Below are 1153433 nucleotides of genomic sequence, written 5' to 3'. Positions count from 1 at the left end.
GAATAGCCCTTTAACTATTAAAGAAATTGAATTTGTAATAAAAATTTTCCAAAATACAAATCTCCAGGATCAGAACATTTTATTGTCAACATTAGCAAAAGCAAAACATTTAAAGAAATACCATAAATGTTCATAATCTCCAGAAAGTAGAAGAGGAGTATAATTGTTTCCTGTTGCTCTGTAACAATCATCAGAAACCTGGTGGCTCAAAACAACAGCCATTTATTATCTTACAGTTTCTGTAAAAAGTCCAATTACTGCTATGTGGATTCATTATTCAGTCTCGCAAGGGTGAAATCAAGGTATCACCTAGGAATGCTGTGTCATCTGAAAACCAGAGTCCTTTTTAGAAGTAGTAGGATTGGGGTCTTCACATCCTCAAGGTCACCTGCTGGTCTCTGACTTGTGATTATGCCTGAACAAGGCAGTTTGTTTCTTCAGCCTTCAAGCCTAAAGATCAATGTCTGTCTGTCTGTCTCCCTTTCTCTCCCTCTCTCTCCCCATCTCTCTATTTTTAAGATCTCACCTGAAAAGGTCAGGCCTACCCAGGATAATCTCCCTTTTTTAACTCAAAATCTACTGCTTATGGATTTTAGTTACCTTGGCAAAATCCCTTCTGCCATGTCAAATACCATGGGACCTATCTCATTTACAAGTTCTGCTCATGCTCAAAGACAGGGATTACGCAGAGTGCGTACACTAGAGTGTGGAAATCTTGAGCCCATCTAAAATCCTGCCTACCATAAGGAGAGAATGTTTCCCAATTTACCATATGAACCCATGGTCCCATTCCTGGACATTTACACTAGAGAAAGGAAAATTATTGTCATATAAAAACTTGCCTATGATCATTTATAGAAGCTTTATTATAATAGCCCCAAAACTAGAAACAACCAAATGTTCTTCAACAGGTGAGTGAATAAACACTATGTGGTACTATATTTATTCAATGGAATAATAATCAACAATTAAAAAAACACTATTGATACTTGCAAAAACTTGGAAGAATTTCAGAGTACACTAATGAAGGAAGTCCATCTTAACAGGTTACATATGATATGACTTCATTTATATGAAATTTTGAAAAGACAAAATAGAATGATGGAGGGTAGGTCATTGGTTGCCAACAGTTACAGATAGGGTGGATGATTATAAAGAGGTAATTGAAGGAGTTTTTTTGGGGGGATTATGGGTGTTTTCTAGATCTTGATTGTGGAGGACTATATACAAAAAAGAAAAAAAAAGGTAAAGAAAAAAGGAAAAAAATGTGTAATTTAAAAAATAAACCAAAAAATGTTTCATTGTTAGAGAGACCAACTGGGTAAAGAGTTAAAAAGGAAAAAAATGCTACATTATTCATAAAGCTATACATTATAAAACCATAAGGTTTTCCAAGCTTCTTTGGTCCATTTTCTGTTCCTGACAGGAAATCAGTGATTTTTTCAAGGAGTCTTCTTTTATTTTAGTAGAAAATGGCTTTTCAGTCTTTCTGATAGAGGCAGTTACTGACCCTGGATATGTCATAGTTTCTAGCTCTTTTATATGGACAGATATTGGAAAGGTTTTTAAAATATAATATACATTACTTTCTAAGATAAAATACATCATGAGTTCAAATTGTTACTCCCAATTTAAAATCTAGACAACATAGTGTTTATGTAACTTTTCAACTCATAGATATTATTTTTTCCTCTCACAAAGAATCATGGTTCTCAAGGACTCAAAGGGATGATATAATACAAATATGATTAATTGTTTTTTACTTTTTTCTACATTATACATAAAACATTATCAGAATGGCAACACAACACTCATTTGATTGCTGAAAATTTTTATATATTTTTATTAAATATTTAAAAATTTATTTTAAATATATAGCCATTGCATAATTTCTCTTTTTGTTCCTAATTTGTTCTGCATATGAGTACATATTTAACATAAATCACTTTGTATAGGTAATTCTACAGTCATTTTAATTTCAAATGCTCATTTGTCTGAAAGAAATCTGGGGAATATATTCCCTGAAAATTTGCATGTTGAAAACACTTACCTGCAGTGTTTATACTTGGAAAGCAGATTAGGTAGAAATAAAATCCTTGGATGAATTTCTTTTTTGTATCATGAAAGTGTTCCTAATTTTACTGTATTCTTCTATTAAAAAGTTGATAACATTTGAATTTTTTTCAACCTTACAAGTCACTTCTCTGTTTACCTGTTTACATGAAGGTTTTTTTTTTCTTTCTTTTCTTTTCCTTTAACATCCATAATTTACTAGGATATTTCTTAGTGTTAGGTATTATAGGTAGTTTTTTCCAAGTATGTACATGTTATATTTCTTCAGTATGGAGTTTCAAACCTTCTTTAATTTTATTTTCATAAACTTCTCTAAAATTTTAGTTCTAATGTGGCTACTTGCTTTTTTTCACCCTCTGGTATTCCTAATATATGGAACTTGGGTATATTTTGCTTGTCTTTGATATTTTCATTTTTATAATTCTTTTCATTCCTTTTTTGTATATTCAGTGTTTCTTCTTTTACTTCTTTTAATGCATGATCTATGTGTATTTGTTCTTGTGTTCTTTCTAGTGCAGACTTTTGTCATGTCCCAGACCTACTATGTATATATGGGATTTGACTTCATTTGTTGTTCATTTGTATGCAAAATTATTTTTCCTGAACTTTTAGATAGGAGACATAATATTTTTTTCTAATTTCATAACTCGAGAGTTTCCTCATCTGTAAAATTTTAAACATATTTTTGAAACTTCTTGGCTCTGTTTTCTTCCTTATTTTATTTGGATCTTCTTTTTCTTTTGTCTCTGTCATCCCTGTTCTGTCACATTTAGAGTCTATTTTTAACGGTTTTTCTTCAGAGGGGAGTTTTGTCCTGGAAATGGGCTCTGGCGAGTTGGCTTTGAGGATGCATGAGACGCAGACTTTATCACCTTCCTTCTCAACCTCCTTATATCCCTTTGCACTCACACACTGTTGGAGTATGTTAACCCCTTAGAGTTTCCATACCATCCTCACTGAGGTTTTAAGTAAATAACTAATGGTTATCCTGAAAATTTTAGTTCTCAGATATTTCATTAATTCCTGCTACTTCCTCATGTACAAACAGGTAGGTTTTGTAGTTGATGGTGGTTTATCTTCTTTCACTCCTATTTTGGGTTATATGAGAATATTTTTCTACCTAATATTTTTGTATACATCTATGAGTTTTTGGTTTTGTTCTGGTTTGTTTGTTCTCGTTGTTTTGTTTGACTTTCTTGGACGGTTTAGACAGTTTCAAAAACTATGCTGCCTTGGCTGCTTTCTTGCCTGAATCCTATTTCCAAGAAGTTTTTATTAAGGGTATCCCCATCTTTGTTCCTTGATGTCCCTGTAGTCCAAACCAGCTCTTGGATCAGAGTAACTATTTTATCTTTTCTTTGTGTTTTCATTACTTGGTAATAATTTATTGAGTGATGTGTAAAAACCAGGTATTTTTCCAAGTGCCAGCAGAATGAAGAAATGTTATGATACCTAGCCTTGCTCTCGGGTTAAGGGTCTATGGAGTAGATGAAATAAGAAATATTTTTAACATAATGTAGTCAATACACATAGGTCATTTTCACTTTGCCCACCTAGCTACTCCTTTTCTTTCTCACGGCTTATTTCAGACACCATCTACTCTCTGAAAATCTCTTTGCAACCTTACTTCCCACATCTTCTCACCACCATCCCAAAAGGCACACTATAGAATTAGGTCTCTGTCCACTTCTTTTTGAGAGAGAGAGAGAGAGAAAATTACTTAGAAATATTGTATACCTCCCCCAGAATAATGCTGTTTTCTTCTCACCTTTGGAATTTGGGTTTCTTAAGGACAGATTTTTTTACTGTTGTTTGTTTATAGCTCCAACACGATATAATGGGTGCCACATAGCTATTGATAAATACTGAATGACTGATTCTAATATTTTAAAGTTTGTTAAAAATTAGAAAAGGGATAAATAATACCACTCTGAAAATAAAAGAAAGTTTCTCAGAGAAGATACATTTGATCTGGGTCTTGAAGTGTTGAAGTAATCAATGAGCATTTGGCAAAATACTTATAATTATTATCTTTCTTCAGAGATAGGTATTTTATTTCTTAGAGTTTAAATTCCTTATAAATGAATCTTCTCTATTGATTAGCTTCCCATCAAGTTAATGCCCTAAATCAACTCTTCTTAAGTAACATATTCCTGCTACTTTCAAAGTGCAAAATTCAGTGAAGCTGTGAATATAGAATTAACGTAAGTTGATTCTGGTTAAGAATCATTTGTGGGAATCAGTAGTTGATTCAGTTATCAGAATAATGTTATTATGAGCAGTTATAGTCATTTCATGAAAAAATTCCTTTTAAGCTCTCAATTTCCCGAGTCCTTTTTGGTTTTTAAGGGCTAAGTTCATTTTTCCCCCAAATGGCTCAAAGCCATTATATTTTTCCTTCACAATATCTCTAAATGACTGTTCTTCTTCCCTTTAGACTTTTCTCTCTATTGACCAGAACCTCCTCATTCTTTTTCTTTAAGTTAAACATGAAAAGTCATTTTCAGAATTGTGTGCTTTACACTTTTATACAGTGAATCATTTTTTGGTCATGATCACCTCTATGTGAACCTTATTTTTACTCAAAAACTTGCTTAAATAGCTGTTTTTCCTTAAAAACCTATTACTTAGTGATTCAGTATAAACCTAATTGTGTTTTACAGAAAGGCAAATCATAACTTTTGATTATTAAAAAAAGCTGTGATGATCAATTTAGAATGGATTTATCAAATCATGACTTTATAATTCTATAACCTTTTAATATACTTGGACAACTCACCAGAATCGTATCATACTCATATTATCATCACTTAATCCCCCCTCTGACCACATACATGCTGATTCAAATATATACTCTTCTGTAAAGGAGACCAGAAATATTGGTGAGAATTTTTATATCTTTCATCAAACTTGGCCATAAAATACTGAGAACCATGGTAAAGGATGTGTTTCCAAGAGCAGAAGGTTTCCACTCTGGTGTATACATAATCATTGAAACTACATAAGCAGTTTGTGTGCTTGTGGGTATGTGTGTGTTCTTGCATTTGCATGACAATCACTAGATTCCCTTTGTCTTGAAAGTTAAATTTACCATAAAACATAACAAGAGGAAAAACCCATATTTTTCCAGAAATATCTTTTTATATGTTTATCTAAATAAACACTTGGATGATTTCCTTGAAAACTTGGTATAGTTTTAATTTAGATATTGTATTTTGCTTTTAGAAAAATCTATACTGTTAGGTGTCCTCAAACTCTTAATATAATTTTGGAACTTAGTTTATTTTAAACATTAGAATTTCTTTTATAAGTCAACTAAGTCACATTGTTGCATTATTCTGAGTTGGTAGTGGAGAGAAAAGCCAATACTAGAGTGATAAAATGAAATGCTACTAGGAAAGCATTTAAAGATGAAACTTGCTTCTAAAAGTAAATCTAGAGATCACTTTTAAACTACCTTTGACTGCCAGACTAAATTTCAAGTAGCTTTAGAATGTGGAATAATTAGATTGCCTAAAGAAAGTAAACACATCAACTTCAGAATTAGTAAGAACACATCAGTATATATCTTCATCCTAATGTTGCAGCAGAATGTTTAAAAAAAAAATCACATCACCTGTTGGTGAGGCATTGTACTAGTTTCAACAGAATAAGAAACCTTACAGGATTAATAAGGCAATTACATTATCAAATTTTTATACTGCTTTCTTTGAATTTCCCAAATCATTTACGTTATGAACCTGTAACTAATGTCTTTTTGGAATCAGCTGGCTTCCTGGAGGTTTAATTGAGCAACAGCTTGAGACCAGATGAGTTAACTCAGCAATACATGTTCATTAAGCAGTTAATATATGCAACACCTGCATCAAATCTCATGGAGAAAGAGAAAAGGCATCCTAACTCCTGAAGAGGCTGAACTATAAATCTGGAATTAAATATACTCCTTTTAATACCATAAAATCTATCAAGGTACTCATCAGACAGCACAGAAAAGCATTTAGTGAGATACATGAGATAAGATATAAAACAGAGCATTTTGAATTTATTCCTTAAACAGCCTTAAGATTTATAGAGTATTTTCTGTAAGATTTCAAATCATAGAATCTGTGCATAGTTTGAGTGTGGCTTTCAATTTCAGGGAGTCTGTTTTCTACACATACATTTTATTCACCACATTCGCAAGCTGTCATTCAGTCTGTGCCTGAAAACCAACAATGAGAAGTGATAAAAGCAGTCAGTTCAACATATGGGCAACTCTGACTGCCTGAAAGTTCTTTCTCTTCGTTCCTTTCATAGAATTTTCCCAAATTATACTTTTACCTTTCTTCTTTTTTGTAAAATTGCCTTATAAAATATTTACCCTTAACTAGACAAAATTTTAGGAAGTCAGGGCCTTTTTAGGTTAGCTTACACTGTGTCCTTGATGCCTAGCACAGTGTCTGATACTGATTAGAAATTCAATAAACAATCTATGAAATGATATTTAATTACTTGTAAATGTACCAGTTAGTCCTAATTTGATCCTTGCTAACTTTCAAAACAAGTCTCCCTATTATACTGTGAAAGAGAGAGATGATTTTCTTTTCTCTGTATTTTTTGGCATTAGGTTTTCCTTTGACAGAAAACTTAAAATAACAATAGCATAAAAGAGACAGGAGTTAATTTCTCTCTCATGAACAAGTCTGGAAGTAGACAATTATGGACTGACTTCTAGTATCTCATAGTTCTTTGTTTCTCATAGAAGTTATCATGGTAGCTTCTATTCCTTAATTTCCCCTATGGACAGATTTATTTACACAAGCTTGCATCATCCTGTTTAGATTCTAGCCACCAGAAAAGAGAAAAAGAAAAAAATATATATATATAATTTCCCCCCAGATGTTCCATTCATCACTTCTTCATATATTTCATTGGTTAGAAGTTAACCATAGGACAAAACTCGCTGAGAATTGTTCCTCAGTTGTCATACTTCCCTACTTCAGTAGTAATATATTCCTCAAATTTTAGGTTAACTCATGTGGATGACAAGAATAGAGATTATATTCCCAGGCATCCCTTGGTGCTAGGTGTGTACACATGACTAGGTTTTGGCAAATGAGATGTACATGGAGGTGATATGTGCAAATTTTAGGAATTTTCCTAAACAGAGAGTCACATCATCCTTATTTTCTTTCCTTGTGTTGCTGGCTGGAGCTGAAGTAGATTTTGTGGTTTATGGGGTCACTTGACAAAAGAGAACCGAGTGACTGATCAGCAAGACAGAAGAGGCTTGGTTGCATAGAACATACCAGCACTTGAACCACCATCTCCAGAATTTCCAATGACAAAAATAAAATAAAATTCTATATTATTTACAGCGCTGTTTGAGGTGTTCTCTTTCTTGCAACCAAACATAATTCAAACTAATAATTTGGAGTGTTCCTAGATCTCTCATTCCTCCTGTTTAAGCATTCACCATTTTTTAAATGCCTCGTTTCCTTTGAACACTCATGTTCATACAAAAGTCTATAGACAGATGTTAATATCAGCCTTATTCATAGTGAAAACTATAACTTTGGAAAATGATGTTTTGCTTGGAAATTATAAGGCTAAACACAGAAGGAATTGTACATAAACACTGGGCTCAAGTTGGAAAATTTGTTTCTCATGGTGTGGTGTGGGTTAATTCAGAAACCGCTTTACATGTATGTGGGAGTTGAACAGTAAATTAATTGATAGTAGACAGGAGCCAGGTTTCTCACTGTCAGAGAGGGAAGTTACAGACGAACAAGAAAGGAAGATAAGAATAAACCCTGTTTTTCCATTTGTATGGTACATGATACATCCCTAATGTGGTTGACATAATGATGTGTTTGGATCTGACGTTGTCCTTGAGATTTTAACCCATTTTCCACTCCTCACAGACAATTTCATTTGTTGTTGGTCTTGATTAAATGAGTAGGTATCAAAAAGGATGACATTTAATTGCATTTTAACAAGCTTTCCTCTAATTTTTGACAGGTATATTGAGCATGTCACTACAAGCCATGAATATGTACCAGAAGTATTAGGTTGAACATCTTGTAGTTAACGTATAATTATTTTTCTGCCTTGAAACAAAAGTTCTCTAAAGAAGAACTCCCACTAAGAAATCTCTAATCATGAGATGATCTCACTGCATCCAAAATCCTTCCAGAGCTGTTGCTGTTTCAGATCAAACTTTTCTTAATGGCTTATTTGTCATATTTCTGCGTGAACTCGACACATTGTTCAAATTTCCCAAATATATATCCTACCTTCTCTGTTTTTCCCCACATCACAATCTCTACTTTAGTTGCACTTCTCATAGACCACTCGTGTACTGTCCTGTTATCACTCACTCCCATTAAGGCTGAGGTTATATGCCACATGTTTGCCAAATTTTTGGCAAAAACTGATCATCCCATTCTCTGAACTCTTAAGGCAATATATCTACTTCCTAAGAAATTTATCTCATTCTACTTGGCAACGTAGACGGCTGTGTGTATATGTGTGTGTATACATGTATTTATGTTCTATTTCAATTTTAGAAGTTCTGTACAACTCCAGCAGAGTGCCTGTACAGAGTATATACTCAATTAATATTTTTGGACAAAATAAGGCTACTTAATCTTACATCACTCTGACAAATACCCTATCATGTAGTGCAGTCTCTTAAAACTTACGAATTAATTCTGTACTATGTTGGCATGTTCAGTTGCTATCTGTCCTGGTAACTGATTTCAAGTTACATTACTGTTGTTCAGGAAGCATGAACTGTACCTTCACCTGTGAACTCATAAGGGATATTTACAGATGATTGTACATGGTCAGAACATGGTATGTTTTCATGATGATATAATTATACTAGAAATGCCAATGGTAATGCTGCTTTACCCACAGACCTCCTAAGGGAAACTTCCTTGACTTGATGAAAAGGCAAGCTGGGGTGACAAATTGTTTTTTATCACATTATCAAGAACACTTCTCCAAAATTGTTGACAAATGTGGTGTGTGTGTGTGCATATATTAGAATTTCTTATCCTATAAGCGTATGTCTGATTTCCTTTTTTTTTTTAACACGTTCAGTTTTTAAAAATATTTATTGAGCCAGATACTGGTGATCTAAGTGTGAACAACATAGGTGTGGTCCTTTGCCTCAAAAAATTTGTGGTTTTTGTGGGTAGAAAGAGTCTACTAAGTATGCAATTACAATATTAATATGTGTTTGGTTGAGGGACTCCTGAATGTTGGTTCTGTGTCCCCATATACTCAGTCTCCTCAAAAAGCAGCTATCATCACACGAAATGCTTTAATTCTTGAGTCAGAGAATGTAAGAATTTGTATATGCTTTCTCATACAAATAACCTTGTGACTTCCTGATCCCACTGTCTTGCTCATGGCTTTAATATGTGTATGTGAATTTGTCTTCTTCCTTTCAGTTTTTCATTGCTTTTCTTCTTTCATGTATTATCACTCTTGCTTTTGAGCTTCCTCTTTTTTTTCCTCTGCATTTTCATAACACTTAGTAATCTTACTAGTCAAACTATTATGTTACTAACTAGGCAACATTCATTGAACATTAACTGTGTTCCAGGCACTTTACATACATTATTTCATATAATTATCACAATATTCCTATTAAATATTATGACTAGAACTTAGCAGATCAAACAAACCATTTCAGGGAAGTTAAATGGTTTTCTTAAAATCCTCTGTGCTAGTAAGCCAACATTCATGTTAGCATGATCAAAAAACTTCTTCATCCTTTGATATACGGATGCCTAAAGCACTTTAAGATCAATATTAACTGTTATTGTGATATCCTACTTATCAAGGGAAAAAAATAGAAAACAAAAAAGTCAGACAAGCTTGGGTGGAACAGCAGGGAGAGTGTGACAGATTGCCAGAATTCATTCAGAACAGAGCCATAAAACTTTCTTCCCCTTCCCGGTCCCTAAACACCTGCCATTCCAGTGAAAGGCTCTGGCAGACACTTGGGCAGCATAGCAGGAGATGTAATATTTGAGAAGAAACTTCTTAATTACATTATATTCTTTTTATTGCATCCTAAAACCTCTACTTACTTAAGTAGGCTTTATTTTTTTCCTAAAGATTTTATTTATTTATTAGAGAGAGAGAGTGCACAAGCAGGTAGGGCAGGGAGAGAGAGGTAGAGGGAGGCAGAGGAAGAAGCAGGCTCCCTGCTGAGCAGAGAGCCCAACACAGGGCTGGATCCCAGGACACTGGGATCATGACCTGAGCTGAAGGCCGACCCGTAACTGACTGAACCACCAAGGCGCCCCGTAAGTAGGCCTCAGTCTGGCTTGTAGTACTATCTTTTAATCTGAGTTCTTCATTAAATTGAATTTGAATACCAAAACTTAGGAGAGAGGATCATCAAAGAGACATTTAAATGCTAGAGAACTGCCTAAAGTGGAGATATTTTCATTAGAAAGATCTTGGAGAGTCATGTAGCACCATGGCTATCAAAGCTGGAGAAGTGGCTTTATCTAAGAAGTGCAAGATATTTTGAGTAGGCCGACTTTAAGGTGTACACTCAGTTATTTATCCAAGTAGCATTTCATGAGCTGCCACCACATGCCAGGCCCCATTTGAGGTCTTGTGGATATACAGTGGGGAAAACAATGTAACTCTCATGGATCTTATGTTCTAGAGGCAAGAACAATCAGAAGTAAATTGATATATAATGTGCAGTATTGATATATGCTTTGAAGGATAGTGAAGTTAAAAGAGAAAATCCTAACTGAGAAATTATGCTACTTGTCACGTGGCAGTAGGTGAAGCCGTCAGTAATATGGTGATATTTGAGGATAGACTAGAATTACATAGGGGTGGGAGGGAGTAAGCTATGAAGATAAATGGCTGAATACTACCGTAGCCAGACAGCAAAGAATGGAAACACCATAAAGTGAAAGTGTGCTTGGTATGTTCAAGAGCTACAAGAAACCCAGCATCATTGGAGGGAGAGAAAGAGGGATAGGTGGGAGTAGAGTAAGTAGGGGAGTATTAGTATTAAGGTAATAGTACTAACAAAGGGGAGAATTCCCTTAAAAGAGTTTAGATACCTACATTTCTGCTGCAGCCCAGTTCCATTGCCTCCTCAGCTCTCCCCTGCCAAAAGGTATCTCCATCCTTTGTCCTTAACAGTAGGTTTAAAGTGTAAAACTTAGGTTGTGTAAATTAAATACATTTGTGAGCACGTTACTATTTTTAAGTGCCAAAGATGAAAATTTTTAAAAAGGTTTTAGGCACTTTATCGTAAAACATCTGTTAGAGTTCCTAGAGATGAAGATTTTTAAGTACACATGGTTAACAAATATAATGTACTTCCACTATAGAGCAAATAACTTAAGTCTAGTCCTCTAGAATTAATAATGTATCAAACTGTATTTCAATCCTAGGTGATGTCCCCTGGAATGATGTGAAAATGCAGCCTATGATAGCTCCCTTTGATGTTTACTTTATTTTACGAAATTGCAACTTAGCACAGCATTGTTTTTACTATAATGGTGTTCATTAGAATCAGTGCTTAATTTGAAAGAAATCCTCTCAGTCAGTACTCTTATTTCTCTGCCCTTTTCACTCATGGAAGTGACTCAATGGTATTCCATCTCAATGGTGTATCCTCATCATGTTTGCTTCCCTCCAGATTAATTATCAGCACCCTGGTGGCAAGATTATCCTTTCCCTGATGGACACTGTAAGCCATATCCAGCTCTTCCTCATACTCTCCCATTTATGCCCACGGATTTGAGCTGAGTCCTTAATGCTAGCATGTGTGTATATTTAGTGACTGAAGGACAATTTATGCATTTAATATTTGTGCATTTTGAAATTTGTTATGACATTGAGCTTCACCCCCAGTGACTCTAACTTGAACAAAAAATCAGAAAAATATATTCTCAAAACATGTTTTTTATGTTTTATGGGAAGATTGATTTTCTGCTTTTACTAAAAGTGGGTTGTTGGTTTTTAAATTTGGAAATTATGTGCCCTAAATGCAGCAATTTTCTTCCAAAGAGGCAGTAAGAACTGAACCATTTTTATTAAATTCAATTGAACAACTGTTCCTTGAATGTCTACTCTGGGCCATGCAATGTCCTAGGCCCTTGGGATGGAACAATGTACAAAAGAAATGGAAATAGATGCCCTTTGGAGTTCATTTTCCAGCAGTGTAATTGCCATTTAATAAGGCAATGGCATATTTCTCGAGTAGTATACTGAAAAGCAGCTTCCAGAAGTGACTTAGGGTATTTGCTTCATGTAATTTTTTAAATTAAATTTTCTTGGTTCTTCTTCAGTCTAACAAATACTGCCCCAACAACTTTTCACTGTCACCAACAAAGATGTTACACCAGGTCAGTCTGACCCTGTGCTAGAAATAGATGTAGCAAATACAATCTAATCTGCCAGCAGTAGTTTAGAAAATCACTGATAGAAGATACCAGGTGTCATTAGCAAGTGTTAAAATAGCTTCCTAACTTGTGAATAAAATGTACTAAATATCTGATATAAAGGATTCACACTGTTTTGTGGGGTGAAGGAATAGCCATAATCACCTAAATTAAAGGTGGATAATCTTGGCTTATTTGGCTCTACTGCTTTATTCTTAAGGCAAACTCTTACATTGATCATATGCTGCACAAGGTGTCAGACAGCCCAGAAACAAACACAGTATTAGAACTAGAGGAGACTTCAGAGGATTTTAAACAAAATCTAATAATTTTACAATGAGGAAACTGAGATCCAGAGTGATTATATGATTATCTTGTGGACCCAGACTATTCATTAGCAAATCTCAGGTAAAATTTTCAAATTCTGACCCCCATGTCCTGCTTTTTCTAGTATGTTACACAACTTTCCTACAACTCCATCATAAAAATACTGATCAGAAAATAAAACCTGTAGTATTGCAATATTTATTTTATATATAAACTTGTTGCTTAGGTGTCTATAGCCCGGTTTACAATTCTAGAGTACGGCTCTCAGGCAGAGCATCCATTGGAAATCAGAAAGAAGGTAGAGATTTGTGAGATTTTTTTTTTTTTTTTTAGGTCTGTATTGGCTGGAATTTATGTTGAATGGCCTGTAATAAGGAATCCAAATAATAGTGGCCTAATCAGATGAGGGATTATCATTCTTACATAACAAAGAACAAGAGGGAGTCTACTGCCAAATGTCCTCAGTGATTTAGGCCCAATCTATCCTTCTGTTCAACCTTACCATGTGGCTTTGTCCTCATGCTTATCACCTAATGGCTACAAGTCAGTTGTTCCATTTCTAGTATTGAATATTTATTATGGGCAAGATGCAATGAAAAATAAAAGGACAAATTGATCCTTCCCTGTTTTAAAGAGATTTTATGAGAGTTCTATCTGACCATTACATTCCATTGGTTAGGACTTGATCACATGAGCATCCCTATTCACAAGGATAGTTGAAAATAATTTCTTCACAGGTTGTTTTGTAGAGGGGTAGGAGAATCTATAGTGATATTCTGCTGCTAAGGAAAATGATTTGTATTTTTTTAAGAATTTATTTATTTGAGAGAGACAGTGAGCACAAACTGGGGGAGGGGCAGAGGGAAAGGAACAAGCAGACTCCCCACTGAGCAGGGAGCCCAACCTGGGGCTCGATCCCAGGACCCCGGGATCAGGACCTGAGCCGAAGGCAGATGCTAACCGACTGAGCCACCCAGGCATCCCTGGAAAATGATTTGTATTTTGAATATATTTGAATTTGAATTTATTTTTTAATTTTGTTTCAAATTTTTATTTAAATTCTAGTTAGTTAACATACAGTATAATATTGGTTGCAGGAGTGGAATTTAGTGATTCATCATTTACATATAACACCCAGTGCTCATCACAAGTGCCCTCCTTAATACCCATCACCTATTTAGCCCATCCTCCCCACCTCCCTCTAGCAACCCTCAGTTTATTCTCTATAATTAAGATTCTCTATGGTTTGCTTCTCTCTCTCTCTTTTTTTAATCCCTTCCCACGTGTTCTTCTGTTTTGTTTCCTAAATTCCACATATGAGTGATATCATATGGCATTTGTCTTTCTCTGACTGACTGACGTTGCTTAGCATGATACATTCTAGCTCCATCTGCGTCATTGCAAATGGCAAGAGTTCATTTTTTTTTGATGGCTGAGTAATATTTCATCACACACACACACACACACACACACACACACACACACACACACACCACTTCTTTATCCATTCATCAGCCGATGGACTTTTGGGCTCTCTCCAGTAGTTCATTTTTGCTTTTGTTTTCCTTGCCTCCAGAAACATGTCTAGTGAGGAGTTGCTACGGCTGAGGTCAAAGAGGTTACTGCCTGTGTGCTCTAGGATTTTGATGGTTTCCTATCTCACATTTAGGTCTTTTATCCATTTTGAATTTACTTTTGTGTATACTATAAGAAAATGGTCCAGTTTCATTATTCTGCATGTTGCTGTCCAGTTTTCCCAATACCATTTGTTGAAGACTGTCTTTTCCATTGGATATTCTTTCCTGCTTTATCAAAGATTATTGCCCATATAGCTGTGAGTACATGTCTAGGTTTCCTAATCTGTTCCACTGATGTATGTGACTGTTTTTGTGCCAGTACCATATTATTGTTTTGTGCCAGTACCATGTCTTGATGACTACAACTTTGTAATATAACTTGAAGTCCAGAATCATGATGCCTCCAGCTTTGCTTTTCTTTTTCAGGATTTCTTTGGCTATTCACTTTGAATTTATTTTGAATGTATTTGAATTTATATTATGAAATTTCTTTAGATAGCCTCCATTTTAAATGAAAGATTAATAAATAAATAAAACATAATTGTCTTGGAGTAAATTAAAATATGAGCAAAAAAGGAGAGTTGAGAAATAAAGTTGTGATTTTAAATAGAGTAGTTTGGGAAAGCCTCATTGAAGAGTGATATTTATGTAAAGATCTGAAGTAAGTGAAAGGGTGACCCAGGCATACTTTTGAGGAAGGGAATTATCAGTAGAGAGATAGCAAGTGCTGTAGTGGGAGCATGTATGAGAAATTTAGAGAACCAAGGGAAGGATAGAAAATTAAATATTTTTGCTAAAGCAAAATATAGTTTGTTCTATATTTCTATAGTTCTATTTCTTAAAAATCACTTATCATTGTAAATTACAATTATATACGTTATAAAATACATTATGTGTGTGTGTATAGTAATGAAAGAGGAATAATGAAGAGAACTATAAACATGTAACGTTTTATTCCCTTTAGTAGGAATTTCAGTAATAAATTTGAGGCATAAACGTTTTTGAGACTGCAACTGGATTACAGAATCCTCTTAAGGAATAATAGGTACAAAAATAAAGGAATTAGCATTCTTTTAATAAAATACTTTCTTTTCTTCTGATTAAAATGGAAAATGATATTTATGAGGTCATTTGAGAAGGAAATTTTAATTCAGATAAATGCACTCCAGTTAATCTGACCAGTCTGGCAGTGACCTAGGATAACATAATTGTGTTTGGTAAGCAGGTGATAGAAGTGTTTGAAATGTTCTAGTTAATCCTAGAGCTGATCATAAAGGGCTTAGAATGTTTCAGAAGTGACTGTTGAGTGGGGGAGGGGGAAAAAAAGGTCTTGGGTTAGGAAGACACACAAACTTGCACAGTTCACATAGGTAAAAATATTCTATAACGAGGATACCAGCCAAGATCAGTTCACAGTCTGACTGTACAAAGGGCAGAAATGATAAGCTGGAATTAAAGAAGAAATCAGCTGGACATCAATCAGGAAAAAGTCATCATACAGATTTAGGCAGAGACCGACTTCTTAAGCATATTTACACAAAATGTGTTTAAAACCAAGTCTGATTTTTCCCACCAGTACTTGCAGCAGCAGCAGTGCCAGGCCCATGATGTCACAGTCTTGCAGCTGCTGATCTTGAATCACTGCCCATTTGTAGAAGTAGGAAGGGTCCAGCTTAGATCCAGCGTCTCAGCTACAGCTGCATGAGGAGCTGCAATATGTTGGGCTGATTGACTACTACCTCAGTGGAGGTTTCTGAAAGAAGACTGAATAGGGAACGACACTCCAACCATCCTGGGCACATAAGCGTGTCTCAACCTGAGAGATGACTTTTCCTTTGTTGAAAAGCGAACTCACATTCAGGAAGGGTGTTATGGAGGTGTTGCTGTGGTTTTTCAAGAGATACACACTTGCTGAAGAATTCTCATCTGAAGGAGTAAATTTCAGGGATGACAGTGGATCCTGACACTTTATAGATAACCACCCCCTACCCCTCACCAGAGTTGAAGATTTTGTTAGACTTTCAGTGCAGGCATTTGAGGGCAGAATGGAGGAGGGGGGAGATTTCACCATATTACTTCTGTCAAGGAACAGACCAAGTATAAAAGTTATTGACCACTTAAAACTGACCAAAGGATAGAACAGTTTTGAGTTCTTAGAATCTAAAAGATCTTTCTTTTTGGCATTACCTCTGGCTTCTGCCCTTTTCCAGTTCTCTGTGCTGTATGGGTAGCCATCCTGCTGGGTATACCAGAAATAGATCTGGAGACAGGGTCTTGAATGCTTTTAATATCCACCAGTAACTCTCTACTTACCCACATTATCATACATGTCACAGGCCTGAAACCAGATGATTGTGTGTACAACTTGGAGCATGTCATATTTACTAAAGCATAACTAACAATTGGAATACAGCATAAAATTCTTTAAAAAGTTGAGATAATTCAAAGACTTACACGCTGACAATATAGAAATTGAGGGCTCAATTTTTACCTATTAGAATGGAGATGATTATTTAAAGGAATTCTGTCTGAAAGAAGTCATTGGTAGTTACGAGTAGGTCTGGTGCCCAGGTAAAATTTTTTTATACAAAAGGGAAAAAGTAAGCAGGTCTAAAACATTATCTCTTACTATTCATACTTAAGGATAGGTTCCATTGAGGGGCGCCTTGGTGGCTCAGTCAGTTAAGCGTCTGCCTTCAGCTCTGGTCATGATCCTGGAGTCCCAGGATTGAGCCCCACTTTGGGCTCCCTGCTCAGCGGGAAGTCTGCTTCTCCCTCTGCTCCTCATCCTGTTCATGTCCTCACTGTCTTTGTCTCTCTCTCACATAAATAAATAAAATCTTAAAAAAAAAAAAAAGAAAAAGAAAAGGTTCCATTCAGGGATTTCCAGTAGGATGCATAGCAAATAACACTAATTCTTCTGGCAATTAAAGACCTTGAGCATGATTAAATAACTCATTGAGGATGTACAAAAATGCTGAGATTATGAATAAGGAAAAGAGACAAAGTTTTTATACTTTTATCAAGCATATGTGCATGTATTTTACACCTGCCTCTTTATAAAGAAGATCCATGAATTTTAACAGTTATATATACCAAACTTCAGCATACCTGAATAGTACCATTAGTGTTTCTCTCTCTCTATCTCTCTGTATGTGTGTGTATATTTATATACACATATAAAGTATGATTGTGGACAATTAGAGATAATCTATGCATTTTATACTGCTTAATTTATAATAAAGCTATATTCTGCATTACAAATAATCACCAACTGAAACAAGTATAAATGTTAATCATCAGACTTTCATTTCCCAACATTACAGGATTATAAAAGCAATAGAGAGTAAAAAGTGTATTTTTTTTCCATTCTTGCCCAAGATCTGTATTGGAACTTGCATGAAATGGTGTCCATTTTCTACTACATTTCTATGTGGCCTTCTGGGCTTCAAGTGAAAGTGGTGATGATACCCGTACCTTGTTCTCCTTACAGATCTGCATGCTGGGGCTACCAAAAAGATCAGTGTGCATCCATTGCTGTCCGTTCTGTTCACCACAGGAAATGCTTCACCCTTTCCTTTCTGGTGTCTGGTGGTGAGATCTATAATGAAAACCCACTTCTCCATTTATTTTGTCAACCATGTTTCACATAGAAATTCCAGCTTGGATTTCATTTTTGTTTTAGTTTTATTTGTCCTCAATGATAATTCATCTCAGTATGATTTTAGCACTTTCCTGAAGGGAGCAAATTTAGAAGCTTATCTGGGTCTTTCTTAATTGTCCTCAATATTCCCATTTCTATCCCATATACCATCGCCTGATCTATCTCTTTCCCCACACATCCATGCACATTGTCCCTTAGAGTAAACATCTGCATCAGTTTCTGAGGAGATTAAAAAGTAGCCCTTTTGTCAAAAGGTACAAACTTCTAGTTTTAAGATAAATAAGTACTGTGGTACAACACGATGGTTATAACAGTTAACACTGCCGTATCATATATTTGAAAGTTGCCAAGAGAGTAAATATAAAAGTTCTTTTCACAAGGAAAAAAAGACAGTTTTTTTTCTTTTTTGTATCTATATGAGATGATAGATATTAAATAAACTTACTGTGGTAATCATTTCACAATATAAGGAAGTTAAGTTGCTACTCTGTATCCCTAAAACTTATGCTGTGCTATGTATCAATTCCATCTCAGTAAAACCCAAAGGAAAAAAGTCTCCCTTTTCCTCAGTGGTTGAGGGATTTATTCTGAAAGTTGACCTTTACAAATTCCAAATTGCCTAAAATGACAATCTGGATTTTTCAAGTTATCAGGACCAAAAAGGGCCAAGTCAGGGCCCCTGTAATCCAATCTTGGCCCACCAGCTCTGCTCTGGGCCTACTGGCCTGCATCCACTTTTAGAGGACACTTTCTACTATTTTTTCCAAGTCACTGTGGGGATTAGTTGGGCCGTGATCATTAATTTTGATTTCTCAGGGGCCACTTCCCCCATTTTGCATTTAAAAATGACTCTGTTCATATAGTCAGTAGAATTGTAACAGTGTTGTGTGGTAACAGATGGTAGCTACACTTATGAGTACAGCACAACGGTATAGAGTTGATGAATCACTATGCTATACACCTGAAACTGATATAACATTGTGTATCACCAATACTTCAATTAAGAAAATAACTGAGTAGTCCAGATAAACCCACAAACAGATTTATACACTGGGACTTTCAAACTTGAGTCAGAGTGCAGGGATTAGAGTATGTTAAGAGAGATTTGCAAATTGCCTCCAGGAAGGTTAAAGAACTCCATATCTTTTTGAAGAAGTAAACCTAATGACAGAGCCTACATTTTATGGCATTTGACACTCAAGTTACAAGGACTTTATATTCAAATATTACAGATGCTTTCTTAGCTAGTCTTTGTATTTTGACCCATCAGAGTCTCTTAATTTTAGAGTAGATGGTAAAGGTTCAGAAAAATTAATGGAGTGATGATTATTTTGCTAGTGCCAAAAGGAACCACCTAAGCTGAAATTTAGCCATTTTCTTATAGCCTCTTTTATTCAGTTTGAGTCTTGGGCAAGTGTTCCTCATCTAGAACGCATACAGTTGAGCTGAAGTCCTATTAGACCAACTGAGTAGCATTAGACCATCATCATCAAATGGCCTAATTCTTGGAATAACATGAATATTTAAGTGCAAACTCCACTAATACACTTATTGTAGTTGGCACAGCCTAACCAGCTAACCGGGAAACCTAACTGCGGGGGGGGGGGGGGGAACCCAAACAAAAAAATTGTTATTATGTATGCTGTGCATGGCAAGATAGGCACCAGAAATGTCACAACACTGATAAAAATAGAAGGCTTGTAATTATACTTTGAGTACAAATTTGCAAAATGTCTCAAATTTTGGATGTTTTATTCCCAGAAAATTGAAGGACTTCTTGCACTTGAATAGGTAATAGATGTACCACTAAAACAAGTTCCAAGAATTTGTGTTTGACACAAGAGAATATGTGGTATAGATCAGTTAGATTTTTTTTTAGCCAAATTAAATATGTGATAGAGAACACATTTTATAGAATAGGATGAATGATCTTTCTTTTGGTGCTGTTTAACACCAATCAGTTTCCATGGAAAATCAATGTTCTATGAATTCTCTTGAGAATTTCCTTAAAAATGTGTAGTAAGTAAAAAAGTTTTAGAGAATGGTATTTATATTTAAATCTCACTAATATAAAACATATGTAAGTCATATATCAGAGAAAATAATAAGTCATTTTGTAAAATCATAATATAATTGTCTAATGGGCCTTTGAACATAGTGCTGTGATAGTTGCAGAGGCCAAGTTATGTGAAATATGCATATTTAAGTTTTTTGATGTTTTATTTATAGAGTATTGCTGTGAAGATTTGAAGGAAGACTTTGAAATTTTGAGAAAACTTGAAAGAAATCACAGTGTTTTTGATAGCTGCTTTCAACTGTCCCTAAATTATGGGATTGATTAAAGCAAGTTAAGTGAACTCTATTGAAAGGAAATGAATCAACTTCACTCAAATAGACTAGTTGTTCTGTGCAAGGCCATTTTTACTAAGCTCTGAAAGTAGTTGCATCATCAAGAACACTTGTTTAGGTTTGTTTCCTTAATTACTATAAAGAAGTTTTGGCAAATGTGTATGAAATAAGGAAGGAAACATTTCAGAATTTCTTTTTCCTTCACTCTTGATTAGCCATCTAGTTTAGGCCTGAGAGATTCTGAAGAACTTAATTGGACCCAGCAGAAGACAGTTTATCCATTCATTCCTTCCTGCATTAAACAAATACTTATGCTATTCTTTGGAAAGATTCATTGGCACATTTCTCAGTATACTTTTTATATGTCTTGTCTCTGACTGAAAGATGTTAATATACGTAAGTAGTTAAAATAAAACATCACTTAAAATATTAGTCCATAGGGTACGATATTAATATTATCAGTATTTTTAGTGAAATATAACTGTCGAGAGAAATTCAAAGATGCTTCTTACCACTTCCTCTTGCCTCCAAAAAGAACACTCACAAAGGTATAGAGTTGCTGAAACACTATGCTGTACACCTGAAACTAATATAACTGTGTGTCACCTATACTTGAAATAAGACACAATAGACACAGACTCATCAATTGATAGGGGTCACCAGTAGTGGTTGGAATTCTGAAAGCATTAAAATTAAGTATGCTTAGGAAAATTCTCTTTTCTTTGGTTGGGCTCTTCATATTTTATTAATAAAATTAAAAGTATTAATTTTATTAATATAAAGACCATGCCTCTACCTTGGAAGGACAAATAGGAATAAGAAAGGAGATCGGAAATAAGAAAACCTGGAGGAACTTGCTCATGTCCAATTCAAATATAATCTCTGAGTTGGCTTACTCTTGAGTCCAGTAGGGTGAGAAAACTATACCAATTTTGTGCCAAAGTATTTGATATATACACAGATACAGTGTATATGTGTTTGTGAAAGTGTCCTCTGTGGAAACGTGCAGCTCCATAGTGTATTTCTTTGTGGACATAGGGAATTGGGTGCTCTATTGGTAGCTAACTATTTGGGTTACTTAGAATTCTTATCTCAAAACTGTTGTGAATTTGGACATTGCTTTTATTTTTAATATACTGAGTTTTCTGTCATATAGGCATAGCATCATTGCATCCACTCTAGTAACTAGGAAAGCAATAGAAATCTCTTGATTGTTACCTAAGCATCATCATGAATAAGTACATTTGAAAGTAAATAAATCATTGCCAAGGTCGAACACAAAAGTAAAATGTATTATAATTTAGACAGCCATTCCATTATTGTATAAAGCATTTTCTTTAAATTAGATTTATGTAGACATTGATTAATCCATTTCCTTTCTGAAGTTAATTTGGATTTTTTTTCAGAATCTACCATTTAATTTAGGCTGTCAGGAAATGTTGCTATAGTTATCTGCATCAAGTTAGCATGAAATGAAAGAATTTTTGAAAAATTTCCTTCCTTTGCTATTATAACTGTATTGTGTACAAGGCAATTCTATCCTTTGGGATTAAAATGCATTTTAAAATGCATCTATATGGAGCTCATTTATAACCCACTGAGCTCCTACAGTGTACTCTTCCACTTATAGTAGAACTCCCTGTTTATTTCATACCTATGGGGCACAGGACAGAGAAAGAGTGCTACAGAAATCCAGAGGATGATTTGAATTGCCTTTTCTTGTAAGACAGGTATACACTGCTCATTATTTCTCTTCTCCATTGTCTTTAACTCTATCTTCTCTCATTATTTTGTTATTCTAATAAAGACAGGAATCTCAGACTATTAAATTTAAATGCTTCTGATCAATCAAAATAATTTTATTCCTTGATCTAATCCCTAAATTTGCTAAGTTTCAATCTCAGGGACAGGTAATACTTTAAATTCCTTCACTGGCTATGTCAAATAGCCATGGTTATTTTATGGCTTGAATCTACAGGTAAAGATGATGACTAGTAGACTCTGTTTTGATGAGGTTCAGTAGAAATTCTCAACATCCATGTATTTTGAATACTTTCTCCAACTTTCTCTGGAATCATTGCATTTCTACAATTATTTACCAGATTTCTCCATATTTTAACATGGAGAGTTTTAATGAAAACATGCTACTTTATACAAACCAAAAGCATAATACTTTCCACCAGAGACTAATATTAAAGATCTTGAATGTCTTCTCTTTGGCAAACACTTTTTTTTTTTTAAAGATTTTATTTATTTATTTGACAGAGATAGAGACAGCCAGCGAGAGAGGGAACACAAGCAGGGGGAGTGGGAGAGGAAGAAGCAGGCTCCTAGCGGAGGAGCCTGATGTGGGGCTCGATCCCAGAACGCCGGGATCACCCCCTGAGCTGAAGGCAGATGCTTAACTGCTGTGCCACCCAGGCGCCCCTGGCAAACACTTTTAATCTCACTCTTTTTCTGTCTTGCCCTAGCCAGGTGGAATACTTCTCAATGGTGGGGGCTACATTGTGCATGCTTCTTTCCTCTCGTTCATGGTACAGTGGAGAAATAGCCCTTTATAATCAGAATTGCCATCAGAGACAATTATATGAAATATCAAGTAGTAAAGTGTGTCCTATGTTCTCTCCATTTCCTCTTTCACAATGTAATGATACAGTTTAATATTGTTCATAAATTTATGTGGCATCAGTGTTTGTGGAGAATTGGAGGGTCTCATTCAATCCCAGAACTAACACATGATAATATGATAATCATTTGCCTGGCAATTTATACGGAATTTCAGCATTCATTAACACATTTTACCCTAGTCATGGGATGTACCACCTATCACTCATTTTATCCCAGGAAGCGTATCAGGTGTTTCACTGATCTCCATTTACATTTATGGGGAACAAAGACTTAGAGACAGGAAGTGATCTACCTGGGAATATATGTTTGGTTAGTATCTGATCCTAAGGTGATTAATGATAAAACTCAAGCTCTTTCTGTTGTGTGTTATGATCTTTACTCTTTAGTCTGCACACCCAAGTGTAGAAAAATAAATACTTGTGCTTAGCGTCCAAACCAGAACACAATGAGAAAAGTCAGGTCTGTTATTTCCCCCCCAACTTTGTTTTAGTTTTTTTTCCCACTTAAAAAGTATTATATTTTTATAAATTCTTTTGTCTGGGTGAATATTATGAAAGAAAATATGCATTCATTCTGGTTTTCTAATTTTGTATGTTTCTTCATGTCGATGTCTATAATCAGGGCTTAATCTGACCCATCAGTTTTTTACTTGAGGAAAAAAAAAACCTGTTTGATGTTTTATTTGAAATGTCATTAAGTTTTTCTTTAAGGCAAAAAATCTCTTTTTGAATTCACCTAATATAGACAAAAGCCAGATTGCCCCCAGAACAGTAGATGTTCAGAAGTCTCACAGGCAATTTCCTGGAATGGTCCAGCTCTGAGAGGGTAAGCACACATGATATGCCAGATAAAAACAACTGAATGGTGGCAGAGAACAACTAAACATAGCATTAGAGTAAGTGGCTGCATTAGTTACAGTCAACGGAAATTTCCAGAAAATAGGTCTAGGCTTTTAGTGAGTGTCTGTGATCTAATTCTACTCAATGCAGATAATTCATTTTCCAGAAACTAATTTGAAGTTTCTTACTCAAAACTCATCTACAGAAATATTTACTCTAAGCATTTTGGTCAATTTTGAAACCAGTCTAACAATGAACTGAATTGCTTTAATATTAAGGTGCATTTTCTGAGTATGTATGTATTCTGAGTATGTATGTATATAAAACATACCATTAAAATAGTGGTTCTTACTATACATATGCATATATATATATATATATGTGTGTTATGTGTATGTATGTATGTATATGTATAAATATGTATGTGTATACATTTATTCTAGTAATACATACTAGAATTATACTTTCGTTAGTATTAATATGTATTATCACAAAATTTGCTTCATGGTGTACTTGTGTTTTATATGCTTTTTTTCACTTAATGAGATATCAAACCCAAATTGGGGATCATATATGGTTTAATCAACAATATGTAAGAACTCGTATTTTCCCATATTCTCACTAACGTGAGACATTATGACATTTAAAATTTTTCAAAGTGTGGAACATGAGCTTTATTATTTAATTTGTGTTTCTGAATTCTAGAGGTGGAGAGATTGAGATTGTGATAGCTCAGAAGGTCAGGAAGTCTTTTGCAAAGAAATGCTGACTGAGGTGATATCTGAAAGGAGGCAAGGGAGCTGATTCTTAAGGTGAGGATACTAGGAACACAGCATATATTCAAGGTACAGAAAGAAAGCCAGAGGGTCTGGAGCAAAGGCAGGGTGGGGCATTTGGTTGAGGTGAGGCTGGCAAGGTAGGTGAAGACTGGGTGATACCAGAAGTTGTAGGCCTTATTTACAATTGGGATCTTTATCTGAGAAAAGTGAGAGACATTGAAGAGTTGAAAGCTGACGGTGGGGGCATGTTCGGATTTTCTTGTTAAGCACCTCATTTCCTCATGTAATGATTAATTAGAATTAATCTTAGAGGAAAAGAATAAGAGCGATTAAGGCCAATCTTGAAGTTCTTGCTGTGATGAGACAGCACTGCCCCTCTCTACTCCACTCACTACCACCACAAGAAAAAAGCTACTACTTGTGTATGTGTACTCATGTGTTCATATTCTAGACCTTGACATGACCTTATACCTCAGTCTCAACTCATGTGTTCATATTCTAGACCTTGACATGACCTTATACCTCAGTCTCAACTCTCATAGTTTATCTTCCTACTCTTTTACTTTACTTACACTTGTGACCCCTACTTTATCACTTCCTACTCTTTTACTTTACTTACACTTGTGACCCCACTCCAAAATTTTTGGACATCATTAAGACCTCCAACTCAGTGAACTTACCATTTTTTCACTATTTTTAATAATCTGCCATCCCCTTTATGATTTCATATCCCTCACCTTACCCACATTCCATGGCCTAGCACTAGAAAATCCCATGGCAAATTTCCCTAATCCTTTCTCCCTCTGTCATTCACACCGGGCAAATCTGAACTTTGCTAAACTCACCTATCGATCTACATTATAATTGAGCTAAAACAACTGAGCATTCACAGAAACATACTGCAAAACTCACTAGACTAACTTAAAATTTATGAACACAAATTAAAAATGGATATTCAACGAGGGTATTCTACCTTGCTCTCCTAGTGAATTCATTTTCCTTTTCCCTAAAATGACTGTTTTACACATGTCTTAGTCTGTTTGGGTTACTATAACAAAACATCACAGACTAGGTAGCTTATAAACATCAGAAATTTATTTCTCACAGTTCTGGAGGCTGGAAGTCCAAGATCAGAATGCCAGCATGGTTGTATAAGGGTTCTCTTCTTAGTTGTTGATTTCTTGTTGTATCCTTATATAGTGGAAGGGGCTAGAGAACACTATATATATGATCTAATTTTTTGTATAAAAGAACTAATCCCATTCATGAGGGCTTCGCTTTCATGACCTGATCACCTCCCCAAAGGCCCCACTTCCTAAGACCATCACATTGGTATTAGTATTTCAGCATAGGAATTTGGGGGGTGGGGACGTAAATGTTCAGACCATAACACTTGTCAGGTTTCTTAAAAATCTCCATATTCCTCAACTTAAACTATTGCCTTTCTCATATTTCACTAAAAGTAACTAAAATAAGTAAAAAAAAAAAAAAATCTAATTTTTCTACCACCAACTACACCTACTTGCCTCCATCCATACAAAGTCTTCTTTGTCCAAGATTGACGAAACGACAGAGGATAGATTTTCCCCATGGCCAGTTTGTGAATTAGATCCTACTAACTATTGACTTTTCTAAGACTTTGATCTTGAATTTTGTCTTCAGCATCAGATTTTTTCCATTTCTGTTGGATCATTCTAATTAATATACAGACATGCTTTAATATAAATATCTTTAAAACAATCACCTTTGAGCTCACATTTTCCTTTGGCTACTGCCCTAATATTTCTCTCCTTTTCATGAAACTAAAATTCCTAGAAAAAGTTGTCTATTGCTCTCTCTTTCCTTACTTCTGGATTTTTCTTCAAAAAAATTCCAATTTGGCTTTCATCCTCACCAGGAATTCTAATCAGGGTTAGCATTGATGTATATTATGTCAAACCTAAGGGCAAAAATATTTGTCTTGGTCTCATGGACTTCAAAGCATTACATACAGTTTACCACAACCTTCTTGAATACAGTTTCTTCTCTGTGCTTCCATGATTTCTAGTGTATTCAGTTTTACGTGTAAAGCATTAACCTCTCATTCTTGTCTCCTTTGCTGCTCTATAAGAACTCTAAAATTAGAGAGACCTAGGGTTCTACTTACTCTCCACCTCAGGTCTCCTACGTGACCACATTTTTGCTATTGGATTGAAATATTGCCACCATATTGTTTATTATCTAGTATTAATATCTAATATTATCTCAATCCAGACATCTTCCCTGAGCTCCAGACCTATATGTCCAGTTGCCTGCATGATATATCCATTTCAATGTATTATATTCCTCTCAATGTAATACAGAAAAAAAATAACTATGAATACTGCCCCATTTTACTTCTCAAAACTTATCCCATCTTATTAAGTAGTACTAAAATTTCTTTATTTGATAAAGGCAAAACTGTAGAGGCCATTCTTGATTCCCTTCTCCTGACAATCCACAGGCAAATTCTACTTCAACAAAACGTCTGTGAACTCTCTGTGGGCCCCTAGGTGGCTCAGTTGGTTAAGTGTCTGATCCCAGGGTCCCGGGATGGAGTCCCGTGTTGGTCTCCCTGCTCAGTGGGGAGTCTGCTTCTTCCTTTGCCCCTCCTCCCATTCATTTTTTCAATCTCTCTCTCTCTCAAGTAAATAAATGGGATCTTAAAAAAAATCTGTGAACTGAGTATTCTATATCATGTATATGTTATATGTGTTGTAAAGTGGCTGTTTCTCATCATGTTCTCTGCTGCTTCTTTTGTTCATGCCACCATTACCATTTTTCCTGGATTCCTCATAATCCTATAAACTGTACTGCATTCCCTCTGGAACCCATCCACCTATTCCACAGAGAAGATTAAGTCAATTTTTGTCTTTCTTCTGCTTAAAGTTCTCCAGTGTCTTTGCATCACATGTATACAATCAAAACTCTGTGTATTTTTGGAAAATGCTGTAACGTGCCTCTGCTTGTCCTTATCTCAGCGCTGTCCACACTAACTTTGCAGTTGCTGCTCTTTCTGTTGAGAGCTCTCTTCTCACAGATCTTCATGTGACCAAAGCCTTTCATGATCCCAGTTTCAGCTACAATGGCAGCTTCTCAGAGAGGCATTCCTCAATGACCTGCCCCTACCTCTCATTCTTTTAGACATTACCCAATTTTGTCTTCTTTATAGGAGTTAAAATGCATACACATTTGAGAGTCTTGTTAGAGAGTTAGAGTCATGAGCAGAAATTCAATCCTAAGGGAAGAGTGTGTAAAAGATGAAAAAATAAATCTTTGCCTTGAGTCATGAATAAATTCTACATATAACAGTAATTGCAGAGAAACTATCTATTGAGGAGAAACAGGAGATAAAAGATGTAGTAGAAGACTATAGGGACGTGGAAAAAATTCAAGTTCAGTGTAGCTATTGGCGTTGAATGCCTCTGAATAATCAAGTAAATAGAATTTAAAATGTCAGCTAGATTTGAAGATATTTTAAGCCTTTTGTAGCCTCATCAAGTAATGTTTTAATGGAGTGGTATTGGCAGTAGTCATGCTGGAATATATTGAATAGAGAGCAGGACTCAGGAGAAGGTAAGGGTATAAGAATTTGTGTATAAAAGGGAAGACACATTGGACTGGAGGCTGGGAAGATTATGGGCATAGGAGGTGGGATTTCTTTTTAAAAATTAGAACAAATTTTTGGAGGAAGGTGGAGAAATATCAGGCTTGAAGGGACAAGGGTTATACTTAACATATTTTCTAATGTTCCCAGCAAGAGAGAGAGAACAAACAGTAATTGAGGTGACAGCAAACTAACACCCTCAGTGAGTAGTCTGGCTTCAGTTAGAGAAAGGAGGGAGAGGTAATCCTTCAGAGAAGATGAGTATATTAAGGGGTTTGTTAACCATAAAGATACAGTTCTAGAGGACCAAGAGAAGGAGAGATGACAAAGGGTACAGATAAGCTCAAGAAAGTTCAGATGTTACTGGGGTGATGGTATGACGGAGGATTAGCGAGGATGAAAGCGTATGGCAGATGAGACTTATAAAAATACTTCGGAAGTCTCTTTAAGAAATATGGGCATGTTGCCTAATATCCAGAGAAATTTTGGCTGAAGGGACGGCTGACTCAGAAGCTTCAGAATCTACAGCTTACAGGAGCCTCCTACTCTGGCCACATGGAAATGTCAAGATCTATAATCTTGCACTATTTTTAGCCACACCAGCTTTAAAGTAAAATTAAGTAAACATTGTGAAGAAGATTACATTTTATTTGATGGTATTGTATATGTTTAAAAAAAAAACCCTGTATTTTAAGTAAAGCAGTCTGTAAACACACTTCTCAAATAATTTTCTAATAGTAGTTATGTCCGTGACAGTTGATCACTTGTTCCAACATAGTTAATACTTTCATTTTCCATCGAAATAAAATGGTTTGGAAGGCATGTGATTTGATGGGTAGGAGAGGGAAAATAAGAAACTGATACCCTGCAAATAAAAACAAAAATGAAAAGCCAAAAAGTCAAAAACAACAAGAAACAGGCACAAGAGTTCTTTGAAATCTGGCAAATACACTACACTGTACTTGAAATGAGCAAGTAAGCCAGTTATTATGATCTCTATTATATAGTTGAAGCAATTGAGGCTTACAAAAGTTAAGGATGAATCAAACTCATAATTACTAAGTGATGGAGACTAATTTTGAACTCATTTTTTATGAGTTTTTGCCCAGTGTACTTTTCTTCTATAGCATGCTGCTGCTTCATCGAGGCTTATATTATGAACCTGATTATAACCTTTGCTGAGGACAAAATTGCAGTCATCTGAACATCTGGTGCTTCTTTTCTATTGCACTAAGGCCTCTTTAAAGAGTTGGTAGTTGGAATACTAATTTCAATTCTGACAGTAATTAACCATCAGCAGAGATTTTCATAGTTATATTGTATAAGAAATTGCTACAGAAGTAGAGATATTTTGGTTTGATTTTAATCAGAACAGCCATTTCACTGTAATTTCCAAAAAAATTAAAATTCTTTTAATAGAATGAAAATGTTATGTTCATTTAACCTTTTTTTGACATACCTAAGATCACATAGACATGTATATGATATTTTCTTTGAAGTACTTCAGATTAGGATAAGAAATAGGTTATATATTGTATACTTATTATAGAAACACTAGACAATATAAAAATGTAAATGAAAACATTTTTTGAAGATCATCTACCACCTATAATTCCCCTACCCAAAATCAACCTTAGTATGTATGGCACTTTAGTATATTTCTTTGAGTCTTGATGTATTAATCTTGCATGCATACATTCCCAATAACTATAAGTAGTTATTAGGAATCTACTTTGTGCCAGATATTGATGTAGGCCTAGGTATTGAGCCTACAGAGTGTAGAAGATAGACAAGGTCTCTGTCTTCATTGATCAGTCTCTCACTATCTCTCTTTGTCTCTGTCTCTATCTCTGTCTCTCTTTACTACGAACACAAATGAATGTGATCATAGTAATATACAGTATGGTATCTTTTTATTAGACTTATACATTGAGTATTTCCCCATTTTTAAATCACTATTATGATGTATTATCGGCAATGGAATGTTCAGACTGTAATAGATCATTCTCCTATCATTAGGGATTCAGATCCCCATTTGTAATATTATATTACCAATATAATGAGTAAAATTTTTATATATTTTATTAATCACTTGTAATCGTTAAAGTAATACTTATTTTATAAAATATAGAAAATTCAGGAAATAAAACAAAAATAGTCACTCATTCACCATCTATAAATATTCATTGTTCATAATTTGATGAGATGCCATCTCAGCTATTAACGAACTTGTCATAATGCCTTATACTAGATTTGTATGCTATTACTTTAATTAAAATTGTATCTCGCACTTTTGATGCTGATTTCTAAATTGAATTCTTTAAAAAAAACAGTAGTTTGAATGCCCATCTTAATAATTCTGAACCTGCCAATTAAATTTTGCGTATTGATTCATTTTTTGTACTTTATTTATATTTCTTTGACTATTGTTAAGGTGAATATTTTTTCGTAATTTTATTAGTCAAAGCCAGTTTTTTTTCTCTGCATGCGTATATGGGTACAAATAACATATGCATATATTCTTTTAGAGATATTTTAAGATCAATTTATATAGATTTCATATATGTTGAACTACAACCTGGTAGTAAATAAAGTACCTTTCCTTATCGGTGGCTTATTTTTAAGCGTTTAAATAATATATTGTGGTTGTAAACTCACACATCCAAGCAAGAAGAGATACTGTTGTTTAATTCCATTATCAATATAAAATATAATTTAGATTTTCTCTTACTTTTGAGGGGGAAATGACATTAAAACTATGTACAAAATCATTTGAACTTACGTTTGATTTATTCATATAGACCATAAACAACATCTTACTATACTGTATCTTTACCTATATACTCTGCCTTCTCTGCTGTTATGTGAATTTATGCCGTATTATCAGGAAGTTGAAAATTGAAACAAGATGCCTACATACCTATTAGAGTCGGCTAAGATCCAAAAAACTAGCAATACCCAATTTAAAAAGCTGACATTACCAAATGTTGGCAAAATGCAGAATAAGAAACTCTCATTAATTGCTGGTAGGAATGGAACGTCAACAGCTACTGTGGAAACCAATTTGGCACTTCTTATAGTACTAAACATAGCCTCACACAATGATCCAACAACCATGCTCCTAAATACTTACCCAAGTGATTTCAAAACTTACATCCCCCCAAAATTGCCCATGGAAGTTTAGAGCAGCTTTAATGTGTCCAAAATGGTATATTAGATTGACATACTGTATGAAATTTAAATTCACAGAGGACTTCAGCCTGAGATTTTATATTCAGCTTAGTTAGTATTTAAACTTCTAAGTCAGGGTTTTGATTGGCACTTACTGGTTTAGCATTGTCCTTTTTGGTAAGTTTGGAGTTTTGTCCCCGAACACTTGTCTCTGTAGTTAACACCTCAATACTAGTTGCCTAGCTAATTCATAGCCAAGCCCCGCCTAAGTCCTGGGATATCTGCTGGCTTCCCATTCAGACTTTTGACTAGTATATCATTTACTAGTCAAAAATAACTTTATCCTGTGCTTAGGTTCTAAATCATCTGCCTGATGTTAGTGTTTCTATAGAAGTTTAATCTCAACATACTCCTAGAAATGGTTATAATACTACTCATCAAGCTTCAGTTCTCTCAACAATGGTATTTTCTCAAACAATTCTCATGGAAATGTGCACTACAAACTTTACTTTGTTAATTTATTAATAGTTCAGGAGGTGTCATGGACTATCCAGTGAAATTGATGATTAGTTGTAGTATTGTTCCTATGAATACAAAAATTTAATTTCCCAAGAATTGATATAAAAACATTTTCTTGTAGAGTAATAATTGTACAACTTGGAAAGTGTCTATTTAGATTACAGTCTTCTGTTCAACACTTTTATAAGATAGTTTTTTTCTGGGCTATGTCCATAGGAATATATATTGTTATTCCCGTCATTTTTTTTTGTTTCTTATCATTATGGTACTTTTTTAGCAAAATTTAATTTTCCAGTATGAGATGTATATTATTGTATGCAGTGTATTTATGAATCCCCAAAATAAAAGGATGTGTAATCACCTATGACGTAGTTCTTATTCTTTAGAAAGTAATTAAATAATATTATATTCATAAAATTCTGATAATTTAGTAATCAATGTTATATGATAATACAGAATTTGTTTTGTGATCTAAAGTACATGGTTATTGCCAGAACTTTTAGGAATGGTGTTGTATTAAACTGAAAGTGGTGACTTTATCATCACCATCATCTTTATCTTAATATTCCCACAGCTTGCAGAAAACCTTGCTCTAGGTCTTAGAGATGCATTTTTTAATAGTTTTTTTTTTTTTTTTTTTGGCAAGTATATCACATGGTTTTCAAAAGCACAACCAGGTCACTCTAAGTCACTACCTAAAAGTAGGTTGTGAAGAACAAAAGTGCAGTGAAAATGTTCTTGACAATTCAGTGAAGGCACTTTTGTGAGTGAATTACTCAGCCCAGTGGAAAATTCCAGGAGATTTTGACTGACTGTCCCTGCTAATTCAGTGTCCACTGATCTGGTCTCTACAACCGACTGGTATTAAATGAGACTTGGAGCTCATCCTAGCTGTGTTTCTGTGACTCTGTCATAATTGGAAAAATATAGTATAGTTTTTAAGAATATTTTTTCATAACATTGAAAATACTTATTATTTTAGTATTAAAAATAAACATACTTGGAAAACTTCCTATAATCTAGAAAACAGCAAAAATTTGATGTTTATTTGAGTATACTGGCACTTCTAATTCTAATTATATGCTCTTGATCTTGCTCATTACTTATGTCACTGAACCTGAAATAGTTCAAAGTGCAGCATTACAATGTTAATTCATACAAGATATTTACAGTAGATTTTGAAATATAGGTTTAGATAAATATTCTAATTTTTCCCTTTTATTTTTTACTTTTATATGTCTTCAATTTTATCTTAAACAATACTGGAGTTCCAATTTCATTGTACCTTAATATCTTTAAAAGGAATATATACACTGCAATAAAAATTCAATAATTGAATACATGCACTGCAGAATTAATTAGTTAATAATTCTGTTAATTGATGAATATATGTAGAATTTGTAGTAATTGAGTTTTAGGTGTTCTGAGTTTAAGGTATTTTTCCAGACTGAGAAGAAATTTTACCTTTTGAGACTAAGACTGTTTGTCTCAGTGTGTACAGAGCAATTTGGAATCTATTACCATAGAGTTAAAACAAACATGTTTTGGTAATTATAAAAATTTCTGACAATATATGTTTATGACTATCTTACATCAGCTCTTAGAAATTATGATCAACAGTTATAATTATACGCCTAGAGGGCAGGAAATTTCTGTTCATTCCTTGTATATAGTGCCCAGCTTCAAACAGTAAAGTGTTTTAGCTGATCGGCATGTATACTCGATATTATCTATCGGCAGTCAATGTTTATTTATAGCCAGCATCAGTGGTGGGTCTAGACAGCAAGGATTGGGATTAGAAATGTCTTTTCTCACTCTTGATAAACCACTCTACAAAATAATTGCTTATCAGTCCTATTACTTAGGAAGCTACTGGTTCAGAGGTTTTGATTCCTGGGGGGGGGGGGGTTTGTATATATATATTTTGTATATATATATTTGTATATATGTATTTTATGTATATACAGTTTATATATATTGTATATATATATTTTGTGTATATATATATATGTACGTGTATACAACAGTGGTGTCTGAAAAATGAACAATGAGACTCTTACCAGTAGTCTCAAGCATCCAAGGGATTATAATATTGATTGAGATAACTGATTATCAGGAGATATTAGTACTATTACACAGTAAAATAAAATTATGTCTGAAGCCCAGGGGATTGATTATCTGGAGCGCCTCCTAGTACTTCTGTGTCTAGTGGTCAGATTTAATGGAACGTTACGATATACAGGCAGACCACTAATAACTTCAAGATTGAAAGTTTAGATTCTCATCACCTGCTTCCTGGTGAAAGAACCTCATCAGGCAATCAGGCTAAGGACAAAGAGAGCATACAGTGAGTCCTGGAAAAGAAAGTTATAATTACTAATCAGGGTTTCATGACTCGTTGCATATACGCATATGTATATAGTAGATTTATCCTTTATTTTTCCCTAGATCTTTTCCATATTATTTTTGCAAGGTATGTTGCTGGTGGTTATCAGTAAGGTTTCCATGTGGAATGGATATCAACTGGAGGTTGATACAATGGCTAATGGATTTGGGTCTCAAGTTTTTAGGTAGAAAATGAGAATGTTTCCTTCAGAGAAAAGAACTGTTGCATTATATGAGGTGAGAGAATGTTTTTGTTGTCAATGGTATTTATGGTGAGAAAATTATAAGTTGCAATAATTAGTGGAAAAGTATGTACAGATATTGAGAAAACAAAAGGGAATATAGTAGTTGATCTACAACAGGTATCAATTTCCACTGAGTTCTGTCTGCCCTTGCCTTCTTTTTGTAGGGACTAGAATGCTAAAATTACATAGTCATGCTTCCCTTACCATTATGGTCTGGATAAATTTAAATTCTGTGGAAATAAATGAAGACTAACCAAATGGGAAAGCAAAGGCTATTTACTCCGAGCTTGCAGTAACAAGGGAGTCAGTCACCATCACTTGCGTGTTGACGGAGACTCAAAGGCAGGCAGATAAATAGCATAACTTCATACTGGAGAAAAGGGAAGGCTTCAGCTAACTCTAATTGGAGGCTGTTGACACAGTGAGAGTGGAGGCAGGGTCACAAGAAAGCGTGCATCTTGTGTGACTGGTTAGAAGTGCATAACTGACTTTCTCTGCTTGGTACTAAATCGGGAATGGGGACAAAAATTAGGGAAGCTGTCAGTTATTAATCAAGTCCTGACCATTTGGGCCTGTTGTTACAGAAGTTATTGTTTGGCTTCCTGGATTGTCACTAGTGTTCTGAACAAAAGATTCACAATAGCCGTGTTTCAGTTTTGAAAAGGAAAGAAAACTTTATTATTATTATAGATGCAGAAGAGGAAAGGAATCGACACATAGATAAAGGTAATAGTAGACAATGAATGGGAATAAGGCAAAGTCACATCAAGTAGCGTGCTTACAACATCCAACCTCAGGGAAAGAATCAGGCTGGAGTGTGATTGAGAGACCTGGGAGGAGCATCCTCCCCTCAGTTGAGACTTCCAACTGACCATCCCCATTAAGACCATATTTACAGCGCAAATAATAGGGTTTGAAATTAAACATTTGTTAGCCGACGTGGAGTTTTGGGGCAAGCTGCATTCCTGTTACCATGTTTTCATATTTTCAAGGAGCCCAGGTTATTTGTGTCTGCCTCCCCTCCTGATTCCATTCAGGGGTTTGGGGAGGAGCCCAGCCTGGGGCAGGAGGGGATGTGAGATAAGATTTGTAGCTCTTGGCATCCAGAACAGAAAAGCCAATTCTGACCTAATGGTCAGATAATATATTTCAAACAACCAGGCTCCCAAGGTTATTCATATAGCATGAGTCTCACAAACAATATTCTTTAGCCTGCCTGTGTATATGCACGTCCAGGTGGTTGTGTATGTGGGACAAATCACAGAAACATCTATCCATATGGAACAACCAGAGATGGCAGTCTGACTTCCTACAAATCTGACTTATAGTAGGCTGACTTCTTTGGCTGCTTACTGTAGTTAAGGCGGTGGGTTCCTGGGCATATTGCTGCAGGTTGTGGGTCACAGTTCTGTTGTATATGGTCTAGCCTCAGTCTCTCACTACTACTTTTCATGACTATAATAATAAGTGGAGGAAAATAAACTTATACATACAGAAAAGTTGAATATTGTGGGATGTATGGCTAAGAATGTGGGAAGTACTTTTAAAGTACAAGTCCAAATGCATGACTAAGCAAGGTGAGTTATAGTCAACATGGTAATCATTAATGGCTACATTATTTTAATTAGAATTAAAAGTAACAAAAATTTTGACTTTCAATAGTTTTTTTAAAACCCATATAATATAGTTTCATACTATAGGACTGTTTTGTAGTTGTGTACCTGTTTTATAGCACAATGTTTAGAAGATTCTATTTTTTCCTTTATACCTCAGTGTCTCTATACGTGTGCTGTTATCTTTTGCTGCCACCATGTGGTTATATAAAGAAATAGTAATATAAATAGTTCTACATCCCTTATTTTTTAAGTTAAACATCAAGAGGAATTTGGAAAAATTAAATATTAGGCCACAATTCTAAAAAATCACTTTAGCATAATAAAATAATAGTGAGTCACGGATAACTTTTTTGTTAAAATATGTACATACACACAAATATATATATAACATATATATGTATAAAAATGTAGTGCTCTCCATAATATATAAATGTATGTGAATAAATATACTATCTATGTCTGTATCTATTTATCATATATAATGTTCATATATAGTATATATCTGTATATCTATATATTTACATATAATAGGTATATAAATATTGATTAGATGTTATCAGTATCTCTATATACAGAGAGAACTATGTCATTTCTTATTTGTCGGTATAAGCAGTAAGCACACCCATTTATTTCTCTCCTCTTTCAAAATTTCATCACATTGCTAGTAAAAAATAGCCGAAGGTTATAAACTTAAAACAGTGAGAAGATCAAGACAGTTGCTCACCAATGTAAGGACATCGTAAATGAATTTTGGTAATGGAAAGTGGTTCAGAGTTTGTGGAGGGAAGGAACAATGCTGAGCGTGCTGGAGGAGGGCTGGAGTATCTGAGTGGTGAGGGTAACTTTCCATGACCACCATTGGAGAGCTGTGGGATATAGATAAAAGTGAATAGTGGGGCCAAAGAGAGGATGATTAGTTAAGGAGTCATTCATAGAAAAACCTGCAAGGCTGCAGCTTCTCCTCTGCTCTAAAAATTCAGTGTAATATGTAGTCATATTATCCATATGCTCCATCTAAAAACTGGAACATTTATTGGAAGGGAAATTATAGGTCTTAGTGTGAGTTTTGGCAACCAAGACTGAAGTTCTCCATATTTGGCATTACAGAATGTGTGTAGCCTAACTTCAGATTTCCTGTCTGTATACCTTACATTTAGACCCACCAGTTGATATTTACTGTCAATATTTGTGGAGATCTTACTCTGTATTCCCTTTTAAGAGGGAGACTTACTGAGGGAAATGGATTTGCTTGACACCTAGGAAATTAGTTTATATCTCATCTTAATTATGAATGAAAATCCAATGTTTGGTTGAAAATTTGTTGAAAAAAGCATAAGAAAGTAGGACAAAGATGAAGAAGAGCATAGGATCTGTAAAAATATTGGAACTTACCCAAGGGTGCAAAGAAAAATCACTCTTAGTATAAGTAGATGCACTGTTGATCAGAGAACACAAAGAGGATGGAAAGTTGAAAACAGAGGGCTCGGGAGGGATATAAAGTTAAAAATGTGATTTATGCAGTAAGTACTAAGATTAAAAGTGTGTTTCTTCATGGAAATATACACTGACAAGAAAATAGGTAAGACAATTAAAAATTTAAAGTTGTATTAAAATTTCACTCTAAAGTAATTATGCTAAGCACTGCTTGATATCTGTGACTAGTTATTCTAGTTTATAATGAAAGCTTACAGATTTCAGTTGAATTAAACTAGTTTCTAGTGTTTTGAAATAATATGACCGTAATATGACTTTTAAACTTTTTAAATTTTAGATATAATCTATTAACATTCAAATATAAAGGATGAAGCTCTACACATTTTATGCCCATGTCAGTCTCTTTTCTTCATACTCTCTCATTTTGATGGAGCACATCCTCCATTTTTCTTGAGCACATCCTTTCTCAGAAGGGCATTTTCCTTCTGAGAAAGGGCATTGAAAGTAAACTTTTTGAGGCACTGTATGTCTGAGCATGATTTTAATTATATTTGAATTTGGTAATGTGCTAGAATTTTAGTTCAGAAATGATTTTTTTCTCACATTTTAGAGCACTGTTCTATTATTTTACCAGATTCTAGTGTTACTTAAATTCAGTTTAATTTTAATTGGATAATCCTTGATACAAGGGCTTTTCCTTCCCTTTCCGGAAGAAAGCTTGAGCGATTTTCTTGTCCCTCATTTTCTCAAAATTTATAAATACGTATCTTAAAATCTTTTGCATATCTATTTATGTATGTATCTTTATTGCTTTTGTTTTGAAGTATCATACAAGTGGGCTTATACTTTATAATCTTCAATGTGCTATTTTCACTCCATTATATTTGTGAATGCAGCTCTAGTCATTTTTTTAAAAAGATATTTCTAGTTTAGTAATTTTCTCTGCAAATTAACTTAATTGCATTAAATTAAAATACTCAATATCCTTAATCCATTCTCCTCCTGAAAAATATTTAGGTTGTCTCTAATTTTATTTTGTTATGAGTATTACTCTGTGAACACTCTTTCATATATGTCCTTGTACACTGATGTGAACATCTCATGCAGGCATGCATATAGAAGTAGAGACGCTAAATCATAGGAAAGGTTCATCCTCATCTTCACAAGATAGTGGAGAAATTGCTTTCCGTTGTGATTATACACATCAGTGTCTTGTCTTTGGTGGTAAGAGCCACATACAATCTTCAACATTGTATTGCTAGATGTTCTAATTTCATTGATTTAATGCTGATATGAGGTGAAATTCATTTGCATTTCCCTGATCCCTGGTGAGGTTGAGCATGTTTTCATATTCTGGCTGTTGAGACATTTTATTCTGAAATTTGTCTTTATATGTATCTTTTATTTATGTTTCTATTATATGTTTGCCATTTTTACCAAGCTGTATGAGCTCTTTATAACTTATATTCTAATCTGATGACAGTTTTAATTATTGCAAATATTTCTGTTTGTGGTTTGCCTTTTGATTATTAATTTTTTGATGAGGGTTTATTTTTATTTATAATGCAATAAAATGTATCAAATGTTTTCTGTATGCTTGTGTTTTGTGTCTTGTTGAAGAAAAATGTTTCTAGCTTATGATAAAAGTATTATGCAGTTTTTCTTTCAAGATTTTTGTAGTTTGGATTTTCACATGTAGGTCTTTAATCTGTCTACATGTGGTTTTTTTTTCTTTACTAGGGAAGGTTGAATTCAGTTTCATCCCCCTTCCCCATGTGGGTCATCCATTCAAGCAGAAATAACATTTACTTTTCCCATTGATAAATAATACTACACATGCCATATATCAAGTTGCAGGTATATGTGTGGGATCTGATCTGGGCTATTGGCTATGTTCCATTGATCTATTTTTTTATCCTTATCCAAATAATGCCTTGTGAATTCCCCACAGTGTGTAAGTTATTATAATTTTCATGTCTTGATATTTGATTCAGCAGCTTCCTACCTGTTCTTCTTTACAGTTGTCTTGGCTATTCTACAGTTTTTTTCCATACATATTTTATAATCTAGGCCTATGAAGAACTTGGCATTGTTTATTGGAAATGAATTTAAATTATGAAATATTTTGGAGATAGTATTTATATTTCAGTGATACTGAGTTTTTGATTCCTAACTATGATGTAGGTTTCCATTTAGTTGTGTTTCTTTTGTAGCGTTCATTAAAGTTTTGTGATTTGTTTTCTACAAAATGTATCATAGCTCTGTCATAGGGATGTTTAGATGTCACAATTCTGTTTGCTTTTAAAAATTAAAAATTTTATTTTTATAAAAATTCCACATGCTCTTTTTTGTTGATACATAGAAGCACAATAGATTTGTGTACATTGATCTTAAGTCTAGAAAACATGCTGTACTTCCTTCTTAATTGTAATAATTTGTCTGAATTTTTCATGCCTATAATCAGTATAATTAATTTTTTAATTTTTGTAACTTGTTTCTTTAATTTTTTATGATTAACCAATTGTTGCATGTATTTCATAATATAATGGTTTCTAGTATAATTTGCTTTATATTAACTTAATACCTCTTTAATTCTAGTTTATATTAATACATTTCAACTCTTCCACTCACGCTAGGTATTAATTATTGTCTCTCAGTTCCAACTTTTCCCTTTGTTATGTGCTCTGTGATAATGGACTTATCTCTCAAGGATTTCCTCTCTACAGTGAGCTTAATGTTATGCTTTGGCAGCAGAGGGCGCTGAAGGGTCATTACACGTGAAAGAAGATTGCTAGTTTTAATTCCTGTTTTGATTTTTTTGGTCCTACTGCAGAGTCCATTAGTGGTGCATGGGTGGGACATCTAATGGTGATCTGTGAACAGTCTCTTGGTGATGTTACATCACTTTCTGGTTACAGTGACCATCTTTCCGGTTACAATCACTTGCCAATTATAGTGACCACTTCCAGCGCAGACCTCCAGGCCTCTTACTACACTGCTCTGATACTCTCTGTCTGCCTGCCCACCAGACTTGGCTCATCTATACCCCAGAGAGTTGTTTTCTTCTGGCGTGGTGACTGTGAACCAGTTCTAGCCCCAGAAACCCAGAAAGGTTATCAGTCATCTTGTGGGCTGCAAATACATCTTCTCCAACAAGGTCTGAACTCCAACCTGGTGAAAATCTACTCTTCTACATTTGTCCTTCCCCGTGTGCTCTGCTTCCGCCCTAAAGTACTTTATAGGTGTTTCTGCTTATCTTTACATTTACTCCCCAGTTCTACAGACTCATAATTAATTATATTAATCTTCCCCTGTTTAAATTACTGTGTGGCTGTATATACTGTTTGAATCCAAGCTGCTAACTCCTATTTTTCTTTTAGAGAAGAGGTTTTCAAAATTTTACTCAGTAATGTAAAACCTGTCAACTTCGAATTATCGATCTACCAACAAGTATTAGCGTTAGGATTTTTAAATCCTCATATGTTCCTATAAATTGACAGAAAGTTACACTAACATTACCAACAATGATATTTGTGGTAGATAAGTGAAAAAAGGACACCAATGATTGTTATGTCAATACCCAGAAATAAAATATTTGTAGCTTTACTGAAGGTAGTCATATCTCCTTTACACCTGCTGTGGTTGCTTTTCCTTATACAGAAGTCAGGCTTTTCAGTGACAATCCAGAACCATGGTTAATTATTTTGTGTGGCTAATAGACTATTCCAAGTGAATGACTTTCCAGTACCCTAAGTAGATTATGTCTCATTGAAGGGACCTGAACGAATATCACCCTGTCTAAGGATATGACTAATATTGAGTGGAACAAAGATCTAAGGATATTAATTCCATTAGTAAGAGTTGTAGGGTTCAAAGGAGTCATTTAGAACTTGTCCATCACTTTGACAGACATAGTGAATAATACAGCCCGAGTTCTAGGGCATCCAACTTAAACTGCTTAAGAAAAGTGGTTATGAACAATAGATTAGCCTTGGATTTTCATTCTGTCACCCAAGGAGAGTCTGTACCATTGCTAACAATTTGAGTGAACTGGAAATGTGAAATAATCTAAATGTAAGCTTAGAGAAATGTAAGCCTGGTGTTGGGACTTTCTTTCTCTGTCAGGCAAAGAAAGTCTTGGCTCATTGTTCTGGAATCTCTTTTACTTGCTTCTTATAACTCTAATTATTCTTGTTTGCCTTAGCGTTCTTTGATGTTTATCACATAAAGTCTTAAATTCTTCTGGATAAGACTTTTTCAACATGTGACTCAAAAAGTGATTCAAAGACAAAACCAGGATGAAATCCTGCTTAATGATGCTTAAACCAAAAAATATTTGTTGGCAAATGAAACCTCACTTCAACAATAGTAGTGATGATGTGGAAAAGCCTTGATCAGTCTTCCTGCAGCTTTGGCTGTGTGAAAACTGAAACGAGAAACTGAGAATAAAATACTACCAGTCCTAAGAAAAGACTCATTATTCTATACCTATTTATCAAGTAGTCACCCGTATTGGATTTTAATCCACACAATTGATTGATGACAGTTTTTTACAAGCAAACCAATCGGTAACAGCTTTTTACTTCAGCAAGTCAAATAAGTAGAAATGGACTTACTTCCATAAACACACCTGAGTGCCAACCAATTGACAGCAATTTTATCAGAGTAACTGTATTTTGACAGCTAATGTCAACCTACTGAGGCCTTCAAAAGTCTACCAATCTATGGCCTTCACACTTCCAAAAATTCCTACATAAATCTAACAGCTTGCTCTTCTGAGAGAGGCCGTACCTGATAAGCATAGTCCTCTTGGCGGTGCTTTTATCATCCTTTGACAGTATAATTTTTCCCATGGCAGATAGGTAGTTATATGCCTTATTATGGGATTCCTTTTCAATGTTAGAGCAATCTTCCCCCTCCCAAACCAAGAAGTTTTTAAAAAATCTCAATTCAAGATTAGGTGAAATCAAACTCGAAAACATTTTAGTAGAATGTGTTTTGCTGTTGTTTCTTCCCTAAACTTATCATTGCTTCTTGGATACAATCAAGATGCTTTATTCCACAGACAATATAATTTAACAACTTTTCATAACACTACTCAGCTCATGTCTCTTTTTCACTCAGAAAAAAATATTTGGAGAGCAGAATTAAAAAGTGGCTTAACAGTAACCATTATTTTTCTTCTCAACATTTAAAGGAATTTGATACTTCTCAGTTTTTTAAACATAAAATGTAAATGATTACATTTGTCTCCATCTGTATATAAATGTATTGACAGTATAATGTGCATAAAGGAAGATATGCTAATGGAAAAATCAAGCTTGAGGAAAAATTGTCTAGGTCTTGCTTTTCAAGAAATAGTTGAACGTTGAAAATTTTCTCCTGTAATAGAAAAATATTATTAAATTAAAATGAAAACAAACTTAAATATCACTGATGACTCTAAAAGAAATATGGTAGAATAGGAATTCATTGCCTGTATCATTTGTGGTGCTGCTCTGTTTGCATTGCATTAGCTTTTAGATCATGCATTGTCGAATTCATGGCCATTTTCTGCTTATGAATGAGAATGTAAGATGTCAGGAATACATATATTAAAATATGTCAGTTGCTGAAAAATGATAGTTTTCTTACTGAGGAAAATTGTCTTTAGATTTGACTGTGTTCAGCTCTGGGACAAAAAATATCATGCGTCTAACTTAATAAAAGTGTAAAATATGGTTATTTTTAAAACTCCATTTAAAATTAAAGTCCATGTTTATAAAACATTATATGTGACCTCACTATATTATCCTTTTTTTAAATTTATGGCTTTATATTTAAAATCTTGTTTTTTAAATTACACCTATATCAGCATACTCAGATTGATTTAGTGATCCCTTGGGTATACTTTTCAGAGTTTAAGTTATACATAAGTTATGTAACTTAACCTTGAAAATTAGGGAACTTTTTTTCTTTTAGAATGGATGACTTATAAACTCAGTCTTTAAAGCAATTTTTAGCGGTAGAGAAGAGGGAAAGGTTATCATATGTAGAGAACAATTCTATAACAATAGAATTTGGACAAATGAAAATAATATTTTAGAATACACTTATCTAAACTATTGTGTGGGACATACTATACTAAAATATATTTATTTATATGAAATTTAAATTTAACGTGTTGTGTTCTGTGTTTTATTTGGAAACCGTAGAAAAGAGAGGATTAGGACAGGCAGCTTCAGAGAGAGGGAGCAGTATAAACTAAAGCCTGAAGGTAGGAATGTTTGGGGCATCTTAGTGAACAATATGTAATTGGTTCTCAAACATCGGTTGCATGGACAGGGACGAGAATTGGGATTACAGCTAGAGAATACTAGCATTTTTCTCACAGAATATAGTAAACTCAGCAAGGTACCGATGCCTCCGACCCATGTGTTTATCTTGTGTAAGAGAACAGGCACTTACGGTATCCATATAGTTCTAGGACTGCAGCAGTGGTAAATTTCAACTTTTAATTTAGGATACTTAAATTATCAACATTGCCTCATAACTCCTACAATTTTTTTTTTTTTTTTAATGTCAGAGGTTAAAAAAGAAAAGGGAAATTCAGGGGGAAATGCACTCTTTTTTTTTTTTTTTTTTTTTTTTAATGCAGTGTTTTTAAATCTCTCCAAACTCCCCACAAAAGCTAACAGAGTCATTAGGGTAGTGAAACTAAAACTCCGTGGACATCTACAATAATGATAAGTGATGAGCTTTCCCCAAAACCCTGAAAAGTGAAGAAGTGAAGACAAACCACTGAGAGCTACAAGATCTTCATAATATGAGAATCCATTTGGAAGAAGGCTGAGGTAAGGAACAGGGAATCTAAAAACAAGAAAACTAAAAAACAGTTGGCAAGCACTCACTGGAATTCGTGGCAAGGCAATTTATTAGTGGCAGCTGAAGCCTGGAAGACTTTTCACATGTAAATTCACAGGTAAGTATGAGATTTTGACTATATTGTGAAGAGTCTTGAGAAGCCTTCATCACATGACCTATAACAAATCAACAACACTCCCTTCCTGGGTAAAGCTGCTACTGATTAGAAACAGTGGAAAATAGGGGCACCTGGGTGGCACAGCGGTTAAGCGTCTGCCTTCGGCTCAGGGCGTGATCCCGGCGTTCCGGGATCGAGTCCCACATCAGGCTCCTCCGCTATGAGCCTGCTTCTTCCTCTCCCACTCCCCCTGCTTGTGTTCCCTCTCTCGCTGGCTGTCTCTGTCTCTGTCTAATAAATAAATAAAATCTTTAAAAAAAAAAAATTAAAAAAAAAAAGAAACAGTGGAAAATAGAATTCACACTGACAGTGCAAGGATAATAGGAGTTCAGAAAAGAGAAGATTCATGTAGAAGTTATAGATAGGAAGACAGAGTCAGGAGATTTCAGACAATAGTGGCTATATTTTTTAGCAGTCCTGTAAATAACAAAAGAGGAATCTTTATAGCTGTGAAGCTCAAAATGTTATTCCTGAAGCCTTGCCTTTTAAAATAAGGTAAACTTATTTCATGTAAAACTGTATGATAAAAAAGAATTGCTCTTGAATTCTAAGTAAGATTATTGCAAGAACCTGAACAAAGAAGGAGAAAAACATCCTCAAAAGGAAGGAATATATCAAAAATTCATGATCCAAAACTGGTAACCCAGAATCTCATATTTTTAAATGGGATTATGAAAATATCTGAAGGTATAAGAGAACAATATAAATTGGAATTATTATAAAAAGTAAAATTGGAGGTGCTAGAATCCAGGAATTAGAGAAGAAACAATCCTCAAAAATAAAGAGTAAATAGAGTAAATAAGCATAACCAAAATGAGTAGATGCTCTAGGAGTCCCTCTCACCCCTTTAGCTGCTGAGGTACCTAGCCACTGTTAGGAGCTCATTGAACTGCCGGCTATTAAGTTAGGCAATTAAACTGGTAACGGAAGCAAATGGAAGCAATAGTCAAGCCTTTAATCACGTACTGTGATGGTATAAGCAAGGGTCTAAACTGGAGAAAGCACAGACTCACTTCATTCTGTTTTGCCCCATGCAGTGGCTTTCTATGGAGGGTCAGGTGGATCAGCAGATGTGCCCTGCTCTCATCTTATTTGAGGGAGCTGGAACAAAAGACGCCTGTACTTTTTATGGATCCTGGGCCTGAGGGGAATGTGAGTAGGAGGATCTAGGAATGGAATGTATTAAGTATCAAGTCAGAATGAGGAAACCAGGAGAGGCCTCTTCTCTCCTGGTAAGAGGCCTTGGCAGAGGGCCCCAAAAACCTTGGCAAAAAGCCCTAGATGAGGGACCTGGTAATTAAGAGTTCTGCACCAAGACCGCAGGTATGCATGAGAGCGTGGCTGGCCAGGCAGGCCAAAGGGGGCCTGAGTCCTTTACTGCAGCTCTCTTCAGAGAGTGTAATGTACTGGCTGTTGCTTAGTCTGGTGTTTGGGGGGCAAATTTCCCCCATGAGGCCTACCATGTAAAGCCTTTGTAATTGTCTATAGTCAGGCCTGAAAAATCATACTTGAGGTTTTATACAGGAGCCAGATTCCTCATACATAGTTGACCCTTTTTCTCCAGAGATGTTCTTTTAGCAAAACAGGAGCAACTCTTCCCTGGCAGCTACTCCCCATCCCACCCACACCACCACATCCCTTCAATCAATGAATAACTGGCATGGGGTATTAAGCCTCGAGGTGAGACTAATACAGTGGTATATTTTGGGCTCCAGAGTCTTGCAGTGTGATCAGATCGAAGAAAGTCTCCAGCTGAGACCCCGTTTTTGCCTAGCTTTGTTCCCCTAGCCTTACTCTAGTGAGAGCTCTCACAAAATCAATGTACTGCTTCTAGGAAATCTGACAGTATTTTGTTATCATGGAGTGGATCATGGAAGCAAACTCTAAGGAGGGGATTATTAAGTTATCACTCACTGGCTGAAGGGCACTGAAGACCTCACCACTGGTGTTAGATGGAATATATAAAACCCCTTGCATGCTGTAGCAGTGATATTGCTGAGAGATTGCTAAGAATTTCACTAATGGAAGAATTTGTTACTCAGGAAAAAAAATCTTGAAATAATGAAAGATAACTAAAGACTTTTTCAGAAAAACAAAAACTGCATAAAACGAAAACCTAGCAATCCAGCTAGAGGTATAACTCAGAACTTCCTTTAGCATTTCTGCTACTAGATTATCTTAGATTTCATTGTCTGAAAATGTCTTAAGTTTTCCTTCAATTTTGAAGGATATTTTTATTCACTTTAGAATTCTGGGTTGACTCTTTGTCAGTTTACCTTTGTTTCCCATAGTTTAAAGATGTTGCTCCACAGTCTTTTGGATTTTGTAATTCCTGATAAAAATTCAGTGATCATTTGAATACTTCTTGTCTATATGCGTGAAGTGTGCTGCTTCTGTGGTTTCTCACAAGATCTCCTTTTTACCTTGGTTGTTAGCAGTTTGACACTAACGTGCTTGGTTTTCCTCATATTTATCCTTGTTGGTGTTCATTCAGCTTTTTGAATCAGTACATTTATACCTATCAATAAATTTGGAAAATGATCAGTGATTATTTGTTCAAGTATTTTTTCTGACCATTTTATACATCTTTTCTTCTAACACTCATGTGTTAGACCATTTAAGATCATCCCTCAGGTCCCTAAGTTTTGTTAATTTCTTTTAAGGCATTTTTTACTGTTCTTCATATTGTATAATATATACTGATATATCTCTCCAAGTTTATTGATTTTCTTCTATCATAATTATGCTGTCAAATAATTCCATAATTCTTAATATATATTTTTCTTCAATAGTAGAATATCCATTGGTTCCTTCTGTAGTTTATGTTTCTCTGCTAAAATTTTCTGTATTTTCATTTTATTACTAGCAAATTTTTTTACTTCATTAAGCACTGCTGTAATAGCTGCTTTAATCTTTGTTTGCTATCTGCATCATTTCTGATGTGTTCTTTCTCAATTATCTTCTTTGAAGAATATGTTGTGTTGTTCTGTATCTTTGTCAAAAAATGTCATTTTGTATCCTGAATATTGTGAATATTGGTGACACTTTTGGGATGGCACCTAAATACCATTTTTTTTTTAATTTCATTTTCTTTTTGGGCTCTTTTTTTTTTTTTTCTTTTTGATTATGTTCAGTTAGCCAACATATAGTACATCTAGCCATCATGGAAATACATACCAAAACCATAATGAGATACCACCTTACACCAGTTAGAATGTCAAATATTAACAAGACGGGAAACAACAAATGTTGGCAAGGATGTGGAGAAAGGGTAACCCTCTTACACTGATGGTGGAAATGTAAGCTGGTACAACCACTCTGGAAAACAATATGGAGGTTCCTCAAGACGTTAAAAATAGAGCTACCCTATGACCCAGCAATTGCACTACTAGGTATTTATCCCAAAGATACAGATGTAGTGAAAAGAAGGGGCATCTGCACCCCAGTGTTCATAGCAGCAATGTCCACAATAGCCAAATACCATTTTTAAAAAAAAATTCTTATCTGGGCTTAAATCAAAGGGAAATTTTGACAGAATTTATGAGAGGAATTTGGGGAATCCATCCTAGCTCACTCCTTTATAGAATTCCTTTCTCATTGTCCAGTTGCTGAGGTTACCCCTAAATCTGTCCTCTGTTCTTCAAGCCAGAAATAATCTGGTTCTCTTTGTAGTTCAAAGTGCCAACTGAGCCCATTCTTAGACTAAAGGCAAAACATACAGAAACTCCCTCATGTCATTTCTGTTAACCAAATGTTATTTCCCCTCTACATTATGCCTTCATTTCTTCACTTTTTATTTCTTTTGGGTTTTTTTTTTTAATTTTGTCAACATTTATGCTTTCTGTGTGTGGGAGAGTCTGTCTTCCATGAACTTCTTTGCTCAGATAGAGAACTCCAGATACATATTTTAAGTTAAAAATTTATACACACACACACATATTTACTTGTGCATGGGTTTATATCTTGAAAAAAAAAAAAACGCTGGCTACATAAATCATAAAATAGACACAAGTGACTACCTAACCTATTAGGAATACAAGAAGGTATGGGAGAGGATCCACAGATAGAAGCTAGAATTCTTAGAATGGGCTTTGTAAATTTGCCTATGGAGCCATGTAAGTATTTCACAGAAATATAGAGAAAAAATACATTTATAAATAAGTCATAAAAATAAAAAATTGAAGCAAAAAATATGTTGATACTGTCACATAGTAAAAATTGTAAGTAATTGTAAACATTATTTAATTTTATATCTCTAATTGAATGTACTTTAATAATATATATAGTATTTAATATCTAATATCTAATAATATATAACATGTATATTGTATAATTATACATTAATTATTATATATTGATAATATATATTATATAATGGTATATAATATATATTCTATACATTGATAATAATATATATGTGTGTGTATATATATATATAATTTACAATTACTCCTTGTACATCATTGGTAGGAATGTAAACTGTATTTATGGATAGTCATTATGGAAAATAGTATGGATATTCCTCAAAAAATAAAAATAGAATTATCATATGAACCAGCAATCCCACTTTTGGGTATCCAAAGTAAATAAAATCACTATCTCAAAAAGTTATCTGTACCCCCATATTCAATGAATCACTATTCACAATGGCCAACATATGGAAACAACCTAAATATCCATTGACAGGTGAATGAATACAGAAAATACACACACACACATGCACGCACACACACATACACACACACAGAGGAATGTTATTCAGCCTTAAGAATGAAGGAAATCCTGCTATTTGCAACAACTTGGATGAACCTGGAGAACATTATGCCAAGCGAAATAAACCAGTCACTGAAAGACAAATACTCATGATCTCACTTATGTTTGGAATCTATAATAGTCAAACTCAGAGGAACAGAGAGTAGATTGGTGGTTGACAGAGGCTGGGGCAGGGGATTGGAAATGGGGAGATACTGATTAAGGGATATTAAGTTTCAGCTATGCAATATGGATAAATTCTGGAGATACAATTTATAGCAATGTGACTATAGTTAATATACTGTATTGTATATCTGAAATTTGCTGAGAGGGTAGATCTTAAGTGATCTCATCACACACAGAAAAAAGGTAATTGTGAGGTGATAGATATGGTTATTAGTTTGTGGTGATTATATGAAAAAGGTCAAGTTATATACCTTAAATATATATAATTTTTATTTGTCAATTATACCTCAGTAAAACAAGAAAAAAGTATTCATGGTTCAAAGGGTTCAGAAATCAACATGAAACCTTCTACTGAAGGTAGCTATGACAATTTATATATATATAAGGATAGTAGCTGCAGTGGACCTAAATATATCAAATATTTTAATGAATTTATATTATTATACTTAACCAAAACACTGATCTTTCCCTACTGGACTATAAAGGAATCCAGTCTTTTTTGAAAACAAAGGGAATTAAAAAATAATTAAAACAAAACAAAACAAAGGGAATCAGCCTTATCCTGTCTTTCCTAAAATCTGTAAGACTGGGTAACCAAATAGTTAATATGGGTAAGTTTCTCTTCACAGAAGTATTGAGACTAGTAAAATGAAGACTTATAATAGCATGACTTATAATAGCAGCGTTTTGCATCTCCTCAGTCCACAATTGCCCCCTCCCTCGCCCCTTTGTGTTGTATGATAGCACTTATGCAGTTGGGTCTAATTGTGGAATTAAGAAAAGACTTACTGGAAACAGTAGTTTCTAAAAAATGTTCATTTACTTACCTCTAAGTCATACTTACCTCTAGAGCATATTACTTATCTCTAGGTATCAGGCAGCACACAACAACTAGCAGGTGCATGGGGCAGTTTCATATCGTATCAGTCCCAATATTCAGACTTCTGTATTTCACAGAACACATGAATTACAAGGTTCAAATCTTCTACCGGAAAATTCTTGTGGTCCACCCTAATCAGAAGCAAACAGGGAAGGGAATTCTGGGAAATGTAGTTCAATCTAGCTAAATTGACATATTACATAGTCAACAGAGGGATGAAAGTTCAAGATGTCTCCAATGTATGTTCAATTAGTTCAGCAACTCACACTCTCATACATGGAAAGTAAAAGATAAACAAATGTGGCACATGTTAATGACAGTTGTTATCTAAGTGAAGGATTTGCAGGTATTTATATTACTATTCTTTCAATTTTCTGTAGGCTTGAAATTTTTCCCATGTTGCGATGAAATAATAATAAAATAGTTCTGTAAAAATAAAGAAATAACAACAAAAAGAAACCAGTTAGACTTTTGCCTAAAGTTTTGAACTAAAATAAGGAAGTTTAACTTGGTTTTGTAAGGGTTTTCCTCACTCTTTTCTCTCACATGGAAAACACTTTTAAATTGGTATTTATATTTATATTTTTAGAGCTTGCTTTAGAAGTGAATGGAAATGATTTATATTTTATATATATATGTATTTTTTTTCTTTATAATGATTACTTGAGTTCAATAGCACTGCTGATCCTTTCCTTATTTAATGAATGAGAGGAGAGGCATTTCCTTAGCTTGTGCATAGCCAATCTTAGGAGCCACTTTTTCTGTCTCAGGATTCAATCCATAAGGCTCAGCAAGTTATAAGGCCACAACATAACAACCAATACTTGGGAGATCTTTTAGAAATTGAGAGAAATTTCTCTAATCTCAGTATCTACATCTATTATGCAAAAATTCAGTTCTGATTTTTAAAATTACATGTTTGTGTTTTCCATAGTTGGAATTTCAAAAGACTTCCAAATAATTAAAAAAAGAAAAAAGTACAGAGACTGGTTCATCTACTGTGGGAGGCAGAAAATTTATGGGCAAATACACTACTCTGGAAAATTCTTGGTACATCTTTAGTTATTTAGTGTTAATTCACAAAGACAGATTTTATATATATATATATACACACACACACACACACATATGTGTGTATATATAAATATGCATTTATATATTATATAGCATATATATTATATTTATTATATATTATTTATATATTTATACACATATATATTTCTTATAAACCCAAAAATCACAGGATTAATTCAGATTCTGATTATTTTTTTGTTTCGTCACTGCCTGGTAAATGGTAGGCTAGGTGTTTAGGAAAATAGCCTTTGAATAAATTAAATTAGGGATGCATTCTAGCTAGCATCCTGTTACTTGGAAATTTCAAGTACTGTTAAGAAGATGACTTGAGGGTGCCTGAGTGGCTCAGATGGTTAAGCATCTGCCTTCGGCTCAGGTCATGATTCCAGGGTCCTGGGATCGAGTCCTGCATCAGGCTCCCTGCTTCACGGGGAGCCTGCTTCTCCCTCTCCCTCTGCCTGCCACTTGCCCTGCTTGTGCTCTTTCACTTTCTCTCTCAAATAGATAATTAAAATCTTAAAAAAAAAAAAAGTTGAGAAGACAGGAATCAACTGAAAGAATATAGCAGATGAAAAGATAGTAATTCTGTGTAGTTTTCCAACTTTCTAGTGAATTTTAAATACTTAACTTCTAGATACTGAGCTACCCATTTTTCTTTCTGTTCCTTGGGCAGTGATAGAAAATGTTAAGTGCATGCACATAGGTTTTTTGTATACTGTGTAAAGGTAGCATGGTTTTTTTTTTTTTTTGTAACTTATTTTTTTTAATCAAATAGAACTTCTCAAACAGTTCTATTTATTCTAACTTCAATTAGTTTTTCATACTTTTTTCATTCATTCTAATTAAAATTTTTGTTAAACTACTCAGTAATGCATTTATAAGCATTCTTAGGGTGATTTACCAAAATATTTAATTTCATCAGTTATGTGCTGCTTCTTGTTTCTTTTTTGAGGATCATCTTAACATCCAAACTCTGTGGACACATTAATACTGAGGAATTTGAATAGTAACATCATTTTATGTCATAAACACAAAGGACAGATATATACAACATATGCAGACTATGACTATTATTTACTGATTAACACTGAATCTTATAAAGTCTTGTCATTCATTATCATGCATTAAAAGTATGCTAAAATATGTCCATTAATTTAGTTTATAGAGCTCTCTAAAACCTGTCACTCAAATCACATTATTGTGACCTGAGCTACTAGGAGGAATTCACTAGGCTTTATGGTTCAGAACAATACCGAAGCTTTCAATTCTTTTATCTTTTTCTTGTACACTTGGGGAGAATATTTCAGAGTGAGGGATTTGCAATTTACTAGGAGAGATCTCAACCAAGTGACATAAGGCAAGTTATTCTTGCAATTTGAAGAAACAAAGCATACTTTATTTACTAGTCCTGTATCCCTCTGTGTTGACATTATGGGATTATAGTATTTAAGATAGAGTGATAGTATAGTAAGGTATTCTGATAAGCCCTTTCTCTTGAGTTTTACTCGCTGAGAAGAAATATATATTTTGTCATGCTTTCCCAGCATGTTTTTTTAAAAATATAAGGCAAGTATAAGTTTGAATTCAAAAGGCATGTTAACTAAAATATCAATCAGTAGTTGTCCTGCCAAATATCTTGCTAGAATTCTCAGTGCTAAGATTTGTGCTTTAATGGGGATTAGCAGAAATAGGCCTATTGAGTATTACATTATTCATCCTATTATTATTCTTCAAGACTTGCTTTATTGGTAACACTATTATATTCCTCTTTAATTCTCATCCAGCTCTATAATGATCTAAGTTCCTCATTTTTGTTAATGAAGGGCAACAGGCAGGGAAAATGAATTCCCCATAATCCTTTACTCTAGCCTCTGGTGAATTGACTTTCCTTGTATTCATTGAAATGTGTTATCTCATTTATCTAGAAATGTCAATGACTTTTAGAAGAAACTACATCTGAATGTGACTTGGATAAACATGAGCTAATAACTCAAAGTAAATGTCTTTCCCTTTGCCCTATGGATATAATTTGTTAATATTAAATGACCTTATGTTTTGGAAACATTAAAATGGAGAAAAACAGATGCTATATGGAACATTTAAGGGCATAGATGAAGTAAAGCTCATAACAAAGATATTATTTTGCTTTCAAACGTGAGGTCAGGGACCGAAAAGGGTGTGTGTGTGTGTGTGTGTGTGTGTGTGTGTGTGTGTGTGTGTGTAGGAGGAGGAGGAGAAGGAGGAGTATGTGTATGTTTGTATGTATGTATGTATGTAGCTAACATTAGCTTTGAAGGTACTATGTGCCAGGCACTATTCCTATATAGAATGTACTTGTATTTTATCATGTCACTTTCACAACCAGCACTTGAGGAAATGTAGTTATAAGAAGCAGATCCTTAAAGAAGATGTAGACTTAGTTGTGGAGGCAGTGTGTGGGATAGGAAACCGTTAGCTTGTGGGTGTAGGGCACCTAAAGCCTTTCCTATTATTTCTCAGAACCTAGAATAAATTGACACAAAGACGGTGAGGGTACTTTGTGGAAACTTGATAATGACTGAATGTGAACATGTTAGAGTTTGTTGCTCACTTCTTTTTGCCTTGGTCGTAATACAACATAAGGCAGAGAAATTCTGGTTCCAGGTCACCAGTCTCAGTGCTATTAGGAAAAACTATGCAATTTTGTATCTCTGTTGCTTGAATCATTTTTTTGCATTTAGTTTTAGGTTGCTGAAGATCAGATAAACAATTCATGGAATATGCAGAAATGAAGGGACAGTTTTTGATTGTCAGCTTTCCTGCTAAATACTGCCCAAGAATGGGATTCAACTACATTAACAAATGCCAGTGTTAGCCATAGGTTGAAGTAAAATTTAGGCACAGGTAAGAGTTCTTGAGAGCATAAGTGTGGATGATAATGTTTAAATACAGGAAGTATATTTTCCCTTCTGTAGGCATTAGGGCTCACCATAAGCATATAGCATTGTCTAGATGCAAGCTATAGATCACCTCATTAGATCAGGTATACCTCATCATTCTTGGAGTTGCACAGGGAAAAATAAAATTATTGGTATACTTAGCACTAAACAATTATTTTAACATTCACAGCTTATACAGGCTAACAGAGCTTGGTCCAAGTATATCATCAAAAACAAAAATCAAATTAGTAAAGAAGTTGATTTTTTCAGTCAGACCATTACTATAGGATAGCACCCCAGATTTAGATATCATAGTGTCTCAGCAGGATGGGTATACCTTAGGCTTTGTGGGGAGGAGTAGAGAAGTTACAGGTTTAGAGTTCGGATTGCTTTGTAAAAATAGGAAGCTCCAGCCAGCTGTATGGGAAACGTTTATTTCTGTGTCCAGTTAGTTTCAGGGGGCAAATAGTTCTAATCTCAGCTAATCATTCATCAGACCAGGAATAGGGAGTTTGATGATCTGTGTCTGACTTGTCAGCAGGTTCATGCAGAAAGGAAAAGGTCTGTGTTTGCCTTGTCACAGGCAAACAAGGGAGTCATTGTGAGTCTTATGGAAGCAATGAGAAAGAGTGGACAGTGAGTCTTATCTAAGTCATATGGTGCAAGTGGTTGGGTTTTGCAGTAAGCCATTTCCCAGAACACAAAATGGTGCTGGTAGAGGGGGTTGAAACACAAAAAGCTGGGTATATTTCTTTAATTGTCCCTGTTTTGGGGGGAATCAAAGAGCTGTGTTAAAGTTCTATATTGTCAGTATTTCTAAACTTAGGGCTATGAAATAGGGCCAAGAGCCATTTCTCCAGATGATTCTGCAAGTTATACCTTCAGACTTGTAGGAGTATCTATCACGTCATTAGGTCAGAGAAATAGAGACAAGGGACAGTTGTTTGTATAACTAGGAATCTATACCCCTGGGTCTTTTAAAAACTTTTTACATAGGATCTCTATCTCTCTCCATTTTCTCAATGTGAAGATTCTTCTACTTCAGGGATGAGGTTTTTATGTAACATGAGCTATCAGGGCAATTTTCCAAGATTATAGAAGAAAATCCTTCTTCTTTACTGAGTGCCATTGTTCATCTGTTCTGAGATCAAGGGCATTACCAGGACAAAAATGAGGACACATGACAATAACCAGAGATCTTCATTAAGGAAAAATGTCAGACCCACTGATCTGGGAGCAGTCTGCCTGAAGATGACTTATGACAAAAAGAGTCCCCAACTAAATTGATAAGCAGTCCACTAAGGTGCTGTGTTATCAGAAATCTCAAAGCAGAAAAAAAGTATTGTGACTAATTTAACTAACCGAGTTTGGAGGCTACCAGTCAGGAGTGAATAGTTGTAATGATACTGTACCTAAGCCCACCCTCATGGGGGACTCTTTATTACCTTTTTAAAGTAAACCTTTGATCATACCTGACAAGTGAAACTCTTGCAGCATGAAGCAATACTAGACCAAACTTCAAACTCAGTGAGGGAGGATGTTTGTCTGTTTTGTTTGCTATGGAATACTCAATACCTAGAACAGTGTCTAGTATATGAAAAGTGCTAAATCATAATTATTCAATTAATTAATTAATTCAAGAGTTGAAGAGTTGAATGGATAGGTAGATGCCGAGAAACTAGTCCATCTCCAAACTACTGCACCCATAAACAGATTCCAATGATGTTCTTTAGATCTTTTCACTTACCAAACAAATCTTTATACAATTCACAGAGTGAGATTGGATATATCAATATGTTTTAGGGATATTTTTCTTTCATTTCTACTTTCTTAATGTGAGTATTTTCCCATAGTCCTCTTTTTTTTTTTTTCATATCATATAGCTTTTTGTTTGGTTTTGTTGCCATTTTAGGATCACAGGAAGTCTTCGATGTCCCTGTGTGTTAATATAGCCCCAAAGTTTCTCTTAATTCCATCTTTGTAATTTAGTTTATTTCTATGGAATATGTGTTTCCATTTTTTTTTTGGAGGAATACATTAAATTCAGTATGATCACCAAGTACTGGACAATTATTTGGCTATATGTTCAATGTATTAATGAATTCAGTGTGTAGGTTTTTGTCTCTGGCACAATGTCTGATATATTTGTAATTAATACAAATTAAATCAAAGCTGTAGCTTTCATAATCAACCTCAGTTTCCTTTGTTATTTTCATTCTAAATATATATTAATTGAAAGTACACAATAATAACTAAATAAGCTAAGAGACTAGTTGGAAACCTTTACCAATATACATAATAGGTACCCATGTAGTTGGTAAATCAGTCACTAAATATAATGACTGATACAATATACAGATATGATTACTATTGAGTTCTGTTTATATAAATTTGCACTTTTACAATTTGAAAAAAAAATATGTATTATAGTGAATCATCTTCATATCTCATAAGAATTTTAAAAAACATATCTATGATGTCATAAATGACTATATTTGTGTCATTTTACTCTTGAATGCAAAATACACCCTTGTTAAAATTATTTCTTCATGGTTTTCAAATACAAGTTTATAAGGTCAGTTTGGTTGCAAGAAAATATTTGCTAACAAAGTCAAAATTAATTATAAACAGGAAAATGGAGTTTCCTTTGTGGATAATTTCCTATATTATCCAACACTTATAAAAGAGCCATCAAAGAAGATTGCTCATTAATTGTACATTAGGAAATTATCCCCGAGTCTTTGCTAATTTCTTTTTGACAGATTTAGCCACAATTCCCATAAGATGACAGAAAATGTAAGTCAACAACGAGATAATGCCAGTTGGGTTCTCATAAATTTCTTCTCAATCAACACTTTCTTACATACTTCACTAGCTCTATCTCATCTTCAGCATTAAAGAGGAACAGTAGGAAAATAAATGTGTTGTGTTTCACTGTATGCATGCCTTATAAAAATAAATTCTCACTTATGAGAGAGCCTTTTTCTGTCATCTGCACAGAAGGGGATAAGTGATCAAAATATTGAGCAGGAAATAACATGGATAAAAAGTACTAATGAATACCAGGTGTTTTATGAGATTCATTTTTTTCTTAAATTATGCAAGTGTCAATATACTGCCTATAAAAAATGCTTTTAGTAACATAACTATTCTGCTCAGCATGGAAATAACACACTAACCAATTATCTATAATGACTAGCCCACTGGGACAGAAAGATTTATAGATGGAGAAGCCAGTATAACAAAAGAATAAATTTGATCTGCCTGAGTTGGACTTAGTAGTACTGCTTTTATTATCTTTATTCTAATTTTTGCAAGTAGGATATCTATCTATCTATCTATCTATCTATCTATCTATCCATCCATCCATCCATCTAGCTATCTGTTACTTTTCTATCGTGCAATTATAACTTGCTTTGTTCTTTCTGAGACACACATTTCATCGTTATTTAACACTTAGTAACTACTTAAAATGTGATAAGCAATGTATAGAATAAAAGAAATATAGGAGATGAAGTATGGGAAAAATCCAGCAACTGACAGTAATTTGATATTATTGAATATAAACATTTATTAGGTGTCACCAGAGTAGTTCTAAAAGAGAAGAGTTCTGCATGAAATGTTCAGTAAGAATTGATAACTGCCTTCTATTATTTAAGACAGTTGAAGCAGGGAATATAATGGGGAGCTGTGAGATGTTTTTCCATTTCATTATTGGCAGAAAGTTTTGTAAAGAAAAAGATGCCTGATATGGTTCCAGTTGTTAGAGTGAACCCTACATTTTTATGTTGAAGCATTCTCTATTAGTAATTTATAAATACCACAGGCCATAAATTATTTAATATGTAATATATATTTAATTTAAAAATTAAAAAATTAAAATATGTATTTAGTTTACTCAATAGAAAAAAATTCCATTTATTAACAGTTGTTTGGTATAATACAATTTGGTTAATACCCAATCTCTTTATTACTCATACCCATTTCCAGCTTACCAAGCTTCTATAAAATTTAGAGGAAAAATGCAATGAGCTATACACTGAAACTATGTTGAAAGTAAATTTGCTTTTTTTATTAATAATTTATAAAGCAGTTGTCATAAAATTAAAAATAAAACCAAATAAAATAATGAGAGTTTGAACTTAAATTTTTTTGCTAAAAAGACTTTTTAAACATTTGACATTATAGTTAATATATTTTTTCCTTACCTAACTAGATAATATTAATAAAAATTTTCATATAATAAATAGCTTATATTTAAAAGCTTGAAATATATTTGTGTATGTTCCAAATAGTTTACCCTAAAGAGAGTAAACATTACTAAATAAGCCTGTAAATTTTTTAAATCACCGATAGATGGCAGTATTAGTTTATATTTTAAGTCGCTTCAAGGACTTTGGCCCTCTAACACTGCGTTGAAATCAATGTTGACTTAAAATTGTTATATTTAAGTTTAATCAGCAACATTCACCAAAGTTAAATGTAAATATGTATGCATATATGTTTGTGTATATATTTGTATATATGTATATATATACAGACACATGCATATTCATATGTATCAATATACATATTTTTATATTTATATGTTATATGAGATACTGTTTCAGTGTAACATATTATTAAAAACAGGAGCAAATATTCATTATTTCACATAGTTTCTGAGGGTCAGGAATCCAAGTATGGCATAGCTGGATGGTTCTGGCTTAGTGTCTCTCATGAGTTGTTAGTCAGGGTTTTAATGACCTGAAGGGGCCTGGCAATCACTCTAAACTCATTCAGAGGGCTGACTGCAAAAAGCTTCTGTTCCTTGCTTTGTGGGTCTCTCCATAATGCTGCTTATGTGACACGAATGCTGGCCTTCCCAGAGTGAGTGAAGAAAGAGAGAATGAGAACACAAGTGAACAAGAGCGCCCCAAAGAGAGCTCCCTTGAGTGTCTATAACCTGGCTTCAGGAGTGGCATACTCTCACTTCCATTTACTCTATTGGTCATATAGACCTACCCTGGTATAATCTGGGAGAGGACTACACCAGGGTGGTGCAAATACCAGTGGGAATGGAGAGATGCATCTTGGGGGCTGGTTATATATTCATACATAGCCTCTTCATTCTCAATTTTGCTATTCTTATGTCAGGTTCAATATTTCTATTTCTATAATTGCAAATGCTCTTTTTCTATCTTTCTACTCAACAGATTTCCTTTTACCTCCTGTCATCCTTCCTTCCTACTGACACCTGTCATGACCAAACAAAAGTGAAATGCACATATATGCATAAATGTGTTTTTTAAAAAAAAACACGCTTTCTTCATTGGAATATTATTAAAACTTTTGGAAATAAAATGTCAGAGAAAAGTATTTATTATTCCCTAATAAAATAGTATCTTCTCATCACAGAAGGCTTTATCTAGAATAAAAGTCTTTCTGGATTTCTAATTTACCTTTGGTTTATCCATGACAACTTTCATTTGCTAGGGAATGTAGTTCAACACCTCTTCAGAGTCAAAATACGTTTGTTTATTGGAGGAAAAGCAGTTGTTACAGATAAAATGAACACATTGGGGTAAGGAGTGTAGGGGCAGAGTTATAAAACTTTTAAAAAATCAATTCTATATAAAAACAACTAATAATGTTTTAAAACAAAACTATGGTGTTAATAGGATAGTGGCTAGATAGTGGTAAAAAACAAAGAGTGTGAGAAGGAGACGAAGAAAGAGAGTGCTTAACCAAAAAAAAATAATAATAATAATTGAATTTGAAAGTGCTTTCTGGCTTACAGGTTATGTCTATCAGGGTTCAGTTGAAGAAACCAAACCACTGTTAAACAGAAAAAAAATTAACTCAAATTCGTGATTACAAATTCATTGCGATTTGTCAAGGAAAGTTTTAGTCTGGATCTCCCTGGAAGGACTCTCAACATCCTTTAAAACTGACCAATGAAGGAGCTTTTACCTGAGACACAACTAAAAAGGTATCAGAAAACTACCATAGAAAATTCCAAGTTAAAAAATTTACCGAATTTGTGATTTATCAGTATGAAAGATGGGTTTACTGCAGCTGTCAATACAATTGCCTCTAAACACCTATGAAGCTAGAGATTGGATGGTTCAGTGATACTGTAGAAAATTCCCATATCATTACAATCTAGCAAAGAGAAGATATCCAAAAATAAATGAAAGAGGACTTCTGTTTTATTTGCATATTTTACAACTCATGTGAATGCATGCAAATGGCAGTTCCTAATACATATTAAGAACCCTGTCTTTATATAAGAACATCTGAGAAATGTACTGTTCATTTTCCAGACCTTGTAGACTAGGAGGTGTCAAGCATGGATGTTAAATAGCAATGGACCATATGCAACATGCAAAATATTTGTTTCAAGTAAGTGGTGTTTTCTCCACAGCCTCTCTCTTTCTCCTTGATAATTTCTCTGCATTCCTCTAGAGTTAGTTAAAACATACTCCCATGTTTTTGTTACCACTTTTTTGTAGTAGCACACTCAATAAAAAATATTTTTTAATATATTCTGTTGAAAAAATAATTATCTCCCTCCTTGAAGAATTGTCAGCTTACCAAAAGGGCTTGTTTAAATGACTCTTCCATGCCCAGGACAAAGCTGGTTCTCTGGCAAATTCTCTGTCTTTAAGAATACCTATACCTGAGGGGCACCTCAGAAGCGTCTGCCTTCTGCTCAGGGCGTGATCCCGGCGTTATGGGATCGAGCCCCACATCAGGCTCTTCCGCTATGAGCCTGCTTCTTCCTCTCCCACTCCCCCTGCTTGTGTTCTCTCTCTCGCTGGCTGTCTCTATCTCTGTCGAATGAATAAATAAATAAAAAATCTTTTTAAAAAAATACCTATACCTGAAAATACATAAGAAAAAATAATTAATATATACCAGTTACTGAGTATTCATTATGAAATTATAGTCATTAACCATTGTAATAACTGTGTAAAATAAATATTATTATTACCATTTTACAGATGAAGACACAAATTTTATAAACTTCAAAAAACTTGCCTAAGATTATACAGTAACCAAACTGAAGATTCACTGTCACAATCCTGTTTTCATTCTAGTATAGAAAGATCATCATGTATGTTCTAAGTACTTTGTATCATATTGATACATTTAAATTCATCCATACATATTAACTATAATTCATATTTCATATGAAATCTAGAACTTTGTCCTAAACGAAACTACCCATTGTGATTAAAATTTCCTTGCTTCAAGGGGTGAAAAATGAAAAGGGGTATGAGGAGAGGGAGGGTGAAAAGCACAGGATTTTGTTTATTTTTAATCTCAACAATTTACTTTTAAGTTTTATGACTAATGTAATAGATTTAAAACCTTGATTATTTTCTCTCAAACTATGCAGAGAATAGTAAGTTTGTCATAGGTTTTGGCTGCATTGTAACAGTCAACAACTTAATTAATTTGTGACATAAGGGCTTTATTTTCCTAGTGTAATACTAAGTACAAGGGAAAATAGTTCAGGATTGGCGTATCCATCCGTCTCTGCCATTCTTAGCGTAAGATTGTTTCTCCTCACAGTTGTGATCCGGCTGCTCCCATACTGGTCATCACGTCTGTCCTCCAGGCAGGTAGCCAGCAAAAGGGCAAATGATCAAGAGCAGAACGTAGGAGGTAAAGAGAGAAGTCACCTGAACCTGTCCTCTTTTAAATAGCTTGCCCAAAAGTCCAACCCGGAAACTTTGGCTCATATTTCATTCACCAGGACCATATGTCACAGCTACATGTTACATGGGGAAAATATGATCAGTGAAGAAACACTTAAGGGACTTATAAATGAATGTTATTTAGTTTGGAGTAGAAGATTTTTAGTAAATTAATAACAGAAATGGCTATCCTAAAATGTTAAATACCTTGCTTTCTAGGATCTTGGAAAACTAAGTATTTTATTTGGATTTGTTTCTGCTCTGTAAATATCAACGTTCTTACAATAAGTAAAAAGGGAGAATGGATTTTTGGACGCACTGTCTGTAATACTCTTATAGTATTATGATGACCCCAAAGCATAGTTGTTAATCCAGTTTTATTGGCTAATACTCTATTTGCTAGGGTTTAAATACATCAAACACTATTAAAAATCCCAAAAGCTACTTTCAAATTCTCATTCTGATAAATGCTTTTTAAAAAATGTATATAGTTCATATTGTACTATGCTAACCCTTTGTCCATACATTTTTCAGATAGAGGGGAACTTTTTTTTAATATAAAGGAAACAAATATTTTTAAAGAAAACAGTTACGCATTGGGGATTCCATCTCAGTACATTTTCAATATTCACTGTCACTGGAGGATGGGACCACATTGACAAGTGCACTGGTTAGTAAAGTTCATACCCAGAAATCAGAACCTTCACTGCTGCACATGTTTTACTGTCTAAAGTAAGTCACATAGTCATACTGAACATCAAAGAGTAGAAAAAAAACAGATGTGGCCCTGTCATAACTAACATGTGCCTGCCTTTTCTAAGTAACTATAAAACTTCATGAGTGTATATAAACTAACTTTATTACAAAGTTGGAAAGTGAAAAGTGCTATGAAAGAATTATGGAAGAGAGGTCATTGAGCAGTTAGCAATTGCCTCATTAATAATCATACAATAAAAACTTAATGAATCCACCAATACTAAGTACTTTTGTACAGATAGAAGTAATAAATAAAGTTCTTGGTACAAGGATAGAATAAGAGTCTATATATACTATATTCATTAGTTTACCAATATTATTGAAAATATTTTTTTAAGAAGTGCATATTTGCCATTGGATTGGATTGGGGGTACATTCAAACAGATAAGCAAGACCCCTAGTTTCATGGGAATTATAGGCAACTGGGGGTAGAGTGTGGCAATGTCATGGCATTGGAGATGAAGTTGAAGATCAGCCATACTTCGATAGTGAAAGCAAAAGAAATATCTAGATCACATTTAAACAGTCACAGCAATTCCTTGGTGAGAAGAATCTTAAAGTTTATATCATGCTTCTTTGTATCATTTATATTTTAGTATATATGTATACTCACATGTACACTAATATCTACATAGTTCTCATTTCTTAGAACTTCAAAGAAAACTCTCAAATTGTTACATAAAGGTTGGAATTAAAGGACCCTACTAGGTGTTATTTAGAATGTCCTAGCGGGTTATTTGTGATTATTCTGACCAAAGTGGGCAGAATTGTGGAAGAAAGACACCACAAGTTGGTTTTAAATTTTATATATAGAGATGTAAAACATGTTACATGCACATACACATACGTGTTTGTGAGGAAATTAGAGCTTGTGAGGAGACATTTAAATGATTTATAAAGGGCTTTTAATTCATTCAGGAAATAAAATGGGTTTGAATAAATTAATAGCAGAAAAAATATTCTTGAAGTTATAAGGAACTACCTTTCCTTCATTTATATTTAACAAGCAAAATAAGAAATGGTCCTAACATGCAACAATAGAGATTGATATACCAAGGGAAAAATACTTGCAGAACATTCCTAAAGAATAGAACATATCACTGAAGGACACATTGTAATTAGCAATGATAGGGCTATGCAAAATAAACGTATCTGATAAACTAGGTATTGACATGATGTGATATGTTCAAAGTGTATACACATATATAAAAATACACGAATTTAAGGAAGGAAAGGAAGGAAGGCTAGTGAAAACATCTAGATTAAGATTGAAATAAGAAAACGAGAGAGAACAACAGCAACAAATGTTGCTGTTTATGTATAACAGACACTAACAAGAAACACAGTCATCTAATATTTTTACTATTACCTATTTTCTATTAAATTGTTTCAGACATGGGATATAAGTAGTGATGACCTGTAAATTAAAGTATGCAAGAAGCGGATGAGTCAAATACTTACTGATTTGTATTAACTTTTATCAATACTGGTACCAAAAGTGAAGAAAGCATTAAGTAGGAATAGAAATGACAGAATGTTTAGAAATTTGGAATATCATTCTAGGTTGTCAAGTTAACAAAAGAAAAGAATACTAAACACTGTTGAACCATATGTCCAAGATTTAAGATTTGAGAAAATTCATTAACATGACAGCAGATTACTCATCTGTAATTGGTTAATTAAATAGCTGTAAGTAAAAGTTAGAGGAATATTTCTTTTCATTAGAAGTTAGAATTTTCAAGCTGCTATAATTTGCCAGATTTAAATAGGTTCCTAAAAAGTAATACTAGTCGTGTTTTTTAAAAAAAAAAGTTGAATAAGAATTAGAAAAATGTGTCCAAAGATTATAATTTGGAGTGGGAATTGAACTAGATGACCTCAGATTATTTTTGTATTTATAAATTGTTAAGAAAGAATGTGTCGTATGTCCTGTGTTATTTAATAAATTTAAATCTGTTTGTGAAGGACTGAAAAATGGAATAACTGCCAGAAAATTTTCCCCAAATCTGTTACGAACTACTGATTTTAAATAATGAAATCACATTTTAAAGATTAAAGACAATGTTTTCAAATTTTCTACTTCTTTCCAAAAACCACATCTTGAGTCTGCTAATCTATTCTATTAGAATATTGAAAGATTTAGGGGCACTGGCCCCCTGCGTTGTTGAAAATCTGTGTATAACTTTTGACTTCCTCAAAACCTAACTACTTGTAGTCTACTGTTGACTGGAAGCCTTAACAATAAACAGTAGGTTAACACATATTTTATATGTTATATGTCTTATGTACTATATTTTTGTAATAAAGTAAGCTAGGGAAAAGAAATGCTATTAAAATATTAGTGAAGAGAAAATAAATTACAGTACTGTATTGTATTTATTGAAAAAAACTCCATGTATAATGGACCCACATGGCTCAAACACGTATTGTTCAAGGGTCAACTCTATTACCAGATTTCACAATCTTTTATTTATCAGTTGCACTAGACATACTCCAGTTATCTTCCACATTTTAGCCAGCGTGTGTAACTCCATACTATAGTCAGTGTCACTACCTTGATTAAAAACTGTCCGTAACCTCCCATTGTATTTTATATACAAGTATATTTTTACAAGTATTTGTACAAAAGCCTAAGTTGTATGTCCCTGCCTAGCTTCTGTCTTTTCTCTTTTGCTTGCTAGAATCAAGTCACACTGGCCCACTTTCAGTTTCCTATGTGAAATAGCTTGTATTTCTGGCATAGGCAATTTCCCTTACCTTGGAAACCATGCTTCATCTCTATTAGTTAACAAATCTTTATCCTTCAGATGTCCTGAAGAGGTACTCTGTGAAATCCAATCTAAGTTATTTGCTTCTTGTATTGTCTCTCACAAATTTGTTTTTCCTTTGGAAACATTTTACATTTTAAATTTATTATGTATATATTATTATTTGTTTAATCAAATAATGCATACAAATGGGACTTTGGTATAACAAGTGCTACCACAGTACTTCTATTCAATAGTTCGAATTGTGACAGGACAAGCATTTCAGATATGATAGAACAGAATAGCTTTTATAGAAATAAATAATTCTAAACTATGGACAAATTTTAAGAAAAGAACTATTTGAAGACACTGTAGAGTAAACAAAAGCATTCAGAAACTGGAGTGAATTTACCTTTTACCAAAGGGACCTATGCTGTGGAATTAAGCAGGTGTACAGCACTCTCCTCCCTTCTGCTCCCCACCCCAGGGCTCATCCCAATCCACAAGTGATGAACCGAACTCAACCGGGAAGCCTCAGCCACACTGGAGAACTGTGGAGGAGGTTTGGGACTGATAGTATAAATGGAAGTTGAAGACATCTGAAGAGGACAGAGAAACAGGGCAGTAATCCAAAAGATGTGTAGAAACTCACTTCAAATCTTAATTGAGCAGTGAACTAACTGCATGTGAGGATGAGATTTCAAGAAGCCCAAGGGGAAAAGAGAATGCTGAAAGAGTTGCCATTTCATCTCTATATGGAGGAGACACTATTTAGAATTTGGATCCCACACTAACTTAGAGGGAATTGGTATAGAAGTTGGGCTTTGTCTTCAGAAAATCAGCAGGACCATACCTGGAGAATCAAAGACTAAGGAGTTCACCCTGGGGTTAATGACACAAATGAAACAGACTTGTCCAAGCAAAGTCCACAAGTTCAAGGTTATCCATCAATAATTCAATCATTTTCCTCCATCAATAATTTAATCATTTTCTAGAATAAAACTCAACCCTCATATAAAGAATGTAACAGAAATCATTTTTTAAAAGCATGGAGCCTAACGTGGGGCTTGAACTCACGATCCTGAGTTAAAGACCAGAGTTGATATCAAGAGTCAGACGCTTAACTGACTGAGCCCTACCCATGTGCCCCCAGAGATCATTTTTATAATGCATCTTCCACAATGTCTAGATTTATACGAAGTTCTAGAATAAGCAGACTCATCTATAATGATAGAAATTAGAACAGTGGTTTCTTGACTGAGGGGGGTTAGTAAGTAGAAAATGGTCTAAGAGAACTTGTGATCGTGATTATGTTGTTTATATTAATTTGGGTGTTGATTAGGTAAATTCATTTGTCAAAATTTATCAGACATTACAGTCAAAATCTGTGAATTCATTTTATGTAAATTATAGGTACAGTGAATAAATTAATGAATTGAAGTATTTCCCCTGGCTTGTAAATAATATGTAAAAATACCATTGTATATTCATTGCTCATAAATTAGAAAAAAATAGCTAAAATCATAATTCATGTAACAGGAGCCAAGATTTCTTTGGTTTGTGCTTTTTTCTCTAATGCTATATACACATGGTTCTCCAATAAGTCAGAATCCCAATTTAACAGTTCTTTTCTTTGTCTTCTAATTTATTATTGCCTTCTAATTTAGAGCACTGTCACCATCTTCACCCTTTGATTTGAGTGTAAGTAGCATGAAGGTGTGGCAATAAATACATTATGGATTGGTAATTCAGTGATTCTCATTCATAATACATTCTGGATCACTGAACTACTAAGCATCAATTTCACAATAAACTGCCTCCTGCTCTCCGCTTCATTTCTCACTCTTCAGGCCCCACCTCATATACAGCAATAATAGAAATGAAATCTCTTTCAGAATGACACATACATGGAATATACACGGTACATGAAATATGTCATTTTCAAAGAGGAAACCCTGTAGAGTTAAAATCCTGCAGTTTAAAAAGGAGAATAAAAAATATACAATTTCTCCTCATAAAAGGAGCTGCAGGATGGTTTTTCAGATCTAAGCAGAGACCCTTCAAGATACACTGTGTGCTTTTGATTTACATATTTTACTTCCATTGAGGAACTTTAGGATTTGTCTTCTGTAAACAGAAATACTGGGTTTGGTGTCTAAAGAGAAATTTAAGAAGTATATCATATAATGGAATTTGTCTCTCTCTTTTTTTTTTAGGTTGAGTTTGTCTCTTTAATTGTACTTCACAGTTTCATATCAAATATCTATATGTAGACTATTTTTGATCATTTAGTTTTAAGGCAAAAAGCTCTAAAGAATAATAAATTGTTTCATCATCCTGTCTCACAAATGAAATAATGTTATAGTACTTTTGGTAAAAGTACACTGGAATGCATGTATTTATAAATCTTTATTTTGACACGAATCTATTGGGATAAAACTTGAGGGTAAGCATGAATGATTTTAATTTCTTAAATCCTTCTCCTCTAGAATCAAGATGCATTTAGAAATTTTTGGTTTCACAATATTTTCTTCTTAGTTTTGTAGATTAAAGAACTGTATAAATTAAAGATGATTTATACTAGAGCCATAATTTTATAAGAAAGTGGACATTATTCCAGAGTGGGGAAGTAAACTGCCAGCTCACAGCTAGTTAAAGAGTAAAACAGAGCTCAAGCATCACATTCCAATAATATACATCTACTCTGAACATTTAAGCATTTTCTCGTGTAATTCTCTATGCTTCACGTTTTTCCTTTCATATGATATGCTTTGAGCAAATCCAAGCCTCAGCGTAAGTCTAGAACTAATTCACTTATGTGAGTTAACATTCTGACCTGGAACACATCTTCTCAGATGAAAGAGGGGAACGATTGGACATGCTTTATGCTGCATGAAATTTAAATAGAGATGCATCTAGAAATATTTCCTTAGAGTCAGGAAAGCTATTATTGTATTATTTGTTTAAAATTTCTTTTCTAATAAGAAACCTTTTTTATTTTAATCTCTCTATGCAGACCTAACTCTACTGACAGAGACACAGAGCTTTTAAATTATTGACTTCAGTATTTTTAAGTACACTTAGCACAGGCTTTCTAAAATGATATTCAAATCATCTTTACTTCATTCACATAATACTATTCTCTGAATTTTTATCTTTTAGTTATGATTAGGTAATTCTTCCATATGAAGAGTATATTGAGATTGAACATACGTATATCAAATGAATTAGTATTTGAAGCAAAATTGAGCTCATCCTTTTCTGTATCTTTACTAGTAAAGTGGTGATGTTTGGGGACAATATTTCTATGTCCCTTTTAAGATTTAAATTTCTTGAGATACTGTGCATTCATTTATTCTTTGAGAGTTAATCTTTAAGATTAAGGCCTTAGTCTATAAGCCAGTGGACCCTCATAATTCAGTCATAATCATTGGTGTTTTCCCTAAGCTATCCAGCATGACAAATATTTATTGCCACTAGATATGACAGTATTTTCAAGCTCAAGGAAGCAGGTTATGAACAATTTTAGATTTTTCTTCAGAGAAAATATAAGGAAAGGGATTGAAAAAGTTGAGAGACACTATTTTTATGTGAATTTTTCTGAGTTGAGAAATTACTGTTTTTTTCTTCATACAGCTTTAAGATCATCTATTATACAAAAATGTCACTACTGCTATATTATGTGTATGTTGTTATTCATATTTATGAATTATTTTGAATATTTTTTATTTCACTAAAAAATGCTAGTAGCCTCAAACTCTTCAATGAAGCATGATGGTTAATTTAATGTATCAACTTGTCTGAGTAACAGTGCCCAAATATTTGGTCAAAATTATTCTGGATGTTTCTGTACAGGAAGGTTTTGGATGCGATTATCATTTACATGATGGATTTTGAGTAAAGCATCCCTCTATATGTGGGTGGTCATCATCCTATCTGTTGAAGGCCTTAATAAAACAGACTGATCTCCTCAGAGTAAGAAGGAATTCTGTTAAGACTGTCTTTGGTCTCTGCAACTCTTTCCTGGGTCTCTAGCCTGCTGGTCTATCCTGAAAATTTTGGATTTCTCAAGCTTCCGTAATCATATGACCCAATTCCTTAAAATCTCTTCTCTCTCTCTCTCAATAGATATATACACACAATCTTGGAATAATAATGTTGAATGAAACCTTAATGGGGATATGGGAATTACTATCAAAAAATATTTTTTAAATGAAATCTGAAAAATTAATATCATATACTGTATATGCTGTATATGATATAGTATATATAAGATACATATATTTCATGTATGTATATAATGAGTTGATTCTGCTTTTCTAAGGAACCCTAGCAGAGAGTATTGTAAATTTCATAATCATTGAAAAAATGGATTTACTAACACTACCCTTAAAGCCAGCTTTTCCAATCTTCATATTTTTAATAAGATCAGTAACATCTCACACACATGTAAGTATTAAATTGCTTTTATTTGAGTTATAAACGTGACCTGCAACTTTATTTAAACTAAAAGTTTAGATTTGAAATTAAAAATTGAGGTATTTAGGTAGAATCCTCCTTAGTTCTTAAATGGCTTTTGCTCCCTTTTTTTGATTCACTTTTCTCAACCTCTGAAGACAAAGGAACTTTGCATCTCACCTAGAGACTCAAGATAAAGTGTTATTAGCAGGAGTTAGCTATGAGAAAATTGCATTGAGCCATAGGGGCTCTCCAGATCTCACTGTGTTACAAATGGGGATTTTAGGAGGGTCGAGGGAAATAAACTACTCAGACTCACAGTGGAGAATATTTGAGACATAAAAGAGGAGGATCAAGATAATACTGGAGATCCCTCTTACCCATGATTTCAAACGTTCTGCAGTTTCAGTTACTCACAGTGAACCCTGGTTCAGAAGTATATGATTTTCCTTCTGACCATTGTCAGAAGGTCAATAATAGCCTAATACTACCTCACAGTGCCTTCATCATTCACCTTACTTCATCTCATCAGGTAGCCATTTTATCATCTCACATCATCACAAGAAGATGGGTGAGTGCAGTACAATAAGATATTTTGAGAGAGAGACCACATTCACATAACTTTTAACTACATTGTTATAATTGTTTTACTTCATTATTAGCTTTGTTGTTAATCTCTTACTGTGCTTAATTTGTAGATTACACTCATTCATAGGGATGTATGTATCGGAAATTTCAAACAGTATATACAGGATTCTGTGCTCCACAGTTTCAGGCATCCACTGGGGTCTTGGAATGTATCCCCCACAGAAAAGGGGGGCCTACAGTATTAGTGTCAATTTTTTTCCCTTTCAGAAGTGTCTTTAGATTTTGCTCTGAAGATATATGAGGAAAATATGTGAAAATCTTAACTCATTTTACTGAGTTTTGAAGGCAACTTATTATATGTGAATGAGATTTTTGAATGATTTATTGTAGCAGTGGAATAAAAAATAACCCAATTTTAGTAAGATAAAAAATACCATATCTATTACAATTAACAGGTTCAAGTGGGCCATGTATCTAGCTAATAGCCTATTTAGCCTCTGGCATTTGTACAAGTAATTGCTTGCTTTGCCCATGCTATCATGTCTTGCATTACCATTACTATTAGAATCATTAATTGCCTATTTGGCTGTTTCAATTTGCACAGATGTCATAGCAATAATTAGATATTCTGACCATTTTCCTCTACAATGGTCCCATTTTTTTCTTTAATTTTAACGCAAGAATTTAGAACTATCCTTATTTTGCCCAAGTCATATTCCTTTGTTTAGTTAATCATAATTGATTGCATAATCACAGATTGATTTAACTCTTTTCATATTTTTGGCTACTGACCCCCATATCCCCATGAGTTCTCATTCAATATTATTTTTCAAAGATTGTTTCTCATCTGGTTTCCCGAAGCAAACACATAGAATCAAAGGATTTCAGTATCAAAAGAGTCTAAATTAGGAGTCTACTATTCATATTGGTGTGATATTCAGCACTGACTATGTAATTATGGAACAGTGCTAAATGAAAGTATAGAGCTTCTCACCCCCAAAATTAAGAATTTCAAAACAGTTACTGAAGAACATTAAACTAGTCATAGGGCCCTTCAGATCATGGGTCTATGTGTCACTGGCCTGTTCACACACAAGGCCAATTTGAATTCCTTTCTTATCATCCTTACCAAATGGTTATTGGACCTCTGTTTACACATTTCCAGGCAGAAAACTCATTAATTCTCAAAGCCATCCATTCCTTAAGTCAGCAGTTGTGTTTATTAGAGATTTCTTCCTTATCTTTTTAAAATAAGGGGGGGGTGATGCCATATGACAAAATACTGATACTTGTTATTATTGTTTATTACTTGCTTTATCACATTTTTCTTTTATTCAGTGTTTCCAAGGCAAATATGGGAAAGGAACTAAGATGATTTGACTATCCTTCCCACTTTGTTACCATTACTACCTTCATCTTCTTTACTAAATAGTTCTTTCCTCTCTCCTAAAGCTAGAGTGAACAACATCACTAACAATACCTCTAATAATGGTTTTTAAAAGGAAATGAATAGAGTAAGAGATGAGGGATAAAAATGATATGATTCCATCCAACCTAATTGTTGCTGAGCACAAATTGTATAGGGAATGCATAGTGGTAGAAATCCTGGCACTGATAGAAATTCCAAATGTTGGAATTAAACCATTGCCAAATTAAACCAGTACTGATGGACTTGTTGTTCACTGTTGTGTAAGCAATGAAAGAAACTGAAGATTCTGTATTCATTTTGATGTATCTGATTAGACAACTAGATGCATTATTTTCATGTACCCAGTCTTGCTGATATTTTCACATTCATCTCGTTGGTCAGTACGTAGATGAATCACATCATTTTAGACACTTAAAAAAAGACATTTGTATTCCATGTTCTTGTTAATCCTAGTATGTATACCTGGCATGAGCTCTTTTTCCTTGTCTATTGTAAGAAATTTTGTTTGTCCTTATAGGACTTTCTTTTGCCCTTAATTCTGAATCTCTTCCTCTCTCTCCAATTAGATAGAATCTCCTTCTCATTTGAATCGTTTTTAAAATTTGGTTTGATCATTCCTTATTGCAATTCTTATCTTACCCACCTTTTATACTTGAGGTATAGTTGAAGCAACTTGAAGGTCATCCTCATAGCATATAATATAGCCCTTATCAAAGATTTTTTTCATTTATTGAGCAAAATATGATTAACCATAATTTTGCTTTTTGATTTTGATTAATGCTTATTGAATTTGGTTATAACACATGCAAAAAAGTCCAAAAAACAAAAAAACAACTATACATCCAAAATCAGAAAGAAAAGAGCACTGCTAGTTTTAGATTTTTCCAGTTTTCTATGTATAAATATTTTGGTGTTAAAGTCAAATAAATATTTATCTTTGACATGAAATTAATTTATAAATCATATCAAAATGTGAAAGATTATTTGTTTATTTTAAACAAATAAAAGTCTCTATTATATTGAAACATACCTGTATAAAAATCACTCTAACAAGGTAATTTCTGACACTTGTATAATTTTATGATTACAAGTAGCATAAGCTAAGCAACTATTAATACTAACATATAAACAGTGAATCTTTTTTTCTCCCATTTTGAATAAACCCATGACTTAAAAAAATATGTATATATTTTTTCTGATTGAAGGGTAATTTAATCATAGATTTTAAAGGAACTTGTGACATATTGAACCATCATCAAAATTTTTTTAAATGGTCATAGTATTAAAATTGAGATTTTGTTACTAAACCCTTTATTAACACACAAGGTATCAAAATCCCTGAGCTCAAATAATTTTTATATACTTCCACTTTAAAAAACCTATAGATGTTGCTATAATTTTAATTTTAAATCTTATCTACCAGAAAGAGGTATATATTTTACTTTTTAATATTGTATTACTAATTAAAATAATATTTCACTGTCATGATTATATATAATTTAAACTTAATATAACAAAGTATTCACGAATATATTTTTAATTTCTTCAAATAATCTTAAAATTTAAATTCAGGAACTGTTTGTCAATATGGTTATCAGAATCATCAGTTTTGTACTGTTTTAATATAAACCCTTTACAGATGATTAGATGGATTTATTTTTTCTCATATAGTTACTGATCCTATTTTGTCTTTTATAAAAGATTTGTCCTTGTGGAATAATATGCTTAAATTAAATATTTCAATGTCAGATTTTGAAATAATCATTCTTTGTATTTTCTCATAGATAATGGGAAACTACTCTGTCAGTTATAACTTAATGAAGATGTATTTTCTATTTTTTGTAGCATTTTATGTATTTTATTGATCCAACAAAATTTATTGAGTTTTTACTATGCTCCTGGGAGGATGCTAAGTACTGAAGATAGATATAGGAAGACAAATTGCTGAAATGCTATGGAAGCACAGAAAATAGAACAACTTTCTCTGGGGAAGTTGAGGAAGAATGCAGATGTGATATTTAAACTTAACTTAAAAATTATTTGGATTGAAGAAGATATGAAAGGATGTATACACCAAGTTAAAGTAACAGCATGTAAATTTATTCATTTTCAGTAAAAAATAGCTATTGGGTATCTATATTATGCCAGGCACCCATGAGGCAGTGAGCTTCACCATGGGCTAGAATGTGCAGAACATTCAAAGATGATTAACTGTGGTAGGAGCAATAAGGTTGGAGGTTGGGTCTGAAAGGTGTTGGCATAAAATGAAAATGGGCAAATAGGTTGAGGACAGAATGTTCCAAGATATGGAATTTGGATTTTATATTATATATAATAAAGTTCTTCAGCAGCTGGGTGGCAGAAACCATTTTACTTTTAGAAAGATAACTCTGACAGCTATATGGAGAATGAACTAGAGTGAGGGAGAAATAGGGTGTCAGTTAAGAGAGTTATGAGGCTATTATTGTAATCGTCCAAGGGAGAAATGATGAGGACCCAGACCTGGGTAGTGACAGGTGGATGGAGAGGATAGACTGGATTTGAGAGACATGTTTGAGGAAGAATTGACAGCATTTGGTGACAGAGCATTTTACTGTCCATCATAGTAAAAGTGCTTTAGTATAAGAAATACATAATATAAAAACATGTACTATAGCTGTTTATTGGTATTCTTGATTTAATAATTATTTTGATGAAGTTGAATGAATATATATATGTATGTATGTGTATATATATATATATATATATATATATATATATATATATATACACATCATGCCGCTTCCATAATTTGTATATTGGAAATAATGCTGCAATAAATATAAGGTTCAGGGGCACCTGGGTGGCTTAGTCAGTTAGGTGTCAGACTCATGATTTCAGCTCAGGTCATGATCTCAAGATTGTCAGATCCAGCCCCCCCCCCCCATCAGGCTCTGTGCTGGGTGTGGAGCCTGCTTGGGATTTTCTTTCTTCTTCTCCCAATGCCCCTCCCCGCACTGTGCTCTCTGTCTCAATAAACAAACAAACAAACATAAATAAAGTCAGTCAGTCAGTCATGTATCCCTTTGAATTAGTGTTTTTGTATTTTTTGGGTAAATAGCCAGTAGTGCTATTGTTGGATTGTAAGGGTAGTTCCATTTTTAACTTTTTGAGGAAACTCCATACTGTTTTTCACAGTGGCTGCACCAGTTTGCACTCCCAATAGTAAATATTTGATGAGTGAAGACATTCTCTAGAAAGAACCAAGAAGTACATTTCACTTTACTTTAATTCACTGTTATTTTTGAGAGACTGTAGAGATGTGATCAGTACCATAGTACATTATGAAAGAAATAAAATTATGTGGGATGCCTGGGTGGCTCAGTCAGTTAAGCGTCTGCCTTTGTCTCGGGTCATAATCCCAGGGTCCTAGAATTGAGTCCTGCATTAAGTTCCTTGCTTAGTAGGAAGCCTGCTTCTCCCTCTGCCTGCAGTTCCCTCCTGCTGTACTCTTTCACTCCCTCACTCTCTCTCTGACAAATAAATAAAATCTTAAAAAAAAAGAAAATTATGTCATTCTTCCATGTATGTTAACTAACTGAAATTTAAATAAAAACTAAAAAAAAAATTATGGCATTCTTAGATTTTGCCTGCATGTTGAAGAAAAATTGAAAAATGAACCAGAAGACAGCACAACAAATTAAGTCAACATCTAATATAAAAATGCATAGTAAACAAAAAAGAGTTTGAAGGTTTTATGTGGAAAAGAAAAGTAACAAGAAATTTGGAGCATATCCACATACACACAGAGATCAAAATAGTTTAATGATGTTTGTAATGACATCTAATGAGATAAAAGAAGATTAGAATATATCCAACTCAATTTGTTTTTAACTCTTCTAAATAGAACTAAAAATGGTTATAATTCTATAGAGATTAGTAGTTTTGCTTTTTAAAAAGGATGAAAAAAAAGAGGAATAATGCATTTAAATAAGAGTACTTTAAAATTGAGGTAACCTCAGATGAAGAAAATATTTTCCCCATTTTCAGATAAACATTTTCAGATTTTTCATGTAGGCAAAAGAGAATGAAATATATATGAAAACGGGGGAAAATACGCCCAACCAATGTGTCAACACTGATACATAGTCCTATAGTGGCCTGGTAGTTCATATGCTAAAGGGCATTTTGGTAGATAGTGTGCGTGCAGTACTGCAGTTAATGTGAGTTCATTCAGAAGCAGAGCATTCTCTCTGGCTCTGAGTGCACTCCAGTGGGTAATGCAGATCTAGTCTGCACTCCTTTGTGTTCAGGACAGAATGAGGAATGATTCAGTGTGACCGGACTTCAGAGATGGCCCTCCCAGAATCTCTGAGGTTTCAGTGTACAGATATTCCTGCTCAACGGCTGGGCTGCTTTGATAACAGAATTAATTTGGCCTCTAGAGAAGGTCTGTTCTGTTGGGAAAAATATTTCACAGCGGTGATTTTACCTCCAGTCATTTATCAACAAAATACCAATTGAGATGGAAAATAAAGTCATGAAATTACTTATAATTTTCTGAGTAAGGTAGTTGGGACACCTGGAGGATTCTTTAAAAAAAAAAAGTTTTAATTAATGGCATCTACAGAACTTTATGCATTAAAAAAGGATTATAAAATTATCCTGTATTTGGAAGTTTGACAATAATAAAAGAGCAAGTAAAATTAAATCTAGATAAAGTCATGCTTAACGTACATTTTATTACATTTCTATCATGTTATTTTGTTTAATTTTTAAAAGTACAGCTACATTTATTTGAGTACCCTCTTTAGATTTTCAAAAGAAAAAAGAAGATTGTAAATGCATGTCTCTGGGTGAGAAAAGAAACCCTAATGTTGCAGATATTATTTGTTACACAAATTACAGAGATAATTTTAAAGTTAAGAAATATATGGAATATATGTTTAAAGAAAAAACAAAATTCACTGAAGGAAAATTGAACTATATATGACTTTACATTGCATACTCATTTATCTCCTTATTAATATCGATGGGCTTTGGAAGTCTACTTTTAATAACAAAGTCAGTGGCATTTTTAGGCTTTATAGACTTTTGACAGATGGAATCATGACTCTATTGATTTAATATTCTCAAACCTAAAATACTCCAGATGTAGTAGATGTAACATAATAAGGGTTTATGGCATAGTTTGAATTAGTTATGATATATTTCAATATTTTTATCCTTAGTACTGGGTTCATTTTCAATGTCAAAATATTGTCATGGTCTGTTATAAAAGGATCTAAATTAATTTGATGAAAACATCATTTGCCTGTATGCAGATTTGGGTAGGGTTTTCTAATTGACATGCCAGATTCCACAGTGTAACTAAATTGCCACAGGAGATTTAAAGCAATTAGCTGAGCAGTCTGGTCAAGACCAAGTTATAATCATCAACAAATATTTATGGAGTGTCGACTGAGTGCCTAGATTTATATTAGCTGCTACCAATCTGTTTACATCTCTGGAAGTAGATCTGATGGTGAGGATTGAAATGGGAGAAATTTAAGTGCAGGGAGCAAGATTCCATCAAAGAAGGAATTAGATTCTAAGTCTACCAAAAGATAAACTAGGAATTCAAAAAGAAAAATTCTTATATATTTTTTTATTTATTATACCTTCTGATAATTCTAAAATAGGGCATGTGCTTAAATTAGATTTTTAGGAAGTCAGTTAAGATATTTAAAAATCTTTTTTAAAGGAAGATTGCAGCATATTTTAGGCACATTTAGTCATATTTAAAATTAACAAATTAATTTCGGAGTGACATACTCTAAAGAAAGAAGAAAAGAAAAGGGAAAAAAATTAAAAGTGTTATGTTTCCTGACTTAGAAGGCCTAATGCCATTTTTGCTGTCAGAGGGGAAAAGAAAACCTCTTGACAGCAAAAAGCACTTTCTTTTTAAAGTATTTACCTTTTATACATATATATTTCTAAATAAAATCTTGCATTTTTTAACTGTATTACAAACCAAAATTTTTGTGCAGTAAGAAATACATTCTATATCATGACCCATTTATTTCAATGTACACAGTTATAGCTAAGAAATCATGTGATGTGTTGGTGATTGTTTGTATTTTATTCCATCCTATTTAATTTAAAAGTGCTATAACATAATACATTTATTTGGTACACACTTTGTAAATGACTTTTCCAGAATTTTGAGAAAAATAATCACAAAGGATAAGAAAAAAAAATGCAATGGAAATTAAGTAGTGGACAAATGGATCTACATCCTAAATACATAGTAGATTTTTGTTTTTGTAATTTTAAGAACTGAATTTAATTGTTGGATATTAAAAAAAAATCTTCATGGTAACTACTTGTTACACTCACTTGAATAGGACATTTCCAATCAGTTTGCGACGGAGCACAGACTGTCTTTTGTGGTAATCTGCATTTTTAACTCTCTGAAGTTAGGTTAGCTGAGACTAATGAGTTGGTAGGGCATGTTTGTACTTCTCTATATGTTAATATTAGCTATACTGTGAGGAGGGATATGCAGGTGAACCCATCTATATTGTTCAACAGAAGAACAGCAAACAGTGTTCCAGCTTTATGGATCAGGCTGGGATTTCAGACATGACTGACTGACTTGCGGGGTTCCTTAGTACCCATCATTTAACAGCAGCTTAATCCTTAATCAAAAAAGATGGATGAAAGGTTAGGCTACCAAAATATTGCCAATAAAAACATTTGTATATATTCAGCACTACCAAATTAATATTTTTTCTTTTTCTTTTAATATGTGTGACACATATACACACACACACACATATAAGTGTACATGTATATACGTATGTGTCTGTGTGGGTATTTCAGAGTGTAATGATTTAAAATGGCTGTAGGAACCAATTATAGCATTTAAGTGCAACCATTTGAAAGTTGAGTTAAAAAATAGATGTGGGAACTATGGCAACCTTATCTAGGCCATAACTATTGAACTCCTAATTTATTGTGATCAGTATTGAAGGGAAAAAGCGGTCCATAATCTTCAGAACTTCCTATTTTCCAAGAGAAACCGTAAGTGTGTATGTGAAATATCCCTGCTTAAAAACAGAATGTGCAGTCCAAACCCATACTTCTGTGAAAAAGATGGCAATAATTAGCAATCCTCTACATTGTATTCTAGAAGGATATGAAGCATAGTACCACATGAATTATAACCTAGACTAGAAATTGTTAACTGTGGACATGATTTTTAAAATTTAATTTTTATTTTTCCAAAACAAAAATTGCTTTTCCTTGTAAATTTTTTATTTGTTTCTATTTGTTTTTTTATTTGATGGTAGCTTTAACCAATATTGAACCATATGTCTCCAAGTTGAATCATTATGAAGAACATAGCAATAAAGATATAATTATAAAATAATAAAGATTCTTATTTTTAAGCCATACAAAATTGCAACATTTTCAAGTATGAGGGAGCGGAGGGCATAGAAAGTGTAATGGAGTTGGCTAGAGACACCTTTAAAGAGTTACTGCTGCTACATTAATAAAAACTCTTTTATCTTTTTCTAGATAACTCACTAAAATTATGATGATTATAAAAGTTGTTTATGGTTTATTTTTGTTTATGTTAGTTGTTTTTATTTCTTGTTTTGTTAATGCCCATAATAATGAGCAAAAGGAAAGAATGAGAGAAAATGTATCAGGAGAATAAAGATTTCTGGAAAAAGAAGAGAAGGAAAATGTGTAGGAAGGTAAGGATTCTAGAAAAATAAACCAGATGGAGCAGGGAAGAGGAAGCCATAGCCTACAGCATATGAGGAAAAGACCTCATGTAGAGAGAACTGATCTTTATTGAACCCTAGAGAACCTCAGAACTTAAGCGTTGGATGCATTAAAAGGAGAAATGAGAAGTGGAACAGCAATTCAGTTGCTTATTTGAGGGTATTATTTGATACCTCCAAGTCCCTCTTCCTCCTGAGCTTGTAAACACATGGCAGACAGACTCTACACTCAATAGCACAAGCTCTATCCACTGAGATAAATAATAGGCATGGTATAAATAAATTGAAAGGAAGGGAGGAGAGGAGAAAAGGAGTGGTATGGAGTACTAATTCGGTCAAAGAACTGCATAACGATGTTAGAGATTGGGCACAACTACCAGACAAAGCAAAGAGATTAAGAAAGATTACATCAGAAAAGCAGGATGTGGAGTCAGTGTGAGGAAAAACAAGGGATTCTGTTGCTTTTCACCATATACACAACTTTTGTACTTATTTGACTTTTTAAATATATGCAGGTGTAATTTTCATTCAAATATTTTAAGAAATCAGTTCAATATGTGAAAGTAAAGAAAATTGTGGAAATCATTGATTAGAGTCCATTTTGGTTAAAGTGAGCAGTTGAATAAGAGCGTCCAGAAAAATGCAGTGGAGTTGGGAGAATATGCTAGAGATTGCAGTTTGGTATCTACCTTTTTTTAAGTACTTTCAAGCATTTTAGTTAGATTGTTTATAATATCATTATGAACAAGACACTAATATGTATAACTAGGTATTATTGTGTTACTATTTTTCTTTTCCTCTTGGTAACTATTCAAATTGCCATTCAGGCAGGACACTTGTGACAAATAACTGTGTTGTGCCCAGGCATATAGGACCTTATGCAAAATTACATGATGAAGATTCTGTCTCAAGTATGGGGCAAAAGCATTAGAGAACAATTGAACCAGAAAAGATAAATGCATAAAAATAAAAATGAAGATTAGCAACCTATTCCCATCACTACCGTTTAAGAATTGAAATTGTGAAGGGCACCATACAGGTGGCAAAATCCTAGAAGCAAGGATGTGTAAATCTCGCAAAAGTTGACTTTTTATTTTTTCTTGTCAGCCTTGAAGAATGTAGACTCATAGTCAGAAATCAAGTTGAGTTATAAAAAATAACACTGTATATCTTGTCTACCTGAGTTTGCTGTGATTCATGTTCAATACACCTGCCTAAATTTAAATAGAAAGTGGAGGATGATGGATGCAGAAAGGGCAAGAAAGATGGTGGCATGTCACTCCGGTAATTAGTCTCATTCTGCCTGTCTGCTGGACTTTTTTTTTTTGTTGTTGTTGAAAGAAATTTGTTTTTTAACCTTTCCCTTTTAAATTTGCTGTTTCGGAGCTTAGGTAACCCCTGAAAGTCCTTTTATAGGCTTCTTTCTCATAGGAGCACTGATTGTGATTCAGGGGTCCTGGCAATGATGTAATGTGTGGGTAAATTCTAGAGCTTGAAATTGTGGCACTTTTTAGTTTCTTCTATTTAAATATTTACATGATTGCTGAATCTGGAGAAGTGTCAGAGAGATACATTACAGCAGACAGATAAGCTAACTAAGCCACTTTTATTAGCTATAATTCACTTACACTTAAGTAAATTACTGGGTTTTATTTCATTTTCTCACACATTACTTTTAAACAATTTGTAGATCAGTGTTACCTTTATAAAATTTATTTATATTTCAAACATGTTCAGATATATTCAGATATACTTGTTTTAGATATTTTGAGATGTTTAGTAAGCATTATAACAGGGGCACAGACAGATGTTAGCTAGTATTGTTTTTGCCTACTTAGTTCAAAGTTTCCCTTTCCTATTTGAAAGTTTTTAAGATTGTGTTAGAGATGGAAGAGTAAGTTTACTCTTATATATAAATGAAACAGAATGACTGGAGAGAAGTATAGGTACTTTCAGTTAAGACCCTAGTTGAACAGATAAAACAATGAAGCAATAGAATTGCTTATATGTTTTCTGATACCTAAGGTAAGAAGACTGCCATATTGGATTATTTCTTTGTAATTTTCATACAATAAGAAACATATAATACACTCTAAAGACTTAATGTAAGTAACAATATATTTTATAGGTTCTCATACAAAAGGTGCAAAGGTTACATGTAGGATATAAAAATGACATTTATTGATTTTAAAAATTTATTATTAAAACGGGACACCTGGGTGGCTCAGTCGGTTGAGCATCTGACTTTTGGTTTCAGCTCAGGTCATGATCTCAGGGTCCTGAGATTGAGCCCATGTCTGGCCTCTCCCTCCACCCCTCCTCTCTCTCTCCTCTCCATCTCTTTAAAATAAATAAATCTTTAAAAAATTATTATGCAGGGGCGCCTGGGTGGCACAGCGGTTAAGCGTCTGCCTTCAGCTCAGGGCGTGATCCCGGCGTTCTGGGATCGAGTCCCACATCGGGCTCCTCCGCTGTGAGCCTGCTTCTTCCTCTCCCACTCCCCCTGCTTGTGTTCGCTCTCTCGCTGGCTATCTCTATCTCTGTCAAATAAATAAATAAAATCTTAAAAAAAAATTATTATGCAATATGTATATTATTTCCAGCAATCTTAGAAAATACAGCGAATGCATTAAAATGAGTAGTTATATTTATTTAAATCCAAGAGAATGAAGTAATTACCTCCAAAGACAATATGCAGAGAGAAAATAAAGACGTTTACCTCTTTAGCCCTAAAAATTTTAGGTTTTTAGATTTTCCAGATAAAACTAAGATTGACCATCAAATGTATGTCTTAAGGGTTTTTTGTTTGTTTGTTTCCCACAGAAGCTATAATAGAGGAGAGTTACAATTAAGAAGATGGGAGAGATTTTAAGTTTATGTATTTGATTTGATAAATGGAGGTCATTAATGATTGTGAAAATACAGTGTTATTTTTCCAGTGATTGAGATTGAATCCAGATTGACATAGCTAGAAAGGATTTGGAGACTGTCATTTGGGTAATACAAAGAATTACATATTAAAACTAATGGCTGCAAAATGCTTAGAAAAGCTGAAAAAAATCAACATTTAAAAAATGAATATCCATGGTGATCATTTCACAATACATCCAATATCATGCTGTGCATCTGAAACTAATAAATTTATATACTAGTTATACCTCAATTAGAAAAAAAGAATAAACTTGAAGAAAGGTAGAGACATTATTTATCATTAGGGGTCAAAAATAAAGGCAAAGTTGAAACAGAGTGATTTGCTATTGTGAAAATTATAGTTGTCCTAGAGGGCTAGACTATATCTGAGCAATTTTGATTTTAATGAATAGTAGATACAGGGTTCATTACCTTGATCTATTGAGAGAGAAGGGTTGGAACTAAAATCCCAGAAAAAACTAGGACACTGAACATAAAGAAAGACTAGAAACAATCCATCATTTTTTAAAAAAAGGCAAAAACTTACATAGAAACTTGACAGTCTTGGCTCATTCTCTAGGTGGAAAAACAGTTTTCTGCAAAGATTTATAAAAGCTGGCCTGTCCTCATGCAGGATTGTGTTCAAATATAGATTAATGCATTACCAGTGGAGACAGTGAACAATGAGTTCCGAGTCACCTTTCTTTTCCTGGAAACAATCCAACACAATAAAGAAAGCATATATTATTTTCTTAGGAAAACTAGGAGTCTGAGGAGACCTCAGATTACAATTTATATGTAAGTATTCCACAAAGCAATTCAGATAATCAGAGTATTCATCAAGTCCCACAAGAAATTGTAATAACATAGCAAAAAAGCATGACCATACACAGGGGTCTAATGATGTCAGATCTTTGAAACTGTTTTCTCGAAGAAGAACCACTCTGAATGGAAATTTCTATGGTTAGGGCTAAGATCAAATAATGTGTGAAAACTGTAAAACCTGAAGAGAGCAAGTAGAAAAGTGCTTAGGAGAGCCCAGAGGAGGAAAAAAAAAAAAACAGCAAAAAATACACCATCTAAAAGAAAATATATTTATTACTTTGGAAGGCAAGGGCTTTGCCACTTAGCACTGCCTTTTGAAGGAACTGAAGATGCTCATAGCTGGAAATAGAATACTTTGTAAATCTGGCAACATCTTAGAGGTGTAAGTGGTATGGCCTTTCAGATATGCCAGATATTAATGAAAGAATATGTCAGTGTGACAACAAAGGGACAGACCCTGACATGAAAAAAAATGGAGCTTGGCTTGAAGGCTCATCTGACCCATCCTCACCTCAACAGGAAACTCTTATGAATAGCTGGTCTAGAGAAATCCAATTCTTTCAAATCTATATAGGAGAAATAATTGGCATAACATTTATAGGAAGACACTAGAGATTGAAAAGGGAAAGAGTTTGTGCGAGAGAATGAGGAAGCTAGAGAGATAGCTACATTCTTTCCCAGCTATTTTTTAGAGATAGCTAAAATTTTTACATGAAGAAGATTCGTGTCATGTTGAAAAGGTGCAGTAGCTATGCAAGAAAGCTGATTCTAAAGAGAGAAACATCAAGAAATGTTCTAGTAAAATATTATTGGACTTTAGAGGAGACTTCTCTTTCCAATTTTTTAAAAAGATTTATTTATTTGAGAAAGAGAGCACACGTGGGCAGGGGGAGGGGCAGAGGAAGAGGGAGAGGAGTAGACTCTGCTGACCATGGAGCCCGACAAGAGGGCTCTGTCTCATGACCCTGAGATCATGACCTGAGCTGAAATCAAGAGCCAGACGCTCAACCCACTGAGCCAGCCAGGCAACCCTCTTTGCAATTTTTAAAGGAGTGCAATAATTTTGCATTTTTCTGTGCTAAAATAAGTTGTCTTTAAGAGAATGAGATATTTGATGAAGGGTCAAGAAAGGATAGTGGAGGTATAAATTCTTGATAAGGTGGGAGAATTCAGCTCACCTGGAGGGACTGACCGATCATGGAAAAGATAAATAGTAGAGAAGAAAGAAAAAAACAGCAGATGCTAGTATGTTCATAGTCTTAGTCTTAAGAAGACTGAAATATTTCTGTCTCATAGTTTCTGTTTTCATGGTGAAATATGAGGTAATTATCAGCTCAAATTGTATAATTGAATATGATAAAGAATGAAGGATGTTTGAAGAGGAAAAAGGTGAAAATGTCATTGTACAGTGTTAGCCTGAAAAATTAAGAGCCACAATGAAAGGCAGATCAGTATGTATTTGGGATGAAAGAATTGCAGTTTGGGGAGCACAGATTTAGATAGCAACCAGAAAACTGTTCCACTCTTGTGAGGAAAGCAAGGGGTTTGTATGAGAAGAAGGTAGAAAGGTAATTATGTGATTTCGATAAAGATGAGGGAAAAAAGAGCCTACAACCGTTAATTGATGCTATCAAACAAAACTATTCTTGATATGCATTAGTTATTCTGTCTTCATAAAGTTCATACCAACAGTTTTATGGTCCGAATGCCAGTTGTTCTGTTGAATTTTATGAGTAACTGTTCATAGAACAGTTGCTGCTTCTGGCCCAGTTCAAGAGTTCATAAGTTAGAAAGGAAAAGGGAGTCTCTCACTTTAGAAATTTTATACAATGGGAAAGAGCTGCAAACTTCATAATGATATTTAATAGCATGAAATAGAGGATATGAAATAGTATGAGAAAAAGCTCAAAATATAGTTTCTTATAGAAGTTATAATACTCATAAAATCATAAGTAGTACATAAGTTAAAATCAGTGATATCTCACACTTCCAAACCCACTTCCCATAGTATCCGGATGGCAAATGTTGATAGTTTCAAGGTGTCGTCTTTTCAGTATTTTTCTGTAAATGCACTGAGAAAGATGTGTATTATTAATATACATTACTTATCTGTATATCTGTATCTATCTATCTAATTTATTTTTTCAAAAGTGATATCTTCTTTTCTTGGTATCCCTTTCTTTTTTTAGTATGTAAGATCTATTTCATTCTTAGAATAGGTCTATGGTATCTGTAATATAAATACGTTGTGCTTTATTTATGTATTTTACTATTTCTGAAGATTCAAATAATTGCCAGATTTACTACTACAAAAAGTGATATTATGAGCAGTTTGCATGATACTTTTAAACACTGGTAAAAGTAGGATAGAACTAATGTAACTTTCTGAAATCTTTTACTTTTTAGTCTTTTATGTGCTGTTTGTTTTTACAGGGTTTGCTTCTGTGTATTCCTTTATTACAATTTTCTAGTATTTCTTGTGAAAATAATAAGTATTTTGCCTTATGTTGGTTTGTGCAACATACCTTATTTTTTGTCTTTTTTTTTTTTTACTATTTACTGATTTACTGATTACTATTTACTATTTACTGATTACTATTTACTAATATGGTTAAAATTAAACTTGCTTCTCAAAATCTTCTAAAAAATGTGCATATGAAAGTGTTAATAGAACCAAAGACTATAGCTTGACTCCCAAGCCATCTTCCAATAGTAGGTTAGCAAGGTATGTCTGTAGAATTGTTTGGAAATATGTGCACCTATGCTCTGAAGAGCAGAGCTGTCAAATATATTAACATATATAACACAGACACTGTCAACTATATTAACATAGATAACACACATATAAATAATATGTAACATACAGCATATACTGTTGTGTATATAATTAGTTATCTGAGACATAGAAGTGAATACTTTATATATTTGTGTACACATAGAGTATCTCTGGTGAGATACAAAAGAACTGATGAGTTTTGTTGTCCTGAAGGGAACCAGGATAGAATAAACTAACGGCTAAAATGAATAACATGAGAAACAACAGATGTTGGTGAGGATACAGAGGAAGGGGAACGTTCTTTTTCTTTTTTCTTTTTTCTTTTTTTAGATTTATTTATTTATTTGACAGAGCACAAGCAGGTGGAGCAGCAGGCAGAGGGAGAAGCAGGCTCCCTGATGAGCAGGACCCTGGAATCATGACCTGAGCTGAAGGCAGATGGTTAACCGACTGAGCCACCCAGGCGCCCGGAAGGGGAACACTCTTTGTTCTGTTCGTGGGGATGCAAACTGGTACAGCCACTCTGGAAAACAGTATGGAGGCTCCTCAAAAGTTAAAAGTTATGGGGTGTGTATATTTTTCACTTATTAGATGTTGTCAAGTTATTTTTCCCACAGGGACTTTCATAATTTCCTGACCCACCAATAGTGTAAGACAGGACATAACGATATAAAGTATGTTCATATGGCAGAAAATTCAGTATTACTGTCAGTCCTTCTAAAATTGATCTGAGTTTAATACAATCCTAATTAAAATTTCTAACATCTTTTTGTTTTAGTAGAATTTGACAAGCTGAATCTAAAATTTATAGAAGAAAACAATCTTGAAATAGTAAAACAATGGTATAAAATATTCACTGTAATCTTTCAAAAATTATAAAGCTACATTAATCAAAATAGTTGCATTGGACTACAGCTAAAAAATATTTCAACATAACAGAACAATGTCCAGAAATATACATACATACATATCTATATCTATATACTTTATTTCAACCACACTGCCAATGTAATAAAATGAGAAAAATGAAAATCTTTCAATATATGGCTTGCAACAACTAGATACTCCAATAGGAGTTAAAAAAAAAAAGAAAAACTCAATCCCTAACTCAGACCAAAATTAATTAAAAAGAGTAATTTGAAATGGATCATAGACCCAAACATAAAAGCCAAAACTTTAAAAAGTGTGAAAAAAAAAGCATGATCTATGATACATGATCTATGATCCTACAAGATCTGTGATAACTTGGGTTAGGCAAAATTTCTTGCCACACAAAGAGGGTAGTGATCATAAAAAAAATGGTTAAAGTGAACTTCTTAAAAAATCTGGAATTTCAGATGGCATTCAAAAAAGAAAAATCAAGAACATGTTGGGAGGCAATATTTACAACAGTTTTTTGATAGAAAACATATCTAAAATGTATAAAGGTACTTTAAATTCAATAATAAAAAGGCAACTCGAATTTTAAAATATCAAAAAATTTCAACAGAGACATCATCAAAAATGATATGTATTATTACTACATACCCACAAACAATGGTTAAAATTTAAATAAAATGAGACAGTAGTGAGGATGCAAGGATTGCCAAAATGAAGCAGTTGGAACTCTCTCACGTAATGTTCATGAGACAGAGAAATGGTAAAACACTTTGGAAAATATTTTAGCAGGCTATTTTATTTTATTTTATTTTATTTTATTTTATTTTATTTTATTTTATTTTATTTTATTTTATGTTCAGTTAGCCACCATATAGTACATCATTAGGTTTTAATGTAGTGTTCAATGATTCATTAGTTGTGTATAACACCCAGTGTTCATCACAACATGTGCCCTCCTTAATACCCATCACCTGGCTACCACATCCTCCCATTCTCCTCCCCTCTGAAACCCTTGGTTTTTTTCCCGGAGTCCATAATCTCTCATGGTTTGTCTCTGTCTCTGATTTCCCCACTTCAGTTTTCCCTCCCTTCCCCTATGGTCCTCCGGCTATTCCTTATGTTCCACATATGAGTGAAAACATATGATAATTGTCTTTCTCTGTTTGACTTATTTGACTTAGCATAATCCCCTCCAGTTCTATCCATGTTGATGCAAATGGTGGGTATTCATCCTTTCTGATGGCTTAGTAATATTCCATTGTATATATGTACCACATCTTCTTTAACCATTCATCTGTTGAAGGGCATCTCAGCTCCTTCCACAGTTTGGGTATTGTGGACATTGCTGCTATGAAATTGGGGTGTATGTGCCCCGTCTTTTCACTACATCTGTATCTTTGGGGTAAATACCCAGTAGTGCAATTGCTGGGTCATAGGGTAGCTGTATTTTTAACTTTTTGAGGAACCTCCATACTGTTTTCCAAAGTGTTTGTACCAGCTTGCATTCCCATCAACAGTGTAAGAGGGTTCCTCTTTCTCCACATCCTCACCAACATTTGTTGTTTCCTGCCTTGTTAATTTTTGCCATTCTAACTGGTGTAAGGTGGTATCTCATTTTGGTTTTGATTTGAATTTCCCTGTTGGCTAGTGATATTGAACATTTTTTCATGTGTCTGTTAGCCATTTGTATGTCTTCTTTGGAGACATGTCTGTTGATGTCTTCTGCCCATTTTTTGACTGGATTATTTGTTTTTTGGGTGTTGAGTTTGAGAAGTTCTTTGTAGATCTTGGATACCAGTCTTTTATCTGTAGTGTCATTTGTAATTATCTTCTCCCATTCCGTGGGCTGCCTCTTAGTTTTTTTGACTGTTTCCTTGGCTGTGCAGAAGCTTTTTATCTTGATGAACTCCCACAAGTTCATTTTATCTTTTGTTTCTCTTGCCTTTGGAGATGTGTCATGAAAAAAGTTGCTATGGTCGATGTAGAGGTTGCTGCCTATGTTCTTCTCTAGGATTTTGATGGATTCCTGTCTCACATCGAGGTCTTGCATCCATTTGGAGTTTATTTTTGTGTATGGTGTGAGAGAGTGCTCAAGTTTCATTCTTCTATATATAACTGTCCAATTTTCCCAGCACCATTTATTAAAGAGACTTTTATCCATTGCATATTTTTTCCTGATTTGTCAAAGATTAGTTGACCATATAGTTGAGAGTCCATTTCTGGAGTCTCTATTCTGTTTCTTTGATCTGTGTGTCTGTTTTTGTGCCAATACTGTGCTGTCTTGGTGATCACAACATTGTAATATAGCATGAAGTCAAGCAACATGATGTACCAGCTTTGTTTTTCTTTTTCAACATACCTCTGGCTGTTTGGGGTCTTTTCTGGTTCCATACAAATTTTAGGATTGTTTGTTTCAGCTCTTCGAAAAATGCCAGTGGAATTTTAATAGGGATGGCATCGAAAGTATATATTGCTCTGGGCAGCATAGACATTTTAACAATGTTTATTCTTCCAATCCATGAGCATGGAATGTTTTTCCATCTTTTCGTGTCTTCCTCAATTTCTTTCATAAGCGTTCTGTAGTTTCTAGAGTATAGATTGTTTACCTCTTTGGTTACGTTTATTCCTAGATATCTTATAGTTTTTGGTGCTATTGTAAATGGAATTGATTCCCTAATTTCTCTATCTACAGTTACATTGTTAGTGTACAGAAAAACAACTGATTTCTGTGCATTGATTTTGTATCCTGCCACAGTGCTGAATTGCTGTATGTGTTCTAGTAATTTGGGGGTGGAGTCTTTTGGGTTTTCCACCTGAAGTATCATGTCATCTGTGAAGAGAGAGTGTTTGACTCCTTCTTTGCCAATTTGAATGCCTTTTATTTCTTTTTGTTGTCTGATTGCTGATGCTAGGACTTCTAGTATTTTGTTGAACAATAGCAGTGAGAGTGGGCATCCCTGTTGTGTTCCTGACCTTTCGGGAAAAGCTCTCAGCTTTTCCCCATTGAGAATGATATTCGCTGTGGGCTTTTCATAGATGGTTTTTATGATATGAGGAATGTTCCCTCTATCCCTACACTCTGAAGCAGGTTTTTGTAAAGGTAAAAATAATGTACGCTTTGATTCAGGAATGAAATGAGAAATGAAAGCATACACCCCAAAGGAGACTTCTCTGAAAATAAATACAGAAGTCTTATTCCTAATAACCAGAAGATCTGAAGCAAAAGAATGCCTTTTCTCAGGTGAATAAATAACCATAATGCAATATATTCATAAATATATATATACTATTGCACAATAGCTATTATGATCAGCAAAGAAGTCAAATACATATTGTATGATTCCATTTGTATAAATTCAGGAGGAGGCAAAATCATTGAACTGTACATTTGAGATTGATTTATTGTGTATGAATTATAAGTCAACTTACATAAAAGGAGGAGGGAAATACAATACGGTGACATAAGTAGAAATTAACTGAAAATATTAAGTTATTGTACTTTGGTAAATATGTTACAATTTTTTCCAGTTTTATTGAGAAATAATTGCCATACATCACTGTAAGTTTAAGGCATACAGCATGATGCCTTGATTTACATATATAATGAAATGATTAACACAGTAGGTTCAGCTAACATTCATCTTCTCATGTAGATACAATAGGTTCAGCTTACATTCATCTTCTCATATAGATACAGTTAAAAAAGAAAGGAAGAAAAAAAGAAAAACAAAATTCCTTATGGTGAGAACTCTTAGGACTTACTATCTTAACTTTCCTATAATACCACACAATAATGTTAGCTATTAGTCATCATGTTGTATTTTACATCCCTAGTACTTATTTAAAACTCAGAGTTTGTACCTTTAGACTTTCTCCAATTGCCCTTCCTCCTGCCCTCTACCTTTGGTAACTATAAGTTTGATCTCTTTCTATGAGTCTTTGTTTATTTGTTCATTTGCTAATTTAGGTGGGCTCCATGCCCGGCAGGGAGCCCAATGTGGGGCTCAAACCCAGGACCTTAAGATCAAAACCTGAGCTGAGATCAAGAGTTGGCCACTCAACTGACTGAGCTACCCAGGTGTCTCTGTTTCATTTTGTTTTTAGATCAGAGATCATACGGTTTTTTTTCTTTCTTTCTGTATGACTTATTTAACTTAGTATAATGCTTTCAAGGTTCATCCATGGATCTTGCAAATGGTAGAATTTCCTTGTTTTTCTTATGGTTTATTCTCCAGTGTGTGTGTGTGTGTGTGTGTGTGTGTGTGTGTGTGTGTATTTCACAACTTTATCCATTCATCGATCAGTGGACATTTAGGTTGCTTTCATGTCTTTGTTATTATATATATATAATAATATTGCTTCAAACTTCTGGGTGCAGGTATCTTTTCAAGTTAGTGTCTCTATTTCCTTTGGGTATACTCCCAAAAGTCAAATTGCTGGATCATGTGGTAGTTTTATTTTTAGTTTTTTTAGAGTCCTCCAGACTATTTTCTATAGAGCTGTACTAATTTATAATCCTACTAACAATGCACAAGGGTTCCATTTTCTCCACATCCACACCAGTATTTGTCATCTCTTGTGTTTTGTTGATGGACATTCATACAGATGTGAGGTGATACTCTATTGTGGTTTTAATTTGCAGTATCCTAAGGGCTAGAGATGTTGATCAACTTATAATGTACCTATTAGGCTTTCCTATATCTTTGGAGAAATGTCTATTCAAGTCTTTGGCCCATTTTTTAATTGGGTTATTTGATTTTTTGCTGTAGAGTTATATGAGTTCTTTATGTGTTTGGTTATTAGCTCCTTATCAGATATATGGTTTACAAATGTTTTTTTTTTCCTATTCCACAGGATTTCTTTTCACTTTGTTGATTGTTTCTTTGCTGTGCAGAAGATTTTTGATGTAATTTCACTTATTTAATTTTTATTTGATGCTTGTGCTTCAGGTGCCATACCCAAAAAACCATTACCAAGAGCCATGTCAAGGAGTTTATTCTTATGTTTTCTTCTAGGAGTTTGTTTCATGGTTCAGGCCTTACATTTAAGTCTCTCTTTTTTAAGATTTTATATATTTATTTGAGAGAGAGTGAGAGCATGGACAAACAGAGGGAGGGGCAGAGGGGGAAGCAGACTCCCCACTGAGCAGGGAGTCTGACGTGGTTCTTGATTTCAGGACCCTGAGATCATGACCTGAGCCGAAAGCAGCAGCTTAATGCACTGAGCCACCCAGGAGCCCCACACTTAAGTCTTTAATTAATTTTGAGTTAATTTTTGTGGGTAGTGTAAGAAATAGATTCAGTTTCATTCTTACAGTTGTGAATATCCAATTATCCATCACCATTTATTGAAAAGACTATTTTTTTCATTGAGAATTCTGGACTCCCTTGGCAAATATTATTTGAGCATAAAAGCTTGGGTTTATTTTGGACTCTCAGTTCTGTTCTGTTGATGTATTTGTTTGTTTTTGTGCCATTACCATACTCTTTTGATTACTATAGCTTTGTAGTATTTATTGATATCTGGGATTGTGATACCTCCAGTTTTGTTCTTCTTTTTCATGATTGCTTTGGCTATTTGGGGTCTCTTGTGGTTCCATACAAATTTTAGGATTATTTGTTCTAATTCTGTGAAAAGTGCTGTTGGTATTTTGATAGGGATTGCATTGCATCTGTAGATTGCTTTGGTTAGTATGGACATTTTAAGAATATTTGTTCTTCCAATACATGAGCATAGAATGTCTTTCCATTTGTATATGTCATCTTCAATGTCTTTCATCAGTGTTTTATAGTTCTCATAGTATAGGTCTTTCACCTCCTTGGTTAAGTTTATTCTTAGGTAGTTTATTCTTTTTGGTGCAGTTGTAAATGAGTTTGGTTTCTTAATTTATTTTTCTGCTACTTCATTATTAGTGTATAGAAATGCAATGGATTTCTATATATTAATGTTGTGTCCTGTGTCCTTACTGAATTCATTTATCAGTTCTAATAGTTTTTTGGTTGAGTCTTCAGAGTTTTCTATATATAGTATCATATCATATGCAAATAGTGAAAATTTTACTTCCACCTTACCAATTTGGTTGCCTTTTATTTCTTTTTGTTGTCTGTTTGTGGTGGCTAGAACTTCCAGTACTATGTTGAATAAAATGATAAGGGTGGACATCCTTGTCTTGTTCCTGATCTTAAAGGAAAGTTTTTGGTTTTTCACCATTGCGTATGATGTTGGCTGTGAGATTTTCATATATGGCCTTTATTATGTGGTGGTATGTTCCCTCTAAACCTATTTTGTTGAAGGCTTTTATCGTGAAAGGATATCATACCTTTCCAAATGCCTTTTCTGAATTTATTGAAATGATCATGTGTCTTTTATCCTTTCTCTTGTTGATGTGATGTATTTTGTTGATTGATTTGTGAATAATGACCCACCCTTGTATCTCCAGAATAAAATCCACTTGATTGTGGTGAATGATTTTTTTAATGTATTGTTGGATTCAGTTTGCTAATATTTTGTTGAGGATTTTTGCATCTGTGTTCATCAGATTTATCAGCCATAAATAAGTTTTGTAGTGTTTTTATCTGGTTTTAGTGTCAAGGTAATGCTCGTCTCATAGAATTAATTTGGAAGTGTTCCTTCCTATCTTAGTTTTTGAAAGAGTTTGAAAAGAACAGATATTAACTCTTCTTTAAGCATTTGTTGGAATTAATCTGTGAAGCCTTCTGGTCCTGGGCTTTTGTTTGTTGGGAATTTTTTGATTACTGATTCAATTTTATTGTTGGTAATTGGTCCGTGCAGATTTTCTGTTTCTTCCTGATTGAGTTTTGGTAGTTTATATGTTTATAGGAATTCATCCATTTCCTCTGGGTTGTCCAATTTGTTGGCATATTTTTATAATATTCTCTTATAATCTTTCATATTTCTGTGGTGCCAGTTGTTATTTTTCTTCTTTCAATTATGATTTTGTTTTTTGGGTCCTCTCTCTCTTTCTTATTATGATTCTGACTAAAGGTTTATCAATTTTGTTGATCTTTTCAAAGAACTAGTTCCTGGTTTCATTGATCTCCCTCTTTTTTTTTTTTTTCCTTAGCTTCTGTTGTGTTTATTTCTGCTCTAAACTTTATTATTTCCTTCCTTCTGCTGGATTCGGGTTTTGTTTGTTTTTCTTTTTCTAGTTTCTTTAGGTATAAGGTTAGGTTGTTTATTTGAGATTTTTCTTGCTTCTTGAGGTAGGCCTGTATTGCTATAAACTTCCCTCTTGGAACAGCTTGGCTGCATCCCAAAGATTTGGGACCATTGTGTTTTCATTTTCATTTGTCTCCATGTAGTTTTTGATTTCTCCTTTCATTTCATGGTTGTCCCATTCATTGTCTAGTAGTGTGTTTTTTAACCTCCATATATTTGTGTTCTTTCCAGGTTTGTTTTTTGATTTTTGTTTTTTGTTTTTGTATTTGATTTCTAGATAGAGATGTGATCAGAAAGAATGCATGGTATGACTTCAGTCTTTGTGAATTTGTTGATATTTGTTTTGTGGCCTAACATATGATCTACTCTGGAGAATGTTTCATGTGCATTTGGAAAGAATGTATATTCTAATGTTTTAGGTTGGAATGTTCTGAATATATCTGTTAGATCCATCTAGTCCAATGTGGCATCACAACCACTGTTTCCATGTTGATTTTCTGTTTAGATGATCTATCCATTGATGTAAGTGGTATGTAAAGTCCTTTTCTATTATTGTATTACTATCAGTTACTTCCTTTGATGACCAGCTTGAAATCAGGAAGTGTAATGCTTCCTAATTTGTTCTTTCTCAGGAATTCAGTGGTTTTTGAGGGTCTTTTTTGGTTCCATATAAATTTTAGAATGTTTTCTCTACTTCTTTGAAAAGTGCCTTTAGAATCTTGATAGGGATTGCATTGAGTCTATAGATGGCTTAAGGTAGTATTGACATTTTTACGTCAAGATGAATATTTAAACAATATTAATTCTTCCTACCATTGAACACAGGATAGCTTTCCATTTATTTGTGTCTTTTTAAAATTTCTTTCACCAATGTCTTATAGTTTTCAGGGTAGATATTTTTATCTCCTTAGCTAAATTTATTCCTAAGTATTTTATTGCTTTTGATTCTATCATAAATTAGATCTATTTGTTGTTTCTTTTTTAGAAAATTTGCTTTTAGTGTATGGAAGTGATACTGACTTTCGTTAATTTTATATCCTGCAACTATACTGAATTTATATTGATTAGCTCTAACTGTATTTTAGTTAAGTCTTCAGGATTTTCTAATATAATATGTTTTCATTCGCAAGTGTAGACAATTTTACTTTTTGCTTTCCAATTCTGATAGCTTTGATTTGTCTTTTCTGATTGCTCCAATTAGGACTTTTAGTACCATGTTGAATAAAAGTGATGAGAGTGGGCACCCTTGTGTTTTTCCTAGTCTTAAAGGAAAATCTTTCAACATTTCAGAATTGAGTATGGTGTTAGCTGTGGGCTTGTCATACGTTGTCTTTAATATTTTGATACTTTTCTCTCTATGCCTAATTTATTAAGCTTTTTTTTTTCATGAATGGATGTTGAATTTTGTCAGAATGATTTTTCTTTGTATGTATTAAGATGATCATATGATTTTTTCTTTCATTCTATTAATGTGATGTGTAACATTGGCTTGTGTGTGTTGAAACATTGTTGCATCCCAGGGATAATCCCACTTGATCCGGGCTAATGATCTTTTTGATGTGCTGCTTAATTCAGTTTTCTGGTATTTAATTGAGAATTTTTGCATCTATTTTCATCCATGATATTGGCCTGTCTTTTTCTTTTCTGGTAGTTTCTTTTCTGGCTTTGATATCAGGATCATGCTGTCTTCATAAAATGAGTTTGGGACTGTTCTCTCCTGCTCAATTTTTGCAAGAGTTTGAGAAGGACTGGTGTTAATTCTTCTTTAAATGTTTGGCACAATTCACCAGCAAAGCCATCTGGTCCTAGGCTTTTCTTTGTTGGGTGATTTTTGATTACTGATGCAATCTTCTTACTAGTAATTGGTCTATTCAGATTTTCTATTTTTTCTAGATACAGTCTTGCTAAGTTGTGTGTTTCTAAGAATTTTTTTCATTTCTTTTAGGTGGTCCAATTTGTTGGCATTTTAGTTGTTTGTAGTATTCTCTTATGATTCTTCAACTTTCCGTGGTATCAGTTATAAAATTACCTTTTTAACATAATTTTGCTGATTTAGGTCTTTTCTCTTTTTTCTTTGATTAATGTAACAAAGGGCTTGTTAATTTTGTTTGTTTTTTCAAACAACTAACTCTTTGTTTTGTTATTCTTTTCTGTTTTTCTGTTCTATATTTTATTTCTGTTCTAATTTTTATTATTTTCTTTCTTCTGCCAACTTTGATATTTGTTTGTTCTTTTTCTAGTTCCTTATGAATAAACTTAGGTAGTTTATTTGGGATATTTCTTATTCCTTAATGTCGGTGTTTACTGCTATGAACTTTCCTGTTAGAGTTGCTTTTACTGCACTCTACAAGTTCTGGTATCTTGTGTTTCCATTTTTGTTTGTTTCAAAAACTTGTTAATTTCCCCTTTAATTTCTTTTTTGATCCATTTGCTGTTCAGGAGAGTGTTGTCTAATTTCTGCATGTTTGTGAATTTTCTGTATTTCCTCTTGTTATTGATTTCTTGTTTCATGCCATTGTGGGCAGAGGAGATACTTGGTATGATTTCAGTCTCTTGAATCTGCTAAGATTTTGTTTTGTGGCCTAACATATGGTCTGTTCTAGAAAATGTTCCCTTCAGAACATTTATTTTCAGTACACTTGAGAACCTATGTACTTTATCCCTTTATTTTGCTGTTGTTTGATAGAATGTTTTGTGTATGTCCATTTGGTCTATAGCATTGTTGAATTCCATGGTTTCATTATTGATTCTCTGTCTAGATGATATATCCAGTGTTGAGAGTGGGATTTTAAAGTCCCCAACTATTATTGTATTACTGTTAATTTCTTCTTTTTAACTGAAATAAACTTTTGCTTTATATATTTAGGTGGTCCAAGGTTGCATAAATATTTACAGTCATTATATCTTCTTGATGTTTCAACCTCTTTAAAATTATATAATGACCTCCTTTGTCTCTTTTTACCATTTTTAAAGTCTATTTTGTCTGACATAAATATAGCTACTCTTGCTTTTTTGGTTACTATTTGCTTGAAATGTCTTTTTCTATCCCTTCAGTTTCAGTCTACATGTGTCTATAAGTCTAAAGTGAATATCTTATAGGAAGCATGTTGTTGGATATTGTTTTTTAACCTATTAAGTTATTCTAAGTCTTTTAAGTGGAGAATTTAATTCATTTACATTTAAAGTAACTATTGATAGGTAAGGACTTACTCCTGTCATTTTGTTAATTGTTTTCTGTTTGTTTTTTAGATATATTTTTCCTTGTTTCTTATCCTGTTGTCTTTTTGTGTGTGTTTTGATGTCTTTTGGTATCAGTACACTTTGACTTCTTTATCATATTCTTTTGTGTAATTACTACGGGGTTTTCCCTTATGGTTATCATAAGGCATATATAAAATATCTCAAAATTATAACACCCTATTTTAAACTGATAACAACTTCAGTAGAATTTATAAATTTATGCTGTTACTTCTCCCCCTCATATTTTAGGTTATTGCTATTATAATTTACATATTTTTATATTGTGTAACTGATAACAGATTATTTTAGTTATGGTTATTTTTTCTGCATTTTAAAGTTTTAATCTAGAGTCGTAAGTGAATTATGAACCACTATTACCATATTGAGGAATGTAACTACGACTATATATTTACCATTACTAGTGAGATTTACACTACCATTTTTTTTCTTAAGTTTTTATTTTAACCACCTGGTGCTCATCAGTACTAGTGTACTCCCTAATCCCCATTACCTATTTCACCTATCCTCCCACCCACCTCCCCTCTGGTAACCATTAGTTTGTTCTCTATAGTTAAGGACCTGTTTCTTGATTTCTCTCTTTCTCTTTCCTTTTGCTCATTTGTTTTGTTTTTTAAATTCCACATATGAGTGAAATCCTGTGGTATTTATCTTTGTCTGACTGACTTATTTTGTTAAGCATTATACTTTCTAGTTCCATCTATATCATTGCAATTGGCATGATTTTATTTATTTTTATAGCTGAATAATATTCCATTGTGTGTATGTGTATATATCTGTATATATACACACCATGTCTTTATCCATTCATCAGTTGATGGACGCTTGGGCTGCTTCCATATCTTGGCTATGGTAAATAATGCTGCAAAAATCATAGGGGCACATGTATCCTTTTGAATTAGTGTTTTTCAATTCTGAATTATTTGTTAGTTCATAGATCTGTATTTCTTTAGGGACAGTTATTGGGACTTTGTTAGTTTTCTTTGGTGATGTCATATTTACCCGATTTTTTTCATGATCCTTGATTTCTTACATTGGTATCTGCTCATTTGAGTAATTGTGCTCCTCTTCAGACATAACAGGTTTGCTTTGGCAGAGACAGTTCTTCACCAGTCAGCTCGGTTTGGGTTTCTAAGTGTGTCTTCTGGCAGTGTCCTTGGGCAGGTGGGGCCTGCTGCTTTATTTTGAAGTAAGGCAACTATTCAAGCTCTGAGGAAAGGAGTAGAAGAGTATCCCTCTGATGAGAACAGACAGTATTTCTGGCTTGGTTTCTTATCCAGGTGAGGCTGTAGGTTATGCTTCACATTTGCCCGGAATCTCTGGTCAGGCTTACTACTTTTTCAGGACTAGGTACTAGATGCAGTCGTAGCTTGGACTATGAATTCCTTCCCTGCTCTGGCAGGGCAGCAGGATGACCCAGGGCCTGGATAACTCACTGTTTGTGGATCCAAATTAGGCCAGAGTGTGTACTGAATTCCCCTGGTAATGTGAGGCCACCAGTTTTCTTTTGCAAATGGGGGAAGCCACGGCCTGTGCTCTCTGTTTAAGTGCCACTGTACTTAAGGCTGTGAATAGGTTATGCAGCTTCCTGTGTGGTCTGCTTAGGTTCCCTGAAGACTGTAGACTGTATTGAGTGATGAGCAGACCTACACATTAGATTCCCTCATCTAAGGCATAGAGAATTAATTCTAAAGCTGCTAAAGCTCTTTGTTATCTTAACTCAAGCCGACCCATATACCTCCAAGTTCCCTGACCAAACAGGGCCACTGGCTTTGCTCTGCTCTCAGCTCTGCTGCCTGCCTCTCAGCTCAAGTGTTGTCAGGGCTTCATATCTTACAGGAGTGTTGCCAGCCCTTCTGTTAAGATGGTGCTGAAGACACTCTCCACAGTGGGTGGGGCTGCCATTTGTCTCCTTGCCTTGGGCAGGAGCAGGAGAGGCCATTCCAGGCTACTCTCAATTTTCTAAACAGGCTTTCTAGTTCAGATGGGTCTGGAATTACCCTTAGCTTTGGTTATGAATTAATCCTTCTGCCTGTGTATAGCATAGGAATGGTCCATGCACAGTACTGGCTTTGCTTTGGAGGTGATTAGTTCTGCCCACCTGGTTCTCAGCTCAAGTGCCACTGGATTGCACTGCTTTTAGGAGTTGTCATCAACATTTCCGGTCAGTTGGGACTAGAAGACCTTTCCGCAGTGGGTGGGGCTGTGATTTGACTCCTTGCTTGGGCATGGGCAAACCTAGTTCTAGGGGTGGCAAAACTCCTTGTTTGAGGATCTGAATCAGGCAGGTTTGTATCCCACTGTGTTTCCAAGCAGAGTGTGCCCCTGACTTGGTTCTGCAGATGAGTAAAACCTCTGGTAGGGATCACTACTTGGGTGCTGCAAGTATGAACTTGGTCGGCCAAGATCCATGTGCTGGTTTTTGCAAGTTCCTTCCCACTTGAGAAGACTGTATACAATGAAAAGGGAAGAGATTCCCAAGTAAACCTAGAGAAATCTAATATTTAGTGCCAGAGAGATAAAAGTACTAAAAGGAGAGTTTATTTTAATTAAACGAAGAGGAAAATATTTCAAGAAAGGATTTTAAAGAAATTCAAAAAGATATCCATTGACTTGAGTAATATGAAAAATAATTAATTAAGGGCTTTTCTAGTAGAATTTTAGGGACCCTCCAAACTCAGATCTTAGATGAATTCAAGGAAAGGTATGATTTTGTAAGGTCTTTAAATTATTTTTTTATTGTTAGGGTGGGTTTCCTATTTTTTCATCCTTCTACATCATAAGTGGATGTGAGAAGACTATTAATATGTATTTTATTTGCAAGGGTGACTCACTGTTAACATTACACACTGTCATGAAACACACTTATAGCATGGCAATATCTGCAAACTAGTATGAATGATTTGATCGTGACCTGCTCTTATCCTGGTTCCTAGAAATGTTAAGTTTTGACTCCATGTGTCAGTGTTTCCTGCCCACTTTTGCTTTTGGCTTTATGTCAATAGATATCTTCAAAGAAAAATACCTCTAGGTTGATCATTAAGTTTTAATTCTTTCAAGAGAATTATAATACATTTTCACATTTTTCTAATTTATTAACTGAGGGATTTGATAAAATATTAATTCTCTGAGAAATGCCAGAAATGAATTCTTGTATGAAAACACTGATCAAGTATAGTTTTTGGAAGAAAAAATCACTAGAGATGAATACATCAAGGAAGTGACAAGCTCAATTATTGTACATATCAACTATTGTGATACTGATGTCACTCAAGAAGATGGTAGGATTAAAGGTAGAAGGCCAACTGAGACAGATATCAGTGGTTCAATGAATGAAATAATGACTGCAACATCTGTAACTGAAAGCAAAAAGCAAGATACAGCACCCAAATTATATTAGCCTCATGGATCAGGTCTTATTATTTTATTTTTTATTAATAATAACAAGAGTGAGGTAGTAATGGTCTGGAATGATAGTATTATTCTACGTTGTTTGAATACTAATATTATGTTTTAGGAACTGTGTTATGAACTGCACATAGATTACTTCATTTAGATTCTTAAGGTCAACAAATTATGAAGTGTGAATATTTGAATTTATACCACAGTAGACTGAAAGAGAACCTGTGTGCATAGTCATTATAGATACTGCTTAAATAAGCATCAGTGGGAAAGCCTGAAATATATTTGAGAGGCCTGGAAAAAAGACATTCTTTTTAAAACAGAGCCAGTCTTCAGTTAATGAATAGAAGTAGAGGAGAAATTCCCTGACATAATGAACTTGGCAGCAGATGGTGAGAAATGGCTGTGGAGAGCAGAGTTGGGGGAAAATAAAGGGTGATACACTGTGCTCAAAAACATGCAAAGTCACTTGGGAATAATAGACAGATAAAGAATGGGATTCAAAGGGGTCTAAATTTTGAGTGTCAACTATTGAAAACAAGGATAAATGGCATATTGGATTTAATTTAATATTAGCAGTTTCTTTAAGAGGATTAGGCTTTGGATCTAATGGCCAAGGGTGTCTCAGTCAGGTTGAACCCTGAGAAGGTACAAATTCAACGCTGAATCTTTGGATTGCTTTGCCTGCTATAGGACAATCCCGGTGGTTCCATTGTCTGCACCCAGGTAGCTCAGGCTGGTTGTAGTGGCACCTGTTTATGAGAGGTACATATATTTCTTAGAATATAACAACAGTAGAGTAGTGAATATAAATACATTTTTACCTGTATATAAATCACATTACCTGAATATAAGAGAACATTTTATCTGAATATAAACTCAAAACAAAAATCAAATTTGTTCTTTTATATTTTATATCGTTTTTGTTAAAGCTTTCTGTCCGTTGTCAAAGAAGTATCTATTGAATTCTAGGATACCTAGGTGGCTCAGTTACTTAAGCGTTGGGCTATTGATTTCAACTCAGGTCATGATCTCAGGGTCCTGGGATGGAGCCCCTCTTGGCGGGCTCCTCGCTCACTGGGGAGTCCGCTTGAGATTCTTTCCATCTCCCTCCCCTTCTACTCCTCTTCCTGTTCTCATAAATAAATAAATAAATAAATAAATAAATAAATAAATAAATAAAATCTTTTAAAAAGAAATATCTACTGAATTCTGATGATGCGCCCAGACTGATTAAAGATGAAGATATAATGTGAACAAAAATAGACATAGTCACAGAGTTTATGATCTTAGGGGACTTTGAGTTTAGTATGGGGATAAGAGACAGATATTAATCAAATACTCATACAAATGAATGCCTAGTTAAAAACTGAGATATAAACGTGTTCAGTGGAGAGGAACACGAATCTACAAGAGCATATAACAGCAACAAGAAGAAAAAGAATAGCCTGGGGAAATAACAAAAGCATTCCCAAGGAAATTGTTTCTAGTGAGATCTGAAGAAATGAGAATTGTTAGTTATTGTATAAGTGGCTGGGAGAGCTCATGGCACAGTGTGCCGAGCAAAGGGTAGAAATTACTCAAAAACCCCGGAATGAGAGGAAACATGATGTTTTAGGCATTTGAAAGAGGCACTTCTAGCTAGGGCATGGATATAGTGTTTTTGAGATGGGAATGGGGAGGTAGAAGGAGGTAGGCTGTAGAGACTGATATGCCAGGTTGAGCATTTTGGTCTCTTTCCCCAAGAGCAATTGGAAACCAGTACAGAATTTTAGGAAGAATGGACATGGTTACATTTGCATTTTGAAAAGATAACTCTGACTGCAGTAAAGATTGAAGAAGAGCAAAGCTGGATGCCAGGAGACTAATTAGAAGGCTGTTACGCTAGCCCAGGCCAAAGATGATAGTAACTTGGACCTCTGAGTTGGCAGAAGTGATGGAGATAATTGGACAATTTGAGATATGTCAATAAGAACTGACATTCTGAATTCTATTAAAACTTTTCCAAATGGTTTCAATAGCACTTTGGTATTTTGAAATATTAATAATTTGAGCTTTTCACATAAGTTCATTTTTCTTTAAAGACTTTATTTATTTATTTGACAGAGAGAGAGAGACAGCCAGCGAGAGAGGGAACACAAGCAGGGGGGGTGGGAGTGGAAGAAGCAGGCTCCTAGCGGAAGAGCCTGATGTGGGACTCGATCCCAGAACGCTGGGATCACGCCCTGAGCCGAAGGCAGACGCTTAACGACTGCGCCACCCAGGCTCCCCGCATAAGTTCATTTTTTCACCTATATTTAGATATTTCTATTAATCACAATACTAAGATTTAATTGTAGTTGTCTTTTCATTGAATCAAATTAAGATTATATCACTTAGGACAATATCAGTTTTATTTGTTTCACAAATATTTCTTGATTATTAACTTCTCTTGTCTTTATACATATTCAAAATTTCCCACTATTCATCCAAATGACACTCATTTGGGTATGATTGGCACAGTAGCTATTTCACATTAGAAACTAAATATTTCATTTAAATAAAATATATTGTTTAGTTGATGAAATACTCCTATACCCCTGAAACTGTGCTGAAAGGAACATTTTGCTGAAAATTTTCATCATTCCTTTTCTTGTTATCACTTTCTTTTTCATTTTACTGCAACATTTACCACTTCATAGCCCATGCAATTTTGCTTGTATAGGAAGGAGACAGAGTGTGCGTTGCTCTGTCTGCATTGGAGTGGCTACTGCCCCATTTAGTGAGCTGCAGACAGTTGGCTTATTTAGAAAACATTTTACCACCCAGGCAGGTATGGGTTACAAAGGAACTAAAAGGCCTTTGGAGAATTGTTTTTAAAACTCCTAAGACGTTTCTAGGAAATCTTGTAAGAAAGGATCCAGATAATTTTAAGTCAATTTTAAGTAAAACATGTTAAGTAATTTTAAATAAAATATAACTATAAAAAATTTTTTTCAGGAATGCCAGATAAACTGGTATTCATGAAAGAGCAAAGGATGCATGGTCTTGATACTTGTGTGTAAATCCTGATTCCACCAGTTTTGGTGTGGGAGGTTCAGCCAGTCACTTATTTGCCCTATTTCCTCACTGGTAGAATGAAGGCAATACTGTACTTCTTCCTCACAGCGTTCTTGAAAAGAATAAAAGAAACAGTTGATTTGTAAAGCAGTCTTTAAAACTGGGATTCCTCACTTATGCATGTGGAGGCTTTACGTTTTTCTTAATATTTTATGCAAAATTATGAGTTTCTGTGTATTTTTCCGGTCAGAGGATTCATTAAATGGTCAAATTAGTGCCCAATCACCCACCATCAAATATTAACTCTCAAAGCAGTGTTAGATGTTGTCATCACTCATCATTACTGTCACTCTTGAGAAAAGCTTGGTGCAGCAGAAGGAGCACAACCTTGGGGATGAACCTGGACAGGTCGGAAGTGTATTCAATAGGAATGGGTTAGCCAGTCTGTGGTCCAAGTTTCTTCATTCTTAAAATTAAATTTGTAATTTGTAATTTTTTTTTAGTTCATCTGTTAATTGCAATTAACATAGCATTCATGATAATGTTCTTTGGTAGAAAGTTCTACATCCTTCACTGTTACTTAACACAATGTAACGTTTAACCCAATGTAATGTTTCAAATTAACAATAGCATAGCAGAGGTATAAAAACAGCAGTGTATTCGCAACCGATACACAGTGCTTATCCATGGATCACCGAGTGCTTCATAGGTATGCATACTCTTAGGTATGCATACTCACAAACTCTCCAGATTGGTATGTGGATGTAAATAATTGTTACCCATCTGTAAATGAAGGAGCCCGGAGGCACAAGATTAGTTGACTTGCTTGTGGCAGAAATTGTTTTCTGTTCCCCAGAAACCTTTTTATCCTTTTCTGTTGTCTTCACCACAGAGACAAGCTTGGTTTCTCAAACTCTATTGGCTTAGATATGGCTCTCTGACCCAATTTTGGCCAGTGAAATGGCAGGAGTGATGTGTGCCTTCTGTAGGCCACAGCTTTAACAAGTATGTTCCTCCTTGACCGGCTTTTCCCCCTTCTATTACCTGTGTGCAGGCTACTGTGAGGCCATGAAGAATGGCAGAGACCCAAGATGGAAAGATTTGGGACCTTAAATCACCACTGTCCAGGGTATCCTCAGACTGTTATGTGAAGAGTAGACTCTTAGGTTTGAAAAATTATGTACTTCGGGGTCTTTTTGTTGCCTCAGCCTAGCCTATCCTAACTAATTGCACTGCTCTAGATGGTTTAGAAAGTCAGCAATAAAACTTCAGTCTTCTGAAGTAGAATTAAAGTTAAACGTATGATTTACCGGAACACTGCTTAGTGCTTTGACAATAAGTCAAGATTTTTTTTCCCCCTTGGGAATTACAGAGTAGGAACTCAATATTAGCTCCTTTATTTCTCTCCTGGTATTTATTTTGATAAGTATTCTGAGAGGTTTGTAATAGTAACAATTTAGAAGAAGTGAAAATTTTCTATATTAGCTGTTTTTCTGAATTAAGGGCAGTATCTTGTATGTTTCAGCAATTAACCAGAGAACTGTAAATTATGGGGCTTTTGCTAGAATTATGTTTAAACTTAAATTGTTATTTAAGTTGATAAAATTTTTTTCCTAATGTTTGAAGAATGTAGGTCATATTCATACACAGAATCCATTTCTAGAACAAGAGCTCTTCTGTATTTTTCTCTTTGTGAACTTGTCGTTATAAGTTAATTTATATATTCATTGTTTATAAATGTGTAATTTGCATGAATTTATGAATTCAGACTCTTTGATTGCAATGTTATCTAGTAAATAATTTTTTATCTTGAATAATTAAAGGGCGCCTCTAAAATAAATTTTTATGGTGACCAAAGTAGTACATTAGACTTGTGGGATTTCATGTCTAATAGGAGGATGATGGGCGTAGGAAAATTTAGCAGATATGTTCATTTATCTGGTACTTGTTAACATTAGTAGGATGTTGTAGAGTTGGAACAAAACTTAAGCCCTGTGCTCCAACTTTCCTAATATGAATGGAGGGTCATAATGGATGTATTGCTAAGTACTCAGAGTTACAACTCACCAGAAGCTGAGCTCCATCTATGACATGGCTAGCATTGATGTACTGCTTAGTGTATGCTGGGTTTTGTACCTAGTCCATCATTTCATCTTATTTCATTATGGCCACGACACCGTGAGGTAGTTTTATCCCCATGATATAGTTAAAGAACACAAATTTCTAGAGCCCGTGATATAAGACCACAAAACTACAAAGGGTAGAATCTGGACTAAACTTTTTAAGTTTAAACTCGTGCTATTAACTACTGTGCAGTATACTAAACCATGGTTGTCTTATTCTCAGTCTACTCCAGTTTCTGTCTACTGGATTTGTATTATAAACAAACTGTATTCCATTATGTATTTTATTCTACTTTGTAGGCATGGATAGTAGCTGCAAGCCAAATAAGTGATGATGACAGTAGCCGTGGGTAATTGAAGGGCTGGTTAGTGTTTCATTTTGCTATTCCCTGGTATTGAGAACATGTGGCAAAGGTAATGGTTATGTTTTCTTTCAAGAAGATCAAAGGGCCAAATGGGAAATAGCTTGAGTTCAATGGTATTCCTGTGTAACATTTTTTTAACCTAATATACAAAACCCTTCCCTTTTTCACAAGGATTCTCCCATATGATTAAAATAATTTAATTTTCATTTTTTGGTTTAACATTTAGTAGTCTGTTTAGCTATGTTTGAATCCTGTTGGGTTTGTTTTTATTAATTAATCTTTTTATGTTTTATTCTTTCAGTATCAAATGAGCCTCCATCACTTATATATTTACATTTATCCCATCAAAAATATTCATTTTACTGAATAAATTAAATTATGAAATCTATTTGTATTAATTATATTAAATTATGATTTGTAAGCTCTTTTGTAAAGGAAGTCATCTTTTATTCTAAGAGTTAATATGAGTGTATGTTCCCTGAATTAAAAGCATACTGATGAATAAATCCAACCACCTCCAAGCCAAGTGCATTCTCATTCCTTCTCCCTTCCTCTTGTCATTTAAGTTTATAAGGACATTGCTTTGGCAACTGTTTGCACTCTCCTTCCCCCGCCACCCCCGCTCCAGTATAGTCTTCCTTCACTATTGTATCAGTGTACAAGCACCCTATTATATGTCACTTGAAAACAAATACTATGCTCTGTTTGTTTCACATCCACTTTCATTGATTTTTTTTAATGCAAATATCCACATAGGTATTATGAATACTTGCTATTTCCAACTTTCCTTAGAAGTCTCTCTTGAAACCCATCCCACCCAGGTTTACGCCACAACCACTCCACTGAAACACCCCTTATCAAGGTCTTCAGTGATCTTTACGTGGCTATACCTATTGAGCAAGAAGCTGACCCATCAGTAATGTTTGAAATGGATGATCTCCCTCTAGTGAAACATTTTTTTCCCTCTGTTGTTTTAATTCTGCCCCTTTCCACTTCCTTTCTGCTAATTGCTTCTCATCTGTCTGAGTTGTACATGTTGGAGAGTTCCAGGGCACAGGACTTGAATTACTTTTTTTCTACAGTCACACCCCTGGTACTATCAGTTAATCTAAAAACTATATGTCTTAAAAATCTCAATCTATATGATTAACTCTGTGAATACAAATATGTTTACCAGCTGCCTATTTAACATCTCCATACAGATGTCTCATAGTCATCACAAACCTAACATATTCCAAATGGAATTTGATCTTTTAGTTGCTCAGGCCACATGTGGAGATATTCTTGATTCTTCTTTTCCTTTGATATCCATGTCCAATCCTAATAGCAAATTCTGTCTATTTGATCATTAATATACACAATCCATCATTTTCTTCATTGCTCTTATGGTTACCACCCTTGTCCAAACTATCTTCATCTTTCACCTGGATTACTTACCTTGTTTCCTACCTGATTTCCTTGCTTCTTTACTTGCCTTATATTTCCAACCCACCTACAAAAGTCATTCTTTAAAATATAAATTAGATCACATGGCTTTTTTTTCAGAATCCTTCAAATGTTCCTCATCTCGCCCAAAAAAAGCCTTTCCAATGGCACTAAGAGTTCTGGCTGCCCTGCCTCTTTGCATTTTGTCCTGCTAGTCTCTTTCTTACCCAATTAGGATCCTCCCAACCATAGTGTGACCTCGTTGATTCTTGAACATGTTCACCAAGCTCCCACTATTGTGCTTTTGTACCTGATGTTCTCTCTGCCTTGGAACTTTCTTCATGTTTTTTGCTCAAATAGCTTTTTCTTAGTAAGGCAGTATTCTACCATCTCATGTGAAAGATGACAAAACATGCTTCCTGACAGGCACTTATCTCTCTGACTTATGTTGTGCTTTATTTCCACTTGAATGTATGTGCCAAAGACAGAGGGTTTTTTGTTTGTTTATTTTCACTATGCTATCATTAGGGACTGGGTACATTGTATAATTCGAAAAATATTTGTTGCATGAATGAATGAAGAATGAAGCCAGTTGCTCCCATGTATAATGTTATTCTGACCTCTTATTTCAAACAGTAGGTCTTCAGTGAAATTTTGAGCAACGTTCTTAGTTTTAGACCCTTTTGGCTGGTCCCCGTGTTGCTCCTTACTAATTGATTCTGATATAATATCTTATTTTTGACACATCTTTCAATTGTAATCCTATTTCCATTTTTGAACTCATTCTTTACGTCATTTCTCTGGTCTCAGACTCTATACTATTCCATTAATACTGTAACTTAGATCATACCCATTATGTGTGATAGCCTTTATGGTTGTTTACTAACAAGATGTCACTGCTCTTCCATTGTTTTAACAGCCAATGACTTTACACCCAGCTATAGGATTAGACCTGAATTGATCTCAAATAACCATGGTAAGTTTATTTATACTGCCACAGTGATTACTTCAGTTAATGCAGGACTAAGTCAATCAGCCCATGGCATTTACATGGCAATGATGATTATTTTAGAATGAAGTTCAGAATACTGGCTGGAAGACACACACAGTCTCCTTCTGGGTAATATGGTTGGTGTTTATGAAGTCTGGAACTACTGCTGCCTTTTAGTACAAGATCAGGAAATACAACCAAATGATGAAATTAGCACATGAAAAAAACTGGAGAAATGAGCCAGTGCCCTGACTAAACTGATCGTGAACTTTAGTTCCTTGAGGAAATGAGTTTCCCTGAATGCTTAAGCCAATATTAGGTTGTTGTTATTGTTGTTTTTATGCTGCTATCAAAAAAGTCCTATTAAAATATATCATTCTTTTTCATCCTGTTTTAAAGCCAAGACCTAAGTAACATCTATGTTTACCTTTAAAAGTGAAAGGTTTTTTTGTTGTTGTTGTTTTGTTTTCAGTGAGGGAAAGAAATTAGAAGTTTAATTCAAACCAGTTTCGTTTGCTTTTCCCAATAACTATAGACATTTTTTAGTAACATCCATAATTATTTTCCCTCTCTAGAAGAAAAAATAATATAAAATTCTTAGTATATTGGAGATATTGAGATATTCATACAAAACACAGATTCATTTGAAGCCTGGTACAATCTCTTTTTAGTTAGAGTCAGATACCATAGTACTGTATGAAAGAAGCCAGGGTATTGGATACTCCTGAGTTGAAATGTCTAAATTCATACGCTAGTTTGTCTGTTTTTAATTGTGATACAATATACCTAACATAAAATGTACCATCTTAACCATTTTTAAGTGTGCAGTTCAGTGGCGTTAAATACATGTACATTGTTGTACAACTGTCATCACTGTCCCTCTCCAGAACTCTTTTCATCTTGCAGAACTGATACTTCGTATGGATTAAACAGTAACTTTCCATTCCCCCACCCACCCCCACCACGAGACGCCAGCTAGAGAAATTATTTTTCAATCACACTGACTGGTAGCATAAAAAAGTGGTATATATCATATATATGAAATATTACATATACGTATGTATATATGTATGCATGTATATGCATAAAAAATATAGATTTGCCATACTGGACCAATTAAGTAAATATAACCAATTCATTCAAGGAGCATTATTGTATAATTATTTCATCCTGTTTATGAAAAATACAAGCAGAGATATGTGGAGTTTAGAAGTGTATTTACTGAAATATTAACATTGGTTTTGGTAGCGGATTCAAGGTGATTTTTACTTTTTTGTAAGCTCTATTGAAATTTTAGTTTCAAATTAAGCAGCTATGATTTTTACAACTGGAATAAACTTATTTCTAAAAGAAAAACAAACTTGTGCTTTCGCCATTGTTTTAGATATTGGGAGAATATTAAATAATGGAAAAATGTTTGAAATGGTGGCTGTGAACAGTAGAATGGGTAGCTAAATATTATTGGAATTGAAAGCTTCATCCAAATAAAATTGAAAATAACTTGTGTTCAGTTGTATGATTAATGATTATAAATTTAGTAAAAGTTTAGAGAAGAGAAAAATGAATGTGGAGAAGAGTATTAGAAAAAGGGTTCATGCAGAAAGTGAAGTTTTATCCTGGGACCCTGGGTCTTGTGCCCCCATGTGAACATATACAGATTAAAAGGTTAAGAATTAGAGTGATCTCAGAGAGATGATATTAAGATTTGTGGAAGATTTAATTGGGGGTGAAGTTTTAAGCAAATGATAAATTTTAATTGATATAATGAATGGAAATATTTTTGATTCTACAAATTACATGAGTGAATATGTAGATAGGAACTTGAATAATTGCGTGTCTGAAGAGGTTATCAAAATTGGTAAGTATCATTTCATTCCTTTGCTTTTTATATGTTGATATTTGGGAAAAAATGCCAGATATTTAATTATTGTCATATTAAACACCATTTATTTTTCCAGATGTCAATCCTGTAACATGTATATGATCTCAATATTGGGATATTAAATTTCATTGAGATACCCATCATTTATGTTTGCACTCTGAGCAACTTGTTTTTCTTCTTGTCTTCCCTGTATTGTAAAGGAGATAAAATGAAAAAGATTTATGTCTGACTAAATTTTAGCATCTGCTCTATCCTCCCATTATGTTGCTATTCTATATATAGTGCTGTTGCTGAAAAATTGCTCTTGTCAGCAAGAAAAATTGCTTAGCATTATGATCTAATATATTTCTCTTGTTCTTAAGGCAGAGATCTTTGTAGCAACCACAGTACATGGTCGTGTTTCTTGTAATCTAATGAATATCTTATGGAACTACCAATAATTAGCAGAATATTTAATATGGTCCCAGGAACTGACAACCTGCTTTTCTTTCCTACAGATTCTAAGGGATAGTATCTTTTAGGTCCCGTCTAACTGACGATAAATGACTCCTTAAGAAGGAAAGTTTGCTTTAAACTCTGTGTGGTGTTATTACCGGCTTAACTGGTAAAACCAGGTTCTAATGCAAATTTCAATTCCCTCCTTACAAATACACTATGTACAGTAAATAGGAGTCTTAACTTTTCTCCTTTGAGCAGAAACAGTGAGTTTGTTAATAAAACCTGAAGTTCTTGGCTGTGGGTGGAAAAAGAGGGTTTTTTTTTTTTTTTTTTTTTTTGATGGCAAAAGTAATCTTACTAAATCATTGAAGGTGGGTACCTACATGGAATGTGCTCTCCATAGCCCTGAGAGCTGTCACGGATGCTCCCCCAGAGAATGAGCACAGCTGTGGGATTAAAGTCTGTCTGCATTCTGCGCTGCCAGTGTGTACTGTCGGGACTGTAGCCTGTCAGTCTGCAGATTTCTATGTGACATCCATACCTTTGTTATTGTGAGCAGGCCCCTTTGTCTTTGTAGCACTGCTCCACCCACAGTCTAAGAAGGCTCAAGTGAGTACTTTACAAGATCAGTTTAACCTCACCTTTGAGTCTTCCTTTATCTTTGCTTAAACCTGCTAGTATACTAGGTAAATAAGCAAAACTTGAATAGAGAGTATGCAAATACTGAAGAAATGTCAAGTGAATCCAACAAACGTTACCAGAGTAAAGAGGTGGACAAATAATTAGCTTTTCCCGTCTAGATAAGTGTAATCTAGAAAAGCACCATATGAGGCCAGGACAGAGTTTCAAGTACATAGTATATTAAATGAAAGGACAAATGAATGGATACTATTAGTTTTATGCCTTAGAGCATAAACAGCAAATAATTTCTATCTTTCAAGCCCAAGACGTTTTCTTTCTTTATTTCAAATATAAGGTAATGGTGTTCAGCCAGGGGCCATCCTATTAAAAAACACATAGGATGATTTTGGCAAATTGCATATCCCTGGAATAAGTGAGGTTGGAAAGGCTTAGAGTTTGTGAAGAAGTCAATTGTTTATAGAATGAAAAATTCACTAGTTATTCTGACGCCTACCTCCTGCTCAAAAGCAGCCTCCCAGGTGAGACTGTTGCTCTGACTGGCTGGCTTAAAATAGCCTATAATCTTAAACAAACAAACAAACAAACAACTTTCCTGTTGACTGACTTTGGTGTGTGCCTTGTTGTCCCTTTATAGCAACAGATTTATTATAATACCTAAAACACTGATTTTATATTTTTTGGTTATAAATCTGTCTCTTAGACTAGACTGCAAGTTCCCAACACACACACACACACACACACACACACACACACACTACATTAATAAACTAAACAGTCCTGGTTAAACATTTTATGAAATCCTTTGAAAGCACTCACTTCTAAGGGGTGAAAAGTCTATTAACATCATCCGTAGCCAAATGTGAAAACACTCACTTCTTAAAAGTTAGGGGGTTGAGGAGGAAAGTTTCTATGTTAAGAGGAAAGATAGATCATAAGTGCATTTACCATTCTTGATATGATTTTCAGTCATTTTAGTAAATGTTTAAAACTTAGTTTAAAAAAGTTATTTTGGAGGGAGCATGAATCTGTTTGATTTTTTCCCAGCTTTATTGAGGTACAATTGACAAATAAAAATTGCATATATTTAGGTTGTACAATGTGATTTTTTTAAAGGTATACAATTTGATGATTTAATATGTGTATGCATGGTGAAATGATTACCGTAATCATGTTAATTAATACATCCATCACCTCATATAGTTACCTCTTGTGTGTGTGTTGTGAGAACACTTAAGATCTGCTCCCTTAGCTAATTTTAAGAATATAATACAGTATTATTAAGTATTAATAATTATCATGTTATACATTAGGTCCCTAGAACTTACTTGTCTTATAACTGAAAGTTTGTACCCTTTGACCAACATCTCCCCTTTTCCCCCAGCCCCCTAGTAACCACCATTCTGTTCTCTAGCTCTAGGAGTTCAGCTTTCTTAGATTCACCATACAAGAGAGATCATAAAGTATTTATAAAACATTATTTTTGCTCATTAATGGAAACACTATATAGAATGTTTATGCTAATATTTTTTAATTTGTCATTTAAAAAATTTTTCTGTACCTTTTCTAGTCAAGTCACTTAATACACAGATGGAATTGACTTTAAAAATGCTTGCTCCCCTCTAACTGAAGTAATAGTTATATCAATTGTAGGATTTATCCCAGAAACTATCTCACAAAGACATAACCTATCACTTTTCCAACCTCACCAGAATCAAACTAGACATGAACTCAGGCAAATGATTCTCCCCTAACTGCAAAAGACTGGATGAAATATCTTATATTTTAGCCAAATACTTACCCTTCAGGATATTGAGGAAATATATTTATAGTCCCATCTATTACTACTTTGATTTGAGCCTCAAGTAAGAATATGTAGGAAAAACAATGTTGCTTATGTTACAGAAGTAAAATAAATTTAAGGCATGCATTTATTAAGTTTACTGGTGTAAAACGACAATCTACCAAATTGCAATCTAGAACAAGTTAATTTATAATACTGCTTATAGCATTTGATCATTTATTTGAGGAGAAAAAATGAATGTGAAGGAATTTGATAGAATAGTTAAATTACAGATTATATTATTATTCTGTATATAGCTGCATATTATTATTATTCTGTATATTATTCTGTATACGGCTGATAAAATGATTATGTATTACGTACATATATATGCACACAGATGTGTGACAATCTAATTGCTGTTTTCACACACACAGAATTCTAAGGGTGCCATATTCATAACGATTGCTTTCTTTACCGTACAAAAACAGTTTTTAACATCAGTATTTCAAAACCCCAACGAATGAAGAAAAAGGGCTACCTCATAGAATAGTTAAACACCAGCATTTTATAGATGTTGAAGGGTATACAGGGATATTAAGGAAGTTGGCCAAATAAGCAAATAGACTATAATTTAGTAGCCACTAATCATATTTGTTGGAACTTGAGCATGTAATATAAGTTGGAGCATATAAAAAAAATCAGGGAGCTAATTGTTATGTATCCACTTGCTGTTTCCATTTTTTTTGGCATTCTTGTTTGTTGGCAATTATTTATAATATTTTATACATTTCACATCCTTTGCCTTCTCTCAGGCTTTTCTGCGGCTGTGTAATCATGTTTTCCTTTCTCCCACTTTTCCTTGAATATACAATGACACCCTTTGCTAGCAGTGGCTGTAACCTTTGATTTGAATGTCTTCAGGTTGAGCAAAGCACATTGCAATTCAGTCCTTGTAGAGGTCATGTGCAGTGTTCCTCTGGATATTTGCTGCTAACTGTGGCACCTATCAGTCATTGCCCTGCACCTTTCTGTCAGTGATTCTTCCAGTAATTGGTGTATTTCACATATAAGGGCTGTGTTTCTGTTAGTTTCTGTTTAGAAACTAAAAATAAAGGCTTTGTAATGAGCAAGGATTAGTTATGAATTGTGGACACATCTGTTTACATGATACGCAGTATCAAATGGTAATTTTTCTGACCAGTATTTTTTCCACTTGAAAAATATGGTTCAGGGTGTTTGTCATGGAGCATTTTGTGAGGAAATTACCAGCGCACAGTAGGGGCTCAGAGAATAACACATCTCTATTTCTATCCCCTTTTAATCCCCTCTATCTACTACTTCCCCTTTTCTATCTTACACTTTTTGAATGCAGAGGATTGCGTAGTAGTTGGCAAAATAATATCAGAAAGTAGCAATGTGAAGAGTCGTTTGATGGCATAGCCAATGAATACTGTGGCATTTAGTGATTATGTTGTAGGTATGATGTAATAAAAGCCTCACTTAAAGCAAGGGTGATGGAAACAAAGTTGAAAGGAAAACCGTAAGACAGACTTTAGAGATAGAACTAACAAAACTTGCGCAAGAATTGAAGTTTAAAAAAGAGACAGATTTTGTACTATTAGATTCCAGTTTAAATTAATAATATAAAATGAAGAAATTAGATCACAAGATTTGTGTACCTGTTTTTTTTCTTTGGACAAATGTTTTTGAGACCGGACAAGTACAGTGTCCTCCGTCCAGTGTACTGTATTGTCCTCTGTCTGTGATACTAGGGATGCAACAATGAATATGGCGGGGAAATCCCTGCCCTTATGTACCTTGTATTCTACATAAGAGGTTACCAAACATATGTAAAAGGCCAGATACCAAATTTATAGGCTTTGTTGGGCATAAAGTCTCTATCTTTATAGCACTAAATCAGCCAAAGACAATATTTAAACATACCAGCATGTGGGGTGCCTGGGTGGCTCAGTTGATTAAGCTTCTGACTCTTGATTTTGGCTCAGGTCATGATCTCAGGGTCCTGAGGTGGAACTCACCATGCTGAGTCTGTGGCTAGTCCCGCTCCCTCCCCCTTGGTCCCTATTCCTATCCCTTTGTTCCACCCCACCCCCCTTGCCTCCCTGTGTGTGTGTACCTGTACTCTCTCTTTCTAAAATAAATAAAATCTTTAGAAAAATAAATATATCAGCATGTGTTTTACAAATGACTTTTCTTTTTGAACATTAATATTTAGACTTCGTGTAAGTTTCTTGGAAGTGCCATGAAATACTACTCTTTCACTTTTTTCCTCACAATTTAAAAATGTAAATAAAATGGTTAGCTCACAGCCATACAAAAATAAGCAGTGAAATGGATTTGGCAGGCAGCCTAGTGTCCTAACTTAGGTTCTACCTTCTGTGTGAGAAGTCCGATGTAGCTTATTATAATTTTGAATGATGTGGGACATCCTTGCGCAGATATCTCAAAAATATTTGGAAGGGTGAAAGATGAAAGGAGCAGGATTAGGTGTCAGACACATGGAGTTAGAAGTGCAGCACAGAAGGATTCAAACTGAGGATGAGGAGACAAAAGAAGACAAGGAAGAAGGGCAGTGGAGCCCCAGGACTTAAATTTCCATTAAAACCAAACCACTGATTTGCATTCAAATTAAATTCAAAATAGATTCCAGGAAAGGGGAAAATCAGGCTAATATTTTACAGAGAAGAGAAAAGATTTTTGGAAATAAGACTTATAATTTGATATAAAGCAATTCATTCAGAGATCAATAATGTTTAAAACAATTTTAAATTCGTATTATCCTTTGCCTTCACCCTCTTATGGTACCACATGAAAAGACATCAAAAACATCAAAAGAGAGGAAAAAACAGCATCACCATGGGCTGCTAAACACTCTGATCTATATTTTAGACCTTAGAATAAAATTGAGAAAATCTAGTATATCATAAAATATTCTTGAAAAAGAATCAATTAACTCTTTACTATATTTTTGAGAATATAATTTACATCCCAATCTTTTCATTTCATCATAGATTCCTGAATGATTTTTAATGATTCTGTTGCTTACTGAAACAAGCTTTGTCATATTCATCATCATATAATTATTTTTATTCCATTTTCCCCTTAAAAGTAATTTTATCCTTTCATCATGTTTATCCAGTTTCGTAACCGTCTTAGACACTCCCCTCTTCCTCTTTCTTCATATACAAATGGTTTATAAATCTATAAACTATATTCATTAGCGACAAACACTTGCAGGGTTGTAGCTTTTGTCAGAAATTAAATATACTCTATCCTTGTATCACCAGTGCCCTCTTTCACCTTGAATTTAACTGAAGGCCCAAAAAAGAAAAAAAGAAGTGATGTAAAAGTCTTATTTTCTACCAATCTTTTCTTGACTGAGAGCTGCCAGTGTCAGAGGTAAAAGGAAATTAATCAATTTTCATTCCATCACTTCTAATTGCAGTTGCCCTATCTGAAGTGGTTTGGGGAAATAATGGGAAGAATGAACAGGGAGGGGAGTAGAACAGAAGTCTGAGTAAAACTGTTGTAAACTATTAAACCCAACAGAATTTTTACAGAGCCCATTAGTAACTGAAAGTTACTTTTTAAACTGACTTAGATTATAATAAAGAGAAGAACATCTCCCATTTAAAAGTTAGAGAAGCCAGTTTTACTTTCAATTCAAGTATTTCACTTAAATTTACATAATAGATTCTGCAATCCTCATGATAACTGAAGCCCTGGATATGAGTTGAGGCTTAAAATGCTTTGAGCCTATCATGGATGCACCTTTTTGTAAAGGGCACACCATCTGTAAAAACCTCGCTGCCATATTTCTAATCTTCCCTGACTCTCGCGCTATTGGGACATTATATGTTCTGGAAAATTTAGTAGTTCTCATGAAGACCTCAATATAAATCCACATGACACCAACACCTTTGGCTGAGAATCATGACCAAGTCATGATTTTGGTTTGTAGTCTGTGGACTTGAGCCAATGAAGTCTGATTTATGCCTAATTAAAAAGGGGTTCTTCCTTCAGCTGTCAAAGAAAGCACAAATAAAAATAAATATATATCTGAACACTACTTAGGAAAAATATAATTCCAAAAGGTATTTAAAAAAATATTTAGTGAACAAATAAATCCTTTATGATACAGTACATGTTTCCTTTTTTAAAATTCAAATTTATCATCATGTTTCACCTCACTTTGATATAAATCTTTAGAGTACTGCCTGAAGTCTCTCTTATTTTGGAGCATAATGGGAAGGGAGGCTTAGGTAATAATGTAAAGATTTACCAAAGTAAAGCCATTTTTAGTAAATTTTGATTAATCAATATGGCTAAAGGATTTTTGGAATAAAATGTCTATGTTTGTTTAAAAGGAAATAATTTATTAAAGATTTTATTAAAGAAGGATTTATTATATATTTCCTAATAAAGATAACTCATCTCTGTTACTGAAATTTATCTTTCTATTTCTATTTTCAGTTACCTGAGAATCAGGATCAGCAATATCAAGCTTCATTATACTGAGTGCACATCATCAGTTGCTAAAATGCTGAAACAAAACATAAGTACAGGAAGATTTCATTTGGTCTTTTACAGTACTAATCATTTAGGAAACAGGCAGAATTATAGTAGGACATCCATACTACCCTTGAGAGAGAAATTTTTTGTACCTTACAGGAGGTACTACGATTTTGCAACTAGGCCAGATAATTTTATACTAGCAATTTTTTTTTAATGTTAAATTTAAACCTACATAATTTCTTAAGTTTAAAAATACTTAAAAAAATTATTACTTTTTCAGAATGTATTCACTTTTGTTTAGCTTAAACTGCTTATTATAATGCCCCACATGTATTTTAGGTTGTATATTATGTATGCAAAAAAGAAAGTTTAGTCATAGGATTTTTAGAGGAAATAAGAACCTTCTTTTATGCTTAATTTCATGAGTCTCGACTGGGCCACAGAGTGCCTAGATATTTGGTTAAACATTATTCTGAAGGTGTCTATGAGGATGTTTTGGGATGAGAAAAATATTTGAATTCATAGATTGAGTAAAGACTGCCTTCCCCAGTGTGGGTGGACCTCATCCAATCCGTTCAAGATAGGAATAGAATAAAAAGTAAGTAAGGGAGAATTCACTCTCAATGTGACTGTCTTTGAACAAGAACATAGGTCTCTCTTGTTCTTAGACTTGGACTCAGACTGGAACTTACAATGCTGGTTTGTTTCTCAGACCTTCAGACTTGGATGGGAAGTATACCATGCACTCTCCTGGGTTTGTTTATGTATATAAACGTATACACACAACACAAACACACATACATGTTCATATCCCTATCCACTCCCTTCCACAGGTTATCACACTGATACTGCTGATGTTATCCTGGCCAGACCTAGTAAGCAAGAAGTAGCAACATCTCTAGACTTACTGGTAAGACATTTCTGTGTCACACGGTAAGAAGTAAATCTGGCAAAAAGTCAGAGGCCTCCTACCTACCTCGGTGAAGTTTCTGGCATCCGGTGTTGTAGGGCATGTTGAGATACCTCTTCTTTTTAAAATTTTTTTTAAAAAAAGTATTCTTATTTAAATTTTAAGTAGTTAACATACAGTACAATATTGGTTTCATAACAAGTGCCCTCCTTAATACCCATTCCCCATCTAGCCCATCCTCCACTTGACCTCCCTCCATCAACCCTCAAATAGAGTTTGTTCTCTATCGTTAAGTGTCTCTTATGGCTTGTTTCCCCGTCTCTCTTTTTTTCCTTTTCTCCCTTCCCATATGTTCATCTGTTTTCTTTCTTGAATTCCACATATGAGTGAGATCATATGGTATTTGTCTTTCTCTGACTGGCTTATTTCACTTAGCAATAATACACTCTAGCTCCATCCACATTGTTGCAAATGGCACAATTTCATTCTTTTTGATGGCTTAGTAATATTCCACTATATATATCTATGCTACATCTTTATCCATTCATCACTTGATGGACATTTGGGCTCTCCCCACAGTTTGGCTATTGTTGATAATGCTGCTGTAAACTTCAGGATGCATGTATCCCTTCGAATCCATATTTTTGTATCCTGTGGGTAAATACCCAGATGTCTCTTTTAAGGTAAGAGATGAATTGTTGCATCTGACCACTCTTATGACTAAAAAAACTAGGTATAATGTCTAGTGGCCTTTTTGGATTTTGGTGGTAATGTATTTCCTCGTTTATGTGTGTTATGATAGCCTGTTTATCAAGTGACCTGAAAAACTGCAAGTTTTGAATGGGACCTAGAACAAGAAAAGGCCTGCAACAGATCCAGGCTGCTGTGTAAACTGCTTTACTCTTTGGGTCATATGATCCAGGAAATTTAATGGTGTGTGTAGGCAGATAGAGATATTATTTGGAGCTTTGGCAGGCCCTAACAAGTGAATCGCACTTTCATCCCTTTGGATTTTGGAACAAAGCCTTGTCATCCTTTACAGATAACTACTTCTCTTTGGAAAAACATCTCTTGGCCTGCTGCTGGGTCTTAGAGACTAAATACTAAACATGGATCACCAAGTTACCTTGGAACCTGAACTACCTATCATGAACTGGGTGTAATCTGACTCACCAAGCCATAAAGTTAGGCATGCATAGCAGTACTCTGTCATCAAATGGAAATGCTGTGTGTGTGTGTGTGTATGTGTGTGTGTGTGTGTGTGTGTGTGTGTACACACATCAAGAAGCCTGGGTAGGCCCTGAAGACTCTCCTAGCCTTACCTTATAGCCTCATGAGAAGTCCTATATGATCAGTTGACAGAGGAAGAGAAGAGAAGACTTGGGCTTGGTTTACAGATGGTTCTGCATGATATGCAGGCACCACCTGATAGTGGACAATTGCAGCATTACTGCCCCCCTTCTGGGACATCCCTGGACAGTAGTGAAGGAGAATCCTCCCAGTTAGAAGAACTTTGAGCACTGCACCTGGTTATTCACTTTGCATGGAAGAAGTAGCTAGGTGTGTATTACATACTGATTCATGTGCTTTGGCCAATGGTTTAGATGAATGGTCAAGGCCTTGGAAGGAACATGGTTGGGAAATTGGTGACAGAAAATTTGGGGAAGAGGACTATGTGGATAGCTCTCTCTGGAAAAAAAAATGTGAAGGTGTTTGTGTCCTACATGACTACACATCAAACAGTGACCTCAGCAGAGGAAGTTTTAATAACCAAGTGGAAAGAGGATCCATTTATGGATGTCAGTCAGCCTCTTTCCCCCACCACCCCTGTCATCACCCAGAAGTCTCATGAATAAAATGGCCATGACGGCAGGGATAGAGATTATGCATGGGCTCAGCAATATGGGTTTCCACTCATGGCTGACCTGGCTATAGTCACTGCTGAGTATCTGACTTGTCAGCTGCAGAGCCCAACACTGAGTCCCTGCATGGCACCATTCCCAAGCGTGACGAACTGGCTACCAGGTGGCAAGATCATTACATTGGACTGCTTTCATTATGGAAGGGGGAGCATTTTCTTCTTACTGGAACAGATACTTATTCTGGATATGAAGTTGTCTTCCTTCATGCAGTACTTCTGACAAAACCACAATTTGTAGATTTGTGGAGTGCCTTACCTGCCATCATGGTATTCCACATAGACTTGTTTCTAATCAAGGAATTCACTTCACAGTAAAAGAAGTGTGGCAATGGGCTCATGCTCATGAAATTTCACTGGTCTTCCCATGTTCCTCACTATCCTATAGCAATTAGTTTGATAGATTGGTGGAATGGCCTTTTGAAGACTCAGGTACAGTGTCAGCTAGGTGACAGTACCTTGCAGGGCTGAACCAGGGTTCCCCAGATGTCTGTATATGATCTGAATCAGCATCCAAATTTTGGTGCTGTTTCTACCACAGCCAGGAGTCATGGGTCCAGGAATCAAAGGGCAAGAATGGGAGTGGCACCATTCATCATTACCCCTAGGGACCTACTAGAAAAATTTTTGCTTCCTGTTTCCAAAACTTTGTCTTCTACTTGCCTAGAGGTCGTACTTTCAAAGAGAGGAATGTTTCTACCAGGAAGTACAACAATGATCTCACTAAACTGGGAGCTGATTCTTACCCATTTCCCTTGGGCTCCCAATCTCTTGAATCAACAGGCCAAAAAGGGAGTTACTGTGCTGGCTGCATTGATTAATACTGACTACCAAAGGGAAATTGGACTGTTACTCCACAGTGCAAGTAAGGAAGAGTACATAGGAGATCCTATAGGGCACTCCTTATTATTACTATGCCCTGTGACTAGTGTTAATGAAAAATTACAACCTAATCTAGGCAGGATTACTAATTCCCCAGTGCCTTCAGGAATGAAGTTTTAGGTCACTTTACCATGTAAAGACTCACAATCAACTGAGAGGCTTACTGAAGGTAAAGGGAATACAGAATAGGTAGTGGATGAAGGTAGTTATAAATACCAGTTACAGTCATATGAGCAGTTGTAGAAAGGAGGAATGTAATTGTCATGAGTATTTCCTCCTTATTTTGTTTTGACTATGTTGGTATGTATGTATTAAGCAAGTTTCTATTTTCTTCCTTCTCTTTCCCCCTTATCATGTAACCTAAGATGTATCAGTTATATCCTAGTACATTAGTATTATTAAATTTACATCATGAATTTAAGTTATAGATATCAAGGAGAAAAGTAAACTTCACTTAAAGACTTTACCTCCTCTCCCGGGAAACAGGCTAATTGTGTTTTCAGTTGTAAACAGGGTAATTGTATCATGTTAGGCAGAATTAGGAACTTGTTATTATCATCTTCATTTGGAAATTCAGCATGGTTTAAGGAGACGTATAAGGTGCCAAGTTGACAAGGGGTGGATTTGTGATGATTAATTGTATATGTCAAGTTGACTGGGCCACATGATGTGCGGATATCTGGTTAAACATTATTCTGGATGTGTCTGTTAAGGTGTTGATTTTGTTTTGTTTTCTTTGAATTGATAGGCTGAATAAAGCAGATGGCCATCCCCAGTGTGGATGGGCCTCCTCTAATTCATTGAAAGTCTGAATAGAAGGAAAGGCAGGGTAAGGAAGAATCCACTTTCTGCAGATGTTTTCAAGCTGGGACATTGGGCTCTCCTGCTTTCAGACTCTTAACTCATACTTGAAATGATACCATCAGCTTTCTTGATTCTCAGGCCTTTGAACTCAGATTGAAACTATACCATTGGCTTTTCTGTGTTCCTTGCTTGCCAACTGGAGATCTTGGGACTTTTTCACCTCCATAACCATGTGAACCAATTCTTATAATAAATATCTTTATGTATATAATAAATACATATAGATCCCATTTGTTCTGTTTGGTTTTTGTTTTTGTTTTTTCCTAGATAACCTAGGCTCATACACCTATTTTGAGGCTTCTTGAGTATCTTTCATTAGTTAATAAAGAATCTAATGCTCTTCAGAGAGGACATCTCAGAAATACTTTGAGTATTTTTTTTTTAAGATTTTATTTATTTATTTGACAGAGATAGAGACAGCCAGTGAGAGAGGGAACACAAGCAGGAGGAGTGGGAAAGGAAGAAGCAGGCTCATAGCAGAGGAGCCTGATGTGGGGCTCGATCCCATAACGCCAGGATCACGCCCTGAGCCGAAGGCAGACGCTTAACCGCTGTGCCACCCAGGCACCCCTACTTTGAGTATTTCTATAATATAGAGAACTAATAAGTACATTATTTAGAGATATGTTAAAGAACCGTGGGGATAGAAGTGATCCTTGATGGAGAATAACTGTCAAATTGGTACACAAGGATATGTTTATGTTTATCTTGCCCATGTTCTTCTAAACAGGGAAGTAATATCCAAAAGAGGACTTATGCCAGATTTTAAAAACTTACATGTCTATTTTAAATTATTCAACTTTTTAGAATTATAAAGGAAACTTTTTAAATGCTAAGTGCATTATAGTATTTTATGTTAAAGCTAATAAATTTGAATCTTAAATTCAACTAATTATTCCCATCAAAGAAATGCCAAAAATAAGTATAAACAATTTTTAATTAATTCTTATTTTCATTTGTTTTGAAGAACACAGCTACAGTCACCTTTGCTTACTTGTCATAGGCTGTAAAATATTAGAAATTACCCTTTAAAATTGTTATTAATTCCTCGTTTCCTTAAGAATAAAATTTAACTTAAGTATCAGTTATAAGGCTAATCATAACCTTGTTTTGTGCTCATTTCTCCAGTGTCATCTCTCCCCATGGTTTTATCCAGTGATCCTGACACACTTGATTGACCTGAATGAACCATGCTATTTCATGTCTTCTCTGTTTCCTCTGTTTGGATTTCCTTTACTCCCTTCTTAAGTGAACATCCATCAGTTATCTCTAGTAGAATGTGGCCATGCAATAATAGGAGTTAGATTCAGTTAGATATTTTGATTCCTCAAGAAAAGTCTAGAATTCCTATTTTTTTGTATGAAATCTTCTGAGTTTTAAATGTCGCCAGGTAATTCTTTCTTTCTTTCCTTCCTTCCTTCCTTCCTTCCTTCCTTCCTTCCTTCCTTCCTTCCTTCCTTCCTTCCTTCTTCCTCCCTCCTTTCCCCTCCACCTCCCCTTTCCCTTCCCCCTCCCCCTCTCCCTTCCCCTTTCCCTACCCTTTTTACATATGAGTGAGGTGAACATTCTTCTTGGCCAGTTTTAGGATTTCTAGGGGTCAGTCATTTTCCATGTTTTCTGGTAAGTGGCATATATATCAAATCTAAAAAGCATCATGTGACAATCAGTTATTTGTTTCTTTCCTCATTGGTCTTTCTTTCATTTCTTACCTCTTAGGGTAGTGATTAACATTCAATATGTTTTTGTCAAATAATGTGTGAATTGAGTTTGACTCAATTTTAATGGAAGAAATATCTCAGGTACAGTGAATTTATAACTTGTACACATTCATAGAGCAAATTAGTGGCAGAGATAGGTCTCAAATTTAGGTATCTTCTTAGTTCAAATTTTCCTGTTCTAACTTTGTTATTATTTGTTATTATTGGTCAAAGTTTTTATATTTTCAAAATATTTACAATTCTTAAATTTATATTCCAATTAATTAAAAAATCATTAAAATGTGTTTCCAAATCATGTAAGCACATATATACATCATATATAATTATTTGATTTTCCCCTGTCATGTATGATGACTGTCTTTCTAATTATTTAGGCAGGCAGAAAATGTTAAAATGATACATTCAGACCACCATAAATCCTTCAGAATTAGAAGTCTCTCTCTTCCCTAAAACATGTGTGAATAGTACAAACAAGGGTATCGTATTCATATGAACTAAAACTGCTGCCAAATTGCCCTTTATTGCATCTCATCCAGGCTCCTCCGATAGTTTTGGGTAATCTATTGAGTCTGTGAGCCCTGGATAATTCAGAGAAATGACTGCCTTTAAAAGGGTACGTAACCTGATTTCATTCTGATCTTGTTTGGTGCCCCACTCTGCCATCTATTTGCATACATTTTATGGAGTTTTTAGAAAGTTATTGTATAAATTAAGGTTTCCTTATATTTCATTTGCTGGATGTCATTTTAGAGTATAATTTTGATGAAACATTTTATAAGGCATTCTCTGATTAAAATCTAATGAGATTAAAAGAACACATATTTAGAATAAGTTATGTAAATCATGAGTTAACAGACTTTCATTCACATTGTAGACTTTGTATTGAGTTTATGTTTTAAACATTTTAATCAGCCTTTAGTCATTTTTGGATACTTTTGGCTAGTGACTGATGCAAATCTGTTTTTCTGACAAGAAAGTTACAGATATTTCCATTAATATTTGTAATTATGTTTTCATTTCTGTTCATCATTTTAGTAAGTGTTTTGCCCATTTCTTTGCATGTAGTCTCCCTTATGACTTAAAGAAATATATTCAAAACTACAGTACCTTTGTACTATAGCTTTGGATAAAGAACTTTAACAAAAGCACAGTGTTTGCACAATGTTATTTAATTAAGTCAAGCAACGCATACAAAAATTATCTCTGTTTTCTATTGTAATTTTCCCTTCCCAGTTGAATAAATTACAACTTTATATAGGCACTATTTCAGCAAAGTATCAGGACATATGCAAATTATACATAATTGCTAAGGCAGGTTTAATTAAAGCTGTTAGAAAAAAATGTTATGATAATTAAGATTATGTTTGGGAATGTACAATAATCTTTCAATTCCATAATAAATTCTTAGTGTTTTAATGAGTGAAGAGAGGGTATCATTCTTAATAACAAAATTATTTATTGACCATTTGTTGTGGGTTAGGCACTGTATGAATGCTCACATACCTTAGCTCTTTCAATCTTAAACAACAATCCTATAAATACATAATATTATTTAACTGTTCTTTACAGAGAAGGAAACTGAGTGTTGGAGAGGAAAACTTGCCCATGAAACTTAGTAAATGGATCCTAAAAGTATGGCCATAGAACCAAAAAGCTTTGAGAACTACAAAAAAATCCAATTAGAAGATGTTTAGATAGGGGCACCTGGGTGGGACAGTCAGCTGAGCTACCAACTCTTGGTTTTGGCTCAGGTTGTGATCTCAGGGTTGTGAGATTGAACCCCACGTCGGACTCTGCAGTCAATGCAGAGTCTGCTTGAGATTCTCTCTCCTTCTCCCTCTGTCCTCCCACTCATGCTTTCTCTCTCTCAAATAAATAAATAAATCTTTAAAAAAGGCATTTAGATATATTAAAAGAAAAAAAATGCAAGTACAGCTGGTGCCACACGGAAATTCATTTATAATCTAAACTTTAGGATTATATACCTCTCATAAAAGCACTTGGTAACTGGATATAACTTAAAAGTTAGGCTTGTGAGCTCTGAGAGCAAAGTTAACCAAAGCTTTAAAGTTAAGGAATTTCTGTTATCACATCTGTAAACAAGGCTCAGTGGGTCCAGTCCATGTTGGAGGCAAGAATCTCTAATTCTGAATCTTAGGCATATTGTCAGATCAGTATGGACCCTAAGATAAATGAAAAGGTATTTTCATACTGCATGTTTCCATTGATTTTAAATTCAAAACCAGAAAAGATAATCTATGGTGATAGATGTCAGATAATGGTTTCCTTTGTGGGATATTGACTGGAATGTGTATAAAGCACCTTCCACATTGCTGATAGTACTATTTCTAGTTCTGCGTGTTGGTTATTTGGTCACAAAGATTTTGTGAGAATTCATTGAACTATATGCATTTAGGCTTTGTCAAATTGTCTTTATGTATGATTTTAGTATATGTGCTGCCAAAGCGAACTCTGTCTCTATGTATGATATACATCAATGAAAGTGAAGGAAAATTGCTTTGATTGATAACCACGAACATATCACCTGGCTATTCACTTAAAGTTAGTCTTATTATAATATTGTTGTTCCTTTGCTGTGTAAACATCTTAGAATGGAAAAATTAAACTTAAATATCAAAATGAATAGTAATAATTTTCTGTTACGGAGACTGTGTTCATTTTTAATGTATGTGCAATATTTAAAATAGTTTACTTAAAATATATTAATGTTATCATTCTAATATAAAATGCTTAACTGAGAAATGCATTTAAAATGTGATTTTATTTTATATTTTTAAAGATTTATTTATTTATCTTAGAGAGAGATGGAAGAGAGAGGGAGGGGGAGAGAGAGAAAAAATGGGAGGGGCAGAGGGAGAGGGAGAGAGAATCTGAAGCAGACTGTGCTCAGCACAGAGCCCCATGTGGGGATCGATCTCACCACCCTTCCGATCACAAGCTGAGCTGAAACCAAGAGTCAGACGCTTAACCGACCCACCCAGGTGCCCCAGAATATGATTTTACATAATAATCTTAAAATTAAATAAACTGTATTTATACACATTTAAAAGGCCTGACTCATCACTGTTATAAATTGAATTTATTAGTTATAAAAATATTAAATTTTAAAAAGCTTATTTATTAGTAAATATGTCAGTGGTGACTGACACTAGATTGGTTGGTCTTACTGAGGTGAGGCTGGAGGAGACTAGTGGTCAGTTCTGGATTGATTTGTGCCACTAGTGAGAGCAGCTTAGTAATAAGGTAGCTCTCATCTGTGTTCAAAGTCATGATCAGTGAATCAGAGCTGGATATATCATTGTTAGAAGCAGTAGTGCCTCAAAAGGAGAGAGTTATTGTGATAACTTAGAACTGCTGCATGACCTTGGGGGAAATATAGTTCGCTACTAACTCTGCAGCTAACTTTATCCATGTCTGTTATCACAGTTTCATTAACGGAAGGACTGATTTTTTGTGTTTGCAGTCCCCAGCTGATTTTTCTTTTACTCTTTTAATTTCAGATTAGCTTTTCCTCTCTCACAATACTTAACTGTCCTTCTTAACTACCTTCCTTTCCTCTCTTTTCCCTCCCTTCTTTCCTGCTTTCCTTCCTTCCTTCTTCCCTTCTTTCTTTCTTTTCTTTCTTTTTTGGAAAGGAAGGTAGAAATTACATCAACACGCTTCCTTCCCTGTCCCATATTTACCTTCTACAAAAGCAAGTCAGATGACATACCAGTCTGCTTTTTTCCCCTCTTCCCAAAATGTTCACGGGGTTCTGGAAATCCAGGGCAATGGTAGATGATTCGAGTGGAATCAGAAGGTCCATTTTAGTCCTGAAAAGTAACATCTATATTTGGTCCTGAAAAGCAAAAACAATTGTGGCTGAGGGATCTGCATTTATAGCCAGGGTTTTTGTAAGCAGCAAAAAAAGTCCTCCCTGCATTGAATTTCAATCAGTTAGAAACCAAATTATAGTAACATGTCAGGTGATTAAATCCTCAAGGTACTTTTGATCTATAACACTCTGAATTTTAATTTTTAAATTAAGATATAAGCAAAAACATAGACAAGGTTGTGAATACAGAAGCAGAACACACCTGACGAGAAAGGCTTGAGATTTCTTGGAGGAACAATCTATCTGGAAGAGGGGTTGGGAAACCAATGCTCACTGCCAGGACATCAATAAGTCTCTAACTTCCATAAGTGAGAGGAGAGCCTACAGCCAGCAGGAGCTCTGAAGAAACCTGGTAATATACGGCTCACATGATAAAGCTTGTCATTTACTAAAAAGTTGACTAAATATAGCTGCAATACAGCATGAAGGTCCAACTCCTCTGGTTAGCCTTAGATTCTAATGAATGCTTTTTAAAATATACCTGTGAATGAATTTCTTCAGATATTCTTAATGCTTGATGGTCTAACCCTTGAGATTATGACTTTTTTTAGTCTTTGAAGCAGGTGCTTAGCTATATAGATGATGCCAGGTCTGTTTAGCTTTAAATTATTAACTTTTCCACCCATGACTAGTGAGTAGTCTATACATAGGTGGACAACCCAAGTTGATACAGGGAGAACGAATCATCAGCCATTAGATTAATAATATTTGTCTGCTCTCTCTTCCTTTCTATCTTCCAGTCTCCCTAACCCATGTCATTCTCCCTCATTTCCTATCACTGATTGTTGTTAAGAAGAAAGGATGTAAGTTTGAATCTGCTGATGGCTTAGGTCCATGACGTGTGGAAAAAAACATGCCATGGATCAGAGAAAATATAAAAATCAACAAGAAAGTATAATTTATATATGGGAAGTATGAGACTAGATTTGAGTTTGAGCTTCTGCATCCAACTGTGTCTGATAACAAACACCTCCAGATTTTTCAAAAGTATGGGCTAATATATTTATTTTATACATCTTCAAGAGCCACTTTAAATTGGGTTTTCTTTCTTTTGTGCTGGAAGAATACTACTCATTGAAATGACTGAGCAATATTGGATGACTTACGCTCTATAGTGACCATCTTTTCACACACTCACAAAACAAACACTTTTAAGAGAAGGTCGAAATACTTTGATTCATATCCACTTAAAAACATCTAAATTCCAATAACAGTGATTCTGTAGTCCATTTCTAAAGGAAACCATGACTGACAATATTTGGTAAGTGCCCGTTACATACAAACTACCATCTTAGGTCCCAGGGAATTAAAATTTAAATAAGAAACAGATCTTCTTCTCAAGAAGGCAGAGTATTACTTGGATCCTTCAAGAAGCAGATGTATCCCACTAGAGAATTAGACCTGTGAAGGAAAGAGAAAAGGGAGCCAGACAAGGAGGAAAGAGTGGGTCTGATCCCTGTGAGATTGAGAGGGAAGGAAAAAAGATGGAGTAGGCCATGTAGGCCAGAGTAGACCACTCTGGCCAGCCCACAGTTGTTTATTTAATGAGTGCTGCACCTCAGAAGTGTGAGCCTGAGTGTTTACTCATCATTGGCTATGAGCAGCCCGAATGAAGCTTGGCTTCAACAAGAACTCACAGGTGGATCTAGGGGGCTCCTAGCAGTAGCTGGTACTCAACCATGCTCCCTGCCGCACGAGATTTTGATGAACACATTTTCATAACTGCACAGAAAACCAAGTATGATAATGAGCTAAAAGAGAAAACATTAATAAAGTTATAAAAACATGGTATAGAAAGAGAACACATGCAAAGAAAACAAAAGGAAGATTAGGAGCTTCTGGGTGGTTCAGTCGTTAAGCGTTTGCCTTCGGCTCAGGGCGTGATCCTGGCGTTCTGGTATCGAGCCCCACATCAGGCTCCTCCGACTGGGGGCCTGCTTCTTCCTCTCCCAGTCCCCCTGCTTGTGTTCCCTCTCTCGCTGGCTGTCTCTCTCTCTGTCAAATAAATAAATAAATAAATCTTTAAAAAAATTAAAAGGAAGATTAATTTATTAAGAGGTAAAGGAAAGCTTTAAAGAAAAAAAAAATCAATATTTTACCTATGCTTGAAAGATGAACAGGATTTCCATAGCACAAGAAACAGAAGAATGGCTTTCCAAGTAGGAGAATGGACAAACTGAGGGCTTCAGAGGGGAGGGGGGTGGGGGATTGAGATAGGCTGGTAATGGGTATTAAGGAGGGCACATATTGCATGGTGCACTGGGTGTTATACACAAATAATGAATCATGGAACATTGCATCAAAAATGGGGATGTACTGTATGGTGACTAATACAACAAAATAAAAATTATAAAAGAAATTAATTAATTTTAAAAAAAGGGCCTGAAGGCACTGAAATACAGGGTTGGGGGGGGGGGACATCCAGCATTTTGATGATCCCAATATAGAGTTATGTAGGAATTAGGTAAGAACGGATTGAGAAGACTGTATCATGAAAATGTTAAAGAGTTAATAACTGTCAAGAAAGCAATGAATGAAAGGAGTTGTGTGAAGGAGCTAATTCCTGTGTCAACAAAAAGGGCAGGTTAGAAATGAAGAGATTGCTGAAGGGAGTATAAGGCAGAAAGTACAGCTAAGGGATGATGCAAAGGCAGTGGAAGAGGCCGAGTTGAAGATTGTCAGTGTGGGGAGGAACAGGAAGGAAAGAGAGCAATGAGTCTGAAATTATTCAGGAGCCTTGCCTTACAGGATTGTGCAGATAAAGAATACAGAAGAGACAGGTTTCAGAGAAAAGATGTTCAGGTTTATACGGATTGAGTTCAAGACATGGTGCACAGTGTATTGCTTGTCACTTCCTCATCCCTGTCACCAGGGTTTGAATTATGGCTCTATCTGTGAGGCCACGGGTAAGTATCTGAAATTCTGTGCAATAGTCTCCTCATCTGCAAAGTGAGAATAATGATAGTGTCTACCTTTTGAAGTTATTTTCAGTATTTTTTAAAATACATATAGAGAAAGCATGAGTGGGGGTGGAGGGAGGGGCAGAGGGAGTGAGAGAATCCCAAGCAGGCTCCATCCACGCCCAGCATGGGGCTCAGTCTCACGACCCATTGAGATCATGACCGGAGCCAAAATCAAGAGTTGGACGCTTAAGTGACTGAGCCACCCACATGCCCCGTAGTTGTTTTAAGTATTAAATGATTTCATTGGCTATAGTTATTATTATTATTATTTTATATGGATGCTCAGCAGTCCCTTATCTAATCAATCGCTTTTCCCAACACAGCTTGAACAAAAAGTAGTATTTGGCATCTTTCTGAATTTGTACAACTCTTTATATTTAAAACTGATAACTCTATAGTATAAAATGTACATATTTGAACATATTTACTTTTTGCTGAGTAAATGATTCTGCTTTCTTAATTCCTAATCAGAGTTATTTGGTTTGTTATATTTCTGGTTTGCTGTATAGCTGCCATCCTCAGGAAACTCCATTGGAATGGTTACATAATAAAGACAAATTCCTCAAATTAGAATATATAGGAGGTTTTTTTCAGATACAGAGAGAATATAAACACTTTTTTCAAAATTTTTCTCTTCCCTCTCTCTTCCCATGCTAACGTGGCATATTTATAGCTCACTCTATCACACTTCTATTAAGGCAACAAATTTTCTCCTAGCTGTTTTTTTTGTTTTGTTTTGTTTTGTTTTTGTTTTTTTTTGGTTTGTTTTTACTTCTCTGTAAAAAATATTATTTTCTTATTGCCTTTTTTATTTATAAATTTTAGACCTTATATGTATTCACTTGCTACTGTGATATGTTAGGATTACATATATGTGTAATACATTATGTGTAATGTATTAGTAATATATTATAGTACATGAGGATTCAGTTCCCTTAACTCACCCTGCCATGCCTCCTCCCCCAAGAATTAACCTCTAGGTAATACTATCAAATATTAAATATAAATATTGTTAATTATAGATGAAATGATATACTCATTATCTTTCCTTTCTTTAAAACTTGTTCAACTTTTTAATATTTCACTTGTTTTGTGATCTGTGTGCCTGAACTTCATTTTCCCGGGTTTATTAATTCATAGCTCCCCATTCTCCCAGAAGTATCCTTCCCAGAGTACTCCATCTTTCTGTCCTACTCCAATTTGGACTCTTTAGTCTTAAGCACTGTTACATAGCTGTTATCCTCAGACTCTCTGATAATGTATTCAATTTTTACTTTTTTTGAAGATTTTATTTATTTATTTTGAGAGAGAGAGAGAGAGTAACTGTGTGCGAGCTCAGGGAAGTGAATGAGCATGAGCCAGAGGGTGGAGCAGAGGGGGAGGAGCAGAGGCAATGGGAGACACAGGCTGCTTATACTCTCTCTCTCTCTCTGTCAAATAAATAAATAAATAAATAAATAAATAAATAAATAAATAAAATCTTAAAAAAAAAAAAAAGAGTTTACCAGTAACTACCAGGCAAAGCTTCTGAGGATCACCCACTTTGGCAGCTGAGACTTGTGAGCAGGGAGTTGAGGCTTTCAGATGCCAGGTACTTCCTGAAAATCTCCAGCATCTGTACTTCCAGGTTAGCAGTGGATAGCAAAAGTGGTTGGGGCTCATGAGGGTTCTGAGATTCACAGTAGGTGCATGGAAAGCTTCTGGGTATCTCATCTCCTTTAAGCCACATTTTCCTGTACCTCTGTGCCCCTTTCAAGGGCTATTCACATCTCCAGTTTTCTGTATTGAAAAACTTACTACTTCGAATGCCAAGAATAGCTTCTTTTTTCTTGAATAAACTTGTCTAAGGCACCTTCTTTTGCTGTTTCCTTGATAATCACCTTCTTTTGGTTGTTGCTGCCCACACTTTCTGGAATTTCTGCTTTTCCATTAATGAAATTCTTATACTGATGCACTTTGTTTTTACTTATTTTCTACTTTATTTTTCATTTCTTTATCTTTTGGTTGTACACTTAGGAAGATTTTTTTGATTGTGTCCTTTCATCATTTTAGTGCTTTTCTTTATTTTGGTTATCATCTTTTTTTTTTTTTCCTTTTTTTTCTTAGTCTTCACCAGTGGAGGGAGAAGGGCAGAGGGAGAGGGAGAGAAAGATCTTAAGCAGGCTCCGTGCCCAGCGCAGAGCCGGACTTGGGGAAGGATCTCAGGACCCTGAGATCATGACCTGAGCCAAAATCAAGAGTCAGACACTTAACTGACTGAGCCACCCGTGCGACACCTAGCTATCATATTTTTCATTTCTAATAGTTATTTTCTGATCTCAAATTGGTCTCCATAGCTTCCAGTCTTTTGTAAATGCAAAATCTCTTTCGTGATATTTAATTATTACAATTTTTGTTTGTGTTTACCTTCTGCTCCCTATATGTGTTTTTATACTCTTAGATTTTTTTTCCTTTTTTTAAAGTTAGTGTCTATAGTATGGGAGGCATTCCACAAATGTTTGATCATTGGATTACTATTTAAGAGTAAAAAAGCTCAGTGGAGGTTGCATTGATGGGGCTGGTGAACAAATGGATTTTGACAAAAGTTACTCAGTTACAGGGCTGGACTGTCTTTTAAAGGATTCTTAATTGCCAGTATCCAGAGAACTTTCTTGGCACTTCTTAGTTTTGTTGGAGAATAATTGTCTCTTCTCCCCCCGGGGCTAATACCTGGCCAGACATTGTTCTGTGAGTTGGAAAGGGGAAGCCTGGGGTCCCCATTGTTGAATGTACCAAATTTAATAAATCTCCTGTTTCCCACTAACTAACTCTTCCTGTCTGTCATGGCTGATGTGACTGAAAGGGCAGGGGGGATAGGTTGTTCAATTTCTGTAGAGAATAGATTACTAGTCTTATGCCTGGGGTGGCATAGTTTAAGCCAAACTCCTATATTCCTGGTATTTGCAACTCCTAACTCCCCTTTGGTATTTTCTTAAAACAAATTATAGTTTTTCTCTTTTCTGCTCTGCCTGTCTTTTTACCATCCTCTATCTCCTTTCTATCTTCTAAAAATGTAGTTATCAGCTCCTTTCCACTTAAGTCACTTCTCCCATTTTATTTGAACTTGTAGTTTTATATCTTTTAAATTCTAGGTTGTCTTTTTGTAGAGGACTTGGGAAGGAAAAGATAAATGCACATGGTTAATCTTGCATGTTCAGTTGGAAATCCCAGAGCCCATTATTTATTCACTATGATATACTGCTTTACAGTGTTATTTATTCTGGGGAGCAGTAGAGGAGGGTAGAACAAGGGCTGAGGAGAACAGAGGTTAAACTTGACAAGGAAATTCCTTTTCCACTCTATGATTAGTCCTATTTCAGATCAACTTAGTGTAAATGCTCGATCTTACAGAAATTTTCTTTTTATTCTTATTCCATAGAACAATTGAATATAAGGCAGCTGGTGGATAAGTCTTATGTGATTAGTGTTCATTCTGTTGTGCTGTATTCTCTGGGCCTATGTGGTGCCATCACTTGCCAGCCCTGGGCATCCAAATGCTGCTGAAGCCAAAGCAAGTAAAATCATATCTGTTCTCTGTTCTCCTGCATCAGCACCACTGGAACCATGGAGGTCTTACCTAAGACACCTTACTCTGCCATTTCTATGTGGCTGTTGATGCGCCCTGTTGGGATGTGTGGACCTTGGGCAGCAGTTTCTACCTAGAGTTGCAAAGAGGAAATTAGAAGAGTTTTCCTTTCTCAGGTTTTCCCCAAGCCTATTAAGATTTTGAATCTGCCACTGGAATCAGGAGCCTAGCATCTCACCTCCTAATAATACTATTCCTTGATGTATTCATCAAAAGTGGAAGAATGCCTCTCTTTAAAAGCTTTTCTGTTCTTTTTTAATTTTTTCTTTGAATACGCATATCTCTTATACTCTGTATTCTATTTACCTATGACTGACAATAGTGTCCTTTGTTCTGAGCTGTCCAGGCCTGGATTAAATACATAAGAGAAGCTGAGAAAAGTGAAAGAATACAGTAAGATAAAATGATATAAAATGACATTAATTATTATATCTTTTTCATCATGTATCAGCTATTCTCTTGCATGCTCTTGTGTTACACATGAGAATCAGGACAATCTGTGAGCATATATTACCTCTCTTAACCCAGTAATTCACAGAATCTTGCTTCTAGATTTTTCTTCACATTAAGGTGTTCATCATATCTTCCAACTTATGAGGATTTGCCAGTATTTTTGTTTTATTATCTTGTTTTGTTCAGCTGCAAGGGGTGGTTGGAAGTTTGGGAGGAGGTGATAAAAAGATATTCCACAGTTTGCATCACTTTTTAATTATATATAAAAGCTTGTTTAATTTTTTTTAACTTAGAAGCAAGTATTGTCATTTGACTTGTCTGAATAATTTTTGACAACTTCTTGTAGAATACACCTCTAACAATTTGAACAGAAGAGACTTAAGGGAGTACAGAATTTATGAGTGTTCTTAAATTATTTTTTCTACCATATCTGTTAACTTTCTATAATCTATACTATAAAGTGGCTCTATTAAATTTCATTCCATCATATTCAGTTTTGAAAACCAATTTCCTTTCATGTTGCTAATGTGCTACAGCTGAGTCACATGGAAGGGAAATATAAGGAGGTCAGAAGTTATTGTACATTAGCTTCCTCAACTGAATTGATGTAAAGAAATAAATAAGAATAGTTTCCCAACTTGAAAATTCTTTATAAACTACTGTATTGTGCATCCGAAAATACAAAATAGAATATACAATGATTGCAGTTGTATGATTTTATACTATTAGTATTTAAAATGTATGAACACCATGGTACATTTTCATTCATTCTTTTTTTCTTTTTTTCTTTTCTTTTTTTTTTAAACAGTTTTGATTCTTTTTTTTTTTTTTTAAGATTTTATTTATTTATTCAACAGAGATAGAGACAGCCAGCGAGAGAGGGAACACAAGCAGGGGGAGTGGGAGAGGAAGAAGCAGGCTCATAGCAGAGGAGCCTGACGTGAGGCTCGATCCCACAATGCCGGGATCACGCCCTGAGCCAAAGGCAGACGCTTAACCGCTGTGCCACCCAGGTGCCCCCATTCATTCTTTTTTTCTTTTTCATGTTCTATCTTTGTGCAATTTTGATCAAAGTAAATTACATTTCTTTCTGAATTTTCCCTTGACTTTCTAGTGGGCAGAATGCCAATACTACAATTTAAATAAATAAAAAAAAAAAACACTTCCCTCAAAGTGGGAAAATCAGAAATACATGCTGTGTCTGGTAGCAGAATTAAAGTCTTTTAAGTGTAGAAGTTGAATTGCTTCTTTCCTAATCACAATATTAAAGTGTGTGCAATTATTAAATCACAATGGAATAGATATGAATATTTTACTTACATCAAACACTGCCTGCAGTGTGCTTGAATGGTTATTCCTGAAATATTATGCAGAAAGAGAACCTAAATTATTTATTGAACTCTTGAAGTGTTTAGTATTTCTGACTATAACAAGGTACTATCGTTTATTCACAGTTGTCAACTTTGGATTAATTCAAGGGTTAATTATCCATTTTATGATTTGTTCGTATGTCCCCCCTCCTTCTGTCTGCCTGTTGACCGTCTTATTTGATGGCACCTGAACCATGGCATATAAAAGGAGCTAGTGTTGGATGAAATGCAATATGCTTCTGTTAAATGCAATATGCCTCTATGAAAAGGTTGAATAGTACTAGGATTAATTTTTTTGACTTGGATCTGAATTAGCCTGTAGTCACTTGTTAAATGTCATATCAAATTGCATTTCTATCAAAAATGCTCTATGAGAAGAATTTTCATCCTAATAATGACAATAAATAAACTGAATTTGTTTTCAAGAATGGAGATGAATTTTGGTTTATTTAAGCAGTGTAAAACAAGGTATTTAGTCATTTAAAATTATACATAACAATTCTAAATGTGAGAAAATGATTACACTACACATATTCCCTTATCCATGTGTTGGAATTTTTAAAGAATTTTAGAATTTATTTTATGTATAAGGGAAAATATAAATATTCTTGCTTTACCACAAAGAAAAGAAAGTATTAGTGTTTTTTCTGTAACATAGAAGAAGAAAATGAAAACATAATTATCTTCAATAATCATCTAAACCATTTGGTGACAGCACACTATCTGGATGGCAATAGATTCAAGCCTGGAGATTAAAAAAAAAAAATGATACCCTTTTAACTCTGAAAATGTTCCGTATCTCCATTTATTTGCCTAACATTAAAAAACCCCACAATAACTAGGTTTTTGTAATGCTTTTTTTATATTACATATTGCAGGTTGTGGCTGCAGTGTTAGTTGATTAACCTTGATTAAGTTCCCATTCCCTTTAGTCATTTGAGTTTGGTACCTCAGCATCAACCATTGTTAAATTGGAATGCCAGGAGGGAATGGACAAATACACCTGGTTTTACCTCTTGTATTTGGGAAGAAGAAGGTGTTTTGAAATCCCAGCAATTACATTTCTTGTGGTTTAAGTCTTCCCTAATACTAAGAAATTGTTTTCTCCTTAATATTTACCTGTTCAATAAACTATACACCCAGCCAAGAATGATTATGTATCAGCTATGCATCAGTATCATTCTATGAAAAATTAGCTTATCTGAGTTCAACATATGTCTTGAGATTTTATTTAATTAGTTAATGGGAGGAAACCATTCTCCAAACTCATTTTGATTAGAGAAAATTCAGTGGCAGTGAGAAGACCTTGACTTTCTTTGTTCCCCCACCCTCGAATTGATATATATTGTGATAGGACAAGCTTTTATACTTTTCTGTTTCATATTCTTCAACTGTAAAATGAATAAAGTCATAATTACTACCTGCCTAAGTTAAAGAGTGTTATAAAAGTGCATGAGATGAAAGCCTTAAAACATTTTGATCTCTTTAGATCAAAGGTACTTCATAAATATGAAGTAGTTTTATATTTTTAAATTAAATTGAATAGGATGTACATTATATCTAAAGCAACTATACCTCATCACTTGCCACTCCTTATAAATACAAAATAATCTAATTAGCACAGTGGCCCTTCTACTTGAAATTGCTTTGTGAGATATGAAAAGACAAGGGCACCCCTCAGCATACAGAAGATTAAGCTCCTGGAATTTTAGAGGGGAGATCTTTCTGCTCTTTGCTATTCCTAGTGTATTTGTGAGATTATGGTTAAATAATCTGGTCCTACAGCATAGAAATGAAATGAGAGAAAATATTTTATTAATTAAAACAAAGGAATGTATGTTTCCTTTATCCAGTTAAAAAATCTGCCTTTCTGGGGCACCTGGGTGGCTCAGTCAGTTAAGCTTCTGACTCTTTATTTTGGCTCGGGTCATGATCTCGGTCCTGGGGTTGAGCCCTGCATCGGGCTCCCTGCTCAACAGGGAGTCTGCTTGTCCCTCTCCCTCTGCTTCTTCTTGTTCTCTCTCCAAAATAAATAAGTAAAATTTAAAATGAAAAAAAAAATAGGCTTTCTACAAATACACGAAAAGAATAATGAACTAACTTACAAATGATTTTAAACCTATTTTGTTATAGTTGACCACAATAAACTGATTAAAGAAAAAAACTACAAGTATTAGGAAGGTCAGTATTACCTAAAATACAGAAAACATGGCTGTGGCGGTTATTTGTCATTCTTTTGGTGGTGCAGCATCTAAGCCTTTCTTGACATTTTGGGCATTTCCCACTGTGTGAGTTAAGCCAGAAGCCAAAGTATGCCAACTACTAGAGAAGTTGAAAATGATAGAAACTCACTTTCCCCCACCCTTTGCCACAAAGACACATATGTAACCCAAGCTTTCCCAAGGAAATGCATTCATCCCTCAAAGTGGGAATCTAGTGTGCAGACATGTGTGACCTAAGAGGCCATCACTGGAAAGTAGTTTCCTAGGCATCAGTGGCAGCGCTGGTGTTCAGAAATGTAGAATTGGCCATGTCAATTACAATATTTAGTATCTTATCAGCTGTGGTATTATGTCCTCAGATGAGTCATTAAGTGCACATTTGGGTGTGTTCTTCCTGTCTCTGTATCCTCAAACTTACATTTCTAGTTGCCCTAGCGCACCTATGTGAACTAACCACATCTGATTTTATTTTATTTTAAAGATTTTATTTATTTACTTGAGAGAGAGAGAAAGAGAGAGAGAGAGACAGCACAAATTGGGGTGGAGGGGAGAGGCAGAGGGAAAGGGAGAAGCAGACTCCCTGCTGAGCAGGGAGCCCAATGTGGGGCTCGATCCCAGGACCCTCAGATCATGACCTGAGCTGAAGGCAGATGCTTAACTGACTGAGCCACCCAAGCACCCCAACCAAATCTGATTTTAGAAACATGTCTTCTGTAGTCAGAGAGAGGGGTTTATATAGCATCTAATTTAGATTTCTAACTGAATTAAATAGCTATATGGTAATATTAACCACATTAAAATCCATTTAACATTATATTGACAAAATATTGTTATTTTAATACTCAGAATGAAAGAAGATCAAGTTATATTAATAAAATTTCAGGAAATAGATTGGATTATTTTAATCAGGTCTTAATAAATAAAAAATGTTTTATTTAAGTGGAAATATTTTGTCATATTTTATAGTGGGGGAAAAAAAGATGAACCTCTGAGCCTGTGAAATGAATTGATATCTGGCTTTTCTACTTTTCACCATGTAGCTTTGGGTAAGTCATTTAGCCTTTCTGATTCTTGACTCCCTCATATGGAGATTAAAGAAGGTACTATTTATATTATGTGAGTGTTGGATTAGAGGTAATAGATTTCAAATGCTGATCATAGTGTCTATTTTTTTTTAAGATTTTATTTATTTATTTGACAGAGAGACAGCCAGCGAGAGAGGGAACACAGGCAGGGGGAATGGGAGAGGAAGAAGCAGGCTCATAGCAGAAGAGCCTGATGTGGGGCTCGATCCTAAGACCCTGGGATCATGCCCTGAGCCAAAGGCAGACGCTTAACGACTGAGCCACCCAGGCGCCCCTGATCATAGTGTCTAGAGCAGAATAGGTATCCACACAATTATAGTATGTGATGTATTACTGTATTTTAATGAATTATTTTCTTGATTTGTTCTTGTTGATATGGGTTTTAGCTCAGTGTGGTTCTTTTTTTTTTTTTTTAAAGATTTTATTTATTTTGAGAGAGAGAGAGAGAGAGAGTATGAGCAGGGGGAGGGTCAGAGGAAAGTGTGACCAATTATGTTTTTATTTTATATCTTTCCTGAACAACTGTGATGGACACTGTAAATTGGCTACCCTACCTTAATTTTCCATTTTACTTGATTAAGTTCAAGCTGAAGATATATGAAATAAAGAGATATGCTATCTCTTCCAATACCTTCAACATTGCCTCTTCACATTGAATTTAGATATCTTTATATACAACACTAGTCTTTGATAATTTCCTTGCTATGCAGTCTAACAAGATGTGCTAGACTTATCTTTTCTGCCCCAGATGCATCTATCTGTCTTTATTCACAGTGAATAATCTAACTTTCAAGGACAGAAAGGACAAAAAAATTAGAATTTCATATAATTTTGCCCTGGCTTAATTCTGTATTTCATGTACACTATTCTCATTTAATAATACCAATACTACTATAACCATTATGATTCAAAACAGAAATCATGTATTTTTTTCATATGTACTCCTCATCTCACTGCATTTTAAAGTAGTCATATATCTACATCTTCAGAGCTTATATACTCTTCATAATAGTCTTCTGTTGTAAAACCCTCATTTAGTTTTGGTACTAAATGCAAATTTTTATCTACTGTTTACCATGTATCTTTATGTCAGTGTCTCCCTAAGTCATTTCGTTTCTGTGAAATTTGAGCTCTACTAGATTCCTCTTCCAAATTATCTGTAGCTTATATATGATATTTGAAAACCAGTTTGGATTAATGAAATCCTTTGTTCATATTTTCATTTCTTGCAACCCAAACTATATTTGTTTTGACATAACACATCTCTTCTGAAAACCAACAATTTCAGTCTGCTTACTTTTGCTGTTCTTGTTTGTTTTATTTTTCATTTCATAAAGTGATTTGATCTTTTCACTTGTTATTTAAATGATGTGTCTCCTGTTCTCCCTCTTTCCAGCCCTCTTCTTCCTCCTTCCCTGCCCCTTTCCTCCAACCTTCCTTTTTTCCTACTCCTCTTTTTCCTCCTATTCCCCTCGCTTTCTCTTTTCTACTAATAATGTGACAATTTATCTTGGTGTTGGTCATTCTGAGTCAACAAAACCTGGTAGGGGGTTTTTACAATGAATTTTCAAATTTTTAAAAATGTTATTTGAGAGGGGAGCTTCTGTCAAATCCCATCTATCTATCTATCTATCTATCTATCTATCTATCTAGATATTAATTTTGTCATAATGTTCATCTGTTTTGTGGTCCTGTCTTTCTGGAATGCTTTCCTCGTTCCTAGTCAATCTTTTTCTCCAAAGCCATATAGTCAGTAGTTTGAAACCATTGGTTCGAGTGTTCCCTAGTGTTTATTGCTTTAATCCAATATATGGGTAGGTTCTATAACTTGGTGCAAATTATCCTGAGCTGTTTTCTGTATGTGCCTGTCCCCTTCACATCCCCCCCAAAAAAGGGAAAAGGAAATAATTAAATCCACACACAGAGATTTCACTAAAAATTTTCTAAGGAGATAGAGCATTATATGTTGGATATATCTGATATCCCAGATGTTTTTAAGTTATCTAACCATTGAAGGTATAGATCAGTGGTGAAGTATTAACTATTTTCTCAATGGATTTTTTTTTCTCTCAATATATTCTATCTCTTAAAGATAGTGTGTTTGTCATCCCCTTCAAGGAAGAGTGAAAAAAATACTGTGGTCGAGATTAAGGAATTTCTGGCTATTATACTGTTTTTTTATTATCATTATTATTATTGTTGTTATTATTTCCAATCTCATCCCTATTTTTAACTAAATTTGGAAGAAATTTTCTTCATGAATTCCACTTCTTTGCCAATATTTTATAGATAACACTGAAAATGTAAAACAGCAGGATTCTCTTTAATTCAAATAAAGAGAAGAATGACTACCAATTAGCATTGCATCTGCTAGATGATATTTTTTTTTTTTAAAGATTTTATTCACTTATCCAACAGAGATAGAGACAGCCAGTGAGAGAGGGAACACAAGCAGGGGGAATGGGAGAGGAAGAAGCAGGCTCATAGCAGAAGAGCCTGATGTGGGGCTCGATCCCAGATCGCCGGGATCATGCCCTGAGCCGAAGGCAGACGCTCAACCGCTGTGCCACCCAGGCGCCCCTGCTAGATGATATTTTATATCTCCCTGTGAAGAGCAATATATGACTGACACATAAGTTTTAATTATAATGTGAAAAGGGACTTTTATTTTTTATTTATTTCAATATCCTTTCATCAAAATGAAATATTGTTTTCCCCTTTCTTCAGTACTAAAATAATACTAATACTAAAATGTATACTTATATACTTTATTTTATTGATAGGCATATATTGGCTATATTTATATATATATTTGATCAAATAATATATATGATTATCATATATATATGAATAATATATATGATCATATATAATATATATGATTAAATAAATGTATTCCACATTTGCCTGTAGAACAGCAAACTCAGGCACAAATGCTCTTCCATCATCACAAGGGAGGAAATGTTTGTTTTACTAATGATTTTAAGCACCAAGAACCATATCTGGGAACATATTTGGTTCTCCACAAATAGTTATTGAGTAATTTTTCCTAATATATCACTTCCTTTCCATCTGCCCTCTTTTCAGGAAGAAAAAAAATGGATATAGTATTGGATTTTACTATAGTATTGTGAATAACTCATGATTTAGGAGTTTGGAAGAATAATTTTGTACAGAAGAACACAGTATAGTATATATTGGAAAATAGTGTATGTTACATAAGATTTCCTTAATGATATTTTTATATAACATTTAAGTTTGTTTCAAGCTAAAATACTGCATGTCCTTGAGGATTTATAGTGAGTACTAAACTTAGGGTCAGCGTATAATTCTTCTTCATACCACTGGAGGAATGACCTTTGTGATTAATATTGCCATGGTGTTGATGAAATACATGGCTGTGACTATATATTTCCTTAGACTGAGGGATTGGAAGTAAGACCAAATGGGTAGAACTTAGTAACTTACATTTCCATATAGTAACTATTTCCTAATAAATACTTTTCTGTGTTAGAAGTCTTTATTTATTGTCCAGGGTATGACCTGCCTATTTTTGTGGCTAAAAATCCAAATATTAGTCCATGAAAGAGCTGGACTTTATGTTGTACAAGGACTGTCTGTGCAATATGGTACAGAAACAACAAGCCTAAAGAGAACCCCACATTTTCCAACATCTTTTTACACTATAACCCATGTAACTTACTTTTCAGTCCCCTTTTACTTGAAGGTATCATTGAATACTTAATTGGCTGAGGTTTGCAAAGTCTCAACCTGATTTAGACCTTTTACCCAGAGACCCAAACAGGTCATATGCTAGTGAGTTTATAAACAATAGCATTCTTTTTTTTTTTTTTAAGATTTTATTTATTTATTTGACAGAGAGACAGACAGCGAGAGAGGGAACACAAGCAGGGGGAGTGGGAGAGGAAGAAGCAGGCCCCCAACAGAGGAGCCTGATGTGGGCTCTATCCCAGAATGCTGGGATCATGCCCTGAGCTGAAGGCAGACGCTTAACGACTGCGCCACCCAGGCGCCCCTAAACAATAGCATTCTTATCTCAAGAGAGACTATTTTAACCTCGGTTGTGTGGTAAAACCTCATTTCTCTGTTCAAGATAATTTTCTACTAATCAGTCATACCAAATTGACTATACTTTTCAATAACTTTGTCAGTTATTCTGAGATTGGTAGTTTTGTATCAGAATCTGCCAACTTCAGATGTTCAATAATTTGTAATTTTCTGTCTTCAGTACTAAGCACAGGTGTTTTGGGGTCACCACCACAGAAATTATTTGTTATATTAGTATCTCAAGCACACTCCTCCTTATTCTTGACCTTATATAGAAAGACATGGCATTCCCAGGTACCTACTTCATAATAGCTCAAAGTCCTTGGTGTTTGTTTAAGTAAAGCTTAATTCCCTTACCAAGTTATTGATTGATCTGATGTCAGGCTTAGCTAGCACTTGGTTACATAGTTAGCAATTCTTGAGTATCCTGAGAACCATGCCCTCCAATGGTAGGGTTTAAAAGAGATCAACTCTTAAACAATTACTTTTACTAGGAGTAGGACTTAGCTTTTTCCAAACTCTGTCTATGGATAAGGAAACAATGAAAAAAGTGTATTCTAGCTTATTTACATAAATATCTAATTAGATGGTCCTCTGAATTTTTTTCAGCTCAGAATTCCACGTCCATTAAGTTGTCTGTAAGGGTAATTTGTTTATAAACTATCATTTTCATGATCCCCTTCTTATATATTCAATAATATTTTATTTTGAACAGATTAGTATTTTTTTTATTTTCTACTTTTCCTTCACTGTTGCTGCAGAAACATATGTTTGTTTTATCTGAAGTTATAGATGAGAAATAACATCTTGGTTTATTATGGGATACAGTCAGGGGACCACTGTTGCTTCACTTGTGACTTACTTTGTACAAAAAACAGATCCAAATTCTTAATGTTTACCCATTCCTCTTAGAATGAAGAAACCTGAGCTGAGAGAGAGATTCAATACTGTTCATTTACTGGTATCCACATTTTTCCACATCTTTCTTTTACTTGCAGGGAAAACATTTCTAAAAGTGTGATTTGGCCAACTGATACTAAGAGTAATTTGCCACAGCAACTGAGACAACCCTCATGTCTAGGAGAGCCTGTGAACCTGGCTCCTGTGTAAACAATGAAATATGTTCCAATGTCCACTATAGTAGATTGTATTACTGTCCATAAATACCTGTTTTCCTATTCTGGAAGAGGTGTTCATGCCTTCCCCTACTGAAGTCAGGTTGGCCATGTTACTGCCTTTGGCCAATAAAATGTAAATATCAATTCTAGGAAGATGCTGTATGAGCACTTTGTGCATCACCAGATATTCTCTCTCTGTGCTCTGTTGAGTGCAGTGCTCCAGATAGAGAGAGAATATTGGTCTGAGTCCTGGGGTGAGGATAATTAGAGTCCCTTCCATGTTTACAATGGCTATTAGCTAAAAATGGGCATGTAATATAAGTGAGAAATGAACTTTTATTGTTATAGGCCAGTGTACTTGTTTTTCTTAGACCTTATTTATAGTTAACTCCTATTAGAGGAAATATCAAAATCCCCAATTTACCAGTCAAGGTATTTCCATATTCTCTAGCACTGTATCATTATTTCGATATTCCACATTCCATATTCCACATCTTAGTATATAGAAAATTATTGCTTTCCATTGAGCCAATTTTTTTTGTTTACTTGTTTTTTTCTCTACTCCCGATGTAATAGCATGTATCTTATAATTTCTTCTGTTGCGGTGACACTGACAGCAGGTGAGGTATCTTTACTTTCCAGTGATGCTCAATTATATAGTGGTGGACTACACTGTGAATCATGCATCTTCCTAGTGTTTAAAACATTTTGCACTATGACCAATTTTCCAATGTTTGTGATGTGTGATTCAAAAATAACAGCTGGAATCTCCTCATTATGCAAGAGGAGACAAACTACTTTAAGATCTTGTTTCCTTCCGTAGAATACCTTTAACATGTTACAGATATATTACTTCAATTTAATTATGGAATAATTAAGTATAAATGCCTCACTGATGGGATAGAGACCATGAAATATTCAATTCATAAAAAAATAATTCATAAAAAAATAATCCAATCCTAATGTTGAATTTCTAAACTCACTAGAACTCAATACAAATTGCAGTCATGTTTTAAAATGTGAGACTTGAAAAACCGCTTTTTTTAGAAGATTTTATTTATTTTATTTGAGAGAGAGAGAGAGTGGGAGAGAACACAGGGAAAGGGAGAAGCAGTCTCCCTGTTGAGCAGGGAGCCCGACGTGGGGCTTGATCCCAGGACTCTGGGATCATGACCTGAGCAGAAGGAAGATGCTTAAGGCAGACGCTTAACCAACTGAGCCACCCAGGCACCCCAAAACCTCTTTTTTTAAAGATTTATTTATTTATTTATTTATTTATTTATTTATTTATTTATTTATTTATTTATTTATTTTAGAGAGCAAGCATGAGTGGGAGGGGCAGAGGGAGAGGAGAGAGAATCTCAGTGAGACTCCATGCTGAGCACAGAGCCTGACACAGGGCTCGATCTCATGACCCTGAGATCACAACCTGAGCCAAAACCAAGAGTTGGACGCTTAGCCAACTGTGCCAACCAGGCATCCCTAAAAACCTCTTTAAAGATCTTTTGGCTTCTAATTCAACTTCTAAGCAATATAATGAGAAGTTTTAGAAAATTCCAATATCACATCATATGCCTTTCAGCATATATTTAGACCACATTTTGCCCAGAAACTATAATTGAATACTACCTTTTCCTTGAAATTTGAAGCCATATAGTGAATTGTTATGAAAAGAAAAGATGATTCTCAGGTGAGATTGTGTGCTGTGGCTTGATGGCAATTACATCTTCTTTACTGTTTTCTAAAGGTTTGTGTGTATTGAGGAAGGAGGCATGGGAAGGAATTGTCATGAAAATTATTTAGTTTGATGACTTTTAGTGTACCTATGGGCCACTTGTACAACCATCCTCTGAGGCCAGGAATGATGATCTGAGTTGCTGTTCTAGAACTAGGATTGACAGTGTCAATGGGGAGGATGTTATTCTGGAAGAGCAGAGAATAAGTGGTGGCACTGGACTCTCAGAAGTCAGATAGGTTTACTTACCTACGGGGATCTAAGATGATGATTAACAGACCATGGTGTTCCTAGGACATAGTAAATTAGAGGTTCATGAAGATATTACCTAGTTTATAAAACCAAAAAAATCAAGAGTTAATGAGCAAAATACTCATGCTAGCTGCTATAGTAGAAAGTTGTACTCTCTCGGACAGTTTCCAGATCTAACTAGACCGATTGAAAAGGAGGCCAGGTTTCCTTGAGGAAGAGCCTGTCAGTGACATAACAGATGTTTAAAGTAAATATTTGCCCCACTTTTCCCCAAAAAGACCTAAAATTTATATTAAAGTTACTATACTTGAGGAAGAAGGAAACCAAGATCTTTAGAAAGCTGAGGGGGTTGGCTGACATAAAACTCATCATGACCTCTCTCTACTTAGTATGGAGATATAAAAAGGCCAGATGATAAATGGCATGCCATTACAAGTCCATCTTCTGGGTGTCTTATGATTCTGTAGACCAAACTTGTGGTTATTTCCCTAGTCCATAAATGTACTATCAAGATGAATATAATTAGCAGCTGGAAGAACTATCACAATGGGTTCCTGGCTCAGGAAATGAGAGCCATTATGGTAAAAAAAAAAAAAAAAGTAAGATGAAGGTTTCTGAAATGTCTCCCTCTAACTGGAAAAGAGAATAAATCAGATTCAGTGCCATTCCCATGTGGGATGGCAGAAAATAGATTCTTAAAGGATGCAACAGTACTAGTCCTATCACATTTTACTTAACTTATCAGTACAACCATTAGGGGGATAAAAAAGCAAAGCAAAACAAAACAAAACAAAACAAAACAGATGAATATTTACACAAGACAGTGGACTGCCTAAACGTCATGAAGTGGTAGTCCCAAAGGTGGCTGCTGTGGTAGATATGATATCCTTATTAGAGAAGATTTAATCAGCTCTGGAAGTTCGTATATAGCTAATGATCTGGAGGCATGCTGTTTTCAATCTCCATAAGGAGAGGAGATTCAAACCAGTACCCAGTCAGTGTCTTGCCCCAGAGCTATAACTTTCCTATACACTTTAAAATAGATCTAACAGAAATTTGGTCACTTCGATATTCCTTAGATCAGTTAACTCTGTTGATGAATCACATTACCTGATGCGTAGGAATAAGCAAGTACTTTCACGTCCCTGATAAGATTCATGTTAACAAAGAGTAGAAAATAAATTCCTGCAATGATTCAGGGACCTGTCACATCAGTGAATTTTTGAGGGCTCCAATTGTCTGGAGACAATTGCCAGGGCATCCTTCCAATGGAAGGACAAATTATTACATTATACCTCTCCCATTTCTAATAAAAAGAACAGAACTTTGTAGGCCGTTTTGGATTTTGGAACAGAATATAGCTCTTTTGGAATACTGCTTCAACCTATTTATTAGATAATTCAGAGGCTGTCAACTTTTAGTGGACCAGGCAAGATAATGCTCTGCAACAAGTCCAAGCTCTGGTACAAGCTGCTTTTCAGCTCAGTCATTTTATCTGATAGACCAAAAGTGCTAGAGGTAAATGAGGATGATTTATGGAGCTTCTGAAAATAATAATAGGGGAATAGCAGTGAAGACTTCTACATTTCTGGAGAAAGGTTATGATTTATGTAGCAGAAAACCAGCAAAAACCAGCAGTTTCTGACATGCTCCTAGGTTCCAGAAGAGATTGAATACCTGACCACAGCACAGTAAGTGACTATAGAATCAGAGCTGACCCTTGTGAACTTGTTATATCAGACCTAAAAAATCCCAAGTTTGGGCAGTGCAACAGAGACCTATTTTATTATGGGAACAGTATATTTGTGACAGACTCTAGCCAAATGTAGAATGTAAAAGTAAGTGGTAGAAGTAATTATATGTGTCTATGTCATCTCTGTTATGCTCTGTTGAGCTCCTTAAGTTCACTCCTGTGGTATGGTGGGGGGTGAAGGACTAATGATTCCTTATGAGTTGCTGATGTAGAATAATCTAGGGTCTGAATCAAGAATGGGTCAGCTAGATAAGTTTGGCCATAAAATGGACCTCTGCTCCATTACAATCTAAATGAGAGGTGGCCCTTAAGACAATAGTGAGTCAAAAACCTTCCATCAGCTAGTCTTGAGCCATACCCATTTCTCATCCCTCCACTTTGAGTGGAGGAAAAAGTTGTTTAAGTAAGGGTATCCTAGATTTCTGGACAGTGATAAATGGCATGGAGAATAATTGTAGTCTTGGAATGTGCAAGAGTAGAAAATCATATACAGAAAATTTTGGAGAATAGGCTTGTAGATGGATCTGGTAGTGGGTTCAAGAGGAGCAGACCTTCGTGTCCTATATTAACTTGGCTACTAAATATCTCACCCATCATCAGCAGGGACCAGTGCTAAGCCCATGGTATGGATCTATTTGTTGTATTTTATACACTATTACCCTGAAAATTAAAGGCTAGAGAGAATATTGGAGTGGCCTCTTAAAACACATAAATAAGACTTAAACTCTGGAATGTTGCCCAGTAGGAGGTTAGTGTGTATTTCTAGATGTGGTATACACATTCAACAAATAACCATTATAAGATGTTATATCCTGGGACCCCTGGTAGCTCTGGTTGGGCATCTGCCTTTAGCTCAGGTCATGTTCCCAGGGTCCTGGGATCGAGCCCTGCGTCAGTCTCCCCACTCAGGGAGCCTGCTTCTCCCTCTCCCTCTGCCTGCCCGCTCCCCCTTCTCGTGAACTCCCTCATTGTCTGTCAAATGGATAAATAAAATCTTAAAAAAAAAGATGTTATATACCTAAACCCTACTATATGAATCTAGAAACCAAAGAGAGAAAGTAGGATTGATTCCTCTCACCAGTATTTCTAAGCACAATTTGGAGAAACTTATGCTTCCAGTCACAGCTCTTGGCTGTGTTAAATTAGATGTTCTGATCCCAAGAATGAAATGATTCTCCCAGTTGACATGGCAGGATTTTCATAGATCCTAAGACTACCGCTATCAGTGGGTCATTTTGGCCTTCCCAAGAAATGACAGATTGGGGCACTTGGGTGGCTCAGTCAGTTAAGCGTCTGCCTTTGGCTCAGGTCATGATCCCAGGGTCCATCTCTCCCTCTCTATCTATCTCTTGTGAATAAATAAATAAAATCTTAAATAAAAAATGACAGATTGAATGTTATGTACAATAGGAGTAGATCTGAGTTCTGCAGGGCATAGGCTGTAGTACATGTTAGTGCTGCCTGGCCTGTATCATCTCATTTTATTTTTATTCAGTTGAGGCTTCCGTGGGTTCTTGTACACACAGTTTGCTTCCCACCTCAAACTTCTGTGTCTTCCTGCTTGAGGACTTATTCTGACTACTGAAGCATTCTTACAAGCTTAACAATCATAGTATTAATTCTAATTATTTGATTAATATTATCATTACTTCATCACCTTTATGTTTAATTACAAACATTTCCAGGGATAATTAAATTTGTTTTCTAAAACATCTCAGGCGAATTTAAGCAGAAGCGTAGTAAAGTTGAGTAACTAAAGGTTAAAGATTGTCCTCCTGGACATAGAATCTGAGTGCTACATGTCCTTAGGTTAATTTATCTGAGTTGCAACTGGGGACACTTACCAAACTTGATAATGGGCTACATTTACAGTCTCTTTCTACATTTTTTACCCCATCTTGCTCTTTGAGATATGGGCTCTGCTGATATTTCAGCTTTGTCCTTCTATTGTCTCAGACTTTGGTTGTGTATTCTGCACCCTATGGTTTGTAACCAAATGGCTGACACTCTGATTCTCACTTACAGAAAATTTCTGCTTTACTTTTGGGCACCTGGTCTCATTTTGGTAAGAACCATGTCACGTGTGAGCCATATTTCAAGAAGGCTCTCTCTCTCTGCTCTTTTCCATGTTTATCAGTGTTTCTGTGCAAATTGTGAGTCAGCTCTGCAGGTTTTAAATCTAATAATGATTTTTTTACAACTTTCTTTCCCATTACCTGTATTTGATCCAGCACAAAGCTGTCATAAATTGAAAACCTCCAGAATTCAATCACCCTTATCTCACACACTATCATACTAATCCAGGCTACCATCATTTCTTGCAAGAGGCTCCTAAATAACCAGTCTTCCTGTCCCAACTCTTATTTGCATCCACTCATTGGTAGCCAGATGCTGTTTTTGAAATACAAATGCAAGTATGTCAGTTCTTGTTCCCTCCTACAGCACTTATTCACATTCAAATAATTGAAAGGGCTTGCACAGTGCTTAGTCCTTAATCCCCCTAGTCCTTGGTGCTCTCCACAGGACTTTGCTTTTGGCAGTCCCTCCACTTTTAACGCTTTCCTCCACACTTGCACCTGTAATTAATTCCTATTAATTTTGTAGGTCTCAGTTCAGTTGTTACACATAAAAGCAGCCTTCTCTGTGGGCTCCACATAATCCCAGAATACCATACACTTTAATTAGCTCTTATGCTTTTATTTATTTTTGGATGATTATTTGTGTATCTCCCTCCTTACACTGTCAGTTTCTAGTGGTCAGGGGCTGAATTCACCACTGTTTTCCCAGCGTTTTCCACAGAGTAGCCCTTCAGACACTTCCGTTGAATAAATAAATTGTTTACCAAATTCTGCCTTGGAATGGCAGATATTCATACTCTCATTTCCATACTTTATTCTCACTCTGAATGCAAGTCTGAAGAATTTCCTTTTGTCTTCTTTCCCACACTTACAAGAAAGTAGGAAGGTAGTTTCCAGAGTATCAAGCCACGGGTTCTTGGAAACTGAAACAGGGCTTAAGTGGACCTGGGTGTAGGACAGTTTGAGAAGCTGGAATAATGATGTTAAAGTTGGTAAATAAGGGAATATGATGGAGTATAAGAGGTAACCAATATAGTGGTCCATGAAATTAATGAAGGAAAGGAATATTGTGGTCCTTTTACTCATGTTTTCTTCCCCTCTTCTTGCCACTGTTTTATTATCACCAATTAGTTGTTGACTCCTTTCAGGGACAGTGAAAATTGGGCAGAAGGGTTACTCTGCACTGTGAGGACATAGTACTTTTTACAATATTGATTCTATGAGAGCATGCATGTCTGAGCTCAAGCAAACTGAATAAATTGAATAAACAAGAACTCTTGGTATACAACTCATTCACAACCTATGGACTGCATATATCAAAGACAAGTTCTTTGCCAATGTTTTTCATTATTGTGTCTCAAAAACATTTGTGTCTCATGTTAAAGCAAAGAAAATGTATTCTCTTTGAAGGAGAAGATATTTTTATAAAACAGTGCTATTTATATGTTATAGAAAATCGTTGGATTTGCTCCACATAAATTATTCATCATTTTTTTCCCTGGACAATGCTAAGATTTTAAAGTAATGGATAAGTTTTGCTTCATCTCCATAATGTAATTTTTAAAATATTTCCAGTTACACTTTTTAAAATTTGTTTCAGCGTTTATGAGTCAGCAATAACAGCTACTCAGAGTAAAAAATTATTAAACTATTTTAATATATTTTATTTAATAAACCATCCATTCCTTTGCAATTACAAGTTTATTATCTAGTAGCAAAAATACAACTCTTAAAATGTGCTACCAACATAAAATCTCAATTTCTCCAGATCCCAACTCTCTGTGATTTTACATTCGCAATATTAACCTGAACTCCGTGAGCATTTACCTGTACCTTATCATGGGGGTCCTTAAGATCCTTTGTATTTCCCCTCAAATATGTCCGTATTATTTGTGCTTAAAGATTTTTTAAAGACCCCAGGAGGTGTCCTATTTGTCTTTTACAAGTACATTTATCTGGCAGTGGTATTCTGCCAGCTCCCTGGTGTTTCTTCAGCAGACACTGCAGTCTTCTACCTGGCAGAACTGAGGCCATCCTGAGTGTTTTTGTCCCTATCAACATCTCCACTGTGTTATTAGGCACTGTTGATGCTATATTAGGAAGTGCAGACTTTGGCAAGTGCTGCCACTGCTCTACTGAGTATGGTGGTGTCTCTGCTGCTGCTGCAGCTGTTCCCTATATACAACCCCAGGAATGCCATGAGGTAGTAGTGGTTCCAAAGCTGTTCCTTCTCCTTCTGGTGAAGTGCAGGAAAATGCATCTTTCTCATAATACATTTTCTTAGACTTAGAGACATTCACAAGGAGTACTTATTGTGCCGTGTCTTAGGTTTAGGCAGACATTCTTTCCTGTGTTTGTTTTATTTTACTTTATCATCTACCTATTTCCTATAGTTCTCAAGCATGAATCCATTAGGAATTCTACTGTGATGCAAACCTTGGCATACTCCCTCTGATCATGCTCTTAATACAAAAAGCTTAAGTTAACAGCAGATCATAACACATCTTCAAATTCTACTTTCAGTCAATCAGTTCATGCCCCCCCACCACCACAATTGTAACCAATTTGCAGAAATAACATTTTAGAAAGTTCTCTTACTTCCAAATTCTTCTGATAAGGGTACTGACTTGAATTGTTCTATTCCAAAAAAGATAATATTGATTAAGAAGATAAAAAATAATATATGAGGTAATACAATATGGAACATGCCATGCAAAAATAAATGGATAAACAAGTTAATTAATTAAATAAAATCAAAACCTGTATATCTTGTAATGCAATTTATTTCATATAAACAGATCCTGAGAATTAAATGCAGGCTGCTTTGTGCCTCTTGTTCCTTTACCACCATTGAAAACCTTAGCTTCATTGCAAATAGAAAAATAGCATGTTATATAAATTATAAAATATAGTGTAATGATTGTAACAAATACAATTTATTCTTTGATTGTTGCACTCATAATCAGCATTTTTAAAGCATGTAAATTCCCTTAAAATAAAAAGTACCATTCTATAATGCAAAATAAACTAAAAAATATTAATTACTAAAAAAATCTTTTTTGAGCTACAGATAGGAATATGGAAAACTCTAACCTCAAGATTTATCCTAATAGCATTGACAAAAAGTAGCATCGATAACTAGGTCATAATAACTTAGGTCACTACATGGAGTTACACCAAACTTCACAAGTTAAGGATACATTCCTCCAGAAGATTGCCCTCACTTCAGGACAACAGCTGCAAGCTTGGGGATTCCTAGGCACCCATACTTCTAACCAGCTGGTTAAAAATTTGAGAGTTCCTGTTACCACCTCAGGTTCAGTAATTCACTAGAATGAGTTAAAGAATTCACTGTTACACTTACGAATTCGGTTTCATTCTAGCAAAAAGGATGCAAATCAGAACCAACCAACAGATGCATGGGGCGAAGTCTGGGGAGGGTCCCAAACATGAAGCTTCCATGTCCTCAAGAACCTGTCACCTTCCTTGCATGTTAATATGTAGCAATATACACAGGATCTTGTTCACCAACAAAGGTCACTTGAGCATTGGTGTCCAGAGATATTACTGGGGTTTCTTTATGTAGTCATGATTGATTCAATCTTTGGTCATGTGATTGAACTTAACCTATATCCCCTTTTATTCCCTGGAGGTCGAGCTGATACTAAGTGATTCAAAACCCCAGTCTGGCATGGCCGTCCCCCATCCTGAGTTATCTTATTAGCATAAACTGTCTAGGCCTCTACCATGGGTCACTTCATTAATATAAACTATGAGAGCACACCGTGAATAACAGAGACACTTGTATCACTTGGAAAATAAAAGATGTAGATGCTCCTTCCCAGGAACCAGTGACAAAGGCCAGCCAAATTCTTTATTATACAATAGAGAATCTGCCCATGCTGTCTATTTATTTTGTTTAATCTTTTTCAAATTTTTTTAGCCAGTAATTTCAAAGTGCCTCTTGAGTAAATTGCTTTATTCATGTAGAATTTATTAAAATTTTATATTAAACTGCCTCAGGCTTCCTTTTTGATATCTCCATTACCATTTTTATTATCTTATTCCAAGCAAACTGATTGTACTGTATTATAAATTAGTAGTTCCCTAGCAGATGACGTCTTTATTATTTATACAACAAACAAACCCAAAGAAGACCACACCAGAACATATCACAATAACGCTTTTGAAAACTAATGATAAAAATTTTAAAGCAATCAGGGAGAAATAATACATTATTTGTAGGGGAAAACAATTCAAATGAAATCTGATTTTTCAAATGAAACCACAGGGGCCAGAAGAAAATGTCATGATTTTTTTTTTTTTACATGCTGAATAAAGTAATTGTCAACCATGGATTCTATACGTGGTGAAATTATCTTTCAGGAGTGAAAGATAAAAAAAAAATATTCAAACAAAGGAAGTTGAAAGAACTTGTGAATAGCAGACCTATCTTTAGAAACTGGTTAAAGGAAGTTTTTCAAACAGAAAGGAAATGTTAGAAGGAGAAGTCTTGGCACATGAGGAAGGAAGAATGAACAATGGAAAGACCAGAAATATGGGTACATAACAATAATCTCTCCCTTTAGTTTTTATATGAGTATTTCTATAAAATACTCCTTCTAAGTTTACATATATATGAATACATAAATATATGATTTATAAATCATATTTGATTATTGAATTAAAATTGCAATTCCATGTGATCTTTGAGAAAATATTTAAAAATTGGAGAAAGCAAAAGAACCTAAATGGAAATGAAGTGTTCTCACTTGACTTGAAGTGATAAAATGTTGGTACCAATAAGCAGTTATAAGCCACATATGTATATCATGAAAAACTGAGTAAGATGGAAAATGATTGGTGAGTTTTATCAGAGAAGTGATATATTGTGGTTTACATTAAAACAAAACTAAACACTCAGGTTGCTAGGTGGAGAATTAATTCCGTGGGTATAAAAGAGACGAATTAGGAGGTTACTACATTAACTAATGGAGAGATAGCTTGGCACAGAGTAGTAGTGTTAAAGACAATGAGAAATAGTAGATTCTGGATATATCATGAAGGTAGAAGTATCAGTATTTGTTGTATAGTGAATAGGGTTGTAAATTATTAAAAAGGGAAAAGAATGACCCAAAGATTCTTGATTTGAGCCAAAATACATAGTTGCCATTTATCCAAATGGAATGTTTGTGAGAAAATGAAAACAGGTTTTGAACCTTTTACTAATGACTATTAGATGACAGTTAGATGTAGCATTGCATAGAACTTTTAAAAATTATATAAATCAAGAAGCACAGAGTATAAAATAGGACTGGAGATGTATATATGTATATATGTATATTTACATATATATGTATATATATAAAATCACACATATATATATGTATACACACATATACATATACATACATTTGATAGATATTATGGATAATATGAAAGCCATGAGACAGGATTAGATCACATTGAAAGTTAAGGTACAGAGAGATGAGAAATGGTGTGAAGATTAACCCTGGTGAAATCCAAAATTAAGAAGTCAAGAAGATGAAGGTGAACCAGAAAAATAGACTGAAAAGGAACAACAAAGAGTATAAGAACAGAGAAAGAGGTATTCTAGGAACTTTCTTAAAAAAAAATGGTTTCAAAAATAAGTTGTCAGTCCCCTGTGACAAATGCTGTTGAAAGGTTGAATGAGATGACTTAAGACTTGGCAATTAGATTTGTCATGCATTCTGTTGTCAGGATTCGAGAGTAATTTCAGTGCTCGTAAATTGCTATGAGATGATTTAATAATATGATTAAATGATAGATTCTATTTTGATAAGATATATGAAACACTGTACACCTGAAAGCACATAAAGATATTTCCTGCCCACTCCCCTACCTGCACCCTATGCACATTGTCTTTCTCTAGGCTCTCAAACCTTGAGGGTTTCACCCAGAAAACATACAAAATTTCTTGATTCATAGGTGTTGTTTCTAAGACAAATACGATAATAACTTCTGTCCTATATTAAAGGTCTTTTGAAGATCAAACTATGAAGCAATCATGCAATGAACAAGAGTAAGGAGATCGTCAAGGGCACAATGCTTCGCATTTGATTTTCCACATTTCCTCCACCTAAGTACAATGCTATAAGCAAGCTATAAACAGAAAATGCATCAGTAGCCATAAAATTCTAAGTTGTTTTATTCCACAAAAAAATTTAGCATTTCTCTCTAAAAGAGATCCAGATACTGTGAAGATGCAAAGATCCCATCTCAGTAAAATTAGACAGTGTTTGACAAATGATGACTGGTTAATGGGAATTATATACATCAAACTGTAGATTTAAGAAGTGAATTAAAGCATCGCTCAAGCAGATAGGAAATGAGACTAAGAATGTGTGATCTTCTGTATATCCTTTCTGTTGAAACAATGATTCCGCTTTCATCTTTCTGTTGAAACACTGATATGTTTCTAGGCATGTGATTTATGGAAAAATAATGCAGAAGTAGGACCAGCATGCCATCCTGAAGACACAATAGTGTTGTGTCAGTTGAAAAACATAACTCTGGAAATGATGTGCAATAGAAATCAATAACAACAAAAAAGAATAAAAATGGTTTTATAATTTTTTTAAAAAGCAGGAAGTAATAAGAAAAATGAAAGCTCAAAATGATACATTGAGGTAAAAGGATAATAGTTACAAAAGGAAGAATTGCATGAACAATAAAATTGTAAAAGGAAAATGTATATTGATAGTGCTAACAGCTAAAAGAGAAATACTATTTTAGAAAAAGAGTGTTGCAACACTAGCAAAAATAAACGGAAAAGTAGACATACCAAGAACTGTCCTATAAGAAAAGTTTTATAATTATTGTAATAATAATAATAATAAATAATAATAAAAAAATAATAAAAATTCTACAATCACTGAGCCCTCAAGAAAACAAACAGTAAACAAACAGACACAGAAATAACAAAATTATAGGTCTTTCAGGCTCCTGCATGGCTCAGTCAGATAAGCGTCTGCCATTTTGGTTTGGGTCATGGTCTCAGGGTCCTGGGATCGAGTCCTGCATTGGGCTCTGTGCTTAACGTGGATTCTGCTTGAGATTCTATCTCTCCCTCTCCCTCTCCCTTTGCCCCTCCTGCTTGTGCTCTTTCTCTCTCAAATAAATCTTTAAAGAAAATAGAGGTCTTTCTATAAGTGATCAAAATTATTATATACTTTTAGAGAAAAGAAATTTGAAACAGAATTTTGTATGAAAGAAAACAGTTTTTAAAACATATAAATGCATTTCAGATAATTAGTGACTCAGAAATTTTATCATACACATTTAAAATTTTTTTAAAACCAAGCTAACAAGTTATATATAAGCATGTGGCAACACACATGAGCTCACTGAGAGATGGATCAAAATTTACACTTTAAGAAAGGGGGACATTGCAAAAAATGATTACTGTTAAGCAATATAGTTCAATTAATACTCAATTTATTTTTACAACTGAATATGAATATCAAAATAGTCTGAAATAAATTTTGAAATATAAATTATTTGAATGTTATAATAATCTCCAAATCTTAGCTTATATTCTCAGAGGTAATTTTGGTACAGTGGTTAATACAGAGGCTTTTGAGTGAGAAAAACCTGTTGCATTTATTTATTATTTATCTTTGTCTTACTAAAGTGTAGTTGACATGCAGTATTATGTTGTATGTATAAAATATATACAATAGTGATTCGACATTTGTATACATTATGATGTAATTTAACATTTATATATGATTCAACATTTATATATATTTTCCTGTGGAATAGAGAAAAGATATGATTTCTTATGATTAGATTATACTATAGACCTGGTCTATTGATATAGCCCTGAGGAATAATGGTGAAGGGGTATTGCTGACCATACAAACTGAAAACAAATTGTCTTTGGTGATATTCACAAGAATAGAGAAAAGTGTTTTCACATTTAATAGCTGTACCCATGTGCCAAATGATATGTTCATTTTTTTCAAGAATTGGAACTATATCTGGAGGAGCAAGTGCAATTGAAGTCATCACCTATTCAAGTTTATAGGAATTTACTATCATTATACAAAATACATCTCTCTTCTACAAAGTTCAAATAGCCACATTAAATATTAAGGTGATAGGAATCACTACCTTTTGCCTCTTTTAGGACAGTGATGATGGCACTAATATCTGTAGTTTTTGCAGAAATGCAGGTCTGCTTTGATTTACTATTTTGGCAGATTGAGAAAGTGCTGTGGCTTCTGTTGAGCTTTTGCTACAAGATTATCCTCATGACATGCATCAAGGAACTAATATAAGAATTTTGACAGTTTGTCTGTTCCTATTAAGCATTTCAGAATTGGGATAATCACAGGATAGGATCAGAGATGCATTAAACTCACTGTGAGACAGACCTTAGACAAAACTTAGATTGATTACCTGAACGTCATCTGCCTCTACTGTGACTGGTGGTACACAGTAGTGTTTTAATGTCCAAAAATCTAAGTAAGTTCGAGACCATGTACAATAATCCAAAAATGTCTAACTTTTCCATTAACCAGTATTCGGTGCTGTGGACTGAACTTCAAACTCCCAAAACTCATATGTTGAAGCCTTAACCCCAATGTGGTGGTATTTGGAAATGAGGCCTTTGAGAGATAATTAGATTTAGTTGAAGTCACAAGGGTGGGTCCCCCATGATGGGATTGGTGCCTTTATAAGAAGTGACACCAGATAGCTTGCCTGCTCTCTCTGCTGAAATTCGCCACCTATAACCCAATAAGAGAGTCTTCACCTGAAAAGGACCTTACTAGCAACTTGATCTTCAACTTTCAGTCTCCTGAATTGTGAGAAAATAAGTTTGTATTGTTTAAGCCACCCAATCTATGGTATTTTGTTATGGTAGCTCAAACTGACTAAGGCAGATCTTGGTATGGATAGTGGGGTGTTATTGTAACAAGTACTTAAGAATGTAGAGATGGCTTTAAAACTAGGTAATGGGTCAGGCTGGAAAGTTTTGAGGTGCATGCTAGATATACGGAGGTTAAGGGCAATTCTCATGACGTCTCAAATGAAAATGAGGAACATGTTATTGGAAACTGAAGGAAAAGTGTTTTTTTGTAATAAAGTGGCAAAGAGCTTGCCTGAATTGTGTTCTAGTGCTTTGTGAAAGTTAGAACTTGTGATCAATGAAATTGGGTATTTAGCTGAAGAGATTTCTAAGAAAAGTTTTAAAGGAGTGCTTTGGTTCCTCCTGATTGCTTATACTAAAATGTGAAAGGACAGAGATTAATTGAAGAAAGAATTGCTTAAAAAACAAAGCAGAACTTGATGATTGGGGACATTTTAAGCTACCTATATTGCAAAAACTGAGAAATCATATAATGAAGAAAACATACACTGTCACTCAATAAAGAGCTTATGGGATCATACAAGGAGAAGCCCTGCCATTTCAAACTGAAAGAGACAGAGATGGGGCAAACTGAAGAAAGGTTGTTGGACTTCTTGGATTTCACAATATGTGATAATAGAGCTAGTTCAACTGTGACCATGTGCTAGAAGAGGGAAAAATTACCCTGAAGGAGACTGAGAGAGAATCAGGGCCACCACCTCAACTTAAATGGAGGTAGATCCATGAGAATGGCATCAGGTATGTCCTGAAGTAACAAGTAAGTTGCATGATTAAGTGACACAAGTAGGATTAGATAGGTAAGAGAGGTATGCCAGACAATCAAATCTACCTTGCCTACTAATGCATTTGACCACATGACTGTATCTCCAAACTTTATATATATATACATATATGTGTGTGTGTTTATACACACGTTATATATAATTATATATTATATATGTTATATATGTATATAATTACTTTTATATAATTTCAAGAATGTAAAAATTAATTAATGGCAATAGGAATAAGAACAGTGGCTTTTGTTAGGAGATGATCAACTGGAAAAAGAAACCCAAAACTACTTATGAACTGTAATTTAGAGTGAGATCATTGGAATTGCTCCACATAGAGAAAAAAGAGAAAATGGTTGGAAAAATGCTTATTCTTATGTAAAAAATATTATAGAATTGTGTCATTTCTTTACCCATACAATAAAAACTATTCAGGTGTATTTAATACGTAGATATAAAACACAAAACATAATTTTCATACTTTAGAATAAAAGGAAGAAGTCAGTTTTTCACATAGCCTGGTAAGTGGATAAAGCAGTAAGGAGTAGCTAAATGACATTGGCTAGATTAAAAATAAAAACTGTCCAAACTAATGCATCATCCCCAAGGAAAGAGTAAAATCACAGACTTAGGGAAATATATTTGTGACATATATAGCTAACAATGGATGAATGAGCAGAATGTATTTTTTTTAAATCCCCAACAAATCAATAAGAAAGAACAACTAAATAGAAAATGGATAAAGGTTATTAACAATTCACAAAAGTAACTAAAGAACATAAGAAATGATGGTCAGCTTATGACTAGTCACTAAAGTCAACAATAAGCAACAGTAAGATATAATTCAGCATACAGCAGGTGTGGGGGTTATGTAAAATCTGCCAACATCAAGCACTGGTGAGAAGTAGCTCAAGAAATACTCACTGTTGGTGATGGTATAAATTGCTGTAACCACCTTTGAGAACATTTTTTTAAAATGTGGTAAAAAACATATTTTCTACCCCAGCAACTACACTTGTAAAACCTTTGCATACTTTCGTCTGGAAGATTATTCTAATGTTTATTGTGGATTGTTTGTACCTGAAAAATTGGAAGCAACTACAATATGGGACTAACTATATCCTGGCATATATATTTGCATATATCACAGGTACAATATATGTCAACTTTAAAAACATTCCATAATTGGTATACTCTGTTGGAGGCCCATACATATGTAATATAATACTAAAGTGCATGGATAAGAAGAAAACACACTACCTTCTTGGTTGAGTTTGTTATTGGGAATGACAATTGGTGTGAATAAATGTGATGTGGAGCATTACACAGGACTTCAGCTGTGTCTGTAATATTTTTGTTCTCAAAAAAGGAAGTTCTGACCATATATAACAAATGCTAACCTTCAGTAAACCTGGGGGTCTGTTATACTGTCTTCTTCTATGTATGGAAAAATATTTCTTTTAAAAATTATATAAGAAATAAATTGCCACCAACAAAATAAAAAATGGTACAACTGAATCGGAATCTAGACATTTTAACTCTCAATCTTGAATCATTGGGAGGAAGGAATTCAGGAATCAAACATGTGCTCAGACCCAGGAAGCCATAGCATGGAATAGAAGAATAGGTACTACAAATGGTAAAGAACGTGTAATCAATCTACATGGGCTCACATACATTCTTGGATAGTAAATTTTAGAGGCTGAGCGAAAGAAAACTATTAAGTAAAATAGAAAATGCTTTTTTAGTTAGAAAAAGATTTTGGTTCTTCCTTAAATTTACCACTCAAGAATTAAGGAAATTAAAGCATTATAAGTTTTAGAATAAAGGTTCTAAAATCATGGCAGAAACTTTTATAGATTTATATAATAAAATTTTTTTTCTAAATAATATCGCATCACACCTCATTAAGTTCTTGAACTTAACTTTGTGCTTTAGATTTACTGCTTCCTTTACTTTTGACATTTTAAATGAATGGAAATTAATAAAACAGTAGCCAGTTGACACACACAGTATTTCTGTATTGTATGGAACAATACAAATGTGGTTTAATATGAGTTTCAGTATACAAGTCAAATGACATTATGCTAAGTTTAAATCATATGCTTTTTGTTTGAATACAAAACTTTTAATCTACTTAAATACAAGGCTAAAAATGTCAATAATTCTGAAGATAAGACTAATAGTTTAAATGGTGGTGAGGCAAGAAGTCTAACAGACCTCAAGTTAGAAATGACAATTAGATGTCATTTTACTTAGCAGTCCCACTTTTAATACTGCTATGAAATGAACAAAATACTGTGTTTCCATATTTAATCTTATAGGTGGAAAAGGATATACATTGAAAGGAAACTACCAGCAGTGTCCACAGTTGCCAGTATTCATTTAAGAGATATTTCTCTTCAAAATTTAAACAAGTGTGCCCAAATTTGTGTTCTGTAAGAGTGTGGAATGACTAACAACAAAAAGACATCTTTGAATACTTATTAATTTTTCTCCCATATTTAATGTGTTGCCTTATAAAAGAAGAAAGAAAACAAATTAAGAAGAGGACAGTGTTGAATAGCCATTAGAGTTCTGTCATCTGTTTATGAGCAACTTTTGTGCATTTTTAAAATCTGGAAGCTGCAAGCTAAGGCACAGGAGTGAAGTGGGATTAGTGCAAAGATAAGGAGAATGTGGGGAGATGGAAAAAACGGGAGATCACACATAGAAAACGCAATGCAGTTGCTACTCTGCACCTCAGCTGTGTAATTTTCCGTATCGCCCATCTTCTCTAAACTTATTTCGTTGATAAATGCAGGAAAATGCTTTTTTATCTTATTTCAAAGGGTTTTCCAGATGGCTGCTATAATTGTTCAATGATAATTTATATGGAAATATCAACATATTTTGAAAGCCACATGGTGTTTTGCACAAATGGAAATTAATATAATTTTAATCTCTTGTATTTCTGTAGACCTGTCAAATACACAAAAGTAAATAATATGCTTAGGAACAAAGCTATTGGGTTTAGTAGATTAATTGTACAATATAGTTAGGTAAGGGAGGAATTTGTTTTAAATCACATTAAGCAGATTTCATTAAGGGGCAAGGATCATTAGGGTGACTACATATATGTTGTTACCAGGATGCTGAGGATCTGAGAAACAAGAATGTTCTGGATGCTAATCTTTGGGACTTGCACATTTGATAGTTGGCAAATATGGTTTGGTAAATTCTACTAAATAGGACTAGAAACAAATTTGATTTCAAACTCTTACTCAGCCACATACTGTTTCTATCACCTTGAGTGAAATTACTTGGCTCTTGAGTTGTGTATTTTTAAATCTCTACAATAGGGATGCTAATAAAATGACAATAATACTAGTAGTATGAGAAGCTAACAATGAGTGCTGTTGTAGCTGGTCCTGTATTCAGTGTTTTCTGTATCGAATAATCATGTACAAGGTTGGGAAGAATGAAGAATATTTTATATACAAAAGATTGTCTATACTCCAATACACATATGTGCTAAATAAAAGGCAGTCACAATTTTTTAAATCAATTTGAAAAAGGGGAAGCATAGAATAGTAGCTGTGTTATTTGGCTTTGAAGTAAACAGATAAGGATTTGAATTCTGACTCTGAAATTAAGTAGGTTATTTTAAAATAAACTTCTATAAGCCTCAGTTTTCTCGATTCCGAAAGATGAATAATAATAGTGGTGGGGTAATAATGTTACATGATTTTTATAATATTGATTTTTCATAATATTGTCATAAAGATGAAAATTAATATTTGCACTTTACGTAGGTGAGTGTTTTTTTTCAGGTTCTAGACTTTGAAACACTTTGGAAAAAGTCAAAGAACAGCATTGTACCAAATTCTGAGTTTGTATTAAGTATTATTTTGGAAGTTCTAAATAATGTTTTTTGTAATATGATAAATTACTTAAGATGGGCAGTTTCATTTGAAATCAATAGTACTTTGTTTTCAATTCATTTTTAGACATTTGACATTAAAAATAGATTTTATTTGTCGATTCATTCTTTAGTGATTTATCAAACTCATGCAAATAGTCATTTAAAAATTTTTTGTGAATAATCAGGGAAAAATTATTTGGAGAAAGAAAGTAAGATAATTTTCAACTTAATATTAATTCTTTCTTATTCCAACTAAGATACTATTTTCAACAAATGTTATAAAAATTAAAAATAGGACACATGATATGTATTGAGGTGTACTTGTGCAGTTCAGTCATTTGAATATCTCAGCAGCCCAGAATCTAGTGTAATTAAGAGATAAGCTCAACCAGACTTCTGGTTGCAGGTTTTACAATTGGAAAACCATCTGAAGTGCTCTCAGTATTGAACAATGATTGTTGGTCCATGTACATAGGTACAAAGCACAGAGAGAGGCAGATTGACTTATTTGGCTAATAAGGAAAACTCTAGAGGAGTAAAATCATGTTTATTTCATTTTCTAAATTAAAAAATAGATTTAGATCATTTAAATGTATACATGGTGTAGACTACTGTGCTACATGCTATTAAAAAAAAAAAAAAAGTATTGAGAGGTAAATCAAATATAGACCTGGTGCTCACCCTTGAGAATTTTCCTTTAGAGATAGATAACATTTGTGCAGACACCAAAAATAAAATATTTAAAAGATGAGGACATGTAGGCAGTCAGGCAATCCTGGAAATAATTTTAAAGATGTTTCCTCTGGCCCAAAATGTGCACCAGAGTTTAGTGATATGTCACTATTGATGTAGTAGGCTATTCAGTCAAAATGAATTGACTGAAGCATGGATCATCAGAAAGACAATTTCCAGGGGGGGAAAATGCACATCCAAGCATTATCCTTTCTTACTTTTTTTTTTTTTTTGGTGTCAGATAGTTATAAAATGTTTCCAAAGCCTTCTTTCTGTGTTTCACTCGGTCTCTGTGCCTAAAATTTATTTCCTGCTTTGTATGCTGATTGACTTCCTGGATTTATGAAGTCAGGGGACTTCCTGTCAATGTGCCATTCATTCATAAAACAAGTATTTGTTACTTCTTCCTATTTGTGAGTTTCTAAGCCAGAAATTTAAAATTAAATAAGATACAGTCCTCACCCTATCAAACTCAGAGTCTTACTATTTTTACTGGAATAGGAAGAAAGGCAGTAGAGTTGCAGAGAAGGGAGTCAGAGAAATGTTTACACAGAAGAGTTTTTGTTTGTTTTCTTTGATAGTTGAGTAGGGCTCCTTAGTAAGAGAATTCTAGAGAAAACTATTTTCCTAAAAGTGTCCAAGCTTAAAATTCATTATCTCTGAAGTACCTGTGAAACTGCAAGTAATTTAACATGGTTGGAACATAGGAGTTATGAGGAGAGGCAGGAAATAAAGGCTGAAATAAGTTCAGAGCATATTATTAGTTTGTTATTGCTGCTGTAAAATATTATCACAATGAAACAACATAAATTTATTATCTTAGAATTCTGTAATTCAGAAGTCTGATACTGATGCTCACTTCAAGGTTTCTGCAGGGCCACTTTTCTTTGTGGGGGCCCTAGGGATGAATCCATTCCGTTACTCACTTGAATTGTTGACATGTAGCAGTTTCTTGTAGTTTAGGGCGGTGGTCCTTGTTTTTTGGGTGGCTGTCAGCTCTAGAGTTTGCCCACATCCCCTTGGCTCAAGACCTCCTTTCTCCAACTTCAAAGCTGCCAGTGGTGTGCCAAATCCTCATCATACTTAGAGTCTCTTCTGTCCCCTCTTCACTGTGGTGTTTCTGATAGTCGCTTCTACTTTCTTTTCCACTTCTACAGGTCCATTCAATTTAGCAAAAGGTCAGCTGATTAGTAACATTAATACCTTTTTGAGATGTAAAGTCACATATTTACAGATTCCTGGGATTATGTCCTGGACATCTTTAGGGGTCCATTACTCTGCCTTCAATGAGACACATGTGTCACCTTTGTTTAAAGAAAATAAGGGGGGAATTTATATCATTTCAGATTCTTGTGTACATCTGTTTATTCATCTTTTGTAATTTTTCTTTGCCCAATTCTAGCATATTATATTTTTTCTAAGTATTCGTCCATTTTCTTTATGTTGTGGAACTAATTAGCATGTAGACATGCAAATTATTCTGTAATTATTACTTTAAATCTTTATTATGGTAGTTATGGAAGTATATATTTAACACTTTCATTTACATATTCTCCCCCTTTTTTTCTTGGTCAGCATCACTGGAAGTTTGCCCACCTCATCTATCTTTTCCAGAAATTTGCCGTTGGTTCTGTAAGCCTCAATTATATATTCTTTTTTCCTATATTGTTAGCTTTTATACTTATTTTTATTTTATTTATTTATTTCTGTTTTATTTTTCCAACTTCTTGAAGTGGTTGCTCACTCATTATTTTTATTTCTCTAATTTGTCATTATATAAATGTATTCTAAACTACAAATTTGTGTCTATATTGCCTCTTTCAGTACCCCACAAATTTTATTATCTAATGTTTTCATTGGTATTTAGCGCTATTTTTAATTTTTTAAATAATTCCTTCTTCTAGATAGAGTTAGTAGTTGTATTTTATTTAGTATGCAAAAATGTGGTATTTCTTCTGCCATATTTTAAAAATTATTAATTTCTATTTTATTACATTGTGAATGAAGAACATATTTTCTATGCTGTTGATTCTTCAGGGAAAATAAGATTTTTTTGTAGATTATTTTATGGTAAGTATTTTAAAACTTTCCTTTTAGCTTGATATAAGTGTACATTTTCTGCTTAGGTGTATGTAGTTCTATGTATAGATATTGTTAAATGTTTATACTTAGATTATTGAAATTTTATTTATTTTGGTTTATTTATGTCTCGTTTACATATCACCTTCTAAGAGAAATGAAAAGCACAATTTAATATGTTACTACTGCTTTAATATTTGGAGGGCTATATCATTCATCATCCTTGGCATTAGAGGTGAAATCTGTCAGATTTGTAATGAACATATAATCAATATCTTGTAAAAGCAGTTTAAGTAATTATAGGAAACAAAGAGCAAGTAGAAAAACTATTCAGCTGATTTTATTAACCAGTTAGGTATGATGAAAGAAAAAAAGACCATTTAATTTATGAATATTAGGAATATATTGTATCTTATCTAATTTTGTAAAAGATATATCACTGACAGAAACAGCATATATACTTAACAGAGAGACTTTAGGCACATTCTTTTTTTTTTTTTAAAGATTTTATTTATTTATTTGACAGAGATAGAGACAGCCAGCGAGAGAGGGAACACAAGCAGGGGGAGTGGGAGAGGAAGAAGCAGGTTCCCAGCGGAGGAGCCTGATGTGGGGCTCGATCCCATAACGCCGGGATCACGCCCTGAGCCGAAGGCAGACGCTTAACCGCTGTGCCACCCAGACGCCCCTAGGCACATTCTTATTAATGTATTTAAGTTAGTACAGTATCAGTGATACTTACTCTCACTTCTAATGTTTAACATTACTAGGAGAGAAGGGTAAAGCTATAAGGAAAATGCATGAGAAACGAGGTTTGGAAAAGAGAATTTTTTAAAATGTGATATAAAATCAAGTGAATCAACATATGAGAAAATTCATCAAGGTGGCTGGATAAATTTTGATCAACTTATGGCCATTAATAGTACTTCCTTGTAGCAGCAGAATCAACTAATAAGCATTATTTAAACAAATACAACTCATAATAACAATAAAAGTATTAAATGCCTAACAGCCAACATAAAGAGCTAACACTTTTATAGAGTAAATTACAACTGTAATAAAGTAGTAAAATATATAAAGTCATGACAGATTTAAATAAATAGAAAGGTATACCATGTACAGGGATGAATAGCTACATTTATATATTTAACATGTCAATTCCTTCCAGAATAACACACATTATCAATACAATCAAAGTAAGATTTCAGGCTGAGCAGCCGAATATCCTGAGACATTTGACAATCTTATTCTAAAATGGATATGAAAGTATTCAGTTGCAGGTCTACATTGATAAACAAGATAAGGAAGGGTACTCTTGCTGACAAATATTGATGTATATTGAGAAACCATAGTACTAAATGGTACAAAAACAAGGAATTTGACCAGGAGAACAAAAATGAAAACACAGAAACATATATATGTATATAAGAAACATATATGTTTATGTGAGAAATGGTTTATTACAGATGGCATAAGGATGAGTTATTTAGTAGGTAGTGTTGAGAAAACTAACAACTTACTCTATGGAAAAGAGTGCAGCTGTATCACTATTTTATTCCAAATGATGTTGCACTTGAAGTGTATTAATGTCCTCAAGTACAAGGAAAAAAAGTGTAAAGATAATAGAAAATAATTGGGAAGAGCTTTTGATGTTACCAAGGAGTGAGAAGAACTTCTTAACTGAGGTCTAAAAAGCACAGCAGACAAGGTCATGAGAAGACAAATTTGATAATACACACACAAATGTTTTAAATTATCTTCACTGACATTCTCTATAACCAAAGTTACAAATATATAAATAGCTGGTGAAAGATATTCCTAAATCTTCTAAATATATAAAACTAAAACATAATATTAATAATATAAATAAGAAAGAGCTCTAATTATAGGACAATAAAAAGAAAAGAAGGTATTTCAATAATAAAACTGACATAGAAATGAACAGTAAGTTTACAAAAGTTGTAGCCCAGTAGCTGTGCAAACTTCCTAAGTAGTCAGGGGAAAAAAAGCAAATTAAAACAAATTGAAAATGTTTAGATATGGATAAAATCTACTGGTGGCAAGGCTGTCAAAAAAGGGAATCCTTTCTGTCTAGGGAAATTAAGCATGCATAAACTTTAAGATTTAGTCATCCTAATCCTGAATGATGTGTTCCCAAAGGAAAAAAATTTCTCAAAGGACTTAAGAAAGCTTATAACGAGGTGTTCATGAAAACCGTTTGCCATCACAAGGTGTCTGTCTCTAGGTATATAAATAATAAATAGTAAGGCAGAAGTAGTAAAAGGAAAGAGATCACAGTGCATAGAGCTCCTGGATAGATCTCCAAAATCTGGAGATGAATGAGAAAAATAGTAAATAGGTCTTAAAGCTTAAGGCCACTTAAGTAAATGAACATAAAATATTGATGAAAAAAAACATATGTTATAATAACATTTGCAGATTAAGAACATGTATGGAACACATTAGTTTGTTGCCTACAGAGGAGAGGGATAGAAATAGGTATTAGGAAGGAAAGGGAAAATAAGATAGGGATTGTTTATATCCGAAAACTCCATAATAGTGGCTTATACTCTTAAATATTCTTTCTTTTTTTCCTAATGTAAAGTGAGTTCAGAATTAGGCAGAGGTAAGTTATTGTAACAGCTCATGATATTATCAATCAAACTCTTTCTATCTGGAACATGTAACTGTGTTCATCATGGCTGCAATATGTCTGTCTCACCTCCAGGTTTGGCATATACATTCCAGTTGGGAAGAAGGGTAGGACCTGGAGACCAAACACAAGAAAGAGATACCAGTTGAATCTTTCTCTATTAAATTGCTCTCCCAGAAGTCCCACTCAAAACTTTTAATTACATCTCATTGGCCAAAATTACATCACATGGCCACCTGTAGTTGGCCACCTGTAGCAAAGACACCTAGAAAATCAGATGTTTAAACTTTTAATTCTAAAGAATGTAAGAAAATCATAGTAAATGTCATTATAAATGTGTGCCCAATAAGAATTTGTATATGTATACTATGTAGATCTAATGGGCTGATAATTTCAATTAGAAAATAAAGGAGACTAGATCTTGGTGCCTGGCAGATAAAATAGAAAGTGGATTTGTTGATATAATGATAAAATGTTATAGTAGGAAAGGTAAGAGTCACTGGGAATTCCTGAAAATAAGAATGGAATGATGAAAGTGCTATTTTCAAAAGATCAATATGGCTGTGTTTTGTGGGTTGTGTTATAAAAGTGGTAAACTAGAAACAGAAAAACGGAGTAGAGAAGTGCTTTATAATGTAATAAAAGTTAACAGACTACATACCCCTCTGTTTAATTCTGACCCCTATAAGTAGTTTCATGACCTTGATGCCCATTGAATCTTTGAGTTTTATTTTCTTCATCTGAAACTTAGGGATGAGGGTACTAATTACTGCAACAACAAAGTGAAAAAAAAAGTTTATAAAATTACCTAGCAGTGTAGCACTTTTAGTATAGACAGAAACACCCTTCCATGACAGATGATATCTACTAGAAGCCTTTCAGAACTATCATTCTTACTGGTAAACTACTGGCATTTTTTCTCCTTAAAGGCAAAAACAAGATAATATCCACTCTATTGTATTTTTCACATATCAAAATGTTGCTCTTAGCCAATGAATTAGGCAAAGTAGAAAAAAATAGATAATGGTTCTATGCTAATTCTTATCAAGAGACTAATAAAAGCTAATCTCACAAATCCTAGTGGGAGTTTATAGAAGACAGATGGAACTAGACCAGTCACAAATCACAGTGAGCCCAGTTAGTCCTCAAACCCATCCTCTGGTTATTTCCCCAATTGCTGAATACATCAGACTCTATGACTCAAGAACGCTTTACCTCCCTACTAGTATGGTCTTTATATAATTTCTATAGTAACACCCAACCTATTTTGATCATTTTTCTTAAAATGTAGACATTTATAGAATGCTGACACTCCCAAAGTTTATACCCAAGTCTTGCAGAGTTGACTTAATGAGCTCTGCTAAACTATCACACAGATGGTGGTTGAGAAGATAAGAATATCCTTGAGGTTATTCACTCTAGGAGACTGTTCTATCAATGATAATTGTGAATATGAGTTCTTTTTTCCCCCTTTCCTCACACTGAAACCACATTGCCATTTCCTTACCCACACAAAGAAACAAACCTAGTAAAGAAATCTTGGTAAGACAAATACAGTTTTTGGATCTTTATTGTTCTGTAGATCTCTGATTATATAGAGAGATCTCCCTCTCTCTCTCTCTCTCTATATATATATATATATATTTCTCTCTCTCTACATATGTATATCTGTATATAATCAGAGATCTGCAAACAATAAAGATAACAGCGAGAAATATATTCAAAGGATAAATGTAGGCCTATGTAAAATTATTGTCATCCACATAATGAGATTTTGGTAATTGTGGCACAATCTTGAGGATCATGAAATGTGCATTAAATCTGTTATTTAATTTTTTTTATTTTGGTTCATTTGCCCAGTCAGGCCAAAACTTTGTCATTTTGCAAAGTTTGAATAATAAATAATAACACTTTACTTATTACTGTAAAACTATGATGTATTCAGATATTAACAAAGCTTCAACATTTAAATTGTCATGAATAATTCAGCATGTTTGTAACTAAGCATGCTCATAAACAGTAGAAGGACTTTAATCGTTAGTTTTTGCAGAAAATCTCATAATTAAGAGAATGGCAATTTACTGTACCTGTATCAGGGTTCTCAGGCAGCATGCAGATAAATATACTAATTTTAAGACGATAATGTGGGGGCACCTGGGTGGCTCAGTTGAGTAAGCCTCTGCCTTCTGCTTAGGTCATGATCCCAGGGTCCTGGGCCCGAGTCCCGCATTGGGATCCCTGCTCCACGGGGAGTCTGCTTCTCCCTCTGCCTGCTGCTCCCCTTGCTTGTGCTCTTTCTGTCAAATAAAAAAAAAAAAATTAAAAGGGAGATAATGTGGTTTCTTCTTTTTATCCCATTCTATAAAATGTAATGGAAGACCAAACAGATTCTAATACTTATCCAATTCTGTCTCAAGTTGTTACTATATATTACCTCATACAGCCCTCATAACTCTTTGAGGTAGGGCTGTTATTTCTCCTACTTTACAGAGGAGGAGATTAAGGCTGAGAGGATAAGTGATTTGCATTAACCAATGAAGCTAGCTGGTGATGGGGACAGATGGGCATCAGGAATGCTGCCTCCAGAGCTTGCTCACTTCACAACTATGGTCTACTGCCTTTTCTAAGAGATGTCCTATATTCTTTGTTTAAATTGAGGTTATGCCTTGACCTAACACAGAACTTAAATATGAAACTATCAGTTTGTATATGATTAAAGCCTGCATTTAGTCTTATAGCTTATTGCATATCATGAGTGTAAGAGTAGAGTTATGTGAAAGGAATAAAACAGTTGTTCACTTCGGGCACAAATAGATTGCCTCACTTCTGGGCCCTATGTAAACCTATGAAAGGATTTTCCTTCATGAGTTTAAAAGTACCTGGCCTCTTACATGTGATTTATGGAAATATGCTGAATGAATTCAGAAAAACAAGTGATTTGAAAGCTTTTTATTTGATTCTATGGGAACATAACAGAGAAGCCAGAAGCAAGCAAAATAAGTTCATCCTGTTGCATGTATGTCAGAGATGCCCCCGAGGTGCCTTTATAATAATGTACTATGAATAATTCTGTCTTAACAACCAGAGTTTAATAAGAATAAATAATTCTCTTTTTCACATTGAGAATTGAAAGGATGTCCTTTGGTATAAAATTCCAAAAATTGTTTTCAATATTGAACAAGAGTGAATGGTATTAAAGCTAAGTAATGAATCAGTGTATTTCTTTTCCTATGTTAGATCATCTTTTCAAAACAATTATTCTCTGGTAATCTTTTAAACCTACAGTACTTTTATTAGGTAAAATTATGCCTTTGTCAACTCTCACAATCTGGGCTTTATTTTTTTTTATACTTGTCCTTTATACTGTAAGTAACATCAAATATTAAAAAAATAGTTGAGATATAAATAATGTTTCATATTTTTCTATGTCCCTTTAATTATGTAGGTAAAGGTAAGAATTTTAAATGGCATTTTATTCACACATATCCTAAATAAAATTGCTAAAATTAAACATAATTTGAGTTTTTCAGTAAATACCAAGATTAAAATAACTGTTGGACTAATAAAAAGTAAGTAAAGCCAAGTCTTCATCATGCATTGCCTCTAATATAACACTTTATAGTGTTAACTCAATACATAAATACATTTAGGATTTTGAAGGTGAGATGTCCACACCAATGTATTTAGGAAAATTCCCAATAGGAATGGAGCTTAATATCTAAAATAGGTGCTTAAATTTTCAAACAAAGCAGACCATGAAATGCATCTAATCCCCACAATAATTTATCTTCTCCACTTCCCTTCATCACTGAAAGGGGCTGAGACGCTCTAGCAGTCCTTTCTGGCTGTTGCCAACATATTGTGCAGAGCCACTTGAAACTATCATCATTTTTATTCATCGGTCAACAGATCATAGGTAACTTCTTCACAAGACCCTAGAAGGGAAATACAATTGTGAGGTAAGAATAGGCACCCTGGGAATATATGCAATTTATGTGTTCCTTTAAGACCTATGTGAAGATAGTCCTTGTCTCTACCACTTCTATCTTAATGATCAAGTATTGTTACTATGCATCCCCAGCTACATTTTAGTATATACTCTATGTAATGACACACTATGAAGTCTTGTGGATTAATAAAAATAAGTATGTGTTTAGACTGGATTATGTTACACATATCCCTGAGGCTACTGATATTGATATAACCCTGAGGCATGATAGAAAATGTGCATCACTATTCTTTCTAGGACAAAGCAGAGGGGTTTTTTTGTTGCTGCTTAGTGACTTCCCACAGATAGCTGTTTACCAGGTGTTGCGGCGTATGCTCTGTGCTCCAATAAAGATACCACATCTGAAAAAAATTGTAATTTGAAACTTATCTTAAGATTATAGTGATCCAGGGGCACCTGGGTGTCTCAGTCGGTTAAGCGTCTGCCTTCGTCTTGGGTCAGGATGGTGGGGTCGTGGAATCAAGTGCCACATCTGACTCCCTGCTCAACAGGGAGTCTGCTTCTCCCTCTGCCTCTCCCCCCTGCTCATGTGCTCTCTCTCACTCTCTCTCTGTGTCTCTCTCTCTTTCAAATATATAAATAAAATCTTTAAAAAAAAAGATTATAGTGATCCACTTTTACGTAAGACCCATCTGTCTTTTTCAGAGTATTTCAGGTAGGTTGTATGGTGATATTATAGGCATAATCACCTTTGAAAATTGTAAATCTTTGTTGTGGTTCTAACATTATGTGACCTTAGTATATGGCACTGCTTTTTCTTACTCTCTTTGATAGGGAAGAAAATTTCTGAGCACATCTTCTTGGCTCTCTAAAACAAAACAAAAGAAAATTCTTTATACCAAGGATCATGGACCAATTAATGAATTCTACGTTTGCTCCAATGTCAATCCCAACCGCATGCTCACAAGTTGAAGGTTCACCACTGTATGGGGGTTTATTTGGGGTTCTGCTACATTAAGAGGCAAACTCGAGCCCCAAATCCTTTTATTAATATACCATGATGTGTACATGATACTTGATAGCAGGGTCCTTCCTCAAGAGTATGTAGACTCCACTTCCCACAGAGAGCACAGTGTTGGGGGTTCACATTTGGGAAAAAGAAAGATTCTAGATATCTACTGTAATGACCTTAGTCAAAACTAATCCCCAGACTTATAGTTTTCTTGGTTTAATAAATCTAGCAATAAATGTCCTACAAATGTCATCCACACTCTCTTAAAAGTTTCCTATGATTAGATCACTTTTGTTGCTATTTTTCCATTCTTCATTGCTTCAGATAAATAACTGCCTTTGCCATATGAGAATCTTACTATTTTCAGTGACTTGGAAACCTGTTTAGTGGCATAATCTTCCGCTAACATCCTCAAACTACACATAACAACTACTAAAAGAATGGTTTGTCATATTGCTATTCACCTCACTAACAGTTTTCAAAGAGGTAGCCTTAGAGGATTCTTGGGGGACATGGTAGGCTATGATTAAATGGGATCCAGCTTCTGTAACATTTTTAGCTCCATTGATTATTTCCATTACATAATATAAATTAACTTTTAGCACCCAAACTCAATTTTACCATATAGGTCAACATGAAATCCAAGTGCTATTCAGCCAGACAAGTGAATACCAGACCATTTAAGAATTCAAGGTTTCTTTTATTCATTACATTAGCCATAAATACAGTCCAATATCCTGCTATTATCACAAAAGACCATAGACTGGCTAGCTTAAACAACAAACATTCATGCTCACAGTTCTGGAGGTTAAGAAATCCAAGATCAAGGTGTAGTGTTTCATGAGGGCTTCCTTCTGGATCACAGATGACCATCTTCTCTTTACATTCTCCCATGGCCAGTCCTTGGCACTTGTAGTGGAAAGAGAGAGAAAGAGCTCTTTTATCTTTCCCTGTTTGTATAAGGGCATCAATCCCATCATGAGGGCTCTACCCTCATGACCTAATCTAACCCTAACTACTTCCTAAATGCTTCCCCTCCAAATACCATCACATTGGGAATTAGGGCTCCAACATATGGAATTTGGGTGTGACACAAACTTTCAGTCTCTGAGCCTTTATGAGAAAAAACATTTTTTTTTAAATAAGAGATGTTAAAAGCACTCTTTCAGACAATGTGCACTTTGAGGTTGTCATTTTCTTTCTGATCTCAAATGCAATTTAGAAAAATCAGGCCACCACATAGTCTTTGTATAAAGCCCAGGAAGAATGTATAATAGCTATTAGGTAGCTTACTAACAGAAACAACTAGAGGATTGGCTAGTGTCCAAAAGCCCATGGAAAAACTGGTATGACTGTATAACTTAACTTGGGTGAAAAACCAGAATCTTTTTTCTTATCTTTCAATCCAGAATAAGTCCTTTCTTTTAAAGTTTTTCTAAATTACTGCATACACAAGAAAGTTGTTTAATGGAGACAGTTGCTTATTTGTTAAGAATTTTTACTGTTAATAAAAAAGATGGTAGCAAGACCATTCATTCATTTACTTTTCTGTAGTCTATAGTAGTCAAGATTTATGAAGTTGTGGAATTTTAAAAAAAGAATTTCTATAAACTGAGCAATGTGAGTATATATATGTATATTCATTAAGATAATGTGTCTTTTATCTTTTTGTTATTGTTGTTTATTAAAGGGTGGTTTCCTTGGGAAACTTTGTAAAGAAATTTAGCAATTTAGCATTTCTGGGCTCTAATGAATAGATGGTTTTTTGGTCAAAGAATCAGCAATTCATTAAATGTTGATATATTAAATTGGTATAATATACATGTAATTGAAATCTTTATTGAGACGATTGTAGATCTGCATGAAGTCTTAAGGGTTTATTGTTAGAGGTTAAATGAAGAGATCCTGAGTATGCTTCACCCAGTTTCCACCAATAAAATTTGCATATCTCTAATATAGCATCACAAACAAGTTATTGACATTGATACATTCTACTGACCTTATTTGAGTTTCCCTTTTTTTACTTGTACCTACTTGTGTGTGTGTGTGTGTAAGACCTACACAATTTTACCATATGTCTAGGTCCATATATCCACAGTTAGGACACCGAAAATTTCATCATCTAAAGGTCTCTCATCTTGTCCTTTAATGACCACACCTACACTGATACTCTCTTTCTGTCTCTAACTACTGAAATCCACAAATCTGTTCTTTATTTCTCAGATTGTGTCATTGCAAAATGTTACATAAATGCAGTTATATAGTGTGTAAACTTTTGTATTGGTTCCCCATCCCCATCTCATGATTCATCCAAGGTGTTATGTGTTATCAATTCCCTTCCTTTTAAAAAAAAATTTTGAGTTAAATTTTTTGGTATACATACAGTACAGTTTGCTTAAAGATCAGTTTATTCACCTGTTGAAAGACACTGGAAGTGTTCACATTTTGCAATTACAAATAAGCCTACTATGTACATTAATGTATGGGTGTTTGTGAAAACATATTTTCATTTCTTTGGGATAAATGCCCAAAAGTACAGATGCTGGATCATATAGTAATTGCAGACCCTTTCAAACTGTTTCCCACACTGGCTGTACCATTTTACATTCCCAATAGTAATGTGTGAGTGATCCATTTTTTCCACATTCTTTCTGGCCTTTGGGGTTTTTCACTATTTTTTTTAACCATTCTGATTGGTGCATCGTGATTATCTCATTGTGGGTTTAGTATGGATTTACCTGATGGCTACTAGATATTAGTGCTTTGTTGAGTGTGGTTTGCTCATATTTTCTCTCAATCTGAGGCTTGCTTTTTCATCCTTTTCACGTAAGCTTTCATGAAACATTTTAATTTGATGAGACTCAGTTAATCAACTTTTCCTTTTGTGGATTATGCTTCTGGTCTCAAGTTGAGAATGCTTTGGATAGGGCTAGATCTCAAAACTATTCTTTTGTGTCTTTTTTTCTAAAAGTTTTATACTTTTACATCCTTCATTTAAGTCCAGGATTTCTTTTGGGTTACTTATTGTACAAATTGTGAGATTTAGATTGAGGTATTTGTTCATTTTTTCCACTTTGGGTATCCAGTTGCTCCAACACTTTTTGAAAAGGCTATCCTTCCTCTATTGAACGTCTTTTCCAATTCTGCATTTTTGTCAAACATCAGGTGAGTATATCTGTTAGGTGTGTTTCTGGGTCCTCTGTTGTGTTCCATGAATCTTTATTCCACAGTCTTTATTATGGCAGCTAGGTAGTAAGTCTTACTATCAGGTTTCTTTGAAATGCAGTGATTTCTTTTTGTTGTTGTTGTTGTTGTTATGATTAAGACTATTATTATATAGCTAGCCTAGGATAAGCCCATCTACGTTCATAACAATCTATGTTAGGATATTTATAGGAATTGTATTAATCCTACAGATCAATTTGACATTTTTGAATACTGTATGCCTCTCCATTTATTTAGATCTTTGATTTCCTTCATCAGCTTTTTATAATTACTAGTTTACAACTAGTATGTAATCATAGTATATAGATCCTATATATCTGTTGTTAGGTGTATAACTAAGCATTTCATTCCTTTGCTGCATTTGTTAATTACATTTTTAATTTTAGGTTCTGCATGTTCGTTCTTAATATAAAGAAATGTGACTGATTTTATGTTGAATTTATATCCTGAAACCTGCTGAAAACTGCTTACTTTTTCCAGTCTCCCTTTTTCATTTTACTCTGGTAGATTTTTGTTTTGTTCTACAAAGATATTCATTTATCTGCATGTATAGTTTTATTTATCCCTTTCCAATCTGTTTTTTTTTTTTTTTTTACTTATTTTCATTGCCTTATTTCAGTGGCTAATCCAGAACTATGTTGAGTAAGAGTAGAGAGAGCAGCCATCTTTGCCTGTTCCTGATCTTAGGGGGAAACTATTCAGCTTTTCACCATTCAGAATGATACCATCTACAGGGTTTTTGTAGATGTAATTTATCAGTTTGCTGTCATTCATTTCTGTTACTAACTTGATGATTTTTTTTTTTTTAATCATGAATGGGTATTGGATTTTTGTCAAATGCTTTACTATGTCAATTGACAGGGTCATATGGTTTTTCTTTTTCAAATTGTTTATATGGTTTATTGCATTGTTTGATTTTAGAATACTGGACCAGCCTTCCATGTTTGGAATAAATCTCACTTGGTCATTGTATATGCTGCTGGATTTGGTTTGCTAGTGTTTTGCTGATGATTTTTATATCTGTATTCAAAAGAGATATTGGTCTGCAGCTTTCTTTTCTTGTAATACCTTTATCTGGTTGTGGCATTTGATCCCATATAATGAATTGTTGAGGAATTTTTTCTTTCACTGGAACGTTTTGTGTAATTGTTGCTAATTCTTTTACATGTATTTGGTAGAATTTTCCAGTGGAATTATCTAGGCCTATAGATTTATTTTTGGAGTTTTTAAATTATAACTTCAATTTATTTCATAGTAATAGAGATATTGAAATTATCCCTTTCTATTTGGTTGAGATTTGGTACTGTGGCTTTCACAGAATTGTTTATTGAAATCAAACCTTTTTGAAATAAATGAATAAATAGAATAAATAAAATGGCAAATTAGACATAATGCAATTATAAGACTGTTTTGGTTGTTATTAAAATTCTTACAATAATCAGGTGATAAAACTTTTAGCTTAAAATTTCTATTTTCATAGCTAGTTAACTCGGTAAGTCAAGCCACTTCTTCAACTGAGGACAAGTAGCAAAGCTAGTCAGATATTTTCAAACCTGCCCCTTATGACATGAAAATTAATAGTTACACAGAAAATAATGGGGGAAAAACCCAATCATATTCCAGTATATATTGTTCAGAAAAAAATATGTGCTCAGGGAAAATGTTATTGATACCAATATTTTATATAAAAGACTGAAAATAAAATAAATGAATATTAAAGTAATTACAAAATGTAAGGAAAATCAAAATAAATTAAAAAAGCAAGGCACACTAAATTCAAATGTGTCTACACATTTCTAAAATCACATAAATAAAGGGAGAGGGGATTTATTTTATTTTTTATTTTTTTATTACATTCAGTTAGCCAACATATAGTACATCATTAGTTTTTGATGTAGTAGTCAATGATTCATTAGTTGCATGTAACACCCAGGGCTCAACACAACACATGCCCTCCTTAATACCCATCCCCAGGCTACCCCATACCCCCCACCCCCTCCCTTCTGTAACCCTCAGTTTGTTTCCCAGAATTCAGAGTCTCTTATGGTTTGTCTCTCTCTCTGATTTCTTCTCGTTCAGTTTTCCCTAACTTCTCCTGTAGTCCTCTGTGCTATTCCTTATGTTCCACTACAGAACACTTGTGAAAGAAATTGAGGAAGACACAAAAAGATGGAAAAACATTCCATGCTTATGGAATGGAAGAATAAACATTGCTAAAATGTCTATTCTGCTCAGAGCAATCTACACTTTCAAAGCAATCCCTATCAAAATACCATTGACATTTTTCACAGAGCTGAAACAAACAATCCTAAAATTTGTATGGAACCAGAAAAGACCCCAAATCACCAGGGAAATGTTGAAAAAGAAAACCAAAGCTGGGGGCATCACAATGCCTGACTTCAAGCTATATTACAAACCTGTGATCATCAAGACAGCCTAGTATTGGCACAAAAACAGACATATAGATCAATGGAACAGAATAGAGACTCCAGAAATGGACCCTCAACTCTATGGTCAACTAATCTTTGACAAATCAGGAAAGAATACTCAATGGAAAAAAGACAGTCTCTTCAATTAATGGTGCTGGGAAAATAGGACAGCCACATGCAGAAGAATGAAACTGGACCATTCTCTTACACCATACACAAAGATAAACTCAAAATGGATGAAAGACCTAAATGTGAGACAGGGATCCATAAAAATCCTAGAGGAGAACCTAGGCAGTAACCTCTTCAATATCGGTCACAGCAACTTCTTTCAAGACACGTCCCCAGAGGCAAGGGAAACAAAAGCAAAAATGAACTTTTTGGAGAGGGGATTTAAACTACAATAACTCATGCCTGAAACATAACCAGGACAAAAAGAATGATGCAAATGTTAACGTACATGTAAGTAGGGATTTTAACCTCCAAGGTAATCAGAGCCTGTCTGGAGTTCACATTAGTGTGTAGAGTCAGTCAGTGACTATCAAAAAAAAAAAAAAAAATCAAGGGTATCAGGGGCCTAGCTGGAACAGAACTAAATTAATTCACCAGAAAGGGCAGTTCCACTGTGAGGGCAGTAATACTTAAAACAGAAATGAAAGATGGCACATCAACATGCTCATTTCTGGAAACTACCTTGAAACAGATTTAAAATTGCCCATGACCAGAGGTAACAGTCTCAGGAAGGCATTATTAGAAGCCATTTAGAATGGGAGATGGTAAGTAGAGAAAATTGTGAGTCCTGCAGAAACAAAAGAAAGTTACAGAATCAGAAATCAACCCTCTTTTTTTTTTAATGATACTTTCCCTCAGTGAAACCTCATTTCACTATACCAACAAAAATGGTTTGTCTTGTTTTTGTTTTTGTTTTTCATTTTAAAAGAGGGCCCTTTTGAATGAAGATCCTAGAAAGGAACTCAGACCATTCAAGCCTCCCCCCAATGGAGACATATCTGTTACAGTCAGTTTAGAAAAATTCAGAGCTTTGTATAATGAACGCAAATATCAGGAATCTCCCCAAAACATTATTATAAGAACAGAATAGACAGAATCAAAATGTTATATCTGATTAAAGTGCTTATGATGAATCAAAAAGGAAAGAAAAATATACTATACACTATAATTTAGTGTGTTCAATATAAATTAAATAATATTGAACATCCTTTGTAGAAATGAAATAACTCCTTAAGTCAAAAAGGCGTATAAATGGAGAAAACCAGAAAACTCTGAATACAAATTATTGGCAGAACTCAGTGAAGAATGACAAGTGATTTTTTTTATTAAATTAGGATGCCCAAAGGAAAATACAATTTAATGAATGTGTAGCAAGAGACATTAAGAAATGAAAACATCAAGAAAACAAAAACAGAATAGAGTCAAAGGATCAGAAGATAAGATATAGTTATAAAAGATAAGCAAATTCTGACATACCTAATTGGAATCTCAAACAAAAACAGAACATGAAAGAAATTAGTATTTTAAACTATGACTCAAGAAAATTTCTGAAAATAGAAGTCCTGAAACTACTAATTGAATATGCCTAATGTATACCCTGCAAAACTGACATTGAACAATCAACTCTGTGACATTCTAGTAAATTTTTAGACATTAAATAAACGAAGAAAAATATTTATGGGGCCTCCATGCAAAGAGAAGCAAGTTACTTTTTGAGGAAAAAAAAACACATGTTGGGACCAGGTATCTAGAAAATAATGGAGAAATTAAGACAACAGTGAAGTGTGGTCCAATAATTTCAAGGACAGGAAGTATGAGTCAATAATTTTATAGTTAGACTAAAAAGGCTATAAAAAATACAGTTCAATAGCTGTAAAAGCTCTCGCAATAATGTAAGCACAGAACTTCCTTGCACAATATACTAAAGGATGGTTATCATCTAACCTAGAAGTGATCAGGTAAGCATTAGCTAAAGAACCGTCAGTGAGAAGTGAAAATATTTAATTATAATCTAAGACAAAAATAAGGTTGTGAAAAAAAAAAAACAAAGTTTAAATGTCACCTATGCTAAAAAGAGGGAATAAAAGGAAAAGAGAAAATAGGAAAGTAGAAAAACTCGTTGATTGTTGAATAGGTGAAAGTCAGCTCAACTAGTAGAAGTTTAGTTAAAGAGAACAAGAAAGTAATTAATAGGTGAGAGTTAACTCATATATTTTAATGTGGAAATAAACTAGTAGAAGCTTAAGTAAAGGGAAAAAAAGAATGAAGGATATAATAAAATATGTTGATAAGAAAGTAACTCCTAGAGCAATGATAAAAGTTTTTGTTGTTTCAAAATAAATAAAAAAATAATCAGTGAAGAAATATACCACCTAGAAAAAGAAGCACATATGTCCCTCACGCTCTCCCCCGACTCTATTTCCATGCCCCCAATATTAATTATAAAATAATATAAATACGAAATATAAAAAAAGACAATATTGCAGTGTTGAGTGTAGTCATATCAGATATATCAGTAACTACAAATGGATTTAAGAACCTGCAAAAAGGAAAAGCTAGGAAAAGTTAATAAAAGATTAATGAACGATTTGTTTCCAGAACAAAATGCAACTCTTATAAAACATGGGAAGCACCTGTTTTAAAAATATGATTCAGAAATGACAGAGAAGAGAGAGAGATATAAAGATAAAACAGACAGATGAGAGAGAAAGATTGAGAGAGAGAAAGAAAGAGAGAGCGGCAAAGAGAAGACAAATGAGCACATTTTCAGTTTTATCAAACTAGGTAGGATCCAGGCCTCAACACATTAAAGTAGAAAAGGAAGCTTCTTTATGATACAAAATGATGCAATTAACAATATAGTGGAAAAACAACAAAGGTATAACAGTCATTATTATGTACATATCAAGTAACACAGTTATTTTTTTCTAAAACACATTCAGAGAGAAATAGAAGAAAAACATTAGGGAAGTTTCACGGTTATTTCAAGTTTGCGGTAAAAAAGCTCATGTAGACAAATAAGTAAGCATATAGAAGGTCTAATCAATAACAAAATGATGGATAATAAGGAGAAATATCAAATATTATACCTGATAATAACTCTTTATGTCAAGAGCAAATGAAACATCTATTAAATGTATCATAATATTGAAAACAGAAGGAAACACAATGAAATTATTATAAACAACACTTTTCAATTAGGATTTAATAAGACTAGAGATCAGTAACAAAATTGAAAAGATCCTTAACCTGGAATTTATATATTTTTTGTTAGGTTAGGTTTATCATGGGTCTATGGTCTAAATTTGTACCCCTCACCCCTAAAATTTATATGTAGAAACCCTAACCCCCAAAGTGATGGTAGTAGGAGGTGGATCCATTGAGAGGTGATTAGATAATGAGAGCAGATCCTCATAAATGGGGTTAGTTCCTTTATAAAAGAAGCCCTACAGAGACCCCCTGACTCTCCTGCCAACAAGGACACAACAAAAAGGAGCCATCTCAGAACCAGGGAGTAAATGCTTGCCATCTACTGAATCTGCCAAACCATGAACTTGGACTTTCCAACCTCCATAAGTGTTTGTTGTTTATAAGCTACCTAGTCTATGATGTTTTTGTGACAGCAGCCCAAATAGACTAAGAGATATGGTATAATTACATACAGTAAAATTCACTTTTTTAGGTGCGTATTTCCATGAATTTTAATTTTGATAAAATCCAGTTTATCACATTTTCTTTTATGATTCATATGTTTTGCATCCTAAGATCTTTTGCCAAACCAGAAGTTGCAAAAATATTATTTTGTAAAATAGTTGTAGGTCTTATGTTTAGGCCTATGACAATATTAATTTTTGAAGATTATGTAAGGTATGAGTACATTTTCATTCTTTTCCATATCTATACCTGCATGTTTCAGCACTATTTAAGGAAAATCATTCTTTTATCCATTAAAATTGCTTAGGTACATGCATCAAAAATCAATTAGCCGAATATAGGTGGGTCTATTTTTGGAGTTCATCTCTGTTCAGTTCCTTTCTTTCTTTAGATGATCTCAGTTCTCTCATATTTTATTATACGCATCAAGACAAACCAGGTGGCACCTTAACACTGTGTCTAGAAACCCCGTTAGTTAGTTCACTCAGTTCAGTAAGTGTATTTTCTATTTTCTATATTACTGAAGATGATACTGTTGCTAAATATTCTGTTACTACATAACAGATATCCTCCTTCTTCAGGTTTCCAGTAAGAGTTTTCACACTTCCTTATAAGCCCTCACTTGCAGCCTTCTCAAAGTTTATAAAATTTATACAGTTTCTTCGAAGGTCTTGACGCTTTCACAAACAGTTTCCTCAAACTTTTTTTAGCTTCCAACCCACTTCAGTGGTTTAGGATTTTGTTATGCTGCTATAATACCCACTCCCAGCACCAAACAACATTCATTGTGTATAGCTGTTAGAGCAGTTGCCTCAAAACGTAGTGACTTAAAACAGAAAACCTGGGTTAGTTAAGATTTCTGTAGGTCAAAAATTCAGAAGGTTAACTGAGTGATTCTGACTCAGGGTCTTACATCTGGTTGCAGTTAAGATGTTAATCAGGGCTACAGTCATCTCAAGTATTGACTGGGACTAGAGGATCCTCTTCCAAGCTCATTCACAGGGCACTGGCCAGGAAACTTGAGTTCCTTGCTGGCCATCTCCAGTCAGTCCTCTCATAGGGCTTATTGGTTGACTTTGTAACTGACAGCTGGTTTTCCACAGAATGAGTGGTCTAAGAGAGAGAAAGGAGCATCCCACAGTGTCTGTCATGACTCAGTCTCCAAAGTGATACACTGTCATTTCCACCATATTTTATTCATTAGAAGCCAATCATTGAGTCACTGTACACACTGAAGGGATGGGAGTTAAGCTGCACCTATTGATGGAAAGAGTCAAAGTTAAGCTCTACCTATTGATGGAAAGAGAGACAAATAGTTTGTGGACATATTTTAAAACATGGACATATTTTAAAACAACTACAAGGCAAAAGGTAGAATTTTATATATGCGTATTCTGGACAAATTGAATTCTATGGCAGGAATGTCAGGGGTACATCTGGATATAGTGATATGACCATATAGCAGGAGTTTACTTAGATTGGGAGGTGCCGTATTGATATTTGGGGACTTGGAAACTAGATAAGAGAGTTTTTTCTGGTAGGGAATTAAAATGGACATTAAATAATAATAAACACTATTTCTGTTAGTTCAGATCCTTAAAAGGATTACAAATTCCTGAGATTATTTCAGTTTGCTTGCTTTCCATGGTGGAAAGGAACACAAGTTTTCTCTTTTCTATCTTAGATTTCTCTTGAGCTCAAATGCATCATTGAATAGAAAATAAACACACAGGAAAAAAAACGAATAAAGCTAGAACACACAGAAAATGATACTTAACCAAAATCTGTTGGGATAAATAATGTGTATTTTGGTACAGTCTGTCTTACATGATTCATTTCTCTCAGAAGTTTCATATGAACAGTGAAACAGCTAAGATTATTGTGGCTTGAGCAAAAATAATAGAGCAACTACCATGCACAGAGATAATAATACGGATGATAATTCTGGAGATAGACTAATGTGTTGAGCTGAATACTTATGTGCTAGGTACTCTGATAAGCAATTTATATGCATTGCCTCGTTTAATTATCCCCCAAATCACATGAGATTGATGCAACAAGGAAGCAATTATTTTCCTTAAGAGAATTACTTTCTGGACTATGTTAATATACATTGATAAGAATCCAAACCCCTGAAGTTTGTGTTAGCACTGGGTTTTCTGATTTATTTTCTATTTACTTATTAATATTTTAATTGATTTAAGGTCTAGTGATTATGATGATGATTATTAAGAATTATCTAGTTTTTGCATTCACTGCATCTGCTTTAGCCATCATCTTAAGCAGTTAAAAATAAAACAATTATGCCAGATTTTTACACAATGAGAAGAGGAAATTTACTTTTCTAGTGTTTGAACTATGTACTGGTAAACCATCTCTCTTAATTCAGATCTAGTTTCTCCTATTTAGACTAAATTTATTTATTTATTGTTTTCAATTCATTGCCTAAGACTTTGCTGATTTACTTAGAACAATCACAGTGCCATTTGCAAAAAGATTAATCTTTTTTCAATTCTAGAATATACAGCATATATGAAAACTTTTATTAATGTTAAAAATAGTATTCAAATATAAAAGCACTGTCGAAGTATTATTCCAGCCCTGCTATAACACATCTGAGAAAATACTTTTTTCATTATTTTTCTTACAGTTGGAAGATACATGCTAATTATAGAACTGAGAGAACATAAAAAAGGGACTCAACAAGGAAATACTTAAAAGTGTCCAAGGTTATCAATCTCCTGTATGTTTCTGCATATATCCATAAGTACGTACAAATATATACATAGATATACAAATATATATATATATACACGTTTTTGAAAAATAATACTATATAATTTTATATCATTTAAGGTTATCAAAAATATTTCCCTCTACCATTAAATATTTTTTCAAAACATAATTTTAGAAACTGCACAGCATTCTTGAAAAATACATGCTACACTTAATTTACTTATTTTCCTTTTATTGAAATTATAATTGATGAAAACTGACCATTTAAGACACTGGAATATACTTTAAGGGATTCAGGGTGTTGCTATATGAGCACAGTGGTATGTCTTCTTAATATATTCCTCAAGAGAATTCATCAGCCTTCTTATGATTGGACTTCTAGTTCCCCAAGGTTCTATTTTTTACTGGGAAATGTTTTAATATCTAGCAAGCAATTATAATAGCACTATCAGAGTACCCGAGGCATTTAATCACACATGATTCTACCCTCTTTCCCCACTATATCTGAATTATCTTGGTGAGGAAAAAAAATACTTATTCTCAGCATGACTGCAATAAAGCTAGTGAAAAAAAGTAATATAAAATATCAAGTAGAAAGGACCTGGAAAGAGCAATAGAAATTGTACCCGGCTTTAAGGAATTGGTTCCTACTCCCTGTTGAGTATTTAAAGAGTTTTGTGCCTTAGGGAAAGTCACTTAAATTCTCTAGACCTCTGACTCCTCATCTGATAATTTATCTTAAATAGTAATTTTTGCTTTCAAAATTTTAATCTATCTTTAGAGGGAATAAATGCCTCAATTGACGTAATCTTGTTTCCAAGTGATCTATCTGAAACCAGCTAAAAATTATATAAATTAATTCCATGTACTTAGGTAAGTTTATTACCGTGGTTTTGTTTTTCTTTTTTAAGATTTTATTTATTTATTTATTTGAGAGAGAAAGGGGAGAGAGAGAGCGAGCAGGGGGAGGGGCAGAAAGAGAAAGAGAGAGAGAATCTTAAGCAGACTCCAGGCTAAGTGTGGAGCCTGAAACAGGGCTTGATCTCATGATCCCGAGATCATGACCTGAGCCAAAATCAAGAGTCAGACACTTAACCGACTGAGCCACCCAGATTCCCCTTACTACTGGGTTTTTCTTATAATTAGAATCTGAGTCTGAGTTCTTGATATTATTTATTGTCATCCATGGTTAGGTTCACAGCATTTTTCTAAATGTCGTTTTTCTACAATTAACTTTTTTATCCCTGCACTAAACTCAACACATTTTTGTAAAATATACAGTATATGCTCACATTAACTTATTTTTCATATGAATATTAGAATTACATTTTTATCTAAATAGTCCATTTTATATTGATCAGAAGTGTGTTTAAATTAGAAATGAATTTGGGAAGAGTTTGTGTTATAATATTGAGTCCCACGTGACTGGAATTTTAAAATTGCTCTGATGAAAAGAGTCTCTTAAAACCTGATATTTGTACCTCTTGGAAGATATGCTAATCAAGAAGAGGCTCTTCTGACAACAAGACTAGTCCAGCTTAATTTGTAAGAGTAGAGAAATGAGAGGGAGCTTGCCCTAATAATATTAAACCAGTGTGATGTTGGCCCCTGAATAAAAACTGAGATCAAAGAAACAGAGATAAAAATCTACAAACCACAAGTCTGACACTAATAGTAAAATAATTAAATATTCAAAAATGGAGCTTGGGCAATTTTTAGTTACTTGGATCTCAACCAAAATTATACTCTCTTTTTTTCAACTTTATCAAAATGAGTTCAATGTGAATCAAAGTAAAGCAACAGTATTTAGGGATACCTGGGTGGCTCACTTGGTTAAACCTCCAGCTCTTGATCCTTAGCTCAGGTCTTGATCTCAGGGTTGGGAGTTCAAGCCCCACGTTGGGTTCCACAACATGGAGTTGGGCTTCACAGCATGGAGCCTACTTAAAAAAAAAAAAAAATCCAAAAGACAAGAGTATTTGTAAAATGTAAAATAAAACACCAAAATTATTAGAAAAAGTTCTTGATTTATTTTTGTTATTATTACTATGCTATAGAATTACTTTTTTAGCAAAACGCCAAAAAATAAAAACACATAAAAAATAAAAGTGGTAGATTGATAGCAAAAGCTACTATCATCAAAATGCAAGAAAGTCAAAGGTAAGATAAGAAAAACTAAAGAAAGCAAGTGCATCACAGCCATAAATATCACAGGTGAATGATGAGTTCAGCGTATTTAACAAGTAAGGAGACTTTATAAATAAATGTGAAAAGTTTATGTGTGATAAAGGCAAAATGACATAGATATGAAATCAATTAGAAAAGAAAGTATATAAAGGCAAATAAACACAAGTAGTGTTTGACCACACTTGTAACAAGCAAAAACAAATCAAAGCAAAATATGAAATATAATTTTTACCTGCAAAATTTCTATTATAAATGCTGTGGAATGCTATCAAAGATTGCAGTGCTAAAGCATAAACTTTCTTTACTCCCATTTATCATCAAAAATCTTCAAAGTTCCAGCCCTTTTTTTCAGCAATTCACTTTTAGCAGTTTATCTTCAGCTAATAATGGGCAAGTGTGTAAAGGTGTGGTAATAAAGATTGTATTGGGGCAGCTTATACTAGTGAAAATTTGGAACTTAAAAGTGTTTTTCAGTAGGAGACTGGTTAAATTAATCATGGTTTATTTAAAAGGAAAGCTATATTGGTCAAAATGATGAAAATAAATTTATATGTTCATTAACAAGCAAAAATTTATACAATATATACTTGTAGTATGTCTGGTTATTTTTCATTAATTTATTGACTGTACATTTAAATGAACCAGGTTCAGATCCACTGTTTTCCCCAAAAGACATTGCTATAAATGCCACTTTCTGAAAAGCCCAATTGGTGCACGCACACACACACATAGACAAAAAACACATTTACAAAAATATAAACACCTTTTCTGTCATTTTTTTTACAGTGTAAGTAGTTGACAAAATTTTCCTATAAGTGTTTAAATTAATGTGAATAGATGAGTGGTTATAGGGGGTCATTTTAAGAGGAAATACTAAACATTATGAAATAGGCAAGTCACTTACATAATTTAATAAACATTATTTATAATTTAGGCCCATTTTAAGGAAATTAGACAAAAATGAATAATTTTAAAATGTTGATTGGTATATTCTATATGCCTTATGTATTTACTAAACGAGCACTTATAGATGTGAAATGTTATATACTTCAGCCTGTTAGTAGGTTGTCTTTGGATTGCATAAACACAAGCTCTTTCTGATGCTTCTGGAACTAAATATCTCTTAGATAATGTTCAAAGTGATTTAGCCTTATAGTAAATTTCACAGTGAATTGAACATTGTAAATTAGTTAAGTAATTGTATATTCATTTGTATGCCTTCTGACATTTCATTAAGACCTGTATGGTGGTGCGAAGTTTATATCTTTAAAAAGCGTACTTCTGGAGTGGATTTGAAATCCGTTTCTGCTAAGGCAAAAAACACAAAAAACAAAAAAACCAAGTTTGAGTGGGAGTTACTAATTTTCTCACTGTTCACAGTATGCTTTTGCTAGTAACGATACTTGAAAATATGTCCACTTATATTCTTGGTTTGCATGTATGTCTCAGAATTAGGGAAAATCTGACCTGCCTTTACCTATCTAGTAAAGTATGTTAAATATTTATCATTTGAAACAGCTGATGTTGGGCATTAGGTCAGATAACTGAACAAGCTGTTTAAAAGCACTTATTGAGTACAACAGGAGGGAGTCTAAGATCAGAGCCATCTGAGGTCAGTCTATTTCAAGATGGAAGAATAAGCATGGTGAGGAGAAAGCCCAAAGAAAATTACATGTATAGGAGGCTTTATTGCAGTCTTATTACTTCTTAAAGATATTATCAAATATTTGTTATCTAAATCTGTTCCTGCGTAAGGTATTCAAAATTTTCAAAGGGACTGCAACTACCATGCTCTTTGTCTTTCAGTATAGTCCTTGGCAGTAAAATGGACCCAACTACAGTAATGCTGCTGGCAAAGCTGATTTGGTGACTATTTATAAAAACATCATGTGAGTTTTATAGTACAATGGTGGTGTTCTGCACTTTTTTTGTCTCCTGGTTAGGTACTTGTTTTCAGTTTTATTTTATTTTAAAGATTTATTTATTTTAGAAAGAGAAAGAGAGAGTGCACTAGTGGGGGAATGGGCAGAGGGAGAGGGAGAGAATCTCAAGCAGATTCCATGCCCAGGTTGAGCGGAGCCAGAGGTGGGGCCTGGATATCAGGACACTGAGATCATGACCTGAACCAAAATGCAGAGTTGGCCACAACAGATTGAGCCACCCATGTGCTGCAAGCATTAACTCTTAATCCACATAAGAACCCCATGAAGTAGATACTATTATTATCCACATTTCACAGATGAGAAGATTGCTATATAAATGGTCAGAGGGGGGCAGCTGGGTGGTTCAGTTTGTTAAATAGCCGACTCTTGATTTAGATTCAGGTCCTGATCTCAGGGTGTGATCTCAGTGTCAGTGGGGAGTCTGCTTAAGATTCTCTCCCTCTCCCTCTGTCCCTCCCCCCCACCCTGCTTGTGCATGTGTGTTCTCTCTCTGTCAAATGAATGGATAAATCTTTAAAAAAAATTGTCAAAGTATGTGAGGTCCTAGTTTCTTATCCTATGAAGGCTATGCTGCCTCTTCCATTAATGAATACATTTTTTAAAAAGAAAAAAGTCACTTTTTCTGTTTATTCATCTTTAAACTTTTCTGGATGCTTTATTAATTTTAAATTAAAATATTTTTTATTATTATTGGCAAGATATTTCCTTATTTTGGACCCTTGCCCTCCAATCACAACTCACATACCAAATTTTAAAAATATTCTTGTAAGCAAATTATTCTTTGTAAAAATGTTAATATAAATGATTAATGGCTTTATCAAGTTTTAAAATCTTTATTTATGATATTTTAAACTTGAAACTGGACTTATAAAACACAAAAATGGAGTCGTTCAGTAAAGCCCAACCATCTCCTAAGAATCCAAAATTCATGGAAATAATTATAAACTGGGCAATTACAATGAAGCTTTATATTTTCAAATAAGCTAATTAATATAAGTTATTTTACTTTTCCTTATAAGTACATTGTTTTTATAATTTAATATATGGAGGTTAAAATATATCATTTCAAATGTATCATTGCCATCTATTGGAAACAGCATATTTAAGCCAATTCCCATTCTAAAGAAAATACAAAATTAAATGTTTTTCAAGGACTAGACTGTAAGTTTGAGCCTTAGATATTGTGTATATTGTATTTGAACATGTACAGCTGCTGTGATATACATTTAGGTTTTGGTATTCTACTGTAATTTTAAAATTATATTGTTATATGTGCCCAGGACTGATATTTCTGTTTTATTGTTTTTTAGGGAATGCTATATGACAGAATAATGTAGGAAAATTACATTATAATGTATACTATTCTCTGCGTAAAAGAGGTCTGTTTTATTTGAAGCTTTGTTTATTACATATCTGCCTTATTTCTAACAAATGTAAAGTCTTGTGATGAATCTAGTCTGCTACAAAAAGTGCTTTCAGTGTTAGTTTGTGCTTGTCAGGGTAGTAGGAACTTTAATAGTATATCCCGCATGCTTTCTTTTTATATGGTGCATCAAAATCAGATATAGTAAAAATATAGTCTTAAAACATAACAAGAAGGCATAAAACTAAAAACAAATAAATGGTAATCAAAGGAAATATAAAATTGAATCTGAATTTAGTTATGCACTCTGGGGATATATGAAGCTTATTATATTTTTAGCTTAGAATCATATACTTGAGGGAAAAAAATCCTGACTCTTCTGAAAACCCAGAACTCCTCATCCTTTGATGATGAGTAGAAAATGACCTTATGATTCCTTATTTCAGCTATAAGAGAGACCCTATTGAGACCATAATACTCACAATCTATGCACCCTAATATAGCTTCCTTTCTTTTTTTTTTCTGGGCTCACTCATTTATACATCGACAATTCGCATTTTGAAATGCACATTTCAGATGAGTTCCCATACTCCTGAGACTGTCACCCATCACTACCCTGCACAGGTAGACCACCTCCCAATAGATAATCCTAGAAATTGTCTGGATCCAGCAGTCACTTCTGATACCAAATGCCTTGTGCTGAATTGGAAAGTTTGAGACTAGACAGTTCCAGCTCTATTTCTCACTCCATTGTCTTTTCTTTACATACTAAAGGCAGCCATTGGGTGCTCCTCTTTCTGGCTTTCTAATGTTTTATTGCCTGTGTTATTATTCCTCCCCAATCTTAAATTTTCCAGTATGGAATCTACTTGCTTTTGTATTGACTATTTGTCATCTTTTGGTAAATTCTACTTTATCTGCATAATTCTAAAACAATCTTAGTCTGAAAATCATCAAGTATGTAATATGTTTTGAGTCTTCGTACATGGTCAGTATTTGTTAAAATCTCAAATTTGAGGGTGTAATTTTCTGTGTTTGACTTTTGGGAGATCAAGTTTGTTTAATTTTTTAAAACTTTTTTATTATTTGCCTTTTGGTTTATTTGATGGATCACTTTAAGTGAAAGTTAATCACTGCTTTTTTCTTCCACCTGAGTAACATATGGCTCTTGGAATCAAATGAGATCACTGTGGTGTTATTTCATGCTATTATTTTCCAGTATCTTAATTCCACATTAAATTTATTTTTCTGATTTAGTCATTATTATTATTTCATTTTGTCTGTGTTCAATTTTTTTCTTCCAGGAGAAGAAGTTATTTCAGTGAAAATATTGGTGGCAAATTCTTTAAGATTTATTTGTCCGAGAATGCCTTGTTCATCTAATTTCTTGTTCTCGAATGATACTTATGTTCAAAATTCTAGTTGGCAAATTTGCTTAGAACTTTGAAGAACTTTATTCAACTCTAGATTCAGGTTTTCCTCTTTTGAAGTTTTCTTTCTATAATTGCAATTATTTGTGTGTTGCCCCCCTTTATTTTGTTTTTTCTTTCTTTGGGGTGTTTACCAGTTTCATTTTGATGAGTTTAGGAGTGATTTCCTTCTTTATTATGCTTGGAATTTGTGAAGCTTCCTGAATCTGGTGATACATACCATTTTTCTCTTGTATATTTCCTCCCTATTCATTGTTTTTGCTTGGTTTGTTTGTCTTTCTTCTTAATTTTTTATTTCTTCCATTTCATTACTTTTAAGTTTTCATATTTTTTCCCACTCCTATTTCTCTGCAGTCTATTGTGAAGAGATGTACAGATCTATTTCTAATTCATTAATTATTGCATCAGTTACATTTAAACAGATGCTTAACGCCTTCATTTATTTTTTGCATTTGATTATTATATGTTTCATGTGTAGAAATTGTATTTCTCTTTAAAATCTGTCACTTAATAGTATATTACTTTATCGTGTTTTCAGTTTCCTCCAATATTTTAAAATGTATAATTTGCATTTTTCATCTGTAGCCAATGTCTTTATTTTCTAGAGTTTGACAAAGTTCTAGTTCAGCTATTTGTTGTTTCCCCTGACTCTTTTTTATGGGGATTTGCCTTATTGTGCATTTTGTGATTTAGAATTGTGACTTTGTGTTTTGTGGCTTTCATCTGTGGAAATCCTGTGAGATCCAGTTTGAAAGTATATACTGGGAGAGCCTGTGTAGCTCAGTCAGTTAAGCATCCAGCTCTTGGATTTGGCTTGAGTCATGAAATCAGGGTCATGAGATTAAGTCCCAGGTCGGGCTCCATGTTCAGCACAGAGTCTGTTTGAGCTACCTCCATCTCCCTCTCCCTCCCCCTCTGTTCCTCCCCTCACTCATGCTTGCTCTTTCTCTCAATCTAAAATAAATAAATAAACAAACAAGTAATATCTTTTTAAAAAAGAGTATATCCTGGCAATTGATATGTTTGCTTAATTCTAGCTGTTGATTTAGGCATTAGATGGTACAATAGTACATTTTGTTGCTAATATCCTAGACTCTTATTTGAGTGATCTCATAGGTGGTAGTTTGGAACACTGAGTCTGTTTGAAGATAGCCCTGCGATTTTGAATTCTTAGAGGAGAACTTTTTTTTTTTTCCTCATCAAGATCTCAGGTTAAGATAGACCTGCTTTAATTTCACTTCCCTTTTCCTATAGACAGGTTTATTTTTTAATTCCCCTTTAATTTATCCTGTAGCTCCTGAGTATCCCAGTTTGGCTCAGGTGGCCCCAAAGCATTGTCTTGCATACCTGCATGGCCGTTAAACTATCAGCAAAATCCCCACAAGGCAGCTAAAGTATCATCAAGGGCTTAGCTCTGTAACTATTAGCACACTGTTTATTTTTGGCTCCTGGGAATTTTACTTCTTTATAAATTCTCCTACTATTTAAGAAAATGTTTGCTAAATCTTTTCAATAGTTTTTAAAATGTGTATATCCATAGCTGATTCCTGAGTCTCTCTTAAGGAATCCACTTCCCTTTAAGCTCACTCCAGTAGGAATTTTTAGTCATTCTTATGTATCCCAACTTAGAGCCAGGAGGAGAATTGTCATTCATCTGTTCTTGGAGTGCCTGAGTGGCTCAGTCCGTTAAGTGTCCGATTCTTGATTTTGGCTCAGGTCATGATCTCAAGGTCGTGAGATTGAGCCTTGTGTCAAGCTCTCCTCTCAGCACAGAGTCTGCTTGAAGTTCTCTCTCTCCCTCTCCCTCCACTCTCTAGGTAAATAAGTAAATCAATCAATCAATCAATAAAATCATTTTAAAAAAGTTCATTTGTCTGTTCTTCTAACCCAATTCCACTATTGAAATCCACTAATCTTACAACCTCCTATCAAAACTCCCTCCTTGGAACCCATCTGACCATGTCAACATAGTGATAGTATTAGTATTAGTTGTATTAGTAATAGTAATAATAATAATAGTAATAATAGTGTACCTAATATTAATCTAGGTAAAATTCTAAGCACTTTGCACATACTGATTCACTTAATATAGGTAATAATTACTATTAGTGTTTCTATTTCACAAAGTGTCTAAGGTATGGCGTGAGTAAATAGTGTTAAGAGAATCAATGATGAAGTCAAGATTTGAATCTAGGAAATCTGTTTACAGATTTCAGAACCCCTGCTCATAATAATTGTTTTATGGGTTTTACTCCCCCACATTCTATGTTCGTTTGTTTATTTGTTTATTTCCAAGATTAATTGGTATTTAGCTATCTGGTTCACCAGCCTCTTCTTAAAACCAACTCCTCCATAATTACGAAATTTCAAAATATTTGGGACAACCTGTTTCAAATACTAGGAAAGTGTGCATCGATTTTTTTTTCAGTATCAATAATTTTTACTTCCATTTTACTTCAACCACTTATGTCAAAGTTTTCACTGTGGACATTATTATTATTAATTTTAATTTTTTTTTGCAGTTCCCTTCTCTGGAGTCTTAAACTCAAAACATGTTCTGTTATTGTGTCAGCTCTTTTAATATATTATTCACAACAAACCTGTTATTTGAGAAAGATCTCTACATGAAGAGTTTTCATAACTATCTGTACCTCAGTTTCCTCATCTGTAAAGTAATGCTCTTTCCCCAAATATTTATGACCTAAATAAGATAGTATGTGTAAAGCTGTACCATAAATCCTAGAGAATGGTTCTGATTAAAAGCCTAAAATGTACTCATTAAATGGTAACTTCTCTCGTAGCCCTACAGCTGTGTCTTAATCTTTTCTTCATTCATTGGCCAATTCTGGTTTCTTATAGCACTTACTATTTCTTTAATTATCTAGCTTATATAATTTACTTGCTTATTGTCTGACATTGTCAGCAGAAAACCACCCGTGTTACAGCATAAAAAGCAGTTGTTAACAATCATACCAAATGGTTAATGAACAGAAAATGCTTATGTTTTAAAGAATGTCTTACATCCTAGCATGATAGATGTTATATACAGGCATTCACTCTGTTTCACTCAAGTTTTAGCAAATTGTTTGAAGGCTTGGGCATGGCATATTTTATAATCTTCCCCTCCTGAAAATAACGACAAATAGCTGTGGCTGGTGTTCTGTGCTGTGCGTCTGATTGTCGGGAGCACATTATTGACATTAATGGGTCTATGTGTATTTGGAAAAATGCAAAATTGTAAAGCAATTTTAGATTAGTAAAGGAAATGACCTTGTATCTGGTTTTCTGTAACTTATCATAGTGGATGACCATGTTTTTTTCCTAACAAACATTTAATAATTTGAGAAGTGTAAAGTATTTATTTGGCATGAAAGTTGTTCTTTTCTTGTAATAAAGTCAAATATTTACAACAAATATATCTTAATAGTTAAAAATAGTTTAAAATCTATATATTTGTAATCTAGAAGTACTTGTGTAACTTAATTACTGCAGTTAATGAAATAAACTAAGAAAAATAATCAAATTGTACTTTTTACTTGATTGTATGTGGCATACCACAGATCTGTTTAAAAACTTTGACATAGATAATATGCCAGTTTATATTGACTTTTAATAATATGGATTCAATTTGATGCCTATTAATTTACATGCAGTGGGAATAATAGGGGCATTTTAGTAAATACAGTGAATACCAGGAGAATTGAATGACTGATCTTTGATTTATTCATTTATCATAAAATTTTATTGTCATTTTATAATGGATATTACCATTTCCAAGCAGAAAAAGAGTATGAAGTAATGGGCTGATGGAGTGTTTGGGCAAAATGGGGAAACTGTTTTTACCAATTATCAGCATAAGTATTTAATCTGCAAGTACTCATACTTCAGTTTAACAGCCTTGAATGTATCAAGTCACAACAGGAATTCAGCCCCTCAATTCAAATATTCCTAAAATTACTCTGGAGGTGCTAGTAACGTCAGCATTTTATCTATCTATCCATTTATTTATTTATTATTTATTTATTTATTTGTGCCTGCAGGGAGATTTGGTCTCTTACTTTCTAGGTGGTTTTGTTTTGTGATGTTAGATAAAAAAGACTGTCTGAGCTGCATATTTTACTCCTTTCTGAGGAAGAAGCTAACCTGATTAAAATCTTGTCTACTGTATTTTCAGGAATGTCACTTTTCGTTTGCTCTTCTTACACTGTTATGTGCATACCTAAAAAAACTAACAAAAAACAAAAAACCTGGCAGTTGTTTTTGTTTTTATAAAGTGTAGCTTTTTTTAATGGTTTATATTCTACAGTTTAATTTCCAGTTTGTTCTTGTAACTTAAAATTGGTCAGCTAATGATATCCCATTACTGCTGATGTTGGTAATAATGAAGGAAGAATCTTAGTATTTTTTCCTTTTCATTTTTAATTAATATATTAAATCCAAATTCCACGGAAGAGTATATCTTGTGGCAAAGCAAGAAACTGCATTTGAATAAGAGATATATAAAACTATTAAGATTGAATCATATATTTCTGTGCAGTTTATTTCCATCAAATTTAGAACAATTTTAGGCTTAAATTGATTTTCTGATATTCTAATAAAGTGATAATCAGCTTAATCAGGTCTGTGGTCAGGCAGAGACCCTTATCTATAATTAGATATTGCTGGTTTTGCCTTACATTTTGTGACATATCTAGTTTGTTTGAAGTTGAACACGGTTCCATTCACATAAAACACTATTTTTGAATTGTTAATTGAACCTGTAGAGTGGCCTAGGAATAGAGATATTTCTGACAGCACTTAAACCTAAACCACTCTGCAATTTCTGTAAGTATGGTGATGATGGATAAAATACCAAATGCAATGTGTGATGCACACATTTTTAAATCAGTCTCAACTTCTCTACTTGTGAACACTAGCCCTCACAGAAGGACGCTGCTACTTAGATTCCAAGCTGGGCCTTGGGCTCCTTTGGACAATATCGTAGCTTTATTTCCTTGGGAAATTTGTGGTTGCATGCAAAATCTGGTTAAACAACACAGTTTATACCTAATTTTTTTAAAAGGTTATTTGTAAGCAATTTATTAGGCTTAGATAGGTCTAAGAAGATTCAGAGTTTTTGCTGTTGTATATAGTTGTCCTTTGAAAAAGATCTCAGAATTAAATGTGTAAACTCAAAAGTTTTTAAATGTAGTCAACATTTTGAAAACAAATAATTTTTAATAAAACAGAAGAAAATACTTGATGAAAAATTTACATTTATACCACACTACAGTGTTTTGAGAGGAAGAATTATTATTGAGTTTTATATGCCTAGTAATAGCTCCTTCAGGGTTCTACATATAGATGCAATAAAATAAAGGTATTTATAGTATATTATAGGCCTCATTTTTCTTCGCCGATTTCCTTCTTTAAATTCCTTTTCAGGTCTGGTTTATTTTTTTCATTGAGACAGGATATTGAAGCAGATTACATTCATGGTTATTACTTCATTTATCATCTAAACATGAATGAAAAATTTGTATCTCCATTCCAGATTTCTCTTTTGAGTTCCATACCTATATAGCCAATGGACTCCAACTTATCTCTAGAATATCTCAACAGTTCCTCTCATTCACCATAGAGAAAATTTTCCCCATGAATAAGAGATACTGAGAAAGTATTTTTCATCTCAGTGAAAGAATCCTTAACCAACTGTAGTTCAAGTCAGAAGCCTTATAATCTTGATGATGGTCTGCTTATAGAACAAGTAGTCTGTTACCAAGTCCGCCCTATTTAATTTATGAAATATCTCTCAAATAATCAGCTTCTTACCTCTCATGGTACCACTATACTAGTTCAATGTGTCGTCAAAGCGGATCTCTTCCTAAAGATAATAGTATCCAAAGTAGTTTTTTCATATCTACACGTCTCATCCAATATGGTCACTGCAGTCATACCACAGAGATTGCATCAAAAATGCAAATCTGAACATGTCAGTGCTCTGTTTCCTAACCCCAAAACTTTCTCATAGCTCAGAGAATAAAAATTTAAACTTCAATGTGGTTTCAAAATTCTGTGTCATTTAGCCAATTGGAGTTCATTTTCCTTGTGATCTTTTTATTTTAATTACAACAACCTCTTAGCAGTTTCTCAAAAATGTTGTGACTAGTGCCACTTCCAAGTCCTTGTAAAAGTGCTATCTTCTCCCCCTAGATGGCTACTTTTGCCGTTTCCTCTTGGTTAATTCCTCTTACCCTTTAGTTTACAGCTCAATGTTATTTTCTCAAAAGAGCCTTCATGAAGTCTAGGACTAAACCTCATCCCCTGGTTATATGGGCATTTAGTTCCTGTGCGTTTCTTTCATAGCACTTACCATAGTTTGCAATTTCCAGTTTGTCATTATGTAAATGCTGTCTGTTTACTACGCTAAGTTTTTCATGACCCAGAGTCATATCTATTTTTTCCATCATTGAATTTTTGGCAACAGTTGATTGCCTGAAATCAACAAATATATGTTGACTGATAAATATTTTGCCAGAAATTTTATTGGTTTGGTACCTGTTCACAGCTACCCACACACCATGATATTCCAAAATATTAATGACTGTGGTTCTGAAATTGGGTGTGTAGATCCCCAAAAATCTATAGACTTATCATTATTAGATTACTCACCTGTGATTGTACCAGGTCAGAATATAATCAAGTAGTTTTCTCTTATGTTACCTTTTCCTGTAATCACTGCTCTATCCTATGTATGTCAGCATAGAACCATATGTCCTATAAAAGTTATCATTCTGCACCTGATCTGTTTCTTCCATTTAATTTTCAAAATGGAAATATTTTGTTTAAAAAAAAGAAGCTTAGCAGTTCAGAAGAAATAAAAGAACAAGTTACAAATTGTGCATGTTATTATTTGATTAATATTCTTGTGAGATATTCTCCTAAATAATCAGATCCCAAACCAATTTTCTACATGAACTACACAGTGAAGGTCGTCAGAAATGTCCTTAAAGTTCTATTCCTATCTCACAGTAGTAAAAAGAGGGCAGTATATTGTGATGCAGATTTGCTGCGGTGTTCAGCCTAGTTCTCTAGCAGGCAGTTTCCCATGAATGTCATTATCCTGCTCATAAAAAGAGGCATACCTAGTAATGGGTAAAACACTACCCACAGTAAGATGAAAGCCCTCACAGCTAGCAAACCCAATTACCTGACATTTGAATGTTTGGGAATTACCAACAGGTGCAAGGAAGCAAGACAATAAGCTATTAGGTGACAGTTTAAAGAATTAGGAAGAGAGTTTAGTATTAACCACTGAGAGATGTTGAACTGAGCTTGGTATTTGGCAAAGGTTATAATTTGAGAGCTACAATAAAATATCAAAGACTATGGAAATGAGTATACTATTTAGAAGCAGTATCAAGAACAAGTCTTAAAGGTCTTTCTCTAAAAAATAAATGTAAAATACAATAAATGAGGCAATTTCCTATTATTATGTTCTTTCAGAATAAAGTCTTGAAGTGAAAATGGATGTTCTTTATACCATTCAGTATATATTGTATTACGGCAATATTTTAATACCAAGTTGGAATTCTCAAAATAAAGGTAGATGCACGTTTAATTTGTAACTGAATTACTTTCAGTAAAATTTATTTGTATAATCTAATGTGAATTATGTACAATTGACCCCTGAACAACATGGGGGTTAGGGGCACCGACCGATCTCCTGTGCAGTTGAAATCCATGTATAAATTTCGACTCCCCAAACTACTAATAGCCTACTGGCAGCCTTACTGATAACATAAACAGTTAATTAGCACATATTCTGTATATGTATTATATACTATATTCTTATAATAAAGGAAGCTACAGAAAAGAAAATATTATTAAGAAAATGATAAGGAAGATAAAATACATTTTACAATACTGTACAGTATCAACAAAAATCCACATAAAAGCGGACTCCCATAATTCGAACCTGTGTTGTTCAAGGGTCAACTGTATTAAATTATAAAGACTATTTTTTTATTATGTACTGTTAGTCACCATACAGTACGTCATTAGTTTTTGATGTAGTGTTCCATGATTCATTGTTTGCTTATAACACCCCGTGCTCCATACAATATGTGCCCTCCTTAATACCCATCACCGGGCTAACCTATCCCCGCAACCCCCTCCCCTCTAAAACTCGCAGATTGTTTCCTGGAGTCCTTAGTTTCTCACGGTTTGTCTCCCCCTCTGATTATTAATAAATAACTTTTGTCATCACAAGAAAAATAAAATTTAAACCTAAAAATCTGGAAATTTTGAATGAATATTAAACATTCAAGATTCAGACTTATACTGAGTTCACACATGATTTTAATAGAAATATGCCAAAATGGACATTCTATATCTAATATTTTGTCATTGCGAACACTTCTTAGGTTCTAATATTAAGGCTACTAATTTAGAAGTAAATATTCCTTATTGGTATTTTAAAAAATCAGTGATTGTTACTTATTTTAAACTTTAAATGTATTGCTGTCAAAAATGATCATGTATTTTTCTGACATTTAAAATGTCACAATCATTTTGGAGAATAGGAGGATAATTATAAACTCTGGACAAAACATAAAATAAAACTACCTGAGGACTCTGCTGAGTAAATAAATATAGGGAGAATTTGGAAAGGAGGTCAGTCTTAAAGGAAGTGACCACATGACGATGTTTCCTGTTTTAGGGAACAGGTAGCTAAAATACCAGTAGAAAATATAACTGTATTTTACGTTGGAAGAACCTCCCCCCCCCCCAACAAAGGAGTCGGGGAATCAGGGTTGCCAAAGAGTGACCAGGAAACCCTAGGGAAGAAAGAAACTAAATTCTCTGTATGAGTTTGTCAAGATTATATACATTTTCAGAGAAAAAATGAAAGTAGTCTGATTTGAAATCTGAGCTTCTTTATACCAAAGGTTTCTCAGATTTTTGGACCAACTTAGATTTTGCTAGATAGAAACATTAACTCTCTTCAGAACAAAATAAAATGATTACAAATACCCACAATACAATGTTCACAACGTTCAGAATACAATCCCAAAGTACTTGGCATATAAAAAGCCAGGTAAATGTAATCATTTTCTCAAGGAAAAGAAAAGGAACATACACCGAAAATGACTCAGATGTTGACATTATTTAAAAAACATTTAAAACAGCTCTTAATATTTGTTACTGAGGTAAGTAAACTAAATTTAGAGCATTTCATCAAAGAAGTAGAAAATATCCTTTTAAATGGAAAATTTAGAATGGAAAAATGCAGTCTCAGAGTATTTAGAGGCAAAGCTTAATAGCAGAAAGGAGATGTCAGAGGAAAGGTTCAATAAGTTTGAAGAGAGATTGATAGTGATAATATCATCCAATCTGAAAAAGAGAGAGAAAAATTAATGAATAATATGGTCAGAGCCCCTGGTATAGGTGGGGTACTTTTTCCCCATAAGCTTTGACCATTTTATTCATTCATTTATCTGTAATGGGTAATTGAACTGCCAAAAGAAAAAAACATGAGAGAATTGAGCAGATAAAATGTTTGTATGAATAATTGCTGAGTATCCCTAAATTTGGAGAAAACATAGATTTATAGATTCAAGAAACTTCACAAGATCCAAGCAGGATGAGTTTCACACACGCGCGCGCGCACACACACACACACACCCCAAGTTCATCAGAGTTAAACTACTAAAACCAACATTAAGAAAATTTTTGAAATCAATTAGAAAAAGAATTATACATTAAATATGGAGGAACAGTGACTCCGTGTGTGTGTGTGTGTGTGTGTGTGTGTGTAGGAACAATGATTCTAATGATCTCTGACTTTTGTACAGAAACCATGGAAGCCAAAAGAGTGAGAAAGCATTTGTAACGCTAAAAGAAAAAACAAAGGTGAAATAAAGTTTGCCAGAGTAAATCGAAGAGAAACTGTTGATGCCAGATCCACACCACAAAAGAGAAATGTGAAATAACACTTCTTAAGGCTGAATTAATTATTCCAGATGTAAATTCTAATCTTTAGGGATGAATAATGAAAATAATAAATGGTAAATATCTATGTGAATATAAATATAAACAAATACATATATGAAACAAATTTATATATGAAATTATACCAATGAAAATAAAAGCACACTTTAAAAAAAAAGTAACAGATCAATTTTTTAAAAAGTATTTAATTCCAGTATAGTTAACATACAGTGTTGTATTAGTTTCAGATGTACCATATAGTGATTCAACAATTACATTTATTACTCAGTGCTCATCATGATAAGTGTACTCTTAATCCCCTTCATCTATTTCACTCCTTCCCCTACCCACCTACCCTCTGGTAACCATCAGTCTGTTCTCTATAGTTAAGAGTCTATTTTTGTTTGTCTGTTTTTTCTTTGTTCATTTGCTTTATCAAATTCCACAGATGAGTAAAATTATATGGCATTTGTCTTTCTCTGGCTGACTTGTTTCACTTAGCATTATACTTGCTAGATCCATCCATGTTGTTGTAAATGGCAAAATTTCATTCTTTTTTATGGCTGAGTAATACAAAAGTACTAATTTGAAAAGATATTTGCACACCCGTGTTTATTAAAATATCATTTACAATAGCTAAATTATTTTTTTTTTTAAAGATTTTATTTATTTATGTGACAGAGAGACAGCCAGCGAGAGAGGGAACACAGCAGGGGGAGTGGGAGAGGAAGAAACAGGCTCATAGCAGAGGAGCCCGATGTGGGACTCGATCCCGGTACGCCGGGATCACGCCCTGAGCCAAAGGCAGACGCTTTAACGACTGCGCTACCCAGGCGCCCCAACAATAGCTAAATTATTGAAGCAGCCCAAGTATCCACCGATAGATGAATGGATAAAGAAGATGTGTGTGGGGGGGTGGGGGTGTTTATTTTACATATCAATTTTAAGGTTGATATGGAAGTTTAAACAGCGTACAAAGTAAATTTAAAATAGAAGAACAGTTGGAGGAAAAACACTACCTGACTTCAAGATATAAAGTTACAATAATCAAGACTTTGGGTTCATAGAGTTTTCTGAAAGAACATATAGTAAATACCTTAGCATTTGCAAGCCATATATATGGTCTTTTCACAATTACTAAACTCTTGTCTTTATATTCTGGAAGCTGCATGGGCAATACATAAGCAAATGAGCTTGTTGTGTTCTAGTAGAATTTTATTTACAAAAATTGCCAGCATGCCCAACTTCCTGTAGGTCATAATTTGCTGACTTTGATCAAGACTATGAAATTGGCAAAAGAATAGACCTATAGATTAATGGAACAAAATAGAGTGTCCAGAATAGACTCACTTATATTTGGTCAGTTTTCAACAAAGATGCTAAATAAATTCATTGGTAAATATTTGGTAGTAGTTTCTTTATGTAGTTATAATTTGCATTTCCCAAGTAATGGTGTCATGTATCATTTGTCTGTGAGATTTTTATTGCAGTATTTGGGTGTTTTTTTTTTTCTGTTCTATTTTTAAAAAATATTTTATTTATTTATTTGACAGAGAGGGAGAGATAGCGAGAGAGAGAGTGCATGCAGGGGGAGCGGCAGGCAGAGGGAGAAGCAGGCTCCCCCGAGCAAGGAGCCAGATGTGGGGCTAGATCCCAGGACCGAAGGCAGATGCTTAACAGACTGAGCCACCCAGGCGCCCCTGAAGTATTTGTTAAAATCTTTTTGTTGTTGTTGTTTTGGTGAAAATGTAAAAAGACTGGCAGTATAAAGATTTGATGAAGATGTGGAGCTACTGGAACTCTTACATGTTGACAATGAAAATGTAAATTACACACCAGTTTGGAAAATGGTGTGGTAATTTCTTAAAATGCTAAGAAAATACCTACCAAATAAGCCAGGAATTTTATCACTAGTTATTTACACAAGAGACATAAAAAGTTATGTCCACACAACGACTTGTAAATGAATATTGATAGATTTATCCCATAATAGCCAAACCTGAAAAAATCCTGTGCACAGCAACGGATGAATGGATGGAATAACTATGGCATATCCATGCAATGGAATAATGACAATCAAAACTAACCAATCTCTGAAACAAGCAAGGGCAGGGATGAAATGTCAAAATCACTATGCTGCCTACTAGGTGTTATGTGAGTGATGAATCACTAAATTCTATACCTGAGACCAATATTACACTCAATGTTAACTAACTAGACCTTAAATAAAAACTTGAAAAAATAAAATTAAATACAAATTTAAAAATCACTATGCTGCTTGAAAAGTCAGATATATCTCTATCTATCTATATCTATATCTATCTATATAATTTTAGAAAATTCAATCTAATTTAGAGTGAACAAAAGACAGTTAGTAGTTCCTTATGACTGGGGATGGAGGAAGGAGTAGAGAATGATGAGGCATAAGGGATCTTTTAAGGGTAATGGAAATGGTTTGTATCTTGAGTCTGGTGGTGGTTTGATAGTAATATACAATTTTTAAAACTCACCACATTTTTAATTTTAAATGGATGCAGTTTGCTATATAGAGTTTATATGTTAATAAAGGTAATACAATGAAAATTACATGAAAAATTATTTACAAGTAAACCTAATTTAAGAAGATGTTCATAATGTAACTAGATGCAGTATAGAGAACTGTTTTGAGGTTCATTCTAATCTACTATTTGAAAGAAATTTTGGGGAGGAATAGTCCAGTAACTTCTTGTGAGATAAAATTTGGCATCTTAAAATTTTGAGACTAGGGTTGTATATTGATTTCATTTTTAATAAAAAAATGGTCCATTTTTGTAACCATCAGAGTGCATTCAGGAAACAAATCACTAAGGGATTTTAAAAAGTTACAGATTAATTAACTATTAACAAGAGATTGGGCTATTATTATTCGGTAAAATTATTGGCTCCTTGGATAAAGAGAAGTCTAAGGAAGATAGGAATAGTGTTACGGGGATAGGTAGTAACAGGATCGTGTAGAATAATAATCTGATGGTAAGAATATCCTTACTGCATTACTTTGACTGGCAGATAAAGACAATAGAGTAGTATATTAACTGTGAATAAACAAAACACAGTCTAATTTCATCTTACATGGGAACTTTATCTTAATTGATTAACAGCTGTTCTTAATTCTTTATTTATTGTATTGCCATAAACAGAACAGATGGACATTTGACAACACAGCGTCTGATTTTCAAATTTATGCACAAATGCTTTCTAGTTTTTCTTAGTTATAGCTGATTTCATTCTTATAGGCAGCCTTATATTTCTAGTTTTTTATATTACTTTCCATGGAGAAAAAAAGACACATACTGTTACACATTATTTTATATACTAAAGTAGAGCAGTTGTTTGCTTTCCTATAGTTACAGAATCCTAACTGTCCTCAAGAGATCATTTAATGTAATCTCATGTCCTTATATTATACCCGATTCCATTAAAATTTTCAAGCACAGCACTAGTTCTTTATCAAGTTCCTAAATAGGCTTCCTATTTCCATTACTCTCTTTTATCTTAAACCTAGCCTCTAGTATTCCAGTTTATATATGTCATTAGACAACATCACCTCATGGTCATTGGCTTCAATATTTGACTGGTTTAGGGAAAACATCGGCTCTAGCAAGAGATAATTACCAAAGTTATAAACATTGCTTTAAAATTTAGAACATAAAAAAGTAATCCATTCAATAATCTTTTACGTAGAGCCAATTTCCCCTTAGGTATGGTCCTCATAATGCCTAATATGCTTCACCATCTCCAAAGTAGGACGTTTTATACAATATTCGCTTGGGTTATTTAAGCTGAGCATAAATTCTAAAGACAAAGAGAAAGTAATCTGAGTTCAAAATCATTCTAGATTTCTGTTATTTTTCTCTAATATTTTATTATTTTTGTCCTTCTGTTAAATTTAGTTATATTTTTAGTAACTTGGCTTTACAAAGTAAGTACAAATCCAGTAACATTTACAGAACTTACAGGATTTCAAGCAAAGTGTAATATTCTTTTGTTTTTTATTTCCTCCATTGGTTTAAGCACTCTTTATTTGAACTATATGATATAATTATATGTACAACTAACTTACATGATAACAAACAAAATAGAATTATGGTAAGCATATATCTCATTACATAGAAGAGTTTTTCCCAAGCATACTAAAGGGTAACCTAGAGAATGTCAGCATTAGATATAGTCAGTATGGTAAGTGGATGAATGGTGGTAAAAATGGCAAAGTTTTTTGAGTTGAAATTGTTTTTAAGAGTTTCTGTTGACTTACTCTTCCTGTTCCACTATACTACTGACTAAATTGGCCATAAACACATATAGTGAATCTCTGCAAATATATGCATCACAAAGATACACAGCATGTTTTAGTGGGAAAAGTACTAATTTCAGAAATATTTACTTAACTATACATCCATTTAAACATTTGCCCAACAACATATTTAACCTCTTCTTGTTTACGGGGCTCTGGGCTGAACACTGGTGATATGTAGAGAAATCAAAATATTCAAAGACTGGGTGGTTTCAAGTCCAGTTTCACTTACTAAATGAATGATCTGGAAAAAAATCAGTTTCTTACTCTAATCTTCAATGATTTTTTTTATAAGATAGAAAGTATACATAGATATGATGAAAACTAAATGAGTTAGTATGAGAATGGGCCACTCACAAGTATTAATATAAATAATTGTTGGCAATACCTGTTTTTCTTAGTACACTGAGTTTTTAAAATGATGAGCAGTATAGGTAAGGAGAGAAATATAATAAATGAGAGATAAGAGCAATTTCAAAACATATGCAGAAATAGGAGACATTGAGCAAATATAAGGAATTAGAACACCACTTGGCCCTTGAGAATAAATCCTGAAGTTTCTGAAAGAGTTAGGGATAATCAGTTTGAATTGCCCTGGTAAGCATTTATGGTTAGTTTTGTTTTGTGTATTTTCTTAGATCCGATATAATTATATTAGAGGTAAAATCGTAAACATTAAAGAGAGGAGTCATAAAAATTCCCTGGATTTACATAAAATGAAGGCTTTGTTAAGTTAGGCTAAGAAAATGTTACTTAAGCTAAACCAGGATTTATCTATTAAAACTTTCAAGTTACTTAGCATTCATTATCTTTTTTTTTTTTAAAGATTTTATTTATTTATTTGACAGAGATAGAGACAGCCAGCGAGAGAGGGAACACAAGCAGGGGGAGTGGGAGAGGAAGAAGCAGGCTCATAGCGGAGAAGCCTGATGTGGGGCTCGATCCCATAACGCCGGGATCACGCCCTGAGCCGAAGGCAGACGCTTAACGACTGCGCCACCCAGGCGCCCAAGCATTCATTATCTTAAATATATAAAGTTAATTACCAGAGACTGTTTTCAGCTATTCTCCCCTGAAAAACACCCTCCCTTCTCTTTGGAAACACATGATCATAGGTGATAAAGAAAGGATGGATAGTTAAAAATACAGATAAGTCATAATTTTGTTTCTTGATAAAAGCACTTTATATTTATTTCAGTTTTTACAATATTAAATTGAACTGTATTTTTGAATTAATGGCTCAGGGCCACCTGGGTGGCTCAGTTGGTTAAGTGTCTACCTTTTGCTCAGGTCATGATCCCAGGGTCCTGGGATTGAGCCCTACATCAGTGGAGAGCCTGCTTCTCCCGCTCCTTCTGCTGCTCCCTCTGCTTGTTCTCAATCTCTCTCTGTGTCAAATAAATAAAATCTTATAAAATGTTAATGGCTCAATGTAAGCCCTCTGATAAAATGCTAAGTGATAGGGAAATACGTACTGTTTGCTAGAAGTACATACCTTAAGTTTTAGCCAATAATTGCTCTTGTGTAATTTATTTAGTTTTCTGCATTTATAAGCTTTAGGGTAAAAATTTTGGAATTTTAGTTTCTTTCATTCATTTTAAGCTAATATTTTACTTATAGAAAATAATTTTCTTCTACTATGTCCGTAACAGATGACGTCTGGCTAGTAGGTAGAATAAGACAAGTGTAACAGAAGCAAGAATTGAATATTATGGGGTATATCTTGGATAATCATGTTTGGCAGGAATGTATTTAAGTGTAATAATTAAATCTGGAAAAAGAATTAATATGTTTATTAAACAGGGGCGCCTGGGTAGCACAGTCGTTAAGCATCTGCCTTCGGCTCAGGGCGTGATCCTGGCGTTCCGGAATCAAGTCCCACATCGGGCTCCTCCGCTGGGAGCCTGCTTCTTCCTCTCCCACTCCCCCTGCTTGTGTTCTCTCTCGCTGGCTGTCTCTCTGTCACATAAATAAATAAAATCTTTAAAAAAAATACGTTTATTAAACAAATATTTATAGACAGGTGTCCATGTGTCAGGCACTTTCCTATGTGCTGGGTATAAAAAGCAGAGAATGAAATACAGACCACACACACACACACAGACACACACACACACACACAATCACTGCCCTTAAGGATATTTTATTTTTATTGTTTTATGAATCCGGGTTTACAAGTAATAGGAAATGTGGATATTGGGGATAGAATCTTCAGCAAGTTGTAGGTGATTTAAACCAATCTTATGGAACAGGATTCATTCAGGAAGGGGCAGACAGAAGTCCAACTCAGGCAGATACACAAGGTCAGCATCCAAAGGCTAAAAATAATGGAGCAGGATAAAAGGGAAAAGAGTGCTGTACAAACAAGGAATAATTAACAGGTGGAAAATAACAAATGCTAGATGACTTAAGCTTCAGTCTTATTCCTGGTCAGTGAATGAAAATTCAGAGTGAAGCAAATCTTACCACTAAGCTTCCTCCATGACTCAACTTGGCATGCTTAAAAGTGGAATAAAAAATTATACACTTTCAAGCTGACTTCTAAAAATTAATTGTTCTGGATCATTTACCTCCTTATTTAAGAGAATAAACTTTTGCTTTTGCTTTAATCATCATTATAGAAATTTATAAAATATGCCAACTTTGTTTCTCTGTTGAATTATCAAAGATATGGTATTAGCATTTATTTCTGCCTTATGTCAAAAAAGGCTAAAATTACTATGAAAGCTAATTCATCCATAAAAGACTACAGTTAAAAAATATGAAACTCGGCCTTGGAGGTTCTAGGGTAAGACAAGATTCACTTTGTCCTTCTGATTGTTGCTTTTGTACAAACATGACATTTTGGTTGGAATTTGTGTTTGACAGCTCTATAATGTAATTTTCCAGAATGTGTTGAAGTGGAACCAGATGTCATTGGCTTCATTCAGTAGATTTTCTGCCTGATGGAAAACACCATTACTATTCTATTTATTTTTACAACCAATGAAAAAATTGATTATTTTGATTTGTCGCGTTCTTTTATACATAATTTTCCAGGAGATAAAGACCATATATTAGCCCTTATATATGTCCATGATTGAGCATTAATTGACTTTGATCTGTAAGAAACTGCCTGTGTTTAGTTCCGTTTTGGCATTACTTGCACTAGCAGTTAACAGGTAACTTACTGGCTTAAGAAATACATGTGGGCGAGGGGAGAATTCTGTGAAATAATTTAAAGGGTGTTCATGTAAAAGCTATCTGTAAGTATAGAGATTGAAAAAGGGATTTTATAATATAAAACCAATTCATAATTGGAGAGTAGAAATGAAGCTGAGTCAAATACAAGTGCCAAGTGAAAAAACAGTTTTGGGGTATAGCCCTGTTGGAGAAAGGAGGCAGAGTTAAGACTGAGGTTGATATTGGAGCTCAGAGGTGAGATTTAGGACATGGTGTAGGTCAGAGTGTCACACCTGGAAAAAAAATATATCTATAAGTTGTAGGTATTGGAATAAAGAACCCCAGCCAGACATGAATTTTTGTTTTGTTTTGTTTTTTTGTTTTTTGTTTTTAACACTAGTTAACTTGAAATCAGTAGTTAAAAGTAAAACATTACTTAAAATTTTCTATCAGATTAATCAGTTACCTACCTTTATGACTCGAGGGAAGCTGTGACAACTTAGTAAATAGGCTATTGGGGCTCTTAGGTGGCTCAGTTGGTTAAACCTTGGACTCGGTTTTAGGTTAGACTCAGGTAATGATCTCAGGGTCCTGGGACATAGTCCTGTGTAGGGCTCCACACTTGGCATGGAGTCTGCTTGTCCCTCTTCCTCCCCCTTGCTCCTCCCCAGCCTCACACACTCATTCTCTCTCTCCAATAAATAAACAAAATCTTAAAAAAAAGAGAGAGAGGCTATTGCTGGGCACTGTTATAATTTTCAAACTTTTTCAAAGTACATTTTGCTGCTTATCTCTTTTCCCTTAATAAAAAGGGAGAAATCTCTCTTACCATGCAAAGTGTAACTTTAATTAAACTATTTAGCATATTGACCTTGAGAATAAAATAATTTAGTATAAGAGAAACCTAAACCACAGTGAGTTTGTGATTTTTAATGTATAGACTCAAGTTCTTTATTTGCATTTGTCTCCTAGCAATACTTTTCAGCATGAAGGTAATATATGTAGATAAGAAATTGGGATGGTGAAATGGTAGGTGGGAAATGGAAATCTTAGAACTTCAACACAAAAGCCCACCATCTGATATAATACTGATTATTTTGCATAGTAAGAGTGTAGACATAAGGTGTTAGAACAAAGGGTATTATGAATCAGGTACCTGCATTATGTCCCGTGGTCCCAGACTATACATATGCACAGTTAAGTTTTTATTATTATTATTATTATTATTATTATTAATTTTCCTGCTTATCATTAGGCAATATGATAAATAATATAAGAACCTCTTTGTACTTCTCAAGCCTATCTTAATCATCAGCTAGCTTTTCATGGGACGTCATTTGAAAATGAAAAGAAAGGGAAGAAGAAAGGGGTGGGTAAACAGAAGGGGGAATGAACCATGACAGACTATGGACTCTGGGAAACAAACTGAGGGCTTGGGGGGGTGGGGGTGGGGGGATGGGATAGGCTGGTGATGGGTATTAAGGAGGGCATGTATTGCATGGTGCACTGGGTGTTATATGCAAGTAATGAATCATGGAACTTTACATCAAAAACTAGGGATGTACCGTATGGTGACTAACATAATAAAAATATTATTATTAAAAAATAAATAAATAAAAGTGCTTTTGTAAGGAAAAAAAAAGAAAATGAACTTTCGGGCTATGGATCTTTTTAGAGTATGACACATTGACTTTGCTTGAGTCAGAGCTGTCTTTGCTTCCTTCTTCTAATTCATTATATATATAAATCTCTGTCCCAACTTTCCCAGACCTGTGAAAGTTGTTCATGTGACTATGGAGGCAGAGATTGGCTTGATGCCTTACAAGCCACTGAACACCAGTGATTGCTAACAACCACCAGAAGCTAGAAAGAAGCAAGGAAGGATCTTCTAGAACCTTCAAGAGAGAGGCCACCTTGATTTTAGGCTTCTACCTTCCAGAACTGTGAGAGAACAAATGTCTGTTGTTTTAAGCCACCAAATTTGTGGTACTTTGTTACTACAGCCCTAAAAAACTAACAGAATATGCTACAATGAGACACCTTCAGGAATAAAAAGGAATACACTACTGAGGTATAATAAAGCATGGATGAATTTCAAAATACTATGCTAATAGAAAGAAATCAAACTCAAAAGATCATATATTGCATGATTTCAGTTATATGAAATGTCTGCCTATAAAAGCAGAAAGTAGATTAACAGTTTTCTGGAGATGTGGGTGAGAAGCACGATTGTCTGCAAATGAGCAGAAAAGATATCTTTGAGATGATGGAAATGTTTTCAAATTGAATTGTTCTGATGATTGCACAACTCTGCAATTTTACTAATTTCTATAATTTACTGATTGTAATTTCTATAATTTCTAAATTTACTAATTATTGAATTGTATATTTACAAGAGTAAATATTATGGTATGTATATTTTACTTTAATAAAGTTCTATTAAGTAAAAAGAAAAAAAATGCTGTGAAGAACAGTGAAGGAAGAAATTAAGTGAAAGAGTGGTGGCCCTTGAAAATACAAACAAGAGTGATGGCATTGGGGAAAAAAAGAATCTATAAATTTAGAATATTTCTTTTTACCCTGGACATACTTTCCAGCTTTTCTTTTTAATTATTAAAAACATATGTTCCATTTTTATGTGCATACTGTAATTGGGGAATAGATTGGGGAATTACATAAGAGCAACAGGGAATTAACAGAGATTAAATATTTGAATCTGTCTGTACCAGCAGATGACTCTGATCTTAGTGGTTGTCAGCCTGGACCTCAGGTTCCTATAATTCATTTAAAGGAATAATAGGTAATCTCAAGCAACTTTTGCTATTTATTTCTCTCTTTTTTAAAAAATTTTATTTATTTTTTTGAAAGAGACAGAGCATAAGCAGGGAAAGGGGAAGAGGAAGAAGCAGGCTCCCCACTGAGCAGGGAGCCCAATGCCCATGTGAGGCTCAATCCCAGGACCCTGAGACCATGACCTGAGCTGAAGGCAGACGCTTAACTAACGGAGCCACCCAGGTGTCCCAACTTTTATTTCAATAAGTATATTATAAATCACAATTCTGTTATAAGGACTTTTATATTTATATGTTTATGTACTTTTAGATGCAATTATATTAACTCCCTGTTGTGACAGCATTTCTCTAGTGATTAGAGTTTCTAATGATATATATTTTGATTAATAGAAAAGTTAGTAAATTACTACTTGACACATGCTATTGTTTAATCAGATACTCTTAAGTACCTAATGTTTTATATGAGAAGGATGGAATGAAATTATGATGATAAATAATTTGGGAACTGTTAGTTTTTTTCTCGTCGCCAATGAAATCAATACTGCAAGGCAAACATGGTTCAAGGGAAGAACTTTATTGCAAGCACCCTCGGGCGGGCGAGGTTCCACGACTCAGGAAAGAGCGGTGAGTCGGGGAAGTCGCGCCCAGGGCAAGGCAGCAAGGGTTTTTATTGTGTACTGCTGGGGGTGGGGAAAGTCTGTCTTGGAGAGTCGGCAGGTTTTTATTGGGTACTGCTGGGGGGTGAGGAAAGTCGGTAGGACGGGTTTTGGTTTCCCGCCTAGGTTTTGGTTTAAATCTTGGCGGGAGAGTCAGTTATCTTGGCGGGAGAGTCGGCCATCTTGGGTGTCTTGGCCCCTTTTTCTTGGCCAGCCCAACATTCCGACCTTTTGTTTTATATAATGGTATGGGGGGGGGGGGCGTCGACTTCATTCTGACTACTTCCTGCTGACGGTCGGGCGTTGTCATAGGGACAGTCGGAAGTGGGCAGGCGAGAATAGGGCTGTAGGAGCAGTTGGTTGACTGACACCAGAGTTACTTCCCGCAAGCGTTCCTGTATGTACCAAATAAGGCAGGGGGCAACCGAGATTAGCAGGAGGATTAAGCAGAGGGGCCCCGCTAAAGGGAGAAGCCACGTTACCCATGTATGGGGGTCTAGGCCCCATATGGAGTTGTCTTGGCACCTCGCTCGGATCCGGTCCTTGAGTTCCCGGATCTTGGAGGTGACTATACCCGACTGGTTGACAAAATAACAGCACTCCTCGTTTAGGTAGAGGCAAGTTCCTCCCTTTTCGGGGGTCAGGAGGTCCAAGGCGCGTCGGTTTTGTAGGGCAATGGCAGCCAAACTGGTGACCTGGGTCTGTAAGGCAGTAAGGGAGTCGGCGATCCGTTCCATGTCATCATTGAGCGCTTGGGAGAGTTTATAGTAGAAATTTATTGACGTCCCAAGCCCAGCTGCTCCAGTCGCCACCCCGGTGATTAAGCCCGCCCCTATCAGCAGGGGAAGGAATACAGCCCTTTTTTCTCAGCGCTGGGGGAATAGTATGGACAGGAGTTGGGAATGGGAGTAGATGTTGGTAGATGGGGATAGTAGGATAAATATACAGTCTAGGGAGTCATTGGTAGTCAGGCAGCGATAGATTCCCTTGGGGCACGAGAGGAACACCCCCGAGGGAGTGCAGTAAGGAAGGGAGGAGGTGATGTTGGTGGTGCGAGGGGTGAGGGTGTCGATGGTGGAGGAAAGATTAAGGATTGGTATGGTCCCTCCAATGGGTCTGATGTGGACTGTCTTATTGTTGATGGTGGAATTGGGGAGGGGCCACTGGGTTGGAATGGGTATCCCTACAATGTTAGAGAGAGTAGAGAAGGGGAAACAGATCCAGCAGTAGCGGTCCTGAGAGACGTTCTGCCACAGGTTATAGCTGGAGTTTAAAAGGGCTACTGTCAGTTGCTCAGTGGTGGGAACCTTCTGGATGCTGTCGAGATTGATTCCCTTGTAGGTGGGATAGGCCTGGGCTTGTAGTTGCTCATGTAACCTCCTGACTGTTTGCTGGGTTTGGTTACAGCCGGCCTGGTCCTGGACCCCTCCTCCGTCAGAGAGTCCTATCTGGGCCAGATATGTCCAGCAGACCTTCCCCGTCTTGGGGTAAATGTCGCAAGGGTGACTGTACCTTTCAGTGAGGTCAGACATCCAGAAGGTTCTTCCTGGGGCGTGGACAGATGTGCAGGTATATGGGGACTTTCCTGCATAGCATTTACTAGGCATATAGGTGAATGACTGGAAGTACCTTGTGCGTCCGCTGCCACGCATGCATCCACATTCTGTCGCTTGGGTCAGGGGGCTCAGGAGAACCAGAGGGAGGAGCCCGTACCAAGCGAAGTTTGGTAGGGCCCACCATCTGAGAGGTCCAGTCATTACCTGTAGGCGCCCGTTTGAGGTTGTTGATGTGTACCCACGCCTGGTGCCCCAGCAGTTTTGCCGCTGTTGGGGTGGTAAGGATGACAGTTTGAGGCCCTGTCCATCGTGTCTGCAAGGAGCCTGGGTGCAGATTTCTGAGGAGGACCTGGTCCCCTGGGAATAGCCCTCAAGGGGGGGCTTCCTTATGGTCATGGTCGTTCGGGGCAGGGATGACAGCATCAGCATGGGCCCTCAGGAGAGCCCTAAGGAGGGTAATGTAAGGCAGGTAGGACAGGAGAGGTGGGGGAACGGCTGGGAGGTTATGGCTTATAAGGAAGGGTCGGCCGTACAGCAGCTCAAATGGGCTCAACCCCGAGGGTCTGCGAGGGGTTGCCCTAAGCCTGGTGAGGGCCAGGGGCAAGAGTGTGGGCCACGAAAGACGGGTTTCCAAGGTCAGTTTGGTGAGCTGTGCCTTGAGGAACCCGTTGGCCTTTTCTACCTTACCCGACAATTGAGGGTGGTAGGGGATGTGGAGTTTCCAGGTGATGTTGAGACTCTCTGCCACCTGTTGGGTTATACTGGAGATGAAAGCAGGTCCGTTGTCTGACTGCAGAGTTCGGGGTAGTCCGAATCTCGGAATTATGTGCTCAACGAGAATTGTGGCCACCGTATCCGCTGTCTCTCGGGCCGTGGGATATGCCTCGATCCAGCCTGTGAATGTATCGACCAGAGTTAACAGGTATCGGAAGGTTTTGTGACGGGGCATATGAGTGAAGTCCGGTTGCCAGTCTTCTCCTGGCTGATGGCCACGGAGTTGATGGTTGGGCCCTGGTCTGCGGATTCCGCCCTGTGCATTTACGGCCGAACAGGTTTTACAGGCTCTGTGAACTGTCTCAATTACCCGAGATAGGGAAGGGTGGTGAAAAAGAGGTTGCAGGAACTGGTGGAGGGCCTTTAGGCCAATGTGGAGAGACTGGTGAATGTCTGTGATTAGGGTGTGAGCCATGTTTTCCAGCAGGGCAATTTTATTCTGGATGTAGATCCATCCCTTATCTCCGGGTTTTCCCCCTAGGCCTTGGAGGGTTTGCACCTCCTTTTCAGAGTACGAAGGCCGGTGGGGGGTGTTGAGGAGGAGGATCGGAGCCAAAGAGGTGTTCAGGGCCGTTTGCCTGGCCACTAAGTCTGCCCTGTTATTGCCTTGGGAGACCGGGTCCTTGGAGGTCCGGTGGCCGCGGCAGTGGACTACTGCTACCTCGGTGGGCAAGCTAAGGGCCTCGAGTAATTTGGCAATGAGAGGCCCGTTAACTATAGGAGTGCCCTTGGTGGTCAGGAACCCCTGTTCCTGCCAAAGGACGGAGTGGATGTGAGTTATGAGATAGGCGTACTTTGAGTCCGTGTGTATATAGTGACTCGCTGTCCCTTAGACAGGTGTAGCGCCCGGGTGAGAGCTATAAGCTCAGCCTTCTGGGAGGTGGTCCTGATAGGAAGGGGAGCTGTTTCTATTACTGCCTCCAAGGTGACTACAGCATAGGCGGCGCGTCTTTGGCTGTCCGAGGCCAGGAGGGAGCTGCCGTCCACGAAGAGCACGCGGTCAGGGTTAGGCAACGGCTGATCAGAGAGCCCTGGGTGAGAGGGAGTGAGGTCCTCCAGGAGTTGCGGGCAGGAATGAGTGGGTTCAGGGGTGAGCGAGGGTGCAGGCAACAAAGTAGCAGGGTTTAAGCGAGGGGAGGCAGAGAGGAAAATTCGCAGATTTTCAACGAATAGCAGATGGTACAGTTGCAGGCGGGAGGGGGTTAACTGGGCCAGGGATCGGTGGCTGAGGAGATCCATGAGTCGGTGGGGAGAGTAGACTACGAGGGGCTGTCCCAGAGTAAGTTTGAGGGCCTCCTTGGTCAGAGAGGCGGCGGCCGCCAGTGCTCAGAGGCAGGGCTGCCATCCTCAGGTGGTGGTGTCTAACTGTTTAGATAGGTAGGCCATGGCCCTGTATGTGGGCCCCGCTGGTTGGGCTAGGAGGCCAGTGGCTGAGCCGGAGCGCTCATCGGTGAACAGGTGGAAGGGTTTAGAGTGGTCAGGTAGAGCCAGGACTGGTCCGGCGGTGAGGTAGCCCCGCAGCTTGGAGAACAAGTGCTGGACTGAAGTGGTGTCAGTGAGAGGACCCTGGGGGGTCTCCTTGGCCGCTTGGTATAAGGGTCGGGCCAGGATCGAGAAATTTGGAATCCAATGTCTGAAAAAGCCTACAAGCCCAAGAAAGGAGAGAATTTCCTCCGCAGTTTGAGGAGGCTGGAGTTCCCGGAGGAGGTGGATGCGGTCCCCGGTAAGGGACTTAGAGGTGGGAGTCAGGAAGATACCCAGGTACGTGACTGAGGGGGTGCACAGTTGGGCCTTTGAAGGGGTGACCCGGTACCCTTTGGCTCCCAGGAAATTGAGTAGGGTAGAGGTGTCTTCCTGGGATAAGGAGAGAGAGGGGCTGCAGAGGAGGAGATCGTCCACATATTGTAGCAGGGTACTGGCCTTAAGGGCACACTGCTGCAGGTCAGTGGCCAACGCCTGACCAAAAATATGGGGACTGTCTCGGAATCCCTGAGGCAGGACTGTCCAGGTCAGCTGCCCGGAGACATGTGTGTCCGGGTCTTCCCAGGTAAAGGCAAAGAGGAAGTAGGAGTCAGGGTGCAGGGGGATAGTAAAGAAGGCATCCTTTAAGTCTAATACAGTAAAGTGAGAAGTGTTAGACGGGGCATGAGACAATAGGGTATAAGGGTTGGGGACGACCAGATAAAGCGGGACTACAGCCTCATTAATGAGCCGCAGGTCCTGCACCAGTCGGTAGGCCCCCAAAGGTTTACGGACTGACAGGATAGGGGTGTTAGAGGGGGAGCTGATGGGGATCAGGAGCCCCTGCTGTCTCAGCCGGTCTGTGATAGGCTTGAGACCCTGACGGTGAGTCAGGGAAATGGGAAACTGTGCTCGGGAGGGGAACTTGGAGTTATCTTTTAGCTGTATTTTAACAGGGGTATGGTGGGATGCAATGATGGGTTTAGAGGTGTCCCAGACCTGGTGATCCACTGCAGGAAGGTTATCTGGGGCGGGGGTCGGATGGGCAGGAAGGAGGGGTAAGACGAGGCATTCTGAGGTCGAGGGGGAGGGAGAGAGACGAATGGTGGCCTGCAGTTTTTGGAGGGTATCCCTTCCCAGTAGGGGGACCGGACAAGAGGGAATTACGAGGAATGAGTGGGAGAAGGGGAAACCATCCAGGCTGCACATAAGGGGAAGGGTCACCCTGGGAAAGGAGGAGGTCCCATCGATCCCCATGACAGTGACAGGTGAGGTTCGCGTAGGTCCCGAGTAGGATGGCAGAACTGAGTAGGTAGCCCCCGTGTCCAGCAGAAAGGAGATGGACTTACCCTCTACCTGGAGTGTGACCCTGGGCTCGGCCTGGGTGAGAGGGGTGTCCGAGTCTGGGCTCCGTCTGTCGTCCTCCAACCCGAGCAGCTGGAAGGCCGGACTTACCGTCTCGGGGTTGACCCCGCGTAGAGGCGCCGAGGATCCCCGGAGGTTAGGGCAGTCTGATTTCCAATGCCCCATCATGTGGCATTGAGGACACGGTCGGGTGGGCGCCTTTGGGTTGGGACATTGACGAGCCCAGTGTCCCTCGGCTCCGCATTTGAAGCATGCCCCCAGTGGGGTACAGTTGGCTGCCCCCCTCTGCTGGCTCCCAGAGCCGGCCGGCCGCAGGGCCGCTACCAAGGCCTGGGTCTGTAGCTGAACCTTCTGCTGGAGCCTGGCCTGCCGTTTAAGCTCAGCCGCCTCCTCTCGGGAATTAAAGACCTTAAATGCCATTTTCACCAGGTCGGAAATGGGGGTCTGGGGGCCCTCCTCGGCCTTTTTAAATTTTTTCTTAATATCTGGTGCCGACTGGGAGATAAAATGAGTGGCTAGGATCGTGGCCCCCGCCGGAGAGGCCGGATCTAGACGGGTGAATTGGGTCAAGGCCTCGGTTAGCCGGTTAAGGAATACAGCGGGGTTCTCGTCAGGGGTCCGAATGATTTCCCTGATCTTATCATAATTTAAAGCTTTACTGGAGGCAGCCCTCATCCCGGCGATGAGGCATTGGATCATGCGGCGGCAGCGTCAGCGGCCATCTTGTCCGTTCTGATAGTCCAGCCTGGTTCTACAGCTGGGACTGCCTGAGCGCCGACCGACATGGTGGCGTCGGTAAGATGAACCTGGTCGGCATGCTCTCGGGCGGCAGCCTGGATATGTTCCCTCTCCTCGGTGGTGAGGGTGGTGGTCTGGACAACATGTAAGTCGTGCCAGGGAAGGGCCAAATACTGGAATTCTTTGATGAAATTATCTGGGTTGGCTGAAAAAGAGCCCAGGCGCTTTTCGATTTGGGAGAGGTTCTGCAGGGAGAAGGACGCATGGACTCGGACAACCCCTTCGGCCCCGGCGACCTCCCTCAGGGGACAAACCAGGTCGGGGAAAGGATTCCGGGACTGGGTATGAGCGGAGATGGGAGGGGAAGAGAGAGAGTTGGGGGGTGAGCGGGGCTCGGTGGCGGTCCCGAGGGGTAGAACTTCAGGAGCCGTTGGAGTAGCCGGAGCTGGGGACGGCTCTGGGGTCTGCGGGGGATTAGGGGATACAGGCGGCTGAGGAACGGGATGGTAAGGGGGGGTGGAGGTACGAGGGGGGTCCTTACGGGGGGGCCCAAGAGTTTCTCAGGAGGTTCAGAGAGAGGAAAGAGAGAGGGTGGATCAGGGTCCTTGGGAGCAGTAGGCGGAAGGGTTGGAGGGGGAGAGCGGGCGAGGAGGACCTGAGAGGTCGAACAGCGGGAGCATAGTGAAGGCTGAGAGCGTAAGGCCCAGAAAGCCTGGCCATAGGGGACCTCGGACCATTTGCCTTGGCGTCTACAGAGGTTGTCAAGATCCATGAGCACCTGATAATTGAAGGTGCCTTCGGGGGGCCATTGTGATTGGTTGTCCAATTGATATTGGGGCCAAGCAACAGTACAGTAATGTATGAGGCGTCGCCTTCGTAGGTCCTGATCCAATTTTAGGGTTCGAAGATTGGCCAGGAGACAGCCCAGGTGCGTTTTAGGGTCGAATTTGGACTGGGAGGTTCCCATGGCCCCTTCGCCTATCAACCCAGGGCACGGAGGAAGGCGTCCCTTTATCCATGTGCTGAGTCGTGGTTCGGAGGGGAGGGTAGTTGCCGCGGAATGGGGACGTCTCCCAATTCCTCGGAACTACGGGGGCCACCAGGTGTCTGGAGGGGGGGCTCGCCCTGACGCAGCCGCGATTAGGACAGGGCGTCCCAGAGGAGGACTGGGGACCAGGGAACACTCACCACAGCAAGTTCCGAGAGATGTTTGGAGAGGGAGAGAGGGGTCCCAGTCCGCTTGAGAGGAGGAGAGAGCTTCCGTGCTGAAGCAGGGGCTAGATCTCCTCCCGGGTTTCGGCACCAAATGTTAGGTTTTTTCTCGTGGCCTATGAAATCAAGACTGCAAGGCAAACATGGTTCAAGGGAAGAACTTTATTGCAAGCACCCTCGGGCGGGCGAGGTTCCACGACTCAGGAAAGAGCGGTGAGTCGGGGAAGTCGCGCCCAGGGCAAGGCCGCAAGGGTTTTTATTGTGTACTGCTGGGGGTGGGGAAAGTCTGTCTTGGAGAGTCGGCAGGTTTTTATTGGGTACTGCTGGGGGGTGAGGAAAGTCGGTAGGACGGGTTTTGGTTTCCCGCCTAGGTTTTGGTTTAAATCTTGGCGGGAGAGTCGGCCATCTTGGGTGTCTTGGCCCCTTTTTCTCGGCCAGCCCAACAGGAACAATCATTTTAATTTACATACAGCATTGCTTAATATGTCAAGTGTGTCAAACATACACAGAAGGGGAAGACAATTGGTAAGTAATAAATAGGGTGTTGGCAATATACTGGTACCAAAATATTATGGAAACTTTATTAACCTTTTACAACTATTAAATATAAGTGTAACTGACAACATATAATTTAATATGTATTTTTAAATATAATAATGCAAACATGGACTCTGATTACTCTGCCTAAATAAAATGATTAATAAGCAACTTAAGTAATGTTTATATTACCTTAATTTTTTGAACGAAGACTTGCAGAATGCAAACTAAAGTTCATGCATTTTCTGTGTTCAGTATTTTCTCTTTAAAATGGAAAAAACGTTATTTTCAGATACCACAAAATTACTGCTACGGTTTTATATAGGATTTCCATAAAATATGTAAATAAAAGACAGTAATTTAAGCAATATTAAATATTTTCATGAAGAGATTGTGAAATGAGTTTTATAGCACTCAATACAAAAAGAAATCAAGAGTATTTTACCAGCTTACCATGTATCTTTCATTATTTGGACCTAGGCCTTTCATTTATTATGTACCAATTTGCTGTAAAATCTGGAGCATAATAAAATCTCTTATATGGGATGAGACTGTTCTGGAGTGGTACATAAAAGCAATCACACATCAAGTCAGCTAGACAAACCGAGAGGACTTTTCCCCAGGTTATCAATATTAAATGTAAAACATGATTTACATAAAATCCTTCATATCATTTGCTTTCCATGCTTGTTTATTTGGTACACTCTGTTCTTTGAAACAATAACTTTTGCTTACTTTTTACTAGCCCCTTCTTCTGATGCAATCTGTAAGTTGGCCTCAAATACAAGCTTCTCTATCAAATTATGTCCTCTTCAACTCTCTATTTTACATATATTCAGACACAATAAGTATATTTCTATTAAGCCAATTCAGCAAAAACTCTATTCAGTTTTATAAAGATATATATTGGCCACATAGCTTTAAGTATATGTTGACACCATATATAACTGCTTTTTTTAAATTGAAGTATAGTTGATGTACAATATTATATTAGTTTTAGGTATACAACATACTGATTCAACATTTATATACATTACAAAATGATCACCACAGTAAGTTGAGTTATCATCTGTCACCATACATAGTTATTGCAATATTATTGACTATTACTCCCCATGATATACTTTATATTCTTATAACTTATGTTATAACTGGAAATTGTACTTCTGAATCCCATTTACCTATTTCTCCCACCCCCTAAACTCCTATCCTCTGGCAACCACCAATTTTAAAATTGTTCTCTGTATTTCTGAGTCTGTTTCTGTTTTATGTCATGTGGTCCATTGTTTTGTTTTTTGATTTCACATACAAATTAAATTGTACAATATTTCTCTGATTATTTCACAACATAATATCCTCTAAGTCCATCCATGTTGTTGCAAATGGCAAGATCTCATTCTTTTTCATGCCTGACTAATATTCCTCTGTGTGTGTGTGTGTGTGTGTGTGTGTGTGTGTGTGTGTGTACCACATCTTCTTTATCCATTTACCGCTTAATGGACATCTTAGGTTGATTCTGTATCTTGGCTAATGTAGTTAGTGCTGCAATAAACATAAGGGTACACATATTTTCTTTGGATAAATAGGGGAGTTTTTATTTTCTCTGGATAAATACCTAGAAGCCGACTTGCTAGGTCATATGGTATTTTTTATTCTAAATATTTTGAAGAATCTCCATAACATTTTTCATAATGGCTGCACCAATTTACATTCCCACCAAAAGTGCATGAGGGTTCTCCTTTCTTCACATCCTTGCCAACATTTGATATTTTTCTCTTTTTGATAATGGACATTTTTACAGGTGTGAGTGATATCTCATTGTGGTTTTGATTTGCATTTCCTTGATGACTAGGGATGAGCATATTTTCATGTGTTTGTTGATCATCTTTATGTCTTTGGAAAAATGTCCATTCAGGTCTTCTGCCCATTTTAAAATCAGATTGTTTGTTTGTTTACTTACTTATTTACATTTGTTTTTGGTGTTGAGGTGTATGAGTTCTTTATATTTTTTGGATATTAACCCAATATCAGTTACATCATTTACAAATATCTTCTCCCATGTAGTAGATTCCTTTTTCATTTTGTTGATGGTTTTCTTCACTGTACAAAAGCTTTTTAGTTTGATGTACTCCCAATTGTTTATTTTTGCTTTTGCCTTTCCCTGAGAGCATAGATACACACACACACACACACACACACACACACACACACACACATACACACACACGCAATTCTGCTAAAACCAATGTCCAGGAGAGTACTGCCTAAGTTTTCTTTAGGAATTTTATGATTTCAGGTCTTACATTTAGGTCTTTAATCCTTTTTTAATTTATTTTTTGTATATGGGATATACGTATAAGAAGTGGTTCAGTTATATTCTTTTTCATGTAGCTACCCAATTTTATCTACACCATTTATTGAAGAGACTGTCTTTTCCTTTTTGTATATTCTTGCCTCTTTTGTCATATATTAATTAGCCGTACAAGCATGGGCTTTTCCCTTGAATTTTCTGTTCCATTCTATTAATCTATATGACTGTTGTTGTTGTTGTTGTTGTTGTTTTTTCCATTACTCAGCTGTTTCAATTATTACAGCTTTGTGGTATAGTTTAAAATCTGGGATTGTGATACCTCCAGTTGTCCTTCTTTCTCAAGATTACATTGGCTATTCTGAGTCTTCTCTGGTTCCATACCAATTTTTGGATTTTTTGTTCTAAGTATGTGAAAAGTGCTATTGGTTTTTTGATAGGAGTTGCACTGAATCTGTAGATTGCTTTGAGTAGCATGGTCATTTTAACAATATTAGTTCTTCCAATCCATGAACACAGTATATCTATTTACTTTTGTTGTCTTCAATTTCTTTTTTTTAAAGATTTTTTTATTCATATTCTAGAGACAAAGAGAGTATGCACATGAGTAAGGGGAGAGGCAAAGTGAGAGAATCTTCAAGCAGACCCCCCACTGAGCACAGATCCAGATGTTGGGCTCAAGGTCACAACTCATGAGATCATAACCTGAGCTGAAACCAAGAGTCAGATGCTCAACTGACCGAGCCACCCACACACCCCTGCTGTCTTCAATTTCTTTCATCACAATGCCTTACAGTTCTCACAGTAGAGGTCTTTCAGTAGAGGTCTCCTTGTTTAAGTTTATTTCTAGGTTGTTTTTTTTTTTTTTTTTAATACAATTGTAAATGGGCTTTTAACAAATTTCTCTAGCGGTTCATTATTAGCATATAAAAATACAACAGATTTTTGTATATTAATTTTGTATCCTGCAACTTTGCTGAATTTATATTAATTCTAATAGTAGTTTGGTGGCATCTTTAAGGTGTTCTATATATAGTATCATGTCATCTGCAAATGTGACATTTTTACTTTTTTCCTTACCAATTTGGATGCTTTTTATTTCTCTTTCTTTTCTGATTGTTGTGGCAAGGATTAAAAGTGGTGAGAGTGGGCATTCTTCCCTTGTTTTTGATCTTAGAGGAAATGCTTTTCACCATTGAGTATGATATTAGCTGTTGGTTTGTCATATGTGGCCTTTATTTTGTTGAGGTATTTTCCCTCTATACCCATTTCGTTGAGAGAATTTTTTAATCATGAGTAGCTATTGTACTTTGTAAAATGCTTTTTTTCATCTATTGAGATGATTATTGATTTTTATACTTTATTTAGTTTATGTGGTGGGTCATACTGGTTCATGTATGTTAAACAGTCCTTATTCCTTGTCATGAATCCCACTTGATCATGGTGTATGATCCTTTCAATGTATTGTTGAATTCGGTTTGCTAATATTTTATTAAAGATTTTTGCATCTATGTTCATCAGGGATATTGGTCTGTAATTTTCTTTGTTTGCAGTGTCATTGTCTGATTTGGGTATAATTCTTTTTCTTCAATTTTTTGGAATAGTTTGAGAACAGATATTACCTCTTCTTTAAATGTTTGGTAGAGTTAACCTGTGAAGCCCTCTGGTCCTGGACTTTTGTTTGTTGGGAGTTATTTGATTGCTGATTCAATCTTATTACTCTTAATAGGTCTGGTCAGATTTTCTATTTCTTATTTCTTGCTTCTTGAGGTAAGCTTGTATTGCTGTAAACATCCTTGTTAGAACTGTTTTTGCTGTATTCTATAAATTTTGAAACACTGTGTTGCCATTTTTGTTTGTCTCGAAGTATTTTTTGATTTTCTTTTTGATTTCTTCATTGACCCACTGTTTTTTTAGTAGCATGTTGTTTAGCCTTCACATGTTTGTGTTTTTTTCCAGTTTTTTTGGTAATTGATTTCTAGTTTCATACTAAAATACAATTTAACTCCAATCACTATGGTGGTGGGGGCAGTTCTGCTCATGATAGCAACACAATTAGAAGAAATTTGATATAAAAGTGGCTATAAACATAGGGAGGCCATTTCATAGAGTTATTGTGTAGGTAAAGCAGAAATTAGAGGTCGTATTTTACATAATGTTGAAATATTTAAGGGTATTAATATCCGTAGAGAAAGAAAAGTTAATAAAACCATTGGCAATATGATTATAGTCTATAAATTGCTAATCTGATGTGCAGACAGCAGCTGTGTCACTTTGCTGGGGAGGTCAAGGAGCTGCAACTGCTTTTTTTTTTTTTTTTTTTCTGCCTGAAGGAGAAGAAGGCAAATGGCCAGCTAGTCTACTGGCACCAAAGAATTTTATAAACAAACATTTGTGTGTGGGGGCACAGAGGAGTGAGAAAAAAAGAGAGACATTATGTTTCTAAGTTTGTAGTTTTTGGCTTATACATTAAAATACATCATTTTACAACACAGTATGACTTAGTTCTTCTAGAAAAGGATGTAATAATCACTTGGAAAATCATTATATGATCTCTAAAGTCTCTTTTGGTTCAAAAAGTTCTGAAACTTCAAACTTCTTTATATATATTGTTTATGTATACATAAAATTATATATATAAAAACTAATACATAAAATTTTTTTTAAATTACAGTAGAGTAGTTTGAGAAACTTTTTCACAAATACAATATTGTAGTTCACTGTCAAATATTTCTTCAAAATTATGCCTTTTTCTTAAACATAGACAAAAATACAACCATTATATTTGAAGACTTTCTCTACAGTAATGAAATAGTCAAAAAATAAAAACATAATATAATAATTTAAAATAGGACATTTCATTAGAAACTGTCAAGGAGACAACTGAGAAAGTTGCACAAGTAATTAAATAATCATATAAATTGTGGTTCATACAAAGTACTAATTCACTTATATACACTTGGATTATAAAAATAACTTTAATATGCATACAATGAAGTCATTCATTCAGTTGATTTTATTTTAATAAGAAATACTTCCTTTTACAATGCTTACAAATTATCATATGAAAACACTTATTTTTTCACTTACTTTACTGCATATGTACCGTTGCATTTATTTCAATTTTTGGAAGCTGCCATTTAGGAAATAGTTAAGAAGCAGTAAGGCAAGACTAAAGTACATTAATTCCAAGATGGAATTAGTTCTGTTTAAGGCTCTAACCATTTTTCACTGTGTTCTGTATCCTACATCTTCTGCATTTTATTTTCCTTATTTTCTCTTTCTCTTTTTTTTCTTTTTGGTGTTTTTATGGAATACATAAGCAACTGCCTTTAAAATAAAAGCACCAATGCATCTATTATTGCTCCATCTTGAACATTATTCTCCTCCCAGTCCCTAGCAATTACAATATAGCAAATTATTTACGTTTCAGAATGACCCAGTAATAAGCATCGTATATTTTAGCTTTATTGTTAAGAACCTGAATACGAAATGCCAAAAGCAGACACAGCATGTAATCTACAAGTGTGGTGTGCAACCTCTTTCTCATATGCTTTGCTTTCCCTTTACACTTGCAAATTGGATAAATGCAGCCATAGGTGTTTGACAGCTAATTAAATGTGAATTTGTGCATTTATATGTCAACTTACTGTTTGTGGAAATAAGACAGAATTTGTATAATTTGCAGAGAAATACTTTAAATTCAGTTACTTACAAATCTGATTCTATGATGCATACTGAAACATTCAAATTGAAATTTGTGTGTGTGTGTGTGTGTGTCTGCATGTATCTATCTATGCACTTATTATCTGTTTGAAAATATACTTTATATATCTTACATAACAACAAATCTGTGGGGAGCAAATAATGTTAGTTTGGAAATAAATTTGAAGGCCCTAGCTTTTTCTTTATTCTTAGCCTTTGTATTTTTTAAATTCTTATGAAAAGAATGTACTGTAGGGTTTTTAGAATACTCGTGAGAAAACATCATTCTTACTATATTGGAGTTCCATTATCTTGGGTTAGCCACAGAGACTGGGAGTAATAATCCAGCTTTCTGAGTTACGATGGAAGATGAAAGTGACCCAGGACAATGTATGTATGAAAATATACCTTAAAACTGATCCTTAATTTAACAAAATATTTTAGATTTCAAACAGCCTATACTTTAACTATGTCCTTTGCCTCCTGCATTTCCCTATAAATTTGATCATAAAATATATGGAAAATATAGGTAACATAAGGTAATCGTAAAAAAGAGGAGTAGGGGTCTAAAATGGGGCATCAATTAGGACAATAAAAGTGTATAATATAAATCCAATATAAACAAAGAATGGACCTTAAATATGGCTCTAAGTTTTGGAAATTAAAATGAGATGAGAAATTGAGGAGATTGATAATGTGCAATGACAGCAAAATAAAAAGAAACCAATTGCTCATTTTAAGTTAAAAATTATTTTTTTTCTTGAAGTTACCTGTCAAAAGAACATCATTGTAATTAGCAATGCCTCTAACATCAGGATTATAATAAACATTTAAGTTTGTCTTCTAACTTCCCTCAAAAAAAAATGTTAATGAGATTCTCTTTATGTTCAATAAAAACATTACCCCAAGGGCAGCCATATAAGGCAAAATCAAGCTCTCTGCTGGCTGGATTAAATTATTTTGTAGATGTTAACTGAATATCTTTCTATCATTTCTTCATTAATACTATTATTTCTCAAGTATTTTATATTGTATACAAATGTACTCACAGTAATTTGTTAATTTTCTGAATGGATTTTAGTTAAATAGTTCCCAAAATTACCTTTCAGAAACCACTCGTGTGATTTGCATGATATTTCCCATCCTGCCAATAACCTGGAGGGCAGTGATTGGTCCTAACCAGGCAACTAGCACATACTTTTAGCTAAAAAGAGAAATTCAGGAAGAGACACTCTTCCTGAGCTAAGCCAATGAGAAATTATGATGCTTGCTCAGACTTTTGTGACAGAGTTATATGCTTTCCTTTTAAAAACAAATTTAGATGTGTATCTTTTTGACATATTACCACTAATTTTTATTACCACCATATGGCATCTGAAAATGATTCCCTCCTAATGTAGGGCAAAGGCACCATGGGTTCTAATGTTGTTTGGTAATCCACCAGAAACATGAAACGGACTACTGTTAATTTATGTAAATCAGTATATTCCCTTTTGTCTTAGGTTAGATTTCTTTTTGTATTTTCTATTAATTTATGTTTAAAAGTTTAATATTTACAAAGCAGTATATACACAGAGATAAAAATTTAAAGGGTAAAAATGCAATCAGAATACAAAGTAAATACTTTTATAACCCTGTTCCTTTACCACTCAGTTCTCTATGGCAGGGGCAAAAATTGTTAAGACATTATGTATGCATTCAAAAAGATTCTATGCATATACAAGCACATATGTTTATATTTTCTTTTCCACAAATAGTGACATGTTCTACACTCTTTTTTACCAAACTCTTTGATCAAAAAAGGTATCTTGTAAATTCATTCATATTATCAAAAAAGATTGTCTCGTTTGTTTAATGACTTTGTGATTTATATAACTAACTGTCTAGGAAAGTCTGGTTAACTGATCTAATCTTTTGGTACTATATATAATGATGTAATGAATAACCTCATATATACATTGTTTTGTGCAGTTGCAAATATTCATAAGTATGTGTGTGTGTATGTGTATTGTGTCATTTTTACACATAACTGCCATTTATATACATACACACACACACATACAAAATTGTCTTCCATAGTAATTACACTAATTTGTTCTTCTACCAACAATATGAAAATACTGATTTTCCTCTCCAACACAGTGTGTTATCAACTTTTTTGAAACTTTGATCATCTGAGAGGTTAAATCACTAATCGAAATTTTTTCCTTACTTTGAATAAGATTAAATTTTCCTGTCTTTACGTCATTTTACTTTCTTGGTTCATAAACTATCTTTATATTCTTTGCCAAATTTTATTAGATTGTTAATCTTTATTAGTTTTTCTTATATTTTTAAGAACTGATTGTGGAAATCAGCCCTTTGTTGTAAGTTGCAAATTTTCACCAGTGTTTTGTTTGTTTCTTCACTTTGTGTATGAAGTTTTTCTCTATGAATATTTTAAAATTCGGATTCATTTGAAGGTAGAATGAAAACAAATTTTCATTTGTTTTATCTTCGTGTGTGAGTGTTTGCAATTTATAGCATATATTTGAAAGTCTTTTCCATTCCAAATTACTAAAAAACTTATGTGAGATTATCTCTTATTTCCTTTTTTAACATTTATATCTTTGATATACCTGATAATAATTTTGATAAAAAGTATGAGTTATAGATCAACTTATTTTTCCAGAAGACTATTGAGGAATTAGCGTTATTTTAAAAATTTTCTACTTGTACCCCATGGCTATGAAATCACACTTTGATATATTCAAATTCTACATTTCTGCATTCTATATATATTCTACATTCTACATTTTCTCATCCATTTCTTGGTTATTTCTTTTTCGTGTTATGATAGCACCATGATGCTTTAATTATTTGGATAGTATTACATGATATTTATTATCTAGCAAGTGTCATCTTACATTATCTACTATTACTATTTGTCATCTACTATTGTCATAATTTGTCTTATTTTCTAGTTTGTATCATTTATTAACTGTGAAATCAACTAATCTATTCTCTAGGTAAGAAAAAAGTGTAGTTGTTTTTATTGGCATCCCTTAATGTGTATACTAATTTAATTTGTAATTATTAAATTAAATATTAATTTAATTATATTTATTGTAGGTATTTATTTTTTCCAACAATATGGTAGACTCTTCTCTTTTTGTTTAAATATTTTCTGTTCCACACAGTCCCATTTTAAAGTTTCTTTATACCTCTGTCACATATACCTCTATCACATATGTGATATGCTTACTCTTGGATAGTACTCTGTTATAAAAAAAAGCATGTTGTAGGTAGAATTCTAAGGTGATCCACAGTTAACCCCTACCTCGCATAATCCCTCCTACAATTGCATTGAACCTGTGAATATGATGAGCTATCAGTACCATGATTATATTACATTACATGGCAGAAGGGAGATTATCTTTGGGTGGACCTGATTTATCAGACGAGCCATTTAGCAACAGAACTTCCTCTAGCTGGTCATAGAAGAGAAAGTCAGATATCCGCAGCACCAGAAGGATTTGACACTCTGTTGCTGGCTTGAAGATGAACAGGGTCATCAAGTGATGACCTGTGGGTCACCTTAAGGGACTGAGAGTGGTCCCTGGACTACAGCCAGCAAGAGAACAGGGATGTCAATGAGATAACCACAAGGAACATACTAATAACAGGTACACACTTGGACAAGTATCCTGAGCTTTAAATAAGAATTCAGCAAGTCGACATCTTGATTTCAGTCTGAGCAGAGAATCCAGTTGTGCTGTGCCAGACTGACAAACAGAACTATGTGCTAATAAATAGGTGCTTTATAAGCCACTAAATTTGTGCTAATTTGTTATGCTTCCATAGAAAACAAATACAGGCATGTACATCCATTCTATCTTTTAACAGGCTGTTATTTGTTACTCATTTTCTTTATTTTTCTGCCAGATCATTTCATTTAATCACTTCATAATTAGCCAAAGGAAAAAAAAAAACAGTTTTTGTTCTTTAGTTTTTCAGGCAAACAAGCATAGCATCTGCAAATAAGAATGAGTTTTCCTTTTCTTTTCCATTTAAGAGTTTTCCTCTTGTTCAACATTTTGACTATTACTACAAAACAATTGTACCTTATAGAAATAATTGCAGACATTCTTATACTAGACACTGTTGTCAACCCTGTCTATGTTACGTTTTTATAGGGAACACCTGAAACTCTCTGCCTGAGAGCTTTCACTGGCTTTAGGAAGGCTGCAGTCATTATACAGGGCATGGCATAAACATTGAGGATTATTATTACTTTCCTATTGCTGCTATAACAAATTACCTCAAACTTGGCTTAATCAATACAAATGTATTATCTTACAGTTCTCTAGGTCAAAATCTGAAACAGACACACTGGGCTCAAAAGCAATATATTGGCAATATTGTGTTCCTTTCCAGAGTCTCTGGGGAATAAAGGATTTCCTTGCCTTTCCAGCTAAGGGAGGCTGCCCACATCCTGAGCTCATGTGCTCTTTGCTCTAAAGCTAGCAAAAGTTGGTCATGCCCTTCTCACATCAGATCACTCTGACCTGACTTCTTCTGCCTCCCTCTACTGGTTTTAAATCTCTGGTGATTATTTTGAACCCAGACGTACAATAGAGGGTAATCTTATTTTAAGACCGTTTGATTAGCAACTTCAATTCCATCTGCAATCTTAATCTTCTTTGCCATGTAACCTAAGATATTCACAGATTTGAGGATTAGGACATGGACATCTTGGAGGGGGTATTAGTCTGCCTAGAAGAAAGATATATTCCATCTTCCTTACTCCTTGAATAGTACAACTTGAAGATCTGGTCTTCATTATCTTCACAGATTACAAGTAGGACTGAACTTCAGTTCTTGTTCATTTGCTTGGTGCTGTCAAATCTGTGTCTAAAATCCTTTTTTTCCCCCTTTACTGGAATGAAGGGCTAAGACAATTAGTAGCATATGTGACCTTAGGAAATAGACTCTTTCAATGGAATTCTAGAACAAGATTACTCACTGGTCAGATGGTAACAAGAAATTAATTAATTGTCTGTTGTAACTGGGGTGATGCTTATGTGTAATATACATTATTAAGATTTTTACTTGAGATGAGATAGAAAGGTGGAAGGGGATGCAGTTTCATGTAGTAGATGGGGAACTTGAAAGTTAAGAGAGGAGTGGTAATTATAAGTATTGAGAGGTTGTTTGCCAGTTGTTAATGACCATAAAAACTTTGAATGAAGAAAATAACAGTTCTGACATCAGCAGACTATCAATCCAGGGCACAGTGTGAAAGCTGAAAGGCTATCATTGTTCTGTTTAAAGAGATACTCATCTCCTGCAGGCAGGTGGCACACTATGATAGAAAACAGACTCAGGATTTGAAAGTAAAAGTAGTGGAATGATGAAGGAAGCCAAATTTAAATCTCTGAATCTATGCTAAAACCTTATAGAAAAGAGAACTCAGAAACCTGGGATTGGTATTGGAGGAAGTGCTTGAGAACCTTGAATTCACAAATCTTCAAAATGTTCTGAATTGGCAGAATAGGCTCCTTCCCCCTTTCTAGAGGAAAAGTGTTTCATTGCCTGGGAACTATGCAAAGTTCTCATCTGAGAAAGATGCCTTGCATGATTATGGTTATTCCCCTCAAGATTTTCTATTGTTTCCCTTTGTTGTTTCTACATTAATAGCAAGAGTGAAGCCTCAGCATCAGCTGGCTGTTATACATTGTCCCTGCTATGATAGAAAAACTACTCACCAAAGAACTAAAGAATGTGGTTAATATACTGGCAGGAACTGGAAGATAATGCCTGGGAGTGGATCTTAATGAGGCTGGACTAGTGAAGGAAAAACACAAGAATGTAAGGGGAAGTTTATCAATAAGGGGGGGATTCTCTCATGACTCAAAATTGATCATTTTGGCAAAAATTCCTGAAGTTATAATATGCATCTGGAACAACTATTTGAAACTTGGAAATGATGATGTTTACAGTATATGAGTCGGAGCTGCCATAACTCAGCAGAGTAGAGATTATCAGTTCAAATGGCTTTGAGATGTGGGCACGTTGGAATGAATTTGCTATCTAAGACCCAAAAACCTGGTGGCTGAGAATGATTCCCAAGATCAGCCAAAAAGCCTTCCTTCACAAAAAGATAAGAAATGTACTAGTGAGGAAGGCATTAACATTATCTGAGAAACTTAGTGGTAACTGTCCTCTGTGGGCAAGTAGTGATTGTAAGATAATCAGCTTTGAAATTCTCTACAATGTCGGTAGGAACATTAGGATTCTGGAATAGCAGAAACCATGTGAAAGCATATAACCATTAGATGCAAGATGAACATAATAAATTAATAAGCAGAAAGACCAGAATGATAATCACTGTGGACTTTAACTATAGGCATCACTGACAGTGACAGGAGATCATATTGTTGCTTACTAGAGGCAAAATAGATGGGCAGTCACATTGTTGCTTGTTGTAAATAACCAGAAAAGACCAAGAGTGAACGAATGGGAAGGAGAGGAAGGCTGATGTTAAATGTGACAGTGAATAATCACTATCATTTGAAAGTTTTCCAGACTTTATTTCTCAGCCTAGAGCCCATTGATTGAACTGGAGGTCAGGTACCACTGAGGAAGTATCAAAAGGTCATAGCAAGTATATGCAATCACTGCTCTAACTCCTCTCAAAGGACCTAAGTCTGTTTGTGAGAGTACCTATCCATTAGGAAAAGAAAACATAGAACTTTCATATACTGTTGGATGAAGGAAATGAGTTGACATTAATATCAGGGAAACCAAAATAGCACTGTGTTCTTTCCCAAAAAAGCCCAGGTGACAGAATGAAGGCCTAAAACCCACCCATCTCATTATAGGTCCAGTGGGTCTACTGAAGAATCCTAACCCCTTTTTCCCTGGATTTGACTTTATAATAGGAATAGATATACTTAGCAACAGAATCTTCACATAGGTTCTCTGACTCATGAAGTAAAACCCATTATAATAAAAAAGGCCAATGAGAAATTCCTGAAACTGTCTCCTTTCCTTCACCCTAACCTGGGACAAAATGATAAACCAGAAGCAATTCTTTATTCCAGTTTGAATGGCAAGGATGAGTACCATGTTCAAAGAATTAAAGGATAAAAGGGTGGTAATCACCATCATATCATTTAATTTATAGTTTTGATATCTATGGAAACCAAAAGAATTATATACAGATAATGTGGCCCTAAATTTTACCTAAGTGATAGTTCTGATGGTAGCTGCTGTCCAAATTTAGCATTTATTTATTTATTTATTTATTTATTTATTTATTTATTTATTTATCTTCTTTTAGAAAAAGAGAGAGACTGCACATGAGTGAGTGGGGGTGAGGCTGGGGGAGGGGCAGAGAGAGAGAATCTTAAGCAGCCTCCATAGCCAGCAGGAGCCTGACATGGGGCTCCATCTCACAACCCTGAGATCATGACCTGAGGGGAAATCAAGAGTAGGATTTAAGGAGGACACGTGCTGTGATGAGTACTGGGTGTTATACATAACTAATGAATTATTGAACACTACATCAAAAACTAATGATGTACTATACAGTGGCTAACTGAATGTTAAAAAAAAAAATTGGATGCTTAACTGAGCCACCCAGGCGCTCTACATCTTTATTTTTTTATATAAATAAAATAAAAAAGATCAACTCAGACTCTGGAATTTGCTATTAATGTAGCAAATGTTCTCTTTATACTTTCCATAAGAAAAGAGAATAAAAGAGTGTTCACCTGAGATATATAGAAAAACAAACAAACAAAAAAATAAACTCTTAAATATAGAGAACCAACTAGTTGTTGCCAGATGGGAGGCGGGTGGGAGATGGGTGAAATAGATAAAGGAGATTAAGATCTTACTGTGATCAGCACTGAGTAATGTATAGAATCATGGAATCGTTATATTGTACACCTGACTCTAATATAACACTGTATGTTAATTATACCTCAATAAAAATAGTTTAAAAATATATGCATTTATAATTTTCCCCCAGGTTATGGTAATTCTCCTACTCTGCTATAAAGTTGGATAGTTGCAACAAAAACCTTATGGTCCAAAGTATACTATCTAGCCTTTTTCAAAGAGAGCTTGTTTCCTCTTTTCTAGTGTATGCTGGAACATCCTCTCTAAGGTAATGAGAAATTATTTCATCTTTCATGTCCATTAAAAAGAACACAAAGTCCTCTGAGCCTCTTGGCATTTTGAAGGTAATATATAACTCACTTAGTCATACTACTTCAGCCCATTTATTAGGTAAATCATAAAGCTACAAATTTTGAATGGGGACTGAGCAAGAGAGTGTTCTGCAGCACATCCAGGCTGATGTTCAAATGACTGCAATTTAGTCCATATGACCCAGCAGATGCCAGAAGTATAAAAGGAATATAAGGGCAGTGTGTGCACTCTTCGGCCAGCCTAAATAGGAGAGTTGCAGGGGCATGACTATACCCTGGGGTGTGATTCAAAGTCATGCTGCTGTGGCAAAGAATCATTCATCATTTGAAAATCAGCTCCTGATAAGCTATTTGGCCCTAGTAGACACTCTGTGTGACCTTCACACGTGATCTGATTGTGTCCAGAGTTTGGGCACCATGAGCCGCATATTCTAAGTTCATTCATGAGTTCAAGTATGAACCGCATCAGTTTCTTATAAAATGGAATTGGTACGCACACTCAGGATAAGGAGCAAGCAGGTTCAGAAGAATAATTCATTTTCAGAAATAAGAAGATCAGGCCATCCTGACACCTATTCCCTGTTATCTAATGCCTCTATTCTAGCTAATACCTGTAGACATCAGGGGGGATTTCCTATGAACAGAAGAGGAAAAACCTGAGACCAGTTCCCTGTATACTCAAGTGAACTGAAAACAGACTGTGACTCCAATACAGCTCCATCTAGTGGTGGCCTCAAAAGGCAATATGAGAGGAATTCCAAATGTTTTAACTAGTCACCAGCTTGATACAGAGAAAGAAGTGGCCAAAGATAAATATATACATTGACTCCTAAATACCAGGAAATTGCCCGATTGGATTTTTTGAGGCCTAAAAGGGAAGAGGTCTGGGAGGTTTGATGATAGACCCATAGAATTGAGGACACAATGTGAAGATATTAGTGTCTCTTGTCAGTGCTCATCAGCCAGGAACCTTTCAGCTGTGGTAGTAGCTAAATGGACTTCTATGCTAGAGAGACATGGTGGGTCCACCATGTATGTCAAGAGCAGAATCTACTGCTGAGCCTTTCATATGGTTCTGTTCCTTAGGAGACCAACCAGCTCTTGGTATCAAGTTGATTTTATTAGCCTTCTTCTATCTTGGAGAGAGCAGTAATTCACCTTTACTGGGATTGATAGACATTCTGGATTTAGCTTTCCTTCTTACCCAACATGACAGCACAGCTTTGTGAAACTCTTAAAGTATCTGACTTATTGACATAGAGTGTTACATAAGAACACCTTGGACAAGGAGACTACTTTGTAAGAAAGAAGATTCAACAGTTGGCTTATGTCTTCAAGATCCATTTTTCCATTTAAACATTAGAATATTTTCTTTATAACTTTATATGGAAGATGACAGCCTGAAAGAATATTCTAATTTATTTTCAAAGATGCACTTAAGGGGTGACGCTTTGCATAACCGAGAAGGTCTTATATATATTTTGAGCCAATGGCCATTATACGTTGCTATGATTTCAACAACTAAACTATACCGATCCATAAAAAAATTTTAAAAGATAGCCTCCTCTAACCATTGATCCCAGTGATACCCATTTGGAAAATATATATAGGAATCAGTTTTCTGGAATTAGAGGTTCTGGTTCTTGGAGGATAGATGCTGCAAGCAGGCAGTAGCAGTGGCATAACAAGGGTAGAAGGTGAGGTGAACATGTGAATGGTTCATTCCTGACAGGAGTATTTTTTATCACTGAAATTGTTTAGAATTGCTGGTGATTGTTGTTAATAAAAAGTAACAAAAATTTTAACTAGTTTATTATTGTTTTTGAATTCTATACAATGCACCCTCTTACTGTCTGAACCTAGGAAAGGACACTTCCATAACCTTTCTCCTTGGTATCCCATTGGTCCACAGCAAGGTTTCCACTAAACCTGAAGCTGAGACTGCCACCTGATCATTTTGCAATCCTCATGCCTCTGGACCGGCAAGCAAAAAATGAAGTTAGTCTAGTTGCTCTTTTCATGTAGTAACCTTGACTTTTATTCCTGAGGAGTTTAGCCTCCGGCTCTTGTGTCCCTGTCAGGACATGGTTCCTGCATTTATCTGTTATGATTAACTCTAGACATGAAACAATAGGGGGCACCTACTCAGTGAGTGCCTTGATTTTTAGACATAATTCTTCCCGTCCCCTACTATGAAGAATCAAACCCTATCTCCTTATGAAACCCACAGAGAACTGCCTGGGTGTGAGGGGAAATCTAGAATGTGTAGAAGAGGGAGATGATGTTTATAAATTCCAAATTTGGAACCAACTAGAGCAATGATGTCTATAGTTATAGCTTCTAGCTCTTATTCTTTTGTAAGTTTTTTTTTTTTTAATTGAGAAATTCTGACTGGCTACTACCTTGATAAATCAATGATAGAATGGAATAAATGTATTATGGGGGCATGAGTAGATATCAGACATGCAAAGAATGGAATGTAAAAGCAATATCAGAACTAAATAGTCACATACATGCTTCTTAATGTAATCATCTGAGGCTTTATATGGACTTTATATATTCACCTTGCTATAGGAGGCATGCTCAGCCACAGATGGGCCAGGACACAGTCGCCAAAGATTGTGCTTATTGTGCTTTAAAAAAGTCCCCAACTAATGGCAGATAAGAATTGGTATATAAATACCCCAACTTCCTTACTGTGCTAGGCAGATTAATCCCTCACTTCCATCCCAATATATACGTATCCTAGTCCCTGGAAACTATGAATGTATCGGTACATGGCAGGGAGAAATTAAGGTTGCCAATGATATGAAGGTTGTTAATCAGATGACCTCAAAGAGTTTATCCTGGATTATCCAGAAAGGCCCATTGTAATGACAAGAATCCTTTAAAGGTGGAAGAGAGAGGCAGAAGAGTGTCAGAGTGATGTGATATGAGAAGACCAACCATTGCTACCTTTGAGGATGGGAGGACACAACAAAGCAATGGAGAGAGCTTCCGAAGTTGGGAAAGGCAAGGAAGAGATTCTCCCCTCAGCTGCCAGAATTGGGAACGCAGCCCTGCCAATACCTTGATTATAGTCCAGTGAAATCCATTTTGGACAACTGACGTACAGGACTGTAAGATAATAATTTCGTGTTGTTTAAAGTTGCTACATTTGAAGTAATAAATTATGGCAGTAATAGGAACAAATATACTCTTCCTTTTTGCAGGACAACTCTGAGGCTTGCAGATTATCTCCCGTTGGTGTCATTGGGTAAACTTGTCATTTGCTCACCCTCCATTGGTGCCCTCCCTATTGTAGTTATATTTCCACTCTGCACTACTGATACTTCCTGGGATTACCTGCCAAATAAACTACTTACTTTTAAATCCTAGCCCCAAAACAGGAGTTACTGTTTTTCTATCTTTAATGGAAATATTCTGTTGTTTCACCTAAAGCATGATGCAGACTTTGTGGTTTGGCTTCTTTGAGTCTTGCATTCTTAAATGTTCTAACTGAAACAAATCGCTACCATGATGTAGGGTGTTGCAAGTGAGAGTATCCCCCAACCCCCAAACCATCCCCCATCTGTGGCATTGGCTGAGTTAGAGATACAGTGGAGAACAGTTCTGAGAGTTGGAAATCCTTATTCTAAGATACAAATAGCTGGTTAAACTTTAATATGACTTGGAAGTCAAACAGTGTGTCTACCAGGATCACAGCCATAACAGACTTGAAAGATGAAATCTAGATATATTCTTTTGGCTACTTATTGTACCCTTCATTAAGATTCTCTCTCTGTGTGTGTGTATGTGTGTGTAAATTTTTATGGAAAAAATAACCTGTCAGTAGTACTCCATAAATTTGCAAATCCTAAGACAAGTCCAGGCATCCCTAACCATATGTATAGAAAGTAGACCACAAAATAAAGATTCTCCAAGAATCATCTATTTCCAGCTTCTACCTGGTCATGAAGTATCGTGTATAAGAAAAAACTTCCCAGAGAGTAGATTTAGGAAAAATGAAAGAAAACGCCCTGAAAAATATGGCAGTGATCTGTGCTATTTCTTATTTTTCTTTCCAGAGAGATCTGTCCACTTCAGTCATCATGTTCACTTTCCAGTACAATGAATGGGCTATGTCACAGAGGGAGAGTTGATTACACCTGCCATTTATTCATTGGCTGCCATACCCAGTTATCTATCAATAGATCTATCTCTATATCATCATCATCTTCTTCAATCTATCTTATCTTTGTTCTCTTGAAAATCCCTAAAATAGGCCATTTTTTTCATTTTCATTACCTGAAAATGTAGGCTAATCTGGGTATCATTCTGTTTGCATTTTAGTTATTTCTGTAATAAGTGATGATTATGTCAATAAGAAAAAGGAAAGGTCTGAGAAATTAGAGACAGGATGGGAGAAGAAAAATTAATTTCTCTTAAGCCTTATTTACTTTATAGTATTTGGCACTTTAGGAATAATACAACATCAACTCCAGACTAAGATGCCAGAGAAGGACAAAAGATTTTTGCTGGTATTACCTTGATACATTATATTTTTTAGAGGAAATGTACTGTAGGGAGAATTCATTCAGCTTTATTTTTCTAGTTCAGGATACTATAGGGATTTTCACTTTATGCAATAATGATTGAAATTCAATTTTCGTTCATGTCTTGTGAGCATGTTTTGCTTTACAGCTCTCCTAGTAATGACTAAAACTTTTCTTTTAGAAAATTGAAAAACTATAACCTAACCCTTTAAATGATAAATATAAAACCCTGGATGATATATGCAGCATTCTATACCACATACCATTGTTTAGAATGTTTTTCTACAAATTATATATTAGTTATGTGTAAAATATAATTAATTAGTTAATATTATAAATGTCACATTGTCGTCCATTGAATTGAATACTCCAGGTGGCATAAAAAATGGGGCTTTGTAAATGATCCCTTTATCTATCAAGATTCTAATTACTGGGGCACCTGGGCGACTCAGTCAATTAAACGTCTGACTCTTGCTTTGGACTCAGGTCATGATCTCAGGGTCATGGGATTGAGCCCCAGGTCAGGTTCTGTGCTCAGCGCAGAATCGGCTTGTCCTTCTCCCTCTGCTCCTCCTCGTGCTCTCTGTGTTCTCTCATGTGCTCTCTTGCTCTCTCTCCATCTATCTCTAAAGTGAATAAATTTTTAAAAAATCTTTAAAAAATTCTAATTACTACTTTTTGCTATTGGTTTTAAAAAATCGTTAATGGAAAAATTGTTTCATTTTACTGTGCTGCACAATTAATTAGCTCCTTAGCTTAAAATATGAATATCATGTAAGAATAGAACATGAAATCAAATCTACACCACATTTTTCATTGCCATTGATAAGCCCCCTCCCTCCCACTTGCCAAACATTTCTTGTTCATAAGTATCAGAGTAATCTCCATTTCTGTCATGGGAAGACTATACAGAGGTACTGCTTTGTTGTGATAGTGATAGATAAGTATTACTCTGTGTAATGGGCATTGGCTATTTTCTAATTAAAAATTGAACTTTAATTACTGTTGCTTTAAAAACTGCTAGGTTCTTTAAAAATCTGTTCAGGTGACTTAGAACTGAGGGACGTGAAATTCTTTGTAGAAAAAAAGTACCTTGCAGAAATGGCCCTAAAGTAAAAAGAGATGATCATTCTCTTAGCTACATTTATAGGTTAGTTGGAGGCATGGCAATGAGCTGGCTGAATTACTTGAATTTTCTAATAGGCTTTATTTGACTCATAGGCAACAGAGAAATAAGTAAAACCCAACTTTGTGGAATTATTGTTAAATGTGAAATAATGTATTTAAAGCTCTGAGGGACAATGCCTGGCAAGGAATAAGCACACAAAACTTAGGCACCAGTAGGCTACTATTATTAGGCTATTTTATATATTATATTTGTATAATGTTACATGTGATAGATAAATATATTTCTCACATGACATAATATTAGATATTATAGATTAAATATATTAGTTTTAGATATTAACATAATATAAATATAATCTTTTTTAGCAATTGATTTTTCTAATTCAGATGATTCCATTTTTGATCCCCAAAACATTGTCTTTCATTTATTTTGAACTCTAGTCCTCTTAAGTCTATAAAGAGCCAAATAAAGAGCCTAACATAGACCTTGGCGTATACTAAATTCTCAATAAATGTTAGCTTTATCAAAATCACCCTCACTGGCTTTGTTTCTTATAGCTCAAGTTTTGTGAACATAGACTATGTCTTATGTCTTGATCTTCCATAAACACACAGACGTCTCAAGGAAGAAGGGTAACGCTAATTCATTTTCTTTGGGTCACTATCTTCTTTCTACCTTCTCCTCCTCCACTATAACACTTTCTTCTAATCAATATTATTTTCAGCATCTTCTAAGTTTATTTTCCTCTGTGACCAATATGCCTAGGAAATCTTCCATAATTCATGGACTGTTTATGCTTAACCGTAGCATTACAAATTTATTAATAAAACTATTATGAATGATAATGATTAGGCCATTTTTTGTGCATTTCTCTCCAAATAGAGACAAAAATCTGTCTGTGTCTGTTTCATATGCTTTATAGAATGCATTCAAAGTCATTTGCTCAGATTTTTTCCTGAATGCTTCCTAATTATTCTTAATTAATTTTAGATATAAAAAGAATAGATATCTCCTCTGTTTAAAGAAATGTTATTTACCATAAAAACAGAGTATGCGATAGCTGGTTGAAAAGAACCCATAATGAGGAATTATAACATCATGAACAGAAAGATTTTCTTTCTTACTAACTTCTTTTGGTTTTTGAAACTAGTTTGCATTTCTTTTGAAAACTGACCGAATGGCAGGGAGGACATAAGCTATATTAAGGATATCTGTATACTGGAATTAGATCCATTTGGAATTCTGGCCCTGCCTTTCCCTAACCGGATAACCTTGGACAATTTATTTAACTTCCCTGGGCTTCAGTTTTCTCATATGTAGAATGGGTATGATATAGTTGCACCTACCGTCTAAGATGTTTCTGTTTTTCTTTAATTATATAATGTTTGTAAAAGACAAGACAATGCCCTGGCATATAATAACCGTTGTTCAACTCTGGAGTGATTGTGTCAGCTAGGAATAAACTTTGCTTATTTCACAGTGCATCAGTAATTTTCCAGGCAACTACTTGGACTGATATTTTCTGTAGCTTTGAATTCACTGGAGCTCACACATGAGCTTAAGTTTCCCATATATTTTTGTAGATAATTATCCTAAGAACTATTTACCTAACTTCAAAGTACCAGCAAAAAACCAAAAAAAAAAAAAAAAAACACACACACACAAACAAAAAAAACTAAACAAAAAAACCTGGTTTTTTTTATTTATTTATTTATTTATTTATTTATTTATTTATTTACTTACTTACTTACTTACTTACTTACTTACTTACTTATTTAAGTAATCTCTATACCCAGTGTGGGGCTCGAACTCATGGCCCTGAGATCAAGAGTTGCATGCTCTAATGACTGAGCCAGTCAGGTGCCCCATCACTGTATTTTTTTTTTTTTAAAGATTTTATTTATTTATTTGACAGAGATAGAGACAGCCAGCGAGAGAGGGAACACAAGCAGGGGGAGTGGGAGAGGAAGAAGCAGGCTCATAGCAGAAGAGCCTGATGTGGGGCTTGATCCCAGATCTCCGGGATCACGCCCTGAGCCGAAGGCAGACGCTCAACCGCTGTGCCACCCAGGCGCCCCGCCCCATCACTGTATTTTTTAAAAGACTTACCAAACTGAAAGGTAATATTAAATTTAAAGTACAAAGTAGGAAACGAAACTACAAAGTAGAATAATGAAAGGAAAACATTTCCTTTATATTTCACAAAAGTAGAAATTGGAAATCTTCAAACATCCCCGAGTGGTAAAATGTGCAGGGTGTTTTTGTTTGTGCGTGTGTGTGTGTGAGAGAGAGGGAAACAGAGAGAGAGAGAAAGGGGGAGAGGGAGAGAGAGCATGTGTGTCTTTTTTTCAAGACACTTACTTGAGATATAAGACAGATTTGATTCTATAAAAACAAAATAGACGGATGTAAAGCATTGGGTAAATAGTGATGAAAATTCACATTGTTGGTTGAGCGGCCATTGACTATCTCAGATTTTTTTTTCTGAAATTTTAAGTCTATGAAACTTTTTTTATTTAAATTAAATATAATAGAAAAGCATAAACATAAAATTACATAAACTTGGGGCTGCTGTGATTTCAGGTAGGGGCGGCAGTGAGGATATATAACTATCATATTTTCACACTTTCTGCTCTTCCCCCAACCAAATACATCTGCAAACACAAAACATGAAGCTTAACTGACATTAAGCTGAGTTAAGAAAGCAGAATGATCCCTAATTCTTATGAAAGAGCAAAAATAAGTAGAGTATAATACTTAGTACTTTGTCCTGAAGTTCTCTTTGAAATATTTTTATTGTGGTCCTTAAGGGTTTCCTAGTTTAGTGCCATGTGTCTTGGAAAGTTATTTAAAACTTTTCAATTTTTTCGGAACACACACATGCACATACACAACCAGGAATACAAAGTTTCAGGTTTAAACTCACTCAGATTTTTGTCTTGGCTGTCTGAGGTTATGCTGGGTTAACTGAGTTGAGAATGCTTGCTAATTGGGGAGTGTTTCAGGCCATTATTCTGGCTTAAAGGATAAGGCCATGATCTCATATTGCATTCCTAAAACAAACAAACAAACAAATCAAAACAAAACCTACCTCTTCCTCCATACACTGTAAATCTGAGTCAGAATGCATTTTTCTCACTTCATTTGGATGCCTCTGCAGTTTCTTGTTTAGTTTTTAGTTACTTTAGTTACTTGGCCAAATTCCTTCTGAGTTTACTTTGTTCATTTTTAAGGCCTGAACTTACCTTATCTTAGAATGAATGATAAAATTGGACTCCGTGATCTCTAAAGTCTATTCTAGTACTAACATTGTATGATTCTAAGTTTTTATATTACTTTATTTATTGGATAACAAAAAAATACATATGACCGTGAAAGGTACCATATTTTCCCAATGTCTAAATCAGTGTTTTCCTATAAAATAGTGTCGCTCATTAATTTTTTGAGGGGATATTATTTATTTATGTAAGTTCTTAAAGAACAAACATACAAACATTTTACTGCTTTACATGAATGTTGTTGTTAGATATTCATGAATATTATTCTCCGTGACCTGATACTCCTAATAGGGGATTGTCATCCAACACAGAGGCAAGGAAGGGAAATCCTTCTGCTCTCCTATATTTATATCTTCGTTGCTCAGACGCGTTTATATTCTAATGAAAAAAATATTTTTCAAATCCATACTGTATGGTCTTCTCTTCAGTGTTTGATATACATTCCTTTTTGTGCAATCAGTAAAAACCAGACCCATTTCTTGTACCTTACAAATTGGTACTCCTATTATGTTCACTGTCTTAGGGGAATAAACTACTAGTGAATAATAAGGAAGGTATTCAATTTCAGCTGTTACTAGTTAAGACTTAGCTCTGCTATTTAATAGCTATCTGTCTGTTAACAAGTTACTTACTTTCTTTTTGCTTTGTTGTTTTATTCGCAGTGTTAATGACAAAGGTATTTCAATTTTTTTTTTCCTCCTACAAAGAGTAAATAAGTTAATTAGTAGAATGTACTTAGGCTGTTTCTGAAATATAGTAAGCATCCCGTAAGTATACAGCATTATTATCAACCTATTTGTCCCATGGATTAAAGATGTACACTTTACTTTACAGATGTACAAAGAAATTACAGCTTTGTATATTTTCTTCAACTAATGTTATCTTTCTTACATGTCACTCTTCCAATCCCCCACCCAGGTAATTGTAGAAAAAACAAAAATAATATACAAATATTTGTTGCTTTTTAATTAACTTTGTTAATTCTTTCTTTTGCATTTCTCATTTTAAATAGACTGACTTAAGGCGTTCTTTGTAGATCTTGGATACTAATCTTTTATCTGTAGTGTCATTTGCAAATATCTTCTCCCATTCCGTGGGCTGCCTCTTAGTTTTTTTGACGGTGGTCTTCGCTGTGCAGAAGCTTTTTATCTTGTTGAAGTCCCACAAGTTCATTTTTTCCTTTGTTTCTCTTGCCTTTGGAGATGTGTCATGAAAAAAGTTGCTGTGGCCGATGTCAAAGAGGTTGCAGCCTATGTTCTCCTCTGGGATTTTGATGGATTCCTGTCTCACATCGAGGTCTTTCATCCATTTGGAGTTTATCTTTGTGTATGGTGTGAGAGAGTGGTTAAGTTTCATTCTTTTGCTTATAGCTGTCCAATTTTCCCAGCACCATTTATTGAAAAGACTGTCTTTTTTCCACTGGATGTTTTTTCCTGCTTTGTCAAAGAGTTGCCCAAAGAGCCAAGGGTCCATTTCTGGGTTCTCTATTCTGGTCCATTGGTCTATGTGTCTGTTTTTGTGCCAGTACCACGCCATCTTTGTGACCACAGCTTTGTAGTATAGCTTGAAATCTGGCAACGTGATGCCCCCAGCTTTGTTTTTCCTTTTTAACAATTCCCTGGCGATTTGGGGCCTTTTCTGGTTCCACACAAATTTAAGGGCTGTTTGTTCCAGTTCTTTGAAAAATGTCATTGGTATTTTGATTGAGATGGCATTGAAAGTGTAGATTGCTCTGGGTAGCATAGCCATTTTAACTATGTTTATTCTTCCAATCCATGAGCATGGAATATTTTTCCATTTTTTGTGTCTTCTTCAATGTCTTTCAAGAGTGATTTGTAGTTTCTAGAATATAGATCCTTACACGGGAAACAAATAATCAAATCAAAAAATGGGCAGAAGATATGAACAGACACTTTCCTAATTAAGACATACAAATGGCTAAGAGACACATGAAAAAATGTTCAAAATCATTAGCCATCAGGGAAATTCAAATCAAAACCACATTGAGATACACCTTATGTCAGTTAGAATGGCAAAAATTGACAAGGCAGGAAACAACAAATGTTGGAAAGGATGTGGAGAAACGGGATCCCTCTTACATTGCTGGTGGGAATGCAAGTTGGTACAGCCACTCTGGAAAACACTGTGGAGGTCCCTTAAAAGGTTAAAAATAGAGCTACCCTATGATCCAGCATTGCAATATGGGGTATTTACCACAAAGATATAGACGTAGTGAAGAGAAGGACCATATGCACCCCAATTTTCATAGCAGCATTGTCCACAATAGCTAAATTGTGGAAGGAGCCGAGATGCCCTTCAACAGACGAATGGATAAAGAAGATGTGGTCCATATATACAATGGCATATTATTCAGCCATCAAAAAGAACAATTTCACAACATTTGCAGCAACATGGATGGAACTGGAGGAGATAATGCTAAGCAAAATAAGCCAAGCAGAGAAAGACAATTATCATATGGTTTCACTCATTTATGGAGCATAAGAAGTAGGAAGATCGGTAGGAGAAGAAAGGGAAGAAGAAAGGGGGGGTAAACAGAAGGGGGAATGGACCGTGAGAGACTATGGACTCTGGGAAACAAACTGAGGGCTTCAGGAGGGGGGGGAAATGGGATAGGCTGGGGATGGGTATCAAGGAGGGCACGTATTGCATGCATGGTGCACTGAGTGTTATACGCAAGTAATGAATCATGGGACTTTACATCAAAAATTAGGGATGTACTGTATGGTGATTAACATAATATAAAATTTATTATTATTAAAAAAATAAAAATAAAGAAAAAAAATTTTTTTAAAGAATTTTGTGTTGTCATCTTTTACTAGGTGTGTTGTCTGTGGTCATCTTTGGACTGATAGCTGCTAGATATAAGTAGTTCCATCTAGCTTTGGGGTTCTGTGCTACACCCATGGTAGAAGACCATTATGTCTTCTTTAGTCATAGTGGCCCCTCTCACTGAACCTTCTTCCTTCTGTCGCAGACATTTACAAAGCCACAGATTTTTACACCATCTTTACATCCTCACAGAAAGGCAACCTGGATCTTACAGATCTCCTGCACATCATACACAGGCCATGGAAACCTTAATCAATATTATATTTATGTTTATCTAACATAGGATTTTTAGCACAGCTAACACTAGTACTCCTCCAGAGGCGATGTAATCCCTTCTAGCTATGTAGGACAAAGCAGACCTGTAGTCCCCAAATATTTTTTTCTCCATTTCTAAAGTCACCATTTCCAAGTTTGGGCCCTAAAATAGAATCCAAGAGGTAGGTTATTAGTGGTGAAGAACCTAACATCTTTCATTTTTGTGATACCTTTATTTCCTCTTTACTTTCCAATGCTATCTATTCCCTTTTCCCAGGATTGTTAAAACGTATAGCGTATTGTAATGGCAGAATGTCTAATTTACATATAAGGACATATTTATTTGTAGCATCAACCTAACCATAGTTATTCTTTCTACTCTAGATACCTGTGAAAGGGCCCTTCCTAAGCAATCTCTCATTACTCATCAGATACCATATTCTATTTATTCTGTATCACATATATCTCTGGGGTCCACTTGCTCCATCCATTCCATTTGTCATTGCCTTATCACAAGACTGCATTAGATCTTAACTAGGTTATTGCACTCATGATATTGTCACTAATCTATTTTAATGCATCCGTTTACCAAGCAATCTATCTAACTTGTTAACTACCTATCAGGTACAGAGAGGAAAACTGACACAAATACAGATAAATGCCCATCTAGTAACATAAATGAAATAGAGAGGAAGGAATGCACACTTTACCTTAAAAGAGGAAGCTCCTGCTGCAAAATTGTGAAAAAAAATTAGTGTTGCTAGATCTTTCTATTTTTCAAGATAAGATTGGTGTTTTGATTTTTGTGAGAAATTCCTTAATGTCTGTTTATAACTAAATTAGAAATTGTTAAACATATTTTTGTAAGGCATTAAAATATCTGCAGTTAAAACTCAGCCCAAGAGTAACCAGTTGTCAAAATCCAACATGCAGAAAAAAAGAGGCATTATTCTCACAACTTTGATCTACATTTACAAAACCTCTTGTATCACTTTTTAATATATATTTTCAATCCTATAGTTAATCTGAATCCTTTCCTCTTCTCATACTTATTTGTGTATGTATGTTTTTATATGTGCTGACCTTTTTGTCTATAATGTATTCCTCCTGGCAGAATTCCCTTTAATGTATCAAGATTGAAGTCAATGATTGTCTCCTTGTAGCCATGTTAACCAGCTCTTTATCTGTGCTTCTGAGATAATTTTCTATAAAGTTTTACTATATAACAACATTTTTTTTGAAAAGTAATCTAATTATAACTTCACTAGACTATTAATACATCAAGACAGGGACCAGCTATATTCATTTTTATTTCCCAACTTTCAAAGAATATCCCATAGAGAAAAGCTACTCATCATGAAAGGGAACAGATTCCCTGTGATGCTTGAACATACACTAATGCCTTAGAAGTGTTACTGTCCTTCACAGCTCTGGAGTAAGCCTTAACCTGTCATGTTTGTTCATGCTGACCCAAGGCTACCCCCATCCCCACCCTGACCATGTAACACTAGCCTATATATTCTAGTAATTTTCATAACGCATTTGTATCTAATTTTCTATTCCCACTGCCAAATCCCTAGTTTAGTCCCAAAATTATCTCCCTTATTCTAATCTGCCCTAGGCTCTAATCTCCTCTACAATATTGTTAGGCTACACCTCTGCTCAATAGTCTGTCTTGGCAATAGATTCACGTGTCTGTGTTGGCCCTAAATTCATCTTTAATGGGAACTTAACCCTTTTTCTGGGTCCAGAGCTACAGCATAAAATTGTATAGATTATTTTTTGCATAAAATCATCTGTTTGAAGAGTTACTAGCGGGATGAAAGTGCACCTTAGAGTTAGTTATGTCACCTGAAAAGAAGAATCTTCTCTAATTAGTCTATGCAAAGGGAGTACTTTTGTCTAAAAACTTGGGAAATGGTACCAATTGAAATTTATCAGTGTGGTAGGGTAAAATTATTAAATTTGCACAATGGTGTAGCATGTGTAGCCATTCTATCCTGACAGAATTCCTATCTTTTTCACCAGGTATTTGTCCCCCTTCCTATTTTTTTTTTGAGGTATAATTTACATACAATGAAAGGCGCAGATATTAAGTGAACAATTCAGTAAGTTTGGATCTATGTATAAACAATACTCCCGTCAACATGTATAACATGCCTTTCAACTTACATCACTCCTTTGCACCCTGTTCTAGTCGACCCCCATCTTCCATGGAAAATCATTAGTCTGATTTCTATTACTACAGACAATATTACCTGTTATTATTCTTTATAAATAGAAATAATACAATATATATTATTTGGGTCTAGTCTTTTTCATTCAGTATAATACTTTTGAGATTTACCCTGTGTTTTATTTATTATTTGTTCATTCCTTTTGATTGCTGTGTAGAATTTCATTATATGAATGTACTAAAATTTGCTTATTCATTCTCCTGTCGAAAAGCATTAGAGTTGTTTCCAGATTGACACTCTTAGGAATTAAGCTGCTGTAAACATTTTTCTATGAGTCTCTTGTGGACATATATTTTCATGTTTCTGGAGTAAAAACCTGGGAGTAGAATTGCTAGAGTATAGGGTGGGTTCAAGTTTTATCATATGAGAATGTACCCAACAGTTTTCCAAAGTGATTGGACCATTTGACATTTCTGCATATAGTGTATCAGAGTTCACTTTCTCCACATGCTTACCAGCATCTGATGATGTCAGTATTTCTAATTTTAGCCACACTAGTCGGGGTGATTTTGTACTTATGATTTTAGTAGTCATTTGCCCAATGATCAATGATATTTATCATCTTCAATATGTATATTGGTCTCTATGAAGTCTTTCATAAATTATCTGTGTAAGTACTTTTTCTATTTTAAAATATTGTCTTCTATTTTTATAATATAAACTAATATCTAAAGAGTTTGTATATTTTGGTTACATATTATTTAGAAAAACTCAGTCCTCCTCCTATGTGTGTTTCCTTTACTCTCTCACACTACTACCACACTCATAAAACTTCTGACACCAGATAGGTATCCTACAATTCAACTCAATTCTGGTATTATCTACCTGGAGATATATAGTGTCAGATCCCACAGGTTAAGTGCACAATCCTACAAGACTGACCCACCTTCCAACTTCATATGCCAGTTGCAAGGTCAGGTTGTCACCTGTGCTTCTGAACCAACTGTCTATAGATTGGAGGTTCCAGTGACTCCCTTCTTGAGTTCCATTAATTTGCTACAGTGGCTCACAGAATGCAGAGGAACATTTTACTTACTATATTACTGGTTTATCACAAAAGTATATAACTTAGGAACAGCCAGATGGAAGAGATGCATAGGTATAGGGAAAGGGTGCAGAGCTTCCATGATCTCTGAGCCTGTGCTGCTTACCCTGAACCTCCACATGTTCACTAACCTGGAAACCCTCCAGACATCATCCTCTCGGGTTCTGATGAAAGTGTCATTGCATAAGCATGATTGATTAAATCACTAACCATTGGTGATTGAACTTCAGTCTAGTCCCTTTCCCCTCCCAGGAGGTTGGATGTGGGACTGAAAGTTTCAATATTCTTTTTTAAAAAAATATTTATTTATTTATTTTAGAGAGAGAGAAAGAGAGAGAGTAGGGGGAGGGACAGAGGAGAGGAAGAGGGAGAATCTCAAGCAGACTCCCCGCTGAGTAGGGAACTGATGCAGGGCTTGACCCCAGGACCCTGAGATCATGACCTGGGCCAGAATCAAGAGTTGTACACTTAACCAACTGAACCACCCAGGCACCCCTTAAAGTTCCAATATCCTAATTATTCTATATTTTTTAAAGATTTTATTTAATTATTTGACAGAGAGAGAGACCCAAAGTGCACATAAGCAGGGGGGAGGGGCAGAGGGATAGGGAGAAGCAGACTCTCCACTGAGCAGGGTGCCCAAGGTGGGGCTCAATCCCAAGACCCTGGGATCATGACCTGAGCTGAAGGCAATGCTTAACCAACTGAGCCACCCAGGTGCCCCATTTAATTATTCTAATTATTCAATTGGTTCCCCTGGCAAGCCCCTCTCCATAGGTCATTGCCAGGGGTCACTTCATTAACATAACAAATGTAAATTTTATTGCTCTAATCACTTAGAAAATTCCAAGATTATAGCAGCTCTTTGCCAGGAATGGAGACAAGACCAAATATATATTTCTTATATATAATTTGCACTGCAAATAATTTCTCCCAGTCTGTGACTTGCTTGTTTTTAGTTAGTGTCTTTTGATTACAAGAAGTTTTTAAGTATAATGAAATAAATTTTGTAATAGTCTTTATGGTAGTGCTTTTCATGTTCACTCTAAAAAATTCTTGGCCTTACGCCAAGGTTGGAAAAGTATTTTCTTTTCTTTTTTTTTTTTTTTTTAAGATTTTGTTTATTTATTTGAGAGAATGAGAGAGAGAGAAGGGGGAGGTCAGAGGGAGAAGCAGACCTGCTGCTAAATGGGGAGCCTGACACTGGACTCCATGCTGAGACTCTGGGATCATGACCTGACCAAAGGCAGATGCTTAACTGACTGAGCCACCCAGGTACCTGGAAAAGTACTTTTTAAAGTCTTGTAGTAGAATCTTTATAGTTTCAGTTTTATTATTAATTTGATGATCCATCTTGAATCAATTTTGTATATAGCAAAAGGTAGAAATTATGGTATGTTTCACATACTCTTGTCCTTTTTCTCCAACAGATTTTGTTGTTGTTGTTGTGTTTGATTTCCATTTTCATTGTTGTTTAATAGTCTTGTAACTTTTAACAAAATCCTTAGCTTTCAATCTTTAAGGTTATTTTGGCCATTCTGTTTTTTTCCATTGACCTATATGTCTATGTTTTTGCCAATAATACACTGTCTTATTTATTGTAGTTTCATAATAAGTTCATCTACTTTTACGATTATTATTGTGTTTGTTTTATTCAAATTTTTTCTTCCTTTGTGATTATATTAGGTATTTGTATTTTGTTACAAATTTCAGAGTCATCCTGTTAATTTCTATCCCCCAAAAAGGAAAAAAAAATCTGTGGGGATAAGGTCAGGATTATGTTGAATCTATAGATCAGTTTTGGGAGAATTAGCATCTTAACTAGACTTCATAGTCTTATTTATGAATATATATAACTTTTTAAGGTCTTAGATTTTTCTCAGCAGTGTTCAGTGATCTGTGGTTTTCAATGTAGAGGTCTGTAACAACATATTTTGATACATTTATTCATAATTATATTATGTTTTTTTTAAGTGTGATTTTTCTTTAAGATTTTATTTATTTATTTGACAGGGAGAGAGAGAGCGGGCGCGCGAGCGCTCACACGCAGGGAGAGCTGAAGGCAGAGGGAGAGGGAGAAGCAGGCTCCCCGCTGAGCAAGGAGCCCGATGCAGGGCTCCATGCCAGCACACTGGGATCATGACCTGAGCCAAAGGCAGATACTTAACTGACGAACCCCCAGATGCCCCTTTATTATGTTATATTGATTGCTATAATAAATAACATTATTTCAAATTGAATCTAAATTTTTTTGTTTATAGGTATAAAATTCGCATTATTGTCATTATTGTTGTTGATATTTGTGTATTGATCTTATGTGCTGCTGCCTAGGTAAATTAACTTTTTAATTGGGGTAAATTTTCTTTAATTTTTGTAATTTTCTTTTCATTTTTAAATTTTTTTAATATTTATTTTTTGTTTCAAGTTTTTGTTTAAGTTTTAGTTAGTTAAAATATACCATAACACTGGTTTCAGGAGTAGAATTTAGTGATGCATCACTTATATATAGCATCCAGAGCTCATCACAAATGCCTTCCTTACTACCCATCACCCATTTAGCCCATCCCCCCATCCACCTCATCTCCAGCAACTCAGTTTGTTCTCTATAGTTAATAGTCTCTATGAAAAAAATGCATTTTATTTTTTAAGATTTATTTGAGAGGGGAGAGAGGGCAGAGGGACAAGCAGACTCTCCACTGAGTGGGGCTCTGCTCAACCAACTGAGCCACCCAGCCACCCAAATAATGCATTTTAAATATGTTTCTTTTTGTTTTTTTTGTTTTTTTTTGTTTTTTTGGTCACATTTTATCAGCTGGATTCCAGTACAATGTGGAATAGAAGTGGTGATAATATATCTTTGCCTTTTAGGAAGAAAGCATTCTATATTTTAACATTTTAATGTTAGCTTTAATTTATTTCAGTTTAAATTTTTAATAGATTTTTTTAACAGATGGAGGATAAATATTTGTTCCTAGTTTGCTGATAGTTTCATATTGATTGGATAGTAAGATCACATGATTTTTCACTTTCGTTAATGTGGTAAATTACACTGTCTTTCAATGCTAAAATAAGCTTTCAATCCAGAGATGAACCCCACTTGGTTATGCTATATAACTCTTTATATATTGCCAGATTTTGTTTGCTAATATGTTATTAGGCATTTTGACTTTTTTTTTCTTTTTTTAAGATTTTTATGTATTTATTTGACAGAGAGAAAGACAGCCAGCAAGAGAGGGAACACAAGCAGGGGGAGTGGGAGAGGAAGAAGCAGGCTCCCAGTAGAGCAGGGAGTCCAGTGCAGGGCTCGATCCCAGGACTCTGGGATCACACCCTGAGCAAAGGCGGAGGCTTAAGGACTGAGCCACCCAGGCACCCCTGACCTCTTTCTTTATAAAGGATATTGACATGCAATTTATTCCTTTTGGTGTCCTGGTCAAGTTCATGCTGTTTTCAGGTTCAACCTTTTCAAATAAGCTAGAAAGTCTTTCTCCTCTATTATTCAAAGATTTTGTGGGGAATCAGTATTCATTTTTCCATAAATACATAAAAGGCAACCAGTGAAGCCATTGGGGCTTTGAATTTTCTTCAAGAAGTCTTCCTTTCTCTTTGATTTGGTTTTTGTTTGTTTGCTTTTAATTTAAAGATTGAATTTCTTTACTAGAAGTATAGCTGGTTCAATTTCTCCCTTTGTTTTGGTAAGTTTGTCTTTCAAGGAAATTGCCTATTTCATCTACGTCGTTTATATTGGCATAAAATTGTTCTTGGGTTCTCTTCTTAACCTTGTCTTGCATATAGTATGTCTAGTAAAATTTCTTCTTTCATTCCTGATGTTGGAAATGTTTTTTTTCTTTATTTCTTGAATAGTCTTTTTAAAAGTTTATGAGTTGTATTCATCTCTTTTAAAGAACTATCTTGTTGCTTTATTAATTTTCCCATCATTGTTCCCTTTTATATTTCATTGATTTCAGCTCTTTATTTTCTTTCTTCTAACTTCTCTGGGCTTAATTTGCTCTTTTTTTCCTACTTCCTTAAGGTAGAGGATTATATCATTCATTTTAATCATTTTTTTCCTAATATAAGAATTTCATTTATAGCTAAAAATTTCCCTTTGAACACTGCTCTACTGCATTCTATGAATTTTTATTTTTGTGTTTAAATTTCTGTTCAGGGGCGCCTGGGTGGCACAGCGGTTAAGCGTCTGCCTTTGGCTCAGGGCGTGATCCTGGCGTTATGGGATCGAGCCCCACATCAGGCTCCTCCGCTATGAGCCTGCTTCTTCCTCTCCCACTCCCCTGCTTGTGTTCCCTCTCTTGCTGGCTGTCTCTATCTCTGTCAAATAAATAAATAAAATCTTTAAAAAATAAATAAATAAATTTCTGTTCAGTTTGAAGTGATTCCTTTTTTCCTGTGGTTTTCTTCTTTGACATTTGATTTATATAAAAGTATGTGGTTAATTTTCAAGTATTTGTGGATTTTCAGGATACCTTATTGTGATTTATTTATTATTTTTAAAATTTAGTTAATTAATTAATTATTTTAACAAGATGGGGAAGGGAAGAACAGAAGGAGACAGAGGGAGAATCTTAAGCAGGCTCTGTGCCCAGTGCGGAGCCTGACACAGGTCTTGGTCTCACACTTGAGATCATGACCTGAACCGAAATCAAGAGTTGGATGCTTAACTTACTGAGCCATCCAGGTACCCCCTTATTGTGATTTTTAATTTAATTACATTGTGCTCAGAAAATGTGCTCTGTAAGATCTCAATCTTGTAAAATTTATTCAGATTTATCTAATGGTCTAGCATATGATTTCTCTTAAAGAATGGTCAATCTGCACTTGAAAAAAAATGTGTCTTCTGTGATTATTTTGTGTTGTGTTCTATAAATATCAGTTAGATAAAGTTAGTTGCCCAAGTAATATGCTCAAGAACTCAATAGCTGTTAAAAGTCAGAGTCAGGTTTTGAACTGAAGTAGTTTAAGCCCTGAAGCAAACATGCATGTGTAGGACCCATCTTTGAATTGTCACAAACGTAGCAGCAACCTCTTTAACCCTCTAAATCTTCAGAAGTAAGATAGAGACTGATGTAAGAGCTCTGATTTATTCTGTTAACCTGCCAATGCCTTCACTCTGTATGAAGTGATTAAAGTGTTAGCCCTTGGTCACTACCACAGGCATACTATGCTTAAATAAAAGAGTAGATAAATAACCAATGTAAATACCATTTTATTCATTAAAATTCTACACAGCAAAATACCTAGTCATTATCTCAATGAATAATATACTCCAGTGTCTTCATGTGTATCATAAAACATAGTAAAATGGATAATGGATATATTCCCCTTAATAATATTGCTGCAATTTAAATTCCTATTTAATGACATGAATAGGAGCACATTTCTGTGCATAAAATAGTAAAATGTCAGATTATAGCTCAACAAAGAGCAGCATTATTATTTAAAGGAAAATTAATGAATCATCCACAATAGCATATAATACATTTTTTCACATTTGTTTTTTATTTGAATTATTTCTTCCTACTCAAAGAACAAAACCAGTATATCCTACATCTCTCACTGTAGCTTTCCACTAGAATGGTTACAAGATATATTTTAACAAGTTGCTATTTAGAGATAATTTTTCATAATTCTGACCATGATAAGACTCTTCTGTTACTTTTTAAGGTGCTATTAATAAGCGAAAAATGGAGTGTAAAAGCAAAAGTTTCCTATTCTTTATTCTTTAGCAACAAAAATCTTACAGGTATATAATATCAAAATCTCCCACAAAACAAATGCCCTAAAATGACAACCTAGTATACACAAGTTGGAGTTACTACACTTCAAAAATAGCATCAAACAAAATGCTCGCAAATCCCAAATACTCTATCCCAAGGCATACTTTATTCTGTTTATGTCTTCAATGGAACCCTAAATGCATATCTGCAAAAGAAATCCATAGCACTCAATCTAAGTAAAGACATTTCCAGGGAAACATAAAATGGAGTGAAACCTATTGCTGTGAAGTCACCCAGAATGAAGTAGGAACTTTGAAATTTTTTTTTATGAAGTTTTCTATTGTAAAGCCTTACTAATATTATGTGGGAACATTTTACCAGTAGCTTGCTTTCTTCTCTGTGTTCCTCCTTTCTCTAAGAAATGTTCAGAAGGCATTGTAAATTCCAGAGTAAGATAGTTTTCTAAATCACTGATATATTTCAAAATTTGTAAATGCATTGCTACCCATGAAAACACAGGTTGTATAAGTGTATATTTGTTTTAATTTTAACTACTGATCATGAATATTTTCTTAGAAATATATATTAAACAATGTATGTGGGTATTAGCAAAAGATATATGCACTTTTATTACTTTGAGCATAATTACTTATGATTTGGGAAAAAAGTGGATTAATAATTCCTAAGGTACATTTGACACCTGATGAATATGTGCATATTTAAAGTCATAAAAAGTAGTTATGATCTAAGCAATTGTCAGCTGTATGTTATTTGATATGAATATGTAGCTGTCAGATTCAGACATTCAGAAGTTATTTTTAGTGAATTTGGGCAAGTAACCTTCAACTTTTATTTTAAATAGAGTCACAGTACATACATTTCAACTTATTTTTCTCTGTATGTTGAATGTTATGAATCCTGATTGCATTTGCTATGCCAAATGAAGAGAGATCAAATGAATAGAGAGAAAAATGGAGAAGGGGGTGCTTGCTTCCCAAAACTAAGAACCAAACTGTTAGAAGAATAGCAAATATGACCCTGAAACTTCAAGCTTAGTCAATATGTCTGTATAACTAAAGAAGTCAGTTTTATGATGATCCTAAAAGTGTTGTTGTTGAAGAGGCGCAACAGTGCATGCAAGGCAAACTATAACATCTAATTCAATAGATTCTGCTTCTTTTCTTCATTTCTCAACGTTATTGTCTATAATTTATATAAATGCCTTCTTTACCAAGGTGGTAACATATTTTGGAAGATATTAAGGAAACAATTCTTTGTTCCATTTTCTGTATCTTTCATTGTCTATATACAAATAATTTTTATACCAAAAAATTCACTCCGGTTTTTTATTTATATGAAAAGCATAAACCCCGAAACTTTATGGGAAAAATTTGCTTCTATAGTTTTGTAAGGAGACTCCCTAAAAAAAGACTCATTTAAATTATACAGTTTTTATTCTGTATTGAGATAATTATCTCTAATAGCTCTGTAGTAAGTTTGATAATTTGTCATCATCAATTATGAATAGACAGTACATTATCTAGAGTAGCTACTATATTAATAATACTATTTCATTGCATGTATATTCATGATTGAAAAAATAAATAGTAAAAATAATAGTATTAAACAATTTAATATTAAGGTCATCTAAAATCAGACCTTTCCTCTTAATGGTATTTTGTTATTCAATTCTACCAACTAGGAACCAAGATTTCCTTAGTTTCAAATTCTAAGTCTGTTTTCTAGGTACTTTATACATTTGAATCTTTCTATATCCTGGAGACTGGCAGATGGTATATCATCTTTTCTCCCCGCCACTTCTGTCCCTCATCAGTATGGTAAAGGACCCCATTGCTTTTTGTGTTTGAATTATTTTATAATGTATCTGTCAATTACCATATACTTATTCAACTTGGAGGGCACCATTTCTGTGTTTCCAAGGCAAAACTCCATAGTGAAAAATATTAATGATTCAGAACCACTTTAGGTAAAAGTGCTTGGGGTCTAAGCTTGTGTGAGTCTTTAGCAGGAATGATACTACCCTTATTTCCCAAGTATAGCAAGACCAGGTGGAGGTTTTTTAATTTCAATTGACCTGACCCCTAACATCTTAAGGAGGTTTATAGCCTGATGTTTCATGAGAATGTGACCTAAAATGAGTGCTGAATAATTTTTTTTTAAAGGACAAATTTCTAAGTCTCAAAAGCTGGGATGATTCCTGTCACATAGAAAAAGTTCAGTTTGATTTATTGAAAAAAATACATTTCATTAATCAAAAATCTCAAAAAATTTATAATTCTCAAAGGATCCTGTGTCAGTAAATAAATATTGTTGTACTAGTTTTACAGGTGTGGTATTGGTAGTGTTAACTAATTTTTTGGAAATGTCATAGAAAATTATAACCATTGCTAATATATAATGATAATACTCCAAATATACACATTTTCATTTAAGATGAATAATAAAATTTTGTATTTGGACACAATCAGATCAACCATCAAAATATTAATTTTCATATAATATTCAGCAGTCTATACATTATAATATAGGTCTTCAAATATTTTTCTACTAACACCTTAAAATAATTTTGCAAAACTATGAAGCACCTCATACATTTTTAAATTGACATCTATTATTTTTCATCATAAGTTTAAATAGTTGCTAAGGATTTTCTTCTAGCATACTTTGTATTGTATATGCACATTAAATATATTTTCCTTGAAATTGTGAAGCTGCAGATATATCTTATTGAATTTATAGATAATGTCACAAAGTTATTTAATTGGCAAAGTAAACCTTCATTGTCAAATAAATCAGCCAAGTTAGTCTAACTTTCTGTCATAAGAAAAAATCAGAACTCATTCCATTCCAAAGAAGCCTGCTAATAGGCATGCCCTACACAACTCTCTTGACTTTGGTAATCTCATTGTAACATAATCCTTACTTTCAGTCTGTAGCCTGAATGAAATAAATCACACTCCTGACACAAATCCTTCCTTAAAATTCAAGTATTCTTTCATAGGGGAGATTGCCATTGGTGTAATCTGGAAGTTTTGACCTGAAAAATGAATTTTACCAAGTGCTTAGGTGACAGAGAGGAACACCTCTCTTCTGAAAAGTGGGGGAATGCCTACTGTGAAAGAGGGAGCAAATAAACATATTGCTATGTTCTCAATGCATAGAAAATACTACACTTATAATGTTAAAATGTTAAAAACAAATTTTAATAATTGCTGTATTTAATAACCAGATTGAAAAATTCCTGAAAATTTATCTGCTCTCATGAGCTGGTCTGTAAATAGACAGTAATAGTCGATTTGTATCCCCTCATCTTCTTGAGGAATGTAAAACTATTTCTCTGCTAAGAATAGCTCACACATCCAGATGTGAAGTCTAAAATATGGGTGAATGGATGAAAGATACAGCTTTATTTTTGAACTGAGGCTGACAAACATGGGATGATATTGAGCACCTTGTATTAGATTGAGATGACACCTCACTGTTAAACCTTGATTGTATACCCTTTAAATAAGCAGTTATCAATATAAAAGTGATTAAATATCATATATTATTGTGAATCCAATAACCTTGTGAATGAAACAATAACCAAAATCAAAATCAGTGCCAATCCTTGTTAATGCAATAAAGCAAGAAAAGGAAATAAGTATATAGATTGTGAAGGAAGACCCCGAAATATTTTTGTTTGCAGATGACATGATCATCTATGTAGAAAAATCTAAAAAAAAAAAAAATTACAAAAGAACTCTTGGAATTAATAAGTAGTTACAGCAAGGTTGCAGGATACAAGGTTAATATACAAAAGTCAATTGCATTCCTACATGCTAATAATGGAGAGGTGGAATTTGAAATTTGAATACAATACCTTTTACATTAACACCCAGAAAGGTTAAATACATAGATATAAACCTAATAAAACATGTACAAAGCCAACTGAGAAAGTCTGATGAACAAAATTAAGTAACAAAGTAGGCAGAGAGATATCCCATGTTCGTGTATAGAAAGGGTCAATATTGTCAAGATGTCAAGATGTCAGTTCCTCTCAATTTGATCTATAGATTCAACACAGTTCGAGCAAGTTGTTCTATGGATGTTCACTTATTTTGAAGTTTATATTCAGAGGCAAAAGACTCAGTATAACTAACACATTATTGAAAAACAGAGTTGGAAGATTAATACCACCCGACTTCAAGATTTACTATAAACCTACAGTAGTTAGTACCGTGGTATTGAGACAAATAAGTCAATGAAACAGAATACAGAGCTCATAAGTAGACTTTAGTAAACATAGTCAACTGATCCTTGACATAGGAGCCAAGTACATACAATGAAGCATAGTGTTGTTTCATTTCCAAAAATTTGTGAATTTTCCAGTTTTATTTTTGTTCTTGATTTCTAACTTCATCCCACTGTGGTCAGAGAAGATATTTTGTATACCTGTTTTTGAAATCTCTTGAGACTTAATGTGTAGCCCAACATAGGGTCTATTCTGGAAAATGTCCCATGTTCCCTAGAGAATAATGTGTATGCTGTGGTTGTTGGGTAGAATATTCTGTATATGTCTGTTAGACTCAGCTAGTGGTGAGTCTATGTATACACACACACACACACACACACACACACACACACACACACACAGTGGAGTACTACTCAGCCATCAAAAATGAAATCTTGCCATTTGCAAAGATGTGGATGGAACTAGAGGGTATTTTGCTAATGGAAATAAGTCAATCAGAGAAAGACAATTATATGATCATATGTGGAATTTAAGAAAAAAAAACAGGATCATAGGGGAAAGGAGAGAAAAATAAACAAGATAAAATCAGAGGAGACAAACCATAAGAGACTCTCAATCATAGGAGACAAAGTGAGGGTTGCTGGAGGGGAGGGGGTGAGGCTTGGGATAACTGGATGATAGATATTAAGGAGGGGATGTGATGTAATGAACCCTGGATATTATATAAGATTGATGAATCACAACTCTACCCCTGAAACTAATAATACACTATATTTTAAAATTAATAATAATTTTAAATTTTAAAATTTTAAAAACAATAATTAATTAATTAATTAATAATAAATAAATAACACTAACTTTTATAATTGCCCATGCATATACCTTTAGTGAAATCTTTATTTCTTCATTAGACTTCAGGTTACTGTCTAATGACCTTTCATTTCAACAAGTGGGACTCCCTTTAGCATTTCTTGCAGGGTGTCTAATGGTAACAGACTCCCTCAGCTTATGTTATCTGAGAATGTCTTTTTCTTTTTTTTAATCTGATAATGTATTTTCTCCCTCACTTTAGATGGGGAGTTTTTCCAGATATATGTTCTTGATTGACAGTTTTATTCCTTTAGCACTCTGCATATATCAGGTAACTGCCTCTGGCTTCCAAAGTTTCTGATGAGCAATCTGCTAATTATCTTTTGGAGGATGTCCTATTTGTCATGAGTCCATTGCCTCTTGCTGCTTTCAAGAGTCTCTTTTTCTTTGGCGTGCAAAATTTTGATTATAGTGTGTCTTGGTGTGGGTCTCTTTGAGTTCATCTTACTTGGAATTCATTGAGGTTGTTGAATGTTTATATTCATGTGTTTAATCAAACTGGGAAAGTTTTCAGTCATCGATTCATCAGATATTTCCTATATCCTTTCCTCTCTTCATCTTTTAGGACTCCTACAATGCATACATATATTGATTGGTTTGATGATGTCCCACTTGTCCCCTAGGCTCTGTTCACTTTACTTCATTCTTTTTCTGTTTTCAAACTCAAGTTTTCACTGCCATAAGCTTCAAGTTTGCTGATATTTTTCTCCCTTTTAAAATCTGCGTTTGAATCCCTCTAATGATTTTTTTTTTTTTTAATTTCAGTTATTGCACTTTAAAGCTTCAGAATTTGGTGGGGGAAGGGTTCTTTGTAGATTTTCTCTCTCTTTCTGATATTTCCATTTCATAGATAATTTTCTTAAAATTTTCCACATCTTCCTTTAATTATTTGAGCATCTTTTAAGACTGTCTTCAGACACTTGTTTTTAGTCTTTGTCTTATATATAGATCTGTCATTAATTTTACAGGCAGTTTCTGTTTTTTTTAATTGTTTGCTTATTTTTTGAATGGGTTAAACTTTCTTATTTCTTTTTGTGCCTTATGATTTTTGTAGAAAAGCATATATTTGACTATAATAATGTGATAACTAAGGAAATCTAAGCCTGCCTCCTTTCCTGGTCATTTGTGGTGACTTTCTAATTTCTCCTGTATAAGTAGTTGCTTTTAAATATCCTCATCTATAATGTCTAGCTCTCAAAAGGAAAAAAAAAAAGTGAAGGAGTTGACAGAAAGGGTGCTGACTCTTTAAATCCCCTGGAAGTCACTTCAGCTAGGGGGAGGGGAGATGACAATATTGGGTGAGGTTCAACAACAATGGCTGTTTGCCTTTTTGCACTTCCATGATCAGAAGCAGCGATAAAAAATCAAAGCATAAATCCCTGGTATTTAAAGACAGAATCCTTTTAGCCCACCTTGACTCCCTCATGCTGATTGCAGGATGCTCTAGGAACACACGTATTTCTGCCTGCTGTAGAGCCGAGGGGTAGCGGGTGGGTGGATTTTACTGTGCTAGAACTGGAGTTACCTATAATTTTCATTGCATGCCTTCCCTTGGAAGTTGCAAGCCTTGAATATACTACAGATCTCCAATATAGTTACTACAGGTATATTCTGTCTTGCAATTGCTGTCTAGGCAGAGATACATACAGATTCATTCCCAGTGCCTCTTACTCCATCATTTTGCTAGAATCCTCACCTTCTAATGATCTAACCTGGTGTTTGATGAGAAATCTGGGCACCATGGACTAACTAAATTGACATGTAAAATTAAGCATCAAAGACTCCAGCTGAACAAATCTTAAAATCAAAGTCTGATGACTATTATTTCAGTAGTTTTAGATGAGATTTACATGTGTTGGACAGCCTGCACTCTTACAGTTTATCCATAGAAAGGATGTTAAAAAAACGGATATTTTCTAGAAACAAGATGATTTCCTATGAAACTCCGGCTGGAATAGTTTAAAATTGTACCAAAGAGGATCACCTAGAGTGACCTTGGAATCTTAACATAGTTTCTGGGTGGAGTACATTACCCAAGAAACAATGACTGAAGTGCAGGAAGCCAAACAAAAAGAGATTGCTGACTTGATTTAGAAACAAGCCTTTTGGAAGAAAGTGTCAGCTTTATTTTTCTGGCAGTTCCAAAGAATATGCAGTAAGCTAATGAAATAACCAATTAAGAACATCTTTGTTCCCCTTATCTTTCCATTTTCCCCTGCTTCATTGCAGAGAGTTCAGAGAGACAAATGAGAAGCCAGAGGAGTGATTCAGTAAAGAAACTAGATAGACCAAAGAAGCCATCTAGAATTTTCTTGCTTGAAGCAAACTCCAGTTGCATGAGCAAGAGTAGCTACGGTCTTATATAAGGTTGCAATCTTGAATGGTAAGTGTGACTGGATCTAGATACTGAATCAGATCAATATTTATGTCTTCAAGATATTATAAACCACTTTTTATTAATTATGAATGGCCAGAGAAGGGGCATGAGTCTTCACCTAAAGAAAGAGGAAGAACTTGTTCCACTTTATGCATTTGAAAATTAGGGTAGGCGAAAAAGGGAGAGAGAGAAAAAAAACAAAAAATCTCTGATTACAAGTAAGCATCATGTGCTCAACATAAAATACAAATTTAAATGAGAATGTTTAAAAATAATAAGAATCCATGTTACCATATTATATAATTTACAACTGTACAAAATAACTGTTGTACCAATAAAGAACAAGAAAGTCATTGGAAAATAAAAAAAAAATTTTTTTTTAGAAAGGAAAAGAAAAAAGATTGCATTTACAAACCTTCCCACACAAATCTAAATAATTTATAAGGAATTGTGTAAAATAGTTCAAATATTTAAATCTTTTAAATGTTCATTTCTTTTGACTTAACTATATACCAATTCTAAATAGTTAACCTATTTTATATTCATTTGCTCTTCAGATCGTAAAAACAAAATTTGATATTTTAAATGGGACAGCCAAGTGCTCCTGTATCATTAAATAAATGGGACTAAATAATCTGATTCCAAGAATGCTACAAAATAAATTTACATTGGAAATAACATAGTAAATTATATATAAAATGTTCTGATGTACTTATGTTTATTACAATGCACATTTTATAACATAGATAATAATGCTCTCTAGACAGAGTAGCAATAAAAAACATGAAAAGAGAAGAAAAATAGTGTGGAATTTTGACATAAAATACTACTGTAAACATGGATATATGTACAGACCTCATATCCCATGTTGCTTACCTTGGAAGAACATTATCACATAGTCTTTAATACCTCATATTATTGTTAGTTAACTCTGTGTAATACTCCATACCCTGACATTACTGGGCACAATGGATTGTATATATATTCCCAAAGAAGAAACATCAACTATTTGGAGAAAATATGTACAAGTTTGAGAAGGTCCTTGGGCTTGGCCACTGTCGTTTTCCTGAACTTTGACTTAAAGTCATCTGCTAGAATCTCATATGCCCTATCAGGATGTGATTATACTATCATGCTGTTAGATAAATGATTCCTATCAGCTTCAGCGAGTTCTTGCCTACTATTCATCTTCTTGATTTCCACCTTCAGTGTGTGATGTACTCAACAAGCTTAAAATTGGTCAAGGTTACTAAATAAATGGTCTTTGGAGATGAATGCTGGAGTGGACAATCAGATTTTGACAGGCGAAGATAAAGTATTTTCTGACAAGTGAGCACTGTTCAAATAAACTTCTTAGGGTGTTAAGCTGCTGGAAGAATATCATCAACTAAAAACATAATTTTTATCCTAAGCTTGTTATTATTACCTTCAGTTGACACAACTCTTGAAGAATTAGCATGCATCTACATTACACGGAGCACAGAAGTATTAAACTGGAATGGAAAATCCAGCACTATTTCCATATCATTTCTACTACAGCATTCACAATAATGTACCTTCTTATATAATGTGATACCTTTTTCTCAATAGATTTAGAAGACTTGGTATAGGTCTGCTTTGGTAAGCTAATAAATATGATCAGAGGTCCAGTGTGTGCAGTTTCAGCTTACTCTGGTAGCCATCGAGGACATATTTAGCTATTTTTAGCAGCTTGATTTTTTTTTTCCTGACTAGTGGTGATAAACCTTTTTATGCCACTGAAGGGTTAATTTCTATTATTTGAATTTGTATATTGGTGGTTGTGGTGGGTGTGGGTGCAAGAAGGAGAACATCCTTACACTAAAGGATTTTAAAAAATAGATTTGAGGAAAATGTAATGTATTTTAAGAGAATATACTGCTTTTCGTAATTCCTTCTACTTGACAAACTATTTGTCATTTTCAGAGTCAGGACAAAAAACTTGATTATAAAAAATTGAAATTCGTTTGTTTGAAAGCTAAAGAGAAAATTATGTCGGGTGTGAGACTATGTGAAAATGACTAGAAAACAAATTGATTTGCTTAAGAAAAGAAATAATGGACTAAGGGAGAAAATCATGACTTATGAATTTATAATTTTTATATTTTCAAGTTTATGTTTGTTACACATTTGAATTAAATTTATAATAATTTTGAAATATACTTGAGTGTAGTCAAATATTAAAAATTAGAAAGGCTGTGGGAATTTTTTAAACAATAGTTTGGTCATCTATACCACTTGCAAAGGTATTTTATCAATCCATATACATAAAGCTTTTTAAACTGTTCTGTTCAGCTGTAAGTTCTTTTCTGAACTATAAACTCCTTTAGGACAGAATATATGTCAAAATTGTCTCCATAGCCTTGCTAGTACATTCTTCAAAGCCTTGTATTTAGCAATTCTCCACTGTAATATCTTGAATGAGTAAATGAATAAAATCTGTCATCTTTCAAAATATCAAAAATCATAAGATAGCCTCTGTGTAACATAAAAATGGCAAAATATAAATAATATAACATATATGCAACTTCTGATAAATTATAGTTATCTAGATGTATGTAATTTAAAATAGATTAAGAAAATTAGGTAGAAAACTATACTTCAGGTCATTTAAATCAAATATAATTTTTAAAAAGCATGAAATTTTTTAAAGCAAATATTTAAGTCGAAATTATGTGCCTAGGAAATTTATTCTCAATTATCAGAATGACTAGAATTATTTGCAGATCAGGCATTTTATTTTAAATTTGAAGATGGGGCAGCATGTAATAGAAGAATAATTCAAAAACAAGGTATGTTTTTAGGCACTCCTATTCAGTGAATCATTTTTATGACAAAAATTATAATAAGCTAAATATGGTACAAAATCCATCTCTTTTAACAAGGCCAGAAAATAGTATTAAATTTACCATCCTCATTACAATCCTAAGTCAGTAACTTCACATGATTTGTTTTTAAAGATTTATTTATTTAACAGAGAGAGACAGCCAGGGAGAGAGGGAACACAAGCAGGGGGAGTGGGAGAGGAAGAAGCAGGCTCCCAGCAGAGGAGCCTGATGTGGGGCTCGATTCCAGGACTCCAGGATCACGCCCTGAGCCAAAGACAGATGCTTAAAGACTGAGCCACCCAGGCGCCCCACTTCACGTTATTTTTTGCTCAGGTTGATATGTGCATTCATAGTCATTGCCAGACTTCCATTACTAACTTCCCTGTCATTTATCATTAGTGTAGGATAGAAAGCCAAAAAAAAAACAAAAAAAAAAAACCACAAAAAACAAACAAAAACCAACCCTAACGTGATAAGGAATATATAAAAGAAATATAACAAGTAAAATGAAGTGTTCCCAATAATATTCATTGCATATTCCACTGTAAGTTGAGGAAGACTATTATTCCTTTCATTTTCTCCCTTTCTAATATTATTATAACACAACCCGTATGGGAAATATGCTAATGAGATATTATTAAACAATGTATGATCATGCAGCAATTATAAATTAGTAAAGTAAATTAAAAGTTAGCCTCTTATTCCAGTGCTCTTCTCAGAATTCATGGAAATGGCAAAAAACATAGAACTTTGACTACAGGCTGAAGTGAGGTTATACTATAGGGAATTGAAGCCTGATCCTGTGCCACTTTCTATTAGTGAGGCCCATTATCCTGAGAGCTATTACCTTTAGTTCATTAAGCTTTCTACCTAGATCAAAACTAATCCTTAGAAAGCTGGGATAGAGACAAATTTTCTAAATATCTGGGAAAGTCATAGGGCTCAGTTAACAATACAGGCTCTTGGAAGTGGTCTTTATCATTATCAAGCATGATGGGCCAATTTGTTCCCCAAATGAAGTACTGTCTTTCCATATCTTTAGGTATCAAATCCATGGAGTTATTCTAATAATTGCTGCAAAGCCAGCAAAATGAATTTTAAGGAAAAGAGTAAAGTAAGACAATGAATCACATAGATCCTCTCTTTAGTGTTCATAAAAATACCCCTTGGATTTTCAGAGGAAAATCAATTATACCATGAAAAAGAGGAATATTTAGCCAAATTAGGAGTAAAATTGAATTGTCATAACTGCGTTTAAACTCAGAGTAATTGGTCGTTTGCAAGAAGATTGTTAACTGTACTATATAGAAATCAAAACGTAAAATTAATCATAAATCTCAGACTTGAGAGGGGCACGTAGTCAATGATATTGCAACCAGGATGTAATAAGAATGTATATAGCAATTAGACCAAAGTCCAATGTGTATTCCAGGGAAGATATAGGCCAATGTTCTTACTAACAATTAAGAAGATAGAGAAATCATCACCCTCAAGTATGGGTTTCCCTCAAAATGAGGGAAAAAAAAAAAAACACCAACTAACACTCTTGAAAATGAAAGTATTTCCCATTAAAACTGAAACATTTTGATCATGTTAGATATTTTTGCTTAGTTCTCAGTATCTCCTATGTGCCTTGCTCTACAGAAAAGGTGATGCTAAAAACTAGAATTTTCCAGAATCTCCTGCTGAAATGCAAACTAATTTTTACTAATTTTATGAACTCAACAGATTGATGAGGCAGAAGGAAAGCTGATGCCATCTTACTGGTGTGTTGCTTTTTGTCTAGCAAGAAAAGCCTATAAGGACATAGGTGTACTATTTTCGTCAACACCTCTATGGATACATAGGACAACTGCAGATTCTGTGGCAGATCCTGGTTTTCTTCTCCCTAGACCAATAGCTTCAGCAATGGCCACCTGATTCTCTCTAGCCTTTCCAATGATTTTGTTAAATTCCTGGATGAAATGTCTTTCTATTTAAAATGCTTAGAATAGTTTTGTTTATTGGAATAAAGCCTAACTGATATAAGCAAAGAAAAAAAAAAGGAAATGGGGAATAAAGATTAGTTTGTTTCGTATTCCAAAACAATCATAATTATTCTGCAGAACAAGCTAGATATACTTGTGGAACTGACAGAGGTACCAGGCATGTAAACACACCAGCAAAGTCATTTTCAATGTCCTGGTCTCATTATTTCGAAAGGTATAGCTCAAGCTCTATGCAGCCACTATGTAACCATTAAATCTGAAATTTTTTCACTCAGTCATTAAGTGAACAATTTGAACATGTCTTCAACATCACCTCCCATGAGATCCATTCTTTTAGGATGAGCAAAATAAAAGAAATAGGCCATTAAAAGCTGTAGAGAAAAGAGTATTAAGCATGTACCACTGAAAAATGGTACATTTTTTTTAAGGGAAAGGGACGATAGAAAAATGCAGAGAGTGTTAAGTTTGTATCACTGAAAAATTCTACATCTTGAAAACAGAGAAAACATTAAATCACTGATTATAGTTGTTAAAGGAAACATGAAACCAGAAACCACTGATTACATTCCTTATGTGAATCTTCTGGATTAACTTAAAAAAATCAGCAATTTTTAGAGAATGGTATGATAGAGCTATTAAAGAACATTATGGAAAGCTCTACTCAGCAAAATCATTCAGACATAAGCTGATTGACAAGACACCATCTCAACTTTTTTCAATAGTTTGAAAATACATACACACATACATACATACATAAATACATAAATGCGTACATGCTATATAAGGTGTTACTACCTATCAAATAAGTGTTCTGTTTCAGCAAGTGACATACATACTTTCTGCTCACAATCCTTGGCCAAAAGTAGATCAAGGACTTCCTAAGAGACAAGGAGGCCCTAGGTACTATTCTTCCAAAGGCCAGACAAAGGCACAGCCATGAAGAGCTGGAAAACGTGAACCTTACAAATGCATCAGGCACTCTACAAGGCACTGAGGGTTTTCTTCTATCTGTTGTACTTTCTCTAGAATTTACTTAGTGTGGGTCTATTACTGATGAATTTTCTGTTTTTGTTTGTCTGAATGATAGTTTCACTGGAACTAGAATTCTGAGATAGCTTATTTTCTTTTAGCATTTTAAAAATGTTATACTATGTTTTCTTCTGTTAAGAAGTCAAATTCAATCATATTGTTTCCTTTGAATTTTATTTCCCCAAGTTTATTTTCTCAACCAATTTCAAAGGACATAAAGCATACAGAGTGGGTCTTTGAAGTAGAATTAAGCTAGAAATGAGTAGCAAAAAGAAAACTAGAAAATGTGATACTTGGAAATTAAGCAATATACTTCTACATAACTCATGGGTCAAAGAACAAATGATGGATATTAAATAATACTTTGAAGTGAATGTTGATAGAAATATTTTACATTAAAACTTGACTGATGTAGCTAAATAAAGCTTATGGAAAGATAATCTCTTTAAAGCATAAAATAGAAAATATGACAATCAATGTAGGCATTCTTAAGAATTTAGAAAAATATTATTTTTCTTTTTGTGTTTTTTATTTATTTATTTATTTTTATTTATTTATTTATTTATTTTTAGAGAGAGAGTGAGCGTGCACAGGGGCAGGGGGAGAGGGAGAGAGAGAATGTTAAGCAGGCTCCATGCCCAGCGTGGAGCCTGACGTGGGATTGGATCTTACAACCCTGAAAATATGACTTGAGCCGGAATCAAGAGTCTGACTTGTAACCGAGTAAGCCACCCAAACACCACTTTTTTTTTTTTTACAAATTTTTATTTGAGTATAATTGGCTCACAATGTTACATTAATTTCAGGTGTACAACTTAATGATTTGACATATTTATACATTATGATATGTTCATCACAAGTGTAGCTACCATCTGTTCCATTACATTGCTGTTATAGTATCATTGACTGTGTTCCTTATGCTGTGCCTTTTATTTCTGTGGCTTATTCATTCTATAACTGGCAGCCAATATCTCTCTCTACCCTTTACCTACTTTGCCTAAGTGCCTACACCTTTGCCCCGGCAACCACAAGTTTGGTCTTTATGGTCTGAAAATAAATAGCAAACTGGGAAACGTGTGGAAAGAATGAAATAATAGCAAAATGGGAAATGTGTGGAAAAGAATGACAATATGTAGTCAGTAGACATACTGTAGACAGTATGTTAAAACATACTACAGAGAGTTACTTAACCAAAGTTGGTTTTTGAGACTAATAAAATTGATAAATTCATAGGAACATATCAAGAAATGTATAAAGAAGGTATATATAAACTAATGCATTAATGATACTAGTATTTAAAAAGTTACAATAGAGCCTATAGTTATTATAATATTAATAAAGTAGTTCTATGAAAACAATCTGGGATAAATTTGAGCAATATAAATGTAATGAACACATTCCTAGATAAACAAGTATAACTAAAACTGAAACAAAGACTGAATACACACACATACACACACACCTCTCACAGTGCACACACATGCAATCCATAATTTCTTACAAAGAAAACTCAAAGCTCAAATGACATGGTGAATGTAACTTGGCATCATAATATTATTTGAGATAAAGGGAGCTGAGGAAAAGTACTCCAAGTCCCAAAAACCTTCCATCTTGTTTTAGGAAAAAGTTCCAATTCACGTAAAGATGCTATCGGACTAAACAGAGAACAGCATGCTAGTCGAGGCTTGAATATAAGCTGGCTATTATATGTGTACATTAGTGGGGAGGAGTAAGTGAATTATATTACTGAATGAAATAGGGTGGTTCACTTAAAATTTCCAATAAATATTCCTTTCAAGGACCTAATAAACTGTATCTTTGGAACTGTGAGGAGATTTGTGTTATACAAAACTTGAAATTTAATAAAGATATAAAATAAGGAATCATCTTGATATCTCATTTAAAAATAAGCTACTTATAGGTAAATACACAAAAAGATTAAAAGTAAAGGCTTTATTTTTATCAAATTAGTAGAAAAGGAAAATAAAAGGATTATAAACGACCAACTCTCTATTATAATTTTCTTCTCCTTCTCCTTCTTTAGTTTCCATTTCCTTTCCATGATTCTGGATTGGTGACCTTATTTATTTAGTGCTTTTTCTGTAAACAAAATGACATAAATTACATTTAGGAATTTCTTAATATTGAGATATGTGAGTTTTAGAAGTTGTTATGTAGTGTTTGAACTGACATTATTTGCTCTTTTTTTCCTTTTAATTTAATTTTGAAAATTCAAAAAAAGTAATCATGTTATTTAAAGTTTAAAATACACATCTGATTATTCAACATGCACTTAATGAGAGTTTGTGTCTAGTATTGTGCTAAGTAAAAATAAGAAATTAACATAGTCCTTGGGGCGCCTGGGTGGCTCAGTTGGTTAAGCATCTGCTTCAGGTCAGGTCCTCGGGTCCTGATCCTGGAGTCCTTGGGTCCTGATCTTGGGGTCCTCAGATGGAGCCCCGTGTTGAGCTTCTTGCTTGGTAGGGAGTCCCCTTTTCCCTCTGCCTCTGCCACTCCCTGCTGCTCGTGCTTTCTCTCTTAAATAAATAAATAAATAATCATAAAATCTTAAAAATTAAATCTTAAATTCTAAAAAAAAAATAAAATCTTAAAAAGCAGAATATAAAAGGTACTAATAAAAGTTATAAGTCACAACAGCATAACAATATTTTAAAACCATTTAAAATTCAAATTTTATGGAAAGGCTTTTTACTCATTCATTAACCATATTTTATAAGTGGAAATGAATAAATTAAAAATTGAAATGAGTAGGGTATGTTCCATGTGTATAATTGATACCACAGTTAAAGGAATAATACATTCAAGATTTTATGATTTATCTAGAAAAAATATATTACAAAATCTTTAAAAAAAAGTCAAGAAATCAAAAATTTTAATTTTTTGAGGTACACTAATCTCAATGCCAAAATAAGAAATTAGTAAAAAAATAAAAAGTACTATTTTATATAACATCTGACTCAAAGGGGGAATTAAAAACACAAAAACAGAAAACTTAGAAAATAATGTAAATGCAAATGTGACATGGCAATGTTTGAGACTCAAAAAGTGAGACTACATGAGCAAATTCACTTACAAATGATCTTTAAAAAGAAGCATTAAATAAACATAGTGAGCTATTGTAATTTTGCAAGTAGAATTGAAAATAAACCAAAGGAAAATATGAATTTGATAAAGATAAAATTAGAAATATACACATATAGTAAGGTAAATTATATTGAAACATCTAAATTCTTGTTTTTATGAAAATCATCAAAATATATAGACTTTGTGAGTTTAATCTAGAGAATTATGACAAGAAGCACAAACAGCAATATTTTAATAAAATAGAATTAGGAAAATATAATGATGAAGACTGGGTATTCTACACTTGATAAAGTTGATAGTGTCAATGTAATATATTCTTTGCTATATAAAATATAATTTGTTTCTCTAATTGAAATTGGTAGGGACCTAAATTTCTAATAATAGCACTCCAGAATAATTGTGTAGCCATTAAAAATAAAAAACAAGAATGTGCAAATTAGATACTAATTCTTATGATTTTTTAGTAATCTTTGGTTAATGTAATTCCTTTTGAAAAATTAATAAAATATTTAAAAATAATTAAGTTTTAGGTAAGTCATGTACCTGTTCAGAATCAATGTATATCTAAACATTGTATACTGTCCGTACATAACTGCTTCTTGAAATATATACAAAAGACTTTTCTTACTCTTTCATTTAGAAAATTTGCTTATCTTCTCTTGTCTTTAGTAAGTATAATGCCTTCTCTATATTAAAATCATTATTACTAGGATGTTAATGGCAATATTAATTATAATTATGGAACACTTATAGTATGTTAACAGTACTAAAATTGTATGGAGTAGATATTATTATCATTTTTAATATTTAAGCTTTTCCATATTTAATTCTTACAACAACTCTGAGATTGTTACTATTAATTTCCACATTTTATAAATAAGAAAACTGTCGCCGGGAAGATAGTCAACACACCCAAGATTATAATGTTCTTAAGCACCAGAGATACTGCTCAAAACCCGAGTTGTCTGCCTTTGAATTCTGTAATCTTAACCACCATAGCATGTTGGCTTGCCCGCCCACTTTTTACTGCTTTCCTCAGTTTTCATGGCAAGTATCTATGATGCTGTATTAAATAACAGCTTATTTCTAAATAGAAACAAATGAAGCAAACTCGTTATTCAAATCGATTGTACGGAACTTGAGAGAAAAAGGTAAACTGATAAGATGAACTACATATATGTGAAGCCATTCCTGATCAAAGCCCATAATTTTCAAGTATCCAAGCAGTACCGCACTGAAGTGGAACTTGCTTTTTCCCCACTAGTGACCTTACAACTAGCCTCAACGATTCTGTTCTGGGCTCTTGATATTAATATCCTTCTTTTCTTTCTCTCTGTCTCTTTCTTTTTCTTTCTCTTCATACACACACACGCACATATATGTATATATAAATTAAATACACACACACGTATTATATATTATATATATCCTATATATACATATGCATGTATATGTATAGATATGTATATACATATGTATATGTAGATTGTACACAATCTACTGGATTATGTAATGATCTTTGAATATAACCAAATATACGGAATAAATTCTGAACATTGGAAGGATCTGTTGCCCACAGGATGGAGCTGTATACCCTTATGAATTAGGTAGCCCCGTAAAGGGATCTCATATTTTTGAGTGCTAGCAACAGGCCAGGCATGATACTGTCTGGCTAATGTAAGTATGAGGCAGGGTTTTTAATTATCCTTTTATAAATGAAGACATTGAGTTTTACAAAATTAGGAGAACTGACTAGGGCCACAGCCAGTTAATAATAGAATTAATGTTTAAATTCTGGACTAATCCAAGGATTTTTTTTCTACTAAAATCTTATACACAGAGGGAATACACATATGGGAGTGAAAAACCTTTGTAGATGAAAATAAAGGAATGTTCTCTCTAATATTATGTAACATTGTTGAGAGAAACAAAACTCCCCAGATATGTGCAGAATGTCATTGGTGACATTCATGAACTCGGGCTGCCTCAGTGCATCACCAGAGCTTTTCCAACAGTCCAAATCACTTTCCATTGTAAGTTTTGCCCCAGGATTGATAGGACACTGCTGCCTTAAACGCGCCAGGAGAATCACCATGCATACACTCCCTATTTCCTATGCTTTACACAAGTGGAAGAAACAGCCGTGCAGGGCAATGCCCATTATTTTTTTATTGGTCCCTTCCTTACACTTCCTACTTTTTGACTAGGGGGAAAACAACTGGCTTTGTAAACATCAAACTCACATTAGAGTTCTGTATTTTCTTCCAATTACTGTTTATTTTCCTAAAATTCTGGTGAGTCTTATCCCTATTACACACTGTTTACCAACATCTCTCTTGTCATTCTAATTTATTCTTTAACCGCCACGCACTGTTACCATTTCCTTTACCTCATACAGGTGCTGAGGACGGTTCGGTTCCCCAGTTTGCTTTATTGGGCAGAGAATGAAATCATGAACTTAAAGACAGTTTTCAATTCACGGCGTCTTCTTTCATGCGAGAGAGGAACTTGTGCATGTCTGAACTATGGGAAGATCTTATTTGTATTCCTCTTGTGCTGAGCAGTTCCCTGCAGAGTCCTGAACAATCAATTGTATCTCTCAGCAGTGAGACTAACAATGCTCCTCCCATATCTGACATTTGGTGGATTATTTTACAGAATGTCCTTGTATCACTCTCTATTGTTGTTGATGAAATATTTGGCAAATTGTGTCCCCGTTCTATTCCTTTCATTCTTTTTCCCGTTATTATTTAGATGAGGAACATGACATAAGCTAAATTTTTTATATAATAGTTCCCTCTTTATATCTATGGTAAACTCTATATATAGGGAAACTATATTTCCCTTTTTCCTAACTTATTTGGATTCAGTCTAAACTTGTGATGATTGTTTAATGTGATATGGAATAAAGCATATATCTAGATAATTTAAAGTAAGCGCTTAAACTATTAATACTTTGGGTAACTCCCTCATGGGATCATTTATTTCCTCATTCAATTAGAGCAGGAAGGATTGTTAAATCGGTAAAAAAGTGCAGTTGTTTTCCTTTATCATCTGCTTACAGTTATATGTTAATGTATCTTAGATTGGAAAGCTTTTTTACTTCCCTTGGTAATTCCAAGAAGTACAATATTATTCATGCAAACAAACATATGTCACTTCACATTCAAACTGAGAAAAATATTTAGGAATTTACTATAAAAATCCATCAGTTTTAATGAGGTGAATGTAATTAATGTTCTAAATATTAAATTGAATCTTAAATATTAATACTTAACAAATATTAAATTATAGAAGATTATACTATTTTATAAAATTACATTAATCTTTTAGAACATATTCTTTAATTATACATGAGTATTTCAAAATACTAAGTATCTATATATATATGATCAGTTCAGATAATGCAAATGAAAACACATGGAGAATGCCATTCATTGAGTCATTTACTACAATTTATTGGATAGTTATATTGTGCCAGATATTTAGCTAAGTTCTAGGAATGAAGTATTCCCTTGAGAAAGTGACAGTTTACAGTGAAATATATAAACAAGAAAACATTCTTTGATCATTTTTTTAAATATTTTATTTATTTATTTGAGAGAAAGAGAGAGTGATTGAGAGAACACGAGTGGGGGGGAGGGGCGGAGGGAGAGGGAGAAGCAGACTCCCAGCCTAGCAGGGAGCCTGATATGGGGCTTGATCGATCCTGGGAGTCTGGGGTCATGACCTGCCCGAAGGCAGACGCTTAACCGACTGAGCCACACAGGTGCCCCTTTTTTTTATTATTATGGTAAATGATTATAAATATTTCCTTTTTTAAAGATTTTATTTATTAGAGAGAGAGAGAGCATAAGCAGGAGGAGGGATAGAGGAAGAGAGAGATGCAGACTCCCCGCTGAGCAGGGACTCGATCTAATGTGGGGCTCGATCCCAGGACCTGAGCTGAAATCAGGTGCTTAAACGACTGAGCCACCCACATGCCCCTGATTGCAAATATTTTCAAAGAAACACAGATGCAAGCAAATAATTCCATCTAAAAGACTCATGGAAATTTGTCCCGGGTTAATAACTGAGTTATGCTGTGGGGAATGTAGAGTCACATTTATCAGGGGACCAGATTCAATGATATGAAAACACATAGTATGCCTTGGGAATAGCAAGAAATTTGAATTAGCTTCCTAGGACTGCCTTAACAAAGTGACACTAACTGAATGGCTTAAAACACTCTGTTTCTGTGTTCAAATTTCTTTTTCCTTTTAAGCACAGCAGTCATTGGATTTAGGGCCTAACCTAATCTAGTATAACTTCATCTTAATTTGATTACATTTGCAAAGATCCTATTTGCAAAGAATGTCGCATTCATCACATTCATAGGGAATGGGGTTAGGACTTGAACATATGTTCTGGGGCAGGGGGAGGGGCACGATTCAACCCATAACAGAGTCCTACCAAGGATTCTTTGGACAGAAATTGAAAACAGTTAATAAGGCATGCTAAAGAGTTTAGATTTGAGGCATTGGGGAAATACAAAAAGTTTTAATCAAGATATCTACTAAGGTGCTAATTTTTGTTTCAGAAACCTACATGTTGGGCCTATGGAAGAGAAATTAAGGGTGAGAATACATAGACTTGAGCTAAGAAGGGACTACCAAAGACTGGTGAAAGGAGAAAATAAAATTGAAAAGATGGGCTTTAATTACTGTTATGAATTTGTCAAACCACACTTATTAAGTGGAGAACATGGTGCTAAATGTTTAACAAATGACCACAAGAGGAATTAAAATAGAGAGGTTTATTACTCACAGGTCCTGGAGGAAGTACCCTGAATGCTTCAAGGGGTCTCATGGGCGGTCAAGGCAGAATGCAGATAGAAAGAGAGAGACCGGACCTGGGACATGTGCCTTTATGAGGATCCATGGTTGGAGTGTTTTGGGGTTCCCAGGCTAAAGACAGATTAGTCCATTCAAACCAAAAAGAGAGTGTGATTTTCATAAACTCCATGGGATCTTATCCAAGGGGAACATAAGCAGAAGGCCTTGGGAGGCAGGGGAGACCGTTGAACACAAGGGCTATTGAGGAAGGCCTATCAGGAGCTTGCATTTGCTTGCGATTCTGTGGGGTGTTATCCAGGAGATATGCATGCATGAAGGGCTGGTATTAGTTCAAGGTCCTTGCTGGCCACTTGGCCAAACAAAATGTTTGCTGAGGCAGCAGCATCATGAAGTAGCTTAGCTAAACTCTCAACAGTGATAAAATGAGTTTGGCTTATGTGGAGGGAGAAAGATGGAGGAAATAAACCTGATGCAAAAGTTTGGAGTTTGGGTGATTATGTGAAAGGCAATGTGCATACACCTTAGGAGAATCTAAGAAGAGTTGGGGCAGGGGATATGGAAGGAGGAAATTTGTTTGATTTTAGTTTTTTACCAGGAAATCTTGAGATTTGGGGTAATGAAGTTCCGTGGGCAGTTGGGAATACCAACCTGGAGTTCAGGAAAGGGTTAGATGATGAAATAACGTCATCAGATATAAATGATGATTGAATCCCTGGGGATAAAGTGGTATTGCTCAGTTTTACTGGGGTAGAAGTAGAGAGGAATAAAGACAAAAGTCTTGGGAAAGCTTAACACTGTATCAAGACATTATGGTTAGTGTTTACATAAAACTGTACTTAAACTATTTTACAGAATTAAACAAAAGGAAACATGACATTTAAATTACAACTGTGGCTGGCACGTAAAAATGTTTCATCACTATCGTTAATGTAATTATCATCATCATTATTGTTTAAATAAACTATGCTTATTATCTATAAGTCTGACAGTATTTTAGGTTGCTAGACCATCATATTTTTTTTAAAGATTTTATTTATTTGACAGAGATAGAGACAGCCAGCGAGAGAGGGAACACAAGCAGGGGAAGTGGGAGAGGAAGAAGCAGGCTCATAGCGGAAGAGCCTGATGTGGGGCTCGATCCCATAATGCCGGGATCACGCCCTGAGCCGAAGGCAGATGCTTAACCACTGTGCCACCCAGGCGCCCCATAGACCATCATATTTTCTAATAAAAGTTTTGTGTTAGGGTTATTTTAGCTTTACAGAAAAATGTGAAGATGGTACAAAGAGTTTCCATATATTTCATGCTCAGTCTCTCCTATTATTAAATCTTACATCACAGTGTTACATCTGTCGCAGTGTGAATGAATATTGTTGCATTATTATTAATTATAATTTATAATTTAAAGTATTTTCCTTGCTTTTCTCTAATATCCTTTCACTTTAGTTATGTTTCCCTGGGCTTCTCTTAACTGTGACAGTTTCTCAGACTTTTTCTATTTCTAATGACTTGGACCTTCTTGAGGTATGCTGGTCAGAGATTTTGTGGAATATCTGATGTAATTTTAATGATTACATTGACGTTATGGGGATGCCTGGGTGGCTCAGTCAGTTGAGTGTCTGACTTTGGCTCTAGGTTGTGATTCCAGGGTCCTGGATCAGCGGGGAGCCTGCTTCTCCCTCTGCCTGCTGCTCCCCCTGCTGTGCTCTCTCTCTCTCTCTCTCAAATAAATAAACAAAATCTTAAAAAAAAAAAAGTTTGAAATTATGGAGTTTGAGGAGGAAGACTACAGAGATAAAGTGCCATTTTCATTGTATCATATCAAGGATACATACTTTCAACCTATTTTACTGTTGGTGTTGACTTTGATCACATAGTTGTATAGTGTTTACAGAGTTTCTTCATTTTAAGTTACTCTCTCTTTTTTCCCCTATGGAAACTTTAGAAGAAAGTCACTATGCAGTCTACCTTAGGGAGTGGGAAGTTATACTTTTCTTTCTTGAGAGCAGAGTATCTACATAAATCCTATAGAATTCTGCCTGAGACATTTGTCTTTTCTCCCATATTTACTTATTTATCTAATTATATCAGTATGGACTCAACTGTGGGGTTTTTGAGGATATCTCTGCTTGCTGGTATTACAGGGGGCTTCTGGATCATCTTGTACATTTTTTTCTCAGCCCTAAAATCAGCCATTCCTCGAGAATCGCTGGTTCCTTTTATTGGAGAATGGTATTAGAAACCAATTCTGAATGCTACATGTGCTTATTGCTCTAGAAGTATCATTGCTTTTACACTTTCTCAGATAACAGAACAAAAAAAAATGAGTGTATATACTTATCTGGGTATATATACTTATTTATAAATATTTCTATGTGTAATCGTTTGTATCTATATTAAGCTAAATATAAGTTCATATTGATATCTCTAACACAAATCTGTTACCAACTGGACTATTCTAGCCTCCTCTCTCTCTTTTTTTCCCTGAAGCCTCCCAATCCAACAGTGAGAAATCTGGCTCCCACTATCCAGCATCCCAACAACCATTCAATGGTTGTTCCATTCCAGTATACATCAATAATACTAGCAGAATTATGAACATGCAACCCTGTGGAAAACCACTGTATCAACTGAAGTATAGTGCATGTTTTAGTCTTGAGAAATTTCGATCATACTAAAAGTTCTTAGACTAGCACCTTTTCCCATATCCCTTTCGGAGAGGTCATTTTACATATTTGTATAGACTTTAATATTTTAACAAAAATGATTTAAAAAATAATTCTTAAATACATGTACAAATGATTCATCTTTTTGTGAAGAAAAGAAAAAACATTATTAATGATAAGTTTGAATAACTGGAATTATAAAATGATGCTCTTTTCAAAGGCAAAAAAAGATACTTTTAAACTATCCTTAGAAGATGTTCATTCAGTATTATTTTGAAATTATCTTTTGCAGGGTAAAAATAATCTTGTAATTATTTTATATGAATATGATTTATCCAAATTATTTTTTCAAAAATTTAAAGAAGGAAAGACAATTTAAAGAAGGTAATGGGGACTTAGTCTTTATAGTAAAATTTCCATACAACTACATTTCTTTTTTGTTTATCTTATTTATTTATTCAACAGAGATAGAGACAGCCAGCGAGAGAGGGAACACAAGCAGGGGGAGTGGGAGAGGAAGAAGCAGGCTCATAGTGGAAGAGCCTGATGTGGGACTCGATCCCATAACGCCGGGATCACGCCCTGAGCCGAAGGCAGACGCTTAACTGCTGTGCCACCCAGGCGCCCCCATACAACTACATTTCTAAGGTTTTCTGCAACTAAAAATAAAATACTATCTTGAGAAGAGCAAACCAATTTATGGTGTCTCCAGGCAAATTTGATGTATCTTATTTGTTTAGTTTACCAGTTAACATTTTGAACAAACTAAATAAACTCTGAATCTTCTAAGATTGTACTACCAAAATTAACCAAATAACAGTCCTCTGTGTATAAAGATCTGTCCTAGGGAACTGATAAAAAGTCCACTGTATAGAAAGATATATATACTTATACTATCATTTCATAATATCTTTCAAGTACCTTTTTTTTATTAACTTACGTTGTTTAAATTCATTTAGTTAACATATCGTGTATTATTAGTTTCAGATGTAGATTTCAGTAATTCATCAGTTGCATGTAACACCCAGTGCTCATTACATCACGTGCCCTCCTTAATGCCCATCACCCAGTTACCCCATCTCCCGGCCACCTCCCTTCCAGCAACTTTCAGTTTGTTTTCTATAGTTAAGAGTCTCTTATGGTTTGTCTCCCTTTCTGAATTCATCTTATTTTATTTTTCCCTCTTTTTAACAAGGATACTTTAAAACTGAGTATAATAAAATTCTAAGCATTTGAACTTTGTTGCTTTCGGTAGAATAGAATATTTCCTCATCAGTACCCATCTTTGACTTATGACTCTATTGAAATCTTACTTATTCCCTGAAAAACAATATCTGGAATAGGAAACCCAGGAATCAAACTAAAGTATAGTGGGAAAAAGCAAAACCATTACTGTAGAGTTGTGAAGATCTGTGTTCCAGACTTGGATTTTTCACTAAACTGCTTGTGACCTTGAGCCCTTCCCATAACTCTTTGTCTCCACTTCTTCATTTAAAAGTTGTTTGGTTTAGAGGTGATCTAATGAATGCTCTAATATGCTCTAATTTTCTATAAAAAATCACATATGACATTCTTTTTTCTAATCATTCCTAAAAACACATATAACATGTGAAATGCCTCCTCAGAACAAAATGATATGGAAAGCAGCTGAAAAAAAAAAAAACTAACAATTGCTTTCCTTTAAAAATGATTGTCCCAAAATTTTATAAAAATCCACGTAGGAATTAGCTGAAACCGAAATAATAATTTTAATTCTAAATTTGGATCTGATTGTTAACCAAATCCTATCCACACACAGGGTAACCCAATAACCCAAATATGTTTTACTAGAATAACTTTGCTGTTCTCAGTACAAATACTGCTCCATAAAGGTGTTTGGAAATGATAAACAGAAGTTGCAGAACAATTTAGTGAGTGACATCTCAATAAATCATTGAAGACTCTGCTCTTGATGCAGGTTTTGCTTTAGAGTCAGCTTTTACAACCCTGTAGTTCTAAATATACCATATTCTCATTCTTCAAAGCTCAATTACATAGAAAATATAAGTACATACTTATAGCCCCTTGCTTAGTACCCTAGCTGTTAATCATCCCCCCCATCTGTATCTCAAGCCTCATGGCCCACTCTTCCTCATAGTTATGTATGCTACAGCCTTTTCAAACTACTCACAGCTGTCCAAATGGAACCTTCCATCAAATGCTCCCATACATGTCTTTACACATGCTATTCCTTCTGAATGTAATGACTGTGTTTCCATTTACTTATCTGGATGATTTGTAAACATTTAATGAAATCATGTATTCTCTGAATCTCACCACTGCTTTGGAGATTAACTTAATTATCTGTTTGTGATTCCAGAGTATAATTTTACTTATACCTCCATGTCCTTCATTGTCTGTTGTTGAGTTATAAGGTCTCTCCCCTCTAGGTTGTTCTTTCTTTAAGACCAGGGACAATGTTTTATCTTATTTGATATTACCCACACTTACCCAAACTGGGTAGTCACTCAGTAAATGCCTCCTAATTGAATCAGTTCTTAAACTAGCTTCTTAAAGGACGTGGACCACCCTCTTCTTTCCCCATCCCTCCCTACCCCAAATCCTATGTTTATAAATCAGCCATTCACAATACACTTAAATTTTACAAGTTGAAGCAGGCCCCTTCATGAAAGATAAAGGAAATTAACTTTTGTTTGGGTTTATTTTGATTTAAATCTTGGTTTTGGCTTTTATTAGTAGGTTAACCTTGAACAAATAGCTTACATTTTATGAAACTCAGATTCCTTATTTTTAAATAATTAAATGGAAATAATTATATCCATGTTGTCAAGAGGTTTGCGTGGAATAAAAAATGACAACCCCCACTATATGTGAGGCAGAGTGAATACTAATTCTGTTCATATGCTCACTTTAAAGCTTAGATTGCATTCTAAAATATTTAAATAATGTGTGAGATTTGTACATAAGTTGTATAATCATGCAAAACTATAGGCAATCAGGTTTTTAGATGTTAATTTGCTTTATTTTATCCTAAAAGTGGATGCATCACCAGAACTACGTGGTCATTTAATCTTTGACAAAGCAGGAAAGAATATCCAATGGAAAAAAGACAGTATCCTCAACAAATCGTGTTGGAAAACCTGGACAGCAACATGCAAAAGAATGAAACTGGACCATTTATGGATTAAAGACCTAAATATGAGACAAGAAACCATTAACATCCTGGAGGAGAACACAAGCAGCAACCTCTTTGACATTGGCAATAGCAACTTCTTACTACATATGTCTCCTGAGGCAAGGGAAACAAAAACAAAATTAAACTATTGGGACTACATCAAAATAAAAAATCTCTGCACAGAGAAAGAAATAATCAACAAACCTAAAAGGCAACCTACAGAATAGAAGAAGATATTTGCAAATGACATATCTGATAAATGGTTAATACCTAAAATCTATGAAGAACTTATCAGACTCAACACCCCCAAAAAAATAATCCAATTAAAGAACGGGCAGAAGACATAATTAGACATTTTTCTGAAGAAGACATACAGAGGGCCAACAGGCACATGAAAAGATGTTCAACATTACTGATCATCAGGGAAATACAAATCAAAACTACAATGAGATATCACCTCACACCTGTCAGAATGACTTAAATTAACAACACAGGAAAGAACAGATGTTGGTGACGTTGCAGAGAAAGGGGAACCCTCATACAATGTTGGTGGGAATGCAAACTAGTGAAGCCACTCTGGAAAACAATATGGAGGTTCCTCAGAAATAGAACTATCATATCTTCCAGCTATTACACTACTAGGTATTTACTCAAAGAATATAAACATACTAATTTGATGGGACACATGCACACTGATGTTTATAGCAGCATTACTTACAATAGCCAAATTATGGAAAGAGCCCAAATGTCCATCAACTGGTGAATGAATAAAGAAGTTGTGGTATGTATATATACATATAATGGAATAGTACTCAGCTATAAAATAGAATGAAATCTTGCCATTTGCAATGATGTAGATGGAGCTAGAGGGTATTATGCTAAATAAAATAAGTTAGAGAAAGACAAATACCATATGCTTTCACTCATATTTGAAATTTAAGAACAAAAGAAACAAACAAGGGGGAGGAAAAAAAAGAGAGAGAGAGAGAGAGAGAGGCAAACCAAGAAACAGACCCTCAAACATAGAGAACAAACCGATGGTTACCAGAGGGGAGGTGGGCAATGGGAGGGGTTGGTTAAATAGTTGATGGGGATTAAGGAGGACACTTGTTGTGATGAGCACTGGGTGTCACATGTAAGTGATGAATCACTGAATTCTATACCTGAAACTAATATTACACTGTATGTTAATTAACTGGAATTTAAATAAAAACTTGGAAAGAAAAAAAGTGGATGTATCAGTAATTTTGTAAGTTAGATGAATGCCTTTTTGTTTTGTTTGTTTAGGAATGCCATTTTAAGGAAGTTTCATTTGGTCTTATATTTGAATAAAACTAGAGTAAATGACTGGACAAAGCCAACAGACGTGATCATTATATTAGGCTATCCAGCAGACAATAAAGATAATCACTACTCTTTTTTTTTTTTAAAGATTTTATTTATTTATTTGACAGAGAGAGACAGCCAGTGAGAGAGGGAACACAAGCAGGGGGAGTGGGAGAGGAAGAAGCAGGCTCCTAGCGGAGGAGCCTGATGTGGGACTCGATCCCAGAATTCTGGGATCACGCCCTGAGCCGAAGGCAGACGCTTAACAACTGTGCCACCCAGGCGCCCCGATAATCACTACTCTTAGCACACGTATATTATTTGCATTCAACTTTCTACTATGTTCCAATTCACTTTTATCAAATTTTTGTGCCAGATATGGGTAAAAATGGAACCTGATTCTATTAAAAAATAGATGATTGATTACTAAAAATGATTATAAAATACAAATCTTATTTCTGTCATAGTATCAATATATTCTGAGAGATTACATGCAATTTGGAGTGATTAAAATGCATATTATCATATCATAAAATGCCCAACTGAAGAAAGTAGTTGACTATTTTGTTAACTGAAACAGTAGATCAAAATATCAGATTTTGAAACTGAATTAATTTTTCTCCCATTCTGGACATTTTCAGTGATAGCTTTAGTAATACTTGGTTAAACAGTTAGTCTCAGAATAAAGTATACAGGTAAATATTAAAACAAAAGTAGGTGACATGAATAGTCTCAAATTGGGTTTTGTGTTTTGTCTTTTTGAAAATTCTAAACTAATACTCAGCATATTTAAAAGTAATTTCCTGACATCAGCAAATATTATTCTGAAAACCCAAGATCCCTTACAGAGACTGTAGCATCTATAGCATACAAAGACAAATCTGACCAAAGTGATAAAAATGTAGCAACTCAGTTTGGAAAATATGAATACAAGACAAATACAATAACTTCTTTATTGACCTTCAGCCTCATGGCACTTAGTACCATCTATACTGATACCAACTCATAAGTTTACACTTCTAGACTAAATGCTCCCTTGAACTTTAGATTCATGTACAACATCTTCACCAGGATGCTACTCAAATTTACCATGTCCGAAGCAAAACTCCCCTCCAAATCTGCTTGTCCTTCACTCTTCTCAATTTAGATATAATAACAATATTTTCATACCAGCAGTTTATGTCCAATTTTTGAAGTAATCTTTGAGTCTTCTTTCTGTATGTTTATATGCAATCTGTCAGGAAATGCTGTCAGCTCTTCTTTCAAATACGTTCACTACCCAACAACATCCCAACACTTCTGTGTTAACATCAGGGCCAAAACCATATTTCCTCTCGTTTATGTTTTTGTATTAGCTTTGTAATTGGTTTACCTTTGTCTGCCTTGTACAACTACAGTCTACTCTTTTTTTTTTTTTAGATTTATTTATTTGTTTTAGAGAGAAAGAGAGTGTGCAGGGAGGGAGGGGCAGAGGAAGAGAGAGAATCTTAAGCAGGCTCCATGCCCAGCCTAGAGCCCCACGTGGGGCTCGATCTCATAACCCTGAGAACACAACCCTGACATCATGACCTGAGCCGAAACCAATTCTCAGGCTCTTAACTGACAGCACCAACCAAGTACCCCAACTGCAGTCTACTCTTAACACAACATCTTTACAGCATGATCTGTAAAATATAAATTATAGTACTATCACTTCTATGCTCAAAACTATCTAATCCCACCAGTAATATACTTGTAGTCAGTAGATTTATTTAGCTTGGTGTTATCAAGATAAAATGTACATCAGAAGAAGCCTGGGGAATCTCAGTAAGATAGGATTTACATTGGAGGACCTTGTAAGATTCTTTTTTGTTTTTTAAATTACGTTATGTTAGTTACCATAGAGTACATCATTAGTTTTTGATGCAGTGTTCCATGATTCATTGTTTGCGTATAACACCCAGTGCTCCATGCAATACATGCCCTCCTTAATACCTATCACTGGCCTATCCCTCCCCCCTCCCCTCTGAAGCCCTCAGTTTGTTTCCTGGAGTCCATAGTGGTTCATTTTGCCCTCTATTTACCCCCCCTTCATTTTCCCCTTCCTTCTCCTAACGATCTCCCTGCTATTCCTTATGTTCCACAAGTGAGTGAAACCATATGATAATTGTCTTTCTCTGTTTGACTTATTTCACTTAACATAACCTTGTAAGAGTCTAAAGAAGAATTTGGGAAGGGAGGATCTGTGTCAAATTAGATACTGTGAATAAGCAGGGTAATTCAGCAATTGGGTATTTTAGTAATCTTTGTTCCAAAAACAGAAAAAACAATTTGAGGCTGGTGAGAAAGAAGTCACATTAAGACAAACTTAGCTGTTTTGTAACTGTGATAAGCTCTTGACTCTGTTCTTTTAGAAACTTTGTTGCTATGATAGGAAAGGAAAGACCAGTTCCGAGTAGGACTGATTTTCACCTTCTCAGAGCCCATGGACATTATCTACTCATTTTGGGCAAAAAACAGTGTTACCACAGTGACCTACAAGGCTTCAATAAATTCTCTCACATCACTTCAATCTAATTTATTTCTTCTACTTTACTCACTTTTTCTGTGTGCACTTGCTTCTTTGCTCTTTCTGCAAAAACTAAGTGTACTCTTTTTATTTGATATTCTTCTGCCAGAAAGTCTTCACTTCAAGATATATGGATAGTTTACTTATTCTCCTTCTTCAGATCTTTACTCAAACGTCACATCCTCAGTGCAGCTTTCATGGCTACATTATTTTAAACATGAAATATCTCACTCTACAAATATTCTCTATCCCCCTTTCTTGTCATATTTTTGTTTTATATTTTAGCACATTGTACAGTCTGGCTTGCTATGACTTTACATATTTGTTTATTGCCTCCTTACTTGTACTAGAATCTACATTCCATGAAGGCAGGTATTTTTGTCTGTGTTCTTCATTGATGAGCCTGGTACTGAAAACAGTGACAAGCACAAAGTTGAAGTTCAACAGAAATGTGTTCTGAGAAAACAGTGAGTTAGCATATTGTTTTCTCCTAAATTAATCATAATTGTAGACTTAAACAGGTTAAGGTATAGCTAAGAGTTGACTTTAATGCCATTGCCCATGATCATTTAAACGATGACCAACTCTTTCAGCATTACATTAATGCTGAAATCAGAATTAAAAAAAAAAATCCAGACATGGTAAAAACAAAATGGCTTAAGAAGTTTAATATGAACTTTGTGGAAGGGAATTTTAGGAAATGAAAGTGCATAAGGAGACTGAAAAAATACCTTGATTGTTTTTTACTCTATCTAGTAGACATAATAATGGGCAGCCTTTGGAGGTCTTAAATACAGTGATGTTTTCGATTATTACATTAAAATATAAGTTGGCTGTAATATGAACAATGATTGGAAAAGACTGAGATCAAAGGCAAAAAGTCAATTAGGGGATTATTAGAATAGTCAAAATGATTAAAAAATTACGAGATAATGTAGGCAAGATATAAAACAGCAGCAAATGGGTAAATATGAGAGATTTTAGAGGCAAAATTGATTTGGTTTATAGAACAATGGATATGGGAAATAAAAAAGGGGGGGAATTATAGAAGATTAATGAATGATGGCTTGTAATCTAGGTCTATGGATGGGCCACATGAAGCCACTCTGGTATGCCTCTGTGTGTGTGTGTGTGTGTGTGTGTGTGTGTGTGAGAGAGAGAGAGAGAGAGAGAGAGAGAGAGAGAGAGAATTAATAAACTTACTGTTTCTGGAGAAACTTCCGTAAGATTTTTTATTTTTCAAATGTAACGATGACCCAGAAAAGACTAAGAACCTTTGTACAAACACACGTTATATGTTATTTTGTGAGGAGATGAATAAACAGATGATATCTTGTTTGGGATAGGAGGGATGGGTAGATGAGTGGGCAGAGATGATCACTGTTGGTGGTTGAAAGTGTTTGATTTTTCTGTAGTGCAATATCTTGGGGACATGTCTAGTACCCAAAGGTAAATAATGGTGTTAATGACATGAAGTGCCTAATAAAGACTAACATTTGACAGTCATCGAGGCATTCAGAAATTTTTAACTCCCTGTAGACACTAATTTTATGGACATTTATTATATATTAACCATGGAATAAGTTCCAAAAATTAAGTTTTCTGTTTTGAATTGAAGAAAATATCCCCATTCAAGCATTGCATCAACACATAACAATAAATGTAATACATTTTTTAAATATCTAAAGATAAAAAACTTTTAATCGCAGAAACTTAGGGGATTATTCATATACATTTGTACCACTGATTTATTTTATTCCTTCAGAATGGTTAAATAAAATCTATGCTTTTAAACAGAGCAACCTTTAAAAATATCCTTAATAAATTATAACTAATGCCAAAATTTGTAGCCTAATAAGAATTCATGTATACATGCAATTGATTAATAAGCATAATTCCCATTATATCAGACAAAGAAAAGGAAACAAAAAGTGATTCATAAAAGATGCTTGGGCTCTCATGCTTGGATTACAACAACCCTGGGAGTGTGAAGACCTGAATAAGGCCTTTAATATGTCAAATAAAATACCATCTCAGATCAATATGAGCAAAACACTCATTAGCAGTAACAAAATCCTCATGTCAACAGCTTTAAATAAAACAGTAAAGGGCATTAGAAAACGAGGAAAGAAAATTTCGATCATTCTTACATAGATCACTATGATTCAAATTTTCTCCTCAAAATGAGGAAATCGGTATTAACTTTATTTTTTCTACTTCGTGAAAAATTTATTCACATAAGCAGTTAAAACTTGCTTTATTTTCCAAATTGACCTCATTTCCTAACATCAGAAGTCCTTTGATGATAGCTTGTCTTTTTTTCTAAACTTTATTGTGATACAATCGCGTATTATAAATTTGTCTTTGTAAAGTGTACAGTTTAGTGTCTTTGAGTATATTAACTATCTAATTTCAGAACATCTCATCCCTCCACAAAGAAAGCTTGTACATAAGAGCAGCCTGTCCCCATTTCCCCCTCTCCTAGCTCCTCATAACAGTTATTTTCTGGTCTATTGGTTTCTTATACTAGATATATCCTATAAATGTAATTGCACAATATTTGATCTTTCATGACTGGTTCATTTCACTTAGCACAATATTTTCAAGGTTCATTCTTGTGGAATATGTTCATCCTTAATTCCTTTTTATTGTCAAGTAATATTCTTTCATTGGGCTATACCAATTTTTAAAATTTATTCTTCAGTTATGAATATTTTGTTTGATTCTTTTTAGGTTATTTTTTTAGGTTATTAAAATAATGCTGATTTGAATTTTGTGTACAGATTTTTGCCTAAGTGCATAATTTCAATTCTCTTGGTTATATATTTAAGAATGGGCCATATGGTAATAGTGTATTTAGCTAATTTTTCAGCCGTATAAGGGTTCTAGTTTCTCCACATCCTCAACAACACTTGCCACCTTGCCTTTCTTTTTCCTTTTTTTTTTTTTTTTTTTTGAAGGCGTTGAATTGACCTGTTCATTTGTTGCTTGCACTTCTGGTGTCATATCTAAGATACTATTATGCAATCCAAGGTCATGATGACTTATTTCTGTTTTCTTCTAAGAGTTGGTAGTTTAGTTTCTACAGTTAGGTACATTATGTATTTTGAGTTTTACATTTGGGCTAAAGTATGAGTGTGGGTCCACCTTTTTTTTTTTTTTTTTCTTTTGGCATGCATGTTGATATGCAGTTGTCCAGCACCATTCATTGAAAAGACTATTCTTTCCGCAATGGAATTGCCCTGATACCCTAGTCAAAAATCAACTGACAGTATTTTAAGCATTTCCCTCTTGGCTCTGAGTACTGTTCCATCGATCTATATTTCTATTCTTTTTTTTTTTTTTTTCACCTTCAACTTCTAAAAAGTCGAATTTATTTATTTATTTATTTATTTATTTATTTATTTATTTATTTATATTTTAAAGACATAATCATATTTTATTTTAAATCCGTATACACACACACACACACACGATATATTGGTTTCAAATGTACAATATAGTGATTCAACAGTTCTTTACATTATGCAGTGCTCATTAAGATAAGTGTACTCTTAATTCCTATCACCTACCTATTTCACCCATCCTTCTGCCTGCTTCCCCTCTAGTAACCATCAGTTTGTTCTCTATAGTTAAGAGTCTGTTTTTTGCTTTGTCTCTTTTTTTCTCTGTTCATTTGTTTTGTTTCCTATATTTCTGTTCTTAATCCAGAGCCACTCTGTCTTTATTACAACAGCTTTATAGTTAATTTTGATATTAAGAACTATGGGTCCACTTATTTTGCTCCTTAAAAGATTGTTTTGGCACCTGGGTGGTTCAGTTGGTTAAATGTCTGACTCTTGGTTTTGGCTCAGGTCATAATCTCAGGGTTGTGAGATGGAGCCCAGCATCAGGCTGTGTTCAGCGTGGATTCTGCTTGTCCCTCTCCCTCTGCTCCTCTCTCTACTCTCTCTCTTAACTGTCTCACTCTAAAACAAAATATTCTTTTTTAAAAAAAGATTGTTTGGGTATTCTGTTTCCCATGTCTTTCTATATAAATTTTAAGATTTTTTTAAAAAAATTCTATGAAGTAGACACCTGTGATTTTCATAGAAATAGTGTCAAATCTGTACACCGATATGGGGAGTACTGTCATATTAACAATATTAAGTATTCTTATCCATGAACATTGAGTGTCTTTCCATTTATTTAGGTCTTTTATTTCTTCTAGTGCTGTTTTGTAGTTTTTAGTGTACAGATGTTTTGGGAGATTTCTGTGTAGGGTATTATGCTATTTGCCGATACAGATAGTATATTTCTTCCTTTTCAATCTGAATGCCTTTTATTGTTTTTCTTGGTTAATTGCCCTTCACTGAACCTCTAATACAATATTGAATAGAAATGGTGAGAGCAGTCATCCTTGTATGTGTTTTTATTTTAGGATAAAAGTCTTTAATCTCTTATATTAAGTATGAGGCTGTCTATGGGGCTTTTATAGATGGGCTTTATCAGGCTGAGAGAATCCTCTTCTATTTCTAGTTTGTGGAGCATTTTTATTATGAAAGTGTGTTTGATTTGTCAAATGATTTTTTTGAGTCTATGAGTCTGCTGAAATGATAATGTGCTGTTTGTCCTTCATTCTGTTAATATGGTATATTACTTTATTAGTTTCTTTATGTATTAAAATTCCCTTGCGGGGCACTTGGGTGGCTCAGTCATTGGGCATCTGTCTTTGGCTCAAGTCATGATCCCAGGGTCCTGGGATGGAGCCCCGCCGCATCAGGCTCCCTGTTCAGCGGGGAGCATACTTCTCCCTCTTCCACTCCCCCTGCTGTATTCCCTCTCTCACTGTCTAGCTCTCTGTCAAATAAATAAATAAAAATCTTTAAAAAAATTCCTTTGCATCTCTGGGGTAAATCTCACTAGATCATGTTATATTATTATTTTTGTGATCCTTTTGTATTACATAATTCAGGTCGCTAGCATTTGGTTGTATAAAGACCAATATTGTTGTCTTTAGTTGTTGTTGTTTTTATTTCTTGTAATATCTTTATCTGGTTTAGGTATCCAGGTAGTACTGGTCTTCATAGAATGAGCTGTAAAGTGTTCCCACTTCTGTTTATTTTTCTATTCTTTGAAGAGTTTGGTAGGGATTGGTGTTAGTCTTAAAATATTTGGTAGAAATCACCAGTGAAGCCATCTGGGCCTGAATTTTATTTGTGAGAATTTTTTTTTATTATTAATTCAATCTCAGATTTTTTAACATCTTCTTGAGTCAGTTTTCATAGTCTAGGAATTTGTCCATTTCATGTAGATTGTTTAGTATGTTAACATAGAATTGTTCATAGCCTTCTCTTATAATCCTTTTTATTTCCCTAAACTCAATAGTAATGCTTTCTCTCTCATTCTTGGCTTCAGTAATTTGAGTCTTCTCTGTTTTCTCCTCAGTGAGTCCAGTTAAAACTTTGTCAGTTTTTTTCTTTTCAAAGAACAAACTTCAGTTGTGTTGATCAATTTATTGTTTTTCTCTTCTAGTTTTCTTTTATTTCCACTCTAATATTTATTATCCCCTTCCTTTAAATTTGCTTCTCTTTTTCTAGTTCTTTAAGGTGGAATCTTAAATTATTGATTTTAGATCTATCTTTCTTTAATATAGGTGGTTACAGCTACAAATTTCCCTCTAACCACTGCTTTAGTTATATCCTAAAATTTTGCTATGTCATGTTGTCCTTTACATTCATATGAAAATATCTTCTAATTTCTTTTGTGATTTCTTTTTGACCCACTGAGTAACTAGGACCATGCATTTTGAACCTCCAAAAAAGTTTTTTTTAAAGATTTTATTTATTTATTTATTTGACAGAGATAGAGACAGCCAGCGAGAGAGGGAACACAAGCAGGGGGAGTGGGAGAGGAAGAAGCAGGCTCATAGCAGAGGAGCCTGATGTGGGGCTTGATCCCAGAACGCTGGGATCACGCCCTGAGCCGAAGGCAGACGCTTAACCGCTGTGCAACCCAGGCGCCCCATGAACCTCCAAAATTTTTTTATGTTTTTGTCTCTAACTTAATTCCATTCTGGTCAGAAAACATACTATTTTATGATTTACATAATTTCAATTTCATGTGATCTTTTTTTTTATGTGATCTTTTAAAGGCTTAACAATCTAGTCTGTTTTTGAGAATGTTACACATGCACTTGGGAAGAATTTGTTTTCTGCTGTTTCTAAATTGAGTGCTCTATAGATTTGTCTAGTTGGCTTATAGTGCTACTCAAGTCTTCTGTATCTTTGATGACTTTCTAATTTGTCTATCTATTATTGAGAGTGGGGTATTTGATTATCTAATTATTATTATTTAATTGTATATTTCCCCTTTCAAAAATGTCAAAGCTAAAATAAGTTAATACCTTTTCTAAGATTTTATTTATTTATTTGACAGAGAGCAGGTGAGAGAGTGAGAGAAAGCACAAGCAGGGGGAGCAGCAGAGGGAGAGGGAGAAGCAGGCTCCCCACTGAGCTGGGAGCCCTATATGGGGCTTGATCCCAGGATCCCAGGATCATGACCTGAGCTGAAGGTAGATGCTTAACTGACTGAGCCACTCAGGTGCCCCATAAGTTAATACTTCATAATGGATCAGAAGAATAAGCAATCATTGGCACCAGGGTATTGAAGGATCAGGTAATGCTTTTTGTTTGTTCACTTGTTTAGTATTGGGTGTACAATGTAATGATTCAATAATTCTATACATTACGCAGTGCTCATCATGGTAAATGTACTTTTAATTCCCTTTACCTGTTTCACCCATCCTCTGACCCCCCCTCCCCTCTAATAACCACTAGTTCATTTTCTGTATTTAAGAATCTGGTTTTTTGTTTGTCTCTTTTTTTTGTTTGTTCATTTGTTTCTTTTTTGTTTTTTTTTTGTGACTTGAATAACTTTTTTTTATAATAATATTTTTTTATTATGTTAGTCACCATACAGTACATCCCTGGTTTTTGATGTAAAGTTCCATGATTCATTAGTTGCATATAACACCCAGTGCACCATGCAATATGTGCCTTCCTTAATACCCAGCACCAGCCTATCCCATTCCCCTACCCCCTCTCCTCTGAAGTCCTCAGTTTGTGTTCATTTGTTTCTTAAATTCCACATATAAGTGAAATCGTATGGTATTTGTCTTTCACTGACTGACCTATTTCACTTAGCATTATACCCTCTAGATCCATCCATGTCATTGCAAATGGCAAGATTTCATTCTTTTTTGTGGCTGAATAATATTCCATTGTATATTTACCACTTCTTCTTTATCCATTCATATATGTATGGAAACTTGTTCTGCTTCCATAATTTGGATATTGTAAATAAAGCTGCAGTAAACATAGGGGTGCATATATCCCTTCAAATTAGCATTTTTGTATTCTTTGGGTAAATACCCAGTAGTGAAATTATCACTTCACAGGGTAGTCCTATTTTTTACTTTTTGAGGAAGATCCATACTGTTTTCCACAGTGGCTGCACCAGTTTGCATCCTCACTGACAATGCACAAGGGTTCCTTTTTCTCCACATTCTTACCAACACCTGTTGTTTCTTGTGTTTTTTATTTTACCCATTCTAACAGGCGGGAGGTGATATCTCACTGTTACTTTGATTTTCATTTCCCTGATGATGGGTGATGTTGGGCATCTTTTCTTTTATCTTTTTTTTTTTAAGATTTTATTTATTTATTTGACAGAGAGAGAGACAGCAAGAGCAGGAACACAAACAGGGGGAGTGGGAGAGGGAGGAGTAGATTCCCCACAGAGCAGGGAGCCTGACACGGAGCTCAATCCCAGGACCCTGGTATCATGACCTGAGCTGAATGCAGATGCTTAACGACTGAGCCAGCCAGGTGCCCTGATGTTGAGCATCTTTTCATGTGTCTGTTGGCCATCTGTGTATCTTCTTGGAAAAATATCTATTCATGTTCTTTCCTCTGTTTTAATTGGTTTATTTGCTATTTTGGTCTTGAGTTGTGTGAGTTTTTATGTATTTTGGATATTAACCTTTTATCTGATACCTTCTCTCATTCAGTAGGTTGTCTTTTTCTTTTATTGATTGTTTCTTATGCTGTGAAAAAGCTTTTTATTTTGATGTAGCCCCAAATTTTACTTTTATTTCCCTTGCTAAATGAGACATATCTCGAAATATGTTTCTATGGCTGATGTCAAAGAGATTACTGTCTATGTTTTCTTCTAGGCATTTTATGGTTTTAGGTCTCACATTAGGTCTTTAATCCATTTGAGTTTATTTTTGTGTATGGTGTTAAAAAAAAAAAAAAGTGGTCCAGTTTCATTCTTTTGCATGTAGCTGTCCAGTGTTCCCAGCAATTGTTGAAGGGATTGTCTTTTTTCCCTTTGTATATTCTTGCTCCTTTGTTGTAAATTAATTGACCATAAAAGCATGGATTTTATTTCTGGACTATCTATTCTGTTCCACTGTCTATGTCTATTTTTTTTGTGTCAGTACCATACTGTTTTCATCAGTAATGCGTTTTAAAAGACCTTTTTACATTTATCTTAGCAAATAACCCTAGACTTAGTATGGTCATTATTTCACAACATATACATATATATCTATGTCTATATTGCACACATGGAACTAATACAATGTTATGTGTCAATTATATGTCAGTTTTTTAAAATAAATGAATAACCAGGGAATGGAAAATTAAAAAAAAATCTTTTATACAGCATCTAATATGCTCTGTTTTTAAATTCTATGTTCACCTATTTGTCAATACCTTAAACATCTAAATCTTTAGCTGTTGTGACATAAACCTTAAGTATATATATACCACATATCTATTTTTCTCAATTTGACTATTATAAAAGCAAAAAAACTACCTAACAAATGTTTGTAATTATGTTGTTATCCAATTAAAATACCTATTCCTAACATTTTAGTCATCACTCAACAGTTCTTTTACTTTTTCAATGAAATAATGTTCTTGATTTCTACAGCAGTAATTCTAAATGCCTTACTCTATTTTAAACCCTTATATTTATCTCAATACCAATTTTCCTTGTGTATTTTTAAAGAATTGGTAATGTCTTTACCTCTCATAATTGTTTTTATCTTTTGCCTAAAAAATAATGAACACATATTTAGTCATAGGTATCACTTGCATCTTCTTTTTAAGGATAGTGTGATATAATTTTGTGAAACTAGACTTGAACTAATTTAGAAGAATTGGTTTTCTCTTAAAACCACTCTACAATTGTAGATTTTAATTCTTACTAATCTGTATTAATTCTACACCTCAGAGTTTGTGTGTCATTCTTTTTTGGCTGAGAATATAACTTTCTAATTGAAATTGAGGAGAATTACTACACTAGATGAATAGTGAGAAAATTAAAAATCTCTCTTTCCTTATACCTTTACTCCTCATCAGCTTGATGAAAATATTTTCAATAAGAAAGATGAATAGATGAAAACGGAATAGCTTCACTGTTCTACTAAAAAAGAGTGAAGCTCATAAAAAATAACTTGTAAAACTTTGAGGTCATCACCTTTTTTAGCATATTCTAGTTTTAATAAGGCATAAGCATAGAAGAATAACACTTAGATTTAAAATAACCCAAAGCATTCATTGTCACATTTTTTTTCCCCTTGGAAAGCAGAAAATGTGTGGTACACAGTTAAAACAACAAACTTGTTTTATGAGTTCTGATGCATCTCTAAATATAGCCATATCACTGTTTGGTTGATGATGTTGATATGTCAGGTTTTATATCTAAACATTAGAAGCATTATCATTCTTAAGAAGCTTTTCCTGAAAATATTTAGGAAAACTTTTCAAATAGAAATAGCACTGCTTTTAAAAGAATTATAGTAGCTCTTTAATTTATCTCCATATGACACACTTCATATACAGAAAACCTTTTTTTTTTTTTTTTAGATTTTATTTATTTATTCGACAGAGACAGAGACAGCCAGTGAGAGAAGGAACACAAGCAGGGGAGAGGAAGAAGCAGGCTCACAGCGGAGGAGCCTGATGTGGGGCTCGATCCCATGATGCCGGGATCACGCCCTGAGCCGAAGGCAGACGCTTAACCGCTGTGCCACCCAGGCGCCCCCAGAAAACCTTCTTTTATAGAATACTTTTAAAATTTGGATGAAATTACATTCACCTAACCTTCAACTTAAGTCACTTCTAGCAATATACCCTAAAGGTGCACTTCTTTTTTTTTTTTTTTTTTTTTTTTAAGATTTTACTTATTTATTTGAGAGGGAGAGCACCCACCAGGGAGAGGAGCAGAGGGAGAAGGACAAGCAGATTCTGTGTTGATTGCAGAGACTGACTTAGGGCTTAATCCTATGACCCTGAGATCATGACCTGAGTCAAAATCAAGACTGGGACTCTTAACTGACTGAGCCACCTTGGCACCCCCTAAAGATGCACTTCTATGATTACAAAAAATTCAGGTGCACAAAGTTATTCTTTGCATTGTTTGGAATCACAAAATGTTGAAAACAATCTAACTGCTGTTTAAAGGAAAATGGTTGAGTAACCTATGCTACATTTGTACAATGGAGTACTATGCATTATGAAAAAGAGTGAGGAAGATTTCTGTGAACTAATATCATATAATTTTCAGGATATGCTGTTAAGTAAAAAAAGCAAACCACGAATGAAAACTTATAATGTGTTATTCTCTCTGTAACAAAACTAAATTGGATGTAAAAAATACATGTGCCTGCTTATTTGTGATAAATGAGAAAAATGATAAATAATACAGACTAAGAATTTTTACTTACATGGGGGTTGGTGGGAAAAGGATGGAAAGAAGGTAGAATGGGAATATTACAGTAGGTATGAGAAGGAAGTGACACTTCTGAATATACCTTTTTGTATACTTCTGTCTCTTAGAACCATAGGAATATTTTATATATATTTCACATACTCTGAAATTAAATAATTCAAAGTAAATGGGATGTGAAGAAAATTCAAAATGGAATATAATACCAAAGAAATGGAGCTAACTTTATAATAAACAAATAAAATATCCACATTGAAGTAGGTGGGAAAGGAAAGAACTAACCTAAGTAATTTTGGAAAACAGTATCTTGAAAGGATATTGTAAGACAAAAAAAAAAAAAGAATCATAAATACTGCAATCTCATCAGTAAATACATTTCTCACAGTTTGGAAACAATTATATGTGTACACTAGAATTGAAGTAATGAGTAAATACATTGTAGATACTAAGAATTGGGCTTGACAATATTAGGAAAGTTACAAATAAGGAAAACAGGAAGGGCCAATATTAATCCTGTGTATTGGATTAGAACCCATGGTGTCAGGATAAACACATGTTTTTAGATAGATGTTGGATAAATTATAGATAGGTAGATAGATATGGATATGGATCTAATAGATGTAGGTATGAATATAAATATGAGTATCGAATAGACACACAAGTACAGAAATATAGGAGTGTGTGTATTGTGCCTTAGTGTGTGTGTGTGTGTGTATGTGTGTGTGTGTGTACTTCCTAGCCTGAACACTGAGAGGATCTGGAAGTAATGACTTCTCATAGTGAAATTCATGTTTAAGGACCTTGCTTGATTTCTAAATACTATTATTTAAAAAAGAAAGAAACCTGGACATATTGCAGAAGTGTTTGATTACAAGGCTGGGACAGAAAAAAATACAAGAAGAAATAGAAGATGAACACAGAATATCTTGTGGAACCACAGTGAAAAGAATTATTAGAGAGGAAGGAAGGAAGGAAGGAAGGAAGGAAGGAAGGAAGGAAGGAAGGAAGGAAGGAAGGAAGGAAAGAAGAAAGAAAGAAAAAGAAAGGAAAGAAAGAAAGAAAGAAAGAAAGAAAGAAAGAAAGAAAGGGAAAGGGGGAAGAAGGGGGAAGGAAATAGAAGAGGGAGGGAGGGAATAAGGGAAAAATGGAAAAGAAAGGGAACTTGGTAACAGAACAGAGGATAACAGTTATCCAAAACTAAGTAAATGTTGCTGTCTTTAAATTATAACCCATAGAGTCAAATAAAAGTTTATCATCCCAAACTGATATAAATGTATAATCAATTAAATAAACACATGAAAAGAAGGACAGCTTTCACTTATAGAATTCCAGTTGACAAATTTAAAAGAGAAGAGAAATTAAAAATAAAACACCATTAGGCAAAACCCTTAGTAATCATATGCACAGAACATCCAGTTATGGATACTAATATTAGACAGCATAAATTTGAAGAAAAACAACAAGCAAAGAATCTCCCTCAAACTATATGTTAAATAAGCAGGGAAAGCTAGTAACTTTAGAATAGAGAAATATACCAAAAATCACCTTAACAGAGCAGTGAAGGTTAACATCATCATTAATAAGATATATTGACATCCTGTATCTCAAAATTTGATGCAGAGAAATGGTACAACCTCATTTTGTGTTATTCTTTTAAAAAGTGTGTGAACTTCATCCAATCATAAAAAAAGTAGGTGAACATAGATCAAAGGTCATTCATTAAAATAAAAGAACAGGGGCAGCTGGGTGGCTCAGTTGGTTGAGTATCCAACTCTTGGTTTGGGCTCAGGTCATGATCTCATGAGTCCTGGGATCAAGCCCTGCATGGCTGTGCTCATCAGGGAGTCTGCTTGAAGATTCTCTCCCTAGAGTCTCTCCCTTTGCCCCTCCCCCCACTCACGCTCACTGGATCTCTTTCTCTCTGTGTCTCTCTCTCTCTCACAAATAAATAAATCTTTTTAAAAATAGCTGAAAATAGTATTTAAAATTGTGAAAGTGTGGGGCACCTGGGTGGCTCAGGTTAAGAAGCCAACTCTTGATTTGGGCTCTGATCATGATCTCAGGGGGTGAGATAGAGTCCAGCATGGACCTCTGCACTCACTGGGGAGTCCGCTTGAGATTCTCTCCCTCTTCCTCTGTCCTTCCCCCTGCTTGTATGCTCTCTTTCTTTAAAATAAATAAATAAATCTTTAAAAAAAAACGTGAAAATGTGAAAAACAAGGAAGGACAGAGGAAAAGTTACAAACAGCAAGAAAGGAACATGATATCCTGCTAGGATCCTAGAACATAAAAAGGACATTAGTGGAAAAACTGTTGAAGCCAAATGATATTTTGGGGTTAGATAGTAACATTATACTAATGTAAATTTCCTGTTTTGGATAATTATACTTACAGTTATTTAAGATGTTAAACAACTAGTGGAGGCTTGCCTAAGGATATATGAAAACTCTACTATTTTTGCTGCTCTTCTGTAAGTCTAAAGTTAATCCAAAATATAAACTTAAAAAATAATATCAAAAAGAGGAGAAAAAGAAGAAGTGTAAATCTAGGCGAAAAAATGACATTTATTTTATCTTATTTGCTCTCTCTAGGGGGCCGAGAACCATGTGTTTATTGAGTTTTTACTTAAGAGATAAGAGATATCCTGGGTAAACAGTCGAATCAGGGAAAGAATCAGACATTATACAGGCATACCTCATTTTATTGTGCTTCATTTTATTACACTTTACAGATGCTGTGCTTTCTACAATGATTTGTGGCAACCCTCTGTAGAGAAAGTCTATTAGCAGCACCATTTTTCTAGCAGCATTTGCTCATTTCATGTCTCTGTGTCACATTTGGTAATTCTCACAATGTTTCAAACTTTTCATTATTCCATTTGTTATGGTATTCTGTGAAGAGTAATCTTTGATGTTCCTGCTATGATTGTTTTGGGGTGCCACAAACCATGCCCATACAAGATGGCAAATTTAATTGATCAATGTGTGTGTTCTTTCTGCTCCACCAATTGGCTATTCCCCATCTCTCCTTCTCCTGGGACCACTCTATTCCCAGACATAAAACAATATTGAAATTAGACCACTTAATAACTCTACAATGACCTCTAAGTATTCAGGTGAATGGAAGAGTCACACATCTCTCACTTTAAATCAAAAGCTAGACACAATTAAGCTTAGTGAGGAAGGGATGTCAAAAGCAAAGATAAGCTGAAAGCTAGGCCTCTTGCACTAAGCCTCTTGCACTTCTTGTGCCAATTAGTAAAGTTGTGAATTCAAAGGAAAAGTTCTTGTAGAAAATTAAAAGTGCTACTTTAGTAAACGTATGGATGATAGGGGAAGAAAAGGATAAAGAAAGGGGGGGGTAGTCAGAAGGGGGAATGAAACATGAGAGACTATGGACTCTGAGAAACAAACTGAGGGCCTCAGAGGGGAGGGGGGGTGGGGGAATGGGATAGACCGGTGATGGGTAGTAAGGAGGGCATGCATTGCATGGTGCACTGGGTGTTATACACAACTAATGAATCATCGAGCCTTACATCGGAAACCGGGGATGTACTGTATGGTGACTAACATAATATAATAAAAAATCAAAAAAAAAATCAAAACAGCCATATTGCTGATATGGAGAAAGTTCTGAGTGGTCTGGATAGAAGACCAAATCAGCCACAGCATTCCCTTAAGTCAAAGCCTTATCCAGAACAAGGCCCTAACTTTCTTCAAGAAAGAAAGAGAAGTGAGGAAGCTGCAGAAGAAAAAAAAAAATGAAGCTAGCAGAAGTTGGTTCAGAAGATTTAAGGAGAGAAGTCCTCTGCATAACAGAAAGGTGTGAGGTGAAGCAGCAAGCGCTGATGTGGAAATTGTAGCAAGTTATCCAGAAGATCCAGCTCAGATACTTCATGAAGGTGGGTACACTGAACAACAGATTTTCAAGTTACACAGAACAGTCTTATACTGGAAGAAGATGAAATTTAGGACTTTTCATAGCTAGAGAGAAGTCACTACCTGGCTTCAGATCTACAAAGAACAGGCTGATTCTCTTGTTAGGGGCTAAGGCAGCTGGTGACTTTAAAGATTTTATTTATTTATTTGCTTATTTATTTATTTATTTATGAAACTGAGAGAGAGAGTGCACATGGGAAAGGGACACAGGGAGAGGGACAAGGAGACTCTGCGCCATGCATGGAACCCCACATGGGGCTCAACCCAGGGCTCCACGTGGGGCTCAATCTCAAAACCCATGAGATCTTTACTTGAACTGAAATCAAGAAGACGTTCAACCAACTGAGTCACCCAGGTGCCCCACAGCTGGTTAGTTGGAGCCAGTGCTCATCTACTATTATGAAAATCCTAGGGTCTTCAGAAACATGCTAAATGTACTCTGCCTATGCCCTATCAAAGGAACTACGAAGCCTGGATGACTGCACATCTGTTTACAACATGGTTTACTGAATAGTTTAATCCGAGTGTTGAGACCTACTGCTCAGAAAAAGAGATTCCTTTCAAAATATGACTGCTTATTGATAATGCACCTGGTCACCCAAAAGCTCTGATGGAGATGGAAAATGAGATTAAAGTTATTTTCATGCCTGCTACCATGACATGCATTCTGTAGCCTATAGATTTAGGAGTAATTTTTACTTTTAAGTCTTACTATTTAAGACCTACATTTCATAGGCCTATAGGTGCCATAGATAGTGATTCCTCTGATGGACCTGGGCAAAGTAAATTGAAGAGTTTCTGGAAGAGATTCACCATTCTAGATGCCATTAAGAACATTTGTGATTCATAGGAAGAGGTCAAAATATCCATTTAAGAGGAGTTTTGAAGAAGTTGATCTTAATCCTCATGGATGACTTTGAGGGGTTCAAGACTTCAGTGGAAGAAGTAACTGCAGATGTGGTGGGAATGGCAAGAGAACTAGAATTAGAAGTGGAACCCATAGATGGGACTTAATTGCTGCAATCTCATGATCAAACTTGGACAGAGTTGTTTTTCACCACTGAGCAACGAAAGTATGTTTTGTTTTGTTTTGTTTTGTTTTGTTTTGTTTTTGAGATGGACTGTACCCCTGATGAAGATCTTGTGAAGATTGTTGAAACGACAACAAAGGATTTAGAATAATGCACAAACTTAGTTGATAAAACAGCAGCAGGGTTTGAGACGATTGACTCTAATTTTGAAAGAAGTTCTACTGTGGGTAAAGTGCTATCAAACGCCATTGCATGCTACAGAGAAATTGTGTGTGAAAGAGTCAATCAATGTGGCAAACTTTATTATTGTCATATTTTAAGAAATTCGGGTGCTTGGGTGGCTCAGTTGTTAAGCGTCTGCCTTCGGCTCAGGGCGTGATCCCAGGGTCCTGGGATGGAGCCCCACATCGGGCTCCCTGCTCTGCTAAGAGCCTGCTTCTTCCTCTCCAACTCCCCCTGCTTGTGTTCCCTCTCTCACTGGCTGTCTCTCTGTCAAATAAATAAATAAAATCTTAAAAAAGAAAGAAAGAAGGAAAGAAATTGACACAGCTATCCTGACTTTCTAGCAACCCCCACCCTGATTAGTCAAGAGTCAGCAGCCACCTGCATTGAGGCAAGATCCTCCACCAACAAAAAGGTTATGATTCACTGAAAGCTCAGATGATAGTTAGCATTTTTAAACAATGAAATATCTTTTAAGGTATGTACATTGGCACTTTTTAAAGATACAATGCTACTACATACTTAATAGACTCTTACATAGTATAAACATAAATTGTATATGCACTGGGAAACCAAAAAGTTAATTTGACTCACTATATTGCAATATTTGGTGTATTGTGGTAGTCTGAAACCCTCAATATCTCTGAGATATGCCTGTATTGTAAAGGTTTATAACTTAAATGGGAGTACTAGATAACTTGCACAGTGCACAGGGAGAGAGTGGTGATATTTTCCTGCCTCTGCTTTGTTTGTGGTGGGTGGAACACAAAAGCAAATAAACAAAATGAAGACTCAAACAACACAAAGAAAAGTGAAAAAAAATCATCTTACTTCATGACAGTCCTCACACTGAGAAATATCAAGGCGGAAGAAATTTAAAGTGGCCTCAAGTTGATAATATTGAAAGCTCATGACACAACTAGACGCTTTTAAAACATAGGCCTGAAAGAATTGGCAGAGATAGAAATACAAGGACAATACCAAAAAAAAAGTAAAACAATACAAAAATTTCAAATAACCTTGGAAACAAAGCACTTGGAATGAGAACCAGCAAATACATAGAGTATATTTTAAATACAAAATATATTTATAAATATATAAAAATATGAAATATAAAACACACACACATACTTGATACATCCAGACAATGGAATATTATCCATGCAAAAGGGAAATGAGCTATCAATTCATAAAAAGACACAGGGAAATTTTAAACGCTATTACTAAGTGAAGGAAGCCAATCTGAAAGGGCCACATACTGTATGATTCCAACTGTATGACATTCTTGAGAAGTTAAACCGTGGAGACAGTTTTTTGCCAGGGATTTGTGGGGAGGGATGCATAGACAGCAGAGCATTCCTAGGGCAATGAAACTACTCTCTATGATAAATACAAAGGTGGAGCTATGTCATTGTAAATTTGTTCATACTGATAGAATGTACAACACCCATGTAATATAAACCATAGACCCCGGGTGCTAATGATGTGTCATTTTAGGGTCACCATTTGTTACAAATTGCTACTGTAGTTGGGGATTTTGATACTAGGAGAGGCTATGTAAATGTAGGGGCAAAGGGCATATGGGAAATCTCTTTAATTTCCTCTCAATTTTGCTATGCACCTAAAATTAATTAATAAAAATAAAGTCTCAAAAATATTTGATGTGTTCAGAGACATGGGAAATAGCCTTGAAAGTACAATGAAGGAAGAAATAAGTATCAAAAGGATAAGACAATTTTGAAAAATAATCAAGTAGAACTCTAATAAGCTCTAAAGAACTGAAAATAAATTCTTGAAATGAGTAACGCAGTAGGTTTGACAAAGGGAGAACTAATGAAGTAAAAAGAACATAAGAAATTACACAGGAAGAATGGTGATATAATTTATGGACATTAGGAAAATAAAGATTTCAGGCAAAGCCACCCAAAGTGGGAAATTACATTTAAGAAATTCTAGTATAGCTGTGGTGTGTGGTTCAGTTGGAGAACAACAATACTCAAGGGAGTCCTCTTTCTGTGGTCTACTATAATGATGCCAGTGTGAGCTAATGAAGGCCATACATCAGTGTTATAACGGTGGATGCAACATAGCAGTGGATGCTATGGATGAAAAGAATGTGGAAGCCATTTTGAAAAATACATTAATATTTGAGTTTATTAGTAGGGTTTTGCACCACTTTCTTTTGATTATTTGTGTTAATGAAACTAGAAAAACTAAAAAAAAAAAAACCAAAACTAGACTAAATCATATTACAGGATGTTTAACCACCACACATTTAGGGATGTGGTTGGCCTAATTTTAATGATTGTGTTGTTAAAATGCAGATACTATGACATTTAACTCAGTTTCTGCAGCATTTCCAGGATACATACATAATTTTGCAAGAAATAGGAAAATCACTCATTCCACCAAAGTATAAACAATTCCACCATTAAAATACATATATACCAATGAATGGCACTAACAAATTTAACTGCCCAAAGTTCTCTGGTTAGCATTGTTTGAAATATGGCTTGAAAAGAAATTTTCATTCTTCATCTGTGAGATGAACAAAGTTATATTTCTAAATCAAGATAAAATAAAGAACGGTTTTCCTAAATCTATCAAGTATTTTTTAAGTAAATGTTGTGCATCAGTTGCCAACATGGAATGTAATGCCATCAACAAAAAATGCCATCAATAAAATCTGGTTTACAGACCTTTACATAACTATCCTAGGACAATACACATAGGAAGTGTGAAACCTAGAATTAAAAAAAATAAAATCTTAAACCAGTATAAAACTATATTCCTTTGACTACATGATGTTGCCCTCCAGCTGTTCTACCAATTCACATATCAAATTACTATACATTTATACATTACTTGGAAAACGAGTCTGCATTTCGTGATTGTTCTCATTGTATTCTGATAGAATTGAAACATCAAGCATAATTTAACTTACCTTTAATTTAATTTCAAATTTAAGACAGAAAAATGGAGAAAATCTTATTATCTTCTGAATAACAAATCTTAGAATACTCCTTTATTAAAAAAAAAATCCAAATGATTGCTCTTTGTTAGTGAAGTAATACATAGCACCCTCACTGTCACCACTCATAATCAGTTCCCAGACTAACTTTTGTCTTGTCCAGGGCCTGTCACACTCACACATTGCACAGTGAATTCATATGCAATCCATGAACTTACTATTCATTCTAAGCTTGGACCGCACTTTACCTAATACATTCTTTTTTATCTTTCACTTACTGAGTCTTTATCTGCTAGGTCAACCAGTTCAGATTTATCCTTTTCCCATATTTTAAAAATATTTAAGAACTTACGTCATTGCCCAACATGTTTTTTAAGATTTTAGTGTTAAGTAATCTCTACACCCAACGTGGGGCTCGAACTACAAACCCGAGGTCAAGAGTCACATGCTCCAACTGAGCTATCCAGGCACCCTCTTATCCAATGTGTTTTGTATAGCTAGATAACTAGAGGTCAGGCTTTGGCCACCTAGATACTAGGGATAAAATAAGAAAGGAAAATTTTAAAAATAATAAAGTATTATTTATTTAGTTCATTTTAAAGCATTAGAAACATTGAGAACTAAAGTACTATATTTTTAAAAAACTTACCAAGGGTAGCATCAATATAGAACTAAAGTACTATATTTTTAAAAAACTTACCAAGGGTAGCCTTCTTTTCATTATATAACACATTATGAAGGAATTATCTTTCATATGCCTTTCTATATTTGTATCAGCTTCCAAACATTTTATCCTACGTGCTTTCAAAGCATGCAATACATTCTAGAGTGTCTTTAATGTGAAGTTTTTGCCAGTGTCACTCCCTTTGAGACTTCTCCACTTTTTCAACACAATCATCTTCCTCATTTGTGTCCATATGTTTACTTGACTAAGTTTGTTTAATCAATCTGGCAGCATTTCTAGAGTCTTCTGAAGAGTGCCATTGTCAACATTCCCACACCCCACTCTTTCTCCTATAATTCCATATGTATTTGTTGTGAATTTTATTTCTGGTCGGTTTTTCCCTTTTCATTCTTTTTGCGGCACTTTCATATCTGTGGGCCACTTTCCTTTTTATCATCTATGTTGGGAAATGTCACATGTGTTTATCACTGGGAGGGAAGGAGACAACACAGCTACATGCCCTGTTGATAGTGTGTGAACTGAATAAGATGCACAGAGACCAGTTCCTTTTAGACTTCAAAAGAACAGTGACATAAGTGGTCACAGATCATTTTGTGTATCTATTATTTACTTACTGACTTGTGGACTAAAGAAGTGGCAGTGAATTTTGTACTTCACGGTTTCTCACATGTAATGGTCAATGGTAACTAAAAATTGGACCATGTTGTTAGAAGATTTGCATTATTTAACTACACTGTAGTAACTAAAATTCATCCTTCTCAGTCATTTAAAGCCAATTGTTGGCTGTAATTTCTACAACAGAAAGAAATGTGAGATACAGTAAAAATGTAATTTTTCATAAACAGTTTCTAATAGGGATTAATAAACAGGATATTTATAGACTCTTGATGAGATTACTATTCTATATGTGCTCTTGTATGCCTTTAGAGAGCAGAATAGTGATTTCAAAAGTTGAATATAGTTAGTATATGTTCTTTGATTACTTTACTTTTGATGTAATAAGATTACTATAGTTAGTATCAGTCAAATATTACTAAAAATTTTATTATTCAACTCATAAAAGTTAGAACAATTTATCTTTTTAAATGAGTTAAGGCTAAGTCTGTAACTGCCTGTTATGAATTAATTAACTGGAAAATGCTGATAGCATTGATGGCAGCTTTATTGTAGTCTAATTCCATAAGTGAGAGTTCATTGACACTAAAATCTTAATTGGTCTTTCAATAGGGTATACACTATTAAATAAATCATATTGCTCATACTCAAAAATCCAATTTAAGGCATTGGCCGTATAGATTTCTCTAAGTGTGTAACAGCTGGTATGTATTCCTAATTAAATTTTTTGTTTTCTCCTCTCAAAAATCTACTTAGTCATAAAAATCACTCATGTAATAATTGATAACTCTTCATAAAATACACATCTTTATTATTAAAAAGCCTTTTATGTGTGAGTTGTAAAGCAATATACAGAAATATTGTTTAGTAAAAACAGTTGTTTCATTTTAAATGTAGTAGGATCAGGCATGTGAAAGACATTTCATGCCTTTGGTTTAAATTGGCTTGGCTTAAATTCAGCATGATATATGACCACAGATAATATTTGCTGGAAAAATAAACAAGCTGAAGGTCAGAAAGAGGATGCAAAATTCCTCCATGTTTCTGTTATCCCACTGTAGTGGGACACTCGGGATTTGCAGTTGTGAGGATTTAGTCCTTTTGCTCTCTGTCTTCTCGTTTTAGCCTTTTCAGCAATTTATGCGTGGACTACTGGGCCCAGGCAGTCAGGACTTAGCTGCTACCTCTTTGGATAGTTTTTCTTGAAAAGTCAGATTCCTGGCACTTGGAAGTGACAGCTTCTGTAGCCTGTGAGCAGAAAGTATTTACTGTTCCTATGGGATGAGGTGGCTGAAGCTCACTCTGGCAGAAGATGAGTGAGACAGGTGGTTCCAGCTGTTTTTAGGTAAATCAAGGCACAAAGGAGATTAGGAAGTAGGGGAAATGCAGAAGCAACTTCCTTTCTTTTCATCTTTTTCTATTCTTGTCTGCATCACTCCAGAGCCACCAGCTCACGCCAGCTTCCAGCTTCATTTGGCTTTTAAGAACAAGGTTCCCATAACCTTTCAAAAGTGCCAACCTCAAGTAGTTGGTGCTCCTTTCTTAGCTGCCTGAACCCCAGATCTGAGGGGCTTCTTCTCTGAAATCTTGATGTACCTGAAGTTATTTTAATCAGTGAAGTTTGAATTTGATCTAATAAATATTATACTTAATATATTGAGGAGTTGGAAATTGTGTGTGTGTGTGTGTGTGTGTGTGTGTGTATAGAGTTCAATCAATAACAATTTAGAGATGTAGAAATTAGTACCAAAGCATTAGATGGAAGAATAGAAATGAAATGCTTTTGGGAAATTATCAATGGAAGGGAAGCATTGGACATATTTTTTAACAAACCTTACTGAATTAACACTTCAGAGTAAATACAGGTTATTCCTAGACACTTTGATAAAAATAAAAACTAAAATAAGATATCAATTCAGGAAACTAATCACACACAATGAAGTCCAATTACCCTAAATAACGGAATATGATATTAAATATAATAATCTGGAACACATTCCCATTGAATTTAAGAATAAGATACTGATAACAGTTCTTATTAATACTTTTAGTACTATTGGGGGGAAGCTAATACTACAAAACAAGAAAAATTTCAAATTTGCACATTGTGAAAAAGTAGATAAAAGTCGGGTTGTATATTACAATTTTATAATCACGGTCAACCAAACAGCAGTCACAATACAATTGTAAATGCTTATGCTTACATATCTTGGCCAGAGCTGTTAACATTGTCTTCACTTCAATTGAGTTATGTCTATTTTTGGAACTACCCATGTTAAATTTAACCATCACTTGATAGACCTTCAAGAAAAAGAGCATACTATGACTTGACATTGAAACAAAAAGTTATTTTGTATGCAAAAAGACTTGGGAACAGCAGTGGCAGCTTACATCTGATATGGTAAAACAGATATTTATTATTTGAGTAATGTCTACAATTTTATGTTTTCTTGCAAGGAGAAAACACAACAGTCTGTGGGATTTGAGAGAAGAAGAAACGCTCTGGTACCTGAAGCTAGGGTATAGTTTGACGTTTATATATAAACCAAATGATTTTCTATTATAAGCTGTGTGGTACAAGAGAAGAGAAATTGCCAACTCCTTGGAATAGATGAAAAATAAAATCAAAACAATGAGATATTTGACCAGTTTATGATTTGTATATCACTCTTGTCAAAGAAACCAATACCAATTTGATAGAAAATTCCTGCTCCTTTTGAACCGACTATTTAAACTCCGGAAACACATGATTCAAATGAGAAAAAGTGAAATTATGATTTAGACAAAGAAATGCTGAAAAAAACCTTAATGTCCTTCAGCATACCCAGAAAGTATGTTGTCAGTCCTAAAGATGTCAAAATCATCATCAGAGGTTACAAAAACTATTACTTCATTGTGATTTTATTATTACACATAATTTTAAGCTGCAGAAAAAGGTCATCCCCAAAGATTTTATCATGAGGGGAAAAAAAGTTTGGATAAATGCTAAAAAGAAAGAGTAGGCAAATGTAATAAGGAATAGTCATAGAAAATATAATTAGCACTGTATTTAATAATCGAATTTGTATTCAAAATGTTTCTCACAATTAAAGCCATTGACTGAGGTGGTTCAAATGTTGATTTCTAATATTTAAGGATGAGAAAATATTATCTTTGAACAAACTCATAAGAAAAGAACATTACCAAACTCATTCATATTATAAAGCCAACTTCACCCTCTTTTTAAAGCTGGGATAGGCATTCCAGGGAAAGAAGGGGACGGATATCTTTCATGAACATGGATGCAGAATTTTTTACCATTTAACAAATCAAATTTGACAACACACAAAAATATGATACAACATGACAAAATATCCAAAGATTAAATCATATTTTAATGTTTTAAGTTTAATTAAAATATTTCATCACACTGCAAAAAGGAGGAGGAGGAGGAGAAACAACCATAGCCATTAAGTACAGACTGACAAGTGATTACATTTTAAAATAGCCACATATTTTCATTTTTAGCATTTCAAACTATATTTGTGCCAATTCTGTAGAGAGATAGTCTAGATGCCTCTAATTTCCAGGTTGTGTAGCAGAAATAGAGAAAAAAAGTTTTATATATATATCTGTAGATATCTCTACATAGATAGATACAGATAAACACACTCAGATTTGAAAAAAAAAGTATATTTTCCCACTAACTTTATAGGTCAAAAGACCTATATTATGTAGTTAATATTTTTTGTTTGTTTAAATTCATTTAAATTCAATTTACCTCCATACACAATTGAGATTCCATATCTATGGATTTATGTCTTATAGGACATAATAATGTGTAGTATTAAGCTATGTTTCTCTTTGTCATTTGTTAAAATAGTATAGTGTGTGGAGCATGGACCCAAATCTCAGCTCCACATTGTGTGAACTTGGACAAATAAAACATATTCTCTGACCTCAGCTTCCTCATCTGTACAAAGGGATAGATCAGCACCCACAGGAAAAAAACCACAACATAAATGTTAGTTATTTTTAGGTTTAAATGAACACTCCTATTATTTCATTAAAATATCTCATTGCTCTTTTTTTTAATCTGACTGAAAGAAAATGTTATCTTCTTAGCTTAGCATAATGCTTAGAGAAGGGAATGCTTTTGTTCAATGTTTGTTTACTAAATGATTTATCAGTTCTTCTGGGTGTATTTGTTCTCATCACAAAGAAAATGTCAAGAGTTGGCTTCTGAATATTAGATATTAAAATGATCACACCAGCCTTCAGGAAAGTTTGAATTAACATAAAGGTAATGTTTGAATACAATGTATGACCTTCCTACTCAGTACGACTCCAAGGCATCAACCTCATGGGCGTGATTCCACGCACACACAAATGCATATCTACACTGACACAATTCCTCTCTAAGTAAACATTAAGTCAAAATAGGAATATCCTAGCATCAGCAAAATGTAGACAAAAGTAATTTTTGTTCACAATTCAAAAGTTTAATCACCTTGATGGATAGATCACAAAGATTTGTAAACATTTCAATAAATCACCAAAGAGATCTCCAAAATGAACAAGTGTACTATATAGTAGACATAGGAATGAATTGAAATACCATTTTTTAACATTTCAGCAAGAAAAAGGCAAGATGTAATAATGAGCTCCGTAATAGACTGCGTATTCAGACAGCAAAAAATCCCTAATTGCCCTTAACTTGTATTAGCCCACTTAAGGGCCTTAATTTCTTTTCAGGTAATCAACATGTATCATAAAATCCTCAATATCCTGAAGTATGATTCAGTAACCTATCTATTTAGATAGATTCGGTAATCTATTATATATATATATATATATATATATATATATATATATATATATATATAATGGATACTGTTTAATGTTTAATTGAGAATGGAAGAAACAAATGAACAGTTAAATGTGACTTCTTTATTACTTATTAAGTGAAGTCAGTTCATGCTAATTTTGAATATAACCTCAACAATAGATTTTATAATGCTTCTATTCGTTTCAAAATGGAAGCTTTTGAGCTACTACTTGTTGTTGAATGGTTGTGACTCATATCCCAATTTAGGAAAACTTCATCACCAACAAAATATCTTTCATGAATACCTTTCTCTTTACCAACTAATAACAAAAATAAAATTTCCCCAAATGAAACTATCCTATGGGACTTTGCTCCTTAGCTATTTAGATAAAAGGTAATGTCCATACTTCGAAGGTATGGTAGGGGGAGTTTTATTTTATATAGGATCTCTAAGGAACCTACTGCAGCTGAAATTTAAAAAGTATTAGGATTAAATCTCAGATTTATATTTCGATTGTGTTATTCTGTATATACTTACCATAATAATTATAAACTTTGATTCGGAAAATAAAAACTTCAAGAATTCTTAGCTTAAAAATATGCAAGTGGAGAATTCTTATAGAGAATTTCAACTAATAAAAGTCTAAGTGATGGGCTTTTTATTCTACTAATTCTTATTTTTGTGCTAAATTTGACTCTTACTTAATGAAAGTAGTTTCAAGAATACAGTTTGACCCAAGGGATTTTAGATTTTTTTTTTTTTTTTTTTTTAAAGATTTTATTTATTTATTTGACAGAGATAGAGACAGCCAGCGAGAGAGGGAACACAAGCAGGGGGAGCGGGAGAGGAAGAAGCAGGCTCATAGCGGAGGAGCCTGATGTGGGGCTCGATCCCATAACGCTGGGATCACGCCCTGAGCCGAAGGCAGGCGCTTAACCGCTGTGCCACCCAGGCGCCCCCTAGATTTCTTTTTTTAAGTAGGCTCCACACGTAGTGCGGACCCCACTTGAACTCATGACCCAAGATCAAGACCTGAGCTGAAATCAAGAGTAGGAAGCTTAACCAACTGAGCCACCCAAGTGCCCCAAAAGATTTTGGATTTTTTTTTACAAGATTATAAGGAACTGATCAATATTTCAGGTGTCATTGATTTGGAACATGTGATAATGAAGAGAGGAATGGGTTAAAGCTGCTTTGCTACTAAGAGAAGTTTCTCAACAAATAGCATTTCAAATCAACAGTATACAGTATTCAAGTGGCTCAACTGTACACAGCAAAGAACATTCCAATATTTTTAAATATTAATCACAGAAACAGTAATATATACATTTGAGTAGATTTGACAAGGAGTTATAAAAGATTATACTTTTCGTTAGTGAAGCAAAACACAGTTGTTTGAGTAGGTTCTAAAGATTGGCACAGATTAAATAATAAATAGAAAATATACCTTATTTCTAATTTGTTGTGAGTTTCTGAGGAAGAATGTCCATCATCAGATGAATAGTGATAAATCTTACTAAATTTAAATTATGATCGTATAGTTTACTAACCATAAATATAAATGATAGTTGAAATAATTAAACAAAAATAAGATGCACAAAAATCTCTTTACAACAAAAATATAGAACTATACCACTGTGAATTAATGATCCATTAATATGTACATAGTGACAAAAATTGAAAAGAGAAAAATAAGACACTAGAAGTAATTTTTATTCTACTACATCAAATGACTAAGGAAAGAAGAAGAGATGAAAAAATGCCATTACTACTACCCAAATTTAATTCAATAAATTAAAATATAGGAAACAGACTCTTACTAATTTGATTTTTAACTGTAGAAACTGATGTCTGAATATAGAACAGATTCATAACATGCTGAAAGTATAATTCAAATTAGATCAAGTTTATTTCATTGGAAACTATTTTCAATAAATCTACTTATGAAATAATGAATTGGTTATAGGATTAATAGCAGAATATCCTTTTGACATATGCCAGAGATATTCCTGTATGCAAGTGTTTGTTTTTTTTTTTAACTTCCTAATCAATATATAATTTAACATGTCTGTAATTGTTTGATGAAGGGGGCTTCAAGTACCATACTTATTAAAAGATAAGTCTTTTAGAAACACAAATTCTGTATTCTTAAGGAAAACATGATGATATAACTTAATTTAAATGAAAATTTACATTTTTGCTTTATTCATACAACATTGTCAAAAACAGTATTGTGTGTGTGCATATTCCAATGTTATAACAACAAAACAATGAGTTAGAATGGGATTATGTGTGCATGCATCCAAAAATTACAGTATTATTGATTCAATTTTAGATTTACTATAGTTAAAAGGTAAAATTAAATAATAAAAATTTCTACAGAAACTTATTCAACCTATTTGATTTTATTTTTTTAAAGATTTTATTTATTTATTTGAGAGAGAAAGAGAGAGAGCACAGAGGAGAGTGAGAGGGAGAAGCAGACTCCCTGCTGAACAGGGAGCCCATAACCCTGACATCATGACCTGAGCCTAAGGCAGACACTTAACTGACTAAGCCACCCTAGTGCCCCTCAACTTCTTTTAAACAAGGCGCTAGTTAATTATCATTTAATAGTGTCAACAGGAGTAAAACTTCCTACATGGCACTGATTGACAATATTCTGTGTTGAGAATATTCTGTATTTTTTAATGACATTTAGTGAATAAGATGGATGGTAACATTGTGTGCCTGATGTGTTTTGTGTATTTATTTATTTATTTATTTATTTATTTATTTATTTATTTATTTATTTATAAAGATTTTATTTGTCAGAGAGACAGAAAGAGAGAGCACAAGCAGGGGGAGCGGGGAGGGGGAAAAGGAGAAACAGGCTCCCCGCTGAGCAGGCACTTGATCCCAGGACCCTGGGATCATGACCTGAGCCAAAGGCAGATGCTTAACTGACTGAGCCCTATGCAGGCATCCCGTGTTTCATATATTTATATACTCTTTAATTTTATTCTCACGAAAACCTGGAGTTAATAATCCACCATTCACTTATGTGAAAACTGAGGTGAGGAGTAGGGATATAAAGTAATTCAGCTAGTCTGAAAAGGATGTGGAAATTTTGAATAGAAAAGTAAGTTGTGGAGAATGATAGGTGGTTTGTGGCAGTGGGTAGGATGACCATACTTCTCCAGCCAGCCAGGACAATCCTGGTTTCTACCTGTTGCATGAGGGTGATTATTAATCATGCCTCTCTCACTCTCAGATGTTTTTCAGTTTGGATGACAAATTATATGGTCACTGGAGCAATGAGAAACCATGACAGGCTTTTTAGAGTGATAATGACATGATGAGGGCTATACTCTAGAAAGATTAATCTGAAAGAAATGGATACGTGGAAATGAAGAGAAGAAAGACCTGAAGCAGAGAAACTGATTAGGTGTCTACTTTCATCATCTCAGGAAATGTACTGAAAATCTGAATTAGGACAGGGAAAATGGAAAGGAAATAATTGATATTGCAAACTGAATTGAGCAGTGTTGCAAATATAAAATAAATAGGATACAGATGCTAAATGCTTATTGTGAAGGAGAGTGAGGAATTAGCAGTGATTACAAGGTTTGGATCCTGAGTAACTGGGAATATGATGCCACTAGCATGTGGAAGGCATTGTGATTGCATTCGTGGCCTAAGAGCATTTTTATTTATCTTTTTTTTTTTTTTTTTGAGAAAGCTGCTTCAATTATTATGGATTCTCTGACTTAATGTTTCCCTGTAAATTATTGCACTTCAGATACTAAGATGACAGCTTATATTTGTCTGCAGAATTTCTAGCTATATAGGTCACTTTTATGTGTACAGTTGATTTTAAAAACTATATTAACATAGAAACTCATATTCTCTAATATTTTCACAATTGATTTTTCTTCTCTTTGTCTATATTATCTTGTACAGCACGCCCTGCTCCCTTAGCACAAACAGTAATTTTTTTATAAGTTGTTATGATGTCTCTCATATTTTCCCACACAATTTACATTTGTAATGAGGTTAGAAGCCCTAGGTTACTATATCAAGTACTCAAAGTAAATGAGGCTGATATACTTTATATTACACTAAAAAATCAGGGAAATAATACTAACAGGTAAATATTAGTGATGTGCCAGGTTTATCAATAAAGTTTTAAAGTGGTTCTGAGAATAAAACATTATGTTTCTCTAAATAAAGTTATAAATATTTTATCTGGAAAATTGATACCTGAAGAATACCATGTGTCTTAGAGAACACTGATGAGGTCAGTGAAAACCTAGAGGGGGTTATGAAGGGGACTAAAGACTTTTTAATGGAATCAATTGATTGACATTATTTATTTTTATTATTTTGGAATTCTCTATATATGTGTTTCCTTTGGGTTTGTAAAGACGTATCCCTAGCTCTACTTACATTTATCAATCACAATTAGGGCTTTTTTTCATGTTTTAAATTTGCTCTTTTACTACTTTAAATGCAATGATTTTGCATTTTGTATTTTACTATTGTTTAAGTCCAATATCTGCTCTCTTTGTGAGTCTGAATCTGCAGTTTTTATACCACTCTACTGAACATAAATTGGCATACCAAAAGCTTTGCATATTAATGTATGCCAGTGAAATGGCCACCACAATCTATGTCATAAACATATTCATCACCTCCAAAAGTTTCCTCCTTCTCTAATTACTTATTTGTTTCATTCTTTGTGATAAAAATGCTTAATAAAAAATGCTTAATATAAGATTTTCTACCCTTTTAGCAAATTGAAATTATACAATTCAGTATTATTAACTATAGGCTCTACACTGTACGGTAAATCTCTAGGGCTTATTTATCTTGAATAAAGAAAACTTTGTACTTTAAGGCTTTGAATTTTAACTTATAAATGGGATAAAAAGTGATAGAAAGCAAAAGGATAGTGGATATTTTCTTGAAAAGAAGGTAAAGGGAGATGGAGGATTTTTAAAGAGAATATCAGCTAGAAAGCAAATATTTATAGCAGATTTACAGTGAGACTTGAGCAAAAAAATCCTGTAAATAATTATGAGGGAATCCTGTGTTCAAGAAAAAAGACAAATTATGTGAAGAAACAGCTTATTCAAGATGTTAAGGGGTGTCATTATTTTATTTTTTTAAAGATTTTATTTATTTATTCGACAGAGATAGAGACAGTCAGCGAGAGAGGGAACACAAGCAGGGGGGTGGGAGAGGAAGAAGCAGGCTCATAGCAGAGGAGCCTGATGTGGGGCTCGATCCCATAACGCCGGGATCACGCCCTGAGCCGAAGGCAGACGCTTAACCGTTGTGCCACCCAGGCACCCCAGGTGTCATTATTTTAGAACAACATAGCTATAAAAGGAATGGCCTGCAGTTAGATGAAATGGGTAGATGTAGTATCCAAAGAAAAGGTGTAAGTGCAGTGTTTATAAGCTAGTGTTTATATGTCTAGTCCATGCAGTGGGTAAAAATAGCTATACTACCACCACTATTATAACTACTGTTACTATTACTATCATGTACCAGGTTATGTGCTAGGCAATATACACAAGCTCTGCAATGTTCCTATATCATAGTAACATTAAGAGATAGCATCAATTTGTCCATTTTACAGATGAGGACACTGAGGTGTAGAAAGATTATACACCTTGCTGAAGTCCCATCCACTCATGGAAGTTTGGAAACTATTCTATGGCTGCAGACAATTAAGACTATGCCCCTAATGTGCACTATACTCAGAACCCACAGATTTTCTTAACCAATTCAATAGTTTAGACCTTGAATGCCAGAGATTTTCTAAAATATTAACAGTTGAATATTTCATAAATAGTTATTTGATCACATATAGCTTGATTATACTTCAAAAGGCCTGTGTTGATAAACCAATATGCAGTCTTTTATCTCCATGTCATCTCTGGATAATTAAAATTAATTATTTCCCAGCCTTCTATCAGGGCTGTATAAATATTGTATTGTAAATACATATACATATATATGTTATTTATTACAAATTTATTTATTACAACTTATATGTTGTAAATATATGTATTTGTGTATGTAAATAAATATATATATTTATAATATTTGTATTGTAAGTACATATATATGTTATAATATATATATTGTAAAGAAAACATGTATCATTTGATAATAACAAAATAATACTCTTTTAATTTTAACTTTAAAATAAAATGGATATTTTCTCACTGTATTTGTTTAAGAATGCTTAAGTTATAGACAGGTTCTTTTTTCAAAATTTCTTAACAATGAATGTTATTGGCCATTTTTCTCCTGTCTATCTTCTATGATTATTACTATGCCTTCTGATCTGTATTTTTTGTGTGGGAATCTTTAATAATTACCTAGACCTAAAAAGTTTTTTAAAAGTAGCACCTTTTAACTGAAAAGCATTTTAGGGGCACCTCGTGGTGCAGTCGGTTAAGTGTCCAACTCTTGCTTCGGGCTGAGGGTGATCTCAGGGTTGTGAGATCGAGCCTGTGTGGGGCTCTGCACTCAGTGAGGAGTTTGCTTAAGACTCTCTCTCCCTCTCCCTCTGTCCCTCCCCCCTCAAATAAATAAATGAATCTTTTAAAAAAGCATTTTAAATAATACTTTAGTAGACATTTACTAAGAAGTGAATAAACGAAACATACTTCAAAAGCTACTCAGTATGTGGCAAATACTTTCCTTTGTCTCTCCAGATGCATCATTACGTGTCTCTGCCCTAAGCTGTGCCTCTTGAACCTGAGACTTTGGTGGATTACATCAATGAGCTTTCCAGCTGAGGTCAATGAATGGGTGGTATCAAAAGGCCATCTTGAAATGGAAAAGTCCAAACAAATTTAAGGTTCTATTTCCAGTTTGAGGGGTTTCCCTGACTAGCTGCATCCCTCTAAGTGAAGTCTCACCTTCTGCTATGCAGGCATCTCCCTATCATTGCTCTTTTTCATAGATCCAGTAACAATTTCCCATCTCACCTGCCCCTTCAAGCCCATAAGTGTTTATGAGTGGATGGTGACACAGGTGGTACTATGCGTTAGGCTTCACCTATACCATTTACATTAGTTTGTCAGGACTGCCGAACAAAGTACAACATACAAGATGGCTTAAACAACAAACATGTGTTGCCTCATTGTTCCAAGGCTTGAAGCCTGAGATCCATGGGATGTTACCCGACAGAACTCAGTTCTAAACCTGGTTTTGGCTGCTTCCCACTAGAAAATCAATACTCAAGAGACAAATGATGGTGGGAAAGGAGAAGTTGCTTTATTCAGGAGGCCAGCAATCTGGGAAGATGGTGGAACAACATCCCAAACACCGTCTCCACCAGATTAGGTGAAGCAGGAAGCTTCTAAAGAGAAAGGTGAGGAAATGGTGAGGGGGTTCTGTGTAGGACGAGCTGGTGCTCAGCAGTTAATCATCTGTCAGCATGATCCGAACAGACAGGCTAGCATCAGTGACGGCTATTTTTGATGTGGTCGGCTCTGGTCCTTTGTTCCTCAAGGCCAGTGGTTTGCAAAATCTCAAGGAAAGTAGGTTAGTTCTGCTACAGGGCTAAGGTCAGCAAGCAAGGAGTGCATAGCTTGAGATAAGTTAACCCTTAAGACCAGTGGCAGTGTTGTTACAAAGGTATCCACAGGATCTGTTCCTTCTGATGCTGTGACGGATCATATTTTCCATGATTCTAATGGTTTGCTAGCAATTGCTGCCGTTACCTTGCTTGTAGATACATCACCCCTAACTCTGCCTTCATGTTTACATGGTGATTTCCTGTATGTCTCTTTTTCGGTATCCAAGTTTACTCTTTTTAAAAGGACAGCAGTCATATTGGATTAAGGACCACATAATGACCGTCTTTTAACTTGATCACCTCTCTGAAGAACCTACCTCCAAATAAGGTCACATTCTGAGATACTAGGAGTTAAGACTCTAACATCTCTTTTTAGAGAATACATTTCAATCCAAAACATTGTTGGCTCAGCCTTGTAAACAATCCCCATATTAAGCTCTCTTCAAACTACCCAATTTGAGAGTTCCACCTGATTTCCCGACTGACAGAGTTCTTAGCAGAAGAACATTAATAGCTACTCTCCAGTGTATGATATCTCATGTATTGAAGTATAATGATTGCCTGTTTTCAGATCAGGAATGTCAAAAGAGTCTATTATTTCTTTCCTATGTGCAAATGCATGTTTAGAACACAGTCATTTCAGTTACAGATACCCATGTATAAAAAATCAAGATTTATTCCCCTTGGTTTGAAATAAAATTGCTTTAGCAAATTTTACAAATTGCCATAACAAAATCATGGAATTTTTGAAGCAGACAAAAAATATGTTTTTAAGCCATGCTTCTATATATTTTTGTAAGTCAAAGATAAATAACTTCCATTTTTCAATTTTTTGCCTAATCATATACTCTTTGACTAATGTGAGGCATCTGTATGATATCAGTCTTAAAAATTCTCATACCTTTCTCATCAAATATTATGGAGACATTTGCTACAAAACACTAAAACAGATAACTGATCAATTAGCAAACATTAAGCAACTGCTGCGTTTTGTATAGTACAGTACTAGCAGTACTAATATTACTAGCGCTATTAGTAGTCAAACAAATGTGAGGGGTGGGGATGCCAGGAGCTAGAATGGAACATTTTTCCTGCATGATGAAAAATTGTTCCAGTTGAAGGAAAAATGGGATCACTTTTTCATAGAGTAGGAGTGGTGATGATACTGACAGAAATGTGTATGGAATAGAAATGGCAATGGTATCATTCTAATGTAAAAAAAAAAAAAGAAGGCAAAACAAAATGAGTCTGCTAAATGATTAGATACTCTTTTCCATTATCTTTTAGTAGTAAGGCGATTTGGGGTTATATATATGAATAATATACAATTATTCTTCCAAGACATTCCGTATCTTTAAAATAAATGCTAAATTGGGGGTGCCTGGGTGGCTCAGTCAGTTAAGTGTCTGCCTTCTGCTCAGGTCATGATCTCAGGGTCCTGGGATCAAGCCCAGCATTGGGCTCCCTGCTCAGCAGGGAGCCTGCTTATCTCTCCCTTTGCCCTCCCCCATCTCATACTCTCTCTCTCAAATAAGTAAATAAAATCTTAAAAAAAATAAATGCTAAATTGATTTTTAATGTATATTTGGGAAAATAAAAAAGAAGAATGAGGAAAAGAGTAAATAGCTTTCAGTTTTATTTTGCCAAGATCCTTAATGCTACTCATCTGTATCTGGAATCCTGACAAAAGGAGGGTTGTATGCATCCTAAATATTTACAGTGATCGTAGGAATGTCCTAATTCTTAGAAGATGCCAGGCATTATTCTGCCATTTCCTCTGCACACTTGTTTAAATGTCATGCTTCTGGAAAACAGGAAAATGAACATGTGTAAAAGCAGAGGGGAAATACTCCAGATAACAAGGCTGCATAGGAAGCAATGAGGGTCAGGAGTTCATGGAAATCATGGTTAAATCAGGAGAGACAGAGAAAACTGCACCCTTGCAGAAAAAGAGAAATATAACTTGAACGTTATGAATAAAAAGAGAAAAGAAATGAAAATAAGAAAAATGGAAAAGAAGAGAATTTATACATTAGCTTGAGAAAAATTCAATGGGAAGAATGAATTTCAGTGAATGAACTGGGTGTAAGGTGAGGATAATGATATTAAACCTGGGGAGCATGACATTTTATTGTCTAGTAACTCGAATCAGGAGTTGCTCTGATCTTATAATTGAGGTTGGCTGCATGTATGCCATGGAAGGGAGGAGCATAATTAATGAGAGAAACATTTACTAATTTAGGCAATGATCAGTCAGTAATCATAGAGATCACTATAAACTAGGCAATGAACCTAGATCTTAGTGGACATTCTCTCTAGCCAGCTGTGTCCTTTCCTTCATTGTCTCTCTAAGTCCTCATATACAGAACCATTGGTATTATATCTACTGGCCTCTATTTAGGAATTAGTTTTCTCAAAGGTAGAGAATAAACCAATGAGGTTCCTCCATTTATGAGGTTAAAAATTACTGTGATCCTGGGGCGCCTGGGTGGCTCAGTTGGTTAAGCGACTGCCTTAAGCTCAGGTCATGAACCCAGGGTCCTGGGATTGAGCCCTGCATCTGGCTCCCTGCTCAGCTGGGAGCCTGCTTCTCCCTCTCCCTTTGCCTGCTGCTCCCCTGCTTGTGCTCACATGCTCTCTCTCTGTGTCAAATAAATAAATAAAATCTTTAAAAAGATTACTATGATTGTCAAATCTATATGCTGGTGATTCATTATTAATAAATATATACATACACACACACACACAATCTATAAATAGGCTCTGGGAAATCTCTGATACAACAGAAGGACCTATAAACCTTTGAAATCAAATCAATCTTAAGCCCCCCTGCCCCTTTTCTCACCCATGGAAACAAAACAGAACAAAACAAAGTAACAAGCATTGATCCAGCTGGTAAACCTGTACTTCTGCCTCAGAGAGACAACTTGTAACTCAATATGGAGGGTGGAAAAATCACATTTTGGATCAAGACAGACTTAGATATGAATCCCAATTTTAATCCTTTCTAGATACAATACATTATTATTATTATTATTATTATTATTATTATTATTATTATTTTCTTTTTGAGTATAGTTGACACACAATGTTACATTAGTCTCAGGTGTACAGCATAGTGATTCAACAAGTTTACACATTGTGCTTTGCTCACCACAGTGTAGCTACCATCTGTCTCCTTACATCACTATTAAAATATCTTTAACTATATTCCATATTTGGTGTCTTTTATTCCTGTGACCTATTCATACCATAACTGGAAACTGTATCTTTCACTCCTCTCCACCTATTTTGCCCAACCACTTCCTCTCCAGCAGCCATCAGTTTGCTCTCTGTATTTATAGTTCTGATTCTGCTTTTTGCTTGTTTTTTCATTTGTTTGTTTTGGTGGTGGTTTTAGATTACACTTATGAGTGAAATCATATGGTATTTGTCTTTCTCAGTCTGACTTCTTTCACTTAGCATAATACCCTCTAGGCCCATCCATGTTGTCTCAAATGGTACAATCTCATCCTTTTTTATGGTGGCATAATATTCCTGTGTGTGGGTTGTGGGGGTGGGGTGTGGAGGTGGGGGTGTGTGTACATGCTACATCTTTTTAAAAAAATATTTTATTTATTTGTCAGAGAGAGAAAGAGGGAGAGCGCACACAAGCAGGGGGAGCTGCAGGCAGAGGGGGAGGGAGAAGCAGGATCCCCGCTGAGCAAGGAGTCTGACTTGGAACTCGATCCCAGGACCCTGGGATCATGACCTGAGCTGAAGGAAGATGCTTAACCAACTGAGCCACCCAGGTGTCCCCATGCCACATCTTTCTTATTCATTTATCTATTGATGGACACAGGTTACTTCCATATCTTGGTGATTGTAAATAATGCTGCAATAATCATAGGGGTACCTATGTCTTTTCAGGTTAGTGTTTTCATTTCCTTTGGGTAAATACCCAAGAGTGGAATTGTTGGATCATCTGATAGTACTATTTTTTAATTTTCTGAGAAACCCTCAAACTGTTTTCCACAGTGGCTCTACCAATTGACATTCCCATCGATTGTATATGAGGGTTCCTTTTTCTTTAACGTAATAGTTTTCTCTCCTTAGATAGGGATAAATTTGAGGATGAACTTTTTAAAATTATGGGTAAAAGATATAACAAAAAATTTACCATCGTAAGTATTTTTAAATGTACAGTTCAGCAGTGTTAACTATATTCACATGGTTGTATGACAGATCTCTAAAACATTTTCATTGGAAAACTGAAACTCTAAACTCATTTGACAGTACGTCCCCATTTCCCCATCATCCAGACCACTGGCAACAACCATTCTACATTGTGTTTCTAAAGTCTGACTACTTTGGATACCTCACATAGGTGGAATCATCTTGTGTTTGTTTCTGTGTGACTAGCTTAGTTCACTTAGCATACTTTCCTCAAGGTTCATCCATGAAGTAACATGTGACAGGATTTCCTTCAATTTTAAGGCTGAAAATATTCCCTGTATGTATATACCACATTTTTTAATCCATGAATTCATTGATATTTGAGTTGCTTCTATTTCTTGATTATTGTGAATAATCTTGCAGTGAACATCCATGATAAGTACCTCTTAAAGATCTTGTTTTCAATTATGTTGGGTATATACCTCAATGTGGAATTGCTAAATGATATGGTGATTCCATTTTTAATTTGTTGAAGGACCTCAGTTGTTTTCCAGAGCAACCATTCCATTTTATATTCCCACTGACAGTGTACAAGGGCTCCAGCAAGGGACTCAATTTTTTTTACATCCTTGCAAACACTTCTTTTCTGGGTTTTATTTTTATTTGTGTTGGTATTTTTGGTAGTGGCTATCTTAACAGGTGTGATGTGATGTCTCATTGTAGTATGTATTACATTTCTGTAATGGTTAATGATGTTGAACATCTTTTCATGTGTTTGTTGTCCATATGAATATCTTTTTGGAGAAATATCTATTCAAATCCTTTGCCCATTTTTTAATAGAGTTGTTTTGTTTTTTGTTGTTGAACAGTAGGAGTTACTTACACCTTCTAGATATTGAGCCCTCATCAGATACATGATTTTCAGATACTGTCTCTCATTTTATAAATCTTTTCATTCAGTTGATTATTTTCTTTCTTATGTATAAGTTTTAAGTTTGATGTACTTTCATTTGTCAATTTTTGCTTTTGTTGTCTGTGGTTTTTTTTTTTTTATCATTTTCAATAAATCATTGCCAACTCCAATGCCACGAAGCTTTTCCCTTATGTTTTCTCCTAGGAGATTTTGTAGACTTACATTGAGGTTTTTAATCCACTTTCATTTAACTTTTATATATGGTATAAAATAAGAGTCTAACTTAACTTTTCTTTTTTTTTTTTTGTTTTTTTGTTTTGTTTTGTTTTTTTGCTTGAGGATATCCAGTTTCCTTGTTTTTCTTGTTTTCTCAATACTGTTTGTTGAAGGGACTGCCCTTTTCCAATGTGTGATCTTTGAACCCTTGTTGATGATCATTTGACCATTCAGGTAGAGTTTATTTCTGGGCTTTCTATGGCGTTCCATTGATCTATAGAGTCTGTCTTTGTGCAAGTACCACCTTGTTTTGATTATTATAGCTTTGTAATATGTTTTGAAATCAGGGTCTGTGAGGCCTCCAACTTTGTTCTTCTTTTTCAAGATTGTTTTGGCTATTCCGTGTCCTTTGAAATTCTGTATTAATCTTGGGATTTTTTTCTATTTCTGAAAGAAAAATTCCATTGGGATTTTGATAAGGATTGTACTGAATCTATAGATCTTCTTGGGTAGTAGAGGCATCTTAACAAAATTAGGTCTCCAATTTACATAGGATATATTTTATTTATTTTTATATCTTTTAACATCTTTCATCAATTGTTCATAGTTTTCACTACACAAATCTTTTGCCTCCTTGGTTACATTTATTCTTAAATATTTTATTGTTTTTGGTGATATTGCAAATGGGTTGTTTCATAATTTCTTCTCAGATTATTTATTGTTATTATATAGAAACACAGATTGTTTTTGCATATTGATTTTGTATCCTGCAACTTTTCTGTATTTATCTCTTAGTTCTAAGAATTCATGTGTGGGGGATATAGGATTTTACACGTATAAGATTATATCATTTGCAAATGGAGATATTTTTACTTTTTCTTTCCAATTTGGATGCTTTTTATTTCTTTTCTTGACTAATTGTTCTGACTAGAACTCTCAGTACTATGTTAAATGAAAGTGGCAAGATTGGGCATCTTCACCTTGTTCTTGATCTTAAAGAAGAATTTTCAGTCTTTAACCATTGAGTATGGTATTACCTATGAACTTTTCACGTATGGCCTTTATTACACTGCTATAGTTTTCATCTATCCCTAGTTTCAGGAGAGTTTTTATTACAAAAGAGTGTTGAATTTTGTCAAATGTTTTTCTTACATCAGTTAGGATGACAAGATGATTTTTGTCCTTTATTCTGTTAATATGGTATACTACATTAGTTGATTTTTATATGTTAACCCATCCTCATATTCCAGGAATAAATCCTACTTAGTCATGATGTATAACCCTTCATTGTACTATTGGTGTATTTTTTTCTTATAGCCACATCTCACCTGAAATATGGCAACAGCCTTCTAACAGTTTTCTCTGTATGCAGTTATGTTCTCTTAAAGACAAGTCTTCACTTAACCATCAGAGAATTATTTTAAGATGTTAACCAAATTTCCCTTCCCAAAACCTTTCAATGACTTCCCATCAATATCAATACCAAGGGACGCCTGGGTGGCTCAGTCAATTAAGTGTCTGCCTTCAGCTTAGGTCATGATCCCAGGGCCCTGGGATTGAGTCCCACATCAGGCTCTGTGCTCAGCGGGGAGTCTGCTTCTCCCTTTGCCCCTCCCCCGGACTTCTTCACTGTCTCTCTCAAATAAATAAATAAAATCTTAAAAAAAAATCAGAACCAAATATAATAATAATGGGTCACAAGCCTCTACATAGTTGGCCCACCTGCCTCTCTGAGCTTAATCCAATCCTGCCATACTAGCTTTCCTTAGCACTTTTTTTTTGTCCTTGTTATTCCTTCTACATGGAAAACTTCCTCCAAATATTTGTAGGACTCTTTTATTCCTCTTTACTAAGATTCAAATATTTATTTTATTTGGAAGGCTACTTTGGACATTCTATCTGAAGTGTATCATCTACTTCCCTTTATGCTTATATCAACTATTTTTCACAATTCTTATAACTATAGCATATTATATTATATTATATTATATTATAATAAAAGGATTTTTAGATTGTTTCTCTCCTAATATAAAACAAACTTCCTAAAATGAGTATTCTCTTTTTTCTTTCGTCATTGCTGCATCCCTAGTGCCTACTATAGCACCTGACCCAAAGAGATTTTCAAAATATATTTCTGTAAAACTTAGAGTAACAAATCAAATAATAAAATCCCTCCTTTACATTTCATATCAAACTATTTCTCTAAAATCCACAGTTTCCTTATTTTAGTTTCACTTGTATGACAATGAGTCAATCTAATTCATGTGTATATTTGAGCTTGCTATAACTGTAAATGTAACTTAGAAGCAAACTAAAATATTTTCTTTCATATTTGGAAATAGATTTGAAACATGGTTGGAGTTGAATTGCTATCCAGTCATCTGTCTTTGTCAAAGTATGTTATTAAAATGTTAAGGTTGGAGCAAATGTAACGAACATTTGTTGGAAAAAATATGAACTTCTGTAATAGATGAAGTGGAGCATGTTGAGAATCCCCAGCTCAGCCTTAATTAGGATTGATTAAATGTTAAAATGATAATGAAACAAGGGAACTGAAACTATTAATTGAACACAGAGATAGGTAATAAGGCAGGTTGTCTGTGAACTCAAACTGAGGAAGGAGCTCTGTGAAGTCACCTAAGATTATTCTAGGACATGCATTGTATAGCTAAGTGAACCTTGTCACTTGCCTAGTAGGTGTAGAAAACAGTGAGCCAGTAATAGGGCCTGATTTGAAGTAAAAATAAATAAATAACCAAACAAAACATTGAATTATGCATGCACTGAGTTGTTGCTTACGTCTAAGGCATCTGATTACTTTAATGCTGTTTCATAAATTCTCTTTACTAGTTTGTCTTGGTATTTTATGCTCAATAGTAAACATAGCAAATAGAACATATTAATCTTCAAGACTCATTTTAAAATGTGTTATTTCTTTTTCTTCATAGCTTTTAATTTCTTTCTTACATTTCACTGGCAATTTATTCAGTATAAAATGTCCTCATAGAACTATTTTCAATAATTTAAACAACATTCTGTAAAATAAATAATAATAAAGAACTCTTTTGCCTAAGGTTTTATGAAACAATTTACTAACATTGTATTACTATTCCTAATTGATATGCACCATTGAGGATAATTTAAGTACAATTGTTTTCATGTATAACACCTATATTGTATTCATTCTAAATTTCTATTTTTATAAAAATTACATTAGCTTGATCTCTATTTTTAGATAAAATAACTGTAATCTATATATAGTATTTAAGTCCTGTCGTACAATATTTATTCTATTTGTCACACATTTTCTTCTATTACTAGATTATACATTTTGAAAATATCTCAAATACTGTCTGTTGATTGTTGCTTTCATTAAGCAAGATACATCTCATCATTTTTTTTAACTGACAAGAAGGAATACTACATTGATAGAAATTAACGTTTTCCAATTTCCCTACTGCTTTTAAGCAAAACCGTTCAACAAATACAATAAATTCAACCGATAAATCACTAGTGATTACATGGCTGGCATATCACTCAACCTAAACATTACTGTTTAATTATTTGAAATAAGCATATGAACATCCTGTATGTTATAGTAATATTTTGTATATCAGTCTGAAAACTTGGGCATACATTTTCTTAATTTTTTGGAATCTTATAAGTTGTGTCCTTAACAAAATAGTGGTAGAGGGGAACTGAATATATATCCATGTAAGACTAACAAGTATTTTTTTGCCAGTGGTTTTCATCTGAGTTTAGTTTAAAAGTTCTGTACTTCAGTCTGAGTTTGAAGCATATATACTTGAGTTACCCTGGTTTATATCCTTCTCTCCTACATTTACCAAGGATAAATATAGACTAAGAATCAATAAAATACTTTACAGGGTAAGATAAGACAGCTAAGACAATGTCAGGAACTTGAAAATAAGAATCAATCTGCATATTGCTTACTTTCAGATGATAAGTTTTCTACCCACTATTCCTAGAAACTGACATACCATTTTTTTTATTCCTAAACTACCCAAAGAATGTTAAATAAACATTTATTAGATAAATAGGCATAATTAAAATTCTAGTGATCTTAAGACACTAATTGATAAAATAAACATTGTAAGTTATTATAACAAAATATAATATTCTTGAAATAAATTACTAAATGATGATGCTAATATTCTTATTAACAAGGTAAAATAATATTTTAGGAAATGTTGAATTCAGTGGGAAAATATCCAGACTTTCATTCTTTGAGCAGCTATTTATTGGGCTTCTCCCACCTCCCAGTTTGTGTCTAGGAGATGAAGATACAGATGTGAGCAATAAAAGAAGGCCAAACTCTCATTTAGGGATAGACAACAAACACAGAAAAAGTAAATACACATGTTTATAGATGGTGTATTTATTGTGAGCCAGAAATTCACATCACATTATTGATATCAAATTTATAAATCCTAGTTTTTTAATGGATATCAAATTTATAAATCCTAGTTTTTTCCTCCTAAGGTAATCACTATGTAGTAATTGGAGAGAGGAATTTAAAAAGAAACAGATACAACAACAACAAAAAACTTTGAATAAAGTCAGAATGGACATCATGAAAGACATCTACATCTACCAAAATGGTCTAAAGGAAGTGTCATGAACAGTTTGCAAATAAGATAAAGTTCTGTGAAAGAAGTAACATTCAATTACTCTTGAAGAATAGGTAGATTTTGAAAAAGTTAAAAGGTCTAGTAAGTGAATGTGTTGTCAAATATATTAACACATTTATTCAATAAGTATATATTGAGCACTTATACTAAAGGCAGCTCTCGGGGCGCCTGGGTGGCACAGCGGTTAAGCATCTGCCTTCAGCTCAGGGCGTGGTCCCGGCGTTATGGGATCGAGCCCCGCATCAGGCTCCTCCGCTGTGAGCCTGCTTCTTCCTCTCCCACTCCCCCTGCTTGTGTTCCCTCCCTCGCTGGCTGTCTCTGTCTCTGTCGAATAAATAAATAAAATAAAAAAAAAAAGGCAGCTCTCTGCACACAGAATACAGGTATGAACAAGTTGGGTTTTACACTCAATGAGCTAACATTCAAGCAGAAGAAAACATAATATTGAAGAATGAGTAAATAAATGAATGAATGAATGATCTATTCTCAAACATTAATGTATCCTATGAAGAACAAATAGCAGTATAATTGTTAAAAGTTGGTAGTGTGGAGTATTGGTAGGCAGAAAAAGGCCACTCCATGGATCTAAATGTTAAGGCCTCAGCCACAGGGAAATCTGGGAGAACAGAATTTGGGAAGTGGGAGCATTGAGTATGGAGATACTAAAATGGATATAAGTGTCACATGTTCGAAGAGCAAGATTGCTACAATGATTGGAACTTGGTGAAGATAAGGACAGGGGTAAAGTCTGACATCAAGGATGTGAGTGCCAATGGTGAAGGGACCTATGAACAATGGTTAGTAATTTAAGCAAAGAATAGAAATAATGTGACATATATATATTTTAAAAAATAACTGTAGAAAATACATTTTACATATTTTATGTGTAGAAAATATATTTTAAAGGAGGTAAGAGAATAAGAGATCAGTTAGGCAACCAGACAATGGGAGATGATAGATGATATCTAACATAGATGAAGGTAGGTGGGACTGTGGTGTGTACCAGTGACAAAATAAACTTACAAAGTTCAGTAAAACTTGTGCTGTCCAATTTTAATATAATTTTAATAGCGGTATTAAGGCAAAACCAGTTTTTACTTAATTTAGTAGACAGTAGTAACTCTCAAAGTTTGTTGTTGTTGTTATTGGTGTGGTGGTTCTATTTTGTTTCTTCTTCAATACGTTAACTCTTGATTTTTCAAAGAAAGTTTTCATGTGAAGCTTTATTAATACCTTGTTGAAATTAAATTGTATGAAGTCTGTACAGTTCTTTAGAAACTTCACCAGGTGATTGCTATTTTCCCTGACTTGTTCTTAGTTTACACATGATTTTCGCTTTTTTTTTGGGTGGGGGTGTCATCTCTCTTACTATCTTTATGATAACTACTATCTTTTTATTTGAGCTACATGATTCAGGGCTCAGAGTCATATGCCTTACTAAACATCTGCAACTAAATAATTCACAGGTATCTAAAACACAACATGTCCCAAATCAAATTCATCTATCTCACTGAAATCTTCTCTTTTTATTATCCTTTTCTTATTGAATGGCACCTCCATTCATCAGAGTTAAAGCACAAAACCTGTTTGCTTACCTTTTGAGTTCCTCATATCCTAACTTAGATGTCACTTTCTTCAGAAAGAATTCCTAATTCCACTCTTTGCGGTCTTTTTTTTTTTTTCTCTTTGCAGTCTTAATTAGGCTATTATTTTATCCTTCCCCTTCTAGCCAACCCTCAATGTGCACATTGTTACTCCCCTATTAAAGGTCATCATTTAGGAATTTGAAAACTCTCAAATTCTGGACTTAGAGAATTAAGCATATTAAGTATTGATTCTATACTGTGAGCCAGGTATGGGCTAAGATTAGAAATTCCATAATGAAATCTTTCATGGAGCTTTGCATATGAAACAGGATACATGCTTAAACATGTAATTTCATGTAATGTAGTAAAAACAGTAATTTTGAAGAAATTAAAGATGCAGTTGACCATCATATTGGGATGCCTGATGAAAACTGCAAAGAGAAAAAAAAAAAAAGACTGTCAAGAGTGGAATTAGGAATTCTTCTGAAGAAAGTGACATCTAAGTTGGGATACAAAAAACTCAAAAAGTTAAGCAACAAGGTTTTGAGGTTTTAACTCTGATGAATGGAGGTACCGTTCAATAAGAAAAGGATCATAAAAAGAGAAGATTTTCAGTGAAATAGATGAATTTGATTTGGGACAGGTTGTGTTTTAGTTACCTGTGTATTTAATTGCAAATGTTTAGTAAGGCATATGACTCTGAGTCCTGAATCAGGTCAACAAAATGTAGAGGGTTGTGGAAGGCGTGGAGAAATCCCAGAGGATATGTAGGATAATTTAAAAGAATAGGATTTGATTCCTGAGAAACAACATTTCAGGAGGACAGAGGAGGAGGAGTCATAAGGACGAAAGAATGGGGGGAAGGAGATAGGGAGTGATGGAAAGAAGGAAAAATAAAGGATAGGACATGAGAAGGAAAACAAAAAGAGACAAAACTGAAAATAATAAGGCAATTTGTTTAAAACAGGAGGGTGTACACAGAAGCCAAATAAAGACTAGGTTTCAATGCAGGAGTGGTCAACAGAGTTGAATGATTCTGAGAGCTCAGGACAGAAAAAACATCCTTGAGATTGAAAAAGGGATTATTTTGGCGACAACTGGGCGGCTCAGTCATTAAGCGTTAAGCGTCTGCCTTTGGCTCAGGTCATGATGCCAGCATTCTGGGATCAGCCTGCATGGGGCTCCTCCGCATTGGGCTCTCCTCTGGCTCCCTGCTCAGCAGGAAGCCTGCTTCTCCCTCTCCCACTCCCCCTGCTTGTGTTCCCTCTCTCTCTGCCTCTCTCTCTGTCAAATAAATAAATCTTTAAAAAAAAAAAAAGAAAAGAAAAGAAAAGAAAAGGATTATTTTGGTCCTGACCAGAGCATTTCCAAGGACTATATGGAGCAGACACATTAAAGATGGCAGCATTAAGTGGAAGAGGAGAAAAAGATATAATAATTGAATACAACTTTTAAAAAAGAAACTATTCTTGTTTCATTTGATTCTCTTCTATGACCCTTATGTACCCCATGCTTTTCTGGACTAGATTATTTTATAAACCGTAAAACAACCCACCCCATTCTTTTCATGCTCCCTCTCCTTTTGCACTTTCCCCCTCTTCCTGGAATACCTTTTCCTCACCTGTGAAGCAATCCCTTGTTTCTCCAAATGTAAGTGGTTGTCCCCTAACTCTTTTTATCATACCTCAGCAAAACAATTTTGAAATACTGAGGGTTTTGGAGATACGCCATTGTGGTAAAGTGGAAAGATTTTCTGAATTATACTTGGGTTACTTCTAGTGTGTTTGACTAACTTGATCTTCAATAATGGACACATTGATTTACTTCTCTGCAGCCAATTGTAAATTGGTGATTATATAATAAATTCAGAGTGTCGTAGAGAGTTTTAAAAGAAATAACAAATTTAAAGGCCCTAGCAATGTTTGATACAAAGTATTTTCTCATTTAATGCTAGTTTTCTTCCCCATAAATTTTCGTAGCACTGTAGATGAAATTCCTGAGACATTTATGAAGTAGTTAGTTTTCATTATAACAATTTAAGACTAGTATGAGTCTGGGAGGGAAACGGGGATTTGACAAAACTAGATCAGCTCACTAGCTTCAAAAAACAAGGATGCTTAAATGCTGTCATTGAGCCATTTTGTCAGGTCACAGTAGTCAAAGGAGCAAGTCATTCACCATCAATTTTAGGTAGATAGTATAAGGTAACATGCATTTAACTAGCTGTTGCTGAGTCAGGTTGGTAGAATATGGAAATAGAGAACATAGGCAGACAATACTTGGAAATCTGTAGATCAGGCATTTTATATCTGGGAGCAATATCCATGCACAATACCAACCAATCCTTCTGAATGAGTTTTAAAGGCAGAACTTTAGTCCCTTGTAGAAATGTATGTAAGGCTCACACTGGACTGGGGTGATTCTAGGGACATTGCCTTATCTTAATACTTGCCACATTGTAGTGTAATGGGTTGGATGGATCTTGTTTATGTTACTATATATATTATTTTTTGTATCTCTAACTCCTAGCATAGGAGTAGAAAACTTATTTCTGTTTGTTGAATGGATAATTGAAGGGATACTTGGAAATTACCACTAGAGAAGAGGCTTGGTTCTTATTTTGGAAAAAAGTTGGTAGGTAGAAATGAAATCCTTAACTGGAACATCGTGACTCATTCAAAGGCTGGAATAGAAGCCAAATAATTAGCTCTAGAATAATGTATCTAGGTCAGAATGATAGAAACTTGGTTCAGGTCAATACAGTGTTACTTTACTTTACTCACTTAACCTAAACTTATTTTAGGATAGACAGAAAGAGGATGAGATTTATTTTATTTAATTCCAGATAAATATTAAAACTAGGAAATAAATAAGTCTATATCTGACGAGATCAGTGATATTATTCATGTAGGAAGCTAGAGATGTCAGCTAATGTGTAACTAAGGTGTTGTGAGGGATTATTAACGTATATATAACTATTTCAAAATCAACTCAGTTGCTGTTAATTATTAATTCGTTTAAGCTACTTATGTGCTGTAACAGACTAAGAAGCCTCAAATCTCAGAGACCTGAAACACATTTCAAATCCTAGTGGCCTTAAATAACCAAGGTTTATTTCTTCCTCATGTTTTGTGCCCATCATGGATCAGTGTATATTAATCAGGGTTCTCCAGAGAAACAGAACCAATAGGATTTAGATAGATGGATCAATAGATCAATAGATAGATTGATAGATAATTTATTATAGGAATTGGATCACACAATTATGGAGATTAAGAAGTCTTATGATCTGCTATCTACAAGGTAGAAAACCAGGAAAGCTTCTGGTGTAATTTAGTTTGAGTGCAAAAGTCTGAGAATTGGAATGTTGTGGGGAGGGCAATGGTGTAAGTCCTGGTCTGAGTTCAAAAGCGGGATGGGCAGAAGATAAGATATCCCAGCTCAAGCAGAGAGTGAATTTGCCCTTCCTCCTTCGTTTTGTTCTATCAATGCCATCAGTAAATTGGATGATGCCCATGCACATTGGTAAGGGAGATCTTCTTTGCTGAGTCTACCAATTCAAATGCTAATCTCTTCTGGAAATACCTTCGCATACACACACCCAGAAATAATGCTTTGCCGGTTATTAGGGCATCCTTTGCCCCAGTCAATTTGACACATAAAAGTAACCATCACAGTCAGCAAATGCTTCTCAGTTCATAGTTGTCCTTTAGGAATCCAGGCTAACTGAGCAGCCACTTATCTCAGATGTTGCCAATTTCTTTGACAGAGAAAAAGGAGCTCTGCAGGATTTTGCTAAATTCTCAGTCCAGAAGTGACATGTGTCACTTCTACTCATAATCCTTTGTACAGAAGTGGGCACATGGCTCCATTTAACCATTGGAGACCACAAAGTATGATTCAGACACATTCACAGGAGGGATGTTGGGATTATGCAGTGAGCAGCATTAATGAATGCAAAAGAAGTATATTGTAAAATCCGAATCTGTTACATAGACTGTTTTCAAGTTTCTTTTTTGACAGTGTTTGTTTAAATTCACATAATTTCCATATAATGTTAATAAACAACAGAAATAGACATTAATGGACTGAGACATCAAGAAAAGTAACATACACACACACACACATCCCCATTTGGTCCCTAGCATATTTCCTCCCAGATAATATTAGTACTATTCTTGGGAACGAACTGAGACAGCTGCTTTGGCTCATATGCTCTGGAAAGATCTTACATACCGGGAGGTCTTAAAAGAACAAGAAAGGGGTGCCTGGGTGGCTCAGTTGGTTAAGCGACTGCCTTCGGCTCAGGTCATGATCCTGGAGTCCCAGGATTGAGTCCCTCATCAGTCTCCCTGCTGAGCAGGGGGACTGCTTCTCCCTCTGACCCTTCCCCCCTCATGCTCTCTCTCTCTCTGTCTCAAATAAATAAACAAAATCTTAAAAAAAAAAAAGAACAAGAAAAATCAGCAGCAATTGTTCATTTCACCAAACTCTTTACTTCTCTTTCAGAATTCATCACTTTTTACATGTGGCATTTTACTGATTCTTACCTGTGATATTTTTTATATGCTTCTAATATTTTTGATTTTTATCTTAATTATATCTTACAATTTTAGTTATGGCATTATTAATTTATATATTATTATTATTAATATATAATATATTTATATTGTGTATTGCACACACACACACACACACAGATGCTAGACCTTAAGATATAGATCCTTTTCCATTCTTTCTCATTGTTGTGCCTAATGTCTAGAAAGTAGCTGTTTGGGTAAAATTACTTTTCCATCTAGCCAAATATACACATTATCTATACTCCTAATAGTATATTTCCTTACATATTATAATCTTTCTGAACTGGAGACTTACAGCCATATTCTCACTATTTTTTACCCTCCACTCTCAAAGAACAATAGAACATATGTTGCTGTGTGTGCTCCTTTTGAAATTTGAAAAGGTAATTATTTGGACACTCCTAAAATATTCAGAAGTTTAAATAAAATACTGAAGGAAGCTAATCCAGTGACATACAGATTCTAAGAGACAGTTAACATAAATTTTGAAAATGTTGAAATGCAAATAGTTTATTACAAAAGTTTTATAAGTCTAACTCCCATACCATATTCGTTTTAATTTATTTGCACGACACTTTAAATCCAACAATAAACATTAAACATTGCAATCATAAATTCTTTATCAGCATGTATTTAAATCATTATTTTGAAACACAGAACTCTAGGGTTCACACTGCTTTACTCGTTCTCATATGTAATACTAACATTGGCCAATAGATGCCCTAAGAGATCTCTTAAACACAGGAACTCAAAGAATTAAAATCATGTATTTGAGAATCAGTGCTTCTTATGCTTTATTTTCATAGTTCAATTTTCATTACACTTGTAAAATGGTACAATATTTTTAGATCCTAGAGTCTTAAGATTACTAAGTTCTAAATTACCTGCCCCAAACACTGATTATTAAAATAATAGAGGAAAGAAAAGGAAACTTTTCCAGAATTGCTTTTAAAACTACAGTGAAGGCAGTGATACATCTGATCCACTTAGATTAATGATTTCTAATTTCAATAAATACAGCCAGCACTATAGTATATAATATAACTCTCTGGTTAATTTAATCATAGGAGATTAGGTTGAGTTGTAAAGCATTTGCTCAGATGAATTAACTGATACATTCGGATTTTTCAGATTTTACTGCAATTTCTGTTATTTTCTATAGCATAGCTATTAGCAGAGTGTGCACTGAGTTGATTAATGCAAGGTATTTTAATTATAGTTCTCTACATCTAGGTATTTTTAACATTGAAGTTTATTCATAAGAAAAAGATTACTTAGATTATTTATTGTATAAATCTGGGAAAATGGAACTCTGTTGTTTTCTCTCTACCTTTAGTTTATTTAAAAAAAATATTCCCAGATTTTTTTTCCTATTAATCTGATTATTTAAATCTGGGCTTATGTCCAGATCTGCCATCTTCCTAATGAGGCCCTCCCAAATTGTATAGACAAGTGGCAATAGAAAAACAAAATTTTTTTTAAGATTTTATTTATTTATTTGATAGAGAGACAGTCAGTGAGAGAGGGAACACAGCAGGGGGAGTGTAAGAGGAAGAAGCAGGCTCCTAGCGGAGGAGCCTGATGTGGGGCTCGATCCCAGAACGCCGGGATCACGCCCTGAGCCGAAGGCAGACACTTAATGACTGTGCCACCCAGGCTCCCCAGAAAAACAAATTTTAATTTATTCAATTATATTTACTTTAAAAATATTTTCTTAATTCTTCATTTCGTCTCATCCTCTCTTTTATAGAGCAACATATTTTAGCCCCATCCTTATGAGCCTGAGAATTCTGTGCATGGACATATTGGTAGATGACAGTTCTTATAGAAAAGTTATTCCCATTATTTTCAGACTAGGACAGAAAAAGTAAATATTCTTTACAAGCCAAAATAAGAAAGGGAAAATACAGCTCTGGGGGAAATTCATAGTGGTATCACGTGGAAGTCAGAGAGTATGTCTAAAAAGAGCTATTAGATGAGGAATATAAAAGTACATGAAAACCTGAAAACTAGAGTAGATAACACAAACGTGAGTCTGGTAGGTCTATTATTTTTCATTTCCCTCGATATGCTTATGTAAAGAGGCAGCTTTATTTTTTCCCTTCTCTGTAGAATATAAAACTTACCAAGTTAAGGATCCATGTTTATCATAAGATAAACATATATTAGGTTTACAGGTCTTTCCACACTTGGCAGCCACAGTACATACCATTCATTGTAGTCTACAGTGGTCCTTTGAATGGCTCATTAGTACTTACTTCTGAATTCAAATTCAGAATTTGATTTGACTCAAACTATTAATGATAATTATTGATGATAATAAGCCTCAGATTATTGATGATAATGAACAAATCTAGTCCTTAAATTCCTACCTAGATTGTTCTGTTAAATGCTATAGATTTTAGCTTTTGAGCTAGGTGGCATTTCTTGAAAAATGTTCCATTCTTTCTGTCTTTAATATTACCTCAATACAGACTAATATCAACCAATTTTTTGAACCTATAACTTTCATTCATATTGTATATTTGCCAAGGTTCTTGTGGAATATGAAAATCCCATTTACATAGGAATCAAAAGAGTTCATCTGTGCATTGATGTGAGAATCCGAGGTATACAATAGAGTTATATCCAAGTTTTAACATGATATTTCTGAAAAATGACCTCAATCCTTTATTAAATGTACCATTTTGATGGTAGGCTCATGATTAAAAATTGTAAACATGGTCTTCTGTGTGTTAAATACTAATGAGAAAAGAACTTTCATACTATTCATCATAAATATAACATTCTCTTATGTGAAACCAACACAATGCCTGCACTATAATAGACAATGGAGACAAAAATAAACATAATATAAATTTGCAATATATATTGAAATTCTTAAAAATTAAGCTAATATAATCTCATGAAAGCATGTAGTTGATTGCAAATACCACTTAGGTCAAAAATTGTGTGTGTGTGTGTGTGTAACTCAATAGTGTTCTTCAGTCTGTAACTTTATATATTAGATTGAGGTTTTGATTCTTATATCTTAAAGCTTATGTACATATTTTAAAGAAAATATATTTGAGAATCCTCTTCAGTGCATATCCCCCCACATACACATAAAGTACATTTAATATGGAAATTCTATATTAGCTAAGATTTGTAGTTATAAACATATTGTATCAACACTCCATTCAATAATACAATAATGTATTTAAATGTCCTATTACACAACAGACATTAACACTAATAAACATTTTATTACTAGAATGTTAAAATGAAAGATAGGTAAAGAGAAAAGGTCATAAGAGAGTAAAGCTTAGAAAGAAGTAAGGGAAGGAAGTAATGGAAGTAGGAAGCAAAACAATAGTAGAAGTAAGGGAAGAAAATACATTTTCAAGTATCAAATATTCAAATAATGTTGCAAAGCACTGCATATCTGGCATTTGGAATTGCTGTTAAAAAGCTAAAAACCAAGAACATATGTTAAATTTCAGGAATTATTTTTTCCTAAGAACTAATTGTTAAGTGAAGTTTTCATGCTTTAAAAACATCATGTGCGTATAATGTATCAGGAGAAAACACAATCATATGGAAGTTCACATTCAAGAGAGTTGAAATCTCTAAGATAGATACATTTTGTGCTTATGTTCTAATTTTATGACTCTTTTTAATTAAGGAAGGCTTGGTCATTTGTGTTCAGATTTTTTTCCTGGCCTTGCTTTATTTTGCTCCCCCAAAATTAAGAGTGAAAATTACTTAGCATAAAGTAGTGACTATTGGCTTTTCAAAATAAGCATGTTCTTAACTCACAGCAAACCTTCTCATAATTGATGCAAAAAGAGAAATTAACAAGGCATACATTGTTATTATCTTTAGATTATTTATATTTCTAATGTACTACAAATACATTAGAATAATTATAATTTGAAAAGGAGCTTGTAAAATTTGTTGACACTACAGGAGTCCAAAAATAAAGAACCAAAAAGCAATATATTAAAAGGTAAATCGTTCAAACAAGTATAAATACCCACTCACAAGGCAACAACACAATGAGCTTCATAATTTCTGTGTATTACATTTTAATATGTTCATGTAAATTACATAAATTAAAATCCATAAGTACATGTTGGTCATTCAGCTTTAAAGATATTTTCCTTGTTCATATTTACTTAATATTTTAGTCATCTTTCCCATGACAATTTACAACTAAAAATCCATCTAATGACTTTTTGCATGCATTACATTTTATTGTTGCTTTACAATTACTTTAAATATACTGAACAGTAATTATATGTATATGTGAGAATATTGTTATATTGCTTATATAAAAATAAATAACTACTTTCACAAACCCATTCAGTCCTCTCTTAATTTCATTCTGGTTAGGTGAAATTTGTTTTTTTTTTACTTCTCTCAACCTCATCCTTGTCCTAGTCGACTAACTCATCTTCTTTGCACACCTCCCAAACTAATTTACCGCAAGGTAGCATTTTCACAGTCTTAGTAACCAGATGCCAATTTATCCCATCTAAGGGGAAGTTCTTTAAGATCTTGAATTCTGTCACAATATCACTATAATATAGAAATTTATGAAGTTTTAAAATTCTACTGTAGAATCACAGGATGACAGATATGTAAGGAACTTTAGAGATAATTTAGTAAGATAAAATCCTCAAATCTTACAAATGATGAGTGTGCTGTAGCAGTTTAAATAACTTGATCTTGGTCACACAGCTAATTCAGGGCAGAACAAAACCTAGAATTTCTTAGGAGGGGTCAGTCCTCCCAGTTCTATTTCTTTTCTTTTTTCTTTTTATTTTCTCCTCTCTCTCTGCTTTCCCTCGACACAGTGAGACAATGGTTTATTTTCTTTCTTTTTTAATTTGAAACATTTGAAACATATTTGTTTTCCAGTTTTATCCCCCTAGGCTTTTGAATAATATTATGCCTGGCTTAATTTAATTCATAGCCCCAAACAATATGATCACTGAAGTGTACTGAAAAATAGTGTCTATTAAACAGCATATGACAGAGGCTTTGGTGGAATTTTATAAGAATTTTTATAATGCACTCTGTATATTTTCACAGTGAACTTTTAAGTCTTCCCTGCCATTTTAGCATGTTGGCATAAAGCAGACCAAAATATGCCATGTGACATTTCTAAAAGAAGCATGACATGTGTGCTTTGATCAGCCTAAGTACAGGATATTCAGTTGACTTTATTGTAATTATAATTGTAGAATGCCCATCTGCCCCTAAATGGCATCTTTTATGCCCTACCATGGAGTCTGAAACCATTATAAATTCACTTTGGGAACTGAAGTACTTTTGGAATGTGTGTGTGTGTCTCTGTGTGTGTGTTGTGTGTGTGTGTGTGTGTGTATGTGAGTATGTGTATGTAATGAACAGTGCAAAAAGGCATTGCACTAGTCATTTATATATTTATATAAAATCAATAGCTGTCATAGGAAAATAAAAATTGCAGACTACCTGGAATGCAGGCATTGTGGTCTAGATATGTTGGGGGATATTCCCAGGGAACTGAATATTTAAGAAACGAACTGACAAATTCTTTAATAAAGCTGGAAAGGAAAGTTTATGTGGATGCAAAGGAGAAAAAAGAGGTTCCCTCAGAAGCAAAATTACCATATTTTTTCTTAATTTTGCTAACTAACTTTCAAGAATGATTTAAGTATATATGCCTACAAAATAAATGTGCTTCCTCAAATAATTTCTTAAATATTGCAGAAAATCAAATTTATTAATTATGTTTCTTGATAGGAAAATAAACAAGTGCACTAATTTTATCAAAGTCCCTGAAAACACTCATAGCAGATCCAGTGCAGAATTACATTAGACTCCGGGAATATCAGAATGTATGTATTTTGATGGAAAACAGTGTATTGATTGCTATGCCATTTCATGAATAAATAACTTTGTTTATGAAAATATTTTTATCCAACTTAAGAAAATTTGGGCTTAATTTTAGTTGTCCATATCTTTGTACATGTAAGTCCTGATGGCTGTAGGGGGGGCATGTGGACAGGATGTGAATAATGACCCTTCTAGATGATTGATGGCTTCAGTTCACTAAAAGTGTTTGTTTACAAGTTTAAGCAGTCAGGAATCTGGCATGGTAGCCCCTCTTTTTCTTGCTGTCAAGGCCCTTAGAGCCTCACTGGAACAAGAAACATCACATATACTGAGAGGATTGCTAAAGGCTATGAAATGCTTCCAGCATACCCCATCTTTCATAGAACAATTGATATATTAGACATAATAAATATTACATAACCTTCAGGATTTTGGCAGTGGAAGTTGAAGCGGAGAACTTTCACTTTTTTCATTATTAAATGATTTTTTTAACCCTGGAATCTCCAACCTCACATAGCTTGATGATGTATTTCAATCACAAGAGTGAAGAGGGAAGATTCTGTAGATTTTATAAGAACACCTGAATTCTTGATATATGCTATATAGCATTTACAAAAAACATAAGAAAAAAATTCTGTTTGCGAATGATGGTAAGCATTGCCAGCTTTCACATTTTCTCCCAGAGCTCAGAGCAATTTTTTTCTCCAGGACAAGTTTCTGCTGCAGCGACTCCCTCTAGCAGCTCCGTGAACCGAGGAAAGGGAACGGAACGCCAAACCCATCCTTTCCAGTAAACAAATGGTAGGGAGCAGGAGGAAAGTTTGGCCGGGAAGATCAAAAGGAGCAGGGAATTTTTTTTTTTTTTGGAGTTGTTGGATGGACTAATTCTATTCCCCAGTCCCTTCTCCACCAGCCTCCCCAGCCTCCCCAGCCTCTCCTCTCAGTGCTCCACTGCCCCCACCCTCCGCCCCTTCTTTCTGCCAGAGCTGTGCCAGCAGCGATCTTTAGAGCGCACAGAAACGGCAGTCCCAGCTAAGGCAAAGGCTCGGGCCACGCCAAAGCATTTAGTTTCTTGAGGACCGGTTGTGCATGAATCGTGAAGTCCAATGAAGCCCACGTTGGTCAATAGCCTGGATTTCGTCGCCTCGATTGCCTCAGCTGACCCTAGCAGAAGCCCAGTCAAAGGGGCGGCCCCGCACCTCTCAGGGAGTTGATATGCAAAATAGTTACGTCAGATGGTGGGGGCGGGGCACGCCCGGGTTGAGTGGCAGCAGCTTTTGCTGTGGGAGGAGGCGCGAGAATCAGCCTGGTTCAGTGACTGAGACAAACTGGAGGTGAGAGGAGCTGGTGCTGTCCACTGTGCTGTCGGTGCTGAACCTGGGACGCGCGCAGACGGGTTGCTCTAGCACCTCGAGGCAACGCCCTCTTGCACTCTCTGTGCCCTGCGGGACCCGCTTCACCAGCAGGACCATATCAACTTGACAAAGGAGTGTGGTATCGGACGTGGGAGAGAGTCCTCTGTTTGCCACCTGGGCGCCCATTCAAGCGTGACTTTGGAGATTTCTATAGTTTTAGACCAAACTATTTTCCTCTTTTCCCAGCTGAAACGATCTTTTAGGTTTTTTTTTTTTTTTTTAACTATTATTATTGTTGTGATTTATATATCCACACCGTTTAGGAATCTTTCTGGGAGACTTTTTTGACTCTTAAAATAAGGTAAGAAAAAGAACGTTATAAATTATTACAAATGGGGGAGGAATGCAGAGTGCCATACAAAAATTTAAAAGCAAGTTGTGATTTTTATAATTTGAAACAGGACTTTGGGCAATAATTGCAATAATTATAATAATAATTACTACTACTGTTATTATTATTACAAGAACATCAATTGGTGATTAAGCACTGAATTCTAGAAGGGAAGTTGAGGGGTGTTTTTTTTTGGTGTGTGTGTATGAAGTTAATGTCATCAGGTTACATCCTGCTTTATAAATATAAATATTTGTAGAGCAACACTTCCAGCATGGCTCAAGAAACAAGAACCATTCAATGCAAGCCCCCAAATATGTTAGTAAATTACATTAAATAAATTAACCAACAAGTTGTTTAAAACAAATGCAATCTTAAAAAAATATTTGAGTGGACTAATCTCTGATTAATCAATATTACCTCTGCTATCTGTAGCATAGACTGCAAAGTACAGAGCTCTCAACATTTTTGGAGGGAGGTAGTAGGTATAAGGGCATTTATATCGTGTTGGGTTCATTTAGATGTGTTGTTATGCAGTAGATCCAAATAAAACTTGTGAAACTCAGTCTCTGAGAATTCTACACCCCAAGGTCATGTGTATTTCCAAGTTGGGGGCTGTTTGTTCTGATATTGACTAGTAAATGTCATCCCCTCCCCACCCCCTCAGGTTAGAGGTGGATGTAAATGGGAAGCTCTGATTTAATAATACAGTATTAGCTTGTATTATAGTCGCTACTGCTGTTGGTAATTGAATGGAACTGGGAAGCGTGGGCTGAGAAAATGTCTCGCTATTTCAGCAATGTTTAACCTCTTGCATGTTTAACAGAGAGCTTTTCTCTACTTAGATTTTCTTTTGAAGCTATGTTCCTTTTGTCAATTGGCAGTGTGTTTTGAGTGTGTATGAAGAAAGAATTCAGTACAGAAAACCACTGAACAGTACTTCTCACAGTGAACAATTTTGAATGATAGAAGTTAACTGGTGCTCCGTGTATTTCTTATTACTATTCATGACTTTATTTGACAGGCATGATGTTTATCTGATAAATAGAATTATTAAATTTTCATTTATGTCATTTAGTGACATTAGATTAAGGATAAACGATGGCTGGAAAAATATAGAGGGGAGGGTTTACGTTCCAGGGAGAGAGTTCAGGTTGCAACTAGACATCCTATCTTAATAGGAACATGTAAAATGTAAGCTGTTTTAGACTTAGTATCATTCAACTGACTAAGGCTATGTTCTTCAACAACTCAAGAGTACACTAAGTTAAGTTTATATATTTGTGTATTTTAAATTATCATAAAAATTTCTGCTCTAGTTGCATTACCCTTAACAAGTATGAACTTTAGCTTTAAAGTTTATGATTTAAAATAATTCCTCTGCATAGAGATTTTTCATTTTATTTTCAACACAGTCCTACATGAGAGTGATTGTTACAAGAAATGGATATCATTGCAAACACTAGAGGCTAAATGTAAATCCCTTTAAGTTGTTCCCATGTTTTACCCTAAGCATATTGTTCTTAGTAGGATTCTTGTCAGTCATATGATCTTACATTAAATATTGATACAAAATTTGTAAAGACTGAAAGGGTAGAGAAGCAAAGGAGGATATATGAAACACTGGACTATGAAACTCCTACCAGACTCCTTTAAACTAATTTAGAATAATTATTTTCTTCTATACATTTTGAAATTTTCTTTTTAAAAGTAATTATATGGGTATAAGCACTCAGACTATGGAATTTCAAACAGAATTATGGCTTCCTTTAATTTCAGTTTTCTTTTCTTTATTGAAACATCAATATATATTTTAATTTTATAACTTACTGGAAAGGCAAGAACAGAAATAAACACTATGCTCATCTAAATGTATTTCAGTATCTCATTGACTTCTTTTTGCATGAAGTTTTCCAAGATGTATATCTTCATTTGAGTATAAACAGTTCCCCTGAACTACCAGTATCTGGAATTCTTTCAGATGAAGTTTAGTGTTGTTACAGTGAGATGGTTAAACACTAAAAACAAAGTATGCTATTGGCAATTTTGAAACCAGTAAGGTAGATTCAGTGAGATTGCAAATCTAAAATATTAGAAATACTTTTACTGATATTTTTTACATATTTAGCTTTTATATCTTAGTTCTCAGGTAAGGTAAAATTAGATAATTAGATGACCATGATAAGCCCAACCATGGCACATAGGGGTACTATTTGGATACAGAATTCGATTCTTACTGTAAACTGTAAACAAATACAATTGCCAACTTTGAAGACACCTATTAAAGATATTCAAATGTGGTGACCCTTCATAAATTTTTTGCTGCACAAAAAAATAACCATATTTTGGAGTTATAACTTGTCCATGGGAAATTCAAAGGAATAAGCAATAACACAACAATAGCCTGCTAAAGCATTAATTCATTTCACTGCATAGGTACTACAAGTGCATGCAGCACTTTTTACTTCAGGATGGTGAAGTTTTACCAAGTGTATAGAAAAATTACTGGAATAATTTAATTATATGTCACATGACATGCTCAAGTTTTCTTTCTTAATCGCCTCTCAGTTTCTTAAAGCATATTGATCTTTTCAAAACTTTAAAAATGATATTGCTAGAAAGATGTCTTTTTTTTCTTATAGATAAGATGAATAAGTATGCATGCTTGGTGATATTTAAGACAAAGATGAAACATTTGGGCTTTCTATTATCAAGGCTATACATTGCTTTTTTAAAAAATCTATTTACTACCATGTACAATAGAGAACTAAAGAAAGTAATAATAAATCGGAAATATGCTAAAATGTTTTAGTGAATTGACTTTTTCAAAGTAACTTTTAAAATTATACTTAAGAGATTATGCAAGTGATAGTTTATTGAGAATTTTCTTTGAATAGTAGCCATTTTTCATGTTTAATTCTCATTTATCAATGAGACCAAAACACCTTCAATAGTATGTTTCTATTAGTTCTGTGCCAAATCCCCATACTAACTCTAGTATTTTTATTGTTTAAGGTATTATAAAGTTCTAAAGACTCTTGTGAACTAATAGGCCAGGAAAGGTACTTTCTGTTGTTAACATTATTGTAACAGCCGTGTGACCAATTATCTTACCAAATAGACTTAATCATCTTCTGCTTCAACACCTCCAGTGTCCTTTGGGCATAGTCTAGTTAAGGTGAACTGTAGGGTCCCTTGTGGAAAATCCTAACTTTCCCATTAAATTGGTCACCACACCATACAACAAAACAATTGGTCCCTTTGTGCTTTAATCACCTTAGTACTGAGGAAGTTAATATTATTATAATAGATGAGATAGTATTTTTGATAAACTCAGAATTCCAGTGAGTCTTAATATGGGTTTTCTTAAAGAGAAAGAATTAAACAATAGTATATGTGCATGATATAATGAATGTGTATGTGTGTACATCTTGTGTGTGTGTGTGTGTCTGTGTGTAAACATATATATTTCTTGCCATATTATACTTTACCATAAACAGGCAGTGGAAATGATCTTTAACATGCAAGTTCAGGGAATGCTACTTAATACAAAAATAATTTACATAACAAGCTATAATACAATATATAATTTTTAGAGGCAAATATGTCTTTTTGTAATTGTTATTTTTATTTAGGCTGTTATGCTTTAGCGCACACCAATTTTTTTGCCATGAAAATGTCATTCATAAGCTCTCATGTTGTGATTGGCAAGGGAAGGGACAAGTGGATATGAAAATTTGCCAGGAATAAGCAACTGAATTGATGTGTACAAAATGAAGACTTTATAGTGCCACCTTGATTCTGAAAAAAGTGAGTGCTTATAAAGGATTTGAAAGTTTCTATCTCTAAAAGAGATACATCAGGTTTACTTCATATACATTGTTGGGTTGTAAGCCATGTACTTCTAAGGGATACAGCCTGGATATCCCTATACCCAAGATATTTTTATTCTTTGTATATCAGTGTTTCCGTGCTTAGATGTGGTAAAATGTGGAAAGAAGAGCAGCTTAACTCTGAACTTTCTTGCTTTAAAACCAAGTAATTAATATTAATTTAATGTGGCTTTTGGTATCAAATTATGTAAATCTCTAAAGCAAAGTAGTTGCTTAGTGAGTTCATTTGCATGTCAATACAGAGAATATTATTCCAACTCATAACTGGTTCATAGCACTGCTAGCAATTCTAAAACACAATGCAAAAGATTTGAAAATACTTTTCTCACTCAGCTTTATTTAAATATATCCATTGTAATTGACAGTTAAGAGAAACTTACTTTAGTGATATATTTTTTTCTGTGTAAGTAGCACTAAGGTAGCAATTAAAGCATACATACAGTAGCAATTAAAACATACAAGCCTGAACTATGTTCCCCAAAGATGATGATGAAATGCAAATAATTTGACTTTCATGATTGGACGACTTCCACAAAACACATTAGGTAGTGTTCTAATGACCATCAAGGCTTTATTTTTTATAATTTCTAAAACCTTCAAAGTAAAGATTTTATACTAACATGAAGTGGCAAATGCCCTCATATAGTCTGTAGATATGTACCCCCTTTCCTCAAAGCTACAGTAATTGCTGTGATCCTGACATCCACCATACTCTGAACTGCTTCATTTAGGATTAAGGAGAGAGGTCCCATTCATCTTTCCAAAGAAAGAGAGTGATTTGCTACTAGTAGACACATTTGTTCTCTCACAGTAAATTACCTATTGATACTTGAACATAAAGTCTTTGAACCTTGAGCCTTGCTTATAAAGAAGAAGACAGAAAGAGATCTCATTCAGAGTGTTAGTATATGTACATATATTTTATTCATATATATGCACATACATATTTTACTCGTATTAGGCCATTTAATTTACATTAAGCCTAACATTTGTATAACTGAAAAATTCATATTGTCCTCATTTGAGATATGAGAAAGTACACACTCAGATCAAAGTCGTACACCTTTCCAGCCTGTGATCACACAACTAGGTATAGGTGGATGAGACAATCAGACCCAGCTCACCCCTCTTGGAGCTACAGTGTGCACTTCCAACACCTCTGTTTAGGTCAAATATTCAACTGGGTGTGTCTTATTTAAAATTATGTCTTTCCTGTGAGACTTTCTTTGCTAAATGTGAATCCCCCTTAACCCTCTTTCCCCAAGTCTTTCCCTTAATTATTAAGTTATATGGAAATGTTTTATGGCATTTATTCTTTAGTATATACACTTTAGAATGCACAATACAAAGGTTTTAAGAAGTTCTTTCTTTGTATTTAATATTAGAAAGATGCTACATTATTTGATCTCATAGCCCATTAATAACAACAGAAAGAGACAATATTTTCCTTTCTATGTTAAATAAAACAAGAATAGTAGAATAGTGTAGTTAATGTGTCCTAAGAGTTCTAGGTTTACCCTCCTAAAGTCCTACTGCATATCAAATACAAATACATCTTGAACATCAGCCCACTTCAAGCAATTACCACTTGTGTTATCAACCGCTAGTCCTACTGAAACCTTCAGACTAGTTAGCTACTAATATTTCAAATGGTCTGTGAGATGAAATAAAGTAAGCAAAATAAAATTAGTAGTTTGAAGCACAATACAAAAAGAGGTAGTTTAAAGTGGGGTCTTGGACACTTAGGAAACATTAAATACTTCATTTATTGTTTTTAATTCTACTTGAGGTACAAAGGGAAATATTGACCACTCATTGATGCTCTTTGTTTTCATTTAGGATTAAGCTCACTGAGTAGAAGAGGTGAGTACTGCTGGCAGTAATTATAACACACTTCCCAGATGAGCCACAGAGTTGCATCAGATTCCCTAGTGAACCCTCATTATCCAAGTTTTGGGTTGTCCTTATTAAAAGGATCCCAAAGGAGATAGAAAAGTTTGATTTATAGAGGAAGTTAACTTAAACGTAAAAGATGATAGGGCTTTTATTAAATATTTTACATGTCAGTTAGCAATATCGGTGTTTTACTTTTGAAATGAAGCCTGGTATAAAAGTTTTTAATCTTGACATTTCTGTACCATTTTGTATACTATTCATTGGACTCACTGTTCCACATTCTCTGTGGAGCCCTGCAGGAAGTCCGTTCACTCCAACAGCTACAATTATTCTCTCTTCACAGATATCTTCCAAATATATAGCTCTGGCCCAGATTTGAACTCCATTAATGTATTTACAAAGGTCTGCTGGACATTTTAACACTGATTTCATGGTGGCAGCACAGACTGCATGAACTCATCATCTCATCCCTAACATGGTCCCCCATCCTAACTTTTTTGCCTGTAGGTTAATACCACACATTTCTATTCACCTAGGTCCGAAAAATTCATAGGTGTTTTAAACTTACATCGTTCTTACTATACTATATACAGTGACTCTCCAAGTTTTGACATTCTTCCCTTTGTAATATAGCTTTATCTAATTCCTATTTTCTGTTCCCTCATTTTATCGCTTTTATCTCGACTCACACTATCCCATCTCAATAGGAAATATTTTGACATTCTACATTGATCTCCCGGATTCTTGTTTCTTCCTGCAGAGATAATACCTATTGATATGAATAACAAATAAATTTTTTGGTAATTCATAGTATGTCATACAATATGTTAAGTATTTATAAGCATCATTACATTCTATATGCACAACACCTTATGAGGTAGATAGTGAAAGACCAAAGCTTAAAGAGTTACGTTGCACACAGAATTGGGACTCAGACCAAGCTCTGTCTGAAACCAGCTGCATGGTCATCATCATTATGCTCTGCTGATACAGACTTCATATCTCTTCTAGATTCCTCTCATTTAAAGTAAGCTTTTAGATGTCACTGTTTTCTTCAGAAATCATCAGTGCATCTCTAATTTTTACTACATTAAGTTGAAATTCTCTACTTTTTGTTTTTATTGGTTCTATAGCCTGCAAGTAATCAATCTGATTTTGAATTTTCTCATGTGTGCAGTGCACACATGTAAAACAGAGACGGATCAAAATACAAAGTATGATTCCTTTCCTCTCTACAAAACCAGTGCTCTGTCCGGACCATTGCATGTTCAGAAATCTCCACCTACATCTCACTCCTCTATTTCCAGCCAAGTTTTTTTCATAATGTAAAAACACATTGTGTTCATATGTGCTTTTCAGAGGCCCCAGTTTTTGTTGCAATTAATGTCATGTCAGCATCACCCTGGATATCACCAAGATATGTATTTTTTCACATATATGTATTTGTTTTCTATTGTTGCATAAAAAGTACTATAACCACAGTGGTTTAAACATTTATTATCTCACAGTTTCCATGAGTCACAAGTCTGGGTACAGACTAGCTGGGTCCTCTGCTCAGAATCTCACATCAAGGTTTCAGCCAGGACTGGGCTGTCATTTGAGGCTCAAGTTCTTCCTCCAAGATCACTGGCTGTTGGCAAGATTTTCTTCCTTCCTTTCCTTCTTTCTTTCTTTCTTTCTTTCTTTCTTTCTTTCTTTCTTTCTTTCTTTCTTTCTTTCTTTCTTTCTTTCTTTCTCTTTCTTTCTTTCTTTCTTTCTTTCTTTCTTTCTTTCTTTCTTTCTTTCTTTCTTTCTTTCCTTCTTTCTTTCTTTCTCCTTCCTTCCTTCCTTCCTTCCTTCCTTCCTTCCTTCCTTCCTTCCTTCCTTCCTTCTTTCTTTTCTTCCTTTTTCAGCTCAGAACTCATGAAAGTTTGTTTCTTCAAGGCCAGATAAGAATTTCATTGATCCCTTCAGTTTCTGACCTATAAATCTGCTTTTAAAGGGCCCACCTCATTAGGTCAGGTCCAACTAGAATAATCTCCTTTTTGATAACATAAGGTCAACTGACTTGGAACCTTAATTATGTCTTAAAAAAATCTCTCCTCCTTTCCATTTAATGTAATGTAACCACAAGAACACTATATCACCTTTGTCATATTCTGTTGCTCAAAAGCAAGTTAAAGGTTCTGCCTACACACAAGGTGAGGAGATTATACAAGAGTGTGGGTCATTGGGATTCATGTAAGAATTCTACCAAGCATACCTGACTCAAGTTCTGTTTGAACCTTAGAATCTTTCTCCATTGCTGTTGTGCCACTAATCTCCAGCATTTATGACTTGAACTATGCAATGAACAGTCTGGTGTGGCTTTTGGACTTTTTTATGTGTCTTTGGTTGTTCTTCCTATTAATCTTAAGCCCTTTTTAAAGGAAGAACCCTAGGAATTCCTTCTATGTGTGCAAAACTTTGTGGTTTAATATTACTTCATATATATATTATTATATAATCCTCATTGAAGTACACTTCAATTAGTTTGCCTTTATGTTTGCCTCTATTATGTAGTGTTTTGTACATGTAATTTATGATCATGGGTTGTTTATTGTTTTAAATTTTAGGTTTTGTTAATCTATTCTGTTTTAATTTTTTTATTTTTTTGTCTTTGGTCTTTGACAAATTGAAAACCACATAAAGGGTTTATTATTATCTTATTTCATGCAACATAGACTCTTCCCATGCAAATCAGGGATTTATATTTAATATTATGCTTTACAGATGATATAGAAATTATAGAGAAAGTGAAAATGATGTTTAAATTTGTTACTTAGGAAAAATGCAACAAATTGATTTATATTTACTTTGAAAGAAAAACTTTACATTTTAAATGTCATCTTCCAAAGAATATCACATTTATGATACTAATAATTTTGTTATTATTTATTTGGTCTAAAAATTGGTAAATGTTTAGGTAATTACTTTTACTTACATTTATTATACAGAAAAATTTATTGCACTTACATCTTTTATAGTTTACATACAATTATGGTAATTTTATCTTGGCAAAAGCTAAAGGAAATTAGTTAGTATATAAATTCAGTTTTTAATTTTAATTAACAGTAATTTTCTTAAAAACATTAAGATCATATTTAATATAAAATAATCATTTCAGTAAATACTGATTAAGTGCCTACTGTGTTTCAAGTGCCCCTTTGGGTGCTGGGGATTGAGTGAGAATGATAGAGAGAAAGGTCCCACCCTACTCTTTCTGTGGAAAGACAGACAATAAGCAAACTAATATAGACAGAAGATCATGTCTGTTATTGATAAGTGTCATGATCAAAAGTAAAACAGGTAAAAGATTACTAAGGAATAAAAGTGGTTTATAAGGTAGGGGTTATCTTGGGTGCCAACTCTGGCGTTCTGTGGTACCTATTAAGTAGTTTCTAATAAATTGATGTTACTTATGGATATTGTGAATAATGCTACAATGAATGTGGGGATACAGATATCTCTTTGAGATCCTTCTTTCAATTTTTTGGATAAATAGCCAGAAAGGGTTGGATCAGTGGATCATATGATAATTCTATCTTTACCTTTTAAGGAATATCTATACTGTTTTCCACAATGTCTGTACCATTTTACATTTCCGCCAACAATACACAGGGTTTTTTGTTTTTTGTTTTTTATTGTTTTTGATAATAGACCTCCTAACAGATGTGAGGTGATAGCTCATACTGGTTTCAATCCGAATTTCCCTGATGATTAGTGATGTTGAACAACTTTTCATGTACTGTTGACCATTTATATGTGTTCTTTAGCATATCTCTTTCATTCTTGAATGTCAAATTATGGATAAAATCTAAAAGGCTCCCATCATGGTGAAAATTATTCTTTTTTTTATTATTATTTTTGCTTTTCTTGTTGGTGAAAATAGCATCTTTCTTTGCTTGGCACTACAGTATATTTGAAAGGTGTTATTTAGATTAATTTTTCATTCCACTTTTAAATACATTATACAGAGCAGATACTGCAACTAAATTCTGGGACTTAAAGCTAATTTCTGAAAACTAGTTTGTACTCTTTGTGCATTGTACAGTTTATTTGTTCAGAACTTCACATTCTTTCATAGAAAACTTAAGGGCTCTAAAATCTATGTTCCTTTGAGGCAATGATCCAGTGAGTTGGTATTTATGTCAAGTGATTCATTATCCTAGACACTGTGGCATTATTAGGGAAAGTGAAATGCTTAGCATGCCTTTTGGGTTTGTGTACATGCTTGAGAAACCACAGTGTTTATTAAAAAGTGTGACATCATGGGACCATGTAAGGAAAAAAGCAAAAGAAAATAAATGTGATATAAATCCACTATTTTATTAAATAAATGCAACAATTAGATGCATAAATCTCAGTCCTTTGGTAGAATCTCAAAAGTTAGTGCATTACAAAAAAAAAAAAAAAAGTAAGACTTGAAAGAACTTGCACAAATTGTGGCAATGCTTTGCATAAATTACTTCTTTTGGTGAGGTTTCTCATGAAGTCATGATTAATTGGGCTAAAAAAAATCTTAAAAATGAGGAGAAAAAATTCTAGAAATGCTTGCATTTTAAGCCTCCATATTTACAGTTAATGACAACAAAGATTTCAAATAAATGCCCTCTATGACTGTTTATTTTCTTTGGGCAAGTGTCCTATTTCTCATTTCCTGATGCCTGAGGATGGGGAAAGTCTTTCATTGAGTTTGTTTTCCTGTCTGTGCACAAGTAGTACAATTTAATTGATAATGTCTGGGGTAGAATTCTGTGCCCAGCTGTGAAAACTGCTCTTGATGCTAGCACTCGACTGGACATCTTGATAATTATATATGTTTTGCTAAACATCTCAGTCAGGTTAACAGCTGTCTAAAAATCAGTAGAGGGAGCTCAAGGAGGCACTAAGGATATTTTGATACTAGCTTTCTTATGTCGCTATGCTTTCCCTCAAAAATTGTTTTTTTTTTTTATATATATAGGAAATAAAGAGATGTGTAAGTGCAACATAACCTTTTTGAAATGTGAGAGTCATGGTTATTTAAACACTTAAAGAAGCTTCACCATTTCTCCCTATTTTTTGGTCCTATTTGTTACGGAAGGTAAACGGGTTTGATTTATAAATTGTTGGAACACTATGAAGACCCCACTCTGTGATAGCAAGGCTTTCCTGCCCCTGTTTTTTTTTGTTTTTGTTTTTTTTTTTTTTTTTTTTTTATCTTAGCACAGGGTTCTTGATCCAGAAAAGAGAACATGAGAAATAGATGCTAGTACTCAAGGGACTTCTATAAAGCATTAGTTGGCTTAAATTAAATCTGTGATAGTCTTTTTTTTTTTTTTAAGATTTTATTTATTTATTTGACAGAGAGATTGGGAGTTCTAGTAGGGTGAGAGGCAGGGAGAGGGAGAAGCAGGCTCCCTGATGAGCAAGGAGCCTGATGTGGAACTCAATCACAGGACCCTGGGATCATGACCTGAGCCAAAGGCAGACACTTAACCAACCGAACCACCCAGGCACCCCAAATCTGTGATAGTCTTAAGAATAAACTGGGCCCTATCTGAAAATGTTACTGGTTAGCTTAAATACCATGGACTTAAACATAGGTTTGTGTTCTATACAGGACCTGTGGCAGCATCCTTCTAAACTTCCAAAAACTGGCACAAAGGTAGAGAACATCTATTTTCAGAAACTCCTAAGCAGACCTGATGTTTTCATTAAGCAATTTCATACTGAGAGCCAGGTCCCGTATTTATATATTTCATCAATTTGAAAGTAGCAGCTTTCAGGGGTTTTATTATAATAATTTTTTATTATATTATGTTCGTCACCATACAGTACATCCCTAGTTTTTGATGTAAAGTTCCATGATTCATTACTTGCGTGTAACACCCAGTGCACCATGCAATACGTGCCCTCCTTAATACCCATCACCAGCCTATCCCATTCCCCCACCCCCCTCCCCTCAGAAGCCCTCAGTTTGTTTCCCAGCATCCATAGTCTCTCATGGTTCATTCCCCCTTCTGTTTACGCCCCCTTTCTTCTTCCCTTTGTTCTACTGATCTTCCTATGGTTGTTTTTGATTGCAACTTGCTCCATGATTTTCCAGAGTTTTGCTGAAAATGTAAAACTTGACAATTTAAAACACTGCTTCAAATTAAAATTAAAATTTTTCTTTTCTGCATCATAGAGTATTAAATATATCCCAAAGGCTCAACTGAAAACCTACCATGCTGTAAGAATAAGCTATTACATACAGTACATCATTAGCTTTTGATGTAGGGTTTCATGATTCATTGTTTGCGTATAACACCCAGTGCTCCATGCAATACGTGCCCTCCTTAATACCCTTCACGAGGCCAGCCCATCCCCCTCCCCCCTCCCCTTTAAAACCCTCAGTTTATTTCCTGGAGTTCATAGTCTTTCATGGTTCTTCTCCCCCTCTGTTTCCCCCCTTTCATTTTTCCCTTCCTTCTCCTAACGATCTCCTTGCTATTCCTTATGTTCCACAAATAAATGAAACCATATGATAATTGTCTTTCTCTGCTTGACTTATTTCACTTAGCATAATCTCCTTCGGTTCCATCCATGTTGATGCAAATGTTGGGTAATCATTCTTTCTGATAGCTAAGTAATATTCCATTGTATATATGGACCACATCTTCTTTATCCATTCATCTGTTGAACGGCATCTTGGCTCCTTCCACAGTTTACTCTAACTTTAATCATGTTTACCTTGAAATAAGTAGTATTCTATTTTATGTATATTTATATATAATATATCCTCTAAAACCCTTAAATACATTGGGATTTTTATACTTACTAATATGTCAATAAGTACATTTTCAATTGAGTGTTATGTTGATGTATTAAAAGTTGACAAGCCACTAGAATCATGCATATACTAAATATAATGGTTGAAAATGCAATAGAGTTCCAAATTCAAGACATAAAATAAAAGGAATTTAGTATAACACAATAGTTATCACACTAAAAAAATACTAATAGTGCATTTTATCTCACTATATTTTGAATTGTGTCTGAGAAATTTTTAATGATAGACTTGTGTTTATCAGAGGGAAGAATTGGTTAACTAATATGGAATAATCTTTCACAAACTTATCTAATGTGGTAAAGTTCTGAGAGTCTCAATTTTTAAGTGTATATGTATTAGTTTTAGATATCAAATTTAGCTAAACGTTGACCAGTGATCTGCCATATTGTAGGTAAGTCAGACTGTGATTTAGGTAATGAGGGTGGGTCAGTCACACAGGTACAAATGCCTGTCACTTACCTAAGTGGTCTATATAGCTAGAACATTAATTTTGTAAATACAAATGAATAAGAAATAGACAAACTAAGGAAACAATACAAACAAAAAATTCTTCTAGAAAACCTCTTCAAACAAAGGATAGTGAATTGATATCAAGGAGAATTTTAACTTAAATGATGCATAAAAGTGTGAATCCAATTTGTATTTATCACTCTATTTTGTATTTTCTCACAACAATAGAGTGAATTTATAATTCTGTACCACAAAGAAATCTTACAGCTTTATTTTTTTTAAGATTTTATTTATTTATTTGACAGAGAGACAGCCAGCAAGAGAGGGAACACAAGCAGGGGGAGTGGGAGAGGAAGAGGAAGAGGCAGGCTCCCAGTGGAGGGGCCTGATATGGGGCTCGATCACTGGGATCACGCCCTGAGCTGAAGGCAAATGCCTAACGACTAAGCCACCCAGGCGCCCCTACAGCTTTTATTAAAGGACACACTTGGAAAAACCAAACATCAAAGAACTACCATAGTTTTAAAATCCAATTTTTGCCTGTTGTTATGAAAACTCCTTCTTGTGAAATGCTTCTTGATGTTGGACTTGATTGGTATTATTTGAAAAGCAACATTTCAATGTTAAGTGATGGAGAGTGACATAAAAAGATAAGCTTAGAAACTAATTGCCAGATAAGAATATTTACAAAATTTTGAAAAAGGGAAAATTACAAAATTAGTGAGATCTCAGTTAAGAAGTGTCCACAGAAACATAATAACTAAATGCAATGTGATGTCCTCAATGAGATCTTAGAAAAGAAAAAGAGATTAGGTGAAATTAAAGAAGTCAAAATAAAGTATGTTATTAACTTCAGTTAATAGTAATGAATTTGTATTGGTTTATTAATTGTGACAAATGTATCATACTAACATAAAATGTTTACAATAGGGGATCAAGTGTTGGCTGGATGCATGGTTACTATCTAGCATGGGATATGTACTATTTTTGCAACCTTCCATAAATCTAAAACTTACAAAATGAGCTAGACATTAAGAAAATGTGAAAAGAAGGCTATTTTAGCTATAGATGTAGTGATTTATTTTATGAGTAGTTAGCAATTTTATGGTATATAAAAAAGCACTGATTTGAACATTTTTTTTACTTTTCTTTATAAGGAGCATAGAAATAATGACAGAATATCATTATTTAGAAGTTTACTCTAGAAAGGAAATTCTATATTTGATTTTTCAAATAAAATAGATTCATCCCAAAACTTTACAGTCACTTCAATTAAAGAGGATCTATTCTTTAGATACTTTGATGATGATAGATAGATAGGTAGATGATAGATAGATAGATAGATAGATAGATAGATAGATAGATAGATAGATGATAGATTTACAGGGACAGAGAGAGAGAGAGATAGGGATGATATAGATATATAAATATCCCCATTAGAGTATAAGAAAGAAAATAACATTGGGTGCTTAATAGGTTAAGGTCTGGGTTTCAGAAAATCATTATTATTTTCTTCACTATCATGCTATGTGAATAAGGAATTGTTATAATTTGATGTATTTCAGTAACAAAAAATCAGAATTTTAATTACTATAGTTCAATTGTGACATATTTTTAGTTTATTTATCTCTAAGTTAAAATACAGCATAAACTACTGTTTCAGTGTATGTTCACAGAAATTTAGTGCAAACATATCCCACATAAAAAATCACTTTTTCAGGGGCATCTGGGTGGCACTGTCAGTTAAGCCAGACTCTTTGTTTTGGATCAGGTCATGATCTCAGGATCCTGAGACTGAGCCCCACTTCCAGCTCCCAGCTTAGCATGGAGTCTGCTTGAGTTTTCCTCTCCCTCTGCTCCTCCCCTCCATGCTTGCTGTTTCTCTCTTTCTGTCTCAAATAAGCAAATGAATCTTTTAAAAAATCACCTTTTCAGAAAGTTTAGGAAATTCAGTATAGTCTCACCACCAGCCTTTAAGAATCATAATACACATTAGAATGTTATAAGCTTTACAGTGTAAAAGGGTCTAAGGGGCACTTGGCTGGCTCAATTGGTAGAGCATGCAACTCTTGATCTTGGGGTCACAAGTTCAAGTTCCACATTGGGGGTTCAGTTTTGCTAAAAAAGAAAAAGATCTTGAAGTATGGTAGAAACTGTTATTTCTCACCAATTTTTAAAATTCTCTTTACTTTTTGAAGATATAGAGAGATTACACGGTCTCATCCTCCTGACGTTAGGTGTGGTCATGTGACTTGTTTGGCCAATGAAAAGAGAATAGACCTAATAGGAGCACTCCTATCTGGCAGTGTTTAAGAGCTAGTGCCTGATTCCCTGTTTTCTTCCTTTGCAATGGCATATCCTGATGCTCATGTTGAGAAGAGGGTGTCATAAGACTGGGCACTCTTCATCAGGTCTTTTTTTTTTTTTAGTAATTCCACAAAAAGAGTTTTTTTCCTGCCAACTATCAATGGATGTATAGTACAAGCAAACACGCATTTTGAAAAACAAATAGGTTTCTGAGATTTTGAATTGTTTGTTGTGTAATGTGGACAGACAATAAATACTATATAAAAAACTTTATAAACTTGAATTTTCAAAGATATTTTGAAAATAAGATTTTATTTCTGTCATACTTACTGGCAATATTCTATAAATATTTTTCCCTAAATATTTCTAAATATGTATTTTGATTTTCACTTCTCAAAACCCATTAATGGGGCGCCTGGGTGGCTCAGTCGTTAAGCATCTGCCTTCAGCTCAGGGCGTGATCCCGATGTTCTGGGATCGAGGCCCACATCAGGCTTCTCCATTGGGAGCCTGCTTCTTCCTCTCCCACTCCCACTGCTTGTGTTCCCTCTCTCGCTGGCTATCTCTATCTCTGTCAAATAAATAAAAATCTTAAAAAAAAAAACCCATTAATAAGTTGAAAGAATTACAATACTTCCATTTCATTATTTGTTAAAAAATAAATCCCAATATTTTATGTGTATATCTATATATGTAAATATGCATGTTTGTATGGATTTTCACTTGTGTGTGTGTGAGTGCGTGTGTACTGATACTAGATGTGTGTTTATTCAAAATATTATTGTATTATGTAGAAATTTATGTTTTTTTAAAGAATCTTTGAGGATTCTCACTTCTTAATTTACAAACTGTAATAATAATTCTGTGGGGATATCTGCTCTTTAGAATTAATTTCACATTCTAAAACATATACTTTTGCAAGCATTGTTATAAGAAAACTCCAAAACAAAAAATAGAACAAGTTAACAAACAAGATTATAACAATATCTGTACAGTATATTAGATTTTACCTAGTTAACTTTTTGCTTTTCTGTTTGGTTCCTTGATGAAATATGCATTCACTTTTTTCCTATTGATCATTTTATTTGTCTAATCAAATTTTCAACATAACCATGATGTTCTTGATGTTTACAACCTCATCATGATGAAGCACAGCTTTGAATTGGTGTCATTTTCCAGAGCTGACAAAGTTATTTAAAAAATTAAGTTGAGTTTGATTCCATACTAATCACACAGTCTGAGTGATTGTACACAACATAGTATACTCTGACATGTTTGATTGTAATGAATGGAATACAACTCAAATAGTAACGTAGAAATAAATTTCCACTTGGAATAGCCTTGTGGGAGAAAAGTTCAAATTAAATCCTCTTAGTGCATTAAAATGCAAATATAAGAAGGCAATCCAATTGAGTTACATCGATAATAGAACATATAACACAAATGGAAATTCCTCCCAAATAATTAAGTTATAGCTATATAAATCACTGATGTGTGCATTTGAATTTTGTTCCTTTCGTGCATGCTTGAAAGTTCATTAACTTTGGATCACATTAGAATACGTTTTGTTTATCTCTTGCAGACCAGTCACTGGGCAAGTCCTTTCCCCCACTGAGGCCAGTAAAGGCCCTTCACTGCATTTCATTGCATTCAAAATCCAATAACTACAGCTTTGAACTCTGTCATCAGGTTCTGTTTTAGACATAATTATGGAACCTCCAAAACTGGGTCATCACTGTGGTAGCTTCCATATTTTGAATTTTCTCAGTAAATAATTTTGACTATAAAATATGCAGATATTGTGAGAACAGTAATGTTCATACACCAATTGTGTAATCTTGAGAGAAAACAAAAGCTTTAGAAAAATTCTGCTTAGAAACTGTAAAAGCAAGCTCCTCCGTGTGTGTGTGTGTGTGTGTGTGTGTGTGTGTGTGTGTGTTTTAGAAGTCAGGTATAATGTTATCTTAGCTGTTGGGATTTGAGATTCTAAGTCTTAGTCTTTTAAAGTGTGTATGATGACTTAAAGATTCAAGTACTCAAAAAATACGCAACTTATAATAACCACGAAAGCCAAGGAACACTTGTTGTAAGAAGAGAAAAATGGAAAGAAAATAATACGCTTTGAGCATTTAAATTAGTAATGCTAATTATATGCAATTAAGAAGGAGCATTAACCATTTTTTGACCATTAAACATATATAAGATTGTCTTCGGTACAAATTCTGATCTTGAAAAAAAAGTCATCTGCTCTCAGATTTAAATTCTATAAGGAGCACTGGCAGGTAATAATGTGAGCTCATAATTAAAATTTTAAAATAAAAAATTTGAATTAAATCAAATTTAATTTGATTTATATTTATAAAGCATATACAAATGCCTTACTACAAATCAAGTTATAGTCAATAACTTTTTAAAGTGGATTTTTTTGGATCATTGTAACTTAATATCTTATACTGGAAATAAAGTGATCCAATTAAATATAAATTGCAGATGGTCACTCATGAAAAGCACGGGTGTTGTTTGAGTTAATGTATCTAATGTTACCTATCACTGGATATCAGTGTGTGTGTTTTGTTTTGTTTTGTTTTAGCAGAACATAGCCTGTTTTACGAAACTGCTGAACAGATATAGACATTGCATTTGAGACGTTAACTGCTTGTAACAATCAGAGAAATATTTCAAGGATGAAGTAGTTGATTTTCTCATTAAAAATCAGAATACTAATAGTTGTCATTATTTGAGAGCCTAATGTGTGTCCAAGCAAATTGTTAGGTGTTATGCATACATTATCTTGTTTAATTCATACAGCAGCCTCCTAAGATGGTATGATTGCACAGGCGAAAGCTAAAGTCGAGAGAGGTTTAAATAATTTGACTAAAGTTACATTATTAATAATTGACAAAAGTCAAAATAAAGTTCATGTGGGTCTGAAAGCATGTGAATCATAATGGTTATTCTTTCATTTTCTACTTAAAGAAAAAAAAAACTTTGGAACATATCAATCATTGTATCACATCTTCTCTTAGTACTCAAGGATATTGCTCTAAGGATTCTCCTCACTCTTTCAGCCTCATCAGTTAGTTCTGCTTTACTGGATTATTTTTATCAGCATAAAAGAACGATGTAATTTTTCCCATCTTTAAAATCAACAAACAAGAAATACACCTTTGACCATGATTATCCTTCTTTCCACTCTTTCCTTTGTTTTGTGCCAAAATTCTTTGTAAATTTCTACCACTCTATCAAATTTCTCTCTTTAAATACGTCCTCTCTTGAATCTACCTTACTGGTCTCTGAAATCTATTCCAGTCAAGGTGAGCAAAATCCTGCATATTACTAAATACATTGCTCAGTTTTTAGTCTTCAGTATGCTTGAACTATTACATGATTTGTTATTGTCTATCATTTCACCCTTCAGATATTTTCTTTACTTGCTAATATTCACACCTAATTCCCTTTTTGTGGATTTTTAGATGTCTTGTCTCTTTTTATTTCCATATGCAATTTAAAATCAGCTTATCAAGTTCTATAAAGAACCCTATTTGGATTTTCTTTGGAATTGCACTGATTCTATAGCTCAGTTTGAAGAATATTGGTATATTAATGATAGTTCTCCTTTCCAAAATATAGTCAGTGTTGCTGTCTATTTACCTTGTTTAGTGTTTTCAGTGAAATATTTAAATTTAGTCTATAAAGGACTTCTATATTTTTTATTGATGCTTTAAATGTTAATTAAAAACATTTTCTAACTGAATGTTGTGGTCTAAAGAGTTGTAATTGTATTTTGCATGTGGACTTTTTCTTTTGGTTCAGCAATGTTTATTTATTCTAAGAATAAAAATGCATTTGGCAATTTCTATATGGACAGTCACATAATTAAAAGTAGAGTTTGCCTTAACTTTCTGATTATACATTTTATTTTTACTTTTTAACTGCTTTGTCTAGGACTCCAGTACAATCCTTAATGTAATTGATAATAGCAAACATTTTTTTGGTGCTGATCTTATTAAAGATTATTTCAATAAGTATGATATTCTTAATATTTTTTAAAATTGGATGTCCTTTTTAGGTTAAGTAGTTTCCATCTATTCTTAGTTTGCTGAGTTTTTATCATGCATTATCTAAAATTTAATCAAGAGAATTATATCTGCCTGTACTAAGATGAGCTCCAGTATTAGTATCAACGGTCTTTAATCTGTAAATGTGCTGTTATAATACATACTAATCAAATTAATTAATTCAGTTAATTACTTAATTGAAGTTTCTGTAACTCTGAAGTGTTCTTTACATCACACCATTATTTATCAAAAAACTGCTTCATATTTAGATTAGAGCTAGATTGTTGAACTGCATATATTATTTAGAACATTTAAGAGAGAGAAGGCTTATGTTATATTTATTTATATTTATATCTACTATGTGTATGTGTGTAGAATTGACCCTTGAACAACAAGAGTTTGATTTTAATGGGTCCACTTATACACGGACTTTTTAATTTTTTTATTATTATTTTTATTTAGAGAGAGAGAGACGTGAGTAGGGAGAGGGAGAGAGACATTCTAAAGCAGACTCTGACCTGGGCAGAGAGCTGGCTGGACACGGTGCTCAATCCCACCACCCTAAGGTCATGACCTGAGATGAAATCAGGAATCGATCACTTAACTGACCAAACCACCCAGGCGCCCCATATGTGGATTTTTTTGTAATGCATGTTAAAATTGGGGGGCACATTTTATAATTACTCATTATGTAGAAAACGTCCACCAGCTTTTATTTATTTTTTGATGGGAGAATTATGATGATAGCTATTGACTTATAGTCAGCATAGAAAAATCGCTGAGAAAAAGTTAAATTATATTTTAAACATGCTTTCTTTATTGTTTGGTATACTGCATTTTTTAAGATCTTATTTTGCTTAGTACCCACTATATGCAACTGGGTTGCATACATTTATTTATAGCAGTCTATTTCAAAGTTTAATCCCAAGTCCATTTATCCCTTAATATATTCTTCTTTTAAAAAAGTAGGAATTGTTAAGTATAATTAAGAAACCCGGCATACTACAGCTTCCTCTTGGAGTTTCCAATACACATTATCATATTGAAGTCCCAGAGAAGTCTTTTATAAAATTATTTTTATACCAGCTTCCCTAAATTTTATTTGACCATCTAAGTCTGTTTCCTTCTTATATAAAGCCAGCTAATATATCCCTAGTATTCTGCAGAATGCATTTTGGAAAACATAGTTTTAGGTAAGAAATACATAATTTTTTACTAATACTTTAAGTTAGATTACTTCCTTTTGGTATATAAATGGCTATATTCACAGGCTAGATTTTCTGGTGTAGAGTTAATAGCTTTTTGTAGCTTGTTTAGCTTATTAATACAGTCTACTGCTGTAGAGTTCTGTTTAGTTTTTTGGGTTAGTACTCTAGCCAAGTCCCTCTTTCAATCCTACCCATTTCACAGGAATTTTTATATCCACGACTTTCCCAACTCTGGAGATGTAAAACCTAAACTTGATAGACTCTTAGTAAATAATTGGTTTGCTGCTGCATTTACCTCAAAAGTAATTATCATGGACATGTCCTCCTGACTGCCTTCAATTCCTCTTTTTTTTTTTTTTCACTTTTAATTGGGATCTTGGCATCCCTCAAAGCCAACCCATTTCAGTTATGACTATTTCTTAAAGACTTCACAGACAGACATAGTGAATTTTGGGGAGGTGAGAGGGTAATTTTTTTGGCTTAGAACATGTTGTTTCTGAGATGCGTATGTATCAAACTTTAAAACATTGTACAATAGGAAGTCACATTTATGAATCTGAGAAAGGACTATCTGTGATGGATATTGATTTAGGAAAGATAACCATCTAGATGACCGTTGAAATCACAAGAGTGCATGGAAGAGCCAGGTAGAGTGGAAAGGTGAAGATGTTGAACAGAAAGTCACTAGCTTTGAAAGTAGAGAGGAACAAGAGAAAAATGAGATTTTTTTTTAAAGATTTTATTTATTTATTCAACAGAGATAGAGACAGCCAGCGAGAGAGGGAACACAAGCAGGGGGAGTGGGAGAGGAAGAAGCAGGCTCACAGCGGAAGAGCCTGATGTGGGGCTCGATCCCATAACGCCAGGATCACGCCCTGAGCAGAAGGCAGACGCTTAACCGCTGTGCCACCCAGGTGCCCCGAAAAATGAGATTTTGAATACCTTTCTAGATAAGTAGGGAAAAACCTACAAAGGTTATTGCCATAAGATAAAATGGAGGCATTGTTTGATGATGAGGGATATGATTGTTCAACAAACTATTCAGGGAGCCATATTTATGTGCCAGGCACTCTATTAGCACTAGACTACATAGGTAAATAAGACCGGATGATCCCCGACTTCAAAGAGCTTGAAATGTATAATGATACCTATGTTTTTAGGGAAAGCCAGGGCAGATAAGAAAGTATGAAGAGGTTTTTATTAAAATTACAATGATGAGGACATAAGAGACTCAGTGGAGTTTTTGTGGAGTAGTAGGGGAAAAAGTCATATTTAAATGGGTTGAACTGTAAGGCATTTATTTTAGATTATATGCATAAAGAAAAGATTGAAATACACCAAAATATTAAGCGTCTTAACTCTGGACTATGGAATTACAAGTAATTTTTATTCTGTTTTTTCTCATATGCATTTTATAAATGCCTACAATCAAGACACATCTGTTTTATAATAAGAAAAATTATTTAAAAAATGAACTGTGTTCTAATGATTATTGTTAATTAAATTTTAAATGTAAATGAAATGGAGGTATAACATTTACCTGAATAATATGATAAATATAAAGTAATTAAATAAAATGATTCAAATACTGACAGTAACAAAACCTTAGTAAACTTACTTTGAGGACTTCATTATTCTGATTGGCTCCATAATGATCTAATTAAGTCGATAATTGCCAAAACTCAAGTTGTTCTATGCTGACAACACATATCCACCAAAAAACTAGAGCTGCTTGAGCTGCTAGAAGTTTTTAAAAAGTGGAAAGCAAAGCATTAATTTATGTAGCTACTAAGTTGGCACATGCTAATGCTTCCAAAATGTAGAATAGCTTCAATTCCCACCAGTTTAGCAGCTGACATGATTATGTACATGAATCCTCTAGGAAATTGAAGAAACAGTAATAACAAGCCCAGTTAACAAGAGAAGAAAAGGACTGCCTGGCTGACTGTCTAAGTTTCCTGTGTTAACACTGATTATAAACATCGGTGGTGGTAAACACAGCCATTCCATGAGATTGGGCTGTGAACATTTATGGGAAAATGAGATCAGCAGCCATGATTCCATTCTATTAAAACAACTCCTCTGAGGCCTGTGTAGGATAATACCTTTGTTATTCTCCCTTCCCTTCAGCGTGGGAAAGGGACTATGGAATTAAAATTTCCAGGAGCTAAATGAGAAGGGGTTAAGTTGTTAATTTCTTCCAATGTTTTTGTAATGTTAGAAAAAATACACCTTGGAAACGAATGAACTACTAAGTTCTTTTTTTGTTTTCTTTCAGATACCTTTCACAAACAAATTAAAGCATTTTTGAAGTATTCCCAGGTGATTTCCTATGTCATTTAATAGAAAAGAGTATGTAATTGCTAGCCTGAAGCCATCAACCAATTACGGATTAAAATACACCTTGCGAGATATGAAACTTCAGGGGCAGTATAATCACATATTTTTAAATTGATTATTTGGCATTACTGAGCACACCTATAAGTTCCCTGACTTTAATTTATTCTCCCGCAACACACTTCCACCAGGCTTCCATGTGCTTAAAATTCCCAGGACTGTTCTTATATCTTAATATTACAATGCAGTGGCCCAGAGGTAGACTTGCAAGAAAATCAACTGTACATAGGGAGGAGGGAAGAGAATAGAAACTGTGGATTAGAAATCAGAATTTTGAGGTTTAAGATACCGTGAAGATGATCCATTCCACATCCCAGGACTGACCAAAACACATCACAAGAATTTCAGTGATTTCCCCAACACAACACAAAGCTGAGGCAACATCAAAAGCTCTTCCAGCTGCCAGGATTCGTTGCACTTCCAACGGAAGCACAGTGAGTCCGTTTCCTTTAGAGAGACGCAAAGAAGTCAGAGAGCCTGGGAGGCCTGCCAGTGGCCCCTGGCCCCTGGTGAGAGTCAGTACCGACACAGAAGAAGGGGGTCAATGTGCATTGTGATCTCTGCCCTTTATATTTTAGAACCGCTTACGTAAAGTTCCTTACAAGCAGAAACAGAAGAAATGAAGCATCTCTTTATGGTACCAGTTATCACAAATACAGGAAGATTCATAATCCAAGGGAACTACTTTGACAGAGCTTTATCTTTTTTCACTTTTCAAGTATTTATTGAGTCTACCATATGCCTCGCACCAGCTGAGGCACTGACCTAGTCTGAGAAAGGGCTACATTTTAAAGTGAATGTTATCAGTATTTATATGAAAATAAGATGTTACATGCCTTCAAAAAGAAAAGAGTGAGAAGAAGGAAGGAGGAGAGGAAACACAGGGAGTTGGGGGGGGCGGAAAGCTATCCATAAACAAGGGTACGTGTCAATCTCGTCTTCATATGCTGTAGAAGAGATGAGTAAGGAACCATGGAGCTGAGATTTAAAGTGACCTTTTATACTCTCTATATAACCTTGAGATGGTGTTGATCTGCTTGTCCTCAGTTGCTCAGTCATACAGTTTGCACACCAGACTTCCATTACTCCATTACTTGTAGTGTTTTTTAGAACCGCAAATATAGTTAAAAGCTCAAATGCAGGTAAAAATAGATTAAGTTCAACCCTAAGCTTTTGAACAACTATTAGAATTATGTTACATTTCTCTGCTACATATTGAAATGATTTTGATTGATTTCTAATAATGAAGCAAAAATCAAATTAAAAAAATTTACATTCCCTTAATAGCATCTAAGAGTTCACAGGTTGACAATCTTGGGGGACCAAACAACTTTCTCCTCTAGAAGATAAGACAGAATTAGCTCCTCCTGCAGAGCAGATGGCACAACTCCAAAGAGAAATATAAATACCTGCAATTTTCTTGATTGCAACTTCTCCTTCATACTTCTGAAGATGATTTCTTATCTCACCTATAGCAAAGATGCCCTATCGCTAAGCTCAGGAAGTTTTCAGAGCAGGTATTTTTAATGCCACTAACGATTTCATCTCAGGTTAGAAAGATTATATTTTTTAAAAATTATTATTGAAGTATAGTTGGCACACAATGTTACATTAGTTCCAGTTGTGCAACATAGTGATTCCACAAGTATATACATTATACTGTGTTTGCCACAAGCATAGCTACTGTCATCATGCAACACCATCCTAATACCATTGACTATATTCCCTGTGCCATATAATTTGTCCCATGATTTATTTCTTCATTCCATAACTAGCAAACTGTTTCTCCCATCCCCGTTCACCCATCCCTCTACCTCCCACCCCTCTGGCAAATGAAAAATTAGATTTTAAAAATTCTAATGTGTGCAATATTTTGCCTCCATAGTCTCATCATTTTTCCCCTGGCACCTAGCCCTGTAAATGAGAGTACCAAAATAAATACAATTCTGCCTACCCTCACTTAGATCAAGAACAAAACCAATATTCATTCAGAGAAAGACAATTATATGATTTCTCTCATCTATGGAACATAAGAACTAGGCAGATCGGTAGGGGAAGAAAGGGATAAAGAAAGGGAGGGTAATCAAAAGGGGGAATGAAGCATGAGAGACTATGGACTCTGAGAAACAAACTGAGGGCTTCAGAGGGGAGGGGGTGGGGGAATGGGATAGACTGGTGATGGGTAGTAAGGAGGGCACGTATTGCATGGTGCACTGGGTGTTATACACAACTAATGAATCATCGAACTTTACATCAGAAACCAGGGATATACTGTATGGTGACTAACATAATATAATAAAAAAACATTAAAAGAAAAAGAGAACAAAACCAATATTCAGGCACTTGAAATACCACACTAATTTTCATCAATGAAACAAATAAATAAATAAATAAATAAATAAATAAATAAATAAAAAATAAATACATACTCTGCTAAACCTTGGAAAGCAAATATAGTTGATGTGCTGTTTCCTACTCAGGTATAGCAGATAGTAGAAAGCAGCGTATCACAAGTATGGGTTGACTGCACCCGTGTTGGGATCCCCTGTGATGCCTGTGTAAAATGCAGATTCTTGGAAATCCTCTAAGATCTCTGGAATCAGAATCTTTCGGTTGGGCCTAAAATTCTCTTGCCCACCAAAATCTGATAGCTGTAGGCATGGTGTAAGGTCTGCTGTTTTAGGAGTGCCAGAAGCCAAAGTCTAGGAAAGTCAGTGAGCTGGAAACTGGCACAGACCAATCTCAGTGCTGACACCCCTGGGCCCTCTCATCATTCTTGCCGTTTTTGACTTTCATTCTCATGCTGCTTGTATCCTTCCAGCCCCAGGAATCTTCTCTCAGTGAGAAGCTCCTGCTGTAGTAGGTACTCTTCAATTCCAAGGAATAATTTTATATCATTGGGACATTTGATGACTATAATCTCTGTAAATAGAGTTGAATGGCTTAGCCACATCCTCAGAGAATCACAGTCCATCTTTTGGAACATGACTTCAATTTGAAATGATGCCTCCAGATGGCCAGCTTTAAAGAAGATCAAATGAACTGTCCTTCAGTGGCCAAAGAGTCCCACATTCTAAAATTTAGTTGTTTTTGATATTAAGCAATGTGACCTTGTTATAACCACAATCTGTATTTTTTTCATTGTCTGAGTGCAAACAAGTACTGTAGTGCATTCATTCATTTACTATAAAGTATTCACAGAGCTCTATTAGCCCACAAATAACAGAACACCCTACTCTGTCTCTCCAATGAGAAATCATGTCCCATGATTACTTAAATTACCCAGATGATATCTGAGATTCTAATTCTATTTAAGGAGTGACTGTACAGTAATGTGTTCCTGCTTATTTCAGTACGTTCTTAAATCTTCTAGTTGGATTATATTATGGTTAACATGGCAGACAATGGTATGTAAACCCATTGGATCACCACATTTGCAGTGAGCATAATGCAAGTTGTATTCTAATTCGAATGATATATTTACATAGGCTATAAGTCTTTGCACTAGAAAATGTGGCTCTGCGATATAATAATGTTGTTTAAAAGTAGTTTCCTTTTCCATTTAATATGATTCATATATGTAATGAGAAACATGGCTTAAAGTTACCACAATGGTAGGATTGACATGCATATATTAACACAGAATAATATGTATGTCTAAGGGAATAAACCATATAAATAACAGGGAAATATGTTCAATGCATAATTATTTACCTGTCTTTAATGCTTCACGCCATATTTATATTATGGAAATATTGATAAGGTGAGGATTTAAAAGTATATAGCCAGTGCCTGTTCCATAGTGAGTTGATAATTAGAATCGCTTGATTTTTGGTTATCATTGAGTAACAAGGATCCAGATCTTTCATCAGTGTAGTCATCTTGGATGAATCACTACACATCAGTCTAAGTTGTTTTGTTTTGTTTTCCTGTAACCTAAAATTGAATTGTTCATATAACCTACTTAACATAAAGCCTGCAATAAGTAATAACTCAACAAATGTTTGCTATTGTTATTAATATATTGTTTTAAGGATATAGGCCTTGACATGTCTGGAAGGGCTTTTTCTATAGTTCTCTTTGAGCTGACACACCTTATTTAAACACAGAAAACTAGGAAGAAAACAAAAACACATTCACTTTGAGTTTTTTTCTGATTTAATGTAGACTATCAGTCATTTGAAAAAATCCGGTTGTAAAACGATAATTAGCTTTTGTTTACATCGGTCATGGAAGTTTAGTTCATGCACTTTCCTGGTCAGTTGCATAGGAAGTGCTTACAATGTTCAGGCTTAATTGAGCTTGTTTTAAAAGACTGTAATTTTCAAACCCACGAGCCTATTTATTATGCACTTGATGAAGGGTGAATTTATAGTTAGGATGAATCATTTTGTACAGGTAATACTACACTTACAGGTATGGTATATTCTTCCTTCTGCAGAATGAACTCATATAGACGCTGAAAACCGAATACACAGTTAAATTTCTCAAACACCAGACACGGATGATTTTTCCTAAATTCTTTGTCAGATGCTCAGGGATAGCAGAATACAATCATTTTACAAGACCTTCAATTTGTTGCTTCAAATGGCAGGGTGATTTTAGAAAATAAAAAATGTTTAGTAGCGGTATGGACTTTATCCCTCTAGATTCTTAGAATTCCATTGCTTCATGTTTGTAATCTCATGTATTGTCTTCGTAAGATATATTTATAGTGCTAGCATGTTGCCTCTTAAAAAGAAGCACATTTTAAATCTTGTGATGAGTAAATCTAAAAGGAATTGATGGTTTTGTTCGATTAAGCTCTTCCTCTCCTCCCTTTATAGTAGGCATGTTACTGAGCACTATCTGAGGCTATAAAATTTGGAAAATTGTTATTTATTTAAATTTAGCACTTGCATAAGATATTCACACAAAAATGCATTATTTAAGTTACATTAAATTATTCAATTCAAAGTAACTGGGTTTTTTTTTCCTTTCTGTATTCATTTTATTTTGTTTTTTACATGGAGCTGAGAGATACCCTTTCTTATTAATACTGCTGTGATACAGTTTGAGGCCAATTTTGAAAAATTTCACAATCACACAGCATTGGTTTAAGACTCTTCTTGGTGACAGACTGTAAATAATATTCTTTTTATATTTTTGATTATCATGTGTTTGTTGATTACTATGCTTTAATTAAGAATTTGCTATGCAACATCAAGGGTATCAAAGTTTTTTTTTTATTATTTTTGCAAAGAATAGGAAAACTTGCAGAGATTTACTTGGAAATATTAAATTCCAACAGAATTCTCTGGGAGACATTTTCTAAAAACTTCAATACAAATGATAATAAGTTACTACTATAATATTCAAAGGATTATATTTCATGTAAGATGTGGATTTGAACAAAATAAATGAGTTAATTAAACATAAAAATAGATAAAGTCTTGAGCAATGAGGTATTACAGTTGAATTTAACTTGGAGATGACATACTGCCAAAATGTGACCAATCTCTTGTATATAAAATCATTTTTACAATGAAAAAAATATGTAACTTACAAACACCATTACAGAAGTATGCATATAAATAACCAAATACATTTTTAGATCAGAACAAAGAAAATTTCAGTAACATTATTCTGTTTTCTTAATTTAGATATCTTTCTTTTGCATTTTCTAAAATATAGAGCAATCATATGAAGTTATTTGATTAGAATCTTCAGTAAATCTTGTAACGAACTCTCGGTAGCAGGAAATTTTACATCTAGACATATTTCTATACGTGTCTCTAGAAATATTCTGGACATATTACTAAGTAATTAGCTAAGTACCATCAGAGTTCAACTCTCATTATACTGACTCTTTTCCCTCATCTGTGAGAAATGACTTTGGACGACATAATTCTAATGTATCTTTCAAATATGAATTCCTAGTTTTTCATGTTTCATGAGACTGGATTTATGTTGGCATTAGATTAAATTTAGCATATTAATTACTTGCTCTGTAGTTTTTGAAAATTAATACAAATAGAGGGATATGTTGAAAAATGAAATTTGTAAGAATCTCCTTAGTGCATCATTTGAATTATTTCCAGGGTTGTAGATCAAATAAATTCATGATTTTCAAGTATTCTCGTCAATTTTTTCCACCCAAGCTTTTTTGTTAGTGTATGAATTGAATAATAATATATCAATTCTTATCTAATATTTATAAAAGACTCCACTCAGATTGGCACTTCTTTTCTCTCTCAGATTTTCACAGTGAAGGCCTGGTTATATAGCCTTATAGTATGTATACATTAGCATTTTGTATTTACATTTGTATTTTTAAAAGCTTAATAGTGCAAAAAAATTCCACTTAACTTTTATCATGAAAAAGTTAATGAAAATGCTGCTAAATTTGTCTAAGTAAATTAGAAAACCAAATGGTTTCAAGATATATGTACTCATTAAATGACTTGCAAATGGTATTTCTGTGAGATCCATTTGTTTTTTGAATTCTTGACAGCTCAATTTTTTTTTAATTTACTGAATAATTAGTTAATATTGGTTCTATCCTTGCAAGTCCAATAGCCACAGATAGATTACATTGTGAGCATGCCTCAGGCGTACTCAGAATCAAACAAACAAACCAAAGCCCATTTTATTATTTATCTTGTGAGGGTATTCCTCAACATAAAGCATATAATAATAGTAGTTAAAACAAAAAGGGGGATATCAAAGAGGCATAATTTTGGGAGTAAGCAGAAGGAGTTGGTGGCAAAAGCCAGGGATATATAGGGAAACAGGTAAATTTCTTTGGGTTAATGGGAAAGAACTTTCCATGCATATACTTGGGAGGTGCTGGAACCAAACTGTTTGAATTCAGGGATTGAGTTAGTATTGATTTGAGATGGAGGAAAGAGGCTGGTCAGTGCTGCAAATTGAGTGAAATTTTGCATTGAAAGAGGTGGCTGCTTTAAAACAAAAACAAAAACCATTGTGATCAGGCAAGCTAACCACAAGCTTGATGACTGACTGCACTGCTCTCAGCATAACATGGAAGAACCCCAAAGCTGCCAATATTAGACTGGAGAGGTAGGATGAGACACAGCCAAACATCCACCTCATCTTAGGCACACACATGCACACACATCCAACAATATTGATGAGGGAACGGAAGGCAAGCTGAGGACAAAGCAGAAGCTGACACCCTGCAACCCCCCCTCCCCATGGGATGTATGTGACATTCCTCAGGCACTCCTGGCTGCCCTAAAGGACAAAGAAACAGTCCTTACTACCTACAGGCCATTGACAAGTCCTTGAAACAGGCACCGTTGACATTCCTCTAGGAATTCAGCTGCCTCGATGTTAATACTTTGTTAAGGGCAAAAGGCAGTCCTAGCCTGACTCCCTCCCCTCCACCAAGATCCTGTAAGTCTACTTTAACGTATAAAAATTCCTTTGGAAACTTCATCTCTAACCACCCCCCCCCCCAAGATACATATTGGCAATCATCCCCCAAGCATGTGGCCCACCGATATACATCTGAAGGGTCTCATGACTAAGGTTTTATTAGACGGTAATAAATGACCTTTTCCCAACAGTAGCTAGCCCCCTCAAGGTCCTGGAAACCTTGCTTCCAAAATTCCTTAGAGACTTATGCTATCCCTAACCCCCTTCCAACTTGAGGTTATATAACGGGCCATTCCTCACAACCCCGGGGCAGCAGCTCTTTCTGCCCATGGGTCCTGTCCCCGTGCTTTAACAAACCACCATTTTGCACCAAAGACGTCTCAAGAATTCTTTCTTGGTTGTCGGCTCTGGACTCAACCCCGCTGAACCTCACCTATATTCCCCAACCTCATCAATATGACAAATAAATAAGTAAATACATAACTGAAGGTGATTATGTTCCAGAAGAAATGCGATTTAAGATAAAGGATGGAAAAATTTTTAAATAAATATATTTAGGAAAAACAAGTAGATAAAAGAAGGCATAATATCCAAAAATAATAGGACATTATAAAATGAAATCAGAGTTAACTAAATAAAAATAACAGTATTTTTAAAGACAAAATAATTTGAAATCTTGGCAAACATAGCTATAGGCATTTAAATAAAAGTTAAATGGAGAGGTTACACACTAAGTTATACAGAAAAAGAAATGATGAATTATAAAATACTACTGAGAAATTTATCAAGAATAAAGTGCTAAAAATAAGTAAATTTAACAAGGAGGGTGTTAAAAGCTACCAAGACAAAGAACACATTCCCTACAAAGGAACGACAATTAGATTAACAGAAGTCTTCTTATTAAGTTAATATAAGTCACAAAACATCTGAAAGTGTTGGAGAGAAAGTACTACCAATTTAGGATTACTTACCTATATAATATGATTTAATATTAAGAGGAAGATGATATTTTAAGACCGAAGGAACAAGACAGTTTGCCTTTTATTGACCCACACTGAAATATTTTAGAAAGATTTGCCTCAACATAAAAGTAAACCATTAGAAATGTATGGTGTGCAAGGAAAAAATAGCAAATGCTGAAGTTAAATTAACTATTGATGTTAAGTATAATATCCGATCATCTTTTAAAGGTGAAGCTATTATTATCACTAATTTCATATAAGGTCTTATATTTTGAAAACGTGTTGAAAGCTTGAGATTTTTTGTTGTTCAGATGAAAGTTATAATGAATATTTTTGATGAGAGAAATCCATCTTCAGCTTCTAAGTAGAGAAAGAAGGGGATATATTGAAAATATATCCAGTCTAATAGAAAGTATGAAAAGAAACAAAGTAATCAGATATACAATGGTTAAAAAAGAACAACACACACATACATGGAATAAAAACCTAATTGTAGAAATGTTAAAATATATCAACAATCTTAATAAATGTAAAACTATTATATTCACCTACTAAGGATAGATTTTCATAATGGTTAACAGAAACGCCATGTGCTGCTTTGAAAGTAGATACCTAAAGTAGATCACACTGATGGACTAGAGGTAAATGCAGATTTAAATAGGAATCCCAACAAGCTCTGATGAAGAACTTTCTATGTTCATTTTAAAATGGATATGGAAGAGAAAAGAACCAAGGGTTTCCCTTACTGTATATCAAGAATTGTTATGAGACTCTAGTTAAATTAAAGTCCGTGCTATATGCATAGGAAAAGATAGGTTAAAAACAACCACGATACAGGGAAACCCAACCTTTAACCAAGACAGAGTTATAAACCGGGTAAACCTCTTTAAAAAAACTTTAGTTGAGGGCGCCTGGGTGGCTCAGTTGGTTTAGTGACTGCCTTTGGCTCAGGTCATGATCCCGGGGTCCTGGGATCAACTTCCACATCAGGCTCCCCCTGCCCTGCAGGAGCCTGCCTCTCCCTCTGCCTGCCACTCCCCCTGCTTGTTCCCATGCTCTCTCTCTGTCAAATAAACAAATAAAATCTTAAAACAAAACAAAACAAAAACAAAACTTTAGTTGAGTAGAATAGAGGTAAGGTAAAAATAAAATTAAAGTACAAAAGAAAATTTAAAAAATAGAATACAAGAAAATATAAGAAAAATAAAATAAAATCTTGTCCCCATACAATGCCCCCAGATTAATTCCAGATCAATGAAAAAACTAAAGTGAAAACTTCACATGAAAGTATATGTATGAGAATATATTTATGAAAGGGAAGTTTTCTTCTTAAATATTAGTTTTATTATGAGCCATTAAACAATAAATCATATACATTATAATTAGAAATTATATATATTATAATTAAAAGTAAAAGTAAAAATAGAAAATATAATTGAACATTTATTTAAAAAAATAAGCTGTTCAAAAGCCAAAGTTGAGGGGAAAGCCATGTCGCCTGAGTTTCCCTTTACGCTCTATAGGCAATTATGCCCCCTAGGGGTTGGCGTCAGCTATTTTTGTGTTTACTGTAGGACAGTAAGCAGGCTGAGTCAAGGTTGTACCTTGCTCTTTCAAGAAAAGTAATGAAATGAAAGAAGCATTTAAGTGTGCTTGAGGGAAGTTTTGATAGATTTTCCAGCTACCACTCAGTATTTTCTTGGCTGCTCTCTGGGTGTTCAAGGAGCCATTTTGCAATAGATTCCCTTATTAAAGAAGCTTGAGAGGCATTTCTCTCAGCCTCCAGCAGCAAGGAATCATTATGGTCATTTCTGGTTCTAATTCCATGAGAACAGAAGAAGGGAGATAAATTTTACTGGCAATCTTGAGCCCAGCCAGTTCTGTTGGGAGTTTTATATTCATTACCTGGAAAAGAAAAATTGGAGAACCAAAGCTGCTAAAAAAAAAATAAATAAAATAAATACATACATAAATAAATAATTGGTTGTCAGGGTTACAGGATTTTTGCAGAATTACAAGTCCTGAAGCAGGCCATTTGAGGTTTGGATGTTGCTACTAAATGTTGTTACCTGCCTTTAGACTAGAGACAGTATCTAGATGGAGTTGCAAGTTAGCTCCAATTCTGTGTAGGTTAATTCTGTGAAATATTTGCCCCTAAATTTAATTAGGAGATATCCCCAAAGACCTCATATGTGAAATTCTCAGAAATCAAAGTGGTACCTGTGCGTGCCTTTATTTTCTTTTTGAAACATTTGCTTCAAAAGATGTATACTCTGGGAGGTTGGTGAGGATATATTGCCTGGATTCACATGTCTAGTCTACCTAAATTAGTGGATTTTGTCTTGATAGATTGTTACCAAGAATGTAAAAGCACATGGTATACTTGGCCTGGAGCACCGTAAATACCCAAAAAGCACTTTTTACTGTTAATCATAAAATAGTATGCTACTGTTCTTTGTTTTTCATCTTTCTTCTGTTTTCTTTCTTTCCAAACCTATTAAATTTTTTTCGTAAATCCAACCTTTTACCTGTGGTTTATTTTTCAAATTTGAACCACTGGTATAAAATAAAATGCAGGTTTTCTTATGTCACTTAGAACTAATTCAACTTTTGCTACGTGTTTGCCCATGACTCAGGTTTTAATCCCCAGCCACCACTGGCCACATAACTAGCTAGTACAGTTTCTGTTAACTCCTGTTAGGAATTTCTTGGAAAGTTTCAACTACTCTTGTCTGCTTTGGTTCTAGTTATTAGTAATGTGCCCATCTTCAGTTGACTTAGCTGAAATTTACCTTTATGCTTGGTTTACTCACTGCTTTCTCTATTTTTCATGAAAGCACGGAGGTTTTAATTTTGAGAAACTTTGTGAAAATCCTCCTGGCAGAACTGGGTCACAGTAACCTATTTTCCCTTCCACACCATGGTGGCCCAGATCTCTCCTTCTGGGGAGGCATTAAGTTGTTCGGGAAAATATTCTGGGTCCCCATGACTTCTGCTACTAACTGTGGACTCCATCTTTGGACTTTCCCCCATACTTCTCTGAATATGAAGTAGAATACCTCTGAGACTCAGCTGACCTGAATGAATGGGCAAGTTTCCCCCACGGCATTTCAGTTTTAAATACAGAAGAAATTAAGTTGTTCCCTGTGCAGCACTTCATTGTTAAACTGTGACAGATTTTTTTTTTTCCTGTACAATAAATGTAGTCCCCGATTTAAAGAACACAGGCTACTAGAAACCTTGGTATAGAAAAGGTTGAATTTAAAATCTGACATTGACAAAATTGCAATGATTTTTTAATAGCAAATAAAATCTGTAACATAGTACCTTTGGGATTTTAGACAGAGTCAATCCTAAGAGCTGCATTCTTCCTTAATTTACATTTTAAGTGCTCATCAAGGTAGAAGGCAATGAATTCAGAAGACAGAGCCTATAATGATTTTCTCTTCTCTTGAACTAGGGCAATATCCTCAAGGTCATATAATATATTATTATTTTTAAACTTTAAAGCATCATTTTTCATACTATGTCAGGCAAACTTACTACAGCTTAGATACAAACTAAGGTAATAGGACTTTCACACCAAACATAACATGAAGTTGCTAATCTTTAACTAACATTTTGCAATGTGCAATAAAGTTACATCCAGAGTGTTTTAGGAGAAACAAACAAACAAACAAAACAAACAATGATCAATGTGATTGGTTAGTTTTTGTTTCCATGATTACTTCCACTTGGTACTTACTTTGAAAAGAATGAGGAAATTATAACTCTCCGTTTATATTGCCATGGCATACAGATGTTGTTCCTTTATTTTTCTTGAGAATACAAATTCAAAGACAAAGAAAAACATGAACTTTATCATTGTGATTAATGGTTTTTTTCTTTTTTAAATTTAACATACGAAACCTGTGGGATATCAGCTTTGAGAGAGCAGGTGAATGAAGGAGAATGGGAAAAGAGACTTCAGAAGGATGGCTAGGCAAGTGAGGGAAATTACGAGAATTTTGTGTGATTGAAGCGAAAGGGAGACGAGGTCATGTAAAGTGGTCACTTTTGTGAGAGCAGTTTCAATGGATTAGTTTGGTAGAAGGTGAATCACAGTGGGTTGAGACTTAGAGTGCAAGTGTTAAGAAAATCAGTTTAGGAACACAGCCACAGGTAGAATCCACATCTTTTGACTTTAGCTGTTGCTCTTTCTGCTAAGGCACGCTGCTGCTCAGCATTAAAAATACTGTTGGTACAATTTTTAGAAATGAATGTTTTCAGGTTATCAACCACCAGAAGCAAAGTGCCTGTTTGATGTCTGATTTCTGTGAAAATGAGCTAAAACTCAGAAATTCAACATGTCAAATAAATTGCATACAAAGGTATAGGAATGATATTGAAGTTGCTTCTTTTTTTTACCTTTTCACACATACACCAGGTGGATGTACAGTCCAGAAAAGCTGAGTACAGCATACTAAGATATATCACACTATGTTGGTCATATTAATACATGCTTTTAACCAATCATCTTGTACCGTGTTACAGACTGCAGCTTTCAGCAAGCTGGGAAATTGATGCCCTTTTTTATGTACATACCAACACAGATAATCCAGAATATTAATATCAAATTTATTTTAAAATAACTCCAATCTATTCATTTTGAAGAAGAAACTGACAGCAGATGGTTTGATAAACTGTATGCAAATACTTGCATAAAATTTATTTTTTAATATTGTCTACTGAAGGTCATCAAAAAAACAGACATATGGAATAAATTTAATTTCAGCCTACACGTAATGTACGTTTTTACTATCAAATCATGAATATATTATAAAGTCAAATCTGGGGACCTTTTTTGGGAGATTGAATATGAGTCATGGGTCACTTGTATGTTGTCTTGTTTTTCCTGCCTCAGTTTGAGGCACCAGTACTTACAATTTGAAGTCCAGGCTATCGTAAGTTTATATAATTTATAAAATTCCTTGGTTAAGTCAGCTAGACCCAAAGTTTCATTCTGTCCCATAGTTGTCAAACATGCTTTAAAAAAATATATATCCTGTATTGTATATAACTATCCATATACAACTATAAACATCTATAAGGTTATATAACTATATCTCTCACAAATTTTATATATATTCATAAAAATTATTTATTTATACAAAAGTACATATTTATTTATATATAATAAATATATATAAAACTACTGTATAACTACAATTACATAAGCACTGTTGTAACCATCTATATATAACTTTAACCATAGCTATATATAACTGTCTTCCCAGTGAAGATCGTTGTGAAAAAACAAATGTACAAAACTAAACAAAAAAAAACTGAAAATTCTACTTAAGCAATAGGATTCTGCAGAGATGGTGACGCTGATGTCCTTTCTGTTGGCTTCTGGAAACTCTAGAGAGTAGTAAATACGAAGTTGTTGGGGTTCACAGAGATGTGGCTTCTAAACAGTGCCCTAGGCACTGAAAGCATTTGTGTGTCCTTTCTTTCCATAGTGAAAGGATTCTAGTCAGATGTATTGTAGCATTTAAAAGAAAAATACTATATTTGGAACCAGGACAGTGACATTCCAGGCCCATGACTACCTTCATCGTGGGCACACCGGTTATCATTACTGCTTTTCATATTCTTCCCATATAAAAAGAAGGGGTTACACTAGGTCTCTAACATGATTTTCCTTTCTGTTATCTTGTATTCTGTGTTGTAGTTAAATTTTTTACTTTAAAAATTTTTAGTGCACTAGAGGAGTTCATAGAACTGCAGCATAAATGGTTTTGTAATGCAAAGATGGTTTTGGAAAACAAATATTTATCACCCAACATGCTTTTCATGATGTGGGATTTTCATTTGTTTAAAGCAGACAGAGTACACATATCTTTTTTTTTTTAATTAAATGGAATTCAGTGTGAATACTTTCTCCTAATGCAAGCTTAAATTATTATACATTTCACACTGCAGTCCTTCCAAAATGCCGATGAATATATTTTATCTATATTTAGCTTCTTTCTTTTTCAAGTTAAGTTGGCTATTGAAAGGTATAATTGGTGAGAATCTGGACAGTTTTGTTCATCCAAATTAATGACTCAGATGTCATTGAAATAAAAGTTCCTCCTTCTTTGAAAGTTAATTTAATGGTCATAATTCTTATTATTTAACAATTATAATTCTATTCTTATCTCAGATGTTAAGAAAAAAGGGTTCTGCACATGCTATAGTCTTTCAACAAAGTATTACATTTAAAAGTTTTAGTCTCTTTCACAATATGAACCAATAAGACAGGATTAAGAATTAAAGAAGCTTCCGTGTTTCCATGTGTATCCATATAGAATTGAAAGATGCTTACCCACGCAGTATGGACATAGAAGTCACATAGCTATTGCTCTCTCATGATCACTGCCTTTGTCTGTTGTATCTGCATTTACATTGATCCAAAGTGAATGTAAGCAAAAGATCCTCTCTTCCTGTGGTATTCAGTCTGAGTAAGTAGTTGTTTGCTGTCTATGGCTACTACTTTACAGGATTTTCTTCTATATCTGCATCATTATGTGTGTGTTAAAAGTAGAATTACATGACAGAACCATGGGTTAAATTCGAGTGGAGTCAGCCTTCAATTTTGACAATGACCAGTGTTCCAAACTTGGACACTACCCTGTTACATTTCTCTTTCATTATACTTAGTTCAATATAAGCACTAATACCTATCAGAAAAATATTTTTGGATAATTAAACACTATAAGGTACTGTCCTAATAATTTTAGTAGGAGATGCATGATCTGTTTTTCCTTTGCTTCTCTCCAGTGTGGTCCTACAGCACTAAGGCAGTGACTCTTAGCTGTTCTTGTATTGTTTTTAATTATGCTTATTAGAATGAACATTTGAAGTTGGGACAATGATTAGGAGAATCCATTCCTCTGATAAGGATAATCAACTGCTAGATGGAAAGAATCTACTTCTGTGATAGGGAGAATCCATTGCCCATAATGAAAGTAGATTCTTTTGAAAATTTCTTTCCTAAGAGAAATATTAAATTAGAACTCAACCACAGAGTTCAAAGTAGTAGGTATGAAGTTAAAGCAGGTCAAAAGATAAAAACAGTTACTGCAACAGATTTGCCTGATAGATGATGTTCTTTTGCTTCTTTTAGTCCCTCGGGTCCTTCCAATTTCAGTTGAGCTAAGGGAATGAAAAGACAGTCAGTTCTTGACAAGAGAGGCTTTTCCACAGGAACTTCCCACTGAAAACCTGGTTTTGATCCAGATGTAAAAGAAAAGCTTTTTCTAATAACAGCAACTTGAATTCTAGATTGATTTCATAGTCAGTTGTAATGAATATTTTCAATTACATGAAGAATATGAAGAATCCCTTAATGTATACCTACTATTTCAAATTAATTACTTATCACCATTAATTTATTCATTCATTTATCTATCTGAAAATATTTATTGAGCTCATGCTGTATGCCAGGTACTGCTCTAATTCACACAGGTAATTAACAAAGTCCTGTCTTTATGGAGCTAACATTCTGGTTGGAAACAGAGAATAAACAAACCAGTAAAAATATAGCATGCCAGATGATAAGAGCTATGGCTTCCAGTCATTCTGTTCCAATGAAAATTTCCATGCATCTTTTCCTCCAGACTTAAAACTTCACTATTTTCATTTTCTCTACCTCCTAGCAGCATTTAATTCTCTATTTTGACTAAACCTCCCTGAGGGCTTAGTCTTTGGATCTCTTCTCCTCTCCAACCTCTCCCCATCTCATACCTAGATTAGATGACATATAAATGCTAAGAACTCCAAATAGGTATATCTAGCCCATATCCTTTGCTCAACTTCAGGTTCCTATGTCCAATGACTATTTAACATCTCCAGTAGGACTACCAAAAGGTCTCCAAAAAAAAGGAGTAATAGTTTTCTCCCTCAAACCTGTCCTTCCGCATAACCTTATCCAGATCAATAAATCTACTCAGAATAATCTGGTACAGATGCTAGACTATATAGGGTCATAAATCCCTTCCTACAGATGAGGCCCCTGTAATGCAATTGGTTTTGCTTAGGTTATACAGTATGACACAGGTTAAGTTAGAAGTCAATTTCTCTGTCTCATAGAATTATAGAATACCAAAAAGGAAAAAAGGCACTAGTAATCATTTAGGCCACTTCCCTCACAGAAGAGAACAAAGAGAGGTCTGTGGAAGTTAAGAAACTCCGAGATTGTGATAGAACTGGTTTAATGCACCTTCTTTTTATCTATGTAAGGATGTTAGCCTTCTTAAATCAGTAATCAACAGTGCAAAGTGAAAAGACACTTAAGGGAGATATGTAAAAATTGTAGCAGAGAGCAGCCAAGTCCATGTGAAATTGACAGGGACAACTTCACAGAGGAGGGGACTGGCGCTATCTCTGAAGACCTAGAGTGTTTTTCTAGGCTGGAGTGAGAGGCAGTGCGGGTACTCCAGGTGAAACCCTTAGATTCACCTGCAGACTTCTCCGCAACATTTGATAATGTTGGGGATTTGCTTCACCTTGACATTCTTTTCATTTCAGAGGCACGATACCACAGTTTACAAACCCCATCTCAAATGCTATCTTTCATTCCTAAGGCAATACTTTAAACACTCTTAGTTTGTTTTCCCAAGTGAGGTGAGATTCTAGAGAATGTGTAAACAAATCGAAATCCCTGAAATTTGAATCTACTAAATCTTGTAACTACTCTAAATCCTGTTGCCATGAGCAGCACAGCATGTTATACCATATGGTGAATAAAATAGTTTGATTCAGAGAAAAATATTATTTTTTGAACAAGAGAAACCTCTCTCCATTCCCCTTACCATTTTCAAGTCTAACTTTGTTAAATTTAATGTTAAGCAGATACTTTTTAGATTTGTAAACATTTTGTTTTCTCTATGTTAATAACGAGGTTGTTTTCTGATGCTTCCATATAAATGTTGAGGTTGCAAGGAAAAGTCATAGGATCATTATTGCACCATCTGTTCCAGCTGGTTTGTTTTAGTCACATGCTTTTCAGTGTTCTTACTGAGCTATCAACAAACTGCCAATTAATTATGAAAACCTAACAGGTTGTCAGAGGTTACAGTACTGAGAAAGTGAGATCATGAGTCAGTATATCATGGAATCGATTACTTACTACTGATTTACAATTTCCAGAACTCTTCTGTGGATGAGTGAACTTTTAAAGACATAATAATGACATAATAACATCTTTGGATCCTGTAGCTAAAGGGAAGTAAGAAAATGATAATTATTTTCTGAGCATCTATCAAAGTGTCATCTTTTTATTTAGGTTGCTAATTGATAGCTATATAATTGGATTCAATTATTTTTCTTAGTATTATCTTAATGGGGAAAATCTTGCAAGGTAGGCATTCACAGAAGATAAATGCAAACACTGGTCTTTGTCTTTTGTCTTGTCTAACACTTACTGCTGAGCTCAATGCCTATCTGCAATAGAAATCAGAGTTCTCCAAAGGGAAAAAAAAACATATCTGGTCTTTTAGAAAAGATTTTATTTATTTATTTATTTATTTATTTATTTATTTATTTATTTATTTGAGAAAGAGAGATAGAGTGACAGAGAGAAAGAGATTATAGGGGGCAGGGCAGAGGGAGAGGGAGAGACAGAGAATTTCAGGCAGAGTCTGCACCTAGCACAGAGCCCGACTCAGGGCTCTGGGATCATGACCTGAGCTGCAACCAAGAGTTGGATGCTCAACCGACCAAGCCACCCAGGTGCTCTGGTATCTGACTTTTAATATCAGTGGTTTCATTTTATCTGTGACACCAAATAAATCACTCCAGTTGTCTGATAGCTTTTGCTGAGATAAAACATTTTTATTTTTCTATTTTAAATTTTTGTATTAATAAGAAATTTTAGACTTGAAAATTACAGGACTATCAATGAAAAAAATAATCATGGTTAATAATATGAGAAGTAGATTAAAATGGTATAAATAAGTTGTATATACCACTGAAGATTTGCATGTTGACTTGCTACCAACTTTTAGTGAAATTTCTTAAAGCAGATATTCCTAGCCTATTGCCTTTTGACAGAGAAAATATTGATCTAATTATTAATGTGTGGAAGTTTTCTCACCCAAGATTTGTGAGATTTTTTGTCACCCATTATAATTAATTAATTGTTCATTTAATATGTATTTTATAGTATATGAAATATTTGTAGCCGTGTGGAATCTATGTGTGTGTGAGTGTGAGTGTGTGTGTGTGTGTTTGTGTGTGTGTGTGTGTGAGAGAGAGAGAGAGAGAGAGAGAGAGAGAGAAAGAGAGAGAGAGGACAGAAAAAGAAAAACCCTTAAATGAGTGGTTTAAGAAATTTATGACCCAACCTTTACCCTGTCATAATGAGACAAGGTTGTTGCCAGGTCTCTTTCCTCCCTCTCTTGTTTAGTATTCATAACTCTTAGAAAATATCCCTTCAGCCAAGTTGGTCCTGTTTGCTTTATTCTTGGGCTCTATCTTAGATTTAAAATATTCCATCCAGTTGTCTTATAAACAAATATTTACCTCTGAGAGAAGTATTAGACTATACATCAAAATGACAGCAAAGGGATGGATTGCAAATGAAATTATTTAGTTTTCTGGTTTAGTTTTCAGATGTTTTGTAGTGGTAGTGAAATAGGAATTGCATTCAATATCATCAGAATGCAAGAAAACACAATCTTTTTTTTTAACTCTTGAATTCAGGATGACATTCATTTATACATTCATTTATTGAGTGTCTAGTAGGTACCAGACTATTTGCTAGGCCCAGATGATATAATGCTGAAAAAAAAAGAAAAGAAAAGAAAACACACACCCCCACACAAAACCAGATCCCCATATTCATGACATTTAAAGGAGAAGAGAGATATATAATGTAGTGAGGAAGTCCAGCATTATTCAAAATATCATATTAATGATGTATAATTACAAATGGTTGCTCTGAAATTAAGGAAAACTGATCTAGGAGCATGAGTAACTAAGAAATATAACTCAGGCTTGGTGTTATGGGGAAAGATTCTTAAGGGGTATGTTTGATATGTGAAGGCCTTTGGGGAATAAATGGGGGTGGGGAAAGATATATTTCAAGTGGAGGAAATAGTACAAAAGTCTCATAGTGAGAATGGACCAAGTTCAGAGAACTAAATGAGAGTCAGTGTGGCTGGAGAGCAGTTTTTTAGAGGAAGAGAAAAACATGCAGAGCCTAGACTCTGTAGGCACTGGTGGAATAGGTCAGGGATTTTGACTTTTATCTTAAGAGTAAATTAGTATATCCCAAAGTTATTAACAAGCGCAATGACATCATGATATTTGCATTTGACGTGATTACTGAGGCTATCGCATAGGGAATGATTCAAGGTGCGTGCGCATGAATGGGGACTGTAGTAAGGATGTGCTTGAGGCAGTTTAGGGGACATGTGGTGCCAATAGCTTGAACTAGGGTTGTGACAGTAGACTGGAAAGAAACTGATTTGGGGAGATATATTTTGAAGGTAGAACAAACAGAAATTAGGGATGCATTTAGTATGGAAGGTAAGGGAGACAAAGATGTCTCCTTCATTTCTGGCTTGACTAAATGGGTGAATGAAAATCTGGGAAAGTGTGACTTTATGTGGGGTTTGTATACCATGAGCTGTTTTTTAAATATACGTGTGGGGCTGTTAAGTATGATAACCATCCTGATCTGGAGATCGGATGAGAAGCAATGATATATAAAGGTTCCTCCTGCTATCCGAAAGTACGGCATTCCTATGAAACCTTTCATAAGCCAAAAAGAGCATAAAACGAAGGGGCAATTACCATTACTTTTTATGGAAATTTTTTTTTAGTTTTCTCAGACCCCCAAAATAACCCCTCTTAGGCTTTTCTGATACCTTAGGACACATCTTGCTAACGGATGCACAATATTAAATCAAGATACAGCACAGATGCTCACAGACACAGTTCAAAGCCCTGGTGGCTAGGTGCTGAGATGCTGAGTGCAGTTCCTGGGACACAGCTTGGCAGGGCCACACTCTCTACTCCGTGCCCCTGAGGCATGCGGCTTCTGGGCTGACTGCAAAACAAATACTGAATTCTCTTTTCACCTTTTTTTGGTGAAAGCAAAATCCTTTTCAGATTTCTTTTGGTTAGTGAAAACAAGTACTAGTGTAGGTGTTCCATAAGAGCAAAGTGGTCTAATGTGAACTTTTGAAAAGCAGGAGGTAGCTGTAATTAAAACCATGGATGACGCTGAATGTCTGGCTGGATGAAGAGAGTAGGTAAGAGGCTAAGAATGAGATTTGATAAACTATAATATTTAATGGTGAAGCAAAGGAGTGGGATGAACCTGCAAAAGGACTGAGAAGAAGTTTCCATAAATTCTAGAGAAACAGAAGAGAGGGGTGTCTTAAACACCAGGTAAAGTGACGATTTCTTGAAACAAATAAATGTTATTTTCACAGTGTGATAGGGGTAGAAACATGCTTGAGTGAACTAGGTTCAGAAATTACCTAAAATGGGGGCGCCTGGGTGGCACAGCGGTTAAGCGTCTGCCTTGGGCTCAGGGCGTGATCCTGGCGTAATGGGATTGAGCCCCACATCAGGCTCTTCCGCTAGGAGCCTGCGTCTTCCTCTCCCACTCCCCCTGCTTGTGTTCCCTCTCTCGCTGGCTGTCTCTATCTCTGTCAAATGAATAAATAAAATCTTTTAAAAAAAATTACCTAAAATGAGATACACAACTCTTTCAGAAAATTCACGAAGTAGAGGAGAGAAATTATCTTAAAACCTGGGTGATTTGAGCATCTTTAAAGATGGAAGTTAACTGAGTGGGGAAGTTTAGGTAACAATAACTAGCAGGGTTAATTAATGGTTAAGTTTCTCAAGAAGTCAGACGTACAGAACAGAGTAGACAGGAGGAGAAAGAGCTCTTCTATTGTCACAATAGGGGCAGAGATATGTTGGTGAAAATGATAAAGTGGGGTATAGTTTAATTCAAGCATAGGTTTGGTTTTTGGAAGAGGGCTTAGAGCTTGTATGATAATAAGTTTATGCCATTTTACAGTTTCTCTGGTATATTCAAAGACACAGAGCGGTGGGCAGACTCATATGGCTTTTAGTTTAAAGCACTTAAGAAATTTTTTAGAAGGGGCGCCTGGGTGGCTCAGTTGTTAGGTGTCTGCCTTCGGTTCAGGGCGTGGTCCCGGAGTCCTGGGATCGAGTCCCCAGTCGGGCTCCTATGCTGGGAGCCAGCTTCTTCCTCTCCCACTCTCCCTGCTTGTGTTTCCCCTCTTGCTGGCTGTCTCTCTCTCTGTCAAATAAATAAATAAAATCTTTAAGAAAAAAAAAGAAATTTTTTAGGAAACATTCTTTTAGATAGTATTGGGAAAGTGCATTCATAACTCAGTATAACCCTCTGCATAATTTTTGTTGTACCTCAGTTTATTAAGTGCCTACCATACAAGCCTACCTTATCAAACTCTCACTAGTCTTTAGTGTTATTCATCAAACGTACTCAAAGAGGAGTTCAAGATTTATAAGTATGTTGATAATTTTACTCTATATAGATGCTTAGAAAATTAGCCATGGTTTAAAGCTTTTTTCTTTTCATTTTCTTTCAACTTTATTTTAATTAATTTTCCTCAATACATTTTGATTGGCATTTATATCTCTATGTATTAAATGTTGTGTAAGGCTGTATGAGTGAAAAAAACAGTGTTTGTTATGATCAAGGGGATCATAATCTTTATTTGGAGATGCTTACCTATTATGGATTCAGTTGGCAGTTGCCCACAAGTTTTGATTAGATCTGTGGAGATTTCTATGCACTATTGAATATTTCTTGATTAATTTTTTTCAATATACAATGCATTTTCTGATTACTTGCAATGCTAATTTTCACAGGTGAAAAGCAATAAGAATGTTTAAGTGCTGGTCAGCTGTTTTGGTTCTTGGATTCGTTTTTCTGGAGTCAGAAGGAAGGCCAACCAAAGAAGCAGGATATGGCCTTCAGTCCTACCAACCTCTGATAAGATTACGACACAAGGTACAGTCAGCACTCTGAATTTGCTCACAGTGCCTAGCAATTATGAACTGAACTACTAGGTGTCTGCTTTATTATTCACTTAGGAGCACTTATTTCAGTGTATGCCTTCAGAATATAATTTCTGTATAAAAGTGCACATTTTAAAACATGAAATGGTAGTAATTTGGAAGTTTATAATTTGGGGAGTTAAATATTTCTTGACAAAGTATAGAGATGGCTCACTGAAAAAATCCTTAAAATTTACATTAAGTCATAGTAATAACAGACATAAAAATAAGTAAATATGTTAAGACCTACTCAACCAGATAGACTAGTTTCTGTTATTCCCATATTAAGTTTAGAACTTTTTAAACTAAAACATTAAGTGTTATGTTTTTAAATTTGCAATAAAAGTAAACAAAAAAAGATGTCTATACCATCTAGAGATATATAGATTGGCAAAAAAATTAGTATTTATAGAGATCATTGACTTTTTAATTTCATAAAAAATCATAATTTCAAGTTCTTTAATATTGGGGAAATATTTCACTTATGTTAAATATTTTCAAGTATAAAATAGACATTTAGGCATACTATAAATTATATAGATTATGTACTAACATTAATTAAGCTAGTGCTTTTAATAATAGAGCAACTTTAATACTAAAGTAACTTTTTATTCAATCAAATTAAAAGCTCATAATACATTTTGATTTTCATAGAAAATAGAAAACAAGACAAAAACTGACATGCTAATTATGGGAGAATATATATATTTTAAAATTTCTTATGTTACTTGGCTTAAAAAAAAAACTTGAAATAAATATAAGTAGAGTTGACCCCTGAACAACCTAGGTGTTAGGGAACCACCCGGGTGCCCCACGCATAACTTTTGACCCCAAAATCTTAAATATTAGTAGCCTAATGTTGACGAAAGCCTTATTGATAACATAAACAGTAAGCGAATACATATTTTGTATGTTATATGTGTTATATACTATATTCTCACAATAAAGTAAGCAAGAGAAAAGAAAATGTTATTAAAAATTATAAGGAACAAAAAATACATTTATAGTACAGTACTATACTAATTTAAAAAACTGTGTATAAGTGGACCTGTTCAGACCTGTGTTGTATACATACATGTATATATATTTACATTGCATCTGTATACATTGCATATATTTTTGCTGAAATCCTTTCATAATATTATAATATTTTGATAAAATCACTAACCTTAACTAGAATTTTTATGTGCCAGACCATAGGGTAAGCTCTTAAATGTAGTATTTTCTTTATTTAATCTCCAAAACAATCTTATAAAGATGTACCTTTTTCATTTGGTATATGAAAAATCAAATTTTTAGAAATGTTAAGGGACTTCACAAATGCTTCCATTTATCAAGTATATTAATTGACTAGGGTAACATGCTGTATAGGTTTGATAGCCAGAAAAAATAAAATAAATAAAATACAAAAATATACTTCAGTGTCAAAAATCATTGTTGAAATTTAGTCACACATAAAAGTAAGTTTCTAGACAAATGCAGCTGGAGAATTGACCTTCTTCCACTTTCTTTCAGTTTTCATTTGTGTCCCCTGCCTCATAGACTAACAATCAGTTTTATCCTAGTCTAAAGCATAGAAATAATAACTCCTTTATGAACACTCTCAAAACATAGTATTAATACAATATATTGGCTCATTTTTCTACATACCAGTGAATATGTATTCTGTGCTGTTTGTCTCCTCTATGTGTCTTGAGGTCAGAAACTATGCCTTTCTAATCCTTTCATTCCTGGTGCTGTGAACATAATAGATATGGTTTGATTGACTCCATGGCGGAAAAATGACCGGCAGAATGCATGGCTATGCTGCTTTTATTGTTCTCCTGCTATATATAATACCATAGGTTTTTATGTGTCAGGGTACATTTATAAACAAACTATTTTGAATTAAATTTGGACATTGATGATAAATTATTTATCATGCATTGCTCTGAGATTTAGTAAACCTTTAAAGAAAAGAAACAACACAATAAATTAAGCCTATTTTAGAAACACTAATAATCACCAAAAATGATCAAAGTTACCTCCCAATCTTTTCCATCTCTGTGGCTCTTACCTCTAACTAGTTAGAGGTAATATATGATTACTGGCATGTAAAAGCAGAGAGGCAGAACGTTAGTAATCCCTAACTTTCAAATGACTTAGTACAGAGGTAAAATTAAGCTGTAAAAGTCATTCGTGAGCGTGTGTGTATGAAAGCATGTACTTGACAGGAGTAAAGAAGTACCCTGAGTTGAACAAGTCTCTGCCAAAACCTCACCATGTACTTACTCTCTGCTCACTGGCAGCATCCCCACCCAACCACAGGGAAGTACCTTTATTTCCCCAAGACCTTGATGATGAATCTCATTAGAGCTTTTATTTCTATTTGAATCAATCATTATTTGGATCCCAGAAATGCCCTGTCATCCTTTTTCCACTGATTCCCATTCCAGTTAGGCTCATATGCAACCTTATTGGAGAAGCTTCCCCAAACCATAATTAAAAATGGAACAGTCACAGGCATTTCTTATCTCCCCTTTTAAAATATATTTTCACCATTTGTCATGGTTGTATATATATAAAACTCATTTATTAGTTTATTGGCTGTTCCCTTCCATTATGATGTGAACTACTATCCATCTTGCTATACCATAGCACCTAGAATTGTGTTTGGCACATAGTCAACACTTAATAAATATATATGGAATGAATGATTCCATCTGCTAACTAGACTAAGTCTGAAATAATATATATATATATATCTGATATGTAATTATATTGCTTATTATAATTAATAATTAATTAGTTATAATTTGTCCTGTTTATGAGAGTAAAATCAACAGAGCAATACTTAATAAAATGTTTAAAATAAATTATTTTAATATTATTACATAGATTAATTTCCTATTATTTGTTATTTTTTAACCTTCAGTTTCATTTAAATTCCAAAGAATATAAAGTCTATATTTCTGTAAGACTTAGGGAATGGATAGGAAGATTTTCTGTTTGGATTAGACTCCACTGTATTGAATGTATTTATTGACTAGAAAACAATAAAATAAATAATACATATGATAGATCTTGATATATATTAGCTATTTTTCACATTTTTTCCAGAGAGGTGTCAGTACTTTGAGTCTGAAAAAATATATGTTTAGAACTCATGTTTACTGAATTTTTGCGTGCCAACTATATAATGAATCCCCTCTGGGGAGCAAAAAATGAAATGTGATTTATTTGCCAGATTACATAGAAATGTCAATTTAAATAAAAATATATATGTACATATTTATATCATTTACAACTATATGTACACATAAATGTGATTCAAAACATATTTGTGTCATAAATATGAGTAACATATAAATCCATCATGCTAATTATAGAAATTGTAATTATAGTCCACAGTATGTCTGAAGGAGCTGATCATGTGTTTCAATTGTGTGTTTATCCAACAGGCATTTACGGAAGATCAAATGTAGGAATTTAGTAGCTTTATTCTATATATTAGGTCATTTAATTATTGAATATTGCTATGTAGTAACTGGTTTTATTGTTATTCCATAGATGAGGAAGCTGGAGTTGACAATTGTATAGTAATTTTTAATGCCATATACCTAAAAAGTTAAGGGAAGGGATTTAGGATTTAATACAGGAGACAAACTAACTTAATGCAGGATACACAATGAAAATTTTTCGCAGTAATTTGACCTGTGTGCCATATATTTCCTATTCTCCGCACATTCTGAAAACACGATAGGAAGGTAGGATTTTATGTCCCTTTGTGGTTCGATGCGACTGTGTGTCTAGTTGTGGCCAATGAGTTAATAGAAGTGCCATGGAATGCATCTGGGCTGAACATTTGATTACAATTATAAAATGTTCCTGAACTCTCTTTTTTTCCTTTAGCATTACAAACAGCATCTGTTCAAGGTACTGGTTGCTTAATCATCCCACGTTTCTAAATAACTAGGATGAGTAAAACACCCAGGCAATTAGTGATTGTCTTGAAATGTGAAATGAGAGAGAGAAAAAAATGAAACAAAACAAAACACTTTTGCTTTAAACCACTGAGATTTGGGAGTTATTTGTTACCTCTGCATGACCGTAGCCCATCCTCACCAATAAGGACAGAACGAGAACTTACACTCACATCACCTCATCAGAAAACCTGGGCTCCTTTTCTGTGCCATCTTGGCTTCTTGTTTCATTTCCATTCTGGATTTTTCTTACTCTCTTTCCTCTACTTCTTTCTTGTCTCTACTACTTGCTGGGTCATAATTTCCCGTTGCAATGTAACTTCATATTGTATTTATAACCCTGTACTATGCATGTCCTGGTATTCTAGCATATTGTCCTATACTCTAATTGGTTGGCTATGAATCCTGTTAGGAAGAGTACTGTATCTTACATCCCTTTTCCCACCTACAGCACTCATCACATTGCTGCATTGTTTGCTGCTGCTGATAATCAAAGTCAGGCCTGAAGGAAGATCTTATGAGGGCAATAGGAATGTTCTTTGAGTATATCTACTGGGACCACTTAGAGACCTTAAAATTCTTACATCTTTATGTGACCAGAGAATGCTATGTCCAGCTTTATGGTACAAAGCTACCCCTGCAAACCAAAAGTGCCTTTTGACTCCTTTACCCTCTAAATCAAAATGTTTGTCTATGAGAGTAGTTACTGTGCAAATGGGCAAAGAGTTGGCATAATTTATTAAGTCCAGAGAGTGTTGCTATGCCCCATATTACAGTATAATTCAAAGACATCATTTATAGGAGATGATTTTTGACTTTTGGTATAAAAGAATGATAGCTGTGGATTGGTGAAGAGTAGCAGAAGAGAACTCTAGGGAAGAAGACAAACATTAAACAACACATCAAAACCATGACCGCTTAGAGGCTGGAAACCTTCAGGCAAACCCAGGAGCGTTATTTCCTGACTGAGGAAAAATTGTGCCCTTCTATCTGAAATCTCAGACTGCTTGCAGCATGTTCAAGGGGAGGCCCTTAAAATGTTAATATATTTTGTAGAGGTCAGGAAGCAATTTGGTACACTATCTAAGAGCAAAAATGGTGGTGATGAATGTAGTGAAGTACTACTGGTCAAATAATTAAATATTAAAGGCTATGCTAATTAATATATATGTTGATATATTTATTCCATATACATCATAATGGATGAATATTATTAATAAATCTCAGGGTTTTTTTCTAATTAAGGAAATTATGTTTGAAAAATCAGAACATTTTTGAAATTTTATTTCTGAGAAATGAGATTCCGGTATTAACTGAGCTAGTTCCCGGAGCCCAATTTCCACAGGGCAGTAAAAAAAGGACCAGGTTCAACCAGTACATACCACAGGGAATGTTACATGAGAAGATCTCTGAGTTGAAGGACACCAGCTTTACTGTGTGGACCATAAGCCTGCGTGTTCTTTGCACCCAAGGAAGACATTATCTTTATCATACTGGACAATAAGCTTTCCTGCTGTTTGCTGTGAATGGAGATACAATTTCTGTCCTCTAAGGCTATAAACACACTTGCTCTTTGATCTAGAGAGAAACATTATCTCTATGTTTTAAGTCAGTTTTTTAAACAAATATCCTTGAACAGATAGTCCAGAGCAAATGGCAGTCAGTGTCTCTGTTCATGAGGCCTCAGAAGCATGAGGTGCCATGGAAGATTGTCTCCTGATGCACATGGAGAGGACCACCTTTGATGGAAGGTTAGAGTTGCCATCAAATAAATCTATCTAATGCTAAAATTAATGCCGTGTGTGTTTCAGAGTTGATTTGAACACCAAGTACATGGTTATAGCTTCATTGCACCTTTTACCTGCTTAACCTTGCCCTTTCTGGAACTTTAAGGGGGGAAAAATATTTTGCTCACCTTTGGATGTGTTGCTTGCATGTTTGCTCCTTCAACCCAGGGTGAATTTGATAAACTGGGGAAAATTGGCATGCAGTGGACTGAATCATTTTGCTTAACAAAAATAAGTAAACAGAGGGATACATCTGCCTTCTAAAATTCTCAAGATGAGGACCTACTACAGAAAACTGTCATTTGATCCCTTCAAGAGTGAATTCTCAGAGCAGAACTATTATTATTGTTGTGTAGTGTGGTGTGCAAGGAGGGTGCTCCCTTACGCTTCTCTGACTCTACATTAAACTATTGTTGTCAGGCTTTAACTGTAGCTATCACTTAAAAAAATAGAGCTACTTTCCATTGAAGATTTAAAGTTTTGAAGTGTTAAAAATGCGATGTTTTAGTATTCTATTTACATCTATTCACAAAGTATAATAAAGTACACAAATAAAGTCAAATTTATATAGTACATTAAAGCCAAGCCCGTCAGGATTTCAGAAAACTCTACTTATGTATCAGCCTTGGGCACCTATCATGCTTTCTACCACCCCAGTATGAATATTCAAGTGACTTGAGTTACAATGCTTCCTTTTATCCAATGCCATAATTTAGAAAATTATCCTGATAGTTAAAAAATGGCTTTACCCCTCTTTTTCTTTTTTTTTTTTTTAAGATTTTATTTATTTATTCGACAGAGATAGAGACAGCCAGCGAGAGAGGGAACACAAGCAGGGGGAGTGGGAGAGGAAGAAGCAGGCTCCCAGTGGAGTAGCCTGATGTGGGGCTCGATCCCATAACACCGGGATCACGCCCTGAGCCGAAGGCAGACGCTTAACCGCTGTGCCACCCAGGCGCTCCTACCCCTCTTTTTCTGAACATTGATCATCTACTGATCAAGAAACACCAGAATATTAGGACCTAGTTACTATGAAATAAGTTTGTCATCACTGTTCATTTTCTTTAGATTGACTTCCAAAGCCTCCTTCTATTTAGATCTAGTTGTCTTTTCTTACCGTTTCTGTGTAAAAGATGTTAGCTGCATCATATTAGTTTGCTCGAAAAACAAACTATTAACATACCCTGTTATCTGCTAATTAAGCACATTATGCTACCCCGTATTCAAACAGTAAACTATAGGTATGTTGTTTTTAACAGGGTTCAATGTGGATATGCTTAACTGTAGATGTAGGAAAAAGGGTTGTGAGTTAACAGATGAATGAAGTAAAAATACATTTGTCTAATCATTAATATTAATATATTGGAAGCTAGCATTTGCATTCACTACCTCAATGTGTAAATTAATTATAAGATGTTCTGTACATCTTTCATTATTAAAATTCTATTGTGAATTCAATTAGCAAAGCTCTGTATTATAAATGAAAGAGAATATCCTGATTTATGAGCTTGACATTCAGCATGTTTAAACGATAAACACCCTATGGTATATGAACCACAATTGAAAAGTGTGGTATTATTTTTAACTAATATTACTTACTGCTTATTTCACACATCAGTTCCCTGTATATGAGCTGAGAGTTAGGTTTTTAGAGCCATATGATAGTAGAAACTATTCAATCCATTTAAAATATATATATAATACAGATACGAAGGCTGAGGGCCCAGGAGGCAAAGTTCTTCATTGAAGATCACACAGGTGGGTGTTGTTCAGCTAAGATTAGAATCCGGGTTTCCTGAATTTTAGAACAGTTCTGTTTTCCTCTAACACAATGCCCCCTTAAATTAACATGTTTCTTCAAGTCCAGTTTTTAACCAGTAAAAACATGCATTCACTCATTATTTCAGTAAGTATTTATTAAGTATCTGCTACACACAAGATACTGAACAAAATGATTCAGATTAAGTTTTTAAATACACGTGCTTCTTTGCTTGTGATTATTGGTGAAGTAAACATCTCAAATGAATTGATTGAAAATATAATATAAGACCTTATTTAATACCAGCAAGGGGACCAGCCTTCAGGGACAGCCAAACAGTTTCCTTCATAGAGACTAGTCTACAGGGAAATAAATGGGGGTGACTATGCATATTTGCGGTACTAGGCACTAGAAAAACATGCTTAGTTAAGATGTTAGTCACCAGGCTGTCTGAAAGTGATTGTGAATTTATCAGTTGTGTGGGTTAAACAAATAGTCCATTCAGAGGTGGGGCTGTCAATCATTATACTAACAATTGGTAGAAATAACAAACAAAAAAATGTCTATTTTAAACATTCTGTCAGAAGTTTGCTTACATATGCTGTAAGGAATGCCGTCAATGTGGTTTTGTTTTCTCCTGAGATACGGGACTCTTTTACTCTTTCTCAATTTTTTTAATAAGCTCCCCCCCCCAATAATTCCCTTTTTATTTATTTTTGTATTTGAGTGTGGTTGACACACATGTTATATTAGTTTCAGGTGTACAGCATAGTGATTCAACAACTCTGTATGTTACGCTATGCTCACCACTATTTTTAGAGCAGTTTTAGGTTAACAACCAAATTGAGCCTAGAGTTCGGAGTGCCTGTATTCCTCTTGGAACCACTCCTGTCCATACCTTCCCCCACTATCAACATTCTGCAGGGTATTTTGCCAATTAGCTTTTTAATCTTTTATAAAGACCTCACAAAAACGAGTGTCCTGACAATACTAAAACAGTTAATTAAACAAATACAACAACATAAAGTATTAAAATATATTATTTGAAGTAATATAAACATTTCTCTTCATTGTGTAAAGGTTTAGAAAATTTTTGAAGGGAATTATGTATCCCTCATGCTTTATTTTTCCCAAATTTTGGAATGAAATTTTAAGTATACAGCAAAATTGAATAAACTTTACAGTGAATACCCATGTAACCAAGACCTAGATAAATACTTTATTATCCTTGGTCCGCCCATATATATGTGTTGATTTGTGCGAATCAGCATTCCTCTTTTCATTTATTCATCTATCTTATTTTTATTCATTTCAAATTATATTATAGACATTAAGCTGTTCTTTCTTAAATACTTTGGTACATATCATTAATTAGAGTTAAATATTTATTTAGAGTTTTTGTTCCTTTGAGATATATTTTATACATAATGGAAAGGCCCAATCTTATACCTTTATTCTTTGAATTTTGACAAATGTGTACACTTCTCCAATAAACATCAAAGTACAATTGTATCAAGATATTGAAAGTCATCACCACCTCCCTCCCCTCGAAGTTGCCTCACTCCTCTTCCCCGTCAGTGTCTGACCCCCTCATTCACTCTGGGCCAACAATGTTCTGATATTATTCATCATAGTATAGTTTTATCTGTTCTAAAATTTCATGTAAATGGGATCATATCATATGTGCAGATTTGTGTAATATTTGCTTCACTCAAAATAATGTTATTGACATTCATTTATGTTATTGTTTCTCAGTAGTGCATTCCTTTCTATTGCTGAGTAACATTTTATCATATGAATATATCACAGTATTTTGCACTCAACAGGGAGTCTGCTTGAGGATTCTCTCTCCCTTTGCCTCTCCCTCCACATGTTCTCTCTCTCTCAAATAAATAAATAAATATTAAAAAAAAGAATAAAAAAAAAAGAAACCACTGGAACTTCTTCTAAAGATGTACAATTTTACATTCTGAACAGATATGTATAAAATTTCCAGCTACTTTATATTTATGCAACTTTTGCTGTTCTCTGTTTTTAATTTTAGCCATTCTGAAGAGTGGTATTTCTTGTAGTTTTAATATGAATTTTTTTGATGACTGGTGATGACATTGAGAATTTTTTCATTTGTGTACCATTCGTAAATTTTGTTTTGTGAAGTGTCCAAAATTTTTTGCCTACTTTTTGTAATATTGTTTTTCTTTTTATTTTACTGTCATTGAAGTGCTTTACATTTCCTCAGTACTTCAAAGAATATATAATCATTGAAATAGTTATTATTATTATTTTATTATTATTATTATTTATTTTATTATAATTATGGAAATAATTATAATCTATATAATTATGGAAATATTTATATCATTGTAAAATTTAAAACTACATATAGCTACTATTGGAGTCTTTAGTGTGATTTCATAGAAAACAATGTGAAGACAATAAAAGGAGTCTACTTTAAGACAGCGTTATAAATGTTTAACTAAATAAATAATAATAATGATCAAAAGCTATAACTCTTAACACAAATTAGATGTGGCTAAAATAATGCTATGTTTTATTACAATGCACCTAAAGATATACATCTATGTATTTTTATATCTATATATTTATATACGTATAGCATTATATATTATGTAATTATATATTAAAATATAATAATATATAATAAAATATCACATTTATTTCACTCATGTTTCATTGTTAACAAATTTAGGAATTTATCTATTGTGATTAGTTTATGAGCCACTTAAGTTAATCAGTCACACCCAATTTAAAATCTAAAACAGTTTTTTCCTAGTATATCATCATCTCTATAACTCACTTCTGTGAGATTAACAATATCTAAACCAGAAATGGCAGAAATAACATTGACAAGAAGGAACTAAAATTCCAGTTAGGAAAAGAAAGAATAAAAAGACATATAACTATTGTAATGAGAAAAGTCTCTTGATTTATCACATTATATTAGAATTTTAACAAGTCTTAAAAATGAAGTTCTATTTCATCTTTGAAGGATAAGAAAGCAAAAGATGTTTAATCCAACTGGGTTCTATATTCCTGTCAGTACCATAGGTATGTGCAAGTGTTAATATACCTTCAATAATATATCACTAATTGTTTCGATTCTGTTTCATAAGGGAATATTGTTGACTTTTTTATTTTTGTATTTATTCTTTAAGTTTATTTTGGATTTATAGATATTTAAGAAATATATATTAATAAATTTTATAACTCATATCTTATTTTTTAAGTTTTTATTTAAATTGCAGTTAACATACAGTGTAATATTAGTTTCAGGTGTGAAATATAGTGATTCAACAATTCTGTATAACACCTGGTGCTCATCACAAGTGCCCTCCTTAATCCCCATCACCTGTTTAACCCATACCCCCTGCAAACCTCCCCTCCAGGAACCCTCAGTTTATTCTCTATAGTTAAGAGTCTGTTTCTTGGTATTCCTCTCTGTCCCTCCCCCATTCATTTCTTTTGTTTCTAAAATTCCATGTATGAGTGAGATCATATGGTATTTGTCTTTCTATGACTGACTGACTTTGCTTAGCATAATATTCTAGCTCCATCCAAGTCTTTGCAAATGGCAAGATTTCATTCTTTTTATGGTTGAGTAATATTCCACTGTGTGTGTGTGTGTATGTGTGTGTGTGTGTGTGTTTTGTACATAAGTTTATGTATGTGTATATATATATATATATATATATATATATATATATATATATATATATATATATTCATCGTAGATGGACATTTGGACTCTTTCTATTATTTGGCTATTGTAGATAATGCTGCTATAAACATCAGGGTTCATGTATCCCTTTGAATTAGTATTTTTGTATTCTTTGGGTAAATACCTAGTAGTGCAATTGCTGAATGGTAGGGTAGTACTATTTTTAACTTTTTGAGGAACTTCCATACTGTTTTCCAGAGTGACTGCACCAGTTTGCATTCCCACCAAGAGTACAAGACAGTTCCCCTTTCTTCGTATCCTGCCAATACCTGTTGTTTCTTGTGTTGTTGATTTTAGCTCTTCTGACAGGTGGGAGGTGATACCCCATTGTAGTTTTGATTTTTATTTCCCTGATGATCAGTGATGTTGAACATCTTTTCATTTGTGTGTTGGCTGTCTGTCTTTTTTGGAGAATGTCAATTCATGTCTTATGCCCATTTTTTAATTGGATTATTTGTTTCTTGGGTATTGAGTTTATAAGTTCTTTATATATATTTTGGATACTAACCCTTTATCAGGTACATCATTTGCAAATGTCTTCTCCCATTCCATAGGTTGTCTTTTAGTTTTGTTGATTATTTCCTTCACTGTGCAAAAGCTTTTTATTTTGATGAACTTCCAATAGTTCATTTTTGCTTTTGTTTCCCTTGCCTCAGGAGACATATCTAGAAAGAAGTTGCTAAGGCCAATGTCAAAGAAGTTACTACCTGTGTTCAGCTCTAGGATTTTTATGGCTTCAGTTTTCACATGTAGGTCTTTAATCCATTTTGAATTTATTTATGTGTATGGTGTAAGAAAGTGCCCCAGTTTCATTCTTTTGCATGTTGCTGTCCAGTTTTCCCAGCACCATTCGTTAAGAGACTTTTTCTCATTGGATATTCTTTCCTGCTTCGTCAAAGATTAATGGACCATACAGTTGTAGGTTTATTTCTGGGTTTTCTATTCTGTTCCATTGATCTATATGTCTGTTTTTGTTCTAGTACCATACTGTTTTGATCACTACAGCTTTGTAATATAACTTGAAGTCTGGAATTGTAATGCCTCCAGTTTCGTTTTTCTTTCTCAAGGTTACCTTGGTTATTCAAAGTCTTTGTGGTTCCATACAAATTTGAGGATACTTGTTCTAGGTATGCGAAAATGCTGTTGATATTTTGATAGGGATTGCATTAAATGCATAGATTGCTTTGGGCAGTATAGACATTTTAACAGTATTTGTTCTTCCAATCCATGATCATGGAATGTCTTTCCATTTCTCTGTGTCCTCTTCAATTTCTTTCATTCAGTGTTTGACAGATTTCAGAGTACAGGTCTTTCACCTCTTTGGTTAGGTTTATCCCTAAATATCTTATTGTTTTTGGTACAATTGTAAATGTAATCCATTCCTCAATTTCTCTTTCTGCTGCTTTGTTATTGGTGTAGAGAAATGCAACAGGTTTCTGTACATTGATTTTGTATCCTGTGACTGTATACTGTATTTGTTTATCAGTTCTAGCAGTTTTTTTTTTTTTTGGTGGAATCTTTTGGGTTTTCTACATTGAGTATCATGTCATCTGCAAATAGTGAGTTTGACTTCTTCCTTGCTGATTTGGATGCCTTTTATTTCTTTTTCTTTTCTGAATTTTATAACTCATTAAGCTTGTTTCTGTTTAAGCAATATTATATTGAAAAAAAATTAAGACTACATTGCTTGTCCACACAACTATTCATTTCCTTTGAATGGAGAACATGTATTAACCAGGTATTAGAGATACTAAGGGAAAGAGTTTGTAGACATCTATGAGGGACTGTACCAGATTACTAGTTCCATTCCATTTTATGCTAAGCTTATGGTTACATGGATATGACCAAGAAATAATACATGAAAATGGAAGGCAAGCAGAAGGTTGAGCAGAAAGCCCTCCTTATTCTACTCCTTCACCTAAGACATTTCTGATTTATTTTTATATATTTATATATAAAAAGTTTCATTTGGATAAAATATGCTCGTTCCATAATAAAAATTAAATATTGAAATGGCTGGTCTTAATTATCTAGTGATTTTGTGAATTATGGTTTAAAGTGGTTTAGCTAGTTCCAGAACTCAAATTTTTTTAAAGATTTATTTATTTGAGAGAGAGAGAGAGGGAGAGCAGGGAGGAGGCTCAGGGGGAGGGAGAGAGAGAATGTCAAGCAGACTCCCTGCTGAGCACAGAGCCTGATTCAGGGCTCAATCCCATGACCCTGAGATCCTGATCTGAACTGATATCAAGAGTCAGATGCTTAACTGACTGAGCCTCCCAGGTGCCCCCCCCCCGAACTCAAATTTATCCCCAAAGGATGAAGATGAGCTAAAACCCAAAATATTTTCATTAATTAATTAGTTAATTAGTTTTAGAGAGAGAGTGAGAATGTGCAAGTAGGGAGCAGGGAGAGCGAGAGAGAGACGATTTTGTTTATCTATTTGAGAGAGAGTGCAAGAGCGAGAGAGAGAAAGAACAGACTCCCCTCTTAGCAGGGAGCTGGATTGGGGGGGCGTGCCATCCCAGGACCCTGAGATCATGACGTAAGCCAAAGGCAGATGCTTAACAGACCAAGCCACCCAATTGCCGAGAGAGAGAGAGAGAGAGAGAGAGAGAGAGAGAGAGAGAAAATCTTAAGCAGGCTCTGCATTGAGCACAGAGCCCTAGGCAGATCACGACCTGAGCTGAAATCAACAGTTGGACGCTTAAGCGACTGTACCACCCTGATGCCTCTAAAACCAAATATATTAAAAAAAAAAAAATTGAAGACAACTTTAAAAGTTTTTTTCAGGAGAGAAAATTAAATATATTGAAAAACATATTTGTGTTTATTTATACAACCATTACAAAGGCATCACTGAAACTGAAAGTTGAAATGTATCTTATTTGTCTACAAGTCTAATATCTTCATTTGGCTAGTGAATAATTAAGGAATTAATTGTTATTGTGCCCAAATTGCTAAAATCCAGTAGTGACAGATTTGGGAATAACACTCTCATCTCCTAACCAAGAATAGATAGGGACTCCACCTATTAGGGGCATCTTTTCCGACGTATTTGTTTTCACACTATCATCAACATGCAGCACCTACGTGTATTATATGTGCAAATATACCCAGGACAAGCATATTTTTATCAATTCTACTAGATCTTCAGCTCCTAAAACTTTCTGTTCAAAGCTTGATGTGTCAAATAACCATGTGTTCTCAAAAACAAACAAACAAAACAAAAAACAACCCCAGCAATAAATACCTTTTAGTTCTCTCTGTGGAATCGCAGCCATCGTTTAAGTCCATCATTATACTAAAAAGCAGCCTCTTTAAAACATAAATAGAACTAGTTTTGTGCTATAGTTCAAACCTTGTTGTGTCTAGTGTCCCTCTTTTTGGAAAACTGTTCCTTAAGATCTTATGATTTTTACTTCTGATTGATATAATAAAGTCCCTTATTCACCTCTCAGAAGTCTGTATTCATTACCCCTGAGAACATTATTTCTGTGAAATGTTCTGCTGAAAATGGATTCTAATGACCAAGTCATTTGGAGAAAACTGCGTAGTATGCTTCTGTGGAAATCCACAATGCACAAGAGCATATTAAAGTCTGAGAAATATTTTAAACTTTGCTTAACCTAGAATTTCCCAACTAAATGGACTATAGAAAATTTCGAACACCTTCTAGTATTCTAGGAAACACAATTTGGGGAACTATACTCCAGTGGCTTTAGAATTAATTGCTGCTATAGACAGCAGCCAATTTTGGCTTCTCTTGAAATTAACAATGTTAAAGATCTGACTTACTATCAATTTGTAGTTATAACAATAAAGCATTATAAATCCATTTTTGCTCTTTTTTATCAGTCTCTATTTTAGGTTATATTTTTCCAGAAAGAGAATGTAGACGCTACAGTTTAAGAATTATGGTACATGTATCTTTTCAAATTAATGTGTTTGTTTTCTTTAAATCACATGCTATGGATTAATCACCATTCTTCAAAAAGTCTTGCTATCAGAAATTAGGTTGTATTCTAAATTAAAATATTGAAATACACCAATTTTTATAATTTTAATTGAAGTAACTTAGGTACAGTGAAGTATGTAGATCATCACTGTACATTTAAATACATTTTTACATATGTACACAATTGCAGTGCCACCACTGAGATTATGATACAAAATATTTCCTGCAAACCAGGAGATTCCTTTTGTCAAGTCTAATCAATGGCATCTCCTGAAAGTAACCACTATTCCAGACTCTTTGCCATAAATCAGTTTTGCTTTTGAACTCCACAATGGGATCCTGCTACAGGTATTCTTTCCTGTATGGCTTTGTGTTTGTTTATTTTGTTAAACACCATGTGATGTTTATCCACGTTGGTGAATGTAACAGAAGCCTATTGTTTTTAGTACTCCACAGTGCCCTATTACACAAAATTCACAATTTGTTATGCATTCAATTATTGATGGATATTTGAGCTGTCCTAGCTTGAGACTAATATGACATTCTTACATATGCCTTTTGTTGGACATATGCATTTATTCCTCTTGAACTGGAATTGTAAGATCATGGGGTTGGCATGTATTTAGCTTTAATAGATAACGCCAAAGAGTTTTCCAAAGTGTTTGTGCCAACATATTTGTTTTGTAAAATATTTCAGAATGACATAGTAATTATTTTAATTCTAGATCTTTCTTTTGTCTACCTAGATGGAAAAAATGAGATGTGAGCAGATGTTATATTATTGTTGCTGCTGACTAATGGTTGAGCAAAACAATTACGGGATGATTAAGTGACTGAATATTCAGCTTTCAAGAAAAAATACTAAAATTGAGGCTCCAAAATTTCTTATTAAGTCCATGTTTGAAAGTTTAATACAATGTGAATTAGTATGCAATGTCTGACTCAGAAAAAAACTCATTCTTCCATTGCGAATTTACCCTAATTATAAACAAATCACAGAACTGTAAGTTTAAACTTTTCTTAAAGTTATTTCCCCTTCTTGACATGTGAGGAAACTTAATGACTTAAGCATCTTACAGCTTTTGTACATAATAGAAATACCAAAGTTCCTATTATCTATTTTTTTAATATAAAATAATCTCTCAGGTATGGCATTTTATATTTATACTCTTTAAAATAAGGCACTTCAAGCAGCTTCCATCTCTCCTCAATCCCTAGTAGGACTGACTTCAACATTTTATTTTTGTAGTGTTTGCTGATAATTAATAAAACAGGATTTTATTACAGAAAACTTTATATCTCTGAAAAGAATATTTACCACTGGAAAGCATAATATTTTATATGTGAGAAGTTTGGAATTTCTCAACACACATTTGACCTGTTACCTAGTAGTCCTTTGCCTAGTCCAAATTTTTTTGAAGTGAAAATTAGCTAAGAATCTGAGAATAGTAAAGCATTACAAAATCAACAAATAAAAAACAGGAAAAAAGTAAAAGAACATTGCCATACTTTGGAGGTTTCCATTTGTGTACCTGGAGCACCGAAGTCTTGTTACTGCTGGGGTTTCCCACCTGCACTTTTAGTTCGATTCAACGCTGAATGCCCCTTGATATTTATTTCCTGAACATCTTATTTTCTCATAATCTTATTGCTATTAATTATGAGACTCACTGAACCTACTTTATTTAAATTACCTAAGCTGATAACATATAAGCCCCTATACCACTGGGAGACATAGGCTCAGCTATCTTTTGAATTATGTGCCAACTGGTAGAACTAGTTAGTGTCTAAATGAAGACAATGTAGCTTATTTCTCTTTTACTTGTCAAAATTTAGAGAAATGATTGTCAGTTCAGGCTGATACAATGAAAATACCATAGACTGAGTTGCTTCAATCACATTTATTTAACACAATTCTGAAGGCTGGAAAGTCAAACATCAATGCGCCAGTAGACCTGGTGTCTGGTGTCTTACTGGTTCATAGACAACAGTCTTCTTACTGTATCATCCAATGGCCACGAGAGAAGTCGAGAAAGCAAACTCTCTCATATTTCTTCTAAGAATAGAGCCAATCCCATTTATGAGGGCTCCATCTTCAAAACCCAATTACCAACCATATCCTGCACCTCCACATACCATTGAATTGAGGATTAGGCATCAACATATGGATTTGGGGGGAGGAACACAGATATCAGTCCATAGCAATGATCTGAAAATTAGTGCCACCGTTGTGTTCTTGCTGTTATCTTGCTGTTATCAGGAGCGTAAGACATGTGAAATGAAATTCTGACAACAGAAGATCATCTGTTGTGAATTTTACCTGTTACCAGTTTAAAATGATAATAGATTCTACTGACTCTTAACAGAAAACTTGTATTTAGTATCCTTATGATGAAACATTACACAAACCTATAGAAGAAGATTGTGTATTTCTGTCAAATTTGTTTCTTTTTAACACTCCAAGTATATTTCAAGAAAGCGATTATAGGTATAGACTGGTTCTAAGGGCTTCTAAAGCAGTGGTTAGCAATCTCGATTGCATATTAGAATCACCTAGGAGCATGTAAACATGCAGATGTTTGGTTCATTCCCTTAGGAAATTAAATCAGAGCTTCTGGGGTTAGGTCCCAGACATGGGTGTTTATAAAGTGTCCTGGATAATTCTAAAGTGCAGTAAGAGTAGTCAACCACTGTGCAAATGGCTGGAATTCTGTATCAAAGAGTTGAATGTCAAAAAAACATAAGAATATTAATTTGTGTTTAAAAAGTAATATTTTTAAAACTTAGCAATATTGAAAATTCTATATGCATTATAAGATTTTATGTTTTTCTCTGTATATTCTTATTATATATCAAAGATATGCATTATATGAGATATATAAGATATATGTCTTATAAGAATATATGGGGAGAGTATAGAATTCTTATACAATAAGAATATATGGGAAGGAAAGAATATATGGAGAAAGGATATAGAATTGTATAGTACATATAGAATTTTCAGTATTTCTAAATTTAAAAAATATACATAGTATATTCACATCAAATATGCATATATATTCACTAAAATATGCATATATTTACATTACATGTGAATATATATATCTATATATATAATTTGAATATAACCACCAAAGAAAAATGCTTTTATATAAAAGGAAACCCACTTTAGTGTAAATTTTGTACTGCTTGTGAATTTTCTTAGTGCTGTAGTTGTTGGAAGACCAAAGAAAATAATAATGCAACAACATTAAGCAGAGTGGGAAGTTGAGTATAATATGTCTATGATATTAGCAGAGGAAAATCAAATCTATAATCTGTCAAGCCACAAACAAGTCCTGGGAGAATGGACCCCAAACAAATAATAACAGAACTTCCAGAGGGAATGTTTGGATCAGCCCTTTAATTAACATCCATTTAATTGCAAGGTTGGCTGGGGGAAAATGCTTAGAGACTTTTAATGGCAACTTATGGTGAAAGAAATCCCAGAAGGGGCTAAGCCCCTTATTTAGGATAGGTTGGTTCTGTTTGTAATTAGGAAAATAGATCTGGTTTAAGCCACAACTGATAGCAGTTGAAGATTATGAAACACATGCCTATCTAAGGCTTAGATATTTAAAATCTTCCAATATCTATATACTTTTATTTAAGTATGTATTAGTGCAGAGATTTGAACAGTATATAGTACTTGCACTTTCAAGGAGATAAGATATCACACAAAAATCTTGAGGTAACTTCAGTGTGTAATGGAAGTGCACGGGATGGTCATTCAACCTGGTTTTGAGGGATGGCATAAGTGAAGAAACAACTTAACTCAAACTCGAAAGAAAAATGTTGGTGTTACTTGGTAAAAAGAAGGGATGAAAGTGTTCTAGCAGAAGGAAAGACATCTATTCAAAAACTCTGAGAATGGGTTCAGTGTTTTCAAGAATTAAAGTATTTGACATAGGGAAATGACTCAGTTAAAAAAGTGAGGAGCAGAGAGGTGGTGGAGACTATATAAGCAGTAGTAAAACTTTTGAATCTTATTATAGGATTGACAAGGAGCCAATGGAAAAGCTTTAAGAAGGAATAACATAAAGTTAGTAATTTTATATACCTCAAAGGTTAAAAATATTTTGCTAATTTTTAGGGTAACATAATTTTGTAAAGAAGCTAATTTTTATCATGCTTCAGTGAATCATTCTTTGGAAAGGCCATTCTGCACAATAATTTGGGACTCAAACTGCTGTTGTGTAGATAGGTGCTTAACCTGCTTGATAATTGGCAGCAATGTTACAAATCTGCTTCCTTAAAAAAGTTCAGAAAGTATGGTCTCAGAATCAACCCAATCAACATCCTTAGGAACTTTAGAGATAAGAATTCTCAGATCCCACCCAGGTCTGCTAAATCAGCCTTCCTGGTAATTCCGACTCATGATAAAATTTGAGAACTATTGCCTAAAGGTAAAACATAAGTCAAAATGTTGCAGTTTTCTTCACATGAGGATTTTACCATAACAAGGTAATTCCCTTTCCCCAACATAATAATTTCTAGTAATAAGTATCTAAGAATTTAAGTCATAGTTGTTTCTTCTCGTAACATAAGCTAGTTGACTTACATGATATTATATCTTCTGGATATGTTAAAAATCATCCAGTTTACCAGATGATTATCCTTTTCTAGATTGAATACTCTCAAGCATGCCTATTTAATAGTCATTCTGTTTGTACTGTTACTTTGAGTAACTTGCAACCACCTATAAGTGGGTGAAATTCCTCATTGTAACTTTGAAAATATGCTATTTTGAACTAAAATCTCCTTGTAGCTTTCAAATACTGGTCCTAATTTAGCTCTGCAGATTTTTCATAAAGCATCTAATATCCTCTCCTTAGAGAAGCCCTTGAAATATTTGAACATGGCTGTCATATCCCCTGAAATGCTCTATTCCTCAAGCTAAAAATCTCTCATTCTGTTAACCATTTTTCATGACTTTGGCTTCAAGTTCCTCTGTGTTCTTAACTCTGCTGACTGGAGTTCATTTTATCCCTTTCTTGTGAAATGTGGTGAGTGGAATAAAGCTCAGTTCTGTAGGTGTGATCTTCCTCCGACTAAACTCAAACTTACTTCTGGATTTGACATCTGTATCAAAGTAGTGAGTTATTAATAATGAGTTAGTTCTTTTCCCTTTTTTTTTTTTGTCTTATTAAAGACCATCCAAATTAGGTACTCCAGAATCTCTAAACCAAAATTTAATTTTGTGTTTTTGTTTTTCTGTGGTTTTTGTTTGTTTAAGGGGGAGATGTTTTTTCTACCATGTTGTTAAGTCAGTCTGTCTTATGAATTTGGTAGACTCTGTATAATGAGAATTAAACGAGTACCTTACCTTTGTTTTTGTTAAAGATCAAAAATCTGTTTTATACATTTTTCTATTTCCATTCATTTTATTCTCAAATCAGTATATCATTTTGAATATACCTAAGACAATTACTACAGTTTAGAAAGTGATTTAGCTGTTGATGTTGAAAATGTGAATAATTATTCAAGTAAATGCAAGGCACTGAGTTGTTCTAGAATCAACCTCTGTAATTCAACATTCCATAATGATATTATAAAATGTGTCCATTGTTTACCAAAATGAAGATCTATTCTATATCCCCTTGTGAGAAAGGGAAATAAAGGGAAGATAAAAAATTACTATATGGTAATTTTACTCAACCCATTTTGGTTTCTATAGAATCTTAGCTTCTAGGTGTCCAAAGTGTCATTCAATAATTGCTTTTAAAAAATTGTTTGAAACTAAATTTAAACTTTTCTTTCCGTGATTTGATAAGTCTGTGTTTTGTTTTGTTTTGTTTTGTTTTTTGTTTTGTTTTGTTTTGTTTCTGGAGGGGAGGGATTGCAAAAGATGGGATTCATTTAGACCATGAAGTCTGAACTTGACTGAATTAGGAATATTTAGTTTTAATAATCCCTTTAGTATTCCTGGGCTTTTTTCTTTTATGAATATTTTTCTAAGATTTCATTCTCTTGGTTGAACACAAAATGAAGCAAAAGAAAATTGAAAATGTTTTCTTTCTGCATGACGATCATGACAAAACAATAGACATGTTATTTGCTTGATTTTCCCCACATACAAGCAAAATTATAAACCAATAAATAGCCAAATGGATTTTTCTCAACTTAACTTTGATTAATTGGAGTAATCTTATATAAGCCACGCTGAGAAATTATCACCAAAGTGTTTCATTTGGGCAGAATATGAATTGCTTTTAAAATTCTCTTATTCAAGGAGAATAAAGATTTGGTTTATTTTCTCTGAGCAGAAGTAAGGTAGTCATGATGGTGAAGAACATGAGAATCTGGAGAAAGTTCTAAAATCTCTGAATGCTGATTTTACTTTATTTTTTTAAAGATTTTATTTATTTATTTGACAGAGAGAGAGACAGAGCGAACACAGTAGGAGGAGTGGCTGGCAGAGGGAGAGGGAGAAGCAGGCTCCCTGCTGAGCAGGGAGCATGATGTGGGACTAGATTCCGGGACCCTGGGATCATGTCCAGAGCTGAAGGCAGACACTCTACTGACTGAGCCACCCAGGCACTCCAGAATACTGAATTTTATATACCCACATTAGTACATTTCTTCATAAATTTACTCAGATTTGGAACATTAGTAAATTAAGTCTTTAGAGATACAAATGAAAGAAATTTTCTATCAGAAACAAGTTATGTTAAAATATCCAAGGAATAGTTATCTTGATAATTCACAGGGTAATGTGTAATGCTAAACTATTATTTACATATTTGTATTTAACCAAATATTCAGATATACTTTATTCCATTTTCTTAAATTATAAAACATTGCTGAAATATTAACAATCTCTTAGAAACTTAAATTATGTTATTTTCTTAAATGGAAGTGTTCATTGAATACATAGGAATGAAGTTTTGAGGTCTTTGAAAAAAGATAAAAATCTATAGCACTCAGATCAATAAACATTTTGAAAGACATAGGGAAACCAAAAGGGGAAAAATAAATTCCCCAGGCAGAAGACATTTGGAATAAACCATAAAAATTGCCACAAATTCAGCATTAAAAAAGTAATAAAAAAGGGATTACATTTTAGATAGTGTCAATTTTCAAAAGCATCCCACAGAGATATAAGCCATAATGCTTAAAAAATAAATACATAATAGCATCCTACATAGTCAGGTTGCCAGAACTGAAAGCTTTACAGATATTCTATATATTGTTAATGTTTTCAGTAGAACACTAGGTCAGGACATAATTGAGTAAACAACATCCATTATCAAAATTGAAGCTGGAGAAAGAATAGCAAAAGTAAATTTGGGGATATTTGAGAAGAAGAGAGGAGAGAAGGAGTGAGAGAATATAAAAGCAAAGGCAACAATATGGGAGGAGGAATGATGTGGAGAGAAAAATTTGGAGTATGTTTCCCCTAATCTATGTTATGGTAGTTTTAGAGTCACCCTTGTGCCTTGTGAAATTAGATACATGAAGCACATATTTTGATCATGATTGAGTAAAGAACACATTAAATTTATTAAATATTAAGGGAAAGAGGGGAAAGAATATTAAATATTGCATGCCTACATTGACAATGCCCTGAAGCTAATAACAGATTCCATTTCAGAGCCCACCTGCTTAACATGCTGTATTTTTTTTTTTTCAAAACACGGATTACATTTACATTTTTTGTTACTTTGCTTCAGGAGCCCTTATTTAATGGAAATATAGTAGTTTGTGATGTAAATTAAATTGTGAAATTTTGTAGAACAAGATCACATAGCATATGAGTTGGATATCTCAAAGGTATCCAATCCAAAGTCCTGTATTTTAGTGTCCAGGAGACTGAATTCTTAGAAGTAGAATAAACCATCACCCAGGTGACAGACTGTTCAATAGCAGGGCCACCAGGAGCAGGAAGGAATTCTGGCTGCCCCACTTCATCTACACAAGTACTATTCTTTCTTTCTCACACCCCATCCCCGATAACATTTCCTATTAATGAATCAGATGCTTTAGCACCTGGCTAATGATAATAAATGGATACATTGAATATATATATATATATATTCCTCTGGCTAATATAGTTATAAGAAAATAAGAAATAGGGGACGCCTAAGTGGCACAGCGGTTAAGCGTCTGCCTTCGGCTCAGGGCGTGATCCCGGTGTTATGGGATCGAGCCCCACATCAGGCTCCTCTGCTATGAACCTGCTTCTTCCTCTCCCACTCCCCCTGCTTGTGTTCCCTCTCTCGCTGGCTGTCTCTATCTCTGTCAGATAAATAAATTAACTCTTTATAAAAAAAAGAAAATAAGAAATACGTGGTTGATTTTTGTGCAGAAATTATTAAAATCAGTATATTTTTCTAAAATTTCCTTATATGGAACCAGGAAGTAATCTATTGTTATTAGTTTTATTATTTATTTTAAGTGACAGTAATTTTTAAATATTTATTGGATATTTGAATTTTCTTTGCTATTTTTCACTATAGGTATTTTAACTTTTATTGGTGTATAGAAATTATTACTATATTAAAGACATTAATCCTTTGGCCCTATTTCTTACAGAAATTTTTCCAATCTGCTAAATAGCCTCAAAGGCTTTTAGTGAATAGTATTTTCAGTGATGAAAATTCAAAATATTTATTGTTCACACTAAATTCCTTTATGTTTTAAAAATATTTTGTACTATTTACATAGGAATGATTCCCAATATTTTAGTCCTTTTGACAATTGTAATTTGTTAAGAGGGTTTTGTTTTGTTTTGTTTTGTTTTTCCTGTGCTGGCACTGTGCTAGAGTTAAACGTTATTCCAGAATATTTATCCTAGAGTTAATCTGATTGTATAACTTACATTTGCATTTGAAAGTGTAAATATACATTACAAAAAGTTTGGAATGCATTTTGTTTTTATGTGATTTTTTTGGCCAGAAATCTTTATTTCTTTTATCCAAATTATTAACCACCTTTTCAAATTTTATTTATAAGTGATTCATATTTTCCAACCTCTTCGAATGCTATTTAAGTTATAAAGTATTTTTCCAGGTAAACATAATTCCAGGAGATATGTTCAAAAATAAGCATGGTATAAGCATTTACCAGTTAGAAGGACTGTTGTATGGATTTATCAGCTAACAGTCAACCGTGGAAACCCGTGTCTAAAATTTGTAATTTATACCATTGATATGTCTGTTTACTCTGGAGTGGGTGCTATAGCTTTATTTACTATAGCCTTATAATATACTTTAATACCCCAAAGGACTCACATCTCCCTTGCTATAATTCATTTTCAGAATTCTTTCTACCTATTGACACTTCCTTCTATGAACACTTCGTAATAATTGACTTAAATTACAGAATGATTTATTGATATATTGCATTAAAATTAACAATTAACTTGTTCTTAGATCAAACATTTGTCGACAGTCATGTCAGTCAGTTTTACTTTGAGAAGAATTATCATCTTATAATGAATTTAACTTTTTCCAAGAAAAAATAAAATATCTCTCAATTAACCTCCTTTTATATCTGTTATAATGTTTCATAGTTCTCCTAATATTGGTGCTGCACATTTTGTTAAGTTGATTCCTAAGAGTTTTGTATTTTCTTCTATTGGAAATTGGTCTATTTTGATAATATTTTGAACATTAAAATTATATCTCTTTAAATTATTCCTTGGAAGTGTATAAAGATCTAAAAAATCTTTCTAGGAAAAAAATCTTTTCCTACAGATGGGATTTTTCTGCACTAACTCATTGATTCCTTTCAACAAAGTTCTGTTATCTTGAACCAGCTATTTGAATGAAAACATAAGTTTATCTGATACCAAACTCTGCTCTTAAGGAAAAGCAATATTTTATATTGCTAAAGCTGAACTATTTCAGTTTCTTCATATTTTGAATGAAGTGATTTACATAATATTCATTCCTGAAAGAATTAGAGCATGACATGTGGTAATGATTGTTCATTGGTTTTTATGAATTCTCCATTTTGAAGACTTTCATTACACTTGCTTAGCCCTTAAATACACGAAAATCATCAAATAAACGTTAGTAAGCATATGTTTTCTGCATGTTTTCAATACAACTACCTTAAATCAATATTGTAAAAGATTGTGTCCATCCATTTTGTTCAAAATGTAAAAAGGGATAAAATAGTATATTATCTCTGAAATGAATATCTTTATTATAAGCTCTTTTCCAAACAAATGTATCACAAAACACTTGCCATTGAGTAAACACTAAATACCAGCAGCAGTTTTTCTGATATTACCCATTTAGCAGGCTTATACAAATCTCACTGTGTGGTGCCTTCAGAATTTTCATTTAGCATTCTATTTGATATTGATTTACTTTGTAGTATGTACTGAAGCATTTTCTCAGTGGTTAGTTTCTGAGTGTGTTTGGAGGCCACATGAGGTTGAAAGAATATTTTGCTTTGTCTCAAAAAAAAAAAAGAAAAGAAGAAAAAAAACATGTATATTTTATGTGTCCTGGGCTTGGGTAGGTATGGATTAAATTTAATATGATAGTAACATCAGAAGGCTTATATATTTAATATGCTAGGAGCTATAATTTCCCATAAATTGATGTGTCAATGTTCAAGTCTTGCAAATTCAAATGATCCTGGAAACTAAATAAGTGACATAAATGAACAAATTGGGTTTGGTGAGTATTGTAAGAAACTAGAATACTCAAAAGAAAAAAATATAGTTTTAAATACCTTCTTTATGTCAGATTTTGGAAAAAAAATGACTGTTTACCCTAAAATTGAACCAAAAATATATAAAATTAGGAATAAGGAATTTATAAAGTAAAAGCAGAAATTGATGTGCTAGACAATAAAAGTCAATGAAAGAGGTAAATATATCTAAAAGCTCTTTCTTTAACTTACTAAAATATGTAATCCCCTTTTAAACCTGACCAGTGAATAAGTGAGCAATAGTAGGAAATATCAAGAGAGATGGAAAGAATCATAAGCAATTCTTACAGCAATTCAGTTGCAGAAATTTGAAAATTAAGATAAAATTGGTGATTTCTTAGAAAAAGGCAAATTTTCAAAATCAACTCAAATGAAGGTGGAGAACTTATTCTCCAACTGCTAGAAAAGAGATTGGAAAGGTAATTACAGATCAACATTTATAAAGAGACCAGAACCAGATGACTCCACAGCTGAGCAATCTATCTAACTTCGAAACTACTTAATTTTTAAAAAACCAGACAATGCCAATGGTATTAAAATAATTCGTTTTTTTCATCCTGGTGTAAAATACCTCCACTGTTAAATGTTTAAATTAATTCAAATTTTATAAAATATTCTGAGCTCAAAATAATTTTGTGGAATATATTGATTACTTACGTGAAATGTCATTGGGACTTAGGACTGCTTATTGGTTACTGAACTCTGCTTAGGAATCTTTGAAGTTTATATTCTTGTCAATTTGTCTGCCTAAGAAAAGTGTGTGTGTGTGTGTGTGTGTGTGTGTGTGTGTGTGTGTGTGTGTGTGTGTGTGTATGGATGGAGAGAGAGAAAATGGAGGGAGAAATGTGAGAGACGCTTAAGTAATATTTTTTCCTGGTTCCATTTTCATAGACATTTTTTTTTTTTAGTTTACGGTATCTATGGGCAACAAGATGACGTGCTATAAATGGGCCCTAGTTTACCAAATTATTATCTTGACTCTACAGTTTTGTTAAATAATACGCGGAGGTGGCCTCCATAGAAATAAAGAAGAGTCTAACAACTTCTTTATAGCCAGAGCCCCCTGAGAAAAGTGTGAGCTTTGTTTCCCACCTACACATATTTTGCTTTTGGGAGAGCAAAGAGAAAAGATTGACTGTTTTCACTTTCCATATATCATTTGATTTACCTGGGTTGTGTTCACTGATAAAGAGAATCACTTTACAAATTGGCCTTTTACTAACCAAATGCCAGGCCAGAAATAAATGAGAACTAAATCGTTCTGACTGGTTACCTGCCTCTGATCTGCTTCGTTAGCAGAAGGCCCTCCCCAGTGGCCCTTTGAACTTCTAGTCGCCATGATCCATTATATTATGTGACTTGTGATCTACCCTAGTGGACGTTTTACTTGTTAAGAGCGTTTTGGTGCCACTGACCCAGGAAAACTCTGGTTTTGTATATACTCCAACGCTGCTAGTCCTTGAGATGCTGGTATTAGATGAGAAGTGATTAAATATTCATCTTTAAGAAATTAGAATGCTTCCTACGGTGAAGATTATTTAGAGGGCAGGCATAAAGATATTCACTAAAATTAACTTTCCAGCTTAATCTAATGTTATATTTCAATCTTGGAATTTCAGTTCTTATTTTGGAAAAGAAGATAAGTCCCATGGACATAATTTGTACAGACTAATATTGTCTGAGCCCACAAAGATTATATATGCTTAGTTGATAGCAATGCTTTTAAATTTTGGCAATTTAAATACCCTAGCATTCTTTCAGTCAGTTTTTTTAGGAATCGCCAGGTAAAAAAATTGTGCTATAGAAGTCCCTATATTTAATCTACTGCACAAAGTTTGTTAAATTCACATTAAAAACTTCAATAACAGAACACATTAGCGAATTTGAAAGCATGGGGGATTTTGTTCAGATTCAATGTCAAATTATTGATACTCAAATTAAACTAAAAAGTAATAATATAGAAACAAGATAATGAAATGAACCATATAACACAAGAAAGTAGTAAAACTTTGAGAAATTGATTGCTTTATAATTAATTTAAAGGAAAATGCCAATCTATGATACATTTATAAAGAGTATACTTTGTAACACTTTATAAAATGTCTAGAATGAAGCTCTCCTGTAGAATTTTCCAGATTGGTGCTTTTACTTCAGTACCTACAGAGTAATGATTGTCCCTCAGATACCCCTCTTTTAATTTGCCAATACACAGTTTTGTGCACAGAGGGAAAATACCTTTTTAAAACCCTCTAGCAATCCCCAGAAAAAAATAAATAAATAAAAATAAAACCCTCCAGCAATCAGCTTATGCCCTGCAGCATGAAATTTAATTATTCTTGTCAGTTTTAGGACACACATTAAATATATTAAATCAGAATAAATCCTTATACAATTCATCATAGAAAAGTATAATGAAAAATGTAAATAAAATTATCCTTACAAACAATTGAAATAAATCGTGTTTGAAGGGGCTCAGGAAACCTGACACACATAGATAATCTCAATATCATGTTGTTTGAAGAGATGTTGCTCAGTTAGTGAGAAATAAGACAGATTATGAAGGTCCATGTGGAGCAGCGAAAAAAAAAAAAATTCAAGGATTCTAGGGAGAGGGGTACATTTTTTCCTGACCGCAGTTTGTATCATTTTACTTTTGGAAAAAATTGTGACAACTTTAAGAATATACACATTGCCTTTTTCGTCAACCAATATCATCTCTTGCCTGCTATAATCCCTTAACTGTTGTTTTCCTGAAGTGTATACTAACTCTTATCTCTTCAACTAGTCGTGTAATGTTTTACTAAAGCTGACAATTTCTTGTTCCTCCAACCACATATTAGCATTACATCAAATCCAAAGTACACTTCATTATCTTAAAATTTCTTTCCAATTTTATTGTACTGCATATTATTTTTAAGTTATTTTTCTTCTATTCTTTCATTTTTCTTAAATGAATTGAACTTACCTAAATCCTACTCCAATTCTCATTTATATAATTTTTGTCTTTGGAAATTTAAGTGCTTTGAAGTTGCTCTGCATTGGTCCTGAAGAATTTACAGGTTAAAGGGTGGGGCACCTGGCTGGCTCAATCAGTTAAGCATTGGACCCTTGGTTTCTCTCAGGTCCTGATATCCGGGTCTTGGGATCAAGCCCCAAGTCAGGCTCTGCATCGGTGCAGATTCTGCTTCAGATTCTTTCTCCATCCCCCTCTACCCCTCTGTGCTCGCTCTCTGTCTCTCAAATAAACAAATGAAATCTTTTTTTTTAAAGGGTTATTTCACCATATCCAAATATTTATTCTTGCAAGTTTAATGGCAAATAAACATGAATACATCCTTATTATATTTTTATTTAGAATAGTACAGAGAAATATGTAATAGAAACTCACACACTCATAACCATATAAAGAGACATTAACACTTTTCCAGGTTGCTTCCATATTTGTTTATAAAAAAATAGAAAATAGTTTTTTTAATAAAAAATAGTTATTTTTTTATAAACTCATATATACCTGAAGACCCTCTCTCCATTCCCTTCCCCTCTCTTCTTCTTCTCCAGAAGTTCTTTTCCCTATAGTGTAATGCAACTAATTATCTTACAACACAAATCCATATACCTGGAAGGAGACACTGAGTTCTTTTAGTCATGGAAGGCATCTTGACATGATATTCATTGCACTAATTCAGTCATACTCTCAACTTGGTGTGATATCGCCTTAAAGCTAAATTAGAAAGTTAAACACCACCTATATGTCTTCTGTAAAATCATAGAAAAGTAGATTAATATGAAAAAAAATTGGTTGATATTTACAGGAGGCACAGAATAGAGCAAGACAGAAGATACAGGTAGTTTCTACAGTCTATAATTTTCAGCAGATCACAATATCACAGTTGGTGTTTATAACAACCTTCCTTCTTTAACTCTTTCATGTTTTCTGGATCCCTCGATGATACTTCAACCATTAGAGTCCCATTATTATTGTTTTCTCCAGTTAGCTGGGCTCTAGCTTCTTTTCTGAAGCTCCTGAGTCTTAAGTGATTTTTTTTTCTATATTAGGTTGCTCTAGCCTTCTTTCAGTATTTGGAAATGCATGTGAAAATATTATGAGTTAGTCCAAAGGACCTTCTGAGTTTCAGACAGATGTTTCATGCCTGCGACCCCGTTCCCTTGATAATCATAATCAGTTTCCCTATTTTCTTCTTGTTTCAATTGCATGAAGATATACAGTTGTCAAGTAGCAATTTAAACATCCAATTCAATGGAAGAATTTCTTGTGCCTTAGTGAGAGCATTTCTCCCTTGAATACTAAAGTAACACAACTTGAAGTTAGAAAAGGAGTGAACAAAAATTTGAGAATACATTATTAAGTACAATAGTAAGAAATATTTCTCCCATTTTTATTCCTTTGTTCCGTGGTATTCTGGTATATGAGAGAACAGCATCATATATTGGTTATCAATTGATAATATATATTTTATCTTGAACTATTAATTCATAAGCAGTTGTTTCCTCCTAGCTGGTGACATAACTAGGTGCTCAATAAAATAAACCATTGAACTAATCTATAAAGCCAGGTGCTTCTGAATATTAGGATTCATGGTAAAGTCAGTGAATTTCATAGTCATGGTAATCACTTCTCTTACATGAAAATTAGTTATTTGGTCCAAAAGTAATATTATGTAGGATATATAGCAGTAAATAAGGCATTTGGTAAATCTAAAGAACTTCAGAACTATTGCTGACAGGAAAGTTAAATCTATATAAAGATTACTGTCTATTCCAGTGTGGAAAATACCTACAAACTTCATGATGAAATCTGACCAATGTAATAACCTACCCCAGGTAATTGGCTAGTTCATCTGGATATAGATGACATATTAGAGACTTAAAAGTTGCATAACCACAGTACTTTTCAAGGGTACTGGTGATCAGCTCAGTGCCTTTATAAAGATTTCACACTCAGGTCTTGAGGGGACATCATTACAGAGCCTGATTATGTACTTTAAGATAACTCTAACTTTATTATACTTTGAGTGTTTTGAACTATATAAAAAAATTAGAGACTTAAAAGTTGCATAACCACAGTACTTTTCAAGGGTACTGGTGATCAGCTCAGTGCCTTTATAAAGATTTCACACTCAGGTCTTGAGGGGACATCATTACAGAGCCTGATTATGTACTTTAAGATAACTCTAACTTTATTATACTTTGAGTGTTTTGAACTATATAAAAAAATTAGGACTTGCAACATTATTTAATATAGGGCACTGATGAGTATTCTAGCTTTGGTCAATAAATCAAGCAAAAGAATCAACTGTCATACTCTGAAACTAGTCTAATAAATCCAGGACATTCATAAGTATATCCATATTGATAAATCTGGCTTAATCTAGTTATTTTCTTTCCTATGTAGGCCATCATTGTTAGAATTCATTTCCACATGTGCCATCCAGGTTTTTGCTGGTATAAATTATCAACATCTTACAATTATTTTTATGTATTAGTTACTTCCTCCTTAGTCAGATGTTGTTATTGTTCCTTCTGGGTCATATGGATCTCACACTCAGGGATAGGAAGGAAGGGGGTAGAAGAGTATTGCTATGTCATTGTAAGATAACTATTACAAGTGAGGTTACTATAATGTCTTTAAGCATCTGTGGAGCAGTTTGATTCTACTGATAGAGTTGATTTTGCTGGCAATGGAGGTACTAGAGTGTATATCTGAAACTATCCATTTGGGTCCATTCTAAATTTCGGAGACCTACTTTCACCCAATCGTCACATTTAACTTTTGTTTAAATGGCATGCCTTGGATCCTCATGGAGTTGACAGAAGGATACTGAAATGCTAATTCTAGTCACCCCGCCTGTATCTATCACTCAATGCCACCACATTGCTTCCTGGCAGCAGCAGCATCAGAAAGATGGCCTCTGCCACAGCAGTTGTGTTCCAAATCTCATGCAAGTGCGTCTAATTGGAAGAACCCAATTCACATTCAAACCTTCATAGGAAAGAAAGTTTGGGAACTATAAATATTACATTTCCTATCTATCCAACCAACAGTATGGACAGGAGGTTGAAAGATCAAGAGGCTGTGATACAACCTGTGGGAAACATCCCTCTGGAAATCTTTTGTTTTTTTTCCTGCCTGGCACCTTACCAATTTCCAGCCAGGGCCAAATTTTATGTTAATATCTACCTTGGATTTTTCTATGACACAGATATTGCATATATAAACCTACCCTGGTGGGCTTATAGTTATTATTATGTGTTTTCAGAGATTTCGTCAATCCCCTAGAAATCAGAGACAATTGCCTTGGTTTCTTCATGCTCCAGTGGATATCTATATCCAATAGATATAGATAGATAGATAGATAGATAGATAGATAGATAGATAGATAGATGATAGATAGATAGATAGATAGATAAATAGATAGATAGATAGATATGGATATACATATAAAGATTAAAATATATATATATATTTTTTTTCCTAGTTCAGACTTTCATTAATGGTACAGCCCACTGAAAGTGCAGATTTTTGCAATCATCACAGATACAAACCAGTTTTTGGAAGCCCAAAGCTTTATCTCCTGCTTCATATGGGCAATATATTTCAAGCCCCAGAACTGCTGTAGCAGCAGCTTATGGAATGTGCAGTATTCATCTTGACTCTTGCAAATTTTCATTTTCCTATTTGTTTCTAGTACTTTTTGTTTGTTTGTTTCTTTCTTTCTTTCTCGAAAGCTCAGTTATGCATTTAAATAAAATTTGTTGTGTTTTTTTCCAGAATGCCTAGGTGTCCTCGGAAGGAGTGTGTGTGTGTGTGTGTGTGTGTGTGTGTGTGTGTGTGTGTGTTTGTAAAGATTTCTGAAGCTAGGAGCCAAATTATCTTTATTGTAATATTTCATCCCACTTAGCATTGCCTGGTAAATATCTTTCATTCTCTCTCCGTATATAGACATTCCATTTTTGTCTGATGGGAAATTGGTGGTTTTCCTTGTAGTTCTCTCCTAAAAATGTTTTCTTGATTTTATTACTAGATTACTTGATATCAATTTCCAGTAACAAACAACTTTCTTGATCAGCTTTGGACCATTTTCTCATACATACAGGGCAAATCAAGGGAAGGCAGTGATGCAAGCTCTAAAACACCTTACTTAGAACATGAATTCCTTTGAAATGTTCTGCTGAAATAATTTGCCATCTACCTAAAAATGAAAATAATGGCTTCCTTTTATTATTAATATCTTTTGTTTATCTCTGATGCTGCTTATTTTGCCATAATTAAAAAGATAAAGGAAGAAAATACAGAGGATTTGCTTACAGGAAGTTTACATAATGGTAAGATCCTGATTTTCAATAATTATATAGTAGATGCACAGTAGGAGGAACAATTCAGTCATATTTTATGGAATTTAATATATTAATAATTAAGGTAATGTCTATATATTAATGTTAATTAAAAAGATATTAATTAACCCTTGGTACATGGTACCACTGGTATTTGAGATGAAATTTACACTCTTTACTGAAAAAATCTTTTGGTTATAGTTGTAAAATACATATGGATAAATTTAGGAAGGAAAAAAATTCAAATTAAAAATAAATAAAACGTAGCAAGCTTTGCTAAGAATAGCATCATTTAAACGATAAATACTCAAAGGAAACTGCACAACCATGATTATGAAAAATAATAAATATAACTGACAGAAAAGTGATTTTTAAATCTCCTTAGGAAAGGAAGAATGATAAATCTATAAATTACTAAATGGTGAGCAAGATACTTGTGTTTGGGGAATTACTTGAAGTCACTAAAGGCATAATTTAGAATCACCTAAAATTGGAAAATAACTGTGTGTAATCCAGTTGACTTTGTGAAGGGCTAATTGTGCTGAACTAATTTAATTTCGTTTTATAATAGAATAAGAGTTTTCATAAGCAGGGACAACTGAGAGACTTAGAAACACAAGTAAAAAAGGTAGATTTTTTGCATATAAAACTTCTCATTGACAAGCTGAAATTTATAAAATGCATCATGTTTACTTTTTAAATGTATCGGCTCGGGACGCCTGGGTGGCTCAGTCATTAAGTGTCTGCCTTCCGCTCAGGGCATGATCCTGGCGTTATGGGATCGAGACCCACATCAGGCTCCTCCACTGGGAGCCTGCTTCTTCCTCTTCCATTCCCCCTGCTTGTGTTCCCTCTCTCTAGCTGTCTCTCTCTCTCTGTCAAATAAATAAATAAAATCTTAATAAATAAATAAATAAATAAATAAATAAATGTATTGGCTCAAGAATCTCAGAATTCTCTAGAGATAGCAGTATTGTTTTGCCAAAACTTGAAAACACTACAAACATTGCCTGATCTATCTATCTTATTTCTTAAGGGGAGGAGTACAGCAAGAATATTCAATTTTACATAAGGGATACCAGAATAAGTAGAGTATTCTATTTAGAACCATTAATTTCCCTACAAATTTACCCCCTTGCATATTATAACAAAAATTAATTCACCAAAGTAAACTATAATACAACAAATATTCATTTTTTATACTTGCTATTATGTCAAATATTTTCTTTCTTTTTTTTTTTTTTAAAGATTTTATTTATTTATTTGACAGAGAGAGAGACAGCCAGCGAGAGAGAGAACACAAGCAGGGGGAGTGGGAGAGGAAGAAGCAGGCTCATAGCGGAGGAGCCTGATGTGGGACTCGATCCCAGAATGCCGGGATCACGCCCTGAGCCGAAGGCAGACTCTTAACGACTGCGCCACCCAGGCGCCCCTATGTCAAATATTTTCTATATGCTTTTTAATCATAAGCATATTTTCAAAGTACAGCCACTTAGGTCCTATGCTATGCTGCTTCTTGGGATATTTCTTGACGTAAAATATTCTATTTTTGCAAAGATTAAAGATATATCACAAATAAATAATCACAGTTTGCTTTTATATAAATAGCTTTACTGTGATGTTGCAACTTAATCAATCAGATAGTTTACTAAAAGAAACGAAGCAACAAGAAAAATGAGTTTCCTAAACTGGTCAACGTTAAAGAAGTTATTCTTTTTAAATCAATGTAACATTATTATATTGAATTTATACCCATAAAACACACACATGCACATGATAGTATAATAATGAACAACAGTTTATTAATAACATGCATTTTTACATTCTCTATTAGAGTTCTCCAGGGAAATGGAACCACTAGGCTGTATGTTTTGAAAGAGATTTATTATGAGGGATTGGCTTACATGATTTGGAGGCTGATAAGTCCTAAGATCTGCAGGGTGAGTCAGTGAGCTAAAGACTTAAGAGAGCTGGTGGTGTAGTTCAGAGTCTGAAGGCCCAAGAACCTGAATAACTCATGATATAGTTCTAGTGCAAATGTTAGCAGGCTTGCGAACCAGGAAGAGCCAATATTTCAGCTCCAGTCTGAAGGCAAAAAAAAGCCCATGTCCCAGATCTAAGGGAATCATACAGGAGAAGTTCTCTTTTCTTTGGGGAGGGTGGACTTCAGCTGATTGGATAAGTCCCACCCACCTTAAGGAGGGCAGTCTGTTTATTCATTCCACCTATCTAAATGTTTCTCATCCAAAACACTTTTACAGAAACACCCAGGATACTGTATGAATGTCAACGAGGTTTTAACTGTATATATCTTAGGTTTCAATACTATTATATTATACACAGCAAGTATTTGCTGTTGTACCAGAATGCAATTATATCATTAAAATTATCTTCATTGAAGGGTGTCTGTATTTGTCATATAACTATAAAACTTGTCTCTCTTCAAAGAACTGATTCCATACTTAGAAACAAAATCATGTTGTATATTTATTCCTTAAATTAGTAGTAAATAAATGAATAATTATTAGTGAATAAATGAATCATTTGTTAATTTATGAGTTTTTCCCTTATAGTATTCCTAATAGATTTCAGAGCAACATTATTTATCTTTAAATTTATTATATATTGCATTTTTACTTTTAAAGAGTAACTCATTTATTCATTAATAAAATATCGAGTCAAGTTTTTAAGTATTTCAGCAGTAAAGGGCCAATTATTTACCCATAACATCTTAGAAACTTAATCACATCTGTGGAAATGTTGGACTCAGCTTCAGAAATTACCAGAAAAATTAGACAGGAAAATTTGATTCTAAAATTTTATCTCCACATTTTAGAAGAATAACCACGGGGGGCGCCTGGGTGGCTCAGTCGTTAAGTGTCTGCCTTTGGCTCAGGTCATGATCCCAGGGTCCTGGGCTCCAGCCCGCATCAGGCTCCCTGCTCAGCGGGAAGCCTGCTTCTCCCTCTCCCACTCCCCCTGCTTGTGTTCCCTCTCTCACTGTGTTTCTCTCTGTCAAATAAATAAAATCTTTAAAAAAAAAAAAAGAAGAACCATAACTGAAATTCTCATGTTAAGGTTTTATCTTGATTTTGTTCTGAGTGTTAGTGGTAGAAAAAGAAAGGTATACTTTAATAAATAAGCACTTACACTTTGGCTGTTTAGATGTGAAGTAATATTGTGAGCTCTGATTAGATGTCCCTTATTAACTATGCATTATTTAGTCTGTTGAACCAATGTCAATTAAGTTGACATTCATTACTGAAAAAAAATAATTACAAAGACAAGTCTATTTGATTTAAGACTCGTGAATATATTTTCCATCTAGTAAGACTCCTTGGTATCTCTCCATGATCACTTGCTGTAAATACTTATGTTATGATATCCCAGTGGCATATATAGTATCTAAGCAACCATGCCATTTCATCGTAACTGATGCCAATCCTCACCTAATTTTTCTGCTAAAATATAATACCAGAAGATGATTATTTCATTGTTCTAGTTCGGTTTAGGTATGCTATATGCATATTATAAATAAAAGGAATAGTGAAACCAGGAGCAGGAAAGTCACATTTGAGCTCTATGTCCTTCTAAGCTGCTGGTTTCTTATAAACTAATGTTATATGTACTAAATCATGTGTCTTTCAACCTTATTTTTATATGTGGAATATGCCTTTCCAGTTTCATTTTGCATTTCTCCAAGTTCGAACTGAGAGAATTGTGCTTCCTCAGTATCTAATCTTTTACTTACTGGTACTTCCTGTCCAGGTTTACACCAAACCAAATAGCTGGTATACTTAGAAATTATAGATTTTAGAAACCAAAAAGTGGGAAGTTGCAGGAAATAAATCATTTTAATAAATTAAGTGCACACTTACTTCAGATGAATTATGATTGTGTTGAGAACTCTCAAACATGTGTTTCTTAAATATGCCAAGGAAGTCTTTAATAAGCCAGTCTCAGATAGAAGACCTTGGATGTGGTGATCACTTTTTAGTTACAACACCAAAGGTACATTTCAGGAAATAAATAATTGATAAACTGGACTTCATTAAAATTAAAATCTGTGCTCTTCAAAAGACATTGTCAAGAGAATGAGAAAACAAGCCACAGACTGGGAGAGATATTTGCAAAAGACATATCTGATAAAGGGCTTGTATACAAATATTCAAAGAACTGTTGAAAGGCAACAATTAGAAAATAAACAACCCAATTAAAAATGGACAAAATATCTGAAAATACACCCTACTGAAGAAGATAAACACATGGCAAATCAGCATATGAAAAGATGTTCAATTAATCCAAAAGGAGGAAGAAAAAGATAAAGTAATCAAACAACAGAAAGGATAAATGCAAAAAATAGTGAGATAATAGATTCAAATCTAAATACATTAGTGATCACATTAAATATAAATTGTCAAAATATTACAGTTCAAAGGTAGAGATTGTCATCATTGGATTAAAAAGCAAGGCATAATTATGTGCTGCCTGTCAAATGCAATTTAAGTATAAATATCCAAATAGATTAAAAGTTAAACAATAGAAAAATGTATCCCATGGTAATATTAATTAAAGAAAAAAGCTAGACTAGCAATATTGTCAGCAGAAAGAGTTAGAGGTCTTTGGACAAAGAGAGATAAAACTTTGACATAAGAAAAGTCGTTTTAGGCCCCCAGCTATTTCCCACCCCCAACCTTCTATGCACTATGGGGCTCTACTTGCCAAAGTACACTCCTTGCAGAACTTCCTAGGAGGTGTCAGAATTACAAAGAAATGCAAAACCCCAGTAGTTAAGGATTTGAAGGTAACAGAGGGAACGTAAAAGCTAACAGTCTCTACCAGGCCAGGAAATAGCCTAACTATATCAGAGACAATAAATCAGTGGTAAAACACCCAGTGCTGTTTCAAAGCTAAGCAAGACGATAATGAGCCCAAGACCCCATCCAATTTATACCAGCTCTCAGGGCGTAACCGTAGCCCCTTCCCCTTGTCTGACAGTTATCTCTCTTTATGATAATGTTAAGATCTCTGCTCAAGAAGGAGCACAAGGTTCATTAATAAAACATAGGATATCTGTATATGGTATGAGCAACTTCATGCCCGCCTTTACGTGCAATGACAAAACTTCCTTTCTGTATACTCAATTCATCAAGAGGGAAAACAATCCAAAACATTAAAGTGGCTACAAATGAAGCTTCCAGATACATAAAGCAAAAAGAGAGAGGGAGAGAGAGAGGAAGATACTTATTACTAGGAATTGGCTCACAACATTATGGAGGCTAAGTCCCAAGATCTGCAGTTGGCAAGCTGAAGAACCAGGAGAGACCTGAGACTCAAGAAGAGCCATTGTTTCAGCTTCAGTGTGAAGGCTGGTAGAGACCCATATCCCAGGTCAAGCAGTCAGGCAGGAGGATTTCCCTCTTACTCCAGCCATTTTTTTTCTATTTAGTTCTTCAACTGATTGCATGAGGTCAGCTACATTGAGGAGAACAATCTGCTTTATTCAGTTTACTGATTCAAATGTTAATCTCTACTAGAAACACACTCACCCACAATAATTTTGAACAAATGTCTGGGCACCTTGTGAACAAGTTGACACATAACATTAACCATCACATGAGCCATCTGCCGATAAATGTTCACTCCTTCTACTAATAAGCCCCAGATTCAATCAGCAAAATATGCAGGTACCAAAGTTTACTTTTTTTTTAGGGGCAGGAGGGGCAGAGGAGAGAGGGAGAGAGAGAATCCTAAGCAGGCCCCACACCCAGCTTGGAGCCTGACCACTGTGTCACAACCCTGAGATCATGACCTGAGCCAAAATCAAGAGTTTGGTGCCTAACTGACTGAACCACCCAGGTGCCCCCCAAACGTTACTTTTAATCAAGAATTTTTCATCAGTAAATGACATTCCTATTTTAAGAAAAACTACTAGCCTGAGGATGAGCAGAAAGGCATATGAGCATAGTAAAAGCTGTTAAAGAAATTTAGAAAGGGAGGCCAAGAGGAGAATGAAAATACCAATGGAAAAATAGCTGAAAAATGAAAAAAGAAAGAAAAGATAGAAAAATGTAATTAAGGTAAATACTGGGCAGGGAAAAGGAAAGAATGTGTACTTCTCAATTTCCTATTTTTTATTATTAATCTGCATGATGAAACATAGATTTGGAAAGCTTACAGAGGTCTCTGAGAAGAACACAGGACAGAAAAAAAAAAAAAACTCTCCAGGGGAGTTTAATTTTAAGAATTCACTTCATAAGTAATGAGAATAGCTTCCTATAAAAGTCTCAGGAAATGGGAACCTTGTTTAATTCCAGAAATAAATTAAAGGAACATATCTGTCCAAATATAAATCTCTCAAAGTAAAGCATTTAGTGTTTTAGAGGAGTACAAAAATTCATTTCTTAAAGAGACCACAGTTAGTTTTGATCAAATAATAACAAATCAACAAGATTTTAGGAAAAAAAAGAATTTCAATGATTTAACTGTCTATGCCAAATTTAAGATAACTAAGTCTCCTATTATAATGATATAAGTTGTTTATCTTAGAAATTAGCACCTAAATATAGAACTTTTACTATGCGTCATAAGATTTGAAAGGATGGTTTTACTGTGTCTTTTCAGTACAAAGAATTTTAGATGATACAGCACATTGATCAATACAAGCTATCAGTAAAACTCAGGAAACCATTAAAGTAGGCCTTTGGAAATTAAAATGCAATCATTGTTTTATATGTGGAAAACAGGAATGAGAAAATTCTCTTATATAAAAGAAATTTATAAAAACTTCATTGAAAGAGGTTTTGCTCTTCAAAACTGTGTGTTTAAGTTTGAAAATAGATGGAAAACAAGTATTTCAAGAACTTGTTCATAATTCTACAGATGAGATAAATGAGAAAACAGAGAAAATAATGGAACAAGACAATAAACACAAACAGTAATAATGACATAGTAGTTAAAAGACTAATCCCAGAAAAGTTAAGGACACCGGTGATTAAATGATGTTAAGAAGTAACAACGGAATCGAAGGAGTCAGTATAGAAGGTATTCAGAATCTATCTCAATGAGCAAAGGGAAAAGGCCCAATTTCAAATAGTAGCATATAGGGGCACTTGGGTGGCTTCAGTCAGTTAAGCGTCAGACTTGATTTTGGCTCAGGTCGTGATCTCAGGGTTGTGAGATAGAGCCCTGAGTCGGGGCCCTACACTGGACATGGAGACTGCTTAAGATTCTCACTTTCCCTCTCCCTCTGACCCTCCCCCACCCCCACCACTCCTGCTCTCTTTCTCTCTCTTACACACACACACAATAGTAGCATATAATACAAAGAGGTGAATTTTATGAAGTTAAGTCAAGACACTATCATATCAGTATCATTAATAAGAAACTGGATAGAATTCAGATATGACAACATTTTGTTTTATAGAGAAACTTGATTTGAAGACAATTTGCAACACTTATAAAAAGAGAATCACATGAGTTGTATTTACTTTTATTAGAAAACATGAAGGAATTTGAGAACTTTGCTTAGGTGGGCAAAATTCAGTCATCCAACTAAACTGTATGAGTAAAAATACATCTTATAAACATTATTCAAGTAAGGTTTATTTTATCCTACCCTTTAATTACAAAGGGGCGTTAGGATGAACACAACAAAAATATTATTTCATATGTAATTATAATAATAATTCTAAATTGATTTCTTATTTAGAAGATATATGACAGTGGATATGAAACAAGGATGGGAAATGTCAGATTGTGTGAATGTAAATTGTTAGAAGAGATGTAAAAGGGAAAAAAAATTAAAGTTTTTATTTCAGGCATTTACTAAGGCAGATAAAGCAGGCACTGTGTTGGATAGGAAAGAAGATTTTGTTTCTTTTGGAAAATTCTAATAGAAATTGAACTAAGCAAAAAACAACATAAGTATACTGAATCTCAAGGAAGTGTTAAATATTCCTATTTCTGTCTATATGGCTCATCTGCCTACTGTATCACCACACTTGAAATAAGATGACTCAACTACTACTTAAAATTCATATCAGAGATAGCAGTAAAATTCATGATAAGATAAACAATTGGTTTCTGTTTGCTTCATCTAGTATGAAAATGCCAACTTTGTATAAATATTGCTAATCGGAAATAATATGTGCTATATATCAATTAAGAAGATGTTTTGACTTGATGCATATAATTCAGGTAGAGTTTAGAAAACACTTCTTGATTAAATAGTCATTTTAATAAAAAGCTAGGCAAAATCTCAAAATAGTCATTTATTTGTTTAATGTTTTAAAACATATTATTGAGACGGATACTCTAAGTAGATTCACCATTTTAATTTTTAAGGCAGTTAAAAAACAGAAAATTAAAATTTTATGCTTTCAACTGACTATCATACTTACTAAACAGAGGAATTACAGGGAATTGATTGCATGTTTAATGATAATTTCATTTTGTGATAATACTGTATCACATCAGTTCCTAACACTTATCTACTTATGTATGAATCATGTCCAGGTAGGGCCAGTTTTATGGGCATGTGACCTATACAATTGCTTGAAACCCCATGCTAGGCTGGGCCACATGTTTGGGTTTGTACTGTGCTGTCACTATTTTGAAATTCTTAAAGATTTCTGAGCAAGGGGCCCTGAGTTTTCCTGTTACACTGAGCTCTGCATATTACATAGCTGATGTTGTCTCCAGGCCACAGATACTTCCTTCCTTTGTTTTGGGGAGTCCTAGGGTGATAGTGCCTCCTGTGTGCTGTTTCTGTGGCTTCTGTCTTTCCATGAGAGAGCCCAAGTGACAGTAGGAAGGTAGCTGTTGCTTGCTGCTCCTGACATCAGTTTCCCACCCTCTGGGTGCCCGAGGCTTCTTGTCTGTTGAGCTGGAATGGAGAGAATGACTCCTTGCATATGCCACCTGTATTCCAAAGCAGAGTCTCAGAAAATTGCTCATCAAAGCAGTGCCTTTGGATTTATCATTCCTTTTGTTACTCTTGGTGAGGCTGGGCAGTGATGTGGCCTCGGTCAAAATTCCTCCATTATGGTGGTGGCTGCTTTTTTGCCTTTCATTATTTCTCATACTCCTTTTCCTTATCTTTTCTTTGTCCCTTTTGTGTATTACTTTTATTTTTTACTTCCTCCTTTTTTATTGTGGCATCTTCTTGCCTTTTATCTTAAACCAGACCCTTCATTTTACTTCCAACAAAAAACAAAACAAAACAAAAAACAAGCAAGAAAAATAACAACTCAAAACCATCAAAGCATAGAAACTCGTGTGTAATAGATGTTTAGAAGTGAAAGAACATTGCTCCAATCTTCAAAAACACTCAAGATCCAATTTAGTCACAGAAAAGTTACTTTGTTGCAAAAGCATACATGGAATTTTAAGTGTTTCCTAGATAAATATAGACCAAAGTTAATGAGTAATTAGAAGGGGAGTATGTTAATTCTCCATAATATTTATGTCAGAAACAGTGTTAGTTTTTTAAATGACAGTTTATTGGTACCAAGCAACAGAGGTCACTCAAGTAAACCCATGTTCCACTTAATAAAAAGGATCATATGCTGTATTCATTTGCTAGGACTGCTATGACAAAATATCACAAACAGGGTGGCAGAAAGGTATTGTCTAGCCGTCCTGGAGGCTAAGGGTCTGAGGCCTTGAAGGAAAATCTGTTCAGTCCTTTCTCTGGAGGTTTGCTGTCAATCATGGCATTCTTTGTAAATGGTCTTCTCCCCGTATCTTCATATCATAGTCCTACTGTACATGTCTCTGCATGTCCAAATTTTCCAGGACACCAGTAATATTGGGGTAGGCCCACCCTAATGACTCCATTGTAACTTAATTATCTCTGTAGAGGCTGTATCTCCAATTAAGGTCACATTGTGAGGTACTAGGGTTTAGAACTTCAACATCTCCATTTTTGAAGGACACAATTCAATCTGTAATACGTGTCAACATAAATAGAAAAGAGGGAAAGGAACACAAGGAATATAAAGGAAAAGACTTTAATACCTTATTATGATGTGGACTGCCCTTATTTTAAAAGAAATCAGTAATAGAAAAACCATAGGTTCACAAATATGAAGCGAAATATTTTATCATTTCCAGTATCCAATTCATAATTTGGATTCTGAGAAATTGGATATGACTATATTGAAGCAAGAATATCTCTTTCAGAAATTTTACTACATTTAGATAATTTTATCAATAAAAGAACACTTTTATGATGTTAAAGTGTGGTCAGATATGTTGAAAAATGTTGTTTTTTTTCAAAAATATGTAAAGATTTTAAATGAGATACATGATATATCTCTTGAAGAAGTATCTTTTTTAAAAAAGATTTATTTATTTATTTTAGAGAGAGAGAGAGCCTGGGAGTGTGCAAGTGGAGAGAGGGGCAGAGGGAGAGAATTTTCAAACAGACCTGCCAAGCACAGAGCTTGACATGGGGACTTGATCCCATAACCCATGAGATCATGACCTGAACTGGAACCCAGAGTTAGATGCTTAGCTGACAGCCATCCAGGCACCCCAAGAAATATGGCAAAAAATAGTCAAAAAACAAAATTAATAACAACCAAATATCAATCCAGAGAAATTTTTTAAAAATGTAATATAGAGAAGACCTACAAACCAAACAGGAACAAAAGTAGTACCTAGAGTTCTTATATTCTGAGAAGAGAGGCTAGGGGAGAAACTGATTTAAGAAATAAAGAGTATTGCAGGGGCACCTGGGTGGCACAGTCGTGAAGCGTCTGCCTTCAGCTCAGGGCGTGATCCCAGCGTTCTGGGATCGAGCCCCACATCAGGCTCTTCCGCTGGGAGCCTGCTTCTTCCTCTCCCACTCCCCCTGCTTGTGTTCCCTCTCTCGCTGGCTGTCTCTGTCAAATAAATAAATAAGAATCTTAAAAAAAAAAAAAAAAAGAAATAAGAGTATTGCAATCAGAGCCAGTTGAGAAACTCCCAAGATTAAGGAGATATTCTTTTCAAAAGCAAAATCAGTCAAGATGGAATAGGGTAGAGTTGCAAATTTATGTGGCCTATGGCCACAAATTTTATTTTATTTTGTTTTAGGCACATTGAAAATCAATGGCTTAAAACAATTCCTTCCTAGCTATGATTAAAAATGAAGTAATTTCACATCAAGCAGGAAGAAAAATCATAACTATCACATTTTTCAATATTGATACTGTAAAACAAGAATTTCAAACCTAAGTATTTTAGAAAAAGTGGTCAGAAGGTATATTTCCATTGCCCTGTGGGGATTTTTCGAGTGTCTTGATGTGGCTGAACATGGAATCTCAGACACTTGAAAACTGTTTTATGGCTGAAGACTCCACATTATAGCCATGGAATCTTTTGCTTTACAGTCATTTGCTGACTTAGAATGCCATAGTAGTCTAAATAGCCTGTACTGTTCTCTTTATAGATGGGAGGACAGCCGATAAGAACAATGCTTATTGAAACATGACATAATTGCAGATATAACTAAGATCCAAAAATGACCAATATCAGAAAACAGAAGTAAGTGGGTGTTATCTAATAGATAACTACATAAATAAAATTTTAAAAATGTATTTAGAAGTTTGTACATATCTTTGTACATAACAAAGTTAGCTTTATTCTTTTCAGAAGCTAATCAGAATACTCTGAAATTATATTTGAGAAAACCAATCACTATTCCAAAATTCAAAGAAGACACTGTGAAATTATAGAGCCTCTCCTATCCTGTAACATGTATAGTTTTACCAATTTATCCACAGATTTGAGTATAAATCTAACATGTGTCCACTATTATTTCAAAAATTTTACAACCAAAAATTTCAGCTAAATCTTTAAGAAAGTTATGGAGTGAAAGACGTTTAGGGACAAGAAAAAGTAGCAGAACTGAAAATAAGGAATTAATATAATCCCAAAAAAACAACCCAACTGATTGCAACCTTCAGCTGTGGTATGTTTTTATTCTATATTTCCAATATAATTTTGAAAGAAACTACGAGAAATGGCTCCTATGAGGAATTTATTTTAAAGATATTTTAGACAAAGTATACTGAATCAATTCACTTCTCTTAAAGTGGAATCCAAGGAAGTCTGCGGTTTAACGAGTTCCCCAATGATTCTTACGCGCACTAAAATTTGAGAAATTTGAAACTTTTTCCAGACCTGTGACCTTTATCCAGAAGTCAGGCATCTGGGGCGCCTGGGTGGCACAGCGGTTGAGCGTCTGCCTTCGGCTCAGGGCGTGATCCCGGCGTTGTGGGATCGAGCCCCACATCAGGCTCCTCTGCTATGAGCCTGCTTCTTCCTCTCCCACTCCCCCTGCTTGTGTTCCCTCTCTCGCTGGCTCTCTCTATCCTATCGAATAAATAAATAAAATCTTTAAAAAAAAAAAAAAGTCAGGCATCTGTTTGTGTTTCTGATCTCTTAACCTTGATTGTTTTTGCAGCCCATCTTTCCCCAGAGTCCTCTTAAATTTTGAGCATGATCCTGCTTTGTCTTCCTCACGTTTATAGATGTAATTGTTTATTTGTCTAAGTTTTAGATTATGCTATTTATAGACTATTATTAACGTTCTCATTCCACTGTGACTCTTGACTTTTCTTGACCTTTGTGATTGTTTGTGCACTGGCATGATGGACTAATATGATATACAGTAATTTGAAACAGAATGTGGTTTTCACATTGTACTTGAAAATGCTGATGATATTTAATAGACCTGATAAATAATAATTAATATTATTTTATTTCAATTTTCTTCTCAATTTCCAATATGAGGCTATAATTTAGAGCTTTGAACCCAATTTGATTTATTTTGCTGCAACTTAATTGATAAATCTAATAAATTGAAAATTTGAATGTTTTAACATAACCACAGCACTAATATGTAAGAATGTATGATGTTCTGTAACTAATATTTCAGCTTTGCAAACAGAAAATTTTTGACTATTAATAAGTATAAAATACTAATATATGACTCCTGGGTTTTTCCCTTTTCTCTTTCATTCCTGTTGTATCACAAATTTAGCCACTCAAAATTTGTTGGGATTTAAATATCAAATAGTTTCAGATTGTCTCAAACTTCTGATACTTCCTCAGACTTTTAGAAATTTGGCTATTACTTAAAAGATACATGTAGCCCTCTGACTATTTAATAACTTTAAATGTTATGAGATTTCTATGCTATTTTAAAAGGATTTCAATTATTTCAAAATGTTATTTCTTTTTTAAAATTTAAAATGTATTGGGGCGCCTGGGTGGCTCAGTCGTTAAGCGTCTGCCTTCGGCTCAGGGCGTGATCCCGGCGTTACGGGATCAAGCCCCACATCAGGCTCCTCCGCTATGAGCCTGCTTCTTCCTCTCCCACTCCCCCTGCTTGTGTTCCCTCCCTCTCTCGCTGGCTGTCTCTCTCTCTCTCAAATAAATAAATAAAATCTTAAAAAAAAAATTTAAAATATATTGAATCACACCTGTTCAAAGAACTATTAAGTAGTGAACTTGCTTTCCAATACAACTATGCGATTGCTTTTGGACATAACAATAAATATATCCCCAAAAGCCTGTAGGCTCACTGATTTTTTTTTTCCTTTTAACTGAGGGCATAGTGTGAATATACCACACATTCTTTTGACGCTACTCTTTGACACAAAGCAAGTAGTATATCCTCCTTGTATTAGTTTAGAAATCTAACTCTAAATGTGTGATGTCTCTAAATTGTATGTCAACATAAAAATTTTTCTAATCTAGCTTTGTCCCTAACTCTTGGAAAATGAGTTTTGTTCCCCATCACTGATGTCAAATCAAAGAGCAAATCATACGGGTTCTTCATTTACCAATACCCTCACCATTATATATCTCATGACTTACACCCATACTCACCATCATTGTATATATACACCTAATCTAGTCTATAACTGAATGAAATCAATTAGAAATGCATACACATGTGCAGTTGGTAAAATACTAAAATTTTCTTATAATTTCTTTCTTTCTTTCTTTCTTTCTTTCTTTCTTTCTTTCTTTCTTTCTTTCTTTCTTTCTTTCTTCTTTCTTTCTTTCTTCTTTTTTTCCAAATGGGTTATCCTGGTCTAACCTGGTGCTTTATTTATTTTTTAATAATTTTTATTTTGTTATATTAGTCACCATACAGTACATCCCCAGTTTTTGATGCAATGTTCCATGATTTATTATTTGCATATAACACCCAGTGCACCATGCAATATGTGCCCTCCTTAATACCCATCACCGGCCTATCCCAATCCCCCTCCCTTCCCCCATCTGAAGCCCTAAGTTTGTTTCCCAGAGTCCACAATCTCTCATGGTTCATTCCTCCTTCTGTTTACCCCCCCCTTCATTCTTCCCTTCCTTCTCCTACCGATCTTCCTACTTCTTATGTTCCATAAATGAGTGAAACCATATGATAATTGTCTTTCTCTGCTTGACTTATAAAATTTTCTTCTAATTTCTATAATATATCATACTATTGAAGAATGTGTTTGTGGTATACTACCTTGTTATTGCCAATACCCCAGCTTTATGTCTTTCAAATAAAAAATATTAAATATAAAGTGAAATTAAAGCTAACTTTAAAAGACCAATTATAGGATGGTTTAAAAAACTTGTGAGTACATTTTTATTGTCTCTTTAAGCAAAATAGTCCAAGTAAGCATAAATATATTTAACTTTGCATGTTGTTCTACATTATGCATAATGCAAAAACATTAGCAATAATAGAAAATTATAAATTTTTAAATCTTCTTAAAATTAGTTTTTACCAGTATGAATTATTGTCAAATTATTCTTACTCTTTTGCTTTAATTTTTTCTCAGGTTTTTGTTTTGTTTTGTTTTGTTTGTTTTTTTGTTTCTTTTCCCAGTGACTTAGTGGCAGAGGATGTAAAGAGTTTATCAGGATAGTAGCCATCTCTGAGTAGAGCACTTGAGAGAAATCTAGATCAAAAAGGAATAAGCAGAGGGAAAGCTTTTACAAACCTACTTGAAAGCTATGATTTAGTGAAATGAGGTTCCTGGAATTTAAAGATTAGATAAAAATAGAAGCTGCTTGTCAGCTCCTTTCAGCCACAGTGCTAATCAGGCAGGTGGGCCACACACTCCAGCTGGGTTGTTCCGTCCCCTCAGGACCTATTTGCCACCTGCTCTACACAGGTCTTTTTTAAGCATCAGTTGAAATCATATGCCTGTGCAGTCACACAATATCAGATGTCTGCATGTATCAATATATTTTTCTCTATGATATTGAAATTAACAAGAGATATTTTAAGTAAATTATATTTGTATTAGTTTATTAGAATTTGTCATTTAGATAAATTTTCTTTCCCTTTAATTTAGTAGGAAATATTTCTGATGTACAATAATGTATAAAAATAATTTAATACATCCCTATAAATCCAACACCAAAATAAGAAATAAGACACTGAAAATATTGTTTAGCTCCTCCATAACTCTCCCCAATCATATTCTTTACCTGACTACCTCTTCAAAAGAAAATGTTTTCTTGATTTTATGTTATGCACTCTTATACTATGCTTTATAAGTTAAACATATATGGATATTTTGATAATAAATAATAGTGAGTTTGTGTGTCATAAAACTTTATGTAATTATAACATTTTATTCATAGTGATTCCTATAGCTTCAATTTATTTATTTCCTCTATAATTAATGCTTCACTTATATATGTCACATTCACCATATGAAGGATAGTTTGTTTCACATTTTTGTTACTATAAACAGTGCTGCTGGGAGCATTTTTAGGCATTTTTACAATTGCAAATATGCAGAAATTATTCTAGGGTACAGTATCAAAAGTGGGTTTGTTGTCTCATAGGATATCTGCATAATTAAATGTGTCTGATATTCACAAATGACTCCAGAAATGTGTCACCAATTTTCTCAAATGACAAAATTTCTGATCATCTAGTTGAAATCATCTGCATTGATCCCAGTTTTTTTGATGGACCGCCTCAGATTTGTCTCCCAGTTCTCCAATTCTTTTTTGGTTTGGTGCTGTTCAACTTGTTAGATTATGTTGAACTAGCCTACTCATTTAAAAAAAAAAAATTAAAAGGGGCCCTTGCTGTTCTTAAGTATTCATAATTCTCTACAACTCCCTAAATATTTTAATCTCCTCAATTTATATTCTATATCCAGTAATCCCAGTGTTTGAAGTTTGGGAAAGCATGCTCTATTGTTCCTTCCACTGACATTCACATGTATTTATTTTTAAATATTTATTTATTTATTTGAGAGAGAGAGAGAGAGTATGTGTGTGGAGGGAGGGACAGACATTGAGGGAGAGGGAGAGAATCTCAAGCAGATTCTCCAGTGACTGCAGAGCCCAATGTGGAACTCAACCTCACAACCCTGAGATCATGACCTGAGCTGAAACCAAGAATCAGATGCTCAACCAACTGAGCTACCCAGGCATCCCCACATGTATTTTATAAGTTTGTTCTGTTTGTTTCTGTCTTCGGGATCCTCATGAAGCATCAGCCAAAGGCACAAATTTCCAGAGATGAAAACTTCTGTGCTTTAAAGGATGTTAAAGTACTACCAAAGTGGAAACACTTTGTTTCTTGAGGGGTTTTTTTGGTCATAAATGTAGTATAAATTTGCACTCCAAATCCTAATGAGGGCATGCCAATGGTTACAAATACTAAGGAAAATATATTTCCCCCACTAGAGCTCAGGGTAGAAACCAGACATTCTTGTATTGTCTCCATTTGCCCAAAATGTTATTTTATTTATTTATTTGTTTATTGTTTATCATTTAATTTTTTTCAACAACGTAAGTGTACTCCCCATCCCCTATTTCCCCCATCCCCCCACCTACCCCCACTCTGCTAACCATTAGTTTGTTCTCCATAGTTAAGAATCTGTTTCTTGGTTTGGCTCTCTTCTTCTTCTTCTTCCTCTTCTACTTCCTCTTCTGCTTCTTCTTCTGCTGCTGCTTCTTCTTCTTCTTCTTCTTCTTCTTCTTCTTCTTCTTCTTTTTTGCTTGTTTTCCTTATTAAAGTCTGCATATGAGTAAGATATAGTATTTGTTTCCCTGACTGACTATTTCAATTAGCATACTTTTAAGCTCCATTCATGTTGTGGCAAATGGCAAGATTTCATTCTTTTTTATGGCTGAATAATATTCCATCCTGTGTATGTTTTGCTAGATAGATAGATGATAGATAGATAGATAGATAGATAGATAGATAGATAGATAGATATAGATAGATAGATATAGATAAAGATATAGATATATAGATATCTTCCTTATCTGTTCATCTATGGATGGGCACTTGGGCTGCTTCCATAATTTGGCTATTGTAAATAATGCCACTATAAACATAGGGGTGCATGTATCCCTTTGAATTATTGTTTTTATATTCTTAGGTTAAATACCCAGTAGTGCCATTACTAGATCATAGTTCTATTTTTAACTTTTTCATGAACCTCCATACTGTTTTCCACAATGGCTGCACCAGTTTGCATTTCCACCAACAGCATATAAGGGTTCATTTTTATCCACACCCTCACCAACAGTTGTTGTTTCTTGTGTTTTTTATTTTAGCCATTCTGACAGGTGTGAGGTGATAGCTCATTGTAGTTTTGATTTGCCTTTTCCTGATGATCAGTGGTGTTGACCATCTTTTTATGTGTCTATTGGTCATCTGTATGTCTTTTTTGGAGAAATGTCTGTTCATGTCTTCTGCCCATTTTTTAACTGGATTATTTGTTTTGAGGGTATTAGATGGTATAGACATTTTAAGAATATTTGTTCTTCCAACCCAGGAGCATGGAATATCTTTCTATTTCTTCGCATTGTCTTTAGTTTCTTTCACCAGTATTTTATAGTTTTCAGAATATGGATCTTTCATCTTTTTCATTAAGTTTATTCCTAGATTATTTTGTTGGTTTTGGTGCAATTGTAAATGGGGTTGTTTTCTTAATTTCACATTCTGCTGCTTCATTATTAGTGTATGCAACAGATTTCTGTACATTGATTTTGTATACTATGACTTTACTGAATTCATTTATCAGTTCTAGTAGTTTTTAAGTGGAATCTTGAGGGTTTTCTTTATATGATATCATGTTATCTGCCAATAATGACAGCATTACTTCTTACTTGCCAATTTGGATGCCTTTTATTTCTTTATGTTGTCTAATTGCTGTGGCTGGGTCTTCCAGTACTATGTTGAATAAAAGTGGTGAGAGTGGACATCCTTGTCTTGTTTCCAACCTTAGGGGAAAAGCTCTCAGTTTTTCACCATCCATGATGTTGGCTGTGGGTTTTTCATATTAGGCCTTTATTATGTTAAGATATATTCCCTCAAGTGGCAGGCAGAGGGAGAGTTAGGCTCCCTGCTCAGCAGGGAGTTGGGATCCTGACCTGAGCCAAAGGCAGACATTTAACTGACTGAGCCACCCAAGCGTCCCCGCAAAGGGTTTTTATCATGAATAAATGTTGTACTTTGTCAAATGCTTTTCCCACATCTATTGAAATGATCATATGATTTTTATCCTTTCTCTTATTGACATGATGTATCACATTAATTGTTTTGCGAGCATTGAGCCACCCTTGTATCCCAGGAATAAATCCCACTTGATCATGGTGTATTATCTTTTTAATATATTGTTGGATTTGGTTTGCTAATATTTTGTTGAGAATGTTTGTGTCTATATTCATGAGAAATATTGGCCTGTAGTTCTCTTTTTTGGTGGTGTTTTATCTGGTTTTGATGCCAAGGTGATACTGGTCTCATAGAGTGAATTTGGAAGTTGCCCTTCCTCCTGTATGCCAAAGAAGTTATTTAAACAAAAATTTATATGTATGTAACATTTCTGTTTGAACTCTATACAAGACAGTAAGGCATATCCTTTAAGTGCCTGGTTTCATCATCTGGTGAAATGAATTATCTCTTTTATTTTTATTTATATCTACTTATAAATATATGTATATATCATCATCTAACATTCTATCCGTCTCTCTATTCTTTTTCATCTTCATTATCTACTTAACTCTTTCCCTTATTGTCAACCATTTTATCCATTATATTTGCTTGATGACTGAATTTTCTGGTATATATTCCCATAAAAATATATTTTCTTGTGCTTTTGTATTTCGAATTCACATAAATAGTATTGCTTTCATCCTCTTGCCATTAATTTTTCACTCAGTACTTTGTTTTTAAGATTTTTCCTGGTTATTTGATTATTGCTCCTCATTGTTGAGTCCCTGATATTTACAAACCAATTTTTCTAGTGACGACCACATCAGTTGCCAATAGTACCTTTTATGACAAACAATGCTGTGATGGTCATCCTTCCCCCTTACTCTTATGGAACTTATGAGAATTTCTAAGCTTTTATAATATATGGTTTGCAGGGGATTATTGCTATTTGATTGTTCTAGTCTTACACCAACAGCAGTGAATCTTTCATAATTTTTTATTTTTTTTGAAAAATTTCCTGATATACAAAACATTTACTTCCTGAATGTCTAGTAGAATTTATCTACAAAGATTTTGGCTTCTGGGTATTTGGAAAGAGATTTTTCATGGCCATTTCAGGGATTTTTTGTTTTGTTTTTGTGTGATTGTTTTTACATTTCACTTACCTATGGAAGTTTTCTTATTCTTCTTGTGCCATTTTGGCATTTTTAATTTTTTTCAGAATTGTATCGTTTACATCTAAGATTATTAGATAAGATTTATTAGAATATAATGTTTGCCCTTTACATTAAATTACTGTTGTCTGTATTTCCAATTTTTTACATACCGCATTTTGTTTAACATTCTACCTTATATATTTTAATTCTGTCTTGGGAAAGGGTTGTCTAGGAGATCTTATTAATCTCAACAAAAAGAAAATCTTAATTGAAATTGTATTTCTAGTCTTCATTTATTTTTGCTCTCTATTTCTTTGATGTCTACTCTTTTTGTTTCTTTCTGTTTATGATGTTACTATCTTTTAACCTCTGAAGTTGAATTCTTAGTTTATATTTTATAAACTTTCCTGTTTCTTGATAATTAAAGCTATAAATTTCCCACAAATATTGTGTTTCCAGAGTTCCATGGTTCTTGTCATGCCGTGCTTTCTTTTGCTTCCATCTAAATATTTCAGAATTACTGTATGGTTTTCTTGTTAATCAAAGGATTACTTACTAATCTAATATTTATATTCTAGTTATAGGTACTAATTTCAGCATCCTTGTGATATTATTCTGATGTTACTGAATATTATCTGATAAATTATATGTATAATTTTCCTATTTTATAGTATTTTTATTGTCTTTGTTATTGAATTATTATTAACATACAATATTGTATTAGTTTCAGGTGTACAAGACAGAGATTTAATATTTTTATATATTATGAAATGATCAACTTGATAGTTCTAATTACTGTCACTATTCAAAGTTATTATAACATTATTGAGTATATTCCTATACTATAAATTTCACTCCTGTGACATTTCTTTTATAACTGGAAGTTTCTACCTTTTAATCACTTCAGCTATTTTACTCATCCCCCCCCAGCAACCACCACTTTGTTCTGTGTCTATGAATCTCTTTCTATTTTGTTTTGTTTGTTGTTTTGTTTTTAGATCAACAGACTTTTTTTTCTTTTAGATTCCACATGTAAGTGAAATCATATGTCATTTGTCTTTCTCTGTCTAACTTACTTCACTTAGCGTAAGGTCCTCTAGGTCCATGTTGCTGCAAATGGCAATATTTCATTCTTCTTTATGGCTGAGTAATATTCTATAATATTCTATTGTGTATGCATACATCACATCTTCTTTATTCACTCATCTTTTGATGGATGCTTAGCTTGCTTCCATATCTTGGCTATTATAAATAATGCTGCAATGAACATTTGAGTACACATATCTTTTTGATTTAATGTATTTGTTTTCTTTGGATAAATACCCAGAAGTAGAATTACTGAATTATATGGTAGTTTTATTTTCAATTTTTTGAGGAATTTCCATGCTGTTTTTGTAGTGGCTGCAACAATTTAATATTCCCATCAACGGAACACCAGGTTCCATTTTCTCCACATCCTCACCAATGCTTGTTATTTCTTGTCTTTTCAATAACAGCCATTCTGACAAGTGTGATGTGGTATCTCATTATAGATTGATTTTCATATCTCTGATGATTAGTGGCATTGAGTATCTTTTTGTGTGTATGCTGGACATCTGTGTGTCTTCTTTGGAAAAATGACTATTTAGATATGGTCCATTTTTTAATCAGGTTTTGTTGTTGTTACTGAGTTGTATGAGTTCTTTGTATAATTTGGATTATAGCCAAATATATACCAATACTATATATTAAAGCCCCTCTCAGATATATCATTGCAAGTATCTTCTCCCACTTAGTACGTTGCCTTTTCATTTGTTTGATGACTTCCTTTGCTGTACAAAAGCTTTTAGTTTGATGTAGTCCCAGTAGTTTATTTTTACTGGACTGAGGAAACATATCCAAAAAAGTATTGTTAAAACTCATGTCAAAAAGCTTACTGCCTAGGTTTTCTTCTGAGAGTTTTAAGGTTTCAGGTCTTACAACTCTTCAATCCATTTTGTGCTTATTTTTTTATATGGTTTGAGAAGGTGATCCAGTTGCATTCTTTTGCATGTAGCTGTCCAGGTTTCTCAACACCATTTATTGAAGAGACTGTCTTTTCCCCTTTGTAGTCTCTTAACTCCTTTGTCATAGATTAGTTGACCATAAAAGGTTTTATTTCTTGGGTTTCTATTCTGTTCTGTTGATCTATATGTCTGTTTTGGACTAGTATCATTCTGTTTTGATTATTATAGCTATGTAGTATAGTTTGAAATCAGGGAGCATGATACCTCCAGCTTTGTTCTTTCTCTCGATTGCTTTTTTAAAATCCTTTTGTCATTTCGTATGAATTTAAAGATTCTTTAATCTGGTTTTGTGACAAATGTTATAGGTATTTTGATAGGAATTGCATTAACTGTGCAGATTCCTGGTATAATAGAGATATTTTTATAATATTAATACTTCCAATTCATGAGCACAGTATAACTTTCCATTTATTTTTGTTGTCTTCATTTACTTTCATCAATGTCTCATAGTTTTCAATGTAAAAGTCTTTCACCTCCTTGCTTAAATTTATTCCTAGGCATTTTGTTATTTTTGATGCAATTGTAAATAGGATTATTTTCCTAATTTCCCTTTTTGATAATTCATTAGTGTATAGACACACAGTAGATTCCTGTATATTGATTTTGTATCCTGCAAGTTTACTGAATTCATTTACTACTTCTTGTAGTTTTTTAGTAGCGTCTTTAGGGTTTTCTATATATATACTATCATGTCATCTGCAAATAATGAAACTTTTACTTTTTTTTTTTTTTTTTAATTTGGATGACTTTTACTTCTTTTTCCTGCCTGATTGTCATGGCTGGAACTTCCAATACATGTTGAATAAAAGTTGCAAGAGTGGGATTCCTTGTCTTGTTCTTGATCTTTGAGGGAAAGCTTTCAGCTTTTCACCATTAACTATGATGTTAGCCATGAGCTTTTTGTATATGATCTTATGTTAAGGTAGGTTCCCTCAATATCAACTTCATTGAGAGTTTATATAAAAAAATGGATGTTGGGGCGCCTGCGTGGCTCAGCAGTTAAGTGTCTTCCGTCAGCTCAGGTCATGATCCCAGTGGCCTGGGATAGAGCCCTGTGTCAGGCTCCCTGCTCAGTGAGGAGCCTGCTTCTCCCTCTCCCTCTGCTGCTCCTCCTGCTTGTTCTCTCTCCCTCTCTCAAATAAATAAATAAAATCTTAAAAAAAAATAGATGTTGAATTTTGTCAGATGTTTTTTTCTGCATCTATTGAGATGATCATATGATTTTTATCCTTCCTTTCGTTAATGTGCTGTATCATGTTGATTGGTACGTGGATGTTAAACAATCCTTTCATCCCCGGAATGAATTCCACTTAGTCATGGTGTATGATCCTTTCTATGTATTGTTGAATTTGATTTTCTAAAGTTTTGTTGAGGATTTTTGCATGTATGTTCATGAGAGATGTTGGCCCATAATTTTCTTTTTTTTTTTGTAGTATCTTTTGATTTCATATCAGGGTAATTCTGGCTTCATACAGTGAGTTGGAAGTGTTTCTTCAATTTTTTTTTTTTTTTGCATAATTTGAGGAGGATAGGAATTAACTATTAAGTGTTTCGCAGAACTCATCTGTGAAGACATCTGGACCTGGATATTTGCTGAAAGGTTTTTTGTTGTTGTTGTTGTTGTTGTTTTCCTAACTCTTCATTACAAGTAATTAGTCTATTTTAATTTTCTATTTCTTCATGATTCAGTCTTGGAAGATTGTATGTTTCTAAGAATTTATCCATTTATTCTAGATTGTCTATTTGTTGGCATATAATTGTTACACTATTATTTTCTAATTCTTTGTATTTCTCTGCTGTTGGTTGTAATTTCTTCTCTTTCACTTCTGATTTTATTCATTTGGGATTTCTCTTTTTTCCTTGATGAATCTGTCTGAAAGTCTGTTGATTTTTTTTCTCTTTTCAAAAAACCAGTTCTTAGTTTCATTGATCTTTTCTATTGTTTTCTTAGCCTCTATTTCATCTTTATCTGTATTGCTTTCCCTTTTCTATTACCTCTGGGATACATTTTTTCTCCTGTTAATAGTTCCTTTAAATGTAAAGTTAGAGTATTTATTAGAGATTTTCTTGTATCTTGAAGTAGCCTTGTTTTGCAATGAACTCCCTCTTAGAACTGCTTTTGCTGTGTCCCAATGATTTTAGAATGTTGTACTTCCAATTAGATTTATTTAATGTATTTTTTTAATTCTCTTTTTGATTTATTTATTGACCCATTGTTTAATAGCATGTTGTTTATTCTCCATATATTTATGTTTTTTCCAGTTTTCTTCTTGTAATTGATTTCTAGTTTAATACCAATGTGGTTAGAAAAGATGCTTGATGTGATTTTAGTCTTTTAAAATTTATCGAGACTTGTTTTATGGCCTAGCATGTGATCTCTCCTACAGAATGTTTCTTGTGCGTTTGAAGAAGATATATATATTCTACTTTGGTTGGAATGTTCTGTGTATATCTTTTAAGTCTGTCTGGGCTAATGTGTCATTTAAGGCTAATGTTTCCTTACTGATTTTCTGTTGAACAATCTATCCATTGATGTAAATTGTATTATTTGTTGTATTAATTGTAATATTGTTGTAATAATTGTATTATTGTTGTATTGCTATCAATTTACCCCTTCTTGCTGGATTGAAGGAATCACTCTTCTTTTTATTCTATTACAGTTTTGTTTTAAAGTCTATTTTGTCTTATATGAGTATAACTACACCAGCTTTCTTTTTGTTTCCATGTGTGTGGAATAAGTTTTCTATACCATCACTTTCAGTCTGTGTATGTCCTTACTTTTGAAGTAAGTCTCTTGTAGGAAGTGTATATATGAGTCTTGGTTTTTTTTTTTTTGTTTGTTTGTTTGTTTTGTTTTGTTTTTTGTTTATTTATTTGTTTTTCATTTGCCACTCTATATGTCTTTTGATTGGAGACTTTAGGCCATTTACATTTAAAGTAAATATTATAGGTATGTACTTAATGCCATTTTGGTTATTGGTTTTCTGGCTATTTTTGTAGTTCCTCTCAGTTCCTTTCTTTTCTCTTGTAGTTTGATTGTTTTCTTCAGTAAAACGTTTAGAATCCTTTCTCTTTTTCTTTTGTGTATTTACTATAAGTTTATGTGTGTGTGTGTGTGTGTGTGTGTGTGATTAACATGAGCTACACATATAACATCTTATGTGTATAACAGTCTCTTTTAAGTTGATCGTGAGATAATTTTGAACCCATTCCAAAGCTTTGTATTTTTGCCCCCCATTTTATATTTTTGATGACATGTGTTACATCTTTTTATTTTATATATCCCTTAACTAATTACTGCATTTTTAAAAGGTTTTATTTATGTATTTGAGAGAGGGAGAAAGTGAGAGACAGTATGAGTGGGATGAAAGGGCAGAGGGAGAGGGAGAGGGAGAAGCAGACGCCCCACCGAGCAGGGAGCCCAACACAGGGCTGGATCTCAGGATGTTGAGATCATGACCCAAGCCAAAGGCAGACCCTTAACTGACTGAGTGACCCAAGCACACTTCCCTTAACTAATGACTGCATTTTTAATTAATTTTACAACTCTTGTCTTTTACTCTTTATACTTGCTCTATAAGTGGTTACCTACTGCCTTTCTTATTTACTTTTCTGATAAGTCTTTTACTTTCATATATTTTCTTAATCTGGTGCTTTTTCTTCTAGGCTTAGACAGGTCCTTTTAATATTTCTTGTAAAGCCAGTTTAGTGGTGAGGAATTCCTTTAGATTTTGCTTATCTGTAAAATTCTTAAACTCTCCTTCAATTCTGAATGATAACCTTGCTGGGTAGAGACTTTTTGGTGGCATTTTGTTTTTTTTTTTTCCATTTCAGCACCTTGAATACATCATGCCACTCCCTTTTGGCTTACAAAATTTCTGCTCAAAAATCTGCTGATAGCCTTATGGGGTTTCCTTTGTACATAATATATTGCTTTTCTCTTACTGCTTTTAAGATATTTTTTTTTTATTTTTAAGTTTTACCATTTAAATTATAATGTCTCTTGATTTGTTTCTCTTTGGTTTCATCTTATTTAGAACTCTCTGTCTTCCTAGACCTGGCAATTTCCTTCCCTAAGTTAGAGGAGTTTTCAGCCATTACATCTTCAAATATTTTTTTTCTGACTTTTTCTCTTTCTCTTCTTCTGGGACCCTATAATGTAAATGTAACTCTGCCTGATGTTGTCCCAGGGGTCCCCAGAGATTTCCTCCTTTCTTTTAATTCTCTTTTTTAAAATTTTGCTGCTCTGGGTATTTTCCATTGTTCTTGTTTTACTGCTTACTGATTCATACTTCTATTTCATCCATTCTATTACTGAACTACTCTAGTGCATTTTTAGGTTCAGTCGTAATTTGTCTGGTACTTCTTAATATTTTCTGTCTCTTTTTTGAAGTATTCTCTGTGTTCTTTCATTTTTCTCCTGAGATCAGTGAACATCTTTATGACCATTACCTTGAACTCTTAATCAGTGAGGGTGGGACTCTGTGTGCTTGCTTCACCCATTTAGGCCTCAGCTGCTGAGCAAACAAGACAGGGATTAGGACACTCTTAGATCCTGGTTGTGTCTCAGTCTCTGTGCAGGTTGGGCAGTATTCAGGCATTCATCCAGCTCTGTTGTGGTTTACGTGCTGCACAGGATGTGTGTGAAATGGTGGACAGTGCATTCCTTCCAGATACTAGCAGGCTAGAGGGGGGGTCACCAAAAATGATTCTTGTGACTCCAACACCAGCAAGTTAGCATGAGATTGCCAAAGTGGTTTCTACTCAGACTTCCATTCCCAGAAAAGTTTCCTGCAGTTTCCTGCTTCTCCAGCAGCCACCTTAAAATTAGTAAGTTGGTTCCTTTGCTTATGGTCCAGGCACTTGTCAATCTGTTTCTCTTGTGCTGGATGTCAGGGTGAGTGGATTTGCATATAAGCCCTTGAAGAGTGGAATGTTTATTCTCTATAGTTCTATGATTCTCCTGGTCTTAATCTCTGTGATTCTGAAAACCAGACATTTTTGGGATTTGTCTTTCTGGCACTGTCCCTCAGGATCAGGGTGCCTGACGTGGGGCATAATCCCTTTCCTTCTCAAGAAAGGGGTCCATATTTTTTGGATCCCTCATGATTGTGGGGTCACTTCATCTGGAATGGGGTCCCGGAAGGGGCTATGTCTTTGTTTCTCCTACCTTTCTTGATTTGTCTCTTTTGTTTTTTAGTTGTTAATCTAGTTCTCAGGCTGTTTTCAGAGGAAAACCAGTCCATATGTATCAGTAAATTTTTTGTGTCAGTTAAAGGAGGTGTGTACAGGGTCTTCCTAGGCTGCCATCTTGAACCCTTCCTTCTGCCCCACTGGTTTTTATGAAGCTTCCTTTATGGCTTAATGCATTTCAGTTTTTGTAAATGTTACATATGTGCTTTAAAACAATGCTATTTTTCTTTACCGAGTATAAGTTTTTTATATAATTGCTCAAGCTGATTCTCTGTAGAACTAATAATTCAGATTATTCTTCACTTAAATTTTTAGTTTCTGGGAGGTTGTTTAAAAAATACAACACCACTTGTGATTTATTTATTTGTGTGTGTGTATAATATATATATAATCATTTTACATAATTAATTTATATATTAATTTAGTGTTAAGTCTATGTTATGTGAATATATATATTAATGATGGTTATATTTTCTCATTTTATGGTTCCTATTAAGACTATATATTTTTTCCTTAATTCTCTTACCGTATTTGCCATATTTTTACATGCATTTCATCTCAGATTTTAGTATGAGGTACTGCATGAAATATCTTGTTTCTTATTTACATATGTGTATATTTGTTTACAAATATGTATATTTGGAACTACATGTATATAAATATATTTATACAATCATGCTTTTGCCCTTTTAAGTACTTCTTTAAGATAACATATTGCTAGACCTTATTTTTGTCCCTTCAGAGTTTTAAAAAGTAAATTTAGACCATTTGTAATTATTATTATTACTATTATATTTGGTTTTGAAAAGGGAATCTATAGTCATTTGGGGTTGGGTGGATATAGAGGTGAGAGGAGATCTCCAAAAGTTTCTCTTAATTTGATCTCCAGCCATTTCTCATAAGCCATCTACACTAGTATGACAATCTTTGATCTTCCCAGTAGTTTATCACTTTTTTGGACCCTGTAACTCAGAGGCTGGCTTTTTCAGAATATTTAGTTTATAATATTAGCATAACTCAATAGCCCCAATACATTTGCATTACTCATTATTATTGTTCTTTTATTTACATTGTTGTCTTCATTTTCTTGGTGACTTTAACCCCTTGGTGACTTGAAATCCATAAAAGCTGTGGGAAGAATATTATATGCTTATAAATTCAAAAAAAATTTAATTTTCAGATTGGAATGTGTGTGTGTGTGTGTGTGTGTGTGTGTGTTTTGTATGTGTGTAATGAAAAATGTACTTAAGAAGTATGCATTTTCCTAAAAGGGGAGAAAATAATCCTAACAACAATGAGGGAATAAGATGAATCATGCACTACCTAGAATGTATCTTTCTCTACAACATGCTATTGAGTATCACCCATATAATTTTTTATTTTTTCTGTATGTTACATATGTTTTAGTCCTTAGAGTAGATGTAAGTTTTTTGAGGGAAGAGGTTTTGACATCAACAATTGTAAATAGAAGGTGATGTCAACAAGATGGAGGTCTAGGAGGTCCCAATGCAATAAAAATAGTAAATAAATAACCACAAACTGATGAAAATAGCTCTGGAAAAGCTCTGGACTATAATGAAGAAACAGCAGAAACCCTGTGGAGCTCAAAAACTGAGAAAGGCCACAAAGAAAAGTATAGGAAGCATTTTACTTTCATCACTACATTCTCAAGTCCAGAACAGCTCAAGAGAGATCCCTTGGAAGGATTTTACCCCATGTGGAAAAGCAGAGCTGGAGAACCCCAGAAAGTCTCAATTCCATGGTTGTTTGCAGCCTTTGCTTAGAAGACCTCTACAGTCTTCAGTAACACTGAACCCAACTGATGGGGCTGCCCAGAGTCCCTGACTTTGCATTTCCTCTCTGGTGCTGGAACTGTCTCTGCAGTGAGACCTGTTCCCAGGGGCCCTCTCACTGTTGTGCCCTGCTCTCTGGGACTAGAATACCACAATGCCTTACTACCTATGGAGCCAGAACTGCTGCTGCTCTGCAACCAACCCCCAGGATTCTAAGTCAAGGCTTTGATTCACTAGTACTGGGACTGTACTACTACTTTCCTGCATTCTACTTTCTGGATCCCAGGTTGGTTCTTTGACCCACCATCACCATGACTGCACTGCTTCAGCCCTGTGACTCACCACCATGGTTCTAAATTGTAACTTTGACCCACCATATGTGGCTGAGATGCTGTTGTTCTTTGACCACCCCAGGCCCTATGTTGTGGCTTTGACTACTCGCCATTACCAGGCTGTGCTGTTGCAGCTCTGTGCCTTATCTCTGGGATTCTAAGTTGCTACTTTGTCATCACTGGGGCTGAGCTGCTGCTGCTGTTCTGCAACTGCCCCACTAGGGCTAGGTCAGAGTGTTGACCCACCATCCCCAGAGCATGCTGCTGCTGTGCCCCACCCCCACTCCCCAGACCCAAGCTGCCACTGTACTCTGTTAACCCAGGGCCTGTGTCACTGCTGCATCCCCTTTCAGCACCCTGTGATCTGTATCACCACAGTGAGTACCAGAGACCAAGACTCCTGCACACTCCTGCACCTCAGACACCAGCACCACCACTGCAGCAAGTGCATCTGTGCTGTAGGATCCAGGCACTGAGGTAGTTCTGCATGTGGTTGGTCCCAGGACCTGGCTCTACTGCTGTTCAGTGTGCCAGACTTGGTTCCAAAAGGAATGTCCTTGGTTAGAAGATCTTCCATGGGTAAGAAAGGAGAACAGGAAGACTCCTGCTGCTATCACCTCTGAGAACTACCATACCCTGCTTGCCACTGCCACCCACAGAACCTCCAAACTCTTGGTCAAAGAAGACCCTCCACAGTTGCCATTAACACTGGCCTAAGCTGATGGAGTTTCATGGAGGCTACTCTGCTTTGCACTCTGAGGAACCAAAGATTCTGCACTCCACTGAGCCAGCACCCTCATAATTCAGGTGAAAGTCTTTCCTCATTGAAGCCAGTCTGAACAGTCAGGAAGAGTTGACCGTTCCCTCAAATATGCAGAAACCAATTCTAAGCCAAAAGAAACATTAAAAAGCAAACAAACAAACAAATAGATTTAAAAAATGACACTAACCAAGGCACACAATGATTTTCCAGTAATTTATCCCAAAGAAATGGATATTTATGAGATACCTGAAAAGGAATACAAAATAATTACTTTAGGAAGCTCAGTGAGATTGAAGGGAACACAGATACACAATTCAGTGAAGTCAGGAAAATAATGCATGAACAAAATGATAAGTTCAGTAAAAAATTCATTAAAAATAATCATACAGATTTATACAGATTTTGATCTTGGTAATCTTTCCATGATATATGTATTTGTGTGTGTGTGCATGTATTTGTCTATATATATACATATATATATATATATATATATATATATATATATATATATATATATATATAATCATCACATTATGCACTTTAAATATATACAATTATATTTGTCAACTATTCTTTAATAAAGTTGGAAAAAAGTAAACAATTGTAAACCTAATGCCCTAGGCCTCAATCACCTTTCAGTTAAAATTAGGCTGACATTATAATAGCTGCTACCACCTACCTGCCCGAGCAGGAATAAAAATCCTGTCAAGTATTCTGTTTATTTTAGGGGTATCTCGGGAGTTCATTTTTTTTTTTAATGGCAGTTTAACCCATGTTTTTTTTTTAATAATTTTTATTTTGTTATATTAGTCACCATACAGTACATCACATCAAAAACTGGGGATGTACTGTATGGTAACCCATGGTTTTGGCTCTGATCTCATGTAATCACATTTGCTTGAAAATGTTGCCGTATATACCATGGTTATCATCCCCTAGAGACCTCCATGAAACCGTGGCTTAAGGATGTAAGAAGTAAGGGAAGCTAGACCTGACTTTTGGTCACCTCAATGAGATAATATATGTAAAGAACACTTCTTGCCATGTAATAAGACTGATACGTGTTTTAATCTTCCCCTTCTCCCCTTTCCCCCTCAGGCTCCACTCTCCCCTCTAGCATCCCCTCCCCCCTTCTCTATTTTTATTCCCCAATCCTTAATCTTTTCATAGACACTTGCAACCAATCTCTCCATCCATTGGATAAGCAATGGTTGCATTTATCCTTAGAGGCCATCTATTGACCTCCATTGTGCTTATCTTCCCTATCAAGTCCCTTGGTTGCTTGTGCCCAGAATATCTTAGACTTTGGGATACTTGGCTATAAATCTTTTTATTTTCTACATTGCAGGATGTAATTTTTTTCATACAAACTATATTTTCAATAATAAATGTTAGTTACTGGTAGTCCAGTAAAATTTATATTACTAGAAAAAGCATACTATACTTCATTGGAAATTTAAAAATCAAATCATTAGATTCTTACAACAAAAATAACTTAGGATCCATTTAGAGGGTTAATAAGTTATAAATTTAAATCTATTGAGGGATAAACATAAAATGGGAAGAATTGTAATGCAAATGTGCATTTTAAATAATACAACTTCACTGATTTCCATGTCAAAATCATTAATTAACTAGTAATTTATATTTCTATTTATCCCAAATCCTTTAAATTAGTGATTTGTGTTAGGAAAATCATCATTATTTTTCACACTACAAAAACACACTGTGAAAACTGTTATAATAATTGGCATGTTTATTTAATTTATATGGCTCTTTACCAAATAGCTTTAGCTATAACACTTAAGTGGGCATAAATTTTCCTCTGGAAATGGGAGAGAAGTTTCTTGAATGTATTTTTATATAATCCTCATGTTTAAGGAAGTATGTAGTTGAGCTATGCTTACCTATTCACTATTTCTCCCAAAGGATTAAATATTTTCCAGTTCTGTGCCTTTGCACAGCTTAATGCTTTTTCCACAGCAAATTAGTTCAGTACTCTTTAATTCTTAGCTCTAGCAACAATTTTCATGGTAAATTCTCCCTTTGCCCCATACTCAGCATAGACAATTACTCTTCCCATTCTTGTTTCCACATCATCCTATAAATTCTTTATCATTGTTTTATAATTAATAGCTATCAGTCTCTCCAGATAGAATGTGAACTTCTGAGATCAGAAATTTATGTTATCTATACTTCATCCCTATCTTTTATAGCATAGTGCTGACCATGTATATTCCAAACAAACCTGTGTTCAAGGAGTTAGTATGTTATTGCCTTATTAAAGTAGTAACATGATCCTAAGATTAATACGTTCTAAATAGACTTTGGATTTCTTCACATATTAATGAGATAAATGGATAAAGCTAATTAGAATGTATATTATCAATTTTAAAAATATAATTAACTCCATTTTCTTTTTAGAAAAAAAAATCAATATTTCAAAAATTAAATAGGTGTATCTTTTAAATGTTCCCATATTGATGCTGGATATCCTTCACAATGAAATATTGTCTATGATACATAATTAAAATTATCAAAAACTATTAATTTTTTTTAATTTATGTTTTTTCATTTCAAAGTTATAGCTTCAAAAAAAGCAGCCCATCAACATATATTAATTTTAGATTTTCCCCATATTTCAACTCAAAGTTTAATAGTGTAAAACAATGATGCTGTAAGAAGGGACTACAGAATTATCACTTTTAAGATTGTAGGTTAGGTAATAGAACATTTTTTTCCCCCAGCGATTTTTAAATCCTCAAATCTTATGCATTGTAAAATAAATAAATAATTTTATCCTTTATATGGAGAGGAGTACTCATATATGTGTGCATTATGTATGGAGTTTTTAGTGAGTACTTTCTCTTTTGATTATTTTAATTATCTTATGAATCTTGGCATTATTTTCTATCTAACATGTTTCACTACCTAATTCCTCATTTCTGCAGGCTATGTTTTCAGCCTAAATGCCCATAATTCCTTCACCTAGTTAAATCCTGCTCATCTTTTAAGATCCAATTTATGTCTTTCATGAGTATATGAACCAAAGATGTCTTTAGTGACACATTGTGAAAATTCTTATTGATTGTATTTAACACAATATGTAGTGATGGTTATGCATATGTCTTACCCATTTAACTTGAATATACATACTCTTGTTAAAAAAATCAGACAAAAAGTATTTCTGATGTTTACATTAGATTTAAACCATGAATGTCATTATATATTTTCCGTAATAATAATTGATTTTACTTTTATTTTTTTTAAAGATTTTTTATTTATTTATTAGACAGAGATAGAGACAGCCAGTGAGAGAGGGAACACAAGCAGGGGGAGTGGGAGAGGAAGAAGCAGGCTCATAGCGGAAGAGCCTGATGTGGGGCTTGATCCCAGAATGCAGGGATCACGCCCTGAGCCGAAGGCAGACGCTTAACCGCTGTGCCACCCAGGTGTCCCTAATTGATTTTATTTTAAATGTAAATACAAATAAATTTCCATCATAAAACTCCTAAACTTAATATTTAAATTATAATATATGTAATAAAAGCATAATACAAATATTATTAAATATAGATTTGATTTATAAGTAAATTCAGTTCCAGTTTGATTTTTTTTTTTTAAGTTCAGTGCATGTCTCTTGTTACCTTGCTTATGGACTTTAGAATTCAAAGTAATACTGAGGATATCCATCAATCCAATAACAAGTTCTTTTCATCTTTTCTTCCTTAAAATCACATAAACATGTCAAATATAATATGAATCTACAATAAGAAGCAACTATAATTTCAACATTGGAATTAATGACCTTACACCAGCATCTTAAGCCAAATGAGAAACAGCTCTAGGTTGACAATCTATAACTTTTACAGGTCATGTTTTGAATATCTATCTATCTATCTATCTATCATCTATCTATCTATCTATATCTATATAGCTATACCCATATCTTCCAAATCAACCTATATAATACATAAGATAACTTATAGTATATATTTCTAATCAAATTGTACATACGCTATATATTAATATGTGTGTCTGTCTCTCCACTAGGCCGTTAAATTCTAGTGTTCAGAGACTCTATTAGGAATAGTGCCCACTCTCTTGCAGATACTTTTCTAGACACTGTGGACATACCAGTTAAGAAGTTAAGACTGCAGAGTTCCTTTTGCTCAGGGAACATACATTCCAGTAAATGGAACATAAAATGAACACATAAGTACATATTATTCCAGGAAGTAGCAACTTCTGTGTGAAATGAATAAAAAGTTAAGAAAAGCAACTAATAATGGAGGTGCTGTTTGGAATGGTGAAGGTTACTGGATGTTATAAGCAATGGATAAATTATTGAACACTACGTCTGAAACTAAAGATGTACTGTAAGTTGGCTAATTGAATTTAAATTAAAAAAAATAGAATGGTGAAGGTTGAAACTTGTTGAGGAAGTGATAGTGGATCAAAAACATGATTCAAATTCTAAGGGAAGTATTTTAATTAAAAGATCAGAAGTTCGATTAAACTGAGTAAGATGGAAAATTCACCATTAGAGTTTCCTGAAAACATGTCTGTACCTCCAAGATTTAGGAGGCTTGATATACTATATTTTAATTGCAACTATTTCTTATTTTCCAGGCATTTTATAATTAAATTGCTACCAGTGAAATATGTTTTTGAGAAAGTGTGTACATATGTGTGTATGTATGTGTATGTGCACACACGTGTGCATTGAGGGCCTCAGGGAGGGAGCTCATGTGTTCATGGGTATGCGTGCTTCAGAATAGAAGAGATTTGCCACAACATTGTGGTGGAGCGGCTCTGCTGAAAGTCTCCTCTTCTCATCTTCCATGAATTTGATATTACTTAATATTAAGTATAAATATTACTTAATAGCTCTAATATTAAAAAACTTTAATATTTTACATTTTAACTACCTAGCATATGGAAATAAACAAATATATATATCAAACATGAGTATTCTGCTGCAAATCAACATTTCACAACTTTTGTTTGGTGGTATTTGTCTGGTAAACAATAATTGCATCAAAGAGAAGGGAAGAATCCTGAGAAGAAATTCAAACTAGGCAGACTTCTAAAATTAATAATCTTTACCTTTATGTTTGTTTGCCACCAAAATTTATATTTGTATATCCTTTCTTTCCATCCATTGACTATTTTCAGTTAGGATCTATTGGTCTTTATTCTTGACTTTAAAATTATATACATTTACCTTAGCTTCTATAGCATTACTGTATATATGCATTATATAAAAATATGTATGTAAATACAATGCAAATAAATACAAATAGAATTTGCAGCAAATATTTCTAATCAAATTTTATGTGTGCTGCATGTTAGACTATTAATGTATAAAATGATTCAGCTTTGGTGAATGATGACATCTATTTACTTTAGTAACAAGTATGGATCATATGGATTGCGAGCAAGATTACTTTAGCCAGGACATGTCACTTTTGGATACTACAGACTTATTTGTCTCTTTTGTTAACATTTAAATTTTAAGATTCATTATGGACTTGATTAAATATGCCAGTAAAACTATTCTGTACATTTGACTTTTCTTAAATCCCACGACTGAAGGTTTGTTTTGTTAGTTTTCTCAGTACGTGGTCAACCTAACCACAGTTTGAGTGTGCTTTATTATATACTTTAGGCAGTGAAAAACAAATAAGTAAAAATACTCCCCCCATGACTCTCAAGAAAATCTGTAGTCCCTTAGAATGTACCACCCATTCAACCAAAGAAATCGATATGTTTAAGGATGAGTCCTTAAGTAGAAAATAATATTATATTAGCTATCTAGGTAGCATGGCCTTACCATGTGCCTTTTTATTAATGGCCAAATGCAAACCAAGTCACTTGGGCTGAGGCAAAACAATAACCTAGAAATCTTTTCTTATCATTCCCATATTAGAGGGGGACAGATGCTGCATTTTACAGATGTTCCCTATGTCCTTCACGTAGTATAGACGTTATTTTTATGTACATCCAAAGGAAAGACTAAGTACATTCTCCCAAAGTAGAGGGAGAGTTGTTTTACCTCTAAGGGACCGATTCTGTTGTTCTTGCACTTGCTTCATTCTTTTATCCTTCTATGTGAAGGGAAGGCTATGGGATGACCAAGAGGCAGCTAATTAGCCTCATTAATCTAGTGATATGCATATGCAAATTTTAGGTAAAAGAGTATCCATGGGTTTTACTTGTAGGAGATTTATGTCTTTTTATTTAAGTGATTTACGCTTTATAGTATGGAATGAGAGGACAATTCACTGTCTAATGTTTATAACTCAATTCTGTTATGATGGAAATTATTCACTTAATATTTAGATGGTTTCTTCTCTTTCTAGAGACCTTGTACTTCTTAGTAAGAAGGAAGGAACCAAGTAAACTATGTTTGAAGATACTGGGGCCAGACATTTAGTTTCAGTGTTTGATGAAGAGAGATCAATTTTTATGTTAGAGGCATCATGAGATGTTAGTAAATGCCATGCTAAAATGGAAATACCAGATAAGAAACATTCTTAATAATATCTTCTAGAGTGATAGCATTCTGCCCTTAAATGGTACTAGCAACCTATGCATTAGTGTTATTTGCTATAGTTTCGTTTGCCTAGATGCTTTAGGACCACTGCATCTCATTTTAGAAATTACTGTGTACTCCAATGTGACTTAATTTTATACTGGCCTGGCTAAGTTCCATTTATTATGTTGTATTTTTTTATATTTAAGACATTATATTATACAATCATGTATTCCTTCTTAATCCACACTATTGCCCAGATTGTCTTTGCCAATCTTTATCATACTATCTGCAAGGATCTGTTTACTCATTTCTACCATTGAGCTGGATTTCATGGAGTCTATTTATGTAATTAATATAGCACTTTGGGATTCTTCCAAGAAATGGTGTAGTACAAAATAAAACACAAATGGTTTGCTATTATTTAATTTTGATACGTAGCCAAAATAAATTTCTTATTTTAAGACAGTATCAATTTATCAGAAAATCTTTTGAAAGACTATTAAAATTGAGTTATACCAAGGGATTGGCATTCTACTCTTGCAGACAAGATCTAAGTTTTCTTAATGTAAGAATGTTTTTCAAATGTATCATGAGGACAGGATAACAAATCTTTCTGACCTCTTAGGAGTTCTCACGTAATTAAATAATCACAATTTTCTCCTTAACATTTCCCTATTTAAAAAAATTAACATTTAAAACATGAAGAAATAGTTTATAAAATAAAATTGTGGAAAGTATGTTGCCGGTGAATAATACAACATTTTAGTCATAGAAGCAAGTTGGAACAGTTATTACTTTGAAAATCCTAAATAATGTTTATTAAATATCTATTGACATGGTTCTAATACAAGTATTGCAGTGAATGAAGTAGTTTATCTTTATTTTTTTCTTACTTTGCAGGTTTGTTATTCTTCTCAGTCCATTAAATTAATTTCTATTTTTTTTCTTTAAATACATGCTTCTTGAACATTTCCAGTTTGTAGAATATTTAAGGCTATTTTCATTGGTAATTTACGATTATATACAATTGTAAAAATAGAGAATTAGGTTTTAAGAAAAATATAATAGAATATAATATCAGTGAGTATTAAGCTTATTTCCCTATAATTAAAATAAAGCTAATATCAGTATCATTACAAACTTATGATGGCAAATCCCAATTTGGATTTTGACAATACCAAGCTGTCCTACTCAACTACTCTCACAAAAAGCAGTGCATTTAAAATCTTCTCTATCTCCTCAAATTTCCGAGAAATCATCCTACTTCACCACTCATCTGACTTTCCTTCTAATAGATAAAGAAAATAAATCCTCATAGACTAAATTTTTAAAATTAATCAGGTCAAACCTATAAACTTCTTGCATCTATGACTCCACCACTTTCTGTGCCCATCTGTTACATTGAAGGACCTAGTTCTTCTCCTATCTAAATGTCTCCACTTATGTTCTGTGTCACATTCAATAAATAACCTTATGAAATCCATCATATCATCTCTCCCTTTTATCATAATCCTCTCCATTTCTACTATGTATCTCCCATCATTTATACATTCTCAATACTCACTGATTTAAATAATCTAATACTAAAGATGAAACAAAGAGATGAACAAAACCCAAACACGATACCTGTATGAGTTTCACTTAATCTCCAATCACACACCACCCCAGGCTTTTCTTTACTACGCATTTTTCTCCCATTACATTTTTACTATATCATACATTTCTCGATTTCCCTCTCCTACTTCAGTAACTTCAGTTTTACTTCCAAACACGTAACACCACAAAACGTGTTTTCTTCGAAGTCAATGATTCCATCTATGCCACTTTTTTTTTTAGGAAAGAGAGAGCAAGTGAGCAAGTGGGGTGGGGGAGGAGGGACAGAGGGAGAGAGAGAGAGAGAGAGGGAGAGAATCTTAAGCAGGCTCCATACCCAGTGCAGAGCCCGAGGTGGGGCTCTAGCTCAGGACCCTGAGATCATGACCTGAGCTGGAATCAAGAGTCAAATGCTTAACCAACTGAGCCACCCAGGCTCCCATATACCACTTTTTCTAATGGGCATTGCCTTGGATATAATTGTATTGATCTGTCAGAAGAATTCTATGCTATTGAAAATCTCCCCCTATATAATATATTCCCTGGGATTCCATGAGTCCATGCTCTTTTGTTTTTTTCTCCTATAATTTGTCTATCCTTCTATTCTCTTTTGTTGTCTAATTCACTTTATATTTTTCTTATATTGTTTCCAATACTTAGTTCTAGATCATTCAACTCTACTATATGTTCTCCAGATGCAGTAGTGATGATTTATACACAGGGTGGTGATTTCTAAATTTATATGTCTTGCTGAAATATCTCCCATGAGTTCCAGACATTTTAACCATCTGCCTACTTTGCATCCTCAGAGTGATATTTAAAGTAAAATCAAAGTCAGCATGTTCAAACACCAAACCCATGAAAAATTCAGGCTTTTTACTCTTAAAAGACAGAGTAGACAAGGATTACTTTAAGTGTCTCAGCAACTAGAAGGATGAAGCGATGAGGAAGATGAAGAAGAGGAGAAAGATGGACAAAGAAGTAAGGGAAGATCAGAAGTTCAGTTTTGGATGTGATATGTAGGCTGTAATTAGATATCCAAGTAGAGATGTCAGAAATGAAGTTAAATATATGAGGCTGAAGTTCCAGGGTGAGAATTGGCTAGAGATAAAATTTAAGAGTCCTTAGGAAAAGGATAGTTGTTAAGGCCAGAAGACTAGATAACATCACCAAAGGAGTGAAGTATATATGGAAGAAAGGTAAGGGCTCGATGTCTAGGAAACTAATGTTTAGAAATTGAGATGGGGAGAAATCAGTAAAACAGATGGGAAAGGGGTGGCCAGACAACAAGAGAGAAATTCACAGAGTGAGACTGTATTAGAAATCAAGTGAAGAAGGTATAAAAGTGTTTTTCTTTTTTGGCTATCTTTCTCATCTTAGAGGCAACTTCATCCTTCTAGTCACTCAGATCCTTGAAATCGCCCTCATCTCTCCTGTATCTCATGCCCCAAATTTATTCTATTGACAGTTCCAACTGATATTCCAACTGCACTGGACCACACTGTTCTACACCATTATCACTCCCACCTGGATTACTGCAATGCCCTTTCCGCTGGTCCCTCTAATTCTGTCCTTGCCCTGTTTAATCTATTCTTAATAGCCGGAATGATTCTACCTAAATGCAGTTCAGATAATGTTACTCCTGTGAGAAGAAACTTTCAATGTTTTCTCAGTTTAAGAACCAAAGATCTAACAAATGTCCCAGGTGCTAATCTATCTGACCCTTTAGTGGCTCTCATATTGTATTTCCTACCAAACTCCCCTTATTCAGTCCAGTCTAGTCTCACTGGACTCCTTGGTAGTTTTGACAATGCCAGGAACTTTTGTACCTTAGGAAGTGTGTGATTGTTTTTCTCTCCTAGAATATGTTTTCCCCAGATACGTGCTCGGAATATCGTCTCATCTCATTCAAAATATTGTTCAAAAGTCATTTTATCAGTAGATAGACATTTGGGCTGTTTGCATAATTTGGCTGTTGTTGATAATGTTGCTATAAAAAGTGGGGTGCATGTACCCCTTTGAGTCTGTATTTTTTTACCCTTAGGGTAAATACCTAGTAGTGCATTGCTGGGTCATAGGGTAGCTCTGTTTTTAACTTTTTGAGGAACCTCCATACTGTTTTCCAGAGTGGCTTTTGCCATTTGCAATGACATGGCTAGAGCTAGAATGTATTATGCTAAGCAAAACAAGTCAGTCAGAGAAAGACAAATACCATATGATTTCGCTTGTCTAGGAATTAAGAAATACAAAAACAGGTGAAATAGGGGAAAGAAAAAAAAGAGACAGGGAGGCAAACCATAAGAGACTCTCATCTATAGAGAACAAACTGAGGGGTGCAGGAGGAGAGGTGGGCAAGGGAATAAGCTAAATTGGTGAAGGGTATTAAAGAGGGCACTTGTCATGAGCACTGGGTGTTATATGTAAGTGATGAATCAATAAATTCAACTCCTGAACCTAATATTACACTATATGTTAACTAACTAAAATTTGAATAAAAACATAAAAAAATCATTTTATCATTGTAGACCCATGTAAAATTGCAGTTACTTACTCTAAAATTACCTTCTATGGTATTTTTTTTTCTAAATAGAAATTACTAACATTTATGTTACTTTAAGGACACATTTTTTTGTTTTGTTTTGTTTGTTTTGTTTTATTTCATTTCTGTTTTGTTCATCTTTGAAAGCTTTATCACCTGGAGCAGTGTCTGGCACATAAAAGCAATCTTTACATATTTACTCAAAGAATAAATGACTGAATGAATGAATGTCGAAAGAAAAAGAGAGGACAGAGAGACAGATTTTTTTTTCATTAGCAAATATCTTTTTGGAAAGCTTAAGCTTGCTTATCTTATATTATGGAAGGATAGTATATTTTTAAATCAAGTAATTTATATTTAAATTTTAGTTTTAATGAACAACAAACACTCTAAACTAAAAATACATCAGAACTGAAAAAATTAATTAACAAAGGACAGTACAGGATTCAAAAACAAAGGTTGGATAAATTAGGACAAAAGAAATAGCACACAAAGAATTAAAATCTAATAAACTCTTACATTGGATAAGTGTGTTCCATAAATATACATTTGTCAATATGCATTTTTATTTTCAAATCCAACTCTGAGGTTAATGCTTGCAGCAAAATAAGTTCTTCATATTTTTCACAATTTTCATAAATTTTACCAAAATTTATTGGCATTTATACAATTTTGAAGTTCTATTTATATAAATCTGTCATTTTTTATTAGAAATACGTTTCAAAATTATTTTTAGTGTGAGGCCCTGAAACTTACACAGAGTAAACTGTGCTTGAATATTAATTGAGAAGGTATAGAGGCACAATTTCTACTTAAAAACTTGAAATCAAGCTAATTCTTTTGGGGTTGCCTGGTAACTAATAAGGACTATGTCAAATTGAAAGACAGGTCTGACGGAAGCAGCCTTTGAATAAATAACAGAATTGTTGTCAACTTTAGCCTTCAAGTAGTGAGGCAGGGACCAATTCTAAGTTAAACTGAAGGAAAGACAGTTGAAACGTCTTTTGTTTTTTTACAGAATTGTCCACTGTTTGCCCTTAAACTTTTTTCTCACCAACAATTTGTGATTAATGCAGAGACGTTGAAAATAAATTCTGAAGGTATCATCCAATATCTGTTGAAATTAAATGAAATGGCCTAAGGCATTTGAGAGGCATGATTATTTACTATTCATTACCATTTATTTATGAATCCATATTAATATAATGTATTATATTCTTAAAGAAATATGTGTACAGTAAGAATGATTACTATTCCAATAAAGATTGGACATAAATGTTTTTTAAGGTGAGATTTGTGTTACAGTGACTCCAGGGTATATGTACGAGAAAATATCTTGACAAGTCTTTAGTTAACCATGATCTGTTATATCAGGCTGTTGATCACATACTCACAGATTTTGACCTATTTCTGTTTTAATTCCAGCAGGAAAAGAGTCAAGACAGTTCAAGAATCAAAGGTAAGAAATGACTGTTTTAAGATCACAGTTTCATAAATTCATGTACGTATAGAAGAAGGAAAAAAAAATGATTCATCTTTGAAAATATAGCTAAAAATGAGAAAACATTAAGAATTCAAAATCTTCAATGTAGTTTTAAAGCCATTTTGAGCCCTTTGGGAATTCTGCATGGTCACTGGGAATCCTCCATTGAGATTTCCTTTCTTCCTGAAGTCGGAAACTTCAGCATACTTTTCTGCTAATTCTCTGAATTGTTCTCGTGGAATTCCTCCATCAGGCATTGTTCATAAGAGTTGGTGTTCTGTTATACCTATGATTTAGCAGATGAACTTTAAAAAACATGTCTCATGGAAAACCAAGTATTTAGTTACTGCTATCTCATTTTATTTTCTATGACAAAGCAAGAGAATATTTATATGTTAAAATTTGGTGGTAGCTAATGGCATAGTCAACTCTTAGTCAGACATAAGGAAGCTTTTCCCCACAATGGCATTGTCATGTTTTGATGTTTATTGTTGAAATAATAAATTGCTCTGGGTAGATTATAATCCTACAGCAAAAGGTTTCCATTAACTTGTTTTCTTGCTAATCATAATAATGAAACTTAACAGATTTTTCCGGGGTTAATCCTTCTGGCCTCTCCCTTCAGGTACTGGCTCTTCTTATTGTACAAGTTGGACATCCTCACCTGCCTCTTCCTTTCTGTAGTATTTAGTCATGAGCCTGACTATGGAATGAAGGACAATTTTCCTATTTCCCTCCATCCTGTTTTGCATAGAGCGATAGGTTTATTTTTACTTTTTTTTTTAAGAGTTCTACAAAAACAAAACAGACCAACCCCCCCCCCCCCCCCGCCCAAATGTGGAGAAGTTACCAAGTTTACACATACTTCTGAAATGAAGAAAGGGAAGTTATTCTTCTGAGGGTCTCTAAATTGACAATATCAGTCTTGCTTAACTAATAACAAATCCAAATATAATCTTCTCTGCACATTTCTCTGAAACCAATTGAATTATACAATTTCCATGTTTGGTCATCTGTGTGTGTCTGTACTACTGAAGAATATGAAAAGACATACTTTTTTATTTTGCTAGGTATATTTTATTCAAATGAATTATGTAAGACTGCCCTTCCAGGGATTCCCAAACTGTTTGTGTTCTTTTTCAGCATACTGAAGTATGTCTTGTTATTTTATATGTGAAATTATTACACTTATTTATCCTCAAAGCACTCATATTAACTCAAAGTTTCATACTTTTGTGTTGCAAAAGGGAATTTCTATTCCAAGATGTGCTGTATGATGTGCATTTAAATGATATATACATTTTAAGCATACTGAGTACACATCTTCCTTCTCAAGAAGGGTCCCAGTGTTACAGGTTAATCTTAAATCATATTTATAATTCTGTTATAGTTGAAATAAGTTTAGTATAGCTTTCTTCTTGATGTTTTATTGTCTTGGGATATATAAATCCTATCATCTGAAGTAATAGAAATTATGTTTTTTCAACTACTGCCTACAAACACGTTTTCTTTTATAATGTAATAAAAATTTGAGATGATGCTTGTCACTTCTTTCACTGTTATTGGCTGACACATGTTTCAGAACTATCACATTATGGCTTCTAGGCTACCGAGTTGTAAGTAAATCAGAGACACACAGTTTTGTCAGGACCTGTTGCCTAACTCTACTTAAAACTCAGTATTTTTCTTGACTATTTATGGGAATTATCTTGAAAAGTTGTTTTACTGGAAATTATAAATGGCCACTAAAAATGTTTTTAGGGGTAAGTGGGTGGCCCAGTCAGCTAAGTATCTGCCTTCAGCTAGGGTCATGATCTCAGGGTCCTGGGATTGAGCCCCATGTGGAACTCCCTGCTCAGTGGGGAGTGGGCTTCTCCCTCTGCCTTACTCCTACTTATCCTCTTTCTCTTGTGCTTTCTCTCTCAAATAAATAAATGAATATTTTTTAAAAAGTTTTCAAATGTCAATATTAAGAAAAAAGGTATTGAATAAAAACAATAGTTTACCCATTGGTAGATGAGAAAAATTCTGAAAATCAAATATTGTACATATTTTGGTAACTAATTATTGAAATGTGAGTTATGTCCTCACTTGATGTTAGTAAGCAATTCTCAGCTAATAATTCCCTGGACTTCCTGATAAATTGGGAATCTTATTTGTCAGAACATGTTTATTACATAGTCAGAAGTGTATGCAGAGGAAGTCTTTAACCATCTAATTTTCTGCATTCTGTACCTATTCCTGCTTATGACAACAATTCCACCCACATTATACCAGTGACCTGAAATCACATTAATGCACAGAACAGTCCAATGAAAATTGACCAGTCTTTCCTCTGTGTACATAGAGATACATATTGAAATGTTTGGAAACTTGCAGTTCTATCTCTGATTAATTATTTGATATGCACGCATGCACTTATTCTAATGTTATTTTGAAATGCCATAGAACCATATAATATATATATATATATATATATATATATATATATATATATATATATATTTAATCTATATGGAATTCAACTGACAAAAAGGATTTTGGTTCAATAGTTAGTATACCATCGAATTCTCAATTGGTTTTCACATGTAGATTGCCTGTTGTTAAATGAATTAAAGCCTAACCTGTAATTAGTACACAATTTTGAGTTTTGCAGTTGTTTAAGATACCCTTTATTAAAGTTACATTAACAGTTACAGCAGGAAAATAAAGACAGTCCTAACAGACTTAAAGGAATGATCACCTATTCATTCACACTGCTTTTCAGTGACATTACAGATATGTTAAGGTAGAGTATATTATGTGCTTAAAATCCATTAAGAATTTGATAAATATTATTAGGAAATAATTTCCTTTGAAGAATAGTTCTAATATAAGGACCACAAGTCAGTTATCCTCTACCAACATTTCTCAGGGGAGTATTTTAATTTGTGATTTGTTTATTCATTTATATTTAAGAGCATCTCTCTAGAGTTCTTGGTGTAAAACAGTAACAGTTTTTGACAAAAACTTAAATGATTCTTGTTTTACAAAGAGCTTAAAAATTCTGTCTGCTTAGTCAAGTTTTTAATTTTCCAAAAATAATTAAAGAAACTACAATGAGAAGGCTAATATCATTGTGGAAAGTTTGCACGTGATTATGCTGCAGCATGCTCCTGAGTATCTGCTTTACCCTCCCTCTGTCATTAGAAGAATGTTTTTTCCTTTACCAAAAAGGTTCATTCTTTTATAATGCAATTTTCCCTTCCTCTCTTTGCAAGTGGAGACTTTTGGCTCTTCTCATTCAAAAGCGATAGAAATAAAATATATTCCCTTTTCATTGCTAGTTACATGTTCAGAGACACAGAGGACTAAAGTTGGTTCCCTAATAGTCACTTACATGGTATATTATTAACATCTGTCTTTTGTTAAATATCTACTAGATGTCAGACACTGGGCTGAGTGTTTTACATATATTACCTCATTTTAATCTTCAAACATACATTATTAGGTAAGATTTAGCATTTGAACATGGCAGATGTGAGAAATCACATCTAAAGTAAATCAGACCGATATTATCATTTTGTTCTATTTTTAAATGGGTCATATTTTATTGAACCAATTTACTAATTATACTTTAGGTACATTTAGCATGCTGTTATTAGCAATACTTTTGAAATTTTTATGGATTTGATATATATGAATTTTATTATTTATGCATTGTTTTTCTTTAATGGTATGGTGTTCCCCTACTGCCAATTTGTATAAATACTGCTCAGGGCTCTGTAACTTTAAGGAAAATTTGATAATAATAAATGTGGTATAGTAATGTTCTAGGAGACAGATGTGATAATTGTGCCAGCTTTTTCAATAAATGCTGTGATCTTTGACAAGTGACTTAACCCTCCAGAAGTAATTCCTCTTTTATGGTTTATATTAACATAACATACCACATGATATCAAAAGTCCTTTTACATATATGAAATTCTTAGGCTTATACTTGTATAAAGACATTGGACAATGTTATTATTACAGACACTTATCCTTCAAAACTCTTAATTCTCAATAGGTTCTACATGAAAATATTATGGCAAATATTATGTCTTATACATTTGTGTATAACGGAAAGGTAAGCTGCACAATTGTTCTCCCCGTGGTACATACATACATTCTTGTATATAGTGAACAATGAATGATGGTATTAAGACCATACCTAATCAAATTAAAGGTATCTGTTTGGGACAATAAATGATATTAAAGTACCATGGAGACTGTAGTCATTACATGTGAACACACACACATACACGCACACACAAATGCACATACATGCTATTTACTTTTATACAACTATGCATTCATATTCTCTTTTATTTCCTACATCACAAAGTTGCCAATTGAGAGCACTGAAAATGATCTGATATATACAGGGATATCTATCTATCTATCTATCTATCTATCTATCTATCTATCTATCTATCCATCCATCTATCTATCTATCTGTCTATCTATCTCTCTGTATATCTATCATCTATATAGAGAGAGACAGAGAGAGATAGATAATATATATATCCATTCTATACATATTCTATATTCTATACATATCCATTCTATATATATTATCTCTATATATCCATGATATATATATATATAGAGAGAGAGAGAGAGAGATAGATGCATAACATATATGTCTCTATATAACATAACCATATATGGATAATATTGAATTGGAATTGGAATGCTAATAAACTCCTAACCTGGGTTGCCCCAGTATTCAGAGCTCTTTTCACTAGAATAATCTTATATTGTTCCTGACATTAGCTCACTTCTTCCAAGTTAGGTAACTTGTCAGGAACAATTATTGGATAGGAATGGACCTTTAAATTTGTATTCCTGAAAGCCACTGGACATATTACATTAACAAATGAAACTATCATATAAAACTGAAAGATGGTAATTCATATATATGAGAACTTTATGAGACTCTTTGTCCAATTGTTGGATGTCTTTCTGTTTAGGAAATAAAATATAGCCAGTACAATAGCAATGCCTGAAATGGAGACTGTTACCATTATATGAAACTCAGAGTCACTATATTTTTAATGAATTACAATATCATACTAATGAATGTTAGATTTTTTTGGTATTTAGTTTAGAAAGCTATTGCTGAGACAAATAATTGTAGGATTTACAAAAACTATGGTTTTTGTCTATCATATTCAATGGTTATAATCCTTAGGAAGTGTAAGTATCTAAAAGATAGGAAATGTCAACCAGAGGATTGTTTTATTTATTTGTTTTTGGCAAACAGTAATGCTGGATAAACCCCAGGCAAGTGGACTTGCAGCAGTCTTGTGATAATAATTATTGAAAATAATTAAATGTTGTAAAAGCATGTGAGGGAGTGATAATTTTTTTCATAATAAGACATACCTTGTTTTATTATACTTTACTTTGTGCTTCACAGATATTGTGGGTTTTTGTTTTTGTTTTGTTCTGTTTTTACAAATTAAGGTTTGTAGCAAGCCTGTGTTGACCAAGTCTATTGGCACCATTTTTCCAACAGCATTTGCTCACTTTGTGTCACATTTTGGTAATTCTTGCAATATGTCAATTTTTTTCATGATTATTATATTTGCTATGGTAATCTTCAATCAGTGATCACAACTCAATGAAAGCTCAGATGATTTAGTATTTTTTTTAGCAATAAGCTATATTTTAATTAAAATATGTACATTGTTTTTTCAGACATGCTATTCCACAGTTAATAGACTACAGTATAGTGTAAACTTCTGTATGAACTGGGGAATTTAAAAATTAATTTGACTCACTTTATTGTAGTATTTATTTGCTTTATTGTGGGTGGTCTGGAACCTAACCCACAATATCTCTGAGGTATGCCTGCCATGTTAAAACACAGCAGTTGACTTATATAAAAAAATTATATTTTCACTCCATGTATTTTATTAAAAATGCACTTTTAAAATTAATTGGGAGCAAATGTATTCTCATGAATGATTATCAGTTACCTTGTTGCAAAATATCAATGTCATATATGTACCACTTCATAGGGTATGATTGACTAGCAACTCTTTAATTACTAATATGAGCATATCACATATTTCAATCCATTTTACTTTACACCTAAATTAACAATATAAATATGAATTTATTGTTGAAAAACAGATAAATTTAAAATGTCATTTCCATGAACACATGCCATACTTTAATGATTTCATTAGGTGACATCTATTACATTTATGATTTTTATTATAAAAAAACTAGTCATAATTCTTAATCTGAATTTTGAAATAAAAACAGTAATACATAGATGCAAATTCTAGAAGCCAAATTACTATCATCATGATAGTATTCCTTACTTTGACAAACTTTCAAAAATATAACAATTTCAGTTCTAATGTATAACTCCATAGAAAAAAATAAATTAATAGATATATATTCACTATAAACAATCTAAATGATGGTCCCAAATCCCTTACTAAATAACTTTTAAGTAGTATAGATTTCAACATAAATGATAACTTTTCTCAGTGAATTAAGATAATATTCCTTATCCATTCTTTAAAAACTCCATTTGATCAACTTGGTACAATTTTAAATGATTTTGGTACATGTTCTCCTGCCACAGCAAACAGGAAGACAAACCACCTTCACTTCTAATGATGTTATTATCATCAACCAGAAGAGGTTTCAAAAAGTATCTGATTCTATTTCGCATTTATGCCACGAAGGGCTCATTTTGTATTATGCGAAACACATCACTCCTCCCTCCATTTTGCATACATTCTCTAGTTTTCAAAAGGATACTAATAAATCATTTTGTCCAATAGATAGTTTATTTTGGTTTCGGGGTGATTAATTTTGCCACTCACTTTGCCCACCAGGAGGCAGTACTAACTAAAAGAAACTTGCATCTATTTTTTTAAAATAAAACAATAATTAAAAAATAACAATTCAATGCTGCATGTAATATCAAATTAATATTGTTCAGGCTTTTCTTTACATAACTCAATATTTATATACCTGTACACTAACATCTCAACATTGATCTTTTCAACACAAAATATCTTTATTATCTAGACTTTGCAGAGCTAAATATTTCTGAAGTTTTTTTTTTAAATTCCACAGTCTGAAACAGTCGAATGCCATGTTTCAAGAAAAATGAAGTAACATTAACCAAAATGTGTTGATGGCTTCATTTATTTAGCTTAATGAAATCACTTCACTTAGTTGCAATGGTTAGCCTTAGTGAAAGAGTATTTCTTGAAATTGTTATGAACATTATGTATGCTTTTTGGCCAAAGTCCCTTTTTTATCTACCAATGAAAACTATCAGTTTTCCTTTTTACTTTGTCTCCTCAGAGACTATATTTACTTAGGTTTTTAAAATATACATTTCTTCTTTCTTCCTATTTAATGTAATAATATTTAAGTATTTTGTAATTGATTTTTTAATTATAAAGTTAAAAATTTTATATAAAATGAATTGTTACTTTGTGATGTAATACTCAGTGACTTCTATGAGGTGAAATAGACAGATATCTTTGTCTAACTATGATAGATTAATTTGGAGTTTTACCTATTATGTTTAAAGCCAAATAATTTCCCTTTTAAATAATTATAAAATGAATTTTATAGTTTTAATTTGTTATATGGGTAACATTTTTTTCAATTATTTAGATAATTAGATACAAATGTTTTTATTAGAAAATGCATGCCATCCTACTAAAAGTAATGTCATCATTGTTTCTTAAATTCTTGATGCATGGAATCCTTATCCAGGAGACACTGGAAAATACGGGGAAAACTTTGGTCAAATATGCATTGTGATGCTGCAAAATTCTTACGTAATCCTTTAGTAATACTTATCTTTACATCATTAAACATTTTCATTGTATTTGATCAAGGATCTCTATTTCCCCATCACCCACCATTCAAGAAACAGTTATTTAGATTCAGAGCACTAAAATTACAGAACCCACATTCTGAAAACCACTAATTTGTGTGAACACTTTTTTAAAGATATATCACAGGGTTTAGACTCAGCATAGTTAGGATCAGTTATTTACAAAATCCCCAAAAGAAAGTCAGGAATAATAATAAAAAAAAAAACCTCACAGTGTCTCTTCTTTGGAGACATGCAGAAATGCAAGAGACACAGGGAAGCAGCTAGAATAATAGGGGCTTGAGAAACCTACTCAATAAACATTTATAATTGCCACCACCCCTGCCACCACCATCATCATCATTCAGAGAGTGTTTTTCCCCCTTGCTTCTCCTCTGGGGTGCAAGTGAATGTAGAATATAGCAAGTGCAGGGTTCTCTTGTTTACAGCATCTCTGTTGATGTTTCATGGAAGGGTACGTGTTTCTGAACTTGCTTCTAGGGTAAAAGAACTGCATAAGTATATAGCAGATAGATGCACAGAGAAAAACAATGATTTTTTTTTTCTCTTTAAAATGTGAATGCTTGGTCATTTTGAAAGTCAAACACATTCCGAGAGTTAAAAATAATTACAGTACTTTCCAATTGTGTAAATAATAAGTGCAAGCCACGGCTTTGCAAATGGTAAGATATCAGGATTTTTGATGGATAATACACTATATGTTAATTAATTAAATTTAAATTTAAAATAATAATAATGATAAGTGCCAGGCCCTGTGTAAGGTGCTTCACTTGTTTTTTCTTGACTATATATATTTAACATTTATGAGTACTTCTTTATTGTCAGGTCTTCTGCTAATTGCCTTTCACATATTATTTTATATAACCCTCAGAAGAAGAGAGTAAATTTTGCTGTCAATCCATCTATCTAAAAATGACCATCATTACCATTTTGGTATATGTGAATTCAAACATTTTTTACATATGCATATATTTCAGCAAACAACAACAATAACAATCAGTATTCTTTTGGAAGTGTTAATTCATAGGCTTGTTTCTGAAAAGTTTGCAAATGCTTTGTGATGGATACTGTGAGTTGGTTCACTCAACAACCATTTCAAGCACCAATTAGCATGGTTTCTTTTTATAGACTTTGTACAGAATCTAGTAAATTAAAAGCTACATTTCCCAGATTTCCTTGCAGTTTGCCTTCTGGATGTGTTTTAGGTTTTTCCCATCAGATTCATACAAGCGTAGCCTTTTATGAAATTCTTATTGTAAAACAAGCACAGTTTTGGGGAAAGAACTTTTCCTTTCGCAGATGGTGGTGAAGGCAGTGTAGTTCTGAACTCAGCAACTAGGGTGACAGTTTATGTGTTAGTCCTGATAATACCAGAGATAGTGAGCCTTTTGCTATTACAGGTCTGTGATGGGGTTTTAGAAATTGTTTCTAAGAGCTCAATACACAGCCCTTTCCTTCAATCCTGTGAGCTATTTTCTATATCCTTTAATTTATTGGTTTTACTTAAATAGGGCAGAGTCTTTTGTTTGTAACAAAGAGCTTGATCATTGCGTTGGTCCATTCTAGGACTACAACAACTAGGGACCTGATATGGATGAAGTAAGTAACCAAGGAAGCAAACCAATCTGCAAGGCTGAGGCCGTCGATGACAACCAGGGGGTGTACGTTGTTATGCTCATATCGCAGAGCAAACATGCATTGTTCAGGCACATGTTAAAACCAGGTGGTCCTATCTAGCTTGCAAGCGTAACAGTAGGGAATTCTTAAGTCAGACATAATTACAGTTCATACAGACACTTATTCAAACTATTCAAACTTTTGTGATGAGCATCGACTGTGTGCCAGACACAGTTCTGGGCACTGGAGAGACAGTAGTGGGCAAAACAGGAGAAATATTCTGCCTTCCTGGATCTCAGACTGCAGTTCCTAGGAAATCTGCCCATACCACAGGATGGTTGCTATTTTCAAAGAACAGCTAAAATCTCATGAAAAGCACAACTTTTCTTCTCTGCTTGCCTTCTCACCATCCCCTTTCTCTTTTTTACCTCAGCACCCCTCTAAAATTTAGAGTAGGACACCAGTACAACAGGGGATGGAGGCAGGAAGGTAAACAGAACTGATGAATTAGAGTCAACTTGATGAAGGATAAACTCCCTCTCTGAGAAGTTTAACTGCTGTTACATCTAGCATACCCCCAGACCTTTCAGACCTTAGAAGGAACTAATTTCTCATCCACAAAAAACTGTGTTTTTTAATCTTGCCCCAAATCTCTTCCCAGTAATTCAAAATCGTGGGGATTAAATGGTAATTTTCATGATATAATTCTCATGAGTCCTTAAGAGGAAAGAACTGCATGTCATTTTTTTACCCTATTTGGTCATAGTCAACCTATTATTCTCTCAGGGAAATGAAGCAACAATGCTTTCATTTGCATGACTTAGAGCACACAGCTGTTGGGCTTATGGTTTACCTACAGAGGCATCCTTACTTGTCTTGGTTTCTATGTGGTAATCTTTCTGCTTTATTATGTACATTCCTATCCTCTCACAGGTGTGGTAGAACATTATTACCCCAGTATAATTTTTAATAGTGTTTTAAGCTTCTCCTTGAAAAATCTTGATATGGAGAATATTATATATATAATCATATAAATATATAAATAATATGTTAATATAAAATGCTAATAAATAATAGCATCATATATAATTCATATATCATATGATGCATACTGTATTATGTAAATAAGTAATGCAATCATAATATTAGGCGATCATAGATGTGATTTATTTTATGTTTGTGTATTTTTGTTGTTGTGTTTGTGTACAGGATTGAAAGGAGAGCTGATATATCTCAATTTCTTACCATGTATCATACATCTATTTATTTCTTCAGCTCATTGTATCTATAAGAAAGCTCTGAGAAGTAAGCATCATTTTATATGTATGGAAAATGAATCTTGAAAACTAAGTAACTCACTGAATATTATACAGCCAATAAATGCTTCATTTAAAATAAACTTACGGCTCTACTTGGGATTGTCAATCTCACAGTTATCCTTATGCATCCTGTTGCATGTGTAATTCAGTGGAATTTTCTAATTTGGGGTAAATCTGCATATGAGAATATGGTCGTTGTTTGCAAATGCATTGTAACCAATATAAACTGCATTGTTGCAAGATGGAAAATTCTGTCCCCTCAAAAACTGAATAAATAGGTTAATTATTTAAATGTCAGTGTCCAAAGGAAAAAATCATGTTTCATAGCCAATAAAAACAGTACACAGGTTGAACAAATTAAATGGGAGACAAACTTAAACCTTTGCCCCCAAATAAAGAATTTAATTGTCCTATGATTAAACAAGTGAAAGATTAATTTTATTTACTTCAATATTAATTATAAAATTAAATTAAATTAAATTAAAACATTAAATTACCTCTTACGAGGACTCTAAGGCAATAATCACTTGGTTCGATCAGTGAAGGGAACATGATAAATATGTGCTGAAAACGCATAAGTTTTACTTGAAATTGTTTTTGTTTGTTTGTTCTTTGTGAGTTTGTTGTTGTTATCGTTGTTGAATGGGAAGTAACTTCATTCTCTTCTCTTCTGCCCAGTTAAATTAGAGTCAAATCGTAATGCCGTGTGATTAGGTCAAAGTACCTAGGTGGAAACATAGTTACATTCACTAGCCATGTAACTGTAGGCAAACTAGCTTATTAGTTCGAGCCTTATTTTTCTCTTCCTTAAATGAGGGACAATCAAGAGCACTCATCTAATTGTGCTGATGTGAGGATTAACTATGATTGTATATGGAAGTGTTTGGAACAGTTTCAGCACATAGTTAATACCTTATAACTGTTAGCTTAAATACTATTATACATTTCTGAGTGATTTGACATATGAAGTAAGATTTGGGGAATTGTTCAATACCTATATTATGGATTATCTTGGATAGGAGTAGAAAATATCTGTAATAAGGAAAATGATTCTTTCAACATTCATTAAATTCACAGCAGTAAACTTAATCATCTATTTTTTCTAAATATTGGATTTAATTTTGATGAAACATATTTTTTTTCCAACAACTTAAGTCATTAGTTTTATCTATACTGTGAGTTTATCCATAGGATTTGTGTTCCATGACCCTTGTTAATCAGGAGATGAATGTACAGTATTATTTATTCAAATTGAAAAAAAAGTATAAATCATTTATTTTTTCATTTTCTGTATAAATTTTCTCATTTATAATTTGGGTATTTTTTTATAAGTTTTTCTTTGAGAGTCAAATAAGATAATGAATGTAATAATAAATGAAAAGTATTTAACACATTACCTTTGAATCTCATAGGCATTCAATTAATGTTGATTAGTCTTAATCAAATTGAAGTTTATGAATATATATAAATATCTGTATATGTACACATATAGATTTCATATTATATATAGTATTAAATATATATTATTTGCAATAATTTCAAAATTATTTAAAGAATATTTTAAATATATATTTAAAATAAATTTGAATATATATCTATATACACACATATATACACACACATACACACACACACACACACACATATATATATATATACACTTACATATGTAGCGTTATAAGATTAAATACCTTTCTACCTTTGGAGAAACTACTATGTATTATAACACACATGCTCACACACAAACACAACCAGTTTCTTTATGGTTAAAATCAGGACTTAGTTTTGCATCTCTGTTAAAACACTAGAGGTACATTCTTCATAAAAGTTATTCAGAAAATATTTGTGAATAAATGATTAATGAACTAGAAGCCATATTCAGTTACAAAATGTCAGTATACTTTTATGTGAGAGCAGTTCATGCAATCCATGATGAATTATTTAGAATATTTCTAATTAGAAATGTGATACATTATTTTTTCCCAAAATTAATTACTTTCACCAGTGTTCTTTGTTAAACAGTAGCAAATATATTACCTTCTCAGTTATCTTTTTCTGTGTATAATCTAGACAAGCAACATGGCATAGTTTATTATTAGCTTTTTATATTTATTGTCATACATAAAATTTTCATTTAATTTCAAGAGTTGAGGTTTGCAAATGTGGAAGCACACATTTTCATCATGAATTTAAAAAAATGAATTGGTATTAAGGAGGGCATGTGTGGTGATGAGCACTGGGTGTTATATGCAACTAATGAATCATTGAACACTACATCAAAAACTAATGATGTACTATATGCTGGCTAATTGAACATAATAAAACAAATTTAAAAGATAAAATGAAAAAAAAAGTGCACAGAATTGGGTTGCCTGGGTGACTCAGTCAGTTAAGTGTCTGCCTTTGGTTTAGTTCATGATCCTGGGGTCCTGAGATCCAACCCCGTGTCAGGGTCCTTGCTAGCAGGTAGCCTGCTTCTCCCACTCCCTCTGCCACTCCTCTTATTTGTGCTCTCTCTCTCTCTGTCAAATAAATAAATAAAATCTTTAAAAAAAAAAAGTACAATGTCATGTCCTTGATGGCATTGGTGTTCTAAGATAAGCCCGCTTTAAAATGCTCTTCAAAAGGGAAGTGGAAACTATGCATTGGGTCACAGTGCCTTCATTGCATATCTGACACAACTTCCTCTTTACTAGGTCATCTCTCAGGTAACAGACATCTTTTATAATAATTTTACTGTGATGTAATAGAATTCAGAAATACTAGGAGACATTTCATCAGAGAAAAATGCTTTCACTTTTACTTTTGGGCTCTGAGTCTTCAATGAATTTATCTGAAAGCAAAACAAAACCAAAGCAAGGTCAGGTAGAGATGTTGCAAAGAGTTTGGCTATTGTCTGGTCATTCTGGAAAGAACATGCTGGCAGATACTGAACAGGATAACAGCATACAGCCCATCTGGCGTGTGGTCTGCACACCACAGGCCCTATGATCTCAGTCACAGCAGGAGCATCCTACACAGAGCAACTACACGGGCACCTGTAATGGCTGACTCGAAGGGAAATTTACTACAGAATAGGAGGAGAGAAAACTTCCGCACTCTCCGCCTAGATTGCTTTTAGTTTTACTTTTAAACTATTTTACTAAATTATTAAACCTATGTTCAATATGCAGTGTGAGCATCCTCCTTGAAATTTATCAAGACAGTTACAGACTTCATAAAATCACAAACCCACTATCAACCAAGGCTACTGATGTATTGGTGGTTAGTGTAGATTCTGTCCCCAGAAGATCCTGAAATGAGTCAGAAAAAAATATCTTTAAGACTATTCCCTCCAAACTAAAAATTCATTCCAGTTCTCTCACACTTCCCAAACTATGCCCAGCCATGTTGTGAGCTATGTTTCATCCAAAATTCTATATTAAGATTATGTAACATTATAAAGATACTCCAAAGAATGCCAACACCATAGAGATACTCAAATACAATTATAAATCTCATTCTGATTTGAAGCCTGGGGAGGCCATTAAAGAAATTTAATTGGAAAACTCAATTCCCTTGTAAGTTAAAATCCAAAGACACTAAAGTCCAAAGGAATTAAAACTCAAAAAATCAATTACTGAACCCCTTTAAATCCAAAGAAAATAGAATGTTCCCTATTTTTCATCCTGCTCAGCATGCGTCCTAGGGGATGCCGAAGCCTGGCTGCCATGCGGCTGCTTTAAGCACAGTCTGGGCATCTGTTTTCCACAGGGTTGGTGTGGTTCTCCCACAAACTAAGAATCTCAATTAGATCAATACCAGGTCTGATGTGCCTCTCTTTTAGAGAGTCTGAAGTTTATCATGGTCTGTATTCCTAGCCACAACATTTTGTAAAGAAGCTTATTTCTAGAATGCAGGCAAAGTTATTCCACTCAGAATCATATTTGTAGAGCCTAGGACTTAGTTTTGGTAAAAACCAAAACAGAAATTCAATGTTATCTAAAGAAATGAAGGTAGAGCACAAAAATAAGCCTTGTTTCTGCTGCTCTAGGACGCCAGTTAGTTAATGCCAGTTGCCCATACCTATGAACTTTGAAAATAATCTCAACCATAAGAAGACGGTGATCAAGAGGTTAAGTATGGCACAGTGGTTACCATATCCGGGAGAAAAGTACACTCTGCTGAGCACTCTCTCCTTCCTCGGTTAAGGGCTGGTGAGACATGATCACCTTCTCTTGAGGTTTGGAAATAGGCAGTCAAATAGTTTTAGCAAGTATTAATTTATATAGTTTTCTTTCTCATCCAGCATATGAAACATCTTTTAATTTTCTGTCTACCAAATTTCCCTTGAAATCAGAGGCTTTGGAAAGGCTTGCGTGCTAACATTTAGTGGTGAGGACATCCCCAGGGACTGAGGAGTAAAGAATAAGGTAAGAGAGAAAGAGAATGTTGGAGAGCCATAGATGCTGTGCTCTAGCAAGCTGGTCATCACACTCCTAACAAGCTAGTTATCTGGTCTCACAGGACATCTTTAGTGAGACCGTATGAAGGAACTCTATCTGCAAATCGTCCATCCATGGGTAAAAAGGGAAAAGAATTTATTTGAACTTATCCACCAACCTCCATTAGTCAGAACTCGTCACAGAGACGCAAACTGCGCCGTCCTTCCAGGTTGTCTCGGTGTGTTTGCGGAGCTGAATCTGGTGCAGCGTGGCATGACTGGCAGGACATATTATTGATGCATATGCATGGACATCAGAGAAAAAGAGCACTAACTAGTGGCTGTACTGAGGGCAGTGGCAACTTGCCCCATGACCAGGAAACAGCTAGGTTGCTGTTTGAGTCATTCAGTCAGAAACAAAATCCAGTAGGCATATCTGGAGCAAGGAATAAAACCAAATCCAGTACCTTTCCGTTTTCTTGGAGCCTTATGTTTCCAGCCCACCAGTGCTGTGATGAATGTGCGATCTTTTTAGTGACCAAGCCTCCAGCCTTTCTTGTGGACTAACATTTACAGAACCTGGCCACGGGAGGCTCATTATACTGCCTTGTTACTGTAAAATTGCTCAGACCTATGAAACTGCTCCCGGGGGAAGGTTTTACTCCTATTTATGTTCTAACATCACTCTCAGAAGATTCCCAACTTTAACCTACTGTTCATGCCTCAGAGTTTGCACTAAGAACACAGTGCGGACAATAGATCTGCCATGAGTTCTTCAGGTCTCTCTCATCCCTCATATTTTGAGTGTTTTAGATCTTGAGTGTTATTTCTAGCTGATTTTTTTTTTTTATTCAATGGTGGAAGATAACTTCTGTTGTTTTATTTTCCTACTCTTTCTCTTCTTTTAGAAAAGCCATTGGCAACCTGTTTATAAAGTTGGTCTTTTTCCTTTTCTACCATATTAAAAAAAAAAAAAGCTATTTCCTGGCTCTAAATGCCTTGCTCCTTTTTTTTTTTTTTAAAGATTTTATTTATTTATTTGACAGAGATAGAGACAGCCAGCGAGAGAGGGAACACAAGCAGGGGGAGTGGGAGAGGAAGAAGCAGGATCATAGCAGAAGAGCCTGATATGGGGCTCGATCCCATAACGCCGGGATCACGCCCTGAGCCGAAGGCAGGCGCTTAACCGCTGTGCCACCCAGGCGCCCCTAAATGCCTTGCTCCTTTACCATCATTATGACGTGGTTTTGGAATATAGGTCAAGCTCAGTGGGGTAGAGTCTGGAGCTCACCACCAAGAATGAATTTTCTTGAGACATCTTCGACAGGAAATGGTGGTTTTATTAAAGCACAGGGATAGGACCCTTGGGCAGAAGGAGCTGCTGCCCCAGGGGGTTGTGAGGGGTGGCTGATTATATACTTGACAGTTGGGGAGGTAAGGAAAAGGGAGATTTTCAAAAGAACTTTCATATGCTAAAGAGGACCTAGGAGATAGGAGATCTTATACGGAGATACAGAGATAGGGAGATACCAAGGCCTTGCAGTGGTCAAGTCAACTACAAGGTTGTTTTCTCTTCTAGCAAGGCATTAACATTAAGATAGTAGGGAACTCCCTGGAAGAATATCACACAGATCCCACCTAGGAGTGGGGGATGATTGGCGGTTGCAGGGTGTCAGCTTATGCTTTGTCTTCAGCTAGTCTTCTGCTCTCTCATCACTTATGCTTCCATTCCGGATTTTGTTTTAAGATTTTAGATTGAGCCGGCCACATGCATCCATTGTTCAGGCAAATCTTGTGCACTTTCACTTTCTTGCCTTGGATAATCGGAAATACTGTCATCTAACCATAGCATGGACTAAATCTATCATCATCCCATCCGCCTTCCTGTCATATGCTCCATTTTTGCTATGCTTTCTTATAGGATCTCAATTCTACAGATTGATCATACATGCTCTCCGAAGGCACAGAAAATTCCTGGATAGCCAACTAAATGTAACCTCATTACCTAAAATTATTTTATTACTTTTCAAATCTCAGGCATGTGGATTAACTTCATGACTTCAAGCTTGGTTCTTCTACCATTTCCTCTTTAGCCTTGAATGCAAAATGGAATTTTAAGCATCAAACCTAAGCCTGACAATAATAATTTAAAATCAGAACCTCTTTAGTATTACACAGCATGCTTGGAATCCAGCTGCCTTGCAGTCTAAAAGCCATTCCCTGTAGACAAGGCTGAAAAGCACGATGCAAATGACAACTTGTTCAGCTCTTTAAAGTCTAAATGGTAGGTATATGGCAAGATTCTCTTTTCCATACAATTAAACTTTTCCTTGAGCTAAATCTGATCAGGCCTCTGCAGCCCCCTGGTGGCATCTCAGACACCACTGTCTTCACACATGCACTGAGGGGCTGCAAGTCACAGACTGCCCTCAGAGCCAGGATTCACTAGGATTGCCCCTTTACTGAACCCCATGAGGATTTTGAGGGTGCTCTGGAATTTTCTGCCTGAATAGAGTGCATTTTGGTTGCAGAGATCCACGTGGCTTCTATTTTGCTTAATTCCAGGATGCCCAGTACCTTGTCAAGGTCAGTGCACCTTTGCCTAAGACCTGGTGTTTGCCGGCATGTCTTTGTATCTCTTTTAGAAATTGCCTGTGGACAAATCCTTCATAAGCTGCAATGACCGGCCAAGGTAGAAAAATAATCACAAGTGCTTGATTTAAGGCCGTTGACAGCCTAAAATTCATTTACATAACCTAATCTAAGCCTCTACAAAAGCAAAAATACCTCTTGTTTACTAATGTGTGAAGTAAAACCATGTGTGATGATCCCAAGTTGTAAAACCAAAACCATGGAGAATAGAGAATAATAATAATAGTAATAATAATAATAATAATCAGAAAACCAACCAACAAAAACAAACACAAAAAAGAAATAAACAGAACAAGCCCAGTTTTTTTCTTCCCAAATTCAACTCTCACATCAATCCTGCCTTCTCTTAAGGATGAATGCAAGAGAACAGAAAGAAAGCAGGAGTAGTATGTGTTCTACTAATGGAATTCCTCCAGATGGAAGGGAATATCAGAAGAGGAGTAAGATTCTTTCACCTTATCTCCACTCCCTGGTCTTCAACACTGTCACTCTCCAAATCTCAGGGGAACAAATTCACTACTGAAATGGTCACTGAATGTTTGAAGTATGATAGACACTTGTGAAGCTATTCTGAGAGGTTATATTTTAGTGGATAAAATCCATAATACCATAATATTAAAAAATACTAGTAACGTATAATACCAGATGGAGGAAGGTGGTGAAAAGCATGATTCCCCATCCATTATGGAAAAAGTCTATAAGCTTCCAATTTAATATTATTTTAAGTGCTCAGATATTTGATATTCACTTGAAATGCATTTGATAAATCTAAGTTTCTTCCTATATAATTTAGCTAAAAGATAAAATAAACTTTTCTATGAGATTTTGAAGTTTGGTCAAATTGGGATTTTCCTATCAAAACTCAGCAAAACTGAATTAAAATTCATATGCTTAGGACTGTTTCCTTTTGGGTAATATTATGCTACAGATTTTCTTAATTGAAAAAATAACTGGAATCCTCTGAACAATGATTTAAGTGGAATTTGGGTCACAGTATTTCATTTTAACTCTGATTTTCTGTTTTCACTAATAATCCATGTTCACTTGAAGAATTTTTATATCTTTTTTTTTAATGATTTTTTATTATATTATGTTAGTCACCATACAGTACATCCCCGGTTTCCGATGTAAAGCTCGATGATTCATTAGTTGCATATAACACCCAGTGCACCATGCAATACGTGCCCTCCTTACTACCCATCACCGGTCTATCCCATTCCCCCACCCCCTCCCCTCTGAGGCCCTCAGTTTGTTTCTCATAGTCCATAGTATCTCATGTTTCATTCCCCCTTCTGATTACCCCCCCTTTCTTTATCCCTTTCTTCCCCTACCTATCTTCCTAGTTCTTATGTTCCATAGATGAGAGAAATCATATGATAGTTCTCTTTCTCTGCTTGACTTATTTCACTTAGCATTATCTCCTCCAGTGCCGTCCATGTTGCAGCAAATGTTGAGAACTCGTTCTTTCTGATAGCTGAGTAATATTCCATTGTATATATGGACCACAACTTCTTAATCCAGTCATCTGTTGAAGGGCATCTCGGCTCCTTCCACGATTTAGCTACTGTGGACATTGCTGCTATGAACATTGGGGTGCATATGGCCCTTCTCTTCACTACGTCTGTATCTTTGGGGTAAACACCCAGTAGTGCAATGGCTGGATCATAGGGTAGCTCAATTTTTAACTTTTTAAGGGACCTCCACACTGATTTCCAGAGTGGCTGTACCAACTTGCATTCCCACCAACAATGTAGGAGGGATCCCCTTTCTCCACATCCTCTCCAATAATTGTTGTTTCTTGCCTTGTCTATTTTTGCCATTCTAACTGGTGTAAGGTGGTATCTCAGTGTGGTTTTGATTTGAATTTCCCTGATGGCTAATGATTTTGAACATTTTTTTCATGTGTCTGTTAGCCATTTGTATGTCTTCATTGGAAAAGTCTGTTCATATCTTCTGCCCATTTTTTTTTAATAATGATTTTTTATTATATTATGTTAGTCACCATACAGTACATCCCCGGTTTTTGATGTAAGGCTCGATGATTCATTAGTTGTGTATAACACCCAGTGCACCATGCAATATGTGCCCTCCTTACTACCCATCACCGGTCTATCCCATTCCCCCACCCCCCTCCCCTCTGTAGCCCTCAGTTTGTTTCTCATAGTCCATAGTCTCTCATGTTTCATTCCCCCTTCTGATTACCCCCCCTTTTGATTTGTTTATTTGTTTCTCGTGTATTGAGTTTGAGAAGTTCTTTGTAGATCTTGGATACCAGTCCTTTATCTGTAGTGTCATTTGCAAATATATTCTCCCATTCCGTGGGCTGCCTCTTAGTTTTTTTGACTGTTTCCTTGGCTGTGCAGAAGCTTTTTATCTTGATGAAGTCCCATAAGTTCATTTTATCTTTTGTTTCTCTTGCCTTTGGGGATGTGTCATGAAAAAGGTTGCTTTAGCTGATGTCGTAGAGGTTGCTGCCTATGTTCTCCTCTAGAATTTTGATGGATTCCTGTCTCACATCGAGGTCTTTCATCCATTTGGAGTTTATTTTTGTGTATGGTGTGAGATAGTGGTCAAGTTTCATTCTTTTGCATGTAGCTGTCCAATTTTCCCAGCACCATTTATTGAAGAGGTTGTCTTTTTTCCACCGGATGTTTTTTCCTGCTTTATCAAAGATTAGTTGCCCAAAGAGCCAAGGGTCCATTTCTGGGTTCTCTATTCTGTTCCATTGGTCTATGTGTCTGTTTTTGTGCCAGTACCATGCTGTCTTTGTGATCACAGCTCTGTACTACAGCTCGAAATCCAGCATTGTGATGCCCCCAGCTTTGTTTTTCCTTTTCAACAGTTCCTTGGAGATTCGGGGCCTTTTCTGGTTCCATACAAATTTAAGGATTATTTGTTCCAGTTCTTTGAAAAATGTCCTCGGTATTTTGATCGGGATAGCATTGAAAGTGTAGATTGCTCTGGGTAGCATGGACATTTTAACTATGTTAATTCTTCCGATCCATGAGCATGGAATATCTTCCCATCTTTTTATGTCTTCCTCAATGTCTTTCAAGAGTGATTTATAGTTTCTAGAATATAGGTCCTTTACGTCTCTGGTTAAGTTAATGCCAAGGTAACGTATGGTTTTTGGTGCTATTGTAAATGGGATGGATTCCCTAATTTCTCTTTCTTCAGTCTCATTATTCATGTATAGAAATGCAACTGATTTCTGAGCATTGATTTTGTATCCTGCCACATTACTGAATTGCTCTATAACTTCTAATAGTTTGGGAGTGGATTCTTTTGGGTTTTCGATATAGAGTATCATGTCATCTGCGAAGAGAGACATTTTGACTTCTTCTCTGCCGATTTGGATACCTTTGATCCCTTTTTGTTGTCTGATTGCTGTTGCAAGGACTTCTAGTACTATGTTGAATAATAGTGGCGAAAGTGAGCATCCTTGTCATGTTCCTGATCTTAAAGGAAAGGCTTCCAGCTTTTCCCCATTGAGAATAATATTTGCTGTAGGCTTTTCATAGATGGCTTTTATGAGATTGAGAAATGTACCCTCTATTCCTACACTCTGAAGGGTTTTAATCAGGAAAGGATGCTGTATTTTGTCAAATGCTTTTTCTGCATCAATTGAGAGGATCATATGGTTCCTGAGTCTTTTCTTGTTGATATGATATATCATGCTGATCGATTTGCGAATGTTGAACCACGCTTGCATCCCAGGTATGAATCCCACTTGGTCATGATGGATAATCCTTTTAATGTACTGTTGGATTCTATTAGCAAGGATCTTGTTGAGGATTTTGGCGTCCATATTCATTAGGGAAATCGGTCTGTAATTCTCCTTTTTGATGGGGTCTTTGCCTGGTTTGGGGATCAAGGTAATATTGGCATAGAATGAGTTTGGTAGCTTTTCTTCTGTTTCTATTTTTTGAAATAGCTTTAGGAGAATAGGTATTATTTCTTCTTTGAATGTCTGGTAGAATTCCCCAGGAAAACCATCCGGGCCCGGAGTTTTGTTTTTTGGAAGGTTGTTTATCACTGACTCAATCTCTTCATAATTAATTGGCCTGTTTAAGAAATCGATTTCTTCCTGTTTCAGTCTTAGTAGTTTATAGGTTTCCAGGAAGGCCTCCATCTCTTCCAGATTGCTTAGTTTTTTGGCATATGGCTGTTGATAATAGTTTCTAATAATCCTTCCAATTTCATTGGTGTTGGTCGTGACCTCTCCTTTTCCATTCATAATTTTAATAATTTGGGTCCTTTCTCTATTCTTTTGGATAAGTCTTGCCAGCAGTCTGTCAATTTTATTGATTCTCTCAAAGAACCAGCTTCTAGTCCTGTTGATTTGCTCTACTGTACTTCTGGTTTCTAATTCATTGATTTCTGCTCTCATCTTGGTCAACTGCTTCCTCGTGAGTGGATTAGGCCTGTCCCTCTGTTGCTGTTCCAGCTTCTTGAGGTGAGAATATAAAAACTGCATTTTAGATTTTTCTGTACTTTTGAGTGTGGCTTGGATGGCTATGTATTTCCCCCTTAGGACTGCCTTTGCAGTATCCCATAGGTTTTGGACCGTTGTGTTTTCATTCTCGTTGGTCTCCATAAATTGTTTAAACTGATTTTTGATTTCCTGGTTTATCGAGTCATTCCTGAGCAGGATGGTTCTTAGTCTCCAAGTGTTTGAGTTTCTTCCAAATTTTTCCTTGTGGTTGAGTTCCAGTTTCAGAGCGTTGTGGTCTGAGAATATGCAGGGGATAATTTCAATCTTCTGGTATAGGTTGAGACCTGTTTTGTGTCCCAGAACATGGTCTATTCTTGAGAATGTTCCATGGGCATTAGAATAGAATGAGTATTCTTTGGTTCTGGGGTGTAGTGTTCTATATATATCTATGAGGTCCAACTCATCGAGTATGGCATTCAAAGCCTTTGATTCTTTGCTTAGTTTTTGCCAGGGTGTTCTGTCTATTTCTGATAGTGGAGTGTTGAGGTCCCCTACTATTAATGTATTTTTATCTATATGTCTCTTTATTCTGGTTAAGAGTTGGCTTGTGTATCTTGCTGCTCCCCTGTTGGGGGCATATATATTTATAATTGTCATACCACTTGTTGAATACTTCCTTTAAGAATAATATAGTGCCCTTCTGCATCTCTAACTATAGTCTCTAGTTTAAAATCCAATCTATCTGATATGAGAATTGCTACCCCAGCTGTCTTTTGAGGTCCATTTGTGTGAAAGATGGTACTCCATCCCCTTACTCTCAGTCTGAATGCATCTTTGGGTTCTAAATGAGTCTCTTGTAGACAGCAAATGGATGGGTCATGTCTTTATCCAATCTGCAACCCTGTGGCTTTATGGGAGTGTTTAAACTATTTACATTGACACTAAGAACTGAGAGAGAGAATTTTAATGATGCCATGTTGCCAGTAAAGTCTTTGTTTGTATCGGTTGTGACTTTCTGTTCTGTATCATTCTTGGGGCCTTTTTACCTTAATAGAACCCCCCTTAATATCTCCTGTAGGGCTGGTTTTGTGGTTACGAAATTGGTTAATGACTGGCGATTCTGGAATGTCTTTATTTCTCCATCAATTCTGAATGACAGCCTTGCTGGATAAAAGATCCTTGGCTGCATGTTTTTGTTGTCTGAAAGAGCTTTAAAAATGCCCCCCCCCCCAACCCTTTCTCTCATTCCAGGTCTGTGTAGACAGGTCTGATGTAATTCTGATGCCTTTGCTTGGTACGTGAGAAATTTCTTTGCCCTGGCCGCTTTCAATACTGTATCCTTGGATCTAATATTTGCGAATATGCACTATGACGTGACGTGGCGTAGGTTTGTCATGGTTGAGCTTGGGAGGAGTCCTCTCTGCCTCTTGGACACGAATGTTTGGTTCCCTCGCTAGATTAGGGAAGTTTTCAGCTACAATTTGTTCACATATCTCTTCTAGACCTCTGTTTTTCTCCACCCCCTCGGGGATGCCGATGATTCTGACATTGGATCATTTCATTGAGTCAGTAATCTCCCATAACCTACATTCGTGGGCGTGAATTTTTTTAAGACCAGCTTCTATTTTCATTTTTTCCTCTATTAACCCATCCTCCAATTCACTAATACGTTCCTCTGCTTCTATGACCCTGGCCGTCAGAGCCTCTAGTTTTGCCTGCATTTGGCTCATAGAATTTTTAATTTCTATCAGATTCGCTCTCATTTCTGTCCTTAGGGATTCTATATTCTCAGTAACCTTTTCATTAATAGTTTTTTCAATTCTACTCATCATTTTGACCATCGTTACTCTGATATCCATTTCTGATACTTTGGTTACATCCATATCCATTATTTCTGTGGCAGAGGCCACAGACTCACTGTCTTTTCTTTGCTGGGGGGGGCTTCTCCTTCTCGTCATTCTGATGAGGAGAGGTTGTGGGGTTGTCCAGAGCCCAAATTATTGACTGGGTACCAGGCTGTGCCCCTTGTTTTATAGGGATCTTAGGGATGTGGGCTTCTTCTTTAAAGATTTTATTTATTTATTTATGTGGCAGAGAGCCAAACAGCGAGAGAGGGAACACAAGCAGGGGAGTGGGAGAGGAAGAAGCAGGCTCCCAGCGGAGGAGCCCGATGAGGGACTCCTTTCCGGAACGCTGGGATCACGCCCTAAGCCGAAGACAGGCGCTCAATGACTGTGCCACCCAGGCGCCCTGGGTTGTGGGCTTCTTGATTTTTCAGCCTGCCTTCTGGGGGAGGGGCCTGCCGCGCCGATACTCAGGCAACCCTGTTTGGGTAGAGTCTCGGCGTCCCCTGCGAGGGGGGATGGGGATGGGCACTCCCTGAGCCGGTATTTCCAGGCTTTTGTTCTCTGGCGGCTTCCCTGGCGGTTTGCTGCGCCTCTTCTGAGAGTCAGAGCAGCAGCGGCCGAATTTCAGCCTCTGTCACAGAACAGAGGGATTGCGGCCCGTTCTCCACTGATGTTCTGACCACTTTAACTCTGTTACTGTTGGTGCTGCTCAACCCTGCAGCGTCCCGGGATGTGCGCCCCACACCCGGCGTCCCAGCCCTCACTTCCAGGGCCCGCGTGTCTGTCGTTTGTGTTTCTAACGCCACCAGCCGCCCCCGCGCGCGCTCACGGAGCTCCCGGTCTCAGTCTGAATCTAGTGAGCACACTGGGATTCCAGAGTTCCGCGAGATGCCTGGTGGTGCGCACTTCCGGCTCACGTTATCAGACTGCTGTTTCGCGGGTGCCGTCCGGGAGCCCCGCCCGCTCTCCCGTGCAAGTGGCTACCGCTTCCCGGCGCCCTAACACGGCGGTTCCCTCCCCCTTCCGTTTATTTTCCGATATCTGTGTGCAGTTTCACGGCTCCCCGCTTCGTACCTCAATACTCAGCGCTAGAGATGTTCATTTGTAGAGATCCAGATGTAACTTCCTCGTCTCAGGCTGGTTCCGTGGATGTTTAGGCTGGTCTGGTACCTATCCAGCTCGACTCAGGGGACCGGCTGAAAAAGGGGTCCCCTACTCCTCCGCCATCTTAACTCTCCAGAATTTTTATATCTTGAGAAGGATATCTGAGATTGCATTAAGGTAAGAGGATCAAGTGTTGATAATCTGAAGAGTTGAAATAATGCTATTAAAATTCAGTACTCGTACTTCTGGAAAATCATCACGATTTCTGTGGGTAACATGTTCCTCAGGATAAATTGCATTTTTCCTTTGCCCTAACTGAAGGGTGACATTGACGTTTATGTCTCACTTCAGTCTGCTGCTTTCCAGAGATACCCCCACAGAGGGTTGATGCACGTCGTATATCAATATTTGATGTGTGCTGGATAGTGCTTTTCTGCCTATTACCCTTTGAACACAGTGCATCACATTGGGATTTAGAATCTATATATTTATTGAACATCAACCTAAGTGCAAAGTACTCACCAAGGCATACCAAAGACACAAATTCGTGACATATTTTACCTGCCTTCTAGAAGCTTGTGGGGAACTTACTCCACAAATTCAAGTCAGATCTTTCAGTGTATAACCTAATGTAAGCCTAAGGATGAAAATCTTAATGGTTTGATGATGAAAAGAACAACAGCTCAGCACCAGAGCGGCACTGAATATCTGGCTTAAGAGTTCCCCTAACTCTGAACCCCCAAATTCTAGGCATTGTTGTTTCCTAGTTTTCACTACCATGCACACTTTCCATCACACTATAGCCTGGTAAAAAAGCAGTAAAACACATGTGTTTTTCCTTCTTGGGAGCAACTATAATCTGGTCTGGTGTTTTTGGCACTTATTGTGCTATATCACATTCCTCAAGACCTGATTAATTTAAATGGAGCTGCCATATGCTCAGCAATACAACTCCTAGGTATATAGCCAAGAGAAATTAAAACACACACCCAGACAAAACTTGTACACAAGTGTTCCTAGCAGCATTATTCCTAATAGCAAAAAATTTGAAATAATCTAGATGCTCACCAACTGATAAACAGATAAACAAATTTGGTATAATGCAATGGAATATTATTCTGTAATAAAAAGGGAATGGAGTACTGATATACGCTACAACATGGATGAATGAACCTTGAAAACAGTGTACAGCATGAAAAAAGCCAGACATAAAAGGCCATTCATTGCAGATTGCATTTAATATGGAATGTCCAGAGTTGGAAAATCTATAAAGACAGAGAATGTATTAGCAGTTGACTAGGGAGAAGTAAAGGAAAAGATGGAGATTGACTGCTGATGGGTTTGGGGTTTCTTTTCAGGGTGATGAAAATGTTCTAGATTGTAGTGATGGTTGTATAAGCATGTGAATATATTAGAAGACGTTGAATAGTGTACTTCAAATGGGTGAGCTGTATTCTGTGTGAATTGTTTCTCAAATATTCCTCCATCATTTTTTCTCCTTAGCATGACAATCATTATAATATGGGACTATGCTTCTTATTTAACTTCTCTATGATCTTTAGCACTAATGCATCACCATCTTAGGGTGCTTTTTTTTTTTAAAAGATTTTTTTTTATTTATTTATTTGACAGAGATAGAGACAGCCAGCAAGAGAGGGAACACAAGCAGGGGGAGTGGGAGAGGAAGAAGCAGGCTCATAGCGGAAGAGCCTGATGTGGGACTCGATCCCGTAATGCCGGGATCACGCCCTGAGCCGAAGGCAGATGCTTAACCGCTCTGCCACACAGGCACCCCTAAGGTGCTTTGACAAATTTATAATTCTATCGGCATACAAGTGCATTAGAAAATGGGGGGAAAGGTGTGAGATATATTGCAAGATACAACTTTGTTATTTTGAAATAGTGTTGTCTGCTAAACTTCTAAGTTTGGTGTGTTGAACTTTATAAAAAATGAATTTACCTACAAGTAGAAACGAAGCATCAAAAAATGGTTCAGAATCACCACTTATGTTTATATTCTGTACTAGTAAAGATATAGGAAAGTTGTCCAAAGGTGTAACAGGTTCTGTTTCTTAAAACAAAACAAAACAAAAAAATACCAAGAAAATTTGCTTAAAATTGCACATCAAAAACCCAAATCCAACAATAGCATGCTCTTTTCATCTTTATACACCTAATTTGTAGAAAACTGGTCGGAAGTGTATTAAGTTGAATGATTATTTATATGGTCTCCATAGGAAGAAACAAAATGCTAAATGATATTGAAATCTTTATGTAGCCACAGAATAATGTAGGAATAAAAAAATAATTCTTGTTTTCTGTGCATAGCAGTTTTATTATTCTTATTTTTATGCCACCTATTAGCTTCAAGTGTATGAGTTAATGCTTTTAAATATTATTAATTATATATTAAGATGTATTATTTTCTCTTATATCATCTACTGGCAATTTAAAGGGTGATCAGAGCTCACATATAACTTTGAAATATGAATCTAAGGAGTGCTTTTTGGGATGGCATATTTTATAATTGTAGCCTTCTGCATTATGCAGGTTCCTACTGAAACAATTATTGTAGTCATTTTGTGCTCTTGCCTTTTCATACAACTGCTGCATTTCATTAACAATTAAGGTCATATTCTGGTTCATTCCAAGTATATTCCTTTGCCCCTACCCCAGATCCTAGCATGCTATTAATAGTGCCAGCTCTGGTTAACGTTTACATCAGACTTGAGAGGAGATATTACAGTGAAGTGCAAATTAAAGCCTGCTAAAATGCTGCTGCCAACAATTATACTGGGGCACAAGCACATTTTTCATTTATTTCAATGGGTCACATTAACAAGGCTGCATGCCACATTATCATAAAAGGTGGACCAGGCTGTCGGTTCTGATTATTGTTAAAGGAATGGCATTCTAAGAAGGTTTTGCTAAAAGAGAACACATCTATTGCTAACTAGTAGTTTAAATGTATATAATTACTGGACACTTTTTGTAGAATGTTAGAGGCTTCTGTCAATCAAAGGTCAATTTTTTATTTGTCTCCTTTTATTTATATTTTCTTTTCAATTTAATTTCTTTGCAAAATTAAATCCCTTTATGTAAGCTAAATAGATGGAAGAGAAAAAGTATTTTATTTCAATAGCTTCCTGAATAACTGAGCCTGTTTAATTTAAAATACTACAATGCAAATTACTATCCTAGAGAAGGATTGTGTAAATCAAGCCCAAGTTTAGGCAATTTATCCTTCATATTAAATGTTTAAAAGAAAAGAAAAGAAAAAAAGAATGACCTAAAGTCATTTAAGATGCAGGAAATTAGAACCCAGCTTTTTTTTTTTTTTTCTTTTTTTTTAAATCTAGTTCATTGTCTTTTGGGTAAAGATATCTATCTGCTGGAACATGGATGGAAATTGTATTTAAAAACTCATTATTTATTCCATGTAATATGTGCAAGCATCATAGAGATTTTGTCATTGTTTCTACAGAACAGAAAATTCAGATAAGATTTTTATGTTCTGTCAGGAGAAGAGTGCATGAGTTATAAGCCATCTCTATCTTAAAACAAAATTAAAGATGACTTTCCTATTGAATCGTCTTTAATCATATAACCATCCTTTACCAAATAGCACTCTTTCTTACCAAAATGAGTTGAACCTAAATATTCGAAAACATGAAAAGATACTGTTGGAAAATGAGTAATGCGTCTTAAAGTTAGATTTAACTTCTTCCACTGTGTCCAAGCCTTGTCATGGCACTGTGGTTCTTTGATCATTTAACCATTACTATCACTATGTAGAACACTTGTATTTGCTTTATGTTATACCAATTTTTTTAATTTTGTAAAAATCAAGATGAAGACAGTTGGCAAGAGTTGTTAATCTCATTATATTAATCCAGCCACTCTGAGTTTAAGTTTCAGAATGTTCAACAATATATTTATAACAAATTTCTAATTATATACAATTTTCATAATACATTTTTAAATAAAAACTTTATTATAGAATACTTTATGTAACCAAATAAATAAATTTCAAATTTACAATTTGATGTGGTCCACATCACTAAATAGAATATTACCAAAGCCCCCAAAGTTCCTTCCATGCCACCCCGTCCAGTCACTAGCAAGTTTAAAAGTTAACCGTGACTATAAGTTCTAAAACTGAGTTGAATTTTACCTGTTTTAACCATATATAATCTAATTATTTTGTGCTCAACATTCTAAGATATTTATAACACTTGTTGCCCAAAGCTATGTTTTGTTCATTTTTGTAGCTGTCTAGTATTACACTGTATGAACACACCGCGATGTACTTAACCCACTGTACTGTTGACCAGTATTTGGTTAATGCAGAATAGCGATTCAAGCCCAATTTTGTCTGTCTTTTGAGCCTGCACAATTTCTTCTACACTTCTACTTTTTGAAAATAAGTTGAATATGATGAAATATTGTGTTATGGGCATTGCAGTGTTAACACAAGGAGATGTACATAGCCATACTACAAAACTTACCAAACCACATAAAATGTTTTAGTGCTAATATTTTGCCCCAAAATCTAAGTATTCCAAAAACTAGTGTTATTATACATGTTTATTGTACACTCCTCTATATTGTAATTTTTTAAAAGATTTTATTTATTTATTTGAGATAGAGCAAAAGAGAGTGAGAGAGAGCAGGAGCACTAATGGGGGTTGGCGGGGGAGAGGGAGGAGCAAGGAGCCCAAGGCGGGGCTTGATCCCAGGACCCTGAGATCACAACCTGACCCAAAGGCAGACACTTAACTGACTGAACCACCCAAGCGCCCCTATATTGTAATTTTATTTGAAAAATACACTTTCTTGGTTTTAAAATATCTTGGTATGTATAATGCTTATATAGACTATGATTCTTTATAATCCCTGCATATTAAGAACTTCAGAATGTTGAGTGGAAGAACTATCTCTTTCATTTTCTTCTTATAATAACTAATATGTTATCAACCACTGATGAAATTTGTTGGCTAATTGTAGGCCTGGCAACAAGTTACAGATAAATGGGGCTATCTCCTTAAATCTCTTAGTGCCTAACCATCTGAAAATAAAATTCTGATTAGCTATGAGAAAGTCAAAATATTCCAAGGACAGACATGGTAACTGACAGATAATACATGCATCTATATTTTTAATTAAAAAAATATTGATCCAATAATTTAAAGATTTTGGCAATCCCCTTCCTGAACTATGAGACTATTTTATTGTTTTTGCCACTGTGCATTATTTGAAAAAAGAAATCTATCACAAAAATAGAAAATTGCAATATTGCAAATAGGCTCCATAGGAATGGAACAATTTTCAAAGCAGGAAATCCTACTTGAAAAACAACATGAGCATGGCAAAATAAAAGAAATTGTGTTGGCTTATTATTAAGCCACTTAGGGCAGTGAATAATACTGGGGCTTAGGAAATATGATTTCTTTTTGTTACCGAAAAAATATGACTTTTAATTCTTAAATAGTCATTCTGCTGTAGAACCATAAGAAAATTGACTTTAATCATATTTTTTTACTTGTAAAATGATAACATATAAAATTTCCTTACAAGAAACCCAGAGGACATATATAATCTAATATATTTGATAAAATTGGATATTTGATATAAGTTATTCATTTATCTGGTTCTCATTTTTTAAGCACCACAATGCCCAGGTATTTACCAGTTTAACTTTCCAAATGAAGGTCCGAAAATTATTTTTTAATTATACTATTATTCCAATTTCTTCCATTTTCCCCTGAATTTACAGGAGTTCTAGATTATAAATTATGTTTAGAATAAACATTAATTATGTTTAGAAGAAAACTTTTAAAATATTTTTTCAGGATATAAATGTTATCAATAGTAAGATTAATGTTATGTCATAATAAGTATAGGAATCTACCCTCTAAAATATAAATCATATGCAATTATAATTATAGCTTTATATTGGAACACTATAGCAAATCACTATCAGTTTTTTTATATTATTCAAGAATAAAAGTTTATGTTAAATTTGATATATGCAATGAAAACTGGCAATGTTTAATGTTTATATATAGCTGCCACCAGTTAATTGAATGTGTGTGTCTTGGGAGGAGGAATGAGTGTGTGCATACACACAACGTGAGACTAAAACATGAAAACAGCATAACTTTATAGAATTAAAATTTTGTAAACAGTAGCAGAAGAAGCAGTATACAAGGGAAAAGAGACTGGGTTTCTGGGTTTAGGTTCTGTTTTAGCCACTTACTAAAAGCCTTTCTTTAGGAGCCTCGCTCTGCCTTAGTGGAGGTATGTAAATAGTACCTATCTCAGTGTCATACTAAGGGCTAAATGTGATAAAATTCATACAAGGATTTAGAATTGTACCTGACACTTATTACCAATATCAGTGTTTCTTAACTTACCAAAACAGGTGAGATGAAGGAATTGAAAGAGGAAAGAACTAATGTTTTTAGTATTCTCACCCCCAAATCCTTTGTTCTGTTTTTCTCCCCGATCTCTCTCACTGGCATTACAGACCTCTCAAACTGAAGTTTCCTGGGCTCCCACATCCATCTCAGTACTCTCCTCATTTAACTTTCTCAGGCAATCTTATTCAGTCACATGATTTTATCTACCACTCATCTGTTCTATAATGCACTAAATAATGCAATAATACAGACAGGCAACTACCAAGAATAGAGTAATACATAGGACATGGCTCATTTAAGTTATGGTTTAGTAATAAAAACAGAAAATAAGCATATAAGCAGAGGGTTTATAGAAACATTAAACGTAAACTTAAATGTGTAACCTAATCAGAGAATGTAATGCTTCTGTGAGGAATGTATATTTAAAGTTGTATAAAAGATATAGCAGGAATGTACTTTAATGTAATAAAAGCCATATATGACAAGCCCACAAATAACATCATACTTAACAGTAAAAACGGGAAAGCTTTTCTTCTAAGATCAGGAATAAGACAAGAATACCCACTCTTGCCATTCTATTTAATATAGTACAAGAAGTTCTAGCCAGAGCAATTAGGCAAGAAAAAGAAATAAAAGACATTGAAATCAGAAAGGAAGAAGTAATACTGTCCCTGTTCACAGATAACATGATATTATATATAGAAAACCCTAAAGACTACACCAAAAAGCTATTAGAACTAATAAATGAATCCAGTAAAATTGCTGGATACAAAATCAATACACAGACATCAGTTACATTTTTATACACTAACAACAAACTATCAGAAAGAGTAATTAAGAAAACAATCCCCTCTACAATAGCATCTAATTCGATGTTAATCTCTTCTGGAAACATCCTGACAAAAACACCCAGAAATAATATTTAATCTGGGCATCCCATAGCCAGTCAAATTGGCAAGTAAAATTAATCATGTCCAGTTTTCCCTTTGTCAGCTTGGCACCCATATGCATTTTAAACCATACTTAATCTCTAAATAAAGACAGTAACAAAGTTGTAGTTCCACCTAACAGGACAACTATCCTGCATAAAACTGAAACACACTAATTCTTTCCCCAGAAGCAAAGTTAAAAATCATTGAGTGGTGTTTGCTCTTCTCTTTGATATTCTGTTACATCCTATGAAATAAAATCAATACATTATATGTTATTTAATAAGGGGATAAGAGAATAAAGAAAGCAAATATATGATAGATAGATTAGATAGATGATGGATAGATAGATAGATAGATAGATAGATAGATAGATAGATAGATAGATAGACACGTAAACATATTCATAGCAAAATAGGGAGGAAATTACACATGACACTTACAATACTTGTTTCTGTACCTGGTCAGATGATCACATCTAGTATTTGTTAGCTACCTACTTTCATTATTCATTCTGTGTTCCTTTTGCCTTCAGGAAGCACCTCAGTGGGGTGGCCCAGACTTTCATTCCAGAAGTATCTGGGCCATTAATAGTACTGCCTGGATTGGGTTGTGGTTTTTCCACTGACCTTAATCACAGGCATGATGATACTAAGTGATGATTTAAGGCATCTCTTGTATTCCAGACATACTCTTCCTTTAGTTGCAGAGTAGTAGTCCAATCTCTCCTTCATTGTCAAAATCAGTCACCCCAGCCAATATTGTACGTTCCTTCTTACCCTGTTGATTCAGTGGCATGAGAAGCCCAAAGGGCCAGTTGGTGGTTTTAACTTCCAGTTCAATGGAATCATTATTGTGTCTCCTAGTGGAATCATTTCTCCCTCAGGACTGAGACCTTTAGACCTGAAGAGCACAAAGTAATGGAACTGGAAGCAAAAATGTTGCTAGTGCATCAATAGGGGTAATGGTAAGTGGTGCCACACCCATTTTCACCTCTTAATTCCTAGACCTATATGGCTCTGGAAGAAATAGCACCCTATATCAGATGATGTTTCAGAGCATATATAGTTTTCTGAAGAACCTTGCCACAGTCCTGCAAGATATTAGCACCTAGATATTGTATCTGAATCCTCAAAACGCCATCCCACCATTCTTTCAAGCCAACTGCTTCATGATGAGGGGGAACATGGTAAGACCAGTGAATTCCATGAACATGGAACCACTGTCACACTTCTTTTGCAGTGAAATGGGTTGGATCAGGAGCAATAATATGTGGCACGTGTGACAGTGGTCCACTGATGATAGTTTTGGCAGAAGCATTACATGTAGAGAAGGCACATCCATACCTAGAGTAAGTAGCTATTCTACTAAAAACAAATGTGGCCCCTTCCATGTTGGAGGTGGTCCAATATAATCAATCTGCCACCAGATAGCTGACTGATCACCACAAAGAATAGTGCCGGTTGAGAGTGGGACTCAGTGTTGGTTTCCATTGCTAGCAGATTGGACATTCAGCTGTGGCCATAGCCAGGTCAGCCTTGGTGAGTGGAAGTCCATCTTGCTGAGCTCATGAACATCTCCATTCCTACCACTATGGCCATTTTGTTCGTGAGCTAATTGGGCAATGATAGAGGTGGCTGGAAATCAGATTAACTACAGTTAATCCAAAAGCAGAATATCTACTGTCATTTAATTTCCTGATTATTAAAATCCTCTTACTGAGGTCACCCTTTAATGTGTATTCATATTCTGTGTATGCCCAACTTTATGACATGGTGGGTCAGATAACACAGTTTATGATGGGTATCTCAGGTCAAATGGTAACTTAGTGACCCATGGTTAAGTGATAGTCTCTAGTAAAGCCAAGTAGCAGTCAAGAGTTGTTTCTCAAATGAGAGTAGTCCTTTGTGGATGAAGGCAGGGCCTTGCTTCAAAATCCTAAAGGCCTGCACTGTGAGTCACTTATAAGGGCCTTCCAAAGCCTCCAAACAGCATTGTTATATGCCACTAACACTTCAAGCACCATTGGATATAATGGATTATATAGCCCAAGTGGTGGGTCAGCTTCATAGATTACCTGACCTCCATAAGCTTCTACTCTGACTGTGGGCCATAGTGACCTTTTGAGTCTTATGAAATTAATTCAGTGCAGACCCAGTGTCTAGTCATCCCTGAAAAGTCTGATTATTTCCTGTTCCCTGATGTAAAGTTATCTGAACTGTAGGTCCCTTTGGGAAATGGTAGGGGAAAGATAAACAGTAAAAATTTTCAATAGTGTCCTTCCTCTATGTTACCCAGCTTCCTCATCTTTCAGAGTTATGAGACTGTAAATTGTCTCAAGTCTAGGAATTTATTGAGGTCCCATGACTCTCTGTTTTTATGATTCAGGTCGGACTTTTGTTCACTTGAACTAGAATTTTTTTTTGCTTATATAGGTCAAGTAAGGATTTAGTAAGCTTCCTATCTCACTTGTAGGAACACCATGACCAACTCACCAATGCCACAGTCTGCACAAGCTGTATTCTGATTGCTGCTTTGACTCTGCTGTCCATTATGGTAACCATGTTCACCTTGCCTTTAGCAGTTGAGTGCTGCCACTAGGCCCCTGCCACTCAAGGATTCAATTACTCCTATCATATTTAGGTTTTCTGATTCAGAAACTATGGTTCCTGTATGAGGTCTGTTTTACAGAGAAGCGTTATCACAGAGCTCTTCAAGGATATCAGGACTTCCCTCACAAATTCCTCCCAGCATCAGTAAAAGATATGTCTTCTAGACCCTTAATCCCACATTAAACCAAGGCATGTCTGGCATTTCTGATTCACTCACTCACCTTTGGTCCATGTCTCAGTCAGCCAACCAAACAAACTTTTAGAGCCCCTTCTAACTCTAACAGTTAGAATGGCAACATTAAACACCTAATCTTTTCTTAGTGAGCCCAAGTCAATAAATTCAGCCTGATTCAACTTTATGTTCTTTCACCATTATCTCACACCCTTAAGATCCATGCCCATACATGTTCTGCAGATATCTGTCTGTAGACACTAGAAAACTCAAGTTGTTCTTTTGGAGTGTAACACACCTCCTTGTAGGTCACACTTTGTGCCTCACCTTTAGGGGCTTGCTGGGACATGAGTATAGTTAAGGTCTAGAAGCAAAAAAGGGGTGGTGGGGTGGGTACTGAGAAGAATTAGGATTGTCTTGTTGGAGGCTATTATAAATGTAGGGTTAATCTTCTCCCCCAGCTACATAGCTTGAATGACCAATGAAGTTCTTAGGTCATTTATGTAGTGCTTGAGTTGGAAATTCAAATCCCAGAACTCATCCTTTTCTTTCACCACTTTGTCCAATGACATTAGGAGCAACCAACCAATGTCACTATATTCATCAGTTTTCCAAAAAAAATATTGAAAGTATCATACACTGAATCTCCTAGGTCTTTGTTTTTTATAAGTAGTTGATTAGGAGTATCCTGTAAAATGTGTAGATATTTTGCATATCTCTATGAACAGTTCATGCCATTGACTATCTGTACTCCCTTTACTGCTGGAACATAGTCATGAGTGTCTTTAAACCTAATCAGATTGGAGAGCCAATTGGAAAGCTCAAAAACCAATTCAGAAAACTCATCCTTACCTAATTATGAAGGCTGAGAAGTTGAATGATCTGTAATCTGCAAGCTGGAGACCCATGAAAGCCATGGTGTAATTCATTCTCAGTCCAAAGGCTTGAGAACTAGGGGAGCTGATGGTATAAAACCCAGTCCAAAGACAGGAGAAGGTGAGATAATGCCCTAGCTCAAACAGTAAGGTAGAAAAAAGAGGTGAATTCTTTCTTTCTCCCTCTTTTTTCTGTTCAAGCCTTCAGTGGATTAGATGGTGCCCTCTCCCATCAAGGAGGGCAATGTACTTTACTAAGTCCACAAATTTAAATGCTAATCTCATCTGAAAACACCTTCACAGACTTCTGAAAAAAATATTTAATCTAGCACCCCATGACTAGTTATGTTGACACATAAAATTAACTATCACAAGAAGTTTATCTCAAATAGTGATAGAACCCATAAAATAATTAACATGATGTGATTTAATTTAAAAAAGGAAAGAAAAAGGAGATGTGTGATGTTTTAAGAAAAGTGTTCTGGCAATGCCTACCAGACATGAAAATATTTGGGTAGACCTAATTGATAAATAGTTAGAAGAAGGTCATGCTATATGGAAAGGTGAAAGTAAAAACTCTGATGTAGGAATACATTTAGAATGTTCAAAAATGAAAGAAGGCACATGTAATTAGATCATTGTAAGTGGAGGTTGGTATGAGGTTCAAGAAGTAAGCAGAGATGATTATGCTTGAGTTAGTACAGTAGTTTTCAGTGGCTTGATTTGAGAGAATTATGGAAGCAGAGTTAGTAGGACTTAGCAATGAACTATTGTGATGGATGGGAGAAAAGAAATTATGAATAATTTTTAGATTTCTGACTAGAGAATTTAAGTAGTCATTTCTATGGTGGGCAACATAGAAAGAGATGCAGGTTCAAAGGGAAGAACATAGGCTCAATTTCGGTTTTTTTGAAGTTGTGCTGTATGCTATCCAGGTGAATAAACATGTAGAGTAGGGAAATTTGATGTATGGGTCTAGAGCATAGGGGAAAAAATAGTAAGATTCATCTCATAAGATGAAGAACACAAAATGTGGAGAAGTTACTTAATTTGCCAAATGATTCATCTATTAAGTGGTAAAGAAAGGATAAAAACAATTAGGTCTAATGCTACTCTTCTTGATTTTGCTACCTAGCTGTTTTCAGAAGACTTACATCATCTATTCAAGAATATTCTCATTTGCCAAATGGTTACAATAATACATGTATTACCTATATCAGTAGGATTTATGGATGGGGTGCAGTAAAAAAATGAAGCAATATGTAAAAAAGCACCTTATATAAAGTGTTAAAAAATAAAATATATAATGTACATATGTCATGTAATTAAATAACACTTTTATTATTTTTGTAAAGATTTTACATTTATAATATGTGCTATAGATAATGATATTAAGTATGTCATTCCTATGAATAATAATCATATTATTTATTTGTCTTCATAATTTATCATTGTAAGTTAAATACTATTCTTTCTTCTCTACTTTCCTTTCTGCTTGACTGCCTTGCTGTCTTCCTTCTTTCTTCCCCTCCTTTCTTGCTATCTTTTTTCCTTCCTTTTTCTTCCTGTATTCTCTGTTATTTATTTAGCATTCATTTACCTAGTACCAAATTTGCTAAGACAACATAGCAAAAGTATTGAGAGTCCAAATTTCAAAACCAATCATCTGAATGCAAATTCTGAATGGCTTTGGTCACTATGCCTTAGTTTCCCATCCCTTCGGTGACTGGAGAATAAAATTAGTGAAACACATAGACTGATTAGCATCTGGCACATGAGAATGTAAATGTAAGTGTAACATATTATTATTCCTTGCCATATACTTTAATAGATAAGTCAAGATGAATAATATAATGGATGGTCCCTACTAATAACTTCTAATAACCCAAGGTCTATGGAAGCAAAATCGGAGACAGACATGAAAACAAAGACCCATAATGACAATAATGTGATTACTAACTTGGTAAAATACCAACTTGGTAAGATAGAAGAGAAGCTTTTTGATATAATAGGGAAAACTTCAAAGAAAATAAATATGTTTGGGTCTAATATTTTATCTGATTCTCTTAAGTCTCTTCATACAGTTAGAGCTACAATCTGGTGTTCTCCTGTGTGACTACCATGGAACATAGCCTGAAGCAAAGGAGCCGTAGGTTCAATTTTGCATCTGTAGCCAATTTGTTTACAAAGTACATATAATCCCAAGGTTAACAAACTAAAACTAGACTAAAAACAAACTGAGAATAATAATGGTAATTAAATAAGTGGTAGGACAAGACAACATGTTCTGGGCATGTGTAGCAGGAGTCTCTGTGCTTTGGAGCCCAGATGATGTGGTTGAATTCATGGAAGGTTCACTAGAGGAAGTAACCATTAATCTGATACCTGAAATATGTGCACAGGTTAAGCATGAGCTAACTGGTTGGATTTGGAGAAAGAACTTTACTGATTTTTACAGTAAATCTCTTCCTCTCAAATTATTTTGAAATGGAATTTTTTTTAAAGATTTTATTTATTTGTCAGAGAGAGAGAGAGCACAAGCCGGGGGAGTGGAAGGCAGAGCAGGCAGAGGGAGAAGCAGGCTCCCTGCTGAGCAAGGAGCCTAATGCAGGACTCGATTCCAGGACCCTGGGATCATGACCTGAGCTGAATGCAGATGCTTAACCAATGGAGCCACCCAGGTGTCCCTAGGCTTATACTCTTACCAGAAGGATACTTCAGTGTATTATGCAGTTGACAGCTCACAACAGATAAATATGCTATCATACACTTCATGTACAATGAGGAAAATGAAAAAATCATAGAAACTATGCAATGTGTCTAAGATCTAATGGTCACCAAATGACTGAGTTGTGATTCAAATTCATGACTATGTGGCTCTTAACTGCTATTCAGCAATGCCTAATTTTCACAGTCCTTAGTACTTACTGTGTTCTCAGTCCTACTCTGTATCTATGATGTTCTTCATCTGTACCAGAGGGAATAACACCGATTGCCTTTCCAAGCATGTTGTTAAAAATAAAGGTGTTAGGGGCACCTGGGTAGCTCAGTCATTAAGCGTCTGCCTTCAGCTCAGGGCGTGATCCCAGTGTTCTGGGATGCAGCCCCGCATTGGGCTCCCTGCTCAGCAGGAAGCCTGCTTCTCCCTCTCCCACTCCCCCTGCTTGTGTTCCCTCTCTCGCTGCCTCTCTCTCTGTCAAATAAATAAACAAAATCTTTAAATAAATAAATAAATAAATAAATAAATAAATAAATAAATAAATAAATAAAAGCAGACACACACACTTACGAAATACTGGGGTTTTTACTCCCTAAAAAGAATACATCTATAATATTTTAAGTGGATTGCAATCTTGCATTGTATTACACCTAAGAACTTGCTGAGGAGTTTCCCTCTTTAAAAATGAGTGTGATGAAGATATAAAATACAGTAGTCAGTTCCTGGCCTATAGTAGGTAGATAGTAACGAGTAGCTGCTAACTCTTATTTGTTTGTTATTGTGAAACTAAATCAAAATGATAAAATCTCAGGACTTTTATCATTATTGTTTGACATTTTTTGGAATAAAAAAATTGTGCTTATTGATCTGCTTAGTTTCAGATACATAGTTTCTAATAGATCTGAATCAATGGGATATCAAATTAAAATGTCTATATACAATTGTATGCTACTTGTACTAACTGCTTTCCAACACTTACAGTTTTGAGACCTTGGGACGCATTTCCAGTTTTATTCTAGCCCCTGACCTCTTTTTTCTGTCTATTTTAGTGTTCCCCTATTTTGTACCAAGGGCTGTAATTTCTATTTTACATCTACCTCCACAACCTCTGTAAGACAGTTTATAATTATGACCTTCTTATAGAAAATAATAGCATGTATTTTAGCAACAACTTCTCAATCCCAATTAGACTAGAAAGGTAATTTTACAAACATGGTTTTGCACAATAATCCAAGAACACTACCTTAGCCTTCATATTTTATTTTGCAGAAGTTTACATTTAAAAAATGTAGTGAATATGGCATTTTAGTTCTTTTAAGATTGTAAGTGGTACAATAAAAAAAAGGAAAATATTTAGTCTTCAATTTTAAAGCATGGACTATTAAACCTATGGATACTTGTATCTTTGTGCCTGGCAGGCATCAGTGTAAGCTCATAGATTTTGGCTGATGCTGCCAGAAGTCAAACCTCTTGACATCTGTTCTCCTGATAGCCCCTAAGCAAAATAACTTCAGATCTAATATATTAGATCAGCTTATCAGAATCAATTTCAATCTTCAATCATTTAGTGCAGGCTGACCTTACGATGCCTGAAATATCCAGCAAAACTGTTACTTGCATTGAAAAATCTACCTGTTTTATCTGGAAAATCAGAGCTGAATTTGACTTCTGAAATCTTTGCTAACTTTGGACTAGACTAGAGGTAACCGTAATGGTTTTCACATGAATTGTCTAGGCAAGAATGATGAGAAATGTGTTTTTTACATCATTATTTCATGTAGGCTACTAAATCTATAAAATTTATGGATTATACTTGAATTTTTCATTTCTAAAATTAACATATAATTGAGGCATAAATGAAATTTGTTGGCTATCATTGTATTAATTCAGCCACATTAAAGTGTTTTATCCAAATGATCATTTGTGCATACATAATGCATTGTAATTTTCCCAGAAGAGAGTAATTCTCTTCTTATTAGACTTTTTTTAGACAATCTATTTGCTGATGAGTACAAATATTTTAGTGGCACCATGAAGTGTTTACTATACATAGTTAATTAGAAAGAGATTTACTATACACAAAGGGAGATAATTTCAAAGTGAATTTGTTTTCTCATCAATATCAATTTATATGACCAGATTAAAGTTAATATTCTATTTTAAATGTTCAACTTTGCTTTCAGGAGATTGTTTGTTGTTTATTTTTTTATTGGTATTTTAAATATCAAGGTATTTTTGTAACTTTTAGTCTTTGTGGCACAGCATTTATCTATATAGATAATATATTTTTTATCAAAGCATATAATCTTTATATTAAATTGCTAACTTCATATTACTTTCAGAGTGGAAATAAAATAATTAATGTCTTTTAAATAACCTTTATTAAAGCCTGGACATGTCTAAGGACTTGAAATGTAACAATAATTTGTTATTGATATTTTGGGTATTTTAATAGAACACTCACAGTTTATTTTGACCAATATGTGTCACCTATTATTTTTGTAGACAATTGAAAAATCACATATGCTCTTTTTTATTAGGATATCTTATATTCTTAGTTTTTTAGTACTATAATGAATCCAAAGATCTAGCCTCTGCCATCTTTGACATTATCCCAGACATTTCTGAAAACATCATTATTTTAATTTAAACAGTATTTTCAACCCGTGTTGATTCCTTCCTCCCAGATCTTTAATAATTTACTCTTGACAGGAGGCCTGATTCCTTTAATGAAGGTAGTAAGTTGTAACATAATCATCACAGGTGTATCATCCCATTTGGTTACTGGTTACTGGCAGGGCTATACCCCAGATAACTTGGGTTATTTCAGAGATTGAGCAGGAAAATTTCAAAGTCATGAGTGTTGCCAATATTTTCAATCTGATTATAGCTTCATTTATTTTCTTATGTTGCTCTGTAAAGCTTTTTCTCAAGCACTTCACATTTGGCTTTGCATCTAAGCTGTCAGATGATATTTTATTCTCATTTCTATGTTTTTAATGTTTTTATTTTTTTCCCTAAAATTAAGATAGCCAGAAGAAATAGAATATTTTAAAATACCTTTCACAGGTAGGTGATTTTTTTTTAATGCCTATCTTGGATTATATAACCTTTTGGAAGTTTCATCTAGTTGTATGATATTGTGGTAATAAACTTATACACCAGAGTAGAGGTAACAAAATCCTGTTACGCATAGAACACTGTACTTAAAAAATAGTGTAATTCACAGAAAATTGGAGATAATTTACCTAAAAAAAAAAAACCCACACAATTTATGAGTAAAGCCAGAATAGAATTCAAAAAGTCATAGATCACCCACCACCTTATCCAAATAATTGGGAATATTTTTAGAGCTGTATGCTAAAAAGTAAATTTCCTATAATGAAATACAACTATAAAGCAGAAGCAATATAAGAATAAATTTACAATCTAATATTTTATTATAGATATTTCATCTTAATAATTAGACAATTATAATTTACTTTATATAATGACATACTAAAAATTATTTATTTCACTTGCACTGGTAAAATTTGAATTTGCAAACTTATTTTCTAGCATACCCACTTTTTTTGGAATAATATTGTTCAATAGCACATTTGTTTGGGGTTAATCAATTGAACAATTGACAATTCATTTTTTACATCTTTATATTTCTTTGAAAAAATATTTTTTGTTTAATAAGTAAATACAATAGTACATATTTCTTTGTGCAATTCATGTTGTATAGTGGGAGAAGCCTCGACCCAACTATTTAACGCTCTGTTTGCGTGAATGAATCAATTGATTTAATTGACTGGTTATTCATCCGAAAGCAATTCAATCACATACTCTTTTAGCTACATATATTAAATAGTTACTGTAAAGTAAATTGCAGTAGATACTTGCTAAAAATGGCAAAACTTTATTTAAGACGTTGTAATAGAGGTTAAGACCATTGCAATAGGGGAGAGACATTAAACTCAACTCCCCTAAAGCTAAAGGTAGGAGGGTTTTAAATGGTGGAGTGAGGTAATGGAAAAGGATCTCCTTTTATAGGGAAGTTGGTCGATGGGATTAGGCCATTTGCTTTTGCTAATTGTTGCTTTTCAAAGTTATGCCCCTATCTTCCCCCAAAAAGTAGGAGATGAAGGCATTAACTTTCTTGATAATTACATTTCAAAGAGTTAGCTTCCAGGTCCTTAAGAAAGACATGTCTGGACCACTTTCTTACAATACACAAAAATAAATTGAAAATGGATTAAAGACCTAAATGTGAAACAGGAAACTATTAAAATCCCGGAGAACATAGGCATTAACCTCTTTGACAATGGCCATAGTGACTTCTTACTAGGTATGTCTCCAGAGGCAAGGGAAACAAAAGCAAAAATAAACTATTGGGACTTTATCAAAATAAAAACTTCTGCACAACAAAGGAAACAGTCAATAAAACTGAAAGGCAACCTTCTGAATGGGAGAAGATGCTTGCAAATGACATATCTGTCTAGGTCATACCACCCTGAATGCCCCCGATCTCGTCTGATCTCGGATGCAAATGACATATCTGATAAAGGGTTAGTATCTAAAATATATAAAAAACTTATAATACTCAACACCCAAAAAACAAATAATCCAATTTAAAAATGGGCAGAAGACATGAATAGAATTTTTTTTCCAAAGAGGACATATAGATGGCCAAAAGACACATGAAAAATGCTCAACATCATTCATCATAAGGGAAATACAAATCAAAATGTCAATGATATGTCAACTCATACCTGTCAGAATGACTAAAATCAAAAACATAAGAAACAATAGGTGTTGGCAAGGATGCAGAGAAAAGGGAACCCTCTTACACTGTTGGTGGGAATGCAAACTGGTGCAGCACTCTGGAAAACAGTATGGGGTTTCCTCAAAAAGTTAAAAATAGAACTACCTTACTATCCAGTAATTACACTACTAGATATTTACCCAAAGAATACAAAAATACTAAATCAAAGGGATACATGAACTCCAGTGTTTATAGCAGCACTACTTATAATAGCCAAATTATGGAAAGAGCCCAAATGTCCATCAACTGATAAATGGATAAAGAATAGGTGGTGTATATATACAATAGAATATTACTTAGCCATAAAAAAGAATGAAATCTTGACATTTGCAATGACATGGATAGAGCTAGAGAGTATGATGCTAAGTGAAATAAGTCAGTCAGAGAAAAACAAATGCCCTATGAATTTACTCATATGCAACCTTTAAGAAACCAAACAAATAAGCAAAGGGACAAAAAGAGAGAGAAAGGCAAACCAAGAATCAGACTCAACTGTAGAGAACAAACTGATAGTTACCAGAGGGAGGTGGGTGGGGGATGGGGTAAATAGGTGATGAGGATTAAGGAGGGCACTTGTGATGGGCACTGGATGTTGTATGGAAGTGTTCAAGTACTAAATTGTACACCCAACTAATATTATACTGTATGTTAACTAACTGGAATGTAAATAAAAACTTTGAAGTGAAAAAAAAAAAAGAATAGAGTATCTTCCATTGCACAGCTTTAGATAAAAGATTGTTACAGGCATCCAATTCTGTTTCTTGAATGGTTCTAATTGGAGGTATCAAGACCACTGTTGCTTCAGTCTTGACTATGGGGAATAGTATAGACCCTGTGACCTACACTCACATTCACACACTTACATGTACGTGCACACACACAAATGCACACATGTGTTAAATGCAGACTTAAAAAATTTTGTCATTTGCAGTGGGGTATATTTGATTTGTTTTCAATTGAAGTATCCATTGCAAGGAACATATATACATACAATAAGCCTGTATATACACACACACACACATACACACACACACACATAATGTGTATATACACACACACATATATATGTGTATATATATAAAATATGTAATATATTACTGCTATACATGCAGAAGATATTTGGAATTTACATAGATTGCCTGTGTTCTTTAGGGATTGATATTCGATATGTGTTCATCCCGCATTCCCTCCTCAGAGCTTCATGTAAGTTATTCTTTTGTCAATTGTATCCATTTATACTACATATCTTCAGATATATTCTGAAAATAATAAGGAAAAATCTATTAAAACATAAAACTTTTATATGAAAAAAGAAATTGTTTAATTCATCAAATAAGTTCTATGATGAAAATTATGTTTCTGAATATTTATATTTCTAATCTCTGAGGACTTCATTAGCTCAAAATAATTCTAAAAATTTAATTTAGGTACTTCATTTGCTCCACAAAAAAGTAAAAATAAAAAGTTAAGTAAAACACTGTAAAAGTATAAACTAATACAATATACAGACAATATACATTTGTCTGACTCATCCCATGAAAGATCTAATTAGCATGTGTTTTGACTGTGCTCACATAAATTTTATTGGAGTGGTGATTTCACACTTTAAATATAATTGCCTACTAAAATGTGGTACATATTTTTAACTATAAAAATAAGATTCCCCTGTCATAACATCTATCCCGAGAGAATGATTTTTGCGAGGTTAAAAATATTTTCTAATTAGCAATAGATATTCTTCTTGAAGTACAGTTGGATTCCTTATTTATAATCAAACGTTCAAGACACGCAAAAATACAGCCATTTAGCTCAATTATTGTAGGAAGCAAATAAAGTTGGCAGATTTATCAAGCAGTAATCTGAAGCAGTGGCTCCACAGTAGGGGAAAGTGCACACCAGGTGGTACATGAAGGGATGAATTTCCATGCCGGGGAAAAAAAAAAAAAAAGATCCTGTAAGGCAAAGGCTATTGAATGGTTTTAAATATAATCCTTTTTATATATCCAAAGGCATACATCCACAGCTCTATGGAACATGGATGAAACAAAGGAAACAGACAAGGCAGGTGAAGGAGAGGCTTGTGAGAAATATGAATTCCTAAGTTAGGACGATAGCAATGAAGTTTGACCAGAGCGGGCGTTAGAGTCGATGGTGAACATTGGGATGGGAAAGGACAGAAGAGATGCTGCAGATGACAAAAGTGCCTGGAGATTCACTGTAGGTTGTGAAGGTGAATACATGTACACATAGTCACAAAGAAGAAGATCACATTCTGGAGAGAACAGTTATTTCAGTGGTGATCAACCTTAATTTAAGGAACCTATAGGCCACCCACAGAAGTCAGACGATTCATGGCTTAATTGGGGCTTGGCCATATGCAGGGTACAGTACCTTGGGCAACTCATGTAATATCTTTGAGTCTCAGTTGCCTTCCTGGATAAAGGAGATTGTAATCACTAATTCATACAATTGTCCTCAAGACTGAATTTGTTAGGGAAAGTTACGTTTTCCTAGGCACCAGCCTTTACTTCTCTGGCATTTCAGGGCCTTGGTTAGCAAGTAATTGTTACTGCTTTAACTCTTGGGTACTTCTATCTCTCTAACAAAGTGGTTTTATATCTATGTGAGGTGACTGCTGTTTAAGAGTACCAGGTGGTCTTTTTAGGAGAATAGCAGACCTTAAGATTCTGATAGGTGATCTGAAGTGTGGTATGGGTCTCCAGAGAGTTCTTTTGGCTAACTGAGAGTAGTGTGTTTTCATTAGATATCAAAGGCAATATAAATCCAAATACCAAAAAACTCACTACATGTTAATAAATACTTTGGGAACTGTCAACATATTCAAGGAAATATTTAGAGATTGCATATTGATAATTCATTAACAACTTAGTGGTCTGTATTCTAATTTATATTTTTGATGTAATACAGTATCTTTTGTACAAAAGTACTGATGCTGATTGCTCTTTATTGAATTCTTAAGGGTGACAAATTAGTAACTCTGGTCCATCTGTTTCAGGCTGATAAGAATAATCTTCCCTTTATGTACTAAGGGAGCATTTGTTCAGAGAAGATAGGTTACCCAAAGGATTGGGGTGATACGTAAAGTCGTGACACATTAATAGCAAGTCAAGTACAGGCTTTAGTGTTAGGCTGTCTGGTTTGGGATCCTGATTCCATTACTTTACCACTATGTGAAACTGAGCACGTCATTTTCTTTCTCACTTTTTTTATTGGTAAAAGCACATAATTCCAAATGTATCTATAGAGTGGTTATCAGTAACCCATGCTGTGCATGTAAAAGTATATGCAATTTTATGCAGTTTCCCTGGCGTATGATGTATAAAGTATCATTATTATTTTGTCATCATCATTTTTTAACTAGAGTGAGAATTTGATTTCCCTCCCTAAACTTGCATCCCATCAGAGTAGCCCTCTCTTAAAAACCTGTAATCTTAATGTACAAATTGTTAACATTTGAGTCAATTATATATTCCAAATAAAACAACTATCTTACCCACAGGCATCTGCATACCATACACACACACATGCACACACACAAACACACACATTCACACACATTCACAAAAACTGAAAATCAGGTCAAAGTAAATTTAGTGTTAATTTTATTCACCACCACTCCGGCCTTACCCCAATCTACACAAAAAAGCATTCCACTAAAGATATTTTTAATTTCAAAAGCCAAGTTTATTTAAAAAGTTTCTCTTGTGAGCTCATAAGAAAGTGTGACAAAGTCCTACAATCACATAGCTTTGAAGTTTTTGATTTCCATACACACTGAAAGCAAATGGTTTATTGTTTTTCCATTGACTTTGAGTAGTTTACATTAAGATTAAAACTCATGCAAAGGTAAAATTTATTGTGTACTATTGAGAAAGACATGGATTGCCAGTTTTAAATCATATTCCATTTTTTTCAAAGATTATGTATTTTCAAGTATTTTTAAGTTGACATGTTGCTATTTAGTAATAGTTACCTTGTCTATTTTCTTTTTCTTTCTTTCTTTCTTTCTTTCTTTCTTTCTTTCTTTCTTTCTTTCTTTCTTTCTTTCTCTTTCTTTCTTTCTTTCTTTCTTTTTCTTTCTTTCTTTCTTTCTTTCTTTCTTTCTTTCTTTCTTTCTTTTTCTTTCTTTCTTTCTTTCTTTCTTTCTTTCTTTCTTTCTTTCTTTCCATCTTTCTTTCTTTCTTTTTTTTTTTGAATCACAATCTACTAAGGGCCTCTGGAAATGAGTTCAGTTATATAATGGTATCATGATTTTTTTTTCAATTTGTGCACCAACCATATCACTAAATTAGTCAAAAAAAATAATTATTGACAAATTTTTAAAAATATTCATTTTCATCTGACATTCAAGCCATGGAGTGACCACTTGATATCAAAGGTAGAAAACAAAACATATACACACACCATTTGCAAGACATACTGAAAAATATCTGTACATGAATATCTAAAGACTTCTCAAATTTATCCTATCCAAAGTAGAATACATCTTCTCTTGCTGTCTTTCCCTTCTCAATTAATGGCTATCCCTTCCTTTCTTGTGCTCAGTCTGATCTTGCAATCAACTTAGGTTCTTCTCTTTCCCTCAGTCACTTTCTTGGGAGATCTTAGTCTTTATATTCAAAACAGGTTGTCAGGGTCCTGAGTGGCTCAGTCAATTAAGAGTCTGCCTTTGGCTCATGATCCCAGGGTCCTGGGATCCAGCCCTGAGTTGGGCTCCCTGTTCAGTGGAGAGTCTGCTTCTCCCTCTGTCTCTGCCCCTACTCCCACTCTGGCGCGCGCGTGCTCTCGCCCTATCTCAAATAAATAAATAAAATCTTAAAAACAACAACAACAAAACAGATTCAAAGCTCTGAGTTGCCCCACCAATCTGTTGCTTCTGCTTTTGTCCAAGCCACAATTATCTATCCTGAGCTTATCCCAATTTACTCTCCTTGTGCCTGACCTTTCCTCCCTTCAAACTCTTCTCAATCCAGCAGCCAGAGTGCTTAAGATAAAGCCACTCCCCCACTCATCCCATTCCCATGGCTCTCCACTTCACCCTGCGGGAAGGCCAGATCTACTCCCAAGGTCCTACAGGATGTATCCCCGCCTCTCCTCTCTGACCGCAACCATACTCTCTTTTCTTTCACGTTGCTCCTGGCACGCCAACACCTTTGGGACCCTTTTTTAAAAACTGAAACTTCCTATTCTGCCCACACTTCCTTTCTTCGACCGCCACTTTTCTCTTCCTTTACAGCCTTAATCACCTTCTAACAAACTATATATTTTGCTTGTTTATCCAGTTTCTTGTCCGTCTCCTCACTAAAATGTGAACTACCTGAGGGCAGGGATTCCGTCCTCTTGGGTCACTGTTTTACCCTGCCTTTAGAATATTAGTAATATAATGGATCTTTGATGAGTATTTTTTAAACAGTTAATAATATGGAGGCTTGACTTGTATTTATATATTTAAATATTTGAAAGAATACATGAGGAATTCCTCTACATAATTACCTGCCAGCAGAAATATTGAAACGACCGAGTGAGAGAGAGGACATGCAGAGTTGAGGAGAGTTGGTGCCGTAGCCACTGACATGATTTTACACTGTTGGTATTCTTAGTTCTCTAGGAACTCAGTTCTTTCTGCTTTCCCAAAGTTCAGTTATCCGGGGTAGAAGATTGGATGCAGATTATGAAATAACATTGATTATTCAATAGGTATTAGACAAACCATTGCATTATGTGAGCTATTTTATATTAAAATGAAATGCAAATTATATGAAACTAAAACATGGTATTTCCAATTTGAATGTCTTGATAGCCCTTTTATTTTTAAGTCTTTATTGTATTTTCAAATCAGTAACAGTGTAATAAATTTTTTTAGGAAATTAGTGTTGGGAATTTGGTCCACATCTAGAGGTTTTGGTTGGTTTGTTTATTTGGTTGATTTTTACGAAGTTTATTTCCATTCACTCATTTCTGGGACTCCATTGTTAACATCCTACCAGTAGCTGCTATATTTTGATCTCTAGGTTAGTGGAGATAGCAAGTTTGGACATGCACGTCTAACACCCAACTAGAAGGAGTAATCACTTGGTAGCCGTGATTCCATTTAAAGCTTTGTGTGTTGTATCTCACATATTTCATTCACTGGAAAGAGTTCAGAAGTAAGTTGTTGATTCAATCATTTCTGACTAAGGTATGATGCTTCACATGAGGAGCTAAACTAAAAACGTTTGTACAAAAAATAACAAGATAATGGCTAAATAGCCTTTCAGAGTAGTATTTATGTTCTTGTCATCCTATGAATTTTCATATAGAATTGTATCCTCCATTGTATTTCTTAATGAACTATGATGGAAAAAATATATATAGTGGTACTATAATTTGCATGTATATAAGTTAATGTTAAATTTATAAAAGAAGAATAACTGAGGGGTGCCTGCGTGGCTCAGTCTGTTAAGCTTCCGACTCTTGATTTCGGCTCAGGTCATGAACTCAAGAGTTGTAAGCTTGTCTCTCCCCCTTCCTCTCCCTGCGTTTCTCCCCTCCCCAGCTTGCTCCCTTTCTCTTTCTGTCTCAAAATAAATAAATAAAATAAAAAACAGAATAATTGATATACTTTATTCTATTTCCACTTACTATGTTGCTTTTTAATTTTGTATATATGTTCTTTAAAACGTAGTATTATTTAATAATTCATTCACACTTAAAAGTGTTCAAAATTTAATTCACTTTATTGATCATGATTTTATGACACCATTTTTTTGAAGGTGCATCAAAAGAACCTAAAAAATAGACAACACTGAGTGGCTTTGTTACAAGAGTATTTAGATAAAGAAGGTATTTTTTATATAGTCTAATTTATCTCCCTTGCCAAAAATGTAACAAATAGTTTAATAGTTTTATTACAATATGAGGGTCACATGGAAACTGCTTTAAGATTCTTTAATCTAATTTCCTAAAACAGAGTTGACTACATAAGCACCCAGCATCACTAGTTTGAATAGAAGCCATTAGACTGTGTAGCATATAAACTTCATCTTGTTTTATTTTGAGTATTTAAATTTTACTTTAATTTAAAATTATGGGAATAGATTGTCTGAAGTTATTTTTTTTTTAAGATTTTATTTATTTATTTGACAGAGATAGAGATAGCCAGCGAGAGAGGGAACACAAGCAGGGGGAGTGGGAGAGGAAGAAGCAGGCTCATAGCGGAGGAGCCTGATGTGGGGCTTGATCCCATAATGCCGGGATCACGCCCTGAGCCGAAGGCAGACGCTTAGCCACTGTGCCACCCAGGCGCCCCTGAAGTTATTTTCTATATATCTAAATCTACTCAGTATAATTTAGCAACTTTGAGGTACAATTAAATTATGGGTGTTGTGTGTGTATACACACACACACACATATATGTTCTTTTTAATAACATGTATACACCATTATTGTCTCATACAGAGTAATTTCACTGCCCTAAATTTCTTTGTGTTTTGCCTATTCACCCCTCTCTCCCTTCTAACTCTTGAAAACTACTGATATTTTTACTGTCGTCATAGTTTTGCCTTTTCCAGGATGTCATTTAGTTAGAATCATGCAGATGTAGCCTTCTTAGACTGGTTTCTCTTACTTGATAATATGCATATAATTTTCCTCCATGTCTTTTCATGACTGAATAGCTCATTTCTCTTTAGTGCTGAATAATATTCCATTGTCAGGATCTACTACAATTTATAAATCCATGCGCCTAATGAACGGCATCTTGGTTTCTTTCAAGTTTTGGTAATTATGAATAAAGCTCCTGTAAACATTCATGGGCATATTCTATGAGTTTGACAACATATTCTCACATATAACCACCACCAATGTAATCAAGAAATATATGAGTAGATATCTTTTACATCTATCTCTTTATTTCTACCTACCCTTACACATGTATATGAAATTTATTATTGTCACTTATTTTCATTCACAGAACTATTTAACATCCCATAATCACCACCAAAATCAAGATATTGAACAGATGCATTACCCAGTAATAGCCTGTAATGCCTATCATTTATAGTCAAATCATCCCCACAAACTCTGCCTACTACCGATTTGTTTTTCTGTTCTTATGCATTCACCTTTTCCAGAGTAACATATGAATGGAATCATGCAGTATATAACCTTTTGAGATTGGACTGACATCTTTACTATCTAATGCATGTAATATTTAAATAAAATAGCATTTGTTTTTTATTTGTGAGAGTACATATATATGTCTATTTTCAGTCAGCCATATTTCTTTAAGCTTTGATTCTATAGCTATGCTTTGGCTGTTGTTTGAAGCATGGTAAGTCTATGTTCATGAAGTGTAAAACATGCTGTAATATTTTTAACAATATCTTGATTGAAATGTACTAGGATATTTTTCTCATTGAAACATTAAATACTTAAATCTAATTGAGTATTATATTTCCAGAGCATATTGATTCCTTGGTTTACAATTGGCTGACCTTTTCTATTCTCTTCTCAATTTATTCAGAGGGAGGAAGCTTTTCATGTGCTAGTTTGTCTTTTTGAGAAGTCAATTGCAACCTTAGGCTTTCTTGCTTTGGATCTCCTGAGAAACATTATGAGACATGAGGCCTGTTTATTTCTTCCAAGCCTTTGTTGTACTAGCAGAGACTGCCCTTTTCCAGATGTCTATTTTATTTCTCAAGTTGTGGAAATTGTTTAAAGGTTAGCAGAATCAGAGATTCAAGTGGAATACACCCTTGGCATAGGGGGTATGAAGGTCATTGCCGCATTCCACAAAATGATTATAGTTTCCCATCAGACACTTTTCAATCTGATGCACTTGCTATCAGAAAAGTCAATATTTGCATTCTATTGAATATGCATAACCACTAGTGTTTGAAGAAAGGGCTACTTGATATATGCACTTCTATGATTATCTTGTTTGCATTCACAAGAAATTATCTGAAAATCCTCTAATCATTCAAAGACTTGCTTTAAGGGGTTATTTCATTATTAGAATTAGTTCTGCTGCAACTTTAAGTGAAACCAACTTAGCATTTTCTATTGCTTAATTTAAAATAAATCATGAGGAAAGGGAAAAATTTAAATAACTAAAAATTAACTTATTTATTCATAAAATGTTGGATGTATATGTGGAAAAAAACCTTTCAAAATTTTCATATTTCTGATTTTTTAAATATCAAGTGTTTGCATTGAAGGAGTTCATTTTCCCTGGGGCAGTTTCATATTTTAATAAATCCAATTAGCTTCTACTTAAATTGTAACATGACAGTTTTTTATTGATACATGATTTTCTATGCTTTATTTTCTATAGAATTTTCTTCTTTTAGAGGTTTTAGCGTCTCTTTGAGAATTATTAACCATCACTAAAATTCATTTACATATATTCTGGACTTTTCTTGTTGTTGTTTTACCCTGTATCAGGGCAAATGATTCATTTTCTGTTATCAGTGATTCTGTTAGTTTAAACAGTGAGAATACGTTTGCTTGCTTGGCTATCTTTGACTTCCCCCACATAAACCTTATGTTTTGTGGTTTGTAATCTATGAAAACAAAGAAATCTTGTAATTACCTCATAACACCAAAATTTTCTACTTCCTCTAGATCCTATTTGCCTTTAGAATTTTGTGAAATCAAAGAAAATGCTAAACTTTTTCTGAAATGGGAAGCATATTTCGACTCTCATAAGTTACCTCTGTTTTTCTTTTAGTAGTTTCTGAATTCAGTCACTTATTCTCTCACTATAAAATATGTAGAGCCCTTTGTATCTTCAGTTTGAAATTTCAAATTGAAATAACTGAGAAATAGAATCTTTAGTTCTCTGAGACTCACTTTCTAAGTTTGTAAAATGATGAAATTGGACTAGGTAAATACCAATTTTTATTATGACATGGTAGTCTGGGTTTTATTGATCTCTCAAAGTCAAGCTAAAGGTGGCAAATCTCTTGCTTAGGGGATATTTTCATTGAAGGCATGTTCAGATATGGAGTCTTTTTTGCTGAGAACTCAAAGCCTTGCAAATTAGAATTTGTTGGAGCCGTTGAGTAGAAATATTTCTCCAGATTCTGACTTCCTCTGTTAGGCTTCCTAAGCCACCTGGATTCTCTTTTTATGTAGTATTTAAGTTGTTACTGAAGAATTATAAACTTACTCTTGTATTTAGAAAGTTTCTTCTCCTTCCCTTAATGTTCCAAAATATCTTCCTCACAGCTTCCTTAACTGTTTCTGAAAACCCACTAGAGGAGCCATATTTATTTGGGTTACAGAAGTGCTTTTGTGAAGACGAAAAATAAAAACAATTATCATCACCATGACCATCATCTGTGAGCTAGTACACAGAAAGATATAAGTAATAATAATAATTAAAAAAAACTGGCTTATTTTTTTAAAACAGGTTTTCTGGATGTGAACGTTAATAGATTAACTTTGATACATAAAAACTAGGCATAGGGCAGGAGATAAATTGGGACAGGAGTAGAAGATTCAGGGAATGTGTACTTCCTTGGAATTACTGCTTCTAGGCTCCTCCCATCAATGTCAATTTAACAACTTTAAATTTTCAAATATCATGTTTTTAGGATTTAAATTCCAAGGCTTATGATCAGTCTGTGGCAAGCCCAAACTTCAAGTGATAATTAAATCTGTCAAATAACAAAAATTCAACTGAGTAGGTTTTAAAGATCTAATTGGCTTTAATGAACAATTCATGAATCGGGCAACATACCACCTAGCAAGCAGAAAGGATCATCAAAGGGCTATAGAGAGGGAAAAGTTTTTAAAGGCAGGACAAGGAAGTCATAAACAACAATAACAAAAGGATTATTTTCATCATGGTTCCTTCCTTTGAGGGGATGATGGATCTTATTATGTGGATTACCTCACCAGTGGTGACCAGGAAATTCCAGACTGACCAATTAAGATTGAATTTCTGGGGAAGGTTGAAACTGTAATTAGGATAGGTATTAAAGCCCGGTTTGGTGACATGGGCCTATCACAAATGACTCTGTTTTGGGCCTGTGGTTTATTTTTTAATAAACCTCATGCTTGTCTTCAGTAGTTATTTGAACAAGAAGAGCTAAATGCAGACCAGAGCCATAAATGTCAACTGTGTTGTTTGTGCCCAGCCTTCTAGAGTCTTGGTCACCATCATGTCATGCCTTCTACTTTTCAGAAAGCTTTTGAGGTGAACATCTTAGTTCAAGCTAAGTTTGAACAAAAGTGTCCCTATATTTAAAGCAATTGTGAAATCTTCCAATTATCAATTTTCAAAACTCATTTAATCTGTACATTGTCTTCTAATTTCTTTAATCATTCGTTCTTTAAATAAATATTTATTTGATGTTTACTATATACCATGATCTTTGTTAAACACTAAGATTACAATTGTCAAGGGTCCCATTCCCTACCTCCAGCAAAGGTGTATAAAAATAGCAGTGTGATGTAATTACTTTAGATACAAAAGTCTGTAGGAGCTTGGAGAAGCATAGTCACATTTGTCAGTTAAAAACATGAAAAATTTGGGGCACCTGAGTGGCTCAGTCAGTTAAGTGTCCTACTCTTGATTTTGGTTATGGTCATGATCTCAGGGTCTTGGGATTGAGCCCACATTGTTTTCTGTGCTGAGTGTGAAGCCTGCTTAGAATTCTTTTTCCCTCTCCCTCTGCCCCTCTCCCCTCAACAAACAAACAAACAGTCAAACCAAAATACATTAAAAGCTTTATAAAGAGGTGACAGATTATGATAGATACACATGGTAAGACTAGGTGGTTGAGGAAAGTAATTTCATGGAAGACATGTCTGAAGGGAATGAATATTAAAATAATGTTTGTTTTATTTTAAAAAATACATGTTCAGATTATTAATATACATGAAAAGCAGATATGCAGATGCTAATAATATTTTATATGCAAATGTTCATAAAATTACCCTTTCCTCAATAATTTTGATGCCATTTACCTTAGGAGAGCATAATGTGCCATCAAAACCAATTATTAAGTACTTACAGAATGGCATATGGATATTTAAAAGTATAGATATATTCAAAATTAAATTCACCAATATAACCAAGACGTTTAACTAGTCTTTATTTCAGTGAGGCTTTGTGTCAATTATATTTTTAAGAAAGTTATTTTATTCAAAAACACTCATTCACTTATGTCAACAATTGAAATTTGTGGTGAAACTCTGCAGTATTAATAGATGGAATAATTAGTTAAATCACAAGTTTGTCTTATAAAAAATATAATGTTTTCAAAATAAATATACCCTATTTCGTTTCTTTCTTTCTTTTTTTTTTCTTTCTCTCTCTCTCTCTTTTTTTTTTTTTTTGATTTACCAACTATACATTGGCTAATTGAAATTAAATAAATAAAATAATGAAATACACCCTATTTCTTAAAATGATTCATAACTAACATTATTTCAATAGAGGTTTTCACGAAGTTGCCAAAATGTTAATATCCTTGATAGTGAGATTACAGAATTTGAAAATATGCTTTATTTTATAATGAGATGTGAAAACAATGAATCTAATCAATCCTGATTGTACTTTTGATTTACAAGAAAATAAATCTTGGGTAAACATACAAATCACTCAGAAAACATGTTTGAGAGAAAGAGAGAGAGAAAAACTCTTTAGCTCTGTTACTAAAGATTTTGATTTAGTAGTTCTGAATGAAGCCAGGGAATCTGAATTTTTAAAAACTACCCTGATCATTTTGATGTATAGTGAAATTTGCAGAGCCACTGTTACAATAATAATAAACACAGTACAAATATCTTTACCTTATCTGGTAGTATTAAAAGAAGTACATGGTAACTATTGTTATTATTTTAATCATTTGGAAATGACTGAGGATCCAGAAATTAAAGTCAATTAAAAAAAGTGAATAGCATGATAGAAACTTGATTCTAAACTGAATGAGATTATTTCTAGTGGTTTTTTTTTTTTTTTTTTAGATCTTATTTATTTAACAGAGAGAGACAGCCAGCCAGAGAGGGAACACAAGCAGGGGGAGTGGGAGAGGAAGTCAGCGGAAGAGCCTGACATGGGGCTCAATCCCAGAACGCTGGGATCACGCCCTGAGCCGAAGGCAGACGCTTAACGACCGCACCACCCAGGCGCCCCTCTAGTGTTCTTTTTTTATTCCTTCTTATCATTTTATCTGAAAATAATTGGCAGAATAAACAATAAATGTATAACATTCATATTGTAGGTACTGATTATTGGCATAGTATCTGTAATATAAATAAAATTAACTATATGTCAAAAAAAAGTGAAGTGAAACCTGTAGCAGAAAAACTTACAGCAAAAGAAAAAAGAAGAAAGATGCATAGTAGATGAGTTTGAAAGTATATAATACTGATTAATTGCTAATTGTTTTCACTTCACATATTACTTGTTTAGGAAAAAAAGGTTTTGGTAATTTTGACTCTAAAAATAAAAAAAAATATATGGAGAAACACAAGTTTTAATAGCATGAAATGGAGAATAGAAGTTAAAGTTCTTTTGTAATATTACAGTATTTACTGTAATTCTTTTAAATTTCATTATGGAAGCTTTAAGGAAATGTGTTTGTCAGACAAGAAGTAAACAGATTTAGGCCTTGGATATTGTGTTGAAGAGTAAAAGATAATAGAAGAGAATGGTGTTATGAGGCGGTTGACTATGGACTCATTTTGTGAGACGATTTTCTGTAGATACTTGTCAAATACAAGAGGTAAGCAATGAGAGTATACTTTAATTCAGACAACATAATTTTGTGTCCTGGGGTTTTAAGAAGTTTGCTTTGCATGCTCCAGGGTTGTCTTGGTGAAAGTCATAATACTGGAAAACAAATAAATTAATAAGATGTATCTTACATTTTTTTTTGTTGTATAAATGAGTGTCATGGTCCTAATTTAATCTTCCTTCTGCCCTTTCCATGAAATGTATAGATATTTAAAACTCTCTAAAAGAAGATACATAATTTACATTAGTGCTGAAATAGCAAGTATGAATCTCAAACCACACACATGTAATGAAAAATGGACTTATAATTGATATGAATGATGCATGGTTTCTATAAGAGCTCATTCTTCCCCATGCTGTAAAAACCTTCTTGAAATTGTTTTTCTCCTGTTTTCTCCTAATTTTTCAGTGCAATTCATGCAAAAACTGATATGTTTCTGAATTCTTTGTTAACTTATTACTTGCTTTAATAATATCCACCTTTAAAAAAAGATTAAAATACAAAAACATAGTATTTGAGTTAGGTTTGAATAGCATAACATTGTAGAAGCTTCCAAACCTAGGGAATGTACTGTATATTTTGATGGTATTGAGTACAAATATAGTGTCTTTGTTTCATAATATAGTATTTTAACAGTGCTATAACATAATTAATGTGTTATTAGCAATATCAAAATCCTAAGTTAAAAAAAAAATGCTCCGCAGACCTAACAAGTAGCCCATCATTATTTTTTAATGAATTAATGACTGAAGATACTGGCAGTTTATTTTGTAACTCCTCTTAATATATTATCAAAGTGGACCATAACAGAATATAAAAGGCCATAATTATTGTACATAAATGCATACTATATTTTTCCATGTTACATATGGAACACAACTCAAGTATTATTCAAATATTAATATTAAGAGAGATAGTCTTTTACAGGTATATGATAGTTTTTCCCAAGCAAAAGAATTTAATAAAATATAGACATGGTTGTATAAGAGTTAGTAGAATTCAGCAAAAAGGCATAAGTAGGAGGGCATTCATTTTTCTTTTTAAAGATTTATTTATTTCAGAGAGGGAGAAAGAGGGAGAGTGCGCACACGCACAAGCCAGGGGAGGGGCAGAGAAAATCCTTAAGCAGACTCCCTTCTGAGTGCAGAGGCCAACACAGGGCTCCAGCCCAGGGTCCCAAGATCATGATCTGAGTTGAAATCAAGAGTCAATAGCTCAACTCACTGAGCCACCCATGCACCCCAAGCATTTATTTTCCTAGGTGCAACTTTGTTTCCCTTGTCAGTGTCTGTGTTGCAGAAAATCAGCAATTATACATACAGAACATTCTGTTTTCTAACGTGAAGTGCCTTTTTATCCTTCAATAGATACTTTTACAATATTGGTCTCGACTTCCTGTGGATACAATTGGTAGGGGGGAGGGCCTGCAACTGTTCTTGAAAACAAGCCTTAATTCCAAATAAACAATCAATTGCACAGATCCCTTTTGTGTAATTCATTCTCACAAGGTGACCTCTTCATTCAGCTTCTTTTCTTTACCCAGACCAGGTCTCAATCTGTTGTGGCTTTGTTGTTATTTATGAAGTCATGTGTAATATTTGAAAATCACAGCCTAACCTTCAACAAAATTGCTGTAGTTCAAATTTGATTTTGAGTACCCACTAGAGGCATAAGCATCATAAAGCAGTCTCTAAAATTCCAATAATCAGGGAGAAACAAATCAGAATTAATGAACTTGTTTTGTTGAAGATTTTATAAAAGTTAAATGTAATTTTTTTCAAAATGTATCTATTTCTAACTGAAGAAAACCAGGACCAGCTTAAAGGTACCTATAGAATTTTATATAAATCAATTGTTTGCAATTACTATATAAATGTGTAATTTAAATGTATAAAGGATATATTAATTTTTAAGAGCTCATTATATATAAACACTAAAATATCAAGTTGAAGACCAATCCCAATGACTTCAGAGGCAAAATCCAAACATTTGTTACAAAGTATCATCAAGATGAACTAGTCATGAGATCTGAGGTGAGATTATAATTATATACCATTATGGAAAGAAAAGGAGGTAATGGCATATATCTAGGGTAAAGGAAGAAAATATGGGAGAAATCTGGCATACATATTTATATTTAATATATGTTTATTTATTATATATATACATATGTTATATATGTAATAGTTTAGAAGTATAAGAGATATTTTATACCAGTTACCTACACCTCCAGAATTACATAAATAATTCTGAATTAAACAATGTCCTGAGAATATGAAAGTTTCACATTTTTGGTGTAGCATATCAAAAGGCAGAGTTTTGCTAGATGATCTATGGAAGTCTTTTCACTACTCTGATTTCTTACTGGAAAGTTACTATAAAATGCAAGATCATCATTATAACAGTAAAACATTTTCATTATCTTTTAATGGATCTAACTTCTGGTTTAGAATGTGCACTGTGCATGATAGTGAATTTCAATTGAGGAAGCTAGAATTTTATATCTGTATTTTAGTAAGGAGGTAACATACGTGTTTTAGTTAGTTGTCTCATCAAATCGTTTCCTGTACTGACATTTTAGAAAGTATGTATCTTAGAACTATAAAGTGTTCTTTTGCTTTTGGCAGAAAAAAAAGAGCAAAGATTTTACACATGCTAAGTTTTGCAAAAATTACTTGAATAAAGGACAATCATATTATTAAATGATTTGGTGTTAGTGTCTTTCTTTAAATAATAATTACTATTATAAATTATATAATAATTATAATAATAATAATAATTATAATAATATTTACAGAAGGCTTAGGTATCTTGGGTAAAAGAATTTATGGAACAAGCTAGAGTATAAGAATACCACTCACTTTCCCTATAATTTCCATATGGTACAGATGATGAATGAGAAAGAAGAGATTAAACAGGAAATTATAAGTAAACAAAAAGAAGAAAGAGAAGATGAAAATGTGGGGAAGGAATTACAATAAGCAAAGAAACAAATGGGCAAGGGGAAGAAAAACAGCCATATTTAGGAATAAGGGAAACAAAAGAACAGGTTCCATGGGTATAACTTGTCATTTGTTTTTTGGTCTTAAGCAGCTGCTTCTTCTTTCCCAATGTTTCCTTTTAAATCCACCTGCTTCTGGGTGATTTATTCAGTTCCTTAAACTTTCTTCTTTCTTCTTTCTTTTTTGATGGGAAATGAATGATTCAAGTGTATTTCTCTAGAAAATGTTTTGGCCTTTAGATTAAAAAAGTGCATAATGTTGGATTTGCACTGGAGACATTTATATGAAATCATGCATGTTTAAAAAAATATACATTCCTTAGCTCTGTCTTCCAATTACTCTAGAACAATCAATTGCAGTAAGACTGAAAATACATAGAGCCCATATCTTGATTTTTAAGTACCATTTCCCACTATCATGGATCAGAGATCCTTGAGAAATGTGTGGTTCCAGGTCTGGGCAGCAGTGAATATGCTCTTAGTACAGAAAGCAAAGAATTTCTCAGAGACAATAAGGTCATGTCCAAAAAAACTAATAATTTGTATGTTAAAGGGTATCTACCTGTTCAATTTGACATAATTTAAGTTTCAAAAAGAATAAGGATAGAAATGAATATAATACCATATTGAATAAAAAATCTTGGAATTCATAATGACTGATTAAGAAAACAACAAGGGGGGTTAGAGGTTTTTTTTTTAAGACAAATTAATATATAGAGAGAAAAAGCAAATTTAGAGAATCATTATTTTTCAAGCCCCAAAGTATTTACTAAATGAAGTAAAGATCATCAACATTTGCTACATTCCAGTTTAATACAGTCTTATGTTGTAACATATACAAAGAATGTTTATTTCTCCCTCACATGTTTCTCATTCTCTTGGATCAGTGGCTGTCCGAGTCACAATTTTTATTTCATGGTAAAAGACAGGAGCGCAAAAGAGTAAGCACAATTCGGCAAAGACATTTCAAGCCTCTGTGTTCATCACATCCACTGACATCTCATTGCTAAAGCAAGCCACATAACCAAGTCCGCATCCAAAAAGAAGGATGAACACTTTTTTTAAAAGATTTTTATTTATTTATTTGAAAGAGAGAGAGAGCGTGTGAGCACATTAGTGGGGGGAGGGGCAGAAGGAGAGAGAGAAGCAGACTCTCCGCTGAACAGGGAGCCCAGTGTGGAGCTCAATTCCAGGACCTTGAGATCATGACCTGAGCAGAAGGCAGTTGCATAACTGATTGAGCCACCCAGACGCCCCAGAAATAAACCGTTCTTCTAAGATTTATCTATCACGGATTAGATAGATCTAACTAATTAATAGTCTGAAAGCTTGTTGGACATCAGGATATTTATATTCAAATATTACAAATGGATTACTTTTTTGGTTCGGAGCAAAAATAATAATTCAGTGAAGAGATCTTGCTGTCACCATTTAATTTAAGTGATAAAATCAACCTCTTATGTGTCTTCTAAGATGATGTAATAAGTATTCAAATCACCTGCATAGTAAATTTGTCCAAAAAAAGTACTTAACTTTAACTTAAATTAAATATGAGAAATCAATAGGCAAGTCTAGAATGCAAAATATTCTAAAAGACAAGTGGCCTATAGTCTTCAACACACACTAGAAGATGAGACTTTTGTGAAGGGAAAGAAACTAAGGAGCCATACATCCAAACACAAACTATGAAGCTTGGTTGGATCTTAGGTTAAAAAAAAGTCAGGGATACACTGGAAAACTTAAGTACAGACTGGTGTGGACTATATATTCCATGCTATTATAAATATATTCAATTTCATATGGTGTTAAAATAATGCTGTATTATATAGAAGACCATCCTTATTCTTGGGAGATTCATGCTGAAATAATGAGGGGTGAAATCACAACATCTGTGGCTTATTTTCAAATGCATTAAATAGGTAGAGTAGATGGATGGATGGATAGATAAAATAGGGAAAATGCTGTGAAATTTAAAAATTGTTTTTAGATTGTGAATAATTAAATAAAACATTGTGAGGGATATATTATTTTTTGCATGTAAATAAAGCATATCAATCACCTTGATGTGATTATTTAAACAAAAGAATAAGTAGCTCTGAATATCCATAGGTGTCCACTAAACAGTTTTCTGGTTTTGGTCTTTTTTTTTTTTTTTTTTTTGGTGGTAGTGGTTAATGAGGGTTTTTTTAATACTTTCGAAAATGTTAACATATAATCAATAGCTGCATGAGATAGTTATAGAATATATGCATATATGTGTACATTTGCATATTTTATAGCTTGATTTACTTAAATGAGGCATAAATATTATACTTTATGTCTAGAAAATTGTCAAGATTTGTGCTTTGTTAATAAGAAGTCCTATTAGCCATTATTTTTAATGGTTATTATAGATAAACTACATGTAACAAAAAAACAATAGATTGCCTTTGGAGGTTTACAATTTATATAAAAGTGGAAAGGCCAATACTATTAGTTTCATTTTGATATTGTTAGAACAGTAACTTGAGTAATAAATGGATTCTGCATTGTTGACATTTGGATTCTGCATTTGATGACAGCATCAAAATAACAGATTTTATATGGTAATCCTTTGTGATAATATAAAAATGTACATAAGCTTTAAGGATTTTTCATCCCTATTTGGGATATAGATTAATAAAAAATATTACATTGATAGAACCTCCTGGCCAGCTGAATTCTGCTTTCATGAATTGTGATCCATTATAAAGAGATGATGGGTTCACTCACAATTGAGACTTTATAACTTTAGGACTTTACAACTGCTCTTCTCTGAATGAAGAAAATGAAGATAACTATAGTAGTCACTGTGGAAAACAGAAAAGATAGTGCCCATTTCCAGAGAAATAAAGGTTGAATCATGAAAACTTAGTCTTGGATGAATTTGTAATTCTCATATATCTAGAAGACTTTCTTCTGTTTCATACGTCCCTTGAGGCCGATGAACTCATACAAATTTCCCAAACCTCGATATATCTTAAAATCACCTGATAAAAATTTTAAAAAACTACTCATATCTGGGTTCCACACAAAGAAATTTTAATATTTATTTATGGGGAGAAACAGTTTATCCTATTCCTTCTTTATCAGCTCTTATGAATATCTTGAATCAGTTACTCTTAATACAAAGACCATGCAAAGAGAGGCCTTTGTGATTGGATGCGGTAAAGAAAGCAAGAAGTAGCAATACCAATCTCCCTTAACCATAATCTCCCATCTTTATTGCAAAGGAGAATATATTCATAGTCTGCACTCTTCCACTTGAGATAAATGTGGGTGAAGATGAAATGCACAGAAGTAATCGTTAACTGACTCTGATTTGGCCCATTTCTTTATTTGATTGTTTGGTGGTAGAAGTTGGGTCTCAGTACAATACACATAGTGAAGATTTTCCCTCGACTCTTGTTATTGGAGTCAGAAGGTCCCTCCTTGGTGATCTTACTTCCCTGACATTACCACAAGTGGGGGGACTTCATATTGTACTGAATTACATTTTTGGGGAATGTAAACACTTTTGGGGGGAATATTTCTGAATACTTTGTAATATGTATAAGACTAAGTGCTCTCCACACAAATTCATTTAATCTTCAGTATAACCTTATGGGTTATATAAATATAATGTAAAGTATTTATATTGCTAATGAGGAATTCTTTGCTAGTGAAGAAACTGAAGTGTTATTGATTTTATTTTTCCAATATTTTGAAATACTTTATTTTCCCATGATAATGATCCCTCTTAATTTTGTGCTATTTGTAAAATAAACTTGTACTATTTCCAGTTTCTCTTACATGTTATAAAAGTACTTAAGAGAACAGGGCCTATCATAGAACCCAATGATATCTTTACAGACACTGCAGATCTGGGACACTTTAGCAAATGATCTTCTGACTTTGATTGCATGACAGTAAGTGGATCTGAAAAGTCCTCCCAGGGGAGAATGATCAGACTGGAGATTTAGTTGAAGGCCATAGATGCAAGATTTTTAGGTCCTATAGGGAAGTATCAATTTCTCATGATCAGTGAGAAGCCGTTAAAGAAAGGATTTAAGAGAAGCCTGAGTGGCTCAGTCAGTTGAGCTTTGGACTCTTGGTTTTGGCTCAGGTCATGATCTCATGGCTCCGTGCTCCTAGGGGAGTCTGCTTGAAGATTCTCTCCCTCTGCTCCTCCCCCAACTCACACACTCGCACCCTCTCTCTCAAATAAATAAATAAATAAATAAATAAATCTTTTAAAAAGTTATTATAAAAGGGAAGGATTTTAAGGATTTTAAGTGGTATGTGAGGTTGGAAAAACAGAAGGTGTTGTGATTAGGTTTGCATTTTGTACAAACAGTTGTTGCTGAGTGGAGGAGAATGTTTTGGTTAGTGCCAGAGGAGAAGCTAGTAAAACGCTACTAGTCCAGGGATTCCTGAGTGGCTCAGTCACTTAAGTGTCAGCCTTCGGCTCAGGTCGTGATCCTAGGGTCCTGCTCCGTGGGGCACCTGCTTCTCTCTCTCTCCCTTGGCCTGCCTCCCCCCCTGCTTGTGCTCTCTGTCTCACTCGTGCTGACAGTTGAATAAAATTTTTGAAACAAAAAACAAAAAACCTTAGTAGTCCATGTGAAAGTGATAGTAATTGTATTATTTATTTGTGGTGATGAAGTACTACAGACAAAGGAGCTTATCATGAAATACATCTTTAGCTAACCATTTCTGTGAGTCAAAAATTGAACTGGGCTCTCTGCTTCTGGGTCTCTCACATGCAAGGTGCCAAGCATGCCTGGAGTCTCATCTGAAACTTCAAATGGGGAAGGATCCACTTTTAAGCTCACTCAGTTGTTGATAGCATTTAGTTTCCTGAGGTATTAGAAGCCTGTTTGAATGAGGGCCTTGGTTTCTTGCTGTCTCTTGACCAGAGCCTCTCATCTTCGGTTGCTTGCCACATGGTTCTCTCCATAGGCAGCTTCCAACATGGAAACTTGCTTCAGCAAAGTCAGCAGGGGAAAGAGACCGCTAGTGAGACAGAAGTCAGAATCTCATGAATCCCAAAACATTTCTCATACTCTATTGTTAAGAAACAAGCCGTGGTTTCCTTCCACAGTCAAGCGGGGAGTGGAGGGCAGAGAGGAGGAATTATACAAATAAGTGAATACCAGCAGGGAGGGATCATTGAGGACCATCTTAAAGTCTGTGTCCTATAGTAACTTCGACTTGATATGGTCCTATGATGGATGAAAAATAGTACAGAAGAATGTTTGAGATTATTAAATAGTATCCTCAAATTCATAATGAATTGGATGAGGTAAGAGTAGGAGAATGATTTCAAGAATATTCAGCAATCAATTGGAGGAAAGATGCTGGTATTTACTGATATATAAATCAATGTTTATTTCTATTATTGCTTATATGGATTTTTTGTTTGAGACATGCACAGTTTATAGCTAGAGTTTTTTGCATTAAACCTTAAATTTATAGTTTTCAAAGAAGAAATCCATATTATTTATTTCAATATTTTCCTCAGGAATGTTGAGTCAATCAAAATTCTCATTCCATTATCCTAATCACCTCATAGTATTGTATTCATGTATGAAGATGGTTCTCCGGGTTCTTTAGGGAGAAGATTTGTGAATATAATTAATAGTTATCTTAAATCATCCAGGATTATATAAAATATGTTAGAATCCTTAAAAATAGCTTAGAAATACTTTAATATAGGATTTGTAAAATTAATTTCTGATATTAAACTAGAACTATATGGTATTTCTGATATTTCCATTTGTGACCTATTAAAGTATTTTTATATAGTTCAAAATGACATTACACTGCAAGGATCACTGACAATTTTTTTTCTGATTTGAGGACTCCACTCTATCTCATGAAACTCCATTCTGAGTCGTTTTATATGGGCAAAATATTTTTAAAAATGAGTATTTCATATTTACCATTGCTATTATTACATTATGGCAGTAATTGATATATGCATTAGTAGGAAGCTATTATTGTTTCCTAGTAAAATAATTCATAGGCCCAGGTGGAAAAGTCATTTCTTAATGATGAACCAGCTCTCTTTTTATGTAATTACATCGCTTACAGAGAGTACACAAATGAAATAGAAGCCATACCAGGTATTAACTCTAATTTCTACATGATTCGCTTGAATTTCATTGTTCAAATATAACTGATACACTCAGAGTTGCTTAGAATATAAATTAATTTTCAGCCATCTATTGAAATCATATTATTCTTTTTGCATTTCAGAGGTTGTATTATGAATATTTGAATGCATTACCATAGGGATTTTGTTTCTAATATTCTGTCTTTAATGGTCTTTTCCTTAAACCAGGATTAAATTTGTGCCTTTTAGAAAACTTTCTGTTCAGTATTCCAGCCTGAGGGAGTTTTTGTACAGGATGGGAAATCTCTGTTTATCATTGCACAGATGCCTTCTCCATAAGGCATCATTTTGCTTTTTTTCTCTTAGTTCAATCTGAACACCAGATTCCTGAAAATTTAAATAACATAATCTTATGTGAATTAAGCCTTTTTAAAAAAAAATTTATGTCTTGAAGGAAATATAATGTGACCTAGTGAAACTTTAGTTGTCACCACAATATTGCATTTTGAAACATTTAGTTCATAAGTCTGTATTCTTCTTATTGCTCTTTTCTTCCTAAATCCAAATTCAACTCACTGATATTCAGAATCAATTAAGGTGCTTTTACGCTGTAAAGATTCCATTACAATCTTGAAAAATATTATTATTGATATATTGATATAGTCAACATGAACTTGCTAAATATGGACTATATTCTGGGATTTTTAATTTTTAGTATTTTTAAAATCTGTTCTTACCTTTTTATTCCTACTACTGTGATCTTGTTTCAGGTCCTCATTATCTCCGTCTGGACTATTTTAGTAAACCAGTCATATTTCACTCTTTTCCCCCTCAAAAACATTTTCTACGTTTTACAACTATTCCTAATTTTTTTAAATCATATAATTTTCCTGAATTGCCACCAAACCCAGTCCAAATTTCTTAGCCCCACACATAAGAGTCTAGTCCTGACCTCTTCAGCTCATAACCTTTCCTTCTCTGCACTGATACCTACACTATAGGAGTAGTAAGCTAATTAAATTTTTTAAAACACAGACCATACCCTTTCTGTCCTCTAGTGTTCTCTCATTTCCTCTGTATATATTCTTAGTCATCATCACCACCTCCCTTATTCATTTTTTTCTTTCCTCCTTCTTCGATTGGGCTAATGAATCAATTCATCCAGAGAAAGTCCTTACTCATGCTGAGACCAAGTTCTTCTTCTATTTCCCTACAACATCCTATAATACATATATATTAGCAGGTGTTACCTTTCTTCATTCTGCTGGAAATAAAGGTTGTAATCATATAAATGGTCTACATCTGTGTATTTATGATTCAATGAAATAGGGAAAGACATACTATTAGATTTTGAGGAATATTTTGTGTCATTGTATTTTCCTTCTCTCAAGCCTAACCGTGTACTTGATCGAAAGTATAGCAACTTGATTTCTTCCAAAGCTAAATACCTAAATTAATATTTCGATCTTTATGAGTTCCCTAACAAAGTCTGCTGTTTGTCCTCCTTTTTAAAAAAGATTTATTTATTTACAGGAGAGAGAGAACAGGGCGTGGGAGGGGGGCAGAGGGAGAAGGCAAGAGACAATCTCAAGCAGACTCCCCGCTGAGTGCAGAGCACAACACCACGGGGTTTGACCTGAGCCGAAATCCAGTCGAACGCTTAACTGACTGAGCCACCCAAGCACCCCTGTTTGTCCTTCCATAAACTAAATCTTTTACATGATCCCATAGACATGTTGCTGCCCTCATTTATGTAGTCTTAACATTCAACTTTCATTTTTCTTTCCCCCCAAGTGCTGAAAATCACAACCAAATAGTGTTGGTTATTATTTTTATTGTGTGTTTGTTTCTTTCTTTGGGGACAGAAATCTATGTATTGTTTTGGTCCTATCCTCTGCCCTTTTGAGCACACTGCCCAACAAGCTATAAACATAATCTTAATTATTATCATTTTACTCTTTATTCCGAACGGTTGGCTCACCAATGCTTTAAGGTAGGCTTTTGTTATGAGAGACAGGATATTCATATGATGTATTGATCATTTTCTCAAATATTCACTGCTTGTTTCACTTTACCAACATCTGTATCAACAGAACCCATATGCCAGCTTTTTCTTCTTTATGTCTTCAACCATTCTGTTGATACTATATTGAAATATGTCCTCTGTGCATATGTTATTCTTTCATCCATTACAGGCTGCGTTTCTTAAAGAACTAACTGTGATATTCAATTAAATAGCTTCTGTATCTGTGATTTTAGCTAATCTCTCCCAATGATACATAAGATATTTCCTTATAAATGCATTTTTTCAAAAGCATTTCTTTCAAAATGAAGTATATTTGGACATTTGTGCCTTGGTGTTATTTCATATTTTTAGATTACAGAGTTTCCTCTGTAGAATTTGTCAAATTTGTGTACATCTTGAAATTCTGATAGAAAATAAACTAGGAAAATACTTTGTAGCCTTAAGCATGTCAACATCTTGGCAAAGTAATTTTAGTATAACCAGATAAAATATGTTAGTTTCAGCACTTGGTGGACAGAACAACTTGAGAAATGTAGAGAAAGGAAACAGTGAAATAGCAGAAGAAAGTATGAATTACACTTATTTGTACATACTTACTAGGTCACATGGCAGAATTGGTGATTTGAAAACTGTGCTTTCTTTTTTTTTTTTTTTAAAGATTTTATTTTTATTTATTTGACAGAGAGAGAGACAGCCAGCGAGAGAGGGAACACAAGCAGGGGGAGTGGGAGAGGAAGAAGCAGGCTCATAGCGGAGGAGCCTGATGTGGGGCTCGATCCCATAACGCCGGGATCACGCCCTGAGCCGAAGGCAGACGCTTAACCGTTGTGCCACCCAGGCGCCCCGAAAACTGTGCTTTCTACCAACACTAAATATAAAGTACTTTTTTTCACATAGAGGTAGGCCTATACTTCCAAAAACATATAGCCTCCCTTCCCCACCTCCGGAACTTGTGTAGATAATCCCAGTCAATGTGGTAAAACCCATAAATTCCTGGTCTTTAGACATTTCTTTTGAAGACAAAGTACTGCGTGTGTGTGTGTGTGTGTGTGTGTGTGTGTGTGTGTGTGTGTGTGTTATGGGTGTTAGGGAAAACATAATTGCTGTCTTTACTTATTTAAAGTCTGTTATGACAAGAAAGATTGTTCTTCTCTATTAATACCCAACAGGATTATTTTTTAAAGATTTTATTTATTTATTTGAGAGAGAGAGAGGGAGGGGAATGCCCGACAGGATTAATAAGCAGAGGTTAAAGTGAATATATTCGGCTCTATATAAATATTAACTTTAAATAACTGAGATGATAGAGACAAACTTAGCAGGTGATGTGTTATTGCTTGTTAGAACATTAAGATATCAAATGAATGGCTTGTTTTAGAATGTCTTTGAGGTCCCTTCTAAACCTTAGATTATCTATTTTTTAAAAAATATTCTCTTCCCAAATGGCCAGTTTAAATATTAGGTGGGAAATATCTGTCCTAAATTTCTGCTATGAGAAAAATCAAATATTTTACTTTATGTTTCTGTGGGTAATATGTAGTACTACATGTATGAAATCATGTATTTATTTGATTTATAAACATGCTGTTTTTCAAGTACATGTATTTTTACCCATCTCATAGACTTTATCACTTATTTCAATGGTAAGAATGACATTTTTTCAAGAAGACTGCAATTATATTTTACATTTGCATTTAATATTACCCATGTACTTAACTTAATAATGAAGGTATATTTCTCCCTTAACCAAGCTTTTCTAACACTTTTGCCATACGCTGAACTCTCCTTGTATCATATCAATCATTTATCATATCATATCATATCATGTCATGCATACCATATCATGTCATGTCATATCGCATCATACCATACCATGTCATGTCATGTCATACCATGTCATAACATATCATATCATGTCATACCATGTCATGTCATGTCATATCATGTAGGTTTAAGAACAACACATTTTACAGATGAAGAAACGTGCAGATTAATAAACTAATTACCCATAGTCCCTCAATTATTAGAAGAGGGTATTTTTTTTTTAATCAGAAGTACGCCAAACCCTTGTTCTTTAACAATTATGTTTTATTTTCTTATTTTTTATTTTTTAAAGATTTTATTTACTTATTTGAGAGAGAGAGTGTGTGAGCGAGAGAGAGAGAGAGCACAGGAGCCAGAGGAGGGGCAGAGAAGCATTCTCCCCGCATAACAAGGAACTTGTTGTGGAACACTATCCCAGGACTCTGGGATTATGACCTGAGCTGAAGGCAAATGCTTAACTAATTGAGCCACCCTGGTGCCCAACAATTACATTATGTTTTAAACAAACAAATAACAACAACAAAGAAGCATTTATTTTCTTTTTGAAACACCCATAAGCACAAAAGATGTTGAAGGCAAACTCTTTCTTGGAAAAGTTCTCTAGTTTATTTTCAGCACAAAATATTCTCTTTATTAAGATTGTCTGGGAGATGATATTTCTTTAAATATGAAGGCTTGATATTCCCTAATTATCATTTTCAATAATTTCTATTAGCCATAAAAAATAGAAAAAAAAAACCTTTTTGTTTTCAGCATAAAGATTTAAGTCCGGAGCCTCTCTAAACCAACTGCTTCCAGTGATTAACGATTTTAAAAAAGAAAAGTTAATTTATTCTACATAAACTGTGACTCCAAAACACAGTTTGAGGATGCTTTTTGTTTGTTTTTAATTTAAAACAGTTTTCAATTTAATACAAAACATTATATTATCTTATCTTTAGTTCCTTTATATCTTTATATCATTTAATAAATCAACAATTTACAAATTTATAAAATTGAATATTTTTTCTCCATTCCTTAGATCTAGGACCATCCTGTTTTTAACCTTCTTCTTCTTAAGGTTTTCTTTCCCCTTTTTCTTCTTTCCTTCCCTTTCTTTCTTTCTTTCTTTCTTTCTTTCTTTCTTTCTTTCTTTCCCTTTCTCCCTCCCTCCCTCCCTCTCTTTTTTTTGGAGGGGGGAGTATTTTTTGTTGTTGTCTTTTGTTGAGGAAAGCATTGATTTTGTTGATGGTATATGAAAGCAGCCTATTTATCTTGTTTCTAGCTTAATAAACCTTTAAGGTGATTGAAAAAGAAATTCTATAAGATGGAGTTTCTCAACAGGACATGACAGAGACATGTCAAACTTCCCTCCAAACCATGATTCTAGCCTGGAAAAATTTAAAATGGATGTAACTAGATGACTATCTCAGCTAAACTAAACTAAAACCAAAAGTTTTCTTCAAATTCCTGTATTTAGGTAATGCTGTAATGTGTTTTAACTAAGAGACAATTTTTTGTGTGTTTGAGATATAAATCTCAAATTATTACATTAGTCAACTTTGTATGAATCTGTTATTAGTAAAAATTAAATATTGAGACGGTTACCTAAAGCGACAACTTTAATGTTAAAATAGTTTATCTGTGTCCCCTTTAGCACAGTCAATAATCTGTTTAGAAACTTGAAAATTGAAATGAAATATGAGAATGCTTATATAGAAAATATATTATTCTTATTCATATAATGAGTTAATTTATTTAAAAAATTGTTATTGGATCATTCAAATATAAATCAGAAGAGGGAGTACTAGAATGTACTCTATTTTGTTGTATTTTAGCAATGCAATTCTTGATTTTACAGAGCATTTTCTAGTTTTTTATCAATGACATTTTGAACTCATAAGGCTAGGCTGGTAACTGTTTCTATATACAGAATAGAAGGCTGGAGGGGAAATAGAAAACAAGTCAGTTAATCTTATATTATTTTTCTGTGGAGAGGGTTAACAGGTTTTTTGTGGCTAAGTTAGTTGTGACTAAGTCCATCTTGTGTAAAATATATCCACTGAAAAGTCTAGATTTATTGCATGTCAAGCAATGAGTAGGCCATTAAATTGAATTAAGTATTATTTTATAAGGATGGAGTGGATGTACCCAAATAAAATCATGCCGGCAAGGAAGATGTTTTATATTAGTTTTCTCGGGCTGCCATAGCAAAGTACCACAACCAGGGTGGCTTGACCAACAGAAATTTATTTTTTCACAGTTCTGGAGGCCAGAAGTTTGAGATCAAGGTTTTGGCAGGGTTGGTTCCTTCTGAGTACCACGAGGGAAAGATCCATTGCAGGGATCTTCCTTTGACGTATAGATGGCCATCTCCTTGTATCTTCACATCATTTCCACTTTGTCTACCATTGTGTCCATTTTTTTTTTTTAATAAGAGCTTTAGTCATATCGGATTGGGGTCCACCTACTAAATTCATTTTGACTTAATCACCATTGTAAGGGCCCTACCTTCAAATAAGGCCACATTCCAAGTACTGGGGGTTAGGACAAAATTAGGACATACTAATTTTGGTGAAGGGCACAATTCACCTCATTAGTGGCCCTTTAGATATTTCCTTAAGTGCTTATAATAGTGTCTTTAAAGATTTCCTGAGTAATTTATTTACTGTTTTATATATAGCAGTGCAAAGTAAGGGATTTAGTGAAACCTAGAATGGGATACTAGAGATCAACAAAATCAAGATGGATGATCCCAAATTGTAGAGCTGTGTGCCAAATTTCAGTGTGAACTGAAACTTAAGCTTTCATAATCTCATTTATCTGCTTCGTATGAGTCAAATAAAACACATTGTTTTCTTGTGATGGCCTCAATATTTCCTACCACAGATTTTATTGCAAATGGCTATATTTGTGACAATAAGAAAATCACACATGCACACAGACAGAAGCACTCACGCACAAAATAATAAATTTTCATGTACACATCCATACACTAAAATTTACTAAGTCCCAGGCATTTTGCGTAACATCTACATAACCCGGCTATTCAATAGTTCCTAAATTAATAAACTAAATATGTGGGAACTTTATAAACAATGACAGACTACCCATAGTCTACTGATGATTGGTGAAAAGAGAAACATTATTTCCAAGGCATCTAAGTTGGATATCTAACTTAGAAAATGGCAGTCCTCATAATTTTTCATCCCTTAAATGCCTCCATGCAGTGCTGCAAAACAAGTGCGTGAAGACTGCTATATTCAGTATTAAGCAAAGTCTGAAATATTGCTCCCTGATTTGTTTAAATATCTTTTCTAAGGGGATTAGGAAGCAAAGTGTTAACATGAAAATTAAGAACCACTACGATAGGCAAACAAACATTCACTTGGGATCAAGGAATTGCAATTTAGGGAGCTAAGATTCTAGTAGAAACCCAAATAGTGTCCCATTTGCAGGGTGAAAGCAAGGGGTTTTTATGAGGAAGAGGAAGGGAGAATATAATGAAAGGAATCAAAGAAAACAAAACAAAGTTTGTTATGGGTGTTAACTGGCTGAACTACTCTGGGTTATAAACTGACTACTGATTCCAACTTCAGAAAGTTCCCAAACATCATCAGTCTTGTGATCGGGATGTCCATTCTCCTGTTGACTCTTCAAGAAATTGCTTATAACAGTTGCAGTTTTGTCCAATACAAAGGTTTTAGCCTGGTTCAAAACAAAACAAAACAAAATGCATTTTCTCTGCAGTGGCATCTCATGCTCTATTTGAAAATGTCTCCAGTCATGTTAATTTTTCAAAAAAGGAATAAAAAATGATGTCCTCCTCAGTAGATATATAGGTCATATTTTTTTCCAAATTTATTTCTACTGGGCATAACAAACGCATATCTCAAGACAGATTCTATCTGGGCTTATGTAGACTCTGAGTTACCACTTAGTTTGCTCTCTCTCTATCTCTCTCTCCCCCTCTCCCCAACCCCCCCACACAAATTAAATGAACAATTAATTACATAAAAAATAAAAAGTGAAAAATACTGAGGAATATTAATTCTCTCTCTAGTTCAGACAAAAATTCTATTTACCCTTCCTAGGTGAAGTTAACCAAAACTCTTTGAGTCTCTCTTGGGCTAAATGGGATTGCTAGAAGATATAACTCCCTAAAAAATAGACCTCTTCTCTAGATAGACCTATTCTCTAGTCCTATAAATTTAGGACACTTGAAAAAGTGTCTAGAGGGTGGCCATATACTTGAGGTTCTGAATATAATTTTAAAAGGGACCATGGATATTGAATGGAAGTTAAGGTCAAGTAACAAAGGTAATGGGCCCATTAGAGATATGAAGGATTAAGCTATAATAAAAAATTCAACATTCCCATGAATAAACATGTGTTTTAAAAAATATTCAAAACAATTAATGTATGCTTGCTAATAATCAGTTCTCCTTTAGATGTAATAATGCTTTAGGGGATATCTTAATAGTTTTACATCAACTCTGGATGCTTTCTTGTAATTAGATAAGCATTATCCTACTCTAGAATAAAATAAAGCAATGTAATGATGAACCAACAATTAAGGATGGTCTTATTTGTTACAGAGAAATTATTATGCTTTTCTAGGAGCTCAGGAGAAAAAATTCTGAGAAATAGTGACCATATGTGTTATAAAATTAGGAAATGTTTTATTCCAAATGTAACTGTTATAACTAGAAGCCAAAATTCATGTTTCACAAATTTCTATTACTATCCTGCTGTGTCCTAGAAGGCAAACACAGGAAGCTATTAATATTTATAGACTAAGAATGAAGGAAACATTATAAATTAAATATTACCTGTTTTCATAGAAGAGCACAGTAAACTGACCAAAAATCTGGCAGACGATTTCCTACGGTAGCAGAAAAACAAAAACCACAGGGGGTCTTTAAAACAGTTAACCTTCAATATTATTAAATCTCTCACTTTACTACATGCAAGAGCCTGAGATTTCTTGAAGTAAATAATAAACAGCTAATCCCTAGAATTTCAGCTAAAACTTTGTATTCTTTAATTCGACATGATGTAGCTTCATTGTGCTATGTGGTTTTCCTCTCAAAATCTACATGTAACTTGTAAACCATGTTTAAGGAGCTGCTGCAAAGCTCTGTAGAGACTAATAAAGAATTTGATAAATTATTTGTTAATTATTTAATTAACAACCGATATCAGTGAGCTGAAGTGTGAAGATGTCATTTTCTGCTAGAGGTGAAATCTGACTTGAAATTTTCCACCTCAGTCAAATGATTGGCAATCCAAACATACTCTCCGAGATAGTTCTTCAAATTATAATAAAAGCCACCTTCAGTGCAGTGTCTTTATTTGATATCCATCATATTCCAGGGTCACATTAGAATTCAATAGGGACTAAATTCATTGCAAGTGTGAATAGTTAGTATTGAACATTCATAAAAGTTAAATAAGACTAGAGGAAAAAAAGGATACTACCTAAAAGTTATCTTTCCTGAAATCTTTTGTCCCAATCAAAAAAAAAAAAAAAAACCTGTACATAATTCAGGATTCATGGAGATGTATTATTACATGAAGGTGCTCTCATAAGATAACTATTGCAACCAATTTCCAAAGTGTCTTAGTAAGTTCAGAAGTTATTTAAACCATTTATCAGTATATTTTACAGTGGGCCATATGTCAAGCATGAGCAGGAAAAATGCCTTAAAATTTGTTCAACATAGCATAGTATCATGATAATACTTAAGCAAGGCCATTAATTGGTAATAATAATAAGTTTGCACTTTGTGTTGAGTTAAACAATAGGCATACTTTTGTGAAAAAATATATTTTAGGAACTCTTTCTATTGAATTGCATCACTCTCCTTGCAAAAGTCAGACATTAGAATGGAGAGTTTGCAGCAGCACACAGTTTAAAGAATCCCATATTTTATGTTATGATTTTCTTTATATGAGTGTTCAAGTATATATCCTAATTCAAGTTTCTGCAATATAATATTTTAGTCTTTTAAAGTTGGAAATGTATTAGAGGGTAATTAAATTAACTAAGGAACAGCGAAGGTTACTGTAATATTTTAGTTACAGCAAGTATTATGCATAATAAATAACCCTGCAAGTGAGGAAACTATCTGTGAATGCTCTGTTTTGATTTATATTTTTAAAAATTCAAAATCAACTTTTTAAAAATATCTTTCTTGTAAGTATATGCAATATATGAGAGATTTCAGAAAAAAATATATTATCAAAGAACATTTTTGATGTCTTGAAGGTGACTCTATGAACTTGCTAGAACAAAGGGAGACTTCCTATTTTACAGTTATTTTGAATTCATTTACAAGAAAGTACAAGGAAGAAAAACCAGTAACTATCACCTACTATATTCAGATGTTCTGCATAATATTTTACTTAAATGATTTCATTTAAATTAACCACAAATCTGTATGTTATCGTATTTCCTCTCTATTAGTAGTGAATTCGTTAAACAGAATGCCGCTAGCAAGTGGCATAGCTGGAATTCAAACTTAATTAAATCCCAAAACTTACACTTCCTCTTTCATAATAAGACCTACCTTTCAAAGTACAGTATACAACACACCCATACACTCCTTATTTCCTCTCTTGAAATATTGTTGTAAATTAAAATGTTCTTTAATTGGGTTCTAAACTTTTTTATAGCAAAATATACATATATAGAAACAGCATTTGAAAGAATTATATGTAATAACCAAACAATGCTTGTTAATTACATACATACACTTATGAAAATACATATTATCTTGTTGGTAAGATTCAGCTTTTAGAGAAATGGCCACTTTTATCTATAATTATAATAATAGGAGGGCTAGTTGAGAAAATGGAAAAATGGATTCTGATCTCCAAATCGCATGTCTAGAATATAAAATTTTTGTGTCAATCTCCCTCAATTGGAAAATGAATATGTTTAAATGATAGTCCTTCAAGTGCCTTGAGAAATGAAAGTTCTTTAGTTCTGTGGACATGCCTGAAATTGCAGTTAGTGATTATCTAAATAGCAGTTTAAAGAGTATTAAGGGTTCAGTTAATAAGCTGTCTCAGTGACAAAATTAAATTTAATTCATGGGGCCTGCCCTAAAGGAACTTAAAAGACAAGGCATCAACTTATGAAAATTAAAAGATGGATAATCAACAGTAAAGGTAATAATAAAAGATGCTATCATACAATGCCTGTAATCCATTTTCAAATGAGCAGTATGGGCAATTATTCCTCTGAGTTCATAGGAAGGGACAAATTAGAATGTTGGAGGGTTACAATAGAGGGAAAGAGATTTATTAGATCTCAAAAAAGGAACAGTCTTGGCTAGAGTAGCAAGCACAAAAGATTTGCTAATTCATATCAAAATAATTACACATTGAGAACAATGTTAGGTTCTTAGACAAAATATTTAAAAGAGCAAGTGGGACTCTATTCTTAAGGAGCTTACAATCTATTTAGGAATGTTTATAGAAATAGTCAAATTTTATTGTGTAACTTTCTTAATATTTTAATATGGTAAAAAATTTTTAAATTTGAGAGTACACAAATACTTAAATATTTAGTTTTTTGGTTTTACTCATATTTGATTTTTTCTGTGAATGTTTGGGGCTCAATTTTCATAAAAAGGGTTCTATTGCAATAAATATCAATATTGTGTGCATTAATGTATAATATCGACATATATTGCTATGTTTAGCATAAGTAAAATAAATTTCAGACTAGGTGGTAGAGAATTTATTTAAAATTCCATAAACTTACCCAATTAAATAAATTAAATAAATTTTAAATTACACTGTATGTTTTATGAATTTTAAAAGTTATTTTGGTGGAATTAGGTCATGTAATAAAAATAAGGACCATGATACAATTGTTAACAGAAGTTTGTAGGAAGAATTTTTTTTTAAATTAACATTCAAGTACTAATTGAGTTTTACAGTATGTTAAAAAAAAGTTAATATCACCAAATTATCAACTTTGGAGACATTGATATTGTTCTGTTCTATGGAGAAATCTTTGCTAACAGTTTTGGGGATTGAAAGAGTTTACAAGGTTAAGCTAATTTTAATTTATTAAGAAATTATGGCTATTCAATAAAGAGAAGATGTGCTTCTGAATTCAATCTTATATATATAAAATATTCACATATATTTCTTTCCAGGGTAAAATGATGAATATAACATAATTTGTTTGCTTATTATCTCTTTGGGGTCAAATATACCCATTAAGGTAATAACTATGTAATGGTATCATTTAAATTTTTTAAATCTATTGTAACCATAGTTATCTCTTCAACTTTGCTTTCCTTTTGAAAATAAAGAGCAAAATAGAATGAATTAAAAACATATAAGCCATATAATCAAAAGTGTATATATAAGAAAGCTTCACCAAGTAGTTATATTTAATTAGATATACATGTAGGGTATTAGTGAAAATGTAAAAGCTTTCTTATTCAGGGTGCCTGGTTGACTCAGTTGGTAGAGCATGTGACTCTTGATCTCGTGGTTGTGAGTTTGAGCCCCACATTGGGTATAGAGATTACTTAAAAAAAAATCTTAAAAAAGAAAGCTTTTATATTCATTTACGAATGAATTCACTGCATTTCCTAATTTGTTTTCATCATGGTTGATGAATATTTAAGATTTTGAGTTGTTAACTTAGTTTTCCCATTCATATCTGAACCTACTAAAATTATTTTTGCTTTAAACTTTCTTCCCAAAATTTCTTACTATTTTAATTCTATACCGCTTCTATTTGTTGGAAAATAGATACTTCAGCAGCAGGTTCATTTCTGTCCTGAAATATATATATGTTTATATTTAGTATATATATAGCAATATTTAAATAAAATAACATACTTAAAGTATAAATAATTATTTAGTAATAAATATTTAATTATTTAACAATAGATATTTAATTATTTAATATTATTTAATATTTAATTATTTAAAAATAATTCAATAATTAACAGTACTATTAATAAAAAGTAATGATTGTTTAATAAAAATGATAGGTAATATTAATAATATTAATATTATTAAATATTAATTTAATTTAATTATTAAATTAAAATATAAAATTTAATTATTAAATATTAATAAATAATAGGTATAGATAATTTAATATATATACTTTATATAGAGAGATTTCATTGGTTAAAGTATATTAAAATTCTAGGGCACCTGGGTGGCTCAGTGGGTTAAGTGTATGCCTTCGGCTCAGATCATAATCTCAGGGTTCTGGGATCAAGGCTCACATCGGGCTCTCTGGTTAGCCTGCTTCTACCTTTCCCTCTGTCCCCCACTCATGCTCTCTCTCTTGTTCTCTCTCTATCTCAAATAAATTAAATAAACTCTTAAAAAAATAAAATAAAATTCTGTATATTACTGTCTATTTCTGTTTTAGCATCAACTAAATATTGGAAAAGCAAATAAATTAACTGAACATTCAAGTGCCAAAACTTATTTTCATTTAACTACATTGTAGATAGTAAATGTATATCTGCTTTCTTTTGCTTGATCTGGTATTTCAATGTGATTTTAGTTTGGGGTTTGGGAATACTTTGAAATGCTAGCTTTGTCATGCTGAGCATACAAGAAGCCAGAATTGGTCTTCTGTGTAAACTGCTCCCTGGATGTAAATTTAAAACATGGTTCATTCTTCTAGGCAACCAGGACACCACTTAGTGAATTACTGTTTGTGTTAAAGGCCAATTCAATAGCACACCTCTGAATTAGCTTTCTCAGACAGCCAATTCTCGCCCAATAAATTGTGAGGCACAGAACTCTGAAGGGTGAAACATTATTGAAAACAATCCCCAAAACCATTTAAATACCAAGATATCTCTAATCTAAATAGATGATATTTCTCAACATATATGCTACTTTTTGCTAATGTAATTAGAAATTATTGAGATTGCTAAAATATATTAATTTAAAACCTTGACTGAACTCCTTGCCATTGTTACTCTTTTTTCAATCGTTATTAGAACTTCTGTTACATAAGGGTCTACATTTTTTTTTTATTATATTATGTTAGTCACCATTCAGTACATCCCTGGTTTCTGATGTAAAGTTCGATGATTCATTAGTTGTGTATAACACCCAGTGCACAATGCAATACGTGCCCTCCTTACTGCCCATCAGGAGCCTATCCCATTCCCCCACCCCCCTCCCCTCTGAAGCCCTCAGTTTGTTTCTCAGAGTCCATAGTCTCTCATGCTTCATTCCCCCTTCTATGTCTATGTGTCTATTTTTTGTGCCAGTACCATGCTGTCTTGGTGATCACAGCTTTGTAGTACAGCTTGAAATCCGGCATTGTGATGCCTCCAGCTTTGTTTTTCCTTTTCAACAGTTCCTTGGAGATTCGGGGCCTTTTTTGGTTCCATACAAATTTAAGGACTACTTGTTCCAGTTCTTTGAAAAATGTCATTGGTATTTTGATCGGGATAGCATTGAAAGTGTAGATTGCTCTGGGTAGCATGGACATTTTAACCATGTTGATTCTTCCGATCCATGAGCATGGAATATTTTTCCATCTTTTTGTGTCTTCTTCAATGTCTTTCAAGAGTGATTTATAGTTTCTAGAATATAGGTCCTTTACATCTCTGGTTAAGTTAATTCCAAGGTAACGTATGGTTTTTGGTGCTATTGTAAATGGGATGGATTCCCTAATTTCTCTTTCTTCAGTCTCATTATTCGTGTATAGAAATGCAACTGATTTCTGAGCATTGGTTTTGTCTCCCGCCACATTACTGAATTGCTCTATAACTTCTAATAGTTTGGGAGTGGATTCTTTTGGGTTTTCGATATAGAGTATCATGTCATCTGCGAAGAGAGACATTTTGACTTCTTCTCTGCCAATTTGGATACCTTTTATCCCTTTCTGTTGTCTGATTACTGTGGCAAGGGCTTCTAGTACTATGCTGAATAATAGTGGCGAGAGTGGGCATCCTTGTCGTGTTCCTGATCTTAAGGGAAAGGCTTCCAGCTTTTCCCCATTGAGAATGATATTTGCTGTAGGCCTTTCATAGATGGTTTTTATGAGATTGAGAAATGTACCCTCTATCCCTATACTCTGAAGGGTTTTAATCAGGAAAGGATGCTGTATTTTGTCAAATGCTTTTTCTGCATCAATTGAGAGGATCATATGGTTCCTGAGTCTTTTCTTGTTGATATGATGTATCATGCTGATCGATTTGCGAATGTTGAACCACGCTTGCATCCCAGGTATGAATCCCACTTGGTCATGATGGATAATCCTTTTAATGTACAGTTGGATTCTATTTGCCAGGATCTTGTTAAAGATTTTGGCATCCATATTCATTAGGGAAATCGGTCTGTAATTCTTCTTTTTGAAGAGTCTTTGCCTGGTTTGGGGATCAAGGTAATATTGGCCTCATAGAATGAGTTTGGTAGCTTTCCTTCTGTTTCTATTTTTTGAAATAGCTTTAGGAGAATAGGTATTATTTCTTCTTTGAATGTCTGGTAGAATTCCCCAGGAAAACCATCCGGGCCTGGAGTTTTGTTATTTGGAAGGTTGTTTATCACTGACTCAATCTCTTCATAATTAACTGGCCTGTTTAAAAAATCAATTTCTTCCTGTTTCAGTCTTGGTAGTTTATAGGTTTCCAGGAAGGCTTCCATCTCTTCCAGATTGCTTAATTTATTGGCATATAGCTGTTGATAAAAGTTTCTAATAATCCTTCCAATTTCATTGGTGTTGGTTGTGACCTCTCCTTTTTTCATTCATAATTTTATTAATTTGGGTCCTTTCTCTATTCTTTTGGATAAGTCTTGCCAGCAGTCTGTCAATTTTATTGATTCTCTCAAAGAACCAGCTTCTAGTCCTGTTGATCTGCTCTACTGTATTCCTGGTTTCTAATTCATTGATTTCTGCTCTCATCTTGGTCAACAACTGCTTCCTCGTGAGTGGATTAGGCCTGTCCCTCTATTGCTGTTCCAGCTTCTTGAGGTGAGAATATAAAAACTGCATTTTAGATTTTTCTATTCTTTTGAGTGAGGCTTGGATGGCTATGTATTTCTCCCTTGGGACTGCCTTTGCAGTATCCCATAGGTTTTGGACCGTTGTGTTTTCATTCTCGTTGTTCTCCATAAATTGTTTAAATTGATTTTTGATTTCCTGGTTTATCGAATCATTCCTGAGCAGGAAGGTTCTTAGTCTCCAAGTGTTTGAGTTTCTTCCAAATTTTTCCTTGTGATTGAGTTCCATATTCAAAGCGCTGTGTTCTGAGAATATGCAGGGAATAATTTCAGTCTTTTGGTATCGGTTGAGACCTGTTTTGTGTCCCAGAACATGGTCTATTCTTGAGAATGTTCCATGGGCATTAGAATAGAATGAGTATTCTTTGGTTCTGGGATGTAGTGTTGTATATATATCTATGAGGTCCAACTCGTCGAGTATGGCATTCAAAGCCCTTGTTTCTTTGTCGATTTTTTGCATGGGTGTTCTGTCTATTTCTTATAGTGCTGAGTGTTGAGGTCCCCTACTATTAACGTATTTTTATCTATATGTCTCTTTATTGTGGTTAAGAGTTGGCTTGTGTATCTTGCTGCTCCCCTGTTGGGGGCATATATATTTATAATTGTCATATCACTTGCTGGATACATCCTTTAAGAATAATATAGTGCCCTTCTGTGTCTCTCACTATAGTCTTTAGTTTAAAATCCAATCTGTCTGATATGAGAATTGCTACCCCAGCTTTCTTTTGAGGTACATTGGTGTGAAAGATGGTATTCCATCCCTTTACTTTCAGTCTGAATGTATCTTTAGGTTCAAAATGAGTCTCTTGTAGACAGCAAATGGATGGGTCATGTCTTTTTATCCAATCTGCAACCCTGTGGCATTTATGGGAGCATTTAGGCCATTTACATTGAGACTGATTATTGAGAGAATTGATTTTAATGATACCATGTTGCCAGTAAAGTCTTTGCTCTATAGATTGTGACTTTCTGTTCTGTATCACTCTTGGGGCCTTTTTACTTTTATAGAACCCCCCTTAATATCTCCTGTAGGGCTGTTTTCGTGGTTATGAAATTGGTCAATGACTGGCGATTCTGGAAAGTCTTTATTTCTCAATCAATTCTGAATGACAGCCTTGCTGGATAAAGGATCCTTGGCTGCATGTTTTTCTCTGAAAGAACTTTAAAAATGCTCCCCCAACCCTTTCTCTCATTCTAGGTCTGTCTAGACAGGTCTGACATAATTCTGATACCATTGCTTGGTACATGAGAAACTTCTTTGCCCTGGCCGCTTTCAATACTGTATCCTTGAATCTAATATTTGCGAATATGCACTATGACGTGACGTGGCGTAGGTTTGTCATGGTTGAGCTTGGGATGGGTCCTCTCTGCCTCTTGGACACGAATGTTTGTTTCCCTTGCTAGATTAGGGAAGTTTTTAGCTACAATTTGTTCAAATATCTCTTCTAGACCTCTGTTTTTCTCCACCCCCTCGGGGATGCCGATGATTCTGACATTGGAATGTTTCATTGAGTCAGAAATCTCCCCTAACCTACATTCCTGAGCATGGATTTTTTTGAGTCCAGATTCTATTTTAGCTTTCTCTTCTACTAACCCATCCTCCAATTTGCTGATACGTTCTTCTGCCTCATTCACCCTGGCAGTCAGAGCCTCTAGTTTTGCCTGCATTTGGCTCATATAATTTTTAATTTCTTCCAGATTTGCTCTCATTTCTGCCCTTAGAGATTCTATATTCTCATTAACATTTTCGTTAATACTTTTTTTCAAGTCTACACATCATCTTGACCATTGTTACTCTGAATTCCATTTCTGATAATTTGGTTATATCCGTATCCATTAGTTCTGTGGCAGAGGCCACAGACTCATTGTCTTTTCTTTGCTGGGGGGTATTTCTCCTTCTCGTCATTCTGATGAGGAGAGTTTGCGGCATTGTCCACAGCCCAAATTATTGACCGGGACCCAGGCCGTGCGCCCTTGTTTTATAGGGATCTTAGGGATGTGGGCTTCTTGATTTTTCAGCTTGCCTTCTGGGGGAGGGGACTGCCGCGCCGATACTCTACTTGGGTAGAGTCTCCATGTCCCCTGCAAGGGGGGTGTTCAGGATGGGCACACTGTGAGCTGGTATTTCCAGGCTTTTGTTCTCTGGCGGCTTTCCCTGGCGGTTTGCTGTGCCTCTTCTGAGAGTCACAGCAGCAGTGGCCGAATCTCAGCCTCTGTCTCAGAACAGAGGGATTGCAGACTGTTCTCCACTGATGTTCTGGCCACTTTAACTCTGTTACTGTTGGTGCTGCTCAACCCTGCAGCATCCCGGGATGTGTGCCCCACACCCGGCATCCCAGCCCTCTCTTCCAGGGCCGGCGTGTCTCTGTCCTTTGTGTTTCTAACACCGCCAGCCGCCAGCCGCCCCACACGCTCCGGAGCTCCCTGTCTCAGTCTGGTTCCAGTGAGCGCATGGGGTTCCGTTTCAGTCTGGTGGCTTGCGTTCCCCGGCTCACGGTCTCAGTCTGCTCTCTGACGGGTGCCGGTCCATGAGTCTCCCCGCTCCACAGGTGGCTACCACTTCCCGGCGCCCGAACGCGGCGGCTCCCTCCCCCTTCTGTTTATCTTCCGATATCTGTGCCCTGTTTCATGGCTCCCCGCTTCGTACTTCAATACTCAGCACTGGAGATGTTCATTTGTAGAGATCCAGATGTGTCTTCCTGAGTCTCAGGCTGATTCCGTGGATGTTCAGGCTGCTCTGGTACCTATCCGACTCGACTCAGGGGACCGCCTGAAAAAGGGTCCCCTACTCCTCTGCCATCTTAACTCCAAACCTCAGGGTCTACATATTTTTAACATGAAAGTATAGTCGTCATGCACTAAATAGTTAAAAGCTATTTACCTAAAGCATTTTATAATTATCTGAAGTAATATATCAGGATGTAGAATGCTATTAGTTGTAAGACTTTTTGGGCACCACAAAAACGAAAAATAAAATATGTAAATTAAAGTCATTATATCTACATTAAAATGTAGGAAAATGTGCACCTTAGAATCAAGTAAATGGGTATACTTGTTTGAGACTTATATAAGTCTTTCTTGACCATAACATAATAAAAATTGTCACTTTAAATAAAATAATGCTTATATAAGAGTAAAAGTTTAAACACTATGGCAAAGCTTGTGTTTGCAGGCAAGATGAAGGACGAAGAGGAGGGTTCAGCCTCCTACCTGTAATGACTAGAAAATTAAGACAAAATAGATGATTTTTTTTTAAACAACTTGGTCATCAGGGAACAAAGGACAGTGATCCCTGAGTGACCAGTAATCAACAGTGTGAGAACTATGCTTGTCCCAGGTCTTGGAAGTTTCAAGATCATGGCCCAGTGAAAGTTCAAGAAACTAGAGAAAAGATTTAATGTATTAACTAGAAATACGGAAGATTTAACTAGGACCCAAATTGAACTTCTAAAGTTGAGAACCACAATGCCTGTTATGAAAAATGCAACGGAGGGATTGACAGCAAATCAGACTGCAGAGGAAAAGATTGCTAACATTGAGTATATATTAATAAAAATTATCCATAATATAACAAACATAAAAACAGAATTTAAATAAATATTAAGAGCATCATTGATCTGTGAGGCAACTTCAAGTAGCCTAATATATGTATAACTAGATTTCTAGAAATGCTATGTGTAATTGAAGTCCAGAGAATTATTTTTCAAATTTGATAAAAATTGTAAACTAACATTTCCATGAAGCTCAACAATACCTAAAGCCTGGAAAAATAAAAACAAGTGTGTATGTATGTCAAAAATTACAGTTTAATTTTTAAAGCTTATACTTTAAGCTGTAATTTTTCCATTTATAAAATTTTACAAAAAAATTAAAATTGTATACTTTAAATGTATGTAGGTAAATGTATATCAATTATACCTCAAAGCTGTTAAAAAAATAACAAAACTTAAGAAGATTCCATAAAATGGTTATCTTAAATATGTCATTTCATGTAGTAGGACTTACTCTATTTGGGCTGCTGTAGGATGGCTTTTGCTGTCCCCACATGTCTCTCTCATCCCTTCAGTTGCTATTTTAGGCAGGTTTTCATTCATTAAGAAGGAAGAGAAACAAGAGAACAAGACTTTTTCAAGTCCCTGCTTGCATCTTGATTTCTAAAAATTCTATTAGCTAAAGAAAGTCACATGAATAAGAGAAGCAAAACACATCACCCACTTGTTTTGAGGACTGATGTGATAGTTTAAGTGCTACAACCACAACATAAAATGGAAGAATAATATGTTTATGCAAATGCCTGCTACTTAATTTACATTAATTCAAAAGTATAGTGCCATATGATATGTATTTATACACAGAATATAGATTATGTGGGGTGCCTGGGTGGCTCTGTCGTTAAGCATCTGCTTTCGGCTCAGGGCGTGATCCCAGGGTCCTGGGATCGAGCCCTACATCAGGCTCCCTGCTCCGCTGGGATCCTGCTGCTTCCTCTCCCACTTCCCCTGCTTGTGTTCCCTCTCTCGCTGGCTGTTTCTCTCTCTGACAAATAAATAAATAAAATCTTAAAAAAAAAAAAAGAATATAAGTTATGTTCATTCACGAATTAAAAACTGAAAAAAAACAAAAAAACAAAAAACCCTCCATCTACCCATTCATTCTAACTATACATTTTCAGAGTTTTTTTTTTTAAATAACTGTTGTTATATATATATATATATATATATATATATATATATATATATATATATGTATTTTTTTAAGTAGACTCCATACCCAACATGAGACTTGAACTCACAACCCTTAGATCAAGAGTCACATGCTCTACCAACTGAGCCAGCCAGGTGCCCCTAGATATATTTTAAATGGTAGACATATTTATATGATAATATATTGATTTCACTTTCAGGAGAAATATGTAATGTGTTTGGCACAGGTGAATAAATATAGTGAAAAAAGAAGTAAGAAAGGAAGGATGGAGTTGCTTTGCAGGAATATAAAACCCAGGCCTAGCATGATGATTGATAAATAGATAGATAAATAGAGATAGAGATGGATGCACAGATACCTTTTACACACACAGAGACACACACAAACATGAATACTTTACATGTAGACTCCAACATATAATATATGGTTTGAAGAGATCAATAGAATGATAGGTGAATATAGGCAATAATTTCCAAGGAGTTTATAAAAGTATCTGTGCTAACTATACATGGCAAGAAACTGGAGGCATTTGGTCTATGAATATTTTGGGAATTTTGAAATAACCTCTTAAAATATTTTAATAACTTATAAGTATTCTAGTTCTTAATATATAACTCACTTTATCTTATTTAAAAGATCTATTTACTAAAATTAACTAAATTAAGATTAATTCATTCTGTGAAAAATGTCATTGGAATTTTGATAAGGATAACTGAATTTATAGATTACTTTGGGTAGTATAGAAATTTTAGCAGTATTAGTTATTCTAATCCATGAACATGTGATATATTTTTATTTGTGTCTTGATTTCAACCTACAAAGTTATAGCAACCAAAACAACATGGTACTAGGATAAAAATAGACACATACACCAATAGAACAGAATCAATAGCCCAGAAATAAACCCACATGTATATGGTAAACTAGTATTTGACAAGGGAATCAAAGATACTCAGTGGAGAATCTTTTATCTTCAATAAAAGATATGGGGAAAACTGGATATTCACATGCAAAAGAATTAAATTGGACCCCTATCTTACAGTACTCACAAAAATTAACTTGAAATGGTTTAAAACATAAATGTAGGACCTGACACCATAAAATTTCTGGAAGAAAACATAAGAAAAAAGCTCAAAGTGTTGGCAAAGATTTTTTTGGATGTGACAACAAAATACAGCAACAAAGCAAAAAATCTATAAGAGGGACTAAATCAAATTAAAAAGTTTCTGCAGAGCAAAAAAATAATCAACACAATGAAAAGGAATTTACAGAAAGGGAGAAAATATTTGTAAGCCATATATTCGATAAGAGACTAATATCCAAAATATGTAAGGAACTCCTATAATACAATAATAAAAATTAGCAAATAATTCAATTATAAATGTGCAAATGACCTGAATAGACATTTTTCTAAAGAAAACATGCAAATAGGAAAACCTACAAATGGCCAACAGGAACTTGAAAAGATGTTCAACATCACTAATTATCAGGGAAATGCAAATCAAAACCACAATGAGTTATCACCTCACACTGTTAGAATGACTATTATCAAAAAGATGAAATAAGTGCTGGCAAGGATGTGGAGGAAAGGGAACCCTTGTGCAGTGTTGGTGAGGATGTTAATTGGTGCAGCAACCATTATGGAAAACATTATGGAGGCTTTTCAAAAATTAAAAGTAGAACTACTATATGATCCAGCAATTCCGTTTCTGCTTAGGTATGTGAAGAAAGGAAATTATTATCTCAAAGAGATATCTGCAATCCACTCCCATGTTCACTGCAACATTATTCACAATAACCAAGATGAGTGTCCATTGACAGCTGAATGAATAATGAAAATGTGATAGGTATACATTGGGTAATATATATGCATATATGCAAAGGAATACACTTCAGCCATAAAAAAGGAAGGAAGTCTTGCCATCTGTGAGATGAATGGACCTTGAGGGAACTATATTTAAGGGAAATAAGCCAGACAAAGGCAAACAAGACTGTACTGTATGATTTCACTTATATGGGTAATCTAGAAAAGTCAAATTCATAGAAACAGATAATAGCATGGTGGTTGCTAGAACCTGAGGGGTGGGAAAATGGGAAGATGTTTGTCAGAGGGCACAGATTTTCATTTATAAGATGGGTATGTTCTGGGGAATATAATGTACAGCATGGTGACTACCATTAACAATATTGTGTTTTATACTTGAAATTTGCTGGGAGTATAAATCTCAAATGTTATCTCCCTGCCCCCACCACATGCATAGAAACAGTAACTATGTGAGGTGATAAATGCGTTAACTAACTTTGTTGTGGTAATCATTCCACAATACATATTCATTTATACATGTTCATTTTTTATGTTTTAAATATTCTATCATTATTATTATTATAACTATTCTAATGTTTTTCTGTAATATAGCTGAATCTTATAATATGGTCATTTCACATTATTCTCTGATATATAGTACTTAACTGAATAATGCATGTTAATATTCAATAGACCATCTAACATATAGTATCTCTGTAACTTAAAATTGCATAGTCAATTACAAAACTATTTTAGTTGCTAGTGTTTTAAACAAACTGAGGGCTTCAGAGGGGAGGGAGTGGGGGAATGGGATAGGCTGGTGATGGGTAGTAAGGAGGGCACGTATTGCATGGTGCACTGGGTGCTATACGCAACTAATGAATCATGGAACTTTACATCAAAAGCCAGGGATGTACTGTATGGTGACTAACATAATATAATAAAAAATATTATTAAAATAAATAAATAAATAAATAAATAAATAAATAAATAAAGGATATAAATTATTTACTCTTTGGCAAACCAAAGCTCAAATTTAAATGCACTTTTTAAAAGTGTTCCCAGATCTACCAAGTTTTAGATCTTATATAGAAAACAGTTGAAAATCATTAGAAAAAAAAAAACAAACTGTGGGATAATTATGGGGTTTGAAATACACAAAATGAAACAATTTTATTTTTGTTCCCTCTGAATTTAAATTATTTCTACTCAGTTTTTAAAAAGATGGGTTTGGTAATTTTGTGGTGACCTAAAATTGTGCAATTTTATTAAAATAACATAAAATCATTGTTATTTGACTCTATTAAGGCAAAATTATCTACTTAAAGAAGTATTTCAGTTCTGTTAAATATGTGACTAAATTTTGAATTGAATTATTCATTATTCATTATTATACAGCTTGTAAGCTAGCAGTGTCCATTATACACTGTCTACATACATAAAATAAATGTCCTAAAGGTAAACTTTCCTATATTTCATAGTGTTTCAAATAATATAACTTATAACAAATTAATGGAATATAGAATTAAATTTTAAAGTTATAAATAAAAAAGTTGCAGAATACTTATATTTTATAGTTATCCAATGTTACAAAGATTTAGATGAGTTCATTTTAAAGTTAACAGAAAGACTTGTGGCATTATTCTAAAAGTTGTATACTTGAATTGAATCCACAGATTCACACATATTACAGATTAGAGTGCAAATCTTCTAAATAGAGAGAGCAAACAGCCATATTTTTAGGTATGGTGTAAAGGACCTACTTAGATTGCCTGTGATAATACATTCTTAAGGGGATAAAAGGAAGTAAAATAATCCTGTGATAAGCCATCTATCTTCAAGGCCTTCAGGCAGATAAACATCTAAATCCTTCCTAAGAGTTGTGTCTTGTATTCATGAAGATAAGGAACCTTGCCTTGAGCCAACAGTAAATGGTCATATAATTTAATGTATGCTTAGCTCCCTATAAACCCATCATATTTTTGTACATGGTTATGTTTTTAATAAAATGATAGTTCTTAAAGTTATGACTGTAATGTCTAAATTTGATTTACATAAAGATATTTTCAGAAGCAGTCAATAGTGAGATTTCATTTACCTGACCTGATCAAAATTAAAAGGTATCATTTAAGACTGTGATCATTTTATTCCTTTACTGTGCCTAATCATTCCTTATATATTTGTTAAACGAAGGAATGAATTCAATTAGTGCATTGATTTTTAAAATTAACCTAAGACCTTAACCATATTTATTTTCAAAGGCATGTAGCATCTTTCACTGCATAGGAATGTTTACATTAAAAAATGAGATAATTTCTTAAACTTTCTAAGTTACTATCTGATACATGAAATAAAGCTTAACTACAAGCTTCAGATATTTTTCAAGGCTTTGGCTAAAAACACTGTGCAGTATTTTTTTCTTATTATTATATGATGAGTTATTATTATATGATATTATTATATTTCCAATGACTTCAGATCAGTCTGTAACGATCACTTGAAAACTACTACATCATATCCTCCCTTCTTTCCCTTGTCCAGATTTTTGTCTTCTCTCTCCGTTTCCATCTCTAGTTCTCCTGAGACATATTTTTCAATAAGGTCAAAAATAGAACTATTGATTGTGTCTGACAAGTGTCAAAAGTATTTTCTGTTAAAAAGAAAGAGAAGAGAACAATACCTAAAAGTCTAATCAAAGCTAGTGAGATGGATGGTGTTACATTAGAAAGGAAGCTCCATTATTTCCCCACGTATAACTCTCAAGCCCTTAGTTATTTGTTGTTATATTTCTGTAAAGCTTTCTTTTTTTAGAGATTATTTTTAATTTAACACTCTATCAAGGAGCTTATAGTTTCCTTACCTTCCATGAGTAAACAGATAATACCTTGAAGGCTATATATTACAACCAAATAAGGAATCAGTCAATTTGGCTATACATACATCTAAATTTTTCTTATAAAATGTGAAGCTCTTCTATCGATATAACTGAGTTGAGAATTATGTTAATAAAGACATTTCTATGAAAAGTCATTATTTTCCCAGTGCTATTGTTCTAAAAAAAATGTAATTCTCTTTTAAAAATAAAATTGTATTCCCACGTAAAGACATAATGCTATACAAAAATTCCCATGTACAAAATAGATAAATTTAAAATCTCAAAATATATTTCAATAAATTTGCAGGAAAATGGTTATATAATTCTTTATTCAAAAGTTCTAGATCTTAATACATTATGTTACTTGACTTTTAAACTTTCTTTACACTATTGTTTTTAATTTATCAAATAGAGAAAATAATTTAAGTATTAATAACTAAGTTAATTTTGAAGATAGGCCTTCAGGTCAGAATTAGTACACACTTAATATCAAACATTGCAGACTTCTGCTTCCTAGTAAGCCATACATGTTTCAAGAGAATATTACTTTTACTTTAATAATGAGAAAAAAACAGATAACTGACAGAAATCATAGTTTTAACAACCCATTAGAGAAATAAGGATGCAAAGAAACCTTAATGAACTAAAACCAATGAAGCAACAAGACCCTCCTAGGGGGAAAAAACCTAAGTCCACTTTCATCCCCGGTGGAGTGGATAGCAGAGGAGGAATTCACCAGAGAATGGGGTAAGGAGAAACAAGCCAAAATTAAAATACACTAGTAGTTGTAGTAACAGTAGTAGTAGTAGTAGTAGTAGTAGTAGTAGTAGTAGTAGTAGCAGCAGCAATGATAATGGTGGCCAAGTGGTTTCTGGCATGATGACTTATAATCCTGAGGGGCTCCACTCTCCAAGCAAGCCTTCATCTACCTGCCAACTCTCCAAATTCTTCAGCGAGAGCTGGAGTTGGAGCCAAAAGGCTAAAGACAATAGAAGAGTGGACAGAGAGAACTTTCCTGAGGCATTTGGAATCCACTGAAGACTGAGGGCAGGTCAGGATAACTGAGAGAAACAAAAATGAGGCATCCTGGGCCTTCAGTAACCAGGAGGCTGTGGCCTTTGAACACTGTAGGGAAGGAGAAGCAATTAAGATAAACTCCATGGTGGTTAACATTCTGGGAAATATCAGGCATGGCTGCTGCAGGCTGTGTAGCCCATGAACTAAAACAATGCCTCTGAGGCATATTGTGTCTTCTCAGAAGCTGAAGCATTGCATCTTAAGAATGTGGCAGGAGAGGAAAGTTGAGAAAAAAATTTTCCAAGGATTTCTAGGCTTTCACTGAATGCCGGACCACAGCCCTTCAAAGCTTAGGCTCTGGGCAGCAGGGAAGAGGAGAACAAGCAAGAGAGAACATCTTAAGGACAGAAGTAGGAGGAGATAACAAATAGAATTTCTCATAACCCAAACATCTGAGAACCAAATCTCCTGTGGTTTAGAGTATTGGTTCTGTGTGTAAATCAGCAAAGAGATTTTTATAGTGTCCTTGGTAGTAAGAACTTTTGCCCTACTGAAGTAAATGAACCTCACCAGTACTGAACTCAATCTAAGCATTAGCCTAGCCTAGAATTTCTCAACAATGGATTTATTGTCTCAGAGACTCATATTATTGTTCAGAAAGAGATGTGCCCTTTTCTGAAGGTAGTATTATTTATTCCATTCTCTTCCTAATTGTTTTTTCTTTAAACTTATGAAAAGGAGCCATAAAATATAACATCATCAAGAGATAAAACCATTAATTGTAGCCAATGTAGAGATGGCCTAAATATTAAAATTATCAAACAGAGAATTTTTAAAATCTGTACTAAACATGTTTAAATATACAGCAGAAAAGAAAATAACTTGAGTGAACAGAGGAAGAATTGAAGCAGAGAATGTCAACTATTTTTAAAAATCCAAATAGAGGGTGCCTGGGTGGCTCAGTCAGTTAAGCAACAGCCTTCAGCTCAGGTCATGATCCCAGAGTCCTGGGATTGAATTCTGCATAGGTCTCCCTGCTCGGCAGGGAGTCTGTTTCTTCCTCTGCCCCTCACCCCGCTGGTGCTCTCTCTCTCCCTCTCTCTCTCATGCTCTCTCTCTCAAATAAATAAATAAAATTAAAAAAAAATAAAAATAAAAATCCAAATAGAGATGTTAGGAAAGACACATTTCAGTTTGAGTATCAGAAAAGTGGATGCGGGAAAGGAAAGAACCAGTGAATTTGAATAGTGACTTTAAAGATGATCTAAACTGAAGCTTACAGAAAATACAAAGTATAACTATAGACAGAACATTTGAGATCTTTTCTACAATAAGATATATTCTATATATGTAAACTGGAGTTCAAGGAGAAAAAAAAGATTGGAATAGGAAAAAAATTGATGATACTATTGCTAATATTTTCAAAATTTGGGAAATACTTGTATAATCAAGAGTCTCAGCAGACATTATGGAAGAGAAAAAAATTAAACCTTACACAGCTATATCAAAGTCAAATTGAAGCAAATCAAATATAAAGAGAATATTTGTAAGAAACAAAAAACAGGAAAACAACAACACAAACATATTAAAACAAACAAAACTGTGTGTACATAGTTGCTCCCCAAAGATGTCCATATACCAATCTCCAAAACCTTCAATACCTTACTTTATGTGGCTAAGGAACTTTGAAGATGACATTAAGAGAAGGATATGAATATGGGGAGATCATCCTGGGTTATTTGGTGGGCTCAATATAATCACAAAGGTCTTCCTTACAAGGGAAAAAGTGAGAAAAAACACTGAGGGTCTGAGAAGACGATGAAAGCCCAGAACAGAGAGGAGAGATATTTGAAGACGCTGTGTTACTGGTTTTCTTTCTTTGGTAAACTGCCGATTTATATCTTCAAAAAAAAAAGAAAAAAAGAAAAGAAAAAGACAAAGGAAGGGACCACAGCCAGGGAAATTCAGGCAGCCTCTGGAGGCTGCAAAAGGCAGATACTCCCCTAGACCTTCCAGAAGAAACATAATACTGCCAATGACTAAATTTTAACTCAATATTTTTCGAGCTTCTCACTTCCAGAATTTTAAGAGGGTTAATTTGGGTTGTTTAAGCCATCCCATTTGTGATAATTTGTCACAGCCTCAATAAGAGTACAAGCTACCAAAGGAGAAAACTACAGATCATATTGAAAAGCAGTAAGAAAAGAAAAACAGCAAAATTTTCATCATAAAGAATGCAGTTAAGAATATATGTTGGCTAACTGAACATAATAATTATTAAAAAAAAAAGAATATTGTGGAACAACAAAAGCCTAAATTTAAAAAAAAAGAAATGAATGAAAATTCAATAACTAATTAAACTGTGTACCCAGAATTCAATTCGAGTAAAAATATTATTCAAAAATTGAAGGTGAAAAAACAAAACAAAACACTTTCAGAAGGATAAAAAGTGAAAAAAAAACCAACATTATTAAAATAACAGTAAGAATAGCAACATAATTGTACTGGTTGAAGGGTAATTGTATTAGATCAAAACCTAGATTTTTAGAACCAAAATAATGAAGAGTATCACAGACGTTAAACCAATCTCTCTCTTTCTTTCTTATTTAGAAAATAAAATAAAACAACATTTAAAATAGCTTTTACATCAAATAAATAAACATAAATTTAACAAAGCAGTGAAAGACCTCTCTATGGAAAACCCAAATAATGGAGAAGCATACCACATTCATGGATTGGGAAACTTAATATTATTATAATGTTTATTTTTCCAAATCAATCTATAGATTTAAATAAAGCTCAAAATCCTAGAAGACAGTTTGTTGGTTTGTTTTTTTCTTTCATTTCAGTGTGATTCTAAAAAATATATCTGGAAATTCAACAAATTTGAACTGGACAAAACTATTTTGAGAGAAAAAAATGAAATAAAGAAAAGAAAATGCTGTAGCCTTCACTCTACCTCACAATTTTGACATAGACAAGGATATCTCACATAGCACACAAAAAGCAAAATAAAAAAACACTAAACAATTAACAGAACTCCATAGAAAATAAATTTATATTCATAAAAGACTCCATTAAAGAAATTAATAGGCATAAATAAGCCTATAATAATTAATCAGTAGGCATAAACAAGAATAAGATACACACATACATATATATCTGTCAAAGGAGTATATACAGAACTTATAAAAATCACTATAAAATTATATATGATCCAATAAAAGTGGACAAAAGGCTATTGAATAGAAATTTTGAAAAATGAAAATATGAATGTTGAATAGCTACATTAAAAGATGTTCATTGTCATCATTCATCAGGAAAATTACAATAAATATGGCTATGAGATACCATCGCATACCTACTAGAAAAACTAAAATTCAGAAGGATGATAAGAACATGATTTAACAAAGATGTAGCACATGTAGAACTCACATGTGAGTGTAAAATAAGAAGCTACCTTGAATATTAACTTGGTAGTATTCTATAAAATGGAATATACATCTACTTTATGACAAAGAAATTCCACCACTAAATATTTACTTAATAAATGAAAACATATTTCCAAAAATATTTGTCCATAAATGTTCATCACAGCCTTGTTTCTAAACAGGAAAACAATTTAAGTAATTGTCCACAGGAGAGTAGATAAGCAGATATTAATATATTCATATAATGGAATACCACTCATCATTACAAATGGAAGAACAGATATGGTAACATGGATAATTCTCAGAAAAAAAAGTGTTGAATGAAAGATGCAAAACACAAAAGAGAACATACGGTATGATTGATTTCATGAAGTTCGAAGCAGACAAAAGTTTTCTATGGTGAAAGAAATCAGGGCTGCATTATGATTTTTGGGGTCCTAAGCTCATTTACCTTGATGGGTTTCTTCCCCCACTTGCAAAAAATAAAAATTAAAAATATATATATTTAATATTTTATATATATACACATCTATACTTTATGACCCTTCTAGTATAATGACAAAAATAGTAATATTATATAACATTTCCTTTGACCTAAAACTTATTTTTCCTTCCTGATTTAAAATAAAACATTTCCATGGGCACCAAAGAGTACTGAGAGCACCAGGTAGTATGTCTTGAATGGTGCTTCTCTCTGAGGTGGGGAGTTGAGCTTGGAATTGACAGGAAGAAGATACGTTAAAGCCTCACAAAGTTCATGCTTTTGGTCCAGCTTAATATTGTCTTTATGTACATAACACAGTCATTTCAGAGTGAGAGACCAATGGCTTAATCTCCATAAGTTAGCAGAACTAAAAAATAATAAGAAATTTAAAAGGAATTTTTCTTTACTTTTCTTTCTCAAGAGAGAAAATGTGATACTCTTTTTTTTTTTTTTTTGCTGTGTAATATTTATTTTTAGAAATTTCCTTTGTCAATCCGATAAGGCTATCTAGCAACCTGCTCATGCTTTATTATAAAAAGGGGACTGTATGCCACTCGACCTGATCTATCAGATCACCCCTTTTTTCTAGACAAATGGATTAATCAGGCATGGACATCTGATCCAATTAGGACCAGTTAGAAACCTTTTGAAGAGGTTGATACCCCAAATGATGGTTATCCCTTCTACTTAGATAAATAGTGGTTAGCCCCATGTAGGACTAGAGTAACTTGGAATCATCATTGCTGCTGCATGAAAGTATTACTGCAGAAAATGAGGCCAACAGTAAGGAAAGTAGTTTCAGAGAAAAAAAAAAAAAGATTCATGATGACATTGAAGAGTATCTGAAAAGAGCATGTCTAATATTAGAAACAACCCTGGGCTTTGAGTTACAAGGGCCAGAGATTCTCTTTTGTATAGAATGAAAGGAAGGCCATGAACATTTCTACACTAATAATTTTTGTCTCTTTTTTTGCAAGAATTGTTAGAAATATAATCTTGTTTACAGCTATAATTATCATTAGCTCTTTATAATAAATTCAGTGTTGAAATAAAACACACTGCATATTAAATTTTAATTTTAAATAAAATAAATGCAAAAATACTGGTATGAGCAATCATTTATGTTTATTTATAAATTTATGCACATTCATATGGGTATAAATAAATGGCATCCATGGCTAAGATATATTAACATATTTGTCATCTATATATTGTTTAAAAATAAAGTCAACTTTTCTTGGCTAAGTACATTTGCATTTTAATTTTTCAGTAGATCTTAAATTACTATGGTATATTTTATAAACTTTGCAGGAAAATTTTAAAACAATATAAAGCAGAGCTAAGCAACCATATAGATACATTAACAGAAATTAATATGTGTGGCTTTGTGATGTATTTGGAGCAAAATTTCTTAGACAAGGAAGGCTAAAAGGAAATCTATTAGTCCTTGAACATTTTTGTGTGTACTCTGAAATTCCACATCCATTATGTAAATCAAAGCATAGGGCATGGGACAGTTCTTTTACATTCCCTATTCCTGTAGGTATGCTGAACTCAAGGAATGTTACACATATCTAAAGTACAACATTGATAATTATTTTCTCCAGTTACATTAATATAATTTTTAAAAATTTATACTTGTATTTTCAAGAACAGAAATTAACTCAAGTTGTTTTAAGTGATAGCAAGAACAAGAGAATTTTGAATTAAGCTTGTCTTATGAAACCAGCTAAAGGCACGATGTAGAACTGTACTTGACCCACAAGTAGGGACATGAACAAGGATACATAGAGTCATTAGATATCCAGATAGTCTTTTTCTTTTTTTGCCATTGTCAATTCTCTGAGCAGAAAGCTGTCCATACTCTGTATAGAAGCACTGATGAGCCCACATCCTCCAATTTGCATATTCGACTTCCTCAGCCACATGCAGAAAGCCTCTAGTAGTCTCTCAGTTCCAACTCCAAATTAGAGATAAAATCTAATGAACAAATTTGGGGTTAGTCCTCTCCCTTCATTAAATTAGCTATAGTCCGGGTATGCACATTCTTATCTGAGGCCTTCTAAGACATCTCATACCCACCGTTCTTAAATTACATTTTATAAACCAGATCATGTTGTATTAAAAATAAATCCACAACAACCAAATAAACCTATTTCCTCTTTTTGCTAGGTTCCAAATGTTGGTTCCTCTCTAAGTGTTCTATCAAATGTACAGTTCAAAATCTGAAGATTAGTTACAACTCTATATACAATACTACAGTCCAAACAGCTCCCCTTTCCAGATGTGCCTACTAAAGCAAGCAAATGGAATGACTCTTTACGTTCTACTTAGAGATTCCACAGAAGGTATGCTTACATGATTAATAGTCAGCTGTGAGACATTATTACTCTTTGTGGACTCGAAATTAATAGTATTTTGAGCATAGAATGGAAACAATTAGATCTTAAAGAATGGATCCTCAATCTTCTTGGGTGGTCTTCAAAGTTTTGAAATTATTACAAATTACAATGACAATATTTCAAAAGGACAAACTAATTTAAACTCAATCTGATTTCATCAAAGTATCAGAAATTCAATAAATATTTTGCATTCGGTAGCTCAGGTTTAAAAAGCACAGCAACTTTAAGAAAGTAGCATAAAATCACAGTAGTGCTTCAAAGTGTAGGAGAGGAAAGCAGCTTTTCCTCTTTCCTCTTGCTTCAGTACCTCAGTGCCTAAGAATTAAGCTGACAAAAAAGATGAACACAAGAAAAAGTTTCTGTATGCATTCTATGCATGGAATCAACGAAAGAAGTAAGGTTTCTTTAAGAAAGATAAGTGGGTCCTTAGGAGAACAAAGAGAAGATAAGAAAGTTTATATTTGTGTATACAGATATGAGAGGTCTCTCTCTCCTTCAGTGCTTCCTGTAGGCTTATTTTTATTCGTCCTCCTGGAGTAGACCCACCTTGAAGAGGGAATTCATAGCAGCCTCATTTCCAGGAAGTTGCTGATTTTAGTCAAATAAGGGAAGTTCAGAGTAGGCTTCCTTCTGCATGTGTTGAATTTCAAATGTCTTCAGTTTAAAATAATCTTCCTACCAACTCTGGGACTCCCAGGGGGTTTCTGCAGAAACAAATGGAAAACATTGAAAAAAGGCAAACTGAGGAATATTAAAAATTTTACGTTTATTTGGGCAAAATTCAGTTTGAATTGGCCAAACTGGAAGTGTTTAGCAACATTCCACCACTGGGAGGCAAGAAAGAATTATACAGGGAAAGTATGGAAGCAAAGAAAGGAAATCATTTGATTGTCTATAGATCAAAGCCTAGTTGGCTGTTTGTGATTGTGATTGGTTATCCTTAGTGCTTTGATTTTGGAATTTTGAGGCATTTACAGGCTTAGACTTTGGGTTTGCTTATGTAAGCTGCCACAGCATTAGACCTACCTCAGTCTAATGGCCTCCATGTTTAATTTATCTAACAACTATGATGTAAATCTGCTCACTAGATTTCTACATTATTTAAAAACTGTAAAAGCTTTGTATCTTCTGAAGCCATATTAATAGAAGGAGGTGAGGGAAAGACAGCAATTAGTGAATACAAAATTAATCACTTACGACTCAAAGTTCAAAAGTTACCAGACAGAACTGGAGACCATAAAATTTAGATATGTCATTTGAAAAATAAGTTAATGAGTGAACACATCAGATTGGTTTATAACCAGTTGGACAAAGGAATTTGAAATATGGATTATAGTATACAGGGAGAAATATATGGTAAGTTTGTAAAGAAACCTTTGACAAGCTTGGGTTATATTCTTTTTGTGTAAGTATATACCAAAAATTATTTTATCTGTACAAATTTTAATATTAGTAGCATTGATTAGAACAGAAAAAGATTAGCAAAATTTTTAAGTAAAATTATAATATGATGATGTTCAGAAATATTCTAAAAATTGTCTTTAGCTCCCTTCCTATCTCTCTTTCCCTTTCCACTTTAAGGTCCTCTCTCAGAATTCTACATTTTTTTGTTCTTAGTTTTCTCTGACTCGACTCAAAGAATGTTGTAACATGCTGCACCAGGATTTCTTCATTCCTCATCTGTAGTTTGTGGAATTGGGAAGGGCAAAAGAGATGTGGATGGGATTCTTCCTCGTGTAAAGGAAATCTAGAAAATTAACAACTTTGTTGTTTGACCATGGATAAATTCTAGGTGGAAAAGATTCCAGATCTACATATGAGATAGTGTTTGGCTTGGAAATAGTTGTCCATTCTTTGACTAATCAGAAGCCGTCAGCCTCCAGCCTTTGCCAGATTATTTTAATAGCAACAACAAAATTTTTTGTGATATAGAGAATAAATTTCCCCTAGATACAAATAAAAGTGTCAGCTGAGGTAAACACTATGGAAAGACAGAACTGCATTAGTTTCCCCATCCCTGCTCATTGAATGTTTGGGAATTTTCTAAAAAATTTTACTACTTCTAGCATCGTATCTCCTAACCAAACTATAAAACCAGTAATACCAAATTTTATATCATTAATTTAATTTGACAGGCATTATTTTGCTAAAATAAAATCATTATTTTCAATGTATATATGATACATGATACCATGATGATAGCTCTTAGTATAAAATGTTCACTTTTTATGAAGCAATTTTTCTACCCAGTTTCTCTATTTATACAACTATCTGATGCTTACTACTATAGCAGGCTGTGACACCATGTGGCCTTGTTTGACTAAAATACATACTGAATTCTTTATGTCTGCTTCCATATTTTTCTAATTAGCCAAGAACACCTAATCAATTACTTCACCATTATATTATTTCATTATGTCAAATATGTCTCATTTTATGAAACGGCATAAGACAAAATTTTCATTTTTGAAATTGCTGTTCAATTTTTAATTTATTTTAATTTTAATTTTATTTTATTTTTATTTTAATTTATTTTAATTTATTTTAATTTTAATTTATTTTAGTGTAAAATAGACATTTGTCTTTTAAATTGGCAAAAATATTTCAGCATGAGTTCTGAGGCTAGCACAGATGATTACTGGCAGTTGATATTAGGGTGTACAAGTATAATGATAACCATGATTAAATTTTGGAATCTTTCTGCAAAATGGTAGCCTATGTTGTTATCAACAAGCAACTTTTAGCTATAAATACATTAAATTTCAGAATGAAATAAAAGCTAATGTAGTGACTCAAGAGTTTTATATCAAGATAGAACTTAGAAGCTGAGATTTGGCATTTCAGAGAAAAGAGCAATTAATTTATACCTCAGAAGACTGGAAACTTTGAAGTTGTAACCCGAAGAAAGACTAAAGCCTTAAACTGATTCTCTGCCTGTTAAGAGACCCAGGAAAACCCCAAAACTCCAATCCTCAATTTAAGGCAGTGGAAAAAGAAAATCAGTTCTATTTATGAGAAGTTGATGGAAAGGAAAACTTTTTTAAAAAATTAGTTATAGAGTAGTTAAAGATACAGAGGTTATGGTGAAAAATAACCAACAGAAAACTTTAGGACTTCTGGGAATGTGATTGAAGTAATAGCCCCAACAAATATTAGTCATTTTCCAGATTTTTAAAAATTTTCCAATCATCTAAATGATTGTAGAAGAAAACACTTGAGAAAAATAAATGGAAAAAAATTCCTATTTAACCATATCGTGTTAAAACTGCAAAAATAACCAGCACACCTTAAAAATAATGACAAGTATAAGCATGTTTCTCATCAGCATTAAAAAAAAAAAAAAGGTTAAAATAGGGGCACCTGGGTGGCTCAGTCGGTCAGACATCCCACTCTTGATTTCAGCTCAGGTTGTGATCTCAGAATCGTGAAATTGAGCCCCGTATTGGGCTTGCGCTCAGCCAGGAGTCTGCTTCTGATTCTCTCTCTCCCTCTCCTTCTGTCCCTCCCTTGTTACCTCTCTCTCTCTCTCTCAAATAAGTAAATAATACAATCTTGTTTTTTAGGGTTAAAATAAAGTAAAATAATAATGATAGACACAATGGAAACTTTGGGCAGTATTGCGATCTTAACAGTATTTAGTCTTCAAATCCATCAACATAGAATATCTTTGTATCGGGCCGCCTGGGTGGCTCAGTCGTTAAGCGTCTGCCTTCAGCTCAGGGCATGATCCCAGCATTTTGGGATCGAGCCCCACATCAGGCTCCTCTGCTGGAGGCCTGCTTCTTCCTCTCCCACTCCCCCTGCTTGTGTTCCCTCTCTCGCTGGCTGTCTCTATCTCTGTCAAATGAATAAATAAAAAATCTTAAAAAAAAAAAAAAGAATATCTTTGTATTGACCTTCAAATAGGTCATTTTAAATTTCAGCAATGTATTTTGTTTCTAACGTGTAAGATTTTCACTGGTTAAATTTACTCCTAGATATTTTATTGTTTTATGTGCTGTACTATAAATGGAATGGTTTTCTTAATTTCTGTTATCATTTTGGATTGATTATTCATTGATAGTTTATAAAAACTGATTTTTCTGTGTTTTTATTGTATCCTGCAACTGTGTTGAATTTATTAACTCTAATTGTTTTCCAAGGCTTCTTTAGCATTTCTCTATATAAGATCATGCATATGTAAGTCAAGATACTTTTATTTCTTCCTTTCTAATTTAAGTGTCTTTTATCCTCCCCCATCCCAGCGCAAATTGCTCTTTCTAGAATTTCCAGTAAAATGTTGAATAGACTGGTGAAACTGGGAATTTATGTTGTGTTCCTGATTGTAGTGGGAAGACGTTTTAGTCATTCTCCATTAGTTAGCAGTGGGTTGTCTCCTAAATGACCTTTATAAGGTTGAGGAAATTCCCTTCCATCCCTAGTTTGTTAGGTGTTTTTATAATGAAAAAAAAAAAAAATTCTTGACTATTTTCTAGAGTTCTGTTAAGTTTATTGTGAGAGTTTATGCTCAAATTTTTTGATTTTTTTGTGAAGGACCAGACCCTTGGAGCTACCTGGTTCACTATTATCACTGACATCATCTTGCACATATCTTTAAAAGTAACTTTCATGATTCACTATTTTACTCATGTTACCACTTGTTCAGCAATCTGGAATACCTTACTTCCTGTCTAATATAGCCAAACTCCAAACTGGCAATAAAAATTGCTACACATAAGTAACAAAAATCAAGTCCTCCTGTACAGTCCTTTTCATTACATGGTCATTTTTATGCCTGAGTTATGAAGTGTGTTAGCCAGCTTAATGAGCCTGAATACAAACTATCTAGAAACAGCCAAAGGTTATAAAGAAGAAAACTTACTGAAACCATTGACTGAATAAACCTAAAATAGAATTGAGTCTTATCTTGATTAGTTGGGATTTTTTAAAATGTTTTTTTATTATATTATGTTAGTCACAATACGGTACATCCCTGGTTTCTGATGTAAAGTTTGATGATTCATTAGTTGCGTATAACACCCAGTGCACCATGCAATACATGCCCTCCTTACTACCCATCACCAGTCTATCCCATTCCCCCACCCCCCTCCCCTCTGAAGCCCTCAGTTTGTTTCTCAGAGTCCATATTCTCTCATGCTTCATTCCCCCTTCTGATTACCCCCCTTTCTTTATCCCTTTCTTCCCCTACTGATCTTCCTAGTTCTTATGTTCCATAGATGAGAGAAATCATATGATAATTGTCTTTGCTTGACTTATTTCACTCAGCATTATCTCCTCCAGTGCCGTCCATGTTGCAGCAAATGTTGAGAACTCATTCTTTCTGATAGCTGAGTAATATTCCATTGTATATATGGACCACAACTTCTTAATCCAGACATCTGTTGAAGGGCATCTCGGTTCCTTCCACGATTTAGCTATTGTGGACAATGCTACTATGAACATTGGGGTGCATATGGCCCTTCTCTTCACTACGTCTGTATCTTTGGGGTAAATACCCAGGAGTGCAATGGCTGGGTCATAGGGTAGCTCAATTTTTAACTTTTTAAGGGACCTCCACACTGTTTTCCAGAGTGGCTGTACCAACTTGCATTCCCACCAACAATGTAGGAGGGATCCCTTTTCTCTACATCCTCTCCAGCAATTGTTGTTTCTTGCCTTGTCAATTTTTGCCATTCTAACTGGTGTAAGGTGGTATCTTAGTGTGGTTTTGATTTGAATTTTGATGGCTAATGATTTTGAACATTTTTTCATGTGTCTGTTAGCCATTTGTATGTCTCCATTGGAAAAGTGTCTGTTCATATCTTCCGCCGATTTTTTGATTTGTTTATTTGTTTCCTGTGTATTGAGTTTGAGAAGTTCTTTGTAGATCTTGGATACCAGTCTTTTATCTGTAGTGTCATTTGCAAATATCTTCCCCCATTCCATGGGCTGCCTCTTAGTTTTTTTTTACTGTTTCCTTGGCTGTGCAGAAGCTTTCTATCTTGATGAAGTCCCACAAGTTCATTTTATCTTTTGTTTCTCTTGCCTTTGGAGATGTGTCATGAAAAAGGTTGCTTTGGCCGATGTCGTAGAGGTTGCTGCCTATGTTCTCCTCTAGGATTTTGATGGATTCCTGTTTCACAACAAGGTCTTTCATCCATTTGGAGTTTATCTTTGTGTATGGTGTGAGAGAGTGGTCAAGTTTCATTCTTTTGCATGTAGCTGTCCAGTTTTCCCAGCACCATTTATTGAAGAGATTGTCTTTTTTCCACCGGATGTTTTTTACTGCTTTATCAAAGATTAGTTGCCCAAAGAGCCGAGGATCCATTTCTGGGTTCTCTATTCTGTTCCATTGGTCTATGTATCTGTTTTTGTGCCAGTACCATGCTGTCTTTGTGATCACAGCTTTGTAGTACAGCTCGAAATCCGGCATTGTGATGCCCCCAGCTTTGTTTTTCCTTTTCAACAATTCCTTGGCAATTCGGGGCCTTTCTGGTTCCATACAAATTTAAGGACTATTTGTTCCAGTTCTTTGAAAAATGTCATTGGTATTTTGATCGGGATAGATAAAGAGAAAATATCCTAAACATATGTATATACAGTGAAAAGAAAGCTTCTTATGTTACAAATATTTTCAATATAATTTCAAGTTATAGGTGCTCCAACAAGGAATATGTATTTTAGAAATTGACTATAATTTTTACTCTGTTATAATTTACTACATAAAAACATAATTTCCTTACATCTAGTCTAAGAAAATTTTAACCCTATTTTCTAAATTCATCCTCTTTTATTATTAAATATTTGAATAATTTTCTGTATTGATATAGAAAGTGATAGCACTCTAATAGTTAATGTGTCATTGTTTTCATCTTTAGATGATATAATTAATAATATCAGTTGTAACTAAGAAAGTGATGTATTATGCTCAGTGTCATTCTCTTTTTTTAAAGATATATTTCCATATTACTAGCTACACTCTGTTGAGGACTGAAGCGACAAATGTACATTTTTAAATTACTGATTAATAAGTTAATGAAAATTAACCACTGGAAAACCTTTTCTATGACTTATATCACCAATAAAAGGAAACTTAAGTTTAAGAATAATTTATTTCGTAGGGCAAAGAGTAAATATAATATATACTTAATAAATAAATATATAGAGTAAATATATAAAGTAAATAAATATAATACTTATTCATAAGAATGTTGCTATTAAATTATTAAAAGCATCTTATAACCAAAGTGCTCAGAGAAAATGGAGATCAGGGACAATCATTTTGAACTGTACACACTGCAGTATTTCTGTAGTTATGTCACATTTTTTTAAACTGTTTTATTTAATCAATTTATTATTTCTTAGTATTCCACATTTTACTGCTCTGACTTAACACTGATATTACATTTTAACCAACCATGATATACAGAAAATGATGTGCACCAGTGCTTCATATCACAAATCTTCTTATGTAATGTTTCTCATGTATAAAATTCGTGCCAAATTTATGGGATTTTAAAATAATAATTTTAACTGGATATCTATGTATCTGTCACTTTAAAAGATAATGTGTGTGTATACATAAAATAAAAAAAATATATATATATTTCACAATGTAATTCAATTTGTTGGTGCATTTTGATCTTTTTGGATACAATATCAACTAGTGTATCAAGCATTCACTTAGTCACTTATTAAGATTCAACAGCGACTCTGCTAGGGGATGAAGATAGAGTTGTTGAACAAACAGGCTGCGTCTTTGCTTTCTTGGAACCCAGATTTACTGAGACACAGACATTAAACAAATACTCAAACAAGTAGCCTTAAAATCACAGTTTTGTTTTAGGTGTTATGGAGAAAAGACACAGAGTTCTACAAAAGTACATTGACACTGATGACCAGTGGTGGAGTTACTTCAGTAGTTAAGTAGTGTAAACAAAGATATAAAGGAAGGGTGTGAATGAAGGTCACTTTGATGAGAAGCCATGTAACGGGAGACCTGTGTGATGCCTGGGCGTTAGACAAAGAATATTGGTGTGTTGGTAGGGAGATGAGATGATTTCAAAGGCATCACCATATTGGAATATCTTGAAGACCAGGAAGTTTGCAGTAAGGCAGTTGGCAGGGCTGTAGTGTGAACCAAGTACTGAAATACAGCAGACATACGGGCAGAGAGAGAGGTCGTTGAATTTTTTTGCTTCTAATTTTACCACTCCCTAACTCCAGCTCTCAGAAATAGGTCAAAGCAGAAATACCTCTATGGAGAGAAAGAGGTGTCCTCAGGAGCAGGACATGAAGAGCAGAGCAGGTGCAGGGACAGCATCAGCACAAGGTCCTTTGTCCTTCAGCATTTTGTTCTGCTTTATGGAGTTCTTGATTTTCCTGCTACTGCTGGGAAATCAGAAGCTACTCTGTTTCCTAATCCATTTTGTGTGACTGAACATTTTTTTTTCCTTTTAGAAGCTTGTAGAAAATTCTCTGTTTCCGATATTTTTAAATTTCACAATGTCATTATATGAGTCTATTCTAATTCATTTTACTGAGTACTGGGTGAACACTGTCAATTTGGCAATTAATGTCTTTTAGTTCTGGGAAAATATTTTAATAATTTTATTACTTCCTACCATCTGTTTTTCTTCCCTCTCCATCTGGACCTTCTATTATTTGGACTTTGGAATTCTGGAAGTGATATTCATGTTGCTTTAAAGTTGGTTTTTTTTTTCCTGTGTTGTTTTTTCTATTTATTTATTTTCTGTAAGTTTTTCTTAACTTTATTATTCAGACTTCCTCTTGAAGTTTTTATTTAACTATCAGGGTTTTAAATTCCAATAACGGTTTTGGTTTTTAAAAAATTTCTTCTTGCTCTTATTTCGGGGATTAACTATTCTCTTTTATTTCTATCAGAATATAAATTACAGATTTGGTTTGTTTTTTGTAGTATTTTTCTCCCTGCACATTCTCATTTCACACTGTCTTTGTGTGTTTGTGTTGGCCTTATTTACTCAGACGTCCAGTTAATGTTGGCTTTCTGCTTTGGCTCATGAGAGAGATATCAAAAAGCTGACTTGGAATTTCTGAGTACTGGGTAAGGTTTTGTATTTGTAAACTTCTCTGTGAGTGACATAGGTGGATTAATTTTAGGGAACTCCCAATACTAGGTTATAAATTCCTCAGAGAAGCGTCTTTGAATCACCTGCTTGAGGACTATGCTTATGACTGCCAATATTCTTGCATGGTGCTAGGATTGAATGCACTGTGGGGAGAGAACTTCTCTTCACTGCATTCAACATCCAGTCTTCTTCAGATTCCATATAACATATGTCTTGAGTGAATTAACCTTGGGACTTCTACCAGGGTTGTTCAATGGAGAGGATCTAGTAATTGAACAACTTATCCAATAGCTTTTTTCTTTTTTCTTTTTTTTTTTTTAGATTTTATTTAAATTCACATTAGTCTATTCTCCAATAATTTTCAGCAGGCCTCTATATTTTAAAATCATTGCCACGCTCACTTCCTGAGAGATACTTGGTCTTGTTAGTTTATATAATTTTCTGAGGAATCTGTGCAGTAAAGAAGGTTTTCAACTTTACCAGCAGAGGGTTCAGATTCAGTTTCCTTGGAGCCACTAAGTCAGCTCCCACTTATTTATATGCTTTCAAACTTCTAATATTTTGTTGCTGTCTTTTTTCCAGTTCTCCTCACCCTTGAACATATCTTTTTTTTAAAGGTTTTATTTATTTATTTGAGAGAAAGAGAGAGCGCATGAGTGAGAAAAAGAGAGAGCATGAGCAGGGGTAAGGGAGCATCCTTCCTGCCGAGCAGGGAGCCCGATGCAGGGCTGTATCCCAGGACCCTGGGATCATGACTGGGCTGAAGCTAGATGCTTAACCGACTCAGCTACCCCGGCACCCTATTTTTTAATATAATTTCCTCTTAGTGGTTTTGAAGGGCTAAAGCTGAGAGCAAAATGATGTTCATATGTTCAATATGCCACAGTAAATGAAAACTGCACTAAAGAGGAAAATATATGTGTGGTAGTGTATATGTACATACCCATACACATACTTAGATTAAGGATGCTGTACGTATGTGTGACATATATGTAAAAGAAACTTTATTGTTTTCTTAATTTCTGCAATACCCTAAGGTAACAACTATTAAGAAACTTTAATCTGTATTGCGTTAGGGGAAGATCTGTGCTGGGTGAACACAGTTCCTGTTTTTTGTTTGTTTGTTTAATAAAATGTTCAGAGGCGGGTCTTTAAGTCTATGCATTTCTCATAAGATTATTTGTGAAGGATATGAGTTTATCCTGTTAGGTGCCATTAGGACTGTTGAGAAACCTAGAAAGACGTCTGCTAATTGGGCCTGAATGGATAAAAACTGAATATAAGGAAACTGATACAGGGCAAAAACGATGGAGATTCAGAAGCAACAGAGACATGTACAGAAGAGGAGGCAGAATGTGACATCCAACAGTTTGGAAGAAGTCCTCGTATTCTCTAGAAGAGTTCAGTGAACAGTCCTGCCAAAATGCCCAACTTTTAATTACTTAATCTTGGTAATTAAAGAGATAGCTCTGACCATGTAACCCTACATGTCAATCAGAAGTTTCATAACAGAGATACATTCAGTGACTTCCTTATGTCAGTGAGGACAGACATTGGTAAGCTGATGGATCTGAAGCATCAAAAGATTGCTTTTTTCAGAAAGACATCTTGGGATGGCAGGACACCCCTTACTGGGGAAAAGCAGGGAGTTTTGCACCATTGATGCTGTGTACCCTAGAACAGAGAATAAATTGGAAACAAAGATTCTCTGAAAATCAAAATTGACAGTAACGACTGGTCTCCAAAATTTTCTCTCCCTCCTATCTTGATGTTCTCATTTTTCTTTTTACCAATCCCTTATAAATGCCCTGCCAAACTAGAGCTGTACTGTCAATAAAATCATTAAGTAGAAACTGGAGGTGTTGTTACTTCCATTACTTGATAAATTGAGAATGTGGACAGGAAATCTTCTACAAAAGAAGAAATATGGTCATAAAATTCAAAGTTAAACTGCTGGCCACATTTTTGTTGGAGAGCATTTTCTGTAATATCATCAATACAGTACCATACTAGTAAATCATCACGGCTTAAGTAGAGTTTGTGGGATAACCTGAGAATTTATCTTGTTAGATATTGTCCCAATGAGTGTTAAATAGCACATAAGCTTAGGATTGTTACGCTTTTGAAAATCACCTCCTTTTTTGGTTATCCATTAGAATTAAATAAAATAACAGCAATAACAACAGCATCAATAATATTGATGTTAATAATAACTAACAGTAGTATTGTACTTATTAATATACAAGTAGTATTTTAAGGGCTTTACATGCATTAATTTATAATAAGTCTATGAAATCAGTTTTATTACCATTTCTATTTTGCATATAAGAAAACTAAAGTAAAAAGAAAGCAAGAAAATTTTCAAGATTATACAACCAGGGGCGCCTGGGTGGCACAGCGGTTAAGCGTCTGCCTTCGGCTCAGGGCGTGATCCCGGCGTTCTGGGATCCAGCCCCACATCAGGCTCCTCCACTATGAGCCTGCTTCTTCCTCTCCCACTCCCCCTGCTTGTGCTCCCTCTCTCGCTGGCTGTCTCTATCTCTGTCGAATAAATAAATAAAATCTGTAAAAAAAAAAAAAAGATTATACAACCAGTTACTGATGGAGCCAGGTTTTACACCCATGCAGTGGGACTCCTGGTCCAAGGCTCCTAACCACTAGTGAACAAATAAGACTTTTTTTTTTAATTACAAATTCTTTTATTACTAGAGGGGAAGGTACTCTCAGTCTTGTGAAAACTTTCCAAAGTCCAGGTTGCTGTACTTCCAACTCATCCTTCTGTATATACTTCTTTTTTTCTTACAAAGCATTCATTCAGGTTATCACCTATCATTTTATACAGATGGCTGTCAAATTCAGATTCCTAGACTTTCTACTAGTTCAAGTTTTACCTTTCCGGTTGCCTATAATACATTCTCCTATATATAACACCAGAATTATAAAAAATCAATAAGAACAATATCCAGGCAAAATGATGTAATGGCTAGTATTTCAAACAGGCATGAGTTTGAAGCCTGGTACCATCTCATACCGACTGCATGACCTAGGACATGATAAATAACCATTTTGAACTATTTTCTTTTTTATTTGTAAAACAGAAAACAAATAAAACTTAGTTCATTGGTTATAAAGATTAAAAAAGGGAAAATACCTAAGAAAATGCTTTAGTTCATATTCATAAATAATAGTTGTTTTTAGAAAGGAAACTTGGTTTGGAGGTGTTTCTCCATTTCAGAGCTACTACTCAAAGAACTACATAGAAAAAAACTATATTGCTGCTTTTTATGTAATTTTTAAAATATATGATAAGTAATTACCTAAAAATAATCATATAAGAAAATATATATCCTAAGTTCTGTTAGCTTTCCTTCATTGGGACAATGATAAGGATTGGCTTACCAACTTAGGAAATTATCATTCTGAAACTACTTGTAAGGTTCATATAAAAATGATACGAGATCCAAGTTTTATATGGATCATGACATAAAATATTGGTTTTCTGTCTTCCCATGCCCTTCCTTTTCCAACCAATTTCCACCTGTCAAAATCCTAGCCAATTTTTAAAAATCTCTGATCAAATATGACTTCTAATAGGAAGTTTTGTTATTACGTTCCTCAAAATAAATCTCCTATTTTAAAATTTCATATCACTTTGTATCTCCCATGTGACAAGGTTGGTTTTTTTTTTTTTTACCTTATAAAATATTTATGTTTTAATTATCTCATATCTCAACTAAAATGTAAGGTCCTTTGGAGCCTGAATACAAATGACATGCATGTTAGTATACTTTCCAGGACTTGGCTGATCACTTTTTGTGAGTTCTATATCATAACCTTTACATCCAAGAAGATAGGTAGAGGAAAGAAATAAAGATAGTCACCAAGTTATAAACACCATATAATATTAGTCCAGTGGGATCATGTGGCACTGGAGCCTAAAGGCATAATGAGAGAGAAACCCCTGGAAAAGAGTATCAATGCCAGATATGTTGGCAGGGTAGGGAAAGTGAGGTGCCAGATCATGAAATAACTTCTAAATTTACACCAAATCTGCCATATCTGTCTGTCAGTATTGTAAAATGGAAAACCAATAATATTATCTATGCAAATTGTACATGATATAAAGGTTAGTGTAGAGATTATCATGTGCATATGGTAATTGAAACATTTATAAAAAATAAAATATTTCTTTATATATTGTAGTATAATATTGTGTTTTGTTATGTAACTTATAGAGAGTTTATCAGTGGTTTGAAAGTAACCAACATCCAGTGATGGGGAGAACACCACAATAAAAATATTTGGAATGCTAAGAAAACAATTATCTAATAAAATTAATAAAATAATTTTAAAAATAACTGAAAACACTTTTGTATTACTTACACAATTGATTAAAAATATTTATTTGGTGGAAAAATGAGATTGCAAATATGCAGATTTGATAAACATAGGATAAGTTGAAAAACCAAATTGTTTTTTTAGAAAGTGTAAAATAATAAACAGTGATATGAAGCAAAACAATAACAAACAAAAACCAAAAAAAAAAAAAAGTGTAAAGCTAGAGATTAGAGGTAAATCAGTAACACCAAAGACCTAGAAATCATAGTGGAACATAAGCTAAATAAGATTTTACATAGAAATATATTAGGGTAATGTTAGCCTGACAGAATGAATTTGGAAATTTTCCTTTCTTTTCTATTTTTTGGAATAGTTTGAGAAGAATAGGTATTAACTCTTCTTTAAGTGTTTGGTAGCATGCCCCTGTGAAACCATTTGGCCTTGGACTTTTGTTTTTTGGGAGTTTTTTTATTACTGATTCAGTTTCCTGGCTGGTTATTGGGCTGTTCAAATTTTCTGTTTCTTCCTGTTTCAGTTTGGGTAGTTTATATGTTTCTAGGAACTTATCCATTTCTTCCAGGTTATCCAATTCACTACATAGTTTTTCATAATATTCTCTAATAATTGTACTTCTGTGGTGTTGGTTATTTCTCCTCTCTCATTTGTGATTTAATTTATTTGGGTCCTTTCTCTTTTCTTTTTGATAAGTCTGGCTAGAAGTTTATCAATTTAATTTTTTTTTTTTTCAAGAACTAGCTCCTGGTTTCATTGATTGTTCTATTGATTTTTTCTTTTTTCTTTTTTTTTAGTTTCTATATCATTTATTTCTGCTTTAATTTTTATTATCTCCTTCCTTCTGCTGGCTTTAGACTGTGTTTGCTGTTTTTTTTCTAGCTCCTTTAGGTGCAAGGTTAGGTTGCTTAGTGAGATTTTTCTTACTTCTTGAGGTGGGCCTATATTGCTATATAAAATGAGATATCCCCTCACACCTTTCAGAAAGGCTAAAGTCAACAACAACACAAGAAACAACAGGTGTTGGGTGAGGATGTGGAGTTAGGGGAAGGAACCTTCTTGCAATGCCGGTGGGAATGCAAACCGGTACAGCCATTCTAGAAAACAGTATGGAGGTTCCTCAAAAAGTTAAAAACAGAGCTACCCTATGACCCAGCAATGCACTACTAAGTATCTACTGAAAGGATACAAAAATATTAGTTTAAAGCAGCCTGGTGTTTATAGCAGCATTACCTATAATAGCAAAATTATGGAAACAGCCCAAGCGTCCATCCACTGAAGAATGGATAAAAAAGTTATATCACTTCAGTTTTGGTACTTTATAAGTGTGTGACACACACACACACACACACACACACACTGGAATATTACTCAGCTATGAAAAATAATGCAATCTTGCCATTTACAATGATATGGATATATATATATATATATATATATATATATATATATATATATATATATCACTTCAGTTTGGGTAGTTTATATGTGTGTATATACACACCCCCCCACACACACACAGACATACACACACAATGGAATATTACTCAGCTATGAAAAAGGATGAACTGTTGCCATTTGCAATGATATGGTTAGAGTTAGAGAATATTATGCTAAGTGAAATAAGTCAGTCAGAGAAAGAGACAATACATGGAATTTAAGAAACAAAACAAACAGCGGAAAAAAATTTAAGAAACAAACAAGCAACAGCAAAAAAAGCCAAAAACAAAAACAAAACAGAGGGAGGCGAACCAAGAAACAGACTCTTAACTATAGAGAACACACTGATGGTTACCAGAGGGGGAGGTGGGGGGGGGAGAGTTAAATAGGTGATAAGGTGATAAGTGCACTCCTTGTGCACTTGTTGGGATCAGCACTGGGTGTTTTATGGAAGTGTTGAAACACTATATTGTATACTTGAAACTAATATTATACTGTATGTTCCTTAACTGGAATTTATATAAGAACTTAAAAAATTTTAAATAAGATTTTAAAAACAAGTTTATTAAAAATTCTAAAATGATAGTCATTTTATTGTTAGGATAATTAGTTTTAAGCTATGTAAATTATATTTCTGCTATATACAGCTTAATTTTCAGACACATGAAAAAGGCACATATGTATTAGAGCTTCTTAATATAAAGGAGATAATAAACAGTAACTTAAAAAAATAAAAGACAAGACTTTGGCAATTTTATATATAAAAAATGTCTATTATTTGGTTGGATGGAAGGAGAATTTTTTGTTTTCCATATGTATTAGAGAAACATCATAATGGATTGTTGTTTTAGCTGGAAGGAATATGTTGGACTTAATTCCTTAACTATAAGTGATACTGAGGTACTAAAACAATTTACCAGGCAAGAACTCCGAAAACTGCCTATTCCCCTATCTGCACCCTGTTCTTTGTACCCTGTTTGCAGTACTTTCTTTTGAGTTTCTTCTGCTTTTTATCCATTCAAATCCTTCCACCATGTCCTCCTCATCAGTATCATGGTGAGTATCCCTGCCTGTCAAATCCTTCCACCACACTTGACAAGTAGAACCATTACTCCGAATAGTGCCGTAGTCTTAACTTCCCCACTCTTCTATGTGAGATGACTGAGTGTTGATGAAAAAAAAAACCAACAAAACAAAACACAATGATGTAAATTGATGCAATTAAAGGCATTTGAATTCCACCCTCAATTGTGTCATTTTAATCTACAGCCAATTATTTATTGTGCTTACTGTTATTATTATTAAAGGATATTGAGACTGTTAGAATTTCTTCAACTGCTTACAATGCTATTCACAAAATTATCTTTATTTATAACTACTCTTAAACTCTTTCTTTATGTTCAAAGATACTCTTTTTGCCTCCTCTCTTTATGACTGATACTATACTGCTCCATAAATTGATTTTCTTATAGCTGTCCTTGTTCTGACTCACATTATTTCCACAAAGGCCAGCCTGGTAGCTTTCTGACTAGTGTTTCTTTTCTATTCAGCACATAGAATCCTTCTTAAAACTATCAAATACCAGCTTCCACTGCCACAGTAGCACGTCCTTAACATAGCCTTCAGGACTGTTCATTATAATCCTTTCCCTAATTTGCTAACCACATCTTCTAACAATCTCAACCATAATCTCTGCATTCTGGTAACATGGAATCGTCATGTGCATATGTTCACACCTTTGTTCAAAATCTCCTTTTTGGATTCTCTTCTTTACATGACTAATTCCCATACAGTGCCAGCCTTTTCTCTTCTAGAATGCCTGCTAGAACCCTACTGAGCTGGGGTACATGTCCTTACATTATAAGGTAGTGACATAATACTTTTGAGGTAGTATTCTTATTTCCTCCTTGAACTTTGTCCAATTCAAACTGTGGATTGAACCTGTGTCTGTTACCTCTAAGAAGTTAAGTGCATGAAAAGCCGAAAACAACTGCTTTTATTCCAAACACCTAAGCCAGGGGAATTGACAGAATTCAGAAGATAAAGTTTATGGAGAAATTGTATATGAAGTAGATTTAAGCCACAGTTGGTGGAGGGGAGAAGTAGGTTGTTGGTTGAAAGAAATGAATTTGATGAGAGTAGAGAGAGTGCTTTGTGTTTTGCTTGTTTGCTTGTTTTAACGTGCAAAGAATTTGAGTGACCATAGGAATAGGAGCTAGAGTTGTAAAGTAATAAACTGTGTATTTTGAACCTGACATCAAATGTATTTGATCTCTTATGTCTTGCTGTTTCAGAAAGCCCTCCTTACATTGACTTACACCCTCAAAGAGGAATAAAAAGAACCTCAAAAATGACAGAGATTGAAGTTTTATAACTTAATCATGGAAGTATAGTGTCCTGGATGTGTTGATTCTTAGGAAATAAAGTTTCTTGGATAATCAAGTTTTGTTGATGGTGGAGAAAGTTGTGTGTTTTGGAGGAAGGGGACATACAGGAACTCTTTGTACTTTAAATTTTTTCCCAAATTTTTACTGTGGTAAAATACGTATAAAACTATCTTTTTAACCATTGCTAAGTGTACAACCCAGTGGTGTTAAGTACGGTGATACTGTGCAACCATCACCACCACTCTTCAGAACTCTTCAGATCTCTTTTCATCTTGCAAAACTGAAACTCTATATCCATTTAACAATAACTCCCCATTCCCGTCTCTTAGCCCCTGTCAAACTACCACCCTACTTTATGTCTGTATGATTTTGACTCCCTAGGGAGCTCATTCATAATTGGAATCATATTGTATTTGCCTTTCTGTGGTTAGATTATGGAACTCTCTGTACTTCCCACACAATTTTGCTATGAACCTAAAAATGCTCAAAAAAAATAAAGTCTATTAATTAAAAACATAAAATCAAGGTACTAAAAACACTTTTTATAAAGAAAAATATTTTTTCTCTTTTTTAAAAGATTTTATTTTTGTATTTGAGAGAGAGAGAGACAGCACAAGTGAGTAGGAGGGGCAGAGGGAGAGAGAGAAGCATCATCCCAGCTTAACGGACTGAGCCACCCAGGTGCCCCAAGAAAAATAATTTTTCAAAGGAAATGAAGCATATTTAAAATAATTTATTGAAGTGGATTTTAAAATTGAAACTTTTATGTTCTAAAAGCAATGTTCTTCTTCTAGCAGTCATTTTTGCAGTTCTAACGGAAATTGCTGTCTTCTTTTCTCCCTTAATTCCCTATTAGCCATGTGGTTGGTCTGACTCCAACAATCAGCATTATAATGAATCTGAACATTACCTACCCAAATCTACACTTCCATTACAATGTTTGATCTTCCCTTTAAATATTTATTTTGTTATTTAATATTCCTTTTTTTTTTAAGATTTCTTTATTTGAGAGAGAAAGAGAGCACAAGCAAGGGGGAGAGGCAGAGGGAAAGGGAGAATCAGGCTCCCTGTGGAGCAGGGAGCCTGATGCGGTGCTTGATCCCAGGACCCTGAGATCATGACCTGAGCTGAAGGCAGATGCTTAACCAACTGAACCACCTAGGCACCCCATTGTTATTTAATATTCTTTATCAAGTGTGAAAATATCTACATTATTTGAGAATAATCCATCTACTGCTTTAAATTTTTAAATAAATAAGAAATAAGATATTTTTAAAGTTTTGGGTTTATTCCAAAGCCTGAAATATTTTAAGTATCACAGATGATTTAACATATGTCTTTACTCTTATTGCATGTACTTCCATAAAATAAAGCTTTTATTATATGTCTGCTAATTACTTTATTTTCTTATTTGTTATATCAATCAATATCATTTATAGAGGACAGTAGCAGCTAACTACCAAGCAAAAGAAGTATTTGTTTCTTTTAATATCCCTCAAAATGTTTACAGAACTAAAATATCTAAAATATTTTATTTTTAATAATCACTGTCATCTAAAAAAAAGGTCTTAAATGCAACATACTCACCTATGATCTATCCATCTATCTGTTTCCCAAATTATTTATCTATTGACCTATCTATAATGCCATTGCATTTCTAGCTACTAAAGGAAAAAATTATCAAGTGAGATTTCTTTAGCTTCCAGCCCATTTCCATGATCTAAATAAATCACACAGATGATATGAGTATTTTTATCTGGTAAAGTGTATAACTGCAAGTACTACTCAAAGTTCTCAACAGGATAGAAATATTAAATTAATAAAGAAATCGTGGCTCCTAGATGGGACTTGGAAAGGATAAAATTAATGATGAGGAAACATTTTTGTGTGCTTTGTTATCAAGGTCACTAGTTGGGGTTGGAAAGAGTTTTGAGAGTTCATCTTAAGCTCTTTCAGTGTTCTGCTTGGAATTATACCACAGTTGAGAATATCAAACAAGAAGTAAATAGCTGTTAGCATATTAGCTAGTGATAACTTCTTGCAATGACACATCAAAAATCATCTGTGCTGGCAAAAATTTATTTGATTTAAACAGAAACTATAATTTGGATGGTTGGAATTAACTGAGTTCCTGTTCTTTTTTCCTATCTTTTTTCATATTTACTTATTTTAAAATCAGTCTGATTGAAGAATTACATGAAGGTGCTTACAAGAAGTCCAATGGACTGTCTAAAATAAGATGGGAAAGAAAGTTCCAAATTCACTGAAGTACAGACATGTGACCATTCAAACTGTCTTTCGATAGTGGCACACTGGGCAAACTACCATTCAGGCAGCCTTATTTTGACCGAGTTCGCAAAGTAGCAGCAGGACATACATATCGCAATCGTTAAAGGTCATGAAAAGGTCATACTGTGCTCAATCTTCTGCAGGCATTGGAATATTTACTTGAACTGCTACTTGCCATGAAGTTTGTGAGGACTGAATGTGTTTTGTTAGAGTTTGCAGTGTGCAACAAGAAACTGTATTTTGTATTTACTGAAGAGTTTTGCAATTTTTCCATATGTGGATAACAAAATGTCACCAAAGTATTATACTTATTTATAAAGCAAAATACGTAATCATATAAATTTGAGGGTTTTTGTTTTGTTGTTGCAGATGAGGGAAATTCTGATAGGGTGGATACTCTTGAAAATGTTAGATATGTTATTTGGGAAAAACATATTTCCACACTCCCGTAAATACATTTCTAATGGACATATTAAAAGCTAGAGCTGTCAAAAGCTGTTCTTTATTCATGCAGTGATTTTAAGTCAATATAGTCTACATGCCAAGTCTATAGTAAAAGATAATTCTTAACAATTATAACTATGTTTGTTAAGCACATACTCTAAGCCAAGCACATGCAGTGCATTATCTCACAGAATCTTCTTGTAGGATCAATCATATTATCCTACGGCCATTATTATTATCCTCATTTTATTTATTCATTAAATAATACTTACAGAGTTTCTTCTATGTTCTAGTTAGAGAAACTGAGGCTCACTAATTTTAACTAATTGCCTAAAAATTATACTTATAGTGACAGTTAGAATACAAATTATAGGACTCTGCTTCTATGATCCATTGTAATTAATAACATGGTACAAAAATAGAGTATATAATGACGAAAATCTTAGAAAAAAGAAATTAGAAAATCTAAGTTAAAAATAATTTTACATTTTATATGGCTGAGGCTGTTTTTAAAATACGAAAATATTTAAACTAGAGAATTATAAGCATATGATTAACATAGATGAGTTTAAATATGAAGCATTCTAGAGAAAGCTTATTAATATATTTCTCAGATAATAGCTTTTATTAAAACAGTGTTTTGCCAAGCATTCTTAAATGAAAGGATTGGATGAGAGTAAATCTAGAGATAATTTATTAGTTCCCTCTTACCTTACATTTGAATACCAGGCCTAGAGACATTACAACCTGGATGAGGTCAGACAATTGGTAATGGAAAAGCAAAGACTGTAACCCTGTTCTCTGACCAAAAATCTTTTGTTTTGTTTAACAAATCAAAGTTAACCTAATACTTACATTTTGTACTTCAGCATTATACATTTTTATGAGACAATTAACACCTCAAATAACTCAGCACTCTAAATTAGTTACGTTTATATTCCATTGGAATCATTAGAGGCATAAGCTCATCAAAATGTTTTTTTTTCTTCCTCCACTGTTCCTATTTTCAATTCAGTATCAGCCTATTTCATACCCTGTCTATCCCTAGAGCAGCCTTCTGAACTCCTAACCCATTTTTAAGACATAACCTCACCTGTGACATGATACATTGCTTGTGAGGTTTTCCAGTTGTTATCCATCTCACTCTCCTTTGTGCCCCTAAATGTGCACCTAAATCTCTGCCCCACTACTTGGGCACACTCAAATCCTGCCATATGTCCTTTGTGAGTCACTAAAAAAGTGTCAATGACTATTCTTTTCACCTGTCCTATAGCAAATAACCTAGAACCTTGCAAATAAAAATAAGTACAGTTTATTAAAGTCTATTTCAATTTACATCAATTCTATATTAAGTACTGTTTGATAAATTGCAAATTCTATATATAAATGACTTGAAGAGGAGTGCATCATGATTGAGAATCTGAAAAGACCATCTTTAGAATTCTATAGAATTATTTTGCTTTATGATTTGGTGTCTTTCATCTTTAAGGTTTCTTCTTTGTTTTAAATCTGTTTGAGGAGTTTTTATATTGCTCTGAAGGCATAGAAATTATAAAATGATGTGCGTGTTAAATATACAGCACTTTTTTGGGAACAAATGCTTTTTTATCAAGTTATGAGAGAGCAGGATATAAGTTCTTGATTAAAATTCATTTAGTGTGTCATCTGACTGAATGTACTTAAAAGAAATCTTTGACATGTTGATCAGATTAAATTGATTTAATCTCAGCTGAAACTTAAGTTCAGCGTTAGTCATGGATAATTACTGTCAGAAAGGATATGTTCTAGCTATTCATTTACATAATATGAGCTTTCTTTTGGATTGCATATGAATTAATTAAATTTCCTTTAATTGTAGCAACTACATGCAACATGCAGCTTCTAGCTAGTTCATTAACTTCTAGAAAATGGCATATATCCTAATACAAATCTCTGAACTGGAGTACAGGCTTTGAGAGGAAAAAATTAAGAGGAGAGAATCTGGGAAAGCAATTCACCAACCTAGATATATGAGAAATGACTTCATTTTTAGCAGATAATTCCTCCCCAAAAAGAGAACTACTGATTCAGTTAGCCAACTCATTTGTGACGAAAATGTAAAATGATCAGACTCTCAATAAACATTAAACTCATTCTTTGATAATAGAAAATTTTTCTCTTGATAAATCTTAAGCTATTTGATAGCAAAAAAAATAGAATTAGATAGTAAGAACACAAAGAAAATGTAAGGTTTAAAATTATGCAAAATACAAATATGTGAGTCAGATTCCTGACTGTCACATCTTGGACTCTATAAACATTAGATCAACGATTGGCATAAATGCTAGCATAAGGATGAGGAAAAAGATTTTCCAAATTGAAATTGGTCATTTTTTACAGTTACAATTGACATAATTTCGGACTTTTTTAAATGTATTGCATTGAACATTAAAAAGCAATAATGCCAACAGAAAAAATTTTCCCAGTATTATATCCACCTAGCTAATCGCTTGTTTTTCTTTATCATTTCTTAGTTACTTCTAAATACTTGCATTATTTTACATGTTTTTAATCATCGCATAAATTTCTCATCAGTTCCACTTAAGAACATTGCCTACTTGTTTACCTAGCCTTTTTCTTTGTGTTATATTTATTTTAAATATAAAATAGAATTTCAATAAATCAAATACCTGAGGTATGATACCAGAAACAGCATTATCACATGAGAACTTGGAAATATAAATTTTGGGCTACACAAAGTCCAGATCTGAATCAAAAGCTCTGAGGTGGATTGGAGGCAGAATCAATGTCTTAACTTTTCTAGGCCATTTTAATGCATGCCAAACTTCAGGAACTACCATATTAAATATATTTTACAAAATTTACTAAAATATTTCAGTGAATTATCATATAAAATAACACTACATTGGAAAGATTTATTCAGTAAATTATGTTTCTTTTTAATTTATTTGTCTTATTTTTTTAATTTTATAGATTGTTTTATCAACAATTAGAATGTCGTATTGAAGAGTTCAAATACTTAAAAATTGTTTTCAAAAAGATTTATTCCAATTTATACTGCTATCAAAAGACATACTTTAAAAAAACACAGTATTGGGGCGCCTGGGTGGCACAGCGGTTAAGCATCTGCCTTTGGCTCAGGGCGTGATTCTGGCGTTACAGGATCGAGCCCCACATCCGGCTCCTCTGCTAGGAGACTGCTTCTTCCTCTTCCACTCCCCCTGCTTGTGTTCCCTCTCTCGCTGGCTGTCTCTCTCTCTGTCAAATAAATAAATAAAATCTTTTTAAAAAATTAAAAAATTTAAAAAAATAAAAAAACACAGTATTGGTCTTTTCTTTTTGTAATACGAAATTTGCTACACTCCATTTGGAAATACATGTATATGTTAAAATAAAAGTACTGCATAGGTTTCCTTTAAAAGCAAATGAAATTGATTTTTAAATAATTTTTCATTTGTATATATCTGTCCTTACAAAATTAGTCTTTAAAAAGATGAAGATGAAGAAGAAAGAAGAAGAAGGAGGAGGAGGAGACCTATTCTTTTCTGATGGCAATGGAGATTGTTAAACAAAATAAGTAGCAAGGAAATTGAATTCTTCATGATTTATTCATTTAGTTGAGAAATGTATTAGTGATTGTCCAGTGGCAAAGGTCAAAGCAAGATCAGCTATCAGAACCCACCAACAAGTTTTCAAGGCATAATTATTTTCCATTCTTATTTCCTGCTTTATATACATACATGTCATTTATCCTATCCAGAATTCAATTAATGTAAAAGTTGACATTTATTTAACATTTACTATATGACAGAGAAGTGATTCCTGTGGATTATTACAGGTAACATTTTGTACAACTTTAGGAGGTGGTCTATACTATTACCATCATTTAACAGGTGGGACAACTTGGCACAAAGAAGTAATTTATCCAAAGACATAGACCTAATAAATGGTAGAATCAGGATTTGAACTCAAGCAGTTTAATTTTGGGGATCATGTTCTTAAGGACGACACTACTCACTGGAGAGGGAGAGGAGAACTACAGCACAGGGAGGGGACGAATATTGAGCGTGTTTTCAAAAGGTCCTCTATATGTCTGATACAAGTCTCTTTTGCACTGAGAACAACTGAACTCTGATTATACTGTATTTCTCTTAGACTTCTTTTTATTTCATACTTTGACATGCACATATTATTTAGACATATGACTACAAACGATCTTCCTCTTCTTTATCTTCAGGATTCCTGATTCAGGATGGCCCTTTGGGGTCTTGTGAAAATAAATATTGTGGTTTGGGAAGGCACTGCATCATCAGCAGAGAGACAGGGCAAGCAGAATGTGCCTGTATGGACCTTTGCAAGCGGCACTACAAACCTGTGTGTGGCTCTGATGGAGAATTTTATGAAAACCACTGTGAAGTGCATAGAGCTGCTTGCCTGAAAAAGCAAAAGATTACCATTGTTCACAATGAAGACTGCTTCTTTAAAGGTAAATACAGGGTGAAACTAACGTGTCACCTTCTATTTCTTTCCTTTTCTTAACTACGGCCTTTAAGTTTAAATGCTAGCATGATTTTATATTAGCAAGTATTTAAAAAGGGAAAGAAAAAAAATGTGAGTTTAATTACATCAATAAGCGGTAACTATATAGAAGTGTACATGGATACAATTCTGAATCTCAATTATGAGTACAAAGTTGGCCAAAATATGACTCAAATTTAATATAGCTTATAGCATCGCACCATATGGCTTCCCAATCATGGCAGTTATCTTAGGACACAGGGAGGCCAATTCAGTCAATAGGCCAAATCCACCCAGTGAAAAGCACCTGGAGTGGAATTGAGCGAATAGTGAATGCCAAGCCATGCTGTGATAACATCTCATTTCTTCCTGATTAAAAACGAAGGGTTTCAGTTTGCACCACATAATTCAGATTATATGGAACCTGTAACTGTCCATTGAAATAACTCTAAAGAACTCTGCTAAATTTAATTAGTGAATCTGGGATTACAATAATTTAAAACCTAAAAATATTGGTATTTACTTTCATGGTACTCAAAGCCATTGGTTGAAAACGTACTGCTGAATTAGTAATTTGAGAAATTATTTTAACATGCTATATAAGTAAATAAATCATCGGACATTTCCAATGTCATTTCCTCATAAACCTGTTTTGCCTTTATTTGTTTCTACTAGACAAAATATTTGCCCAGTATGACCATGAATAACATGGTCATAACCCAGACTGAAATTCTGAAGTGTTAAATATAAAGATCTTCTATCACTTGAATTGGTTAGTGATCAACCTGATTTCTAATCTTCAATGGGTTCCCATCCCGTTTTTTTCATAATTTTCCTCAAGTTTATTTACACTTAATACTTGTCTGATATTAAGGTACAATGACTAAAAACTTTCCTTTTTCAAACATGGTACATAAATAAAATATTATTTCAAAGTTGGTAATAAAATGATACACAGAGCTTTTCAAATGATATAAGGTGCAATACTCTGTAGTCAGTGTGGCTAGTAGAAGCCCATTGATATAAGTGAAGTAAAATGATAATAGTTTCTTTACCACAGTGAGCTATGTGCAACTTGAATTCATGCACAGAGTATTTTATGGTATCAAGTTTTCTTCTAGTACAGAAAGAATATCAGTTGCTTTAGTTTCAAGTTCAATTTATTCCCTTCTTCTATCAAATCTATTTTACAAATAAAATTAATTCTATTAGCATTGTGCTTTAAAACTCATGAAAGAGGGGTGTGTGTGTGCATGTGTAAGTATTTATTCTGTCATTCTGACCTGAGATGGTACAGTGGCAATATGGCTATGCCACTGATGCATGACATCATAGAACTATATAAATAATATTCTATTAAAGTAATTAAGACACATTCTCAAAATGAGGTTTCATCCAACTGACACCCAGCAATTGATTATGTGGAAGCATATGATATTAAATATCATGTAAGGAAAAAAAACATTTGGTATATTCTAATGTTCAGCTTTACTGCTGGATACTTAGGCATAATGCAACTCAATATGTATATCAGTATGGACATAGATGAACTAGATATAGCTAGGAATTTTGTCTTCCTTGTGAGTTCATAAAACAATGGTTTGAAAAACTTTTGTCTTTCAGACTTATACTGAGTTTATTTATCAAATCTATTGTTTCAGAATACTTTCTTATCATATGTAAGTCAAAATACTTCCTTATCTCATACATAGTATTAAAATTCACTTATATTATCTGGGTTAGTTACCAAGGGTTTACACATTTTTCAGGTCTCAGAATTTGTGTCTTCTGCTTATTTATTTTGGGATTTGCCTAACACATATGACCTCCCAAAAGGACTTTATTTCAGCAGAAAGGAACTAAGTGATATACAACAAAACAATAAGTTGCCTGTCTTATTGGTGTGCAGTTGGCCAAGTTTTAGGTGTAAAACAAGATTCATTATAGCTAAATGCCTGACATGGTTGTGATGCCAAAATTAATCCTTGTGTTTGTGAACTTTATTTTCCATAGAATGTCTGCAATTATATTGTTTCCAATAATGGCCCAAAAGAAGAAGCAAAATATTGTTCAAAATATTAAGTTCAAGAACTGCTAAAAACCTATGTTTAATTAGATTTTTAATAGAAAAAAAAAAAACAAACTAAATAATAGGAATGAGTTTTCCTCAAAAAAACACATTCCGTATTTTAGGTCTAATAAAAGGTAATTATGCAAACCTTAGAATAAGAGTCAACAAACAAGAACCTAGAGGCCAAACCTGGGTTGCAGTCCACTTTTTTTTTAAGCAATGTGTTAATGGAACAGAACCACAACCGTTTATTTAGGAATTTTCTTTGGGTGTTTTTGCAAAACAAAAGTATAGATGAGTATTTATAACAGAGATAGTGTGGCCTGCAAAGCATAAAAAAACATTTTGTCTGGATCTTCCCGCTAACATTAACATCTGCTTTAAAAGATTATCAGTGTCTTAAAATTAATTTTTAAAAATATTGAAAGATTTTTTTCTATATCTTCTTGGCTATGGTGGTAAATGTAGGGACCTACTCATGTGTTACATTTGAATAAAAATAAACACATACCCATACACAAATGGATACATGTAAAACAGGAAATCTGAGTAAGATCAGTGGATAGTGTTAAAGATGATATTTTGGTTATGATATTGTACTATAGTTTTTCAAAATGTTACTATGGGTAGAAACTGAGTAAAGGGTACGTGGGATCTTTATTATTTCTTACAACCCCATATGACTACAGTTATCTCAAAATAAAAAGACTTTAATTAAAAAAACCTCCTGGAAAAATATTAGCAAATACTTAAGACAAATTTAAAGAAAGTATGTTTTGCATTACTCACTAATTATTTCAACTTTAAGCTAAGTCCTATTTCACATATCAAATTTATCAGGTTTATGTCTGCCATTTATATTTAAACTTATTAAAATCAATTATATCTGTACAATCATGTTTATTGAGTATATTAAAATTAAGATTAGAGTGCAAGTTAAAGAGATTTATAACTATATTTACATTTAAATCTTCATATCTATGCATATATCTATACTTATAACTATATCTATATATCTCCCTTCTATTATATGGGTTAAATATTTAAATGCCTATGTAGTATGCTTAGCATTTACTATTACTAACTCTTAAATGGAGACATGGAATCACTAAGAATTTTCTTTAATGATTTATGATTTGTGGAACTATAAATAAAACATATAATAGATCTAGGAATATAGCATCTTTAATTTCTATTTGCATTTATGTGATTACAGAGAAACTGGCTATAATAAGATATAGAATATTGTAGTATTTGTTTATTGGCATCAAATATTTTAAGATGATACTTGACATATGTTGGGGAGAAAAAAAGTTTTCTCTACGTTTCTAAATTCTTCTGGCTGGCCTAATCAAATAGACATGAAACAGGCAAGAGGAGAAAAATAAATTTAATTACATACACATGGGGCCCCATAAGAATATGAGACTCATTGTCAGGGAATTGAGGTTGATATGCATCCTGAAGTAAGAAGAGAGTAAGGGTCTGGGACTTCAAACCGGAGAAGACAATTCACAGGGAGCTGGAAGAGCAAAGGTTTAGTAAGCAAATGTTTGCCATGTCTTGCTGAGAAGTTTTCCTTATGTTAAAAAAAAAAAAAAAAAGTTATCTTTAGTAATAACTCTCTTCCTGGTACAGGCCCCCTATCTAAATTCTCTTAGGGGCTAAGGGGGAGGGGAGACCAAAAAGCTCTTCTTGAGTCTGTAGGGCCTTTATTGTCTTCAAATAAGATTTTCTGGAAATAATCCTCATGCCAAAGAGGCACATTGTGAGGTAAACTGTACTGAACCTCATCACATAGCATAAAACATTCTATTTTTTGTGTAATGCCTAGCTGTTCCTTGTGATGGCAGCTTTGGCTTAAAGTCATCTCCCATCTCCACTCCACCCCCCAAAGGGCTTCTAGCTTCTGCAATTCACGTCACTAATAACAAGTATAATTTTCTCTCACCCTGACTCCAGGTCAGTCTGTCTTACATAGCAGAAGTTACTTACTCAGGGAATATATATAAGCAAGAGTAAGAAACTCAAGATATAACCTATGCCAAAATGAATAAGGAATTAAACCTTTTATGAGAAAGTCAATTGAACAGAAACCCTTTTGCCATTTACTGTGCTGAGAATAAAACTGCCATAAAAGCAAATGTTCTGTGCACTTAAATGTGCATCACAAACAATAACAACTTGGGAAATATGGTTTTTATGGCTATGTGTGCACTATTTGAATGAGATCTGACATTGTGTTCTTTTTCTTTGGTATAATCTGGAGAGACATTCATATTCCATTTTTTAATTGGTTCTTTTACCTGATTTCTTTTTTTTTTAAAGATAGGACTCAGAACTTGGGCTAGAAAACTAGGCTGCCAATGATACAATGATACTTTAAAATATAACAGTAATTGCTGTGTTAATACACGTGGGATTTTAGATTACTTTTTTTTTTTGAAGGGAAGCTTCATAAACCTTCTATTTTATGTTTAGTCTTGTATGCCATTTAATGAAATTTAGTAATCTTGATAAATATGTAAACTTTGGAAAGTAACACCCAGATATTTGTTTGTTTTGGTTTGGGTTTTGGTCAGTATTAGCCAAGTGAAACTGCAGGATGGTAGTGAAATTAATAAATTGGACAACTACAAATGTGCATTAACTCTTTAAGGCTGTAATTCAGACATAGAAGCTCTAGTTCTTTTGAGTGCCCTCAGTACGTGTACATCAAAACCAATTTGACTAATCCCCTAAGTTTGGGTAGATTTACAGTAAAACTTTCTGAATTTGGTGATGTGAAATTGACTTAGTTGTGTTTCACTTTTAAAATTTATCTCACATTTAACATTTAATCAAATTTAACAATATAGTTTGTTGACACTCTAATCGAAATGTGAAATATAGAATTCTATGTATTGCTTATCACATTACATCTGTAGAAATCATTGTAATGTGTACACTCAGAAAGTCACCATTTGTTATTAAAATCATACCTAATGTTTATTTCTCCTCTGATTTTTGAAAACTCTATAAAGGATTCTGTAAACATTACATATTATGTGGGCTTGCCTTCCATTTACAGATAGATAGTAGATAAATGATAGATTTTACATAGAACATGAAAAATAATCCAAAAGAAAGAGATTTGGATACTGACTACTTAACAAATGCATTAAAAGATATTACCAGAAAGTAAGAAAAAAAGAGAATACTGGTAGTAATAATAATAATACATTGCATATTATTTATTTCAAAACACTTTCACAAGTATTATATTATTGTTTCTTCATAATAACAAGCCAATATACTATAGAGAAGGCAACAAGACTAAGATTTTTAAAATGGCCTGCCAGGGGTGCCTGGGTGGCACAGCGGTTAAGCGTCTACCTTTGGCTCAGGGCGTGATCCCAGCGTTCTGGGATCGAGTCCCACATCAGGCTCCTCCGCTAGGAGCCTGCTTCTTCCTCTCCCACTCCCCCTGCTTGTGTTCCCTCTCTTGCTGGCTGTCTCTATCTCTGTCGAATAAATAAATACAATCTTTAAAATGGGCTGCCAACACTTGCATAGCAAGTTAATGCTACTGGGATAAGAACCAAGGGATTCTATCTTCTCCTTTAGTGCATGTATGTTCCAAATATTCTCCTGAAATATGTAATACCATGATATTTTACTTGCCTATAATTTTTAAAACTTTACTTTTAATAGTGATTTCCATGAATATGTGACGTTATCTAGAAACATTCTTACGGTGGTATTTTTAAGGATTAAATAATGCATTTGATACAGTTCTTAGCCAACTGAAGAACATAGTAACAGATAATAATTATTTAAGACTGTAACTTTTATACAATAACTGTGAACATTTGATTGCAGTAAATTCTCAAATTTGAATCTGTAAAGCCACACATATTTTCTTTTAGGTTTATATTAGGTTATAATCTTGTAACAAAAGACTCTGGTTAAATTATTACATAACTGAATTTTCCAGGTTATAATGGGCTAATTTACAGTAATAAATTTTCTGATTGTCGATAAGACTACTTAAAAAATAACTAGCTTGAGTTTAGAAATATATTTATTATTAGTTTCTTGGTTGACATTTGAGAAGTTATCTTATAGTCACCTTCCTCACAGATTTATTTTAGGCTGATTTTGCTTATCTTATGCTGTAGAAAGAGTATCTATTAGATATGTGACAATATTATTTTACTTCCCTACCCCCCTCACAAAACCCCCAAAACTTTAGAATGCACTCTAAGTGCATTTCTTGAAACATTTAATTTATGTCAAATTTTGCCATTTGTTTACCCTAAGAACTAAATTTAACATTGAAATACATGGATAGTCTTTTTTGTTTTTATATATTTTCATGTGATATCATTTTTCTTCAGTTTCAAGTTATAGAATAAATATTTTCATTTAACATTTTATTTCATGTTTTCTATGGATGTATGACTATTCCATTAAGAGTTATAAGTACAAAATTCAATAGTGACAGAAAAATGAGAACACTTTATATATTTTATCGGTTCAAATAATTTTTCTTCTCTCTTGAGACTGTTTAAATATTACATCAATCATTACCACTTACTGACACCTTCACTTATGTTTATTTTCTCAGTATGCTATTTTCAAATGCAGAGTGTGACATTTCTGTAACTTATAAAGTGAAGAACATTTTTTACAACCATTATTTTTTAATGTAGTTAAAATCTTCTCTTTAATATTTCTTTGCAAAATAGGATGATGAAAATCTTTCCACTGATTACACTCAGCATATATAATTGGGGATAAAATGTTCTAGAAAATGAAATTGAACATTTTTCTCTATTAGTCTGATTTATATTTCACTTTTAAAATCCTTTTTGAGGGGGTGGCTCCTGGGTGGCTTAGATGGTTGAGTCTGACTCTTGATTTCTGCTCAGGTCATGATCTCAGGGTCATAAGATCGAGCCCTGTGTTGGGCTTCATGCTGAGTGTGGAGTCTGGTTAAGATTCTCTCTCCCTCTGCCCCTCCCCTGCTCTCTCTCTCTTTCTCTTTCAAATAAATAGATATAGATTAAATAAATAAATAAATAAATAAATAAATAAATAAATAAATAAATGAAATCCTTTCTGAGTGGTGTCTATAGATACTTTAGAAGACATTTGAAAACCTATTAATGCTAAAAATTTAGAACCAAATGGGAAAAGTGAGAAGCTCTGCCTGTGGTTATCATCCAGATAATTATGTGAAAAAAATATTTGGAGGAAATCACATTGAAGAAAGGAGATTTGACATTTTCCAACACAATGTGAGGCATAGGTAATTAACAGTGTTGCTCTTTTGATAACTGATTAAGCAAAATATAAGGAACTTCAATTAATAAAAATTCAAATTAATTTAATGCAGTAATATGCAATCAGTTTGTTTTAGTTCAAGACACCACATCAACTAGCTATAAATTACTTATCAAACTCATGGTTACAATAGAGAGTGGTGTGTACTCACATAAATGTGAAACATTTAATATGTTCCCCTATGTGATAATTACTTTAAAGATTTGTTTCTATATGTTTCTTTCATCAATATATGAATTTCTAGTGACTTGTATAATGTTTCTCTAAAAGTCTCCCCCCAAAATCTAGGCATGAGTTGTGATTACATTTTGTCAGTATTTTTTTCCTGTTGATGACATCTAAAGAGATGTTGGGTGAGAATTCATTAGTACAGAAAAGCAAGGTGTAAGTCAAGAGGTCAATTAATATCTAATTATGGTTGCCCAAAAGAGAGAAAGAGATGACAGTGGTTTGAATCAAGATGACAGAGGTAGCTGTCAGAGCAGAAGCATTGGATAGGCCAGAGAGAATAGGATCCAATGGACAAGGGTTAGATTTGACTTTAGATGAGAGCATGGATTCTTCATCCATTACGTAGAAAAGGATTGGAAAACTAAGCACTTTCAGGTGCAGGTAGATGGACCTACTTTATTATATAAAAGTGTGTTGTTCTTATCTGGTTGCTGATGCAGATGCAGACCTGGATGCATACGCAACCAGATAAGAGCACATTATTTCTTATATATTTCATTAAATTCAAATATATTTCATATATTTTTAATATGAAATAAGAAATGAAGCATCAGTTGAAAGTGACAGAGGAAAAGGTTTTGAAGATTTGAGAAAAACAAAGAAAAGATTTTGTGAAAAATTAAAACAAAGGGAGAAAGGACAAAGGAAATATGGTAGGATTTACTGCAGTTTTGAAGAACTATATATCTCTGCTCATAAATTTAAAGTGAGAGTAGTCTTTTGTGCTTGTATATTTTTCTACAAATATAGTCAGCTTCTTAGATTAAGGCATCAAAAAGATGAAAAATTAGGTTTAACCAGGATTCCCCCCCCCCCAGGAAAGAAATAGATGAGAAAAGAGTCCAAAGCCATATTTTCCATATCTTTCAGGGGTAGTATGATTATCTTATCTCTGCTTTTTTGTGTGTACCTCCTCTAGTATCCAGAGATTTCCGGGTGGGTATCTCTTGCCTAAGTCTGCAGATAGGCGAGAATGAATTCCCCAACCATCTCTACATTTTGGAAATTGTATCACATATTTTGGCTTAACTTCCTTAAGTTAACATTCTGTTTACATCTGTGCCTCTTAGTTAAAATTTCCAGGATTGAAATCTGTTTAAACTAGTTAGCCAGGTCATACCTTTCCAAGACCTTGGAAAGCATATAGGCCTATAATAGCTGTTTTGTTTCAATGGCTCTCTACCTCTATGATCAATTAGCAGTCACTGTGATGGGCATGGGGACAAGATATCCATATCTATATCATCTGTATCTGTATCCATATCTATAGATGGATAGATATTTTAGAAAAAAGAGGGACAGTTAGAAGGTAATTCTCCAAAACAGAGTGTGGATGGGAAATTACCTTGAAACATATCTAACATAATATCACTTTATTATTAATTTGTAAGTCAATGTTCTGGACAAGAGAAACTGCTTTGTTTAGCTAAGCAAGTAATTTGAAAATTTGAGGCAGCTCAAAATTTTCTGCCTAGTGTTTCTACATTTGAACATATTCAATTTTTTATATGCTTTAATCAATCTGGCTGCCAATAATGTTGAAATATAGACAAATTTAATGTGGATATTTTGGGGTCGTTGGCGTTTAATTCATTTTTGAAATTTTTTTTTTCCTAAAAGAAGAAAGTGCTATTAAAAATTCAGAAAGATGCATGAGCATTTGATGAATTTAATTGATCATTAGTGTAATTAGTTGAAAGGAACAATATTACATATGCTTGATTAATTTTATAAATGCTCAAAATATTACATGGTTGTCAAAAGACTTCAGGTAATAATTAATATAAAATATCTGTAGAAATAAAATATATGCATATGTACACCATGGATAGGTATGTATGGGCAAATTAACCATTCACAGTGATTATTTATTGACACCTAATCCTGTGGCAGACCCACTCTTAATGCTTTGTCCAAAGATGAAGATGACAGCAGTTCTTATTTTTGCTAACTAGGTGGAGATGAGTGGCTGGACAAATCAATGAATGGCCAATGATGATTTCCACCTTTTTGGACTCATGATATGAGGTTAGATTAGCATCTCTACCTAATATTCAAGTACATGAAATTAGTCTGTCAAAACAAACCCATTTGCCTTTTGTTTAAGTGAAACTTTTTTTTTCTCTCATAGGGTATATGTGCCACATTACATCCAATTGTTGTCTACAGATATTTAGGTTTTTTTCTTGGAGGTTTATTGAGTATAAGGTCCAAATTAAAAGAGCGATCAAGGATCCCTGAGAAACATATTTGGCAAGAAATAAGAATCAAATTTAGGAAACAACACCAGGGAAGTTAGAACTCAAAAGGAATGTGTGGAGAACTAGTTTTGCCTTCTCATAATGTATGCTAACTCTGCAACTTTGCAGCTCTGCATATCGTTCTAATCAGCAGACAGTGTTTCTTTATAAGCGTTTACATCTTCAGCCTGTCTAAGTTCACTCTAACAACCTAGAAAATACTGGTCGTTCACTCTACTTTCAGATAAGTGATGATAGCAAGTAAGGTGTAGTGATGTAGTATAGCCTGAGGTTAATGCATGCCTACAAAAACCCAGAGAACCTAATACCACATATGTAGTGCATGGCGTATTTTGACTCAGCGAATATTCCAAGAAGAGAAAGACATTTGGGAGTCATTGTATCTATCTGGTCATTAGACCTTCTTCTGCTCCTAAAAAGCATAGAATATTAACACTAGAACTCCAGCTTCGAGGTGGAGTTTTTGTGACTTAACAAAACCCATAATTTCTTTTGTGTATCTCCGCATTTACTTACTTTCAAAACAGACACATGTGTGTAATTTAATTACATAAGACAAAGTGATTATTGTTTAATTTTCACTTGAAAGATGCTACTAGGCTTACATCCACTGCACTTTTAGTGAAATATAAAGGAACCTGTAGGTTGGTATGGGATGTGTTTTCCTGTATTCAGAATAACAACTATGGCATTTAGCTGTGATGACAGTCTACAAAACATAAGAGTAGGATTTGGGGGTTTAATTAAATTTATGTCAAAATTACTTCCAAATCCCGGGGAAAAATATGCTTGAATAATACAGCACATGTTTTGGCCTTTAAAAATTTTAACAAGTGGAAACATTTACATGACACATTGGCACAATCTCCATAGCTCAGAAACAGCTCGTATACAACATAGCAACAGCTTTGTTCATTAATTCCATAGTAAACACGCACACCGACTCCTGTATAAATTTGTCAGTGCTGTGTCTACATCCACAGGAAGCAGCAGGCACGGAAGTGAGTTTCTTTTCTACTTATCAATAAACATATGAAAGAAAGATTATGCCATGCTTTTTTTATATAATTCTAATTATTTCAACATCAGAATACCACAATAAATAAATAAATAAATAACAAATAAAAATCTTATTTAGATATCCAGACATTATACAGCAAACAATAGGGAGCAGAAGGTTAGTATATTTGACCCCAGGTTATACTAAATATTTAGAAATTTTCTTGCAGATATAGAAAATAGTTTGTTACTTAAAGCCTCTTGTTACCCTTCCCTCCCCAGTCCTTGCCTCCCGGCCCAAAGAATTCCACTGTTCCCTGAGACTTGAAACCAGTGGCCCTGACAAGGGAGAAAAAAAAAAAAAAAAGTTATTATAATGTGGTTTTTGGAAGAGGCCAAGGCATCAACCCCATTTATAACCCAATCTCCTGACCCTCTTCTTAAGGAAAGCTCAGAAGGACCAAACTGTTAAATTAAAAAAAACAGCCTCTATTCCAACCTTATTTCCAATCAAATTAAAGCGAATGGATCAATTTGAGCTAGAGCATTTTGCCACTTCAAAAATGTATCTTCTTTTCACCGAACTGCTTAACCTGAATTCCTTTGTTTTTGTCATTCTGCTGCTGTCATTTTTCCTACTCCTGGATATCGGCACAGTCTCATTACTTCATCTTATCACTGACAACTAGGAATGAGGAAGGAAAAGATGGTTATTATTAATGATATCAGTGAGCATTCATAGGATGTGACTTGGCTGGTTTCTTGTCATTTTCTTAGGGCGCTTAAGTGTGTGTTTTCCTCAGGACACTCAAGTCTTTGTTCCCCACTCTTCTATCACAGAATCTGTGTCTTTTATACTCACTCAGGAGTTTGGAATTTTGACTCTTTGAACTTATCTCGGGTTTGCACAGGTTGGGCTCTAATTTCAGAGTTCATATGCCAACATCACAGGTTAAAACATTGTCCAAAGGTAGGTTCCCTGGAAGCTTTCAGTCTCAGCCACATTCTGGGTCAAAAAAGAAAGCCTTTCTCACAAACCTGTCCATTTCTCCTTCTCTTCTGCTTGGCTGTGCTTTGAATGTTCAATGTCCTCTACAGTCAATAAATTTCAAACAGGACTCTACTAGTCCACTCTATCATGTTTTTCTCCTTTTGATTATCCATGGCAAAGGTCATACCTTTCATTCTTACCTACCTGTGCATCCCCAGTGTCTCCACATCAACAGAGAAAACAGTGTTTTGTGGGGGTTTTTTCTTGTTTTTTTGCTTCACATGTTCACTGATTTTGATCATAATCTTCTTTCAAAATGAATATGGTTTGTGTGCGTTATATTCATGTTTTAAAAAGAGGCCATTTAAGGGTCTCTTTCTTGATCACAGAACCTCTGTGATGCGGTGGCAGCATCTCTAGGTAAACACACAAAGTGCAGTTATTTCTGACTCAGTACCTATTACACATGAAGTTTCATTGCAGATAGATTTTATTGTTCACCAAAATTGTCTATGATAGTTATATATAAGTTAAACAATTTTTTTTAATTTTAAAGGAGCTGCAATGTGAAAGAACATCTCCTTTAAAATGAAAATTACTTAGCAAAATGATCATTTTTTTCCCAAATTTATTATAAAGTGAATTTTTATATATCAGGTTTTTTAAAGTACAATATCACCCAACTGCCTATTATTGTGATAGACATCTAATAAATTCATAATCAGAGATAAGAATTAAGTAATTCAAGTATAAATTGAAAAATGAAAGATATATGTACATATATACACATTCATGATGAAACTAAAATGTATGGTAATATTGTTAATCTTTATAGTCCCACATATTATAGCAATAGAACAATGACTTTTTCAAAGACTGCCATTCATGCCTCAATACTTAACTGGCTGAGGATCCAGTGATTTTTAACATGAAATATCAAATTAAATAAGCAAGTATATTGATATTGGCATTAATACTCAAGTCATTTTTTTTTTATGGAGTGAAAAATGATGAGGTTGTGGAATATAGGTGAGGTTCGGTGGGGTGGAGTCCGGAGCCGACGACCAAGAAAGAATTCTTGAGGCGTCTTTGGAGCAAAATTGGTGGTTTATTAAAGCACGGGGACAGGACCCGTGGGCAGAAAGAGCTGCTGCCCCGGGTTGTGAGAGGTGGCTGATTATATACCCTGGGATTGGGGGAGGTGAGGAAAAAGGGAGGCTGAGAAAGCACTTTCATATGTCAAAGAAGACTCGCAGGATACTGGAGGCCCCACCACCGTCAAGCCAAGGCTGTCCACACTATCACTGTGTCCTTATCGATGACCTGCTGTTACTTTCATATGTCAAAGAAGACTCGCAGGATATTGGAGGCCCCACTATTGTCAAGCCAAGGCTGTTTACACTATCACTATAGTGAGCTGCAGGTCCTTTCCTTAGTTTTGGGGCAGCCAGGAGTGCTGAGGAATGTTGCGTACATGGGAGGGGGGGGTTGCAGGGTGTCAGCTTCTGCTTTGTCTTCAGCCAGCCTTCTATTCCCTCATCAAACAATATGTGTGTATTTCATGGGGTTTTTCTTGGTCTGTGGTTTTCTAAGACTAACATATAGTCATCCTTTACTGGTCTGAGTTTCTGCTGAATACCAAACATGCCCTCACCCCTTCAAAATAAAATCAGTTTTAGGGATGCCTGGGTGGCTCAGTTGGTTGTGTTTGCCTTTGGCTCAGGTCATGATCCCAGGGTCCTGGGATGGAGCCCCTCATCAGGCTCCGTGCTCAATGGGGAGCCTGCTTCCCCCTCTGCCTGCTGCTCCCCCTGCTTGTGCTCTCTCTCTCTGATAAATAAATAAATAAATAAATAAATAAATAAATAAATAAATAAATAAAGGCTGGGAACGGCCAGCAGTCCCTATACCAACGGATGAAAGATTACTTCAAACTTTACTGCGAAAGAGAGAAGGGCAAGGGGTTCAACGCTCAGAGGTGAATACCATTTGCTCTTCCTTGCTCTAGCTTTCATTGGTCCTTCAGGATAATCACAAATCATTAGCACTGTTCCTCAAGCACATGATGTGTGAGGAGGGGTCTTACTGAAACTGGGAGGATCTGTTTACCGGAAAGATGTGATATGCTCATTTGTGCTTGTTCTAAGAGTGCTGCTAAACATACCCTAAGGGGCAATGTCTACATCTGTTAGATCACAGGGCGGCTTTTTGGGCTAAGAAAGCTTCGGGAAGGCAACTCCCTGCGGCATTCCAAGGGCAGAATGGTCACGCAGGCCTCGGCATTCCAAAGGCCTACGCCCTTCTCTGAAACATTCCCTACCCTCAGGGGCCTCCCTGTTACATTGTAGCAAGCCAGGTATTATGGCTGATTTCATGCTCTACATTAACCCCAACAATAAATAAATAAACAAATAAATAAATAAATATCTAAAAAAAAATCTTAAAAAAAGATTTAAAAAAATAAATAAAAGAATTTTATGTAAATTGAACACTATTAGTATTGCTTTGCATAAATTATTTAAAATAAAGTTTCAACAATAAATTTTCTTATTCTGAGAAAAAGAAGAATGAGATATTTTAAGTAATTAGCTCTCAGCACTAATCAATAATGGGTTGAATTTTGAGAAAATAAACTTCCTATTTCTAATTATCAAATCCTAAAGCACTTGAATAAATTAAATTGTAAGCCAATTTAAGAATGATCCTCTTGAATCCCTCACCGCGTTAAGGAAAAATCATCACATTCATGTTGTACACCTGTACTTTCATGCTAAGATTGATACTTAACTGCCAAAGCCTGTGAGTTTAAAAGTGACAAAATTGGGGGCCTTGGGTGGCTCAGTTGGTTGAGCATCTGCTTCATGATTTCCACTCAGGTCGTGATTTCAGGGTCATGAGATCTAGCCCCGTGTCAGGCTCCATGCTCACAGAGACTGCTTGAGACTCTCTCTCTCCTTTTCCCTTGCCCCTCCCCTGACTTATGCACTCTAAGTAGATAGATAGATAGATGATAGACAGATAGATGATAGATAGGTAGATGATGGATAAATTAAATCTTTGAAAAATAAAAGTGACAGAATTTATCATTTGCTTGTGAATCTAAGCAATTCTGGAAACGATAATGAAAGTTGAGAAAACATTTCTTGAAGTTTTAGAATTTCAGACTATCGACAAAAGTGAGCATTTTTTTTCATATAGGACTTTTCTAACACAAGTTAGGATATTCAAGGGAATTTTTCTTTTTCTTGACTCTTTTCTCCAAAAATTTAGCTCTTGAGTTTGTCTCGCAGTACTGTTTCTATCACTGTCTTAAAGTTGCCTTTCACATTCTGCTATCCTTACATGATTGAAGCAAGGACTGAAGACTTGGAAGATAAATGAAGGGCCCAGAGTAACACTTTAAGGGTTTGGGTGGCCAAGGACATGCAGTGTCTGAATTTCAGTTAATTAGTGATTGATCTATGCACCTTATGTTTTTGAAGGAAAAAAGACAAATTATACTTTGAGAAGATGTACATACTATTTACCCAAGAGAGACTTATTGCCTGTAGCTACACACACACACATACACACACACACACACACACACACACACACACAAATGCCCCATGTCCTTAGTAAAACATCAATGTCTAATTTGGGGGAAAATCCAGGTGACATCAATAATTGAGCTATCTGGCTTTTGATAAGAATTTTTAAAAAATATTGAGGTATTATACCTAAAATCATGATGTGTGACTGTAGTTGTCAAAAAAACATATTCTACTAAAGGTTTATTATAGTTACAACAAGGGTGTTTTAATCCATTATACCTAAAATGGAGTAGGAGTAAAGAAAAAATAAACGAAAGGGTGGTTTCATGTAATAATAATTGAGGAAATGAATAAAAAAAGGGTTTCTCATTTTTCTTATTTTTATGGGACAAAGGTGTAATGGCTTTTGAGGGGTCTAGAAAAGGAAGGTTTTTAAATATTATCTCTTTATGCCAGAAGGAAATGAAAATTATGGTTGAATAGAACACTTGGGACCAGTCACATCAATAGTGTCTTTTAAAATGTGTTAAAAGTGCTGGCACATAAAATGAGGAGGGAAAGTTATAGAAGACTTAATAACCCGATCAAAAGAAAAAAAATGAATGAACTACATGAAAAAAAAGAATGTTAGAGCTTGGTATTTGATATCCTGTAGGATAACACCTATTAAAACCATCACAATAAAAAATCCTGAAAAGGTGTTTAATATAGTCTACTGTCAACTCTCACCAGGGTGAGTAGCCTGACTTTGCTGATTAATTAGACCTCACCATTCAAACATCTCAAAGCAGTTATCAAAATCTTAATATTTGTGGGCAAGCTAGCAAAATGTAAGAGAGTAGATATGAGAGTAGCAAGGATTAAGTATATGCACAAAATGTATTCTTTTGGAAATTTTTTAAAAAAGAAAAGCTTTATACGTTAATCCTTTCATCTTCACTTTAATAAGACACAAATTCTTGAAGATGAAGAAAAAGAGAATCACTGTTACATTCAAATTTAGCCTTATTGCTTTTATCTATTATTTAAACATGCATATGTTCCCTTGCCTGACCATTTAAATGTTATGTATTAAAAATAAAGCTCTACTACTGTAGCAAACAGAAAAATAATTTGGCTAAGGCTAATGAACACAGAAACGTGTCTGTGGGATTCTCTGTCTTCTCTTAGTGGACTTGAATAATTATTTATCAGATTGGATATCATATGATTTTATATATTAAATGGATTTTACAGAGGGCCTTTTAGGTAGGTACAATAGTCATTAAACTTATTAAAAACTAGGCAAAATACTGTTATGTATGATTTATAATTGGTAACTATTGAGTTGGTAGGTATTTTAAAGGACTGAGAACAATTAAATTTATCAGAATACATGTAACAGAGGATATATAGATAAAAAAACTAAAGATAAATTTGGAAATATTCCACATATATACTCACCTTTAGTGGGGTTTAATTTATGCAAACCTAGTCTTACTCTAGGTTTTTTTTTTTTGTAACTACATATCTATTTCAAAGATTAGAAAGAAATTTATAAAATACAAAATTATGTTACTCTCTCTCTTTTAAAACACCCTAAGTGCATTTTGATACCCCAAATGCAATATCTTAGCCACAATGCAGAAGGTTTCATGTGATCTGATCAATACCCATGTCAATGCCCTTCCTCTTTTATAAGTCTTCCTGACTGCTTACTCATTAAGGCTTCAGGTCTATTTTCATTGACACTAAAGATCTACAAAGATCTACAAATAACTTCTCAAACTCAATACATGAGAAACAAATAAACAAATCAAAAAATCAGCAGAAGATATGAACAGACACTTTTCCAATGAAGACATACAAATGGCTAACAGACACATGAAAAAATGTTCAAAATCATTAGCCATCAGGGAAATTCAAATCAAAACCACACTAAGATACCACCTCACACCAGTTAGAATGGCAAAAATTGACAAGGCAAGAAACAACAATTGCTGGAGAGGATGTGGAGAAAGGGGATCCCTTCTACATTGTTGGTGGGAATGCAAGTTGGTACAGCCACACTGGAAAACAGTGTGGAGGTCCCTTAAAAAGTTAAAAATTGAGCTACCCTGTGACCCAACCATTGCACTCCTGGGTATTTACCCCAAAGATACAGACGTAGTGAAGAGAAGGGCCATATGTACCCCAATGTTCATAGTAGCATTGTCCACAATAGCCAAAGCATGGAAGGAACCGAGATGCCCTTCAACAGATGACTGGATTAAGAAGTTGTGGTCCATATATACAATGGAATATTACTCAGCTATCAGAAAGAACGAGTTCTCAACATTTGCTGCAACATGGACAGCACTGTAGGAGATAATGCTAAGTGAAATAAGTCAAGCAGAGAAAGACAATTATCATATGATTTCTCTCATCTATGGAACATAAGAACTAGGAAGATAGGTAGGGGAAGAAAGGGATAAAGAAAGGGGGGGTAATCAGAAGGGGGAATGAAGCATGAGAGACTGTGGACTATGAGAAACCAACTGAGGACCTCAGAGGGGAGAGGGGTGGGGGAATGGGATATACTGGTGATGGGTAGTAAGGAGGGCATGTATTGCATGGTGCACTGGGTGTTATACGCAACTAATGAATCATCGAACTTTACATCAGAAACCAGGGATGTACTGTATGGTGACTAACATAATATAATAAAAAAACATTAAAATAAAAAAAAAAAACACAGTGAGCTCATTCCTACCTAAGGACCTTTACATTTCCTGTTTTTGCATTACTAGTAATGTTATTCCTCGGACCTGTGCATGGCTCATTCCCTTACTTCATTCAGCTCTCATATACCACCGCCTCACAGGATACCCTTTATAAGATACCTTTGGATATTTTCTTCAAAATACATTAAGTATTCTCTACTTCATTTTTAAAACACAAAACATTTTAAGTATACATTTGAAACATTGCCGGAAATGTGACTATCAGTTTATGTCTTCTGTTTTTTGGCAGGCTTTACTACTAAGTATAATCTCAGAGTGGGCAGGGACATCTTTCTTGTAGATCATCTATGCCAAGTCTAGAATTGAGGGAGTCACTCAGTTAATATATGATGAATGAATGATGAATGATGAATGAATGAAGAAATGAGTGAACACATATTAAAAAATACCCCTTCAGATGTCTTTAACAGCAACAATAAGAGTGGTGTAGGAAAACAGTAACAGGCTCTGAGTAAATGGCTAACTGATTTCTAGAGTTAAATAGCATAGATAATATCAACATATGTATTCTTATAATCTCTTTACAATTGAAAATTGTGCTAACTAATCACATGGAACCAGACAAATACCATAGTTCTACTGTTTTGAGTGTATTTGCATCGTCTTATGTTTCAAGGTATACACAGACACCTTTGGCAAGGCTCAGTGTCCACTGTTGCTATCCTTAGTAAGGGTTTTCTGTTCTTTCTGAGAATTCATTATTAGTCACTTTTTGGTCGTTCCTGCCACTCTTTGTGCTTCATTTATTATTTGCTTTTGTTCTGTGACTCTCCAAATGTGTTTTCTGTGGGCAACATGACATGCTTGTTCAACTACTGTTTAAAGCTGAGGTTTTCTAAACTCACTTTACAGCCTCACTTTTGAATTCCTAGATTCAGAACTTTGGTGGTAATGCTGTTAACATGTTTTTTTTTAAATGCAGAATCTCTTATGGGCAAGTTGCTTTGGTGTTTTGTTTTTTTGTTTTTTTTTCCACAAAAGCCTGGCTACACTGAAGAAGGGGTTTACTTATCTTTGGTTATTTACTTGTTGACATATATTGTCTGTTCTTCTGCTTTTGTTTTTCTCCACTAAAATGACATTCCATGAAGTCAGAGACATTTATTTTTATTTTTCATCAGTTCATCCTCAAACCCTAGAACAGTATCCGACACATGGCAGATGTTCAATAAATAAGCATTAGCTTAAATAACTAGATGAATAGGAAGAGAGAACTTCCTGGAAGTTCTGTGACTAGCAAAAGAATTTTAGGCCTTTTAATGACACCTATATTTGAATATATCTGTTAATAACAGCTTTCAGACTTAACAGAAAAATCCAAAGAACTGGATTTAGCAAATAGGAAATTTAGTGGTATATACAATTAAAAGTGCAAGAGTAGAATACAGCTGGATACAGGGGTTCTAATAACATCCTAGTGTGTCCTCTGTCCCTGGCCTGCCTCTGTTCCCCTCTGCATCAGCCCCACCTGAGAGTCAGGAAGTAGACATCTCAGCAGACATTTTCTCATATGTCTGCAACATCTTGTGACTTCTTTTTTCCTAGTTTCCTGTCCAATGGAAAGATAGCTTCTTCTTCACACAAATTCCAATGAGAATGTCATAGTTGACACAGTTGGGTTACATGTTATCCCTGATTCTTTGCCTACTGCCTCACTCCCTATGCCAGGCATGCTTCAAATATTAAAGATGGAATTAGTCCATCCGCCAGGATATAGAATGGAGGAAGAGTATCTTCCTGAAGGAAAACTGTAGCGTAGGTAGCTGAAGAAAGGGGATGGAGATTGAGTAGTGATGGACACCTCAATAAAAGAGATAAGCAGGTGGCAAATAGTGTAAGAAAAGATGCTCAACATCATTTTTCATTTGGAAATGGCAAAGATAAATACCAATTAGATACTAATAGATACCTATTGGAATAGCTAAAATAAATAAATAAATAAATACACCCCCAAACTGACAATAACAAGTGACATTTTATTTCTAAAGGACTTGACATGACATGAATTTGACATAAGCTGGAACCCTTCAATTTGCTTGCTGCCACTTAGTGACTTTTGCATTCTGGTTGTTTAAAAAATATAAGAATTACACTTTACACTTGAGAGCTTGTAGTAATTAAAATCTCAAGACTGAATTACACTTTCTTGAAATCTAAATGTAAGAAGATTGAATTATTTACTTTGTTGTATCTGTGCAGGTACCATAGACCCGATTTATTGCTGGTAATTGCATTCAATTGTAGATTAGCACTCTGAATATTCAAATTTTAAACACATCTTAATAATTGGTGAAAGTCTCTTGAGAACTAATATCTGATTTAAAAAAAATAAGAAAGCACACTTTGGGTTGACAGATGCAGGTCTTAAAAACATAAATGTAGACTAATCAGAAGTATACCCTACTGTTATAATATCCAATGTTTCAAAATTTCAAACTCTCTGACCCCAAATAGTTGACAATTTGGCAGTTTCTTACAAAACCAAACATGCTCTTACCATATGACCCAGGTATTTGTCCAGTTGAGTTGAAAACTTACGTCCACAAAATACAACAAGTCCTGCACACAAATATTTATAGCAGCTCTATTCATAGTTGCCTCAAACTGGAAGTAATCAAGATGTCTTTTAATGGGTGAGTGGATAGAGTACCATAGCCATATGTTAAATACATATATGCATACATAATATAATGTGAATATAAGATATAGATTAAAATTTTAATATGTATTTATATTTATTTCATACATTTTAATTATGCAAATGACAATATATTTATAATACATAAAATATGTTTATATATCATATTTAAACATGAATATCATAATATTGATTAAATGCAATAAGTATATAATATGACATATGCATATAAATACATATGTATATTTATATATACATAAAAATAAACAAAAGAAATGAACTATCAAGCCACAGAAAGGCTTAAAGGAACTTTAAATGCATGTTGTTAAGTTAAAAGGCTACACACTGCATGACTCAAACCATATGACATTCTGGAAAAGGCAAAACTATTGAGACAGTACAAAGATTAGTGTTTGTCAAGTACTCAGAGATGAAAGGAGGAATGAGTGGGTGAAACCTAGGGGACTTCTAGAGCCCTGCAACTATTCTGTATGATAATGTAATGATGATTACATTATGCTCTTACCAAAACCCATAGAGCTGTACAACACAAAGAGTGAACCTTAATGTAAACTATAGACCTTAGTTAATAATAAAGTATCACTACCAGTTCATTAATTTTAACAGATACACCAAAGTAAGGTGAGATGTTAATAATAGCAAATGTAGGAGTTGGTGGGTAGAAGGACCTCTCTGCACTATGCAATTTCTTGTAGACATCAACTTTTCTAAATATTAGCCTATTAACTGAAACAACAGCAACAGCCTTTCACTATAAGTTATAGTAATCTTGCCACAAAGAACTTTGGAACTTTAGTTACGCAGTGGATACATACAAAAAATGAATGAATTACTTTAAAATATATATATGCCAATAGAATATATGTTACTTAGTATTCCCCAGTTACCTATTACAAATAAATTGAATGAAATATATAATCTATTCCTCCAATAATATTATATCACAAATAGTATGATCCAGTTTAATTCTAATGTTTGATGCTTTCCTTATTTTAAAGATATATGGTATTAACATACATTTACTATTTTTAAAAGATTTGTATATTTTATACAAATATGTATATGCCGATGGAATTCCGTATGCCGATAGAATCCTTAACACCTAAGGAAAAACAATTAATACATTTCAGGGTGTATAATTGATTGATGTTTTCACACTGGAATTGAAAATGTGGAATGTAAATATAACACAATAAAATCTCTATAATTCAAAAGGTCTTATAGGAATAAAAGCAGGATCTTTTAAAATTTTTTTACAAACACTCTTATGGAATTATGTAGATGCCCAATTACCTAATTAGAAAAAAAATTAATATTTTTCAGGTTTAAGATATTAAAATTTTCATGTTTTATCACCTTATGCAGCTGCAGCATTATTAGATACAAACTCCATTGTATATAATTATTAATGTTTAATGAGAAATGAAAACCAATTCTTAATATGATATAAAACAAAATCAAAGATTGAACTTTTCTCAGTTGCATTAAGCTGCTTTAATACTAATTTGGGTGCATGTGCAGTGGGAGTGGGAAACCTTTCTCCAGCATTTAAATTAAAATGTTCATAAAGCATTAATACATTAGTGGAGGTCGATTAGGAAAGTACTACCTGATAATCAAGGTTAGTATCAACATTTTAGGAAATAAAATTATCAGTTCAAAGCCTAAGAAAATGCTAATATTTACCATTTTCACCTACAAAACAATTTTGTATGCTTCAGTCTAACTTGTAATGTATCATTTTTATCATTAAAAAATGAAATAGTTCAAGTAGCAAGAGAATGAATAAGATGTCAAAACATGACTATACTATCATTAGCAGTATTTTAGAGTTTAGCATTATTATGGAATTCATCGGTCATGACAACATATCAAAAATATTAAGTCTAAACTGATACTTAATGATTAATTATCTAGGCACATACTGATCCTATGTATCAACTGTATATTTCCATGACCATATAGGTGGAGGAGGAAAACATTACTCTTTTGTGATTCACGGGGCTGTTCTGGGTCAGTGATAAAGTGCAATACAGATATCTAAGGGAAAATAATATAGGAAGGAAAGAGGTAGATATGCTCCTCTGTATTTTTGTTTGTTGCTCACCAGAAAATGCAAGCTCTGGATTCCAGAATACTCATTCTGAATTTCACCACTGCCACTTAGAAGCCAGTGGTCCTCTGGTCAATAATTAAGCCAAACATATTGTGACATGTAAAAATAATTCTAATAGTCTGTAGTGAGGATTAAACAGCATAATGTGTAAACAACTTTATTACAGTAGTTGGCACAAAGTTAAGCTCACTCTTAAGTAAATTAAAATAATTAACTTTATTATTTTCTTTTTTGCTTTTTGCTGCATTTCCACTCTGATATATCATAGATAACTTCACAGTTACACCTGCTTTGGATGGAGGCTCAGGCAACTCCAAAAACTCTGTGCAAATTCAATTTCGTATTTCTCTGTTTAAGATAGCTCTGGACTTAAACTCAGAGGGTTGGGTTCAGTTTCTGTCCCTGCTACTTACTAACAGCGTGGAAAGTCTTGCAACTTAATTGAGCTCCTCAATTAAATGCAAACCATAAATCTCACTTTAAAGGTGGTTCCAAATAAAAGAACATGAGACATAATTTTTTTTAAATTAATGCTTCTTTAAAAGGTAGAAAGAACTGTAACAATAGATTTTTTTTTATTCATGCAGAAAAAAGGACATTTTTATAAAGATTTGTTTGTTTTAAAGAGACAGAGTGGGGGAGGAGCGGCAGAGAGAGAGGAAGAGAGAGAATCTCAAGCAGACTCCATGCTGAGCGCAGAGCCCCATGGGGAGCTCGTTCTCACTTCCCTGAGATCATGACCCCAGCCAAAAACAAAAGTCTGATGCTCGCCCGACTGCACCACCCAGGCACTCCAGAAAGGATATTTCTAATTTACAACACTTGAAATGTTATAGTGGATTTCAGTGTAGCTAAGTGAATAGAATAAAGGACACTGGAGTCAGATCACACCTGGTTGTTGTGCTCCTGCTACTTCTTAGTTGTGAGGTCTTGGGCAAATTTGCCAACATTCAAGTCTGAATTTTCTTATCTGCAAAATGGAGATAATAACAATACCTACCCCACACAGTTGTTGTGCTGGCTGAACACTCTCTAGGAGTGGAGCTCACAAATCACAGCGCTTGTCACATAGTAAGCACCCTGGACATACAAGCTATCATTATGATGGATGTCTCCAAGCATTGATTTACTTTTGGCAAGTACTGAGATAGCCAGGAGAGCTTTACTAAATAGTGTGCACATACTTGAAGAAAATAATTTCCTGTCTTAGAGAAGCTTCCTGTACAACATGGAATACAGTATAAATATGCATCTCATAAATTAATGTGTGTGTGCATGTGTGTTTCATAAGTATATTTTGAAAATCATATGTATCTTTGTCCACAGGCAGACACACAGAAATGACCAAGAAAGGTTGTTGTTGTTGTGTGTGTGTGTGTGTGTGTGTGTGTGGGTATAAGTTAGTTGCCCAAATACTCCACTAAAATGGACACTGATAATGGTCCAGTAATGATGTGAGCATGAACTAAGAAGAATTCCGACTTTTCTGAAGTCAGAACTAATACTTTTATAGTGTAATGGAGAGGAACTGGAACTCTGGAGTCGGGGAGGCCTGACATTAGTCTATGCTCTACCTCTTACAGTGTAATTTTATCCAAACACTCATCTCAGACTTAAATTTCCACATCGGTGGACATAACATTGAGTTAGATGAATGGTAATATCCTCTTCATGTAAAATTCCAAAACCAAGAACTGCATACTAGCCTCTGACTTCATGAAGCTTATAGTACAGCCTATATTGAAAAAACATACCTGTTTTTTCTACAATGGATAAAATTTAAGCTCTGCAGTCATTCCTTAGGAAAGTCTGACGAATATTAAGTTTGCAGGAGTAAAAAGTTAGTTTTACCTTCCAGTCTGGAACATCATTAAAATATTTAGGGACCACGATTATTGAATATTTAGAGAAAGAAAAAAAATACCACTTAATAAAAATTGCTGATGCCAATTTAGAGCCCTGGAAGTTCTTAAGTGTGATTTCTAAGGGATTAGTGCTTGTATTGTAAATCAGTCAGCAGTATGCTGTGCTCATTTGTTCTGTTTTAATGGACCTTATATAGCTTCTCAGGAATTATCCTGTTAATGGAGAACCCAATAAATACCCAATGTTCAGAAACAGTTTTGAACTACCTGATAAGAAAACAAAAGTGTATATCTGCTTATTTTTTACTAGGCAAAAGACATTTGGCGTTTTCTTTCTCTATTGTGCTATTTAATTGGAAATAGTATGAAAGCATTCTGATAATTTCAGTGGTTTGGCTGTTAAGGATTATGTGATGGCTTTAGCTTACGATTGATGACATTAGAAAAATGAAGCAAAACCATAATCAAAGAATTATGGTAAGATGACAAGTTTAAAATATCAGAATGCAATATAGAACTTGAAAACAATCTTTCCAGTGTTAAAAGCTAATTATGACTTAGAAGTTCCATTATCTGTCTTAAATTTAAAACAACTGCTAAATGGATCATTTCTTTGTTATTTAGCCATTTGAGCTTCTCTTTGATAAAGGTCCTTGCCATCCAAACGGAACATAAAGATTTTATTGGTCTCTAATGATGCCAACTACAGCTGTACAATCATCATTTTAGAGTCCAAGCTCTGTCTGCTCTTAGATCTGCTGTCACTTGATCACAATTGCAGAAGTATCTTTAAGTGTTTTGTTTAACCAGATGGTAAATGGCTGTACAGGGATTACATCCATCTTTTTTACTGTATGACTAAGTGTTAAAACAGAAATTTTAGCTATGGTGGGAAAACACAGACTTGTATCATGCAAAAAATAATTTCTCTTTGTTTATTGCAAGAAGCATAAGAGTACAACATTGTGGCAAATATTTTTATAATATGCACTTAAATATATGAATAAGACTTTAAGTTAAAATTTAAGTAAAGCATAAAATATTGAGATAAAATATTATGCAATGCCCTGCATATTTTTTCAAAAGGAAGCCTGAAGATTTCTACTTGCTGTACTCTTCTTTCACTGTTAACTTACATTATTAGGATGATAGACCTAGAAATCATGATATTCAAAGCATTTTAATTTTCTACATATAAATAATGACATTTCACATTTGTAAAAGTTACCAAATAAACTTATAGTGTGATATGAGAATTATTAAGAGTTTATATTAAATACTTGCAGTTGATTTGGAGTTAATTCTTCAAATTTGAAAAACTGTGGAGAATATGTGCATAGATATATTCAATATATATTTAAACCTATAGACTTCTATGTGGTTTATAGATTTAGAAACAGCTAGGATTAAAATCTCTGTGGCAAAGAAGAAACTTTGGTGGTGTTCTTTTTTTACCATTCTTTTTTAAAAATTTAAATTCAATTAATTAACATATAATGTATTATTAGTTTCAGAGGTAGGGGTCAGTGATTCATCAGTCTTATATATTACCCAGTGCTCATTACATCAAATGTCCTCCTTAATGTCCATCACCCAATTACCCCATACTCCTACCCCCCTCCAGCAACCCACAGTTTGTTTCCTATGATTAAGAGTCTCTTATGGTTTGTCTCCCTCTCCGATTTCGTCATGTTTTATTTTTTCCTCTCTTCCCCTATGATCCTCTGTTTTGTTTCTTAAATTCCACATATGAGTGAGATCATATAATTGTCTTTCTCTGATCCACTTATTTCACTTAGCATGATACCCTCTAGTTCCATCCACGTTATTACGAATGGCAAGATTTCATTTTTTGATGGCTGAGTAGTATTCCAGAGTGTGTGTGTGTGTGTGTGTGTGTGTGTGTGTACACATCTGGGCTTTTTCCATGCTTTGGCTATTGTGGACATCACTGCTGTAAACATTGGAGTGCAGGTGCCCCTTCGGATCAATACATTTCTATCTTTGGGGTGAATACCCAGTAGTGCAATTGCTGGGTTGTAGGGTAACTCTATTTTCAGCTTTTTGAGGAACCTCCATACTGTTTTCCAGAGTGGCTGCACCAGCTTGCATTCCCACCAACAGTGTAAGAGGGTTCCCCTTTCTCCACATCCACGCCCACATCTGTCATTTCCTGAGTTGTTAATTTTACCCATTCTGACCGTTGTGAGGAGGTATCTCATTGTGGTTTTGATTTGTATTTCCCAGATGCTGAGTGATGTTGAGCATTTTTTCATGCCTGTTGGCCATATGTATGTCAACTTTGGAGAAATGTCTGTTCATGTCTTCTGCGCATTTCTTGATTAGATTATTTGTTCTTTAGGTATTGAGCTTGGTAAGTTCTTTATAGACTTTGGATACTAGCCCTTTATCTGATAAGACGTTTGCAAATATCTTCTCCCTTTCTGTCCATTGTCTTTTAGTTTTGTCAACTGTTTCTTTTATTGTGCAAAAGCTTTTTATCTTGATGAAGTCCCAATAGTTCATTTTTGCCTTTGTTTCCTGGCGTTTGGAGACATGTCTAGCAAGTAGTTGCTGCAGCCAAGGTCACAGAGGTTGCTTCCTGTATTCTCCTCTAGGATATTGATGTGGTGTTATTCTATAGTAATAAATATGACCTGAAAAGAATAACAAAATGTTAAATAAACTTACAAGCTTTTGTCCCCCCTTTTTAAAAAAACTGGGCTAGTAGAAGTATAATGTAAAGGCAAAATAAATGCATCTTGAATTATTTTAATAACTAAGATAATATGACCAGTGATTTTTATTCCCACATAACAAAATGAATATCCAGCTTCAAGAGAGCTGTCATTGCAAATGAAAGCAGATTTAAGGTGAAAAGTTAGTAGAAAATGAGAAGGTTATTGGTGGTCATATTAAAGTCTAAGCTGATAGTTGTTCAAACAATTAAGTGAATGAAATAAAAGCACAGCAATTTATAATCATAGGATACTGAAGTGTAAGATATTGGAGAACAAGCATACATCAGAAAAACAAAACCCAAGATGCGTTCGTGAACATGGATAGCTAATGTGGACTGGAAGTAAAACTTCTTAAATATGAGGAAGTCAAAGAAAATTGAAGTTACCCTGTCAATTAAAGTTGATCACTCAAATGGCTTCTCTGGTGGCAGAAACTTGTGTCGAAGAGAAAGATATATACCGTAAGCCTCAAGTTGTGAAACAAGGTAGCAGGCAGTTGCAAGGTAAATAGGAGAAACACTACACCCCTTTTTTCTTCCTCCTGGGCATGAAAAGGTCTTTAATCATCAGGACACATTCAGATTTTGTAGCATTACTTAAAGTCATGCTTTAAAAGTTGGATATAATGAAATCGCTCCTTGACTGGATGAGTTGTGCAACATTAGTATTCTGCCAATTCAATCAGAATATGAGTAGCATAAAGATGGAATAATTCATTTTTTCCAAATGTTCCCCAAAGTAACTGATAATGCATCTATAATTTATTGATTTCTAACTATATGACTGCAAATGCGATTTTGCCTAAAATTCAAAATATCATTATAGGCTGGGGGTATTATCCACATATTACTTATGAGAGATTATTTCATTTATGAGAGATCAAGTACTTACTATAAGATCAAAAGCTAGTAATTTGAGTAAGTAGAGAAATGGAGATTTGAAATCAGATGTGTAAACCATCTTTTTGCATTACTAATATTATTATACCAGGCTACTTCTCTTAGAAAGCAAAGTGTCTTTTCCCAACTTTGCCCTGATATTTCTGCATATAGAAAAAAACTTTGTCTCTGAAGAAAAGAATAGAACTTTCTGAATTGTCTTAATCGAATTCTGGGTGTGTAAAAGAACAATTGCAAAACTAAGGAAATAAAATTCTAAAATAAGAAATAAATGCCTCTGGAATGGCATAAAAAATAAAGAATGAATTCAACAGGGAAATTTTTGACCAAATAAAACAAATAGGATTAAAACAGTATAAATAAAGAGTAAATAAATACTTTACAAGCAGCGAGGAAAAATCGACAACTAAAAATACAAATATGGATAGAACCATAGCTAATGAAGATAAAAAATCAAACTGATTAAAGTAATTAGGAAACCACAGTATTTTAGACTGATAAGTATGTCAGATTTTTTTTTCTGCTTTTGTCCCTAAATCCTATCTTCCAAGTTTTTGTTTAAATTCTAGTTAGTTAACATACAGTTTAATATTAATTTCATGTGTAGGATCTAGTGATTCATCACTTATGTACAACACCCAGTGCTTATCACAGCAAGTGCCCTCCTTACTACCCATCACTCAAGGATGTCAGATTGTAGGGGAGGAAGCTCAGGCAGCATCAGTCAATTTAACTATGAACTCAGCATTATCATTGGCCTTGTCAGTAGTTGCTTTGCACTTAAAAACACAGCATATAACTTTATTGTTCAACTGAAGGAAAGAAACAGGTAGATAGAAAAAGACAGAGGGACACAAATGAATATTATTTCTTCTAACATGTCTTTCAATGGTTTTGAATAACTGATATTTGTAAATCATTTTACCAGTTCCAAAGTATTTCCACATCTTTTTCTCGTTTTATGCAAAATGATTCTAGAAATAAAAGAATAGATACATTATACTTGAGATGATTTGTTTCACATTATTAGTTAATAGAGAAATAGGATTTAGCCTAAGGCTTATTCAAATTGAATTTGTGATATTTGACATCATCTTACATCTAAACTTCAATATGCCATCAACCCATAGCTTAATAAAGTGCATCCATTAAGTGCCAATCAGGCAAATAGTGGCATGTGAACTTCCTTGCTTAATTTTTTTTATTTTTTAGAGAGAGAGCCAGAGAGTGTTTGTGCAGAGGGGAGGAGCAGAGGGAAAGGGAAAGAGAGAATCCTAAGCAGGCTCCATGCTCAGTGCAGAGCCTAGTGTAGGGCTCCATCTCAAGACTCTCAAATCATCACCTGAGCCAAAATCAAGTGTCAGATACCTACTCAACTGGGCCACCCAGGCGTCCCTTAACTTCTTTATTTTATACCTTCACAGAGTTCATTGGAACTGATTATAAATATGTTATATAGATGGATTCATTTCCATTCGCTGACACAGAAAGTTAAGAGGGATAAAAATGGAGATGTATTACTTTGTAAATCTTACATAATTCAGAACCATATCAACTAGAATCTTCCCTTCAATGCGTGTGTTACTGACTCTAACTTTCTTACCTGCTGATATGTTTCAAAATGACAAGATCAGGTTATAAACTATAGATTTTTGTTATAATAGAAATAAACAACTTAAGTTTTTTTTTTTAATTTTCTTTTATGAGAAGAATCTTATGGTTATAGGAGAGAGGCAATATTATTTATGGACAGTCTAGTAGAGAAAACCTCTGTTCGAAGGTAGGCAAAGATGGCTTTTTTTTATTTTCAAATTTTTATTTAAATTCCTGTTAGTTTACATACAGTGTAATATTAGTTTCAGGTGTAGAATTTAGTGACTCAAGATGGCAAGTATTCCTAGGCCTTTAACTCCCAAGTCTCTATCACATTTTTCAACCAGCTGGACTACAACCACGTACATCAGAAACAGGAGCAGAAACAACTGAATTACATATAAGTGAATTTACTTACATTCCCAATAAGATTACCACCCTCTTAAAACATATTTATTTCATGCTTCCCCAGGATGTTCAAGGACAAACATGAATTACCATCACCCTGGATTTCTTCAACTAAATGATTCCATTGTATTACTATAAGAGAAGACCTTTTGTCTTTCAACAAAACCAAATATTATTTAAAGAAGAGCATTCAGACCTCCTCCATGTGATGAATGATCATAAACTGCTTTTCAAAGCTTTGCTAAATCTAGGATAATTTGACTGTTATCTAATCGTGAATGAAAAACAAATTACATATTTTCATTCTTCTTAGTTATAAACAAAAAAAGTCACATGTATTTTGTAATCACATCCATAAACTCCTTTTTACATCTATTAATTCTTAATTGCTACTACAACCAATATCAGAACTTCAAATAACCATATCTGTTGTAACACAGACACAATTCTCTTCATGAAATGTTTTGTGAAAAGATTAAAAAAAGAATATGCTGTATACATAGATGACTCATAAAGAAATCCTGAGTTAATTATTTTATAAAGGAAATTTGAATCATCAATGAATTAATTTAAAGTTATAAAATTAATCATTTCCCAGTATTTATATCTTACAAAATTCTTTCTTCCTATTGTTTTTTCCCCAATATATAATAGTTGAAATATATAGAAAACTAAACATAAGATCGATAAAAAAATACATATATATTTAGTACTCTATTTAAATCATTCTTTTTGTATAGACAAAACAAAGAAATAACAAAGCTACTGAACATGTCAAGTGAAAAGGATTCAATGGCACTAACCATTTTGAGCGTTACTGCTTGGCTATAGTCATACAATAAAGCAGTGACAGAATTTGTCACTAATTGCTTAAAGCATAAAAATTAATTGTGAAAATTCGAGTATATATTAAATATAATTTCACAGTGCTGTCACCTATTCTCCATTAGAATATTTGCTATTTTTAAATAAAGACAGCATTTTCATTAGTGTATACTTCAGTGAAAGTTCTGACAAAACCCTCTCCTAAAGATCACCCAGGGCAAAAATCCAAGGTAACCAATGTGTATTATCAATACATATTGATTACTCAAGTATGCTACTTTCTATAACAAAATATTCCCAAATCAGTTGTGATGTAACACAATAAAATGTTATTTCTTGTACCTATTATAGTCCAGTATGTTTTCCAGGTTTAGATGGGCTCTGCTTCATGTTGTAATTCAGAGATCCAGGTTTCTTCCATCTTAGACCCCTGAATTATATCACATGTTATAAGCTCTCTCCATTCAGTCAGTGACTAAAAAGAGAATGAGGATCATTGCTGGGAGATTCTAATGAGCCAAACTAAAAGTGGCACACCAGACTCTACCACATTACATTGACCATACCGCATCACTTGACTAGATCTCACTTAAAGGGAGGGTGGGAAATGAAGCTTGGTATATGCATAGAAGGAAGAGAAACAGGTTTGAGGAACATTAGTTAATTTCTAACAACCACATGACCTTATCTGTTTTGCTATAGTAGTAGTGGGACAACCTCCAGTTGGTGAAATCAATGGGAAAATGGGGGGAGAAAAAGACAAAGAAAAAATAAACTTGAACAGATATTGATACTCAGGGACTGAGTGAGTCTTGATACTTTGACAAGGCATTATCCTTTCTGGACTTAGATGCCCTCACCTGTAAAATGAATGAACTATACTATGGTTGGTCCCTACTGAACATTTTTCTGTGGAAGATGAACTGTAGCTAATAAGTCTTATGAAAACTAGTCTTAAGGAGAAAGTGAATTAAATTGGAAGATTGACAGTTGAATATGAGTGCATATTTGGTCAATAAGTGAGATTGCTTATCAATTTTACTTATGTACATATTAAAGTAAAAAAAAATACTAGAGTAAACCCTAGAAAATATTAGGAGAGATGAATCTAAAAAAAAACTTTTAAAAGATGCTGTACGTACTATTAAAAATATTATAGCAAAAAATGAAAAAACCTGAGAAGCATTTAAAATTGGGAAAGTAAGGAGACCTAATAGTTTAATAGGATGGATAGATAGATAGATAGATAGATAGATAGATGGTAGATAGATAGATAGAGAAGCTCAGAGATAGAATACTGATTCATGGAACAAATTATAATTGATCAAAAATGTTCCTACATTTTGGTAAGACAAGGTTGGCAATAATGGGTAAAGTAGCATTGTTTTTTTGTTGTTGTTTTTCTTTCTGCTGGCTTTTTTCTTTTTCTTTCTTTCTTTCTTTCTTTCTTTCTTTCTTTCTTTCTTTCTTTCTTTCTTTCTTTCTCTTTCTTTGTCAGAGGTCTAAATGTTTAATATAATTTAACTGCACTTAAATAACTGTCAGTTACCCTTGAAAACAAGCAACATTAATTTAGGTTAAATGACTCGCAACCTTACCTGCTAATGCTGTTATGGGATTTGGGATTTGAAAATTTGCTACAGACTTTCTTCAGAACCATTAAATATTGCATTACTTTTAAATTACCAAACCAATAAAATGTTAGCAGTCATGAATTTACTTATTTTAAAGGTTAAGTTGACCGTGCTTGAAAAATATGTTTAAATATTGAAATTCCAACCAGGGCTACAGTCATTTTGTAGAGGATAGCTTACATGAGGATTGTTGTATTGACAACCCAGGGATTCTTGAATTGCTATACAAATGTTCGTGATGTGTGTTCATATGAGGTTTAGTATGTGTATATCCAAAAACAGCATGTTCTTTTTCTTCTGTATGAAGCATGTAACACTAGAATATACCACAAAGGTGGTGGGCCTTTCAGAATATACTGAGCTTTATGATAAGTTAGTTATTATTAGTGATGACCTTCAGATTCAGATAAAGGTAAAGGTGTATGGAGATGTAGTCATTTGTTGTTGTCTGCTTCACAATCTATTTATATCTTTTAAAAGTACGTACTGACCCTGTTTTATCTAAATATGATTAAAGAATATGGAGGATATTTATCTTAATGCCTCTTGTTTATTAAAATAAAAATTTCTTCTAATATAAAGTTAGATTGATCAGCTATCCACCAGTATGAATTATAAAACTTTATTTAATTGTTTCTTTCCCAAAACTAGATTGTCATTTCCTCAAAGCCGGATTTTTGTAATACCCTCAGTTGCTTAAACAGTGTCCAGTCTAAGAGTTGGTATGTAATATGTGTTTTAGAAATAACTATTTATTAAAGGAAATAAAACAAGAACTGGTTAGGTCTTCTGGCTAATTAGTTATGTTATTCTAAAGTCCTTCAGTAACTCTCGCTACCATTCCTCTGATACCTTTCACGTCGTTATAACAGTAGAATCCTGTGACAGTAGTTGCGGTTAACTAACTAAACTAAATTCTTGCCAAAAGAAAAACACACATGCATTCACATGCACAAATGCACAGAAGAAAACAAGGAAAAAAACAAATATATTAGAAATACAGTGATTTTTTTAAAATTGTTATGTTCTTTCCTTGTTTTGTCATTGTATATACTCTTTTTCAAGGCTTAATTTGTCTGCAGAGTACAAAATGCAGTTAGATTCTCAAAACTCAGTTATACCATAAAAAAAATGTATTGAGGAAAAAAATGGCCTAAGTGTCTTCCCTTGTTTACTTTTACTCATCATCCAAATTACATAAATATAAATCAAATATGATTTTAGCCCCATTTATTTTTTTTATTTCCAGCTCATGACAATTTAAATGGCAAGTTTTATAAAATTCATTCTCTTGTGTGTCGAAATGCATTGATTTTAGACTATACTACACCCTTCAAGTTATTATATTCAATAATTTTGTTGATAATAACTGCCTTTTACTTTGAACATTTTGGGGAATAGCTGTCAATCAAATATGTCCCCCAATGGTTATTTATATCATTTGCACTGATCGCTCTTCCTCAGTCATAGAAATTATTCAAATATTTAAAATTGAGATGAGCTGCAAAGACTATCACCAGAATAATTCATCTAAAACTTCCTCCTGAATTTTCTTAGTTTTCAATTGCAGAAATTGAATTTGGGCTACATTGTTAAGGTCTCAAAATATGACAAAGATAAGTTGAAGATTTTTAAAAATGGGTGGTAGGAGCATGCATTTAACTGAGATAAAGCCACTTCTGTCTTATTACTGTGTCTAAAAACGATGACTGCACAAAATCTTAAATTCAACTATTAGTTGTAAATTAAAATTCTATAGTTTCCATTTATCATAGCATCTTTTAAGGATAAAGGTAATTTAAAATCAAAAGGGAATATAAGCCAAGTTTCAGTTTCAATTTCTACCTGTAACTTTGTAACTAACTAGTTACAGAAAGTCAGAGTGTGGGGATGCCAGGTGGCTCAGTTGGTTAAGCATCTGCCTTTGGCTCAGGTCATGATCCTAGGGTCCTGGGATCCAGCCCCACATCAGGCTCCTTGCTCAGCAGGGAGCCTGCTTCTCCCTCTCCCTCCTCCTATCACTCTGTCTACTTGTGCATGCTCTCTCTCTCTGTCTGTCAAATAAATAAAGTCAGAGTATGTATCTTCTCACTATTGTTTTGCAGAGTGGTTATTTGCTATGTAGTTTTCATAATATACTTATTTCCCTTTCAATTAAAAAAGTGTATAGTAAGCTGAAGAGAGATAGGAAGACTTTTGTTAATATTTTAATACTTTCAGAATGTTCTCATCATAGATATAAAACACACACTATGTTCTATATATAAACAACATAGATATAAACAATTTCTTACATTTTTTTTTTAGTGCAGGAGGTGAAGTTGATAAGGACCTAAGGCAGTGGTGGCATAATGAAGTCTTTAGAGATTTTTAATTTAAGTAGAAAAAAATAGGTTTGGGAAATGCCGTGTTATCTAAATATCTTGAGAATGATATTTTTATTTAAAATGCATTTTGTTTATAGATATATCTCATTCCTGAAACATTAGATTTTACATAGAAGATGTCTCCTATTAATGAAAGCCCAATTAAAATGGCATTTTATATATTTAAGTAAAACAAATATATTAATCCTATTGTTTAAACTTATTTCTATGCTCTTTTACTTTTGATAGAAGGTGAACTCCCTTTTATATTGCATTTTACTCCATTGTGCACAGACATTTCTTAGGAAACATAGATTGGAGGAAGAGAAGGAAGGGACACTTGCTTCTGAAACTGATAGTGGACATATAGTATGGATCTCGTGTCTCAGTCTTTCACATCTGCTACTTCATCTAATCCCCAAAATATTTCTACCAGTGTAGAAATATCTGCAGAAATATCTGGGACAGATGCAGACTGAGAATCATGGAGGTCAAACCTTGTCCTAAGTTCCTTATCTAATAAGAATCAAGTTTGTACTACAATTCTTGCCTATAAGCCTCGAATTCATCATTCTCTCCTTCCATCTTTTCATTGTAGTTTATACCATACTATTTCTAATGGAGACAGAATGATTCCTGACAAAAACTATTTAAATGTATTTAAACAATCAGAAATTCAAAGGAATTTCAAAAATTCTAACCTCTAAGCATAATTTCACAGAAAAAAAATATTGAGTACATTCTGAAATATGTAAAAATTTCTCTTATAAATACCAGACAAATCTCAGAGAAATGTTCAAAGAAGTGAGGAAAAAATTTATGATACAGAACAAAGAATGATGCATCCTCCACTGTCAAAAAATTCTTGTCAACCTTCGGGAATCTCCCACTGTACTGGCAACACCATTAGTTAACGTCAGGAACAATCTTGGACATACGAAGCTCTCGCCTCTGATCTCAGGGAGCTTAATATCTCCCTTATTTACCAGCACTTGTTTTTGACCCATAAATGAACTTTTATCGCAGTTTAATTCAATTTTCAGTAATAGGTTCTTAATAAAATTTGATTTCAATTAAATGCTAACAGAGTCCATGATTATTAAATCTGATACTATTCATACTGAAACATTTCATTATCCCAGAGGATTATGTTTGTTTCTTCTACTCGTTACAGTAAATATCAAGGGAAATTTTTATTTTTATTCAGATTTTAAATTACGTAGCAAACAGCTGCATGAGACCAATATAGGACTTATAATGATGGCAGAGTTAATGTGACATTGAGAAATGGAATGGATAAAGGGCATAATTTATATACACTTAATACAACAAAATACATTACTGATAAATTAGAACTTAAAGAATGTTTTGTTACTGATTCTTATTAAGTGATTGTATCTTGTTCAACCTAGTTTCCTTGATTCTATTCAGTTCAAAATAAAATCCTCATGGACAGTCAATGAGGAGTTGAGGAATTTGTGGATTAGAGATTAAAGTACAATAGGTATATACAACTTATGCTGTTATTTTCTTGAGACTATTTTTAGAGCAGTTTTAGGTTCACAGTAAAATTGGGCTGAGAGTACAGAGAGTGTCCATGTTCTTCCTGGCACCACAGCTGGGCAGCCTCCCCTGCTATCAATATCCTGCACCAGAGTAGTACATTTGTTACAATCCAGGACCTACACTGACATACCGTTTTCATCCAGAATCCATGACTTACCTTAGAATTCACCCTTGCTGTTCTACACTTCATAGATTTTGACAATGCATAACTACCTGTATCCACCACTGTAGTGTCATATATAATAGTTTTATTGTCATAAAAATCCTCTATGCCCTGCCTATTCTTTCCCCTCCCAATCCCTGACAACCACTGATCTGTTTTTTTTTTTCCCCTGTCTCCATAGTTTTTCCAGAATGTCAGGTAGGTGGATTCATACAGTATGACACATTTTCAGATTTGCTTCTTTTACTTCATATTACATATTTAAGAGTTCTTCTTGTCTTTTCATGGCTTGATAGCTCACTTCTTTAGAGCACCAAATAATGTTCTGTTGTCTGGATGCACCACAGGGTATTTATCCATTTACCTACAGAAGGTTATCTTTGCTGCTTTCAAGTTTTGACAATTGTAAATAAAGCTGCTTTAAACATTTGTGCACAGAGTTTTTGTGGACATAAGTTTTCAGCTCATTTGGGTAGATGCCAGTGAATACAATTGCTGGACTAGAGGGTAAGAGTATGTTTAAATCTGTAAGAAAATGTTAAACTGATTTTCAAAGTGGCTGCACCATTTAGGGTTCCCTCCAATAGTGAATGAGAGTTCCTGTTGCTCCACATCCCTGAAAACATTTGTTGATGTCAAGGTTCTGGATTTTGTCATTCCAAATAGGAGTGTAGTGGTATCCTGTTGTTTGTTTATTTTACATTTTCTGGCGACATATGATATTTATCATTTTTTTCATATGCTTATTTGCCATATGTATATCCTCTTTGGTGAGCTGGCTGTTAAAGTATTTGGCCCATTTTTAAATTAGGTTGTTTATTCTTAAATTCTTAAATTTTAAGGGTTCTTTGTATAGTTTAGATAACAGTTCTTTTTGAGATGTATTTCTTGCAAATCTTTTCTCCTAGTCTGTAGCTTTTCTTTCCATTCCCTCGATATTGTCTTTTTGCAGAACTGAAGTTTTTAATTTTAGTGAAATTCAGCTTCTTTATCTCTAATGGATCATGACTTTGGGGTTTAACAAAAGCCCATTGCCATACCCAAGGTCATCTGGGTTTTCTCCTATGTTTTCTTCAAGAGTTTCATTGTTTTACATCTTACATCTACGTTTATAATCCATAATCCATTTTTTAGTTAATTTTTTGAAGGGTGGAAAGTCTGTGTCCAGATTTATATTTTTTGCATGTGGGTGTTCAGTCGTTCCAGCACTGTTTGTTGAAAAAACGTCTTTTTTTTCCCCATTGTATTGTCTTTGTTCCTTTATCAAAGATCATCTGAGTATATTTAGGTGGGTCTCTTCCTGAGCATTCTAGTTTCTTCCTTTGATCTACTTGTCTTTCCTTTACCAATACCACATTGTCTCAATCACTTAAGCTTTATAATAAGTCTTAGCATCAGTTTGTCAGTCCTGATCTTCTTCAATACTGTGTTGTCTATGCTGGGTCTTTTGCCTCTTCATATAAACTTTGAGCCATTTTGTCAATATGTGCAAAATAACTTCCAGGAATTTTAATTGGTATTACATTGAACCTATGAATCAGGTTGGGAAGAATGGACATGTTGATAATATTAAGTCCTCCTATCCATGAACTGAGTATCTCTTCATTTTTTTTTAAGTTCTTCTTTGATGTGTTTATCAGAAGTTTTGTAACTTTCCTAAGTATTTCATTTTGGGGGTGCTAATGTAAATTATATTGTGGCTTAATTTCAAACTCCACTTGTTCATTGCTGTTATGTAGGAAAGTGATTGGCTTTTATAAACCGCATATCCTGCAACTTTGCTAAAATGACTTATTAGGTCCACATTTTTTGTAATTCTTTCAGATTTTCTATATAGATGATCATGTCATCTTTGAACAAAGACAGTTTATTTATTTCTACCCAATCTGTATGCCTTTTATTTCCTTTCCTGTGTTATTGCATTATTAGGAATTCCAGTATGCCATTTAAAAGTAGTCTAAGAGGAGTCATCTTGCCTTGTTCTTGATCTTAGTGGGAAAGCTTCAAGTTTTTCACCATTAATTATGATGTTAGTGGTAGATTTTTTTTTGGAGATAATTCTAAGTTGAGGAAGATCTTCTCTTTTACTAGTTTGCTGAGTTGTTTTTTTTTTTTTTTAATCATGAATGGGTGTTGGATTTTGTCAAGAACTTTTTCTGCATTTATTGATATGATCATGTGATTTTTCTTCTCTAGCCCATTGGTTGATAGATAACATTAATTGATTTTCAATTATTGTACCAGTCTTGCATACCTAGAATAAATCCTATTTGTTTATCATGTATAACTCTTTTTATACATTGTTAGATTTGATTTGCAAAAATTTTGTTGGAGATTTTTACGTCTATTCATGAGAGATACTGATTTGTTGCTTTCTTTTCTTGTAATGTCTTTCTCTGGTTTTGGTATTAGGGTAATGCTGGCCTCACAGAATGAGTTAAGAGTTCTGCTTATAAGCTCTGAAAGACTATATAAAGTTGGTATAGTTCCTTCCTTAAACGTTTGGTATAATTCAGCAGTGAACCTATCTGGGCCTTGTGCTTTCTGTTTTGAAACATTTAAAATTATTGATTCAATTTTTTAGATCTATACCTATTCATATTGCCTATTTGTTCTTGTGTGAATCTTTGTAGATTGTAACTTTCAATTCGGTGGGCCAATTGTTTTTCATAGTATTATCTTATTACCATTTTAATATCCATGGGATTTGTAGAAATCTCCTCTCTTTCATTCCTGATGGTATTAATTTGTGTCCTTTCTTCTCTTTCTTTCATTCTCTCTCTCTCTCTCATTTTTTCTCTGTTTCTCTCTTTCTCTTTTCCCTAAACCTGGATGGGGGCTTATTGATTTTATTCATCTTTTCAAAGAACCAGCTTTTAGTTTCATTGATTTTCTCTGTTGATTTCCTATTTCCATTTTTTTAAAGATTTATTTATTTATTTGAGAGAAGGGGGAAGAGGGAGAAGGAGAAAGAGAACCCTAAGCAGGCTCCACATTCAGTGCTCAGCACAGAGCCAACAAGGGCTCAATCTCTTGACCCTGAGATCATGACCTGAGCCGAAATCAAGAGTAGGATGCTTAACCAACTAAGCCACCCAGATTCCCCCCTGTTTTCAATTTCTTTGATTGCTGCTTTATTTTTTATTATTTCTTTTCTTCTGCTTAATTTAGATTTAATTTGTTCTTTTTGTTAAACAGTGCAAACTTCCAGTTATAAGATGAATAAGTTCTGAGGACCTAGTTTCCTGAGGTAGAAACTTAGGTTATTGATTTTGGGTAATTCTTCTTCACTAATATGTGCATCCAATGGTATAACTATCCCCCTAGAATACTCTCCATCTCATTTTATGAGGAAATATTACCCGGAAACCAAAGACAAATAAATTCACAATAAGAGAACTATAGGTTAATATCTCTAATGAATATATATATATATATATATATATATATATATATATATATATGTAAAAATTCCAAACAAAATTCTAGCAAACTAAAATCAGCAGCATATTAAAAAATCATACAACATAATCAAGTAGGATTTATCCTTGAGATCCAAGGATGGGTCAACATATGCACATCAATAAACTTGAAATACCACATTCATAGAATGGAGAATAAAAACCAGAAAAAAAAAAGAAAAAGCCCCAAAATACACCTATGCATATATAGTCAAATGATATTTGATAAGAGAGCCAGAAATACTCAATGGAGAAAGGATGATATCTTCAAGAAATGGTATTGGGAGAACCGGATATTCACATGCAAGAGAATGAAATTAGACCCCTGTCTTATACCAGTCACAAAATTAACTCAAAATTGATTTAAAAAAAAAAAGCCAACCTTAAATATAAGACATGAAACCATGAAACTACTAAAAGAAAAAAGAGAAAAAGCTCCTTGACAATATCTTGGCAATGATTTTTTTTTTGGATATGATAGCAAAAGCAGAAAAAAAAAAGCTTTAAAGGGAACTATATCAAATTGTAAAGCTCTGCACAATAAAAAATAAAATAAAATAAAATAAAATAAAATAAATAAACAAAGCCAACACACACACACAATGAAGAGACAATCTAAGGAATGGGAGAAAATATTTGCAAATCATATATAAGTGGTTACTATTCAAAATATATAAGGAATGCCTACAACTCAATAGCAAAAATACTAATAATCTGATTTTTTAAATGGGCAGAGGATTTAAATAGACATTATTTCAAAGAAGACATACAGATGGCCAATGGGGTACATAAAAAGGTGCTGAACACCACTAAGCATCATGGAATCACAACCACAAAGTCAAAACCACAATGAGATATAACCTCACACTGTTAGAATGACTGTTATCAAAAAGAAATGAGATAGCTAGTGTTGGCAAGGATGTGGAGAAAAGAGAATGCTTATGCACTGTTGATGGAAATATAAAATTGATACAGCCACTATGGAAAAGAGTATAGCAGGGTCTCAAAAATAAATAAATAAAAAATGTCAAACAATCAATCAAGCAATCTAACATATGATCCAATAATCCCACTTCTGGGTATATAACCAAAGGAAATGAAGTCACTGTCTTGAAAAGATATCTGCATCTTAATGTTTATTGCAGTGTTATTCACAAAACAAAACATGGAAACAACCTAAATGTGTTTCAGTGAATGATCAGATAAAGGGAATGTGATATTTTCTGCCATTTGTGGCAACAAGAATGGACCTTGAGGGCATTGTGCTAGATGAAATAAGTCAGACAGAGAAAAAAAAGTGCTGTATGATATCACTTATATGTGGAATCTAATAAAAGCCAAACTTCTAGAAATAAAATGCAGAATGTTTTTGTATTATATACTTGGAAGTTGCTGAAAAAGTTAATCTTAAATGTCTTCACTATAAAATAAAATTGTAGTTATGTGAGAGGATGAAAGTGTTAACTAACCTTATTTTGGTAATCATTTTATAATATATGCATGTATCAAATCATTACATTGTACACTTTAAACTTATGCAATGTTATATGTCTATTATATCTCAGTAAATCTGGAGGAAAAAACCCTCTAAGCACTGCTTTAATAGCTTTCACACATTTTGATAAGCTGTGTTTTCATTTTCATTTAGTTCAAAATATTTTTTTTATTTTGTCATGAAATTTATTCTTTGATACATGTGTTCTTTAGAAGTATGCTATCAATCTCCACATAGTTTGGGTTTTTCCCCTTATCTTCTTTTTATTGGTTTAGGGTTTAATCCCATTGTGGTCTGAGAGCAAACACTGTATGACTTCTGTGTTTTTAAATTTGTTAAGGTGTGTTTGGTCGACCAGAATGTGATCTATCGTGTTGAATGTTCTATGAGAACTTACAAAGGTTGTATATCCTGCAGCTTTGGATGAAGTAGTCTAGAGATGTCAATTACATCCAGTTGATTGATGTTTTTGAGGTCAGCTATGTCCTTACTTTATATTTGCCTGTTGGATCTGTCATCTGTCCACTTTTTATAGTGGAGTGTTGAGGTCTCCAGCATGATGGTGGATTCATATTTCTCCTTGTATCCTATCAGTTTTTTGCCACAGAGAGTGTGATGCTCTGTTGTTAGGTGCATTCATGTTAAAGAATATTATGTCTTCTTGGAAAATTGACTCCTTCATCATGTCATGGCCTTCTTATTCCTGACAACTTTCCTTGATTTGAGTCTCTCCTGTCTGAAATTAATATAGCTATCCCAGCCTTCTTTTGATTAGTGTTAACATGGTATATTTTTCTCCATCCATTTACTTTTTTTAAATGAAACTTGTCTGAATTAAATAAATCAAGGAAGAGTAAGAAACATATTACTTAGTATCATTGATATTGCCTCAGGCAGGTGAGAGGATGGGTTGGACAGGAAATTGATATTTTTCATGAGAAGCTATTTGGTATTATTTAAATATTACATTGATAAACACTTTTTTTTCTGATGCTAATTATTTTTTTAATTTTAATTCCAGTATTATTAACATAAAGCATTGTATTAATTTCAGGTATGCAATACAGTGATTCAATAACTGTATACATTATCCACTGCTCATCACAATAAATGTACTTTTAATCCCCTTCACTGATTTTACTCATCTCCCTACTCACCACCTCTCTGGTAACCACCAGTTTGTTCTCTGTAGCTGAGAGTCTGGGTTTTTTTGTTTGTTTGGAATTTGGTTTTGGGGATTGGCTTTTCGTTTGTTTGTTTTTTGTTTTTGTTTTTTTGTTTGTCTCTTTATTTCTTCATTCATTTGTTTGTTTCTTAAATTCCATATATAAGTGAAATCATATAGTATTTGTCCTTCTCTTAATGACTTATTTCACTTAGCAGTATACACTCTAGATCCATCCATGTTGTTGCAAATGGCAAGATTTCATTATTTTTAAGGCTGAGTAGTATCCCATTGTGTATATATATACCACATCTTTTTTATCCATTCATCTATTGATGGACACTTGGGTTCCTTTCATAATTTGGCTATTGTAAATAATGTCACAATTAACATAGGGATGCATATACCTTTTCTTTGTAGTTTCAAGTTTTTATTAAATTCCAGTTAGTTATCATACAGTGTAATATTAGTTTCAGGTGTGGAATTTAGTGATTAATCATTTACATACAATTCCCAGTGCTCAACACAAGTGCCTTCCTTAATACCCATCACCCATTTAACTTGTCACCCTGCTGACCTCCCAGCAACTCTCAAGTTTGTTCTCTGTACTTAAAGTCTGTTTTATGGTTTGTCTCTCTCTCTTTTTCTCCCACAATGTTCATCTGTCTTGTTTCTTAAAATATGATGTGAAATCATATGGTATTTCTCTTTCTCTGACTGACTTATTTCATTTAGCATAATACTCTCTAGCTCCATTCACATTGTTGCAAATGACAAGATTGCATCTTTCTATGGCTGAGTGATATTTCATTATATATATACTTCTTCTTTATCCATTCATAAATTGATGGACATTTGGGCTCTTTCCATTTGGCTATTGTTGATAATGCTGCTATAATGCTATTGGGGTACATGTATACCTTTGAATTAGTATTTTGTATCCTTTGGGTAAATACCCTGTAGTGCAATTGCTGGGTTGTAGGGTAGTTCTATTTTTAACTTTTTGAGGAATCTTCATACTGTTTTCCAGAATGGTTGCACAGGTTTGCATTCCCATCAACAGTGTGAGAGGGTTCCCCTTTCTCCAAATCCTCACCAACATCTGTTGTTTCCTGTGTTGTTCATTTTAACCATTCTGACAGGAGTTAGGTGATGTCTCATTGTAGTGTCATTACTGGACATATGGTATTTCTATTTTTTTTTTTTTAAGGAACCTCCATATTGTTTTCTATAGTGGTCATACCAGTTTTCATTCTCACCAACAATGCACAAGGATTCCTTTTCCTCCACATCTTCGTCAACACTTGTTGTCCTTGTGTTTTTCATTTTAGCCATTCTGACAGGTGTGAGGTGGTATCTCATTGTGGTTTTAATTTGCATTTCCCTGATAATTAATGATGTTGAGCATCTTTTCATGTGTCTGTTGGCCATCTGGATGTCTTCTTTGGAGAAATGTCTATTCACGTCTTCTGCCCATTTTTAAATTGGATCATTTTTATCTTTTGGGTGTTCAGTTGTATAAGGTCTTTATGTATTTTGAATACTAACCCTTTACCAGAATTGTCGTTTGCAAATATTGTCTCCCATTCAGTAGGTTGTCTTTTAGTTTTGTTGATTGTTTCCTTTAATGTGCAGAAGCTTTTAATTTTGATCCATTTACTTTTAATCTATGTGTGTTTTTATATTTTAAAATGGTTTTCTTGTACACAACATATAGTTGGGTCTTGTTTTTTTGGTCTTCTCTGACAATTACTATCATTCAATTGGTAGATTTAGACTCTTGACATTCAAAGTGATTTTGATATATTTGGATTTATTACTGTCATCTATATGTTGCCTTTGTTCCCTGTTTCTATTTTTTCTCCCACTCTTTTGCTGCCTTGATTTTAGTTGAGCATTTTATATAATTCTATTTTTTCTCTTTTCTTAGCATACATGTTATATTTTTTTCTTCCTTTTTTTTTTTTTTTTTTTTTTTTAGCATTTGCCCTGGAGTTAACAATATACATTTACAGCCAGTCCAAGTCCACTTTCATATACCACTTCTCAAGTAGTGTTAATAGTTATAAAAACAAAGTAATCCTATTTCCACCCTCCCATCCTTTGTATCATTGCTGTCATTCATTTCCTTATGCACAAGCATACACATATGATATATATATAAACATACATAATCAAATACTTTTTTGGTATTATTTCAGACAAGTTTTTATCTGTTCAACAACTTAAGAATAAGAAAAATAAAAAGTTTTTATTTCATTTTTATTTAGTCCTTTTTGATATCTTGTTTTTGTTACATAGTCCTAATATTCTGACCTATATAATTTCCTTCTCTCTAAAGAAATGCCTTTAACATTTCTTGCAAAGTGGATCTGTTGGTAAGAGATTCCTTCAATTTTTGTTTGTCTGAGAGTCTTTATTTCTCCTTCAATTTTGAAAGATAATATTGCAGGGTGCAGAATTCTAGGTTGGTGGATTTTTTTCCCTCTCAACTCTAAATAAATCACTTCACTCTTCTTGCTGTATGGTTTCTGAGAAGCTATCAGATACAATTTCTATCTTTGTTACTCTGTAGGTAAGGTGTCCCTACACACACACCGTGTTTCAGGCTTTTTTTTTCTTTTTATTTGATTTTCTGTAGTTTGAAAATGATATGCCTTGGTCTAAGATTTCCCTCACTCTCTCCCCTCTCCTTCTCCCACTTCTCCTTCCTTTTTCTTCTTCTTCTCCTTTTTCTTCTGCTTATTTCTTCGTCTTCTTCTCCTTCTTTATTTATTATGCTTGATATTGTCTGAATGTCCTGGATCTGTAATTTGCCATCTGTCATAAATATGGGGAAATTCTCAGTAATTTATTGTTTCAAATATTCTGTTCCTTTTTCTATTTCTTCTCTATCTGGTATTTCCATTATATGTACATTACACCTTTTTGTATTTGTCCCACTGTCCTTGGATATTGGATAGTCCATTCTTTTTTTTTTCTTCTTCCTTTGTTTACTTTCCTTTTTAGTTTTTGAGGATTCTACTGATATATCCTCTGGCTCAGATAATTTTTTTTTTCTTCAGTCATGTCCAGGAGGATATTAATAAGTCCATCAAAGTCATTCTTCATTTCTCTTACAGTGTTTTTTAATCTCTAGAATTTCATTTTGCTTCTTCTTAGGATTTCTCTCTCTCTGCTTACATTGCCCATCTGTTCTTGCATGCTGTCTACTTTATCCATTAGAGCCCTTAACATACTAATCATAGTTACTTTAAATTTCTGGTCTGATAATCCCAACATCCCTGCCATGTGTGATTATACTACTTATTCTGTGTCCTCCAACTGTGTTTTTTGCCTTTAAGTATGTCATGTAAATTTTTCTTGATAGACATGATGTACAATGTACTGGGTAAAGAGAAATGCTGTAATCAGACCTTTAGTAATGTGCTGGTATGATCTAGAAGGAAGAAGAGCTTCTATACTCCTATGATAAGGTCTCAGTCTTCTAGGGAGCCTTTGCCTCTGGATTATCCATTTCACATATGCCTCTCAGTTTTTCCCCTTTTCATAGGTTGGAGAGGATGGTTAAAGTGGGCTGAAGTTGGGTATTTCTCTTCTGCAGGTTATTTAGGGTCTGATAAAACCCCAGGAGATTGGGCTATCCTTAAATAGCTAATTGTGAGGGCAAGTCTTATTAAGAAGAATGGCGTGCTTTCTCATATTTCAAAGTGGTTTCTCCCCTGCCCCCCACCCAGTGGAGGCATGAGGGGATTTTTCTTCAATATTTACTGTGAGAATCTGGTTGAGCTCCCACAGGTAAAACTCACAAAAAAGGTTGGGGGGCCCTATTTGTGGGTACCTCTGAAGCTTTTAACTCTCAGACTTGTCCACACTCAGCCTCAGCAATTTATCAGTTACAGTTTAAATTGTGTTTTTTGTTTTTCTGGCACTCCCTTGGTAGCTTCTGCTGGTGAGTCTCTGCTCTGGAAAACTGTTACTCCCTATACTTGCCTGTCTGTCTTCCCAATCTGGAGGCAGCAGTTTGCTGGGTATCCTCCCCTCTCTCACAGATCCAGGAAGAGTTTTGGATTTTTCAATCTGCTCAGCTTTAACTTGTTGTTAGGACACAGTGGTGACTTCCAAGCTCTTTACAAGAGGAACGAGAAACCAGAAGTCCATATATTCCAGTTTAAAGTTTATCTTTCACCACTTGTTTTCAATTGCAATATTGTATTCTAAGCAGGAAGGAAATAATCACTTCCCCTGAATATTATGTGCTTTCCAAACATCCAAAACATATTTTTAATAGACTTTACCCACAAATAGATCATTCAGCAATGTTCTCACTGAAAATCCATAATTCACTATTGACCCAAATGGGATAATACATGGGGCATGTTGGATGATATCTTTTGCAGCCAGAATGAAACCAAACTATTTATACATTTCAGTGAACCATTTAGCAATAAGCCTCATAGATGGTTAATCAGAGAATTCTACTGATAATGTTGCCTCCTCCATTATGTCTAGTCTGTGGCTCTTTCCTCAACTGGAAAGATAAGTCGAGTTCTGTAAAATGATGATTCCACTATAAATGGAAATAGAAATGTGTAGAAAAAATAAAGATAAAACATGCTTAAAATCATTTTTATTTTTAATTAGTTTTTTTGATCTATTTAAATAGGAAATATCCTAGATATGGTATTCTTGTTCATCATTATTTAAAGTTTTATGTTTCCTTAATAAAGAACTTGCCATGATTACTTTGGATGTATGGATAATATCGTTGGGTTGAAATATTTACTCTGGATTTTTAACATAATACTATTGGGATAAACGAGTATAAAATAGCAAACAGATAAGAAAATTCTTAGTTAAGAGAAATGCCAAAAGCTGTATGAATGTTTTCAGTTTTCCAAGTATTACAATTTTGCTTTGGTACAACAGATGAAGTTTCCAAATAATCTAATGTCAGGAATTAGTTGAGGATTTATCATTTTCAAGTAGCAGGTCACTCGTGATTTGAGAAAATCCTGAATTAGAGAGGAACAATTTAAGATAAGACAAGTGATCAGCTTAAAGTCCATTACTGTTGGCTTAGGTCTTACTGTATATATATTTATATATATTACTGGTGCTCTCAGAGTCTGGATAAAGTTGACCAGAGAATAAGTGTAAAGGGTAGCTGGAAAAGGACTTTTATAGTGATTGAATACTATGTAATCAAATATAATAAATATTAAAACAGTATTCTGCTTGTAAAGCAGCCGTATATTTCTGTCTTAAAACTGCCTGATCAAATAGGAATTTTAAGTGATCAAAAAGAAAAGGGTCTCAGCTACTTAAGAAATAACATCAAATATTAGTTTGAGGCCATTTTATAAAATCTTCTGGATACCTGCTGACATGGTTACTAAGTAAGCTTTGAGGGTTAATGCAAATTAACATTTAAGAAATTGCTGTGTTCAGAATCAAGGAATTATGCAGGAGAAACCAAATAGAGAAAAAGCATTTTCTGACCCTGACTATAACACAGAATACTATGTTGCATATGTAACACCTATTGTGACTGTAATCAAGCCAGATGGCCTGAGATAAGCCAGCAAAAGAGAAAGGAGTTTTTTTTTCGTAAAAGGAAACAAAAACAAAACAAAAAGGGCAGTGACCTGAGTGTGTCCCCCCCTCCCCCCATTAGCAGAATGTCAGGACTTGTGCCTTTTCTTCACTAGGGGTATTTAGAACAAGACACTGTGCTGTCAGAAGAAAAAAAAAATAGCAAGAAATGGGGTTCAAATGTCAAGATCAGGAAAATTAGCACTAATTTAAATAGTGATTCCTAAAACTTAAAGTGAATGAGAAAGAGAGTTGTTTGTACACCTTTTGTTTTGTGTGTTACTGTTTTATATGGTGTTCCAGGTAATTAGTATACTGTGTTCCTCAAAATATAAGAAATATTTACCAAATATTCTTGAATCCCCAAGCCCTGAAGTTTATTGATGCAACTTTAGTACATAATTACTCTTACTTTAAGAAAAAACTGTGTTTGTATGTGTGGTGTGTGCGCATCGTGAGTAAACAACAGAATGTTGAGTTGAAATAGAATTATCATACTATTGGCTGGATATACTAAATAGCTAAATTATTTGCTTTTACCAGTTAGAGTTGTTAAAATTAAGTTCCATTCCTCAGCAATATCACAAATTACTATATCATAGAATATTGTAAGATTAATATTTTTAAACTTTACAAAGTCAAATTTACTTTTTATTTCTTTGCTGTACAGTTTAATGAGTTTTAACACAATTATAGATTTACAGATACAGTGGTGTTCCCTTATCCATCCCAAATTCCCTTCGCTCACTCTTTGTAGTCACACCCTCTCCCTGCCCCTACCTGAGGGCAACCACCTTTTCCATCTCTTTCCCTATAGTTTTGCCTTTCTTAAAATGTCATATGAATGGAATTGTAAGGTGTGGGACCATTTGAAACTGACATCTTTCACCAGCATAATGCCTTTGAGATTCATTTATGCTGTTTTGTTTCTCAATGGTTTGTTTCTTTTTATTGTTGAGTAAATGGGTATACTGTCATATGGGTATTGCGATCTGTTTATCCATTTACCCACCAAAGGAAAGTTAGGCTGTTTTGAGTTTTTGGTGAATAAGAATAAAGCAGCTAAAAACATTTGTGTACAGGCTTTTCCGGGGACATAACTTTTTATTTCTACAAAGTAAATACCTAGTAATGGATTTGCTAGGTCATATGGTAAGCGTATGTTTAACTTACTAAGAACCTGCCTAGTTGTTTTCCAGAGTGTATGTACAATTTTACAATTTAGCAATATATGAGTGTTAGCTTAATATATTTAAAAAAACAAGTATTAGATAGGTGAATCAAAGTTCTCTTATATGTAATAGTTATGTTTTGTGTTTAATCAATGTAGTAGACAGAATAATGGCCCTCCAAAAAATATTCAGGACCTAATCTATGGAAAGAATAAATATTAACCTTATATGGAAAAAGGTCTTTGCCAATGTGATTAAGGATCTTAAGAAGGATAGCTGTTGACATGGTTAACAAATAATCATTAAGGGTTAATGAAAATTAACATTTAGGGAATTACTATATTTAGAATCAGGCAGGAGAAACATTTTATTCTTTCTACTGACATTCTAGTGAGAGAGAGTAGTCTAGAAGGAAATAAATATTAAATATAATTGTGGTATGTGTAAGCAAAAATAACTGATAGGGAAGTGTGCTAGGGTTAGAAGTTTTTGGATGGTCCGTCACATAATTGACATTTGAGCAGAAAATTGAATGAAGTGAGGTGTGCTAGTCATGTGACAATACAAGAAAAGTCACCACAAAATATAAAGGTATTGAAAAAGTTCTGAGGCAAAAGCATACAGCACATGTCAGGAAATTACTCCACGGTCTGTATAACTGGAGAAGAGTGAAGAGGAGGCTGAACAGTGATGATATTGGAGGCCTGCCTGAGATGAGCTCTTGCAGACTTTGACACTTCGCTGAACAGTCTGGATTTATCCTTTTATGTGAGAGAAAGCCACTGGAATGTTTTGCCTGGGAAAATACAATGAACAGATTCACGCAGTTGACTCTTGAACAACCCAGAAGTTAGGGTCACCGACCGACCGCAAAATCGACAATCCCTGTGTAACTTTGACTCTCCCCAAACTTTACTAAATAGCCTACTATTGACCCAGAAACCTTACCAAAAACATAAACAGTCAATGAACACTTATTTTGTTGTTGTAGTATTATATCTTATATTCTTACAATAAAGTAAGCTGGAGAAAAGAAAATGTTTAAGAAAATCATGAGGAAGAGAAAATACATTTACTGTGCTGAACTGTAAAAAGTCCACATAGAAGTGGATCCGTGCAGTTCAAACCTGTTATTATGATAACTACCTTGCAGGTTGAGGAGAGTGAAAGGAAGGGGCCCAGGTAGGAGGCTATTAAAAGTGTATTCACTAGGTGAGAAATGATGCTAGCTTAAAGCACTGTGATAGCAGTGGGGTGAGAAGAATTTCTTGGATTTGAATATAATTTGCAAGTAAATCCAGTGAGATTTGCTGCTGCTGGTCTAATATGGGGTGAAACAAAGATAACATCAGTGTTTCAGACCTCAGAAATCAGCTAGCTATTTCTTGGCCAAGGGAAGACTGTAAAAGAACAAATTCCGGAAAGGGAGAAAGCCACATTTTGCCTTTTAGAGTGAATATTACATATTCAAATACAGGTTTTTAATGGGCAATTCGAAATACAAATCTAATATTTAGGTAAGAGGTCAGCATTGCAGAAAAAAATTGAGAATTACCAGAAAATATAAATTTCTGAGCCCAGTGGCATCATCTGTAAGCTTAGGGTGATAATATCCATGTTAAATAATCAATGGAAAAATTATTTGAGATTTTATAGAAAGATGAAGTTTCTAGAATTTTCTATCATTCCCAATAATTTCATTTAAATTTATATCCATAGTAATGGACATTTAAATTGAAGAAAATGTAAAAGCACCTGGGTAGCTGAGTAGGTTAAGTGTCTGAATTCAGCTCATGTCATGATCTCAGGGACCTAGGATTGAGTCCCACATAGAGCTCCCTGCTCAGCAGGGAGTCTGCTTCTCCCTTTCCTTCTGCTCCCCCATCACTGTGCTCTCTCTCTCTCAAATAAATAAAATATTTTTAAAAAATAAATTAAGTAAAATGTGATCTTTTCAGGAATACTACATCAATAAGCTTGATGTTCTACCTTTGATGCTATTAGGATATTTTATTTTACATTTCATAACCAGAACCCTATTACCTTTTTTTTTTTAATCTTAAATTTCACAATCCGTGTTTTATTGTTCCTTTTTCTTTTTGGTTTTAAAATATATGTGTTTTGTTATTGTTGTTGTTAGTTTTTCTAGTTTGCTTAAGGAGGATACGAAATGTAAATAAATCAAAAAGATGATTCCCTTTACACAGTTTAGGTTAAACCAGTTAATCAAAATCAAAAGATCCTACAATCACCTCCTCTGTGGTATTCTTTGAATGAACAGTTCTTCAAATGAAGAATTGAGGAAATTACATAGATTGCTAAAATAAAAATAACCCCCAGTAATATTTGCAAAATCATGATTGGTTCTTGTATTTGAGTTCTTCTCAGTTCATCAAACTACAGTGCATTGGATACACATTACTCCCATAATTAACAACCAACCTAGGAAAGGGAAGGGGGAGAAAGCTCGTATTACTCTTCATTATAGAATTATAAATATATTCATAAATCTGTATAAATATAGAGAGGTGTTTAAATACAAATAGAAATGCACTTAACGAAACTGAGCATTGGATTGAACTTTTAGTAAGTTACTCAAGACAAGAATATTACTAAACAATTTTTTTTAAGTAGTGAAGTATGGAAAATTTTAATGTTTATTTAAGGTAGAATTATTTTCCCACTTGGTAAAAATATATTTCTATAATATATTAATAAAGGAATTTTATGTAAATAAAAATATAAACACACTATTACATGTGTTTCTTATTTATAATAGTGTTATGCATTTTGTGCAATAATATATAGGAGAAAGTGATGATGGTTTTATATAAGAAATTTAAATAACCTAAATACTGTAATTTTCAAAAATATTGAAATTAGTATAAAATGAATGCTTTGATTACTAGCCACTTTAAACAACAACACATTTAAACATTGCACTGTAGCATAGACATTTTTGTTGTTGTGTTTAGTTAAGATTTATTTTAATACATGAATATTTTAGCTGCCCTGGGGTCCTATTCAAATAGAGATAATTATTGGCGCAACTGACATAAAAGTTATACAAAGGCATACAGGGCTGCCCTAATCATCTCTTGAAACTTTTTTCTTTATTTAATGTTTTTCAGTTGATCAAATGTACTTTAATATTTCCTCCTGATGATAACTTAGAAAATGGTTTCAAAAATTATTTGAATGCTGTAAGACATTCAAAATAGAGCCATAAGTTTGCCTACAGAAATATCTTTAAGAATGTTTTTGATGATTTATTTAATAATTCAAGGCCTGCTTTTATATAGAATAGGAGAGTTATTTTTGCTTGGATTTATGTCTAAAATTCTGTGGTTTTAATTAAAAGTTTTATTTACAAAAAATTTATAACGAATTTCATATTTTCATGTCTTTAACAGTTTTTATGAGTAGTGTTACACCAGAAATGAGAAGATATGAATGAATTGAACATTTCTAAAATAAAAAAAAAAATGACTTCTAGTTGTGGCTGTGTGATGCAATAAGTAACATGAACAACCATCCAAATCGAACATAAGGCTACACGTCACATAAAACCTAAAACACTTTTGTAAATCAATTAGCTAAATGGCAAAAAAGGCAATTTTCATAGGTCAAAGCAAATTAATAATGGGAATCCAAAATTGTAAACAGTCCCTGAGGTCACTAGTTCATCAATAAGCATTGGCTACATCTGGTGATATTGAACTTTCATATGTTCGGTTATTTTAGGCAAAAAGTCCATGCAAAAAAGGAGAGTCTGATAGAACACCCTCGCCTAAGGTTGACTTTCAAAAGCCATAACAGAATGAAATAAAAATACATCTACTTTTCAGATGAAGTTATAAGTAAACTTTCTATCTTAATCTTGGCATTAGGGAAGGGAAGAAGGTAGGGAAGAAGAAAATACTGTTAAAAATAATCATTACAAACTATCTCTCCACTGAGATTCTGGTTTTAATTCACACAATAGCCACACTATGAAAAACATCAGTGATTCCACTTTAAATGGGATTTGGGATGGTAGTGCCGGGAAAAGGCAAACAGTATAAAAGTTTTCTTTACAAACATTTACCTTAGGTCTCTATGTAGTTCCACAGAGGAAAACAAAATCATCAAATGTAACTCCATTAATATATATATATATATATATATATATATATATATATATATATATTCACATAATGTAGTAAGAGAACTTGAGTGAGAACCAAGAGAGTAAGACATGGGGTAATCATCTTTGCAGATAAGCAAAATCAAATAAGTATATATTATAAGTATATATATATATATATATATATATAAAGTTGTTAAACATAACAAAAGCCTATAAAATGAACAAGCAGTTTTTAAAATTAAGTAGAAATTATAGAATCTATACAGTGTGTCTATGTATATATTTTTTCTGGTTGAATGGTACTTATTCTATCCAACCAGGAAGTTGAATAGTATAGATAAAGCCTTGAACAGTACTTTCTCAATCAAATCCTTTCAGAAAAGCAAGCAGGAACATTAAATTTTATAAAGGTCTTGAGTGGATTCTTAAGCATTCTTAAAGCTACCACATTAGACTTAGGAAAGTTCCTTCTGGATTCAATAAATTTTGTTTTTCTACAAAGCAATATATTTTGGTGTGAATAAAATGTGCAGTTGTCAAGGGGCGCCTGGGTGGCTCAGTTGGTTAAGCATCCAACTCTTGGTTTCCTTTCAGGTCATGATCTCAGGGTCATGAGACCCAAGCCCTGTGTTGGGCTCTGCACTCAGTGCAGTGTCTGCTTGTCCTTCTCCCTCTGCTCCTTCCCCCACTTGCACTCTCTCTCTTTCTCTCTTTCTTTTTTTTTTTAATGTTGCTTTTTTAAAGTTATTATGTTCTCACTTTAAAATAAATGAAAAAAATCTTTTTAAAATTGTGTAGTTGTCAAATGGACAGACAGTAATAGTTTTGTGGTTAAGAAGTTAATTTTATTATGTTCTTGAAATAATAATTGTAATACTAGCTTTCAGACTGTGCATTTATGATTACCAGACACTTTTCTGTGTGCTTTCCAAGAATGAAATGACTGGTTTCATGCAAACACTTAATAAAACAGACACGATATTTATCTCTGTTCTACAAATGAGAGAAGTAAGGTGTATTTATAACCTGCCCAAAGTCACATAGATAATAGAAGCAAGAACCATGATTCAAACCTGTTGCTTAGTCATAAATGCAACTTACATATTCATTATATTAAAAAATAAATCAGCTTGGAAAGTAGATAATCTGCCTGCAGGTGTTCAAATAAACCTTTAACAAGCATTTGTTAAACCTTCCATAGCTGGGTCTTTTCCCTGAAAATGGAGATAATTAATTCCTGGCTACCATAAGTCATACTATTGGGAAAGTCATTACTATTATATGTGGAAATATATATAGGATTATGTTATACATAATATGATGTTAGGTAACTGTCCATTGTTGTTACTGTGCTGCTTTTTGAAATGTTTGAACAAATTTGCAATCTTGTTTGCAGTGATTCTTCTAATAATTTTTTTAAGTCACAAATAAAAATTTTCAATACCAAATTTTCCACAAATTAATAATTCATTTATCTATAAGGCAAACTCAAAAATTATTCTTGATTTTGAAAGTTGAAAGTAGTTAAATAAGTCTATGGAAAATTTTCATTACTGAGAATGCAAAGACTAGCTAGTGTCTGTTACATTCTACATTCATTATGTGGGGTAAAACTATATTAACATATACAGGATGTGCTAATGAATCTCATTATAAAAATTCTTTATAGTATCAAACAACTATAATTCATTCATAAAGGTATTTGCTTTTATGAATTGGATAGTTGTACATAACTTGTTTGAAAGATTGATTAGATATTTGTATAATAGTCGATTGTTCTTGACTTGGAAAAAGTAATGTGAAGATAATATTTCTCTTCTAAGTCTGTGACTTTCAAAGATGTGGCTACACATATACTTTTAATACAAATAAAATTATAATATATTTTAATAAAATTTCTGATTTAAACATATCCATGTATTATTAAAACATATTTATGCATCAACAAGTTTTACTCTCTCTTGTGTCTGTCATTCCTTTTGGTCTTGTTTTCATTATGTGAAAAATTTGACCCATTTAGTACACTTGATTAGCATCCATCTGTCTGAGATGTTTCTCAAGCAGAAAATTGTTTGCAAAAATAAAGACAGAAAAGGAATTAATATGTATTAAGCACCTGAAATGTGTCTAACGCTTAGCTTACTTTAATTAATCAAACAAATCCTAATAAAATCTGTAGGTAAGTATTGTTAGCCTTATTTTACAGAAACAGTGATGGCTCAGAAAGGTTAACTGATATTTATTAATCTATTAAGAATTTATTGAAGGCCAAGTATATGCCAGACATTTCTTCTCCCAGACATTTGGAATACATTGCTTAACAGAAAAAGAAGAAAAATGTCCTGCATGCATGAACACTATGATGTGACAGAAAATAGGCAAGGCCAAGATTAGAAGCCAGGTATTTTTTTTTTTAAGACTTTATGTATTTACTTGAGAGAGAGAGAGAGACAGCATGAGCAGTGGGAGGGGCAGAGGGAGAGAGACAAGCAGACTCCCCGCTGAGCAGCCCCCCCACCCCACCCCAATGTGGGATTCCATCCCAGGACTCCAAGAACATGACCTGAGCCAAAGTCAGATGCTTAACGGACTGAGCCACTCAGGAGCCCCTGGAAGTCAAGTATTCTGATGTATATGCATACATACATATATATATGGTTTCTGTGATTTTTAATGTGATTTGCATTGTGCTGGATATATATATAGAGAGAGAGAGAGAGAGAAAGAGAGAGAGAGCGAGAGCTGATATATACACACATATATATGATTGAACAAATGATATTTTATCTTTGTGACGAAAAAAGGAAAACTCCTAAGTAACTTACTCTTTTGTAAAAAGAAGACATAAAGACAAAGCAATAAAACAGTTACCATTTATATATCATCTAATATGCGCCAGATACTGTACTATGCTTGGAGTGGTAAATACATGACCTCTGTTACAGCATTTAGTCTAGGAAGGGAGGTAGCTCATGAAGTCAGTGAGGGCATCAGAAACCCCACTCTCCTGATCACTTTCCTCTGTTGTTTCTGCTATAAGAGATTCCCCTTGCAGTCTTAAAGTGAGTGTTGGTATTTATCAGAGCTACAAGACTTCTCCTTTACCTTCATAAGAGGGTAGAAAATGGAAAAAGTGTGAGGGGAGAAGGAGGGAGGCAGAAAGAGACTGGCAGCGGGAGAGGGGTGGAGAGGAAGAGACAGAGACTTTACTCTCAAATATAATTTCCGCGTGTAAGTCCAATTATGTCAACTTAAGCTACATATAATCCGGACAAATACCTGTCTAGGAGAATGCAATATGCTGATATTTTAAAACTGGCACAGTGCCTGGGATATCCATGATTGATTATTAGACCGTAGTTCCTCAATCTTTGCACTATTGATATTTTGAGTTAGGTAATTCTTTAGAGGACTCTCCTATGCATTGTAGGATGTTTGTCAGCATCCTTGATCTCTACTTATTAGATGCCAGTAACACTCTGAAGTTTGTGACTACCAGGAAGTTCTTCAGACATTGCTAAAAATTCTCTAGAGAGCAAACTCACGCTTGGTTGTGAATCACTGCTGTTAGAATAATCGGGGCTTTGAGCTGGACCGGTGGGATGAGTGGTGAAAGTCAACATGTCAACAATAGCAGTATTGTTTCTCTTTTGCTGATAAAGAAACCAAGACCTAGGTAAGAAGCTTGTTATGGTTGCACAACTAGTAATCTGAGATCTGCCTAAATATGAAGCCAATATTCTAATAACTTTGATATATTTTCCCTCCTTAATAGTTATCACTCTCTGAGTATCTTTTATGTTCTAAAACATTTTCACATAATTACTACATTCTTCCTCACAGCTGCCCAGGGAAATAAACATCATTCATTATCTTTTCAGAGTCAGATTATTATTGCCTGAGATGACTGAGAATACAAGGGTAGTACTGTCAAAATCTGCCCAGGGACCAAAGAAGGTTGCCAAAGGAGAAGATAGCTTGTGAGACTAGAGGACTAACTATGGCCCGGGACATATCCAAAGAAGCCACACCAAGAAGAGGGTCTGGGTCTAGCATTTACAAATAGACACAATTGTGAGAGGGTGTTGCATTAAGGAATTACAATGATTTATTGCAGATAGATTGTACACCAGATAAGGTGCTTGGAAGAGGCAGAATATACAACCACCTACATCATGCTGATAGGTTTGGATACTCTCCAGTTGGTGATAAAGAATCATTGAAAGGATATGACCAAAAAATTAATAATAGTACCAAGTTGTTAGAATATCACTTTGACAATATTGTGGAAATTAGATTTGTGAAAGTGGTGGGGATTATTTGACAGAGAGAAGAATAAGGAGGTCAGACAGGACTGGTTGAAAGATGGTAAGCACCTAACCTAAAATGACATCAGTGGATTTGAAGAAAAAATCCAAGTTCTAGGCAGACTGAGAAAAAAAGACCTATAATAGATGTTAAATAATTTGAAACAGTAAAAGAAAGTAAAGGTAATACCCAGGTTTTTGGTTTGGCCATCTAATTGGTACAATACACTGATAATGGGCTATCAAAAAAAAGATGGCTGTGGGGGAGGAGAGGGGGTTAAGAAGGCACATGGTTGTAGATGGCGAATAGAAGGAGGAATGGAGAACTACCTCACAATGTATTCTTGTCTCATTTCAAGCACTATGTTCATTTAACTATCTCCCTAATTTTAAAAAAGGGTATGACAGTTAAAATTGTGCTATTTCTGCATATATGTGTGTATATATATACATATATATATATATATACACATATAATCACATATATATTTGATTAGAGTTTGGGTTGTTACCTTTATCCTTTTTTGATGCAGTTTTTGTTTACATAATATAGATGACAGTGTACTATAGGCAGAAATTTGTATTGTGCTTCTCTCACTTTGCATTATATTATATGCAAATCCCTATAGTCAATATTTCATTTTCTCTAAGTTTTGCACTACAAAATCCTGAAGTAAATATCTTAGAGTATGATTTTTTTTTCTGTATGTACAACTCTTTCCTAAGGATAAGGTCTCAGTTGGTTTATAGAACCAAAGTTTATGGATACCTATTATTCCTATTCTGTATCACTTCCTTTCTTTCAAAAGGACTTTTTAAATTATTTTCACACAAATAATATTTAAGTATCCCATATAATTTTCTCCATGTCAAACATTAACACAATTATTGTTCATTGTTTAAATGATAGCCAAGTACTTACATGCAAAAAATGTATATATATATATAATTTTTAATGTATTTGATTAGTTCTAAAGTAAAACATGATTTCCACATGTATTTAAAATCTGTATTTCTTTATTTTTAAATTGCCTGCCCATGTTTTTGTTCAGATAGCCATGTGTCTGTCACATAGAAAGTGCTCATTAAGTTAATTAGTAATTAACGATTTGAGATATTGGTAAATTAAATATATTAATACCGTGTATTACTTAGGACATTAATTTTAAAAGAGTATATTATCTATTTAGAGAAATAGGTTATAAATAAAAGATAATTTCAAGATGAGAATTAAGCAGGAAAATAGAATAATATTGTAAAATTCACAATGAATATGTATATAAATATAAAACGTATGTGTATGAAACTAAGACCACTTAGTAAATGCCCTCAAATGAGAAAGCAAAGGGTGGGGATTTTAACTAAAGCCTGGAATACCTCATACTATTTCTGTCTCTCTCCTCCTGAATTAACAATAAACTTCAGTATTTCCAGAGGCAAATAAGAGAGGGAGAAAAGACATTTTATTAGCCAAGTATAAATCACACTTGATGCTTGCTTTCATGGTCTTCTATCTTCTATCTTTAGAGCTTAAGACACAGTGAAAAAAATTACCACTTAATTGCATAACACAAATTAATAAATGTGAAAACCACCATGTTTCTAGACTTTTTATCATCCTTTATTTGCCGAACTGCAGTATATTGCAAAACGGGTTGATCTTGCATTAGTCCTATACAGCTGAAAGTAACAACTTGATACTAGAAGTTATTGAAAGAACTTTAATATATAGGAATGAATATGTATATGTAACTAAATATGTTTTATATTTTAATTTGATCACTACATTTTGTCAGCATAAAACATAATTTTATTACATTGGAACTGACGTTAAGGCTGCACTGAAAAAGGCATTCATTGTTTAGGTAATATGTACTAAGTGCCAAAATATTATAGAGACCCATTTTTTGTTGATTTCTCTTTCTAACTTTCCAGGTTTTTCTAGGGAAATATTTTGATTCTCATCTCATGTTATGCTCATATCCTTTGTCCTCCTCCATAAATCTATAGGTTTTACCCTTATTACTATGCATCTCTATGTATCTATGGTTCCTGTAACATTCTACTACCCTTTATTTTATGTTTTGTTGTTGGACATCTATTCTGAGCTATTTCACCAATATTACCAACATATAAAACCAAAACTGAACTCATTATTCACCCTTGCTAATATTTTAAAAACAATTTCACTCTGATTTATTGCACTAGCTTTCTACCTTTCCTCCTACATTTAGCTTGGCTTATTCTGTTCATTATTAATAACTGTCTTTAATATAATACCTAGTTCTGGACTAAGTGCTACACATATGTCATTTAATCCTCACAACATGTAAGACGTCCCTATGCCCCCATTATATTGATGAATAAACTGAGTGTCGCATGTCTTAGATGGCTTTTCTAAAGCCACATAGCCAGTAAGTCAGGGATGGGATTTGAGGTCTGGTCCACATGACTCCAAAGCTAGTGAATAACTCTGAACCTTGGCTGCCAACTACATATTACTGTCAGAATGAAGCTGAAATAAATATGTTATTCCCCTTCATAACATCTTTCCGTGACTCCATAGTGCCTTCAGAATTCCATGACATTCATTGGATTAAAAGGCATTTCAGGATCTAGCTTGAAGTAGTCTGTTCCTAAAAGATGAGTATAAAATACTTTGTTCAATAGCAAACTAACCTACAGGAAAATAAAACTTGATACTGTTCCTGGGCTCCTCAGGGGGCAGAGGAGATCCATCTAAATAGGATTCTTACTCTCCACTGGAATTATAACAAATTTTAACAAAAAAACAAAAAAACAAAACAAACAACAAAAAAACAAAGGCTTTTCTTTTTTCCACTGATAAAATTACAGTTGAAAGACATGGCTTGCAATGTGTGAGCCTAATGGTCCTGAAAATCCTGACCACAGAATTGGCCAGCCCCATCTCAGCAGTGCTGCCATCTTCCTCCTGCAGAATACAAGCTCCTGCCCGAGCATCTGGGTAGGCTCGTTGCTGGCAGATGCGTAGACCTCGGGGGAAAAGTGAGTGGAGCTGTGACAAGTTTGCCAAATTATACATAGTAAATTTACAAACAAGATAAAGAACTCTACTTCTCAAGAGTGGAGCAGGTAGGAATGAGAGGGTGAGGTAAATCGCTTCTCATGGAAATCAAGAACTAGAAAAAGCAAACACTCTTATCCCTCTTACCCAGGCTGAATTTCTCCGACACCCTTCTTTTTGTTTGCTCCCATCATATCCAATCTGTCAATTCCGCTGCCAGCATGCCTCGCACATCTCATTCAGCCTCTCCATGTACTCTATTTCTGTTGTTGTAACTATTGCAACACCTCTAACTGATTCTTCTGCTTTTCCCCTTTCTTATTCAGTGTTGGCTTTCTCCATGAGCTGAATACAAATATTCATCCTCCACAGTGTGGATGCCGAAACCCCTTGATCAAACAAACAAACAAACCTGATCTGTCATCATATGTAACAAAAATCAGCCTGCAATCCAAGGTTTTCTATCCTCTGACATCAACCTACCTATTCTATTATCATTATTCACTGTTTACCTCAAACAAGATCATTTATTTATCCCTAAGCACGGCCATCCATTTCCTGAGACTGTACCCTTTGATTGTTTTTCCTATATACCTGTAACAATACAACAACATAGAGAATTTATATTTATATTAAAATATGAATATTTAAATGTCATAACTGATAGAGAAATGGCAATCTGCTTTGTTGCATATAGATAAGGAGTAGGGATTTCTGTAAAATGAGCTTTATGTGTATTTAGGGATTATTACATATGAGAGCCAATTTAATCAAGTCAAATTGTGGCATTATCACATTTGGTACAGAGAGTATTTTGTAGTGAATGGAGAATTTATGACACCGACTTCCTTCACTCATTTGTAGCTTTATCACTCTTATTTTTCAGAGTTTGAATTACAATAAAAGTGTATTTGTAAATTCTCTACTTACTTTCAGAAAAGAGAGAAGAGACAACAACTTAGATTTTCCAAGTTCTTTGCAATTTCAAATCCTCGTATACTGACTTTTTGTAGATCATTCCTGCACACATTGAATATGGTATCTACACATTAAGTATTGATATTACATGCTTAATTTTGGTAGGGATATTATAACTTCTCTAAAATTGACATTCTAACAAAGTGCTGAACTTCTTTTACTGTACGCAAGCTATTAGTTGCCCAATAATTATAGATTCAAGTCTTTCATATTCATTGATGAGTGTAATAATTATTTTTTCTCTTCGTTGTATTCTATTTTATCTATTGAAAGCAAAAATGAAATACCACTACTTTTAAAAAAGGAATATATTTCATAAGGTTTTCAAAAGTGTATTTTACCTATACATAATTAAATGAATTATTTGAAATGTTTTTCTCCATAGTATTCATCAAATGGGAAGTATTTGCATAAAGAATTCATTCCCATTGAAAGTTGATTTGATCTCTGTATTACAGTTCCTTCTAAAGTAGGAAATTGAATTCTCCTGCATATGCTATGTCAGTTTTACCAGGTAAAGAAAGACTAATGATGTCAGGTTACTTTTCAGTGGGACAGAATGAACTAAATTTGCATCAAGGGAGAAATGGTTTCTTAGCCACAGACATATGCATTGATCAGATTGTCTGTGAGTAGTTTAGTCTATGTATTTATATATTTTCTTTCCATCTTGCTGTCAACTATTATTATACCACATTTGTCATCAGAGAATTAAAGGGAGAAATCCACTTCCAAAGACTGCTTGAAATGAGTTGAAGTTTGTCCACTAAATCCTCTAGCTGCTTCTCTAACAAGAATCCAGAAGGAAGAGTCAAACTCTATGCATGAAAAATATGATACTATTTGAATTTTTTTCCCCAAAAAACTGGCCTGCTGAAGTTTTGGTATCATATTTGAATGATGATTAATAACAGAATGCTTCTTTTTTTTTTTTAATTTGAATGATGTCATCAAACCAACATTTAGAATTTCTGACTAAAAAATTACCTTCCAGCAGAACCAGTACAGAGATGATATCAATACAAATATTTACAAATATAGCACACAAATCACTGAACAAAGAAATGATATTTAAGAATACTTGGTTGTAATATTACCTTCAATGTTGTATTTTTAAGAAATAAATGCGCTGTGTTTGTGGAGGGGAGGATAGTAATAAATGTATAATATCCATCCAAGATCTCTTGGGCTATAAAGCAAATACTTGCACTGTTGCAGGCATATACCTGAGTATTTATCCATTGCTAAACAACACTCTGTCAGCATTTCTTGCAGTGTGGGCCCTATAAATATAGTAGTATTATGGGATGTTCTGTGGAAAACAAGGAAGGCAAATACATGTAAGAAATGTTATATACTTTACACCCTTCTTAGAGATTCACAAGACAGACAATAAATGCACAAAACAAGAGGAATGGTTAAATTAAGTTTTAGATATTTCCAAAGTAGAGTATTTAAAGCTCCATTGTCATTACCCTGAATTATGCTGTTACCTTTAATATGAATTCCTCTTAATTCAGCTTCTTTGTCCTATTGCTAAGCCCTTGGAAACATTCTCTACCATAAAGCAAAATTGACTAACATAAAAAGGCAAATCTGTCCTATTATTTCTTAATTCTTCAAAGTCTCCTTATGCTTTTGTTTTAACATCCAGACTCATTAACAGGGCATGCAATAACATTATTATTCATTCAACTTCATCTCTTACCTTTAGCTCTGCATTTCAGCCAAGCTTGGTTTTAAATCCCATACTCTCTTAAACACCTTGGAAAGCACTGGTCATCTCTCTTCCATTTAACACATTCTTCTCATACTGTAACCCTTAATTTCATTGGCATTTAATCTTCAAAGCCTTCCTTGACACCCCACCTTAACCTCTTATTCTGGGTTCCATTTCCTTCCAACATGTTCCATAGCCCTCTGCACCTGCATATTATAGTATTTAATTGTTGGAATATAACCATCTGCTTCTGTAAGCCTAGCAATGGTAAGTAACAGGACTGCCTCATTCATTATTTTATCCTTAGCAGTTAGTGCTATGCCTTTTACATAGCTGACTTCCCCCCCCCCCCAAGTTTTTATTTGAATTCCAGTTAGTTAACATGCATTGTAATATTGGTTTCAGGTATAGAATTCAGTGATTCATCATTTACATTCAACACCTGGTGCTCATCACGAGTGCCCTCCTTAATCCCCACCACCTATTTAACACATCCCCCCCACCCCTGGTAACCAACAGTTTATTCTCCATAGTTAAGAGTCTGTTTCTAGGTTTTCCTCTCTTTTTCCCCTTTATGTTCAGTTGCTTTGTTTCTTAAATTCCACATATGAATGAAATCATATGGTATTTGTCTTTCCCTGACTGACTTATTTCACTTAGCATAATACACTCCAGCTTTATCCATGTCGTTGTAATGCCAAGATTTCAATCTTTTTGATGACTGAGTAATATTCCAGTGGGGTGTGTGTGTGTGTGTGTGTGTGTGTGTGTGTGTGTGTGTATGGTGTCCATTCACCAGCCGGTGGACATTTGGGTTCTTTCCATTTGGACATCTAGATTCGAATTCATTTCCTAAAGTTTTGAAAGTGAACAAGTATAGCTGTTAAAATAACAAAAAAAATTACAAAATGTTGGGGAAAAAACAAAGAATCTATGAATTGGGAGTTCATATGTTAGAGTAAGATTGTAGAAAACAACTTTAGATAGTTATCATTAAGTTTGCAGAGAGGTTTAGGTAACCAGATGAGGAAATTGGGAAATGTACTAAAGGTTTAAAGAAAATGTTAGAAGTTTTTATACATAGATGTAACACAACGAAATACATTTTACTAAGTTTAGTCTGGTGGTGAAAGGTATGGTTAATCAAAAAGATAAATTCAAGAGCTAAGACAGCAATTATAAAGTTTGTAAATTAACATTTGTGTAAACCGTAAGAATGATGATGTGATGTGAGAGAGGGGAGAAGTAACAATCCACTCCTCTAGGATAGAAATGAAGGCAGTGGGGAACATTGTGACTATAGGATTGTATGCAGGTACCAGAGTAATAAATTAAACGTTTCATTTTCATAGGTCAAATGTTCCAAATAGTGGAGGCAATATCATCTTCTAAGAGACTAGGAAACAGTACTAAGAAAGCTTCCTGGAGGGAGTAGAAATGAGAGGCAGACCTGACAAGGAATACTTAAAAGTCTACTGAACAACATTTGTCTGAATGGAGATGGGAAACCACAGATTTGCAAAGCCACTAATTAAAAATTTTATAAGATTTTATACCTCAGTGTTCAACTGCCCCCATAGACATGGAGAATGAGAGATACGTAAGTGTATTATAGATTGGGGTTTACCGAGAATTTGTGGCTCAAAGCAGAATTGAAGGAAATAAAAATCTAAGCAAGAGAGAAGCTCCAAGGGATATCAAGGAAAGAGATAACAGAGAGAAAAGCCAGGAACAAACACTCCTCTAAGAAGGGAAGATACGGCCGTGAACTAGATGTCTCCATGTATTCACAAGAGCAGAACCAGTAGAATGAAAATGGTGGAGGAGTCAATTTTGTCATCCGGGAAAGAGAATTAGAATTGCAGTTACAGAGGTGAAGTAGTTCAAGGCAGTGTCTATGGAAGAAGGTAGCCAAAGAGAACTGGAGGTCACAGTATTTTATGGGATTTTTTGCATAGGATCTGTTTACTACGATGGAACTTGGTTTGCATGATGGTATGGATCATGTCTGCTTGTGCTACTGTGCTATCCTTGGTGCCTGTCAGAGTGCCTTGAAATAGCAAAGGCTCCTAAATAAGCCTTTTGTGAAAGTGAATGATGCAAATAAGTCAAGGACTTTTAGTTTAGTGTGTGAATAGCTTCGCAGAAGACTTTAAATTTGGTAGTTGCCTAAAAGTTAGATTAAAAGCCTCTTTGTCACTAACACTTAATTGATTGGTAGTTGATAGAAATAGGAAGGGGCAATAGAATAGGTGATAGAAACAGATGGCAGGAGTCCCATATAAACGAGTGGCAAAATTTGAAGAAGATACAAGAAGGAGAGACTTACTCAAAAAACATTTATTGACTTTCCACTGTCTGCAAGGTCCTGGTATTAAGAATAATTTGTAAATACAACGGACACAGTTCCTGCCCTTCTGGAGCATTCATACTGGGGATGCAAACCTTAAATTATTAAACTAAAATTTAAGTAATTAAGACAGAGACAGATGTGTTAAAAGATACTTATGTAGGCTTGCAGAGAAATAATCTGTACGAAGATATATTTATACTGAGTAATGAAGTAGCAGTTAGATTTATGAGGGGATGGAGGTAGCCTGGGAGGAGGTACCATTCCAGGCAGATAAGTATAATGCAGCAGTAAAGAATGTAACAATAATTAACTCCCCCAAATTGTCTTTTGGAGATGTTAAGGGAAAAAAAACAATTCTTAATGGATTAAAATACATTTTCACTGAGGTGCTCAGACCAAAATACAGAAAATATTGTTACTCTGTGCTTTCCCTCCTATCTCACATTCAATCCATCATTGGCTCCAAATGGAAACATCTTCCAAATACATATCCAGTTTGAGAATCTGATCAATTCTTATCATGTCTTCCACTGCGACCTACTCTAAGTCGCTTTCATCTCTCCCCTGTATTGTAATAGCAGGTTTTTAAATGCTGCTCCTCTGCTTCCAGCTTTTACATCAGATGATCTTGTACAAAGGCAAGTCAGACCATACCACCACCACTTCTGAGTATCCCAATCAATAAATTCTCAAATGCTCTGAGAGTCAATTCTAAATTCCAGGCAATCATCGGCAAAGAAGAGATACCTGGCTTCTACCTCAATCACGGCCTTCATCTCATCATTCCCTCCCCAAGTTTACCAGGCTCTAGTCCCTTGGACTGTGCTTCCATTTTTTAACAGGCAAAACTCATTCTGGCCTGGGGCCTTGAGTACTCTGCCTCCACCCTCTGTCCTCAGGTCTTTGTGAGCCTCCTTCCTCTTGTCAGTCAGGTTTCTGGACTCATTTATGTCTTCTCTCTTTACTTCCCAACCAAATTTCAATCCTCCTTCTGGGTTTTATTCTCTATGATATTTATTAATATTTGAATTTACATTACTTATTTACCTTTGGGTACACAGTCATACACATTCATAGATACAAGAGCATGCAAATAAATAATAGATGCACAGATAGAAAGAGAAACAGTCTTTCTTCCACATTAGAATATACACTCCACTGAGAGACACAAGTATTTGGCTGCGTTATTCACTCTTGTATATCTAGGTCAAGAACTGTATCTTGTTCAGTATATATTTAATAAATAGTTGATGAATGCATATGATTAAACCAAAGGGTATTTCAAAATGGGTTTTTAAAAATGACTAATGTAGACCTTCCTAAAATCATTATTTTTTTAAATTTTATAATTAAATATATTATTAATATTTCCAAATATCAGTATATTTAACATATATCTTTGAAAACTACACATTTTTTGGTTGTGATATTCTCCATTCTCTTAAGCACACACATTTGCCCACCACCATACCTTTCTCCATGCTCTTCCTCCTACTTTCCTACCAAGACATTAAGCTTGAATTATCTCTTAAGGAAAATTCATCTTCCTTGTGATGCATGAGAATTTTCCCATCCTCCAAATGAAAGTAACTCACTATTCCTTCAGCATTAAAATGTTTTGCCTATGTTTTCACTAATAATTAGTTCTTTACTATAGATAGATTACTTACTGTGGCTTATAACTGTGTTCCTATAAGACTATAAGCTTCTTGAAGGCATCATGCAGATAAACATTTAAAAACAAAACAAGCAAACAAAAACAACAAGATTTTAAATATCTTACTTTTCATCTTCCTGCTAAGACTTAATTCCTTGTTCAAACCTAGATGTTGGGTATTTAGTGCATTTGCCTGCCCTCTGTTGAATCAACCCTTCCCAATATAGCCAAAATTATACATGGCTTTCTATGTACAAATATGTACCCCAAAAAATCCATTGACCTGAGATTTGATTCAATTTTGAAGGTCTACTTTACCAATCTGAGTGAAAAAATTAAATGTTATTAAATTAATTTCAGTGTAATATGATTAGTGCCTCTAATAGCACAATGATCCAGTTGCTGTATGACCAGTAAACAAAGTATTGAACAATATTCGAAGTAGATGTTTTACCTTTTCCATAAATTTCAAATATAGTCCTAGAACCAAATACTGTGCCTCTTTATCTTCTCCTGCACTTCCTATATTTTTGGCATTGATGTAATGAATAATTAGGAGCAGATTTCTATGCATTTCTGTGAATTTCCAAACTATAAATTCTATAACAAATGTGATTCAGCATTCTGATTGCAAACAAGCGCACTGACATTATATTGAAATAAATGAGACTTTTTATGCTCAAAGGAGAGGTTTATTTTGTTTCCATGTATTCCTTATGGACCTGAATATATAATTTTCCTCTATTGTGAAATTTCAAGGGAATACAGAATAACTCTGAATAAACCTGTTAGAAAGCTCTCCAAAGATACCTTATGGCAGTGTTACCCTATGTTTACATAGCTCAGGGCATAAAACTTTGCTAATCTTAATCTTTATATTTATTACAATATAATTAATTTACCCCAAATAGCACAATTAGGGCTTAATCAGACTCTCTTCTCTTTAGTATTATCGCCTTGAGTCAGATTTCTGAGAATATTCTCAATCTTTTCTTCCAAGCTGTAGAATTTAGTGGTAACAAGACTAGAAGGAAAAAGACAAAACAAAACCCACAACTGTATTCCTCAGGGAAAAAAAAAAAGATAAAGATTGACGTAGCTGTACTGTTATTTCCATGTTAATATTAATTATTATCAGGTTTAGATTTAGAAAAATTATTTGGCTTTTCTGTTAGTTTGGTTTGAATATTTTCAAAATCATCTTCTGAGTTTTAGTAATGTTCGAGGTTACATCTCTAGGTAACTATATGCCTATTTCTTTAAATAGACATATATAACACATTGCATTTTATATATTATAGTTTATATGGTTCATTATGTCTTACAATTTTGTAAAATATTTCTAATGACCCCTATAGTCTCATGAAAACCAGCTACTATTTTACACAGTAGCTTTTCCTAACTCATTCATTCCTAGTCTTTCTCATTTGAGTCACACTCTCTGAGTCAAAAGTCCATGCTTGTCTATAAAATTGGTGTTTTTGTTAGAGTAACATTTGTAATCCCCATGGAGAATTAAAACCTCCCACCACCCCTATTTGATTTGATATGAAATCAAATATCTTTCGTTCTCTTAGGCCACTGAAGAGGCATGTAATCATTCCCAGTGAATGTGAATGCTTATAATCAAAACCCCTGTCAAGAGGAATTATTGTGTAGGGACTCCCCAGCAGTCCATGGCACTCATCCAGAGAACTAATACTGCTTTTTCCCGTGCAAGCAGCCTCTATGCTGAGCGCTGAGACTGTCTACTGGAAGACTCATTCCACACCAGAAGTTCCTTCCTAGGACTGAATGTACTCATTTGAGCAATGGTTCTTCTCAATTCTGAAATGAATGTTATCTTTCTCCTTTCCTAAATGAAAATATAACAGCCCAAGTCATGCTGAGTTACTCCCATCAACAGCAGCCCTACCTAGGATTCCAGTAAGAGGTTCTCATCACCTCACAGATAGCCCACCCTCACCCAACTCTGAGTTCCAGAATAAGTTTGTGTTTAACTCTAAAGTTGTCACTACAAAGAAATGTATACAGGCTCTGATCTACATTTATAAATATGTCTTCTGATGATAGTTTTCTTATTTACTATCTTGTAATGTGGATTTTTTTAAAAAACGTTTTATTTATTTATTTGAGAAAGAGCACGAGAGAGAGCATGAGCTGGAGGAGGGTGGAGTTGGGGGGCAAGCATTCTTCCCGCTGAGTTGGGAGCCCCACACTGGCATGATCCCAGGACCCTGGGATCATGACCTGAGATGAAGGCAGACACTTAACTGGCTGAGCCACGCAGGTGCCCCTAATGTGTATTATTTTATTCAAACCTCATCCTAAGCCTATAAAATAAAGATTATCATTTTCATTGTATTGGTGAGGAAAGTCTCAACACTGTAAGTTAATGTTACAGAGACAGTGAGCTGTAGAACCTAGATAGTCTTATCTAACCCCAGAATCCTAATGTTCCCCTGTCTGTTTTCTGTTGGAACTCGAATCAACCATATTCAAATGCGTAAGAACATTTGAAATTGGTTTTACTATATATATTTTTTCTGACCAGGATGAAGAGGAGTAAATACTTACCCAAGAACTAGCTTTGCCCCCTTGATCATGTCAATAATATCAAACTATTCAAAGTGTAAAAAGTGAACAAATGTTGGTATATACTCAAGAAAAACAAAAGATAAGCGATTAACTTTTTGTAAAATTTTTACTTATTTGAGATAGAGAGTGAGAGAAAACATGAAGAGCAGGGAGGGGTAGAGGGAGAAGCAGGCTCTCCACTGGGCAGAGAGACTGATGTGGGGCTTGATCCCAGGACCCTTTTATGGATTATGACCTGAGCTGAAGGTAGACACCTAACCAACTGAGCCACCCAGGTGCCCTGATACGTCATTAACTTTTAGGAAAGACTTTTAAAAGTAAAATGTGATTTTTTAAAAAAAACAGCAAGTCACTTAATACTCATTCATCTATGTGGTTAAGTTGTATGATTTTTTTTTAAACTTTCCTTAAGGTGAATTATATTATATTGATATTATAGTTAGAAAATTGACGGGCTAGACAAAATGAGAAACAAGTAATTTGATAGACTTTTTCAGAGGAATTGTTAGGAAACCATTTTTTTTCTCATTTCAGTAATATAAATAATATATAATGGTGTAAAAAATGAGAAAAGACCAAGATTAGATATTCTTAATTTTACCTTTGTTTATTCCAAATGATAGGATGACTGCTGGTAGGTTTTTTGCTGTTTTTTTTTTGTTGTTTATTTGGCTTGGTTTTTAAGTAATTCCATCATCTTCAAATGAGTTATTTTAGGTCCTTTAATATTTGGCAAGCATTTCCTTTAGAATTTATCTGTATAATTTCTAATACATGTATATATTTTACATCTGCTTGAGTTCAAAGAGTGTATTTAATGAGCACTTTGAAAGGCTGAGGATCATGTTACTAACCTCAATTAGCAAAATGAGAAACTATGGTGATTCTTAAAGAAATATGTTTCTTAGATAACTCTCAAAGATGGCATAAATTAAATAATGTACAATGCATTTTTCTGATAACATTGTAGTGTAACAAAGTGACCAAATCATCATGAAGAGAAAATACTCATGAGAATGAAACAATATTATAGTAAGTTAAATGCTTTGAAAAATTGTATGTATCCACATATTTTAGACTGGATTTTCCTTTATACTATTTTTCTTTAGCACTTAAGATGGTCGTAGAAGAAAGTAAAAGTATCTTTAACTTAGGTAACTGTGAGAGAAACTAAAATTAGAAATAACATTCAAAGCAAAATATACTCAAATAATATAAGGAATATATATAACGCTAACATTTGTTTTCTGAGTTGCTTTAAAATGTTTCACTAGCATTTAAATATTCTAATAGTGCCTACTCTAACATCCAGAATTAGGTTATTTCAGATGTGGGAATAATCACTGAAAAAATATATAATAATGCTATACATTATATATATACATATTATGTGTATGCTATACATATATATACACATATACATATACACATATACATATACATACATATATATGCGTGTATATATGTGCATACCTTTTGTTTTGTTTTGGCAGTTTGTCATTAGGAAAGCTATATTGAAACAGTACTTCTCGTATTGCTCTTATGCACCTGTGTTTGTGTGCTCAGGTAACTTGCAATCCTCATTCAGCGATGCTAATTCTAAAACACATTATTATTAAGCAGATACTACTGAAGATTCTCGAAACAGATAAGTTTAATGGTAGACAGTCCAATGACAACACAGACTATATGAAAAACTCACATCTGCTTTTATGTCATAAACATTTCATAAGAAGGTTGTTTCTACATTTCTATATATTCCGTATGACAAAGAACTATGGAGTCAGTATCATCAACTTCCAAATCCTAGTTCTCTCAGTTTTTAGCTAAATTATTGTGAGAAAGGAATTTGCATTTTCTAAGCTTCAACTTAGTCATGCGTAATTAATGGGGATATTAATTTCTACAGTAGACCAGATTTTTACTTGAATCATTCTTGGCCTTGACTATATGGCGAGACTTAAAACTTCCAAAATCATATCCTTGCTCCCCTTCAATTTTATAGGTTTCTGACTTTATTTGCTTACAATCATCTTTGTCGCCTTTCATACTAATACACAATTCATAGTTTTCCTTTTCTGATTAACTCTTGAAGATCTTGGGTTATTGGAAGAAGTCACTTTATCTTATGCATCATCAGCCCCCTCTCAGGCTTGGAGAGAGGGGGCTGATTATGTCATTTGTGGTCTTCTCCACATCTCCACCTTCCAAATGCTTTGGGCCAGACCCATGATTCTTCTCTACCAGGAAGAATAGCACAGATTCATCCACGCCGCCCTCACTCAGCATGTGTGCCTGTGTACGTGCACAGATGCACATCTCTACTTTGCATGACACAACTCAAGTGTGTTAAAAAATAATCCCCTCCATCTCGTTTTATTACATTGAATGGTCACTTGGATAATTAAATGGGCTAATGTTTTAAAAATTCGTAACAGTACACAGCAGCACAGTCAATGTGTTTTAGTTTCCCTTTGCTTCAAACACTGCAGTCTTCATTCAGTGGTGCCTATTCTAAAACACATTATTAATCTGTATAATTAACAACTTCTCCCATTTTCTGGCTAAAATTCCCTGAAATTATATCATCCCTTTCCCTAAGTTATAGAATACTTTTTAACTCTGTATTTGAAATGGGTGATGAAATATATATAAACTGTTAGAACTAAAAGTTTGCATGCTGAAAGATAACTCATAATTACAGCCTTAGTTTTCTACAATACATTTTTTTACCAGACATTATAGGGTATAAATACTGTACCAAATTTATGTAAAATTAACCTTTCCTTTTTTGATCTTGGTGATATCAAACAATTCAATTTTAATGGAACAAAAAATATATATATTAACACAGAAAATGATTTTCTTGACTTTTGTCATATTAAAACCCACAAGAGCTGCTTTTGCCTAGGGATAATCTATGACAGCAGTAGTGATGTTAAAGAAAACAGAGATAACAGTTTCATGATTATCAAAGAAAAAAGTCCTAGACATTTACAGATTATACAGTTTAAATAGGTTGACAGTGTGTTAAAGACATCAATTATTAATATTTTGTATTGGTAGAAGCTGCTTTTCTTTTTTCTTATTCATTATCTAATTAGAGCATCTTTATTTCTATAACTTATATAGAGAGCTTACCTAATTTTTATTAATAATTTGTATCATTAAATAGTGCTATTCTTGTTTAGCAAAGAAAGAAACAGAGAAGATAAACAGGGAAGAAATATTCAGTAAAATTTCAAGATCCTGTGCATGTGTGTGAGTCAAAGAGATGAGATCATGTGAAAGCGGATATCCTATCGCTGCTAGATGTTCTAGAGGGCTGAGGTCCAAGAAACACTATCATGCTGCTGGTGGTCATTGTGGCCTCCTTTCTGAGGACATACCTAGTTTTTCTAGTTTCCTCAGATTTAAAAGTCAATGGACACTTTTTCTAAAGAAAATCTCTTTAAAATAGAAACAATTTTACCACAGTATTGACTCACAAATTATTTAGCAACCACTGTGTTCAGTTAGGTACAAGTTTGTCACTAACCCCTTTATAAAAGCCATGGTAGATTGTAGTAGCTTTAATATGTTTCTTAGCCCCTAACCAGTGAAGGCAGTTCTTACCCCATGACTTGCAACATCGCTCAAGTGTCAATGATCACACTTCCACACCCTAATGAACGTAGAAAGTCTATAACTTGCTTTCATCACTTTAAGGGAAGCAAAAGTGGTATATGTGTCACTTTTTTAGTGGATTATAAACTGATTCATGGTTTGCCAACACTCTCCTTACCCTCTGTCATGAGAACCAGAAAATTTCCAGGTGGAGGAAGCATCACAAGTTTGGGCCCCAAATGATAATGATATGGAACAGAGCTTTGTCTAACACACTGTGAGCATGTGGCAAGGGCTTTTCTGATTTTTTTTGCACTCCAGGAAAAACATATCCTTTCCTAACTATTAAATAAAGTTATATGTAATATGCAAATTATGCAAATACACAACATATGATATTAATTTCTTGAAAAATAGCACATGCTAGTATATTAAATACTAACAATTCATTAAGCATTGTTTATCTAGAATACTTTAAAAAATGATGGGACTCATTTTTTTAAGTTCCTATTGTAGAAAAAGAATTTGCGATAATATTAGCTTAGAAGAATGATCAAATATTTAAATAATGAAAATATTATTTAAAAAATAGTAACCCTCCACCTCCTAAATCAAAGCTAAAATAACCAAGAAATCAGGATTCTGAAAATTATAAGGCAGACGACCCTTTCATGCTAGCTATTATACTTATGAAAAACCTAATTATATCTGTGATCATTTTTATGGATTTTTTCTTGGAAAACATTACATTTCTGATAAATACTAGTCATTTTAGTGTCTTCACATTACTGTAATTTTACAATACTACAAGCTATTTTCTTTCCTTAAAATATCAAGGAAAAATAAAATTGTATGTACTACTGGATATTTTCTTGAAATTTTTTTAGGCAGAAATGACTTTAATATTATGCTGAAATAAAAATGTTAAAGTTATAGCTACAAATACTAAGGTAAACCTGGAAATCATTTTGTTCTATACTGTGATTCCACTTAAATTAGAAAGAATTTTGGTGATATCAAACAATTCAATTTTAATGGAACAAAATAATATATATATTGACACAGAAAATTATTTTCTTGATTTTGTCATATTAAGACCTAGAAGAGCTGCTTTTTGCCTTAAATTAGAGAGAATTTTGTTTTTAATTCACAAAACAAAAATTAAAACAAAATTTAAAAACAAAACAAAACAACCCTACTTTCTGGAAAAGCAAATGACAATGAACCTAGAGGTATCTTGATTCTAGAGTCAGTAAACTCTGGTGCTTGAGAGAGCCTGCTCTTGAGCCAGGTTGACTGGCATTAAATATGAGCTCTGCCACTTTAATACCTATGCAACCTTGAGCAAGTTACTTAACCATCCTGGGTGTTCCTTGTTTACAAAATAAAAATCATGATAGTAGCTCCCTTGTGAAAGAGTTGTATTAATTAAGCTAATCCCTGAAAAACGCATAGAACAATAGCTTGTACATTGTAATCACTCAATAAAAGTTATTTATTATAATCATAAGAAGAATTACTAACTCATCATTCTCTCTATAATGATTCTCTAATAAAACTTTGGATTAAACTTTGTACAGAAATTTTGTTTTTGTTTTTTACCCTCATAGTGATGGTTTCTAAATATTCTATTCAATACATATTTTAGGTGCTCTGAAGACCAATAACAGTAATATAATTATTCCGACATTAAGTGTTTTTTCACTTTTAAAAAACTGTATGATTTTAAAGCAAGCATTTTATAATATTGTCAAATACCTCCTACCAGTTATTTAAAGTAAGAGCAAAGTCTAATGTAGATTAGTAGAACACTCAAGTATCACTTGAAATCTAGGTGTAATGGTTAAATATAAGTTTCAAATGATACATGCACATATTAACTTATTTTTATCAACATTTCATTAGTTTCTTAATCATGTTTAAAAAATCACAGTAGACTGCTAACTCAGTAATATTTGATTTCATGGTTATGCAGTGAAGTGGTATTGGTAGCAGAGAAGAAAATGCTTAGGTTCTAATCCTGCATTCAACTTTGACTAGCCTGTTGACCTAGATAAATACTCCAACTATCAATGCCTCAGTTTCATCATCTTACAATGTCAATAATATAAAAGCTACTTGATTTGGTATTTAGTATTTTTTTTAAGATTATATTTATTTATTTGTCAGAGAGAGAGAGCACAAGCAGGGAGAGCAGCACGCAGAGGGAGAAGCAGGCTCCCCACTGAGCAAAGAACCTGATGCGAGACTCAATCCCAGGACCTGGGATCATGACCCGAGCCGAAGGCAGATGCTTAACCAACTGAGCCACCCTGGCGTCCCTTGATATAGTATTTTTAGGAACAAAATAAAACAATGAAAATGAAAATCTTTGCAGAATGAATCGTGGTTGATTAACCATTGTAAATCCTCTTCATAGATATCTATGGAGTAAAAGTTAGTATCTGTATAGTGTTTTCTAGTGTAAACATATAGCATCTGAAGTCATTATTAGTAGTGTTTTAGTACTAATGAAAACTTACAAATGCCTTATATCTTAATTAGTAACCTAACTTTATATTCAAGAGTTATGAAGTTATGTATACATTGTTTATGATGCAATGACAAGAATTTGTACCACAAACTTAAATACTAAATTGCTAGTTACATGTTTATAGAGTTTAATATGTGGTAAATTAGATAAACCACATATTATATTTACTATATAATATATATATAATAATTTTATATACCATATGTGTATATATATGGTAAAATGCACAATTTTGTTTTTTGGGGTTTTTTTCTGTTATATTTAATAAATTTTGTTAGTTAACATTCAGTGCAATATTGGTTTCTGGAGGAGCGCCTGGGTGGCTAAGTTGGTTAAGTGTCTGCTTTGGCTCAAGTCATGCTCCTGAGGTCCTGGGATAGAGCCCCTCATCAGCCTCCCTGCTCAATGGGGAATCTGCTTCTCCCTTTCCTTCTGCCTCTGCCCCTGATCATGCTCTCTCTCTTTCAAATAAATAAATTAAATCTTTAAAAAAATATATTGGTTTCTGGAGTAGAATTCAGTGATTCATCACTTACATAAAACACCCATTGCTCATCACAACAAGTACTCTCTTTTATACCCATCACCCATCTAGCCCAACCCCCCCTCCTCCCTCCATCAACCCTAAGTTTGTTCTCTATCATTAAGAGTCATTTATGGCTTGTTTCCCTCTCTCCTTTTTTTTTCTTTTCCCCCTTTCCATACGTTCATCTGTTTTCTTTCTTAAATTCTACATTCGTGTGAGATCGTATGGTATTTGTTTTTCTCTGACTGACGTATTTCACTTAGCATAATACACTCTAGCTCTTGCAAATGGCAAGATTTCATTCTTTTTGATGGCTGAATAATAATCTATCTTAAATAAATAAAATGTATACACACACACACACACATATATATATATATATATATATATATATATATATATATATATATATATATGCACACATACCACCTCTTCTTTATCCATTCTTCATTCGATGAACATTTGGGCTCTCTCCATAGTTTGTCCATTCTACTGGATTTTTTTTGTTTGTTTCTATATCATTTATTTCTTCTCTAATCTTTATTATTTCCCTTTTGCTGGTTTTAGGTTTTATTTGCTGTTCATTTTCTAGCTCCTTTAGGCTCAAGGTTAGGTCATGTATTTGAGACTTTTCTTGCTTCTTCAGGTAAGCCTTATTGCTATACACTTTCCTCTTATGACTGCATTTGCTGCATCCCAGAGGTTTTGGACTGTTGTGTTTTCATTTCCTTTTGCTTCCATGTATTTTCTCATTTCTTCTTTAATTTCCTGGTTAACCCATTCATTCTTTGGTAGGATGTTCTTTAACCTCCACGTATTTGTGATCTTTCCAATTTTTTTTTTATTGTGGTTGACTTCAGGTTTCATAGCATTGTGGTCTTAAAATATGCATAGTATGACCTCAATCTTTTTGTGTGTTGAGGGCTGATTTGTGACCCACTTTGTGAATTATTCTGGAGAATGTTCCATGTGCACTCAAAAAGAATGTAAAATGACACAATTTTGAACAAAGAAGGCACTTGAAATACAGACTGATTTAAAATACATTTATTTTAAATTTTTTATTTAATTACAGAAAATAACTTAAAGATTACTCCAATAATAATAACACCATAGACTAGAAATTACATGTCCTTTGTCTCAGCACACATGCACACACACACTTACACATTCACCGTCTTAACATCACATAAAATACTTAAATATACTTGTAAAGAATAACATTACAAATCTGTGAAATAAACAGTGGACCTTATTATAAATGAATATACCTCAACTATCCAATGAAAATCTAAAGATGGTGACGTTTCTGAAAACGTGTCTGAATTTGTCTTTTGCAATTGCATTTGAATCCTATAGTAAAAGTTTCCAATATATTCAGTCATGGTAAATATGTTTTCTTTAAAGTAGAACTCTTTCATGCCTTATTTCATGTGAATAAGATGAGTGGTCAACCTTGATAATATCATTTACAGTCACAAATGCAATAGTCTATTAAAGAATGATATTGATTTTCCAGTGTGGCTTGTAAGCTGGTCCGGAAGACAGCTTCTAAGTACTTTGAAGCCTGAAAAGACACACAATGTTCATGCTTGTTTAAGAGCATATTACCTCCTCACAGCGGGAAAAGACAGCGTGAATAAAAAGAAGCAACAGCCTTAGTTAAAATAAAACTCAAAAGGAAAAAAATGCTTTCACTTGGTTTTAAAGATATTTAAGAATCAATTATTATAATTAAAAAGATTACATTAATCTCATAGCTTGTGGTGCTAAAGTACATTAGTTTCTCAAGCATGCAATTTGAAGATCTGGGCATTAAGCTCAGGAAAGAAAAGCATGGTTAAATTCATAAGAACAGCATTTCTTGTTGTTTTATGTTCTGTTTCTTTGTGTGTGTGTGTGTGTGTTTATTATACTTTTAATACAAAATCAAGGAACAGCTTTCGAGATAAATTATTACTACTTAATTCTTAATAACCTAAGACAAGGAGAATAAGTGGCACAACAGAGTTTACCTAAATAATAAGATCGTTATTCAGCCCTTTAAGAGGATAGCCACAAAGTGTGTAAAGGTGGTTTCTGGAAAAAATAAGTAATAATAATAATAATAATAATAATAATAATAATAATAATAGGGCTTATCAATCCTGAGAAAGAAGAATAAAGCAGGAGGCATTACACTTCCTGATTTCAAACTTTATTACAAAACTATACTAATCAAAACCATACAGTATTATGGTAAAAACAGACACATAGATCAATGAAACAGAATTGAGAGCCCAGAAATAAAACCGACCATACAGTCAATTTGACAAGAAAGCCAAGAATACTCATCAGTGAAAGGACAGTCTCCTTAATAAATGGTATTAGGAAAACCGGGTATATACATGCCAAAGAGTGGAATCTGACCTCTGTCTTATACCACTCCCAAAAATTAACTCAAACAGATTAACGACTTTAAATATAAAACCAAAAACTGTAAAGCTACTAGAAGAAAACAGAGGAAGAACTCTGTGACATTGATCTTGGCACAAATTTTTGGACATGAAACCAAAAGCACAAGCAACAAAAGCAAAAATAAACAAGTGAGACTACAACAAACACACACACACACACACACACACACACACACAAAACCTTTTGTGATAAAACAAAGAAAGTAATCAGCTAAATGAAAGGCAATCTATGGAATGCAGGAAATATTTGCAAACTGTCTATTTAGTAAACATTTACAAGGAATTCATACAACTCAAAAGCAATGAACAAACAAACAAGCAATCTGATTTTTTAAAAATGGGCAAAGGACTGGAACAGACATTTCTCCAAAGAAACTTTAAGAATGGCCTACAGGTACGTGAAAAGACACTCAACATCACAAATCATCAGGGAAATGCAAATCAAAGCCACAATGAAATATGACCTCATACCTGTTAGAGTGTTATTATTAAAAAGACAGGAGACAACAAATGGCAAGGATATGGAGAAATGGGAACCCTTGTGCACTGTTGGTGGGAAAGTAAAGTGGTGCAGTCACAATGGAAACCAGTATGGAGGTTTCTCAAAAAATGAAAACTAGAACTACCATATGATCTAGCAAACCTATATCTGAGTATGTATCTGAAGGAAATTAAATCATTGTTTTGAAGGTGTATCTGCCACCCCCATACTCATTGCATCATTATTCACAATGATCAAGACCTGGGAACAACCTAAGCCTCAACTGATAGATGAATGGATAAAGAAAATGTGTTATACCTGACAATTCAATGAAATGTTATTCAGCCGTAGCAAAGAAGGAAAACATTCCTTTTGGATGGCATGTCTGGAACTCAAGGGCATTTTGCTAAGTGAAATAAGTCATACAGAGAAGAAAATACTTTATGTTCTCACTTAAATGTATAACAAAAAAATTCATAGAAATAGAAAGGAAAATGATGTTTACCAGAGTATAGGAGATAGAGGTTATAGAGAGATGTTGGTCAAAATGTACAAACTTCCAGCTCTAAGGTGACTAAGTTCTGAGGACCTAATATGCATCATGGTGACTATAATTAACCATATTGTATTATATACCTTACATTTGTTAAGAGAGTGGAAATCAAATGTTATCACCACAAAAATGGTAATTAAGTGAGGGGGTGGAGGTGTTTCCTAAATTTATTGTGGTAATCATTTCTTAATATATACATATATAAATCATCACATTGTATACTTTAAAGTTACAAATCTGGCAATAGTATCTCAAAGCAGGAAAAAAGAAATGAGCTTTATTGCAATACCATAATAATTTAAGAAAAAAGTATTAAATCACATAAAATAAAGAAAAATGTTTAAAAATATAGGATAACAAACATAATTAAGTTGGCAAATAGGTACTCAAATCATTCTGATCTCTTTAGGGCACTAGACAAAGAATTATTGAGAGCACTAGCCATTCTATTGAAGGACTCATAGTGGATTAAAGTGACTAAGATCTCAAAAGATTATTATGTTTTATGATTTGTATTTGTGTCTTATGATAGTCATATTTGAACTTTAGAAGAGGAGAAATTTTTAGAAGAATTAATAAAATGACTACTTGCAATTGCTTAGTGAAAAAGAAATTACATCAGCAGAAGTCAACAGGAGTAAGAATGAGAACTCTCTGGGTAAACTGTTAAATTTAATTCCATTCTATCTCCTCCCAGGTATTTCTGTTAAACTAATTTCATTCCAACCTGATCCGTATCATATGGCAAACTGAATTTTGTAAATTACCCCAAAAATGTTGCTAAAGTGATTGTGCAGAATAAACTGGGCAATGGATGCCAGAGTCCCCAAATTGGATCATCTTTCCTGTGCTTGTTGTCCTCTCTTTCCCTCTCCAACAGATCTTTGCTGGATTGTATAGATAACTTCAAGGTGTCTTTTTTTTTTTTTAATTAACATATAACGTATTGTTTCAGGGGTACAGGTCTGTGATTCATCAGTCTTACACAATTCACTGCTGTCGCCATAGCACATAACCTCCCCAATGTCCATCACCCAGCTACCCCATCCCCCCAACTCCCTCCACTCCAGCAACCCTCAGTTTGTTTCCTGATATTAAGAGTCTCTATCTTCTGTTGGGTTGTATAGATAGCGTCAAGGTGTCTTGACTTTGGTATCTGTTATGGTTCAGAAAATGAGGAGCACAGGGAGAGGAGGGAGGGTGAGGCTGGAGATAGATAAATTAGACAGTTGGATAGATCATGATGATAGATGATAGATAATGCTATAGGCAGGTAGGAAGGTAGATAGATGGATAGAGAAGATTAGATAGATATAGATAGATTTACAGATATAGATATCCCTCCTCACCATCACTTATAGGGGCACTAGGTCAGCTACATCCTTTGACCTAACATCACAGCTCTTGTCAGGGGGCACACTTCACACAGCTTCCTTCTGCTAACAGCTGTTTTTTTTTTTTTTTTTTTTTTTTTTTTTTTTTTTTTTTTAACTGCTTAGGCCTGAAATTGGGAATGAGACCTTTCTATTACTAGGTTCTTCCACATTCCTATAAATAGTTTCTCAATTATACTATCCTCAAATTGCCTTAAGTGCAAGTACCATTTGATCCCTGCTAGGATTCTAATTGTTTCACCTCTTTTATTGGTAAAAATATAAATGAAAGGAAAAAGAAAAATCACAGCACTATTGTTACAGTTTCATAGTCATTTATTTATTAACAAAAAATTATTGTACAAAATGTATTGACATTTTTTGTATTGATATATTGATATATTTGGGGGGCCAAAGTGGCCCATGTATTTGAAGTGGGCATGAATAGATCCAATACTGGCCATAAGCAAATTGTGAAGGCAGGAAAAACTATGCCTTCCAGTCTTTTGTGAATGAAAAGCTTCTAAGTCTCATTTAGCAGATAATCACCTAATTACTATAAAACAAAACAGAAAGTAAATAGAATGTATATATCTTCATTTGATGTTAAAATTATTCTTTAAAATCAGTTACATTCTGTATGTGTAAAATATGTTCTAAAGCATTCATGTACAATATTTGAGACCAAAATCTCATAGATGAACATGTGGAATGATTTTCTTTCTTTCTTTTTACTCTGTAGTTATTTATAGGGGTTCCTGGGTGGCTTAATCAGTTAAGCATCTGCCTTCAGCTCAGGTCATGATCCCAACATCCTGGGATCAAGCCCCACATCTGGCTCCCTGCTCAGTGGGGAGTCTACTTCTTCCTCTCTCTCTGCCCCTCCCCACCCCTGCTTGTGCTCTTGCTCTGTCTCTCTCTCTCCCTCTCAAATAAATAAATAAATAAATAAATAAATAAATAAAATCTTTAAAAAAAATGGACATTTATAAAGAATAGCTTAGGAGATGGAGATGTTGTTAAACAAAATGGTGAGATCACCATTCTCACAGAGCTTCTATTTAGATGAGACAATATAGGCAATCAATCAATCAGTCATAAGTAATGTTAACTTCTGTTCCTAATTCTTTAAGAGAGTTATTTTAAGAACAGAAAAGTGACCAGTGCAGTAGGAGCATAGTGAATAAGAGCACATTTAATATTTTAGTGTTTTCTTCCACTTGGCTCCTCCATAACTGTTTTTGATGCTGATAAGGCTTTGGCATCCACTCAATGGGCCTGAAGATCTGCTCCCAGCTGGGCTGAATGTCTATTCAGATTTGAGTGTATGTTGGCACCGAAAGATGTGAGGCTGTCTTCACAGTGAGCTTCAGGGAAAACACGAAGGGGCTTTTGCATGGTGTCAACTGTAGGATTCCTGCAGAACGAGGACACCTTATGACATCAATATAAATAGCTGCAAATTGACAGCTGGTACCAAGTAATCAAAAACAGGTGGCTAAATGTGAACTGAAATGTGATGGTGATTATTGTATTTTGAAGGTACAGTCTGTGAATCTTTCTGTGTGTAATCAGGATGGCTATTTGCATTATAAAAACTGTAGGCTTATTCCAAACCATATCTGTGACTTCACCAAGTCAGCTTCCATACTTGCTTATATAATTTCAAACATCTGCTCTTTTACACATTGATTTATACAGTCATGGAGAACCAACTGTGAGTTCAAAAATGGTCTTTTGAAAACTATTATAATTGTCCTTATAAAACACAAATGGACTCATCTAAAATAAAATATGTATCACTCTTTCTGTTTGATAAATGGGCTACATAAGAATATGCTACTTAATAATTACCACTTACTTATTTCAAGTCTATCATCTGCTTTAAGTCTAACTTCAACCTTACACTTAAATAATGTCACTAAACAGTAGTTTATTCCCTTAACAATGGTCTGTGTCCAAAACAATCTTTTAAAAATATCTTTCTCTTCTCTAACAAAGTGTTCTAGATGACCAACTGAGGCTTACTCTTGAGAATGGAGATCTTGCTATTTATGGTGTTCTATTTTTTTATCCAAATAAAACTTTATTACACATCAAGCAATTGACACACAAATTGTGAACAGAGTATAGAAATTACATTGGACATGTAGATATAGATCCAACACAATCCTTTCTCAATTTTTTTAAAGCCCAAGGTTTTTTTTTTTTTTCATTTTTATCTCCTTTCCAAGTTAATCACGCATATTGAAAATATGAATACTTGCTTGTTATCTTTATTCTTCATTTCCCGGTCACATCTCAATGCTCTCTTTGCCTTGTGCTCCCAAGTATACATGGGATTCACTATCCCTTAGTTCAGCCAATACCTGCTAAATACAATGGATGCTCTCCATCCACTACGCTCTCCTGAAGCAAGCCTGTATGTCATCTGCCCTTATATTTTCTTTTTAAAATTGTGTATTGATGTAAAATTTAAATGCAATGAGATGTACTAACCTAAGTGGTTATTTCTTTGACAAATGTGTAAATCGTGTAATCAGCAGTCCAATCGAGATAGAGAATATGCTCGTTACTCCAGAAGTCTTTCATTCTTCTTTCTAGTTAAGCCTCCTTTCTTAGCCAGTGGTCTTGTTCATTCTTAAATAATGCTTATTAGTTCTCTCTCTCTCTCTCTCTCTCTCACACACACACACATTCTCTCTTGTTCTCTCCCTCCTTCTCTCCTTCCCTCCCTCTTTTTCTCTCTCTATCTCTGCTATCTCTCTTTGGTCATTTCTGTCAGAGATTTAATCATTCCATTAATGTTTCAAAAGAAATAACTTTTGGCCTTTAAATTCTGTTATATTGATTTCTAATTTTTGATGTTTACTTTTATTATTATTTTTTTTTACATACTTTAGGTTATTTTTTCTTTTTTCTAGCTTTTTTTTTAAGATTTTATTTATTTGACAGAGAGAGAGACAGCCAGTGAGAGACGGAACACAAGCAGGGGAGTAGGAGAGGAAGAAGCAGGCTCCCAGTGGAGGAGCCTGATGTGGGGCTCGATCCCAGATCACTGAGATCACGCCCCGAGCCAAAGGCAGATGCTTAATGACTGAGCCACCCAGGCGCCCCTCTTTTTCCTAGCTTCTTAAGGTGGAATTATAGCATTGAATTTAAACTTTTTCTTTTTCCTTATATAAACATTTAAATATCTAGTTTTTTCCTATAACCAAGAATACTAAGATTCCTAAGTAACAGAACTTATAATAGCTAAAACAATCTTTATAAAACCAATAAGTTGGGAAAATGATCTTACCTTATATTAATACTAGGTGGCAATGGCAGAGCAACAGACATGTATACTAATAGAACAGAATAGAGAACCCCCCCATACACACAAAGTTCAACTTAAACCTCACAACTATATTTAAGATGTAAAACTACAAAACTTTTAAGAAAAAAAATTAGGTAATAACCTTCAGGCCTTAGAATTTAATAAAAATTTCTTATACTCAGATCAAAATCATGATCCATGAAAGAAAAAAGTGATAAATGTAACTTTATAAAAATGTTTTAAAAAAATTTCTAGTCTAAGGAAGTTCATGGGACCAGGATAAAAAAAATACAAATTACAGAGTGGCAGAATATATTTGCAAATTACATATCCAACAAAGACTAGCATTTAGAAATTCAAAGAATGCTCAAAATTCAACAATAAAAATAAACAATCTGATGAAATTTTAAGATAGCAAAAGATATGAACAGACATTTCACAAAAAATATATACAAATAAACACATGAAAAGATGTTCAGCATCATTAGTCATCGGGGACATGCAAATTAAAACTGCAAGGAGATACCACTGCAGACATATCAGAATGGCTAAAATAAAAAATAGCGACAACACCTATTCTGGTAAGGATGCAAGAAACTTGGATCACTTACACATTGTTGGATGGAATGTAAAATGGTACAGCCACTCTAGAAAATAGTTTCGCAGTTTCTTATAAAACAAAATGCCTAATAACCATATATTACGGACTGAATGTTTTTATCCTTCCCAAATTCATGTGTGGAAACCCTAACCTCCAGTATGATTGCATTTAGAATTGAGTTCTCTAAAGACCTGATTAATGTTAAATTTAGAATGGAACCCTGATCCAATAAGATTAGCGTTTTTATAAGAAGAGACATCAGAGAGCATGCCATTTCTCTCCTGTGCACATATACATATGAGCACACAGTGAGAAGATAGCCATCTGCAACATAAGCCGAGAGCTTTCATCAGACCACAATCCTGCTGGCACCTTGATTGTGGCCTTTCAGTCTCAAGAAATGTTAGAAAATAAATTTCTGTTGTTTAAGCCACCTGTTCTGTGGTATTTGTTCCTACAGCCTTAGCCAACACCATTTAACCCCACAATTGCACTGTTGGTCATTTATTGTAGAGAAATGAAGCTTATGCTCACACAAAATCTGTACACAAATATTTCAGCTTTATTTGTAATAACCAACAACTGGAATCAACCCAGATATCCTTCGACAGGTGAATGGTGGAACAAACTGTGGTCCATACATACCATGGAATACTATTCAGCAAAAAAAAAATGAAGACAGAAACTTGGATAAATCTCCAGAATAAAAAACAATAACAAAAACAAAAAGAACTTAAACCTTAAATACTGCAATATTTTTATTCATATAACAGTTTTAAATGATGAAATTTTAGAAATGGAAGACAGTTTTTGTTTGCCAGAGGGTAGGTTTGTGCGGGGGTGGGGAGGTGAAGGGTGTTGTCTGTGGTGATAAACTGCATCACATGGGATTCTTGTAGTATTGGATCTGTTTCTTGTCTGGACTGTGGTAGTGCACCCGTAACCTACACAAGTGATAATATTGCATAGTATTTATCCACACACACACACGTGCACACACACGCACGCCTACATAATTATATGTAAGTGTAAGTAAAACTGATAAGAACAAGTAAAATCTGAAGAAGATAGGTGGACTGTAACAGTGTTAATATACTAGTTGTGGTATCATACCATAGTTTTGCAAAATGTTGTCAGTGGGGGAAATTGGACAAAGTACACCAGGGATTTCTTTATTATTTATTACAAGTGCATGTGAATTACAATTATCTCAAAATCAATTTCAATTAAAAAATAAAGATTGCGTGGCTCTATGATCACTAATTGTCCCATAAAGTTGCCCTTCAACAACAATTTGTAAATATAGAGAACTAGTTACACATCTATCATCAGTACGAGGGAGGTCTAGGTGAAAGGGTTTGGATGTGGAAAAATTTTCAAAGTAAGGAAGAAAGTTTTGAGAAATTTAATTTCTGAATGATTTGAGTTAGAGGATTTCTCTTTCCCTTTCTGTTATTCAGGGAAAATTTCCTGTGGGTCGGTAGAAAAACGGCAGTTGTAGTCCAAGCCATGGGCTACATGGTGGTCCAAGGTGGAATACAGTTTGAAAAGAGGTTTAAATTTCAGAGTGCTATGACTGGTAAAGTGCAAGTAATGCTGTGTAAGTAAATGCTGAACATCCTTTGCTTGACAGAAAGCAAAAAAGAAAAAAAGAAAAAATAAAAAAGTCCTGATGTGTAACCTTTGCTGAGAAAACCTTGATTTGTAACCTTTGCTGATTTCATTTGTGTAAATATTCCCACCATGGCCAGTTTTAAGCTACCAATGGGTTGTTGTTACTGAACTGTGGGAAGAAATGTGAACAATTGACTCTTCTAATCTGGTAGGAGCTGGCTCAAGCAAGAAAGAATTAATAGAAGTAGAAACAAGGTACTTTCAGCAGTATGGTGAAGAGGTAGCACAAAACTGAGGATCTGGTTCAATGATGTCCCTACACGTTTGCAAAGCTAGAGATGATTGCATGCAAAAAGCCTTTGGTTACAATTTCCTTTTTATTGAACTTGAGTCTGAAACAAGATGAATCTTTCCCATATGGCCCCTTTTTTATTAACGTTGCACATTTTTAAAGAGTGTAAGAAGACTCTTTACCATTACTCAAAAAACTTCCAAGTTCATTTTGATAAAGGAATACTGCCTTCTATTAGAGCCAGTTGAGAATGACTGATTTTTCCTCATATCTATGGCTTTACATATAACTTGCTGTAAAAAAAACAAATAGACAAAAGGAGTTATGGATCAAAAACAAGATTTTTGTGCAGTAGAAACTGAAGAGTCAAGAAGCACCCTCCTTTTAAACATAAGAATAGTACATATCTATATATATATATTTTTAGGAAATACAAATTTCTTTCAATTAGTTATATTTTTATTCCTCTGACTTCATTTTATTTTCTGAAAATGATGAAGTGCTATAATTCATTTTTAATTTTCTCTATCTCTCCTCTTTTTTTAAATATTAACTTTCTCTAACTCCTATTCTCTGGGAAAAGTTTTACTCCTTTGCTCAATTTTTCTCTCTCTCTTTTCTTCTCCCTTTATTTGCTCCAGCTCTCTTTTTATTTTCTTTCTCTGCCTTCATTGTTACTGAAAAAAGGGTTTGTTGCAAAGGTAAGAGTGGAAAAAAAAAAAAAAAAACCCTGAGTAAAAAAACAGAAGAAAGCAATTGTCTTCTACATAAGCCTTGTATCTTCCAACATAAATGCTAACCTATTATTCTAAACATTTTTGTATTTATTCAACTCAAGTCCACTATAATTATCAATGAAAAAAAAGTTACTCAACACAGAGTAGGAAAGCTCTGGGCTCCCTTTCCCTCACTAAACCACTGATTCAACAATTCAGAGATAAATTTCCTTTGTGCGAAATCCAGACTTGAAATTGAAAGGCTCCTGCACACTGAGTAAATGTGAAATTAGACTAACCAAAAAAGGTAGGGAGAATTAGCAAATTGTCTTTCTAGGGTCCCTGTCCTTGTGCAGCAACATAACATCAGGAAGAGACCCCCTAGCTCCCAGGTCCTCCCAGAGGTGGAAGGAGATCCGTTTGCTTGTTTGGCACCACAAACTTTCCTTATGGGTTCCTCAGAGGACTGACTTCTATCTTACCCTCTTGTAGTTCTGATGGAACCTGCATAGTCTAATCCCTTGGGAGAGAATGAAGACTGTGTCTTGGGGTAGTAGAAGCCATGCATACTCCATTCTGTTCAGCACAGAGCAAGCAGATAAAAAATCCTAGTTCTCAGCTTCTCCCTGGGGAGAGAAAGAGGTGACCATGTCACTTGTCTTGCCAATTTTGGAGCTCTGATAGTGCCAGCACAATCTAGCCCTACAGCAGCATGGGAGGGGAGAGTCTATAGATCATCCTCACCCTCCAACAAGAGCCCAGGCACCCACCCCCATCCCTGCCCTGAGCACAGAGTGAACAGACCAAAAAAAAAAAGTCCCAGCTCTCATCTTCCCCCCGGGGAGGAGAGTTGATCAATGTGTCTAATATACTGCTTTCTCCCGGACTCCCCAAAGAACTAACACCAGTCTTACCATCTTTACTGTTTTTGTGTTAACAGAAGAATGTAAATAACCACTTATAAATTTGTAACATAATTTTGTTAAGGTTTTTGAATATTTTAATAGCACAAAAGTGCCAAACAACTTAATATATTGTGAGAAAATATTTTATTATAAAATAATTTTTCTCTAAAAATATGAGGTAATCCAAAATTGAAACCTCAAGGTAAAGAATTGCAATAGTAATAAAGTATATGCTTAATATAAGTAAATTGTAATTATAAAGTAAAATATAAAAATAATAATAAATATTAATATTCTAATATTTAATAACAAATGTTTACTATATTTGTAAACATTATTAATAATTTAATCATAAATATGTACAGTAAATACCTAATTGATAAAATATTTAATAAATATAATGTTTAGTAAAATATTAACTAAAGTGACTATATAAATATATTTTAAATTATAAGCAATGCAATGAAGTAAAATCATAAAATAGATGATATATGTGTTTTATTCATGTAATCAGTAATTGAAACAAAATGACTGAAACAAAAATTGAAACAAAATGAAAGCAAAATGACACTTTGCTTCAAGGTGCAATCTTTATGTGGAGTAATACATTTCCTAACATGAACATTTACTTTATTTAATTTTGTTAATTTTTCTTTTGGAGTTTGTAATGTACACATTTGCAAAAGAATGAGCAAATAAAACCAGTTGAAGTCCACTGTGACTCTATAATGTATACATATATAGAGAGGGAAAGAGAGGCGGAAACTCAGATGTTTTCCTCCACTTCTTCAAGTGTGCCAAGACCAAGTCTCTTGGTATCTAGGGTTTCCTCTGGACCCCTGACCACACAGGGTAGTCATTGGAAAAAACATATGGGTTGCAATCATATGTAGCACAGGACCACATGATGACATCCCCGAAGAAATAACATCATTTTCTGAGTGACCAGTAATGATTAGTTGTATTGTATTCTGAGACAATGCTGTCTTTATTACATTGTTCACATCCATCCAATCCAGACCTAAATTACCACTCTCATTAAGTCCATAATACTTCCCATTTTTTATAGTAACATTTACTTGACATCTCTGCATCACTCAAAATCTATTCTACTTTTCTGACATTTTAAATTTGTTATCTGTATTTCTAGTTAAATTTTCATGGACAGATGTTTAATTACTCTTAAGTAGTCTGCAATTTATTTTAGAAAGAATATTATACTTTATATTTCATATTTACATTCGTTTCTAGGCACTTAATGATACTATTGTTTGATATAAGTAACCAGTTCTGAGGAAAGATGATAACATTCACCAATGTCATCTCAATAATCTTCTCTTAGATGAATGAAATTTAGAAATAAAAAATATTCAATAAAATTAAAATTTTTCATACATGTAGTTATAGAGAGACAAACACCGAAACATATGTAGTTTTCCATCTTTATCATTATTTGGTAATATCCAGAAGGTAGTATTATTTTAGCTTTTTGTTTGCTTACTTGCTTATTTTGCTTTACTTTTAGTCTGTAATTTTCCCTGAATTATTTATTATTGTTACGTGTGTGTGTGTGTGTGTGTGTGTGTGTGTGTGTGTGAATCCTGGATATATTTTATTCAATCCACACCTGCTTTCTAAAATAAAAAATAACACATACAAAAAAGGGAAAGAATTCTTTTAAGCAGATAAAGTCATCAAGTAAAATAGTTAACATTCTGTGACTTCCATAATGATATATTAGTATTTCTCTTATTGACCCTAAAGTCAATAATATATGCATTTTAAAGATGAAGAGGTATTCATAATTTCAGGTTGGTCAGTATTGCTTCTATGTGTAGATAAAAGGGTATTAAATGCATAATGGAGAAAATACATCCATTTCATTGGCCATAAGATGCCTTTTTAACCATATTCATAGCTTGCAGGAAAGTTAACTATTATAAAATATTTTTGTTTTTCTTTATGGTATTTCAAATATTGGGGTTTGTTGTGTAATTGGACTCTTCTTCATGAATCATAGATATACAAAGATAGACAGGACCTCACAGATTAAATAGTGTGAACTTTTTTAATGACTAATGATCTGAAAAGACTTTGTCTAGTTTAAAATATCTTGTCTAATTTCTCTATTTCAATTCCTGACTGTCTCTTCACCTAAAACTAATGCAATGCCATCTGCTCCCCAAATCCACTGAAACATCTTTCCCTAATTTCACAGGCATCTTATTTAGTTACGATATAAACCAGGCATTTTTCAGAATTGGATTGATACAACTTTTTATAGAATTTGAAATTCAAGCACTCTAATATCTAGAAATTCTCAATGGTGTTATTTTCCATGTTGCCTTTAATGTTTCTTTCACTACATCTTATTCTCTTTCATGGGCTCCTGTATCTTTTCCTTTGGTCTTAAGAAAGGGTCTTTCTCAGATATCTTATTTAGTGCTCTTCCTTTCCACAATTTACTCGCTATTTGGATGACCTCAACATCACTTTTGTTGAGTTCCAAAGAATTATCTATTCATTTTATGCCTTATCCTCAAATAAATAATAATTTTCTCCGTGACTTCAATTAACATTTACATTTTAATTAACTCTTATTGAAAATTTGTCCTGCGCTTCCAGGTTCATAGGTCTGGCTACGTATTTAGCACCTGCAGTTGGACGTCACACAGACCTCAAACTTAGTAAATCCAGAACTGACTCAGTACCATTTCTCAAAAACTGTCCCTCCTCCTTTTTTTTTTTTTTGTATCTCAAAAAATGAATCAATTTCTACTCGATTATTCAAATCAGGAAGTAAGAAAATATTCTAAATTCGTTAAAAAAATTCTTTCTGACCCTTAAACATATCATCATTATATTTTTACACGTCCAGTCTCACCCTTTTTTATTTTATTTTATTTTATTTTATTTTATTTTATTTTATTTTATTTTATTTTATTTTTTTAAGATTTTTATTATTTATTTATTTGACATAGAGAGAGACAGTCAGCGAGAGAGGGAACACAGGCAGGGGGTGTGGGAGAGGAAGATGCAGGCTCCCAGCGGAGGAGCCTGATGTGGGGCTCGATCCCAGAACGCCGGGATCACTCCCTGAGCAGAAGGCAGACGCTTAACGACTGAGCCACCCAGGGGCCCCTCACCCTTTATTTTAATACCTGAAAAATGTTTCTAAAAAAACAAAATTTTACAATATCTCAAATATTCCTTCTGAACAGCCTATTCACAACCCTGCTTCTGGAGTACTTTTTTAATGTCCAAATTTGCTTATATAATAGCCTTACAATTCCATCTGCAATGCGATGCCATTTTAAAATAGCCTCCAAACTTCTTAGAAGAGCATATTAAGACTCTCCATGAACTCTCATTATCCACCAGACTAGACTCCATCAGCGGCTTCTACATGAGGGATAATGCACTGTATGCAGGTGTAGGAATACATCTTACTCATTATCAGTTTCATGCATTTCTACTTGTATTCTGGCTCTCTGGTATGACAATCTCTCCTCACAAAATATACCACCACATTCTCCTATGTTACAGTTCGTTCTTTTAGTTCAGTTTTCATATTATCTATAAATTCTTCCCTTGTCTTTGCCCTGAGATGGTTAGTCATCCCCTCACCTGAAGAGTCATCAAGCCTTACAAATCTATACCATGCTTAAAATTGTCATAATACTATGTTGGTGTTCGTATTGGTTTGCTTATATGTGGAAATTTCCACTAGCCTTACTATCAAGCATCTTTCCTCTCTATATTACCTATTGTCGGCACATACTAAGAAGGAGGCATTAAGAATCTGTTGAATGTAGTAGTCTTAATATGACAATGTATCTTACTATTACCTAATCACTTAATAGGTCAATAAAGTCACAAGTCATTACTTTGCTAGTTTTTTAAAATATATTTTTCAGCAAATTGTCTTTAAAATGCTAAGAATATTTTTTGTTTTTTTTAGAATGGCATTATATATCTATTAACATACTATTCATAAATATATGTTACAAACACAATAGAAGTTACTTAATGAATGACATTACTTAAAGATATATTCTTAAACAGCTCTTGTTTTTCAAAATGAAAATCATGTGGAAATGCAAGTTAGAATAAAATATATTGGATTTTAATATATAAGAAATTTAACTCTATCTTTTGATCTCAAATATAACTTTTTGGAATTATAACATATTTTAATGTTTTTATATAATTCATATGTACTTTCTAATAGTAGAGAGAATAATCCTAGAAATTTAAACCTTTCTATTTTATTTTCAAATTTGTATTATTTCCTCCTGAAAATGACACAAAAGAACACATTCAGGTGATGAAAATGTCAATTTAAAAACCAAGCAGATGGTGCTTGCTTGTCTTATCAGATGCATAATATGAGGTATGTTTCAAAGGTGGAAAACTGCATTTAAATGTCCAAATAAGAATTTACACTATGTCCACCAATTAGATATTTGGGAATGACTAAAAGAGCCAAAATGTTTCTTTATGTTAAGTCATGCAAGTCCATTTCAACTTTTGGAGAACGTGTAAAAATTGTTACTTTCAAATATGCTTAGCATCATAGCAATTTATTACCGAAAGGGACCCATACGTTATCCAATACCACTTTTCACCTCAAAATAACAATGCCGCATTGTAGGCGTCAGAGATATCTTAATGTTTTCCAACCTTATTACCCCCGTTCCAGCTTTTGGACATAACTCTGGTCAAACAATTTGAGGAAATGAAGATTGGTTTATTTATTGATTCATTCATTCACTCATTCATTTATTCATTTAGGTTTTACTTCAAGATTTTTTGAAGGCTTTAATATTCTAAAGTCATGGTGTGCCTGTTGAGAACCATACAATGACTGTTTCCCAAACATTGTTAAAGGGACACTTTTCATTTAATTTTATGTTTTTGAAACATATAGGAGCATCTTGAGTTTAACACTACTGCTACTAATGCTTTTACCTTATAGACAAAGAATCTCAAGACCAAAGACTTTTAAGACCTTCTCTAGACTACAAAGCAAAGAGAGAGGCTAGGATTCTCTTCACTCATAATCAAATGTCTTACCTACTACAAAACTATGCCTGCGAACAGTTTCAAGCCTATCAAAATTTTTAGTTTAAGCAGGTGAAAGCAAGCATGGTCAAGTTAAATGTTTTCAACAAAAAACAATAGACATTCAATTTTAAAATTCAATTATAGATCTCATTACTTTTAATTCTTACTATCCTCTTAAGAACTAGGAAAGTATATCATAACAGACAGCAAAATCTCTGGAATTAATTGGCAGCATGTTCATTTATTTTCAAAGCGCACATCTTTGAGTTTGCTAGCTGTTCTAAAAGGGCAAAAAAAAAAAAGTGTCTGAAAGTAATTGGCCAATTGTTCCTTATACTGTAATTGACGGCCTTAAGTAACCATACTAAGAATTGTGCTTGCACAGTATCAGATGTTTTTACCTAAGTTAAATCTCAATGAGTGTTATCACATCAGCCAAAAAGTTCATGGATATTTATTCTTTATTTAATCAGTTGTATTTATATCATGTATATTTTTAAAACCATTCAAAACAATAAGATAATTCTGGAATTCTACTGGATCTTTGCTTTCTAGTCTTTATTCATCTCAAAAAATGCTTCTGATTCTAGCCTTTCACTGTTCCAAACTTAATTATTGCTCTTTCCTTGTGAACAAAATTGCAAAATGTGTTTGTTCCTTGTCATTGTGCATACAATCACTTAAGGAAAATTGGCAGGATGTATCTGAGATTCTGGTGCTGGGGTTTGAAGACAATCTGCATACGCTTGTGTAAAGGCAGGTGGCAAAATGTGAATCCAAAACTATATCCATTATGTTCATTTACTTTACCATTTAGAAAGCACAGATGTTAACTATATAACAACAAGGTGGTTTTTATTGTAATCACCTGCTGTTAGGGTCCCTCCTGGCACAGTAGCCAAATGGATTCTTGTTTCCTTCTCATTTACAAGGTGTTTGTTATTTGATGCTCAAAACAAAACTGGAAATTATTTTTCATTCATAAGAAATGCTTAAAACAAGATAATTTTGAAGAAAAATTGGTGTAAATTTGAATTGCATACTATCATAGTTAATTGTATACATTCATCATAATGTGATTTGTGTTGATTTTCAGCTTAAAAATCTTGTTCTCACTTGGTTTGTCTTTTGATTTGCTATTGTTTAGGCAGAATTCTTTCTATTCACTGACAATCCTGAAAATGATTACTTGATTCTTTTTTCCTTCAGCTCTCATCTACTAAATGGAAAATTTTAATATTTCTTTGTTTTTGCTATCTAATTAAAATTAATATTTTAAAGAGCTTTTGCTCTTAAATATCAGAATATATATAAATATTTAATAAAATATTTATATAATATGTTAAAAATATTATATATATATATGCATACATATATTACAAGGGCTTTGTTCATTAATGTACTACCCAGAAGTTTTATCATCAAAGAAATAATTAATCTAAAATACAGAAAGACTGCTCCTAGAGGTAGCATCCACTTGCCTTCCCTCTCATCATCTCTAATGTAACTAAAGCTCTTTTAACTCTTTGTTCAATTTTCCCTCTTTGAAGCTAATTTATTTCTCAGGTATTCTAAATTCACCACAACTGACACCTACAAAGTACGTAGTTCTAAAAGTTCATTCCTCTCATTACTTCACTCTTCACCTGAGACCTGTTGAAGGACAGGGCTTCACATTTTGCTTTTACTATCACAGTCTTTGACATAACTTTGTACTGGAATTAGGCCTGTCCATAGCCAGGCCAAATCAAAATATTTGTCTCTACTCTCTATTGATTTCCCTTCCTGTTTGCATATATATCGAATTTATGAGAGGTTGTAAAAACTAACAAACATGTGTTGTAATACTGATATATGATAAATATAATGGCTAACATGAGGTAGATACTATTTTTGCATTGATCTATTCAATCATTAAGTACAAATGTATTGAACATCTACCATTTGCTAAATATAAGTAAACCTTGGCCTAGAAAAATTAATGATATATGACTCCACACTCAGAGAATATTTAGTCTAATCAAAAAAATCACAGATTCTAAAACTGTCAGATAACTTTTCTAAATGCCTTTTTTGTAGTTAAAAAAAAAACTCCTCCCAAATAAAACATTAAAAAAAAAATAAGAACCTTAATATGGCCCAAGAGAACCTATCAAATCTTCGTTGCCCTTTAATTAAACCTGTTTTCAATCAAATACCATTATTCAAAAAAATTTACGAATATATACATTTTCCATTTGTAAACCTTTTTTTTTTTTGGTAAATCAACCTTTGAATTCTAATAATTAAGAATCTTTGAAATATCATTGTATTAATTACTGAATGCTAGGGTGCTGTAACAAATAAAAATATTGTGATGACTCAAATATGATATAAAAACCAAAACATGTTTCTAAAGGACAAGTAGTTCTCCAAGTGGTAAATCAGGGTCTCGGGATTCTTCCATTTTATGGCTTCATCTTCAACATATGTCTTCAAAGGAAATGAGCAACAGGGATCACTTACAAGTCCGGAGTCACCACATATCACTTCTGCTCATTTTCCATTGCCTAAATCTCTGTCATTCAACCACACCACACTCCAGGAAACACTGAAAAATGCACACCCTCCATGAATCCAGTAAGAAAAAGAAATGGGTTTGGCAACGAACACAGGCAGTAACCTCTTTGATATTGGCCTAGCGACTTCTTTCTAGATATGTCTCCTGAGGCAAGGGAAACAAAAGCAAAAATAAACTACTGGGACTTTATCAAAATAAAAAGCTTCAATCAACAAAATCAGCATCAACAAAATCAAAAGGCAACCTATGGAATGGAAGAAGATATTTGCAAATGACGTATCTAATAAGGGTTAGTATCCAAAATATATAAAGAACATATAAAACTCAATACCCAAAACCCAAATAATCCAATTAAAAAGTGGGCAGAAGACATGAACAGACATTTCTCCAAAGAAGACATCTAAATGACTAACAGACACATGAAAAGATGCTCAATATCACTGATCATCAGGAAAATACAAATTGAAACTACAATGAGATATCACCTCACACCTATCAAAATAGCTAAAATCAACAACAAAAGAAACAACAGGAGTTGGCAAGAACGTGGAGAAAGAGAAACTCTCTTGTAATGTTGGTGGGAATGCAAACTGGTACAGCCATTGTGGAAAATAGTATGGAAGTTCCTCAAAAAGTTAAAAATAGGTCCACCAATTGCACTACTAGGTATTTACCCAAAGAACACACAAATACTAATTCAAAGGTATGCATGTACCACAATGTTTATAGCAGCATTATCTATAATAGCCAAATTATGGGAACAGCCCAAGTGTCCATCAAGTCATAAATGGATAAAGAAGAAGACACACACACACACACACACACACACACACACACACACACACACACCAGGAATATTACTCAGCCATAAAAAAGAATGAAGTCTTGCCATTTGCAACAACATGGATGGCTCTAGAGAGTATAATCCTAAGTGAAATAAATCAGTCAAAGAAAGACAAACACCATATGATTTCACTCAGATGTGGCATTTAAGAAACGAAACAAATGAGCAAAGGAACAGAAAAAAAGAGAGAGAGAGAGGCAAACCAAGAAACAGACTCTTAACTGCAGAGAACAAATTGATGGTTATCAGAGGGGAGGGGTGGGGGAATGGAGGAATAGGTGATAGGGATTAAGGAGGGCACTTGTGATGAGTACTGGATGTTGTATGGAAGTGGTGAATCACTATATTGTACATATGAAACAAATACTATACTGTATGTTAATTAATGAGTTTAAATTAATACTTAAAAGGTTTTAAACAAATAAATTTAAAAATAAAATAAACAGCTATTTGTTATGTGTCTCAAAGACCTGTTTCCCAATTGAAATGTGTGTGTGTGTGTGTGTGTGTGTGTGTGTGTGTGTGTAAATAATATTAAACTGCATACATACTGGAATTAATCCTTAAAATATACCTATTTGAATACTGAAAATCACAAGAAGTTCTTAATGGTGATTCTGAATTTCCTTCTTTTCCTTCCTTTGATTGTTTTTATTGTTGTTCTTCCTTAAATATGGGGGGAAGGATATGTAATAAATCACTTCCCGTATTCTTTAACTTCCAATAATACTCTGTAATCTTATTTCTAAGTTATAAAATATTTATATCCGTCGATCCTACTCAAAACAGTAGGCAATGTAAAAGGAAAATTCTGGTTAATTTTTGTAAATAGTTTGCTCCTCTTGTTATTGAGAACAACTTTTGGCAAGCATCAGGAGATAAATATTTTCCACTTTAAAAACATCCCATAATAGAGTAAAAGATTAAAGACTCCAGCACTTCACTTCAGTGCCCCTTACAGAAAAATGCTCTATAAGTTTTAAAAGTACTCAAATGACTCTACTTTTTTTGCATTATGACCCAAAAAACCCCCAAAATATTATCAATTTTTGATATAAACATAACATTTTGAAAAAATAATTGACTCAGAAGATATGAACTAAATTTTCATCTAAGTTACTATTATTGAAATCATAGATTTCTTATGCCAACTTTATTAGAATATGATATTTATACTTAAATTTGAAAGAAGATTGCCACAGTTAAAATGTATTTTAAAATGATCAAAACTGATTTTTGATTTCCTTTTCTAGTCCAAAATTTCCTTCCATCTGATGCAATAACTTGAAAATAAATTACAGTGTATCTGATTGATGTACTTTTGCTAAAAAGGTCACACCTATTTTGGAATGCTTGAAATTCACCGAGAGAGAAAGATAGATGATAAAAACTGGAAACTGAAGATTAATTTTGAGAAACTGTATGCCCTCTTTATGTTAGTTATACAAAATAAGATTTCAGGGAACTATCTCAACTATCATTGCATAAAATAAAGGGAATCAACTCAGAGAATGTATTACCTGTTGTTTGCTGAATAAGTTATTTGACAAAGAAAGCTATTGCTTATTTCCAGTAAACATTTTAACTCTTCATGAATACTAAAAAATTCTAGTCTTTCAATTCTTATAATGAAACACAAAGAAATGTTTTCTACTAAAAACATTATTGAGTTTGTAATTATCATTAGATAAACACATTGCTTCATATATTAAAATATAGAAAAGTAAAGTTAATAGTATATTTTATTGCAGTAGACAAATGAATGCATGTGTACCACACGCATTGCTATTCAGAATGGTTAAATTATACTATATGTTTTTCTTTACTTCAGTATACGCATTGTTTTTTTGCCTTTCATCATTAAATAAAGCTTTTATAAAGCCTCAGGTGTGTGAGGAACACAGTAATTACTCAGGTGGTCCCTCCTCAAAAAAAAAAAAAATTCTAGTATATATGGAAATTATACTTTTCTTGGAAAACCAAATATATCCAGCAAAAATAATAGGTAGACAGATAAAAAGATACCTATCAGTAGATATAAAAATCATATGGCAATGGTGGTTGTTGTAATTACTGGGCAGGGGTTCTTCATGTTTGGAGCAGTTCTCATTAGCTCAAAATATACTGAAATTTTAGAAGGCCTTCGGAGAAAGAGGGATAATTCCTTGACTAGTAAACAATGCATTATTTTAAGATTTGTAATGCAAACTTGGATCAGAATATTTGAGAATTTAAAAATAATTCTGATCCAAAACCCTTTCATCTGAAAGTAAACACACACACACACACACACACACACACACACACACACACACACACATGAGTCCTTCACATTTAATTTTCAGGTATGTTCTGTGGTCAGCATCTTTAAATTTCTATGAAATTTGGGAACGGTGTTTTAAAAATACATTTAACAAGGGGGGTGGGGGAATGGGCTAGCCTGGTGATGGGTAGTAAGGAGGGCACGTATTGCATGGTGCACTGGGTGTTATATGCAACTAATGAATCATCGAACTTTACATCAGAAACCGGGGATGTACTGTATGGTGACTAACATAATAAAAAAACATTTAAAAATTTAAAAAAATAAATAAATAAAAATACATTTAACAAAACTATTCAATAAGTATATGAAACAATTGTAGCAAAACCAATAAAATAATGAAATTCAGCAATCTTCTAAAACTATATATAGAAAATGGGTTACTAAGAAATATACTAAATTATGTGCTGCATATATATTAATCTTTCAACAATGTTGAAACCATTCATATTTGAGGTATTAATGTAGTATAAAATGACTCCTATTTAGAAAAGTATTTTTAATAATCTTAATTGGATAACCAAATTGACTTAATTTCTTTGGGCATCTGAATAAACAGGTGTTTGTATTAGGATGAATATAAGTGACAAATAGGTCATGTTTTAGGACAATTAAATTACCAGAATAACAAAATAAAATAGTGCAATAAATGGTTGTTTGTATTCATGGAGTTAAAATTCTGGACAAATATTTTGCTATATATAGAATGATACAAAATGAAATGATTATTTTCATACCTAGAGTATAAATATTTACATAATTAAATATTATCTTTATCTCCAAGTTGATATGCAGTCAATGAAAAGAGGTAACATACTATTTTCCAGACATATGCAAATAGGTATCAGCTGAAATTATTTGTATTTCTCACATGATATTGTCAACAGTCCAAACTAAGACACCGTGCTTCCTCAGAGCATCCTATAGGAGCAGTGTACCAAAAGGAAATTCTGTTGTATATGCTAATTTTCTCTCTAATTTCATGGTTGTTTTCCTTCTCTACCTCCTCCCTTCTTTCCTTTCTTCCTTCTCCTCATATTTGTGCATATTTATGTATTCACCCATCTTTCACTTTCCCAAACTTTCACTTTCTTTCCTTTTCTTACTTTTGTCTTTCACTGTCATATGCTCTTTCTCTATTTCTCTCTTTTCTTCCTTACTCAATCGCTTGCTAATCTGCTTTTTTCTTTGCACTCCTTTATTAACTCTTCATTACACAGAGAAACTTCTTTATTGGCTAGGTTCTTTAAATAAAATTTGTGTTTTCTATTTAACTAACATATAAAAAGAGAGGAAGAACTAAAATAAGATATACCTTGTACTTGAACTTTCTTTCTTTTTAGTTTTGTAAGGGTCAGTGATCTTGCTGAAAACTTTTTCTTTAATTCCCAATTCCTGATACAGAAAAATAAGATAATCATGATCTTATTATGTATAATTTGAGTATATTATATGTATATATATGTATATTATATTATATGTATAATTAGAGTACATTATCTCCTCTATACTCTGCTAGCAGTGATTTTTAAGGAGGTCATATTTATGAAATACAAAATTTATGAAATACAAAATACAAATTTATGAAATACAAAAGCTAAAAATTTCAGTTTCTACAGGTGTTCTATTTTTGAAAAGACGGTGTTCTACAATGTACCAGTAGATACCCCATAAAATACTGAGGGTCCACTGGAGATAAACACCAAATAGCCATTCTCATTAACAACCTCAAAATGAAAGTTAGAATTCAAAGAAATTAAACAACTTTCTCATGATCACTGCATAAGTGGCTGATTCTGAGGTCCATATTCTCTCTCCACTAGAACATGGCACCTCTAGTAACATTTTATTACGTACAAATCTTTTAATTGTTCACAGTTTAGCATATTTATTAAATATGACCTTAGAGTGATCTTATGTGATTCTAAAGAATCTTCCAGAATCCTGTATCCCCATTCCCTTAATCCTGTCAAAAGACCTGACAGTGTCCATGACTCATCTAAACAACATCACTGACCTAAGATAAACTTTTTTACTGATTCTTACTACTTTTAAAACAGAATCATTTTTGGTGAGATTTGGTATCTTGTCTGGATGGAATTATTCCCTTACACCTAAACATTGACATCTATGCTTAGTCAATAAAATACCTACTTGAGTATCCATCATGAGCAGCATGAGGAATAACAAAGGTTGGACTCATCTTATTGAAAATGTAGGATAGGATCATAGTGAAATATGCTAGAACAGAATTTCCCTTTGGTACACTGCTCCTCAGTGATGTTCTGAGGACTCATAGTGTCTTAGTTTGGGCTGCTATAACAAAAATATCAAGACTAAGTTGCTTAAATAACAAACGTATATTTCTCACAGTTTTGAGTGTGGGAAGTTCGAGATCAAGATGCCAGCAGATTCAGTATCTGGTGAGGGACCCTCTTTCTTTACAGACAGCCAGCTTCTTGCTATAGCCTAATATAGGAGGGCAGGAAAGGGGAGTGGGATCTTTTTATAAGGGCACTAATCTCATTCATGAGGTCGCCACTCTTGACCTAATTATCTCTCAAAGTCTTCACCTCCATAAACCAATGACATTGGATTAGGGTTTCCACATATGAGTTTAGGGGAGGGAGATTACAAACATTCAATTCATAACACATTGTAACAATAGCTAACTATTAATGAGAATGTCCTGTGAACCAAATAGTACTTAAAATCCTCAAAATACTAATTTCTAGTCTTCATTAGAACCACAGGAGATCGTTTTGTTTTCTTTTTATGTATTTTTTTTTCTTACTTTTAGATGAAAAAATTGAGACACAAAGCAATTAAGCAATTCACACAAAGTCATATACCTAAAAAATGGCAGAGCTGGGTTTTGTCTCCAGTGTGGTTCCAGAGCTCAGCTCTTAGCTACCCCTTCATAGTACTTGTATAAGTACTTGTACCTGGCTCTGTGATCAAAGAAAGAAAATGGAGAAAGATATGTCTATGTGATCCTCTCTTGAAAATTCACAGTGCCCTTTTAAAAGGCCCAAAAAGTCTCTTTACAGATATTTATTTCAATATTCCCCAAATATATTTGTCCCACAAACTTTTTTTTTAATAAAGCATATATTATTATTTTATAGACCTAATGTTTCCTAAAATACAATTTGGGAACAAATTTCTATAATATCTATCAAATTTTTAGCTACATTGTGATTTTATGTAGTTTAATATAAAAACAGAGGTTCTAGGATTCTGAAAGATAAATATTTCTTATATTTATGTTATATCCAAACATTTCCCAGGGATCATTGTCAAGTGTTACTTCAACATCTAACCCACTGGTTAGAAATACCTATAGGGCAGTAGTAGAAGTCGTTTTAGGAATAGGGATCCTTAAAGGATTTAACTTATAATCAGTGAGGCAGACCATGAGCCAATTGGTGATATTTATTTACTTTTGATAAATTTTATGTTTATATTTAATTCTTTACGTTTATATTTAATTTTTAAATATTTGATTGTAAGGCATATTGTATATAACATTAAATTTTAGGTGAATTGTTGTGTATGAAATTTGCTGATTTAAAACAGAATAATGGCATCTCAGTATAGTGTTGTGTCTGCAGTGGTTTCATAGATTAATGACATATTTTTATTTTTCAAGCTCTGTCTTGATTTTAACATCAAGTAGGATTTTGGGTCAATGTTTCATTTGTGATTTCATCTCCATGCTTTCAGACTTGTTGTACACTATGCAAAATTCACTCTCTTCTCAGTAGAGTCATTTTAAGATTAACTCCACAGCTTGTTTCAGCAAAAGCTGAGTGAAGGAAATTTAGATTCAATTGTAGTGTATGTAGAAAGTCCATTAAAATGCTGTCACAATGTACAAGTCACTCAATAATTCAAGTGCTTGGCATCTACGTGAAAGGAAAACATTAAAAAAATCTCATTATAAAATAATGTTATAATTTGATTACCCTGCAAGAAAATTCATATAGTTTATAATTTTTAACTCTTTCTTGTTTTGACTTCAGTGAAATTGTACTTGTTCAATCATTTTTGGCACTGTGTTGTTCTGTCTTTGGGTCCCCCTACTTCTCTCATTATTCCTTTCTAGCCATAAAAATGTATTCTTCAAGATACTGCCTATATGTCTCATCCCCTCTCTATTTAGTCACTTTGTATTACCAACTTATAAAAATGGTGGAGGAGAGTAAAAATAGTTACCAAAGGTTTATGAAGATTAGAGGAGAAAATTCAAGTGAAATGTCTAGATAAGGGTTGACACAGTTACATAGTGAATGTTCATGCTTTCAGATGGTAGCTACTCTTGGTGTGGTGCATTGTTTTGTTGCTGTTATTACTTTGTTATTATTACTGGATGCTTATCAAGGGCTTAAATTACTTAATCTCAAAAGTTATAATTGTTTTTGTTACGGGTACATCTAACCACCTTCTCTAAACTAAGGAGTTTATATAAAGTATTGTTATTATTATATTATATAAATTATATGTTGATTAGTCTTGTTATAATTAAGTAAATAAATTAAGTTTAGAACAAAGCTATGAAGTAAATATGGTCTTTCTCACTGAGACCAAAGCAATATACCAAAGGTTACACTGGTAGTAGAATTTGAAATCATAATCTATTTATGTCTAGCTATACATTTTAACTTTGTAGGAAAGTAGTAGCACAACCACCAATTTAATTGATCAGAACCTCTGGTCAGAATCATTCTCTCATACCCTGGTCCTGAATTTTCAATTTCCTATTGACATTTCTATAGCTTTCTTTCTTGGCTACTCAAGCAGATGCACTCCACGCTGGAGCTATCTTCTTGAATAACATTCATTTCTCTCCTCTTGCATTCTCTATTTTATTAGTTTCATTATCATTGTACACATTTAGTTTTAGAAGCTTGAGGTAATGATAATAATTAAATAATTAATTTGTGTTGATTTCTTTCTGACACATATTGTGTTCGGTAGTTCATAAGTATTATCTCATTCTATCCTGCAACACCATCATGGTTTGAGTTTTCCTATTATTCTCATTTACAGATGTTTAACTGAGTCTTAGAGAGGTTAATTGACTTGTCCAGATTCACCAATTTGTAAGCAATGAGATTTTGAGTCAAACCCACACATCTTAACTCCAGAGCCAATAAATTAGTGATCAAAATATTTGACTCTATAGAATTCATTTTAAGAGAATGACGTTAAGGGCATCCACATTATTGTGTGACCATCATTACCATCCATATTCAGAATTTTTTCATATTTCCCAACTGAAACTCTGTGCCCATTAAACATTAATCCCTCATTTCCCTCTCCCCTATGCCCTGGCGACCATCATCCTACTTTTTATTCCTATTAATGTGACTACCCTAAGCACTGCATATAAATGAAATCATGTAATGTTTGTCATTTTGTAACTGGCTTATTTCACTTACTATAATAACGTCTTTAAAGTTCTTCCATTCTGTAGCAGGTATCAGATTTTTTTTTTTTTTTACCTTTTTAAAGCTGAATACTATTCCATTGTATGTATATACCACATTTTGATTATTCACTGATGGATCAGGCTACTTGACTGCTTCCACCTCTGACTATTATAAATAATACTGCAGATATCTTTTTGATCTGAGATCCTGTTATCAGTTCTTTCAGATATGAATTGCTAGATCATATGGTAGTTCTATTAGTAAGTTTTTGAAAAACAGTCATGCTATTTTCCATAGAGGGCTGCATCATTCTGCATTCCCACCAATAGTGCACACGAGTTCTTAGTTTTCCACATCCTAGCCACAGCTTCTGTTGTTGTATGTTGTATGTGTATATGTGTTTTTATTGTAACCATCCTAATGAGTATAAGGTAATACTGTGATTTGGATTTTCAGTTCCCTAAAGATTATTTTGTTGAGCAACTTTTCATTGCTTGTTAGCCATATCTATTTCCCTGGGGAAATGTCTATTGAAGTCCTTTACCCATTTTTTTTTAAGTGAGGTTATTTTTGTTGTTGTTAAGTTATAGGAGTTCTTTATAAATTCTGGATATTAATGCCTTATCAGATATATTATTTGCAATTTTTTCTCTGATTCTGCAGGTTTTCTTTTCACTCTGTTGATCACGTCTTTCAACGCACAAGCTTAATTTTGATACAATCCATTTATCTATTTTTACTCTTTTTGTGCTTTTGTTGTTGTATACAAGAATTCATTGCTAAATCCAGTATCATGAAGCTTTTCCCCATGTTTCTTCTGAGTTTTATAGTTTTAGGTCTTACATTTATGTTTTTGATCCATTTGGAGTTAATTTTTTATATAGTATAAAAGTCCAACTTTTTGATTATCCATTTATCTGTTAATGGGCACGTCAGTTGTTTCCATTTTTTGGCTATTGTAAATAATGCTGCTATGAACATGAACAAGTCCCTGCTTTCATTTCTTTTGAGAATATGCCCAGAAGTAGAATTGCTGGATCATATGGTAATTCTATATTTAATTTTTGGAGCAATTTCTGTGCAATTCTTTTACTTTGCTATCATACGCTTCTATTTTTCTATCATCTATCTATCATTTATCACTATTTTTTTAGGCCCACATTATTTTAATTTTCTATCAACCTTTCTCTGAAGGTTATATCACTTAGATTATTTTCTTGTTTACACTGCCAAAAACCATAATTCATTTCAATATTTATACACATAGAAAATTGCTATAGCCTGATTTTACTGTATTTTATTTTATCTAGTTCTTTTGTTTCCCTTTTTTCTGTCCAGTAACCCCAATGTACATGTTATCTGTCCTCTTTGCCTTTTGATCTTTTTAATTACTTGCTGTATATTTACCTCCTGATTTAACTAGTTCTCATTTCTAGTCCAGTCCATCCAACATGGTCAGCACTTTTTTTTATTATTATTATTACATTCAATTAGCCAGCGCATAGTACATCATTAGTTTTTGATGTAGTGTTCAACAATTCATTAGTTGCGTATAACACCCAGTGCTCATCACCACATGTAAATACTCTTTTGCCTACATTCTTGACACCCACGCCTTATTGCCTACCCTGTACACTGATTGGCAAACTTTACCCAGGGTCAATAGGAGTTTCTATTTCCTTGTCTACAATCAAATGGGTCTACAGTCCTGTAGAACAAGGGTCTTTAATCTATGGCCCATGGTCTAAATCTAGCCTACCACTTATTTTTGCAAACAGGATTTTATTGGAACACAGCCATGCCCATTTACCTCATAAATAGGGATAGTATGATTGTCATTTTTCACTTTGAAGAAAAAGGATAATTGTACAGAAAGTATTTGGTCATATTAGGAACTGCTCAGTATATATTTTGGTGCATGATATTTTTAACGAACAGACTTTGAAAATAAAGTGTAATTGAAACAATTTAATAGTGAAAAAATAGGGTATGTAAAATAACTAATAACATTTCTGTGGTAGGTAGAATGTCTCCTCCACTTTTAAAGATATCCACATCCCAGGGCATCTGGGTGGCCCAGTCAATTGAGTGTCTGACTCTTGATTTCAGCTCAGGTCATAATCTCAGTGTCGTGAGACTGATCCCTGAGTCCGGCTCTGTGCTCAATAGGGAGTCTGCTTGGGAGTCTCTCTCTTTCCCTCTCCTTCTGGCCTTCCCCCAACTGTCTAAAATAAATAAATCAATCTTAAAAAAAAAAAAAAAGATACCCACATCCCAATTCTTGGAATGTGTTAGTATATTATATGGGAAAATGAACGTTACCGATATAGTGATGGTTAGGGACCTAAAGATAGAGTCCCCTTCATTATCTTGATGGAGTTAGCTAATTGCAAGAGCCCTTAAAAGCAGAGAGCTTACTTTGGTGAGTCCAAGAAGAAGCCACAGAAGGGAACATCAGGGAGATTTGAAGGATAAGAAAGATTGGATGTGTTATTGATGGTTCTAAGATGTAGGGGGCCCCATGCACATACCATAGAGGAGGCCTTTGGAACTAAGGGTGACAGCAAGGAAACTTCAGCCCTCCAATTTCAAGGACTAAATTTGGCCAACATCTGCAAGAGCTCTAGTATAGAGCCTCTAGAAAGGAATGCAACCCAGCTGACACCCTGGTTTTAAGCCTTCAGAGAGGACTCAGCTGAACTACAGTATATCCAGATGTTTGACCTAGAGAAACTGTGAAATAATAAAATTTGAGTTGTTTTAAACTGCTGTTCGTAATAATTTGTTAGGACAGCAATTGGAAATTAACAAACATCTTATTACTATAATTGTCATATAACTTATTAATCAGTATCTTTGCATATAGAAAGGTATCTGTTCATGTAAAGTTACTTGTATGATAACAACATCTTCACCATCACAAATATTTTTTAATATTTTGAAATTTGAAACTGAAATTTGGCCATTATGGAGTCAGTAACAGAATATTTGATCATTAGTGTTTTACAGACTCACAGATATTAAAAGACTGTGCAGATTGTATATTATCTCTCTTCAAGAAGTTACAACCTATTAAATTCCAATGTTTTATTTATATGGGTCCTTTTAAATGGATTTGAAGCATGACTCTGAAGCTTATTATGCTAGAAGATTAATTTTACCCAGTTAATCAATCACGAAGTCAGTGATAAACACTGAGCACACCATGCACAGAAATAGAATAAAGGTTTAAGGAATTTTCAAAATGCCTTATGCAGAAATCATGTAGCATTCTTTTCAGCACAGCAGCAAATTAATTCACTTCTGAATTTGTAAACCAACAAGTATAAAACATACCAGGTACTAGGATACCAGGAAGGCTCAGAGATCAATATATGTGTCTTCTGCCTTAATTTTCTCTGTAGATTCTTACCACAATAATAGAAGAAAAATAACTTTGCTCAGATAGTGAATTATTAAGTTTCCAAAACTATTTTCAAGCTATTGCCACAAAATATATTCAATCCTGCTATCTTCAAGTCTGAATCTCAGGAAGCATCTTTCTACTGAATAATGCCATGGACATCAGTAGTGATGGAACAGAATGATTTTTTTTTTAATCTTCCCATCCACATATGAATGGAGTTCTTCTTCAATAACAACATTTGTATTCTTTGTCTCCTATGTTCTAGCAGCAGCAATACATGAATTAAAGACACTCTCTGACACATAGCGCTTATGAGGCTTTAATTTTTACTTACAATACAGCAGAGCATCTTAGGTGATGATCTGATAATAAAGATAATTAATACCATGAGATTTGGAAGGATGGAACATACAGGCTTAGCAAAACTACTTGTCTAATAAAGTTTATTATCTCTTTTTACCTAACTCAACGAATGGTTATCAGAGTATAGCAAAGTGAAAGTTCTACATCATTTCCCCTGAGTGCATTGCCTATCTTATCATTTGTCAGAGTCCTCTGGTTTGGAAAATTGTAAATGAGCTCACTGTGTTAGATTCAGAAAAATATTATCAATACACACACACACACACACACACACACACACACACACACAGAGTACCATTAAACTGACTGGTTTTAGAAATGCTTAGACTACAGTGGCTATAATCAATGTCCTTGAGCTAACTGTTGCAGAGGGCAGTTAGCTTTCATTTCATGACCACAGACGACTTGTTTAATTACATAACAGAAGTAACATAGAAATGATGTGGCTGCATCTTCAAGCTCATGTGAAGGGAGAATCCAAAGAATCCATTATTTTCCTAATAAAGAAAATACAAAAGGTTAACCAAGATGGCCTTCTTTCAATGTAAAGACTAGCACAGCACCTAAGTCATTGCAAACGTATGAACAGACATGAGACTTTTTGATGACTGCATGATTGTATTCTACTATCGTAGACTGAGTACCATCATGAAGTAACACCCAATCCTTGAATACTGTGCAAACAAGGAGAAAGACATCTTTAAAGAATGCCATATCTTGCAGTTTACTTGCTGAGGAGCGGGAAGAACATTAGTACTGGAGGCACAACAGGAATCTCTTTTTAGTCTGTCTTTCATACATTTCAATCACAGCTCATCAGGTGTTCAGGAAACTTGATGGAATACCTGCCATGTAGAGACATTTTTCTCCAAAGGCTTTTATTATTATTCTTATTATACATACCATATTAGCTGGTAAGATACTTATAAATATTTATATATAACACAGTAATAAATGATATATTCAACTACAGTTTCACAAGAATGTATCAGTCATACTGAAAATCCTGATTACAGTATGTTTAAAACTGAATGCTGTGCTGGATAAGAGATTTTAAATCTGAGACCTAGAATGTCTGCAAAGAGGAGAGGATTTTGCTTTTCCATTAGGAACATGGAGTGATAAAACAGAAGGATCTCTTGATATTGCAGAAATGATTTTTTCTCATATTTCTCGGAGGGGGTTTTCCTTTAAAGAAAATCCCAGACCCCAGGAAAGCATAAATTGGAGAAAGACTGTCAGATGCCATTCATTTCTCCACAAAATAAATGTGCATTGAGTGACTACATAAACCTAAATGGTATCCCTACTGTTTGCCAATTATGCTGCATACCAGCTGTGAAAAGATTAAAAGGAATAATATAATTCATATAAGAAATGTATAGTTTGTTCACCACTCTTGTCCTCCCAGAAACACTCCGCCCCCCCTGCAAGAAATGCATGAGTAACAAAAATCTAAACACTAAGATATTTACAAAAGTTTTTCTTCTTTTTAACTGGGACTGTGAAAATGCTGCTTTATTTATTTTTCATCTCCATAATGTGACAAGTGTAGCACTTTTCATCACCTAATACCAATCCCTGCAGCTGCTTAATGGGACATATACACTGCCATTCATCATTATTTTCTAACAGTTCTCAGTATCTCCAAATTCCTATCCAATGAAACTAAAATTAATATATTCACATAGACTCTGATAACTGTATCAACTACTTAAAAATATGACCAAATATAGTTCACAATAGTCACTGATTCTGTTATTTTATCAGGGATTGTTTGGGCTCTTCTGAGAATTAAATGAAATATTTGTTTATATTAGAGACATTTATACTACCTGAAGAACAACCTATGATGATAGTCGTGATTATGCAATTTATGCTTACGTTTTAAAAATTATTTTCTGCGGCATTTTCTGAATTAAAATATGACTAAAGCTTAAGAGAAGTGAACTTCTTAAATTTCTAATTACTATTTGAGTCACTTAGAAGTGCTAATTTATCAAAGTTTTATCCCAACAAAATCTAAATTAAAAGTTAGCATTACTTAAGAGGTAAAGAAATCAGGGCAATTTTGTCTCAATTGAGGAAAAAAAGATGGTCTTTGTATATTCATTTCCATCTGCCAGCTTGAAGATTTTCTTTTTTAAAAGATGCTTTTAAAATTTAAATGTAGTTTCCATGAAGGCTTTAAAATGTCCTTTGACATAAACACTGAAAGGTGAAAATTGGCCAGGCCATGTGGGGACAGCTGCTCACAGGGACAGTTCTAGCTCCTCCACTGTAAAGGAAGAAACAAGTGCCATCTGGAAATGTTCCTCTTAGTCTCATCTTGAAGAGGTGCTTCCCTCTGGCTTAGGCTGGTTTTGTGCATTATTCACTATATTTATCCCATTAAATGAGATTAATAATTAGAGGCAAGATTTATGACACAAGCCTTTTCTCCTGAACCGTTTGCTTAAAGATAACAGGTAAACTTTTTTTCAGATCCTCAGAGATTACATCTAGAAGTTAAGCTTAGGAACAAACAAGATGAAGATAGGAAAGGGATTTTTGTCTCAGGGCTAAAAGTAAAATGTATAATTAGTGCTTTAAAATGAGACATCACTATTTCAATAATCAGTTAGCCGGGTCTAATCTTAGCCTGTCTGTGGGGTTCTGTACTACATCTGTATGAGATGGTAATCTAAATTTGAACAGATGTCCTGAATGTTATATCAATATTTGAATTGCTATTATGGCTATGAATCAATATTACTTTGTAAACATCCTTATTTTAAGAGGCTTGAATCATGGCACAGTGGTTAAATACACAGACTCTGGAGTTTAATTGCCTGATTTTATAACCCAGCTCCAGTATTCACTGACTGTATCTCTTTTGGAGACTTGCTCGACACCCTATTGGCATGGTTTGCCCATCCATGAAAGAGAAGTAAAATTCGTCTCATAATATAGTTGCAGGGATTAAATGTATTAATATTCAGTTCGAGATCCTGTAACATGATGAATATTCAATTATAATTGTTTGTTGTTATTCATGTATACATTAGGTGTTCCTTCCACATTTCCTTTTTGGAGTCAGGCAAAGTGTGTTGCACTAAAATATCAACTATGTGAACATAATGAAAAGTAGAGTAGAAAGTAAAGCCATTTGAGTCACGCGTCTCTTTGATTCTACTATTAAAATAGCTCAGGTAAAAAATTTCTATTTTTTTCCGTGGATTAACCTTTGCAAACATCAGAACGTCATAAAATAATATCTTCAAACTGCATTAATATCACTAGTCTCTATAGAAAATATTTGTAAATAGAGTATCAATTATTTTTTTATCTCTCATAGCTCACTCATCACTATGGTGATGTACTTTGTTTACATTAAAAGGAGAATCTAAATCTAACATTGTGGGAGAAGGAGACTGTTATATGTCATAAACTGTGATGAGCTCTTTACATATAATTTAATCATTTAAAAAATGCATGAGTTAGGTTTTGATATTACTGTACAAACTGAAGACCACTAAGATATAGAAAGAGCCAATGACTCACTCACGTGTCCACAGCTAGCATGTATTGGAGTTAGGTTAATAACCCAGGCACCTTGTCTTTTAGTAATTGAGAACACTCATTTAAAAATATATGGTCTCAATATCCAACCGAATCTAGGGTTCACCTTTTGGGTTTTCATTTGAGTTTTACTATAATGACTTCACAGCCCATTATAATTTCTCTCAGGTGTCTGGTCTCTCTAAATCCCACCCCCCTTCCTGGTGTGCAATTTCCACTTTTCTTTCCCTTTCACACAGTTTAGAATTTCAAATTTCTTCAATGTGTTTTCTTTATTAACTCAGATTATTACCACAAAACACTTTTGCATTTGGCATGCCAGGCTACGCACTAAAAATTAGGCTTAGGCTCTTCTCTAAAGTACTTAAACTTCCTGTTTTTTATATTTCCAAATGGGCCTCTTTTTTTTTTTTTTAAGATTTTATTTATTTATTTGACAGAGAGAGAGACAGCCAGCGAGAGAGGGAACACAAGCAGGGGGAGTGGGAGAGGAAGAAGCAGGCTCCCAGCAGAGGAGCCTGATGTGACTGCGCCACCCAGGCGCCCCCCAAATGGGCCTCTTAACTGGATTATATTGTTATAAGTAAAATCGGGTGTTTGTCAAACTTGAGTGTTCATCTAAATCACATGAAGAACTTGTTAAAACACAGACTGTTGGGCCATATACCTAGAGTTTCTGTTTGGTATGTATTCATTGGTGCTGAGAATTTGCATTTGGGCTACAATGGGAGTGACCACTGGTATAGACTAATACAGTATGTTTTAAAAATGCTTTCAATCGCTTTGTTCCCATGAATGCTGAGTACTTTTTTAAAATTATTATGAACATTATTTTTAACCCTCAACAAAATTCTTTTTTATTTTTATTTATTTATTTTTAAAGATTTTATTTATTTATTTGACAGAGATAGAGACAGCCAGTGAGAGAGGGAACACAAGCAGGTGAGTGGGAGAGGAAGAAGCAGGCTCATAGCAGAGGAGCCTGATGTGGGACTCGATCCCACAACGCGGGGATCACGCCCTGAGCTGAAGGCAGACGCTTAACCGCTGTGCCACCCAGGTGCCCCAACCCTTAACAAAATTCTAACTGTCTATATTAGTTAGGGACTGATAAAATTTTGATTCTAATACTATTATTTTTCCTTCTCCATTTTTTGGGGTGTTTCTATATTTTACAGACTAAAGGAAGCGTTAGTGGAACAGGAAGTTATAGTCGAGTTTGTCAGTTACAGATGTCTAACGTCAATCATTATTATTTGGCAGGCTCTAAAGTAGCACAGACTCTTAGCCAAACTACCTAAAAGTCAAATTCTAAGTCTACCATTTCTGAAATCTGTCACCCTGATTAAATTACTTAACCTCTGTGTGCCACCGTTTCCTAATCTAAAAAAGGGAAATAATGGTAGCATCTATCCTATTTGGTAGTTTTAGTATCATACAGATTAATATATGAAAGGAACTTAGAAATATTTACAGTGAGGGATATAGGTGTTTTAACTTTTCTTTGATGGTGGTATTATACTTAACATAATGTCAAATATTTCGCTTGGAGAGTTTATTAACTGATAAGGTATGATAGACATAACCATCAAGGATCAAATGGAATTCAAATCTCTACATGTTTTGCATTTTTTCTGTATTTTTAATTCAACCATAAAATTCCTGGAAATGTTATGATTAAAATATTTCCAATACAAAAGCCTTCAAAAATACCACATTAATAAAGCAACAAATAGGCTTTGCTACTTATGAGAAAATGCATTTCTTATTCTTGAGAGTATTGCATTCATTAAAAAACCTATTTCAAATTCTTTAATAAACACAGTACTTATAAAACAGCACACAGAATCCACCTTTTGTTTTAAAAACCCATCTTTTCTAATAGTTCTTTATGTACTTTATAATTAAAATGTAATCATCAGAATGGATCAATTGTTTGGCCAAATATTTATTTCTAATTTTGTAGAAGACTTGTCATTTTTATGCAAGAATAAGCTAATAGTGCTAGTGTGGTAAAGAGTAGAGTTTTACCTGATTAAAACCCAATTAACATAAACAAACTATTCTAGGAAAGTTAAATGCTGTACTGAATATCATTAGGCAATTCCCAGAATGTTATAATGCCCCATTTATAATAATTTTATTATGTGTATGGACATTTAAACAATTTGAGTGAAACATAATGCTTACTATGCATCTTCAATATGCTTTTCGTACCATGACCCTGCTGAATAGACAATATGAAATCTTTGCTAAAAGAAATAGAGTAGCCAATAAGCAGATAGCTCTCAGAAATTTCAAAGTATCTGAACTACACTAGAAGTGAAATTAGTGAATTGATGAAAGGCAGGGCTGTCTCATATTATTCTGTTTTGACTTAATATAGAAAGGAATAGTAAGGCATTTAAAAGTTTTGAGCAGAAAAGTCACCTGAAAATGTTAATTTGTAGATTAACAATAATTAGATTGAAATTGGCAAGATTGAAAGTACAGAGGGTTGCAAGTTAAGCAGTTAAGAAATTAATGCTAGAACCAGATGAATGATAGAGTCCTAAGTTAACTTATCTACTAATATGGATGGAGAAATATAATAGAAATTAAGAAGGAAGGGTAGAAGAAAACTAATGTGATTAAACATTTATCTCCTCACCTCCTTAAGACTCCAATAAAATGAGAGTAAAATAATAATCCCATAAAAGAGTTGGGCCATTAATGAAAGAAATCTTAAATAAATTTCTCAAAGACATAGAAAAGAATAAGATATTTCTACAATATACATATATGTAAAATACTGAGGCAAGCACTAAAATAAAAAAAAAAAAGAGCATATAAATTCCAAATCAGTAACAGGAAAATGGTAAAATAAAAACAAAACAAATAAACAAAATTTACCCAAAAAGAAAACATAGAAAAGCAAAACAATAGTGAGCCCAATAAAAGTTACAGAAACAAATTCAAAGACAGCGATCACCATAACTGTCTTAGTCCATTCGGACTGCTATAACAAAATACCACAGACTGAGTGGTTTATAAACATTTTTTTTCTCAGTTCTGGAGGCTGGAAAGTTCAAGATCATGGCACCAACAGATTCAGTGTTTGGTGAGGGCTTCCTGGCTCACAAACTTGTTTTTTCACTATATCCTCAGAGGGCAGAAAGGGTTAATGAGCTCAGTGATGGGTACTAAGGAGGGCACATATTGCATGGAGCACTGGGTGTTATACACAAACAATGAATCACGGAACACTTCATCAAAAACTAGGGATGTACTGTGTGGTGACTAACATAATATAATAAAAAATATTATTATAAAAAAAAATGAGCTCAGTGAAGTCTCTTTTACAACAGCACTAAACCCATTCATAAGGGTTCCACTCTCAGGACCTAAGCATTTCCCAAAGGCCCTATCTCCTAATACCATTACATCGAATAGTAGAATTTCAACATAGGAATTTTGAGGGAACACAAACATTCAGACCATAACAATAATAAATATTAAGTGGTTTAATCTTACCAATTAAAAGAAAGAGAATGTCAGACTTTTAAAATCAATTGATATGAGATTAGGATGAATATAATACTGCCTTAAGGGTAATTGGGTAATTTAGGGCAGAGTTAGTAACTAAGGCTGTCAGATAAAACACAATGCAATATTTGGGAATATGGGTGCCAAAGGATTGTTCATTATTTATCAAAAATTCTAAATTAACTAGCTGTTCTGCATTTTTATGTCCTAAATATGGCAACCCTAGTATTAAGTGAAATGCTCATTTACTGCACTTTTGTTTTTCTAAAGGCTTTATTTATTTATTTATTTATTTAGAGAGAGAGAGAGAGAGATCATGTGCAGGAGCTGGGGAAGGGGCAGAGGAAGGAGGAGAGACAGAACCCCAAGCAGACTCTGTGCTAAGCGTAGAGCCCAATGCGGGGCTCAATCTCACAACCCTGAGATCATGACCTGAGCAGAAACCAAGAGTTGGATGCTCAGCCAACTGACCCACCCAGGCGCCCCTTATATACTACACTCTTTTAGTCATTTCTATTTTTCCTCTTTTCAAAGTAGATGTTAAGATATTCAACAAATATTTATGAAGCAAATAGGTATTAGCACTGAGGAAAGTAGTGAAAATACAAATATATATTTGTATACAAAACACAAATTTTGTATTTGTGTTTATGTGTGTGTGTGTGTGTGTGTGTGTAGAACGATAGGTACAGTTGTAGGTATAGTTTCTCCAATAAGCTGGTCTAAGTTTATCTGATAAACTAGTAAAATAGAAGCAATGCATACAGTGGAAGAATAGGGGGAAAAAAGTATAACAACATATTGGTATTTAATTTATGACAATGTATTGAAATGTTATTTCGTATAAAACCTTGTTCAAGAACTTGTGAATGACACAAAATGAATCATAAATAATCCTTACCATCAGCATATCATAGTCCAAAAGAGGGGGAAACATGTCATGTTTCAAAAAATAAAAGGTAGGGGCGCCTGGGTGGCTCAGTCATTTAAGCATCTGACTTCGGCTGAGGTCATGATTTCTGGGTCCTGGATTGGAGCCCCATGGTGGGCTCCATGTTCAGCAGGGCGTCTGCTTGTCCCTGTGCCCATCCCTCTGCTCATGCTCTCTCTCTGCCAAATAAAATCTTTAAAAACTAAAAAATAAAAGGTAAAAAGTAAGCGAGCGAGAGAGAATTAGAATAAATGTGATTCATACAAAGTACTATAGAAGTTCAAAGGGAGAAACAAACTTAGGTCCCAGGAAGGGCCTCTATATTTCTGAGCCCTAGGGACTAGGGACATTGCTTAGGTTGTCCTCTAAGCTCAATGAGACTTAGAATGCAATTCATTGACAAAAGCATATTTTTCTTCAGCTTTACAAATTTAACTCAGATTTACCATTATTGCAATACACAAAACTCATAAAAAGCCCTGAATGCTCAAGGCATTTTCCTGTTGTATAAGCTACTAGACCCATGTGTGTGAAGAAGCAACTAGGAGATCATGGCCTCAATTTAGCACCTGAACTAATGTCATGACTGCTTTTCCTCTTATAGGGATATGGTTATAATCTACTTTATTTAAACTCTGAAACAGTGGTTCACCACCTTGGATATATGTATGACTCATCTGAAACACTTTTTAAAAATATTGATGCCCCGGCCCCACCGCAGATGGATTAAATCAGAGTTTGAGAAAGAGGCCCGGGCATCACTTGTTTTAATGCTCCTCAGGTGGCTATAATATGAAACACACTAAAAACTGCTGCTTCTGAGAGTCCTATTTTCTCATTTAGTATACCTTAAAAGCAACTTGAAGCTGTGCCAACAATACTCTTTGGGGTCTGAATTACCTGTTTGTCTAGCTTTCCTGACCATCTCCACTAGGCAAATGGCAGATTTTTCTTATGTTCACAAGTTAATATAATACCAAATTTACCCTGACTACATTTAACAAAATGCTTTCACCTAAAACAACCCCTTTTGACCAAGAGGTTACTTCAATAAAAGTAAAAGGTCTAGTCTACTCTTTTATGACAATAGAGAAAAATCAATGACTTTCCTGGGATATATGTGATATAACAGCTCTCCTTCATTCTGATACTATCCCTTAAATTTAAATAAAATATTAATTTCTCACACCATTTTGAAATGCATTTATATGACAAGTTAAAGGAGCTTTTAAAATTAAGATTTAAAAAATGCTGCTTTTGAATTCAGCGTTGAATATATCTGTATCTATGTATTTTTTTTTCTGTTTCCCAAAAACTCTACTCTCAGATTTCGAGAAAAGAGCCAAAAAGCATATTGATATCTATCTATACTATGCCATTATTCTATACATCGGGGTCAGCAAACTATGGCCCACCACCTGCTTTTGTGCATAACGTTTCATTGGAATACACCCATAACCATTTGTTCACATATGGCCTACGTCTGCTTTTGCCCTACAATAACAAAGTTGAGTGGTGGTAACATAAATGGCATGGGCCAGAAAGTCTAAAATATTTATTCTCTGGCCCTTTACAGAAGAAGTTTGTCCAAACCAACCATAGATTTTTTTTTTTAACCACACGTTACGTCATTAGCTTTTGATGTAGTGTTCCATGATTCATTGTTTACATATAACACCCAGCGTTCCATGCAATACGTGCCCTCTTTAATACCCATCACCGGGCTAGCCCATCCCCCTAACCCCCTCCCCTCTAAAACCCTCCGTTTGTTTCCTGGAGTTCATAGATTTTTAAAAAATCTATTACTTAAGATAACCTGAGATAACTATTTCCCTCAGATTGGTCTTTGATAATTCCTTTTAATAAACAAAAGAAAGAAAATGGATTATTTGTGAAACAAGTCTATTCCTCACTTTCTCTCTTTCACTTTCTCTCTTTTTTCTCTCCATCACCCATCTTTTCCCTCATCCTATTTGCTTTATCGTGTTATGTTGTGTTTTTTGCTTTTTTTTCCCCTTCTATGATACAATTTCCTATATTTCTTGGACTATTTAAAAAGCTGTACTTCCTCAGACTTTTAAAACGACTGCCATCTTTCCAGAAATCAAGTGCTGAATTTTCTTTTCTTCCCTTGAGATCTTTTACCGAGTTTGGGAAAGATCTTTTAAGGATGATTTAAAGAGTCATTAAAATGAAATAAAAATTCAGATCATGCCTCACATAGCTTTCTATTTAGTCTTTAAGCCTGGCAGAATTCCAAAAGGATGGGTCTCTCCAAGGGACCTGGTCCTGAATCAAGTATTGGGTACCGGCCAAAATGCTGGCATGGTTTAACACATGTTAAATATTTAACTAACTCATTATTTATGAGGGACCTAGGCAGATGTTATAATCAGTTCAAGGAAGCTAAAGAGCCACATACGTATATGGAGTAAACAATTGTGGAAACGCACTTACAGGTACACATGAATATGGCTTTTTCCACAAAAGAGAGGAGAGAAATCAATTGAACCTCTTCCAGTCAGAATTCATTTGCAAGTCCATAGACAAGAATTACTTTTCATTGGTATCAGTTATCTACAATTTACAGAGCAGTAAAATATTTCAAAGGCAGTGAAAGGCTGAAGTCAGGTAACCCTGAAAGTCATGTTATAAATAATGAATAATTTTCCATTGGAGACACCTAATAATTTCTTTGCTCATTCCAAACTTATTTACCAAACTGTAGTACTAAAAATCAGTACGTGGCCTGAACAACATTAAAATCGTACAAAAGGAAAATCTTTAGACAGAAACTATATAAGCTACTGTTATTATTTTAATTATGGAGCCAAGACAAAACCAATTTAATTGAAGAAAAGAAAATATTACTAAACCATTATATATTTTTGCATTAGCATCTACATGGACATATATAAATATAGGTGTATGAATATTAATGCATGTTATCTTCAAAGAAAGGGTGTTTTTGTTTTCACTGCTCAAAACAGGTAACTAAATCAAGAAATTAAATACATAAGAATTTTAGAGTTAATGTAAAGGTGAACATTATGGTTTTTCTTTTTCCTTAGAAACTAAATAGTCAGGCATTGTTTTATTTTTTTTAAGTATTTTATTTATTTATTTGACCCTGAGAGAGCACAAACAGGGGGAGCTGCAGGCTGAGGGAGAGGGAGAAGCAGGCTCCCTGCTGAGCAGGGAGCCCCATGTGGCACTCAATCCCAGTACCCTGGGATCATGACCTGAGCCCAAGGCAGAGGCTTAATGACTTAATGACTGAGCCACCCAGGTGCCCCCAGGCATTGTTTTTTAAAATATATTTATTAAATAATTATGGAACTCATTTGTAAAATGATTGTCTTTAAAAATAAGGTGTTTATAATTCATTTGCATCTGAAAACATACATGAGAAAGACAACTACTTACATAACCCTCTTTTACTATTTATTCATAATGTGAAAATTAGGAATTTTACATCTCTATCAACTTTAGAAATTTCACACATTTAAATTTTTTTTTCTTATGTAACATATTCATATCTCATATGCTTTTAAGTTGTAGCAAAATTAACTTGAGAAGAGCCAATTTAATGAAAAAGCAACTTTTACTGTATAAAGTTATCTTGAACTTACCTTTGATAAAGTAGCCCATAGTCTTTTTCTAAACATTAGCCAATACCCTATCAAAGGAATTACCTGTACAAGCATTGTTATTATTCATATTAATATAACCACAGATTTTGTTTTATGCATACACACACACGCCTGTTTGCATATGGTGAAAATAAAAATGTCAGCTGAATTTCACAGTAAACTTTTCATTTCAGAGAAAGACAACATCTCTTTTCCTTATATTCTTCCATGTCATTTGCAGCAGTTAGTCAGTTTCTCCCTTTTCAAGAAATAGACTTTAGCGCATAAAGTTGTATGATTAAATTGTCTTCATTTCTTCTCCACCAAACTACTAAGGGCTTTAAGTAGCCCCTTTTTAAGAAGTCTGTGTCTTAATATTCCTCGAAAATGTGTGTGATCATGGTTTGACCATTGTCACCTTCACTTCACACTTTACAACTGCCCTCCTTTATTTATTTAATTTTTTGTTTCAAGTTTTTACTTAAATTCTAGTTAGTTAACATATAGTGTAATACCGGTTTCAAGAGTAGAATTTAGTGATTCATCACTTATATATACCACCTGTACTCATCACAACAAGTGTTCTCCTTTATCAATCATGCTGCCATGCATTTGCTAATGACTCATTAGTCCAATTTATCAAACCGTTTTTTGCTTCTGAAATACAGAGCTTCTGAACTATAACTATGTTTCCTTTTCCCTCATTGAGACCTCTACAGGATATCCCAAAATTACCTCAAACTCATCTAATTTAAAAATTAATTTATCATTTCCTCTATATTTATTTGCTCATTGTCTCATAGGCGCAATTTCTACAGATGCATACACAGTCTGCACTTAATGTAGAAACCTTACAGTCTTCCTCTTTACAATGCTTATATAGTTTGCCCTCTGTCTTTTCTATTTTCTAGGTATCTTTGGTCAAGGTCATGATAAACTATTGTTAAAACATGAGGTATATCCATGGGGCACCTGGGTGGTGCAGTTGGTTAAGAGTCCAACTCTTGGTTTCAGCTCAGGTCATGATCTCAAGGTCATGGAGCTTTGGGCTCCATGCTCAGTGTGGAGCCTGCTTAAGACTCTCTGTGCCTGGGGCACCTGAGTGGTTCAGTCGTTAAGCATCTGCCTTCAGCTCAGGGCGTGATCCCAGAGTCATGGAATTGAGCCCTGCATCAGGCTCCCTGCACTGCTGGGATCCTGCTTCTTCCTCTCCCACTCCCCCTGCTTGTGCTCCCTCTCTCGCTGGCTGTCTCTATCTCTGTCAAATAAATAAATAAAATCTTAAAAAAAAAGACTCTCTGTCCCTCTCCCCCTGCCCCTCCTCCCATTCTCTCTCTTTCCCTCTCTCTCAAATAAAAAATACATCTTAAAAAAAAAAATGATGTATATCCATAAGAAAGTGCATGACTAAACAAATACTTGTTTCTTATCTTGTGTGACTAAGTATGTGTGAATTAAGTATGTGTCATATAGTGTCGTATTTCTACGATTATATGCAATGCTGAGGAATCTAACAGTTAACATTTATAATCTTCCAGACAACAAAACAATGGGCATTGCATAAAGGTTATATATAGCCAAATATTTTTAATTTACAGTATTTTATGTATGAGTTTTTAAAATTTCAGACAAAAATAAGGTCCACTTGGGAAATACGCTAAAGAATCTTTAAATAGTAGAGAATGACAGATACATGTCTTGTTGAAGAAGTCCTTTCTTGACCATTTAACTTTTAAAGACTAAAACTGTACTGATTTGAAAATACCAAGTAATTGTCTTCTACAGAGGGACACAAATTAGTGGAATAATTTGTTTATTTGGTTGGTTTGGGACAGTGGGGAGGTAATTAATGCTAGCATCCATGCTATGCCAAATCAATAGATGAAATATCATAGGACCTTTATAGAACAATATCTCCTGAAGGTCAGCTGTGCTTAAAAGAAATAATGACAATTGACACATAGTTGTTACTATTGCAGGGACATGGCTTTTGCATATTACATCTATTTAGATAAATTATTTATGCATGAGGACTGTATTGAGATAAAAAATCCAATAAACTGATACTACCCATCCACATACAATACATACAAGAAATCTCTTCCCAAATCCAACAAGCTATAAATCATATGTATAATATATATATTAACATATATATTAACCCATTTCAAGATTGAACCTGTAAGAAAGTATCTATCATAAAACAACATCAACACTATGAACATTGCTGTTGTGATCTTTAGTATATGATAGTAGGTGAATATTTACAGTTGATTAGAATTAGATTTATTATAGAAATACTATTTCTTATTACATTTGATAGGATAAGACACAGCCAGAAGTTGATGGTCATTCATGACTATTATCTCTTGTTTGCTTTGCAAAAAAGAATGAATAATTTATATAGAATATATATAGAAGTAAAAATCAAAGAAAAAAATCCTATTTTTCACTATCACTTTTGTACTTTTCTGTGGTAAATGAGACAAAGAGTAGCTGAGTTATAAAGAAGCAAGATGTATTTGAACTCTTGACTAAGTTATTCAGTGACCGGAAAAAAACATATGCTTATGTTCGTAACTAGGAACTTTTAACACCAAACTGTCCAAAGGACCCAGGGCTCATGAACTTCATGAAGAAATTAACCCAACCTCAAACTTCTAGTACAGATAAATTTAGCATTAAACTTAATGCTTAAGGAAGAGTATTATAGTCCTATAAGAGTACATTTCTGGATTTGTTCCAGACCAAAGCACTATGCTCAGTGGCTGTTTGAACTACATTTCCCATATGGAAGTATTACAGTTTTTCTGTGGTTTATCAAGCTTGCCTGGTAATTGTATCACCATTTGATTTACATTTTTTGAAGTTGTGAGCATACGAAATCATGATGTTTGGGTAGGCTTGGTAAGTCACTCATGTCATTATTAGGTGGTGCCTGTGATGATTGTTGTGGAAATTAAAAATCCTACCAACCAAAAGACCTCTGTCGCAATAGAGATGACAAAAAATAATTTATTATTGTGTATGCATATCAGATTTCATGCATGCAGGCACTCCTCAGAAGACTAAGTTCGTGACAGAATTTCACACACATTTGTACAATAACAGAAGAAAAAACAATGAAAGCTTCTCTAGCTTCTCAGTAGACAAAAAGATACAAACTTGTAAGTTCTGTACACCTCATGGGACATTTCTGAGTTAATTTCTGAGTGATGGGTTTATAATCCTAGGGTTACAAGTTCTCGACCTTTCATGTAATGTCAAATGTCAAGCCTATGATTGGGCTTATTATGCTTTCAATGATATGGTATGGTAATTGTTCTTACTTCATAGGGTCATTATAAAGGTTAAATGAGTTATCTGTATAATACTTAGAACAGTGCCAGCACACAACTGCTGTGTAAATATTGGATTAGAAATCATTATATGACTATGGCTTCACAAATATGAATAGCATATCTTTATAACATCAATACAAACAATAAATTTTTCATTGACAACTGCATATTTGAGTGATGGGATAAAATTGTGGGGAAAGATTATTTAGGGTTCAAAAGTACTAAGAGATCTATTCTCAATGAAGTTATGTGAGGCTTAGTTTTGACTATATTTGCTGCAGGGTTAGATTTACTTTTTTGTAGTCCGGTTAATTTTAAATGGTTTGGTCAAATTCTTTAAAAATTAAGCAGTTTTTACGTGAGGAATCTTTACTCTGAGAAGTAATATAAATACAAGTAACAAATGATAATCAGTAACCTTCATAAAACACAGGCTACCGCAAGAACTATAAGTTATGTGTTACAATATTTAAGGCAATATGCACCCATATTTTAACAATAATTATATGATTGTAAGAAGATGGAAGGCCTTACATATCATGTACAAAATATTTGTAGATTGCTTGCCAGAAAGAAAAATTAAGTAGGAAAAACTTAATCACAAACTCTTTAACAGCATTAGCTTTCATATGTTGTATGGGAGGCATGCCTTTTCATATGACGCCTATTACATCTTCTTGGTTTTTACTATAAAGATAATGCTTTTAAAGACTGTTAAATTCCCAAAACAATAAAATAACACACTTAGCAAGTTTTATGATCATTAATATTCTAAGTTGCATTTACTTTGGGTAAGAGAAATGTCCATTTTTCATTTAGGTCTCCAAGCATTCTAGGTGATCAGTTCCACCATTGTATTGTGCTATTTCATTCTGTTGCATTTTCCATCAACACTCACTGCATCTTTAAATATGTGATTGTGTTTGTGAGGATGATGAGAGAGGACGGTGATAGTTAACAGCTGAGCTGGGCACTTGCTCCAATGTGGGTCACCTTTGACACATATAGTTGGAAACAGATTAGTGTGCCTAATCTGACCTCTCAAAGGCATTTTAATCAATGTTCTCTCAGGACTAAGAGAGCAAAATGAACTAGAGCACTTTTATTGAAATTCTAATATACAATCACATCTGTTAAACTAGAAAGCCAAACCTTTTTTTTAAATACTGCTTATTAACTTTAAAAAAATGCCTGTAACATAACAAGATGCCACTGAACATGTATTAGATGGTGAAAATCCAGAACAATCCAGCAAATGCCAGGGAGGATGTGTAACAACAGGAACACTTAAACATTGCTGATGGGAATACCAAATGGTACAGCCCCTTTGGAAGACAGCTTAGTGGTTTCTTACAAAACAACATAATTTTGCCTATGATCTAGCAATTATGCTTTTTGGTATTTATCCAAAAGAGCTGAAAACTAAGGCCACATAAATATCTGAACATGGATGTTTATAGCAGCTTTAGTAATAATTTCTGAAACATAGAAGCATCCTTCAGTAGATGAATGGATAAATAAACTGTTGTGCATCCAGACAATGGAATATAATTGAACACTAAAAACAAGTGAATTCTCAAGCCATGAGAAAACATGGAAGAATATTAAATGCTTATGATTAAGTAAAAGAAGGCAACCTTAGAACGCTACATTCTGTTTAACTTCTAATGGACTTTTAATATGTTCACTGTTTGTTGCAGGATATTGATAGGAGGGGAGTCTGCACGGTGGTGGGGGACAGAGAGTATATGGAAAATCTTTACTTTCTCTCAATTTAGCAGTGAACCTAAAATTACTCTAAAAAATAAAATATATTCTTTAAAAAAAATTCCCTGCCTCAAACCAAGAAATAGACTCTTAACTATAAAAAACAAATTGATGGTTACCAGAGGGGAGGTGGAGGGGGGGAATGGGTCAAATAAGTGATGGGTGTTCAGGAGGGCACTTGGGATGAGCACTGGGTGTTGCATGGAAGTGTTGAATCACTATTTTGTATACCTAAAATTAACATTAAACTGTATGTTAACTAACTGGAATTTAAATAAAAACTTAAAAATAAAATTCCCTGCCTCTAGGAGAAAATCATGACACTTAAAGTGTACTAAGTCACTGGGGCACCTGGGTGGTTCAGTCAGTTGGGTGACCGACTCTAGATTTCAGCTCAGGTCTTGATCTCAGGGTTGTGAGTTTGAGCCCTGCACCAGGCTCCATGCTGGATGTGGAGTCTATTTTTTTTTAAATGTACTAAGTTATGAAATGGTATGTGTATATGTGTTTGTATTAGTGAAGTCCCAAAATTAGAATAGTATCTGAAATAAATAAACTTACATTAATTTTCTGTATGACTATAATACACTTTTTAATATGAACATTGAAGTAGAGTTCATGGAGCACAAAAATATTTATACCCTTATCTTTTTCACGCTTAAATAGATCTTCCAGTTAAAGATTAAAATCTGTTTTAATTCTGTTCAGACAACTTTTAATAAAGATAATTTTACCTCCTTCATACACAATTTAACAACTTACAGATTAACACAAATATAATAGTATTCCATGTTTAATTTGATTCATATATACATATTAAATCAACATACTAAAATTTTGACATATTCCTTATGCTATAAATATAAAATATTTTTCTAAAAGTATGTGAAAGGATTTTATTTTATTTTTTTTAAAGATTTTATTTATTTATTTGAGAGAGAGAGACAGCCAGCGAAAGAGGAAACACAAGCAGGGGGAGTGGGAGAGGAAGAAGCAGGCTCCCAGCAGAGGAGCCCAATGTGGGGCTCGATCCCAGAACGCTGGGATCACACCCTGAGCAGAAGGCAGACGCTTAACGACTGAGCCACCCAGGCGCCCATGAAAGGATTTTATTAACAATTATTGAACAGTGTGAGGAAAAAACAGTTCCAATATATGTTCTAAAAAATGGAAAGAATTAACACTAAAATAAAAACATTCAATTTTTATTCTTTGAATATCTAAGATTTCAGCTTATATTAGAAAAAAATAATCAAATTTTAAATATAAATGTTAAAAAGAAAAATGATATTCTTATATACTTAGATTTGAATATTTTTTGTTGAAGGGAATAGGTAATTTTTATTGATGGATGCTTGGAGAGAAGGATAATAAAAGTATAATTTCAAAAGATAAAAACAGCCTTTGAAAAACATAATACAAAGTATAATTGATATATTCTATAAATTTTAGCACTTACCCTGTACTGAAACGGATGCTTGTACTATAAGATATATAAAATGTAATTATCTTTGGTTCCATAGAAACATGGAAAGACACTGCCAACTACACAGGTGCAGCCATTTGAATGTCAGAGAGTCTATATCTTTCCCAGCCCCCAAGGCCAGATGGATTTTAACTGCACTGAGAATGACTCCAAATCAAGAATCAGTACAGCCCCAGCATTCATAGAAAGGATGATGGTATAGATACCACCAAATAGGCAACTCATTTGTCTTGTTCTCAGTGTTTAGAACAGGGACAGCAGAGGAGATCTCTTACTTATCTCCTAGAATAGGAAGTAAATCCAGGAAAATATTTCTTTCCTTTAGCTACACTAATCTAACACTCCCTGTTGATTAAGCTTTGAGAAAGGAATCTTATCAAAGCAGCCAAATAAACAAAAATTTCTTACCTTCCTGCCTGATGAGTCGATGAGTCACGGATGAGTCCATGATTTCCAAATATCTATTAACTGATGTTCATTTCTAAATATCTATTCTTCTTCATTAATTATGCTAGTTCTTTTTCTTCCACTAAAAAAAGTAGTAAATATTTAATATTTTGAAATACTCACTGTTTTTGTTCCTTAAGTCATTATAAAAAGAACTCTGCTCCATTTAAAAGATATTTGCAAATGACATGTTTGATTAAGGATCAGTATTCAAAATGTGTGAAGAATTTATATAAGTCAACACCCAAGAAACAAATAATCCAATTAAAAATGGACTGAAGGCATGAACAGACATTTCTCCAAAGAAGACATACAGATGGCCAATAGACACATGAAAAGATGTTCAACATCACTCATCTTCAGGGAAATGCAAATTGAAACAACACTGAGATATCACCTAATACCTGTCAGAATGCCTAAAATGAAAATGCTAAAAACAAGCATTGACGAGGATATGGAGAAAAAGGAACACTTACGCACTGTTAGTAGGAATGCAAACTGGTGTAGCCATTCCAGAAAAGAGTATGGAGTTTCCTTAAAAAATTAAAAATAGAACTACCCTCTGATCCAGTAATCACACTACTGGATTTACCCAAAAATTTACAAAACCTATAATTCAAAAAGAAATATGCACCCTTATGTTTAAAGCACTATTATTTATAATAGCCAAATTATAGAAGAAATATATATATATATATATATATTCAGCCATAAAAAAGAATGAAATCTTGCCATTTGCAATGACATGGATATAGAGTAGTATAGGTAGTATAGAGTAGGATGGAGAGTATAATGCTGAAAGAAATAAGTCAGGGAAAGACAAATACTATATGATTTCATTCATATGTGGAATTTAAGAAACAAAACAAGTGAGCAAAGGAAAAAGAGAGAAATAAAAACAATAAACAAACTCTGAACTATATAGAGAACAAACTGATGGTTACCAGAGGGGAGGTGGGTGGAGGGATGAGGGAATAGGTGATGGAGATTAAGGAGTGCACTTGTCTGGATGAGCACTGGGTGATTTGTGGAAGTGTTGAATCACTATATTGCACACTTGAAACTAATATTATACTGTATGTTAACTATACTGTAATTAAAATAAAACAAAATAGAAAAAAATGTGAACTCTAATGGAAAAGAGGTATATAATAAAAAAAAAAAAAAGGAGATTCTAAGGGCACCTGGGTGGTTCAGTAGGTTAAGCATCAGACTCTTGTTTTTGCCTCAGGTCATGATCTCATGGTCGTGGGATCGAGACCCATATCAGGCTCTACGCTCAGCTGGAAGTGTGCTTGGGATTCTCTCTTCCCCTCTACCTCTGTTTCTCTCTCTTTCTCGCTCTATAAAATAAATAAATAAATCTTTTTTTTTTTTTTAAAAAGAGGAGATTCTAGATTTTAAGAAAGAATTTTACTCCATTTATTTACTAAAATTTTTCTTTAAGGTCACCAATTACTTACACTGTAAGGAATTCAATGGGAGTATTTTATTGTTTATCTTACTTTTAGTCTGAAACATTTGATATTTCATCATACCCTCTTTCTTGAAAAATTCTTCTCCCTTTAGCTTCCTCTTCAGTACTTTTTTATTCTCCTGCAACTTCTCAGGTAGTCCTTTTTCTTTTTTCCTTTATCAGTTCTTTTTTTCTCTATTTGCCTAGAGTTTATTATTATGTTTATCTTTCACTTTACAAATAATCCTTGGACGAATTTACTGAGTCCCATATATAAGTTGATTTTAAAACTCAATTCCGACGATGAGAGAAGTAGAGAATAAAGGACAAAAGGGATATTGCTTATACATAAAAATCATCCTGTTCCTTTTTAGCTCTGTATCTTAGAACAAGTTATTTAATTTCTCAATGCCTAAATTCCTTGCCTATAAAATGATGATAATTGAGTTGTCTTTCTTTTGGGACTGTTGTGAGGGTCAACGGATTTAATACATATAAAGTTTCTGACACATAGGAAACCTGCATGATGTATGATTTATTGGTAATAGCAGATGTTCCTATTTATTACTAAAACTCTGTGACAGAAATTTTATTAAATCTATAAATTTCAGAAACTTTTACATAATTGTTTAACTACTTCTTGTGCATTTCCATAGACTATAAATGCCTTAACTCAACGCTGTTACTTTTATTTTCTTTGGATTGCTGGCAACCACTTGCACTTTCAAGGAAATTTACAAGTTGGGAACCTAAAGTATTAATAGAGATCATTATGATGATCACATTTACTCACTTAGATCAAAATTAGAGTATAATAACTCAAACTGTATCCTCTTCCCTCAATTTTTAAATATTAGTTAACAGGTTCTCAGCATTTAAACGCTAGTTCCCATTGCCTCTCACTAGCATTCTGATCTCCACATTGCCTGTGGCCCATGTCAGCATCCCCACACTCCACCCTACTCACTATTAGTCAGATGAAGGTGCTTACAGACCCAAAGTCAAATACAGAAATCCCAGGTAAGGCTAATAGAATAGTCTATGATGTGTTTTCCCATTCTTCTAACACACACATTCCTCTTGCTTCTTGATGCATACACACGTGCACACACACACACACACACACACACACACAATCACAGGCACACACACTATCACAGGCACACACACATTTGTTTGTGACACTCTCATGGACACCAAAATTGCTACCTATCCCTCTAGATTTGATTACTTCTCTCTTGTGTCAGTGATTTCTTTGCTATTATGAGAACATGCTCAGTATTATCTTTTTTACTGAGAACAGAATAATGCAAAATTGACTTAATCTGCAGCACAAAGTTTACATTTTGCTGTAAAAAAGAAGTTCTTGACAGGATTGCTAAACACTAAAATTGCTGAACAACAGTAGTTATTTTGCTGTCTTTGAAAAATAAGACAGTCTCTCATCTCTCTATAAGAGATTGTTTTCCATCTTCTCTTGAAAGAGAATGAGACTTCAAATACTGTTTTTCAACTCCATGCTTCTCAGACGTATATTTAAAAATCTTTAGAAATCTTTTTAAATTGTAGATTCTGTTAAAGCCTAATTGTCAAAATTGACAACGATTATAAAGTTAGTATTTTCTCTAAAAATATGTACTAAAAATTCTTGGCTAATATAATACCTACTTTTTCATTTACAAAGTACATTAGGCCCTGCATTTTCTATAATGTATATTATATCACATTTGCTATCAGTGGTATATACTACTTTTCAATGTATTATTTAAAGACATTATCATGGGGCCAGTATAAGAAAAATCCTTTGTAAGATAATTATGTGAAGATATTAGAGCAATTCCAGTTATTTTTGAAGACATTAAGCTAAGCAATTATTTTCACTAACTCTGATGTTGCCAGTTTTGTCCTGGTTATTTTATGGGAAATACTGAAAATCTGTGATGCATTGTTAGTTCAATGAGCTTATACTTCATTTGAGGAGATAAAATTTGCAAAGTTAAAACTTCAAGATACAAAATACAAACATATGTCATGTTATACAGTGAGTGCTCTAAAATGAGAGATAAATGAATATCAGAAAAATAGACTTTTGTAAGAACACAAATATGAGCTTAGTGTCGTTAAGAATAGATTTTTTTAAATGCAAATACATACACATATACAAACTTCTTCAAAACAAATTCAAATATAAAAAGCATACTTCCAGTTAAAAATATGCTATCCTATTTTGAAACCAGATATATGAGTTCAATTGCAAAATCCAGCACAATTTAACCCTTCACCTTGGGCAAGTCATTTCATCTCCCTGTGCTTCAAAACCTGTGAACTATCTATATAGGAATGTATAGTGAGGATTAAAACTAAGGTAATGTATTTAAACAATTGGAGCTATCATGTTTTTCTATGCTCCTCATAGAACCAATTACTTCGGCATAGAGTAAACACACAGGAAATATGTTATTAGATTTGATACAAATGAAAATTTTCTATCCTACCATGAAAATAGCCCACTATTTTAACCTTGTATGAATTGTAAAGTATGCAAAGTAAGAACATAAATTTTATGCACCAAATATGTTATCTATAAGAGATCCCAGCTTCTTTTTTTTTTTTTTTAAGATTTTATTTATTTATTTGACAGAGAGACAGCCAGCGAGAGAGGGAACACAAGCAGGGGGAGTGGGAGAGGAAGAAGCAGGCTCATAGCGGAGGAGCCCGATGTGGGGCTCGATCCCACAACGCCGGGATCACGGCCTGAGCCAAAGGCAGATACTTAACGACTGCGCCACCCAGGCACCCCAGAGATACCAGCCTCTTAACATTAATACAAAAAATGATTCCTTTTCAATAATATTGCTTTGAAAATAACTTAGTTCTTTTGTTACAGGAAATAACTGCAAGGCCACTGAATACAACAAGATGAAAAGCATGCTTTTAGATTTACAAAATCAAAAATATATTACACAAGAAAATGAAAACCCTAACGGTGATGACATATCTTGGAAGAAGTTGTTGGTGGATCAAATGTTTAAATATTTTGATGCCGACAGCAACGGACTTGTAGATATTAATGAACTAACTCAGGTATGATTCATGATTAAATTAACAAGTTTATTTAAATGTAGCATGTACGATATATTCATGTCTGTGTGAATTTATTCTGTATTAATAAATTATATATTTAATCTATATTATTTGAGAGTGCAGACAAAACATGTTTTTAAGGCTAAAATTTGACTACTGTTAAATAACAAAGATTCAACTGAGTAAATTTTAAAGATTTAATTGGCTTTATTAAACAATGCTTCAATTGGACAGCATCCCATCTAGCAAATAGAGGGGCGCTCAGACAGTTGTACAAAATGGGAAGTTTTTGTAGAAGGAGAGCGGGGCAAGAAAATTACTAGCAAGAGAAAGATTGTTTCAGGCAAGGCCTCTTCCCTTAGGTGGAAAGGCTCGGGCTATTATCGGGCTATTATCGTGTAGATTACCTCATCTTCTTTTGGGGGATGGAAAGGGCCCAAGTGGCAGACTCATTGGTACAGACTGAAAAATTCCTGACTGACTCTTAAGACTATATTTCCGGAGGTGGTTGAACTACAGTTATTTTATGTGGTAAATCCTCAGTTTGGGGACTTGGCCTAAGTGATGCTATTTTAGGACTGTTTTTTTGTTTGGTTTTTGGTATTTTCCTTTTAACATTACTCTATCAGCGATATTAATTTCAAGTAACATTTATATGATATTTTGTAGTTTAAAAAAAGATAACTCCTTTTGATAGGTTTCTGTACCTTAAATACCTAAAGGAATCACCAGTTCTTTATCTCACAAAATTTATCAGATATCGTCAGATATACTCTGGAGCTTTTGTAACATTTGATTTTCTATCAGTCAATAAAAACTTGTGTATCCAATATTCAAGGGAACTATTCACCAGCAAATGAGCAAATTTATAACATAAATGTAAATAAATCATTTAAGAAGGTATTAAATCACTGATATGTTTTATTGTCTCAGTAATCAAAGATCAATTAGGATATAATCAATCTAGGTCTAATATTAAGTCCACATTATTAAATTTCATTTATTTGAAAATTGTCACCAAAATGAAACATGTATGAGAAACTTGTTATTAAAGAGAATATTAGAATAAACAAAAGGTCTCTTTAAGCGATTTCAGAAAAATAGAAATGCTTTTATGTGTGTATCATGGAGACAGACAGACTAGCTTGAAGGAAAATGTTATACCCAGATTCAAGAAACTAAACTAGTTGTAGATAATAGTAGAAATGTAAAATAAGTCTCCAAAAATGTGTACAGGTTTTAGGGAGTAATGGAGAAAAGAAGCCTATCAAGGGTAACCAATCTAGGAAAATGGTGATAGCACTGAGGAGTTTTGCTAACTACTTAATAATCCCTATAGTGTGTATATTGAGGTGGATTTTGCTGCAGTGCTTAGAAGTTAATACAGTTTTTAAAAAATCTAGTAGTCCATCTATATAACATCATGCCATTCATCTCTTATGGTTAATTTTATAGTTTATTTTAAAAATCTGACATGGTGGAATATGGGTTTTATTATGCAAGGATATCTAAGCTTTGGAATAGTGTAACTTAGTTGAGAGAATTTACATCAAAGTGACTTTGTAAGTAAATTGATTACAGTTCTTGTCATTCCAGTTAATTAAAATATATATCATTTTTATTATCTTCTTTAATTCAGCCTGCATTTACTGACTAGTTACTAAATCCAGGCATTGGGATTTAAAGAACCAAACTCTGGAATTTTAGGTAAAATTATAAAACCTTTAATTAAAATATCTGTGTTATCATTTACCTCATGATTTATGTTTCAAGAAAGAAACGCTTCAGAATTTTATATTTATAGTAATGACAAGAAATGACTAGTTCACTAAAATGAATTTATAATAAAGTCACGTGTTCTTGATTTACATGGGCCTAACATATCAGAGTATGTTGTGTTTTTGCTTTTGTTTTTATTTTATATAATTTTATGTATTATATATATTATTTATGTATATATTAGTTTTTATTAACATAGCTACACCATTGTAACCATTGGTTGGGTACAAAACCTGATCCAATCCTGCTATTATCATAGTAACTTCATCTAAATCCAAATGGAAAACTTCTCCTCACTAGAAAATGGCAGTGACAGCACTTTATACCTGTTTAAAGTTTCTGCCGCATCAAGTTTGTATTCGTTTCCTAGGGCAGCCATAACAAAATAATGCAAAGTGGGTTTCAAAATCAACCTCTCTCTCTGTTCTGGAGGCTCAACATCTAAAATCAAGGAGTTTGCTAAGCCATGCTCTCTGTGAAATTTCTGGAGAAGGATGTTTGCTTGTCTCTTTCAGTTTCTAGTAGTGCTAGGTACTCCTTGGCATTCCTTGGCTTGTAGATGACATCATTCTGCCTCTGTAGTCACATAGCATCCTCTCTGTGTGCCTGTCTTTGCAACACCTTACATTTTCTTAAAAGGATACCAGTCATATTGGAGTAAGGAGCCACCCTACTCCAGTACGACCTCATTTTAAGTTATCTAATTATATCTTCAACAGCCTTATTTCCAAAAAAATGTTACATTCTGAGGTACTCGGGATTAAGACTTCAGAATGTTTTTTAAGAAGTTACAACTCAACCAGTAATAAAATCCATCTGTTACAAAATTTAGTTTTGTTTTCTCTGTTTCCCTTGATTTGGACTTGCTGTATGTCTGAAAAGTACCCTTCCAATTCATCTGAAAGTTATTTTCAGAAACTTTATCTTCAGAAACTTCAGAAACCTATTTACATCTTGACTATCCATGAGGTACAAGCAAGGAAAGTTCTAGGACGTTTACCAACTTCCTTCTGAAAACATCCCATACCAGATAAGTCGTTCCCACCTTCAGCAGTGTATTGTGAAAATGTCAGTATCTTATCTCTCAGTAATCAACTATTAAAAACAAAACAAAAGGAAACAACAGCAAAAGGTTATAAAAAGCACTCTTGAAAAGATAGAATGAATACCTAGATATGTATAGCACAAATATTATTTTTGACTTGTGTATTTTTAGGTTACAGGTAATCTTTAAGAACTTTTGCTAAATATAACCGATAATACATATGGTTTTATTAATAAACTTCTAAACATTTAATATCATAACTTAATATGGAATTTTAAAATAATTTAACTTAGAAGGGTAAAAAGCGAAAGGATCTTAATGGTGTCTCTTAATAATTTACAAGCTACTATTAGCAGAAATTTAATATGTAACTCTGATACTGCCAGTGACAAGTAAAAATTAAAGAATATAATTTGACTTTGAGGTTTTACAATTGCAGCATGAAAGCTGGCTGCACACATTCTATTTTTATTCCACATAATGAATATATATATATTCTAGAGTTTTTCTTGCAGATTTCCAAGTAAATTAGAACTTAGAGGCCTTTCTAGTTGAGAGTGAAAATGCATAAAAAAATGTAATAGATAAAACGAGTAGGATCTTTAGTATCACAGCTAACAATTTGTCATAGCAAGAAAATATTTGCTAAAATGAACTGACCAGTTATAGAAATAAATCTCGTTCAATCCATCTCTAGCTTACCATAAACATCTGTAACTGCACATTTAGTCTTCCAGTCTGAGGCTCATTTTTGTATGTTCAAAATACCAACTTTAAGATATAAATTTATAGCAAAGTGAAATTTTGGACTTTCAAAAGAATTGTGTTTTATGACGTTGATAAAATTGATGGTAGCGCACTTGTAGATTTGCCATTGGCAATGGAGGATCTGGAAGAGTTAAAACAGGTTATAACAGAAAAAAGGAAATCAACAAAGATTAAGATGACATATGCATTTCAAAAGATCAAAAGAGACTGTTTCAAATGGAAAGGAGTGAGTGGTTCTAAATTGATAAAGTCCTAGAACAGTTTTTTCAAAATAATCTTTTTGATGATCCAAGTATATTGGTTAATGGGGCGCCTGGGTGGCACAGTTGTTAAGCGTCTGCCTTCGGCTCAGGGCGTGATCCCTGCGTTCTGGGATCGAGCCCCACATTCAGGCTTCTTCCTAGGAGCCTGCTTCTTCCTCTCCCACTCCCCCTGCTTGTGTTCCCTCTCTCACTGGCTGTCTCTGTCAAATAAATAAATAAAATCTTAAAAAAAAAATGTATAGTGGTTAAGAACTTTGATTATAGAACCTGGGCTCAAATCACATCTTTACTACTGTGGACCTTTGGCAAGTTACTTAAATATTCTGTGACTCAGTTTTCCTTTCTCTATATTGGCAATAATAATAGTACTTACCACATATATTTGATATAATATTTATATTATTTACAATATGTATGCTTCTTATAAACATGATTAGCATATAGAAAATACAGTGTGTTAGCTATAATTGTATTTTCAAAGCTAATAGCAATATGCTCCAAATTGGGTTATCATATTCCAATGCATGATTCATAAAATAATAGCTCACTGCACAAGCCTCAAAAAACATAAAAATTTTTTTTCCTAGCATGATCACAAACCTGATTATCTCCCCCAAGAGTTATGTATATGACTAGTATGGTCAGGCATCTGCTACATATTAACACACTTGTGGTATTAAGAATATATATTTTTTCCTAAAACTGACCTGAATGTGTGATGGTTGAAATAAAGATTTCAGGAGGAAGTGACCTAAGGAATGAGTATGTTCCTTCTGACCAGTCTGGCGTGTAGGAAAAGGTCACTAGAAGTGTGACCATTAATGATCATTTGTTGTAAAAAAAAAAAAAAAAAAAAAGGAGTTCAGAACTGTTCTGGGTGGTTTATTCATATGTATATTGAAACCGCTGGTAATATTAAAAGAGTTAAGGTAGGCACAGATATTGTGAATCAGCAGCTTAATTTATTTGTGAATATGGGAGAGAATGCGAGAGAATTATATAGCTGAATTGCCTGAGATTCAAATGAATAGGTCCTCTCTCTCTCCATCTATCCATCCATCCATCCATCCATCCATCCATCCATCCATCCATCCATCCATCTACCATCTCTCTCATCTTTTTATCTATCTAATGAAGACTGGCTTGGGAAGCAGAAATAATCCAGAAGTGCCAGTAGGGAGCCATTTAGTTATTGACCATCTTCCTTGTTGAAGTAGAAGAGATATGAGAGAAAAATTGGCCTCTAATTGTTAAAATTACCGGACAAATGGTTTTCTTAAAGGGCAGCCAGAATTTTGTAAAGTTAATGTAGTGAAGAACATGTTTTTATAAGAAATGGAAGGTAAAAGAGAGTTTTCTGCTCTGAGAGCAGGATTTCCAGAGATCACTATGTTGGGTTTGAATTGGAAAGGAATGGAGATTGAGTCAGAAAAGGAAATGTATACAGCAATATGGGGAAACTTGGATTTCATAGGGGCACAGTGGTAAACCAAGATATGAAACCAAAAGGAATTTGTCCAGATTGTCCCTTAGAGGGGAGTGGACAACTGTGTCTTGCACCGTGGTCTGAAATGTTGGATCTTTAGGGTAAGATGAGGGGACGCATAGGCAGACTTCACCTGGTGGAATGGCACCCTTGAATTTTTTAACAGTGTTACACAATAAGCTGAGGCATATTAAAATTTTAAGAATTTATTTGAGCAAAAATCAGTTTGAATGGGGCCATGCCAAACCAGAAGTGGTTAAGAAGCACTCCGCTGAGGGGAGCTAGGGGGAAACTTTTATAGAGAAAAGGAGAAGGCAAAGTAAGGAAGACATTAATTGGCTATAGCTTAAAACATACTTGGCTATTTGTGAATGGTTGTCAGTTTTGACAAGTTGAGGCATTTACAGGCTTAGATTTTGGGTTGTTTACACAGGCACCAGGGCTTTAGAGCCAAGTCAGTCTAATGGCTTCCTTGTTTAACTTAACAGCAGTAAACATAGGGTTCTTAAAGTGAAATAGTGCTAACAGCTTAGAAAATCTACTCCTTCGTCCTCTCCCTATTTCATAAAATAACCACACGTAGAATTTAAGTAAGCAAAATCATTCCCTTGTGATTCTGAGTTTAAATAAGCAGCTGTATTGAGTATATTGATTTAGTTCTTTCTTCATTTAGATTCTGTCATCTTAATAAGCTGATTCACATTAGGCATGCATATTAGAATGAAATATTTCCCTAATGTGCACACATGCCAACTCTTTATTAAAATAATAAAAAGAGCTACTTGTTCACAGGATTTAGATTATTATGTTATACATATTTGACTTAAAAAGCTATTTGCTCAATGACTACCATATGTGAATACATTTACAAAATTAAATAAAAAGCAAGAATAAATAAGACCAGATATTTTTTAGCTATCAGGATGGGCATGGCAATGATGTTTTTGCAACCTTTGTACATACAATTTTCTTTAAAAATTATCAGAGCTGTTACATAGGGAACAGACAATTAATCTTTATTTTGAGTTGATACAGCCTATTACAATTTTAAAGATTTTTGAAAAGGTTCTGGTGTCTAGTCAACATATTTATTTACTATAAGATTGGTAAGAATTGTTTTGTCTAATAGATAAAAAGCTATTTTAGTGGGAACAAACTAAATACAAATAAACAAGCACTTCTCTGGATAGAGAAGGAAGATTAAGGGAGAACTTCCAGGGAATGCCACGGTAATTAATCCTATTTAACATTTTAAAGCCCCATAAACTTTCTGGTAGAGGAAATAAGGCAGCAGAAACCAGGTGTTTGACTTAGAATGGCAGTGGCAATGCCAGTAGGTAGATCTTCCTGTACTGGCAATTTCCTTTCAAGTGCTAAAGATTTCAGGAGGGTAATAACAGCAACAGTTAGCACTTAGCAAAGAAAGGTAAGGCCTGTGATTGTTGGTTTAGTTACTGCTTGGGGCTACAATTAAGAAACAGTACTTTCAATTCCATCTGGAACCATTAGTAACTAGTTTCAAATATTCTTTTTTTTTTATGCTGTTCATAATATGTACAAGACAATTGGAAAATTAAAATTTTGTTTTTAAAACACTTAAACATATCTTTTATAGCATCTTTCCTTTGGAATATTAAAGTACATTTAAAAATTGGGCATTCACATTCAGAAAGGCCCTGTGAACCATATAGAATGCTTTAAAAATAAAATATTTTCTTTCCATTAATGTTATCTCTTCAGCAGTTCTTTCAAAAGAATTAATGCTGGCCCTATTGATTTTTTAAATGTTACAAAACCTAAACGAGAACTTAAAAGATGTAATTAATTTTTATGTAATCCTTTTCTTCCAATACACCTATTGCAGGATAGCATCGGTTATATATGATTAAACAATTATAATTTGTAATGTTAATTATTTACTCTCTGCCCTTTAACCTTGTTTATTTTTTAGAACACTGTTGACAATCTGTAATTATCTTGTTTATTTAATATTTTGATTATCTGTTCCCACTTATCCTCTCTAGAAAATTAACTCCGTGAGGACAAAAACTATGTCATTCTTATTTACCACTGTATCTCCAACCCTTAGCACAGTTCTTGGCACATGTTTGTTGTCAAAAAAGTAAAGACAAAAGGAGGGAGGAAGGGAGAGGGGAGAAGCAGAAAAGAAGTGTACAAGGAGATGTTCGGAGAACCATGTAGTAGAGAAGCCAACCCATCCATATCAAGTATGTAGGAGAGGCTTAAAGATAATGCCTGAAGAATATGTATTTCTAACAAAATATATTTATTTCCTGACCCCTTAGGCTTTGCTGTAATCTACACATTTGTCAAGTAAAGAGTTAATATATCTTCTTCCCCTCAACTTTACAAATGTGATGTACTTTCTTTAAAATAGTGGATCACTGAGCTCTGATCTACTGAGAGCACTTTGATTATGACGTAGTCATGATTAATTTGAGGAAAAATAACTTGCAAAGGATGAGGGAGCTTTCTTCTGATGTGCTTTTAAACATATGATAGGTGTTGTTTTTCTGTCTCTACCAAGTAGAGTAAAGAAAAAGACACAGAACGGGAAGATTCTACTCCATTGTCCTCTTACACCCTCACACCGCTGGCCTCATCACCATGACCTGACTTGAGACCATCAGAATTGATCCCATATATTTTTTCTCTTTAATGAGAGTCAGTATAATAATCTTTGATTTCCAAGTCATGATACATGTTCAGAAAACTAATATCCACGCATCTCCACAGCAGGGAGACAATCCTCTCTACTCACTTCTGGCATTTTCTTTTTTTCTTTCCAGTTTTATTTATCCTCAAATAACTTATTGTCTGACATACTATGTATTTTACTTATATATTTATTTGTTCCCCCTTTACTAGCATATAAGTTACACATGGGAGGGATTTTTGTCTGTCTTGTTTTCAGAGTCTAGGAGTCTGACACATAGTAGATAGTCAAAAATGATTTGTCAAATAGATATCTAAATAAACAAATGAAGGAGAATAATAAGGAGAATAGTTTACTTTGGGAGGGACAGGGTTTTTTTTGTTTTTATTTTTAATTTTTATTTTTTTTTGTTTTGGGATAAAAAATGAATATAGTATCAAAATACTGAATCATCCCTGAGTTATTACAATGCCTCATGCAACCTTGACAGTTCTATTACTTTGAAATTAAATATGTGTCCCCTTTGGGATGCTGTGTATTTGAGCTCCCTGGATGACATACATTCTACTAATACTTCTATTTTGTCACACTGATTCTAATCTCTATGGAGCCCAAGATTCATGTAACCTGATTTTTAATCATTAAAGAAAATGAGACTCTTTGTCTTTTAGCCTTAGAGAGTTCACCAAACACTGGTAAATTTGGGAAACGTACTCGGTATTTTACAGTAGGTAACAAATGAAATTACGAGTAATCTCCTTGACTAAAGCTTCATTGTAGGATACTTAGATAACAATATATTCAGTGAGTCTGGCTTTATCGTGATCACTAGTTTAGAAATAATACATGTGTTTTGAGGAGCCTAGACTGGGAAGTTTTTGGAACCAGTGCCAGACATAAATAAAAGAAATTCTGGCAACTATGAAAGCTCTACAAGTTTGGATCCCCTGTGTCAATGAATGCTTAATGTATTACTGTGCACTTGGGAAGGAAATCTGCTTATTTTCTGTCATACTTCCTTGCAGACATTCAGACACTTTGATAAGGTTATCAAAACTCTAGATATCTAAAGCAATTTCTCCATTTCTTGAAAGGTCATAGGAAAGTATCCCCCTCTTTTGGAATACCCCAGACTGCACATAGATCTATCAGGAAACCTAAAGGAGAGAAGAAGTTACTAGGAGATATGTTTTAAGTAGACTGTTTTTGTTTTGTTTTGTTTTGTTTTTAAAGATTTTATTTATTTATTTGACAGAGAGAGACAGCTAGCGAGAGAGGGAACACAAGCAGGGGGAGTAGGAGAGGAAGAAGCAGGCTCCTAGCGGAGGAGCCTGATGTGGGGCTCGATCCCAGAGCACCGGGATCACACCCTGAGCCGAAGGCAGATGCTTAACCGCTGCGCCACCCAGGCGCCCCAAAGTAGACTATTTTTTGACCAAAAAATGGAATAAATGTAGAAAACATGTATTTGAAATATTGATAATAAGATGAGAATCACCTATCTCCTGTACTTGGGCATGATGCAATATAGGTGAACAGAGTTGGGGTTTTTGGTTTTGGTTTTTGGTTTTAGAAAACTTCTAGCCAGGACAATTTGCTTCTCTAGGGCACACTTGTTAAAACAGCACATCCAGCTTAAGTTGTATAACATGGTCAAATCAAGATCAAGATCAAATCAAGATCAAGCTAGTCTTGTGCCAGCATTCAGGAAAAAGAGGTAGAGGTTCATTCTCTTTGTCTAATACATGATTTAATCAGAGTAAACTATTGAAATAGAAAACATGAGACAGAAAATGATGAAGATTTTCTCTAGGTTTTTCCAACTCCTTCTCTTTATGGACATGTATGAGAATAATTTAAAAAAAAAAAAACACTAAAAAATATTATTAAAATACCTGACCAAACCCTTGTGTCACTGCATCCTTAAAATACTGCAATGTTTGCATTGCAGATCTTTAGGAAGAGCATAGTGAGGTAAGATGAAATACACTGCCCCCCTACCACCCGGGAAAAAGTCATTTTCCATGATCTAACAAATAACAGATGGAGAATGACTGAGAGCTCTGTTGCTTTCTAAATAGAAAAGCAGTATTAGTTTTCTCATTAGGCTTATAGGAGAGATGGCTTCAGCCATTACATAGTTTTGTTAATCCCTCCAGCTGGACTGTGCAGGAGTGTAGGGCTTAATACTCCCTCTCAACAATATCTATTTATATGGCTCAATTAAAGCAGATAAATGTTTTGCCTTTTTCTCCCTCCTCTAAAGCAGCGAATAGATGCCAGCTTCACCAATGAAATGTGAATACATAACGCAAAAGTAGATGACCCAGTATATTGTGGAAGTTCTATTTGGCAATGCGCAGATGGCTATGGAAGGGGGCTGGAGGCTCTAGTGACCCTTAATGCTAAGCTCCATCCTCAGAGCTACCGCTAGAGCTCATCCACACTCAGGTGTAACTGAACTTGTAACATGGAAGTGTTCCCAAAAGGGTTAAAGAAAGAAAGAAAGAAAGAAAGAAAGAAAGAAAGAAAGAAAAAAGTTCGATAGCATCTGAGAATCTTTAGAAGTTGGTATCACGAATCTGCCATTGATCTAACAAGGTCTGAAGCACACTGCTTTATCAAAAACAGTAATACATTGTGAGTACACAGCAGTGCAAGCTGGTGTGGAAATCAGCGGTGAATTATTCGAATAGAAGCACATTACATTTTAAAAAAATCACTACTTTTGACTTTAATGATTACTTCTGAGTGCACATTATATATTGTCTTGCATCTAAATATATGAATGTATGCGTGCGTGTTTTATGTATATATATGCGCGCGCGTGTGTATAATCTTCACGATAACCATGAGACACAAATGTTACTATCTTCAATTTCTAATTGAGGAAAGGTTAAATGATTTGCCAGAAATTATAGAACTGTTAAGTGGCATTGGCAGAAGCGGAACCCAGAGCTGGCCGACTTCATGAGCCTGTGTTTTCTGTTCGCATGGCACCGCCTTTTAAGAAACACACACTATAATGCGCAGCTGGAAGCAATGTGAAATGGTATGTGGGAGAATGTGACAAGCCATGGACACAGCGATGCAGCCCCCCAGATGGATAGGAATGCTTGAAAAATCTTGGGGAGCTCTTTCATTTGAGAAGCAATAGTCAAAGCAGTAGACTATAAAAAAGCTACAGCCTCAGTCCGTAGGACAGAGCACAGAGTAGAAAAGCAGTTTGATGATTTTTCTCACCCACACTTGGATAGATTTTCATCATCAATTGGTGCATTAATTCTCTCTGGCTCCTGGAAACAGTCATTTGCTTAATAGCTCTTTTGTGACGGAGGGACTTAATGCACAATCCCAAATGGCTTAACTTCCAGCTGAGGAGGAGTTTAGGCAGAGAAGAAAAAAAAAAATCTAACTTCATTTTTCACAAATAATTTGAAGATGAAAGTTGGAACAAACGATCTCGCTATTTTGTTGAGAAAAGAGTCCTGTTTTATTTTGACAGGGGTCACTGAGATGTAGGAGGCAATTTTCATGTGGAGATATTTCCTTGAGTCAGTATAAATGGAGCAAACAAAATGAGTGAAATACAAAATGTCCTTGTAAAGTTCATATTTTTCTGAGTCTTACTGTGAAATTTTTGTATTAGAAAGTTTGGACTAAATTCTAAGTACCTATCTGAACGTTTTAACTTTATATCTTTGGAATGGTTAAAAATAATTGTCCAGTAACCAAAAATCTGGATTTTTCATAGGTTCAGTTCTTTGCCCTACTGCAGACTTAAAATGATCTATTAAATGATTATTATGTATAATTAATTATACTATAGAAATGTTAAGATGGTTATAATTATATGGTTTAATTTCCTTGTCAGGTGATAAAACAGGAAGAACTTGGCAAGGATCTTTCTGGTTGTACTTTGTATGATCTACTGAAATACGATGATTTTAACTCTGACAAGCACCTGGCTCTTGAAGAACTTTATAGAACATTCCGTGAGTATAATATTCATTCTCTAATTCCTCTTCGTTCTTTTTCCTGTTTCTTTACACAATACAGTGTGCTTGCTTGATCACAAGAGTACCGGCTGTTTTTTTAAGAGAAGTGATATAAGCAAGATAATTTAAGTACTTAACTGTATTGAAACATATGTAAAAATGAAGGAGTTTAGTAATTCTAAAAATGAAAAACAGGAGCTATAGGCTGGCTAATTGAACATAATAATAAAAAAAGAAAAAAAGAAAAAACTGGGAATACTTGATAACCCTGGATATCAGTTCTTATTGATTTTAGTTGAAAATATTAATTCCACAATGTTGTTTCTAAGGTTCGGCGTAGGAGCAGCACTTGACTGGTTTTCACCATATATCAAAAACAATTTAATTATTTACACAGTGACTTTTTTCTTTTTTTTTTTTACACTATTGGGAAACCAAAGAAGATTACTAGTTAGAGTTTGCATTGTGTTAATAAGAATGGAAAATCGTATTTATGTTAAGGTACTTTGGAATAATTTATATATGCTTCAATTGCTTAAAGACTTTTTTAAATTGACTATATGGGCTTGATAAAAGGGAGTTATAAAGATAATCTGGCTCAAAAAAATTACCTATCAAGTTATCCTTTAAAAATAATTCAAAGAGAAAAGACTAGGGGACAAAAAATAGAAAGGAAAGAATTAAGAGATGTGCACAAAAATTAAATTAAATGGTTGGTATTTGAAAATCACAGGTTCAAAAGTATTTAATTCAGCACTGAAACCAGTATTTTTATTTCTATCTATTTATCTATGTATTTGTGTATCTATCATCTATCTAGTGATCTTTAATATGTTATATATATATATACACAGTTATATATTGCTTTCCAGAAAGGCAGGAAATAGTGTATGCACTTGGTATGAAAAGATCTCCTCTGAATTATGCCTCTGCCATCTCTTGGTTGTCTGATGGTAGGGAAATGACTTAAATTTCTGAAAATTCATATAAACAAGTATAGCAATTTTCTTGTCATATGGTAATTTTATATTAAACATTAAATTATATGTTACATAATATTTGGTACAAGCAAAATAATATATGTGAACCAGTTGCAGGTTACAAAGCTTTAAGGCAAGATATCAGTATGCTCTTCAGATTTAATTAAATTGCGTTTCCATTTCAAATGAAAGGGCAGGATAACAAGGCAGGATGACTCCATAAATAACTTAGGAGTATGTCACAAGATGAGACTATATTTCAAAGGTAACAGCAAGAAAGCAGTATTATTATTGTGTTTGTATGAAGAAACTAAAGCACAGAGTGTTAAGAACTAAGTGCCTGAGTTTATAATTAAACCTCTGTCAGAGGCGCCTGGGTGGCTCAGTCTGTTAAGTGTCTGCCTTCCGCTCAGGTCATGATCCCAGGGTCCTGGGATTGAGCCCCATACCGGGCTTTGCTCAGTGGGGAGTCTGCTTCTCCCTCTGCCTGCTGTTCCCCCTCCTTGTGTTTGCTCTCTCCCTCTCTCTCTGTCTCAAATGAATAAATAAAATCTTTTTAAAAAATAAAATAATAATAAACCTCTGTCAGACTATGAAGTCTATGTGTTTTCCACTAAACTTCACTCCATTATAGGCATTAGTTTGTGTGCTCACGGCGGCAAGGAGAAGATATTATGGTCTATTAGGAAAGAAATTACATTTATATTTATACCATCCTATTATATTATTATATAGATACTATATGCAAGATAGAAGGGATGACATCATAAAAAAACCTACATAAAATATTAAGTGAATTGAAAATATAATCTCCAGTCTGGGAAATCAAGGAGACTTTTTGAAGGTGGTAGCAATTGAATGGATATGGACTTTAGGCAATAGGAGATTGGAAACTGGACAAAAAGAACAGCATCCATAAAAACTCAAGTGCATGATATATCAGGGTATTTACAGAAACTAGTTCAACTGTAAGATCTGTTCCGCGTCTGAAATTCTATGAAATATATAAATTATTATTACTATTGTACTAACTTGTTTTATTAAATAAGCAGTCCAATCTGCCAACTTTAAACCCTCACCCTTACACTATGCAGATACATGGATCGAAGTAAAAGAAATTGAAACTTGTAGCAAGAGCAGAACATATTTTTAATGGTATGCAATTTATCAAGCATCAGTAAGATAATTAAACGGATGTCTGTGTAGAGTATTTATTCAAAATATAGTTACTGTTGATGATGAAATGGTGGAGCTACAAACTAAAACAATAAAAATAATGTATAAAAAATATGTTATTTTTATGGCAGCACAGCAAAGACTGAATAATGATCCCTGGCAATATCAGTAAACAAGAACTTGTCCAGAATACTGCTGCTTGCCCCTATCCCAGGGAAAAAAATGGTACTGTGTTTTGAGATATGATTTGATGTTGGTAAGGAAGGCAAGGTGGGACTGATAATTGTTCTGATAAAGAAAATTCTACAATTCGGAAATCTGTATCATCAATAAAACATTCAATAGAGCAATAGTAAAATGTTGTCTATGAAGGAGCTAAAATATACTCAGAACTGTTGGAGTTGAAAGGGAAAAAAATCTATATGATTTGGGTTAACTATTAGAAGGTAATATGGTAACAATTTTATGGAAATTGTTTATAGTAAATGAAATGAACTTAATGAATATTGTAATGTTTCTGCCATTAGGTCAAAATTATGTATAACAAAAAAGGTCTATGTTTTTAATATTCTGAGTCATAAAGAGATATTAGGTAATGAAAGCACTTGGCAATCAGCAATCATATTATGATCTTTTTTCTTTTTGTGTAATCGCAAAACTATCCCTTAACAATGATAAAATGATGTTCGCATAATCATTTAGAGAAGATAATGTTTTTCTAAGTAATGCTGGAATTATATGGAATATTTTAATAGTCTTTCAGGTCTCACCAAGCGATTTTCTGGAAAGTATTACATTTTCAGTGTTGCACTTATTTAAACAGGTCATCAAACTATACAATGATCCCTCAGAGATAGCAGAATTAATTTGTATGGATTGTGTCTGCATTAGCAAGAGGTATTTATACTTCTTCAATAGGAAATATATATCTATTTCTTTCTTTCCATCTGTTATAATACTTTACAACTAAACCCACTTTAGTTTTGTGAAGTTTAGTGACAGGCTTTTTATAATGGCATGATTTCAAAAAGTCACTGTATTATAAAATACTAAGGTAGTTTCATGAATAAAAATGTGTAACAATAGTGAGAAAAGTAATCTATTCAAAAATCATATATTAAGTACCCATGTGCATAGAATGCTGTGATAGTTAAGGCAACTTAAAAAGATTGTTTTTCTTTCCCTTAGGAATATACAATCTCAGACAGACGATATTAAAAATGGCAGATCTAATATGGTTAAAATAATCTTTTTTTTTTTTTTACGTCCAGAATGTTTCCCCCAAATAATTCCTAAAAAGAAAACCCAGAAAACTAGAAAATCTCTAAATGAATGTACAGAGGAATAAACTAAGTCCAGAGAAGTTAAAAAAAAAAAAAGAAGAAGAAGAAAAGAAAAGAAATTCTCTTAATCCATTAATTATTTGCCAGTAGATACAGATTTTTGGAGTTCAATTTATCATTCTTTGTGCCATGGTATAAAATGGAAGAAAGTAAAGTAAAAGGTAATGTGCAAACAAGAAAAGGTTAATGATAATAAAAAAAAAAAAACACAGCTGCATAAGGATCTCTGTAAAATAGCCTCTCCACCCCTTTTTCTATAAGATGAATTATTTTAATATTTTACAACAGGCATTGGATGGTATTCTTAATTTTTTCTCCAGAATTTTGGCATTATTAAAAAGGTATTTAAAATAAATCCTCAGTGTGAGTATCAAATATTCTAAATCATGCCTAGTTTGTTTAACAAACTTGGAAATCTATTTAATGGGATCAAATAAATTTTAAACGAGGTCAGTGGCATAGTTTTGAATACTTAGAGGAAATACTAAATCCTCTGGTCAGATGGTGAACACCTTTCACACAGTCATTTTGTTGTCTTGAATATTTTCAGTAAAGTGTGTAGATTTTTCAGTGCAAAAATTTCTTAATAGAATTAAAAATGAGTCAGCAGTGCCATTATTAATCATAAGGACTTGAATTAACATACAAGGAACAAGCACTTTATTTTCTTCCCATTCAAAATTAAATTGAAATGTCTTGATTATTTGATTTACATGGAGCACTACATCTTCTCTTTTAGTCTGTAGGTAAATCCAAATGATTTGCCATCAAACATGACCAAACACTGAATTAAGGCAATCAGTTTCGAAAGTGATATTCAGATAAATGTTTGTTTACTTATTTTTGCAGTCAAACTCAATTAAGATGATAAATTACCATGATAGGATTTTGATTTTAGGAATTAATTGTTTTTATTTCTAACTAGCAAAAACTGGTACAATTGGCTCTCCAGAAAAGAATATTTGTTTTGAGAATGTTTTCTATGTATTTTATTTTCTTAAATTATGTTAAATTATAAATTGTGAGTTAAATTATACATTGTTTTGGCTCAAGTGCTAAGTTGTAAAATTGTATGAAATGAGGAGTTTGCGATTCTGATAGATTCTTGAAATTCTACTAAATTCTTATGAGTTGCAGTTCCCAAAACCATATACTTGTATTTCAAGATATATATATGTATTCTAGTACAAGTTCTAATGTCACACTTAAATAAATCTCTATCAATTCAAAATGGTCTTTATGTGTGGAAGGATCTAAAAAAAGATGTGTTTCTACTAGGCATGAAATAGTTTTTTGCAAGCATAATGCATCGACTGTGAGCATTTATACTGAAACTAATTGTATAATAGTTCTTTCTCCTTTCTTAAAAAGAAGAGGTAATTAGGATTCTGAAATTTTAAAATATTAAAAAAAATATAGAACAGTTATTTTAAATTGCCTAACTATTCATGATTATATTCAAAATGTCATCTCTCTTTATATGAAACACTTCTTAATGGGATACAGTTTTGATAATGACATTTTAAGGAAAAAAATCATTTTCTAGGAAATCACAATTGCTATAATAAAAATATTACTTATTGGAACCATCTAATAATCAGAGCAATGAAATATGAATATGATGTTAATATTCATAGATATTAGGTCATTAGTATATGAAAGACTTTTTTTGAGAAAAATAGCAGTTTAGTGAGAATTAAGACTCTTACAGTAAGGTGGGTTAAAGGTGACAGGCCCAGGACTAAAGGAGCAATAGTAATAATATAGAGAGGTTGTCATATTTGGACAATAACTTACAAGCAGAATCCTCTCAACTTGATGAATGATTACATATACATGAGATGGAGAGGATAGGGTCAAGGATAATGTCTAGTTCTCCAGTTTGCATACCAAGGTGAACAATGATGCTATTCATTAAAGTAGGGCACACAGGAAGAGAAGCAAGTTTGGGGAGATATGCTGAGTTAAATTTTCAACATATTGGCATATTCTCATAGAAACATTTGGTTGGAGAATATTGTGGCCTAGAGCTCAAGTGGGAGTTCAGGACCACAAATAGAGATATGGGACATAGAGTTAAAATTTGATATTCTGGCAGGAAATGGGGTAACCAAGGGAGTATGTAAAGAGAGAAGAGATGAGCAAAAGAGCAATAAGGAACTAAAACTTAAAATTAATTAATTTAAAAACAAAACACAAACTAAAAACCTCACTTAGAGAGGTAGGAAGTAAACCAAAGGACTACATCATCATACAATTTTAATAAAAAATTGTTGACCGCAATTTCCTCGCCTGAGTTCAAAACAAGAGCATATATGACAGATAAATAAATGGTCAATAGGACCATTGGCAAGAAGGAGGTCGTTGGTGACTTTGGGCACAGCATTTTCAGCAGAGATGTAGAGGTAGAAGCAAAAGTGCGGGCGGGTGAGAGGTTAAATGTAAAAGAAAAAGAAAAGTGAAAGAAAAAAAAGTGCTGAGCAAAGAAGCAGAGCACGCAAAGCATACATTGAGTACATGTTTAGTTAAAATCCAAAATAGGTAAAACTCGTCTATGGTTTTCGTAGTTAACCTGATGGTTGCCTTTGGAGGAATTGGCAGGTGATGGTGTGGGAACACAGGGGGAGAAGAGGGCTCCTATGGTGCTCATAACATCCTACTTTTTAGACTTACAAGAAATCCCACACTGGTTTGGGAAAGGCTGTATTAGACATTGATATGGCTACTGAAGAACAACCTCATACACAGATCTTTGTACTATGAAACCCTGCAGCAACTTTAATTGCCTGGCACATTGGGAAAATAACTCTTCTACAACATACTTTGATTAAAAAATTAATTCACTTGTTTGTGTAATTATAATTTTCTGTATTAGAGTTTATAGATATGCCCTGACTGTTTTGGTAAATAAAGCTCAGCACCATTCACTTACAGATAATTTCCACTTTATATTACTGTTGTTTTATCTAAGTTCTTTAGACCTTATAGGGAAAGGACTGTCCAACATGATTGTTGACCTATAGACATGTATTCCAAAAGGACAAATTGGTCTTAAACAAAATAAATTATTTTTACATACCAACTGTGAAGAGAAAGACAACAGGTAAGGCAACACCAATTTAAACTATAATTTTAAAAAGAATGAAAGTCTGAATTTTTATTTTCCATTTTAAGATGACCCTCTCCTCCCAATTGCTGAGATTACCTTAATCTTTGGTAGCTAGTGCACCTTTATGTTTCTTCTTATACCTATAGCCTCTATCATGATTTCTCACTGGTAATTTTGCTTCCTGACCTAACTATTTGGTACTCCTAAAAGCAGACAATTAGATATTTTAGCTTCTCTTCTATTTCAAATGAAACACTTGTATTTATTTCTTAAAGTATTGACTCTTTTTTGTCACATAGGTATTGAGAGTAAGGCCTTTTCTGACACAAAATAAAATTGAAATAAGAAACAATAAAATGGAAATTGATTATTCATTCTTATTTTTCCACACTGCACTGTATCTTGTCAGTCATAACTTAGTGGGTCTGACTTAAAATTACTTTCCCCTGACTTCAGCATGGTATTCAGCAACAGAGTTAGCCTGAGACTGTTTGGGACTCTCAAAATCATTTCTGTAATTCATTGGTACTTTGGCTTTGTTAACCCCGTTCTTTATAGCGATTTCTCAGAAACTCCTTGAATTGAGCCATGCATTGTGCTTGTGTGGTTCTGAAACCCTATCTGCATGGCATCTTCTTCATAATGGCTTTCCTTTGGAGATCACCAGCTACACTGCCCCCCAGGTCTGATCCATTTGGGCGTGACAGAGTTGCTGCAGCTTAGTACCAAAGCCTTAACTTCAACTTAAAGTATCTCAGTGGCACCTGGCGGCTCAGGCCGTAGAGCATGTGACTCTTTTTTTTTTTTTTTTAAGTTAGGGTTTTTGTTTTTTTGTTTTTTTTAAAGATTTTATTTATTTACTTGACAGAGAGACAGCCAGCGAGAGAGGGAACACAAGCAGGGGGAGTGGGAGAGGAAGAAGCAGGCTCCCAGCAGAGGAGCCCAGTATGGGGCTTGATCCCAGAACGCCGGGATCACGGCCTGAGCCAAAGGCAGACGCTTAATGACTGAGCCACCCAGGCGCCCTGAGCATGTGACTTGTAATCTCAGGGCCATGAGTTCAAGCCCCATGTTGGGTGTGGAGCCTATTTAAAAAATAAATGAATGAATAAATAAACAAACAAATAAGAAGTATCTCAGATTTCCAAACTGAGTTTGTACTAGTGGAATTTAATTGTTAACTGGCTAACTATTGTTCAACAGTTTAAAACAATTTGAATGTAATGTATCATGTTTTAATTAGTAGCTGTTTTCTGAATTCCCTACTCAAGGTTAGTCTGAGGGAACAAATTTCATTTCCATTTTCCAGTTGAAAGTTTCTTTTTTTTTTTTCTTAAAGATTTTATTTATTTGAAAGCGAGAGAGGGAGAAAAAGCATGAGCAAGGGGGAGGGGCAGAGGGAGAAACAGACTTCACTCTGAGCCGGGAGCCGGATGTGGGGCTCTTGATCCCAGGACCCTGGAATCATGACCTGAACCCAAGGCAGACACTTAACTGACTGAGCCACCTGGGCGCCCGAGTTGAAAGTTTCTTTATAGGATAGTGCTCTGTCAAATGATCCATTGTGGAGGCATTTATCTATAAAATGAATGCTGTGGTATACAAAATCAAGTGCTTTTTAAATATATAAGATAATCACACATGTTTAGGCAATTAATCTTTTAAAAATATATATATATTTTAATTCAAGGATTTGGAAGCTAGTACTTAGAAAATACTTTTTTTGCTAAGCGTATTTTAATATATAGTTATTATTACCGTTACATATTTTTAAGTCAGCCGGAGGCCTACCCTCTTACTTGAGAGTTCTACCACCTTCATAGACTGGTTACATGGATATAACTTGATAAAGCAAGAAGTTTTAAGTAGGCCTTATCAATAACATATAGAAATCATAAGATTTAAGTCGAGTATCTAATATTAGTTTGAATCCATCCTGTCTTGTTAGAAGAAGAAGAAGAAGAAGAAGAAGAAGAAGAAGAAGAAGAGAAGAAATGAACCAAAACAAGATAAATGGATTTTTGCATTTTAATAAATTTTAAGCCAAATCACATATTAAAAGGTTGGCCAACAAACTTTGCTTTCATTAACTCCCATAATACCATATCCCTTTTAACAATGACTATTTTTGTTGTAGTAGTTAAAGAAAACAGAAAGGCATAAAAGACAAAATAGGAATTACATTTAATTCCGTCATTCAGTTATAATCTCTTTGATATACATACATGTACATATTTTATGAAAATGTCATTATGTTAATATTATATCCTCAAGATTTATTTTAATTATACCTTAATTAAGTAGGGAAACATATCTCAATATTAACAAATGTAGCTTAACATGTTTTTAATGGCTTGCATTGTATGAAGTTACCATAATTATAAAAATTATAATCATAACACTACATTTATTACTATTCCCAAGCTATTATTTCTCTCTAAAGATCAACACTGTCCATTTAACATATAATACAAGCAAAAAATGTTTGTCATCCTAATAACTTTTAATTTTGTAGCAGTCACATTAAAAATTAAAGAAATGAGTAAAATTGATTTTATTAACATTTTATATATCCCAATATATCTATATTCCGAATACTCAGTAGTCATTGACTCCCATTTTGGACGGTATATTAGAGTGTTAAAAAAATCTATCTAAAATTCTATTCCAGTTTTTTTATAAGTAAAACTGTATTTATTCAGGGACAACACTGCCATCTATGTAGGAAATCTATAGATTCTATCTATTTATTTTTTATTTTGAGATATAATTGACATACAATATTATATTAAATTCAAGTGTACAACTTATTGATTTGACAATTTAGTTATTTTAAATATGAGGTTAAGCACATATTCCAGGTGTAAATAAACAACATAGTGTGAATTTCATATCTATTTTTCTGGAAACCAGAAAAATGCACACTTACAGGATAAATGTAGTCATCTAAGCAACAAAATTATATATTCAAAGTAAATAAGATGTTTATTTTAAAAACAGAATTCAGTGGGCATCTGGGTGGCTCAGTCAGTTAAGCATCTGCCTGGGCCTTGGGTCTTTATCCCAGAGTCCCGGGATGGAGTTCCACATCAGGCTCCCTGCTTGGTGGGAGTCTGCTTCTCCCTCTGCCCTTCACCCCACTTGTGCTTTCTCTCTCAAATAAATAAATAAAATCTTTAAAAAAATTTTTTAAATAAAAAATAAAAACAGAATTCAAGAGGCGCCTGGGTGGCTCAGTCGATTGAGCAACTAACTCTTGATTGCAGCTCGGGTCATGATCTCAAGGTTGTGGGATCAAGCCCTGCCTCAGACTCCATGCTCAGGGTGGAGTCTGCTTGGGATTTTCTCTGTCCTTCTCCCTCTGCCCCTCTCCATGCTCATGCTCTCTCTCTCTCTCTCTCAATAAATAAAATCTTTAAAAAATAATAAGAAAATAAAAATGGAATTCAATAAAATATATTTAATGCCACCCACTTTCAACCAGTGCCTCCCAAATGTTGTGTTATTGAAGGATCATTTAAATCATATATCCCCTGTCTACAGGTAGCACCTTTATATTTTCTGAATTTGTAATAATTTCATTCTTAAGGACTATTTTTCCCCCCTCTATTTAAAACAAATGCACCGACCATGTATATCTTCCAGTGAGAAGCTGTTCAGTCGAGAATTAAAAGTATTACTAGTCTGAGTTATTTCCATCCAAAACTAAACAGTGAAACACTCTCAGGAAGCCTTTAAAACCTTATATACCACAAGGATTAATATCTATATTCATTTTTTTTAAGTGTTAAAAACAGCTCCAGAGTATTTTTACCTCTGAGAACCCTAGGGGCTTTAATGTACTACACTGAATATAACCTAATATTCTTTAAAGCTTAGGAGTTACTGAAATATTTTGTAGTGCACAGAGTCATCACGATAAAAAAAATTCATGTACATATGTAAATATTTATGTTAACAAGATATGTGCAAAATATCTTATTAACATGCCTTATAGTTATTCAGTGGTGATACTTTGTATGGCAATTCCTTTTATAGATGTTCCAAAGGAGTAACAAATTAGTTTTTAACAAACATTTTAAGAATTGACAGGATAAATTAATACACATCCATCTTTATACTTTTATATAAGTAAGAAATTTGATGAATATTATCTATATAAATGATATATATCTGACACTCTGTTTAGTAATCCTCGATCTTTTGAATGCTGTTCTCTATTTTATTCAATAACAGACTTTAATTTCTTAAAAAAAATTCTATTACAGCTCTGTCCGTTACTACATAATAGACCTCTAACTCTGCAGTGATATTTGACGAATGAGTATTTAGCGTAATCTACTACTATCATCATTAGTAAATTTTGGAATGATGATTTCTTATAAAAAGTATATTTGTCTTGAAATTTTAATGACTTATATCTTTAGGTGACAATTTAAAAATAGATTGAAATGAAATAAATTTCTTAATAAGGAGAGAAAGGAGACATTACACAAAGTGCTGCTTAGCTGCCTGATTGAGGATTTTGTGAGGCATGGAATACTGTATATCATCTGCAATACTCACTGGGAAATGTGTTCATCCTAATGGAAATTGTTCCTATAAAAAGGAAATTTCAGTAAGCTTGTTACCGATCATTTAGGTAATGTAAATAGACCCTTGGTGGTGGTGACCAGCTGGGATGAAAAAAAAATTTATGAGAGATTGCAGAAGTTACAGATTGCAAATCATCGTGAGAGGTAATGTACACTTATTGCAACTGCCTGGAGGACATCGATGGACTGCTCTTTCTTCTGTCAGTTTAATCGGTCACTAATGATAATAATATATTATTTAAAAAATAAGGGAATTAGGGGCGCCTGGGTGGCACAGCGGTTAAGCGTCTGCCTTCGGCTCAGGGCGTGATCCCGGAGTTCTGGGATCGAGCCCCACATCAGGCTCCTCTGCTATGAGCCTGTTTCTTCCTCTCCCACTCCCCCTGCTTGTGTTCCCTCTCTCGCTGGCTGTCTCTATCTCTGTCAAATAAAAAAATAAAAAAAATCTTTAAAAAAAAAATAAGGGAATTAAACATTTTGGTAGATGATGTATTTGTTGTACTTGGTCTATTCCCAAAGGGTAAACAATTTCACCCACAAATAAAAATTAAAAAGACAAGGTAGGATGGAAAGAGGGGAAAGTGAGACAGAGAGGCAGACAGACAGAGACAAAAGAAAGAAGAGAAGAGAGACTGAGGAGAGAAAGAAGAAAGCCAGGCAAAGAAGAGTAAGAGTAAGTATTTTGTAATTTAAAGCTTAGCTGTGAAATAATCCACTGACACATTTTTACATATTAAGATTAATATTTCAAGTTACAATTATTAACTTTATATACACAACCAACATTTGTTATGCTCATGTGACATTATCAAGGCTAGTCACTACAAATATAAAGATAAATAAGAAAGTTTCTCTTCTCAACTTTAGGAAATTAAACAAAATTTACAGAATAATATGGTATGGAGTAAAAGTGACTTGTATAAAATACAATGTATAAAATGCAATGAAAAAGAGATCACTCTCAGGAATGGATTCTAAGCAGAGATAACGTCTGAATTAAGCATACCCTCCGTATAGGAGTTGTGGAGGAGAAAGTCGGAGAAATCAGGTGCTTTTCTAGCTGGGCAGAGCATATCAGCAAAGACTGAGGCGTGGGAAATTGCAAGCAATGTGGGGGTGAGGGAGTTGGAAGTGCAAAGGGATAATTAGTGAAAAAAGAATCTTAGGATGGAAGCAGGGGCTAGTGCTTGAAATTCCATGAATACTATTGAGAAACTGAAATAGTCTATTTAGTGACAGGCAAGACACTGGCAGCAATATGGAATCGTCGGGTCTAAATTTGGAAGGTTCACTTCTAAAGCTGAAAGCAAAATCTGGTTAAGAAACAAGATTGGTAGATTAGTGCAATCAGTGGTGTGTTGAAGTCAGTGATTAAATTTTCAGAAATTTTGCTATAAAGTTGATATCACATTGAAAACTGGAAATTAGCCCGTGGTGGGAACCTTAACACCATAGACATTAACCAATGCTATAAATCACAGTCCTACCCCCTGATCCCACCCCACCCCCGCTCAGAGATCTGTTTTTCTTAAATATTTGCCAGAACACTGCTGACTAAAGGCTGCAATCTGCTAGTGTTAAATTTGAGGGATTGAACAGGGGTAATTGGGTAATTAAGAGGGTGTAGATTTTTTAAAAATATTTAAAAGAAGAGCCCCAAAACACTTGGTAGAGGATAAAGCTGACAATTTCTAGAAAAGAATCTTTGAATATATACATTTTGCAATACGAAATTGGTATTAGTAATAATCGTAACAACATGTTCCTGTGATTTACAAAGATATCTAAATAAATTAATTGGTGACAATTCTTGTTTAGTTCAACTTCACATTCAAAATATTCTCATTACCTCTAGAAATCTTAATGTGACATTTTATTATAGTAGAAATAATTTATATATGTGATGTAATAGATTTTTGATAATGGAAAGAAGTAATGAAAAATTTGTTACAAAATTTTTGAACTACTCAAGTAAAAAAATATATTAACTTTTTTCTTACTGATAAAAAATGGACATTGAAATGAAATGATATTGAACTAAATTAGTTTAGCAAACTGAAGATCTGAACCAGTGATTGTGTTTGATGGTATATGTACAATTCATTTCCATTGACACAACTCATTTTATTAGAATCATCTTTTATAAGAATTTCCTATATTAACATTCTGAAAACTACATAAGTGACAGCTTAACATTTCTTTTAATGATTGCATCTTTGCCATAGTATATGAAGTAGTAATATTTTCTTTTGATATCAGGAGTTTATCTTACTGCCGTATTGAGTGAGATTTTTTTTTTTTTTACTTATGAGTTGACACATTTCTTATATAAAGGATATTATTTTTGTGAAGTCTCATTAAAAGTGCGGATTATTTTCCTGGCCTTTCTAGTTATTTTGACACTCAACTAAAAATCTATAATTAAATATTTAACACCTTTTAACTATGTTTAAACAACAAATGGAAGTGCTATATACACCATTCCTCTATATATCCTCTTGTTATTATCACCCCATATTGTAACTGAACAGCTTCATATTAATACCATGTTTGAAAAAGATTTTATATTAGCAATGAATTCCTAGACTTTATAACTTAAAAGGTAACGTATTTTCATATAGCTATAGATGTACAAAATAAACAGTGCCAGTAAAAGATTTTCATGTGAGATTATACTGCGTCTTTAATCTGTGATTTTTTTGTCTTTGGGACTTAGGAACTTTTTCATATTTTGATTTCAAACTTGACTCATCAAGTTATTACTTGCTAAAATATTAGTATACTTGAGACACTATTGTAGCTCATGGAAATAGTAGGATTTATCAATTTTAATTGAAATTCTTCCTCAAAATCCAGCCTATGTGGTCACTTTTTATGCCATTTTAGCAGAGAATTACATTCTTTTCTCCAGAAACTACTCAATCTTGCTGCTGCTAGATCCTAAAAGTGTTAGTATATTTAAACTGAAAGAGTTTTATGAACAATTTTATCAGGATTTTCTCTTAATTTTAGCTGAGATATGATATCGGAGTGCTGAGAACTGACCTGTGCCAATTTTATCATTAAGAACTATGAGGTTTCTTGTAGAGACTATAAGAGACCTCAAATAGAGATGGATGAATGTCTAATGTCATCTCCCTGACAGAAAGTGCTTGCTTTGCTGTCAGGTGGTATTACATGAATATTGGTATGTATAGTAGAATTTGGTGTGAGATTTCCTTTCATCTTTCATCACACTTTCATAAACAGAAAAAGATAAAATTAGGATTGGAGTTAGATCATTATTGTTACTAATCCATGTTATGATTTTTTTTTTAAGATTTTATTTATTTGACAGAGAGAGAGAGAGAAAGAGCACAAGCAGGGGGAGTGGAAGGCTGAGGGCTCCCTGCTGAGCAGGGAGCCTGATGTGGGACTCGATTCCAGGACCCTGGGTTCATGAACCGAGCTGAAAGCAGATGCTTAACCAACTGAGCCACCCAGGCACCCCCCATGTTATAATGTTATAGAAAATATAACCCAACATTATAATAATTGAAGAAAGGTACACAGTGTGTCAGCTTCGAATGAATCAATTCATTGGACCAAGAAATGTATCTATAGGAGTTGAATGCATAATTAAATCAGAGTTATAAATTTATGGTGCAAATTGATTTCTTAAATTAGTTAGATAGGATTTTAAGAGAATGTTACTGTCCAAGAGTCTAAACAATGATGTGCTCATTTTTTATGCAGCCCTGACAATATGCTTTTACTTCTCTAGATTCTAATGTGAACAAAGCATCTATTAGTGAAAGAACAGAATAATTTTTTTTAAAACCTTGTACTTGTCATATTCTTGTAATAGTGATAGAATTTGTACCTGGTTGAGCATAACAGATTAAATGGTTCTGAATTTGTCAGCAAGCTAGCAAGTAAATTTACACACTGGATTCTACTAGAAGAGAGAAAAGAAACATGTTTGACTCTAAAAAGTCTGCTACTATTTTGAAAACTAGGTTCCAGTTAAAACATTATCTCAGAAGCAACAGCATAATTCTTCATCTTGAAAAACTTGTGAATCTTATTATGTTCATCTATCCATTTAAAAAGCAACCTGTGAATTTACAATTTTAAAAGCAAAGCATATTTATATTAATTTTTATTTGTAAACATTTCTGAGATTATGGAGGAAGAAGTTGCAAATGCGGTAGATTTAAAATACATCTGCAAGACATTCTATATTCATGGATTAGAAGACTTAATACAGTTAAGATGTCAATACTATCCAAAGTGACCTACAGATGCAAAGCAATTCCTATTAACATCCTGATAGTGGGTGGTGGTGGTTGTTGTTTTGTTTCGTTTGTCTTTTGCAGAAAGAGAAAAATCCATGCAAAAATTCATATAGAATTTCAAAGGACCCTGAACAGCCAAAATTGGAGTTCTCATGCTTCCTGATTTTAAAGCTTAATATAAAGTCTCATAGTCAAAGCAGTGTGGCACTGACATAAGTCAGACATAAGGAATAGAATAGAGAGCCCAGAAACAGACTCTCACATATGTGGTCAAATGATTTTCAACAAGGACACCAAAGCCATTCAATGGGTAAAGGATAGTCTTTTGAACAAATGGTGTTCAGAAAACTGAGTATCCAAGTCCAAAAAAAAAAAAAAAAAAGATTAACTGAAAATGGATCAATGACTTCAAAGTAATAACTAAAACTATAAAAATATTGGAAGAAAACAGGGAGAAAGCATATGACATTGGATTGGGCAATGATTTCTTGGGTATGATAGAGCAAAAGAAAAAAATAGTAAATTGGACTTCATCAAAAAACTTGAATAGAGTGAAAAGGCAACCCAGGGAATGGTAGAAAATATTTGTAGGTCATTTCTCTGATAAGAAGTTAATATCCAGAATATATAAAGAACTCCTACTACTGAACAACAACAACAAAAAAAAACCCCAATGATCCAATTAACTAAAACATGGGTAAAATGCTCGAATAGATATTTCTTTAAAAAAATATACATATGGCGAGTAGGCACATAATAAGATGCTCATTATGACTAATCTTTCAGGGAACGCCAATCAAACCCACAATGAAGATCTCTTTCACACCCGTTAGGATGATTATCATACAAAACAAAGCAAAACAAAACAAAACAGAAATAAATGTCAACAGTATGTGGGAAAATGAGAAATTTGCTGGTGGGAATCTAAATGGTACAGCTGCTTTGGAAAATGGTAGGTAGTTCCTCAGAAAATAAACATAAAATTACCATATAATTCAGCAATCCCACTTCTGAGCATATATTCGAAAGAGTTGAAAGTTGAGACTGCAGAGATATTTGTATACCCATGTTCACAATAATAGCATTATTCAAAATAGGAGAGGTGGAAGCAATCCAAGTGTCCATTGATGGATGAATGGATGAACAAAATGTGGTGTATATGTACAATGGGATATTATTCAACCTCAAAAAGCAAGGAAATACTGACACATCTTTCAAGTGGGTGAATCTTGAAGATATTATATTAAGTGAAATAAGCCAGTCATCAAAGAACAAATATTGCATGATTATACTTACATGAAATACCCAGTCAAATTCATAGAGACAAAAAATGGTAGTTTTCAGGGACTAGGACAGGGAAAAATTGGTAGTTGGTGTATAATGATGGGATGGATGATAATGAATGTCTCACAACAGTGTGAATATATTCAATACCACAGAAGTATAGATTAAATAATGATTAAAACGGTAAATTTTACATTATGTATATTTAGTAACAGTTTCAAAAGATAATAAAAATAAATATATCTGCAAGTACTTGTAAAGTGTATGCAGATAATCAAAGGATACACTGATTTGTATTATCAATATTTTTATTTACTGAGTAGAACGGAGAGTTTGCCACTATTACCCTAGGTGCCCAAGAAGCAATTAGCTATCCAATATGAGTCAATTTTGTTTATTTTAGTTGATTGACATCAATTAGTGCATTGCTAGAACTCCCCATGGAATAGTAACAGGTTAAACATTCTAGAAAAATTCATCTTTTTACTTGCATTCATACTCATCTTTTCTTCATTATCACTAGTTGTAGGAAACACAATCTACCTGTAATCTCTTGTAATGTTTTTTACAACCTGTTCTCCGTGCCCATTTTTTTTCTTCCATCCTGTAAGACCTGAGTCTAAAAATGATTCTTTCTCCGTAGTATACCTCATCTTTCACAGTATGATGGCTACTTTGCATTAATAATTTTAAGGACTTTCAGTTTCTCCCCCATTACACAGCATGTTTTCTTCCAACTGCCATCCTGTCTGTATGCTCTTATCCACGCTTTTACAGTTGCTTATACTCATGGTTCCTTTGCTTACCTCAAAAACCTTGTTCCCTTGTCTCTTGCCAATGGGAACATCAACTTACTTGTTGCTAGACCCAATGAAATATTGTTAGCCCTATTTTACCTGATGTCTCCTCGGCATGTGAGATTGCCTTACTATTCCCTCCAACTTAAATTCTTGCTCTCCTTGTTTTTTCAGTCACCATAGTTCCTGGAAATCTATTGATTTCTGGTCATTCCTCACTTCCATTTATTAAGTTCCTTTAATCATCATATAAAGGTGAAGGTTCCTCATAGTTCTTCCCTATGACTTTTTTCTTCTCATATAAGCCACCCTTCTTTAGGGTTTATAGTCTATATGTTGTCATAGTGCAGTACATACCTCCAGACTAGAATTATCAGAACTACAACCATCCTTGGCCCACTGGACACTGTCACTTGGATTCTCTTCTTGCACTTCAATACCATTTGTTCAAACCTACATGCACTGTGTCCTGTCAAAGTCAACTCCTCTTTGTGTATCTTTCTCAGAGCATGACATGGCTATATACCAAGTTGCTAAAGCATTAAAAATATATTCTCCCTCTTGCTCTTTTCCTCAAAGAATAAAAAAATCCATGTTGAATCTCATCTCTAAAATATTTGAAATCTAGTCCCTTTTCTCTATCCTCTCTATGTCTCTGAATTCAGGCCACCATCACTTCTAAACAGATAATACAGCAGCTTTTTACATGATCTTCCTGCATCATACTCTCCTTAACAAGTTTATCTCTAAAATAACTAGTCCTTCATTTGTCTAATAGTAGCCAGAGTTTTTGGTTTGCTTGCTTGTTTTTGTTGTTTTTGTTTGTTTGTTTGTTTTATTTTTTTCTCACAAACTATTAACTTACCACATTACTATCCCGAAGTGCCACATTCCTTCTTTTTTTTTTAAACCTAATGTTTAGTCACCTTAAGTCATAACACTGACCCACACTTATTTTAATTAAAACTCATTCTGCCTTCATGTCCCACTTCAATCTCAGTCCTAGGCTGTATTTAGTGGATTTACATAAATATTCCTATACTCATACTAATCCCTATAATTATCACAGTCTTTTATAATTCTATTTATTTTTCTGAGTTCTGTTGTAAGATCCATTTGATCAGGAATATTATCTGTATTTGCTTTCTATTGCTTCCATAATAAATTACCATAAATGTACAGGCTTGAAAAACCCAAGATGATTATCTTAGAATATGATAGGTTGAAAATCTGACAGGTGTCACTGGGCTAAAATCAAGGTGTCATTACCAAGGTTGCATCCCTTCCGGACATCCTGGAATAGAACCTGTTTCCTTGTCTTCTTCTCAGGGCCATTGCATTACTTGACATATAGCTCCATTCGTCAATCATCAGGGCCCACAACTTTGGGTCAAGACTTTCTCAAGCTGCCATCTTTCTGGTTCTCTCCCTTCCCCCCCCCCTTCCACTTATAAAGACCCTTGTGATTACATTGTCTTTCAACAAATATTCCAGGATAACTTTTTCATCTCAAGGTCATTTGATTAGTAATCTTAATTCCAAATGCAATCTAAATTCCCCTTTGCCGTGTAATCTAACATATTCACAGATTCTGAAGATTAGGATGTAGACATTTTTTGGGTCAGGGGCACGGCAATATGTTCTGAATACATATTTTATGAATGAAACAATCAGTGAATGAATTTCAAAAGACATCAAATTCAATATGATAATTTGGGTATAAAATTAATGTTAATGCAATATTTATGAAAATCATTTCACAGACATAGTTCTACTGTGTGGGTCAGTAATTGTGGTATAGTGTAAATAACATGCAAATTAAAAACAAGAGACTAGAATTATCTGTCAACCTTGCTTCTTCTTATTCTTGATTTGAGAAAAGTTAATTTATCTTTCTAAGAATCAGGTTTTTGTGTGTGTGTTGTTTTGCTTTGTTTTCTACTTGAAACATGGAGGTTGAAATAGGGTTCGACGTGCTTATCCAATAAAAATATTAAAATCAAACTAGATAGTAGGGTTTAAAACTCTTCTTAAACCTTTATACACATTTAGAATATTGTCAATCAAAGCCTGAAAGGGATGTTATTTTAGATATCTTAATTACTATCTGGGATTATTTGTCTTTGATTTGTCTTTGGAACTTAAATTTTGGGATTCTTTAAGTTTTAGGGTAGTCTACAAAAAAACACAAGAAAACAGTTTTCTTGCTTCTGTGGAGCCAAATATATCTAGCTAGCTCATGATCTCATGGTCCTGGGGTTGAGCCCTGCATTGTGCTCCCTGCTCAGCAGGGAGTCTGCTTTTCCCTTTCCCTCTGCCCCTCTCCTCCCCCATCTTTCTCAAATAAATAAATAAATAAAATCCTTAAAAATAAAATAAAATAAAATAAAATAAAATAAAATAAAATAAAATAAAATAAAATAAAATAAAAACTATCCCATGCCTACCCTCTCTTCCCTTTACATTTGAGCACCTTATTTCTGCCCAGACCTAGGACATCAGTCTCTGACTCTGGGTCCTTATCTTAATGTGTGCCATTAGTTGCACTGGGCTCTGAGGTAATTCTTGTTCTGCCCTTCTCTATTTACAATCATTCCCCATTTAAGTCAGCTTTGTAAAAATGGCTGGACTCAGTGTGTAGAAAATTTGGCAGTTAAAATCAATAATGAGCATTTTAAGAACAAAGTGATACAAACAAGTGGTATTGGTTTGCTAGAGTTACCATAACAATATCACAAACTTGATGACTTCAACAACAGAAATTTATTGTCTCACAGTTCTAGATGCTAGAAGTCTAAAATACAAGTTTTAGTAGGGTTGGTTCTTCCTGAGGGCTGAATGGAGGATCTGTTACAGGTCTCTCTCCTTGGCTTGTAGACGGCCATCTTCATGTTTACATGGCATTTTCCCTATATGCATGTGTCTGAGTCCAAATGCCCCCTTTTTATAAGGACATCAGTAGTAATAGATTCGGGCCCACTCTAATAGGACCTCCTAGCAACTAAGTGCACCTGCAATAATCCTGTAGTCAAATAAGGTCACGTTTTCAGGTACTGGGGGTTAGTTTCAACGTATGAGTTTGATGGGGATACAGTTCAACCCATAACACAAGTAGTTGTATCAAACACACTTTAAATAACTGAAGCATATAAATTATGCATACATAAATATGATGAATATAGTTGTTGGAATCTTCCTATACAAATAGTGCCTTGAATGAAATTTGGAGAGGAATGCTATTCTCTGTAAATTTAAAAAATAATAGAGCACTTATAAAAGAGCTTGATGGCAACTTATACTGTTAAGGAAATTATGCAAGTGATTTAACCAAAATATGCAAATAAACAAGAATAGTCAGAAAAAAACCAAGTGAGGTGTTTTAAGAAAAACATGCAAATTCAAGGGTTGATTTTGTAGTTTAATATTTTGTTAAACCAAACAGTTTTGATTTTGCATATAATTTTCCATGTAGGTAAAGCATTATTATTTGAATTTGATCAACACCAATTAATTTGGTTATCTTGCAGTTAAGTGTTCCCATTATATTTTTATTCATTTTGATATGTTTTGGCATAATACAAGCTATACTTTGATCACATATTATTATATTAATTATCTTTGTCCCTGGATCAGTTCCAATGTCAGCTTTTTGATTTTTGCTTTATCCTTATTCATATATTTTTTTTCCAATGTGATATATGGAAGAGTGAATGAATATCCTCTCCCCATGTTCATTCTTGACCCTTCTTATTTTGTCATTGAGAGAAGTTAATACTAAGTATATTATGAGCTATTATTTCACAATTATTGACCCAAATCACATGTATTATAAAAGCTTTTAGATTTTCAAAAGCCAGCAACATAAGTTGATGCACTGTTGGAATTATTTAGAGGTTAATGGCTACTTCTGAACACAAGAACTTGTTAAATGGACCATCTCTCTCTTATTTTCTCAGATAAAATTGACACTCAGAAGAAAACTCAGTGTCCAGAAAACATAGTTTGTAAGTCATGTATTTGGTGTAACAAGAAAAATCTGTTACATAATTTTTATCAGATAAATAATGGTCTTCCTCTTTAAAATAATATATTCATGATTATTCAGAAAACCAGCAAAAAACTAGCTTTCTCATTTTTTATTTGCAGTCTGAATCTTTATGTTCATCTGCTCATCACATGCTCAAAAAAAGAATATCACTGAAAGCCTAAGAAACGTCGGTCTTAGATTTTTTACCTGTAAGATTACTCATAATGGTTATTTTAAATGCATCATATTTGGCCATTTTTAAACTTAAAGTTATAAAGCATATTATGAAGTAGTTATTTCAGAAAAAGCTGGAAATTGCCCTTATTTTTTCTATCATTTTAAAAACCTATCAATGGATAGAGGTCCTCATTGGTGTTATCAGACATAAATTAAATTTAACAATGTTTTCTAGTTTGAAAACAAATATATAAATTTTGCTTAATTGGAAGTTTAGATGTCTTTGACTGTTGATCTTCCTTTGATTCTTTAAATTTAACATAAAATATGCCAAAAATAATGTTTGAGAGCTACTGCATGCCTGTGCCTAACTGGTAATAAAAAGACCCTGAAAGATAGAATATGAATGTTTTTTTCATGTTATTATTGTGGACTGAATTTATAAGGTAGAGCAGTTGTTTTATAAGAGCAGTTGTCCCACATTCTGTGATCTTTCCTGCCATTCCTGCCCTACTGTAGGATCAAATTCTTTTTTCAAGTCATCATTATGATTGCATGTATCTACCTCAGTATGAAACCACAAAGGTTGATTCATGGCCGCACTTTGTTACCCTTTCCTTGATTTTCCACAAAGCTAACACCCAGTGCTTTGTGGACATGCTAGGTATTCATAAGGGTTAGGCTCACTAAAGAGAATTATAAATTGAAATAGAAAAAAGTTAAAACCTGAATTTTAAATCTGACATTTTCCATGAACAAAGGTGAAGCCTACATAGAGTTAACAGTGATTCCCTCATGGGTTCGTCTGGTCACTAACCCTCTTTGCTCTTCCTATTCTCTAATTAGTGTTTCGTTAGGAAATTTTCTCTTTTTTCTGACAACCATTTTGTTATCCATGACTCACCTTTTGGCAATCTAAATTCCACAGGATCATCCAGAGCAGTAACGGACACTGTAAATCTAGGTTTCTTAGTCTACTATTCACCATTAACTTGAGGTGCAGATGTGACGCTTTATAATTTAGATTTTCCCAAACCAGCAACATAATCTAAGACGCACACATACAAACACACACACACTCAAGATAATAGTAGGCTCCTATAGCCACAGACATGCCTGCCAAGTCCACTATAAATCCATACAGAGGAATGTGTTCCTGACTACCTCTAATTTGCAGGACAAATTCTCTCATAACCACCTTCAGGTTATGCACCCCTTCCGTGGACTCTGTAGAAATAGGAAAAGAACTCTTGTAATGACTGTTCCTTTGCTGCACACTAGGGAAAAATGAAAATTATTTTACATACTCAATATTATTTTCTTTACTTGTCTCCTGAGAGGACTATATGGGGTCTACTTTTTCAATTACATTTGATTATCCGATAGCAAATTGTTATCTCTAAGATCTAGGAAGGGAAAAAATAGATGTATTTTATGTACTACAAAATACATTAGATGGTATTAATAAAGCCAAAACTGGCTGTTAAGTGGTAGATTCACTCAATTAGATAGCTTTTAAGGGAGCTTCATTTCATCTACATAGTAAATTTATGTAATAATACTTCCTTTTCTTAAGCAAGAGCAATTTGTAATAATGTGAGTTTTTGCTAATACAAAATGGTTAGAATGAGCTAGATGACACAACTATTTTGTAAAGATTCCCACTTGCATCAAACTTGTTTATTTTTTTTAATTGTAAGCAAATAACATGCTGTAATCAAAAGTACTATGACGAAATTGTGACGTGAGGTATTTGTTTGCTTTTGCTTTTGTTTTTTGTTTGTTTGTTTGTTTTTATACTGGGGAATTTGTACATTTAGTTACATGCATACAAAAATGCTCAGGGACCAGTAGTTTTAAATTGTCTTCCTGATCATTGTTGCTGAGATCATTCTTACATCAACATGTAAAAGTATTTATACTATACAAACTATAAATTCTGAACAAAATAGAACATTTTCTTAAACAAAAAGTGTATGGCATTAACTGATTCAATTAGACTTTAGTTTATTGATCATCTTAGAAGATGATAATAACCAACAGGAAAATCACCTAATTTTTAAAATTATGTATTTAACTTGATTCATCTAGATTTAATTTGAAAGACTGACTACTCGGTAAGCAAAAAATATTTCATTTTCTCATAAAATCGAAGGGAATTTAGCTAATGGATCTTGAGACAACCACATTGATTTGAAATACACATAGTTAACCATTTTTTCAGTGAGGCACATTTCAAACAATTCATTAATGTATATTCTTAAACTGTCAAACTAATCAGTGATCACAAAAATTTGAACCAAAGATCATTTAACACCTATATTTAAACAGCAAAGAAAATGAGGCCCAGACATAAGAGATAAGTTGTCCAATTTTTCAGAGGTCATTAGTATCATCCACTGAAACTTGGTTGCACCTGTCTGGATGCTAAGTTCATGCTTCCCTTGGATACTAAATGTTTTTTCAAGGTAGCATATCTTTTACCTATTGTAAATTATGCGAAACAGACTGTTTTAAAAATGTTGTATTGCCATTGCAAAAGGAGCTTTAAATAATTTTGGTTATATTATTGGCACCTAAATTTTACTTCTTCTTTTGTTGACTAAAAATTTCATTAATATTTATAAAATACATATTTATGAAAGTGCTCATATGCAGTATAATGTTTAAAAGAAAAATTACTTTTCACCCATTAAAATGAATTTATATTAGCATTCTTTAATTCTCAAAGATCTGTTCATATTTTCCCATTGAATGTGTAATTAGTAGATTGAAATGTAGATTGAAAATAAAATTCAAAAATATTATTCATTTGTTTTAAAGAAAAGAGAAAATGAAAAGAGAAGAGAATCTATGTATTTACTTTTCATTGCTGAGTGACCTTGAGACAGTTGTTTAAACAAACTGGAAATCATCATACTAATCTTTAAACGTTAGACTAGATAATTCCTACAGTTCCCTACAATTCTAAAAGAAGTACCAACTTTCCATATATACAAGAAAATATAATCAGATGTTTTAATAAATTTTAATTAAAAAATCAAGTAAACACATTAGCAAAATATGATTATTTTACTAAAATAATAAATATAAAAATAATTATAGTATTCTCTTATACAGTGCTAATAAAATCTCAGCAACCTGGATATAGGAGAGGACATCACCACCTGCTAAAAGGCATTTACAAAAGCCCTTTAGCAATTTATCAAGTACAATAAGGCAAGAAAGGGACTGGAAAGACATACAGATTAGTAATGAAGTAAAACAGTCTTTATTTGAAAACAGCACTATTATCCTAACAAATCTACCCAAAAGAAAAAAGAAAAAAAAAAGCTACTAAAACTAGTAAGTTAGTTTTACAAGGACACAGGATAATTTACCAATTATACAAAACTCACTTGATTTCAATAAACTAGCTACAAACAATTGGAAGTTAAATTTTTTAAAAAGATTTTATTTATTTATTTGAGAGAGAGAGAGAGAACACAAGCAGGGGGAGTGGGAGAGGGAGAAGTAGGCTTCCCACTGAGCAGGGAGCCAGATGCAACACTCGATCCCAGGACCCCCAGATCATGACTTGAGCCGAAGGCAGATGCCTTACGACTGAGTCACCCAGGTGCCCTGGAAGTTAAATTTTTAAAAAATATGTCCACAATAGCAACAAAAATATTTAGAATAACAATAAAAAATGTGAAATATGTTAGAGATAAATCTGATAAGAGATGCACAAAATCTGTACACTGAAAATGACACTTTTAATGAGAGACCTGTCATGAAGACAAATGAATAGAGAAGTTTATCACGTTCAGGAAATAAAAGAAGTTAATGTTATCAAAATTGGTCTATGGATAAACACAAACCAAAGCAAAATCCTAGGGGGCTTTTTAGCAAAAATCAAGAGCCTGTTTATAAATTTATATGGGAATAAAGAGTATTTAGAGTAGCCCAAACTATGTTTTTTTTTAAAAAAAAGAGAACAAAGCTGGAAAATTTGCATCTAATTTTAAAATGTTTTATAAAGCTATAGTAATAACAACAGTGTGGTATGTGTATAAAGATCAATATACAGAAAAATGGAATAGAAAAAAACAGTAAAGGAATAGCACATTATAGGGTCAATTGATTTTTGACAAAGATGTTAAGGCTGTACAATGAAGAAAGAACAATCTCTTCAACAAATGGTATTAGAACAGATAGATATACATAGGCAAAATAAATAATTAAATTTCCATCCTTATAACACACCATGGTCTAAAATTAACTTGAAATGGATCCTTGACCTAAATTTAAGAGCTAAATTATAAAAATTCTATGAGAAAATATAGACTAAAGTTTTACTTACCTTGGGCTGGTGAAGTTTTCTTTAACATACATAAAAACACCAATACAAAACAAAAATAATCAAATTGGTGTTCATCAAAATCAAAACTTTCATTTATCAAAAATAACATTATGAAAATGAAAAGGCAACTACAGAATGGAACACATTTTTCAAACCATATATCTAACAAGGTCATTATCTAGAAACTATAAAGAATTCTTCCAATCTAATAATAGGAAGACAAAAACTCAATTTTAAAAATGGGTGAATAAAAAGAAATAGCAAACATTTCATTAAAGAATATATACAAATGACTAATGTGAAATTTTTCTTTTTTAAAAAAGATTTTATTTATTTATTTGAAAGAGAGTGCACAAGCAGGGGGAGGGGCAGAGGGACAAGCAGATTCCTTGCTGAGCAAGGAGCCCATTATGGGCTCAATCCCGGGACCCCGAGATCATGACCTGAGCTAAAGTTAGTTAACCAACTGAGCCACCCAGGTGCCCTAATGTGGAAATTTTTCAGCATTCTTAATTATTCGGAAGATGAAAATTAAAAGCACAATGAGATACTGCTATCCTCCCGCTACAATAGCTGAAATTACAGTTTGACTCTAGCCAAGTGTTGACAAGGATATGGAGCAGCTGATATTCTCATGTATACCCGATTGGAATGTGTAATGGAATAACCACTTTGGAAACCAGGAAACTCCTCAAAAGTTAAAAGTACAACTGCTTTACAACCTTACCTAGGAGGCAATAAAAATGAAAGAATATGCCACACAAAAACACTTATACACAGGTATTTATCTTAGCTTTATTTGTTATAGTCAAACCTGAAAACAGCACAAATGTGTATCAATTGGTAAATGGATAACCAAATTATGGAATGTCCACACAAAAGAATGGTCCTCAGAATAAAAACGAATCAAGTACTTATACACCACAAGATGGATAAATCAAAATGATTATGCATTTATGTACAAGAGGTCAGACCAAAAAATAGTACGTACTTGATTCCATTTACAAAAATTCTGGAAAATGCAAACTAATCTATAGTAACAGAAAGACAGGCACTATTGGCTTGAGAATAATACAAGGTTGAATGGGGAAAGTGCAAGGAAGAGTTTACAAGGGGGCACTAAAAACTTTTGGGATGATGGTTATGTTTATCATCGTGAATGTGGTGATATGTTCAGAGTGTGTATACACATTAAAACTCATCTAATTATACATTTAAACATATGCAGCTTTGTCTACAACAGTTTGTCTCAACAAAGGTGTAATATTGATACATTGATTAAAAATAATACTAATAAATAAGAAATATGACTGGTAACTGTGAGTAAAAAGTAAATATAATAAAATAAATTATCTCAAATCCATAGAATGTAAAGCACCAGGAGTGAATCCCAATGCAAACTATGGACTTTAGGTGATAATGATGTGTCAATGTAGGTTCATTAATTGTAACAAATGTGCAAATTTGGTGCAGAACGTTGGTAGTGGGGGAGGTTGTGCATGTGCAGAGCAGGGCATTTACTGGAAATCTCTGTATTTTCCTCTTAATTTTGACGTGACCCTAAAACACTCTTAAAAAAGCCTTTCTAGGGATGACTGGGTGGCTCAGTAGGTTAAGCACTTGACTCTTGATTTCAGCTCAGGTCAGATCTCAGAGTTGTGCGACGGCCCTACACTGGGTGTCAGGTCTACTTGAGATTTTCTCTGTTTCCCAGCCTGTCCCTCTCTTTAAAAAAAAAAAAAAAAAAAAAAGCCTCTATAAAAGAAACAATAAATGACCTTAAAGTTTACACGCACACACACACACACACACACACACACACACACACACACACACACACATTTCCTCTGCATGGGCACTAGCAACGTGGTGTTTTGTTTGTTTGTTTTGGGAGAGACACTTATAAGCCCCCAAAATTCTCAGTTTCTTCTATTTTGTTATGAAGATGCTAGCATTTTCATTAACAATTTCCATTTACCTAGTATAAGATTCCCAGCTCAGTGTTGAGCTGCAAATCTGAAATGAAATCCTTCCAAATTCATGTGCAAGCGAGAAAATGTAAATTAATGTTGAGTCAAAATTTGTGAATAGTAGACCCATATTCTGGCTAATGAGGCAATGCATCATTTCCGAGACAGGGTTAGATCTGTGAAAATCCCGCTGAAGAAGTCAAAGGTCGACAGCTGAAAATGGATTCTGACGGCCACTAATTTTCACTGCTCACTTTTCATAGGAAGGTAGAGGCCATTTATTAAGGATACCATCTTAGGAAAACATTGATTTGTGTAATCCATCGTTTATGGAAAGTTATTTTAAATACGCCTTAAATAAAATTACAATTCATTTTAAATAAATAGACAAAACAAAAATAAAATGGAAAATATTTCCTCCCAGAAGAACTTATTTTAGATTAAGATACTTAAAAATACTTTGTGTTTCATGTTTGTTGTAAATGAGTTCAGAAGAGTACTACATACCTAAAAAATATTTCAAAAGAGTTCATTTGTATAATTCCTTGGACACTGTATTCTATCACCAAATTTCCAATATAATATGGATCCTTTATAATTCTCAAAGGAATGAGCTTCATACAAAGCTCTTCTGTCACGTGACTCAGTATGTGGGACACTTTTTGTGTTGAGATGAAGAAGAAATGAAGCCAGAAAACCCACAAACCAAACCAGATTGCCACAAATCTTACAGACATGAATAAGACTGACATAAAATAATAAAAGCATTCATCTTGAACACACGAACATACACCACAGACATGCAATCCCAATGAATGCTGATTTAGAATATTCTAGGCTGAAATTACTCCTAAATTTTCATGAAAAATAAACATATACAGAAAAGAAATACTATAGCTTTACGTCTACACATAGAGGAAATGATGACGTCGCCTGGCTGACTCTAGAAGTTCATCACCCATTTATCTCTGGATCTTCCGTGTAGTGCAGCAGAGTGTATGATACCCCTCCATCACTGCCATCCTTCCATACCTGAAATGACTGGGAATTCAGTTTTAATCATGGACCACCCGTTACCACCTACCTTCATCAGAAATGCCTGCAGAAAAAAAAATGAATAATTGTACACAGAAGAGTAAATTTTCGTTTGCTTTCATTTCAGATGTGAAGGAATTCATCTCTTCCATAGGTTTTGTAGCTGATTTTCAAATTCAGAACTGCCTTTGCTTAAAATATCTATTTTTGTTCTTCCTTCCAAATCTTTAAATCACAGAAAATAATAAAAGGAGACAAATCATATATCACTGAACATGATGAAATGGTAATTGCCATCCTTTTTAAGACTGCTGGGCTAGAAAGATCAGGTATGAGGGCAGAGTTATTCAGAAGTGTGTGTTTAAAACCCGTGAAGCTTCAAATCTGACATGCTCAGCTTCATAAAGTATTCTCAACTGCCTATACACCTTTTGGCCCTGCACACCTCTAAACTTTTACTTACAGGAAACTGATGGGTAGAGGACAGTAAAACATTCATTTTACGGGAGTTATTTGGGGGTTGTAAAAGTGGAGGAGGTATAGAGTAGGCACTACAACTTTCTTAAAAGAAAACGCTTTGGTATTCTGGCTACACTCCCTGAGAGGGTATCTCAACTCGGAGGGAGGCAGCAGGGGCTCCACCTTATTTAAAGTAAACAACAGGAAGGCACCTGGGGAAAATATATGCTGTTCTCTGAACTGAGAAGTGAATGTAGAGCCAGGTGTGTAATAAGTTGTCTTGTGTGGTGATGGTAGGTTCGCTGCGCTTTTGTGGCAAACTTCTGGGACTTTGGAGGCCATTCTCAGATTGGCACTGGGGCAGTGCCCAAGGCCGCTGTGAATAAGTTGAAGCAGCAGTAATGTTAACTGAAGGTAGCAGCATAATCTCATAATGTTAGAGAAGACTTCTAAAATAGATTAAAGTGTTTTTAGGAGATCTGAATAGACATCATCTACTGTTATCAGTAATATCATATACAATCCACCTTTTTTCGTATACTTCCCACTTATGTAGTAGTTCTCCAAATCTTTATCATTTTTCTCATCTTCATTACACCTAAAATTTGTATTTTATTATACAGTTTTCATAGGAAATAGCTTACCCGATGTATATTACCAAATCATGGCTCTAAGGTGGTTTAAAGTTGTCTTTGTCATCTGAAATTGTATTCAGTATTCATTGTTTTGTTCAATTCGGTGGAATACCCAAGGTGAAATGAAATAGATATCTCAGATTATCTTTTGTGAGTGCCTAAGAATTTCCTATTATCTTGACATCATAACTTTATTAGTGCTATCTAAATTCTTAAGAAAATCACAAGTTAGTATGCACATACTAGTTTTCTACTGCTGCCATAATGCATTAAATTTAACAGCTGTAAGCAACCCATTTACTATCCCACAGTTCTGTAGGTCAGAAGTCTTGGGACTGTGTTGTTCGGTTGGTTGGGTCCTCCGTGTTAGTCACAAGGCTGAAATCAAGGTGCAGGGAAGGCTGTGGTCCTTTCTGGAGGCCGTGGGGATGATCTGCTTCCCAGCTCATTTCGGGCTGTTGGCTTCATTCAGTTTTTTCCAGTTGTGGGACTGAAGTCTCCATTTCCTTCCGGGCTGTCAGTCTTGGGCCAGTTTTTGCTCCTACATCAATCCAGATTCATTTTCATGTTTTCCATGTAGTCTCGCCTCCAGCAACGGGCGGCAGAGTCCCTCTCTGATTTCCCTTTCTGCTGCATATCTCTGACTCCAGATGAAGGATGTTCTCTGCTTTTAAGGAATTATGTGAGTAGGTTGGGCCCTCCTGGATCCAGGATAAGCGCAGCCCATTAATTACCTCTGCAAAGTCCCCTTTGCCACATAATGTATTCACCAGTTTCTGGGGATTAGGGCCTAGCATCTTTGGATGGTGATTATTCTGCCTACTCCAGCATGGCATAGCACTCTAATCCGAATCCTGAGATGTATTTCGTGCATCTACTAAGTAAGCAGTAGGTCCCACTTCACCAGCTTGAGGTATATGTACAGACAGGTACCTTCTTTGTAGCTCATCATGCCTGGCCCATCTGCTGCAGTGATGTTTTGTGTTTAAGACTGCAAAGTTAGGGCTCAATAAAGCTTATCAGTTCATCTAGACTCCCCGCCCCCACCCCGAGGTAGTATGCTGATATCCAGAGGAGCTTCCAGATTTAGATAACCATGGTAGCAGAAGCAGATTTTTTCTTAAACTCCAGGCTTTGGTGAATGTATGTCAGCGTAGAACACACATCCGCTGGTGGCGACTTTCTCTCTTGGACCCTTTTGTGAGAGCAAACCATGGTGGCATTCAAATCCTTCAGAGCTTATAATAACCTTGACTTTCAAATGAGAGTGTCTGACATGCCGATTGCTTTCTTAGCTCTCCTCTTACTTCCTATGTCAATTTACCCATTCTCCTCCACAATCAGTTATCTGAATGTTCATGTAGGCAGAGCTGTGTCTGGTAGCTCTGACTACTGGTCAACCAGTTTTTTGCTGGCATTTGTTTTTTTGTTTTTAATACCTCCCTAGGCATTGTTACAACCGTGTGCCCTTTCTCATTGATATGGGCTACGTAGTGGTGGAAATCTAAGCAGTAGTGCAGCTAAATCATAGAATGCCAGCAAAGATACCTGCAATCGGAGAGCAAATGAAAAGCCTTTTCTAGTGGGGGCAAGTTTTCAGTACCTGAGAGTTCTGGCCAAATCTTCTCTCTCCATAATTATTAACTTGGGAGGGGAGAAAGAGAGGAAGAGAGACAGAGAATATCGTGTATGTGTGTGTGTGTGTGTGTGTGTGTGTAGACTTATATTACTGGACAGTTGGACAGTTACAACTGCCATGTGGAGTGTATGGGGCAGTTACAACAATCCCTTTCAATTCTTTGAAACAGAAGGGGATCAAGAACATAGGCTTACATGACCTCTTCCGTGGCTCCATCAAGTACCTTCCTTTCTCTTCCTTTTTCTTCCAATGCCTATTACTTTTTCTGTGACTGATTCATTTGTCCTATGTAATATATGACTTCAATTATGTATGCCCCCATCTTTATCCATCATTCCTTCTAAGCTCAAATCCATATATGCACACACACACACACACACACACGCATACACACACACACACATACACGAGAGTTTGATAAATTGCTATACATGTTCCCTTGAATGGCATTTTAAATCCAAAATAAACCCACATTCTCATCATCTCTTCCAAGCCACTGTTCCTCCCTTATTTCTTCTATGAGATAAGCACAGTTTTCCAGGCCCAGATCTTTGCACCGCCCAGAATGTATTGTTTCCCTGGCCTCCACAATCAGTTACCAACAGTAAAATTTTACTTCACTAAAATATCTCTCAAAAATGCCCCCTGTCTATCTACATTTTTACTAATTGGTTAATCCTTTAGCATTTATTGCCTAGATTATTGCAAAGTATCCTAATTATTTTCAAGCTCTGATCTTTAAGCTGCCAACAGGGTGATATTTCTAAATTTCAAAACTGTTACTATCTTGCTATAAATCCCTCAGTGGCTCTCAGTGACTTTGGGAATCAAGCTGAGGCTTATGCTCTCTTCTCTGCTAAACTTTTGAGCATGGTTTTGTTTGCTTTGCTCTTTTTTCCTAGTTGTAACACTTTTTGTCCTCACAGATTTCGACTCAACCCATTTGGAACTTGCCATGCTTTGTTTTCAACTGTGGTTTTTAAAAAGCTACTCTTCCCTTACATTTTCCTCTCCTGTGTGTCATTCAAGTTTTGCAAAACTAAGAAGTTAACCTTTTTCAGAAAGCCTTCTCTTATATTTATAATTTTCATTTGTGCTACTTCTGGGTGGCTATCTAAACAACGAGTAGAGCTAATGCTGAGGCGGGCCGTGGAAGGGGCCTAAGTACTGAAGGGGTATGTTTCAACCCACAGTGGACAATGTATTAGATTAGAAAAAACTTCCATCCATTTTCATGTAAAGACCCAGGGTCAGGGGCAGAGACAAAAGCCGTCATGGAACAAATGAAAACTGCGAAAACTCTTCAGCAATTTGGCAGGTTAGTCATTCAGTAAAATGACTGAGGTGAATAGATCTTCAGCAAATTGGCCAGGCTCGCTGCCTTCAATAATTTACCTCCCTTCTGAAACTACTGAAGCAGAATCACATGTGGGCTACCTGGGGCTAGAACTGTTTCTGATTCTGGTTGAATCTAAATTAGGAGTGGGTATGTTGACATATGATCTCTCTCTCTCTCTAATTTCGGTGCCTCACTTGGGAAGGACTAACAGCAGTTCAAATCATTTCAAGCTATATTGATACAAAGAATAACTAAAGGCAACTATTACTTCAAAATATAGAGTCTTATAATGTAAATAAAGAAGTCTGTTGTCAAAAACTCTTTAGAAGGTCAGGCAACAGCAGGATCCCTCACCTGGATAAATCGTCAGCCACGGCAACCTTCACCTTTGATTAAGTGCAGAAGTATTATATTTACCTCCTACAGCAACATCATAAGCGGCAGGCAATACCTCTGACAATCAGATTATCTCCTCAAAATAGCTCACCTTTCCTGAATTTTTAAACTAAAACTTGTATACACAATGCAAAAAAAAAATCATACTTTCATTGCACTTTAACGCTTTTCTTCATCCAGACACAGACACAACAATTGCATGAAAATGTGGGGTTTTTTTTGTTGTGTGTGTGCGTGTGTGTGTGTGTGTGTGTGTGTGTGGTGTGTTGATTTCTTGCCAGAACATTGATTAACTCTTGGTAGTTTAGAATTTCTTGATTGATAATAACTTCCTTAATATGTAAAATTTTGAGGATATCAGCTCCCAGATGAACTGTTTATCTATAGCAAGTTAATTACCTATTTTATGTTCAAATAATGTACATTCAACATTTATGATAATGAAAGGAATGACTATACCTTTTAGTCTTTATAAAATATGGTATTAAAAATAATAATCGTAGGTAATGCCTGTAGCGTTAAAACTTCTATCAATATTTTCTTCCAGCTTATTTTCATGTGCGTCATATTTATTTAGTTATTTTTTTCCAGGATTAGGTTCAGATTGTCTAGCAGAGTTGCATTCAATTTTTTTCAATTATTATCACATCAACATTGTCCATGTCATTAAATAGTCTTTTTAGTTTGAATCCATTCTAGAAGCAGAATAGCTTAGTGCATGTGGAACCAGATAGCCTGTGTTTACATCCTGACTCTGCTGTTCACTACCTTTTTTACCTCGGACAAATTACTTAACCAGTTTGTGTCCCTCTTTCCTAGTTATGAAACAGGGATTATAATACTACTTATATCATAAGCATGTAATGCGAATTAAATGAGTTTATATATATATTATATACATATATATATACACATACGAAATGCTTAGAACATTCCCCAGTATACTCAGTAACTCCTATCATTATTCCTCTTTCTCCTTGAATATCCAGATGACTCCGAAGATTGAAATATTAACTTTTTAATGTTTTTTATTCAAATTATTAAGTTTGTCGTTTCACAAATGCACTGATACATTACCAAAATATACTTGCTATCACTAAATCTTGTGAAAATAGTGTATTTTTTAAAAATATGTTTGTATATTATGTGCTATTTTCATATATTTTGTTTATATATTCCATTTAACCTTTCAAGTAGCTTTTTATATAGTAACTATTTTTTTAAAGATTTTATTTATTTATTTGACAGAGACAACGAGAGAGGGAACACAAGCAGGGGCAGAGGGAGAGGGAGAAACAGGCTTCCCGCTGAGCAGAGAGCCCAATGCAGGGCTCGATCCCAGGACCCTGGGATCATGACCTGAGCCAAAGGCAGACGCTTAACGACTGAGCCACCCAGGCGCCCCATATAGTAACTATTTTTAATTCTAGATTTGGATTTAGCTATTTGTTTAATTTTTATAGTGTTCAGATATAGTCAAGCTATTATGATACCTGCAAATTTGAATTTTCCTTCTTTTTAATGATTTTTTTAAAAAGTAGTAACTATATGAGTAACTATATGTGCATGGTACAAAATAAATAATATTGAAGAATTTATAGGCTCAATGGCACGTAAGAGTTTGCTTTTTCCTTTTTTCCCCCAAATAATTCACCTCCCTGGGGGCATCCATTTCACAAGTCACTTAAGTGAATTTCCAGTGTCATTATAAACATGCACAAGAGAATATGAGTTGTTAGCATAAAATGTTCTTGGGTCTTGATCTTGTTTTTCCTATTAACTGTATATTATGGAGAGGTTTCTGCCTCATTTTTTTAATGCTTAATATCCCTTTCCCAAGTGCCTGAGCATTTAATTTTGGTTCATTTCATTTACCCGGGTATAACTTCAAGAAAGTTTTACAGATACGACATTGGTTAATATCTTTTCTGAGTAACTGTATATATGCAATTATCTTTTTATTGATTTCCTATTAAAAGTAAAACAAGCAAATAGATATAAAATCTTGCATCGCAGGTGTTGTCTATACATCATACAATGTCATGGGCGGGGGAGGAGCGGAGGGAGAGGGAGAAGAAGGGAGAGAATCTTAAGCAGGCTCCAAGCCCAACGTGGAGCCTCGTGCTGCGCTCTATCTCACAACCCTGAGATCAGATCCTGAGCCAAAACCAGGAGTTGGACGCTTAACTGACTGCGTCACTGAGGTGCTTCGGGCATCCTAAGTGTTGAGACTTGTCTTCCCTAGCTCTCTACTCATCTTTCTGTATTCATTCATGAAATGATCATTTAAAAGACAACAATTGGGAATTTCAGAGGCAAATATTAAATGTAGATCGAATCCTCAAAGATGGAACAGCTTAAAAAAGCTAGAACAATCCCTGGCAAACTGAGCTTCAGGTTTAGATGTGTGATATCAATATGCACAACTATTTCACCAAAAGTAGAAATTAACCACAACCCAGTGTCCCCTGCACAGGAGTAATATGTAGACAGATGCCAGGGTTATGAAGAGTATATTGAAAGGAAAATCAACAACAAAACAATCCAACTAAGGATTTTGAAAATGGTATTTAATCAGAGGGAAAAGATCCCCACGAAGAAAATAATCTGAAAGAAGAAAAAAATAGGAAATAATTTTACAGAAAAAAAAGATAAGTTACTTTTTGGATGCTCAGTGAAATTCAAAATAACATTAAATCCATGAAAGAGAATTGAAGGCCATAAGAATAGTCTTTTTGAAACGATATGAAAGGTGAAATAAGAGTAAAACTGAATGAGATCCAATGATAAGCTTTTAGAAAGAAAAAAAAATCACAAAGAAAGCAAAATAGCATTAGCAGAATTAAAAACTATTCAAGACAGAGCAGACTTGATAACGAAAAAATTAAATGACAATGTGGAGAAAAAACTTGAGAAAATTTCCCTAAGTATTTAGAAAAAGTAAGATAAAATGCAAATGAAAAGAGATGGTAGATAAGGAGGACAGACAGTAGACCACACCTAAATATTATTCATGTTCCTGAGTAGATGCCAGAACAATGAAATAAGTGTTGTCAATAAATAATGCAACTCTTAGTAGGAAAAAAAAAAATCTTTCTTTTTGGAAATAAAAAAATACGTACATGTATAGATCAGGAAAATTCGTCATATTCCAGACAAAATAAACGATACGAGTTAATGAAAAGACATCCATAATAGACAAAACATTCACACATATACGTATGCGTGTGAATACGTAATATATCTATATGAAGGAATAAAAGCATGAATTATTTTAAAGACTTTCTCTGGAATATAAAATGTTAAAAGATATCATAAGATGTACAGGAGCACCTGAGTGGCTCAATTGGTTAAGCCTCTGACTCTTAGTTTCAGCTCAGGTCATGATCTCAGAGTCATGAGATTGAGCCCCACCTCAGGCTCTGCACTCAGTGCAAAGTCTGCTTAAGACTCTCCCTCTCTACCCCTCCCTGCCCTCTCTAAAATAAATAAATAAATAAATCTTTAAAAAATATTTAGGATGCCCTTGTCAAAAGTTCAGAAATAATGTAAATAAAACCAATAAATCATCCAAGTAGTAATTAGTAACAATTTATTGTGTATACACTAAAAAAACAGTTTGCAAACTGGGAGCACTCAACCCAAAATGTGGAAATGAGGCTAAGGAGTACAAAGAAGCTTGCTATAGTGAGAGAGCAGTATCTCTTTATTCTTCGCAGTAATTGGGTATAATATTAAAATTTTCCTAAGTTATAGGGAATTGGTCAGTGGTTACTTCATATCCACCTTGGGAAACAGTCTAAGTTTTGCTCATGATTTCCAGAAGTATAAGCAAGAAATGACCCAGGTCAAGTTAGTCTTGCAAAATAAGCTAAATTAAGCTGTGTTTGTGTGGCTAAAGTGTTTTTGTCTGCTCAAGGAATTTTCAAGTTTGGTCTTCATTTGGTTTTGATTTTAACACCCTTAAAGATGTTATAGCCTGCCTAATATTTTGTCTGATACAGATTCTTGGTCTCCTACTTAAAGAACAGAGAGGGAGAAGAACCAAGCACCAATTTTATAAAAAGCATAAGTTGTCCACTGATAGTTTTTCCCATTGAGCTCAATCAGTTTTGTAGTTAGTGGACAATTCCACAATACTCTGCCAATAAATCCCTTATCAATCTAAGTTTTGGTTTAGATATTCTTATCGTCACATATTTTAGTCCATGGGGGAGCTGCTAATCGTATGTGTTTAGAAACCTGACTTTTAGCTAAAAAGCTTTATATATATACATTTCCTCATTTCTTTACAAATAACATTTCATCGGTAAAAATACATATTATATGTGCACATGAATTATAAAGATGCCTTCTTATTTCAGAAATGTGCTCTCTGGCTGGCCCCTTGGGTGACTTGGCCTTGCAGATTTCTATTCTTATAAAATTATGTATTCTTTAGAAAGCAATGTAGCTGGCTTTGTATACATGTAAGGCTGACACTTATAAAAGTCGCCTATAGCTCCTACTAAGTATTTTTAATAAAGACAGTTTTAACAATAACTGTTCAGGGCCCAGAAGCCTTAATGGCATTCTAGTGACCCAAAAGGATTAACATGCCTCCATGATTTTCTCCCAGTGACATTTAGTATATTTAGCTTGAAAAGCTAATCAATCATGCCTTATGAGATATGCCATTTAAAAAATAGTTTGGCCAAGAATATAATTCAATATATTTGAGTGAATAAAAGCTGTGAGAATGATTAAAATGGAAATTGTCTAGATGGAGGAAGTAGCTAGTTAAGTGCCAAAGGGTTAGTTCTGCATATAGATAGGTCAGTGCTACCATTATAAGGAAATACATCATTGCAATTTACATACATCAGACTATTTAAAGGTACTGGAAACACTGGTAGGGAAAATCACCTAAAGCGAACTAAAAGGAGATATATGAAATGTGAGCTGAACATCAAATGAGATTCATCTGTGGTGTAGGAGAGAAAATTATTTGAAATTCAATAATTTTATAGGCAAGAATCGTCTGGAAAGCAATATTCTAAAAAAGACTTAGATGACCCAACTAATCATTTTGAATCAATTTCATGTTGTGAATTAATTAAAACTTAATGATAAATGTTGAATAGGATTAATCATTAAAACAAAGAGATACAGGAAATTTTTACAAGAGTAGAAAGAAATTTACTAAGGAAAATGTTTGCATCTGCATTTAATTTCCCAGCTGTGTTTTCACATCAGTGAGAGGATGAAAATAAAGCAATATTAACATTTCTGGGAACTAATCCCAGACACCCACATAATCCTTAAGGCAAGAAAGTAGAAGCTAGACATGTTATTCCAGAGAGAAATGAAAGAAAAAGACATTTTAAAAGTCTTTTTTTTTCCATTTATATTTGCATCCATATCATGTATAAGATGTTATCACTCTCTAATTATAATTTAATTCACCAGATATCCTTTGTGTCTTTTTACAAATTCAATTACTTTGACCCCTGGCTCACCAGTATAATGATACCTGATTAAGTTCTTTTAGACTATCCCTTTGCAAACTATTTTAAAATAACCTCACTATTTTTTTTCTTTTGTATAATCGTTGCCAAAAGAAGAGTGAAAATTTTCTGCCAAGTTAAGTAGCTTTATTCCAAAGAAAAGTTTGTCTACATGACATGGTGGGTTTTATGTTTTCCACTTTCTTTTTCTGATGCAGATGTCTTACACCCTAGTCCATGAGGTCATGGTCCTCAAAATATAATTCCAGGAGGCCTTGCATTGCAAGGAAAAGCTCAGAGGTTGTCCATTGGGAGTGAGAAAACACCTGACAGGTGGGACTTGGACCCCCCCTTTCCTGATTCAACATAAGTAGCTCAGCATTTAACCATTTAAAGTTTCAGGGTTTTGTTTGTTTGTCTGTTTTTGATGCTCTATTAATGAAAGTTTGTACAAGGATTGTTGGTATATTGGTATTTTCCAAAATACAAACATTGGATTTCTAGTGGCTTCCAGAGGAATTTCAGAGCCTTCACTAAATTATGTTTTCCTTTTAAAGCAAAAATTTAGTACCTAATTTAAATATTAAGTAAACAATTGTGTTAGTGGAAATAAAATAAGCATATATAGTGATACAGACCTCACCTCAAATATTTACTTGATAGAGTATAGTTGCTGTGGTGTTAGTGCTTTAACATGTTTTTATTTGTAGATACAGATTGTATAATTTATACCTCAGTGTACCATAATTTAGAGATGGGAATATAGGAAATACTAATTTTAAGATAATTTAATGGGGAACATAAAAATGATAATAATTCTGTCAAATTGCCCCAAGATGCTAATCATAGATTAGTAAGAGACATTAATCTGAATGAATTCCTTACATAGTATATAAAGTTATCTCTAAGACTTCAAATATCATTGATAATAAACTAAAAATATGGTAAAGATCATTTCCAAATTCTCTTTTCAGTTATAGAATTAAAGATCAGTCAAATCCACTGTATTTAAAGAGAAGTCTTAAAAGAACAACCAGAATTTCCCAAAATTTATATGATTAATTATAAATAAGATACAACAATTGTTATAAAAGTATGCCAGTTGACTTTTAAAGGCAAAAATGTAGTCATTTCAAATATCAGGCAATAAATGCGGGGTTTTTGTTGTTGTTGTTGTTGTTAGATGCTGTAACACATAATAAAAGTCTATAACATTTATTTTTTTAAAGATGTTATTTATTTGTCAGAGAGAGAAAGAGGGAGGGTGAGCACAAGCAGGTGGGATGACAGGCAGAAGGAGAAGCAGGCTCCCTGTCAAGCAAGAAGCTCGATGAGGGACTTCATCCCAGGACTCTGGGATCATGAACTGAGCCGAAGGCAAATGCTTACCCTACTGAGCCACCCAGGTGTCCCAAAAGTCTATAACATTTTAGAATGAAATTTCCCAGGTCAAATTGATGCAATACAAATTGATGTATTACGTTAGTCAAATATGTTAGTTTAAAATGATTTAAGTAAAATAAATAAAAAATAAAATAAAATGATTTAAGTGACTCTATAACCTATTTAATGGGAAAGATAGGTATGCCTTTATATGTGTAATTATATAATTGGTAATAAACTTCAGTTACCTATATAGAGATATAAAAAACTTATTTTTTTCTTATATTATCAAAAAATTAAATGATTAATAAAATGATAAATAGAATCAATATATGTTGGTATATAATAAAAACATATTTTTAATTTCATGTTAAATTGGTATCAAAAAAGGACATTTTTAACATAAAAATTATGTTTAACAAATCACATATAGCTGATTACAAAAAAGCATTTTTTTCCCTTGAGTGAGTCCCCTTTGCACAATTCTAAAGGACCCAATTCTCTGAGGAGGTTAATCCTGATTACTTGACCCTACTGCAGTGTTGAGATAGAGATGAGAGAGAATGTATTCATTTAGACATTTACGTAGAAAGAACAATTTGTGATACTCTGCCTGTCTACCTCAAGGCCCTATCTACTGGGGCATAAGCCGGAGTGGGTAAGGGCTGCTAACACTTTAAGGTCTTCATGAACACAGGCGTGAAACCAGTAATAATTTCTAATAATGGAGAGGAAGAAGTTGCCTTTCTTATTGATATACTCAGCTGTAGGAGCCCCACATCTAAGTACTCACACAGTCTAAATATTTGTTTAGGAAATGAAATCACTAAAGAAAATATAATCTCATACACATAGATCTGCCAATTTCCATTAACAAAAAGACCATTTAATTTTTTAGTTTGAATTATGGGCATTTAGGTCATGTCACTACATTCATGTCTTAACAAAGAATCAAAGAGTCACTAAAGGCAGTTGTTCAAACAAAGGGAATGTCTTTCAAAAAAGTGAATTTCAACGTCAGAGAAAAATAAAAATAGCATTTGGAGTTTTAACCTAGTAATTTTTCTCCATTCTAGCTATAAAAAATATTCAAACCTTTTTGAAGTCTATATTGAAATTACTACCCAGATGTTTTTATTTAACCACTTTTGTCTATCCTCATTGTCCTGAGTTGAATAAAATCAGAATAATCTGTTCTTCTGTAATAAATCTCATTTATTAATTTATTTAATAAGTACCATATACAGATCACTTCCGAAGTTTGTGTTTGGTGCTGAGATAAAGGAATGAATGACATACCTGAAGTCTTAAAGGGCTTCTATTCTATTCAGTTAGGTGAGGGGGCGGGCAGGAAAAGTGTGTAAGATATCATGTGGAGATTATATGAAGGAAAGGAAAGTAAGAGACTGATGGAGTGCCATTATTTACAGGATAGTTGGGGAAGACCTGTTGGATGTGGTGACCAATAAGAGAGATCTGAATGCAGTAAAGAATAAGTCGTGTGCACATCTGTGATGTGCTGGGGAGAAGATAGTGTCATCAGGTAAAGGGAATATAGCAAGTAGAAAATCCCTAAAGCAGGGGCGTGCTCCCTGTGGTTAAGGATCAACATGGAGACCAAAGCACCAAGAAGGTGGGTAGAGAAAGTACACACTGTAGAGAGGTAGTCAGGATTAAAAGTCATTCTTTGTGCAGAACTTTGTTAAAAATTTTGGATTTGATTCTGAGTGTGATAAGAAACTAATTATTTACTCTTTAAAGGAGTTTCTCTGTCAGCTCTGTAGAGAATGGTCTATGGAATTAGGGGAGAGCAGGAAATGGAAATGGTAGATTAGAAAGGTAGTTTTGGTATTAGTCCAGGTTAGAGCTTATTCAGATACATATATCAGAGTTAGAACACATCTTTTGATTGGATATAAAATAGGTGAGAAAGGAAAATCAAGGATAACTTTTAGAACTTTGCTCTGAATACTTAGATAAATGGAGCTGTTGTACCCCTAGATGGGTAAAGGCTGGAGAAGGAGAAGATTCGGTACATATTATGTTTAGGTACCTATAAACATCCAAGTGGAGATGTTGAGCTGGCATTTAGAGGAGGGGTTGACGTTGGAGGTATAAAAGAGAAACAGTGAACTTTTGGGTGGTATTTTAAACCATGGAGCAGGAGTTAGCAAGAGTGAAGAGCTCACATGAATATTCTGAGTTGTGAGTGCTTCTATACTCTACTGTGTAAAAGTCAAGACGATGAACAACATCCAGCAAAAATATGAGAACAAGTGGCCAGTGAAATTGGAAACAAGCAAAACTGTAGAATACGTCTGTAGGAAGCCAAATGAAGAGAGCATTTCACTAAGCAGAGAAGACTCAACTGTTCTCAAATACTTGGACATTAGACAGAATTGTTTTGCTTTCTGAACTACTTGAAATCGCCCTTCTTTGTAAGTGAAATAATGGTTGTACATAATCAGTTTTTCATGGGTCACCCCGATGCCCTTTCTGGACTTTGGCTTCCATTTTCAAATGGAAAGAAAAACCTACATTTATGTTACAAGCCTGACAAGTAAGTTCTCAGTGCATTTTTCTCCCTTTTCTCTTCCTACCTTCCTCCTTAAAACATCTGTTTCTCGTTGTAGCAATTCTGATTCTATTTATAGTATAGCTACATTATTTATTTAAATAATCAAAAATCATTGGTTGGTTGTTCTAAAATTCTATCTATTCTTTTTACTACAAAATAGTGTTGCTTTAAAATTACTAGAATCTTGGGACACCTTAGTGGCTCAGTCGGTTAAGCGTCTGCCTTCGGCTCAGGTCATGATCCCAGGGTCCTGGGATCGAGCCCCGCATCAGGCTCCTTGGAGCCTGCTTCTCCCTCTGCTTGCTGCTTCCCCTGTTATGCTCTCTCTCTCTCTGACAATAAATAAATATATTTTAAAAATCTTTAAAATTAGCAAAAGCTTTAAATTTACTCTTTATTAAATAGGCTTCAAACTTGGAAAGAAAAAGGTATATTTAGATTGACATTAAAATTACTAGTTTTAATACCTAGTATGTTTTGGATAGAGGAAATAACCCTCCGGCTTTCTTTGAAAAAAAATCCCAGTTTATCTACTAAAATCAAGCTGCACCTGTTTGCCTCTATAATCAACAAAGCACAAAGCAAACTTTATTTCTCCCAGTGCAGAAATTTACGGCTTGTGTCTAAAAACAAACATTTTTAATTAGAGCTGGTATTTTTTTTTCCTGTTTTTTCTCCTTTCTAAAAGAGACTGGTTAGTATGTAAAGGTGACATTGGGATAACCACAAAACTCAGCAGATGACAGTGTTAGACTGAAAGCAAGGAGCAAGGATCCAGTCAGCAGCACAGAAAATCCTGCTCACACTGTGAGCATTCATTACAGCAGACAGCCTAGTGGATTAGAAGATTTGTTAAAGGATTAGGAGATTCGAATGCCATTTTTTTCTTTTCCTTTTTTATTCCTCACAATAGCCTTCGTTGTGTAAATTGATTATGAAATGCTTTATGTCTGAACATTAAGTAGAACATGAATATAGAATTAAGGAAGATGGAGTACACTTTTAACTGAGAAAAACAACAATCTCAACACAGGACTCAGAATACAATGTTCTTATGTGCATTCTGGTTCTGCGTAAATTGAAGGAGAATTTGGGGTTTTGATTTACATTCTCTTTGTTTGAGAAAGTGTGTCACGAGGTGACCTCAGTCCATTTCGCACACTTTAATGAGTTTCTGCATGCCCTCTGAGTCTTCCCTTTGCATGGGAAGCTCCTGAAAAAGCTGTTCCCAAAGAATGTTTTGGGAACGGAGGAAATGTTTTAAAGTAGGGACGCAAGTGACCAACAAGTACGAGATGCTCTTTAGCTCACCAGTAAACAAAGAAAGTAAAAAAATGATGAGATTGTTTTAAATATTTATAAATATGTTAGGTTAAAAAAAAGTGGCAGCACAATTTGCACCAAGTTATGGGTAAAAGGTATTCATTCCCCAGGAGTGGAAAAGGGTATATTTCTGGGGAGGGACCTAGTATTAAAAGTCAAAAAGTTATCATGCATATTCTTTAATAAAGAATTCCAAGTAGAGAAAATAAAAACATTCCAAACCCCATTGATAGTGAAATACAATATATTACAGAAAAAAACAAAAGCTACCCAAAATAAAAAGATATTTACATGAAAATATGCCTAGTTTGTGATGTTAGCAGAAAAAGTAAATTATGAAACACCATATAGCGAATAATTAATGGACAACTTTAAACATCTGTGGAGATATATTTAAGGAAGGATGTGTCCGTGTGTGTATGTGTGTGTGTGTGTGTGTATGCATTATTTTAAATGGATAATCAATGTTTTTCTCATTGTTTTTGTGGGATTTCAGGTTCTATTCATGTTTTCCCCCTTTTTTAAAGCATGTGATATTTTTACACTTGAATAATGTAAGGATGTTCTGTGAACCTGTGAAAAAAATTTTTGAGTGTTTTAGTGAATATTACATTTTCATAGTAATATCACAAAACAAAGAAACCTGTGTGACCTTGAATTACTCAACATATCTCTACGTACTTAACCAGGAAATGTCATTTGACATAACTACTTCTATTGAAGATGGTCTGAGAAACACCATCAATTCTACAATTTCTACACCTCAACTCTTTATGCAGTGTCACCTCGCACAGCCCCAAGCAGAACTGTAATAACATGCATATGAATAACAGGTATTTTAGTATTTGGGTTTTCCCCTCACATTTTAGCTATTATTATCCATAATTTACTGTACAATTATTTCTTATTTATAGAATGTTAACCAGAAAAGAGGTGTTCCTTTAAAACACAAGGTTGTTTAGGGGGTGTTAATTCCTAGATAATTAACTCTACATTATACTACTAAACACTACATTTGGACATGGCAACCGTGTATGATTTGAGAATAAACACATATTCCGTTTTTGTATCAGGCAACCACTGGCATCGATTCTCTGATTTTGGTTTTCAAACACCATCAGTCTTGAATTAATTCTGTGAGAGGAACCTCACTGTCTGTGTGGAATCTATAGTGGGCCCTGCAGTCACTACTAGAAGGGTGAACCTCATGGTCAAATGATTTAACTAGCTGAATTTAAGAATGCTTATGAGCATTTATTATTTCGACATTATAACAGATCTTGGCTCTACAAGTAGTATTTATTTATTTATTTATTTATTTATTTATTTATTTATTTATTTATTTTTAAAGATTTTATTTATTTATTCGACAGAGATAGAGACAGCCAGCAAGAGAGGGAACACAAGCAGGGGGAATGGGAGAGGAAGAAGCAGGCTCATAGCGGAGGAGCCTGATGTGAGGCTCGATCTCATAACGCCGGGATCACGCCCTGAGCTGAAGGCAGACGCTTAACCGCTGTGCCACCCAGGCGCCCCTACAAGTAGTACTTTTTTAAAGCACCTTTATTGAGATATAATTCATAGACCATAAGACAATTCAATTCACCCATTTCAAGTGTACAATTCAGTTTTTTAAAGCATATTCACAGAGGCATGCAACCGTCACCACGATCAATTTTAGAACATTTCTACAATTCCAAAAAGAAATCCCTTACCTATTGTTAGTCAATCCACATCCACCCCAACCTTCTGCATAATATTGAAAAGAAGTATTAAAAAACATTGTTTCTTGTTCCCGATCTTAGGAGGAAACCATTCAGTCTTTCAAATTAAGCATGATATTAGCTGTGGGTTTTTCATAGATATCCTTTATCAATCAGATTTAGGAAGTTCCCCCTTACTTCTAGTTGTTGAGTGTTTCTATCACAGAAGTTTTGGGATTATGTCAAGTACTTTTTCTGCACTTATTCAAATTAGCACGTATTTTAGTTTTTTATCCTATTGCTACAGTATATTATATTAATTGATTTTCAGATATTGAACCGATCTAAGATTTATAAGATAAATCCCACTTGGTCATAATGTATAGTCCACTTTACATATCGCTGGATTAGGTGTGCTTGTATTTTGTTGAGAATTTTTTGCATCCATACTCATAAGAGGTACTGTTGTATCATTTTCTCGTGTTGTGTAATTATGGTATTAGGATAATATTGACTCTGTAGAATGAGTTGGAAAGAAAGCTGATCATTTTGGATGATATATAGTAGCAACTCTAAATACTGATCCTCCATTCTAGAGTTTCTTGTTCTTTGTTTTTTTGCTTACTATGTTTAGTACTTTGACAATAATATTTCAGTAAATCTCTTTTCTCTGCAGAAGGAAGCTCAGCCTTTGGTATTGCAACTCAAAGGACTTACTCTAGGGCATGCACGCATTCTCCCTGGCACCCCCATCCCAAACCGATCAGTGGTTGAAGTAGGGCTCTCTTTGCCTCTTTCCCTGATTTCTGTTCAGCTCAGTCTAACTGCTTTTTTGATACCACTTCCATGTGTTATTTTCCACTAATTGTTAGCTAATTGTTCTGTTGTTTGATAACATCCTAAAGCAATCAGTGTTCCATAGTAAGGTACAATTAAATTTGGGTCATTTTGCAAGAGTGATTTTGATGCACTCTTTGAGGCTTGCTTCAATCCTAGGAGGGCTCTTTTAGCTATTTATTTCCCTATTTTCTGTTAAGTGTCTCGCTTGCCTATAGTTTCATGTGTTGTTATTATGGAGTTACCAGCCCATCTCAGTTGTTCACCACTAAAATTTTCACTGTTTTCAGCAGCCCTCTTAGGCTTGAACCTTCCCATATTCTGTTCTGAAGAATGTTAGTCACCTTAGAGACTGCTATGGAGATCCTTTTTCCTTGTGGCTTGCCTTGCCCCTTGGGCAAAATTTCTATGCACTGCACTGGTCCTGGTGGTGAGAATAGCAGCTTATTTCTCTCTGAGTGACACTCCTGTTCTCTAAGAGGTTTATTGGGTAAGGGTTGTTGCCTTGATCATCTTGCCTTGTGTCTTCTAAGGTGGGTTTTTCACCTGTTGAGTGAGTAGGGATGAATGTAATTGAGCCCAGCATTCTTGCACCATAAAAGTGGGGACTGGGAAAAGAAGGGAACTCAGATTTCTCACCTATGCTTGTCTGGAAAACAGCCTGTCTGCTATGGAGCGGAAGGAAGGAGAAATGATGTCAACCTTCCTCTCCCAGGAAGCAGCTGTAGCTCTAGACTTCTTGTTGGGGAGGGAGGCGGGGCCATTTCTTTGCTGCATATATCCAGTGTAGAGCTTCCATCTTAATGAGTTTAGGAAAGAGGGAAGAGGTCTTGGCTCAAATGACACAGACTGTCTCTGTTTTTACTGATATTTAGATCTCCTGATCTCATAGAATAAGTGTATCTCCATTTGCTGTATGCCTTTAGGACAATTCGTAAAACATTCATTTTTTTAACAATGATTTATTTTTTTTACCAGTTATTGTTATTTTGTGAGGTAGGAGTCCCTAGACCTCTCATACTGCCGTTCCTGAGGTGTTTTCCTTGCCACATTAAAAAATAATAATAATTAGGAAAATAAAGAAAGGAGGGAGGTAAGTGTGTCTCATAATTTTTATATATCTGTAATACGTATGAGTTTAATTTATCTTAAAGAAATAAAGTTATAATAATGTAGAAATAAAGTTCAATATTCTATGTAGAAGACTGATATAAATGAATATAGGATTCAATTATCTGTCAGGTAACTCAACAAACTATTTGTTTAATAATAAAACAACACTTACACACTCACATGCATATTTACACATCACAAATAGTTTATTGAAGAAATTATTATGGCTTTCTGTTTATCCGTAATCTCTGTATTCTTCTTGTTCTAAAACCCATATTTTATATTAGTGCATTGGTTCTCAAATTCGAGCAGCTATCAGAATCACCTGGATAATGTATTAAAAACCAGATGGCTAAGTCTCACTGAAAGAGTTCCTGATTGAATAGGTGTGAAGTATGGCTGAGAATTTGCATTTCTAGGACAAACATTAAGAAGGGAGTTCCAGGGAGCTGCCTTTTCTCTCACTCTTAGTTTCTGAGGCAGATAGTAACCAGGTGCAGCCCATGTGAGGATCGCATTTTTCCTCCACAGTGATGGGAACATGACTCAATAAAGACCATTGACACGAGGTATTTTTTCTTGCACTATTTGGAGAAAGGCAAGGTGTTTTTTTAAGTGTCTACAGTTTTATTTGTTTATTTATGTATTATTATTTAGGTATGGTTAATACACAGTGTTTTATTTGTTTTAATTTTAGGGGCACAACAGTTATTTGACAATTCTATGCATCACACAGTGTGTAGTCACAGTCTGTCACCATACAACAGTATTACAATATTATTGACTATATTCCTCTACTTTTCAATCCCATGATTTAGTTATTTTGGTTTGTATCTCTTAATCTCCTTAATGTATTTCGCCCCCCCCCCCCCCCCCCGCCACCTATTCCCCTCTGGCAACCACTAGTTCTCCGTTTTTATGGGTATGTTTCTGCTTTGTGTTTGTTCACTTGTTTTATTTTTTTTTTAGATTCCACGTGTAAATGAAATCTTACAGTATTTGTTTTCTGTCTGATTTATTTCATGTAGCATAATACCCTCTAGATCCATCCATGTTGTCACAAATGGTAAGATCTCTTTATTACGGCTGAATAAAATTGTGTATATATACCACAACTTCTTTATCTATTCATCTGTTGATGGACACTTAGGTTGTTTCCATATCTTGGCCGTTGTAAATATTGCTGCAATGAACATAAGGGTGCATGTATCATTTTGAATTAGCGCTTTCATTTTCTTTGGGTAAAACAAATGTTCTTTTTCTCTTGGATCCTTTAACACTAATATTAGTCTGGAGCTGCTGACACTGCCTGATATTGCAGATAATATAGCCAAAGGGAGAGCCATAAGATGAAATAAATAAACCTAGTTTGATAATATAGTTTGGGACCTTTGAACAAGTAACAACTAGAGCTAAACCAGTGCCTTGTATAAAGCACTTATTCCCAGATGAAATTAAGAAATATTTATATACATAAACAATGAATAGATTATGAATATATTCTCGTAAAATAAGTGTATAGAGGAAGTACTTTTGGAAAAAAATAATCCCAGTAATAAGATCTATGATGCAAGGAAACAGCAAACATTTGGGCATATTCAAGCAAACACTGTCTGAAAAAGAATAATAGCATTTAATTTGAGGTTAAAATACAAAAACCATTCAAGATGCAACTTATATATTGGAGGACAATAACACATGTGCTGGAGAGGAATGAGAAGAATAAACCGCTTGTATTGTTCAGCATAGGAATAAAAATATCTGTTAACTGACAAATAAAATAAAATAAAATAAAATAAAATAAAATAAAATAAAATAAAGCACTTATTCCTATTTTTTGTTCAAGCCATTTTGAGCTAGGTTTTCTATTTAACCATAACTGATATGCTGGTAAGCAAATAATTTTCAAGTATTGATTATATCTTAAAAAGTATGTGACTTAGAATATTGAAAATTTTGGAAACAGATAGTATTGAAATGGCCTTTACTCCCAGTGCCACTACTATTCTCATATTGTACAATGTTAACATTGTTTTCTGCTTCCTGTTCCACTCTAGAGGTTCAAAAATAAATCGATGAAATATAATCAACTTTTTTACTTTTCTAATTCAATATCACATTTATGTCATATTTATTTGAGAATTTACTGTATCTCTTGTTGATTTCTTATCTTTTCTTGGCATGTATTCCATGAAAAGCCTTTTAACAAATGGAAGCTAATACAATTTAAATAATTCATTTGATAAATAAGTAAATAAATAATTTTATGACACACTTAGATTATATTAAAAGTGGGATTAATTTCTCCAAATTTATATTTCATTTACATAGGTCTTCAAAATTGTGGATCAAAATGGAGTTTTAAAAATTCCTATGAAATATGTTAAAAATTAAGTTAGTGTATGTAAAATAATAAAAGTGGAGTAAATTTGTATTTATAAAATAAAAGTTGCCTTAGGCCAACTAAAATTGTTTAAGCTATGTTATGAAAAATAGCAACAGATGTGTTAGAGGTAAAACAGTGGCAAATTTTTGCCACTATAGATTATAAATCATCAATGCATACTGGATTTTTCATATATTTAAATGATATTATAGCAGTTGTGATAAATGCACTAAGAAAACGCAAATTAGCAAATTATTAGCATTATTTTGCATTTGACGTTTCCTAAATATTCTGTGTAATATTGTACATAGTTTTATGTAAATTTAACATACGAAAAAATCTATTTAGAAGAAATACTCCTAATATATATTTCCATAGATCTAGAATTGGCATCATGTTTGTGCCTGGTAGGCAAGTAATAACATGAAACTATTTCTTTCATTCTACTATACAATTCATCTCCCTTTCCCCAGTTACAAAAATTAAAAAAATAATAATAATAATCATTAGAAATGGGGGAAAACATTAGAAACAAAGTCATAGCCACACAAAGAAAGCAAACATAAAATGATGAGGGTTTTTTTGAAAACTTAAAAAATGTATGTAAATGACCTCATAAGGTATAAGTAAGAAATACAGTCTCTAAATGACGAGAAGGCGTGAAATAGCTTTAAAGGGGACATTCAACAGTAGAATTGCTTCCCTCTGACTCAGGGCTTACACTTGTTCAAGTTTTTTGTGGATTTCTTATTTTGATTTTTTTTGTTGTTGTTAATATCTTCAATGTATTGGAGTATAACTAAGGACGCATTAAGTATGGAAATATTCTCTTAAAGGGGAGTGTAATTTAGGAGCTATTGAGTGCAAATATACACTGTAAAACAAATACCTCTTATTTAACATGAATTCTAAGTAAAGAAGTGATACAATGCAAAGGATTAATTATTTTATAAAAGCTTAAACTTTGAGAGGTCTTATAGATTTCTCAAGTAGACAGGGTAAAAAAAATGTAATGGAGAGATATAGACATATTATAAGGGAAACAAGAGTTACAGTCTTTTCTTTACCTCTGAATTCTGGGTGCCTTCTGTGTTGAAGTGTTAAAGAAGGAGATAGGAAATGTCTAACTTCTCTTCCAGCTGTAAAATTCCACATTGAAATAATATGTGCTCAGGTCAGCTTTCTACAATCTGGAATTTTACAGGCAGGCATTAAAGTTCTGTAATTGATTAAGTATACCTTGACAAAACTCAAAATGTGGTGCTGTTGGGGAAATGAGTATATATTACTTTCTATTGTTTTCTTCTTCTTTTTTGTCTTTTGTCTCTATTTCAATGTTATCAGGTTTAAACCCCAAGTATCAATGAAACAAAGGCACTGTCTAAAGACCAAATATCATCAGAGATGGTATTTATCTTTTCCATTTATACAATGGAATATATTCTCTTATTTTTTTTTTTTTTTTTTTTAAAGATTTTATTTATTTATGTGACAGACAGCCAGCGAGAGAGGGAACACAGCAGGGGGAGTGGGAGAGGAAGAAGCAGGCTCATAGTGGAAGAGCCTGATGTGGGACTCGATCCCGGATCGCCAGGATCACGCCCTGAGCCGAAGGCAGACGCTTTAACGACTGCGCCACCCAGGCGCCCCTATATTCTCTTATTTTAATCATCATTTAAAAACTAGTAATGCTTGTTCTCCATTGTGTGATAAAATTAAATTTACAAAATCTGAAGAATACAATATGTTAGCAAATTAAATATTTTCATAAATCACTGTATTTGGTATAATGACATTAAAATAGTGAGGTTTTATGAAAACATTGAAGTAAGATCTTGGAATAAACATTAATTTTTTTCATTTTCATTAATAAGTTAAGTTAATATATATAGAAATATTGTATGTAGTACATACTTCAACCTTTATGTTTTAAAAAATGTTATGCCATTGAGGCATTTGTAATGAGTGAAATATATTTTCTTTCTTTCTTTTTTTAAAGATTTATTTATTTATTTTGAGAGAGTGCACGTGTGCGAGGGCCTGGGGAGGGGCATAGGAAAAGAGAAAATCCCAAGCAGACTGCACAATGAGAACAGAACCCAATTCAGGGCTTGATTTCGCTACCCTGAGATGAAATGAGCTGAAACCAAGAGTCAGACATTTGATGCACTGAACCACCCAGGTGCCCTGAGTGAAATATTTTCAAAGTTTTATAGTATTTTCTCCTTTTCAAGTCATATATCTTCTAATAAATGTATTGTCATAATTTACAAATTTATTAGTAATTGAATAACCGAGTCATTAACTGCATAAACAGTTTTTTTTCAATAATGCATGTCTTGCTTCTATAATAGGAATTTGGCCAAGAAATTAGGTTTAAAATTCATTTCAATACAATGTTCTTCTGATGTGTGAAAATTAAATTTCTTGCTTGAGAAGTGAAAAGTATCATGTAACTATTGGTAATTATACTCAATTTGTGTTCCTAGAAAGGTATTTCTCTCCGAACAAATTAATTTATAGAAAGAAACAAATTAATTTTTTGTGGAGATGATGTTTTGGTTAAATAAATGCGTTAGGATAGGTATATAGTAAAATAAGTAATATTGTAGAACGAACTACAATCTGTAAAAGTAATATTAATTTAAGGATTGAAGACTAGTAATTGTGTGTGTAGATATTTTACTATTATTTCATGTCTCCTTTTAGTGAAATATTGCTAGACTAGCTGTTTGATATTGCTAATGAAATGATTTCAGACGGCAAAGACTAATATTGAGGGCCTTGTTCAGAATCCAGGATTTGGATTATTCTGGATGATGATATTAGTTTATTAATTTAAATAAGCTAATTCATTCAGATTTTTCTTTTTTAGGTTGTGATAACTATGATTTCCAAAAAAATTTATTAAATATACATTTTCTGGTTTTAACTTTAAAAATCACTTTTGCTAGAGTGCAAAAATATGTGTAAACCATATTAAATATAAAAATATTATTTTAAATGATACATACATTTAGAAGAAGAATGAAAGCAGAAGAAACACCTCAGTTTTAGCAAATATCCAGTAATATCCCCTACTAATTTCCCCCTCATTCACAACAAGAGTTATTCTAATGAAAAAAGATTAGATTGGCAATCAGATATTTAGTTTCCAAATTTTTCTAGCACTAATTATTTTTTCAAGCTTAGATAAGTCTGTAACATTTTTAGATAACTCTTTCTCAATCTATTTTTTAAATAATAATGTTATTTCTGCTTTTAAAGTTAAATAATTTTATTAAATAATAAATAATAAGGATAAAATCTTTTCTACCTATAAAATGGAATAACTATTGCCTTCCAGATAGCTGCTTATTTTGAGTTTCTTATGCTTTTTTTTTTTTAGGATTTATTTATTTATTTATTTGAGAGAGAGAGAGAGAGAGCAGAAACGGCAGGGGTAGAGGGAGAGTGAGACTCTCAAACCAACTCCATACCGATCAGGGAGCCTAATGTGAGGCTCCGTCTCAGGACCCTGAGATACGACCTGAGCCAAAACCAAGAGTGGGACGCTTAACCCACTATGCTACCTAGGCACCCCAAGTTCCTTATACTTCTATAAGCTAATACAAGTTCATTCTTAAACTACTGTTTTTACCTAATGCTTTTATAGATGTGGCTGGTTAAGCCTCAACAGGTGCCAGTGAAATAAGATTTTTTTTTTTTGGTTCATCCTTGTTTGATTCTAAATTAAACCCAACTCACGGACGTAAAGTCAATGATTCATGATAAATAGCTCCATAAACCTATTATCAAAAAAAAAAAAAAAAAGTAAAAAGTGGAATCCTTTCACCTCTATTAAAATATAGCTACTATTATAATCATCATTAAACCAAAACTTAAAAAATATTTTGTAATGATAAAGTCTTTTACATACCTTTTAAATTTTGGTATTTACAGTAAACCTGTAATGAAAGTTGGCAAACAGGTGCTCTTTTATTATTTTGTAAGTGAGTAAACTAAAATTCAAAAGATGGGATTTGACCAAATCACAGAGCAAAAGCAGTCCAGGCACAGACTTGGATTTCAGACTAAAACCTTTTGACTTCAGGTCAAGAAATGAATTTCCTTCATGGTTTCCTAATATTGTGCTTATTGTCCTTTCCAACGGAAGCTTAGGTCAATTTAAAACATAGATATTTCTATTAATATTGTACATTTTTTCCCCTATGATTTCCTAATGAGGCTGATGCAGGCAGGTTGGGCTTGAGGATCCAGAGGGTCCCACAGGACCTGCCAGGAGGGTCCTTGGCTTCATGGAGGATGGAAATCAAATGCAAGCCAGAAAAAGTGAAACAGAGTTTATTGAATAGGGTGAGTGACAGATGGAGAATAGCAGATGGAGGGCCTGGGAGACTTGGAAAGGAATGGAGAGTAAGTCTTGTTGCTTATTGGAAAAAGGGTTTATATTGGAAAAGGATCTAAAGTATGTGTTTCTTCAGGAATCCATGATAGGGTCCAATCAAAGGTGAGTATCAGGGGACACCTGGGTAGCTCAGTTGTTAAGTGTCTGCCTTCGGCTCAGGTCATGGTCCTATGGTCCTGGGGTCACTGCTCAGGGGGAAGACTCCTTCTGCCTCTCCCACTCTCCCTGCTTGTGTTCCCTCTCTCACTGTCTCTCTTTCTGTCAAATAAATAAATAAATAAAATCTTAAAAAAAAACAAAAAGGTGAGTATCAGGTGAACAATGATTATTTTTCCATAAATTATGGAAGGTAGGGGTATTGATTGCTAGTATCAGCACAGGTTTGTACGATGCTAATGTTCTGAAACATGTTTGGGATCTGACTCTTCTTAGGTATTATTAGGTGTTTGGGGCCTATGACAAATCTCAGAGAATGACTAAGATTCTTGCTTCCCCCTTGAAGTGGGAACATACCTTCTTTGGCTTATTCAGAGGCAAACTGCGGAACGTGAGTAAATGGGGCCCAGCAGATAGAGATAAAGCCTTTCTAAAATGGAGTCCCTTCAGCTTTCTTACTTCAAGACCACTCTTTTCTTTCAAAATTAATATATCTTCTGTTAGTTTTTGTTTTATTTTGCTAAAAATACATATAAATATATTTTTTGTAGGAAAAAAAATTTCCCTTTCCCATACTTCATAAAAATAAAATATTTTTCATCTTCTCTATTTGGTTGTCACAAACAGGTTTAACTCAACATTCATTTAATATTTGTCTACTTTGTGCTTGATGTAGAGTTATAAATATAAATTTTATTTAAGTTAATTTATAAATATGAATATGGAGTTGCAAATATACATATGATATTATACCTGTATCTGAGGAATGTACCATTTATTGGGAAAGATTATTGCAAATAATATAATTTTGAAATGTAATACAATATTTAAATATATCTGAAGTTCGAAGAAGTCTTCTACAAGGGATAGATTACTATTTGAAGACTAAGTAATGTCTGGAAAAAAAAAAAAAAAAGGCACATAAGAAAGTGCCAGACACAACATGAACAAAAGCACAGAAAAACAAACCTCTAGTGGATCATGTTGAGAAAGAAGATGGTCTCAGACCTGAGAGAGAGAATGTGTGTGTGTCTGTGGGGACTTTGTCGTGTGATATGATTAACAATAGGTAGCATTACCAAAAATCGAGTTAAACAATTGATTCTGACAGAATTTGTCTTTAAACTGCCTAAGTAAACATCAGTCTGTAATGAACCAAGATTCTTTTCTTTTTTTTCCCGGCACCTAGTTTACTAGCGTTTTTAGTCATCTTGTCTTCCTATAAAAATTGTTTATCAGAAAAGAAATCTTGAATTGTCTTTCTCAGACATTAGTCCCTGTCTCAAGTTTGTAATAAAACTTTGACAAGAGATAGCAATCAGTTTTTCCAAGATTTATTTTAAAATTCCAGTAGTGCTTTTCATAGGGTTTTAATACTACGTTCAAAAAAAATTTTTTTTTTTTTTTTGTGATTGAATATGCTTAGAAAATTAGGGTTGGATAAAATACAGGGATTTACTATATAAAGGAAATAATACATTTTCAAGTTCAAAGAAGGGGAAGATCTATGACTGAAATGAAGGTAGAGCTGGGTCATTTTATATATTATAAATCTTAATATTATAGCAGATAATTGAAAAATTAACTTACAATTTATGAAGGTCTGTCCTATGGATTCATCATTCATTTAATACATTTAATATTATATATTAAAAAGTGTATATAACCTCTATAAGTGGCTCAGCAACACGGAGTCTGAGATTTTCAGAGCCTATTTCCTGCCCTGAAAGTAGAGTAATGCCAATGAGAGTCAGTGTCCCACAAGGCAACTCATCAAAAGGTTATAGTTATAAAGGTCCACACATGTGGAGGGAATAAAACTATTTCAATTGAAGGGAGAGAGAGAGATGGGGTTTTTGTTTCAAGAGGCGTTACCTGACCCTAACGATGCTTTTGAACCTCAGGAATAGGATGGTAAAGCCCACCGGGTAAAGTCTACCGGAACAAACCTGTAGTCAAACAAATTTAGGTTTATTAACTTGCTGCAACAAGGAAGAACATCATCAGCCAGGGCTACCATAACAAAAGAACAAAGCCAGGGTGCTTTATACAACAGGATTGTACTTACTCACAGTTCTAGAGGCTAGAATTCCAAGGTCAAGATGTCAGCAGGTTTGGCTTCTCCTGAGTTCTTTCTCCCTGTTTATAGATGGCTCTCTGTCCCTGTGGCCTCACACAGTTGTCAACTCTGTGTATGCACGTCCTTGGCACCTCTCTCTTTGTTTGTAAAGACACAGGTCATTATGGACTATGGCCTCTTCCTAAAGGCCCCATTTCAATATATTTATCCTTTTTATATGCCTGTCCCCAAATACACTTACATTCTGAAGTACTGAAGGTTAGGGCTTCAACATATAAATTGAGGACACAATTCAGTCCATAACAATTATGTATCAGTTGTTTTTCTGGGGAAGGACTGGAGGAAGTGGAGTTAAGTTTTGTATCTTTTTAATGGAAGCCAGAACAGCAAGGTGGACAGTCGTATGACAGAAGAAATCACTCAATAGAAGGTAGCTGTTTTAGCATTCTACAGTGGGGGTGGTCTGGGGGAAAAATGTCTGTTACCTTTGCAGCCAGTCATATCTATGGTTGTTAACACAGTCTGATAATCAGCAGGATTGATTTCATTCTCTTGTTCTAGGATGTCCCAAAAAATAAAATGCAAAGTGTAGAAGATCCTGAGTTTACTCTACAATGACACTCTGCGGTGGCATTCCTCTTTTGGGGATGACTGTATGGCTGCCCGTAGATAAATGGCCACTAATAAATTGCTATGTCCATGAGAGGCTCCTAAAAGACTCCACGACTAAGCATGGGCTGAGGAATTCGAAATGTTGCAAGAGGCAACTTCAAATAGACTTCAAATGAATTTGATTGACCTAATAATAAAAAATAAATGATTATCACTACGAAATTAATGTTCCTATTGTCCTCATCAACTGCAGGCAGACTTGAACTTTCATTTGATTCCAAGAGATTTTTAAATTTCAAAGTGATTTTATTTGCATCCTAAGTGTCATGCAACAATTAATTCCTATGGTATAAAGTAGCTGATATTTTATTTTGTAAATCAAGGGAAACCATTAATAGTTTTAAGTAGGAGGATGCCATGGTCAACTTTTCAAGACTCCACTAGTACCACCAACTTCAGAATATGTTTCTGCCTACTTTGCAACATATTTAAATATGTACTAAGCAAGTATATAATATACTATGGTATGAATAACTCTTGCAATATCTTATAAAATACATCATTGTAAGTAAGCATATTAACATATTTATATGTAGGTAATGCGTGTATAATATCAATCCAATCCCCATTACAACTATTTCTTATACCAAGCCTTGAAACATAAAACCATTTTTGAACTGTGGCATAACAGTTGGTTATTCCATTGGTTATTCCATACACAGAGTATTCAAACATAGTGTGAATATCGTATCGAAATGAATCACTTCACAACTATTTAAGTCAAATCATAGTCCTCTAACTACATGCTCATACGATAAAATCTTTAACTTACATTTGAATGAGAAAGACAATATGGGGAATTTGCTTAGAGCATTACCATTTGTGAGAATAAATGGTCACTATGAAAATACAGAGTGATACAGGTATCTCCCCCTTTCCAAAACTTCGCATCGGGCCACTTCACTTTTCCAAAAGACCTGCTTTAGTACTTGCTTTTGCTGATTGAAAGAAACCCCAAAAAGATTTTCAATTTTATGAAAAAAAGCCATTACTATACTAATGTAGGTCTTTTGTGAAAGTGAAGTGACCTAACACTTCGGAAAGTGGAGGCTACTCTAGCTTTTTGCCACTTTGGTTTATGAAAGGTTTTATAGGTGTGTTGTACTTTTTGGATAACAGGGAAACCTGTATTGTTTGTAAATTCACACCTTGTTTTACCTAAAACTTGTTCTGATTTTGTACTAGATGATAAAACTATAATTTACAAGTTTCTTCTCAATTCGTATCATCAGATATTAAAATAATTTTTTTTTCTTTTTAGGAAAAAAACAACTGGTTTAGTTTTACTTGTGAAAGTTATGTCAGGAAGATGTTTTGATACACATTTAAGATTTTTTCTGAGTGAGAACAACATTTAAGACATTTAAGAAAATGCAAAATATTAATTCCTGTGAATTCCAAGTATCTTTGTCACCCATATGAATAGAAATTAAAATTATTAATAACAAATATCCCCTTAAAGTTCATATTTTTTCCTTTATTGATGCTTTGATGCATCAAAATGCATCAAATCATACATATGCATTTGATCAAATATTCATGAAACTTGAAACAGCCTATAGAATAAAGGTACTTTTTGTAGTTTTAAAAGGTGGTTGCTTTTTAAGGGGTGCCTGGGTGGTTCAGTTGGTTAAGTGTCTGCTTTTGGCTCAGATCATGATCCCAGGATCCTGGGATTGAGCCCCACATTGGGCTCCCTACTCAATGGAGAGTCTGCTTGTCCCTCTCCCTCTGCCCCTGCTTGTGCGCACTCTCTCTCTCTTCAATAAATAAATAAAATCTTTAAAAAAAAAAGGTAGTTGCTTTTAAATTACATTCTAAAGAGGCAAACCAAATGAATGCAAGCTTAATTCAGCCTTAATACCAGATATAAAGAATATGCCTCATTATAGTTTATTGGTTTAGAATTTTTGCATTATTTTTGAGGAAACAATGAACTAAAACTTGAAAAAGAAATAAGTTCCAAATCACATCATTGTTAATAGAATATATAATTGAATATGTAATTAAAACATATATTTAAAGTAGAAATCTTTTGCATTTAGTAACATGTTATATGCATTATAAAAATACAAGCATACAAATGTTCAAATTAACATAAATTTCTATAATTGTATTCTTAGAAATTCAGTATTTAATGCACTACAAAAGAATTGGCCAAAACTACATTCATTTTGCATATCTTAAATGTGAATTTATTAATGTGTTTCTTGCAGATCATCTGTGTTAAATAATGAAAATCTATGCCTAAGAATATCCTGCAACTTATATAGCAGATTCCAAGTTATCACAACACAGGCTGTTGCTTGGGAAAAACAGTGCTCTCTTTCCATAAAACACAAGGGTTGAAAATTGGGGGAGGAAAAATGCAGACCACTTTTGTCCTGTGTTTGAGCTGAAAAGACTAATCATTTCATGTGACTAGCACCAGTTCTACATAGTAAATGTTCAACAAACGTTGAATAGTGTATGATTAATAGTGAAACTATTTCTATAACTTACTTACATGGAATATCATGTTTTTGTGTATGCATTATGTACGCATTATAGGTTGCAGTAAGGCATGATTCAAAATGAAAGCTTTAAAAAATTTAATACTTTTTATTTTTATGTATTTAAATTTCAAAATTTTAAAGTTGAAAAGAATTACAGAAATCATAATGCCTTTATTCTAAAAATAAAGAAACAGAGTTTGCAAATATTAAATGGCATGTCAAAATCACTCAGCCACTTAAGGACAGACTCTAAACTTGAAGCTGTTTCCTGATCATTTGGTATTCTTCACGCTTTTCACAGTTCTTTTATTGCTTTTTGGAGTTTTAGACTGTTTCATCAAATTACTTCTCTTCAGTTCATTCTCTTTAATCTCCAATTTCCTCTAAACTTGCATTACTTTTATGAATTTCAGTTTTTTTAGACATCCCTATTGATTGTTTTTCATTATTCATTTCAAAATTGCCCCTGGAATATCACAGAAGATGGTGGAATAGGAAGCTCCCGGAAAAAGTTCTGCCACTAAAACAACTATTGATGATTTTGAAAAGAATTGTTAGAATCAACTATTTCAGGCCTCTGGATTCCAATCAAATAACTGTAGTGTCCAGGAGAATGCTTGATAGATAAAAAGCCTGGTAAAGTGTGAGGAATTTTGTCATTTCACATAGTAGCTACCCTTCCTATTACCAAGTTCCAGGGTGGGTAGCTACTGTGTGAATAACAGCACATATTGCTGGTGTGGCTTGCTGGTGAGTGTTGACAATATGAATGTTATCCTATAGAGATCAGAAGTAGCATGTTAATTTGCCTGTTGGTTCACTGGGGAGTTGGTGCACAGGTTGGCTCAAATGGCTTCCTAGATAGCCTTTGTAAAAATAATTTAAAGAAATAGAAGACATCTTGTTTTATTCTGACTGTACAAATTATAGAACAAAGATTTCGGTGATCACACATGATAAAAAATACAGTCTTTGGCCGGGGTGGGGGATGGGATTCAAAAAGTTGCTAAACAAATAGACCACTGCAGCCCTCAATAAATAACATCAGTAATCTCTGGAGAGAGAGGAGAATGGGATTTACAGACTTACCATATTACGATATTAAAAATATCCAGTTCTCAACAAAAAATTATAAAATACCAAAAGAAACATGAAAAAAATCCCATTCATAGGAAGAAACACAATGTCAGGAATCTCTGAAGAAGCCCAGACATTAGATTTATTAGATGAAGACTTTAAATTAACTACTTGAAAGATGCTCAAAGAGCTGAAGGAAACCATGAAGAAAGAAATAAAAGGAAGTCTGGAGAATGATGTATGAAAAAGTAGGGAATATCAGTAAGAGATAGAATTTATAAAAAGAAAACAATTAGAACTTCTGTAATTGAAAAGTAAAATAGAATAAAGGAAATTTTTTCACAATCTGATCTTGAATCACCAGAGAAGTTCAATAGAAGATTTTAGCAGGAAGAAAAAAGGAATAGCAAGTTTGAAGATAGGGCAACTGAAATCCCCCAGACTATGAAGGAAAAATAAGAAAGAATGAAGAAAAATGATCATGGTTTAAGGCAACACCAGACACACCAAAATAGGCATTATGAGAATTGCAGAAAGAGAGAGAGAAAAAGGGGCAGAAAATATGTTTAGAGAAGTAATGGTCAAAAGCTTCCCACATTTGATGAAATCATGAATGTACATATTCAAGAATCTGAATGACCTATTATTCCTATAGAGTTTATTTCATAATAGAGTTTATAATACATGGAAAAAGCAAAATTCCTCTTTCTATTCCAGGAAAGTGAAGAAAACATTCTCAAGCAAACCACATTTTTTTCCTACTCATATTAGTTGCTCCCTGTTTCCGTACACTTAACTTATAACCTATTAAAAAGGATGTAGTATGAACAGAATATATATAGCTGTATCTAGTGATATAAATGCTTCCCAACAAACCCTAGTGCTGCATGGAATGAAGTAGTTCATGACTTCTGTAATTTGTGTATTTTTAAATTAATTGACCATAATAAGGGTAATAAAATCAGTAAGACACAATGATTTAAAAAAGTCAATTATGATGTAATTGTGTATCTAAAAACCTGAAGATCTCAATTAAAAGGTGTTTAATTGAGAAGGCTTTTGAGTTCAAGAATACACAAACAGTACTATTCTTGATTGTAATGCAATAAACATTCAGAAAATACACTGAAAGAAAATTACCATTCACTATATCAACAATATAATTAAGTATTTCCTATTAACTTATCCATAAGAGTATAGTAACAATATGAGGAAAAATCCTGCAGAAGTGTAAGTATTATTAAAATATTTTTGTAAGAGAGAAACACAACATTTTTGAAAGATGTGGTGAAATTAAAATGGCAAGCAAAGTAATGTGTAAGAAGTGCAAATACTCCCAGATCACCATGCTGTGGGAAGTCCAAGGCCAATGCAGAGAAAGAATGACCTGTAGAAAAGTACCAAGGTGATGCACATGTCTCCATTGACATGTAAATGAACATTTCTTGTACCTTTCAGTCTAGTGCATTTACTAGCAGAATGCTACAAGGTGAATGTCATGGAAAAGAGTAATTTCATAGTTGAGTTGAGCCTGCAATACTGACCTACAGAATCATGATTTAATACAATGTTTATCTCTTTAAGCCACTAAGTTTTAAGGTAGTTCCTTATGCAAAAACAATTAGTTGAAACAGTTATTATAAGGAAGGGTTTAATTAATTAATTTAATGCCTTCCAATACCAATCCAAATGTAATATATTATATAAATATATCAGTGATATATATATATATATCAGTGATATATATATAATATATATATAATATATAATATATATAATATATATATACACACATCTTGTTTGCTTCAAATATTTAATTATTATAATTAATTAGGCAACCTCACATACTTATTATTTTATTGTAATATAAATAATGATGAAATGCAAATTAAACCATGACTGACATTTTTTCACTTCTTTAATTGTCAAGGTGTGTATGTATGTTTAATGATAATACATACTGTCAGCAGGGCCAGAGCAACACACATTTTTTTGTCCAATTTATTAAATTGAAAATTGGTACTCATTTTGACAGGTCAGATTTAAAATATGAATTAAAACTTTTAATTTGTTACAAACTTTGTTTGACATATTCTACTTCTAGATATTTTTTCTAAAAATAATCAATTTGTTAAATATCAACTTGTCTCTTGTACACAACTTATGGTTTATTTAGAATAAATTATAATAGAGATGGAAATGACAAGGATACCAAAATTGTGAGGTTGATTATATAAATCATAAGTATTTTATATCTATAGAATATAACACAGTACAATTATTAAAAAGGATAAAGAAATATGGATAATGATACAAATATATGCCTACTACTTTATTGTTGAGAAGTCTAGAAGCCTGCAGATATAACATTATCCTTGTATGTTTTATGCTACTAAATATGCATATATTTAAATGTCTGTATATACATACACACGTAGAGATTCATGCACACATATTTAGCATAATTTAGATCTCATTATATAATTATTTGGTATGTGTATAAAAATATTTCAGTATGGGATTATGGGTAAACTTAACTTTTTCTAATTTTTAATTGAAGTATATTTGACATACAATTTTATGTTAGTTTCAAGTACCCAACACAGTAATTTGACAATTATATACATTACAAAATGCTCACCAAGATGAATGTAGCTCCTACCACTATACAAACTTATTATGATATTATTGCCTATATTCCCTATGCTGTACTTTTTATCCCCATGACATATTTATTTTATAACTTGAAGTTTGGACCTCTTAATCCCCTTTGCCTATTTTGCCTAACATCCCCACCCTCTGGCAACCATCAGTTGGTTCTCTGTATTTGTGAGTCTCTGTTTTTTAGTTGTTTGTTTGTTTTGTTTGTTTTTTTGGGCTCCACATCCAAGGGAAATCATAAGGCACTTGTCTTTCTCTGCTTGACTTATTTCATTTAGCATAATACACTCTAGGTCCATCTGCATTGTTGAAAATGCCAAGATCTCATTCTTTTTTTTTTTTTGGCTAATATTCTATTGTGTATATATAACACATCTTCCTTATCCATCTATCTATTGAAGGACACATAGGTTGCTTCCATGTCTTGGCTGTTGTAAATAATCCTACAATAAACACAGAGAATCATATATCTTTTCAAATTAGTATTTTTATTTTTTCCAGGTAAATAATGGGTAACTTTTCTTATATACAGTCTTCTTTTTATGATTCTTTCCCAAGTATTACAAAAATTATGCACTGAATGTTTCATATATAAAATTATAAAGTATTAAAATGTGAAAACAGTAACAGAATTTTTATGTACTTAGATATATATAATCTTTGTATAATTTAGTTTTCTTTTATGAAAGTAATTTGACGATATGTGTCAGGAGTGTTAAACATTATTATTAATTTTGACTTTTTAATTTCTTTTTGGAGAGGTAAGGAAATATAAAATAAGGGAAAATCGGTAGTGATGAATTTGAGCATTACTATATGATATTTATTACACTAAAAAGAATAATAAAATGAATTATATGTACTCTACACAGTATGATAGTGTCATTTTAAAATGCTGACTATGGGGTCACCTGGGTGGCTCAGTAGGTTGAGCATCCAACTCAGGTTTTGGCTCAGGTCATAACTTCAGGGTCCTGGGATAGAGCCCTGCATCGGGCTCCAGGCTGTGGTGAGTCAGCTTGAGGATCTCTATCTCCCTCTCCTTCTGCCCTTCCCCCTGCTTGCACACTCTCCCTCTCTCAAATAAATAAATATTCAAAAAATAAAATAAAATGCTTATAATGAATACAGGTTCAGTGTTTGTGCAAATTCTGATTGTTACCTGAATATTAAACTGGCGTGATTAGATTGATCAGTACCAATATAATACAGGTTGTGAAATTTGTTTAGTATACTCCTGATTAAAGTACGAAAAATAAACATAGAGATTTTTGAAACCCACAAACATTCATCCATTCATTGCAAAATAGCTCAAAAGAAATGTATCAAAATGCTTCTGATGTGTACTAGTCTGTTTCCTAACTAGATTTTATATTTCTCAAAATCTGTGGTATAGTTTTTTGTTCTTATGACTTTTCCTTTTATAAAACAGAAAGCAAAATAGTGTCCTAAAGTATTTGTTTGCAATCCCAGTATTTAAACAGTTTTTAGTGGGTTCATTTCTGTTGTATGAAGATCATTTTTTAATTTATGTGCACATGCTTGCGCACACACACACCCACACACACACCAGAGGCTATTTGATTTGATTCACATGACCCAGGGCTGGATTTAGCTGCTCCGTTAATTGATTTCCATAGTTACTCTTTCATGTAATGAAACTTTTGCTTTGACTATAATTCAGTTTGATTTTTGAACTACATCTACACATTATTACTATTTGCAGTGTTACACTTCACTGAACTGAATGATTTAATGTGTTTTTCTTTAGTGCCAGAGAGGGACTTACAAACAGGGGAGAGTAGAAAACATGGAATTCCTTTGAATCTTGCTATTTTCAGTCTTTCGGGATCTCATATTTTTCAAGCCTTCATCTGGCCACTGTTAGTGTGTGCTCTAAATGTTTTACTTAATCATTTGTAAATTTCTTGTCTGGTGAAATACTTGCTTTTCCAGAGGTCTTCTCCCAGGGATATTTAGAAATTTAGAAATATGTATGAAATTATACATTTTACTATAATTCTTCCTCCCATTTTATCTCACTTAGTAGAAAAATAAAACATTTAAAATAAAAACAAACTCTAATTTTGAAGAAAAGTGTTGTAATTCATAACTCCTGGGAAATGTATGTCAATACCAAATCCTTGTCCTCACAAATGAAGATGACAGAGAGAGAAAGATGAAAATGAAACAAAGAAACAAAAGCAGAAAAGTTAAAGCTACCGCTGTTTCACCTCAACTGATTTAGGGTAGATTTTCATTAAGCAGATTCAATAATGAATCTTAGTGTAAACCTTGGTGGACCTAAAGCTGAAAAGAGGGTGGAAGGGTTGAAGAAGTGAGTAAATGTGTTCTGGAAGTGACAAAGAATAGCTTGGAATTGGGGCAATATGCACACAGATGGCTGTGTGATCAAATATTGGTCCAGTTAAGTAGACTCCAAGCTCAGAACATGATGTGACCAGCAAAATATATGGCATTGAATCGAACATCATGTTCAAATCTGTTTAATTTAAGTCTCAAAGCTCTGGGAACCTAAAATGAAGTCTGGGTTATATTCATTTTTTAACATATTATTATTTACTTCCATAAACCAATATTTATGTAAAGAAAAGTTTTGAAGTTATAATTGCATCTTTTAATAATTCTTGGCCTATAGTGGATTTAACTTTATATTTTGCAGTTATGTTTTGATTTAATACTAACCAGAGGAATATAATCAGGAAAAAAAATGTAAATATCTGAGCCTTGGTGAAATATTATTTCCTACTTTTCTGGGATATAAGGTCTGTGATGACAGGACCATTTCTGTCTGTTTCAAAAATGTATCCCTCAAACCAGAAGAGTAGCCAACATATTTTATGTGCTCAATAACTATTGCCAATGAAGGAAGAAATATAGCCCATTGGTTCATTATTTTTATTTTCTCCATGAGTGAATGTTGATTCCAAACTTTACCTAACTCATTTAGGTTATTTTCTATGCATTTAATAATTAATATTTGTTAATAATTACACTATGTACCAGGCACAGTCCTTTTTCAATAACTCCCATGTTCTTGCATTTAATTATATTCTTCTCTACATTTACCCCCTTTTCCCAATGCTAGAATCAATATAACACAATGGTAACTAGCACTGTTCCTGGAGCTAGGAGTGGGATTGCTAGGTTCAAATCTCAACTCTACCACTTACGAGCTGTATGACCAAGACTGGTTAGACCATTGTTCCCTGCTTCGGTGTCCCTAACTTTCAAAATGGAATAATAATTCTAACACATATGACTTTTGAGGATTAAATAAATAGAAACTAGTGAAATATGGAAAACGGTATTAGCACATAGTTAATGCCCAATGTATGTTAGCAAATATTATCACTTGTGAAAATCATATTTTACTAAAACCTTTTATTCCTACCTGTTAATATCCAATGCTTTTGTATGCTTCTTTTTATTTTCTCTTATTAAATTTTATGCTGTAAATTTTCAACTTTTATGTCATTTTTGCTCAACTACTTAATACAACTGTGTAACCCTGAAAAATTACTTAACATCTCTAAATCTAATATCCCATCAGTACAATGAAGATAGTAACAGTACTTCAAATTTATGTGAGTGTTCAATACTAGATAATTTAATACAATGTCTAGTGTGTATTCAATAACTTGTGGCTATTAAAATTATTATTGTTTTAAAAATGATTAGTTTGCTAAAAATAAACTCTGGGTGTCTGGATCAAAACCTAATAATCCTCTTCATTTACTACAAGATATATTTCATTTAGGTTTTACTTCACTGTCATGTAGCAAAAATTCTCTCCCATAATAATCCATAGTTAATCTCCAAACGGTATTCTCTGACCAATACTCTTCAATTTGTTTCTTTCTCTTGGCAACCCCTCTGAGTATTACCTTACATTTATCTAAATTAAATCTCATCGTATATTGCTGTTTTCCCATTTCTCACCTTTCATCACTCTGAGACTTTTCTCCACCTTCGATTGGGTTTATAGTTTATTTTGAAAATATATCTGTAGCTTTGATAAATGCATACTCTTCTTCTGTTGATCAAATGCAATGATAGAGTCCTCTCTGAATTTGACTTGACTCATTTAATTACTACATTCTCTTTCTATATTCTCAATGATTTATTTGTGTAATTTATATTATCAGTAGTAGTAGCAATAATGATGAAAACAGGACCTGAAAGAAACTGGGCCTTAAAACTACAAGGATCAATTAGTTTACTCTTCCTTTGTTACATTTCTCTAAGCCCTAAAGTCTAAGAATTGGGACCAAAGATTGTTGTGAATATTGTATCTTTCTTGATGAGGGAAAACCAAAAGAGCATATTTATAATTATTTCCTTCACCCCATTGCCAATATCCCTACCTTTCATTAATTTTATTGATTTCTATGAGGGCAATTTGTGATTCCTAACCAAGGTCCTTTAACAAGAAAGTGCTAGAATCAGAATTCAAATTCGAAATCACACCAGGAGCCAGTTTACACTTTTCCAATGTGATTTGTTCCTTACGATCATATAATATAAATTAGTTTATATTGCCTATATGCCACATAGCAAGGTAATATTTCATACGTAATAATATATTACATGTTGTTAAGTCTAATATTTTTTCAATTCTTCCTCTTCTGAGAAAATACGAATTTTACCATTCATATAAAATATATATTAACAACTTCTAAAGATTTTCTATCAGACAGCATCATATTAGCATAAATTATATCATGATTCTAGGTTTTGTTTTGTTTTTAAATTTTTCCTTAAAAGCACATTTATATAAGTATTTTGTAGCAATATATTAAAATATGATTATGCAACATACCTTCAGGGAAAAGAATATATTTTTTCTTATTTCACTAGAATTATAATATTCGTACTCCTAAGAAAATTACTACACACAAGTTTATGCTTTCATGATAACACAGTAAATCCCTGCTTCCTAAAACCACCAAATTAGAATTTTGATAAATAAAAAAATGGATTATATAAAAATACTTCCTTTAACTGTGCTAATTATAGAGCTTTGCCTTTGTGAGCATAAGAGGAATTAGCTAAGAATCTCTGTGTGTTCCTGGGTGTTGCTATTTTAACAAAATGGTGAGCTAACTGTCTGGATTATCTAATATTAAATTGATAATTAAGCAGTACTGGGGAAATATTGTGTTCTGTTGTTCATTTGTATTCCAATTTCCAGAATAAATGAAATTCTAGTAAATGTGTATTTAGAGACTATGATGTGACACTCTTTATAGACCAAGTTCAAAAATAAATATACCTATTTTGGTTTATCGCATTTTCATGGAGGTAATAACACTAATGAAATGTCTCTACATAATTTTAAATGATGTATGTTATTATTTTATTAATATTGAGCAATGAAGTGATTGTATATCAATTGTTATATTTTAAACTTTTTTATTGAAGTGATTAGAAGCATATCTATTTAGATTTATATCTATATGGTGAAGTGAAATGTTTATGAAGTATCCTGCTTTATCTACCGTCTTGTGTCTATGTCTTTATTTCTATTTGTATGATATTAATTTTGTAACAGATATCCCAGCTGAGTAAACCAGAGATTATATTTGTGGCACGAAACTTCCATATGGGAGAGGGGGGCTCTGTCTCCTGTGGAGTCTCAGAAGTGTAACAACAGCTGGGTGCTCAAGTCCGGGAGAGTTCTCCCAAGGATAAGATTTATATGCATCCCTCTGTTAAATGGAATGGTACACATCTTGACTGAAATGTTTCTTTATCAAAGTTAATAGTCCCCCGTGGTGCCTTCTGTATATCGATTGCCCTTGTAACCCAACCCGAGTCTGTCTGCCTGATGGGGAGCAAAGCCAATCACTGAGACATCAGGGATGCAGCAAGGAAAGAGTGTATCTGAGAGGCAGCCAAGAGAGGGAAGACAAGGCTCAAAATCTGCCTCCCTGAATGGGGAGAGAACAAGATTTTTTTGTTTGTTTTGTTTTGTTTTTTGTTTTTTAATCATCATAGGGGTTGAGATTACATACATATTGATGAACTTTAGGACTCTTCATGAGGAAAGATGGAGCAAGCATGCTGAGCAAACATATATGTAACATACATCCCATGCTCACTTTGCCGTGGCGACAACACCAAAACGAGGCAAGATTCCGCCCTTGACATCAGGAGTTATCTGGACAAGGAGAAGGGGCTATGCGTGGGCTCTGAGAGCTGCTATAAACTGGCTGGGGTCTTGGACTCATTATCTTGGGTAAAGAATGCAGAGCCTTCCTTATTCATAGGCTGGAACCCTATTAGTTGACCTGGAGGCCAGGCTTCTGTGGAGACAGCTAGTGAGTTTATTAGTGGAGTCTGAAAAGACACAATAGCTAATTAGGGGAAAACAGTTCTCTGAAAAACAAGCTTTAAACTTTCTGCTAGTTTCAACCTCATTAAATCTGTGGGGCATGGTTTCACCTTTGTTACATTGTTCCTTATAAACTGTTAAGTTGCCAACTTGTGCTTCTACCTTGGTCACTAGCTATCTCTTTGATATATGATACTTCAGTCAAACAAGTCTGTCAGGGAGCCACTTGGTATGATGACATACTATATGACAGCAGTGCCAGGCTTTCGAGTGTGGCTTGAGAAAATCCAAATATGCTGCTGTACTGGGCAGCTCTGGTTGCTGTGTGTTGGAGCAATTTATTTTTTCTAAGGCATATGCAAATGTAAAAGGGATATGGATCATTTCTTATTATTTACATCAAAGGCTATGGTAGCAATGAAGAAAAGAAGCAAGATGAATCAGCTGTACCAAATCTTTTAATTTTTTTCTTTCCTCATTGCTATTCTTTCCATCCATACTTTCTGCCCAAAGAAATTCCTTCAGTTACAGTGTTAAGGCACTGTACAGTTTACAGTTACAATAAAAGGTTAAAATTTAGTATCCCACCAAATATTTATTTGCATTAGAAAATGTCTATTAATAGTGAAACCCTATAGAGTGGGTTTTTTTTTGCATTACTCCTTTAGTTGTTTTTAATTGTTTACTAAATATTATCCAGCCAAAACAAAATCACTCTGTTGACAATGCTGTATGAAATATAGTGTTTGTACCTTGAAATAGCTTCAATTCTAAATGGATTAGATTATAAAGGTTAAGGGGGTGGCTGGGTGGCTCAGTCAGTTAAGCGTCCAATTCTTGGTTTTGACTCAGATCATGATCTCAGGGTCATAAGATCAAGACCTGCATCCGGTTCCCAGCTCAGCATGGAGACTGCTTAAGATTCTCTCTCCTTCTCCCTCTGACCCTCTTGCTCATGCTCTCTCTCTCCTTCAAATAAATAAATATATCTTTAAAAAAATTATAAAAGTTAACATGCTATGGCTTTTTTCTTCGACATTTTATAAATATATATTGAAATACTGTACTAATTTTATATAATTTTTAAAACAACTTGTCTTTTTCATGAATTTAAATAAATAGAAAAATGTATTATGAAATTATCACTTAAAAATATAAAGAGATGTTATCTGATAAGATAAATTATGCATCTTCTATCACAAATTTGTAATAGAAAACTCAGACTTAAATATAAAAAGACTGGCATTTGACAATTAGCATTTGTTTGTTAGAAATAAATACAGTGTCAAAGGCTGGAATTCATCGGTATTGTGAGTTTGACCCACTCTTTTATCTACTTAATCAAAAAAAACAGATGTTCTCCGTGTTTGTCATATGATGCTATAATAAGTAGTTTTACTATTTAAGAATTACTAAAAATCTTTTTGGATTAACTTGAGCAGTTTCTTTTAAAAAGAAATATATTTAACTTTTTAGTCAGTACTGTTTACAAATTTGCTCAAATGAGCAGGATGAAGATATGGTACCTTAGTAAAATCTCCAAAAAAATTGAGAAACGTACTGTAAATATCAAATTGACATAAAATACTGAGATTTTTGCATGAAAAAAGCCACAAAATGTAGATTTTGACATTTATTATACTGAATCCCTTTTCTCAAATAATCAAATGTGCTTTAGCAATTATGAGATTTATACATATAGAATTTCAATTAAAGCCATGCAAGTTCTAATTTACATAAACACTTTTCAGTTTGTATAATTTAAATCTAGTACATTAATTTTAGCAGTCAATGTATAGAGTATCTATTCAGACTTACTGGTTAAAGTGCATCATTGTTCACTTCTCTTCTTTGTTTTGATGATGAAGATAAATGACCCTAAATCTGAGTTCTTAGGCATTAAGACAGTCTTTGATTTACTGGAAAGTTTCTAATTGTAATATATTTACACAGGATTTGGAAGGACTTGTAGTTTTCAGGTAGTGATATGATTTAAAATTATGCCTAGAAGTTCCTAAGAGAAGTACATATTTAAAGTAATTTAAACCACATTCATATGCAGAGAAGATGCGTTCCTAGCTTTATAAGTGATATAAAACCATCATTGTATGGCAACAATCATAAGCTTGTAGAAATCCTTAAATTTATGGCTTTTGGGGGGATAGGTGAAAATAAATGAGGGTCATCCGTTTTTCTTCAACTCTAGACCTCCCTAGAATGATAGACCATAAATTAATACTTTGTAAACTTCCTCTCTTTTGAGAATGATTGGAAAGTAGGAAGTAAAGGTAAGCAAATACCATGATTTTTTCAGAAAAGGAAAACTGATTTCTGATTTTCAATGAAAAACTGCACCCCACAAGTTAAAAAGGCAAGGAAGACTATTGTAATAGGGGGGAAAGACTGAACTCAACCCCGCTGAAACAAAAGGCAGACGAGTTAGGAAGCACCAGGGTGAGCAAATTGAAAGGTACTGAATGGCAATGGGGTGGAGAAGATGGTGGTCAACTTGAGGAGGCCAAGTGTGTCAGCTCCATGGCGCTAATTGGAGTTAGCCTCACACCCTCTCACAGAGACTGTGATAAGAACACTATCTTCCCTGATGATTACATTTCAAAAGGATGGCTCTGAGGTCATTGAGAAAGGCTTTCCTGGGTGGTATAACAGGCTAAAGGCCTGGAGAAGATTTACATCTCAAAGAGGGGAGAGAAGAAATTTACAATAGCAAATTTTCAAAGCAAATGCTCTAAGAAGAGAAAGGTCAGAGCCCTATAATCTCAACAGGTTTTGTCTCAAATTCAGTTAGACTGAGGCTGTCTTTGTCCGATGTAGGTCCCTCTGATTTCTTAGCGAGAAGTGGTAGTAGAGTTGACAAAGATTCCTTAGAAGATTTTCCTTCTCGTAAGCATTTCTGCTAAGCATTTTGGTGGTTAAAGATACATTTGAATTAAAATGTTCCCTATTAAAATGTAAATTCTCTCTTGGAAATCAGGCTTGTTCACAAATTAGTACTGTGAATGACTTACATGGGATAATCAGATTGCTTTCCTTCTGGCTGTGAAATGTGTCCTGAGAATTAAGATTTTGACTGGATGTTAAAAAGAGAGAAGAAATGATCATTGTTCTACGTGATAAACTTGGAGAAGATAGACCCAGTAGGATGCTACTATCCAGAACGAGGAATTTACATTTGGGCCTGACAAACTTGACTCACTTTTACATTTTGTTTTGTACTTTAAGAGTAGCAATTGTCATAGTTTTTAGAGAAACTCATCCCTTCGTGATTTATGGGAAGCTTCAAAGATGATAAAAAAAATACAGTGGTATCATGGAACACTACTTCAAAAACTAAGGATGTACTGTATGGTGACTAACATAACATAATAAAAAATTATTAAAAAAAGAAAAAAGGAAATAAAGAAAATTTGCAATACAAAAAAAACCATACAGTGGTAGTTTACAAATTCACCCATATATAAATGGGAACAATTTCCATGTATTCTGTATGTAATTATGTTATGCTTGGTGTTCTGAACCTGGAAAATGATCAAGAATCCAATAGATCACATTTAAGTAACTAAAGCATGTTAAAGGGATATAAAACCTGCAAGTAGTATTTCAATGACTAGGCAACTTCGTATAAAGGGCCAAAGAATAAATATCTTAGGCTTATGCATACCATAAGATTTCTGTTAACTACTCAACTCTGCCTATATAACTGAAATCAGCCAAAGACAATACAGTAATAAATGAATATAGCTGTGTTCCAATACAACTCTACTTACAAAAACAGCTTGTGGGCCTGAGTTGGTGCAGGGGCATCATTTGCCAAGCCCAGGACTCTGGGAACATTTACTGAGGTGAAGAAGGCTCTTATATACTCAACTGTTTTGTAGCCTACCTGAGTTAATGCTCTAGTTGCAAACATATGGTGATTTGCATGGTGTAAAAAAAACCAGGAGGCTAAGGGCTAAGAATTTGTCAGTAAACTTGAAAGTGACAAGAAAAAGAAAGGCTCTCTAGACAGAAATGTCTTTAGAGTTGAAAAGGGCAATTCATTAGCTGATTAGAGCTTGACTGGCTTGAAAATAGCCGACTCCCTTTTTTGTAATTTTCTGTTCATCAATCTTGAGAAGCTTTTGACTTGTGCATTAGGAGGGAGATTCCCAGGCTCACGGCTGACACTACTTACTAAACCTGATGCTTTCCCAATTGTAAATGAATAAATTGGTGTTCCAGTATAAACAAAGGTATCCTGTGATTTTGATTAGCTCAGTCAATCCCCAATAGCTTAATTAATTCTGGATGAATTGTTAAATTTGTTTCTGAATTTGCATAGCTGAGACCCAGTCTTCTGAAGCTATGAAGAGCTGCCAAAATGAACAGCCAATGTTCAATTCCCCATCTTTCACATCTATTTGCTGCAACATAATAGGGAGACTCTAACTCTGTAAAACTTCATAGTGTAGGCTAATGCTCTGGATCCCAGTTTCAGTTTTATCAGTTAATAGCAGGGTTTTATGGCAAACAGCAATCTCCTTTACCTGAATTTTTTAATTAGGCAAACAATACTAAAACCTTTTTCAGTCTGAAATGCTCAAAAGTCTATCTTACACTGCATGGAGGGAAGAGTTCATTCATTTAGCTCTGACTGACTGTAATCTAAAAAATAGTGAAAATTTTTCAACTTATTAAAGACGGAGCAAATAATGTGTCATTTGATTGACTCTAACATTAACGTCCTGGGGTTTCCTTGAGATAAGTTGAAGGAATGGACACAAGTTAACGTTCTTTCCTTATATCCGTAATAGCTTTTTAACACACCACTGAACACACTGTTAACATACAGGAAATAGGTAGTGATTAGCTGATTGCTTTGCCCTGACTGACAAATGAGGATTCACAGCAAACTCTTCATGTTAGATTCTTTCCTTCATATGTCTGTGCAATTTTTCCTCCCAATTTACTACATTGAATTCCATTTCTAAATGATCACACCAGAACTTTTAAAAGATTATTAGAAATAGTAATTTATTCAGTTTTTCATGTATTCAGTAATTTAGGCATTTAGAAAATAATATCAAATTTTCTCAAATCACACATGGTGTTTTTTTTTATCACAAATCGTACAGGAAAAAGATATTTGATTTCTTCAACATTTCAGTATGTTTTTCATGATTTTTGAAGGTAGGAGAGTGATTATCATTATGTTTAATAGCCGTTTTTTAAGCATGCATGTTAAGTAAAACGTAAAGGGCACATAGTTTGTATGTAAGAGTTGAACTAAAATGGAGCCTAAGTTGCCTTGTGGGTCATGAGCCTGGGTTTTTCTTCTCATGCTTAAGTAATATCTATGAAAATTGAACCAATACAATTTATATAAGCAGTGCCTTTATCAAAGTGATCATAATTCCTAAACATGGTAAAATGGGGCCTATCTTAACCTACAAATATTTCAATAGCTCTCCACTAGTAGTAACAGGTGTGGCATATCCAGAATTTACTGAAGACCAGGCACAGTAATAAGTATTTTAAAATATCATACCTTATCTTCACAGTATTCTTAAGAGTTAGATACCATCTTTATTGTAAAGATAGAAAAACTGAGACTCACAGAGTTTAAATAACTTGTCAAAAGTCTTCTAAAGAGTGTGCATTAGAAATCAAACTGAGGCAAGCATCCCAGTGGTGTCTCAAATGTGAGTCTTGATGATATTGTCTCTACCCTTGAAGTTTTCCAAATTATAACGTTAAAATTAACTTGATTACTTTGGGTGGCCACCCAGTTCTCTCTGTTGGATACAATTTTTGTTAGGTCAAATTTTGAAGGGAAACTATTATTCATTAGAAAGATTATTTTCCAAGTTGCTAGTGTTATACATATCACTGAAATGAATAGGCTTATTCTTCACGTGTTTCAGTTTAAAATTCAACTGTATATAATTTATTTGAAAGAGAGAAATTAAATAAAATTGAACAGAAAAATTGAATGGTAATTGCACTACATTTATAAGATCACAGAAGGAATATCAAAATCATTAATAAAAAAAGAAAACATGACTTACATTGTTAACATATAAAATGTCCTGAAGTATTATCAAAATACAGTCCTGTCTATATTGCTGTATTTTTCTTATTACAGAGCTATAAAGAGATTAAAAAATGAAATTCCATTTGCACAAGAACTTTTGCTTCATTGTTGTACAGAAATTCTCTTATTGAAGTCTTTTTTAAAAATATCTTCCCGTAACTTTTAAATCCCTCCAATGACAGGAAGAAATGATGTTTTTGTTTTAACTAACTGCTAAATACTTTATTTATGCTTTTGATTTTAAATCCTTCTGGTTTTTTTCAGAACTTGGGCAGAAATAATTCCATTCTCACTGGTATTCTTAGAATTTTCCTGTCTAGCGGCTCTTTTTCTTCAGGATAAACTTAGGAATTTTTTATTCTATTCTATTCTATTCCTCACCAGATTCTTCTCTCCCAATTTAGACCTCTCTCTTTTTTTTTTTTCCTCCCCTCTGTTCAGTGCATTAAAGGTATCTTGGTAATATATGCATTGCTACCTCTGGTTTTTTTTTTTTTTTTTTTTTTTTAAATAACACCCAAACACTCTTACACTCTAGGCTTCTGCAAGGCACATGGCTAACTTGGAAACATGAATTGGCAGGGCAAGTTTGTGTAGATGAGGCTTTATTTACTAATGGAGAAGGAAAGTATATATGTGAATTTACACTTTTTTTTCAAGGAATATAAGAATTTCTGTTGCTTCATATTCTTCCGAAGCTTATCACTAGACTTTATAATTTATGCCAGTCTGAAAGTTTTGGCTTAAATTTGCATCTCCCTGATTACACATATTGTTAAATACTTTTTCAGATTTTCCTTAGCCATATGGATTAACTAACTCATAGAATATTTGTTCAAGTCTTTGGTTGGGGTTCTTTGGAATTATCTTTTACTTATTAATTTTTAGGAGATCTTTATTAATTCTCTATATGAGATCTTTGTTAGTTTTATGGATGGCAAGTATCTTTTCCTGCTTGGTGGCTTGCATTTTTGGTCTCTTAAAAGTACATTTTAAGGAACAGATGATCTAAATTATGATGTGGTTAAACTTATAAATCATTTCCCTTGTGGTGAGTTAGTTGTTTGTTTGGTTTGGTTTTTCTGTGCTTTAAAAAATCTTTCTCTGCCCCAGGACTATGAAGATACTCTTTTATATTATCAGGTACTCTTGAAGTAACAAAGTTTAAGGTTAAATTTTAACGCTTATATTGACACGCCTTCTTTGCTCTCCTTTCCTTCCTGCATCTTTGAGTTCTCATCTAGAAGCATTTCCCTTCTGCCAGAAGGTTATCCTGCAGAATTTACCTTAAGACAAGTTTACTAGAGATGAACTGTCTTACTGTTTTTAAAAATATATTTAATTTTTATTTATGTGGATAAAATTCTAAGGTTGATTTTATTTTGTTTCATCAAAATACATATCATTTGTTATATGATATAATCTTACTAGCTTCTTGTTCCTATTTTTGCCCGTGATACCAGTTACTGTCCTGTCTCCACTTGCTGTGAAGGCAATCTGTATTTTCTTATTCGCACAATTTTAAGAAGTTTCTTTCTCTTTGATTTTTTTTTCAATTTCACTACTAAGTGTCTAGGTGTAGATTATTGTAGTTTTTCACTTGCTTTGCTAAACATTCGATGATCTTCAATCTATTGATTGGTGTCTTTCAACATTTATGGAAAATCCTCAGGTACTATTTCTTCAAATATTACCTCTGTTTCATTTTTTTTGTTTGTTTTATCCCTCTGGGGGCTCCACATAAACCTCTTTTTGTTACCCTCACCTGTATTTTCAAATCTTCATCCTTCTATGTTTCATTCTGTAATGTTTCTTTTAATCTCTTCCCTAGTTTAGTAATTATCTTTTCTGCTGTGTCTAATCTGTTCTTAAGCATATCAGTTTAATTCTTAATTTCAGTTATTACATTTTTCTACTTATATAATTTCTATTTGGCCCTTTCATGAATTTATAATGTTTATAGATTGTATATTTAAGGTCTTTGTCAAATTTTCTAAACTGATTTTATTTTCATAAACAATATATTTTATAATCCTTGTGGGTTTATTACCATTGAATGCTCTTTCTGCTCATTCTCATCATGCTGTCTTCTGTCTCTGTATACCCTGTTATCCTTGACTGTTTGCTGGACATTTTATTTTAAGAATTGTTTATAATGATGATTAGATGACTAGGATGACATTATTTTACTATAGAGGGGAAGATTTTATATTTTACGAGATACCCAGATAAAAGGGAGCTACAGTCCATGCTATTCACTTGCAGAGTGAGGCATCTTAAAGTCCTAGCACAGAGAAGTCCATTAGCACACCTATCCCATCTGCCTGGAGGAACAAAAAGCCGCCAAAGGGCATTTAAGCCTCAGTCATCTTCTCAAGATGGAAAAATTCCCAAAGCACTGTGTGACTGGAGCTGCAATCTTAAGTCTCTAAGTTACAGTTCTCTTCAAGATATAGACTGGGCAGTTCTTCACTGTCTTGTTATCTCTTTCATGAGATAAGAATGGAAAAGAATACATCTTTCATTTTCATCTATTCTTTTAAAAATATTATTTGTATTTATTCCTGATTTGCTTGTAGTTTGTTTGTTGCTATGTTACTTCTTTGGTGGAAAAGTTAGTCCAAATTATCCAATCCATTGCTACCAAGGAATGTTTCTAGATCTCTTTTTACATTTATTTTTATTTTTGCAATGCACATTCTAATATAAGCATACAATAGTGTGCAGATAAGCAATTAGTATAAAATTTCAAGAAATTTTATCATAATAAATTAGTGTATATCTTGACATGTCTAAATTAGGTAAACATTAACATTTATTTTAAAATCACCTATTTCTTGACAGAAGATACCATCAGAATATTCTAGTTAGTTAAGGAGTGTGTCATTGAATAAGTGTGGTTTTATTATGAGAATAACTAAGTATTCCACTTGGGATTTCTAAGTGTCTTTTGTGTGTGTGTGTGTGTGTGTGATGCATTTCTGACTTAAGTATTTTATTTTACCTGTTTTTAATTAGCAATTACTTTTAATGTAGTTGAGAAGGGAAAAATACATGTAATTTGAAAATGTTACTGATAAAATTTCATTCCTATAATAGTAGTTATAAGCATGATTAGGGCAATAAGATTATGACACTAGTATTCAAATATTCAACATAAGTATGTACTTAGGAGCTTCAAAAGAACAGAATCTGTTTATGATAAATTACATTTTTCTGATGATTTTTAAAAGAATTGATTTTTAGTCAAAGTTACTAAAATCATCTTCTTTTTAATTCATGTTTCACGAAGATTCATATTATTTTATTCTTTTTTTTGTACTATTTTTAGAACATATACTATTTTTACCCATGTTCCTATTACTATTTCTATCACCTAGTTGCTATTGAAATAAATGCTTCATAAATACTTACCTGCTGTGGTTGAGGTTGTACTCTACTGTACTTTTCTCTCTGGCTTCAGATTTGGCTTGAAGAGACTTACATTTTTCATCACTTTGAAAGCAAGCTCTTAATATTCCTCTAAGTCAAGTTGTGAAAATGAGGAAGTGCAGAAAGGGTTCCACAGGGAGACACTATTTTACTTGCCTCTTCCCTTTCCCAAGTAGCCAAAAGAAAAAGCTGATGTAGAAATGGCATTAGTAGTCTTCATAACGTGAGATTAGAGGAAACACCACAGCTAGGGCTCTGATTTCTTTCCTTGGATGCTGAAAGGTCCTCCAATAGGAAGCAAAGCTTATAGGTCAAAAGAAGTACTGAAGTGTTTCAAAAAACTGAGTACCATCTGTTATACCTAGTCTATGTGTTTTATGTTTTTATCTTTGTTCAAGACATCAACTGACTCTTGATATCATGTGATACATGATTTTACTTAAAGAAGACTTCATAAATGCATTATCATTGGAGCTGAAAGAATGGAGGACGGTACGAAAATCGTAGATCGTATTCTCTGCAAAGCAGTTGTCTGTACATAACTCACATAAGATGTGGATAGTATGCTATAGAATGAAATATGCTATCATTAATGTATATCTATGAAAATGTAGATTAATACTAATTAATAAGAAATTAAATTTTCAATATTTTTTCTGGGAACTCATTTCTAAAGTGACAACTATGAACACTAAATATACACAAACGCTCAGAGACAACCAACCTGTTCTAATAGCTCTTAAAAGAAATCTTAAATTGGCTTATAAATTGGTTTGTAGTTATTGTTTTAGGATGTTAATGCATTTCTAGAAATGATCACCATTTCTTTATAAAACATAAATCTGATATGCTTTATGTGTACTTTCTTCACCATTAAAGCATGTTTGGTGAAATTTAAAATATAAGAGTAATAGTGTTTAATGTTAGTGTGTGAGATTAAATCTTTACTTTTTAATAGCTATTAGAAAGACTAGTAAAGATAAGCATGACAATTTTGTAGATAAAAGACATCTTGCTGCTATATTTATTTAAGGAAAAAAAGCACTCGAATTTGAGAAGTAGCAAGTGAACATAATTGGCTTTGTGTATGTAGTTCTATATGATATATTAGGGAAGAGGAGAAATGTATATGTAGCATGAAATATGCAGGAAAAAATTCTAAAGAGTTTTCAAAATACATATCATTATTTAATAATACATATCACTGAGATAGTTTTAAAAATAATTTTAAAATGTAATTTCCAAATTAAAGAGAAACTTCTTTACTGTGCAAGTTAATATGCCCTGGGTGAATAGGAATTCTTATTTCTCATTATGTATCCTCTCAAAAAAATTACATTTTAGAAAGATGTCCCACATTGTTATGCCAAATCTTAGCATTTATTCTAACATGTTCATATTATCTAATTAGCATTATTAATGTATAACTACCAAAAGCACAACTAATTTGAATGGCCCGGGACCTAATACCAGATGCAAGAGGTTAGTGAAGAGATTCCAAGGTGACTTAGTAGCAACTGTATTTCTAAATGTCAGAATAGCCAATGCTAATATGCTGATATTAGAACCAGATGTCCCATTATTTCTTACATGATTTTATGAGAAACCAGAAGCTGGAATTCAGAAATGTTAATGAAAAATTATTAATAATCCTTATAATACTCTACACAATGTTATTACTTTTATAATTCTCCCTTTTTCTCTAAGTTTGTAATATTAAAAAAAAAAAAAAAAGACCTAGGGATGCCTGGGTGGCTCAGTTGGTTAAGTGTCCATCCAGCTCTTGACTTCAGCACAGGTCATGACCTCAGGGTTGTGAGATTGAGCCCCATGTCAGGCTCCATCCTCAGTGTGGAGTCTGCTTGAAATTCTTTCTCTCCCTCTTCCTCTGCCCCTACCCCCCTCGCTCTCTGTCTCAAATAAATAAATAAAATCTTAAAAAAAAAAAAAGACCTAAAGAAACATTGTGTCTGCAAATTTCAAATGTTTTCTATGCTTAATTGGCCAAATGTATATTAGTGATTTTATAGAAAGAAAGAAAGAAGAAAGAAAGAAAGAAAGAGTATGAGTATTAAAGAAAAGAAGATTAAGCATATTGCCTATGTTCTTATTGCTCAAGAAATATTGAAATAAAACGTGAATATGGATAAATGTCATTAGGGAACATTAGGCTGCCAATACAAATGAATGAGCAAGTACCATGTTACCCATCTGTATCATTTCTATAAATGATGTCATGATGAAAAGAATAAACTTGGGCTGAGTCTCTCTCATAGGGTTTTTCAATTTCAAAGGCATGCCCACCCTCTTCTTTGACAACACAAAACACTGCTGCCTTAAGTCATTAAGGCTTTTAGATTTAGACACTAGATCTTATACAACAAGTAAGAGTCAGTTTATTTCATTTATATTCATCAGCTAATGGTGTGACAGACAGGGTTTATGACAACAGAGATCATTTAACATTAATGCTTAAGATGTGGATATGGGGGATTGTATGTTCAATCCTGGTCTTCCAATACAAAAATATATGCCATTTTTGACATGACAACTTGTGATGGTACCAGAAAGTAAAGTAACTGTCTACTGAATAGTTACATTCTATAAAATGTATTTGATTGGCATTTCTCTTTTTTCTCAAGAGGACATAGGTTTCAGAAAGAGAGAAGATGAAGGTAGAATGGTGAAAGGAAAGGAGAGGGCTTTGCAGAGGAGACAGCAAAGATCGCACCTAATGCTTATTTATTGCAAATTAAAAGTCACTACTTTTCTATACTCAACACCCCCATGAAAAATAGTATCAATCACAGCAAAGAAACAAAAGACAATCATTGTCCCCCCTCACCCTATCCCCATGGAAATTTCATTTCAGAATACTGATCTGTGATGTTCTACCCTGCCTAAGACTGAGCAAAGACAAAATGTAAAACTCATTCAGTGTAGAAAAGTTAGTGTCTGTGAATATCAGCTGATGAGAACTAATGGGAAGCTTTCACATGGATGAAAACTGGTAGGATCATCTAATCATCTCTCATGATAATCCACAATGACAGACTTGTTAATTCCCATAATTGGTAAAGATTGTCTGAAAACAGAAAAGGAAAGCCAGATCCAGATTACAAATTGTATTTTCTGGTTTGGCATAATTATTAGGAGAAATGTGTTGAATAGTTAAAAATATTATATTTAACTTTAAAATTTAAGGATCAGGAAGCAACGGTACTGTACCAACATTGTCGGACTGATAAAGGCAGCTGACAGCATTTCACGTAATTGCTGTTTGGTTGGTGAACTTCAGTTTTTCCTCCGTCAACTTCCCAAATAAATCTTATCCCTTTAGAGTCAATTTATGTTTCCCAGCATAATGATGCATTTTACCCATTCAGCTATGCTAGTGTTCTCTGAAGCCAGCCAGCAATGATCTCACCTCACCTACAATATAAATCTATCAGTGAATAAACAACATCATTTTTATCTCAATGCCAATGACACACTACATGTCGATTTGGCAGTTAAATAATTTATATCTCTTTTGGGTGCAATCTGCCAGGCTTATTATAACTCTACTTCTGATATTCATTTCATGTTTAATAGTTCTTTGCCTCATGAGGATGCTTGTCAATCAATTAAATTGAAATGTCATTCTGACCTTTTATTGGAAACAATTTATCCCTTTTTTTCATTTCATCACAAGCTTTTTTCCATTTTATTCAAACTAAAAACCTTAATTACTAGTATTCAGAAACTTTATACTAATTAACCTTATAAAATTACATGCTCATCAACATTACTGACACTCTGTCTTTACAGAGGTTATCCAGTTGAGTCTGCCTGAAGATCAGAAACTGAGTATTACAGCGGCAACCGTGGGACAAAGTGCTGTTCTGAGCTGTGCCATTCAGGGGGCACTGAGACCCCCCATCATCTGGAAAAGGAACAATATTATTCTAAATAATTTAGATTTGGAAGACATCAATGTGAGTACATAAGTAGACATTGCTTTATGTGTGCATATTTCACGTGATATATTCCAGACTTCGTGAAGTCTGAGGAGCTTAATGAATATTGGATGTGGAGTAGAAGAGAATTATAGGAACATTGTCATATCCACACCACTGACTGGGAGGTGCCCTATAGATCATTTGAAATTATCCAGATCACTTGTGTGGATGTGGTAAGCAGGTTAGGTAGCACTGTGTTAGTAGGATCATATCAACTTAAGCCAATTCTGTCTGATTGTCAGAATTTCTACAATTATCAACAATTTATCTTTATGTATTTGCTATTATGGTTGAGCAACAGTCTAAAGCTTGTGAGGTGTTAGAGATTGGGAAAAGGCAGGTTTTGCTTCAAATACTTCATAATGTATTAGAAGTAATAAACATTAATCAAGCAACAAATGGTGTATTTTTCTAGAATGAAATTAGAATAAATTTCTCCACTCAGGTTCACTCCTAGAAATTCAGAATCTTAAACTCAATTTGAAAGGGTACAGCTTTGAAAATGAAACAGAAACAGGGTACTCATCTGTTCCTTCTGTGCTATGTGTTCCAAGTGAGGGTTAAAAAGTATACATCTCCTGGGGAGTTAAGATGGCGGAGGAGTAGGGGACCCCTTTTTCAGCCGGTCCCCTGAGTCGAGTTGGATAGGTACCAGACCAGCCTGAACATCCACGGAATCAGCCTGAGATGCAGGAAGATACATCTGGATCTCTACAAATGAACATCTCCAGCGCTGAGTATTGAGGTACCAAGCGAGGATCCGTGAAACCACGCACAGATATTGGAAGATAAATGGAAGGGGAGGGAGCCGCTGCATTCGGGCACCGTGAAGCAGTAGCCACCTGCACAGGGGAGCGGGCGGATTCGTGGACCGCCACCCGCGAGACAGCAGACTGAGACCGTGAGCCGGGGAACGCATGCCACCAGACTGAAACGGAGCTCCGGTGTGCTCACTGGAACCAGATTGAGACCAGGAGCTCCGGAGCACGCGGGGTGGCTGGCAATATTAGAAACACAAAGGTCAGAGACACACCAGCCCTGGAAGTGAGGGCTGGGACCCTGGGTATGGGGCACACATCCTGGGACAATGCAGGGTTGAGCAGCACCAACAGAATCAGAGTTAAAGTGGCCAGTTCATCAGTGGAGAACAGTCCGCGATCCCTCTGTTCTGAGACAGAGGCTGAGATTTGGCCACTGCTGCTCTGACTCTCAGAAGAGGCACAGCAAACCGTCAGGGAAGCCTCCAGAGAACAAAAGCCTGGAAATACCAGCTAACAGTGTGCCCATACCCATCCCCCCCTTGCAGGGGACACAGAGACTCTACCCAAAGAGGGTTGCCTGAGTATAGGCGTGGCAGACCCCTCCCCCAGAAGGCAAGCTGAAAAATCAAGAAGCCCACATCCCTAAGATCCCTATAAAACAAGGGTGCACTGCCTGGGTCCCGGTCAATAATTTGGGCTCTGGACAACCCCGCAACCTCTCCTCATCAGAATGATGAGAAGGAGAAATCCCCCCCCCGCCTCAGCAAAGAAAAGACAATGAGTCTGTGGCCTCTTCCACAGAACTAATTTATATGGATATAACCAAATTATCAGAAATGGAATTCAGAGTAACAATGGTCAAGATGATGTGTAGACTTGAAAAAAGTATTAATGAAAATGTTAATGAGAATACAGAATCTCTAAGGGCGGAAATGAGAGTGAATCTGGCAGAAATTAAAAATTCTATGAGCCAAATGCAGTCAAAACTAGAGGCTCTGACTGCCAGGGTGAATGAGGCAGAAGAACGTATCAGCAAATTGGAGGATGGGTTAGTAGAAGAAAAAGCTAAAATAGAATCTGGACTCAAAAAAATCCATGCTCAGGAATGTAGGTTAGGGGAGATTACTGACTCAATGAAACATTCCAATGTCAGAATCATTGGCATCCCCGAGGGGGTGGAGTAAAACAGAGGTCTAGAAGAGATATTTGAACAAATTGAAGCTGAAAACTTCCCTAATCTAGCAAGGGAAACAAACATTCATGTCCAAGAGGCAGAGAGGACCCCTCCCAAGCTCAACCACGACAAACCTACACCATGTCACGTCATAGTGCAATTCGCAAATGTTAGATCCAAGGATACAGTATTGAAAGCGGCCAGGGCAAAGAAATTTTTCACGTACCAAGTCAAAGGTATCAGAATTACATCAGACCTGTCTACACAGACCGGGAATGAGAGAAAGGGTTGGGGGGGGGGCATTTTTAAAGCTCTTTCAGAGAAAAACATGCAGCCAAGGATCCTTTATCCAGCAAGGCTGTCATTCAGAATTGATGGGGAAATAAAGACCTTCCAGAATCGCCAGTCATTGACCAATTTTGTAACCACGAAACCAGCCCTACAGGAGATATTAAGGGGGGTTCTATAAAAGTAAAAAGGCCCCAAGAGTGAAACAGAACAGAAAGTCACAATCTATAGAAACAAAGACTTTACTGGCAACATGGCATCATTAAAACCATCTCTCTCAATAATCGGTCTCAATGTAAATGGCCTAAATGCTCCCATAAATGCCACAGGGTTGAAGATTGGATAAAAAGACATGACCCATCCATTTGCTGTCTACAAGAGACTCATTGTGAACCTAAAGATACATTCAGACTGAAAGTGAAGGGATAAATACCATCTTTCATGCCAAAAGACCTCAAAAGAAGGCTGGGGTAACAATTCTCATATCAGACAGATTGGATTTTAAACTAAAGCCTATAGTGAGAGACACAGAAGGGCACTATATTATTCTTAAAGCATGTATCCAACAAGTGGATATGACAATTATAAATATATATGCCCCCAACAGAGGAGCAGCAAGACACAAGCCAACTCTTAACCACAATAAAGGGACATAGAGATAAAAATACATTAATAGTAGGGGACCTCAAACTCCACTATCAGCAATAGACAGATCACCTAAGCAAGAAATCAGCAAAGAAATAAGAGCTTTGAATGCCATTTTGACGAGTTGGACCTCATAGATATATAAAGAACACTACACCCCAGAACCAAAGAATACTCATTCTATTCTAATGCCCATGGAACATTCTCAAGAATAGACCATGTTCTGGGTCACAAAACAGGTCTCAACCGATACCAAAAGACTGAAATTATTCCCTGCATATTCTCAGACCACAACGCTCTGAATTTGGAACTCAACCACAAGGAAAAATTTGGAAGAAACTCAAACACTTGGAGACTAAGAACCATCCTGCTCAGGAAGGATTCAATAAACCAGGAAATCAAAAATCAATTTAAACAATTTATGGAGACCAATGAGAATGAAAACACAACGGTCCAAAACCTATGGGATACTGCAAAGGCAGTCCTAAGGGGGGAATACATAGCCATCCAAACCTCACTCAAAAGAATAGAAAAATCTAAAAAGCAGTTTTTATATTCTCACCTCAAGAAGCTGGAACAGCAACAGAGGGACAGTCCTAATCCACGTACGAGGAAGCAGTTGACCAAGATTGAGCAGAAATCAATGAATTAGAAACCAGGAGTACAGTAGAGCAGATCAACAGAACTAGAAGCTGGTTCTTTGAGAGAATTAATAAAATTGACAGACCACTGGCAAGACTTATCCAAAAGAATAGAGAAAGGACCCAAATTAATAAAATTATGAATGAAAAAGGAGAGGTCACAACTAACACCAATGAAATTGGAAGGATTATTAGAAACTTTTATCAACAACTTTATGACAATAAATTAAGCAATCTGGAAAAATTAGAGGCCTTCCTGGAAGCCTATAAATTACCAAGACTGAAATAGGAAGAAATTGATTTTTTAAACAGGCCAATTAATTATGAAGAGATTGAGTCAGTGATAAACAACCTTCCAAAAAACAAAACTCCAGGCCCGGATGGTTTTCCTGGGGAACTCTACCAAACATTCAAAGAAGAAATAATACCTAACTCCTATAGCTATTTCAAAAAATAGAAACAGAAGGAAAGCTACCAAACTCACTCTATGAGGCCAATATTACCTTGATCCCCAAACCAGGCAAAGACTCCCTCAAAAAGGAGAATTACAGACCGATTTCCCTAATGAATATGGATGCCAAAATCCTCAACAAGATCCTGGCTAATAGAATCCAACAGTACATTAAAAGGATTATCCATCATTACCAAGTGGGATTCATCCCTGGGATGCAAGGGTGGTTCAACATTTGCAAATCTACCAGTGTCTTATATTTTATCCAGAAAGAAAAATTCAAAAATCATATGATTCTCTCAATAGATGCAGAAAAAGCATTTGACAAAATACAGCATCCTTTCCTGATTAAAACCCTTCAGAGTGTAGGGATAAAGGGTACATTCCTCAATCTCATAAAAACCATCTATGAAAAGCTTACAGCAAATATCATTCTCAATGGGGAAAAGCTGGAAGCCTTTCCCTTAAGATCAGGAACACGACAAGGATGCCCACTCTCGCCACTATTATTCAACATAGTACTAGAAGTCCTTGCAACAGCAATCAGACAATAAAAAGGGATAAAAGGTATCCAAATCGGCAAAGAAGAAGTCAGACTGTGTCTCTTCACAGATGACATGATACTCTATATGGAAAACTCAAAAGAATCCACTCCCAAACTATTAAAAGTTGTAGAGCAATTCAGTAATGTGGCGGGATACGACCAATGCTCAGAAAACAGTTGCATTTCTATACACGAATAATGAGACTGAAGAAAGAGAAATTAGGGAATCCATCCCATTTACAATAGCACCAAAAACCATATGTTACCTTGGAATTAACTTAACCAGAGATGTAACAGATCTATATTCTAGAAACTATAAATCACTCTTGAAAGACATTGAAGAAGACACAAAGAGATGGAAAAATATTCCATACTCATGGATCAGAAGAATTAACATAGTTAAAATGTCCATGCTACCCAGAGCAATCTACACTTTCAATGCTATCCCGATCAAAATACCGATGACATAATTTTCAAAGAACTGGAACAAATAGTCCTCAAATTTGTATGGAACCAGAAAAGGCCCCGAATCGCCAAGGAACTGTTGAAAAGGAAAAACAAAGCTGGGGGCATCACAATGCCAGATTTCGAGCTGTACTACAAAGCTGTGATCACCAAGACAGCATGGTACTGGCGCAAAAACAGACACATAGACCAATGGAACAGAATAGAGAACCCAGAAATGGACCCTCAGCTCTTTGGGCAACTAATCTTTGATAAAGCAGTAGAAAACATCCGGTGGAAAAAAGACAGTCTCTTCAATAAAATGGTGCTGGGAAAATTGGACAGCTACATACAAAAGAATTAAACTTGACCACTCTCTCACACCATACACAAAGATAAACTCCAAATGGATGAAAGACCTCGATGTGAGACAGGAATCCATCAAAATCCTAGAGAAGAGCATAGGCAGCAACCTCTACGACATCGGCCAAAGCAACCTTTTTCATGACACATCTCCAAAGGCAAGAGAAACAAAAGATAAAATGAACTTGTGGGACTTCATCGAGATAAAAATCTTCTGCACAGCCAAGGAAATAGTCAAAAAAACTAAGAGGCAGCCCACAGAATGAGAGAAGATATTTGCAAATGACACTACAGATAAAAGACTGGTATCTAAGATCTACAAAGAACTTCTCAAACTCAATATGTGAGAAACAAATAAACAAATCAAAAAATGGGCAGAAGATATGAACAGACACTTTTCCAATGAAGACATACAAATGGCTAACAGACATATGAAAAAATGTTCAAAATCATTAGTCATCAGGGAAATTCAAATCCAAACCACACTAAGATACCACCTTATGCCAGTTAGAATGGCAAAAATTGACAAGGCAAGAAACAACAATTGCTGGAGAGGATGTGGAGAAAGGGGATCCCTCCTACATCGTTGGTGGGAATGCAAGTTTGTATAGCCACTCTGGAAAACAGTGTGGAGGTCCCTTAAAAAGTTAAAAATTGAGCTACCCTGTGACCCAGCCATTGCAGTACTGGGTATTTACCCCAAAAATACAGACGTAGTGAAGAGAAGGGCCATATGCACCCCAATGTTCATTACAACATTGTCCACAATAGCTAAATTGTGGAAGGAGCTGTGATGCCCTTCAACAGATGACTGGATTAAGAAGATGTGGTCCATTTATACAATGGAATATTATTCCGCTATCAAAAAGAATGATTTCTCAACATTTGCTGCAACATGGACGGCACTGGAGGAGATAATGCTAAGTGAAATAAGTCAAGCAGAGAAAGACAATTATCATATGGTTTCTCTCATCTATGGAACATAAGAACTAGGAATATCGGTAGGAGAAGAAAGGGATAAAGAAAAGGAGGGTAATTAGAAGGGGGAATGAAGCATGAGAGACTATGGACTCTGAGAAACAAACTGAGGGCTTCAGTGGGGAGGGGGTGGGGGAATTGGATAGGCTGGTGATGGGTAGTAAGGAGGGCACGTATTGCATGGTGCACTGGGTGTTATATGCAACTAATGAATCATGGAACTTTACATCAGAAACCAGGGATGTACTGTATGGTGACTAACATAATACAGTAAAACATAAAAAAAAAAGTATACATCTCCCTAGATGATGAAAAGAAGTAAAAATAGTGTATTATGGGATGCCTGTGGAAATGATGTAGGGCAATCCTTCGTGTTAGTGATTCTGGAATTTTATGATCTCTATGCACATAAATTTTAGTTTTTTTTAAATTATTGCTCATCACCTATTCACTCATTCTCTGTTGCTTCATAAAGAACCTCTAAAACACAGGTCTAAGAGAGTCATTTCTGTTTAATGTCCTCAAATGATTCACAACGGAAGCTTTCCAATTTTAATGTTTTTGTTTAATAATTTTTTTCTAAATTTGCTTACATCCGTGAAATTTCTTCAGAGAGTACATGGAGAATAATATTTAATTCTTAAGATATCAAGACACTGTGCATTAGAGTAGGTATAATCTCAGCAGCATTCAACAATCTTTGAGAGGCATGGGTTTGCTTATATGCTGTTATGTCTACATTTTATCTTTTATTTTCTACTTTCATTCCTACTATCAAGTTTTCCACTGTTATGTCCAGAGACCCATCTATTCTATGGTGCTATGGTTTGATTACCTCAAAATAAGCTCATTTGAATTGTTTCAGTAAGGAAGGGTATGTTATGAGTAATCTTTGGAAAAATTGTAAAAGTAGGCACTTTCTTGTGCCTGTATCTTGTAAACAATTTTGTGTATTTCCTAACTTCTGACTCTGTTCTAAAAACTTGAAATTTCTAAGAAAATGACTGTAGATAAGTTAGGTATCCAAAATATATGTAACCGTTAGATAAATTCTGGCATCAATAAATTGGATTTTTATGGTTACATTTCATAGAGCAGATAAATTTTGAGAATTTTAAGAACATTTTTAAGATTTAGAAAGTTTCAATTTCATTACAGGTCATATTTAAATAAGTTGGACAAGTGTTCATAACCTATAGTATACATATAACTACCAGCATTCCAAATGAAACTGCAGGGATAACTTTGAAAGGCATATTTATTTAATTTCCCAATATACTACTGGTGTTTTCATTTAAACACATTTACCAATATAACCAAAGTGTGAAGTAAAAGTTATAAAATATTACTCATTGTGTTTTGTTTTATACTTACTTCTGCTTAAAGTCTGCTATAAAATAAGGACTTTGCTATGTAAATATCTATATCCATCTATCCATCTGTATATAGAATTTATAATTTATTTTAGTTAATTAACTATATAGTTATATATATAACTGCATTAAATATAATAAACTATTATATAGTCAGCCATGTATTAGAGTATATATAGTATTATATTTATTATATAAGTTTATTATATAATAAATTTATTATAATAAATGTATTGTATTATATAATAAATATATGTTATATAATAAACTATTATATAATAAATTTATTATATAAATTTAACATGTAAATTTATTATATAAATAATTTGTTATAATAAATAATTTATTATTATTATATAGTTTATTATATATATGTATGCATAGAGAGAGAGAGAGAGAGAGTCAGTACTGTCTCTAGTGGACATCTGATGTGTCATCTGATTACTCAACATCTTTTGAACAACCCTTCAAATATTTTGGCGGTGCTTCGGTTCTTTGTGTTCCCAAGCCAGAAATCAAAGTCTTACTTAATTAGCCTTCTTTGCAGTTAGGGATCAGATATGTGAATAAGGCTCTAACAAAGACACTGCTGAATAAGACTTCATTATGTAAGCAAGAACAGGGAATACCAGGTGCTTTACAGAATTCACTCTCTGCATCCATCCTTCCTTCCTGGTGAGTGCTGTGCAGCAGATCCTACTTGCAAGGACATCAGTGATAAAAGTTCTGGAGTTGATCAGTGTTCAGCTTCAGTCTCAACACGTGGCTTGTACTTTTTTCTTGGTTTGTCATTCCCTAAGGATGACACTCCGTTCTTGGTATCCTATGACCTGCGTAATATCTTCATCAAATGGCATTCCTGCTTAAAACTAGCTAGAATGGGTTCTATTGTTTGCCTCTAAGAATGTTCTCCAAATAATTTTATGGGTTTAATATGTTAAGAAACATCTATGATTATATCTTCTTAAAATGTATGTTTCATCATTAGCTATAGATTTTGGATGTGTTGAAAGATCAAGATGACCTTACTAATGTAAAATTCATTCTTTGTTTATAAGCAAAGAGGACTTTTGAAACTTCCAGAGATGAGTCAGTTTTATACCCAATTAGTATATATTTATTCCCACAAGAGTGGGTTTAAGTCCCATTAAATTATGTAAGATTAAAATTATAAGTGCTTTTCATGTCAAAAGTAGTCGATGACAATTTTCCATATTCTTTCTGATTCTTTAATATATATTTGGTAGGAGTTAATATGTATTTACCTAGGCAATACGTAAATACTTTCTGATTGCAAAAGATTAAAATAATATAGATGTATTTTTAAAAGCATAATTATCCCTCCTTTTTTATATCCATTTGTTCCCATTCTTAATTGCAGAAGAAATCCTGTATGTTTTTAATCTCCCTCCCGTGCATTGTAAATACAATTTTATTTATTTAGTAGGATAGATTCATATTAATTCTCATTATGTCACTATTTAATTATCTTACTAGGCCTCAAGACAACTTCGTGGAATAGGGAAGCTTTTTTTTTTTTTTTTAAACAGGACATCTTACCCTCATTTACATATATGGGGATTTATGCTAACAGAGTTGTTCACCCAAGGCTATTGAGTGAATAAGTGGTACAGATGGAATGTTTATATGGCATGATTGACTCCAATTCTTGAGTTTGACCACTGCATGGAAGTGAGATGGACTGTCATTTTTTGCTACCCTTTGCAAAAAGTATCTCAAATAATTCTGGCCCCTATACATTACTAGTAGCTTTTATATTCTCTGCTCTTATCTGTGGTTAGAAGCCTTTCATTTGACCTGTCTTATGTTTTATACCAAATGAATAAAAGAACACTACTGAACTACCAGAGGCAGTGATACAGTGGTTTGCAAGATGGGCTGGGGATTCAGATGGTCTGGATTCCAATTAACAGTCAGTCTCTTGGGAGTGATGTGTCTTCAATTATTTAACCTGCCTATGCCCACCTTCCATATCTGTAAATTGAAGATAACACTACAATGAACTCATTTTTGCATGAGAACTAATGAGAAAAAGGATTTTAAAACCGGTAACACTCTACAAGTCATAGTGTAAATGTTCAGTTAAACTAGGTTCTTTCATTTCTTTTCTCTCTTGTCCTCCTCCCCAACTCTTCCTCTTTCTTCTCTTCTTCCTAGTATAGGTTTCAACAGCACAGAAACACTCAACCTACCTAAAGCAACAGGAATTCAATGTTAGAACACATATGGTAATATGAGAGTTTGGGAACTAACAGGAAGTGCCTCCACCAAATTTGTTCCAGTTATAGTCACTGAAACTGGAAGATTTTTTTCTTTTTTTCTATTCAGTGCAGATTTAGGAATCATTCTGACTTCACTTCCTATTAGCAATCTTGTATTAATCTCTGCTTTAAAGATATGCCATTAAATTCACTCAGCTACTATATATTCATATATTTTCCCTTGTATATGTGTCCTCAGTCCTCTTTCTGCATAAGTTCCTCCAAACGATCATTGGTTTACTTTCATTGTCCTGCTTTGGGTGGAACTTGGCACACAAACTACATTTCTGGCATGATTGTGATTGAGCCTGAGTCCTAATCCTGGTCTGATGAGTTATGACCAGGGGATGGAGACGAGGAGCTGTGAGGTTTAGAACATGACTATTCTGTTAACCTTGCTTCTCTTGAGCTGGTTCTTAGATTCCAATCCTAGTTTTGCCGCTTATTAGCTCTGCAATCACAGCAAACTGATTGAACCAATTTGTTACAGCCTCTTCATCTATAAAAGGAGGGATTGTCATAAAATTCAATGATGCATACCAGGTTGAACATAAAATATAAGTTATTTATTTTATCACTATCCGTAGCTTAATTCAATATGGCATTGTTGATCATGCTTAATAACAAATGTAAAGCCCTATGAAAATATTATTTTGAAATAACCTGATGTAATTTATATTATTATGACTTTCAACAACTTTAAAGGTAGACTTGCTAGTTAAAATGCAGAACTCACAGATACATTTGGATTTCAGATATACAATAAATATTTTTTTGCTCTAGGTATATACCAAATATTGCATGGGATATACTTCATACAAGAATCATTCTTGTCTGTCTGAAATTCAACTTTAATTAGGTGCTGCATTTTATTTACTATGTCTGGCATTCTCTTTAGATGAAAGTCAAATTGGCTTAAATACTGCATGAAACCTTTTCTTACAAATGATACTGTGGCTTCCATCACTGAGATTAAATGTTGGAACTATTAAAAGTTCATGTGAATTTAATACATTGGCTTTGTAGATTCCTTATTTTTTTCCCCATCTTAACATTCATTCTGTGATTTTTGTTTCTTTTACGTTTGTCTAACCTGTTAATAATTGTGTCTTGCACTGAGAAGAGACTAGGAAAAATAGTGCATTAAATTCAGAGGAGTTTATTCTTTCCTAAAATATACCTTCCATAGCTGGGCTGATTGCTCCATGAGCATCCGTACCTCAATCCTCCATCTTCTTTTCTGTCATTCCAAGAGTGTGGCTTTTATCATTAAGGTCATCTCAGGGATCAAGAGGGCTGTTGTAGCTCCTGCCACCGGTGTATATTCCATCATTCTATAGTCCAGACCCACAGCAGTATAAAGCAGGTAAAAGATAAAGGAACTTATTCCTGGAAGTCCTGCAACTGTTTATGGGCCACCAATGAGTAAAAACTGCAATAACTATACCAGGGAGACTGGTAAATACCACTGTTTAGCTAGGTGTACTGCTTAGCCTTCTGTTACAAAGGAGGAACAGGACATCAATCTCTACTCTATCCATGTTCATCTAAGAGAATAGAAGATGTTCTACTTTTTTCTTTATACTTTTGTTTTTCAGCATTGATTAAATATGATTATCCATCTGAATTCAAAATGGAGCAGCTCTGTACAACAACTGTGTTCCTTTGGTAGTTTTATCAGTCCTCAACTTATTTCTTTGACTGTGTATTTTGCATTAATAGGCCTATCCTTAAATATTCTGCTAAGTTTTACTTAATTACTTAATTAATTAATTAATTAATTATTCAGTCTGATTTGTTTTCTGATTATTCTTTTTTTAAATTTATTTAAATTCAATTAATTAACATATAGTGTATTATTAGTTTCAGAGATAGAGTTCAATGATTCATCTGTTTTTCTGATCATTTTTAAGATAGTTCTATCCCTGTGGCTTATCTGAAGCAATTCTCACCATGTACAGTTAACTTCCATTTAAAGCAAAGCATTCTCTTGAAAAATGATAAATCACTCACAAACAATAAACCAGTTGAAATAATCACTTTAACTAAAATCAGAATCTAATTGTAGATGTGGCAGTTTGCGTATTAGTTTTTGTTTGTTTTTTTAATGCTAGGTTTCCTAGTACGTACGTAGCTGGCAAAACTAGCACTGAGAGATAACATATCATAGCACAATAAATAAAATTTTAACCAAATTAAAAACTTTAATAAAATAAAATTTTATTGTTAATTTTATTTTAATATGTCTGGATTTTTAAGGCCATTAAATGTTTAATATAGAATGCTATGCTTTATTCTGATGAAAAAAAATGTTTCAGAATATGTATTGAATTTCAAATTTAGAAGTCAAAGCCCCAAGTCATACTTAGTTCCCAAAGACTGAAAGAAGTGATTTTAGTAGTAGAGAATTCTGACTCTGTTACTCAGGTTTAATACAACAGTGTGAAGATATAACTTTTCCCCTACAATCTATGAATTTTAAAGTTCTCATATATACAAAAGGGGCATTTTTACCCTTTAGGCTATTCATTGATAACAGAACCCAAATTATATATCACCAATAAAAACAATTTAGTTAGCAAGATTTCATTTTAACTTTTTAGAAACCTATAGTGTTCTATTTTAATATGGAACATATTGGAGTATAACATCAAAACTAGTTATTAAAAAGGAAGTTATCGACCTTTTTCTCTAGACTATAAACAATCCATTTCTTTTTACCCCCTAACTAAAAATGTAGACTTTTAATGTTTGTAATATAACACATTATTCACCATGTAATTTTTATCACTAATTTATTTTTAATATAAGCCTGAGGTCATTGTAGCTCTTAAAATCCAAGAAGAATTGGAGAATATTTATGATTCGAAATCTTCCAAGCCAAAGAAGGCAAGCAGCATTGGCAAGGCTAAAGATGTTGGATTTCTTCCACAAATATCAAACATGCAACATGCATTCATTTTCCACCTATATAGTTGTTAAATTGGTGAAATTGCGTGTGATCATAAACATTGCCTGAGAGCATGCTGCTTTAAAATGAATATTATTCCTAAATTACTTTATTCTGCTTATATAATGGAACACTGAATATTACAATTCGCTTCTTAAGAAAGTATTAAAATCAGTAATTTAAAATATATTTTTAAATGTCTTTGGCCATATTCTTTTGGAACTTATTCTTGCGAATAGCAATATATAAAAATGAAATGTTCATGTATGGATGAATGAATGAAATATTCACATACTAGTTTGTGAGTACCTGGTAATGTATTTTTTTTCAATTTCAGGTTCAGGTTTCAAAGTTGTAACAGATCATGTTATTTTAATAAGTTTATGAAGTACATTAACACGGAAACATGACTTTACCATGACATTCTTTTTTTTTTCCTCAATAAGAACTTTTGCTAAATATCGATATAGATTCTTAAATTGATGAAGCTATTTTTTTCATCATATGTCTGAACCCATGGCTTCAACTACTATATTTAACTGATACATTCTAAGTTATAATTCTATTTAAAATTTCTCTTCTCTCTCTCTTTTTTTTTTTATTTGAATGTGTGAAATCTGATGTAAGAAAGATGTTGGGATTCGGAGCCGAGGGCCAAGAAAGAATTCTTGAGACATCTTTGGAGCAAAAAGGTTGTTTTATTAAAGCACAGGGATGGGACCCATGGGCAGAAAGAGCTGCCCTGGGGTCCTGAGGATTGGATGATTGTATACTTTCAAGTTGGGAGGGGATTAGGGATAGCATAAGACTCTAAGAAATTTTGGAAGCAAGGTTTCCAGGACCTTGAGGGGGCTAGGTATTGTTAGGAAAATGTCATTTATTACTGTCTAGTAAAACCATAGTCATGAGACCCTTCAGATGTATATCAGTGGGTCATATGCTTGCAGGATGATTGCCAACATATATCTTGGGGAGTAGAGATAAAGGAAGTTTCCAAAGGAATTTGGATGTTAGACTTCCCTGGTGGTTGGGCCAGGATTGCCTTTTGCCCTTAGCAAAGTATTAACATGGAGGCAGCTGAGTTCCTAGAAGAATGTCACTCTGCCTGTTTCAAAGACTTGTCAGTGGGCTGTAAGTAGTAAGGAAATTTAATTCTTTTGCCTTTGTTTCCCACATCAAAATTCAGACCAATTATCTTTATCCCCAAACCTGCAACATTTGTAGTGTTTCCTATTCCATGTCATTGTAGCCCAGAACGGAGTCCTGCTCAAGTTCTCTCTCAATTTGTCCCGCAGATCTAATCTGTTACAAAACCTTGTGAATTTAACTTTTTTATTTATCTTAAATCTCTTCTGTCATCTCATTTCCACTATGGCTGCCTTAGTTTAAGCTCGTCATTTCTCACCTTCAAACTTGATCCTTTCCTACTGAGACCACCCCTCCAGTTTAAACCGCACTTCATATTACAGGCGGACGGAGCCTCATAAAATTTATATTTGGCCATTTTGCATTCGTCTTTAAAATCCATTAATGGATGCTTGTAGCTTTCATGAAAAAAAGAAAAAGATTCAAATTATTTAGCTTATTATGGAAAGCCTATTTCTTTATTCATTCTTCATACTGTTCATACATATTCATTCTTTCCTACAACCCCTCCAAAACACTAGCTGTTTTCTGACTATCAAGTTGTATTATTATTACCATTCTCAAACACATTCTTCTCTCTACTGGAAAACTTTCCCTTGTTTTTTTTTTTTTTTTTAATTTACCGAAATCCAGTGCATTCTTTACAAGTAGATAAATGCTTCTTATGTCTAAATTTGACTTTTTTTTTAAGTTCTTTGTCTAACAATTACCATACTTGTTGCATCATAATAGAACTATTAACATTCATGCCTTTCTTCTCTAGACTAGAAACTCTGAGCTCAAGGACCTTTACATATTCAACTTTGGGTTATGATGTTAGCCCTGTACTGACACTTAGGAGATAATAAAATTCAAATGTACAAATAATAAATGACATAGTGATATTGCTGATATTCACAATTATGCCTTATTGAGCTTATTTGTAAACTTTTTATATTCAACGTCTTGCTAGAGACTTTATTTACTTCTTGCAGCTACATGCAGGGTTATCAATCAACTGATGTTTATTGGCAGTCAATCATTTAAGCCTAACACAGCTCAACAATTTCTGGATTCCATTTCTTTAATAACATTTCTCATTAAACGTATTGATTTTTTACTACAGTTTCAATTTAATCTCCTCTCATATGCAATAAGAGGCGGGAGAAGAAAAAGATGAGGGGCAACACATATTTGGTCATTGTTTAATCTTCATGTATTCAACAAGTGTTGATTTAACTGGTACACTTTTCCAGGCACTCAGTTAAATGCTGAAGATATACCCATAAGAGACATCATTCCAGTCTTGAAAATCTCACAGATTGAAAGAATCAAAAAAGAACACAGCTGCGTTACATTTAATAATGCGGTATGAAAGTTTCCTAAATACAGATCTTCCTCAACTTATGGTGGGGTTACCTCCCAATAAACCCATTTTAAATTGAAAATATCTTAAGTGGAAAATGCATTTAATACATCTAGCCTACTGAACATCATAGCTTAGCCCAGCCTACTGTAAATATGCTCCAAATGTTTATAGTAGCATACAGTTAGGCAAACTTATCTATCATACAGCCTGTTTGATAATAAAGTGGTGAACATTTCATGTAATTTACTGAATACGACACTGAAAATGAAAAACAAATGACTGTACGGGTACAGAATGATTTTGAGTGTATGGGTTTTTGTCCTTATGGTTGCATGATTGACTTGGGGCTGTGGCTCACGGCTGCTGCTCAGCCATCACCAGGAGTATGAGTAGCACACAGAGCTAGCCCAGAAAAATATCAAAATTAAGATTTGAAGTACAGTGTCTACAAAATGTGTATTGCTTTCACAGCATGGTAACTTGAAAAATCATAAATTGGAGACCATCTATATATATTTGTTTATTTTATATGCAAATATATAAAGAATAGAAAAGGGAAGTCAAATTTAAGTTTCAGAGTCACAGAAGACTTCTAAGAATACACCAGTCTTGTGGTAGAGATGAGAGCTAGGTGAAGGAGTGGCAGACAACTATTCCTAGGAAAGAGTAAAACAGGCTTGAGATAACATTGTATATTTAATGGAGTTATATATAAGAGTTAGCAAACATAATAGGTTAATAAAGGGCTTAAAATTATTAATATATTAATAAAGGGTTTGAATATATTAAATAAAACCAGGTTTTTGCATTTGATTATAAAGGTATACATTTGCATTTATAACATATAACACAATGTGATGATGGATGGATACTTAATATTTGCCAAGCATTGAAATGTATCATTAAAAAAAATACATTAACTTACTTCTCAACACAAGAGAAACGAACATATTTATACTCATACACATGATGATGTTTAATTGACTTTTAACTGCAGAATTTCAATAATGATTTTGGTTCTCTTTACAGTTTTTCTCCAGTCACCTTGGTCCATATTTGCAGATAGAACTATAATTTAAGCAAATAATCCATCTATAAAATTGTAGGCAACTTTTCAGTTTCATATCAAAGGAGAATAACAAGCACCATTTAAAGGATTTATAACTAATGGCAGTTGATCTTACCGACCTCCTAAACTACAGGCCATTCATTTCACAGTAGACTTTTCTTGGCCCTCTAATTATAGTTAACTTCTTCCTAACCTTTTAAATAACGTCCAGCTTGTAAGAGGCATATTTTGCTACACAATTTATTTTTAAAAAACTGAGGGGCAATTCAATGGTATAATCACTTCACAGCCACCAACTAACCTAAGGTTCAAAATCAAAATCTTCTTATATAATTTAAGGCATAATAGGTGGAGATTGTTTAATATAGAAAGACAACCCATCACTTTAACAGTAATCGTTAATACTTATTTTCTTTTTCTTTCTCCTTTTGTGCAAGAAGCAAAAGTTACAGTTTAATCTAAAATAAAGAAATAGTATCACAGATATCTCTGCTTGTAACAGTATTTATATATGCTGTCAACATTATCCTTCTGAGTATCCAGTGTTTTAGAAAGGGAAATTTAAGAAGGCTATTAGAAGTGATTAACCAAAAAGATAAGAAATTATAAAATCCAATTTTGTTGTTCCTTCAAGGATTTGTTATTTCATTTCTGTTCAATTAGCAGGATTTGGCAGAGGTTGGGAATTTATCAGATATTTTCTTCCTAACAGTATACACTATTAAAATAATACAAAAACACTACTAATAAAGAACACTTTTAAAAAAATTTTTTGTTCACTCAAGTAACTTGATGCAGAGGTATGTGAAATCAGTTATATTAGTGAAGCATGTTAATTGGCAATTGCATATAAATTACCATTTTTCCTACTGAAAATAATTATATTTATGATAGATAAGTCTAGTAAACATTCTTAAATTTATATAACCAATGTTCAAATATATTCACGCTGACATTATTGTGATTTATAAAACCTTCTTTCAATGGGGAAAATATATTGTGGTTGTAAAATCACAAATTTTACAACTTTTGTCTAAAAATAATTAATTAGGTATTGTCCCAAAGGCAGATATTAATTCCTCCCTTATTTTATTTATTTCTATTCCACTATGGCATATGTAAGTCTAATGATTTAGGTGAATGTGAACCTTTAACAACTTCTCAATGAATGTTTACAGAGTCAACAAATATATATGAGTTGATAGCAGGGGACATATTATGTCATCTATGATTCTAGAGTTTACAGATATAAGAGTTCCTTTCATTTATGGCAAGAAAAATTGGCATAAAAAATACAGACGATCTTCAATGTATGAGGTAAACAAGGACAATATAATTTTTAGGGAGAAACAAACTGGGCTAACCATGGTTGCAATACATTACGATGTTTCATACTTTGGGTTAGGGTAACCAACTAGGGGGCCGTCTTCTGCCTGATGGTCTAGAGTCAATTGCTTGGGACAATTTATGTTACAAAGATATGTAATAATGACATATTTTTCAAGATCATATTGAAGTATGGGCTACACTCCCACCTAAGGATTGTTCAGTTCTTCAGGGATGTAATTTGTCCATTAACTACTTATTAGGGCACAGACTCTGTGAATATGCATGTGAATGCAAATAATTTCTGTTCTATGGAAAAGATAACTCCAAAATAATGATTAACCACTTTTATGTTAAACTTCACGAACTTATATCAGCATGCCTTTCCCAAGTTATATAAATATCTGTTCTTCAAATGGAATTTAAGCTAGCTTTACCATCTGGCTGGTTCCCCTATTGTTGAGATAAATAAATCTTTGTCTCCTGTTAATTTTATATTTTTATTGGAATTGTATTTTAACTCTTTTAAAGTTGCACTTCAACAATGTTTTAAGCTCCACGGATCTACAGTACCTATACACTCCAGCAGGATATTTTGGTAAAGTGTGCTATTCATTTCCAGCAATATAACTGTATAAAAGTGAGCTATTATTTATACTACTTAGTGATAAAATTCTGCGTTAGAAACAGCTTTTTTTGTGTGTGTGGAGGTGGAGGCACTCAATTGCCTCTGCTGTATTAAGACATTTAGAAGACTTTAACATAATCCCTGGCCCAAGAGAGAGATGCACCCATGAAACACTGAAGTTATTGCCCTGTCAGCTCCTTAGTAATTGAATGTTGACAAGTCATCAAATCTCTTCAAGTCACAACCTTTTTATTTGTAAAGAAAATAAAAGGTCTTCCAGAAACTTACCTTACAGATTTGTGAAAAATTATATTAAATGAAACATACATCTTTAAACTAACACAAGATAAATAGTAAAAATTTAATAAGATTTAATTCTCCTTCCTTCACAGGAATATTTATTCCATTCCTTTTGTCCTCACTAAAATTCCCTTGTTCATTTGCTAATAAGATTTTATCCTATTATATCTGAATATTTTATTAAACAAAGAACTGAAAAATCAACTTTCAAATAAATTAGAAGTATATATAACACCAATGAATATTTCATAAGAAAATGTAATATTCACCTTCTAAATGAAAAACAAAATTAATTGTCAAGAAAATGTTCCTTTTATTTCGGACTCTTAATATTACATGAAATATGTTTTCCATGACACAAATTAATAGAGTAGAATATACAAATTACAATCTGATGAGGAATACCCAAAAGAATACAATTACATTAACAGAAAGACATATTTGGTCATGCAATTTACTTAGAAAAAAAAATCTTATTAGCCTTAAATGATATCAATTTTCAAGACTTAAACTGTACACACAGATCTCTAAATATTCCATTGCAACCATGTTTCCTTGAATCTACTTTCCTCTAAAAAGACAACACAAAAAAGAAGTTACCCTTGTGCAGTGGAATGGCAATCAGGTAAAAAGAGTTGTTTTCATTGCAGTTGGAGTCGACCTTGTCACACACTAAAATAAATCTTACATGAGCCGGCTAAAATTTCGATATATTTCTAAATTAGAGGTAACTTTAAATGAGAGAAATTAGGATACTATAAATTAAGAATAAATCAAGACTTAAAGGAAATGGTTAAGTTCCACTTAAATAATATGTTGAAATTTCTTATACAATTTGCTTTATTACCAAGTTTATTCAGGTAGCAGTTCAAATTTGAAAATATACTTCTTAAATGAATAATTAATGTATACTTTTTTTATTATTGAAGTTGTCTAGTCAAAACACTGTTGTAATTGTGTATTCCTAAGAAAGATATGAGGCACTGTGAATACTACTTATATTGTAAAATAAATGAAATAACAAAGCATCAGGTACCAAATTAGTGTTGTGGGTCATATGAATTATTGATAGAAGAAAAGATTATGAATCAGTGGACCAAAATATTGATAGGAAAGTTCACACTTCGGTCTTGAAGAATTAGGAGGAACAGGATAATTCTAAACAATATGCAGAAACTTCAATTATAAGGACATTTTATGAAGGCAGAAATGGACAAATAATATTCAGGAAGCATAGAATCAACCAACTCCATTGCCATAGTGGCTCTTAGTATAAGATAATGGTGGAGAATGAAATTTTCTTGACTCTAAATCAATACTGAAAAATGCCTGGGTGCATCTGATAATATTAATTTGACCTGTAAGAAATTCATTTGCTTAAGTTTTGCTTATTTGTTTGTTAATGAGCAAATACATTACAGAAATGTTGGGGAAAGACAAGATGACATTTTGTATCAGATTCCTATTCATATAACAGGTATAGATGGCAAGTGAGGGTCTGTCTCTTTCACAAATGCAGAAGAAACAATGTTCTGTCAACAAATCAGGGAAAAAGCAGAGACAAAATAGGACTCAAAGGCTTGGGTCCTAGTGACAATAATAGTGTAGTACTAGTAGTACTATATTACCTAGTACTATTGGTAAAAATGGGAGAATCTTCTGAATTGGTTTCTTGTTGGAATTAGAATACGGTTTACACATAAATATGTTGACTTTGAAGTCATCCTGTAGAGGATGTTCTACAGGACATCCTGTAGAAAACATGTGTAGTTTGAAGATGCAAGATGGTTCATATTTATAAAAATGTAACCAAGTGTAAAATGATTCATATCTTCAATCACTGTTATTTACTGTTTTGGAGATCCTTCAAGTTTCCAGTTATAATTATGGTTTTGAGATCTCTGTAACTGAGTTTCAGTTTTACCTTAGGAAATCTACTTATGTCATCTCTTATACTTACGATGAGAAAGGTATCACTATCCCAGTTTGACAGACAAGAAAGGCTGAAGGATGGTAGACAACGTCAAGGGCTGAGCTGAACTGGAGCTTGCTCAGCTGCGAGGTGTCATAGTAACTGATGGACAGAACGAGCCAAGATGAATGTAACATACAAGCCTTTAGTCAATTTGTGTAAAAATATAAGCAAGAGGCTAAATTAGAGAAAGTGCCTACTCTCCCAAAAGTGTTCCATTTTTCTCCGGAAAATGGCACCAGTCAAAGGTCAGATGGATCAGCATGAACATGGTGAATTGCTAGCCAAAATGAAGTAATTGCCTCACTCCCAAGAGAAGCTGAATAAAAGAATCCTGCAAGTTTTATGGACTTGGGTGGAGGAGGGAAGGGATGGGTAAGGGCTAAGAGTGGCAAAGTACTGGGGCGCCTGGGTGGCACAGAAGTTAAGTGTCTGCCTTTGGCTCAGGGCATGATCCCGGCATTATGGGATCAAGCCCCACATCAGGCTCCTCTGCTATGAGCCTGCTTCTTCCTCTCCCACTCCCCCTGCTTGTGTTCCCTCTCTCACTGGCTGTGTCTATCTCTGTCGAATAAATAAATAAAACCTTAAAAAAAAAAAAAAGAGTGGCAAAGTACTAAAGACTGAGTCCAGAATAGAAAAAAGTGTCTTCAAGTCCTTCCCTCCCACCCTTTTCCCCATAAAGAGGTCTCAGCAGAGGTGCCTGTCAGAAGTGCTTCTGACATAGGTTCTGATGAAAGTACCTAATGGATGTGCTTGGGGCTAGTGATATAGATAAGAGCATGGCGTGCCAAGGGATCCTGAGTTCTTGACTGTAATTGTCTATAGAGATGGCAGTGCACTGTCTGTGCTCTGAGTCTGGTGTGGGAAAGGCAGCTTTCTCTTGCAAAGTCAGCCAGGCAAAATCTTTGTTACTGCCTGTGGTCAGACCTGAAAGATCACACATAGATTTTTGACCAGGAACCAGACTCCTCAATAATTTTGGCATAAACTGATTCAAACCAAAATTTATACCTTGGCTTGAAAAAAAAAAGTCCCATTTTCTTCTACTCAAGATTGCTCTCCTCATTAAAAACATTTTTAGTAAGTTACCTATATATTGATTTTCCTATAATTTCTTATAGTTTTATTATTCCTTACTAATGAAATATATGTTGGGAAATGTTTGCTGCGACTTGGGATAGAAAACAGAGCTGGAGTAGAGATGTAAATGGTAGTCCCATAACCACTTGACAAATGGTGGAAGGAGGAAAAAATTCCTTTTGTGAGACGTATGATAGAGAGCCATAGGGTTCTGCTGCCTGAGTGTACCCTAAACGTTACTGATCTCTAGAAACAAAACAAACCTAGATTTTACTAATGATTCATTGAGGGGCGCCTGGGTAGCGCAGTCGTTAAAGCGTCTGCCTTCGGCTCAGGGCGTGATCCCGGCATACCGGGATCGAGTCCCACATCGGGCTCCTCTGCTATGAGCCTGCTTCTTCCTCTCCCACTCCCCCTGCAGTGTTCCCTCTCTCGCTGGCTGTCTCTCTGTCACATAAATAAATAAAATCTTTAAAAAAAACAAAACAAAACAAAAAAAACAAACCTAGATTTTACTAATGATTCATTGAGACCATGTCTTTCTACTCTAACAAATATCTATATATATGTTGCCTTAGCTCTGTCACTATAGTCCAAGGTCTTTGCTCATCGACAGTGCTTCTTAATTCATATTTTGTAACCATATAATAACCAGAGTGATATCTTCATTGGAAGTTCCCGATAAATGTTATTGAGTCGAATATGCTAAGCAGTCAATAAGATATAGAGCTTTATTGGTCCTCGAGACCAGTGAGGTTTTTTTGGTAGGTCCAGGTAACAGAATAACATGGCTGTCTATTAGTAGTCTGAATATTGACATCAGAAATGAGTAAGTGACAAATTGTAACTGAGGCCTTAAGATTACACAGCCAACCTGATAGGAAGTTCAAAGGAATAAATGACTAATTAGAAATGAAGGTTTCAGATTGAGATGCATTATAAAATTAAAACTTAAATTTCATTGGGATTTAATGTTACCCTTAATGGACTAAAGTGATTTTCAATGTCCTTTTTGGCATCTCTTTGCACATTAAAAGTAATATGGCTGTCATTCATCTTCAGTTAATCTGAGGAAGTAAAATGATTATACTTTGAAATTACATTTTATATAGTAATTTTTCTTTAGGCATAATTGAAAAACTGGAGCTGCCATTTGTGTGTTTCCTTTAAACAGTTTTTATCATTGTGATCATATTTCTAATTAGAGTATAACATTTCCACCTTAAGAAAGCCTTTAGACTCATCAGGGTTCATTGATATTTTAAGTTCAATTTGTTGGGTTTTTTTGCAACAATTTCCCACAACTAAAATATTCTCCATAACTCAAAACATAGAGATTATAGATTTTCAAATCCGATCAGTAAAATAAAAATATGTTAAGGGAATTAACATTTTTTGAGTGCCTATCACATGATAGACACAGTGCTAAAAGAAAGTGTTATATTATATTGGTTCATTCAATCATGATATTCAAATTCAATAAGGAAAGGTGCTTACCCTCCCCCCCCCCAATTAATGTACGAGAAACTGAGGCTAAGAGACTGACTTAACCAAAATCATGCAAAGGGAGCTAGAAGTAAAGCCAGAATTAAAACCCAGATTTGGCGCTTGCTTGGCATTACTAAAACTAAATTGGAATGATACAGAGATTAGCATGGCCCTAGCACAAGGATGACACACATCAATAGACAAAGCTTTCCATAAAAAAAAAAAAAAGGAAAAGAATAAAAGCCAGATTTGTTGGCTCCAAAGTCATATCATTTTGTCTGTATATGAATGTTTTTATCCATGTCTAATTTTCCTTGTATATTATATTTGAATCAAAAATGAATTATTTTGTTATACGTTGCCATCATAAAACTATTTCAGTCTATATCTGTATAATAGTATCAGTATAAATTCAAAATTTTTATAATACTAATTTGTATTTCAGATGTGAAATTATATGTTTTATTATCTATAGAATAGAAATGCTATTATCTTAGTCAATTCCATTTTAATACTCCAGAAAAATATTTGATAATGTCCAGTTATCATGTGGAAAATTATCTGATTATACACTATTTGTGTTTTACGTGCTATAGTAATAGATACAAAAATACAGTGAATTATGAACAATTAATTCAATATAATTAACCATTAAGGTTTCTGAGGGTCAATATTTTGCACAAAGGTACCTGATAAAAACACACTTCCTAAAATTAGTGTGAAATACTGCTATTAAAAACTGATAAATACAGAAAAAATGGTCAATTTATTGAGACTATAATTTGCATATGATTAAAGAGAACTTTTTGAAGGCTATCGTTTCCATATGATGGATATTTTATTCTGCTATCCCATCAATGAAAAACCCTGTGTGCTATTGACAGTCATAGTAGAATTAGGACTGGTGTTTCCTCCCTCGGCTCCACCTGCAGCTGCTGTGATGCAGGCCAAAGAGGCCCCACAGCTTACGTGTTATTCACCACAACACCTGCCTCTCTGCTTTTTCCAATCTGGACTGCATCAGGCTTCTGCGTAGGATTGCAACTCAATTTTGTATACAGCAAATATGTCCAAACTGAACAGCATTCTACAGAACAGAAACTGATACAGATCAGAAGTGAGGACACTTATTTTAATCTTGCAATAGCCTCAGTCTGTCTTCTTCTAGATGCTTATTGCAGAGTAGATGACATTTTGTTTCACAAGCAGTGCAAAGTTTTCTATTCTGAAATGGAATTTTCCTATAAGCACTTCAATATAATGAACACACAGAAAGTAATTATCTTATGTTGAAGGATAAAAGTTTTTAATGTGCTGTGGTTAAAAAACAACAGACACCTTAACTATAGAGAACAAACTGATGGTTGCCAGAGGGGATGGGGGGATGAGCAAAAAGGTGGCTGGATTTAAAGAGTGTACTTGTATGGAAGTGTTGAATCACTATATTGTACACCTGCAACTACTACTACACTGTGTTAGCTAACTGGAATTTAAATAAAAATGTGGAAAAAAATTAAAAAGTATTTTAAAAAAAGAAGTAAAGAAAAAGGGGAAAACAACAACAACAACAAAATAGACACCTATTACTATAAATTGGTAGTTCTATTCATAATATAAAGAAACTTTTAATAAGTATATATATATAAGAATGAAAAAATACATTATAAAATCATCAGATTGGAAGGGCACATAATTTTGTATTCTCTCTAATTATTCTCTAAATTATTATATCAGAAGATATCCTGAGTTTCAATCTTTAAAATGAATTACATTGTTATGTCTATGGATATATACATGAAGAGAAAAATTAAAATATCAGAATAAAAGTGCTTATCTCTGGATTTCAGGATTGGAAGTCATTTAGGCTTTCAAAACTTAGCATGAGTCCTATTAACATAAAAAAGTGGGGAGGATCAAATTTAGTGCAGTCAATTATGGAGTAGAAGTCCACACTTCAATTTGGCAGACAGAGCAAACTCAAAATATGAATAGAGTTACTGCTGTTATCCTTTAGTAATTGCTTCAAATGCATTTTCTTAATTAGTAATAACTATCTTATCTCTTATGAGGAAGCATTTATCTTCCCCACTGTCTTTGTCTTATGTAAAATAGTATGTAACCAGTATTGGAAAATTCCACTTTTGTACATCTATCCCTGTAATCTTTCTCATCACTTAAAAATTTCTCTTGCAAATTTAATTGCCCAAGAGCTTATGTGAATTTAATTAAAGAGAAATAATAAATTTGCGATGTATAAGCAAGTCCTTGGGAGTTTTACCATGTCAAATATCTCAAATACATTAAATTAAAGCTCTCCGAGCAAAGGGTGCAAGATATTCTGCCCAAGTCTGCTCTTAGAGGTTCCACTTAATGAAGAAAAGTGATAGCCTTCTTTAACAGAAATGAAGAGATATTTATAATTGACTTGAAATATCATATCATGCCAGAAATCAATCCTTTGGGATATGAAATACAGTATCATGATTTTATCATTTTTCTTTTATTATTATTATTATTTCTTCTTTTCTAAACCATGTCACCCACACACAAAGAGATATACCACTAAAAACTGAACCTAAAACTAATTTAAAGTAAACTATTATCAAAAATCACACAGGGGGGCCTGGGTAGCTTAGTTGGTTAAGGGTCCAGCTCTTGGTTTCAGCTCAGGTCATGATCTCATGGGTTGTGGGATTGAGTCCTTGTAGTGCTCCCCGCTCAGCAGGGAGCTGGCTTCAAAGATTTTCTCCCTCTGCTCCTCCCTGAGCTCATGCCCCTCTCCCTCTCCCTCTCTCTTTCTCTCAAAATAAATAAATAAATCTTTAAAAAAGTTACACAGGAAATGATTTTACTGATAATAATAAATAACACTTCACTATGATATTCTGACAAACAGGGACTCCATTTAACCAATCTAAAAGCTGTAAATAATCTTGAACAATCATCATAATATATTTTATAAAGAGTCCAGATACAGTATCTCAGATTTAACTTTTTAAAATACATGATCATTTGGTGGTCGTTTATTTAATTCCACAGGAATGTTGAAATAAAAATGGGGTAATTGGAATGAATGTATGTTTGTAAATAGTGAGAATTTAAAAATTAAAAAACAAAATAAAAATTCACCTTTTAGCCATGCTTTTGTCATTTTTGTTAGTGCACTTGAGAATGAGGACAATGGTCTTCATTAATATAATTTCTTACTGGATCCAGTGCCTTATAAAATAAAACATGGGCCAAGAATTTAAGCAAATTCCTACGGTCTAGGTTACATTCCAGATGTAACCTACGGTACAACTGTGTCTGTGTGTTATTACATATAATTTTAACTGCTACCACCCCTTGTGATGTTTGGTATTTCTGTGAGTATATCAGGAAACTCTAGAAATAAAGCTAGGAATGGATCTGAGGCTTTCTGCCTCAAAAATCTTTTCATAAGTTTAAAAAAAGAAATCTTTAAGTGTTGTTCTAAACAGTATTTCTTATGTTGAAGACAGAAGTGTCTGCGTTACATGTATTTTCACCTGATACTTTATTGAAACTTCATAATTTGATCCTAACATCAGTGAATACTGGCACGGCTCTTTCTTTCCTGTCTCTGCTTTTATTTCTCTTCCTTGACTTACTGCACCTTTTAAAAACCCCAGTACCATGTTGAATGAAAGCGATGATAATGGGAATTTTTCTCTTCTTACAAGTCTCAAAAGGAAGCTTTAAGGATTTGACCCTTAAATATGATTTTTACTCTAGGCATTTTGAATATCTGTTGGCAGATAAAGGATGTTTATTTTATTCTGAATGTTCTGAAAATGTTACCATTGGTGATTCTTTTCTATCAAATGTGTTATTTTTCAGCAGTTATTGGGATGGTCTTATGAATTTTCTCTTAATCTTTCACTGTAAGTTGATTTTTATAATATCCACCAACATTGGTTACCTGGATAAAGCAAACTTGCCATGATTTATTGTCATGACTAAGATATCCCTTATCAGATTGAGGTAATTATTTTCTGCTCCTGGTATTCAGAGAATTTTATCATTCATGAGAGTTGAAAATTGTCCAGCATTTTTTTTCTTCATTTCTTAAGGTGATAATGTTATTCTGATAATTTAGTAGATTATGTTGTTTATTAAGATTTAAACTAACTCTTCGTTCCTGGAATAACTCTATTTGGGCATTCATACTGTATTATCCTTTATGTACCATCATTTACATATGTTGCTGCTTTCAAGTACTAATATTATTTTTATGTCTATATTTATGAAAGGCTATAATTTTCTATTCTAGTAACGTTTTGTCATGTTGTGATAGCAAGGTTTTTCTGAGCTCATAAAATATGTTGAGGTGTGCTTTCTTCCTCTACTTACGGAAGAGTTTGTGTAAGATTGGTATATTAGCTCATTTGTTTCACTAGTGAAAACATCTTAACTCTGAACTTTCTGTGTGGGGGAAGATTTTGATAATAAATACAGTTTTTGAGAGATATAGAGATATTCAGATTTTCTATTTCATCTCCTATTCATTGACTTAACTTGAGCGATTTTTAAGCAATTTGTCTATTACTCAAAATTCCTATTTTAAATTTATTGACATAAGAGTGTTCCGGAAAACATGACTTTATTATAGGGGCACCTAGGTGGCTCAGTCGGTTAAGCATCTGCCTTCAGCTCAGGTTATAATCCCAGGTCCTGGGATCAAGCCCCGCATCAGGCTCCCTGCTCAGTGGGGTGTCTGTTTCCTCCTCTCCCCATGTTTGCTCTCTCTCTTTCTTTCTCCCTAGCTCAAATAAAGCAATAAAATCTTAAAAAAATGATTTTATTATAACTTTGAATGTCTTTAGCATCTGTAATAATAGCATCTATTTAATTTGTATATAATAGGTGTTATATTTGATCAATTTTATTAATCTTTTCAAATACTAAATTTTGCTTTGTTAATATTTCTGTTTTTATTGTATTGTGTTGGTTTCTGTTTTTGTCTTTATTTAATTTTCCCTTCTATTTAATATGGGTTTAATTTGCTTATGTATTCTATCTTCTTAAGGTGAGATCTTAGCTAATTTAGGTTAAATTTTTCTTACTTTCCTATACACCATTTAAATCTACATATTCCATATTAGCTACAACCCACAGATTTTGAAATCTTATATTGTAATTATCATTTAGCTTGAAATATTTTCTAACTTGTGCTTTCTGTGGTCTAATATATATAATATACTCATTATATGTAATATTATATATGACTTACATTATATAAATTTATATTTGTGTATTATATACAATATTTCATATACTATATGAACGTATATATGATATTTGTATTACTTATGTGTTTATTTTTATCCTGTGGAAAATCTTTTAGCATTTTTTATGCAGTAAATAAGCTAGCAATTAATTCTCTATTTTGTTTATCTGAATATGTCTCTACTTCTTCATCTATAAAGGTTATTTTTACCAGATATATAATTCTGCACTCATAATTTTATTTTCACTTTCTTTCATAATATAAAGATGGCATTCTATTGTTTTTTGGCCTCTTTTTCTTATTTCATGTTCTATCTAACGAGAATGAATGGTCAATCCCATTATTGTTTACTATATGCAGTGTGTCACTCCCCCCCACCCCTCCTGCCTGATTTAAACATCTCCTCCTTATCTTTTAATTTCACAGTTTGACTATAATGTGCTTGGGTATCATTATTATTTGCTTTGCATTTATCAAGTTTCAGTTTTATTTAGTTTCTTGGATTTATAAGTTGATATTGTCTTCCAAATTTGGGGCCAATAAATATTTTTTCTATTTATATTTCCTCTCTTTTCTCTGTTGTTATTAAAATTGCATTTATTTTAACATTGATTTTTTTCCCACAGGTCTCCAGCACCCTGTTAAATTTTCTTTAATGCTTTTTTCTCTTTATTTTTCAGAGAACATAATTTCTATTTAAATAAATTCAAGCTACTGACACTTCCTTAGGCACTACCAATCTGATACTAATTCTATTCAGTGATAGTTAATTATTTAATTGTATTTGTTGACTTTTCAGCTCTTAATTTTTTTTTATTTGGAGTTTTTATTACATATATAATATCCACACACACACACACACACACACATATATATGATTTCAGCTGAAATTATTTTTCTTGTCATTCCTTATTTTCCTTTGAATCTTTGATCTTATTTATAATATCCTATGTAAGGTCCTTATTTACCTACTTTAATATTTAGGTCATCTAAGTGTCAGTTTTTATTGACAGATTTTTTTTCTTTTGAGTTTGATCATCTTTTTCTATTTGCCTATCTGGTTAATTTTTCACTGGATAGTGGCTAATAAGAAAAATATGTTATGGACACTCTGGATTATTTTTTCTTCCTCTGAAGAGGGATTTTTTTTTTTTCTGTAATCGGCAGGTTACATGAATAGATTTAAATTCCAAATTCTCTTGCCTTAGGCAGTAGTGGAAAGTTCTGCTCAGTTTCCCCTACACAAGCATAGTTCAAAAAGAAGGTTATTAAATGGGCTTAGATAAAGGAAGAAACAATTGGCCTGAGAATGCCACTGAAGTATTGGAAACAGGGGATTTAAGAAAAAATATATATTGTAGCATTCTAAGTAAATACAAAAAGTCAAAACTAAGGTCATAGTAAAGTGGCAAGTGTTGTGTTGTGTTTGTGTTTTAATTTTGTTTGCTCAGCATTTCTTTATCTTCTTAGATAGCCATCTCTCCATGACTCTGTGTCCATGCATTTGGATGAAGTTGACCTCATCCTTAGTTCCAGATGGAGCACACATAACTCATTCTATTCATCAAAACATGCAGTCAACATCAATCCTAGGTTTTGGATGAACTGATCAATCTGTTGAGCTCTTTCTGCTCTGCTTAGATTTATAAAGATATACTCCTGGGGTCACATTTTGAGAAATTTTGTTATGGGAGCTATCATGTGGATAGAGTCAGCCTGAAAATGAAAATATCATATTAAAAACCAGAATAGAGGTATAGAAACAACAAAATGCCAGATCTTGATGACATCCACTAATATCCAGGATCCATTTGTATCCAAAGCTAGAATTTCCAGGGGTTAATTTTGATATTAACAAAGTATCTGAGAAAATGGAGGAAGGATAATGCAATGAAAATGCCTGAAAAACATTGTGATCAAAACAATTAAAAATAAAGTAGAAATTGTCCATGATTACACATTGTCTTAACTAGGGGTTGAATAGGACTACAAATAGCTGAAAACCCAAAAACCAGTGTCTTAAATAAATAAGGATGTGTTTTCTTTCATAAGAGAAAGGAGGCTTGGACTTGGAATGATTGATCAGCTATGGCATCAGGAACCAGGTTTCCTCATTCCTCATTCTGTGCCTTCCTTTGTGAAGGTTGTTGCACTTTAGACCTCATGTAAGCATTTTAGGTGGATAAACAAAGAAAGTGGAGGAAGAAGTGCTAACAAACTTCCTAATATCTCACTTGGATAACTGACTCTTTTGGCTAATTTTTAACTTTTGCTTCTAGATCAGATAATGCCACGATAAAAAAGGGCTTGACATGAACATTGCATAAGCCAATAAATTAGGGCTTTTAAGCATTCTGGAGATTAAAGGGGGCATTTAAATTTTTAAATTTTTTTATTTTTTGTTTTAAGATTTTATTTATTTATTTGAGAGTGAGAGCACTAGAGAGAGAGAGAGAGCAAGCACAAATCAGGGGCAGAGGGAGAGGGAGAAGCAGGCTCCCTGCTGAGCAGGGAGCATGATGAGGGGCTGGATCCCAGGACCCTGGGATCATGACCCGAGCTGAAAGCAGATGCTTAACAGACTAAGCCATCTTAGGAGTACATTTTAGAAAAGGAGTACATTGTAGAAAAGGAGTGACAAAAAGAAATGTGAGATAGTATGGATAAGAAAACTATTTCCTTCCTGGAAATGAAGGGGAGTGTTTGTTTGTTTGTTTTGCACTAGGAAAGGCAAAAAGGCAAAAGTATATGGAGTGGGTCTTAAAAGCTACTATATGTTAAAAATCATCTTTGGGAGATTTTGTGAAGTGCTTTATCCCTTTCAAGATCTAATGAATAGTTGGGCTGGAAAAAGTAATCTATATTTTTAAACAATCACTCATTGAGATTCTGATATAAGTGATATTGCAGATTACATTTTTTTTTTAAAAAGGAGTATATTTTAAATAAGAGAGGAGAGAAGATACAAGAGCACACGCATTTTCTCTGTAAAGTGAATGAGAAGTTTCTATGCCTGTCATGATAGTTCCATGAATGAGTCTTGAGGCTTGATTGTGAACACTGTATTAAGAAATTCACAAGATGCATATAACTATGGTTAGATAGGCAGTGACTCAAATCATTCTGGTCCCTGGTTATCTAGCCACATGCTACAGTCTAGTGTTCACAAAAACAGAAATCAAAATAATTCAGTCTAAGAGTATTGTTGGACTGTAATAATGCAAACTTGATTTCTTAAATATCAGGTGACCTATCTTAAAGAAATAAAAAACAACTAAGATGGTAATAACTTTTAAAATTAAACTTGTTTATGCGCATTCCTAATGTATACTTTGCCCTGCAAACTACATAAATTTTAAATAGTAATGAATGTAGAGTGCTCCCTTCAGCAACACATATACTAAAATTGGAATGATACAGAAAGATTAGCACGGCTCCTGTGCAAGGATGACGTAATGAATATGTAGAGATCTCAACATGAACTTTACAAATACCACCTTGGGGTTTATCCCCAGCAGATTAGATTAAAAAACTGAAAGAAGCACATTATAGAAATATTCAGAAATCAGGGCGCCTGGGTGACACAGCGGTTAAGCGTCTGCCTTCGGCTCAGGGCGTGATCCCAGCGTATTGGGATCGAGCCCCACATCAGGCTCCTCCGCTAGGAGCCTGCTTCTTCCTCTCCCACTCCCCCTGCTTGTGTTCCCTCTCTCGCTGGCTGTCTCTATCTCTGTCGAATAAATAAATAAAATCTTAAAAAAAAAAAAGAAATATTCAGAAATACCAATCCACATTTATAATATTTATAAAATAATAAGTAAAAAAGGGAATTACTGCTTCGGTAAAGGAGCATCTGTTCTTTTTTTTTTATTTTAAAGATTTTATTTATTTATTGAGAGAGAGAGAGCAGGGGAAGAGGCAGAGGGAGAGGGAGAAAATCCCAAGCAGACTCCACGCCGAGCTCAGAGCCTGACCCAGGGCTCAATCTCGTGACCCTGGGAACAGGACCTGAGCCTAAATCAAGAGTCAGTTGCCCAACCAACTGAGCCACCCAGGTGCCCCAGTAACATTTTATTCTTAATCATGATTTGAGTACTGAGCTAAGGCAATATAGGACATGGGAGGTCCTCCTCTGACTTTAACTAGATGTGTGATCTAGACTGAGATTTGAAGCCTCTTTCTTCTTTATCAAAGGAGGATGATAAACTTTCACATATGAGATTAGGTTTGTAAAGTATTTAGATAGCTCTCTCCACATGTTCTAACAATAAATTAATAAAATCTGAAGATACACAGTAAAAAAAGAAAAAGAAAAGAAAAAGAAAGAGCAATAGAGAGTTTTTTGCTCTTTTAAAAGTCAGATTACCAGGATAAGTAAGAATATGACTGCTGAGTAGTAGATAGAATTCAAACAATTTTAAAAGGTGGCTTAAAAAAATAATTTTTACAAAAGGAAGCTAAGCGTGCTACGTTTTTAAAAATGTATTGCAATGATAGCCTAGTAAGACGTTTATATAAACACAGTTATGGAAAATGTTGATGATACTGAAATATACTGATAGTGTAACTAAAGAAACACTGACGAATGGAGAATATTTGTACCATTTAGTTATAATGTTTATTTGATCTAATGAGGGTAATTAAATCCCATTGTCACTTATTTTGACATTTCTAACTGTGCTACATGGATCGATATGATTACAGTGAAAAAATTAATATTTTATGAGATAACAAAAGTATTGCATAATTTTTTAAATATTTTTCATGTTTAAAGATTTTGATATTTATAGAGGCAAAAAATCAGAATCTTTTTACCCTAGATATAATTATATATATATATATATATATATATATATATATATATATATATATATATATATAGTATGTAGCCTTTGTGTATAAATCTGGAAAAAGGAGTATATCGATTCCTAATTATTCAGGACGCTTCTGTCCCTTATTTATTTTACCTGATCACTTCATCTTTGTGGACTGATTACAGTTTCTATTATCTTAATGAATCTCTCTAATTAAGGTTCCATAACAGATAGTAACAGACACCTGATTGCAATCCTACATTTCAGTTGAAGTTCTCTTTTACTCCCACATTTTTGAGATGTCACCCGTCAGATGATGAAGAGGTGTTGATGAATATGTAGTTGGTTAAGCATCTTCTTTCAGCTCAGGTCATGATCCCAGGGGCCTGGGATCAAGCCCCAAGTTGGGCTTCCTGCCCAGTGGGGAACCTGCTTCTCCCTCTGCCTGCTGCTCCCGCCTGCTTGTGCTCTCTCTCTCTAACAAATAAATAAATAAAATCTTAAAAAAAAAAAAAAACCACACACACAACTTTTTGCATATGGATTTACCTCTATGTTTTCTTAAACTGGATACTACTTAAAGAAGTTGTGAGGGAGTTTGTCCCTGTTTTCCCACTCTGCTCTGTAGTCCTCCTGCCCCTGGGTCTTCTTTTTTTATCATCAGTGTCATCATCTAGTGAGCACTTACATTAATCATGTAAGTGCCATCATGTTAAGTTTGGGAGCATTATACTAGATGCTGCATTAGTGAATCATCGCATATTAGTTTTGGCTTCCAAGAAATTCTGTGATTATATTTTGAATTCAATAGATACAGTTTCCCTCAGGCTTGGTTAAAAGATCTGTTAGTACCTTAATTAGCTCCAAGCTTATCTGAAATTCAGCACTCAATCTTAAGGTATGGTTGTTAAACTATTTAAATTAAAAGAACAAAACACCAATAGTACATATTTATGTTATGATTGCAGTGTTGCAGGCATACTTGTAAGTATATTTTACAAATGGAATCATTCAATCTTGTCACATGGTGGTTATACTAATGTTCCCATTCTGTAGGTGATAATTCTGAGACAAGAAGAGGTACGTGATTTGCCTTCATCATATAATTCTTGCTTTTATTATAGATTCTACTTCAACACCTTTCCTTATAGCCCCCAGTCCCTAAACACCGTTAACCAGCTTCTCAGTTCAGAAGCAGGAATTCCCTCTGAAGTTTTATAGCCTTATATGTCCTCATTGAAGCAATGCCCTAAAAAGATATTGTGTCTTCCCTACTTCCAATCTGCAAGTGAACTACATGACTTTTCATCTTTGTTAAAAGAATCTAGAAAATCACATCACAAGTTTATGTTAATCTGCCAGTGGGCCCGCTAATGAATATCACAATGGTAGAACATAGTAGTGTGGCTTTCAAGCATCAAATTCATTCATCCTGATCATACACTAGTTCTGGTGAAGGGCAAAATGGAGAAATCTGACTTTTTTAGCCCTATAAAATGCCACTGACTATATTTTACTTTAAAATAATCCCTTGTTCTTTCATTACATTGCCATTGAACTACATGCCATTTATTATCCTGAAAGCAGTAGGTATAAAATATTTTCTTTTAAAAATATGGATACAATATTTCAATTTATTAACTTAAAGTTACTTTTATGTACATTATTTTATTGCTTTTCCTTTATTCTAGAGTAACATTAAAGTTGTATTTTGTTTTTTGATTTTGTATTTATTTTCTTCTCACGTTTCCCAACTAAGTGAAGTTCTGCATTACAAGTTGTTAATTATTTGAAGACACACAATGTGAGGAATCTCTTTACTCTCTTGGCTTCCCACACATTGCTGGTTATATTTTTGCACTTCTGACTGATCCTCAGTCTTCTTGTTTGCCAACTCGTCCTCCACTAACAACTCTAGATTTTGGCAGTCCCAGCTTTAATGCCCTTCTCTTATCTCCAAATGAACTCATCCAGGCTAAAGTAAGTGCTGTGACATTCACAAAGTTAACTCCAGTGGCTCTGGCCTTTGAGGCTTTGAGTTTCAGCATCTGTCTCTGTTTTTTTTTTTTTCTTTTGGCACTTCCCATGGCTGGTTCCCTTTCAAGTTTATAGTTATGTTAGTAAGGTGCGCCCTCACAGAGAGGCCTTGCATGACCATTCCACCCAAAGTAACTTTTCCAGACTAATTTTTCCATATAATTTTGCACACAGAAATTAGCTCTTTCAGGTGTTTACTGTTTTATTCTCCTCACTGTAATTATGTTTCTTGATAGCAGGTGATTTTTTTGGTTAGTTGGTTCACTTTTATATACATAGGACCTTGAATACTGTATATTCCCTAATGGGTGTTTCATAAATATTTACAATGGATAGAATTCAATGGCTTGAATTCAAAAGAGTTAATATTTTTTGCAAGGAGGACAAAGATTAAGTCAAACTGGCCCATCTGGTAAAGTGACAAGGTAGGGGACAACAGAGGCTGGGGCCAGAAAGGAGAATTATCTGGATATAGGCAGCTAAACAACTTTTTTTATGGGGTGGGCCACCAGGGAGAGGGAAGGACACACAGACGGGGCAGGAGGAGGGAGATGAACTCAGGCAGGTCAGGCCTGATGGAGGGCAGATGGAGGATATTAAAAGGGGATGGAGGAGGATATGTGAAGAGGTGGGGGAATGTAAGCTGGGAGGTGACTTGTGGAGGGCACAGGAGGAGAAGCCGGATGGGGTGATCATGCTGTTTCCCTCACACTCTCACAGGTATTGCTCCTGAGAACATTCCTAAAGGAGCTTCAGAGTGTATTCCTGGGGAAATCTGACCTAAGACCATTGCTTTTAAAGAAGACGCGATCCCGAGGGTGCCTGGATAGCTCAGTTGGTTGAGCATCTGGCTCAGGTCATGATCTCCTGGGTTGTGAGATGGAGCTGTGCATTGGGCTCTGCACTCAGTGGGGAGTCTGCTTGAAGATTCTGTCTCTCTGCCCCTCCCCCTACTTGCACATGCTCTCTCTCTTTCTCAAATAAATAAATAAATCCTTAAAAAAAAGAAAAAGATACACTCCCTACCCTCATGGAATCCACACCTTGATAGAAAGGCACACCATACCACATATTAACTATTGAGACCAATCTGAATGTCTTCACACTCACGTCGGAGTTGTGGCCTGTGTGTGACCTCACTTCCCTACCTAGCTTTACAGGCATCTTAGAATGGACATGGTATCCACAAGAATTCTGGATACCACTCCTCCATTTTCTCTATCCCCTCTATAGCCTCTGCTCTCATAATTTGACCTGGAGGTGTTTCTGCTGTTTCTTCATCAATAGCTAAAAACCTACCCTACCTGGCCATCATGGCATCTCTGGTGCAAAGCATTGTTTTTAGTCAGCATTTTGAGCAGCCCCCAGCTCTTACCTGGGACCTATTATCCCACTGATGCCACACATGATGCCATTGGTCTATATTTTCCTTCTAGTCCAGCATATGGTCCTCGCTTAGAGGATTGGTTATAATGGCTATCATATGTTATGTGCCAGGCAAGGGCATAAAGAAAAAATAAAAAAAAAAAAGATATCTCAATTTTCTTGATAGAGTATAAATGATTAAATTACAAAGAAAACCTTAGGTGATGAATTAAATAATTGACTGATATAGAAATTTTATTTATATATTTTTTTATCTCTCGATCTCACTTACTCTATCACCTTGGGCAAATTTTTCAGATCATCTGTGTCCATTTATTCATTGATAGAAAAAATATGCTGAATTGAGTTATCTTGAAAGTAATTTTATATATTTCTTACATAAACTTAAAATTTAATTTTGATGGCTATTTGGTCTTATGAATGAGAAAAGAGGCTACAGAAAATAGAAGACAGGCATATTCAACTGTTTATTATATTTGAACCTGAAATTACCATGTAGAAACTATGGCACATGAAAATCTCTGCAGAGAAAGTTCATCCACAATCAAAATATAAATGAAATAAATTACAGAAGAAATTGATTTAAGTTAGTAATTCCATATAAAGATGAAAGCAAGCTGCCTTATCATTTCAAGAATGAAATTTGTGGCAGAGCCTTCATCTTCAGTTTCAACCCCTTACCATTTGATTTCTAATTTAGGTTTCCACGGCACGAGCAATGTGCTGTCCCCACTGAAATGATCCTCCCCACTCTCTTGTTTAAAGCAGTCCTGTACTAGATTTGGGAAACCTGGATTGCATTTACTGACCTCAGTCACGCAATCACCTCAATTTTCTCAAATTTAGAGCAAAATTGGGCTGAAACTGGGATAGAATCAGTTTTCTTCTGAGGCCGATAGCACGTGTTGGGAAAGGAAAAGAGATCTAACTGCTTTTTGATGTTACACATGGTGAACACCTCTAAATCATCTTTATCACTGCTGCCAGCTTAAGCATCCTATAATAAAACTGTAGTTCTATGATTAGAGCATATGTAAGTCCTACACATTCAACAGAGCACTTGACAAATGTGCAACATGATTGACTCTAGAAATGTAATCCAAAAGAAGGAAAGCCAACATTCCACTTCTTAAGATTACATATTGTTATCTGTTATTAGCAAGAAGAGTTTCAACAAGCCAGTACACTTCTTAATTGGTGTAATATTTAGTGGGCTCAAGTTTACCCATTGAAATAAAAATGTTCTAACTGACACATACATATATTGCTCTGATAACATCAACAAAATGATTATTCAAAGTATCAACTGCGAGATCTACATTAATATGAGAAGAGTACATTAGAAAACAGGTTTCCATGAGTCCCTAATATTTTTGCATGTCTTGTGAACAGAGGCACTTAGGGTTTTTGCTCTGGGCTGTATGTGTAATGGTATTTGTGTAGTATACAGTCTTTGAAAACAGAAATAGTGTCTCCCTCCAGAGTTCAGGTTTGCTTACTGTCTGTAGCATTGACCCAGGCTGCTCTGCATTGCTCCCGTAGGCTGAGAGGGCAAGGGAAACCGATGCAAGTGTGAAGCTCATGCTGCTTGCTGCACCACCAGTGAGAAGGACCTTTGTCTCTGACCGGGAATCTCATGTCTCTGCCAGCATTTTCAAAGTAGAGCAGGCTTATGTATTAGCTTGTAGTAGGGAAAAAATATTAAGCCATTCAAGTTCTCAACAACTTGAACTGATATAATCCAGCAAACTAACCCCATGATATATCAGGATTGAATGTAGTTTTGATAACCATCTTTAAATAAAATATTTGCCATGGAATCCAAGGAAATCAATAATTTAAGGTTTAAGAATATTTGTTGGTTGTGAAACTGGAATGCTACAGCATAACACGATCTGATAAATCTAAATGGCAACACTTAATGATCTATCACTTAATAAAAAATCTAGTCGAAGGTAAAATAAACTTGTCTTCAGCATGATATATTTTTAAATGTTATTTATAATAAGTAATTTTCCAAATAGATGCCTGGGAAATTTAAAAAAGAGAAATTACTATTTTTTTTATTAACACATTCAAATGCCCATTGCACACTTCCTATATGCCAGGCACTGCACTATATGCTGAAGACATGCAGTCAACTATGCACTATCTACCTTCATGGGTAAGACTATGGAGATCAATCATTAAAAGTAGTCACACAAAATTTAAAGCTAATAGCAATTATACTAAAAATTAAGAATTAAGAGACCAAGACCTGAGTGGAAACCAAGAGTCCGACGCTTAACCAACTGAGCCATCCAGGTGCCCCTAGGTGTAAAATGTTTTGTTGTTGTTTTTTTTTTTTTTTTTTAAAGATTTTATTTATTTATTTGACAGAGATAGAGACAGCCAGTGAGAGAGGGAACACAAGCAAGGGGAATGGGAGAGGAAGAAGCAGGCTCTCAGTGGAGCAGGGAGCCCAATGCGGGGCTCAATCCCAGCACTCTGGGATCATTCCCTGAGCCGAAGGCAGAGGCTTAATGACTGAGCCACCCAGGCGCCCCAGTGTAAAATGTTTTTTAAAAGAGATGTACTAATTATTTGAGATTCATAGTCTCAAATGACTTTTGCCTTTTTCTTTTTTGATAATTTTAGAACTGTGTAGAAAATTTCCAAATGAGGAAGGACAGCTTTATTTCCAGTTCCTCTTCTCTTTCCTATTTTTCTCTAAATGTGAAACTATCATCTGAACAATGAAAATATCTGAGCCTGTGTAGTCCAAAGAAAAGAAACCGTTAGAGAAGCAGTCCCTCTGAACAGAAGCAAAAATATACAGCTTCACTTATGAAAGAACTTCAGAACATCTTAATTTTACCTACTTAGTGAAAAATATACTGATGGTTGATGTTAGAATGAACTGTTAGAAATAATTATAAGGTTTATTCCTTGTTACTTTAACAAGTTTATCTCCCATTTGGAAACCTGCAATGCATGCAAAGTTAGATGTGTCAATATACAAACTACTAATTTCCTTATTATTCAGAGGATTATGGTCTCACGTTTTATTGTGATTTACAAAGTGCTTTCCAAAACATCATTTCATTTTCATTTTCTCCTTATATCTGCTTGTGAGATAAAGTGAGCAAATGTTGTCATTCCCATTCTTCATATTTAGAAAATGAAAATTGGAGAGAAGAAACAACTTTCTCCAGTTTCTTAAAACCAGTCTGTGACAAAGCTGGATTTCAAATCCAAGTTTTGATTTTTCAAAAATTTGATGACTTAAGTAAATAATTAGAATTAAAGTGTTGTTAACAAAAGCAACCACAAGGCTTCTCTAAGAAGCACAGCTTTGGTGGGAAAAGTATGCATGTGTGGATATAAAATATCATCCAACGAAGCTGAAGAAAGCAGAAAGAATAAGTAGAAAGAAAAATAAACATTTCAAGGTGATAAATAATCAAATCTTATAAATTCTGTAAACATCTTTGTTCTACATAAGCATACATTGAATTGGAGAGTTGAAAACTTTTTTTAAAGATTGGAAGTAGGATAAAGAACCATCTTTACTCAGGTCCTCAATACGGATTATATCTTTTTCTTTGTGATTAGTTAAAAGGAAATTATCCCTTCCCACAGGACATCTGCAAAGACAGCTAGGCAGTCTTTGCCTGAGATTCAAAGTGGCTGGTAAAGAGGAACTACCCAATAAACATTTCTGGAAAAAAATGACTTGTCTTAGAGAAGGTATTTAATGCTCTTCATTTTTTAAAGTCTTATTTATTCTTATCTCGGAAACAGACAGACAACATTAATATAAAAAAGAGTCCTTGTTTTCGAATAGGATCAATGTTTTAGCAGTGGTGTGTGCAATTAGCGGAACAGTACTTCCCGTTCTCTCTTAACTTATCAAGGACAGCTGAGCCAGTAACAGTGGTGTCATCCTAGTGCACACAGAAGAAAGATTCAGTAATCAATGTCTCATATACACAGTATTTCTTAACTAATCATGAAATCATAAGGTTCTTTCCCCAAGTTTTCAGAATGATTCAGAACATAAGACTGCTTGATTTTATGCAGCTATTCAGCATTACTGCCTCACTGATAGTCATACTACATTACTTAATAAAATCCTGGGGGTTAGTTCACACATAAGGAAACAGGAAGTCTACATTTATTGAATTATCACCTTAATATTGTAAAAGATTTCCAAATGATTTTAGTTTTTCTTTCTTTTTTAAAAAGATTTTATTTATTTATTTGAGAGAGAGATAGGGAGAAAGAGCACAAAACAGGGGGAGGGGCAGAGGGAGAAGCCAACTCCCCACTGAGCAGGGAGCCCTATATGGGGCTGATCCCAGGTCCCTGAGATCATGACCTGAGCCGAAGGCAGATGCTAACCGACTGAGCCACCCAGACCAAATGATTTTAAAAACAATTTTTTTAATTTAAAACTTGCAAACTTTCTTAATGAAATCAGAACATTACTATTGTATATTTAATTAATTAATTTAATTTGTCATCAATTATATTATTTAGCAGACTCAACATTTGTAGATTTTAAATTTAAGCTCTTAAGTCATCCTAAGTAACTTTAAAGTTCATTGTATATAATATTCTGCGTTTTGGTTGTAATGCAATTTAGATTTATAGTCTCTCATTGCTGATATGAAGAAAAATGCTCTCTAGCTATTGAGAAACCCAAGTGACCACTTCATATGAAAATCTCAGTGTGGCTTTATGGTTATTATTCAGTTTGCCCATGCAGTAACTCCAGTGAAGTGTTATGAACATTATTTCTTAAGAAAACAAAACAAAATTCTAATAACTAAAAAAAACAGGGGCACCTGGGTGGTGCAGTCGTTAAGCGTCTGCCTTCGGCTCAGGGCGTGATCCCGGCGTTACGGGATCAAGCCCCACATCAGGCTCCTCTGCTGGAGGCCTGCTTCTTCCTCTCCCACTCCCCCTGCTTGTGTTCCCTCTCTCGCTGGCTGTCTCTATCTCTCTATCTCTGTCAAATAAATAAATAAAATCTTAAAAAAAAAAAAACCAATCAAGAGAAAACTTCAGCCAGAGGTAAAAAGTTACACTAAATGAACATTGCTACGTGACACGTTATTCCAAAACTTAATGGCTTAAAATCATGACTGTTCATTATTCCTTGCAAGGTTTTGGGTTGGCCTGGAAGTCCGGCTGATCTGGGTTGAACTACACAGGCCTTCCTAAATTTTCTCACTCCTGTGTAATAAATTTGTGTGTAAGCTAAGAACTGCTTAGTCTTGAATGGCCTCAGTTGGGATGATTTAGCTCTACTCTATGTGGTCTCTCTCTTTCTAGCAGGCTAATCTCAGTTTCTTTTTTTTTTTAATAATAATTTTTTTATTATATTATGTTAGTCACCATACAGTACATCCCTAGATTTTGATGTAAAGTTCCATGATTCATTACTTGCGTATAACACCCAGCACACCATGCAATATGTGCCCTCCTTTAATCTCAGTTTCTGCTCTTGTTGATGGCAAGGATCCAAGAGAAAGCAGGACAGGGCATGGAACAGGGCAAGCAGAAATGCACTTTCCTTTCTTCACTGCCTCTGCTTACGTCACATTTGCTAACATCACTTAGCCAGAGTAACTGACACAGCAAAACTCATAGTCAAAGAGGAGTAGACTAGGAAGTTAGCAGAGGACATTACTTAGAAAAGCCATTAATTGAGACCATCAATGAAATCAGTCTACCACAAAAGGGGATTCTTATGTTAACAACACTGTTAAAATGACCTACCTTCTAAGAAGTGGAATGATTTTCCACTGAAAAACAGACAATTTAATTTTCGGTTTTGAGGGACAGTTGGGTCTCCAACTAGTAAATTTCACTGAAGGGCAAGAACTTAGTGAATGAAATGGGGGTCATTTGGTTTTTACCATAAAATAATGAATCAGCAGCAGCTTCTTGATATATAATGGGTCATCTTCATTTAGAGGAAAAATGGGAAACATAAAAGAAGTCACAGAAAAAACCTGTTTTGAATGACTGACAAGTCTTTACTTCCAAATTAAATTCATTCTTCAGTTCTTTTTCAACAAACCTTTATTTAGGGCCTGGAAATAAAATTATTTTCAATTCAGAACATTGCAATTAAATAGGCACTTACAAAAGAGAGAAATACGTATCAATAAGGCTAAGTATATGGATTCTATGGAGTGCTATGTACAGGTACTAATAACCAGAAATTAAACTTTACAATGTGGATATTGTACTTTAAACATTTTTATTAAAATATGAAAAAATGTTACAGACAAGTGCATAAACCACAAATTTATAGCTTGATAAGTTTTCACAAATTGAAAATAATAATGTCACTAGCTCTGGGATACTTTTGAATTTATTCTCTGTGTGTTATCTCCTCTCTTCCCCTTATTCATGAATGATTAGGATAGAAAGTGTGTGTAGTGCAAAACATGTGGCTTGCAGTAGACCAGACAGCTGACCATTTGTTTTCCTAATTTGGCATTTTTCTTGAGAAAATTGATGGACTAGTTATTGATGCATTGTCTCTCCTCTCTCATCACCCTTAAATGACAGTTCTGCAATAATATATGTGTAAACATTGCTCCTGTGGCAGATGGCATGCTTTGTTAGTAGGGAAGACTAGAAGAACACTAGAGTAGGAAGGTTTCTCTTCCAAGTTTTGGTGTGTATTTCTTGGCAGACTCATGTACTACGTGCAAATTTCTTAGTGCCTAGCTTCATGCAACTCCTGGCTTAGTCCCTTGGCTCTAAAAGTTGTGATTTATAGCAGCTCATGGTAGTTCCCAATGGGCAGATTTCTCCAGCAACACCGTTAAGTGGCTTTTCAGTAGGGGGTTCCAGCAGGGTACCTCCTATGAACATTTTCTCCTGTAGAAGCTTCACAGCCTCAGTGAATTTTTCTACTCTCTAATGAGCCATAGGCATCCCCACCCTCTACAGAGAGGTCTAGGTGTCAACAATGCAAGAGAGGAGTCTCTTCCTTAGGCTTACTATCTCAACTCTTGGAGCAATGGTTACTCCTATATCTGTTATTCCCATATTGTTCAGAGTACCCTTTACTCCTAGTAGATAATCACCCATTACTCTAATTCACTGTTACACTTAGGAATTTCTAATTGAAATTTCCATGCTCAAATTATTGTGTGGTTTCTGCCTCTTGATTGGTTTTTGAATCACGTGCTTGCTTTCTTCTGGTTCCCAGAGTTCTTCTGATTCAAGACTGATGATTCATGGAAATAATGCTAAGTGGATTTTTGCATAACATTATTTGCTGATTTAATCCAAGAAATTTAAAATATCTATCAATGAATATTAAATGCAATTTAACTGAATATTAAAATCAACCCAAGAAGATATTAGGAAGATAATTACATTGAAAGTAAGAAGTGAATGGTATTGGCAAGTAAATGATTAGAAATGAATATTATTTAGGTACAAATACCAAGAGATGATTAGTTTTATAATTTAAATAGCATCATTTTCTGTTAAGATTATATGTGTTTTTTATTTATATACACTCATACAATTAATTGATTTATTGATATTTGCAATGTTATACATTACTGAGTGGTCCAACTTTCCTTGCTCAGGCAAAGAGAAGTTCTCTCATTTTATGTTGAAGAATCCATATTGTTACCTCATTTCTCTGATTTTTCTTAACCTCTCTGGTGGATCATTCACTCCTCTACATTATACAAAAACAATTTTTTTTCACCAGATAGTTGATACTTTTAATCTGGTTATACCTGGTCTCAAAAATCTCAGAGAGTTTCCATTTCTTAAAGATGATTATATACATTTTTTTCCTGACAACTTTTAACATTTCTCCTTATTTTTGGTCTTCAGTAATATCAATATATTTCTAGGTTGTTTTTTTAATTTGTTATTTTTGGAAAATTCCTGACTATTCATTTGCCAGCATTTTTCTCTCTATTCTCCCTCTTTTTTTTTTTTTCCTTCTAGTATTCCCATTACACATACTTTAGACTGATATTGGTCTATATCTCTTGGATGCTCAGTTCTCTCTCTCTCTCTCCCCTTTTTATTTCACTAATTTCTTGTGTGTGTTTCCATTTGAGTCATGTCTTTTGACCTATATTGAAGTTCACTGAGTCTTTCTTTGGATGTGTCAGGCATACTGATGAGCCTGTCAAAAGCACTCTTCATCTCTGTTACTAGTTTGTGTTTAAATTTATTTCCAGCATGTCCTTTAACACTTTCTTATTGCTTCTATTTCTCTGCCGAAATTACCCATCTATTCACAAATGTCTTCAAGTTTTTCCACTAGAGCCTGTGACATATTAATCATAGTTATTTTATCCCCTATCTGATTTTCCTAACAATAGATTTATATTTGAGATTAGTTCTATTGATTGTTTTGTCTCTCAACAGCAGATTATTTTTCCTTTCAATTTTGTGTGCCTCATAATTTTTAGTTGAAATCCACATAGTTCTGTGTGGGCTAGTATAGACTAAGGTAAATAGTATTTATGACTGGATATAGGCATGACTCTTTCTCTGCTAAGCCTCCATTGAGGAGTTGAGCCATGTTTCAGTTTTGTTGGTTGCTATGATTACCTTCAACGCACCACCAGCTCCAAGGCCTAGTGGCACCTTTCGGTTAGGGTGAGAGCCAGACTGATGATCTGAGAAAATTCTTGATTGTATTTAGTCCACCCTCAGTTTTCGATATTTCCTGCGAGCTTGTGCCTCAGAGAAGTTGTCTCCATGCTCTTGTCCCTCCATTAGTGGTATTCAGCTATTGCGTTGTTTTTTTCCTGGTTCTTGGTAGCCTAGGTGGTGAGGAGCAAGAAAGAATTCTATATTTTTTTTCTCATTCAACCTTAGCTTGAGGTTGTTCATGTGTCTCTTAGTCTTTTGAGTGGAGTTTTCTCAGTGATCCTCCCTTCCCCCAGTGGCAAGGGATCTTTAATTTTCTGGAAGTAGGAATATTTCTGGCTTTTCTCCTTTTCCCAAACTAGTAAGTTTTCACCCACTGAAAAGGACAGGATTTGCTGCCTTTCTTCAGCAGTTTAAAACTTTATCCTGGGGTGCCTGGGTGGCACAGCGGTTAAGCGTCTGCCTTCGGCTCAAGGCGTGATCCTGGCATTCTGGGATCGAGCCCCACATCAGGCTCCTCTGCTAGGAGCCTGTTTCTTCCTCTCCCACTCCCCCTGCTTGTGTTCCCTCTCTCGCTGGCTGTCTCTATCTCTGTCGAATAAATAAATAAAATCTAAAAAAAAAACCAAAACAACAACAACAAAAAAAACTTTATCCCACTGGGGAGAAGACTCCAGGCAAGAATTGTTGATTTTTTCCTCAGCAGCGGAACTACATTATGTTACACACATAGAACTACATTTTGAGGGATGCTTTCCCTGATCTCTACCGCCCTCCAGTCTTTTTCATAAGCAAGTAGTGAGGTCCAGGGAGAAGAGGCTGCAAGTGTTTGTGCTCCCACTGGTCTATACTCACAACTATGTATGTTCAGCTTTTAGCAATCCATTAAAAATCTTTTTTTTTTTTTTTTTTAACACCTGTCTGTATGGCAGCCTTGTCTTCTTCCAGTGCTGGGGTTTAGGTGGATGATTGCCCGTGCCTTGTCTCTTTCTGGAGGTTCACTCCAGCTTAATCAGATTTTACTCTAGTCGGTAGCTTTGAAGTCAGCACTCTAATGGGTTCAAGAACACAGTATGATTTTACAGATTGCTCAGCTTCTTGTTGTTTGGATAGATGTGACACTTTTCCATTTTTCTATTCTAAGATGGAGCCAGAACTTTATAATATACATTATTAATTCACTAATTATATCAAAATCACCAAGATCCCACATAACTTCGGGTATTATGTTATTAATATTTTTGATGAAACCAAAATAAAGATTGGTTCTCTTTTGGAACATGCCAGAATATAGTTTAGCATCTAAATGTTTATTTTTTCCATTAAAATTTTGAGAAGTAAAATTCTAGTCTATTTAGAGTAAATAAGAAAGAGACATGGAACTTTCTGCAAATACCTAGGGGAAGCTATATATTTTGAAGTTCACGATTTAAGTTCTAGTAGAATTTTTTATTGAATTGGTTATTTTATATTTTAATATTACACATACCCAAGGGTGTATATAACTTAAAGTAAAATAATGCCCCGGTAATTATGAACTCAATAACCATTTAAAAAAATACAACGTTAACAACAAATTTGAAGCCCCTCCCTGTTATAGGCTCCTCCCTATAATTGGCTCCTCCTATTATAGTCTCTTTTTTTTCTGTAGATATAACTCTTATCATGAGTTATAAATTAAGTAGTTCTTTGCTGTTTTTTTATATATGATATATACCTAAAATACAGTTTATTTTTGCATGTTTGAATTTTATATAAATTGAGTCATACTGTATTTTACATATATATTTGCCATTGTGTTTGGGGATTCATCCATATTTATGCCTGTATCCATAAAGCATGGACTTTCCCTTTTTTTTTTTAAAGATTTTATTTTTTTATTTGAGAGTGAGAGAGAGTGCAAGTCGGGGAAGGGAGAGGGACAAGGAGACTCTGTGCTGGAGCCCAATGCAGGGCTCAATGCAGGGCTTGATCTCAGGATCCTGAGATCATGAGCTAAGCTGAAATCAAGTTGGAAGCTTAACGGACTGAGCCACGCAGGCACCCCTTTAAAGCATGGACTCATGGAACTTGGACTCTAGAGCCAGATGGCCTAGTTTTTAATATTGTATCATCAACTCAATAGTCTTCATAGATAAGTTACTTCATCTTTTTGACTTCTGTTTCTTTGTGTGTAAAACAGTATTGCCAAAATATAAAGAATTAATATAATCAGGGGTGGTTCAATGTTACATGACCTTGAAGTTTTAAAGCACCTACATTTTGAAGGTGCTTTATTTAAGAAAGTGAATAACAAATTATAAATAGCAATGAGATAAAAACTTGGATGTTTATTACAATAAGAAATCACAGAAAATTTAATATTTTTGTAAATTTTACAGAAACACATTAAAATATAAACACATTGTAGGGCTGCTTTCAAAGATCCTTGGAAAGGGCTTGAACAAATAAGGGGCTCTGAAACTTAATCTTTATCAGCTTCATGGCAAATCTGACTCCGTATATATGTAAAATCCTTTGAATAGTAGTTCTGTAAAAATGATAGATTTTTTTAAAATTTATCTTATTACCTACTATTATATCAATGGAAAATTTTTGTAGGTTTTTCCCTCTTTTTATTGAAGAATAATTGACATGCAATATTGTATTAGCTTCAGATATACAGCATAGTGATTCAATATTTATATACATTACAAAAGCATCACTACAACAGGGCCAGCTACCAGCTATCACCATATGAAGTTGTTGCAATATTATTGACATATATCCTATGTTGTGAATTATGTCCTCTTGTTTTATTTATTTTATAACTGAAGTTTGTGCCACTTAATCCCCTTCACCTATTTCACCTGTCTCCCCTCTGGCAACCATTAGTTTTCTCTCAGTATCTGAATCTGTTTCTGTTTTATTTGTTCATTTGTTTATTTTAGATTCCACATGTAAGTAAAATCGTATGGTGTTTGTTTATCTGTCTTTGACTCATTTCACTTAGCATAATGCCCTCTAGGTTCGTCCACATTATTACAAATGGCAAGTTTTCATTCTTTTTTTTATGTCTGGGTAATATTCCATTGTATATACATACCACAGCTTCTTTATCCATTTCTCTATTAATGGGCATTTAGGTTGCTTCCATATCTTGGCAATCGTAAATATGCTGCAGTAAACATAAGGGTGCTTATATCTTTTCAAATTAGTGTAGGATTATTTTCTTCAGTAAAATAAAATACGATTATTTTCTTCAGTAAAATAAAATAATCTAAATATTCACATATGCATCAAATAATACTGTTACAGATGGTTTTCATAACGTTGGTTTTGGTTTCCTCACGAAAGAGTGCCGTTGCTTGACTTTTTGTTTGCTTATCAACTTGAAATAATAATTTCAGTTCACATTAGGTTATTTATTTTCTAGTGTATCTTTTTAAAATTAACACATGAAATGGCTTACTTTAGGAAAAAAGGGTTTGAAAATAATGTATTTAACAAATCAAATTTATATTATTGAATTTTATATACCACTGTTGTATTTACTGATGATAGATTAATATCTAATAGACTAGTGAGAAACTTCCATATTTTTTAGAAAAATCACATAAATCATGATGAGATAATAGTACTTAGTCAACTTCAATATGTAGATGTTTGCTTACATTACTTTTATTGCTCTTTTATGAAAATATATTTTGTACACATAAAAAGGTAGGAAAATAGCTTGCACAAGATTGCAAAGTAAAAGCACACTAGCATAATCAACATTTCAAATACTATAATGTGAGTATATATCAAAGCAATGGATATTACATAGACTATCTCATTTAAAGTGTCGTAACACTGGTACCATGCAATTTAGAACTATGGAGAACATAATATGAGATAGGAAAGTAAGTTTTAAATTTCAAATTTACCATTTTTTAATGGATGGGATTTTCTTTCGGATTGGCATAAACGCTCATGGTTAGATACAGGCCTGAATTTCAGTCGTTATGACCTGGTATAATCATACCTGATGTGTGCTGCCCTGCATATTCAATGCTTGTCATTTATAGGTTGTTAAATCTTTTAATTTTTCTTCTTACGTAATTGATTATAGACAATAGTAGCCATAAAACTTTTTTAAATTTTAGAAATGTGCTACAGATTTTCTTTTTAACCACAGTTCTCTTTTTTACTGCTTTGAAAAGAATATAAACAATCAACTCAACAAAATAAATGATTTCGGTTTTTTCTGTTGACTTTCCAGACATCAGTGCCTTGAGGCAACTTTTTAATCGTGTCGAGGCTTATAAAGATTTAATCACTGAAGGAATATTTATGGAGCGTCTATTGGCAGCAAGGTTATAAAGGTGTAATGGGGGCCTAGAATAAGTGCAAGATTTTGTCCCTGAATTCAAAGACTGTCTATTTTAAGGCCATAATTTTCAACCATGGCTGAGTATCAAAATTGCACGTTTGGTTTAATCTATTTACGATTAGAAAAATGCTGAGAAAATGAAAGATTTAAAGATTAGGTGTGCTGAATCAGGATGAAGGTAAAGAGTAGGATTGATGTATCTGTATATATATTTATATGTTTTTTATATGTAGTGCATATACTTATGTATATTCTCAAAATATATATTTAAAAAACTCAAAGGTAATTTTGAAGTTTGGCTAAAATAATGGAGAATCTGGAAAGAGGAAGATGTATTAAGAATTACATAACAATGAGAGTAATTCAGTTCTGTAGTAGTTCAATTCTGTAGGTTGGATGCACATCTTAGACCCCTCACTTTGGTCGTGTCTTAGTCCATTGGGCTGCTATAACAAAATTCTACAGACTAGGTAACATAAACAACAGAAATTTATTTCTCACAGTTCTGGAACCGGGAAATCAAAGGTCAAAGCACTACCACATTAATGTACTGGCAAGAGCCCTCTTCCTGGCTAAGAGTAGGTGACTTCTCCCTGTGTCTTAAAATGGTGGAAAGGGTGAGGGGTCTCTTTTAAAGGATCACTAATCCCATTTACAAAGGTTCCACTCCCATGATTTAATCACCTTCCAAAAGCCCAATCTCCTTTTACCGTATTGGGCATTAGGATTTCAATGCATGAATTGGGAAGGAGTCACAAACATTCAGACCATAGGAGTTGGTGACCGCAAACTTAACATGAGCCTATTTCAGTTTTCTTATATATAAAATGGGACTAACAGTAGTGCACTTGAAAAGGATTGTGGGGGAATGGGATAGGCCGGTGATGGGAATAAGGAGGGCACATATTGCATGGTGCACTGGGTGTTATACACAACTAATGAATCATCGAGCCTTACATCGAAAACCGGGGATGTACTGTATGGTGACTAACATAATATAATAAAAAATCATTATAAAAAAAAAGATTGTATAAAAGGATGAAATTTGATAATTTATATAAAGTATTTAGCATAGTACTTGACATATTTAAGTGTTCAATAAATATTTATTGGGTTTAATGTTAGTGTAGTGAAAAGATCCATGCCTTACTCAGAATGATGAGAGAAAATGAAAGTGTTGTTTATACAGAAAAGCTGTCTGAAAAGGTGATTATAAAGTTGTATATTGAAAGAAATTGAGACTGGAAGATTTTGCTTCTATTTAGAAGAAAGAGGAAAAAAACAAATAAAGATATATAAACTAGAAGGGGTCACACATATGCTAATTTAGAAAATATTCTAAGTTAAAGCAATTTCATGTTACAGAATAAGACATAGCAGTAAGATACTTTAAATGAATATTCTCAAGGTTATATTCTCTGGTAATTTTCATATCATTAGGCAAACAAATCTTGATTATAATAGACAGGGAAGACTCATGCTTTCTAGGTAGCTATGTAGAACAGCATATGGAAAAGTTGTTTATTTCAGATTTTATGGAGATTTAAAAAAAGTATTTTTTGAAAATATACTTTACAAGACCTATTTACAGTTTGGCATACATGAATATAAAAATAATTACAAATAGCAAATATGCTTAGGGTTTTTACAATTACTTCCAATTATTCTTGTCCCGTGAAAGGATTCTTTTCTGTTCTGATTTGGTCTCCAGACTTGTTCTGCTTGCAATGAATCTTTCTTGTATGTGCTTGCCTCCTTGCCTGCTTGTCAACCTTATGCACACTGGATATCTTAGGTTATCAGTCATGACTTTTGGGTCATAATCTTTTCCAAAATACTTTGTAACTCTAAACATTATTAGTTGAGTTCTATAGAAGTTTGGCTTTTCCACATTTTATCCTGCTGCATGTCAACTGTCTGCTTCAGTGTTAACCAGAATCACTGCTTCAGGCTTTATAGCTGGCATTTCCATTCTCTAGCCAAAGTGCGCTGCCCTAAGAGTGAGCAGGGTTTTTAATGGTGGCCTGTGCTGATGCAGGGAGTTTTATCATGCATGTGTATCACACAGTGACTCTCCTTTTGGGGTTCAGGTTCTAAATCCTCTCCTATTGTGCAGGTCATGAGGCTTTCCCTGTAGCTTTACGCTCCCCCTGGCAGCTGTAGAAATGTGGTATGATTAATCTTATATGATGTTGAAGAATTTTATCTTATTTGACAGTTATTAAAGAAATATTCTTCAGCTAAATGATACAGTATGTTTCTTCCTACTTTTCTGTCACTCCTTCTCTTCACCCTCTCCCTTTTTTTTTTTTAAGATTTTTTAATTTATTTATTCGACAGAGATAGAGACAGCCAGCGAGAGAGGGAGAACAGCAGGGGAGTGGGAGAGGAAGAAGCAGGCTCATAGTAGAGGAGCCTGATGTGGGGCTCGATCCCAGAATGCCAGTATCATGCCCTGAGCTGAAGGCAGACGCTTAACCGCTATGCCACCCAGGCGCCCTTTCTCCTCCTTCCTGTCCCCCTCCTCTTTATTCTCATTCTTATTCTTCTCTCCTCCTCTCACACCCTCTTTCTGCCTTGTTCCTTCTGTCTCTTTCTCTCTTGACTGAGAATGCATTTTCCTTATTTTTGGGCCCAGGTTCAATAGCTTCATAGTAATTTTCTTGATTGCAATCAATCTGTATGAGTATCAGTTAGAGCGGAAGCTATTTTTAAAAGAAATGCACATGGTCTGAATATAGGTAAAGTCAGAAACATACAAGGTATATTTTTGAGCGCTACTATGTGAATATTGGTAAGTCACTAGGTACTATGATATTTTAAAGATATAAGGATAACAATTTTTTTCTGTTTTTCTTTTATTTTATTTATCTATTTTTATTATGTTTAGTTAGCTAGCATATAGTACATCATTCGTTTTTGATGTAGTGTTCAACGACTCATTAGTTGTGTATAACACCTAGTGCTCATTAGTACAATTACAAATGGGGAAGGGGGTTTCCTGACCAAATTCTGCTGATACAATTAGTTATAGTTTAGGAAAAAAGTAAAGATGAATGCTCACTTCTGTAAAAGATAAAAAGGAAATGTTAAAAGATAAAAATGTAATTTTATGAACATAAGGAAATGAGAAAGAAATGGGATAGGCTGGTGATGGGTAGTAAGGAGGGCACTTATTGCATGGTGCACTGGGTGTTATACGCAGCTAATGAATCATTGAACTTTATATCGGAAACCGGGGATGTACTGTATGGTGACTAAGATAATATAATAAAAAATCATTAAAAAAAAATGTTGGGAAATATTTATATTAAATCAGCATGAAAAAAGCCTGTCTAATCATAAAGTTGATATGAGGAATGAAACAATCTTCAAACCAAATTATTCTACACAATAGATGAAGAATGCATTAAAAATTTGGGGAACGAACATGAAAGATAGCAAACTTCAAAGTTAAAAGTTGGAAGAAACAATAAACAAGCATTTTTTAAAAAATTATTTATTTATTTTAGAGAAAGAAGGAGCACACAAGCAGGAGGAGGGTCAGAGGGAAAGGGAGAAAAAGAATCTCAAGCAGATTCCCTGCTGACTATATAGGGTTTGATCTCAAGTCCCTGAGATCATGACCTGAGCCAAAATAAGAACTGGCCTCTTAACTGACTGAGCCAACCAGCTGCTCCACCCAATAATTCTTAAAGAGTAAATCCTAATAGTTACCACATATATAAAAAACCTTTTAGTAGTATTTGTAGTAAAAGATGTTGAAAATTTGCCAATTACATCTTGAGAAGAGTGAGTGCAACAGCACTGTTACAGTCATCCTCATTTTCTGCTGCTGAGAAGGGGAAGAGACATGCTGTTGACTTATTTTAAATGCTTTTGACTTAAGCCCCAGATCTATCAGCTTTCCTTCTTCCTTTTCCATATGTGCTTTCACTGTATTTCTAGCCTCTTTTCTTCAGACTTCCTTTGTTTTGGGCATTTTATCTTGACTTTCTTCTTTGTTTCTCTTTTCCTGTCCTTATTCCTATTTGAATCTGTGATTGACAAGGAAGGCAGCATAGTGTAGGGGTTTAAAGCACAGCCTCTGGAGTAAGGCTACCTGGTTTCAAATCCTAGTTCTACTAATTAGGGGCCAAGAGAAACTAAGGAGATTACTTAGCATCTTAGTATCTGCTGCTGTAACGTGAGAGGAATTTAGTAGATTCTCTAGTACTAAGATTCATAGGTTTGTTATATGGATCAAATATGTCAATATTTATGAATTACTCAGAGCAGTATCTGACATATAATACTACTATTTAAATAAAGATTAAAATGCATTGTTTTTTTTATATTTTGCATGGATAACCTGTGGTTCATTTTCTTTCTTTTAATGCTTACAATATTTGTAATGCAGAAGTGTTTATTCTTTACATAAGCATATTTGGTCATTCTTTTTTGATTTCTAAATTTTTACACTAAATAAAGATTCTATTGGCCAAAGTGATATGGTTTTATTTTAATATGTAAATGTTATTATTCCATATATAACTTATTTTCAGTAAGAGCTTTATTGAAATATAATATTCATAAAATAACCCCTTAAAATGTCTAGTTAAGCTGTTCTTAATATTTTCTGAAAATTCTGCAGCTATAATAGCTATCAAAGTTTAGAATATTTTCATCACTCCAAAAAGGACTCCATTCTGAACATTTGGCCATTCTGAACATTTCATATAAATAAACTCATACGATTTGTGGCTTTTTGAGTTTGGTTTCTTTGATTTAACATAATGTTTTCAAGATTCATTCATTCTGTAGTGTATATCAGTACTTTATTCCTTTGTATTGCCAAATAATATTCTATTATACATAGATATACCACTTTGTGTTTATCCATTCATCAATTGATAGGTATTTGAGGTGTTTTCACTTTTTGGTTAATATGAGTAATGCTACTATGAATATTCATGTACAGTTTTTGTACAGATTTTTTTTTTTATTCTTTTGGGTATATGCCTAGGAATCAAATTTGTTAGACATATGAGACTCTGTTTAAGGAAGTTTAACTCTTAAGTCTGTTTAAGTTTTTGAGGAACTGCCACAACTGTTATTCCAAGTAGGTATTCCATTTAATATTCTCATCAGCAATGTTTGAAGGTTCCAGTTTTCCCACATCCTCTTCAACAATTGTTACTGTCTTTTTTATTTTAGCCATCCTAGTAGGTGTGAAGGGGTATTTCATAGTGGTTTTCATTTGCCTTTCCCTAATGACTAATGATGCTGATTATCCTTATATGTGCCTATTGCCCATATGTAATTCTTTTTTGATAGGTATCTATTCAAATTCTTTGCTCATTGTTTTAATTGGATTGTTTCTCCTTTTATGGTTCAACTGTAATAGTTATATATATATATATATATATATATATATATATATATATATATATATATGTAATAGTTTTATGTGTGTGTATGTACATATACATATACATATATACATATACATATATTCTGGATACAAGCCCTTATAAGGTAAATAATTTGCAAATATTTTCTCCCATTCTGTTGAAGAGCTTTTCACCTTCTTGATAGTATCCTTTGGGAAACACACGTTTTTAATTTTGATGAAGTATAATTTATCTATTTTTCTTTAGTTTCCTATATTTAATCACTGAAATCTTGGTCAGTTTAGTGATGAGCTAATGATTGAACAGATATTTAATTAAATGTGTTGAGTCAATAAGTCTTCTAGACTTGGCCAAGGTGCTCTATTTCTGTTCTGTGTTATGCATTCAGTGCTCCCCTAGGCAGTTACAAGTCTGCCTTAGCCTTCACTTTCTGTCTGTACAGGGCCTCAAAGCCAATCAGAGATGAGAGATTAGGGAGTCTCTTCTTAATTCTAAAATGTAAAATGTAAAAATGTAAAATGTAAAATGTAAAAAAAATATAATATGTATATTATATATATATAATATATATATATATATGACACCTCTTTTGGGCATGCACACAGTCTTGCAGTCCTGCACATTTTTATGGCCTTCTAGATTCCCAGAAATATGCAGATTTTTTCATATGCCCCTATTGACATCCCAGTTCCATTTTTCCTTTTAAGTTTTTGTTTGTTGGTTTGGTTTGGTTTGGTGCACCTATCGTTATCTCTAATCAGTATCTCCATCATAAGAATTGTAATGTTAAACAATAGCTGTTGTATCTTTTCAATAAAGGCCTTAGGGATAGGACTGTTCACACAGACTGAGCTCAAAGACTTACTCAAATAAAAAAAAGTCACAAAAATGGAAGTTTTCAGGGGGCTGCCAGATAGGTCAAATGGTGACAGTTCTTCAGGGATGGGACCTTGGAGGAGCTCCAAGCTTTTTCTTCCCCTCCAGTGTGTGCTAGGATGATGGTTTTCTCAGCACGCAGAATTACAAAGCTGATGGTTCAAGGCGTCCATGCAGCTGTGGAGAGAGGGATGCCACAAATCTCTTTGTTCTTACCGAGATCCAACTATTTTTTGGAGTAAATGCTCTGTAGATTGGTGCAAGCCTTTTTTTTTTTTTAATCTCTTTCCAGAGTTCTGAGAAGTTGATTTTGACAATTACTGCAGTGTATTCATTGCCTTTATGGAAAAGAAGATTTTCTAGTCTTTGCTGTTCCAGAGGTGCTTCTTGGTTTGATTTTAACAAACAGTATGAGATTTTTTTTCTTTTTTCCAAAATTGTCATAAATTTGTCTCCATAGATTTGAAATAGTATGGTTATTTTGTTTTAATATATTGATTGTTTCTGGGGTTTAAAAAATCATATTCTATCAATATAGTTATAAAATTTATCACTGACACCATACTGCTTTCATCTTTTTTTTCCCCATGGATAAACATATTATTAAAGGATATAAAAATTAATGGACAATTATTAGTGTAGAGAATATAATTAAGAGCTATTTATTTTAGCTACAAATAAGAAAAAAGTAGTTTTACAGCTATATTAATTAAAAAGGTATAGCCGTACCCTCTTATCCTCACGAGTTATATTCCAAGACCCCCAGGGGATGCTTGAAACTGTGTATAGTGTCAAACCCTATATATATTCTATGTTTTTTCCTATATGTACATACCTATGATAGAGTTTAATTTATAAATCAGGCTTAGTAAGAGATTAAGAGCAATAATAATAAAATAGAAAAATTATAACAATATACTGTAATAAAAGCTATGTGAATGTGGTCTCTCTCGAGATATCTTATTGTATTGTACTCATGCTACTTCTTGTAATGATGTGAGATGATAAAATACCTCCATGATGAGATGAAGCAAGGTGAATGATGCAGACATTGTGATTTAGCATGAAGCTACTACTGACCTCCTGATGACACATCAGAAGGACAATCATCTGCTTCCAGACTGCGGTTGACTATGGCTAAGTGAAATTGTGGAAAACAGAACCATGGATAGGGGGAGACTGTTGTAATCTAAATTAGAAAAAAAATATGTGGAATTGAGTTACTTTATATATAAACTCATATAATTCAAATAAATACTAAAAAGCTGTATGTATGAGTGAAATTACACTTTTTGAATAAAACATGTCTTGAGAAAATGGTAATTATAGGTCTTCCGACTCTATAAGACTAACAATGATCATTTTGATAATTTAAAAACAGTATTTTAGCCTATTTACTTTCCTCCTGAATATACTTTTTAAAAAAGTGAGTTGTTATAATACATTTTAAATACAAAGATCTCATTTTATTTCATTTTATTTTATTTTATTTTATTTCTATAGGACTTTGGAGATGATGGGTCCTTGTATATTACTAAGGTTACCACAACTCACATGGGCAATTACACCTGCTATGCAGATGGCTATGAACAAGTCTTTCAGACACACATCTTCCAAGTAAACGGTAAGAAATATGGTGTTGTTATCATTGCTTTATGCTTCTCTATAAATTCAAAGAATATCACAGTTGATTAGGAAGGCAAGGCTTCATTTTTTTTTAATTTGACAAGACCTCGGTTTTTGTTTGTTTTGTTTTGTTTTAAGACTTATTGTCAGTGTAAAACCTTTTTCAATTTAAAAAGCAGGTGGTTTAGTGAATAAATGCTATAAATTTTACCACTTTTCTCATCGTGAAATAGTACAGAGTAACTAACTCATTCTAATTGGAAAATTAAAGCATAAGAAATTTAAATTACTTTTTGAAATTTAAATATCAACAATTAGGCAACTATATAAATTTTAGAAACTGAAAAAATTAAGCATCTTGAAATTTTAATCAGATTATCTGGTTGATCTTATTACTGATATAAAAAACTGCTATTTATGTACAGCAAATGTTATACTCTCAACGGTTAATTTAATGGCTGTGAACATTGGGCATGTAGGCTGATATTCTTTTTTTTAAGATTTTAATTAATTTATTTATTTGAGAGAGAGAGAGAGAGAGGGAGCATGTGGTTGGGGGTGGGGGGACGGGCAGAGGGAGTGGGAGAAGTTGACTCCCGGCTGAGCAGGGATCTGGGCTCCGGCTTATTCCCAGGACCTGGAGATCATGACCTAAGCTAAAAACAGATGCTTAACCGACTGAGCCACCCATGGGCTCCTGATATTATTCTTATAATCAGAGGGTTTTTTTCTTTTTCTGATTTAATTCAAATTTTGGCTATTTAGTTCAATTGATTGTATAGGATTGTATGTATGATACATTAATTCACACTGATTCACTTCCATATTGATATATATATTACTTTACTTCATGATTTACTGAAAGAAAACAGAAGCTTAGTTGGCATGCCATAGGAACAGCAAGATGGCTAATGTGGTTTGTATGAACTAAGAGGAAAGTGACAGATAAGAGCTTGGTGAGGTAGCCCGGGGTCAGATCACATGGATCCCTAGGGACCTAATTAAATATTGGATTCCCATTCTGAGTGTAATGTGGGAAGCCATCAAAGTATTTAATGTATGAAGTGGCATATTCTAAGTTGTTTTAAGATGACTGGAATCACTGAGATCTGTTAAAAAATTATTTTAATAGTCTAGGAAAGAGATAATGGTGGCTTAATATATAGTGTTAATGATGAAGAGGTAAAGAGTGGTTAAATTTAGAATATTTATTGAAAGTAGATCTGATGATATTACTGAGGAATGGCCTGTAAATATAGGAGAGAATTTTTAAAAAATAAACCCAAGTAATTTGAAGCATTTAGATATATCCTTGTGACATTAACTGGATATAGAAGCAGCATATTTGGAGACTGAGTGAGACTAATATATATATTTGGACAAGTTAACTTCAATACAATTTCTAGATGGAAATCAAGTATGCAATTCAGTATGTAAGTCTGGAGATCGGAGGAGAGTGACAGCCTAAAGATGTATATTTAGATAATATCAATGTGCAAAAACTGTATTTAAAGCCATAAGTTGGAGCTTGATGAGGTCACCTTAGGGATGAGTATAAATATTCATACTAAGAATTGAGCCTTGGAGCTGAGGTCAACAAGTGGAGAAAACAAGACTTAGAATGAGCACCTTGTGTTGGAAAGTGTGTCCTGAGAAATCAATTAAAAAATGTTAAAAAAAAAAAAAAAAGGTTGAGAAGATGGAGAGTTTATGGTTTGACTGTTACGGGCACTCAACAGAAGTAGATCTAGGCCTTGGTTTCTAATGCAAACCCAGTTGTAACTAAACATGGGTCAAGGCTTGGAAGAGAACTTTCAAGGACGCTGGTGAAGAGAGCAGACAAGGTACAAAGGAGGTGATGCATGGTATTCCCAGTGGTCTCAGATGTTTGGAGTAGGACTTTGGATACAGCAGTTGTACCTGGGGATACGCAATCTAGAGAGGACAGAACAAATCTGTATGGGGGGATATTCTCTACCTAGATGAAGCATCCTGGGGAAATAGTTGTTGTTGCAAATCTGGTTCTTCCCTCTTTGTTGTGATTGTTTACAGACTAATGGCCTCTTTGACAAGACTGATGCTCTGAGCTCTTTGTTTGTTTCCTGAGAGATTCTCCAGTTTTGTTTTGGTTAACAATTAGTTCTGTCTTTTATATTCACTCCCAGTTCTAGTTTACAGACTAATGGCCTCTTTGACAAGACTGATGCTCTGAGCTCTTTGTTTGTTTCCTGAGAGATTCTCCAGTTTTGTTTTGGTTAACAATTAGTTCTGTCTTTTATATTCACTCCCAGTTCTAGTTCGTCAGTCTAAGGACCGGCTGGTTGAGCTCTTATAGTTTGTAGAGCAGTGAATGGTTCATGTTCTAGCAGTATCAGAATCATATGACAAAATTATCAAAAATGTAGAACTCTGGACTCCACCAGGACTTTCTGGAAATTGATTTGAAATCTGCATTTTGGCAAGCTTCCTAGGTAATTGTGATGCTTGGTAAAGCATGAGAACCATTCCAAATCACTGTTGTTTCGGAGTTTCTGCTCCCCATTCATGTCTTAAGCAGGCTTATTACATAACTTACTCATTTGCATGCTCCAGCTGGGAAGCCCAGTAAGAAGGCTTTGAGCCAAACTGCAGGCTTTCTTGTTGCAAGATGTGCCCTGAACAGCACTGGAGAAATGCAGCTTCCCTATTTCATCCCCTCCTTGTGAATGAACGGCTTCCTCTGTGATCTCAAGGTTTTTCTGAAGATGGAATGTGGGAATAAAGGAACCATGAGGCCTTAGCAACAGAGCCAAGACCATCATTCTCAACATTATGAATTAATTTAGAGGACTTCAATATTAGCATTGACTGCCAGTGAGATCTAATGCTTTCTCCCTTCTAGAAACAAAGATCCCAGAGCTTGGGAGTAAAACCCTTCTCTTTCTATTACCTTCTACTGTGTTTAATCTGCTTCAAAATCCTTCGTATAAATGTTTTTATGAAGGCATGGGGTTTGCAAAAAGGGAAAATAATAATATTATTGCTGAACATTGGTTGAGACTGAACAGAGAGGGAACTGCAGTAGCTTCTAGAGAGTGATGTGGAGTTAAAGGGGGGATTTTATAAACATTGCAGATACGATACTCTTTTATGCTGATATGAATAATCCAGTAAAGAGGAAATGCAGATCATTTAAGAGAAAAAAGGGAAAATTGCAGTAGTCAAGTTTTTTAAAAGTTGATGTAATTAGTACACACATGGAGGGATTGGTCTTTGGAAGATGAATAGTTAATCTGTTGAAACAGGGAGCAAGACAGACTGTTTGGGAACAGATGCTCAGGGTGGGAGCATGAGGAAATAATCCTCTTTGCATTGCTTGGATTTCTTCAGTGCAGTCAGGAATACCAACTATTGAAAGTGCGGAGTTCGTAAGTGCTTGTTTGAGCAGAAGAGATATAAAATAATTATCTTGCAGAGCAAGAGAGTGATGGAAATAGCAGCCGGTAGTTGGTATGTCAGGCAGATCTTTGGGTGTTCTTGAGGTGATATATATTAGTATGTTTTCCTTCAGTTGTGGGTGGCTGTGCATTTGCAATCATAGAAAGAAGAGATTTGGGTTTAACCAGCATTTTATTTTGTCAGGTGAGTAAGTGGGAGAGAGACAGGCATGAGGAAAATAAACAAGTTTACAAGAAAATGATTATAATGATGGACCACAGAAAAAGTGGTAAGGTAAGGTAAGGTAAGGGGTAGGTAAGGAAAGCAGTGAGACCATGAGAAATGTGAAATGAAGTAAAATATTGACTGGTGTTTCCAAGTTGATCAAGTACCGCGAGAACGGGATACTAAAGAGAGCGAAATGCAGTACCTTCACTCAAAGCATTTTCTTAAGGCATCTGGCACTTTCTCTTTATCAGAAACACTTTTAATTAGGTCAAGTTTGTACAAAGGAATGTATGAACCACTAAGGTTTGATAGGTGTTCAGGGAGGCAGCTGTTCTAAATCTAACTTGCCAGTTCTAGTCTTAGCTGAAAAGGAGAAATGAAGTGAAGAATAACATTAATTCATCAACATCAACCATAGTAGATCAAAATCTTGTTCTACTGCATTTTTATCAAGGAGGGAAGATAATAAGTGCATTTCAAGGATCATCTTTAATATTTAAACCTATTTGAAGAAAACAGAAGGCTCAGTAGAAAATATATTATGTGTATGTCAGTAACAGATTACCTTTGGGCGTAATAACAGAGACCCCAAATAACAGGGGCTTCAGGAAGCTACGGCTGTGGTTTTATTATGCATAAAAGAAGCCCAGATGAGGTGTTTCAGAAGGCAACTCCATCATGTCACCATTATCCTTTGCTTCCCCTACTGTGGTTAGAACACGGTTTCCATTCTCCATGTCATCCCATGTTTTCCAAATGGCAGTGGAAATTCTAATCATCATAGTCATATTTCAACAAGGAAAAAGGAAGAAAGAGGAAGGAATAATAACACCTGTCACCTGAGAGAGCACTTTTAAAATAACTTTAATGGAAGTACCAACAACTTCCATGACCCTCTCTAAATGCAGAGATTAAAGTATATTTCTTTGGCCTTGTTTTGCCAGCCACAACAATTAAGGGTTCAATTATTTACAAGGAGGAATAAATATCGGGGAATTAAGTGGCCATCTTTGTCACAAAGAAGGCTGGTGTATCAAAACATTTTGCAAAACAGTAGGAGAGCAATGACACTTTATAAAATTACTTAGAAGTGGTAGGATTAGCTGTAAAGCAGCACTAAACAAGTGATTTCTCCTTTTTTTTTTTTTGGTGTTTTCCTTTCCTTTGGTTTTATGGTGTTTTATATTTGGTATAATAACTTTAAATGTATATTTTGTGTATAAATAAGTAGGATAAACTTGAGATCACTCAGAATATTGTTACAGGCCAATAACAAAAAAATAGTTGGGAATGAACTGTGACAATGGAAAAATACATGAAAATGCAAGAAAATGCAAATCAGATTAGCCAAATGGCACATTTATAGACCAAATAAATCTCTAAACTGGTTTGACTCATTTTCTACTCTTCATCCACTTTTCCGAAAAGGTTAAAAAGGCCTTTAGAAAATTAAGTTTTCATAGAAAACTTAACATATTTATCTGAACAATTTTTCAATTAGTAATAAAAATAAAATAGATCATCGATTACCATAAAAAGCTCTGAAAATACCACAAGTTATTGGAATTTGTGAAAGTGTTTTTGAAGTGCAAAGACTATTTAAATATCCCAGGGTGCAAGCCAAATAAGTCTATCAATAGCCCTGTTTCTTTTCAAACAATGCAAAATTAGATTATTGAAATATGAGAGTGCTTCTGTGTCCTTGTCAGAAGAAACATTATGTATAAATCAAAGGAGCTTGACTCTGCCAGTGGAATTCATTTCATGCTTTTCCTTTTCTTTTTACATAAAGCAAATCGTCTTTAGATCTTCAGCTTATGATACAGAATGTTTGAAATTTTAAAAGTCATTCAGTGTTTACACTACCCTCTGGGCAGAAAGCTTGTCCCTATTCACAATAGACCCAGAATGTATGTTGTAATTTCTCTCTCGTTCATATTGTTTAAGACCTCACACATAATATCAAGTGGATTTTTTTTTTTTCCTGCTCATGTCAGAAAAGTCTGCACAAAATTGCTGGTTTTATAAGATGTCCATATAGAACACCCCCATTTTTCTCCTTCAAAGTTTGAAAACATCTAAAAGAAGACACTAGAGCCAGAGGTACAGGTATGCCAGCATCACCTTCTTTACTGACAAAGCTGTTTAGAGAACATGGCTTAAGCCTGGGCAACAATGGCTTGGTTTGTCTTGCATCATAGACTTGAACTTCCTTCTCCAGTCACAGGCAGCCTTCCCAGCCTAAGTGCAGACGGGAATAAAACCTTGCTGCAAGCAGTAAGATCCAGAGAGCAGGTGGTGAGAGGCCTACCTCCCCCTTCTCACTCCTCCTCCCTCAATTAGGAGGGAAAAGATGAGAGAAAGAAAAGCCTTGAAGGTTACTCTGGCTCAGAGATTCTCTGTGGTTCCTGGGCAAGCAGCATCAGTAACCTGTTTTGAAGGCAAATTCTCAGGGTGCACCCACAGCTACTGACTCAGAAGCTCTGTGCATGAGGTAGAGTGATCTGTGTTTTAACAAACTCTCCTCGTGATTCTGATCAAGTTTCAGGATCACTGCTTTAGAAATGTCATTCCCTAGAGACATGAGAAGTGGGAGTATGTGTTCCTTCCTTATACACTCCGGCTTTATTTTCTTAATTTCGACTTGAAACTAAGCTTATAGTGATCTTGGGAAGTGGCTGTGTCTTAGGGGGTGGGACCAGCCACGCATCAAATCAGTCATCCCTCTCATGAGGCCCGGCAGCAGACGGTGTCAGTGTTGATGTCTTGCCCAAAAGCCCACCCTGGCCACCTCAACCATGGTGGACATCCCCTGACAGCTTGATGCTACAGGAACTTGTCCCAAACTGCTCTTCCTAAGAATTTTATTTGACACAGGAAGCTTTATCAGCTGGACTCAAGGCAGCCTAGATGTGCCAGGGATTTAATGTCTTACAGGGACAGTCCTGAACCAGTGAGGGACACAAGTCAAAAAGTAAGTATCACCATTTCCCATTCACTCAGAGGGAAAATTCTGAGGTGCATTCTACATGATTCTCTTTTCTTTCTTCTTCCCTTCCTTCCTTCCTCCCTTCCTTCCTCCCTCCCTCCTTCCCTTCCTTCCTCCCTCCCTCCTTCCCTTCCTTCCTTCCCTCCTCCTTCCCTTCCTTCCTTCCTTCCTCCTTTCCTTCCTTCCTTCCCTCCTCCTTTCCTTCCTTCCTTCCCTCCTCCTTTCCTTCCCTCCTTCCCTCCCTCCCTCCTTCCCTTCCTTCCTTCCTTCCTTCCTTCCTTCCTTCCTTCCTTCCTTCCTTCCTTCGCCATTTTTCTTTCCTCCATCTTACTTTCCTGGTCTCTAACTTGTGTTTCCTGGGATCACATCCCAAATCAGCAACATGAATCTAAGTTCTTTTCTCAGAGCTGTTTTTGGGGACATTCACATTTAAGAATGTCCTTACCTTAATAATAATCGTTGCCCTTTGGTTGCTCCCTCTGTAAGCTACTGGTAGGCACCATATGTTTGCTTCCAGAAGGCTTTGAAATACGATTGAACATTATGTTAATTCATGAACTCCAGAGTCTGAAAATTCTGTCTCTGTTATTCCCCATGCTTAATTATGTCCAGTTGTTACACTGCACAATAGAGCTCTTCGGAGCTTCTGCAATTAGATTAAATCATGACATCAAGGCACTACAATTACGTAATAGCAAGAGCATACAGATGCTCAAACTTTAATATGTAATCTAATTATTAAATTCCCACAGAGAAATAAAACTTCAAAGATTAACGTTTCAAAGAAATTAGTCCAAAGTAATTAATATTCAAAATTAAAGTATTCTGCCCTTGCAACATAAAATCTAAAGAAAGTCCAAATGTTTTAATTACAAGTAAAGTCCAAGATCAAATTCTTCCCTAATTTCTTATTTTGTTCTCTTTTGGTGAGAGAGGTCCTTGAAATATTTATGGCTTTGGTATAACTTCAACATCTTTATCTTGGGCTAATTCTCATTAGATTTAAGTGTACTATCTTGCTATTTGTTTTCAAATGGTCATATCTATTCTTTATTATTTCCTTGTGTTTTGCCTTCTGTTGGATTGCATAATTTTTAGAATTCTATTTTATTTTCAGGATTGGCTTGTTAGCTATATCTCTTTGTTCAATTTTCTTAAGTGTAGCTATAAGCTATACTTACATTATGCAACTTTAACTTATTACTATGTATCTTCAAATAATATTTGATTACTTCACATTTAAAATAAGAACCTTAAAACAGAAATCTTTGATCTCTCCCTTTCAATCCTTTGTGATAATATTGTCAAGTATTTTATTTCTATGTATGTTATAAACTCTACAACACGTTGTTTTATTTCTGCTTTTAATAAGTAAGTATCCTGGGGTGCCTGGGTGGTTCAGTTGGTGAAGCATCTGACTCTTGATTACAACTCAGGTCATGATATCAGGGTTGTGGGTTCAAGTCCTGAGTAGGGCTCCGTACTCAGCAGGAGAATAGAAGAGAAGAGAAGTCAGTTATATTTCTTGTTTTGCTTTGTTTTGTTTTTAATTTCCCTCTGGATGTTTTTTAAAGTTTTCATTTTTCACTGGGTTTCAGCAATTTACTTATTATTATTATTTTTTTTACTTGTATTTATCCTGTAGGGAATATTCAGCTTCTTGGACTTTGGGATATACATTTTTCAACATATTTGGAAAAACAAATTGACCATTGTTTTTAAGTAGATTTCTGCTTTCTCTCTCCATTAGGAATTCAATTACAGATATGCATGACTGCTTGACATTTTTCCACAGGCCACTAAAATCTGTTTTATTTGTTTTCCTACTCGTGCTTTGCTCTCACTATACTTCAATTTTGATAGTTTCTATTGCTCTGACTTCAAAGTCACAAATCTGTTTTTCTGCATGTATAATTTGCCATTAAGCCCAAAGTATTTTTAAAAATATATTTCAGATACTGAATTTTTCAATTTTAGAAGTTTTAGTTGTTTTTTATAACCCCCATTTTCTCCTTAATTGTGTTCATGTTTCCCCTTAAATATTTGAACCTATCTGTACCAGGTGTTTTGAAGATCATTTCATGGTCTCTGAAATTTTATGTTTTTCTCTATTGATCAATATTTTCTTGTATATGAGTCACATTTTCCTTCTTCTCACATCTGTCTTCTGTTGTTGTCGGTTTTTTTTTTAATTTTTCTTTTAGATGATGGAAATTGGTGAGAGAGATTTGCGGGATTCCTTTTAGAAGTGTTGCTTTGACATTAACTTAGTGGCGTATCTGTTATACCTTTTTTGAGGCTTTCTTTTTAACTCGATTTGAGTATTTCTAGAGTAACCTTTACACTAGGGTTTGCTTCACTATTTTCCTAAGATGTAGTGTTTCTAGGGTGTCTATGAGGTGTTTAATGAAGTTCCTTTAATCTAGTAGGCCTTCTAATAGGTCTGTCTACTTGGGAGTCTGATTAATCTAACTCATATGTCACCTATCCTTGAGTAAGCTCTTAGAGATTTTAAATTTTAGCTCCCTAGTAGTAGTTCTTTCTATAGTCATTGAATTTTGCCTGACTTTGTGGAGTTTCATCCTATAGTTTGAGCTAAAGACCCAACACATACCTTCTTCAGATTCCTATAGCTCTCTATCGCTCCATATTTCTGTCCTTTCTGGTACTCTCCCTACAAATTCCAGATCTCAAGGTTTCCTGAATTCCAATCTCTTTTATTTCAGCAAGACCCTTTAATTCCTCTGCCTCACATCAATGTAAATTAAATGTCTCTAGGCAGGAAGCTGAGGCAATTATAAACTCAACCTATTTTTTTTCTTTTCTTTCGAGGATCATGATCTTCTGCTGGTGGTTTTGCAACATTTGATAGCAGTTGTTTCATATTGGTTCTATATATCTACGGCAGAGGCTTATCTGCTCTACATTTTCTATCATGACCTTATATCTCACAGGAACCATTTTTTTTCTTCAAATTTTTATTTAAATTACAGTCAGTTAATATACAGTGTAATATTAGCTTCAGTATAGAATTTAGTGATTCATCACTTACCTACAACACCCAGTGCTCATCACAAGTTCCATCCTCAATACCCATCACCTATTAAACCCATCTCCCCACCCGCCTCCGCTCTGGTAACCATCAGTTTGTTTTCTATTGTTAAGAGTCTGTTTTATGCTTTGCCTCTCTCTTTTTTTTTTTCCTCCTATGTTTATTTGTTTTGCTTATTAAACTCCACATATGAGTGAAATCATATGGTATTTATCTTTCTCTGACTGACTTGTTTCACTTAGCATAATACTTTCTAGCTCCATCCACATCTTTGCAAATGGCAAGATTTCATTCTTTTTGATGGCTGAGTAATATTCCATTATATATATGTATATATACATATATATACTTATATATATATATGTATATATATATATATACTTATATATATATATGTGTATATATATATATATATATATGTATATATACATACACACATATATTCATTATATCTATTCATCCATCATCAGTCAATGGACATTTGGGATCTTTCCATAATATGGCTATTGTTGAAAATGCTGCTATAAACATCAGGGTGCCTGTGCCCCTTTGAATCTGTATTTTTGTATCCTTTGGGTAGATACCTAGTAGTGCAATTGCTAGGTCATAGGTAGTTCTATTTTTACGTTTTTGAGGAAACTTCATACTGTTTTCCAGAGTGGTTATGCCAGTTTGCATTGCTACCAACAGGGTAAGAGGGTTCACAGGAACCATTTTTTAAAAGACTGAGAGGTTTTATTAGTTAGAGGCAAGTTTCCTCATGACCCTTATTTGTAAAGCTTCTGAAAGTTAGTAGACATGGCTGATGTTGACAGCATCAACACTATATGAAATAAATTTAGGAATTTTGTCTTGTTCTCAATGTCTAGTACTTAATTCTTTTTTTTTTTTTAAAGATTTTATTTATTTATTTGACAGAGATAGAGACAGCCAGCAAGAGAGGGAACACAAGCAGGGGGAGTGGGAGAGGAAGAAGCAGGCTCATAGCGGAGGAGCCTGATGTGGGGCTCGATCCCATAACGCCGGGATCACGCCCTGAGCCGAAGGCAGACGCTTAACCGCTGTGCCACCCAGGCGCCCCCTAGTACTTAATTCTGACAAAAGCACAGCAGGTACTCGGTAGTATATGAGGGGACGAGAATGAGCGGCAATAACGACAAAGTGGTGAAATAGGAGTCTTTCTATATCAATTTTTCAAGGTTAAAGAAATTATACTTAATTGATCATAACTACTCCAAAATAGGTTAATTGTGTGATTATGTGTTAAAAAAGAGACTATTTGTTATCTCCCAAATAATATTCTATAGTTTTCTTTAGTGATAGAGGCCCAGTTTTAGCCAATTTAATGGCTACCCACCTAAAACTACCTTTCGTAGATCTCTTTGAAGCTAAGTATTGTCCTGTGACAAGGTTTTTGCCAATAGAGTATGATAATAACTAATGTGTTTAATGTCTGGATTTTATTTACTTATTTATTTGCTTGTTTGTTTATTAAAGATTTTACTTATTTGAGAGAGAGAGAGAGTGCACAAACAGGGTGAGTGGCAGGCAGAGGGAAAAGCAGACTTCCCACTGAACTGGGAGCCCAATGTGAGGCTCGATCCCAGGGCCCTGGGATCATGACCTGAGCTGAAGGCAGATGCTTAACTGACTAAGCCACCACTGTGCCCCTAATGTCTGGATTTTAACATAAAAGGGAAGATAGGTGCTTTCCTTCCTATTTTTCTCTGTTTCTGCTTATTGCACTATGGATCTGATAGTAGTAGCTGAGAAGTTATGTTCAATTTAGAGAAAGGAATTTGTTTTAAAGTTAGCAGAAGAAAATGATAGGATGCTCCTGGGTGTGGAAGGCTTAATAATGTCCTAACCCCTGGAACTTGTGAATGTTACCTTAAATGGCTTTTGAGGAGACTTACATATGTGATTAAGTTAAGGAGCTTGAGTTGGAGATATTATCCGGGTGAATTCTAAATATAAGCGTCCTCACACAAACAAGGCAAGAAAGTCAAAGAAGGAAATGGGACATATGATAACAGAAGGAAGTGGTTGATAAGGGGGTTTAGTCCAAGGAATGCAGACAGTCTCAAGAAGCCAGAAATTACAAGGAGACAGATTTTCCCCTAAGACTCCAAAATGAGCCAACCCTGCCAGCACTTTGACTTTAGTTCACTAAAATTGTTTTTGGACTTTTGGCCTCTAGAAATGTAAGAGAATAAATTTTTGTTGCTTTAAGCCACTAAATCTGTAGTCATTGTTTCAGCAACACTGGGTTCTGTAACAAGATCAAGTTACCAAACTAACCTTTTGCCATTTATAAGGACTTATTTTTGGTTTAAGTCACTGTATATGGGTCTCTTTGTTATACAACTTAACCACGTCCACACTATCAAGCCACCATACCATTTTATGACCACGTATCAGAGGTTATATCTTATTGAAGCCATGACTGTATTGTTGCTCTGTTAAATCAGTTCAACCAACATCTTATCTTTATTTATCAGGTTTATTCTCATTTTGCTACAGTCCAACTGAAGATTGGTAGAGGGGCTCTATTTGATTCATTCAGTGATCCAGGATCCTTCTATCTCTAGGCCACAGTATTATGTAAGACAATGCTACCGCATGGCCTTGTTACAGTTTGTGAACTATTTCTCTGAACTGTGAACTGTTATCCATCCGTAAAATAAAGCATAGAAATTATGAGTAAGCTCAAAAAGTTTTTTATAGTAATTGCATGTTTCTACACCATCCATATAAAGGATCTTATTATCTGGTAACTATAGAGGTTGAAGAAAAAGAAAAAGATCTCCCAATCACAGATAGTTTGAGAATCACTTCCCTAAAGCCTTGGAGTCCCCTACTAGATCCTCTGTGTTTGTTTGTTTGTTTTTAGCATATAACAGAAGAGACAACACTTGAAGGATTGTGTAGGAAGCTTATAGGGTAGGCCTTATAGCAGATAGCACTTCTGCCTACTTATGAGGATTCATAATTAGTACATTCTGTTGTAAGGGAGTTTGAGAAAGAGAAGCTGGCTCTGGGCTCAGAAAGAAACAGGAATACTTTTAGTGTGCATCTAGCCTGATTTTGCCATGAGAACACAATGCTCGGAAGCTTTCTGGGAGAAAGACCAAATGGTGTGAAGTGCCACCTCTTTCAGAAAACATTTAAGACAATCATGTTGTCTCTGGGGAATAAGCATTTTTGGACCCATTGCCACATGGAATTACTTGCATTTATGAAACCAGGTCCACAAGGATTTCACCAAGGCCCCATATTGCTTCAGCTGACATATAGCCTTTAGCTGATTCTGAAACTAAAATTGAGATTAATGTTTCTGAAAACTACGCCTTCAGGGGACTACTGCTGACCTTAACTTCACCATAAGCTCTACACTGTATCATTTCCTCAGTTTAGAAGGATTGCAGACCTTGTGTAGTGTTTATTTCTATTACATTTTCCCCTGCTCTACTGCTCTCTTTCTCTTAGTTGTTCCATTATTTATTTCAGGAGAGTTCACCAACTTCATTATCGTCTTAATTTGGACTCTTTCCTTTCTCCTTTGGCAGGGCAGTATGCTAGAAATAAGTGTCTTCCTTCTTTTTTATTGCTCTCTGCTTTTGGGCCCAAACATTTTTGTTCTCATGTATTTCTTTATATGTTGTCCTGTGGGATCTGTCACAGCGAGAGATTTGAAAATATTGCATCTGGACCTGCCAAAAACATTCACAGTCCAAACAAATATTTTCCACCTTCTCCTTCTTGATTCAAATAATTTCACCCAGAGGTTCTTCTTCCATTAGAACAATATCTAACCTGTGTCCAGACATGATCCATCATTATCCTGCCTAGAATCCTTTTAGCATGTTTCCTCTTCGCTCTGTCTTCGTTCGGACTCTTCATTCCATATATTTCCTGGTCATGTGCCGTTAGCTGTAGAGGATAGCCCCAGGGTCACCTGCAATAACTGTCATTTTGAAATACATCTGGGATGCTATGAGAATTTTAAGCTGCTCTTCTGTCTTTCTAATATTTTTTCCACAATTGGTGTAAACACTTGATAGAGATCTGTGAAATATGATTCTCATTTTTGCATATTTTAGACTTTATATGATCCTTCCTATTTTTGTGTATCCCTAACTTCACCTTTGTGAGGTCTGCTCATGTCCCTACTGTGCTTAAAATACTATCATGGCCTCCAGTGTCACTTAGATTAAAAGCCAGTCTTTTGCATGCCCTTCGAAACACTAAATGTTCTCATTTTTGTGGCATCTTCCTATCCTGCTACTCTTCCCCTTGTAAATTCTACTCCAGCTGCATTTAATGCTCTTTTTGTCTTTAAATATAACAAGCATTTGCAGTTGGCTATTCCCTCTGCCTGAAGAAACTTTCCAGATCCCCACCAGGCTCAGTTCCAACCTCCTTCAACTCTTTGGTTAAGTGTTCCTTTTTTATTGAAATCTATGCAGACTATACAATTTAGAATTATAACTAGTCCCCACCTTCCCACTTGCAGTCACTCTCAACTTTATTTATCGATAGTGCTACTATCTTCTAATAACTCCATACATCCTAACATACTATTTACACTGGGTTTTTTCCCCTTATATTTTAACATCCTTGAAATAAATGTTATAACCTACAACTCTACAATCTAGGGTTATAAGGAGCAATGTGTACTGGAAGCAATTTTTTCTTTGTTATTGATACATAAATAATAGCATCTTAGACTTAAGTAAGGCAAATTATTTATTTAATATGTTCATAGTTTAGTTTTGGTCTTCCTTCACTGGAGAAGATTCCTTCTCTCTCTCTCTATATATATATATCTGTCTCTCTGCTTTTTGGTACCCAGAACAGTGCTATTTGCTTGATAAGTGCATTTGAATAGATAAATAAATGTTCCCCTTTGGTCCCTGGTTCAGGATCCCTTTGAGAAATCATTCTAGTCTGTTCTCTGAGATTTTTCCATTCTCTTCAGCTGTCGGATCGCGGGGGGACTACCTAGGTTTTATTAAATAGACAACTAAAACGTCCTCAGTTTTGAATGATACCCTTTTTAAGAGCTGCCTGTTCATGACATGTGCATGTGCATGCGTGTGTGTGTGTGTGTGTGAGAGAGAGAGAGAGAGAGAGAGAGAGAGAGAGAGAGAGCGTACGCACTGGACTTCAAGATCTAATTTTCCTTTTCCTGTCAGGCTGCTCTGGCCTCTAAGATGTCCTCCTAAGTAAATCTCTCTTTTCCAGTTTAATCAGTCTTTCTACCTTTCCTTTGTTTTCATTTTCTGCTACTTATGTCCTGATAGAAAATGAAAGTATATTTTTAAATTACTTCAGTTCCTCCTTGACACTGTGAGCAAACCTAATTCTTAGAGACAGTGGGGTATGGAAGTTTAATTGCCAGTTTAGGTTTTTACTTGGTAGTATTTTCACCAGCAGTTGTTTCTCTATTCAGCCCTTGAGATTTATTTCTCTAGAATAAAGATAAGATACTTTTTAGTGTTGCATTTGTCTATCAGTAAAATATATAATCTTTTTTTTTTGGGTCAAGACGCATTGAGGATCTCTGCAATCTATAGCCACGATCAGAGTTTATACAATCAAGGAAACCAGAGTACTTGTTACCACTAGCAGTGGGCTGGTGCTTAAGTCTTTGAAAAAGTTCCCCTTCACAGAAGTTATCCCTGCAAGATTCTTCTTTTGTAACAAGAAGGTAGTCAATGGAATTTGGGTAGTCAGTTTAGTATAGCCTACCTAGGTATGCCACTAATCATATAAAGGAGTAACCTGTACTTAGTGCTTTGTGACACTAATGGAAATTGGCTGCCTATGCATTAGGGAAAAAACCCCACAAAAACACTTCCTACAGACATGGTTGAAAAACACAGCAAAAGGCACTTACTGATAGATAAAAAAGACTTACCTTTACTTTGGCCTTGATTAAAATACCAGGCCAAAGTGCACCTGTGTAATTCAAAATTGAATTATGGCAGCCTATACACACAGGGTGACCTGCTTCTTAAGGTTTGTATTTGTTAGACACACTTCTGCCTGCATAAACACAGTTATGCATTTATGGGGGAAAAGTCACCCAATGGAATCAAATCTAATTAGCCTGTATTTATTAAAGCTTACGGCCTAAAGCCACTTGCTAAGGCTGCAGCATATAGAAACCTACTTTCCTACGCTCTCTCTCTGTATATATAAAATCACCCTCAAAGCATGTACTATCTGAGTTAAGTTACCCACCAGACCCATTTCAAAAGCTGTGATTCTTCCTAGTGTTATTATGTCAACCAAACTTTACTCTGTAAATTTGTCAAAGCTTCCTGAGCATCAGACGTTGAGCATTTTGGAGACGGTAAATAACCCCCGTTTCTTCCCTTCCTGATCTGATCTTCGGAGCAATTGCGAGAAAGACAGTGAGTTACATAAAGGACAGGATATCATCTACATTGTGGAAAAGCTGCTTAGAGAATGTGGTTGAGATCAATGACAATTGTTTAATTTCCATAATTTAATGTGTCCACTAACTCATGAGCATTGCTATAGACCTGAGCGCATGGAAAGAAAGCCAATACCTGATTTTCTCCAGAGCAGAACAACACACATCCTCTTTACAGACAGACCCAAAGTATGAGGAGGAAGAACTGAATGAACTCAGTCCTTCTTAAAGCTTGTCAAGCAGGCGCACCATCCCTCCTCCCACTCCCCATTCGTGAACTTCCGAAGATCTGGGGAGAGATACAATTGTCTCCATGAATCTAAGAGTTACTTGGAGTCTTTTGTTAATAGGAGCAAATCTCTCAGGTAGATGACTCATTCTCAGATACTACTGTTTTGTATTCACCCACAATTAACTCAGACCTAAATTTATTCGGCCAGAATTCTTTTAGGGTACAAGTGAATGTATTTATGGACTTTTATGGGTAAGTGAATGTACTAAATCTTATTTTTAAATATTACAAAATTATTTTTCTTCATAAAATTATAATATGATTATATCGACAGACACATTTAGATTAGCATGACCTAGTTTACTGGGCTGGTTTATGCCTGTCCATAGAAGTGATATTTCATAGATTATTTCTGTATATCCAAGTACTAGGTAATGTTACAAAACACTCATGAGGTGGCCGGCACTTAAAGAACAGTATAATGACTAATTAATGTAATGACACTTGTATAACAAGAGAGTGGAAAGAAGGTTAATGTGATAATGAGGCTTATTTGATCTTAAAGATTTAGCATGAAGGAACTCTCAAGATAGCTTAATTAGATTTTAAGCACCTTTTGCAATTTGCATGTGTACTTGTTAATCCATATGTTCTAAAAATAAATTTTACTTCTTTTAAATTAATGAATTTGTCTAATCTCTTCCCTTATGCTGTTTTACTGTTATTGGTAATGGTGTTTCCCTAAATTTTTCAATTGATGTATGTATTATTTACTATTTTTCTTCCACATTATGCTTAAATTGCAGTTCAATTCAAAATAGTAAGACGTTTTAAATTGTGAAACAACAGCTTAGTATAATGCAGGCAGTTATGACCAGTCATGACCGGATTAACTCCTTTCTTTGTATGTCATTTAGCACACTGTATTACACTGTACAATATATCAGTAAATGTGATTGCATTATTTGATACCTGTGTCATTTTTAAACTTGGCCAAATGGAAAGAACATTTTAGAAATTAATTTAACAATGAAGTAGTTTAATTGTAGACTGTTTTCTGGTGCCTTGGGAAAGTATAGAATTCCATTTTCACATTCCGTATTTAGGCTTTGATGAGTTCTCCAAATTAATACCTCTTTATGCTTTTCTTATAAGTGATGGTTGTAATTTGTTTACATGATTTTTACTACCCAGTCCATATTTCTTTTTCAATGCAGTTTACTCTTGTAGCACATTACTTCTTGAAGTCATCAGGGCCTGAGTACCGGCATGGGTGGGCCTCCCATTCTCTTTGACCTCAGTCAGATCCATTTGCCAAGGCTCAATTCATGTTCCATGTTTATGTGCAGGTGGCTGGGAGCATTGCAGCTCAGTAATCTCTTCCACCTTAGACAGCCTGCATTGCTATATATTGTCTTTTGTTTTTTTTTTTTCACTAGAAGTAATTGAGTTGATTTTCATACCATCTTTCTTTAGGGTCTTAATGTATGTGGAGCTTTGCAATTAGATATCCAAAGAACGAGGGTCATGCTTCATAGATCCTTTGCTTTCTCTATAGGCTGAATTTTGTACTTTGCAGATAGCACACAGTAAGCAGATCCATACTGATCTATTTTGCTTGTTGAACTGGACAATTTTTTTTAATATACTAAAAAATAACCAATTAAATGGCTGCAGGCTGATGAAAATTGCCCACTGTACATATAACCAGGGTATTTGTGTCTCCATATACAGTTGACCCTTGAACAATGTGGAGGTTAGTGGCACCAACCTCCTCACATTTGAAAATCTATGTATAATTTTTGACTCCCCAAAAACTTAACTACCAATAGACTACTGTTGACTGGAATCCTTACTGATAACATAAACCATTAGTTAACACATATTTTGTATGTTATATGTTTACATACTGCATTCTTACAATAAAGTAAGCCACAGAAAAGAAAATTTGATTAAGACCATAAGGAAGAGAAAATACATTTACAGTACTGTACTGTATTTACCAGAAAAAAAGTTGCATACAAGGGGACCCATGCATTTCAAACCTGTGATGTTCAAGGATCAGCTGCACAGTAGTCTCACAATGATGAAACCAGTACTTGTAGTAAACTCACAGTAGATAAGGTCATTAATTAAATGTGGTGGTATAAGCAAGGACAAAGCTCCTACCCATATAGTCTTTTTGTGAAATCTGAGGTGTCAGGTAAATCCAAAAAGTTTGTGTAATGTGCACAGAAGAACTTTTCCAAAATGGGCCACGGACACATCCTAGCTTGAGTACATTTTCTCTTAGTAGCAGGACTGCCACTCATGTAGAGTAATAATTTTAGATGAGAGCCAAAGAGAAAGGTGTGGTCATGCAATAGCATTTTTTTCCTCAAAAATCTACACATATATTTATTGCAATGTATTTATGAAGATTATATTAAGCACAAGGAGGTTTCAATTTAGTTGAGATGATGAAGCAGGCATACTTCTAGAAGTTTAATGCCATAAATAAAGACTCCGTATTGATCAAGTGCTAAAAGATGTTGTTGTTACTGCTAGTTACGATGAATATGATGATGATGACAGACAAGATAAGCCAAAAGAAGCTGAGAAGGCAGCATGGATTGGAAGGCTCTGATTATTTTGCTGTTCATAAGGCAGCCTGAGAAATTCTCCTTCGCTTCTGGCTCCACGTTTCCAGCTAACACAAATTAACTTAAGTAGCTTTGGCAGAGGTTAAGTCAAGAGACCGCTATACGCTAGCATCTAGAATAGTGACTGGGAAGTAGGCTTCATGACAAAATACAGGTAATTTTGTCTGTCATATAGTTGCACGAGGGATTAACAAAAGAAAATAGACCATTTGTGACTATCAGCAGGGCTCTATCACTATTAATAGATAATATATGCCATCAAGTTTTAAAAGTTTCCTCTAAATCACTTTTCTAGACCACTGGTTATTTTAAAATAAAAGCAAGTTATAAGCAAGCAAAACACCCAATGATAAGTACTACTCCCAACAACTACAACAGTCCCTTTTCTCACAAATGCTAACTTAAGTCAGAATGTCTTAAAAATAAAAATTAAAAAAAAAGGTTTCTTAGAAAGTATCTGAGAAATTTTGTAGATGATAACAAGCATTTTACAGTAATTATCATGGTTTTAAAAACTGTATTACTTTTGAAAGTGAATATTTTAAAGTAACACATCAATTGTGTCAAGGGAATAATAATTGTTTACTGAAAGTAAGCTTTTAGAAGGGAGAAAATGTCTTATCTAATCAACTGATATATTTTAGCAAATATTTTAAGGTGTAGTGTAGCAAAAAAAAAAAAAGTGGTAAATAGTAGTGCCATCTATTGATAAAACTGAAAACTACAGTTTCTTTTTAAGGAAAACTAAGACTTAATTTACAGGAATATATGTCCAAAAAAATTATTCCTTGTTGTTGTGATTATTTTAAATTATTATTGCATCACATCAAGTACTATATTTGTGTCAAAAATAATACTTGTATGAGTGTGGGTATATTTTTGTATTTATGTATATATTTATATGTATATATGATTAATCATGTTACACTTCCCATAATAAATGTTAGTTATTGATTTAAGTCTAGTTAAGCTTTTATCCACGATATAATAATAAATTTAATCACTGAAGAAAATTAACTTTAATATTATATACTTTTTTCAGCTAAAAAATTTAAGCAATAAATACCTATATGGTGAGTGATGAATCATTGTTTCTTTTTTATTTATTCTATTTTAATACACAGAAAATACTTTAACACATAAAAATTTGAATATTTACCTTTTAGCATACTACTATGACCATTTTAATATTTCTTTTTCTTTTAAATTTTGGCTTGATTATATATAATAACAGACTACTATTTAAAACACTCTTAAATTAGATTAGCTATTCTCAATAATTCTAAATTATACTTTCAGTTTTTCCAATTTGCCACAGTACACCTGGCTAGAACAATAGTTTAGGAGAGTTACATTTTTAAAAATATATACTAATTAAGGGACAATACTCCGGAGAGGAAAGGAGGAGAAAACAGTGGTAATATCCATTGACCTCGAGAGTTTGATCAGATTATATGTTGCAGGTGACATGTACCAGAGCATTAACAGGTGCAGCAGAGGAAGCAGTGGATTGACAAGAGCAGAAACAATAAAAACAAACATAGCCTTAATAGGGAGGAACTAAAATGGAGGGTGAGGTGAAACCAGGGCCAACTTTGGCATGCTAATGTGGTAACTATTAGAACATAAGGCTGATATCAAGCTCTTGTTCATTCATTTACTCACACATATGTAATTTATCTATTTTTATAACTGTAGGCTAGATCTATTATATGCTGTGCGGGATGCTGAGGCCCCAATAGGGAATTAATTATGATTAAGAATTAATTATATTCTTTGAGGAGCTTTCTGTCATTCTTGATGCTATTTCAACCTCTCATCTATTGAATACAAGCTGCCTTCTCCTTGAGAACTTTGCTGCCATTGGTGATAATAAATAGAGAAATACGTGATGAGCAAAATATGAATGGGACTACAAAGCTACAATAACCAAGATGGTGTGATACTGACATAGGACAGACATCTAGGTCTGGGGGAATTGAGAAAAGGAAATTGTTGGAAATTGGGGGAGAGCAAGGAAAAATAGGAAACTTTGAGCATGAACTGGAATTCACAAGATTGGCCTGATACCCATGTCAGTTCTCACTGCTTCCAACCTCAATGAGGTGAAAGTGTGAGATTCTGATCTCTTTTGATCCGAGCCAAAGGCACACCACACCCAGAACTGACCAAGCTGAAGGGAAGGGGAGCAGTGCGGGCCTGGCCGCTGCCCTCCATCAACAACATCAGAGCCCAGAGAGGCAGCCCCGTGTGGGAGCTGCAAGGTCACCTGATGACCCTTTCCCAACATTCAGACGGCTTTGGGCCATCTTCTGCCCACCAAACCTCAGGTAAAATTAAAGTTAAACGAACTCTTATAAAAAAAAGCCCCCCAAAACATAAAACAAACTCTTATCACCTACTCTAACTGGAAAAATACAATAAAGGGAATTCTTGGATATGTAGTTCAGCCTAGCTACACTGAGACGCTTAGACCTAATATTTTATTTTATTTTACTTATTTTATTATTTTATTTTATTTTTTACTTTTTCTTCACACAGATGATAACGTACTGTACTTACTGTTCTTGTCTTTTTTCCTTTTGTTTGATCTATAATTTTCTTAAAGGTTTTATTTATTTATTTATTTATTTGAGCGAGTGAGAGACAGAGAGGGAAGAGCACAAGCAGAGGGAGTGGGAGAGAGAGAAGCAGGCTCCCCACGGAGCAGGGAGCCAGATGCAGGGCTCCATCCCAGGACCCCAAAATCACAACCTGAACCGAAGGCAGACACTTAACCAACTGAGCCATCCAGGTGCCCCTAAGCTATAATTCTTACATCATAAAATTCACCCTTTTAAAGTGCACAATTTAGTGTTTTTTTGGTATATTCCCAGAGTTGTTCAGCCATCACCCCTAATTCCAGAACATTTTCACCATCACAAAAAGTAACCCTGTACCAATTAGCAGCCATTTGGCATTCACCTTCAATCCTCTAGCCCCAGGCAACCACCAATCTACTTTCTATTTCTATAGATTTGCGTTTTGTGGTACTTTAAAACTATCTTCCCTCCTTCACTATCTGCTCTGTGGAATTCAGGCTCCATAATCAGACAGGAAAACAACAGGCTAACAGAGGCTGTTTACTCAGTTCATACAATTGAATAGTATAAGGTTAAACTCCTGGAACAAATTTTATATATTTATATATATATATATAAAAAAAATATATATATAAATATATTTGAGAGAGAAAGAGAGGTATATAATTATATGTACATAGGTACATATATATTATATATTTATATATAATTTATATATATAATTTATATATAATTTATAATATATATAATATATAATTATATATAATAAAATTAAATAAAATAATAAAATAAAATAATAAAATATATATAATAAAATAAAATAAAAATATATATTATATATAAATATATTTGAGAGAGAGAGGTATATAATTATATGTACATAGGTAGCTATGCATATATAGTTGGATAATATATTATCTATCATACATATGACAGTATATAATATATATTATCATATTATTATATAAATGTAATATCCCTGTCAAAATGCATGAGAAACAGGTAACTTTTGTTTGTTGCTTTCAGAGAGAGGGGAACTAGGTAACTGGAAGGTGGAGATGGGAGGGAGACTTTTCACAGTATATTCTTTGTATCTTTTGAATTTTCAATCATGTGAATGCATTTTCTATTTAAAAAAATAATGAGGTGGGGGACACATCTGCCTTCAGCTCAGGTCATGATGTTGGGGTCCTAGGATCCGATCTCATATTGGGCTCCCTGCTCAGCGGGGAGCCTGCTTCTGCCTCTCCCTCTGCCTGCTTCTCCCCCTGCTTGTACTCTCTCTCTCTCTCTCTGTGTCAAATAAGTAAATAAAATCTTAAAAAATAAAACAAATCAAAACAAAATAATGAGGTGGAAGTCCCGCCCTGGAGGAGGTGGCAGGGAGACCCCACCCGGGGCCCTCACCTGCATGCTATGCCTGGATGCCTAAAGAAAATGAGGAAGAAGAGTTCCACTGAACAACATGCCCACCCAAGTCTTCTGACACAAAGGTGGCCCCCAGACGTGTGTGCCTTAGGAGTGGCTTTTAACTGACTCAAACCTACATAGCCGAGAATATTCTTTACTTCCCACAAGGGCTACTTCTCACATCTGGAGAGTGCCCCATAACTGTCTTCTCTGTGGTTTTTATTCAATAAACATTTGGTGAACCCCTCAAAAATAATGAAGTTAAGAACAAAAATTTCACAACTAAAACATGAATAGAAAAATGGGAGGAAACTGAAGAAAGAGAAAAAGGAAAATAAGGAAAAGGAGCTGGAATATAAAAGGGAAGGGAAAGAAAAAGGAGGAGAAAGTGGTGAAAGAGAAAACAGGAGAAAGCAGAAAGCAGACACAAGAAGAGAAATAGGAAGAGGAATAAAATAGGAGCAGGAGAGAAAGAACAGAGCACATGATAATTTGGAAATATTAATGCAGGTGTTTCGAAAAGGATTGGCAAGGTATAAATTTTGAAAGGCAAGTGCAGACTAGATAATGAAGGACATTTTATGTTATGTGGTTTGGATATTATTCTGAAAAAAGGGGGTGATGTAATAAAGGATTTTAAGTAGATTAGATGCAACATCCTACTTCCAATTTAAACATGATTTTGGCTGTGATGTGGAGAATGGATTTGTGCAGGAATGTAGGAAAGAAGATCACTTAATAGATTTTACATTAACCAAGGCCAGACATAGCGAAGCTGCTAAGTAGACTTAGGGTAGAAAAGGGGATGAAACCGAGAGAAAATTAGGAGTAAATATGTTGTGGTAAATAATTATATAGTGGATCGGCTGGGAAGGTTACTTATAAATTAGAGCGACAAGTCACAGATCACTCCCATTTTTTAAATTTGGCTAGATATGTGGTGGCAACATTATTTGCAAATAAACTTATAAGAAACATGCCATTTCTGAGTTGAACATGGCATTAGCTTGAGACATAACCACCGTTAGTTGTTGTCGGCAGCAGCTACCACTAGGAGTATGGAAACATGCTCTCTCTCTCTCTCTCTCTCTCTCTCTCTGCTGTCCGTCAGGCACAGATCAGTAGTGAGGTATTTCAAAGTGCAGTATTAGGGTACCAAAGCTGTGCAAATGCAGACAGTATGGAGAAAACAGGAACAAAGGATGGCCTGGGAAAGTTAGAATGGCATTATAATGGTTGCAAAGGGATGACTAATTTTCTTTGAGCTACTCGGGTGGGCTTTTCTTCACTACTGAAATAAATCTTGTTTTTTTTTGAAAATAGGTCAATAACATTTTCATTAAACATTTTATTTTGAGATAACTGTGGATTCTTATGCAGTTTTAAGAAAATGGTGCAAAAACATCATGTTCCCCATGTTCTCCCATTGGTAACATCTTGCAAAACGATAGTACAGCATAAGAACTAGGATACTGAAATTGATAGTGGTCAAGATACAGCACAATTCTATCACCACAAGGATCCCTAATGTTGCCCTTTATAGCCACACTCACTTCTCTCCTATCCACACCCCCTTATTAACCACTGACAATCACTAATCTGTTCTCCCTTTCTATAATGAGTTACGTTGAGAATGTTCTATAAATGAAATAATACAATATATGTCCTTTTGGGATTGCCTTTTTTTCTGGAGCCAATTTTCTGGAGCACAATTTTCTGGAGATTCGTCTTGCTATTGTGTGCATCAATAGTTTGTTCTTTTTTTTTTTTTTTTCTTTTTGAATAGTATTTCATGGTATGGATATACTAGAGTTTGTTTATTCATTTACCTGTTGAAGGATATTTAGGCTGATTCTGGTTATTTTCTATAACAAATAATAACACTCCAAATAACAAATAATAACACTTTACAATTCATGTAAAGGTTTTTATATGAACACAAATTTTCATTTCTCTGGGATAAATACTCAGGATTTTAATTGCTAAGTCATATGGTAGTTTCATGGTTAGATTTTTTTTTCTTTTAGAAACTGACAGTGCTTGTACCATTGTACATTATCACTAGCAATGTATGAGTGATTCAGTTTCATTGCATCCTAGCCAACATTTGGCATTATCGCTGTTTTTATTTCAGTCACTCTGATATGTGCAGTGAAATCTTATTGTCATACTAATTTGCATTTATGTAATGGCTAATGAAACCAAACATCTTTTCATGTGATTACTTGCCATCTGTATATCATCTCCAATAAAATGTCCTCTTATGTCCTTTAACCATTTTCTAATTGAATTACTTGGTTTTTTACTCTTGAGTTTTGATAATTCTTTAGATATTATTTTGTTGTATATCTGGTTTATAAATATTTTGTCCCAAGCTGTATCTTGTCCTTTCATCCATTTCACAGGTTTTTTTTTTCTAGAGCAAAAATTTTAAATTTTAGTGAGGTCCATTCATCTTTTTTTTTTTTAATGAATAGTGCTTTTAATGTCAAATCTGAGAATTCTTTGCTGATTCCTAGGTAGTGAAGAATTTTTATGATGCATTTTCTTAAAAGCTTTATAGTTTTATATTCTGCAGTTTAAAATACATTTTTAGTTAATTTTTGTATAAGGTGGGAGATGTGAGTCAATGATAATGCCGTGACAGAAGGGTAATACATTAACACTAACAAAAGAGAAAATAGAAGCCTCCAACTATGGGTATGAACTTATAAGTAGCAGGCAAAGGAAGGGATGACACAAATCTCTGTAAGTACAAATTGGACCATCTCTGCTATAGTCACATATCTGCTTCTTTCTTTGCCAACTTGTAGATCTCTAAATTCTAATTCTTAAATAGGCCAGAAAAATAATAGGATTTCTCCTTCCGTCATGTGTTTGAGTTAGTGTTTTTGCTGCCCCTGTTTTACTTTTTCCAGATTTGAGAGTGGATGTGAGGAGCAAAAAGAAGCAAAGAAAAAAATTCTAACACTCTATTTTAGATAGAGGTGATCTTACATCCTGAGTTAGGAGTAGCCGTTATTTCTTAGATATAACTTGACAAATAAGATTTTCATATGACAGTTAAAGATGGGAATTTCACAAGAGAATTGAAGAAGGAATACAAAGGAACTTTATCGGTGCAGTACAGGTAAGAAAAAGTCAGAAAAAAAGGTGAAACAACAACAATGTATAATACAAGTATAAAATTAAATGAAAAATTAAAACAAATATCATGTATATCACAATTGATACATGTAGTTTGAACTTCTGCTTCAAATTGAGTGTTTGGGTAAAAAAATTTCAGCTATATGATAGTTGCAAAAAGCACCTAAAAAGAAACGATGAAACCATTATTGATGATAAAGTGATTGATCGATACATGTGTAAAAAAATAAATTAAATGAAATCAATTATAATGTACCTGTATTTGCTAAAGTTTTATTTATGATAAACCCATTGGCTAGAATAAAGAAAAATATTTCCCACAGTGAAAACATACAAAGGAACATATAAGAGACAAAAATTTTTATGTGACAAACATATACATTAAAACTGCATCAAGCAAAATATAAAAATCGCAGGATTCTTTGATAAAGGTACAATGATAGTGAGGATTTTAATGTAATGTAATGTAAATCTTTTAAAAAAGAATTTGACAGATTAACTAAATAAAATCTAAGAGAAAGTAAAGAATACTGTAATAACTCCATGAGGACATCTGAGATACGCATATTGTGTTCGAATTATAGGTAGATGGATGGCTGTAGTGTTAGTGCTGTCATATATGTATTTTTTCTCATATATATTCATTTAATATATATATATTACTGAATATATATGAAGTAGCTGAAATGTAATTGATAAAATTAATATACCATAATATACTAAATTAGATATCAAAAGAATCAGCCTATACCTTACAATGCTCATTTTTAAAATGCCAACTAGTCAGATGGATGTTTCCTTTAACATCTTAACAAGCCAGGGATATCATCATTTTTTTCCAGAACTACCATCTAAATTATCCATCTCCACTATCATTCAAATTGTTTTGCATGCAAATATTCCAAGATAGACAATGTTTTATATATATGCTGATGATATGATGGCTTACCTCTGAAACCCAGGAGATCAAAATCTAAAACTTTTGTACTAAAAGAAAATTAGGGCTCATAGGGACTTAACTACTTATGAATAGATATAAAGACATTTTCCATTAACAGCAATAAACAGAAAATGTCAAAAAAAAAAGTTAGTAGAAAAAAATTAAGATTCTAACTAAAGGACTTCAAAAGTAATGTAAATAAAGGGAATAATCTACCATATTCTTAGATTGGGAGATATCCTATATTAAAAAATGTTAAAATAATTGCACACCTTCTTTAATTAAGTTTCAATCATAACTCCAAGAATCTGTTTTCCTTCCTTTTGTCTGTTTCTTTCCTTTCTTCTTTCCTTCCTCCCTACGTCTCCTTTTTTCTTTCTTCTCCCCCTACTTCTTCTCCCCCCCGGCACCTCTTCTAGTAAAAGAATAAATATGGGGGAAAATGATAAAATGGACACTGGTGTGAATGAATTTGTTGTAAGGGATAGTAAAACAATTCGAATCTACACTAACTAAAGAATATTGTACAGATTCATGAGGTAGATAAAATATTTGGTGGAAAATATTTATTTAACTGAGGATAGCAGTGTGTCTATATTTTTTCTTTAGCAAGACAAGAAATCCAGTAGTAATAAAAGAGGTGTTTCATGGGCTACTGCAAATAAAAATATTCTTTATTATAATTATTCAAACTACATCAGATAAAACATTTACAACACAAATAAGGGATAAAGGATTATTGTACATTTCTCTAGTTGAATAAGTATTCCTATATATTATCAAGAAAAAAACGGGTAAAAGCTATGAACAGGCCATTCTTGGAAGGAATCAAAATGACTAATGAGTATAGGAAAACATTTTCAAGTAGCAAACAGTGTAATTTGATTTATTTAAGATGAGGAACTCTTTGTCAAATTTAAACGATTAATAATATCCATTTCAGGTGAATTTGTGGAAAATGGACCCTCCCATATAATGGTTAGTGGTTAGTTTTTGGGAGAAGGGATTTTCTACTATGCTAGCATAGTAATCTAACATTCAATTTTAAATGCCTGTATCTTTCAACGTAACAATTCTTTGATTCAGCTAATCTGAAAAATTGAAGGCAACAGTAGTATGTAGGTACAAGAATGATTTTTATGCACAATTGTGTATAATAGTGTGAAATTGTTCTGAGTCATCATTAAAATTGATGAATAAATTATCATATACCCTTACTGCAAAAATTATTAATCTATTAAAAACAATAAGCTCATTTACATATATTGTCCTCAAACATGTCTAAGATATCTAAAATGGAAAAAATCCACAGTAATATATAGAGAATAAGCTCATATTGAGAAAAAAATGTGTGCATGTATGCTGTGTAAAGATAGAGGTGAAACTTAAAGTACATTGAGAGATTAAAACTGGTCATTTCAAAAATCTGTGGTGAGAAAAGCAATTAATATTTTATATGTCTATTCTGTATAATGTGTTTTTAATAATAAATATGCAGTATATTAAGATATCAATAATGGAAGAAATTAAAGAGAAACAAATCAGAGCCAACATGAATGAGTTATTGCTATTTTGCAACATTTTAAATGGCTTTTCTACATACATGATCGCTTTCTTTCAAAAATCCTTGAGGTAATTATTACTAATATGCTAATTTTATGACCGAAAAAAACTAGACTCAGAAAGCTTAAGAAGTTTCTAACTATGGTGTTTACCTGCTGAACATGGGCCTCCAACTCTGATTGGTCTGGTTTCATTTGGTTCCTGGATTTAGATGAAGCAGGAATAGATGCTGATAATGCCTGTATAAGATGAAATTATTAGGTTTTGACCAGGGAGAAAAAATCCATGTCACTGTTCATTAAGTAAGAGGATATTCTAAAAGTTATCAAATGCAGTTAAGTCTAAAATAACATAGTTCTCCTCTGTGGAGAGTTAGCAAGTTTATATGTATGTCATGAAAGCCCTTTTTTTTTTTTTTTTTTACAAATAAAAAATCTTAAAAATCCTAGTAAGTTTAACAATGAAAAGTTTAAGTAACTGTTTTAATAAGAAATAGTGGTATATTTTCTCTTTAATAAGGATTACACTTAGAGTGATTTTTGCATAGTTTTTAAGGCTACAGTTTTGTTTGTAGTTTTGTAACAACGATTTCTTTTGACGGTTCTTGATTAAAATATAGATAAAATAATATTTGCTTAAAGCAAAGCTTACTGCCATTTGCAGTGACATGGATGGAACTGGAGGGTATTATGCTAAGTGAAATAAGTCAGAGAAAGACAAATACCACATGCTTTCACTCATATATGGAATTTAAGAAACAACAGATGAACATAAGGAAAAGGAAGGAAAATAAACTAGGATAAAAACAGAGAAGGAGACAAACCATAAGAGACTCATAACTCTAGGAAACAAACAGGGTTGCTGGAGGGGACGTAGGTTGGTGGGGTGGAATAACTGAGCACTAAGGAGGCATTAAGGAGGGCACTTGTTGGAATGAGTACTGGGTGTTATATGCAACTGATGAATCACTAAATTCTACCCCCAAATTAATAATACACTATATGTTAACTACCTTGAATTTAAATAAAAGCAAACAAACAAACAACAACAAAAACAAAGCTATTGCTGCTTTATTCAAGAGTGCTTTTTTCAGATGAACTATCTACATTTTTAGTAAATTAATATAATGGCTTAGAATTACGTGACTATCTCTATCACAGTAGATTGCATTTATAATTCCTATGAAAAAGCTCATTCTGAAATTAGAAAATTATATTTATAATCTTCAGTGTGTTAGCACTGGCATAACTATAGATGAATTTAGCCCTCTAAGCCTACAGATTACAGATTTTTTTTTTTTGCCTTCTACATAAAGTAATTTGCAATTAAAAAAAAATCCCTGAGGAAAATTATACAATATTTGTAATTATCATCATCCACTCTATTAAAAAGATTTTCACCAACATTTGCATCAACAATATTATCATAAATTCATTTCTCTCTACCTGCAAGGCATTTTATATTTTAAAGGGCCATCACATTGTTTCATCATAACATTTATTTTTCAAATGAAGAAACAGGTGCTGAAAGAGTTGGAGTAAGTCTCCTCAAATCATTCAACTCCAAGTTGTGACCTAAGATCTACCTCTTGAGTAATCCTGCCTGATACAAAGTGTTTTATATTTTATGGTCTTACCTGTTTTGAAAGTTCTTCCATTTCTTATACAAATGGTGGAAAAAGATAAGTCTAGCTAGAATAATAGCTGTAAGGAAAGTTATAATTTTTTGCCACACATTTTAATATTACATTGAAAGACATATGTTTTCTGTATTTTTTTAAGCTCTAACTGATGCAATTGTTTTCCTTACTCTCCTGTCATAAAAACTGCCTTTTTACAGGGTATGCATGCATTTACTAGTTTTAGGGCCAATGGGGTACAAATGTGATTGAGGAAGAGCCTAGAAGATTCACTTGACCTGTTTAGTATTTTTTTTAGAGGCAGTTTTGGATAAATCTAGTTCTATATTGTATTTAGATAGGGTTTATATTTACGTCTTAAACATTAAACAAGTTTGCAAAATGTGTCTTGCTTCCATTTCCCTTTCTCTAGTCCCAGTAGATACGGTTAACCAATTATAGTGTTTCTATCCCATTGAACCCGTACGTGGGTTTAGACCACTTCCAATCTGGATCTCTAAAAAGTCCATTTTTACTAATCAATTGGTATTGACTAGTGAAATTACATATTTTATCCCTTGGAACATAAAGAGTTAGAAATACATTCAGATTTTCAGGTGTGTATGGGGAGGGGTTGCTTAATGTATTTACTGCACACTCCCTGCCTCAAATAGTTAATTTGAGATCTCCTGAAAATTTGTGTAAATTAAATATATATTAAATGAAAGTAAATAAAGTCTAAGAAAAAGAACAGTAACCATCGTGTGCCAGATACTAAATTATTTTTTTCATTAGTTCTTTTTTTCATAGATTTAGAAAAACACCACTCTATAATATTACCTTGAATGCTTTGGCACAGTTTTGTTTCAGAGAGAATTTCTTTAAATGATGGCTTTTGACATTTTTTAAAATTGGGGATTAAAAGGGCCACTAACTTTAAGGATTAGTAGAATAGATCTAAGTTCATTAAACTAGGATACACTGCTGTCCTTCTCAAAACAGCTTAAAAAGTTGTGATTTGTTAAAATACTGCAGGAAAAATAGGGAAAATCACAAAAGTTTATGACCATTCTTGTTAATTTATATTTTGCCTCCAACATTCGTTGCATCCTCTACATTTTTATGAAGACTGCAATAATGTGATCAGAGAGTTTTGTAATATTGACAAGAGGCAGTGTGAAAGTCATGAATATAAAAAGACTGCTTTGGGACAAAGTTAAAGAGAAATTGATGGCTTTAATAATGTCAGAGACAAAAGGCATTGGACAAGCTCAGTAGCATTTAAAATATTTATTAAACTCTGTCTGTAATTTTTCATAGGAAAGTTGCTTTAATGACAAAGGAAGTCATAATACAAACAGAACAATCCAGATGCTGCTGTGAGTCAGCACTACTTCAGAGACATTTATATTCTTACCCTCAAGCTTTCTTAGAACCTTTTCTAACAGTTGCAGCTGTGTGAATAATTTGTGGAAGAGCAGTGATAGAATCCTTCAAAAGAATACAAGATAATGGCACCCAGAAAAAGAAAAAAAAAATCCAATGTTTAGTTGTTTACATACCAGTGACCTGACAATTCACCTTAAATTCATTCTTGTTTTCCGTTAGATTGCAGTCACTCTGTTGGGTCAGTGATCTCTGCTTCCTGACTTGAAAATCAGGCTTCCAAAGTACCCAGGTTATGCTGTTTTTATACTTTCTGTAACAGAGCAGCAATTTCTAAAGAAAGAGCACAGAATGAAAGTTAAAGGATGAGAAAAGCAGGGCTTAGTATTGTAGATATCTATTTTTTCATTAGATTGTTTCTAATACTAGATTAGAAAGACGATTAGATTCTATTCGATACTCCTAATGTTGAGAAAAACACTGATTTATTTTAATACGATGAAGTTATTATAGATCTTTAAGGAATATATCCACCAGCTTTACTAAGTTTTATATGTATTAATATTATTCAATACTTTATGGTTCTGAGCTTCACAACTGATTCCATATAGACCCGGAAGTTTCCAGGAAGAAAGACCTAGCAAAATATACTTAGACTAGTCATACTGTGTTTTCTCTAGCTGATCTACTTTTTTGAATCTAAGCTTAACATTTAGTATCAGAATCCCATTTCCATTTGAGTTTCTATACTAATTAAAAAGTAGTAGCCTTAAGCATGTATTCTTAGAACAAGTAGTCCTCCATCTACAGTATCCAATTATTTATATTTTATGCTCTAAGAACCATTAGATAAATTAAATACAATTTTATTATATTAGTTCAATATAGTCACATGATGAGACTTATCTAAACTGGCTTATGGAAAGAAGTAGTTCGGTTTCCTTGAGAAGTTGCATCCATTTGAGGTGAATTATTAATGACTCTCCAAATTACTATAAATACACTAATAATTATTTGACCTTTACATTTTAAAAGATAATTTTTCAAGGACTTCAAATATACCTTATGTATAACTGCTAAACACCTAATTCAGATTTTATATTTAGATTCCAAGTAGTCAAATTCCAGTAGTTATGTGTATGGGAACATTTATTTTATGATTGGTACCAGATAAGACAATTTAGGCCAAGAATGCATTTTTTCCAGTGTTCATTTGGCTAATTTCAAATCCTGAACTTAATACTCCAAGTGTTAATGTATAAAACATAGCACTTGAGAGATGGAGAGAGAAAGTCATCTAGCACAATTTGCTACACTCAGACATTGCCCAATAAATATTTCTATGTTATCTTAAAATTCAGAATAAATAGATCGTATTTTATATGTTTCTTAAATTTTATTCGTGAATAAAATTCACATATTTACATCCTCTTGTAACTCTTCCATTTTAAGTGACAGAAACTTATTTGGTTATATTTTATAGAATGATATTCAACAATATGTAATAATCTCAACTACTTAACATGTTTATGTACATATAAGCACATATTATACTATTTAACATATCATTTGACTTTATTAGATAATATTATATCAAATGAACTCCCATAAGTAATTTTGGCGAGACATTGAATATCATTAGGAAATTTTCAGTGTATAGACACTTACTTTTAAATATTATCGTTTGCTTAAAATATTGGGAGCCTTATTTAAAGATTTTCATGATAGCACACACAGATTGGATTCTAAATCCAACGTGAAAACTCTTTGATGGTCTTCATCAGTTCCTTTATTCATGCAATACCAGCAGCAAGGAAAGACAAGTTCATAGAGTGCACTTCCTAACTAAAAATGACTGTAACAAATGGCTTGAAATGTTCTCTGGAGGATTATTGACTTTTTAATTCAGGCTGCCATCAATCCTCATTTATATTTCAGAATATGTATCCCGGGAAAAATAACCTACTTTTAAATGTGTAGCTTGTCACTGAGGTTAAGTAGTTGTTATGCCAATCACTTATCCTTCAATTTTATGTAAGTTAAGAGATATTTTCCAGATCATCACTTGATACCAATATACTAAGCATATTATATGAGTACTATTATTTTTTCAAAATATGATAGTATTTATTTGGGTATAAAAGTTCAATATGGCAAAATTATTATTCATTGTGTTCCTTCCAGTTCACATGCAAATGTGTCAATAAAGCAGAAACAACTAGACACGCAGGGAGAAATTAAACATATTATTTGAAAAGTTGTCCTTTGGGGAGTATCAGTGACAGTATAGGTAACTCATATAATATCTACATTTTTTAATATGCATGATGTAGAATCTATTGTTATCATTGAGTTGATTGATGTGCTTTGTTTCAAGCTAATTTTCAACATATTTAGGTCATCTAATTTTTTGTTATTCCAAAGTAATACAGTAAGTTTCTTGGTAGAAGAGGTCTTGCCTTATTTAATCATTATATCCCCTTACCTAATTGAGTGACAAAAGTACTGTAGAGCATGTTGCAAGAAACATTGGTCTTTGCTTTGGCTGTAAGTTTTGTGGCAAGATATACTTTCTTCTATTAAATGTTTATTGAGAGAGTAGTTTTCCATTTTGGCACTCTATGGAAGTCTTTTTAAAAAGCTCATCTCCTAACTCCTGAGTTGTTAAGAGACTAGAGATTAGGTCTGAGTATTTGAAAAAAGTCTCTTTACTCCAGATCTTATGGTAATGTGGTTTTGCTGGAAATATATTACCATATCTCTTTAAAAAGTTATTTACTTGAACCTCCAATGTAATAAAATGGTATGAAAAATACCCTGTGATTTTAGATATATACCAAAAGCCTAAATATGTGTTCTATGTTACCAAGAAAGTATGCGCAGAAATTTTGTGAAGACTATTTTTGAGACTATATTTGATATTTCAAAATACACCATTTAAGTAGTCATCAAGTTTAAAGAAATCAGAGCGTGGTTTTACTCCCATTGTTGTTGTGGAGGAGTGTGTGTACTGCGTTTGTTTTGAAATATATTTAGGAGAGGGTGAAAGGATGCAGCAAAAATCTGGTGGTCAGAACTTTGGAAGTTTATTATTTTTCTATTCCAGAAGCTATTAAAGGCAATTCACAGTTAAGACCCAGCTTCGATTTGAAAGGATTACTGGGCATTTCTGAGAACAACTTCTTCCCTTTGTCTCCATGTTAGAGCTGATATGAGTCTAGTTTAAGATCTCTAGTGTATAGCCAAAATGAAGGGGCCAATAGGATAATAGACATATCTGTAGTCCTGATTGAGGCTTCAACTAGTCCCTTGGTTTGAATTGCTTTTATAACTTTAGTAAATCTAGAAGGCTGACATTTATTCATTAGTCAATCTAACTGTATATGCAATGGCTCTCCAGTCACTAGAAAGAACAGTGGTGAAACTAACTTTGGGCTAGAGTTGTGAGGCTAAAGAGTTGTGGGCTAGAGTTGTGTCATTGACCTTGCATCTTTGACAGGCATTCCACTGGGTGAAAGTAAAAGAAATCAGGCATTTCAAAGTATATTAGTTAACCAAAGAGCAAGATGGTCCAGGTGAACATTTCTGTCCATTGTCTTTTGCTAAGATAGTTCCAGCAGAAAATTCTTGCCCTGAGAGCCAGGGTGTTTCTCCTTATTTACCAAGTCATAGTCTTACTAAGGCAAATGCAGGGTACATATGTTCTCATGGTCGTTCTAAATGACAAATGCTAAAGTGTGAGCGTGAATCAAAGATATGTGTAGTACATCTGCAATACTCATTTTGTGGAACACTTCATGCTCTACAGTACTTTTGTCACTCAATGAGGTAAGGGGATATAATAATTAAATAAGGCAAAACCTGTTCTACCAAGAAACTTACTGTATACATTAGCAAACAACAAATTATCCTAAAACTTAGTGGCTTAAAACAACAAACATTTATTATCTTGTGAAATAATAATAGGAAAATGGAGATATGAAGTAATAAGTAGAGAAATGAAACAACTAAAGAATATGAGAACAGCGTAGCCAGGGGGTCCAAGTATTAGATCTTTTCTGAGGTTGCAGTTTTCTTGGAAAATGTGTATTTGGGTATTTGGCCACTTTTTAATTGCTTTTTTCGATTAAAGTGTATGAGTTCATTATATATTTTAGATATTAACCACTTATCAGACATCCGGTTTACAAATAGCTTCTCCCATTCTGTAGGTTTCCTTTTCATTATGTTGACAGTTTCCTTTGCTATGCAGTAGGAGTGGTTTGCCTTTTGTTGCTGGTTATAACAGCTCATCGTATATTCTGGATACTAGTATGTTAGCAGTTATAATTTGCAAAATTTTACTCTGTAAACTGTAGTTACACTTTCTTGATAGCGTCCTTTGATGCACCCCAAATTTTAATTTTAATGAGGTCAATTTATCGACTTTTCTTTTGTTGCTTGTGTTTTGGGGTCATATCTAAAAACCATAGTAAAGGACAAGGTCAGGAAGATTTACCTTTATGTTTTCTTCTAAGTGCTTTATTATTTTCACTCCTACATTTAGGCCTTCTATTAATTTTGAGTTGATTTTTATATATGTTGTGAGGTAGGAGTTCAAGTTCATTCTTTTGTATATGAATATCCAGTTGTTTCAGCATCAATTCTTTAAAGACTATTTCTTGGCATCTATGTTGAAAGTCAATCAACCATAGATTAATAGGTTTATTTCTGCAATCCCAACTCTATTTCATAGATTTAAATTTTTTCCTTATGCCAGTATCACATTGTTTTGATTACTATATATATACTATACACATACTTTGTAGTATGTTTGGAAATTGAGAGGTATGAGACCTTCAGTTTTATTCTTTTTCAAGATTGTTTTGGCTATTTGGAGGTCCCTTGTGATTCTATACACATCTGAGGATTAGCTCTTCCATTTCTGCAAAAAGAAGAAAAATGCAGTTGAAGTTTTGATAAGGATTACATTGTATCTATAGATCAAATTTTTTGGAGGATTGTCATCTTACTGACAACAATCCTTACCAATTCTTACTATCCTACTAATTAATTATTTCAATTCATAAACACATGACTTTTCATTTATTTAGTTTTTCTTTAAATTCTTTCAACTCATTTTGCAATGTTCAGTGAAAAAGTCTTACAACTCCTTGGTGAAATTTATTTCTAAATATTTTATTTTTTGGATGCTTCTGTAAATATAATGGTTATTCTAATTTTTAAACATGCTATGGTAAGGAAAAGATTTTCATTCTTTCTCATATATTCATTTACTTATTTATATAACTGAATTCTTTAAGTCTTATTTAATTCCTTTTATTTCTTTATAATTGCTAATTATTTTAATGCTCAAATTTTCTCATATTTGGCAAATAAGAGTCCCTTTAAGCTGGCTTCTTTTGATGTTTCTATCATCCTTGGAAAACTTTTTTTATTACCAAAACGGGATATCCCAGGCTCAGCTTGTAGTTTTCCTGGCACAGACTCAGAAAAACCTTTATGTAAGGAAAACTGACACATTTTTGCAGATGATGATATTTGGAAACTAAGATCTATAGAAATATATAATTAGCCATTTTCTCATATTGCAATTTTGGAAAATCAAAAAATATGGCTTACTAATTCAATTTTTTCCCTATTTCTTCTTGTAGTCCCTCCAGTAATCCGGGTGTATCCAGAGAGTCAGGCTCGAGAACCTGGGGTAACTGCAAGTCTCAGGTGCCATGCAGAGGGGATCCCAAACCCCCAGCTTGGCTGGCTCAAGAATGGAATTGATATTACACCAAAGCTGTCCAAACAACTCACACTTCAAGGTGCTTTTTATTTGCATTTTCTTCCTCTTACATGACCAAGTAGAAATTTTATACTAAAATTTATAACAAGGTTTACATGATTTGAAAAAAAGGGCTAGTTGATGGCAAGAAGATGTCATGCATATGAAAAAAATATAGTTGTTCTTAAGACATTATATTTGAAATAGAGTCCATTAGTATTTTTAATGTTTTAAATAATCTTGTCATAATAATTAATTATGTCATTATTTTGGCAATAAGTAAAGTATTATGTATCTTTTAAATACTTGTCCTATGAATTATAACAGATATGCTGAACAGAATAGGTGGATTTCTTCATAGAATACATTTTTGAAGGGGCCATTTAATGTTTAAGTCATTAAAATGTATCACAAAGAGTGTAAATAGTATAGAAATGTATCATAAAGAGTGTAATAGTATAGAAATTCTTCACTGAATATTTTGTAGCATACTTTGCAAATGAAGAGAGAAGAAAAAATGTCACCAAATATGTTTTTTACATTGTTGGAAAGTATGAATGTTATTATTGAATTTTAATATGTAATTTTAATATATATTATATATATTGAATTTTAATATATAGATATATATATTGAATTTTAATATATAAATATGTAATATATAAATAAATAATATATAAAATATTCTAAGTTTGAATAGTCTAAAATGTAAATATAATTAATCAATTATTATATGTGGTAAGTAAAAAACAAAAAAATCTTTGTAATGTCAAATAATCTAAGTAATGCAAAAGCAGTTGCATATATGTTGATTATACTACCAAGTTTAAAAATGTATAAATCTTATTTCCGCCATCAAGAATAGAACATGACAAGTCATTTTACTGGAGTTTATCTGTTGCATGACATTATAGTCTTTATTGCATGCTTTAAATTCCCTCAATTCATGCCAGAAGTGAATGTATTTTCATTTTTGCATTATTTTTATAAGCGTAGGCTTCACTTTTTATTCCATTTTCACAGTGAATGTTTCAATATACATTTTTAAATGCATCTTTTTGAAATATTTACTAATTTATTTTTGCAAGTCAAAAATGACATATGAAAGTAATTGTGACCTTTAAAACCTAGATTCTACAAATCTCTATATTAATAGAAGTAAACCCAACAAATTTACATGTTTACATCTACTGATTACATCTTTAGTGTCTATAATCTTAGTAAAGGATTGATCTGATTAACAGAAATTAAAGCGAAGAAAGTTCTAATTAGTTTCTGATTTTGTCATCTCTTGCTCATTTAATAGCAGTAAACCATATTAGATGAGCATATTATATCTTTGCTTCAAGGAATATACAGAAAGGCACATTTGGGGGGTTGGTTACACTCCAGATTCAATAATGAAAGAGTGGGGGCCCTTGTAAGGTAGCTATTATCATTTTTTAAAAATTAGAAAATAGCTCAAGTTTCGAGAGAATGTGACAAATGAAAAGAGAGTAGGGAGCACAACCTAAGAGAGAATTCTGGGTGTATAGGCGTGTGAAATTCCATGTGGCTTTCTATATGATTTCTATATGATTACATGTTACCAAATACTAGTTGCTTAATTATTCATTTATTAAACAAATGCTTAGTTAGCATTTATATGTGAGGTCCAATTCTAGGCACGGACTAAATATGTCAATGGATGGGATGATTTGTTAGTGAGAGGAAGTAAAATCCTAGAAAAGCAGAAATGTTTAATTGAAAGACAAATCAAGATAAATAACACGAGGAGACTAAAACAAGCAAGAGAACAAGGTGATCTTACAGAAGAAAAGAAAGCGAAGTATGAGAAAGAGTTCAACAATGTCAAATGCATGGAAAGGTCAAGGAAAGTCACTGAAATGTATTCATGGGTCAGGTGATTAGGTTGGCCTTTTGACATTTAGAAAAAACAGTATTCATAGCCATCAGTCTTCAGAGGGTTTAGAAATGAGAAGGAGGTAAGGAAGTATAAAAATCTGTCCAGATTTTGAAAGGAGAACAAAGAAATGGTAGTTGCTGTTGATGGAAAGGATTAGGACTAATGAAGATATTTTTTTTCTCATTAGACAATGCATCATTTTGAAGAAATACTAGGAAAGAAAAAGATGTGCAAATAATGGAGATGGGGAAAGATGACCAAATAATTGTAGAAATCAGAAAGAAAAGAAGGGAGATTTTCCTTGGAAGGAAACAGACAGTTTCCTTTGAGAAGTAAATAAATGTGAAGATGTAGATGGAAATAGGAAGTTTATTTGTTTTCCCAGCTTTGATCGAAATATAAGTGACAGAGAATTGTGTAAGTTCAAGGTATAAATGTGATGATTTAATAAGCATATATACTGCAAAATGATTTGGGTTTACTTGCTAAATACATATATGCATTTCATGATTTTAAAACACGGTCACTTGTTTAGGGTGAGTAGTTAGTATTAGGATGGGAAACATCAAACCGAGCAAAGATTTGAAATAAAAACGGAGCAGGAAATGAAAGGCATGTATCTGTAAAGGTCAGGTAACGTAACCAAGTAGCACCAAACATCCTGCAAACTGAAAACCGTGAATTTGAAAGTTTGTCAATTTGCTTATGCAGTCGTCTCTTAATGTACTCCGAAAACTAGATGCAGAGACACTAAGTGCAGAGATATGTCGGTTAGTAAGGCATATGTGTCAGAGTGATAAACGGGTGAGGGAATTGCTAGGTCTGGCGATAGAGTAGAGAACATCTAGAAATGATAGATTACGTAGAGAAGGAGGAAGGCAGTTGGAGCATATAGGTTAGGAGAACACACACAACAGTATTGAGAAAAGCACATTTGAAGAAGGAATTAATTGACTTTGATCTTTCAAAAAAATCTAGAGAACTTTGTTGTTAAATGTGTGGTTCTTGAGAGAAAGTGTGTTCTTTGGGGAAAGCCATATTTCATGCAAAACAAGAAGCTGATGCAGCCCTAAATACGTTGTTCACTCCTTATCTTTTAGAGCAGGGTCTGCAAACTAAGGCCCACAGGCCAAATCTGGGAAGCTGCCTATTTTGTAAATAAAGCCATTTGGGGAGCTTTGTTTTTGTTTTTGTTTTTAGAACACAGCCACACTCATGGTTTAAAATATTGTTCATGGCTGCTTTCACGCTGCTATGACAGAGGTGAGAAGCTGTCACAGATACTATGTGGCTCACGAAGCATAAAATATTTACCCAGCCGTTAACAGGAAAACAAAACAAAACAAAACCCCACAACCTAAGAAACAAATGGCCAACCTCTGTTTTGGAGTAGTGATTCTCAACAATGGTTGGGGGAATGGAGGTGTGTGATACCATCTGTAAAGTGAGAAAAAGGTTCAAGTTATCTCAAAGGTTGTTCCTTCCCCAACACTCATGCCTCTCCATATCCCAGTCACATCCCTTGAGAGGCACTAGCGTTCCCACGTGCTTTTTCGCATTGGTTTTCTATCTTCTTTCCCCAAACAGGGATATGGATTATTTCGTCCTCTTTCTGTCTTAAATAGTCATATCACTTTCTGTTGCACATGGTACATGGTATTCTTGTGATGGAATGATATGAAACAAACACACACAGAAACCCTTAAAGAAAGAACAAAAATAAAGTTAAAGAAAAAAAGAAAAAAGAAACTTAAACAAATGAGCACAACAAACACTGAATTTTAGAGTCTGATAGGTGTCTAGCCCTTATCTTTCAAATTGAGTGATTTCCATAAGACCATTCTATAAGTCTGATTCTGCTTCTGATAATTATGCAGTATTTAGGACAATTAAGAAATAATATACGTAAAAGCACCTTGTATATTTCCAACATATTTCCAACATAGTTGGTGGTTAATTATACCCTGGTCTCCACATTGGGGTTTCCACATTGGGGAATCAGGGTTTAGCTTAAGAAATTATTTACTAAGAGTTATATTCATCAAAGCATTCTTCATAATAATGAAAAAATAGCAACAATGTAAATCTTAATTAGGGGATTTGCTATTTTAAAGGTAAAACTACTAAAGTAGATCCATCTAATTAGTTACTATGTTGCCATTAAGACATTTAGGGTGAGTAGTTAGTATTAAAACTAGTATAAAACTAGTATAAAAAAACATATTTTTTAAATAACGTGTGTGCCTTGAATAAAACACTGGAAAGTCAAAAAAAAAAAAAAAAGAAATTAGTTTACCAAGATTTAAAAGTTGAGCTAATTATTCCCTTAATCCTTTGGTTGTATACTGACTATATCAATATTATAATATTGTTTATGGGTATTTCTGGCAAAAGACTGTAATCTTGCAGACAAATCATGTGCTATTATCTTTCCATTTTCCTTACCTAATACTTTTCTTACCTTATAATTCCAGATATATAATACAGGCCCCATAATGTACCTAAGTGGCAATCGTACTATATTCACATGAGGTAGCTCACTGAATTTCTTTATGAAAAGTCTTTTTAACCGTGTTCTCCTGTATATAAACTATATTGCTATTATTTTAAAATTTTGTAAAGCTTAGGGCAAAGTGGATTCTGAATGCAAAAAAAATAAATATATAAATGGAATTATAGTTATCAATATGAAATACTTATGTGGGAAATAGGAAATAAAGATAATATATGAAGCGTGTGCATTTGACATAGAGTTTTGGGCTCTCCGTATTAGAATGACAACACAGTTTATGAAACACTTGAATGCTTTTAGAATAATTTGGCATGCCTCCAAAGCATGGAAGTAGGAAGGAAAACAGTTTAATTAGGACAAGCTAAGAGAACTGCTTGACTGTGTAATCGGAAAGCACTGTACCAAAACTGAAATCGTAGTTTACAAGTTGCATTTGCCTTCTGTTTTCAGCAAATGGCAGTGAGGTTCATATAAGCAATGTGCGCTATGAAGATACAGGAGCGTACACTTGTATCGCAAAGAATGAAGCAGGAGTGGATGAAGACATCTCTTCTCTTTTTGTGGAAGATTCTGCTAGAAAGACCCGTATGTATTGAACACTTACACACACAGTGCACAGGTTGTACTCGACTTTACAATTAGGCTTTCTTCAAAAGGCAAAAGCACCAGAAAACTCTGCAAAATGAACAGTGCATTGGAAAAAAAAAAAACCAACAGTTTCATGCATAGGAAAGATAAGAAACTTAAAATATTAAAATCAGATTTAAGAATCAAGTAACCTTGTGAAATGTTTAATACGACCCTAGAACGATTTTGTTTCCTTTGCAAGTACACCTACTATGTTTCAGGTCCTGTCTTCCCATTCACACGGGGAATTTAAATTACCCGCAAAATCCCTCTTCCAGATGACATGGGGATTTCGAGGTCCCAAGATACAGCAAAGAGGCATCCGACAGGTGTAATAAATTAGTAACTATTTTTTTCTGTCAGTGGCCTTGCAATTGGCGCCCACGAGCCGCCCCGCAGGGCTTCTCTGCAGTAGCATTGTGGTTACTGCCATGGTAAGACGCTCACTGCCCTGGCTCCAACGTCAGTCCCTGGGCTGTTTTCTCCACCTAGGGCTAGAGATCCTTTGCCATTGCTGTACGTGCGTGTTTCCTAAGTAATAAGAAAAAAAAATGTACCATTCTTTAAAAAAAAAAAATATTACCTAGTGCAAGAGATGGATAGGGTAGGGATGCTACAGATGGGTTTTTAGTTACAGCTGAATTGCTTGGAACTCCAAGTCCTATTACAGCATGTATCAAATGAGCTCTCTATGGGAAATCCCACAGAAACTTTCTCCCCCCAGTCTGCACATGCCACGGTATGGTTGTTTTAGGATTGGGTCTGTATGTACTTGGAATAACTTGTCCTTGCTGCTCAGTCTGATTTGTTATATCCATTTACAAATCTTATTAATCTAATTTGTTGCAAGGGCCCAGATATTTGGAGGGCTCTCTCGTTTGGCATGCTTATTTCTCTAAACCGAGTTTTTTAAACAAGGTTAAAACATTGTCTCTGAATCTTATTTCTCTTTAAATCAACGAGTACATGTGGGTATTAGTGGACCCAATGGGGAAGAAGTATCTTATCTAAGTCCTGACTACCAATATATCTTTGTCTATATTTGGTCCGGCTAGACAACTATCATTATAAGCAAATATTTAAAAAGAAAATTCTTAAGGTAGAAAAACAGAAAGGAAAGCTAGATATAATGACCTGGATAAGGTTCACCATAATTCGTCTACTCCTTTTATATATTTCTGCTAAACACCAATTTGCAATTCACTTTCTGTTAAAAAATAATTTTAGGTGACAAGTAATGGATGTTTTGGTTTTCTTTGTCCTTTATGATGACATTTGTGACACAGATTTTAATTTCAGCTCTCTCTTCTGATTTTCTTTTAATGTTGGTCAAGTACTTTTCAATATATTTCCCTAGTTATAGCATTAAAATACCTACCCAGAATTCCTTTAATAAGTGAATCACTTACTATTTACTAGCATGTAAATTTGAGGAAAATTTTAGAGGAAGATTTAATATAATTTTATTCATAAATGTAGTTGTACGAATGTGTTTGTTTAATTATAAAAAGTTTCTGATATCATGTTTTTATTTTATTTTACTTATTACTTTAAGCTCTTAGGGGTCAAAATAATACATTTTTAATAATTTTTTGAGATTATATGTTACTAGCATGCTATTAAAATCAGAAATAACATTTTTTTACAAGTTTTAGCAATGCAGGCCTTACTACATCTATATTTACAGGACTTTCAAAGTCATCTTATAAGAAATAATACAAGTGAAAGATTTGGGAGTGTTTTGTTCCTAATTCCAGATATAAATTATTTATAGATATTCCTTGTGTATTTAAATTATGTAACATTTTCAAGGATAAAGAGAGAAAACTACGGGGTACCTGGGTGGCTCAGTCAGTTAAGCATCTGCCTTCAACTCAGGTCATGATCCCAGAGTCCTGGGATCGAGTCCCACATTGAGCCCCACATGGGGCTTCCTCCTCAGTGGGAGCCTACTTCTCCCTCTCTGTCAGCCTCCCCCCTCTGCTCATTTTCTCTCTCTCTCTCTCAAATGAATAAAATCTTTAAAAAAAAGAGAGACAGAGAAAACGAACAGATTTTATTTTTTAACTTAATTAATTAATTTATTTTGGTAAGAACACAGCATAAATTCTGCCCTCTTTTTAAGTGCATGACATTTTATTGTTAACTATAGGCACTAGGTTGTATAACAGATCTCTGGAACTTGTTCATCTTGTATAACTGTGACTTTATATTCATTGAACAACTCTTCATTTTTCCCTCCTCCACATCACCTGACAACCACCTATATTTTGTTTCTATGATTTAGACTCTTTTAGATAACTCATATAAGTACAATTTTACAATCTTCATGTGTCTGTGACTGGCTTGCTTCAGTTAGCATAATGTCTTTCAGGTCCATTCATGTTGTCACAAATGGTAGGATTTCCTTCTTTTTAAGGTGAAATAATATTCCATTGTACATGTACACAATGTTTTCTTTATCCATTCATTTGTCAGTGGATATTTGAGTTGTTTCCATATGTTGGCTATTGTGAATGATGCTGTGATGAATGTATGAGTGCAGATATCTCTTTGATCCTGTTTTCAGTTCTTTTGGATATATTCCCAGAAATTGGATTACTGGATCATATGATAGCTCCATTTGTATTTTCTGAGGAACCTCTATGTTTTTCATAGTGACTGCACCATTTTTCATTACCCCAACAGGTCACAAAGATTCCAGTTTCTCCACATCCTTGCCAGTACTTTTATCTTTTGTTATAATAATAACCACCCAACATTTCTGTTGCTTAATGATGTAGAACACCTTTCATATACCTACTGGCCTTTTGTATGTCTTGTTTTGGGGAAATGTCTATTCAAGTCCTTTGCCCATTGTTTTTAATTAGGTTGTTCTTTTTTAAATTAAGTTATTGAAGTTCCTGGTATATATTTGAAATTAAACTTATCAGACATATGAGTTGAAAATACTTTCTCGCGTTCCATAGTTTGATTTTCACTCTCTTGTTGTTTCTTTTGCTGTGCAGAAACTTTTTAGTTTGATATAGTCTAACTTGTCTATTTTTGCTTCTGTTCCCTGTGCTTTTGATAAAATTATAGGCCAATATCCCTGATGAATATGGATACAGAATTCTTCAACAAAATATTAGTAAACTGACTATAATTGCACACTAACAAAATCATATACCATGATCATGTGGGATTCATCCCTGGAATGGAAGTATGGTTCAAATTATGCAGGTCAAGAACTGTGATTTGCACATAAAAAAAAGAATGAAGGATAAAAACCACTTGATCATCCAAAAGATGAAGAAAAAGTATTTGACACACTCTTGCATGATAAAAATGCTCTACAAACTACACATGGAAAGAATGTACCTCAACATAGTAAAGGTCATATATAACAAGCCCACAGCTAACATCATACTCAATGGTAAAAAATGGAAATCTTTTCTTCCCAGATCAGGAATAATACAAAGATGCCCAGTCTTACCATTTCGATTCACCATATCCCTGGAAACCCTAGCCATAACAATTAGGTAAGAAAAAGTTAAAAAAAAAAAAAAAAAAGACCAAAAAAAAAAAAGCATTCAATTCAGAAAGGAATAAGTAAAATAGTCTGTTTGCAGATGACATGAAAGTATAAATAAAAAGACCTACAAATATTCCACAAACAAACTGTTAGAGCTAATAAATATATCCGGTAAATTTTCAGTGTATAAAATCAACATATAAAAATCTGTCTGTTTCTATAAATTAAAGTGAGATATCTGAAAGGCAATTAAGAAAGCAATCCCATTTATAATAGCATCAAAAAAAAATAAAGTACTTGGGAATAAACTTAACCAAGGAGGTAAAAGACTTATACACTGAAAACTATAATACATTAATGAAAGAAATTAAAGGTACAAATAAATGGAAAGACATTTCATGCTCATGGTTTAGAAGAACAAATATTGTTAAAAATGCTCATATTATCGAAAGCAATCTATGATTCAAAGCTATTTCCATCAAAAAAACAATGGAAATAGAAATTTTTGGAATTTTTGGAAATTTCTATTTCTATGGAAATAGAAAAAAAATCCTAGAATTCATATAGAACAATAAAACATCCAGAATAGTCAAAGTGATCTTGAAAAAGAACAAATCTGGAGGAATCATACTTCCTGATTTCAAATAATATATATAAAGCTATACTAAATAAAACAATATAGTACTTGTATAAAGACAGACATATAGACAAATGGAATAGAATAGAGATCCCAGAAATAAATTCATGACTGTACAATTAAGTTATCTTCAACAAGAGCCTCAGAATATACATTGAAGAAAGGATAGTCTTCAAAAAATGGTTCTGGAAACTGAATATCCTCATGTAAAAGGACGAAACTGGACCCTGGTCTTACACCATACATAAAAATCAACTCAAAATGGATCAAAGACTTAGACATAAGAACTGAAAATATAAAACTCCTATATGAACGCAAGTAGCAATGTTTCATGGCATTGATCTTGACAATGAAATTAATGGATTTTAGCTGTAACCCCAAAGTCTCAAGCATTACTAATTCATGTTTATATTCTACTCTTTTATAGGCATGCAAATCCAGTTTCTTTGGCATAACAAATTTACCTCTCACTTAAATAAGCACCTTTAATTTTTATTAAGTCTGTTTTCCATAAACTTGCTACACTGGTTATTGAGAACATATCACACACACATATATACACATATATATGTGTGTGTGTGTGTGTATACATATATATATATAGTTGTTGGTATGAACGCATCCATTTTTAGAATTATATGCACATAATTAAAATCTGAATAATACTAATGAGTAAACTTAGCAGAATATTAGGAACCACAGAAAAGAAGAAAGTGAAAAATGTAAGAATGTCTATGTGGTAGCAGAGTTTTCCTTGGGATGTTTCCTAGTACTCAATAAACTGTCAGAATCCTGTATAACAAAAACAAAAACAAAATCAAGCAGAGATCATATTAGAGAAAACTATGGCCTTTTGTAACCTACCTCTTAAGGATTGCTCTGCGTTCTCTTGTAATTCCATGGACAAAGACCAATATTGGTTTTACAAAGTGCATTTGGATAGATAGGTATTTTCAAAAAAGCCAAAGGAAACAGTCACAGAGCCATCAGTGATGACTTCTTATTTGCACATATCGAAAAATTACTGACTTGTCCACATTCACCAAAAATAAATTCTCAGGTCATGTTTCCTCTCAGTAGTGGTGGGATATGACGCGTATCCAAAAAAGCAGATTGCTATAGTAGGAGAGCATGAACTTTGGCATTAGACGTGAATTAGAGTCATTGTTCTGCCACATGATAGTTGTATGACTTGGAGCTACTACATAACCTCTCTGAACTTGAACTTCTTTATGTGTAGTAACCTGGCATGAATACTAACTCACTAAGGGATTTTTGTGTAGGTAGTATAAAGCGTTCTCCATAGTGCTAGACATAAAGTCGCTCTTCCTCCACTTTATGCTTATTTTCTGAAAATAATTATTTATTCCTTGCCAGAAACATTGACAGAAGTTATTTTTTAAAAACTCTGGAGAATCTAGTAATTGTTAGAAATTAGAGTTTCTAAAATGAATGACACATAGAGACAAATAGAGATCGATACAGATAGTGAGATAGATGTAGAGATAAGACAGGAGAGAAAGAGAGAGGAGTATATATGGACATCTATATAATTACACATCCAAATATAAAAATCATTATTTAATTTTACGTTAAAACAACGTGACTCAAACGATTAGAGAATACATTTTTTCCTTTAACGTAGCTATTAAGATATTTTAAATAATAACTTGTCACCAGAGTCCACTTTTGTCGCAGAATGAAAGCAAAAGCTACACTTTATTTCCCTTTACATCAGTCAATTTATATTCCTATTACATTTTTTAAAAATTCTTCTGTAATGTGCTCTTCTTCTGTTTTCTTTTTGAAAGAGGCAGAGAAGAGAGGTGTTGAATTCCATAGAGACAGCAATAAACATGGGGAGAGACTTGCAACTTTTGGACTAAATGACACAACACAGTCTTACTTTGTTTAGCTACAGCTTCAGAGCAATCATCTGTTATTTTCTACATAATAGAGCAGTCATAGTAGTATCAATCACATTTTCTCCCCTTATACTACATTTCCCAGCAGGATGATACCGTTGAGTGAACAATTCATGCAAAGCATCATATGGCTAAGGAGTTTATGTTTTGCTTGTAACCTGATCTTTGAATTGGAAAACCTTGAGTTACAGTGCCCAACTTTGTCAACAAACCTCACTGGAAGTTTTCTCATGTGACAAATTGAACTACGAAAAAGTGCTTCAAAGTAATCTCATCTATAGGTACATTAGGGATAGGGTTTGATAACCAAGATTTAATGGGCTGATATACAGGGATGATTTAAATGTAAAGAAGAGTAGAAATGGGCCATAGGGGATTGTAACAGGGAGTAGGAGATGATATGAAATATATGAGAGGGTTTTAGGCAGAGGTAAACGTTATTCATTTGAAAATGGCTTGCAAGTGGCATACGCACTTGATACATTTCAGCTCCCAAGGGGAGTTCAATTCCCAGATGATAATAATTCATCTTCAGGATTAAAGTAAATGAAAAGCAGTGTGAATGTAAGCTACTATTGAAAGCTTTTAAGCTACTGGCTGCATTAAGCACTGAGCACAGATTATATCACACCTTGCTAGGATTTTAGTAAAGATTATGATTAATCTAGCTTCTTATAAATATTGGAATAGAATGTCTGAATATATTGTAATAGTATATATAACTTTACTCTTTATCATTGTCACAATCAGCATTATGTTTGGAAATATTGGGCCATTACAACCATCCTTATTTTAGAATTAACTTCAATAAATTAATATTGGTTGACAATTATGAAATAAATTGACTATAAGCTTCTCTAACACAGTATTATAAATTGTTAAGCTCTACAACAAGATTAATTGAATGAACAAGTTATATAAATATATAATGCTAATGTAAATTAATAATAATACAAAAATACAATGACTGTAATTCACAATACACAGACCTTTAAAATACAGTAAAATGTAGCCATTTGTACCTAAATATTTCAAAAGATATGTAAATGCTTAAGAAGTGTTTGCCTATTTTGGAAGTAAAGGAGAGGGACTTTGAGAACTTGTTTGGAGGTTCTAGCAAGGGAGTTCAGCTATTAGGAAGGCCGTCCTTTTTTACTGAGTGTGCAGCTTAGGAAAGATGAGCATGTAGCAGTGAGGGAGGAAAGGGACACATGCCTAGCCAGTCAGATCAGCCAAATCCACCCTGGAGCTCAATGGGGTGACAGATGTCACAGCCAGATTGCCTACACCTGAAAGTAATAATACACTCTATGTTAACTAAGTAGAATTTAAATAAAAACTTAAAAAAAATTAAAAAATAAGAAACTGAAAAAAGTAGAGGAAAGGATCTTAAAATAGGTTAAAACATGGTCTTTTTACATATAAACAGTTCGAGTATGGTATTGCAAACTTTAAAAATAGAACATATTCTGATAATACAGAAAAATTAACTCTCTAGTCTTTCTTTGCTTCGTATTTTTATTACTTTAGTTTTTTTTTTTTTTTTTTTTTTTTTTTAATTTAAGTAGGCTCCACACCCAACATAGAGCCTGAACTCAAAATCTGAGATCAAGAATCCGAGCTCTACTGACTGAGACAGCCAGGTGCCCCTTTACTTCCTATTTTTAAAGAATGGAGAATACCTATTTCAAAAGGGCATTGTATATATTTTTTTGTTTTATATATTTATTTATTTAAGAGAAAGAGTGTGGGGGGGAGGGGCAAAAGGAGAGGGAGAGCGAGAATCCTCACACGGACTCCCCGCTAACACAGAGGGGGAGTGGACTAATTCCCAGCAACCTGAGGTCACGACCTGAGTGGAAATCAAGAGTTGGCTTACCTGACTGAGCCACCCAGGCGCCCCAGGGCAGTTGTATAGATTCAAGGAGATCATTTAAGCTTACTCTTAAAGTCTATAGAGCCTAGAGAGAGAATATAAATAGATGAGCATAGTCTGTAAACAAGTACAGGTGAAGCCAAATGCAGTGGTGATCAGCTAATTATAATTTCTACACTCTACCAATGTGAGATAGGTAGAATAATTAGGAATAAGAAAAGTCCATAGTTAAAGATAAGGTGTGCATATGATAGCCAGGGTGAAAGTTCAATCCTTATAGTTATAAGCTAAGTACGTGAATCAAAAAGAATCAAATCAAATATTTCAGGAAGAATGAAATAAATCAATTAGTGAAAAAAATGTCGTTTTTAAATTTAACATTCACTGAATATTACTCAACAGAGAAGCTATACTAAAAACATTTAAAGCAGAGTGAACAATTCATATTTCTTTTGAAAAGTCTCCAAACCTATTTATTTAATGTTTGTCACAGGCCTTTACATATCAGTAAGCTTAGTGTGAAATAAAATGCACTTAGGATAATCAGACTCATGTCAAGGTTAACTGTGCTTGATAAGCATTTATTATTTTATGAGCTTTTATTATTTATCATAAATTCTAATATTCATAGTCTCAATTTGGCCAATGACATTGTCACATCCTGTGGAGTAACTTGTTCCATAAATCTTTTCATCTGTTGACCCAGAACACACTGAAATTATCTGCCTCGTGATTTCCATTTCTGAAGGCTGTATTTTTAAAATAACACCCTTTTCAATGTCATTAAATAGATCTGTGTCTAACACTTTGCCATTTTTGCACAAGAGTAGAGACTTGTTATCTAACAAGATGCTACATGATCTGAATGTCATCAGATTGACAGGTTTACAACAATCCTAAGCAATCGGGCACCTCTTTTGCCTACAAAACAAAATAAGACTTAAAGCTTTCTTAATTTGATTTATTGAGCACATTTTGTCTGCAAGGCATTACATACCTTCACTGGAATATTCTCATCTCATCTCATATTACACAATGCCAATTTGCCTAATTTATTTGATGATAAATTAGGCATGCGATGATGACATCTTATTTATATTACTTCAGGCATACAGACTAAATAAGCTTCCATACAGTGACAGTGCTGAGTATAAAATTTCTATGACACTCTTAGAAAATCTACATATTAATATTTTCTTGATGGTGCTCAGGTAAGAATGCTAGAACTCACTTTAAAATTCTATAATTCCAGAGGCCTTAAACTTGGTGAATCCTTTGCAAAATAATTGTGCAGTTAGTTTCAAAAAGAAGTTAGAATTGTCATCACTCTGTGATCTTCTTAGAATTCTCAGGTATAGGAATTCAGTTGGAAAATAGTGTAAATGTGTGAAGCATTACTAAAACAAATGCGCCCTTCAGATGCACAAGTTCTGGGGTGAGGGGCTGCAGTGAGTTACCTTCTTGAAGTTTTATAAAATCTAATTTATGCCACATATTTTTATCAACTGCCTGCAGAGCCCATATTACACATTTGTGTGTCCTGTTGTCCTCTGTCCAGATATCTGAATTCTGATTACGAGATGAATATGCCAGAAAGAGAGGATCTGTTTTATTATTGTTCTGCTTCTTTATTTGCTTTACTTTTCAACTTAGTGCACATTTCCATACGTGTGTTACATATGAAATGTTATTAAATATGAAATTTCTTAAAAAGTGATTTTCTATTTCATGCAGCAAACTTGAGGGCCAATATGAATATCTTTGCCCTAAATTGATCTACCTAGTAAATATCTTTATACTAAACTCCGATGTAAACAATAATAAAATTTTTGGAAACATTCTAGCAATAGTGAAATTGTAATAGAAAATAAATTATTAGTGAAAAAAATATTTGTTTTTATCTCAAACATTTTTTTTTAAATTTTTTTCAAACATTTTTCAATAAGAACGTCAAAATGTTTCTAGAGATGGTTTGGACTCAGATGACTAACAATACTATAGAATAAACAAAAATGATCACTTTTCCAGTTTAATTATTATAATGAAATTTAACTAAAGACTATATATATATATATACACACACATGATATCTATATATTACAACTGATATTGTACAAATTACAGTTATACTGATGTTAATATCAAAGTGTAATTTTAGGGCTGTATTTCAAAAGCAGAGTAAACATTGAAGGAAATAGCATGATTATGTTAAAATTAAGAAGTTCTGATCATAAAAATTTATCCCCAAGATATTGTCAATACAAATAACTGATAAGAATTTCGTATCATAGACAGACAGAAAGATGTTAATGAAACAACTCAAAAGAAAACTAGAGCATAATTTTAAAAAGAACTTTCAGAGATGAGAAAAAACAAAGTGGCAATATATATCATGAAAAGATGTTAATCCTCATTAGGTGTCAAGGAAAAATATCTTACAACTAGAGAGAAATGTCATTTTGCATGTACTAGAATACCAAAGTTGAAAAGCTGCATAAAACCAGACTTGGTGAGATTTGGAAAAATAAGAATCATTAGACATTGTTAGTCCCAGTGTCAGCTTTACCACCCTTTGGAAAGCACATTGGTATCATCATCTATTAGTGCTGATTTTGCATATAGCTTGGGAGCCAGCAATCGCATGTATTAAAGAAACGTTGAATTGCCATTCGTTCAGAAGTTATTTAGGAAGAAGCTGCCATGTACTTAATATTTTGCTACAATTTGTAATTTCTTTTTGTCTGCCTTTAAATTCCATCCATATTTCCATGGCAAATGAACTAAATTTAATTTAAATACTTTTTACAATGGCTATAATTTAAATGTGTGTGTGAAGCTGGTTACCTTCCCATGTGCCTGAATGTCAATATTACTTCAAACTTATCTACTCCTTTCTTAATTGTCTATTAGAACACGGATATTTACAAAATTTACAGTGAATAAAAGATTTCATTGTAAGGAGAACAAAAAACCCATAAGGAACAATAGGTTTGTTCATTCATGCTTTCACTTATTAAATATTTACTGAAGTAAAAACAAACACAAAAACAAACATGTTGGTAGCATGCGGTTAATAGTTCTCTACTTTCAGAAAGGCTTAGTTTAGTGCCAGTAGAAGTAAAGAAGCCATATGCATGGCGGAATAAAAAATTGCTTCACTAGGCATATAAGCCAGGTATGATAGGATTGCAGACACAGAAACAACAAATTCCAACTGAGTTGCACAGCATAGCCTTTCTTTATTGAGGTGGTGACATTTGAGCTGATACTTGGTGGCTATCGTGATACTTCCACAGCCAGACACTTAAAAGTATAGCAAACTCAGGGAATCGTCATAAAGTACATGGTAGGTTTCATGAACTTTGTGTAATATATGACAATAAAAATGCTTGCTGGGAATTTACAACACATAGTGAGAACAAATCATTGGGTAGAACCAGATTAAAGAAGGACTTGAACTGCATGAATGGAAAAAGTCAAATTAAGAGTGATTTGTACATGCTATGTTTCTGCAAAGGTAAAAATTCTCCACTATTCAGTATTTAGCGAGATCACAATAAGCATTTTTTTGCTAGGTTTTATTGTTAACATATAGTGGACATTTTACCATGTTTTTTATTGGCTGGGTAGAATTAACCAAAACTCTAATTCCCAGCATAGTTTATAAGACAAACAGGCTTGTATTTAATCTCAAAACAGAACGTGTATTGTGCAAACTCATTATAGCATGCTGGTGGAACACAATTAATGTGAGCATTCAATGTGAGGTTGAATTATCTCCCTTTATCCATCTTTTGAAGAGTATTTGGCATAATAGCATTTCCCGAAAGTAGTGTTACATGGTTCATCAGCTTATTTGAACTTCTAAGAAGAAAACCAGTGCATTCATAAAGTATTATTTTTCATAATAAATAATCATATTAAAATAGTCAAGGACTAAAATTACGCCTTAGGCTGCTTATGCCTATTAATCTGTAACCATTAAATTACAGCAAAACTGACACTGGAAAGATTCTATTATGATAATAGATAGAAGATAATCTACTGTCAACTTAATACTTTTGTGGTCCCCTGAGCAATTTCTACTTCACACTGATATAAATACGGTTGGTAGGATATTGGCCAGATAAACAACTCTGGCTACAGAGGCTAATATGAAAACACTTTATGTGATACTTTAAAAAGTGGTTGTTCTGTTCTTTGATTTATTTTTGGAATATTATTATTTTATCCCAGACTACTTGACTAACCTCTTATATTTTTAATACATGCTTGCTTTATTTTGCTTTTTTAGATTAAGCTATTATAGAAATTAACTCAATTGGAGACATTCATAGAAATAACATTCTAATGGATCCAATGCTGTAAAATACTTCTCATACTGTCTAGCACATAATGAGGGCTCAATAAGTATTTGTTCTGATTACCATTATTGTTATTATTCTGGGTCAGTGATTATTAGCTTTAAATTTTTCTTAAATACATTGAACAATGGATAAAAATTATGAAAATGGATTTTAAAAAATGGGTAAAAGTGGTAGTAGCATAAGCTAGATTTGGCCCACTCAAGAGAGAATTCCAAACTAGATATCTTCGATTTATATTTAGTAGCAAAATACTCTGAAGTTCAGATATATTTAGAAAGTGCTTAACATTTTTATTAACAGGTGTGGCAACTATTTATTTATTCTTGTATCTTATATATTCTATCACTTCTCTGTGAAGCTAAATTCTATTTTGAATCCCATCCAAACCTTTTATCCTCAAATTTGAAAAAAAAAAATGCCCCTAGAACATAAGATTTCAGAGTTTCATTCAAATCGGATAATTATCCTTGCTGCTGCTTCTTGGAGAGTATGGGAAGAAAGGTAAGTTTCATAGGGGATGTTAGTAAAAAAAATTTTTTTTAAATATATGAAAGTGTTCTCATATAGTATTCTCCAAGTCATGCCTCACCACATTTTATTTTCAAGAGGGAGCAATAATTAAAGGTTACACGCGTGCAGAGTCACTGTGGTATCAGGAGGCTTCAGCTGAAAATGCTTTCACGTTTCGGCGTCAACGTTCATTCTTACCACAGCCACGGGCGGCTGCACTGCTGCTACTTGGCCTAGTTTTTTTGTTTTTTTTTTTTTTTTTGCTCTCCCTGTCTCGTCTCTGCTGAGCATCTTTGACCCCAATCCCTTTGCTCCGTGCCAGTAATTGCAGCTGCTGGAGTATCACTGCTGTCTGTTTGTTCTGCCCTTCTTCAGTGTTGACAATGGAAGGAAGACGGCAGCTGGCGTGGTTCGCTCTTATTAACACAGAATCTTTATGGCGTAGGGGTGGAGATGTGAAAGAAGAGGAGAGAGGAAAGACAGGACTAGAGGCCAACAGACCACTTTATTCCTTTTTCGATTCTCCAGCATTTGCTTCTCCATTGGAACAGTTGTTAAGCGGTGATCCTGCTCCCCGAGGTAGCAGTGATGTTTCAAAAGAGAAGACAGTATGTGTTAGAATAATATGGGCGGTAATTACAAATGCCTAATCTTTATTTGTAGTGGTGGGGCACATTTTTGCTTCCTTTACTCAGTCTTCATGCTTTAATTTCCCCCTTCTCACGTGATGAGAAAGAATTGAGGTTCTCAAGCTTCTTTGCAGGCATTTAAAACAGTAATGATAATATCTCCATAGAGAAGATATTAGGGTTCTGGAAGATTAAAGATTTAAAATCAGGTGAGATTACAATCAGGAGTCTTAATGGAACAACGTAAGAAGCACGTTAGTTAATTTAGGGGAAGAAAAACTGTGGATGACTGGAGACATTTTTCTGGTTTCATTATATTTTCCTCTTTAAACAATTGAACTGATCCTTAGTTTACCATACTAAAAACACCATGTTTCACTTAGTTTATCTGAATGATAGGTTAAAAACATGTAAGTAAATTTCAATAATTAGAAGTGTGTCTATTGAGAATTTTAGGAAAACATAGACTAGTGAGTGACGATACCATGAAGAGCTGAGAACAAAATCTAGAGTTTATGACGTCATTTCAGGCAAAAACTGCCATTTCTTTTCCACTAATGCAAGCAAAATAAAGAGGCTAATTTTTTTGAGGAGGTACTACATTCACTATTAATTCAAAGAGAAGGAAAAATATCCAGGAGAAAAACCACTTAGAGAGACCTCGGTCTGAAGTTGAATTGGCCAGTGCAAACCAATCCTTTTTGACAGGATGACTCAGTCAACAAAGTGGACATGAGTGTCCGTCCAGTGAGAACTCATCTTGGAACCGTCAGGATACTTTCTAACAAGATCACAAGCGCTTCCATGATTAAACTGAAATTCTTTTATAAAACTTAATATTGGTTTCTAATTTTCCAATTAATATTTTTACAACAAAATGCTTACTGCATAACACAGATATCTGGGTTCTCTATCATGAAATTGTTGAAGAGCTAAGATATACTTAAAATACTTTGGGGAAAATGAATTCAGTTCTAGAATTAGTCATCCCTTTAATCCCACTACATGTGGATTAATTCTTTTTAAGATTTTATTTATTTATTTTTGAGAGAGGGAGAGAGAAGGAGAGAGAGAGAAAGAGAGAGAGAGAGCATGAGTGGGGGCAGGGGTGGGGCGCAGAAGGAGAGGGAGAAGCAAGCTCCCTGCTGAGCAGAGAGCCAGATGTGGGGCTGGATCACAGGACCCTGGGATCATGACCGGAGCCAAAAGCAGACGCTTAACCAATTGAGCCATCCAGGCTACGTGTGACCTTATTGTTATAAAATAGGACTGTAGCAGATTGAGAATATCACATTTTACATTTTTGTAATAGAGTGCCAAGTCTGGTGCTTATTGTGTCCAAAAGCAAATCAAAAGCAATAGGAAATTCACTTTAATCAATACGATGTAAATAGTTTAAGCAATTGTAAGAGACAAATGTGAATTCATTTTAGAACTTGTCACTGGCCTGCTAAGGCTTTTAATATTTGATATTTGACAAAGAATGTTTCCAGGACTATGTTAAACACGTGTTCCTCAACCCTGTGTACACACAAACATTATTTTATTTCTCTTAATTAAAAAACAAGATATATAGGCTAATTATTGCTACAAGTTGCTTCATATTTGAGTCACAATATCAAGTTCTTACCTTTGAATATATGTTTAAGAAAAACGTGTTTTTGTTTTCCAAAAATATGTGTCCATATGCATATAAACATGTGTGTGTGTGTGTGTGCATACATGAATGTGTGTGAGTATGCACCTGTCACTGTTCTAAGCAGTTTAACATTTTTAGCACATGGAATTCTCATAAAAACCTTATACTATCTAATTTGTCTGTATATTTCATGCAATTTCTTTAGAAATCTGTTCTAAGAAGAAGTTAACCTCTGTTAACTTATAATCAGCTTGTTTTATGAGACATTATGTCATTTTCTACATGAACACTTTCTCAGTGTAAAGTCCAAATTTTTTTTTTCTTTTTATCTTGTGACTGCTAGAAATTTCAGATGCTAAGTTTATAGCGGACTGCAGTGGGTATTCATTTGGGTGTCAGATGCCTTTTATTGCAGTGCAACTAATCTCTTTTATAATATCTTTAAAGATGAGCAATTTTAACTGAATTATAAACTATCCATTTATCCAGAATTCTTAACTATCAAGATATTTAATGTACTTGAGGTTTGTAATTATAATTTGTAATTTCCCTCATGAAATATTTGCCTAACAACCTCTATCTTAATAATAAATAATGTTTTAAAGTAGTTAATTTCTTTCCAAGGTTTCATATCTCTTATTTTACTCTATATTTAAATATAATTCTATTTACGTGTTAACATCAGATGTAACATAAATATATTAAGTAGATATTTAAATATTAAGTACTGAGAAATTCAGAATATAAGAAAAGTAATAAAAATTATTAGAGGGTGCCTGGGTGGCTCAGTCGGTTAAGTGTCTGACACTTGGTTTTGACTCAGGTCGCAATCTCATCGGTTTTGAGATCTAGCTTGGTGCTCAGTGGGGATTCTGCTTGAAGATTCTCTCCCTCTGCCCCTCCCTCGACTCTAGACTTCACTCTCTGTCCCTCTTCCTCCCTCTCTACAAAACAAATAAATAAATCTTTAAAAAGTATTAGGGGGCGCCTGGGTGGCACAGCGGTTGAGCGTCTGCCTTCAGCTCAGGGCGTGATCCTGGCGTTATGGGATCGAGCCCCACATCAGGCTCCTCTGCTATGAGCCTGCTTCTTCCTCTCCCACTCCCCCTGCTTGTGTTCCCTCTCTCGCTGGCTGTCTCTATCTCTGTCAAATAAATAAATAAAATCTTTTAAAAAAAGTATTAGAAATAATACTCTTTTATAAAAATTAGGAGGCACTGCAACAGCTTTAAAGTCTGCCATTTTTCATTGTTTCCTTACACATAATGTTAATTAATATCCAAGTAGTCTTCTATTTCTCTAATTACTTTGTTCTCTCAAATGATAATAAGGAGAATCCTCTGATAGCCCTAATGATAGGTTAGGATATACTTTTATGCAATGTTTTGTTTTGGCAACATTTCTATTAATTTAATTTCTATTGGTATGATTATCTTGAGTTTTACTTAGGACATATGTATATATAACTACATAGCCAAGATCTACTGAGCAATTAATTATGTGCCACATTCTATTTAAAATATTTAATAATCACTTTATTTTGTAATTCTCTAATCAACCATTTGGTATATTTTCTAGCTGAGGAAGTTAAAGCAAAAGAGGAAGTAACTTTGTTTGCCATCTACTTAAAATGGTAGGGTACATGTTAGAAGGCAGAGATTTTCCCGTGTATCTGCAGCTAATCACTACAGTTGTTTAATGATGTCATTGTTTATTGTTTATCATGTAAAAATGGCAATCATTTGCATGAAGAATTATTAAAATCAAGTCACTTTCTGACAGTGGTGGGCTTAGAATTTCTATTAAGAAAAGCTCAGGTGTTGGCAGTGTGGCTGGGAGAATGTTAGCTAGAAATATCTTCTTGAAGTTATGTTTGCTTAGTAAGCAGTCTGTTACACTAACATTCTGTGGTGTGCAAGATGGTCCTAATAATCCTCCTTTCTGTGATACACACCCTTGTATTATTTCCCACATTGAAATAGATCAGTTCTCTATCACGCATAGAGTAGGGTGGAGGTGAAGGTATATGACTTCTGAAGCCAGGTGAAAAAGGGCATTATGGCTTCTGCCTTACTATCATGGATCACTCATTCTGGGGGAAGCCAACTGTCAGTGTGTGAGAACATGTAAGCAACCTTGGGGAGTGTCCCATAAGTAAAGAACTGGGCCTTTCTGCCAACGGCCAGCACCACATTGCCAGCCATTTAAGTGAGCCACCTCGGAAGTGGATCTTCCAGTCCAAGTTAAGCCCTCAGAAAAATAGAGCCTCATGAGATACTTGAAATCAGAACTCTCTCAGCCAAGCCACCACCACAAATACCATAAATGTTTTTTGTTGTTTAAAGGTGCTAAGTCTGAGATAATGTTTTATGCATCATGTGATAACTACTGCAATATAGGCTTACTTGACTTGGCATTGGAAGGAAAGATGGATATTATTTTTTTATGTTTGTTTATTTATTTATTTATGTAATCACTACAGCCAGTGTGGGGCTCAAACTCATGACCCCCACTTACTTCTGAGCCAGCCAGGTGCCCTGGAAAGATGGATATGGTTTTTGTTTGTTTTGCATTGTGGCTTTAATCTTTTGACATGGGTCACATTGTCTTGGTTTCACTCAGACTATTTGGTGGCCAGAAGTAGGTTCTCTACTGGGTTAAGTATAGGTTATTTTTAAAGTGATGTGGTTGTTAAATTGGCAATGTGAAGCAGTCAAGGATGTATCCACATTCAGAACCCAGAAACTGATCTTTCATAGACAACCTCTGACTCTCTCCCTCCACGGAAGAGTCCCTTTCACACTTTTGAGTTCTCTTCGTTGTCATAAATCATCAGGGGACCTGACTCTATGTCATGCTGCCATTTGCTGTGCATTCTTACAATTCTGGTTCTTTGTGCTCTCTGGTTCTTAACATGATTTCTTGACTCAAATTACCCCTGAGAAGAATCTGATTATCCCATTTCATCAGTTTATAGGAATTAAGACCACAGATTTCTGGTCAATTTCTGAGTCGTATTCCCTAATGTAAGCTGGGCGCTCTGGCCTCATCAGCTAATGGTGGACACTAGGCTGGGAATCTGTATAGACAGAGGGAAGAATCATCTTCAGTCAGTGCCCAACAAATGACGATTTTACTTGAAAGTGGCTTTGAATTTGGCACATGGCAGGCAATGTACTTGACATATCTTACATAGCTTTCCATCCTAAAAATAGTATATGTTAAATGTCTCATTTCATTTTCCATATGCACATTCAGAGAAATTTCAGCTACCATAATACTAACCATACATTTTTTAGATACATTAAATTTTTATATACATTTTCTTTTAACATTGCCCTTTTCCATTTGCCTTCTGAAGTTAAGTCAATTTCTTAAATCCAAAAGGAGAAGCAGTCAATAAGACATCTAACTAAAATGTTATCTTTACATAAATGCAGTTTATAAAAAAATGTTTTCCACTAGTGAAAACCTTACACTTTCAAAGATAAGGACAAGCAAAAACTTATTTAATTGCAAAGCCAACCAGTTTCCATGTGAGTGGCCAAGTAAAATAGCTGTTCAGTACTATACCAGGCTGCTGTGTAGTTAATCATCTTATTGCTGTTACTTTTATATTTCCACATACAGATAGCATATTTAACATGAGATCCATCATTTTGAATGTAATTGCAAGTCCCTAGTATATAAAATAAGGCACTTTATTAAAAAAGGCATTCATAGAAAATTCTGTTACTCGTGTCCAGACATCTGTTTCATTGAAGCACATTTTCATTATAAGGCATATGTTATCTTCAGAAAGAATTTTACATTTTAATTAAGTTATGAATAAGTATTAAATTACCGGATGTCTTAATTTTGAGGGGTTTGTTGTCCAATTATAAATAAAAGATTTCAGAACAGAAATTTCATTTATGCTACATTAAGGGCTCCATTGTGTTTCATAGGATCCTCTAGGTACAGAAAAACAAAATAAAACAAAACAAAAAGCAACTTATTTAGCCCAGAATCTTGGTTCTACAGGATTAAAAAAAAAAAATTAAGCTGGTTTAAAGGAGAATTATTACAGGTATTACTGTCAGATTTCAAATATGGGTAAAGATGAAGAAATTCAAAATGTCTTGATGTTTGGAATGTGAGTTTAATATGATACAGGCATGTCATAGAAGACCGTATGTAGTGGTAAGGACTTTGAGAGTATACACATACACACACACACACACATGAATATGCATTATGTTTTTAAGCAAATAAGTGGCATGATTATGCCTGCATTTACTATAGCTAACTGTTTTATTATGTGAAAGATAAATCAGTATGGTAAAACAAAGCCATTCCAATATGTAAGTAGCTGTTAAAATACAAAAAAAAAATAGACCTGGGTGGCTCAATTGGTTAAGCATCTGGCTTCGGCTCAGGTCATGATCCCAAGGTCCTGCGATAAGCCCCTGCATCAGACTCCCTGCTCAGCGGAGAGTCTGCTTCTGCCTCTGCCCCTACCCCCGCTCATACTCTTTTCTCTCTTTCTCTCTCTCTCAAATAAATAAAACCATATATATATATATATATATAATATCCCAATAAAAATAATGGGTTAAAAGCATAAAATTTTTTTTCTTTAAATATTTGCAAAAATAATATCACTAATAACCAAACTAAAGAAAATTTTCTTCAAATATTTGCAAAAATAATATGTTATAATCAAACTATCATATATTGTGTGTAACATATATACAATATATATTTATATGTTAATTTTTGGTAAGCTCGTGAGCATGTGCACGCATACACATACATACAGTTTTAGTCCACCTTGATGGAGTGTGGAGTGTGGTGTGTGTGTGTGTGTGTGTGTGTGTGTGTGTATAATGGAATACTACTCAGCCATCAAAAAAAGAAATCTTGCCATTCGCAATGACATGGATGGAACTAGACGGTATTATGCTAGAGAAATAAGTCAATCAGAGAAAGACAATTATCATATGATCTCACTCATATGTGGAATTTAAGAGACAAAACAGGATCATAGGACAAGGGAGGAAGAAATAAAACAAGACAAAATCACAGAGAGAAACAAACCATAAGAGACTCTTAATCATAGGAAACAAACTGAGGTTTGCTGGGGGTAGGGGGATAGGGTAACTGGAGATGGATAGGGTAACTGGAGATGGACATTAAGGATGGCATGTGGTATAATGAACATTGGGTATTATATAAGAACTCTACCTCTGAAACTAATAATACACTATATGTTAATTAACCAAGTTTAAATTAAAAAATGTTTCAATCAGTACCATGGTTATTTTTATTCAATTTTTTTCTTCATTTCAGTTTGGATATTTATATTTCCTTGGATTTTTTTAGTGAAATCCAGATTATCAAATTTATTAGCAAAAGTTCTACATTAAAGTGATGAGTCACTAAATTCTACTCCTGAAACTAATATTACGCCATATGTTAACTAACTGTAATTTAAATAAAAATTGAAACTACAAAAAAAAAACTACATTAATTTAAAATCATAGCTATAGTCATTCCTTTTATCTTCCTTGTCTCCCCATTTCTTTCCCTTTTTTCTTCCTCCTGGTTCTGCTTCCACTTCTGCCTTCCTCTTTTTCCCTCTTTCTATTTTGCATCAATTGCATCAATAATGCATCAATTAAGTCTATGTATTATCTCTTGGCCAAAACTTTTTGGGTCCACATATTGAATACTCATTTTTGTTGTCTTATATGAATTGTAATCATATTTTATTATTTATATATTTATTTAAAAGAGTTTTATTTATTTATTTTAAAGAGCGAGAGACCACTGGGGAGGAGCAGAGGGACAGGGAGAGAATCACAAGCAGATTCTGCCGTGAGGGCAGAGCCCAATGTGGGGCTCCATCTCACAACCCCAAGATCAGAGCCCAAACCAAGAGTCGGACATTAACCGCCTGCACCACCCAAGTGCCCCCATATTTGATTTTTTTTTTAAATTTAATTTATGGAAGAATTTTGTGTGTTTAAACAGGTCTCACAGATTTTTATATTTGTTTTATCATTGTCTGCAAATGTCTAAACTATTTATGCTGATTGAAATATACCTACAAAATAGAGACTTTTCATTTTCTAGTTTACTTTGGATACACTCTTGAAAATTTTCCAGAAAATCTGAAAAAAACACTTTTATTTGTAGCGTTCAACATTCTGTTTGTAGAGCACAACATTCACTATGAAAATACTTATTCATTCTTACTAATTATATTATTGAAACTTCGTGTTTTTTCTCTTAATTTTTCAAATACTGAGAGTGGTGAGTTAAAGAAATAGAATGCAATTGTGGATTTATCAATTTTGTTTCCAATCCTAACAGTTTTTGCTTCATATTTTAATATTATGTTTTTAGTTTATATAATATTAAGTTCAATATGAAGTGCCTTGAATTTTATCTTGTTTGATGTTAATATCACAAACCATGTATTTTTTGGTATTTTCTCATAAATGATTGCCTATCTTGAAAATATCTCTGTCCTTCACTCCTTTAAACTAGCAGTGCTTTGGTATGTATACCTCTAGGTTTTGTGCAGGCTTTTTCTTCTCTCTAGAAACCTTATTCTTACAATCCTCACTTGGTTCACTCTTACTCATCTTGCATCCTTCACCTCCGGTTTTTCCCTATGTTTAATCCACCTGCTAAAAACATTCACAGTACTGTTCCTCTCTTTCACAACCCATTAAATGTGTAATTTAAAATTTTTTCTCTGTTGTGTTGTGAATAATGTATATATTTTTCCTCAACTAGAATATAAACTCTATTAACAGAGATTGGGCCAGGGTAATCTGTGTATTGTATCATTGAATGCAATGTCTGACATATGCTAGGCACTCAGTCAGTACTCACTGAGCAAATGAATGGAGATATGAGAAAACATATGTCTGTTACCATTTTTTTTTATAAACCACACACACACACACACACACACACACACACACACACACACACGTTACGTCTAATCATGGCTCAGCCTTTCCTGAACCTACAGAAGAAAATTTAATCTCCTCTGCATTGTGTACAAAAAACTTTCTTGATCTACTCATGGAAAAATTCTCTGGCCCCATCTTCTATCAGTTTTGCTCTTCAAATATACTCAATTACTTAAATTTCTCTGAATACGGTATTCTCCCTCATGCAGGGAATATGTTCCAAGACTCCCAGTGGATGTCTGAAACTGTTTATAGTACTACACTCCATATATGCTGTTATTTTCCTTATACATACATAACTATGATAATATTTAATTTATAAATTAGGTAAAGTAAAAGGTTGACAATAATAACTAATAAAATAATTATAATAATATACTGTAATAAAAGTTATGTGACTATGGTCTCACCCTCATTGTATCATACTCACCTTTCTTCTTGTGATGATGTGAGATGATAAAATGCCCATGTGATCAAATGAAGTGAAGTGAATGACATAGGCACTGTGACTACTATTGACATTCTGATGAAACTTTACGCAGGATCATCTACTTCCAGACCGAGGTTAACTGCTGATAATTGAGGTCTATGTCCTCTCCTTGCAAATAGGACCTATCATTTTCATATTCATTTCAAGAACACTGTAGACACAAGAACAGCACCACAAAATGTCCTGAAAGGATGAATGTTACTTTACAAAAATTTATTTTTAAAATGTTTAGCAGGTTTTGAAACTGGATGACTTGGGCCTTCAGCCTCCAACTAGGAACGTTGGACTACAGTCTTGGGTCTGCTACATTCATGGGGAGGGTTCAGTTAAAAAAAAAGTGATTATGCTTTAATATGGTTAAAATATTCAGGGAATATTTAGATGAAATTCTACCTCAGTTACACTTTCTTTTGACATATTATTTTGCTATGAAAACATATAGAATTTGGGTAAATTTGAATTAGTAATGGAGGCAGATGTTTCTCTGAGAATATTTCTAATTGGTATTTTTTCTTTATTTCTTTTTTAATATTTTAACTCTATTGATTTTATCTCCTTATATTTAATATACCTTTTGTTCAGAAACAATTTAATATGCATCATTATTGTGCATTGAACTAAGCAAGATATATTTAGATATATTTCATTGTCTGGTTTAAAAAGTGAAAACATGTATTACTTAAAAATAAGCTACATCTGTGTTCTAAATCCTTTAATTAAACAACTCTTCTTGCTCAGGAATATTGCATTTTATGTAGGAATATTACATATTGTGATTACTGAGAATTTTTTTAAAAAATTTTTTCAGTTAGCCACTTTTAACTATACTGTCTTAAATAGTCTTACCTACCAATGTTTGTTCTAAAGATGTTTTTTAATAACATAAACTAAATATCCCATTCTTTCCAGTGATGCATAAAATGTTCTTTGTTTATTAACAAAATCTTTATTCCTAAGAAGAATTGGCAATTTCAAGAAATGAAAAGAGCATTATTAGCTAGTACTGGCATTTTACTGTTTTGTTAATTCAAAGTAGTTTGTTGAATTCACCACCACCACTTTTCTGTACATGTTCTATCCTAGAGATTGTGACCTCTTTAATAGTTATTTATATTATTATGCAGTTGAAGCTCTATTTACTGATTTTTCTTTCTCTCCTTTTTCCTTTACCATGCTGCAGTAGCTAACATATTGTGGAGAGAAGAAGGTACTAAATTCCATTATTTTTATATCATGATTATTTTGCTTAATTTAATTACTATCAGTTTTAATAATTACTTTATTTATTTTTAGGTTGACTCAGTAATTTTGTTTGATTATAAATTGATATTCTTTTGTAAACCTGATACCAATAGAAATATTTATTACTCTTTATCAGTTTGATTTATTGTTGATACATAACCAGTGAAGTACATTATCATATATTGAAGTGGTTTTAAGTATTTAAAATTAAGTCAAAGAAATAAAAGCAAACTTAAATATAACCTCCATAATAAACCCTGATTTAGATTAGAAAAAGAAAAGTTATAAAAACCATTGCCTTATCAAGGGAATGTAATAAATTATTCAAGAAAATGGGTTTAAAGGATCTTGAAGGATCTAGAATCAAATCTAGTCTCCACCCCTATTTAACCGAGGTCCCTTTATGTCCCAGTTTTCTTATCTTAAAAATAAGGATCATTGTTTATGCTCAGTAGGGCTGCTACCAGTCCCTTAAATATAGGCTATATTCTATAAATAGTATCCACTTCCATTTATTATTGTTATGATTTTTCTTATTCATAAAGACTGGGGAGAATGTGTTTGACCAGGTACTCATGTGCTTTAGTTAAATTTTTAGGAGCAAAATGTAGTAAGTCATCATTATACTACTCTAAGCAATGACCAAAATATTGCCTCCTAATCCATCCTAGACAAACTTTCTCTTCCCTGATTATAGTTTCCCATATGAACTGGAGTCACTGCCACCTGTGAGGGCCCTGTCTCATAAGCTTCAAGTGATTTGAGAATTGAAGCATCTCAGTTTTGTTCTCAATGATGAGGCACACAACCATTTTTTCCTCTTGGTATTTGTTGCTTCCGGAATCTTTTGTATAGGTTTCTTCAATGTCTGGTGTGACTATGCCTTCTCATTTTATTCCACTTAGATATTTCACATTTGAACATATGAATGTAGTCATTTCTAAACCTAGCATTAATGGATCTATTAAACAAAATTTCCTATACTTTCTTCCTTCTTCAGATCAAACAAATATATCTCTGGGCATTTAAAAATTGATTTCATGTTATCATTGTAATGGAAGGAACAAAACCTAAATAGCCAGAGATCAGGTAGCACAGATTTGGCTTTGCTGGGTTTTTGCTGGTAAAATTTGGATATATTATTTTACCTCTCTGAGTCAGATTTTTCAAACACATTGCTTGAAATACAGTTGGCACTCTTGTTATAAAATTGTGATATGTAAATGTCCTTAAAGTATGTAAAACAATGCTTTCTTATAATTTGACTGATAACAACCATGAACATTATTATTTTATAATTTTAACATGTAATAGTAATATGATAGTCTTCAGGCTACCTTTAAAAACATAAGACCTCCAGATTAATTAAAATCACCCAGATATTCATTATATGAAACCATTTTTATCTATTTAAAATTTTCTTCTGTTAGTTTTTTTAACATGTATACTCTCAATAATTATTCTCCATCAATGATTTGCTTACTCTTCATAACTTTGTTTAACAGAGAATATGTCCTTGAGAAATAATAGTTATTTAGTAGATTTTACAGATAATTTTAAGACATATATAATAAATGTCTTTGGGTAAAGTTTTTCAATCTTTTATTTCATGTACAATTATCATCAGGGTCCTTTGTTGTTTCTTAGAATAAACAAGATTTAACGTAATATACTTGAGAAAACAATATGCCTGATTTAGATTCATAGGCATCTGTAAATTATTTTTTTACAATGTCACAGTTACTGGCAAGGCATTACAATTAGAAATGATTGCATGTAATAATAGTAATGGTGGCCAGAGACAATAGACCAGCTTGAGGAATCACCGAATCCTAACAGTGTATACAATTATTTCATAAAAAGTAATTAAAATAATAGCTAACTAAAGCTTCCAAAAATTTTCTACCTTTATTTTTAAATGATAGAATAATAGCAAATATGAACTGCATAATTCTGAGATCTATTTTTGTTTCCACCGTAGTAATGTGTTCTGTTTGTATACTTGCCTCTTTACTATGCCCAAAAGAAATTTATCCCAGAGAGAACCAACTGGGGAATCCCAATTTCAGGCATGCTACGATAAATATTGGAAACAGAGTTAAAAATCATAAACCTCTCATAATGTCATTGTATTTATATGCAAGTATTAAAACCATAAAATTTTGTTTAACTGAAAAATTATTTCTTAAACATGAGCATCAGAATCTAGCTTAGCTAGAACTTTGTAATCTAAATTGATTTTATTAAATTTAATATGTATTATCTTAGGAATCACATGGATATTTAAGCTTGAAGCACAGCATCCTCTACTTCTCTGGGTTCTTCTTCCAGTTTTTTTACTAGTCATCATTGCGGTTTGTAGGAACGCAGAAAGACATTGTTTAGAGAGGAAATATGTCACTCGTTTATTGACAAATATTTTAAAGAGCCTGTTAAATGCAAAGCACTTTGAAAATACTGGAAATATAAAGATAGGAATATCTTCTCTAAAGAAAATTTTGATCTAGTAAGTTAAAGTCTTAATCATTCTAATTGATAACTAATTTTACTATATGATTTGAAAATATACATTAAAAGATCCATTGTTTGGTTTCCTTCTGCAATATTTTTTATGATCTTGTAATAAAATAGAATCTAATAAAGTATGCCTTAATGTTTATTTAATGGACAACTGTTTAGGAATAAATGATCTAATTTAGTAATACATGTTTTAATTTGGATAAGCACTAAATTAAAGGACTTTAAGCCATTTTACTTAATGATGAATTAATCTTAACTTTTAAATATGCTAAATTCAAGCTCCAAAGAGACATGTGAGGTGGTTCACTATGTAACATAGCATTTCCTAAATTTGTTATAGCATGGAATTATTTTGATGAATATTTATAGGATCAATATTGAATAAAGTCTATTTTGGGAAAAACTGGGTGGATATGACATCTAATGATTTGAAAGCCAAAAAAATAACTTCTATGTTTATAAAAATGGAATGTCCCTTATATTCCTTGTAAATATTTATGAATCTATTCATGTGAAAATATAGAAATGATTGAAGTAAATCACTATATTAGTCAAGCTCATTTACACCTACCAATACAAAATGCAAATAGAAAATGCAGGGAAACCTTACAACAAATCTTACATGTTACACCATAATTTGATTAGCTTTGTGACCTATAATGTCACCAAAGTGGGGCAAAGAGGATATGGCAAGCAGGTCAGCTTTTAACTTCTTCATCCTGAAATTATTCACATTTCATTGGTCAGACTATTACACATTGCAAGGGAGGTTGGGAAATACAGACTAATATATATACCAACTTTGTGAGTTCCATAAGCTTCTCATAAATTTATTTTTAGAGAAAAAAATGCTGAGGTTCTCAGGAGCAGATTACTGCCTCACAGTAATATTGATGAATTATTTAAAATGAAAAAGAGTTTCAGAGCGTAGGCCTCAGAATGCATCAAACTAAGAAAGTCATAGCATTGTGGAGTGGTAAAGACCATGCTTTCTAACAGTCAGTAGCTGACGCCAATTAAATTGTGATCAAGTTCTCGGTATATTCATTAGCCAGTCCCCTATCATTAATACTTTAAATACTAACATCAACCTAACCTTTTTAGTGCTTTATATTCTTTCATTAAAAGTTTTTCAAATCAAAATTGTGATCTGACAAGAGATACCCATTTGCAGATATATGTGTATATATATATATATACACACAAAATGTGTGTGTGTGTATATATATATATACATATATATATATATACACACACATAGATACATGTATAATTATATAATTTTATATATGATTCCAACTTACATCAATTACATAACACAAATACTCTATTATATTATAACTTTTTCTACGTTAATCGTTAAATGTGAAATTAATCTTGCAGATTTGCATTCAGCTTTTTCAGCATAGCTTCAAAAGTTCTGGAAATGGTATACTGACTCAAAAGGACTGTTTTTAGATATCACTCTAACCAGTGAAATAGCACCTATTTGCTGGAATAAGAGTGGCTAATAAGAGCTTGATACAACCACTCAGTTTCTAGCAAGAATGAGAGTGTAAGTTTTATTTTAGTTGAACATAATATAAAGATCTTATTGAGGTGCAGTGGAATGATGCTACTTTGTGTGTAAAAAAGTTTTTAGCTCCAAAGACAAAGAAACAAAACATGGGAATATTCATGAACCAACAATCTTTCCTTGCTAAGTTATTCAGGATGAGAAATGCAATATGGACTGTCTATCTACTCTTGCCTATATTTTTCTTTAGCTAAAAAAAGAGATTTTTTTCTAGATTTCAAAAAAAAAAAAAAAAGAGAGAGATAAGTTTAGGATCCCTTAAAAGTGAAAAGAGTAATATCAGCTAATGAAGGACTTGTAACACTAAAACTTATTGAATTACCTTTGATTGGTTACCAAAGCACTGCATCGTATAATTTGCTCTTGACCATAACTTAAATTCTAAAGTAATGGCAATTTAAAGCAGAGGAAGACACACATCACCACAAAATATCTTTTATTATTGACTATCTTTTGTTATTGTTGGCCATCCAGAAATTAGAAATTAACCAAATTTTATCCTTGATATAAATGATGTAATACATATGCTATACATAAGAAATAATATCATCGTATTATCACAATAAGCTGTTATTCATGAGCAGCTCTCCTAAAGGATTGAGACAGGCATGTGCATTACATCCATTTTTTCTCAGTCCATTTCACGTATTTAAAGGTGCAGTATTGATTAGAAAATCCTCTGGGAAATACTTCCCTCTTACAAGACTGCAAGTAATTCTTGCTTGCGTCCTTTCTCTGTAGAGAAAGAAAAACAAAGCAAAAAGAAAGCTCACAAGGAACAAACAAATTATGGATCACTTTCTGGAGCCACTATACTCCATTAGATTAACAATCGACCCGGAAAAGACAAAGTACACGTGTCTGTCTTCACCGGGGGATGAAAAACGAAACTAGAGGCTGCCTGTATTGCCGATCCTTACTGTGACGAGAGGGTGAAGCTTTTAGCTGAAGCCAGGAACTCTTGTAATATCCTGCAATACAATGCATGAATGAGGAGAGAACTGTAACTGAAACCTACATGGTTATTAAACTTTTTAGGACTCAGAACCCCTTTGCATTCTTCAAAATTATTGAGAACTCAAAAGCTTTTGTTCATGCGGGTTAGTCCTATCCACCTATATTTACCATATGAGAAATAAAACTGAGAAACAGTAAAGATATTTATTTATGAATTTATTGAAAATAACCATAATAAATTCATTTATAAGTACCCATAAATAACACAGTTTTAAAGCTATATTTTAAAAAAACGAAAAGACTCACATTGTTTTGCATTTTGCAAATCTTTTTAATGACTGACTGAATAGAAGATGCTGGATGCCTGTATCTGCTTCTACACTGAATTGTTGTGATATCACTCATTACATCATATGTCATGTAGCCTGTCAAAAAGTACACTCTACATTTGGAAGAATCTAATTTGTGAGAATGAGAGAGAAAAATGCAAATGACACCTTAGTATTATTATGAAAATAGTTTTGACTTTGCAGACCCCCTGAAAGGATTGACTATGAGAATTGCCTACTAGGAAATGAAGTCGATCTTTTAGCAGGTTCATAGATGCATAGAATATCCTAGGAAACTGAGATGTAGCAGTATGTCTCACAGTATAGATTTGAGGAAAACATGGAAACAGAAATCAAAATCTGGTTATATATTGGGGCGCCTGGGTGGCTCAGTCATTAAGCGTCTGCCTTCGGGTTAAGCATCTGCCTTCGGATCAAGGTGTGATCCCAGGCTCCTGGGATCGAGCCCCACATCAGGCTCCTCCACCGGGAGCCTGCATCTTCCTCTCGCACTCCCCCTGCCTGTGCTCCCTCTCTCGCTGGCTGTCTCTCTGTCAAATAAATAAATAAAATCTTAAAAAAAAAAATCTGGTTATATACCATTTCACCATTTTTTTTCTATCAATGTTTTAAAAGAAGAGATAATGTCAGTCATAAAAATAGCAACAGTACCATTTTTTGAAATTTTACTATGTGCCAGTCACTCTGCTAAATGTTTTACTTTCTCCATCAAACTAGATTCTTACAAGACCTGTATGACATAAGTATAATTATTATCTCCAAACTTGAGATGGGGGAATTATGGCATAGACTGAGTCACTTTGCCATGGTACAACACTGAGTTCTAGAGCCATGATTGGCCTCTGAGCTGTTTGAACCCAGAGAATGCAGTTTATCTCTCTGTTACATTCTCCCATCTGCCCCCCAAAAAGTTCAGAAATGGAAACTTAACAGTTATAGTGAACATACACAAATACGTTATTATTTTCTTTACAAATAAAACTAATGAATGCTCCAAATGAAAATCTGTATGTGTCTTTAATTTCCAACATCTTCGTTATCAAGTAATTTATATTATTCTGTGCCCAGTATAATCACAATAAATGTATATATGTATAATATTATAGCAGTAAATTTAAAAAGAAACACATCTGTAGCATATATTCAGGTCACAAGTTCTGCTGCTAAAACCTTCAGAAAACTTGACTTAAAAAATCTCTCTACCCAAGGGGCGCCTGGGTGGCTCAGTTAAGTATCTGCCTTCGGCCCAGGTCATGATCCTCGGGTCCTGACATTCAGCCCCCACACTGGGCTCCCTGCTCAGCGGGGAGTCTGCTTCTCCCTCTGCCCTTCCCCCTCCCCCTATTCGTGCTCGCTTTCTCTCACTCTCTCTCTCTCTCTCAAATGAATAAATAAAATCTTTTAAAAAAAGTCTCCCTAGCCAAAAAAAAAAAAAAAAAGAAAAAGGTAAACATACCTCTTGTGGGTAGAGAGAGGAGGAACTCATAGATGGCTCACTCTAAGGATATAATTACAATTTTAATTCATAGCAAAGTGATTAAAAAATAGTTACTTATTTTATAATTGTTATTTTAGCTAATATATTTATATATGGTATTTTGTTGTCATTACTATTCATCAATATTGAAAAGCTGTATTTCCACTGAAAACAATAAAGTTCGAAAACAAAGTAAACCTCGCATAATGAGATCTGTATTTCTTCAATAACCTGTAACCTGGAAAGTAGTTCATGCTTTGTAAAAACACTGAATGTGTAACTCATATAAAAAGTAAGAAAATAGACTTGAGATTTGAACAAGTGATTTGGATGGATTAGCTGGGTTTTAGAGGAAAATATAGCTCAGAAATTTCATCAGTGCAACAATGCAGTGGAATCTCACTGACTGTATTTTGTACAGATTATGGTAAATAACATAATGAAAGTATTCATTTGAGCAAAGGCAGAAATATTTCAAGAAACAGCAAACAGTCTGGACCTAGAGAATTTGTCAGGTTCAAACACATTCAAATTCCTGACTGGGCAGCAGAATTTTGCAGCAGCAGAAGGAAGAGAGAGTCATGTTCATTAACAATTTTAGGAGCTTTGTAATCATCATAAAACATAGTGTGTAACTGACACAGCTGAAAACTAGGCACCACATTGCAACCTGGTCTTGTTCCCAAGTTTCAACAACCAATAATGTTAAATTGATAGTCACTGACATGTAGCACATGTCAGTCCTATGTTAATGTTGACATGGAAGCTTGCTGATAAGAATCAATTGTTTTTGAGTAAAACCTGACTTTTTAAAAGTTTCACCCTTTGGACATAGAACTTATATTCCTTTATGCACAACTATAATTATATATAAGAGTTGACAACTACTAAATTTATTTTATGAAAGATGTGACTTGAATTTAGTTTTTGCCACTTCTTCTATTGTTCAGGAATATTCCAACATAATGTAGCGCTCTCTGGAATTATAATACGTAATTAACTGATAAAGATTGCATGTTTTAAAATATGAGTGCTATCAGATATTTATAAAACAATAATATGTGTCAAAACAATCTGGAGTCACTTCAAATGCATAAGCGTATTAGATAGAAATAATCTCATGTGTTAAAAGAAAATTATAACCACTATGTATAAACACTAATAAAGTCATAATTATACTTGAACACATTTTCCTCTAAATTGTAAGAATAGATGGATATATGTCTCAATGGACAAAATTGAAGACTTTTTTTTAATTAACTAGGAACATATTTAATAAGAGTAAATATGGTTTAAGTTGAATAAACAAATATTTTTATGAATACCTACTCTTTATCGTGGTCCTCAGGCTTGACTTAATAAACCTTGCAGGTATTATCGATCAAAATGAAAATGATGCTTGGGGAATTTTTTGTATTTAAATAAATTCTTTCTTTTTATCGATATTTTTAGAATTTAAACCTCTTAAGCAGCAATGGTATGGCTTTTCAAACTACCAAGATTCGAATATCTTTACTTATCTTTTAAAGAACACATGCTATCATTGAATTCTGTATGCTGTAGTTAGCCTGAATAAATGTGATTGTACAAACTAGTACAGCTGGGCAAGGGATTGGGTGAGGATCAGAAAAGAAAAGGACTCTATACGCTTAGGTCTGGTCACGCTGGAACAAAGCAGAAGCAGAGGAGACAAAGAGAACAGGTAGAATATATGGAACTCCCCAGGTGCTGGCATCAGTTAACCCCAACCGCATTCCAGGTGTCAAATTTCTAGCATCCTGCACCCCATTACATGTGGCTTGATAAAGTAAGTGAGATGAGTTTCTGAGATATCATACACCCAAATCTGTAGTGTGAACAAAATTAAAAGTATGATTTAAATCATTCACTCAGATTTTTTTAAGACTGTAAATTAATTCAAGTTTTAAAGTATAGAGTAGATCCCAACCTTTGCCGATATAAAACTGAGATCTAAGACCTCTGTGTAGGATTGATTACATTTACAAAAGTTATTTTAGGAAAATATATATTCCCTAAAATCCAGAGGACTTGGTCTTTTTGTTTTGAACAGTTTTTATGTAAACTAAATTTCTACAAAGAATGACATTTTATTTTCCCTAGGGAACTATAATGAAAATATGCAATAAATATAATTCTTAAAAAATATTTTTATTCCTTAAAAAACACCTAAATTAAATGGGGCTTGGGCTCAAAGTCTATGTAACAAAGGGCTTATAATTTTCATTTTTATCTGAAACATTTATTGAATTATATTAAAGAAATCACTGAATTGCAGATTAGAGAGAATAAAGTAGAATGCATAATATCAGAAAGTTGCTTTGGTCCACGGTAAAGGTTTCATATGGTTTGTCATATTAACATCACACAACTTTACAAATTGATCTCCTGCTGGTATTATGAGGAGCACTGAGTTTGGGTTGTAAAGATTTCTGATAATTTTATTTTGAACTTTTGAATATGTTTTTATTCCTAAGGTCTGGGAATTGGGAACATGTTCTATGTTTTTTATGAAGATGGAATCAAAGTGATACAACCCATAGAATGTGAATTTCAGAGGCACATTAAGCCTAGTGAAAAGCTCCTGGGATTTCAGGCAAGTATTTAAAAACTTCCTTTGCAGTTTTAGTGGCAGTTTTGTTAAGTTGAATTATATTTCGGAAACACAGTGAAATCCATGCACATATGAGATGTTTTGGGAGCAGAATACTAAAACTGTGATACTGGTTGTTATTCTATGCAGGTTTAATATTCGAGGAGGAAAAACGATATGTAATTACTTGTTCTAATTAAAATAAAGGCAATAGAAGTGAAATACATAGAATGAACACTGTGTAATAACTTTACCTACTCCTTAATTTAGAATGTCTCATATTTTGGTAGGCAATGGTTACTTTAACAAAATGAAAGAAAATAGCATGCAAATAATCTGATGGGAAATTGGGGTCTATTAGCTGTTTTATAAATATTGATTCCTTTTTATTTTTTATCTCATTTTTATGAGGTCTCAATGGAATGAATACTTTAGATTTACATAGAAAAATATTAATTCTTTTATTTATTTATGTTTACCTTGCCCATCCCAAGAAGATTTTTTTCTGTAAAATATTGGTACAGCATTCAGAAAGTAAAATAATATCTAACAAAATGGGTATTGATTATACATATTAGAGACTGTATTTTAATAAGATAATAATAAATTATAATTATTTTTATGTTGCCATAGCTATATGTATCTCTCCACATAAACATGTATACACCGAAATATGTAATATTAAAGTATCTATGTTTTTTATGTGTTCCCACACAAGTTTGGATAGGCACCAAACATCCAAAATGGGATAAGATATTGGTAGACCTCATCATGGAACCTCTCTTGATACTCGTTTTTAATGTTGGCATGGCCATGAGATATGAGTAAAATAAATATTTAATGCCATTGTTTAGATTTTTTACTTTGAACTCCTATTTGCAGCGATGTATAGATACATGGAGACAAAAATTTACACCTAAAATCTATGCCCTAAAATAATAAAAAAATATATGGGTGAGATAAGATAGTCCAGCTTCCTTCTAGATATTCTATAGGAAAAATAAAGGAAATAATTTAACTCAATATGTCCATGATTGTTTAAAAGAAATGAAAACATTTGGGGATGCTTGGGTGGCTCAGTCGGTTAAGCATCCAGCTCTTGATTTCTGGTCAGGTCATGATCGCATGGGTCATGAGATGGAGCCCCATGTTGGGTTCCACACTTAGCAGGAAGTCTGCTTGAAGGTTCTCGCCCTCTGACCCTCCCCCCACAGGTGTGTGCATACTCTCTCAAATAAATAAATAAATAAATCTTTAAAATAAAATAAAATAAAACAAATGAAACCATTTTTAATTTAAAAATATTTCAGTCATAAGCTAAATTGCTAAATGGAATTATTATAATTTTTGCTAAGCTATGGTTTAACAAGTAAGACAACATTTTAAACGGCACATACGATTTTGTTTTGTTTTATAATCATATAACTAAGACCATTTTGAATAAGGTACATATGTGTGTGTGTAAATAAATAAATGCATATGTGAAAATATAAATATTTGCTTGTGATAAAGCAAATAATGCAATTTTATACCACATTCATATTATGGATGCAAAATCCGGGCTACCACACAGATACAGGAAATGTAGCATCAAAATGATTTAAATCAAAGCAAAATAATTTTGCAGGAGAGTCTATCTCTGAACCAGCAGTTTTGTAGCTGACACGGATGTGTTGGTTCTATCACAGAATTTGAAACTTCGGTTATTAACACTAGTAAGATAATCTGTGAAATCCATACTTGTCATCACAAAACTGTCACCTCGTGAGTTTGATTTGCAAATTTAAAGACAAAGAATTTTCTTCCTACTTTTCAAGTATGCTATTCCAGAGTACCGGTTAATGGGTTAATGCAATTGGGTTCAATGCAAATCTAAAGAATGTGCTTTTTCAAACATTTCTTGATGACTCTGGATGAGTTAATTCCACAACTATTTGAACCCTAAAGCTGAAAAGGAAGCAGAAACTTGATGTGACACTTTTGTGACATGTCTGGCAACAGGGATGTGAGTTTACTTACCTGAATTCCTCTCTCTTTAAAGCTTTTGAACACATAGACTTCTCCTAAAAGTACTAAAGTAGAAACCACATAGGATTATGTATATCTGTCTCTCTCTATATGTCTGGCTATATATAGTGAGAAATTACATACATACATATATACATTATATATAACTTTCTATAAAAATTAAAAATTGAAGAAGTGAAAACCAAACCCCATCATGACAGCCTTCACTCATTTCCTTCAACCTGAGAACCCTTATCTGCAAGCATACATCAACAGTGAGTGTCAAAGCAGGGATAGTTACGAAGAACTAATTTAGTGCGTCAGATTTTCCAAATCACAGCCTATGGAAATCTTTACATTCATCCTACATATGAGTTTATGCATAATGCAAAATGAAGGAAAATATAAGGATAATTTAGCTGTCCTACATTATATAAGACAAAAAATTACAAAAATTTTAATCCTCTAATGGAAGAGTAAGCAAAAAGAGTAAAAAATGTCAGATTTGTACTTTTGAAATCAACTATCAATGTGTTTTTTATTTTTTTTTAAGAGTTATTTATTTATTTGAGAGAGAGAGAGAGAGACACAGCATGAATGGTGGGAGGGGCAGAGAAAAAGGGAGAGATCTATCTTCAAGCAGACTCCCCACCGAGCATAGAGCTCAACATGGGGCTGGATCTCACAACCCTGAGATCATGACCTGAGCCGAATTCAAGAGTTGGCCCCTTAACTGACAGCCACCCAGGTGCCCCAAATGTGTGTTTATGGCCTTTCTATTGCTTTGGGTGTTGAAATTAAAACACAAATACATTTCAGCTGACCAATATATTTTTTAAAGCATTAGTAATAATACTGAAAATTGTGACTCAGCTAAAACTGTCCTGCTTGTTACTGTTAAGTGCAGAATATAAAGACATTCAATGAATACCAAAAAAGAAAAAAACATATTTCCTATGTAATTAACATAGTCCGTATATATGAAATAAGAACTACAGAAAATAAACTTTTATTTCATATTGCTCTGTTATTTTTTATTCCTAAATAATTATTTCTTATGCCATGCTATTTTGTTTTCTATTTAAACACAAGAGAAATGCCAATTTCAAACTGTGTAAGCTATTTGGTGCTACATTTCTAGATTTACATTTCTAATTATAAAATAATGTTCTGAGGAAATTGTTGAGTATTATGTGAAGAGAAAACTTTTCTCCAGAGAAACAGAACCAGTAGAGTTAATATATGTATCTATATCTCTCGATCTCTGACTCTATCTCTATATTTATCCCCATCTCCATCTATTTCTGTCTCTACCTCTATCTTTTATTTCAAGAAGTTGTCTCAAGTGACGGTGGGGTGGGGGGCAAGTCTGAAACCCCTAGGGCAGGACAGCCAGCAGGAAACTCAGGTAAGAGTGGTTGTTGTAGTCTGGAGTCTGAAATTCACAGATGAGGCCAGTAGACTGGAAACTCAGACACGAGATGACATTGAAGTTTTGAGTTAGCAATCTATAGGCAGACTGGAAACTCAAGCAGATTTCTGTGTGGAACTCTTGAGGCAGAATTCCTTCTTCTTTGGGAAATCTCATTCTTAAATCTTAAGGCTTTCAATTGATTGGATTCACATTATGGAAGGTGATCTGTTTTACTTAAGGAACGATTGTATTAATCACCTCTAAACAACTTTACAGCAACATCTAGACTGGTGCTTGCCCAAACAACTGGGCACCATAGCCTAGTCATAGCCCAGTTAACACATAAAATTAACCATCACATCTTACTATCTCTTTTAGTCAAGGGCCTATTTAATTCATGTTTGTATTCCCAACATGTTGAGTACGGTGCCTTACACATAGCAGATAGTCAAACAACATTTGTTAAATCAATGTGATGAAAATTCCATTGCTTAGAGCCTTGGGCTATTCATTCCTTTATGCGTTCTTGAAGTTTAGACATATATATGTCTGATTTCTTCCTCACCCTAACATTGTTCCTTACTTTACAATTCCCACAAAACAGTGCTCTTCTAATGTGTTTGTGAAAAATGTTTCATAGAATAATTTATCAATGAAGTTTTTAAGGGTAAATATAACTTCATAGGTCTATTAATTCAAGAGCACATAGTCAAAATGTACTGTGCAAATATTCTGTGTAAGATAGTTTGGAGTTCTATTACAGAAAAAAAAAAAAAAGCCGCTTCCTTGGGATTTTAGAAGATAAATCCCTTGAGTAAGAGTAGTGGAAGTGAGTCCTGGAATTATTTTTTCCCATGAAAAGATTAAACATAAATATAATATTTTTCAAAGTCATTGTTGATATTAAAAGAATAGCAGTGCAATTTCCAGTATAACTCATTAGTTAGTAACGTTTAGATAAAAACTGAAATACTTAGAATATAGAATTTTCCACCAAACCTCTCAGAAGATGCTGTTTGCTTGCTCTAAATAAAAATTCAATTCTGGTGCAATGTCAGATTACATTGGGTTTCAGCTTTTGATAGTGAGTTGGTGAGGATTCATGCAACATGGTTTAGTTATACTTTCATCTCTCTTTTTTTTTTTTTGTTATATAGCCTTACTAGATAAGACTCTTGCTATATTTATCCTAGTTGTACACATGATTTCATCTTGTCCCCTACAGTATGAACTTAAAGCAAATAGAATTCTCTCCCAGACTTATGAATTCAGAATGCAAACTGAAATGGGTTGAAAAAAATGTTTAAATTACAGGTTCAAGGATGACGGGCTCGGGGCGCCTGGGTGGCACAGTGGTTAAGCGTCTGCCTTCGGCTCAGGGTGTGGTCCCGGTGATCTGGGATCGAGCCCCACATCGGGCTCCTCTGCTGTGAGCCTGCTTCTTCCTCTCCCACTCCCCCTGCTTGTGTTCCCTCTCTCGCTGGCTGTGTCTATCTCTGTCGAATAAATAAATAAAATCTTAAAAAAAAAAAAAAAGGATGACGGGCTTTTCCAAGATGGCTAACTTTTCCACTCCTCTGGTTTCCACCGATTCTGTCATCTTTAGCTACCATTCTTTTAATTTTTAATACTTTTTAATTCCATTTGTTCCGTGTTTGCTTGTTAGAGCTCTAACTGCTGTTGGTCACACACACCATGGTGCTATCTATTCTTTTATGGGTACTAGAAGAGCTTAAATGAAAATCACATGTATCTCATCATCCATGGGTCCTATATTTTGAGACATGAAGGTTTTATTTGTGGTTTTAATGGTAATTTAAACAGTGATGAACTGCAGGGGAACACACTTTCTACAGAAAGTCTGATGTGAATCACCTGTAAAATGTCTGTTTTCTAGGTTTTGGATTCCCATATATGAAAATTACTTTACTTTTATAAATAAATACTACTAGTAAGTACTGTATTAGAATGGAATTAGCCCATAGGAACAGATCGTGTACAGTATTCAGAATTTACTTAGATATCAAGAAATTGAAGCTGAAATTAGAAATAGGGAAACACAACAGTGCACATTTCTTTCTCTCTTGGTGGTCTCCTTTACCTCAAGCACTGCAGCTTTCCCGGCATTCATCTATTCCCTTACTTATCCCTCCATATTTCCCTTTTCAGCATTTCATCTGTTTCTAATCTAATTACTACTTCTCCAAACTGTCCATAAAAATATTCGTTAATACCCTAGCCCCTTTATATGGCACACACCATTCATTTCCCCATGAAGCCATTGAGAAAGTTTTTGAATTCAATGCCACTGTGTACTTCAGAGAGGAATGTTTCCCCACTTACTCTTTTCTCAATGGGCCTCTATTCAAATATGGCTTATCTTAAAAAAGAGTTTAGAATGATAAAGATTTAAGCTTTTGTCCCTTTGTGGTTACAGTGATGTCCTTCAAAGAGCTTCCTAAAGAGAGTAATGTAAATTACCTCTGTTTCTTGGTGGATTAGTCTGTAGGTGTTAAGAGAAATAAATTTATGAAACTGGCCTTTGAAGCCCTAGGCTTAAAGAGGCTTCTAATTGTTAATTAAAAATTACACTTTTTTAGGGGCACCTGGGTGGCTCAGTCGTTAAGCATCTGCCTTTGGTTCAGGGCCTGATCCCAGGGTCCTGGGATTGAGCCCCGCATCAGGCTCCTTGCTCTGCTGGGAGCCGGCTCTTCCTCTCCCACTCCCCCTGCTTGTGTTCCCTCTCTCTCTGACTGTCTCTCTCCCTGTCAAATAAATAAATAAAATCTTTAAAAAAAATTACACTTTTAAAAAATTTTTCACATGTGCTTCTATTAGACTGTAAGTATGTAAGCCCAACAGGAGAACAACAGTTGGAAACACGTAAATTGTTGCAACAGCATGTTAGTGGATTTGAGTAGCAGGTGATTTTATCTAAGAAAGCAGATTAAGTCTTCTTCAAGAATTATTAATGAGAACCAGCCAAGTTATTTTGATAATTATGACCAGAATGATGTATGTGTCTTAGGCAATCTTTTGTGGTCATTTTGAAACATTTTTTTTACATGAGAAATAAGGACTCATGATACACCTACAAGTCCATTCTATAAACTTCAGAAATAAATGTGTGTATAGTAATTTAGATTTTTCAGTGGAAATATCTTAAGGATAAAATTGAAGAATTTAACTTATAAAAATTATTCATACAAATGTCTTTACACATGAAAAATTTCTACTCGAGATTTATAAAATCACATAAATCTACCTTGTATAGATCTTAGACTATAGTTCTGGTCTAAGATTTAGTTTTACTCACAACAAAAGTACTTATTCCTTTTTTCAAAGTAATAGATTTGCATGATGAAATAAAATAAAGCAAGAAAGCATAGATAAAAAGTGGTAGTTTCTTTCTTCATGTCTCCCTATTCCCAGTCCCACTGTATGCAATCAATTACATTGACTCACTTAGTATGCCCAGTAGCAAGAGCTCTTGAATTATCAATTAGATATTTTCTATTGGTGTTTCTTTATGGACGATAATAGTTTTGCTTACGCAGTTCTTAACTTTTTCTTTTTCTAAGTATGTTGTCAAATATGTAATTATTTTAATGCTTTTGGGGATTAGATTTATAATTTTAATGATTTATTCAAATTTTAGTCCTTATTTTTCTTGAAATTTCCTAAAATGTCTATGTTAATTTACTTTTCCAAGCTGTTGCTTGATTTCTTATTGTTTACATTTTATATTTCAAACAAAGTGTCAAAATTGCAATTTAACATGAAAGGCTGATCATTTCTTTAATATCATTTTCATATTTCAGATAGGTCATAAATCTCAGTTTGAACAATTTAAGAGGTGGTGTAGAAAGAAAAACAACACAGCGAATTAATGCCCTTAATTTTTCTTTATTAAATGCTTGAATTGCTAAAAACTAAAAAAATATTGCTGAAAGTGTTTAAAATGACAACTTTGCATTTCTCCATATACTTCTTGTATAATGATTTTATATGTTTTTCAGATGAAAATTGGAGATACAACTATATAATAAGAATTAAAAACAAAACTTAAACTTCAAAATTATTATTTATCTCAACTATTTAAACTACTAATTTATTATCCATTGATACTCCTTTTTTTTTTTTGCATTTTGGTAATTTGTCTTCAAAATTTTATTAAACCATTGTTAAAGGATACATTATGGATTGTTCTGTAAATTAAAGGCAAAACCTAAACTTCATCTAGGACTTGCCAAACAACACGGCAATCATTCCATTCCCCTTTGAAATCTCATCTGTGCAGTGCTAAAGAAAATGGAACACAAGCCACTATCCAGTAGCAATCTAAGGTGTCCCAAATCACCACCAAAGTGTTTCGTGTTTCAGAAACTGGATCCTTTCACTGACTCTATCTTCAGTATTCTTTCTTCCATCCTGAAAAACACCACAAGAGTCGTTTCTACCTCATCTCGATTTTGAAATCAAACATGTCCTCCCTATGATAAGGGCAGAAGAAAATGAGTTTAGCATATTTAAAAGTCTATACAGTATTATCATTTTCATTGAAAAATAGTAACTTTTAATGAGAAAGTCACGGGGATAAAGGTGCAGCACAGGAAATACAGTCAACAGTTCTGGAAGAGCGTTGTAGGTGACAGATGGTAGCTATGCCTGTGGTGAGCACAGCATAATGTACGGACACTTCAAGTCACTGCATTGTACACCTGATGCTAGTGTAGCACTGTGTATCAACTGCACTTTGATTAAAAAGAAGTAACTCTTTAATGTGTAATGTTCAGCATACATTTTTCAATTCATATAATTTCCTAAAAATATATTTTACTACTGATAGCTCACTTTTGAAATTATTTGGAAAACTTAAAGGTGGAATAAAATAGTAGCAGATCTGATTAAATAATCCATGTACATTTTAAGGGATTTGCATTGAACTAAATTGCAGAGGCAGTTTCAGTGAATTCTCAATAGGGTTTTCATGTTATTACTCAAGAATTTTTCCAAACCAGATAGTGTGGCAGAACTCCTATCTAATTCATCAGTAAGAAAGAGACAACACAAAATACAATTCTGTGGGTAATATAATAAATAAGATTTAGTTTTAAAGAGAAAGGACAAAGAAAATGTAATTTTGGTTTGTAACTTCCTACCTATAAAGAAGGTAGGTGCAGAGCTAAATCGTTATTTCTTAATATAACATTTATTTCTAAACATTTGCAAAATATGCTTTAAAATGGGTCTGTTTTCATGGTTTTTGTTTAACTGATACAAACATAACAAAATACATAGGTGTATAAATTATTTGGTCAGTATCTTTTCACCACATACCTGTAAGAAATAGACTGCAAGGTCATTTGCAAAAATAATTAAACAGTAAATAATATAAATCATGCTAAAATAATTTTTAAAAGAATATTGACCTAAAAGGTAAAGTGTAATGTTATTCAGGGTAGACATTCTGATATGGAAAATATTTGTGTGTTACAATAAGGTTTAAAAATAAAAATGCGTATAGTTATCCCATAAACAGCTTTATAATATTTGAAGATAAATCTATCACCCTTCAGAATAATTCATTTCAGTAAATCGTAGTCTTGCAAAAACTATTAAGCCTGTCTCCCACATAAGGCACTCTGTGCTGGACAATATGGGAAGATGGAAGAACTCGATCAAAATGACATGTCACCATCTGCATTGTGGGATTATGTGCTACAAAAAAAGTTCAATTCCTAAGTGATATTACACTGTGTTTAACCAAATGTAGATACTCCAACAACTGTAAAATTAACTCAATTTATGCTTTTATGTCAACATTTCTTAAATAGTTACAATACAAAGTAAGCTATTCACAGGAAGAGATCACATATGCATACTTCAAAAGGTAATCAATGAAACCTGTGTTGTTCCTTAACTAATATCTCCAAAAAGAAAAATTAGTAAAATGTGCATCATCAAATCTCATGTATCACTACTAAAAAAAAAAAAAAAAAAAAAAAAAGTTGACCATTTAAAGAAGGAAAAGAGGCATTGTATTGTTTTTGATATTCCATCTCATTACAACTGTTCAACTCTTTTCCTTAAAAGTTTAACTTTGTTTCCTCTTTATCCTATGGACTTGTAATGATAAGAAATGATTTAATTTACTCCATTTTAATATAAGAATTTAAAAGAATCAAGGTAAATTAATCCTAGGAGATTCATTTACAATGTCTTCGAAAGCCAGCAATTGTATTTTGACAGATTTCATTTCTCTGTGCTCTGATCATATTTCTTAAAGCAATTATAGATTTTGACATAAATAATGCCTATGAAGTAGATATTCAGGAAGGCAAACGAAATGAATTCCACAAGTTGGACTGAAGTTAAAAAACTTAAGTTCAGTTTTGGGAGCCATGTTTTAAAGCCGCATTAACAAACTATCTTTAACATTTGACAGACTTTTATGTAAAATTCAGGATAGAACATATTGCATGGAACAGAAGTACCAAATCAAATGGATGGGAAGCTAATAAGGAGAGATTTATGCTCTTTAGTAAAAATTTAAAACTCTACCTTACAAAGAAGTCTCCCTCTTCTTGAAGTTAAAAAAAAAAAAAAAAGACTAGGTATCCAGCTGTCAGAAAAATTCTACAGAGGAATGTGTACATTTTGCATTTAAACAAATGTTTTATTGATCTTTTTATTGATGAGTCTATTAATCAATAGTTGGAAGGGACCATTTGAACAAGTATTTTTTTGCTGCTACTTAAAGAAACTAGAGAATAAAACATATTTGAAAGGAGTAAGCCCCATCTTCCCATGATATTCATTAGCATTCACAACGATGTCATGATTATAATGAGTTTTACATTATTTTAAAGAAAAGTTTGCATACTATAGCTCAGCTTGGTTGCTTTCATTCATTCTTTCTGTCTTTTCCTTTCTTTTTTTTTTTTTTTTCCTTTCCTTTTCTTTCTGGTCAGTTAATTTCATGTGTTGTCTGATAAGGAAAAAATTTGTTAATCCTTTTTTTCCCCTTTAGCTAACCAACTTACTAATTAATAAAACAAAGTCAGTAAAGACTATTATTGCTTCTATACAAATCAAATCTTCATTATGTTAGGGAACAGAATTAAATACAACTAATTCTTTAGTTTCAACTATCCCCACTACTATTTAATTAAGTTATCCACCATGAACTAAATGGGTCCATATAATTTACACTTTCTGATATCCACCATAATTATCCATTTTTTTTAGTGCCTGAAATTAGCTTTTAATACCAACATCTTTTGCCAGACTCTATTTACTGGTTTTTCAACCTAACTTGACACCAATGGTTTTGATATTTAATTTGGTCTCACATTATTCAAATTTATGCCTTTCCCAACAGACATTAAGTTCCTGTCCCAGGGATTCTCAGTGCCTATTGGCCCCTGGACCTAGCCTGAGACAGGATTTCAGCTCCCTTAAAAGAACCAAGTGAACCAAGACATAAACCATCTAGTCCTACATTTACAAAAGGTCTATGGTTTTCTTCTCTTACATTCTGTAGACACTTGAAATTGAACCCTCTAAACATTTATTTTTTAATTGCTATTCTTATCTAATGTAATATCTTTATAAATTGAGTAAAACATTTTCTGTTTAAGCAGAGTAGAAGTAATTCAGAGAGTTTTGGATTTTTTTTTCTCTTTTGAAATCAATTGACAAAATCCTAATTCCATCCCCTCAATTTCCAGATGAAATGAGAAAGGTCAAGTGATTTGGTCAATGTCACAGAATTACCAAATGATAGAGGGGAAAATAATTCTCTTGAATAATTCTCTTGATGCAACAATTATTCCACACTTCAAGTAACTCTCTGAAACTCTTAAATATTCGCAGTGAACTTCTCTCCAAAACATTTTGAAAAATTGAAAAAAAATTGTAAAAATATGTAGACTATTATAGTTTCATGTAATATAGCCCATAGAAGATTTTCTGTAGGAAAATAACAGGTATGGAGCATCTGGATGGCTCAGTTGGTTAGTCTGCCTTCAGCTCAGGTCATGGTCCCGGGGTCCTAGGATCGAGCCCTGCATTGGCCTTCCTGCTCAGCAGGGAGTCTGCTTCTCCTTTTCCTTCTGCCCCTCTACCCTGCTCATGCTCTCTCTCTCAAATAAATAAATAAGTAAAATCTTTTAAAAAAAGGAAATAACAAGTAACACTGATCACTTGACCTTTTCAAACATGATTTTATTTAATGTGCATAATAATCCTATGTGATAGGTAATATTGTTTTTCCACTGAGATAAATGAAGGTCAAAAGGAATATTTACACAGCTGATGTGAATGTAAAGCTGGACATGACCTCTAGGTCTGGTTGACCTCAAGGCCTGCTTTCATAACCTCTCTAATACAGTGTCTCTAAAGAAACTGGTTCTCAATTTATGACAGTGTAATGTTATCAGCTCCATTTTTATTATTACACTAAAAGACAAAAATACATTCTTCTTATGTTAAAAGAGAGGATGAAAATTTCTGTAATGTAGTCTTTTTGATATTGATATCCTGGAGTCAAAATCATGCTGTATGATGGTTTTCTAAGGCCAAATTAAGCCAAATCACCTCCTGCGTTCCCATGACTACCTATGCTTTGACTAATATGAGCTAGACTGTTTATACACTTTAATAAATGAAATGGCAAATAGAATTATATAAATTGAATAAAAATCAGTTGTATTGCTCAGGTTATAAACAGTAATCTCAATTAAAAATTGATGAAAATATTTAAAGTTCATAGTCTTTCTTTTTTAAAAAATGGTCCAACAGGGAGATAACTACTGATATTAAATTAATTGTACATTATTGTAAAATCTCATTTTTTTTAACTTTGCAAAGCAGGATCAGCAGAGTACACTGTATTTGGTGCACTCAAAAAAGCTTAACCTTGACTACACATATTTCCACATGGCTATGAAAAATATCCTAGGAATCCCAACCTAGACGTTCCAATCCAGTACAAAACAACCTTTGTTTTGTTTGTCTTGATTCATGATAAACTGAACAAATCCTCATTGAGAATGATTATTTGCCTTCTATTGATAAAGTGAACAATATTTTTTTAAAGTGTTTCATTATGTACTTTTCTATTTATCTCAATAGACTCAGATTATGACAGTTTGGATTTTAAAAAGAGAGACAGAGAGACAGAAAAGAAAGCTCAAAATCAGTGCTTCTTAAACTATTTGGGGGGAAAGAATCACTTTGGTTTTTGTTCAATACATTTTTTTTAAAAACTAGTAAGTATTTTTCATCCCAAGAAACCTTCCAGGCAAGTTTGACACTACCCAAACTGTTCTAAATCCTATTCAAAGAGATAAGTCTGCTGATCATAGGAGCACATGGCTATTATGGCAATGTCAAATTGCTATAAAAGGTTCTAAATGTTTATTTTCAATTTCTATACTATTCTCAGCTTGGTAACAAATGATATGCCAACTGGCAGCTGTTCCCAGACAACATTTTGAATAGTGCTGCTCTAAAATTCAGTTTCTCAATCATTCTGGATCACATGGCATGACTGAGAAATAGACACTTTTGACTTTTTTTTTTTTTGCTATGATAAGTGACATTTAAACAAGTATTTACTGAGGAAATATTGTGCCTTCACTATTGTGTTTGGAAAATGTAAAAATATGGAAAGAGCAAAGGCTAACATTTTAACTGAGGATGATACTACATGGTTATATGCCAAGTTATAAGGCACAAAATATGAATGCTATGGAAGTTCAGACAAGAAAATCAGTAAGACCCATGGTAGTTAGGGATGAGTCACATAGGTATTGGAAATAGGACGGCCAAACGTAGACTGGGAAGAGTTTGATTAATAAAATGTGTGGTGTGCTCTTTAGTAGCTGTGGAAAATCATTGGTTTTTATGAAATTTTGGTGAGAATATTCAAGCTAGAAAAACAGACTATTTGTTGGAGAGCAATGAAGATTGCAGTTATACATTTTGAATAAGATTTTTAAAATTTCTTTCTTTTTTTTTTTCAAAGTCCTTCTACTTCCACCAACTCTCAACTATTGCCAAAGGAGGGAACCTTCGTGCCAGTGTTAGGAATATGACTGGTAGAGAAACAGAAAAATTAATCAATGCAGAACTACTAAAATCAATTTATTTTCAATAATTAGTGACCAGATCAGTAAGGGAACCAGGTCTACAATATACCTACAAATTTTCAAACTTAAGAGCTACATACTAATCAAAACATCAAACTGTCTTTCCCTCATTCTTTGACTCAATATACATTTCCTACCAGTTCAGTACCTACATAGGAGTGTCTATATACCACCCTTGGGTGAATCCACAGTGCTCCCAAAATCAATGCCCAAATTGGGTGTATACATGTTTAGATCACCTTATATGTTACATACTTATTTCTGCCTTTTTTTTTTTAGTAACACTAATGCCAGTTTATTTTTATTCACAGCTCTGTGTACTACTTAATGCATTTGCAATCCAAATTATGCAGAAGATCAGTATTTACTTTTCTGTGAATCTTAGAGAACTCTAACCTATTTGTATTTAATTAGCTTGCCTTTTTTGGTGCTCTTGTTTCCTATGCCTCTAAGAAGCATAGGAATGATTATGATTATTATTAATTTTATTATTATTAATCATTATTATTAATTTTACTGTTATTTTATTACTCAATAGTCTTTTATTGTATAGAATTCCTAGATTTTTTGTTTCCTAATATAAACCGAAACTTATCTATCTCTAGATAGATAATGTCTGTCTATATCATCTGTGTATCTCTCCCTCTCTGTCATATATCTACCTATCATCTATCTATAATTTATTGATGTGTGTTCATGTATGTGTGTGTGTATTTCACCCTTTTTTTAATAAAGATTTTATTTATTTATTTGACAGAGAGAGAGAGAGAAAGCGCACAAGTAGGCAGAGTGGCAGGCAGAGGCAGAGGGAGAAGCAGGCTCCCCGCTGAGCAGGGACCCCCCCCCCCCCATGCGGGGCTCGATCCCAAGATCCTGGGATCATGACCTGAGCTGAAAGCAGACGCTTAACCAACTGAGCCACCCAGGCGCCCCTCACCCTTTTTTAATTTTCTATTTAGTTTTGAATCACCTTTAATGTAGTATATTTTTTTACTATTATGTCTATTTCAAATTGTTCATTTAACAGATTTTTTTCTGTAAAGAGACTGATAGAGGAAGGAAGGCCTGGTGATTGACAGGCCACAAATTAATATCTTTGTGTCATCTGACCATGATTACAATAAGGCAATAAGAATGAATGCACCCTTGGCTTGCCTGGGTGGCTCAGTCGGTTAAGCATCGGACTCTTGATTTCGGCTCAGGTCATGATCTCAGGGTCGTGAGCTCGAGCACCACTTCAGGCTCTGTGCTGGGCATGGAGCCTGCTTAAGATTCTCTCTCTCCCTCTGCCACTCCCCACTCCCTCTCTCAAATAAATCAGTAACTAAAAACGAATGCACTTTCAGAGGAATTTAATGTAAAAGAAATAGAGTAGAAAACTAAAGTCTGAGGCTTACCTTTCCTGAATCATAATTAAGGAACGTAAGATAAAAAAGCCACCATGACAGAATTTCACTCATGGGATTTAAATGATAACTAAGACAGGGATATATCCAAGAATGGGATCAACAACATTTTATCCTGCAAAGGTTCAGATAGTAAATATTTTAGGCTTTGCAGTCCGCATGATCTTTTTCTGCCATTATAGCATGAGAGAAGTCATAGACAATATTTAAATGAATAGATTTGGCTTTGTTTCAATAAACCTTTATGTAAATTTGAATCCCACATAATGTTTACATGTCATGAAATAGTATTCTTCTTTTGATTTTTTTTCAACCATTAAAAAATGCAAAAAACGTTCTCAGTTGTTGGGCCACATACCAGAATAGGAAATGGTATGAATTTGGCCTGGTGTCATTGTTTGCTGATACTTGCCTTACAAGAATGAAAGAATATTTTAGGAAGAATCAATCTCTGATTCAACAAATGCATCAGAAATTATAAGCAACTTGAGAACAGGCATTCTCGTGTATTCATGGTTTTATTCCCAAAAATAATTTTGCACACTGTCTTTTACATAGTAAATACTCAATAACTGCTTCCCAACAAGAAGTAAAGACAAATGATTGGAAATTCCGAGGCCACTGGTAACCTTTTCTCTTTTGAAAGAGAGAGGATGATGAAAGTCAGTTTGAAGTATGAACAATTTAGACTGAAAGGTCAGGAAATGGAAGTAAATTTCTCGACAGCTTGTTTAGTGTCTGAAGAAAATTAGATGGATGATTGGAAGGGAAATAAGATAAAATCCAAGTAATGTTTTCTTATTTGTTGCTTCTGAAATTACAAGAGAATGCTTGAATACTTGAAGACAACTACAATTAGAAATTAAATATAGGGCAGGTCTTTATGAAGGCAAAGGACAGTGGACAAATCTATGATTAGAGAGAAGGTTAAGAGGAGGGGATAATGACAGAAACTTACTGAGTTGGATGCAAGGAAAATAGAGGTGCTTGTGATGAATAACATTTGTCCTTGCCATGAATGATGGAAGATGTGCTGAAAGAGGGGCTATGAGGAAAGAGAGATGGGAATTTGGAGATTTGGGGGAAAAGGTTTTTTTTTTTAAGATTTTATTTATTTCTTTATTTGAGAGAGAGAGAGAGATCGAGTGGAGGGAAGGGCAGAGGGAGAGAATCTCAAGCAGACTCCGCACTAAGCGCAAACCCAACTTGGAGCTCAGTCCCACGACCCGGAGATCATGACCTGAACTGAAACCAAGAGTTGGAGGCTCAATCGACTGAGCCACCCAAGGGCCCTGGGAAATGTGTTTTTAATAGACAATCAATACAATAAATAAAAATGGCAAAGTCCTGTAGAAGATGAATGCATATATCCGTCTCTTTGACCTACTTATTTTCAGCAATCAGGTATCATCAACATTATTTTAGTTGTTAAATCCAAACTTCTATCATCACTAGAAACATATCTTGTTTGCCTTTAAAATTTTGGAAGGGGATAATGTATACACAGGATGGATGTAATTAAATATGGAAATTACCTAGAGGGAAATAGATAATTTCTAACTATGAGCTAGAATTGTCTTTTTCTTATTGACTCTCACCATTATTAGTTCTAATATCTTATTAATTCCTTTTATTCTAAATGGTGGCATACATTTCTCTAAAAAGTGATTTAATTAAATTTCTTGATATAATTCCTGACCATTTTCCTCATCAGTATGTATTATCTTAATTTCATTTTGCATCTTTGGTTTTTTTGAGCTCTTCTTTTATCTCATTAAATGCCTAATGCATGTGAAAAACATTCCTCTAAAATTCCCATCCACAGAAATAAATATTAATCTATGTGATCTGAAAAAATAAGAGTGCCGCAGTAAAATGGGACCTAATAGACTATAATCAGAAATAATGGCATAAAGTGAAGCAAAGAAAACTCAGGGTGACTGACTGTCAGGAAACTTTTAATGGCTTTGTAAAAATGATTGTGAGGCTGGTCAGGGACATCTTATGGAGACAGCATACAAATAGGAAATAATTCCCCGCAGAGCAGTTTATTTTACTGTTGAACAGTTTTGTAGCAAACAAAGGGGTGGAAATTGCTCCTGGTTCAGCAGTTGTTTCGCTGACAGTTATGTGTCAGGTCACTCACACTTCCTATTATTTTGGCAGATTTTGTTGGTAGCTTTTACACAACAGCAGAGAATTTATAAACAATTTCCCTATGTTCAGAGCCTTTCATCAACCTTCGATCCCGCTTTTTTTCCCCACATCTTCATGCCTCTCAAGTACATATTTTATATAGTGCTGGATTCTCACAAAATAGGCTCTTGTCAAAGATATTTAATATACTTCTGAAGAAATATGTTTGGCAAAGAAAATAATGTTTCAGTGAATTGAGGACTGAAACTGTTCTGCGCATGCGCTGAGGACAGAGTTCAGGTTTGTGCTGCCAGCTCGAGGGTGGCGTGGACATGACACAGGATGACCCCAGTGGTAATCATTTTAGGATGATTATGGTACATTCTATGTAATGGCGTTAATTTCGTACCTCCAGAACTACCAGAAGCATACACTGGATGTTCAGTTTCCAATTTGTTTGGTTATGTTCTGGAAGCCTGGGAACAGCTTGTACTGTTTAAAGGAAAACACTGTCATATTAGGTTCCCGGTGTTTTGACTGTCCCTGGCAACTTCTGGACTGAATCTTAAAAATCAGTGGACACTCCAGGTTCTCCCTGAATCAGATCTGAAATTTGGAGAACAAAAACAGCAGACCACAGACTGAGGTCTCATTCCAAAGTGCTCTGGTTTTTATGTTAATTTTCTAAGTTTTGTGCAAGCAGAAAAAACACCTACTATGTGTGTTCCCTCAAAAGGTTTTATTGTGGTATATCCATTTTAATTACTAGATTTCAAATGTGGTTTATTTGTTGCCAATGTTATCTTTAAATTAAAAGAAATGCTTAGTGGTGTTGATAATGAAAACCTTGTTAATTGTGTTTCATGATTATTAAATGCAAATAGTGAATGGAATGTCTGCTGAAAAAAATGTTTTTATTTGAATTAGAGAAGGAGAGTATTCTAATTTAAGAGTTACTAACTGGAGTACATAAATCAATAAATTAGACATCATAATCAGTGATCATACCTAAATCATAAAACAAATGAAACGCTAGAATCAATGTTCATCGTTACATCATTATCATTATATAAATAAGTACCATTATACACATGTTTTAAGTACAGCTCAACAAATCTCTATTCTTAGTCGTTTTCTAACTATAGGTAAATAGAGAAAATTACAAAACAAAAAGACCAGTGAATAAAAGAAAAACCTGAAACAAAAATAATGAGCTAAATGACTTTTCTTCCATTTGTGATGTGTCTACCAGCACAGATCACAAGGGCCTATATATCCCTTCAACATTCATTTATTGACAAAATTCAGGAAAGGAGGAAATAGAAGGTATTTTTTTTTGGTCCCATTTATGACTGTCTGATACAAACTATATAATATTCAACCAGAAAAGAGTTGAGGGTGAAGGAGCAGAATAATAATCTGTTTGGACAGATCAAAAGATTTTGTAAAATTTGACCTTGATACCAAATCGAAAAATAAAATAAGCATTCTGAATAGCTACCCTTTAATAATTTTTCTAAGCTTCTGATTCTCCACAAATTAGAAAACTTTCAATCATTTCCGGTGGATTTGGTAGCTTTTGAAAAGATCAAGAACATGCCATGGGGGCAGCCAGTGATGTGATAACCTCTAAATATAGTTTAGTGTGACATTTAATGTCTGGTAAAGAAGCTCGAGATTGGAGGGTTTGAGAGAATACATTGAATTTATTACCTATGAGTTATGAACAGGTAGTAACATATGAAAGGGCTATATCCTATTAGAAATAAGAAATTAAGGGCTTGATGAAATTTATATCAAAGGGTTATTTCCATTGATTTATATGTACACTTAATGAGCTTAAATATGCACTATATATTGTTTTCTTTGATTCAGTACACACACTTTCTATCTCTCTATATATGTATATATTTAACTTCTGATGCTGAAAGTAGTAAAGCATCAAACATTAATTTTGCTCCTTAATATGCCACACACATATTATAATTTAAGATATTCTCTTTTCCCCTTATTTTCTAAATTATAGGATGAAGTCTGTCCCAAAGCTGAAGGAGATGAAGTTCAGAGGTGTGTGTGGGCCTCAGCTGTTAATGTCAAAGACAAGTTCATTTATGTCGCACAGCCAACCCTGGATAGAGTCCTTATCGTTGATGTGCAGTCCCAAAAAGTTGTTCAGGTATGAATGATCCCTGCTTTTGAAGGTGATTTTTTAAAAAAATTACTTTTATGTAATTCTTTACCAAGTAACTAGTACATTGCCATTTGATTGCCATTGATAACTTGTTTCATTACTCGGATACCTGGAAAACGTACGCATTTGCTGCAAACTCTCATTCTGTTCTTGAGCTTAATGAATTAAAAAAAAATAATTTAATTCTTCTTACTTTCAAAAATTAGATTCCATAAACACATCATGATACTAACATGATTAGTTCCACAAAAATCAACCTCAGATTTGCTTATTCTGTTCAGAGCCAGGAAAGTTCCAGTCAGAGGCTAATTAAGGTATTCCCAGTTGCAATTCCAGAAACAGTATTATCTCTTTCTTACTTGATTCTTAACAAAAGCCAAGATAATGATAGACTTTGTTAGATAATAGTAATTTAGTAGGTTTTACTATAGTAGTAAAACAAGTAATATGTACATAGGTCAACGATGGAGAAAAAAATCCTAATAAACATCATCATGGTCATGGTTATAAAAAACCATTCTGGATTGAGTCTCCAAATGTTTCATTCCCTGCTCTTTCCAAAGTTGTTTAACTTCAGCAATCTATTTGTACTCCATTGCACAGCAACCAAGGGGTGGTATGGGATTTGCTTCTAGGCGCTCTGGCTACAGTAACGAGGCCCTTGACTCTTATTATGATAGCTTGCTTCTCAGCTCAGAGGAAATAAACTTAAAACAGCTTTATTAGATATGCACAATCTGCTAAATGGGATTAATAATTGTACATATCTCATAAGGTTGTATTTAGAATTAACTCAATGCATATAAAACATTTATAGCAGATCTTCAGTATAGAAGTGCTTTACATCTACTTACTATCAAAGTTTCAGAGAGACACTGGAAGATAACCATTGCTTATATTTACTGAGACTTTTTTATCATCAGTATTGGTTTAAAATCGGATATTGAAGTAATCCCTCTAATGATTCCTGATTAGAACCACAAAAAATGGCAAAAAGTTCCAAGTTAGGGCTCTTCATTCTAAGAGTCCTTCACAGCTTCACATGAAATCATCCAGTCATCCATCTATCTATCCATCCGCTCTGTGTACATTTATTGATTGTCTACTATGGATATGTTTGGTATTACAAATAAAAGAATGAAAAGTTGTTTCTACTGAAAAACTCTTATCTCTAGGGTTACAAATTTTATGGTGGATAATTAGTCTAAAGTTTCAATTTCTAATAAGAGACTGACTGGTACAATCATGGGGAAAGGATCAATAATTGTTCTACTAGAAAATTTATCTAAGGCCTCCAGGGTTACATGGTTCTCATATATATCCAATCTGATGGTTCAGTATCTACTGTGAGAATATACATTTTTCTGTATATTTCACTTCTATGTCTTTGAGACAGCTGGATTTTTGACCAGGTCAATTTTATCTTGATTTTAGCATAGACCATCAAATTATAGACATTCAGTTTGGGATTATTTAGACTCTATAGCCAGCAAGTTAAAATTAGAAGTGTGTTTCAGAAATAATCAAATTGGTCTTTAGATTTAGTTTTCAAACTAGAAAACTACACTGACTAATTATGTATTACCTACTAGATACTCAAAAGTGAGAAAAGCTAACATCACTTATCTTCATATAATTTCCATCTTCAGACGACAATGTAAAATTTAAAATTAATAGAAAATATTGATAATGAAATATTCATGCAATGGTAAAAGTCACATAAATTATATTATTTTTCAAAGTGCCTACAATTGCTATGAAAAATCAGGAGCAAGTAAAAGATAATATATAATGCTAACACATTTAAAAATCATATTATGATATATTCATGATTATGGAGATTTTTTTAGAGAAGAATCTAACATTTACTTTTTTATAGGCTAGAAAGTTGGGCCTCAGTCCAAATGAGTTCTCCTTATGATCTTGTTATTAAAATAATAATAATGGGTGTGCCTGGGTGGCTCAGTCAATTTAGCATCTGCCTTTGGCTCAGGTCATGATCTCAGGGTCATGGGATGGAGCCCCATGTTGGGCTCCCTGCTCTGCAGGGGAGCCTGCTTCTCCCTCTGCCTACCACTCCCCCTGCTTGTGCTCTCTCTCTCTTTCTCTGTCAAATAAATAAAATCTTTAAAAAATAATAATAATAATGTTTTATTACTCCTTCTAGTCATTAACTGTTCAAAGATAATTATTATGTATATTTATGCCACCATAAATAAATATTGACTGATTTTGAATATTATATCAGTGGAAATATAGAGCATTCACTATTCGTATCTGGCTACTTTGCTCTACATTATCATCATAAGATCATTTTGTTTAAATGTAGCCATAGTGTTATTCTTTCTTTTGCTGGAGAAAAATCGATTACAGTTAATTATCATTATTTGTTGATTCTGCATTTGAAAATTCACCTAAATTCATTTAGGACTATAAAATCAATACTCATAGGGCTTTTGTGGTCCTGCAAGGACATGAATAGAGTGGTTATACATTTGTCACCCAACATATACATTTCTAGCCAAGGTTGAATAAGAAGAGACTCTGCCTTCTTGTTTTAGTTTTTATACTGTAAACAAGTGTTCTTTTCATGGTCTATTTAGTGCCATGTGTTTTGCATTTTTGTGCTTTTGTTGGCAATTTTGCTGCTTAAAATGGCTCTTAAGCACAGTGTTGAAATGCCTGTGCAAGAAGGCCGTGATGTGTCTAATGGTATGTTTCGTTCAGCCATGAGTCCTAGTGCTGTTTGGCCACGAGTTCAATGTTAATTAATGAACCATGTATATTAAATAAAGTGTCTTTGAACAGAAACACATATGAAACAGTTATTTATTGATCAGTTGATGAAAATCTTGAGACTAGAGGCTCATAAGAACCTAAGTATGTATTTTCCCTAGGAGCAATGGGTCAGTATTCAGAAATTCAGTGTTAGTGGTTACTTTATAGAAACAACTACTAATAATAATGAGAATCAAATGCATTTTAATACACAGACATTATTTATCCACTAACAGTAGAAAACATAAATTCCAGAAAGGAGATAATATAACAGAAAGGGAGTGAAGTTAATATTTAGGTCAAAATGAGTGATAATAAGAGAATGTATAGTAAAGAATATTACATATTATATTTATCATATAATTTATAAAATAAAATGTAGTAAACCTTGATTCAGAAAGGACAATGAAACCTAAATGGAAAAAAAAATTAAATATCTTAGAATGATCTTAAAATGGCAGATGAATTATTATGAGAACAGTGTCAATTTTCTCAATAGCAATAATGATGGTGAAAGTGAAACATTATTAAAGGGCTTAGTGCAAATAAAATATATTCTAATATTATAATATGATCAGTGTAAAAATAATTTTAGAACCACAACATTACCTTTTGTGTCAGATAAAAACATAGATATCACCAACATAAATTGAAACAGAACTGCAACTGAAAACTATTTGCTTCAGGAATAAGGAAAACTAACTGATCAATAAGTTTGATATTATAGTGAGCAAGTAACTTGGTAAATATATGATCTATTAAAATATTAACTCTCAGTAATAATTAGAATATTCTCTTAGTTTAAGATTGAAATGTTTAAAAGAGTGAAAATACAAGACAAAAATAGTAACACAAGTGTTTATTGTACAGCAATATGTAAACGGAGAAAGGGATGATTTGTTTGAAATATTTTAAGATTTCTTGTACTATTTTGGAATGGGAATAACTGATTATCCAAAAATATGTTAGGTATGCTTATTAATGTTGCAAGAATCTGTCTTGAAATACTGTGTCTGTCTATGATAAATTAAAATTCAATGAACAACTTGCAAATAAATACAGTGGGGAAAGAATAAATAATAAAGATAAATAAAAAGAATGGAAAACCCAAAACAAATAGAAACAAATTTAAACAAAATGATAGAATAAAACCAAACACATCCATTTTTTGAGGAAACAGCATACTGTTTTCTGCAGTACGCAAGGGTTCCTTTCTCTTTACATCCTCTTCAACACTTCCTGTTTCTTGTCTCCTTGATTTTAGCCATTCTAAGGTGATATCTCAGAAAACAATATGGAGATCCTCAAAAAATTAAAAATAGAAATACCATATGATCCAATAATTCCACTAGTGGTATCTACCCAGGAAAAAGGGAAACACTAACTGAAAAAGGTAATATGTTTATTGCAGCATTGCAAACTAAGTGTCCATTGATAGATGAATGAATAAGGAAAAATGTGATACATAATATAATAATACACAGCCATAAAAAAGGATACTATTGTATCATTTGAGACAACATGGATGGACCTAGAGGGTATTATGCTAAGTGAAATTAGTCAGATGGAGGAAGACAAATACACTATATGATTCCACTCCTAAGTGAAATCTAAAATAAATAAATAAATAAATAAAAGAATAAACAAACAAAAAGCAGAATCAAACTATAAGTACAGAGAACAAACTGATAGTCCCCAGAAGGGAGGTAGGTGGGGGGTTGGGTAAAATGGGTGAAGGGGACCCCTCCAGTTATAAATGAATAAGTGACAGGGATAAAAAGCAGAGTATAAGGAATATAGTCAGTGATATAGTAATAGCAATGTAATGGGACATATGGTAGCTATACTTATAGTGAACAGCATAATGTATAAACTTGTCAAATCACTAAGTTGTTCACTTGAAACTAATGTAACATTGTGTGTCAGTTATATTCAAATATTTAACAAATAAAATAAATAACAAAAAAACCCTCAAAGTATGTTCACAATTACAATAACTGAGGATGGACTAATATTGTTGGACTGAATAATGGAAATCTAGCCATATGCACATTATGAGATACACCCCCTAAAAAAGATAAAAGAGAAAGTGACATTTAAGGACAGTACAGATAATGCGGGAATTATACTAACAACAAAACAATAAAGCTGATGTAGATATATTGACATCAGATTTTAAAAAGAACTTTAAGGCACAAAGCATTGAGTTAAAGCAAGTTATGATAATGATAAAATGTTTACTTTATTAAGAAAATATAAGACTAAAAACATATATGATTGCTTACAATTTTACAAGGTAATTATTGCCAAACTACATTAGGATTGACACAGGATCAAAGTGAGGAGAATTTGATACTTCTACACATGATAAATCAACAAAATCAATAGTATATATGAATTGAACAACATTGTTGCTATGCTTGAATTAACGGATGTGTGTGTAAGCCTTTGCATCCAGCAATGATTATATATATATACTTTTATCAACAGAAGGGTTTTATATATATATTATATGTATAATATATTTAATATTATATATATTTATATGTATTATATATATTATATCAGAAAGAGCATCTCTCTCTATATATATATCATCTCTCTCTCTCTCTATATATATATATAGTTTATCATCATTAAACAATTTACCATTATCTTTTCTTAGTCTATTAAGGCCACTATAACCAAATAGGACAGACTGTGTAGCTTATAAACAGCAGAAATTTACTTCTCACAATTGTGAGTCTGAAAGTCTAAGATCAAGGTGTCAGCATGTTGTGATCTGGTAAGGGTCCTCTTGTTGGTTCATAGCTGGTGCCATCTCACTGTCTTCACACAGTAGAAGGGGTGAGGAATCTCTGAAGGATCTTTTTTATAAAAGCACTAATTCATTCATGAGGGTTCCATCCTCATCACTTCCCAAAGATCATACTTCCTAATATCATCATCTTTGGGGGTTGGGATTTCAGAATATGAATTCTGCAGGGGACGCAAAGACCATAGCATTCACTAAATGAAGCATTTAGTGAAAGTGAATTAAGTCACAAGAAATAGTAATGAAAATTATTTCATACTGATTCTCTGACACAATGTTAAGCTAACTATTAATAGCACCAATGTAAATGTAAAATATTAATATTAATATCAAGTAATATTGATAATCATGATTAAATATGTTGAATCCAAATAAGGCTGTGTTTTCAGGGAATATTGCTCCTTAATTAAAAAAAATCAGTAATAGATTAATTTAACCAGATAATTTTAGAATTTAGCTGAAGAAAATCAGAACGATCTGAATGAAAGAAAGTATAAAGATATGTATATAAAGACACAAAGGAATGAATGTATAAAAGGCAAAAATTAAGTTATTCAAAGAAGACTAATCAAAAGGAAACTGGGAATTTTTGCAAAGAACAAGGACAAAAGTCATGATTAACACTATTAGAATTGAGTAAAAGAATATATAACCACAATCCTTGCAGAGAGTAAAAGAAACTAAGAAAGCATTAAGGTAAAAATCATGGTAGTGAATTTTAAAAACAAAGTGGGAAAGAACAAATTAAGGGGAAAATATGTTAATATCATGTAACCCAAATAGGAATAAAAAAGGAATCTTGATTTGAGAGTTCTAAAACAAAACAACAAAAGAATATTCTATCTCAGATGGGTTTAGAGGTGAAAGCTGACTTGATGGCTGATTTCCTGCTTTACTTACTCAACCTGCTCTGGGTAGAGTCTTTGTGTATTCTCAGACTTTCTATCACCAAAGACAAATCTTAAGCTTCTCTACATGCATCTTGCCCCACACCACGATTTATCAGCCTTATTGCCTCACTTCCTACAGCTACCTTCTATTTGGAGAACAATGTACCAGAATCATTGCTATCGTAGGGAAAATGTGAGAATTTAATCCTTGGGACAAAAAGGCAGAGGAAGTAGAGAGTCACAGGGTTGCTCACATAGCTCTGGAGAGATGTGTGATGGAGTTGAATATTACCCTTCTGTCAATAAAAGAAAAGGTTTTGAATTATAGGGGTTACTGAATACCCCACTGGAAAGATGGGAAGTGAAAGAGTAGCTGTGATGATTTGGGCCATTCTGCAACAATCTGTTCTATAGAAATGTAGAGATCACCATTGTTTATAAAATGAAAATTTCCATATTGGGTATATTCAGTCTCCTTTCTGATAGGATACTAGTCCTTGAAACCTATTGTTGACTGTAAATAACAACCTGAAATTTTAGATAATAGACACAAAAGATTGTCTTTTTAAAAAACAGGCAGTGCCTGGGTGGCTCAGTCAGTTGGGTGCTGCCTTCTGCTCAGGTCATGATCCCAGGGTCTTGGGATTGAGCCCTGTTTCCTTGGGCCACTGCTCAGCGGGCAGCGGGCTTCTCCCTCTCCTTCTACCTGCCCCTCCCCCCCGCTTGTGTGCGCTCTTGCTTTCTCTTTCTCTCTCTCTGTCAAGTGGATAAATAAAATCTTTAAAAAAATAAAATAAAAATAAAAAAACAAAATTTTCAAGGTTTTAATTTGTCTAAGTTTTCACTTTCAAAACCATGTGTAAGTTCAGTCTGTGAGCTCTTTAGATAATGAATTCCATACCTCTACTACCTGCTGGGTGAATGATCACAGCCTTATATTTGTCTTAACATTACCTTAGAGTATGTAAATTTTAGTCCTCAAAAAGTACATGCTTAAAGGTGAATTATAAATATCCTAGTGGTTCTATTTTCATACTTGAAAATACTTCATTTCTTAGAATTATAAATTCCCTCAAGGTTTTCCCAATTTCAATACAACATGATAGATTTTGCAGACTTAGATATTAAACCCTCTGTTTTATAAATTAATAATCCAGTAGTTCAAGTTTTAAAACTATTTAAAGAAAGAACATTTCTAGCTACTTAAAAGACTAAATTGAAACAACAACAACAACTTTGTGATTTAAAGCTGTATTTATCTCCAAGGACAGAGCACACTCAAAGTCAACTGCAAAGTACGAAGTTAATTGTGTAAAAAGTTAAGCATCCTTTCTCAACTTGACCACTTTTCTCAGCTGAGGCTGGGTTTGAAGTCAGTCTTTTTTGCATCCAAGTGAAGTTTTACTTCCTGATTGTGTGCTGTAGGCGTTTATTTCTTTCTTTCAACCCTGAGTATATTATACAGAAATCGCTAAGAATATTAACTATAACAGAAATGTAGTTAATCTTCTCCCAAACATGGTAGAAAATGCCATAGAATTTTCTCCGGTGTGGATATAGAAATGGAACAGTGAAGTGCAAAATCAATCTTGAAAAAAAGAGACAAAAAGATACTACTTTTATTTAACTTTAATCTTTCAAGCTTTCTTTTTCAATCTAATTAAAGTATATCCCTAGTGTTTTATGCTGACCTTATCTAAGAAATCATATTTCTGCCTCTTTCTTTCGCATGCAAATACGTGCCAAAGAATATGTGCAAAAGACTGTGTGGATTGGTAGTAAATGTGTACTTAGGATTAAAAATTTAAAAATTTGGAATAGCTTTGTTACATTTTATTATTAAATGACAAATATTTTCTTGACAACATAAGGTTTTATAAAATTTATGTTAAAATACATTGGAGTATGTTTTTTTCAGTGGATACAACAGTATCATTTTTATATGCAGCTTAGAAAGTAAAAGGTCACAATTTTTTAATGGAATCGGTAAGGTTGCTGCTGCTTTAACCATCAACTGTGTGTTGCCTTTCTTACTGTGGAATTTTTGTAAGAGTGGCAGGCAGGTGATATTTGGCTGTATGAAAGACTACCTAGTAAACAACTGACCTCATTTTGTCTTCTGTGGAGCAAAATCAGGTTCTGCTTGGATGCCAAAGTGGCTTGCGACACCTCGGGAGTATTCTTAAGTGTCATCAGCAGTCTCCTCTAGCCATTAGCACATTATCTTGAGAATCGACATCATTAGTTTAAATTAGGTTCACTTAATTAGCCAGCTGGTACTCTCCTTGTCAGGCTGATAAACAAGCTTGCTTCACTGTTCCTTCATGTCAAGCCCAAACCTCAAGTTTTGTGTATCTTTGTTGCTATTACCAGTATTTTCCCCCTCATAAAATAAGCCATCTTTATAGAAGGTGATGCAACCGGTCCAGGAGCAGTATAGCGTGTACTTTACATTTTTAATATTTGTCTGACCTCCTCCAGCAGTACTGATAAATTTGTATAACACTGGGTATGTTGGGATTATGAAGGAGTTAAGGTTTGTAGATCGACAAAGAGGAAAAATAAAACCCTTATAATGTAAGTAAATGATATGCTTAAGCAATGTTTTAAAGTAATAAAGAAAAAATATTTTATTGGTATATAAAGCTACAAATAAGTCCTTTTTGTTATTACATTATAGAGTGTATTTTAAACATTTTAATGAAGGAATAGAAGAAGTTAATTCAACACGATAATATAGCACTCTGAAAATGGTACTTATATGGAAAATTGAGAAATGGATTTTCAGACCTGAATATGTAGATAACTACTATTAATTACAATAACAACACATTGTAATTTGAAAGTTATTTCTGAAAATGTTTAAAAGATCAATTCATTTTTGCAAGTAGGATTGTGGCTTAATTATCTGAATATCACCAGGCCAAGCAAATGCCACTCTGTGCAGAAAACCGTAGTGTTTATGATACGGGGGGAATATTTCTGACTACAGTATCAGAACCTTTAAACAAAATCTTACAGAATCATTCAATAGATCTAAACTGATTCCCTTTGTTCTATTATGGCTGAGATTTGAATCACCTGCTACAAATAAATCTCATCTCCATAGGCTTCTCAAGGCAAAGTCTGGAACAATTTTACTAGCAAAACAATATCAGTAGTGAAATACAAATTATGCAAAGTAATGAATGAGAAATCTATATAGGTTAATTCTGAGGTGAAAGATGACTATCCATGGAATATTTTCTTCTAAACACATATTTTTGAATGTTGTTATTCAACTTATATCATTTCTTCTTGAAAAATGGTTGGTAGCTGCAGAAAGAAAAAAAAAAAAAAACCTATATACACCAGTGGTCTCCAAACTGGAATGTGTGCAGCATAATGGAATGAAAGATGATGAGTTGTGAGAAGGGAATACAAGGATGTCATTTATATGTCTTTTTATGTTTAAAAAAATCACATTACCTTTTATAAATATTTAATATATGGACCAACACGGGAAGCCAACATTCATCTGTATGTTGAATAGTGATGTAATGCACAGTGGACAGAAGGGCACCTGAAGACAAAAGAGGGAGTTTTATAATAAGAAGGGATCAATGTTGGTACATTAGTTCACTTTTATCTGTACAAAGGGGATAACAATACTGTACACCTCAACACAAAAATTATTATGAAGATTAAATTAAAATAATTTGTATTTGTAAAACATTAAAAAAAACTCCTCTCTTCATAATAAGTATGGTACAGAGTATAATTGTCTCTCTTAAATAAAATGATAATGATGATCTTAATAATAAGTTTTGGAACACTGTTTAATTTTGCAATTTGCTTTTCCCAATTAAGTAGATTTAGAGTCCCATTAATTGTATGTTGAATATTGCTATTTACAAGGTATTGTTCTAAGTGCATAGGTAATATTATTGACTTAAACAGAAAGAAAAGCTGCTTTCTTGGAACCTAGAATCCATTGGATGAAGACGGACAATGAAAAATAGGAATACTATAAATGCAAATTATATAATATGCAGTCAGGTGGTAAGTGCTTTGGAAAAAGTAAAATAGTGGTATAAGACCAGGTGGGATTGGGAAAGCTGAAGATGAGGGGATGTGCACCAGGGGAAGGCTGATTACAGTATTAGGCTGGGTGATCAGGCTGGCCTCGCTGAGAGGGTGAATTCGGAGCAGTGAATGTGTTGAGGAAGCAGACACTGGGCTATCCAGGGGGAGACCATTCAGGGGAAAAGCCCTCTGAAAGGCAGAACTGTGGCTGGCATGTTGGATGAACAGCAGGAGGCCCAGAGCATCTCGACTGGAGTAGTAGGTGAAGGGGTCAGAGAAAGAAGAGGGAAGAGGCAGGTCAGCTAGGGCCTGGGAGTCATTGGAAGGACTTCTGGCTTTACTCTGAGGGAAATGAAAAGACGCTGTAGTCCTTTGAGCAGATTAGTGTTATGATCTGTCTAATGCTTACCAAAAAAAAAAAAAAAAAAAAAAAACCCATCTTAACAAATCTGTTGAGAAAGGTGGTGAGTATATATAAAATTAGAAGTTAGAAGCCGTGTGATGAGAGTCAAGAGGATAGAGGCTCTGTTCTTCATGGTATCAGGGCAGAAGCTGCCGAGGTCAGTATTGAGAAGGCACATAGAATCCTGTTTCCTGAGAATGTGAGGCATGGGAGAAAGAGGGCAGTCAAGGATAAGAGAATCTTTACAATCCCTTTCATAAAATGTGCAGAAACATTTAAGCTATTTTAAAAAAACACAGAGGCTTAATTGTGGCAAGAAAAATAATATTTTAAGTATCAAATATACTGTCTTTCTCTTTTACAAAAGCTAATGGTCTAAACTTACTCATCATTTAAAGTAATTTCCAGAGTATACTAGCAGGTATTTTGTGAAATCCAATACATACAATTTATTCCTTTCAAAAGTTGACAACATAAGTAGGAAAATATCTGTTTTTTGGCTGAAAATTGGGTATGGCAAGATTATCCTGAGGATGGTTGTTTGGAAATATTTCTGTCTTTGTTACATGATCGTTTTGATGAAAACCATGTAAATGTTCCCTCTGTAAAATGTGTTCTATCTGTACACTTGAAAAGTTGTAAACAGATTTTTTCCCCCCAAGAGTTAAACATTTTCCAAATAAAGTATGTCAGATGTATTTTTCTTCATTTTGATCTGCATATCTTTTTCAGTTCTGGTGAGCTATTATAACCAAACACCAAAATATATTGAATTTTATACCAAACCTTTGAAATGCTGAGAGACAAAAATGTTCAAACATTTTGGAGACGATTGAGCAGATATTTTTCAAAATCTGAAGCTGTTTTGAAAATTGATATTTTTCTCTTTCAAATACATATATCTTAGTTATTTGAAGGTCGTTATTCATGGACTGCTTTTTGACATCTCCGGGAACATATTCTCATAAGTTAACTTTGAAGAATAGTCTCTGTCTTCCCACTTATAAAAATATTCATACTTAAAGCCCCAATCAAAGCATCACCTCCTCCCCATCCTTCATCCTGCTTTGTACTTCTTCCTCTGCATTTCCATGGCATTTGGTCCTTCTTTTTTATTTTGTGACTGGAATCTAGTTATTTTAAGTTCTTTCACCCTCTAGCCTATAATTCTTTAAGGACAAAGACTGCGTGTATTTACTTTCTCTTCTAAGTCTCGGATTCTTCATTTGCTAAATAAGGGTACTGTATCTCCAACTTTAAAACACTATGACGCTAATTGTCATGAAAATAGCTCTAGTTCAATTAGCTTTTCCATGGCGCACCACAGAAAAGCTTCCTGAGCTATTATTTTTTTTTCACTTAAGCTAAAATTTGCAGTCGGCTTCAGAATGCATGCTCACGAGCATGGTGTATACTGCTGCCCACTAGGTCGGTGCTGCTTATACAGATGATACTGCATACATTTGGGCCCATGGATTTCCCTCCACCTACCAAAAGAGAAAACGCCCAAAGAACGTTTCTTATGCATGAGGCAACAAACAGGCAGGCAACATATCCACACATTGTCGGGAATTCAGCTATCAGCTAGGGAGGATGGTGGTTCATGTTCACAGGAGTTGCACACTGGGGATAAACAGACTATCAAATCCCAGCTCTGCTGATTGCCTGCTGGATGACTACGGGTAAGACTGAGTCTCCATTTCTAGTCCTGTTTTATGTGGATATTAACTTAACCCATGGATTGTGGTATGCCCCTCGAAGGTAATACTTAGGAAAGGAATCAATGAAAGAAAAGAACCTTACTAGAGCAGGCAAGCTGGAAATTTGCATTTAAATTGTTCCTTAATATTTAAAATTATCTAAAGATCTTTGCTCTTTGTGTAACTGTCTCAATAATTTAATAACAATGAGGTCTTTGTTACTATTGCTTTTGTTGTTGAACTATTTTATCTTTAGCATTTTAAAGACCTAAAGATTATTTCTTTTTAAGCTGCATGCAAAATAGGGTAACTGTTATAATCACACATAGATCAAGTTTTACATATAAAGGGGGAAATACGAAAAATCAAAGGAATCTTATTGCTTTGTTATTAGTGGAATGATTAATGATGGCACTTTTGCTATATACACATTGAAATTATCGATGAGTACCTGAAGAACTTAAATGAAACATCTGGCGTTCACTAGATTACAATTAACAAAATACCAGACTATTTCTTAAGCAATAAAGCTATTTAATTATCCCAAATAACCTCGTCTAGAGACAGTTCTAAGTTTGTGCAGCAACGCAAAGTTGTCACGGAGAATTCAGTCTCCTTTCATTTTTCTCCTGTCAAATCCTCAATGTTGTGCGGCTTTTCCTTCTTAAGCTTATTGTTTCATGGCCTCAAAATGACTTTGGAAATTAAGGCTTAATGTTCTTATGTGATAGCATTCAAAGCAGGAACATAGAGAAAGTGTGGTGCAATATCATTCTCAAAAATCATTCATTGAATTAATCCTTAGCATGGATAAATGAGACTGGGTCATGTGACCAGGGGAGCCTCTAGAGAGGCTGGGAAACTTGGCATTTGTGAAAGGGGAATAGGTTAAATCTCTGATGCTCACCAAATGAGCTACCTTCCCTGAGAACATTCTTGGCCACCTGATCTCAAAACAGTGTAATGGCTCTGTTAGCCAGGAAGAAAGTCATGAGGACACTAACACAGAAATATTTAAATAGGCCTTTTCAGAAATCAAATAATTAATTCAGTAATCCAAGAGTATTGAGAATTTTAAATAGATAAAATTCAGGGGAAGGTTTTAGAAAATAAATACTTTAGTAAGACTAAATTGCCAACATGTTAGCTAAAATATGAATCTTCACATGTTCAACCACAAATGTCGTTTACCTTTAACTAACCCACTGAGAAGAGGACTGCATTCTGAACTAAAAATTAGGAAATTCTCTAAGGATATTTAACAGAGCTTCGGAAAGAAATGATTTCAATATTGAATAAAGATTGTTGTATTGGATATAGTTTGTTTTAAGTTATAAAATTAGAAAAACATACATAAGGAACTACTACAGGAAATTACTTGAAAAAGGTATTAGCTTGAAATATAAATAGCTTGAAATTAAGGTGAGTGAAATAACTTCCTGGCAGCCATTTGTTTTCTGAACTTTTGGTTTTAAGTAAATGCTAAATATTATAAATATTGGCAGAAAAACACATTTACCGTATCAAGGATGGTTAAAAAAATGCTTTTACTTCTTTCTGTGATTTTAGGTTTCTCGTTAAGGAAACTAAATGAGGTAATCTGTCTTTAGGGTTACCACTGTGTATCAGATGTAGGCATTTTAGCATTATAGATGGCCAAATCCCATGCCCAACATTAGAATGAAAAAAACCCAATAATATCAACATAATTCTTACCTGTGTTCAACAATTGAATACATATTAATCATTTATATATCTTAAGTTTCTAAATAACTTCTCCATGATACACAATTTGCATAGGTAATGAAGGAACATAAGACTGTATAAAATTGTGCAAAAACATGCCTGGGTAAAGTATCATATTTCCGAATTAAACAAATGAAGATTTAGAAAAACAGAAAATTGGCAACATAAATTTTTAATCTGACTTCTAAATGCTTTTGTTCTTTCATAATTTCTGGCATCGCTTTAAACTAATATTTCAGTCTGAAAAAAATTTTTTTCCACTCCTATTTATTATAGGCAGTAAGCACAGACCCCGTACCAGTTAAATTACACTACGACAAATCACATGATCAGGTCTGGGTGCTGAGCTGGGGTACCACGGAAAAGACTTCTCCAACACTGCAGGTAAGCACATTTCAGCATATTCGAGGAAATAGTGATTTTTAAACCTTTAGATATCTCATTGGATATTTATAACTATTTAACAGCGATCTTCTTCGTCTGAGGACTGTACTTTAATCATATCTAGATCTGTGCAGAAAAGGGGGAACAAGTTAATACTCAAGTACTTGTTTGGATGGAAAATATTACATCTTATACTTATCAAAGGTTAGATTGGCAGGCAAAAAGAAAAACCAATGATGACAAAACTGATGCCATTAGGGAACAATAGTCATAATTTACCTTTCAGCAATTACCTGCCTCCCTACAATTTACATGAGAATATTCTTGTTTCCATCTCTGTTTTCAAAATGGGGCATATGAGCTACAGACCAAGAGAATTAGACAGTCTCAAGGCAGATCTCCATTTTTCTCCAAACAGATATCTGAGCACAGGCTCATTTCTAATTAGGAAATAAGTGATATAGTTTTTGTGGAATTTGTTTGTTTTAAAGTTGTTTATATAGATCTTGACAGAGGGTGAAAAATATATATTTTGACGGTGTCTCTTTGGCACAGATTCAATTGTTGGAGTTAAAAGTTTAACGGAAAACTGAGAGGGAATGAGAAGGAACATTTGGCCCTGAAAATGTGTTTTATCTATGTCTCAACTACCTCGTGATTATAGCACTGCCGTGAACATTCCTCTACTTACAAATCATTAACCTTTGGCCAGTTTTCAGTACGTCAATTGAGTGCCATGTTTTTAATTTTAATTGGTTGTCACTACCAATACTTTAAATGTTTCTGAAGGATTTTTAGTTTTGCAATATTTAACTTAGAAAAGGCAGGTCTATCGAAATGAAATCTTTTAAAGGCACTATCAGAATGACGGTTCCTGTTATATTTCATTAGAAATACGTGTCATTTGAAACATCTAACATATAATAGTATTCCAGTTATCTATTGTGGCAAATCATAGCCCCCCAAATTTGATGTGTTATACAGAATTAAAGAATGACTTATTACCCATAGTTCCATGGTTCGGCAATCTAGGCAGTTTGCAAGCATGATTGGGGGAGCACTCAGATGGCCTCACTCATCTGATTACAGGAGCTGGATGGTTCAAAATAGCCTCAGCCCCACATCTGATATGCGCTCCTGGTGAATGGCTGGGTGGCTTGTGTCTCCTGCATGTGCCTGCTCATCCTTTAGGCTGGAATCTCAGTGTGGTGGTCCCAGGGTATAAGACAGTGGAAGGTGCAAGGCTAATTAAGATCTAGGCACTAGAATTCACGTTAAGTCACTTCCACCACAACTTCTTGATCAAAGCAAGTCACGCTGCCTGCTAGATTCAAGAGGGTGAAGTAACAGACCTCATCTTTTGATGGAAAGAGTACAGTCTTCATTGTGGACAGTTGTTTGACTGATCTATCACAATATGATAATATTGTCTAGTTATTTGCTATTTTGTACTTAAATCTTCACAAGATAGAACAGGTTAATATACATGATTTTTTTTTTAAAGTTTACTCATGAATTAATTTTCTTTACCTTTAAAATAAAATAAACACAGCTTATAAAAGTTAAAAAATATATTTTCTTTTAAATCTGTATGAATTTTCAATATATTGTATTCTTTGGAACTGAATCCTTCCCCTCCCCTTTGGTACTTGCTACTGTGATAGATTAATAGCTTTCTCGGGGTTGAAAAACTTCCATAAAGCACTTTAGGCACACTCCTTCAATATCATACAGAAAGGGGAGAAAAAGACTTTGAAAAGGTGTTAAGTAACTTCCCACACATTATTCAGCCATTTAAAAATGGGTTCTTTTTCTCTGAATGTCCAATAAAAAATATGCTTTTAAGATTTAATGAATTTTTTAAATATTTGCTGAGTGGAAGGAAAGGTAAGTCTCACATCTGAAAATGTAAAATAAAATGTAAGAATTGAGAAGTACTCGTAAAATAGTACATACAGTTAGATGTATTTGCATAAAGTAACATTTATACACACATATATACACATATCTATGTGATGGATTAGATAAGATAATACATAGTTGGATAGACAGACAGGCTGACAGGAAACACAGGGTCTCTGGATCAGAGAACAGACCATTTCTTACTCAGGACCGTGCTAGCGTATATACTCCAGCCCCCATCCTAAGGGTGGAGGGGTGAGAAATTAATGTTACCCTGTATGTACAGCACAGTTGCTCTAACAGGAGAAGGACCCTGAAATTATGTGTTTTAAGGTTGTTTTTTTTTTTTTAGACTGTTGGCATATCAGTCCATCCTGTTATTATTTTTACTCTGGAATGCAAATTTTATCAGGTCAATACCCTGGAATGTCAGTAGGGCTCAAAGGAGTTAAGTCTCTACCTCTCTCAGGAGCAATACCCCACCTTTAGCTTCCGAGGCATTTTTGCTGTGCCATCGTCCTTTCTCCAGCTTTGCTAGTGCCCTTTGCTCAGAAAGACCTGACTCAGCAGAAATGTCAAAATATTCATGGATAATTGTCTCCCAACAAGATGATCAGGAAACATCTGCAAAGGAAATGAGATTTAAGATTTGTTTGAAAAGAGGAATAGACTTTCCTATGGTAAAATAGAATTCACCAAACGGAAAACATGGGCAAGGCCCCATTTTTGCTAGAGTGTCGCTGTGCCATGTTGAAAGATCAGACTAGAACTAGAGACATCGATGCTAGGTTGTGATGGTTACTTAGGCAGTACCTTTTTGCCCTAATGCAGTTTATCTTATAATAGTGGCCACTGAAACCATAAAGGTGCAAAAACCTTTTATCAAGGATCTGAAAGTCCTAGGTATACTTCTACTTTGTGTTTTCATTTTGACTATAATCAAATCTATACATCTTCATCAATTATGGAAGCAAAATATATTATTTTCTGTGATATTTATAATTAATTAATAAAAACTCATAAACTGCCATAATGTTAGGTATATAAGACAGTGATTTTCCAATTAGTGTTCTCAGATGAATTCTCAAAGATTTATCCTAGTTATATTTTTCCTTTTTAAAAGGCATCTATGACTTATGAAAATTTAAGAAATGCTGTTCTAAAAGTCATGAGACTGTCATCTGCACAGTTTTACAATCCATATGTAATGTCTTTTCAAACGCACAATAATTAGAGAAGAAATGTCCCCAGGAAACAACTTGGAATAAAGTCTTTACATCTTCCTGTTGGCCGGGAAGTAGGCCCCAGCCAGATGGGGTGACAGTGGGAGGTAGCAGCTGTGGGTTTGTGGAAGGCATCACACATGGAGGGAGCAGCATGCCATTAGGAATGAACCAAGGATTGTCGCAAGATTGGGCCTATTGATTAAGGTGCATCTTAGATCAATCTGTGTGTCGGCTCAGGCCTGAATCAGGCAATCCACCAGTTCCACTGCAGCAGTGAGAAGGACCTAGAACCATCAGGGAATGAAGTCCAGACTGAGAAGAACTAGGGAAGTGGCATTGTATTTTTACAACCTAGGACTATGCCAAACACAAATTAGATGCTCAATTAATATACCTTCATTGGCATAAAATAGTTTTGCATCAGTAAGTTTGGGATACATTATAGTGTTATTTTAATATTAAATTGTGGGACGCCTGTAAACTACCGAGAACACATATTGGCATATAACAGGTTCTCAGTAAATATTATTATTGCTGCCATCAGTTTCAGTATTATTATTAGTTTCAAATATATGTACATGCATTTCAGAGCTATGTACTTCTATACAAACTAAGGGGAAGAAAATTTGAGGAGTTCCATTCCCATTACCTCTGTTGACCTTTATTAAAATCTTGTAGACATTATTATGAATGGCTAAAATCCATTGAAAACTTTCTCACTGATATTAATTAATAAAATAGGTAGAGTATCTTTAAGGCTTTTATCAAAGACTTTGGTTCTCTCTTCCTCTGGGCACACGATAGGCTCCGTTTGGTTAGGTGGAGCCATAGGATTAGTTCTGGCAAGTGTGGTCTGTTGTAAATGGAAACATTCAAGGCTGCTGGTTCAGCATGGGATACTAAGTGAAACAGTAGATACCAACCAAAACCCTCTGGGAAAGTAATGGGTGTGAAATGAAATCTTAATTTCCCAAGGCTCTAAGACTAATATTTTTTTTCTACTTTTTTTAACCACAACATGACTGAGCCTATCCTGTTATAATAAGCTATTTTCATTGGAAAGGCAATTTCCAGGGGAACTCAATGAAAGTATACTCAAATGAGTGAAGAAAAATTAGCCATTCAGAAAAAAAAAAAAAAAATCAAAGTGCCACTTACTTCTGTCATAAAAACCAAAGGAAAAGTCTCCGTTTTGAGGGAGGAAAGTTATTTAACTTAACAGAGTCAGTCAATTATTTAGGGAGTTTAATTTGGTGGCCGTATGTAGAAAGGATTTAAAAGGGGAGAAATAAAGGCAAAAAGGGCTTTAAAAGGCTAACACAGAACAATGGTTGACCAGCAGGAACAATAGGAAAAAATGGAGAGGTGTGAAAAATCTGAAGAAAGAACTGATAGAATTTGGTGCATAATGGGATACAAGGAATAAAAGAATTTAAATGTAGTGATCTTTCTTTAATGGACTATAAAGGTTTTAAAAACCAATTAATGATGAATAATAAGAAGAAATGTCTTTGATTAAAACTTACTTAAATCTGGGGCATCTGGGTGACTCAGTTTGATTAAGCATCCAACTCTGGAATTCGGCTCATGTCAGGATCTCAGCATCCTGAGATTGAGCCCATGTTGGGCTCCGTGCTCAGCAGGGAGCCTGCTCAAGATTCTCTCTCTCTCTCTCTCTCTCTTTCTCCCCTTCCCCTTCTCACTTTCTCCTCTCTAAAAAAATTTTTAAAAAAACTTACTTAAATCTGTTACTTTCGATTTATAGAAGGAAAAAAATTAAATATAATTTCATCTATTCTAAAGTTGCTAAGAGCTAAAATATTTCATGTGATTTGTTTTGGAGTTTTCAGTTTTGTTTACAGCTCTGTTCTATATTAGGAGACTAATTTGTTTATCAATTACACCTCCACAAAGCTGAAGAAAAAAAGAAAGAAAGAAAGAAAGAAAGAAAGAAAGAAAGAAAGAAAGAAAGAAGAGCAAGCAAACTAATATTCTCATTTACACCATCTGTATGCTTGCTTTTATTTTTCTCATTATAGCAAGATTAATGCTTTTATAATACAGAAGTTATTTCTACCTATTTTATAATTTAAGCAGAAATTATTCAAGACAAATCTTTCCTTATTTTTTATTTCTTTATAAAAACAAATTTCTATGTTGAAAATAAGCAAACAATTACAAAAGTCCAATTAATGATATACTAATTTTGAGGATGGCTATAGTCTATGAAACAGCTACTGATTTGTTTCATCTCTACATGAAATTAATGCTGGGAATGTACTGCCAATGTCTAACCATGATATGCTCTGTTTAGGTAATAACCCTGGCCAGCGGGAATGTGCCACACCACACTATTCACACCCAGCCAGTGGGAAAGCAGTTTGACCGAGTGGATGATTTTTTTATTCCCACTACAACACTCATCATCACCCACATAAGGTAAGTGCTAAATGAGTGATCAACTTTTAGATTTCTCTCTAATTTTGATAGGAAGCCATGGGAAGTCGTAAAAAATAAAACGCATTTCTGTTATATAACGGATACACACATAATTGCACGTGATTTACCTTGTCTCATCTGCTTGATGAACTTTTATTTATCAACATTCATAATGAATTTCCCATCATGTATTTCTTTTTATGCCTCATTAGGAAGTGAATTTTAAAAGATCAGTGGCATTTTTAAATCAATTTTATAGTTAATATTTTGCAAATTGTCATTGGGGTCTTCATATTAGGCTTTTGCAGATGCTGACATTTGAACTCAGCATGATGAAAGAACCACTCTCACAGAAATCCGTTCAATATATTACAATGACATTCTTCTATCATTTTTGCCCATATAGAAATTAATATAAAAGTATTAGAAGCAAATAGTAAGTTGAAATGAAATGTTTGAGGCTTACACTTTGAGGAAACATGTTGATGTGTTCTATCCTTGGATGTATTTATAAAAGGTGAAAAGGTAATTACTTCTAATGACATCACTCCAAAGTTCCGTAGAAGTGGTTTAAATGCTTGAAAGAGGGAGACTGAATATATCACAATTTCGAGTAGTGTATATTTTGATAATTTACTGAAAAACTTTTGAAGTATTACTTAGCAACATTAGTGAATTTGAACCAAACTAATATTTTGTTCTGTTTCTCACTTAATTATGTTGAAGGAGAACTGCTCCAGATATGTTATATGAGTCATTATTTGATTCTTGTATGTATTTGTTTCTCTTGTATTATATTGGAAAGTATCTTACCTAAGAGTTGGAGTTGGAAGAATTCTGAGAGAGTGTGAAATTCAACTTCCAAAAGTAAAAAAGGGGGATTAATAAATCAGAATCATGGCTCATAGTTAGACATTACATAGATACTCTTATTTGCATAGCCAAGTACGTTTTCAAAGAGGTTAGTGTTATCTTTCAAGCAAATTACCATTACTTTCAGAATGTCTATTATATGCTCAGGAATAACGTGATTAAAAAACATTATGTCGTTACAATATTACATGTTTTATGGAAAATAAGTAGAACTTATTGAAAATGCAGCATATTTTTAAGTATTTGTATTGAAGTAAAAATTTTTACATCTGACTGTGAGAGCTATAATAGTACAGACACAGAAGAAATTAGCATATGTACCAAAAATGGTACCACTTGAGATGGTACCTAAAAAATATATGTTTTTATACTTAATAAGGATACAACTTCATTTGGCAATGAGTGTTATAATTAATTCCTTTGTTATTTTCAAGTTGTTGATAAATTATTAATAATTTACTGTGTAACACTTGCTTTTATTTACCCCATTCTCCTATTACACATAACTATATTCAATATACATTATTGGCTTTGCTTTTTTTTTTTTTCCAAATGCACTAGTATTGGAATTATTTGGAGCAAATTTCCTGTGTCTATAATACTAATAGGGTTAATAGTGTGTAGTTTGGGCTATTTCTTTTCCCCTGCAACCAGTAAATTCTATCATTGTGGTAAAATAGCTACCAGGTCAAGAGTTTAACTTTGTCTAAATTCAGTAAGTGCTATGTGTAATTATGGGTTTGTGTTTATAATTGATATATAAGATTACATTGCTCAATTATAGAATTGTTATATGTACAGTCAGAACATAATATCTCTTTAGGGCTGAAATTATTACTACGCAATTAGTGTTGGAGCTAATAATTAGAAGAAGATCTAAATAATGTGAACACATATAAGGCAAAATTTTATTTTGGTTATTTCTCTATATTATGAGAAACACTGAAAAGTATGCTTGAGGATATTTTTAAACATCTCTTTCCTTTTTAGGGATGGGTAGTGAAATGCAGGGTTGTTTTGCCATACTTATAACACATACTAAATTAAATTATAGCAATCCTACTTTCATAGATTGGATATACAGTCCCATTTTCGCGAATGTGAATGATGGTCAAATTTTCTATTGCACTTCAAAATAATTATTCCTATTACTAAATGAAGAGTGAGAGCAAAAATTAGCATGCATTTCCAAAATCAAAACATTAAATATAAACTATTTTTAACATAATGAGAATTTTTTTCTACATCAGGAAAATCTGAGGGAAAGATACGGTCTTTTCTTCTACCAATTTCATGTAACATATTTTTCTAACCAAATTTGGCATGTGTTTAAATATGTGTCGAGGAGATTTATCTTTTTGTAACTTGTGTTTTTCAGAATTTGAGACTATTTTCTGACTGCTGTGCTTGGTATATATTTCCAGGCCAGGCAGAAGGTCTGACACATAATACGTGTTTAATTAATATGAGTTTCCTTCCTGTGACCCCTCATCACATTAATCTGCTTTTCTCTCAGATTGCTACACCCTCATTTCAAATAATTTATATCTCCAGTGTCTGAAAAGCTCCTGGACAAGTGTCAGGATTTTATATACTAAGTGCCTAAAAACTGGTAGGCTCTTAATTCATGTTTCTCACAGGAATGAAAATAAAGAAGAAAGAGCTACATTATTTCCTAAACCAGACTATGTATAGGATTGAGGGAATTACATAGCATTAAGGGAACTGTATTTCTTATGTACTGAATTTCTCAGCATCTAACATGGTATCAGAGATGCAGCAAGTCCTGCATTAAGGGTACATGAATTATGTGGAAGCAGTAATTACGAGTAATAAGTACTTACACTCCTGTCAGATGGATCGAAGCCTGAAGGTCCCAGCAACACCGTTTGCCATTGGCTATTATAAATTTAGCCAGTTTACTTCATTTCTTTCCGAGGACTGGAATGAAATGATGTTCAAATATTAAGTTTCAGGGACGCCTGGGTGGCTCAGTTGGTTAAGCATCTGCCTTCGGTTCAGGTCATGATCTCAGGGTTCTGGGATTGAGTCTCGACTTGGGCTCCCTGCTCAGTGGGGAGTCTGCTTTTCCCTCTCCCTCTGCCCCTCCCCTGCTTGTGCTCTCTCTCTTTCTCTGTCAAATAAATAAGTAAAATCTTTTAAAAACATTAAAAATAAGTATTAAGTTGTCCTTAATGGTGGTTGTTCATACTACTCATAATCCACACTGTTGCAGGGGCTCCCCTGCGAACAGTGACAATCTTGCTAAAAGCCTCTATTTTTCCCTGCTTGGCTTCTTCTTATTTTTTTCTACATTTTTCCCCCTTCTCGGTGTCTATAATTCTCAGGCTTGTTTAATCTAGTCTGTAAAGTAAATTAAGACTGAAGAATTTAAGAGAACCAAAATTATTTTATCCATCTATATTAAAAAATAAGCTTGTGGCTTAAAAAATAATCAATCTTCACAAAGTTTGGGAAGCTGTTCACTTTTTAAGACAGCTTAAAATTCTCAGCACTTTGAAAATTTTTGGATCCTAATTTACGTCACCCCTCTTTAATCAAAATACAGTTGACATACAATGCTATATTAATTTCAAGTGTACGACATAGTGATTTGACAATTCTCTACGTTATGCAGTGCTTGCCATGGTAAGTATAGTTACCATCTGTCACCATACATAAATACCACAATATTATTGACTATATTTCCTGTTGGTACTTCTTAATCCCCTTCACCTGTTTCACCCATTCTCCTCTTCATTCCCTCCCCTGCAGCCACGTTTGCTCTTTGTATTTATGATTCTGTTTTTGTTTGTCTATTCATTTGTTTTGCTTTTTAGATTCTGCATATAAGTGAAATCATTTGATATTTGTCCTTGTCTGACTTATTTCACTTAGCATAATAGCCTCTAGGTCCATCCATGTCGTCATAAAAGACTTCATTTGTTTTTATGGCTGAGTAATATTCCAGTGTGTGTGTGTGTGTGTGTGTGTGTGTGTGTGTACATGTGTTTCACATCTTCTTTATTCATTTTGAATGGCCCAAGGAATTTTAATTTCAGAAAACTCATTTACATTTAAAAAATATCTGAGCAGGAAGGCCTGATTTTATACACTTGCACAGTTCCTCAGTAAATTCCTTCCCACTCCTTGAGAGACACAGCCTAGGTCACATACAGTTATTCCTATTTTTAGTACATGTGTTGCCTAAGTGAGCACAAGGTACAGTTATTCCTGTTTTATCCTATGGCGTGAGACTTTATTAGTAAAAAATCCCCTTTTGGTTTTGTGTATTCCTTCTTTCTCCGTAGGAATCAGAAGAGTACCTGAGCCCTAGGCTGGGGATACACCAGATACACCGATGTCATGATGTTATACTACCTTTGATCTAAATCAAAGTAGTCTTTAAACTGTTGAGTTCTGGTTACCGGACTCAGCTTGTGTCCCTGCCTTACACTCTCTTGAATACGAGTGCTTACCAGGGGATAATAAAGAACTCTAGACCAGCACGCAGCCATTCTTTAAGATACACATATGTGCACCCCAACTGTGAATTCACTTTGGTTTAATGAAACTAAACTTCCTGGAAGATAAGAGAAAATGTATTAGAATCCTGTCTCCCCAAAGTTCCAACTACCTACTCAGCTTCTGAAAGGAACTAATACTTATTGATTAAAAGTTTGTTTTAAGAAGATTATTAAAATTCTAGCATATATATTTTTAATATTGAGTGTCAGTGGGTTAATATCCACTTCCCCAATTGTTTAGGAAAAACTAAAATGACTTGATATTTAGTTAATGACACAGGTGATATTCTGATGCTTATTGAAATATATTGATTTAAATCACTCTATAATTATATGTTTTTTTGTTTTTAAAGTAAGAATAAAAGATTATACCTTATATTATGTTAATATTCATAAAAACAGTTCCATTGAATATTTAATAAGTGACGTACTTTTCATATTAGTAATTCATCGCACATTTCAGTTAACTGGCAACGTATATTAACTAGACACTCATTTTTCAGATTTGCAATTAATAGAGAATTTTCTTTAAAAATCTTAAACTCCAGCAAGTAATTAATTAATCATAAATCGTAGTTCAGAAGTGGAAGAGATTATGCAGTGCAAAAAAATGTGTTTTGTAATGACATGAGAAATATAAATTTCTCATACAAGGAATTTCAATTTTGATTTTTATCTTCTATATACAAATATATCCAGAGAGGAAAAATTGAAAGAAACTATTAAAAATGAAAATGCATGTAAAATTCTCAGAAGAATCAATTATGTCTATTTAATGTATAAAAATTGAAGCAGTAATTCATTTTCTTTTTTAAGCACAAGTGCTCTACAAATGTAAAGCAAACTGTTTCATTATTGTACTCATAACTTGTATCCAAAGTGCTGTTATTATAATATCATTACATGCAAATAGATATACTTGAAAGATATTGTAATTCTACTTCTCTTAAGTTTTTTATGATATGGCTAATGCATGGGGGATGTAGTGATTTTTGTATCAGTTTTTTTAATTAGCTAGAGATTAAAAAGTAATTTCAAAGCAATTTCTTTTTTTCAGAAAAATTATTGTATTACAATGGTTGTATTATCTTCAAAGCAACTAAATCTCATAAAGAATGGACATTTACATAATTGGTTGTGTTTCATTTTGGTACCATTCTGAAAAGAAAAAAATTTAAATGTCAATTTCTTGTGATATATGTAAAGATTACAACTTACTGTGCAAGTGCTACTATAATTAGCATAGGAAATAAAAACCACAGGTTTGGCAGTGATTTATCACATTATCATATGTTTACTTTTAAAATATTTCCTTGTAAAGATTAGAGGGGTGAGGAGCATTGAGAAAATGAGAGAAGAAGCTAATGAGATGGCAGGTATTCAAGCAATGAATAACAAAGCATTTCCATGGGATCCCCCGCCCCCCTGGAAAACACTTCAGTAATTCTTCCAAAGAATTATTTCTTTTTGGTAGTGGGGTGATGGAAGTGACAACTACTTAAGGGCCAAGGTGGTTGAGAGCAAGGAAACTTGATAAAGCTTAGAGCAAGATACCAAGAAGGCCAGAAAGTACAAGCTATGACAAATGCAAGAATTAGCAGAAGTGTTTCTGAGAGCTTTTGACTTGTCATGAGTAAAATTAGTTGGAAGATAAGGAAGAGGGTAACAACTAGATATTTCCACCAATGTTACAAAGGCACAGCTAATATTCAGGTTCTTTAGGGCTCTCAGAAATTCTTTAAATTTTCACTGACTTAAATAATACCTTTGATACAATTTAAAATAGATAAAATACATGAAGAAAAAGTAAGTTCTATAGCCTGACCCTTGTAATATCTACAAATCATGTGTCTTGTATCTCTTGTCCTCTCTGAAGTTGACTGCAACTACAGACAAGTTTAATCCCATCTATTCACCTGGTACAGAGGACACTTTAATTAAATACAAAAAGGAAGTTATTTCTGATTTATGTGCTGCTACTTCGGAGCAGTCCTGAGATAGTACGGGAAGACAGCGACTTCGATGATGCTATTTGAGAAGCTTCAAAAGGCTTGTCCTCTCTTGACATCACCCCGAACACCACCATTTGATAATATCACCTGGAATTTCAAACTACTCTGGTTTCTTTAGGTTATATTTCTCTAGAAATCCACCTTTAAAGTGCTCCTATTTCTTGAAAGGAAAACGGAGGAGCCTCTGGGAAATTTGACATAATTCTAATGGGCATTTTTCTTTATGGGTTGATTGGTCGATTATGTAGTATCTTAAAATTAATGTTTGAATGGGAGGGTGTGTGTGTGTGTGTGTATTTATTTCAGTCTATAATTACATGATAAGTAACAAGATGAATACAGTATATATAATAGAGAACTTGAAAGCAAAAAGCATTTACATGAAAACTGAGAATGCCAGTACCCACATTTTTCTCCTCCTCTGGACTTGACCTAGTAAACAAAACAAACAAACAGACAATGTTCCAAAAGTTTCCTTGTAACACTCCTATATTCTCTACCATACCCCAAGATGATGTTAGTGTCAAATAATTATCTCAAATTGGGTAATTCAGGAATACCATGGAAAGTGGACCTCAGTGTTACTCTTCAGTTTTGGTGGGCTGGAAAGCCACTATTTTTAAGACCCTCAAAAGTTGAATGACTGAGAAGGGTATAATGTAAGAGGGTTGCAGTCAAATGTGGAATAAGGGGCTTAGGGCTTATCCTGTTTCAGATGGGTCATAATTCCTACACAGCCAATGGCTATGACTCCACTGTAAGAGATGAAGCAAACTGAAATAGCAAGCAGCGGGCACCATTCTGGGAGTCTGGAGAGAGGGCTATAGCGCTCCTTTTCTGTTATAAATTACAGCAAGGAAATGATTAAGAAGGGATTGGGTTTGATTTATGATTCCTTGAAACTTCTCCAAGGGAAAAATAAACATTCTGTGAAAGTGAAAGTTAAAGTAAAGTATATCATTCTTCCTCATATTCTATCAAATCTGTTAAAGCAAAATTATATATATGGCTAGCCATTTATCAAGACAACTCTACACTCATGACTTGATTCATGGACAGGCCAGGTGTATGGAGATACAATTTTAGCAGTAAAATTGTCTGGGTACACTGAAATCCTGGCACATCAGAAATTGAAAATATCAGTTGTTCAATCCTTTTTAGGAAAAATATAATCTCAGGGTGATAAGCAACAATTAAAATTGTTTCAAAAAATGGTTCTTAGATAAAGATCTCACAAAATCACAGTTCCCTGAGGTCCTTTTATTTATTTTTTCACTCCATTCATCCTTATCTGCTAATTCCTCCCACAAAGAAATGAACTAACAAACCATAAGGATTCTAAATAAACCAGGAATGGGAGCTCTTTCTGTCTGTATTCTCACACATGGTGAATATCCAAAACATTTATGAATTCTGAAAGTAAGATCGTCTCTTCCCCCCACGTCTCTGAGGTTCTTCACTGCCCTCTCCACTCCACGCAAGCACAAACTCTAGATTGTCAGGACCTGCAATATCTTGAGATCCTTACATTCCCAGAGCTTAGTGTACTATCTGAAAAACAGAAGACATTCGTAAGTTGCTTATTAAACACGGTACACGTGTATATGTTGGTGAGTGTATGTGCATATACATACACAAATCCTTGTTGGCAAACCTCCCAGCCTTTTTATGTGGGTGCACAGCTTCTTCTACTTAAGCACTTGATAACTTTTCTCATCTTCTTTTTAAAGAAGTAAACACACTACACCCTTCAGTTTGGATCTGTAATGCTATTCTTCTTTTTCATTTTGGTTACTGGATTTATTTATTTATTTTTTTTACTTTCCACCTTCTTTAACATTTTAGTGTAGCTAACACATTGAGTATAAAATGCTTAGACAGAAAACCTTTGAGTGCTTGCAGTCGTGTGTGTGTGTGTGCGTGCATGCGCGCGCACGCCTGTATGAGTGTGTATTCAATTTGTTACCTTCATTATTTCTTGAGTTAGAGAACACCGTCTGCTTCCCTGCTTGGTCTCTGCCCTATATTAACAGGTCTCTGAGCTATATGCGTCCTGTAAAAAAAATAATCTAGTGTCCAAAGTAGATGAACCAAGAAAGCCAGCACCTCTTTTGGCAGAATATACACTTAGCCAGATTAGTAGCCCATATTAGCTATGTAATCTTTTTTTTTTTATTGTATGGGGAAATGGGGTTGGATTTAAAGAGCAGACTGTATTTAAAATATGAGGATCTCATTATTTTAAAAAAGGCAAAGTTTTATACAGGTGTTATTAGTAGTCTCCAAACTCTAGGATTTAATAAAGCCCCTAAATAGATTCATTCTATAGCATTTTTTTACTGAAGAAATCAATGGAGCACTAATAACATGTAATTTAGAAACACTCTACATTGCAAATCTGCCTCTTGAGTTTTATTATGCAAAGAGAAATAGCTCTTGCTTCTCTCAGAGGTCCTTATGCTAACTCATCAAAGTGTTCGGTAAAACATAGGGCTGTCCCTTTGACAGGACCCAGGATTCTTCTTAGGAGATAGCTGTGGGGTATACATAGCAAATTTGTGTTTTTTTTTCCTTTGTCACATATGATTTTGAGTTTTGCTGGAAATGGTAAATCAAACTTATTTTACCTGAAGTGAGTAAGTGATATGGTTGTATAGATTACTTTGCTTTCTTTGCTTGGTAGTAAAAACAAACTCAGGTAACAATTAAGGTTAATAAAGAAAAATACCAAAAGGTAAAATACAGTGCAATACATCAAGAGAGGGGCAGAACTCATTCTGAGAACCTAAGTAATTTCTTATGTGAATTTAATATGTGCACTGCATGACCTATTTCATACATATATTAATAGATTATAGAATTTTGAATCAAGCATATAAGGCATTAATGAGTTCTCAAATAATGTGTACACAGAAGAATAATGTATATTGGGGTTTCTAATTCTTTCTATCTGAAGTGGCTATATTATTATTCTGTTGAAGGAAGGTGATATATTTTACCATAATATCTTATTTTGTGAATTCATTATTTTTTTTGATGAAATGTTTTATTAAAATGTTAAAACTTTACATACACATAACATAACATAAAAACTCTCTTTTGAATGAAAGACTCCTATTATGGCTCAGTAGAACAATACAGTTGAAAATAAATAATTTTATCTTTAAGAATTGTACATAAATTAATGATTACAGTCAATAGAACATTTTTTGAAATTTTCTGTGAATATGACTAAATACTTCTCAATTTTGTTTAATTATAAAAACAGTTAATTTAAATGTAAAATTACCGGTGGTAGTGAGGGGTGTCTTTAGATGGGCAACATGGTGGCACTGATATTCTCTCTGTTTACAATGACTTGAGACTGTAAAAATCTTCATTGTGAATCCACCCAAGTTGACATTTTGTACCATTTTTTAAAGATCTTATATATTTACTTAGAGACAGAGAGGGAGAGAGAGAGCACCTGCACGAGTGAGTGGGGGGAGGTTAGAAGGAGAGAGAGAATCCCAAGCAGACTCCATGTTAAGCATGGAGCCTGAGGCGGGGCTTGATCCCATCACCCTGAGATCATGACCCAAGCTGAAAACGAGAGTCAGATGCTTAACCTACTGAGCCACTCAGGTGTCCCTGTACCATTTTAATTTAGTTGTAAATCTGTGGATGTGGCCTCACTATGGTTATCCAGGTAGGAAAAAGGAATTGGTTATTGTAAGTCAATCAAAAATATTTACACAAACACATTCTTTTTTTCCTTTAAATTAACATTCATTTGTTCTATAGCGATGTTCTATTCTATCTCTTGCTTCTCCTTGTGAAAAAGAAGTCCTGCAGCAAAATTTCAGGTTTTTAAGTTCTTTGGTTTTAAAGATTTGGTTCAAGCAAAAATGAAGTACATGACAGGTTGTCAGAGAGCCTTTAAAATGTACTGTAACAGAAAAACCCACCAAATTAGAGGATATATGGAGAAACTGCCTATTAGGTCTCATCTGTCATCAGTCATGAGTGGAAATACTCAACATACCCACATGGGTAGATTGAGAACATTGGGCAACAAATATCAAACTGCCAGGGTTTTATCCTTTGGTGTATACACTAGTGCCTTGTAGGATACATAAACCTTACAAAATGAATTGAAATAGATAGCTTCAGGGGAAATAAAAATGACAGTTGCCTTAGTGACTTAAAACTGCTAGCTGGGTTAGTTATGGTTAAAACCTCTGTATTGGTTTAGATTGTGATTAGCTGAATTTTTCTATACTATGGAAACTTTTCCTTTCTTACCTTCCTGTTTTTCTTTTTGGGGGGGTGGTTAATGAATATTTATAGACATTTTCTATATTGACAACTGATTTTCAAGGAAAACAGTATGAATTTACAATAATTCATTTTTTGGCCATTATGTAGAAGCTTATTTTTATGCTTATGTAATTTGAATGCATAAATATAGTTTTTAGTTCTTTGAAACAAAAGGAAATCAGGGTTTGCCTGTGCTATGAAAGTAGTGGTTGATTTATGTAAGTAAGCCAAGAAAATCCTAAAATAAACTAGATTTTCCCCTCATAATGTAAATCAAGATTATTCATCAATTTTGAGTGATAGAAAACATTTTTTATGTTTTTAATTAAAGTATACATTGTTTAAATTCTGCTTAAAAACATAGCTGTACAAATATAAAATAATAGAATATTTGGAACATCTATAGAGTATTTATTAAAAAGCTTGACAAAACTCATTTAATTAATTAATACATGAAAATAATTTGAAAATCGATCATTTATATAGCAAGATGATGTTAAGAAATATTTTTACAAGATTACGGCCTTAATTTGGTAATCTTGACATCAGAAACCCCTACTTCCGTCTAAATTATTATTCGCATTGGGATATAATGGAATCTAATTCAAAGAGATTTTGTTGGATGCAGATGAATTTTTTAAAAATAAAATTAAAGTAGAATAGAAATTATTTAACAACAGTCCTTTGAGATATACATTTTTTGATAACTTATTATTTTATGTTTTGTGAATTAAAAAATGTACTTCATGGCTATCATCATTATCAGAGGCTTTACAAAAAGAGAGGTCACATTAACCTATCTGTTACATTTTTCATTTCCTGAATCCAATCTGTGCCCTGCCAACATCAAAGATATATTAATAACCTTTTTGATACTTTTACCACTTATCTAATTTCAGCTTGATCCATTTATCATCTTTAAAAATTTTTAAATACATGAAAACACTTTTGGACAACCATAATATGTGGGTTTACAGAAAGAAGATAACTATATTTAAGCTTCCAATTCATAAAGTTGTTATTAAAATTTCAAATTCATCAGGGAAATATTTTTCTTTTTTTTTTTAAGATTTTATTTATTTATTTGACAGAGAGAGGGACAGGAAGTGAGAGAGGGAACACAAGCAGGGGGAGTGGGAAAGGAAGAAGCAGGCTCCCAGCAGAGGAGCCTGCTGTGGGGGCTCCATCCCAGAATGCTCGGGGACCAGGCCCTGAGCCGAAGGCAGGCGCTTAAGGACTGAGCCCCGGGAAACATTTTTCTTTATTGTATTTATACAAGTGAAATATACATAATGACATTACATTTAAATGTAAGTTGTTTATGTAAATAATTTAAGGAGAGTCACTTTTTTATTGTAATAAATTCATAATGATTTCCTAAAAGGTGTGCACAAGAATAAATCATGAATTTGAATGTTAGCAGGAAATAAAGAAATGACATTGTTAAGGAAGAGAGGACCAGGTATATGAGAAATTTATTAGAAATACAAGAAATACACTACCATTTATTCATATTGTCTACAGTTTCATGAGTAATTTTCAATTTTCCTCTGGTCCTATGTATAATAGTCATTTAAAGTGTTTCCCTATAATTTTATTTTAATATAGAAGCAAAGCCTAATTTTCTAAGGTTAGGTCTGAGTTTGCTGTATCATTTACATACCCTCCAGTTGTATTGCTTGGTTATAGTTTTTGTTCTTATTACTATGGTTATTATATAATATGTTAGGAGTAATGAAGAAACACTGAGCACTTACTCTATGCCAGAGAGTGAGCTCAGAGTTTTAATGCACTGCCTCATTTAAAACTAGCAGCTACATAAATTTTTATCCCTATTCTACATATGGTGAATCACTTAACTAATAAGTGTTGGAACCAGCTATAAACTCATTTCTGTCTAAATTCAGTTTCTTAGCACTTAATACATTTTAGTGTTCAAGTCCTTTTTTCACTTTTAGGGTAAAACCTAACGACTGATATCCTCTACAAATTATCTCACACTTACCTTTAACACATTCTCTCTCTCACTTTACTGTTACCTCTGCTGCAACAAAACTCGCCCCCTCACAATAAGCCTACACCGAATTTTCTCGCCTAGCTGCATTAATTTGCAGAATGCCCCGTTTCTTCATTGTCTGCCCAACAAACCCTTCAGGACTGATCTCAAAACAACCTTTTATAAAATTTGTTATAATTTCCCTAATTGGAATCCCCTTGGTATTCTGAATTTTTGTTATTCCTCATTTGTGTTGAGACTCACAGAGACCTGGCTTGGAAAGTAGCTCTTTAGATCCTTTGGAGCTTTTAGCACAGTATTTAATTTTGCTTAGATCAGTTTGATTTTTCTCTTCCACAAGTATATGATTTCAGAAGGGATAGAGAAAAAATAGGATGTGGTGTCTACAATCCCTACAGACCCTACAGTAATTTTTTCCTGTCTGCTCATGTCTAACTTTATAATGTCTATTTATTAATCTGCTCCTCTCTGCTCTCATGACACAGCCCTAAGCTGAGCTCCCTATGTCCCACCTTGCTAATGTAATGAACTCTTCACTGTTTCTCCGTACTTCTTGTTTTCTCCCTTCTTCAGCTCACTAAACAGAGAACATTCCTCTTTTGAATTCCTAACTATGGTGATACAGTTCTGCATTGGAAAGAAAAAAAAAGCACAAAACTTTACAATATTTCTTATTGCATATAGGTTAAAGCCAAAGTACATTGAGCTCACTTCTTAAGTGTGTGATCTGCACACGCCCTAGGTCCAGCCAACGTGAACCGTAGCTCCTGTATTTCCTGTTTCCACTTAACCATTCATTTTGTCTAAAGTGCTCTTTCTGATTCTGATTTAGATCCTCTTAATTTAGGTCGATCTCCTGGCCAAACTCGAATGCACTCTAATTCATGCCCCTTTTTCTATTCCTCCGTCATTTATAATAGTACTCGCCTCAGAATTTACTTCTTGTTAAGGGCATCAACCAATTGTTAATTTATTTCATTTATTCATTCAACAGCTGAACTGTTCACATGACAGACACTATTCTAGATTTAATAGGAAACTGAATACAGATTTTGTCTTATTTTCCTTTAGTGCAATATGAGTATCACAACAGTTAATAAAAATTAAAAGACTTTTTTTTTAGATTTTATTTATTCATTCGAGAAAGAGAGAGAGCGTGTGCACAAGTGTGGGGAGGAGCAGAGGGAAAAGGGAGAGAGAGTCTCAAAGACTCCAGGCTGAGCACAGAGCCCGACTCAGGCTCAATCTTGCAACCCTGAGATCAGGACCAAAGTCAAGTTCAGGCATTTAACCAACTGAGCTACCCAGGCACCCTAAATATATTTTGTAAAAACAACTCAGTTTGGAATGGTAAGAATATAGATTCAAATTCAGATGTTACCACTTACTACAGTGTAATTTCAAACAAAATAAGCTTTGTAAAGGACATTTAAAAAAAAAATGTCTGCTAGGGATACGTGTCTCATCCAGAAATGTTGCTTGTTTCAAGTATTAGTTTATCTTTAATTCACTGGAATAATTTTGTTAGCTTTTTCCGTCCCCAATCCCCATCCCCTCTCACCTGTAGCTATACACAATTTATGTCAATACTGCGGTCAACTGACACCTATTTTTAAAATATTAGTGTTCTTTCTTTTTCTCTTCCTCAGAGCAGTGGGACCCTATGTTGAAGTCTTTATGTAAAAGAAAGAAATGCCATAGTACCCAAGTTGATTAAATGGAGATGGGTGGGGATGGTGGAAGGAAAGAGCCCGACCCACCCACTTTCACTTTCATTTCTTCCCTGCTTCTCTATGCAGACTCCAACAGCGTGTATTTTTGTTTAAATATTTTTTAAAAACTTTATCAAGGCAATTTTCTTTTTTTCTTTTCTTTTCTTTTTTTTTTTTTTTTGGTCGGCTAAAGGTTCACCCTGCCCTCTTCTTAGATTGCATACGTTGCTTTACTTACTTAACGGAAGAGGAAGAGCACCTGACAGAGGCATAGACAAATAAGTCTCCAGATTTCTTTGGCCACAATTATTAGTTTAGACACACTGTGTAACCCACTCTGAACCCATATAGTATAGTATAATGTATAGTATAATGAACATTTTTTTTCTGGGACTTCCTGGAAAGAGACTTCTGGTTTTTTATGCTTGAGCTGGTTCTAGAATTTCCATCTGTTTGAATCCCCATATTCTTTTTGATTTAAAAAGTTTGGACTGCATATCCTATTATTTACAAATGAAAGAAGCTAAGATTAGGTTTCCTTATGTCTAGAATACGCGTATTACCCACTTCACATTATTTTGAGTTGATTGCAGGATATTGTGCGGTTCCTGACACACAATAGGTAATCAGCAAATGCTATTTTCCCATTCCCTTGAGTTGATGCGTTTCTTGTCACAGTATAGTTATTATAACTATAGCAGTTATACTAATTAGCACTCAGTAAATATTTGTTAAAAAGTAGTGCACTTAGGGGAGCCTGGGTGGCTCAGTCTGTTGAGCATTTGACTCTTGGTTTCAGCTCAGGTCGTGATCTTAGGGTCATGAGATCGACCCCCTTGCGGGGCTCCATGCTCAGGGCAGAGGCTGCTTGAGACTTTCTCTCTGTCCTTCTCAGCCCCTCCCTTCCTAAAATAAATAAATAAATCTTTTAAAAAATGTAGCACACTTACTAATGTTTCTCTGATTATCTGTCTGGCATGGTGATTCTGCATAAGAGAAAAAAGGGAATGAGTCAAGTCCCAGTTTGTATCTTACTGAAAACTTCTCCAAGCTTTAGTGCTGTGGAGACGGAGTTGCTGTTATCAGCCACTTGTGTAACGCCATAAGAAGACTGCTCAGTTTGAAGATATTTGGATTACTTGAGGCAGCTCAAGAGTAACAGTGAAACTATAGGGTTTCATCTGTAGAGGTTTTCTCAGAGTCCCTTAAATTACCAGTTATAGACAGGGCCATTTGTTTATTCAGTCTGGGTATCTATGTCTTCGGCTTGCACAAATCCACATTTTCCGTAAGTGCTAAGAAGAGAAAATTCACTAGGACTTTCCTCAAAGGGAAGCTTGTTATTTCATTTAAGATTTGACTGAAACTTGTGACTGAACAAAACCTGAATCCCGGGAATATTACAATTCTTCTAAGGTTTAGAGAATCTATTTTTCCTCTCTCTCAGGTGGATTTCATTATAAATCTCCTAGAATGTTTGTTTGAAATGTCTTTCATGAAATTCTGAAAACGTTCTAGAGATGTTTACTCAGTGATTTTTTTTTTTTCTGTTTCAAAGCAATGTGTATTGGAATGGATATTTCAGTAGGTGTGTCAGTTTTAGTTTAGTATCAACCTCATTTATAATAATGTTGAATAATTGGTAAGGTTTATAAGTAACTTAGAACCCTACCTACCCCATGGCTAATATTTCTCCAAAGAGTGTATTTTTTTAATTGAATTTGTCAAATCGTAACACTACAAAGAAGAATATCATTGCAGTTGACGTTCAGTAAGTATATTTATTAAATACCTTATAAAGCTCAGGAAGCTTTGAGTTTTTTGTTCGTTTTAATTTGGAGTTTTAATATTGGTGCTATAGAGAATGCAATTCATACTCTTCTGCAAACGAGATATAGGAAGAAGTTCAAAACCTAGGATAGTTCTTTTTTTTGGCAATCATGAGGACTGATGATTCACATAACTCCTGTGAATAGCTGTATTGAGTCCCTTATCTCTGGTGGGAAATATTTCGAGTAAAAACGTCCTGTAATAAAGATGACAAGGAAGAATTCTTTTTTTTTTTTAAAGATTTTATTTATTCATTTGACAGAGATAGAGACAGCCAGCGAGAGAGGGAACACAAGCAGGGGGAGTGGGAGAGGAAGAAGCAGGCTCCCAGCAGAGGAGCCTGATGTGGGGCTCGATCCCATAATGCCGGGATCACGCCCTGAGCCGAAGGCAGACGCTTAACCGCTGTGCCACCCAGGCGCCCCGACAAGGAAGAATTCTGAATAAATACCTGTTAAATGGAACACTAGAGAATTTTTTTAAGCATCAGTATCAGAGTAACCAAATGATAAACCTGCATGCTTATTACCTGAAGAGCATCACGCTGGTAAATGTTTGAACACTCTCAAACTGACTATGCAGTTTACCAGGAATATCAGTACATACGCAAAATGAATTAATAATCATTCACAGTTGTTTCTATTTTGTCCAATATGTGCCATTATAAACATCACGCCTATAGTGTAATTCATTTTCGACCTTTTGAAGTAAAAAATCATTAGAACCTACTGTTCAGTCAGATGTATTTCTGAAATTTGTTTTACCGAACTCTTTTTGAGAGATGTTCATTATTAATGCACAAACAGTGGTGTACCATGTTATAAGACACTGAATCAGTTAAATTATATTGATTAGAATGCGTGCTTTATAATAATTGGGTAGTGCTACGTTCTGGTGTTTTCAATGCTTAAAAAATACTTCCAATAGAAAGCAAGCAAGCTTATTCCTTATTTTAGTCATCATCTAAGAGCTTCCTGCATAGTTGCCAGTGTGTTAAATATTCTAAAAATAGTCTTTATACTCACTATCCAAATAGCGCTGGGATAAGCTTTAGAAAGGATACAATATATACTCAATTTCAAGTATGAGAGACAGGAATTACTATAAAATAGATTTTCATTTCTAATCTATTATATCAGGGTATATTGCTTGCCTCTTCCAAAACATTGCTTCATATATGATAATTAAATACTCTGTAAAAATATTTAAGCACCTGGAATATCATAGTTCATTACCTTAGATTCATCAATTTAATTTTATTTTTGAACCCTTGTCCAGTATTAATATACCTTAATTCAATTCAGCTCTCTTTTTTTCATTTAGATTTATGAATTGTAGAGCTGAAAAATAATTCCTGGTGTTCATTAGAATTTTACAGATTTTTTTTTCATGGGACATTGGAAAAATACCATTCTGTAGACATATAAGGTGATAATTGGACAACCTATTTTTTTTAATCATCAGCAAGAGATAAAAGGGTAATTAAAAGGCAACATATGAAAGATTTTAGATAAAATGCTTTTGTTGAATGGTATATTTATTTTCACCATCAATACACCCAGTACAATAAGCTGCTCACTTATTTCTAAGTAGCAGTTGTTATTTTCTCCCCGGTACATTGTGAACATAAAAGAAAAAAGAAAAAAAACTAAGGATAGACTTTGGCCCACTTAAAAATAAATGTGAAAAACCTCAAACGGACGGATGGGGCTCATAGGCAGGGAATCACTTCAGATGCCTCAACATTATCTTATTTTTATAGGCAGCTATTTGAGTTAAATTTCCTTACGTCCACAGACTGTTAAAAGCGTTCTTCTTCACCCTCCTTGCCTTTAATGAAACTCCGTTCTTCTTCTTGGGAGCTATTTTTGCACACCTGCCTGCGTATTCTTATTCTAAACAGCCTGGATGGGTGTGGGGCTGAGAGCAGGAGTTGTTCGCTTTTGCCATTTTTGCCCACAGGGTCACCTACAGACCACCGGTCCTTCATCGCCAGGAGAAAAAGACACGTGATCCCTTTTAGACACTTATAATCCTTCATCTCAATTGTATTACTTTCACCCTTTCTTACTTATTGCTACCCAACAGCATCTAAGCCACCCCTTACCAACAGTTACTTATTAAAAACCTCAGTGGGTACCTTCCTGTCCATGCCATGGCCTGCCATTGACTCCTGGATGAGCGTGGACTGCTCACTCACCATCTATCTCACTTCATGCTTTCACAAGATCAGCCACGGCTATTGATTCTATCTCCAAAATATATTCTGATTTGTCTAATAGTCCCTATTACTCATATTGCAAGTCCTTGCTTCAAATATGACAATAGTACCCATTATCTGTACAAGAAATATCAGAATATTTTTCATGGAATTAAAGACATGTGTGACCTAGATTTTTCAATTTTTCTTCATCCTCACCATCTGCTACTTCCTAATATTTATCTTGGGCTTCAAGCAAACTGCTCCCAGTGCCACTACTGTGGCAGGCTTTTTTTTTTTTTTTTAATTTTTAATTTTAATTTTAATTTTTTTGATGTAAAGTTCGATGATTCATTAGTTGTGTATAACACCCAGTGCACCATGCAATACGTGCCCTCCTTACTACCCATCACCAGCCTATCCCATTCCCCCACCCCCTCCCCTCTGAAGCCCTCAGTTTGTTTCTCAGAGTCCATAGTCTCTCATGCTTCATTCCCCCTTCTGATTACTCCCCTTCTTTATCCCTTTCTTCTCCTACCGATCTTCAAAGTTCTTATGTTCCATAGATGAGAGAAATCATATGATAGTTGTCTTTCTCTGCTTGACTTATTTCACTTAGCATTATCTCCTCCAATGCCATCCATGTTGCAGCAAATGTTGAGAAATGTGGCGGGCTTTCTTATGCTGCAATGTCTCTACACCTCATCTCGTCTGTGGAAACAATTCCAGCCCCTGATAATTGTATTTTCATGGAATTCTATGCAAGTTTCTATGACAGTAGAACTCATTTTTCAAAAACTATTTGTTTACATAGCTGTCTTCCCTATGAGAATAAGGTCCCTAGTGCCAGAATCAGAACCATTGTATTATTATCCCTAACACATAGCTCATTGCCTGGCACAGGAATGCTCAGTAAGGGAATGATTGAGTATAATTAGTAGAAGCTCCTGGTACAGACTTCAAAAACTTCCCTCCGCAATCTTGAAACTACTTAGGGAAAGACTTTACTTGTCTCAATCTCAGTAAGAGCTAGTAATTCTTATTATTCTTAGAAAATGAAATGTCCCTTTTTTTTTGTTGGGTTTAATCTGACCATGTGCAGATAAACATAGGCATAGGTGGGGGAGGAGTTTGATACCAAAATCATTAACACATATGTTTTCATCAAGTTCTTCATAACCTAGTAAAATAGTTTAATATATAAACATAGTCTAATGTGTTATGGTAAGTACTATCATGGAGGTAGTGTCAAGACATTTCTAATAGAAGTGAAGGACACAGTCATTTCGGACAGGCCAGAGAAATGGCAGTAGTAGTGGCGTGTACAGTTTTAAAGAAATAAAGAAAGCAAAGCTTGGAACATGAAAACGCTAGTACAGTTTGCACAGAAAATTGAACATTAGCTCTCCCCTTCAGTAAACACTTAGGAATGTTTGTTTATTAAATCAGGCAAGTGGGTGGTAATAGCCAAAATCCCCCAAAGAGTTGGAAGAATCTAAGAGGATATATAGTTCCCTTGGAATTGAAGGAATAAACAGAAGGGACTTATCTAGATTTTTTTTTCTATCTTCAGAGTAATCATTAGCGGTTACATCCTCTTATGGGGAATGGTGGGCTAATGAAATTATTCCTCCAGCTGAGAGCATTCTGTTGTATCTTCTGCATGAAGTGCTGACCAATCCACACATGTTCTTAAATCTTTGACTTCATTTTTTTTTTGCTTTTGTCTTGCTTTTTTTTTTTTAATTTTTTATTATGTTATGTTAGTCACCATACAGTACATTCTTAGTTTTTGATGTAGTGTTCCATGATTCATTGTTTTTGTGTAACACCCACTGCTCCATGCAATATGTGCCCTCCTTCATACCCATCACTGGCCTATCCCAATCCCCCATCCCCCTCCCCTCTGAAAACCTCAGTTTGTTTCTCAGAGTCCACAGTCTCTCATGGTTCATTCCCCCTTCTGTTTACCCCCCCCCTTCATTCTTCCCTTCCTTCTCCTACCGATCTCCCTGCTATTCCTTATGTTCCACAAATGAGTGAAACCATATGATAATTGTCTTTCTCAGCCTGACTTATTTCACTTAGTATAATCTCCTCCAGTCCCATCCATGTTGCTGTAAATGTTGGGTAATTGTTCTTTCTGATGGCTGAGTAATATTCCATTGTAAATATGGATCATATCTTCTTTAAAATCTTTGACTTCATTAAAACATGTGTCTTTTTGCTTGTGTCTGATGGAGAATTTCTATCAATCATTGTTACCCTGAGACAGCTACGAAAAGTTGCATAGCTTGTCATACTAAACAAGGGGAAAAACATGAGGAAATTTTTTACAGTTAGAGGAAATACCAAGTAAATTAAAAAAAATTAAAAATAGCATGCTTACTTTTATAATCAGGAAAAATACACTTAAAAAGCTATTTTGATTTCTTTGGGGGGAGTCCCATTGTTTCTGGATGGTAGAAGCATAAACTGCTGCATTCATTGACCAATTTGAATACTTCTTTTGAGAGTTGCCAAGAAACAGTCTAGTTTTGACTGTTTAACTATGAGGACTGAACTCCTGGTTTAATAATAATTTATTACTTCTATTGAAATTTTGTCACATTCATGATACGGCTTTTTGTAATTGGACATTATTTTTACATATCAAATATATGCACGTGTCTTATTCTGGGTCTTTTGTAAAGAAGATACCAAGCAGAAATTTCTTAAGAGGAGCACCAGTGAGAACAAATTGGGAGGGAGACAGGCCAGGCTGGGAGAGCTGCCCAACCCCGTGATTGTCTGACCCTGAGTGAAGAAGAATGGAAAGGCAGGAAATGAGTCTGGGTGAAACATCCTAGACTGCCGGAGCCTGCGGAAGATTGAACAGTGCTATTGGAAATCCTGGAGCCAAAACCCCTATTCAGAGAAGGCTCACATCTAGTAGAAATGGGCCCGCTTTCCTATCAGTACCATCCTCAAGCACAGTCCCAGAGCAGCCTGTGGAAAACATGGTCAGGTCACAAGTACAGCCATAGATTTCCAAGCACAGCAGCTGAGACCCTCAGTCAATTAGGGTCCCCACAGGAGAAGAACTGATGATCTTATTTTCATGGCTGGCACAGCAGGGGACAAGGATCCTACAGAAATCGATAGTCAGCAGGGCTTAATAAAATTAGTTGATGTAAGTTAAATCAAAAGTAACAATAAAAATGAGGGGGCTATCTTTCTAAGGAAGCATATTGAGATCTGGGCAGAATTTAAAAGTTGACTTCTACTATGGAACATTTAGCATCTAATTTGGGAGTTTCTTAATTTCTAGCTAATCTCTGTGTTGTATATTTACAATGCCTGTGTATTAGTGATGCTTGGTTTTCTCTAAGAGATAATACATTATTTGTATTTTAATCTCAACAATAGATGAAGACTTTTAAATCTGTTGTTTGAATCTCTGACATAATTTATATTTAACATGATCTTTGCTAGAGAATATAAGTCCTTTCAAAAACCATTTTATGTTGAATTCTGAGACAGTTGGCAAATATTTAGTGTGGTTAGAGACCATTAGGCGGCTAGGTAAATTTTATGTAAAATTGTTCTCAAGTCACTCATATCTAGAAATCAGAGAGAATACGGTTGTTTTACTCCTCTTGACAAGTAAAATAAAAAAATTTACTTTCTTCTATTGAAAGATTTGTGCCCTTGAGCTTGGAAAAGGAAAGGGGCATGTGGTAGAAATAAACTTGGAATAATTCTTGCACTAAAAATGCCCACCTTCATATACCTGCCGAAAAGGTTCTGTCTTTCGTTTAAAACTCACATCAAATTGTGTCTATTAGTTTTAAGGATTTTTTCCCAGATGTTTTCAGTATCGTTCTGTAGCTATGTCTATATTACTCTGTCCATTTCCTGTGTTCTGAAAGCTGATTATGATTACAGCTACTGTACCTTTTATCATATTGTATTTTATATCAGAGAATTTTATCTTTGCATTCTAGAGATTAAACTTCTGGAGTTTAATAGAATTTGTTAAACTGTTCACTTATTGCAGTACCTAACAGACAATGGTTGTTAAATATTATTTGGGTAGAATTACTACATATGTATGTTAATTGAATTTAGTAAATTTAATATCCACATATATTAAAGAATATGTAGATACAAAAATGTTTACAAGTTACACAAGATAAATAATATTATGCAAATAGTATAGACTGAGATACTACCTAGAAGATGGTAGATTTTTTTTCTGAAGTATTTTTTTCTGGCACTTTCTGTGGGTTTAGAATTTTCAATCACTCCTAAATAATTAATCTTTCTTTTTCTCTATGCATTAATTTAAATATATACATACACACATTTATCTATATCTATCTCTATATATAGAGATAGATATGGATTTTTTTTATCTTTTAAGCTCTACCCATGACCATCTCACTCCTGAGAAGGGAATAGAATAGAATTTAAGAACATAGGATCTAATCCAAATTCTTTAGTAACTGAGCTGTGTGACTGCAGGTATATCCTTTAATCTCACTGGGCTTCAAGATTTTCATCGGTAAAATGAAGGGATTGAACTAGATCATCTTTAAAGTCCCTCCAGTTCCAAAGCAAACTCCAAGGTCTTAAGATGGCCTCAGACCAGAACATCTGGCTCTCTGCTGTTCTTCTTTCTAATGCCTTGTGATATTATATAAGAAGTACAAAGTATTAATCATTCTCCCAAAGAAGACAAACATTGTTTGGAATAGGAACTTCCTGGGTAATTAATACCTATTAAAATATAATCCATAATTATTCAAAAATAAGTGATATCTATAGCACAGCTAAGCTCACCATATTGTCAAGTACAGCCTTAACCACAAATAAATGCTATCTAGGCTTAACTTGTTCCTGTAACATTCCACACACCCTCCCCACCGAATCTTTGGATTGGTATTTGATACACCTTAATGTAATTAGTATCTAAATATGGAAAACTTGAACAAGATAACAACATTTTATGATATAAAAATAGTTTTCTTTCCTAGCTATAGCTTCTCTCTAGGTTTAGTGTTTACCTCTAAAAAACACTGCTAACATTATATAATCTTTTTGTCTTTTTAAATTTCTTAAAATTGTAACTCATTTGCAGAGTGTGTATCTGCAAAGATTCGAAGTCATATTCTTCCACTTTCTGACTTAATTTCCAATCTCTACACTTAGAGATTGGATATTTACAAAATCTTATCACCATACTGAGTCCTAGAGAAAAAAAAAAGAAGAAGGAAGATTTCATATATATATGAAAAAAGAGATAGAATGGGAAAATAATACAATACAAAGGAAAACCAATAATTTTTTTTAAATTCAGGTAAGGAAGAAGAAAGAGGTATACATTTTTCTTTAAATAAATGGAAATGCAAGTCTTCTTCAGACACTACTTAGGAAATTTTCTCCTAGCCTCTCAAAAATTAAAAACTTATGCAGGATAGATTATTTGCCTTCAGGACATTATATCATTAACTGCCATCCCCTATATTCCAGGAAACAGTCAGTAAGTATTTTGATTAAATTAACACCCTATTTCCAATGACAAAATAATTATATTAAAACTACTTTAAGAATTACTCTTACTGCATGGATAATCTCGACAATCTTTCAACATCACCATAAACATTATCTCCTCTCCGCCCTCCATCTGACGCTAAACGATATAAACTACTAGAAAAGATCAAGGCCTGCCCACTGCCTCAGGTCACCTTCAAGTTGACTTTGGTTCAACTGCTGATGTGTCCATGCTCAGAACTAAGGCATGATATTTGGAGATGAGGGTATTTACATCTTGGCCTATACCTGTCCAATTTTCCCAATGATAGGAAGCTCATTTCAGTGATGTCTTAGTCTTGGTAAATTAAAGCTGCTAGTGGGGAACCTGGGCGGCTTGGTCAGTTGAGCTTCTGACTCTTGATTTTAGTTCAGGTCATGATCTTAGCGTCTTGGGATCGAGCCCTGCGTTGGGCTCCACATTTAGTGGGAAGTCTGCTTGATGAGTCTCTCTCTCTCCCTCTCCCTCTGCCACTCCCCACACTCTCTGTCTCTCTCTCTCTAAAATAAATAAATCTTCAAAAGAAATGGAAGCTAATAGTGAATGAAAAATATAGTAGAAAGAATACTGCTACTTCAAAAACAGTAGATACAAAAATCCAAACATATAAGGCCAATGAAAGCAGTTAAGAGGATTATTCATGTTATGGAAAGACTCAGTTAATTGTTTCTTAAGGTACACAGCATTTCCGAGATAAATCATGATATATTTTACTAGAAATTATTCTTTACATCATTTTTCAGGAGAATATTTTCAGGAAGGACTTAAAGAAAGAACATAATATTTTATTTCATACTGAATTCAAAGCTAAACTCTATTTATTTATTTATTTATTTATTTATTTATTTATTTATTTATTTATTTATTTATTACTAGCTAAGACATGATCTTGGAAAGAACTTTCCATGTGAGGGAAGTGATGATTACCCCATATGCCTTTGAAATCTGTTTCATGTAAAGAAATGGAGTTTTGAGCCTCATCAATTTTTAAACACAAAAAAGTACTTGACATACTGTAGTGAAAAAAAGTTATAGTCCCTCATTATTAATTCACAGATCAGCTGTTCAAGCAAAATTGTTTTTGAATTTATAGCAAACTAAAAGGAGCATAAAAATTATTTCTTCCTTGTGGTCTCCATAAACAGCTTTAACAGGGACTCGGTAATAAGTGCAATATAAATGCCTTTCCAAATAGATAAGTGAAGCTGTGATCGGATTGTAATCTGCTGTAAATGTGTTTTCGGGCCATAGGTCCTTTCCAAGGGAACACTATGACTTCTTTTATACTCTCCTCTTCTAAGAAAGAAGTGTGTTGCATTACGGTTTGATTTATTTTTGAAAAATAAAATACATTCCCTTGGGCACTTTGAAGAGTAGCATTTAGGCATCCTGTAAGGAATGCTCAAATTGCTTCCTTTCTTTTGTTGTTGTTGTTGTTGTTTGGTTACATAGTCAGCCAGGGGAAACCGAGGGAGGGAAGGCAGTATGGGCAGTCCTAGGACCCAGTCTAGATGCTCAGATCCCCTCAGCTACGCTGCTACCTCCACACTTCTCTGTTAGGCCCTTGGATTCCTAGCTTCACTTTCTGTGGGATAATTCCCAACCTAACTAATTTCTGGATCAGCCCAGGCAATTTAAATAAGAAAATTCGTTCTGGACTCCTAATAAAATTCTCATTAGCTCAGGAGGTAAAACTGGTTTTCCTGTTCAGAAAATCATGCACCTCATTAGAGCAGCAATCCTAGTAATAGTAGACCCTCTTTATTATTTTGTGCCAGGCAGTCTATTAGGTACTTTGCGTATAACATTTACAGTGTTCTCACTAACCCTTCAAACGGGGGATTTGTAGATAATAGAGAGTGACGTGTGGAAATCATATAATGCCAACCGAAACACTGGCTGCTGAGCAGAAACTTACCAAGTAGTTCTTGGATTTGATCACAGAATTCAGGGTTTAGACTCTAATTTCAAGGCCTAGAGACTCTTAGAAGTACCCAGGGATGACCAGAAACCCAGCAACTGACTCTAGCCCACTAAAATACATCAAAGGTCCAGGAAGAGATTAGAATGTAACTTTATTGACTGTAAGAATTATAGCAGGGTATGTTCGTGGAAAGATCATATGGATTGAAAAAAATAGTGAGAGAACAATCTAGCCAGTATTTCAGGTAGAGGCAACTGAGTGCAACGTTATTGAACAGAAATCCTGTGGCATGTTTGAGGAGCAGCGTGGAGATCTCTGCAGGTCCAGAGGTAGGAGATGAGCTTGGAGGAGTACAGCCACCTGCGTGTTACTCTGAGTGTGATAGAAGCCATTACAGGTTTTGATCAAAGATGAGATGGAATCTAATTTTCTCTGGGAAAGTGTGTGGCTGTGGAGATTATGTTCTAAGAGGACAGGTGTGTAGCTAATGTAGGAGTCCAAATCCAAGGGCAGGACCTTCAGGACAGTGAATCCTCAAGGACATAGTTCTAAGAATTGATCAGTATTTAGGAAATTTCTTTCCTTTAAGAATATTTCCTTTTTTGTTTTCTGCTGTTTTTTCTGCTTTTCCCACTGCATTTTTATAAAATTCTAGATTTGGGGGTGTCTGGGTGGCTCAGTCAATTAAGCATCTCATTCTTGATCTCGACTCAGGTCACGATCCCAGAGTCCTGGGATGGAGCCCCACGTTGGGCTCCCTGCTCAATGGGGAGTGTGTTTCTCCCTCTCCCTCTACCCCTCCCCCTACTTGTGCTCTCTCTCTCTTTCTCAAATAAATAAATAAAAGCTTTAAAGAAAATTTAAAAATAAACTTCTTGAGTAAAAGTATGCTATGCAAAAATGGATATGTTATAGTTAGAAAATTATTTTTGCTTCATATGTATAGGTAAATATATACAATTGAGACAGAAGAACAGAGCAGGCTGAATAAAGAGCAAAGAGGCTGTAAAGTGTGAAAAATATGTCTAGTGCTAGAACAGGAATGTGTCTTTAATGCCATTCATAACAAGCAGCAACTAATGTTCTTCAGCCTACTTTTCTTTTGAGGGATTATGTGTATACTGTAGGTTATCCTGGAAGCTCTGCATGAAGTGGATTGAATCACAGGAATAACGCATGAGACGATGAGTGTCTCTTTTGTGTAAAGCTCTGGGTTGAACACTAACAGTACGCACCTATGGTGGCCCAAGACTTCCCTCTCAGGGGCTTAGAAGCAGAATGAAACAGATACCTCTGCTTCTCACATTTCGGTTGTGTGATACAAAGCAGCTTATACTTGCTGTTTTCGACTATGCTGCTTATTTTGTTCCCTGTATTGGAAAGGCGTTCTCCCCTCCTTCATCTGACCACCATTTTCAACATGTACTTTATTCCCTCCAGTAAGGCATTCATGATCTCTCAGTCTGTGTAAATTGCTCATTTTCTAATGGACTTTCATGTCTAATTATAACACTTGGTACATTGTATTAAAGTTGTTTGTGTATTCATTAGTGTCTCTGTTTAAATATTCATTGAACAAACATGTATGGGAGTAAGTGTGTGCAGGGTACCATTTTGTTTGTGTTATATGAATTAATTCAGTCCTCACAAAACACTTATAAATAAATGTCATTGCTAGTCCCATCTTATAGGTGAAAAAACTAGATCACGGAGGGCAACACAATCATTATGGGATGGTGGGATTTGAAGCTAGAAAGCCTAGTGTTCAGGCACACGTTATTAATCCTAGACTACACACTCCTCAGGAACAGTGACTATTCCACATTCTATGATGTATTTCTAGTACCCAGGTCACTTTCTGAATGGGACATCTTGAGAACAATGGATCAAAAAGTTGAGAGGGTGCCTGGGTGGCTTAGTCGGTTAGGTGTCCAATTCTTAATCTCAGCTCAGGTCTTGATCTCAGGGTTGTGAGTTCAAGCCCTGTGTTGGGATCCACACCTCCGTCCCCCCCCCCCCCCCAAAAAGTTGAAAAATGGTGAAACGTATTGGACAAATTATAACAAAAAATTAGCTGGAGTATAAGATGGCATTATTAAAAATTAGTAGGAAATAAGGACACACATTACTTTCTGAATGGCTTTGATTATAATAAGAGAGAGAGAAAAATTCACTCAGTTTGTATGGCCATTAAGAATTGTGGATTTTTGAACAAAATTTGCTAGGGTTAAAATGAACCAACCAGTTAAATATCTACTAGATATGCTGCTTCAAAATTAGGCTGTGGTTGAAATTAAAAATAGCATTATTTATTTTGTTAAAATAGACCACATATAAAGAGATGCTGTCCAATGCACAGATTTCTGTATAATGTACTGAATATTGAAAGTAACCATGGGATTCCTTTGGGAAATGGGCAATTTACACAGACCAGAAAGGACACCAATGTTGGGTATGACTTTATGCAGAATATTTTTAAAAGCTTACAGAAATTAATTTAGAAGTGCTGGTGGATCCACACTTCGTGTAACTAAAGCTATGAAATGGTGAGAGCACAAGAAATGATTTCAATCATATTTAAAATAAAATGACCAAATAATTTGGGAGTAAAATCTTCAGTAGAAATGGACAGAAAAAGCTTGAGTGAAATATATTATAATAATTTAAACATTGTTAGTTGCACCAATAAACGAGAAGAGTTAAATGGAAAGGTTACTGGCTCTGTCAATTCTCAAAGCAAATTGTTTATTCTAATTAGCCATGACAACTGGACAATATACTTAATCTTTTATAGTCGTCAGAAGAAAAGAGCAGGGTTAAATGACCCTACCCTCAAATAAACCTTTTACATTTTCTTTCAGAAGAATAGTAATACAATTAAGCATTACATTAGATCATTGTACTTTAGGGAAAATCATTTGTTATTCCATATTTTAATGTTGATGGATTGGCATTGAAAAGCTCATCAATAAATAAAGATATAGAATCAGGTTTAATGTAAGCATAAGCTCATATGCTTGAATGTGCTAAACAGAAATATTTCTCCATATGGCGGTTCTCAGTATCTGAACACTAAGTTCTCTGAATAAAGAAATGATCTGTGCAGGCCATCCATCACTCACCCACCCATTGTAGACATAAATTAAAGAATAACATCAAAGCAAGTTAGCAGCTGTTGCTCTGAAATGCTACATAGTTAACCCTCATAATGCAACATGTATCTTTTTAAGTAAGGTAAAAGGTGAGAAATATTTTAAAGCCAAAGTAGCTAAGTGAAACTCAAAAGAAAGTGAGCCAGACAAGAAAACCTACTGAGGGGAAAAAATCCAGAGCTCTTAAATGTTTTTATCTTCCCTATTCAGGGCAGTGATATAAATTCTTGAAAAGAAACTGGTGACTTATTTTTGCGTTATTTGTAATTTTAATGTATGTTCTTGATATTTTGCAATTATCGTTAATGATAATAGCTGTAATTACTAAGCGCCTACAATATATCAGACTTTGTGCATGTATTTTCTCTAATATTCACTGGTTTGCATTGTTAGAATATATAACAAAGAGAAGAACCAAAGCTGAAATAAAGTAACTTATTCAAAATTACGCAAGAACAGTACTCAAATTCATGTGACTCCAAAACACACCTTTTCACTATACAATCATCAGGAACTTGAACTGGAATATTATTCCACATTGGAACTCATATCAGTATCTAAAGGAAGGAAATAATAGATCTGAATTATTTTTCAATTTATTTTCAATCTTATTTTTCAATCATATTTTTTTCCACATGCAGAAAAAAATGTTCAGTTAATATTCTTCTGGGATTGCTGGTGTGGTGTTATTATTGTCCTATTTTATTTGTTTTCTGAATCCTTTATTGCTTTTGTTGCTTCCCTCCCTTTCACATTGTTTTTCTCCTTTTTCGAGGATAATAAAATCTTAGACAACTATCTAGGTTTTCTTCATAAAATATAAGAGATGAAAAGATTTAAGGGACCTGACTGAAATTCCCATGATAAGTAAGTGACCCCTTTGAACTAAATACTGAAATTATATCAAAGGTTCTAGAAGCATGGTGGACTCAGAGAATCTCTAAAGGTGAACATTAAAAAATGTATTGTTTTTTACTTCTTTCAGGTGAATAAGCTAAATCACATAGATATTGTTATTTTCTTTTGTTTCTGTATCTAATGACTATTATGCTCTTTTATAGGATGTTTAGATTTTTATGTTTGCTTCTTCTTCCTCCAACCATTAACTAAAATTAAGGATGGGACCAAGGATGTGATAAAACTGTTATTTGATTCGAATGTGCCACAAAGCAGGGATAGCATTGTTTGATATCATCAGCGTTGTCCTGAGTTACACTTAGTCAGCAATTCCTACTCCTCCTTTGCTGTTAGTTTTAGTTTAGCCATCAATTAAAATTTAGATTTTGATTTTTTTAACATTTCAGGCAAAATTCACATAACACAAAATTAAACATTTCAAAATGTACAATTCATAGTATTAGTATGTTCAGAACATTTTGCCACCATCACCTCTAGTTTAAAAATATTCCTGTTTTCATTGCGTCTAAAGGAGAACCTGTACGTACTAGGCAATCACTTCCCATCCCCCCTCACCCTTAAAAACCACTAATACACTTTCTGTTTGTATGGATTTACCTGTTTATATTGCCTATAAATGGAATATATTTCATACTGATTTTATCATATACTGTGGAACATTTTATATCTGGTTTATTTAGCATAGATGAATGTTTTCCAGGTTCATCCACATTGTAGCAGGTATCAATAATTCATTCATATTTTGGCTGAATATTCCATTACATGAATATACCACTTTCTTTTATCCATTTGTTTGTGCATGGACGTGAGTTATTACTACTTGGATATTGAGAATAGTGCTGCTATGAATACTTCTGTATGAGTTTTTGTTTGAATACCTGTCTATGGTTTTGGAGGGATATATGTCTAGAAATAGAATTCCTGGATCCTATGCTAATTCCATGTTTAACTTTTCAAGAAACCACCAAAATGTTTTCTTCAGTGTTCCACCATCTTACATTCCCACCAGAAATGCATGTGTTCCAATTTTTCCACATCCTCATCAACATTTGCTATTATTCATCTCTTTGATGATAGCCACCCTAATGGGTATTGAAAGGTATTTCATGGTGGGTTGATTTGCACTTCCTAATGACTAATGGCGTTGAACATCTTTTCAGTGCTTGTTGGTCATTTGTATATTTTCATTGGAGAAATTTCTGTTTCAGTCTTTTGTCCATTTTTTGATTGGGTTGTTTGTGTTTTTGCTCTTACATTCTCAGAGTACTTTATTTACTCTGGATACTAGACAACATCAGATATATGATTTGCAAAAATTTTCTCTCATACTGTGGGAGGTCTTTTCACTTTTTAACGGTATCTTGATGGTGGTGTGTGATACACAAAATTTTTAATATTGATAAAATCCAAATTATCTTTTTTTTTCTCTTGTTATTTGTACTTTTGGGGTCATATCCAAGTATCTATCACCAAATCTGAGATCATGAAGATTTATACCTAAGTTGCCTTCTAAGAGTTTTATAGTTATAGATTTTACTTATATCTTTATTCCATTTTTAGTTACCATTTACATATGGCATGAGGAAGGGAACCAACTTCATTCTCTTGCATGTGGATTCGCTCAGGGCCCCTCACAGGGCCATTTGTTGAAGAGGCTATCCTACCCAATTGAATAGTCTTAGTATCCTTGACAAAAATAAATTAGCCATAGATGTATTGCCTTAGTTCTTGACTCACAATACACTTCTATTGGTCTACAACTTAGTCTTTATGATGAAACAACACAGTAGTGAATAAAGTAGATTTTTATTAAGTTTTGAAATCAGGAAATGTGAGTATGACATCTTTGTTTTTCTCTTAATAAGACTAATCACCTATTTTGGAAACCTTACAGTCCCACATAAATATTATGTTTGCCTCTTCCATTCCTGCAAAAAAAAAAAAAAAAAAAAAAAGGCTATTGGGATTTTGCTAGGATTGCATTGAATCTCTGGATCACGTTGAGGAGTACTGCCATTTTAGCCATTTGCTGTATTTCAGGCAATAGAATAGAATTAGCAATAGTATTTTTTTATGAAGTGTTTAGAGCTGTTGTCACATTAATTCAATGTTTTGATTGTCATTTATGTTTGTTAATTATTAATATTTTTGGGAAGTACAAATTGGGATTTTGATTTGTACCTAACATGGTGTATTGGATGGCATAAGGGGGATTTGATTCTATATCTTCAGAAGTCGCTAAAGGAGGTATTGACTATTATGAAGCAAATATGAGATTAGGCTCAGTCCAAGAACCTAACATAGATGGGGGAGTGTGCAGTGTACACAAAGCCAGCACAAGGAGAAAACGGAGGCTAGGAATAGAGCCAAACAGAGCTCCAAACCCTTCACTTCACAGAAACTAATCTTACTAAATCAATCATTCAAACAAAAGAAGTTAAATAATCCATAGATGCTAGGAACACATTCAGAAAACAACAAAGAAAATGTGACATTGTTTCCAAATGTATTGCTCAGTTCCTAATATTTTCTGTGCTACAAGGTAAAGCTCAGCTATGCAGATTCTTCAAAGGAGGAGTCAGTCCAAGAGCTAAATAATTATATGATTAGTAATACAGATCATTAGTGATAATTCAGGCTATTGTTTAAAACAATAATTTTCACTTGAAATGCTTCTAAAATACATTGATCATTTTGCCCAAAATGTCCTAATTTTTTTGTTTTTGTTGAAATATTGTGTTGTTTTTGAACGGAGTGTGTGTGTGTGTGTGTGTGTGTGTGTGTGTGTGTGTTTCACTTCCTTTTCTGTCAGGCTGTCATCAGAAATGTTAGCTATACTTAGCTCCTTTTAGGAACAGCTCCTTTCTGCTTTTTACCTACTCTTAATTGACTGATGGTTATATGGAGATATGAAAGGGTCACTTCTGAAAATCCTATGATTGATTGAAAAGTAAAAGAAAATAAAAATTATAATAAATTGAAAGACAATGTAGTAAAATTAGAAAAAATATATGTCATTATTGAACTCTAAATTAATTGGCGTTAGTTTTCTAAAAAGGCAGCAACCATTTAATTTCCATCCAAGTGAAATACCACAATTTGTTCATTATTATAAACATTCTAGTTATATGTACATTGCCTCCTGTGTAGGAATTTCATGACTTAAAACACTGATATTCTTACAACTAATTTATTCTTATAGTATTCTGGGAAGTAACTAGCATAATCACCATTGTACAAACGGAAATAAAACCAACGAAATTATAGTTTTGGGGCAGACTTACATAAGTATCAGGCACACTTTGGTTTCTCTATTTCTACTTTCTTCCTCATAAAATTTCACTCCATGTTTCTCTGTAGCACCATTGTACCAATTAAAAGAAGTCACCAGGGAAAAGCTGCTAAAGTTAATAAGATTAAATTTCCAAGCAGAATTGATGGAGGAGTTATAAAAATTCAGCCACTTCAGACTTGTTTGCCTTCACTTCTCTAGTATGTATGCTTGGTTCAGTCTCTGATACAAATATGTCTTTTCAGAGATTTGCAATAAAATCACATTCAATTTTAAATTCTGATGTTTGGTCACCAACTTACATAAATAGACTTAAAAATGGAAAACCTTCCAGTATTATTGAAATAAGAGTTAAGATAATTATTAAAGGCACTGTTTTGAATATAAAACTTGTAAAAAATATATAGTTATGCCATGTTAAATTTCAAAGTAGATTTTCAAATACAGAATAGTTTAGAGAAATATGAAAAACTACCCCTGGTTAACATTGTGGAATGATGTCTTGAGAGGAGAACGCTTTCCTGTTTCCAATTTTTCCATTCAGTTGTTTTCTGCTGTACCTTCTGTTAAGATCACAGCTGCAAGCTTTTTCTTCAGGCAAACTTTCAGTTTCATTCTATCATGCAAATTCTTTGTTAATTATTATAGATGATAACATCTCCCATTGATCTAATATTCAGCTACTATGTCATTATTTATACTATGAATTTATTGTTCCATTATCTCCTTGTGTGATTCAGTACAAGTATTCTTTGCATTTGCACATATTTTTCATTTAATTTAACATGAAAACATACTCTGGTATTTTCAGAATTTGTTTCAGTACGTCTATATTTCTTTGCAGATAAGTCTTTACATAGATGAATTTTCAGTGAAGCATGAAGCATGGTCTGTTTATTTATTTATTATTTTAATTCCAGTGTAGTTGACATACAGTGTTATATTAGTTTCAAATGTACAATATAGTGATCCAACAGTTCCATATATTACTCAGCACTCATTCAGATTAGTGTACTCTTAATCCCCATCACCTATTTCACCCATCCCCCCATCCACCTCCCCTCTGGTAAACTTCTGTTTGTTCTCTGTAATTAAGAGTCCATTTTTTGGTTTGTCTCTCTTTTTTTTCTTTGTTCATTTGTGTTTTTTTTTTCTTAAATTCCATATATAAGTGAAATCATGTTGTATTTGTCTTTCTCTGACTGACTTTGCTTAGCATTATACTCTCTAGATCTATTCATATTGTTGCAAATGGCAAGATTTCATTCTTTTTTATGTCTGAATCATATTCCATTGTGTGCATATATATACGCAATGGAATATATATATATATATCTCACATCTTCTTTATCCATTCATCTATTGGACAGACACTTAGATTGCTTCCATAGTCTGGTTATTGTAAATAATGCTTCAATAAACTTAGAAGTGCATATATCCCTTCAAATTCATGTTTTTTTATTCTTTGGGTAAATACCCAGTAGTACAATTACTAACTGTAGAGTAGTTCTATTTTTAACTTTGTGAGGAACCTCCATACTGTCTTCCACAGTGGCTGCCCCAGTTTGCATTCCTATCAACAGTGTAAGAGGGTTCCTTTTTCTCCACATCCTCACCAACACTTGTTCTTTCTTGAGATTTTAACCATTCTGATAGGTATGAGGTGATATCTCATTGTAGTTTTGATTTGCATTTCCCTGATGATGACCATTGTTGAGCATTTTTTCATGCGTCTGTTGGCCATCTGGATGTTTTTTCATGTCTTCTGCCCATTTTTAATTGGATTATTTGGGGGTTTTTGCTATTGAGTTGTATAAGTTCTTTATATGTTTTGGATACTAACCTTTTACCAGGTATGTCAGTTGCAAACATCTTGTCCCATTCAGTAGGTTGTCTTTTAGTTTTGTTGGTTGTTTCCTTTGTTGTACAGAAGCTTTTTATTTTGATGCAGTCCCAAAGTTTATTTTTGCTTTTGTTTCTCTTGCCTCAAGAGATATATCTAGAAAGATGTTGCTACGGCCAATGTCAGAGAAATTACTGCCTGTGCTCTCTCCTAGGATTTCTATAGTTTCAGGTCTCACATTTAGGTCCTTAGTACATTTTGTGTTTATTTCTGTGTATGGTATAAGAAAGTGGTCCAGTTTCATTCTTTTGCATGTAGCTCTCCAGTCTTCCCAATACCATTTGTTGAAGAGACTGTCTTTTTCCCATTGGATATTCTTGCCTCTTTTGTTGAAGATTAATTAACTATAAATAGTGGTGAGTTTGTGGTCTGTACTTTGTTTAGACAAAGTAAACAGTGTTATATAAATAATATAATACAGTAAATGCATATTCAAGAATGAAATAGTGAGCAATTATCATGAGGACTACCTGAGCTTTTTATCTAGACTTCATACATATTGTTTTATTTCTATTAATATATAGAAATATATATTTCTTATTATAAAAATAGACTATGCTCATTGAATGAAGATTGCAAACTTCAAAAAAACGAGCATAATTCCATCTCTAAACTTTACCAAAGTCACACTTTGGGCATGTTATCTTCAGTGCATTCATGGGCTTTGTTTATTTTATTTTTAGTGGTTTAATCATAGCATTCATACAATATTATGTTCTTTTCATATAACTTTCCTGAATAGACATTAATCCTAAATTAGTGTTTTATATTTTCAACACGTGTATTCTATTGCATCAAGTGTCTGCTTCACCATTTACATATTCACTTATGTACGGGCTTCTGGGTTGTTTACACATCTTTACTACCATACATAATAACATTGTGAATATATTTATACATAAAGATTTATTCATATTTATTATTGTTCTCTCAGGATAGTCAGTTGGAAAGTGAATTACTGCTAAAAAGGGTAGAAATATATGAAAGATCCTGATTCTAATCACTAATTATTTTCTACATGCAAGTTACACTGTTACTAACAATAATAGTGCCGGTTTCATTGAACACTTTAACACTATATATTCCTAATTTGTGAAATGACCATGTTGTCTCAGTGCTCTAATTTTATTTAGCTGAAAAATACTGGGGCTGCATGTTTTCTGTATGTATCTTGAACCATATATGCTGTATCGAAACCATAAGGAAGTTAATATAGTAATAAGTACAAGTCTCTTTTTATAAGCACCAAGCACTTTTCTTTTTAGAAGACTAGACATATTGTTGAGTAACCTTCCAGTCCATTTCTTCTAGCAATTGCATATAAATGCATTAAAATATATAGTATTCTTTTAAATCTGGTATGTACTTCTTTAAAAATTAACTGTTTTGGAGATACCACTATGTCATTAGTAATAAGCTATCATTTTTATAGCTACAGAATGAGATTTCATTTGGTGGATGCTTCATAGTGTATTTAAGTATTCTTCTACCGTTTGACATTTAAATTATTTCTAAATTTCCTTATTGCAACCAGTGCTGCAGTGAATATCCTTGCTCATGCTACTCTGTGGTCATTTATGAGCATTTATTAAGAGGAGATACTGAAAGGCGTCATTGCTTCATTAAAGTGGAGTCATATTTTAATTTTAAGAGATAATATCAAATTATTCTCCAAAAAGCCTAAAATAACTATCCTTTCACCAATAGTATGTGAGAGAACATATTTGATCACATCCTTACCAATGCTGGATTTAAACACACTATATTGTTGTTACCAACAGATTGGTAAAAATAAATATCACATTCTTTTTGGTTTTAACTTTATTTACCTAATTGTTTATGAAGTTTTGAATGTTTTGTTGTGAAAAGGCCGTTAATTCTCCCCTCATGTGAGGCATAGCTATTTGCTTGCTATTTTTTCTTTTTAATATTTTGTTTTTTCTGATTTTAGTAATTCATTATACACTCAGAAAATTGACTTTTTCTGTTGCATTTTGCTCATTTTTGTAGATTACATTAACCATTGTTCGTTCATTTTGAAAATGTAGTCACCTTTATCAAACTTCATTTCTAGACTTCTAGAATGTGGGATCTTGCTTAAAAAGTATCATCTTCTTCAATATTTAAAAGTTTGATGCTTTTAGTGCTGTTATAATACTGTTGTTTAATACTGATCTTTTAATATTAGTATAATATTATAATTTCAACACTTTCATCTTTTTAGATATTATTTTGTGTAAAAAATGAGTTATGCATACATTTTTCTTATGAGATAGCTGATTACCTTAAAATATTATATAGCTTATATCTTCTTTACAGATTTGAAAAACTACTCTTATTTTATTTTTAACTTTCACAATACACTTGAGGTATATTGCTAAAACACCACTAGTGAAGGCCAGTTTTGAAATATGTATTTTAAAAATAAGAGGAATGTACTAGTCACTGCAGTGATAAATATGAAGACAAGTGGGTTAGAAATTGCAAAGGGGAGGTAAATTATCCATCTCAAAAATGATATGATTGAATATAAATAACACTAGAATATTGGCTAAAAACCTATTAGGAAAATAAAATAATTCAAAATGTTAAGGGGCACAAAAGCAATATTCAGAAATTAATAACTTTATATATACTAACAAAAAACAATCAGGAGATATAATGGAAAAAAGAATCCATTAATATTAGCAAGTAAAAGGTGAAATATCTGTGAATATACCCAAGAAGAAATTAATTTTTCTTGGTAAAGCAATTAAAAATGAATCAGATTAGTAGAAATATATATCATATTATTTTTAAAATATTGAAACTTGGTTAATATATAAATGTATTAAACCCCCCAAATATAACAACATTTTAAAATTAGATAAGCTGATTCTAAAATGTGAGATAAAAGTACTAATCGTGTTCTAACATGATAAACTGACTGAAAAGTTTATGAACACCACACACACAGAGCAACAGCCAATAAAAAGCTGTTAGATCCATTGTCCTGGATATTTATACATATTATATAAGCTCAATGAATAAAATAGTGCAAAATGTATCTGTGAGGAAAGAGAAAGACTGATGAAAGAAATAGAACATTTGGACATAGACTAAATGCCAGGTGACATTCTAAGTCAGTTGGAAGTGATGTACTATCCAAATAAATAGGTGCTAATACATACCTATCTTAATAATAATAATAATAATAATAATAATAATAACAGTTGAACCATTACTTTATATGTTAAAGTGTCACAATAATGATCTCCGATGAAACCTATCTCCCAGTACCAATGCCTTTGGGTCGTCCCCTTGCACTCTGACCGTGGGCATGTGATTTCTTTATGTTCATGGAACATACGCAAACACGAGTCAAGCAGAGATTTGACAAGAGCTTTCTCTATTAGAACGTCGCAGTCACCTTTGAAGGAAGTCGTGTGAGCATCCTTGAGGACAGAAAACCACATGGAGAGATGAAGTTTCACCCATCCCAGGCTTCCTTGCTGAGCTCAACCACCAACCAACCCACCAGCTTAATGAAGCCACATGAGTACACATATTAAGGAAGTGATTAAATAAAATATGGCAGATCATACGATAGATTTCCGATGAATGACTATAAAGCAGTATAGTAAATATGCACAGAGCAACATGAATATATCTTTAAAATGTAGTGTTGGGGAAAGAAAGACACAATATGAGATACATACCATGTTGTCATTTGTATGAAGAAAAATGCAAACAAAACAAAATCCTCCCCTTTCCCTTACTCATGCATACCTGAGAACACACACAGATTACTAAAAGTAAAAAAAGAAAAAATTACTAAATCCAGATTAATTTCTAAAGCTATATTACAAACCCTTAGTCTGTTAAGTAACAATTACTCACACAGCTTTGCTTTTACCTGAAGAAAATATAAAAGTAATGGGAAAATAATAAAACAACCACTGGGATTAATCACGTGCATAACTTTTATCACATGATTTCTAACTTAGTTTTGTTAATTTAACAAAATACAGTGGACTGGGTGGTTTAAACAACAGAATTTTCTTTCTCACAGTTCTAGAGTTTGGGAAGTCAGAGATCAGGGTGCCAGCATGTTTGGGTTCTGGTGAGAGCCCTCTTCCTGGTTTATGCCTGATAGCTGCCTTAAACTGTGTCCTCCTGTGGCAGAGAGAGATTGATCATATCTTCATGTCTCTTCTCTCAAAGGGCACCATTCCCATTCAGAAGGGCTCTACCTTCATGACCTAATTTCCTCCCCAAATTTCCACCTCCAAATAACATCACATTGGGAATTAGGCCTTCAACATAAGAATTTGAGGTGTGGGGGAGACACAATTCAGTCATAGCATTCCACCCCGGTCCCTCAAAACTCCTATCTTCCTTACATGAAAAATGCATTCATTCTATTCCATTAGTCCCAAAGATCTTAACTTGTTCCAGCATCAATTCTAAAGTCTAAAGTCCAAAGTCTCATCTAAATGTCATCTAAATTAGATATGGGAAAGACTCAGGTCTGATTCACACTGAGGCAAAATTCCTCTCTAGCTGTGAACCTATGAAATCAAATATGTGTTTCCAAAATAAAATGGTGGGGCAGGCAGAGGATAGACATTCTACTCCAAAAGGGAGAAATAAGAGAGGAGGAAGTGGTGATGAGTCCCAACAAGTCTAAATTCTAGCAAAGCAAATTCCATGAGATTTTAAGGCTTGAGAATAATCCTCTTTGACTTCACGTTCTGACTTCCAGCCCCACTGCCGTGGTGGTCCTGCCCCCGCAGCTGTGCATGGTGAGGGTTTCATTTCCAAGGCTCTGGGTGATGTCCTGGCCCTTTTCAAACTGAGTAGCCCTAATGATCACTGAATCCCTTTGGAGTCATTTTTCCTTTATCCTGGAGAATAATGCACGTTTACAGATAAAGAACTGTGTGGTCTTACCCTATGAAATTCAAGAAGTCCAACAACCTTCCTTCATTCCATCCTGTCTCTGTCTCCTTCAGTTCAAACTGGCGGTCTCCCTGCTGGGTGGCTGATTAGTTCTGTGCTTCACACCATGCTAATATCCTTATCAAGCGACTGGTCTTCTGCACCGTTAATGTTCTTTTCTAAATATGCATTCCTTTTTCCTTTTCTTGTATCATAGACAGGCTAAGATTTTTCCAAATCTTTATGTTCTGGGTTCTTTTGCTTAACAATTCCTCCTTCAATCTATTTCTTTCTGCTTGCATTTTACTATAAGCAATCAGGAGGAACCAAATCACTTCTTCAACACTTTGCTTATAAATCTTCCCAGCTGCATATTCAATTTCATCATTCTCAAGTTCTACTTTCCACAAAACACTAGAACACTAACATAGTTTAACTAAATTCTCTGTTGCTTTATAGTAAGGAAATGTCTTTCCTCCAGTTTCTAATAATATATCCCCCATTGCCATCTGAGACCTCATCAGAATGGCCTTTACTAGCCTTATTTCTACATTCTGTTCATGATAATTTATGTATTTTCTAAGAAGATAAAAGCTTCCTCTCCAGCTTCCTCTTTCATTTCTGAGCTCTCACCAGGATCGCCTTTAGTGGCCCCAACCCAGCAATACTGTTTTTTTCTAGCATGCACCTCTAAATGCCTCAAGCCTCTGTGCCTTACCAGTTCTCAAGCCTCATCCACACTTTCAGAAATTTGCTGTAGCAGCACCTCACTTCTGGTACCAATGATGTTTTAGTCAGTTCGGGCCGCTTTAACAAAATAGCACAGACAGGGGGGCGTAAATAACAGAAGTGTATTTATCACAGTTCTGGAGGCTGGGAAGTCAGAGATTCGGATGCCAACATGTTTAGGTTCCGGAGAGAGCCCTCTTTCTAGTTTGCAGATGGCCATCATCTTGCTCTGTCCTCACATGGCAGAGAGAGAGAGAGAGAGAGAGAGAGATCATCTCACTTTGGTCTCTTCTTTTAAGGGCACTAATCTAATCCATGAAGGCTTGCCTTCATAACCTACTTTCTTCCCAAAGACCCCACCTCCAAAGGCCATTATAATGGGGAGTAGAACTTCAACACATGAGTTTGGTGGGGTGGGGTGGGGACACAAACATTTAGTACATAGCAATTATTAAAAATATTTTGCCAGTAACTAAAGGTAAGAGACATATAAACTTCACCAGAAGTGAGAAAATGCTATCAAGAGAGGCATTCATTTTAGGGGGGAAAATCAGGAATACCTTCTCCCAGCTTGGAAAGTTACACAATTTTTCTTTATCAATTGTCAAATGATCCCAATTAGGAACTAAACGTATATGTCACAATCCTCACTCCACGTAGCTCTGTATATTCACTACAATTAAGTTTTTCAAGACTCTTTGGCCAAGGAAGTCTGTGGCTGCTGTTTGCAGTTCTATCCCCAGGTATACACTCCACCCTTCTCTACCCTGCTTTCTATCCCAGAAGGCTGGCTAATATGGCTTCTGGTTGGTTAGACCAATGAAAAGCCTGACTGGAGACTGCACGAAGAAGGAGCATGAGACCAGAGTGTATAAACGACCCTACCTTCCCACCTTCAGTTCCCCCACTTTCCTCCCATGTTAGCTGTTTTGTAGGTGACCTACTGTCATCACAAGACACACCTCTCCACGTAACTCCCTCCTACCCAGATAGAGCAGTGACAACAGCCTCATTGTTACTCTCCCCATGTTACTGCACTATCCCTGGTGACCACTTTCTGTTTCACTGTAAACAGTCTCTTTATTGCACCATCCTTGATTTATTCTAATTGAAATTTATTCCTTTCCTTCTGGGATCCAGACTGATATAAACTCTCTCTTCACGTGAAAGCCTAGCATAACCGAAATGTAAATTAGTAGCTGAAATAGGGATATAGCTACACCCATCCCTTCTCACTTCTTTGAAGAGGCTCCCTAAACACTTTTTGAAAGTCAGGGCATCCAATTATAAGCACCCCACTGCTTGACTATAATTACCTTAAGGATAGGAGCCATGTATCTCCTCTCTATTTCCTTCACAAGGTTGTACAAAGTGTACTGAACATAGCAGCTTGTGAATAAAACTGAATCTGGTCACACGGTGTCTAGAACCCAACGCATGACAGACCTCGTTCCTGCTTGAAGTTTTTTTTCACCCATCATTTCCGTCTCGCAGGTACGCCATGGACACTTTGGTAGTGATTTTTTGATTCACAGATTTTGCTCTTGCCCTTGTTTAACTTCCCTTTTGTATTTCCACCTCTGTGCTCACAAATTATTTCCCATTCTTCTAATTACTATCTCCATTTCCACGATGTCATCCCTGCTCCCTTTGTCAACTCCTGCATAAAGCATACCCAAATCAGAAAAATGGGTAAGATCCAAGAGGCTCCTATTTTCAGATTTTCATGTGTTTTTCCAAAACCAAGTTAAGAAGAGCAACCAATCTTTTAAAATGCCATCTAAAAGCATAGTTGTCAGGGGTTTTTTTGTTTTTTTTTCCTAAGCTCTTAAGCTCTTCAAAAAGAGGTGGAGGACTTTGGTGTTTGAAATATGGTTTATAGTATATATGGTGTGCACAGAATTCTTAATAAATCTGGGTGCTTTTTTTTTTTTTTCTGTATGTCCTGGCCACTGGAAGATATACCTTTAGGTACTGTATTAATTCTGTCAAGCAATTAAGCATCCTGAATATACTGTAATTAAATTATGCATTTATGTCTCAATTTGGCCAAAAAGAATAAAACACCCTACAGATCTGAACAATAGGATTCCAGAGAAGGAGGAAAATAGGGAATTTAGTATTCAGAAACGTATTATACTTTTTTAAAGAAAAAATTTCTAAAGCTGAAAGGGAAATAAAGTTAAAATCTTTCATATAGAATTTCTATAATATAATTATAAAAGGCACATAGGAGGCAGCCTGTGACTCATTTTAGCTTTTCCAACCTATGTTTTGAAAACTGAAAAATTCAAAGGAGTGTCATTTCTGAAACACATCTAAGCATTAGGTCTATTCAGAAACTGTCCTTGCTCTCGTTGTAGATCTTTACTAAATGTGTCAATTCTATTTCTCTGTGCCTCCCATCTCCCGAATATGAATGTGACCACTGTTTATGAACAGGTATGTTTTACTGAGCTATTTATGTGAAGTTCAGATAAAAACTAAATCCTCTGGTACTTGTATAGGAACAGCATTCAATCTTTTCTTACAAGGGTCAGTCTGGGATAATAGAAAACGACTAAATATAAAGGAATTCATAAGCTAGTGAATGATGGCTCATGTCAGATTTATGCTTTGTGTCCATGAAAACTCTCTGTCAGCTGTAACGCAATGGAAGATGTCATTTCAACAACACATTGTATGTGTGAGTTTATATATTAATTATATGGAGAGGTGGTTATAATTTTAGTTTCTTTTCTGTTCAGCATCTCTTACCTTCCAGGTGGAAAAACAAGATACTTGTAATCCAGTTAGAAAAACAAGGTCTTAATGATCTTGCCCACTGTTATTATGAAGCACTAAATACTTGATCATACATTTTGGGTGTAGATTTTTACAAGTAAAATCCCAATATAACTAATTCCTAGGGCTTTGAAGTTATTCTGTTCTGGAATTTTATTTCAAAAAACATGGTTTCTATTATTGAGACATCAGAAAAGTTTTGGGAAATGCTTTTGTTTTAGATGTGGATTGCAGCCGTGCTGTTTTTATTACAGGATAGGGTGTCTGACTAATCCCATGTTCAAACACACCCAGTCTCTGGGGGTAGAGCTCAGTGGTAGAGCGTTTGATGGCAAATACACCCAGTCTGCACTTACTACTTCCCCCTTTCATCCATTGATATACATAGAAATGCTTGTTTTAAAATTTAGGGAGGCGTAGAAGATAGGGTATTAGGAAAGAGATCATGTAGGGATGGAGAGGGAGAGTCAGGGACACTTCCCAGCTGGTAGTATGGGGGTTGATCTCAGTGGTTAAATACTGAAAGTCAGCAGTAAAGAGAGCTGTTCAGGTGAGAATCTATGAGGACTCTGGGGAAAGGCGGTACAATATTAAGACTCAGGAGATAAAATAATTGTTATTTTGCAAATGTTATGAGGTTCTTTTACTCCGTATTTTGGGGTATTAACACTCTTGGCATTGATCATGGCAAATTAATACAGGTTATTAATTGCCGTTATGGAATTCCTTCTGTAGCATCTCAGAAAGCAGAATCGGGGGGAATAACATGGCAGATGCTATGAGGTGACACTAACTGGGAAATTGCTCTGTGAGAATCTCTGTGACCAAACCCATTTGGGAACTGAGCAAGAGATACGGGGAGATCAATCATTGCTCACATGCAAGAAATGCAGCCTGGTCTTGTGGGATGTGGAGGTCTTTGAGCAGCTTTTATTAGACTTCATGGTATTTCAACCATGCTTCTTTCTAAATACCTATTCTTTTCCCCTTTCTGCCAAGTAACTTCCTTTGCAAGGCTCTTGAATCTCCATGATATAAACTCTGCCTGCAATTCTCCATGTTTTTAGATATCCATGTCTGAAAGTCTGCCTCAACATTTTCTGTTACTTTTAGTGAAAATTCTTCAGTAAGACAGGTATCTATTTCAAATCCCATCATCTGTGCAGAGGTGAAAATCACCCAACACCATGGCTCACCACTCTATGCCCTCGGTGAGAACTGAAGCATCACCTCTAAAGAAGACGGAGTGAGTTAGACCACCTTCAATGTTCTTCAATAAATATTTAAAACTTCTTTTTAAAGGAGTAGGTATACATTGTAGCTTTTCTTTTGTATAGATGTTGTAATCTCTCTAAAGACAACAAATAGTCTCGTCACAAATGTTTAAATACAGCTAAAATTATAATTGTTGTAATTGTTCCTAACAATGCGAGAGATTTGGTGATTGGGTAAGGGGTGTACCAGCCATAGATTTTGTTGGCAGAAGTGAGACCAAAATAAAAATGTGAATTTCAATTGTAAAAGTGATCTCTGCTGTATTCACAAGGGGAAAAATCCTGCCACATTTGAGTAACACGATGCGCTTATTTAAAAAACTGGGAATACTGGCTATACAGAAAAACCAGTAATTTGTTTTTGTTCTTCCCATTTACGAATTGTAATAATCTGCTGTCCCATAGGAAATATCATATTGGATTCATAATAGGAAAATAATGTTACCTAAGGTATAAAGCATAGGCAAGTTCTGTTTATTGAGAATGTACTGTTTGCCTGGTAACAAACACACATTTAACTTCTATCCTCCAAGCAAGGTAGTACTTTTGTCCTCTTTCTTCTAACGAAGGTATTGAAACTCATGCAAGTCAAGGACTTTACATAACATCACCCATCTATTATGTCGAAAAATTGGATCATGAAACTAAATCAGCCTGGGTTGAAAACCTTTACTTCATCCAAAATAAGAAGTTCCCTTGTATGAATCACTTCAGGACCTCACCTTAGAGTACAAAAGCAGTAATTAAAGTTCAACTTCTTTAAAGCTTCTATAATGAACTAGATCGATTACACTTCAGAAAAATAAAATCATTTGTGAATGAAAAACATTCCTCTGATTCTCCCCACCAAGTCCAACAACACATCCACAGAATGTCATACCGGGAGGTCACACTTTCCTAGCTTTATTCATTTCCTAGTAAAAAGAAGTGATTCCAAGAGTAAGTTTTAACTCTCATGTCTTACGGTCTGCAACTTCCTGTACATATTCTGACAAATACTAGACCAACTATGATAGGCCTAGTCCGGGGCAGGATTTTATTATAGTAGGCAGGCATGAAAGCTGAGAGCCTCGTAAATATTAATCACAGACTAACGAACAGTGGGAGATTTTTGGATATCAATCTGTACTAGGGGAAGATTTTGAATTAGAGACACCACTTCCTACCCAATAAATCAGTAGTGAAAAATTGAAGGCATTCTCGTGCATCTGCTTAGGTAGCTAGATCTTTAGTCCTCAAGGAGCATGGAGCATGGATGCCAAAATAATGTGGTTTTATTGCCCCACATGGAGCTTTTGCACTTTTAACCAGACCCGTTCTTAAAATTTTAATTACCTTCAAAAGAGGCTGGATTGTATCACAGAAAACCTGAGAGCATTCTTTAGTATTAGCGTTAATATGGTTCACAAGCAGTTAGAGCTTGTCACGTCCTTCTTCATTAGCATTCGCAGACCATTGCCCAAAGGGACTGGAAGACTCAAGGTTAAGAGAGGAGCAGAAATGCCAAAACTTGATTGGCTTATTGCTTTTATTAAATGTGCATATTACTACTTTTGTCTCAGGGAACATTTACAATGCATAACATAAAAAAAGACAATATCTTCCATCATTATTCCAAACTTCATAAATAATACCAGATACAATCATATACACACTTACATATCCTTAATGAATGTCCATTAATGGAAAAATATCCCTTTATAATAATCAGAGTTAATTCTTTATTAAGACAAGCATGAGAGTGGTTAGTGATATCCAGGATTCTATGATATTTTTGAAGTTGACAAAAAATAATGGAACTCAGTTTTCAGTTTGAGGGTTTTTTTTTTTCTTTAATATTCAGATAGTATTTAAAACCTGTGCTAAGCATTAATATTTTAAATGAAACACTTAGAAGTGATTTTTAATAGTATGAATGCTTCTTCATACTCTTATAATCAAAACGAAAATTTTATCCTAAATAGGTATGGTGGGAGCAGTGTTTACTGAATGACACAAACATAGTTACTAAGGACACAGGAAAAAAAGGAAGATTGAGGAAATAAGCCAGAAGTGGTGAATATCATTCTGAAATACACCAGAAATATTATTTTCAAAATGATTACTTTATTCCATCTCATGTAAATAGAAAAAGCAATAATTACTAAATTAATAGTAAAGGAGGATGGTATGATTAAGCATTAATCAATCACTACATTTTCCATTTTTAGTACTAAAATTCCTGGATTCATTGAAAGTTATGTTCATCTACAATATATTCCCAGTGCCTCGTATTCAGTAGTTCTTCAGTAAATACTTAAAACTTCTTTTTAAAGGAGTAGGTATACATTGTAGCTTTTCTTTTGTATAGATGTTGTAATCTCTCTAAAGACAACAAATAGTCTTGTCACAAATGTTTAAATACAGCTAAAATTGTAATATGGTTTCCCAACTATGTGTACTCTAGAAGCAGTTACAACTTTACATCTATTTCAGAAAGATATCTGTGCTGATGAACTTGCTGCCTTCCATGATTACAACACAAAGACTGATTTTTGAGAACATTCATCTTATCTTTTCTAAATATTAAGGATGAGTTTATTAATTTTGGGGGCTTTCCATATGCTTATATTTGAAATTTTAAGGAGCTGTTATCCTGAATGTACTATATTTATGTATTGTGTGTGGAAATGGTCATTTTCTACATAAATAAAATTTTGTGTAAGAATTAGCATATTGAAAATGAATTGCACAGGTGACAATAACATAATTGGTTATCTTTAGAGTTTTTCTTTGTTTTACTGTGCCACAAGTCATCTTATTTTTATTTTTTTCATTTATGAGCACATTCAATGTAACAATAGATCCCTGACTTATATATATATAAAATATAATATATAATATATTTAATTATATATAATTTAATATATATAAATATAATATAAAATATATAATATATAAATATATATGCTATATATATTTATATAGAGCCTTTGAAAATACTAGGATGTGTTTTAATTGATATTATTAACAAAAATATAAGTAAGAGTCCTTCAAAATTTTATTGGCCAGTATCCATTTTGGATATAATTTTGTATACTAGTCCCATCTCATTTTATCTTATTTAACTTAATTATTTTTGTTAAGAACCCACTGGTGTTATAGGTCATAGTTTCAAAATATATTTATACTTGTCACAGAGATTTATAATAATTTGCAGCTAGTCTTCAGGAAAAATGCTTTGAAAAGCACTGAAATAATTAAAGAGGCCACCAAAACAAATAAGAAATGTTTACTTTTAAATTAACTTTAACAGAAAAAATCATAAATCTTTAAGGTTCATCATTTTTCAATATAAGATAACCAATATAATGCAGGTATATCACTAAAAATGATAATGTAAGCATGGTAAAGTTGAAAAATGTAACCTATATTTAAAACTTTTAATAAAATAAGTGTTAGAATCATAAAAGTAGTTAATCAAGGTAATCTTAAAATCTAATAGATAGAAGTTTAATAGTTCCATACCAAAAAATTAAAATCTGCATTTATTAAGATAGTCCTGTAAGGCAGATTAAAATGAGAAAGATGTGGGTAATTGTCTAAGTAGTGACAAGTGTCAGACTTTTCTGATGGTTATAAGACAAAATAAGAAGTAAATGAAGTGAGTAAAATAGATGTATATTCAAGTCTTTTATTCTTGTTGACTTTAGTAGCAGTAAACCAAGCTTATTCAGTATCAGAATGATTAGAGACACAAAAAATAATGTTTACTTTTTTATGTATGGTAGAAGTAAAATCTGTTGTTTCAATGAACTAGATGTATTGCTTTTAATTATTTTGTTTTCTACACCATGAGTTACAATTGTGTGACTGTAATGAAAAAATGACCTAGAGAAAGGAGGAGAAAGAAGCACAATTTAAAGTTTAATTCTAACACGATGGTGACACAAATTGCTGCATAGCAGACCGTTAATGCCTAGACTAGCGATGGCCCTTTCCACCTGCCCACAATACATTTTCATATGGGAACCACTCTATAGTTTCCTGTCTAACTTTGGTTTTCGTCTTTTCAGGTTTGGATTTATTCTTCATAAAGATGAAGCTGCACTACAAAAAATTGATCTTGAAACCATGTCATACATCAAGACAATTAACTTGATGGACTATAAGTGCATTCCTCAGTCCTTGGCGTATACACACTTGGGAGGATACTACTTTATTGGCTGCAAACCTGACAGCACTGGGGCAATTCCACCACAGCTTATGGTGGACGGTGTAACAGACTCAGTCATTGGATTCAATAGTGATGTGACAGGCACTCCATATGTCTCTCCAGATGGGCATTATCTTGTCAGCATTAATGATGTGAAAGGTCTTGTAAGGGTCCAGTACATTACCATCAGAGGAGAAATACAGGAGGCTTTTGATATTCACACAAATCTGCACATATCTGATCTGGCATTTCAGCCGTCCTTTACCGAAGCCCACCAATACAACATCTATGGTAGTTCAAGCACACAGACTGATGTGCTCTTTGTGGAGCTCTCCTCTGGGAAGGTTAAGATGATAAAGAGTCTTAAGGAACCACTTAAGGCAGAAGAATGGCCTTGGAACCAGAAGAACAGACAAATCCAGGACAGTGGCTTGTTTGGTCAATACCTGATGACGCCTTCCAAGGACTCTCTCTTTATACTAGATGGACGACTCAATAAGTTAAACTGTGAGATCACTGAAGTTGAGAAAGGAAATACAGTCATTTGGGTTGGAGATGCCTAGGAGCCCTATTAGATAATTATTGAATGAAGATTTTCCCAGTACGTTGCACTTAATCCATTATTTAAATTTACAGCTTAACTTTTCAAGATTATACCCTAGTTAAGCATAAGTTATTGGTTGGCCCAAATAAAATAGATTTTTTTTTGCAAAGATGCACACAATTAGTAATATCGGTTGATTAGAAATATTTAACACATTAATTAAGAAACTACATCAATCATAAGAATCAAATCTATAATTAAATTTTAAGCCAATAAAATAGAAATTTAAATACATAAAAATAACTGCAGGGAATTTCAGATGACTTTCAGCACCATTTCATTTTGGGGTTGGCTTACCTCTTATTTTTTTCTCTGTCTTTAGGTATGCTTAAACTAGAAATAAAAAGGTATTGTGGAACCTTAAAATTCTTACTTCAAAATATTCTGTCCCATCCACTGTTTATAATCTTTTGTGCCTTGAAGGGAATGTCACAAGAGGAAAATGTAGGGTAAATGCTGCATACTGAACACCCTCATAACTATAAATCTTTTGTCATTAGAAGAGAAAAAGTTTAACATCTCTTGCACCAAATCCTGTCTTTGGCATTGGTTTAAACGTCAATGAAATATCATTTGAAGGCGTAAGTTGGCCTTAGGTTATATACAGGTGACAAACTCTATTTGATACATAACTGTATGGTCTGCAGCATGCTATGGAAAATGGGGAGGAAGGGAGGAATAATAATTATGGAAAAATGTTTGCAATGTATTCTCTACTCATTTTGCTTTTAATCATTGGAGTGTATTGTATTTTTAATGCAAGGAAGTCTCGGATGTCAACTGCTTACAAATGTTTATTATTAGCAGAATAGATTTCTTTCTTTTCATGTAGTCCAGTGTTGAATCAGCAGGAACTTTCAGTTTGAAAAAAGAAGTATCATTTGTGTCTGCTTAGCGTAAACCACATATAGGGAAATTAACACCAGGGAGAAAATATTGGCTAGAGATCTGATGAGTATTAGTGGTTTAGGAGAATTAGTAGCAGAAATTGGCAATAAGGGATAACTGCACAGTGGTGAGTAAAGACATACTTTACTCTTTCCTTGGCAATTTAAATATAACACATCAAAGAACTTCATTTCTTTAGAACTTTCTTAAATGACTTCTGCTCAACTCCTGCATAACCCTTCAATGACCCTCTCAACAACTGTGCTATGGTTTGAAATCTAACTAATTGTTTGAGACACTGTATAGAAGTAAAAATTACTGCTTTTTTTGAAAAGGGCAAATAAAAGGCTAGTAGAATTGGATTAAAACTAGGGAGTTGGTTTATTGAAATAAGCAGATAATTATCTAGGCTTAAAGTAATAGCTTATATGTTTGGAGAATCTTTTTACTTATTTTTCTTAATTGTTGCTAAAAATGCTAATGGGCTGTTGAAATGACCTCCGTTTACTGAAGGTAATCCAATAAGGTCTTTTTTAAATACAAATTTTACTCAAGTTTAAATTGTATAAAACTGCTTAGAAACCTGAAATTTTATAGTGTGTAATACCTTATGTATATATAGCATCCTGAGCTGTGTGATACAGTAGATTTCTTCTTAGCTTAAGGAAACATTATGGGAGGTAGATTTAATAAACAACAAAAATCAGCTTATGTTTCTACTTACCTGCTTTTCTTTTTAGCAGTTTTCGCCCTTGTGAACATGAACCGTGTAAAGTGTCTAATGATTTAATGTTAAGTCTGTCTCATACATCCTTCTTTGGTAGCTTACACCATGTGGATGCTCTGTCTGTAGACATTGCTTGATAAAAGGAGAATAAACCTCTTAAATTTTAACCCTTGAGAGTCCAGTCAATGTTTTAACGTGCATACCAATGTTTTGTTTTGTCTTTCCTCCCAATGCTTCCAACACAGTCTGGTGGTCTGCGTTACTTTGAAAGCTGATCTGATGGGGTAGAGGGCAGGTAAAGTGAGATCAATCAAGGAAAGGCATTTTGTCTTTTTATATAAAATATAAATTGTATTGCAAATAATGATTTCATCAATAATGTGGGTATGTGCAAAAACTGAAAGTTTAGAAAAACCAGGAAAGAGGCACCTGGGTGGCTCATCTGGTTAAGGGTCTGACCTGCTCAGGTCATGATCTCAGTGTCCTGGGATCAAGCCCTGCCTAGAGTTCCATGTTCAGCGGGGAGTCTGCTTCTCTCTCTCCCTCTGCCCCTTTCTCTTCCTCAACCCCGCTTGTGATCTCTCTCTGTCTTAAACAAATAAAATCTTTAAAAAAAGTAAAGAAGAAAAACCAGGATAAAATTATCAGGTAACTGCACTAAAAAAACAAAAACAAAAACAAAACAAAAACAAAACAAAACAAACAGACAAAAAATCACAACTCTAACATGGAATAGTAGATTTGTAAAAGCAGGAGCAAAAGTGAAGCTATAGCAATACAGGGCATTGGAATGAGCAAAGGTGGGACACCGAGAATGGGGATAGGATGTGGGAGGTCCTTGACGGAGGAACTCCACCTTGATGGAGAAGTAAAGGTTTTATGTGGAGAAGGTGATATAGATAAGCAAGTAAAGGAGGTTACGATCAGATTGTGGAGGGACGGAAGTGAAGAAAGCAAAAAAAAAAAAAAAAAAAATCAATTTAAAGAGTTTGGACATAATCTAGGCAATAGGGACTCAATAATTTTAAAAAAGAGAAATGGCAGTGAAAAAGACACTTTTGAAGTATATTATTTTGTAATGGAATGAAGATTTGATTGAAGAAAAGGGAACACAGAGGAAGAAGTATCAGCCGGGCGGCTACTGCAGCAAGGTGAGTTTATGGTCTTTAATACAAGACAATTGAATTGAAAGTATATATTATGAGACAGGGCATATTAAGGAACCGGACATGAAATGCAACTGAATAAATATGAGACATAATAAAAGGAGACAAACATGATCAGTCTCATATATGACATCCTTGATAGACATAGGAAAGCCATGAAAGAGAAACAGATTTGGGTCAGAGAATAAGGATTTAGATAAAAGGCAAATTAAATGAAAATATTGGGCAATGGAATATATTCCCAGAGAAGTGTCATCATGTGTGGCAAACCAACCACCTTCCGTTTAATTATATCTATGTAAAGTTGAAACACTTTTTTTAAAATGCAATTTAGAACTTACCGCCTTTCAGATTCCCACTCAAAAATTCTTCCCAGGGTTTTGTTTTGAGAAATAAGTTAATTTGACTGGATTTTACATTCACTAGTGAAGATTTTACAGGATGAAACAATATGTTTAATCATATCCGACAATTCATCATATTATATAAATTTTAAAGTGAGAAAAATGTTAAGAATACTGCTATCATGGAAATCAATACAAGATGAAAATGGACAACCCAACGTTATAACCTTAAAAAGTCATCAGGGCGGGGTGCCTGGGTGGCTCAGTCTTTGAGCATCTGCCTTTGCCTTAGGTCATGATCCCAGAGTCCTGGGATTGAGCTCGCATCCGCATCCGGCTCCCTGCTCAGCGGGAAGCCTGCTTCCCCCTCTCCTACTCCCCGTGCTTGTGTTCCCTCTCTCGCTGTGTCTTTCTCTGTCAAATAAATAAAATCTTAAAAAAAAAAAAAAGTCATCAGGGCTACTTCTAATGTCACTTGTTTGTATAGCTACCATTTATGTGTTCCTATATGAACGGAAAAAGAGAACAAAAACAGCACCTTATCAAAAGCCTATCTTCACTTTCCTTCCAAAAACACTCTAATATCGTTTACCTCTCCTGGGAAATTTCATACACTGAAGTGTATTCTGAAAGTCATGCTATAGACGTTCTTGTTTGCAGTCTTAAGTCGTGGTGACTTTTCCCACCTTCCCAGAAGACTAAGTCTTAACCAGACCATATAAGCATATTTTTGTTTGTTTGTCTGTTTGTTTGCATTTAATAAATTATCTAGTCCTATTAGTAATTGGAAAAGCACTTAGCTTTTCAGTAATATTCATCAGCAAAATGTTCCTGTCTCTGTGGTATTTAATGAGTACACCACAGCTATTTTACAGTGATTTACAGCTACACTTGGTGAATTGGAAAAGTTTTAATTGTTGTTCTTTTTTACTGGAGTTTAGTAATGATAAAATTGTCAACATTCGGAGATTTGTGTTTAGATACATAATTAAATTTTGTATGTAGTATAATTTGGCTGGAATTGAGAAAGAAATACTAAAATTCCAAACATATTCTATTTTAGTGTTTGATAAATATTTTGAAACTGTCTGTAAATACACATTTCACCACGTTTAAAAGAATCAAAATTGTTTCAGTGTCAAAAGAATATACTATTGCTTCAATTAAAAATGTCTGTTATTCATGTGTATAAATTATTTCTGCAATTCCATGAAAAATTACAATGTTCTTTTATACTTAGATCTAAATACTTGTTCAGTGTTACAAAGTCCAAGTGAAAAGTCTCATGATAATCAAGATAGGGACTCAACATGCATGCAAATATACAGCTCTTAGAAATAAATCATCACTGAATTACTTCACTGAGCCTCAGCTGACCCACCTACTTTCAAACCAGTTTTACTCCTAATTCAAGTTCTGTACTATGGTCAGAATGATTAGGAAAGAATAGCAAAGCATTCAACATTTGAGCTTGTGAATAAAATATAAATCGTGACTTTCTCTAGATCAATAAACATCCTTTTGATACATTAATTGTTCTCGAGGGAAATAATATAAATTGAGCAAAAGTATACAGATTAAAGATACTATATTAACATATAGCATATTCATTTTGCATAATATAAAAATTTGATTATTGACAGAAATATGATTTCATTTTGTCTGTTTTGATGCAACTGTGCCATATGTTAGGCAGTTTTACAGTTGCAGCAACTAGACACCTCACTATGTGTGTGTGTGTGTCTGTGCATGTATGTTCATTTGGGCATATGCAAAAATGGGAGCATATCTGGACATACTGGAGAATTAAATTTTAATATCCAGACATATCCTATTAGTATTTTAGATTGTCTGTTACAGCTAGAATGACACGATTGATTGTTAAAGTATTTAAAAGTGTAAACTACATAGAAGTAAGGAAATCAAAGGAACAAAATAGGAATGGGACTTGATTCCTGAGACTCTATTAGATCAAGTAAATTAAGAATATATATGTATAAGATCTGAATAATATAATATTAATATTTAACAAATGAATATCTGTGTGTGTATACACACACATATATATACATACATATACACATCACTTCCTTAATATTTTTTCAAAATTACTAGTACATTTTATTTATTTATTTATTTATTTATTTATTTATTTATTTATTTATTAAAGATTTAATTATTTTTTTGACAGAGAAAAAGACAACCAGCGAGACAGGGAACACAAGCAGGGGGAGTGGGAGAGGAGGAACCAGGCTCCCAGGGGAGCAGGGAGCCCGATGCGGGGCTCAATCCCAGGACTCTGGGATCAGGCCCTGAGCTGAAAGCAGATGCTTAACCACTGAGCCACCGAGGCGCCCCACCTACTAGTATATTTTAAAAACACAAATTTAATAAAGAAAATAATATATTTCATTCTTTTTTATGACCGAGTAATATTCCTCTGTGTGTGTGTGTGTGTGTGTGTGTGTGTGTGTGTACACACACCACTTCTTTATCCATTCATCAGTTGATGGACACTCAGGCTGTTTCCATAATTTGGCTATTGTAGATAAAGCTGCTACAAACATTACGGTGCAAGTAGCCCTTTGAATTACTGTTTTTGTATTCTTTGGGTGAATACCTAATAGTGCAATTGCTGGATCCTAGGGTAGTTCTATTTTTAACTTTCTGAGGAACCTCCATAGTGTTTTCAAGATTGGCTGTACCAGTTTGCATTCCCACAAACAATGCAAGAGGATTCCCCTTTCTCCACATTCTCATCAACACCTGTTGTTTCTTGTGTTGTTGATTTGAGCCATTCTGACAGGTGTGAGGTTGTAGTTTTGATTTGCATGTCCCTGATGATCAGTAATGTTGAGCATGTTTTCACATGTCTATTTGCCACCTGTATGTCTTCTCTAGAAAATGACTATTTATGTCTTCTGCTTATTATTTAATTGGATAAGCTAGAGAGTATTATGCTAAGTGAAATAAGTCAGTCATAGAAAGACAAATACCATATGATTTCAGTCATGCTTAAAATTTAAAAAACAAAACAAAAGAGTAAAGGGAAATAAAAAAAGAGAGAGAGAAACCAAGAAAGAGACTCTTAATGATAGAGAGCAAACCGGTAGTTACCAGAGGGGAAGTAAGTGGGGGGATGGGTTAAATTGGGGATTGGGGTTAAGGAGTGCACTTGTAATGAGCACTTGGTGTTGTATGGAAGTGTTTAGTCACTACATTGTACACCTGAAACTAATATAACACTGTATGTTAACTAACTGAAATTCTAAAAAAAATTTAAAAAAAGAAAAAAGAAAGAAAACAGTACAGAAAACATCCTTAATCCATTTGGAAAAAAAAAAAAACCTGAGAAATAACCATTTTGCCATCACTTAAGAGGTTATAAGTATATAAATAAATAAGCATAAACATTATGCAAGTATTCACACACAACACTTTAAAGAAAAAAATCAAATTGAGATATGCACAATCTATATTCTCTATATAATAGTAAAAATGAAAACAATCGAGTTAATGTGAAGATTCTGACATTACTTAGAAAGTAGAAATCTGCAAAGAGAGTCACTGTCACTCTAGTAAAAAGAAAAAGCTGGAAAAGTCAACAAAATTATAATTTCACCTAAACATATCATAGATCTAGAGTTCCAAGTTCACCAAGTAAACTAATTTCTAATGAGGAACAAAGAACTACCTAGCTCCGGGCATGGCACAGGAAAAAGAGGTGGCCTCCATAAAAGTAGAAATAGTTGCTCCCTATTCTTGAGTGACACTCCAGCTTTATGAGCAAGGCAATGGATGGGAGATGGTAGCTTCTTTCCCTCTAAACTTACTTCTCTGATCCCAGAACTTTCTTAAAATTGTCTACATGGAATGTCATGATGTAACATCTCATTAGCTCTCTGAGCACCTGATCACCCTTCTAGCACATTCTCCCACAATCATTCATCTGCAGTCATATAGCTTCCTTTCTTTCCTTTTGAAAGACTACTCCTGACTTTGGCATTTTACACATGTTGTTTCTTCCATCTATAATACACATTCTCCAGAAAGTCTCGTGAATTGTTTCTTCACTTTTTTCAGATGGTTGTTTACTAGTGAGATTTCCTGACTATCCTATTTCAAATTTGAAATAATCTTCCAAAATATGCTCATCTACCTTTGCTGATATACATTTCCATAATTGTATTAGCATCTAACATGCTACATAATTTATTGTGTATTTGTTTATTATCTGTATAACCCCATCCAACACACACATGATGCAACCAAAGGAAAGCAGAGACTTTTGTCTGTCTTGTTTATATCATATCCAGAAAAGGGCTTGGAATGTGGTAGGTACATATTAGGCAGTCAGTAAACATATGTGAGACAATTGAATTGTTATTTTAATTGGACTCAAAATATTTTTGGTCTCTATAGAATATATGTTTAACTTTTTGAGACTCTCAAATCATTATGGTAAAAATGTATGCCGTGAATGTTATTAAATTGTGATAATTAACTGTAGCAACATTCAGGTAGGTGTTTTCTATTTAATATTCTTTAATTCTCTAAAGTATTAGAGCTAATAGACATATAATGAACATTTGGATAGATGATGTCTTTTAAACATTTGCCATCTCAAATGTAATTGCTTATGTAAACATAATGTTTGTTATGTTAAAGATTAATCCCTTTCTTGTATTATTAAACTCTAAATTAATATATATCATCTTTTAGTTATTTATAGAGGCAGATTGTCCCATATATATATATATATATGGCCTTGCCACAAAAGATTCTGTGTCTATGGTATCTTATAGAAATATCAGTATATTTGGGGATGATGATTATATTTCTGTTTCAAGATTAATTTATGGGACCCCTAGGTGGCTCAGTTGGTTAAACATCTGCCTTCCACTCAGGTCATGATCTCAGGGTCCTGGGATTGAGCCCCATGTTCGTCTCTCTGCTCAGTGGGGAGTCTGCTTCTCCCTCACACTCTCCCTCTGGGGTTTCCCTCTCTCTCTCTTTCTCTCAAATAAATAAATAAATAAAATCTCAAAAAAAAGATTAACTTATGAAATGAAAAGTATACCACTCCTTGTGGGAAGCAGTTCCAGTTTTATTTAAATTTTATTGTTTGATGAATTTATATTTTCTGCAACATCCAACCTTATATAACTTGCCTGTAATTCCTCTTACTCATGTATTGTGCATAAAGCTAATATCTTCTTCCATTGTTAGCTCAGTGTTTATTTCTGCTGATATTATTAGTTATGATTATTTGAACTGAGTATTACCATCCAGAAAGATAATACTAATAAAAGAAAATTATAGTTAAAAAATAAGTAAATGTACGTATTATATTTGAAATGCTAAAGTATGTTATTTATGAATTGTATTTTTGAATTTTCTTAGAATATTTCTAGACAAAATTAAAGAGCATTTGGGACAAGGAAATTAAATAAGTAGTCCTAATATTGTATTTATCTAAAATATTAACCATTTTTAAATCCTAGATTTTTTAATACAAAACCCATTATTATTATATATTCTTTTAGCTTGTAAAACCAATTCGAGATATGTTTGTCTAATTCTAGGAGAAATTCACTTAATTCAGATTAAGTGGGAGAAATGATATTATGGAAGGTGCATAGAATTCATATATTCAGTAAGGTATGAGGGAGAGTCAACTATAGATCTAAGGTAAGCAAATTTAAGTTCAGAAGTTAATAATATTATATTATAATTTAAATTAGCATTATTTTAAATAGCACATAATTAAAATAGCATTATTAGTAATGGTATAAGGTGTTAATTTGATTCCTAAAAGGTCCAGGTTGCTACTGTATAAGTTGTCCTGCCACATTGTTTGTATTAAGCCTATAATTCCAGTGGTATTGGAAGAGCCTCTAGTAAATTCTCCTGGGTTTTGGAGTATATCCATATCATATTTTGCCAGAAAAAAATTATTTAAATTAAAAGTAGTTTGGAGGTGCCTGGGTGGCTCAGTCAGTTAAGTGTCTGCCTTCAGCTCAGGTCATGCTCCCAGGGCCCAGGGAGTCAGTCCTCTGTCAGGCTCCCTGCTCAGTGGGGAGCCTGCTTCTCCCTCTCCCTCCCTGCTTCTGCTCTCTCTCGCTATCTTTGTCTATCTCCAATAAACAAATAAAATCTTTAAAAAAATAAATTAAAAGTCGTTTCTTGTTTACTACTCGTTGAGACTAAACACTTGACCGTGTTGGACAAAGTTACTATATGACTTAAATAATGCATTATGAAATGGATATTACCTAACATGTTGAAACAAAAACTGGATGTTAATAGCACCCCAGTCTAGACAAATTGAAAACACTGCCTTTGCTTGACTTTGCCTGAACTTATTTGCAACTTGGAGTTTCAGGAAAACAGAGGGAATTCAAAAAGACCAAAGACTACAATACCAGCCTAGTGTCACCCAGAGAAATTGAGTCACTCTTTTCACTCCCACTTCCAGAGCAGCAACAAGATATTTTGCACAGGAGGAGAAACAGACCATAATAGATAGCTCCAAAATTATCCTCAAAAGAACTGATGTTATTTGAAACAGAATGTGAAGAAATTGAGCTTGAAGACCACTCTTACAAACAATAAAGACTTGGATTATAAGCAACTAAGTGGAGACTGATAGCTCCACTTAAAATTTACAAGGTACATTGTATGCCAACTAATTTATGAGAAAGAATTAGAGTTTCCTCAAAAAATTAAAACAAAACCACAATATGATCCTGCAATTCCACTTCTGGGTATTTATCAAAGAAAACGAAATCACCATCTTGAAGAGATAGTTCACTGCAGCATTATTTACAGCAGGCAAGGTATGGAAAAAACTTAAGTGTCCATTAGTAGATGAATGGATGAAGAAAATCTGATATACACACACAGAGTGGAATAATAGGAATATTACTGGATCATAAAAAGGAGGATGTACTGTCATTTGCGACAACATGGATGGATTGGGGCATTATGCAAAGTGAAATAAGTCAGAGAAAAATATATGAATTCACATATATGTAGAATCCAAAAAAGAGCTGAATTCATAGAAGGAGAGAGTATATAGTTATTGTCAGGGACTTGAGGTGGGGGGATGGGGGAAAATAAGGAGATGTTGATCAAAGGGTACAAACTTCCAGTTATGAAATGAATAAATTCCAGGGATCTAATGTACAGCATAGTGACTATAGTTAACAATCCTGTACTGTATACCTGAACATTCCAATGAGAGTAGATCTTAAATGTTCTCACCATAACAGCAACAATAAAAAATAGTAATTATATATAATAACTATTTTGTAAATATAGGTATATGAACTCATGACCTGGGCCACCTTAAACTTAACAATGTAATATGTCATTTATATCTCAATAAATTTTCATAGACAAACAAACAAGATATAAATATGGCCAGTAAGCCCATGAAAAGCTACTGACCATCATCAGCTACCAGAGAAATGTCATTAAAAACCACAATGAGATTCCAGTTTACACGAACTACGATATTAAAAAAGAGAAAAGGACAACTGTCAGGGTGGACATGAAGAAATTAGAACTGACTTACACTGCTGGTGGGAATAGAAAATGTTACAGACATTTTGGAAAACAGGCTGAAAATAAAGTACTTCATTGAAGTATTTATCATAGAATTACCAAATGACTCAAGGATTCCAATTCTAGATTCATATCCAAATAACCTAAAACATAAGTCCACACAAAATCATATACATGATTGTCCAGTGCAGTATTATTCTAACCAAAAAGTGGAAACACTCAAAATGTCTAGCACCTGGTGAATGGATAATTTTCATAGAGTATATCCCAAGAAATTAAATATCATTCATAAAAGAATGAATATTGCTACATGCTTTAACATGGATGAATCTTGAAATGTTATGCAAGTGATGTTGGTCATAAAAGACCATATTTTGAATAATTTCATTCATATGGAATTTCCAAAATGCAAATCTATGGAGATAGAAAAGCACATTATTGGTTGGCAGAGGTGGGGGTTGGGGGGGACTTAGAAGGAGTGACTGCTAATGGGCATCAACTTTCTTTTAGGGTTCTAAAAAACATTCTTCAGTTGATTATAATGGTAATTGCACAACTCCATGATATACTAAAACTATTGTTCATACACTAAAATGACTGAATTTATGGCATTTGAATTAAATCTCACTAAAGCTGTTACATAAAAAAATCAAAATTTGATGGAGATAAAAGGTGAAATATTCAGATAACAAGATTTCTTGGGAGAAAATTCCAAGAAATCTATAAAAACATTTCTAGAACTGATATACGAAATCAGCATGGTCATGGAATACAAGATCAATGCACACAAATCAATTGCATTTTTATGTATTTACAGTGAACAACTGAAGACTGAAATTAAAGATGCAATACCATGTGCAACTGCTCCAGAGAAAATGAAATATTCAGTATAAATCTAACAACACATGTATAGGATGTATACGATGAAAATAAAACATTGAAGAGGAGAGTCAAAGAAGTTATAAATACTATAAGAGGAATATTATTTTTATTGATTGGAAGATTCAGTGTAGTAAAGATGTCCATTCTCCTTAATTGATGTACAGATTTAATGCAGTTATCAAATCTCAGTAATTTTTTTTAGATATAGACAAACTTATTGTAAAATTTTTATAAAAATTCCCTAAGACAAATTTAAAAAATTAAAAAAATATAGTGAGAGGAACCATTCTTTCTAGTACGAAGGCTTATTCTCTATCTAGAATAATCAAGACAATGTGGTACCGTTGGAGGGAATGACAGAGATAAACATAGCAGAATACAGATACTAGAATTAATTTTTAACAATGGGACAAAATAATTTAATTTAGGAGGATAATCTTTTCAACAAGTGGTGCTAGAGCACCTGGACAGCTATTGGCAAAAAAATGAACCTCTGACACTTTATATAAAACTAACTCAAAATGAATAATGGATTACATATGAAACATAATACTATAAAACTTAAAAAAAATAGGAGAAAGTATTTGAGGCCTAGGACTAGGCAAAACATCTTACACTTAACACCAAAATCATGACCCATAAAAGGAAAAACTGATAAACTGAAACCATTGAAATTTAAAACTTTGCTCTGTTAGAAACTCTAAGATGAAAAAATAAATTACTGGGAAAAAATACTTGCAAATCCTAAATCTGGCAAAGGACTCATATGCCTAATGTGTAAAGAATTCTTAAAACTCAATGTTAGTAAAACAAACAATACCATTAGAAAATGAGGAAAAGATGTGAACAGACATTTCACAGAAGAGGATGAACAGATGACAAATAAGCATATGGAAAGATCTTCCACATCATTAGCCTTCACAAAAATACAAATAAAAATCACAATCACTACATAGCTATCAGAATGGCTAAATTAAAAAACAGCGGGAACCCCCAATGCTGGTGAGGATGTGTCGATGCGGTATAACTCATACACTGCTGGTTTGAATGTAAAATGGAAGAGTAATCCGAGACAAGAGTTTGACAGTTTCTTTTAAAACTAAAAATGATCTTAATAAATTACCCAAGAATTGCACTCTTGGGCATTTATTCCAGAGATACATGTAGAAACTTGCACATAAATGGTAACCAGCAGCTTTACTTATTATCACCCAAACTAGGAAACTTCTTTAATGTTCTTCAATGGGTGAACAGTTTAACACACTGTGGAACTTCCTTACCATGGAGTATTCCTCAGCAATAGAAAGGATCAAACCACTGAAATACACAAGAACTTGAATGACCTTCAGGAAAATTATGCCGAGTGGAAAAAGCCAATCATAAAAGAACATATATAACATCATTTTATTTATATATAAACATTTGTTAAATGACCTAATTATAGATATAGGATGAATATTGATTGCCATGGTGTGTAGTGGGGCAAAGTGGACTTGGTTATAACATAAGGGAGTCGTGTGATGATTTACTTAAGTATCCTCATGGATGGTGGTTACGCTAAGCGACACATGGATCAAACTGCATAGAGCTGCACATACGCACATACACATACACATGACTGCATATGTCACTGTTGGAATAAACTGCAGTTTGAATCAAGCTCATTTCCTGGCTTTGGTATTTTACTATAGCATGTGAGATGCTAAAATTGGTAGAGGCTGGGTGGACAGTACACAGGACCTTACTGTGTGTATGTTTTTGAAACTTCCTGTGAACCTAATTATTTCAAAGTTAAGTATTCTTAAAAGTTGGATTTTTATTGAAATAGAGTACTAAATTTATATGAATGTCAATCTTCACAGATGTGGTAAATAAACCATGTAGTTGCTGGTTATGAAAACTTTGGTTTGTAATCCAGTCCTACAAATTCTTATTTTGTGATGTATCCTTGGGAGTAAGTGTTACTATGACGTATTACTATGTTCCTGAAGAAACAGAGGCAGGAAGTTGCTGTGGTATTTATATTATTTTTTATGTTATTTTTTAAACCATATTTTTTAATGAAATTCTGTGTAGGAAGCCAAATATATTAATTAGAAGGAACTTGCAGAAATGTTTAATTTGATATGAGTTGTAGCCATCAGCAAACATAATCTTTAGAACTATGATGTCGTAAAGAACATTCTGCACTAATGGAAAAATTCTATCTCTTCACTGTCCAATACGTAGCCACTAGCCATCTATGGTGGGTAGTATAACTGAGGAACAGAATTTTTAATTTAATTTATTTTAATTATTTTAAAGTTCAGTTTCAACTGCATGTGGCAGGTGCCTACCATATTTGACAGAACCGGCCCTTCAAAGTTCTAGTTTGAAAAATGCAGTGGAAAGAATCCTTTTTATTGAAGCATATAGTACGTATCGCTTCTAATTTACAGTGTTTTTTTCCTACCACTAACCTATGTAATCCTTATTGGGCCATAATCTCTTTGGAATTGTTTATTTATCTTTGAAATGAAAGAATTAGACCACTTTAAGGTCCCTTGTTTCCCTACCTATCTCACATCCCCACTGTCTCTGTTTTATTTAAAATATTGATGTCTGCCTACACTGCCCGGTATACCATTTCCCCCAGCCTCAGTTGGCTCGTATAAATAACACTTTTCAATACAAATCAGATTGTAGCCCAAGGGACTGGAGAACAAGGCTCTCTCATCATGTGGAAGCTGAGCTCTGTTGGAAGGGGTGCTTTTCTGAACTAGCTGAATCATAGAGGTGTAAATGTGCTTTCTCTCACTGAGCCACCAGCTTCTGAGAGGCTGACAGGCAGTGGGTGGCAACAAGCTGTCTGACAAGACAGATTTGCAGTGCACACCTCAAGTGATACGATTATAGAAAAGAAAACATTAAAAAAATCAAATTAGTGTCAGTGCTGTGGTTCTTTCAAGCTAGAGGAGGAATTGCCTAAAGTTACCTGTTTTACAGGAGATTTAACAAAGGAGCAACACTGGCAATCTTGGCTTGCGGAGATTAGGACAGGCTTGATTTGATCTGGCAGGACGTCTGCTTACCGATTAAATTCCTTGGGATTAGGTTCAATTAAATTAATAAATGCATGCTGACTCTGAATCAGATACTGTGTGCTACCAGGAAACAAAGATGAATGAGATACTATCACCATCCATAGAAGTTTTCAATCCAGTGAGGAATAAACAACCAAATAAAACAAATATTTTGAGACTGTGATTCGGCAGCTTTTTAACTTTATCAATGCGATCATCTGCATTTGTATTTTGCAGCCCTGCTAGTTTGGGCGCTTGCTAACAAGGTGCTATATGAGCGTGAGGTTATGATGTTCTTTGTAATAACAAATGCTAAATATTTACTCTAGGAACAAATGGACATTGTCTATATTAGCAGCCTGACTTTTTAGGAGAGGAGGTCACTGTGTCCTTAGCCAAATCAATCTTCTAATCTTCAAATGCTACTTTTTCTGTGCTGCTTTGGTTCTTTCGTTTATCCATTTACAAAATATTTATCAAAGACCAACTATTGCTAGGTTCTGCTCTAGGTGCTGGTTTTACAAGAACAAAAAAGGCAAAGACTTTTCTTTCTTTTCTTCTTCTCCTCCTCCTCCTCCTCTTCCTCCTCCTTCTTCTTCTTCTTGAAAGAGAGAGAGCACACGTGCTCATGGGTGGTGAGGAGGGGCAGAGGAAGAGAGAGAATCTCAAGCAGGCTCCACACCCAGCACAAAGCCTGACACAGAGCTCCAGCCCACGACCCTGAGATCATGACCAGAGCCAAAATCAAGAGTCAGATGCTTAACTGACTGAGACACCCAGATGACCCCCAAAAAGGCAAAGACTTTTCTTGAAGGGGGCTTGTCTAGTGGGGGTGAAGCAGGGAACCAGGAGGACAAAATTCTTCTAACTCTTTGAGTTCTTGCCCCATTTCTTCTGCTATTCATGGTGGCTTCAATTCCCATTTCTATTTTCTATGCATTATTATTTATCCCTTTCCAAATGATTCTATATCTCCATTTTAATCACTGTAGCTTTCAATGAGTGTACAGGAGTCCCTGGGGGAAGAATATATGTCAGAAACACACCTATACACAAACATACTGACTCATTTAAAACATAGAAGAGGCATGAAGTTTCATAAAACTAACCTGGAAACTTTAATCCATAGCAACCAATGCCCATTTTATCAAGCTTGGCACTGTCCTCAATGCAACTTAGAGTCAGTGGGTATCTTCCAAGTGCAAATGTCTTACCCTAATTCAAGAAAATCATTAAACAATAGTATGACTTTCTACCCTACACTCAATTTTAGCAAATCACAGCACAAATGAGGCACTAAAATACCATGATCAGATATGATGATTCAAAAATTTTATGTTTGACAAATTTATTTAAACATTCTGAGTGCTAAACATAGGCCATGTGATTGCCTAATGGGTTGTTAGCCAGACTCTCAGAGACATTTGAGTGTGATGTGACTTGTTCTAACTCTATAGCTCTGAGTTGAAGAACACACTTGGATAGGATTTAATTCTCCTCAGAAGCTGCAGATGACAAATGAGAAGTGCGTTCAAGCCTGTGTTCTGTGCCTTCCCTCAGTCTGTAGCCAAATGGGATAAAGCACCTCCCTGATACTCATGAGGTACGTACATACTTTACATCTTGCTATGTACTACGGTAGCTGCCTACCCTCGTACGTATAAGGCTGAGTTTTCATGGCCCTTTTGAGTATCCTAGAGATACAATGTGCCTCTCCCTCATATTATTATTTCCTGGAACAGATGATTTTTAAGTTTTAAGAGCTTTGTACCACTATCACTTATGAAAAATGGTGCTTCTGTCACATATTCTGACTATACCGACTTACTTAAGTATAGTTTAGATGATTTGCCATAGAAACCACAGACCATTAGGGTAAATCTCAGCGGAAAGATACCAGGGTGATAAAGGGAGTGGAGTTCGGGAAGAACATATAATGCTTGATTGATTGAATGTATCTCCTGTAACTCAAACATTAAGATATATGATGGCAAGGAGAATTCTCAGTGGATTATGAAGACTTATCTCTTAGATGTCTGCCTCACTAGATTACATTAGAATTTTTAAAAGAAAAAAATTATTGCATTTCCCTAGTTATTGTTAACTGCTCCGTAGAAGATTGAGACAATGGGGTTTGCACAAATACCTTGGAGGATACTCCTGGCCTCTATGGATTATGCCATTAGTTCTAAACACGGACTAGAGGCTGGCTGTGACCTTAGACAGGTGTGGGTCTGTAGTGGTGAACAAGTCAAAAATGAAAGAGGAGATTAAAATGTCTAGTACAATCTCTATTCTGAGGGACACAGCATAGTACAGTGGGGTGGGAATTATAACCAAATGCTAAAACCTCGCTGATGTCTGGAGTGTTGCTCTTCTCTCAGGTTTAAGAGGACATGCTTAGTAGAAAACTCTGGTCTCACTAAAGCTGAAAGTAGTGGGAAATTTGAAACAGTATTGACTCTAAGAAAGACCTTAGGGAATATGATTTCTAATTAAATGGTATATGTAAAATATTTGGGTATAAGAATAATAGCAAACTCTTACATAGCTCTTTCTAGGCACTCTATTACATGCCTTAAGTATTTTAACTGTTTTAATGCTCATGACAACTCTATGAAGCAGGTACTATTAAAACTCACTTTACTGAGGAAAACAAAACACAGAAGGATTAAGTAACTTGGGCAAAGTCATGCAGCTAATAAGAGGTGGAGTTAGACTATGAATCCAGGATGTTTGGCTCCGAAGCCCATGCTTTAATCACTGGAGTAGAGGAAGCTCGGCTAGATGCAGGACAATGGCATGCTGTTATTGATCTCGTTCATGCTAGCTTTTCCCAATCTATTATAAAATACAGTCAGGACGAGTTCGACTTGACTTGGGGAACAATTCAATACACCCTTATTGTGTTATCCTAGCAATAGGTGAATTCTACCTTAATGATATTAATGCTGCATGAACAAGTATAATCTGTTATGACAGATTTTGATAATCACCACCTGTACCCTAATAAACTGTATTGATGATATAATGTACAAGTCATTGAAGAAATGATTTCTCAATCTGAGAAGACACATGACTTATTAAGATGAGCTGCTCAAGAAGAAAGAAAAATATTTTAAAAAACTTATTTCTAAGTCTATCTTGAGGTGCAAAGGAGTGAAATTATTTGGACTTCGGTGAGACCATATAAATGATGTTTCTGAAGAGGTTAATAAAACTTCGTAATCACTCTGAGATATTTAAAGTATCACTATGAAGACTCATACAGAGAATGGAGCTTCTGGAAAAACATATCAGAAGTTACTGTGTAGCATCCTATAGAAGTTATTCTTTACTCCCTTTTTTGAAAGACAGTTATTAGTTGATGCTTGACCCTGGTTGAGACTAGTCCCATCACTTAAGAATATCAAATAACTCTGAAAATTGGTCCTGATAATGTGCTGGGGATATTGAAGTTGTGTTTAAACAAGAAGCCTCTCACTCAACAAAGGTGATTTTTTTTTATTATAATAATATTTTTTTATTATAATAATATTTTTTTATTATATTATGTTAGTCACCATACAGTACATCCCTGGTTTTTGATGTAAATTTCCATGATTCATTAGTTGCATATAACAACCAGTACACCATGCAATATGTACCCTCCTTAATACCCATCACCAGCCTATCCCATTCCCCCACCCCCCTCCCCTCTGAAGCCCTCAGTTTGTTTCTCAGAGTCCATAGTCTCTCATGCTTCATTCCCCCTTCTAATTACCCTCCCTTTCTTTATCCCTTTCTTCTCCTACCGATCTTCCTAGTTCTTATGTTCCATAGATGAGAGAAACCTTATGATAATTGTCTTTCACTGCTTGACTTATTTCACTTAGCATTATCTCCTCCAGTGCCATCCATGTTGCAGCAAATGTTGAGAAATTGTTCTTTTTGATAGCTGAGTAATATTCCATTGTATATATGGACCACAACTTCTTAATCCAGTCATCTGTTGAAGGGCATCTCGGCTCCTTCCACAATTTAGCTATTGTGGACAATGCTGCTATGAACATTGGGGTGCATATGGCCCTTCTCTTCACTACATCTGTATCTTTGGGGTAAATACCCAGTAGTGCAATGGCTGGGTCATAGGGTAGCTCAATTTTTAACTTTTTAAGGGACCTCCACACTCTTTTCCAGAGTGGCTGTACCAACTTGCATTCCCACCAACAATGTAGGAGGGATCCCCTTTCTCCACATCCTTTCCAACAATTGTTATTTCTTGCCTTGTCAATTTTTGCCATTCTAACTGGTGTAAGGTGGTATCTTAGTGTGGTTTTGATTTGAATTTCCCTGATGGCTAATGATTTTGAACATTTTTTCATGTGTCTGTTAGCCATTTGTATGTCTTCATTGGAAAAGTGTCTGTTCATATCTTCTGCCCATTTTTTGATTTGTTTATTTGTTTCTCATGTATTGAGTTTGAGAAGTTCTTTGTAGATCTTGGATACCAGTCTTTTATCTGTAGTGTCATTTGCAAATATATTCTCCCATTCCGTGGGCTGCCTCTTAGTTTTTTTGACTATTTCCTTGGCTGTGCAGAAGATTTTTATCTTGATGAAATCCCACAAGTTCATTTTATCTTTTGTTTCTCTTGCCTTTGGAGATGTGTCATGAAAAAGTTGCTTCGGCCGATGTCGTAAAGGTTGCTGCCTATGTTCTCCTCTAGGATTTTGATGGATTCCTGTCTCACATCAAGGTCTTTTCATCCATTTGGAGTTTATCTTTGTGTATGGCGTGAGAGAGTGGTCAAGTTTCATTCTTTTGCATGTAGCTGTCCAATTTTCCCAGCACCATTTATTGAAGAGACTGTCTTTTTTTCCACTGGATGTTTTTTCCTGCTTTATCAAAGATTAGTTGCCCAAAGAGCCGAGGGTCCATTTCTGGGTTCTCTATTCTGTTCCATTGGTCTATGTGTCTGTTTTTGTGCCAGTACAAAGGTGTTTTTTTACATAGAAAAAGTGCATGCAATAATATATAAAAGAGCACAGGAGGAATCCAGTTTTCAAGTAAGTGCCGGGGATACCTTCTTTGCCCCCATCATCCTTTATCCTCCCTCATGTCTGTGCTCTGGGTAAACGACCCAGATGGACTCAATTACTGGACTCCCTAGTCCTCTGGTATTCACTAATATTCACTAACATACTGAAGACAGGAAACATAAAAATGAAACAAATAATACCATATAGGTTAACTAAATTACATTTAAATAATAAAAAAAGAATAAAAGGAATTCAAAGTCAAAGCAAACAAACAAACAAACAACAAACAAACAAAAAAACACCAGGATACTTATTTTCCTGGCTCCCTACCTACCACATCACCATGGTATGGTTGCGTTACTGTTAAAGGACATGGCTTGAGTCAGAAAGGCTTCTCCATTCAGCTCTCTGTTTCTAGTCACTGCTCCCCAACCTTGCCACTCATGCCCAGTGGGGTGTCCCTGATGCTACTCTATTTGGAGTAGGGCACCATCCCTTCTTGCTATTTCTAATCCCTTCTCACACCTTTTAATGTGCAAACTTTCCTCTAATTATAACGAGACTATCTGTTTCTGTCAGGGCCCTGACTTATATGGGAAGGGAATTAGAAAAGGCCTAAGGAAAGTAGAAACTCAAGATGAGATTTTAGTTTGGTTTTTCTCATTTTGATGGGATAATAGGATTCTTTTTTTTTTTTTTAAGATTTTATTTATTTATTTATTTATTTATTTATTTGAGAGAGAGAGCTGAGAGTACAATGGGAAGAAGGGGACAGAGTGGTGAAAGGGGCAGAGTGAGAGTGAGAAGCAGACTCCCCACTGAGCAGAGAGGCCTGGGGCTTGATCCCAGGACCCCGAGATCATGACCTGAGCTGAAGGCAGACACTTAACTGACTGACCCACCCAGGTGCCCCTAGACTAATAGGATTCTTGAACGGTACTGGACAACTGCATAAAACTGTTGGTTTTATAATCAGCAAGTGTTTTTACTCATATTATCAAATACAGTAGAAATTTCAAGAAATGGAATTCAATTTATCTCACTGTGGTTCACAATTTAGATATTTTACTAAATCATTGATATGTTAATTAAAGAAGCATATTCCAATAAATCTATTTAGTGTTTTTGTTTTATTGTTGGTTTGCACAGATTTTTTTTATAGTTTTACTTTTTTTTTAAAAAAATATGCCTCGTCCTTTCTTCCTTCATCATCAAGAATTGTTGGTAACCCTGAGACTGCCCTTTGAGCCTATCCTACTTTGCTCAAGATCTTTCCCTCTCCTTCAGTCTAGTGCTTAATGACCTACTATTTTGACAAATGTCTCTGCTAAACTTAGTCATAAGACAAGGGCATCCAAAAGCCCCCAAATTCTAAAAATAGTAACATTTTAAAGCCCTTATATATTAAGTTGAATTTGGTCACCTAAACATCTCAAATCCTATCCCTGGAATTTATAAACATTAACTGACTTGGAAAAGTGTCCTATTTGAAGATAAAAATAACTTAAGAATATTGAGATGAGGAAATTACTCTGGACTGTCTGGGTAGGCCCTAAATGTCATCACAATGTTCTTATAAAATAGAAGCAGAAGAAGGTTTCACACAGAACGCAAAGGAGGTGATGTGAGGATAAAGGCAGAGATTGAAGGGATATGCGCACAAGCCCAGGACTGCTAGGGCAGTACTAGAAGACAGAAGAGACAAGAAACGTTGTTCCTTAGAGCTCCCAGACAGAATGCGGACCCTACCAGATTAAAGACTCTCAGTTTTCTGAACTGAGAGAATAAATTGCTGTTTTAAACTACCAAATCTGTGGTTGTTTACTAAAACAGCCACAGGAAACAGATACACCTTTATTATATGTTAAATACTGTTCTGTGCAGTGTTCATAAATTAAATGAGGTACTCACAAAAACTCTAAGAAAAGTGCTATTGTTAGGACCCTTTTACAGATAAAGAAATAAAGACACGGAGAAGGTAAGTTGCCCCAAATCACACTGTTGGTAAGTATCAGAGATGGGATTTGAACTCAGGGAGTCTGGCTCCAGAGGTCATACTCTTAACAACTGCATCATGTTGCATCATGTTGTGACTCACAAAAGATTCAGTCTTTTTAACCATGAAGGTCAAACAGTGGAACAAACCCTGTCTTGGGTATTGTGAAATAGGTTTTCATATGTTTGTCTCCTTGGTGAAGTCATTTAACTATAAATTGTAAAGTGAGAGTAGACTGCCCTCTTTAGCTGGAATATTCTTCCCCTTCTTAATCTTCTCCCATTTATTTCCTTCCTTATACATAAAACTCTGCTTGTTACTACTTCTCTCACATGTTTTTAGATATCAGTCTTTTGAATATTTATTTCATTTGGTACATGCATTTATTTCATTCCTTACTTTGGGTAAAGTAAGGCAAAATTTTTTCCCATAAATGGCATTTGATCTTCTCATCTCCCAAACCAAAGAATCAGAATTTCATAATAGCAAAAGCCACCACTGATGTGCATACAAAATTTTTGACGTTTTTCAACAAAAACAATATTAATAAGTCTTTGCAAATATTTTCTAACTGAAGTATGTTGATAAAAATGTCATAAAGTTAGCCATTTTAAAAGATCTAAAGGAAAGAGAAAATTGCACAAACTTTAGCAGATTTTATGACAACTGATACAATATCAGATTGAGTAAAAGATGCTGTGAACAATTACTGTAAATTGGTAGCCCCTACATACGTGAGCAATCTTTTCCTTTACATTTTCTTTTCTTTTTTTTTTTTTTAAAGTATTATTTATTTATTTGACAGAGAGAGGGACAGCCAATGAGAGAGGGAACACAAGCAGGGGGAGTGGGAGAGGAAGAAGCAGGCTTCCAGAAGAGCATGGAGCCCGATGTGGGGCTCGATCCCAGAACCCTGGGATCAGGCCCTGAGCCAAAAGCAGACGCTTAATGACTGAGCCACCCAGGTGCCCCAACATTTTCTTTTCTTTAACATTAGCACTCTTCTAGTCCACTGGGATCCCCAGCCCCCAGAATTTCAGGACAATTAGACAAGTATGTGATTGGGAATTGAAAGACTCCTCAGCATTTTTTTTCTCCTTTTGGTAAGTTGAAAAAAAATATATTTAATTATAAAAGTGGAGAAGGGAAAGATATTCTTTTTTGATGGTGGGGGGAGATATTCTTAGTACCTTTTCCTTATGTGTTCTTAACAATAATATCATTGATTATAGTGTCCTTTTTCAGAATTTTAATATAGATTTAACAAATGAGAAGCAAATTGTTCTGAATTAAATATTTTAAAATCCCATTTACAAATGTCAGCAACCTTCTAAGCATTTTAAATCAGGTGAAATCTCACTTCTTTGTGAGTAGACTATGTTTATCCTTCTTCATAGATTCCCCCCGATGTATATCAGAATTGTGTCAGCATTTGAATATTACCATACCTCAAGCTTTTTTTTCTTTTATTAATATTAAAGTAATATTGACAAATGCTTTTCTCAGGAAGGGTGAGAAAATCAGTTTATTCAAATATTTTAAGTAGTACTTGGTGTTCTTAGATTTCTTTTAGCTACGCCAGACTCAATATAATTGCTTTTGTTGAATTTTCTGCCCCTAATTTCCTAAATTACTGCTTTGAATAATGTTTCAAGCAGGCCTGAGTAAAACTTTGAAATAATGGATTGAGATGGTCATAAAGCAGGGCAACACTTCATAATACTTTAAGATTAAGTAATAGACATCCCTATCCTCGATGAATCATAAAATTCCCAGTTTGCCAAGACCACATAGCAAGTATATGACTGACCTAGTATTTGACCTCTGGTGTCCATCACTCTTGTAAAGTACGTTGGACTTTGGTATGATAAGTAGACATAATCACGAATGGTAATACAGACTTTTTGTTTGTTTGTTTTTGCAATGAGTTATCCCTTTCCAATAGTTTTAAAGCATGGATGTTCTTTTTTAAATTTGCGTTGGCAATATTGTATGGATTCACATCACATGTTTTTTACCATTGAAATTTAGCAATACCTGAACTATTTTCATTATGCCTTTGTTTTCTGTTTCCAACTTAGTAGAGTAACGCATTAGCTTTGCAAATAATCAGTAATGAAATCTACACATTTTATTTACTCATTTATTCCACATTTATTTATTGGCTATTACATCCACAGCACTGTACTTGTATACCTTCAGGGAGCATAGCAACAAATCAGAGCCTCTGCTTTCTAGTAGTTGGCAACCTTGGTGTTGGGAAACAGAAGAGACACGTTTAATACTAAGAAACAATATCCTGAGTGCTATAATAGCCATGTAAACAAATTCTGCCAAGGACATAGAAGGGATAGTGATTAAAGCCCTTATAATTGAATAGTACCCTGTAGATTTCTTGGCACTGTCACATGCACAAGTTTATTTAATCCTTACAACAATTCAATGAGGTAGTTAATGCAGATATTATTTTTAATACTTAACAAGGGAAGAAAATGTTAAGTGTCCGAAGTATCGAGACTCTAGTAGAACGAGCTGGAATCTCATAATAAAGAATTTGTTTCTACTTTTACATTACCTATTTAAGTTTATCTTTGATATTTAAATTTAAACCCACAGAATGCTAGTCTTATTTCAATTTAAAACAGTGAGTAGTGAAATATAGTAAGTCTTCCTAGGTGGATACCTACAGATAACAGCAAAAATGATGCAAGACAACCATCCAATCCAGGAAGTGTCAGAAAGCACCAAGTGCATGGCATTGTGATAAGTGCTTTGTGCAACTTTGAGAAGAAAAAAATGAACATGAGATATCCAGAATGATAATTAGAAAAAAATATTTTCTGAATAGCTTCCACATGTGCCTGCCTGAAGGCAAGGAGCTAGATCAGATAATCTCCCAGGATCCTGTTATTCCTTTCTCCCTAGTACCTGAGTCGAGCTCTGTAAGAATCCTTGGCATCAGGTACATAAATTCTTTGAGCCACTTGGGTGCTGTTTTGAGCATTATACATGCACAGCAGGTGCTAATGGTCCTCTCAAAGTGCCTAATTCACTCTCAGGCAGGGACTTGAGTGCACAGAAGAACAAACTTACTCAGGTGGCTAAAACCTTTTAGATTCATTCTCACTAATAGAGTGACAATACGTAAAAGCAAAAAAAAAAAAAAAAGGAAACTAAAAGAAATAAGTACAAAATAATGATGGAAATGAAAGGAGTAAATTATATTAACAAAAATTTACAATTTGTATTGTAGTCAGAGTTTTTAAAGGTGGTGATGAAACAAAGTAAAGGGAAATGATGATTGAACTGAAAAAGAGGGAATGAATATTAAAAGAGTGTATTTACTTTTAAAGTGATTTTACGTATATCAACTCATTTGAGAGAAAAGAATTTATAATCCATCAAAAGAAAGAAAAAAGCTTTAAATAAACCATATGGAACTCTTAGAGAAACATCTTAACATAAAGGATAAATATTAAAGATTAAAATTCATAAATTTGAGGACACATTTTGGGGAACATTGGAATGGTTTAAACAGAGACTTTGAGAAAAAGTTTTAATACAAGTCTTGTGAAATGAAACTTTTTAAAGTGAAAGAGGGTCAAAAGAGTATGATAGTGTTTGAAACGCAGACACCTGGATTTGAACCCATAGGATATTATGAAGTATGGTCTCTAGAATATAAGATTGAGGATAAAGATGTTTTGATCTTGATCACAGATGTACGTCAAGTGCCTCGGGTATATTACAAACAGGGTTGAGATAAGAACTCTAGATCTTTACAAGAAATAGTTTGTTGTAAGCAAGATGCATTAGGAAACATCAAAATCAGTGTTCCAAATGTAACAATCTAATTCTATTACGTTCTTTTCATTCACAAAAGAAGTGTTAAGAAAAAAGAAGCTAATTACGCATAGCATCACTGAAGCCAACTAGTGCACAGTCAAGACATTTTTTTTTTAAGGATTTTATTTATTTATGTGACACAGAGAGAGATAGCCAGCGAGAGAGGGAACACAAGCAGGGGGAGTGGGAGAGGAAGAAGCAGGCTCCCCGGGGAGCAGGGAGCCCAATGAGGGGCTCCATCCCAGACACCTGGGATCATGCACTGAGCCGATAGCAGACAGTTAAAGACTGAGCCACCCCGGCGTCCCCTCAAGACATTTTCTTGCTGTCTTTCTGATGCTAGTGTGTGTTACTTATTTAACTTTTCACATTTAAATTATAATGTATCTTCGTGTGACTCTCTTTGAGTTTATTTGTGACTCTCCATGCATTCTGAACTTGGACACCTGTTCCTTCCCCAGCTTAGGAAAGTCTTCAGCCATTATTTCCCAGGTGCCCTATTAAAGCCAGTGGGTATACAAAAACAAGAGGGAACACCCCTTGTTTGCCTGGCCTTGGTAGCCAAAGGGGCTGGTTCCCCTGAGCTTCAAAGTACTATAACAATCAGAAGGACAGTTAGCAGATCACACCCTCAGGGCACTGCACAGAGACTGAAACACACCTCCAATGTTCCTGGGAACAAGGTCTGTTTACTTATCCTGGAGTTTCAGCTTGAGAAATAGGCTCCAAGTTTCCCACACATCCATAGGCTATCGAAGCATTCCCAGGGAATGTTAAGAAGGGAAACACCATTCTTGTGCACCCCCTTGGCCTTGGTACAACTTGATAAAACTCTCAGAAATGGGCTTATCTGGAGCCCTGGTTTTTGCCCAGGAGGTATCTCCAGATTGAGAGATCTGGAGGCTAGCAGGGTTTACAATTGTGGCCTCATAGGATTGTAAATATTTGAATGCTCTAAAAGTTGTTGCCTGAGGGTCTGACTTCCAATCAGCCTGAAACGATACAAAATGAGATTCTTCACCTTGAAATACTGACAAGTCTTGGCATACCCGCAACAATGAAGACAAATCAAAAATAAATCAGGTTGTTTAGACAAACACAAAGGTTTGAGCAAAAACAGTGAACTAGGACAAGGGTGAATGAGAATTTCATCACCAAAATAAGGCCACTCCTTCAGGATTCAAGGAGGTAGCTGTTTTGCATAATACATATAAACAAACACAAAAAGTCAAGCAAAATGAGGAAAGAGAAAAATATGTTCCAAATGAGAGAATGAGACAAAATCTCAGAAAAAAAGACCTTAAGGATATGGAGGCAAGCAATCTACCTGATAAGAAATTTAAAGTCAAGGTTGTAAAGATGCCCACCAAACTCAGGAAAAGAGTGAATACAATGAAAACTTCAACAGTGAGTCAGAAAATATAAGGAAGTACCAGCAAAGAATACAAAAACTGCCCTGAAAAATACACTGGAGGGGTTCAGCAGCAGCCTGGATAAAAAGAAGAATGGATCAATGAGCTGGAAAACAAAGGATTTTGGAACTCACCCAGAGCACCAAAAAGAAAAGAAAAGAAAAGAAAAACAAAAAACAAAGATGAAGATAATTTAAGAGACCTGAGAAATAATCAAGCAGAATAACTTTTGTATTTATAGGGGTCCCAGGAGGAGAAGAGAGAAAGGTACAGACAACTTATTTGAAGAAATAACGGCTGAAGACTTTCCTAAGGTGGGGAAGGAACAGGTGTCCAAGTTCAGAATGCATGGAGAGTCACAAATAAAATGAACTCAAAGAGAGTCACACAAAGATACATTATAATTAAAACACGAAAAGTTAAAAATAAAGAGAATCTTAAAAGCAGCAAGAGAAAAGTAACTTGTCATGTTCAAGAAAAGTTCCGTAAGCATTTCAACAGATTTTTCAGCAATAAAGTTTGCAGACCAGAAGGGAGTGGCATGATGCATTTAAAGTGCTCAGAGGGAAAAAACTGCCCACCAAGAATACCCTACCTGGTCACAATTGAAGGAGAGAGGAAGATCTTTCCAGATAAGTAAAAGGCCAATCATCATCACTAACCTGGCCTTACAAGAAATGTTAAAGGGATTTGTTCAAGCTGAAAAGAAATGGCACTATTTAAAAACAAGAAAATATACGAATGTGAAAATCTCACTTGGAAAAGTAAACATATAAAGGTGGTAAATATAAACTAATATGAAGGTTAAAAGATAAAAGTAGCAGATTAGGGAACATAGTCAATAATATTGTAATAATGTTGTATGGTGACAGATGGTGACTACAGTTATCGTGGTGAGCACTGAGTAATGTATAGAATTGTTGAATCAATATGCTGTACACTTGTAAATAATATAGCATTGTATGTTAATTATACTTTAATAAAAAAGTAGTAAGATTAACTAAAACCACAATATGTGTGCAGCCACCATGGATAACAGTATTACAATTTCTCAAAAAAATGAAAAAAAAATAAAACTACCATAAAATCCAGCAATTCTACTTTTGGGTATCTATCCAAAGAAAATGAAAACACTAATTCGAAAAGATATGCGTACTTCTATATTCACTGAAGCATTGTTTACGATAGCCAAGATATGGAAACAACCTAAACGTTCATGATGGATAGACAGATAAAGAAGATGTGATATATATACGCACATAATGGAATACTGCTCAGGCATAAAAAAGAATGTAATGTTGGCATTTGCAACAATGTGGATGGACCTTCAGGGTATTATGTTATATGAGATAAGTCAAAAAAGAAAGGCAAATATTGTATCATTTCAGTTATATGTGGGATCTGAAACAAAACAAAACAAAACCAAACCCAGGCTCATAACTACAGAGAACAGATTGGTAGTTGCTAGTGGGATGGGGTTGTGGTGCAAAATGGGTGAAGGGGATGAAAAATACAAATTTCGAGTTATAAAATAAATAAGTCCTGGGGATGTAATGGACAGTAGGGGGAATATAATTAATAACATTGTATTAACTTTGTATGGTGACATACAGTATCTAGCTTTAGAGAGATGATCATGTCACAACGCATACAAATGTAAAGATCACTTCGCTGTACACCTGAAATTAATATATTGTATATCATTTATACTTCAATAAAAAAGAAGCTAATTATATATTAAGGTTTTAATGTTAATAGTGAAAATTAAAAATAGATAAATTGTTTATTACAGATATTTCTGGGGAAAGGGAAATTATGAAATCTGCATAATAATGAATACTTATTATATGCATGTTCTGAGCTCTCAGGAAGGAAATACCATTGATAGTATAAAATACATTAAACTTTAATCTTTAAAGAAAAATAACATATATTCCCTATAGATATTTGGGATTCATCAGGAAAAAAAAAAAATAAAGAAAAGAAATCCCTGTCCTTGTGAGGCTTTCAGTTTAGCAGGCAAAGAATGACATTTAATAATAAACATAATCACTAAATGGTATCTTCTGATTGGAAGATGATATCTTCTATTAAAGAAAAAGAGAGCAGATAAAGACACCACTAAAAAAGAGAACTACAGGCCAATATCCCTGGTTACATAGATATAAAAATTCTCAATAAAATACTAGCAAACTGAATTCGGTAATATATTAAAAAAATCACTTACCACAATCAAGTGGGATTTATTCCTGGGTTACAATTGTGGTTCAATATTTGCAAATCAATCAGTAAGATACATCACATTAATCAAAGAAAGGATAAGAATTATATGATCATTTCAATAGATGCAGAAAACTCAACACCCAAAAAATGAACAATCCAATTGAAAAATGGGCAGAAGACATAAACAGACATTTCTCCAAAGAAGACATCCAGATGGCCAACAGACACATGAAAAGATGCTCAACATCACTGAATCATCAGGGAAATGCATAATCAAAACTACAATGAGATATCTCCTCACACCTGTCAGAATGACTCAAATCAACAACACAAGAAACAACAGGTGTTGGTGAGAATGTGGAGAAAGGAGAACTCTCTCACACTGTTGGTGGGAATGCAAGCTGGTGCAGACACTCTTGAAAACAGTATATAGGTTCCTCAAAAAGTTAAAAATAGAGCTATCTTATGATCCAGCAATTCCACTACTAGGTATTTACCCGAAGAATACAAAAATACTGGTTTGAAGCGATTCATGCACCCTGATGTTTATAACAGCATTATCTGTAATCTACAATAGCCGAATTATGAAAATAGCCCAAGTGTCCATCAACTGGTGAATGGATAAAGACAAAGTCATATATGTGTGTGTGTGTGTGTATATATATATATATATATAATGGAATATTACTCAGCTACAAAAAAGAATGAAATCTTGCCATTTCCAACAGCTTGGATGGAGATAGAGAGTATTATGTTAAGTGAAATAAGTCAGTAAGAGAAAGACAAATACCATATGATTTCACTCATGTGAAATTTAAGAAACAAAACAAATGAGTGAAGGGGGAAAAAGGAGAGGCAGACCAAGAACCAAACTCTTAACTATAGAAAACAAGCTGATGGTCACCAGAAGGGAGGTGGGTGGGCGGATGGGTGATATAGGTGATGGGGATGAAGGAATGCACTTGTAATGAGCCTCAGGTGTTGTATGGAAGTGCTGAATTACTATATTGTACACTTGAAACTAATATTACACTGTATGTTAACTAACTAGAATTTAAATGAAAGCTTAAAAAAAAATAGAGCAGAGTAAGGAGCATGGTGAATCCAGGGGTCGGGTGTAAAAGTGGTGGCTTATTGGGTAGGCAGGATTGACTTTGCTGAGAAAGTGGGATTTTGATCAATGACTTGAAAGAAATGAAATCTTTTGATAAGTGTCTTCCAAAAGATTATCTCAAGCAAACGGTATAGGTAGAACTAGTTTCTTTCTTTTTTTTTTTTTTTTAAAGATTTTTAAAATTTATTTGACAGAGAGAGAGACAGGCAGTGAGAGAGGGAACATAAGCAGGGGGAGTGGGAGAGGAAGAAGCAGGCTCCCAACAGAGGAGCCTGATGCTGGGCTCGATCCCAGAATGCCAGGATCACACCCTGAGTCGAAGGCAGAAGCTTAACGACTGAGCCACACAGGCACCCCAGGTAGAATTAGTTTCTAACACAGGATTATACCTAGTGGTTTCAGAAAAAATATGAGGCTCTAACTGGAGTAATGGAGATAATAGAATAAAAATTCAGAAAGCTAGCAGAGGTCTGCATTAGTTGAGGCAGCCATAACAAAATACCATTGACTGGATGACTTAAACAACAGAAATTTATTTTCTCAGCTTCTTAGGGTGAAAGTTCAAAATCAGGGTGCTAGCACTGTTGAATTCCAATCAGGGCTTACTTCCTGGCTTCCAAATTACCACCTTCTGTCTGTGTCTTCACATGACAGAGAGAAGAAGAAGGAATTCTCTGGCATCTCTTCTTACACAGGCACTAATCCCATTATAAGAACCCCACCCTTATGATGTCATCTAAATCGAAGGCTCTCTCAAAGGCCCCATTTCCAAATATCATCCCACTGTAGTACAGGGATTCAACATACAAATTGTGGGAAGGTACAATTCAACCCACAGTCGAGTCAGATCTTACAAGGCATTCTAGGTCATGGTAACATCTTTGCCTTTTACTCTAAATGAAATGGAGAATCAGTGCTTGGTTTTAGTCAGAGACGAAGAAAGAATTAGGTCATATTTTACAGGATCACTGCAGCATCTGTTTTAAGAACAGATTGTAGAGAGCACTAGAAGAACTTGAGACCGAGCGGTTATTGCAACAATTGAAACTTGACAAGAGCTCAGATCAGAGGTAAGAGTTTAAGAGGTGAAGAGACTGAGAAATGGCTAAAATCTAAATGATAACAACACTTTCTGATGTATGTCGTAGGTGAGAGAAAAAGTAACTTTACGATTTTTCTAACTGAGCAACTGAGAATGAAGCTGTCATGAAAATAAATGTGTAAGTTGTTAATTTTTGCCCTATTTAAAACCATGAGAACAATGAGATCATCAAAAGATTATTTATAAATAGAAAAAAAAGACCAAGAATTAACACTAAGCAGTGTTGCAAGAAATAGAAGGAGCCAGAAAAGTAAGTTAATTGAAAAATAATTTAATATAGTATTCTGAAAACCATGTGAAGAATGCCTATCAATGGTATTAAATACATTGAACTTGGCTCATAATCTGTGTAAGATATTTTATTGAGAATAGATAATGTGGATGGTCAATGTGGATAGTATTGGTGATCTCAAGGAGGACAGTTCTTATGCAGAGGTGACAGAGAGTACTCAGGGACTTCAGGACGAGAGAAGAAGACAGAAACTAGACTGAGCAGAGGAGTAAATCATGACATCATCAAGGAGAAGGCGATTCTTGACAAGAGCTTCGAAGTTAGCAATTAAGAGGAAAATGGAAAGAATGCTGGGTAGAGAGAACAGTACAGGTGATAGACTGGTGAGAAAGATCAGGTCGTATTTTCAAAATTGTGAGAAATTTGAGTTGGGTCCAGTGCAGTGTGAGGATGGCAGTAGAAACGTTAGATGAAAGACAGCTAATGAGTTTGACTTTTATTGTAAATGAAAGGTGAGACTTGCCGTAGAAGCATGTTTCAGGTAGGAAGATACTCATGCACACACACGTGCACAGACACACACAGAGGGAGATGTGGGGGAGAGAGATCTTCATTCTTGACATCACTTCACCACTTGGAGCACATAAAAACTGAAAGGTAGATTGCAAAGTGGTCAAAAGTTGGGAATCAGGCGGAGAGATCAGGGTTCGACTCTTATCCCATTCTACAACATTTTCTGCTCTAGACACAACTAGAAAAATTGTGATTATTTCCTTCGACGTTGCGAAATAGTATTGATATCTGAAACCGTGCTGACTATTGTATACTTACTTCAGGAAGTTTTTCATTAATCTCTGTTGTATTATTTACCAAGCAATATTACTGAATTTAAACCATGATGAAGTTAAATATTACTTGAAATACTGGAAGTTCATAGAAACACTTATTTGCCTGCATATGAGAGTCACTTATGAAGAAAAAAGGTTTGATGAGCCTGAGGAAGTGATGTTGTAATTACAAAACAATCAGAGCTTATAAATAATTAAAATATTTTAGCCAAATTCAATGTGTGGATGCGTGTGTGTGTGTGTGTATTCGAGTATATACGCTGTTCTCACTTGCATTATTTCAATTGAAACTTATGAGAGTAACCCCATTGCCCTCTTCACCTTAATTAGGATGGAATTGAGTGGAGGAAAATTACAAAAAGACATTACAATGAAAATTTATCTTAGTGCCAACTGTTGTATTCAAAAACAATTTTAAGGATAAAAATTGAAAGTTGAAAGATAACATCACACTTATTAACCCATCACTTATAGCTATTATACTTAATATAATAAGCATTAGTAATGTAATTATTAATGAATTTGTCTAAGAAACAAAATGTGTTCATTTGTCATTTAATCACATAGACGTGGTTTTGAGAAAATTGCAAAGATGTATTCTATTCAGGGCTTTGTGAGGTATGTAGGCACTACAGATTTCCTCAAGCAGCACATTTTCCAATTGAGGGAGCAACAGAAACAGGGGCTAACAATCTAGAAGGCACACCTTCATATAACATAGCAACTGAGATCTGTAAACAAGAATAGTTTCGGGATGGTGGAAGAGGTGTGTTCACCTGGACTTAAACGACAAGATTTGAATAGGTAGAGCAGAGAAAACGGAACACTTCAGATCAGGAAAGTGGGTCATGGGAAATCTGGCCTGATTATTGACTAGGAAGGTTGGACCCATTAGGAATGGCAGATTCACATAATAGAGAGCTTTGAAACACTGAGTAACAGGTTTAGATTAAATGTGGCAGAAAAAAATGGAGTCAGATTACAGTGTGTGAAAGAATGCCTTCAAAAACTTGCTGTTTTCCTGGCAATTCTCTGAAGTCTGGTTTGGAGCACGAATCAGAGAGTCTAGACAAGAAACTACCTCCCTGAATCCTTAAGAAAAAATCTAAGCTCACTAGAGCAAGGGTCATCCTGCACCATGAAGTTGGAGAGATTGACAAGTCTTAAATAAACACAATTTTTTGTCTCTACTTCCAAGTTCACAGTATATTGTTTTCTTACTGCCTTCCCTCTAACAATGTTTATTTCAATTTGGTACAGCTTTCCTATTTTGACTCTGCCTGTCTCAAGTTTTTATTCTCAGACTGTAAGCTTAAGGGCAAAGACTATCAACTTTTCATTTTCCACAATGTTTGGTGTCCTGTACCCCAGTGACAAACTGAGAATAGAAGCTGAGGAAGTAACTTAAATGAGAACTGAATCTCACCTTACTAAGCATCATGAATCATTACTTTTTATACATACCAAAGAAAAAAGTTGTTTATTTTAATTCATTAATCTAAAATAATTATATTTTATTATTTGCTGCTATCAATAAAGAAGAAAGTTGTTATTGGAAAATCTAATGCATACCCTGTAAAGAAAAGTAGAAATGCATTGTGAGAAAGCTCTTGAGAGACAGATTTTCAGCTGAATCTGGAGAGGGTGTATAACTAAAACAGATGGATGAAAAGAAAAAATAAAGAAAGAAAATGAAGATTCTCTTGCAAAATGACGAGATCTGTGTAGGTTTATAATTTGTCATCCTTCCTCTCCTTAATGTATTGTGTATAACCATTAGTAGCACGTGTCAGTAGGACAGATTTAAACACAGTATGTTTTGCCACACAGAATGTGTTGCTACTTTTATGATTCCAAAATGTACTGTGCCCCCGGAACTGCAAATGTTGTCATATTAAAGCACTTGTCATTTGGATTTGCTGAAACAATAGCTTTTGCCAGAATTCGCTCTTTCTGAAAATGATTGCCTTTTAGGAGTTCTCACAAATAGATTTATTAGCTTTCACACTGAATAAACAACCAAGAGCTTGCTATGCAGATCGGCCCCAGAAGCTGTTATAGAGGATATATTTCCAACTTTTATGGCAACATCCTTTACTTTTATGTTCTACCCTCTCTCGAATTGATAAATTGAGTTTTGTTTAAAAAATGCAAGAAAATGCAACAGATTCAAGCAGGACAATTTCTTCTCTTTCTTATAAACCTAACTCTTAAGAGTTTACTTGCTTTTAATGCAAACAAGCTTTTAGAGGAGCAGAAGTTTTCATGGTAAAGTTGCTAGAAACGAGGATTCAACTGGGATGGATTGAGGCACATTTGGGGATTAGTAACAAATAAGAACATCAGTCTCATTTAAGAAATGGGGTGTCTCTGTAACTTCCTCCTCCCACTGGGTTTTTTTGTTTATTTGTATTTCTTTTGAGGGTGTTGGTTGCTGTTCTTAAGGAATAAGTAAGCGTATAAAAATTTTATGACTTGAGATAGCATGCTGCTTGGTCAATTAAAATATTAGATTTTGTGAAACAAAATACTTTAAATCCAGGAGAAACTTTAGATGTGTAAAGAAAGAAAGGGAAGAGGGAATAGGTGTAAGAGAGGGAATGAAAGAGAGAGAGAGGGAAAGAAAAAGAGAGATTTCCAGGACCACACTAACTGATTTTCAGTAAGGAAAAGGAAAGGCGTATTAACTCCAGAGATGATTACATTTCACACTAGATAAAAAGTGCAGGTATTACAGTTATGGATTCATCACATTGGGAGACTGTTCATGTAAGTAGATTCCATACCTCTTTACACTTATATTTTTTTGTAGAATGGATGAGGAGTCAGATTACTCAGTGTGCAATATTTTTTCTTTATATCCTGCCTGCCATGTTGTCTTGGCTGCCTGTTCCAGGGAGTTCTTTTCTGAAATAGAAATAGAGTCCAAGAATCTCCAGGCCTGGATATATATGGACCTAGTGTGGTATGTTTTATATTTCTCTGCAACATGTTATGCTCCAAGGAAAATGTAGCACGTTTAGATAACTATTTCCCATATTTTTAGTAGAAAATATATTTTGACTAAAACAAAAAAAGAAATTTCAGTGTCCTAGGATTGGAACCCAGTTGGCAAAGTTAAGGTTTTATGGTATATTTTCTCCAACCTCTGTCTCTCCACTACATTGAAAAATTATAAAAAACACTTATTCTGAACTAAATATTTAGCTTTTTATCTTCAGATGAGTCTCAGCTAGGCAGGGTCAGCACAGAAAATAAGGAGAAATGAAAACCCTCTTTCATCTGAATTACTTGGGGCCCTCCCACCCACGGAGAAACGGGGTTAGTACAATAGACCTGAAATGTGGTCACCACATGTACTAGTAATGAATTCAATGCTTTTCACTATCCCAAACTCAGCTTCCTGTAATGTAGTATTTAACGACTGAGCCACTCAGGCGCCCCTTTCCTGTAATATTGTAATATTTAAAATTCTGGTTATTACCAGTTTTTCATTATATATTCATATGTGAATCTAATAAATGCTGTGTACCCTTGCCCTAGAAAAGCACAAACATGTACCTCTAATCTAGACATTAACAAAGAATGCCAGGCCAAGGATCAGGAGATTTAGTTGAGAATTGACTCAACCACTATATTTAGGCATTTGGCTTCTAGGATTCAACTCTATTACTCATAAGGAAGAATGATAACGAAGATCAATTTGAATAAAGTATAAGAAATATGCCCCAAAATAAATAGCAATTTATATGGAAATCAGAGAAATCCAAGACAAGAAAGAAAAGATATGGGTAGTAATGATATAGGTAGATGACAGGTAGGTAGGTAGATAGATAGATAGATAGATAGATAGATAGATACATATATACATGCAGGGTGTGAGCTGGTGGTGAGGGGAAGTGCTCAGTTTCCTGACAAAAAACTAGAAAACTGTTCTTTACAGGATTGAGAAAATTTGTCTAAATAAAACAAACAATATAGCAACCTTACTTAATCTGCAGTTGTTTTCTATAAGTAGCATCAAAATTTTACATGCTGTTGGCATCTGCCTTCACATTGCTTCTAAGAACATATGGTAAGGGAGAAATGGAGGGTAGGGAGGTGAAGAGAGTGTTTTCACACTTCCTTTTACCAGAGGGGCTCTCTTCTCCAGAAGTGTGAAACAGTTCCACCCAATTAACAAACCAAGTATAAGGAAATGTCGAACAAGAAAGAATTGAGGCTGCAAAGCAAACCAGAAGTTTATTTGGGGTCTTTAGGAATTCAAATCAAGGAGACAGAGTCAGGGGGAACCTGAAATGTGCTCTGAGGGGTGAGGGGAAAGACACAGAGTTTATAAAGGAAAAACCTTCAGGCTTATATAAGTTGCTTTGAAAGGATTATGATTGGTGTAAGCAAAAATAACTAACATTGGTCTATACTATAATACAGGTTACTATGCTAGTTGTTAAGTTGGAGTTTTGTGAAATAGGCCTCATTCTGAGAACTGCAACAAGCCGTGGCAGTTTGTGGTTGGCACAGTCTAAAAGTTCATGCTCCTTCCAGGTACAGACATGTATAAGACTAACCTCCCCAATGGCCTGCTGGCTCCATTGACATTCCTGACTTCATTTCAGATATTTCTGTTCACAGGAGAAATTGATAAATTTATACTCTCTATATGTTTGAGCAAACTATTTCTAGTTTATGGAAATTTCCCTTGCATGTTTTGAATCCACTATGTTTTTTTTCCTAGTACATGCTTTTTTGAGTGATGCCATTCTAGGATGTTACAGGAATAATAGCAATAACACTGGGTGCCATTCATTTAACAACTGCCATATGACGATACCATTGTAAGCATTTTATATTTACTAACTCACTTGACTTCACATAATCCTTGATTCAGATACTTTTAAAATCCCCAGTTTAGAGGAGAGGACACAGGTGTTGGACTCTGAGTAGTTTATTCAAATCCTAGAACTAGTAAATGGCAAAGTCAATTCTGGGTAGCGTGGTTAATTCAGATGGTTCAGCTGGACTGGTTAAAACAGAAGGATAACTAGGTATGTGGAATCACCATTTCCTTTCCAACACACACACACACACACACACACACACACACACACACACACATATACATACACTATTTGTATGAGTTAATATATTTGGTAATGCCTAATTTTCTTTTGAATCTTGGGTATGAATTCAGATTCTAAAAAAATGGGGCAGAGTGAAAGGGAAGGCTGTTGATGAGGGAAATAGAGATATTGGCATGAGATCTGGATTTTGACTGATGGAGAGTTGAAAAATATTGGCAGGTTTTGGGCACACCTAGTGTTGGTTCAGAACCTGGGAGACCAAGAACCATACAGATGCAAGCAATAAAGGCATGTTACCTCCCAGTTCTAGCTGGCGTGGCTTTAGCACTGTCCACTCTCAGAGCAGGCATAAGCATATGCTAGCTTTTCCTAGTTGAACATTATTCTCATCCAGGATGTAAGTAGTTGTATTTGTCTATTTATGTCAATAATTATTTGAAAATGTTATAAAATGAACAATTTTATTTTCACCCTATAAGGGACCTACATTAAGAGATCTAACAATGCAAAGAAATGAGTCAAGAGAGTTTATGAATCAGGGAACTTAGCAGAAAAAACAGAAACCAAATTAGATATTTGAAATAAAGGAATGTACCAGAGAATTGGTTATGCTGGTGCTGAATAAACTGAATGAGTAAAAAACAAAAAGGGGTGCCTGGGTGGCTTAGTCAGTTAAGTCTTTGTCATCGGCTCAGGTCATGATCCCAGGCTCTCTGCTTGTCAGGGAGTCTGCTTGTCCCTTTTCCTATGCCCTGCTCATGCTTTCTGTCTCTGCCTCTTTCTCTCAAATAAATAAATAAAATCTTAAAAAAAAAACAAAACAAAAACAAAACACTGAGGTAAGCCAGGAATAACTGCAAGAAGAATCTATCACCCTTACATCTGGGAGAATAAAGGGGAAAGGTTGGGATTATCATAATATAGACTGGCAAGACTAGTCCCATAGAACAGAAACTCAGAACTCCAAGGAGCAGATGTGAACGTGCTGTAGGTACCAGGAGAGGTTTCAATAATACTGGTACTAGGAGGGCAAAAAGAATCTGGAGGCTGGAACAAACTGCTGCTCCTGAGGCGAAGTCCTGTGATTGAGGTGGTGGTGACACAAATAGCAAGCACAGGAAGAAGGAAGACATTCTTCCCTTTGTTTACCTTGCAATTTCTTTATTGTGTTGCTCCCTATTGTCAGGATGTAACAAGAAGGCAGTTTGCAGATTTTCACATTCAGCATCATAACGTAGAGATTAGCAAGGTAGACGTGATGAAATGAGGTCTATATCTTAATAGCCAGGAAAATATGCTAATAGTTATTTAACTTGTTTTTTGATCCAGTTTTCTCATTTATGAGCTTCTGAATATAGTAGTATCTACCTTAAGGTGATGTTGTAAATACTAAGTAAGCATATAAATACAATACACACACACACACACACGCATGCATATACACACACATGCGTGCGCACACATACACACACACATAATGGTATGTAGTAAGTGCTCAATAAACGTTAGCTATTAAAATAAGTTTTATTCATAGAGTTCTCTAAAATACATGAAAGCATGCAGAGGTAAACAAGAAAGAGTAAACTTTAAAAAAAACTTATAATGTAAAGAATGAATAGAAGAGTATTAAAGCTCTAAGCTGACTCACAAACAACTTTGAACTGACAATGCCGATAATGTGGTAATCAGCCATCTTCCTTGTGTGTAAGGAGTAAGCAAAGCCAGAAGCAAATCAAGTGTATAAAATCTGTTGAGCAGACATTTCTAAGATATCTAAGATATTACTCATTTCCGAAGATTCTGTTAAACTCAAGGCATTCCTATTGAAGAGACAACTCACTGAATTGTGCCTCTGAAAATCCTGTTTATTGAAGTTTGAATGTGAGAACTGACATTATCTGAAGAAAAAAATAGCATGGATAAAGCTCTTATACTTAATTTCAACATTGTTCTCATATGTCTCCAAGGCTCTTATTTAAAAAATTATAACTTCTTAACATTTATCATTGATCTAGGTTATGGAGAACAAAACAGGACAATCTGTGTACTATCACATACATTTGGAGTGAACATGTGGGCTATAAGCCACAATTTATGAGCAGATTAATCAAATGGCTTTATTAAACGCATTAAGCCATATTTATTTCAAGTAGTTATTTATTCCCTGGAACAAGCAGGGAGCAAAATGACATTTATTAAGCCTTATACTTTATATAAATTACTGCATTTAATTAGTGTTATTCCATTTCATAGATGAGCAAAGAATTTGAGAAACTTTCCCAACATAATTATTTTAAGTGATAAAAAAATTTTATAACCAAAGTCAGTAATCCTACTAGTTTATCATGTTGTTTGTTAGTTCATATTTTACTGTACTTTACATATCCTTAATCAATAAATATTGACTGAAAACTTATTAATTTTCTATGAATTAACACACTAAAAGACTAAAAAAATTTAAGCTTCATTCCTTCTTTGGACACATCTATTTTTGGGAAGATATAACATATGACATAATTAGAATTAAGAAAAACTTTAATTAAAAAGCTTAATTATTAGTGTAGATAAAAATATACTGTATTTTCAGACGATCTTAGATATTAGTTGTTACTAAAATATTTTAGTAAGTACTCTGAGTATGAAGAAGAATTTGAGTTAAAGTCCGAATAGCATTTTGGCATACACTAAGAAGAAAAGCTCTCCTTTTGTTCTTGCTAATTTGTCTACAATGAAATCTGTTGAGGAATGATCAGGGATCCTTGCCTTTAGTCTGACATAATTTCACAGTGCTTGTCATACAAACTGTTGAGACTTGAGAGGGTTAGTGAATTACAGCCATGTTCCTTGTTCTGAACCAATTGAGAAATGGAGGTTAAGACATGTGCATATGAAAATAGCAATATCAGTTTAACTATCAATAGAAATGTTAAAAAATTGACTTCATAGTAATAAACTCCAGAGTAGACATATTTATCTACTTAGTTACATACTTGCTGACCACCAGAAGGGGTAGAGACTGCCCTTGTAAAAGTTACGGCTATAAAATAATGTCAGCAAAAATAGCAAAGTAGGATATTCAAAAATTTTCTTCTCCATAAAGCAGTAAGAATACTGGCAAAAAAAGAAAAGAAAAGACAGATTCACATCTAGGCATATCATAATCAAATTGCAGAAAACCAAAGACGATTAGAGAATAGGAAAAGAGAAGTGATTTGTCGCATACAAGAAGAAATAGAAAATCTGAAAAGCATACAAATAAGGGCATTAATTTGGTAATTAAAGATATTCCCACAAAGAAAAATCCAGGTTAGATAGTTTCACTGACAGATTCAACCAAATGTTTGAAGAAGAATTAACACTAATTTTTTCATAATTTTTTTAAAAACAGAAGAGGTAAGAATACTTCTTAATCATCTATGAGGCCATTATTACACTGAAACCAAAACCAGACAAAAATATCAGAAGAAACTACAGGCCAATATCCCTTCTGAACATAGGCACAAAAAAACTCAAGAAATCACTAACAAATACTAGAATTTAGCAACATGTAAAATAATTATACACAGGGATCGAGTGGGATTAATCCCGGTAATGCAAGGTTGGTTTAACATCTGTTTTAGCTCTGTCTGCTGTAACAAAATACCATAATCTAGGTAGCTTAAACAATAGAAATTTATGTTTCACAGTTTTGGGTCTGTTAGTCCAAGATTAGGATGCTATTATGACAGGCTTCTGATAAGAGTCTTCTCAGACTGAAGACATCTGTCTTCTTGCTGTGCCCCCACATGGCAGAAAAATGCTAGCTAGCTCACTGGTCTCTTTTTATAAGAGTATTAGTCTCATTCCTGAGGGCTCTAGTTTTAACCTCAAGGACCTACATGCTTCTCAGAGGTCCTACTGCCAAATATAATCATGAGGGGATTAGGGTTTCAACATATGGATTGGTGGGGGGAGGTGGGCTCAAGCATTCAGTCCATTGGACTATGAAAATTGATCACTATAATGCACCATATTAATAGAATAAAGGACAAAGAAAAGACCTTCTCAAAAGATCCTGGAAATATTTAACCAAACACAATACCCTTACATTTTAAAACACTTGACAAACTAGGAATAGAAGAGAACTTCCTCAACCTAATAAAAGCCATCTATGAAAAACCCACAGCTAACATCATATTTTATGCTAAAAGACGAACAGCTTTCCTCAAAAGAGGAGGGACAAGGCAAGGATGTCCACTTCTATTCAACTTTGTACTAGAGGATTTAGCCAGAGCAATTAAGTAAGGATAATTAAATAAAAGTCTTTAAAATTAGAAAGAAATTAATAAAACAATCTTTTTTCAAAGACATGTTTTTGGACATAGAAAATCCTTAGGAACACACACACACACACTCAACTATTAGAGTAATAACTTTTACTTAATGAATCAGCAAAGTTGTATACAAGATCAACATACAAAAATTAATTGTATTTCTAAACTATAACAGTGAACAATATAAAAACAAAATTTAGAAAATTCAATTTGCAATAGCATCAAACAAATACTCATTAATAAATTTATCTGAAGACATGCAAAACTTGTACACTGAAAGTACAGTATCTTGCTGAAGGAAATTAAAAACCTAAAAAAATGGACAAACATTTCATATTCATGATATAGAAAACATAATATTGTTAAGATATCAACAATACACAAATTGATCTATGGATTTATCTTAATCTTATAAAATTCCAGCTTTTTACAGAGTTTGACAAGCTGATTCTAAAATTTATATGGAAATACAGTTGATTCAGAAAATTTGAAACAATCTTGAAAAAGAAGAACAAGTTTAGAAGATCCATACTTTCTGGTTGCAAAACAAACTACAAAGCCAATGTAACCAAGACATAAGGAGAAACATACAGGTCAATGAACTATACACTGGAATCCAGAAATTAAACCACACATTTGCAGCCAATTAATTTTTGTATAAGGGTGTCAAAGCAATTCCATGTGGAAAGAAAAGTCAACAAATGGTGCTGGGGAAACTATATATCCACATGCAAAAGAATGAAGTTGTACCTCTAAGTCATACCACATACAAAAATTAACTCAAAATAGATCAGAGATCTAAATATAATAACTAAAGCTATTAAACTCTTAGAAGAAATTATAAGACTAAATCTTTGTGAGCTTGATTTAGAGAAAATCTTTTTAGATATAACAGCAAATGCACAACAAACAAAAACATAGATATATTAGACTTCGTCAAATTAAAGACTTCTGCACTTCACAGAATCAAGAAAGTGAAAAGTGTATCCATAGACTGGAAGAAAATATTTGCAATTCATATATCTGATAAAGGACTAGTATCTACAATGTATAAAGAACTATTAAAACTCAATAATAACAGAGATAAATTATGCAGTTTACAAATGGGCAAAAAAATTGAATAGACATTCCTCTAAGTCAGATAGCCAAAGAACCAATAAGTATATGAAAAAAAATTTTAACATTATTAATCACTAGGGCAATAAAAGTTAAAACCACAATAAAATACCACTCTACACTCAATAGAATGGCTATGATGGAAAAGGTAGTTGATATCAAGTGTCGATGAGAATGTGGAGAAATTGGAACCCTCATATATTGTTGGCAAGAATTTGAAATGTTACAGCCACTTTGGAAAATAGTTTGACAGTTCCTTAAAATGTAAACATAGAATTAAAATATGATCCAGCAATCCCACTACTACATATATGCCCAAGACAATTGAAAACATGTCCACGCAAAAACTTCTACATGAAGGTTCATTGCTGTGCTCTCCATAATAGTCCAAAACTGAGAATAACTTAAGTGTCACGTACTGATTAATGGAGAAACAAAATGGGATATACCCATACAATAGAATATTCTTCAGCATGACAAGGAATGAAGTACTGGTTAATATTACAATATAAATGAACCTTGAAAGCATTGTGAGAAGAGAAAAGAGTCAGACACAAAATACCACAAATTGCACAATTCTATTTATATGAAATGTCCAGAACAGACAAATTCTGAAAAAAAAAAAAAAATGAAAGTGTTTTAGTGGTTGCCGGGGGCTGGCAGTGGGGATGGTGGGAAAAGGAAAATGACTGTTAACATGGGGTTTTTCTTTGAACTAATGAACATGTTCTGTAATTTGATAGTCGTACCAGTTGCAAAGCTTTGTAAATATAATAAAACCACTCAATTGTACACTTTACATTTGTAAATATTAAATGTGAATTTTATTTCAATATAAAAAGGAATTAACACATAGTAATTCAGAGTAGAATATGAGTTTCCTTCAAACACCTTCAAATAGCTATTTCCTAAAAGAAATGAGGGAGTAGATGGCTGAGACACACATGTTAGTTTTTGCTCCCAATTTTATGAAACAGATAATTCACTTTTTATCATGTGAGGCAGAGTGAGATAGGGAGAAGAGAGACAAACAAGATGTTATTCTAATGTAACTGTTACCCTCTTGAAAACATAAAGCCGGGGGAAAGAAGTCCCCCCTTCCCATGCAAGCCCATACTTTTATAGCATATATATAAGGACAAAACGAACTGTTTATTTTGTACCTAATCTATTCCCAGTATTCTGCTAAGTTAAAAAATATGAGAATGAAAAAGAAATAAAGAGAAAAACACTGAAAATATTGTTTAGTAGTAGGGACCAGATTACCACCCACACTGAAAAACTCAAAACATGAAATATATAAAACACTTTTTAAGATATGGACATCAGGCAATGAATCCATGAAAGATACGAAACAATTGAGGGAAGACTTGACTGCCTCAGTTTATGGGCAGAGTTCCAGTCTACATCACAGAGCTCCCCAGAGGGAGCCTGAGGGTCTCCCACAATTGAGAAGATGAAGCGGAGAGGTCTGTGAAACAAAAAGTGGACAGTTTTCCCAAGACAGATGATCAGAGAAGGGAGATCTGCATAAAGAGATCCAGACAGAGATCTGCAGAAGATCTTATTCAAGTCTTCAGCTGAGTACTGATCAGTGCATATGTATAAGTTCAAATCAAGGCCGGAGAAAGAATCACCCAAATGGATCAGAGGGTAGTATCCCCTGTACTCAAACAGGACTAGAAATAGATACTAGCCTCATCAGCCATAATAGAAACTCAGAAAAAAATCACAGGGCACAAAAACATTTGAATAAATAATAGACATATTTCAAATTTGATAAAATAAAACCACAGTTCCAAGAAGATCAAAGAATCCAGAATACAAGAGACATGAGCTAAACTGCACCACAGCACATCCTCATTAATTGTTTAAGAAAAATCATAAAGAGGAAATATTACAGACAGCACAAGAAAAAAAAAAACATTAGTTGCAGAGAGACATCTGCAGCATTTTTGTTTTTTGCCTTGTTCTTTTGAACAAAAAGAACAAGACTGTTAATCTTGTATTCTATATCCGGCAAAAATATCTTGTAATATAGATAACATTTTTCAGACATACTAAATTGAAATTCACCAACAGCAGACTGCACTACAGGAAATGTTAAAGAAAATCCTGAAGGCAAAAGAAAAATTACATCAGACAGAAACTAGATTTCAAATGCAAATGAATGAAATGGTATATATATGTATATAAATATAAAAGATACTTCTATTAAAACTTAAATCTTATTAAGTGAATATTGACTTCTTAGGGCAAAAAAAAGATATTTGTGGAGATTGTAACATATGTGGAAGATAAAATATTCACAACCATAACAAAAAGGACAGGGGAGGAGAAATGGAAACATGTGGTTATGAGGCTCCCTTATACTGTGGCATAACAAAACTTGAAGATAGCAGGTGACAGATTAAAATAAATGCCATAAATCCTAAAGTGAACAGTAAACATGAACACAACAAGAGTTAAGCTAATAAGGCAACAAAGGAGATAAAATCACTAATCAGTAAAAATAATTCAAAGCGAGGCAGAGAAAAAGGGGGAAAAATGAACCAAAACAGATGGGAAAAATAGAAAATAAAAAGAAGGATGATAAATGTATACCTAGACTGTAAGTGATATTAAAACCCAACTTAAATGAATACTGTCTGATAATAAAGCAAGATGAAACTAGATGTTCCCTACAGGAAGTCAACTTAAATATAAAGAAAAATAGGTTAAGAGTAAAAAGCTGGAAGAAGCTATATTATGATAACATTAATCAAAAGAAAGCTAAGGTTGCTATTAAAATAGTACCTGAAAAATTAGAGTTTTGAGGAAAGAATATTATCAGGTATGAAGAAGGTAATTTCATAATAAAAGTGAAAATTCACTAAAAAGACATAACAATCTTAAATGTCTATGTGCCTAATAAGATAGCTTTAAGATACACCTAAGCAAAAATTGATAAAACTGAAAGTGGAAATAGTAAAATTCTCAGTTACAGTCAGAGATTTCAGCATCCCCCTCTCAATAATTGATAGTAATTATTGGGATATAATAAAGATATAGAAGATGTGAACAACACTATCAATCAAGTAGGCCTATTTGACATTTATAGAATACTCTCCTAAACAACATATTCTCCATTACACAGGAAACATTTAAAGATAGACTTCATTATATGCTGTAAAAAAACCTCCATGTATTTCCAAGAGTTAAAGTTATGCAGAGCATGCTCCCTGACTATAATATATTTAAGTTAGCAATCTATTACAGAACAGTCTCTAGAAAATCCTCAACTAGGTGGGAACTAAATATCATGCTTCTACATAATCCACTGGTCAAGAAGGGCATCAATGGTAGAATTAGAAACTATTTTAAGTTGAATAAAAACATAGCATATCTAAATGTATAGTATTCAGCTAAAGTGGGACTTGAATAATTATATAGTAAATTTACTAGAATAATGCATTAGAAATAAAAACATTTGAAAAGAAGTCTCAGGGCTCTTAGGTGGCTCAGTAGGTTAAGCATCTGCCTTTGCCTCACTCAGGTCATGATCCCAGGGTCCTGAGATTGAGCCCCATGTCTGGCTCCCTGCTTATTGGGACCCTGCTTCTCTCTCTCTCCTCCCCGCTTGTGCTCTCTTTTGCTATCTCTGTCATTATCTCTCTCTCTCAAATAAATAAATAAAATCTTAAGAAAAAAAAAAGAAGTCGTCTCAGGTCAGTAGCCTCAGTTTCCAAACTAAACAACTAAGAAGCGATGAGTGAGCAATAAAGCAAAATAAATGAATTAATAAATATAAGAGGTAAATGGAATAATTAGTAAAAAAAAAAAAAAAATGGAAGAAATACAATGAAACCAAAAACTACCCCCCCTGGGGGGAAAAACTAAATTGATTAACCTCAAGTCTGACTAATCAGAGAAAGAAGAGGGAAGACACAAATGACCAATATTAACAATTAGAGAAGAGACATCAATACAAATAGTGTAGAGATTGAAAGGACAAAAAGAAATTATTATGAACAAATTTATACCAACATATTAAAAACTTAATGGACATATAGTTCTAAAAACATAAACTACCAAAGTTCACAGAAGGAATGAGAGTTCTTATCTATTAAAGAAAGTAAAATTACAACGAATAAGTACCCACAAAGAAAACTCTACACCCTTATGGCTTCATTGATAAATTCTAGCAAATGTAGGAAGAACAAATAAAATAAAATTCTACATATACTCTTCCAGAAAACTGGAAAGGAATGAATAATTCTAAATTCATTATTTGAGTTTATTGTATTGATTTCAAAATTAGGTAAACACATATCAGAACCAAAAATACAGATCAGTGTACAAATGGAGCTTATCTAAAGAATACAAAGTTGACTTAACATTTGAAAATCAATCAATGCAATTCACGATATTAAAAAAAAAGCTTGAAAAGCTAAACTCTATGATCATGTCAAAAGCTGAAGGAAAATACATTTACAATGTAAGGGAAATCTCTCAACCTGATAAAGGGCATCAGTAAAAATCTACAGCTATTATGCTACTAAATAATGAAAGACCAAATATTTTGTCTTAAGATCAGGAAAAAGAAAGGTTTTTGCATTCGCCATTTCTGTTTACCAATGTATTGAGATTCTTGTCAGTGCGGTAAGGAATGACCAATGGCCAATGATTTCATCCATTTTGTGTACATAACGAAGCCACTGTAAAACCCCAAAAGGATGGGTTTAGAGAACACCCAGATCAGCAAACAAATCTGTGGGGGAGCAGGGATGGTGGCACACCTGGGGGGCATGGAAGCTTCATGCCCTTTCCCACATACTTTGTTCTGTGCATCTCTTCCATCTCGCTGTTCTTGAATTATATCCTTACATAAGAAACTGATAAGCTAGTAAGTAAACTGTTTTCCCGAGTTCTGTGAGCTCCTCTAGCAAATTAATGAACCAGAATAGGGAGTCATGGGGAACTTCCATTAGAGCTGGCCAGTCATATGTACAGGTGACAACTGGGACTTGCAATTAGTATCTGAAATGGGGGCAGTTGGGGGACTGAGCCCTTAACCTGTGGGATCTGATGATAACTAGATAGTGTCAGAATTGAGCTGAATTGCAGGACCCCAGCTGGTGTCAGAGAATTGTTGGATGTATGGGAAAATTCACATGTCTGGTTTCAGAAGAGACATACTGAGAGTAGAGGAGAAACAGAAGAGTTTTCTCTTACACTCTGGTCATGGATCAGAAGAGAAACAGAATGCTAAGAGCATCCTTTATAAGCTTCAGCTCTTAATAATTGGTGACCGAATAAAGAGGTTCACTCAAAAGGAAGGCAAAGTAAAGTCTTGCCCTTAATAAAAGACAAGTTTCAATAAGGAAAATGGATCTAAGGATGCAGTTAAGGTTTCAAACCTAGAAAATGTTTGAACATTATTAAGAGAATAGTCACTGATAGAAACCGGAAGGTTAATCAGGGAGAGAATGGGCTTGGGTTAAGGGCGCGGGAACCTGTCAGGTGCAACAACGTCTACTGAGTAAAAAGAATGCGTGCTGGGGTGGAGTGATGTCCTAGTGGGACAGAATGAAAGGGTCCAACATCATGGCGGCCTAGTGCAGCAATTAATTTAGAAAAGATTTAAATCTGTATGCTATCATCCAGTTAAAACAAACAAGAGTAGTATAAATGATGGCAGATAGATAAGACAATAACTTTTCATTTCAAAAGCATTTTAGTAAATTATTATTGTAATTAAGTAAGTTAAATCACATTAAATTGTGTATGACTATGTTCTTACCCAAATTTAATGACTATGTTCTTACCCAAATTTAATAATTCATATCTGATTGTTATTTTACATCAATTAAAACTCCTGACATGTTAATGATATGCTTGTAGTTTGAACTTTAAGAGTAAGTTATTTATCTTTCTGGGAATGAAGTGGTAGACCATTGAGCTTGGGTGAACTTCATCAGTAAAGAAAGTGCTTGAGCTAGAAGACACAGAGGACCCTTGGCACAGCAGCAGCCTAAAAATCTGAGGAAAAAAAAAAATAGATGTTTTTATTAAGGCTTGGGGCACAACCAACCAAATAAAGGGTTAATATTATTATTATAATTTCAGTAGAAAATGTGATGTTTTTCTTGAACCAGCAAAAATAAGTACTTTTTAAATTATGTGAAGATTTTTTTTGACTTGTTCTTAAAGTGAAACATTTCTCATATATAAACCAAATAACAACAAACTCTAGACGAAATTCAGTCCTTCCTAATTAAAGAGAGAAAACACATGCACACACACACACACACACATCACACTCACATCCACATATATACTCTAAAATACCCTCACAAACACACAACTAATCGTCAAACATGCAAGTACAAACACAAATGCTTGTTCCTTTTCATCAAATATCTTGTCTTACCACAACGAAAAGGCACAGGCATTTGTGGTTACACACGCATATTTGTTGTGTGTGAGCTGAAAAGCAAAACAGCAAGGTCACATATGGAAAACAGGATCACTACTGAAAATCTGTTTATTTATAGAATATTGACAACCTTTTTTTTTTTAAAGATTTTATTTATTTATTTATTTGACAGAGATAGAGACAGCCAGCGAGAGAGGGTACACAAGCAGGGGGAGTGGGAGAGGAAGAAGCAGGCTCATAGCGGAGGAGCCTGATGTGGGGCTCAATCCCATAACGCTGGGATCATGCCCTGAGCCGAAGGCAGACGCTTAACCACAGTGCCACCCAGGCGCCCCTGACAATCTTTTTGTATGAAAAAGCTACAGCATGAATGGAGTTTCATAGATGGAATGAAGTTCAAAGATTTATTATAGATTTGTTTTTAATATGTGTATAGTGGTTTAAATTTTTGATTAAGCAGCCTATTTAAAACAGCAGGAAGTCAAACATAGAAAGAATGGTTCCTTTAAAAATGAAACAGAAGAAAAAGTATCTTGAGAGAGAATTATAATACTTTTAAGTACACATAATAATTTTTTCAGAGGCTTTTCAGCATAATGTGTATCTGAGCAGGGGCATAATGATGTATTTGATGATATAATCTTTTATTTAAAGGAAATTGTACTGGTCAAATGTTACTTTAAAGTCAATAAATATTGTATTAATTCCTCCAGACACCTCATTCAATCCCTTTCATAGAAAAATATTTGTTTATAAGAGAATTTCTTATTTTTAGCATACTTAAAAACTACATAAACGATGCATAAGATACAAAAATTAGAAAAAAATACATAACCCTTCCAGATAATAAACAAAACATGATAAAATAGCTTCCTATTATAGCTACATCAGAAAATATTGATTAGAATGAAAAACCATTAAGTCTGATTTAAAACAAGAACAGCTGTGGCAGACATGATGCTACTGGAACAACTGTTACTAAATACAAAACTCCTTGCTCTTGCAACTTTTCATGTGTGAGGGAAAAGTACTGCACATAAAGAAATGTGAGACTGGAATGCTCGAAACTCAAAGATAAGTGAAAATAAGGTAAATATCAAAGTAGGAGAAAATGTCACACTTTTAAAGAATATTCTGAAGTCTAGTTCGGTTTATATTAATAAAACTCAGTATTTATTGAATGTTTCCTAAGGGCCAGACAGTGTGTGCAGAGCAAAAGAAAGGAGTTATTTCCTACCATCAGTGTAATTCCAGTAGCATACTACTGGGAAAGAAGTTCAGTATGACTATACTAACGATGGTAACAAAAAAAGAGATTAGGGATTTAAGAAAAAGAAAATCCTAGAGCGTTTAAAGATTACATCTAGAAGGATCTGCAAAGCCTCTTGAAGGTAGGCATTAAGTCAGAAATTGTGAAGGGGCTGAGATTTTGCCTTACTTGCAAGTTAACAAGTGAGCCGGCTTCAGCGTTATATACATAGACCCAGAAAACATGAGCACCTACTGTCAGAGACAAAGACTAGTTACAACTCATGATAAAAGCTATACCCAGAGCCATATCTTATATTAGTTTCCTAAACTCATATCCCCATACAATGACACAGTGAGGGACAGATGATATCTGAATATGTAGTAGGATACATTATAGGAGAGCAACTCAGAAATTAAGAAATGCTGATCTTACCTAGGGCTGCTGGTGACCTACCCATTCTCCCCTCAAATGAGGGGAAAAAAAAGGCCTTATCTTTACTCTGGAAGGTAAACATACCTCTGGGGAGGAAAAGGGTACTTTACTTTCCCAGAATGATTCCTGGAAAAAAATATATAATAAAGTTCTCTATCTTTATTATTATATTGGTCAGGAAACAAATGACCTTTGACCTAGAGGGAGACACTATCTCTAGCTTCCAGGGAAGATTTTCAGTACCTTTTGCTTAGAGAACCAGACCATGGGGACATATGAAATATTCATAGAGTGTTATTTCCCAAAATAGAAGCCGAATTGGCTAGAAGAAATGGGAAAGCATCTTTAGATGGAAGAGAACCTTTGAATCAAAATATCCTGTAATACAAGACTGGGATGTGTCTATTCAATTCATATTCTATTGGTTTATTCAATTCATATTCTATTGGTTTACTCAATTTAGGCTGCAAATGGAGGGAAAGGAGAGGTAGGTGGGACATTTAGGTATAAGAAGGGTAAGAGAGTCCATGCTTGTGCTGATGATACTCTTTTGGCCCAATGGTTTTCGATGTCTTAGACTTTCAGATTTAAAAAACACTGAAGGTAGGCTGCTGGTGGTAAGGCATTCAGGTATAATTACTTAAATGTCCACTAGGTATTGTAAATGTCACCTGCAGTTTTAGGAAACAGTAGGACTTAAGATATACAATTAGAATCCTTCACTTGGGCTTATAATTTGATATCTGGTAGTTATGAAGCTCTTGAAGCAAGAATTATATTCATCAAGTCCTATTAGATAACATGACATTAAATTGGAGACTTGATTGATAAGAACAAGGCTGCTGCTTCTGGGTGGTGGAACATGCATTATAATTGATGAAATTCATGAGTTTGGCATAATTGCCATATCCTTTTGCTGCACAACATGCTTCCTGAGCCCAAAGAATACTGTGTCAGATAATTTAAAAAAATAGAGGTTAAGGGATCATAGTGCTGACAGAAGGTCTGTGGAAAGGAGAGGCAGATTCTTATCTGGAATATTTGTCTATCTCTCTGAGAGCCCAGTAGTGCCCCTTGGTGATAAGAGGGGTTCTCTCTAATGAACCAGATACCAGGTAGCCCTCCGGCACCATATTAAGAGCTCAGTGTTGGACTTCGTTCTTGGAAGATCATGCATTCATTCAACAGCTCTGGCAGACAAAATAGCCTCAGCAAGGGGAAGAATTTGTTATTAATCCCAAAGAAAGCCTCATCCCTGCACCAAGCTATATGATAAGTCATCTTGTCTGTGATTATTGAGACTCTCTCTCCTCCACAGTGGATGTACTTTGGTGGTTATTTATATGTGGCACAAATATCTACACACTCTACCAATTCCAAGAGGTCCATCAGCATGTTTTTCCACACACATTTATCACCAACTTTTCAGTTTTGTTGCTTTCAAATTCTGTCCAATAAATTGTTGAATCTACAGACACTCATAAGAAATATCTATTTGATAATGGACTTGGAATTAATACTTAGGAAGTTCCTTCTTTAACTCAGTCACTGCTAGAACTTTTTTATATTATTATAGTTTATCCTCATAAATAACCCAGGGGATACTACCATTTTCACTCTACAGAAGAGAAAATTGGGGCTCAAAAAAATTAAATATCTGACTAAGGCCACAGTAGAATCATCAATAAAACGTATACATTAAATATGTGCATTTTTTGTATGTCTACCTCAATAAAGCTGAGAAAATGGTATAGCCAGAATTTAAATCACGTTCTGACTCCAAGTCCAATATTTCTGCTAAAACCAAAAGCCTTTAAGTCAGTTGAAATTTAATTCATTAAACTTCCTACTGTGTGTGCACACGTTTGTGCGTACATGTGTACATGTTCTTACACGCATAGGAATAGGGTTTATAAATATTATACACATTAATGACATGCAGTTTTGCTCTTATGTCTTCCCTGCTATCATTTTTTGGTTTGGATTTTGTGTTAGGAAACAAAACAAAACAAAACCTCTAATTTGTCTAATACTTTCAGATTCTCATTGGCTAGAATAGATAAGTATAGATGATCACCATATGTTAAGCCTCAAACTATTCAATATCCTGTCCCTTGAGTCCCTCAAAACTCTTCCGCATTAAGTCATGTTTTTCCAAATCCAATAATTTGTTTAGCTTAAGAGTACTTTAAGAACTATTTGCTTTTCACTGTCTTTATTCTATCACTTAATTATGATTTAAGCTATTATCTCTTTGCTATATTTATTTATTTATTTATTTATTTTTTTAAATATTTTATTTATTTATTTGACAGAGATAGAGACAGCCAGCGAGAGAGGGAACACAAGCAGGGGGAGTGGGAGAGGAAGAAGCAGGCTCATAGCGGAGGAGCCTGATGTGGGGCTCGATCCCAGAACGCTGGGATCACGCCCTGAGCTGAAGGCAGACTCTTAACCGCTGTGCCACCCAGGCGCCCTGCTTTTCTATATTTATTTACCTCAAAACTAAGTGTCAGCTCTCTTCTTTAGAGAATAAAACTGTGAACAATGCATAGTGACTTCTGAAAGTAGTCTAAAGTCTAAAACAGAAGATAAATGAACAAACCAATAATAACAATAAGGAATTATAAGTGCAGAGGCAAGGTTAAATACCTTGCTAGGCTAGGTCTAAGAATATAAATGACAAAAAGATCCAGCCAATCTGTACACTATTGATCTTGTCATAGTCTATATATATATACCACATGCTGTACATTATTCCAGGCAAGGGCAAACAACTATAGACTGAGTTTGTGCCCTCAGTGAACTTACGCTCTTACAGAGAAAGCTTTAGTAGTAACAATAATATTCTGCAGTTTGGTTTTTTGGTGTTTTTTTTTTTGTTTTTTGTTTTTTTTGCTTTTAGTGTATCTGCACTAATTAGCAATTAAGAAAAATATCTGGAGCTCGTATTTTGGAGACTGTTAGTCCTTCTGCAAAATACACTTACTAATTTTAGTACTAGTAATTAGTAATACTAATTTTAGTACTACTCTAAGAATAATATTAAGATCAGTGTTCTTCCAACTGAACTCCTATTAGGATCCCAGGAGATTTAATGAAGACTATTTCATATTATCGCCTGCTTAACGTCTTGGGACACTTTACCATTTGGCTATACAGTACTCCACGTACTTCCTGGAAGAGAATCTAGATTTCTCTTACCTCTAGTCTGCTTCCGGGTAGCTTCTCTATACCACTTGCCTTTACTTTCTTACCTGAAAAACTCCTACTCGATACTAAGGTATCAAACTGAACAGGAGCTCCTTGGCATAGCGCACCCATCTGAATCACGTCAAAAACCTTTGACACTTCAGACTTATATTCTCACTCTTCTCACCTTGATCTTTTTTTTTTTCTATTTTCCTCAGTAAAGTAACTGGTTTGAGGTCACCATTTTATGAATTTTATGAAAAACTATTTTCTAAATAATAAATTGTTTGGTGTTCTAATCTGAGTGCCCATAAAAAATCTTTCTGTCCTTAGCAAAGGAATTCTCATAATAGTTTTGGAATACAATTCTAATACAACAGGAGGTGACAAATTATAACAGAGCCATTTGACGTTTTACATAATACTTCAAGAAAACGGTGCTATCATTCTCTCTCACATGCAAAATGGTAACTATGTAGAGGAGATAGGTATGCTAATTAGCTTGATTGTGGCAATCTTTCTACAAGATTTACATATTATCAAAACATCAAATTGTGCACCTTAAATATACAGCATTTTTACATGTCAAAGATATTCCAATAAAGTTGCTGAAGTTTGAGAAAGAACATTAAAATTTTTAGAGAAAATTGTGTTAAACACTTTGAGAATAGAGACAAAGATTCTGTTTTCTGTGGTTAAATGTATTCCAATTATGTTGGAATACTAGTCATCCTGTGATTACTGTTGGGTTTTTGACAGATCCTATCTCCTCATCTTCAAGTTGCTACTCCTTATGGCCACTGTTCTTTCATATACAATTTCAGTAAATTTATTTTATTTGCCTACACTGAAAATTGTCTGACAATTTTGTTCCCTTAGGGATAGCTTGTCAGATCTTAATAAACATTCTCACAGCTTATTAATGTTTGGGGATTATCACAAACATGTAAAAGTCATTAGAGACTTTGCTTTTGAGATCTGCCACTATATTTTTGGCACTGGATGACCAAATAAAGGCTAAATACAGTCATTTTCTTTCAGTACAATGCTTCCCCAAAGATCACTGGGGGGTGAGAAGTTTATCTATTGACAAATTGCATCTCAAATGTTATCTCTTCTGCAAAATATGTTTAGATTTCAGTCATAGTTGACCTTATGTTTCTGTGTTATCAGTACAAATTATGGAGGATGCTGTTGACTATCAACGTGCTCAGTGTAGAAGTATTTTATTCAGTGTGTTGTTTCTACATCTATCTCCTGCTACCATAGAAGATCCTTGTACAGGTGTTAACTCCCACACAGTGTCTCATCTAAGGAAACTTATAGAGAAGTAAAACAATTACATAACTTATTCGATGTAGAACAATATGAATCCTCATCTATAGTAATAATGATGCACATCATCTCTTGAAAGATGAAAATAAATATGAAAATAAAAATAACCATAATTATGAAAATAATGAGTGTTATCCATAAATTGGAAGATTACAAAACAAATGTATGGAGAGTTACATTTGAAATAAAGAGACTCTAGAATTGCAAGGAATCTTTGTGATGATATTCTGATTTACCAGCTCCAGAATCTCTCAGTCTCTTAACAAAGGAGACTCAGCAAAGAAAAAAGTTCACAACTGAATTACCCAACATAGTTAGCACTTGGACCTATGCCTTTTGATTCCACATTGATTTTTCATTCTATTAGATAGAATAAAAACTGAGAGAAGACAATATTTAAGAACTATCAGTCTATAATTTAAATAATAAGTAATAACCGCTATTTAAAAGAATAATGCATGTTTACAATGTTAGTAAGGGAAATGTTATGAGGTGAATATTCAATAGTAGTTTATTAATTTATAATAGAAATATTTGGACAGTGTTATAACGTCTGGGTTCAGCATCATTATGGAATATTATGTCATCTCAAAAGTACAAAATTTATAGTTACAACACAAAAATCAATGGACTATTGTTCTCAGTTTAACAGTCATTTTTAAGTTCATAATATTGTTCAGGTTGTATAATTTAAAGACAGAGAGAACTGGAAACAGATTTGGTAGTAAAAAATAAAAACACAACTATACTGATACAGTTTTCAAAATAAGAAGTTTCAATTAATATGCTTCAAAGTGAAGTCAGATATGAACAGAGAGAGTGTGATAAACAGCTAACTTTTATTCTCAATTTTAAAATCTTTAAACATTTATAATTTTCCTATTTTCTATTGGTTTTCAAAAGTATAGTACTTACTTCAGGAGTCTTGTAGAATCCTGCAATTGCACAAAAACAGTGTGAGTTTACATTTCTATTATTTTGAAAAATTGGACTTGTCAACAAAACATTGCAACTTATAGGCAACTCTACTGATGAGGTATAAATAAACAGTCCTCTACCTTTCATAGAGAGATTTCTTGCCATTCATGAGGGATAGGTTATAGACATTTCTACAAATGATAGAACTGAGAAATATCACTAGTTAAGTACATGTTATATATGGAGTATCCCCAAACATAAAAATACAGCACTTACAAAGGCATATTTTGATGATAATAATGTATAATGATGCACACCAAAGCAGTAAATAAGTGATGAAATACTTTCAAGCCACATAAAATAAATAAATCTTAACAGTAAAACCTTTCCCCTGTGTTTGGAAAGAGTAATCAAACAGCAGGAGAGTCAGCACAGTTCTGCTGGAACTCTCCGAGAGTATTAATACAGCCACAACTGTTACATTATCTAGGACTTGTTCTATTTATACTATTAAATGGTTTCACAATGATATTAAACAGACCTGTGCATATGACAAAATTGATTCACACATTTTGCTTTTTTTTAGTTAACCCTTGTGCTCTGCAAGCATGGACAGTTTCTTTCATGATATACAGCTAAAATATATATCGAACAATTTCTCGATATTTTTTTTACTTACTGGATTTCAGATCAAAGTAGACACGTTAGCATTTGCTGCAATGGAAACTATGACTTTCTCCTTTCCCTTAATGTTATTTAATATGAGCATTTTGTAAACATACACCTTGCGCCACTACTAAATTTCCCAAGTGTATCTGATCAGTGTCCTTGTTAATTTTAGTAAGTCTCTCACAAGATCAAAAAACTTCACTTCCATTGATGTGCCCTTAGATGCTATTACATGTAAAAATAGATAAATCTGCATCACATTTTTTGTACATCATCTAGAACTAGAGTTCAAGCGATCGAGAACATGAAATGCCAGAATAAGAGAGAACGGTGTGAACTCCAAGGCCAGTAAATTTCAGGCCTGATAGTAGTAAACAGTGGTTACTGAGAGTGTTTAATGTCTCAAGTAGTAAACAATGGCAAACAAATATATAGTTTAATATTGTTCATTTAAAAAAATTCTTCTGTTTGACTTCAGCATTTTCATGGAATTAAGGTCAGAGGAATAAAGTTAAATTTAAAAGCAAATCATCTTAGTTGTACCTATTTACAATATTGATTTTGATGATATCACAAATACTACATTATGGGATAACATATTGTATAAGTTTTTATGTGAAGTTTTATATGTCCTTGGAGTGCTCATTTTGGGTTCATAGTTATTTTCATTCAAGGTCAATTTTATGGTTTCAAAGAAATTTCAAAGAAACTGTAAAATAATCCCATTTAGCACTTCCACGGTGCTAACACGTAATTCCACATGGTACATCTAAAATTTAAGTTGTAGTCTTTACCTCAAAACCTATTCCACCTCCCATTTTCTCTGACTCGTGAGTAAAAAGTTCTTGAGAAACTACTTTTCACCCTGAACATGTTTATCCATCAACCATGCATTTAATAACTTTGCCCTATTGATAATTCCTCCTTACAACTCCTGAATATTGCTGCTTCTCTGTTTACTCGCTATCTTTACGTTAGCTCAGATGCACATTTTTCAACATGGAATTTTTAACATTTTCTTGAATCTTGAATTTAGACTTAACCCATTTTAATTAAAAGGTTAAAGAGGTCTTTCCAAAGTATTAATCCACTATTGTTACTCTTCTAATTTAACCTATAAATAGTGTCTTTCTGTCCTTAGAAAAAATCACAACTCTTTAATATGGCAAAAAGAAAAAAGTTATTATCTAATTTTTGGTTGTATTTACAGGCTTCTACATCACCATCTCCTCCTTCCTCTTCCCAATTAGCCTTGCCTTGATAACTCCTACTTCTTGATGTCTAGCATTGGTCATTTTCTCCGAAGTCCTTCTAACATCCAGCACTTGTTTGAATGTCCTTCCTTTGTACTTCTTTAGAATTTAAACTCCCTTCACAGTAGTATTTACCACATTCTATTTTTTTTTATTTATATGAATTCCACTGAGTCCTAAGCTTCTTCAAGACAAATTTCTCTCTTATTCATGGCTTTACATCCAGTACTAGCCCAGTATCACACATAAAAACAACTCAAAACTATGTGATTAATTGAGTGGATTAATTGAAGATGTTCTGTGGAATACCCTATAAAAATATAATGAGAGACAGTTTTGATGTAATATGTAATACAAAATAATTATATAATTATAATTAATACAAATTACATATTATGTTTTTATGCTTCATATGTCTGGCAGTAACCTATGTGAACCAGCTAAAGTACAGCTGGAAGATTGTAAATAACCTTAAATATATATAAGAACACAGAGCACATGGGTAAAAATATAAAAGAATTCTAGTTCATTATTTATTGTGTTTATTTATCTTAATTATGTATTTTATTTATATTAAATTAAATTAATTTATTTTTCCTCATATAAAGTCTAAAATTGATTTTTTTTAAAAAAGATTTTATTTATTTATTTGACAGAGATAGAGACAGCCAGCGAGAAAGGGAACACAAGCAGGGGGAGTGGGAGAGGAAGAAGCAGGCTCCCAGCAGAGGAGCCTGATGTGGGGCTCAATCCCAGGACTCTGGGATCATGCCCTGAGAGAAGGCAGACGCTTAATGACTGAGCCACCCAGGCGCCTCTAAAATTGATGTTTCTAAAAGATAATTCAAGAAACAAGTCAGTCCCATTTTTTAGGCCCACTACCTTCAACATATGATTTTCAAGTTTGCCATGCAGATCTCAATTAAGCTGACAGAAAAGAGAAATTATAAAGAGTGCAGATGGCAGGATTTTAGAGGCCAGTCATATAAATGGTTCACATAAATTCTGCTTTTATTATATTGGCTATAATTCAATTAAGAAAGTTAGCAAATACTCTAGCTGGTTCTCCAAGAAGAGGAAATGGGTTTAGTAAACATGATTCTGTCTCTGCCACAGTGAACCCATCTGGTCACAAAATACCAGATACACTCATGGCTCCATATATAGGACAGAATCAATCCCTTTTCAGAGAGAATAAACAAAGAGATTAAATTACTGTGCCCAACTTAAAGTTCAAGATCTCTAAACAATCCATTTGATCTTAGTGATTTACTAATTGTTTGATAACATATAAACCAAAAGACATCTTATCTGTTTTTCACATTTTAGTTTGTATAACTGAGAAGCAGGGGCTGAATAACCATAATAAAAATTATCATCTGGAAAAGTGGAGAATGGAAGACAACTTGAAATCACTTTTCCAGAGAAATAATAAAATCTTAGAGTCCAAGTATTGTCAAGATTACTTTGCCTATTGGAAAATCACCTTAATGAAGCTCTCTAATTTTCCTCTTAAACATTGTTCTTCATAATTTCTGGCTTTTTAAAATTTCTTTCTTTCTAGAAATAGTGTCTGACACTTGTACTTAACATTCTGTTGCTCAATCATACTGCAAAACCATGTCTAACAACAATGTAATCTAGCTGTTTATCCAGGAAGAATAAATAGTTTTGTCTGCATTTTCACATCAGCATATAATTCAATAAATGAATATGGTTTCAGTTTCCTTCAGAGATTAATTTCTGCTTTTCTAACATACCATTTGTATTACACTGGGAAAGAAAGCTTGCAGGTTTGGAAAGATGTTTTAGGTCACTGCATATAGCTGTATTCTGAGGAGGAAACTGGCAACTAGGAAAATTTGAGGAAGTGATGATGGATATATGAATAACATTCTTAGCCAAGAAAGTGTGCCAGGAGAATCAACATACAGTTCTTTGAAAAATGAAAGTGAATATTTAGGAAAAGAACAAAAAATAATCCTTCCATATATGGTTTTGCATTTAAACATTGATCTGCATTTTTTTATTTTAGAAAAAAATTAAAACATTAACTGGGGAAAAAAAAGAAACCTATTTTTGGACACAGTGAATACAATTCTGTATAGATTCACCATTGCATGATACATGTACCTGTTTTGTTGAATCAAAGATGGAATGAGTGGTTCTGGACTTGAACTGAAATAAATGAGTGATGAAAAGAATGTGTGGATATTGTGGTATAAATCATGCAAAACTTTAAGCTTTTATTCATTATATATTTCCACAAAATGCCAAGGTGGCATGGCATGGGAGGTATTATTTTGAAGCCTATTTAAAGGCAAAGACATTTAATTAAATTTATTTTTTTCAAAATAACTTTCCTCCAGCAGTGCATCTAGGTAACGTCATGACTATGCACATTTAAATGTACAGAAATATTTTTATGCTCTGAGGCTTTTCATTTACTATTATTACTACTCATTATTATTTTCAAATTATATCATCTAACAAGGCTTTTTTAAATTAAAAAATGTAATGGCAAGCAATTGTATTTTCTGATTCTCAAAATAATGTATAAAGGGGAATAATTTGGGCCATAATTAACTTCAGGTTGCCCAAGGGAGTAATGGAAAATTAGTTTGTGTTGCGAATATTCTTTTTCATATACATTGTAGTTTAAGTTCTTTTTCATCTAGGCACTTCTCATTAGAATAAATAGAATTAGTGTGTAGTCATTGTTTTTAAAGTTTACATTTCCTTTAGATACATTTGGAATTAAAGTATATTTTGAATTTAATTAGGAGGTAGAATGAACACCTTGCCATTATAATTGTTTCTCTTTCATATTCATGGTCAAAAAATGAGTAATTGTTGATAACTTCTTTATTTCTATTTTGGATAGGCCAATTAAAGCAACATAGTCAACCATTTCCTGCTTTTGTGTTTTTAGACTTAGTTTTTATTGGCATTTGGAAAGAACATGACACTGAAAATTAAAGCCATAAATGAAAGCCCTATAGAGTTGAGAACACTTGAAAATAGCAGGATAGATCAGAACTAGCTGAGAACAGAGGAAGGAAACTCTCCCTTAGAGGATCTTAAAATCAAACGAAAACAAATGCATAAACAAGATAAAGATAATGTGTTCAAAGTCACCTAAAGGATTATAGCATTGTTTTTGGAACAATCTAAGGAACTCTGTTAGTTTTTAAATGGGCATGTCTTTTGAAACTTGAAGACAAACAACTTTAGAGTTGAATTTTGTCTGGTAGCCATCTTCTCCCAAATTTATTCTTGGTCTTAAAAAAAAAAAAAATAGTGGAATGACCTTAAGGTTAGAAATCTGCAATAATGATTCCAATTTTGCTAGGCTAGTCACTAAAACCCTATTGACCTCAGAAGTGCTCTACTCTAACCTTAGTGACTTTAGCTTTCTTTTAAAATCATGTAGTTTTTGCTACTTGCAGGCCTAGAGGCTTTTAGAAGCTCAGTATTAACTGGCGTTTTGTGGCATTCTTCACAGTTCACAGCAATCTGTCTGTCTCTCACGTTGGAAGGTTGTGTGCCTGATGTTAATTTTCTTTAGCAAAGTCTCTCTGTCGGCAGAATTTATACTGGAATTGTGTAGAATGGTCATGTCAATAAAAAATTTTTATTCAACTGCGCTCTCAGCGCTCAAGAATTAAATGACACCATAGATGCCATATTAAATCTAATCGTTGTATGACATACTGCAGAATGGCTAAGTGAGGGAGGAAGAGGAGCATTTTGAGGTATAAAATTTCACTGTCAAGTGATGCCCAGAACTCAACAGTCTAATAGTGATTATAATAGTATTAGATCCCTCCAATTTTCAATAATTTCTTCCTCCCCATAATATATTTCCAGGAAGAGGATGAAGGGATTGAAAAAAATAAGATTTATGTCCTGAATTGAGGGTTTTTTTTCTTGATTCCTTGTATGTTGATGGACTGTAGATCCCATCTATATAAAAATAATTGTATCATACTTTCATGTTTAACTGTGTCTTAAAAACAAACTGTAAAGTATTTCACCTCTTGCTCTGTATAATCTTTATGTAGAATTCAAGTGGAAAAACAAAAGCAATAGGAGAACACAAACTTTACTAAAATTAAGAAAATAAAAGAACAAAAACATAGGCTCTTTAGATTTCATGTTTCAGTTGAAGTTCATATGGGTTATTCTATGCCATAATTGGACAAAAATTATGGAATTTTACTTAGTTTCATAAAGAAAGTATCTTTTATTATAATACTGTAGCATGGTTAGTATTAGAGCGGAAGGGTAAAAAAGTAATGGATTGAAAATAAAACCCGTGTAACAGAAGAGTAGTGATAAAAAAAAAAGAGGTGTACTGACTTTTTATCACAAGCCAGTCAATTTCAAAACACATCTCTTGAGAGGAAGTCGTGGAAAAGGAAAAAAAAAAAAAATATATATATATATGTACATAAAATATATATGTAATATACAATTCTATTTCCTGAAAGACTTATTGGTATAAACAAGATAGGCAGATTTGCACACTGAAATAATCTCTTTAAGACCAATATGCACATGCATGCAAGTGGGAAATAAGACATGAAAATATTCAGTTTCCCAAAGAAGATTTAAATACAGAGCAACACACAGAAATATTATTATGTGACAAGATGAACACTTCATTGTGGCAATATGTTCCTGCTTTTCACTATAATAGGTAGAATTGGATATATTCTTATTTTATCTGTAGAAATTAAATTGAGTATTTGTGTTAGGTAGAGTAGTGCCTCCCTCCAAAGAGATCCACATCCAATCTCCAGAACCTGTGAATATTTGATTTTATGGCAAAAAAGAATCAAGGTACAGATGGAATTAAGTTTTCTAATCAACTGACCTTAAAGTAGAGAGCCCATTCTACATTGTCTGGATGAGATCAACGTAATCACAAGGGTCCTTAAAGTGGAAAGGGAATTGGGGAAGAAAGAACAAGAGAGATTGCAACTGTGCTGGCTTTTAAGATGGAAAAATGGGCCACAAACCAAGAAATACAGGTCACCTCTAAAAGATGAAAAAGCAAAGGATTGGGCTCTGCCCTGGAACTTCTAGAAACAATCCAACCCTGAGGACACCTTGACTTTAGTCCAGTGAGATCCATTTGGGGTTTCTAAACTCCTCTTTATAAGATAATACATTTGTATTGTTTAAGCCACTAAATTTGTGGTGATTTATTACATTCAGAAACAAATAAAGATTTGGATAGCTTTCTATCCAGAATTTTCAAAATCTTCCCTTATCCAAATATTTATTGCCATCCAGTTTAATTTTCTCTGTAATACTATAATGTCAGAAAAAATTAAAATGTTGACCTATTGCAGGTAATTCAATTACTTAGCGGTTACATCTGAGATTTAGAAGCAAGTAGATGCACTCAAGTTTATAATCAATAAACTTTTAGTTAGCCTTTCTATTTATGTTTAGACACTGAGGGTTAATACATATTCTCTTTTTTACTTAAAGATCACCATTCTAGGTCAAATTACATGAAATTCTAGACCTTACTAAAAATTGTAACTTATTTACATGAACAAGTACTTATACATTCCAGCTCTTGTTGTAAACATACATACCGCAACTCATGTAATTCTCACAACAATTCTCTAAGTTCATTTACTCTTCTTTCTTAAAAGAGGATTCTACAGTACAGTGCCAGCAACTTAACCAATGTCATTCACTTAAAAAAATAGTGTGGTTTCCTTTGCTGTGCAGATTTTTATCATTGAACATTAAAAATACCAATGATGTACTACGCCTTGGTTAATTGAATTTAAATTTAAAAAAAAAGATGCCCAATTTCTGTAATTAAATAAAACGTTTTCAAAATGTTAAAAAAAAATTGTGTGGTTAGAATTAAAACACAGGCAGTCTGACTCCAGCTTGAATGACACGAAAGCCTTACAGTATTTCCTACCTATTGCTGTATGAATGTATAACAAATAATCCCCAAAGCTCCATGGCTTGCAGTAACAAATATTTATTTTCCTGGCTTATGGATCTTTAGGTTGGATGAAGTTTGGCTGATCTTAACTAGACATACTTGGTTTTATCAGGGCTCAGCTGAGAGTCTAGGCTTCTCACTCATTTATCTTCTTCATTCTGGAGACCAATAATTTCCCAGGTTATGTTCTTTTCATGGCAGTGGTAGAAGTCCAAATGACTAACCAAACAAAAGCCCATTTTGAAACATCTATTTACATCACATCTACTAACAGTTTATTGTCCAACTGAGTTACATAGTCAATGAAGTGGTAATATATACTCTGCCTACTCTACTGATAACAACTACAAAGGCAAATCGCAACTGGGTGGATGTGTAATTAATTACAGAGAGGTAGTGGAGGCTTGGGAAAAATTATTAAATCTAACATAAACTCTCTTACACCAACTCTCTATTCCCACTTCTGGCATTTTACCTTGCTGTTTTTCTCTATAGTTCAGTGTTCTTTATAATATTTCATTTTATCATAAAGGAAAGGTTTTAAGCTGAATACTTTAACAATACCTCGGTCAAGTCTCAAAGGACTCAAATGTATTTTATCAAGTTAGACTCTCACAGAAATCCTGGAGGAGTGATTAATATTTTCATTATATAGTTCCAGTGGGACAGAAGGAAAGTATCCTTCACGTTCATGTCTCTCTTTGGTCTTCTGAATGAAAGTTGAATTGTTAAAAATATATATATTTTTGGCATTCAATTTTCTTATTTACTGAGATTTGCATATTTTCACCATTTTATACTTCTTTTAAATAATTTATAGTAAGTGCTATTTTGGAAAACAAATACACACCTATTTTTGGAGAGAGCCTTAGTGAATACGAATAACCTAATTGTAGCCTGACCATTCGAAAGTCATGCTCTTCTTGCATACCATCTCTATTCATAGAAAATGAATGAATAAAAGTATGTTCACAGAAATGTTTAGAGAGTTTATTCTAGGTTGTGTGTTAGAGAAATTTAATTTTTTTCTTTCTTCTGATTTTATTTTAATATTTCAAATATTTACATTAATTTTTACATATGCATATATGATTTTATCATAAAATATTTTTAAATAATGCAATTAAATCAGGTAGGTATCATTACTCATACCATAAAAATATATTAAATTTGTTGTTTAATTTCCTGGCCTTATTTAATATTTATGTATTTATTCAGTAGGATTTTGCTTTTTCTTCTCAAACTGTTAATCCTCAATGAAGAATAGTTTTCCAATTCTGTTTGAAATACTGTTGTATCAGAATGCTCAATTATGACCCAAACTAGAAGTGGAAAATGTCTTTCAAACCACAGATAATTAAGAAGCAGAAATAAAAAGATGTCATTCTCAATGAGAGAGAAAAATTCAAGTGAAAGCTGAAATGTCTTACAGTATATACTTTTTATAAAGTGATTACTAATACATAATTAGAAGAACATGTTTCCTTGAGAAAACTTTATAATAATTAATTATATTGAATTATAGAGAATACTTCCCACCCCACATGTTTTTTCAGAGGCAAATATGACAGCAACTAAATGAAAATTTCATAATCCAGGATTTGATTTAAATATTCATTTATATTTATATATCATATCCTGCCAACCATGCAGATTTAGAAGACCCAGGAAAACAAACGGATGTTCTTTTTATTGTCTTTTATTGCAAATTAAGCACAAATGCTTTCTACATTTTATTTAATTCACTCTCTAGGTTTTCTCATAGAAAGAGTGATATTAAATTTGACTTACTGAATGTGCAGAAAAGAAGTGTTTCAGACAGTTAGGCCCTGAGTAAAAATAAGGGCCCCTTAGGAAAACACTCAGCATGACAGTTTGAGAGCTCCACTTCTTATTTATTCTAAAAACTACCTGAGAGATCTTCTTTCCCTGCTCATACTTACCTCTTATTGGTGTTATGATAGACATTCTTAAATACTCAACGGAGCAAAGTGTTTGACTTTATTTCATCCCAGTAATCCTTTTTTTAGACACTAGAATTATGATGGACAGAGCTCTTTTTGTTTTATATGGAAGCCCTTAGAAAAATCTTGTGTTGGCTGCTTCTATGTTTTGTGAAAACAAAACATTACCATTCATGAATTGCAGCACAAAAGACATGTAGTGCTACAGAGGATGATCACATTGTTTTTATTTACATATTTTTTTATAATTGGATTTTTTGTTTGTTTCATGGTATAGTTTATTAATTTTTGTTAGAAAACAGTTTTAGATTATTTTTAACTGAGATATAATGGACATATTACATTATATTAGTTTCAGGTGTACAAGAAAATGATTTGATGTTTGTATCTATTGTGAAATAATCACCACAATAAGTCTAGTTATTTAACATCTGTCACTATATATAGTAATACAATTTTCTTCCTTGTGATAAGAACTTTTAAGTTCTATACTCTTAGCAACTTTCAAACAATTACAATATTATTAAGCATAGTCACTTCCTAATTGAATTGTCATTTTCATTACTTCATGGCATTCGTGTTTGTAATAATCAAAGCTTACACACCTCACAGATATGAATGTAATGGTCACCATAGTGGAAGCAATGGAAAATAATATTTTAAATAGGGAAAATCCTGGAAAACCTCATAAATGTGTTCATAGTGATAATATGTAGTGTTTTATATTAAGTTTCCAAATAAAATTAAGTTCTCCTACATAAGATCAAAATTACAAAGTTTCAAAATAATCTAGAAATGTATCTATATATACACATATGTACACATACATACATATATTCTATAGTGGTCCCAGTGTCAGTTCTAAGTGCATTGTGTAATGTTAAATAAATAACACTTTGAGGTAGACCTGAGAAGTTCTTCTTTTATTTTTTTAACAGGGAAAATGAAGGCACAGAGAGAGGTTAAATAATATTTTCTGGTCAAAAGGTCAAAGTTTATCAGTATTGCAGCTGCTCTTAAACTAAAGTTGTTTGTGCTTTTTGAATATTATCCGCTATACTATGTTGCTTTTATTACAGAAGAAGCTCAAACTAGAATTTCCAATAATTTTTATTTATGTCCAATGCTTTATTACTATCCCATTCAATGCTTAAAGTAGAGCAGAGACCAAGTTGTGGTAAAATTTCAATGATTTTCTATAACAAAGATTTCATAACTGTTCTCCATTTTATAACCTCTGTTAGGGAAAGAAATTGAACTTTTTCTATTTATTTCCCCGGTGGCAGGCTCTATAAGTAACACTAACGAATCAGTGAAATACTGTTTTGCTCTTAATTTCATTAATAGTATCAGTTATTAAGTTCACAAGCTTTATTTGTTTTATAAATAAAATATTTCGTAGGTCGCCCATATTTATTTTTTAAATTTCTCTTTAAATTCTCAAAATCAGTAAATTTTTTATAGAAATATTTCACAAGTTTTAATATTCACAACTTATTTAGCATCACAGTGGAACCCTTAAATGATTTGCTATGACATACTTACCCTCTAACTGAAAGTATAAAGCTCATATGCTATTCATATAAATAATATGATATGAATCAAAAGATAAGCATCCTACCTACATTGCTCTCATCCATAAGCAAAGACTTTATGTTAAAAGTAAGGGGGAAAGAAAAAGAGACAGGCAAACCATAGGAGATTTATAGAGAACAAACCGAGGGTTGCTGGAAGGGAGGTGTGTGGGGGGATGGGTTATATGGGTGATGGGTATCAAGGAGTGCACTTGTTGTGATGAACACTGGGTATTGTATTGCCGGGAATGGCCAGCAATCCCTGCACCAACGGATGAAAGATTCCTCCAAACTTTGCTGTGACAGAGAAGATAAGGCAAGGCAGCCAACTCTCAGAGAGGAAGACCCTTTGCTCTTCTTTGCTCCTGCTTTTATTGGTCCTTCAGGAAAACCGCAAATCCTTATCACTGTTCCTCAAGCATGTGATGTGTGACAAGGGGTCTTACTGAAACTGGGAGTATCTGTTTACAGGAAAGATATATGCTAGTTACCGTGTTCTACGAGTTTTACTAAACATAGCCTAAGGGACAACATCTCTTAGATCACAGGGTGACTGTTTGGGCTAGGAAAGTTTTGGGAAAGCAACTCCCTGAGGCATTCCAACTGCAGAGTGGTCACGTAGGCCTACGCCCTTCTCTGAAACCTTCCCTGCGCTCAGAGGCCTCTTTGTTACATTGTAGCAAGCCAGGTATTATGGCTGATTTCATGCTCCACATTAACCCCAACATTGTACGTAAGTGATGAATCACTAAATTCTACTTCTGAAAGTAATATTACACTGTATGTTGACTAACTGGAATTTAAATAACAACTTGGGGAGAAAAAAAAAGTAGGGGTCTGTAAAAAATCAGAGAATATTAGAAATCCAATCACATCAAGTTATTTTTTAGATTTTTCAGGATACTCCCAACTGATATGTAACCCTTAAAAAGTATAGTTTTTCAAGTTTGGTATACCAAGTCTAAATCAGTTTAAACTCTATGATGCCTTTTACTATCTCTTATCGCTAGACTAGCTTAGAATGATTTGCCAGGAATTGACGTAGCTCCCTACTGAGGGTCCTGCTGTCAGACTCTTCTGAAGAAGACCGTTATTTGAAACAGATGGCTGAACCACAGAGTCACTGTGTGTGGAAGATTCCTTACATTGATTGTTGAAACTCTGAGGACTTTGATTCATTACATCATTTTTTTTCTTAAACACTAAGTTTTCTATAGCAGATTTTTATTTAGAATCCATGAAGTGTGTCTTTAAAAAATAATAAAACAAGTAACAGACTGAACTGATCAATGAATAGCTTTATTTTTATTAGATTCTTTAGTTTCAAAGTGGTTTTCTTGTTTGCTTATTAATTTTGTTGTGGGATTTTAATTTAGTTTTCATTTATATACCTCACCTATTTACACTGAACCTCTTTATTAAATTATGTTTTCATTTGGGATAAGGTATTTGTAAATAATTAAAGATGCTTCATACTCTTGCAATCCAAATTGTTTCTGGACAGCACTGACATGGGAAATGCAGTTATAGCTTACCTGAAAATGAGGGGAAGACGTAAAAACATTGAAAGCAAAATTTGTAAGTAATAATAAAGTTTACATCAATTTATAAGTATTTCCCACTTTCCACCCTCATTTCATATCATTAAGGCAAATCTTATTTATTTAAGTAGCTCTAAAACTCTAATTTTATATTAAGAACAAATATCCACAACTTCCTGTCAAGTGTATAATTGTTTCATAATCGCTGACATGGTTAAAGTCAGATTATCATATAAAAGTAGTTTAGAAGTGTAAATTTTGTGTTAAATAACTGTTTCTCAAAAGGTTTATTCCTGCTAGTTTCTATTTCATAGATACCTTGAATATGATTTTGCAAAAGTTTTAGTATCGCTTGTATCAAGGAGCCTCTCCATCTAAATAATTTTATAACTGGGGTAAGGCACCACTCTTCAAGCTATCCTGTGGCAATTATTTTTACTTGTCTGAATAAACAAAAGAGAAAAACTTGTATTTTTCAGACCAATGTGGACTTTGGATTTATTCCACTGAAACCTTCTGCTAATACAATCACTCTGATATTTGGCAAAATACTTTGTCAAAACAATTCTTTGCTCACCCCCCCACAAAAAGGCCATGACTTATACATAATTTAGATAACTGAAGGAAAATAAACAGGCAATTAATGTCGTGAAATTATAAAGTAGTAAATATGCAACAATATTCAAGAGTAGAATGTTTTAATTTATTAACTTGTTCTGTCATATATTCATCCATTTATTTAATGAAATATCAAGCACCTACTTTGTACTAGACACATTTTTTTGGTGTTGGGGATACAGTGGTGAGCAAGACTGAGTAGCTCCTGACTCCATAAAATTTAGTTGTGTGTTGAGAAGAAGGAGAAAACAAACACGTAATAATATGGATTTCTGTGAAAAATCCTATGAAAAGATATAATCAACATCATACAGATTTACATTTTGGTTCGGGTGTTGTATAGCCCCACCTTAGGAGGGGAAACATTGTCCAGAATTAATCTCTGAGGGTAAGCCAAACATGTAAAGAGTTAAGTGAAGAAATTACTATATAAATGAAACAATACACAAAAAGACAGAGAAGAGTTGTCTGAAGAATCAACAGAAGGTCATGTCCTATTTTGAAGAGCCTGAAGAGGTTGACAGAAGCCAGAACATTCGTGGTGTGTGTGTACGTGTGTGTGTGCAGAACAAGAGTTTGTTTTCTTATAATAAACAATGAAACAATGCTATTAAAAATCAACAAATATTAATTGATTTTAATGTTTCTATTATGTTCGAGTAACTATTTATCTACATAAATGATACAACATACATAGGTGAGATTTTACTCTTCCAGAATAAAAAGTGAAAACTAGCATTTGTTTAGTATATGTTAGCTGCTAGACACTGTTTCTAAAGTTTTAATTTATTTTTTCTTCATGACAATTCTGAGACATAGCTGTTGTCATTATTCACTTTGCACACAAGGAAAAAATGCCCAGGAGAGTTCAATAACTTGCCCAGAGTATCACTTCAAGTGGCAAAGGAAGATTTTGAGCCCAGCCCACCTGACTCTAATGTTTCCTATTCTCCTTACTTTCTTTCTCTTTCCTCTTCTCCCTCATCCTTTTGTGTGAATATAGATAAAACAATGCAAAAAAAAGTCTATAATATTCCAAGATTTAATAAAATACCATCACCATTAAACTTAATAAATAGAATATTATCTTTGCAATCAAATTCCTCAATGGTTCTGTTCTGAAGGGATCCTCTTTCTCCTCCCTGTCCAAGAAAACCATGCAGAATATTGTTATTTATCCTCTTGTATTGTTTCATAGTGTCATGTCATAGGTGTGCATTTTTAATTAATTTTAAGCTTTTTTTCTACAGTTGATCTTCATTTCAATGTAGTATTCATATGTATTCTTCTGTGACTTGATATTTTTCATCAGATATCTTTTTAAGGTTTATATATATTGATGCATGTGAAAGATGTTCATTATTTTACACTGTTGAATAATATTTTGTATAAATCTGTAAAAATTATATTTATCCATTCAAATACTAATAGACATTTGGTTATTTGTAGTGTTTCTTTTTTTAGAAATAATACTGGTATGTGCATTCTTGCATGTATCTACAGATATGCAAGAACATTTCTAAGAATAAAATTGCATATCTGCAACTTGACTTGGTAATCACAAATTGCTTTCTAAAGTATATATCGATTTATACTCTGCCTAAACTATCTATTGTTCTATTCTTTACTAACAACTGTTATTCATCCAAAACAATTTTTGGTGTTTGTTTTGTTTGTTAATCTGGTAAAAATGAAATGTTATTCAATTCAATGGTATTTAGTTTGTATTTTCCAGATTAATAATAAAGTTGAAATTGTTTTTTTATCTTTATCATTGAGTTATAAATTTTTCTATTGTGAAATATTTGACCATGACTTCAGCCCAATATTCTGTTGCGGTGCTTGTATTTCTCTTATCAATAGGTAGGAAACAATGTATTCTGAAACTAAAACTTTTGAAATTAAATATAAGGCTAATATTTTCTCCCAGTTTATGTCTTGTCTTTTCATCTCTTCTGTGTTTTTTCTTCATTATAAAAAGGCTACCTGCAGTCAAATGTATCAGTCCTTATTTTTATGATTCGTATGGTAATTCTAAGAAGTTCCTTCTCAGGCCCAAAGTCATTTAAAGATATTCTCATTTGGAGGATATTTTAAAATTTTGCTTTTCTTATTTAAGTTCTTAATTCACCTGAAAGTTGTTGAATTTTTTTTTTATCATGTGTGAGATAGAATTAAATTAGGAGGAAGGAGTTTAAGGAATTTAAAATAATGGGAAAAGAAAGAATAAAGTGTATTCAGAAACAGTGGGTGGATTATTTGGACTAAGTTAATGGTTATTTTAAGAGACTTCAAAAATGCACCAGAAAGATCAGCAGTAACATATAGTAGTGATCTTTAATATGCAATGAGGAGTTACAACTTTTTACAGTATAACATATGGTGTTTTAGAAAGTTTTGAATAGGCCATTTTATAACTAAACATAAAGGAAGGATAATTGAATCATATGCAAGCTTAACTTGAATAAAACTAAATTAAAATAGACATAAATCAAAGGGCTGTTCTAAAATTCAGGAAGAAAGATATTGGCAGTGAAATTGGAAAGTTAAAAAGAAAAAAGAAAGAAAATTAAACAAGAAAGCAATTTCTAAGAAAGCAGAAAGTGATTAATGAATATATATTTATGATAAGAAGAAATAACATTTGTTTACTAAGTGTATAGGCCACGTGAACAGAAGAATAGAAGTTCAATTAAATAAGAGTCAAGGATACTTGCCTGAAGTGATTTGTGGCTAATATTAAGAGAAGAAAAGAGGGTGGAGAGAGTGTGGTTGAGTTAATTAAAAGATAAATACCATAAGTGTTGAATAGCATTTAAAACCCAGTGTAAGACCTTGATGAAACTTTTAAATATCTGTGTGGTGATCATTTTTCTTTCTTCCTTGAAAAAATCAGAGGCAGAAATTCTCAACTATTTGAAAACAGATTAAAGATGTAATAATAGTGAAGGCAAAAATCTTTGTGTGGCTAATGTTACAAAGCACAAGCAGAAGCACCTACTGTACTGTAGCATCTGACACACGTATCTACGTATCTACGGCGAGACTGTAAACAGGGTTCTTCAAATCTATGTGAACCATTTGTTACACAGCATTAACAAGAAATTTGAAAATATTAACTTTTAGGAATATAAATTTGACTGTCTCCTTTTAAAAAGATTTATTTATTTATTTATTTATTTATTTATTTATTTATTTGAGAGAGTGTGCATGAGCAGGGAGAGGGGCAGAGGGTGAGGGATGAACAGACTCCCCACTGAGCAGGGAGCCCGATGTGGGACTCTGTCCCAGGACCCTGGGACCATGACAGACACTTAACTGGCTGAGCTACTCATGCGCCTGAGCACTGTTATTCTTTTTTTTTTTTTTTCATATTTTTTATTATATTATGTTAGTCACCATACAGTACATTCCCAGTTTTTGATGCAATGTTCCATGATTCATTACTTGCGTATAACACCCAGTGCACCATGCAATACGTGCCCTCCTTAATACCCATCGCCAGCCTATCCCAATCCCCTACCCCCCCTTCTCTCTGAAGCCCTCAGTTTGTTTCCCAGAGTCCATAGTCTCTCATGGTTCATTCCCCCTTCTGTTTACCCCCCCCCTTCATTCTTCCCTTCCTTCTCCTACCGATCTTCCTATTTCTTATGTTCCATAAATGAGTGAAACCATATGATAATTATCTTTCTCTGCTTGACTTATTTCACTTAGCATAATCTCCTCCAGTCCCGTCCGTGTTGCAGCAAATGTTGTGTAATCGTTCTTTCTGATGGCTGAGTAATATTCCATTGTATATATGGACCACATCTTCTTAATCCAGTCATCAGTTGAAGGGCATCTCGACTCCTTCCACAATTTAGGTATTGTGGACAATGCTGTTATTTCTTAAAGCATTCTGCCCTCAGGAAAAAATAGTTAACCAGAGCCTAACCTGAATAGAACAGACTTATTATTATTATTTTTTTAGAGCAGTGCTGGGTTCACATCGACCTTGAGAGGAAGGTGTATAGATTTCCCATGTACCACCTGCCCCCACATATTTACAAACTAATCCCCCATTATCAATATTCTATACCAGAGTGGTACAGTATTACAAGTGATGAATCTATATTGCCATCATAATTCCTCAGAGTCCAGTTCACCTGATGGTTCACTCTTGGAGTTGTACATGCTATTTGTTTCAACAAATGTGTAATGACCGATATCCACCATGTTAGTGTCATACAGAATGTTTTCACTGCCTTAAAAATTCCATGTGCTTTTTTTTCCTGTGTTTTTTTAAACAAAAGAACTAGTAACTGGTCTAACCACGTGTAGGTAGGGTATAGGTTTTCTGTAAAGGACATAATTAACTGGTGATTAGCTATCCTGGTGAGAGAAAAGGTGAATGCATTGAAAGTAAAAACAAATCTGGACATAGTAAGTAGAAACTTTATTTTTAAAAGACTATTGCGATCCATAGGAGGCTCTTATATTAGTAATTTGCCAGCATCTCAAACTCAAACAAATAAAGAAGGTTTTTCTTTTATATGAGTGCATAAGCAAGGCTAGCAGGGACTCTGTGAGAGAGGAGGTCAACAGTGTGAATGTGCAGGTGGCAGATCAGTGTGCATCAACAAGAAATGTTTCCCCGTGTGGTTGGCTGATCCTCAGAATGAGCTGGTCAGGAGGGATGTTCTGCACGTAGTGCTTTAGGGCTTGCCCGAACATGGAGGCCAGCCAAAGTTTAGGGGCCTGTGGAGAGAAGAGAAGCCTGACTAAAATTTGGTCAAGCCAAAGTTCAGTGGACAAATTGTGGGCAGCTATGAGCATCTGGTCAGCAGGTGATAGAGAAAGGTGACAAAGATTTGTGTTTAGAGACAACATGTGTGAAATAAAACAATAAGGTCCTTGACAGGTATGTCTTTGAAATGAAGGAATCAAAAAGCCTCTGTTTCCTGGTACAGGTTTCCAGAAAACAAGATTCCCATTTATAGAATTTGTGGCAATATCTGCCTACACATTGTATTTACTGGTTTACTACCTGATTCTTGAGATTTTAGTCATACTGCGTTGATCTGAGGAAGCTTCATGGATCCAGAGATTTTCCATCTGTAATTTAAATAATTTAATGTAAAATAAGTATAGTAAAGTTATTGCATATATATACATATGGATTTATAGTATATATGTATATATGGGGAGAAACAAGATCTAGATTAACTCAAGAAAATGCAAAGTATGTGGTTTCTATAGAACTTAGAAAGAAACATGAGTTACAAACATGAAGAGATTATCTCTAAATTTCTAGTTCAAGGATGATTTTTTAAATATCTTTTGAGTTTTTAACACTTAAAGACGTGTTGCTTGAAACCTTTAGCATTAAAAGCTTTCACAAATACATGAATCACATGCCTTCTTTACAGAATTAGAATCTAGCTTTGATAGTCATTTGAATTTGCTTTGAATCGAGTGGGTTTTTTTTCATATTCTCTCTGTGGGTACAGACATAAATATTTTAGCTTTTGAAATTGTGAAACTGAGATGTGACAAATATCATAGTTTATGCACAAAATGAAAATGCAGTATATAACCTCACTATGGTATTTGTGCTTCAGATTTCCTTCTCTTTTCATCCCTTCAACTTCATTTACATTCAGAATGTAGTGAAGATGCATGTTATATTATCGTAACCTTCAATTCAGTTGAAATTCAATTCAAACTGAAGCCTCAATGTTTGTTCTATGAATGTGCATTGACCTTATCTCTGTGTTAATATGCTACTTTAATATCACCAATGTCCTGTGATACACAATGTATAATTTACACATCTGTGAGGGTTTCACACAGTCATATATTTAGTGGACCCAAGAAATCTGTGTTCAAATGAATACAGACAGATAGTCAAACATGGTAAAGAAATAAGCTGTAAAGGGTCAAATTCTCTCTAAGGAAAAAAAAATCAAAGATGATCTAACTTAAAAGACAGAAAGAAAATGGTCATGTTTACTTCAAGAGAAATTATCATTCTAATGGGAATACTTTATTCAAACAGAATAGACATAATTTACTGGAATATAATTTTATGATAATATAATGAATAGGAATTATAATGTACAAATCTAAATATAATAAACCTTGTTCTGAAATGAGATTAAGTGGTGAGATTGAAATAGAAACAGTATTTCAGTTGAAGAAAACCAGCATCTAAGAAGAGACTCTAATATAATTAAAAATATAAGACCTCTCTGTAAATAGCATATATTCTTCGTAAATTTGGGTATTGGTTGAGACTGCAAAGAGTTTGGAAAGGGGCAGTATTGTGAAATGCCATGACTATTTTATTCTCAGCTAAGTAGGTATTAGAATTTTGGTTGAGAATGGATAGATATTGCCTTAAAAAAAAAAAAAAACAGGATAGGCATGTAAACAGCATTTGATTTTTGTGATGATTTATCTGACCAAAATATAGGTATGGTTAAACAGGCCTAGAGATACAAAATTAGTGTAGAAATACAGTAAGGAACTAACTTGGGCAAAAGCTATTTGGCATGTAAATGAGAGAATAACTAAAATTACTACGTAGAGGGGCGCCTGGGTGGCACAGCGGTTAAGCGTCTGCCTTCGGCTCAGGGCGTGATCCCAGCGTTATGGGCTCGAGCCCCACATCAGGCTCCTCCGCTATGAGCCTGCTTCTTCCTCTCCCACTCCCCCTGCTTGTGTTCCCTCTCTCGCCGGCTGTCTCTATCTCTGTTGAATAAATAAATAAAATCTTAAAAAAAAAAAATAAAAAATAAATAAAATTACTACATAGAGATAAATATAACAGGAAATAGGGTAAATGATATTTATTGAGCAGCTACTATATGCTTGCTTTGTTGATAACCTGACATATATTATTATATCTAATTTCATAACAAGTCATTTTTGAAGGTATTATTAGGCTAATTTCAAAGATTAGGGAATTAGGTCCTTAGAGATGAAATGGTTAGCTAGAAGGTGCTAACACAGGTGTTCACACCTGGGTCTTGTTTCTAAGTTCAGGTACTTTCTACTCCCTAATACAGTGTGATTATAAAATGAAGACAAATAAGGCAGTTTTAATAAGGTAGACTAAGGATTATAAAACTAGTATATGTGTTCAGTTTTCAAATAAATTGTTAAGAATAAATGAAGGTGTCTCATAGAATTTCTTTGGAAATATACAGCCATGTTGAGAAATGTTAAGATGGAAAAATATGTTTAAGAATCACCCAAATAGGGGCGCCTGGGTGGCACAGCGGTTAAGCGTCTGCCTTCCGCTCAGGGCGTGATCCCGGCGTTATGGGATCGAGCCCCATGTCGGGCTCCTCCACTATGAGCCTGCTTCTTCCTCTCCCACTCCCCCTGCTTGTGTTCCCTCTCTCGCTGGCTGTCTCTATCTCTGTCAAATAAATAAATAAAATCTTATAAAAAAAAAAAGAATCACCCAAATAAATTGATGCTTATGGCAAGAAAACAAATAAGATGTCTAGAGCTATGTTGTCCAATATGATAGCAAATAATTAAATGAGGCTATGGAGCCCTTGAAGTGTGTCTAGTGAGTCTGAAGTACTGAATTTTAAATTTTGTTCATTTTAATTAATCTAAATTTTGGTTCAAAAACTGATATTCTACTCAGGTATTGGAAAATCTTTATATATATGCTAACTCTGGTATTAAGTTTATTTTTTCAATTGTAAATTTGATGATTTCTGTGATGGTTAAGTTTTATGTGTCAACTTGTTTAGAGTATATTACCCAGTCTATAAAAATGTTTCTAGACATTAAAGATTATTTAAAGTTATTTAATCAAACAATAATCTAAGGATAGCTGTGAAAGTATTTTGTAGATGTAGTAAATATCTACAATCTGTTGACTCTTAAGTAGGGGAAATTACCTTCTATAATGTGCATGAGCTTTATCCAATAAATCTAAATTCTTTAAGAGCCAGAACCTAGGTGTTCCAGAGAAGAAGAAATTCTGCCTCAAGACTGCAGCATCTACTCTTATTTGAGTTTCCAGCCTGCCAGTCTTTCCTAAAGATTTCAGACTTACCGACTGCTACAAATGACCCCGTTCCTTAAAATACACATTTTAATATATACATTGTTTTATATAAAATGTATTACTAAAATAAATATCATTCTAATTAAGGGCTTGTATCCAAAATATGCAAAAAATTCTTAATACTCAATGATAAGAAAATGAACACAAATAAAAATTGGCAAAGATCTGAATAAACACCTCACCAAGATGATATCCAAGTATATAAAAAGATACCAAAATATTCTGTCATTAAGGAACTGCAGATAAGATACTTACCTTTACTGAATGACTAAAACCTAAAAAACTGACAATATCAAATGCTGGTGAGGATATGAAACAGCAGGACCTCTCATGCATTGTGGGTGGGAATGCTCACTAGTACAACACTTTTAAGATGATGGGGCAGTTTTTTTCAAGGCTAAACATGGTATTACCATGCAATCCAGCATTTGCACACCTAGATATTTACCTAACTAATTTGAAAACACTTGTCTACACAAAAAACTGAAAATGTATTTATAACAGCTTTACTCATAATTGCCAAAGGATGAAGGCAACCAAAATGTCCTTCAATAGGTAAGTAGATAAACAAACCTTGGTACATCTGTTTAAATACATGGGTAAACCTTAAATGCATATTGCTAAGTGAAAGAAGCCAATCTATAAAAGTAAATACCATGTGATTCCAGTTAGATGGCATTCTTGCAAAGGCAAAATTATAGTCAATAAAATAATCCAGGAGTTTGGAAGGTCAGTAGGGAAAGTTTAAATAGGTAAAACTGGGGAATTTGGGGGCTGGTGAAACTATTCTGACAGTGTAATGATGGATCCTTAATATTTTGCATTTATTAAAATCCATAGACATTTACAGTAAAAAGAGTGGACCTTTATGTATGCAAATTCTTAAAAAATCATTTAGGAAATTGAGAGAATCGCAGAAAGGAAATTCAGACTCTGACAAGAGAATCTAATTGAAATACCAAATTTGGAATTTCAAATACATGGAACACCCTCAGTGAAGGAAGATGGAAGAGCTCACCTAAGTAACTTTAGAAACAGTGGCATCTGTAAGATTGAAAGCCACAATAACTGCATACAAGCACTGTATTTTCTTTGCTAAAATTGGTTCCTCCAGGGGTACAAGTTAAGTCTTCTGAAACTATTATACATGTATATTGAAAAGGTACAATTAAGTAAGAAAACGGTTGATGGTGGGAACCAGATTTCTCATGGTTGAAGCATAAATTATGGGTAAGTAAGTACTGAGGCTGCCATGATCCATCTGGCAATGGAATAAAGTTGGAGATAGTATGAATTCATATTTAGCATAATATAGATATGGTGGTTACATATAGACATTTTTAGAGATATATCTATACACAGAGGTTAGTGTAGATACATATACTGATTGATTACAATACATCAGTTAATGTAATACATTGTGATAATAGAAAAAACTCAAGAATCTAACAATCTTCTCAATAGATGTAGAAAAACATTTGGCAAAATCCATATCCTTTCATGAGGAAATAATCAACAAACTAATAATAGAAGGAAAGTTCATCAACCTGATAAATAGCATTTACAAAAACCCTACAGCTAACAACAAAGTAATGGTGAAACATTAGATGGTTTCCTCCTAAGATCAGAAATAAGACAAGAATGTCTGCTACTTATCTCCTGAGTATACCAACTCTGTAGTCATATGTCATAATTTAGTCCACAGAGACCTCGATCACTTTTCCCTTCCACAAGATATCCCACCGTTCTACTACCTTGATGGCGTTATGCTGCTTGAACCCAGTGACTGAGAAGTAGCCACTGCTTTAGACTTACTGGTAAGACAATCACATGCCAGGGATTGAGAAAGAAATCTGAGAAACACTTAGTGCTTTTTACCTCAGTAAAATTTCTAAGGGAACATGTTGAGGTATCTCTCTCTCTCTCTCTTTTAGAAAGAGTTTGAGCATGAGGGGGTTTGGGTGGGGGGCAAAGGGAGAGGGAGAGGGAGAATCTTAAGCAGACTCCATGCTTAGTGCAGAGCCCAGTGCAGAGTTCAATCTCACAACCCTGAGATCATGACCAGAGCCAAATCGAATCAGATGCTTATCCCATTGAGCACCCAGGCACCCCTTGAAATATCTCTTCTGAGGTGAAGGATAAATAGTTGCATTTAACACTTTCCTAGAACCCAAAAAGAGACATAACGCCTACTGGGCCTCTCTGGATTTTGAAGGTAACATATTCCTCATCTGGATGTGCTACTCTGGCTCATTCACCAGATCACGCAAAAAGCTCCTACTTTTCAGTGGGTCCCAGAAGAAGGTTTGTAACAGATCCAGGCTGCTTCACAAGCTCCTCTTCTACTTGGGCCATATGATCCGCTCAGTCCAATGGTGGAATGGCCTTTTGAATATGTAGACTATGCCAGCTGCATGGCAATAGCTCACAGGGCTGTGGTAAGTTTCTCTAGAAGGTTGTATATGCTTTGAATTTGTGTCTGATACATGGTGATCCACTAACAAAATTTTCATTTCCTGTTCCTATGAATTTATGGTCTGTGGGCCTAGAGATATTAGTTGCAAAGGAAGAGTGTTTGTATCAGGAAACACAATGATTCTTTGAACTTTGATTTAAAACTGCCACCCAGCTACTTTGCGATCCACGTGTCTGTGCATCAAAAGGCAGAGAAAGGATTTCCTATATTGCTGATTCTCATCACCAAGCAGAAACTGGGCTGCTTGCTACAAAGGGAAGGTATGGTGGTGCACCTAGGTGGCTCAGTCAGTTAAGCATCTGCCTTCTGGTCAGGTCATGATCCCAGGGTCCTGGGATCAAGCCCATGTCAGGTTCCCTGTTCAGTGGAAAACTTGCTTCTCCCTCTCCCTCTGCCCCTCTACACCTGCTTGTGCTCTTGCTCTCTTTCACTCTATCTCCAATTAAAAAATAAAATATTTTTTATTTGTAGAAAGGAAGAGTATGTCTGAAATATAAGAGATTCCTTAGGCTCTTTCTTAGTACTACCATGCTCTGTGATTAAAATCAACGAGGAAAATCCTTTCGGGGAAGGAGGAAAAATGGAGGAAGAGTAGGGGACCTGCAATTCATTGGTCTCTTGAATTCAGTTAGGTATCTATCAAATCATTCTGAACATCTGTGAATTCAACCTGCGATGTAAGACAAGAATTGCTGGAATTCTACAAATAGAAAAGCAACCACATTTTGCAAGGTAGGAAGTGCAGAGAATTGAATCTGAGGGGTTATATAGGAAGATAAATGGCAGGGGGAGGGAGTCTCCTGGCTCTTCTGGGAGCCGGCTAGCGGATAGTGATATAGCAGCAGAGCGCAAAATTGGAACTTTTAGAAGTCTGCTCCCATGAGGGATGTTCCTGACTGAAAGATGTTCAGGTGGCAAAGCAGGACAGAATCTTAGGTGGGACAGTGTGGTCCCAGGATCCCTGCGGTCACAGAAAGAACAGGAGTGCCTGAGTTGGCAGAGTTGCCAAGCATTAGAGTGGGAAACAGGCTACAATCAGCAAGACTAGGAGTGGGCTCTCAGCTCAGTTTGCCATAAAATGAGAACCACAGCACGATTGGATGATTGCCCTCGGAGCAAGGGCCCTGTAAGCAGCAGAAACATGAGGACCCTCTTCCTTCTCCTGGGACGAATTGGTTGGGTACACGCATGATTTGGTGACAGCTCCCTGGGCAGGGGCCCTGCAAGTGGCAAAACCACGGCGACTCCCCTCCCTCCCCTGTCACCCCCCCCTCCCACCCAGAGGATTGGTGCAGTGTGCACTGCAGGAGGCGGCAGAGTTCCGCGCACACAAAAGGGATTGACTGCGTTTCCCCTGAGGGTTCACTGAAGAGCGGAGGCTGTGATCTTTCAGCTCCAGCACTAGAGATGGGGCGCTGCCACTTTTTATTTTCTATTTTTTTCAACCTCTCAAGCAGCACGGAAAGAATTCAGGGAACAAAAGCCACATAGACCAACCCAAAGCCCCTCACATTGAGCCTGGCCCCCAGGGGTGATGAGAAGGGGCGGTGCAACTTCACGCAGGCAAATACCCCTAAGAATCAGTGCAACAGCCCCCCCCCCCCCCCCCCCGCAAGATAAGCAGAAACATCAGTTGAATACCAAGTTTACGGATCACTCAGAACTGAAAAGCTCCTGCTCCAGGGGAAAATAGTATATATAATTTGAGGTTTTTTCTCATGAGTCTTCAGTCTTTCAGTTTAATATTTTTTTTTTAAGATTTTATTTATTTATTTGACAGAGAGACAGCCAGTGAGAGAGGGAACCCAGCAGGGGGAGTGTGAGAGGAAGAAGCAGGCTCCTAGCCAAGGAGCCTGATGCTGGGCTCGATCCGAGGATGCTGGGATCACGCCCTGAGCCAAGGCAGACGCTTAACGACTGCACCACCCAGGCATCCCTCAGTTTAATATTTTCTTTTTCTTTTTCCCTTTTTATTCCCTTTTCAACTAGTTTCTCATTTTACCAAAACTCTGTTTTTAAGTCTTTTTTTTTTAATTTTCAGATTTACATTTATGTTTTATACATATATTCTTTATTTTTGACTTCCTTTCACTTTCATTTTATATATATAAAATCTGAACATATATATATACGTATATATAGTATATATATATATTTGTTTTTCTTTCTTTACAGTTTTGGGATTTAGTGTCTTCTAACAGACCCAAAATACACCCAGGACGAAGTGGATCACCCTGTTTTGTCCATCTAGAAGAGTATATTCTCTTTTGTTCCTTTTTTTTTTCTTTTTTCTTTTCTTTTATGGTTCCTGATCACTTCAGGTTTGTCTAGTGTATATTTCCCTGCGGTCATGGTTATATTTTTGATTTTGTTTTCTCATTCATCTATTCTTCTCTGCACAAATGACTAGAAGGAGAAAGTCACACCAAAAGAAAGTCAGAGTAAAAGAGGTAATACTTCCTGCCATAGATCTAACTGATATGGATATAAGTAACATGTCAGAAATTGAATTCAGAATAATGATTACAAAGTTACTACCTGGACTTGAAAAAAGCATAAAAGACAGTAGAGAATGTCTTAGAGCAGAAATGAAGTCTTATCAGGCCGAAATTAAAAATGCTTTAACTGAGATGCTGTCTCAAATAGATGCTCTAACAACTAGGGTAAATGAGCAGAAGAGAGAGTAAGTGACATAGAAGACAAAGTGATGGAAAGGAAGGAAACTGAGGAAGAGAGAGAAAAACAACTAATGGACCATGAGGGAAGCTTTGAGAAATCAGTGATGCCAAAATTGAAACAATATTAGAATTATTGAGGTTCCAGAGGAAGAAGAAAGAAAGAGAGGAACAGAACGTATATTGGAGCAAATCATAGCTGAGAACTTCCCTAATCTGGGGAAGGAAAAAGGCATTCAAATCCAGGAGGCGCAGAGAACCCCCCTCAAAATTAATAAAATTGGTCAACACCCAAACATAAAATAATGAAGCTTGCAAATTTCAAAGATAAAGAGCAAATTCTGAAAGCAGCTCGAGACAAGAGGTCCTTAACTTACAGAGGTAGAAACAGGATCTTAGAGTTGAAAGGGGCCAAATAGATTTTTCAGTTTAGCTCACCCACTTTATGAAAGATTTTATGTCAGACTTCTTAAAAGAATAATCAAGGTAATTCGGATAATCAGGTACCAAAACCAGATTTTTGGCTACTGATCTCAATTTTCATATTCTCTCAACCAACTTGGCCCCTCCCCAGCTAAATTTTTTAAAATTGTATATTATGTTCTGCACTTTTTCTAAAACTGTTTATTACACTGCTTTTGACATGTTGTATCATAAACTAATGCTTCCTGTAAGATGTATGAACAATATTAAGTATATTGCATTTACTGCTTATTTTTTATTTAGGTATGATTAATGTAACATTATATTAGTTTCCAATGTACAACGTAATGACTCTGAAATGTTTACATGTTGCAAAATGATCATTGTAATAAGTAGTTAACATCTCTCACCATACATAGTTATAAAATCATTTTTTCTTGTGATTAGAACTTTTAAGATCCACTCTCCTATGTACTTTCAAATATACAATAAAGTATTATTAATTATAGTCACCGTACTGTACATTATATCTGCTTGATGTATTCATTTTATAATGCATGGAAATTTGTACCTTTGCCACCTTCACCAATTTCACCCAACTCCACTCCTTGCCTCAGGCAACCACCAGTCTGTTCTCTATATCTATAAGCTTGGTTTTTGTTTGTTTGTTTGTTTTTAGATTCCACATAAAAGTGAGATCACATAGTATTTATCTTTTTCTGTCTCACTTATTTCACTTAGTATAAAGCCCTTGAGGTCCATCCATATTGTTGAAAATGGCAAGATTTCACTCTTTTTTTGTGGCTAAGGAATATTCCACTGTGTGTATATATTCCACATTTTCTTTATCCATTCATCCACTGATGGACATGTAGGCTGTTTCCATGTGTTGGCTATTGTACATAATGCTACAATGAACATGGGGTGCATATCTTTTAAAGTTACTGTTTTCATTTTCTTTAAATAAATACCCAGAGGTGGAATTGCTGGATCATATGGTAGTTCCATTTTTAATTCTCAGGAGCATCTGCACTGATTCCCATAGTGGCTGTACCAATTTACATTTCCACCAACAGTGCACAAGGTTTTCCTTTCCCCACATCCTTGTCAATACTTGTTTTTTCTTATCTTTTTTTTTTTTTTATGATAGCCATTTTAACAAGTGTGAGATGATATCTCATTTTGGTTTTGATTTTCATTTTTCTCTGATGATTAACAATGTTGATGATTAATAATGTTAATAATCTTTTCATGTACCTGTTAGCCATCTGAGTCTTCTTTGGTCTATTCATATTCTCTGCCCATTTTTTTGTTTGTTTGTTTGTCATTGAACTGTATAAGTTCTTTATGTTTTTAAATATTAACCCTTTATTGGACATACAATTTGCAAATTTTTCTTTTCCCTTTTCAGTAGGTTGCCTTTTCATCTTGTTGATGTTTGGGTTTTTGGTTTTTTTTTTTTTTGCCATGCAGGTTTTTAGTTTGATGTAGCCCCACTTGTTTTTGTTTTTGTTGTTGTTGTTGTTTGTGTTTTGTTTTGTTTTGTTTTTGCTTTTGTTGTCTAAAGTTATTTTTAGATTGCCAAAGAATCCAAGTTACAAATAATTACATTATATTAATAGTGCATTTCTTTATTTGACATTTAGGTATGGATTGAAGGAGGATAAAATATATGGATGGCCTAGCCATAATGGTAACAAAGAACAGATTAAAGAATAAAAATGCCCCTGAATTCTAACTTCAAGTTTAAACTAAGTGGAATTTAGCATTTTAAAGAGTCACGATTCAGAATATCTATTTTTCTTTACTACATATCACTATATCGTTCAATTATTTTTGGAAATTTCCCACTAAAAATATATTCAAGGTGTGCTCAGCCTTTTGGAAGGATGCTTAATTTTCAAATAGTTTTATTTTCTTTAAATATAGTTTGACATTTTATTTGTTTTTTTAAGAATTTTATGAGAGTTTTATATTAAGTTGATTTTCAAGATAAAACAGTTTTACAACTAAATGAAATGATGAAAGTAATTTATCATTTCATGAAGCACTATCTTTTGAAACATATTTACTGAATTAAGTGTATGAGATCTGGGCTTATTATGGACTCCTAGAGCTATAGAATTTCAGGGCTTGTATGCAATCATATAAATTATTTTCTTAATTTATCAAATTATTAAAAATATGAAAGGAAGATCAAGAAAGTAGAATTTATACAGGATTGCAAATATTTCTGTGTTAATGGGCATTCATGTACAACTATTAAGCATTCATTTTGAATTTTTTTCTTAAATATGTATTTTCTCATTTAAAATTTTTTACTTATTACTGATGTATCAGCAAAATTAACTCCTGGTATGAAAAATATGTCTTAAACACAAATAGTACTCATTATAATTGATAGCAGTTAATATATCATAAGGGGGTTTTCTTTTCATAAGAAAAATATGTGAAGCAAGTAGGTGTTATAGACAAGAAGACATCTAACATTTCTTTACCCATGTTTCTGATCTATGTAAACTTCTGGGGAAGCTGTTTTCATTGAAATAGCAGGTCAGGAAGATTTGTTGAGAAATCGAAAACTATAAAAACTATAAAGAGTTTGTGTGCTGTAGAACAGCTTGAAAGCCCTTTTAATCAATATTTCTTTTACTCCTAGCATATGAAATAGTCTGATGCTATCTGTTGATAATTATTTAGCTTCATATAAACTTCCAATTGTTCAAGATAAAAAGCTACGCATCCAGAAAAACATGCCTAAATAAGTTTTATATGCTCGAAAGCCGTTTATCTTGCTCTTAAGGAGTGTAAGATTTACGACATCTATGGAGTATGACAGAAAAGAAAAACTGAAATGCTTTCATCATGTCCCAGAGACAAAAAGTTGGCTTTCACACTGCAATGTTAACAGAAGGGGAAAAAGAGGCATTGAAGCAAATGAGATCCGGTAGCAAAAAGACAGATGAAGGTAACCTGACTAGGGAGGACATATTTGGCAGAGCAATATGGCACTTCAGAACTGTGCTGTTTCCAAGAGGTCATACTTAACTCTGGCTTGGTTTGGGCAGCCCTAGAAAGCTGAACAGATCCATTAAAATGGTTGAGTTATGACAGTGAGAAGATAGGTGATAAGTAATGCTCGGAATCAGGAGATAATGGACCAGCCTGTTTAAAACCATGCCACTGCTGAAGGAGCACAATTTGGGGGAGATTTACAAAAGCAAGATTGTGTGTCAAGTCTCTGACCAGCTTTTTTTTTTTTTTTTTTTTTTTTTTTTGATTGGTGTAGTACCAGATTTGAACATGTTTAAGTACCAAGCAAGGATATCAAGACTGGATGAAGTTTAGTTATACTGATGGAGCAACATGGCAGTGAGAGGGGTAGAGATGAAAGAGAGAAAGATAGAACAGTGGACTTACATATAACCAGGACTTTCCTGTACACTAAATACCAGTCTTCAGCAAGATTAGTTGCAGAGCCTATCAGCTGCTGAATATGAGATTGCCAGTGTATTGACTACTTTGCTTAGGATATGGGCAGACTGAGACTTTAGTTAATAAACATTATTAATTTAAACTGTGAAAAGCCAAGGAGTAAAGCAAGTTTGGATGCCATATTCTGAATTAAATAAGTCAATCAACAAATCAAATGAGCGAGTCATTAATATTAAACATCAATGAAACATTATAATGGTAGAAAAAAACAGTTAATAGACCATTTTTCCTCAAATAATTAATATATTTTAAATACATTTTCCCTATTTGTTTCCTTTTTTTAAAACTGTAGTCAAAAATATCTGCTTTCCTAAGAAGTACTATCACATTACTTTTAATGAACTTCAAATGTAATTGTTGAAAGTAACTCATAATTGCTGCTTAGGAGTATTCCAATGTGTGCACATGACTCATCTTATTTCTAAGTGCAGATGATTTGGGGCAATTGAGCAAGATCACACAAAGGTTTAAGGCAAGTCCTGCCTTTCATGTTCTTAGGTTACTTTGATATTTGAAACTATACAATCTCACAATCCAACTGGCATATTCTCTTTTCCAAATAAGTGGATATTATATTACAATGTTGTAATTCAGTTTCCACTGTGGTGTTTTATTAGGATTCTAGTGTAAGCATGATCAAATAAGGATTCTAAGAGGTACTTTAGTACCTGGCAGCATATGATGTAAGAAACAGTGTAAGAATCCACTTAAGGTATTTCAACCAACACAAATTTAATACAAGGAATTTTGTGTTTACAATATTGATCGAAGGATTAGAGATACAGAATGTAAAGAATCTTCAGGTATGCATCCTCTCTGTTTGTCTCACATCTATGAAACTTACAGCTAAACACAAAAATATGGAATCTGCTACAAATATTCATACATGTCTGATCCTGATTTCCAGACATCAAAAGTACAAGAAAATGGTCTAAGTCAAAATTTCTTTCAGATCCCATGAGTGTATTCTTTATTTCTATAATTTAAGTAGATACAGAACTCTAGCTTCAAGGGAGAATAACAAAAGCAACTTCTGCTTCCCAATCACTGTGATAAAAGAGGAGGGTGGGGGTTGAAGAGTTGAAAATGTCTGATAAATTCAAATTGGGTTATGCAGCACCACATATAAAACTGTTTTCTGGGAGAGACACCAGTTATGGCCAGTTCACATTTGAAAGGCAGCCCAATAAATTGTAAGTATGCCAGTTGTTTAGCAATCCGCAGTAAGTGTGTTAAGATTATTTCCAAATGGTTAGTTGATTCCACTTGGATGAAAGGATTTCTATTTTAACAACAAATGGATTACTTCAAATTGTGCTTAGGAATTAAATGCCAATTCTAAAATAATCTGCAATACCACTACAAGGAAATGATCATAAATTAACTAATATGGTAATATGTATATTGATTAATAGGTATATTTATTTTATGATCTATTGATAGTCCTTGTTTAGTGGCTTATTTCTCTTTTATCAAGAATTATCCAAGTATTTTAGCAAAAAATAGCCAAAGGCAATGTCCTGTTCTGTCCCAGTTTTCTGTTTTGTCACTCTGTCCTTGGAATTGTCTCTAGTGTCCTCCCAAACTAGTATTTTCTCCTGAGGCAGTGGTATTTAAAAGTTATTAGTCCCAGGGCCTTTCAGATTCCCTATGCACTAATTTATTTAAGCTATTACGGCTGCTACTTTTCTTTAAGTTCCTGCTGCTCTTACAACTGCCAACAGAGGCATCTTTCATCTGTCTCAGTCTCCTTACATTTGTTTATTCATCCTTTATGTTTAACTGTTAAGTGCAAGACATTTCTGTGTAGTTACGAACACCACTCTTTCATCATTTGTGATTTCTTTTTGTCATGTTACACTGCTGTGTATTGGAGTCAGTTAATATGGACCATCCTTTTATATTCACAGTGAAAAGATATACCTATATAAATACCAAGGTTTTGGTCAAAACTTGTTGGATTTAATCAAGTCAAAATGTTGCCTATCTCCTCTACTGAATATGTGCCATGCTGTATCCATTTCTCAAGGTTATACACTATTTTTGTAAAACTCCCTCTTTTAAAGGCTAGTTTTAGACAACTTGGTATTCAAAGGGGCCAGAACATTGGTCATGGTTTGTGTTCTTGTGATTTGGTTAAGCTGGAACAATATTTTCTGGAATCTTCTTCCTTGTAGTGTTCTAGGTGAGAGTTGGCCAAAAGATTTGGAAAACAGAAAAGAAGCAAGGGGCCGTTACTGAAGATTGTCACACATCCATGGGTTTCAACTTCTTTTTGATCTCTTTAGCTCTTCTTTCAGATTGTTAAACTTGTTGACCAACAGAGGCCTTAAGTTTAGCACCATATGCTTAGGTGTGGCCAGAGATAAAGCTACTCAGAGGCAGCAACTTCCCATAGATCTCACCATTAAGTTTCTTCTTTGCAAGCCCATATTTGGGGGCAGAAGTGCTTGTCTTTGCAGACTGATTAGTTAGTGACTGACTTCTTTTTTCCTAATCTCCCCTTCCAGGCTTTGACTGTCCAAGCTTCATCTACAGATGTAAAAAGTCAAATTAGTATAGTAAATCCCTTACCGCATCACGCCCATAGTGAGTCTGCTTGCCTCACTGAATCCTGACTAAAAAGCAAGGCTTTATAAACATGGTGTTAATGTCTTAATAGATCTTATTTTCTCCCCAAACCACATACATGAACTATTTTTACCAGTTCAGATTCTTGTCTACACAGGACTCATTCTAATGACTTCACATCTCCGCTGATAAAAGCTTTCTTGTATACACAGATGCTTAAGTTACAGACTTATTTCATTTTTACTATAAATATTTTTAGGAAGTCAATTCACTCCTATGCTACAATTAAGTATGGTAAGGAAACTTCTAGTAAGATTCGTTACTCTAGAAAAATCAGATCACTTCCTCTGTGATTTCTTTTCTTTATTTTTTTGTTAATTTTTTTCTCATCTCCCTTTTTAACCCACTCCCCTTTCTAAGAATTATAGAATAAGAAATAATTACATAAAAAAGCACCTAAAACTCAAAATGGTATCTTTTAAAAATATCTAAATATATGTAGTTTGACTTCCCATTGCTATTGCCACAGCCTAAATATTTCCAGTCAATAAAAGCAGTTAATTCTTCTTAAGATTTACTGCTAAAAGTTTTTCTACCCTAATAAGCTGGCAGGTACAGCAAGAGACTATTATCCATATGTTTATTTCAACTTTTTTTTCCTAATAGTATCAAGGTGCTATGTGCTATATTTGCTAGCTGAAATTAACAGCAAATATTTTAATACATTCGATTCAGATGCTTTCTTCCCCAAGAGATTAGAAGCAATATATATAGGATATGTCCTGCTCAAGTGTAACATAGAGATCTCTGAGCTTAGTAATAATATCAACAGCCAAGCTCATACTAGTACTAAGTGAATATTAAGATCAATCAAGGACCTGTGTTATATTTTTATAACAAACTACCCCAACCACCATAAAGATGAAATGTCTGGTGGTTGTTTACACTCATTTACTGATACACTGTAAATCTGCCATATTTCATGTGCCTTGGCAAAGCCACTGACAGGAAGTTAAAGAAGATATGGTGTTCACTATCTATCTTTATCACCATCTGAGAAGAATGCTTTGGAAGATTCTTTATCAGAGGAATCAGATAAGTATATAACTTGTCTTTTATATGCTACTTAAAAAAAAAGTACATTTACACAAAGGCCAAGATGTGCAAGAACAGTGATTAGCTCTTGGAGCCAAATTTCTTGTTTTTCTCCTTAAGTCAGAAGCTGTTCTTACCAAAATATATGAGTTACAATGGCATTCTCCATTTAGAAATATAGATGATACCTAACATGGGTGATAAGGGAGTAACCGATTTTCTAGAAGGTAACCAACATTTTAAAATCCTTATCTGACATAGAGATGACTTAACTAAGACAGCTTAGGGTGAGGGGTGCCCTTTTTTATTTTTTTAATCAAAACAAACCAGGAAAACTAACTTTCTTCTCAGATGATATTCCTAGAATTCTACACTTAAGCTTAATTCCTCTTACATTAGATAAAAATTTTCACTTATAACAGACAGAACCCCAAATCAATCTTGTTTGCACTAATAGAGTATATATTGACCTAGGTAAACTGAAAAGTCCAGGACTCTCCTGGCTTCAAGCACAGCTGAATTTTGGTCAAAATATTAGCATTAGGTCTATATTTCTCTTTCTGTTCCTATCTTTGATCATAAAGAGAGGGCCTCTTTCCAAAAGTAGTCAAGGAACGAAGAATTATCATGTGCCTTGACCCACTCTCATTTTTATCCCTGAAACAATTACTGTGACCAAGAGTATAGAAAGGCCCATCGTGGATTGAGTACCTACCTCTAGTGCGAGGGAGAGAATCAACTCAACTGAATAACACCTCTTGTAAAGAATCTAGACTTAGACTACAAGTGTAAATAAATTAGAACATAATTTCTTTTAAAACATTTTGCTTTTACCATGAACAATACAGTATTTAAAATGTCTAAAGTACAAAAAAAAAAAAACAAAAAACCTAAAGTACAGGTGTTGCAAAGAGGAGCTAGACAATAAGGAATGGCTATTACAGAAAAAGTAAATAAGATTATAATATAATACAAGTTTAATGTATAATTAGAATATTAAGTGGTTTCTGAGAAATACACAGACCAGAGTTTCAAATTAGGAAATGTGTATTATTACATTTTTTTCATCTCTGAACCATTTCAAGGCAATGCATTTCTCTACTCCCTTGGAAAATTTCTATGGGGACAATCTTTTAAGATTATTTTCAAATTTCCTTGAAATTATTTAAATAACACTTGACCTTACTTTTTTTTTCTGTTTCCTAAGCAATCTAGGCCTGTCAACTCTCCAATGCTAAATATCATTGATCTTCCTGTAATAACCAACATACTTCAATATAAAGATCAGAAATGAAGTCTATTATTCAACAGTTCTTTCAAAGCATTATATGAATGACATATTCTTAGTTTTGTTTTCTTTTTTTCCTCTCAGAATGGGGGGAAAAACATAAACATAATGAAACTGGAAAAAAAAAAAAAACAACCCAAAACCAAAAACAACTCAGTTCCTCCCACCCCGAATTGGGAAAAGCACAGTTCTTCTCTACCGTGGGTCTTTATCCTGTGAGTATCCCCTTTACTACTTACACAAAACACACTTCTGGACACCAAATGTATGGGGGGTTTTCTCCACAAGAACAAGCAATTCTTGGACACCAAATAGTGTGTCAATTCTGACACTATGTACCCAAAGATGGCATCAGATCCCACCGGTTAAAAGCTCAGTCCCACAAAACTGTACCACTGTTTCCCTTACTTCAGATGACAGTAATAATGACCAAACAACTATAAATTAGAGGGTCCAGTGATGCCCTCCTCAAGTTTGATTAATATGCTAGAGTGGCTCACAAAACTCAGGGAAAAATGTACTTATATTCAGCAGTTTATTAAAGGCTATGATAAAGAATACAGATGAACAGTCAGATGAAGAGATGCATAAGGTGAGGTCCAGGAGGTTCCTAAGTATAGAAGCTTCTGTTCCCATGGAGTTGAGGAGTGTGACCCCCCTGGTGTGTATGTGTTCACCAGCCTGGAACCTCTCTGAATCCAATCCCCTGCTTTTGGGATTTTATAGAGTCATTCTCACGTATGCATGTTCAATAAGCTCCATTTCCAATTTCTCTTCTTCTGGAGGATGAGGGGTAGGGTGCTGAAAGTTCCAGGCTTCTTATCATTGTTGGGTCTTTCTGGTGCCCAGCCCCCATCCAGGAGCCATTCAGGAGCCCACTCAGAGTCAACTTAATGAACAAAAGACGGTCCTAGTGCCCTTAGCATGTAGGAAAATACTAGGGTTTTTGGCGGTCTGTGCCAGAAAAAAAATAACTTCCTGATTTGGATTGGGGAAATAAAAATAGGCTCATTATCTGAACACTCATTAATTTTTCAGGAATGGGTTAGAAAAAATCCTACCCTTATCTCTAGTCTGTGAATGTGTAGTAACAGTAATTCTTGTATGTTAATCTTTCATAGGCCTTCTGTGAGTCTGAAGTTAGCTAGGAAGTGATTTACTGTCTACCAACTTCAGATTCTGAATCTTTATTTTGTTAATGGAATTAATAAGAAAAATGGGTCTCTCCTGGCTTTTTCTTCCTTTCTTATTTCCTTCCTACTTCACCTTGGCAGAGATTTATCTGTACGCACAAAGAGGAGTATGTATATGAACTGCAGTGGTATTTATCTCCCTCTGAGGTCACTATAGTGTATGCCTTTCCTTCTGTAACAAGTAAAGAATAGATTGATCATAGATGCATGATAATGAATGATGTGGAGGAAGCTACTATTTTTCATAAGCTGCAAGCAGTATTTGGAGGCAGGTCATGAACACTCCGGTTAGATGATACAAACCAAAGTAACTTAATCTTTAATTACTAAGATATATGAACTTAAAAAGCAAAATTATAAATATGTCATTTGTTGAAATATCCCAAACTATCTTTAAATTAGCTAAGTAAAAAAAAATAATAAACTTTAAAAGAAAATGTAATCTTTAAATATACTGATATCACATTTTGCTTTAAAAAATATCTACTTTAATTTAGATCAAAGACATTTTCTAAATGACCTAGTAGAATATGAGAAAAATAGAAAGCTTCCAGAAATTCCCTCAGAATGTTTCTTTTCATTTTACCCTGCCATTTTCACTTTCTCAATATAATTATCCCTTACCAACCTGCCAGATCTGGAATTTGTAGTCTCCCAAATTTTCACATTTTGATTCCTTTTTGCATTTTAGAAAATAAGTTACAAAAAAGAAAGGAAAAGAAAAGAAAAAGGAAAGAAAAGAAAAGAAAAGAAAAGAAAAAAGAAGTTGCACATTTCTATATAAATAGAAGGATTAAGCCTCATTCACACTGTCACATTTAATCATTTATTCTTTCTCCTTTGGAATTAAAGAATAAGACAGCTCTCAGGTGACAGTAGTATGTAAGGGATCATCGTACATCTTTGTTCTTACTTCATCCGGTGCTCTGTATTTAAAATACCTTGAGATATATATTTAAATTGAAAACACTTAAATATTCTTTGTTCTTGGAATGTTTGAGAATATTATGGTACAGCCATAGGCTATTATCACACACACACATGCATTCATGATTATTATAGCTAATAATTTTAAATAACTTTGAACACAGGTACTTTTAAATATTATGTAAAAATATCCAACATGAAAGATAAACTATATGATATGTACTTGACTCTAAAACATACATATGCTTAGAATAAAGCCTAGGAAGAAAAAAACAAAAATAATAATAGAATTTGTATCTAGGTCATAAGATTAAGTTACTCTTATTTGTCCTTTTTTTAAGGGGCACCTTGGTGGCTCAGTCAGTTAAGTGGCCAACTCTTAATTTTGGCTCAGGTCATGATCTTAGGGTTCTGGGATCAAGTTCCCACATTGGGCCCACCATATGTGTGGAATCTGCTTGAGATTCTCTCCTCTCCCCCCCTACCCCTACCTGTGCCCTCTCTCTCTCTTCTGCTATCTAAAATAAATAAATACATCTTTTAAAAAATTGGAATTATACACACCATGTTAAATACACTGGAAATGAAAAAGAAGACATTTGATACTCAGACGTAGGAAAAGTTATGAAAAAGTTGTTTAACTTACAACATGCTGTGATTTATATTTGGATATACAAGATGAAAATGTTGATGAAGGCTTTAATTTATCTAAATAGATTATTAGAGATATTTTAATCCAAATCTCATTTGATAAAAGAGTTAACTTTAATAAAGTTTATTAAATTGCCCATAGTTAGATTGTTATTTGATGCTATAAATGGGAAAAGAAACTTGTTTTCTGGACTGCTTGAGTGATTCTCTATGTACTATATTCAATCTAATTTGAATAAAAAGAATACAAAGAGGTAAATTGCAGCCTAGAGAATAATTCTTTATATTAATGAGTTGCTGAAGCTATATTAATAAGGGTAGAATTCCTGAAGCTAAATAAAGTGTTTAATCATTTGATTCAGAAAATTGTACTTTTATAGTGGGAATGTCGCACAATGTAGTACGAAGTTAATAGGTTTGAAGTGAGCTAAACTATAATGGGAAGTCTGATTATACTACTGAATATCAATGTGACCTTGAGTGAGTTAGTAAGAGTCTCTGAACCTGATTTTACTTTGAGAATGAGCATGGTAATTCCTATCACATGAGATACCAATGAGTATCAAATGACATACAAAGTTTCTTAATACATCTGGAAGACATTCCATAATTGTCAGTTTCCTTCCTAGTTCATTACCTTCTGTACATTTGTTCATTCATATATGCCAGACATTTCAATAGGTTTTTAAAATACAACAACAAAAAAGTCGGGGGGGGGGGCACCTGGGTAGTTTAAGTAACGGACTGTTGATTTTAGCTTGGGTCCTGATCTCAGGGTTGTGAGATAGAGCTCTGCATCAAGCTCGATGCCCAGCAGGGAGTCTGCCTGAGATTCATGCCCTCTCCCTCTACCTCTCCCCCTGCCCAAGTTCCTTATTTTATGTTATTTTAGGTTGTGTTCAAGGAATCAAATGACATAGGAACTCTCTAGATTTTCTTTTCTTTCCATTGCTGATACTAGAATTGTAAACATTGCCATTTGTATAATTTGGGACAATTGACAGGCAGTATAAAGAAATGAATAAATCTGAATAAAAATTAAGCAGTTAGATGCCATTTGACCGCCTTAAAATATGAATTTTTGTATATCCTTTGAAAAAGAGATATTTAATATATCAAATATTGTTTTATATGACTGCGAATTTTAGAAGTGAATGAATTTAGAGTGAGCTTTGGAATGATGGAAAGCTGCAATAACATTCACAATAATTGAAAATACTTTAGAAATAATCTGCATTAAAGAAAGTTTATGATAAGTGATATCTGATGTCTTTAAAGTTCAATGACTTGAGTGAAAATCTTTACAAATATAATTCAAATCAGTATCTACAATCTCTCTCTGCCTCTTTATTTGTCTCTGAATTTGTTTCTCCAAAATTCTATTTTCCTTGTTTTTATCTGCTTTAATTAATCTGAACCTAAATACCTATTTATCTCTATCTTATTCCAAGTCCATGACTATTTATCTTTCTTTTTTATCTCTCTATTCCTCTCAACTTCTTGTTCTCTTTGTATCTTACTCAATAGACAACTACATTTTTGTCTCTGATTACCTTTATTATTATTCTTGTATTTTCCTTGTCCTCTCCTGTTTCTTGTCTCTGCATTATCTAATAAGTAATGATAACAGTGATAGATGATAGCTGCCATATCAAACATTTGCTATGTGTAAAACAGCTAAGAACATACATGAAATAATTTTAGTTGTTTATAATTATTTTCTCACTTCAGAGTTCTCAAACTAGGGCTTAGAGAAGAAAGTGAACCAATTAATTCTACAAAGTAAACAAGGAAGTGATGATGACATGGCTGTCAGTTGAGATTATCCAACATCCCTCTTTAGTTGTATGCTGTGTAAATGGGCAGGAATGCCATGTCCTTTGTTCTTTTTTTCTGTCCCCTATGCATTTAAAGGCAGTATATGAGATTCGTTACACTTTCACTCTTAGAAATAGTGACAAAATAATGTTTTAAAATAGATGCTGGCCATGGTCATTTGCAATGCAAAAGAATACATCCTGCCAAAACCACAATTTTCATTGTATTCCTGAGCTAACAGGAAATTAAGAGACAGTCTAAGGAGAAAGAAGACAGAGACAGACTTGAGGTGAAAAATGAAATCTGCGAAGAAGTCATAGCAACTGAAAGGGTAGGAGCAAGCAAATACTAGAACAAGTCATCAAAAGAAAAGAATTCTGATAGCAACAGTGAGACCAAGCAGTTAGCCAGTGGATAAAGCAAAGAAGCAGAACCCTCAGATTAATCCAGGGGGTCTGGAAGGAGGATATTGTGGTTCCTGGTGGAGTAACCTTTGACTTCTAGGAAAAGTAAATGTAAATTTCCACTAAAAGACAGAATTTGAAAATTACACCCTGAGTGTTAACCTAGTCATATTCAAAGAGCATCAGAGTCAAGAACAAAACACTGTGTGCGCATCAAGCAATGTTTCCAGGCTGAATTGGTACTCTTGCATCTATAATTCAATACATACTATGATTTTTAATGTGCTTACTCTGTTTTATGTATTGATAAAATATAGTATTTGATACTATGGTTATTAAAATAAAATTCACTTAAACATATTTTTGAAAGCAACCACTCTCAGATCTGAAACTCGCATGTTCTTTGATGTTAAAAAGTGTTTTTAATCTGAATCTGGTTTTATATGCATGTTTAATTTTACTAGTTCTTCCTAACTTAGCTTGAGTTATTTGAATGCAAAACCTTTAGGCATAATTTGTGTTTGACACTGATGTAAATTGCTTCTAGGCTCCCCTCCTAGCAACTGTGTTTACACACCTTACTTCTATTAGAAGCTATTAGGGCTAATTAAAGAAACAGACTTAATTTTCCTTTCAAACTCTGAATCAGTAGAAGCTCCAGGTGTTATTACTACTGAATATTTCCTCTTATTATTGAAAAGAAAGAGAAAAAAAATACTCTCATAAGCAACATCGTTAGATTTCAGCATATGATATAATCATGACTAAATTGTACCAGTTGGAGGAAGGTTACATGAACCATCTCTTCGTTGAAGAGGAATCAAACACCCGATCATTTTTATTTCTTTTCTGTTAAGATTTTTAAAATGATAGATGTGGTTTATAAATTTGCCATAGCTATGGAAATCTGTCCTCAGCACCAACCTATTTGAAAGAATTTGTAGCTTTTATCATGGATCATTACATTTTGAGTAACATTTTTAAACAGAAAAAGAAAAAAAAAAAAACCTTTTCAAGCAGTGATTTTAAATTGTTTTCACCAGAGTGGCAAACTAAATTTGCTTTACACAGATGAATGATTTTATGATGATTCTTAATCTTACCTTCTCTGCTGTAGAGTCAAGGCTACTCTAGTAAAACCAGAATGAGGAAATAGGAAGTTGAACTCTTCTCCTGGAGTCCAAATTTGAGCTTTGAAATGCTGACACAATATCATCTGTAAAGACATAGCAATAGTTTGCCGTTAACAGGAGATCCTGAAATTTATCTATTAGGGCAAAAAAACTAGCATCAAAATCTTCCAGAAGATTATTTCATCCTGAACTTTTGTTATTTCTGTTGTTATTATTATTTAATAAAGATTATATTGAAACTGTAGATCAATTTAGGGAAATTTGCCATAACAATAGTCTTTTGATTCTTAAATATGTGATACTTTTCCAAGAGTTTGATATTTTAAAAACTATTTTTTTTAAAGTTAGAAATTTTAAAATATCAATAAAAATATTTGGCAGTCTTCAATGGACAAGATTTTCACTATTTGCTAAAACTTTTTTCCAAGTATTTTATTTTTGATGCTGTTATAAGTGGAATGGTTTTCATTTTTGGATTTTTCATTGCCAGTTTATAAAAATACAAAGAATTTTTGGATATTGAATGTATTTTCTGTAAACCTACTGAGTTATTAATCCTGATAGTGTTTTTGTGGTTTTCTTAGGATTTTCTAAACACAAGATAATATGTATCACATTAGAGGTAAATAGAAATAGAGATAGCTTTACTTCTTCCTTCCTAATCTGGAGGCCTTTTAAAACTTTTTCCTGCCCAATTTCCTTGACAATTTCCAATACAATGTTAAACAGAAGAGGTGAGAGTGGAAGTCTTTGTCTTGCTCTCTACTGACTTTCAGTCTTTAAACATTATTTGTTAGCTGTGGGTAATCTATAGATGGTTTTTATTGGGTTAAGGAAGTCTCTATTCCTAGTTTGTTAAAGGTTTATCAGTAAAAGGTGCTACATTTTGTCAAAGGCTTTTTTTCTGAATCTCTTGAGATAATCTTGAAGGTCTTCTCCTTTATTCTATAATATGGTGTATTACACTGATTGATTTTACAGGTATCAAAGTTGCATTTTTATGGCAAAACCCACTTGGTCAAGGATACAATCCCTTTGGTACCTTGCTGAATTTGGTTGCTAGCATTTTGTTAGTATGCTGTCTATATTCTTAAAGGATGTTGCTCTATATTTTCTTTTTCTTTTGGTAACTTTGTCTTGTTTTGGCATCAGGGTAATACTGGCCCCATAAGATTAGTGGAAAACTATTTACTGCTCTTATATTTTGGGGAGAATTTGTACAGGATGGGTATTAAATATTCTTTGAATGTTTGATGGAGTTAACCATTGAAAGCATCTAGGCCTGTATTCTTTATGGGAATTTTCAAAATTATTAACTCAATTTCTTTACATTTTGAAAACCTTTTCAGATTTTCTATTTCTTCTTGATTCAGTTATGATAGTTTATATCTTTCTAGCAATTTTTTCTGTTTTATCTTGGTTATATATATGTGTGTGTATTATATATATATTACATTTATGTATATTATATATATGTATAAATTTGGTAGATAATTGTTCATAGTATTTCCTCATTTTTAAAATTTTTTATCAAGTCAATAAAGATGTTACTTCCTTTATTCCTGATATGAGTAATTTAAATCTTTCTTTTTCCTTGGTCAGTCAAGCTAAAATTTTGTCAATGTTAATTTTTTCAAAGCTCTAACTATTGATTTTACTGGTTTTTCACTATTTTTTTCTATATTCCATTTCATTCATTTCTGCCCTAATCAATTTTATTTCCTTTCTCTGCTTGAGTTTATCTTGCTCTCTATTTTATATTTTCCTCAGGTGAAAAGATTAGGGCTGAATTTTTCCTAAGGATTTATTCACTGACTCATTAGTTTTTTTTTTAATTCCACATATTTATGAATTTTGCAAATTTCCTTTTGTTATTGAATCCTTTTAAGATTATTGAGATTTATTATGTGGTTTAGCATATGGTATATCCTAAAGAATGCCCCATATTCACTTGAGAAGATTGCATATTCTGCTGTTGTGATCTCCAACTCTTGTTGTTAAATTTTCCTTATTTTCTTTCAATTCTCTGTTTTTGCTGTATGCATTTTAGAACCTTGTTATTAGCTGCATACATGTTTACAATTGTTATATCTCCCTAATATTTTGATCCTTTTATTATTTAAAATGTCATTCTTTGAGTCTAACAACAATTTTTTCTTAAATTCTATTTAGTCTGATATTAATAGAGTTATTAAAGCTCTCTTTGGGTTCTTATTTGTATGGCATATCTTTTTCTGCCCTTTAATTCAATATATTTGTACATTTTAACTTAAAGTCTGTCTCTGTCATAAAATATAGTTGGATAACTCTTTTTTTTTCATTTTTTCAATATCTTGACTGTTCATTGGAATGTTTAATCAGTTTAAGTTTAATGAAATTGCTGATAGGAAGACTGTATATGGTATTTGCTATTTTTATATATCTTGTTTTTTTATGTCCCTCTATTTCTACTTTGTAGTCTTCTTTCGTGTTAAATAAACATTTTCTAGTCCCCCATTTCATTCCCTTGTCATTAATTTTACTGTATATTTTAAGACTTTTTTTAGTGGTTGCCTTGGGTATTACAATTACATCCTTACATGAACCTATATCATTCACATTAATACTAACTTAATTTCAATAATATATAAAATCTTTCCTCCAAAATAGATCCATTCTCTACCCTCCTTTGTTATCTGTCATACAATTACATCTTTATACACTATGACCTACTAATGCACTTTTATAATTGTTTGCCTTATGTAATTGTTTTTTTAAGTCAGATAGTTGAAGAAAAATGTAAAATCTAAACACACATGTATTGTCTTTCCTGTTTACTTATGTAGTTATCTTTATCAGTGATCTTTATTTTTTTTGGATAGATTGAAGTTACTTGCATATATTATTCCAGTCTGAAGGACTCCTTTTAGAGTTTCTTATGGTGTACCTCTCCTAACAGTAAGTTCACTTATTTTTTTTTTAATTTTATCTTTATATTTGTTTTTGAAGAATTTCTTGCTGGATATAGGATTCTTTGGTGATAGTCCTTTTCTTTCAGCAATTTGAATATGTCACCCCGCTGCTTTCTGACTTCCATGGTTCTTATGAGAAGTCTGCTATTCTTACTGAGAATCCTTTGTACGTGGTGAGTTTCCTATCTCATGCTTTTAAGAGTTTCTGTGAGAAAGAGGCAAACCAAAACAAGACTCTTAACTGTAGGGAACAAACTGATGGTTTCCAGAAGGAAGGTGGATGGGGGGATGTGTTAAGTAGGTGATGGTGCTTAAGGAGTGCACTTGTGATGAACACATGGTGATACATGGAAGTATTGAATCACTATATTGTACACCTGAACTAATATTACACTGTGTGTTAACTAACAGGAATTTAAATAAAAACTTAAAAAAAAAAGAAGATCTTTTTGTTTTTGACTCTTGACAACTTGACTATCATGTATCATGTTGTGAATATCTTTGAATTCATACTATTAGGAGTCTGAATTTCTTGCATGTATACATCATGTTTATATTTAACATGAGAGCTTTTTGACCATTGTTTTTTCAAAGACACATTCTGCCTTTTTCTCTCTGTTTTCCTTTTGTTACTTTTATTATTTGCATGTTGGTACACAGTGTGATGTCCCATAGACATAAGAAGCTCCATCCACTTTTTCCTCATTCTTTTTTTCTATTTGCTGTTAAGACCGGACATTTTCTATTGACCTATTTTCAAGTATTCTTATCCTTTCTTAAGCCATCTCAAATCTGCTGTTGAACTCTTGTGATTTATTTCAAATTTCAGTTAATGTATGTCTTAGTCCATTTGGGCTACTATACCAAGTTTGGCACACACTGTATGACTTATAAACATTGAACATTTATTTGTCACAGTTTGAGAGGATGGGAAGTCCAAGATCAAGGTGCTGACAGATTTGGGGTGTGATGGACAGCCATCTTTTGCTGTGAATTCATATAGTAGAAGGGATGAAGGAGCTCTCAGGGGCCTCTTTTATAAGGGCACTAACCCTGTTCATGAGGGCTTAACCATCATGACACAATCATTTCCCAAAGATCCCACTTCCAAATACCAACACACTGTGGAAATACATTTCATACATACATTTGGTAGGACACAAAAATTCAGCCTATAGCAATGTACTTCTCAACACCAGAATTTCTCTTTGGTTCCTTTTTAGAATTTCACTTTTTATTGAATTTGTATTCAGTGAGATATCAATCCATACCTTCCTTTAATCATTTAGACATGATTACCTTTAGTTCTCTGAGCATATTTTTATTCCTTAAAATTTTTGGTAAGTCCAACATCTGTCCTTCCTTACGGAGTTTCTAGTGACTGCTTTTGTTCACTTAATATGGAAAAATACTAATGGTTTTTAGTATTTTTTGAACAATGTTTTGCTAAAAACTGAATGTGACAAACAGTATAATTGGCAAGTATGGGTATTACATTCTCCCCTTCCCCAGGTTTTATTGGTGTTGACTTTGTTGGTTTTTTTTTTTTTTTTTCTGTTTCTTTAGTGACTTTCCTGAACAAATTCTATAAAGTCTTCATTCCCTGACATCTATGGCTTCTGAAGTCTCTGCTCATTTAGGTTAGTTATTAGATAATGATTGGACGTATTTCCTTAAATTCCTTGAATCAATAAGTCTCCCAGATTTTGTCAAAATGTTTTTTGATCTGGGGTCATGTTCAGTGCTTCTGTAGGCAGTTTGTAGCTCTGCTTTACCTTTCATTTCCTGCTTGCACAAACCCTCAAAATTAGCCACAAGTGAAACATCCATGTAATTGGGGTTTTCTGGGCATGCAACATCCTTGCACATGCACTTGGCCTTTTAGATGTCTAGAAAAAATGAGGAGCTTTTCAAAACCACTATGCACATCTTATTCCTCATATTTTCCTTTTTTAAAAAATTATGATATGTTGGTCATCATACAGTACATCATTAGTTTTTGATGTAGTGTTCAATGATTCATTGTTTGTGTATAGCACCCAGTGCTCCATGCAATATGTGCCCTCCTTAATACCCTTCACTGGGCTAAGCCATTTCCCCACCCCCTCCCCTCTAAAACCCTCAGTTTGTTTCCTGGAGTCCATAGTCTCTCATGGTTCATTTCCCTCTCTGCCCCCCCTTCATTTTTCCCTTCCTTCTCCTAATGATCTCCCTACTATTCCTTATGTTCCACAAATGAATGAAACCATAGGATAATTGTCTTTCTTCGCTTGACTTATTTCACTTAGTATAATCTCTTCCAGTCCCATCCATGTTGATGCAAATGTTGGGTAATCATTCTTTCTGATGGCTGAGTAATTATATTTTCCTTTTTTAAAAGATTTTATTTATTTATTTATTTGAGAGAGAGAGAGAGCACAAGTTGGGGGGAGGGGATGACAGAGGGAGAGGGAGAAGCAGACTCCCCACTGAGCAGGGAGCCCAGTGCAGGTCTGGATCCCAGGACCCTGAGATCATGAACTGAACTGAAGGCGGATGTTTAACTGACTAAGCCACCAAGGCACCACTCCTCATATGTTCCTTACAATATTTTACTTTCTTTTTGTTTGTCTCAAGCAGTATCTTTGCCTAAGTCTACTCTGATGTTCAATAATTGTCACTACATTTTTTTATCAACTCCTTGAGGGAGAGGATTTTTTCCATTGAGCAAGCTCAGATTGAGACAATTGGGCCTAAGAATGGGGCTTTCACAGGGTGCCAACATACATGTCAAGTAGTGCCAATTCTCTAGGGATGAGGATTTTGGATGAGCTGCACATTAGGCTTCTCCCCTCTAATTACTACAACATTACTATTTCTCACAGCTTTCAGGTTGTAAGGATGTTATTTGAAAGGCTACTAAGAACTTGGGGAAGGGGTTTGGGGTAGAACAAGTTAAAAATGTCAAAAGCTGCCTGTTCTTACAAAATATTAGCTGTTATTATTGAATAATCACTCCTCAGATTATTGTAAACCTTTGGTTAAATTCAGTCTTGAGTTGATTTCAAACACTTTTTGTCAGTTTTGTCATGGTTTTCATGGAGATCTAGATTTTTTTTTTTTTTTGAGATGTAGATTTTGAGGGGCCTTCTTCTGCCATTCTGAAAACACTGCCTTTCTCCTGAATCTTTTATAAGTGCATGTAACCTGAATAATTTCTGTTTGTTGAAATGTATGCAATTAAATGTTTTAAGGCTTTCTCTCCATCTTAAATTTAGACAGATGTTTTTCCAGGAAATTTAACATCTTAATTTTAAGAGTAATTCACTAGGTACCCACCCAAATTGCTCTTCACCAACATATACTTTTTATGCAGGCAAAATAACACATTTATATACAACATGAAATAATCCATTACATGCCTATGTATATATTCACCTATATATTTATTTTAAGCAAATATTTATTGAGCAACCAAAATATTCTAGACACTGGCCAAACCAGCTATCATTGCCCCCAATGGATATTATTTTCTATATTGTCAAGTAGATCATTGATAATGTTGGAGAATTCTTCCTTTGTTTAATTTCTGTTTTTCATTTCATAGAAAGGTCAAGGTACATCTTCATTTTCACTTTTGATATTAAAGTTTAAAAGTTAAAGTTATATATTCTCAGAAATTAAATGTTGACTATACAGGAAGTAAATAACATGTAATCCTTGTTGAGGATATATCCTATGTCAATGTCTCTTGCAGTTGAATAAGGTATGGCCTATTTTAAAGAATAATCAAATTATTTTGAACTCCCAGTCTCACAAATAGTTTTATTGAAATATTAAATGTAATAATACTTTACATATAAAGTCTGATGCTATGGTTTCTATGCAGCTATAAAATCAAGACATATTTACAATTAAATAATAGTATAACAGAAGAAACAATTAAATTTAATTAGTTCATTAATTTAATGATATGAATGATGTGCTGAAACCACATTCTTGATAGAAGCTCAACTATAGTATTGATATCTACAGCACAAGATTTTTTTTTCATGTTTGTCATATCTGGAATTATGAGTGACGTGTGATGCTTCAATCCTTCTGCCTTTTTATAATATTTGAAATATTGCAGTAGCTTCCTTTGTACACATGATAACATAATGAAGATTTCATTTGACATGAAAACATTATTTTATGTCATATTTTTACTCATCATTTATCATTTACCTTTGTAAGTTAAAGTAGGATCGCTTGTCTCCAAGGTAGTTAACAGCACATCAAATACAGATCCTGAAATTATATGGCAATGCTCAGTTATAATAACCAGTTGATCCAGATTATTATAGCAAATCTCAGAAAGAAGTCATCTCCTTTTCCATGCTATGTCATACTATAAAACTTCTAAAAAAAAAAAATGAGTTTAGATTTTCATCCAGGGACATAGAATGAGGCCCAAGAAGTATTGCTAAGTGTAAAGGTAATATTTAATAATAAGTTCTACTTAATTTTTACATAATATATGTATCATATATTAAACATTATGCATATTATATATGAATAAATATGCACACACACATAGAATATCTGAAAGGATAAACTCCAACCTGTAAGCTGCTTTTATTATTTTATTGTTAGAGAATGCAAGTGGGTAGAGGAGCTGAAAAATTACTTTTATTTATTGTTTTTGTACACTTATATAATTAGATTATTATCTGTTTATACCACAAATATCTATGTATAGAGAAAGCATAGGTTTAATTCTATGGTATTAGAAAGTTTAGGACAGGAATTAGATACAATTTTTCCAGATACATATTGATAAAATTAGTACTCAAATGAGTGGTTAGATAGTAGACCAGTAGTAATGAGATTTTATGTTAAACAAACTTGGAGTGGAAAAGTACCAAATATCTGAACCTTAATACATCATGAAAAGCAACATTTTCTTTTTCTTTATTTTTATTTTTTTTAAGATTTTATTTATTTACTTGTCAGAAAGAGAAGGCAAGCACATACAGGTCAGCAGTGGGCAGAGGGAGAAGCAGGCTCCCCACTGAGCAAGTCACCTGATATGGGACATGATCCCAGTATCCTGGGATCATGACCTGAGCTGAAGGCAGGCACTTAACCTACTGAGCCACCCAGGAGTCCCTGTTTTCCTTTTTTAAAAAAGCTAAACTATAAATTAAAATAATTGAAGTTTATTTTGTAATCTAAAATAACTTTTAAAGAAAGTTTAAGTATAAATTAAAATAATTGAAATTTATTTTAGATTTCAAGTCTGGTATCATAGAAACACTTGGTGTGTTTGTTTCAGAATCTGAACATTTAATTAATTTCAGGTAAGATAAAAGTATCCCTTGCAAAAAGATTTATTAAGAAACCTCAACTTCTAATACAAGAATAAACGATTTCATGTCTTGTGTGATAGAAAGAGCAAACTGCTTTACAGCTAGCAGGTGAACTCATCCTCTATTTAGTATTGTCTTCATAAGCTACTAAATCATTCTATTACCTGCCAGATCTCTTTGTCACAGAGAGTTCAAAACCTAAGCCACAACTTTTTGTTTTCATAATGTTTATGCAAACGTGGGATAACTTAGCATAATACAACACACGTATAGATAACTATAACTTTGTTCTTCTTTTCTCAGCAAAATTAATTACTGGATTTTTTCTTGAGAATATTCTCTCATTTTATCTTTAAGTAATCATTTATAATATTTATATAATAATGTAAATTTTAACTATATATATGCATACATAAGAGGTATATTACTTATGTTGTTTATATCTAAAAGTGGATGTTTAAACCTTATCTTCCCCACAACAACAACCCTTGAAGAGGAGCCCATTATTTCTTTCAGTCTTCTACACAGGAAAATCTTAACTTATTTTAATGAAATAAATTCCTAATATCAAAGAGAAAACTGTAGAACCCTGGAAGCAAGGATAACATATTAGAATTCTCTATTTCTTGTAGAATTTTGATAGCTACTTCTTTAAACAGGGAATAATTTGAATATCCAGAGCTTACATTTACACCATCTTTTTGTGTCTTCTCTTAATTTAACTCAACATCCTCCGGCTTCAATGTGCATAAGACATAGTGTACAAGGTCACATTTAAAAACCATAGAGTAAATATTTATGTGATATAGAGTAAATAAAACATTCAACTTTCAGTTTGGTATTATACCCAACTATTTGCCCAGTGTTTTATGATATCTTTTTATGGCTGAGTAATATTCATTGTATATATATATATATACCACATCTTCTTTATCCATTCATCTATCAATGGACACTTTGATTGCTTCCATATCTTGGCTATAGTAAATAGTGCTAAAATAAACATAGTCATGTAGATATATTTTTGAATTGATGTTTTCATTTCCTTTCAGTAATACCCAGTAGTGGAATTATTGAATCAAATGGTATTTCTATTTTTAATTTTTTGAGAAACCTCTAGACTGTTTTCCACAGTGGCTGTATCACTTTACATTCCCACCAAAAGCGCAGGAAATTTCTCTTTTTCTCCACATTCTCGCCAACACTTATTTCTTGTTTTTTTTTATTTTAGCAATTCTGACAGGTATAAGGTGGTATTTTTTGTGGTTTTGATTTGCATTTCCCTGATGATTAGTGATCAGCATCTTTTCATGTGTCTGTTGGCCATATGTGTATCTTCTTTAAAAAAAAAATGTCTATTCCCGTCCTCTGCCTATTTTTTAATTGGATTGTTTGTTTTTCTGGTGTTGAGTTGTGTAAGTTCTATATATATTTCAGATGTTAATCTGTTTTTGGATATATCGTTTGCGATTATATTCTCCCATTCAGTAGGTTGCCTTCTTGATAAAGGAAGGAAGAATATACAACGAGGAAAAGATAGTCTCTTCCATAAATGGTGCTAGGAAAACTGAACAGCCAAATGCACAAGAATGAAACTGGACCACTTTCTTATACCATACACAAAAATAAACTCAAAATGGATTAAAGACCTAAACATGAGATGACCTGAAACCATAAAAATCCTAGAAGAGAACACAGGTAGTGATTTCTTTGACATCAGCCACAGCAGTATTTTTCTAGATATATCTCCTGAGGCAAGGAAAACAAAGCAAAAATCAACTATTGGTACTACATCAAAATAAAAAGCTTTTGTGTAGCAAATGGAACCATCAATAAAATAAAAAGGCAACCTACCAAATGGGAGAAGATATGTTCCTTTACTTTTGATGGCCATGTAATTATTTGCTTCAGTTTAAGAATATATACCTTTCCTAAAAGGACATAATTGGATATATCAAATGTATAGCCAAACTGTGTTAGAAATCCTATTAATTAGTATGATACATATCACTATTAGATCTTACTACTCATTTTAAAATAAGACTTAAAAAATCTTCCCAGGAAACTGGCTTATTATCTGCTTTTTAATTAGTGGAATGACAGGGTTAAGGTATTAAAGAATATCATCTTCTGGCAGGACAAGAATATTGACAACATTGATATTTTGTAAAGCAAAAGAAAATACTTTTATAGGCACTGTAGGTGAAACAGAAGATTTGGTCTCAATGGTTCTTGGTTTCTTTTTAATGAAATATGATGGCAAAAAGATATAAACACAATAGTAATGCTTGAGCATTGTCAATTTCATGACAGAAATTCCTGTACTACATTTGCTATTGAACAGATATAATTTTTATTCAAATAGAATTTTCCCACATTAGTACAGAGTTCTGGTATCACATTTAAATTACTACTCCTTTTGCCCTATGTAAAAATACTGTTTTTATTAACTATTATTTTTCTCATTTATCAATAGGAGTAAGGAAAAATTTGAGGATGTGAATGTGAGTGTGACTTTAAGTGAAATTCCTTGAAGTCAGACAAGGGATAATCAATGTAATTGTGATTAAAATAGCCTGTTAGGCAAGCTGCTGAGTAGTAAGTCAGTTCTCCTAGGATTTCTAAAAGTAATCTCAAATCAAATTTGCAGCTTTCTTTCAATGTTACATACATAAAAATCTTGCTGAGTGATGAATACCATGGCTCTTTAGGTTTTTGCACCTGCTTTGAAAGGATAGTAAAGGCTCAAATAAAATTATTGTAGGCACTTGAAATTTCTCACCTGTGAAAGACAAAATGCTGCAGTAAGTAAGAGTCCTTGGAGACCACTATAAAAGATTCATTTGCAAATAAGCTCAACTGCCTAAGAGAGAACTTTTAAAGTATGAGAAGATTTTTAATATTTGAATTTTTTGTATTAGCATAGCAGTTGTGAGAAAAATGGTTTTTCTTTTTGGATATTTCTTTAGGAAATCACAATTCTTTAAAGATAAATAACATCTTTAAAAAATCTTATATCTCAATAAAAGCTATAGATTAGTAAAAATGAAGATTAAAGAAGAAATTAGAAAGCTTTAAGATAAAAAGAAGTTCATTGTATGATGTCACTATTTTGAGTGCTTAATACAATTTTGAGCTTCTTGGCAATTTACCCTCCATCTCTTCTAAGGTCAAACATCTTTTTTTTTTTTTTAAAGATTTTATTTATTTATATAACAGATCTCTTACTTCCATACTATTTTAATTCTCATTTATATTCTTTTTAGCACACTTTATTTTATAGGACTTATTAAGATTTAATAGTTAAATGCACAATTATCTGGTTAAATCTGTTTTTACCTCAGAAAGGTAAGTTCCCTGATGTTATGGACCTTTCCTTTCTACTGCTTCTTCTAAATGCCAATCACATTCCCTTATGTATAGAGAGTTCTTAAGAAATTTCGCATTAAGGAGATTAAATGTGGTTATACCATCACACATGAATGTGCCATTACAAAAGATATCCAGCAAAATCCTTAGAAATGAAGGAAGTGATACCCCTAAGACCCTGCCTTCTTTTATGGTGATAAAGGTTGGTTGGTGATTAGGCTTTCTTCACTTTGAGTTAAAATGTCTTATTTGTCTTTATTCTTTCAGCACAATTCAAAAATGTATATGCATTGAACGTAAAAAAAAGTATTTTATCAGTGTTAATCAAACTAATGACTAGACTTATGTTAGCCATCTTCCTAATCTAGTCCCCAGAAATGCCCATAATTGAGGGCAGGGTCAACCACATATTACTCATAGATGCTGATTTATGAAACTGAGGAAAAAGAATAGTAATAATGAAATGAGCCCTAACTCCCTTCACACTGGTATTCCTTAATTTTATAATACACTTGTAAATGGATACTTACTGCAATTTGTATCTGTTATGGAACAGAAATTATACTTATTGGAAATACATCATTCCTTTATTTTAAAGCAGCACAATTATAGGAGCTGACTTGCTTGCATAAACAGGTAAGGTGTCTTTGCTATTGATAAATAGGCTGCTATATTTAAAGAAAACAAGTTGGAAGATAAGAAATGTTTTTAAAATTATGTTAGTTTAAGAGAGATTGCATCAAGGAAATTTGTCTGTCCAGTTGGTTTTTTTCAGGGTAACACAACTTGAGTTATAGTTTAAAGTTTGATTACTGAGACTAGTAATTGTATCTAGACTGGGGGCTGAGAAGTGACCAGACTGACTCAAGAGTATCAAGTGAAATTAAGCAAAATTTTAAAGAGAACAATATATAGAGTATGATTGTAAGGAGCCAGAAACCTTTGGCTATTGCTTCATGAATTATCACTCCGTAATAAAAAAACCTACACTGGAGTTTATATTGTCATGAAATGTACTTGAAAAACATTGACACAAGGAAAATATTAAGTGACATTAACCAATGCCAGTAATGATAGCTTGAGAAGGCTATCCTTTCAAGAGAATGCGACTGCATCACCCGGGGCAATTGACCACGGCACTTCATCTCCCAAAGAGTACCAGACATATATTGACAGGTTATTTTTTACAGAATTCAATTTTTTAGGCCCTGTGAATACTTTCTCATTCTTACTAATAAAAGTTTTCCCTTAAAATGTGTATTTATCATGAAATAAATGACACTGACTTTGCAATCTGAGGATAGCTTAATAAAGAAACCTTTTAAAATGTTGCAGGTGGGAATAAGAAAAACTAATAATCAAATGCAAGGGAGGCTTGGCTTGCAATAAGGAATCTACCCCATACCTGAAGTTATTGGAACCTGGACAGATTAGTAGCTTTCATAAAAACAACTTAACCCATCTGCAGCAATCTTAAAGGGATGGATTCAGGAGATATTTTCCATGACTGACTCAACTCCCATCTGCTGATTTCTTGCTAGTACTTCCTGTTAGTTCAATTGGATGCCAAGGGCAAGGAGTTCCTTTGATGCATTCCATAAACATCTGTCTCTCTTGGCTCAGAGCATAGGAGAGGGGAGTGCAAGGTGGATTTGGTGAAGCAGAAAAGTACACATCCCATACAAATAAAATATATTTAATGAGGCTATACTTACTAAAATGATCATGTAAAACAGATTATACCTTAGACACCTTGATTAGAATAAGGCTATTCAAAATCCATTTTAGTGAGCAATTTATAGATTATTATTTAGTTTTAGTCATTTTACTAGAGGGCTCATTTCATTCACTCTGTCAATTTTTCCAAAGTGCATTATTAGAAGGCAACCTTTATTTCCCTTATGTCCTTCCCTGTGTACTGATTAAAATTTCCACAGCTTCACGTTAGGAAGCCTTAATCACACACACACACACACACACACACACACACACACACACACACAACACAAACCTAGAGTCTATATATGTTTCATCCCAATGTTTTGATTGGACAAATGTTCCTTTACTGTGTTTTTTTTCCCCTTTATGTGAGAGA

At 34.1% G+C, this 1153433-nt stretch overlaps 2 protein-coding genes and 2 non-coding genes across 4 annotated transcripts; 3 read left to right on the top strand and 1 right to left on the bottom strand.

Moving 5' to 3' along the window:
* Nucleotides 1-215399: 215399 nt before the first annotated feature.
* On the bottom strand, nucleotides 215400-222024 carry LOC148109088 (natural cytotoxicity triggering receptor 3 ligand 1-like). The gene is made up of 2 exons (XM_087866356.1): nucleotides 221713-222024; nucleotides 215400-215558 (listed from the first exon to the last, which is right to left on the bottom strand). Exons 1-2 carry the CDS (start codon nucleotides 222022-222024, stop codon nucleotides 215400-215402), a joined length of 471 nt encoding a protein of 156 aa, XP_087722482.1.
* A 123006-nt stretch (nucleotides 222025-345030) lies between these two features.
* On the top strand, nucleotides 345031-1043162 carry FSTL5 (follistatin like 5). The gene is made up of 16 exons (XM_045798623.2): nucleotides 345031-345412; nucleotides 390734-390875; nucleotides 466032-466065; nucleotides 589593-589841; nucleotides 722567-722763; nucleotides 734656-734776; nucleotides 818409-818575; nucleotides 876099-876219; nucleotides 913527-913688; nucleotides 918517-918651; nucleotides 942429-942455; nucleotides 951866-951984; nucleotides 971128-971277; nucleotides 985966-986073; nucleotides 991516-991640; nucleotides 1040637-1043162. Exons 2-16 carry the CDS (start codon nucleotides 390750-390752, stop codon nucleotides 1041337-1041339), a joined length of 2544 nt encoding a protein of 847 aa, XP_045654579.2. The 5' UTR covers nucleotides 345031-345412; nucleotides 390734-390749; the 3' UTR covers nucleotides 1041340-1043162.
* On the top strand, nucleotides 841970-842073 carry LOC123793429 (U6 spliceosomal RNA). The gene has a single exon (XR_006779961.2). It is a non-coding gene; the product is annotated as a U6 spliceosomal RNA (small nuclear RNA).
* Nucleotides 850478-850583, top strand: LOC123793420 (U6 spliceosomal RNA). The gene has a single exon (XR_006779955.2). It is a non-coding gene; the product is annotated as a U6 spliceosomal RNA (small nuclear RNA).
* Nucleotides 1043163-1153433: the final 110271 nt, after the last annotated feature.

Source organism: Ursus americanus, chromosome 13 (assembly GCF_024610735.1).
Source record: "Ursus americanus isolate L20-20 chromosome 13, mUrsAme1.1.p, whole genome shotgun sequence".
NCBI lineage: Eukaryota > Metazoa > Chordata > Mammalia > Carnivora > Ursidae > Ursus > Ursus americanus.
The sequence above is the reverse complement of the archived record's forward strand: the minus strand, read 5'-3'. Positions and strand labels throughout refer to the sequence as shown.

Coding starts and splice junctions, on each gene's coding strand:
- LOC148109088 (XM_087866356.1), bottom strand. CDS start 222,024: ATGGGAACCTCCCAGTCCAAATTCGACCCTAAAACGCACCTGGGCTGT. Junction 215,559..221,712: donor CCCGCTGTTCGACCTCTCAG/GTCCTCCTCGCC, acceptor TGGTACATACAG/GAACGCTTGCGGGAAGTAAC.
- FSTL5 (XM_045798623.2), top strand. CDS start 390,750: ATGTTTAAGTGCTGGTCAGCTGTTTTGGTTCTTGGATTCGTTTTTCTG. Junction 722,764..734,655: donor ATATTAATGAACTAACTCAG/GTATGATTCATG, acceptor TTTCCTTGTCAG/GTGATAAAACAGGAAGAACT. Junction 951,985..971,127: donor AAAAGCTCCTGGGATTTCAG/GCAAGTATTTAA, acceptor TCTAAATTATAG/GATGAAGTCTGTCCCAAAGC.